At 39.7% G+C, this 819,009-nt stretch overlaps 2 protein-coding genes and 3 long non-coding RNA genes across 25 annotated transcripts; 2 read left to right on the forward strand and 3 right to left on the reverse strand.

Moving 5' to 3' along the window:
* The first annotated feature begins 36,788 nt into the window (after nt 1-36,788).
* On the forward strand, nt 36,789-73,311 carry LOC138112295 (uncharacterized). 4 transcript variants are annotated; one of them, XR_011151668.1, is made up of 5 exons: nt 36,802-36,814; nt 37,028-37,047; nt 66,100-66,285; nt 70,988-71,228; nt 71,323-73,311. It is a non-coding gene; the product is annotated as an uncharacterized lncRNA (long non-coding RNA). The 4 variants fall into 4 exon arrangements; XR_011151667.1 differs by lacking the exon at nt 37,028-37,047 and having other exon boundaries at nt 36,789-36,853; XR_011151669.1 differs by lacking the exon at nt 37,028-37,047 and having other exon boundaries at nt 36,794-36,814.
* Nucleotides 73,312-75,130: 1,819 nt separating this feature from the next.
* Nucleotides 75,131-166,087, reverse strand: LOC138112293 (uncharacterized). 4 transcript variants are annotated; one of them, XR_011151663.1, is made up of 9 exons: nt 165,972-166,087; nt 96,373-96,443; nt 93,283-93,366; nt 93,051-93,116; nt 92,618-92,710; nt 89,783-89,967; nt 88,893-89,060; nt 76,936-77,012; nt 75,131-75,727 (listed from the first exon to the last, which is right to left on the reverse strand). It is a non-coding gene; the product is annotated as an uncharacterized lncRNA (long non-coding RNA). The 4 variants fall into 4 exon arrangements; XR_011151660.1 differs by lacking the exons at nt 93,051-93,116; nt 93,283-93,366; XR_011151662.1 differs by lacking the exons at nt 89,783-89,967; nt 93,051-93,116; nt 93,283-93,366.
* Nucleotides 98,609-116,968, forward strand: LOC138112812 (uncharacterized). 2 transcript variants are annotated; one of them, XR_011151854.1, is made up of 3 exons: nt 98,609-98,868; nt 109,683-109,931; nt 116,784-116,968. It is a non-coding gene; the product is annotated as an uncharacterized lncRNA (long non-coding RNA). The 2 variants fall into 2 exon arrangements; XR_011151855.1 differs by lacking the exon at nt 98,609-98,868 and adding an exon at nt 101,957-102,019.
* Nucleotides 166,088-170,734: 4,647 nt separating the features above from the next.
* GRID1 (glutamate ionotropic receptor delta type subunit 1) lies at nt 170,735-727,818 on the reverse strand. 12 transcript variants are annotated; one of them, XM_069019125.1, is made up of 20 exons: nt 727,429-727,818; nt 726,256-726,317; nt 725,969-726,049; nt 665,997-666,152; nt 465,845-466,129; nt 448,603-448,677; nt 390,829-391,034; nt 287,250-287,303; nt 275,193-275,366; nt 262,725-262,886; nt 261,350-261,469; nt 222,407-222,508; nt 220,857-221,054; nt 218,617-218,941; nt 217,096-217,234; nt 198,645-198,840; nt 190,435-190,601; nt 188,841-189,081; nt 188,492-188,578; nt 170,735-171,437 (listed from the first exon to the last, which is right to left on the reverse strand). In XM_069019125.1, exons 3-20 carry the CDS (start codon nt 725,973-725,975, stop codon nt 171,009-171,011), a joined length of 3,123 nt encoding a protein of 1,040 aa, XP_068875226.1. In that variant the 5' UTR covers nt 725,976-726,049; nt 726,256-726,317; nt 727,429-727,818; the 3' UTR covers nt 170,735-171,008. The 12 variants fall into 12 exon arrangements, with proteins under 12 accessions (XP_068875226.1, XP_068875227.1, XP_068875233.1 ...); XM_069019126.1 differs by lacking the exon at nt 727,429-727,818 and adding an exon at nt 726,987-727,396; XM_069019132.1 differs by lacking the exons at nt 725,969-726,049; nt 726,256-726,317; nt 727,429-727,818 and adding an exon at nt 703,665-703,836.
* Nucleotides 727,819-738,478: 10,660 nt separating this feature from the next.
* Nucleotides 738,479-805,073, reverse strand: WAPL (WAPL cohesin release factor). 3 transcript variants are annotated; one of them, XM_069019137.1, is made up of 19 exons: nt 804,800-805,073; nt 801,227-801,639; nt 786,836-787,882; nt 780,035-780,150; nt 766,047-766,142; nt 762,837-762,989; nt 762,451-762,587; nt 760,322-760,433; nt 754,396-754,623; nt 750,420-750,531; nt 749,322-749,419; nt 747,691-747,767; nt 746,326-746,501; nt 745,911-746,026; nt 745,071-745,232; nt 743,659-743,866; nt 742,394-742,482; nt 741,286-741,381; nt 738,479-740,948 (listed from the first exon to the last, which is right to left on the reverse strand). In XM_069019137.1, exons 2-19 carry the CDS (start codon nt 801,615-801,617, stop codon nt 740,883-740,885), a joined length of 3,480 nt encoding a protein of 1,159 aa, XP_068875238.1. In that variant the 5' UTR covers nt 801,618-801,639; nt 804,800-805,073; the 3' UTR covers nt 738,479-740,882. The 3 variants fall into 3 exon arrangements, with proteins under 3 accessions (XP_068875238.1, XP_068875237.1, XP_068875239.1); XM_069019136.1 differs by having other exon boundaries at nt 801,116-801,639; XM_069019138.1 differs by lacking the exon at nt 762,837-762,989 and having other exon boundaries at nt 801,116-801,639.
* Nucleotides 805,074-819,009: the final 13,936 nt, after the last annotated feature.

An 819,009-nucleotide genomic window follows, 5' to 3' on the forward strand; every position in this document is an offset into this window, starting at 1 on the left:
AAACATGGGACAATAATTGATGCTTTTGAACCCAAACTCACAGGCCTGTGTGAGAATCCACCTACTGTGTTACTGGGTAACAGGGTTGCACCAGCTTTCCAGGCAGTCACTACACAGCAAAATTATTGTGAATCTTCATTCAAATTCCACCTCAGGAAGGGACTGTGTGGAAGCAAACATGGAACCAAGGCTGTGGCTCTACAGAAAGATGCAGAACAATCTTTTCCTGCAGGGAGCTCCTGGGCTGGGCCTCTTCTCAGCAACATTGCTCCAAGGGACAGGAATTTTTCCCCAGCTGCCAAATATTTCCAAATGCTGGACACACAGGCATCGAGCTGTTTAAGGACAGGGTGCTCTCCGATTTGTGCTTCTCAAGGAAACTGCCAGTGATCCACTCTTTCTGTGTTTGGCATCTGAGGACATACTGGAGCAGAGAGGGGCAGGGACGAGCAGTGTGGCAGGGAAAGGGCACATGCAGTAAGTCACACAGGGTGTAACATATGACAGCTTGCAAGTACAGAAACAGAAACGGGTCAAAAAGCAGCAGTTAGCTTTCTCTGTTGATCTGAGTCACAGAAGAAGACTCTCCAATATCTTCACAGGACACTTTTTTTTTCCTCTTAATTTGAGGGGTTGAGTTCTCATCAAAATAAAAGACAGAAAAAAAACCCAAAAAGAAAAAAACAAACCAACAAGAAACCAAACACCAATCAAACAAGACAAACATGAAACTGGATATAAATTTTTAAAAAATTAAAACAAAAAAGAGGAAGCATTTATATCAGCCTAGCAGTGGAGACAGTACTGTGGCTGTACCCTTGAGATATGCTGTTCATATTTGATCACCTTACCTTAAACTTCTCCTTCTTGGCTCCCTGATATGAAATCCCAAAAAGGACTAAGGTCCTGGCTCCTCCCTTCCATTGATCATACTTTTGGTGAGGAGTACATTCAGTGATTAAAGTGCCTGCACTCATTTTCACTTGTGACTTGAGTAGGAATATTCAATTTAAATCTTAAAATCTGGCAGTTAAAAGCTGTCAGTAATTGATTCAGTACTCAGAATGGTTTCCCTTTCCAAGCAATGGTTCAGATTGATTCTTATTTCTAAATCCACATCACTGTGTCTACCCTGTTATGAAATACAAAGAACCTCCCTGGCTGGTTTCAATCCATTCTAATCTGTCAGTCTTCGGAAGAGACTACAACTATAGGCACTTGAAATTAGATTAATTTCTACTAAGGAGAAAAGAAATTACTGTTTTATTGTTAGCATCTGTGTCAGAACTTCCTGAGTACCTCTGGGGTGTGGAGTTATCACTCTCAAACCTCTGGGCCAACACTTGCCATCAGTGCCAGAAATTTACTCCACCTCAGGTCATATCTGACTAACAGCAGGGTTAGATCGATGCATTTTGGGTTGTGGTTAATGAATGTGTCAATATTTGACCAGTTATCATCTACTGACCATGGCAAGAGCAGCAGTGCAGCTGCCTGGGGTCTCTGTGGGTCTCAGGGTGCTGCTGCTGTGGGCAGGCTTTGATTGTGCTCCCCAGCCCCTTTCCCTGAGGACATTCACTGCCAGCCATCGCTGCCTCCTTATGGGTTATGTGGGGTGTGACCCTGAAAGTCTTTGCCTTTTGACACCCATGACTTGTGGTGGGACATATAGCTCTGCTCTGGATACCTAAATCACATGGTTTGTGTTCCTTCTTATGCTGCCTGGTAAATCTCTCAGTTTTAAATCTATGACTGCTCAATCAAGGGAACAAAGGAGAAAATGCTGACTGCATTGTAAAACTCTCTGAGCTGTGAGGCTCATAGATCAGCTTTATTTGAGCAGTAACACTTTTTGGAAAAGCTACTGGCAGTATGTCCCTGGGTTAGATGCGTGGTGAATGTGTAATTTCCTTTCTACCTCTTCCAAAAGGATGCAGATAGAATAGCAACCCAACACTGTTAATAAGCCCTTTCTTCTGTAAAGACAAGTTGTTCTCTTCCTCATGCTGGAGAGTGGCTTTTTTATATTGGTGTCCCTTTCAGTGGCAAGAGGATTTCTGGGAGTGGAAGGCACAAATAAGTAGTGCAACACAAATTAGCATAGAGATGGCAAAGGTTGTGTGCCTGGTCAGAGACCAAATTAATTACCTTCATATTTCATGTTTCACCAGCTTTTCTGCTCACCTTCAGGTTAAGCTGGCGTGGCTGGTAAAAAAAAGAAAAAATAAAACTACAGCATGAAGTTGTGTGCAAACTCAATCATTTGCTTCTGTAGGAGATTCTTACACCTGCCTGATGATAGTCAGCCATGAGAAGGAAAATCAATATATCTGAATCTATTTTTTTCATATGACTGGACCTGTGCAGTACAGGGAGGAAAGCTGAGCAGAAAGGTGGCAAGCCAAACTAAATTATTTCTGGATGAAAACCAGTTTTCTGTGAACAAATGAAAATAATCCCTTTAGCACTTTCTCGCTGAAAATGATGCTCATTCAGGTTAAGGTACTGTTGTAAATTGGGGCTCCACTGAATTTTAAGGTAGTAGGAACTAAGAGCTGCTGAACCACTATACATAACCTAGAAATAAATAGTTCTGTCTCTGTGAAATTTTTGCCTCTATTAAATTTAAATATCACAATATGAAGTAGATTTCATATAGTGGGAGAAAATCTTAGGAAAATTTTAATGGAGTCTGTTTATGTTTCACTCCTATTAGACATTTCATATCCATAAACATCATCATGCAGAGTTCCTTCCATGGTCTAGGATGTGGAAGAACATTTATGGCTCACCGAGAACAGGAAAAAAATCTCTGCTATCCATCAGGTAGTTGTTTTTCTGCATGGGACGTTTGGGGTATATGAGCTAATCATTTAAGAGCAAAACGTTTTTACAAGTATTTTATTACTTGCTGAATTTCACTGCTGCATCCAAGTAGCCCATTTAATAAATATTTACTGAACAGTAAAGTACATTCAGAGTGAGTTCAAAATAAGGAACTGCACTGAAATCTGAAGGAGATGAACATGCTGAGGGTTGATCCAGTCCTGGATCTGTATAAGAGCTCTTTGTTTAAGCACAGTAGAAGAGAATTTGCATTAGTGAAATGCAAAATAGAGAAATTAATCAGGAAACATATTTTCTGAATAATATTTTACCAGATCAACTTCTGATGGATTTGTTTTTGACAATAATGTAAGATTAGCATATGCCACAATTCCACCTCCCTGCAACAGATCCATGAAGGGTTTGAGCAGGAGCATCTGGCAGGGAAGAGTGTGTAGCAAATCAGAAGGGTACAATTACTGGGAAGCTGTTTGAGAAGAGGTGGACTTCAAACATGCTCATCAATCAGGGAACTCTGGAGATGAAAACAATGTCTTGGGAAAAGCCTGAGTGAATCTCAGTCAACATCTTGGATAAAGATGGGTTTATAATTTCAGGGCTTTACATCTCCATGAGTTCTATTTCTGCGGTACTCATGAAACGCAGTGAAAAGATGAAGTCAAAATGGCTTTTTAGATACACTGTTACCAAAAGATCCCTGCTACTCTTCTTACTTTGACAACCCCATTTCTCTCTCCAGATATTGGGCCTTGTAACACTTTCTTCTTTTTAGACAAAAGTGCCACACTGAAAATAAATAAGTAAACACCTCTCATTGCTACCTGAAGGTTCAAACACTTTCTAATCATCATTCTTTTTAAGCTGCTGAAACCACTCCATATTTTGCCTACCTACACCTGTGGATCAAACTCTGATCTATGGTATTTTGGCTTGCTTTGATCAGTGATGCTGCAGCTCATGTTCTGCACTCTGCTCTTGCCAACTGGTACATTTAGGAAATAAAAAAAAAAGAGGAAAAAAATCTGTGATAATGAATTTCCAAAGAGAGCCCAGGAAGGTGTTCTGGCCAGAGTAAGTACAATAGAGGGATTAGAGTATAATCCCAATTGTTGGTTGTATCAGCAAGGCTGAATTTTCCCCAGGACATCTTGTACTCTATTTTCCATGCTGGTGTTGTGCTGTGGCCATACTTGATTGACCATATTTCTTAATTTTGAATATTAGTTATTTATTTTGCAGATAAGCACCAAAAATACCAATTCTGGGTACTCATGCCAGGTTATGCATGTACCAGTGGTAGTCAGCAGTGGGGAAATGCATGTCCACCTTTAGCAGTATGGAAGTCTAAGTCAGCTCACCCAAAACAAGTGTTTCCTCTTCCTCAGATGATCCTGTGGTCAGTGGCAGAAGGGAGGTGCCCAGAAGGGATTTTCATGCCCCCAGGGAGTGTGACAGCAGGCAGATTTACTTTAGACTGACATTTATCCTTCGGGTAGGTAAGATTAGCCCTTCTTCAGGTATGCAAGGGCTGGCACACAGCCTAAGAGCACCGTTCTGAGTGTTTTCATCTGAGTGAGGGGAGAAATAACATCCTCAAATCCTCCAGCAGAAAGGGCTCTTGTTAGAAAGCAGTGCTAACAGCTGCTGTAATCTTTTCCTAGTGAAATTAATCCCCACAAAGAACTCCAGCAAAGCTCTGTTCACAACCTGTACTTTTCTCACATCCTCTCAACAGCATCAGCAGACATTGAGAGGTGCTCTCTCCAGCAGTTTGGCTGGCATCCTTGGCATGTAAATAATTTAATCAGTAAATTGTGGGATCTTGTGATTCCTTTAGAGTCCATAGCACTACGAGCACACTAAACATGGAGAGTTAAGGAGACTGCTAATCAGAAAAAATCTGTGATAAGGAAGTAGTAGTTGTGGTCTGCAGAAGGTCAAATAGTCAAAGGTTCTCACTGGCTTTTGGTGTATCTTCTTGGATTAGTGTTTCATCATCTTAATGTGGATTAGGTCCATTAAAGCCCCAGAAACCTGAGAGGAAAACAGTTCCTGACAATCCACAGGTTGTCACTGTAACACTTGCAGCACAAGGATTGCTGGTTACACATAGAAATATCTGGAGTTTTTACCTCACAGTGATCATTCTGAGTGAAGCTACAGTGAAGGCAGAATTCTTCGTTTCTCCCTTTCTCCCTTTCTCCCTTTCTCTTTGCTTTCTCTTTGCTTTCTCTTTGCTTTCTCTTTGCTTTCTCTTTGCTTTCTCTTTGCTTTCTCTTTGCTTTCCTGATATATTTTTTCAGCTACTGTGATCTCCTAATGTCAGACCTCATAACAGGAGGGGCAGTGGACATGATAAGGATAAATAAAGCCAATAATTCCAGGGAAAGGAAAACAATCCCACACAGATCAGTCATATGTTCCAAAGCAGCGAAGAATTGACTGCAGTAAGACAAAGAGACAATCTAAGATTAATAAGTCAAAAGTTATAAATAAACACCCAGTTTAAAGATAAAAATATCTGGAGTCAAATCATGTGTGTTGATCAGGATGTGTACATTTTAAAGTTTTTGGTCCAAAAAATAAATATAATTCAGAATTCTCTAAAATTTAAAGTAGCCTTCCTGCTTTGTCTTACAAAATTCATTAGATTGACTCTCTGGTTCATAAACTGAGACAAGAAAGAAGCACTGATGGTAAAGCAAGACAAAGTGAGCCTACAGCCCGTGATGTGCTGTTTCACCCATGGCACCAAGGTGTCCAGCTAAACATCACTCATATCACCACTTCTTCTGAGGTACTTGAATTTTCTTCAGCTTTTCTGTGTATGCAGTGGATATTTCAGATGATGATGTATTTTTCACATGATGTAAGTTGAAGACTGCAGTAAGATGAGTTTGTGACCTAAACCATCTGACTGGAAGGTCAAAACGTAGGCTGCAAAACATTACTTGCTCAACTTGTTACCTAAAGGCCTAAAAAAAGGTCAGAGACAGTTCAGCTGCATATAGAGAAGGTGTATGCCCCAGGCAGCAGCAGAATCTTCTATTTTTCATGCTAGAGAAAAAATAATTATATTATATATATAATTTTTACCATGTAACCAGGTGGGGTTTTTTTCTTTCCTGTATCTTTTTCTTTTCTATATCTTTAGGAAGTCAATTAAGTAATAAAATGTATTTAAAATTAAAAGTGACCCTCCCTTAGCCAGACATTTTCTAATAGGAACCACATTATCTCCTACTGAGTATCACACCAATACACCTGCTTTCTCTGGGAAAATTTACATTAATATAGATAATTCTACCTTGACTTGATGTAAAAAATGAAATAATATTTTCAACTACTGATAACTATTTTTTTCAAATTATAATAGGTAGGAAAGAATCAGGTGTAGTTATAAACTCTTTTATCCCAAATGAAAAATAGATGAGGCTTCACTGAAATTTGAAACACTAAAATCTGCATGAAGAAAATTATCATGGAATATTGAAATCATAATAAAACTTGGATTTTAAGTGCAAATACCAGTAGTTTCAATGCAGAAATATTAATATTTAATTCCCAACTGGTGTTAATATTGTCTAAAATGGAATATTTAGAGATTAAACAAGCAGAATCTAAGGCATTTTTCCTCTCTCTAGGGAGACTGAAGATTTAATTGTAACAGAGACACATTTTAGTTGCGCCAAAATAGTGAGCAGTGCCTTGCTTTTCGTTACATGGCCCCTTCTCTAACCCAGTTATTCTTTCTCTTATAAAGCCACCCAAAACATAATTTCAAATTCCTCAAATGACATTCATAAAGGCTGCCAGAGAAGCTGCAGATGATCCATCCCTGGGACTGTTCAAGGCCAGGTTGGATGGGGCTCCAGAACACCTGGGATAGTGGAAGGTGTCCCTGCCCATGGCAGGGGGGTGGAACTAAAGGATCTTTAACATCCCTTCCAACCCAAACATTTCTGCAAGTCTGTGATGTCACCAGTGGCACTTCATGTTCAGATGGAGTGCAATATATCCAGAACAACAAATGTCACAAAATTAAAATGAAGGGTGCAGTTCTAAAAGAGTTGGTTTGTGATTCTTGAAATTCAGGATACACTCAGCACATGTGCAGAGATTTCCAGATGTGAGACACCTGTATCTCGCCTCCTGTGGGGTTTCTGGGACATCACTGAAGTCCTTCCTTTGCTTTTACTCTACAGAAAAGGTGTGCAGTGTAAACAGTGACACAAACACAATACCTCATATTTTACTCTGCCTTGTGTAGGGACTGTCCCCCTGCGGTTCAGGGAAATCCAGGTTCTCTCTGTACTGATGTTAGCCTTTTGTCAGAAAATTGTGGCTTCCCCTTTAGAAATTCAGCTGGATACAGCAGTGTAGAAAAGCTGAAATAACATAGTTTTGAAAACAAGTGGATATGTTTGTTTTTTTGGTTTTTTTTAAAGTTCAATAGTTTATATAGCTCTAAACCATAAAAATAACGTTGTTTTAGGGAAAGAATTTACTAGCAATATGGCAGCAGAAATTCTAAAAGGGACTGGGGAAAGGGGAGAGAAGAAATGTATACTGAATGACAGGAAGCTGCATGCTTTCAATGCTTCCTAACAGCTACCTTCTGTGGCTGTGCAGCACTCAAGTTAGAAGTTCAAAGATTGATTAATCATCCACTCAGATGCACCATAAAGTTTTAGAGTTTTTCCCTTGGTAGATGTCTGGAACATTTGGGGGAAAAAAAAAAAAACAACCAGGCAATTTACAAACAAGGACAAGGAAACCTAAATAGCTGTTATGATTTAAAACCCAGCATTTACTGATAAAAGCTGCCTACTCACTTTCAAGTACTTTGATCACAGAGAATTGAGGGAGCTGACTGCAGTGTGTCCTACCTTCCTGAAGACTTCTCTAAACTGGGGCATGCCAGTCCTGTGAGCCATTAAGTGTTTCTTGGCATGAGGTGTGATTTCAGACGGTGCTGGTTTAGTAAATGATGCACTTTCATATTCAAGAGTGCTTCTGAAAGGCTACCAAAAAAAAAATAAAAATAAAAGCCCCACAAAACAGAGAAATTAGATCTATGCTAATTCAGACTAAAAAATTCAGCTGAAAAGCTGCAGGAAAGTATTTTGAGGAAGTTATATCCCATTGTTGTGGTGTCAATGAAGACAATTTGCAGGTGTCAATGAAGAACTGAAATAGGTCTGTGCACTTGAGTCTGAGACATCACTGTCTTGAAGGCCAGCACCTGGCCATTGGTCATGGTCATCCTTCTGCATCCTCTTCTTCATTGGGATTCTTGCATGGGAAATCTAATTTTAAGTGCATCCTTGACATTTTCTCCCTCAGCAATAATTTGACATTTTCCACATCTTATTACTTATGAAACCTGACATCATGTCAGTCTTCCAGCATGAACCTTCAGCCACTGCAGTTCTCCTCCTACTTAATAACAACCACAACTGAAGGAAAGTTGTTAGCTGCTCTTGTACAGCAAGCACACTTACAGATAAATGATGATGTTTCCAGATCATTCTTCTAAATTTATTAGCATATTAATACAATAATGAAAATATATCATTTTATGTATATTTGGCTACGCATGCATACACGTTTAGCTACACATTTTGCAGCACATGCATCTTTGACAGTGAAAAACTGTTCTGACTGTTTTCTTTTCAATCTTGTTAAGGTAAGCACTTCCAAAGCTACCTACACCATCACTTTGCAAATACCTCTGGTTTTCAGTTCCCACAGGTTACCTGTGGCTTGGTTACTGCCTTGCAGGCAAGGATTTACAGAAACAGAAAACTCTGCCCTAAATAGAAGTGAAAGCAGTTTGACTAATTTATAACACATCCTTTTGACTATTGTGCTTTGATACAGCATTATCAGAAAGACACAAAAAACCCCTCTCTAGTGCTTGTGTGATATCTAGAATTTCAGTGTTTGCACCTGCAGTTTTTGGTATTGCTTGTGGCTGTTTGGAAAGCATTAAGTAATAATGAATCTAAAGATGTTTTCTGACTTCTTTTTACATGAAGCAGAACTTACATAAATGGTCTGATAGTAAAGCAGTGCTGAGAAAAATGTATAGAGTGAAAATTCTTACTGCTTCTCTGTAGAAGAAGCCAGGAACTCTTCAGCAGCTTCCCAGGGATGGATGTCTGTGGCCGGAGACACGCTGATGGGTCATGGTGGCTGAGCCACACTCAAGGCAGGGATAGCAAATCCTGTCCTTACCCTGCTGCTCCAGAGGCTGCTGAATCCTGGATGAGATCCCAGAGGCTTTGGGACACCTTGGCTGAGCTCCAAGTGTGGCTGGAGAAGCAGCAGTTGTGTCAGTCTCACTTTTTGCCCCTTTCCCTAGCACCAGGATTTCTGCTGCTTCCTAACAACAATGTGAACCCTCTGGCAGATCACAGGTAGCATGTAACACTGCATGTATCTTATTCTCCTGTTTTGCTTTCACAGAAAATCCAAACCCTGGTGGATTTATTTCCCAGAACAGATATTTTATTGTGCTGATTGAGGAATTTTAAAAGTTTACCCATGCTCCATGTTCAGTCAGCGGCACATCCCCACTAGCCAGAGGTGAAACAATGCACGCTGTTCAAGCATTTTGGGATGGGGAGCTGGCAAGGGAGTCCCAAACTTCAGGGACAGGCTGGTTGGCTGGCATGGCTGTGCTCTTACCCATCTGCTGAAGTGGCAGAGTGCCTGCTTAAAAATTACTCAGTGCTGCGAAAGTGGATTGTGCACTGTAGGTGAAAATGGCAACTTAAACATTCCTATTTGTCTTGTGAAAAACAGGCATTTCTCAGGAATTTTTCATCTGGGTTCCTTTACATGTCTGCATGTGTGTGTGTGTATTTCTGTTATACATGTTTGTGTGTGTGCATGCGTACACATGGAGATTTATGTCTCTTGCTTCTTCCAAGGAGAGAATATTTCCAACATTTATGTCCTTAGAATTTTAGATTCCTGTTTCTCTGCCCTTCACATGTAACTCAGTGCAGAGAGTGAGGACTGCTCCACTCCACTTAGCCAGGCTCCTGCCTTAGCTGGGAAAGACATGCTCTGCCCTTCCCTCCTCCTCCCAACTGGCTACTGAAATCTATACTGGACTATTGCTACAGTGTGAAAAACAAACTCTTTGAAGCTGTTGAGCTCCAGAATCCAACTTTCATATGGACATAGGAATTGAAGAGTTTGGGGTTTTCATGCCAGCTGTTCTCCTTTCCCTGGTGACTGAACAGAAGCAGCTGAGACTGATTTCTTTCCCTTACTACCATCACTCACTTTTCATCTAAAAATGTCAACTGAGTTTCAGGGTGAAGTCTGGATTCATCTGGTCAAATTAACCTTCTCAATAGTCTTAAAGGGAGAGCCGACCTTTGCTGAGGTATAACCTACATCAAAGGCTTTAAGGAAATCTTTAGAACTTACAGATGGTTCTGTGAGTGAGCTGCTGTCTTGAAATTAGGAACACTATTTGTTATATACAGAACTTTTGTCAAAATACAACACAAAACTCCGTAATATTTTTCTTAGCATCCTGAAACAGAACCTTTACATGAAGCCTCAGTTTCTACTGTAACAAAAAATTTCAAACTGTGAACCTGTTTTTTCATCTTATATGATTGATACTTTATGCAGTGAATTTCATTTTGAAGCATATAGTTTTCACTTCTGTCTATGAGGGATTAATCTTGAGTATGATCTTATTTCTTGACTTGGCATTTTGGGAAGAAAGGGAAAGCTGAGAGGAATCTCTGTGTGTCCCAGAAGAGGGAAAGGAGAAAATCCATAACTGACATCCATGGTTTTTGAAGACCGAACACAGTCTATTGCAAGTTCACTGTTGGATTGTATTTCAGCAAAATGAAAATGGGGAAAAATACTGGTGGAAATGATAGAATAGCTAAATTTGATACAACTGCCTCAGGTTTTATATTTGGGTTTTTTTTTTTTTTTAGTCATCACAATACTCAGGGCAGCACTGTGTCCCAAGTCTGTTCCACAGCAATTTGTTACTTTGCCCTTTTGGGTTTGGAATCTGAGTAAATGTTGACTCTTGACTTACCTTGATCAGTATCTTATATTATAGAGGCATTGTAAGGAAAACATACCCAGGGTCAGCTGCAAGAATTCATTCAGATTAAACCTTGCACATATGACTCCTTTTTTTTAAAAGCATGAATTGCAGGAGTTGCAGTTCTCTGCTATTCACAAACATCTGTCCCACTTTTCCTCCCAGACTACAAGGAACTGTTTAAAGAGGTCCAGGAGCATAGAAATGCATCACTAAGCCCTGCTCTGAGCTCAGAAGTATTGCCAACATTTTCCTTTTACTGCAAATCTTGAATAGATGGTTATTTCAGCGACTGAAAACCGGGGGGATGATGCTGAAATTTAACTGTCCCTGCAAAAATCTCAGCTGGGAGTAAAGTCACAAAGCAGAAATTGAAAATAATCTGAGAAAACTAGAAGAATGTATTTCCATGCATTAATCAAAGAAACCTTGCTCCAAGTGCAAAACAGCCTTGGGAAGTGGAGAGTGGCAAGGAGTTATCAGTAGCAGGTTTTAGTATCAGTTTGAAATTTAGGTTCCACAGAGATGGACTGAGAATCACAAAGAAATGAGCATCTGTTCAGCTTCCAGTGATGCTAAGCAATCTTATTCCTCTGGCACAGATTTATTTATATGAAGTGAAGCACTGAAACAAAATGTTGTCTTAGCCTCAATCTGTTTTTTATTTTTAATTTTTTTTTCAATCCAGCATCATGAAAACCATTTTGTTTTGCTGCAACTGTAAGTTGCATTTCCATTTTCATTTCTGGCACTGTGGAAAACTGTTCTTACCAAGTAAATATTGATAATTTATAAAGGAAAGCTGACCTGAAAACTGAATTTCCAAATTGTGTGGAAGTTCAGGGTCTGTCCTGAATTTATAAACTTCTCCTGGCACAATCCTCTAGGAAAATAATCTGGAGCTACACTTGCATTTTCAAGTGCTTCTGTATGTGAACTCAAAAGCCCAAGGTAGATTTCAAATGCATAGTTTTTGGTCAACTTAGAAATTGAAAAGCAGCTGTGTTTCGTATCAAATAAGCCCCCCAAGGTTAAATACTTGTTTTCAAAGTCGGTTGTTTTAGATCTGCCTATAGCCTAAGGATTTCAACAGAAAGATTCAAAGGTCTTAATGAAAATTTGATCTTTGTCTCCCGAGAGTGCAGGGTTTTGTGTGAGAATTCAGCCTGTCTGCTTGGGTTGGAACAGCACTTAGAGCTGTGTTTCTGCACCTATCCAGAACAAAAATGAACACATAACTTACATTTTCTGCAGCCTCATTAAAATTGAACTAACTTTTGAGAACATTATGCCATAGTTCCACACTTCATAATAAACTGTTTATTTTCTCCCCATATAAATGCATGTGAACCATTAAGCTTTCAACAACAGCACCTAAATAATGAGGAGGAACACATTTTTATAATGAGGATAATTGTAATTGCAGAACTTTCCAAGTGATGCAGTGAATTTTCTCTCAGCTGTAAGATTGGCCTTTCTGTAAAATAAATGCTTTAGTTTATCTATAAGTTATTAAGCTCATTACAGAAGCAACTGTATGAAGTTTGATGGCCTAAATTTTCCAGAACAAACTGACTAAAGTTTGTCTTTTGCTTAAAATCTTTGAGTCTTTGAAAGTATCACTTACCTTATCATTGAAATCCATTGCATTTTTGTCACACAAATTTTCCTCTGCTACCTGCCATGTTATTGCTAATTTATATACATTAAAATAATTTATAATGAAAAACAGGAATCAGAATTTTCTGCCCAGGAAAAAAGCCACTGGTGTCCAGGAAAGGCTAATCCACTCTCACTAGCTGCTCTCCTCGTCAGGGATTCCCTGCTGTGTTCCCTATTGCCAGCCACATGAAATGCTAAAACTCAGGTTTCTCTGGGATGCAGGATAAAAGTCACACAACTGCAATTGAGTCATTACTTGAAATAACGTTTTCTTTCCTGCTTTTTTTACATATTAGCCACAGGGTTAGAGGTGGCCAATTAGACAGGGTCTGTTCTGGTTCTTCATGAAGACAGGAAGACAATTAGTAAGAACATCTTCCTGCTTGCTCCTGCTACACAGGCTGTCACATTGACTCCTTTCTTTAGGGCTTGGGTCATGAAGGCTTGAGAAAAGCTCCAGTTCTCCTTCACCCTCCCGTTGTCCTTTAAGTTACTTGGCAGAGCTCCACAGAATATGTGGGTGGTTATCCTCAGAGGTGCAATGAATGTGTCTTCTCGTATTTATTTCTAAGGATATATTTGATTTCCCTTTCGAGGTCAAGGCACGCAAGTGATCATACAGCATTTGGTGCTTCCAATTAGTAGCCTTTCTGGTCCAAAATCCAATATCAAAACCTAATGAATGGCCCTTCAGGGTTTAACTGAATTGCCAGAATAAAAGGAACAAATCTTCTTCCCACACTCAATGAGGAATTTATTTTCTTTCCTCTTGTTTTTTCCTCAGCTTTCAGGAACACAGATGCATAGGGCTTAGCTGCTCAGAGTAGCAGACAGATTGATTTGTTCATGTGTCAACTTAACAAAACAAACAGAATGGACATCTAAAGAGGAAGTATCAGAGAGAGCTGAAGAGATGATGAAAAACACTGACTGATGATACACAAAATGATGTGATTATTTATGTAAGGGCTTCTACCCCCCACGCCCATCTACCTGCTGCAGTTCAAACAGGTTTTTCCTTTGAATCAGTTCATCACATAAAATATGAATTAGGATCCAGTGAAACGTTTATTTAATTAACTGTCACCAGGCTGAGATAAAAAGGAAAAGTCTATCCTATCAAAATATGCTAAAAATAAGGATGGCAGCACAACAAAGTGATTGTGTCAAGGATCTCAGCTTTTGTGCGGAGCTCTCCTGAATATTGGTTTGGTTTTTCTGTCTGAGTGCTTTTCTGTAGTGTTGAACAGTCAAACTGCAGCCCCAAGGCCTGAGGCGATGGATGTTCATTTTCACCAGACACCCAGCCCAGCACTCTGTGATTAGCACCTCCAGTCTGAGGCTCCAGCAATTGGGGCTGCTAACACGCTTTGGGGCTGCCAGTTCTGATATGGGCATTAGTCTGTGCATTGTCCCCTTTAATGTCACTTTTAAATGTTTAATAATCTGATTTTGATAAATGGTCTGGATATTTATCTCCTCCTTCACACAGAGAGATCCCATTAGTGAATTCAATAATTTCAAGAGGGTCAGGCTTGCTTGCCAGAGGCTCAGGTCGAATTTAGCACAGGATTATTTTCTTTCCATGCACTACGCTCCTACCAGAGGTATCGTAAGGGCCCATTTTTTCACCATAAAAAAGACTGCAAGCTGCCAAATGTTGGTGTAAAACCAGTCCTGCTGAAAGGATGCCCAGCAACCCTGAGGCCCTTCAGCCCAGCTAACCCTTTGTTTCCCCTGACACTCTGGATATTTGAACACTGATTACTTGTTCCTGGCTAGGAGCCAAGTGCATCTTTTCCTTCAGAAGGACACCCATTTCTGCTTGTCTCATGGAAGAGAAATTCCACTTAAGTCAACAGGGAGATTTCAAGCAAAACAGAATATAGCTAGTAGACTTTTCTTGTAAGATGCTGCTGCAAAACCTCAAGACAAGCTTTGTTAGTTATGTAAATAATACTAAATTACTGTTGTACTGTGTGACTCTTTCTTCTTGCCATTCACCCATTTGTCCCAAAAATAAAATTTATGTTTAGATTACAATTAAATCACTCTTGGCTGTTTATTACCCGTGCCAAAGTAGTAGCAGTAGGTTTGAAAAAATCATCTGAGGTAGGCAAGTTTTGAAAGTCCCCCCTGAGACTGCCAGCACACACTTCACTGAATCACATTGATTTAGCCTAAATAAATTCCCATTTGCAGGTGGTTCTGAGCACACTGGCCTTCTCCAAGTGCTGTTTTAATGAGTTACTTGGATTTGATTATGGTGACTCAGAGATCATTAAGAGGGTGAGGAACTGCCAGGCCACATCCTGGACCAAAACTAAGGTATCATGAGGACTCTGTGTCCCAGGCTTGCTGTGACGTCTGTCTGCTGCTGTCAGTTTTTTTGGGCTGCTAAATTAGTCTTGTAACACTGATCTGTCTTGCAGATTTTAGTCAGCTGATTTATGTTTAATATCACTGACTTTTAACTCGGTGTTTTTTTCCCCTTTTGCACTCGTGTAAATTCATACAGTGAAATCCTTCTGGAGCACTGGCTCATGTCATAGATTTCCCCTCTGCTGATGATAAGAACGTACTTGAATGGTCCCCGTAATTTTTCTTTCCATGGACAGGAATGGTATTAAAATGTAATGCAGAAAATTATAGGCAAAACAGGAGTAATGAATGACAGCTTTTGTCTGCTCTGACATTTGCTGTGTGGTTATAAACTCATCAGTGTATCACAGACGAGTATTTTGCCCCATGTGCACACCCGTGTTCACTTTGGTTTTTTGCCTGGTGCCTGTCATGAGGAGCAGCTGTAAATTCCCAGGGAGAGAGAGACCCTATGAGGTATGAAATCAGGTGTTTAATGCAGTACCCTGGGCTTCTCTCCTAAGTAAGAAAAGCCTTGCAGAGGACACTGAACATGGTTCCTAGTAAAGACAAAAACTCTCTCACAGAGGAAATGCCAGTGTAAGATAGGTTTCTTTGTGCCAGTGGTCCTTCTGTTTTCATGAGACAGATGCCTCATTCACATTCATATAACACAAGGAAAAGCCCAACTTTTCTAGTTTGTGAGGTTAAAAACATGAACATGGGTAAAAAGAGCAGGGCAGATCTTTCCCAGCTGCATCTCCAAACTACTTCACTCTGGCAGCCTGCTGGGTGCCTGAAAACTGGCACTGCTGATGCCTCTCTCCAGAAAGCACATCGCTGGTGCTCTGAGTGCCAGAGGGAGGGAACACTAAAGAAAATGGAGTTCTGTGGCCTCCTTCCCCCAACAGAGTGGGCACCACCCTTCCTTCCCCTTCCCTTCCCCTTTCCCCTTCCCCTTTCCCCTTCCCCTTTCCCTTTCCCTTTCCCCTTCCCCTTTCCCCTTCCCCTTCCCCTTCCCCTTCCCCTTCCCCTTCCCCCTTCCCCTTCCCCTTCCCCTTTCCCCTTCCCCTTCCCCTTCCCCTTCCCCTTCCCCTTTCCCCTTCCCCTTCCCCTTCCCCTTCCCCTTCCCCTTCCCCTTCCCTTTCCCCTTCCCCTTCCCCGCCCTCCGTGACCTCCTCCCATGCACTGGGCACAGGCACAAGTCCCTGCTGCAAACAGCAGAGCTGCTCACTTGGCTCCCTGGCAGCCCCAGCCAGAGCCTGCCAGTGGGGCTCACATTTTAGAAATCACTATTTGAGAGCACAGACAGGCAGGCAGGGAATCAAGATAGACAACACAAGACACAGCTTGATTCCCCCAGGATATTCAGGGTACAAGTTGGATTCACAGAGGCTTTTTTTAGCTATGGCCATCTTTCTATGCTGAAAGTTGCCTAGTTCTTTTTCCTTTCTTTTTTTTTTTTTTCTTACCCTGCAGATAGACACAGGTTCAAAGACATTTACAAAATAGATCTGAACTAGTGTAATGCTTATTATTATGGACAAGTACAATCTTATATCGGGGAAGTGTTTAGCCTGAAGACTTGCATTTTCCCCTCTGCTTTTCCTAAAATTGAAACATACACAGCAATGCAAGTGATCTTTCACCAGCGTGAAAATTCTGACTCAATTTCAACTTGAAGTCTGAGAGCTGCTGAAAGCACTCAGTGAACATTGTTATTGGAATTTATCATGCCTATCTTAAGGCATACTGTTGGAGTTGTCTCAGTACCTTGGATTCCTTCTCTGGGTGGTGGGTCTTTGCTAGAGGAATCACCCGGGTTTCTTTTCCTAGCTTTTCCTTGACTCTTGACACAAAACTGAATGCTTAAGTGACTCTTCTTAGAGAAATCTAGGCCTTTGTACATGTTTATTTTTAAACGGTGAGTAGTGATTTGTGCTGTTTTGGAATGTGTTGTTTTCCTAGTTTGTATGCTGCTAGCATCTGGGCTTTTATCTGATTTGAGTTTTTTATGTGACTGTGACCACCCTTGTTTTCTGCTTTCCTATCAGAAAACAATGACTGAGCCTTTAAGAAGCCTGTGCTGAACAGTCACCCCAAATGCTCTCACTATGTTTCCTGTTAGAAAGTGTTAGCAGCTCCTGCAGTGGAGTTTCCTCTCTTTTTAATTTTTTAAAAAAATATTTGATGTTCTACTCATAGTTTAAAGAGATGTTCAGCTCCCAGTTGTCATCATCTACAGCACTACACGTCTCACATGTAACAAAAAAGTGATGCAGATGCCTTATATGAAGAAAATATTTCTGAGGGGAAGGGATGATTTCTTGACATTGGGGAAGCACCAAGTTAAAATTTTACTTAAAATAGAAAGAGCATCCTTTGTAGCCTAATGCTAACTGAAGCAGCTGCAGAATATCTCCATTAGTTGAACCAGCCTGTATTTTTTTCATGGGAAGGCAATATGGGGTGCACTGTGAGTCCCTGTGCCTTGTCTCAGATATGGATGTTGGTATCCACTACACTCAAATTGCCTTGGTCTCGGGAAAAAACATTACACAAAAAGTAGTTAACAGAAGACTGCCCTGGCTCTCAGTGCATCCTGTGCCCCAGAGCACAGGCAGGCTCAAGGGTGGGAAGAGCAGGTGACAGGTCCCTCAGCAGCCCCTGAAGCTGTGCTGGGGCACATCCCTTTGGAGAAGAAACAGTGGCAGGGAACAGGTGTAAATGTCCTGTGTGTTAAATGGCGATGGTTTCAGTCAAAAGCACATTTCCTCCATTAACCCATATTTTTCTTTCTTAAAGAAGTGGCACTGCCGTTCATCTTCTAAACAAACACATAACCAGGTAATTCCTGGGAGATGGAAACACTTGTGTTAGATATGTGTATCCATGAGCACGTAGGAAGTGGCTGTAAGCCTAGAGAAGCCATTGCCATTTCATGTCAATTTTATGTACATTTTATAAGTCTGTTTTACTCTCCTGTTTTCCCCCAAATGATTGTTACCTTAGCAACTGCCAAGTTGCATACACACGCTTGCTCCAAGAAGCAGAGCTTAACAAAGTATCAGTGTTTAAGGAACTACCAGGAATACAGTGTTTATTGCTGGCCTTTTAAATCTCATATATACTCACCTACATAAGTGGTGCGTTCTTTCATTTTAAGTTTTCCAGAACTTGAAATAAAAAAAAACCAAAAAACAACTCCCAATCCTCTTAGCAGCTAGTCAGCCATAGCATCAATTTTGCCCTTTCCTCTTCTATCAGCTCCCCAACTCCTTTCAAAAACGAATACTTCATTCATAATAAGGGTGAGTGAGCCTGCAAGGTCAGTGATATGTGTGGACCAGGTTAGGATTGAGCTGAATTGGGTAAACCAGGCAGCTTCGTGTGCCAGCTGGTTCATATTCACTTCTTGTGTCCATCTGATAAACATTTTGTTCCACATACAGATTATGACTTTTGGCAGGAGGAACATGTTGGGATAAAATTCAATTTAATTTTGAACTTTTTACCAACCACTTAAATCTAATTGGTTTTTTGTAGGATTTGAAGAAAATAAGATAGAAAACCATCTTTTGCTGTCTTATTCTGTGTACTGTTTAATTTAAATGTGCAGGAACTATAACCTTTTATGCAGTAAATGAGTACAGGTGCATTTTACACCTGTGGTGTTGGGTTACTCTTCCCCTTCCCCCACAAGGCAGTCCTCCATCTGAAGAAATACATGTCAATTAGGGCCGTCACAGGAGCACATCTCAGTTTGTTCCAAGCAGCTTGTCAGGGAGGCCAGGCTTTATGCTCCTTTTCCAGCCAATTTCCTGAGATGTAATCAGACAAGTGATTTATCCAAGGTCAAGTGATTTATCCAAGGTCGTACACGAAGTCATTGGCTAAGCCAGGACCAGAAGATCCTGGGATGCTCCTCTTTCACACGCTTTTGTTTTCTTTACTTCTGCCACAACACTCCATTCCTGTGCTGAAGTCCCAAGACAGTGATCTTAAAACTGAATATTATTAATATCAATGAAGTTTTTTCTGCCCAGAGTCTTCAGGATTGTTTTTTTGTTGGTTTATTTGGTTGGTTGTTTTACAGCAATTGTCTTCCTGGATTTGCTTTTAGTGAGATACTTGACTGGAAAAAATCAATTCCTTCAATTTAAATATCCTGCTGAATATACCATTTGGAAGATATTTCTTACTTCATTTTGTTCTAAATTCACTAGAGGCCACTTCTGTGGGACATTATACCTGTAATCTAAAGCATGAGCCACTGAGAAGAAATAGACATCAGGAAATTACACCAAGTGTAATGCGTTTAATTTGAAATCTATTTCAAATTGGTTTTCCTATACAATGATTGAAGATCACCAATTCAAGTCAATTTTCTGGAGGAGTCACATAGCCACACCTCTGGTACTCTCAGAAAACCTGTTCTTGGGACTATTGAGGCTTTTATGTATAGAGTTATACGGGCAAATAAAGAAGTGGGCAAGGCTAAGCCTTTTAATTTTGTACAAGCCTTTTAATTTTGTATGTGCTTGCATCACAGTCATCCAATTCTATGTTAGCCAAGGGAGGGGAGAAAAACATGAAGGGCAGGAAGAAGAGGAAGAGAGAGATTAAAATTCAAAGCTTCACTGCCTTATTACTTTCTCTTGCAGATTGCCCCATCATAGGCAAAAAGTCAAAATCAGCATTTTAATAAACTGCATTACAAAGAATTTGTTTCCCTTTCCTACAGATGAAACAGAAGTGAGTCCTCCATTTATCACAGCACCTCAGCATTCCAACATGGTGTTCAAACAGAGTTTTATTTTATTGAAACACAGTTTTAAAGTTAAGGCATTTCTTTTATATCCTCTTCTCTTTCAGTCTTCTAGCTCTGGTCTTTTGCAAATATTTATATCAAAATCTTTTGTGTGGTTGAACATTCTAATCACTTTTCTTGGGCCTATGTGCTTTCTTTCTGAGCATGCTGTAAAGGAGTGCAGGACCTTAGAGCTCAACACTGAAATGGGCTATACAGTCATTCTCCTGAAAAAGATTTTATAAGAAAAGAAAATAAAAGAAAAAATAGATTTAAGTCTGTTAACACTGATGCTTTTCATTGCAGGGTACTGCAATTCTTTCAACCTGTCATAGGTGTGTTTGGGGTGTCAGGGGGTGAAGTACCTGTGCAAAGATGGCAGAGAACTAAAGCCAGAGGAGAATAAAACAGCAAATAATTGTGTATTTCCATTAAATGTTAGGAAAGGAGTAAGTAAGGTCTAGCTTGACAGCTTGCAACCAAAAAATATTATCAGAGAGCAATAAACTGCAGCTGCAGTTAGTGCAAAACATGATGTCCAGCCATGTTTTTTCAAGGAAAAAATTAAATGAAAAATGATGGGGTTTTTCCAGTTACCAAAAACATGGCAGCATAAACCATTCTTTGGAAATATTCTTTCATTTCTGATCTCTCTTCCCAATTCCAGAGAAGACCATTAGCATTGTTATATACATAAATCAACATTGTATATTCTTTTCCCTTCTTCACCAATGGTCTCTAAAATGTGACTTATCAAGTATGAGGTCAAAGGTGAAAGCTGTATCCTAATTAAAAAAAATAAAGTCCCCATCTAACTGAATTAGTTTTCTTGGGCAGATAACAGCAGAAGCTTGGGTACTGTACTGATGTAATGATGAATCTCACTGATGAACTAATTAGCCTGCCTACGCACACTGTGTTGTTTCTCAGTGCTGTATCTGATCAAGATATTTGAAAATAAAAGTATTGTCATGGGACAGAAGAGCACTGATCCTCTGTTGCTTGCCAAGCTCCAGTTAAGCTGTAGTCTGCCTCACTTAGATTTTCCTTTTATTCTGTCACACATAAACAGCCTTAGTTTGTATTTTTTACCTCCACTTTTTTGTTGCTTCTTGAAAGTCAATAAAATATAATGGTTATCAGGAAGGACAATAAGCTAGAAAGTATCAGATAATGAGAATTTACTTACTACATTTGGCATTCACATTCTTCACAGGTATGATAACATTTTCCAGACTTAGAGTTGTGTAAGGGCTAACATTTGCCAAACTTTTAAAAATACTTAAATACAGGCTATGCTGAAGCTGAAGAACAATATTTTTTATTTTTATTAATGTAAATAATGGATGAACTAACCACTGTGATAGTAGCTCTGCATTAGCAAAATTTGAATACAGATGAGTGGAATATATATTTACTGAAAGTACTTTTAAGTGGCAGCTGATATCTTATGAAATGGGAGGTGCTAGTCATAAATTAATAATCTCAGCACTGAAGTAGCATACTTTGCTTCTGGAGGGGGTACACAGAAGCTAAATGGTCCAGTTCATACAGATGGGTCTGCATTAGGTTGAATTCAGAAAAGCTCAGTTGCCACCTCTTCATATGTGTTTCACTGCTGAATCTATTAAATGTTCTGGCACAAATGCTGGCATTCTGGATGGCTCTCTGTGGAAATGGACTTGAAGAAAGTCTCTATGGATCTCAAGCATCCATTTCAATGGTTCTTCCAGAAGAAAGGAAGTAGATCTTCTTCTGAAGTGCTGTAGGCAATCTTCCTATCTCACATCTTTGGGGCCACTATTGTTTATGGAAATAGCAATGTGGAAGAAAAGAGATGAAAGCACAACAAGATTTTAGCCCAAGCCCCCAGCAAAATTCAATTCAGATCCAGTTGTCATAAATGAAGCCTTTTTTCGAGGTTGGGATAAATCACACATTCCTTTGGTTCCACTTCCAAGGCTTCATAGAGGATTTGAGGTGTAAAAGATCTATCTTCAGCCCAGCTTCACTCCCATTGCCATCCCAACCTTCCTCAGTTCTGTGCTCTGGGACACCAGTGCCCAAGAGTGTAGATTAACAGCTATCTACCATTTAATAGAGTTGGTGCTACTTTTGAACTTCAATCCATTGTGCAGCCAAACTGCAACAAAACAACCATTCCAAACAGTAAAAAGGCAGAGTGGAAACTTGATTTTGTATTTCTGAAGTGTCAGAAGAGCTGCAGGGTAATAAAGAGGCTCTTCGGAGAGCAAAGCATCTTTAAATTCATGGGTCCTTTTTCAGTCGAAGGTGCACAGGCTGAGCAGCAGCCACACTATCTCAGACAGGAGAAATCTGCCAATCAATCATTCAATAATAGTGAGTTCAGCACTAGCAAAACATTTTGTCAGATCTGTGCTAAAGGAAGTGGGAATTAAAAAAGTTAAAAGTAATATTGGGCTTCAGGGCTTTTTCTAGAGCCCACTGTTTCAAGAGAAAGACAGGTTTAAGCTGACTTCAGGATAGTGATGTCATATCTCATGCCAGACATGACTTTTGTATCTGATCTTTTTTATACTGTGCTTTTAAATTTTTTTTCACTTTCTGGTAAGATAGTGACAGAGAAAAACCCAAGCACTATATAAATAAGGAAGGGAAAAAGGAGTAGGAGTGTGATTCGAAGCAAAGAGGGCTATCTTGTGAATAAATCCTATCTTAGAATAGGATTTATTCACTGACTCGACTGATGCAAGCAATCATTGGTGGTTTTCTCTTCCTTCCTAAATCCTTGACTAAAGAAATTAAGTTTAAGGCAACTCAAATGCTCTTCTCAGCCTTTACCTGAGGAAGGTGTAAAGTTTGAGGTATAAAGTTGCAGAACACTGTGAAACCCACATCACTGGAAGCAGTGAGACTTCCCCACAAAATGGGGCCAAATGACCCAACAAGTTCTGCCTCTCCAGAGAGAGCTCCTGTGGTTCCCATATCCCTCCCTCTGCTCTCCAACCTTGTCCCTGGGCAGCTGAGAGATGGAATAAGCAGCTCCTGGAAACAGAGTCAGAGCAGTGCAGCAGTGAAATGGAGGTGATGCTGGCACCCCAAGTGTTTCCTGCATTGCCAGAAGTTGGAACAATGGGTTTCAAATGGAAAGGGGAACAGAGAAAGGAGCACAGTAATTATCCCCACCAGTGACTACAGCAGGGATGGAAACAAGCAGAAACTAACACCTTGTTATAGTCTAAGGTGCTACTGTGTGCCAGTACTGACAACAACACTGCATGCAAGGCTAAAACACAGCTATTTAGAAGGAGGGAAATGCATATGATGAGCTCTGTGGGGAGGTCAGAAAATCCTGTAGTAGAAGAAATTCCTACTATGCAAATGGCTGGAAAAACAGGTGGCAGTTGGGGGGATGAGGATTATTGCTGCTGCTTTACTTAGAAATCACCTTGTCTGCACCAGATTTTAACAAAGAAAAGTGAACAAGATCACTTCTTACCCAAGGGTTTATTCTGTACATACACACCCATGCATTGCAATCTTCTAAACATTTCAGTTTTTGCTCCCCTTTCTAAATCTTCCACATTACAGTGTAGTTATGATACGACAGGCAAGGTGTGATTATTTTATTTTTCCTCCATTGCCTTCTCTCAAAAAACCTATGAAATGAAACATTACATAGGTAAGCTATCTGCATGCTTGATAATTTCACTCTATAAATGGAAAAAGAAAAATAAAGCAGAGGAAATTGTGATTCATGGAATCTCTTTGTTCTGCTGATCTTCTTATTCCTTGAGTAGTTCTTCTCTCAGATCAAGGGAAAAAAATCACTTCTCATCCCGTTTCTTCACAAATGCAGCTATTTTACTGCAGAAAAGAGACATCACTTAGAAGCTGGAGATTTACCCAGCTCCCAAATCTAGTCTTGTGTACTGCTGTTAGTGTCTGAGAAATTCTCAAGAACTATAAAACCTCTTATTGCAATTATTTGAGATTTTTTTCCTTATCTGCTTCTATTTAATCATCAGGGTTGCAGCAGAGAAGAGGAGCAGATGATGTGCTGGAGGGAGGAAGTGGATTGGGTTGCCCAAAGAAGAATCATGGAAATGTAGTAACCATTTCCTCAAGTTTTTCTCTTTCAAAATGTTTTCCATGATAACTTTTCAGCCAGGTATATCCAAGAATTACTACTAAGCTAAGAAACACTGCAGTAAATACCTGTTTTACAAAACCTATATTGATATTTATATCCTACCTTATAATGAAAACATAATCCAAAACTTGTATTCTTTCCCTTTAATTCTTTTTTGGTAATTATTCATTTATGTAGCTGTACTTATAATCAATACTTGTATCTCTCTGAACTATGCCTCATTTCTGTTCAAGCATTTTTAAATTAAGGCATCTGAAGCTAGAAACCAAACTTCTGTGGCAGGTGAGAGTGTGATGACAAGCCTTTGCCCACTTATAAGTTCATATTCATTGGCAAGGGCAAGATCCCACCTAGGCCAATGTGTGATAATCAGGCACTGAAGGGCTCACAACTTTTTCTCATGAGAACTTCCTCTAAATACCATCCAAACATGAACACATTTAGCAATAAAGTTAAGTTATGAGAGCCCTTGGGGAATCTTTTTGCCCTATGAGCCTGAGAACTATAATTTCCACCTCATTCTTAAGTAGAATGGGAAACCTTATTTCCTAGGAGCTGCTGCAAGTGTAGAGTGATGCTGTGGGTTTTGGTGTGGGGTTATTCCTACATCAATCACAGTTTCTCTGAGACAGGGCAAGGCCACTCCTGTCAAGTAGTTCTGCCTGGAAAAGGCAGTGCTCCCTCCTTATGTTTGCTCAGCATTTTGTAGAGTTGAGTAACCAGCTCATTGCTCATAAAACTGAACAAAACTACTTTAGCATTTGCAATACAATAAGGATTGATCAGCGGGTGATGGAAAGTCACCTCTATCTTTTCTTGCACTGTAAGATAGAATCGGCCTTACATTTATTTGTTGTCTTTTCACCTGTTTAAATCTGCATATCTCTAAACAGTGCTTATTCAGGTGTTTCATAAAACAATGTTTATTAAATTTAGGGAAACAATTCTCCAAGCATTTCTATAAACAGGTAGGATGCTGATAGATATCTGGAGTACCTGACAATTTATGGATGTTTAAGGGAACTCAATTACATCTTACAGGGCAAAATGAACAGTACTCATAACCAAAATATTTATCACAAGAACACTGAAATACTTTCCTGGTCTAGCAGATAATGGTGGGTGTTGTAATGACAAAGCATGACTGGTTCTGAACATTTCAAAGTGGCAGGCCAAGCAGCTGCAGTATGTCTTATTTTGGAGGATGATAAACAGAGCTGTGTTATGAACCCTTCTTCTGATGGAAAAGAATTTGTTTCCACTAAGGCTGCTGCCTCCATCACCTTAGTAGGAAAAAAATAATAAGAAATGTTCTCAGTTAATCGTGAAGGCTTTCAAGATGAAAGTCAGCAAGATGAATGAGCACAGAAAAAAACACCATATTATGTGGGCTTATTTTTTCCATGCTCAGAAATGGAAATTAATCCATGCCCTGAGTATTGGGAGATGACCATGTAAAGGGTGAAAGGGAGGTTAGAAATGTGGGATTTTTGAAAATTTTATTTATGTCTGAATTATTCAGATAGCCGCTTTCCTAATGGGAGAGCTGTGGGTGAGGAGCTGCAGATCTTTGTCCAGAACATGTGTTTTTTCAGATACATGTAGTTTCCTGAAGAAAAAATTCTGAACAAATTCAGCAACAAATTCTGAAAAGCATGGAGGCCCTCCCCTGATGCCTCATGTTTGCTTTTACTGCTAGGCCTTATAGTCCTCTTGTAAGCATCGCCTCTGGGATTAGGTTAAGCAGTTTAGGAATAAAAAAAAAAAAAGGAAAAAATGACCATGAGGAAAAAAGATTACCATGAATAAGAGGAGCAAGGAGAGACCCAGAAGGCTGCTGTGATATACAGCCCAGAACCCAGGGTGAAGGTCACTTTGCCATTGAACTGTGGGTGAGGACAAAAGAGGAGAGCTAAAAAAAGAAAGCTGAGACCTGGAAACCACCACAGGACATTTAGGAAATTGTACTAATGTATATAAAAAAAAGAAGTGCATGAGGAAATGATTGTCTGTACTATTGAGGTTTTATTTGGTCTTGAGCAGGGTTTCAAAGAAGGGAAGGGGACAGAAATGGGAGGTGGGAAGGCATCACTCTTGGAGTACCAGGCTGTTGTTCTGGAAGTGGGAAGCAAAGTGGGAACACCATGAACTGGAAGGATGGCTCTCCTCTATCCATTTGAGATAGTCTGGAAGTACTTTAGAAGCCTAACCTTCAGAAACTTGGTGTGGGTAACAAGCTGGTCTCCTTAGGAGAAATCACTGGTACAGATCTGCAAGGATATGTTCCAAGGGTTAGGAGGAAAATGACAAGATATAAATCTCTTGAAGACAACCATTAGAGATAATTGAGAAATGGATGGTACAAGGAATGATGAACTCACAAGATGATACTGAATTCACATTCATCTATCTCATCAAGATCTATAATTACACAAAATTACAAATTAAGTGTACTTTCATTAGGCTCACACGTAAAAGGAAATGGCTTTTCTAATGATACAAGTAAATCTGCACTGGAGGCCCCTCAGTGCCAGCACCAAATCTTTTCTGGCAGCTCAGAAGGGCCCCATTACCTTTTTAAGGTGAACTGGAAGAGCTGAACCCCACACTAAATTTGGAAATACATTAAGCATAACTAATTACACTGAAACCTCCCCTCAGCCCATCTCCTATTTTGTCTCTGCCGCTGGGGCTCTCGTGTCTCATCTGTGAAGTAAATTAAGGCCATTGTTCTGGGACCCTTGTTTCACCTCGAGTTCAGTCTTGTGTAAAAACATGGAAGACGAAAATTTAAATAAATAAATGGGATTATTTTGTCTCTGTTTTTGCACAATAATATTGCAATTCTCTATGAAACGCTTCTTCTCCTATCCCCACAGTCTCGATTACTCGGCTAAACAGTGTAAAGTACATTTGGAGAAGAGAAAGGAGAGAAACAAAAGTATTCCTCTGAGTTACCTGGATCCTTTTCTTTGTGTGAAATAGGTGCAAGACCCTTATCCGGTTGCAAACCCTGGGGCCAAATCCACCAATTAACATCTAACACAGGACTAATTGCAATCAATTTGAGTTCCTGTTTGATAGCTGCAGCCCAGTGGGAGCAGACATTCTTAGAGGGAAATCCTTTGGAAAGCCCTTACCTGGACCGGAGTGCTGTCTAAAAAGGCACCAGGGGGGAGCTAAATTGGATTGGCACGGATGTGTTATCTCCATGTCGGAATGGGTGGGGTTAGGTAGCCTTCAAATCCTCTTAAAACAGTTTTCCTTGGATTTTAGTGTAAAACAATGGCAACTTTAGGAAAACTTCTTTGTTGCAGAAGCAAATATCCAAAAAATGTGACAAAGTTAAGGAAGGGAACAACAATTTCAGGGCCTTGCCAATTGCCTTGTCAGAAGCTCTGCTTTGTGTGTCCCCACAAACTGCAGTCATGGGGACCTATCCAGCAAGGCAAGCCCTTCATGGATAGCTATCCAGTAGGACACCACACTTCATCTTTTGGCTCTATGCAGAGCATGAGGAAAGCTGAGAAAAAAATGCCTGAGTAAGTGCTGAGACTGTTAAAGTATGACTTGGAGAGATGGGAAATTAAGGGATTGTAATTTTGCCTCTGTCTTCACCAGAGTTAAGATCTCAACCAAGATATCTAAGTCAGTTTAAATATAAGTAGAGTCTATAGTGAATTAAATTAATTAAAACATAAATTATGCCAATGAGAGTACTGTAGATTTAAAAGAAACATAAAATCTGATAAAGTATGTGAGTCTTGTGTATGAGAAAAGTTTAGCACTCCCTTAGATATTGCAACTGTAGGCTGCAATGATGAGTAAAAAGAAAAAAAAAAGGAAGAAAGGGATATTTATAAAGCCTTATGATCAGTATTTTCTGATTTCTTGACATATTTTCACAGCTTTAAAATATCCTACTTTCCCATGGAATTTACCCTGAAATAAAACAAATATCATAGCTGCAGCATCCTTTACAGCAGTTATCATAGGCAGGCAAGGGTCTCTAAAAGGTTGCTGAAATCAAATATGTATCAGACACCTGTCTAATCCCATTAAAATAGAGCTTTAGAAAAGATGACTTTAAAATAATCCCTTCGGATCAATTTGCCAGTAAGTCCCCTTTTGCCACACCCTCCTCAGGTTGCATTAGGCAGCTCATTTTCTTCCTGTAATCCTACCAGCCTCCTGTGTACTGCAGATCAAACAAAATGGAGAATTAGGAAAGCAAGGAGATAAAACTAAATAGGCAATTTGCAAGTGTGTACTAAATCAGGGACGGCATATTGCTTCAGCTGAGGAAGTATTAATTTGCTTTTGCTTCTTCAATGGACAGAAGCATAGTGAAGAAAAGCAAAATTCAGTAGGATAAAGGGAGAATAAGGAACGTGTCCCCTTACTCCTCATTCAGAACATAAGAAATACTGTAAATATTTAAACCCTCTTTTTCTTATTGCTAGGAACAGAGTGCTATCAGCAGCTGATCTAGAAAGAAAGCATTTCATTTTTCAGCAGAAACCCACATTTTCCCTTTCCTAAGTGTTAGAGAAGGTCTGTGCAAATATGCTTTTCTCTCAGCAGAGTGCAGATGAGCAGCAGGCAGTTCCTTGTCTCTGTGTCCCTTATCTGACAAAGTCATCATTTATTAACAGCTCTGTTGACAGAGTCACCTGGAGCCCCATACTTCCCCCAGTTGCCTTAAATCCAGATTTGTCCAATGGCCCCTACAATTAGAGAATCAAATTTGGATTCTAGCCTTTTCCTAAGGATTCGTGTTCAGGGCTCACATTTTTGCAGCTTCTTCCCAGCAGAATTATTCTCTTTTTCCTCTCCAGAAAGACCTCATGTCTTTTTCCCATCTGAGGAGAGGAAGGAACAGGCCATTTCATCAGCAGAGAGCACCTTCCTCTTCTCAGGGCTGGAGCAGCAGCTGGTGGACAAGGGTGCAGTGGTCACCTTTTTAGGGAGGGGCTGCAACTCTACCTCTGCTGACAGAGACCAGAGATGCTGGGTGGCAGAAAGAAGAGAGAGAGAAGCCCATCTTACTGCTTCTGTTGGAAAATAAGAGAGAAATTCTGGAAGGGCTTCTCTAGAACTTTTAAGGATTTAGGGGCATAAAATTTGTCAGATAAAGTGTATTCAAAGCCAAAACATTCTAAAAAAACCATTTTAAATTCACATTTAAGTTCATAACATAGAGTAAGCTGATGAGTAATAGCTTTTACATAGTTAGAAAACCTAACTATAGGCTTCAACAAGCACATATGTTTTAATTACTCACACTTTTATGGGGAGAAAGAAATGTATCATAAACTTTCTCTTAGCTTGTCTGCCAGTGGGTTTGCCCCATATGGATATCAAGGACACAGTCTCCAAAGAATTTGACAACTTTGTCCTTTGCCTTTTTTCTATAACTGAACCATCTACAATTTAACCAGTGGTTTTAGACATCTTTTTATCATGGAAGAAAAAGGGCAGCACAGTTTTATAACTACACATTTATTTAAATGCTGGCAAATTGTTCAGGGCTCTTTTCATCCCTGTATGATGTTGGGATCACCACTTGGGTGACTGATCCTTCATTACACTGTCTGCTTTTTGTTGTCTTGAAATCATCACATTTATGAACAGAAATAGCACCCGAGATAGGAAAATGTTATAGAAAAAGATGTGTTAAGAAATTAATATTACCTTTCTATATTGTGGTGCCTTCAGTGAGAAATGCCCTTCTATGTGTACACCTGAGGGTAGTTTCAGCTCAGTTTTTGGGTGCTGGGTTTACACACCTTTAGATGCAACCAATTGCTGAAAAGTGAATGAGTAAATGTTTGCTTTAAAGGAGCCTTTTTTTTTTTTGAAACCAAGCTCAGACTTCCAAAAGGATTGAATTTTACTGCCAATTAATTTTCAAATAGTCTATATTGAATAACACTAAAGGAAAAAAGAAGAACTAAGTCCTGGAGATCCTAAGTCAATGAGAAACTGATTTTTCAGGTCTTCTCTTCTGCTGATTCATCCAGCAGCTATTGAGATTTATATGGTGTTGGAGAGAGACAGGAAAGAACATTGATCCATTTGTACATGCATCAGACACCCCTGCCAACTGCAGTTAACTCTTTCACTCTATTTTTTAAAGCCTTAACCTCATTCATGGCAGTTCTCACCTGGTGAAATGCACCCACCTCTATGGGTTTCAATCAAACTGAGCAGGCAAAGTTCCAGTTGTATTCCTTCAGCCAACTAATACCACATTCCATTATCTCTTCTGGAACTGATGCTTTTCACTGAAGGTACTCTGCTCCCTTAGTCCATTCTTACTGCTTTCAGGAAGCAATATCTCTGCTGTTATCCAAAATCTTCGTTGAACTCTGGAGTTTTATAATTCAGTGTATCACCAGCACTTGTGCATTGAACTTAACATTATACATCTGCAAAGCATGGTTGGGTTATCTCACATATTTAATTTAATTTCTTTGTCTCCATCTCATTGTCGTGCCTATTTTAGTTGTGCATTAGAATAAATCAATATCCTGTTTCACAGGAACTATCACAAAATGCAAATAAACTGCAGGGAAAGGATTCAGGAGGAGAATTAAGATGAGATAAACCCTCAGGTTATAACAACATCTTATTTTTATCATAGTCCCTTTAAAAAAAAAAAGAAAAAAAGAAAAGAAAAATCATAAACATTTGTGTGGCTGTGGGGAAACTTGCACTCGACTTGTCTGAGAGTTTTCCTGAGATTGTTGCTATCAGGCACATCAATTTCTACTGAGAAAGTTGTGTGGCTTCTGTCTTTTGCCACCAGCTTCTCAATTGCTTCCTAATTTTCATGTGATACCACAGTTTTTACAACTCCCCTTGATGCTGGAACAAAATGGATACACTGGCTACTTTGCTCTGCCCAAAATAGAAGGACAAGGAACAATTCACATATGCTCCTCCTTTGTGTTGACCACTGAAATGAAATGCTGACTGGGCACAGAACTGTCTTGGGCAGAACTTTTATTTCTGGTTTCCTCTGACGGTGGACTTCTGCTGTAAACTGAGAAGTCTTCTCCACACAGAAGACTGTACTGCAAAGAGATGCTGTTAAACCTTGCAGGGTTTGAATTTCTGAACAATTCTGAGGCACTGGGCCTTGCTGAGATGGGGTTCCTCGTGTGTCCCTCTGGATGAGTGGCACACCCAGCAGTGCCACCTGCTTACACCCAGGTGACTACACGTTCCATAAGTGCAGATGCCTGGGTAACTGCCTCAAACCCCCAGTATCATGCTGATAATAGTATTGTGAGCACAGAAAGGTGTTGTACAGTTCCAATGTCCTCTTTGTGGCACCATAAAGTTTGGTGATCCGTGCCTCAGGTGTTCCTCAAGAAAAGGAGCTGAATGAAAACATAAGAAATGTGGCAGTGCCATTTCAGGTGAAGCCAAGCATGTGCTTTCTGTGCTTATAGCAATTGCAACTGTCTCTGGCAATATGAAAGGCAGAAGTATTTAAATTAATATTTATGAAGAAGTCTGAATTAAGTTTTTGCTTTCTGTCTCTGTGCTTTATTGTTACATACAGCTAAAGCACGGTATATAAAGATACATTGAGAAGAATTATCAAACCATGGATTCTTGAGACTCATTTAAAAAAATCTTTAGAGAAAATGTCAAGATACAGAAGCTGAAGGATGATGGCGGTTGGAAAACTAAAGTTTTAGACTGTGGTTAAAAGGAAAGCCAAGAAATCAATCACAATTGTTAAAAGTTGCTGCAAGAAAGCGCTGCATATGACAAAAGAAAGGGCACACTCAGAATACATCAAAGAGAAAAAAGGCATGATCAAGACATCTTAGAGAGGATGTGATGTCCTCCAATTCTTATTCTACTGCAGAGTAGAAATAAAGAAATGACAAATGGGGAGCATTTGGTTCACCTCAAGCATGTACAAAAAAATTAAAAAGAGAAAATTAGAAAATTAAACATGATCCATATCTCAATTCGAGCTAAACAAATGACAAAATAAAGTTACACATCAGAGTAGTAAAATGCCCTTTGCAATAGCATGACCCTTAGGGATAAAACTGAAATGCTCTAGATATTTCACTGTTTTCAGACCAGCAAGTAATGATGAAGAAAATCACTCCTATGAGAAAAAATAAGGGGAAAAAAATGGTAAAGAGAAAAGAGAAGGGAAAAATTAAATTTCATCTTTCTCATGAAAGTCTTTTTATGTTTAGATGTATGCCTCAGCCACAGTTAAAATTTGCCCTCTGTAGCTCTGACTCCTCTTCTGCCAGATGGAGCACCGTACTCCCTCAGCTGGATTTCTGCAGAGAAGTGACATCCAGTGACTTTTCCCCCCTGTTTTCCATGAGTTTGATCCATGCAGGCAGCCCACCTGTTGCTGCTTTTCAGGAGCAGTCCCTTTTTTCACAGCTGAATTTCCTTATCCCAGACAAATGCTCATAAATACATTGATGTATCCCTTGCTTTGATACATCTGTCTCCTCTCCTATGGACTCACTCCCTTCTGCAATAGTTTTGCTCTTTTTAATTCCTTCTGCTCAAATGCAAGCCACTATCCACATGCCTTTTCAGGCCTTTGTGCATTAAGTATTCAAGATCACACCAGCTGTTTAGAATGACGTAATTGCTGCCATGTGCTGCAAGGATGAGAGTGGCAGAGTCATCTCCAAGCCATACATATTGATTTGCTTTATGAATTCTAAGAAGAATTTTAAGGAACTCGAGGGGGACCTCGCAGAGCTAAGGTGATTAGAGGAGATGATGATGCAGACGTCAATTGGGAAGAATAAAAATGCAACACAAACTGTAAAGAAATGAGTTGTATGAAGGAAGCCCTGTCACAGTGAGTGACTCAGCAGAGGTATCAGCTCTGTGCAGTGAGGGGAGTGGAGCAGAACCATCATGATTATTGACAATATATGCTTGTCTGTTCCAGTGAAGGATGCTCCTGTGAGCAAAACAAATGCAACTCTAATGTTCTCCCCACAGAAAACCATATGGCAGCAGAGCTAGAAAGCTTTGAGGAGTGATTACTGGATTAGTACAGGAACTTGTAGAGAGAAATTCATTTGACATTATCTCTGAAGTGTCTCAGAACAAGTTCTGTTTGCTTTAGTGAAAACTATGCATATGAAGTGTTTTAGAAAACAGTTGTATAGGTTGGTAAAAATGGATTTATTACTATTGAAAATACGATGCCTTATTTGGACAGCTGGATGAGTTCTCATTTAAGCTTCTGCATTTTAATCTTATTTTCTTTATCAAGAACACTTATGGGGGAAAAACTTTAATAGAAGCTGTCTCATAACCTATAAAATAGAAGGTATTCAAGCATTTGATCTTTAAGAGTACATATATTTCTTTCAGTTTGGGACAAACAATACTGAACTACAAAATTTCAGCCAGAAGTTTCTGCATGTAATTTGACTGTGACAGCTGTAAAGTTTTGACATTTACAAGAGGTACTGACTAATAATAAAAAACTGTTATTTAATATAGATGCTGGAGTACACAATTGTATACATGGGGTTTTTACTCTAGTGCAGTACTGATAAGGACATTCAAACAAATCAACAAATTAAACTCAACCCTTCTTAATACATTATATTCCTTGCCTGAAGACATGAATAAGGCAAGCAGTGAAGTTTTCTTTAAAACATGAGATACATATCTGAATAAGAACAAAGAGCAGCCTGGCTCTGTTGTGCCCAGATGATATTCTTTAAGTTTCTTAACTTTTAGGAAACTTACACAGTAACTTAATAATATCTCGAGGCTGTAATAAATGCCTTGATTCAAGTCAAGTTGAAATCAATGATAAAGTCAATGAAATCAGTGTAATGCCAGTGGAAATTCAGTCAGGTCCAAAATTCTGGCAGGCAATTGCTCCTGTACAAAATGCTGGATTATGTCATCCTTATACTGATTTACTTCATCAGAATCAAGCCCCCTGTACTGAAATGCCCCTAGAGGGCTGTAGTTTTGATTCAGTCTAAACTACTCAGACTAAAAGGGGGGGAAAGACTTTTCTAAGCTTGGGCTTCCCTAGACCTCCCATGTTTTACTGCACTGTCACCAGAATAGTCATCTCTCTCACAGTCATATTGGCTCACTCATTTACAAACAATCTGTCCATCTTTCAATGGGATGTGCTCATGTAAAACCCGGCTAGCATGGAACAAGAGACATTTTCAGAAGATTATTTATAATTCATGAATTTAGAGCAAAGGATTTGTGCTTCAGCCCATGTGAAAGATGATTCCATCAGGTTAGTAAGACTACTCTCAGGTTGAAAGTGTTGCAGATTTACTGTTAGGATTTTGTTCCATTTATTTAGAGTAGGAAATGCCTAAGAAATTAAATGGCACAATGCATGATGCGTAATTGAGAGCACTTCTGTGCAGCAGTGGGATACAAGACAAGATCTTCCTGTTTTAAATGAAGCTCCAGCAGTATCTCTGAAAGAAAACAAAGAAAAAAAAAAAAAGGAAGAAAGATTAGAATCATAACACTATACTTGTACAATTTCTTGTTCCTTCAAAATTATCAGAAGCCAGAGTAGAAGATAAATGATCAACATGTTAAAAGTATGTCTTTGAACTGTTACAACCCACTAGGATAATGAGAGAAAGCAGCTTAATTGGGTAGATATTCCCACTCTGCCTTTGTAGATAGAAAGCAATTTTTTTGCTGTTGTTTATGACATTACCAGGGACATAAGGAATTAAGCCTGAGTTTCAGTGGAGACTCTAGAGAAGGAACCTAAAAGTTCACAGGAGAGTGGTTACATCTATGCCAGCAGGAATTCAGCTTCAGAGGAGTGGCTTGGTTGACCAAAACAACTCCTGCAGAGTTGTTACCTACTGATATTTTGCATGTCTTGGGGTGGGGGGGTTATACCAGGTGAGAGATAACAACGTGGTCCTTGAGGATAAAGGCCTCTAGGGTTTGTGATTTGAAGCTTTGTGCAAGGAAGAAGCATTAGGGATGTACTGAGAGAGCCTTGTTGAGGCAACAGGGCCTCTTGGGCTGCGTGACTTGTGGCATGGAGCCATCACAGGCGTTCGTTCCTCCCAGAAGGAATCTACCCTGGGAGCATCAGGTCACTCTGAGAACTGAACCAAAGACCTGTCAGGGGTTTCACTTCACAGCTGCCTCACTGGTGTTCAGCAAACCACTTGAACACAGCCAGGCATCCCCCCTTCTGTCTTCAGACACTGTAGGGATTTGTAATTTTCCATAAATAATGGCATAATAGGGCATTTTGATGCAAATTGGTTTTGAGCATCTCTGCAGAACAATGATAAAAGGGAAAAAAATAAATCAACTGAGTGGGAAATAACAGGGAATCTGTCTAGAAATGTCAGTAAGAGGTTTCACATTATTAAATAGAACTGGAGTTACCAGTGAGATAACACAGGAAGAGCCAGCCCCAAAATTCCCTGCATGTCACACCTCAAAGCAATGCAAGCAGTAATGCTCACAGTAGCTCCAGTTCTTGATTTTGATCTCATTTATCCCAATGGAGCAGCATGGGGCTGAGTTATAGGAATCCTTATTTCCACCAGCATTAGTAAGATCAAGACCTTGTTTGCAAATGAGGGAAATCTGACATTTGGAGCTCTGCAAAGAGCAGTCAGTTGGCTTGTGCTTTCTGTCAGCTTTTATATATGCACCTAATGAATGGTGGGAAACGATTGCAGTGGAGGCATGGAAGTAAGCATGGGTGCTATAGCTTACAGCTTATAGCAATAAATAAGAGCTGATATAAATCAGTGGCATTTTATTGACTTCAGTTCTGCTGGTCTGATTTAAATCAAGAATGAATTTTGCCCTAGGGCCTGCAGAGAAATCTCTGGAACTGAATCCTGCCATCTTGGCTCAGATAAATTTTTCCTAAATTTCGTGAGAGTCATGGTTGAACAAGGATCTTGGGATTCTGCTGTCACATAACACAAAAAACAGCTCTCATCAGCAGCTCATTTAGATTTGAAATGTATCTAAATGTTTCATGGAAATTATAAGCTTTAAAATAGTTCCCATTGTGTTTTTAATGCTGAGGTATTTCCCCTCTTCATATGTTCAGAAATGTCCCATTCTTCAGTTAAAAAAAATCAGAAGCACATATTAAAAAAAAACTCCAAACAAAATAAATTACTTTTTTTTTTTTTTTTTTTGATTACCTAAAATGTAGAAGTTGCATATTGAAGAGAAACAAGTAAAATACCAGTGGGTTCAGCACTGTAGGTGGGGAAGCCAAGCAATGTGAGGTTTCTTCATTTTCCTTTCTTGTACCTTTACTTTTGGTGTTTTCAATGCAGACCCATCAACTTTACAGAAGTGTCAGACTCTGAACAGAAGCACACATTAAGATAATTAGTAATTGTGGAGAAAGGAAAAAGGCATGAAAACTACATGAATTTTTTAAGAGACCTGGTTGTCTCCAGGTTTTCTACTTCCCAGGGTAAAGTAACTGCATTGCTTTTGAAATCACAAACTAAAGCGAGAGTATAATTCCATATTGCAGTTAAGTGCTAAAGCAGATCTACTTTTATGATCTTCTGCCTCATTTTCAGGAGGCCATCCCTGTCTGTGTGTAAGAGAAGGATGGCAGGTCAGGCTCAAAACTTGCTCAGAGAGGGCAACTTCCATAACCCAGCATCCAACATGGAGCACACGTGCCCCAGGATGGCAACAGCTGCCAGGGCCCAGGGGACAGCGAGCACCAGAGCTGCCCTCACACCTGGGCCTTGTGAGCCTTAATTAGGCTCAGCTGCAAAGCACCAATCAACCCTGACGAGGTAACAAGGTATGAGGGCAGGAGGGACATAAATGCCTGAGCCACCGTGCGCTCTGCTCTGCTGCACTGGGATTCTTTCTCTGTGTTGTAAGGAAGCTTATTTCTCCTTAGATCCAGCTAGGAAAGGTGTTGTCTCATTTGGTTTATGAAATATGTGGCTGTAAATAGGCATTTGAGGGTGGTGGGGTTGGGTTGTTTTTGTCAGAGTTTGCTCAGAACAGAAGTACAGTTCAGGTTAAATAGGAAAGATATTTCTCTTTTTTTTTTTTTTTTTTATTTATTTTTTGGGGGGATGGAGAGAAAGGAGAAAGACAACCAATGTAAGTAACTAGCCAGTTTAATGTAATCCTCAAATAAGCATTTTACTTTCAGTGGGGAATAGGAGATTGTGTTAAAAGTAAACTTGTATGAGTTCTATAACAAACCCATTATTCCCCTAAGAAAAAAGGAGAGACTTTATTTTTAAGATGTTGCTGTGATTGTTTTGGTTTCCTTGCAGTTTTGATCTGTTGGAATTGCTTGACCAGTTATTGTGGACTCACATATTGATTCAGGCAAATGCCTGTGAGAGGTCTTTCTAATTCAAAGAAAGTAGTCTCCTGTAATATTTTCCTATTTCTTCTTCAGAGCACGTATAAAAAATTCTCAATTTGGCCTTTGACTGGATAAGGGGCTCTGAAGAGGTCTGAGTGTCTAGTTTCCATTGAAGCCATGAGATAATGTTCTGAGAGCATGTAGCATTTCCCAGGGTTATGTTACTAGCTCCTGCTGAAGCCCTTATAGGTATTTTAGCTGCTCCCATAACTTAGTGGCTCTGAAATGTCTGTCCCACTCAAGAGTGTGCTGCTTTCACGAGCATGAGCAAATTGTCTGGTTTTGTATTGCAATATCTGTAGGCAGTGTCTTTTTTTGTAGCAGATAGCTTTGTAGTTTGGGTTAGGGATGAGTAGCTCAAGGAAAATGGTGAAAATATCTGAGCTTTATTTCTTAATGATGCTGTGAGGGGATATTTCTCCATCAGAAATCCAGCCTTACGTGAGTGGTTATGTGCTGTCCTCACCCAAGTTTGTCCTGGGAAAATTTGTGTGTCTTTTGAGATGTGGTCATTCAGAGTTTGCTAGGAAGAGGAAACTCCTGTTTAATTTACTTTAAATGTGTTAAATGCAATTCCCCCTAGGAATCAGCCACCCTGGATCCCTCACACTCCCTGTTTTTAGAGCAGCCCCTTTCTGCTCCTTTCCCTCAGCACAGATTGCTCCTTTCCCATCACCTGTTGGGCTGTTCCTCGTATTCCCTGACCTGGCTCATCACTAAGGCTGCAGCCAGCCAAGCCAGGTTTACTTTGCTGCTTAAATTTTCTGGGAAAGTGCAGTATTGATCCTGAAGCAAATCACTTCAAAGCGGTGGTTTGCATATCCTGATGATGAATCCAGACTGTACTGCCTGTTGCTGTGCCTTTAGTGCACAGGCATCTCAGGTGTGCAAATTCAAACTGCAGAGGGGTCAGGGCAGTGCAGGGCGTGCCAGAGCTGCCTGTGAGCACCGTGAGGAAGGGCAGTGATGCCAAGGATGGAGGCAGCACTTGGCGGTCAGGCCTCGTTCTCCAGCACATTCCACAGCCTGTGCTCTGTGTCACATTCACTGCCTGCACCTGCTGACTCTGGAAAGCACAGACTTTGCCCAGGGAGGGTTTCAGATGGTCTGTTGCTGTGTTTAGAAAAAAAAGTTGCATTATTTTTCTTTTTGAGGTTGTAAAAATAAGAAATAATTAATAGAGGATGGGAAGTAGCTATTGAAATCAATGTATGTTAATTGGTCTGTTTTCTTCAATTCCATTGGAGCACTTTTGTGTAATATCCTTGGAGTTCCAAAGTGCCCTTTATCTGCCAGAGAAAGCTATCCTTTGCTATTACCATTTGCTTAGCCCTCAAGTGAAAACATGTTGAAGAAATGAGCAGAAGTCAATGGCATTTATCAGAGTGGAATGATTAATTCTGAGTTATGTGGCTTAGGCATGGAGAGACATGATCAATGTTTCAGCTGAGTGAGAGGAGAAAAGCTAACCTACCCTAAACTGCCCAGGGGAAACAGTAGGTTATACAGTGAGGGGGTATTTTGGCCAAGTGGGGTAAAGCAGCTTTGGGAACAAATGTGACAGCAGAAGAGGATTCTGTAAAACAAAGAGCTTACACTTGGAAAGGAATACCATGTGATGATGGTCTTCCCTGTTTCTTTCAACTTTGAAAGGAGTATATTTAGTTCCTGTGCTGTCTGGGTGAAGGTGGGATGGTGTGCATATGATCTCAGCCCAGTTTTTGCAGATGAGGTAGGTGCACGTTTCCATGTATATGGATGATTGACTGAGCTGTGGCAAACTTTAGACTCTGCTGAGGCTGATGCATGTGCTAAGCCTGGGATGCCCCAAGATGTTAATTTCCATGACATTTCACTTCAGTGACAGAAATCTTTGGATTGCACATTGCTTCTGATTTATAGCCATGTACCTCCATTATGAAGATATGTAATATTCAGCAATACTAAAGATTTAGAATGCTTACCTAAAACCCCAACTGAGCTGGGAAGAAGCTTCCAATGTCAGTGTGGGTAGTTAGGAAAATGCTGGGGATTTGGGTATTTTAAGCCTTAGTACACAACTGCACTTTAGTTTTCTTTGAACTACTCTTTCTGTATTCTCCGACGGAAAACACAATGATTTGTGGACAACATATCACTCTCTTAAAGAGTATTTAAATGTTTTCAGTGACAGGAATAGTGAGGGACTGTTGTTGCTGAAAAACACGTTCCTGCTTTGAGGGCAGAACGCTCCTGACACCCCCCAGCTCCCTGGGATGAAAGGGTGGGATAATGCCTTGGGGCACAGCAGGCTCATGAGGGACATGTGACAGTCCCAGGTAAGGCAGAAGGATGTTCTGGATTGCAATGGGATGGGAAATATTCAATTTCAGGCAAGCACAGAGGATACTGAGAAAATGTGGAGGTCAGCGTGCGCCACCAGATCAATGTCCCTTAGCTAGGTGGATTAAATAGCTTTAAGACAGGGTCTAACATTAAAGTGACAGTGAGGAAGAAGACATCCTTCCCTTGGCACGCAGAATTTAGTCCAAAGCCACAGCCCTGTTCAGAGCATGCTCCAAGCACAAGGATCACTGTCAGTTCTGGTGACAGCAGCCACCTGGCTGCAGCAAGGTGATACAGGGACACCAGGTTTCCAGTGCTTTTTTGTATCGTTGTCTTGATGCTTCTTGATAGGTCAGGTCTGCTTTTTGTAAGGGCCATAATTTTCTGTTAAGGTGGAAACATTTATTTATTTATTTATTTGTTTTTCCCTGCAGTGGGACTGTTGCCAGATGTGTGTGGCACTTTGCATGTAGAGCTGTAAAGGACTTCCCTTGGAAAAGGTGTGTCACTGCCACGGGTTTGTTAATTTACATCATGTGAGATCACCCCATCTGAGCTTAGGCAAATTTCATTCAGCAACTGAACTGTATTATATTGGCATCAGTGATCTGAAGAGCTCACTGATGGGTTGTGAATGATATTGTGTTTATCAATCTAAGCCATGATTTATTGTACAAGCTTTCCTGTTAATGTCTGCTTTCTGGGACGTGTGGCTTCTGAAAAATGAAGAGTTAAAAAAGCTGCATTTATCACTTTTGAAAGTTCATAAAGCTCTGAAATATCTGAATATTGTCCTCAGTTTCAGTTCCAAGCAGCCCTAGAAGACCTCAGAGAATAGTTTTTTAATGGAAACACTGAGAAATCCCTCTGTTTTATGCTAAAACCACAAACACATAGAATATTTTAAGTATTTTTACTTTAGGTCTACCTACCAATATGAGGAAGCAAATAAAGAATTACCAGAAGAAATGTCCCTGAAAGAGCAGTCTGAGTATTCCTCCTTTTAGCAGGCCACAGCTGGAGTGTTTATCAGGCTGCCTCCAGCTGAAGTGTGCCACTGCTGTTGTACAGGGGATGAAACACAGAAGGAAAAAAAAGGAAAAAAAACCACAAAAACAAAACAAAAACAAACAAAAAAACAACCAAACAATAAAAAATCCCCCCCTGTGACTTACAACATTTGCATATGCAGGGTTTTCTTTCTTTTCAGTGTAGCTGGTTTGTTAGTTTGCAAATTGATGGGAGAAGTTGTGTTAGTTTTGTCTTGTTGTTTGTCTTGTCTCTTGTATTTTATTTTTGATTTCAGCTGAAGTGAAAAACTCAAAGCAAGTTAAGACTTAAAGAAAGCACCACTTCTGAACTGTACTTAGTGGTTAGTATTAAGGAAGATAATTGTGGAAATAACAAGGAGATACTGATGCTAATGTTTGAGCCGTTGTTCAACATGCCTCAAGAGACTAAGTTTTCTGCTTAAATTGATGTCAGAAGAGATACAGTAATTAAATAATAGTGTTTAGAAATCAGGCTGAAGATGTTTAATGGGTTTAGTTGGTTTAAAGTTAATGCTCTTTGAGTGTGGTTACTGTTTTCTTAATTAAATGTAATTTCTACTACTGAGTGAGCTAGGACATCTAAATGCATCCTTTTGCATCACAGCTCTGTTTTTTAAACTCTCTCCCTTTATCCTTCACAAGATTGAGACAGTGGGAATTTAATCTCCTATGTTTCTGCTTTTGCACCAGCTGAAAGGCACAGATCAGTGTTACAAGGCTTCACGGAAAATCCCATCACTCCTCTCTACAGACTTTGTATTCTCTGCAGAGCCTCATGGTGTGAGGAGAGGCAAGGAATAATCATATATAGCAGCTGGTGGGAGCTTCCCCTGAGCTGGGCAGGGACAGGTTCTCCAGAGGTGATTGTTTTCACAGCAGGGTGCTGGGCTGTTCCCAGATTTGCCTGGTTAAGTGATGTCTGGAATGGGTGCTAGCCTCTGTGTTATCTCCTGTGTCAAACTGGCCCTCTGGGAGCCAGGTAGGAAGGAGGCTGGGATGTCCCTTACCAGCTCCACAACGTGCACCTTGCCACGTGTGCCCCTGCCAAGGCCTTGCAGCTTCCTCCAGCACAGCCAAGGGGCTTTCAGCCCCTTCTTGTTCCTCACAGCAGCCCACCATCCATGCTCCAGCTGCCTCCATGCAGCAGATGAGTCCCCTGCCTTGTTATTCTCAGAGAGCTTCTCCCAGATGTGAGCAATCCCAAATGCAAGATTTGACCCTTGTTACATCTTCCCTATTTTTACCTCTTTGTTTGTGTTGTTAGAATACTAGTCTATTTTGGGGACTTGTGAGAAATATCTGAAGGTAATTTTGGTAATTTAATTTATATTTTCACTGCCTGATGGGTTGGTTATGGTGAGAATGGAAGCAGATGAGATTGTTAGTACAGAGAGTGACTTCAGCTATTCCAGAGCTAAGTCAGCTCTTTCATGTAGCCAGTGGGAGGTTACATTTAAAACTCATGAAGATAACCCTGAAAAGACTAGATTAGTTCTGATGTGTTATTCCAGCCTTTACCCATTATACAAGCAGCAGATGGTTCATCATGTTATATCTTATTGACCTACAGGAAGTGATAGAAGAGGTGTTTTTGTCACTCCTACTTGCTACAAAGCCTACAAAAGTTGCTTTTAGCTGTTAACCAGTGACTTCAAATTGGGTATCTGTCTTATTTAATGAGGAGAGGAAAAGAGCAAAAAAAAAAAAAAATCAATGAAAGTAGGGGTTTGTAAATATATTATCTGAATCCCCTGGGCTTATTAGGTAGGATAGTCTTGTAGACAGCAAGATCCATATGGAAATCCTTGAGGTAATTTCATGCAGTGTTGTTCCATACTTGTAATTCTTTGGCAGTGCAGATGATTTCCGATCTGACCAGACTAAGTAAGTCGGGTGAGTCACCCATTAAGAGGATTAAATGCTTCTGGCTAGAAGAAAGCAGAGACCAAGCTTTCATGTGTGGCATGGAAGTGAGCTGGTGTGATAAAAGGAATGCAAAAAACAATCTAATTTTCATTTCTGACATGCTTAGATAACAGAAGAATTTGTAGCTGCTCTATTTTAAATGGGAAACATAAATGGCTTACAAAGGACCATTCAGGAGTAAATCAAGTTTTGAATATAAACTAGATGCCTAAAAGCAACCTTTGTAACTTTTCTGTGAGTTATTCTCCTGAAACAAATGTAGTCTGGAGCTGTCTGTCTCTTGAATGTTTTATAGCCTAAGAAAGTTATATCAAAAATCTGTGCTTTGACAAAATTCTGACCTTAGGGCATAGGAACTCCACTTTTTTAACTTGTACAGAGAAGTGGTTCTGTCCAAGCCAAATTCAGACAAATGGAGACTGGGAAATGTGGCTGCAGTTCTTGGAACTGTAGACAAAACTCCTCAGATATGCAAGTGCCATAGTTCAGTAAAGTTTGCAGATCAGCCATAAAGCTGGAAGGAATTTTTGGACATACTAATTTCAATCAGCAGGGCACAGGTGGCATTTACATGTGGAGGACTGAGGCCACAGGCATGAACAGACATACAAGTGGACTCTAAGAGCTGGTACCAATCCTGATTCATACCCAGCTTTGATCTGTTTGGACACCCTGAATCTGCAGTGGGAAGTTGCATATATTTAATGTAAATAATTTCTGAATGATGAAGACTCCTAGGGGGGGCTCTACTCTGCAAATTGCTTGACAGGTTATATCCCCAAGGAAAACTTTGGAAAGCGAAGTGCTCTGAGGTATTTAATTTCCTTGGAGTGGGTTTTGAGAGCCTCTCTTGAGCCAATGTCTGTCCAGCTTTACTGTTCCTCCATGTGTGCCTTGAATGGGTCACCTTTGTGTGCTTCCTGCTTTGAATCTCACTGTTTACAGGAGGGTTGCTGGTGATGATTGTGCTTTCTTGCTGTAGTAAACAAGCCAGGTGCTCTCATTTCACACACAGGAAAAAGTGACAGCACATTTCAACAACCCAGAAAAGACAGTTCATTTGGAAATCCTCTTGGATTATGGTTGGTACTTAAGGAGAGATGCCTTAAAAGCAGGCAAATGTAGTATGAGGCCAAGGCAACCATGGGCCTCTTGGAGACCTCATGCCTCAGTCAATCCTCTCTGCTGTGAAAGAGGCACAGTGGCTTCCTGATGAAGTAAGGAACTTGCTCAGCGAGTTTTGACTGGTGCTCAGTGTGTTTTTCAGCTGGGAAATTTCTTGTCAGCTCCGTAACAGCTTTCATTGACTGAGCAGAGAAGTCCAACCCAGTCAAAGACAATGAAGCAAAAAATAATTTACTTAGAGTAATGCTCATGTCATGTGAAAGCCTGCTGTAGTAAAGAGTAGAGCAAATCTTCTTAAACATTTTTCCTACTTAAGTGCATTTTGAGTTGCTGAAGAAACAGAAACAAACAGCAATAAATCAGGGACTGAATGAAACATGTATTTGAGCCAATTTTCCTGTGCATCCCAGCAGCTTTACTAAAACAGTTTGGCATCTATCTCTTTCATCCAACAAAGCTTTGCCTTCTAAATACAGCATAATACTTTTTTTTTTTTTTCAATCTGAGTTAAATCACTCAACTTCAAGATTTTTCTCTAGCAAATCCAGTTGGTCTAGTAAAAAAGCAGTTTATTATACATCCATGAAGCTTGACACAGGCTTGGATAGGGAAGAGAATGAAGTCCTCCTCTGCTGTTGTGCACCACTCTGCTACCCTTTGCCCAGAGAAACTGTGGATGCCCCATCCCTGGATGTGTTCAGGGCCAGGTTGGACGGGGCTTTGAGCAACCTGATCAAGTGAGTAGCAAATGACTGAATGAAATGATAAGAATTGGGTGGTCAGAGACCAGACTGCAGTTTCTTGGAGAAGGTGCTTACTTGTGTTAGGGAATCCAGCCTGCTTGGTCTGTATCCCTTCTCATACGCTGCAGCCACATCCCAGAGTCCTTGAAGTGGATCCCCTTCCACCTAACCCCCAGTGCCATCTGCCTTGCCTGTAGGAACGGGCATGATGCCCAGTCCACTGGGGTCTGGGCACTAATATGTTGTGTGCTGTGAGTTATTCACAGCCCCACTGGACTCAGTGTAGGAATGGAGAGATTGCAGCTCAGAAAGTGTCTGTAAATGTGTTAGCTCTGTAGCATGCTTGGACTTGAAATGCAGTCGTGGGGAGAAAAATAACTCTAATTTACTCACTGAAGGTCAGAAAGGGGGAGCAAATAGTGAAAAATAGCAGAGTGGTGGCTGTAGGAGGTACTTCATCTGATATTCTTAGAGAGAAGCCCTGCAGAGATGTAGGTATGTTGAGTTCAAGCCAGTAATTTTATTTTTTTTTTTTGAACTGTGGGGTTAACTGCAAAGCTGTGTGAAGTCACCCTGCGCTCACGAGCAGTGGTTTGAGGCCTGAGAGCTCAGGGCCTGTCTGGCTGGTGCCAGGCTCCCTCCAAACTGTCCTGTTTCATTTTCCCTTCTCAGTAGGTCTCAGCCAGCTTACTGACTGAATGACAGCTTGGCACAAACCATGGTAACTTTCTATATGAGCTTTGCTTTGAGCAGCCTGTGCATGTTGTGAAAGATACCTGCATTGCCCAAGCGTTTTTCCTAAACTGCAAGCATCTAGTCATATTGAGAGCACATTTCCTATTTGAGAGCTGGATATGCACATGAGTGGTTTGGCAAATGTTTTCTGAATAATGGACAAACAGTTGAAAAACCCAGTGTACATTGGTCACACACACAGAGCACAGGTGTGGTATGTGAGCTATGTTATTTTTTACTGATTTTTTTTCAACAGGATCTAATATACTTTTCCCTTCTCTTGAGGAGAGACCAGGGAATATGTTCTGTGGTGTATTTCTATTTGATTTCTTCTCTCACTGAATGGGGTTTACATTTAAAAATTATCTGCTGCAGATAAACTTTGCCAAAATGGCCTATTCCCTCACGTCAACCTGCCATTATTTTTCTCTCTCCTTATGGTATCCCACTTTTTTTCCCCCAACCTTCAAAAAGTCAAACAGTATTTCCAAAATCCCAAGCTACAACACATTACCCTAGGAGCATCTTGCAGCCAGAGCTCTGCAAGGTGAGGCATGGAGGGGAATTCCCACTGCTGTTAGAGTACAAACAGATAGAAAATGTGCTGTGCTGTTATTTGGAACATCGGTGTCTTCCCTTTAGTAAAGTTAATAGATGTGTGCAGGATCAACATCAGTGAAAAGGTGGTTTCTTCACTCTATTATTGCTGAAAAATGTTATTATTTTCTTTTTGAATTAATGGCTTTAAATCCTTTCCTCCCAGAGCAGTGAGATCTGGAAAATAGCGCACCTTGAAGGTTGTCAGCATTAGGATTTGCTCACCCCTCGGTGCCGAATGCTCAGTGGCAGTGAGCTGTGTCTCCAGCCAGCTGTTGGCAGGGCCCTCAGAGCCCATGCAGGGCACAGCCCAGAGGTCAGATAACTCAGGATCATTTGCTCTTTCTGGTAGCTCTGCACTCAACAGCAAGAGCTAAACCTCAAAACGAGCTGCTGCTATGAATGTGGCTGTAGGGGGAGTTTCTTGTTCTGTGCTTGTTCCCTCTGGGCATCCTTGGGGAGCTTCCTTTTCTTCTGCTGCTGTTCAAGCCAGGATCCGTGGAGTATTTAGCATTGCCTGTGTCATGGCTGCTTCCCTGTGTTCCCAGTGAGGATGGCATGGGCTGGCTTTGCCTGGCACAAGCTGTGACTGCTGTGTGTGACGTGGTTTGACAGCCTGACCCCTCACCTTGGGGCTGCCAGGCCCCCTCTGCAAAGCTGTGCTTGCACAGCCCTTGACTGCAAGCCAGAAGGCCCGTGGGACCAATATTTGGTTATTTGCCAGGTGGCACGTGAAGCAGACTGTGTGGTAGTGCTGGAATGAATTGAGACCAGCAGAGCTGTGCCCATCACCTGCCCTGACTTTGGAGGAGAAGGGAAACCAGCCACCTTTGCCACTGCAGCTGGAAACAACAGACCTACCCCAAGTTCCTTCAAGAAGTGATAACACTTCTCTTCCCAGCTCACCTTCCCCCCAGGTGCTCAAAGCTGTTACCATTTTGAGGTATTTGAATTAGAAAATCTTCATGTTTATTCTTTGGGTGCTTTCTCCCTCCCCCTTTTTTTTTGTGTGGCTTTCTCAACATGATATTTGAAATTATATCTCGAGGTGCTTCAATATTGAATGCTTTCCTCGCAGCAAACCTTGGCAAGGCACAGGCACAAATATACACATTTTCTATTTTGATGTTGTGTGCAGTAAGTGATATCTATGCTTCTTCATTGCTTATTTTTATCCACTTATCCATTTTCATCCTCTGTTGCTACATTGCAGCTTTGCTAACCCTTCTCCCTTTCTGTAGCAAAAAAAGGACACTCAGATGAAGAGATCTTTTTCAGCTTTTGCAAAGTTTACATTTTTTAGGTTGTCCTTTTCAAAAGTGAGATTACTAAAGGTAAAAAAAGAAAAAAGCATGAATGATTCTATTACACGCAGTGAAAACTTTAAAGGGTAGGTTTTTAAGCTCTCTGGTGTGGGATTTTCTGGTGGGGGGAGTAGGGGGTGGAGTGTATAAAAAAACTATTGAAAAAATGAGCATTTGCTGTTAAGGACATAACTGAGAATTCAGGGTTCCCCAGCATGAGCATTTGGATGATTAGCAAGGAAACAGTTTGAGTATCCTTGTGAAAAACATAAGGTGACCAGGCAGAATTTGGCTTGTAATGATAGCTGCTTCTGGAAGTTACTACACTCTATTCCTATTCCACAGATTACATGAGTGCAGCTGGAGGTCAAAGGTTACCAAAAGTCAGGAACAATCAGCAGACTGGGATTTTTGCTTTCCAGAGCTGGCTTTTTACCTTGGGCAGGCATTCATTTCTCATGTTGTTGGATAAGAGACATGTTATTGTTGGCTGAGTCATTCAGTAGCTGAAGGTCTGAGCCAGATGGGTCCCCCCACATTACCCATTGAGGAACAGAGGATTTCAGCTCTCCCAAGAACTCTGTGACAAGGAAGGCTTATGTTCCTGGTGGAACTGGTGATGTTTGGTTCTGTAGGAACTGGTGAGGTTGCTGAGGAATGGTTTGCTTCTCCAAATGCAGGGCAGTTCTGTGGGATGGACTGGGGCTTGTAACACCCAGGATTTTTACATCCTGCCACCCCAGCACACAGGTTTGTACCTGTCTCTGTCTGCTTCCCCCTACAGACTGAGCCAGCTAGGTGAAACAATGCAGCATTTGCATTTCTTGCTGTAGGGCTTGAGAAATTCATGACCAGTTACTGATGCTTATTTATATTTGGATGTAAACACTGCATCAAATGTGCTTTTATTGCCATTTGTTCCAATAAAAAGGTAAAAATACATAATCTAAATGTAAATTTGGCAGTGAATAAAAGGGGGCCACAAAAATAGCTAGAAAGTTATCAGTCTTACTGAACATGAAATACTATGGAAAAATATCGTAAATGCATACGGAAGGAGAAATAGAAGAAAATACATTTGTTTGGGAAAAAAATTGCAAAGGAGGAGACAATTGTACTCCATTCTGCCAGAACATAATAAGCTCTCCTGATTCTTCAAGGTAGTTTTCTGTAGCTTTTAAAACAGTAAACAATAAAAAACTAAGAATGAAACATGGTTTAGTCCTCTCAGGAGTGTCTGCAAGTTTAGGCTTTCACAAAACCCTTGTCAGTAGGACTTCTTGGCCTTTGTTAGGAAAATCAAAAGTGTATTTGCTGCTCAGATCATCTTCAGAAGAGCAAAGCAATAAGAAGATACTTGAAACAACGGGTTTTCAGCAGCACAGAGCATTCTAACATGCTGCTTCTAAAAGTCTGCATGGCTGGTGTGCAGCCCAGAACTATCTAAATGTAACTTCATTCAGAACTTTAAAAACAAGCCCACAAAATCTTTCTGTGTTAAAGCTGTGTCCTTCCCTGTGCTGATACAGGCTGGATGGTGCTGCAGGGTAATGCACTGTCTGTTCCCCTTCACGTGGTTGAGACCCTGGGTAATTGCAGAGGAGCAGGACTCCCCTGGTCCCAAAGGGAACTCCTGAGCAAGCACAACTAATGAAACTGCTTTCTTCTTGACTTGGGTCAGTTGGGTCAATTCATTTCTAAACTCTGTTATAGATGGAGTGTTTTGCTGACTCTGCATACACCAAAATGATTTCTCTGTTTTTTTTGCCTTGAAGCCTTTCCCCTTTTCCCCACACTGAGTATTTGGCAGGATTCACCTGCAGAAAACAGCTGCAGCAACCATCACCTGGGTTTTGTAAAGTGCCAGCCTTTGTTCTCTAAGTCCCTGTTTCTGTAAAACTCCCAGGAAATTGCTGACCTTTGAGAGACAGGAAACAGGGGCATGGTTCAGGTACCATTATTGTGTGGTTCCAGTACCAACAAAATCCCTTGGCTTTTTCCTATTCTTGCATGGATAGCAAGTGGGTTTAGTGGTTATTTGGGGATTTACAATTTGGGTGTATCTGAGTGTCCTGTGTGCCAGCTGAGCTGCATCTCAGAAATAAACTCAGGGAACGTGAGCAGAGCCCTTGTCTGTACCTTGTCAGCCCCAAGCCAGCACTATGCAAAAGCACATGCCTTTGTCTCTTACAGACCTTAAAGTGTCTATTTTTCCACTTTGAAATACTGCTTGAAATCATTAATAACTTGGAGTTATAGGGTGCTTCACAAGCTGCTTTCTGGAAGCTTTCCTGACACCTGGAAATAAACTCCATGTAAGGGGACAAAACAGGCTTGGTTTAGGGGGTTTTACATGCAGTAGTATTAATTTTGGAGGTTGAAAGTTCTCACAACCTAATCTGAGAGTAAAGAAGTATTTATCCTATCTGATTGCACTTCAGGGTGGGTTTTTGTCCTTTTCTTAGCACATGGTCATAGTTGTGCTGCTCTAATGTAAGCCAGGAGATAGTGCTGAGATTAAAGGGTTCTGAACTGCCTAACAGTGCAAGTTATAATAAAGACATAAATTATTTTTATTCTAGATTGGAACAGAAGATTAGAATAATTTAATATTTTAATTGTACTTTATAATAAATGTATTGGCTTTTATTACTTGTAAAAATACTCAGAGGATGCACCAAAGACTTGAAAACAGAACAAATACCAAAGCAAAAAGGAATTCTAGCTAACAGAGTGATATATTTGAGTAAGATTCCTTTGGTTTACACCAGTTGTTCATGTTCTTGGTTTTATGTTGCAAGTCTTGTATTTGGATAGTGGCCTTTCCTTCTTCCATAAAACTTTTTTTTTTTCTTTTTAATTCTCCCTTGTTCAACTGCAGAGCAATGTGACTTAAGGTCCTGCCATGTCAGAGGCAAAGGTTTTAAGGATTTAGTCACTGTTGACATCGCTGTTGTGCTCCCAGGCCCCTCAGCCTCATTTTGAGAGACCAAACATTTGTATGAATCATGAGGGTGGCATTGAAACAATCAGGCAGGGTCAGACCAGGAGTGCTGAACGGTATTGTCCCTTTCGTGCTGGCTTTTGTCCCTTCTTCTTCTGGGAAGCCACTTACAGTGTCTTTCTTTCAAGGAGAGCATTTAATTTTGATTTGTGTGGAACAGCATGGAAATGGGATTGAAGGGATCAGCTACTGACTTGTGTGTCCTTTGCCTTTTATTAGAGGTGTTAGTTCACATCTTGATGAAGGATGTATTATGTGATCACAAAAATAGAATAGATTTAACTATTTTTTAAATGCCTTTTATCAATTTCCTCTTGCCATAAAGTATGAATTATTGACAAACCCCAGGCCTTCTGTCACACCTACTCCTCTGGTTTAACAGCCCTCTCCTACGTGCCCTTGTTGCTATGGTGCTCCATTTCACAGCTACAATGCCTTATATATTGTAATATGTGACATATGCTCAAGGCAGGCAAAAAAAGTCAGCACACTGGCAATTGATAACTTTGAATTCTTTGCTTAAGCAAAAAATTGTGAGGTTGTAAGGCTACCAAAGGATTGACAGTAATGGCAAAGGTGCTCAGGAGATAATTCCCATGCTACCTTCCTCTTGAAAAAGCATTATGGGATGAGGGATTTGACTAGAAGTGAATAAAAAGACAGTTTTCTCAGATGTAGATTATCATATTTTATTGATGTTTTTGGCTAAAAGTAAACAAACCTATTTTCTGTGCTGATTTCCTTCTGTCTTATGAGTAAATATTGGCAGGAAGAGTGCTGATGGCTTAAATGTGTGTGAGATCTCAGATGTTTTTGTGCAACAACTTGAAATGAAAAGTCTGGAATTTTTCAGGTAGGAAAAAAAACCAAGGAACTTTCCATTACCTCCTTTCCTATGATAACTTGTATTCTGCACCTTATTTTGCATAGAACTGCCAGGATTATTTAAAAAAAGAAAAAGGAAAGCAAAACTTCTGTCTTGGGAATTGAATCTTTAGTGTTGTTCTGGGTAAGTTTTTGAGATGGTGCTGTCCTCGTTTGAGAAGCATAGGCCATTAGGACAGCTGTCCATGTAAAAAGCATTTTCAATCCCCAGTGTTTGAACGTGCACCTTCATTGTAGTGCTAATGAAAAACTTAATAAAGCTGCATTTATTCACTGAATATTAAGGTTTGTGCATTATTATTCATGCACAATAAAGTGAAATAATATAAACATATAAAGTAGTATTTTATATGAGCTGCTAGAAAATGTCAAAGAGAAATAGCTCCAGGTGTAAATCAAGTCTTGCTATGTTAAACACATCTGTGAGGGGTCTTTCTAGATGAGTATTAATGCTAACACTATGCTGAAGCAAAATATATTCCCCAAATTTTAATTTTTTTTCTTCAAAATATGGACTGTAAAAGTGGGCAATAAACACAGTCTTAAAGATCATATTCCCACAAATTAATGGAACTGAAGCACAGGCCAGCAGTTCTCCTGATGCTCAGCTGGACATGCTCTGTGATGGGCAGCCCACCCTGCTGTCAGCCTGAGTGGGAGCATTGGGAACCACATGGACAAGACACATTTTAGAGAAAGTGTTGTGTCTAGTCTTGGTGAACATTGAATTTTCTGGCCGTGGTGAGTCCCCTGGAGGGCATAACCCACTTAGGATATCCTGCAAAAGGAGAGGTTTGTGTCTGATTTTGTCCCATTTGCAAAGTCCTCTCATCCCTGTTTTTCAAGGTTTAGCTGCCCAGCCCTTTTCTGGCTGCCCAGTCCTTGTTCTGAGCTGGTTCTCAGCCCTGCCAGCCCCACTGCCAGGCAGGGGCTGCTGTGACCCTGGCGGGGAGGGCAGGCAGGTGGTGGCACACGACTCCCCAGCGGTGGCAGTGCTGCTGCTCCCACTGTCCTGCCACGAGCTGTCTCCTGCTGCCAGCACAGAATGAGGCAGACATCCTTGTCTCCCGTACTTTTTCTCTTGTGTCACCTTGTGATGTTTATCTAGCGAGCAGGAGTAACCTTAAAAATAACTCTGGGGAAGAAGTCTAACTCTGGCTTTGTTCTGTCTTTAACCTCAGGCAGACTGTGTCAGCAAGATACTTTGAAATGATTTTTTTTTTCCCCTCATACCAGCTTTTTTTTCTACCAGGCAGCACTGTACTGAGACCCAGAGACACAGACTGTATTCCCAGCTCTGATGTTTTTGGTACCTCTCTTTATCCCTTTCCAAACCTTCCACTGTGTATCTGGCTTGTCATACACCACCCCTCTTGGGCATCAATTTTTTGCTCTCTGCTGCACAATTTTACGCCGCCTGCCAGGTCTCTACTGGGGTCTCTGGTTCCATGCAAAAGATAAATAACAAAACTAAAGGGAAATTGCTAATAGGACCAATCTCAAAATTTCTTTTTTTAAAATATTCTACCAAAAAACCTGAGTAAAAGGCAGGAGGGGTAGATAGTGAAAAGCACAGGCTTTATTTTAGCAAGAGTCAAAGTGATATGTGTGCATGCACAGCAGCTACCAGGCAGAACTTAACTCTGTGGAAATTTCTGATCTCTTAAAATATGTTTTCAACCCAAAATGGACAAAGGCTGCATTTTGAGAACCTTAGAACTGACATGTTCCTAGTTTTTGGTATGTCAGATCATTTTTCAGAGTACACAAGAGAATTCCTTGCAGGGAAACAAAACTGAAATCTTTTTGGAATAGGGTCAAGGCTCTATGATATAAACGTCAAATAACATCCATTATTAAGCAGGCTGTATAAATAACAATTGCCACTAAGTTCTTTCACTCATTAAATCATTGAATAATGTAGGTTAGAAGGGGCCACTGGGAGGGTTGAACAGTCAGCTTGCTGAGGGGTTCATGCAGCCCTGCACTGACCACCTGTGATGGAGACTCCACAGACGTTTTGGACAACCTCTGTAGTGCTTAACCTTTTCATGCTGTTCTGTTTGACTTTTTTCCCCTCTCACCTTATAGACAGCCATGATTTATGAACATTTCTTTGATCTTTCACTAACCACTTCTGAGAAAGGTCAGCTCCATCTTCTCTGGATCCCTCTCCAGCTGATTGAAGACTGTGGCAGGTGTCCCCCTTTTGTCTCCTTGCCTGGAGGCTGAGCAAGCCCAGATCCCTGGGCCCCTCCTGAGCTGTGTGTTCCATCCCCCTCCATGGGGTATCAATACCCCTCTCCTAGGGAAGGACAGTGTTTTGGGCACTACATGTGTGATTGAACCTTCCAGATGCCCAGTGGCAGGAAATAATTAATTTCCAACCTGCTGGCTGCTCCCTTGCTGAAGCTGCCCAAGGTGAGGGTGCAGGGCTTGCATTTGCCTTTGCTGAGCTCCTTGAGGCTCCCCTGGGTTTTTTCCCCAGATATTTGGTCCCTGGTAGAGGTGCCCCTGTGTTGATTCCTAAGGATGCCACTCATAGCCAGCCCCTGGTTTGAACCACTGCCCACTCAAACACTTCAGCTCCATTCAGACTGTTACCCATGCCCAAAGACAATTAATTGTTACAGTGCTTCTAAGAATTATTCTTTCTAATTTAATTAAAAGTGAAGGCAAGCAGAATGGAAATGGGAACAGTGGCATGTTTTCCAGACCTGAAATGGTGTTTCAGCATGCCTTAAAACTGGTGTGAGTTGTTTTGATATAGTCATCTTTCCTTTCTCTGCTTTTCATTTAAAATTCAGAGATTGCTAGAATCAACTTCTGAATTATTGAATTTTTAAGAAAAATTAAGTAGGCACTGTCTTGGCTGTTCTGAAAGTAAAATTAAGACATAGGAATGATCCTTTGCATTTGCAACAGAGAATTTCAGGATATATATATATATATTAATTTTTATTAAAGGAAAAAGACAGATATGGTTGCCAGCCTGGACCTGAAATTATTAACACCAAGGAATAATAATACACTGTTGCTCAGTTTCCTGCTTTTTATTGGCTTGCTTGAGTGTTATGGCTGCTCTAGAGTATCAGTTCTGCTGAGAATGTGTTTGACAGCAGCCAGACAGGTTCCCTCGGCAGAGCCGGCACGAGGCCGGCATCAGCACTGCTACTGCTAGGAATTCCACGAGGCATCTCCCCATAGCTGGTCTGAGCGTTGTGATGTCCAAGATTTATCTTGGTAATTTTAGTGCTGGCCCATTGGAAATGTTTTTTAGCCTTCAGGCATGCTGCTGGTCAAAGCTTTCCAATGGGATGTGAGCCACAGACTTTCTCAGTCGTCATAGCTGAGTTAGTTTGCTACTCAGCTATGCAGAAGCAGCAGGCCTTTAGGCTAATTAATAAATCATCAACGCATTTGTGGTGTGAAAAATGAAATATTTATGCTTGCCAGAGTAATGTTTCTGTCTTGCAGCCCCATGCTCTGTTGATGCCTGATGGAGGATGAAGTAAATACCAGCTGGTGCAGAATGAGCAGAATATAATTACTTTCTACAAAGTTAACTGAATATTAAAAATAGAATTCAGAGGAGCTGGCAAAAAGGGAAAAAATATATAGATACATGCCTGTGAGGCAGGACACAGCCAATACATGAAGGGAACACTTGCCTAACTGGTGCTGTGGGGCTAGGAAACCTGCAGGATCCATATTGTGTACAAATGTGTCACACAGAGGCCTTTTCACAGAGCAGTTAGTGGCCAGCTGGAGTAGTTAAAAGGCCTGAAGGGAAGCCAAGGATGCTCTCCTTTTGTGGTTGGTCATCATTAGGGGACCAGTGAAGGACTTAAAGCATCAGCTGTTGTTGCTTTTCAAAATTGTGTCCACTAATAAAAGAAAGAAAATATTACTTCTAGGTTTTAAGGCAACCAGGAGCTAGTTTCGTTCTTTGTGTTCTGACACAATAGTAGATTTACTGGGGCTGTGCTGGGTGTCATTTTTGCAATCACTGCCCTAGTCCTTCTCCACAGAGTTGAATGTATGAGCACCAGGCCAATCAAACCCCTTGAAGAAAAACATTATCATGCAACAGAAAGAGGATTTAACCCCTTATTTGAAGTGGAGCCTCTTTAAAATAATCAGCTAAAGGTGATTTACACAAGTGGCTGATTTTAAGTGCTGGCAGTTGCAATCAGAGGGATTGAAAGGGTGAGCTATCAAAAAGGCTTTTCAGACAGGTGGAGGGGTGGCACTGTGCAGGTCAGGCATCAGCCTTCTCCTGTCTCCCAGTTCTAATTTCAGGGTTTTTTTCCCCTGGGCAATTTAGTCAGACCTTTTCCCCTTTGTTTTATGTGTAAAGTCTGGGGTTGCGATAAAATTCAAATGTTCAAAATCCAGGAAGAACACTTGGATTTTTGTGAATTTTTATTTTTTTCCATTTACTTTCACAGCCTTTTCAGTGACTTTGTTGAGGGGTTCAAGTCCTGTTGAGTAAATGAGCCTGTCTGGGCCAAACCTCAATGCCAAACCCTTCTGACTGGTCACACCACCTGTTGTATGTGTTCAAGTCTGAACATCTGTAGCAGAATCTGTATGGAAGGATGGACTTCTAATGTGGATTATTGGTCTAGTTAGTGAAGCGTTTGTTTTAAAATAACAAAGAAACATAATTTTCCCTTTTGGTTGTGACATTTCTGAAAGCAGGCAATGGCCTGAGGTGGGCACACAAGACAGTGGACAGGTTATCAGGCTGTTCTTCTTAAGGGGAGTGATCGGCGTCAAGAGGAAGAAAAAAGGTTTATGAGTTGTGGGGTTTGGTCTGCTGGGTTTTTGCTTTCCTGTTGTGGAATATTCTTACAGCATCACTGTAGCTGTTTAACAGTTGGCCCTGATGCGTCCTCAGGGCTGTTATGATCCAATGTCCCCATGGGATAAAGCACTGTCCCAAGGCACTGCTCCCTGCCCTCAAGCACCTTGCTGGAGGAGTGGAGGAAGCTGGAGGTTTTGCCCATTTTCTCCCCATCACTTCGAGTGTGTGAGTACCAGGGCAGTCATGCAGAGAGGGGAAGTGACACGCAAGAAGCTGGAAGTCCTATTCCCAAACAGGGAACAAACAGGATGCAGCCAGGTCCCCTCATCCCTGTCAAACTGCCTGCTAATTAAGATTTGAAGGAGCCAGTAGTATAGGAACAGAGAGGGATGGATGTACCCTTTTGCACTTGTCTGACAGATTAAAATCAACTGCTTTCAAGGAATTTGAGAAATAGATATAAATATTTCAGGAAGAAGTAAATTTAAGATCTTCAAATGCTACTTTAAAAGGATGCTGGACCATTTGAGAATACTCATTTTAAGTAGAAGAGTTACAGAAGCAGCAAATGATCTCTATTTGCAACAGGGATTAGAACTAAATGTCATATTTTAGGTCCATGCTTCATGTTTGCTTCTACAAGAACAGACAATTTAAATGTCAGTTATTATAGCTTGTCAATAAATTTCAAAATCTAAGCAAATCTGGAAAACATGACTGACAGCTACAAATTAATTTATCTTTGTTAAATAAGCAGCCAGCACTTCACTGCCATTGCTGACATGCATCACAGTATAACACTACTAATTCAGAGTGTGAGCTGTTGTTTTGTCATGAAGTACAAATTATGCAGATTCTACTCATTGCCTAGGAAGAGAGAAATCTTTGAAGTTGTGATGCCCTTTAGGAGAAGTAATCAGTTATCCCAAAAGTTCTATGGTTTTATACTCACAGAGTGGTGGTATGGTTTGAAACAAAGCAGGCCTTCATTAATGCATAAAATCATAACTACTAGTGTGGATGGTAAAAATCACTATTTGCTGCTTAGTAAGAAAAGAAATAGTGTGGAAATAAAGGCCTTCACAAAGTTAGAAGTGAGTTAAAAGCCAGCATGAGCCATTGGTTGGTATGAATATGAAGCCATTAATTTAATCACTTACATAAAGACACAGCAGACTAAATACAGGGGTGTGTGTGAAACACCAGCCTCTATCCACACTGGGGTGTTGTACCTGAAAATAATTCTAAGATTAATGCCAGTAGTTGGGGTTAGAATTGCCAGATGCTTTTGCTGCAGGTTATAGAATAAGCAGTGTCCTTGACAGCAGCATTGTAAAAAAGAAGAGAAACTGTGTAAGAAGGTGTTTTATTCAGAGCAGGTGGCCAAGCAGGGATGATCTAGAAATTCCCAAATTGCTTCAGCTGTTCTTAGAATGGTTGGGATTGGAGGGGACCTTAAAGACCATCTAGATCCAAACCCCCTGCCATAGGCAGGGACATTCCTCTAGACTGGGATGCTCAGAGCTCCATCCAGCCTGGTCTTGAACATGTCCAGGGATGGGGCATCCATGACTTCTGTGTGGCTGAAGAAACTCTGGTGAAGGCTGAGGCAAAAAAATCATTGAGTACCTCAGCTCTTTCCATATGCCACTTTGTGTGCTGCTCAAATTCCCTGTAAATATTTGACTTTTTTGGGTTTTTTAAACTCTTTTCTATGTTTAGGTGGGTGGGCTTTTTTCATAATTTTTCACTGTTTAGTAAAACATTATGAAGAAGGAAAATAAATTCTTGTTGTTTTTCTCATGAGGCTACTTCTCCATCTGCAGAGGGATTCAGCCTGATGTGTGTTCTCCCATAGAACATGCTAAGTCATCAATCTACAAAAATTACAAAAATGCTCAGTTATTTCAGCTGGCTGTTAATCCCAGGGTTTACTGATGATGGTGCAAATGTCAGCACTATTAATTATTTCATAGAGATGTCTAGAAATGTTTCTGTGGTTGGAAGCCTTTTAAGAGGCCAGTCGACAGAAGTTAATTTTGGGGCTATAAAATACTCCGGTTGAAAATTTCTGTACTTCAGTAGAAAGCCTGAGAGGAAAGCAGAGAGAGGTGTGATTTGTAGAGCTCAGAGGGGAAATAAAGATATTCTAGGAGACTGGATAATTGGAATAGTTGATTTTGTTTAAAATGATTCCACCACAGTATGACTGCTGTATTTTATAATTTATCTGGACTTTGAGAGGCATTGTGAAACCAGGTTTGAAAGCACTTGAGCAATATTCTGAGGGGTGAACATGGTAAAGTGGACACAGTTTCTCTCTCTGCTCTAGCAGCCACCATGTAATTTAAAGTAACTTTTTCCTGCTACTTGCCATTCATCTGGCTCACCATCCTTCAGGTCTGCTTGCCATGGGATTGTGGTACCCTTTGGATCTACCTGGTGCTGAGCATTTTGAAACTCCAGCTGTTTCTTGAGGGCCCAAAATAAGAGGTGGCCTGTGTTTTGATGACACCTGCTATGTGCCACTCCTAGGTGGCAGCCTAGGCTGTGATATCCTTGCAAGTCAGGAAGTGTTTTGAATGTTTTCAGTGCTTGCTTAGGCCATTTCCCCTGACTGTAGTCTTACAAACTAAAGTTTTCTATTACTGTCAGTCTTTTCAATGCCTACAAGCATCCCTGTGATGTCTTTACTTTTGACCACTGGAGCCTTATCTCCTCGAGCATTAAATTAATGTGTTATGACAAATAATGCACTATTTAACACTGTTAACCTCTTGGGTTGGGAGGTTCAGAGCTTTGTCTCCTCTGTCCAAGGGCCCAGAGTCACTGTTCATTTGATAATCACTGTAGTTAGCTGATCAAATTTGAGTGCCATGAACGTGTCAGGTTTGAGCGTTGTTTTTTTGGTGTGGGTTTGTTTATTTTTTCTATTCTCCTGTCAGTTGAGGGAAGAAAGAAAGGTGATATAAATAGAACATGTAATGAAATTGGTCTGAGCAGGAAACTCATCAATCTAGAACTCATAGGTGCTGCAAACCCAACAGGTAATAGATAAAAGGTCATCCTATTTCATGGACATTGCTTCAGATAAAATACCTGTTAGAGTTAATAATTCTCACAATAAATCTTGCTAACATAAAGAGCTCACTTGTACAACTGTAGTTCTTTTTACATCAATGACTTTAATTAATATGAACTGTTTGCTGTACTGGATTTTGCTCTATCACCTGAGTGTGGAGGTCCCCAAAATGACCACTAGGGAAAGGAGTTTGTATTATTGCAGTATTTAATTTGTGTCTAGTACCTTAAATTCCTTTAACTTACAGTGAACCATATCAGAGGGACCAGTAATTAGGTTCAGCATCAAACATAACATTGGCAAGGAGCCATATAAAACTCTCAGTTTGGAGTCAATCAGCCTGGTTTGGACTTTGACTTACCTCAAAAAGAGGTTTTGGACATATATAACATCTATATGTTTGGACATCCTTAAGTTTTTCTATGCTTTTAGGTGATATGAGTTGGCCTAATGAGAGCTCCCACCTCCCATTATGAACCCAGCTTCCACATATCATGCTCATACAAGTTAAATTCATTAGTTAAGCGTAAGATTAGGTCTGAGCACCTCTCTGATCAACCCTTCATGGGGCCATGTTTACTTTGCCTGCATCACCAGGGTTTTCAGGTTAAACATGACCCTCTCTCCCCCTCTCTCTCTCCTGAAGCTGTAGAGCCAGACTGTCTGCAAGAGGGTAGCAAAGAGCTGAGGTGGTCAGAGTTTGAATTTAAGTTTCTCTGGTAATGGGGTTTTTGGCAGCATAATGTGTGAATACAGAACATTATTCTGATTTATGGAAAGCTTGCTTTATTTCTACACTCTCTTGTGAAAGAGCTGAAAGTTTTCTGCTTGCATTGAGGAAGCCTGAGAACCACCCTGGGGGATCAGGGGCTGAGTGTTGGTATTTTGTCTTAGCCAGCCTCTAAAATGAGCTTCTTAGAGCTAACCACGAATATAAAGCATGTCTCCTGCAAAAATTATCCATCTCTTCTTTTCCTGAAAACAAAAACCAGGTAATTACAGGGAAGACTACAGGTAATCTCCAGGTTATTGCCTTGCTAGCTGTGACTTCATTCTGGTATTTTACTTGTGTTTTCTGTTCAGAGATAAACCTTCCTTCCCTCTTAGGTTGGCAGTCTCTTTCATGGCATCAGACAGATCCTGCTCTGGGTATCAGAGCAGGCATTTGTTCCAGGGCTGGCAAACACCTTTGCTGCTGTGTTCATGAGAGAGAGAGGCAGATTTGGAATTAGTTTTTGAGGCTCCCGGACTTAGATTAATTGGTCAAGAGGTCTGATTTGAACTGCTGTAATTGTGCAGCCAGCAAGTGTCCACTGCATGTGTTTATTCTTTCCTACTTTCAAGCCAGAGGACTGAGATCAGGTTTCTTAATTAGTTTCTGAAAATAGGAAGAAACCATTGTTCAATCACTTCCTACAGAAATGAGGCATGCTGCATATGAAACAGGGCAATGGGACAAAAGTTACTTACAGATGGAGGACAAAGTATGTGCTCACTTAGGTATCTGCTGATAGGTGTGCTGCCAGCAATAGCTTATGGGTATGAAGAGGTAAAGCAAGTTCTGTTTCTGGAACCTTATAATTTCTAAGCTTTTTTCTTTTACTTTTTTTTTTTTTCTCCCAATACAATTCTTGCTTTCTGAGTAAAAAAATAACAAGGAGAAAGGATTACAGTACCTTAGAGTAAGGTACTTGTGTGCAAAGTACCTAAGAAGACTTTGTAATGAAAAGCAAATGAAAGGTAACTTATAAAACATTCTTCTCTAGCATACAAGATTTTGTGGTGTTTAGTTAAAGGCAGAACTAGGTGAATGGTTATGCTTTATTAAGTGACATTAGTAGAAAAGGAACTATGGAGAGTACAAGAAAAAAAGTTGTAAGAAGCTAATAGAGTTACTTGCAAATTTAACATGGAACATTTCAACTTTTCCTAAGTAGAGATAATCAGACCTTGCTAATCTGTTTTACAAATTCTCATCATGTAGGGATGATTATATTAAAATTGCTTCTTAGTATAAAGCAGAATTCCCTACCCATACTAATATGACAGATCTCTCCTCAAACTATTTGCTTCAATGAGTGTTCCTTTAGTATGGTTCAAGGCATCCCAAAAGCTTGCAGTGAACTGACAAAGGTGCCTTTGAATACTTTAATCATGCATAGCCATCTTCACCCTCTTTAGACTGAGACTAATCTAGATTACATGATTGGTTAGCCTTTCAGAATAAGTTGACCCTTAAATTAAAATGTTGCCTCTTTGAAGATTACCAATCAAATTAAAACAACCAGTCACACTTTAACCTCTAAAATAAATTGGGGGTTTTTTTAAGTGTTCTCTTTTAATGATCAGTTCCTATAAAATAATTTGTAATTGTCAGTGCTCCACACTACAGAAATTCAAGCTCATTTGAAGACTAGGACTGCAGTGGGCCCTTCATCCAGCACTTTCTCATCTTTAGAGCTATGGTTTTGGTAAGATCAGAGAAAAAATTAGGATAACACCACTCTCTAAATTGGGTTCATGGTTGAGATGAACTAAGTAGAATGCCTGAAAACCAGTTCTCTTCTGACCACCACGAGAAGAATTCTAACTGCAGAGTCAAGAGCTCTTCTTCCACTGCTCACTGAACTCCAGTACATTTGGAGGACTTTCCAGCATACATCTACTTCAGAGCCTTTTGAAAAGGTTCTGCTTCTGCACCCTGCCTCTGAAGCTGGCTGTGTCATCCCAATGCTGGCAGGCTCCTCTCCTCTAGTGTTTTTTTTTTTTTTTAGGTGGTATCACCCAGAATGGAGGAGGCTCCCTGAGCCCTGGTGTGTTCTGGGACTCCAGAGACCAATGTTTCTTCCTCCTCCTCCTTGCAAATTTGTACATCAAGAGGCAGCAGATAAAATGAGAACATGTACTCTTTTTTCTTTTCTTTTAGTTTTTTTTTAATTTTGTCTTTCTATAAAATCTCTTAAAGTGTTCTGTGAAGTACTCTTAAGGTACAGCTAGAGCTAGCTGGCAACAGCTATTATATTTTTTATTATTATTTCACATGCATGTCTCAAAAATACTTAACCGTAAGAGAATTTCATATCTATATTGACAAAACTGGTAATTAGGAGCTGATGTAAAATTCTTGCATAAAACTTGCACATCACTCCTTCAGTATTATGATAGTAATTACTATTACTCATGTTGGTTTAAGCCTCAACATTGACAGTGTGAGTTTGCATCCAAAAAATGTGATGTTTGATTTAAACCAGTGTTTTTCAAGTATGCTTGCTGAAGTTGTGAACTTGGGGGATATGCTGGGTGCTCCTACAAAACATCTTATTCAACATTTTTTTACACAAAGTGATCAGTATCTTTAAATCAATACAATATTTCAAAATAGCTTTAAACTGGAAACGTTTTTCACAGTAAAAATGTCTGTGTGTCATGATGCCGTATGTGAGATAGGGGGGATCTGCTGGATCTTCATTCTGGTCTGTTTTTCTTGACAAGGAGAAAACTTGGGGGTCTCTGGGAGGGGTTTCTCCTGTCATTCCAATTTCTGACAATTTTTGAGATATTTTGTTGCACACATTGTGCATATGAGCTTATGCCCACTCTGGTCAGTATGTATCATCTGAATTATTCCATCAATGGATAAATAACTATAATACAATATTATATAATGTATAAATAGCTATTTCAGTATTTCCATCATACACAGTCATGGACGTGATTGTGTTCCTGGGTATAGTTATTATTTTAACTCAGAGTTAAACTGTGTCTTAGGCTTGAGCATCATAAACAACGACCTCATGAACAAGGGTTTATGCAAAAGCTGAAAGCACAGGCATGCCCTGGTAGATGTGGCTCTACTTAACAATTTCAAATTAACTCAGCTGAAGCTCTGTTTGAGGTGTTTAGCAAAACCTAATCAGGGTGTGTTCATCTGGATGTTATTTCTTCCTAGTGAAAGCAGGAGAAAACAGTGCATGAGAGAACAGAGCATCAACAGCAGTATATAAAGCATAAAAAAAATCAATAATTATAAATAATAGAAGGTACTGTAACAATGAAATAACCTTTAATGCCAGTTCTCTATCCACTTCTATGAAGTTCTGAGAAGATGCTTTAACTGCTACTTCCTTCTTTTCCATCTCCCTCACCATATGTGGGGTTATACACAATTTTTTCTTAATGGACCCAAAAAGCCAATAATACAATGGCCTGAGCACAGAAGTGCAGTCAGAAAGGCTTTTCTTTCCCACTCAACAGAGAGATTCAGAGGCTCTGCTATCTAGCCCAGTGTACTGATCTCTGCTTCTTACATGTTAAGTAGGAAATTCTCTCCAGAGTTTATTTGTACTGACTTTGTTGCCTTGAGGTTTCAGTAAATAGCAGAATTGCACAAAGAAGTTTCTTCTTTGTAAAAATATTCCTTTTAAAGAAGAAAAGTTGTCTATTGCTTTGCAGTTGCATCTTTTCAAGGATCTTCCCTCTTTTTTTTTTTTTTTAATGTTACTTTTGACTTGGAGCTCTGGAGACAGTTCAGAGCATCTCTTGAAAGACTGGGTAGAAAGTTTATGTAAATGAACTTGGTACTTTCATCTCTCTCCTAGTACACCTTGACAGAATATTCTTCCCCTTTTTCTCCATGGTCATCAAAAAGAGTGAGAACTGTGTCCTCTTCTAAGGGTTCCCTTGCTGTTCTGTGATTTTGTGGACTCCACAGGTTTTATTAGAGTAAACTGAAATTGCTTTCAAAAGCTCTTAATTGGTTTGTCCTGGCTTAGCATATGTCTTGTAGTATTTTTGCAGGTTTTGTTTGGTTGTTTGCCCAATCCTCCCACGACTGTCTGGTTGATCTAGGAGACTTTAGATCAAGTGTTGAAAAATGACATCGTGGCATTCTGTGCCTCTTTGAGCTAAAAACCATCTGTCTGGAGTCTCCAGGGGGTCACAACCCAGCCACTTCAAAGAGAGGTTCTTTTAGTGATTTACCCTCTGGATTCTACTTAGGGTCTATAGATAGATATGTGTCTTCTCTAGCTCACAGTAAATAATTTACTGTACTTTGAGGATAAAAATACATAATTATATATATATAATATACAAAAGTCCATAACAATATTGGTCATGCTTTGATTTCTAGCATTTTTACTTGACTTTGGGTATGCCAGCAGAATAGAAATTAAAGTGCTGTTAAATGACATTAATGTTGACCACAAAGCAACTGCTTTCAGAACACCATTCTTGTGGGCAGTATTTTTGCAAAATGGTTTGATTTTGTTGTGACCTTTTCTCTTTTATTGTTTGAGGTTTACCCAAATGTATAAAATTGATTTTTTTTTTTCTTTGTGCAATTACATGTTGGGGGAACTTCTTCAGGGACCTATAAACCTGACTGCATTATGCTTTTTTTTGTAGCTTATGGTCATTGCAGTTTGGAACCACTGGACAAGGGAGGTTCAAATGTGAATTGAAAGTATTTAACCTGGTCAGAAGAAAGTTCTGACTGACTGTACAGCAAATTCCTCATGTAGCTTCTTATGCATAAGGATGATTATTGTTGGTCCCAATGCACATGGAAACCTCACCTTCCTCAAAAACAGCCATTTTAGGGACACACTTGAAGTGTTCTTTCCTGCTGCTGTGCAGTCCTGCCATACGTTTGGGGAAAATGGGAATGCTACCTGGAAAGATTAATCCTTGGCACACAACCCTGAAAGCAGCCAAGTCTGGGAGAGATTATGACTGAAATTTGTCTTGATTCAAGTTTCTCTGCAGGGCAGAACTAACCTCAATAATGCATGGAGAGCACTGGGGACCTCTGCAACTCAGTGGGTCATGCCCCTTCTGGGAACAGCTTATCAGTTCTGTGTTTATTCAGTTTTAACTCAATGGGCTTAAAAAAAAAAGTTTTAGAACACTCCCTCCCAAGGCATCTCAGAGAGCAGTAAATGAGAAAATATTTTCAAATATGTTTCTGTGCTCTTGCATGACAAAAAAAAGGTCTTTTGGGAAAGAGGTTTCACAAAAACATTTCAAGGAGTTGGACACCTTTTCCCATTTTTCAGTAAAGTCACAGGCACTACAGGGAATCCCAGAAATTATGTTTGGGGGGATTTTTCTGCTTCATGCTGGAGAAGCCAACATTAGGATATGGTTGATTTTGTAGATACTTTGGAAATAATCTTATAATTATGTGTAAAGACCTTGTTGAGTAAAGTTAAGAGCATTTGCTGTTATCCTTTAGAGAGAAGTTGTTAAAGCTGAGGTCCTAATCTCTTGCCTGGTTCCTCTCTATATCAGGTTGAATTTTATTCACAACAGGTGCTGAAAAGTGACAAAGTGTAATTTCTCCATCTACTGCAGAAAATTGCTCATAATTTTTTGATAGCCATTTAGTCTTGATAAGGTCACATCTTCCAGCTAAACTAGGCTTAGACATATTTATTTCTCTGTATTTAAGGCTGATAGCAAACACTATTTTAATTTTAACAAGTATTTATAGTCTGGGGTCTTCACTGCACTTGATGCCAGGGCGGTGGCTGGTTCCTGGAAGGTGTGAGCTCACCTGTGTTAAGGAATGGACTGCAGGATGAGTGGCCTTTTTTGGGGAATCCCAGGAAAATAAGTGCATGTACTCGGCTCAAAGAGACATCAGTTTATCAGTTACTTAGATGTGCACTGAAGGGCTTGGTGGGCTGTGTTTAACTGGTGGCTTGAGATCCTATAAAAAATGGAATTGAAAACATAAGCACTCCCTGATAAGTACAAGCTCCAGTCACTAACAGGTGATCTTTTACATTTGCCATCTTTGGAGGGGAAAAAAAGTCCAGTGCATTACAGAATTACTTTATTGAAATGCTTAATAGATTTTACGTTTCAAAAGCTTCCAAGTAGTTTACCAGTTTGCAATTCATCAAGGAGTGCATTTGATGTTCCTCCAAAAGGCACTTTCATCACTCGTTCTTTCTCTGAGAACATAACTGAATGCAAAGTAAAATATCCAATTGCCAGTAGGTTGATGGGACAAAGGGGTTTTTCCATAGGGGAAGAGAACAGATATAATTCTAGAGGCAGCTTTGCCAGGTGTCTGGGGACAGAGCTGCTGCTTGGGGTGTTTTTTGTGTGGGGTGTAGTGTTCCTGAGCTGTCCATAGCAGGAGGGAAATAAGCAGTGTCCCTCTCTTTTCCATTGACTTGCAGTCTGTAGCTGTCCAGGAGCAGGAAATGAGATTGCACTGGCTGGAACAGAGAGCACCAGGCTGGTCCCAGGAGGTGCACCAGGCCCACAGCCTCCCCCAGGCAGTGAAACAGCCAGGCTTGGGTGACATCTGAGGGATGTGGAGTCCCAGAGAGGCCACCTGGGAATTCTGACAGCATTACATCAAGGTGAGAAATGCAAAATCCAGCATAGATGCTAGAGGTCTATTTCCCTAATCAAACAGATGCAGATGAGGTGAACAGGACGGGGACTGCCAACAACACTGTTTTGACTGTCAAAAATTAATATATTTAGCATATAAAATTAAGCTTATTGCAAGTGTGCTAGATTTAATGTAGGATTTTTATCAAAAGTGCAGTATCTCTTTATGCATTAGATAACTTAGCTTGCAGGTCAGGGCTTTGCCTCACTGTTAGACTTTTATTGTGACATTTGATCTGAAAACCAATATTTGAAATGAGGGCACAGAAGCTTTCCTTCAGGCCTGTAGGTAGCTAAAATGACAGCTCCATGTCCCAGCTTCACACCAGAGGTTCAAAATTCTGCACAACCAATGTAACCTGGGGTGTTTTGCTTCACAGCTAAGGGACCGTGATCCTAAATATTTACCTACTTGGTAGTAGTTATTTAAGAAATAGTAATTAGGCACATTGAAATAGTTAACACATATAAGTAGTTTATGTTAATGTAATACTTTTAAACTGACATCAACAATGTTCTTATCAGACCCATTTGTTGATTACTAATTATTTTAGTCTGAATGCATTTTTGTGGGGGTGGGGAGAAGTGGCTTTAGCTAACAGCTTCAAGTGTTCCTGTAGTGAATGTGCACAGTGATGTCAGATAGAATGAAACCGTTCTGGTCTTGTGGCCTTGTCTCAGTGTTCCTTTGAATTTAATTATTGAAATTACCTACTATTGTTCCTAAATTAAATATTTAAACTTTCTAAATGGCTGCTGTCCTGGTTTAGTCGTTAAGGTGAGGTGATTGGTACTGACAGAAGAAGTGAGTTGGATCCTGGTATTGGGGAGATCACACCTTGTCAGTGTTTTCTCAGCACTGCCACCCCTGTGAGGGCCAGTCCAGCACTCTGGTACAGTACAGGCTAGGAATTTCCATGGAGATTTGTTTGCAGTGTCCTGGCTGGGCAGAGGAATATCTGGAGCCAGCTTCCACCTCTGGAAGTACCATAAAAGTGAATATCCTTTCTGCATTACCTGAGGTTTTTTCAGTCTGTGTCTTTCACTTCTCTAATGTTTAATGAGATAATGAAGGAAAGTCACTAGGGGAAGAGAGTCAACTTAGTAATGCATTCTTTCTTTTTGTATGATTTATATGGAGCTAGGTGTGAATTTTATGTATCTATCTGTCATTCCTAATTATGGGGGGAGGGGGGTGGTGTAGATATCTGCAAAGTCCAAAGGCCGTAAGGGTACCCCATACACAAGAACTTTAAATTAAGAACTAATAAAATAAAGTACCAGTTTATTGCCACTATGATGCTGAATGAAAGGGATGGGAATATCAGATTTATCTTTGTTGCATGCCTTTAGTTTTTTTAAAAGGCAGGTGATTATGTTCTAGCTACATGTTTTCTGATTTTGGTTTTTTGGGGTGTTTTTTGCATGCCTCTTAAAACTTTTGAGAGCATGTAGAAAAAAACAATGATTTTTAAAATCATTTAAAGATGAAGACTGGGAGACAGTCACATTTTCTTGAACATAATGTGAGATTCTAATGATAATTTAAATTATTCATAAAGCCTAAATAATTAGTCACTCTAGTTTTCAAGCAGACAGACAAGCAATATATACTGCATAACTAAGGTTAGAATTCTGTTTTAGGTGTTAAGTAGCATGAACACATTTATCAAATCTTATTTTTAAGAGATCCACCTTGTGCTTGTAACAGCACAGCCATCACATATTTCTTCTCAAATTTTGTATCATCAAGCACAGATTCCATGCTAACAGACTTTAATAGAGGAACTTGAATATTTTTAAGCCCCTTCATTTGCTGGCCAGGCTGCATTTAGCCCAACATGTCCCTCATCAGATCTCCAGGAAACACCTGAAGAACGAGGCAAGGGCAGACGGATGCCCCCAGGGTACTCTGCCATCCATAAAGGATGTATGGCAGCTGATTTCTGAGCCACACATGCCGTCTTTTGACTTCCGTGTCCTCCGTGGTTTTTGGTTTTCTCCATGGCTGTGTCGTTTGGTTTTGATTCTCTGCAGCCTTTTAACTGCAGCCATTCAAAAGCAGAGCTTTTTCTCAGTGTAAATTCACACCAAGGGAAGAAACACTTCCTTTTGTTTGTTTTGAAACTAGCAATGATCCGCTCATATCCTTCTGTTGTTCCTAATCACTGCTTTACAGATAGCTATGACTGTTCCTGACACACACCCTTGCCCAAGGCCCATATTTTATCATCCTCTTCCAAGTCGTGTTCAGACACATTAGGCTCTGGAGTGGTCTTGTTAACTTAGTCCATCACAGAGAAGCTGATTGATACTCGATCATCCTTTGTACCACCTTTTGTTTCTCTACACCCTTTCATGAGACGGTGAAGAGGCAGAAAAGCAGCACAGCAAGCAGTAATCATGATATAGGCGAAGCAGAGATTTATGTATTGCCTAATGAAGGCTTTTCTTTGTGCTCTCTGCCTGGCCTAGGATTGCTCATATCAGTTTTCCTTTCTTTTGTTGTTGTTTGACTGTTAGCACTGTGCTGAAGCTGCCCTAAAGCTGGCTTGGAGGTACGGCTTTTCTTGGTCATTAGGGAGGATGCAGAGGCAATCTTTTCATATGAAAAGCTGTCTGAGGGGTGGGGGCTGAGGGTAAAGATCTCTCATGTTCATTTCTGTCACTGAATTTCCTCTGCTTTTTTTTTTTTTTTTTTATGTCTTAAAAATTATTTTTTAATCATTTAATAGTCACCAAGCGGTTCTTTCTGTGGTCCTGAATATGTGCTCCTCTCCTTTGAGAACTGTGTTTGCTGTCTTGAGCAGATGTCATCCATCCTCTCCCTGTTTAAGCCCCTCTGAGTCATTTATAACAGTGTCTGCCTGTATTGGTCCCTGAAACCTCTCCTGTAGCCCTCATCTCTTCCGTAGAAAATTATATTCACATGTCACACTTGACCCCATTCTTCAGGATCTGGCCTGGAAATTGTAAAAATTCAGCTTGACAGGGAGCCTGGCATTTTCCAGTTTCTATTTCCTGGGCAGTGTTAGAGCTGTGGATGGCACATGGCAGCCAGGAGTGCAGGCACCCCACTCCTGTGCTGGGTGACAACCACTGAGCCACCTGCTGTGTGCCCATTGCTGCCTGGCACAGAGCAGGGTTCGGGGCACGGGGGGCTGCTGAGGCCCTTCCCGGCTGGGGGGTGTGTGGGGCTGGGACTGCTGCTGGGTCTGAGCGATTGGTGCTCACCTTTTGGTCCATGATGCCACTAACAGCTGTGGCAGTGTCTTTGTTATTTCCCTAATCCCCTCCCCAGGTAAGTGTTTCCAGCACAGGACATCATTAACATTCTCTCACATCATCAGAGATACCAAGTAAGAATTTATTTTTCTGGCGGGAAGTCAAATATGCACTAAAAAGAAATGAGAACCAATTGTGAGTATTTTAAATCAAAAACCTGCTAGAAATGCCATGGCAGTATCCTGTTGCCCACTTCTATGGGAATTAAATATGACTCCTGACTTGTAGGTACTATTTGAGTATTTCCCTGTGCAATATGCTTGGTAATGCAACAAAGGCTGGAGCTCAACTACATTTTCACATGTAAAGATTGTAAGAGAATTTTCTCTGGGAAGAAAAAAATAAAAGAGGCACTGGAGAGCAGAGCAGCCTATAAACCATGCAGAGACACAGCTCAAAAGTGACTTTATTTTGAAATAAAGGAGTTGCTTATTTTCATGAAGCTGAACTGTGTTTATTTCAACTCTGATAAATGGAGACACATGTGACAAATGAATGTCTTAGTAATTTTGGACAGGGAAACTGAGAAGGTCCTATCTTGTTTGCATCAAAGTCCTAAAATCCATAGAATTTAATTAAACCAGAAGTATTCACCGAACTTTATAATTATAACAAAATAATACCTTATTTTTTCCTTAATAAACCTGACATCAGCATTGTTAACATTTGGCCTTCAATTTCTTTAAAATTATTTTAAATGTCACCTACTATCAGAATAGAAGGAATGATTTCTAGTAAGACACCAGGATTGAATCACTCTGTAATTATAATAATTGTATTTACCGAGGAGGAAACAGCTTCTCTCATAGGGAGAATATTCTAATTTGTTCTGCTGTTTGTGGTGTCTCCTTTTCTTTTTTTTTATTTTTTTTTCTTTAATTCCCAGTGGGTAGGTTAAAAAGTAAAAAGACAGAATTTTCACCAGGAGACTGATTCTCCCCAGGCAGAATACATATTTTAAAGTGACTACCATCAATGTGATGTGGTAATAGACCTTCATCCCTAATGCAAGCACTGGCAGCAACTGAGGCATCCAAGGCATCATTTACTAGAATATAACTGCAGATGACTTTTTGTGGCTTTTTGTAGCAATCTGACTTCAATTCAAACCATAATCAGCTAATCACTGGCAATTTTCAGATATGAGTCAAGCTAATTTCAAGACAATCCGCCTTAGTTTCATTGAGCAGCCCTGGGGATGATGTTTATGTTGATGTCCATTAGTATTCCAACTGACAGTAATGTAAGCTCTGCAAAAAGGAAAAAAAAAAATCCCACAAAAAAAAAGGCCTCTCTAAAATGAGCAATAACAAAAAGTCTGCCAGCCTTTCTGCAGAAGTGCAGAAAATGGAAGTTTATTTTTTGCGACCTGTGTTCCCCCAGCAGGTGATCTGAACCTGGGATGGAGCTGTGTAAGTAAGCAAAGGGTCATTTAGGATACTTACCCTGACTGGAAGGGGCACCTTAGCTTCTCTTCAGCACTGAACGTCAAAACATTTGCTGTGCCTAAAATAATGGAAACTAAGAATGGGGTTGGAATCGAGGCCTCACAACGTGTCTGTGACCTATTGAAAGAGCTCTTAGCTTAAAACCACCGACAACTCCCCTGCCATGCACCACTAAGGTATGTAAATGAGTCTAGAACCTGATAGATTGAGGGGTCTTTTTCCTTGTGTTTTGCCTTTTAACCATTACTTGAATTGTTTCTCTCTTTGCAGCCTGTAGACTTAGATGTACACAACACCCCATTTGCAGAGAAATATCCCCCACAACACAGAGGTGTGGGTCTTCGAGTCATGCAGCCAAAGAGATGTGAGACTGAAGTGGATAACTTAACCAAAAGAGCAGATTTCTTTTATGAAAACGCTCTATAAGTCCATTAGTTTATGAGCAGAAATTGGGTGGGTAAAGCCTGTTCCTGGCACTGCTGAACACAGAGGGGGGGTGTTTTTGGCATCTATTGCACGGGGGGGGGGAGTAAAAACTGAGGTTCACTTGTTGATGCAAGATAATATTGTTATTGCAGTACTGACCTCGCTAGGGAGCATTTGTTTCATTTTGCCATCGTGGCTAGCAAATGCAGCTTTGGAGCTGTTGCCAGTGCTTCCTTTGCCTTCAGCATGCCAGTAATAGGAAATTCAAGTGCTGTGGGATCTCTTGGCCTCTTCTTGGGAGCTTCTGAGAGAAACCTCTCACTGCCTCAGTGCCAGAGACACGTGGGGTCTGTCCCTCCCACCTCAGAGGCCTCAGTGGTCTTGGCACCTCACTGTGGGCGAGGAACAAGAAGGAATTTTCACCTAAACCCTGATGGGGAATCCACAAAGAGAGGGACAGGAGTCTCTTATTGCAGCTACTATTATTTGATCAAGTTTGAAAACAGCAAATCTCACAAAACTCCATGAAATATGCAGCACTAAAATAAAAAAAAATTCTTTATTTCAAATCAATCACCACTTAAGCAGACTGAAATGAACAGTAAAAAACTACACCCCCAGTGTGTTGGGCAATCAGATATTCAGTGCTTCATCTTGAGCAACACCAGCCAGGAAACACTTCTGTGGCCATCTCCTGTTTGGATCTCTATGTGATCACTGAGGAAGTGGACCTGGAGTCATAAACAATTTTATTCAGTGTACAAGGGTGGTGAGATGGCAACCAGAGTGAGAACACAGCTAAAAAGGGAATACAGATTAATAGAAAGTGTTCAGAATGTCATTTCAAAAAGCAGCGGTCCTTCACCCTCGATAGCGTGTTCAGCTGGCTGCATCTCAAAAATAAGGAGAGCAGAAACAGTTCTACAGAGATAACGTGATTGGTTTTGTAGGAAAACTTCCATAAGGAGAGAATGTGAAATGACAGTACCTGTTTATCATGGATGAGATAAATCAGGCAGAACAAGCTCCTGTTAGACAAAGTAATTAACGGCATCCTTGTTCTCAGAAAGGTCTTCTTTAAGGAGATTTAAAAAAAACCAACATGATTTAATTATGGTGGGTAACAGCAATTGTGAAGCTTGCACTGATCATACAACATAAACATTATATTGCATGTCACAGCTGCACATTATAACATAGCACAAGAATGTTGCCTGTCATATATGTTTTTATGTGGCATATGGCATAGAATCTTCTGATGTATTATATTGGACCACATTAACTTTTATTGCAGTATTCCACTGTGATAAGTTGTGTGTGTATCTATCCACATTACAATACATTATGTATGAGATGTACAATGTATGCACACATAATGTTATAGGTACATGTCTATATAAAACATAATTAAAAATCTAATTTTAATATATTAATACCAAATTTCTTTTTGTTAAATATGACCAAAGATATAGGAGAGAAATAAAAGAGAGGAACCTAAGATGAATGAGAAGAAACTCCCTCGGTGTGTTAGATATAATTATGTAATCACTATATGAATTTAGATTATATGAGTATATATATTTTTATAGACTCTAGATGTTGGGCTCCATCTGTCTAAAATGCATATTTCAAAAGTATATATACACAAATAAAGCATGTTATTAATTATTTTTGTATTTATAAAACATACAAATCCTAGACACGCAGATATTTTTATATATGACATACATAGAAGAAGAGGTGCCATCATGCTCTGTGGATATATGGATTGATATAAACAGCCGTTTTTTCCATGCAGGTCATTCCATAATTGCTCATTAGGAAGGAGGTTGCCTGAAAAACAAAAGACTGAATAGCAGCAAAAAAATAATTACTGTGGAGTACTGGACACAATTTTTTCTGTGTGTCAATCTGAGACACAGTTGAGGTAGTTACACATTGCCAATGTCTTACAGCAGCTACCAAAGAAAGCTTCCAAGGCCCTCTTTGAGGTGGCTCCCACCACACCCAACCACAACTCCCAAGATCTGTCCAATTGCAATAGCTCTAAATGTCATTCCTTTGTCATTGCATGTTGATGCTGTAGCCAGAAGGGCAGACTTGGTGCTGTCTGCCTGGGCCCGTGGAGGTGTTAAGAACATTTCTGTGCATTTGGGAAGAAACTTGTGCTGCCCAAAGAGGCTCCCAGCTCCACAGAGCGCTGCAGTTGATCCCACAAGGCACCTCCTGCCCCTTTGGCCTGATGGGGAGTGTGGGAAGGTGTAGTGCCAGTGTGACTGGCCCACAGAGTGATTTAAAATACCTTCTGTGCAGATTTTGCACAGCAGCACTGCCAGCGCCATAAATATTCATGGAGAGCAAATACAAGAGGAATTTGTGCACAATGAATGTATTTTAAAAGGGTTGTAAAATATTCAGAGAAAATATGTTCAGCATGAACCAGAGGCCCAAGTCTGGGAATTACTGACACATTCCCCCAGCACTAAGCAGCTGATTGCAACTCCTCGGATTCCTGAGCCAGGCCTAGGTCTTGGGCAGAACAAGTACCCATAGGCTTGCTCAGTACTTTGTGTATTCCAGCCCTACCAGAGTGCTTGATCCAGAGATACTCTGCTGGAAGCTCTTAAAGCACTCTCTGACCTCTGGTACTGCCATATGTCAACGAAAGATATTCAGTGAGAGAAATGTGGAATTCCCCTGAATAAATAAAACAAATGGAAGATTATGAATACAGTTTTGCTATTAAAATGAGAATTTTGTTCTACATTTAAGTAATTTGTCATGAAAAATCACAGCCCAAGTAGTAGATCCAACAGTACAAGAGAAAGGTAATGTCGTGTTTGTTTGCAGGAATGCTAAGCTGTATTTAGCTGGGCTCCTCTCAGAACTATCTTTTAGCAGGATCAAGATTTATTGAGCCTTGTTTGTTTGTTTGAGATGAACAGTGGCTTCCCCTTCATAGCTTTTTGCTGGGGGGGGAGGTATTAATTCCAAAGGTGAGGAAATGAATCAATATCCATTCCATTGGATGTTGATTTATTGCCATTCTGAATTCCTCCTTCCTTGAAAAATGATGAAATATTTTCATCATTTGTGTGTGTGCGGAATACACCCAGTAAAGCCTCCAACAGGATCAACGTTGTTAAAGGATGGTTTCAAGCCATGGCAAACACAGAGGTCACAGAGCTCGCCTCAGTCAGACTGATAGGTGGAGTATCTCAGGTACACGTGTGCAATACCTGGGCACTGCATGTGGAGGGCTCAGGGGAACAGAAAACAAAGGCTGTGCTTCAGCACAGACCCCCAGTGAAGGCGGGGGCACAGCCAGCAAGCAAGAGATTGAAATGGGAAATTAAGCAGCAGCAAAGGCCAGTGCTGGCAGTGTCAACCCAGCTGTTCCTGTGCTGCAGGAAGGGTCGGGGACAGAGTGTCCCAGCCTTTCCCATGTGCAGCTGGCTTGCCAGGGTGCAATTCCAGCCACCAGCCCAGTCTCATCACTGTGCATCAGCTGTGTGACTTAGAGGGGGCGAGGAGCTGAGTGCAGACAGACCTGCATCGTTACCTGCAGTGAAAATCCCAGATCCAAAGCCTTCAGGTGCTCTGCAGTGATAAACAGTATCACAGCATCCTGGTGATACATCTTCCTAAAAAACACAGGCTGGGAATAATCCTACTGTTCATTAATTTATTAATGTGTCAGATGGCCACCCAAACACCTGAGCTGAAACCAGGAAAAGTCTTTAGCAAACTTCAGTTGCCTCCAGGCTAAAGTCTCAACTTGGAGTGCTCCTGGGATGGCTGGGAAGGGGGTCCACAGAGACACAGTTGTCTCACATGTGCTCTTATTAGCACCTACTCCTCTACTGCCATATGGCACCTTCTGTTGAGACATGCTGTAAACAAAATTGCAGAAGTCTAAATAATATTTAAGTAAAAGCAGCATAGGCCCAAATGCTTCTTGGTGCAACTGAGAGTTGTAATCATTCCTTTTCATCGTTACAGCTAAGTCTGCTCAGCTGCCCTTACAGTGAGTTTCATCTCTGTCTAATTCTTTTCTGAAGTTAGAAGTGAAAGTTCATTTGACAATAATCAATGAATCACACACTATTGGCACTGGGTTAGTTGAGTGCTGCTGTGGATGGCAGCTCAGCTGGCCTTCTATTGTAGTAAAGAGATTGAATTTTCAGTAAAACTGGCATCCTTGTAGAGCCCGCGCTGAGTTACGGCGCCTGTGGGAAGTCAGCCTTTCCTGGCAAGGAAAAATGAAGTGAAAAGCAATTTTCAGTTAAGAATTCCCTTTCTTCAATACCTGATGAATTCTGGAGCAAGTCTTCAAGTTTATTTGTACCAGACACCCACAAACACAGGGCTGCACAGCTGAAACCCTTCTGGAGTAATAGGTCAGTGCAGCAGTACAAGGAGAGGTGAGACAATGAAAGTAGTAGTGATTACAAACACTATTCACAGAATAACAGAAGATTCTGACTTGCAAGGCACCCATAAAGACCTTCAGCTCTAAAGTGAGTGGCCCATACAGGGATTGAATCTACAATCTTGGCATTATTAGCACCAGGCTTGAACCGAGTTAATCTCAGGGTCAACTCCAACCACATTTCAAGGAGATTTTTGTTGTTGTTTGGAGAAGACAGCAATATGTGAAGCAGGACACATGGGCAGCACTTCTAGACAAAAACTAACCAGCTTCAGCATTTGTTTAACACTGGCAAATCACCAGCTCCTGTGGATTCCATCAGACACTTCTACTGATTCCTGTCATGCCCACACTAAACCCACCATTTTCCTGCCTCTTTTCAGTAACTCCTTCCATTCATAGCATTAGTCACAATAAAGGACTAAACTGTAATCACTATAACTTTGTGGTACACCTGCATTTAACCTGACAGAACAGACAGTCCAGAAGAAAATAAAAGAAAATCTTGCTCTAGGTTGGGAAAAAACTTTTTTTATTAAAAATGGGTCTTAAACCCTGTGTGAAGTTAATTGCCAATAATTTTTTTTTTGTCCCGCTCCGTTCCCTGTAAGGATGCTTTTTAACTTTTCCCTGCAATTGACCTAAGCCTTGTCCTCTGCTTGCCATGGCTATACAGTGTGTGTGTCAATCAGCTGCAATGACATACATTTAATTGCAAGTAATTATGTTTGGCCAGATAAAATTGTACAGTTAAACTTAATTATCACCAGATGTGTTTCAATATAGCCTTTCAACCTCTGAATTACCCAATACACTCTCACTCACACTTTTACTTTATCTCATTAATTGACTCAGTAACTAATCCCAGGCAACTATCTGTACTGTAACCATAATGAGGGAGGTTAAGCTAGGCTATAGGACTACAGGCTAGGCTGTGGCTTTGCCTGAGCTTCAGAAGCCTGAAAGCCTGGCTTTTGAAAGGGCTGGCTTAGGGTCCCGAGTTACTCCAGTGCCTTAGATATTACCTGTTACCTCCCAGGCACAGCTCCATTGGAATGTGGAGGTGGTTTTGTTTGCATCTCCGTTGATGAGTCAGAGGAAGCTGGGGACAAGAAACGAGCTGAATACATCAGTGTTCCCATTCACTTGGCTGAAGAGAAAGCAGAGGAAGAGCTTTGCCTCACAGCTTGACTTTTGGTTCCCAGGACAGTCCCAAGGACACTTATCTATGTGGAGTCCATGGATCATTGCTCGTCTTGGGGCTTTTGTCCCAGAAGAGCCCCCTTGGATGTGAGGAGCAGGAAGATCCTTTGAAAAGAGAGGAGCCAGGCCACTGAGACCTTTCTTCTGTCAATGCAATTGAGTTCCTGCCTTTTTTATTTTTAATGTATCTTCCAACCACTTCTTTTTTAAATTTGCACTTCCTCTAGTAATGATGTATCCCACTGAGGGGAAGAAAGGGAAAACTTACTGTTTACCTTGGAATCTTTGCTGAATTGATTAAAGGTATGATAAAATACTTTACCCAAGCACTTATTGCCATGATTTATTTAATATGGCTATATAAAAATAGACATTCCAACACCAAATTTTATGCAGAAGAGATAATTCAGAAGGCATATGTTTTGTTTATTAAAAAGATAATAAAATGAAGGCAACAAATCTTCATAATTCAAAGTATACTAATGGCCAGATTCTATGATCAATAGTGAGCTCTCTCTTCAATAGTGAGCTCCCTCTTCATTTTGGGTGCCAAAGAAATTATTGGTAGATAGGGTTACTACAGTGAATTCATATTGGACATTTCTTTCATCTCCATTACCAAGAACGATGTAAAAATGGAGTCATGAAAATTCCCTGCCTTAGAGAAAACTTAAAATGATGAAGGTAACACATTTTTGAGGAGTGTTGGCCCAAAAGGCCTGGGAGGACAAGGTTTAAACTGAAGAGGTGGAAGAAGGGTGGGAGGAGGGGTGTGGAATGATATTGTCAATTAAACCCTGGGTGAGGGAATGAAAAATGACATCACCTGCATATTTCTGACACCCACACCAACACACAGGGCTGATAAACACAGCAAATTTCAGCTTGGTGAAGTGGGACACTTAAGAGTAGATTTAAAGGGACAGTTTCTCAAATATGCTATTTTAGACAGGGGACAAAGAGAACAATAAAACATCTTGGCTGTGTTGTATGTTTGATGCTCATCCAAAATGATTTTGTCTGGTTCATGAAATAGTAAGCTTCTTGCCTTAGAGGTGATCATTCTTCCCATCCTTTGCTTATTCCTTTCTTTCCCTCCCACAATATCAAGCTCCTTAAAGAAAAAAAGAAACAACAAAACCCACCCCTTTGAATGAGTTACCTCATCTTCAGGAGGCTTTTATAAATGGAAGGATTAGAGGTACACAGAGAAATTAAGGCCAGGAAGGCCAGGAAGACAGGCATTTATTTTATCCCGTGTGTGCCATGTCGCATGTCAGATAAGCTCAAACTTGTGTTGTGCTCATGTTTCTCACTACAGACCAGTGATCTCCCTTGAGAAGGTGAGGATAAATCTCCCTTGGAAGTCCACAGGATTTTAGAAAGCAACTACTGAACCAACAAGCCAGGAGTTCATGGCTTGCCTTTGAGTCCTAACCAGCAGAAGCATTTAGGAACCTTGGACAATCTAAGCCTCTGATATGGGGGTTATCAACATCTGGCTTTTACTGAGTGTGCACAGACAGACCTTTGGGTACAGGAGATGGGCACAGGGCAGCAGCTCCATGCTGAAACCTTACAACTGAGGTAATGCTAACCTCAGACACCCATGAATTGTGACTGCAGTGATGAACAGCAAGACACCTGGGTGAGTGCCTGGATGGTTGAATCTTTTCCCAGCTCTGTGGTCACTGCCAGTGAGGAAAAGCAGAGAGCAGGGAGGGCCCAGTGCAATGCACAGGCTCTTGAAAATCTCAGTCCTCAGTTTTAGAGAGAAGGAAAAAAAATCTAATAATAATTACAGATAAAATGTAGTTTGTTCAGGAAACACTGGTTTCCAAAATTAGAATGGGCTCCTTCTACAGCAGTAAAAGCCCACTCCAGTAACAAAAATTTTAAAATTCCCTGTCTGTTGCTCAGAGTGGAGTCATGAGTCAAGCATGGTGTGAGCTTCTGCCCTGCACACCTCTCCAAGCCCCTGGCTCAGGAATCTCTCATGCAGCCTGGCTGGCTGGCAGCACCCCAAGGGCAGCCCCCTCCCCATGTGCCTCACACAGTCCTGCCCAAGGTCCCCCTCGTGCCCACCACACATGGCTGGGTTTCCCCAGGCAGGGCAGGGCTCACTGCTGCCCACTGTCCCCAGCCCCGTTGCTGATAAGATCGAACACAAAGGGCATTTTCAGCACCATATCCGTGGTTATAGCCAAAGAAAAGCAATTTTCCCTTCAGGAGGTGAGTCCTATGGGCTCCTTTGCACAGTAACCTCATTGAGCAGCTCCAGAAGCACAAGGTTACTGCACTTACTTAATATGCAACCCAGCACTGTGTATTTTCATACTTAATATGCAGATCTAATTGCTTGCCTGCATTTTGATTACCTTCTCTTCCTGGAATTTGCTCTTGTGTGGCTAATCCTAGTGAAGTTCAAAGCATGAACTCGGTGGCTTTTATTTTTTTATTTCTGCAGTTTGTGTCTGAGGCCAATGTCAAAACTCTTTGTAAGGAGCAGGACTTACGTTTTTTAGTTTAGAAAAGAAAAAATAAAGTCCCTTAGTAGTCAGTTGTCCTCTTTTTTTAACCTCAGGACCTTTATGTTACTGACCTGGAAGGTTACCCATTTGGTCTGGCCTTAATTAGCACTTCCACATTGTCTCCTGCCAGCAGCATCCCCAGTCCTGCCTACCTAATACCAGCTTCAAGAATGGCTCATATGTAATCCCTTTCAAGACAAGGGCTATTCTTCATTTCTGAGTGTAAATGCAAAGCAATTTGTCTAAGTACTTCTCTGTCTCAAACTGCTAAACCCAACCCACACAAATGCATTTCCCTGTAAGTGCCCCCACTTCCCACACTCTCCCTCACTTTTCACATCTTTTCCCATTATCCACCTCACCAGCAATAAAATGCAATAAATTTGTTTGCCTCTTTTGATGTGGTGAGTGTGTACTTTAAATGCCACCTTGTTTAGAGATTAAAAAAAACAGAAAAAGGAAAAATAGCCACAGAACAAACTAATCTCCCTTTCCAAATATAAAATAAAAGCTGTCTTATTTTTAGGCTTTGCAGCAGCTCATGTGTCATTTTCATCATTTCTTTCTCTCTCGATGACTGAGAAGCAGTGAGAGGAGGCGAGAAAAGACTTTTTTTTTTTTGTTCCCCCTGGAAAATACATATTCAGAGCTTTCCCTAACCTGATTTCCTTCTGTATTAAATCACCCATAGCCAAAGTTAAAATGAGCCTCAATAACCTGACGTATTTGTCAACTTTTTTGTAAAATGTGTATCAGTGATTAGACATTAATATAAGAGCATCAGCAACGTGAATCATGGAGGCTGCAATTTTTAATGTTGTAAATCATTAGATTTGCAGCACATGGCAGCAAGCTAAGGGAAGCAGGGCTTCCAGGGGTGGTTGAGAGCAGGCTGGGAAGTAGGGCAATTTCATCAGAAATGAACCATCCTTTTAGCCTGGGAGCAGAGGGAAGAAGTAGTGCAAGAATCAATTTTAGGCAATACTGGGCCCATTCAGTATCTTGCATGAGTCACACAGGACCTGACTCCTGCTCAGCTGGACCAACAATGAGTTGTTCCAGCAATTCCAGGGACAGCAGATCCAGCCATTAACTCTTTCAATTTCTTGGATCCCTCATGAATAATAAGAGGAGATTTTTTTCGTTTTAGTTTTTTTTCAATACCCTTCAACAGGGAGATACCAACACCAGATGAGCTTTGAGCTCCTGCCCTTGAGACTTAATTTCCCCAAAATGACAACTAATACCTTCACAGAGAGCATCATTTCTTGCAGGTATCAGCTCAGTGAACACAGGTGGTAACTCATTCTGATGTCTGTATGTCTCTTCACAGGAGATTTTGTTAGCCAGTGTACTATGCTAGTAGAAACATCTAGCTGGGCTGCACAATTACAAACACAACATTCTGTGCCTTAAATATTTGACTTTTAGCTTAAACTGCCGGGAGAAAAAGGTGAATGCTTAGTTCATACTACCACAACTGCTTTGCATCAAAAAGCCTTTTCGGTGTGTAAATACTGAATTTTTCTAAAGGTGTTGACTACCCTAGGAGAAGAAAGCATGAATACATCCAACAAACACCCTTGAAATCCATTCTTCTGTCCTCTCAGCTGTGGTGAAGAAGGTTATTTGGGGAATCTGCCAGCTGATGCACATTACAGTGATGTTATTTGCCTGTTGGGACCTTTGGCTGTTGATTACAAGTTCCAAGCTTAACGAGCGAGGGCAGCAGCAGAAGGCCTGGCTGTGCTGTGCTGTGCCCCGGGTTTGTCACTGTGCTCCTGAACAGCAGCTCGAGATCTGGCACCACAATCTGCTGTGAAGGGGTGGTACTGCTTTGCTCTGAGCTCTGTGTGCATCTCCCCCTTTTAGCCCTAGCATCGGGCCTATTTGCTTCCCTGGTAGTTAAGCTGAGTATTCGCTGACTAAACCATAACACCAGCTCCTGCTTCTGCCTTAGTCTTGCTCCCCAAAATGCAGCCTGAGCTGTCCCCAGGCTTCTTGCTTGAACCTTTGTCCCAGCTTGCCATCAGCCATGCACAGCCCCAGTCCCTCTGTGTTGGACACGCACCACCCTCTGTCACAGTCCTGCCTTAAAAATAGAACTTTTCCTGTTTCTCTCAAAGACTGCCAATGTCTCTAGTGGAGGAGCTGGAATAAATACTTCTTCTTTCAGCACACAGCTATCAATTAACACTGGTGCTTCATCTGAATGTTTTAAAGTCTGACAGATCTATTAATAGTAAAGAGTCAAGGCGCCTAATTTCTGGGTACTCTAAAATTCAATTTCAAGTCTGTTTGACTGTCCTGGATTTCTATTGAAAATTATTATGCATAAGTTTCTGCTAAGCTGTGTTTCTTTGTCTTGATGTTATCAAGTTTGGTGCTTATTTGTTCAATGGATAATCTGGATCCTGCAGCAGACTGTCCTCAGGACTGATGCAAGATCCAAAAGGATTGAGGAAAATGTCACTCTGCCAAACTAAAACCACCAAACCCCACAACAATCTCCTGAGATTAAAAAAAAGAGCAGAAGAGACAGTAAAAAGCCAGAAGTCTTGGAGGATCTTTTACAGGACTCCAGAACTGGACACTTAGGAGTCACAATTTTCCTTTAAGGACTGCAATTAACCTCCAATCTTGTCAGCTGTTGGTAAGGGTTTTACTCTATCCTGCTCATCAGCCACAGCTGGTTGAGGCCCTAAAGCACAGGGCAGCACAGAATCTACATTTAGCTGGTTTTAACTCACAGCAAGAGCATTAGGACAGGAGTAGGTGCCCTACAAGTCTTCATATAGTGGAGGAAGTAGTTTTCTGTCATTCAAGAAAAAGAGAATATGTGGCTAGATAAATGATGATGACTAATAACATGCCCAATAATAATAGTAAGCAGACTTCAGGTGCAATGTAACATTGTATTTTCCTTTAATATTCACCATTTACCTATCCTCTTGTAGACGGTCTCATCACAATTAGAAATTTCAGTTCTCGTTCATTAGCACTTAAAGCAGCATAATGTTAATGCTAATTGGACAGAGCAAACAGACATCCTGCTTTTAGAATGATAACTCCCTCTGTGTGCATTACCCTTCTTCTCATATGTATAGTATGGATCTTGTACACCGTGTCTTGTAAAAAAAGAAAGAGAAAAAAATAGAGAAAACACTATGTTTCTGAAAGCTAGAACAAAGATTTAACACAATATCTTAAAAAATACAGCATTAAAAGTGAGAAATGCTGAGAGTGAACAAATGATTTTGTTAATTTTTGCATCCATGCGTGATGGAATTCACTCGCTCATCACAGACTGGATTCGTTCCTCTGTTGTGCACTGCTCTGGACATAATGCCACAGAAACTGATAAAGATAAATGGTGATAAAGAAGCAGGAGCAAAGATAGAAAAACTATGAAGGATGAGGTTTTTATATCCAAAATAGGGACCTGACTTTTAAAGATAACTACACCAAATAAGATCAATAAAGGAGAAAATTAGACTTGAATTAGGTCCTGCAATGAATCTGTGGGACTTTGGTATTATTTAGCTAATTCTGTGCCAGCCTGAGGAAGCTGGAACAGGGGTTTGTGTGAACAAGGATCCCCAGGTCACACCAAGGGCACCAGCTGGATGAATTGCCCTGTTTCTTTAGCCACAAAACCAGTACACAGGAAAAAGTGCACATTGGGTCCTCTGGAAAAGCAGAAATCCAGATGAACCACAGGGACTGTGGGACCAGAACCAGCTGGAAGAAACGCTGAGTGTGGAATGATCTCCCTAAGGACAAGATCCTTGCAAGCCAACAACCAGGGCTGTGTCAGGACTAAGCCCAACTGCTTGTTCAAAGACTATGGATGAGTCCTTAGCTATAACTGTGAAAATACAAATTGCCCTGTTTTATTGTATAAACTCGGGTTTTTTTCTTTCAAATGTAACTCAGGAACTATACACCCCTGAAATAGATGGGTATGTTTCATTCATCCTGAAACTTCTCTACACTCAGCTCTCCCTTATAAATAATAGCTCGTTCCTCTGATCAAACAGTACCATTTGGAGCACATCCAGAACTGTGGAACAAAATCCACACCTCTTGGGCAGTAACTCATGCCTTGGGAAGCCTCCTATCCGTGCTAAGAAACCATTCAGAAGCATAGCTGTCTAAACAAACAGGCTAAATAGAATTTATTATTTTTTAGTATAGTTTAATGCTCTTGTATTTAGCCATTTTTCAAGTAAAATATCTCTCTCTACAATAATTAAGTAACAGTAATTCCAGGTGCATATGAGGGACAGTGCAAAGGTCAGTGTCCAAAATGATTTTGATTTAATATTAATGTAAAAGATATCATATATTTACTATAGAGAGTTTGAAAGAATAGCATAAATATAGGTGTCACGTATATTAAAAAGAAAAATAAAAGGAAGGAACACTAGGGAGAACTAGAATTCTAAGCTTGTTCAAAGATGATAGAATTTTGAAATTGGATAATTTTAAAGCTTTTCTCATTTTAAAGACAAAAACCCCATGATATAAATACCCTCCAGCAAAGGTGCTTGCTTAAATACTGAGTCTATATCATAATTTTCACAACCAAAAAAAAGAGTAACACAAGAGGCACTATTCTCCAGAAAAGACACTTCTGTGAATTTTATATATTCTCCACCCTGGACTTCCATTTCTGTCATTCAGTCCACATTCTTTTGATATGGAAGGATGGAAGGAAAAACAACATTTCTTAAAAATACTTTCTTTGATATGGTTTCAAATCAAATTTAATTTGGAGTTAGACAAGACTTTCAGTAAGAAGGTTCAAAAGCTGATATTAGTCACAAAATACCCCAGAGGCCTGCTGTATTTTTAGTATCTACAGAGGCCTCTCCAGGGCAGGAGCTCTTCATTCTTTCTCTCTCATTTTCCTGACCTCTTGATTGGGAGAGTATTTTCTACCCGTCAGGATGTTTTTAATGAGAAATATTAAAATCTTCATTACTGTGAGAAAAAGTGGGGGAGTTGGGAAAACACAGTGATTTTGTATTTAAAACTAAGTCTTTATAAAGACTCTGCTCTTCCAATTCATTAGACATCTCTATACACAAGACCTAAAAAATTATAATTACCCCTGACATGCAGTTTGAGTTGAAAATTTAAAAGATAAGCTTTACATTAAGACCACAGTACAGGAAAGGTTTAGTAATAAACAGAGAGTTTATAACAAAAAGTCTTTATAATAAAACTTATAGAAGAGATAAAACATTTCAGCAGAATTTTCAATAGTATTTTTTCACAAAGTTTTCTGTAAAGAACCTGCACCTAATTTTATCTCCAAAGACCAGGGGTGTTAACCACTGATTGAGTCCTTATGTCAATTATATCCAAATTTCCCAGATTGCCTAAAAATATCAGTCATTAAACTCAATGGCAACTAATCTAGTTACATCCACAGAAACAGGGTTTTCTATTTATTCCTTTTGCCTTTTTCATCTCCATTTTTATCCCTCTTAACCAGTTTGGGTCCAGAAAAGATGCTCTCTAAAAACTGTACATGCAATTTCTCAGCTCTAAACAGGAAAATATACTCACAGTACACATAACTGAATTTTTTTTCCCCCCACATGGAGAGCTTGGATCCCATTTGCAACACTTTGACTCCAAAACATTCCTACTTTTTCCTCCTGGGGGGCACTGACAAATAGACTTTGATGTTATTGCTCCACAGTGACTGAAGTGTGCAGTTCATTGACCTAAGTTCTGAGGGCAAGTTGCACACTGAGGCTCCTCACTTTCCATAAGGGTGAGACTATTTTTTTTTTTTTAAACCTGCCAAAATATTATTCCTATTTTTAATGACCTTATAATGGGTTCAGCATACTCTCTTTCCCATATTGAAGAGCAATGGCAAAATTACTCTACTGCTGCCCAGCATGTCTGATGCCAGAGCAGTTAAATTAACATTTTTTGAGAGTATTGAATACACCCATGGGCACAGTTGTACACATTCATACAATTTATTAACATAAATAAGAAAGAAATTATTCTAACACTTGAGCTGACCTATGATCAAACTATCTGCTGGCAAGTCCCACCATGTATCAAATAACTTGCTTTTACTCTTTAGCAAAAGTGATGCTTGACAGAGGTGCAGTTATAAAGCATTGGAAGAGGAGTAACCAAAAATTCTCTGGCTTTACAAGAAGTAAAAATTTTGCTATTTTACAAAAATAGATTTAAAAAAACATATACCCTGGGAGAAAAAATCCCAAATCACTATGATCTTGATATATGCCAGTTAAAACTCATCTCATTCTTTCCCTCATAAATCAAAACTGAATACAGAGATCCCAGGGATGAGGAGCAGGTGGTAAAACAGCATAAAAATCTCTTTTCTATACTTCCACAGAGAACCAAATTCATGTTGAAAAGAATGGGTCACTTTTACTGCTAGTTTAGCCACATGGCTCCCAGGTACCAATTTTGTGAAGTATTATCCATTTTTACTGTGGGTCATTTGTTTCCTCTGCAGATCTCCTCGAGACTTACGGAACCTACAGGCACGGATTATTCCAGTTATGCTTTTGAGCATATAAGGATGATCAGACAGGTTATCTTTCCTTTAATCTGCACAAGGCACAGCAGAGAATGCAGAAATTCTATCCTCTGTAACATAAAACAATTCTCCAATCCCAGCACCTGAAAGAGACATGGGCACTGATACTCTGTAAATTGTCCATGCCTCACATTCCTCTAGGCCAGCTGTAACTGCTAAAACCAAACCTACCAGGCAGGTAGCTCAGAAATAAATGTACACAGTTGGAGATTTGCTATAGAAAAGCCTATAGTTTGGCTTCACTTGAGAAATAAGAGCCTTGTCCTTGAACAGAAAATCTCTTTCCCTTATTAACCTCCAACTCTTCTCCACCTTCTGCCCCAATCACATAAAATCATTTGGTTTCCTTCATTTTTTAATATCTGCTCTAAATCTTGAGGCGCGTGTCCCAGGTCTCTGGCCCTAAGTACTTCATGTCAAAAACCTAATGATATCAAGACTAGCAAGTCATGTATCCCTGAGAGCCAAGAGATGGAACATGGATGTCACCAAGTCATGGGTGTCACTGAGACCCTGGACTAAGCAGCGACACAAGAGCCCTCGTGCCACTGCCACAGAAGGCCCCTGGGGACAATCCAAACCAGAAATCTCGGATGCATTAAGGCTTCTAGTTTTTCTACATCTCTACTTATGTATGTAAAGAGAGCTTGGGGTGGTTGCTGAAACATTTGCTGAGCTATTACCAAGACAAATTGCTGTGCAATCCTGGGACCAAAGGCAGGTCTGAGAGTTAAATTCTTCTTGGTCATGGAAGGTAATGTTCAATCCTCAGGCATGGGAAGGAAAAAATATCACGACAAAACACCCCAAGAGAGCAAAGCAAAGCAGTGCAAGGCTGAGCAAGCATTCTGTTTCCATGATCAGTGTGTTCAATCACACAGCACTGGAGAATTAAGTAGTATTCAGGAGGCTGAGTGCACTGAATAGAAATTCATATCAAGTTCATTCTACGGTATCAGACATGGTTTGTCACCACATAAGGAAATGTATTTGAGCTACATGAAGGCTGATGCCTTATGTTTTTTAATAAAGTGGAGGACAGATTACAAACCTTTGCCTTCAGCCCCAGCAGTAGATGGAAGCTATTTCCTCTGACATACAGAATAACTTGCCTTTTTTGAAGTTACAATAAGATAATGTAGAAAGCTTTGAATACCACATAATGTGAAGTGGGAAGGTGTTAAATTACAGCATCTGAAAGAAAATACTGTTGGATGTAAAAGAAGGTAGGGCACTAGAGCAAAATAGACCAGCAGAATAAAATCCAAAATGACCATGTGGTACCAGTCTAAAGGGAAGAGTAGACTGATGTTTGCTCCTTTAATTATAGTTTCTTGGAAAGTTCTAACATTTTAATACAGTGCTCCTCATTCTTATCTATGCTCTAGAAAATAAAAAAAAGCAAACCCTTCCAGAGCAGTTAAATCAAGACCTGCTTTCTCCTGGCCGTGCTCCTCAGCCACCAGGTCTCTTCCCCTCAGTGATGGCCCTGCCCAAGGCCAGGCTGGCCCAGGCACAGGATAGTGACATATCTCCCTCCTTTCTCAAGTGCAGTCAGCAGCCAGGAGGGATGCTGCAAGCGTTCAGCTGCACAGCATGGGCAGATTCCTTGAAAGAACCCACTCTGGAGCACCCCTCCATCTAAACAGTAGACATGGAAGACAGGCAAGGATAGGCATCAGGAACTCAGCTACTGGCCCAGTGAAGAGAGAGAAAAATGTTTAATTGTCTCCAGGAAGTTCAGAAGTTCACATCAGCACTGGGATAAAGGCAGGAAGGTTGTAGGTGTTACAGGAATTATGTGACATAGTTACTGACAAAAGTCTGCTAATCCCTTGGGGCACCAAGTATTTTGAGACCTTTAGTATGCTTTATATCCAGTCTGTCTAAAACTCACAAAGCCTAGAGGCACAGCTCCCTTCTAGGACATCTGTTTTGTTTTGGGGTTTTCCTTTTTTACTATTGCACATGCTTTAATTTAATTTCTTCACTTCAGCCTGTGTTGATGCTCTCTTTTTAAGAGAGCTTTTGAATACTGCAAAGAAAGACTTTGCAGAAGCAGCTTTCAGAAAGCTGTTTAAAGATCTGTATCTCAGTGGCCCTGACATCCTCCCACCACAAAGCTTTCCAAACACAAACGTGCATTTTTATGATGTCTCAGAAAAGGCATGTCAGCCTTCAGGGCTGGCTCCTCACAATGCTGAGGAGGCTGTATAGCAGATGTAGGGAACTAAATCAAGCCAGTTGATTCCTGTGCAGTGTCATGGCTGTAAAATCCTCCACGAGGAACAATGTGGAAAGCAGTTGTATTTGTGCATTCATCATACATGCCATGACAAATGACAGTTTTATGGTTAAATGCACTTGAATGGAAGGTTAAGGTTCATCTCTCTCCTCTGCCCTAGACTTCATATATCACCTCAGGTAGAGCTAGGAGTCAAATAGTACCTTAAACAGCAGATTTACTTTCCCCTGCCTTGTATTTTCAAGTGTGTAGTAGCAATTCTTCCCAAGCTTGTCTCTTTAGATTAGGCACATGTGCCTGGAGGTTTGCTTGGGGCTTGGAGCGAGGGCAAGCCTCAAGTCAGGCAGGGACCCTGGAAGCTGTAGTGAAAGCAAAACCAGCAGCACATAAAGCAGGCAATACCTGAGCTCAGGCCAGCTCCAGTGAAGACGGTGCCACGCTGTCCTTTTCTGGTGCTGAGCACTTCCCTGAGTCAGCTCTCAGCTGCAGAGAGCTCCTACAAGAAACCAGGCTCTGGTGCTTTTTCAGAGTTGTATCAGAACTAAGGTTGAATTAAGGCACTGACAGTTCCTGTGGGATTAGACACATAACAGACAGGTTTTATTTTCTTGCTTAAATATGTGAGTTTCAAAATACTCATAAATCTGGGAGGAGTAAGTACACATATTCTCTGTATGCAACGAGGAATGCAATGGCCAATAAGTTTGTTAAGGCTAAATAAACTGAAAAAAGAAAAAATAATTAAACCAGAATGCTTCTGTCATTCTTGAAGTAAACCCAAAGATGGGATTCTGAACTTTTATGAAAATCAGAAGGCAGTGAAAAGGTGGGGATTTTTGCCAGCTGACCGTTCAGCACTTTGGTGTCTCCTCTCCATCACCTTTGCATGCTATGAGCAAAAGTATTTCTTGGTTGCAGAGGTTCATCAGTTCAGTCGTGTTTATGTAGCCCTCAAGAAACCAAAGAACTGCATACTTTAAGTACATGCAGATTTCTGGAAACCATGACATTTCTTGGAGCTGCTCGTTTCTCTACGGCTAAAATAAATTCTGAATTTAATTGAGTGGGGTTTTTTCCAGCCACGGTGAAAGATAAGGGGGATGCTGGTTAATGGCTACACAGGGGCTGGGCTCCAATAGCATTGTGGGCATGGTGGAAGCTGTAGAATGCAGAGATATTGCACATGATTTGTAGGTTGTGAAAAGAGAGTTTTGTACATTTTGCTCTGTGTACTAAAAGAAAGGATTTATTTAATAGGCTGGTGGGGATACTTTAAATGGACAGCACTGTACCTTGAAAGTACTATCCTTGTCTACTTAAATAGATTGGAACTATGCTCTCTTCCTTGTAGCTCCCATCCCAGAGAGATGTTTTAGAGGCCTTGTGTGTTCATTCTGCAAGCACAACCGTCAGGCAGATTTTGCTGCTTTACTTCCAGCAGTTAACCAAATCCACATTTCTCCACTAGTAATAGCAGCTGCAGTTTGGCATATTGAATAGGAATCAGAGAGAGACAAAAATCACACTCAAGGAAAGCACAGCAGTGTCTTCAACTAACAGCACTTACCACAAGAATAATAATGGAAGATATGTTAAATGGAGGTATAATTCAAGCAAAATAAAAATGTGTTTGCTAGAAAAGATTGTAAGAAACAATCTGGGCATTGATTATCCATGTCATAAACAGCTTAGGGGAAGTTAGAGTCCTGAATCAGTATTTCCCATGCTTTTTTCTCTGATGAATTCCCTTAGTAGTGTAATAAAAAATTCCTGGGTAGCTCATACCCCTCCTCAGCATGTGTTTCCATTTTTTTGTTGGGTTTTTTTTGGTTCGGTTTGGTTTTTTGATTGGTTGGTTGGGTTTTTTGGGTTTGTTTTGTTTTGTTTTTTGGGGTGTTTGGTTGCTTGGTTAGTTGGTTTGGTTTTTTTGTGGGTTGTTTTTTTCCTTGCTTGATTGGTTTGAGGTTTTTCCTCCTTTAATTTTTTTTGTACTCTTTATATTTGTTTTTATCCTCTCTCATGCTTTCAGTCCTCTTTCTCCATCTCCTTCCTTGTACATTTATTTTCTTGTTGGCAGTTCTCTTAACTTCCTTTCCCAATGTATTTATTTTTCCAGGTATTTTCCCCTCTCCTGGTTTTTTTTTCAGACGTGCTGGAGATGTAGACAGTGCTGCTAAAGCTCAGGGCTGAGCTGCTCCTCTCTAGGAACAGGGTGAAAAAAGGCTGAAGAGAGCAGGAACAGCTGCCTGGAATCTGAGCCTGTCACCTGCTCCTTATCAGCTGTTCCTTCAGGAGAGTGCCCTGGGGTGAGGAGGAATGGAGAGTTCACTGGGAAGGGGGGAAGGATGTGCAAAGCCCTCACTGAGGCCCAGACCCAGATCCAAAAGCTTTTCAGACATTAATTGTGCCCTACCCAGGAGTGGTCTCCTGGTAAAAGGAGGCAGTAGTTGCCAGGTTTGGGAATTTGGAGCATTTGGAACATTTTCTCAGACATGCTGTTTTTCAGGCTAATTATTTCACATTTCTCATCCAAGATGAAGGTCATTTGATGCATTGAGCTATCATCCAGGGCCTTGGGGGCTTTGGGGGGACAACTGCACATTATGAACATCAGCTGTGTTTCTTCCCAATTATGCTAAGAGATGCTAAGCCCTAAGAGAGACCTAAAGAAACAAAACTTGCCAGATTGTAGGGGATTGTATCATTCAGAGGCTCTGACAAGCACCAGTTGGATCAGCCATCATGCAATGCAGCTCCCACGATCCAGGATTAATCAGCCAGAGCTCAGCCCCTAGAAAACCCCTTCAGAGCAGAAATTGTCAACCAGCTTCTCCTTCAGCCCTTCAGTTCATCAATACCTCAGGCTTTAAGAGTTATCCTGCTTTAATAAAAATGCAAAGCTTCTAATAGAAATCTCCACATGGAAATTCTTTGTGCTGATTCAATTTCCTAATCCAATAATTTTATAGAGTCTTGAGGAGAGCAGGTATCTCTTGATCAAAATCTTGGATTTTTTCAGAACGGGAAAGATGCAAAATGAAGGAAAACATTTGTGCATTGAGGCTAATAAAAGAGCCAAAAAAATTAATATTTCATTGGCCTTCGAGGCTTTTGGAAAAGCCATTCCTGTGGCCAGAGACAAGCAGTGCAAATGTGACAGTGTATTTACACAGGTTCTAGTGTTAGAAACCACCAGTGTGGCCCTCAGACCAGAAGATCTCTGTATCACCACCCACTGGCTGTTGGCACCTCTGTGGTGACAGGCTGTTACAGCAATGGATGAAGAAAAATACTCAGTTTTTTGGTGGTTTACTAATCTGCAGTGAAATGGTTAATTTTTGTGAGTTTCACTGCACATTCATTACAAGGCAATTTGACTGGAAATTTAATAGGATTATTTTTGACTGGCTGAGGTTAATGGCATTACCTGTTTGGCTTTTATGAAATCTCAGTAATTTAGCAATATTTATCTAAGTCACCATAAAAGTATAGAAATTGATAGTAAAATTAGAGACAGCTGGGAACAGGAGGAAATGAGACAAATTAAACCAAACCCATGCTCTTAGGAAAACACAAATGCCAAATTAAGTATGTTAGGATAACAGTTTAAATAATCCAATTTAACACTAATAAAGGTACTTTAGACCCAAGTTCTGCTTGATTTTATATATGAGTGTGCAGAGGAAAACATCAGTCGAGAGGCCCCACAGGGATACCAAGGGAATGGGCAGCTTGGACACCTGTAACTTTCCATACTCATTTCACATATTCCTAATAGTTTTTCACTAAACTACAAAGGCACAGGTTTTGTCCTAGAGAATTGCTAAGGGACAGCATTCATAATGAAAAAGTATATAGAGCAACAAATGGTTTTGGTGTTTCTTAAGGCTTTGATTATTGTAATATTTCTAATTGGTTTCTGGGTTACACAGAGACCTAGAGACTATTTAACCCAAAGGTTTTGCCCCTGTCTCATGGCTGCACCTCTCTTTGAAAGTGATGATTGAGAAAATTCTTTTTCTTGACAAAATCATTATTTAGATGGAGGTTCCAGCTAAAGTTTTTGCTTTTTATTTGTCCCTTCATTTTCTTCCGATATGGGCAAGCCAACTGAAGAGAATACTTACAGGTTTTACACAGTGGTGCCACTTGGTGAATTTTACTCAATGGCTGTTCAGACAATGTTCAACGCATATAAATCTTCCATTTCACAAGCAGAACTGAAAGAAAAGGAAATTTCTTTTCAAGAATTGAGAGCTTTGTTTCACAGTACAGTACACATGTACAGTATGTGGCCAGGAAACAAAAGTCAAAGAAATATAAAGAGAATTGTTACATGGCATACATCAAAAGATGTCAATAGCTGTTCCAAAAAGCAAAATAATTGAGTATGACTATCACCCACAAGGGATGATGACACTGTAACTTTCACATAAGATGCAATTCCCAAAGATCCTTGACTCTTCTTGTTGTTTTATTGTTAATGTTTTACTCCTTTTTCTGTATTTTCATGTAGCTATGACACTCTTCATCTCTTGCTGTTTATATCTAAAAGGGTACCTGAGATTTTGTACATGTAAAAGATCTGTTTGGATCCATGCTAGAAGAATACCCTCACAGGAAGGCCTGCAAGAAAAGGAAGCAAATAGAAAAGGTGCTTCATACAGAGGCCTGCAATGATTGTCAAGGTGTGAAACCACACCAATCTTCCCCTTTGTACAGGCAATTTCACAGATATCAGTAGAGCAGGCCACTCAAGTTATGTTCATGAAGAAGCTTTTCCTGTAAGCACCTTTGATTCAGAGCCTCGGGAGTCCAGGTCTCCTGTGGACTTCTGGTAGATTTACAACAGAGAAAAGTTGTATGTGTTGACTTGCTGCAGAAAAAAAACCCAAACAAACCCATGTACTTATATTGCTGCATAAACGTTAATAAAAATATGTTCAACTCAAGAGCTATGACACTTGGAGGATTCCCGGGGTGCAATAGCTCAAGGAAAAGAGTAGTGATAATTGTAGGGACATTTGCTGTTTCCTATCCCAAGATTGTACATCCAGGGCTCATTCTATGGCTGAACTCCTAGACACAAAGATGAACTTCCCTTATTTAGGCTAAATTGAAGAAAAATATTTTAAAATCAGGCTAAATTTAAGATTTAAAGAAAGGAATTTGTTCCTTGCAACTAGTTTTAAGAACTACTTTATCAAGAGATTTCATACACTTCATGATTTTGAAAAAAGAATAGCAATACAGTCCTGTGCCTGGACTTTTGCCTGTGAAGATATTGCCTATATATGCTGGCAAGTGCTCCAGAGCTGGGTCTATGGGACTTTCCTGGCTAGTGCCAAGCTGGAAGAGCATCTTTTCTTCTTCTCTTCCTGCTGGAATCTGAGCAGCGAGAAGAAGGAAGGGTAAGCCAGGGAAGTTCATTTCTTGAAGGAAGACACTCATTAAGTTCAAATGGGTCCTGGGAGACAAAAAACTGCTCCTTGACCAGACCAAGGGATGATGGAATGTACAGAGAGTGAAATGCAAAACCAGGAAAAGGAAACCTATATTTACATTCTAGTTCATACTGCCCTTGTGCCACTCCACACCCCTGTGTTTTGGTTTCCAGCAGCGAGCAGGACAGGCAAACCGGGCCCCTTTCAGAGAGAGTTAAACTGAAAGGTGTGCTCTGCTTGCTCCCTACAGGACCAGGCTAGAAGCTGCCCAAAGCAATATCTCCTAAAATGTGCACAGGGTGGATTTCAACCACCAGCTGCATGCCAACTCCTATCGTCTTCAGATCTTCTCCTTGCTAACATCAGCATAGTCCCAGAGACCAGGGCTTCTTGGGATAACAGGAATGGGAGGATACCCACAGCTGACAGTCTGGGACTTTGCTGACTAAGAAACCTGGAAAGGTAATGTCTGGTGAAGCATCAAAATAACAACACAAAGCCTTGCTCCCTCTTCAGCCAGTGGAAAAGAATAAAATGTAGTAGAGGAACTGGAGTGAAAGGAAAGAGCTGATGACCTGGCACAAAGGGGAAGAGGGAGAGGGAGGGGAAGGCTGAAACAAAAAAGAACTCAGACATCGTAGCTTGAAACTGTGCTTATGTTTTACACCATAGTGAGTGTTTTATCAAACATTTCCTTTGATGCCAAAGCAAAACATCATCTCTCTCCAAAAGCTCTTGCCCTATAATGGGGTCTGTTTAAAGTATTTTTGAAATAATGCTGAAAATGCTTGAGGTTACCCCATGACCAAATTACAGCTTAGGGAGTTAGACTCATGGTCTATTAGAATTCTGGTTAGCATGCACATTTTATCACAGATGTTTTAATAAAAGGGGTTTCCTTGTCATTATCTAATGACTTGTATTTTCAGTCATGATAGGTCCCGGGTTTGTGACGTGCTCCTGAGAGTTAAACAGAAAATAAATATTCCAGTTCTTACCAGCTGCCCTTCCAGTTTGAGGTGGAAGCAGTAAACAGTCTCATAGATGTATCTGATCTGATTTGCATTGCTGAGAAAGTAAATCTTACCAGAGAGAAATCTAAGCAAAAAAGTTATGCTACTTTCTTTTTTTCAGTCTGTGTTATTCCATGCTAGATGAGAATATACCGTGCCACATCTTCAATTTAACTGCATTCCTCAGTTTCTCTGCTCCCCAGTATTTTCATCCGAGGCCCTAAAAGGGGTTGCAGGTCTGCAGATGTTGGCTTGTCATGCCTGAATATTACTTGACTGAGCAATAGAACGATGGGATACTTCCCCCACGTCTCGGAATGAACAAGGAAACCAATTAGCTTACATGCATCAGCTGAGAAAAAATAAAGCAAGTTGGACAGCACCCAAGCAGAGATACTCAGGAGGAGGAGGTGCAGCACCAAGCACATCAGGAGGACAGCAGCATTTGGGAGGGTTAGTTCAACCAGGTGACAACTTAAAGGTTTCAGGAAACTGGATGGAGATAAACTGAGACTGAAGAGTAGATTCATCTGTCTTCAGCATCCAGTAATGTGTACCAGATGCTGGAGAGCTGCTTTGGTCACTGAGAAGCCTAACTCAGGCCATGACCTCCTGACAAGGCTCAGCCTGCCTGGCCCCAGTAGACTGTGGCTGATCCCAGACTGCAGAGCTACCCTGGTGCCGGGTAACTGAGGGCGGAGCAGCAGGATTTGGCACACATCAAGACCCCAAGGAGTAATACCCCCATGGTTTACTGTCTGATGACAGCTCCATCCATCACATCCTATCAGTCTGCCATTGCCTAGAGGTCTCGATTCAATAAAGGCAGTAAAAAGCAGTCTCTGCATTACTGCTGGTAGTGGTGCAAATGGAAAAGATTTCTTTACGTAATCATGTAATTTATGAAAATACTTTTCACTATTTTCTGAAAAGTTCCAAAAGTCAGGAGTTCTGCTCACAAGAACAACTGAACTCACATACTGTTCCCATGGCCAATCCTTACAGACTCCCAGACAGGTAGATTTCTAGCAAGGACTGGATAAGAATTTGCATAGCCAGATTTCAAAACTTATTTTTAAGTACTTTCATGCCAGCAATCAGGGACTGGTTTCCACTCCCTTCCCTTTTCCCACACAAATATGGCTTTGCACCTCAGAGTCCCAGCTATTGTGCTCTAGACCTTGCACTCTGCTCAGCTGCCTGCCTGCTGCAAGTTTTGGAATAAGAGCCACTGAAGAACAGTGAGGAAGGCTCTCCTCCCAGGAGGATTCATGATGGGAGACCTGCACTGCAGGACATCTGAATATATCTGTATCCCAATCAAAACCCAGGCTTAGTTACTGTTATGTTGCAATACTGCAAAACGTAAAAAGAAATAACATATAAAATGTTATACAAGCAAAATAAAGAGAAAAAGAAACTTACCAAAAATACAGAGGCAATATTTATGTGACTCATCATCCCAAAACTGTTTGAATGCCATGCCCACCAGAACCCTAGAAAAATCAAGAAAAATAATATCATTGTGTTTGTTTACCAAACAGTTTAGATTTATTCAGTTACAGGGATTTTTTCCCTTTTCATAAAGAGCACATTAAGGGAGGAGCACATTCACAGTGTGCAACATTCACACTAATAGGGCAAAGGAAGCTACGGTAAATTGATTAGGGAATTCACCATTCAGTGCTTCCCTCAAGTGTTGCATCCATCTTTTACTGATTAATAATGAAGCATTAATGAAAATGTTTCTGTGTCTCCATGCTCCCACCAATTAAATGTGGTACAGAAAAAAAAACATACAGCCTTTGGAAATTTTTATTTGTCTCACTTGCCCGACAAGCAGTAGAGTAATTCTTTACTGGGAATATTGGTAAAACAAGATCTGCATTTAGGGGTTCAGACTGGTAAAGATGGATTCTTAAGCTGACATTTAAGAATCACTGACTCTCAAATACCACATTAGCAATCAAGAAATCAACAGTGTTTAGAAGAAATATAATTAGCTCGGCATGCTCTGCTTGAAACAAATACTGTAGCTATCAGCTGCACCAAGCGCCAGAAGAAAAGAAATGGGGAATTTGTTTTCCATTGTAATACATTATATTTTACTTTATTAAAGCCATAAGAGCTTGAGACATTAATATTTCTGAGAAACTGCTGGAGCCAGCTTAGATCAGGGTGGATTTTTCTCCATTAGCTGAGCGAATTCTGGGAAAGCAATCTGTCTTCTTCTTGCTTGGTCTGTACTAAATGCATTGCCATGACACTGGGCGAGACAGCCAGGCAGGATGTATGCGAGGTTATTAACGTGTTTTCATTTCATTTATGTACAGAAGTTACTGAGATTGTGTTTGAGATGTAATTGCATTAGGCTTTATCTAAATTGACCTTCTTATTCTAGACTTAAGTGGGGAGGATGTCAAGCAAACAGGCCATGAAAGGCAGTGCTGCTGGGTACAGATGTACAGCTTACAGGTAGGGAGAGAGGAGAAATTGGAATCAAAGTAGTAAATATTCACTCAAAGCCAGTCAACACTGGAAGGGCTTTAAACTGACTGCTGCTTTGAAACTTGTTTGTGTGTATGGTGGTCTCAGACCATTGCAGGGTTGAAAGCTGCCACCCTTCCTGGATTTCTTAGCAAAGAAGGTGTGGATTAAATCCTAAATGTGTTTGGGAATTGAACTGTACACACAAAGCTGATGGCTCCAGTACATAATATAGGATGACCATTAGCTCCTACTGTGCCTCTTCTCCAAGCAAAAAGGGGCTTTCAGTTCCTCACTGTCTATCACTTTAGCACTTCTCACAAGTACCTTTTGTGCATTTGGAATTGGAGAAGGAGCTGAAGCATGAAATCACACTTCCTTAACTTGCTCAATGCCAGCACCACACTTTTCTCATCAGGGAATAAGAAGGAAGTAACACCCTTCATGGCCTTGGACCTCCCCAGCACTAAAGGCTCTGTCCCTGCCAAAACCACAGGGTGCAGTAACCCAGGGAAACAGGTCACCCATCACTTGCTGACAAAGCACCACTTCAGCCAACAGGTACCAAGAGAGTGAGAAGTCTGTTGATAAAAATTTCATAGAGCCAGAGACTGACAAAGAGTTTTCTAAAATAAGCAAGAAATTTGAAAAGCACTGGGTTGGAGAAGAATGACAGAAACAGGAAATGTGCATTTTTAGGAGGAGGGCAGGGACACAAGTTGCAGTGAGTGCTGTGGTGCTCTTAGACTGAGAGCCAGTGTGCCTAGGTGCCCTGGTCAGATAAATAGCAATGCATTAGTTTTAAAACTCTGCTCTGAAATGTCACCTTCATCTCCATTGATCTCTATTACCAAACAGGTCCTTCACTGTCACTTGTGACAAAAAGCATTAGTCAATGAAAAGCTCTAAATAACTTGAGGAAGACAAGAAAGCTCTTCTCTCTTAGCCACACAAAATAACATTAGAAAAAAAAGGGCTGAGAAAGTAGGGCATTGAAAAAAAGCATCTCTTACTGAAACTAAAAATTGAAATATTCTATTCTAATCCTGTCACATTTATCAAAAATATTTGGTGGTAGGGTTATTTTTTTCTCCTCTAGAAAGGATGTTTCTGTCAATGAGGAAATAGCCTAGTGAAATGTTCTTAATATTTAATCCCCACACTACACCAACTGCTACACCAACCAGGACAGCTGGTGCCACAGATCTACTGCAAGACTGAAAGTTCCCCAAGATGTCCCAAGGCTGAAGTTGCATTTGAACCACTGAATGATCTCCACCAAACCACTGAGAAAGAACTGGTGGCTGGCAGACGGCGACAACCCAGGCGACTTCAGCAGCCTCTTCACACCAGGTGTCCTCCATCCCCTCTTACTGAAACACAAGCACCACACTCCCTGGCATCTCTGCTGCTGCAGGACAAGATATTCCCCTGGTGAGTAACCAGCAGGATGTGCTGTTCCTCTGTGTGCTCATGAGCACACCCTTGATTTTAGGATAGGCAGCTCTCTGGCTTGTGCCACAAGCTGTATGTGCTTCCCCACTTCAAACCCGAGCCTGCATCCACCACTCATGGAACAGACAAAACTTGTATTTTGGGTGAGACCAGGTCAAAGGCTTGCTCACAAATCACATCCTGGAGCTCTGAGCTTGGGAAATGTATCAGCAGTGTTTAAGCACAGCTGCTTACGGTAGGGGAGAGGGCACTGTTTAAATTTATCCCAATTGCAAAATGAGCACTCTGTTTTCCTGCCCTAACAGTCTATTGCAATATTTGTTCCCTGAGCAACAGACTTGGTGCTCAAGATAGGCAGTTTTGCTACCTGTACTTGGTGTTCAGTCCAACAAACAGTGTCAGCAGAACCAGGGTGGGTCAGTTGTGATGTCCAAGCACTTTTGTCCATTGGCCTGCAGTCAGCCTCCCCTGGGCTGTGCTCCTCCAGCCACGTTAGCTGTGGAGTACTTGCCTGCCATAGTGCCGACCATGCCACCGTTTGGGGGGCATGCAAAGTAAAAACTTGGTTTTAGCAGAGCAGTTGTCCATCAGGAATAAAACAGGTGGGTTTAGGCAATGATTTAGAAAGCTGGTTGCACCAATTCCTATGATCAGTTTGGACAAGCACAGCTACATAGGAAAAAAGAAAAAACCAACCAACAGAAAAACCACAACCAGTTTTGGAGATGTTTTTGTCATTGCTTCAGGACTGAGAGCAATGGCCCTGCTGTAACCACTAACATATCCATGAACTGCCATCATATCCATCTGTCAGAGCTTGGTGTTTCAGAAGCTGTCACTAGAGAGGAGTTTCCAGAGAATTTATGTTTCTCTATTCTTCCCTTAAATCTTAAACCAAAGGCAGACGAAGGTGGCTGTAAATCCCCCTGGTGCTGTCCACTCAGAGGGACATCTCCACAGAGCTGAAGGCTGAGGCACAGTTCAGAGCAATCCTTTCTGTGACACAGCCCCGAGACTGATTTGCTCTGCTGACACATCCTTCATAGCAGAGAAGATAAATGGAAGCAAGAAGAAGATGTTATGAGGGAGGGGGTGCATGTGCTGGCTCCACATTGCCCAGCAGGATACAAAGGGAAGGTCTGGGCTCTCTGAGGTCTCCCCAGAGTCACCACCCTGCCCTACAGCTTTTCTTAGATCATGCCTGTACCCCTATACTCTGCAGCATAAATGTTGAACTACAGCTTTTGTTCCTTGTTTTCCATAAATATTGCAGTAATTAGCCGAATTTAATTACAGTTATCATAAAATAACAAGCATTAATCAGATTCTAGGAGCAGCTGTATTTTGCTCTTTTGAAAGCAAGAAACTATTTTAAAACTGTTTCATTAAAAGCATAAAATTATTTTAAAATCAAAGCAAAAAGCATTCTATATATAGAGTGGCATTATCCCAATGCACACAAACACCTCAAAATAATAATAAAAAGGCCATCTTGATAGGATGATGTTGCATTAAGGACCTTGTACAGGGGCAAAATCTAAAGTAACATTTAGCTGGATAGTGCACTGGACCTAAAAGAGACACAGAGAGAACAACATAAAATACAACAGTTTTCTCATCTTTACTATTTAGGCTGCTGACATGTACTTTCTGTAGAGATGCCCATCTAATTACAGAATCATGAGGTTCTTTAAATGTGCATAAATTGCTCTAATTCACACTTCAGTTCCTCCTTTGCATTGCAAGAAACGTGTCAGTGCAATGCAGATCAAGCCCTTTATAGATAAAAAGCAGTTTGCTTTTGAGATCCTCTGCTCATTAGCTTTCCGTTTTCCCTCCTCCTCGTGTAATGTGGGATCCATCTGGGATCAGACATAAAAGAGCAGAAGTGCTGTGGGAGGTTCCTACCTGCAGGCCACTGAGGACAGTGGGCAGGACAAGGTGTCTCCAGGGAGTTTCTGGGAAGTGCCTGCACATGATCACACTCGGCATGGTTTGTTGCCTGTCTCCTGCACATCTTCAGGGTTCTGAACCCGTGGGATTCTCCTGGGAGGTTTTTGTGTGCGTAAAACTACAGATGTGTGAATGAGTCCTGATTTAGGCTCAAAATTAAGACACCACAAACTGCACAGCATGTGGAGCATCAGCTACTCATTGTTATTCACAGGAATTAGGATTTAGATCCCATTTTTGTCTTCTGAAACTGATTATCTCATCTTACATGAGCACCTCTTCTAAGCTGAAGGTGCTGTTGTTAGGATACAACTATTGCTACTTATGATTAGAAAATGTACCAGACATTGCAGCAATTCCAGAAAGGTCTATAATGTCATGCAGTGACCTGGGCAGCTGCACCACAGGCAGAGGGAACACGTGGTTACTGCACCCCACACATCACCATACGTGGGAGCAGAGAGTGCCCCTCACTCGCGGGACAAACCCCACGAGCACAACAGCCCGCAGGACTTCTCACTATGCACACACAGGACAGTCCCACCCGTCTGCTCGTCCACAGGACTTGCAGAAGCACTTTAACAACTGCTTCATTCCCCTCCAAGCTGAAGTGTCCTATAAAATGTGTCAAGGCAGGGTGGCAGTGCTTTACGGACAGGCAGTCCGGGGCACGAGGCCAAGGTAAGTTACAGCTTTGCATAACTCTCAAGTTGTAAAACAGCTTACACAGATTGCTATTTTAACTCTGGTACTTTTGACTCTCCTCCTGCCTTTGAAACCAATCCTGCTGCTTTCTAGAGCTTCTCAGGAGAAGCACCCCAAGTTGTAACATATTTCATAAGTGCAGAGATATTAAAATGTGAAGTATCAAGTCTCTTCTTATCCCAGATGAAGAGGCTTCCTGTGATTCTTCACTACAATGACACAGAAAGAGAAATACTTATCATTATCAGACGAATACCTGGAAGCAACATAAGCAATATAAACTCCCTTCTCCCCCTTCCAAGTTAGAAGTCAAAGTTTAAATCATACTTTAGGAGCTCATATAATATATTTATTCCTCCAGGCAACACACTTGCATTAACAGTTTTCCATTTCTAGCTCCTGACACACTGTGGAGAGCACTTTGCACTGGTTATTTCCTCCCTTGCTTGACAAATGAGCCCACCCCTTAAAGGTAAGTTTGAGACATAGTCCTGTCTTCCCAAAATCCAGTTATTAGCTTCTATATGTACTTCTGAGAGAATACTAAACATCACAAATACTTGCTGGGGACACAGGTGGCTTTGACAAGTAACAGAAAGTACATGCAACAAAACCTACACAGATTTGGGGGTTGGGACTAGGTGATGGTCAAGGTCCCTTCCAACCCAAGCCATTCTATGATTCCAGGATTCCATTCCATGATTCCACCAGGGAACCTGCCTGCATTGAATCCCGTTTACACAGGGAAAGGAAAGGGGATGTTAAATATCTCTGACTTCAAAGGCAAGAAGGAAAGGGCGTATGCACACCCTTATACACACACACACACAGACACACACATACATATATAGCCATCCTATATACACACACCAACAGCCTCCTCCACACTGTGTTCCCCTCTCTTGCCACAAACAGACCCCTGCCTTCCTTCATTTCCATCATAGGAAACTTGATCCAGGGCCCAGTCCAAAGTCTTCAGAGCCTGAAAAGTTTAGACAAGTGTAATGGTGAGGGCGAGATGCTAAAGGAGAACTACCCAAAAATACACCTGCCTTCTGATGCAAGTCCCACTGCCTCCTGTTTTTCTTGGATGACTCCCCATGCAAATTCGCACGAGCAAAGCCTTATTTAGCAATTAGATAAATCCCAATTGTCGCTGCAGGAAAACAAAATGGTTGATTGAAGCAACTCCTCTGAATTCTAAAAACAGTGCCTGGGACTTTGATTTTAAAATGTCCTGTGGTAGGTAAACAGAGAGATGGAATAGGTCCTTGGATGAATGAGTGCTGACAGCCTTAAAAAAAAAAAAAGAAAAAAAGAGAAAGTAAAAATCAAGCTTTGGTTTTGGAGCCTGCTGTGCAGCGGAACATTAACCTACTTTGAGCAAAGTTTGCTAACCAAGCAGCAGAGAAAGCAAGCAGGGCATGCTAAGGGGAGCTGCATGGAACTCCTTTCTTGTGCCTTCAGAGCTGCAAGGCCTGAACACAAGAAGAAAAACCCAACTGAAAATCTGGCTGCCATCCAAAAGTTTAAAGCCTTTGAAAGAACCCTGTGGTGAAAATGAAGGGACTTAACATTTTGGTGTTTCCCCATCTGTTTGGAAAAAGGAAAAGGCTGACTTTGATTAGATTTAGTGGTCAAAAATTGAGAAGTTTTATGTGTGTGTGAATTTGGTAGTGGTGACTGTAGAAATCTCCCCCAGGTTGTTTGCAGGGGCTCACATACCAGTTTGTCTCTATGATGAGATACAAAAAATCATTACTTATTGAAATGTGTAATCCCTGCTAAGAATGGCACTGGTGACATTTCCATCTCCTTCAGAGCACTACTGACATTTCCTAACTATTGGAAGGGATAAATAACTATGGACCCCAAAAGGTGCTGAACATTTTTATCGTGACAAAAGAAAAGCATTGGGCTGTAAAGTGGGAAATAGTTTTTAAGATATCATTTTCCTGGAAAAAATTGCTTTCTTTTATGGATTATTTTTTACAACTCTATAATAAAGGCTTCAAAAAAGGACTTTCCAACTGCATATGAAAAAACCTTATATGCCCCTCTAACACAACTCCATTGACTTTTCACTTGTAGCTTGCCTCTTCATGCTAATTATCATGTGCCCTTTAATTATGGGAACAAATTCTTGCAGGGGATGCAATTAAAGATGTAAAAGAGAGTTTCACCCAGGTTTCCTTTTTCCCTCATGGAGTTTCTAAGTTTCCAGCATTTGATTTTTAAGAAAGCTTTTAAGTCTGACTGTGTAGCATCATAGTTTACAGAGCAGGAGTCTCTCTCATATCCCAAATAGCAGCTGATGAATTTCAAAGGCTTCTTTCTGAATAAACATCTAAAAGTCTGGATAGTTATCGAGCTCACCCAGCCTCCTTTTCTCTGGAAAACAGAGAGCTGTGTCTGCAGACACAAATTGTGTCACAGGCTGTCCAGCAGCTGAATCTCAGGCTGCTGATTTTAGACAGGTGAGAATTCACATAAGGAATTTTGATATTTCTATTTCAGAAAACTAGATGTGTGCAGAGCCAGAGAAGACAGAACACCTCTTGGCTTTTACCTATCAACTCTGAAGCCCCTGAAAGGCTTGTTTTGGTTAGGAACAGCAGTCAGATATAGATGCTGATTGCTTTTTATTTAGCCCACTCAACTGAAAGCAAGCTCAAATATTCTGCACTAAGTTTTATCTCTGCTTGAAGCCTAGAAGATGACATTTCTATTTAGTGCATACACAATTTAAAGAAGTGCAGTGATGAAAAGGAACAAAACAAAACTCAGAACTGCAGTGTCCTTTGTAAAAACTCCGCCCTTCTGATTTTTGGCTAAACTGTAAGAAGGAATACAAAAAGGGTTGAGGAGGAACGACAGACCATTAATTATTCTGAAGTCTGAGGTGGAGGAATCAGTGTCATTGCCTGGACAGAGGCTGAAATAACAGTGCAGACTCTGAGTTCTGCATCCTGTCTCCCCAGCAGTCCCTGCTTGGCTATGTGGGAAAACTGAGTTAGTGCTGTCACAAAATCCTTGGCAGGATCTCACCATCTACAGGACAGGGATTTTCTTTTCCTTTTTTTGCCTCCCTCTGACATCTGTGGACTTTACATCTCAAATACCTTGTGGCTTCCTTGGGAGACAAACAAATAAATGCACATTGGGTGCACAGGATGCCTCTGCCTGCAGCGTGTGGTGTCCAGCATTTAAGGACACATTTGGTGGGAGGGTGTGAGGGAAAAAGCTACTTGGTACTTAGTTGCTGGCTGGAGTTAAACCACAAAAACAGTGGACAGTCTTATTTTTCTGCTTATAAAGTGACTGGGATACTAAAAGTACTCAGCTTTTCAGAATTTTTCAAATCATGTGCTGGAAAGGTGCTTTTTGGCAATGGGCTTGCATCCTTCTTTGCACAGCACTCAGCAAAACGTTCCCCAACTCCCTCACTGCAATGACTGGGTGTTTGATGGAGAGAAGTGAATCTTAGACAGAAAAAAAAAAAGTCCTAATGAATGCTGAATGAGCAACACAGTGGTGACTTTAGCAAAAAGCCATACAACCACTGTGAAAAACAATCCAGAATAATGGTGTTTGTGAAATCACTTGTCCAAGTATGGGGAATTGCTCAGAGAGAATCAGACTTTCCCTGGGAACTAAGTTGAATTCCACTTAAGGTTTCCATCTTTAATTGCTACCTCAGGCGTGAATGTTGCCCTGACTTAGGAGAGCACTGCAAGCACCAAAACCAAATCTGAACAGAAATTTCAAACACTTAAAGGTTTCTTTTCGCCTTTTTTCAGAATGGACCTCTCTTTTTGAATCTGAATATCTTTCCAGGGGTAAAAAAAAAAAAAAAAAAAAAAAAATTAATTTGTGGTGATTCTCATAAGATAATGTTTAACAAAAGTGATTAAAAATGAGGGGAGAAGATGGGGAGGTTTTTGAAATGTTTAAAGGAAAACTCTTTTTCAAACACAACTGAATAGGAAGAGAAACAACAGGGAGGCAGGAAGATATAAGGACAAAAGCTCTGGTCTGTTCAATTTTTGTGCGAGGTTGTAATTATTCTGTTGTATGTGGGAAGAACAATGGGACACGGGGGAACTACACAGATAAATCCTGCAACTTTCCTCTCTGCAGGGAGGAGCTGCTGCAGCCAGGAGCACATTTGCAGGGGTGCACAAGTTTATCACCCCAGTTATCCTAGAAGCCTATCACCAAGGGACAAAGCAGAAGTTGCTCCCTGCTGGAATTTCCCTAAGGAAGGGTGTGCAGGGTTTGCAGTGCAGACCAGGAGCTCGAGGTCAGGGGGAGATGTGCTGCACCACAGGTGCACTCCTCGGAGCTCAGGAGCCAAGGACGGAGGCGGGCTCTAAGCCATCATCCCCATTTTCATGTGATCTCTAGCTGATATTTTAAAAGAAAATGACTTCTGGCCTCACCAACAGAGAACTCAAACTCAAATTACACAAAGTTGGGTTCACCCATCGAGGGCATACAGATCTGAAATTTTTCCCTCCTTGTCCTTGAAAATTAATCTGACTCTGCTCTCTGCTCAGCATCCTGGAAATGCCTTGCTCATACAGAGGCTTCATGAAAGATCAGGAATGATGCCAGCAGTTTCTCTCTAAGCAGCAATTCTCCAGGCTTTGCAAATCACTTCCAGAGGAGGTTTTCCTATCTGAATTCCAGGGCCCAGAGCAGCACCAACAATTAAGTTGCTGCTGTGCTCCCCAAGGACTCACTGTGCAGGGGACAGTGATCATCACCCGTGGGCTGCTGCTAAACATATTTTGGTTTTTTTACACCTGTGTCCATCCTTCCTGCTGAGCTACAAGGTGAAGGTCCAAAGCACAGCTTGTATGGAGGTGCCAGGAATGGGATTCCTTCTCCATACACTTCCCCAGGGCTTGGGGAAAGAGCAAGCTGTAGTGCTGCCTCACTCCCGCCTCACTGAGTGGTTTGGGGAAGCCAGAGGACACTTTTAATGAGGGAATCAAGGGAGTTACTTTTATTCTTTATGATCTTTATTTAATGATTTAGCTTCAGAGTAATGGAAGATGGGTGGCTTGGGAAGGTAAGTTGTGGCTGGGAAAGACATCGGAAAGGGAGCAAATATGCTGTAGGCATCAAAACCCCCAGAATTAATTAGACCAATAAGTTCATGGTACAAGCCAGTTTAGACTTAATGAAATGGGAAATCAAAAAGAAAAACCAAACAAACAAAAAAATCAAAGTTTTATTGAATCTGATGCTTTCCCATCACTGAATTTTTGGGGAATTTTTTTTTTTTTTTTTAATTGACAGAAAACCATTCAATTAGAAAATTATCATCTTGAGCAGCAAGAAAAAGTTTTCAAGTGATGCAAAGTCTGGTTAATTCATTGCTTTAAAATAGCTTTCTAAACCACAAAAAGTGATTTGGATTTTTTCCAGTGTAATCTCTACTGCTAGGGTTCATCTAAAAATACATGCTTTAGTTTTCCAGTTAAATAGAAACCTATATGGGAGAAATGTGGGAGGTGAAGGAGGGGTTATTGCAAATAATTCTGGGGTAAAGACTGGCACGTGTTACAGCTCTCCCATGTGTTTTGTATGTTATGTTCTGGATCAGAAGCAACAGTCAGAAAACCTACCAGCACAGTAGCTTTTAATTAGATCAGAAGAAATATAATTCTTCTCCTTTTGTAAACAGCATATTGGGCTCCTTTCCACCATTTAATTTTATCTAAGAAGACAGCACCACAGTATTTTCAGATGTCTACACACACGTGCCAACATCTCAGAAGTTCTTTCAATTTCTGATTAAGTGAATAGATTTTATTTTCAAATATTACTGTTCCATTAACAATGCTTGAGTTTAAAAACAGTGTTTCTAAAAGACTCAGCTTTACTTTCACAGCAGGAATGAATAGAAACGACCTTTAGAAGTTGAAAGTTGAAGGGAATGTGTCAAGTTTCAGTCTGAGGATTTAACCCCTCTCATTTCTCCTGTCTCCCCACTGAGAGGAAGTCCCACCTCACAAAGCATGGTGAAGTGCTTTCAGCCTGGCAAATAGAGGATGCAGAAGAGTGAGACACCAGTGGGGGTGGATTTATGTCTTTCAGAGGTCATGTCAGGCTAATGACAGCCTGTGATTGATTTCTGAGGTCCTTTTACCACAGGGGCCAGCAATTGTAACTTGCACCATACCTGTGCTCATGACAACAACTGGCAATAAGTAGTGTTTATTTTACATACTCTAACACTACTAGATAATGGTTGGCAGTTCAACTGCACAGCCCTACATTACACAAATGCTTTAGCATAAAGTATACAACAAAATCACCCATAGGAAATAGCACAAAATGCAATGAACCTGGTAAATTCATAACCTGAAGCTGTTTGAAAGCTGACATGGTTGAAATAGCACATTTTTTTTACTATAAGGGTGAATCTACTTTCAGTTTGGGAAAAGGGATATTTTGTGGGTTTTTCCCCAAAAAAACTCACAGGAGTAGGAAGTCAGAAAATGACCAGCTAAGTTGCCAAGCCCTGTTGCAGCACATTTATTGATCACCCTGCTGCACACACATTTTGTTTTGATTCTGGCCATGCTGGGTTTACAGTGTTATTCACTTCTGTACAAGTTTCTGAAATGGATGCAGGGCTTTATGGGCCAAATTGACTCAGGCTTTGCATGAGTGTTCCTGCTGATTCCAGTGGCACTGGCCCAGCTTCTCCAGGGTCTCCACACCCAGTGGAGTTCACAGCTTACCTTGAACTCCACTGGCAAAGCTCCCAGTGCATTTCCCATCCCCATCCACCTCATCTCCACGGCACTAGCATCGCAGCAGGAGTTCTCTGTTGCACAGCTTTTTGAGTTTTAGCAACGAATCCTAAGCTGCTGTAGGTATGTTAATGCATGAATAGAATAGAAACATTTGATTTTGTCATCAATCACCCTGTTTATATGTTGATGTAGGGGAACAAAACCACATACTTATTGCTCAGTAATAAGCATCACTGAATCATAATGTTACTGATACCTGATGTTTAATTCGGTCCTTTCAAAGGCTGTTTGTTTCAAGTCTTTGTACATTGATGACTGTTTATGCTTAAGGATATGAGAGTGACAAACTATGGCAGAATGAGTGCTGGAAATCCACTGGGATAATAATGAATGATCAGTTACTATGTGGTTGTGAGGGATTTGTTGAACTCTTCAACTACTCTGAGGCATGCACCACGATGTAGACCTCAATTTACATTCACCTAAGTACAATGACTATTAAATTTTCCTGTACATAGAACCTCCCTCTCCTTCCTTCTCAGGACATAAATGAACATGCACTCCTCTCTGAATAGAAGTTCTTACCTAAAATAGCTTTCACAGTAGTGACCGAGCTGAGCTACAAGTTAATGTGCAAACTACTATTCTTGAACAATCCAGATTTTTCTCTGAATTTAAAACCAATTTTGCTTCATAAATTACATGAAAGATAACGTTTCTACAGTGTAATGTATCATGAAAGTAGATTTAATGTACTGCTCACAGAAGTTACGGCAGTGGCTATAAGGGTCTGAACACTGGGTAGCACAGGAGTTACATGAGGCAGAGGATGCTCAGCTCTGACAAGGTCTGCCCGGCTGCGGTTTTTGCAGCTTCCAAGAGTCACAAAAAGAATCACAGAATCATAGGCTAAGTCACATTGGAAGAGGCCTTTAAAGCTCAGCAGCTGCTGATGGAATACAGGTCAGGATCTGCTGCATCAGGATGTCAGAGGGTGCTGTGTCCTAACAGCAGGGAAATCCTTGCGTCAAGGACGCATACTCAGAAGACATGAAATATCCATATTGTGCTAAATAAATTAATTGTGATGGGATCTATTATAGTGAATAGCAAATTAATTAATAATAGAGATGCCTGAAATGCAGCAAAGTGTTACTGAGCTGGGGAGCCTTTCACTGGAGGGAGCAGTTAATGGAAAAGTCATGTAATGGTAGAAAGAACTTAGTTACAGGCTACAGTCACGGCTTGTCTCTGATGATAATAATAAGATTAAGTGTCAGAATCCTACAACTACGATTGATTTTTTTTTTTTCCCCCAACAGAAAGAAGGTAGAAAAATGCAGTTTCTCATTTCTCTTCCAGGTTGGTCCATTACACCAAGAGGAAACCAAGCTTGCGTGTCAAGGGGAAGGGTCAGCTCTTTTCTCTGCTTGAGCCAGCAAGCAGGAGCAGCAGCAAGCAGCAGTGGCAGTGCTCTCACCATGCCTGACTCATGCAGTAATGAATGTGGTGTGTCACTTTTGGAGACTGCACAGTTGACAACCCTGCCTGCAGCTCTGGCTGCTCCTCAAAGCACAGCGAAGGTCACAGTCAGCGACTTCCCGATTCCAGGTCACTGTTGCGCAGAAAGCTCCCCTCCAGCAGTATATGCATTTCACACCTAGCTGCTCCTTTTGTCAAGCTGTCATATTTAATTAAAATGCTGACAGCCTTTGAGGATCTCTACAATGTGCAAAAAATACATAAGATCAACACTTCACACTTCTACCAGCAACTATTTTCTTCCAACAGTAATTTAATTTGCTACCTCTGCTTCTGAGGTTTTTAAATTATTTTTTCCTTTTGCTGTTCTTCATGAAAGGCAGAAAAAGAGCCTTCTAATCAGTGCCTTGGACTCCATTGTGCTGGTCTGCTCTCAGCCAGGATGTTCTCCACCCAGAGAAACTCTCCTGCTGCCCTCACCATTAAATTTCTGCAGAGCTTGGGGTGCTGAGAGGAAAGTTCTCACTTTGCACTCTCTCTCCAGCTCCCCGATCAAAGAAGGATTCTCTTTCGAACCCACAAGTTCTTTACTTGGCACTAAATCCATAGGTGGTTAAGGCATTTGACTCTCTTTGAGGTCTCCAAAAGCCTTAATCCACTTCTGTGGTATTAATTCAAGTGCTTGGTTTCCTGACACTGTTCTTTGGGCTGAACCATGAGGTCATGACTTCACCATGTGTAATCACAGACAAACCCTTTCACATCTCTTTCCACCAGGCACCATAAACCCTCAAATTCATTATCTATTTTATATGACGTTATATATCAACTAATTATCATCTCTCTTTTTGTTTTTTTAAATACAGCAATAAGGTGCTGTTGTAATTACAAATAATTTACGAGAGCTAGAATTTCTCTTTTCTTTCAAGGAGGTCTAGGAGATATTAATCTTTACCAGCACAGGGCTATCAGCACCGTAATTTTATGCTTGTCCCTGTCCCTGCATTAGCTCGTGCTTTGTTTTGGCCATTTATGCATAGCTATGGGGACTAATGACACCTTGTGATGTTGGTCCCAGTGGCACCAGATGCTCTACCTCAATAATTTCTATTAAAGCCACCTCTGACCATGCAGACAGACAGACCAGGCAGGCTGAGAGGAGGAAAGCTCTAATCCTTAACACAAGCCTGCTGTAACACAAGAAACCAGAGACAGCATCTGAAACAGGCCTGATCCTTGTGAGCTCCAGTCCAAGTCCATCTACCCCTCCATTTCCTGCATCCTCTCATCCATATGCAAACTTGTCCAAGCTTAGCTTGCTCAGGCCAGCAGCCTGGCTGCTGTCACAATCCGCTAATACAAGCGAGGGTCGTGATGGTTCATTTATAGATCTCAGAGTGCAAAAGGACACAAGGGATCTCAGTTTTAATCAAAACAGTGCACCTTTATTAAGTGCCCACAACACAGTAATGCGATAGAGGAGAGAGAGAGAGAGATAAAGAGAGAGAGAGATAAAGAAAAACAAACTAAAAGAGTAGAGAGGAAGAAAGGGGGGGGTAATAGCTAATAGCTACCAACGGATGAGATGAAGTCCTTGTGGTCTCCTGCCAATAGATTAATCTTCTTTCCGTGGGGAGATCTCAATCTCAGTTATTTCAGAAAGTCCCTTTATAGTCCTTTTCAGAAGTGAGGGGCAAGTGGCCAAGACCATATCTATGTTTCGTAATAACATTGCAAAACTAGGAGCTAGCACTATCACAGGTACATACCAAGCACGCCTTTCATAGGCAGTGCTGCCTGCCATGGTTTGTGGCCTAGCAGTGTTAGCTGGCATGAGCTTAGCAGTGCTCTCACTTCTGCTTTCTAGCTGGATCTCCACATCTCCCTCCTTTCCCCAAGAGGTGGGGAGATCTACAGGCATTGTTATGAGGCCTGTTGCTTTGGGAAACAGGTACAGGACAGGTGTACAGGACAGGTCATTCCTTTCTGCTTCAGCGCAGTCCTTCCCGCCTGGGCAGCAAGAACAGCGCAGTCCATTGCGACCTGCACTAATTTTCCTCAGGAATGCGTACCAGTTCCCAGTGGGCACACCCGCGGGCAACACTTGGCAGACACCCCACCTCAGCCAGGCCAGGACTGCTGTGCTCAGTCTCTGTCCTTGGTGATGACCATGAGGCAGATGAGGGATCTTCAGACCGTCTCTTACAGCTGCTCACCAGGGTAAACCTATCCCCAAAAATATGACAGAGGGCCTCTAAACTGAAGACAATTCAGGGAGAAAGCACTGAGGAAACAGGAATATTCAGTCCCAGCACCTCCCCCCTCCATGAGGAAGTCAGTAGGAAATCACTCCCTACACTGTGTCTCTGCTGGCAGAAGGGTAAGCATTGCTGCAAAAACAGCCTTCCCATACACTTTGGGAGCTCCTCTGGGAGCAGGTCAGTGCCCAGGCTATAGGATGGGGCAGGTGGGCCCTCTCCTCCAACCTGGTCACCTTCCATTCCATCAGCTCAAACGAGCAACACCTATTCCCAGCCCCAGCTCCTCTGCTCCATTGGAAATCAGGTGGAAATAATTTCTAAAGCTGTTCAAGGGAAACACCTAAAAATGGCCAACATACTCAAAAATAGTATCTTTCAGCAATTCATCTCTATAAAATATGCTCAAGGGAGCATTATGGTAGAAAATGGATTTTGCTTTGCAAATGTAATGATTCATATCATGATTATCTGTGCATTCATCCAGTCACAGCAGAAGAACAATGTCATATTACACATCTGACCAAACACAACTAATCAGTATAGATTGACTAAAAATTGAGATCCTCACAGAGGAGTTTTGTTGTTCTTCTCTTTTCTTCCAACTCAATGTGTATAGTTACATAAATGTAGTACAAGACACCAAATTGGTAAAGAAAATTATGTTTTTCTATGAAGTCTAAAGTAGAAAATCTGTATAAATTACTCATTTTGATTGAAATACTCCTCAGGTGTTAGAGCTACTTATTCTATAAATGCATCTAAAATATATGTATATTTATATAGACTAAGTAAAATGAAACTGGCTGAAAGGTCTAAAACTCAGGAGGATTTACTTCAAAAATTATTTATATCTGTTAATTTAGAATATGAAATATCATTCAAAAACTCAAATTGAACTGAAATTCTTTAACACACATGAGGATTATTTAAGGCTCCAGACCCCATTTGCTGATTTCAAAGGCCATGATTTTGTGAAGATGCATGTGCAAAACTTGGTGCAAATACATTCACATTCTTGAAAGAGAAGCTAACAGGAGGTCATTCAAAAGTGAATGAACACACTCAAAAAGGGGAAAAATGATAAAGGAGACAAAGGAATGTGCTTCAGCCCAGTCTGCTTGGAAATACCTCTCTACCTGAAAGTTTTCAGGGGGCTTGTGCCTGCCCAGTTCTGGCTCCTGAGTGGGCTCCTGAGAGTCCCCACGTGCACTTAAGGGTCACAAGAATGTAGGGTGCTTCACCCAGCAGCAGGTCTGCTTAAAGCTGGCTGAGAAGGTACACTCAGAGGCAGATTATTCCCTTGCAGCCTCTGTTCAGAAGCAGCAAAATACTCTGCATTCCTAAAACACAAAATACAGGCCAGTCAGCTCTGCAAAGGCCTGGATCCAACTCTCACTAATGGCTTAAATTGATTGTGATGTAGCTGAAGTTCTACATATGTTAGGAATTAGGAAACACGAAGCTGCCAAGCCCTTTGGTGTCTTGTCAAGCTCCAGGATGCTCGGTGCACAGGCACTGAACAGGCAGGTTTTCCAGATGGCATCTGGGCACCCTCGTCATGGCTACTCCGTGGAGGGAGTCCCTTCACAAAGGCTGCTCCCCGCTGGGGACTTGCAGACTCAGATCCCACCACTTAGAGGCTCAGCAAAGTGCCCCACGTTTCCTAGGAAGGACATTATTTTGCACACCTCCTGGTGTAGACAGCTCCAGAGCTGGTGCCTGTTCTCTGCTGATTTGGCTGCACCTCCAGCCAGCTGCAGGGTGGAGGAGCCCAGTGTCCTCTGCTGTGCTTGTCACATCTGTTTCCTGATTCCCCCAGGAGTTGCCAGGTAATGAAGAGCAAGTTGTTCTCTGTCCTCACAGATTTCTGGCTGGCATCACAGGACTCTGCTGCCTGGCAGAGGTCCTGTCATTGCTGTGAGAGCTGGCAAGTGGCACTGACCCACGATGTCCAGTCCCTGCTCCCAGGGGCTGCACGTTGCCCTCCCCACACCTGCCAGCTGGGCTGCAACGCCCCGAGGCAGAGATGTCCAACCCTTCCTGTTGCAAGCAGAAATCTTGGGCAGTGACAGCTCTGCCTGTAACATCGTTTCCTCAGCTTGGACTGTTCACAGGGATACTGTTCTAGAAAATGTCTGAGAGCCTCATGGGAATCTCTTTGGCCTCTACCATTGGATGGGGACTGCAGGCCAAGAAATAATTAAAACAAAGGATGCACAAGATCTTGGAAAAGGGAGGAAAAGGAGACCTCTAAGTTATTTTATACACTGCCAGAAACTGGATTTCTGGGTGAATCCATTGTTTCCTCAGGTGTTTTTCTTCATTTGTTTTGGGTCTTTTCAATCATTAAAGAGTGTCATAAAATAGTCAAGAACCTCATAACACACAGAACTATACTTTGGCGTGATTCAAGCATGTACTCTTAACTACGATCACATAAAAATACACATCAAAAAGATCAACTTTCAGGAATCTGCTTTTTTATTTTCTTTGTTTTCCTCTTTTCCCTTGAATGTACTGATTGTTCTCAGAATTATCCAAAGTCATTGAGAATCCCAGTGACATGGCAGAAGGAATTGGAAGTGATTCTTACCTAGCACGTGTCAGCTCATTGTTAGCTACCTGCTCTTCAGATGAGCTCGTGTTACTCCCATTTCTCTGTCAAGCCCTGCTTTTTTATCTGCACATCTCAGCAAAAGCCTCTCTTTCCCCTTCTCTCCCACACTGTAGTTCCATCATAAATCTCAGAGTACAATGAAGTGTCACTGTGTTTATCCAGAACCAGCAAGGCAGGAATATATCAGAGCATGCAGAACAGGCTCTTAACTCTTCACTTGTTTATTAAACTGCTTGAAATGCATAGGGAGAACACGTCGATGCTGCTAAGGTTAATGACATTGATTCATAGCAAGAGGGAACCAGCATTTACAGTCAAATGATCCTTAGTAATTGTTGTAATAAAGTCTGCAGATAAGCTCTCAAGGTACCTGGTTACGTACAGCATCTCTCTTCAGCTCAGCTCAGAGGAGGGACAACACATGGGGTCCTCTTAGAGGAGTGGCAGGTGCTGGAGGAGCAGAGGAAATGTCCAGCACACACCTAATTGTCACCAGCCTAAGCCATCATCCTTGCTGTGATACAGGGCAGGGAAAAGCCCATTACTCTCCCCAACAACCCTCTGATGAAGAGATTAGTTCTTGCACCTCCCACACTACAAGAGATGAAGCTGAGGACCAGTGCATGCTCCATTTTCAGTGTGGTTTATAACAGATATATGATGAGGGGAAGGAAAGTTGGCTCCACAGAAACAACCATTCTTTAGAACAGATTTGTGTCGTCAAGCAGCATGTGGGAATTAACAGCACTCACTGTCACTGTTCAGATAATAATGCTGTCCTTTTCTGTAAATGAATATTCTAGCTATGTAGTTGGTGTCAAAAGGATGAGATTTGCCGGATAAATTATTTTTAACCTGCAGCTTCAAATGCAATGCAGACAAAGTTATCACAATTCCCACCAGTGAATGAATGACATCACAGGAGTTGCGTGAGGACAGGTCAGGTACAGGTGAAAGAAGCAGAAGCAGCTTCTTGTCTGATGGTTTAAAGTCAACAGGAGGCTACATTCGGCAGGGGGACTGTTTTAAAATAACAACACCTAAAACTGGGGCTTTTGGTGTCCCTAGCTTTCCTCTCCAGAGATACTCACTGAATCACATGCTGCTTCTACCACAAACTAAGAAAACCACCTGAACTGTTCCTGTCTCAAAGATCACTGCCTTATTTTAGCTGCAATAACAGCTCTGAGTCAGAGATGAGATGAGATTCAAATCTCCTTTGCAGACTCCTCTAAGCTCTGGACTATTAAGTGAAAGGAGAGCAGCTCAGGGCTGCTGTGTGTGACGAGAGCATGCTGTGCTGGCCTGCCCCAGAAAATGCCGTGTTTGCTGCTGAGAGGACTCTGCCATCACAGACAACTCTGTAGCTCAGTACTCAGGCAGTTGTGTGTGTGATGAAACACAGAAACTGAGGCACTTGCTTTTCTGCCAGCAAACTTCCCAAGTGCTTTTAAAGCTGATGTGTTTCCAGGTGAGACATGGGAGAGCATCACCCTGCCAGCAAGTGTGCACCAGCCTGAGTGAAGGGGTTCACTACAACACCAAGTGGCAGCGACTTTGTGTCAGGGTGGGGAAAAATCCCTCATACTCTGACTGCTCTTTGTCCCCTGAAAATTCTGTGGTTTGCTGGGGGTTGTTTCTGTACTTCCTTATCCAACCACCTCCAGATAAGAGCGGCAGTGGTGATACATGGCTGCAATGCACCCTCTGTGTTGGCTTCCATTTAGGTAAGGTAACCACAGACTGGTTGACAGTTCATTTTGTTGGTCTTACTACTTCAACACCAGTTATATTCTGGAGTCACTGTATGTAAATAGTTTTCATCTTTTAAATTTTGAAAGTTATATTTTTCAACTGTTTCCACACAGACTGCTTAGAAAAAAAAATCATCATTTTGCATAGGACACATTAGCGTGACCTTCACTGACATGAAGTCAGATGCACTGTTCTCCTCAGAAATAGAATTTCCCTCAGTATATGTGTTTGGAAGAGATATCAGTGTCACCCTGTTCTGCTCAAAGCCCTAGAAGAAAGAGTGAACCTGTGATAAAAGAAATGCCTTAGTCCCATTTTAGGCTTTAAAATGGCATTTTTTTTTTACAGACGTCCTCTCTGCCTCTGACAACATGAGGAACATCCTTCCTGTGCATTCCTGCATGAGCCAGCCTGGATGTGAAGAACAAACAGGAATTGCTGCTTAATTTCAAGGACAGAAAATGGAATGGGATTTGGACTTCATTTAACCTGCATCTACACACTGTGCTAAAAGAAGATTTGAGCTCTGGCTGAAAGGGAATAATTAGCAATAATTAATTTCTGCTGCAGATCATTAGCAAATTACAACTCCTACGAGTAAATGAAAGGAAAACCATGGTTCATCAAACTCCTAAAATTAGCCCTAACCAAGTCTCTAACACCAAGGATGGCAGCTCTTCCTAAAGGGCTGGAAGGCACAAGAGCCCTCCTGTCCAGCAGCTGCTGGCTGGTTGCAGTCCAGCACACAGAGAGGGCTGTGCTTGAATTCCAGCACACTCATGACATTGATTCCCTGGCACTGGCAGATTGGAGTCAGGGAGTCTCTGAGGCCTTCAGCTATTCAGTTTTCAATACCTGCAACTTTAAACACCATCAGTTGCATTCCTGGTGGTTCCCCTTTTTCTCATTAACAATTTTTCAAAGTTAGAAACTAACTCACTACTGTGGTGGATTATGTTAAAGCCCTCCAGATTTAGAGCTTTATTTGGGAAAATTAGCTGAAACAAGAGTTTCTATTCAATAGGTCTGTAGGATAAATGACCTCAGTTATTTTCTATCTGGTATTAGGGACTTGAGAGTTTTCTTTCAGGCCACAGGAAAGTGATGACGGATATAGTTTATTTCTCTGCATATTCTAACTTCTCTTGACAGATACCACAATTATAATAATAATTTCCTTCATATGTTACTTGGGGAAAACCCCAAAGTAAAAAGATAACTACTGTATAAGCATGAAATAGGTTGTATTATTTGAAATTAAGTACTGCCAGGATGCTAGAAACTTCAGCAGAGGGCTTTACTGCAACCCTCATTTTGCATCATGCCAAGATTCTCTTCAATTAGGAATTCATTAACTGAAACCTGGAGCAGGTCTTTAATAGCCTTGCCCTGCCAACAAAATAAACAGTCCACATTTGAAATCCCTTGAAGAAAAATTGTAAGCCAGAAGTTCGCTGGCTTACAGAAACACGCACATCTCCACATGAGTCATACCTGGAATTTATTACTCATGCTGATTTCACTGAAACTCTTACTGAGGATCTATTAAAATGGATGGGTACTGTTTAATCAGCTCAGCTACAAGCAAGACACTGACTTGTGATGTAGAAAACAGACGGAGCTCCAAGTTTTCTACAGCACAGGCTGTCCCCATTCTTCATTACAGATGTTGCTATGATTAGACTGAAACCCAGGGCTTTAGGCTTTCCTGTGGCTGCTGGAAGCAGGTAGGAAAAGTATTATTTATCTTTAACTGAAATGCGCAGATAAGCAGAACTTCCCGGCCCCATCTTGTGCAGCTTTCTAGACCAGCCATGACCCAAGAGGTGCAGGGATGCCACGGCCCAAAGCCAGCTGGGAGCAGAGAACAACCCCCTGGGACCCCTTTCACTGCTGAATGGGGTGGAATGCTCAGGACAGGGACTCCCCTGCTTCCCTGCAGCAGGACTGCCATCCCGCAGCAAAACAGAATGTTACCCTGAAGCCAGGATCTCTGGTGCATTTAATGGCAATTAGTAAAAACCACAGCAGCATCTCAAAACAAAATTTTCCATATCACCAGCTGTTACCTTTTCAAATGCATTCAGGATAATCTATGTACTGTGCATATATATCAGGAGTTTGAAAGACCGCTAAATTAAGAAATGTAATCTATTTCTGCAGGGCTCAGGTTTTAGCTTCAGGTAGAATGTATTCATGAGTATAGATCTCAACCCAGGAAAGATAACTTGAACTTTTAGCTTGAACTTTAATAATAGTGAAATGCCAGAAAGCACATTTTAGATTCCAGGCTTGCAGATTAAAACACTGTAATCTCTTTACTCCAGCTACTGCACCATTTTATAGCTACTCGTGTATACATTTACAGATACTCAGTATCAATACCTATGTGAACTGTTAAAATAAGTGATTGTTTATGGATATAATCTGCAATCTGAAGTATTTTTGGCTGAATTCCCAGTCTCCTGTACGAAATTCTTTGAGACCGTGGAAAAAAAAAATATTCTATTTCAGGTTTCCCATCTGAAACAAGAGTGAGAAAATAATGGAGATAATGCCTCTTTAGACATTCTTCATCTTACAGAATTACATATAATAAGAGTAACCTCTTTGAGAATGAAGCACTTTTTACAGTATAAATTTGTGCAGAACTAGCAGCCTTGGGGGATCAAGGATAATATTGCAATATAAATGATAATTAATTTATATTTTACTGGGGAGTTTTTACTATAAATATATCCAGAACAGCAGTCAATGGGAGATCATGCTATGAATCCCCAAACCAGATGCAGTTTAGGTAATGTAGGTAGAAATACATGCATTTCTAAATACAAGAAAGCAGCAAATCTGTGTTGCCTATAGTTTTGATGAGCCAACACACATACCTGCTTCTCCAGAGCACCAAGCTCTCTGTGCAGAGCTCCCTGTCAAGGCAGTAGAAATGGGGCTGGTGCAGGACAGGGCTCCCCAGCCACCAGTGCAAGCAGCCCTGCTCCCAGCTCTGCTGAACACAGCCTGAAATTACATGTGCCACCTGCATCTGCACAGGGCACAGGTCCCTAAAAGCTGTTTGAGAATCACAGAATCAACTGAGTTGGAAGGAACTCACAAGGAGCATTGAGTCCAACTCCTGGACCTGCACAGTACCAGTGCCAAGGTTCACACCTTGTGCACAAGAGCATTGCCCAAATGCTTCCTGAACTCAGCCAGCCTTGGAGCTGTGACCACTGCCCTGGGAGCCTGTTCCAGTGCCTGACCACCCTCTGGGTGAAGAACCTTTTCATGATATCCAGCCTCAACCTCCCCTGCCACAACTTCAGGCCATTCCCTCAGCTCCTGTCACTGTCACCACAGAGCAGAGATCAGTGTCTGCCCCTCCTCTTCCCCTCACAAGGAAGTTGTGACTGCAGTGAGGTCTCCCCTCAGTCTCCTCTTCTCCAGGCTGAACAGACCAAGGGGCCTCAGCTGCTCCTCATAGGGCTTCCCCTCAAGGCCCTTCACCACTTTTGTTGCCGTCCTTTGGACACTCTTTAATGCCTTTATACCCTTCCTAAATTGTGGTGCTCCAAAACTGCCCCCAGCACTCGATGTGGGGCTGCCCCAGTGCAGTGCAGAGCAGAGCAGGACAGTCCCCTTCCTTGCCCAGCTGGAGATGCTGTGCCTGATGCACCCCAGGACACGTTGCACTAAAACTGTGCTTTGAAGTCCAGTCCTTTGGCAAGAGCAGTTCTGACCTGCCCCATTGTGTCAGCTCTACCTGGCATAGCATTCTCTCATTTGGGGAGCTGTTTCTCCCTTCTCCTTTATCCCAGCTTTCCAGCTGGTGTCCTCCCCATACCCTCCTTAGGAGCTAGTGAAAGCAGCCTCAGCCCGCAGCAGTGTCCGAGGATCTTCCATTGCCACATTGGCATCATGCCAAAAAAGCCTTTGGAGCATGCTCTGTGCTTTCAGTCACAGATCTGCTTTATGGCTTTTTCTTTCTTTTCTCTCCAGGGGAAATAAAGGAACGAAGAATCTTTAGAAGGACGGCAGCTCCTGAGTGCCCCCAATCAGCTGCGAGGCAGGGAGCACAGACTTAGTGACACCATGCAAAATGCTTAGAAAACCAATAATAATGTGATTGCTGTGAGTGAAGCCAGCAGCCCAAACATCTCCTAACTGATCCTGCCACCCCATGCCATCCCCACTCCTCTGCTGAGCCCAGAACCAGCCGTGGCCCCTGCAGCACTTAAGGACCACGATTAGGACACGCACCTGCCTACCAACCTCCACTTGGTGAGGTTTTTGTGGTGTGGTATCAACATGCACTACACAGCCACAGGCATGGTAGTGCTCTCCTTTCAGCATTTTCCATGGAGACTTTATTTTTCCGTTTTCATGATTACTTATTACTATTATATTGGTTCCTAGAGCAACAAATGTAATTTGGCAGAGTCAATTTGGCACCTACAAAACCTGAAACCAACTATACCACAGTGAAAGAAAATGGTCTCTGTGTCCGTGCCAAATTTATCATCGCAAAAAATAAAACATTGTATCATACTAAGTTTTTTTCTATTGTATTGTTCCTTTTACTTCATGTATTTTAAAATATTACTAAAAACATTTTCTAATTTAAAGTCAAGTAAACCCCATAAGTCAATACATTCTTTTAAATGCTGAGAGTAGTTTTGAATCTTTCAGAAATAGAAAAATAAAATTAATGATGTCAGAAAGTATTAGCAAAATATTTTATTGTTGTCAAGTTTGTATATTTTGTGGAAAAGTTTCATGTAAAAAGCTTCACTCAGTTGTCTGTCTCCGTGAATTTTCCTTTTACAGTCTGTTAGATGTATATCCTTCATGCTACCCTCCCACAGAAAGTGTCTGTTAATGGGTCGCTGCTATGGCTGAGAAAGACAAAATTAGGTCTGTCTCAAAATTAAATATTTCATTCTTTTTGTTTACCTCCATCAGCCTTATGTAAGCATTTCTATTCAGCATCCACAAACTCTTCTGAATTCCTTTTCCTGATTTGTATCCATTTCACGCTCCTAAGGCAAGGATACTGTCTTTCCTCAAATATTACCTCTGCTAACACACCCTAAAGAAACTATTTGAACAGTGTCTAGGTCGTACAGAAATAAGAAATTATGAGCTGAGTCTCCAAGGAGGGCCTGGAGCTACAGAGCCCATGGCAGAGTCTGTTTGGCAAAACTTCCTCTCGGAGTGGGAATAGAAGCAATGAAGCTCACTTTGCTTGCCACCCTCATATTTGCTACACCTCTTCTTTAGCCTCATCAATAGCTAAAACACCACCTCTTGTGCTACCTCACCTGGCAGCTGAGCTCAGGCCACCAGGGACTTTTTGGTGTTTTTAAGGCTGGCAATGCAGTGGCTCATGTGACAGCAGACATTTGAAGTCACATTGTTTGTATTAATTACCTTACGAAAAAACATGAGCCAGAATTGATTTTATAGTTTTGAAATCAGATTCTTTGTAATAATTGTTTGATGAACAACATGAAGCAAAATTGATTTTACAGTGTCAGAGACTGATTTATGCAGCAGTGCATAAGTCATCACCCAGTGCCTGTAGTTAACTAGCACTTTTGAATGTCTTTTCCAAACCCTTCTTGCATCCACTTGAATATGATTACAAGTGCTACATATAAATCAATTTGCTTAATTATGATTAAAGGTTTCGAAAGAAACCCTCCTGAAGTGACTAAATCCATCTAAGTGAGAGGAGAAAGTGCAGAAAAAGAAAGAGTTAAAGTAGCAGCAAAGAAGTTCACATCGGTGCAGCTACTGCTCTGCAATAAATAGGGACAATCAAGGATTTCCTGTTGGAGTCTGACAAAGCAGATATCTTCTACATTCATATCCATTTTTGAACTTGCTTTTCAGAGCAGGACTCAGCCTGGAGACTCAGGGCCCATTTTGGATCCCCATCTAAGCCCCATGGCACTCAAAGGTTTTCTTGCTATTAATTACAAAGGTTGTCAGCACGGAAGGGCTTCCTCTGTCCAACATGTTGGAACCAGATACAGACTGACACTGGATCAAACATCTTTTGTTCAGCCTTCAGCAACAGCATTTCTGTCCAAGCCAATGCAACTTAAGAGACAATCTCTTCATTACACCAAAAGTGTTAAAAATGTATTTAAATGTCTGTTACTCCACTTTTTCATACTGGTTTAAATTAAGTGACTTTTATCAAGTTGTATCAGATTTGCCGCTCCTTAATTATTAGTAATAACAGTATTATCGTAACATTTTAGTAAGCCCTAAATAACCCCTTTGTTTTCTGCATATACTAATTTTAAAATTCTAATTTAAATATATAAATAACACCAGAGAGCAATCAAGATTTCTTCACTGTGTGCCTCTCACAGAATAATTTTCTCATGCATATGCATTAAGATCAAAAGATGCATTCTGCATACTGACAGTAGTTACACAGCTTGGTGTTCTTGGGTGCTGTGATAGGTCAATGCTTTTTCATATTGAGTTTTTAACTAAGCACTTTATATATATATATATATATATAATGATAAAATATTACTTGCTTTGGTAAGTTCACTTTCTTATCAAAATTACAAACAGCAAAATATCTCCATGTGAAAAAACCACCAATACTTCACAGAAAATGACTGTGTCTTTCCCTCCTTTCTCTTCTTTATCTGCCATTAAATTACATTCACACTTCTAGCACCACACTCCACCAAGTCCCATCACAAGAGAAAAATCGTGATGCGTTATTGAATATAGAATCCGAGGATGGCACAGACAAGCACAAGGCACTTAAATCATCTCCCCAGAGGAAACACAGTGGTAATTCAGAATTAAAATATTTTTTCATTTGCTACTGGAATATATCAGGTTTTGATTTGCAGCTGAAAACAAAAAAATATTTTCAGCTGAAGTTTTTACGGAAAGTTCCACATTTTCCAGCAGTCACTTCTATCGATGATATAAACACCAGCTGAGAAGCATTTGTAACAGCTGAAGGATATGCACAAACTTGCAGTATTTCTGGAAGAGAAACTTCAATTCTTTAAGAAGCTGTTAATAACAAACTTTATTATTACTCCATCCATAATTCATGGTATGCAGACTACAGCCAAACAGAGCCATGTGGGTGAGGGGAGAGGACAGTTCTCTTCACAGATGTGATTGCTAATAAATAAGCATGGTTTATATCAAACACTGACAGAACTGGTCTCCTTGCACCACTGAATTATCCTTAATAACTTACTGAGAGCAACAATGAAAATGATTTTGTTATTTTTTCCAGTATCTTAATGTTCACCTCAAGGCATTTTTTTCATGAAGGTGTGTTTAAAAAGAAAGTACTCCTTTTCAGCAATAACAGTGAACAAGGCCTGATTTTCAGAAAGGATCAGGCATTCTTCAGTGAACTGAGCTATTTTTTAAAAAAATAATTTAATAACACCACATTTCACTGAGCATTAGTGTTTGTGGAAATGCCCTACCCTGTATATCCTGCCAGCAGATGAACTACTCATTGAATGCACTCTCTAACATCCACACTGCTGTACACCCAAACACATGATATACACTGGTCCTGTAAATATGGCTTGTGGTTTCTCAGAGCAGGAGCTGAAGGAGAAGTGAGGATTTTTGTGGGGTTTGTAGGTCCTGATAGTCCCTAGGCTCCAGCTGCCTAGCCTTTAGGGTTTTTTTACAGTTTGAAGAAAAACTGTATATAACAAGGGAGTTTTGCTAAGAGAACCATGACCAGTAACACAATTAAAAGTAGTCCATGGTTCCTTCCTGTCACATAGGAGACCATTAGAGACAAGATATTTTCTGCCTGTGGATTTAATCTTTGCATTATTTAGAGAAGTGTTTTGTTGCCAATAAGGAGGAAAAAGCAGTGGGAAATAAAGGATGAGGTTTGCTTGGAGGTAAGCCTGTGTGTGATCTCTGCCCAGAACACCAGCAGAAGATTCCAGAAAAACTCACCTCCCCCATCTTCCATTCCCAGAGAGCCACAAGTCACAAAGCTATCATTCAAATGATATTTCCCTCAACCATTTATAAAAAATTTAAATATTCAGAAGAGGGAAGAAAAAAACCTCACATATGCAACAAAATTAACAGGACAGCCATTTTGCTGCTAAAAGTAGTATCCTCATTACTGGCCTTCAGAAGAGGTGGGGAGGAAAGACAAGAAGGTGAAAATTAATAACCTTTCTTGCAGACAGCAGAGAGCTGTCACGAGTTATGCAACCTAGGAATTTTTATCCACTCCCCCCATCTCCCAGAAAGACATAATTAATTTACAGTCGTTTTAACCTGCAAATGACACTTGCACATTTCGAGGACTGACAATCAGCTTCCCGTGCTGGCAGCGGGGGGCAGAGGTCTGAGTGTTGCAGCATTCATGTGGATGCATTGGAAAATATAATTGATGGGACTTCCTACCTTGTTAAGTGCAGTAGCTATAACTACACGCAAGGCGTGAGGGATTCACACATTTCCTCAGCAGGGAGAATCAAAAGAAAATAAATTAAACAGTCCTTTAAAATACTGCCTTAAGGAACAGTTCCCATAATGCTTGCATCTCTGTGTTTTAACTCATGGGATGTGGTGGTGTGTATATGTACACAAACTGTCTGGTGCACAATTTTATCTGCTTCAGATTGCAATAAAATTGGGACATGATGTACATAGTTTCTGCTAGAGCCACTGTAAATTGCAAAGGTTAATGATAGTTCTGTGAGAAAAAAAAAAAAAAAAAGACTAGGAACAGTAGACGTGTGTGTGTATTTGTATAATAATTCAAGGAACTACGGGTGACAAGGTCTCCTTTACTGAAAAATTGTTTGAATAAAATGAGCCCACTTTAACAAGATTGTAAATACCAGACACCATTTTCAACACCTAGAATACCCAGAAAACAGCCTTAAACTTACAAATCTCTCCAACTCTCATCACAAGTGCACTCAGGGCTCTATGGACACCACTGTTAGGAGCTGGAACTGCCAGTCTGAAGAGTGGGAGAGCCTTACAAAGGCTTACACTCCTGCTTTATTGGGCCAGACATTTTTGGTGACCCTCCCGGGTTACTGAAGTAGCATTAAAGCATTTTAGTTGGAAAGTGTCTTTGCTGTTTTTGTTATGGAGGGCATATTCACTGCAAGGTTTGTCTTCAGTCAGAATCTGCAGTCTTGTCAGGTGACCCCGCATAATCACAGAATTCTATTCACAGACTTTCTGGTAAATTCCTTACAGCTGCACACTTCCATACCCTCACCCCACTCCTTTTTGCGTCCTCTACAGCCTGGCCTTGCATCGAGTATGGTGAATACCAGGCACTCCAAGAGAACAGCTTCAGGTCAGGTTTTGCTCAATAGCAAAAGAAAAGAGGCAGTGCCATTCAGCTCGTTAAGCAAAAATCCTCATCTATTTACCCAGGCTGAAAAGTTCCCTTTATTTCTTGGGGAAGGAAGATCTTTTGCACTTTGGAAAAGCACACATGCAACCAGCTTTCCTTTCTGCCAGTTCTGCCAAAGGGTCCCTTCCTCTTTGCACCCTTTCCCAGTTTTACGTATGGAGTCACCAGTACCACACTCCTCTGAATTTCGCTGCTTTGCCAAGGTGCTAAAGGGACTATATTCTCTTTACAAATGCACCTGGTGCATGATTGCGCTCTCCACATCAAAGGAAGACTCTCTGCCTAAGAAATGTCTGGGAGCGACAGGCAGGGGAGACACCCACCCTGCTCTGGGTTGGAGAATATGCACATGAGATGCTTTTTCAAAAAAAAGTTAGAGAAGCAAGCTCAAGCATGATAAATATCTGGTTTAAACTGGTAGAGAAATGAAATAAGTGATAATCAATTCACTACTTCCAAGCTCAGGTACTTAAAAAGCTTTCTTGGTTGTAAAATGTGAGGTTAGCCAGGAGTTTGTTATATTTCTTGAGCAGCATGGCAAATACGAGCCTGCCTTCCGGAGGTGGGAGCCCTCCCCTTTTGAGGGAGTAGCGGATGCCCTCGGGGCAGTTTGTCATGTGATACTGTACCACAGAGCTAAAAATAGGGAATTGTGTCAAACTAGATTTATAAGAGATCCCTTCCTCTATGTGCAGACAGCTGGATTTTGGATTTATTTAGCTGCTTCAACTGCATAAAAGTGTTCCCTCCTGAACACCTTCAGAGGCCATAAAAAAGTCCAGTGTGATACAATTGTAGTGATAGAACCGTCCCACTGTCACCCACTAGGATTAAAAAAAGAAAAAGACAACCTAACAAACAAAAGCCCAAAACAACATTCTAAACACAAAACCTGAAGGGAGAATAAGGATAGATCTGCAAGAATATGCAGCAAATGTCATGAGCACCACTTTCTGATCCAAAACTACACATAACCCCAGACATTTTAAAACATGCTATCAATTTTATCAGGTCAAAAACAGAACACACTTGCTTTGGTTTTGGTGGTTTTTATGAGCCCCTCTTCAGCTAATCACTATTAATCACAGTTGAATTTAGTTTCTATTTTAATTTTTCCCTTAGAGGATCTACAAAGTTTTTCTGCTATGCCCCTGTTTATCTCCTCACCCCAAGAGCAGAAGACATGACAGTAAGGTATAAAAGTTTTATTGGACTGTATTTTGGCTGACCAAATTACTCATGAGCAGTGAACTCATGAATAAGTTATGAAAGTCATTACTACAAGTGCCAATAAAACCTTTTTTATACGGGATTGCCGTATATTCTACATATGCAACTTATTTTACAGGACAGGCAAAACTCTGTATAAGACACTTTTTAGAGAGTCTTAAAAAATTTTATGGGGATCATTTCTTCTATCCTTGCAACTTCAAACCAGGCTTTAATTAAAATAAGCCATGTTGTATTGTGCTCAGAGGTACAGAAAATTTAAAACATCTCTCAAAGTTACTGCTGTCAGCTTTTACTTTCTCAGAACTCAGAACTCACAACTCACCAGAATCTGAAGAAAGTGCTGTCATGCTAGAAGAGCATAGTTTTCCTCTAAGTGAAAAACTTCTAGATAAAATTCTGGATGGTCAGGTAGTTAGAAACCTTGCATTTATCAAAAATCCAGGATCAAATATGATATATTCTGAACATTAATCATTACAGTTTTCAAATGGATGGAAAATACTAAAAGGAAGAGAGGGACATGCTAGGTTAAACTAGTTTTATCAGAAAAATACCAACTTTCTGAGGACACTTGAAAATAATCAAATCCTAGGAAGATGAGTCAGGAGAGTGTTAATGAGGATATCTATCCTGCTCCATTTTCATTTACCCCACAGCTATGGGACAAGAGGGGAAGAAGAGCAAGAAGGATGAGTGCACAAGCGTTTACCCCCACAAGATTTGCAAACCAGTCTGCTTTTAGTCAACAAAGTTGTGATAGAAAATATGTTTCTTGATACATGACCCTGTTCAGCACTCCTCACAGAGTTAAATGCTTGCAGGTATTTTTTTTCCTCACTGAAATGTCAGACAAAGGCGCAAATCCCCAGGAGCTGGTAATTGGCATTGTTTTCAGGGAAGCTGTGGGCACACAGGGTGCAATTAAATATACATATAGATAAAGATAGGTTTTTCCATCTGAATGGGTTATCTACTTTTTTTTTTTTTTCAGTAAGGAATACAAGTAAGAACTTTATCAGCACCCGAGGTAGACCAGTCTGAAGTAAACAATTTGAACTCTGAAAGTGCTTTCTTTCCCTCAGCAGCAGAGGCTCTCTCCACAGCTCTCCACCACCTTTTAGGCATTTGCAGGCAAGGCAGAGGTGAATCCAGCCCACAGAGTCTAATCCTGGCTGCCAACTTCTCCACCAGTTTGCTCCACACACCACCATTTCCACATATGTAAAATTAGGAATCAAAGACCTTATAAACCCAGTGACATTATTAATTCAGATCCTACCAGGTCTGCGACTGCAGAGTGAACATCAGCAGTTAATTTATCTGGGATTTTCTTTCTAGCAAGAGCAACAGCCAATGACAGGGCTTCCACTGATGCTGGATCTGCAGCGTGGAGCACATTTTGACATATTTGCAAGAATATGTAAAGATATTTCCTGGTGATTTTTTTTCAGTTATCAGTTGCAGTACTGTAATAGCCTTTGCTTGCCTATGTTGATTTCTGAAGTGATTTGCCACTACTTTCTAAATACCAACATATCAAAGAGCAAGAGTACAGACATCAGCAGTCCTCGATGATTGCTAGTTCTGTGTCCCCAGTGTAATTATTTCCCAAGAAGTTTACAGGCACAATTTACTTAAGCTATCATGTTTCGTCTTACTATCTTTCAAACTCTGAGATGTCAACTGGACTCCTGTGCTCTTGCCCAGGGATTTCCAAGATACACAGCCAGTGGGGGAAAGGAAAGAAATGCCAGACACGTGCCATGCTCCCATTGCTCTCCTGACTGCTGCATGGAGCACAACTTCCATCCTCCTGCCAGAGATCCCAGCGTCCTGCTGCGGAAGGGGGCTCCTCAAAACAAGACAGAGCAGATATGACAGGTAATGAAGGAATGGCACAACATATCCAACAGCTGAGTGAATAAAAGCCCTGGTAAAGCACTCCCTGCGCCCAGACAGCCAAAGCATTTCAGCCCTAGAAAAACTGGGCTGCTGACTAAAGAGCCAGCAGTGACATCTTCCCTTCAAACCCATGGGAAATGCTCAGTTCACAGCACAGGACAGCGAGAACACGGGAGAAGGGGCCATTTTACAGGATTTAGTCTGCTATGAAGAACTAATGTGGCTGTACTCTGTGTCTTACTGGCATGGATTGAAACCTGCTGGACAGTCATTCGTACACTTTGATGGATCTTGACTGACCATCATTTAAATCCAATGTGTGTCCTTTATGTTAGCAGTAGGAGGCAGCTGGGGATTCACAGGCCAGAGCTACACAGCATCCAAGCTGTGGGCACAAGGAACAATTTAGGTTATTTTCATAATGGCTGTTCCCAGCAGACTCTTCTGAAAATGTGATCTCTAATCCTGTTTTTTTTTTTCCAGCCTGCCATCTTCTAGCCTGTGCTTTGCCTCTTGATCTCCATCACGTGTCAGTGGAGATTGGCCTCAACCTCCCAAGCAAGTTGGTTGACTGCTTTAGGAATTTCCTTTTCTTTCTGGTTAAAGTGAAACGACAGGGAACTGCACAACCGGGGAACAGAGCAGAGCACCAACGGTGCTGAACTGCAAAAGATGGAAGCACTTGGGAAGAGGGCTCAGCTAGTCACAGCAAGCTCTTATCATCTATGAATGAGGAACTTACACCTACACTTGTTGAAGGAGGGGAAGGAAAGCAACATGAATCTGAGTTACAGAGCTTTAGCATAAGTTAAAGGAAGAGGTACAAAAATTGCTAGTGGGAAGGGAAGAACAGTAGGGAATTGGAGAACTGGGAAAAGGAACATTTACACTAGCTGAGACACAAATGAAAAGAGCTTGCATTTAAAATGCACACCACCACCAAAAGTAAAAAAAAACCCAAACCAAATCAAACCAAAAACAACAGCAACAAAAACTCCCAGAAAACCACAAAACAAAACACCCCCCAAAAAGCAACAAGCTAAACTTAAGAAAAAAAAAATGTTTCAAACTATATGACGTCACTTAAGAATATCTGGACATCCAAAATATTAGGCATTATCTCCAAAACCTGATATTTGGGATGGTGTCTTGCTCTCTAAGTCCTGAGCCCACTTGCTTCATAACACAGAAAAAAAAGACATGCAGGACAGACAACTTTCTTCTTTTATGTGCTTTGTTCTGCAGCCTCATCAAGCCTGCTGTCTGTTTTGCTCTGTTCAGGTGTGGTCATACCTGCAGCATAGTTTAGCAAAGCCCAGCCTGGCCCAGCAGATCCAGTGCAAATCTGAGCAGTAATCCAGACACCAAAGCGGGAAGCTCAGCACCAACTAACTCACTCTGGGCTCAAAGTTCAAAGCCAAGCCACACTGTAACCTGCACCCCAAGCATTCCCACTGTGTTTCACAGTCCTAAAATGCTCTTCTGTTTTTCCCTCACAGTTTTACTTGCACTGATCTGATGTGCAGCCATAAAGATGGAAAATGAGTTGGAGGATGCAGAAAGAACGTTAACATTTTACTTATTCCTTTTTTATTTATACCGTGGTGACCCAAAATAACTTCTGCACATAGACATGCTGTAAACACTGGCTATATTTATGCCAATTATTCTGACTAGCTCATTGATTTTTAAGGTAATTCTTCATAGGTTTAACACTTCCCTGAACTTTTGTAAACTCCAAGAAAGTCCTGCCTGTCAGCAGGGGCAGCCGCTACTTTGCTTGAAAGGAAAAGATACTGAGGGACCAGGACTTAAGTAACCAAAGTAAAAGTTGTAATGGCAAAGGAGAATCAATATCAGGCAGATTAACCTGATCCAGCTTGTGATCATAGTCTGTGGTCAGTCTTAAGCACTGTGTTTTGGGAACAGTCCTTCAGAGATCTCAGCACTCCTTGTCAAAAAGTAAGCAATTCAGGAAAACACAAATCATTCTCCCAGGAGACAGTACTGAAAATACTCATGATACATTCCCTGTGTAGGGCAGCAGTTTCAGACTTCACAAAGGTTTTTCCAGCCCCTGGGGCTGAGACAGGCATGGTAGGCAGCAGCTCTGCCTGACGTTTCTTCAGACAAACAACCAGCCTCTGCTTGCTTCTGCTCTAAATCTGGGGCACTTTATTCATTCCTCCCAACTGAATGCAAATCTCTCCCCAGAAAACCAGACTGAGCAACACTCGGCCACGGCCCCCAGGGCAGTTCCTTTGTGACAGAGCACATATACGTACATGCACTAGAATCTAAGCTCAGTTAAGTCAAGGGTTTGCCTCGAGTCTGGAAAGGTCAATGAGTTATTCCAGAGAAGGCACATTATCTCCAATAGCTCATGGAAAGCAGACACAGGCCTGCTGCATCCACTGATCCCTCACCCCCAGCTCTGAACCACCAGCTGGCCACGCTGAAGGCAGCGCTCCCGAGCTCAGCACCAGGCTGGCACTCAAAGCCCTGAATCCCAACCACCATATCTTAATCCATATGTGCTCAAGCAGCATCCCAGACTGCGCAACAGATGGCTGAGAACAGCTGTCCGTGAAACACCCTGAGAAACATGAATGAGCACCAGAAGGAAAATAGAGATTCCCAGGGACTTCTTCCTCAGCAAAGGGGTAAGTTACTGCTTGATCTTCCAAGAACCAGATAGCAGACAAGCTCTTCTGCTCTGCCACAGAAACTTCTTGAAAAATCATCAGTACTACGAAGATACACAAAAGGTTAACTGACTTTGCAAAGTGTGTTCAAGAGAAAATGAGAACAAAAAAACATTTTAAAATTGCCACTTTTACTCCACTCAGAATACAATTTCAATTCAAACTGGCTTATAGTCCAGTACAAGTTGACACAAGGCTTGAAAGATGTGCCTGAAACATCACCCTGAAGAACATTTTCACTGACTTCCTTAGCAGAAATATCTTTCATCAAACATTTAATCAACAAAACTAGACACATATTTACAAGATTAAATTCAAAGCGGAACTATTGATTTTGAATCACCTTCTCAAAAGACAAAAAGAAAGATGAAAGGAGATGAAGGAGAAAAAGCTAAAATATGCCCACGATAGAAGTACCATACTTTTTTTTTTTTTTTTTACAGGGCTATGTTTCCATATGCCTGAGAAAATTTAAAGTTAAACCAATGTTTAACACAGGCAGACGCTTGCCTAAGTCACTTCATGCCTTTGGTAACATGCAGGGAATGGTGCCTCCTGAAAACTCCAAAGGCTGGAGTCCCTGCACAGAAGCAGCTCTGTGGCAGCAGCTTTGGAGAGCCAAGCAGAAGCAGCAGGTTCCATATCCAGGAGCACCTTGTGTGAACAGTGGGGATTTCAGCTGCTTCCTAACCACACTGAAGCACAGCAGCAGGCAGGGCTGTGGGCAGGAACTGGCAGCAATGCACTGGCTCCTGGGTCAGCTACGAGCAAGGTGGGCAGCTGGACAGGGTCTGAGGCTCTGGCTGGGTAACTGCATGAGGCTGCCAAAGGGGAGAGCTGAGGCAAGAACACTCTCACAGACCTTCCTGCAGTTCTCAGGATTTCAGCAGGGGTAGGGTGGCAGAAATGCTGAAAAGAGTGGCCTGCTTAGAGCAGGAGAGGAATCTGCACAGCAGTGGGGTTCTCCCAGCCTCAGGAGTTAAGTGGAGTTAGCAAGGTCCTTAGGCAGAGCTTAGAGCTGTGGGAAGAATCCCAGGCCAAAGTCCCAGGCTGGTGTGGCTTGGGTGGATGAAATCTGCTCACTAATATAGAATCATTAAGGTTAGAAAAGAATTCTCAGGTCCTTGAGCCCAACTGTTAACCCCACACAGACATGTTGACCATTAAACCATGTCCCCAAGCACCACATCCACCTGCTTTGTGAATAGGGATTGTGATTCCACCCTTTCCCTGGGCAGCCTGTTCCAATGCTTGACCACCCTTTCAGAGAAGAAATTTTCCTGATTTCCAATCTAAACGTCCCCTGGCACAACATGAGGCCATTTCCTCTCCTCCTGTCACTTGTTACTCACACTGACCTTGACCTCAGGTAGTTCTAGAGAGCAATAATGTCCCACTAAGGTCTCCTCCAGGGAGGAGAAAAGGAGGCACAAAAGGAGTAAATGGAGGCACATTTCCCGGATTTTCATGCATTTCTTTCTTTGCCACTCTTCTTTTCTTCCTCTAACCCCTTCAATTAATAAACGTGGAGAAGTCCTTGGCTGTGGCACCACTGTATGTTGCTACCTCACTTGTATTTATGGCTAGTGCTAACTTGCAGTTGTGTTCACTATTTTCAACAGAAATCCCTAGAAATGGAATCTCGCTCATATTACACCAGTCAGTTCCCAGCAAGCTGACGGACAATGCTTCCTCATCTATTAAAAAATGTGCATTTAGCCAGCTAGCATACATGATTTCCTGAACACAGCAGCCAATACATTGAGTGTCCAGTGAGTACACCTCACATCTGTGAACAGATTTGCTGATAAATAGCAATGCATTAAGTGTTCCTGTCGTGCTTTTTGATACAATTTTAAGCGACGGTCTGGGATGTTTTGTTCCCAAACAAGACTTGGATATCTCTCCAACAGCTGAGAGACTACAGAGAGCTGAGAAAGCAAAGGGTTTAGCTTCCAACAAGCTCCTTGAAAGCTCTTGTAATTTCATTTGCTTTCAAGGAGAACATTCAGTGGGAAAGAGTTTGACTTTTCTGACCAGCTCATATTGCCAGCTCTGCCACCAACCCTGCTGTGAGACCTTTTGCAAGGCTTTGTTTCTCCACGTCCTCTCTCACTCTTCACAAGTTTTTCTTATTTAGAAATAAGCTCTTTGGGAGGCTTTTTCTTACCACATATTTTTGCAAGTCTTGGCACATTTCATCTTTAATCTCTAGATGATATCAAATAACACAATTGTGACACTGCAGGGTTGAGAGCCAGACCCAGGCAAGGATGCATCCGCCAGGAACTCTCACCAGCAGCACCTCCACTGCTTGGGCTGGGGCCAGCTCTCAGCAGGATCCCTTTCCACGCCTGAAGAGCCCGTATTTTGCAGACACAGACCAAACACACTCTTGGGTGGTGTGAGCATTTAGCCAAACAGCAGAAGAGGGGACATGGCTGCCAGCCAAAATCTTCCAAGCTTGCAAAGCACCTCAGAGACCCATTCCCAGAGACAAGTCCTTCCCTTCAGCTTCAGGTGGCTGCACTCGTTAATTATCCCATTTATTACTGTGGAGGGTACACCAGTAACCTGTGCATCTTCTGCAACTACATGAGTGTGGTTGGTTTTATACTAATAGCTCTTTTCCAGAAATTTGAACCTTGTACCAAAAAAAAAAAAAAAAAGTCAAAACTATTGCTCTGAGTTACACCCAAAACTGGATGCAGAAAAGCACAGTGGACCTAATTTGGCTTCATTTTGTGCATGATCAGGCTGTGTTAATTTTGGCAGAAATTAGTGCAGTGCTGGGATTGCTGGAGCCTGTCACTGTGCATAAACAACCCTGGGCAAGAGCCTGAGACCTACATTGCACTTCTGTACTTGACAAGGCAGTAGGAGCCTGTATGTCGCTTCCTTGCAAAAGGCACACATAAAAAGACACAGCCCTATTTAAAGGGGAATTAATGGCACCTTTTATCCCTGCCACCAGTCCTGTGGTTTCTTGAAGAGCAGATGGCAGTGCTGTGTGCAGCAGCTCTGCTCCTAGCCAGGGCCTTCGGAAGCACGTGGCAAGGGATGCCTGCAAGGGTAGGCAGACAGCTGTCCTTAAGTGTAATAGGATTCCTGCTCTCCTTTGTCTTGCTCAGAGCAGCCCGTTCCCCACACTCCTATTTGACATAAAAACAATGAGGTCTTATGTAAATATAGTTAAGCATTTTTTTATTCTTTTTTTTAATAGGACTTTGAGAAGAACCATTCGTTCATACAGACTGCTACTTCAGTAATATTTAGAAGAACAATATTTCTTTAACCACCTCTATCTCTGCCAAGAACACTGGTGCAAGATTGCTATGCCTTCAAATAGCCCTTCCTGAACCTGAGGGGGGGGGGGGGGGGGAATTTAATTTCCATTGCAAGTGCTTTCCATTTTTAATTTTTTTTTTAAGCTTGAAATGCAGCCTAAATAGTTTGTGTGGCTCTTTTGAGAAAGAAGACATGGTAGCAATGCCTTCCATGTTGCAAGGGTGACCAAGGCAGGATGTTGGATAACTTGCTTATAATCTGACAAGAAACATACTGCAAAAATGTCTTATTACAGTCTGTGCAGATAGTCCCGGTATTCTTTGAAATATGAAAAAGCCAAAAGCAGCAAATGATTTCTCTTACTCTCATGTAGCTGTTTTCTTCATTCTCTGAGCAAACTTTAGGAAGTCTTCACCTGGGCATTTTTTCTCCCCTCACAATTTATGTGACCCAGTGAGCATCTTCCAGAATTCATGGAATTAAAGTAAAGTCTGACTAGACAAGTTTCAAACTATTTGAACATGTGTCTCAGACGGAAATGCAAAAGAGAACAAGCTGTGGAAGTTTAATATTTGGTCTTGCAGCATTTCTCTAGGCAATTCTTCCTTAGCCCCCAGTTGCACTCACACATCTATCATCAAATATTTTCAGTGTGTGATCAACAAGCTATGAATGAGGTGGCTTGTCCTGCCTGCTTACCCTCCTGGCTGTATTTTAACAAAAGGAAAGATTTGCAAAAGCAACCTGCAATGCTAAGTGCCCATCCTCCTTTCAGCTTTCCATCATGTAAAGGATCTAAGCCAGACATCAGGGAAATGCATGTTACCATCTGTCTTACACTCATGTTCTGAGATGCACTTGCTTGCAAAATCACTGGATTATTTGCCATCTTCTGACTGCTGCTTATCTGCTGCCTTTCACCACCCATTGTACTGAAGCCCTTCCAGTGATTTCTGACAGGCTGCTGTATTAGTCCTTCTACAGAAATGTGCCTCCTTTTAAGTTCTTAACTATACAGATTCCATATTCTACTAATTTATGACTGAAACCCAGGAGGAAACTTATACAAATTTAGCAAATCCCCAAACCCCCTTGATTTTTAACTGTTGAGTGGTCCTTGATGCCAACACAACCACCAGCTCTGACATTGGCTGGGCACGCAGCTTAGCTACTCTGTGTGGTGGCAAATGTTCTCTAATCACTACATTAAACTTACTGAAGGGGTTTGTGCTTTGATCAAAAGAAACAAATGAGCTTGGACTCAGTTGGGGACCAAGCTGGTGATCTGCAAGATGAACAAGTAGCATGGCAACCTCTTTTCCAATGAATTCCAGTTACAGATCACCTACAGGGCTGAAATGGTAACCTGAAGCCTGGTTTGGTTTTGGGTTTTTTTTCCCCATGACTTCTTTTAAAGACATTCCTTACTATAGCAACAATTATTTTTTTATGCTTTTCACAATAACTGAGAAAATCACTGCCATTCATTCCCTTTGTGGGAGCTACACAAGTGGGAAATATTGATTTCTTCACTTATTGTTCTGCTTGGTATTACTGCTTGGCATGTTTCTGCTTTCATCTCTCATCCCCAATATACTCTACATTTCTAGTAGTTGAGCACTAGTGAGCATTGTCATAGATACATAATCACATTTAGCTCCAAATAAACTTTTCGGGCATCTGGAAAGTGTGACTGCTTTTAGTAGTGCATGTGCTTACCACATGCCCTGAGTTGGCTGAAAATATCAAATATATAGGATTATAAACATCTTTTGTTGAGCTTTGCAAAAAAACAAAAAAGCTAAAATTATTAACTTCTGACAAACATACAACTCAGAGTAAGGTAGATCATAGAAGAGAGAAAAAAAAAAAAATCACTAAAACTTTGACCAGCTGTCCTCCCACCTGCTTTGTCTTTGCAGGCAGATTCATGATATGGTTTTATTTGCTCAATAACTTTCTGAATTGCCAGACACAGTGCAGTGCACTTTGCACCCTAATAAAGCTCTGCTGTCACCTCTGAAGCCAATGCCCTTTCCTCCTCACTGAAATGATCTCCAGTAGAAGTTAAGCCACCCAGCTCTGCACCACATTCCTCCCATCCCCATGGACTTTTCCCCCCTGGTGCAGTCCCAGAAGATTCCTGGATGCCCAGGGTGAGCAGGAGCCCCCCACACCACAGTTCACCCTGACACTTGTGCAAGCCACGATGGCAGAAAGGTGCGAACAAAACGGTTCCAGCCTTGGTGAGCAATGTACTTATCACAAGGAATAACATAGCCTCGGGCTCCTTGTCAAGAAAAAGGAAATACAGCCCACAATGAGTTTGAAAAGCTTATAAAAATTAAATGCAATCAGGAAATAGCAGCCTGTTCAAACAAGAAAGAAAGAAATCTCCCTTTACCCCTCTGTACAAGGCCACCCTGGCCTGTGCCTTGCCATACGCACAATAACGAGGAAAAATTTTGTTCCTCTGCTGCAGGTTCCCCCCAGGGTGATGGTGTCTGAGAAACACCCCTCTATTAGCCAAGACAGGAGTAACATCCACAAGATGTGGCCTAAGAGGCTGAGCACCTTTATTGTTGATGTTGCCTGCCAGCATGAGGCCTTGCTTCCCTAAAATGGATCAAGGAGCATCAAAGCTCCTTCCAGTGCAGACATCTGCAACCATTTGCACCTATTCATTTTAGAGCAGAGTCAGGAAGAAAGAGCAGGTTTTTCAACTCTCAAGGTGAGTATTTATTTATTTGCCTCGATCTCGAATGAGTGGTAATTCCAACTGACCCCACCTTGGTCAAGGGTGGAAGAATTGGGTCACACCCAGCGCAAGCATCTTCCTGGGTCGGTTGATGAGTTTTCCCCATATCTCACAAGCACAAAATTCTATCTACCCTGAGATGAAACTCTCCAGCTGCCATTCTCGCAGAAATATTCCTGCTTAACATCTAGGTAATTTTTAAGTTGTTGAACCACACCTGTGCTGGATGCAGCCCATGCAGAGGGACTCTGCTTTGCCCTGGTACTACTGCCCAGCCCTGAGCTACCATCCCTGCACTGGTCAGTGCCAGGGTGCTGGTTTCACCAGGAGCTCTGCCATGGCATCACCTGGCACCAGGACAACTACTAACAGGCACTTTGACAAGTTCAGCAAATGTAATTGTCCTTGTTTTGCCTTGTACTTTACTGACATTGATTCCCCCCTTTATTTTAGCAGTTCCAGCTAAGCTTTGACTTCCCCAGCTTTTTGCTTCCTTTGAACCACACTGCTCCTGTTATTGCTACAGTCAGTGATGTTTTGGTGTTTATTTTGGATCCTTTTATAAGCATGTCTTGAGTATACAATGTTCTTCTTGACTATAAAAGACTCAGCCTTTAATTTGAGACACGTTTGTGGTTTAAATTTAATCTTTGAATTTTACTGGTTTCTCTACATCTATTAAAATGTTTGAAGAAATGTATTACCATTTCTATACTTTTCTTTAGATTTGGGGTGTTTCTATACAGACCGTGTAGCTGCTGTTGGGTTTTTTCCTTCATTTTTCTTCACTCTGTCAGAGCCAGCATCCATTGCATAGTTTCAAAAGCAGGTACCTAAATTTCCTCTGTAGCCAGGGGAGGTACATAGGAAACCCAGAGACTGTTCAGAACACCAGAGTTCAATGCTGACAAGATAAACCCACATGTTTTTTGATGCCATCTAAAGCTGTCATGTCAGTGTCTGCCCTCTAAAAAGCCCTCAAGAGAATGCTCTGCACTTACGTGGGACAGGTTACTGCAAAGCAATGGGATATACCTCCTGCTTCAAATGCAACTGGCCCTGGAAGTAAAACACTGTTCTTTGTTACAAAAAAGAAGTCCCCAGTTGTCATACCTAGTGTTAAATTTTCTTATGTATGGAGCTCTCCCATGTTATTCCATGAGTGAGCAAATCCTTCTTTGCAATACCATTATAAGATCCAACACTGTTGGCCCTGGGTCAGAGATGGGAGGAAGAGGAAGATGTGCTTTGCCCAGCACAGACCATAGCAGGAGAACTTGGCAGCTTCTGTGTGCCTTCTGCAGGGCACGATTCCCCCTCAGTTTATTTTACACCTGCACCTGTGCCAAGGGGCTGTTGGAATTCTGCACTGGTCCTAAGTTCTGGTTCGACAAGTCTCCAAGCTGAAATAATTTATTTATCTAGAGAGCAGCTCTTTCTGCCCTGTTGAAAGCACTCAGTTCCTACCTGGCCTTATCCTGTAACAGGGAGGAAAGGACAATTCATCTCCCGGGCTCATTCATTATTCATAGCTCTCTAATGAGACTCCAGCTGAAACAGCCAATCTGCATCAGGTGAGACAATGACTACTGCCAGGAGAGGACCCCTGTGAGACCAGGGGTTCATTTCACACAGTGCTCAGTGCTCAGCTTGTGGCTACAGCAGCGCTAGAAGCTGAATTCACACTGAAGATGCTGGAAGTTAATTCAGCTCTGGGGGCTTCTAAAGAAGAAAGAAGAAAAAGCTGAAACCAAAAGAGTCTGAAATTAATTTTCTAAATATACCTGGGAGCTGTGCAGAGAATGATAATTCCCAGAGAGTTGGTGAAGTTTAGTATTTTGCTTTATTCCAGTTTGGAAATGGTGGGAACCTTCAATGGTTCAGGAGCCCAGAGCACCAGACACTTTTTTTCAGAGTTTTGGGATTCTTGTCTCCCCTTCAACACACAGAGTGAGAAGACCCAGACAGAGAGATGACCTGGAAGTCTTGGAGCTGCTGCCTTCAAGGAGATCATAATCTTGGGGTCTTACACAGCAAAGTAAACTGGGCAGGGGCCAAAGAAGACTTGGACAGTCTCTCAGCAATCAAAATAGCCCCCTGAGACAATTATATCCCAAAGAATCTGCATGCACTGACAAACTTCTGCTGCACAGGGGGGTTTTGTAGCACTAATGACATTCAGGTATCAAAAGCACTGACCCACTGTCACTGACTTCAGCAGAAGCTGCTACCTCTGGAGTGCTTCTTCAAACAGAAAAGCATCAAGGAAATATTTCCAGTCCCTGCACAGGCATTCAGAAGCCTTCCTTCCAGTGCCAGTGCTTCTGCCTGGTTTAGGTTTCACTATCAGTATCACTTTAGACAGAAAATCAAAACTTTGAACACAAAGGACAGCTCCTGAATCTTTATCACTAATTATCTTACGAGGTCAGAGTGGAAGGACCTCTGGAGCACCTCTACTGGAGTTTCATTTCTCTGTGCCCAAGACAGACCCCTTTAAAGCACTGCCTGCCTCACTGCCATTCCATTTCATTTGGCAACTGCTGACCATCAGTCCCACAAGCACCTTTGAAACTCCAAGTTGTTCTTGACAAAACCCCTGACAGCATCATCAAATGTAACTTATGAAAGCTTTCCCAGTAAACACAGCCATTTGTCACTGCTCTCCCTCCCATCAGCCAAAAGCAGCAAGCATTTTGCTTTTGTTCTTCCTTTTCAAAGAGAAGTTGTGAGCAAAAATAAAAGTGTGAGGCTTAACTGGGTTAATCAGGTCAAGAAAAGCGGGATCAACCGAGACAGAGCAGAAATGGCACACTTACTTGCCATGGCCAAAGAGTAAGAGCAAGGCCCAGTGACCCCCTAAGGCAGAAAGGGGACAGGGGAGGGTAACACTGAGCTCAGGTCCTGCTCTCAGGTACAGGTGAGGCACCTGGGGCGAGCTTGGTCTGATTTGCCTCCATGGCCAGGTTTAAAACCTGACAGAATCGGTGACAGCCTTTGGTGGGCACTTGGCTCCTGTGAACCCAAAGAGAGAATTTTGGTCAGTGCCCACTTCCATGTACTTCACCATCATCTGCCATGCCCAGGAACAGGTTCTGAGAAGGGTCAGATCAAGGCAGGGTCAAACAGCACCCAGAGCCCTTCTCTGGATTTATAGTGAAATCTTTCATGCTCATGAAAACCACTGTACAGTCACTCTTCAACATGGTTTTTCCTTCAGAAATTTCCTTTGTTCTTTTTCCCTCAGAAATTAGCATGCACCAAGTGACTAAGTCTATTAGAGAAAATTGACCTTGGAGTCATTTAGCTAAGGATTTGCCAAAGCCCAACGGTATTTATTATTCTTATAAGCAATGAGGCATATGGTTGACTTTTCCAAAGACCATTTCAGACAGCAAAGTAAATGACCATTTCTTGAAATGGAAACAAGAGATATTTAAGAACCTTTAGTCCAGATCTGGGCAGGAAGATTTCATCATAAGGCTATGCAAAAATGCACAAAATGTGGAAAATTAACACTTGAGAGACCACATGTTGTGGTTCTCAAAGGATGTTACCACTCTACCCATACTGCTAAAGCACAGAAAGGTCAACGTCAACAGATGGGCAAGTATTTGTCAAGTGGCTTTCATACCTCTGCTCCAAAACTTAAATGGAGATGGGTCTAGCAGAAATAGAGGAGGTTCTTTATTTAAGAGGGGCCCAAGGTCTAACACAAAAGCCTGGAGAAATTTCAGTTTGAGTGAAGTTTGTAACTCAGATTTGAATCTGCAGGAGATTGGATTAGACAGCAGGTTCCAAATTTTCACTTTTTTTTTTCCTCATTACCAGAGAACAAATGCCACCTATAAAATGCTAAAATAGTGCTTTGGCAAAAGCACAAACCAGAAAAATGTCATTGACAGAAATTTAACCCAAGGCAAACAGTGTTTGTTATCAAACAGCAAAAGAGTTTGCAAAGGAAGATAAAAGATTCCATATCCTCAGCCTCAAACCAGAGCGACACCTCTGTATTTGACAATCTTCTAGTGTTAGTCAAGAATGTCAGAGCTTCTGTGCACAAGAACAAGGCAAGCAAGCAAAGTTTAGGGGGAAAAAAAGTAAAGAAAGACCCTTTTGTTTTTTCAGCACTATTTTGATTACTTATATCTGCTTCAGATGTCAAGGAAGGCCAAACTTGCCTTAAAGAGAGAGTGTAATAGACTTAAATAGTAAAATGCAACATCTGTGTTTGAAAATAAAACTCAGTACATTTAACAGACAAGCTCATTTAACAATTTGATCAGCATGGGCACCAGTGAAATTTTTTGTTAGTAAAGTCATTAGTCTCAAAAAAATCCTGATCTAGGTTTTTATACAGACATAGCATAAAAGATGTTCTTCAGATATACCACACTCAGCTGACTGCCTGTGGCAGGAGTTGGTGCTCCCTAATGTAATGTAAGGGCTACTTTCCCAGAATTTAAACAGCCCTGGTTAAAAAAAAAAGGTGCAATAATATCCAGGCTAGGGAAGTGCACAAAAGAACACAGCATGAAACAGTGCAAAGAATCCCACTGCTCAGAGGAAATCAGAGCCCCATTTCTCCACGTGAAGATGTTCTGTGCGCTGGCATCGCACATTTCATGGGGACACTGAAAGCATCTTTGTCATCTTTTTGCCACATACAAAGACTTCTATAAACAGGGTTTGCAACCTTCTTGGCCAGTCAATAGTCCTTAAGTTCAGAGCCCAGCTGCTGCTGTCTTTTCAAAACAAATAAACTGCGCTGCTCTTGTGTTTCCAGTGCTACAGCCAGCCACCATCAGCTGCCAGATTACCTTCACAGCTATAGAGAGCAACACTGGCCTACCTTGGAAGGCAGAAAAACCTCCACTTCTGAACTTCAAGCTACAAAGGATTACATTTTGTCATGCACTCAACCAGAAAGAGTGCCAAAGCATGTTAAAATACTACAAGAAAAACACAAGCATTATGGTTCTACACAACAGGAACACTCACATGGAATATGCCAGGCATGACTGGTTCAACACACATTTTGCTTTGCTGAAAGTATTAAAAATGCATTGGGATGCCAAAACAAAATGCACCAGTTCCTATGGAACATCATTTGCTGCTTTTACAGAGACATTTCTCCACCAGAAAATAACACTTTGTTAAAGCTCAGCTACTTGTGGAAAGAGAGTCACTTACAGCAAGTTTTGTTTGCTAGGTTTTTTTAAAAGCTTTAAGTTGAAAGAGTGGAATACCATGACCCTGCTAAACACAGCTCCTTTTGATGAAGGAGAACATATTTTTTGTTTCTTCAGAAGATAAGTTAAATTAAAGAAACTGGAAACTAAGTGTTGTAAATGAATTTGGTTTACGTATCTGTTGGGCATCTTGAATTCATGGAAGTTTCCAAGACAGGCTGTTCATGTTAATCTGAGATCCAGAACTAAAACCTTCTCATTTAAAACACTATTTTGCATTACAGATTCATTTCAGCAACCAATTCTGTTGAAAACACTTCAGAACCAGGCCAGTGTGTTAACCTGAGGAGCAATTCTCATGCACAAGATATTCTGCATAGCAAACGGAACTCATTTCATCCCATTTCCAATGGAACAATTACTTGGGTTTTTAGGAGTCCCTTCCCCTGCTCTGTGTTCATGATACAGAGTCACTTGAGAGTAACTCAGGATTAACTTTCTTTGACTCAAGAAGCTTGTTAGGTGCTGGCATTACAGTTTTCTTTGAGCTGCTAATCTGGTGGTGCTAATTAAGGCTTCCAAAGACTGTTGCAATATTCTAATTACAGCAGCTACATGTCCTTTAAATCCATTTACTGTAGAACAAAGTGGGGTTTGCGATCCACGTTTCTTGGCGCTACGCTCAGAACAGTATGCTACCACTTACCCAGGTCAGGATTATTTTAAAATTCCAATGATTAGACAGACAAAGGAGGAAGAAGTGAAGAGGGCAGTAGATATTGAATATCAGGGTTATTTTAACTAACCATGCTCCCAGAAAAAGCATTCTTGCAACTATGCATCAAGGTACTGTACCCCTTACAGGCACCCCCTGAGTCCCAGATGCTCCAGGGATGACAGAATACTTTCCTCCCACCCATACCCTCCTGCTCTAGCCCCAGCCCAAGAACACCTCCTGGTCCTTGGGTTATTACTCATGGCAAGAATAAATTGGTCTTTCCTGGACCTCTCCAGGAGTTCAAAGTCACCCATCTCCATCACAAAAATTTGCAATACAGAGTCAGCGCTCTGCCCAGACAGCTGGGTGCGTGTGCATTTCTGAGGAGATACAGCTTTGAGGAGCAAAGCATTCTTTCTTTTCTGAGACTTTATTAAACATTTCATTTTGCAGTTTCTAGTTAAACTTAATGCTCCCGATCTAGTATATTCCAAAGCCTCTGGTTTTCTTGCCCACAGTGCTGAAAAGTGGCAGGTTCTCAGTTAATGGCATGTGATTTGTTTTCAGCTTATGGACTTTTAACCATCTCCTTCATATCTTTTGCAATCACTTCCAATCTGGCAGAATTCAGATGGCCCATGTTCACTTTACCTATTTTTGCCAAACCTGCTTTGTTCTCAGCACAGTGAGTAACAAGGGAGCAGCAGAATGCAGACAGGACAGAGAACTTCATTCCCTTATTTCCATCACTTTAAGCCTGCATGACCCACTTCAGCTCACAGATCCAGAGAACAATTCTGCAGTTCTTGCCACTACAAACTGGGTTAAAAAAGAAACCTCTCAGAGGAGCCAACCAAAAATCTGAAGAAAAAAACCCTGCACATCCAGTACGTTCAAATTAATTTGTTTTTATTTCAGTTTCCCAATCACAAATTCACTGATATTTCAAACTGGAAAGCTCTCTTGAGGTCCAAAAGTTTCCTTTCCATATGTGTTAGAACTAAAATAAAATCCACTACAGTGTGAAAAGGAAAATGAAATGCAGTGCAAAGTGTATGGCTGGTGACACACCAAAGGGCTGGAAACCAGAGTTTGAGAAGTTTTTTTAGCAGTGCTGAAAATAAGGGGAGGTAAGACAAATTTGTGGAGCATCAAAACTTTTAGCTTTTCATTTACTACCAAATTACCAAAATTACTACCTGGCACACAGCTGTGAGTAAAGGATCAGGTGAAGTTGTAGGAGGGTATCCCTTTAACAGAGCAATGAACTCATCTAGTTAACTAATGGCAGGAAAAAAGGTAAATTGTTTCTAATCCTCTGACATAGAGCTGTCAGAGGGGGAAAAAAGGTGTAAAACTTGGTATCAGTAATGTGGCCCCTCACACTCCTCAGCACAGAACAAGGGACTCACAGAGAGTACTCCTAAATGTCAAAGCTATTAAAATACTACATACAGCTAAGTATAAAGAAAGCCAGGTTAGTCAGGTGGCCACTCCATGAACCTAATGACACTTATCTTTTAATGTTTCCCTTACTTTCTCTCTTTTGCAGTGTTTTCAACCATGCTGTTTGGAGGAAAATGAAAAAGAATAAAGAAAGGGGGAAACCATGCAAAACAAGAAAGTCCTCAGCACTATTTCTATCCCACAATTAATATTGATTGCTTTCTGATTTTCATAGGAATTTGTCAGAATCCTGTCAGTGCAAGATTGATTTCTGTACTTCTGGGAATGGTAGGTTATCAATATAATTGCTACCATCAGTGCTTTTTCACAATCTTTCCTGACATTTCTGCTCCAGGGGCAAATTAGTGCCATGTTGACTATTTCCTCAACTGAACCAGCCACCAATTCATGGGATTTAAGTTTTATTTTCCCTCCCCAATAGCAAAGGTAAACACCTACTCCAGCCCCAAAGTACCATTTTTCTATTGTTACTGAGCACTAAAAAAGCATTTGCCAAAAGCCTAAAAAACCCAAATATCTTTCTGACACTTATTTCTGCAGGTGGCTTTTTTTCCAAATAGCAATTCTGTATGCACACAACTTACACCTGCACAATTTTTGTGCCTCCTTTGAGAGCACAGGGAATTAAGGGAACCTTAAAGCTTATGCTGCATTACTGCACAGGTAAATAACAAAGCAGCAGAGTCAGACTGGTGTTCATCATGCAGATAAACCAAGCATGTGTTGCAATCAAACCCTGGAGGTGCTGAGCAGCTCCAGGCCAAGAGGAGATTTTAGATGCTCATCACCTTCCTGCATCAACCGACCAAAATGTGCTTAATCCCCTATCAACTCACACCTCTGAGCAGGGATCAGGAGATCTTCATCACCACCCTTTCATACACATGGCACCCAGATTTTCATCATCCTAGGTACACTGTGAAAGGAGAAAGCATTCTGCAGGAGCAAGAGCACTCATCCACACATGAGCCAAATCCAAGGCAGCCTCCTAAGGCCAAGCCAAGTTATTTATGACCTTCTCTCCAACTCCCCACCAAGAGAAAAGCACGCCATAAGGACTAATCGGGGACCTTTTGAAGTCACCGAGCTTTGGAGAAGCCCTTTAACTCCAGCCATCACAGCTTACATGTGGCTTCCCTACATCCAGAGAGGTGCCTTGGAAACATCACATCCCACAGCAGCAAAAGCCTCAGACTCTCACTTCAATTGAGCTTTGATTCACCTCTCAAGTGTCAAAGGATTTAGGATCTCCATTGAGAAGTGATAGCAGGAGCTTTACTTCTGTGGTATCCAAGCCTTCGTAGCAGTACATCCTCTGAAATACAGCAGGTCAGAAACCTTCCACAAAAAAAAACCAAAAAAACAAAAAAAAACCAAAATGGAGTTGCTGTTCTTTCCCTTTTCAATCTGAGGATTTATCAAAGCAGAAACTTTCTGTGGGAAAATATCAGTTGGAGAATAAAGTATTTCTCAGGCCAGCATTCCACATGGAGACCAGCGCTTACCCCCTGAAAAAAAAGTCAGGACATACAGCTGAGTGGAACATGACTTAAGTCCTAGCCTGTTTGCCAAAAAGGCACCTGCTAGTAACATGGCATCCCTATCCCTGGGGTTCTTTAAACTCCAGCACTACTTCTGGAGACCTCTCTCAGAACTTTGAACATTCACATGCCCAATTTCAATTCCACAGAATTCAAACAAACAAGGGGTGAAAAGTCCATATATTTCTTTTAGTTCAGTGGGAGTTTGTTTGCAAGTCAAGCCCAGCTCTATAATTCTGCCATTTCTCCACCTCCCTCAGAGGCTTCTCAGGCACCTCCAGCAGCCCTGCCCATGTGTGGTTGCAGCTTGGGAAATGACATGACAGGAATTCATCAGGAGATAACGCGACTAGCAGCAACAATGCCCTCACTGTGGTGAGCAGGAACTCACAAAGTCTCTGATAAAATCCTGCTTCACTCTCTGAGACATAGGTTTGCTGTAAATCTCTGTAACAGGTATAAAGGTGGCCTGAGCCAACTCAGGTAATAGAGTTTGCTGGCAGCTTGGGAAATAGGCTGAGCTGAAGCTGGACATAACGCCAAGCCACCATCCCAAGGTGCACATCGTCCCCTAAGCTCTACTGTCAGTGTGTAACCACAAATAATTCACCCTGAGCTCAGCACAGAGCCGCTGTTTGGGAGGAGGAGGCTCATTTGGATGTTAGCAGGGCTGGGGAGCAGCACTCCCAGCAGCATTTCAGGCTGCAGAGACCTCTGTGCCCGAGAACTGATTTGGCAGCAGCTGTGGTATTAGAAAGTTAGACACAAATTCTCTTTTACTGAACTCCTGGCCCATCAAACATACATTTACAATGGATAAACATGTACAGCACAAACAAGTCAGAGAGATTACCAGGATTAGCCAGTCTCCTCTGCTGCTACCAACGTTTCAGGCAATCCCTCGTATACAGCGAGGGCAGCACATCACAAATGCACTATAAACCACATCCACTTGATGAACCAATGCACTCACTGTGAAATATTAAAGATATATGTCAAAAGATGTATGTCTGGCAAGGAGCTGCTCCTTGCCAAAAGGAAAATATTGGAAACAGTACACGCCTATGGATAGCATCACAAGGTCAGTCACTGCTGGGCCCAGCTCCGTGCTGGAGCTGACAAACCAATTCCAGCATGTGGATCTCTTTCAAGTGAAGCCTTGAACATGTTAAGTTATTCCTGTTAGCCCTCCAAAGCACCGGAGACCTGCTCCTTTTGGAAGGGCTTACAGAAGCATCCAGTTATTACATCTAGTTTCTGCTGTCTGAACGACACTGAGGAGTTGGAGAGCCCTGTACCTCCCTTTGCCAGCTGATGCTTCACACCCCAAACCACAGGAGCATCCCTCTCTAGGATGGAGAGGAAACACCAGAGGCTACTACCAGCACTGGAGATTAGCTTCAAACCAAACAGATTTTGAGTTTTTTCTTAGGTTTGGGATTTTGTGCCTTGGTTTTGGTGTTTTTTTTGGTTTTGGTTGGTTTTTTTCATTTTGTTTTTTTTTTTTTTATTTGGAGGGGGGGGGGCAGGGGGTGTTTGTGGTTTTTTGACTTGGAGAACTTGCTAAGTTTTGTTCCAATCCATTGCAAGTTAACACATAGCTAAGCATCTCATAGAATTTGGGGTGACTTTGGGTGTTTCTGTAACAAGTTACTGTGATCAATTAGAAAGAGACCCCTGGTCCTGAAAACCAGAGGGGTTTATCTTCTATAAAATAAAATAAATGCTCTCTGTAATATGCAGGGCATGGGCACACATCCACACCCACCCACCATTTATTTAACAAATAATGCCTCATTTATTAGTATTCTACAGTAAGTTAGGCTAGTCTAGTGAAGCATTAATATAACATTTCTCAAACAAAGTTCTTGTTCTGCTTGATCTATTTGGCAATCTATCTTGATACACTCCTGTCTGTCAGGGGCTGCTGCCTCATTCATGCTTTTGCTAGACAAGGCAGGCAGCAGCACTGGGAATTGCCTTTCTAGGACACTGTAGCCCTTCTTCCTTAATTATATATGAGAACAGTTTCACTGATTTCAAAACTGATGTGAAATATGAATAATTAGAACTAATATGCAGTATTTATGGTCAGCATTTAACAGTATGTAAAGAAATAGCAATGTTTAACATGAACTAGAAATATCTCCAGTCTTTGTTTCCCACTCTAAGGATGAGTACAAACTTTTCACCAAGGATTTAATACTGTAAAATTGCAGGATAACTTGCATGGAAATATATGGCTTAATTTTTGAAATTTATTTCTGCAGTACCTTGTGGAAGCAAATTTTTGAGGAGTATTTTTTTTTCTCCTAATAATTTTGGATTTTACAATCTAGGTTAATTTTACATCTTCATCCACTCACTATAAATAATATCTAATTTGATAGACACATAACATGATTCACCAAGGATATTTTCAAAGAAAAGACTTCACTAGATTCCTTCTATGGGGTTTGCTGTGCATTTTCCAAGATGCTGGCTGTCCATATATATTTTATTTTGTCAAGGAAATGATAATTTTTTTTTTTGTTTTACTATGAAAACCACAACAAGCCTCTACATTTTTCCAAATCACCAAGCCTCTACAGCACTTCACTGTCACAAGACTCTGATCAAAAAACAATCCACAAGGACTACCTCTGTAGTCAGATACAGGAAGCTCCTGACACAGCACCCCACTCAAAACCAGCAGGTCACACAATATTCGTGGTATTTTGGGAAGCTTCTGGAGTAGATACTCCTCCTAACAGGTGATTCCCAGCACACCAGCTGTGCAACTGGTGCCATCCATTCTGATATTAAGGCCTTTGTTCCTGACCAGACAAACCACCTTCAAGCAAAGGAGCAATGCCCAAGGAAAACCACAGTGACTAGAGAAAGACAGCAGCACCTGTGGTGGTAGGGTTGGCCAATGGACAGGGCACAGACAGAGCTCTCACAGTGTCACTTGTCACTGAATGCCTGTAAACAACAGGCTAAAGTTCCTCAAAAGCACCCAAGTCCCTCTGAGCAACCTGGAATACAAGCCCAGGCATTTCAGCACACTGTGGTTTAGAGTGGATTAAGAAATCAGGAAGCAGAAAGAGAAATTATTTCACTTGCTTTTTTCATCTTGTAACTTCAACCAAGACCAAATATTAGAGAACAGAAATTACTGAAACAAGTTCTCCTGCACAAGCATGGATGTCACTGCACAGGGAGGGGTGGCAGGACAGGATAGAGCCCTGAGAACCTCAGCTGCCCACTCTGGCACAGGGCTGCACAGCTCCAGCCAGGACCACAGGGTGTTCCCCCAAACAGCATCTGCACATGGAGGGAGCACCTCTGAACAGCCATGAGAACCTGGCAAAGGTAAAACAAAGGTACCTGCAACAGTTTGAAAGAAGAGAAGGAGCTGGATGGGGAAGTCCCCTTAGCTTTGACACCAATGCAAGCTGCTCTTCCCACAGCACGAGTCCTCTCTCCAAAGGGCAAGGCATCACTTAGCTACTACACCTGGACTTTGTGTAACTCCTAATACTCCTCTGCCATCTGCTAGTGGAATTTCAGTGCAAGAGCTCCTAAATTGCCTCTAAGTGCTGCAGGTGGTATCTTTTCCATGCAACTTATTAGCACAACCTCTTAAGCATCAAACTGCACTTGCTTGCTAAGTTTGCACATGTTGGCAGCAAATTGAGGCTAAGATATGAAGCCAGGGCCTGTGGATTTAAGAGACAGGATTTGTGGTACACAAGAGCTAGGACTGTGCATGGTGTGCTGCTGAGCATGGCCTCTGAGGAGCACATTCTCTGTTTTTTCCACCATGCACAGTCCTTGAGTTCATCCTTTTGAGGACAAAAGTAGAGTTTCCTCTGGATTCTCAAGCAGCTTGCCCTTCAGAGATACAAGTGCTCCTGCACAAAAAAATAAGGATGATTTTTCAGAGGAATTTTAGAGCTGTAGAAAATTAGCCTCTCTTTCAGAGGAAAGACAAGTCTCCTGACTGTGAGCCAAGGTCATTGCTAATCAAAGAACAAGACACAGAACATTTGGAGAGGGGCCTACTTTTCAGGGAGTCAACACCTCTTGGCATATGGAAATAAACAAAAAGATATTTCATCCGACAGCTCCACTTTTTAGTGAGGAGAAAAAGGAACCCTTTTTCTATAAGAGGCAATTGATGTCCAGTATCTTTTCTCCTCTGTGTAAGACAGTTCCAGGTGAGGTGTCACAGGGATGCAGGTGGGGACATATTCTGGAGCTCACACTTCCCCAGCACTGCCACTGGGCCAGGAAATGTAACTGCTGGTTAGCCCCAGACCATGGGGGAAGCATGCCCTGCCCAGCACTTACACTGTGTTCCCCATGTTTTAAATAAACTGTGAGTGCCTGCACCCAGTCACATGCACAGGGGAAAGACAGACCCTGTGCTTGCTTGAGGGGAGGGAAGAGATTCCCCAAGAACTCCATATGAAACAGTCCCATGCTTCCCATCCACAGACATACATCTGATACTAACAAGGGCTGGAAAACTAGGGCAGAAGAGGTGGAAAGCCTTTAAGATTTTGGGAAAGTTTGAAAGGTAGGGTTCTTTGTCAGTGAAATAAAATCAGTGTTTGGAAGAAACTTCTACAGATCTCAGGCCTGGGCACCTTGAAACAAGAGCAGTCACTTCTCATTTCTGTTTAACCTTGAGATCATAATTGCTAAAGCAGCATCACTGTGTTTCTGTTGGTAATTGGCAGTCACTGAGCTGAAGATTAAGCTAGCATGAAGACTGAATTAGCACTCAAGTCTTATAATAAATTGACAAAAACAGCTAACTAGCCTATACTACTGCATAAGAACTAAAGGTTAAAAATGGCAACTTCTGCTCTTTGGGTTCATACGTTACCTGATGCACTGAAAATAGGATCAGAGTTGACTTTACCATGATACAGCCTGCAACAGAGAAAAGACCTTTCCCAGCTATACTAATACAAGAGCTCTGACTCTTTTTCTGTGCTTTATTTTAAGTGTGCATAAAATATGCAGTGCATAATGAAAGGATGCTTGGAGATTTTGCATGGAGTTCCTTGCTAATTCTGCAGTTTTCTAAGGAGTATTTCACAGCAGTGGAAACCGAACTTCTTGTAGTTATATAATTCCAGGAGTAGAAAAACCAGACCAAGACAATGGGATACATTTTGTGGAATTGAAGAGCACCTCAGACATTGTTTTCCTCTCCCATGGAGTTAAGCCAGCTGTCACCACACTAAAAACAAGAAAGCTGCTTGGGTAAGGCTAAACAGAGAACCAATGGACTTCATCAGCTCCCTACTCAAATGCACTTGTAGTTGCAAGCTGTAATCTACCACAAATAGCCACATTTAGAGAATGCAATTACATGGAACAAAGCTGATGACTCTTTCAGTGCACAGAGATCATTAGAAAATGGTAACCAGTTGCAGCCTATTATTTCTTAGCACCAGAGAAATAAATTGATTATGCGTCACCTGATTTTCCGTCACACCTAAGTGGAGGTGTGCTTATAAAAAACTATTCAAGCCTGCCAGCTCTAGCCCTGATGCTTGCAGGACAGGCATTCAGAAGGAAAACAAGTTGGCTTGAGGATGCCAAGGAGGCCACAAGAACTTCATTTGCTATGGCAGACACTAATACCCAGCACAGGTGAATACAAATTACAGCATCATTGGAGCTCGCACCAGCTTGCCCCAGACAGCAGATTACTGCCCAGAGTTAGGGCTGACAAATGCTGTAATGTGCTACTTGTACATGAAGATCTATTAAGACAGTTTCTGAATGAGGCTGAACTTGGTACACCTTCACTTTTTGCCATCCTTTTCCAGCAAAAATAATATGGTTAACACTGAAGGACCTCCTGGCCATTTATTGGGCAGTCTGTCTCTCACTGCAAAGTGAAGCAGTCAGAGCTTACAACAAACACTGCCCAGAAGGTGACTCTCTAGTTCTTTTCCTTTCTAATAATTAACCTAAGATGTTCATTATGTATTCATCTCACCCAACAGAGGAGAACCTAAAGAAGCTTAGGCTCACTTCAGAAGGTTTTCTGTGCAAAGGTTGGGGACATCACTGTGGGTTTCCAGAGTAACCAGAAGATAGGGGCTCCAGGTTTTACAGCATCCCAAAAGAGCATGCTTAGGTGATTCCCAAACCATAAGCTGTAGTAAACTAAATTCTGAGGTATTTTCTATTCTTATTCAAGCATCTGTTCCATTTATTAGGAAGCAGTTATTGAATCCATTGCAGCCAAAAATGACTCCACTGTCCTTTGCCATGTAGTTCAGCTGTGCTCAGTGACGAAGAATTTTTGTCATTCAGAAGGAAGATTTTTTGAAAGCAAAGATTTTGCTGCAGAAAATATTCCAGCAAAGTTTTTTTTATTTCAGTTCTATTGTTAACTCTCAATACAGGAATAAACTAACACCCTTTGTAAAATTTTTCCACTACTATGCATTCTAAGAAAACAGGATTTACTCTCCATTTTAACTGGGGTGGGGGAAGTCTTCCAGCAGTGATAAAACTCACTCAGCTTATCCACAGACAAACTCCACAGAGGCACCATTTATTTTAAAAGTTCTTCACTGAATTTGTAAAACTTTAAATAGAAAAAACTTTTGAGCATGAATTGAAATATCAAGTAGTTCACAAAGAGTAGGAAAAAGCCAAACAAGCCCAAGAAAACCAAACCACCCTCAGAATCTCACTTTAAAAATAAAACTCAAAAAGAATAAGTCAAAGTTTTGGCTTTAAATTAAGACAAATCTTGGGTTACTCCATGCAGATCAACTTAAAGTCACAGGGCTGAAGTGCTCCCAGAGAGCCTTTGGGTGACCCAATCCCCCTCAGGAGCCCCCAGCCCTGCCAGGGCAGGTCACAGCCCCGTGGCTGCTGAAGGTGCTCCTCTCCTGAGATGTTGTGGGCATTGCTCTGCCTGCCAGGCAGGTGCTGCTTATCTCTGGCACAAGGCTCTGCCCAGAGCCACGACCTTGAAAAGCTATTTTGCTGATCACTATCTGTCAGGGCTTAGATTAAGGGAGAGCATGTGCTGGTGGAGAGACTACAGAAATCGTATTGGCCATCTCAGAGATACCAAGAAAACCTGCTGTTTCCATCACCCATCCACAGAGACAGGACTGTATCTTAGGAATCTGCAGCTGATGCATCTCAAAGATCAGTTCTCTTTCCTTTAACCTGCCTTCTTGCTTGCATTAAAGGGTTAAACACAGTCTCTCTTGGAGCAAACAGTAAATTCCCCTTTGGATTCACAGAAAGACTTGCTTCTGCTAAGCAATTTCAAGCTTTTCAGACAAAGGAGCTATAACCAAAGGAAATTCTGTGGCAAGTAAAACCTCGGGAAAAATAAAAAAGCATTGTTTCTAAAAATATTTAAATAAATACTTTATATAAAATGCTTTCAAAGAACAAAACCAAATAAAACAACATTAGAGAAATTTATTTTCCAGATATCATGGTGGCATGGTCACAGCTTCATTACTGTCAAAAAAAGCTTAATTACTATAGACATTTCCCAGCTCCATATACCTCTCACTTCCCATGCAGACAGCCGTATTAAACATAAAATAGAATGGCTTCTCTTCAGGAAGTGTAATTAAAGAAAATTGGGAATATAACTAAGGAAATGAGCCCTCTAAGATTCATTTAAGGAACAGCACACTGGTGCTGGGAATCTAGCAAGGACTGTAAATCCTGGCTGAAGAACAGGCACAGGGACTTCCAGAGATTGTTGGGAGTCTTCCAGAGGCAATAAGAGGTTGATAAAGACAGACAGAAAATGTTACACCAGCGGACACTCAAATCCAGGATTTGCTCAGGGAATTTTACCCCAAAGATGCCAGGTGAACTCACACAGTGCCAGCAGTTGGATGTCTGGAGAAGGGAGGCTCCACAGCTGGGTGGCCTGGGGTCCCACCTGGGTCACCAAAATGTTAAGGAAACCTCCCAGTGTGACCATTCCTGAGACTCCCTGGCAGTTACACTCCCAATTCCAAGACTTTCACTGCTGGGGCTGAAGCCCCTTCACATCAGGCAGCTCCAGTGACCCGACAGGTCCCACTCAACTGCAAATCCCACACTCACAGCCAGGCCAGGTTTCCTTACCAGCTCAACCCCAGGCTTTTTAATCCCAAATTGCTCAGGCAATGTTGTAATAATAATAAATAGTATCTGGGAATATAGGCAGAGTATTGGGTATTAATTCCTCCTTTCTCCAGGAAAAAAGTTTCTTGCAAACAAATAGTGCCTGCCAGAAATACCAAGCTGAATTAGAGATGTTGGTGCCAAATCTTTCCCTACTCTTAAAGGCCTTGGATTCAATTGACCACTGGCCTTACTACAGATAGAGCAATAAGTGAATCCATGCCATATGTGAACAGAATGTGCCTCTGGTATATTTTCACTCTTTCACCTTCTGAAACCTCTATTTGTGTAACCCTCCAGGGCATTTTTCCTCATTCTACACAGAAATTGTTGGAGCTTTTTTCCTGTTTAAGAACCATGGTAACTCTTAATACTGGCTCTCAGCATGCTAGGAATGGCTGTATTTTCTTACCGTTCCTAGCCTGTGGAAGTACCCTGACTGGAGCTCTGAATCCTATAAAAGCTCAGATTTCACAGCCAGCATGGAAATTCTTTCAGCAAGATCACTCTGAAAATATATTTATATTAATATACCTCTCTCAATCAATCAACAATCAGCTCCCACAGTGACTTAGCAGTGACCAGAAGGGTCACCTCTGCCATACTCTAATTGTGACACCCATAACGATTATTGGCATTGCAAAAACCACAGTGACAATAACTGACCTCTCATCTCAAACAGGGAAAGGGGTTTTTCCTGCTTTGAGATGCAACCAAGTGGTTTGTACCCCCGAGTGCTCAGCATACAAACAGAGCCACAGCTTTTAGAGAGCTGCCCTGGGATAGAGAAGGCAACAGCTATAAACTGTTTCTGGCTGAAGGAAACCTGAGCCAAACCAAGTGGCAGATGAGTCAATGATTCTTTATCCTGGCCAGAACAGGCAGATTACAGCAGTTAACAAGCTACAAAAGTGGCATTTGGTTTTTCATCCTGAGCAGAAGATGGTCCCCAGGCCCAGCCCCTCCATAATTAACCTTTACAGCAGAGTAGGCCTTTTAGACATGCCTCAGACTAAAACAATCTGGTGACTTTGGTAGGCAAGAGAGGCAACGCTGCAGAGGAAAAAATTCTGATATTCTGGAATAAACTTGTCATTACATTTGACAAAAACTACTTCATCTTCCATCAGAATCACCATTTCTCAGACAGGGGCAGTGAGTCTTCAGCAACAGGCATCATTAGAGAGGCTTCATTCCCCTAATTAGCTACTGCTACAAATAAAAATATATCACCTAGGAACTAGAAACAGAGGGTTTACCCTAAACCCACAAATCATTTCAGTTTAACAAAGAAAACATTGAAAGGATTGTAGTCGGTGACAATAGCTAAGAAGATAGCAAGGTATACAAGGTAGGAAGAGGAAAAAGCTTCAAATTTAAGCAGACTTAAAGAAAAACAAAACCCCTTTCTAGCCTTCCCAGATTTTCAACAGCATCTGACACAGAAGCTTTCCCCAAGATGACCAGTGAGGGACAGATGAGCTTCTTGCCATTTCCCCTGCCTCAGTACCCTTGGTCACTCTTGACTCAGCAGCACAGAGGGAGCTGTGGGTCAGATTCCAGCTCCCAAGAAGATCATTCCCCTGCACACTCCAGAGGGGAGCCTCCACCTAGCAGTAAAACAGCAAGTTCCTCATCACTGCACTGCACTTTCCTCTTGAAAGCATACAGATAGCCACCAACATAACAGGCACTGAAGTCAGATGAAACAAACCCATTTCCTCCCCTCTGTATAGGCTGGTCATAGCTGACAATTGTGCAACCCAAGCTGTCAGACTTTGGGCTTTAAATACTGCACTGGGGAGAGCACACAACTCTGCTGATCTCTTGGGCTCCATCCTTAACACATGTTATTCCCCTGGGGAGAAGAGCTTCCAAAGTCTGCTGTAAGGGCTTCAACTATGCTGGCATTTTTATACAGGTGTTTGAAATAAAAACACCAACACCACCACAAATCCATCTGATCCTGGCTGGACAAATAACAGTTACTGGAAGCCAATGTCTGCTTAAAACAGTTTTAGCTTTATCATGAACTTAGAAAAATAATATTGGTGGTGAAATATCATTACTCTCTCCAAAATACAGAGCAGCTCTGAGTGACAGGGAATTATTACATTCTTCCAGACAAGAACACAAAGACAAGTGGCTTCTTTATGAAATCTCTTCTCACAGAGACACTGGCTCAGGTCTGAGCCAACAAGTATTTTGGACCAGAAATTTTCAAAGGAAACACTAAAAAGGTTCTGAGGACAGGAACTGACCGTGGGCAGAAGCTTTAAGGGGTGGGAGGTGTCCACAGCCAGGAAAAGTAGAAGATAAAGCGATGGAGAGCTAGATCAAGTAAGGAGGATCCCATCCAGTACTGTTTGCTACTCGTTTAATCCCACACCAGAAAATTTCTACATGGAGTTCAGGCCCACCAGCCGAGTTTTACTGACCCAGACAGAGACAGTCAGGGGAGCACAACACCATGGCAGAGAGGAAGAGGAGCTGGGCAGGAGCAGAGCCAGGAGCCTCTGCACACCATCAGCCCCACAGCTCAGCAGGCTCTGGAAAGGCAGCCCCACTGCAAGCTGGCAGGGAAACCATCACTGAGAGCAGGGAAACACTCAGGTCTGGCTCTTTTTCTAGTCCCATCCTCTCAAATTACCAGCACAGCCCATGCAGCAGGGCCTGTGCAGGAACAAGTGTGGGAGGCAGGACAAGAACCCCGCACGCACCACGCCGGCTTTTCAGGAGGAAAAAGCCACACTTCTTAAACCCCGTGGCCTTTTGAAAGGGTCACAAAGGATGAGCCAGTTGACATAACAAAAGTGCATTTTCAAAAAAGCATTTGAAGCTCTTTCTCAAAAGTGCTTCTTAGTGTAACTCGGCTGTTAAGAGATAGCAAAAGATCTTTTCTTGGATTAAGAATGGATTAATCTTTTAGCAACTTATCTCTTTACACGACTGAAAAATAAAGAAGTAAGGATAAGCAAGTGGTCAGTTTTCAAAGGAAGTGCATTCCAAGAAAAGATATCTCCTAGCTTTCTGGCCAAAAATAGTCCTCATTCCAGCTTCATACTTCAAAAATATTCATATCAATTCTGAAGGTCTAGAGGAAAACAATAGCTTTCTTAATACATAAAAACAGCTCAAAGATACATCTCAAATAGCAGTAAAGGATTCATTCATTTTTGGCAAAGGGAGGTATTTTATTTAATATACCACAACCCCATTTTTCTGATTATTATTCAGCATTGAAAAAAAAAAGGCCTATAGTGCTGTATAAGAGTAAATATTTCGATTAAACTCCATTGGGATGTGTCAGAACAATTCCAAACACATCTATATTTTAATAATGTATCAGTGAGATATCAATTATTACGTACCAATAATCCAATTAAAAATGCACTCTGAATAAACAGTCTGGCCCAAATCCAAACCTCCAGACTATTTAAACAAGCTAATGGAAACATTAGGTGTCAGGCTGCATATTTTGTTTTCTAATTAAGGTAGTATTTGGCTGACATAGAACCAATTTACATGTAAAAGCCAAACAATTAAAAAGGTCACACAACTAAAACTTTGGCATTTCACACATGCAAATTGAACTACCCAGCAGAAAACAAACCCACACAGAAAACAAGAGCGAGTTACACTGCACATATAAGTACAGAAAAGAGCCACAGAGACATACACCCAGCCTGTGATCTCACCACTGTTTGATAACTGCCTACAATAAAACCTAAAAAGAAAAAAATGTGCAACAAGATTTTTATGAGTGGTAGATGAAGATTCAAGCCAGCCTTCTCTCTGCAGACACCGATTGCCTGTCCTCTGGATCAGACTGACCACTCAAGTATTCACAGCTGGGATCAATCCTGGGTGCCCCAGCTCAAGTGTGCTCTCTTCTGGGTCTCCAGACAGACTCAAAGTGCCTAAAGAGGCTTCAAGGAACATGAGACACGCAGGCTTGGTAGAAATCAGACCCCAAATGCTTCTTCCCCCAGGGGTGGGGAGGAGAGTTCTGGTCTGGAGCAGTGGGGGACAAGCCCCTAGGCTCCGGTCAGCCTTGCAGAGCCCCAGCGAGGGCCAAGCCTCTGCCCAGGCACCCCAGCTTTTCAGCCAGTGGGGATGTTCAGAACAAAGGGGACTGTGTGATGGCTGAGAAGGTAACTTACTAAGAGGGGAAAAAAAAGAAAAAAATCAAAAGAAACGAAAGCAGCAATTGCCATGTCTCAGAGCATGACAACATTCTTAGTTTACTCTTCATCCAGCACTGACCCCATGGGCGAGGCTGTGCTCTGCTGCTGCAGCAGCTCTGGTGCAGCTGCTTTGCCCAAAACCAACCTCAAGGAGATGCACAGGCCAAGCTGAGAAATCCTCTTGCTTACACTGATGATCATTTTAATGCAAAACTGCTGATGTACTGTACTCAAAGGACAAAGGTGCAAATCTTTACTAGCTAAACCAAATTATCCCCAGAGACCAAAATTTAGAATTTTAAATGATTTTACTACTAATTTTCTGCTGAATTGCCCCACACACATCCCTCATCATTTTTCCACTCCCTCAGCTGCACAAGTGTATCAGCCAACAAGAATACAGGTATTCCTAAATCCCCAAGTTATTCTGTGAAGAATATAAATTACTCCAGTGGAAGATATATTGTTCATGAGAGCCATGTCAAATGTACAGCAGATCACTCCTTCAGGAAAGAAAAGGATTTTCATGCAGGCAAATCCCAAAAAGAGAAGGAAGGAGCAGTTAGAAAGCGTGGATAAGCTCTCTTGGATAACCACAACTGGGATCGTCAAAGTACATGGGAAGATCAAAAGAAAAAGCCCAATTAGAAATCTCATCTTCCTGGGCCACAAGGCAGACCTCCAACTCCAGCAAATCTTGCTTACAAATAGAGCAGCCCCAGTAAGGAGTCACACCTGATGTGCAGGCACACAGGACAGCAGCAGCACTGGGAGGAGTGGAATGCTTCTCTTTCCCACTGCTTTGCCTTTCCTTCAGCTATAACCAGATGGGGGTTTTATTCTGGTTGGAACATCTGAGAGAATTGCCAGCTGTGCCTGTGACAGTGCAGAGGGGTCAAGCCTGAAGGTGACATAATTAAATCACATTTCATAGAAAATTATCCTCATTTACACCAGCCATAGCAATACATCAAAGCTTTTTAGTTCTCTAGAAAGTTGAGTAAGAGTTGATTATGATTGAGTCACAGAGAGGACAGATCCTGCCAGACAGAAAATAATTCCATGATGTTAAGGCTGAGAGACCTGGTGGCCATTTTCTTTAGACATTATTCTTCATTACAACAACAGGAACACCTACACAACCCACAAACAAACAACAAAAATCCCAACCTTATAATCCCCCAAAATCTTCATATGCCACATGTATCACAGCAACCTTAAAAATAAACATGCAAAGGAAAGCCAGAGAAACACTGTGCATTTTACTCTTCCTGTCCAAGATCAAAAAAAGGCATTTCAAACACTTGAGAGTGAAATTAAAAATCTACCTAAAGACAACAACAAAACATTTTAATTTCAAGGTTTTCTGACAGGCCTATTATGTGTCCCATTACTCAAAAGTGCTTTAGATTTTTCAGCCAGATCAATTCACTTACACAGGATGATTCTCTGTGCTTTTAAAATTAGTGCACTTTGAACAATAGCCACAATACAGCAAACACAGATTTAAAAAATGATTCCTTCCTTATCCCACTGAAAGCAGTAACATCACCTTTGTGTTTATACACTAACATAATATTTAAAAAACCTATTCTATGAGGAGCTGCAGAAATTATTGAACTAAATTAACTAAAGAGGACTGAAATGTACAAACAACATTAGCATTAATAGAATATAAGCAATATTTACTGCAGTTTATTTCATGGCCTCTGCATTAATAGTCCTTGAAATGCACTTTCTCTCCCCTATACACAGCATTAGGAGTGAAGTAAAAGCTGATTACAGTGCTGAAAGGCTTCTGTACTGCTTTTACTTTTGAACAGCTGGATTTTTCCATGGGATTTAAGGTCTCTGTGGCCCACGAAGGTGGGCTATACAGGATATCTAATAGAGGACACAAGTAAACATTAGGTATTTGAAGATTCAATCTATCTGAAATGTTGTGCATTTGTGAATTCTGACAGGGTACATCTCTTTCTATATTATGTATTATAGCACAACAGAGACCAAAGACCCCATGGCATGAGGCTCTGCCCAAAGACAGAGCAAAGTGGCAAGTACTTAAGGTATTTTGGGTAATAACTGTGGTTTAAAATCCTCTTTTCAGTATTGCCTCCTGGCTGAAGGATGCAAAACTTGTCTGAAGTTCTCCAATTATTAAGATAAAAATGTATTCAAACTAATTAAACTTATCAAAGTAAAAAAAAAAAAACCAAACAAACCCCAAACCAAAAAACCCACCTTCCACAAATATTGGGGTAAGGGTTTGAATTAATAATCCAGAGCAGTGAAACATCTTGGAAATCTCAATCCATGCATCTGATGCGACATGCACAAGATAATGGTGAGCTGACTTCTGCTTTGATCAGGAACTATCAAAGGAGCTCTGTAGAGTTAAGGTTATAAATCCCCTAGAAACTTAATAGTTGGGAGATTTTAAATGCCTTAGACTCCATCATAGCACTAACCTTTACCTTTTTTTTCTTGGCTGTCAGAAGACTTGAGCTATTTCTTTCTAGTGCTTGAAAAAACAAAGGCAAGTGACATCTAAACATAATCAACATGTGCCAGCATTCAATCTCTCAATAATGACTTAATAAGCCCATCATAACTAAAGCCAGGTAATTCAATGCTAATTATTTCCAATTAACTGCTCCTTTTAAAAACAAAAGCAAAGCAAAATTTTAATGTTTCTTTATCAACTACAAATACTTCTAATTTGCAAATCAGAATAATAATTTTGATTTTTGCTGGTGTTTATATAATTGACCATCTAATTTAAAACCAAAATCCTATACAATTCCTAACTAGATAAACTAGAGGCCCTCAGTTCTAGTGTAAGCTTTGATCAACTCTCAACTTTAGAAAATTTCAAATAATATATTCCAGTGCAAAAAACATCCAGAAGCACAGGAGAAGCAGAGCAGGATTTTTTTTTTTCCTGGTATTTCTTTTCTTAATACATTGTTATCTTAGCTGTTCATCAAATCCCACATATACAGAAGCTTTTGTCTTTTTGAGAAAATAAGCACCCCATTGGTGAGGAATAAACTAGAATTTTCCCTTAAAGTTTATGAATTTTTTTTTTTTAAATCTGTCTTAGTGCTTGTTCTTATAACAGTTTGAGGTCAAGCCAGAAAAACAAAGTCCCAGCCACTGAAGTGAACCCACTGCCAGTCCCAAAGTGGTTGGTGTTGAGCCTCTTCCTGCCAAAGGCACCAGTGTACCCTGACAGGTGCTGCTGACTCAGAGTTTCACAGTAAAACCAACTCCTGTTCCCCATCCTCAGCCAAACTAAACCTCCAAGATCCCAGGTCAAGAGAGATGTAATTCCTGGCTGCTGGCACTGTGCCTCATGCCTTGCTCCCCCAACATGGAAAGGGAAAGCCAGGCTCAGTGCTGGCCACATTTGTCTGCTCCACCATGGCCGTATCTCACTCCCTGCTCATGCACCCACCCCTCTGTGACAGCATTCCCCAAATCCCCTCCCTTCCCTCTCCCCAGAGGACCTCTGCAGCCTTCTGCAATTCTTCCCTGAAAAGCAGAGAAGGGTTTGCCTTTAACAATCCACACAGGTAAAGGGATTACGTGATAAAGAGTAATTGTATTGACAGTCTAATTTAACACTTTCCATTTTGCGTGCTTTCGCTGTGTGCTGTTTGAGTTGTTAATAAAAGGTTTAATACACTTTTCATGGCACTTAATACTGTGGAACTAAGCAGCTTTATACCTAAAGGTCTGGGACTTGCCCAACTGTTTCATATCCAGGCTGGCACTTAAGGATGCTTCTTTTGCAACTTCAGGGCTTTTCATGGCAAAATCCCTATGCCCTAGTGGAAGTTTTGCTCTGGGGCCAAGCAAGCTGTTCACCTGTCCCACATTCTGGTACTGCCTCTCCCTAGTTCTGAGATCTTTCTATCACTGCCTTCCACCAGCATTTTCTGGATGTGATATTCCAGCCCTTCTGGATGTGATATTTCACATGTACCTCAATGCCCAAATCCCACTAGGCAGGGCACAGGGAAACCTTCACCTTTGGTGGTCCTACAGATTTGTGGCCAGATACTCCCTCCAATCAAAACCCCTCTTTCTGTACTCAGGCAGGTGGTCTCCCTGAAACCATGGAACCTTTGCAGGTATTGTCTCAGAATGACTGAAGTCATTGACTGCACCAGCCTTCAGAGCAGCCCAGGGACGATCAGCAGCTGCACTGAGCTGTCAGGAGCCAGAAATGACATGTCTATGGATTAATGGCCCGGCCTGTCAGGATGGCATGCATTTGCTGTGTGCAGAAGATGAAACATGTACTTTCCAAAAAGCAGGATTTGCTTTACAATAGACCCCTGCATTGCCCAGAGCACCAATATTTTTCTGTCACTGAACATAAACAAGCTACAGTCTGGAGTAAAATATGGTTTACTAAGTCCCTGAATTGATAGAGCTTCATATTCCTCCGTGGCAGATGTTACAAATATGCAGACAGTGCTTATTGATCCAAATGGTTTGCAGAAACTCCATTTGAAAGCATATGTTTCTCTGCTTGACACTTTGACATAAATGACAAGACAAAGCTAGGAATGCTAATGCACAAGAAAAACTGTTCTTGTGTTGTAAAAGCACATTCCCCCTGTCAAAGACTTGGGTAAATGTTGCACAACTAATCACAGCCCAGAAAGATGTGTGAGCCGACCTACAGACACAGAACAGGAGGGGAAATCAAACAGCACGGACTTAAAACAGCCTGATACAGCCACTACTTGTTCTCTCCATGTGCCAGGACCAGTCTGACAGCAAGTTCCACCATTTAGAATCACAAGAATTTCAGGAAACCTTTATGTAAATAACGACAGCAGCATCCAGCAACTTGCGTGTTTCCCCAGTCCACGGTGCATTCGTACTTCAACACAGAATTTTCACCATTTTATTTCCTCACCAACCCTTGTCGATGGGCCTGCACCCTCAGCACTCCTCTCTGGAGACCTGCAGCCCCCCAGCTCCTCCCCTAGCACTCCCCAAAGTTGTCTCCAATTCCCTTTCCCTAGCAGTTTCCCATCCCAATGCTGCTCTGGGGGTCCCTTCCCTCCCCTACTCCCACAGCAGAAGGCAGGAGCTCTCTGGGAAGCCTGCAGCAAACACTGCCTTTAAATGCCACCTCACCCCACTGTGAGTACAGCTGGGGGCTCTACTGCCACCTTAGTGTCTGCTAGACTGGAAGCTGAAAGCTTTCATAATCAAAGCACCCTCCCAAAATATTGGTTCTCACCAAGCTGGCTTTAGAATCAAGCAAAACACTGCAATACATTTTCCTGGCCAGCTCTTAAATGGCAGCTAAAATGCAGGAACTACTAAATTTCAACAGCCTGCCCACAGCCAGCCCTTGTCAGGAGTGTCTCCTGACATACTCTCTGCCCCACAGCAGCAACAGAGCCAGCACTGCAAAGCAGCATCCTCATGGATGGGCAAAACCCACAGCACACACGGACACATTCCACTGCCTCATCCCCAGCAGGACACCCCGTCCCTTCTTCTGGGGGCAATGGGCAGCAACCAGGACCAACCCACTGCTCTGGAATCCTCAGTAATACCCCAAAATGAAAAAGGGCCTGCAGCTGCAGGTAACCTGTAACCATATCCACTACAGCAGACTGAACACCAAACATTTCAGTGGCTGCTTAGATCTACTCGCAATTACACATCTCAGCGCCTCGGTGGGCTGGAATATTTTGCTTCTGGTAAGCATTTAACTTGACAGAATTGCTTCAATATAAATCATATAAAAACACATTAAACAAAAGTTTTTGGTTTTGCTGCTGATATATAGAAAAAGCTACATAAATCTGGGATTTCTTTTCTTCACAGTTCTTTATCACAGCGTGTAGACCTGTAGTTCAGTGTAGACCCTGGTGCAGGAAAGCACTCAAGACTTAAGGTAAACTTAAAGCAGTTGAGTAGTCCACAGGGTGTTTGGCCAGCTCACTCACCTGCTTAAAATTAGGCACATAATTCATTCGAGATGTGCTTTAACTCCACCATTAATCGCTTTTGTTCTTTTAGCTGCAGTTCTCACCTGAAATGTCAGGCTCTGTTACATTCTACTTAACCACTTTGGACATAATTTTATCAGGAAATAAATACACACATTTTACAAGATGAAAAGAATTGTAGAAAAAATTCCAGGATGCTTTCTTTTATGACTGAGTGACTTTTTAGAATCAGAGTCTAAAAGCAGACTGATAATTACCCACAGCTGTAGGTAATAAACCCTCAGATTCCATCTCCCCTCCCATACAGTTTCAGTTATGGCACCATAACAAAACAGTTAAAAAATTAAACAAAATTCTTTATCTTGAAAACAACTTGGGGACACAATGGGCTGCAACGTGGGGTTTCCACCTAGAAATATTTCAGGTGGTATCTACAGCACAGTCACATATAGCAGATTATTCAGAAATCAGATTCTGTCCCAGCCAGTCATCCAAGCATTTAAAACTTTGGCAAGAGGAGCAGAGATATTTTTTTCTCTTTTTTGTTCAAGCTTTTTCCTTACCTTGCTGTGTGTATTTATGATTCTGAGGACTTTTCCCCCTCCTTATGTGATGCAGAGGCCAAACAGACCTCCTCAAAACTACAGAGCTTTATAACTGCAACAACAGAACTAGTTACTGAAAGATAACACATCTTTCAAAGAAACCTGTAAAACAATAAATTAAAGAAGACAAAACAAAAGAACTCTCATAGTTCTACTCTACCACAATGTGACGTGAAGCTTCTGCCAGCATTAACTGTTTCCAAAGAAAGCTATCAGCTTCAATGGGGATAAAAATAAGTAATTCAGGTAGTACCTCTGAAAGTACACAGTTAAAAAAAAAACAATTAAAAAAAAAAATCTCTACTAAGGTTGATAGGAAATTCAGGAGAAAACAAAACTCAGTAAAATCTGAAGCTTTATACATTACTTGCTTCTCTCAGTGGTTACCTTGCAAGCTTGGAGAACCCACACGTCTGTTCTGCATCCCTCTCTAGGAATCCAAAGGTGTGTACAGCTCAAAGCATAAAACCTAAACTCTTCCCCACAGCCAGAGAAGTGAGAGGTTTATGTGGAGCTGATTGAGGCTGATTTGTCCCAGCTGCAGACCTAAACAGTCCTTGGGACTGTCTCCCAGCAAACAGCTCACAGCTGCTTTGGGTGAAAGCACTGATTAAAGCTCATTCTCCCCAGCTGAGCAACAATCAAGCCAAAAAACAGGCACCACCACACAAATAATTTCAACTCTTAAATAATATAACAACTGTTTCTGGTAGAACAAATGCTGTTTTTATTTGTTTCCTAAAAATTAAGAAAAATAATAATTAGCTGAGGCAACTGCTTGTATGATGGAATTGAGGCTTCTCATACAAGTAATACAGCTTTACTAAACATGAGTTGTAACCATCCTTTTCTTCCTCCCCCTTCACCACATGTCAATTTTTACCTTTAATTTTGCTTTTCTTCAGAGTCTTCTTCTGACTTTCTCCTTGCCTTTCCCAGGGCTGCCAAAGGATGTGGTTTCTTTGAGAAATGTCCAACAGGGTCCCCCAAATGTGTTAAGATTTATGCCATTCTTTAGCTGCTCACATATAAGTTCAAGTCAGTAAAGGAAAATAAAAGAAAATAACAAGGTCTGAACACTGTCATTGCTGTACTGCCCCACTAACATGATTTCCTTTGAATGCTTCTCTTGTCACTAACCCAACAGCTTTAAACCTGTCTCAGAGGAGAGCTATTCCTAAATTTGAACAGATTTGAGGAAAAATTTTCTTTCTTTAAGCAATCCCAGCATAAAATTTAAACTGTAATCCATGTTATGTGCTCAACATTTTAATAATGTTCCTCTTTCTGGTTAATTTTTGAGACATTTTCCTTTTCAGAGCTACCCCTGAATACCAGTTTATGGAAAGCAGTGCTCTTGAGCCCGTTATTAAGAGCTAAACCTTCACCTGCTGAAACTCAGTATGCTTGACCCATTCCCTGGAGGGAAGCTGATTTACACAGGTGAGAACCCAGGTTTAAGTGGTTTATTCTATCAGCAGACTAAGAAAAAGTGAGCTGTTTTGCTGAGACTTCACCTACAGTGCAGCAATGGTTATCAAAGCAAGGCAGATATGGGGAACTTCACTTTGCAAGACAAGTATTGCACACATGTAGTTGTAACTCAGCATAAAAACATTCTATCAAGTTTCAACTCTGAAATTAAAAAGCACAATTACTCTTTTTTTTTCCCATTGCAATAGGAAAACATGACATACTAAGAAATAAGAGCAAGGCATTCTTCAGATCAAAAGCAGATTCCCCATGGATTGCAAGCAAATAGAAGAAACTGAGTCACATTTTTGTAAGAAAATAATTTCTAAACTAATGGGTTGATAGAACAAGACACACTAGAAGTGCTGTGCCACAGATGTCACTTTTGTGAAAGCTCATCATCAAAAGAGCACAATAAAAGGAAGGTACATTTCATGTACAATCACCTTTGCAGTGTAAACATCCCAGAGGAGCTGCAATATTTGGGATCACATGTTATTCCCTATTTTAAGTACACTCAGGGGAAGTTCCATTTGAAAATCAAGGGCACAGTTTGGTCTTCAAAGTTTTCAGAAACTTCTGCAGTTTTTCCATTTCAACTTGCCAGATATTAAAGGTGAAGGGTCAAATCTGCAGGTGGTGTAAATAAGCACAGCTCTGTGAAAGCTTTCACCTTATGCTCATTTACATCACATGGAAATTATATTTCTCACTTCTTCTGTGAGTAATTGCACATGTATATATATATATATGCATGTGTGTGGTGAATACATATTATATAGAAAGTGAATGCTTTGATCCGTCAAAAGGAAGATACAAATATAAAACAGGAGACAGGATATGAAAATCATACATTCTGCATTTACTTTGAAAACTGAAAATTATGGGGAAAGAAACATTGCTTATGTTCAAGGAGAACCTGATGATTTGCTTAAATAATCTAAAACCAAACCACTAGCACATGAAGGATTTAACAGCCTCCTGTCAGGGCTGACAGGCTCAAGCTATGACTTGCTAACTTTTATATAAACAAATAATTACTAGACAGTGAGAGATCCATTGCAGATTCCTACTTTTGCAGTGTAGACCCTGGTGCAGCAAAGCACTCAAGACCGAAGGTTAACTTCAAGCAGCTGAGCAGTCCCAGAGTTTGTCCAGCTCACTCACCTGCTTAAAATTAGGCACATATTTAATTTGCGTTTTAATTCCACCACCAATCAGCAATGCACTTCACCTGTGCATAAAGCAGGTGCTCCCTATAGGCCTCACACACATGCTTAAATACTTTTCTGAGAGAGAGCTGCGTGGTTTGATTCTTCAAGATCCTGCTCATCTTAGATGTAGCCCTGCAAAGCAGTCAAACAGGTGTGAAATATTCTGTGCATGAGAATAAAGGAGATCTGACATTGCTTGTAAGTTAAACCACACTCCCAAACTTTACAGCATGTAGCAAGATTAGGCCAAGAGGAGAACACTGAAGAATGTTAATCCCCAAAATATATTGTATTCACAACTTATTCCACAAATGCAGGTCAGTTAAAATTACTCAGTACAGCGCTTTAGTCCATAATATGAGAAAGGTCTAATGAGAAAGCAAAGGTGCCTCAGTAAAAGAAGGTTTCAAGCCCCTGCTCTGGGCTTTGCTGCTGCAAATCAGCAGCGTGCTTTGTTTTGTGAGAAACAGCTGGGCAGCAGCTCAGGAAGCCTCCAACAGGTTTGTGTGCCACAACACATTGCACCCTCGTAGCCACCCAAGCACCTCCTTGCACCTCTGCCTCAGCATGTTCCTCAGCTGCTCCTAAAATCTTAAACTGGTCGTGAAATGAGAGATTTTTCCAATGCAAATCTTTGCACTCTTTCGCCAAAGCATCTTTACAGATTCCTGTGTGTGCTTAGACTTTTAGTGCAGATATTTCTGTCATAACTAATTCATGTATTTATGGAAGATTTTTTTTTCCTGTGGCCACAGGTTTGTTAAGACAACAAAAAAGAAAAAAAAATATGACAAAAGAAGAAAAAAATCCAAAGTTTTTGTGGGCCAAGTCTCTAAATAGCATAAATCTAGTCAGCTTTATTATTCATTTTAATTAGTTTGAAGCAAATAGTGAAATTTGTGCCAAGCTACAAAATTGCCCTGTCTTCATGAGGAACCAGCTTGACAACAGAGACAAATTAATCCCTGTAAGAGTACTCCCTCTGTAAGCTCACCATCAGCATTCCTCATTTAAAAAGTAGTAGGCTGAGCATGCTCTTCCATAAGGCTGGTTTTATGTCACAGTTTGACTTTTCCTCCCTACAGCTTAAAGTAGAAATGTAAAAATGTGGGGACTTTAATCACCCCATAAATATATGTGTTGTGCAATTATGCAAATCAAATTAGGAGCAGTGAATGGAATGTTTATTTATCGAAAAACCTGACCCGGATCGCCTGCTGACTTTCCTGGGATGTGAATGCATTTCTACCTCCGTTCAAACAGAATTTTTCACCTTAATGTAGACAGTGATTTTGCTGCACCAGGATCTACAGCCTTTTCCAAATAGCAGTGTTCTAATAAAGTGAAGAAATCCAGCTACAAAGGGAAATTACAGCCTAGTACCAGGGATACATTTGAGAAGACACTAAATTATCCCAATCTTGAAAGAGAGTGATGGTCCATGAAGAAGAGGCGGGGGGACAGGGATCCATTATGTTTGGCATTCAAACTTCTGTTTGGGAAGGAAGCAATGTGCTAGATTTTCTTTCGGTTTTTTTCTGTCATATGAAATTGCACTGGTAATATTTGCATGACAAGACATTAAATTAGCTGTATGTGTTGCTCTGTCTTTGTCCTCTGTGTTTCACAGACAAAAGGTTTTGTACAGCCATTTGTACCACGATTATAGACATGGCCATTAAAATGTTCCTCTTTACAAAATCAAAGGAAAAAAAAAGCAGAGCTGTGCTTATAGTCTTGTCATTCAGGGATATGATGTCAACAGGGAGCTTTGCATCCATTATGCAACAAATTCAGTGAAATCTTAAAGAAAGAGATGGCACCAGAGGGCACAGTCACTGCAATGCCATTATCTCCTGCCCTTACAGTTCCTCCTTGCCTCACTCCATTGGTTCCTCCCCATTTTCAGTCATGTACACAAGAAACAAAAAAAAGAGCTGAGCAGTTTTTCTTAAAAGCTTTCCCCTTAACCTAAAACCTGTTGTACATCAAAGCATTTATATATATAATATATGTCATAATATATATAATATATATTATATATATGTATAACAAAACCCAGAAAGTTAAATTAAAAGAGCCACACAGCACAGCAGACACGTAAAAACACAATCCAATAATCCTGTGCTTAAATTTAGAAACTGTGTGGAAGTTTAAATCCTTGTTAGATGGAAAACGCTCTCTGTTTATTGTTTGTTGGATTTTAGTTATAATTCACCTTTAAAGCATTTTTTACTGCTATGCTAATACCACCTGTTAAGTTCTCTGAGTGAATTGTCATTTTGGCTATAAAACAGGATTCTGGGGAAAGGAGAGATCTGAGCATGGTGAATTTTTCTAGCAAGAAACAGATAAATTTTTTGCTCTTAAAAAAACCATACCTGTAAGGGAATAAGTGTTGAAATCCATGAAAAAAAAAAGAAAAGTATGGCCCTCAGTCCCAGTAACAGGTCTTCTTTGGCACTTGAGAACGACCACAAGTAGTTTGCCTTTTTATTCATATAGAACAAAATTTACAAAGTCATTCATACATTTTTGTTTGTTTTTTGTTTTTTACTTACTTCGAAAATTGGGAATATTCAAAATACACTTTTACCCCACTTCATTCTTTCATTATTTACAAGTATATACAAGAAAAACGTAAGAGTTTGTTTCCTTTTTTCCTTTTTTTTTTTTTCGTTTCTTTTAAATTTTGTATTAAAAATCTCTGCTGGTTGTTTTTTACTGTTTGTTTTCGTCATATGGATGTTCCATGTGAGGGCTCCATTGCTTCTGGAATGACTCCCCCCGGCACGGACTGGAAGGACATTGGGATCGGGGTTTTCACGGGGCTCTGCCGGAATAGTCCTCCGTTGGGTGACCTGTGTTTGCACTGTATGGAGGGCATGGTGGCTGAGCTGCTCAGTGGCAGTGGCAGGTTGCTGCCCGAGGCAGCTGTCAGTGTCCTGCTGGCACCATGAGTGGTCTGTTCTGGTAAAAAGGTGGTGACAGAAAGTTGCGTGTTCTGGTACTCGCGCACCGGCTCCAGGGTCTGAGCTGGCTGCATGCCACCGATCTCCAGCGCTGAGATCTCGATGGATGCGGGAGAGATCTGCTTGTGGGCTATGTCTTCATCAATTAAACTGTTCATGCGTCTGTGGACCTGCTCCAGATTCACTTCTTTGTCCTAGTGAGGAAGAAACCAGAACAATCAGTCCAAACCCAATCTCCAACCCTGTCCGGTGCCCCTTCCTCTCCTCTGTGGGACCAGAGTTGCTGGTCACTCACTACATCACTTGGATTTCAACTGTGCCTGTGCAAAACCTCAAGCTCCACCGACCTCAAGGTCCGCCGACATCTCCAGATGAAAAACCTGCTGAAGGTAATGCTGAAGAAAACACCAGCTCAATCTCAGCCCACTGGAGCTCCTCATGTTGTCAATCCCATCCTCCTGGGAGGTAAACTGATGGCTGTGCTTCAGCTAACAGGGTCTGGCACCAGGGACCAGCACATCCCTCATGCCCTTGGCTCACCTTGCACAAGCTCAGAAAAAAGCCTATGGCAGGCAAACAAATGAGCTGGGACTCCAAATTCCAGAAGGCAGCTCAGCCCCTTGTCACCACATGACAGCTCTCCACTGTCTCATCTATCTGCAGAGCATTTTCTAAAGAACACATCAGCAAAAAAGCCCTGACTTCAGGGCAGTTGCTTCATGTGTCCAAATCTACTGGCCAGGAGTTGCAGTGGTGATGAATTCTTGCCTTCCCATCAGGAAGCCCCGTGTCACCTGTGTGACACAGAACATAGACCTGCTGGAACAGACCTGAGAGACACCTACTCTGAGAGCCCTGGGGAAGGGACCACACATTTGATTTGTGTTTGGAACAGTTGCATGAGAGACCATAAAATGTCTGTCACCTTGGCACATCATATTGGTGCCTTTTCCTGGTCTTAAAATCAAGAGTCACACACGGTTAGAAGGGGAAAAGGGATTTTACCTTGGTATTTATTTTAAGTATCCCTAGGTGTACACGTCCAGGTCATGTGCATCGAGATGCACCCTGCCGAGTCTCTCTCTCTCTTTTTCTGTCTCATCCCCTCCCCCCCAACACTGGGTATAACATTATAGGTTTTACTAATTAGCATATCTATCAAAGATTCCCCAATGAGAGGCTCAAGTGAGCTCCCCTCCCCAGGGAACCTTCCCCTGGATGGTTCTATCTTGGTTTACAGAATGTGTTCTGGAGGGGACCTTGGGCTCTGGGGCACACTGATCCCTGGCTATGAAGCTTCTAAAATGTTGAGTCTCTTAGCTGAACAAACAAGTCCAAGAATGTAGGCAAAAAGCACTAGGAATACAGAAGTTGTAAAAAGGTCTAAGAGGGGTATAAAAGAAAAGGCAAAAATCTTCATGGCATCAATATGGAAAAAGTCTGTCTGTAGTCAGAGCTCAGTAAAACAATGCTGGTCTTTAGAAAATGCATCAGCATCTTCTGAGAATGTGTTTCCTAAGGTTCCCAGAGCAGTCTCTTCAACTGACTGCCAGGAGCACTTACTCAACACATTTTAGCTTCCATGAGGAAACACAGCAAAAGGAGTTGTCTTTAAATCCTGAGGTAGCAAAGACCTACAGTGGGCTGTTTATCATCTCAGCATGACATTCAAGACGCTCAAATTGTGAAGCAACAAAACTGGCAGGGTGAAGTCAACCACCTGGGATGCTGTATGACTGAATTTTAGCAGCTAGCATTGTATTGCCAATAAAAAGGTATTACATTATATCATTTCTCTACATTTCATAAGGCCCAGCTGTGATTGCAGTTGTAGTTATTTGATGCAAGTGTAACAACCAGCAGAATAGCAGCAAAGCATAACAGCCTAACAACCCTGGAACTGGAGCAATTCCCTGGTCCAACAGAAACCTGTAATTACATTAGTCAGACAGCAAGACTCCAACCTAGGGAGCAGGACTACCTGAAACTTTTGTGTTCCAGTAACCCCTGGCTGCCCAAGGTCAGCTTGTGCTTAAATGTTGGTTTAACCCAACAGCAGCAGCCTTAATGATTCATACCAAGATCTAGGCTCAGGGAATGAAGAAGTACAAGGTGTCACTGCCACTCACTCCTCTTAATCTTTTGCCACTGGTGTTCAGGTGGAGCACAGAGTATTACAATCTTTTTCCAGTGGTATCCTCTGCTCTGCAGCTTTGCTTTCCCCTGTAAATTGACAAGCCAACTTCAAAGTTCTTGATTCCAGTCAATGTCAACTACAGATTCAATTCTAACCTTGTGATTTAACACCCCTTCTACATTACTCAAGAACCATTGAATTTGCTGATCCCTCCATGGGTTTGGAAATGAATTAGTGTTACATGATGTACAGTCCAAACCTGTGTCCTTAGCTTAGGCTGAATCCATATTGATTTCACCTGGAATACAACTGCTCCACAATTACAGGGCTGAGCTGCATGTTGCAAATTCTTTGCTAATCAGTGGAAAATGAATTCCTATTTAATTTATGTCATAAATCCACCAAAATCCCAACGAAGCTCCCAGAAACCTGGGGGATATAATCTTCCTCACCAAACAAACAAATAATTTTTTGAAAAATCTTGCTTTTTCAGCCAAATCCTCTGATCAGATAATTTTGAGTTAGAGAAAAATCAGTGGATAATAAAATGAAAAATAAACTTTTTTGACATGAAGGGATCACACAACACTTGATCAGATAACCCCTGCAGCTGTATTAACTTTCCTGACAACAACCACACCTGACCTGTCAAGCCCTTCATCCAATACATTAGACAATGCACTAAGCTGATGATAACTCAGAGGCTCTTTTCTAAATTCTGTAGCTAGTAAAATTAAGGATTTATGGTACAGTGGCCAGAGGATTACATGGATTTAATTCGTAATTTCCTCAGTTCCTCTTTCTTGAAGTAAAATTGTAGACTTGGGGCAAATGTGAGAAAAGTTCTTACATTATTCCCCAATGGGAGTAAAGAGCTTGACCTCTCTGGGTGGGTTCCTTTTGAACAGATGTCCAGCCACTCACTGCTGCATTTTCCTCACCTGTTTGCCAACAAAAGCTTGCTGCAAAGTTCTGCATGTCCACAACTTCAGCTACCATCATGTATGATGATGTTGTGTCTAAGGAGCTAACCCCCAGAAGCCCATAATGCAATGCCTCTTTAGGTATCCTGTACTATTTCTTTTCTAAACAATGCTGCTAGCTGTGATGTAGACTCCTAGCTGGCATTCTGGGTGTCTGGGACTCATATTCTTGTCAAGCCTCCACTACAAAATAAGAAAACAAAGGAGAACTCAGGTTAGAACTGAGCAAATATTAGAGTAAATATTCCTAAATGAGGCTTTGGAGAAATGTTCATGACTCATTTGCATTTTTATGAGCTTTTGCCAAATACTGATGCCTTCTTCAGATCATTTCAAGTGAAAATATACATCATTTTATTTATATTTTAATTTTTTTGATTGCAAGTACATCCTGAGTGCATTCATCCTGCTTTGCTAGTGGAACAAGTAAAATGTGACTTGGATAAAGCCAAGCCAGAGGGAAAGGTAAGGTTTCAATAATTGCAACAAGCAGTCATTAATTGCTTGCAGAGTGAAAATAAATTTATGAATGAAGCAGGATCTTCACTTGAAGCATCTGTGCAAAAAGGTCATAAAATTCAAAGCATGAATTAATCCTGGTTGCATATTTAGCTGAGGCCTTTTAAGATGTAAATATGAAGAGCCACAGCTGAGATGCTCTTAATACACATCTCCTGGTCCAGACCACAGGGATAATTAAGGACCACATTGTTTGGAATGTTCCCCTCTCCTGGCCTAACAGGCCTTTTCTTCTGCTATGCACAGTCCAGCTCGGGACAGCATTGCTCAGAAAATGGTGCATTTGCAGCTGCTTATGTTTCACAGTACAAACTCATGTTTCACTGTGCTAAAATTTTCCTTCTCAATAAAAATTAAAACCAGCTTCTGCAAACAGACATCCCATTCTATCTGTATCAGAACACTTTATGAAGTATGTAGAGAAGTAGATGCTTGGGATCTCTTTAAGAAGTAGGGGTGAGGATTTCATTTGCCTACTTCTCTTCCTTCAGCATTAAGGACAACTTTCTGGCCTTATTAAGATCTGAGAAAACTTTTTAAAGGCTTTCAACAGACCAGGAATTCACATTATTCCTTCTTTTCATTGTCAAAATAAAATGTTTGCAAAGGTTATGGAAAACAACTCGTCTCTGAGGAATCACAAAATCACATTTTTAAAGGTTCTTCCCTTTGTCTTATTAGACAAAGAGCAGCTAAATAACCAAATGTCAAGGTTTGTATGAGACTATCTTAATGGTGACTGAATGATTCTTCAAATACTTTAAAAAAAACTAAGATAAAATTCAGAAACCCTTGAAAAGATTAGTTTGTCATTGCACACTGTAAAACTGCTTTGAATACTAAGATTTCCAGAAGTGAAGGTTTTGGGATAGCTTTATGTGACAAGTCAACCTTTCAGAATTTGTGAATTCTGTAAACCTAATCTTTTTGTTTCCTTTATTGTTCTTCTTGGAAATTCAGTAGCATAGCATATGTTACTGAAAACTAACAAGCTAAATGGAAAAAAGTTTAAACAGTAACAAAGCCAGAAAAAGAAATCCTAAAAGTTACAGTGTTTTGCTCCATTGTCAGCTCCACATTCTCCTTTTAGTTCTGTGCTTCTCATTAAATATCAGTAATTTGTTAAAATCTCTTCTTTGCACTTAATATACAAAATTTAGTTAATATTATAAATATGTCACATCTCAGCCATTTCATGCCAGTTCAGCTTCACTTCTCATCTATGGCTGTGTTGGAGACAAGTATAGGCTTGTGTTAACAGAAGAAGATAAAATATTTTTCCTTTGCTGGCTTCATAATTCTATTTTCAATATTAATGTTGTACTCCAAATAGATCAGTTGAAGAAATTAATCAGTGAAGGAAAGAAACATGTAAGGAAAAATTAATTATACACCCAGGCTTAACCTCTGCAGGCTTGAGAAAAACAGCTCACCAAACACTGCTCCTGGTCAGGAAATTCTCTTATTCATAAATACCAAGTGAAATGTCACCGTCCCCCAACGAGTTTGAGTTCTGGAAGGGCATTTGAAGGGCAGGTTTCTGATATGTCCCAAGCACTCGACTGTGAGCAACAGGTTCAGTGGCTGATGACTGACTGCACGAACACACCCTGGCTTGGAGTGGATTTGCAGGATGCTCACCAGAATGATCTGAAAATAAGTAAACCTGCATGGCCACACCTACAAGAAACTCTCTTTCAAGTTTGGCCTTATCACAGAGAGAAATTAGAGCAAGATACAAACAGCATGATTTACAGAGTAATCAATTTTTTTTTCTAGCTTATTTTCTGTGCCTCTTAGTGGGTTCTAATAAAATCCCATGGGCAGTCATAGTGAAAGAATATGGAACTAATTGGGACGTCTGGAGTCAGTTAACATGGTCAAATTCAAGGGTGTTGGAAAGGAGCTACTGGCTGATGTTTTCAAGAAATTACCTACATCACCTTAAGCACAATTAATTAAAAGGTAACACTGCTCAGCTGGCAGGCTTACAACACTGGGGATTTTCCAGGGGAAAAATTTTTTGAGAAAAATATTTTTATTAAAGACACCATTGCAGCATCTGGTTTTTTGCTTGTGATTTCTCTAAGCTTATCACAGAGTTCAAGAGAAGCCACTTGAAGACGTAAAAATGCTACAAGATGATGAAACAGTTCCAGCAAGGCAAAAAGGAAGACAAATGTCCAAACTGGAAAGTCTAATATCTGCAGAAATGTGATGCTAAAACTATGCCAAAACTGTGATAAGTTGCATCTGCATCCAGCACATGCAAATAAAAGCACACTAGACTAGAGAAGAAAAAGATCGATGGCCCTGACCCCAGAAGGACTAAAATTTCAGAAATGTAGCCAACATGGGCAGACAGGCTCACACAGGGAGGGAATATCTTGAATACGTCAATACCTCCCAGTCAGGTGCCAAGAATGAAAAGCCTGTTAAAGTAGTTCTTAGTAAGACTCAGGAGACATGCAGGAAACAATGCTGCTAAGGTAATATAGCCTTAATCATCAATCAGGGCACATTTCTGGTTTGTTTGTTTGTTTCCTGTCCTGGGTGACAATGTGAAGGATTATCTTTCGGTGAGAGAATGAAACCAAGACACAAATGCCAATATTAGATTTTCATTCTGTGCAAGAACTATTTAAAAAAATGTGGTAATTTTGTGATTAGGGCTGGCCTTCAAAATTTGACACAAATGCAGTGTCAGACACTTGCTCTTCCGCCCTTGACCAGGAAACATGCTAGTTTCTCTCCCACTCCTATAAAAGTCCTCTTGACTCATATATGTGTGTTCATAATGACACTGTCAGAGGTCATGAGACACAGGTGCTGGAAGTCACACCTGTACCCAGTTAGAGAGAAAGGAACACTAAGGCACTTCCATGCACAGACAGACATACTGCAAAACTGAAAAATAAGGCAGAGAAATAAAATTGAAACAGCAAAGTTTCCATGCTCAGGTACCCACAAACTATTCTCTTCTTACTCAGCATCAAAACCCACAGCTCCACCAAGCAACCACCTTCAGTCTTTGAGGTTTAAGACATCGTGAACTCAAACATTTGCTTGTTAAGGAGAAATAAAGCAGCAGCAGCTCTGCTTATGTACAGTTGTTTAGGATTATTTTGAAATCCTGTATTCACCCAGGGTCACTATCATTACTTTCACTTACAGCTACCTCATATGCAAAGCTGTAATTTTAATTTATTCCAGGAGGCTCTGACAGACTGGCAAAACCAGGCATAATTGGCTTGCTCAAGAAGAAAAAGCAGTGATGATATATGTAATAGATGTGCTACAAAACAATGACAGTACAGTATGGTGTTACATTAATACAAATAACCCCTTTTTAATATGTGTGTGACACTCATTATTCCAGAGATTCCGCAGCCGACAGTGCAGTGAAATGCAGAGAGATGTGTAAACAGATGCAGTGATGATCTATGTCTGCTGTCATTAATTTAACACAGGCAACTGACCCAGTCAAATAGCACTTAATGTTACATAAAATTTGCTGAGTGGTTTCTGAGTGTGCTCTGCTCGAAGCTGGTTTGACCATAACAGAATCTTATTAGAAATATGCAAGGATGCACCTCAAGAGTCTACTTGAAAAACTGCTTTTAGAAATAGGCCCAATCCTGCAATCAAGCTTCTGCTCTTATAAGTGGAAGCTCTACCATGTATTTTAAATCAGCAATTAGCTAAATTATTGTCCATAAACCAGCTGTTAGAAGAATGCACTGAGATTGACATCAGGTGAGGTCCAATTGGCTGTTACCTGATTGAAAGAATAAAAGAAATGAAAGTTTTGCAGTATGTTAATTTCATTCAATGTGGAATCATCTGCAAAGAAACAAAACACAAAAATTGTGTACAAGAGGCCACCTTATTCACTAGGTGATGCCCTCCTTCACCAGAGAGCAGAAATTCCTTTATGAAGAGACAGTAACACTCTTTTTCCTTCAAAGTAAACCTGAAAAAAAAGTAAGATATTACAGAGTACTGCGAACTTGATGTTAATGTGATAGAAAATTGTTTCAAATACACTGCCAAAGTTTATTTCCAGCTACCCACAGAAAGAAAATAGGTGCAAATAAATTATTACTAAAAGCCTAGACACCAAACAAGAAACAGTGACTTGCTACAGAACTGGTGCAAGTAGCAAGAACCTTCATGAAGAAGTTCACATCTTCCCACACGCCTGTTGCGCACCTTACCCAGGTTGGATTTATCTAACCTGGAATCACATCTAACCAGGGGTCTAATTCTGACCTGTCCCACGGGTCCTGCCTGTGAGCCTTGCTAGGAATGCTCCAGACAGTTCCCTCCCCAGCAGGCCAGTGAAGCTGACAATGCACACCACTTCAAACCAGCCCAACCTCTCTGTCTTATTTATTGTCTTCAGCTGCATCCCCGTCTCTGGCACTGTGTGAATAAATACACAGGACACAGTCCTGATGGGAGAAGAACCACACATGAGGTGACAGCAGGTCTCCCCACAGTGTCTTGCAGTGATCTGCTCCCACATTCACCACCATCCATTAACTAAGTGCAATCACAGAGATCACAGTCTAGTCCTCACAACTCACACCAGACCTGCCAGGAAAGAGGCTGTGATAGCATTTTCATTTGTTTCTTAGCATGAAAGGGGGCATTCAGCCTCATGCTGAGATATTCAAGGTTTAAAATCCTTACCAACCTTGGTTCACCAGCTGGTAACCCAACTACAAAGGGAATGAGCGAGCGGTTCACATGATTCAGATGTTTCCACAGTTTTCATGAGGTTAAAAATAAGAGAATGCAAAGAAACATTTCTCAACACAAACAGCAAAATGCAGTACAGAATGAGTGCTGGTTGATGAGCATGCCAATGTCTCTGCAAAGGAACTTGGGAGAAAGGAGAACTTGCAACCAGAGAAACCTCTACTGTGTACACACTACTGACTGCAGTTGCAGGCATTTCCAACAACACAGAGGTCAGGAGCAAGGGGAGTTCCAGGGGAAGGTAAAGATGAGGAGAAAACTAACAGGGATTCATCTGTGCAGGCATTTTCAACAAGAAACCAATCATCTGTATATTTATTATAAATTCTCACCATGCTTCTGAGGCCCAGCCTCACATCATTGGCCATCTCCAGATGGAAAGGGAAAGGAAGATGTGGGGAGAAAAAAAAAAGGATCAAGATAGTGAGGCTAATAATGTAATTAATATTTCACTCTTTTCAGCAAAAATATACTTATTATTTCTTCTTTATTACATCTGAAATAGCATTGCAAGAAAGGAGGATGGCCCTCAAGAGGGTGGTGTTTTAAGAATTTGACATCATCTAAAGTTATACCATGAGGTGACAGATTACTCTTTTATGATGGAAAAATTAAATTCATGAAGGTTCTATTCCAAAGCTCACTAAAACTTAATGGCTTCTTTACATTGCTTTACACAGTTTTTAAACCAAAATTATAATCTAGTCCATAAGGGATGTAATTTTTCACTCTAGTGAGCCCAAATCAGAGCAATGCTATCCTTTAACACTACTGAATTACTCTACTGGAGCATCAGGCATAACAGATTGCTCCACACCCTCCTTCTTCACCACTCCTGTCTAGTCACATCCAAATCTCAAAAGTTCCCATTTTTTCCTGTTATGCCAGGAGTAAAAGAGAGTTGGCACAGGAGACAAAGAATTGCTTCTACAACCTGTTTGATGCCCAGTGTTAGCTGACTTACAAAGCCTCTTGTCTCCACTCCAGCTATGGGAAAGTCTTACTAAATCCTTACTCCTGACTATTAGGCACAATTTTTTAAATTAGAAAATGAATTTTGAAAAGGTTTCTGCGCCCCCATTCAGGGCTGTATTTTGGAAACTGCCCAAGCTCCTATTTTGACATAAGACAAGACATGACCAGCCAAATCATTAAAATAGCTCAGCATAATAAAAATCTGGACACCAGTTTCCCAAAAGATAACTCTTGCATACTGAATAATTCTGAAGATACAATACTTCTTATGTTGAGTGAGTTTGAGTAGCTCTTTTCTATATATGTGCCTAAAAATATGTGTCTGGAATTATGGAAAATCATAACCAAGCCATTGATTAATTAAAAAAAAAAATATATTTTCCACAGTATTGGAATCTGTGATTCCTTAATATTTTGCTAATATTGACCACGAGTTATTTCAGATACTATAAAATTATTTAAATTCAATTGGCAAAAAGGTTTATAAATTGCATGGTAATATTATTGCATGGTAAGGTCAATCTTCAGCAAATAACTTCAATGCACAATTAACTCCCAGTTTCTGCTTCATACATGTTGGTTTCAAAGCAACTGAAGTTTGATCCTTGCCACTAAAAAGAATGGAAATGTTTTGGTGCTCTGGGTGAGATCAGAATACACCTCTTATTTAATTTAATGTACATGCTTAAATGCTTAGTCAGATCAACACCTAAGGCATTTTACAAACCACAAAAATGCAAAAGAAATTTGAGAAAAAGTCACATTTTATGCTTCTTTTTTTTATTTTAAACTTTTACTGATTTTGTTATTTTACACCCCCTTCAAAAAGTCAACTTTAAAATACCGCCATAGGCTGAGATAAGACATACAAAAATTAGCTCTGTAAACATTGTGTGAAGAATCTAAAAGAATCTGACACATTAAGGCTCCAATTCAGTAAAATACATAAGCTCATGCCAAGCTCATGAGTAGCCACAGAAGTTCTCTGGGATAGGCAATGTAATGCAAATTAAGCAAGTACTTACACTCATCACCAAACTGAAACTTTAAACAGGTTATTTTTTTTTATCTCCCTGCATGGCAACATTCATTTTTTAAGCTTGTTTCTGTTGAATAATTTTCTTCCCCCCGCTAAGGTTCATGCCAAATAAAACCAGATTATATCCCTAAGGATCCCATTAGCAGTGTTTTCTTACATGACAGAGAAAAATTAAACCAAACATAAAAATCCCTTCCTTGCAGTTAGGGAAATATGCTGGTACAAAACTCAATTGCTTCACCACTGCTTTGGGTAGAAAAGCCTGGGCCCAGTGACACAAATCACAGGGATGACATGTCACTTTTAAATCCATTACAGCCTTGACCAAAATCTATGGTGATCAATAGCAAGAGCTGACTGATTTCATTCAATTCTGGATGTGCACCCTGCCAGGGACCAGGAATTACAGAATTTCTGCTTTACTATAGGCACCTCCAAAGAGAAAATCTTGTTTCTTCACTCACATAAAAAGCCAACATGTAGTTTGTTAAGATGCCCTTCCAGCTATTATCAGTTCTGTACAAGGTAATTTATATATTATATGTCTTCCTCTTTTTTGTTTTTCCTTTGACCAATTCTTCCAGCTTATACTTTATCATCAAACAACATTAAACTTTGCATTCTGGGATGACTGATTCCTAACACCATTTTGCTGATTTAAAAATGCTAGTTAAATGAAGTTTCTCAGCTTATTACATTCAAAGCTGGTTGAAACTGAATTTCTAGATGGCATTAAAATGCATTATTTTGCCAATGCTTGCATGATTTATTTTCCCCAAAAAAACCTTTATTTATTCTTAGAAAAGTAGAATACAATACAGTGGTACAAATAAATGATAATTTATATGCAACTGAGCAAAAAATGTACAAGGATTTCAGACATGTCATTAAAATACAGAAAAAAAAATTAAAATAAAAACAAGATAAAATATAGAGAACATGCAATGAAGGGAAAATAAAATATCGGTTTGATGATCTCGTGTTTCCTTTCACTCTCAAAAGGAACCATCCTGGGGCAAATCAAATTGTCAGATAAAAAGGTAACACCACAAAGGAGACAAGGTAAATGAAGTGACAAGGAAAAAGACAAGGAAAGTGAAAATAATGGTGAAAGCAAGAGACTCTTTAATAATCAAAACCAACACTGCTGACACCATGCTGAAGGTACAGAAGCCTCGATTGCCATGGAATAGTATCTGGCTGGAGAGCTAAAGTGAGATGAACACAGTGCAAACCACAATTCTTAGCAGTGAAAAATTTGGATCCATTGGACTCTTGTCTGCCAGCTCCTATTTTCATTTGTAAGGTACACTGGGATTCCTGCTCTTTTAATACCAGAAAAGAGTCTTAGTGGGTAACTTTCACGACTACTAAAGCTGGAAGAATGGATTTTTGAGGTAGGCTGGGTAGGGACATCAGTGGACATGGAAACAGGGGAGTTTAAGGCAGATCACAAGAGGCTTCCCCGGCCAGAGATACAGGGTTTCTTTCTTTCATCTTGCATACTGCCAAAATACTTGTGACAATTTTTAGAGCAATTTTGCTACCTCCCACTATCTCATGGAGCTCACAGAGTCTAGACTTTCTGAGATTCAAGACATCATTAAGCTTGGAGTAGCAGGATATAGGAATTACAAGGTGCTGTTCTAGTACACAAGACCATTCGCACTCTGGACAGTACCTGAAATGCTGCCCCCTTTTAATAATTTAAAAATAAAAAGGACAGAAAAGTGAGAAGAGTCTATTGAATAAAATGATTTTGTAGAAGCACGAGAAAGCAAAGAAATCACAAACTAAGCTGTGAAGACTGTGATTGTTAATGAATTATAAATTTGACACAAGTTATGAGACAATGACCAGTAGCAACTCAGGAGGTGGAAAACTATGCTATGCATTAATCAATAAAACCCCCACATCTTCTTGCACTACAGAATTCCAAACACACAGGGTCCAGTTTCTGAAACACTCACATTGCTAGGAATAGCACAGCTGGTTTGGAAAAAAAAAGATTTCTGATTAATCATATCTATTATCTGTGCAATGAAAGAATCAAACCAAGAATTTCTTGAGGTCATTCTAACACTGTCCTTCAAGAGCTATATTAAACATAAGCGAACCAATATCATCTCTTGTGAGAGATGCAACAAGTATCAGTTCCCAGAAAACAAAATATCATCCTGTATAAGTGACTAATTTTATTTAACATGGGGTTGCCCGTTAATTTTTTTTTTTTTAGTGACTAATCTCATGCACAGTGAAAAAGATGAGAGTTTAACTTTCTTTCCATGAATAGCAGGATATTTTATCTTTGCTTACAAGTTTCCATTGTTTTGTAGTATGTGGATGAGTTAGGAATGCTTTGTAATGGTTCTGAAGAGATCTCAGCAGTAATAATCTTCAGAGGAATAGCACATCACACAAAGACACAGCTGATAAAGCACAGAGGATGCTGGGGAGCCCATTGCAGGAAGCAGCCACGCTGGATCATAACGACAACAAAGATGTGAAAACTGCCTTTCATTCCTTCAAAGGGGATAAAAGATACCAACAATCTGATGATGTGGCAAAGCCCTTGGCTGTTAAATGATCCAAATTACATTATGGATTACTGATCTTGTGAAATAAATGCATAGAGCTCATACAAAAAGTTACAGAAATTCAGAGGCAATTGTCAAAAGTTCAATATTTGTATGGTACCAGGTTTTAATAACTTTAGCTGATTGCTCAGTCATTTAAAAGGGATGTAAAGTGACTGAAAAAAGACTCCATAATAAATATTAATTTATCACAACTCCCTAATTTTCTGAAGCTTATCAAAGTCAAAAGATTAGGTATCAGTATTTCAGGCTGAGTAGCAGCTGTGTAAATTCCAGATTTTAACACACAGAGATAGATGTATGAGCTGCCTAAATTTCACTGTGTGTATCATATGGCTGGGTACAAACAGTGAGGAGAGGGTGATTATAAATTCCAGAATATCTTTTTGGAAAAAGATGGCCTAGTGTAAGTTTTTCTGAATTAGAAAGTAATAAGGCAATTTTAACATTACCAGATATTTTCCAGCATGAAAAGATTGCAAACTTGAGCCCTAATAGAAGAATGTGGCATGATGTTGCAGCAGTACATTTTTTCCTGATGCTGGAGCTAATCTTTCTTTTGTTAATCTAATCTGATAAGGATTAAATGAAGAATTAATAGGGGTAACATTAAGATTTGTACAGCAGAACTCATTAGAAACATTTTTACAAATCTCCTTCAAATAGAATAAAAATATCTTGTATCAACATCCTGAAAAAGATCAACCCAACCTTCACTGTTCTAGCAAGAAATTTCACTATTCTTTAAATGATACAATTGTGAACCAATGGCAACATGGAAAATAAAGGGAATGCATCTTTCCTGGAGGTTTGTCTTAATGAATTGACTTAGTGCATAGGAACAATACTATTTTTTTTTTTATTTTGTGGGGTAGAGTTCCTTCATATGCAAAAAATGTAAAAAAAAAATTCTAACTGGAAGCAGTCTCCCCCTGACATAACTCTTCCTATGAAGTTTCTACAAATGCAGATCAGGTTAATATTAAAGTCCAGGTTATGTTGTCAGGTTTCAAAAGACAGGCTTCCCAGGTGCATGGTTAACACTAAATTCCTCACACTCATTGTAATTAAGATCTGTGATTTATACCAGGCAGACATCCGAGTCATTGGACATCAGTGTATTGGCTCTGCCTAACCTCCACAAAAGCCTAAGGAATACAAAGTGGAAAAAGAAAAGACAACAAACTGGCAAAATCCACCACCTTAATGTCAGCTGAAAACATTTCTCCAATGCCAATGAAGGCAGTGCACATTCCTCTGGCCACAGACTTCACAGACCCTTGACATAAAAAAGAAGAGTCTCTAAAAAAAGCTTGTTCTCTCTCGCCACCAAGCAGCACGCCACCCAGCCCTGTCATAAATCTGCCATAGTAGTTGTGCATTCATTGTCCCACATTTCTCTTTTTTTTTTGAGTTGGCAATTGTTGACATGATACAACCAACCAAGTGGGTCATGCCAAACAGAGAATGCTACACAAGGGCTTCAGAAGTCAGGACAACTCCTCGTTCAATTCTGGTTCCACTATAATTTTTTCCAAGGGATTTATAAAGCTCCTGACAGGGTGAGGGGCACAGAAGCCAAATGTTGCCACCTTCTCTTTGCCTCAGGGGCACCACCAAAATCTAATCTTAGACTGCAAGAAAATCAGCCTTTTCTGTGACCATCCACAAGCTCTGCTTCACAGAAGAAAGCAGTTGGGAGACATCCCAGTTCCCACAATTTTTAGGTGATATCACAACACTTGTGTTTTGCCAAAGCCTTCCCAAAAGCAGAAGAAAATCAGCAGCATGACTTGAGTTTGCAGCTGTTATTGAACTAATGACTTGGCTGGAGTAGCAGATGCAGCTAAGAGGCAGATTTTAATGGTCCGTGTATGCTACTCGCACTGCAGCTCTGCCACTCTGGCTCTTGCTGTAGAAATGCTGGGTAACACACAGTGCTAGAAATGAGATATCCTGAATACACTCCTCCTGGACATCAAATCCTCCTTGTGCTTTTGGTACCCTATGCCAGGCTCAGCCACTGCTCCTGGCTCAAGCAGAGTGCGAGCACCCAGGGCTCCACACTCCCCTCAGCCCTGGATCCTGTCTTTTCCACAATTTTGAAACTTGGTTCTTCTAAACACGTCAAAAACCTTCAACCTATATTCACCATCTCTTTTGAAACTTGGTTTCCTACCTTAATTGCAGTAGCTATCAGATATCCCACTTCAATCCCTCCTCACTGGTAGCACATAAATAAAATGTCTGGCCACTAATCTGCCAGAATATACTGCTACATTCGTTTACCAATTTAGTTGAGTGGATGCTGTGGTCACTGTGACCAGAGCCCCCAACCCCTGGTCTGCAGTGGGGCCGGAGCAATGTGGCCATGTGGCCACTGGCCTAGGCAGAGGGTTCCTGAGGATCCTGCCTGTCCCTGGCTCTGGGCAGCAGCCACCCTTGCCTTGGGCTGCTCTGATCGATCCAAAGGTGCCTCTAGCTGCCTGCCTGTCATTGCACCCAGCTGTCCCTTTCAGGGGACCCCTCATTCCATCCCATCCTGCCTGGCATACCCTCCATACGCCTTCCTCCCGCCGGCTCAGCCCGGCCCCGTGCCCTCTCACTGGGAACATGCACTTCCTCGTTCAGCCTTTACACCTGCTCGTGCCAGGGCTCCTGCTGACTCTGCTCCCCCTCTCCTGGCAGCACCCCCATCACTGATCTTTCTGGAACCTGTCCATGCTCTGTACCCGAGTTTAATTTGCCTCTAACCCAGCCTAGTTGTGCTCCAAGGGCAGGCCCAGCCCCACACACAGTGATCTCCCCAAGCACAGCTCTACCATGGGGGTAACTTCAGATTCCTTTAAAACAGAAGGTCAAAAGTATTCTATTTTTGTCAAAGAAACTGCAAAAGAGCACTACAGATGTACAGAGCAACCTTGATCACTGTATGGAAAGGGGAGGAGGAGGAGGATGGGAAAGGGAGAAAAGATGGGATGGGGTAGGCAGAGGTATGCAATAATCCTTCTTACAGTTATTAAAAAAAGAAATGGACAGGTGAAAAAGAAAATATATAAACTCGGGAAGACAAATCCTTTTTCAGTAACAGAAACTCCTTGCAATAAAAGAGTGGATTACTTCACCTTAGCTATATGAAACTGCCTTTAGGTCGTGTTCTCATCTCACTCTACAAAGATACACAAAGGCAAGTCCCTGAGCGTAGAGAGGGGAACACCACCTAGTATGGCCAAGTGAGCGCTTGTGCATGCAGCATGAGGACACTTTGGAAAGCATCTCTGCCCTTGCCCAGCAGGATTTCACACCTACTGCTGGGCTTTAGGCCTTCGCAACGCTAGCATGGGAGCACCTTTGGGGTTACAGCAGGAGCAACTTCTACAAGACAGAAAGGCAAAATCATAGGATATGGAACCGTTTGGGTTGGAAGGGACCTTGAAGATCCCCAGTTCCAGCCTCTCTCTCATGGGAAGGGACACCATCCACTAGACCAGGTTGCCAATTTGTGAAAATTGCTTACAGGTGATAGGTATGTCAATCAGTCTAGTGCTCCTGCAACTTGAGAAACAGAGATTAGAAGTGATGGGCTATGTACTATTTTCCAACTGTAGTGCAGCTCACTGCCATTATTTGCTTGTAACAAACATCTATTCTAAGATGATGAAAGCACCTACGAACGCCTCAGTGTCTCCAAAATTACAAGAGGTTAGTTTGTTAAACATTTAATCTACTTAAACAAATACAGACTTCATGCAAGACAGATCTGAGTATAGACTGATAATTCTATCTTAGCATTGCTAACTATCACTGGCTGCTGTGCATGGAAACTCCAAACCCAAGAAATTCTCAGATATAATTTCCTAGATAAAACACGTTATATGAAGGTCAGCTTCCTCAGAGGCTCCTACTTTTAGACATAAAACTGACTTCAAAAGAAAGGAAGCATTTAAACAGTGTCATGGCAATATGGCTTATTCAATTATTAACTAGCTGATTTATTTTTAATTGCTCGTGTACCTCTTCAAACTCAGCCTAGGTCAGCCATGAAGGAGAGCAGCTACCAGATGTCTGGCAGCTGCAGAGCCTGCGCAGGATGGACATGGATCTCCCAGCCAGTGGATGGGAGCTCAGATCAGAGAAAACATCACCACAGATGGCACAGCCGGGTGCCCGTGACTGGCCCCCCCGTCACTCGCAGCAGAGTGGCTGAGGGCGTGTTTCTGAACCACTCTCTTACCCCTAAAGGTGGTCTCTCCAGGTCAGGGTTGAGGCACATTGGTGGGGCAATGAGGGGAAGTTTGCACTGCTGCTGCCCATGCTGTATCTGCTCTACAAATAAATAGAGGACTTTAGTCTCCAGGGCTGTCAGTTTGGCACCTTCCATGTGCACAAAAGACACTTTCGTTTGTTTGCTTTTATTTTCTTAGAAACAACCACCCAAACAGTTATATGCAAAGCTTAGTATGGCAAATCAAAATAAATCAAATTTATTGCATGAGAGCACCTAAAATCCCACAACTTCCACTTGCTCTCTCTTTCTTTTGTGTTTTCTACTTTTAATTGTGATAAGAATAAAAGTTATGGACCTCTTTCGGTGTTTCTTGATGACAACGGTTGCTGTTCCACCACAACTCCAATGCTGCCACCAAGCAAGCAAGAAGAAGGCCTATTGCTAAAATGCAGAAAACGCCTGCAAAACTGTGCAGCTTGAGTGCCTTCCCATCTGTCTGTGCATTGGTATGGCTATTCAGGTCACAACGTCCCATCCGTGGCCACCACTTCTGTTTAAGAACATCCAAATCTCCACTTTCTTGCAACTCTAGGATCCTGCAGAAATTTCAAAAGACAAGTATTATTTGCAATGACAGTCTTTTACAGGTTTTTTTTGTCTTTTCCTTATGCTTCACAACTCTTAAGTCTACCGTCCCACAGTTCAAAACTCCATCCCCCTGCACCACCAGTGTTGTATTCTTTATCTGGAACTCCCTTACACCAAGATTTCTTTCTACTCACAGCAGCAGGTACACTCCACTGGGTAACTTTGGGAAAAAAAGAGACTGTCAAAAATTACACTGCAATGCAAACAGCATTTCCAAGGGAAATCACCACATTCCAGTTAGTTATGGCTGGTCTGGCTACATTCAGCTGCAGCAGCTGGTCCCACTAGTGAAATGTTCAACCCACTCCACTGCTGCTCTCCTACAGTAATTCCAAAAATATGTGAGGCTAAACACGCTACTGTTTGTGCACCACTTAGTGCAAATCTGTTTAAGCAGCGACCAACTCATTTACTTCAGCAAATGTAGTTTATTCAAAAGGATTTTACTTCAATGCTGTTACTTAATGCCTGAATTACTGTGTTAACAGTTGCTAATTAATCATTGTTTTGTCTCTTGTGAAGTGTCCCTTCTCTGCATGAATGATTCATTTTGGATTTGGTTTGATAACTGTTTTAGCTGTTTACTAACAATCTTTTCTCTTGAGGCAGCTTTGTCTCTAGTTATGCAGCTGGAGTTTTGCTCCTGTTTCTAAAGGAAGAGCAAGATGAGGCAACCTTGCTTCAGTTCCCTGCCTGGAGCGAAGCACCCGCTCGCCTTCTGCTAAGGCCACACATGCCTGCACAACTGCATGTCTTCATTTCAGGGTGCACATTCACATGGACAAGAGATACCCAGCTGATAGCTCAGAGATCACTAAATGTCATAGTTTTATAGTCTCCTGGTCTTGGCAGTCCCATGCAATTCTCAGCAATTCTTGTTTCCCTGTACCATTGTGAGTCTTTGACCTGTTCCTCTCCCCTAAGGGATAAGCCAGGGCATTGCTACTTGCTTACTGCAGGGAGCAACACATTGCTTCAGAGCCTGCAGAATGTGGCATGAATCCAGGATCTCTCTTCAAGCTCTCCTCTACCTCACACAGAGCTCTGAGGACATCAGTCCTCTCTGCCAGAGGCACTGCTGTCTGAAGGTGTGAGGCCACACATCACCTCCACTCCCCTCCTCCCAAACCAGATGCACATGGAGCAGAAGTAGCAGCAGTTTTGCTGGAGCTTGAACTCATAACCTCTCTGCTGTCATGTATTCTTGTTCTCTATTAATAAAACACCAAAATTAATGTGAACCACAAACGGTTGCTGGCTGCAGAAAGGAATCCTATAAAACAAGGTTTGTTTCAGTTTACCTCTGGGAGAAAAGATCTCTGTAGGGACTGCCATGCTGGAGTGCTATCCCATATCCTTTGCTGCTGATGCTGTTTCCAATGACTGTCACAGAGCATTCATCATCTGTCAGCGCAGCATATTCCACCACCGTCACATCCCACAGGAAAGCATAATTTCCTTTCTTTGCCTGTAAATACAGCATGAACACAACACAGTCTAAACTAAACTCCATTTCTAGGTAGGGCAAAACCCAAGCCAGCAAACAAATCCGGATCTTGTCATTATTCTTCGGTGGTATTTCATCAGGTCACAGTTTACCTGCAGACCTTCAACATCTTAATACATTTCTAACACTCTTCCCTCCCAGCAGGACCTCACCTACTTCAAACCTTGCTAAAATATCTTCCTTTTTTTAGTAGGAATACATAGAATAACAGAGCCAACTATGAATGCAGGTAAGGCTTATGGAACAGGTTATTAATTAAAAATGAAAGCTATTGCTTTAGATGATGGAATTTGATGCATGTTTTGTAGGAGACATGGAATGTGACTGGTTCCATGCATTTATGTGACAAGACTGGCCTAGTATGAGCATTAAGTGATGAGCATCACAGGCACCAAAATTGTAACTTTGCAGCTTTGTTCATATAAACATGTAAATAAACAAATTTCCCTTCCAAATAAACACAGCCCTTCTGAGAGCTATGTTAGTCCTGTAACAAAAGGCATGCACTGAGCTGAAAGTGTTCCCTCTTTTCTTCACAGGCAAGAAGATTCACAAGCATCTACTATTATCTCAGTTTTGAGGTAAATATTGTTTTCTTTTAACACACACCCCATGCAGATATCCTTAAACATCAGCCTTAATTGGGACTGAAACCAATGCCTGCACACAGTGTATATAATGAATGTAAATCACCTTACTTAACACAAGATGCAAGAAACATATCTGGATAGGGATTCAGTAAAGTAAAATAAAACATCATCTTGTTGGTTAAAGTAACCATTGGCTGCCTAATAGATTAAAGTAGCTGAAGTCCTGTATATATTTCTTTATGTTACTGGTTCACAAAGCTCCCCTAGCAAATGGCTACAGCTCTGGCACAGAATTAGTTAAACCTTCTGCACACCTTCTGTTTTCATGTAAGCTCAGTTTTGAATTCACCTGTAAGTTTGAAAGACTCCATCCATTTTTTCATTACACTGGATTCCTCAGTTGAGCAAATAAGATAATTTACTTCACCATAGTTTGATATAAACCATACCTTTCTGAAGTCCCTTACAGTTGCTTACACATGGCAAAAAATCAAATGGGTGAGGTATCTTCTAGTAGGCAGAATTCAGGGAAACAAAGATTAAAATTATGTTGCCTGGACTGTCTGTAAGGTACTTGCTGCAATCCACCTCCTTTCCCTGCTTCCCTTTTAACAGCATAGAGGCAATCAAAGATCCACAAATTCATTTGCTTCTGGGTTAAAACAGAGTAGAAATGTTATATCCTTTCTCTTTAGTAAGATTTGAATGAGTCTGTACACTGAACCCTTGGAAAATATTATTTTTATTATTCAGGCACATTGTGTTCCATGGTAAATAATAATACACAGCATTTTTCTACCTAAGACAGGAAACTGTCAGCATTAATAATATGTCCTCATGGGAACAAAAACAGCAGCACTTGTTACTGTGCACAGAATTTATTCAAAATCCATGCTATTAGAGAACAAAAATCCTGCCTAATGGATATATAGCAATCAGACACCCAGGAAAGATTTGGCCTTAGTCACTGTGGTAAAATGTGTTTTACATTTCTCTGGGTATATTTTTTTGTTGGTTGGTTGAATTTTTGTCTTCTTTTTTTTTGTATTGGTGTTTTGTTTGAGGGGTTTTTTTGGTTTTTTGGGGTTTGTTCAGTTTAAAGAGCAGTATCTATCTTTTGTTCTTTCAGAACAAAATCATCTTTTCAAATTTACAATTTAGAAAAGAACCCTGACAACACAATACATTCCTTTCCTATCTCTTAGTAATACTTGGGGAGCACAATGTTCCTCAAATATTTGACTTCCATTACAACGCACTGGCTAAAGAGAAAAATCACATTAATGATTCTACTTTTCAAGCCTCAATTCTGTATGTTATTTTATATAGAAGAGCTTTGTACACTGACTTTCAATGCTGGACAGCAGATTTTTGTAAAGGTCTATTTCTCTTGCATTTGTGGTGTTGCTATCCTAAATTACATCCTGCAACTGTAAATGGTCAATAAACCAAATCTGCCAGATCTCTTCACATCTATTTTACATTTTTTTAATGACATAAATCATTCTATCCAATGTCATCACATCTGTAGAGCATTATTTCTCTGACAGCCTGATCATTTTAGCATAATCAGGAATCTGACTTTTAAACTCTTGGTTGTACATATGTCTCAAGTCCCAGAAATCCCGAGTGCAAGACTGCATCCCCTCCCTCTCTGATTGCCAAAACCAGAATCTCCAAAGATCCCCTTTTCCTAAGGGAAGAGTTAGTTCTTTCCAAACTTCTTCCACTTGTGAATTTTTCTTCCCTGAAGAGTGGAGACCTCACACTGTTAGTGTGTTCATTGCGTGGAAAGTTTTCTCATAACAAAATGTTTAGTTGCTGTCTAAATTCAGCATCCTTCACTTCCCTGTTAATATCTGTTGTGACAGCTAAGCAGTATCATTTGTTCAATTTAAGGAAAAGCTGTCAAACTTTGAAAAACATATGTACAAGACACATAAGTGCACACATACATGTGTGCTTGAAGTAGGCTGACATTTTATATACCTTCACTAGGCAAGCAGTAAAAGCCAAACAAAATCAAATTGACATTTATTTTCCATGAAAAATCAACCTTTAATTTTAAATGTAGTTTAAACTTTCTTTTTTTTTTTTTTTTTTTTTTTAATGAAAGACTGCATGTGTGCACATGTGCCTGCCCCTTAACCTCCAGGCCATCAGGATAGGAAGAATGGCAAAAGGGCTTGTGGCAAACACCAGCTGAGAATAGGTGAGATAGCTTGAATAAATGACTGAAATTAAACACAGTGAGCTCATATTTATACTTCAGTCTTCTAACTGTACTTCATATTTGACTCCCAGCATACAGACATGCTATACAACAAAACAAAAATCACTTGGTTAAACTTTCAAAAACCTCCTTATCAGAAAGTCAGCCAAAGCAGCACTCATTTATTCCACCCAGGCAGAACAACTACTTTGGCTTACACCAAGGACACCAGATTTATCTTCGGTTCAAGAGATTTAAGAAAACAGATTGAAGAAAAAAGAACCCTCTGGGCAAAACTCATATTGAAAAAAATATTTCTTCCTCAGAATCCTAAAAAAATTAAAAGGCCAAAGAAGATTGCTTCCTAGACAAGAGAAGGACCACAAAGAAAATAATACTCCAGGAAAGCAGTAAATAACCCCATAATGTTACTCTTCACCGCAGATGGAGATAGAAGAATATTTGTTCAAAGGGGCCTGGCTTACTGATGGCTAAATGATGTTGCTTCAAAGAAAGCATGGTAAGAAATAATAACATGAAAAAAATTGATTCCAGATTGATCACCGATATAGCTGTGATTTATCTGAAACCTATGAAGAAGCTATCATACTAAAGACAGAAGTGCCAGAACAATGCAAAATTCATCATTAATTTGCTGTCAGAAGAGAGTGCCACTGTAGCTGATCCCATTATATGGCTGGTACCACAGAAATATCAAAAAGTGACCTTTACATTAGAGGAGTAGTTCAAAAACACGCTTGGATAACATTTATTATCTATAAAAAAGTGCTTTAAGAGAAGCAACACAGTTCTAATAAAAAGAAAAACATGCCATTTAATCCTACTGAAATGTTCCAAACACTAAAATAATTACGGAACCACTATAGGATGCAATAGATTCAGGTTTAAGAAAGCATTTGCTCTTGCTTCAAAGGCTGATGGATCAAGAAATGAAGAAATTTACGAAGCTCCATGAGAGCAACTGCAATTCACAATATAAAATTCATTGTGGACAAAGTAGATTTTAAAAAATCATATTAAATGAACTTTTAAATTACTTCTACTCTCAAAATTAGAATGAAGAGAGGTGGCTGCTCAAGGAGATCACTCTGATTTAATGCTCAGTGATCATTAAGGAAGCAAAAAAGAGAAGGAATAAATTCTTACTGTGCCATTGCCTAAATCAATGATGCATTCTCATTTTGTGCTCTACTTGGTTTTGATCGCTTTTGATCAAAAGTGATATACAGGAAGTAAAGAAACGATTCAGAGAAATTTTGGCACCAAATTGGTTGAACATGGGAACAAACAATCTCAACCAAAGCAGGGCATTATAAAATGCATTAATGAGTTTAATTCTGCTATCTGTATATATAGCAGATGCAGGATCACGTGACATGGGGATCATATGAGTTCATTCTTTCAAAGCAAAAATGGGTGCTCCCAAAGGAAATAAAAACCACAGGTTATTATGTATGTTGGTGTAATCAATAATTACCCTGAATAACTGATTGCCACTGGATGTAATACAAACATCTGAGATCCTGAGATCCTGCCTGTAGAAACTTTCCTGTGGCAGCATTAGTCAATCCTCACCTGTGGTAGTCCCAGACAGCTCAAAGTGGCAAAACAGCAGTGTGTATGGACTGGTGGTTTGTGTGGTTTCTGCTCCTGTGCTGTGCAGAGGTACTACTGAATAGGAGGAGGTTTTCCATCTTCAATGACCACTTTCAACTATCTTGGGAACACAGCAAAAGCAACTTTCTCCCCACAACCCTCAGATCTCAAGAGTCCTCCTGTCACTTATGTGACACTGAAGTGCATTCCTGCCTTTTCCGTGGCTCTCCCAGTGCCGCAAAAGCTGTGCCTTGCCCATGGGAGGTGGTCACTGTGGCTGCAGGGATGCTGCTGTGTCTGAAGAGACACCTCTGCCATGGCAACCAAATGCCATAAAAGCTCACAGGACTTTCTTCCACTGCCATCCTTTAGTTTTCAGACAGTCAAAGGGAGTAAGAAAATCTCCATGAAACGGAGAAAGATAAATGGAATGGGGACAAACCCCTGAAATACCTGTCTGTGGCATAAATAACCAGCACTCCCTGTTTTGCACTGAGGTGGCATTGCTTTGTTTGTAACTGCAGCTGAACTGTGATACTGAATGAAGAAAAGGAAAGGAGAAGGAGGGATGAAAGAATAGTAGTGATTATTTTCTTTTTTTGCATTCTGTCAGGCAAGTCCTCATTCAGAAAAATGTTTTATGGATCTTTTTATGCTAGAGAGTTTAGAGTTCCCATTTCCTATGAACACACATTTTTAAGTCACATTTACATCTCTTTCATGCAGCAGTATGTGTTTATGGATGGAAACTCTCATTGCCTTGGCTGACATCAATTCTCCTTTAGAAAAAAACCAGAATTTCTAGCCATAATACTTGACATGGAAAAGTTGTCTGTTTATTCAGAGAACTCAATGAGCTAGGAAGAGTGACACTTAAACTATAAGCACAATAGTTTAGTTGACAATGTTATTAAATATTAATCCCAATTTATGTAGGTGTCTAATCAAATAGCGGCCTCGGTCATCTTTGGAGACTGAAGTAAAATTTAGTTGTTGTTGACATTAATTGAATGAGCTGATCTAGTTATAAAAAATCCCCCTACAACACTGAAATCAAACTTAGTATGAAAAGTTATTATCACATAGATAGGATGGAGCTGCCAGCTCCATACAGACAATATAATTGGTATTCTCAACTGCCTGCCAATCTACAGTTACATTTCTGCCTTAGCAAATGTAGCTATCATAAATGGCAGCATGCACTAGGCTTACAGAATAAGAGTATTTACAATTTCATAGATAAAGTGCATCCACTGCCATGAGAATGTTACAAAAGAAAAAAGAAAAGTAAAATACTGTACATTTTTCTAAGGTGAACTGTTTTATTATTGGCTTAAATGCTAAGGTACGTAGAAAAGTACTTAATGTCTCTATTTTTCCTCTAAATGCTACCAAAACATCTCAAAAGAAGCCTCATTTTAATAAAGTGCTGAGAAGAAGAAAAAAAATAAAAATCAACCACTGCTGTGGATACAAAAATTCTGCTAGCAAGAATTTTCTTGCTATTTTCTAAGTCCATGAGAGACTTTTCTCTCTCACCGAAGAGGTAGCGGAGTTCTGTAAACAACCAAACACCTGCAGCCTTGAAAAGTCTTGTTTATGGTATAGTAGAAAAATATTTTGACAATGGATGTTTTAGGATTTTGGCCAATCACCCCCAAAGGGTGGCTGATCCTTGTCCAATTAGACTATGAAGAAAAAAGTCTATAAAAGAGTTTGTAATATAATTAAATAAATCAATCTTGCTGCACAATTCCTGCCTGCTGGATCTTCTCTCCTCCTCCTCCCTATGGCTGCAGGACACGGTGATATACCCTAGGAACCAGGCCTGCGGTAATATTTGGTGACCCTGACGTGATCTGCACTCTCTGATGTGCCCTGCTGCTGTGAGCCAAGCCGAATTTCTCTAGAGGTACGCTGTTCCCCTTCCCCCCGGGACCGGGAGGTCCGACAGGACTGAGAAATGGCGAACAGCGGCTCACAAACCGACACTGTGGTACTGGTCTGGAAAGGTGTGTTTAGCATATTGCACACCTCCATTCCTGAAAACTCACTTTGGGAATTATTAACTTAGGCTGCCTTGCAAGGGATTCCCATGGACAGAGACACTTGCCCTGGACTTTGCCTTATGGCAGGAGCTTGGCTGTGCTGTCTGGCACGAACTCCCGTCTGGGGACCCAGCAGTGTTAGAATTATACCAAACCTGGCGTTCCTTATTTATTCTGCTGACCGACCTCAACTGAGCTGGCTCGCCTGTTTCGGTAATACACTGCAGACTTTGCTATTGCCAGAGCTCTACCTTGTCCCAGGGAGGAGAGGATTTTGGAGCTGAGGGCAGAGGGCTTTGGGGAAGATCAGCTGAGAGACAGGCAAAAAGGCAGGGTGAACCCAAACTTTTGACTGAATACTCCTATGCCAAGACATGAGAGTGTCTGCATAAAGATTTTATCCAAAAGTCAAGCAAAGAGTTGGGAATCTTTTGCTAAAGGAATTTGAATTGGGAAATGGGATGGCTTGTATTACTTGTGTTCATCCTCTTTATGGCACTGTAAAAACAGGAGATTTGGATACTTTCCCTCTGACTGTTCAGAAAAGATTTCAAAAATTCAAAGTAGAAAAAGGAAACACAAGCCCAAACCATTTTATTATTTCCCATGTACAAAAGCATAAAGAACTAGTAAATCAGTGTTTCACTGACAAGAGTGTCTCTGATCAAACATTCACTACAGTAATAACAGCTTGTTTTATGAAAAAAATCAATTGCCAGATAAAGAGGACACTTTTCACTAAAGGAGCAGCAGCACATCAAGGCTTTCAGCATGCCTGCATCCCTTCCGTGTAATGTACTCCTGGACGTGTGTTTGATGTAAGGTACTGTCTGGTTTTGTTGAGGTTCAAGATGGAGAGCAGAGGGGAGAGGCAGGCTATGAGAGAGAGAGTGGGGATTTGTAATGGCCAATATTCTTTATCACAGGACTCAGAACTAATAAGCAGCATCCTAAGCTGTTATACACCAGTCCTTGAATCCCACATTAATTCTCTGTTCTGGAAAAAAAAATGTGTTGTTTTATCTGAGAGAAATAAAATTTTGGTAAAACATGCTGTCATGTGAATGCATTTTTCAAAGTCTGGAATAAACAGAGAAAAATCTTGCATTAAATTTCTGTTTTAAGATAAATGAGTATACGTCCTGTGAATCCCTTGATTCTTACTCATGTTTCCAATCATGAACTCAGAAAAAAGAAAACAAACTCAAATGAGCAAGGGACAAGAGTCAGTACTGGATAATGTAAAGAATTACATTCAAAAAGGCATTATCAAAGCTCCCAAGAAACTGAGAAACCTTAGGACCAGATCCAAAGAAGGACTTACATACTGAAGACTTAGGCAGAGCTAAAGTACTTAAATTCAGAACAATGACACCAAATACGAATCTTATCTGCCATCGAGGTACTAAAAAGAACTTTAAATAAGAATTTAGGGGGCTTTTAAATGGCTATAAATTTTTCCTGTGACTTAGCATTAGCTTCACAGAAACAACATTGACACAGAAATTAAATGAAAAGTCCTGTGATCCAGTCTTACCTTCCTGATGCCTTCAGAAGGGTTTGATACGCAATTATCTGCCCCATTATTCTTACTGATAGTCCTCCACAGTTCAGCAAATGTGTTATCCTGCTCCAAAGGGTTGGTCCCTTTTGCTTTAAAGTATTCATACACTGCTGAGTCCCTGACTGTACCATAAGATATATCCATTTGTTTGGACAGATCCTGAAATGTTCTGAAATTCAAGCGACATTGAGAAATTAGTATTATGTAGTACATTAACAAGATTTCATTAATTAAATGGTTTCTTTCTATGTCTGTCATTCTTCAGAAAACACTTACCCTTACCAAGTAACATTTCCATTTCATTTCTCACCATAAAAGACAACAAAGTAGTTATTTATTTGTACTGAGATCATATGATTTTAACTACACCCAAGCTCTGTTTCACCCCAGTGAAGATTTTTTTTTTTTTGACAGATAACATTCATGTTAAATATGCCACCAAGATTGCACAAGAATATAGTGTGATAAAGACTTACCTGAACACAGGAAAAACTCAGATTATAAATATAAACTTCCAGCCCCATCAAATTCACCAGAAATACCTTGCAGAATTCAGTGGAATTAGTTTGCAGTTATACCAGTGCTTCCTCTAACTCCAAATCAATACGACTGTTTTAAACAAACAAATAAAATCTTGCTTCCAATTTCCACTAAGTCTCTCTTGCTCTCTCTTTTCACAGCCTCTGGTAAAACAGGCATTTTTCATTCACACAGAGGCCTAACTTTCATTTACTCATCATATACCACTCTGGAAGTGTAAATGGGCCTCACCCCGAGTGGCTGTGAATGCACAATTTATTTTCAAATTGTACAGAATGTAATTCACTCCTGTTTTACAGCCTTTTCTGCACCAAAAGGTGTAAATCACTGCCTGCATCAATGAAAACCAGCCCAAGCTTCAAAACATTTAAGGTGGTATCACTGCCATCAGAAGCAGCATCCTGGCTGGTTTCCCCCTCTCAGACGTTCATTCCCATTCCCATGCCTTCTTCCTTTGCTCTCAAGTATCACATCTGTGCAGTGCCACCATTTTTCCATCTGAGCATACAAATATACAAACACACATTCGACCACTGACCACCACACACAGCAGCAGGGACCAAACCAGATCTCATAAATAATGGCTTATTTTCTGCTTTATAAATGTGTGACTTCACATATTAACAACATACTTCTGATATAGCCAACTAACACTGCTTGACATCAGTTAAACTAAAGCAACTCTCCCTGCCTCACCCCTGCCCCCCGCCTCATTTCTTTTTTCCAAAAACAACCTTTCTGAAACAAAAACTTCCTGATCAATAGATTTGAAAGGCCTACTGTCACCACCTCTCCCACACCTCCAGTTTCTGGAGCCACAAAAGCGGAACATTTTGGTTTGCAGCTCGTGCAGATTTTTCACAATGCTCCTGAGGAATCTTCCCTTGGCCCATGAGCTAAAGCTGTTTTCCACAGCTGAGGACTTGTCATAGACAATATTTTTCTGCCACCCTCTTCCCTGTTTCGCTGGGGAGATGCCACTGCTGACACCTCACATGCCTGTAAGATTCCCTGCTACACTATTTAGAGCAAAGCAATCTGGGCATATACACAATGCCACATAAAAATATGTAGAAAACTCTTCCCTCTTCTCCCTCACATTACCCTCAGGCCTCCCAAGTTTAGATCCCAAAGGCACCCTTTTCTGGGACTCCTGGTGTGGGAGCCCTGTCCCCAGGCTGCAGCTCCACAGGGCTGCCTCTCAGCACACCCCCTGCTCCAAACTCTTCCAACTCACAAGCTGCTTCAAACAGTTTAAGTGGTTTAAGTTCTTAAATTGTGTTAAGGACTTTTTATCATTTTAAGCTGTTAAGCAGCTTTAAGTAAGACTGTGTGAACAGTTTCTCTCTATATACATTGCACACTTGTGGATTTAGGCTAACTCTAGGAGTTCCAGCAAACCCCAAACCTCCTGTTATTTCCCTAGCTCTGCATATGGCAATTGATAAAGTACAACACAAACATCCTGGAGGTTGCTGGAAATTCAAAATGCTAATGAAAAATGGGAGAATTTTTTCAGATTTTATTTCTTTCTATAAGAATCCTGAAAGATCTATTCTGCTCCCCTAAATGTTTCCTGTAAATTTTATGGAACCCTTTTTCTTCCAGGCTTGATCTACATGATTACATGCTGCATTTAGTTCTGTCTTTATTTTTTAAAATAAGTTTCACATCCCAGGGAATTGTTAAATCCCAGGAATAGATGATTTGGCTGTTAAAAGACACATATCTGCCTACAGGGCAAAGAAAGGTACTCGATATACACGGGAGGGTTTCCTGTGGCAACCCTTTCACACCAGATTTAGCACAGAGATCTTGGTGTGTGTAAGAAAACATTTTTGGTAGAAGCACAGTAGCAGAAATATGTTTAACTAATATACTTTAACACAGCTTGCAGCTGGTAACAACTTTACAAATGCTTACTGCTATTCTGTACGAAAGTTTGAACATGAGGGTTCGGATAGTTAGAAAAATAATTAAACCTGCAATTTTAATACTATCAGTATTTTCTGTTTTCCTTTATTGCCATGGAAGCTTTTACTCAGAAATGTGCATTTTGTTTTAGCTAAATTGCACTTTATTGACAATCAGTATTTTTATTTTAGCGAAATTACATTTTATTGACAATCAGTATGGCACAAAAGCACAGTACATGTTGCTTTACGAGCAGCACAGTTTGTTCAATTCTCTAAGCATCACAGGGCAGAGCGAGCAAATCTGGGATTTAAATCAAGTGCTTGCAATAACCACACAAGCATACAGGTGGCAGGGAGTGAAGCACAGCCGTGGCCTGGGTGTGGGAGTAAGGTAACCACCCCTTCAGCCAGCAGCATTTCCTTGGAACAGAATATGTGGAGTATTGTGTGTCCGAAGGAGTTCTTACAGTGCACTGTGTTGGATGTTTTGGACCACTTAGCCAAAACATATCCCAGAAATTATCCTGACAGGGAGTGGTCTCAGCCACAGTTCTTACCCAGTATAAAAAATACCTCTGTGCTGTATTTCTGCAGTGCTAGTGGAGGTGAGACTTAGCACCTCCATGGCTAGAGAAGTGGTCTAAAGATTTGGGCACGGGGGGCATGGGCACATACATAAGCAATATTGAATGGAGATGAATATTTCCTACTCTTACAGGGTGAAGTAAGAGAATCACAAGGGCAAGTTTTAAATACTGCTATTTTAACTCCCTCAGATTTGCCTTTGCCAGACAAAAGTATTCACTGCTACTTTTCAGATACTGGCTGTATCTTACAATTTTGTCATTTTCCAAAGGCAGCTGCTGTCATTGTTCTTAAGCTTTATTTCTGCAACCAGCTGTTAGCTGGACCCATCTCCTTTAGCCACTCAAATTCTTGTCTCACCTTCCTATGGCAAAGATTTCATGCATTTAATATACAAAATTATTTGCAACAAAAATGTGCAGCATAAGAAGATGCCCCATTACCACCTCAGTTATTGGATCTCACACGCCATTAAAGGCTCTTTGTAAGTGTGACTAAAGATAAAGCCAGTAAAGCAGAAAAAAGCCAATGTTCCTCACTTACAGTTACAGGAGCACAACTTCAATTTGTAGATAAATACATCCACTGTGTGATTGCTATAATTGACAAGTACATGTAAACCAATTGATTTAAGTAAATATATCTGCAGTCAATCTAAAGAAAAATGTTTTCTTTTAAACCTGTATTACCAGCCAAAATATTTAATGCCCATATTTATGCTTGCTAGATGAATGCAACAACTGATATGTATTCCCAGTGAAATTGCAATTGCTTCATGCAGAGTCAAGTGAAAACTGGACTCTCTGCTTGTTTTGTTTGTTAGAAACTTATTGACATAAAACAAATGCTGCAGAAGACACAGACAGGCAATAGCAGTATTAGCATTTATAATTAGACCACTAGAAGTAATTGCCAGAAAAACAATACTGGTTAAAATACACTTTTTGAAGATGTTTTCTTACTTGTAAAAGCCTTGTGTAGCTGTAGATATACAGACTAAAAATATGCTGCCAGTGTGGGTTTATTTTACTCTGTTACTGCTATATCTCCAAGACTTCTGGATGAATAATAAGTGACAGACTACACTTGACACCAGGTGCTTTGAGGTAACTGCTGATCAATTAACTCAGCAGGAGGTACCTGGATCATCAGATGTGATCAAAGTATTTTTCAAAAGAAAAACATGTTCCTGTCATTTCAGAAAAAAAAAAGGGATTTTTTTTTTGTAGTGACCCTGAGATTTTTGCTCAATGCAGCATAATGTTCTAGGTGATGGCTGCCATCAAGATAAAGTGTCCCAGATATGATGAGGCTTTTTAAGCTGCTCTGCCTAAATGAAGCCTTAAAAATGTATACATAAAATATATAGTACAAGACCTAAATTTCTATCTTTAAATGCCTTGAGGCTAATTTATTTTCTTTTAAACTTTTTTCTCCAAAAGTTAGGAATTCATTACATCTACAGAAATAAATATAAGTGCAGTGCCTAACAAGAACTGTTTTCTCCACACAATTATGTGAGAGGGAAAGATGTGTTTCATGGGCTGGGAAAACAGTAAACCCAGTAAACTTCAAAGTAAAAATAGAAGTATCTGAACTGATTTGACAAGCTTATACCACCACTGCAAGCCTAAGAAATACATATGAGCTGAAACCTAGAATATAAAATCCTATCTGAAAGGAGATTTATTGGATAAAGTTATACCCAGTGGAAAGCAATGAGCTGAAAGAGAATTCTGCCTATTGTGAACTGCAGAAAAGTGCAGAATTTTGAGACCTAAAATTGCACAGAACTCCTCCCTCCAAGGAAGAATTTTCCATGACAATGAGGACAACTAAGAAAACGGTGTTAGTTGTTGTCAGCCACATCAATCCACCCACTGAGAGATGAACTTGGAAGCCAAGCAAGCCTTGCCAGATCAGATTCTCATTTGTAGATGCCCCCGGCGAGAAAAGAATCAAGGCTGAAGTGGTACTGCAAGAGTACAGATAATGTCTCCATGAGCAGATCTTACCATTCAGAACCTCAGTCCTGACCTGAGTCCTGATTCATTTTTATATCCTCTTATGAATCTGCAAGGCAAAGGATTTGAGCCTCAGTCCATTGCTCACAAATGAACAATCTTTGGAACTACAGTTTTAAGTAAAATTTATGAGTGGGTAGGGTAGAGCTTGTCTTCAGACATCCAAAACGGAGTTCAAACTTTCACAAAAAGACATCCTCTAGAGCTAATCTGCCCAAGTTGAACAGTTTAACTGGCTGAAGAGCTGGAAGAAAATAAAAATTCCCTCTGTTATGGATATAAAGTACCACTAGGGGATGATAGTCTCATTGACACAGACTTGCATGAAGAATTTCAGTCTTGCTAAATGCGAGTTTAAAAAGCACAAGCCCACTTAGAAATGGAAAAGATAGCAGTGAGTGTCTCTAAAGATTAGTGCAACTGATATTTCATGAGCTTTCAGTAGCACAAGAAAGGGGGATATAGTGGCTGAACAATGAGGTAACATTAGAATTGACCTATCTTTAGCACCTACAAGTCTAAAAAGTAAATATACTTAAAAAAAAGTATTAAGATATATTTTGATAGATTTTCAATGCTTGTTCCAGGTACATAAAGGAATGCTAAATAATGTGTGTTAAACTGGACATACATCAACTAAAAGATGGACTACTTTAAAGATTATTCTTAGTGGGGACAATAGAACTGTTCAAGGTATTCTTAGAATGGCAGTAGCCAACAGAGAATATTAAAATGGAAACAAGTTTATCTCCTCATCCTATAACCTTAGACTTCAGAAGAATTGGGTCCATGATTTTAATATGGACATCTCTGATTTTCTTTGAAATTATGAATAAGTAAGCTGAGCTCTTAAATCAATCCTTAAATTGTCAACCTCTCTATAGTGACGTGATCAAATTCTGCATTGTTCCATTTCACTGCAAGTCACTTTAAATGCTCTTAATTCTGTCTCAATGCAGTGATGTGCAGAGCAACAGGTTTCTTCACCAAATACTCTTAAAAAAAATTAAGTTTAGCAACAGAGGGAGTCCAGTAGAGATCAGCAGCAGTACTTGCATATACACTTTTCTGGGTCAAGTCCTTCCCCAGCAAATATATACTGCTTTATAGTTCATATGAAACTCATTTTAGCTGCTCTCCATGAAAAACACCATCCACTTTAAACAAAAGCCGTAACAGAAGAAGCCACATGGGAGTTTCTACAAGGGGAGCCAAAAGTATTGACAGATTAGATGACACTGAATCAGTGGAGTTGCAGCCCTTCACAGCAGGACTGAACATTTCCAAATCACAGGAGGAGACAAAGAGTGCAGACAGTCAGGGCTGTGTCTGCTCTTGTCCTCATCGGTGGGGCAGGAACAGCTGCTACACAGGATTTCAAAGAAGCAGGGATTTTCTCCAGTGGCAAAACCAATCAATTGTCATGTGTCACAGAACACGTTGCCATGTCAACCACCTACTCTTACTATAGTTAAAACAAATAGTGATTGAACTCCTCAGCAGGTAATGGCACTGCAGCAGCTTTTTTCATAATCATAATGGTCACTGCTGCCAGTGTGGTGGCATCTCTGAGACTCTCATTGGATTGGTACTCACTGCCCTATACTAGGTGCAACCAAAAGTAAAATGTAACATTCAGTTCTAGGGAAAGGAAGCTAAAGCCAGCTTTATATCTGCCCCAGGAGGGAGGGGTTTGCTACACATCCTGCATGCCATGTGTTATGGCAATAGTTCTGTCACCCACCCAGTGCAGGATTAGGACCCTCTCTCCCCTACTGCCCCAAAGAAACATCCTTTGTAGGCTACCTAACAGACTCAACAGGTAGAGCAGTACTGCTGAGATCAGCCAAACTAGTCATGCACACAAAAGCACATGCTCAAGGTTTCCAGGACTGGAGACAAAAGTACAAACAGGAAGTAAAAGGAAAAACAAAATAGACAGATCATATTTACACAAAGCACTAGAAGCACTGAACTTGTACAGCCTCCAAACAGATTTTATTTCTTTCAGATGACTTCCAGTAGCCTCTGTTCCTAAACGCAAAGGGAAAGACAAGTAAACTAAACTAAAATGTTTTCTTAACTCCTGATACAGCAATGACTTCCCTGCAGATTGAGTGTTTTCACTAGGACTCTGCTCCTGCAGAGCTACTGCATGATTAAGTTTTAAAAGAAGGGAACAGAATGTAAACCCACTGAAATGCAAAGACAGTCAAGGCATTAATAAATGATACACTGTCATGTTTATGATTTTAGTAGTCATTAATTACTAGCTACACACATTGTATTGGCAAAACATTTGGAAGCTTTGTGTACTTTCTTAGAGTCTGAGATGCAGCAGAAATACATTCTATTACCAGTACTTGAATCTGCTTTACTGATCTCAGAACAATCTGCAGCACTTTTGCTGAAGTCAAAGTGTGGAGGATGTAGGACAAAACCCAATACAAGTAGGCTGTGTCCCATTGCTCACGTAAGTTCTTAGTATCTTCCAGCAGTTTATTTAGGAAACATGCCCATTTTCAAAAAAGGACTTAACATTATTTCTGGCTGTGAGACTCAAATTTGGATCCAAAAATCAAACTGGATTCTCATCATAATCAGTAAAACAGGTTCTTCTGTAAACAAAATTAGACCTCTGGGTATTTCTATCCATTGCTATTTCTAAATTATGCCCTCAGGACCACCTCAGCAACTCCAATCATCTGCAGTGATCTGTGTGAATGTGACTTGACTTGTCACTGGATCCTAAAAGTTCATTTTGCCTAGAGCTGACACTGGCTCTACTCCAGCACTGCACATAAAGAAATCTGTTAAACAGCTAGAAATAAGCTAAACATCTCCTGTTTGCCAGTCCAGTGTTTCTAACTATACTTCCAACCCTTCTCCTCTCCAAACCTCCTCCAGGCAATAAAAGCATAAGTCACTTAGATTGCTGATTTTTTCCATTAGCTAGCAGTCTTTTTTATTTTGGTGCTTATTCATAATTCATTTTTTCTTTCTGGATGTCCCATGTTCTCTGAATTGTTATCACATTGTAAAGAAACCACAATGGTCCTTACTGTCTAAGTTATGATTGTTTAGCTTGAAATGTTTTCAAAACCAAAAAATAGCGTAATAAACAATTCCATTAATAGTGGTAGCAATGGAAACTAGTTTCTGAGCATTTGCATCTCAAAGCTGGATCCACTGGGGGCCCCATAGCTTGTGATCCCTGGATGCAGTTTCTCTCATGGCTGAGCGTTCATGATGGCATATGAATTAATCTGATGCCTAATTAAGGGATGAAGTTAGAGGGCAGTCTTTCCTTTATATTTACAAGGGCTGTTTACAGAACCCCTTTTCACCACCCCATTTTTCCGTGTTTCTAGAAACTTAATTACCCTGAGATATTACCCACTTTGTCCACCATGTTTGCAATTTAACAATGAAAAGTATCAGACTGACAAAGAGACACTCAAGAGCATACAACACATTAGAGTCTCTTCTCAGATGCAAGCCCAGGTTTTCAAAATCTGGAGCTTTAATTTGTATGCTCAGATCCACATTTAAACTGCTACATGACTGGGCAGATTTTCAGAACAGATCAAGGAAAGATTTGGCACAACAGCACATCTGTACAACACTGGCTGATTCAGTTTAAAGTCTGGAAAGGGATTCAGTGCAGCTATGAGCAGTTGCTGTTCATCCTGCAAATCCAGAATAACCAGACCAACTAAAAAATCTGGGTAATCCTGGATCCTTTATCCACACTCCATATTCCATTCAACAGCAAGCAGGAAATTAAAATGCAAAGAGAAGGTGAAAACATCTCAAGAGCACGTTTGGAGAAAAAATACTCCTGTTTGGACTACCTTTGGGTATTTTCTTGCTTTACTTTTAAACCACTTTGCTATTGTGGCCTTTCTCTGAGTAGCTTGAAGGGTTAACATGTTAATTAAAGAAAGGTATTCTACTCCTTAAATTATTAATTAAAATAAGAACTGCAGCTGGTGTTTAACAGCACCTCAGTCCCAACAGCAGGTTTTAGTCACTTCACCCAAATCAAACATATCATAAAGTTGGCATGAAAATCATATTGTCTGAATCAAACACATCTGGCAACTGACACATGCTTTTACCTATAATGAAAATAACAAACTACCTATTATATATACAGCAGCACTTTAAATTGTTTGCTACGCTGATGTCTTCTACCGCTCCCATTCAGAAGCTAAAAATCCTAATGAAGATTAATGATTAAGATGTAGAGGGAAGAAATTTCTTTCTTCCTTTTCCACTGCTGTTTTAAGTACTGATAACGCTGCCGTTCTGTTTTGTGCTCGGATGACAAAGAGTAGCTTTTTAATTAAATAGAATGGGGAACAGATAATCTTGGCTTCTTGGTGCTGGCTTACAAAGTCTTTACTTGGGGTTAGTGGTACTTTATACAATGACTGTTAGGCTATCATTAAAGTCCATTAAATCCCAGTGTGGAATAAGGTCCTACACAACTCTTTATTAGGTTTTGATTTATCAGGAGCTGCTGCATGTCAGCAGTCTCATAGCTGGGGTGGAGGGGCTGGATGAATTCAGATCTGTCAAAAGTACAATGTGACACTGGAAAACAGCTTCACAACCTTGCCTTACCACAGGGAGTCAAGCAGAAGCTACTGCTGTTGACAGAAGGAAGAGAAGAAAACAGAGGGACTCTGAAGAGGCACCTTGATTGCCAGAGCATGTGCTGCATACTCCTGGGAATTCCAAATATAGGGCTCTTCATTAATACTGAAAGCACATACAGCATTCATCAGTTATACTGATGTCTAAAGTGCACACATTACATACGCATATTTTAAAGTCTGGATGCACACTTGCTGTTTCTCAGAGGACCCAGACTGAGCACATGGTGTGTGGTGCACTTCCCATCTCATCCTGATGTACAGGAAGGTAAACAGGAAGAGAGGCCTTACTGGAGGGGTACACCTTACCCTTTGTCCTCTCTTCCTGCTCACCCCGACCACAAGTCTCCCTGAATACTGAACCTCATACTAGAAAGCACCAAAAAAGCACATCAAAACCAACTGGCTGTTCATTATATTGAGATTAATTATTTTATTTGGGTAGCCTAATTATATACTTTGAAATATGAGCTTGGAAATTGCATTATTGCCATATGCAAGAAACACAGTATTTAACATCCACCCCATTCTAACTGATGGTTTTCTATTCTTTTCTAGATAGACATGACTATTAATTAAATCAATTAAATTAAATCAGTGGCACATTCTCTGGTTTTAATGGTTTAGAAGGCAAACAACTTCAATGCCTGTGATTACATTTCTTTTAATGCAACAAACTTTGTCAGCTGTATCAGAACAGCTTTTCTGAGGCAACACTGTTCTCTCCCTCATCTCCAGAAGAGTCTGGAAACACTCCTGTATTATATTATAAAGGGGGCACAGGCACAGAAGAAGACAACATTGCTCAGTAAGGCAGATGAGCCCAGGAAATGGAAAGAACACATGCAACCCTTCTCTTAGCAACACAGTACTATTCCAGTAAAGTTTTCTTTCTCTCCAGATAATACTTTGCAACATAAGAACTGAGAGGAAAGCACCCATGGCAATAAACAGTAGTATCTTAGTTCTCAAGGAAAATAAGTTCCTTTCTCCCCTAAACATCCATAACCTGCATTGATTAAAAATGTTTTGCTGGGCTTTTTGTTTGGTTTGGTTTGTGGCTTTGTTTGGTTTTTGGGGTTTTTTTACATCATCAGGACTAGTTTCTAAATCTCTTTATAAAGATATTCAATTTTTAAAGCCTTTTCTTTAAATGGCAAGTTTACAGATTTTTGCTTCATGCCAAAATGGTCGATAAATATTTTAGAATGTATTAGAACAACTTTTTTTCAGCAGATGAAATATCATCCTATATTTCACTTAATGTGTTAAGAGTGTCAGGTGTGAGAATGAATTATCTTCTGTCATGGAGACGTTTACGAGGGGAGTGGCTATTTTAGACTAAAAGTGTTTGCAAGATGCTGGAGCTCAATATCCTGAGGCAGAAGAAAAACCCAAACAAGATTAACAACATAAAAATAATGCATTTCAAAAGACTGGACTCTGCAAACGTCAAGAACTCGAGGAGAAAGCCTCTTGGGGTGTTGCTTTAAAGGATAAAGGATACAGAAGGGCTGGCAGTTCCTGAAAGATACCATATCAAAGACACGAATGCAAACTATCTTAACATGAGGAACAATTAAAAGAAATTATAAACAGCTGCAAGAGCTTCTGCAAGAGCTCTTTCAGGACCTAGAAAAGCAAAAGCATTTTCTTTAAATTTCAAAGAGTAGTGCAACCATTTGACTAGCTAACCCTACATACTATAAATGTATGGGAATTGTGCAAATGCATGAGATAAAAAGAATCAAGAAGCAAAAATAAATCCTCCTCACAACACCAGTAAATTTAGTTTGCATGATTTGTCACTGCAGAAAGTGATTTGGTCACCCCTTGACTGAAGTTCCAGTGTCCAGGGCAGAAGCTGGAAAAATTACGTTTGCTGTCAGGTGGGTGAGAAAATCTGATGCTGAACAATCATGGTACAAAAATGACAGAACCCCTGCTCATGTGAGGATGTTGGTGAGGAATTATGCAAGGTGAGAAGACAGTTTTTTTACATGAACAAATGAAGCATTTCCCAAAATATTTCAAGAGATTAGCAGAGTTGGAAGCCTACATGTCTGAGCTGACGGTAATTAAAAAAACGGGTACAACTTCTTATAAGTGAGAACAAGTGACTTTCGACTTCATCTCATGGTTTTGCAGGAATTAACTTACTGCAATTAAGTGTTTACTAACTATTGGTAGCTTTGTGAATACAATTTACTTGTTATGGCTTCAGGAATGCTCTCAGAGAGACCTTCTGGCAATTTGTAAACCTATGCAGTAATATTCACTATATTACCCTGTAACAGAATCACAGAATCATAGAATAACCTGCATGACTTTTATAATATGGCCCACTGTTACACTAATGACTGATCAGTAGAGCTAAATTATATAAAATACAAGTTATTTTACAGGGGATTTGGTTTGGTTGGGATTGGTTTGATTTGGTTTGCAGGAAGCTGCTGTGCATTAAGATATCTGCCTGAAAAGTGGAAAAACAACCCCACTGGCCAGCATCTTTAATGATTGTTCAGACACAGAATCATTTCCAAATAAGAATTCACTATAGAGTTTTTCTTCTTACTCCTGTTTTTGTCTTTAGAGATGATGAATTGAGTAATTAGGAGACATCTGAAGCTTTAAGGCCATTTCTGTTTGATTTGCTATAGTAATAATTATTTTGCCTTTTTAATATCCTGCTATATTAGATCATATTATCAGTTCATATAAGACATTAAATCAGCTTCTTGAGAGAAAAATAATAGAAATATAAGTATCCTATTGAGCAAAAATCTTCTATTACTGTGTTATGTATTGCTTATCCCTTAGGAGTCAAATAGAAAATATAACCCAACAGAACAAGTCATAGGTGCTATCCATGTAATAAAAAGAAACCTCATCCTACCACAAGGAAGGTGTAAGTCAGGGGCCAGTGGGATTTAATGCATGCAGAAAGCATACAGCTACTCTACAGACAGCCAGGGAATAACCTATATTGATATGAGACAATCTGACCCAAAAGGTGACTCCATCCGAGCTGAGGAGAGACTATGTATCAAGTATCAGATTTAAACCAATCCTTGCACATTTTGATGGGCTGTCCTGAGGGCTGCTATTCTTGCTAGATTTTCATCCTTTCAAAGCAAAAGAAAAAAATAATAAAGGTTTTATTACCTGCACAGATGGTAGGTTTTGCTAATGTCGTATCCAAATCATTTTCTTCTCTAAACTGTACATGCATCTGAATTTTAATGCCTCAACCCACCTCAGTCACAGAACTTCTCAGAACCAGAACAAATGAAGAGATGCTATGATATAGGTGTCTCAAAAGTCAAGTTGGAGAGCTGTGGAATCACAAATCTCTTGGTTTGCCACTGATCTCCAATATACGCTACATTTTTTAATGGCAACTGGAGAGATGGAACGCAAGCTTGATTTTCAGCTGTGCATTCTTATTTTTCTCAGAAATGTCCCTGGGAAATATTTGCACTTAGATGCTTGCTGGCTTGTTCAATTACAGGAGTAATTAGGATCCATTTGAAACCGTGCTTGAACGGCATATGCCAACATTCAGAAAGCTTTTCAAAAGGCTCCAGACTCTGTGGCTTTCCCGGCAGCACCCACTGGGCAGCACCATCAATAGGAGTGAAATGAAAAGACAAACAATGGGAGCTGGAGCACTGGCAGCAGACCAGTGTCTTGTCCTGAATAGAGCCTGAAGGCAAATGCTGGCAAGCTCTGGCCCTGAGCACTGCTGCCCTGCTGCACCCAGCATCTCCCAGGAAATTTCAGCCCTGTGCTCCAGACAGGGAATGTTCTGGAAAGGAAAAAAAGTTTTGAGCTCTTGCTCATTCACTTGATTCTGCCTTACACTATTTTTTAGCCTTCGTTTTTATGGAGGGACCTAATCTAGTTATTTAATGATTGAAGCTTTTGCTCACAGGCCTTTAATAATAATCACAATAATTATTTTTTATCATGCTCATTCATACATGCCTCCTGCCAATGTGCCTGAGGTGCTGCACAGACACTGCAAAACACAGTACAAATTAAACATAACAAAAGAAAATCCAATGAAATATTTAAAAAGCCACATATGATATTAACAAGACAAAGGCTGCTTTCAAACATGAGAAATTTCGAGACAAAATTGCTGTGAATACAGAGGGATTCTGGTGAGGTTCTTGCCACCAACCCTATCAAATCCACTTAACTACAGCAGATGAAATGTTTGTTCATTTCCCTCTGGCCGGCATCTTCCAAGTACTTTTCTCATTTATTTTAAAATATTTTGAGATTGCTTCTGTTTTGTATGCATCCCAGAAAATCTTTTTTTTTTTTGATACCTGCAGTGCTACTATAATATGGTCATTTATGGCCATCATCTTTAAAGCAGCTAAACTGACAACATGCCATATAAGAAAATATTATTCCTGTGTTATACAGAAAGAGAACCAAGACAGAGAGGAAGCTAAGCTTGCCACATCAAACAAACCTTATGGTAGAAAAGAGAATGTGCACCCAAGTCTTCCAAGTGCCAGCCTATCACCCCAACTAAGCTGCACTAAATCTTCAGCTGTCACCAAAACACAAGAAACTGGGGGATTAAAATAAAATAAAATAATCCCAAATCATGAAACAGCTGTGATCTTAAAGCAGATGTATTATGCATTTGTATGCAGTCCGTTAATGCATATAACACAGATGCCTCTCAAGGCATCCACAGCATGGGGAAATGTTAAGGATCAATTTGATAAAATCTTAAATTTAAATCCTTTTGAATTTGCAAATAGAATACCTTTTTAATGTCCTATTTTTCTTGCATGATTCTTAACCTCTTGTCAGACAAGCTCTCCTAAACCTGAGTTTCAGAATATCTGTGCAGCTATTGAACTGCATGTAGTCTGCTTGTTAACAAGAAATGAAGCTGGAATGTGAGTCACTGCTAATTAAACTCATAATTACAAATGGAAGGTCAGACAGCAGATCCAAGAGCTGTTTGAAAACGTAGTAAGACAAAAGAAAGAACAAACTCGCATGTAATAATTCTGCCTTACCTGGCACACTGACCCATTAGAAGACTCCTCAGTTGCATACAGTACTGAAGGCAAATATGAGAATAATAAATGCAAATCATTTGGGTTTAAACGAGTTTGTAGAGGATTAGCACAGGCACTAAACATTACCTAGATTTCTTATGAAAAAAAAAAAATTGAGAATTGATCATTTACAAAGTTAGAAAATGAATCACAGCTCCCTAACCTGAGCTCCAAAGTAGTTGCCACCAGCACATTCCCATTCCCTTTTTCATCCTGAACTGGATAACATCTCTCTCCTCTGCCCAGCAGGGGCCAGGAAATCTGCTTGATGTTTCACTGCCGTGCCTGTGGACCTCCACAAACACAGAAATCCTGAGATAACCACGACATTGCCTTTGTTCCCCGGCTGGGAGATGGGGCAGAGAGAAGATGAGAAGTGCAAGAGGTAATTTGGACAAAGGGATTAGAGAAGCAGCATAAAAAGATCAACAGGGAGCAGAAGTACCAGCCACTAGTGAGTGAAAAATTGAGGGCAGCCAAAGAAGGAACACCATATTTCCTGTTAGCTTTGATCTCCTGAGGGGATAGAGGTTTTCATGTGGGTCTCAAACTCTATGTTCAGACCCTTCCCACCACTGTGTCACACCAGGATGAATGATGGGCATGCAGGACACAATACCAGCAAGGAAGCACGTGCTGCCATGCCAGACCTGAAAGCCAGTGCATCTTCTTGTTAGCACACTTGACATGAAGCCCTTGAGGTTTTGGGAAAATCTAAGGAGAATAGTTTTTCTTTCCAAGTTCTTACTTGGGATCTAGGTACCTGGACAAAAATTCCTTCTTTGGGATTTACAAAGTATCTCTCAGGAAACAAATTCAGGTGGCAGATCAAAGCTGCTTTCTGCCACGCCTCTGACTCTGGTATTTCACCTTTCTATGAGCCACAGGCAGCCTCTGAAACTCACTGCAGGGTGGAATAGCCTTGTGAGATTTGCCAATGCCAGATTTAAAAAGCAAAAAAGGTATTCTCTTATCAGCAGGCTTTCATCTGACATGATAATTCTAAAAAACTGCCTTCCAACAGTTCAACTTCGCTTCAGTGAATGTCTCACCAAGCCCCTTCTAATAAATATTGTTTATGATTTCTATGACACACTTGTTTTGCAGTGAAATTGTGGAGGCAGTGATCACTGGATTGATTGACACCTAGTTATTCAATCAAACATACTTTTTTACATAGTGATTGCACTAGTCACAGACCACACATGCCAAATTTGATACTGAAACAACCTCTATTAGGCATTTTGGAGAGGGCTTGGGAAGAAAATCAGTCTTGTAATGAAAATCTTAACTATGTGGCAGCTACTGCAGCACCATAATACTTATTTCTCTCCTGCTGGCAATTTGGAGGCAGCAGCACTGAACACCAGAGGACTTCTCTATGGAAGGAGAGATAACAGCACACATTTACTGAGAGGATGTGGGTTGTTTTCCCTTAACAATGGAAGTGTACACAGATGGATTTGGTAGTTCTCAGCTGGTGAGCAAATATTCAGCTCTAGCTCATTGTGCCTCTTTGGGTGGGAAAAATGGTTTCACATAAGTATTCCTTTCTGGGTTCATGAAAGACAGAATGTGGGCAAGCTGAGTGGCAGAGATAGGCAAAACCAGCCACTGAATATCGTATGATGCAAAGCCAGTTAGTACTGGCAGCCAAGGCACAAGGCCACGATTAATTCATGTAAGGCAGTTATTTTCTTTCTCAGAAAAAAATTTTGTTCTAAGTCTGACTAATCATACTATAACCTGTTTCACCTAAAGAGTGGGGACATGAAAATATATCCATCATAGCTCAGAGATGGATGAAGGTTCAACAGAATTTTCAGAGAAACTACTACTTTACCCTACCTCCTCTCTCCGAAGGCACCCCAGGAATGATTTGGGTGCCTAAGCCACAGCATCCAGGACCACTTTTGACACCTCAGGCAATATGAACAATCCACATTGTGCCTGACAACACCTGCTAGAGACCCCTGCCCTTACAGCCAAGTAGGTGGAATGCAGGCAGTGAAACTTCTGGCAACTTAAATTTCTTTTGGCATTTATGTTTTGGCACCTGAATAACTCTGCTCATGTTTTCAAACCACAATAGACTGTTTTGTGACTTCTGTATCCTCATCTTGTATGAGGGGATGTGATAAAGGAACCTGGGAAGTGGTAGCTACAATTAGGTATAGAAGAGCATTTAATTACCACTCTCCAGCTGCCACCTCTAACAGTACAAGAGTGCCTGAGTTCTGTACTTGTGAAACAATCCCAAGCAGTTCCTTTACCAAGTAACTTCTCTCCTCCTCAAGATTCTTAGCAATGTCCTTTCATTTAATAAGAAGGGGAATTAAAACCCCTTGTAAATGTTGTTACAACTCAGACTCAAAGGCCTCCTCTAAAAATTCATAGTTCTGCTCTTAAACCTCTTCTTTTGCAGATTCCTCATGTAATTACACTCCAACTTTTGTCCTCCTCTGAACTTTGCTGAGTTTTGGATATTGCTGATTAGACCAAACTGAAAATGTCTTCTGCAATGAAAGAAACAGAACCTTCAGAAATTTTTAAGAATATCATTATTCAAGTTTTCTGGATAACTATTTGTGTCCTGCTTTTCAAGAGCAATTTATTCACTGAGCTTAACCTTATTCCCAGTACATGCAAGTCTCACACACAGTTTTATTCTACACAGTTTCTCATCCTGCTTCCAGAAATTACTTGGGGTACTTATTTCTGTTACTGTTAAGACCCATTTATTATGGTCCAATTAACAAAAAGCGAATTTAAAACCAAAGTCTGTAATAGTTTTGCCTGGTCTTATTACTATGATGATGATGATGCTATATCCACACAAAGCATGACATTATCTGCAAGTACACATTGGCAAGCTAAAAATTGGAAATTCTGCGGAACTCATGTTTAGAAGAAATGCACTTATGTCCTCCTGTGCAGAAATCACAGAGAAGGCAAAAGCATTTCTTCAAGTGCCCGCCTCACCTCAGTGACAATTCTTATGTTTCAGGAAGTGAGCACAAACATTCAGTGCCAGTCTTCCCAATGCAATCCTAAATGAGAGCAGCAGCTTAACTGTGTCACCCTCTAACACCTGAAATCCTTGGCTCAGCACTTTCTAGGAGGAGAGCCTGTGCTGCACTGCCACTGCTCCACTCCATCCCCATCACATCAAACATGAGCTATCAGGCTCTAACCTGGTCAGCACTGAGTGTGAAAGGCCAATGACCCTCCCAGTACTCCACACCAGTGTGAAGGTGGAAATTTTGTCCTCGTTTTGTGAGAAAAAAAATGAAAGCCTTTAGCCTTAAAATTTGCTGAAAAAAACCCCAAGTTACGCACACACAAATTACAACTAACCAACCAGCAGGACATGAAAGACCTCTCTTCTGGAAAAATACAGAATTAAAGTGCCATTGTTCCCATCAAAACTGCTTGGGGGCTGTTGGAGTGAAGGTGAAGAAGGGGAGAGGAGAGAACAACAGCCACTGCAAACAAGCAGAGTATTTTATTAGAGAGTTATCTCCTTCTTGCAAGAATGAGTGCGCAAATGGGTAATACCTTCCTGTGAAATCCAGGTTTCCAGCTTCACGTTAAGAAGAGGCTCTTACCTTATGGGATTATCCATCCTTGATACTGTGAGAAATGCTGCTAAATTCGCTGTGTAGGAAGAGCACACAATGAGAGTGAAGAGCCACCAGCTCCCCATTACAATGCGCATCGCCACAGAATTGACAGTGGATTCACCCCCTGCAAATAAACAGAGGAAAGTAGGGTCTCTCAGCAGCTCCCATTTACAATCACCCCATGTGCCCTGTTATGTTAAACTTTGTTGGAGTTCCTCTCTACTCCCCCTTCAGTCTGCCCTTTCACTGTGGGAAATGCACTGCTTCTGTTAAGGCTGATAATGCACAAGTATTTTCTCCAGTCAACCTCTTGCCCTAGACAGTGTTCTACAAAATCATCTTTCAAAATATCTCCCTTGAGAATTATTGAGGATCAATCTAAAGAACATGAAAAATGTTTTAAATAAAGTTGAATGGTGAAGCACAACGAATATGCAGGAATTAAATCATTACAGTGCTCAGAATATTGTAATATTCTGTTTTCAATTACCCTTTTAGAATTGGAAAAAAGCCCCACAGAACTGCCTAATGGTTTGTGTGCTATCTTTGCTGTATTTAAATCTGCAAAGACTGAAGCATTAGTGTCATTACTTGTTACTCTTTACAAGATTTCAAATCATGCAAAGATTTCTTTCCAGCAGTCTTCAAGCATAGTTATGCTTGAGCATTGTTGGAGACTAAACCTTAGCATAGAGCTGGTCCTAGTTACTTCAGCATATGTTTGTGCTGATTATATCTTACTGCACTTAAACCCATCAGGGCTGCCACCTTAATGAGATGAGGGACCAAGTTTCACAGCAATAGGATGGATTTTCCAGCTGAAACTTTAGAAACTTACAATCACAATGAAAAAAAAAAGAAAAAAGTTAACAACTTATCCATATATCAGCATTCAATACAACCTGCCTTCCAAGAATACAACTAACATTATATATATGGCACCAAAACTGCGTAGGCAGATTTTGTAAACAATTAGTTACAAAAGTAACTTTGTTAATGGCAGCAGTCCTACTGAATTCAGTAAGATTAGTCCTATGCTTAGAGATTTCCTGAGCATAAAGTTAGTTACATACTCAGTTCAAACAACCAAGAGATGAACGGTCTCACGTGAGTTCAAAAACATATACATTTCTATTTCTATTTATAAATTAAATTGAAACAATTAAAAGGGTGCTAGTTTCAGAGCTGGAGAAGTGTTGCAATTCTGCACCAGGCGGCACTGGAGTTTATCTCTAGTGTAACAATTTTCCCAAAGAGGAAAAGCCTGCTAGTGCTTTTTCTGGACTTACTGAGAGAGAGAAAAGGCATAAAAAAAGACATAAACCTCCAAACTTGCCTACCTTTCTCACTTTTGATCAGCTGGGCTAATAAAACACATTACCTCCCCATATGGGCCTTCTCTTTCACCTTTAGCCCATTCTGGGCAGGACTGAGCTGTCCCGACCCGCCTCCCCCAAGGCAGAGCTTTCTGGAGGCCGCCAGTGGTGCTGGCGAGAGGGTGAGTACCTTGCTGGACAAAGGCCCCGTACACCACCCAGATGGCGCTGTGGAGGGTGGAGGACACGGAGGGGCTGGGCTGGGCCGCGTTCTGTGCCCGCACCGCCTGGATCCGGTTCAGCACAAAGATCAGCACCCCGACAATCGGGATGGCTGCCGCAATGCAGGCCCACACCGCGAAGTCGAAAGGAGCGAAGAGAGAGAAGATGTTGATTTTCTCCTCGGGCTTTTTGATCAAGATCCCCACGGAATAGTCCATGTAGCGCTTGCTGAAGTCCACCACGCTCTCCCGTTCGGGTGTTATGGTGATGGCTGAGATGGCCAGGTCTGCCCTCTGCAAGGCAAACACAACGCATCACATCGCTCCCTGCCACCCGGAGTTTGGCCTGCGAGAGCCTTAAGGAAAAGCTTTTTAAGAACCAAGTGACTCCATGCATTTCTTTCTGTAACTTAATGCATTTAGATGCATTTATATAAATTGTCTAAAAATAAAACCAGAATCAGTTTTCACCATGAAAACATTAGTTAATTGCGCTGGTCTAAGGAAGAGTAATGAAACACAACCTGTCAAGGTACTCTTGAACAGAAAGCATGACCTTGACTCCTTTCTGGAAGAAGGGCAGCTTGTTAACCTTTATCCCTCACTTCTTTTCGAAAGGAGGCCTAAAACTCCAAACCATATTAACCCAGTGCACTGTAAGCAATAAAGAAACACCATTTACTTAGCTTGTGTATTTGATAGCAGGGTGGGAAGAGCTAATGTTTGTTTTTCTCCCTGCAGAATTGCCAACTTTCCATATTCATGAAGAGATTTCATATGACAGCTGGGGAGAAGATTTTGTTTATTTTTTAAAATGAATGAAGTGGTGGAAAAAGCTCATAACAGGAAGAACGCACAAAGGCAACTTTGTTCCTGAAACTGCTTTGACTTCAATATTTAAAACAAGTAGGTTTTGCATGTAGATAATCCTTAAAGAGTATGTACACTTGATGAAGGGTAAGATAGGAGTTAATAAATAAGATTCCCAAAGCTTTTGAAGAGCTTCAATTAGATTTTCAATATTTTCTGTCTTAATAAAAAGAGTCCTCTTAAAAAAAACCAGAATATACATTCCATTTCCTATCTCTAATTGTGTTGGGAATGTAAAGCAAATATTAGACGAGGGAGGTTTGCTTTGAAATCCTTTAGAGTCTGTGGAACAAATGGTAGCAGAAATACCATCTAAAAAATACAATAATAGATACTTTATTGCTTCAAAGAAAGCAATTTCCAAAGAAATTTAACAGGATTTCTTACCTTATTTTTAAATCAATGAAATTCAAACAGTTTATGTCAATGCAAAATAAGTTAAAAATTCTTTATGTTCCCTGGCACCAATCAAGATCATCCCATTATCACACACGTTTGCTATTGCTTTAATTGCTTCTATTTCTTCCTAAACATCTCCTTACAGAAACGGAGTTGCCTACTTACTAGATAATGAGAAAGCTTTCACTTTCACTAATAACTCCACTGCAGAAGAGTAAGCTTTTCTACAAAAAGCAGCAACATGAGATATTAATTCCTTTGACTCTTCTTGGTTAATGCTTGTCCCATGTCAGATTGCAAGAACATGAACAAAATACACTTATTTAATTCTCTGGGAGATTCTAACCTACAAACTCTACCCATTTACTTAAACGGAGTTCAATTAACTTACTCCTGGATTTGTCATACTTTAATTAAGAAATTTGGTCCTCTCTGTTTTAAATGAATGAATAGTCTTGAGACCAGTATAAATTCTGATCCCCTGTTACTGGGGCTACTTTTCCTGTTTGGGTGTCAAACTCATTATCATTACTCACTGATCATTATCAAATACATTGTCACAGAATGACAGAAATAAGGTCCCATCTACAAAAAAGTTTCAAAGGCATAATGACAAAAATAAAATACTAGTAGTTAATATTTTATGGAGAATATTTTATTTTTTCTCTATTTTCTATAGTCATTCCCTCACACACACAAACATGACCTCTATTCTTATAGCAATGTAAACACTTAGATTTACACCAATATAATTTATGTTGAGAGCAGCTGGAAGCAAATAAAACAAGAGATTGTCTAGTTCCTATCCTGTATACAGGGTCTTAAATTGCAGTTTATATCACACTCAAACCATCCATAGCTCAGAAGCATTCTGCACTGGTGCCTTCATCCTAATTCATTCTCTTGTAATTTTTTTAAATGCAGCTTCTTCTCTGTGTACCTTATTGATGAGTTCTCCAATCATGCCATTCCAGGAGCTGTTTTGGAGCTGGTGTCCATATTTGCCATCAGGAGCTTGATATATCTCATACTTGAAGCCCAAATTCTTGGCCAGTGCATCCAGGACGTCAATAGAAAATCCTTTATATCGTTTTGGCTGCCCAAGGATGTTCTCTGCCACCATCACAAAAGGTTCTTCCTGAGAACAAAACAGTATCTTAACTGACACTTGAAACAAGATTTTTAGTTTGCTTCTCTGAGCAAAAGGGTGTTTTCTGAGTTAATTCTGGACAACTTGGAGCAAATTTTGAGACACCTTCTGAGGCAAAAATTGTAGGTCATGTGGGATACTGTGAAGCTTCCCAACCAGGCACCACTGCCTCAGCACTTGAGCCCTATTCATAGCCTTGGTTTTTCCATAGTTTTTGAGACGAGGCAAAGACTCCAGAAGAAATTCAACCCCAGATTTAGAAAGCCATATTTTACATACAAGGCCAAATCTTTTATCCAGGAGACATACTGAAACACAAGCTAAAACCACAGCAATTTTGTGTGAACATTTAAAATTTTGAAAATTCAGAGACTAACCTTCATGGGTACTGGTTTCTGGAGTATTTTAATTTCAGAAGTCTGTTTTGGGACCAAGGAAATGCAGCATTTTGTGGTATGTTTTCTGCTGGGGATGGGTCTGCAGGGGAATCCCAGGGATGTTGGTGGCATGGCCACTGCAGTTGGCTGCCTTATTAGCCTGGTACTGTCACAGAAGGGATCTGCTCACCTCTCATACTAGCAACAGCATAAATTGAGGAAAGAAAACTGGGGACTGGAGGGAGTGCTTTCATGTACATATGTACTCTTAGGTGCTCCCTATTTGTACCATGATTCCGAAAAAGAGAATTAAAAACAAACAAAAAAAGACCTCATATTCTGCAATCTGCAGATAACAATATCTTAGCCAGGAATGCATTCAAGCCCTAATTTGCCCCTAATGTAGCACTTGCCTGAGAGGAGCTCTTTACCACTCCAGGGTCTAACAGAGAGTAGTTCCAAAAGCGTAATGATTTTTTTGGAAAGATGACACCATTCTAAAAGATATAGTTTATCTCAATGGGAATTTATGAGCTTGATGCAGGAAACACTTGATTAAATTTTACAGCCTGCAGTGTACAAGAGCCAAGATTAGATTATCATAATTGGCCCATCTGATCTTAAAATCCATGAAATGCTGAAAACTGCCTATCCAAGCTGGAGCATGGTATCTGGAATGCACCCCTGTGCACTCAGGCCCTGTGTTGGTTTGATGCCTGCTAGGAATTACAATGCAGAAAAACAGCATAAGCAAACAAACAAATGCTCTGTATCACTGACACTGCACAGCTTCACATAAAATAATAAAAGGCCATCATCGATCTTCTTTGCTTATGTAACTGATCATCTAAAAATACAGAACTGAAAATGATAGGGGAAAACACTGCGGGAAGTGCCCAAAATATTCAGTCAGATCCTTTTTATTTTGAGCATTTTGTTTCCTGAACTCAGAAAGGATCATACCAACACAGTCACCACTTTGAGTGTCACTCCTTGTAAGTCATTGCCCAGACGTCGCTCTTGGAGGCTGCCGTTCAGTCCTTTCTCAGAGTCCCACGTTGCCAACTGGAACAGAAAGTACAGAGAGTCTGAAGCACTGCCAGGCAGCAATCTTTAGCATTTACAAAACATTTAACAGCAGCTTGACCCAATCCAGAGCTGATACAGAGAGGCTGAGAGGTGTGTGGCTGTTTTCAGTGTAGAATCAGAATTACTGCAGTTCAGAGGACAGACATAAACAATTACCTTGCCTGAATGTATTTTCATTGATGCGTGCAATATAAATGCTCTATTATCTATACTATTTGTCATATTATTTCACTCAGTTCATTCTGAGATTACATGTCTCTTCAGTAAGTTTATATTGCCTGAGAGTCCTCAGGATTACCTGTGGTGGCACTATCCCAGATTTCCCTTTCTGCTCAGATGCCTGTCTATTTTCAAATAATTCCCTATGTTTATCAAAGACTAACCTTGTTTCCACAGTGTTTTAGCTCACCTACACTCATAAATTCTTGACACAGGTTCTACGCTGTCAAACTGTCTCAACACGTATTTTTTTCAGCTCCTATCTTAAGTCCTATTTTCTTTGTTGCCCTACTTCTACCTCATCTCTAAAACAGTAACAGCCTCTTGAGCTCCCAGGCTCCTGATGAACAACTATCTTATATCTACCACTACTTCAAGCATTTACCAGATGCACCCAGATGCACGTTTTCAGGATATCTCCCTGGAACACTACATCGAAATATTTTATTTTCCAATTAAATGTATCATTTAAAAAGTTAAATTTACTGCATTTTCTGAAGAGAAATACAGTCCAATTCAATAGAGCAGGTTCAATAGAAAAGTCAATCTTAAGTGACCTTTGGATTATTCAAACTAAATATGCTCCTGAGCAGCAGCAGCAGCAGCAGTCAGCCACTCTTTTTGCCTTCAAACAGAATCCACAGTGTCATTTTGCTCAGAAGAGACATAAATAGTACCAAGTAGAAAGTGTTTTCTTCTTCTTTTCTTCAGCTCTACTCTTAAACACCAATACTATGCTCACATATTTGGAAGCAGTGTTGTTAGCTGAAGGCATGCCCTGTAGAAACTAAACACAGTCCAAGATCTGTGAAATATGGATTCCTCCTGCCAGAAGCTAATTTTCATGTAACAAGTCAAAATCTTGTTGGAAAGAACTTACTTCACTGAAAACGCCCATGGGTAGATGTCTTACATGATTTATTTCTATGACTTCAGTTTTATCCTAAAGCCTCACAAATCAAGTCAACAAATAAAATGTGATGGAAGAGATCTGTATAGTTTTATTTTTGTTTTGTTGCACTAAACTGATAAACAGGGAACTAGAAAAGAACAAGACACTCAGTGAATATTCAGCAACTATCACAAATGATGAAAATCATTCCATAGTCACTAAATCTTGAAAGCTGAGACACAGGAGAGGAAAGACTTAAGGTACACCTCCTTTTATCCAGATGACCTGGAGGATGGAGGAGGAGAATGAATGAATAGTATTCAGCTTTCTAATGACACTCCTGGAAGCTAAAATGTCTCAGATTGAACACTCTCCTCCTGTGATGGCAGGTTGGAGTGACAGAGGAGTGTCTGCACATCCAGTGGCTGCAGCAACACAGGCAGATAAATACCTGTAGCCATGATATCTTTTGAATTTGAATTTAGATGCTTGTTCCGAAACATTTCCAGATGTTCCTCAGCCCTTGCTACTGCCAAACCAAATGGACAGATCTTTCCTTTGACATAAATCAGCATGGTTCAACAGACTTCAAAGATCAGTGTAGGTGTGTGTAGTATCTGTTGTGTCTCAAATCTGTAAAGAAAGCTTACTGTTTATGCCTTCTTCCCTTGTCCTAGGCATATGATTAATATTTTTGCCAAAATGGCTTGCAAAATCTACAGGTGATAATTAAATAGTCATTAAAAAATGGGAAGTGTAACACAGTCACATTATTTCTTCACCACTGGTGGACTGACATATCAATTCCTTCTCCCACACCTTTCAAAATCTGATTTCATATAAGGGCCTTAGACTTCTTGAATACCCTGTTTCACATGCTGCATTACCTCGAAGGGTTCCAAAATATACTGGAGACAAGACAGTGCAAACCCATAAATTTATTCTTTTTTTTTCAAAAGGAGCAGGCAAAGATTCTTCTTTCATGCAGCAGGGGTAAGTGCAAGGAGAAGGAGCCTATTTTGCTTCAGAACAGTACACCAGAGTGTTCTCTTTGGAGGCACAAACTTTCCAGTCTCTTAGAAGCAAACTGTATAGATAAAAATCATAAATGGAACATAAGGGAAACCATTTCCCGAAGGGATTTTCCCTGTGCATCCTTGTGCGTTGGAACACTTCATTTGCTAAGAACTGTGCCAATTTTATCTTCTACGTCTTGCAGACAGAATTTTGTTTATAGGACTGATGTATTTACAGATATGTATATCAATTTGTGACAGCTGACCTGTCAAGATCAACTCCTGAGAAACTAATTTCCAGCACAGTTACACACCATGAGTAATGGTGTGAGGCCATTAGAGTTTCATTCTTTGTAGAAATATGTACAAATTTCCTACCAGAAGTCTGGAGCCAAAGGTTATAGCACAGCCATCAGCTGATAGGAGATAAAGGGCTTTTAGATCTCATCATGAGAAACAGCTGCTTGCAGAATCAGCACTTGCAGGATGTGTTTCAAAAAAAAAATCAATGGTCTCTGGAACATGTATTTAATGGCAGTCTGGGTGGGATTTTTTTTGCTTCTCAAGTCACCTGGTTATGTGAGTTCAAGTTTTGAAATCAGCTACTTTATGAAAGATTTTCAACTTAAAGCTTCCAGCTTCTCTTTCTAAAACAGCCCTGTTGCTGGGAATCCTCTGGTTCTAGCCATAGAGCAGAAGCTAAATCATCCAGTAAAGACTACCCAGAGGAAACAAATGTGGAATTCAGACAAAAAGGTAATTTGTTGGAAAATTCTGATTCAAAACATGCTTCCAATTTTTGTCAATATTTACTGCATTTTCAACTAGAACTGCAAGGAAAGGTTTGGAGAGAGAAAAATCACAATTTTAACATTGTTTTCACCCTCCACAAGCAATGCAGGATGAAACAAAGACACTTACTCAAAACACAAGCAAAACAAATGTCTGTCACAGGCTCAACCAAATGGAGATGCAAATTATCCCAAACTGCTAGTAAATTCAGTTGAAAACAGACATTAGCAAATAAAGTGTTTAATGTTTCTATCACAGTATTGAATGTGATTATCTACACTATTTTCGTTTATGATGCAGTAGTTACTGTCCAAATAATGCATGCCACTGCTATCTAACCATTTTAAGTATGACACCATCCTAAACATGATCTACTTTTCAGGGAAAACATGATTCACATAAGAAATTAAAAAAGATAATTTTCAGCAGATGTATATTAGTGTTTGAAATGGTTACAATCTATCCAGAGTATACATCTTCTATTTTACCAAAACCCAAAAACTTTGATTGGGTGAATTCTATGGAACTAAGGTTACACTATCCAAAGAAAGTAAATTTGGAAACCCCTGAATTGAAATCTGAAAAACTTCTAAGAGAGAGGAAAATTAAAAGAGTGCAAGACAGGCAGTTCTCACACCAGGAGACAAAGACACCCACATCAACCAGAGCACATTATCTGTGAATACGAAAGCTGTTCTGTCCATGGAGTTAAATAAATTAATCTATGCCATTCACAGTCTAAAAATGCTTTTAGATTAAAATTGGATTCAAACAGATTGCAGTTCAATGACAACTTGTTTCTTAAGCTTGAAGTCAACAGAATTTACGTCAAGTATGGTGTCCTTGTACCATGTACGTGTATTTTACACGTTGGTGCCTCATTCCCTTTGCAAGCCTTGCAATATGGCTAAAAGCAGATTTTAAGAGAACCTGATTAATAAAACAACACATAAACAAGAAAATTAACGTTTACAGGAGACAAACATGAAATAAGGGTGTGGCCCATTAAATAAAATGAGTAAATTGGACACTCTTCTGTTGCAGTTCTAAGGAATAAAAGGAAATTCATTCAAATGCTAAACCAAATTTAAGTCCACAATTCCTTTTCAAATGCAGTATAACAGTAATCTACAGAATTTGCTGCTATTCACAACAAGGTAGTAGTAGGACTAACAGTTTGAATTAGTAGTAGCAGTAGTAGTAGTAGTAGTAGTAGTAGTAGTAGTAGCAGTAGTTAAAAACTCTTTCGCAGTTGTGTAATCCACAGTAATATAAAACAGGATTCAGAAACAGAAAAGGTATTAAATCTCTTACTCGCAAGCAAATCCAAACACTGACACAATTCATTTCCATCAGAGCTACATAATTATTAGGAATATTCTAACATTTCTACTCGAAAACACAAGCTTATAGTCAATATAGGGATAAGATACTGGACAAGATCACCAGATGAACTGATTTAAGATACATTCTGTGGTCCAGCATAACTCAACCCTGTTTGCAGTGAAATACCAGCAAGTCGTCTACATCTGGATATTCTATTCTGATATTTTGCATTTGTTTGTATTAAAAATGTATCTTGCTTCCAAATAATTGCAGTGTGACTGGAATACCTGTGCACCCACAGCCACACTCCAAAACATGTTAAAACTATGAAGCAGAGGATTGAGAACCAAGTCTCAATTGATACATAAACTCCCAATCTTTTGGGTGAAAATTTTATGCCATCCTGTTCAATGCTCAGGAGTCTCAGTTTGCCATTAAGTGGCACCATAAGGATTGTATCTATTTGATAAAAGGTCAGAGAAGGACAGGGAGATCATGGAAAGCTGCATAAAGTTACAAAAATGGAAGAGAGAGAGCCTCATCACTGCTGCTTCTCCAAGAGGACCCTGGTTTTGTGTGCAGGACAGTGAAGGACATAGATGGCTGCTGATGCTTTAATGGGCCTTTAAGAATGCAAGATATTCAGGAAGAAGAATGTCAATTTTTCCCATTTTAGTGCAAATTTTTTTGCAAATTTATGATGCTGTATCGATGATAATAAAATTTCTCCAGAGAATCACAGGAGGATGAGCATGAGGCAGTAAGACCTAAAAATTACCAAGTCATTCTGGAAAAACTTGACTGCCTCTTCAATAGTACTGCAGTTCTTCAGTATACAGGTGGCTGAAATGAAGAGGACAATATGCTTGTACCTGAATTTTAGTGTTATTTGATATGAGGTCTTATGAACCCTCAACTAGGGCAATTTGTTTCCCAAATAAGGACAATATCACATGATTTATAGATTAGCTTCTATGGAACAATGAAGAATGATATATCAAGATGAGGAGAAAAGTTCTGTGTAGCTTAGAGCAAGTCAGTATTAAGATCTTGACTTAACTTTTTTACTGTTTTGGAACAGGAAGTAGGAAATTACTAATATTAAAATGGCTAAGATGCAAAGACATCTCAAAACTGAGGAGTACTGAAAATATGTCAGACTAGTGCAGTGAGAAAAATAAATGGGGGTGGTAAGAACTCCGACATGACACAAAATTACACATCTTGCATAAGTAGAAGTGAACACTTATGGAACAGAAAAATGGGAAATAGAGATACTCCAACTGAAGAAAAAACCACAGAAATTCGTGAACAAGTTGTGCAGGGTGACGGTGAGATGCAAATGATGATGAGCTTGTAAAACAGTACTGCTTCAAAAGCACCAGTGGGGTCCTGGACTCCACATCTCATGGCACAGGCTGAACAGAGCAGCCACAACATAGCTGAGAAGGATGTACAGCCTTAACACTGTGTTAAGCATCTGTCTAACAAGAGTTAGGCATGCTGGAAGAATACCAAGGGAGAGCAGGACAACTACTACTGTGACAGAGGATTCAGTTCATACAAAAAGGATGAAAGATGCAACTATGAATATTTAAGATAATGATAAGTAAGAAATGGGAAAATTAGAAACAAAACTAGATATAAGGCAACAGAACTACTGCTGCAAACTTCTTGTAATCTACAGAGACCCGTTCACGTTAAATATAAATTGTTTCCTAGAAACATTTATTCGTTCTCAATGCAGACTGTAAAATGAGAAATAGATAAAAGGGCAGGGATTTTTTCCGTATTTCTAAGCCAAACAATTTTTCACAGGAAAGGCTTGGCACATCTAGGATATGAGGAAGTACGTATATAAAGGAAATCAAAGAACACTCTGGTGGTTTTTGAATTCATCAGAGATATCAGATCCAAACAATTTTTCCACATAATGCTGGATCCCAGCCAAAGGTGATTGGGATGGTTTTGTTCTATATGGAACAATTTCATTCAAGCCCCAGCATGCAAGGTTTAACCTGTGACGTCCTCAGTTTGCCATTTCTCAGGTGAGTGGCTAGATTGCCATCTTTAATGCTGGTATAGGGGCATATTATCCACAGAGTTAAAAGGTACTGGCGTAGTCTTCTCAAAGAATGTTGTAATTCCTGAATACTTGAAAACCTCAGCTGCTTTCATCTCCAAAAGAAAAATCCATTCCCCACTGCTGAAACAAAGCCATTCCTAGAACTCTGCCAGAGAGAAATTCCATCAAAAGTGCACAGGAGCAATTTGAGGTTCCAGCCTACAACCGTTAACTTCGCAAGCCTACGTAACACCACTGGGTCCCGAGAGTCACACTTATATAAAGTTAATTGAGCATAGACCTAGAACAGAAAATAGAGAAAGTTCAAGAATGCTGAAGGAGGGATTTGAGTAGGAAAGAGCAATTGACCTGAACTGACATATCTAAGGAAACAGATATACGCCACTGCTTGCCTGAGCAGCCAGCGAGACAAATGGCAAATGTCTAGGACTAGGATGGCACATGAAGTCTGCCCTTGAAGCAGCATAATGCCCTTCAAAGCATGTGAGGGAATGAGCTCACAATTAACAGAGAAAAGCAGCACTAACAGAGTCACCACCGTGTAGATAGTCCCATGAAACTCTGATTTAGAATTTAAGAAAACAAATCTCCAATTGTGCCAACAAAATGCACTTTGGCAAGAAGCTGCACAGTAACAAGCGGAGAATTTACCCAAGTTGGAATAAAAATTTCAAATTAATTCAAACAGCTCAAAACCAATGCAAAACACTAAAAATTACACTGCATTGAAACAAAGTGCAAATTAGTATCAGAAGTATATTTTTGCAGTTTAAGATCAATTACATTATTTAACTGCTATTATCTAGAGAATAACTAGAGTCTAGGATATAGAGTCTCCCTCTCTATGTCATTTACAATACATAATAAATAGGGAGAACCTAGAGGGGCAAAACTACATTAGCTAACCCAAAACTGTGGGGATAATTTCAGAGGACAGAGGCTTTGGTAGAGCTATTTCAGCATTAATATCCTTATTCTCTAGAAGTCTGTGCATTTATTCAGGTCTTACTCTATGAATTCTGCCATTCACTGCAGCTAGCAATTTTGACCCCACCTATCATAACTCAGCAGTATCTTGCTCCACTATTTTTATGGTCCTTCATTGAAGAGAATATCAAATATTTTGATGTGAGAGGAAATATTTTCCCTTACGTTTTTCATTAGCCAAAGATCAATTCAACTAAATGTAATGACCATACTATTAAAAGCCAGCTATTTTACATATAATAGAGCTCTACAACATAAATGAAAATTAGACACATTATGCCTTCTACTACTAATATTAAGGAAGTCAAGGTATTCCCACATACTGCTTTCTGCAGACTTGTGACTGAGAAGTTTCATGCAGAATTGAAGCAATAGTTTTCTGTAACCCTACAGGTGTTATTAACACAGTGTCAGACTTCTTATACCTCTTGGGAATGGATCAGCACCACATACTTTATATTGCGCATACATCACATTTAACATTATGTTGATGGACATAAATTACGAGAATTATCTCTTTTGTTGAAACAAGATAGTGCTTCATTATGTGGCAGAATGAGACATTATTTTGCTAGCAGGTAATGAAGGAGCATTGATACCACCTCAGGGTTGCTCCTCTTTACATGTTGTGATAGCTGGTGAGCATCTCTGACCTCTTACACAACACAGAAAACTCCTGTGTTCTACTGTGCTGAGCCTGGGCAACGCACGGCCAGGGGAGCAAATCCACACTTGGCAGAAAAAGGAGTTGAAAGGACATGACAAGATAAATGTATTCTGTAATTCATTATATAAAAGTATAAATAGGCCATCTTCAGCTCTTCTAGAATAAATTGCTTCAATTAATACTAGTCTTTGAAGGAGCAGTGACTGCAACATGCTGATGCTATTAGTGCAGCAACACAGACACTGAGAAAGATGTAATACTAAATGAAGCAATCATGAGAGTGATGAAAACAATATAAACAAGAATCTTATCCTCTGAGGGCTTCTTTATGAAGTGCAGGGAAGTATAACTCTGTCCCCAAATTTTTGTATTTCATTTCCTTGACATAAAATCAAAATGCGGCAAAGAAGGTGTTGAAAACAAATTGGAGGTATTTTCTACTAGACTCTCACAGGCAGGAGCCTTCCACCCCTGTTCATCTGCACTTCTGGCACTCTTCAAGGCATTAAGATACAAACAATGTGCCACAGTGCTGTTGCTGAATCACATGGCAGCATTGCTATAGCAAAAGACATGTGTGCATCACCACAAATTCTTTTAAGGGTCAAATAAATTAGCTGTGAGTACCCAAGGTACTGCTGAATCAGGCACTTTCAGGGGCATTGTAAATTACCCTTTGATATGAACAACCAGGTCTCCAAGCATAAAATTAGAACTGATAAGTAATCATAAAAGTTAGACCAATCCAGGTATAAAGTCCTCAACAGATGTCAAAAGTTAACTGGCTAAAAAACGTTGCCACTGGGTTACCTATTTGAAAGACAAACAAGCCCCTCTTCTTTTTCCTGCAGTTTAAAAGACAACATCATTGTCCAGTGAGATCCAACACGTCCTGGACTCCAAGGATACTCTGAATGCTATGGCAAATTACTGGAAATCAGGTAGCTCAAGAGTAGCTGCTTGTGGGCAAAACTGAACCAATTCCCTTTACCATTTCTCATCATGGGTAGGTAAAATGGAAACAAATCCATTTCACACAGAGAACAGATTGTTTTCAAAGCTTCCAAGTGCTTTTTTGTGGCCAATTACTAGCTTTTGAGAGCAGAACTATCCTCGTTATTTATGCAATAGTGAACTCAGCAGACTGTTTGTAAACAAAACAAAGTCATCATCAAAAAGTTGGATCTAACAACAAATATAAATTCATGTTGATTTCCTATAGGTTCTTGTCCTGCTCTATGGAGTGTAGTAACCAAATAACTCCCTGTTGTGATGTTCTGAGAATTTTACTCGGGAGGGAGAGCAAGAGAGGCTTGTGCAGCTGGACAGCTGTCAGAACCTATTTTTTCCAGTCCTCCTATGCAAGAGCTCTGCATGTAGGAATTAATCGGCACACCACAATGGGTTGTGTCAAAATTGCTCTTTTTTTTGCAATTCTTCACTGGATTTCTTGGATATTTCCTGAGCTGAATGCTTTTGATGTCTCACATTCAAGAAACCCATCCATATTTCTGCAGTTCTAACAACAAAACTTTTCCTAGCCTGGCTCCTGAGGCACAGCACAGTGTGATTTCACCAGCTATGATTTTCACCTTCTGAAGCTTGGCCAGCATGAATTCACTTTCTGATTCTGGCTAAAGGCACTGAGTCATCTCAGAATGAAAGCAAAGTTCAACCCACTCCTGGGTATCACCTATCAAGCCAGTTCTCAATCCTATATTGAAAACTGCTCTTCTCTCAAATTCCAGACACTTTTGAAACGCTCCACAACATCAAGAGCAATTTTTTGTAGAAACTCATTGAAAAAATAAGTATTGGTATTATCTAATTACCTCATGATATTTTGGTGGCCTTGATATAGCAAGGACAATGTTCTAGAGAAAAAGCCTCTTTGCATTGTAGTTCAAAAGGCATGGATTCATAAATGTAATTTATAAACCAAATTCAAAACTTAGAGAGGTCAAAGTCTTAGATGAAATACTGGTACTTAAAAAAAAAAAAAAAACAATTAAAAAACTCCAATAATATATTAACAGAATTGCTGTTAAGACAAGTTAGTACTCTCTCTTGACATCAGTAAAAACCCTAAGTGCTAAGCTTCCCTGCTAAAGATTTTAAGTGAATTTTGACCAGCTCTGGTTATCGGCACTGGAATCTACATCCACATGAATGGAACATTGAAAATTCTTGTAATAAACTTAAAAGTTCCATTTTTACTGAACTTTCCCTCATTTTGATCTTTACCATATGACTTCATATTTATCCTTGCTTCTCATAGAAAGTGACACAAAATGTCTTCAACAAATTGCAGTTTTTCCTCTACAACAAAAGCCATTGAGTGAAAAAACCATAACTTGGTGTTAGGTAATGGATAATTGCCTCTCCAAGAAACAGAAGAACTGTAGATAGTATCAAGAAAAACATGAATTTTCTTCTCTGTAATGACAGGCATTTAATGGTTTTAATTAACAACAAGCTATATTGAGACAGCTTTCAAAAATATATTTATCCCTTGGGCTTTGTTACATACATAGAACAGGTTTTGTAAGGCAAATAAAATCAGCTTGCTCACAAAGCCAATTAGCAGAGAATATACAAACACCAGATCCACAGATATTATAGTTTATGTAAACTATGTACCAGTTGCTAAGTATTCACAAGGAATATAACAATACACTTAGCTCATCTTTGCACAGTCTTCATGCAGAAGCTGTGGTAAGCATGAAAAATATTTTTCCATGTTACTGTCTACAAACCTTTTGCTTACTACCTATTGCCCTACTTCATTTTTCCCTGCTTCAAATCAACATTCAGGAGAATTTTTAGCTTTTTAAAAAAATACTGGACAATCAGAACTTCTGAGCAATTTTGCACAGTGACAGACAGTGCACATAGGGTATATAAGAAAGATTACAGTAGTAAATACATTTCCCCAGCTCCACGTACCAGCAAAACTCCATCAGTAGAAAGGATGTGGTAATTTCAGCAAAGTAGTCAAAGGTAAGAAATAAAAGCAGGTAAGAAATACAGCTTTTACTATTTGTAATGCTTAAAGGCTCTCCTTTCAGACTCCTTATTTCAGCTTTAAAAATAAACGCTGATCTCCAGGAAGCTTTATTAGAGTGCCCTACATCATTTGTTTAGGAGGATTCAATAATTTAGTAGGTTTATGTAATTACTACAGAGCTTATTTAATATTGCACCTGGTGCGTTGTTGTTTTCCAAGTCTTGAGAAAAGCTTCTAGAAAGGTCAAAGCTGATCAGATTAGAAAACAAGACATGATTTATGCGTGGTCCAAACTTCTCAGTGGAGGGAGAGAAACTTTGGGTCCATGGAGGGCCACAGATAAGCAGCAGAATCTCTGCTGAGGGAAAGGCAGCAGCTCTCTGGGAATGACCTGGTGGTCAGACCTCATTTGAAGATCACCCTACCTTAAAACATTACAAGATTTATTCCTGCACTCTAAATGGCTCTTGGTCACTGCAGGGCAGGTGGTTTTTCAACAATGAACAGCAGAGCATTTGTACGCAGAATTATGGGTAAAATGGGCAATGCCCTCAGAGAAATATGGATGCAGAAATATGGCAAAGAATGACCACAAACATATCTGAGGAGGAAAAAAACCACACACGTTACATTCATTAAATCCCTTTCTTACTGCCTTAACCTGATATTCCTTCCGTTGCTATGGTGATTGTTATCCAGCCATTTATACATTTAAAGAAAAAATCAGTATTCCCTCTCATGAAATTCAAAGTGTGAGAAATATCTCCTTAATGCAATATAAAGACTATTTCCTCAGTGGACCCATCAGACATTCATTTTCCTAAGGTCTTCCAAGTCCATTTAAACTTCTCTCTTCCACACATTGTGTGGCAATGAATTTCAAAATATAAGCAGGCAGTCTCCAAAAATGTACTTCTTCTTATAGGTTGTAAGCCGCCTACCAGTTCATTTTATTAAGTATCATCTAAGTTTCCATTATGAGAAAAAATGAATAATTGTTCCCATTTCATCTTTTAATCTCTTTTATTTCCTAAGCACCTAGACACACTCCCTCCTTTTGTCTGCTCACTGAGCCGAAAAATTGTGGCCTGTATGTCTCTTCATATAGAAGCAATCTGATATCTCTAGTCACCCTTTTTCCTCTTACATCTTTTCTAGTTCTTCCATGAATTTTTTGAAAGGGGAAAAGAAATAAAAATCACAAAAAAATCCAATCCAATCCAAATTATAGAGACTAAAAATCAGACCATGGAAAATTGGAAAACCGACTTAGGAAAGGCAATGTTTGAGTGCATTATTAAGCCTATATTTTAAAATGATCTTCGAAAAGTTGTCTTAAAATTCTTCAACACTGCATTTCAGCATTAAAATGCAGAAATAGCTGAACAAGGAAAGTAGAAAGCAAATGTCACCAATAGAAATTGTATACATTTAGGTAATATATACTTAGGAAATGGAAAATAAAATTTTACCTACTATATGCACAGTAAAATGTAGAATTATTTAATGTTTCTTGGGGAAAAAAAAGCACTTTCATTTATTAGAAAAAAATGATAACACCCTCCATTGTATTTGTTGGGAACTCTTCCCAAATCCCTTCCCTTGCACAAGCAGAAGGTGGTACATACAAAGTAGGAGCTATGAGCCTGCAGTAATCCCCCTCCTCTCACTAGGTCTACAGTAAAACAATCTGTTTGTAATTGATGCCTGCAACTTTTCATAAAGTTAATGGGAATTTGCAGCAATTGCTGAATTTCCACTATTTCTGTTTCCATTAAGTCCATCAGGCCTATAAAAGTGGTCCAGCCAATGTGGATTTTTTTTGTAACTCATAGAATTGCCTTATAGATCCCAGAATGTCTGAAGGCTACAGACTTTGCTCACAAATCAAATTAATTAAAGGAAACAAAATTAACAGTGTGTTAATAATTATGTGTGTTTGTCCACATCTCCATGGCAAAATATACCCAGCTGCTTTGAAGCAGGCCGGGGACAAGCACTGATGGCTCAAAGGCCCTACAGTCTGCTAGCTGTCCATCAACTTAGGAGCTCATGATACTCGAGTGAAACCTTGCTCATTACTGAACTCTCAGGGCCTGCATTAGGGACTGACAATGAGCTTCACTGCAGACTTCAAACTGCAGCAGCTGCCAGGAGGGGGATGAGTGAATGGGTGACAAATACAATCATCGCATCAGCCCAGGAGATGTTAATAAAATGCTGCTAATTAGCACTGCCAAGTTGACAGTTGAGAATCTGTGCTCTGATGGACCTACAAAATTGTCACGGTCAAGGACTGGGAAGAAACTCCAGTAGCTGAGGTCCTTCCAGAACTGGCAGCTCAGACCATAAAAAAACTACATCTGTTCATTGCTCAGAAGCAGAAGAAGGCCTCCTACACTGAGGGCTGTCAGGCTGGTACCAGCACAAGTACACACTCACTTTTAGAATTCAGGAAGGAAGAAAGATTTGACTGTTTCTCATCCAGAACATATTGAAAAGCCTGGCTAGAAAGATGGGTACCCAGGTGACAGACCCTGCATCCCAGAGTGACAAGATGCAACTCTTCAGGAGGTCCTTTAAAAGGCATATTAGAGATAGCTCCCCCAGTGGGTGACCTTTCCTTCACCCTGCTGAGCAACACAGGCTAAATCTAAGATCATAAATGAATCAGCTAAAATGTACTCCTGTAAAAATATACCCCTTCCCACATTCACCTAGGGCTGTCATAAAAATGGCATTTCTTCACCTCTCCTTTAGGAAACACAGCTGTCATTAAATATATATGTATTATATACATGATATATGTAGACAGATATATATGTATATATGTACACATAAAGAAGCATGTGCAGTTATCCCTCATAAGAATCTGGCTGAGTTTAAATTGCCTTTCAGTACTAAATGTCACAGTCACTATAGAGAGCTACAATTTTAAAAAACTTACAGGGCTGAAAATATTTTTCTCAATACTCCTAACTAGTTTTCATAGTTTTTAAACCTAGTTACTTGTTCTTTTGGGATGCTTCTATCTCCTTATGCCAAATCTCCTGGTCTTGAATTGGTACTGCATCAGTTAGGAGAAAGAATATCAGATCTCTCAAAACAGGAGTTCGCTGTTAATATGAATAAATCTGATGTTAATGACTTTCATGAGGACTTCAGTCTGTGTTAGTCTGGCAACATTACAGAGGCTGCATGTGCACACAGAAAATCAAAGAGAACCAAGGCTTATTTGTATAATGGACTGCACAGCAATATGTCAGAACCTTTTGGTTAAGGAGTCTCACAAGACTAAGAGACCAGCAATCACATCAAACAATGACAGCCACCAGCACATCACCCCTGTCCTCCTAACAGCCCGCCATATCAACACAGATTTCTTCACAGGCACGTAAAGGTCACTTAGTGGATGCTGGACAAAGTGCTGACACTACAGCTCACGCAAGATTTCACATTCAATATTCTTCAATAAAATAAACTGACACTCTTCCCATCTCTGGCAGATATGGCTTAGGATCTGATAATCATTTCAATGATCAAATCATTTCAATTTCAATAAATTGCCACAGCAGACTAGCTATTAACGTGTTCCAGGCTATCACACTGTTAAGCCAAATAGATGTAAGAGGACTAACACCAGACTCATATCTTGACCAGACTTCCTATGTAACAAAGTAGCTGCATAAAAGAAATAACGTAAAAAGGAAAAGAAGAAGGCATATTATACTGGCTTTCTTGCTCTTCACAGATTTTCTATTTTTAACTTTTTCCACAGAAGCGCAAAGCTAAATTGAAGCCTGCTGTGAATATATTCAGGAACTTCAACCGATCTGCACTCATTTTGTTTGTGCTGACCTGTGGTCCAAACCCTTTTTGTTGCTTCATAATAAACACCTTCTATGTAGCAACACAAACCGACAGGATCTACCTTTTACCGCCACCATTCCTGCCTCATAACTCCTGATATCCATGCTCTAGATCTTGTCAGCTTTCTCCCAGGATACTTGCCCTAACACAACATGAGCATGAAACTTCTCAGGCTTACTGCACACCATGCCATTCCAGCTATGGAACTGCTTCCCAAACATTGGCGCTCATTTCATTTGTTTATGTATGACTTACACAGCTTTTGTCATTGCCAAGAAAGCATTCTGGCTAAGCATCTTAACACCACTCTAAATTTGGACTGGTTCTGTTAAGGCTGTGACCCAGGTGGCTCCTTCAGTTTAGTGCCTTAGGCTCCAGCCTGCCACCAGGGTGGAAACAGGAGCAGTGCTTCATTTTATAGTTCAAGGGGGAACGGTATTTCCATAACTAGTCCAAATCCAACAGGAAGATGGATGGAAAAGTGAGGAGAGGAGACTGAAATGGTGAAGTAGAAGCCTTAGGTTTTCATGAGAGGATTATTATGAAATATCATCAGCATATGATATATTGACATATGTGCAGTTCCTGCAGCTGAAATATCAGAATGAGGAACAGTTGTTCTTCCACTACTGTAACAGTTTGATTACTCCTGGTTTCACCACTAGAGTGATACCGGAATTGGTTTAAATACATTAATGCCACTGGAAGTCATAAGGGCTTTTAGCAGAATCTATAAAAAGGGGAGAGTTCATATGTTCCATTATGCTGATGATGTTGAAAAGCAAAGTGTGCCAGCCAGAACGCACCCCATACAACCCCAAACCTTTAATTAAGAAAGCCTGATATTAAGTTGTACTCAATTACAACATCTGTAATTTGCCAGTGTGCTCCCAGAACTAGGCCATATGCTTGTGAGGCACCTTTTCAAACCCTCTTTTGGGCACACTATGACTATCATACAATGCACTTGTATTGTAATTAAATTTAGTATAATTACTTTACAGAGTGATCAGTGACAGTCTATTGTTCAGAAAGAATTAATCCTTTGAGCCTTCCAACATCATTTTAGTTCCTGGTTCTAAATGAGATTTCAAAGAATGCAATTTATAATAACCAAAATCCCCAATGCATACTTTAATATAGCCTTCCTTTGTTCCAGCAGCTCACTAGTAAAATGCTTCTGAGTTAGAGCACTCCTGGTGTAATGATTTACCGACGCTGCACAGGACCACTCAAATGGGGAAGAAAGCAAGCAAGGATGCTTAAATGATCACTTTGATGCCTTCTCTTTCTGCCTCCTTCCCAAAACATGGGTGTTCTAGAACCCTTTCAGAACCAATTCCACTATTATAATAGAATCCTTCCCCTAGGAGAACGCTTGCCTTTCCAGAAGCAGCCCAAGAAATTCTCTCATCTGAAACATTACACTAATTCATGGATATAGTTAAAGGAGCTGTGATGGCTGGACTTGAGAAAAATCTAGAACTGCTACCATACGAGAAACCAGGAAGTCTGATTTCCTCATAAAATGAGCTGCTTTTCCACAGAGCGAAATCTAAGTTGAGCAGTGTCAAAACATTTTGTTTAGACATTTTTAATTCAAGGAAAATGTTTTGACAAAGTGGAATCCTTGGAAAAATCCTTTGCAGATCTCATCCATTCCAGTATTGAAACCTATTTCCCTGTTCTATATTCACTGCAATCCTAGTTCTCAATTTCTTTCTCTGCACCAGTTGTTAAGCATATTGTGTATCCCACTGAATAAATTCCTCCAGTTGCACTCCAGTCCCTCAGGAGCACCATGCACAGGAAATATATGAGAACCTGACCCACAATACAAGGCAGAAGATATTAAAACAGGTCAATATTGTGGTGTTTTTAAAATTATCTTGTCAAAATTAAACCCTTCAGGCCAGTTAAAAAATTCTAAATTTCAATTTAATATCTTTTTACCAAAATAAAAGTTTTTCTTGTGCAGCTTTATCCACCAGAATATAATTTCAATGAAAAACTGCCAACTGCCAACTGTAGCTATCACTACAGCTGATTTTATTGATGTGATTTTTTTCTAAACACCATGTTAAAAAGCTCTCTTTCAGTCTACTTGACTAATTAAGTTTTCTCAGCTATCAAGGCTCAGTCCTTTTTACTGTCAGCAAGCTTTGTTTGTGCAATCAAGGATGTTGGCCACAGATCTTCTGGAGGTGACATTCCAGGAAAATGTCACTGTTAGGATGATCAGCACTCAATAACATGTGATGTTGAAACTGAATCAAAAGACATGGCAGAACACATTTTGGGCAAAGCCTGAGAAAATCTGCATATTTCACACTTCTGCCACCTAACAGAACAAAAATTTGCTCAAAAAGCATATAATTTTTTTTCTTTATTGGCTGAAGTAATTTAGCAAAATAAAAGAGAAGCACTGGCAGTCATTCCATTCATGCCTCGTGTATGAGGTTAGCTGGTTTATGAGTTAGTTTGTGAACATCAACTGCAATGTCACCAGCAAGTGTGAGTAAAAGCTTTGGAGACTCCAGATGCCAGAGTAATATGGTTATAAGGCCATCACATCTCTAATTTTAAAGAGACAAACCAGAAAGCTTTTATAACTATCACCCTGTCTTTTTTTTCTGCATGGCTCTATGAAGGGAAATATTTGTTGGAAAACATAAGACGTATCAAATGCATTTTCTGGGAGAAATAGAAGGTTTTAGGTACTGATACTCAAAACTAGATTGTTCACAGTTCAGCTTACCCTCTTCTCTATGGTAAAGTATACGATAAGAGAGGGACATAAGCGAAGTTATAGGAGGAAGCACAAGTGCCAAGAGTAGCTTAGTGACAACATCTCTGGGTCCTATCTGACTTCTTGCTGAACCTAAACAGTAACATTATCAGGTTTATCAACTTTCCCCTCCATAAAGATCTGGCCATGTCCACCCATACATCAGAAAAAGCCCTAATACACAAGAACAAATGCAGAGAATGAAAAAATATGGCACTTTCAGCTGGAACAAAAGCCATCAACTCTGCAGGTTAAATCTCAGTTGCACATTATGTGCCTTCCTCCTGCAGGTTCCCTGTCTACTCTTCATGATAATTTTAAAGTTTCATATTACAATATTCATTCTGAATACTCTTGATAATCAAATAGTTCACTGCATAAAATTTCAACTATATTTTCACCTATGAAGTAACATTAGAGGCATTTTTCTAAGACAGTGCAGTCCACTAGACTTGGGTCACTTCCCAGAAGTGGAGATCGAGCATTCTTCATCAAGAGAATTGAGCTATGAGTTTCCCAGGTGAGGAGTAGAATAAAAAAAATGCATATTTAAAAAAAAACCAAACAAACCCCCCAACAAACAAACACCACTTGCTTTGAAAGGTTTGCTGACAAAGTTAATACTAATTTACTGCAGAAACAACAGTGGAAAATGACTGCTTTTAAAAGAAAAACAGCTAGGAAAGGTGACAGGAGGTTTGTGGGGACCTGCTACACCTGATGATGTTACATAGTGGATGGACATGAAAGAGAGAACATGAATGTTTGTATGGACACAGTTTAAATTGCACAGAGCAGTGGCACGGAGCGTTGAGAAGAAGAGGAGGGGAATGCCCAGGAAAAAAGGAGCAAGAAGGCCAGGAGGTGGACAGAAGATGGACAGAGGAAGACAAAAGGAGAGGCACCAAGGGCTGAGCAGACAGAGTTGCACAGCACAGAAGAGATGGCAGGCAAGCAGGGACACACAGCTCATTTTCCTTGATGGCAGTCAGCAGAAGCATCACTTACTGCTGATACACCTGACAGGCTGACCAGCTCAGTAGCCAAACAGAATCCTTTAGAAAGAGAGGAGTATTTGTTTGTTCCTCCCAGAACACCCTCCAGATGTCATGGCAAAATATTATTAGTTGTGTCTCTGATGAGATATCTAATAAAGAACCTCTTCAAGGTTCTTCCTTCCACCACTATTCAGGTACCATTAAGTCACAAACTTCAAATTAGTACTTGGTAAAGATGCTGTATTTTAACATAAAAAATTTCTCTACAGCAGTGTAAGCAGAACTCCAAAATATAAAATATCAAGCATTAACATCTTCAAGTATGATTTGTATTAGACTATATCAGTTTACTCTTGCAGAATAAATATTCAAAGAAAAACTGTGGACATGCCACAATCACACTACTTCTGTTCATTTTCTCCCTTTTTTTCTTAAAAATTGGAAATGTTAGACAGTTTTGAAAATATCTAACTCTTGAACTATAAGAGTAGCACTGACATTATAATTTAATCCACGGTACAATAAACAAGTTCAGTAAATTCTCCCATGCTCATAAACAAACAGTATTGTCTTTTGATACCAAGAAATGCTACTACATGGTAAAGAGAGCTTGCAAGAGAATTACATTGTAGATTGACACAATCATCACATTCAGTCCAGATTTTCTCTGTGGGCTGGAATTTAGGCCTTACCAGCCATCTGCCCTTGGAGGCAAGCATGAGGGGCTCACTGGAGTCAGCAAGAACTGGGGATGTTAACAATGGGCAAAGTTTCAGTCCCATTTCAGCAAAGAAATTAAATATGCCAACAGTCCCTCTAAATTTTTAGGTTAGACTCAGGTTAAAGGCCTTGCTGAATCAGGACCCCTTCCATGAAGCATTAAATATCATAACAAATAGATATCATTATTAGCCTTTTCATAAGCTGCCTAGAGAATTCCTCTGGTGTTCAGAGAAATCTGACAAGAACAAAACCCACAAAATAAACCTTGGTTTGGGTAGTCAGAATCTTATGAGCAATAGAAAATCAATTGGATAAAAAAACCCAACCCTCACTTTGAATTTGCTATGCTACTGCTTTCTACGCTTTCTGACTGTGAGTATGACTCAGGTAAAATGGGAACACAAGAGGCCTAAAATGAAGCCAGATCTGAATTCTTGTCTTCAAACCCCTCAACAGTCTTGAGGTCACCATAAGTGGTGTAAGACAGACAAGCCCCACTACTCCAAGATGTGGTAAGAGACAAGTTTTTCAGAAGGAACCTAGTGTGCTTAAGACAATTAAATACTTAGTAGAACGCTGATATTCTCCTACTTAACCCCCATGTATTAGCATAATGCCAAAAGGAACACAAAATTTCATTAATATGAGCAGTTAATATAGCAGTCCTGTTTACAATAATTGCATTGTGTTTACTGCATCCACAGAACTGTACTTGCTAGGTTTTTAGCAGCAACACAAGTGGGTTTTGCAGTCTTTGTATGAATTTCATGGTGTTGTGGAAATAAAACTAGCAATGCCTAAGCTAATTTAAAGCTAGGTTAGATATGGTTAGGGGAACTGTTATTACACAGCTTGCAGAGCGAATAGAAGCCATAATTCTACTGGGAAAATATTCCAGGCAAGATCCTTAATTGGCAAAATCTGATCAATATCCCTTGACTTGACTGCCCTTCCACAACTGCACAAAAACTGAGGTTCCAGCTCACTCTTCAGCAGTGATAACTTTGCTAAGTACTCCTACTGATTTTCTGTATGTGCTAACAGGAACAGTTCAGGAACTGGCTCTTAAATTATTGCTACAATATTCTGGACATCCGTGTCCTAGATCACATTACCAAACTATCATAGTGAAATCTCTGTGAAACTGGTATCTTAGAGATTAATTATCTTATTTACAGCTTTCTTCTTTTGAAAGCTTTTTATTGGCCTCATTTGGTCATTCTTAAATTACCATTAATAGAAGTGAACAGCAAATCAGTCTCTCTACACCTCCTACAGTACAGTAGAAGCCTTAAATTGTTTTAATGTAATGAAAGCTGTCAACACGACATTCCATTTATAGAAAAGGACAGTTTGGAACTATAGCACAAAATAAAACTGCATTTAACTTTACAGATCTAGAGACATTTCCAATGGTTTTTATACGAAAGGAAAAAGAATTTTTACAAATGTAGTCTTAAATGTAATGTTTACCCAGCTCAGCATATTGCTCAAGACATAGGGTAGACTCACAGGAAAATAAGAATATTAGTGGTCCTTCTTTTCTATTCTACACTGATCTCCTCAATTCTCAGTTCATTAGAAGATGTTGAATATAGAAAAAGCATCCAAACATCTGACAGTGTTACCCACTACAGCAGCAGAAATATGACAAGGTTAATCCTCTGGTTTAAAGGAGTCTGACTTCCCCTTGCAGGAGATTGCTGCTATCAGTTTTCTTGTTGAAGAACAGTCAATAATGTCTTCTAATCTCTAATAACAGACACAGGACAAACATTCTATTAAAACCTAAATAAATAAGACAAACTTTAATTTTAGATCTGTCTATCAAAGGGCTATTCCAGTAATTATTACCACTATGCTTGGCATCTTCTTTTTTTACTTTTCCAGGTTAATGTTTTTAGATACTCCTTCAATTAACTGTCATTATGGTTAAAAACAATGAGATGAAATTATATTTTGAGATGAAAACACAATTTGCCACTTTTCCTCTGTTTTCTAACTTTAATTTCTTCCAACTCTCTTCTCCCCTTTTCAGTCACTTCTGTGTCTTCCCCCACACTGCTCTCTAATTATTCCCCAAGTCGATTTATGGGGACCTTGTTCTCGCCAACAAGGAGGGGCTGGTGGGGAATGTGAAGCTCCAGGGCAGCCTTGGCTGGAGTGACCATGACATGGTGGAATGGTGAAGTGTTAGGACAGTGAAAAGGGTGCACAGCAAGCTCACTACCCCAGACTTCAGGAGAGCAGGCTTTGGCCTCTCCAGGGATCAGCTTGGTAGAGTGCCATGGGATAAGGTCCAGGAGGGAAGAGGGACCCAGCAAAGCTGGTCACTATTCAAGGATCACTCCTCAGGAGTGATGCATCCAAAAAGAGAAAGCCAGGCAAAAACACCAGCAGGCCTGTGTGGATAGACAAGGAGCTCCTGGAAAAACTCAAACACTAAAAGGAAGCCCACAGAGGGGTGGAAGCAAAGACAGGAAGCCTGGGAGGGATGCAGAGAAATTGTCTGAGCAGCCAGGATCAGGTTAGGAAAGCCAAAGCCCTGAAAGAATTAAATCTCATCAGGGACATCAACTTCTGTTGTACTGCTGTATTCAAATAAGTTGTTTCTGACTTTCTGAACAGTCACATATAAATTGTATAGCACCACCTGATCTCTACACATATTGCAAAGCAAGATATTCAGGGCAGATACAACACACAGAAAAATAACCATAGCTCAAAATACATAAAACAATCAGACTTTTCCAAGAGCATATAAAACACCACCAAGGTTCTGCATCAGCTTTTCACTTCCTGCATTTTGATATTAAATATACATTCTGCAACGTGAAATTAAGACACATAGATCAAGTCTGAGGGGAGAAGTCAGCAAGCTCGTATTTTGTTTCCATTATTTATGTACAGGTGTTAGGCACTGTCACCCTTGTGTTTCAGATTGTTCTGTCACAATGAAACAGGAAAAAGTGAACTGAATAGATCCCAAAATTCTGAATTAAAAACAAAAATGTAAACAACATTTCTACTAAAACCAAGCTCCAAGTGTTTTCACACTAGGACAAAGAATATTTTTGAAACAAAGTTTTCTATTTATTAAGGCAAAAAATATCAGATAAATAAATATATGTGGATATTTCCCCGTACTGCTAGGTTTGGACCTGATTCTGAGCTGAAAAATAGGAAGCCCAAACAAGGTAAATCAGAGGCAGCTGAAACCCAAAACATTGGGTTTTTTCCCCCCCATGACAGAGACCAGCTGTGAAAGACAGTTCCATTACCACATTTGGGAGATATTACACTTGATTTTAAGACCAGAAGAGGTCACTATGACGACTCCATTTTGGATTCCTGTACTACAAGGACTGAAGATAAACACTTAGGCATGTAGTCTCTATTAAAATAATAGCATGTCTCTGAGACATCTAACTTTGACCTGATAAGTGAACTCACGGAAATGTCATGTCTGTAAATAGGTTATTCTACCATTTATTTTCCTCATGTAAAAAAACTGATGAGGAAATTCATGCACTTTGCTCCTCTTTAAAAATAGAGAAAAAGACATACACAAATTTGAAAGTGCCACTGCTCTGCAGTCTTTGTCCAATATGAATTCTAGAATACAGAATAATTATTATGGCTGTGGTGTTGATGACATTGATCAAACTACGCTGAGCATTAACAAAACACTGCATTTTCTGCTTATGAAACTGACCCCATGGCATCTTTTCACTGCCATTAAAGTAAAAGGTGACAAGAGAACAGCGCTGAGAGAACACAGATCCTTTGATTTTAACCACAGATCTCCCAACAGCACAAATGGCAGCTATTGTTGTGTAATGAAAGAAACTCTCTTATTAATAATTTCGCTCTTTTCATCTTCAACCTACTAATTTTCAACATGTTTCCTAAGAATTTATTTCTCCTTTATTACAGTTCTTGATTCAACCCAAAGTTAGCATCTTGTTTCAAAGATCCTGGATCATTCTACCTCATACTGGCAGAAAGCTTTTAAACAATCATCAATTCAGTATTACATCTACTGTGCTATTAGCATGGAAAAAATCTTACTGTTCAAGAATATTTCCTCTGGGTCATAATTATAATAAGAATAGATTCCTGAGGGCATAATCTAACAAAGTACTGAAGTTGAAAGGTTGTTTAAAACCTTATTGAGGTAGATGTCTACCATTTTATTTCAAAAAACAACATCAGATGTTCAAAACACAGCAGAAAGTTTTAATGTTTTAATTTATTTCTTGTTTTGAAGAAAAAAGAACCACATGCAGTTGAGAGTTTCATCAGTTGGCATAATCACTGTAGTATAGAGATTTTCATCCTAAAGTGCCCTTCATCTTTTTGCACATGTTCAAATATTCAGTAATTTTTGCAGTGAATAGTAACAACTACTTCACAATGTCAACAGTTTGAAACATGACAGGTAAATCATTTCAAAGTACACAACAGTTGGAGAAGGGGAAAGTCAAGGGAGTTTTCAGGAGGATGGGAACTAGCAGCTTATATTTATCTCAATAGAAGTCAATTTGCATCACAAATTAACTGATAGAGCTAAGAATCTGCTTCAAACTCAGAGAAACAACACAATTGAGAATAAACTTCAAGGAGAAGCTAGCTAGGCACAAACGGGCTAATTTGTACTGTAATACAAGCAAAAAAGTTAAACAAGAGTTTATGGTGAGTTTTATACACATAAAGGAAACATGACCTAGGTTGGGAAAGGGACAGAGCCAGACTGTGATAAGATCCAAATCAATTTGCACTTCATTCACTGGACTTTGGTCACCTTAAAGACACATAATTTTCACAAGAAGCCAGGCAGCTGCTCTTCTCAGATGTCCTTTCTCCCCCACCCCATATTCTCCAGATATATCCCCTAAAACATGCATAAAAAAACAACCTACAATACTGATGCAGTTGGAAGAATTTTGGTAAATAAGGTAGTTTCTATACATTTGTATCCTGGTCCCCTATATTTAATTAATAATTTAAATTATACAAGTGGGTCCCTTACAACTCAAGATAGTCTATGATTCAATATAAGTCACTATCTACCAAACACATCTATAAAGAGAATTAGAAATTATCTAGCTGGGAGATGTTCAGGTAGAGCACATCTTCTGTCATTGCAAATAAACAGGTTTTGGTTCTTTTAAGCAGATTACTACAAAACAGTAAGAGAAAATATTTATAAAAAGAGATTAAATGATAGAGTGAAGTAATGACACATTTGGAGGCAGAGGGAATTTAAAAATCCATTCAATACCCATTTCCAAGGCAGCCTCATTTTCTACTAAGGAAAAATAAAGATCTGTAGATGTACAATGGTCTTCATATGAAAGTAACTTTAGGGAGACCATATTTCTATGAAGACAAAAGGCTGCAGTAGGAAGAAAGACATTAAAGTCCAGCTAGCTAGAATTCAATGTTTTAGTCTTTGCAAAAGAAAAATTAAAAGGAAAAAAAGTTTGTCCATTTTCTCTCAGATAATTAAAAGAAATGCCAAGTAAGAGTAAGTTTTAATAAAGGAGATTTTATAAACTAGAATCAGAAACACATTCCTGAATAGAAAATACCTGGTTTTAATCAACTCTCAGCTGAGGCATATAGATGCCTGGTAATGATGCACAGCCAATCAAAGGTGTTTGGAATGGCTGCAAAGAGAAGCAACATGCAGGGAAAAACAAGCTAAGGACTGCTCTATGCTTTGTGTGTTTATCTGGATGACCTTACATGTGCTGCCTTTCTGAAAACAGAACCCCCACTTTCACTGGTTGTACTCGCTGCCTGCCAGTTACAGTGGAAGGAATTATTGCTTGCTATTGGTGAAACTGGGGTAAAATTTAATTTGTTTTTTACATAAAAGCCTTACCTTTACATGAAGGAAGCTAATGTATGTATATATATACACACAAAAAAAAATCCCTATATGGAATTAGTTCCTGAAACTGAAAATCGCATAGATAAAAATAATGGCCAAAACATTCCTTAGCTTTCTGAAAATGAAGAAAAAAGTTGACCTAGAAGATGAACTATCTCTTAAGTCTATGAAAAACTTCTATTATTTTTAAAAGATGCCATCTGATTTAAATAAGATATATTTGCACATGTGCTAAGATAGCCTGCATTTTCTTTAAATCCAAATTTGCCCTATTTTTCTTTCTAAACTATTACTGGACAACCTGTTGCCTTTTTTTTTTTGGACATTGTCCAAAAATATCTATCAAATCCTCATCGTTCGCTAGATGATACAGGAATGTAGCAATTTCCTATCCTGGAGGAAACGGAAGCATCCCAGGTGTGCCCAGCTTTCCAGTGTTTTCCAGTGTGTCTGCCCACCCCCTGAGCAGACGTGAGGCTGCTCTCCCAGTGCAGTAACCACACCAGGAATGCCCCAGGTGTGTTGCCCTGATGGGAGCTCGGATCCTCTGCTGAGGGCAAAGGCGAGCACTGAGCCCTGGCTGTGCTCCAGCCAGGCAGCTGCGCCAGCTCAGAGAACGGGGTGGGACACTGCAGGACTGTCTGCAAAATATTATCCAGAGATAATACAAAAAAGCCTCTTCCTCACAGCAATATTAAGTTCTATAATAGAATGTACAGTCTGTAAAGCATAGCAGTGTTTCTAGCCTGTAATCAGCTAAAGGAAGCACTGATATTGTCTCTCAGGTTTATTGATGACTTGTATCCATAAATTCTTTCTGGTTTTCTCATATCCCTGCATTTCCACTGGGCATGTCTTGTTTCTCAACATTGTACTTTTGACAGCATTAGTCAGCACACCAAAGTAAAATAATGACTCTTACTGCTGTGCTTTTTTCATCTTAAAAATGTGTCCATATAAAGCCTTCAAAATGCTCCCAGAAGAATTGCTTTTTGTTGATTTGTAATTTTTTAAGTGACTGACACGAAAATCAGATTTTAATATGCCACAGAGAAAATTAAGAAACAGTGAAATCTATAGATGCAGTATACGTGTATAGGAGTTTGCATGCTTTATGGTCTTGCCCAGAATTTAAAGATTCATCATGTTTATGCAAATGGCTAACAGCAACAAAAATAGGGAGACCATTTGGATTTACAATTGAGCACATTGTGACATAAAAAAAGTCTGAGACAGCCAAGACCAGACATCCTTCAGTACAAATACATCAGGAAGGCAACAGAACTAGTCCTGAAGTGGATTTCAGCAGAGATGCTGTCAATCAAACCAGTATTTAAATCAACAGACTTTGTCAGCTTGCTTAAGTTGCAGGCCAGCTGGAGGTCCCTTCCTCAAGAATCACTGCATCCCCAGGTTTCTGGGATTGCTCAAATTAGCTGCCTGTGCTCCTGGTGCTCTCCCCACAGAGCCTTGTGCTGCTGCCTGGCTCTGGGGGCAGACACTGACCTCTGTGGAGACAGTGACAGGAGCCGAGGGAATGGCCTGAATTTGTGTTGGGGAAGGCTTAGGTTGGATATCAGGAAAAGGTTCTTCACCCAGAAGGTGGTTGGGCACTCAACAGGCTCCCTGGGGCAGTGGTCATAGCACCAAGAAGTGTTTGGACAATGTTCTCAGGCCCATGGTGTGATCCTGGGGCTGCTTCTGTGCAGGGCCAGGAGCTGGACTGCATGATCCTTGTAGGTCCGTTCCAAATTGGCTCATTCTGTGATTCTGTGATTTTGAGACGCCTACAGAAAAGCAAAGAAATTCTGGAACTAAGATAGATCAAACTAACAGCCATCCCAATTTCTGTCTTGGGAGACATTGCTAATGCCTGTTTTTGGTGATGGGAAGCAGGGGGAACAGGGAAGGATTTGAAGCCACGGCAGGGGGCAGAAACATGGCTGTACACAAACACACAAATGGCTTTGGATTAAAGGTGAGTTTACTTCTAATAGAAAAGGAGGAGAAAAAATCCCTTCCTATTCTCATTTATCTGGAGCAGTATTAACCCACACACTGTCTGTCCGGACTGGACCATGCAATACCTACTGAAGAAAGCCAGAGCTAGAAAAGGGAGACATCCTAGAGTGGTGTTTCAAAACCAGAATTAAAACAGCTCACTTCAACTAGAAGGTCAGGCTCTACAGAGCCTTGCTAGTAGTCTGATCCTAAACTTCTAAGTAGGGAAATACCCACAGTTATTATGAATTCAGAATAGATAGCATTTCTGAAATAATTAAAGCCAAAGAGGAAGTAGGTACACTGATGTACCTGTTTTATACCACCTACATCTAGAAAGTTAATTCAGCTACAGGAAAGGATATTTAATCTCTGCTGTAGCCTAACTGCTGTGGAGCAATGAAGATTATTAATGTGGGCAGGCTGAGCTGGGAGACACAGGAGAGAAGGAAGCTGAAGAGATCCTTGCTGCTCCAGTTCTTCTCATCCTTCTAGGAGATCCTGCTAGCTCTATTTCTTTGCCAAAAAAAGGGCAGCTTATCTTCAAAATCCAGTATCAATACTCAAAAGAGCTACCATAAATCCTCCTGTACAGAGACACAAGCAAAATGAGAGCAGGTTCTTAAAGAATATTTTGCTCAAAATCTGTGAGAAGGAGAATGATAATCTGGCAGGCAGCAGGAGCAGCAGGCAGGTGAAGATCCTCTCTGAAGTGCTGTATATTATGAAGAAACAGGCTGTACCATACCTGTTCTTGGCAACTGATGCATTTTAAGCAAGAAAATTTGTTTCCTGATAATATTAGGATCCAGCTCTGGGGTCCCCAACATAAAACAAGGATGTGGACCTGCTGTTGCAAGTCCAGAGGAGGCCAAGAAGATGATTGGAGGGCTGGAGCACCTCTTCTAGGAAGACAAGTGGAGAGAGCTGAGGTTATCCAGCCTAGAGAAGAATCCAGGGAGACCTTACAGCACCTTCTGATACCTAAAGGCAGCTACAAGAAAGCTGAGGAGGGACGTTTTACCCTCATGGAGTGACAGGACAAAGAGGAATGGTCCCTTCCAATCCAAGCTGTTCTGTGTTTTGCCTGCAGTGTGCTTGCTAAAACAGCTCACTAGCTCTGCAGTAACTCTTGCCCGTGAACTTGAAAAATCATAATAAATTATACAAAAAAACTAATGTAATTGCAATAATTATTCTAAAGCCCAAACTATTTACTGCCTTAAAAATTTGATTAGTTCTGAAAAAAGCCTCTCTAGTCTAATCTGAGCTCCTTTCCTTATGAAATCTGACTCTCACCAAAAAAGAAAAGAATATATTAACAAAAGGCCATCCAATCCATATTTCCCATTTGGCCTTCTCTACTGGCTACAATAAATGACTGTTTTGCACTGCAGCTTGGGAATGAAAGAAATGGAATAGGAGCATGGTATGTGGATAATTAAAAAGATTCAACGAGAGTCATCATGGAGCAAGTGCTATGATGGTGTTAAGTCCTGTCTGACACAGTAGGATTGGTAATAAAATCTTGTCATACCACCCACATAGGAAAAATATGCAGAAGTACATTACATAAAGAATGAAAACATATATTAAAACTTCTCCCTTTCTTCTTCTGAGATTTAACACTAGGCATTCTACACTTTTTGTTTACTTTTTTAATAAATCAAACCCTAGTTAGCTGCAGATCTTTGAACAATTCATCTGCCATTCAAAATAGAAACATGAGACATATGGATTTGTGGAATGGATGGAATCTATTTAATCTCTCAGTTCAAGTATGACAATATGTTTTCTATTGAAAAGTTGTGGTTGGGCAGCAGAAGTAGGTACCAGTCTTTCAGAGCCAGACTGCACAGAGAGTCACCCCAGATTCCTTGCCAAAATGTGGGGCACTATGGCTTCTCTCCTCAACAGAGAGAAGTTTATGGGGTACAGGACACAACACAAGTGAGAACTATCAACTAGGTCTGAAACTGGGGGATGCATGAGAGGAAGAGAAACAAACTCAGAGAGCAAGCCTCTGACATAAGAAACTCTTCTTGAGATCCCAACAAGACTAGACATTTTGTTTTAATTAAGAAAGGAACTGAAATGTGCTGTAATAAGAGCCACACTAGAGCAGCAGAATCTGTGGGCTGGACCCTAGATTCAGATTCATTTTTTCATTTTAAGCCAGCTCAGCCAGCAAATCTGTGTTTTTTGCTTCACTGGTTACTGTGCTCTTATTTGAGTTCAAAAAAAGAAGAAAGCCCTGAATGCTGAATGGTCTTTCAGTGAGTCTATTGAGGAACAGTCCTCCACTGAACACTCAGAAACCAATCAGAGTTAATGAAAAATAACAACAAAATCTCAGTGCACTTCCCTCATGCTCATAAAGTAAATGTTTTGTGCTCTCTTTTGCCCTCTCTTACCCTAGAAAGAAAACCCAAAAGCCATTGAGTAATAAGACTTGTTTCTCTAGTGCAATTACCTCGCAGTATTACTGAGAAAGTTTGGAAAGCCTACCCTGGAATACTTCACTCCCCATTATTTTAAAATTTAGGAGAAAAGAAAGAAAAAAGCAGACACAGCTTCAGATTCTATTCCATAAGGGAGCTGCTTTCTCCACAAGTTTGAGCTGTGAGCAGCACTGTTTGTTACACCTACCCTGAAAGTCGTACCTTACACCTGATCCAGAGAAATAGTCATCCCTATCTTGGCAAACACCCTGGAGAAGCGCCAATACTGAATGTTCTCCAAACTTAGATTATGACAGCATTTTCCTGTCAGAATGGCAAAACTGCAGTAGCAGATTTCTGTACACACAGCCACATGGTTTATATATATTACACAATAATTGTACATTTAATTACCTCGATATCTCTCGGTGTAACAAAACCACAGCCTCCAGGTGCTACTGAAGTGTAAATAGCTACAGTGGCCTTGTAGCTTGGTATTGAATAGCATCTTGAATGAGAACATGAGCTCAGTTTAGATTCAATACGCTCAGACAGCAATCTTGCAAAGCAAACTTGTGCCTTACTCTAATATTAATCTTATGGCAGAATAAATTGCACATAAAGCTTTAAGAAAATTATAGATAGGGCTAGAACTACTCAAACTGAAATGTTCTTATACAATTAAGTATCACCCACACTCCTAGTTACTAAATTTTAGCATTTTTTCTTCCTTGTAAGCAATTGGTGATTGTTGTACTTGTCTAGGACTACTTTCTGGTAAGGCTCCAGGAACCAAAAGCATCGGTACCTTCAGTCACCACAGTATTTGGAAATCTTTAGCCTGCTTTGTAAAAGTACACCTAAAAGTACACCTGTTTTTGCATTCAGTCAACATCATGTATATTTAGATGACGATCCTTACTTAAAAACAACTCAGACAAATGCCCAAGAACTGGTATCAGCCAGACACCATCCCTAGATTGTGCTATTTCAACTCCTTTAAAACATATCCACTTCTCTCAGAGCAGAGAAAATATACCAATGCATAAAATTTGAAAAATTTAAGATTTTAGAATGAGCAATGCAGGGAGATATTGGTCAACCTGCTGAAACCAGATATTCCCTCAACTGGTGGACTCGCCAGTCCCTCAGGCAGCCACATAACACAAAAGTGTCACTGCCACCTTCACCACTGACACAGTATCCCAGAACACAGGGCATCTAGGAGAAAAAAATTGACTCCCCATTCTTTTTCCCCCATAGTTCTGTGGTGTTGGGAGAAAGGCAGGACCAGAAGACAGCACAAGAATTTCAGACACAGCAAGAACAAGTGCAAGTGTTGTCCTAAGCAAAGCACAACCTTTTGGGACCTTTTGGCAGTATTCCAGTTGAGAGGAATTTACTGTCATAGGAAAGCAAGCTCTCTTTCTTCTCATTCTGCTTATATTCAGGGAAACTGATCTTGGCAAGTTAATGAAAAGCAAATAACTGGTGTCAGATTTAACTATTTTTATGCTCTTTCTTTACCTAAAAGAAAACCTATATCTGGCTACCTGCTTTGGTCAATATTGAACAGCAGGATGTTTTCCTAACTCCTTCACAGAGAATCCCTGGATTATTTGTTTTTCCTGTACTCCTCATTACATTTGCTTTCCAATAAAGCCAAATATTCTCAAGTTCTTCAGACCTCATCAGTAAAGTCTGTGGGAGTTTGCAATTCACCTTTTCATAGGAAAGATACTGTTGTGAGTTAAGCAGATGTTTGTGCATCACACTCAATAATATATTAAAAACACAGACATACCATGGCATGCTCTGGAAGAATATTCCATTTGAGTTATGTAAGCCTGTCTTCGTTCCAGTAAAATGATGTTGTCTCAAAATGCAAAACAGGTTTTATTACATATCATCTGTGTATTTTACCCATACATAAACTCATTCACTCCCACTGCAAGAGATATTGTGGTACTGGACCAGGCATATTTTGGAATTCTTTCCTTGACACAGGCTCACACTGATTACAGACTGTACCTATTTTAAGGTAAAACTCAGTGTTTCCTGTGTAGTTTGAAAACAGAAAGTCCTCACCTTCAAGGCAGTTCAGTGAGAAACTGGAACAGCAGCAGGCAACCTCTGCCAAGTACTGTAATTGCAGTGAATTAGCTAATAAAGACAAAGAACCCTCATCACAACTCTGATGCCCTTTTGAATCTATCTTTCCAAAAAGGTAAACTGAGGAATTAGGATTATTCTTCTTTTTAAGCATAATGAAATTAAGGAACCAAGCCAAACCAAGCCAGACAGTTTGTGGCACTTTGTGCCACAGAAGTTCCTCATGTCCCGCATTTGGGCTAACCACTAAGAAATCTTGTCATTAAACTTGTCTTTTAAAACATGCATGTGGAAGTATTTACTCATATACAGTAATATAATCTGGCATGAAATGGCAGAAATAAAAATACAAATAGAAGGGGAAATCTAGATAGCTTCTATTTATGTTGTTTATTTTAATAAGACTAAAGAGAAACCATAAGGTTCTTTCATTTTTCTTAACTACGATGGAAGCATGACCAAATAAATTAACTACCTATATTTAAAGATCCACTTTTTGACATATTGAATATATCAGAGCAATATACACAGGCAGGCACCAGAGCTACCCTGGATTTTAATATTACTGCTGAAATAAATTACTTCATAAATTATGTTTGGCCTACATGTATTTGCAGTTTATCAAATGATACAAGGCAGCGACCATTAGAAGAATTAAATACATTTTTCAAATACTGCAGAGAAGACACCCTGCATGGTGTCCCTTAACATCCAGTCCTTGCAACTGTCCCTGACACTGAAATCAGGCCAAAAATGAAGAGATGTTAGATCTCCTTAGTTTATGTCCTTATAGAAGCTAAGATGACATCTATTCCATCTAACAGTTAAGATAACAGTATTTTGGCATTACTATTATTATTATTGTTTTCTTTCAAAGCAATTTTGCTAAACAGACATTATACAAAAAAACGTTACTCTGACATTCAACAGAAAGTTCTGGAATAGGTGTGAATTTTAACAACAATCATGGATCAAAGATATTTCTCATGGCAGGAAATTAAAAAAGACAGATTGTTCCTCTTTTCTGGAGCCGTGAGCTTACTGCCTTTGTTCAAGATTGATACTGTGAAAAAGAAAATTATAAATAATCTCCATTTTTGGATTTTCAAACAAGGTAAAAAGAATTTGTGTAGTTTTTTTTCAAATACTTTTTCTTTCTTTGTTAAGCTCAGTAAATCTTGACCTGTTGCTGTATGAAAATACTTTTTTTTTTCATAGTGTCCACACTTTAGCACAGATCCTTCATGAGCTGAGCTACAGAAAGGGGCTTTTCTTGTTATCCCACTCCGAATACCCTCCTAGGATTCATCAATAAATTGCAGGAGCTTTGGTGAAAACTCCAAAATTAAAGATGCAACTGCTTTTACAAGGCTGATTTTAGCATTCCTATTATCACAATTTTATGCACGATTGCCTATATGTGAAAAAAGGAGAATGTTATACCCAAGATTCATTATAACCTGGTAGGTATGATATGGTATGTGACTTATAAATTAAACAGAATTTCTAAGCATACAGGTAGTGGTGCATGTGGCCTGTGGAAACTTCTGCAGTGTCCTAATTGTCCTGGCCCCACTCTTAGCTCAGATATGGCTGCTTTTTAAAATCTACCCACAAGCTTCACACTGGGAAAATGTCGTATAGACAGTCTTCCAAAGGGGAAGACCAGCATGATCTTATGCTTGGAGAAGTTCCAACTCAAATTTGCAAGACATCCCTTTTACTCTGTGTTGACACTGGCATAATTTGCAAATACAAGTAACAGTTTATACACAAGCATAGTCCCATGGGCAATGCTTTCCAAAAAAAACCATAAAATGGAATTAAGAACAATTTTAAAAGAACTAAGTATCACATATCTGCAACAGAAAACACATTTTAAAAATTGCCTACCTACTTTTCAGTGAGTGTAATAATTCAGCTAGAATTTTACAATGAAAGCATACAGAACATGAAGTATATTTCAATTAGGAAAAAAAAGCCCAGTTTGCAGAACTTGGGCAAACAGTGACCCCACTTCATTTCAGGAAAAAAAAAACAAAACAAAATGCTCAAGGTTATTATGTTCCTTCTTGAGTTTTCTTCTATGATTTAAAAATTGATCATAGCCATTTCCTATATGTTAAACTGTATTTTTCACCATGAATAATTCAACTTATGGGATATGCAAGGAATGCATTTAATTTTATTCCTCATATACATCATGTACAGAAAATCAGACCTAAAAATTTAAGGGGGTTTATTATTTTGAGTAAAATACTTCATTTCTTTTTTCAGTTTGACACAACATGGTTATAGGATGAATCTCAATGCTCTTTTTCTAAATTATTCCACCATGACATTCAATCAACTCAAGCAGAAAGAGAAAGTTTAACCAAATGTAAATATGTGGAAATTGCGTTCTACCCAGAGGGAGAGGACTATTAGCCCTTCCCCTTTCAAAGTAATGGGAGGTTTTCGTGGTCAAAAGTAGCCACGACTTCACTCTTACATTTCTGCTGAAAGATACCTTGGCCAAACAGGTTAAACTAAAACACTACACCCAAGTGCCTGTTTATGAAGTGCTCAAACAGGAGGCAGGAATCTGTTTTACAGCTAAACTCAGGCAATTAAGTTATGTATTTTTCCATGTAAGTAAAATTGATTCAATTACAGTAGGAACCACATAAGAGAATTCTTTTGGTGTATATATAACTTTTAGCAGCATATGATGGGATTTGTCAATATTCTTGGAGGTGAAAGCACTTGATACTGCAGATCTCTAAAAATACCGTTCCTTTTTGCAATGAATAAGAAGCATAGGATTTGTCATCATGATAATAATGAGATTTTGTCTAAAAGTAACAATCCCAAATAAATCACGGTATCAAAATTCAAAAATGTGGTTTCAACAACTGTGAAACATATCACAAAAACTACTTAAAGTGACTTCTGCAGTCTGCCTCAGAAGTGTTGTAGGAAACAACTATAACTGTTTACAAAGCTGATGATATTTCAAGAAAATCTAATTTAAAAAAAATTTAAACATACCAACTGACAGAAATGAATAACCAATCATAAACATTATCATTTTGAACAGAATGCTTCTTATGAAATACAAAATGTGTGCAAACCATTAGTTCTGCCTTCATTACAGCCAGCTTGGGAAAGAAATGCAGATTGCTTTAGAAAAAATATGTTCCCTATCATAAAATAAGCTAAATACCCACATCGTTTTGCACTTACAGAAGATCTTCCTGCCAAGGATGAAGATGAAGATTATAATAAAGCTCCTTACAGGCATTATCTAACTTGGCCTAATCACATCCCTGCAAGGGATGTTAGCTGTTATGGTGTTCTCTGCACACATGGTCAAACAAGAACAAATATGTTTACACCTCAAGAGCTCGTGGTGAGGTGGTGACTTGCTAGGAATGCCACCCTGGAGTTCCAACTCCCTTAGTTTTGCTTTCCTAGCTGGGTAGTCCAACTCTTACACTGTGCAGAATTCATCCAAGTGCAGGAACATAAGAAGTATGAACCATCCCAGATGTTCTGAAAGTTCCATCAAGGCTTTCATTAATAAGAACTAATAATACAGATGGTGGCTAAGGAGTGAATTAATGTAGCCCTACCTTCCTTTCCCCTTTTGATCATTGGACTGTGAAAGTAGGACATCAGCTTTATTCTCAGTCTTTCCTTTTTGATTTATTCTGTTCCCTTATCACTTTATATCCACTTATTTTTCTTATTCTTCTAAAATATACAGATACTCTGGTTGCTATTTCTGAAGGTGTTTACAGACACTGGGAACATAAATCATAGTGGTAATCATCAAGGACTAGACATTTAAGCCTTTTCAGTTTCTCTAGCAATCTTCAACTTTCAAATGCCCTGATAAGCCACCACACAAATCTCTATTTTAAGCATGAATACACGATGCTTTCTAAACTTCCACATGTACACAGTGAATAGAAAGCAATTACCCAAGCCTTTTGTAAAACAAGGTGATATACCTTAAGGGACGTATCCTGTTCTTTTATGTTTAAACCAAAGAAATTAGAGCATTTTCTGAAGTTTCCCTTTCACTAAAGTACACCTAAAGGAAAAACAAATGGTAACACAAAAAATACACAAAAGCTTTTGTGAGCCTTTACCAAAACCACATGGTGTTAGACTTCTGTAAGAAAGGAGAAGATAGACTAAGTGACTTGTGGAATAAAGACCCCACACTAAGAAATCAGATACATACATTTATGTGCACTCATACCTAAATCACAGCTAGAGGAAGGAAAAATGGTCTGTGGAAAGACCAGATCTCAGGACAACTGCAGAGTCAAGATGCCCCTGCAAAACAGCTCTGAAAATCCCTGCAGATTTGTTACTGACTTGGACATCCTCCCAGGAACCTTTCTGGTAGAAATGATCCCCAAGAAACTTTGTAAGTAATGCTGAGTGTTAAAAGTCCAGTTAAAAGCTTTTGACTGGATTCTGTCTAAGGTTCAACACTCAACGTTACAGTCCTTTGCCCTACCCTGTCACTGATCCTAAGTGCAAAGATTTTTTTATAGGGTCTGGACAGGGATGAATAACTACAGACGTTCTCCATACAGAGTTAAATAAAACCATGTAGAAAGAGCCCTTTGTTTTCTACCCAAAATACATGCCTCTACAGCTAAACCTGAGGAAAGGCTGAAATGGAAACAACTGACAAAATCAGAACTGGTCTCTCACTCAAGTAATATAAATAAGACAAGCATGACTTTCTGAGCCTTTTAAAGTAGTTTTAAGCTGTAACATATTTTTTCTGCAATAATAAAAAGTAAGGCTGCCTAAATAATTGAATTCCAGTAGTTCCACGGTAATTTTGCTCTAAGAGGTATCATCTCTTCCAAGTTCTTCTCCAAACTTCTGTAGCATATTGCTGACTTTTTATTCTCTCTATATATTAGACTGAAAGGATAACTTCCAGAACCTCATTTTAGCTCAGAGCAGTATTCTGCCACCAGTAGCTTTTTAGCCATTTAGAATTATACTCCCTTTCAATTTTTGGGATCTCTATAGTGTTCTGCATTTAACACCCAAAGAGTTAAGCCTTCTGTATTAACCACCTAGTAGCACCACCTCAAAGTAGCACATTAAGGATCAAAAGTAATCAGTAGTATACCAGGTCAGCCATTTTAGTAATTTTCCCATTTAGTAATTTTACTTATTTCTTTGCCTCGTGGTTACTTTTGAGTGGTATTTTAGCTATCTCCACCTCACACTTTAGGATTATGTGTCAATTTAGTCAGTGTGCTGCACATACCAAAGTGAAAGCATTTGTATCTGTGGTACCATATTTGAAATGGACATTAGAAAACACCTAATAATGTACACTCACACATCCCAATTTGCCTGTAAAGCTCAAACCTGTGCTCTGTTGTGTTCATGCCAATTTTACTGAAAGATAAATATCAAAGCATCAAGCACTTCTGTGATTTAAGCAAAGTCACTTGGGAATTCTGTAACAAAATGGGACCAAACTTAAATGGCCCATGGCATTCATGTTCTTGGAATAACACAGCACTGATAGGACACTCAGGCTTTTCTGGAGGGGCAGCTGGAAACAGTGGGATAGTCCACAGCATCTCACACAGTACCAGATACTTCTGGTTTGCATACTTGTGCATAAAGTGAGGAGCACACTTCTGTCTGAGAACCAGGATTGAGTCCTACACCTGCTAAACCAACCTTGTTTTATTAAATAGGCAACACTTTTTCCAAAATTAAGACAATAAGATAGTCTTTTATAATTCACATAATGTTTGAAACTCAAGATTTCCTCATTTTCAATCATCTAGAAATTAAAGTGGACCAAGAAATAGCCTTTTCTGGTCACCACAGTATAAGAGGCTGCCTAGCCAAACTGAAGTGTTCAGAGACATATTTCTGGCAACAGAAAATTTTCAATTATATCTCCTGGAACTTTATGTATTTCAAATACTTGTCTCCCTTCTGTTGAATTTCTAATAGATATTGCACAACTTTGGCTCCGTGTCCAGAATCCTTGTGCCAAATTAGACTCTGAAAGAATCTCATGTTTAGCTGATAAAGATGATTATATAAACACAAGTTCTTTGCTTGTTTTCCCATTTACACTTCTGTAATTCAGGCAAATCAAAACAAATCACAGAAACCAATGGCCAAATGAAAGTAAGAAATTACATATGTTTTAATTATTTGTGAAATCCTCTTTGTTCAGCTCTGTTTAATGTAGGACTCATTGATCATAACACGGTAATGTTCATATTTCAACCAGCTGAGCAGTTTAGAAACTATTTATAGCATGAGTTCCTATGAGAACCTCACTGTTCAACTGAGAGTTTCATGTATTTTTGGAGCATCCCATCTGCATGAGCATGTTCAAGGTAGCCTTCTCAGAACAAGACAATTTTTGTTAATAATCCCATGGAACCACTTTAACTGCCTTCTAATCCTTGGCTGCCCTTGTTCTATCAGCTACCACTGATAGGTCAATATCTGTCCTGATATAGCATAGTTCGTTTTGGAAATTATCTTCTGAAGAGCTTTCTAATTATCTCAAATTCTTGCAGCAGCTATGCTTAAAACATCCTAGTGTGTTTATGTAATTTATATTCTCAGCTAGCTTCCTTAGTAAGACAAGTGCCAATTGTGTTGTATCTTCCATATTTACACTACAGTAATCCTATCTTAATTAACAATAAAATACATAAGCTAAATTGTGCAGTCTTCACTATTATATTCAAAGGATGCTTATGGCATTGCATCGTTACTGCACATGGGAAATAACTTGCAGGATTCCTGCCGACCAATATAAAACTAGTTTTCAAGATTTAAGTGTGTAATAAATTAGAAAATATTTCTCATAAAGTAAATGTCTTCTGCAGCACTGCACTAATTCATTCTTAAAGAATAACATTTTCTCCTGTGAGGCAGGATGTATATTATTTAGAGGAAAACAAAAGAGAGGAGGAAGCAGCATATCTTTACCCTCCGCACGTCTTTGCCGAATGTTTCGCTGTAGCTGGTGCCCAGTATCTCAAACTGGACATAGGGGTTGGCTCCATCTTCTCTGAACTCCATCACACCAGTTAGCCCAGTTATATGGCCCTAAGGAAATAAGACAATTTCAGACATTTTAGAACAGAAGAAGTTTGCCTTCATAAACACTCCTCTGCATAAAATGTGTGCCAAATATGCTTTAATCATGTTTACAGTGAACTTAAATGTGGCAATTACATGTTCTTCAGTAGCTCAAACCCAGCACCAGACAAAAGACTAGCTTTTAAAATTTTTTTCAGAAAATTACTTCAGCACTAACACACCCAGTGTTTATGGCCATCAGGTCATTATTGTCCACAGAAACAGACCCTGAAGATAAAGAGAAGGGCCTTAGGGGACTGGGAGACAACAGCCCTCCCAGTGTAACTGAGGGCAGCAGGCTCAGTTCTGGGCTTCAGTGCACAGGCATGAACTCCCAGTCCAAAAGAAAGGGTCTGCCTGCTGTGCTCCCAAGAGAGGCAGGAAGTAGAGATAAAATTGCATCTCTGTGAAAGTATCAGAGTTTGATTATGGCTTTGTAGCAAAGAAGCTTGATGTGACACTGAAATTCGAATTAATTTAGCAACAAAGGATGGCATCATTAGGACTTGTCAGAATGATCAAATTGCATCATTTTACTAGAGGAAAATGATTTCATCAATACATATTTGGGAACAGGGGGTTTCTTCTGAACAATTGCAAAAGTTAGCATGGTAAAAAATCAGGGATTTTTCTACTGTTACTTTTGATCAAGTAACTTTTATACAAGAAGTTCCATGTGTCTGCAAAGCCACAGTTCTGTCCATACTTGAGTATTTCAGCATGGTGCAAGAGAGTGTAACTGTTAGTGACAGCTTAGCCAAATCAGATCCTTTCTGCTCTGCTCTGGGCTACAGTACACAAATGGATCCTTACCAATGATCAGCTAACTTACAAAGCTATCTCAGTGTAGAAAATGGAACGTAAGTCTTAAACCTCATCATTGGTTGCCCCCCACCCCAAGCTCCTTAAATTGCTTTCTTGCAAAAATTCATGAATCAATTCCCATGACTACTCCTAATCCTACTTCCTCCACAGAAGGCAGCTTTGAGAACAACAGAAGTGGAACACACACCACTGGACTCACACTGCACTGTGTGTAACTTGTTTATCATAAATCATTTGCTTGTGTAATAGCTGTAGATTGTCCCTGGTTGTTGTAGATAACCTGCTTGTAATAAATCAAAGAAAAGTTGAATAGAAGTGAAAACCCTCTTCAAATGCTCAAGTAGACATGAAGCAACTCTTTCAATTGCTCACACATTGGTGGGTTGTCTTTTCTCACCTTCTTAATAGTCTCTAGCATGGATCTTCCCCCATTCCAAGGTTTGGTGGATTTCCTCATGCAGTTCAGACTTGCCATGCTGTGCCATTTCCTGTCCTCCAGTTTTCTGTGGAAAGCATTGGCCAGCATGAGCACACTGTCATACAGGTACAGGTTGGAAACCTGCAAACAATAATAAGAATGAGCCTCATTTTTTTATGTGAGCACCTTCCAAAGAAACTACAAAAACCAGCAAACAAACAGCACAAAAGAGGCATAGGTAAGAACTAATAGCTGGGTATGTTTGACACGTTCAACAGTCAAGGCACTTGAGACAAATGCCTGTGCTCCTAGGTCCCTCTGGCCAAGGGATTCTGGCACACTGGCACTGCCTGAGCATTACTGCAATGCAGTGCTGTAAAGAGAGATCACACTCCACATATAAACTCAAGCTACAGAGGGAGTACAGCTGTCAGTGAAAGACGAGGATTGCTACTTTGTCAGTCCTTTCAGCAAGGAGGGGAAGATAGAATGGACTTAAGTTCTTGGGGGATTTTATTCATTTGAGAAGTTGATAATTTCTGGCACAGCAAAATCTAATACTCATGCAACTGTTTAAGAACAGAGGGAGGAGAAATGACAGTATTATTTTGGTCTTAACATCTCTCCACCAAATATACAGGACACTGGTTACGTGCTGCTTTCTCTGGAGCTATTGATTTTAGTCTCCTTATTCTTCAATTAACATGAGAGATAGAGAAATAAACAATTGATGACAAAGACTCCAGTAAGAACAGAACACCACACTAGTAAAGTTGAGCTATGTATTAATTTTTCAAACCAAGACATGTCCAGCAATACACGATCAGAACTTTGACAGGCAGTGGTATCCACCTCAAATGGTAAAACTTTAGCAGTGGAAGTTGGCTGAGACAAGTGATTGAAAAAAATAGACACTCTTCACCTGTTTCCACAGTTCACATACAATCTTCATCAAACCTATGCACAGGGTTTTAGTCTTTACTGAACTCAAATCTTCACTTTACATCATTGTCCAGATACATATTTTTCTATTATTATTATTAATAATAATAATAATTTGTCTTTATCTCCTGATTTTTCTAATACACCTTAGAAAGTAATGCCTAGAGACCAGGAAAGGGTTACAGGTGGAAATTAATGCAGCTTCGTGCTTCCTACAAATGTGACTCTCTAGGTGTCCCAATAAAAGCATCACTCTTTGAAAGCTTAAACATATATTACTGTTAAATCATTGGCTGGAAGTAAACTTCTGATGTCTGTAAGGTGCTAATCTTCAGAAACAAAATGTTTCATGTTCCATGATCTAGAGTTTGACATAAATTGAGAATCTAGGCACTTTAAAGAACCTTCTAGTATAAGTAAATCTGAACAAAAGATATATAAGCAAAAATTAATTTTGAAAGAATCAAAATACAAAGAAAAAAGATGTTGCAAATACACACTTTTTAAAGTGACTAAACATAAAAAGGGATCTTAACATGAAAACAGTGCAAAACCTAGAAGGTACTATCAGGGAGAATCTCTCCCATCTGGCATTGCCATCTTTTTTTCCTTCTTTTCTTTCCAGCCTTGATGAACAAGCATTCCACATTGCCTGTATTTGCTATTTTATCCGGTTAAACATTTTCCTTTTACAATAGTTTCCAAAGTAGCTATATGGCATACTTCCTCTCATTTTAAGAAAAGTAGTTGAAGAGTTAATAAGAGTCCCAGCAACCAAGTTTCTTCTGCTCAATTGCATTTGTTTCCCTATTTTGCAGATATTTCCAAACAGCTTTCAAATAAAGCAACCAAGCGGATCCTTATTATTCAAGAGGGCACTTTTCTTCTGGGTTAAACAACTCTTCGTAGAAAAAAATCAAACCAAACCTCAGATCCCACAAGATACATCACCCCAAACCACACAGCACAAAATGCACTTTCTTAGAAATAGGTTCTACATACATAAGGAAAAATTCAATTTCTTCTAAGCCTTCGTGGTCCTCTTTGTTCCCAACTGAATTTGTTTTTACACACTCACTTTTAACTGACAATTCAGTGGCTGTTGCCTTGGAACTCCCACAGACCAGAAATGCTTTGTGTTCTCTCTGTTTGACACTGTTCTTTTGCAGTTCTGGAGAACTGCAGCCTCATTCCCAAAAACAGTGCTTGGTTTGCTAGCAGAGAGCTCTAAGGCAAAATATAAGATGCACTTGGGTACACTGTTTTCTGCTTTTCATGTGCTTGGAGAAGATGCCACAGTTGTGCACATATGACTGACCAAGAGCTCGGGAGAATTGCACTGAGATCTTAGCCTGCCTGACCTTGCACCTGACTCAAATCACCTCCCGCTGCAGAGCAAAATAAAACATTCCTGTGTTTACCAACCTAATCCTCATAGTTCAGTTAGACTTATAATGGACTTTGCATCACTATTGTTCCATTAATTTCTTTTGAAAGAATGATAGAGACAGCAAGACAGGGTCTGCACAAGAGGAGTCTCCCACTACATTTGTCCTTATTCTACATCTGGAGATTCATACCACGGCAGAAGAAAATGTTGCAGAGAATGTAGCAAGTTACTTTTTCCCATGGAAAGAATATTCTGCATGTTCTGTTGTACACCCTCATCCATTGGTATTTTGCCACTCTGGCTCTCTTCTGCTGAAAGCCTCATCTCAAACATGAGTAAATGGTGGGTTTTAATCAGCAAAATTCCTTCCTTCATATAATCATACTCTATTTACTCCAGTAAAAATGACATGCATGCATAACTACATTTTACTCATTACTCACTGAAGAGTCAATATCCTATGGAAGAGTAAGTTGCATCTTATTCACACAATCAACACTTCTATTTTAGAACAGAAAATATGCAATCTAGGAAAAAAAACAGCATCAAAATTTCCACAACTAAGGCTGGATCTGTAATATTAAGAACAAAAAATTAAGACACAAACATTCTAGTCTGATCTCACAGTAGATTCAGGGCTAGAATAATTTCTTTTATTACATTTAAGTACAGCAAAATCTCTGCATACACCCTAGATCATATTTGCAACATGAATTTGCTGTAACCTCCAGAATAGCGATGCTGTGAAAAGAAAACTGAATTAGCAGACATGACCTGTATGCACTTGTTACTTCACCTGCACACATATTTTAATTTTCAATGAACTGTCAAATTCCCTGGGAGTATGGACATGACCACTGAAAGGGAATTTTTGAGATACCCAAGGGTTCAGCTGTACTCTGATTCCACCAGTACTGTCAGAGGCATGAGAAAACAGTGAATTTAAAATATTCTTCTTCAGGTAGCATTCAGAATTGGTACCAAAGCAAGAGAGAAGAAAAACAAGGCAACATACTTGGCTACTTTGGGTTTTCAAAGCTCTGGAGCATTTTTTATTTCCCCTATTTGGATATTCACAGGGGAACAGAGGATAGAAGCACATGTATCTACCTGAAGAGATTCCCCTTAAAAGAATAAAAATTCCTAGACTATAACAAAGTATTTCATTTCGCTCATGTTTGGAGGAAGTGACAATAATTTTTAGTTCTTCTTTCACTCCACTGCTGACAGTGTAAGAGCTGGAGGCACTGAAATGGTTTTTGATCTATCTGCTATAAGAATGATGGTGACTGCTTCACCAATATGTTAAAGAATATACCCTGTACGTGAATAATTTTAGACATGTTCTGGTTTATCTTCTGGAAATTATTCCAGACTTTATGAAGCTCTTTTTTGCACTGGAGACATAAATCCACCATACACTAGTAGAGCACAGCAGAAATTTTCAAGAATGGAAATCTGTCACAGTATTAAATGTCATTTCATAGAAGTTTCTATGTGAATTTCATGAGATTTTCCAGAATGATTTTACTTTTAAAGTTATATATGAAGAAAGGTTTTAGCTCCTTCACAGGGACTAATCATAGACAAGTGCTCTTCTAAGAAGGCCAGCAAGCCACAAAGACTGACCCCAACTCCTGAGCAGCCAGCAGAGCCAGGAGTCCTGCCAGAGAAAGCTGAAGAGATCAGCTGGAAGGCAAGCTGATGCTGAGATGCCACTACTTCAAAAACTCGTTCCCAAGCTGGGCATCTGTAGCCTGCTGCTGCCAAAACTGCTCTGTGAGTGGCCACAGCAGTCAGCTCCAAGGGTGAAGCAGATGGAAGAGGAGTTCAGACCAAGTGCAGCCTGCCAGAAATGCCTGCTGCCTGAGGAGGGAGATCATGGTGACTGCTATGCACACCCCAGCATGCCCTAAAACTGTGTGACAACTTTCAAAGTTCAAGTACTGCCAGGTGCAGTTACACACTTGTCTCTAATGAGAGTGCATCTTACCAGGAGCAGCAAAGATCAGTGGTTTATTTATGGTATAATGGTGTGCTAACAAGGACATTGTTAGAGTGGAGAGACTGAAGAAAATTTGACCCATTTCATTTTCTTAAATATGTTTCAAAGAATAGCAAAATGTCTTGGGTTGGAAGGGACTTTTAAGATCATTTCATTCCAACCCCCCTGCTGTGGGCAGGGATGCCATTTGCTAGACCGGTTGCTCAAAGCCCCATCCATCCTGGCCTTGGACACTACCAGGGATGGGGCATTCACAGCTTGTGACTGGAGCACTTGCCAGTAAAGACTGAGGCAAATAAATCATTGAATACCTCAGCCTTCTCCTCATCCTGAGTGACCAAATCTCCTATTTCCATTCAGAGAGGGCTCATATTTTCCCTCATTTCCTTTTTATCACCAACTGTACATATAAAAGATTTTGAGTTTTCCCTTGACATTCATGGCCAGACTTAATTCTATCAGGGCTTTAGTTTTCCAAACCTGATCCCTGGCTGCTCAGACAATCTCTGTATTTCTCACCAGCTTCCTGACCCAGGTTCCAGCCTCTGTAAACTTCCTTTTAGTGTTTGAGTTTGTCCAGGAACTACTTGTTCATCCACACAGGCCTCCTGGCATTTTTGACTGATTTTCTCTTCCTTCTAGATCCTCCTCAGACCACTCCTGGCTGTATCACTGGTGCCCACATGGATCAACAGCAACACATGATGGTCAGTGGACTGTATGAGGCCTGGCAGTCTCTCGGTCACATCACTTGTACAACGTCAAATCAACAAACAGATGCCTCCATGTCTCTCAGAAGAAAGTCACCTGCTACTCTCACCAGTTGCCTTTCCTTAGCTGAGCCAGTTGTTACACATGGAGCAGATGGGGCCACCTTACTCAGCTCCAGCCCCTCCCCTGATGTGAAGGGTCTTTTCAGCCTGCAGAATGGTGAAGTGGCTCTGCAAGGGCAACTCAGACTTTGGGGAAAGTCTCTTGCTGTTGCAAGCTTTCACTCTTCTCATCACCAGCCCCCCTCCCTCCCTTCTGGGTGTGCCAGCAGGAAAGTTTGGGTCTGTTTGGCTGTGGTTCCACTGCAGACTGTGCTTAGAGCCAGCTCTCCCACCCATTCCTAGCCTCCCTGATGTTCCTCCCCCTTTCCATCACCTCCTGCAGCTCAGCCAGGTGTGTCTGTAGGTTCTGTGCCTAGGCACAGCTTTTGCAGGCAGGTCCCTGCACCAGGAATAGGGCCTGGCATTCCTGGAGACTGAGGCCTGCACTGCAGCCTCCCCCTGCAGCAGCCCCAGCTGGGTGGGTGCCACAGGTGCCACACCACATCCCCATCCCTGTCACCACTGCCCCCACGGCTGCCTTGGGAGGCTGGGGGCTGGATGCTGCTCCTCCTGGCCCTGCCCACACCTGTCAGCCTCTCTCGTGGGCAGAGCCCACTGTGAGACTGTGCACCAGTGACTATGTTATAAATACATAAATACACAATGAGCTGCTCAGGAAGAGTGAAATCACAGCCAGCAGTCTGGCATTCATGGGAAAAACAGTCAGAAAACAAACATTCACATTAAAGACTCAAATGTCAGCTTCAAGCCTACAAGGGGCTATTTATTTATTTATTATCGCTGAGGCAAATGAAATAAAACTACTAAAATTACTAATACCACAAAAAAACAGGCCTCAATTGTATATTTATTCAAGCCTTCTGACAGTAAGGAATCTAACTAGTGTATTATTTAGTGTTTTGTCCACTCTAGTTTTAAGTATCTCGATGAGCTTTCCAAAGATTTCTTTGTATGACTGCGCTCTCAGGATCTCTTTTTAATTGATAAGCAGCTCTTCTTTCCTTTTTAATTTTCTCCTGTTTTTACATAGTTACTGGCTTGGGGTGACTTTATGATGCGCATTCCCTATCGCCGCTCTATGCCCAGACATGATTCCTGTGCCTTTCTGTGTCTTTAAGCTGGGTCCAAGAGAAAGGAAGAACAAACAACTGAGTGGTTTTGTGTTCAAGGACACAGATGTACACTCCCCTGCATTCCTGGCTGCTACAGAGCAGAGGAAAGCACCTTCCTACTTTTCCCAGCTCTTGGCTCGTTTTCTCAGAAAAGAGAGAGAGAGAGAGAGTTAACTGTCTTTGTTTCCCGGGGACTTTGGCTTCTTCTTCTTCTCTTCTGGAACTGTTCAGAACACCAGAACATCAGAACCTCACTGGGAGACCTTACACCAGCCCGGAGCTCCATGCCGAACTCCAGCTCCGAAGGGGAGAGAGACTACACCCACAGAAAGGACTAAAATCTTACCAGGTTTTTCTCCACAGCAAGAGATTTTATTATTTAGCATTATTCTTTCCCCCCTCCTCCCCCCACCCCGTGCCTGTGTGCACTGTGTTTGTTAAATAAATAGGGTTTTTTTTCCTTTTACTTTCCTCTGAAGAAAAAAATTTTTTTTTCCCAAATCTGATGGAGGAGGGGTGGCTGTAACCTGCCTTCTATCAGAGGACGTTCATTTCAGACCTTCCTCCGAATTTGCCTCAAACCAGGACAGTTACACATATCACAACACTCTTCCCTTCTTGCAGGTTCTATTCTCTGAATGCTCACTGTCCTCCAGCTATTTATTATGGGCATTTAACATCATTATGAGTTGTTTTCTCTGCCAGTATGTTTTGTAACAACATGTCAACAATAATACAAGGCCTGGATTACCCTGTAATGCTCAAGTTTGTTAGCTGGAGGCATTGGCTTCACTCACTAAACATCTCAGGAATTTGGCACAGCTAACACTAACTATCCAAGGAAAGTCTAGTAGGAACGCCTTGATAAAGAAAACTGAACTCAGAGTAAAACAGAAGGACAAGAGGCAATGCTGGAATTGCAAAACAGCATACAAGATCATAATTTTATCCTACCTCATTTATAAATAAATATAGGTACAAATTAGGTTTTAGAGGCAATAACAAATGAAAAATGGAGATACTGATGCTTTCTTATCACCACTGTTGTCTGCTTCCTGATTGAGCACTGAACAAAAATTCAATGAAACAATTATGCAAACAGAGAAACTCAGCAGTCAAAAGAGGCAGAGAGGAAAAGATCACTGCAGAGCCTACCTGGGGTTTTAGCCTCCAGCGTGGTCCCCCACGGCCACGGGACACCCGCAGTGCTTTGGGGTTTTTAATGAATTCTTCTGCTAACACACCTTGTAGAAAACACACATCATTGGGCTTCAGGGAGAGTTTTGTGCTGTGCAATGGGCAGTAAAGTCAGTTCAAGGATACTTTACATTCACGTTGTACTCAGAAACAATTTTACTGTGACTGAACATCTGGCCAAAAATCCAAATTAAACTTTGCTAAAGAGACAAGCAAATATAGGTTTGCATTGAAAGAAAAGGAAAAATGTGGCTCATCAATCCTTTATGGGAGAAAGTGAATGCTTTAATAGGGTTTAATCAATATTTACTGCCCCTCAGTAGCACTTTACAGTTGTGTAATAACAGCAGTGTTAACAAGCCAAATGAGAATAAGGCCATTTAGTTGGACAAAACTGCAGGATCAGGCCCTTAAGTTTAGGCAGTCAAACACATCCTAAGAAAATAACTTCACTTACAGTAGTTAAATTGCAGTGACTCCTGAACAGAAGACAGATCAGAAATAAAAACCCAGCTTTGTAGGAGCTACTGCTAAGAGATGCCTACACAGATGTCTGATGGACACATTGTTGAAGAATGGAATTTTTACTCAAGGAGATCATCAGCTCTTTCAATGAATATCCTCCCACACTTCTCAAGATCTCCTCAAATACGTCAAAGCAATGCCTGGAGTAGTTCTTCAGCAGAGAGGCTGGACTCTCAATCAGGAATAACCTCATTAATTTTGTGACACAGTATGTTGGGGTTTTCTTTTTGCCTTTTCAATCCTATTACCTATTTTGGACCATGCTGAACAATTTCAGATACACTGCGTCCCTGTAATATATTTTAATATCTTTAGAATCTAACATGGATTGAACTCATCAAATACATAAATGGTAAGCAAGGGCAAAAACAAGCTAATGGGAATTACATTTCTAAAGAGAATTCTTTCTTAAAAAAACGTAAACAGAAAAAGATCTGATTTTGAATTTATGAATGCATTGTGACTAACCTGATGAAAGAAAAAAATACCTTCATTGAAAATCAAGTTTGTAGAGTGCCATCAAAATGAATACTTAAAGAGAAATACTTTGTAAAGAAGCAAGTTATACAGTAAAATTTCTTCAAATTGAGTTTGTAAGAACATTTGTGAAATAATCTACAGTTTAATAGCAATTATACCCTTGTATACCATTCAAATGCCATGTAGGGATACATACTAGGTCTAGCTAGGACTAACTAGATTTAACTATAAATCCTGAAGTCCTTCAGTGCTTTCTCTCCAGATGAGTCAACACTGACAACACTGATGGCCCAAACCACAGGATACCAACAGCCCGTGGAAGAAAGCAAGTTCTAAACTGTGTCTTTTCCATTTACCAAAAGTAAATGAGATGGACACAAAAAATCCTACCTGAAGAATAAGAGAGCAACGCAGTCCTCTGAAGTCAAATAAAATGGTCAAGACAGGAAACTTTATAAAGCTTTTTCTCCACTTGAAGCAGAAACCCAGATGAGTACATTATATGTGCAAGAAATAAGGGCATGAGCAAAATTTTGACAAGTGGGTTGATGGAATAAGATTGGATTTCCACAAAGCATTCAGAACAGATGAGTTTTTGGATGAGCTTGCAGAACAGCCTGATCTTTAAAAGGCTTGTCAGAATGCCAAACCGGGATGATCACCCACTGAAAAACAACTTTCCAGGATATGGTACTAAAGACACAGAGAACAAAATCGTTCCAAAAAGATTTTCATTAATTTAGCCAGAACAAAGTTAATAATCCATGACGTAAATGTTTCTTCCTTCACTAGCTTGTTAAAAATGCTAAATTCTCCCCTAGAAAAATACTACAGCTAGAGGTTGACAGAGATTAGCTTATTCTTCTTCAAAGTCATTAAATAAATAATTAACCAACAATAGCTGGTAAGTTACCTTGACAACAAACATTTATTAATATGAGACTGCCCAAGGGAGAATGAGGCAGGGATTTCCAAACTGTGGTGTTAATCAAAGTACTTCAAAGCAACACAAAGACTCGGTGCTGGCAGGCAGGCACTGCCTCTGGTGGATTCATGCAGCCTGATACAGAGCTTGGAGCTCCTGCAGCCTCTGGCAGCGGGGGTAATTCAGTGATGTACTTCTGTACAACAAAAGGTCACCACTATTTTTTTTAAGCAAGAAAAAGGAAACAGAAAATTGCAAGTACCTGAATTACAGGACCATTAATAACACGTCAGTCATACTCGGAAATTATTATGAGCCGTAGGTCCACAAGGTGTTACATAAGGTATACTGGCAAAACCTATAAAACATAAATGAAGCTATACACTTCAGGTATAACTGCTGTCTCAGGTTTTGAGACAAAACTTCAGGAGGAAAAACTCCGGATTGAGTGTCTCCTCCAAAGGGAAAAGGGCCTCCCTTTTTCCTCCACCAATAAGACAAGTGGGTCACAGCAAGTGAGAGTGGAAAAAACCCAAACTGTTTACTAACACCAAACAAAACAGGGTAGAACAGGGGAAAAAAAAATCCTCAAAATACAATAAATCCCCGGAGAGGGAACAGACACGCGGGCTCGGACCAGCCGGGGCCATCCCGCGGGCCCGCTGGGGCCGCCCCTGCAGGCTCCCCGGCCCGGCGAGGAGGGAAGGGAGGCAGTGAGGCAAGGGGAAGGAAAGGGAGAAAAGAACAAGAAGAAAACCAACAGAACGTTTTCCCAGCTGTCTGGAACACAAAGGAATCCCAGAAAAGCAGCCCAGCGCTCCCGGCGCACTCCCTGCCGAGCCCCGGAGCCCCCGAGCCGCTGGGCTGAGCCGTTCAACTGCCCCGCACCCGGTCCTGGCTCCGCCCGGCCCCGGGTCCAGCTTAAAGCACAGCGGTCCTGGGCACTGAGCGGATGGGTAAGGAATAAAGCGGCTTCATAACGTCACCCCAGGACACCTGTGCATGAGAAAAGCACCCTGTATTCAATCTACAGACGCTCAAAAATATACTGGGGGCAGCTAATTCGGAGAGCTCTCACATGCGCCCTTTGTCTTTCATGCCAATGCAACTGGACATGAAAGTTATGGAATCAGCTGCCAAAAGGTGAACATTTTACTTCTGTGCTTCTTTATCTCTCTCTCTTAAGTTCATAGAGGAGGCACTAATGGGCTAAGCAGAACATTACCGTACCATTCTCTCAAAGACAGTTTCTAAGGTGGTATCATATTTCTGGAAGATAGAAGCTGAGAATGTTTTGCTTCCCAAAATCCACATTTGGGAATCATCAGGAAGAGGGTCCTTATCTAAGGATCCTTATCAATGAAATTTAGTAATAGGACATGAGGCTGTTGCTGCTAGCAGACCAGTTACAGTTTTAGCAAATTAGAACTTGCTCAGAGGCCTGTCAGAGCCCTTCAGATGAGCCTCTGAATTAGATTATGCACAGACGAACACAGGCAGCAATACTCAAAATCCTGCTGTAATGGAAGATTATTCCCCAATGAGTGATTTGTTGGTGCAGCACAGATAATTTTTCATCATACTGGAAATTGCTTTGATCCTCTGAAATGAGCGGCCTTTGTTCTCATTACAGCATACCTCAGAGTTACTAACAAAGATCAAAAGTGTCTTTTCTTTCTGAGCCAAGACAGGCATAGACTTTCCCCTGTGCAGAAAGAATACAGCCACACTTAGAACTACAGGGGGTGTGATTGGCATTTCCCAAACTTTGCCATGGCTAGGGCAGAACCTGAGCCAGCAGAGCTTCTCTTCAAGGAGGAACTGTTCATATCTGTCCCTTAAAGGATTTCAATTTCTGCAGCTACAACTTTTTAGTAGAGTGCAAATAAGTAAAATTAACACCCCTATCCCCCTGGGGCATCTTAACCCACTTCCATTCCTGACCATCTCCCTGCCTTTCCCCTGGGCTTCTATAAGCCTCACACCTTGTTCTTGAGAAAGTCTTCCAAGCCAGGGCTTGAGTTCCCTCTTGCAGGAGCCCTGACCCCACACCACCCTCCTGACCAGGCTGTGGCAGCCCAGGCTGGTGACAGCCCCTCCCCAAGCCCTAACCAAGCCCCTTCTCGATCACCACACACACCCACACCACACTGGACAGCCCACAGGCTCAACCACTGTGTCCTCGCTCAACCCATCTCAGTTTAAGACTAAGTTTGCAATTAGAAGATATCCAGCAAGTTTATATTCTAAGTCCCACTGAAGTTTATAGCTATATCCAACACCTTCAACAGTGATACAAATGAGATTTTTAACTGTGTCTGAAGTAAATCAAAACACGCAAGGCCCATTGAAAGTCCAAGGCCTGTGTTTCTAAATTATTGCATTACCACTGGAAATAGCACCTATTAAATAATATTTAAATTACTGCAAGAAAAGTTCTGATATCTGGGATAAATTGCCAAGAAATGTCAAGATGGTGCTAACACCAGAGTCAAATGTGTTATCAAACCCCGACACTTGAACTAGCAGTGCATATTTCACACGCTCAGACAATTATCTGCTGCTGGAGACTTCTGAGACTGTTGAAAAGGGACAGACTGAATACATCAGCTTGATTCAGTCCATTACCTAAATATGAAATGCTCTACAGCCCAATAACTATCAGAGTTCTGTTATCCTCCCAGATTAACTCTTTCACAACAGAGGTCTAATAAGCATAAATACAGTAAGCAAGCAGTAATACCACAGGACTATGATGGCACAATATTTTTCAAATATAGAAGGATTCTTAAGAGAATGAAATATGCCAAATCAGCTCTGGGTTAGTGTAACCACGTCATGGACATAACATCACAACTAAAGCACTGAGTCCTGGGAAATAAAATAAATTAATAAACTCTAGAAAAGCTGACCAAAGGTTACATCCTCAGATTTATCTGTACTCATTTGATTACTCCTCTGAGTTAATACAGCCAAAGAAAACTGTCCCATGGCAAAGTCCTAAGATGGAATTTTTTCTGCTGTGCACAGCTACTGACCTGCAGCATCTGAAGATAGCCTTCCTGTGGATCACACAGCAGGGATGAGATACGGTGGTTGTTCCTCATGCACCTCTGGTTGTTGTCCCTTGAGAGAGGGAAGATTTGCCGGATAACTGTCATCCTCCCCAGAGCACTATGCACCAACTCTAATATTTCATTGTCAGTGATTTCCTGTGAATGGAGACACAGTCATTTAAAAACATATATTTGTCCAGACAATTTATGTATTTCTTTCATTATTGGTTAAATGTTTTTAAAAAGACAATAGGAGAGAAATATTACAGATGCACATGCTTAGTCTAGGCCAAATGTTATTTTATGTTTAATAACAACAATGCTGTTTTTTTATACATCATCTGAAACCAAAGAACACAGCCTAGCACAGTACCATCTATCTTGGCAATACTACAGTTTTGCAGATATAGTTCCTCGAAGGAAAGCACCAAAATGGTCTCAATAAATTTCTTAAAAAAAAAAAAAAAAAGAGCCTTGAAATGAAATTTATATAGAAAGAATTTCTGTTTGACAGACTAGAAGCTCACTATATCCTCAGGACAAAATAACAATTGAAAAACTTAACAGTCTTCAGGAAATATGGCTCTTTCACCTGTGAACAATGTTACAAGAAAGCACTTTTCCTGTTAGTACAATAGATCATTTCTGCAGACTAATCCTGATAATGACTCAAGGAAGTCTTTTGAGGTTGTCTGTATTAGAAAATAAAAAACAGGAGAAACTTTATGGAGGGGTTTGACACATTTAGGAACATCAGTTTCTGCACACAGAATAATTTGGGATAAGATATAAGGAGACCTCAAGGACAAGCTGCTTTTCTTTCCAGGCTTCACACTTTCTAAAGTGTCCCTGTAGACCTTCAGATGCCCCAACTTCCTAATCCATCCTGGGGCAGAGCCTGCATCTACTGCTCTTATAGGGAGACTGAAGCCAGCTCAACTCCGTGCTTTACACATCTTGTATTTAAAGAAACACACAAAACAAAAACGTCTTTTTTTACCCCAGTTTGAAAATCAGAGGCTGAGCTGATCCTGAAATCCTAACCAAGGTGCAGCTTGTGATGTTTTTGTCCTGGCAGGAGTTCACTGTGAGGAAAGGCAGGCACTGCTGCTGCACTCACCCCCCAGGCAGCTGCTGTACATCCCAGCCCCTCATCAGGGCCACCAGCAGCATCTGCAAGTCACATCAGCCTGTCCCCAGCACAGCTGGACTGCCCTGGCTGCACAGCTGGGCCAGCCCAGTGCCCAGCCTGCACAGGGCTTTCTCAGCCCCTTGCAGTTCAGGGGGCTGAAAATTACTCATGTTGCTGCAATTACTTGGTCAACAGGGCCCATACTTTGTGTCATCAGCAGAAGTGAACCTGGCCCTGGACATTTAACATTCAAGAAAAAAAAATTATTTTGTTTTTTTGCCATTTTCTCTGTCAAGCTGTGAGTGAAATGACCATGGGGTTATAATAATTACTTGTTATGGTTGACTAGTACTGTACCTTGGCTCAATTTAGAGCTTCTTTGCCAATTTCCCATCTTTTTTTAGGAAGGTGAATTTTTAACTTTGCAGAAGGTGAAATTCATTGCATTAATGACAGACCAACTGGTGTGGCATGAAAACAGTAAATCAGAAAACAAATATATTCTTATAGAAGGCAAAGATTTTGAGGCTTAAAAGAAAATGCAGCACCACCTGTAGCCTTGCAAGGAGACAGTGTAGCAGACCCCCAAGCTCTACAGACCCCTCCAGATTTCTCCTCTGTGGATCTGAGAGCTGTTAAAACCACACAGCGTGTCAAAGCTGAAGTCTGAGGGAGAGACAGTTTTATGGCACAGCTTTAACTCATAACCTCCTAGACTGCATCCCTTGGTAGGCACACTCAGACCAAATGGCTGAAAACAGAAAAAAAAAGCATCACAAATCACCCAAACCTTCAGTTCCGCTCTCACCACACACATTTTGTGTCGCCTCTAGGTGATACACAGCCTGTCAAAGATGTCTCAGAAACACAAATGTTGGTCATTTGTGGAATGGGTTTATCTGTTTATTTATCTGCACACACAGAACTTCAGTTAGTCTGCAATACCACGTCATATTGCTCAGGGGAATACTTAAATCCGCTTTAGTCGTGCTCAACTATCATAACACAAATCGCAAAATAAGACAATTATGTTTCACATTACAATCTCTATTTTCCTAGAGGTAATGACAGAAAATTATAAATTTTAATGACATTAATAATTTAAAGAACTGAAACATATTTCCAGAGAACACATCCCTGAGAAAACTGGAGGATTAAACAGAACAGCAGTGAGAACAAGGATGCCTGTGGAGACAAGCTAGCGATTTATTTGGATATTTCAGTAGTATTAATACTGTTTTCTGGGTTATTCTAACTCCCCTCAATGCACTATTTACATCTATAAATGAACACTTGTTGAAAATCCAGAAAACATCATTCAATTAGCTGTTTTTCTATAAGGTTCACCACAGCTTACCCTGTAGATAGATTTATTCAACATTTACATTTTGCTGGCTTCTCTGCATCCCACATGAACAGACACACACACATACCTATAGATACACACATATATGTAAATAAAAAGATCAATCTTTTAAAGAAAGGACCCCATCCACTTTTCTTACCACAGAAAACATTCTAATACAAATGTGCACGATCACCTGTCCAACTCCCATCCTCATTGTCCTCCCACACATCCAGCACTACCTCACTTCTTTTTACCCAATGCTCCTCAAAATCTCTACAGGGATGTAGTCATAATTTAAATTAATTAGCTCTAGTCCTAGAAATAAGGCCTCTGCACTGGGTGTCCAGATGTCTTTCTCAGATCATAGTGAGTGCTTATACAGTAAGAGATCCTCTGATTTAACAAAATATTATTCCATACTAAAAAGCAATTCTCTTGGGGGGGAAAAAAAGCACACAAAATGATAGTTAGTAAAAGCTGGACAAAGCAAACAAAAAACCCCACCACTGATTTTAGTGTGGAACTCACTGATAAAACAACTCATCCAAGCTCATCTCTGACCTTGCTCCTAGCTGACAAAAACCTCTTTCTGTGTAATTTCACAGCATTAGAATTAGGTCAGTTCTAAGCCCTAGAAATTTCTTTGGGCAGGATGCAGGTACACATGGAGTACAGTTTCATGTCTAACTTTCAAGCATTTATCAGAAAAAGAAAACCCACAGATTTTTGTGGAGATAAATAAATCAATAAAAATTCTGTGGTGTTAAAGAGAGTGGCCAAAGGAGACAAGTGAGATTTCCTTAAGCAAGTAATAAATATAGAGTACCTGGAATACAATTAGAATAAATTGTAATTGCAAATTGCTACATTTTGCACTGAAATATGTCATTTACTAAATCTTATGAAACTTCCACACTTGGAAATACACTCCTTGTATTTCTATTCCATTTTAAAACTTTTTTTACTCTGTATTTTTGTATAATTTCAGAATATCTTAGAATGCTTGCCCCACTTGCATTCATAAATTATCATTAAAAGGTCTGGACTTTTCCAACAAAAAATAAGACAAGGGGAAATGTTAAAGTAACTTCTGGTTATCAAAGTGAACACAAATATCATTACACAGATAGATGCTTTAAAATGAAACAAAGAAAATAATCCTAGGCACCTCCATATGAAGAGAAAAAGTGAGCAGAACCCCAGTCCTGGCTCTACCCAAACAAAAATTAGGCCATAAAAATTTGCACAGGGCCTAGCTGCTGATCACCCAAAATGCATATAATATAGGCATTTTTAGAATAATATTTTCAAAAAAAGTGAAGAAAAACCCCTGCATTCATAAGGTTTTTTTCTTCCAAAGTGAGTTTTCCCAGTATGGCTCGACAGCCATGCTCTAAGAAAACTCTGCTCATCATTCATTATCTAACACCTTCCTACATGCTGCCCTTGGGGAAAAAAGTAGCTTGCTGAGATAGACTTTATCTGATAATTACTATTCTATTTTCTGCTCAATTTTTCTCAACTTAAAAAAATATTTTATAAAGGAAATAATAAAGAAGTGCCCAGATGACAGCTGAGAAGCCACTTGATTCTCAAATCAAGAGGAGCAGTACCTGCAGACATATACTGGGCACGTGTGATGTGGTGAAAGGAAAGAATACAAATATTGGTAGAAGCAAAGGAGATGCAGGATAGAAATAGAAAGTAAGAACCAGGGTGTTGATGGGACACTTTCTTGTCCCTCATAAGAGAAAACTGCCTCCTATAGACAATGAAACAGTGGTGAATAGAGACCTGTAAAAACAGCAGAAAAAAGAATTGAGCTTGAGTCCAGACAAGGACTAGAAGAAAGATTCTTTGAGTGGATGTTGTGAGAGGGAAAAAGAAAAGCATCAATAGCCATTTTTCTGCACTGTGCCCTGACTGATCACCTGGGCTGAGCTTGGGAAAGTTCTATCTGTCCGCTAAAGATCGATAAATTAATCTGCTAGCAACACCACCAGCATCATTTGGAAAGCGTCATCTGTCCAAAATGGAAGAATAAGATCAACTGCTGTCTAAAATTTTTGACTGGTAGTCAAGAGATGAGGACAATGTCATCCCCACATAGCCCAGAGCTCCCCAAGTCCCTTAGCACTCTAACTTCCTGTCTAAGGCTTCTCTGATGAAATGTGTGCTCTTGCTATATTTCCAAATTTTTTTATTACTTTTCCTTCAAAAAAAATTCCAAGAACTTTTCCTCCTACTTCACTTCTCCCTTCTCCTTTTCAGCTAAGAGAGTTTTTCTGGCAAGTATCATCAAAGCTGGGAAGAATTTAACCAAATACATTACAGCTGCATTTGCTTTAGTAGTTTCCCTGTGCTTACTGACTCAAATATTTTCAAAACAGGATCTTATTGAGGACTGAAAAGAGAAAATATTTAAAAGCAACTTTTTCTGAGTTTTAATCAGAGTTTAGTTTGATTTTTTAATTAAAGCTTACAAGAATTTCAGTTGCCTTCTTACCACTGAATACTTTTCCTTCCTATGGGTTTGGAATTTGTATAATACTCTATTTCTACAGCTATTTGTTTCAAATTTCTTATTGAAAAAAGATTTCCACCAATAACAAACTGGTCCCTAACTTTTTTTTTTTTAAGACTGTTTTTGCTTAGCACTGTAAAAGCTTTTGATGATTTTTAAAAGCCCCACTTATTCAGCTCATGTTCATACATGAAGATCAACTGGCTTTCCACATATTATGTGTAAAAAAGCATCTTTGAATTTGCAAGAGCCATTAAAAACACTACTTATCTTTCTGCTATCCACCCCAAAATGCTGCAGCAAAAGCTGTTTGATTTTTGTTTGTTTGCTTTTAAATGGGACAAATAACAGCACAAGTTTTTCTAAGTGACAAAGCAATGAGCCCATTTTCAACCTTAGATTCAAGTTTCTCTGCATAGCATTAAACTGTACGTTGAAAAACAGGAATTCAGAAATTCAGTCACCCATTGAGCAGTCCCTGTGAACACCTCCTTGCTTTTTAAACCATTGTGCCCTGAGAAATACCCACAGGGGCTGGCACTTAACCTACAAGGAGGACTTCTTTATCCCATAGTACATTCCTTTCTAGTGCCTACCTGATCTTTTAGACAGTAAAAAAATAACAAAATTTCTACTAGTTCTTCCCACTATTCCTGTGGTTGCAGTTTGAGAATTTAGAAGCAAATACTGAAGTTCAGCATTTGTTAGTCCATATGGTAAAGAATGTGGTGATTCTAAAACTAAAAAAGAAGTTATTTTGTGTTAATGACAAATGTTCCTTTGTATCTGCTCTGATGTGGATTGACCTGAATCAATGAGAATCAGTGTAATACAAAAGCAACAAATGAAAACAAAAAATCAAGAAGGAGCTCTGATCTTTAGCTTTCAGACTTATTTTTTATACCTTACAATTAAATCTATATTTAAAACACTAAAAGTGCAAGTAATTCATTACTAGGCATACTTCTATCCAAAGCACACACAACTACCACATAATCCTCCATTACATATGGCTGATATCAGGAAACACGACGCTCAGTTCATCCCTGGCTAGGTCAAATCGCTGAGGTGGTCCCAAGGGTGAACTTGGCTGACAGAATCTAATCAAAAAGAGTCATTCCAGCTTATTCACTGGTAGGCAGAGAAGGATGGAGGTCTGTGATGACTGGAAATCAACCATGAGTCACAGATCCCAAACATTCGTGTTTACCACAAGAAGTACAGAATAAATGCTTTGATAAGAAGTATATGCAGTGACTCTTTGCAGAAACTGTCACTGTCATAACCATATTGAAAAAAGCTGTGTGGACAGACCTAGAACAGAAGGTGCAGATCAGAAAATACCCAGTGGCATTCCAAACACTGTTGTATTTGTCTTTGCATACTGACACTGAAATTGTTTAGCTGACTTATATAATGTGAGTAGGATGCTGAAAGATAAAGAATAAAAACCAAGAGCAGAACCAGGTATGAAGAGAGATAATTGGACGGAAGAAGGTAACCAAGGAAGTTGTTCCTATACATTCTCAGATCATAAACCATTCTCCAATACTAGATCTAGTTTCCACTGCAGAAGATGAAACTGTATTTCCTTTATATTTCCAGAGTGAAGATGGGATCATATTCTTGTTTTATTTGTCCTGCTATACCCAAGTTTTTCAGCCTTTTCACATGGGTCATATTTTACCAAGCTTTTATCACACTTAGTGCTCTCCTCTACATTTTCAACATTGTTCTGCATGTCTTGTTTTTTTTTTTTAAAGTGTTTTGCCCAAAACTTGCAATATTGTTCCAACAAAGCCAAGCTGATATCAAACAGAGCAAAATAATTGCCTCCCTTATCTTACAATGGATGTTTCTGGTATCCTATCTGAGGACTACATTTGCTAACTCAGCAGGACCACAACAGGACTGATTGTCACTGATTTTATCCACAAGCATTCTAAGCTGCTCCTGCAGATGCTCACCACCTATACCTCATTTTGTAGCCACAAGCAAAACACTCATCATTTCTCTGTATTAAATCTCACCTGGTGGAATGCCTCAGATTCATCTAAATAATCTGGAACTACCAACAATATGTTTTTAAAAGTCTGGTCATAATTAATAGTCTCTATAAAGTCAGAATCAGGGAACTAAGTAAAAATATTAAATTCTCATTTTTCAAGTAATCACCTCTCACTTTTCTTTATCTTCTGCTATACCTAAACTTTTTCTTATTACTTTTCATGGTCTCTGGTATGAGTCCTTTTGCAACACAAAATCCCTTACTTTGTTACACCTTTACAGTCTTCCCTAGCCCTTTTTTAAAATCACTTTTTCTTTAGAATTCATCTCTGATTTCAAGTTCTGTGAAGATAAGCCACTGGAACCATAAGGATACCTTGTTATGCCTTCATCTTCAGAGAATCCCGAAGTTCTTTTCCCACCCTTTACTTACTGTATTATCTTTCCAAAAGCATTAATAGTTTCCCAAAGCTGTGAGGTTGGACAATCTTTTTATTGATGTCTGTTAACCCTTCTGTCCTCTTCCCACCTCTCCCTCTTCTCCAAAAAGTGCATGTTGCCATGGCATGATCACTTTCACACCAACTATCTTCTGGCTTCTAGCCCATTCTTCCTCAGCCAAAATGAAATCTGAACTGATGACTGCCTTAACTTTTTAAGCATGTACAGATAACGTCAATCAAAGGAAATTTGTGAAGCCCTGTCTGTATCCCAACCCTACTTTTTCAGCTGCCAGGGAACTTAAAATCTTCCTTTAATTTCTTGTCTTCAGGGCATTTTTGTCCAAAAAAATGCTCTTTCAAAAATAGTCTTCCTCAGTGTCTTCTGTGTATTTCCAGGCAAAGGTTTTTCCTTCTCTTCAGCTTTAGAGCAGGTATGGATAGTTTTGACATGTTACGCTCTTCATCCTTACCTGCCCTTCACAAAAAGTGTTCTCCTATATCAACAAGTAGTCTTGGGCTTTGCCTCACCCTGTCTTACAGCTTTCAATTAAACTTCTGAATAGTTTAAAAAGAAATTTAAAAGAGGACATCATAGTAGTGAAACAACTCATTTGAATTATCTGGCAAATTATGTACCATTCCACTTCCAGGAAGAGTAGCTCATTACCTTTTCTACTAATTAACATAAAAACAGTGAATGTTTAGAAACCTGGAATCAGAATTAAATACATTGATAGAATGAATAAAATCCTGTGTTCAATTTGACTATATTTCTGTTCCATATTCCAGTTTTGCAGAATAATTTATCTTTTCTTTACCCTTGGAATGGAGATTTCAATTTCAAAACCATGAAATGGCCCACAAAAAGGGAAATATGGTTTCTAATTCTAATTATACCCCCAGACCTACTGCTGCTGCTAGTAAAGAAGCAGACACAGGCTCCTGGAGCACTGTTCCTGGTGCAACCACATCCAAATTCAGTTTCAAGTATTGCTCTTGTACCTCTCCCACAGACACATGCCCTGGGGAAGGCACAGCATTTTCTCAGATAAGGCAGAAAAAGAGAAGGGGAGAATAAAAAATGTCATGAGGAGCCAGCAGAGATGCTTGATGCCAGGTATAAAAGAGAAAGAAAAGTAAGAGAAAAGTAAAAGTAATAAAGAAAACTAGGGAAAAAATCCAGGAAATAAACATCCAAAAAATAGGGGCCATCTGCAACTGTGCCAGTCTTGCCAAAAGAAGCAGCAGCAGATGGCTATCAAAGCTGCTGGGTCACTTCAACCATTAAAGGTCGAAACAGCAAAGGTTCAAGCAGAACACCAGATATGTTCTACCAGATCTTCCATTGGGTCAAAACTGCAGCAATTGGCAGTTCCCAACACAATCGATGATAATAAAATGTTTTGGACTATTCTGGAGACACAGCTAAACATGGAGTAATCATAATTTGGAAGAGTTTGCTTTTACACAGACTTAGACAGGAATCACAAGTATTCTTGCTTTTAACAAACTACCTGGCATGTTTAACCCAGAATTCAGGTAGCTTCACTACCTAAATGAAAGCAAGGGATTATTTAGTAATTCTAGATGAATAAAAATAAAAGTGTGGATGATGAAATAGGAATCAAAAAGAGGGTGGGTAGTTAGAAACATATTTCTTTGTTTCCCCTCTCTAATCTCCACTACTTTTGACAGATCTGCAATTTTGAAACGTAACATTTGAAACCAGAAAAGTGGACACACAAATATGTATTTTTAAACCGGGAGGGTTTTTAGGACTTTGGCTCTGAAGAGCACACATGAGGGCATGGTACTGTCTGAAAAGACCCATCCCTGTGTATTCTCTTGTCCTAGAAAACCTGCCAGGTAATGTTTCAACCTTCCAACCCCACACAATAAATTCAACTCCCATTTTGCCAGCCTTTTTCTAAAGATGACCAAGTCCTTTCTCACCAGCAATGGCATCCAAACTGAACAGTTACCTCAGCACAGACCCAGGCTATTGAAAACCAGCAAACAGCATTTTGTCAGTACAGCTGTGTAATTCAAGATCAACTCATGTTCCACATTTGTTCATTTGCTGTGTAATAATTTTATCAGCCATACACATTTAAATTAGCTCACAAACCTTGGTGGTCTTGCTTAGGTAAGCAAAAAGTGATAAAATATTTCTAACTCTAAAACTTAACTCCTATTCTACCATATGGGAAGGTGCACAAAGGAAAAAAAAATAACCAAACACAAGTGTTTATTGGATTGCCAGTACAGAGAGAGTAAAGTAGATTTAATTAAAGTAAGAAGACAATAAAATCTCTTATTGTAATGATACCATGCTATATAGTCATTCTTACTACAGCAAGGTAAGTCCAAGTTTCAGATCCTCACTGGCTTGATGAGAGGTGGGAGACAGAGCTCACTGTAAGGTGTTCTGGGTCAGGAGATCTCAGCAGTTCAAACTGTGCAAAGCCCTTAAATGGTTCCCTGAAGTGCAAAAGGCCTGAAAAGCCTGTTTACAATCCAGTGCTCTTCATACAAGGAACCTCAATGGAAAAAAATTGTCCCTGTGTTCTCTTCCTGCTACTGCCCCTTCAATCAGCCAGCCCTGCACCTCTGTTTCCTTGCAACGGGATCATTAGGTCACGTGGTGAACAGGGAAATAAATGTAGAGCCCTTAATCTATCCAGGACAATAAAAGGATTGACTAAGGTTTTGGTCCATTTGCATAATGGACCTCTACTCTTATGGAAACACATCAAAAAGAGCTGATTTGACTGCTGGGAATTAAGGGTTAATTCCATTCCACAAATCACAGTTAGAATCAGCATCATCTTTTCCATCAAATGTTCATGCAGTTCCCACTACCACCAACTGGAAACATGTACATGGAAAGCATGATCAGTCTGTCCTCTTGCTAGCATGGGGGGATGCACACTTAAATAAGAAGCAAGCCCTAAGAAACCTCCATTTTTCTATGGATGCATCCATGGGGATGCTCAATGCACCTTCTTTTCACAGCAGCTTTAAGCACACACCCAAACTCCAACACTTCTGTTAAAGAAAGGACAGCCAAAGGACAGCCAAGACATTTCCTCTTCCTTTTGCCTGCAAAGACTTCTCCAAAATTTCATGAGTTTAAAAAGCTTCTATAATTATCTGTTTGGACTTAATTGCATTTTGAGACATTCATAAATTGTGTGCACTGATATTTTTCACTAGAAAGTTATACTCTAAATTCACACGCTGCTCTCAAGCTTCTCTACCCAGTCTTTAGCCCCAAAGGAGGAAAAACAAAAGCTTGCAAAAGAGAAGCAGAGCTGACACCCTGTGTGATGTGTTCGGGTGTGGACGTGAGAGCACACGTTAGCGCATGAGCGCCGAGGGCTTTTATCACGATGGTACAGACTCAGGCTTCGTGAAGTGAGGTTTAACATCTGAACAATAACAGCAGCAGTAAAAAATTCACAAACACTCCCTCTCTGTAAATGTTTAGGGAAATATGCACTGCATTATCTTTATGTGAATATAAACACTGGCTCTCTGGGCATCTTGCTGACGTTTTGTAGTGGGTCATTACAGCAGCTGACAAACCAGGAGGTACTTAAATGTAACAAGGACTAGAAAGAATTTATAAAGCCTTTACAAGCAGGGATTTCACTCGCTTTCCCTAACCCCTCTTTAATTACAGAGCCCGTCTAATGCCACTCTATACAATTTATAGTTACTATTAAAAGTTACCTATCCAAAATTATTAGCTAAGTGCAAAGAAAGGAGTGAGAAATTAACAAAGGAATTGGCTATTAAATTGGAGGCTATGCATTTATAATATAAAAATAGGACAGTGAACACTGTCCTTTTTAAATTAGATATTTTGTATCTTTTAACAAATCATTATTAAAACCAGAAATTTATAAAATACTGCCATTTATCAGTGATTTATAAATGACTATATATTGTACAACATTTCATTGTCTTTTAAATGAGAATCTGAACAGATTCCCATTAGGGTATCATGGCACTAAGGTAAAATAAATAATCATTGTAGCAGGACAGGATACCATTTGCTGCAGAGGGAAAACAGCACATTTTGAATTTAAGCTATTCTGGATCTTGGCCAATACACCAACACAGTTCTGCACTAGAGAAAGCCCGTGTATAATGAAAAAACATATTTGAATGGACTAAGCTTGCAAGTAGCCTCAGTGCTCTTTCCTCTCCTGGCATCTGTGTGCAGGCTTTCACAGCAGTGGAGGGTGAGCTTCTGGCTGAGAGATGCCTGTATTTGAGATTTCTTATGAGATATTCTCTGCTTCCTAAATAGCTAATGAAATAGTGTCAGCAGGAAGGTAAAAATAAAGTCTCCCAGCTGCTCTGAGGTACACTGGAAGCTTTCTCTTGACCTCTGGTGTTCAACCTATGCCAATTCAACTAAGACAGACAAGCAATGACACCACTGAGTTTGAACCTTGTGCCATTCAAAAACCAAAAATGCTACATGTATGCTCAGTTTGGTGTGTCAAAACATATGAAACAAAAGATGGTGATGAGTGAATGTAGCAAGCTGTGCTTTCTCTTTTGACTTTCTTACCTCATTTACATAGACCCAGTGACTATCCTTTGATGCAAGGTTGGTTTCCACAGCCTACAAAAATAAAAAGAAACATAATAATAAAAATAAATAAAACATGGGAAATATATTCCAGAGAGAACTTATATAAAAATGTACTGTAAAGCTAATTTTGATTGTTTTCAGTGCTACTGACATTGTTTCAGTATAGTTCTTTTTTATCTCTTCCTCTGCTGCTTCATAACTAATTGGTGGCAGCCACCTTTCTCTGACTTCAGTTCCTAAACCAAAGTACCCTGACTGTTTACATGTACCACAAAAGCACACTGGGGCAGGGTGGTGCCTCAGCATAAGGGATCCTGTGATGAATAACTGCACAGAACATGCCATTCAACTTATCTGAGATATATCTAATGCATCCTACTCGGCTGGCTTTCTTTTCAATATGCCTCCCAAGATATATTGTCTCTGGCTCACTACGCCTCTGATAGTTTATCTGTTAACTAACCTAGTTAATTCAAAACATGACTGTGAGATGCTCAAATGAAGTTCATGTGTGTCATCCTCTCTTCGTATTTACATAAGGCTCAAGACAAAGTTATGATTTGCATGGTCACTTTTTTTGTCCTCCTGGTACGAACTCAGATAATCACTATATATTATAAAGAAACAGCCTATCTCAGCAGTTTGAATATTTATCCATACACATATAACCCACCAGGAAGTTAAAACTGGGGAAGACTACACTACTAGTACTGAGGGAGAAGCTCAGTGGAAGGATCCAGCAATATACATAGAAGTTCCCTTTGTTTGACATAGATGAGTTCACTTCAAGACACTTAATGATCTAATAAAGTGATAGCAAGCATGGAGAGATGTACACTACACTGCCAGTGATATTGTTAATGCCCTGCTTAATACATGGTTAAACAATTACTGCTGTGTGTTCATCTCTCCTAATAAAACAGTGCACACATGTATTTCAGGAGGCAGTTCATTACACGGTTTTGAATGTTCCTGCCTTCAACCACTTCTTTCCTCTGCGCCAGTACGACCCCATTTATTGAACAGATATTCTTATCTCTCTGTTATAAATGGCCCTATGAACCCAGTTAAAAAACCCCAAACAAATACAGATGAAAAAAATACTTCGAGTTTCTGGGTTTTAACCTGGATAATTTCCACACTATTTCAAAAACTACTGCACTAGTATAGAGAGGCTCTGTAGACTGTAGCACTGGGCTGAGCAGGAACATCATCAACCACCTTCCTCTTCAGAACACATTTGCATAATAAGCCTCTCAGATATTTAGTGTCAGATGGGATGAATCACCTTCTCTTGCGACACTGACTACAGATGACTGGCTTAGAATAAACGCCCACGACTTCTAAGGCTGCAGTGGAATGACAAGAGATCCATCCTTAATACAGGCTAAGGGATATCTGATCCCTTCAGAAATATGAAGCAAAACTTCACTAAGTAACCAACACCAGCATCTTTAGCACTAATCTTAGCTTACACTGTGTCCTTAAAAACGGTATTAATCACTTGCCTAAGTAACTGTGTTGTAAAATTTTGCTCATTTGTGTAGCCCACACAAACATATGAGAAAATTGTGGGCAACACACATACCTCCACCTATTTCTCATGTCCACAAGCTGAAATACTCCTTTAAAGAGACAAAAATCCCAAGAGAAACTGCAAACTCATCAAATGAGGAAAATCACCACAGACAGAACACAGTAATTCTCTTCACCATAAAGAGCATTATAGGAAAGTAACGAAACCTGGTGTCAAAGAAGATGAGACCCACTAGAGATAACACTTCTGACAAAATAACCCTCTCCTAAACATGTGCTGAAAACTTGTCCCCTTGGTAATTGCCTCCCTTGCATCTCTTTAAGCTGGGAGGAACATTAAGCTGACCACCTAATCGAGGAACAGCAGCTCTTAGGAAAGATAGCAGTGATGAACAGGAGGGCAAAAATGTGTACATTTTCTCCCTATTCACCTCCCAAACACATTCAGACAAAGCCAAAAGAGCCAGGTGCTAAAACACATAGAGAAAGAGCAAAGTGTTTCTAGCATTAGCAAAGCAGAATTAAATAATGCTCAGGTGCAGAGTTATTGCACTGGCTACATTTTGTGATTCATCTGCAACAGTGAGCAATTTGTATGAATAAATGCTCAGTCTGGGGAGACGCAAGAGCCAGGGAATTTGAAATGAATTACCGTATCTCATTCTTCTGGGTTCACATATCTGGGCCAAAGTTTTTCAAATGAGGTGCCTAAATTTAGGCTGCTAAGAGTTTATCTTTAGTCATCAGAGTGCCAGACCATTCAGCGCTCCTCCTACAGAGCCAATGGCTCTGCATTCTGATAGCTTGAAATGTATTTAGAAACATCACCGTAGGTAGTCAAGTCTAAATGGCTCTAAATATCTTCTGTTCAGAACTGCAACACATAGCAGGAACCATTACTCGAAACTAAAAGGTGCTGGGAGGGAGGTGAAACTTCTTGCATTTTGTGCTTCAAATTTTGTACCATGTTTACAGACTTGCCATCCTAAAAAATCTTTAAAAAAACCCTATTGAAAAACAGCTCTCCAGTTTCAACTTTCTGGTAGCACCAGTGTATTGCTGGAGGCTCATGAAAGTTAAGCAGTGTGAAAAGCAAGGTCCTGGAAACCTGTGTTATCCTAAGGAAATTTATTGAGAATTCTCAAAGTAAGAAAGAATTTCATGTTCATAACTTACCAAGGTTTTTTACTTTAAAGAGGAAAAAGGTATCAGCACTTGGGAGATTATGGTCACCCATCTTTAATTATTCAAGCTGTTCAAGATCTTGCCATTTGTTTGAGATTGTGTCCATCCATTCAAAAAAAAAAGTCTATGAAACATCCTTGAAGGACCTATTCCATCCTACTTGATAAATGTACCCTATATAAAGAAAGTAGGCTATGAATTTGTGAGATCATTGCAGCTGAGTAAAAGCGCTGCCATCTATTGGGGAAGGATTCACGGGTTTAAATATGTTCTAGTTTTGTATGGAAAAGTTATTAATATGGGTGAAAAATGTCCCAGTTCTTTTCATACTTTCTATGTAGATGGGGTCTAGGTGACACTTGAAGAAATGCTTCATAATATTTCTATCAAATAGAAAATCTGCTTTTGAGATAAACAGCACACTGGAAATTAAAGAGCATCCACTTTTTATTTGTTTTATCTCAGCAGCAAATAACTTCTACAAATTTGGGAAAAAAGAGGTTTATTTGAGATTGTGCCCTTCTCCCTCCCCAACTACCTTTCAAGAGCCAAACGTAAAATGCAGAACCCAAACATGAGAATTGTAATTCACTCAATGGACCACTACAAGTGACAACATATAAATGATACTATCAGAATCAGGCCAGAACTGGAAGATGGCAAGGGGAGCAGTGAATGCAGGAAACTGTTTAAAATTTCTCAGTAGAAAGCATTTGTAATAGAAATGAAATAAGAAGACACTGAAAATCTAAATACGAGCATTTCAGATCTCACAGCAACACCAATAAAAGAAAGGAACAACAAGCTTCATGAAAAATAATCAAAGATAGTTTAATGTATATAGTTTTGTTTACTTTTAAATGTGTAACTTAAAATAATTTACCACCAATAATCCGTGACAATATTATTTTATTGAAATACAGTGGAAAACAAATATTTACATTGCCTTTATGAGTAAGTAACTCGGTTCATTATTTTATCTAATTGCAGTTGCAGGATTAAAAGGAGAAGTTAGGAAAGTAAGCAATAAATACTGCTATGTTCAGAAATAATTCTGCAGAGAAAAAAAAAAAGGGAACAGAAACAATCGTTTCCTGACCTTCTAAAAAAGTCTGAAACTGAAAACCTCTCTGAGCATATAATGGCTGGCCAGTAATAGGGAAGGCTCTTTTCCACAATACCTGGCTGCTTTGCCAGGGTCAGCACCTTGCTGTTCCCAGCAAAAACCAGGCTGCTTAAAAAGGGATGCAGGGCTGAGTGGCCAGACACAACTGAGAGGAGATGCTGTGGGTGTTCAAGCAGACCTGGGCAAGCTGTGTTCCAGTGACAGCAGGATGTGCTGAAGAGTTCAGAATTACATGCAGCACTGTTATAGTTGCAAACCTGGTGTCTCCTCACTGTGCACCCAGGGGAACAGGCAGTAGGAATGTCTGGAAGCCCTGTAACCAACCCTGGGATCCTAGAAGGAAATGTCTTGCAGATGGCAAACAGATGTTCCTGTTGTGTCTCAATTTTTGGAAACAAGGGTTGCCACCCTGAAATCTATGATATAAATGAACCACCAGGCTGTTTTGCTAGGAGGGATATCAAAGTAGCAAAAGTTATTACTTGCACATCCTTTAACTTAATGGTGAGGATAAGGAGTACCACAACGAAAAAACAAAGCAGAGGGTAAACTGGGGAGTTCACCATTAGAAAATACTTTGAAAAGGGTGTCCTTAGAGATGCTGGAAGAACTTAAAACCAAATCTCTTGGCAACTGCCATGGTTTAACCACAGCCAGCAGCTAAGTACCATGCATAAACTCACTCACCTCCCTCACCTCTCCCAGTGGGATAGGGAGAAGAATCAGGAACAAAAAAGTAAAACGTGTGGGTTGAGATAAGAATGGTTTAATAATAACAACAACAACAATCTTAAAAAATATAACTGTAAAGAAAAGGGAGAGAACAAAAAACCAGAGGAAGATAAACCCCAGAACAACAATGATGCACAACAGAGCTGCTCCCCACCTGCTGACCCCTGCCCAGCCCTTTCCTGAGCAGCCATCGGTGTTCCCAGCCAACTCTCCCAGTTTATATACTGGGCATGATGCTCTATGCTATGAAATGTGCCTTTGGCTACTTTGGGTCAGTGTCCTGGCCATGCTCCCTCCTGGCTCCTTGTGCACCTCCTCAAGGACAGAGCATGGAAACTGGAAAGTCCTTGATTTGGAGTGAGCACCCCTTAGCAACAGCTACAACATCAGTGTGTTATCAGCATTATTCTCACACAGAATACAAAACACAGCGCTGAACAGCTACTAGGAAGAAAAATTAACTCTATCCCAGCTGAAACCAGGACATGAAGTGATGACTGATTACAGCTGTCATCAGGGAGCAGATGCACCTGCATTGCAGTGAGTGCTCCGTGGCACCAGATCATCCCTAGAGCACAGCTCCGGGCCCCAGGTCTGGTTACAAAGCTCCTCCTCCACAGATGTACTGCCATTGCAAGACCCCCCCACTGCAGACCCCTGCCATCCAGACAGACCAGCCCCAGGGTGCCTGTGCTAAGGAAACTTCCCTGTCTGAGCATCCAGGAGCCCCTGTGGCCGTCACACTCACACCACCTGAGTGACCACCTGAGGGACAGAGGCCCCCTCACAGCTGCACCCCCCTCACTCACACAGATCAGGTTCCCTTTCTGACTTGATCCCAGCTTTCCCATAGCAGTGTCTCAGACATCCCAATCCTTAAAATAATTTAATCTTGGTGCAATAACTAAATAACAGCAGCTTGAGCTGGTGCCTTTGAGGAGACACCACAAACAAAGGAACTCCTGAGTTTTATCCCCTCACAGTGTAAAGAAGGAGAAGTGTGGGGGTTACTGGCTTCTGCCATGTCCCTCAGTGTCCCTCAGCTGGCCAGGCCACAAGTCCCTGGGCCCTTTGGCATGCCAAGGGTTGTCAGTTCAGGGCCTCTGGTCTCAGGCTCCCACCAAGAGCTCCTGCACCAAATGTCTGTCTCAGCACTGAGAGCAGAAGCCAGGCACAGAACTGCTGGCCGTGGAGTATCTGAGGAAACAGCCCGCAGAAGAGCTGAGTTCTTCCCGGAGAACAGCATGACAATGACAGATAAACCCATTTTTTAATTTTTTTTTAAAAAAAACACTTTTTTTATTATTATTCATATTGAAAGTGTGAGCAAAGGAGGGCTTGGGGAAGTAATCAAGTCTAAATCTCAGCTCTTTGCAAATCTTTCATAAGGGATCAGTCTCGTTAATTCATTATCTGCTCAATTTACATTTTCCCCTGAACAGGTTTCAAAAGAAAACTGTTTCCAGCTCTTGTCCCAAGTAAGGTTGCTTCTAAAAGCAGCTTTTTCTTTTTTTCTTTTCCCTTCACATCTTTGGAGAAAATATTCACTTACTGTGTTTTCTTTCCCTCATCCCTCAAAAATGAGAAAAATCTTTGGAATCATTTTGAAATCTACTCCAATAAAACCGCAGTAGGGAGAAAAAAAAAAATCACTATCTTCTTTATAGCATTTTGTAACCTGAGTCAAACTTAGGTCCAGCTGCTGGGATTCATTGGAAGAGATGGATTTGTATTTTTAAAAATAGCTTTGTTCTTGATTTAAATGTCCAAGAAAGCATCCTAAGAATCAGGGAACAGGTTTTGATCCCAAAGTAGAGCTACAGACCAAGTTTCTACTGCATTACAACTGACAGTAATTAATTGGACAATATCAAAGTGCACCTGTTTATCTGAGAAGCTTTGTGTACATCTTGGATACAAATAAGTTAAGATAGCAGATATGAAAAAGTCAATTTTGGTTGAACAGATGGGTTCATTCTACATCCCCTAGATACCCAATTTATATTTAGATATTTCTTCAATTAAAATAGTGCAGTTCTTGTCCAGGTGTGACTTGCATAGGTAATAGCACTTCACAGAAAAACAGTTTCTCTGTAGCAGTAACTGAGATTTTTGTACTTCCCCAGTACCTTCTTTCCTTTGTATTTTAAATAAATACCTCTTGGCTCAGTATCTCCAGAGGAGCATTATTAGATTAAAAATAAAGTAAGCATTACTAGCCACAATAAATAAATTATTTATATAAATATTATAAATCTTTCAGGATACTAAAGAGGACTCCAAACTGATACTATTTCTAAAACTTAATTGTTAATGGCACTATTAGAACAGAAATAAAAACAAAATTTTCCAGTACAACATCCCAACTCTAGATAAAAAGTCATAAAACTAAGATAATTCAGACTAAGAACCTTGAAGAGAAAAAATTCAGTTGCAGTAAACTGGATCAAGCCTTTAAGCTTATTTTATTATTTAACACAGGCTAACCAAAATTTCTAAATATCACTTCAAAGTGAAATACAAAATTTTTTTTCTCTAAACAGTAAAATGGGACCTTAAAGAGTTTCCATGATGTATTTTTTCAGATCAGAAAATTTTCTGACTGTCCCTTACTGACTGAACCTCATTTTCCAAGAATTTGAACTTTTAATAAAAAAGTTTTGCCTGAAATTCTATATTTTTTCTGGACATACTCCCAGAACTGTGCATGCACATGTTTCTTCCAAAGCACCTAGCGGGCTCACCTGTGTTTCCCTGAGCACCACACCTCGTGTCAACTGTGGAGTTCATTTCCCTACACTTACACCAGAAGCAGTCAGTTCTGAACCCTGGTACATATGAGCTTCCTACAAGCCATTAATGAACCACAAGCATAACCTGCCTTTAGCATCCACATTTTTTGATATTTCTCTATGTGTATGACTTCATTCTTGGTCGACACTCTATAAACACATCACTGAGAGCCCTCTCTCTGCAGGGACATAAAGTCTGAGACTTCTGCAGAACCACACTGCTGAGAAAAGCTGTTCTTCCCTCCATGGTCCTGATGAAGCACAAGTAATAACTGAAAGGCTATCACTGCTATTTTAACCATTCCAGGCTCCTCCATTAATACAAGCCTATAAACCTGGCATATTCAGCCTGAATCTCCCACAAAAGAGAGGCCAAATCGGGCATGGAGATCTCTATGCTCTCATTAGTCTGAGTCAGCTCTCCAAGGTTCCTGCTCCCCATAAACTCTGTAATATTTCATTTATGTTCTCTGTCCTAAAGATATGTGATGGTCCTTTCTCGACCTCTGTCTCGGCTCCTTCACAAGATAAATAACTCAGCCTAATAGGGTGGGGAAGAAAAAGAAAAAAGAAGGGTGGGAAGAAGTAAGAAAAAAAAAGAAAAAAAAAAAAAAGAGGAAAGAATAAAACCCATCCCTGAGCAAATTCCCAAATACTGTCCACAACTGAATTCCATTTTTGGCTGCTAACAAGGCATTTCACACAAAGAAGAGTAAATATGACCCAAACCTTCACCCGCTTTTAGCACCTACCCCTGGAGTTGATGAATGCTAATTAGAAGGTGTACCTGACATTTTGCACAATGTAATTTGATAACAACTCAAACCATCATATACAATTTCAAGTTTGCACTGCACTAGTTGCCTGTTACTTGGGTCATAGGTGATCACCAAAAAAAAATAGGCTGAAGGAAACCTACATAAAAGGTAAATATTAATCAAGAGAAATACTGGAGGTGAAGAAAACTGTAGGAAGATTGTGAGAAGACTGCTGAAACTTCCTCTGGCTACACAGCTGTATTGTTCTTGAGTAACTACTGTAATATATGTGGCACTGCCTATCGTTTTAGCCTTAATCATTTCGATGTAATGCCCTGGGATTTCTGTTTAATCTGATTCCCATTTCATACGTAATGCTTATTAGAGTCAATCTCCGCTGCCATTCCATTTAGTGCACATTCCACTGAACGATGCATGAAAATACCGTATATGGAACTCTTCCAAAAGCATTCAGTAAGAATTTACTCTTCAAAGCTCAAATGTCACACAGTGTTTATAAACATGGTAACTGTTGACCATTTTACTGCATGGCACAGTAGTGACACTGGATAATTGCACAGCTGTCAGAAAGCAACATTTCCGCAAAGACATGAATCTAATGTTAACTAAAGAACAAAACCTCCCAGAAATATGGTACTTAAAATTTTACCACAGCTACATGCCAAGTTGAATTTGAAGACCTAGCTATTAAATTATTAGCTATTAAAAGAATAGCTAAATTTTGCTCACTTTGATAATGCTTTTTTTTTTTTTTAAACAACACGTTTGTACATCCATATTCTAATAAAAAGCCTCAGCTTTTTGGAGACTTTTTACAAAGAATTTTGTAATGTTTTGTTGAGAACTGTACCCTTGAAAGAGTCACACTCCAAAGAATAAACTGAAATTCATCAGAATTGCCCAGCGCTTGGAGGTTGGCTTTTTATCTGGTTTGTTTGATTCTCCTCCTATCTTCCATTAAGAGAAGAAACTGCCATTGAAACAATACACCAGTTTAAGTCTTCTGTTTGGAAAGCCTACAGGGGGTTGACTAGACATTGGTCTGAAGGTTGAAAACGCTTTTTCAGGTATAGACCCTAGGCAAAGAAACCTGTTTTAAGCATGGACGATTGCTCTCCATCCTTGTAATGAGCGCCATTCCACAGTCATGATACAACACTCAGTGTATACCACCAGTCCCATTCACTGGGCTTTCACAGCTCTGCTCAGAGCAACAGATAAAACTCCAGCTCCAGCTTGCACTGTAAGTTCAACATAAATATGCAGAGTTTGCACAGAGGTTTCCAGAGTTTGATCTTTTTGCAGGTATAAACAGAAGATGGTAACTATTCCATTAAAGATGCAAACTTCTTACCTCTCTAACATGCACGCAGCACCAAAGACCTAGCTATTAAATTAAAGAGTGAAAACACAACTTACACATTCCTAATTCTCCCCTTCAAAAGCCTTATGCTTTGTCCTGATAGAACAATAGCTGAAGCTCTGAGAGTCACATACCACAAACTCTGAAATGAAAGAATCAGGAATAGGATGAAGGGACCACATCGATTTTCAGGAACTTACAGCTGAATACTGATTTACTGCCTCTAGCACAAAGCTGCCGATCACACAGCAAAGCTGCTATTTTACCTAGGTTATGGGGTTTTAAACTCTATGGACTTGGAAAGGTACATCAACATCAAAGGCTACCCTGTCCAATATTCATATTTTCATCCATTCACATACATTCTATCTCTTCTCTTAAATTTTTTAAAAATCATGTCTGGTTTTAAAGGAAAGATGGCAATAGCCAGCCTGAAACATAATCCCTTTCAAAACAGTCTTTTTCTGCCTACAGCACTCTTCTGCTTTAAATTGCAAAATAAATACATAAATAAAGCAAAGTCCTTCCAGGTCTGAGGACCTTCTTGTCAGTCACAGGGCACTTTACATGCACAAGCAGTACCACAGGCTGAGTGAGCGTTAAAGAACACCTTAAAGATCACCTTAACCATCTCAAACCACAAGACTCTTCCTGACCAGCCTTGCCAAGAGGAATGAATATTTGCTGTCCTTCAGACTGCTGAGGATACAGGCCTGCTGTGCATTTGCCAAGTGATAACTTTCAGGATGCTGTAGGAGGAGGAAACACTTGGGGACCAGCAATGGTGGTATGGAAGGGCTGCCTCTCCCTCGGTATGTCCACAGCCTTAAGGACTTTATGCAAAGCCTTACAAGCTTATGAAGGGCACATGAAGGCAGCAGTCACCCAGCATGGTGTGCACGTGCAGCTCATGCCAACAGGGAGCAGACACAAATAAATTTACTTTTTTTTGGCAGATTTTTCTTTCAAGCAGATGGTCAAATATTCACCACTTGGGTCCAATCCCATCATGTTTTGCACCTATACTTTCTGAAAGCTTGCAGAGATACACTGGAAGCCCCACAGTGATCTCATTACTGCCAGTCTGCATCAGCTTTAGCTTTGGCAGCAAGAATGATATTAAAAATATACATTACAGTAATGGGGCATGAGCAGATTTGACTGGAAAACATAATTACTTTTCCTAAAGGCTTGCACACAGTTATTCAGAAGTGTATGGCAAAGTTACTAATTTAAAAAAAACCATATTTCATCCTTGGAAAAAATTTCTGCTTCATCTAACTAACATAAGCTCACACAGTGTTTGCAAAGTTATAGACAAATGAGTTTTGAGCTCAAACCTTTCCACACTGTCTGGAGCAATAGCTTATCTTCTGACTCAAGGGACACGTGCATGCATTTCAGACTAGGCCTTGATTCTGCTCTTGAAACTAAATGATTTCTAGCATTTTAACTACTGCAATTTCACCCCAATGTTTCTGAGGTAGAATTTAGATAAAATACAGATTTTTGTTAGAATTTCCATGTACCTGAGTTTCCCTACACATCCAGAGGAGGAAAAAGGGGAAACTGGTAAGTTTCTAATTTTAGAATATGAGCTGGTTTGACTTGTGATATACTATCCTTAGCACGGATTTCTATCAGTCCATCCATGCAGGTATGAAAGGATCCACAAGGAAAATTTTGATTAGGTTTAATTAAAGTAGCCTACACCTCACTGACAAAAAAAATGAAGTCTACTATATGGTACATCATTTATACAGGATAATTTATGTAGAGGACTACCAGTCTATATTTTAAACCTCTAATGATCTACTTAGAGAGAAGAAAAACAGTCCCCAAATATTATGGAATGCAGAGAGTTTTAATTTAACAATTACATTTGTGGCAAGTTACAACTAGAAAACAAAAAACTGTCTCAGTGTATATCCCATTCAAATTTCAGGTTAATGTATGAAAGCATCCATCAAGTGTTAATTTCTTTTTCTGAAGATGAAGTGACAGCAACCTGTTGTGTAACAGCACAACAAACAGTGCCGAACAAGGAATTTGGCATGAAATCCATCTCCTTGAGGGAAAATCTGTGGGAGATGGAAAAAACAATCAAGCCTGTTATTTGCTATCTTTATCCATAAGGTCTGTGCTGTGGTCAAATTTCTCTGTTTGCAGAATCTACTTAGGCACACCAAACTTTTGGGCAAGGCCATGCATTTGACCACATATTCCAGGTACCTTCATCTGGGACTGATACTCTTCTCTGCAAATAGAGATGCTGCAGAGAGAAAACAGATGAGCAAATAAAGAGACCACAAGAACTCAGCAAGCACAGAGGAAGATAAAATCCAAGGGCTGAGACCTGTGGGTGGTGGGGACAACACAGAGAAGATTAAAAAGCATAAATGAAGAAGAGGGGAAAGAGGACAGGGGAGGTAGGAAGTAACCACAAACTACATGAAGGAAAAATAAACTTAAGAAGATTGGTGATTCACACAATCCCAGGAACTGTTGAATTGCATGAGGGACAAATTGACTGGCCTGCCATCAGAGAGCACAGAAGGAAGAGGTCAGCTAGCTAGGACAAGAAATACAGCCTTGAGACAGGAAAGAAATAAGAAAGAAAGAAAAAAAGTCTTTCTTCACTTAGGTCAGGTGTCACTGTAAAGTTACTTCTGGATAAAGTAAGATTTATATATAGGTGAGATAGATGTACAGTGCAAATTGAAGTAGGATGCAGCTAATGAAGATGAACAGACAGGTAAGACTTGTGATAGAAAGAAACAGCAAATGCAACAACTGAAAAGTATTTTCATTAAGTGAACATTTCTTAGCTGATGCTTTTAGGTAAGACTTCTGTGTTGGGCTTGAGGGACTAAATCTGAAACTACCAGAAGAAGATTAAATATTAGAAAGCACACAGGGCTCACAGTCTCTAAAACTACTTTTAATGTGTATTATAAAAAAATTTTAATGAGGATATACTAACAGCCATTTCCAAAGTGCAAGATGTAAAAACATCAATAAGAAAGGGAATGATACTTACATAGTAAGATAACAGACAACAAAAAATAAACAGGGATATCATGGAATCTATGTAATGTGAGGGAAGTAAAGAAAGACTACTTGGGATAACAGCCTTACAGTCAAAGCTGAATAGAGAAGAATAATCCTTACCTATTAAAATAATCTGCAGGAGTGGTGTGAATTTAATAAAACCTAAATTCTTGAAATCAGAGAGAAAGAACAATAATATATCTTGTAAGAAAGTGCAATCGTTATTTAAATGAAGCTAAGTACAGTCAAGGTTCGTAGAGTCACAACAAAGACCTTAAGAAATTCCAAATTTTTTTTGCCATCCTTAGATTTTGAAGGTTTCATTTATCCAATTTACCCAGCAGTTACTCCTTTGGAACTTGAGAGCTTTAGTTGCTTATTTAATAATATCAGCAATGAACCTGACAAATACTATCAAAGGAATTAACTATGATAGCAAACCAGGAAGTACGATAAATACAAAAGTATTTAGAGAACATTTAAAAATTGATGATTTCTGAAGCCAGATAATATAATTATGCTGAAATTCACTACTATGAAAAACAAGGTCATGCACACAGATAACAAAGTCTATTATTTGAAACTTCAGCAGTTTGAAAAACACCAGAGGTGTAATTACATTATCTGTGGTCTAGCAATTTGTACACTCATGGACAACTAGACCTTAAGATATATATAGACATAGCTGGATAGATAGGTATAGATAGATATGGATGTGTAACAGATGAAATGTTGTCAATAGAGTAAGAAAGTATGAATACCAACAAAGAGAGACTCCTGTAGTCACTGGCAGGTTGGAGTAGAGTTTAAGTTTGATAGTTGAGTGGTAGAACCATAATAGAATGTTTCCTGTATTCCAAGTACTATATTAAGTACCCCAAGAGGATAAAAAGAAAGCATCCCACCTGCTGAAATCACATGGCCATGCTATGAAAGAAATATGGATACAAGTATTATTACAGATATATTCTGGCTTAGAATGAAAAGGTTTCTTAGTCTTATGTGGAGACTCTATATTCACCTCACAACAGTAGTGGCAGGCCAAAACACACAGTTCCATTTCAGAAGACTGCACAATCGGTTTATGAAAGTGATTATAGAATACATATTTATGGCCTCTCTTCTCAGGGGGCAGAAGCATGCAAGCCAGGAGTTCATATCTTATCTCGTACCACTGAGACAGTAGAGAAACCCAGCAGCAGCCTCCTGGGTTTTATGAGGAAGACACAAAAATATGCACTTTACATATTATAGACTGAAAGAGCTGAAAGAGTTAACAGAGCAGAAAGAGTTAACAGTAAAGCCCTGTTTCTATTAGGAACTCAGGCATTCAAGGTTTAATATCTCAGATGTTGCAAATTGCATCTCCTGGAACTTGGCAAGCATCTTGTCAGCTTCAATGTAATTTGTTTTTCCAAACCCAAATTGTTTTTAAAAGATTAAGGTGTTCTAATTTTTTAAAGCATTAAGTACAAAAGCAGTAATCCTTTACCATTGTGATAAGGATTGTCTACCATAATGTTTATTATTTACTAAAGCTTGACTGCCAAAGAAAAGGAACTCATTTTTCAAAGTCCATTTATTTATGTAGCTGAATTGCTATATTCTGAATTTGGGGCTGAGAAGACTGATTACTTCAGCTCTGAAGGACTTGCACAAAAATAAGTATGATTCAAGAATTAATAAAATAATATGGGATGAATATTAGCTCCATTCAAGTCAAAGTGGGTAAGATTTCATCCTCTGGGGTCTTTTGTTTTTCAAATATTGCTTCGAATCCTTGAGAACTGATGGATTTAGAAGACTATTAAGACCCAGTTTGCCCAGATGTTTTAGTAAAGTAAATCAGTTAAAAGGTCCTTCTAAAAGATTATCTATTACCACAAAAATACACACCCAAGCTAAGTAAAGAAATCTGGGGCTCTACTTTCTTGATGAAAGTAGGTATGACAGAGTTCTGGGGAGGGGGAAAACCCACCCACCACGATGTGCAAATCAGGCTGATACCACTCCCACTGGAGAAAACCAAGTTGACACAGAAAGAGTTTTCAATAGAAAAGAGCAGGAAAAAAACCATAAATACAGTATGACAAGACCTTTTCTTGCAGTTGGAAATTAGGGCAGAGAGATCAAGTCCATGGTAAACATCACCCACAACATGTAACAGAACAAGGAGCTCAAGTCACTCATCCTTGTCCAAGACCTTCAACAGTATCCTTGCTTTAAAACCCGGAAACATTTCTTGCCTTCAGAAGAGTTTGTCACAGCAAAGGATGTGCTTAACCTGCTGCTTTCTGCCCCAGAAGAGGGGAAAAAAGAGCACACACCTGGAGATACAGTGTCCCAGAGGCTGTGACCAGAAACACATCCTTACTGTTGGCTCACTTGGTATGTCTGCTTGAAAAGTGCTTGAGAGATGTGTTCTGGCTATGCACATTTATCTGTGCCTTTTACCACTTTCTCCATTACAGCATTCAAACTGAAAACTAAAGCTTAGCTTATAAGAATATCACTGCAAGTTTGCACTTGCAAATTCCACCCTGCAGCATCACTCCTGCAGCTACTCCCAAGTCTGTGGCTTGATTGTTAATTGAACACTGGAAGGTGGCAGAAGGATTGTTCCTTCATGAATCTGAAGCTCATAGCCAGAACTGTCAACCCATAATCCATACCTACCCCTTCCCTGGGTAAATATACACATTCATGTATGTAAACATTTTTGTGGATATAGTCCCACATAGATAGATAGATAGATAGATAGATAGATAGATAGATAGATAGATAGATAGATACACACACACATCTGTCTGGGGACAGGCACATAAAATAGAAAAAAGGAAAATGGAAGTAAGAAAATCGGGTCAGTAGTGACATCCAAAGCAAAAAGAGTATTTTAAACAAGGTTGTGTTCTCACCACACTGAGCAGAGACTCAAAAATTGACTCCTGGATTTATCACACAATTCCTGGGAATATATGAGCAAATTTTCTCAAGTTTGACAAAACTTGATAGTATACATGTGCATTTTGATAGATACATACACAATATATTCATGCATAAAATGTTGCAAATCTAGCACTGACACATATAGGAAAACCACTGTTGCAACTGTTCAGGGATCATACAGAACAGCAGGATTGTATTAATAGGTATGCTAACAATTAAAAAATGTTGGCACATCTTGGCCATTGATTATAAGTTTGGCTATATCTAAGTAAGATTTATTGGTCTAAGTATACACTTACCTGGAAATCCAATGTAAATTATCAGAGCACAGAGGTTTGTTTCTGTTCTACCTATGTGCCATGCCTTCATTCCCTTCTGTAGCTTTAGGAAAAGGAAAACAGAGGAGGGCAGTCCTTTTGAAACAGTTTGAGTAAGCACATTTTTATGTCACCATTTGTTGGCTTCTGGGAGAGAGATGCCTCTCCCATGCAGGGCGACACTTCTGGGACGAGTGGCAAGGAGCCATTTCCCCCACTAGATTTCCTCGTGCCTTGCCTTTGAGAGCACATTCCAGCCCTTCAGTTAGCTGTGTCAGATGAGATAGCACATGGCTGAGCTCTGTGCAAATTGCCTCTCACAGCAGCCTCGTACCATGCTCAGACATCACCCTCCCTCACCTCCCATTGTTCCCTGTTTCTTTTCATTAAATCTGTTCAGCAATTCTCTCTAAAATCTGTGTCTTGGCTGTCTCTCTGTCGGCTGATTCCTTCCTGTCCCTCTCAACAAGCACAAGACATGACTCACCTGTCTGTGCTGCACAGCTGAAACAGAAAAACTATCAGTCAAGTGAGAAGACTGCAGCACATTCCTATACCATTATTTTGCTTTCCCCTAGCTACTCTGTACTCCTTTTCCACAGAAAGATTTATTTCCCAAATTAATTAAAAGTACACAGCCTGTCTTCATTCTGAAACTCTCACCAGCTATTTACTCCGTTCCAAACCCAGACACAGATTGAGCAGTTTGCCCCCAGCTGTAGATAAACCTCTACAAACATCCAACTCTTCCTCCCCCTCTACAGCATCTCTGGCCCCCTGTGTCCTCAGACAGATTGAAGAGTCTACTGCAGCTGTGTGAAAACTCTAGCCCCATTGGTTCTCCTGCTCTTTTTAAAATGGAAGACAACCTGGAATTTTGAGCCACGTGTCTCTTGCTTTCTGGGTCTTGCCTAAGTAAGGTATACTAGGCTCAGTAAGGTGTACTCAAAGAGATGAATTTGTAACATCAACTTTCATTTACACCATTTTGGTTACTCCAGCAGCTCTGTACTGTTGTCCTCGTACTCAAGCCTTCTTGCCCAGAGACCACTGCCACTGTTCTTGGGATGGAGTCCATAACAGGATTCCCCAGTCCTCACACTTTCTTTTGTTCAGAGATGTGACCTTATACCACTGAAACTGTGCTGTGAGAAGTGAACAAGCAGAACAAGTCTTTACCAGCTTCCAAAACCCAAACAAAATTATTTTCTACTCCCCCTACCTACCTAGTTAAAAAATGAAGAGGGCATTTCTTTTCTTGGGCTCAGAAAACATAAATAAATAGCCACTGCAGTTTGCAATTCTCATTTAGCCTAACTACAGATACTCAGATACTCAGTCTTAGTTGAAGAAAAGCTATGCATACATACTCTGCCAAATACCCTCTACAACAGGGTACACCTTTCAGCCAAGCCAAGTGCCATAATTTTGCCAGAAAAACCCTACTTGTTCAAAAAATCCAGAATAGTAACAACAACCAAAACTACTCCATGGCATTGTTACACAATTCTTGTTTGAAATTCCACTGATATAACCTGTGGTGGGTTAAGAATAACCAAAAAATATAATCTCAGAATGGATTTTAAACTGTTTCATTCCTGTAATTTAAAAACAACTAGAACATCATACGGCTTTCACAACCTTCACATGGTCCTGAATCCTTCTCTCTGACTACTGAGCATTATTAGTTAACAAAACCTGAGCTTTCATTTAGTAACTGATTATGAATTGCTCAATATACTGATGCTTCTCAAGTTCTGCTTTTGAACTCCATGTCTGTGCAGCTTGGGAAACCACTACATGCAATCTTGAACTTTCTTATTCCATCCTATTTGCCAAGGAAGGCTCAAAACTTTTATCAGATGAATAATTGTGGTAATAACTGAAATAAACTGAAATGTCTTGGTTTTATCACTGCTTGAATTACTACCACAGAAAATGAGGAGCCTTGGGAAAAAAAATGTTAGAAGCATCTGTCTGATGCAAAAATCAAAGTTCCTTCAATGTTTTAAGTAAAGTGACAGCAACTCAAAAATGGCTATAAATTTTCAGTACCGTACTTTTTAAATCAATAGGATTTAAAATGCATGACTAATTGGGCTGATACAAATTCCCCTTTTGAATTTACATATATAAATGTTTGCAGAATTATCCAAGTAATTATGCCACCCTCAGTTACATGATACACATCATATACAGTCTAGATAAGATAAAAACATTGATAAATTACTGATCAATCTTTCCAACAAGCTTTCCTTTTCCAGTAATCCTAGGGCAAGCACGGGTACAAGAAGAAAATCAGAACAAAGCACCACCACTCCTTCCATCCGAGTGTGTCAAAGGCACACAGTGCATAAATACCATGTGGTATTTTCAGAGCAAGGCAAGACCTGTCAGCTTTTCCTCAACCTCCGCCCTGACAGAGCTGACAATGTGTTGCCACCACCAAAGCGTTTTCAGAAGACCCATCACCTTCCCTCTCTCTCCCAGACAGGACTGCAGCACTGAAAGTCTTTGTGCCACATACAGCTCCAGGTTGAGGAGACAGACTCGATATCAGGAGCTGTGTTTGATGCAGAAAGAGCAATAATTGAAATTTTCACCCATGTTTAAACAGAGAGAGCAGTGGGGATGGCTGAGAAGAGAGCAGCAGGAATTCCCTTCCATGCCCTGTGTAGGGTTTCAAAGGAAATGCTGCAGGAATATCCACCATAATTCCAACAGCTCTGGGGGCCTGCTAACTTGTTTGCACCTCCCTACAGCTGCTGTCCACTATATTCAGCCTCTCTGACCGTGTAGTTTCCAGTTTGCTCCTCAAGGGGCAGTTTTACAGCCCTTTCTGAAACACCTGCACTGAGGATGCTTTCCAATGCCTCTTCCTTCTTTCTATTCAGTATAAGGGGAGTTGGATACTGAAAAAATTACTCCCCTCAGCTTTCTTTAGATATTACTGCTTTGATCAGAAATCTACTGAAATTACTGGGTCTCTCTTCAGTTGTTTTCAACAAACACAGGGCCAGACTTAGAAAAAAGAATATGAAAAAAGCAACAATTATCTCTTTTTATTAGACCCTATCATAATCATCTTGGCAGAAGAAATAATCATTTACATGAGAGGACAAATTAATATCTAAATAATAAACTCTCCATGCTCTAGAGTCATCTCTTCACAACTGAGCCCTCTATGCATAATGTAAGACTGCTGAGTCGATGACTTTGAATAATCACAAGTGACCTGAAATAACAGCAAAGAAACACAGAGAACTGAATCTTTACCATCATCTCCCACAGGGACTAGAATCCATTGTTCCACACTGTAAAATGTTGTTTGTGTAGATAATAATTTTATCTTGTCTAACTTTAAAGTTCACATTCATAGGCTTTTTTGATTAATCAAATGGCTTTGACAGCCAGAAGCTTCTTTCCAATATTAGAGAGAAAGTGGTGGGTGCCAATTTATGATTATTCAAACTAGTAATCTCCTGTGTCTCTGACTGCTATTACTCCCTTGCCTGTGACCCAGCCACTTAATGAAGTGAAATTAATTTACAGTAATAGGAAATTCTCAGAACTACATGAAAGCACAAGCATTAATATGAGAAGAACAAATGGCTATTTCATGCAAGGCTGACCACAAGCATTGTAAAGAAATTTGAAAGGACTTTATACCTTTTTAAATAGGTATGGTATTAGCTGGAACAATATACTGCAGTAAATACGATAAATCAAACGCCTCTTCAAATCAGAAAGCACCAATACAATTTTCTCCTTTTGTCACACAGCAGAATTTCTTCATTTGCATATAAATCTATGAAACACATATATTTTTATAAAGGTGAAAGCAAGATCTCATCATCCCTCAAATCCCTTTTAACTCTTCTATCATAATACCAAACTCCCAGCAGCAAAGCAGTAACAGGGAGGTTGACATTTATTTTGCTTACTTGTCCTTTAGAAATGTATGTATCGGGATGCTTTAGCACTGAAATAAATATGGGTGTATCTTAAATGGCTAAATAAAGCTCCCATTTTTGTCCAAAGATATTGTTTCTCTACAAAATTCTATAAAACTGTGCAACTGTAACTCAAATCCCTTGCATTTTTAAATTTCCTTTCATATGGCAAAGTATCGCTTTTCTAAATTTTGCTTTAACGTTCTTTCCCCACCTCTGCCCAAAGAAAACAAGAGGGTGTGGAAGCAGAGAGGAAGAGGTTTGCAAGAGCCACAGCAGCTGAGACTGTGTTTTTTTTCCTCAAAATAAATTCCTTTATTTGAGGCTTTAAACACTTCGGATCATTTGCTAACTAGCTCTAATATTTGTTTTGTTCTCCCTCATATACTCTGTATTCTTATAATAATTTGTCAAGCCTTCTTAGGTCCCCTGGGAGCAAGAATGGTTTTCAATGCAGGAGTTAACAGGATGATCCTTCAGTGTGTCTGGGGGCTGTGGGACAAAAGCCACCACTCGAGTGTTGGTGTATTCACATGCTCTCATTGCACACATATGGTGGGGATGCTCCAGCAACACACTGAGAACATCCTTTGGCATTTCTCATCACCCTCTTCCCCAACCTGAAACAAGCTGATTTCTGGTGCATTGTCACATGCTGCAGCTCCTCCCCTTTCTGTTTTGCTTTTCCCTAGTCCCAGGATAAACCTTTTCCCTTCAAAAAATCTAAAGTGGCAACAGGATGCTGTGGTGACACTTCTGCTTCAAGTGTGGTGGCTTTTCTATTTTGCCCAAAGTTTCATATTATCTCCAGGTGAAATCAACCTATCACTGCACAAGTCTTGGCTTTACAATTACCAAGGCTGGAAAACAAGCTGTTTCGCACTGCTAGCAAAAATCTGTGCCAACTGCTAACCCTGGATGGACCTCTTTTTTCCCCAAGAGACTGTTAATTTATGGAGACACTGCATGGAAACCAGGCTTACTTCCTACCACACCTGGAGATCTTTATGCAAGGTGTGGGCTGCTACCCAAGGTGTTATCAGCAGATGTAACAGGTCCAAGCTTTCTTCTGCTTTTTTCCTGACGTGCACACTTCTGTTAAGGAAAGAATCCAACCTGCATGGGTAAATGGAAGGGCACTCATACTCCTTGGCAAACACAATGCAAACTCCAGCCTCTTTCAGGTCCTTAAGCAAACTGACTCTGATTGACAGACAGCCACAGAGAGATACATGAAGAAAAGGCTTTACAAGATAGAAAATGATTCATATCTAATGATAATTCAAAGATTTCTCTCTCTCTTCCCCTCTATTCATTTACTTGTTCAAATAAACTGAAAAGCTCCTCAGTCTACTTGATATTACAAATTCATCCTTTCAAAAACTGCTTTTCAAAACTGTGATTTAATTTCTTTTCTGGCAGTGCATCTAAATCTTCTGTAACCCAAACACAGTATACACACATTACCTCACTAAAGCTGAATGGGATGCGTTAGGTCAGCAGTGGGTTCAAAGCACGCTTTCCTCAGGAATCCTAACAGATAAAATGAAGAATCTTCAACTGCTAGATGGTGGAAGCTCAGAAAATATATGCAATGAAAAATATTTCAGTATTATGAATAAATAAAAAAAGACAAAACAGAATCTTAAAGGAGTTAACTGATGGGTAGTTTAAACCACTAATTTCAATTTTTAACTAATCTCAAAAAGCACAGAAAAATCCGAAGTATTAACAGTTCTAAAACATACAAATATAAAATAATTAAGGGGTGGTGTAGGGAATTATATACTATGGATCAGTCATGTCAGGTACTAATTTATCAATGACTGGTCAGCAAATAATTAGATATTTAAGAATGTCGGTATTGGGGCTTTCTGAGGTGGTTCGGTTTTTTTTTTTTTTCCTTTAACAGGGTTACTGGTAAGATTCAGAAAAAGCAATTACTGATACAAATTGTTCAACTATATACAATGTTTGTTCTTTTAAGAGTGATTTTACATGGGTTTAGGAGAACAAACAGCAGAAGGATTAGTGGCTGGTTAACTCCCCTTGCCCTGCTGCTGTGCTAATTCTGATTAAAAGTGTGGAATAATTTAGACACCTTGCAATAACCACAAAGGCTAGGTTACCTTCTGCTACCCTTTAGCATTATACGCTGTGAAGTTAGAAAGTATTGAGGCCAACTCAGAGATAGTTAGAAATGCTTTAGCCCACACATCCCTCACCATTTGCCTGTCCAGCATAAAGGTGTGATTCACAGCAGCTTCAGGAAATACTTAAATCAGTATTTGCAAAGGTCCTTCCTGTCACTTGTACTTAGAAAAAACATGTGGTTTGTTCACCAAACAGTCCATGTTTCTGACACATGAAGACTACAGGTTAGAGGGAGGAAATTCAGTTGAATTATTACACTTTAGAGAAAAAGTAAATTTGCACATTCATAAATGTGCCTAAAAATACTAATTGCAAATTGAAGCTCCACCCCAAAGAACAGTGCATTCATCAGGGAAAAAAATTAAACCTAAACTGGTAGTCTTCAATTTACCTTCTACATTCAGCGTATCAGAAAGCATCTATCTCTTCTAAAAAAAAAAAAAATCATGACTGTAGAGGCAGTAGCTTGGAGTATTTTTACTGTGAATGTTTGTCTATTTAAGCAAAATACAACCTTATAAAAATAAGCAACTGTCCTGAGATTAATACATATTACTTTAAATCCCTTGACCTTCACAGATTTCATTTGTAACCTTGAGCAGGTGATTCAATATCCAAATACTTGGTTGGCCAGAGCAAAAGAGCATAAAAATGCTTTCTTAGATCATAAGGTGCTATGTGAGTAAAATTTATTTTTTCTAAGGACCCAGAAACTGTAAGTGCAAAACCTCAAAAAGTACACAAGACACAGATGCATGCTAGAAAGTTCTCATTTCAAATATAAATATAGAAATCTTAAATCAAACTCAACATTAAGAAAAAAATATTTCTTCAGCTCTAGCAACTGAAGCAGTCTGGAAATTTGTATGCATGAAAGTTAAAAATATCTAACTCCTGTTACGATTTGCCTCATAAATTCCCCATATAACTGTATCTCAGCATCTGAAGGTTGATCAGAAGAATCATGAGACACAGAAGACTGGAAAGACCCAGACAAGCCAAGGTCCTCTCTGAGCAGCATGCAAAAAACAAGACTGGACTGAAGTAAAGAAGATCCCAAATCATTAAAATACATGAAACTCAACTGCTTGTGAACACAGCTCCTCTGCAGGCAGTTGCATGTGATTTCTAATGGGTAAAGCATAATGTATTTAGAAAACCACCTATAATTTTGGGGGGTTTAAACCTTCCTGCAAAATTCAGGCACTGCCTGAATACCAGTGAGTCTGGAGCTTAATAAAACTCTGAGACTGTGATTTAGCTGTACACAGAAATGTTAACTCAGATCCTGCACAAGGAAAGAAAGTGTTAGGGTGTGAGCCTCTAAGCAGCAAGTGCAGGTAAGGTCTGCCCCTGAAGTTTGCTGCCTTGGACATACACAGGCTGGGTGTTAATATAATTGTAATGAAATATCTTGCTTTTAACAAGTAACTAACACAATCCATTACATTTGCAACAATTAGTAACAACGGGTGAAAAGCTTATTAAGGGATGGAATTATTGTTTCTATACCCTCTCCCTCCCTCCTCCCTATTCTCAGCATTTACCCAGCCGCTGTAGAATGGTTAAGGTTGGAAAAGGCCTTTAAGATCATCAAGTCCAAATACTTCATTTTTAAAAGGGCTAAACTATGGAGCAGCTTTTCGGAATGAACACTTCTTGTGAGCTTCTTCAGGTACAAAATTTGTATTCAGACATGAATTTGCAGTCTTTTTCAGTGGGGTTTGGGTGTTTTCTGTTCTGGGTGTTCCAATAGCAGTTCCTTCAAGAGCACTCATCTAAAGCTATTTTTGCGCAAAGAGATAATCAGAAGAATGTGTAATAAAGGATCTTTAAAAAAACCAACACATTCAATATATGTGTACTCAAATGCAGAGCTAGAATACTATTCTCATGAAAATGTTGCTCATAAGGATTACTGAACAGAAAGGCTTCAGAGAAAAATCAAGAACACCTGAAAAATCTTCTGGAAGTGGACTTTTACATATTTAAACACAATCTGAACAAGTCTTTCTTTGCCAAAAGGAATGCACAAATTCCCTGTGAATTTACTCATAGCAGGAAATGAAAACAGACCTTTTGTGTTCCCCTGCAGACTTGGCAGCAGAAACTCACAGCCAATTCACACTTGAATGACTCCAGAGCTGATCCAAAGCTCGCAGTCCCTCCAGCACTTCCAATGTGCTCTAAAGAAAAGCTGAGCATCCCACAATTAAGTACATACAGAAAGGTAATGTCTGATATCTAAAAGTGACAGGATGGGCAGGACATGTTGATACAGGATATAATGGCAGAATTTATCAGGATCACTAACAGCTTAATTTTGGAAAAGATGTAAAAAAAAAAAAAAACAACCTGCAAAATTTTTTTGGTTTGGATGAATCATCTGCAAGTGGAAAAAACTGCATGACATTTTCTCTGATAAAGTAACCACTCAGACTTGTTGGTCTGCAGCTTTTGAATAGGTTTATGAATGTTTATACATTATGAGATGGTTAAGATTTACCACCTGTGTGCTTCCTACTATGAAACTGATGCATTATAGCAATTGCAAGACCATGGAAAATTTAGAGCTTGATTACTCAGAAGTACAAGTGAATATAGAAATTATATATATGTATTACTGATTTTTATATAAAAATATTCCTCTAAGTGGGATTTCTTGCCTTTCTTCAAATCTCTGTATTCATCATTAGCTAAAAAATCATCTTTATGACTTCAATATTTTGACAAAACATGACTTCATTCCACTTGTGAACAGAAAAACAGCATGATAAAATTGTTTCATACTGTCACATACTGACCTCTTCACATCTGACTCCGATCAAAAACAGTCTTGGTCAATAGAGATCATTTAGCACATGTCTAGTAATATTAAGATCTTTGCTGGCTAAAATTATACCAAGTCAGGTGCTGTGAATAAGCATCTACATTTTAACATATTTTTAAGTCATACAAGGAGAAGCTAAGTAGAGTCTGGGTATGATGGTTTCTTGCTAGGACCTGTAGGTTGTCTGGTTTACAAACAGAAATGAAATTCATTCAATAATAATCTCTGTACAGTATTTCCTCTGTTCCCCCCAGCACTGCATGTCAGTGCTCTGGTGCTTGGGCTATTTACAATTCATGATTAGAGCTGCAGTGAGCTCACTGATTCTGAAAGGCACAGTGTATATTCAAAATTACTCAAACACTATCCCAGTAATTCCACTCTGTCCAGTCGATGCTGAGGCAGTAAAAGGCAATGTCCAAAACTGAGTAACCTTCTGGGTCCTATGCCATGGTGTTGCTGAATGCCCTCTCCTACTAATGTCATCATACTTGGAGTACCAACCTCTACTGTTGCTAGCACAGGATTTTGGGAAACAAGTTGAAATCTTTGAGATAGGACAGACATTTCTGCTACTGGGTAGCACAGTTTCCAAACTCCTGTGCTGTCCCTTCATGAGGTAAGGCCACCAGTTTCCTGGTAGACTGCACATACAGGGTTTTGTGGGCATCCTGGAATGGTTCCACACTTCCACAGTGCACTGTGGAAATTCAGAGTAGTAACAGCAGAGCCAAGGACACAGGCAAAGACAGGAAGGTGGAGTGTTTTTCCAAGGTCAGAGATGTCAGTGTTGGACGTAAGAAGAATCATACTTGTATCTACTAATGGAGTGGCTTAGGTTTTTTCCAGTTTCTTTCCCATTTGTTTAGTTTTGGGTTTTTGTGTCATTTCCTTTTCTTTATGGTTTCACCAGTCCATCCAAAAAGCCCTAAAAGTACTTACAATTAAGTGCCAATTTCTGACCCATAAACATTGGTTTAGAATAACAAATGGCATTCAGTTTGAATGACACTGTAAATGCCTTTTGGTCTTAACTGCCCAGTTCTTTAGTTCACAGGAAAATAATGTCCTTTCACTTGAACTGAAAGGGGGAAGTTTTCAAAGACTGCTCAGGAAAATATCACTAATGACTCATAACATTAAACCTCTTTTAAAGCCAAGGATATTTCCTTGATGCACAATTAGGTTTTTCATGCATTTCATGCAGTCCTATTAGTGTCTAAGATACTGTGACCCCAATACTTTGTTTTTTGTAAGCAATTTTCATGAAATGATCATTACTGTAAACCTGAATATCCCATGTCATTAGGTAAGCCCCAGTCCCTTACAGAGATCTGTACAGCACCCAGCACCCCCTAATGACTTTTTGTTTGGGTAAGAAAGCTAAATGGGGTAATGAGCAACATTCCATTTCCAACAACAATTTTGCCTGGCATTAGAAAAATTTAGTCTTTCCTTGTGTGCACCTCTAAGAGACTTAGCTAACTCCAGGTATGTAAAATTGGGTGCCTCACCCAAGCAGCTCACTTACAAAGCCAAGTCAAAAGAAACAGACATGCAGCTCCAGAGTGACTTAGCCTATTAAAGGCAGGTCTAATGAAGAGACACTTTGAAGTTGTCTCTCTGTTGATTACAGAAGAAACCTCGCTGGTAAGTTTAGAGAAGGCCAGACTACTGTAGATTTCCCTTGTTTGTCCATCCCTATATACAACAGCTATAATTGTTTATTATAGCTCCAACCAAGACTGTCAAGTCAGCAAGACATGACCAACATGACCAGTAGAAGCAGTAAATATAGTTCTTCCAAACTCTTTTTCCATTATGGCTCTTCTCTTTTTCCCCTTTCAATGAGAGGACCTCTGGATCTCCCTTCCAGCCCCTAAGGTGCAGACCTAGTAAAGACCAAGGGAGCAGTGCTAACAGAAGGCAAGAAGAAACCAACTACCAGACACTTCTGGAGGGACTTGTAATGCAGGGGCCAAAAGGTGTCTCAAAATTAGCACAAAACATGAAGATCATTTAGAACAGATATCTACATATTTATGCAATGCACAGTAGAGAAATCTTTGAGCAGCCTTTAAATACTGAGAGTTGGCTGTTGAAGTTAAGATACAATTTAAAAAGGAAAAAAATAAACCAAAGAAAAAAGCTGTCCAATTTGTGATTTCATGAAGTGGACAGCTTTTCATTACACCATGTTTTCATGGCTGTGAATCACACTATTAAGGAACAACTGTTGTATGGATCATACAATGGAAATCTCACTGTAACTCATTTCTTGTGACCACCTGCACTACAAAGGATACAGAAGAAATGTATTCCTGCCTGAACCACACCAGAACTACCAGCCATGCCCTTGATCCAGAAATTAATCATGATTCATTCTGAATTAGTTATCTCTCAGTCCCTGTTTTTGAAGATATCTCTCTGTTCATTTTCAGCTAAAGCACACTTAGGTACTTTCCTGAACAATAATCTCCTTTTTAACTGAAATTCCTAGGTTTACGTATTTATGCACTAGTACAGCAGAAAATGCAAAAATACATGTAATATGAAAACCTGAACCATAAACATTTAAAAACATAAACTCCTTATTAAATACTGATGTAAATTTAAAAGTGCCATATTGTATAATTCAAAGGCTCTATATTTGCTAACTTGAAATACATCCACTTAAGAATGTAATGTTAAACAGGTATTAAAAATGCAACAGTCTCATGGAAAAGAAATAAATCATATTGTTGTAAATCATGCAAAATACATACTAATCCAAACTAAGGAATAAAAATTTTAGTGTTAAAAGGCTAAAAAATAAGGAGCCTTAAAAAAGGCTTCAGCGTTAAAATTCCACTAAAAGGGGTAACACAAGAAGAATAAGAAGAAAGCTGTGAAACTTTATTTCTTTTTGTGTCCCTCTAGACATGTCCCTCACTTCCACTTTGTAGCCTTTCTGCACTTTCTGTCCTTTTCTTGACCATCTCTGTAAAGGCAGAAGGATTTCCAAGCAGATGCCTCCACAAAGCTCTACTTGGATTAGAGTGCTATTTTTTAAAATCCTATTACAGAACAAATAAAAGTGAATCACATACATAGATAATGGTGTTATTAACATTTAAAGTCTACCAGGTAATACAATGCCATGTAAGCCTCAAAAGAAAATACCCTCTTGCTAAACTGGATTTCAGATGCTCTATGACAGTGCAATTTCTCTAATACCATTAACAGCTTGTGCAGTATCTCTTCCTGCCAGCAAGAAAGTAAATATTTGAGGATTTCATAACATTTATGGTAAAATTTTGAGAGCAACTTGGACCATGTGACATATCTCTAATACAATAGTTTTCTCATGTAATAGGTCCATAAAATAATTGGCTAATACACCAATTAAATATATTGATGTTTCCACTCCAGGAGACTGTTACAGAGGAAATTTTAATGAGTAATAAATCTCTCATATGAAAACTCGGGTTTTGTTTCTTTGTTTGTGTTCAAAACTCTTTTCTTTCAAGAGTAATTGCAAAAGAAAAAGAGAAGTTCCCCCATTTATCCCTAGTATAATGCAACAGTAGGATTCTTCCTTCATAGTAATTAAAGATCACCTTTCTTTTCAGAAAAGATTTTGCTGAGGAAGACAGAGAGGGGGTTATGTTATACATGATTAGGGACATCAAATGTTTTACTTATGTGACACTTGAAAATGCTTTGTTCTTTCATGAAAACACACTTTTTTTGTGATTGGTGCAAAATCTGGTTTTTATACATGAATAGATATGCCTTATATGCAAGGAAAGTTATATGCTGCTATAATTTCTATAATTAAATTCCTTTGCTTACAGCTCAGTTAATGGTGTGGTTTGGTTTTGTTTTGTTTTCTGGCAGACAAGTTTAAAATGCATAAAACAGTTTCAACTAATTGAAACTGTATTTTCTGAAAAAAAGTTTTTTTGAAAAAAAGTTTTTAAAAATAATGAGAAATTCAATTTTAGGTCAACTGACAAAAGTCATTCAAACCAAGAGATTTGTTTGTATCCTAAAATGTTGCTGTTTTTCTCCTTCTGACAAAATGTTCTTTTGAAATGAGACAGAAGTCAAAACACCACATTCAAAAAAACATCAAAGCATTTTCTTTTCTCTGAAATACTCTATTATTTTGAAATGACCAATAATGTCTGTATTTTATGCAAAGGGATAGACTGTAAAATGGTTGGAGGTGGTGCTTCAGTACAGTTCTTACTTTGACTTAACTACAAAAAATGCATAAATTAAAATAACAATAAAAGTCCACCAAGCAGCTTACAGCAGGGCTTTGGAAAGTGAAATAAATCCCTCCTATTCCTTTTCCATCTCTATTTGTGCTGAGCTTAGCCACAGCGTAATGCTGGCATTTGTACAGCATGAGACAAGAGGAGAGACATCGGAATAATTATCAGAGAATCATGGAATAGCCTGAATTGGAAAGGACCCACAGGAATCATCCAAGCCCTGGCCCTGCAGAGGACAGCCCCAAGGATCACATCACCCCCTGTGCTTGAGAGCATTGGCCAAACTCTTCTTGAGCTCAGCCAGCCTTGGAGCTGTGACCGCTGCCCTGGAGAGCCTGTTCCAGTGCCGGACCTGGAAGGGTGACCTTCTGGGTGAAGAACCTTTTCCTGATATCCAGCCTCAACCTCCCCTGGCACAGCTTCAGGCCATTCCCTCAGCTCCTGTCACTGTCACCACAGAGCAGAGATCAGTGTCTGCCCCTCCTCTTCCCCTCACGAGGAAGTTGTGACTGCAGTGAGGTCTCCCCTCAGTCTCCTCCAGACCAAAGGACCTCAGCTGCTCCTCATAGGGCTTCTCCTCAAGGCCCTTCACCACCTTTGCTGCCCTCCTTTGGACACTCTTTAATGCCTTTATACCCTTCTTAAGTTGTGGTGCCCCAAACTGGCCCAAGGACTTGAGGTGAGGCCGCCCCAGTGCAGAGCAGAGAGGGACAATCCCCTCCCTTGCCCGGTTGGTGATGCCTGATGCCCCCAGGACATGGTTGGCCCTCCTGGCTGCCAGTGTCCATTAGATACTGTGAGAAAAGCATTTGAAAAATACCTTGTACTGAGTTTCATCTATTGATGAATTGATGTAATGACAAATCTACAGAAGTCCTCTATTACAAACTTTTGGACTTGATATAAATTGCAAAATCATATCAATATTAATTCAAAAGGCTGAAAAATAAAAATGTGGTAACTGAAGACATAAGACTAGATGACAAGACCAGGCCAGGCCACAACATTTTAAACAGTGATTCTACAAACTCCACAGAAAACCTGAAATGGAATAGTATTTCACCCCTGTAGCCTTGTTCTTTTTGCAGTGGCTTTCCAGTCATTCACTTTGGCACAAATTACTATTAATTTTCTTTTCTTTATTAATAAAGAGGTTTTACTGAAGGCTTCAAAGAGTTAAGCCAAAATTTAGCTATTTTAAATGTCCTCTTTTTCATTTTCTCCTTGTCAGTTGTGTATTTGTTTATTTAGCATCTCTTGCCAGGTTTGAATTTTCAGTGCTGATACCTCATCAGGCTGTAAGAACTTCAAGGAAAAAAAAAAACAAATTGAAAGAAAAAAAAGTTACAATTTTTCGACCCATATTTATGACTGAAAACTGCAATATCATATCATCAATGATTTGTTTCACTACTGTTGGCTCCATAGTAAAAGTCAGTGTTTCTTCTGGGGAAAAGCTTACCAGCATTTCCTCTGTATTATTCTGTAGATCATTACTCCTATACAACTCCTTAATAAAAGTGTAACATAATATGCAATTTTTAAACTCCTCATAAGGTGTTCTCAGCCTGCTGGGTTTCATTTCAGAAGCCTCAAGTAAGTGTTTATAGGCAAGTAAGTGTTTGCTCTTTGAGTTTTGTCTTATATTTTTTTAGTGCTCATGCTTTAATAATTTCCAGGGGTGAAATTTCACCATCCAATAGCACTTTGTAACCTGAGAACTTCAAGAAGCCTCACGCTACAAAAAATTACCAGACCTCTCATTTCTTCAAATGAGGCTTTAAACTGCTGTGAAACATTTCTCTTCCCAAGGGTTTGCACAAATTCTGCCCCAAGCATGTAGGAAACGAAACCAAACCTTTCAAAACATAGATCTTCTAAAGAGAAAATGTCACATTTTGCCTAGAAATAAACAAAATCCCGTGTTTGTCAGTGACAGGAAGAAAGATTTTGTTGTATCTATTAGCATATACAGATTTAGAATTAATGTTAGCACTTTTATTGCACCTGAAACATGAAACTCAGGAAAATTTACACAGCTTCATGACTAAAGTTGAAGCTAGGACTTTTTAATGTATGTTACAAAAATTATTTACTTTGATATCATCTTTTCCTTCCTGTGATGGATTAGTGGCTTCATTCCAACAGAGGAAACTCAAACACTACCAACATTGGAAGTTTCCCTTTCCTGCCAAGGCTTTGCTAATTCCAGAACAGGCAGAGCTACATTTTGTGTCCCTGTGGACCAAAAGCATCCACATTACATAAAAACAGTGATCACAAATATTTAGGAGGTTCTGAATGTATTTCAGATTTCTTTGTTCAAAGATACGAGAGCCAAAACAAGAGCTGGGAAAAAGTAAGAGAAAGCAAGAATAAAAAGCATGAGGATACAACAAAAGAGAAAGGCAAAGATTCTTTCTACTTTATTGAGTCTTAGGATGCTTTCATGCTTATAAACATCAGGTATATTTAAAAAGGATAACTTGTCCTATAGAGGTCACACAGGGCACCAGCACAGATAGGAGAGGTGCTCTTTAGCATCAGGCTAAGATTTCCTATGCTGGAAGCTCAAATTTACTGCTTTTACTGCTGAAGGGTCTCTATTAGTAGTCAAGATAGTTAGCAAATTCTTGCAAGCAAAGATTCCTTCTGATATATAACTGCCAGCAAAATTTTACTACCCATATTTCCTACCAAATGTTCAAAAAGTTATATTTATCTAAAATTATCCTTCACACAGTTGAATGATAGGTCTTAATGCTTTACTACTTCACTGCAGCAAATATGAAATAAGTGAAGGGATTCAACATTATTCATGGAGTAATTTTTAAGAGGGCTTTTACTGTGCATCACATGCATCAAACTGCATAGGCCTGAATTTTTACTTTCTTTCTGCTTCACCACCGGATCAGAAAATGACTTTTTTTTTTTTACTATAAAACAATAAATAAAACATTTCTATTTGCAAAATACGTATTCCAAACATTACTTTTAAATCACAAGGAATTAGCTCTTTCCCAAATCTATGAATGATATATACAAATGAATAATAATTTTAGTTATGAGAGGGCTGCTGAAAGATTAAAATAATAAAGAGAAGTTACAAATGTTAGGAACAAAGCTTTTGTTGGGAGTACATTGTATTCCTACCCCACACAGCCTCAATTAACTTCCTTGGTGCTGTGCATATCCTAGAGCCTTGATTAAATTACTTTATTATCTCACATGAAAATTTAATTTCAACTTTCCCCTCCCTCCTTCCTGAAGTTTGTAAAAATATTCTTTTTCTGAAAATGTAACAACTGATTTTAAATAAGAGGCTTGGTTTAGCAAATGCTAGAACCACTTGTTTGATTATTTTCCCAGCATGACATTCTTCAAAAAAAGACTCTGACAAATTTTCAGCTTTAATTTAATGACACAACTTTGATGAAAAAGTTAACATCAGAATATTGCCCTACATCTCTAGTGCTGCACACAGTGCTGTTAATCCCTAGTAGGTTGCTCTTCAAAGTTTTTTAATGCCTTGAGATATTTTGTTGAAAACCTCTGTGTAAGTGCCAAGTGCATTATTCTGAAGGAAGCGTGGGATGAGCTCGGCAATCATACAAATACAGACACACAAATGCAAGCCAGGGAGCCCCCAGGACACACACAGCAGGAGGGTTTTGTCCCAAGCAGAGGATTCATTCAGATCTCGAAGGCCTTACTTGTGATACGGACAGACAGACACTCAGGTTGTCTGGTTTACCCCAAGTCCTGCAACAAGCACTTTATGTCAGTTGTGAGTAGCCAGAGGCCAATCCTCTGGTAAGAAAAGGTCTGAAGTACCAGAATTTGCATTGTACCACTCCTTCAGAAGACTTCTAAGTCCAGCCACATGTTTGTCCAGCCAAATGTTTGTCCAGTCACACCCCAAAGTAGATAATGCTTTGGGAACAAAGGCAGGCACTATTAGGTGGGTGGGGGTCATTTCATTGCACTGCTGTTCTCATTGGATATAATTCATTGTTACTACACAGTAAGGGTGTGATTTACACTGATCACAAAAGTCGTAACTACCAACTCCCACAAGAACAGAACAAATAACAAAAATAAAGGATATATAGTCTCATTAAATCTGGAGAGATTAAAGCACTGCATTATCAGTAGTGATAAAGCCTCTGATTAAGAGGTATTTCCTGTTCTGTTAGAGGAGATTTCATTTCTTGCTCATCACTGTGGCTACTTCACACCCCCAAATAAAAAGACAGATAATCTCCTGAGCTCAGCCTAACAACAGGTACAGTTCACAGTAAGATAATTCCTATTTCTGAAAACAGGAAAAAAATTAAAAGCAGCTTTTTCTGAAAGGGGATTATTTAGTCTGTACATCACTTATATGTGTACCTGTAAGTATGGAATGTTTCTAGTTACACACTCCTTACTGGACTGCAAGGGGAGAGAGGCAACAATCAAATGTGTGTCAGAGAACACACGTCTTCACTTGACTCTCAGCAACAATATTTGAAACTGAGAAATCCACACTGACATAAACAACATCATGCAAAAAATTGGCATGAATTGGATCTCCAGAGAATAAAAATCAACACCATCACCACCTATCAATTCTTTGCCTACCTCAACCCACACTAACTTGAATTTTTTTTATGGTTAAACAACTCAGAGTCATTTCAGAGTAGTGAGACGTGAGTTCAGACTGAGCACCATCATGTTGGAAACACAAACAATGAACATAAGCTTAGCAAGTTAAAAAACACAGAGAAAAAAAATGGTGCTGCAGGGATCTAGCAGTTTCAGGAGTAAATCGAAGAAGATAGTTCCTGCTAGAATGGGAATCATTCTTCAATACTATTTGCTAATATTGCAGCCACGGATAGAAAGAGATTATTAAAAAGCTGCCTCGCTGATGCCCCCGCTAGCACAGCATCTGAAACATGGACAAACCTGTCAGCTGCACCATGTCCTCACAGCTACCACTGAAAAACACCCTAATATGGTTAGAACACATTCAGGAAAGAAAATGGCTACAAATAGGATGCAAATATGTCCATGATCAATGGAAATATAATGGATCTTTATTGTGGAGAGGGTGTAGAGAGCTTTCTTTTTTTTTTTTTTTCATTGAGTTTATTGAAGTGAAATAAGACAGTCATTCACTCAACCTCTGCAAAATGTCTTTTCTAGTGAAGAGCACAATCTTATAAATGTTTCTAAGGGCTTTTGCAAAGAAAATGTTAAATAACATCTACTGTACTTTGGAGACTTGTGATTCATACTCCACCTCCAACAATCCTTGGTTTCTGTTATAATTAGGAAATACTATTTGTTTTCATTGGTAGTGCCTAGAGACCCTATTCCTTGGCACAAGGCACTGCAGGAATATGTAGGTGACCTTTTTAGTGTAAGCTCACCAAAACCACTCTAAAAATAGAAATAGAAATATTTCTGTCTACCACTTCTCGGAGGGAACATAAGTAGCACAAGAGTCTCTGCACAAATTAACAATTTTATAAACGTACTCAGTGCTGAAGATGCTGAGCACTTCAGTGCAGGGAGAACTCCACAGCATATGGCAGTCTGTAAAAATCCTGTTTATAGTGACCACAAGCCTTTTTGTGCTGGGAACAAATGCTGGTCTGGGATTGAAAAGGCAGCCCAAATCCATAAACTACAGCTGTGCTCTACATGATTCATTTCACACGAGTCATTTGCTGTCTCTGTCCTCTACTTCCCCACTGAAGAGGCAGGAACCTCTGTCATGCAGTGAACTTTAGGACACTGAGAGTAATTAGGAGCTCTGAGGGAAGGTGGGGTGTGAGGAGCTTGTGCACAGAATAATCTTAATGGACAGCTGATTTAAGCAGAGAATATAGAATTCTTTAGCACTACTCCATCCTGTGCTGCTTGTTTCTAGGCCTCTTGCACTGTGCAAAATCTCCTCTTTTAAAGGGACAAATAACAGTTTCTCTGTGCTGTGTTTAAGTGACTTTGATTCTTGCAAAACACCAGCCCAGGACAACTTTTAAGTCACCCTGATCAATGGGAAGTTAGATCTCACAAGGCAGCTGAGAGTCTCCCACAAGCAATAGAGGGGATGCCAGCAGATCAGAGCAATGGGAGAGCCATGGCAACAAGTGATCTTAACTGGAACACTGCACCCCTTGTAATTGCCAACCTTAATTGTAACACAGCCAACACTTCAAAGAGTAAAATCTCTGACCTTAGCATTTGTTTATATCTACTGCTTTAGAGTTTTCTGGAAAACACTTCCAACATTTTTGTATTCTTACAAGTTGGAATTACAAAGGGAAAAATGAGAAGGGAAAAGTAAAATATAGTAATTGATGTAAATAAAGAAACAAACAAACAACCCAACAACAAACCAAACCAACCCAAACAAAAAAACCTAGAGAGCAAAGCTCTGGCTCAGTAAAATATTCTTACTGTTGATTTCTAACAAGCAGCAGGTTTTTACTTAAGTGAACAAAAGCAGCACATCCCCATCACTGCTACTTAAGTCTTTTATAAGTCTACATTATACCCTAAGCAGGTGTTCATGTTGAGTTTCTCTCAACTCATGACAACAATGAGTTTACTAAAAAATATGTAAAGGCATTCTGAGACTCTGCATAAAATATTCTTGTCTATTATCATCAGACAGAAACGTGCTTTCAAGTTAACCAAAAGATATCTGTCCATCAGCAGAAACTGTCAGCGTTGAACTGGTGTAAGAACACCCTCACACTGGTAACCCAGTACAGAAAACAAATGTGACAGACAGAATTTAGAGTTTCTTATGGACAATGATAAAAGGCAAGGATGTAAATCCCAGAGGGACATAAAAAGTCCAAACATTTTCACACGTTCATTAGTCAGAGAATTTCCTTTTTTCCATTTTTATCCTACAGAGTCAAAATACAATGATGACTTGCAACCTTAGAAGTAATGGGAGGTATAAATATGCTCAGAGCTCATATCAGTTTTAATAAAAATAATTTTCTGTGGAAATTACATACTGAACAAATAAAGATAAGAATTAATGGGTTCTTTCTAATATTGCAAGAACTATTTTCTGAACATTCTGTTTTCTCATAAAGTGTGTTAATAAAAGAGAACAAAAACTCCACGTTGTGAACACTCCTGAAGGGAAGTGAAAACTTTTTAGATGTGAGAGTACAATATTTCACCTATGCAGGTAATTTATAAATCTCTTGGACATATATTTCGGTTTATTTAAAATGGAGTGCTTTCTCCATAAGATTTCATCTCCTCCTGGTATTTATCCCCTTGACATTTGTGCTGTTACTATAATGGGATTCAGTTGCACACGTGGGTTAAATTCTTATAAAATAAAATCCCATTTCATGGAAATTTTCCTGGTAATTAAAGCAAGAACAAGGACAAATACAGAAAATGCATTGTTTGTGGCATGCAAACAAAATGTGCCTGCCTGGAACATTACCCAATCTCAACAGCTCTAATGTAATTCAGAGACTGAAGAATTGAGGGGAGCAAGAGAATAAACAAGCTGTAAATTCTCACGGCCTACTGCAAAAATAATATTGAAAAAGTAAATTTGATTCTTTGATTTCAAATGAATTTAAAAGAACAGTGACATTTAAAAGTCACACTGTGAAGAAAAAAATGCAGTTCTATGAACTACTGTTCATTTAACTTGTATCTTATTTTTGTATCTGGCAAAGAAAATGAATCTTATTAGGCATGTTTATGTTCTGTTTAGTTTTCTCTAATGTTGTGCTGGATGGCAAAGAATTTAGGGATATTGATTTGTTTTAAAACAAACTGTTCAATTTAAAATTAAAAAAAAAATGAAGAAAAAAAAAAGCACAAAACATTTCTCTTGGTCTTGGGTTTTTTCAAAAAGTTTGAGCTATCCAAAGCATACACTGTCAGGACATGTTGACATGTTATTAGTTATTATGATTGTCTCCAGTTTTATCAGTCAAAAGTACATCCTGCATTTACAGAAACACCACTGCCTGGAGAATGACATCACATTGAATGGGAAGAAGCCTGATTATTCTTCAGCACTGTGATAGAGGCAGGTCATATCCTACCTCTGTGTCATTAGAAATAATACCTTCAAACAACTGGCATTGTGCTTGGCTGAATATTTTGTGTAAGTGTTGCATAATCAAAATCTCTGGACTTTGTCAATTTTGTGCTGCTTAAAAACTGAACAACCAACCGTCTCTGCAGTATCAGAAAAGTGCCAGCACATTGCCATTCATGGCACAAATTAGGAGTGAAAGAGTCAATTGATGAAAGATAAGATGTGATGCATGCAGAATGAAACTATCTTCAGTAAAGCAATATAAGTTTTTTTAGGTAAAAGGCTAAAAGGGGAACAATGTCAGGATGATGGACTTAAACACTATATTTTAGTCAAAGGAAAATATTGATATTCCTCCAAGGAAAACAAATCAAAGACATCTAGATAAACAGCCAAACTTTACGATGCTTATTAAGTTCAACTTTTACATCACCTTAAGTCCACTGTCATAAATTTACTGTTTATTTATTGTATGCTGAGGGGTAAATAATTTCTCTAGTATCAAACTTCAGGGCAAAAGAGCTGTGCTGTCTAATCAGTCTGGACATATACTAGAGAGATTCACTACCCCAGTACATATGGAAAGAAAAACCCACACTACAATTTCTGGTGCTTTGTCATTTGCATCTGCTGTTTTTCAGGGGACTTCTGTTCTATAACCTAACTTTAATTCTCTTAAATATACCATTTTTTAAGTTAATGAATTCAAGAAATTCCCTTGTCCAAGTTTTCACCACTTAACTGACAGCAAAGCCAATTTATCAAAATAGGAGAAAAAGAAAAAGTAGGTTATATAAGCTCCTAAGTAGCATTTAGTCTAAGTGTTTCAAATACAGCTGGTCCTTTTGATACCAGGGTTCTGGCATCTTTATAAACCATTATTAACCATGTGCATTTAGTATTAGCAGAATTTTGGCTTCCAAATGAACACAAATAACAGCCATTCTGCACAGAAATCCTGTTTTACAAGTCACTTTGGAGCTATGTGAGACCAGACCATAAAAATTATTAACCAGAAACCATGCTCAATTTAATGTTTTTCCAATTAGCAATTTAGATTATATTATAGTTGGTCATATTCTACACTGTAACAGAACTGTATTTTAACTGAAGAGCAGTAGCAAAGGACAACTCAGTCCTCAGAGAATGAATCTTTTATCAGTAGAATCTGCACTTTGGACCCTGTGTCTACCATGGGAAATGTGAGCCTAGGGACTTTTCACACATGGAATGCTGTGAAAATCCAGCTTCTGAAAAACCAAAAGGTGATAATAAAGTTAATTCCCTCTTCTAAATTCTTAGCCCAGACAGGAAACCACTTGACTTGGTATCTTACCGGTGTCAAAAAAACCCCCAAATTGTCAGGGAAGGGTGGGTCACAAAGGGACACACCAAATCCAAAATACATGGTAGCAGACACAGCAGGTTTGTCCCTCTGAAAGGTTCAAAACCAGTTCTGCTGGAGACACAAGAAATCAGCTTCTGCAGGGGTGATCAGCTGTAACAGAGCATGGCAAAAGCCTTTGAGCCAGCCCATTGCAACAGAAAAGGAGTGTAAAACCTTTTGGCTCTGCAGCTCAGGAAGAACACTACAGCTGGGTTTCTCTTGCCTTACTTTATTACCAGAAGAAAATGCAGAAAGCAGGAGCTATGTGGTTACAACTTAAAAGTTGTCCAAAAATTCTCTCCAAGGTAGACAGTAAAAGCAGAGCAGAAATGAATCTGCCTGAAAGGTGGTTGTTGAGAAGACTCCTAAAATAGATCCTGAGAACATCTATAAGCTCAGATATATGACAACTGTGTTGTTGCTCTCAAGATTTAAACTAATGGTGCTGAGTAGTCCAAGTATTAAAATAAGAAGTATACATTAGAGTTTAAAAATAGTTACAATTAAATCTAAAGTAGCTCATTATGCACTGATGTTTATAAATGCAATTCAAAACCCACAGACTGTAAAAAACCATTATTCAAGCAAGAAAAGACAACTTCTTTTTTAAATATCAAATCAGGGAGGGAAAAAAAAGCAAATACAACCCAGAGTAAAAGACAGCAGATACACTAGTGTGCCAGGGTCATGAGAAAACTGATCCATCTTTCAAGTTCAGAGCTGGCTTCAGAGTCAAGCCTGTTCTGAGCCTGTAATTGGACCACAAGAGAGACACTAAAATATCAATTGTCTTATCACATAATAGATAATTGATGATTTAGCGGTCCTTTCCTGGTAGATTATAGAAAACATGAACTTTGCTTCATCCATAAACAATTTACTATGAAATTGGGGAGTCTATTCTGCTTCAGCCTGCAGCAAGAACTTCTGCTAAATGTCACTAAGGGTTAGGTGAATCTGCCAGAAGGAAGGAGCAGATCTGATAGAACAGGCATCCTCACAGTGAATTACTGTACATAAGAATCCCTTTTGAAGTACTATACGTGGGGCTGTCTTTGGGTTTGGGGATTTATCGGAGAGAGGTAAGGGGGAAAGTAGAAATTTAGGACTGTATAGCATTTCTGCAACCTTTTTGTTAGCAGAGCACATTTTAAGTAATTTCAAATAAAACATGATACTTTCTAAATTTCTTAATGACCTAAAATAGTTCCAGTATGATGACTTTTCAGTGAAAGAAGTTGAAAGAAGTCAGCTGTGTCAGTCAATTGACTCCTCCACATGAGAAGAGGCTAAATAGAATGCAGCTTTTCAGCTGGAAAAAGATATGACTGAGGGAATGTAGGATAACCACTCTAAAATTTTAAACAGCCTGGAAAAGGTGATAGGAAATGATTATTCACAATTCAAGGACCAGACAGAGCCAAATGATGTTATCAGCCTGTAGTTTAAAAAAAAAACCCAAACCACTTCTCCACACAAAGCACGTTAAAGTGTGTAACTCACCTCCAAAGACTGAGGAGAAATCAAACGATCTGCCTCCAAGCCTGGAGGAGGCACATCCACAACTGCTACCTCCACCATCCACACAGCTTTTTGCCCATCAGAGTCACCTGTTTAAGCCACAAGCAGCCAGTTTCTCCAGGAGAATGTTGTGGGAAACAGTGTCAAAGGCTTTACTGAAGTCCAGGCAGACAACATCCACAGCCTTTCCCTCATCAACAAAGCTTCATGAAAGGAGATCAGGTTGGCCAGGCAGGACCTGCCTTTCCTAAACCCGTGCTGGCTGGATCCCATCCCCTCGTTGTCCTGCAGTGAGCGTAGGGAAACTTGTCCTGCTGCTTGAAATAAACTCATTCTGAGGGTGAAGAGAGGAGCACCCATTCCAAGCCTCTGAATCAGATTCCCTGTGTGACTGCTCCCATGTGCAGGGGAAACAGAGCAAGCACACCCAGCACCAGCTCTCCACTCAGCGCTGAGCCCAGGGAGTGCAAACACTGATCAACAGATGGCAGCCCTCATTTGCATCTCGTCAAGATTCATGGCCACAATTTTCGATGATTAAACTATCAGAAAGATGTAACAAGCTCTTTAATTGGGAGAGAGGAAGGGGAAAAGAAATGATCATGCTTGGCCTCCGTGTTCGTGACAGCCTGAATGACATGCTTACATGATAGCTATTTAACAGCATCGTTACTTCCAGCATGTGGCTGCTGGTGGCTGGAAGCTCGAGGCCAAATCCAAGAACACCCTGTGAATACAGAGCACCCCAGAGACAGAAGACAGTCTGCAGGCACAGCCCCTGCTGCAGCCTGACTCTGGCCATAGGGCAGCTCACTCTGCAGCCTTCACACTTCTCCTCACTTTGAAATTTTGCATCTGCTCAGGACAATTTTGAGGCACCATTCCTGCCCCAGCTAAATGCAGGTCCTGGAACCAGTTTGGCTGCGTAAGTCTGCCAGACCCTGCTTAAGAGAGCCCAAGAAGGAATCTCCAGCCAGTGCCGTGGCTGTACTTGACCGTGTGTCAATGCCTCGTCACATCATTCCTCTCCTTTTCTCTTGCACCTTTTCTCTGCAGGAGGCATTCATGTGCTGAAAAGAACTTCAGCATGAAAGACTCACCATACTTAGCAATGAAAGTCTGTGTCTAAGTCTCTCTCGAAGTGTGTGTTTCTAATTCTATCCTTAATTCAAATTGCAGGCTTGCGTTTTTCTCCTGTTTTTAAACATAAGCTTAAAGCAAAAGCAGAAATGTAATAAGAAAAGCTCTGAAAGAAATGGAAAGTCTCTTACGTATATCAGTCAAGGGGATATATGAAGATGAGAAATCTTAGGTTGCAAGACTGAGGAGAATTTTTAATTACATGTATTTGAAAAGCTCACTGGTAAAGATCTCAGGTATTTGCAAAGAGCATAAACCAATAAATACCAGTATATGATATGTATAGGAAAGTATGTACAGATAATGAATATAAAACACCTGTGATATAATATTATACATCAGGCATTTTATATTTATTATGTATGTGATATAATAGTTGATTCTAAAAAATGTTACAAACCTAGTATTTTTACGTTTTTCCAACTATCAATGATGTTCTGATAGCATTTCATCACCTTAGCAAAGCTCCCTTGGAAATTAAGCTTAGTTACTCCAAAGTTTCCTGATGAATGCAGAAGGAAAGGACAATAGGTATGGTAATTATCTTGTACTCAAGAGATTTAACTTCACTACTTATAACTGATAAACATTAAATTTTACAAAAATTTCCTTCATTTCCATTTTGCCTTATTTTCCTCACTCAAATACACATGACACATATTAACTGTGCATAAAACAAATAATTGCATAGTAAGTTCTTTAACCTGTCATCTTAACTCACCTGACATGGTAACAATGCGTAGATAATTTGCACAATGTTATATTCTAATTGTGTGTTTCTGCCTTTTCCTAACTAACACCCACCTTGCATTTTAATACAAGCAAGTTTAGCTTAATAAGTCTCATGCCATTCATTAACTGAGTGGTAAGATATGCAATTGTCTTTTATTTTAATGCAAACAAAGCATACAAAAAATAGCACATGCAAAGAGACCACATCCATGAAAAGTTTATGCTTACAAAGTAGTTACAGATGGGAGGAAAACTGCAGACATTTTCCAACACCAAGTCTCATGTAGTTCAACTTCTTAAACAAGAAATATTTACTTTTATCAGGAAAGCATCAGAATCTCTATCAGCATATCTAGCAGTGCTGGAGACTTGGGTTTGTGTGCTTGGTCACCAGGACCACTCCACATTTTCAGCTGCTGAAAGCAGCAGAGGCCACTAGACCAGTTTCCTCTCCTGATATTCCAATGGTGTCTTTGTCAGGGGAACCAAATGTTTATTGCAAAAGAGGATATAAACTGCCTACCCTCCCTGACATTTATTGAACCAATACTCAACATTAAATTTCCTCTCTGGCATCTTAGAGTAAGATAAATAGGGATTAAAATGGCAGCAGAGCAGCAGAGGAACTGTGGATTTTTATTTATGCATTCATTCTCCCAGAGCTAAGAATAAAGATGTACCAGGAAACAATGTGCACAATGAAAAGTTAACATTGCCATCAAACCATAGGATTTCTAAAAGAAAAGGGATAAATCAGGCTCTTTCCTAAAAGCTGAAACTCACTCGATAATCCCTAATAAAAATTACCCAGTACAAAGCTGCTAAAGGAATTTTATACAATAAATGAACTTGAGCAATAAGATGGTGCTGGCAGCAGCATCTGCAAAGAAATATGAAGAAACAATTAAAAAGAAAAAATAATCTTATATTTATCTTAATATCATAGAAATTACCCTGACTCTTTTCATCAGGTTGTTTTGGTTTTTTTCCTCCTAAATTACCAAGCCCATTTTTCTCAGCTCCTGTCTCTGCACCAGGAATCCCAGAGCTTTTATTCACACTCTCTGTTGACAAAAACATGTCTGACCAGGACTGATGGCCTTGTCCTCCTGAAATCCATGCGGATTTCTTTTCTCCACAGAAATGAAGTGGCCTCAAGAGTTTCTGCCTCCTATAAGAGAAATGCACCCTAGATCTGTGTCTTCCTATAGTCCCAGACAACATCTCCCTTTTTTCCACCATGCAATACTTAGATTTTTTTTTCCCCCTGCCACACACTGGAGTTATGTTGAACTTAGCTATTTTCAGAAAATTCAAAATGTTATCACATACTTGCTAAAATGGGTTTAAAGAGTAAGGAGAATCAATCAAGATGTTGAGGCAATATTCAATTAACAATAACACATATTGCACAATGGGGAAGCATACACATAACTAAAGCATTTGTTGGAATATATCACTTGTTCTGAGTCATTTACAAAAAGAACTAACTGAACAACTAAAAAGATACTTCTTTCTGATGAGTACTTGAATTCAAGATATGAATATTTTTAATCTGCCTGCCACACATACTGAAAGATTAACTGTCTGGTTTTGCATCCCTGGAAAACAAGGACTTCATAATTGTTTTTCATTTATAACTTTGCCAAAAGATACTTCTCTTTAAGCTTCTGACACAAATATGTGATGATAGGTATGTCTCTCCAATCGGCAGGTTGACTGTTAGAAAATATGCAGTTGTAGGAAAAATAATGTTTAAAGAGTCGCTGTTATCCTAAGAATCTCCAGACTATCATCATAATTTGTCATTTTATAGATTGTTCCTTAGCCTTAAATCTTTACAAAAAGACAAAGATATGGGATTGAGATCTTTGCATCCAGAAACCCCATGAGACTGCTCAAAGGATCTTGAAGTGCTGCAGTCAACTTCATCCTCAGCCTCCAGCTCCACAATGTCTGGAGAACATGGATGCAAAGGGGACAACTACTCATAAGCCCATTGCCCACAAGTATTTTCCTGGAGAGTACCTGGATAAAGAGGAACCTTCCAATGGAATCTGTGTGTAGGTGGGAATTACATGTACAAAAGGTGTTACAGATGTGTGAGGCAATGGTGACACACCTCAAATGACTGTTTTCATTTGGGTTTTCTCATTTGTTCAAGTCGCTGTCCCCCAAACACAAGTACTGCAATCACAGCTTTATTGACCTGGGAATACATGAGGCCATGAAAGGAAAAATTCTCCTTTCCCCACTCATTTTTAAATCCAGCCAGTAAAGGCCATCACACTCCCCACTTGGACTTCTTGTATCAGAGGTATCCCATTACTGACAGGATTCCCCCTTTTCTTTGATTCTTTCTTTTGATTCCCCCTTTTCTTTTTCAACATAATTGGTTTTGAGCTTCTAGTTTTGTCATGTGCAGCCTAACACAGATCTGAAATCAGAACAGTGATTTCACTTAAACATAACCATCCTAATTCCACTGCATGGTTGCTTCAATCTTCATTGTTTTAAAACATCATCGTCTAATTAAATTCAAATTAAAAGGGAATAAAAGTACCTAATACCTTATTCTGTTTCAAGCAGTATTACCCACCAGAATATGGTGGACTTCAAGTCAGATCTTCTAGAATAACTAAATATTTCTGAGTTGCTGATACACATTAAACTAATAGGAGTCCCTGCTTACTTCAGCTGGTGGCTGTATAATTTTTTCCTTTGAATAACTTTAAAGAATTGCTGACACACACAATATTTCTCATGCTCTGTACTCTTTTATAGATTATGCTCACTTAAAAAGTATTTTATAACATCACAAGCACTATATTCTTTTCTATGGATCCTGCCTTCCCCAGTGAAGAGCAGTGGTCAATAATCAACTCAGAACACTGTTACTGTAAATTCTTTTTGACTGTAAAAAAATTCTTCCCATACAAAGAAGTTACCAAGCGCTCTTTTTAGTGAGCAAAGCTTTTAACTCTCTACTGGTGAATAATGGAGAAAAATAGAGGGCAAAAGAAACACTGCAGAGATTTTGTTACTATTATTATGGTATTACTGGTCATTTAAAGATAAAATCTAATTTTAAAACTCCAATTCTAAGAGTAGCTCTAAGTGGCCTATATATTAATAGTCATAAAGGGGCTACTCTGCCTGACACAGGCTGGCGTGGAGCCACTGCCCTTCCCTGCCCACAGCCCTCGGACAAGGAAAGGCTCCCTGCCTTGGAATCAGCCTCCCTGCTGCAGAGCTGCTCCATCCCAGGCAGAGCAGCACTTCTACAGCCTCAAAACACAATCAGGTCACAACCTAGTTCGGTATCTTGGTATAATGAGGTATTTTTCTGTAGTTTCAGTATATTCTGTACCTGAACTAAATCTTGTTAAAGCCAGCAGAAAAGTCCATCCCGTCGCCATTAATGAGTTTGTATCACATGCTTTGAAACCTCTGCAGGTACAGCCTACCACAACTATAGCCAGAAAATAATGTTTCACAAGTGAAACTGAATCTGGATGAAAATTAAAGAAATAGCAACGTTTGTTTAGATAAATGAGGCTTGCTCAGATTTTGACACATTATATATTTTCAGTATGCTGCACTAATCAATAGCAGCTAATTAGTAAAACGAAAAGAGCCAAGTCTACCTAAGGAGAAACAGTTTTCGCGCTACCATTTATTTCAAAAGTCATCCTGAAAAAAAAAAACCTGCTTTGAGCTTTATAAATATAGAGATGGAATTGAAAAAAACACAGATACTGTTTTAATTCTACATATGATAATAAATGAAGCTATCAGAGATGTTTTTATGTAAATACAAGCAGCTAACCAATGGCATTTGAACTTATTACTGATAACACAAGCAAACAACTTCTATTTTCCACAACCCATGATAAACAGAATCCACATAACTTTTCTTTATAACCATGGTTGTTACGTTTCCAAATGCCTTTTGCATAAATGATTTGCCAAAAACACTTCTGTGGGAAAAAACAAACAAACAAACCCCCAAATATCAGAAACAAACTAAACACTGTCCCTCAGCTAAGACTAGGTCTCCAGATGAGTCTAAAAAAATGGAAATACTTTCTCCAAAATGAAAAGGCAAAGACAAGTTGAACTAGTTTACTTCTGTGGTTGTCAATATTTTTCACCGGAAAGGGTTCCAAGTCAGGAGTAGTCACATATGAAACAACAACATCAAAAAAAACCCCTGATCCAAAAAATCAGCCAACCAATCTCAAACAACCCAAGCTAAAAAAACCCCACACCTATGAATATGGGATCAAATTCAAAATTACAACATGAAAATAAGCTGCCTTACACAACTCTCTTAGTCAGCAAGTTAATAGAAGTGGGTAATTCTATTTTGAGATCAATTTCATATCTTTATAATCTCCATAATGGAGTAATAAGAGGAGGTATAGAGTGAAAAAGAGACAACCTATTAAAAATGTGGTGCATGCGACAGCACTATGACAGCCAGTGCTCAAAGAGAAAAGTGCGAGCAGATAGGGGAATCAGCCACATTTTCTGCAGTGTGTTAAAAATAGCCAGGTGGAACATGCCAGATTTTTAATATATACTTTCTCATCTGATGCATGTTCCCTCAGCAGTCACTGCAAACCACCCTCCACTAGATATTTACAACAATGTTGATTTTCTCCAGGAGTTTTCTGCTATTAATAATTCCCATTCCCCTAAAGAAACCCTAAACCAAACGAAGGGTTACAAAATGAAGAGACAGGCAATCACACCACTGCATTATGCTGCTCAGGCTCCCAATGAAGAGTCCAGGAAATTTACTATCAAAATTTTTTTTCCAGACTTCCAGTCTTCCAGTCATTTAAAAGTTTCATATATTACTCTGGAGTTCCTTTCAAAATTATTTTTAGAATTTCCTTTATTTCTTTACAGCATAACTCTTTCCCTTTGTTTATCTCTTGGTGTATAAATCCAACTTTATTTACATATATATACTGCATCTATTACTGACTGCCATGCTGCAGGCATTACTGTGCTGCACTTTAAAATTCAATCAAGGCAATCCATTTAGGTGCACAGTTGTATTCTCTATAATTGGAATTAATCTATGGGGAAAGGTACTTCCCATAGATACACTGTGCTATCATGCATCAGCCAAATACCAGTAGACATTACCTTCGAACATAAACAATTTTTATGCATTTATTTTTAAACCCTGCTATTTCTGTGATATAAATCTCTAGGTGAGAGTCAAATTTTCCAGCATGTGAGATATTTTTGTAGATTTATAATAGAAACTATGTAAATATTGATCTCTTTAAAGTCTTTCCTAATAAATTCCTTCTACTTTAGCCTCTCTGTCATGTACTTCTACAGCTTTCAGCTTATTTCTCCTTTAAGCTATTATGAATTCCAGTAGCAATTAAAATTGTGATAAAAAACCCCAAACCATTGGCCACAAGATCCACATACATTTTGACACAGATGCACATAAATGACATTTTTGAAGATACACTCTTCTACATGGCAGTGGAATTTAAAAGGTATCCTGCCTCAGTTAAGCCAAAACAGTAATTTCCCACCATGGTTGCAACTGCACTGACCATTTAACAGTCTGCTAATTTTTAAAATCCCCATCACAGAAGGTACTTTCATTAAAATGCAGGAAATTAAAACAGTTTATTGGAGAAAGCTATTGTATACCCCAGTGGGAAGCTGCAGATTTTTCACATTTGTTTATTCTGCAGAAATGAAATACTTAGTGCTGAGATCACGAAGGTGACTTGGAGAACTAAACACACCTTTAACTGCTGAGGTCTGATGTCTCATAAAACTGCTGTTCACAAACCTCTGTCACCAAAAAGCTCAGGAGACCTTCCTTGACTACAGAAGATGGAAATTTAAGCCTCTAAAGAAACTTCCAGTTAAGCACCACACTGTTTTCACATTATTAGCCTTATTTGTTATTATAGAAAAATGGTTTTGGCCTGTTTCCCAACCATGTAGGAACTACAGCAATTTAACACCACCAGCAGCAGATCTGTTCAAAGACAGAATTGCTACTCAACAATCAAAGAGGTTAAACAAGCATAGGTGGCAGAAATGCCTTGAGTAGTATTCTCTACATCAGGAAAATAAACAGACCAGCAAGAAATGCAGGGGAAGGTGACCAGAAATAGAAAAAAAAAACTAGGAATGAGCATTAATTATTTCAGCAGTGTCTCTGGTTATTGAATACAAAGAAAATATTATATGTTACTGAATTTGTGCTGTAGGAGAGACAGGACAGAGTGCAGGAAGCAGTTGGTACCTACAGTACATTCCCAATAAATAAGAGTATTACTAGAGGAAATGTCACCCAACTTGGCTCACGAGATCTTTTAAATGTCTTGATCCATGTTAATAGCTGATAGCAAACAGTCACTGTCCTCTTTTAAAGCAGCTGGTGATTACAGATGGCACATTTTAAACTGCTGCTTTCAGAAGCTGGGAACAGATGCAGAGTGCTGCCAGTGCAGTATTAGTTCTGCTGTCCAAATCTACAAATTTTTTAATTTTCATCAACAGGATTCTCATTCTTAAAAGTTATTGGTATCTGACAGGGCATTATGTAACTGATTAAATAAATCTGAACATTTTCAATTTCCACAAGTTTCATATCAACTACATTATTCAGCAATGTGCTTTAACACAAATAGTGACAATAAACTATAAAGAAATCTAAAAGGTATCTCTTTGTTTCACTACTTTGGTAGAGCCAAGTAGTCTTAACTTCTATGGTTCTGTAGAAGCATTTTAACAGCACAAAAATGTTGCAATTTCAAAACCTTCTGGACAAATGTTCTGGGTGTGATTGAGGCAAGGGCAATATTTGAAACATTTATATCTGACAGCCTAATTTTCAAAGCCATCAATTTTGCATTATAACTGTAAGATTTAGAGTCCCTGATGGTGAAAAGATCAATATGAAATTACAAATTGTCACTACTTGCATGTGTGCACACCCCCCCTCCATGGAAACCACTAATCTGACAACAGGAGCGCAGCCCTTTCACAAATCATTTCCCATTAAACACGACACTCGCAAGGCACAATTAGTTCAGCACAGCATTCAAGAAAGGAAATAATACTTTTAGACATACTCTTTTCTACCTGAATGCATGTACCAAATTACATGTTATAATTAGTCACTAATTGATGAGGTAATTCACAGCATTATGCAGTGACATTTGAGAAACAGTACCTACAACATAATGGTTTGAGACAGTATTTTCCTATGACAAGCATCCAAGAAGTGAACAAAACAAGTGATGTACAACACAATTCAGGACTTTGCTGCTGTGAGCCCACAATCACCTCAGACAAAACTTGTGAAGAACATAAAGAATGAAAATTACTGCAGAATATTAAAGAGGGATTTGAGCAGACAAAGCTTGGTACAGTGGTAGCAAGAGGTCCCAGCCATTCACATGAAGTACAGACACTGTAGTTTCAGAAAAGACCAAATAACAATTCAGTTACCAAAACACTGTTTTGTCTTTCCAGAATTGAAACTTACCAGCACTGAGGCTCTCTGGAAATTTTTGATTGAACTCTGGGTCTTCATGGGAATTTTTGTTTGTACAAATTATTGATCTTTTACAGTGAACTTCAAAGTCCTCGTTTAAATTCTGTAATCTAATAAAAAGCGAAAATTTTCCAAAGCATTTTTGGAAGAGGGAAAACCACCTTGATTTAACAGATTATTCCTGGATACATCCTCTTAGGAAGTTTTATAAGACATGCTAACATACCAAAGTGAGCTTTCTTCAAAACCTCTCCAGGTTTTGAAAAGCATTCCCAAATACTAAATTCAATCCTGCTTCACTGCATAACCACAGCAAAAAACATTGTTTCCCAGGCTGCATTCATATGAAACTTCAGCCCTGATTTAATTTCTAATCCAGTACATAAAATATGTCTGATTCTGAAAACAACTGCTTTTCCAAGATGAAGGTGTATGTCTCAGAGAAACATACTGGGAATTTAGCCACCATCCATTCAGTTCTGATTCAACCAGCATCTCTACCAGTTGAAATCCCACTGACTTTAAAGTGAGAAGCACTTTCAGGTTGCAAGTTTTACTAAGTTATCCAAGTATCAGCAGAATAAAATTATCTTGGGCTTTAGTACTATTTCTGGATCTGTAGTATCAGAACTTGACCCCGTATCTCAATCAGATAAAACCAAGTGCAGCAAATGAAAGTTCTGCACAAGAAAAGTCTATAGGGATCAAAAGAAAATATAAGTAGAGCAAACAGGCAAATGAGTCCTTTTTTTGTAATTTTTAACTTAAGGCAAAATTCCATGGCTTTTGTACTAAAATAGCATCAGCACAAAAATGTTCTAAATTAGGTATGCATTAAAGACTTAAAGCACCTTTCAGGACACTCATTTTAAAGGCTTTTAAACCAAATTATGTTTATATTACACATCCAGTTTGCCTCAAATGCCTTAACAGGATTTATATCTCAAACCTTAGATGAGAGAAACTTCACAACTTCTACAACCGCTTCCTAAAATTTTTGTGTAAATTTAGCAGCAAGCCTGTCAAATTCCTGCCGATAGCAATGACTTTTGATCACTGCTGCAGTGGCTCTGGAGAGCTGAAAGTGGGAGTTTCTGAGCAATCTCAATTTCTTCTTTTTTGAAAAAAACTCAACCAAACAAAAAGCCAACACCTAACACCACAGAAATAATTTGAATATATAATAATAATTTGAATAATGAATAATTTGAATCTTTAAAACTCATTAAGAAAATAAATAATTTTTTGTTAATAGCTGAGTTCTTACGCTTTCTTAAGATGAAACAAGATGTCTGCTGGACAAAGATTGCTAGGGAATCAACAAGCTGGTGTAGCTTGGAATTGTAAGGGAAACACTACAAAAAAATCTGTTGTCCATTAAGACTGAGTCATTCCAGCTATCAAAAATGAGCAGGTTTTCATACTTGGAAGTCAAAGTAGAGTTCAAGAAAGAGATCTGCAACAGGCAGCTTAATGGTACTGTAAAAAGTAAAGACCAAGAACAAAAAGGCTCACAATAAACCCCGGAAGTCTATCAATACCAGGACTGTTTCAAGGATACTTTCATTAATGCACCATCACATGTTGCAAATGGAGTAGGCTACCATTATCCAAACTATTTCTTTCGAGACAGCTATTGAGGGGTAACAGGAAAAGCAAGTTAGATATGCGGTGTCTAAGTGGGTCAATTTTCAGACAGTGTTGGTAACACGTGAAATCAGAAATACATACACCGTAGATGTGATTCATCTCACTACCCCAAAATCATTGAATTTCAAGATTGAAAAGCTCTATTTTCCCATTTCAGCTAGTGCTCCACACTGCACAAATTTCACTCTATAGACCTTTTTCTAGTGTTTTGTCAATTCCAGTTATAAAAGTCTCGGAATTGGTTTATACTATTTCCCTGAGATGACTCTTTCACAACCTAATATATCTCTGCCATAAAGGGGTTTTTGCCATACAGTTAAATTTCTCTCTTGCTTGTTTTTGTCCTATGGGCATAGTTCTCTCACCTGAACATAGATCTGCGTGTGCTTACATTTAAACATTACATTAAGATTCCGGCACAAAACACCTTCAAATATGCAACAAAATGAGGTAATGGAACAAAGCTGGCTGGGAGGGGGGGGAAAGAAGATTGCATTATTAAAGAGAAATTCACCAGCATGATAAAGTTCAAGTATGTGAAGAGAAAAATGCTGCTCTATTTAGCCTTGAATGGAGAAATCAATTTTTTACATCTAACGACAGTAATGAATTTACTTAATACCACCAGTACAAGCAAATTCATATAAAACATAAGGAAAAATGATTTAAATTCTGCTTCAGTTTGCTTTATAAAAGGGAGACAATGCTTCGCAAACCAGAGATTACTATCTGCTCAGAGTCAATGGCTATCCATGAGGATAAAAATTATACAAAGACATAATATATCTGCATTTCTTTGAGGAGTTGCATAGAATACTCTTCTTCACACTTATTTATAAATGCATACAAAATACTAGACTGCAATTTTGCAAGTTCTGTTCCATACTTATGCACAGATAAATAGTGCTCACACAAAACCATGCCATTAGCTATTTGATTGTTCACTTTTATTTAAAAAATGGTCTTTTAATTTTAATTATTTTTCATGCATTTTAGCAGGACTTGCTAAGTAATTTGATTACAGCAAAGAGAGTGTTGCCATTTAATCAATATTGAAAGTTGAGCAGCAGATGTGATTGAAGAAAAGATGACATTAGAGGAAGCCATAACAGTAAAAATACACTGCAACTTCATTTCAGACTTTCATAAACACATTGCAGGGAGGGAATCTGTACAACATTCAAATTGCATTTGCTCATGTGCATAGATTCAACAGGCTGTTTAATTAACATTTTTAATATATTTTTAGATATGGATAATCATAAACAAGTTATTGTTTAAAAAGCCTACAAGCTTCTCTTTGGGTGTTTAGAACGTCACTTTCTGTTTCTGGAAAAACAGCACCAATATTTGTCTGAAAACAAATTAGCCACCAATGTTCCAAAATTTGGACTGAATATTAGAGCTATGAGTAATGCTCTGAGTGTACGACCAGCCACTGTTTGGATAACATAACATTAACTGAGATTTCAAAGCCAAATCTTTCAGCTTCAGAATAACTGATTGACTGCAGCTATTTATTCTCAGCATCAACTTAGCTTTGTGGAATACACAGGAACATTTTCTACTGGAGCAGAAACATGCAAAATGGCTTTAACAGCTAAATAATTTCCTGGGTGCAGATAAAGCCATTTATATGGAGAGAGATCTGGAGAATGGCTCAGTGCCACCCCTGGTACGCACAGACCTGGGCACATGGAAGTTAGAAAATCTAAATTAACCTGCAGACATGTTAATGTACAGACATACAGGAACAAGTGAAGTGGAAGGGTCATATTTAGCAGGATGAGCACAGATCATAAAAACACAAGCTTGGAATCACTTATTCTGCATTACTGTGATTAATGATTTTGGTCTTTTGCTACAGAATTGCAGCAGGCCTGAGAAAGATGCAATTACCTCTTTTGAAGAATGAAGTTGAAAAGACTTGCTCCTAAAGGGCAGTGCACACAGTCTGGTGCTTAATTAAGACTCTTAGTGAACGGTTTCATTACCTTACTAAATACCATTCTTCGTCCCACTAATTTCCAACGTTTCCATTGTTACAGAGTAAATTGCAATTAATAAATTGACTAACCCACATTAATTAAAGACGGTTGTTATGTAAACTCTTTCAACCACCTCAAACCAATCCTCTGAATCTTCAGAAACTCAAAACTTGGAAACATTATGAAAATTAGATAGGAAAGACTGTGGAGGTTTCGTAATTCTCCCTTTGAAAGTCATTACAGTTTTTTCCACGGTTCCTGGCAGGACCACCCTAATTTATTTTTCAGCCTAATAGTCTCAACTTTTTATTTTATAGCCCCCTATCTCGCACTCTTCAAACGCTTTCCTTATTACCTTTCCTTCTATCTACCAAACACAAAGCTGCAGAAAGTCTCAGGGTAAAAACCTAAACTGCATTTCAAATTCAACAGTCTGCAGTTTCTGTAAGTGAATGCAAATAATTCTACAAGCCCAGTCTAGTAAGGAAAAGAGATGTCTTCTAAATTAGTATAGAATCATCTCACATATAAAATATTTACTTATTTAATAACCACGGGTGATCGATACAGACAGTCCTGTTAACCATCAGCTTGGTATAGCTTGTGCACCAAGAATTTATATAAGTAGTATGTTAAACATTATGTATTTGCACCAATCAGAGCAATAAAAAGGAAGGTTGGGTCAATTGTTATTTGTGAACAGCAGCGCTACATTCAACCACTGCCTCAGTGCCTTTCAAGGCTGTACAGGGGTGGATGAAGGCACAACAGCAAAGCATGTCCAGGAAAGCACTTCAGCTCAGTGTGGGAGAAGGCAGAGGAAAGCACTCAAAGCTGACAATACCACAGAATTTTCCCTCCATGTCTTTTCTTCAGAACTATCTCCACAGGACACCAGCCTTTTTACATTCTCTGAGTGGTGTAAATGCACATGATGAGCACCTGAATTTGTATTATTAACAAGCAAAATGATCTTTTGTTTTTTTTGTAAGTCGTAAGTGTACATACAAATGTTTAAAAGCAGTAATATGCAAAAGGCTATATTAAAGGTGAAAGCATTTAGTAACCACATTAAAGAAATCCCCAAACCCAGACAAAACCACCTAATTTTACTGAACTCCTCGAAGTTAATCAAAGCATTAGGCTAACTCTTGGAAAGTGATTTTCATCAGAAAAAGCCTGTGTCTTAAAGCTTATAATAGTCCCCAGACAGAATTCATGCTGTCTCTCTCTTTGCTTGGTTACTTATGTTGCTTATAGGTAAAATTTGGTTTACAAGTTTGCATAAAATCCATTTAGTCACAATCACTAAAGCATGGAAAATTTTGGTTTTCCTTCAGATGAAAGGAGAATAGGGAATGAAAGAAGAGACTTTTCTTCCATTCTTGTCAAATTATTTATCATTAATTTAACAGTAATGGGAGAGAAAAAAAAGATTAGCGAACGATAAGCAAGCCAGGTTCAAAGCCATCAGAAATGAGAGGGAGCACATCCCTAACTGCACAGCTGACATGAGTTTCATCACACAAGTGTGATGGAGTGGATGCAGCTTTGGGGCATTTGGTGGCAGATCAGAGGTTGTATCTTCCCTCTGACACTGGTGAAGTTGCATGTCCGATCTGGTGAGAGCTCAACAAGGGCTCAGAGAGAGAGGCAGCTACTCCAGCTATCCCAAAGAAATACACATCGAGGTTTACAAATGGAAGCCAATCCATCCCTAGCAAATTCCAATGATTAAGCTGATTTGATTTAGTCTTGTTCAGCCAAGCCTGTACAATATCCTTGAAACCTTCTCCAAATGTTACCTAAGTAGGAGGTACTACTCAAACTGTGTATATAAGACTTGAGTTCTGATAAATGAAATTCAATCCAACCAATACAATTTTGTTTCCTGAGTTCAGATTCTTCTAGTTCTGGAGAAGTAATGTAGATTTTTCTTCAGCAATGTTTTCAACTGACATTTTATGATTGACAGAATATTTTTAAAAGATAGTTAAAAACATTTTAAAAGCATGAAATTGTGCAATCCTTTAAATAAAGCTTAAGTTTTATTTACTCTAGAAAATGTTAACTTACATAAGAAAATATTAACATTCCATTGTGTTGGGTTACACAAGTGTTAAACTGGTCAGCCCTCACTAAAAACATTTTCCATGAGAAGATGATACTGTAATGAAATGTTCCAACTTCAATGGTTAGTTAAAGATTTTTAGGTTCCCTTGCCTACAGTTTTCTCATATAAGTCACACTATCCACCTAAAAAGGAAGAAATGTTTTTTGTATTCTATTTCATTATAATACTTTAAGTTCATGAAAAACATTATTTCTACAATGGCACTCTAATGTTATAAAAGTTATTTTAAAAATTAAAATTTGCCCCATTTTGAAATGGAATGTGGGTTATGCGATTAGGAAAGACAATTTTAATGTGAGGCAACATATCCGAAAATAGATTAAATCTATTATGTTTTAAGATGTGGACAAAGGCTGCTGCTCTGGCTCCTCCTTCTCCATCAGGTGGAGGCACCTCTGCTCTGTGCCACCCACAGAGCTGTGCAGACCTACTGAGGCTGGACTCGATTTGCTCCTGCAAAGTCAATGCACTTGATCAAATTTAATGTCAAGTTTCACTTTCAAATCATGATTTTAGAAAAGTATAGTACTTTGAAATAAAAAGCTAGAAGACTGGAAGGCAAAGAGCAATTTTGATTTGATTATCGGTAGCTGTAGCTAATATTAATACTTCAAAATTACTGACTCTACCTCTTCCTACTGATTTAATAATCAAAATAATTTGTCTTGAAATTCCTCTCAAGACTGGCTGCAGATAAGCTAAGCTGTCAGTGGAGCATTCAGATCAGGTGGATATCTGTTCTTAATTGCAGGTTTAATGCACAGACCCACCGCTCGCAAGACTGAGCCCACCAGCAATGGTGGTGGCACCACTGGGATAACAGATTTAGGAAGGGAAGAAAAACTGCACAATTGCAGCCAGAGACAGGACTGGGAATATGTGAGAAAACAACTCTGTAGACATCAGTGTCAGTGGAAAAGGAAGGGGAGGAGCAATCCATAAAAGACTAACAAACATCTGAAAAAACACTTGTGGAGAAAAAGATGTACAGGTGGGGGCATATCTACGGATGATATTGAACAGAGCCACGTAGGAAACTGTTGTTTTAAAGAAGTCACAATTTGTGTTGCTTGGGATTTAGGCATATGTGTGGTGGGGCAGCACTGGGCACCTGGCAGGCATAGAACCCACAGTGGAATCCCCACTGCCCTGAGAAATGAACCTCTCCTGACAAAACCAGCATTGGACTGATCCTGGTCTCTGGGCAGTATTGGCTAATCCAGTTTCCCAAGAAGGATGAACTCACATTGCAGAGCAGCCAGCAGTGGCTGGGGGGAGCAGCATTACAGAGCACTCTGCAATGTTAAAACTGCCCACAGCCCTGGCCAGTGACTGCTCAGGAAGGACAGGCATTAGAGGAAACAATTAAAATAAGGAACCCTTGTATTAGGACAAATTGACTGAATTGATTTTTTTGTAGTAGATGAAAATCATGGAGAAGTTTCTGTGATGTGTTTCAATACTGAGTGAATGATGTGTTTTAATACTGAGAGTCCTGCCTTGCAAAGAGGGAATACTGGGTGAAGCTGTGCTGCACAGTGGATGTCAGAGCAGGGAGCTCCGAGCTAGTGCAGACGGAAACAGAAGCTCAGTAACATGAGAATATTCCCACATGGAGGGTGCAATTGCAATGTCCCTTGGGACCATCTACAGTGCTTTCCACTCCACAGTAGGAACAGGCCACAGCTTGCCCCCAGCTCAAGGTGGAGAGACTACGTTATGTGTTCAAAATGACTCCAATATACTAGAGAAATTAAATTTCCCAGAAATGTAGGTGTTTCAGCATGAGAGAGCAGGCTCAGTCTACACTGGGATTTAATCTGAAAGCAAAACATTAGAACTGATCAGGTCAATTTGATCCAAACCCAAATCCACTCTCCCCAGAAATTTCACAGCCTGTGCTATTCAAAGGCCATCCTCACTTTCTGGGAAGTTGGTATGCCCACTAGAAATACTCTCATCCAGCAGAACCCAAGAAGGTAACACAAGACAATACTGTCTCATAGCCTTAATTAATTTGATCTTTTCTATGTGTACCAGAATTGTTCTACCAATAGAAATTATCATAAATTAGATGAGATTTTGCCTATTACCACCATAGCTCTTTTCAGTTACACTAAGCTATGTCTGCTGAGGTCTTTTAAGAATCAGATTTAAACAGTGGTTTAGATACCACTCAGTCTCAATTATTACTACAAAATAATACATGGCATTTTGTTGTTCACAGCTTAAATTCATGGAAAAAAATACAGTCCTTTAGCTTATCCATGATAATTGCCATTATCCAGGGATACTTCTATAAACATGGATTGCCTCTGCAGCCATGACACTGATGCTGCACCCGTCCCTTACTGCAGTCACACAATTAAAACTAAATTTCCATTTCTTTTTACATTACATGTTGTTGATTTATCTAACCAATGCCTCCCTGACAAAGCTCTGAGAAGCAAATGAGCCATGGAAAACACCTCAGCTTAGGCTGTTTTCAAATTTCATTAAGTAAGATAAAGCACAGGAAGAGTACATGTGTGCTGAGCCTTCCAAAGTCCTGATAAGGCATTAATAAACTTTATCAAATTCTGATTATGGCTGTCTCATTATGGATATTGTTACACTTTCTACAGATAGCACCGTTGGTAAATTAAGCGCCAGAAGTGCAATGTTTGAGTCTGCTCACCTGAGTGAGCAGTGATAAGTAACAAAAGGCAACAGACACCATCTCCCTATTTTTCCAGCATTCACTGGACCAAAGCAAATTTGTAGATGTTTAACTTCTCTATTTATTTCTAACAAGTACATGTCACTTTTTAGGAGGCAAAAGTGCACAAAATACAGTATTTTATTATCTAAATTCTTCAAGCACTTCACCTGAAAGCCCAAGTGCCACCTCTAATCATAAAACAGCATACACTAAGCAAATTCTTTTGCCAAAATCTCTTACATTCTTTATTATTACATCGTATTAGGAAACTGCTGATTCAACAGCAGCTATTTTGCTGCAGAATGGATAAATTCTTAAGTAGGCACAGATGTGTCATGCAGAAAATATTAGCAAAATACTTTACTATTATGATATACGTGCAAAGATAGAAGGAAATGCATTCTTATTAAGTAGTCTTGTTCATCCTAGGGAGCAGGAGCTGTGTAAAACATTAAGGTACCTGCCTGTACACAGATATGTTCATAAGCAGGTCAAGCCATGTGATTGCTTCCAGCATTTTATTCTGCTGTTAATTTGGCTGTGTGACCCTGGGAATTCAGCCTGTCTTTTCTGCATTGCTGTAATGACACTGAGAGAGAGATGGGAACTGTTAAATGACTCTAGATCTACAGATTAAAAAGTTCTACACACAAAAAAAATAAGGTATTTTTAGCTCTTTCTGCACATGAGCAGAATGCTGGTTGACAGCAGTGTGGCAGAGCTAAGGGAAGTGGATCTTCACTGATGAGTGAGAAGTGGCATTGCAGTGACTGACAGAGGTATGTGGGACATGCCAAAACTATGAGAGAAGTTAACACAGATATCATGCAAAACAAATGCAGTGGCCTGTAAAACAGCAAGGAAAAAAAACCAATGATAAATAAATGTAAGTGAATTTAGCAAGGTTCCCATTAAACAAAACCCCTAGGGCTGCAGCAAAATGGGCAGGAGAGGAAATACAAGAAAGAAAATATTCTATTTCCAACACCATGTAACAGGTAAGTAAGAGAAACAGAGCTTAGACCTTACGGATCTAGAACAAGAGCCTACCAAACTGGATTTCTCCTTTGCCCAAAAGCTCATTAGCTTTCACAGGGTCATTAAAGGACACAAAATCAAATGCCATGTATACATATATAAAACAGATTTTCCCTTTAAGCTGTAAAAAGTGTTTCATGAACCATCAAGAACAAAGACAGGCAAAAAAGTCATATTTTATTGTAGCTGATCTCTCAAAAAAAAGCCCCCAACCCTCAAAACCCTCCCTGGGTGCTTTTGCTTTCTTCCACAACAATTTTGACATTTTCTAGTGAGAGGGCCCTTAGGTATGTCCGGTTCTGCTGCTTCAATTTTAGCACCTCCAACACTTGCTGGTAATAATTAGGTTTAATTAAAGCATGAGGCTTAATGAATGTTTAGGGGAATGTAATACTTAAATAGTGTCATTCAAGGACAACTTTGTTTTCCAAGGTGGCAATCAGTCTTACTCCAATCAAAATAAAATCAATAAAGTGGAACTCAGCAAATCAAACACAGCATTATTAATTCCAACAGTAGTCATCCTTTGTTAATAATGAAAGAGTTAGCTATGGTCAACTATGTGAGTGAATCTGAATAAAACCCCCTCTGATGCCATCCCTACTGTGCCGGTTTGGCCAAATTTAGAAATATATCCCCTGAGAGAAGGCAGGTCACCACCCCTCCCCCACCAGGTTCGGGGAAAATAAATTTTCCTCAAAGGAAAGTGAAAGAGATAAAATCTATTTATTTAACAAACACACGGGAAAAGGAAAATAATGCTAAATCATAAAATCTCTCGCTGTGGAGAGAAAACCTGGGAAAGTGTCAGAGTCCTCCTTTGGTCTCCTCAGAGCTGGGGCTTGGCCCAGGGCCAGGCCCTCTGTGCCCAGTGGAAAGTCCTCCTGATGTGCTCTGATATTGAAGCAGTCCAGTGGAAAAGGGAGAGAATCCAAAATTCCAGGGAAGGAAAAAAAGTTCAACTCTGAGTCTCCCTTTGGAGAAAAAGAAACTGAACAACTGGCCAAAAGCTGACCTGGGAGCAGCGAGCTGGGTGCTTCCTCACTCCCCTGCCACAGCTGGGGAAAAAAAAATTGCTATCTCTGTGTGACCTTGAACAAGCTGCAAACTGCTTTGAAAAAGTTTTGCTCAATTTTTCCTTCCTCCTCTCAGGCTCAGTTTAGAGGCATAGAAAGGCACAAGAATTAATTTCTGGGCATAGGGCAGCGATATGGGATACACATCATAAAGTCACCCCAAGACACCTACATGGAAAATCACTGCTTGTTACACTTCTGGAACATAGGGAGCATGTTCACCTATCCTTTCCCAAAGAGTGCAAGAACACACCAAATTCCACACTTTTATCTCTTCTTGATTTGCAATGACAATTTACTGCAAAAGGGGACAGAAACCTGCCAATACTTCTTGGGGAGATGACTGGTGGGCTGTGAGCATCTTTTTCTTTTAATTATTTCAGCAAACAGATGTTACCTCAGTCACTGGGCTGCTCCATCCTGGTACTACTCAAGGCTCCTGCCTCTGCAGGTGATGCAATGGCTGCAGAATGTGTCAGAGGAATGTGAACTGAATCCTAAACAGGACAGGGATGTTGCTAAAGCTTATGAACAATGTGAGTGCTGAGCAGAGTATCAGTAGCACAAACACACTTCTGTCTTCCAGCTGTCCAGCAGACCACAGCCCCCCCACTTTTTTATGAGGGACTGATTTTTAATTGTTTTATTACCACAGAAATATTGGAAGAATTACTCCACACAACATAAGCTTCGTAGCATTGGCTTTCTATTCAACACACTTTCCTCCTCAACTTTATTCATGATGTTCTAGTTAAATCTGACATTTCTTGCAGAAGCTTTTTTTTATTAAGAACTTATAACAACCATAAAAATCTGCTCTGGGCAGAAACTCAGCATATAAAGGCTCAGTGAGGGAATACTCACACCATTTAAAGTGAATTTAGTATTTGTAAAGGCACTGTAAATGAAAGAACTCTCAATACCTTCAGTAATTTTATAGTTCCAATGATAACACTAATGCAAAATGTCTCCTCTCACTTTTCCCTCTCCTCCTTCTCATTTTACTTCCTTCTCAGTATTCTTCCACAATGGTACAGCACAGCCTCTTCCCAGAATGGGAAGATAATTCAAGATGATGGACAGTTCATCATTCAGGCTTTCTGCTGAACCTATTATTGAGGAAGGATCCTTCTCCATCCTAAAGGGCCTCAGCCACGAGGAGCAGAGGGAGGTGCCTCAGCTCATCTGTGTGAAGTTTCTCAGAGGCTGTACCTACTGCCTGTCCCATAGGTCTGATGCTACATGCAAGGGAGAGCCTTCTGCTGCAAGAACCAAAGGGACTGGAAAGAAAAAAGGCTCTGAAAGGCCCAGTCAGGACCCTGAATAGGTCCATGGGCTCCTCTTATGTCCAGTACTCCTATTAATTACTCCTTACGTGGTTTAGCTCCTAGAGACATCCTGCCACAATCCTTTCTCAACTGTTTTATCCTTAAAAAAACCCTTGAAAACACAAAATCATTAAAAAACCCCCACCCTGACAGTAATATCGTGCAGGAAGTCAGACATTCCTGTGCTATGAATCACATGCAGGCCGTCAGAATGCTCTTCCAACGTTCTGCCAAAGATTTGCTTAATCAGTTTGTCCAGTTTAAAAAAAAAAAGGAGAAATTCTACAGGCAGAAAGATGGCACTCAGAAAATATTTGGTATGTACACAACCAGGTATACAATTCCCAGGAATTTCCAACAAAATTGTGAGAATACATGGCAAATGTAGTGCATTAAAAGGATTAATTTGATTGTTCTTTCAGAAGTCAAAGTCAGGACACTGTAATTTGCCAAGCAACTGGTCCTCAGCACCTTGTACCAGGTCTGACTGCATGAAAAAAACTGAAGAAAAATGCTTAAAATCCAGTTTGAAAACCCTGTTTAGGATTGAAGGATATGTTTTGTTGAATATATTATTTTTTTAAATCTTCTTACACAAAGTATCTTTTAAAATTTCATCTTTTATAAGCTAAAACAATTACTAGAAAATCAAACCTTTTATTTCACTTATTCAGCTCCAGTTAATGGCCTTTCATAATAATTATATAAACTTAATCTATCTAGCTACACAGCACCCAGAACTGTGAGGAATAACTGATTTTAAAAGTCTTGGAGTGTGACTATTATTAATTGATCACTTAAAGAGTATTATTAGTGGTTCCTTTCTAAAGAGTCCAGTACTGCTTCATGGAGAAAATCTTAATTTTAATGGAGACTATTAAATAAACTAAGAATATTGCAATTTTTATGGTTAAATGAAAAGTGAAAAAATATAAGTGTTTTGGCTGCCATAATTTATTGCATTATTTTAATCTATTGTATCCATTGCAATGCATGAAAAATGTTGACTTTAAAGAATTAAGCTTTTTTGTTTTGCATCCCAACTTTATTATCCTCTCTTAGCCCTGAAAGAAGATAACCAGGATAAGGCAACAGATTATACATAAACAGAAGTAAACAACAAATGGGTATAAATCAGATTATTGGGATGCAAATCAAGGGGGTGATTCATAGTATAAACCTTGGAAATAAAAAACTATTTTAAGCCTTCAAGGCATCCTACTTATTTACATTATATTTTACAGAATATTTTATAAAGAAAAGTTTTGATATATCTCTGTCAGCAAAATTACTGTAGGGAGAGCAGGTCACATCCAGCATAACTCAGTTTTCATTATAATGCCAAAACACTTCATTCCTTTTGCTACACCCTATCAGACCCAGGGAGGGAACTGGTGACACCCTCAGGAATGATTATTACGGAATTTCCACACTCACAAACCTCTTCATACAACCCCAAATTTGTGTGGATGAGTTCAGAGCCCAGCACCTCACCTGCTATTAGGTAATTCCTCCCATTTGCTGCCAGCAACTGGTGAGCAGCTCATCCCTGTAAGCCTCTGGTGTGCTCTAGAACAGCCTCTGTCATGTCCTCATGTGAGCCAGGACCCACTGTTCCCTCTGCTCTTTGGGTACTGCTATTGCACCTGACTACCAAAAAGCTGCCTCCAGATGTTTTTATTGGGATCAATATACTCCACAGGAAAATGGCAGAGCCTGAGAGAGAAAACACTTCAATTCTGCCATAAAGAACTGTCAAAGGAGGTATAAGAGTGAAGGAAATGAAAAATTCAAAAGCCAGAGAGGGCCATGAAGACCTAGACGTTGCTCTATATGGATGGAGTTCAGTTTCCTTGCAAGCACCTTTTTCCAGCCTGCAAACCCCAGCACAGGCAGCGGCTTCTGCAGCAACTCCCCAACCCAGCCTGTGCCCCCATGCAGTCTGCAGCTCCCTCTGCCAGTCATGCCAATACTTTGAAGCCACCAGCAACCCAGAAATGCACTGAAAAAAGTTGGTAACATCTTCACTCCTGACTTTATGTCCAGAAATCACAAGGGCGAGTAGATACATACCATCATCACACCTCTCTGCTCATAGAAAAGTCAAACTAATTTGTGCCCTTAGGCCTTAATGCCACTGGGGGATATTCTGACTCGCTGTCCTAGAGAGATTCTCGAATTATCATCATAAGGTACAAAAAGCACCCTTACAAGCCTCGCAGTTTACAGCTGACACCAACAAACCCTCTCCTTGCATCCCACGACAGACACCCTCCAGCCCATGACAAAGAGCAGAGCTGGCAGTCTGGACTGAGGCACACATTTATCCCAAAAGGTCTGAAAATGTCTCACAGAAAGCTCTCAGGTCTCCAGGAGATGAATGAGGTTCCATTAAAATCAGGAAGGGAGAAGGGTCATTGCTGAGCACCGTCTTTAGAGGATGCCTTTATACAGAGAAAGATGCCATGTAGGGACACTCAAGACAGCCAAGGAAAACCAAGGTTTTGGTTTTCCAAAAAACTAGAAACACACAGCACTGTGTATCTCCCAGGCCAGAACAGACTGCTGGGCCTGTCCCCCAAGAGAGAAAACTGCAGGTGGGAGTAGCAGATGCCTATAGGAGAAAGGATGGATGCAGTCAAAAGGGTAGAGAGCATCATCTGATGTGGGCTTGTAAGTGACTTTCTCTCATTTTTCTCCTGAAGGGTCCAACCCACAGCAGATATCATTAGTACAATATTGTTATGCATTTCATGTTTGAGTACATGCACTTTTAAACATTTGAAGTTCTTCATTTTTCTTAAAAAAAAAAAAAAGCAAACAATATCTTCTGATCAACTGCTACAGACAAAATAATGAAGTGCCCAAATTTGCACTGCTGAATACTTTGTTGAGATAATTTTTTTGTTGTCAGAGCTCAAGAAAGAAAAGTACAATCAATTTAATCACAGGCTAATAGTGGGACTGGAGAAGAAAATACAAGTGATGGAGAAAACCACTGTTAGAAGGAAAACAATAATCATAAATTAATGAATCAGGGGAGTATTTTGGACTCACAGCTATTTTCTACACATTTGTTAGCATTTTTCCAAAGATACAATTCTGCATTTACAAAATAATCTGTTAATAGAAGCAGTCTTCTAGTTTTAGATGATTCCTCCCTTAGCCTAAGGATATTTTGTAAGATCTTCTGAAATAGGAGTACTTATGTTGTGTTCCACAATTGACCAGAAAATTTCCAAGTCTATGTTTTAACCCATTTCTCTGCTACTAAAAACCCAGAAGTGCAAGGCTGACAATACTGGGTGTTTTAATAACACACACTTAGCTACATTTGTGCTTCTAAGTGGGTGGAAAAGACTTCCAAGAGCACAGAACTTTCCAATTGCCCGTGAAGCTCATCAGTGGCTGGCAAAGAGCCAGAGAAGGGCAGTTGGGAATGAACAATCCCGAGGTTTAACACACAGGGGAAAACCACTTCTATGTAGCACCCACAATAATGAGATGTCACATATTTAGACTAAAAGCATTGCTCTGAAACCAAGCATTTTATCTGGTGCTCCTGGGTTTAGCAGCTACAGCGCTGAGCTCACAGATCTCACACCACACAGTGTGTGACAGAGAGCTGGCACCTACACCTGCAAGCTAAATGCTGACACGTGCTGCTCTGCTGGACCACTCCCTGCATTATACATTTTCTCATATCTTCACATAAATAGCAAATTTTAAAGTTCATCTCTGTTTTAAATCAGACTATTAAACAGATCTGGCTCTCAGTCCTTATGCAATACTACTGTGATGCAGCAGAACAAAGCAGAGTTGTAGATGAGCTTTACTTTTGCAGAGAACACAAGAAAATCGTTGAGAATTGAATTTTCTCACCATTTTTGAAGTTCGGATTATGTAATAACTTTTGCTGTCTCAGGCACAGGTAGCAAGTTTATAAATACATCAGAAAGAGGATAAAAAGGAGGGTCAGTATGATTCAGTGACTGAATTACAAGCTCACTGAAAAGGCCAGTTGCATGGTTCAGTGCACAAGGTGTTCAGTAATTAGATAGCAACTGTCTGAGGCCAAACAGAAAGAGGAAAAAAGTGCAGCTACCTCACCCACCTATGGTTTTTTCAGAAACACTGTTTAACACTGACCTTCTGGGCCAGTCTCTGCTGTGCTGCCCTGTGACAGGTGTGCACAATTTACAAAAAGGCACAAGAGCAAGGGATCTTCTAGGGACAGAGGCAAGTGAGCCACCAGCAGCCAAATGCTCACGGTGAACCCTGCGGGACAGAGCTATTATTGGAAAATATGGAGGGAGGCATGAAACAAGATAACAGGGGAAACACAACAAAGAAACAGGAAGCCACACGCTGCATCACAGACCAGATCTGTCACACATCAGAGATCCCACACCACTGTCCCCTGCAACATCTGCCTGCCCTTTCCCTGACAGGGATGCCCCTCCAACATCCTGTGGAGAGAATGTTCAGACTGTTATGTGATCTCTATTTCTCATTCTCCCTCTAATCACTGATTCTGCACTGATCCTTCACTTCCCACTGCTATCAGCCAACCCTCCCTCAAATTTCTTTAAACATCCCTCAGCAGGACCTGCTGTGCCCCTTCCTCTCAATTGTACAGGATCCTTTGTGAGCTTGAGGTTCTCCCTCCTTAATCATCTAATGATGCTGAACTCTCCCTTCAAGGGGTTATTACATGTGTGCACTCCTTTCTTGTGCCACCCCCTCCCTCCCAAACCTTGTTGATGAGAATCATATCTCAGTGTGCTCCAGCAACCTGAAGGACCAGTCCTGTACTGGGGTGCATCAAGCCCAGCACTGCCAGCTGGACAAGGGAGGGGATTGTCCCTCTCTGCTCTGCACTGGGGCAGCCTCACCTCAAGTGCTGGCAGCAGTTTTGGGCACCAAAATATAAAATAGACTTAAATCTTTTAGAGAGTGTCCAAAGGAGAGCAACAAAAATGGTGAAGTGTGTAGAGGGAAGACTCTATGAGGAGAGGCTGAGGTCCCTTGGTCTGTTCAGCCTGGAGGAGACTGAGAGGAGACCTCACTGCAGTCACAACTTCCTTGTGAGGGGAAGAGGAGGGGCAGACACTGATCTCTGCTCTGTGGTGACAGTGACAGGAGCTGAGGGAATGGCCTGAAGCTGTGCCAGGGGAGGTTTAGGTTGGATATCAGGAAAAGGTTCTTCACCCAGGGCGTGGTTGGGCACTGGAACCAGCTCCCAGGGCAGTGGTCACAGCTCCAGCCTGACAGTGCACAAGAAGTGTTTGACAATGCTCTCAGGTAGATGGGGTGATCCTTGGGGCTGGTCCTCTGTAGGGTCAGGAGTAGGCCTTGATGATCCTTGTGGGTCCCTTCCAGCTCAGGATATTCCACGGTCACTTCTCTTCTCCCTTCCTCCTCCATGCACTCCCTCCCACACTTTAGTCACCCCTATGCACTATGGACCAGGCAGGAACTGAGCCCTTCATTGTGCTGCCACATGAAGGGCTCTGTCCCCCAGACCAGACCTGCACCAGGTAGCTCCCCCAAAGGTAGACCTACATTGTACATTTGCTCCACATCTTCTGTCTTCTACCTATGGCAGGAACTAAAGCAGTAGTGAAAAACATTACTTGCTGCCACAAAAAAAAAGCTCTAACAAATATCAGATGGTTCAAACTATTCTGTAAGGTGAGATACCTGTTTTCCCTGGGCTGATGTTCTGATGTTTTCCCAAAGCAAAATACTCTGTCAGAGGTGCTAAGAACATCCTCTGGTATTATAAAATTGACCATTGCAGCCTTCAAAGGTAGCAGTTATAGACAGATCAATTAGGTCCTGCAGTAAGTTTTCAGACTAGGGGAGCAAGCTCACAGATGAAGTTATGAAAGAAAAGAGTGCAGAGATGCAGAGAAGGGCAGTGAGCCCTTACCTCCATATCCTTAACACTGAGGCAAGTGCATTTTAACCCTCAGCTTTTCTAAATGATGCTTTTCATAGGGTGGGCAATACAAGCTAGACGGTACAATCCTTACTAAAACTGAAGCTTAGCTGACAAGTTGGGGACAAATATTAGAATTTAAAAAATAATCTACTAAAATTTTTGAAGCTAATCTAAATCTTATTAAAATTCTACCAAAGTCTATCACTCAAATAAAGAGAAGGATCTTAAACAAATCATGCCACAAGCATTTGATAAACAAGACTTGAAATACTTCAGTGAAATCCAGAAGGTAAACTATGTATCCTGTGAGTATAGCAAAGCAAAAGCTGGGCAGAAATTTCAAAGTTTGGTCCCACACCGTGTAGGGAAGTCTTTAGCATTTCCTGATTATTTGCTATAAGCAGAATACTAAAAACAATGCTAAATACTAGCACTCTAGTGTGCATCTCTGCTACAAATGTTCTCCTGAAGTTCATTCCTCAGCTCATTAAACAAAACTACAACTCTCCTATTCATCCTTTGCAGTATGTTCCCACTCACACAAAAGTTATTACCATTTATATTACATAGAATTCATATAAGCTCACCTCAATTAAAAAATTCTTTTTCTGAAGAGCTGGCATTTCTTTTTTCCTTTAGTTTTCTGTTGTTTTGGGGTTGACATCATAACATTTCCAGTCAATTAGCAAAGAAAGTCTTTGCCAAAGAGCAGTCCTAAAACTTCCCCACAGCTAAAATTAAAATGTATATAATTACTCAGCTAAAGGTTTGAGATATGATTGTTTATGTAGTAAATTGGTCTTACAAAAGGGATAACCTATTAGGGAGCAACATAATTAAAATATAAACAATAAACAAACCAGGTAATAAAGCATCAACTGGCTTTTCATTATAGAGCACCTACCTTTTACCTGGTATGTTTTATATATTTTGTTCCAGTTATGTTTTTTAATAACACGAATTAATTCATTCCTTTAGCAAGGCTTTAAAGAACATTATTTTCATGTTTATGGAGTATTGGTAGGGTAATTTTTTGGGGTTTAAGATTAACACCACAAAAAATATTTTTAAATCTTTTACGAAATCTTTTTTTTTCCCATTTATAAATACAGCAGTCACCACTTCAAGGTCAGCTTCAGTTTTCTAATAATTATGCAAAATGATCAGAGATTACAAGGGAATCATCTGTACCTAAGTTGAAGCTCTATGCTATAATGCAGAGACAACAGGGGATGAAGGTTGGCTTTCCAAAGAAAAATACATTTTGCTGTTTTTCTTTAAATGAAAGAATCAGACATTCAATGGAGTCATAGAACTTCTTGTTACAGAGTTTGCTCCTAAATGAAAATGTACAGAAAAAGATCTTGTACAAGCATCTATACATTGAACTGGATGAGTGCATGGAAAATTACTAGAGAGGTCTAACGGGCTTCACGTGTGCAAACATGAACAGAAGCATGAAGGAAAGGAGGAAATGCTGCTCCACAAGCACGAGCCACCCTTCTGAGCAGCAGAGCACTGGTGGCACGAGCAGGGTCCCTGCTGGGGCAGCACCCCTGTGTCCCCAGGATGCCTTCAGCACCCTGGCACAGCTGTCCCAGGCTGCGAGGAGCCTGAGGAGCTGCTGCGTGGCTGTGGCCCCGTGGCAGGCAGCGAATGCACCTCGGCAGATGGCCTGAGACACAGCAAATGTGGTGCAGCTGCCTGAGCCAAGTGCCACGGGTCAGGGGCCTGCTGGGAACTCCCTTCCTATTTCCTGCCAGCCTTATTAGGTCTCTTTTCTGTTTACTCTTAACACAGACAAACGCCTAACACTAAACAGGGCCGGGCTGCTGTCCTGGGTTGCAGTGTATTCTATTACCATCCTCATGAGCTGTGGAAATCAGGTGGGGCAGTTTCCTTGCCTCCTCCCCCCAGACTATCTTGCTGTTAATGGCCCATCATTGTCCTGCTGCATGACTCAGAGATAACTCCCTCCGGACCATCTTCTGTTAATGAGCCTAATCAACACTTGGCCTCATGACTCATTACCCCATTGTGAGATGCTCCACCCAGAGGGAGGAACCAAGCATCCCATCGTGGATATAATCTGGGACTCTGAACACCAGAGACAACCCTTCCACTGGATTTCCAGAGGACAGGATCTACACAGCCACCACTGGACCTTCTGAGGAAGAGCAGACCCTTTTTTCTACAGGATCACTGCTTCAGGAGGACTGCTACCACCACCCTGCCTAACAGGGACTCAGGTTGTATCTTGACTCTGTGAGTTTGAACCAGTGTTTTCTTTTAGTTTTTTTCCTTTTCTTTAATTTCCATTCAGTTGTTATTCTGACTTGGTGCCTCCCACTGGTTTATTTCAAACTAGTACAGCCGCGAATGAGATCTGCTCCATGCTACGATTCTTCTGCTACTGCGCAGCTCAAAATGTAAGGCCTTGTTAGGGGTGAAAATTTCTGCCCAAGGTGCAGCAGCACTGAATGAGTTTTATAATGTTCTTATTGCCAGCACAGCCAAGGACGGTGCTGAGACAGGTGACACAGAGTAAACAAAGTTCACTTCTTTTACATTCCCTGCATGGTCTGCCTCCAATCCCTGCCTTGGAATGGCCCCATGCCGTTAGCCATTCACACCATCCAATGTTCAAGTCTTTCCCCATAGCCTGCTCCTCACCTGAAGTTGCCATTTTGCAGCACATCACAGTTAAAGTTTCGTAGGAACGAGTACAGCTCACAAATGAAAGCAAAATATAGATGAATATTAACTATAATAAGTGAAGAAGCTCTTGAGAAAGAAAGAGCTGCTACACCAAACAGGAGTTCTTAAAATAAATAAAGAGTCAGGAGAAACAAAATATGTTCAGTTACCAAAATCATTTCTATATAGACTGCTGTAAAACTTCCCATATGGAATAAACAGATGTTAGCACATACTAGGCAACAACAGATATCCCTTGCATGACATCTTGCACCTTATTTGATTGGATTATATTTTTATCAGCTAAAAACAGTGCTTGCTAATATAATGGGAGGGAGGAGGGCCTATACATTCAAGGAACCAGCTTCTGATATTTTTAGAACTATTTAGAGCATATTCTAGCATCTTGGGCATTTCATATTTTTTTGTGTTCATGTACATTTTTAGGCTCAAAATGGTCATTTTTCCCTCACACTCTTCTTGGTAAGCACAAAAGATACCCCAGTTGTTTTTAGACACCAACTCAAAAGTGTCTCTAACCTCCAAAGCCCCCACTCCAAAATGCCCTGTATCCCATTTCATCCTGTATTTTAATCATTTCTTGCAATATACATTAAAAAAAAAAAAAATACCCAGAGCTAAGTGTCAGATGCCTTTGCAACAAACTGATGCTAAAATCAGATAGGAAGTTTGAACTGAGAACTGCTCTTGCCCTCCTTAACCAACAGAAGAGTAAATAGTAAGCTGAATCAAAATCTAATCAATATTCTCCATGAACACTTACTCCTAGGCTTCCCTGAACACATTAGAGCATAAGAACATATTAGACCTCTTAATTTTTGAACACAGCAATGATTAAATTTCACTGTTGACCAGTAGTTTCCTGGGAATACAGGAAGAAATGAGGCTTATTATTTTACTATACCATCATTAATTTCTTTCTTCAATTTACAGGTCTTCATCACATTGTCAAAATAACCAATTAAGAAAGATATGAAACAGGGACTGGTTTATGCCTTTTGACTGTGCTTGCCCTGGTGGGCCCTTGCTCCCTCATTGCTCCCTGCAGCATTAACCCACCTCATCATGGGGAGCTCCCCCAGGAATGCCACACCAGCCATTTCCCAAAACATTTTAACAGGAAAGTTTCACTTCAAAGACAGCCAGTGCAATGACAGCAGCTGTGATGGATTCAAGTCAGACCTACATTGTGCCTGAAATACTCATGCCTCCACACGAGGGGAGAGCAGAAGGAGAGTACATAAAGATGTGCTAATCCTTTCCCCCCTGAGTGATCCCAAATATTGGCTTCCCTGGTAACATCCCAGAGCCTCTGCAGAACTATATCTCCACTGACCTGAAGGCAGGTTCTCTGAAACATCACTTCAGTGACTGATGGAGGACACAGGGCAGAAGAAAATGCAAGAAACATCATTTGCTACATCAGAGCAAGGTGCAGTAAAGCTGCTTTATTGTATTGACGCAATACAAAGGAGTTTGTGGCAGTAATTGGAAAGAGTATTTAAAAGTCTGACTGTCAGGCATTGTGGGAGAAACAATTAGCAACGTGGTTTTAAAATGCACCAGAGACTGTTTTGAGTGAACCTCAAAAGAAAAGAAATCCTTTAAAGTTTCAAAATATTTGGATCCCAGGTGAGTTCATCCCAACTTTTTTTCTTTTGCAACAGCTTTATCCCTTTTTTTTTTGAAGTGGATTCTGTCCTCCTTCCCATCCTCATTCTAACTAGACCTAATTAACAAAATCATTCTGAAAACTTTTGTTCTCCCAATTACGATTCTTCTCTGACTCCTTTTTTTCCTCAATGATGACTGCACCATCAAAAGAAGTTACACCTCACATTATGTCTCATGACATCAGTAACGGAGAATAACTTACCATCAGTATTGTATTTAACCTTACACAAATACAACTGTGTACATCATTTTGCTCTAGTTATTGTTTAATACTGCCACTTGATTTTAACAAATAAGCTTATAGTAGTTAAAAAGAGAAACTGAAAACATTGCTTCCAGAAATGAGTACCATATAGTACAAAATACCTTCCATTACACTCTTATTGCTCAAAATGACGTTTTTCGATTCTGCAAACATCTTCTATTCTTTGCAATCTCTGAAAGAACTGGTGCTGTACCCCTTTCTACATACATCATTTCTGTTGCACTTGTTCACATCTCTTTCCTAAGATTTGCTCTGTTGACTTCTGAGGTTTGGTGAAAGTGAGAAATGGTGTATTTACCCTTTTTAATTAAAAAATATTTGGACCCACAGATGTAAAGATTAATTTTTGTTTCAGATCCACATTTTCTTCTTGCAAAAGTGTGTCCATAAACACACACTTGTTCTATTATTAGGGAAATCGGGGGAAGATGCCACTGCTGTTTACAAGCAGAGCAGCAGCATCATCCACAATTAGGAACCCAATCCAACATGGGCAACCTTTGCTTTGGTTGAAAGCAATTGGGATACAACATCACGTAATTATACACTAAGAAGCTACAGCGTACCAGTGTGAAAAGCCCAGCAAGATGTTAGGAGCAGTAGCACCCTTCCACAACAAGTACCAAAACCAGCTTTCAAGGAAGCTGGACCAGGGAACATGGCTCACACACAGGGACATGCATAGTGTACTTCATGAGTACATTAAAATAACCTTTTTCTATTTACATAATAACTTACATAAGAGGCAAATGTCAGGAAGTCACTTAAAACTCAAATATGTCTGTTTCTGAGCAGCTTAACTGACATGTTGTTGCTATTCCCGGAGTCTGAATTCCTGGAAACCAAGAGGTTGACACAAATGAACAGTTTACATTTTTAAGCCAATGTAATTGGATTCATCCGAGATAAAGATTTTGATTAATTGTATTCGGTGCTCTACTTAGAGGAAGTGCATTATGTTACTGTAGCCTCAGCCCTGGATTGATTTGTTCATTTATTCTAAAAGGCAAATATTATCTTTTTAAGTGATACATTGGTTCTGGCTTTAACTTCGGAAGTGAAGGGCCAGGTCTAGCAACACTACTATGTTGGAAGACATGTTGGAAAGTTGCAACTGTGATGTTTCTACTTCTACCTCAAACCTGGCTAAAACAGGTCAACAAGTTCAAATTTCTAGACTGACAAGTCCCACATGCTTTCATTACATAGTCTTGCTTCCTTTTGATTGTTTAGCATCTTAGAAAGTGTGTGTGTGTGTGTGTGTGTGTGTGTGTTTGTGTGGGCAGGGAGGGAATACTGTTTGAAACAACAAATAGAAGTGTGGAATTACCTTAGATGAAAACATTTTATTTTGGGCAAAACACAGTTATTTATTTGGACAGATTTTTTTTTTTTTAAATAAATTTTTAAAAGATTCTTTGATTTGATTTGAAGTGATTCTGTATCTCACTTTCAGGCTACGGATCAAGAATTCCCCTGTCAGATGGTCAACTCTGTATTGAACTTGAAATAAAGCTGTAAACAACTAGGGTTTAGGTGAGGTTTGGCATTTTTAAAAATCTACTAACGAGAAATATTTCAGCAAGAATAAGAAAATAGAAGCAGTATGCTTTGGCTATGTTGTCCTCTTCAACAATTACAAGCAGAGTCTTTGTAAAGTAAGAAGGGTCTGAGTTTCTTTCTCCATCAATGTTTATTTCAAGGGCATCCAGAGTTTTTCACACCTGTCACTTTGGATATTCAGTTTTGCTATCTGCTTCAAGATGGGTGTTTTGGGTAAGGACGAGCATAAGGGAAAGCCAGGAAGAGAAGCAAAGATAAACAGCAATGAAGCAGTTGTCCTCCTCAATAGGTAACAGCTTTCTGACAAATAAGGTGTCAGCCCATGCTCATACAGTTCATGTTGAGATTCATTTACCTGACAAATTACTCCCCCAAACTTCTAGCTTCATTATTTCCTTAGATAATTATGCCTGCATTTTTTATTTCTGAAGTGATTTGTGATGGTAGCAAGCATCTGGCATCGTGCTATATACAACTTTCTCTCCAATTAATGTGAGGAAACAAATGTCATTTTAGGGATGTTTTGTTTTCTGTAAAGGTTATGCCCCAGGTAAGCTTCAAGTATAAATGTAAACACAGACACACTTTTTCACGCACTCAAATCCAGTCCAGTGAATGCAAAATCAGTTGTATAACAGAGTATGTGTAACCTTTTCACCCCTCTATGATTATTATAAACATGGCATGAGCTCTTCAGAAAGAATAGTAGGAAAAGGTCTTTCAGAGAGACTTGCTTTCAGTAAAAGCCAACAGGTACTAAGCCCTGCACTTACCTCTACCTGAGGACCTCCCTACATGCCAAGGTATTGCTCTGGAAGCATTTATTGACTTTTCAGTGCATCTAGTTTTTTGTCTTTTCTTCTCCTCACTAATTTCAGTCCTCTGGTAGAGCTCTTATCCCACTCCTGGTTCCCAAACTGAGGATGGAAAACCTTAAAATGTCTATGGAGATATTTATTACGCACAGAGATAATTCTGTCCTAGAACTAACTGTGTAGCTGCTGGAGGATATCAAATTCAGGTATATCATCACTGCAGATACTCTCTGCACCCAAGTAAAGGTGTCTAAACTAACTGAGCCAGCTGAGGAAAAGTAGCAGGGATGTCTTTGAATCCTTCAGATTTTCAAATCCTTTGTTTCAGATCTCGTGTTCACCTTACAACTACATGGACTAAGCAGGCAGTTTAGCCAAATTTCTCTTGACAGTTCACAGTTGCAATGAGACCCTTCTTCATCTCTTGGAATGGTATTTTAGAGGCGGCTTCTCCTTCCTCTACATTTTTTCTCAGTTTTGAAAGTGTCCACCTTTCATTTACCTTTTTTTGTGGGGGTGGTGGGATGTTTGTTTCAGCTCATTGTTCAGACCTGAACCTGAACATTTTCTCATTGTGTTTAAAATTGCTTCACGCCACCACTAATCTATTTCTACTGCTGTTTCCCAAGATAAAAATGTCATCTGTGTAGACCACATGCACTCTGCGACTTTATCAAGAACTTGTACACTACCTGTATCTCACAAAGGAAGATAAAAACAATTCCAGACAATCAAGGAAATCAGTGTTTCTTTGGGGGGGGTCTTACCTATTGCCTAATAGGTATACTGGTTGTTCTACCACCCCCTGGATATCCACTGGATAGCCATCCCCTGAGATTGCTTGGCAACAGGACCACTACCCCGAGCTGATTATTTTTCAAGTGTCAACTTTGAAACTGACAAAAAAAATCCCAAAAGTTTGAGGACACAGGAGCAGAGAGCTTTACCTTGGATGTGAACTCCTCTTTATGAAGACATTAGTCCTTTTGGGCACCTCAGCTATGCCAGACCATGCAATATTGAAGCTACCTCCCCTGCTCCTCTCTGAACTTCAGCCTGCACTGGTGGAAACAAGGGCCAGCCCAGGTACAGCTGGTTGCTGCAGCACCAGAAGACACTGTGACAGCCCCTCTCTGGAACAGGAGCATTTACAAAGATAAGATTAACAAATCATTCCTCTGGCAGAGGAATTCATATTCTCTGGAGCTTTTGTATTCCAGACCTTCACACAACTGAACAATTGCTGAAGAGAGAAGCCTGAAAAAAACTAATTTGAATTAACGTTCTAGAAGTGTTAGTGCTAGGGCTGAAGGGTTTCTGACTGCAATTTCGCCAATGTATCTGTGTCTGAAGTCTTAACATTTGTAGGAAATGGCACATAGGAACTCACACATAATCTACCAGACATGCCAGTGCAGCAGGTCTCCTTTCAGTCCCAGTTGAATACAGCTTCCTGACAGTACCTGAGTTCTCCCTGGTGAAGTTCCATCCAAATAAATATCCAAATTCAGTGTGTAAGGGTTCTCTACAGACTAATTCCTCATTAAAGTACTACCTGAGCAGTGGAGCCAATCAGTTGCCACATCACTGCTTGTGATTGACATGGCTGTGGCATCAAAACAATTTTACTGCATCACCATAACTTCAACTCAACATAAAAGGAAGAAAATCATCTGTAAAGATGAAAGGTACACTTCAAAGAAATATGTAATTTAAAAACTGAGGATCACAAATTGGCCACTGAAAAAAAATATCTTGACCTAAACTCAGCTGTAAGCCAACTTTAGCAGTGATGGGCACTACGTGTACAAGCTTGCAAATACCAGTAAACTCAACTGCACCCCAGCTCGAAGGAACTGAAGGGAGGTTTTAAGTGAACTCGACAGCTGTTCATCCAGTGTCTTGTTCCTGACAGACTCAATCAGGTCCTGTCTGAGCTCCTAAAGATGCCCAGATCTGAATCTATGATGTTTATTCTTTTTTTTCAGCTTTCCAAAATACATGAGTATTGCAAGATAGGGCTGTCAACCTCCAAATATAACGGGGGATTCATACCCTGTTGTCCACTGTCTGGTTTCTGCTTTTCTGCTTACAGATCCATGATATAAATTAAATGCCACGAAACTGCTTATTATCTTTTTGTTTTCCATTCAGACTCTCTGGATGTGTTATTTGCAGCTAATTTTATTTCCCCCACTACTGTCTGAAATGATGGGAGGCAATTACAGGTACATTTACTAAAACTAGGTATCCTTTTCAATTATACTCACCCTGAGCTTTGAAAGTTGGCAGTTTGGTCTTTATTATGGGAAAATAATTTTTACAAGGAGATATTGAAATGGAATGAGTATTTGGGGGAGAGGAGGGAGGGTTTTTTCTGCTTGTGGCTACCTCATTATGTGGCTGAAATTGCAACTATTTGTAATGCTGTCTTTGTACAACACACAGCACCAGTGTCAGCACTGTTCAGCATGCTTCGACACAGATCTATTACCCAGAAAACTTTAATAGTAGTAAATGTTTAATTTATGGCTTCATTTAAAAATATTAATCTAATAGGAAGGCAGATGGATGGAAACAAGTTTCCATTTCCTCTTGCAGGGCACTATGCAATGTTGTGAACGTTGCTGTCTTCAGCCAGGAATATTGGTCTACTGAGGTCAATACAAAATGCAAATTTACTTCAGTGATACAAAAATCAATTCTTAAAATCTGTGATGTCCCCAAACCTTTCAAGACAGTTTATTAATGTCAGTTGATGAAGCCCCATAAAGCTGCTGCTTCTTGTAAAGAAGAGACTAAAGCAAGGTGGAAAAGACAAGAGTTCACGGAAGGAAGAAAGAAATGCAAATACGTTCAGCTTTCTTGTGTGGTTGTTTTTATAAGACAAATGACCACATGCAAAAGTACAACATAAAATTCAATAGAAACATAATGACCTTAAATGGGATTTTGTCCGTCTTTTAACAATCGAATTTTTTCCACTCATGAAGAAGCATCAAGGGTCACACCAGACACAGCTACCACTGAACATCAAAGGCAGTCTCTCAAAAGCTCAGTGTGGATCAAACAAATAATTGCTGTAAAAAGCAAGGACTGACTCATCATATTTTGTTGGAGTAAAGGGCATTCAGCTGATGAATCCCTGGAGAAATTTTACATTGCAAAAACTGAACAATATTCATTATTCTCCCCATTTACTCATTTCAGTCTTTAAACAAACTCCATGACAGCATAAGCCTTTCAATAAACCCAAAAGCGAACATAAACAAGTGAGTGAGTTTCCGTAATGAAGACGCCCACGCATCCATTGCATGGTAAGACAGTGCCCTGTCACAGTTAAATATCCCAGAAGTCCCTATGCCTGTGCAGAGCCTACAGGAAAGGATGATATTAAACTACTGCTGTGCTCCCCTAGCACACAAATTTCAATCTTAAATGATCTGAAGTGACTGAGGTATTTAACATTTTTTTAGGTCTGTAGCTCCTGCATGTATGTTTTGCTTCCCTTGCAACAGGAAAACGTAGAATTCCATTTACAAGAGTGCCGTAGGAACCAGGTGGTTTTTTAGAGGATGGTTGTAACAGAGATGATTATTCTGTTATCAGCATCAGAGGACTTAAAAGAATACACATTGGTGCCTGCAGAATACTATCTTAGTAGCAGCTTTCATGATCTGTCAGGAAAAGAAACATACCCACTGAAAGCCATGGAAACCACTTCTAGGAAAGAGTCAACAAATCCTTTTTGTCAAGTCCTTGAAGTCTGCCAAGAGCTTTAAGATAATTAGCAAAGGTTTCTTTGACAAGGCAAGGCAATCTAGGAGTTACTGCTTTGGGCTGAGATGAAACAGTCGAGAGCTAATTCTGTGACTGCCACTGGTCTAGTGAACAGTCCTGGGCAACTCAGTGTGCTCTCCTCTATTCCCCCTATTCCATGAAAATTAAAGCCAATTGTGACAGTTTGAGAAACACGCCTGTGTCTGCCCATGAGTTTCTATGGTTTTAGAACAGCATTTATCCTCATAACCTTCCAGACAAAATAAAACTTCAGTTCTGGAGCAGAAACATATCACCAAGGGGAAAAAAGCTTAGAGAACTAGAACATGGTCATTGTTAGGCTGCTGACAGCAAACATTCCTCCAAAAGAAGGCATAATCAAGAAGGAAGCATTGCTCATGATCACCTAAATTATCAGCATACAGATATATATATATAATATTATATGCATTTTTATATATATACAATATATTCTGTAATATTTTTATCTTTTTTCTGCCCATCCCCCCAAAAAACCAAACTTGGCTGAGCATTTTGCAGGCCCAGTTAAAACCAGTGCTGACACCTTGGCCACCACTTGCACCCCAGACAGCCCATTTATAAGTAGCTGAACTGAAACCCAGCTGTGCTGTGTCAGTGCTACAAACCCAGATTCAAAATGCCTTGATAAGACTCACAACACAACTGTATTTTGTGTACTGCATTCTCCCCTATATCTGTGCAGAGAGATTTACAGTTTTTCATGAGATTTGGGATGCAACAAAAGCCCAAGTGGTCCTTTTTCACACTGTTCAGTGCAGAGCCTGCAACTGAAATACAGAAATACCAATAAGGAGGTTTACAGCCTGAAAAATAATGTGTCTTTTTGTTTCATTGCTGCTGTGGATGAACTCCTAAACAATGCCCCTTACTGACAGAGAACCCCATTGTTGTGTCCCTACAATAAATTAACCCATCGCAGTACTTCAGTGACTGATCAGTCCCTTTACAACCACATATATTCGACAAAAAAGCTAAAATAAGGAATAAGCTGGTACATTTGGAAGGGCTCTAGACACTGGATACCATCAGTGTGATATATCTTCAGAAGAATTTCTCACAGAAGTAACCAGGGGAATAGAAGAAAGCACTTAACTCCCTTTAACTACTACAGGATATAATCGTACCTCTCTACCTCATCTTTACCACAGCACAGCACTTAGAAATAGCCCAATAGAATAAATATTTTGTCCATTATTTAGACAGAGGATAGCTCTATGGAAGTTCTTCTTTTCCTTGCAGCCAGTCCTACTTTAGTTATGTAAAAACACGCTACAGTCCAGTGAGTTAAACATTGGCAGACAAGCAGCTACAGCCAAAACACAGCTGGGAGCAGCCAGATCCCAATCCTGCAATGTGTTTATCTGCAAATAGTGAGAAAGTTATCACCCACTGCTGGCTTCATTGTTCTCATTTCAAAAGTTGGATGGAGAGAGCATGATATCATAAGGAAGTAGATTTGGGGGGGGAACCAAAAAACAAAAAAAGCCACATTTCTTAATTTTAGGCATTGGTTATGAGAAGGAATGGCAATTAGAACAAATTATCTAAATGTCTCACTCGTGTAGGGAGGTGCATTTTAATATAATCAAATTATTGCCCTAATTTCAAAAAATAAATTTGTTCTTTATCACTTCATGTTAATTTGGTCAAGTATTACTCCCAATTTAAAGCTGAATTTAAAACATTCGTGGTTTTCTTCTAAAATCTTCAAATTAACATGTTTTCCTCAAAGCCTCCTAATAGCAATCGAAGGAGTCTCCAGCTATACTCCCTTTGTTCTCCTTTTTTTCTTCACAAGGGTTTTGCTAGCCTAATTAACTCACATCATGCCATTTTACAAAAACTACATGCCTCAAAAGCATCAGCAACTGAAAGAATTATAACCACAAAGAACCAAACTACACAGAAGGACCACAGTGAAAAGGTTAGTAAAGACAAATCAGGGATTAAAGCAGGAATGCCCCACAGTTTACTCATGGCAGAAGGTTGAGCTCTATGATAAGGATATTTACCTTTGCAATGTTACAAAAGAGCTACGCACTGTGAACCTCTCCATCCTAAGAACTGTCTTTTAAAGAACCATGCAAAGCTGAATGAAAGCTAACACTAATTCTGGGAAATATGCTTGCGTCCTATAAATCAATGAAAAAGTTATTTTGAGGTTGACCAGGTAACCAATGAGCAAGGTGAGACACTATTTTCTAAAAAAGTTTTGTTAATTTTCTTAGAGGGGGATAACAACCTGCAGCTCCATTCATCAAAAAAAGTCAGCATTTCAAAATCTTCCCACAGATACCAGAATCCCAAAGGCCAAGCCCTTTTTTTACCCATCAGCCTCTTTGCCTTTCCTCATCGGGAGTTAGTCATAAACTTTTAAAAGTCGTATCTGAGCACAAATGAACAGGAACATGTGACGTAGTCTTCACGAAGCATGTAGTGAGATCTATTCCAAATTACAAACTCATTTAAATTTTCACAGCTGAACATGCCCTCATTCAGTATTTGGCAGAAAACTGCTGAAATCCATTCTATATCCACATCATTAACTTGTGCTGGGATTTTATTCTTCACTTTCAGAATCCACTTGTTCCCAAATCCCAGACAACTTTGACCCTGCAGGTTGACATCACCTTTAAAATTTCTAATTTTTTTGTGTCCAAAAACTTGACTGAGGTCTTTCTGCCAGGTGTCACCTGGTCCAGCAGGATCAGGCAGCTAAGATCATACACCCATACACTTTTAACAGATCCTTTCTTACCCCTAGGGGCTTTACATCTTGGGTCACAAACTAGAATTTATTGCTACGGGAGTCTGTGGAGGCAAACATTTCCAATAGGCTCAAATTAATAAATAAAAGGCTAATAAATAAATAAACGTATAAATAGTATCTTTGCATTTTCTCTTTAATATTTCTTATCCAACAGATGGATGTTGAGGAGATGCTGAACAGTAGAGGATGGCCAGGCTTGCCTATTGTCCCCTAACATCTCCTCCTGCCACCATCACAGACAGAATGCCAGAAATGTTGGTATGACCCAATAGGGAAGTTTTTATTATTGTTATTTCTCTGAAAACACATTTTTGAGCTCAGTCATGCATTTTATCCCAATTTGATCACCAGCTCTAGCTTTCCTTCTCAGTTTTAGTCTCCAAAATACCTTCATTTTGTTGTTCTGTCTTATCTTGATATGAGCCATTTTACCTCTTCCATGTAAAGATCATGTTTGCTACTAAAGTCTTCTGCCTGACTTTGTCCAGCCTGTGACAAACTCTGTGCAGGACTGCAGCTAAAAGACAACTGAAGGAAGAATAACTTAGGATTTGGAGCTACTTCATTGCAGTCAGATAGCAAGAAGCAAGCTTTAAACCAAGCATGATTCCATGGGTTTAAAAACCAGATGAAATGTCTAAATATCATACAAAGTACTACACAGGCAAGGTCAGAACTGCACCTGAAGTACGCAGGTCAACATTCAGTGCACGAAGCAGCCCAGCACCTCGCTATTCAAGAGAGGAATATTCCTTCTATAGACAGACTGGTTTGAATGCAGCCTTTTGTGACAGACCCAGACACACACACACACGACACCAAGGAACCAGGTAACAATAACAGAAAATTAAGCCATCGTCCTATTCTCTACTTGACTATTTAGTAAGGTCTGGTGAACTTCTGGGAAGAGGCCAGAGCATATTTCTGAATTCAAGCTTGAAATCCTATGCAAGGCAAAGAGAATATTTCTACACCCTCATCTAGAAGATACTCTTGTCTAATAAATATATTCATGGCTAGAACGCACCCACGTCCTTGTATGATGATGTAAGAGCTCACTCTCAGTCAGTTTAAACACAAGGAACAAAGACTGCAGTATAATTACCACATATGTATGCCTAAAGTGGTAATATATCAGTGTATTTGCTAATCCTTACCTATTTTCTTCTCAAGAATCTAAAGTCTGTGTGGTTAGGGCTCTTCTCAATACATTTTTTTTATTTAGTAAAAAATATGTGGAAAAATACACATTATTTAAGTACAGGATATCCTACAGAATGTTTACTACATGCAGGATGTACATTTAATATGCATATATGACATTTAAGAATAGAATACATCTTATACATATATCATAGTTTATGCATATATGAAAAGTAGTGCTCAAATATCTGTAAGAAAATGATGAATGATATCCTAATGCATTAAGCACATTATTACTTCAGATAAATAACCCTTAAATTATTCTGATTTATTATTCAATTTTGCTAGAAAGCATATTTACAAAAATAAGATAGGGTTTTAAGACAAGAAACTGGATATAAATCATTAACCAGACAGCTACACTTTTCTCACTCTGAAACTATTGAACTAGAAGTATTAATGATGGCTTAGAAGTGTAACTGATGGTGAATTTTGAAACTTATCATTACAAAGTGGAAAAAAAAAAGGGGGATATATGATGTAGAAGCTCATTTACATACTAATATTTAATATTTGTACCCAATTACTCCTATACAACTGAAACCCTTAATGAAACCTCCCCCGAAATTGCCAACTTTAGGCCGCTTAGGGCATGAAGTTGAAAACACAGCACAAAGAAATTGTATCTCTTGTACAGCATTTTTTTTTCTTATAGGTTCAAAACCACTTTAAAAAGAAGGTGATGATCCCTATTTGACAGATGGGAACAGAAGAAACAGAAGCAAGTTAAATTAATTTCCTGAAGTTAGACCTTCTGCCACAGCCTGGGACAGAAAGCTCTGTTCCTGTGTCAGCAACCGACCAGAAAACTTCTGGTGTGAAGATTAATTGTATGGTCTCCTTTTAAACAGAGGTGCAAAGACCAGCCATTACTCATGGTTGTCCCTTAGGAATATGTTTGATCTTCAATACATTTTAAGGAGCAGGTCAGTATCATTAAGTGAATTCTTACTAAGTGGAAATTAAGGCACACAGCACAGTGATGGCCTGCCGAGGTCCAGAGTCAGCCAGCAAGCGAGCCACAGGGCTGGAAACTGAAATCAAGGCAGCTCAGTCCAGCCAAGTGCCAAACAGCTCAGCTCAGGAACACTTACCAAGGGCCCACAGCGCTGAAGTAAAACTCCAGATCGATTATGTACTCCCTGCTCAAAATCTGGGTTTTTCTCTTAAGGACTGATTTATTTTTCAAGTCTTCTTATTTACGAAACAGAAATATTTCTTCCCCCACCCAAAAAAAAAACCCCATATAAAAAGGTGGGATCTCTATGTAACCAGATAGAGAATTCACAAAAAAGTCCTAAACTGCAAATGAAGCGTAAGTTTTAAATATCTGAAACCCATGTACTACCATTGTACTATCTATTACAATGTAATACATTATTCATCTTAATTGCAAGTATCTAATTTCCAATGTAATGCCAATATTCCCATAAGCATGAAATATCCTTCCCTTGATTACAGATTTTAAAATATATATTTTATTGGGTTAACTGATGTCTATTCATCAATAACTCATTCAAATGTGCTGAATAACCTTGCTCTTCCACACTTCTGTTTAGGTCTAACTGGCAGATAATATGGAAAGGAAGATCAATGATGAACAGAAGTGAACTGTTCCATACCACAAGTTGCCCATGTCTTTAATCATCACTGTTGTCAAAGACAATGTAACTAAGAAAATCTTTAATCATTATTAGTAAACTTGATGAGTATAGAAAAAAACTAAATTGTAACAGGCAGGATTTGAATGATGGCAACTATCAGTCATTAATGTTTCAAACTGAAAGGCATTTTCCATGTATCATATATTACACCAAATTAAATACGTGTCAGCCAGTCAAATAAAGGACATTGATTCATTGATAGAAGCCCCAAAGACAAATAGTACATCTGAATGAGTCCATCAGTCTTTACAGAGTTATTTAAAACAGAGTCACAGTATTTAATGAAAGGTTGAATTTGTCTTTGGCTGGTTAATGTGTGCTGTTCCCAGTTCAAATCAGATGAGAGTTTAAGAAAGTTATGTGAGGTCATATCTGTGCTACACCACTTTCCATTTGGTAATTTCCATCCAGTAGTATTCTTTTGCACTGTTGCCCACTTTTCTTCATCACCTTATGGTTAGATAAGTTGTAGACATACTTTACCCTCCCTTTCTTCCATTTCTTGGTATATTTAAAAAAGAAATGTCTCTTCTAGAGCTCAACAATGGGGTCAGTTTGCAGAACAACACAAAGAAAGCTGCAGTACTTCTATATTAAGTAAAAGAACTTGAATTCCAAGTGAGAGGGATTCTCAAAAGCCAAGGAAAAGTAGTAGGAAGAATTTAAATGATGGAATTGTATTCAGCAAGATGATTAATAAAAGGAGATGTAATAGAAATACTGTGAGCAACAAAGAATCTAGAGACAGCAGCCTTTGAACTGTTTTGTTTGCCTCACAGCACAGTAATAGAACATTTTTCTCACATGACATTAAGTAAACTGAAATTTTATTACAGAAATCATCAAGATCAAGAATTTAATGAGCTTTAAAAAAAAAGCTGACACTAAATCAGACATAAAATACGTGTAGAATTTAAAAATTAATTATAATAAATATTTTGGAACTGATTGCAAACTAAATGTTGAACGTCCTCTCTCAAAGAGTATCAGCAGCTTCAGAACAGGGGTTTACCTGCTCCATGGTTCTCCTGATTTCCTTCGGCCCATGTAGTGCCAGGCACCAGCAAAGCTTGATTTCATTGCATTTCCCAGCTTGATACGTCTCTGGGATGTGGTGAGGCCAGGCCATGGCTACACTGCAAGGCCTTCAGAGCACCTAGTGTCAATTCACCCATCCCAGGACATCTGAGGCCACCAGGAAGGGAGGACTGAGATCACAATGATTCATTTCTTGGGTCTCAGCAATTGCTTTATGCACTCCAGGGAATGCAGGGGTAATTTCAGACATATGAGCAGCCTGCCACATTGACCACCTCTCAGGAGGCAATTACTTTTGGTCAATACCAACTTATTTGCTGCAGTCTGGCAAGTGTTTGCCTAAAACCAGCACACTGACAAAAAGTGATTACCTTATTTGCACATTGCTGGGGAAGGAACACTGTCCCCACTACATCACTGCTGGGAATTCACTTTCTGAGGGAACTGAGTGTACCAGCAAGGAAGCCTGGGAGCAGTCATGAGAAGAAAAAAAGAGGAAAATTTTCAAGGCCTCTAATTTGAACTCCATTTTTAGGAATGAAAACTTAGCCCTGGGAAATGAATACAGTCTGGCCTAGCAAAAGGTACAGAGTCTGTCTCAAATTTGAGGTAATGTAAATGTCAACATACAGACCTGAGGCCAGAGGAGCAGAATTCCCTGTGGCCTGATAGAAACAGAAACTCCAAAGTCTTTAAATGTCCGGGGTCTGGGGGACAAAGGGAACCCAATTCTGTGTTACAGTAATTTTTTATTTCTACCAGTTGTGACAAAAAACCCCAAGCTTTCAGTATGTGACACAAGGGTAAGAGATGTTACAGCACTTCCCTGAGCCTGCAGTCAGCACAGAAGAGTAAAGTGGCACTGGGAATTCCCCTAAGAAATTCCTTGGAGGAAAGTGAAAAAAACTATTTATTTAACAAGCAAAGTGCATGCAGGGACGGGAAAAAAACATGGATAATGTTAAATAATGAAACCTCTCACTGTGGAGAAGACCTGGGAAGATTTTCAAAGTCCTTTCTGTGGGTGTGGCTCTCTCCTCTCCTGAGCAGGGGTTCGCTGTGGCCCCCTCCCAACCACGATGTAGGGCCTCCCAGTAATGTTCTGGTGTTGCTGAACAGTCCAGAAGAGAAGAAGAAGAAGCCATAGTCCCAGGAAACTCCTTGCTTCAGCTACAAACAAGAAGCTAACTAAAAAACAAAGTTTTAACTCTGTCTCTCTCCCTAGGAGATGGAGAGTCTCTCCTGAGAAAAGGAGCCAAGAGCTGGGGAAAAAAGCAGGAAGGTGCTTTCCTCAGCTCCACAGCAGCAGAACACAGGGGAATGTGTGTCCTTGAGCAAAAAACCGCTCGGCTCTTCCTTTTTCCCTTTCTCTCGGACCCAGCTTAAAGACACAGAAAGGCACAGGAGTCATGTCTGGCATAGAGCAGGAGACAGGGAATACAGTATCATACAGTCACCCCAGGACAAGAACCTACAGCCCTGGATGCATTGGTATCAGCACAGGAAAACTTGATCACAGAAATTAGGAGCATTACTTAAGGACATGTTCTGCTCCAAAACAAGTGCTGGGAGTTCATGCATTCACACCCTCATAACCATTACTTTTCTTCTACTCACGACAGAAAAATCTTTGTGATGTAGCTCTGCTGTGTAAGGTCCTAGAGTCATCTAATCTAAATTTTCCCTCCTCTGAGATTTCCTTGAGTTTTTTTCCAATGGCATTTATCCCTGATTGACAAACAGAGTTGATTTTAAGTGTCATGGAGTCAGATTTAACCAATTTTCTAATCAATATATGACCTAAGCTTTTGCTATAAAGCACTAAAAAACAACTCATCACAACAAGGTAAACTACACCAATGGAATTATAGTGTTCTGCTTTATTAATAGAGGGCTCCATTTCACCTAATTTCTCTCACACAATAACCACATGGCTCAGCATCACAAAACAAACCCATTGCTAAGCTGGCTTAAGTCAACAATCCAGCTCCTTGATTTCTTCGGATCAAAAAAATCCACAAACCAGTGCAAAGCCTGTGACATTCGCTGACAAAGAGATAAAGCATCTGAATTGCACTTTATTGTTGAAAGAACATGAAATAATGATAGCCCTACTACAAATCAAGTGATAGAAAGGCCTAAAATAATGTTCCAAACTGCATGTGTGTGAGACAGCTCCGTCTGTAAATGACCCTGCATCCAAGTATTCCTTATTGATCTGCTTCTGCCGGGACCCGGCCGAGCTTCGTGGGCAGGCAGGACAACTAACAGGTCATGGAACAAGTTGAAATAACAAGCCATAAAGTTAAATCAGAGATTAGTTCAGTTTAGTAGAACCTAGCTATCAACTTTCTCTTTCGGAAAAAACACTCTGTGGTAAAACACTGAATTAAGACAGCAAAAGAAAATCTGTCCAATGACTTTGGCACTCTCTGCACACATTCTGTAGGTAGCTCAATAAAGATATGACAATTTTGTGTTGATTGCTTGGTTTCTTTGACATCTAAAGGCAGAAAGTGTGATCTCATCCTAAGTATGACTTAAATCATTCATAAATTAATATCAACTTAAATTCTTATTATCAATTTTCTCTAGGGGAGGCATGCCATTAAGTAGAGCTCCTAGCATTTTTCAATCATCTAATTTTCTCAAAAGGAGCATTTTCATGGCTAAAACTGTTTTTGATCCTATAAATAAGAATCATCCAACCAATTTTGAGATCCAGTCAGACAAAGCAAGCATGGAAGTTTCTCTATACTTTTGTTAATGTATTATTCCAAACCAACTATTGAGAACTGCAGAGTGTGAAAAATAAGGATGAATACTGGGATCTCCTCAGGGAGGGTATAATTGTAGACCAAACAAGGTAAAGCAGAACCGAAATTTCAGAGGAAAATAAAATTGCCCTTACCAAAACTCATACATTTTATTGGACAGAACATTTTATTGGCTGCATTTACTGATTTCTCCATCAAACCCCTAAATTAAAGATTTTCTTACAGCCTTTCTTATAGTCTATGCATATAGATTCATACTTATACTATTTAACTACAATCACAGTCAATATGCATTACTTTTATTTGATCTAGGAATAGAAAATACACAAAACTACAAGTTCAGTTCTACACAAACTTGTATATAAAACTTGCGTGCAAATTTGAAGAAACTCATTTGTACCCTTAGCAACATAGCTAATGAACCAGATCTCTATTGGTAGTATTTTTAATAGCTTATATCATACTTCATTTGCTAATCTTGAAGGGAATTTACTATTTACTGGCAAAACTAGCAGCTAACTCCAACCGTTCTCACTGAATTACATTTAAAATTCACTATTTGCTTATAAATATTTAAATTAAATACAAACAGGATTCTAGCAAGGCAAACCAAAAAGACTCCCAAAAAACAAATACAAGTCCCTGCATGCTCTATCCAAACTTATCATTTGCTCTCCATCATAAGTTTGCCTTCTCAATGCCGTAGAGCTACATAATAGAAATATAGATAAAATAGAAGACCAGCAGTTCAAGCAATAGTCAAATTATGAGAAGCAGAAGATTCAAGAGGTTTGTTGAACCCCTTCCCTCCGTGACACACTTGTTCTTAGACATCAGTGGATGTCTCCAAATATTCATCTCTCTCATTAGTGTTAATGTCTTCTACACAACACAAGTAGCCCTCAATTTTCAGACTCTGCAGTTTCAGATTTCTATTGATCCCTGAGGGCTTAAGGGTAAAATTCATCCTTGTTTAGACAGCCTCCACTTAATCCTGCTGACCTACTCAAGAAATGAGATATAATGGTAATATAACATCATGAATCTGCAGATGGCATTTCCCCTATTCTATCAAAATTCTGTGACTCTGCAACCCCTCTTGATGCTCTTCAGCCTGTTATGAACTTATTTTTTAAGCACTGTCAAGAGCCCTCAGCAGCACATTCTGAAATCTCATCTTTACTCCATACTTTCTCTTTTGCTACCGTCCCCTGAAGTCTGATTTTGTCTTTGATGCATAGTCAATTTTTTCTAAATATTTTCTCCCAAATGATTTAGAAGATTTTCAAGGGAATAAGAGAAAAAACCAGCTCCTTTCTTGCTCTCAGAAAAAAATCTGCTTGTTTTGAAGAAAAATGCAATACAGAAGCAGAAGGCTGTTCACATAGATGTCTGAAGTCTCCTTTGACTAGACATTCCTCCAATTTGAAAAGGAAAAGACAGATGGCCCTCACCTGTGCCTGTAGAGCTCTTATTTTGGCATCAAATAACAGGGTTGCCCTCAGAAAGGAGACCAATGGAGAGCACTTCAAAAGCCTAGAACAGACCAGGTGCAAAAGTGGCAATTTCCACTTTTCACAGATCCACTGAAAAATTCACTGCCATTTTACAACTTGTTCAGCCTAACTGTGGTCATTGACACCAGGAGCCTGGTGACACACCCTGGTGGAGCTGAAAAGACTGAGTGGGGACACGGGGCAAAAGGGAAGTATCCATTTTATCACAAGGTCTGGAAACCTCTCAAACCAAGAACGTTTCGAGTGTTGGAACAGAGAAGTTTTACAGAGAGCACCAAGAGGAATGCAAGGTCAAACTCAAATGAGGGGACTGGCACCAAAACTCTGGCTACCTTTGCTGCCAGAATTCTGGATGAATAGGCTCTACTTTAACCTTTCCAGAAGTCATACTGCCAATAAACAGCAGCAGGAAATGCACAAACCCAGCCATTTTGATACAGTTCCCTTGTGCATTACAGAATTTCATGTACTCTTGTCAAGAGCAGCAAAAAGAGCTGGAGGGAGTCTGCATGGGATTTTCCTCAATAACAATTTGACATTCTTTATGAGATTCAGCTGATGAGCAGAAATTCCCTACTCGAATGAGGGCATGACACACGCAGCACTCCGCTATTCCATTCTCTCTTGCTCTTGTCTCACATGCAGAGGATGCTCGTCTGCCCAGCTTTTTAAAAGACAAACCCCATTCTTGTGCAGGACCAAGGGACAATAGCACAACACTGAGGGACAACATGCACAACAACAAATAGGCAGGTTCAGGAAAAGGGCAGTGCTTCAGAATCATTAATTTGCTTCCTAACATTAACACACTGTATGGAAATTGGTCATTCTTGATAACTGAAGTATTTGTTGATTAACAAAAAAGGCTTTCAAAGTTTTCTCAAACACTCATTATATGGATAATTCAAACCCAAGACACTGACACAAACATCTGACTCACCCAGTCATCTAAACTATCCCATCTATCTAGCTTGCCTCATTCTCTTTACTTTGCTCTCTGATTTCTTAGGAACATCACTGGATTTTATCCTCACACTTTTCCTGTGATAGGAGAAAGTTATCCCTGAAATATTCATATAATTATGAATTTGCAGTAGATATACTGCAAACAGATTCTCCACATCCCAAGTCTTGTTCTAGAAGATTAGCAACTGCTTTAGGACTGCTTATATTAACAAGTAAATAATGAGCATTAGCAAAAGCAGTGGCACACATGCTCTGATTTCCCATGCTACATTGCCCTTATTAAAACAATTGAAACATTGCTGTATTCTTATTTAAACTTCATTTAGTCTTTTTAAGAACTTGAGTACCAAAGTACTTTTCTAGCTCACAGTTTTTTATTCTAGGTTTTGTGGCTTGATTTTTTCTTATTACAAGTCTCCATTGCTAGGTCTCCTAATCCTTTCACAACTGAGTGATAAACAATGAGATCCAGAGCCCTTGGAAAGTTGCTGCATCTTGGTTAGAACCCTTTGCTGAAGTAATGGTGATTCCAATAAACCAACAGTCATATTCATTTGCAAATCAATACCAGAGTGGGAAATTGAGAGGTGCCATTATGCTCTAGAACCATTGGTCTCCTGATTTAACTGTTTGCCCACAGCCACTGAGGGTGTTCACAGCACCAGTGCTGTGGTAAAACACAGTTCACTGCGTTTACTTTTAATTACAGCAGCCAGCATGAAAGCTTCAGTGGTTTAGCAAGGTCTTGTGGGTTTTGTGGTTTTGGAGAGGTTTCTTTTTAATAATTTTTTGGTCAAAGTGACAAGAATTTACCTGAACTTTATACATAAGCAAAGCTCCTGGACACAGCATAACTAGGTCGTTACCTCTCTGTAAAGATTTATATATACTCTTAATTCTAATTTTAGATTAGCAATTGCAACAATGCAAACATAAAGTGCCTATGTAGATCATTTTAACATCAGCAGCACTATTATTTACTGTAAGGATCTCTGAAACTCTTTTATTTATTACAAGTAGTGAGTTAAATTTATCACAAAGGGAAACTTTGGAAAGCAGAGTGAAATAAAAGGAACAAGAGAAAGACATAAATTCTCTGGCTAGAAAAGCTGAATTTCATTTTTCAAAGTAGCAAAACCAGACTAGAGATAAGGATTATGCACACCACGTTGTGGCCACGTCAATGTGACTGCTACTCCCCTGACATATGAAGCAGCTGCTATCAGCAACACATGGGCCAGTACAGCCAGGTTGATATAAACACATTCATAGATTTCCTACTTAAAAGACTATAGAACTCAGCACCCCCTTTTACCTTCTCAGTAACTCCTAATTCCACATAAAGCTGGGCCTTTCCTCTGCAGGTGCCGGGAAGACCGGCCTCAAAATGCTAAAATTGACTGTTCAGCCTCAGGTTATTCACAAATTTGTTGATGCTTTGACACTGCCACTGAGTCATTTCATTCAGGATTGCTTTCCTTATCACCTGGGACTGCAGCATTCCACAAATTTCATGTGGAAATCACAAATAGCTGTTTCTGCTCAAGTCACCATTAAACTATGGAGAGTTTTGGGACCAAAGCCTGGCTGATGTTATCGCTCACACTGAAGCATTCCCCACATTCCCTAAGAGACCTCTGTGCTTTGCCAGGATACAGCTTTTCCCTGCTCATTCATATTAAGGATTTTGACCTTTTTTTAATTTTACTTTTTGTATCTTCATCATTCACAGAAAACTCAGGGCCAATGAGCCTCGGTGAGTTAGTTTTTCCACACTGTTTCTGTTCCATTTGGTCAGCGTTGCAAGTCCCCTGCATGAATAATGCCGAATTCCAAAAGGCATTTAAAGACACAGTTCTTCACCCAGTTTATGCTGCAAGGTGCCAACACTATTTGCAAATATCAGCAGAGCACATCAGAAATGCGAATGTCCTTAATGAGCTGAAACAGAAAAACCCTGAACAGCTCACACTCTCTGGTTCATTTCTGCTCCAATATCTTTATTCTCCTTTTCAGCTGCACAGAACACAAACATTTACTCTCTGTTCTTCCATTATTTCCAGACACACAAATTCCTTCTTAAGGTACTGACCTGGACATGGTATAATCTGCAAGTTGTGTGTGTGTCTGCATATATAAAATACATACAGTACATACATATTTTTATACTTATGTATCTATTACATAAGTACATATATTTTACTCAAACATGCTCAGCATTAACATAATAGCTATTAATTGGCTCTATTAAGTAATTAATTATTAATTAATTTTATGGGGGTTTAGGGTCCTCCTTTTATTACCATTTTGTCTTCTTGGTATTATTTTTAACACTTCTGCACACCACAGATTTTTCAAATTGGACATTTCCACTGCTTATTTGCCCTGGATGCTATAACCACCTTATTTACACAGGGGCACTTCCAGTGTTAGAGTGCTTCCTGTTCATGGGAGCCATCAGGGATGACTCTGTCTTGAACTGCACACTTTTATTAAGAATTCATGACTGTATCCCAGCTGAAATGCTCTATTTGCTAGGTGGTTTTACTCTCAATCAAGATGCATTCAGAACTGACATTGATTTTTAAAATACCTTGCATGCTGATACAGTTTAGCAAATGAACACTGTGGTGTAATGGGTTTTGTTTGGAGGGCTTTTTAATGTGTTGCTGTACATCCCAAAATATTCTCTTTAATAATTTTATGGAAAAACTTCTTAGGGAACTTATAACATTTTCAAGTCAATATACTTCCATTAAACACACAAAGTCATTGTCATACATCAAGGCTTAAGTTTTTCCCCTTTACAGTATTATCTAAAAATAATTTTAATGTGATTTTTTCCTTTGGAAAGCTGGAAGCAAAATATGAATTATATATCAAGATCAATCACTCAAGGTGCTTTCCTAAAGAGTGTCCTTGGAACCCAGTTGCTATTGCACACACATTAATAAAGTGCAAAGCTTTTAAATCTGATTGCTTCAAGTTAAATGGATGGGTCAGTGCCAAACAAATTGATCTCTTTCACAGTGCATAGTCTATAGCAAACTATAAGTCCCTAAAAATGAAAGCACTCAATTCAATAAATAAAACAGAGACTTTTAAAACTCCCTGAGCACCTCTTAAAATGCTCTATAAGCCTGTATGTGCAAGCTGCGTTGTTTACCTGAAACTAAAGCCAACACACACTATTCAAAGAGTTTTAATATTTGACACAGCACGTAGGGGTTAAAGGCTGCATGTCTGACAAAAGGATCACTGGAGTGACAGGACAATCAGTTCTGTCAAATGAAACAACCAGGGGCCAATGGTGGGAAAGACATATCTGACAGTATCAAATGAAAGGATGACCTTTTGGGCAAGTTCTTGGTTTGACATTTAGAACTTCAGTCTCTGTTTCAGGTGAACTTAGTAAATTGCCTACTTTCTCTGTAACCCCATGCCCCAGCTGGTAAAAAAGGGACTACTGACCCTCTACCTCCACATTTAATGTTCTGTAACTATAATCATTAGGTACCTGTCTCAATAGAAAGAGATAAGTCTTGGAAATTGATCTCTGAATAAAAGCTGTGAAAACGTATCTTAACAAAACCCTGAACAAAACCAGTGAACAAAAACAATAGCAAAACCAGCAAATCGTGTACAGAAGCCTGATTATATTTCCTTCTCTGCAATTTTCAGCATGAAGACTTATCCAGTAAAAAAGTATTACTAAAAACTAAAACTATCAGAAATCATCCTTAGGACACAAAGTCCTTCCCCACAAAGGATACTGTCAGAGCCACTTTTATTCTCTTAGCCCTCACACTGCAAAGGAAATGCTCTAAGACCCGAAAAACTCTTTTCTCTCTCAAGAAATTCTGCACATAAAAGAACAACCAGCAACAAAACATGTAATTTCCTCTGTCTACCAATATACAGCTCTGACTGCAGGACAGCACACAAAGCACCTGCACGTCTGATGAGAACTGCAAAGACAAACAGAGCTGATTCCTGATTTGTCACACTGGAGCTCACACAGTGCCCACCCAAAAACGGTGATGTAAACCCCAGCCCACACAAAGTGCTCCCACTGCCTGTCTCTCCATTCCACGTGTACAATGCCTTCCAGCCTTTGGAACCTTTGAAGACATCTTTCACACAGCTGCCCTCATAAGAATTAGAAGATCTCACTACATACCTTTAAAGTAGTTTCTTCTTACCCTGTTTCTCTTCCCTGAGACCAGAAAGTGTTTTAGACCTGTCCTTTCTTGCTCTCTTCTAGTCTCTAAACTTATCACCCCATTTTTCCTCTCCCTTCCACCTGAGGACCCTTTAACACACATCTCGCTTGACTGAAACTGTTCCTACTGACATTCACTTTTTTAGCCACACTCCAAAATTGTTACTGTCTCCTGTTGGACTTGCCAAATGTTTTTAATAAAACTGATAACACTCCTTCTTGATAAACCTCCTCTTCCAGTAGCTCACTCCTGGCTTTCCTCCTATGACACTCCAGCACAGTCTCTCCAGGAGATACTTTCTGTGAAATTCTTCAAGTTCCTAAGGAGGGTCCCACACTCATTCACACTGTAATCTTCTTTCTTTACATTAACTCCATCCAGCAAGCAAACTAGCACAAAAAATCCACTGTCATTCATATGCTGATGAGTCTTGATCTACTTCCCTGTGAGGCATTTTTCATATTCTGGTCAGTCTAAATTACTAGGGAGGATCTTGCTTTCAAGATATCCTCACTAGCTTCATGTGGATAAAGAGATTTCTCAACCCTCTCCCTTAAGGAGAAGAAAATCCTTTTTCTCAGTCAAAATGGACAGCCAGAACATCAGACCTGCCAATGTGGACTATAACACAAGAGTCATCTTTGACTCTCACTTCTCATCCAGGATAAGCCCAAAATCTCAGAGATTCTTTAGAGATAATCTTTCTAATAAACAGGTCTTTTTACCCATCTGTAATGCAGAAATTCCTTTCCCAGCTCCGATGATATTACGTATTGATTACTTCCAAGTTCATCTTTCTGACCTTAAGAATCACAAGCTCCTCTCATATCTCAGTGAAACTTCTGCTGCAAAGAGGATCTCTAACCTCTTTCTTTGATCATTTCACCCAACTCTTCATATTGCTTCAACAGCTCCCTTGTTACCTGTCGCATCGAAGATATGCTAACAGTCTTCACTTCCAATATCGCACAATTTTTATTCCAATCTTTCAGGTTATCTCTAATTCACCATGAAGATTCTGGCCTTGGTGTCAACATCCTTCACCTACCCTTATTTATGAAAACATCTCCACAAATATTTTAAAATCCTTATTTTACTTTAGTTTCATTCAGTTTAATTTCTTTTGTTTTCAAAATGATCATTTCTAAGATCCTGGAATGAAGACACTATTTGTGTTGCAGAACAACATTTATCATCAATCCCTTTTACTCCCCAGATGTCCCTGTCTGCCATTTCTTGCACAAATTCTTTAGGGACACAAATTCATACAGCACTCAGTAAAACAACATCCCAACTCATAACAAGCCACTCGAGTACAACAGGCATAAGCACACCAGTTATAACAGCACCAGGAAAAATAATTGTTAGCACAGGACTGCACTCCCTTTTCCAAACAACTCTTAAACCCTTGCTAGTTTGCAGTATTTGCCACCCTCCAAGGTACCGAGGTAAATGAAGTGACACCTGGCACTATTTCTCTGGCACAGAACACTCTTTGCCTCAGGAAAAGACAAATCTCCTTGCACAGTTTCCACACTGTCTCAAGTTATAAGCTTAATTTAATCAGATCTAACCACTTGTCCTTGATGAACAAGGCTCCCAAACATTTCTCCCCTTGCATTTGCAGAGAGCTCCCTCGACCCTCTATTTTGGATTTTTTGGGAACTCTACCCTTTGAACTGTGAAGGAACAGCATAACATTCAGTGTTGTCTCCTATTCCAACAAGGCTCACCCTCATACCTACACTGGGTGCTGCCTGCCTGGCACAGAACCAGAAGAGAAACACAGCACCAGTCCTACGATGCCTTCCTTGGGATTAATCTTAAACCCACATAAATCTCACCTGAGCTCTTCTCTCATACACAGACAGCATTAAACTGTGTGCTGCTAGCAATTAGTAAAGGCTTAAATAGATTTTTTAATTAGTTTGAAACTAAAAATAAGTCTTGGGTAAATATAATTTTATTTCACCTGCTAAAAGTTGCTAAAAACCTCCTGTGAAAAGATGCCAAGCAGGTGCAAATTATTATCAGCAATTATTACTCATCCCTTCTAAGGCTAATGGCCTTCTTTTCTGTGACTTCTGGGACAACAAACAAAATGAATCAGTGATTTCCTCAATCCAGCACACCCGGTCTAGAAGTGCATTGTAGGGGAGTGATGATTGTGCAGAGTGCTGTACTCCAAGTCAGCCCCCGTGCTCAGAAACATGGACAAAGTCAGCATGTACCTATGGTGTGTGCATGCTGCTGCTGCAAGCTCAAAATTTCAAGATTGAATAATTGCACTATGTATGTTCCAGTCCTCAAAGCCAAGCTTCCCAAGAAGAGTCAGCTGAACAATTCACTAAATTTATATGAAAAAGTGTAACTGGGAGATGGTAATAGCTTTTTTATGGCCATTACTTTTTCTGATTTTTGTAAGGCAAACATATTTTCTCATGTACCTGTGCTTCTTCTGCCAGTGCCTTACAATAGGCAAACACTGGTATAGTGATGAAATGCAACTGCAGGAGCCTATTTTAAAATTAATCATCCATAATTAATTAGCAATATCTCCTTTCAAATTGCAGAAAATTATCCTTGCTGAGAATGATGAAGTCATCTAAAGATTTGCAGTATATCAGAGAAATATTTTGCATATATTTATGTATTATAATGACCATACATATGTCAGAGTATTCAATTCCACTTTGTACTATGCTAAAAATTCATATACCTATGAACCTTATCTTTAAATTGCACAGTATTCAAGGGGTCACCTGAAGTGAAATAATTTGGAAAACAGATCCATGAAGGAGTAGGTGGAGGTGGGGTTAGTTTTTGATACCCTTGTTCTTTTAATGTTCACTAGATTTGTCCTGTCTCAGCTCTTACAAGAGCCAGCACTGAGTGCTTTAAAGGCAGTACTAAAGGAAATGGATTGTCTGTGGCCCAGTACAACACTTGTATGTTTCCAAATCATTACTAGATCCTGATCCTTCAAAAAAACCCCAAACATAAATGCAGCCTCTCCTGACAGCTAGAATCTTCCCTATCTTGAGGTTAAATCTCTTCAGAGTTGTAGATCACTAAATGAAAAAAATTTTAAAAAGAGTTAAAAAAATTGGTTTGTTAAAAAAATTAGTGAAGCTCACAACACAAATGTTAATTTAAGATATTTTAATAAAATTTTCAGCTAGATGTTTGGCACAGTTTCCTTTGGACTTGACATCCTTATGTGTGGAGAGCAGCAAAATTTTGCAATCAGTCACGTTTTAGCAACTGAACGCCCACAATGAAACAAGGACCCAAAAGTGCACTAAGGATGAAGCATTTGGAGCAGGAGGAATGCCTGGTTCCTGTACATACAGATTTAATGATATTTAAAAATACATGATCCTCTATGTATACGTGCCCAGTCATCAGATTCAGAACATGAGCTGAGAAATCAGGTTCCTTCAGACCAGACATCATTGCTGACACCAAGAGACTTGGTAAAACTGCCAGTAAAGTGTATTTAGACTCAAAAAGGCTTTGTGCACCTCTAGCCCCAGTATCCAATTTCCATATATTTTTTCCCAACTGACCCATAAAGCCTCACAAAACTGTTATCAGTTATTGTTAGAGACATACAAAACTGGATGCAAGCCTCCTGTCTCTCATGATTGCAACATTCAGGTTCAAAATCTCATGTAACATTCTAGTGGAGTTTAAAAAAAAAGTGATTTAAAATCATTGTCACTTCTACCTGCAGCAGTAAAAGGAATGCCATTTAAATGAAGCTATGCAAGCAATTCATAGTCATTTGTTCAACAAGTTTTTCCCTCTCTTCACAGTGTCTACAAATCCATGTAATTGAGCGTTCCAAACACATTTGATTGGTACCCCTTTGTGAATAATCCCATCCCTTGGATTAGTCATAGTGAAGCAAAATGTAGGAGGGTTTGTGTTTTGGGAGGTTCTTTGGCCCAGTGGAAAAAAAACTTGCTTCAATGCCAATTTATCCCAAAATGGGAGGGCTTTGTTTTCACTTAAGTTTTAGCAATTCAATGAGGTTTGCTTGGGCTTTAATTATAATTATTATTCTCTTTAAGCACAAAGAGTCTTAGCATATTGAAAATGTCAACAATAGCAGACAAGATTCTAGCTCGAAGGAAGAAATAGAATACAAGAGGAGGATTTAGAAAAAAATAAGGCGGGCATAATTTAACTTGAACTACTGAAAGAAGAATGTATTATTTCTACAGTTCTGTTACCAGCACTCACAAATCACTAGCAGCTCTTTTAACATAGAAATTGCCTTCTAAAAACAGAAGAGGCATAATATTTTTTCCCAAAATTATTCAACAATATTTCGAGATGTTTATATACGGCATATAAAACAGAGATATGGACTAATATGTTGAATGTTTGCAACATAATAAAAAAAGAGAAAGAGAGAGAGAGAGATGAAGTGCTAAGTGCCAGAAAATTAATATTGAACTTTTTTCCTCCTAAATTCTGAGAAGTGAATGTCCCTGGAAAACCATTTCATACAATTGCTTGTGGGTGCAAACTGTTCAAGATGCCATAAATAATTCATTCAGCTCCAGTCAAGCAACAGCATGTCACCAACTGCAGAAGGGAAAAGGAAAAGGCTGAAGCACTGTTCTCTAACAAGTGCCAACTGAGAGTGCTCTGGGAGGAAGGAGCTCAGCATCTTCAACAACCAGGATTGAAGGAAGGCCACAAATCACTGTGAAATGGTCCCAAAAGCCCAAACCAAATGCAGGATTTCTATATTTATTTTAAAGAATCAGTCAGAACACTTAGCAGGAACTAGAGTGAAAGAGAAACAGAGAAGTCTTTGCTTTCCAATGAGGACATGGAGATGATTATATAAAAAGGGCAGAGATAAATTACAGCTGTTTAACACACTTGGTATTATACTGGAAATTTTTAGCTTCAGCTCAAATTGGAATTGCTGTGATACACGTAACCCTGCTGCACTGATACAGCAGTTTTGTATTAATTTTTAAAGGAATTAATCAGCTCTCTTTTATTATGTTTTGGTTTTTTTTTTAAACTTACTTACAATCCCAGGCATGCAAAGAGTTCTGCTTTAGGCTGCTGTGCTGCAGGGATATGCATATAACCTTCCTGCAGCAAGCTTACAGGCAAGGCAGGCTCACAAGGAACTACAGCATTTTCAGAGATCCACCTCAACAAAAACATTTTTCACTTCAGTGAAGCTGCCAAAAATACAAGTAATGCTGAGTTAAAGATTTTGCAAAGCTGATAATGCCTTCTCTTTTCAAGTCAATAACTACATGCAACTGGGCTACAGCCTCCATTTCACTGGTTTTCAAAATAAAAGTTATATATAAATACTGCAAACAAGGAAGACTAAAGTTTATGAAGCAATTTGTATCACCTATATTTATAAAGACAAATTCTATTAAACTACATATCCCAAATAAACCATGTGTTCTGTGAAGAATCAAGAAACCAAATCCTCCCCACAGGTCAGGAACTGCACATCTGCCACAGGAAACTTGAGAAGCATCAACCTACAAGATCTTTTCCTCCTCTTCAGATAGGTTATATATGAAAAGTACAAAGTCGAAACTTACTCACACAACAAATGTTTCCTGGTAGGTCTTCAGAAGGGCTCCTGGGTCATCTAGAACATCCTGCACACCAGTTCAGGTCTGACTGTGGCCTGATTTACCAAAGTGTTTTGTCTAGTGAACTCTTGAACACCCTGCAGAACGATGCCTCCCTGAACTCTCTTGCCCAGCACTCCCACTGTCCGACTGACCTCCCTGTTGGAAAGCATTCCCTGTTTAGCTTTGGGTCATTACTTCCTGTTAGACAACCCATGATCACCTTAAATAATTCCTCCTCCTCCTCCTCTGCTCATGTTTCCTCTCAAGTACCTGGCAGCTATATTCCCTTAAGCAGGCTGTATATAGTGTGTTCCTGACACCTCTCCTCAGACATCACGCTCTCCCATCCTTTTATCATTTTTGTCACCTCTTTGAACTTCTTTCCATTTATTCATTTCACTGTAAAGTCCTTAATGATAAAAGCAGTCCTGCAAATAATACCTCTACTTGCAATCGAAAAAACATATCCATTGCTAAGTGAAAGAGGCAGGTGAAACCTCACTGTCTCAAGGAGGGGGCCTTTTGAGTCTCAGATTCCTGTGTCTGGGCCAAAGAAACTAACAGAAAAGCTAAAAGTGCTAAATCTTCCCGTTTCTGAAATATTAGTTTTTCTTCTCTTCTTTCTGTATATCACCTTGCAAGAGGATCACGTAGCTTTCAAAATATAAAATTGTTTTCCTGGCGCACACACACCTGTTACAATTGAAACAAGTGTATCTGGGATTTTTGCCAGTGGAGAAGGGAACATTTTTCTCAACTGTTTAAGGAGGGACACTCTTTAGATTGGGTTTGCTTCAGTCTCAAAGAGCCCTTTTAATGCAAAGATAGTTAATGTGTTACAAATGCATTTACCTTCCCTGTTCTGAATAAAGGATGATTCCAAGTTTATAGCAATACCATTGGAAAGATTTTTTTCCTTCTCCTCCTTTCCATTCTTACAATGAAAGCAGCTTCATAGCAAAATACTAAATTTGGAAACTTTTGAAATGTCAATAATTTCTGCTGCAGTAACTTTGACACATGACAGAACCAGGCACTGAGATGTTAAGACAGTTAAATGAAAACTATGCCTAAATAAAAATTAGAGAAATTGAATTCTTCTAGGATTCAAAAGTTTTTCACTTATGAGATGGCAGAGTCCCCTAACTTTGTACATCCAAAATCAGGTGACATCTCTCTGGCCCACCCAAGAGATGATAAGGGAGACTGAAACCCAGACATGTAGCCTTAGCAGGAAAAATTTATCACTTGCAGTATCAAACCAGGCAAAATAGATCTTGTACCAGCTTCCAATGGCTGGTATCTATGACTTATGCTAAGAAAAATCTGTTAAAACTGTTTGTTTCAGGTTTCATAATCCAAAAACTGTTCTTATTTTTGTTCTGCATTCCACCAGAGGGTTGGTGTTCAGCACCTAGTTTTTATGAAGATATGCTATTAGCCAACACACTTTAATAAAAATCTGGTTGAAGTTTGTCAGAGATTTTTTCCCTCTTACAAAATATAAACTCAGCAAAACTGAAAATCTTATTAAGAAACCTCTTTCACATGAAATTTTCCATTTCCAGAAGCAGAGCTTTAAAACCTTTCTTCTTCAGTTTTTACTTCTAATTTGAGTTTAAAAAAAAAAAGGAAGAAAAGAGAAAATAAATATGTTGAAAATCTAAACATTAAATATTTGCATTTTCTTCTAATGTTGCTACTTAGATTTTTTTCAGAGGGCTATTTTTTCCCCCAGAATTGAAAAGAACCTCAGACAAGTTCCAAGGTGCAGAGCAAGATTGATAACACCACCAGTCAGTATAGAGCTATATGGCATCTATAGCACAAAATACCAACTGTGGAACTGAGTAAACCCATCAAAAGCACTTACTGCCACACACAGTGATTGATGCATTTCATTAAAAATGTGTATTTCATTTAAGCTGCAGGTTGTTATTCTGGACTCCCCGAAAATGTGCTGTAGATAATTAGCTGCATTTATTGACTGAGATATTGAAGAACTGCAGTCACCATAACTCTCCACAAAATGTAAGTTCAGCCTCTGCCTGGGAAAGAATCTCCCCTACACTGTGCACCTCGTATCTCAAGTCTCTTGAGAATTCTTTTCGAAGATTTAAATTTTCTTTTATAAAGCTTTTCTGAATCAATCAAGATTCAATACAGGAAGATTGCCAAACTCTTCAGTTCTGCCCACTGTTAAACTCCTGCAGGGAGCTGGAAATATATCAGGGTCATTAGTCTTAATACACAGTGCTTAAAGGTGAAGTGAGTAGTAAAAGAGTTTAATACAGTTTAATACTGGCCTCTACCCTCGAGAATCCTCAGGGTTCTGACAGAGCACTCACCTGACTCAGCAAACAATCCTTGAGCCCTGTGTTCCCAAGGGACACACCTTCCTCCCAGCTGGGGTTTGAATAAAACATTTCCTTTGAACACCTGGTACTTTGTTAGGACTTCCTGGAAAGCCAAACAATGTGCATTTCTGCTGGAGGCCTCCTATGAAAACTGACTGAGATGTGGAGAGCTGCTCACACTTTGAGGGCACACGCTCCCACTCCCTCATTCTTCTACTGGAAATACCTGTGTGTGCACAAACCTGAGGAGAATTTATCCCTGTTCTTAGTCTTTTCCAAACTACCTATTTGCCTCATTTATATAGGATAAAATTTACCCTGTTATTTAAAAAATCACTGATGAACATAAATGTGGATAATTTACTAATGCTGTTATGGTTAAAAAAAAACCTAATGAGCTAATTTGAGTTGATTTTTTTTTAATTTAACAGGCTTTGATGCAGCAAAACTGATAATTGGAAACAGGTCCCACCCACATTTTAATTTCTTGGTTCAGTCATATCCCCTGGTTAATTAAAAAAAAAAAAAAAACAAAAAAAAAAAAAACCCTGCTTTATTGCCAAATTCTTAGCTAATGAATACACAAACTTAAACTGAGGCTCAAATTCTCATTCTCAACTCTGACATATACAGCACTGTAAAATAATTCATTATTTAATATTAAGAAAGCTGGATAAAACTAATTAATGCCAAAACTTAGCCCACAGCACAACATTAATTAAAAGTTTGCCCAACAGCTACCTCCCTGTTCTAATTAGCATCGCTGATTTCGAGAAACCACTAAGAAATGAAGACAAACATATAATTCCAACTTCATCTTTCATAAAGATCTCTTTGATTCAACTTTCAAACATCAATAATGTGCCCTTTTAATATGAATTTGGAGATTTCCAAAGCAAAGACAGCTCTCTCAGGCACATTATATTTCATTTCTAATAGACTGTTGCAGATTTCCTGATCACTTGTTAACAGTGGTTGAAATCCAGGCCAAAATTATTGATACAGAAGACAGCCAGACAAAAATAATTTCACCCCACTGAGCTGTATGTTATATGATATAATATCTGGCCCATGCTGCCCCATTTGCATTATTGCTGCAACCATTCCATGGAGCATGTGATATTTCAATTCCCTGGCACTAGAGTCTGATAATCTTATTTGGCATTAAACAACCAGCACTATCAAAAGGGCAAAACGTGGGTCATAATACATGTTTCTGAAATGTTGATGATAAAAAAAAGCTGTGCACTGACCTCATTAATAAAAGTCTGGGCTCCCCGTGGGCTGAGGAGTAAGATAGCCCTTCGCAACGTGTCCCGATAGCGGTTCAGCTCTTCCGTTTTCATGGTGGTAAAAAGGTTGGAAAATACTCTGCTGATGTTCCTGTCCACTTTTTGTAATGATACATCAAGTCCCAGTCTTGAGGCCTGATCGAGAAATCCCTGCAGTCCACGTATATCTGTAACACAGGAGGAGGGGAAAATAAAAAAAAATAAAAAAAATAAAGAAAAAAGAGAAAAGAAAAAAGCCACTGCATCAACCTCCACCAGTTAGGAAAGCAGCACTAATAAGGTGGAAAAAAACTTTTTTTTTCTTTTTTTCCTGCAGTGCTCTCTAAAGAAGAGTATTCCACACAGCCATCTTCCACAGCTCCCTTTCACAGTCAGTGCCAACAGGGAAACTCCATCAATTACTTTTCCCTGAGGTCTGACAATGACTCTTAGGAAGAGCCAGTTCATTTATTTGGGTGGCTCTGCAAACCTCCCCAGAGGCTCAAGGATACAGGGTTTAATACTGCATAAGCAACAAAGTCCCACCCCAGCAGCATCACAATTCAAATGCAGAAATCCAGGAGCAGGTAAATAAGCAGGGGATAAATCACTCACCCCTAAACTTCTCTCCTTCTACCACAACCTCACACAGATGCTTTTACCAAGAAAAAATTACAATATCCAGAACATACACGGCCCTTCTTTTGACTTCCCCTTTTTTTCCCCTGGCAATAACCTACTGTTATGTAAATAACCTACCTAGCCAGATGTTTACTATTTATCCATAAACTTATAAAAGGATACACAAAGCCTCAGTCTACTAGAATATATTATAGTGTTAAAATGAAAAAAAAAAAAAAAACAAAACAAAAAACACAACAAACAAAAAAACCCAAGTGGTTCAAGATGAGAAATCATGCAAACAAGCCCCTTCAAAACATATTACTTTAAGCTCTGTGCCTCAACCTCAGGATGATTGAAAAAATACATTTTCTTAACCACACTTGACATTGAGGAACACATTTCATATGTTCGTGCTAAAATCTGCTTGTTCAACCTGTACTCAGTCTTCATGACTCTCAGCATTTGTGTGTAATAAATGTCTGAGTTTTTATTTTGTAGTGAAATTTAGAACAAGAAAGATGTCAAAGCTTATATTGAACCAGGTTGCTCTCAAAATTAGCAGCGACTCAATCACAGCTGTACCATGTCCTTAGAAGCCTTTAACTTTATGGGAAACATGTCTAACTTATCCTGAAAAAGAAAGTATTGAAGCCTCTCAAATTCATTTCTCACACTTCTGTCATAAAATTTCAGCTCACGGGTGAAGCCGAATTCTGTAAGTTAGAGCACATTTACTGATCCCGTAATGAAATCTTCTCTTCAGAAAACTTCACTGTAACTCTAACAATCTCTAAAAACTACATTGTAACAGCTGGTGGGTAGTTTGGGGTTTTTTTTAAATCCTGAAATAAACATGTTGTGACACTGCTAAAGTCAGAGGATGGAACCCAGTAGCACTCCCTGCTGCCCCACCTGAGTGGGCTCGTAGACCATCCCCAAACACGGTGTTTCATGGCCACAGAATATACATGTGAAGTCCTTTTTATCCCCCTTAAAAGTTGCCATATGAAAACTGATATAAGTAACATCTTGTGAGGACACACCAGTTTAGCTCACATACAAGTGCAATAGCTTCACACCTCCATCCAAACATGAGAATGCTTGTTAATGGGATTAATTCAGCTTCAGAAATCAGCTGAATTGCAGAGAGACATCAGAAATGGTAGAAACTAATCTTGGGCTGTGCTAAGCACAGCAGCCTCCCTACTGACTTTTTAATTTTGGTTTAGTTGATGCGATCGTCCAGCCAGCCACGGCATCAGGAAAGGTGCGCTCACGAGGGCTGTGCTGATCTTTTGCTGCTCAACTTAGACAAGTCCACAGCAGCTTTGTCACACTGTCATAAACCTTAGACTTGCTTACCATCCAAAATCCCAAGCCAGGGTGGAAAGGAAGGGATTTATTGTTATGGAGGCATTTCTGGAAAGTGACAGAGGACTTTAGCATGTGTATAATTGCTAAATATTGCAGGTGTGCTGAAATAATGACAGTGACAAACAGATATCATTTACAGGTTAAAGCATTTCACTAAAGTTGTCAAAGTAAGTTTGGATTTTCTTAATTTAAATTCATTAGACAGCATTCTTTACTATACCCTATGCAGACTTTACGGATATGTGCAACACAAAACACAAAGATTTTTCTTTTAATGATGTTTAGTCCTTCAAAATTACTGCAGTGCTTGACAAGCAGTAAGAAAATTCTCTTTCTCATGGTTTAGTAATGACTTGTCTTTTTGTGCAAGCCTTCCAAGAAAAGCTGTTTACAAAATATAAACTGAGCTGATGTTGCTCTGGGGGGTTTTGCCTCATGTTTTCAGCTGACCTGATGAACTACTGGTTAGAAGCGTTCTTGTAGACCAGTGCAAAATACTTGATGCACTTGGTAAGGCTATCTGGACTTGCAAGGGCATTTTATACTCCCTTACAAACCTTTCCCTCAAGGAACATGAACTGTTTTCTGGTTTGAGAAATGGAAAGGATTCTGAGTTTTTCCAGCTTGGTGAGAAAGCACAATCTGAGAGGGATGAGATTGTCCAACCTCAACCGTGCAACTTATATCTGTGAAAAACTCACAGATTGTGAGTTTTTCACAGATATAAGTGAATGTGAATTTATTCAGTGTTGGCAATTAAAAAGAACTGTGTGATGATATCTTCCTGAATGCCGACATGCCTGCTCCTGCTTGACACTGGGAAAAAGAAGGAGGCTTGATGGGAATTCAAAGGTGGAAGTGGGAACTGAAGAGAATTGTTTGAGGAGGTGACTAACAACTTTAGGTGCCTACATAATGGAATCTTTTTTCATAAGTAATTATTCACAACCATTACCAAGAGGGCAATCATTTCTTAAAATGTATCAGTACACAAATACACAAACACATGCCCATATGCAGGAGCATCTGTTTATAAGACATAACAAATTAGGCTCAGTCTTATTTTATCTGACATCATACAAGGAAGTGAGTGCCCTCATTTTTATTTTTTCCTCCACTTAGAAGATCACAAGTCCATGCAACATTAAAGAAAAACAGAGCTTTGCTCCACAGCAGCTGGAACAGAAATACTCACAGGTAAAGTTATGAATTTCTTTCCACTCCTCATAATTTAGGACTGCTAAACCTTCATTTTCTTCAATGCTAAAAGGAGTTTTATACAGTTCACACAATTTTATAAAAATAAAGGGTTCTATAAACGGTTTTGTCTGTTAAAATACATGTTTAAATAAATGTTTCTTGTCTCTTGTAGTCTTAACATTGACTTTTTATTAAAAAGTTCAGATTCTAACACTAGAGAGCTACCCTGGACCATTACTCATGAAATAATTCCTTGTGCCCATTCATTTCACACTTCCTAGAGAAAGTATAAGCAATCCAAATTCTCACTTCTGTCTGGAACACCTGACAAAGGACAGAGCAGTTTGTTGCAGCTACACAACCTACAGCTACCTCTGCCTTCAGTCTGCAATTACTTGCTTTTGCTCGGACTGTAGCCCACACTCGGCCTTTGAAATCACATAATCCTATTTAATTTTCTAATTGCCCACCTGATTTGTCCATGCTCAGCATGAGGACTTTCAGAGGCAATATTTGAACATTTCCCCTTAGAGAACATCAGTTTCTTGAAGATGATGAAACACACCCTTCAGAAGGAAAACCACGCTGGAGAAAATGCACCTCTCATAGAAGGGATCCATAACACCATACAGTAATTGGGTAAGTTTACAACACTCTGGTGTCAACCACAAAAATGGAATCAGCAGATTGGAACCAGAACTAGAAAAAAGTGCGAAAAAAACAAAAAAAAGGGCAAATTTCTTATGAACATTGTGCCCCTTCTGCTACATCTGACCAGAGAGAGAATCTCTCTGTCTGAGAGCCTTCCTAATGCTGACAAGATAAACCGTATGTGCAGGTCTGACAACAGAAGAACAGGACAATTTTGGGGATAACCATTAAAAGGAGAGAAGGAAAGCTTTGATACACTGCTAAGATATGAATTCTGTCACTGTGACTACAAAACTAGTGCTTGCCATAAATAAAGGGCTTTATTGTACTATAAGGAATAATGGAATATATAACTTCCTGCTGGAGGTTAGGTTGGTTACTGTGCTGGCTGATTGGAACACAAACATAAAAGAACAGTACTAAATATGGCATTAGCTACCTGTAAAGCTTATTGTCACCTACAAAGCACTTCATTTTTATTACATTACTAATAATCCTTTTTATACAAAAAAGTTCACAGAGTTTACTGTAGCATTCATCTTTCATGAATTTACAGGATCTGATTCTTGGCCTTGACAAAAGAGCTTGAAGCTATTGTTTCTGTGTAAAACAGCTGTGTGGCTGGGCACAGCTGGCCTTTTAGGATGGCTCATTGCAGAAAAGAATTTCGAGGAGGTAAAGAGCACTATATCATCTTTTCAACACCAGTTCCTAACCCCACTTGACAGAAATAGAGGCAGCACATGGCCAGGAAACATTTTACTTTGGGTGGAAAACAGCTGGAAGCAAACTGAAGCACCAAGTTGGAGCTGAAAGCACAGCTAAAGAAGCACCAGGACATAATTTCACAGCCTGTCATTCTAATCCAAGCAAATTCTGGGAGGCCTAAGTGTCGTCACCAAGTTCTGTTTTCAAATAACCTACGCAAATCCTTTCACTGGTACATTTGTAAGAGGGAAAAATAAATAAGTGTGAAAAACGATGAGATCAGGCAGGATATGGTGAGGTTTGGAGTTTTCTCATTTGCAGGTTGCAGGCTCTATACTTCACACATTTTTTTTCCCAGTGTCGGTTTTATTTGAGCATTATTTTGATGATATTTAAAGTAGTGAGAAGAGTGTCAAGAAGGCTTGGATAGTTTCATTGTTTTAGCATTTATACACTTATAAAAGTATATTTACCTTTTCCAAGAATTAGGAAGGGTATTCAAGGCATTGTTCTTTATACTTAAACTCCAAGAGAAGAGAAAAAAAAAGAGATTATTTCTTCTCTTTCATTCAAAGATATGCTTTACTGTCATTTTGATTCCCTTCAAATTGCACAGAATACTTCCCATTTATTATTTAATTTCTTGGGACAGAATAAAACACACATTTCTAGAATCCATTGATTTGAAAGATAACATATAAGCACGCTGAAAGAGGTTTCATAAACCACTTCAGTTTCATGGGTTTCATTCTTTTTATTTTACATTGGCTGTTCTCCCTCATTTTCACAACTGCAAATTGTTTGCATTAGAAGTAAGGGATAATATGTCTGGTGTTAGAAACAGACACACATCCTGATGATTAGACACTTGCTGCATTGTTAGCTTTCTGAATAAATTATTTTGAATGCCATCTTTGTGTCCTTGCTGCAGATAATAACCTACTTGAAGGATCTGAACATATTCTAGAATTTTAAAAAACTGGAAGTGGACATATTTCTCTTATTCTCTTATTCTTCAATCAATAAATAACCAAATTTTATTTCTTCAAACAATAGAAAGAAGATTACTGTTTATGTTTCCAAAAGGGAATTATTTTGTCCAAATCATCTAGAAGAATAAGACTTTGAGCAAACACTGAAACTTTCAATCTAAAATACTCACAGAATCATTTTAACTGCTCAAATAGAGTGAGTAGACCAGAAAGTATAACAGCACAATCTGTTACGATAGGTACGACTGCATAAATATTAGAACATAAATGCTTATTGGAGCCAAGAACAAATGTGAAATGATATTAATAAAATATATTTTCTACTTTTTTTCTCTGCTCTTACAATCTCTCTCCAAGCATGTATTTCTCACTTCACCCAAATTATTTCTTCAGGTGTCTTTGCCTGCCATATTCCCACAATCACTGCTAAGATGATTTTTTTCTACAAACATTAGAACTCACAATTTCAAACTATGTCTGATTTAGTTGCCTCACTCCTAATTAAGTTTTAGTTTGAGAACTTTCTGCTAAAAAAAAAATATCCTTGGCTTCTTTCATGCTTTTAGATATGCCAGAGTTCCCAGTAACACCTCTGCAATTCTATCCCATTTCCTTTTCCTTTTTTAATAAAGAAATGAAGTCAGTAACTAAGTAGTCGTTATTATAGCAACTAGATATAATATCAAGTACAATAAATCCATTAATTAAATTGTATACTTTTTATTACTCAGTTTAGATAAGAACAGCTGGACCAAATGAGACCAGACAGGAAGTTCTGCTGAGCTCCGTGACCCGTCTCTGACAAACAGAGTGCAAACCAGGAGGAACTGTGGATACTTCCCTTGAATATTCTCCCAACAATTCAGTTTGCAGTGTGGGGAATTCCTCAGACAAATGTGCTTTCTCTGTATTTCTATGCACTAATGGTCTACGTAACTCTCCATAGCTTTCTCCTCCACAGAACAGCTCAGTTTCCCTTTAAGCAAATGTAAACTTTGAGCATCCAAATCAGTTGACAACAAGCATAATAACCTGGGAATTTTTGGAATCCCACTGGATCTCCCATTTCCCAATTTTCCCTTTCTCTCCTGGACAGTTCTACTAACAGGGATCAAACACAAAGCAACATGCCAGCACTTGCACTGCCTGACCAAACAGGCCTAGAAGCTGCATAGTCCCTTCTCAAAGACATGAGAGAAAAGCAAGAAATCACAAGAAATCAGAGATTTCAGGAAAAAAATAAAGCAGGCTATCAGAAACTTAAACTTTGAAAAATGCATAGAATATTGATTCACCATTTAAACTGAGATCACAGACTGACATTTGACCACCTCTCCACAGAAACAGAAAGTCCTACCATGTGTGTTTCAGTCCAAGCATGAGGATTAACCAAGTGCAAACTTCTACTCCAAACTCCTTGTAATATCAAAGGTTGAAGTTTCTATAATGGCTGCAGAAATTTTCTATACTGCCCACATCAATGCTATTTTCAGACTTTCAAAGATAAAAACTACTTTGAATAGAGTCAAATCACAGGTTATTTTCACTCCCAAACAGATGGAAAAGGGACAGAATGCACCATAAAGCCAGATGTGTTGCATGCATAAACAGATGTTTCCAGACACATCATAAAAGGTTAAAAATATTTAAGTTACTCTGCACAACTGATGTTTCACACCTGAAACAGCTGATCCAATCTGAAGGTAACTGGAGCTTCCCAGGAGGCCCAGAAGCACAAAAGCCTTTTCAAGGCTACAACAGCCCTTTCACATTTAGCATGAAAGGTCAGCTACAGGTCTCTCCTGCTGGATTTTAACACTTAGCATTCAAAAGCACAAGGAAAAGCACCTCAGGAAATTCATTACTGTTGGAAAAAAACACGGACATATGCTATAATTGATGTAAAAAGGGAATTCACTGAAGAACCAGCATTTCCATTCAAATCATCCATTCAATTCTTCCAAGTGCAATAATTGCCAACTGTTTGCCTAATGGTAAAGCTCTGAAATGAGCTGTGACAGCTTCTCACCTCACTACTGCTGTTTATACATTAAAATACCTTTCAAGACACTACACAGTGCAACTGCCATACCTTCTTGTGAGACCAAAAATACCTGTATTGGAAGAAAATATGCTTTTACTGATGTATAGACTCAGTTTAAATGAAATATTTTTCACATAAACTGATTTTAATCATTGCATTAAACTGATGAGTTTAATATTTGCTGTGATTGAGTACCAGCAAATCTAAACATCAATCCACCAGTACCTTAGGAAAACATATCTTTTTCTCTTGAAGGGCTGAGATGCAGCTTCCTGAAGCCATATTGTTTTTCATTACTATCTGAGTTAATAGTACCCACTTAAGATGTTAGGACTGTACACGTGTCAGCTTTCACACAAATGTAGCTGTAACTGTGTGGTAACTTGGGTTATTGTATTTTGACATTTGAAGAACACCCTTCAGAACTAAGACCAGTGACCCTAAACTAGAGATAAGCAAATATAAATAAAAGCATCCTGAAACAAACTGAATGTGCAAAGAGCATGCCTGAAATAGAGAAGAAAATGTTCTCTTTTCTCATTCAGAGAAAACCAGAAGTAACTTGAGAATTTGAGAGATTCATTCTCTGCACGTATAGCTAAATGTCCAGCAGAGAAGTTAGAAGCACATCTCTTTGGACTTAATGGATTGCAGAGTGAGTTTCTCCCCTGTTTAATCAGCTTTAAATACTGCACATTCCAATCTCAAGAGAGATGGCAATGAAATTACTGCAGATAAAGAAATTAAACTGCCCCTTGAGGAAAGGCTACTGGCAGGAAGACCTTATTCTTTCATATGTGTGACAGTAATTATTGCTTGTATTCATACAACTCCTCTCAGCTAAGGATCTCAGTGTACTTTATAAACACCTGGACAGCATAAAAAAGTATAAATGCATGTCAGAGGAGCTAGTTGCTCTTATCTGCTTAACTATATGCCAGCAAATAATAATTCAACTCTTTATTGTGCGGCTTCACTTTGAATAGTGTATGCAGTTTTGGGCACCAAAATATAAACTCTAAAGCTATTAAAGAGTGTCCAGAGGATGGTGAAGGGCCTTGAGGGGAAGCCCTATGAGGAGCAGCTGAGGTCCCTTGGTCTGTTCAGCCTGGAGAAGAGGAGACTGAGAGGAGACCTCACTGCAGTCACAACTTCCTCGTGAGGGGAAGAGGAGGGGCAGACACTGATCTCTGCTCTGTGGTGACAGTGACAGGAGCTGAGGGAATGGCCTGAAGCTGTGCCAGGGGAGGTTTAGGTTGGATATCATGAGAAGGTTCTTCACCCAGAGGGTGGTCAGGCACTGGAACAGGCTCCCAGGGCAGTGGTCACAGCTCCAAGGCTGGCAGAGTTCAAGAAGCGTTTGGCCAATGCTCTCAGGCACAAGGTGTGACTCTTGGCATTGTCCTGGGCACGGTCAGGAGTTGGACTCGATGATCCTTGTGGGTTGCTTTCAGCTTGGCTTATTCTGTAATTCTGTGATTGAAGAAACCTTCTCTCATTTCTGTAGGTTCAAGTAAGTTATGTGTCTGGGCACACAAACCACAGAGAGACCATTAGAGCTGACAGCTCTAATGCTGCTGGCACCCTCCAGGGATGGAGTCTTCACTGAGGAAACAAATTCTCTACTAGGTTACTATTTCTCAGCCAGTCTCACATTTTTCATAACCAAGTCCTTAATGATGTTAATTTGGTACTATCTCCAAGCGCCTGCACTGCCACTTGGGCAGGTGCCCCAGTTTCACTCTGCTGCTCCGTCTCCAGAGCATTCAGCACAAGGTGGTTCAGGGGCTCTGAGCCCAGCCCTTGTCTGGAGCCTGATCCCCAGGAGCCCTCCCTGACTGGGTGGGCACCTGGCTGCAGTTCTGACTAAGGCTCTGTGTCACCACACCACAGGCACCAGAGGGACACCGGCTCACCAGGAGCCTGAGCTGCACAGAGCTCACTGCCCTGCCAAGCCCATCCTGAACTACTTGGCCAGTATTTGCTCATGTGCTGGCAAGGCAAGGACAATGGTGGGCATATTTTTAGCTCAGAAACAGGGAAGAAGGACCCTTTGGCTGATCATTATTTTATTTACATGATGTCCATCAGGCCATAATGAGTATGGTAGTACTGGAAGTTTAATTTCCTTGGATAGCTGTTTGACTCACAAAGTGCATTTTTTTATAGACATTGAATTTGGAAAATGAGAAAAAATATGCATCCTTCTTTAATTTCCTACTTTTTTTTAAAGGCCATTTTTCCAATATAGTCTCCATAAAACTCTGCAGAAAAATGCAAAGGGATAAAAAATCAATTGTAAACTCCTCTGTTCTCCAGTGTTTTCTGACAAGAGCAAGATGAGAAGGACCCCTACTGAGATAACAAATCTCTTGGCAGAAGAAAGAGGGAGTTGAAAATAAAAACTAAGTTCATGTCACATATAATGACCACAAATTATTCCCTCTTGTAGGAATATGCCAATAACAAACAAACAGAAAAAAAAAATCAATTGCCAATTATTCATTTCCATTATGACAACTACTATAGTACAATGGCAAATATAAGTGCTCCATTCCTAACAACAGAACTCTGAACGTGGGGGAGGGAGGGGGAAACACAAAACCAACATGCTAGAGAACAAAATTATAAAACTTCTTGGTTTTTTTCATCAGCTGCATCTTCCTCAGGCATCCCTCTCTTAGCTCCATGCTTTGGGAACATAACGAGTAATGATTACTGAAAAGACAACTGGTCACACTGAGGTGGAACACTGCAGCAGGACTACTGTCAGAAGACTCTCCACTCATCATACTGTAAACAAAATCAACACATTTTTACAAACCAAAAAATGAGATGTTGCAGGCCTTAGTCCCACAAACATTCAAGTCTGTATTTTGCTCTGTGTGAGGAGACTCAATGCCAAGTCTCCTCCCACGTACAAAATCACTCAACATATGAGTAAGTGCTCACATAGTTACTACACACTGCAATTTATTGCTATGATGATGATAATCAGGACAAACACCTAAAACACACAGAACACACACCTTTCTGGATGTGAAGTCCTTCTTTCTCAAAACAGCAATAAAAAATCCAAGCAAGAAAAAGCTTCTCAGCTTTTTAAATCAATGCACCTCTGCAACTCCTCTCCAAGCTAGAATTCTGATAGTTTAACACTCATGTTCATGATGGAATTTGTGGCCTTTGTGAAGGCACTGTGTACTTTTTTATCTTCTTTTTACTTTATTTCTATGGAGCCACAGCAAAGAGAAATATTTACAGGCCTAGGACAACAGTGTCTCCTCATTAAATACTCAGCTGTAGAAAAGGATAATGGTAAGCAGATACCTGAGGAGACAACCCTTCACATCCAAGAGCAAGATGTATTCAGGGTTCTCTGTTTACTTCAGTGGCAGCAGGGGGTCTATTTGCATTTTTATGAAGTTGGGGCTTACTGTACCATCTCCTTTATGTGTATTTATGAATAAATGAATTGAGAGATCTATATGCATCAGTAAATTTTAATTTGGTTCTAAGACTCAGAGACCAAGGAACTCCCTCAAAATCTGACAAGCTTTTATCCACTTATCACAGTCATTAATCTGAAGGCCATTTAGGAATTCCAATATACCCTAAAGTTAATATTTCAAGAGGTCTTACTTTTTTCCCCCTAATTAACTTAATTCCTTAGCTAATGTCTTCTAATTTACTGGAAAGGAGGCAGGCAACTCCAAAAGTCACCAGAGGAAATGTTATTAGAAAAGGATGTGAAGGACATCTCTGGCTGAGCAACACCATGCAGGTGCTGCTATCTTTGGTGGGTGCTGGCAAATCCACACATCTGAACATAGCTCACAGGAGCAGACACTGTGCTAATTCCAGTTACTTTAAATAAAGCAATGGCTTGGAAGAGGACAAGATGTTGTGCCAGAAAGGACAAGATAATGTGTTACTGCCAGACATCTCAAAACCCATCAATCAGGTAAAGAGAAAGGACTAACGTAATTACTGACTTCTCATTTTTCTGTTCTTGTGGAGAAGCTGGAAAAGGGAAAACAGAAACCCCTCCTTAAGAAGAGATTACAATCACTACAATGCAGTGAAAGGAAAACAAAAAATATTAAAACTACAGCTAATAAATTCACATTACTTTCACAGATTCCATTTTCTGAGGGGGAAAACATTCTAAATCTGCTGAGTTCACAGGAACAATTCAACTATGCGATGTTTTATAAAGACATGGGAAGTCTATTTGAACTCTAGATGAACCATACAGTGTTTTTATTTTTATTTCTACCTTTTATTCTGCTCTTCACTCCAGGCAGACTCAATCTCAGGTTTTTATTCTGGGGACACAACACATCAAGTTCTTCCTCTTTATGGCTTTAAGATAACTTCCACATACTGCAGTTAATCATAAAAGGAGCAGATGAGAACTAACAGTTCTCATTCTACCAGCTCATTAATGCACAAAGTGTAGGTAAGGCCTCTTTTAGTTGTCTTAAGGTTTGAGTTTATTGACCATGATAATCATAGTGCTTTTCTCCTACATAATATGTTCAATTACTTCTGCATCTGAAATATATTTGGTTATTATAATTAATAACTTGGGGCAGGGGGAAGCAGGATCAGACTTGTCAGAAGGACGTGGCCTGGAAGGCCACTTGAGAATGCCAGCTGGAAATCTTTGGAAGGCAAAATAACACTGAATGGGGGTTTTTTGCTTTGTCATTTTATCTTCCTAATTTCCTCCTCTGAGCAAAAATGAGGTTCATTCAAGTTCAGGTATTTCTTCAGATCTCTTCATTCATTCATATAATCATTTTTCTCACTATCAAGAGATTGCTTTTGGTCACAGAGTGCATTAACAGATTTCATCTGCACCTTCTTCCTTCTCACCCAAAACATCCCCATATGGGCCATTCACCTGAGAGTTGGACTCGATGATTCTCACAGGTCCCTTCCAACTCAGAGTATTCTGTGACATATTTAGATGCATTTCCTGCCATGGCACTACACTGACTTCTACAGCAGCAGAGACAACACAGCGGTAAACTTCAGGGAATGAGGCAGCGATGTAAACTGCTGGAAACACCCTGACTTCAAAACCTTCTAGCAAGAGGTTGCAGATACAGTTTCACACTTCATTTCTTCTGACATGTCCCCAGAAACACCGCTGCGCGTATCCAGTGACAGCACTCGAAACCACGCACCCCAGCCACCTCCCAGGCTTTATTACACTAGCTACTGTTTCCATGAAAAAGAAACATTTTTTTCCCCTGGAAACAAGTGCTCAGTGTTTGTAGGAACAGAGGTCTTTTGCTCAAAAGAGTGGAATGAATGATCAGCAAAATGTGCCTTAACACCGGAAAAAGAGAGAGCTGGAAGTTGAGCTCTTGAGATTTAGAAGGTCACTGAATGCATTCTTTAGACAGCAGGACCATTTTTTTTCTTGTTTTTTTTTTTTTGGTGTGTTTTTTTTTTGTTTGTTTTTGTTTTTTGTTTTTTTTTTTTTTTATGTAGAAAGATTCTAATACTAAAAAATATTGGTTTATCAGTTTCCAATTCTATTATAATAGTATTCTGATTTATGCTTTCCTTCACCCCCTATCACCAAGCCTTAAAAGTTAAAAAAAAAAAAAAAGAGAGAGAGACATTTTCCTGTGCTTTCTGAATTTAAATCATCTTCATTTTTCTGGTTTATACTTCAATGATTGAAGCCTACCATTTTAATTGCCCTTTAATGAGTGGAATAAACCCCTATTCTCCTCTTACAGAGATCCCACTCATCTCTATATTAAGTGATCAATGATTTATTGATTCCATAGTGCTGAGAGATTTACATATATATACATAAATATATATATATATGCATATATAAAATGGATAGTATACATCTAGTAAAAAAAAGTATTTATAAATATGTGTGTGTATATAATATATGTCTATAGATATAAGAACTCTTACCCAGCCTTACAAAGATAAGTTTGACCAAAACCATGAAAATCTGCTTAAATCTCTGTAGCACAAGAGGCAGGAGGGGGTAATAGGATTCCATTGCTATAGCAATAAATAACAAGCAATAAAAACATTTCCCTTGAGCAGCCGTGATACAGTTTAACTGCAGAAGCTGAAGGAGGAATATTAGAATGAATATAGCCTAGTTAATTGAGAATAAACATACCAGGGAAAAAAAAGAGACTTCTTGAACTTTGCAGTATACTGATGACAATTTGAAGAGACAGTGAGTAAAAAAAAAGCCTACTTAAAAAAGAAGAGAATGAATCATGTGAAATTTGCAGTGGATTTAGTGAAGTGCATAGTCCCATGGGCTAAAGAGATGTGAAGAGAGATAGCAAGGTTGACTGTGAAAATGAAACAACTGGACACTGAAGAGTGTCATGGGAATATTGAGGCAAATTCTTCCAGCAACTACTAAAGAACAGAAAGAAAAGAACCAACACAAAGTGAAGTGTATCCTCAAGCCTGCTACTTCATTTACATTTTTGACCTGGTTCTGAAGAAAGAAAACAAATGAACGAACAAACAAAATTCAAAACCACCCCCAAACCAAAAAGGAATTTAGAATAATCAAAATGAACTGTTCAAAAACTTTTCCTTTTTTCTGATTTTATGATTCACTCCTGCAAATTATTTTTGGTGATGTTTATCTGACACTGCCTTTGATGCTTTATATCTTAATTTGTACTCTTCCTTTTTTTATCCAACCTATCCCTTATTCCCAATGCAATAAATAGTCACTTTGATTTACAATTCCCTTCAGCCAACTGAACAGGATTATAGACATATATATATATATCTATATATAAAACTAATAAAAAATGAAATGAAAGTTCCTATTTTGTAAGGCCCTTTATGTAAGACAAGGGTTTGAGCTTCCTTTTTTTTTTTTAAATTTCTAACTGTATTTACAATTTTAGTGTGACGCTGTCAGTGGAAAGATTAAAATAAGCTGCAAACACAGCCTTTAAAGATACAAGCAGCTGTTTGTTGCATTTTCTACATAAATAATAGGACTGGAGAATCAAAGGAACCGGTTATACTGAAGGGATTTAAAACTCAAGGTCGAATATCCTTCTGTTTTCAGACAGATACTACTGCTTTCTCCTTGTTAAAGACTTTCCAAAGGTCTGTATACACACTCAAATGTCTGATGTCTCACACTCCTCAAGATGTCTGATGTCTATTTTTGTTGCAGCCTGCACTTCAACTAATTTGAATGTCTCATATTAGTGCTCTAATTATACATTTCATATAATCTGATTACTGTTATAAACACAAGGGTCAAGCTCCTTTTAAAGTTGCCTGGTTTCTTTTAGCCTCTACTAAAAATAGCTGAAAGTGATGTTAAAATGACAGTTATTGTATCCTGAAAGTTTATTAACAGCAGATGATACAATTTTTATGTCTTATGCTACATGGAAAGCAGTAACTATATAATTTTGTTTCAATGGGCACATTTACTAATGGCAACTTAATAAAGTTAGAGTTTATTTTTCTTCACAGCCACAGATATAAAATTTTAATGTCATTTTTTTGGTGCAGGTCTCTGGATTCAACTGTGCCCCCATCTACTCACCTCTCATCAGAGCACCCTCACTGCTGCTCCTCACTCACATTTCAGTCATTCCCTCACAAAAAATCATTAATGGTCTACCACCTTCTCCCCTTTCCCCCAAAAAACACTCTGCTCCACCCTTCAAAATGTCTCTAAAACAGAGCGTGGTGCCCTTAGGACTTGTTCCCCTCAGTGGAACAGCAGGCAGAGCTCTCCCGTGCACTGCAAGTCAGCAAGGATGGCCACTGACCTGTAAGGAACTTGGCCAGGCAGGGAGCTGGAGAGCCCCCAAAGCCCTTCCTAATTCATAGAGTCTCACTCTTGCAGGTCATGTTACCCCAAAAGTGCCCTTGCTGCAGGTGACTCTACAGCATTCTTCACCAGTGGTGCCAGAATCCTTTCACGTGTCCCTGAAGGTCTCTGCAGATCCTGTCAACTGCACATGAACTTTGCTTTTCCCACACCTCCCAGTGCTGCTGCAGCAGGGGATGGCAGGATGCAGGAGAAGGCAAGAGAGCTGTGAGAGCAAGGAAGGAAAGGGGTTTATTCTGCAAAGGCTTCCCCTTGACTGGAGAACTGCTGCCTTGTAGGATGGGACCTGGCTGTAACTTGGAAAACAAACAATCAGCTCCTGAGGGTCCAGTGTTCCACTCAGCAGCAGCAAACTCGTGCAAGGGGTTAAGAACTCATAATGACCAGGCTAGGATTATTCCCTACAAGAACAAATCCATTCAGAAGAAGTTTTTTTTCCCCAAGTCTAACAGTACCATTTTTATATGCTGCTGCAGAATTAGGAAGGTAAGATTCCATAGCACACCTCCAAATTTCCCTGTCCCTTTGGGGGGCATGGTACCCCACCTCTCACACGGACTCTAAGGCTCAGTGTGTGCGAGTTCTTAGCTCCATACCCCACTCTGCTTCCTCTCCATTTGCCTGACAAGGGCTAAGATCAGAAAAGACAGCTTGGTCTGACGTTTCCAGATGGAGAAAGAAGCAGGCAAAGCGAGTCCACTTGGATAGAGGTGGGATGGCCAGCTCACAGAGAGAAAATGCCAGCTCTCCATATAGGAGCAGATGATTTTTTTTCACGGCTCCCTGCTGTCTTGATCCTGAATAATCTGTAGCTAACTGTGTTCATCAGCCCATGTTTGTCAGGCTGACATGCCCTTCCCTGCAGGTGGCCATTCCAGCAAGCATCATCCAACTATTCTGCAAAAGCAATAATATTAGGAAAGCAATGGCAAGGAACCTTTTGGTACTAGCAGACTTTGATCATGATAATGCTTATTAAATCTGATACACTGGATGAATACACACAGTTTTATTACTCATCTAAGGAATTGTATTATCATGCATATAAATATTCACATTCTGATATTAACCTTAACCAAGGGCTATGGTAAAAGAAATTAAAGAAATTAAAGAGATGTAGGCAAAAACTTTGAAAATGCTGTCAAGTCGATAGAGCCATGATTTAAATGATAAGAACACTCAGTCTTTTCATCACATAGAAATAAGGTACAGTTAGAGAGAGTTGGATATTTTGGCCACCAGTAACAACACGCCTGGAAATGCAAAAATTTAACTTGTGATTAAAATATGATTTATATCACTGACAGTGATAAGTCTTAATCAGTTTTAATAACTGTAACATTGCAAAACTAAATTCTGCATGTTTATTACCAATGAAAGTAGGCATGGGATTATTAATTTTTAAAAATAATCCTGAAGGGCATGAGCCAGAAAACAAGAGGGAAGACTTCCAGACTCCATTTTTACTCTTAAAAATGCCTAAATGATGCAAAGGAATATCTGTAACTATGATTTTAGATATGTAATTCCCAACAACTACTGGAAGAAAAGTAAATATTTTCAATATTCTAGCATTTAGTTTTACCCTCAAAAAAAAAAAAATCTTAATACCCACAGCACATTTGAATAAATAACTTGCCAATGCTCTTCATGGTTTCATGGGTTTGCTTATTTTTCATTATCAAGTTATCATGAATTTACTTCTTTGTGGCAGCCTTTCTTGCATGTCATCCACCCAGTGATAGGTCCTGTCAGCACTTCATGAGAGAGGACTCCTTCTCAGAGGAATTACGTATCCAAACAAAAACGAAAAGTGAGGAAAGAAAAAATTAAGAATAAAATGATTTAGTCTTTAGAATTGCATTAGAAGTAAACCAGAGGAGATCCTAGAGGCTTCCTATGCTTAAGCTATTCACCTCTGGCTTCTGGCAGGTCTGACAGGATCCTATTCATTGACATAGTTAGAGGTCTGATGTTGTAAAGAGGTGACTTGTGACAATTTCAGAACTTTCCAGCCTACTCCCCAATAAAACTCTTAAGCTGCTGGATACTTTTAACACTACTCTAAAACAAAACCCTAAAATTTAATTCTGGATGTCTCTGCCTCCATTCACCATCTAAATCATTTAGAGCATTATTTTATATGGTTATTGCAAGGACAAAATGCTTTTAAGTGAGTAAATTATCCAGATTCTACATTAACAGCATCGGTATTCACTTAATTTAAATTGTTCATTAAGAAACACATTCAAAGGCTCAGAAATCCCTTGCATTTTATCTTCATTAACATCCAAGCATCTGTGGACCTGGCAGTGTTTGGTTAATGGTTGGACTTAATGATCTTAGAGGTCTTTTCCAACCTTAATGATTCCATTCAAAGCCAACCACGTAAGAGGAAAGGCATTCACACATTTACAGTTCTCTTCTTTGCCTCATCCACCAACTACATCTCTGCATAGCCCAGTTAAAAAGCTGAATATGGCTTCTCCTGTTGTACTACAATGCATTTTACAAAAATATTTCAGCTGCTATGCCTGGACCAGGGCAATGTGCTGTGCTGTACTCAGAGATATTTTTTAATTAAGTGAAAGAAGTATTTTCTCTTACCTGAATTTCCCTGTTTCAGATCTGCCCTGGAACACCAGCAAGTGTTCCCATAAGCTACTGTAAAGCAGAGCATGGACTGAAGAAAGCTGACTCCATCCCAGACAGACTTGTACACAAGTCATCCACTTCTGGCAACATTTGTTGCTGTTTCAATCCCTGTCCTGCCTTAGAACAGCCCCGGAGTTTAACCAAAGGAATGAAATTTCAACCCAACAGTACTAAGAGACAATCAAAACAGCACCATCAACTAAATTTTAAAATTAAATAGTAGCTAGATTTCAGTTATTAAGATAAAAGTAAGGAACATAAAAATCTTTAATATTCACAGACTGATAGATTAAAACCATTTGCACCCTGTGACAAAATCTATTTCCTTACATTGTTTACTGCCAGCATGAAGGAACTTAGTCTTTAGAGTGACTTATTAGAAATATTACCAGTGATTCTATTCAAGAATCAATTCCTGCTGAAAATATCAAAAAACCCACTAATTAAAAAGCTATATTGGCAAAATAAAGCTGGCCTAATAGGATCCTGGAAGAATCAATCACTATAATCATCTACTGCCATAAACTCTATGGGAAGATTACAAATGTGATGCTTCAAAGGAGGGGAAAATTCTTTTAAAATATAATTTGAACTTTACTTCTGAAGTACCATGACCATCACGATCCATCAGCCACAGTCACTGCCCAGACCTACAATAAATCAAAGCTAGGATTCAATGGTTACAATCAATCTTTTGAGAGCAAACGGTGCTGCCATGTCCAGTACATGCATTTCAGACTATTCACAAAGGAGGGTGTGTTAGCAAACAGCAAACAAAAAGTTGAGAGTGAATGCACAGGACTAATAAAACCTTACACAACAACTAATTAAAGCAAACAAACTGAGAAAGACAGACAAGCAGCACAGAGATGCAGCTGAAGCCAAGCTGCATGGCCTAAGGTGTATGAGAGCCTGATCACTTAGAAATTGGGAATTAAAAGCTTACTCAAAAGAGATGTTATATACCACTTTACCAGAGGAAGCAAATGACCTTGGAAGAAGTTCGAGCTGTGAAAGAGTTATTCAGGTAGAAAAAATGACCAATTACCAGAATGTAATTGGTGGCTGTTTTGCAGGAGCCTCAGAAAGCAAAGGTTCTGGGAATGGATTTTAAACAGGAACCAAGTTATTTGCCCATTTTTCAGCTTGAGAAAGGTGCATTTCAGGCTACTCATACTCACAAACAAGAATTCAGTTTAAAAAATCAGACCCAGTTAGGCCTATAATACAGTTGAAGTCTAATGTAAGCCTATAGCAAAATAAAGATTTCACTATGTATATCCTAAAAATCCACAAGTAACATCCCATTAGATAATTTGCCAGGCTATTGCAGAGACTTTTTAAGCAGTATTTTTATATCTACAACTATGTATCTTGCTACCAGAAAGCATTTTGACAGTCTTAGTTGCTGTGTTGAAGAGCCACAGGTGCTTTAGACAAATACCTGATGCAAAGACTTAACCAGGATAGATGATTTTATACTTGCACTTTCAAAAAGTAAATCTAAATTCAATAATTGGAATAAATCTTCTTCAAGGTGTGCTCATATAGTTCAGGCAATCTATTTGAAGTCTTCCACTTCCATGCAATAAATTGTGGGAAACAAATCATGAAGCACCATCTCAAAGTAGCCTAACCTTCATTCACCACAGAGGCTGAATTTTAATAGAGGAATTGCTATCATTTCCTGTGAGGAATCAGAATGGCTTTTCTCCAGTAAACTGTGGATGTCTATTAAACAAAATTATGGTAAGAAACAGAAGATGAACATTTAAATTCAATGTCAAGAGTTTTCACTTTAATTAGAGCAATTTCCAGTTTAAAGGAAATGAATATCCAAGAAAGCATTTAAAATTAATCCTTCCCTTCAGAAGTAGCACTAAAATTCAGTTAGGAGTGAAATATGATTATTTCACTTCAAATCTTGTAATCCAGAATGAAAAAAACCATTCCATTGCATATTTATTTGGCAGTAGCTCACCAGACAGAGTAAGGTATCAAAGTCCTTAACAGAGTTCTAAAATTCCAATTTCAGCTTTGCTGCTTTCCCTCATAAACTATACATCAGTGATAATTATGGTGCCAACCTAGTTGTTCTACATTTTCTTTCCTCAAATTCCAAGTATAGATATCAGTGAGGAGTACCACTATATTTTAAGGTAGAAAGAAACTGCAAACCCTCTGTCTGCATAAAGGTCATCTTCCATCTTCCTTTTCTAATTCAAAATGAGACATTTAAGAACAGACAAAATACACAGTTCAAACATAGTAAGAGGGCTAAATGCCATTTCAACTCTATCTACAATTACTGCACACAATAAGCATTAATATTAATAGGAGTTATGGGAATCCAACCAAACAACAACCTGAGTGTGAAACTCCCATCATCTGTGGAAGGGCTGTCTTTGAAAACTCTGCTTGTCATCTTGACTAGAATAAGAGTGTAAGAGAATTTGCTGCCCAAAGTGATACAGGCTCATAAAATTATGCAAATTGGCATGTTTTAATAAGTCATTTTTCTGCAGACAAGCCTTAACATCTCTGAGCTGCTCAAATGTTACCATTTTCCAGTACCCTTCCCATTTGGTATTCCTTTCATCCCCTTCTCTCTGGCTGAACTGCAGAAGCAGAGTTCCATTCTCTTTCCTGGAGACTTTAATGTCTGTACATTGGGTCAGCCAAAAAATAGCTGCTCCTTTCTTTGTAATATTTTTACTGTCCCCTGTCAACACTGTGATTTATTCTCACATTGTTGATGTTGAGTATGTAACTTTTTCAAGCTTTTCTAACAGTCACTGCACTTTTTCTAGTCCACACAAAATGCTGGTTATTTTCCTGCTAGGCTGTATTACCCGTAGGAAAACTCCCAGCAGCACAAATGATAGTCTGTTAGTTGAAGCTTGGAGCATTGTCCTTCCTCATGATGTTCCATCTCCATTTTCCTCTCCACTCTTTTGCAGTGTTACGCTGAATGTGCTACACCAAAACCACCAATTTCACCTGCCAATGTGAGAGTTCCTGATATCTACCAACCTGTACCTTTTGCTGCATTTTCAGGAACTTCTAAAATTAGAAATTTCTAAAATTAGAATTTTATCCTCTCAAACTGAAACACTTTTCTGTCACAATCCTTGCTTGCAGAAAATCCAGAATCTATGAGAACTATCATTAATTACAGATGCAGACGCACGTGAAACAAGAAAATTAATACCCTCCCATGTATTTCACTTATACACATCTATACGTATACAGGCATTCTCTCACCATGTTTTTGTGTGACTTTACAAAGTTCACAAGGAAGTCTGATAACAGTTATTTAATGTCTGGGAACTCAACAGCAGTTTGAGATGAACAAAAGCTACTGTCAGCCCTAATGCAGAATGAGTGAGATTTCAGCTGTTATCAGTGGGTACCCATTTCATGCCCCACCTGTAGCACTGAATAGAAAGGTACCTGGACCATCTGGGATATGGCCCAGTGCACACCCTTTAGCTTTTGCCATTCTTGCAGTGCAAAGCTCACCACCATGGTGCTTAGACCTGCCCTCAGAAAGTTGTAGGCTCAGTAAAGATGCACATAGGAGTGCCTCCAATTCTGCAATTCAGAGAAGTTTGTGGGAAGGTAGCACAAATCTTATTTGGCTCATCAAAGTTGCATTAAATGCACCAAATGAAAGCATTCTGTGACATTCTAGCTTTTCAAAACCTGTACTCATTCACCTTAAAATGTAACACAGCAATATGAGCAATAAAGTCCTCATTTTGGAAACTACACTGTACAGAATCAAAAAGATAATCTCTCCACTAAGGAAAAAACCTCTCAAGGCCTTTAATCTCCCCTCCCTCAGACACCATGATTCCTTCATTGTTTTTTCTATTTTAGATAGAACAGGAAAAATAAAGGGTAAACTGGACCACCTGGAAGACCTATTATCTGCTTATTACCTTACTGACTTTGGCTCAGTGTGCAATTTCTAGTGGATTGTTCTTGAAAATGGCCCTGCATTGACAAACTCCTGGAAGGAAATCTCACCCCCAGCAGCAGCAGCATCAGTGAGACACAATTAACACCAAGCTGCTGTTTCTTGAGTTACTCTAGGCAGCCACAGCCCATCACAACCAGCCTCGACCTCTCCAAGAGACAAACTGCCCTCCTTCAGGATCAAATATGAATCTATCAGCAATCCTGGCCCAGGAAGGTCGCTGCTGAGACACGCTGCTCCATGTTTCACTTACACATCTAATCATTTAAGAACAAATCCATGAGTTAATATACAGAGCTCACCACTGATGGGAGCCTTATTAAAAAGGACCCTTAACAGTTGCTTTTTGAATTATTCCTCCTTAAAAGTTTTATTTATATGGAAAAGCCTTGCTCACTCCAGGAATTCTGCAACTAACTAATATTTGAACTGAAGCATTTATGCCATCCTTTTCACCATGGTACCCAGCACACTCTGATGATTCCTTCCTGTTTGCTTATTTCAAGCATGCTGGTCCAGCATTCATGAAGCAAACTCCGTTTGGTGGCTTAAACATACAATCCTGAAGATTTCAACAATAGCTCACAAACACTTAGCTCTACAGTTTCCACCAATTTGTACATTTAAAAATGAAGGCAGAGCCTTGGAAATGTGAGTCTAACCACCTGTCTGACCACATCAGCTCTTACTGCTGGCTGTGAAACAGCCTCTGAGCATGTAACCACTTTTCAGTAGTGCTAGAAAAACACCCTCTAAAGTACATGGTCCTGAAGATAAATAGGACCACACTGAATGATTCAGTAAACAAGTAACACAGATAAAATTACATTAACCCCTTAGTGAAACATGTTGCTTCCTAAACAACTTGTTTTACAGCTTCCATCCTTTCCCCCCCCCATCACTCCACCAACTCAGGCTTCACATCCTTCAACCTCTGTCACCTTACAGGTGCAGACTAATGCTCCCTCAGCATATGGCAGACACATAGAGACTAAATCAATCTCCTTTTTCTCCCTGTCTCTTTCCCCAAAATGAGGTCAGACCTAATAGGAAAATAGCTGCTTTTCTCTACAGTACTGAACTACTTGGCAGTGCCTTGGCCAGGACAATATCATTTCAAGAGCAGGGAAGCAGTGCTGTGCAGTCACCTGTCCCAGCACACCTGTGCACACAACTGCTCACACCCACTCCCCTCTCGATTCACTCCGCTTCCCCACGTGGGACTGCCATGCTCCCAAAGGGCAGCATGCCCAACAGGAACTCAGAAGGATTCCTTCATTTTTAATATTTTTATGCCCTGTCATGGTAATCATGGAAGGCAGGAACTCAGGAGAAAGGGAAAAAGGCAATACATGCAACTTCTGCCAGATTAATTTCTTTTCAGGCTGGTGGAGAGTTTAAAAAAAAATTAAAAAGCATGATTCACTTCCTATTATTCACTGTGAGATCAATTCAATTACTGCTCTAACAGTACATTGGAGCAAGGATAGCTCTCAGACACGGGAAAGATCAGTCTGACCTCTACTTCTGAAGTCTGCCTAACACTTACTTCCAGATCATTCTCTTTCAAATGCAATGGCAGAGAATGCACACACAAGTCCAGAATGCAACTTTGCAGCTGAGGACCCACTCGCTCCAGGTAAGAGAGCAGCTGTGAATTTAAAAAAAAAAAAATTACAAAGGATATTTGCATAATATTTGTTGTTGGAAATAAACTTGATTTGAGGAGCTTGTCTCCAGATACAAAACCACCTTTCCAGTTTCCTTGCTTGCTTAAATGTAGTTTGCTGTGGTCTCCTAAAGTAATTATTCTGTGGTTAAGCACTAGCTTCAATAGTATCCAATAGGTCTTGTAGCAAAAAGAACTCACAGAAGAAAAACTACCAAAATATGCCAAGAAAGGGGGAAAAAAAACCAATTGCATTTTCTAGCTCACTCAGTCCTAGAAGGAACACACCTTGTGATGGATCTTCCCAGGCTGGGAAGGTGCTGGGGAAAAAGTCTCTTGCAGCAAGTCTTCCACATAAAAGAGTTTAGGTCAGAGACTCAGGGGTAAACTTCTGAACAAAGTAGGACAGTTAAAAATGCCAGTGAAGAACCACGAGGATCATCTCTCTGAGGGAGGCAGAGAATAAATGCACCAAGGCAATCTTGCAGTTGTCTCATAATATCTTCCTGTCTTGGGGCAGGGGGGTTGGCTACAAAAATAAGCATCGAGTTTTTCTTTTCCAGTGGTGAACAATGGAGACAAACACCATTTCACCTTGTAGATTTCAGTTGCTGGAGCCTTCTCCAGCCCCCACCAGCATAGGTCCCTCTCTCTTTATTGAATTCCATCCTTACCATGACCCCTGCCCTTCCAGAGCTTCCTGGCCTCCCACCTTGCCTCCTGGTCCTGCTTCATCTTGTATTTTCACTCTCACTCATGTCCCAAACCACCTCTGTCCCACAACCCATCCAGACTCTCAAGCCAAAATACAGAACTAAAATTGGTACCATTATCTCAGTGTAAGACGAACCTGCTTCTCAAGGGAAGAAACTGGTTGTGTTAGCATGACAGATCATATTCTATGCATCTCTGACAGCATTTAGATTTTGGGCAGGGCAGATTCAAGAACAATGCTGACTTTAAACAGAAGACAAGCACGTACAATCTGACAGCTACAAATGATAGACAGAGTTTTGTAAGCTCTGCCCTGATCTGTTTTCATGCACATGTGCCAATTCTCCTTTGAAGTTAACAGGTGGCCCCCCACAAGAAGAAGAATAATACACTTGAGGAAATCAGAGAAGCTCCTGTGTTTTGTCAAGACTGTGTGTCTATGTCATCTTGTGCAAAATATCTATGTTGTCTTGTGTAAAACATCTTCACAGCTGGATTCAAATTACATTGTCTATAAGGTTACACGGGTCACCCACCTTCTCGAGCACACAAAGTGTTTCAGTGTGCACCTGGATTAAAACAAAAATTGAAAAGTCCTTTTTGCACTGTACAAAATGAGAATCTCTGTTAGCAGGAGCAGCTCTCCAGCTCAGAGGCTGGGCAGGCCATGACCGACTGGGTGTCTAACAGGAAATGGCATTTGACTGTCTACCTTGTCCATTCTGAAGGGCTGCAGCATGAAGCAGCCAAAACTCCCCCCTTCAAAGACAAAATCCATCAATTTCATTACACAGCATACTCCTCCAGTTCAAAAGACCAAAGCCTCACTGAGTTTATCAAAATGCCTCTTCTGCTTGGCAGGTTGGGATAAAAACCAGCACACATATTTTAGAGACTACTGACAGTTCAAGGGAAACATAAATAACAATTTCACCTAAAAGGATATTCAAGGGTTCTAGCATTCCCCAAGCATTTAACCACAGTTTGGCTCTTAAATTATTAATAATGCAAAGGACATTTGCAAAGCAATTGCATCTGATTTAAGAGGCAGGCTGCAATCTGCTGCTGCTGCTGATTCCATCCCTTGTAGTTACACTCTTGTAATTTGACACAGTCATTATTTTAGCTCTAACCAAAACTTTGGACAAGGGTAAGAGAATTTTTTTTTTCCACATTTCAACCCATTTTAATGCTTCAACCCACTTAGTCTGGATCTTGATCTGGAGTTTCACATTAACCCACCGTGTCAAAGGGCAACTGTTGCATTGTGCTAGGCTGCAGCACAAGATTAGAGGAAACTACTGAGTTTCAAGCGACTGCTTTAAAAGTCATGACTTCGATCAGTTCTCCTCAAATCTCAGCTAGGAAAAGCCAAAACGACAGCATTCAAAGATTAAAGATTTCCACTTACTCCCTGAAAAAATACAGCATAAAATGCTCTAACACAAGCAGCTACTGTGCTGTTCTCCATGCCTCAGTTTTGATCCACAAGGATCATTTTGTACAAAGTTCATTTATTCAGCTCAGACAAGGGTCCAACATATACTTAGTTCCAGGTTATTTTATAATATGAGGTTTTTTAGTAAAAACAACTCAAATGGATGATTAAACCTGTACCACGTACTTCAAATATCAGTGCTTACCACTGCCTTGTAAGGACAAGAAGCTTTCCAGTTCATAACAGAATGCTCAGTGTTGCAAATGAAAATTTAAAAGCATTCATACATCAAAGAGTTTCCATCTTATTTCTAAAATAATAGAAGTACTTAGACCAGATACATAAGCATTTGAAGAATATGGAATTTTCTAATTCACACCAGTTGTTTAAAGTAGTCAGAGTTAGCAGAGCCAGCAATCCACCTCAGCAGTAAAAACTGCCATAAAAAGCTTTATAAGCTGTTATAAAATGGCCTAATTATCAGAAGATTCCTGTACACTATTTGGATGGATCAAAGATAGATATGCTTAACCGAAGGTTTTCATAGGGCAGTAAACCAGTATTTATCAACAAGTTGAATGCAAATGACACGAAGAAAATAGGAAAAGGAAGAAAAAAATTATCAAAAAACACTTAGAAATTATCAGCAGGAAAAACTCAAAGACAACTGTATGTATTTACAGACCCTCGGGTGTTTTTAATATTAAAACCAAACAGAGCTGAAAGTAAACTGAAAGGCTCTTAACCTCTTAGACACCAGCAAAATATAATAAGACTTTATTGCATTACTTACACAGCACTGCATCACAGAGTAGATCCCTACATGTTACTGATTTTTTTTAGTTTAATTGCTTCAAAGTCAAACCAGTGGTGAGAATTTTGGTTCACTTCTGAGAGCAAAACCCACAGCTAAACAAGAAGAGAGAAGGGAACAAAACCAAATAAAATCACCTTCTATGTTTGGAACCACCTCACAAAATGAAACACCACCTTCCTTGGTAGATGCATACATTTCACATCGAATTAGATCTCTATGCAGTCTGTCTGATGCCATGTTTTAGTATTTAGGAAAGCAGTACATAAATATTTAGCACATTTGAAAAACACACACAACAAATTTTGTGAAATGTGTTTAGAGAGCTTAAACAAACAATACTGGTCATAAATTTTGGTCTGTTTTATTCGAGCCAATGTGTTCCTCTCCACACCCTACCAATTATACATCATCCAGATTGCTCGTGTTTGCTCACACACATTTTTGCACATGTGTATGCAAATGCCTAAATGGAAGTTTGTGCTATATTCAGTGGGTTTGTGATTTCGTAACAACTGCTTCTAATCACAGTTATTACCATTATTTATTACTCAGCTCATACCCCAGGTGTGCACAGTGCCTTACAGGCAAACAAGACAGATGTCAGAGCTAGACAGCTGCCTGCACCAGCCTTCACACTGCTGAGGAAACAGCAAGCACTGAGACAATGACAGGACTGACAGCATGAAGATCTCTTTAGTGAGCATAAAAATAAGTACTTAAAATTAAACACAATTTGAACAAACTAACCTTGTTCCACAGCACACTTTACCTGTCTAGTTACTACACCAAATACTTGCAGTGTTCCAAAGGGAACAGGTGGCAGTGGCTAATTGAGGTAGAACTTTCACTTCCCACACCCCTACTGTAACTCAGAATTCCAGTTTTTCAGTCACAAAAGTTCCTAGTGATATAATTGTGATGGAGCCATGCAAACTGTGGTCACACTCAGACTTGAGGAATACCCACTGCTCTGCTCTTTAGAGGTGTCAAAATTGGACATCTGGTTCAACAGGTGCAATAAGGTTATTTTTAATGTATTTTACTAATGATCAGGGCCTGGCAGGAAGCAGTGCACTATGTCTTCATATGACACCTGACTTTAGAAGCATCCATGGGTGACCTATAAGACAAATTTGTATCTTCTCCTCCGATCCATTCATCCTCAAAGACAGGGAACAGACACACATCTCACTTAACACCTCACACCAATACCCCTTTCTCCAGAAACTGCCAAATTATCTGAAGACACCCCAAAACTCTGGAAAACACTGGGGATTGTCTTATGGCTCTTCCCCAAGTCAACGAGTCAAGAAGAGCTTAGAGTGAAGACTGTGTTGCCCTGTAGAAAATGTACAATGTACTCACACACTTGCCTCTCTGTGGGCAGTGCAGCACCAAGCCTTCCTCTAACACGTGCAGGAAAGAGACATCTCAAAGGCCTTTGCTTTCAGTATCTCTTCTCTTCAGAAAATGAACACCTTGCAAAGAGCAAAACAGTTCCTCATCTTGACAAGTAGACAAGCGTAATGCCACTTTCCAATGCAATTATTTGTATCCATGTCCACGTTACCACAAATGTAATGGTGACAACAGAAACCTCTAACACAGCCTACCCTCACTATTAAAAGAGGTACAGAATAATACCAACCATACCTTTTTAAATAAAACCAACACAGTACATCCCACCCTCCTTTTAATTTAACAAAAGATCAAAAAAAATTATTGGGCTGGGATTTTCTGGGCTTTTTTTAGTGTGCCTCTAGCAGCATATTTTCTTACCTCCACAGGTTCTCCTTCTATTGTGGTTATAGAAAAGCAGTGTATGGGTATGTTATCTCTTCTTTCTTTCCTTAATACCTTACAATGGTGTTTATAATAAGAATTCCAAATAAAAATAAAATTTTATTGGGCTGTATTATAAAAATCTTCCAATAAAGTGTCCTTGCCTGAGGCTAAGCATTTACCCTGGCTTTTATTCCCCTCCAGATTTTTACAAGATACCTGTTCAGCCCGTGTCAAAATCAGACCAGTGAATGCACAACAGCTGATGATCAAGATTAATTCCCTTGTTTCTTGTAGCTGGACAACATTTTGATTTAAATGGGTTGTGGTGTGCAAGTGATCTATAAAATGACTTTGTAGCAGTATTAAGTTGGAAAAGTTTCAAAAGCCAATGTCCTCTTTTGTATTCCTTCCTAGTTTGAACAGTTATTTCCAAACACATCTTTCCTTTTTGGCATGATGAGCAAGTCAGACTAGGAAGGATGTTTTCTTTGTATTTCTTTCCCTGAGACTGAACAAGGTAGTTAACCAGCCAGCATCCCTGTGCTCTGTGTGTTCTAAACAGAACACACATCAGTGCAAGGATAGAGCACTCCCTTGAAAAACAACAGAGAAAGACAAAAGAAGGAAAGAAAAAAGCTAATGTTATGTCTGACACGTTTGCCATTTTCTAACTTGAATGGCTATAATAAACCACTTGTTATTTAACATTCTACAGCTGCAAATATATGACATTTCTCCCTTGCTGTTTGAAAGAATCCTCCTATATTCTGCTGTTCCTCTCTGGGATCCATGCAATTAAATTTCCAGTGGAAGTTACTTTGAGAACTGGCAGAATTTATTTTCACTTATGGCCTTCAACTGTTCTAGAGGTCCCAGTGCAGGGGCCAGACTTACATGAACTCCATGCTCCTCCCTACCTATCAAGGGTGTAAGAGAGCCACAAAAAGTTCTGTGGAGAGAGGTCAGCACCCCATTATGCTGCTCAAGGTGAATACAATAATTCTATTGCACAGGATGTCAGGATTTTTTATTTAGGATTGCCACATTTCCACTTGCACAGCCATCAGCAGAACAGGCACAGAAAAACTCATGGCTTGTACCTTCTTTGAAACATAACTACCAACTTTATCAGGAGTCACGACAAACAAGTCTGGAGTGGCTCAGAGCCCAAAATTTAAACCATGTTCTGAAGATACTTGGACATTCATTTAAATGAATCCAGAGCACCTCAAAGAACAAAGAAATTATGCAGTCATATCTCATCTAAGAATCAAATAGTGTTATTACTTGGAAATTTTAGTTGTGGATCTCATTCAGCATTTTCTGTAGTTCTAAAATTAATTTCCACACAAAAGAAAAACCAAAACAACCAAACAAAAAAAAAGCCAACAGTAAAATAAAGCCTAATTAACTATCCCCATCTGTTCCCCATCTTTAACTGAAGCTTTTGATTGTCAGACCCTTTAGGAGCAATTCAAACATCTGCATATAGGTGTCTCGTGACAGCTGAGATACAACACAGGGTCTGCAAGTGACCCCTGCCTGTTTCATGGTGGCCTGATGGAAGAAGGTATAGATGGCCACTGCAGACACACCAGACACCTACAACCAGCTATTTTTAAGGACAGAGTTACTATCTCCATATTTTCACAGGTTATACAAAACCAGCTCAACAGAAACTCAGTTCACAGAGCCATAAATGACAAAACTCCAGTCTGCATGTCACAGCTTGATTAAACAGCGGTATTAATCATGCACTTGAAGCACTCTCTAATTTAAGGGTCCATGGAAATCCAAATTAAGATGGTGATGGAAAAAAATACTGTCATTAATAATGTAAAGTAAGGGGTAATTAGTGCTCTCCAATTACTTTCAGAATAACATAATATTTTTCTAAGCATACTTAGAAAGTAAATTATTGGGAATGTATGAATTTACTTATTTTGCTCTCAAAATGAACCAACTTTACACAAAATTTTTAAGTTATGAAGAATCAATCCCCACTTGCTTCCTCACTGGGAAAGATCAAATTTGTCAAACATTCAAACTTTCAGGGTTTCATCAGATTCTAAAGCAGAAAAAATTCTCCCATGACAGGGGAAAGTGCAGCAAAGTTCCCATTCTATGATTCACTGCTCTTCAACAGCAGAAGAACTGAAAGGTGAAGAAGAAAAGTTGGAAAACAAGTCCAAGTAGAGTAAGTACCACATAACACATTGTTTCCACCTCTACAAACCCATCTTTCCTCTCATTTTCACACTATGTGGTATAGACCTAAAGACTTATTTCTTCCTGAAGAAAGAACATGCTCTTGTTCAGTGAAGAAGAGGAAAGGAGCACATTCTAGACTGGCTGATAACCCAACTAACAGAAATATAAATAAATGCTAGATTGTCTTGAAGCTATGCACATTTTCTGAATTCCCAGCATCTGAACGTTCAGGACCTAACCCATCACTACCCGCAGTCCTTTGCTAATCATTTTATTTCACTGAAAGAGCCTCTTGGAACCAAAAATTAAGGGTTTTCCCTCCAGCAGTCATTTTTCATTTGTATACTTTGATAAATACTTGCTTAATGAATCAAATCTGATTTTAAAAGAACAACTGTTGTTCTGTTTACTTCTTTCTGGTACCTCTGTAGCACTCACTTCTGACAGAAAGGTAACTGTCACATCTCCATCTGCAAATATGTACAACATGAGGGCAGAAATGTCTAGCCCTGAGTCTGGTGGTTTAATCCTGCTGGACAGAGAGCAAAATAATCATAGACACAAAAAAAGAACTACTCCCCCACCATGCTTTTTGATAATCTGAGCAGACACTTTAAAGTAATTCAAATACATAGAGAATTTGGCATTATTCATGTTTGACTATTTTCAGCTGGGTCACTCTTATAATCTAATCAGCTAAACTTTGTCTTCTGAAATCGTTTTCAGAATAAGAAATACAGATTTCTCTATATTCATTCCACATGACAAGCCATGTGTCAGCTCAGAGAATCTGTGGATAATACGGGATAAATTGCTGCCAGGCTGAAGGCGGAGCCGCCCTGTGTGGCAGTGTCAGAACAGTCTAAAGGGCAGCACATTATGAGAGGTCCCCCTCACAGCTGGGCTAGCTGATCTAAAGGGTCTTTTACAACATAAAGGATCCTAAAATACTAATATTGCCAATATACTCTTAATTTTGACCTCAAAAATTCTGGCATGCCAGGCTCCTAATTCTCTTGAGGTGACTTTCATGCAAATTTGTGATGACTTTTAAGCCAATTTGGGAGAGATGAAAGATGTTTGATTGACAGTGATGTCTATGTTTTACAGCAGACCTGCAGGAGACACTGGCAGGGCAAAAGAAGCTGGAACAGCATGAAGACCATCTCGTTTGTTCAGATAAGCTTATTTCTGGGACAAAAGATTAGTTCCCTCTAATGCCCCATACTGGTTTCCCTAAACCAGGATTTGGGAGGTATTAGCCACTATGTAAATAGCCCAGCAGATTTTAACTCAACATGTGGATGTAGAAGGCACACTGCCCTACCTACACTGAAAAAGGCAAAGGGAGAGTTATTCACATTAACCTGTCTCTTCCAAATCCTGAAAGACAACACAACTCTTTCTGAGTTTTCGTGATAGTGGCTAGACAGAGAGCTGTCCACCAGAAAGCTAACTTTCCATCTAGTCATTTTGCATTTTTCCAGCAACAGGTTAATTACTACCACATTACATAAAGAAAAACCCTCCCCAATTTGCAATGCAAAATGTATATATTGTGACTGTATAAAAATGTATTATCACAAATCAAATCACACAGACTAAAGCATTATTAATAATCGCAGCATATCTTCTAGTCACGTTTAAAATTCACAACCCTGTTCCATCTGTTTGTGTCCAAAGTCAATATAACTGAATTTTCTCTCCATATACTTCACTAGAGAAATTCCTTTCATTCTAATGAAAAAAATCTCTGCCCTTAAAAACTGGTAGATGCATTTCATCAAATGCACTAATAGCAATATCTGCTTCTTAAAGCATGAGTTTCAGTTTAGTGGGGTTCTTTTCACACTGAGTTTTTATCCTTTAAAATGCATTGATTTCTTTTTTTTTTTTTTTTTTCTGACCTTTACAGTATAAATGTCATTGTCAGATAAAATAATCCATGTAATCCATGCACAGACTGGAGAAAACCTTTGACTGATTTCAACATGATATATCACAGTCTCATAAAAACCTAACTATATTTCTTTGACAGACAAGTTCCTTTCCCTTAGTCTGATTCAGGTGGTATATGAAACACAAAGTTTATACTAGGGAAATATTCTGAGAGTGACACCAGTGGCTAGTTGCCATGGAAATAATAAATTATGAAGGTGGTAAACGGTGCTCTCTCTTCGGCACACAGGTAACTGCATGCACCACACCATTCCCACCAGGATGCAGCAGCCAGGGAAGGCACCAGCACTTAATTTTTCCTGAGACAAACACTAAAAGAAACTGAAGTCCACATTGCCATCAGCCAGACAAGCGAAAAGCTGTTATCATTTTTTGTATGCATCTAAATTTAATACCTGCACAATTCCATTCCTCTAACACACCTCATTAGTGCACAACATGGGTGAAGCCATGAGATCTCTCTCCTGCCAGGTATTTACCTGGAAACTTCTTATTTCCCTCAACAGGTATCAGATCAGGCCTTTACGTAATTAGGTTCTTGAGCACAAGCCCTATTTTTGGTGTGCTTTCTGCAAAGTGCAGTGACTGATGCTTTACAGAAATAATAAGTTTGTCTATTCACTGTACAGTCACTGAAACATCTACACATCTCAGCAGGGGGGAAGCAACTTCTCAGCCTGCTTGCACCTCTAGCTCTGTCAAGCTTCATTTTTATTGCTTTGAGTTCACCCCCTTCCTGTCCCCTCTGCCAAAGCTGTTCCACCGCAGTGAAAAGTAGGCAGGCTACATCGATCCAAAGAGACAAAGCACAGACAGTCATTTTAACCCATTAGGAGGCAAAGCTCTATTTTGAGAAAAGGGACAAGCGACTACAAGTACAAAGCCCACTCAGCTTCCTCCTTGCCAGGGCGTGACACCAGCCCCAGGCCTGCAGCCACAGGTGTGCCCTGTCCCTTTTGGCAATGTGGAACAATGCAGAGCCCAAAGTCACAGCACTGGCTGGCACTGCCAGCAAGGCAGCAGGGAGGCTGTGCCTCTCAGAAAGCACTGGTTTGGGATCCCAAAACAAGCCTAAGCTGACAAGGCCCAAATGCCCAGCTCTATGAAGACAGGGACATTCTGGGCACTGGCTAGAAGGGAACATTTTGTGCCTGGCAAACAGGTGGAAACATCAGGAGCTTTCAGTGTGTATTCCTGATCCAGAAGCTACTCTGCTGCGTTGGCTCCATCCAGTTCACAGATTTCTACCCAGGCTTTAAAAATATTCAAAAAACACTGGAAGTTAAGGTTGGAACCTTATTTATCTGCTTCATTGGCTTGGTTACGAGCTTAACTGGAGCTTTATAAATGATGTCAGTCCTTCCTGGAGAAGGCAGAGAGGTTGTACAGGGTGTTCAGTTGGAGCAGCTGCTTTTTCAATCAAGAGATACTTAATTAAGCAGAGAGGAAGAATACATAATGTACAGAAACAGGCTGGCTAAGGATTCTAGCCAGGCATGGGAAAAAAAAGTGAGCTTGCAAGAAAAATATACCCACCTATCTCCTTTGTTTTAAGCTGGTTTTCTAAAGGAAACCTAAGAGCACCGTGAAGCATGTTAGAAGCACAACACTCAAGAAATAAGGAAAGACACTTCTGGGAAAAGCAGTCTGTAGCGCACTATAGATAATGATCAGGAATGTGTGCTCCATGAAATTTCAGGACAACAATTAATATTCACTTCCACAAACATATAACTCTTGAAAGGAAATGAAGCATGAAGGAAACCCAATTGCACTAAGTCCAGGAATGATCTGAACAGACAACAAAAGTCAGTGATCTTGCTGTGTGATAGTGTCATGCTCTGTGCCTCCTACCAGATTATGGGACTGTTTAAATCTATTATCATTTTTTAAACACCCTCTTCTACATTTAGTTTCATTGATACATGAGGAGAGCTCTCTTCTCATTCTTAATGAATTCAGCAGTTTTACTATTACTGATGAAATGCCTACAGACTCCCAGAGCCCAGGCAAGCAAGAAATCAAATAATCGCAGTAGGTGCAGCAGGCTCTCATCTGCCTCTGGGCATTCACAAGCCTCTTATCACTGGAAATGCCTGTTTGAGGTTGCACCAGAGTACAGTTAAATCCTGCATTTTTATCACAATCTCACCTAATCTGGGCTTGCACATGGCATGCAGCTCCTCCTCTGTCATGGTGGCTTAGGTGTGCTTTTTGGGACGTTAGCATGGGCTGTGACATGTGAACTGAAAACACAGGTGGCGACTATGGCTTGTCCCCACAAACTGCTCAGGCTTGTTTACACTGATGGGGTGCTCAGCTCCACTCACATTTTAGTACCTGAGTCCCCCAAAGCTAAAAAACCAACTCCAGCTACACTGTAACCCACATTGCAACCATTCCACAAAAAGAAATAAAGGAGCAACTCCTGCAGCACTAGTCTCCCACACAGGAAAAGAGACATAACCAAGCACAGAGAACTTTCACAAAGGGTGAGCCTAAAAGTAAATTGATGTAGGAAAACATTAAAAACTATACCACACCATTATTGCCATGACCTTTCCGTATAAAAGGACATTTTAGAGTAGACTATCTTCCTCTCTACAGAGCTGACATAAAAAGGCTGCCTGTGGTTTTTTAAAAGTTTTATACATCATAGACTTAAACCATATTACAACTAAAACATATTACAACAACTGTTTCTAGACAAATTAACATCTGGTCTGCATCTGCCTGTATAGCCTTCATTCACTCATGCACAGTTGTTACAATTTCTTTCTCTATTGTAAAAACTGGAAGAAAAAAATAAACCTCAAAGAGAGTAGACACATCACTTGTTTCAAGTTTTTAATATCCTCTTCAAAATCACCACTGATGTAGTCACGGTCCAGACTATTTTGACAACAATTTATCCCAAGTTTACTACTTTGAAGTTGTCTACACACAATCAGTTCATACTCACCCCTCGGAGCTGACTGCTCCTGAATAATTTCAGGTATTTCTAAGTCTATTCCACACCTCACAGTCATCTCATAGATGACTCAGTTTCAGTGCCAATCAATGGCTTCAATTGTGCAGATTATGAACAGAATGGTAACATTAACACTAACAGCTGAGAACCTGTGGAACTGATAAAATCCCTTTGATGTAATGGTGATTAACCATTGCTGAACCTCGCCACAGGAACTGGGCAGGGAGGGAGGAGTTAATCATGTGTAATTCCACTGAGTATTACAGACAAAATACCTGTCAGCTGCAGCAAGCAGCAGTTTCCCATGCTGCTGACTCTCTTGGGGGAATCTGCAAATGTATACAGGGGTCCCAGTGCTTTGCTGCCCCTCACCCCCAGCCAGCATCTCAGCTCCAGCACATTTGGATGCTGCTGAAAGGAGCCTGGGCTATAACATGCCCTTGCTTAGCCAAGGCATGGACACCTGCCTAGCACAAGGTCCATCACTGGCTTTACCTGCAGGTTACTGTCTACCTGTTTGTTTATGGCTGGGCTACCGTGAGCCAGAAACAAAGGATGGGCACTAGTAACACCAAGGAAACACAGAGGGGCTTTTACATTCATCGAGAAAGTCAGAGCTAAGAGCTACAGGCTAAATGATGGCCTAAGTGAAGCCTGTGTGAGTTCTGCCAGCCTTCCCACACACCTGTGAATGATTTCTGATCTGGTCTTCACCACCACCTGTGTTTCAGAGCTTTTAAACAGGAAGATGCTGCAGAGCTGCCCAGTGGGTTTTACACAACCAGAGGAGTACACTGGGTGCTGACAAGCAGAAATGCTGCAGTCAATATTCACTTTGGGGAACATTCTTCCAAGCATACACCTAATAAAAATGTAGAGTCCTACAGAAAGACTGCACAGCTACCTGAGAATTCTCTGGTTCTCTGGCATGGCCCTGCCTCGCTGTTTTAAACCATGGATGCAGCAAAGTGCCTATGGCTTGCTCTCCTCCCTCCCCATGGAACACAGGGCTCCAAGACATGATCACCTCACCTAACACCTATGATGTTACACCACCCTCTGGTTACTCATGGGCAGGGGAGATCCCTGAGGTATTCTTTCTTTTTGTGTTTCCTAATATCAATATTATAGTTTTTAGCTATATGAGTTTGTCCAGTCTGTATTTCTAGTCACAACCATCCAAGAATAAGGACTCCAAAACCCATAGTGCTTACTGGAAAAACGCAGACAGGTATGGGAGACATGCAAAATTATCTTTAGCTTATCTCACAGTTAGATTTCCTAGCATTCAAGTTTTTCACCTCCCTAAAAATCATATCTCACAGGAGATACTCATGTTAAATAAAGAAAAGCAAGAGTCATAGTAATCACATTCTGTTATAACTCCTGGAGCTAGAATGGGAGGAGAAAGAACCAAATAGCACAATACCCACGAGGAATTCACAGAGCTTGACAATACAAGCGGCGGTGCAAGTGGCTGCAGTCACCGTGACCCCTGAGGATACAACTGACACCGAGCTGTGGGGGTCAGGCACCGAAGTTCAGCAACTCCCTCTGTAGTCAGGGTGAGAACCCACAACTACCCAGTTCAGTGGTTTGCATACTTTTGTACGGTTGGTTAACGTTTTCCCCCTCCTTACCTTATGCATAAGTCTATGTATATTTATTCCCCTTAAGCTAATATGTATTAGTTCTGGAAAATTCCATGTCACTCAGCACCCCCTTGGCTCCTTCCCTAAATCCCTCCTATGTGTTGTTCCCCTTGCTCTCAACCCCGCCTCCTATCCCATATCCCATTGGCTGTATCCCTTATCCTCGCCTTTCCTATCCCCACTATAAAATCCCTGGAAACCCTCAGCTCCTTGGCTCTTCGTCCTTATCCCTTCAGGTGGCTAAAGCTCTGCGTGGAACCTGTGCGAGGAGTCCCCTCTCTGCTTCTCGGCCTCCACCTGCGTGCTCTCACGCTCTGCTCGGAGACAGCTCCCTCGGGTCAGGAGCTCGTCCCCCTCTGCCCCTTCTGTGTGCCGCCGCTGCTCACAGGGTCCGCAGCTAGACCTCCGGGCTTCTCTTCGGGCTGGCACACACAGATCAGTTATAAATACACTGCTGACAAGACAGGGAACTTCAAAAAGACCAAAACAATTCCTCTGATGATAACAACCTGAATTGTACTGAATCCTCAACACTCCATCCTAAATGGCCGCTTTTAAAATGCATTAAAATTTATCGTAATAATGCCTTGCTGCCCATTCCTCTACTTACAAAGCACAGAGCAGTCATCTAAATCTCCCATGATAACATCTTCAAGACAGGAGTTTATCAGCAGTACAGGGAAGGAAAAATCCCGTGGGTTGGGATTACACTTTTGATTATAAATTTCCTGAGAGAAAGATGTCATCAATCTACATTCTTTATGAACTCCACCACATGAAAGTACTCTTTTACTCTAATAATAGCTATCAGGTTTTGTGCAAGCAGCACCTGCAACAATTCTCCTACATGGAAAAGAAAAAGTTGTTAAATAGAACCCCACAAAAGAAAATCAGTCAGCATTATTTTTTTGTCATGAAGCCGGTTTATTTTTATCTTTCCATTGTCATCAGCATACCAGCTGTTACACATCCCTTTAAGGAAGATTAGAGATTAATAGCCCCGTTTTCAAAATATACTGCAGTACCTACTTCCTTACTCTCTAATACATATATCCCAACACAGGAAAAAAATGGAAGGCCCATTTCTAGGCATCTCACAAAACAGGTGATGGAAAAAGTTCATCAGGATCTTCCCAGGCACTTTTGTTAGAAATACGTCCGTTCCATATTTTCCATCCTGGTTCCCGTTCGGCTCTTCTGTAGAGAGCAATGCCAAAGGTCACAGTAAATTACAAGTGACTCAGAGCAGGACAGAGCTCAGGAGCCCCTAGGAGGAGGCCAGTTGCCTGTTTCAGAGGCTGGGCAGGTGCCTCAGGCTCGATTTGGAGGCAGGAATGGGTACCACACAAGGTGAGGGCCTGTTCAGATACCCACTAACCCACATCATTCTGCATTATAGAAGCACATTAAGCTACCCTTCATGACAAAAATCAGTAAAGAAAACAAAACTGGTTCCAGAAAGAACCCTCAGCTCTCTGAACTATCCATACCACTTTCAGCACAGCAGGTTACCCCTTTCTCTTGAGCCACTGCTGGCATCCCTGTGTCAGCCCCCTTTGAAACCAGCAATTTTCCACATGACATCGCACAGAAAACTTTGCCAAAACACAGACGTATAAAAACCACTGCATTTCTTGTAACTAAGCAATTAGTGGGCTTACCAAGGAAAGACCCCACATTAGTTTAGCACACATTGCCTTCAGAAATGTGATCTGTTTTCATACAATTTTCTTTTTCTTGTATGCATAAAAAGGTATGTGAAACCCTTTAAAAAATAACCCCCAAAATACACTCCCCCTCCTCTAAATTCTTACTCTCTTTTCAAGGTAGACTTCTAAAGTCTGTCCTTCTCTGGATTACTGTTCTCTCTCCTCCTTGCCCCTCCACCACAGGAACTTCTAAAGTGATTATTCACCCAGGTTAACCTGTGTGTGTGTGTTGTTGCTTTAAAGAACTCTCATACTTCCTCCTTATTATAGTTCTTGAGCTGTTCAGTTCAGCAGCATTTGAGACTTACCCCCTTTACTTCCTCAGAATTACACCTTCACTTATTTTTTTTATTTTCACTTAATTTTAAGTAAGTTGATTTATGTTCTTGATGTCCAAGCTTCTTTCTTTACCTAATTTCTTTGTAATATATTTACTATTACCTGAAGAAAACCTGGAGTATTTTGTTGGCCCAGTGCATAGGTAAGTAATGTCATGTTTCTTGGGATAAAACACACCATATGATTCTAACTACTGTCTTGCAGTTTGGATGGAGATCCAAGCACTCTACCTGCTTGATCTTGATATGGCCAAGAAAAAGTGAAAAATCCAGACAGGAGAATGAGACTGTGTATTGCTTTAAACTAAGAAAATACAAAGATCAGAGAAAACTTCTAGAGGAGATTGGCGATTGTAACACATTGTGTAAGCTCTGGGCTCAGGGCCAACCACCAGTTAAAGCTGTGCCCTGGGCTTCAGTTGGCCAGGCCAGAAATAGTGATGCTATTCTCGGGAAGGTGCAGCTGGCTTCTTTTCTGTGACTCTGGTCACCAGCAGATTGCATAAAGGGACTAACACAATTAGCACAATAGGCTGGGCAAGGATGCTCAGCACTAGGATCACCTCAGTTTCTGCACTTGACTAGGGAACCTCAGGCTCCAATTTCCTTTCAGTAATCTTCAGGCAGTGATGCTTCCAGCGTTACTTCAAAGAAGTTTTGTGCTGAATCAACACACTGTCAAAGCCAGTTTTCATTTATTTCTTTGATACTTTGATTATATGCAGCCATGTATTAAAAGAGATACTTGACTTACAGGGAGAAAAATTACAGTGAGAAAAATTCAGAGAGCTACCTCTTTCTATCAGGCTCTGCAACAAAATGCTTTCAAAACAAATTACACTTCTTATTCATGTTATTTATTAAAGTAGGTTTTAAAGAAACATTTTATAGTAGATATACTAGTATTTTACAGGTTCTAACTCTTAACAAAAAGTATCAGGGTTTTTAGAGTGTTCACTGTGTCACCTGACAAGTCAGATGATTCTCAAACAGGAGGAAGAGAAGAAAAAACTCTCCCCTTCCCCCCCCAGAATAAATTCAGTGTTTCTTTTGTATTTACTTCTAAACAAATATTTATTTAGCTTTTCTACTGCCCTGAGTTATGAAATTACTATGAAATTATTCAATTAATTAAGAAAGCATCAAGAAAGTCCTCATACCTGCATAAGTCTATATTCAAAGCTACAGGTGACAAGCCATAATCTAATCCCCTATTCAGTCTTTTTAAAAATTGAAGCAAACAAACACTTTCTGAAAAAGCAGTATGGACATGGCAGGAGAATGCTTAATATCCAGCCAAACTATTCTTGAGTCATGCTTTACTGTGTGCAGATGTAAGTGATAAGATACTCAGAAAAAAAGTAATAGCCATTTATCCTCTCAAAAGCACAGTTCCTTCATTCTGTGCAGTTCAGTGCACAGCAACATAACTCACAAGTACAACACTTACCTTGATCTCAGCTAGATCAGTACATCAGCAGCCCAGGAGATCAACACCGACAGTTATCAGGCATCTCTATGATGATCATATTTCACAGAGGTGCTCACAATTTATCCCACACATTTTCAACTCCGCTCACATTTTCCAGCATACAGACTGAAACAGCATCACTTCTCTACCTGTACTGCTCTTAGCAAGCTAGGAAGACTTTCAAAGTTGAAACCAAATAATTTGAAGGCAGTCCTAGGACATAAAATACCATTTGCCAAATACTAGGAGCATTACTGCTACAAAGTGAAATGCTTTCACAGGAAAACTCTAACACAGCAGATCTAATGCAGCAGTCAGCTGGGATGAGAGTCTGCTGTGGCATTGCAGTGTGAATTTTACAGGTCTGTCTGGACCAGGACACCTTGGAAAAAGAATGTGTTTAGTGAAAAAGCAACTTCCGCTATCCCGGATTGCACTTTTGTTCTCAAGCAGCAATGCAGCAGCATTTCCTGAGAAGGTCACACACATGCAAGCACCAGATCTCTTGATGACCAGCCTTGCACACAGCATGGAGGATGATCAAGGGTGAATAGCAGTGGAAGCAGCAATACTGAAAGAAAGAAGCAATTTCTCTAAGAAGCCAGCTGCAGACGTGCTGGAGCAAGTCCTACAGTACAGCACTTGTGTACACCACTGTCACTTGTGCTGCAATTCCTGAGCAGCTGCTGTATCTGACCTGATGCAGGAAAGGGGAAAAGTGAAATCAGGACAATAAAAAACAAAACAAAACAAACCAGTAACAGAAAGAGAAATAAAAATGTTAAAAAACTTACAAGAAAGGATAGGAGAAATATCTCACCCTTTTTTTTCCCATTATAGGTCCTACACTAACTCACTGTTTACAGAATCAAGTTGTAGATTTGATACATTCTACTCTTGGGGCTCTTCTTGTGCACCTTTATTGGAAGTTTGCTAAATATTTACAAATAGTAATTCAGCCATCCCACACCTTTTCCTGACACATTGTTTTTGTTCTTATTTTTCCTCAGAAGTAATTTTCTTCACTACAATGAAGGTAGGACATCATTAGAGACCCTGCTAATAAATCTTTGTGAACAAGATCACTTCTCATATTTTTGTACAACCTAGAAATGGACATTTCCTTCGTTTCATAGAAGACTTTATATCATTGTAAAAGGGCCATGAAAGGAACACAAGACAACCACCTGAACAAAATGATTCATGACAGCATACAAATTCCAAAGACCAGGATAAAGATAACTCTGGGGATTTTCAGCAATAATGTTGGAAATAAGCTTAAGAACCAAAAATGTTCTTTTGTGACCTTTGCATGATTCATTTGCTTTTACGTGCAGTAAAAGAACCACAATTAGTGACTCCTGTAAAAGATGTCCAAACTGCTTTTGAAGCCTATCACATTGTGATGAGTTTTATGACAATATTTCTGCCAATATCCCTTTCATTGCATTAAAGCTACAAGATCCTGCCACACAGTGGCCTGTCTCTCCTTGGGCCCTGCTCCCAGATTCAGATGAAAACAGATGAACACAGAAACAATTCAATGAAAACATCATGTTTAACAATGCCTTCAGGAAACTTTAAAAGGAGTGCAGCTGTTCTGCCTTGGCCAACGCATGGACCCAAACATCAAAGAACAAAAACAGAGCAGAAAGGAAAGGTCCAAAATGCAGTATTATCTATCAATTCCTCTTCTTTATTGGAACAAGGAAGATAAAAGATGTATTCAAACAAAGATGAGAGTTGTGTAGAGGGGTTAACAGAAAAAGGCAGAAAGAAGGAATTAAATAGGTGCGAAAGAAGACTTCATGGTTTTGGTTTGGTTGCCTTTTTTCTTTTCAAGAGAGGACCAATTGCAAAGCCTAAAAAGGCAGGACAGAAAAAGGAAGTGAGAATCAGACTAGTGACACCATGAGAACCATCTCCCTGAGGCAAAATGCAGCTTCTCCTTCATTTGAGACCCTTTGTCTAAGGTAACTCTCCGAGCGCTCTGCTACAACTCAATCAGTCTGCTAACCTAAGTGATATTCAAGACAGATCAAATCAGATAATCCTCTCTGGCCTTAAAATACATGAATTTATAAAAGCCTCAGATAAGGAAGGAAGTGAGCAGAGGTTACAGAACAGAAAGGGCAAAGCTTAAAGAATGTTGTAATATATTTCAAAAAGGGTAAGACATAAATTCTCACTGTTTCCAAGCTTCAAAACAAATGTGCATCCATACAAGGAATTTTAAATGCCTAATTCTTGTTTTCCTATATATATATATATGTACTTTCCAATATTATTTTCTTCCCAAGACCTCAAAAAAATACCCCTAGCTCTATTGTTTTAACGAAAAAAAAAATCAAATCCAAAAGTGCAGCTTTCTGTGACATCCTGCACCTTTCAAAGACGATATTCCACAGTTATTAAATATTGCCTGGAAGGTCTCAAAGTTTTCCAAGTATTTCCTATTTACTATTAATCACTTCCTAAAGTTCAAGAACATTCTTCTATAGAGAGGACAAAAAACTCTGAACAAACACAAGTTCTCAGAAGACAGATTTAGGCCTTTATATTTTCAAAATTAGCCGGTATTTTTATGACAGTGGATTTTTCCCGTCCAAGTTTGCAATTACACAGTTATTTTGCCTGAGAATCCATTGCACACACGATTACAGTTTTCATGACAGAAAATTTATATTTAATATAAAAAGACATAACCCAGTGGCAGAGACTTCAAGCACACAAAATAGCAATAAAGTAGCTATTACTAGCACTGGAAGTTGCCTCAGAACATTTCATGTTTCACAGTTAATGTGAGTTTAAATTTATGCTTGAATGTATATCTCTTGTGAAGTTACACTACAGCTACTGTATGAGTCATAATGTTAATTTTTCTACCTTTTTTTACACTGAGTTTCCTTGTGTGATGTTTTGTTTAACAAAGTAAAGCAACAAAACAAAGCTGGAAAAAGGATGCACTGGCAGGAATACACAAACACAACATGCAACTGAGATTTAAAGAACTGCACATTCAGTTTGATGTGCTACAGCCTGTTACTCAAACATAAGACAAAGATCAAAACATTAGAATACAGCATTTGGCATACAATAACATTCTTATATTTTAGAGGGACAACTGCATCATTTGAGTTCATTTCAACACACACAAGTCCCAAGACAGCCATGGGTGTTGTTATTCCACATGTTACCACTGCTATTTGTATTTGAAGCTCCTCAGCCCAATATTGGCATGTTGAAAATTAGGCACTAAGCAATGAAACAACATTTTAATGTTCAAATCTCCTTATTCCCAAAAAAGGACTTTCTTTGTCAAATATCACGGTCACAGTGTGATAGAAGTTTTTTAAAAGTATTACTTAAGTTGTTGAAAGGCTTAGAAAAATATTTAAGGAAAATATTAGCTAGAGTCCAGGAAAGTATGTCCAATAAAGCAAAACCTCAATATAAATGCATTTCCTCTCCAAGTCATTATGTTAGTACAGCACAAATGATGGTGAAGCAAGGAGCACCAAATTGAAATACAATAATTTTCTAAAGAATTTACCATAATTACAAGAGCACCATACAAGAAAAACATTAGGTCAATAAATAATACATTTGAAATGACATGAAACACATTTAGACCCTGCCTCAGCAGCAGATTCAAAGCTCCTTGCAGAAGCCCTACCTGTGTTCTCACAGCACTGTTCTGTACCAGAGACTTTTTCTCAGTCCCAACCCAAAGGTGAGAATTGCTGAGAAAGCAGCTTGATGTTTTCCAAAACTGTGCCACCAGCTAGAATTGGAATTTAGAAACTGAGCACTCAGAAGATGGGTGACTGTCTCCAGGCAGGCTGTATCCAGCCAACTTCTGCCACCTCCCAGGTCTCAACAGCTGCCCAAAATCTCTGCCTGTCCACAGTTCCAAATACCAGTGCTGGAAGGTAAGAAGCCAGACTGCTGTAAGGGTTAGTGGGAGCAGATTGCCAGAGAAAGCAGGGATGATAGAAAGAAATGTACGATTTTCTAACTACCTTCTTGTGTTCCCCCACAGTAATAAGTAATAATGTCCTCCCCACACTATTGAAGGCCTCATATTTGAACACACCACGCAAGGGAGTGCTCTGAATAAGGTTGTATCGTTGCAGCAGCACCACATGAGTTAAAACCAGGAGCTGAAATGTATTTGGTGAAAAGCTCACCAGATCAGTTCACATCTGAGCATGCCAAAAAATCCCCATGCCAGATTTCACTGCAAATACTCACTTTGAGGTAAAAGCCTCAAACCTAGGGCACTTTGCATTCTATTTGGGATAGGTCAGCTCTCTGCTACATTGACAGAACTAGAAAAAATTATGAATTGAATTTGTATCATCAAAGTTACAAATCTGATGGGAATTCGATGCCAACATGTTGCCTTTAAAGTCCCTCCTTCCAGTGTTCAGACACCTGAGCATTCTATTCTTTTGCCTCCTCTTTTCACTGCTAAGATACTCCTTTCAATCTATCAGTACCTATTATTCCTCTCATATTGCCAGAGAAAAATCATTTACTTGAAGACACAGAAAAAGAAAGGTTGAGCAAACATGCACAAAGGAATTGTGGGAAATGGAGCAAAGTAGACTCATAAAAAATGAATGCTGACAAAATGATTAAAAATCCAACAAGTACTACTAGATAGATGGTAAATTCACCCTAAGATTTTAGTCTCAGTCCTTGAAGGAGCTGTGCTGCTGTCACAGTAAAAAAAGACAGAAAAAAACCCTGGGAATATGGTCTAAGAGTCTTTAAAACCCAGCTCATGGCCCCAAAAATAAACAGCATAATATTTAAAAGTCCATCCAATACACATAGCAGATACTAAAGACATCACATGCAGTCAGCAAAATGTTGAGTGCCCTTCACAAATCGCAAGATCAAGCTGAAAATATGAAAAACTAACGTGATACACTTAATACACGCAACAGCTCTAAGGGCACAATGGAAGACACTGAAATTTTGGTATGCTGAAAATCATCTCTAATTTCCAGCTTCACACTTTCTCTGCTGAGCTGAGCAAGGCTTGATATTGTCATTCCAGTTTATTGAAAAATGGAACCCACAAGGACGTATCCTGTGCTCGATATATCTGCACACATAAGAGCATATTTCTATCTTAAGGACACAACAGTTTCATCCTTCTTTAATTTAATAATGAGAGGGGTAGAGGGTTACTGAAGCACTTCAGAAATATTTTCACGTTTATGTAGAAAAAAGCCACACTGTTCAAATTGATATAGTTTCATCATATTATCATTATGAATAATATGCTCTCTGCAATCTTATCTAAGGAAGTCATAAACACCTGAGAGAAGTCTGATGCCTTAGAAAATGAACTTCTACTTTATCTACACCATCTGATGATGGCAGTTTAGTGTGAAGAAATACTGATTATATTTACTCAACCTCTTTCCTGACAACAATAAAAATATCAGTTTTAGAGTAATATTTGGGGAGATTTGGAAGAAAGGTTGATTTTGTTTGTCTACTTTTCTTTTTGCTTTTGTTTAATTTATAAGTGATTTATCTGCAGTGCTATACTCACAAAGGAATTGTGCAATCTGGATCAGAATTCAGTCTTGCTGGAGCAACAGACTTTGTCATAGTCAATCTCAATACAGGTGGCAAATGATCTGGATTTCAAGCTGCTACTGTCACTAAAGCCCAGGTATCTAAATCATGTGCATTCAAGCAAATTAAATTTTTTTAAAAAGCTATTATTTCTACACTTAAGCAAAACAGCCATACTTAAAACCAGAAATTCTTTCACATGAGGAAGCCAGTCAAAAAAAGGCAGGAGCTGGATACTGAAGTATTTGATCTGCTTTCAGTTTGGATATTCATTTTCTTTTTAAATAAGTAACATGAAAGCAACAGAGATCTCGAACATGAAGTGCAAATTAACTAATTACAAAATATTTTTATTTCCCAAACACTGATATAAAGCTTCTGCTCAAAATACCCCAGAACACCTGACAGAACAATAAAGTCTCAGTTTTCAGGCAGAGAAATGCATGACAAGACAGAGAAAGGTTAACAACAGACCAACAGAGGACTCAAGCATAAAACCCAAACTATTGCTTTGTTAAATTACTTTTATTTCCAGCAAAATATTTTTAACCTGGTGACTTTTATCAACACAGTACTACAAAGCATTCATTCTAGCTTCTTTTCTAATCAAAGAGAAAAATATGCCTGACATGCAGGATTTTTCTTAAATTGTGGTTAATCACAGTTGAGGAGGAGAGGGGAAAAAGTCCCACAAATATTTTCAGTGCTGTGTTTGCAAATCCACCCATAAGAGCACATTATATTCACTTGTACACACCACCCTTCAAGGTTTGTGTTAAAGTGTCCTTTCTAACCAGTTATGAAAGAGAAAGAAAGTGTTGAAAAGAGTGAAGGAGGGAGTGTTAGTAGGAGTGGCAGCAGCATCCTGTGCTCATTCCTGGATGCAGGTATGAACAGAGAATGCAGGTTTGCCAGGACAGGTATTTCTCTTTCCTGCCCCGTGGTATTATCCACCCTACTCAAATAATCTACACATGGGATTACAACAAATGATTTACAGTTCCCTAAATATCTGTGGAGCAAAAGACCCTGCTGCTATGGAAAGCTCACTGACTTGGGGGCTGATCCGTGCCCAGAAGAAATACTCCAGATCACTTTAGCTCCAGACTGCAGCCATCCTGACCCCAAAGGAATTGATGCAAACTCTAATTTATATCAGAAGTAGAAAGCAACAGGGTGGATTTCACCTGTTCTCCATTTCTGTGTAAAAAAAGCACTCTACTTCTTATTTTCAAAGAATCCTAATGTTAAAATACGAGACAGGCTGATGCTAACATACCATAAAAAAAGATTTCAAGTTCAAGAACTAGTTCCTAACTTCAATAAACACTGGTTTCAATGTTAACACATTCTGCAAACATGTGCAATATCCTCCAAATTATATTATATTGTAATCTTATGTTAGTAATCACTGGGGCTGAAAAAAAATTACAGGCATTAAAAAAAGATAACTAAAACTCCTTGGCATTTCTCAGTGATTTTGCATGCCTGTAATTTATCACTGTAATTGTATCACAGTTATGCCAATGACACTCAAGCCTACTTTTCTATTTGTGGCAATATATCTTGCAAGACAGAATGTAAAGTACCATCTTTTGGGTCTAAAGTTGTGATTATCAAATAATTTTTTTAACCAAACACTGACACCCCTGGATATGCCTTCCTGCTCTAGTTATTTGCCTTTGTTTTCTGATCATTTGGGCCACCACATCCTCAATTTGGGACAATAGTTAGATTAACCCTCGACTTTAAAAAAAACCCCCTAGAAATAGTTAGTCCATAAACTGTCTTTGTATGCAGTCAGAGAGTCTGTCTTCTCCATCAACCCCATCATTTAAGTTTAAAAAAAATGTAAAATACAAATAATTAAATTACAGTGCAAAAAGCAGGAAGAGAAAACTGGCATAATAACTGGTTTAGACACCAAGACCTGAGGGTAAATCTTATAAAAGAAAGAGAATTATTTGCTCTTTTCCATCACCTTAATCTCAGGGACAATAGATATTTGCCATCCATGTCCCTAAAAAAAAGCATAATGCTTTAACCTCTGAAACAGCATACTAAACTTGAAGTTCATTTCCAAGGTAAACAACCCAAACACAGAAGAAATAAATAGGTTATATTCTGGTAAGATTGAAGCACTACTTAATTTTATGATAAAAATAAAACTTTTTTTGTTGTTGTTTAAAGTACTTAGATATAAAGAATTTTTAAAGGTTAATCCCATTCCCATGAAAGCTGGTCTTAGTATATATTTGCAAACTTCTCTATCATGCTCCTTTAGGACTTCCCAAGGTATGCACCAAAAAGGAAGCAAAGACTTATTCACTGCACAGTCTTTTATTGACAAGATCTTTCTTTCTTTGCACAATACCTCTGCTGTGCTGTTTAATTTGTCTTCCAATAGCACTCCTTCAATTTGGTCTTTATATTTAAACCATAGCAAAGGAAAACATATTTTTTCATTTGTTTTCAAATTTTACACGGCTACAGACTTTCTTTCAGAGTGCTTTATGGGGTTTGGAAGACAGTAGTTCTATTCTCTTTTGAAGTCCAAGAGTTACTAAACTACTAATTTTTAAATCTAGATTAAGACTATTTAAAATAAGCTTTGACAATATGTACATATTACTTTGTCTCTCTTTTACCTCTGTTAGTCAGCAGAAGATACTTGCTTTGTATATGGGCTACAAACTAGCAGAGGTGAAGTAAAAAAAAAATTTAAAAAAAAAATTAAGCCATTTGATGCTATTATAAATAGTGAGAAATTTTGTCTAAGCCCTTGTGACAGAACCTCCTGAATGGTGAAGAGTCCAAGATGCTGAGTTCATCAGTATGATGTCATTTAAGTACATTTACAGCAGAACATGAGGAGATCAGGTTGTCACCAGCAAAGGGCTATTGACTGCCTGTCTCCCTTTTGTGTCTAAAGGAAAGTAACAACAAAAACTGAAGTGAAGTCACTTTCTTCAGAAGAAAAACAGTGAAACAGTGCCATGGAGTCTTAAGAGACAAAGAACGAAAGGAGCACTGTGAGATACCAACCATTTGTTGTTGATCTGGTTTTGTGGTTTGTTTTTTGTTTTAAATTAAGTCATTAGGAGTTTTGCTTCCTGACAGTGGCAGAGTAGAATCAGTTTGTTAGCTTGCTGAATATCCTCTCACCAGGAGAGAACAGACCTGACTCTTTGCTGAAGCTGTGCTTAGAAGAGAAGATTAATAAGTTGTGGGAGAAAACAAAGCACAATGCAGGCACCTGTCATGGCTGTCCAGAAAAATCTCTTCTTGCTTTCTGTGTAGAATTCTTTATATGCCAAATCAGTGGAGGTTTTCTTTGCCCACAAGTCCAGCACTGTTCCTTCTCATAAACTATCACCTGTAGGAGGAGGGTCAGAGATGCTAAACCCCATTCCAATGTATTCCCAACTGGAATTAAAAGCACCAGAATATTGTAAAGCCTCTAACTATCTGCTCTAGCACTCCTGGGGAGCAAAACAGTGTAAAAAACTTGTTTTGCTCCAGAAGTCACAGCACAAGAACATTTCAGTTTGCAGAATAGTATGAAGGAAGCCACTGAAAAAAATCCCCACCATCTTTGGCATTAATTGAGACAGCTGCTCTGTACATTCTGTCCTGCTTCCCAGGAAGCTGCCCCTTTCTCTCAGTGCACTTGGATCAAAACACTGCGCCTGTCTCCTTGTGGGCAGAAGCGCGATAGCAATGGGAAGTCAGCATGTGAGTCTATCTGTGCAAGACATTTCCATTTTACAGCAGTCTTACTGGGATTTGATCTTCCACCTGCACAGTTTCTTGTCTTTCTATCAGATATAGCTCCTAAAAACCCTTTGATATCTAAGGCATCTCCCTAAAAATAAAGAAAAGAACCAACCACATCCAAGTGACACCAATTAAAGAAAGGAAGAACAGATACAGAAAGAAAGAAGTCACTCTTAGAAGTTTACAATCTCCATCATACAAAACAAACCAAACAAACAAAAGAGAAAAGAAAACAAGCAACAGTTGAAACAACATCTTCAGTAAACGAAGATGGCTTAGCAACTGGCTGTTCAGATCTCTCTTAATTTACACCTCATTACCCAGGAGAGGTAGCAGAGAAGTTCGACACATATTAATGGTCCTCAGCACATTTGAACTCTCTTGCATGCAATTACAAAGCGTCCTGCCTGAAGCTATTACATTAGCTCTTTGTCACAGGCACCTACAAGCCCACCCACTCTATATGAATTCATATGTGCTACTGTAGGATAATTATCCATTCAGTGGGAAGTCAATGCTAATCTTCTCAAGGACACTTCAAGGACTATCTGTGATAACCACCAGTCACTTAAAAAAAACATAAACGGAAAATGGAATCTTTGCAGCTTCTTCTTAAACTGGTTAACAGTCCCAGAGAGTTTTGCCAAAGACAATGAAATATGCAGGCCTTTGGGGGTGGTGGGGGGTGTGTGTCTATCCTAGTCATATTAAGGAGTCTCCATAGCTTTTAGTGTATGCATCAAAGTTAACATTCCTTATTTTTTCATGCAATGCACAGAAAGTTACTTCATCTAGTTTTTCCACAGTTTGACTCTCTTATTGTATTTTGATTAGATTGCCAATGGCACCAGAGGTTATCAATAATTAAAATCAGAATTGCTCTCGTTGTGCATCCTATATTTTTAACGAATAAGAACAGTCTTCCATAGAGAGAATGATAGCACTCTGTAGCTAGAGAGATTGCAGGTCAGCAACATCCACCCAAAAGTTAAATTCCATATTCACTTGTGAAGCAACTCTGGCTGCCTGAATACAGAAAGGTGCTCCCACTATATGAACAGAGTGGACAAACTAAATAACATTTTTGATGGATATTTAGGTATCGCACGGATTCACATGGCATATGAACCAAAACAGACAGTGAGGGCAAGCTACATCTAAAACATTTTTTGGAAAACAAGGAGGAGGGAGAATTGCATGAGAAAAGAACACAGAGGGAAATATGACATCCTAAGGTCCACTACTCCTCCAGTGGACTCTAAGAAACCCTTCAGAGAGCTTCTAGAGCAGCTGATTAGCATTCTGTCCAAGTTATCCCAACTGTAAAACCTGACACCTAACCTTTGAAGTTGAAAATACAGATCTAAAGGTCTGCAGATTTAAGTGTCCAATAAATGTAGCCAATAATCTTTTTTGTTAATGTGACAGTTAATATGAAAACACAGAACATAGCTGGTGTAGAAATTCAGACTGCAGCCTTCACAACTGAAGGTACACTGGGCTTGTAGCATTACAAGGTTTTGCTTAAGAGGCCATGGCCAAACATGTTTTATTCACAGTTCTTCAGAAAAGTAAAACCAAAATAAATTACTGGACTTCTACGTGCAAGTTTTCAGCAGCCAGACATCTGCTACATTAAAAGGGGCTCTCATTCCTGCCTTGTGCAAGCAAACAAAAACAAAACAAAAAAAGAACCAGACTGATCCAGACTTTCTACATTATTCAAACCATTGTGACAGATTAATCCAGGATCATCTTTTTTTTTCTGCTGATAAGAAGTGCTCCTGTGCTCTTCTGCTTCCAAAAAGAACAGTTCATACTTCTGCACATTCAAACAACATGAGGGAGCACCCAGATGGAAACTGAATAGACAAGCAAGATGAAACAAAGAACCAAAGCACAGACATATCTCAAACTTAGGGTGCTAAGCAAGGCATATTGTTGTCCTCCTCCTGTTCTTCTAGTTTCTTATAGAGACCAAAAGGAAAAGCAGTACCTCTTCCTCTAGCTCAACAGAGAGAGAAAAGCTTAATCAATTTAAAAAAAGGTACCACTGTTCTTTCCTGAGCATTCATTTCCCACACTGGTGGGAGCACCATCCTTGGATCACAAACAATTTTCCTCTAACATTTGATTCTTTGACTCCCTCGCCTTATTTGTCTATGAAAGTATTTTTAAGTGACTATTACACTATTACACAGGCACACAATCCACACAGTCAAGAGCAGAGGTTCCAAGTCTGGACTGTTACAGTGCTGGAGCATATCTAACTCCTGTAGACACAGCAAGTGCATGACATTTCTTCCTTACCAACTCCAGTGACAGGATCTGTACATTCTTGACTGTTTTGATAATGCCTGAAGCTCCCTGCAACATAAGCCATTCTCCTCAGCCTGGCAAGTTCAGTAACTAAAATTTAAAAACTGAGCAATGAGAATCTTGAAAAGGAGAAAATAATTCCATTCTATCCTGACACTTTTGCTGCTGTTGGGAATCAATTTAATCTATGAAAGAATTTAATTAGTTGTATCACTTGTCTTAGCTGATGGCTACTCAAAACTGCCACACTCAACCTCAAACCAACTTTTAAGAATTATATATACATGTCAATGTATATATTGGGTTTTTTTCTATCATTTCTTGAAGTGATATAGGCAAAGAGCTGCTTCCCTCACATACTGTGGAATTAAATCACATGACCACACCAATTTAAATTCTAGTTATGAGCTGGGGGGCGGGGGGTGTGTTGAGAATTGAAATAAATGTCTTCTTTTACTCAACTTAATGATAGCAGCTGGAACAAAATTCATCCATCAAGCATTAAGAAAAACTCACACATTAACTTCTGGAATAATATTTCCCACTGAAACCTTTGAGGCTCCACTCAATTTATAAATCATGAAGAGCTGAAGTTCTTTCACTGAGAAGGAGATGATCATGGTACTGCTTAACTGTCTCTGCACAAACTTCTCCATTAGAGACAATCTCACTCAGCAGCTTTGAGATTTCAAGTTATCTCCTAAGAAGCATCTCCTAGCATGAGAAGCTTCTGTGCCTTGAACTTTGCTTTCACAAATAAATAAATATTCAAGCCATGCATGGGACCAGCTTATCTCTCTTACATTTCAAGCATTCTCTGGGTGTTGGTTGGAACTCCTGAAGTGAGTCAGTGTGTTGGGAAGCTTCTTTCTCACACAAGTAAAGCAAGTGACAGAGAGAAATTTTGGGAGCTGGAAAGTGGTGAGAACAAACCTGGCAGGTCTAATTTACAGGAATGCTGTGTGATAGCAGCTGGATCTGTAGTGATCATACTTAGTTTACCTGCACTGCAGTTAAAGGTGTGGCTGTAGCTTTCAGTCATATGTGAACCAGCTTTCAAGAGATAAACTCAATTACCAATTATGCTGTCACCAAGACGGACCAGCTGAAGAAAACCATGCTAAAGAAGCAGGACACTGAGACCTCATGAGGCTTTTGTTGTTCTTTGTATCTGAGCTAATCACATAAAAAATTGGATATGCCCTCAAAAGCTGTGGTACAAAAAAAATCCTACTCCAAAGCTCATTTTTAGAAACATAGAGCCTTTCCCAGCCATTCAAAAAAATGCATTACAACTAACTTACCAAATCAAACAAGTTCATCTACTGAGTCTTAAAATACATATATATAATAATTAAAATCACCTGAGCATTAACTGATTTTAATACTGTCTCATTTCTGCGAATGGAGGCAGAGAGGGATTTGTCAGGAGCAGCTCCTCACAGCAGACTGTCCTCCTGCTGCTTTCCAGGCTGACAGCTCCTTGGCTTCTGGCTCCTTAACCCACAATTGTACCTGTTATTGTGTAAAAGTTTTCTCTATTTCTGGTGATTGCATGGGTGGATGACAACTTTTTTTGTTCTGAGTCATTTATTTCTTTTTGGGCCTTTAAACTGCTCCTTTACAGTATAATCAGTCTCAGCAAATGACTAGTAATTACCACTGTTAGAACACACTTTTTCCAATTAAATCATTTTTGAGTATAGGCTGTCCAAAAACTAACTTTGCATAAAACCCTAAGCTTACTCCATCTTCTTCTGTACTCCAAGTGGAAAAGAGGGACAAACTTATTTTTAGGGGTTTTTTCACTGTATCTTTACCCTTATGAGAGGAGCTTTCCCCCTTCCTACCCCTCACTCTGGACTTTGGTCTGGAAGGCCAAGGTGTTTCAGTGATGTCAAGTTCCCTCAGATTGTACATAAGAAACCACTCCTTTCCTAGAAGAAAATCAATGAAAGTGTTCTTCAGAAAAAAATGATTGCCATTAGTTTTCTAACTGTAAGTTCTTCTTTGTGTATTTACCAGGGTGCATAGTGACAGGACAAGGGTGAATGGCTTCATACTGAGAGCAGGTTTAGATAAGATACTAGGAAATAGTTCTTTACTGGGAGAATATGAGGCTCTGGAACAAATTGCCCAGAGAAGGTGTGGATGCTCCCCATCCCAGGCATTGTCCTGAGTAGAAGTGGGTTGGAACTGGATGTTCTTTGAGGTCCCTTCCAATCCAAACCATTCTGCAACTCTGTGTCTTCTCTCAAAATCTACTGATGCCTAGGCATAAAATTAAAGGATGCTATTGCTGTCATATCACTCCAAAAAAAAAAATAAGTAACACTTCAGCATTGCACCTCAGTATTCAGGTCCAGAGTCTTATTTGAAAATAAATATATTTATACACATACAGAGTAGGATTTTGGGATTTCCTGAGGCTTCTCTCAGACAGTGTGACTCATAAAGCACCTCTCTGCCTCAGTGCAGAAATCACAACACACACAGAGGCTCCAAAGAATTATTAAAAGTATTTATACTGCATTATTGCTAGAAATCTCAACTCTGATTTGACTCATTTTTTACAGTACTTGCAGACTAATTTTGACTGTGAATGTCAATGCTCAGAAGTAGGTAAGTAAAATAGGCAAATTGTAGAAGACAATACAAGAGGTGGCAGAGCCCAAAACCAATCCATTTACAAGTATTCTTCTAATATTATATTCTACAGACCAAGTTATCTCATTTGTGTTGTCTATTTTCATTCTTTATCAAAGTCTTCCCCCTGTTAACCAGTAATTTAGCAGAGAACTCAGTTCCAAAACAGTTTTAAGGAATTACACTCTTGAAAAGACACAGCCCTATTGATATGGCAATAATGAATTCATCTCATAGTGCAGGCAACATCCACAGGCAGCTCTTTGGGACACCCTTTCAACCCATACTTAACTCTGCTACTTTTTGCTTACCACATTTGGGGGTTTTGTTTGTTTTTAACACGGAGGTGATCACATTAAAGGGATTAGGCGTCACTGCAGTTTAATACACCAATACTCGATCCCTTTCACAGCGTTAAGTGGAGACAGTTTGCAACAGTTTTCAAATCCAGCAGGTGAAAAACAACCGCGGCAATCTGATCTGAGCTGCCACAGCACATCAATTACAGACATGAAACAGAGGTTTCCAAAGGACATGCAGAGCACTCCGGCCCTCTGGAAGCGACCCCCTAGAGAGAGAAAATACTGGGTGATCTTTCATTCTCTGGCAATACATTTCATCTCCTTAAACTGTAATTTGAGAACTGTCAAGGAATCCACCGCTGAATGATCTCATCGACAGCAGGTTAACAGCAAAGACTGATGGGCAGGTGTTAAACAGCCTCAATAAAGTGCGCTGCTACAGGCAAGTACATGAGTCAACAGACTCAGTCCAAAACTTTGGATTCTGTATTGAGGATAAATAAATCTCTCCCAGCTCTTCAGAATACCTTTGAATCTGCTTTTATCCACAATAATTGTTGGTTTCCACAGATAAAACAAACTTAACCGCCACGGAAAAATCAGGTATCATCCAAGTTTTTCCTAATAAAGATTTATAGTTTCTGATAAACATAAAAGTATGAGAAAGTTTAACAAACATGTCAAATCATATTACTTATAAATATATTCACATATACATGCAGGTTCACATAAACAATCAAAAATTCCTCAAAAACACACATCTGTGTGGCTACCTAACTTCAACAGAACTTAAAATAACTGAAAAACTGAAAATCAAAGGAATTGGTTCTATAAAGGTATGGGAAAACTGGGAGCATTTCTGAACAAAATCAGTTTTAAAATGCTTTTTGAAAATTGGAAAACAAAAGGCATAAAATAAATAATCCTTTGTAGTCAACACTTTTTGTTACTGTTCAGTCAGTACTAATTACTGATTCAAACAATTTAAACTGGAATGTCCAAACCAGAAACAAAAACTTGAACTCATACAAAGAAAACACATTTTCTTCTGGGTTTTTTTGTTTGGTTTTTTGGTTTTTTTTTTTAAAGCAGCAAATATTCCAAACTGGGCAAAAATACACTGACAAACCTGTAGAAGGGGAAGAGTGCCTAGGTTTAGTGCCATCTTTCATAAATACCTCATGTTATACTTCTGTATAGGAATTTCCAGAGCAAGTTTCTCATTAAAAACAGAGTAAAATAAATGAGCTCTTGATATAGAAGTCTAGCTGAACCAAGTCCCCAAACAGTGTTGTTTTTCTAAGGTTGAAGATTATCACCATTTTATTAGTAGCATAGAACATGCAAAACATAATAAGGCCCTAGGGCTTAAGATATGGAAAGGGCTCTTCAAAAATTACAAGGGTTAAAAGGAAGTAAAGAAGGAAAATGATGTCAAAATGTTGGTAAAGTGTGCACAAAGTGTCTGTTTAATGTAAAGATCAGTGTGCTGACTGAAGCTCTGCAGTACTGAAACTCCAAGTGCCTGCCTGTCAACCAACAGAAAACTAGGTAGAAATAATTCCAGAGATAAAAGTAAACATTTTCCATTTATGTTTCAATTTAGCATTTCAAAAATACAGAAAAGCTCTAGAGATAAAGTGAGAGGCCTGCATTCAAAACACCACTAATCATTACTGCTGTTCTGGGAAGGTCAACATCCAAAAAAAAAAAAAAAAGGCATCTGCATATTAAATTTATTTGGCCTTTTTTCCCAAGTGTTTTCAGAAAGAGCATGCAAGAGAAATAATATTTACCTCTAAAGATGAAAACTGCATCTTTTGAAACACTTTATTGCATACACTGACTCAAAGTGTTCCCAAATAAATTAAAAATTAAATAAAATACAAACAGTTTTATATTTTGAACTCATGATCAAGGTATTAAATTCTTTTCTTCAGGACCAAATAGGCCCAACTGCCCCAAATGTTTACCAGCAGCAGGGCTATACTGTCCCAACAAAACCAACATTTCTGGCATTTCATCTCCTTGCTAATGTCTGAAGATACCAGTGTCCCTGCGTTTCTCATGGACAGCAATTACTATGATAAACTATTTCTCTCTTTTGTGAAAGAAAATATTAACAATTTTCAAGACATTTTGCAGCATAGAAATGACCCAGATCTCAATCATTCTACAATACATTGTAGCTGTTTTCTCACCAGCCCTAACCTGCAAGAAATATTACTGGATGTAGAGACCTGTCCTGCACAAATCCCCAACCCCAGCCATGGTTACCACTGTGAAATTGGAGAGCAGAACCCATCCATTTGTGCTGCCAATCTGCACTGAATCCATGGAGCTCATAACGACCTGCGACAGGGGAGAGAAAAGCTATGGGAAAGGGACCATTTTTTGCCAAGATCTAGAGCCATTTGTCTATAACCTGGTCCCTGCCATTTGGGTCTCCCAGCACTCCTTCTGGAGCCTTCTGACACAGCCCAAAGCCAAACCTGTCCCAGTGCCAAACCCTTCCCTGGTACTGCAGCGTGAAGCAGAACGCTGTCAGCAGTGGCATCCCACCTTTCATTCCCCAGGCACCAACGCATCCCCCACTGTCCAGGGATAATGCTGTTCAGAAGATTCTAATAAACAAACCATCCTCCATAGTGCTATGAAACAATTTCTACCCCAATACACTCTTAAAATCAACAGACACAAAAATAAGAACCCTGCAAGGTGTCCCTTCTTGCCCCCTTTCACTGAGAGAGACATCTTCAGGAAAAAAAAAATAATCTTTAATCATGAGAATAGGAAGATTAATTAAGCACTTGCTATCTATACATATCCCACTCTCAAAAGAAAACAACCACTTTCATGCAGGAATCCTCTAAGTGTAAATATATTAAACTTTCAATCATCAGTATACAAGGACATTAGAGAAAAAGAGCATTACCTAAGGCAGAATTACCTTCCAGTCGTAATGTTTGCCATACAAGCATCTGGGTACAATGAAACAGAGACCAATACAATGGGAACTCAAAATTAATATAGAACAATAGGACTGTGATTATGCAATTACTGCCACTTTAATACACACTGGAAAGCAGAAACAAGCTCTCAATTATCAAAATGTCTCAGGGAGTGGGAACTAGCATAGAAAGCCTCACTGCTGTATTACACTCATGTCTCTTCAGGCCTGTATACCTTTTGTCACTTGCCTTAATAGTGATATCAAACACTGCACATGACAGAAGGAAACTTGTGGAGGGCTTTACTATCAATCACTTTAAGCTTCTAACAGTAAACAAGAGTGTTCAAGCAGGAAGATCTGCGCAGCAAAGCAATGTCTCTTCATGGTCTCCCAAGTGCTCATTCTTTAACATATGGACATTCAGGTTGAAGTCCTTCAAAGTGTGATTAAATCCACACTAAGATAGTCTACACTCTCACAATTTCAAACACCTTAACATCACATTTAATTTTTATCTTTTAATTTAACTTAGGAGATATGTTAATCCTTAAAAAGAAGTTGAATTTGTCCTTGAGACAAGTCCTTCAGGCAATTTTACTTCAGTATCATGTAAGTTACAACATCTTTTACCTTGGCTATCATCAGGATTTACAGCCAACCATCTCCAATATTTATCAGCTGGTCTGACTAATTATAATATGCATGGCACTAATAGAGCTAACTTCCAACACCACATCTATCAGACTCAGTTCTCAGAAGCTCTCAGTAAAGCCTAAGCATGAATGCTAACTAAGGTAACATGGATTTCCTTGTGCTTCCCAGTTTGTATCATGCATTAATGACAATGCTGATTGAACCAGGAGATGGCAGGGAGAAGACACTTTGTATGTGTGTGTATGGTAAAGGCAGCTTTACCTTGGGAAGCCCCAGCCAACAGACTGCCTGGCACACACTGTGGTGTGATGGAAATCTTACTTTCCATTTTATAGACCAGACAACGAGAAGGAAAAGCAAGAAGAGAATACTAAGAGGTAGTCAGCTCACAGCACTCAAACACATGAACTCCTCTGGGTTTGCCACATACTTGGTGTTCACAAATCAACATCATATTACCTGCATAACCTGACCTTGCCAAAATCACTCACTCTTCAGGACAGACCCAACACAACAAATTAAATCTGAAAAGCAAAATGGTAAAGAAACTTAACAGGGTTACCTGGAAACAAAGTTGTAACTTCAAAACCTTTATAGTTCTAACAGCTAAAGGCAGGACTCATTACCAGTGGGTTCTGTGTTAGTTTTTTAACATGTGCACTTGCAAAGATGAATACACAGCTCACATTTGTGCTGTGTGCACGCAAAGGAAGTAGCACAAGGAATTGTACAGTTTCAATGAAGGTACGTTTCTACAAAGCCTGAATGCTGTGTATTAATTCCTACCCTCCAGCTTCATAAAACTGACTTGCTTGGGAGCCTGGAAAGCTAGACAGTGATTTGCAAAAAACAAACAAAAAAAAAAAACACAAAAAAAGCCCGAACAAAAAAACCCTCCACAAACAAACACGTCAAGAAGTTTGTACTTTTTTTCCCAGAAAAATCACCCTTTTTCATGTCTCTAAATGGTACCAAACCAAACTCCTATTCCTACAGATTTTTTTTGTATTTATGCTACCTCTGTATTTAGAGCTCAACTTCTAAGTACAGGTTCCAGGTGACATTCATCAATACAAACACAGACTGTCTTTGCTCTTCATTTGCACATAGGCATACACATTTGAACATACAAATCACACACATATATAGTACAATATGTGATGACACTTGGTGTCACCATGAGGACATGAATACAAACAAAAATTGTCCCCTCAAAATGGTCTCAGCACATATGTTCATGTGTGTTGTGCATGTGAGGGTTTATCCCATTTTTCTCCTATCCCTTACATCACCAATCAGCCTCAGCAGCAGGTGGGCAGCTGTAACGACAGACACACCAAATCAACAGATTTCTCCCAAAAAGCTGGCTCTGCTTTATTAGCTGCTGTGCCACTGTACAGGCAGCTGCTATGTCCCTAAGTGTGAAGACTGCAGGGGAAGGAAGACAACCAGCTCCTGATTAGCCCCCCGATTAACGTTGCCCAAATGACTCCACAGCTTTTCCTATCGTGAGGGAAAGCTCACAAGCAAAGGACAGAATCATCACCCAGTCCTCACGACTTGCATTCCAGTGAAGCCTCAGAAGCAGCGTGTGATCACGAAGGGAGAAAGGCAAATCATTTTGAAGGCTCTGACTTGCAGCCTCAGCAAGTAAGTGGTGCATAAACCTCACTGTGTAGTGTGGCAGTAGTTATGGCTTTTTACCAATTACCTCTAATAGGGATGGTTCCATTTCCCCATTGCCGTGTGAAGCAAGGAGAGAGACAAAGCCCGTACCTAAAATAGAAACGCTAACTGCAAAGTGCACGGCTGTCAGATGAACCACAAATGAACACAGAAGCCACTCCAGACTTAATAAATACTGATCTAACTTCCTCACCCTTAATACAAGGAGAACAAAATTGCCTGCAAGTACAGTGAGGCCCTTCCTGAAGCTTGTAGGTCGGAAAAAAATCCCCATTGGTTCAATAATCTCTTGCCTAATTAAGCCCTTTTGGTCAAGGTGTCAAAGAGAGGAGGAAGTGCCTTCTCCAGTAGGAATGCTAACAAATACAACCCCTATTATGAAGCAATAATCAGAGTTTCTTTTCAAAACTGGTGACAAAGTGGGGCACACCACCTTTTTTTGAAAGGATTCACATGAAAGGTATGAAAAACTAGATTTTAGGCTGGCTCCTGTTATTGACATTTTTACAAGAAACATTAGGGCGAGACTTCAGCTCAACCCTCACCACAGCCATTAACTTCCTTTGTGATAAATGTTTGCCACTTTTAAAAAAGCAAACAAATCTAAACCACACATACAACCTGTGACCTGAACATTTTGAACAGAAAAGCTGTGGAAAAGCCAGAGGGATGCGAACGCTGCTTGCATGCTCCATGTGGTAACTGGAGGGTTATGGGCCGTGAGTGTAAACCTGACTGATGAAGGCCAAGTGCAAATTACTCTGACTGGTAAGAACAGGATGCATTGAAGTTCCTGAATGACACATGGGATCAGGCTCATTATGACTGATGAGGACATGTACATGCAATTGTGGTTGGAAGGAGTATTTATAAATTCTTCTCTGCGAGGGCCTGCAGCCACCAGACAGATTAAACTGATATATGGACGATTCCCTTAAATTTCAGTAAGATTAAGTTTTGTCACATTTTTAGAAAGGTCTTGGTAAAAACATTCAAAAGGCAAAACTGTCTGTAGATCAAGCACTGAGATTGCTTTCAAAGCCAATGAAAATTGGTCATCTCCCTGACACTGAAACTCCAAATACTTCTTGGGAATTGATGTTCAAAGCACAGAGATTAAGCATCTTGCTGGCTTCTGTGGTCTTTAAGTTTAATGACTATTTTGGCTTAATTTTATTTTAAACGTATGATATTTCATATCAGTAAGTCAAGTTCTGTAAGAGACACCCCACCATGAGACAGGCTGTAGGCAGAGTCTGGTGTCTGACAACATGGCTACATCCTACACAAGATTTTCTAATGAAAAACTTGCTTGTAGATGCATTAACATGTTTCAAATAAATAAACTAGGAATTAACATCACACATTACCACTTCTATACAATTACCACTGTAATTAACAGAAATAAACATTAAATGTTCAAAATACATCTTTCAGATCATTATCAGAGTCTTTCATTTCCCTTAAAATAAATAAATAAAGATTTTTCCCCTAACACCACATCTCTTTAACACATAAAGAATTAGCTAAATAGAAAGCAGCCATCCTCCCACCCAAGACATATGGGAAAACAAAGCTATTTGCATATATCCTCACAGGTCTCCTTTTCCTTGCCAATTTCCAGTCTTTAAACCGTAATTAAGGAAAAAAACATGTAGCTGCTTATTTTGGCTAGTATGTTCTGCTAAAGAGAATACTCAAATCAATATTTTTTTATCAATTTTTTTTTTTTTTTTAGTTAGATGGGTAACATAAATAAGAACATTCAGGAGCATGTTGATCTAAATATCTCTAAAACCACTCACACTTACATGAAAAAACCATAGATATTCTTACCTCCTCATTTTCTAATAAATCCATGACAAAAAAAATGTGTCTCTACAGATTTCTGCTGAAGCAATACTTGAAAAGCAGCAGTGACCACAACTAGAAGGAAATTCAACTAGTCTTTTTTTGTTTTCTAAACAATCATTCTGAATCCCCAAATGGTTGTCTCGATTGTCTAATGCTAGCTTCCATCATTATTAAAAACCAAATATCTAATTAGCTATTGTTTTGCTAGACAGCAAGGGTAATCCTTCTTCATACACTAATATTAAAAACCTGCTGAAAATGTAATTCTCTCCTGAAAAGGGTCAGAGCTCCTCAAATACTCCCCCCTGCCTGAGGTGATTATTAGTTTTGTAAGGATGTTCCTTTCCCTCAGGTGGCACTGCCAGCCCCTCTGCAGCAGAAGGGTCTCAAATTTGTTTGATTTTATGACAAAGTGATTAAAAAATTTCATGAAGTCCCAATCAAAAGAAAAGTCCACCTTCAGAGTAATTTAAAAATGTGAACAAGAGAAAGTTAGAACTTGCATTAACCATAATTAAATTAAAATACTTTTAGCAGATCCTAAACCAGCACAATAACTACTGTAGACCCGGGTTTTTAGAACTCTTCTAGAGATGGTTTACTCCATTCCAATCCATGATACAATATGAGAGTAACAATGACTCTTCCTGACATCAGCTGAGGAAGATGGAACACAGAAGGTTAATTAGCACACAAAAGGGATTAAACAACACCAGAACATTAGGAATGAACCCTTTCCTAAGCAGCAGCACTCACTAGTCCTGTGACTTTGTGTCTGATGTTTGGATTACCTCACGTTTAACAATGCCTGATTAAAGCTTTTAGTACCCTTGGATATTCTGTAAGAGCCTTTTCTTTTGGAAAGGCCTGATATCAAACCTAAGCAAGCAGCTGCTGCTGCTGGGTTGATTCTTTGCTAAGAGTCTGCAAAATCAAGTTCACAGTACAACCTTTTGCACAGCAGGAGTTTGGAGCTCTCTCTTGCCTTGATCATCTATTTTTCCTAAACATATAGAAAAGGCTTAAAGCCTCTGCCATAATAGATTGATTTACAGCTGGTCAAGATCAGCATGATTCAGAACACAGGCAGGCTGACAGATGACCTCACACACAGAGTGTAATAACAGATGCTGTACTTTTCGCACCAAGTAAAATTCAACACAGACTGAACAATTCAGTCTTTGCATCCATGTGGACAACCCATTCTGCAAAGTTTGGTGTGTTTCAGTTTGAGGTTATAGTTAGCCTTTGCAGTCCCTCTATTCAGCCTGGAGATAGAGCACTTAGTACGTGGATGTGTTTTACAGGACAGGAGCACAAACTGCCTCATGCACCCTCCTGGCATGGATGGTACCAGGCTCTGCCTCATGTAGGTGTTTCCTCACGTCACACAGACCTTCCTGCAGCAGGACTGAAATTCAGGAGTCTGATTATTTTAGACAGGCTGCTATAAATTCTGCAATTCACTTCCTGTGATTACTCATTTGTATCTGGATTTCAAGGAGACTTTTCACTCATTTTTCAAGTTAGTGGTACACCAGCTCTTGCATAATTTGAGAAAAAGAAAGTAATAAATTTTTCATCTTTAGCATCTAAACTGGCTAAGTCCAGATTCTTTAACTTAAACAAGAAAACAGAGCTCAGTCTTAAAAAAAAGTTCTTTCTCTTCTTGCCCCAAAAGTGAAGCTTGTAGCTAATTTTTACACTGTTCATTTTTTTTAAATAAAGTGCAGTGGAGTTGCTGAGTTAGTGAAATAAAGCCCTTGTATCATCTTTACTACAGCTAAGCCCTAAAGGGAAGCAGACAAATCTCGCTGCTAACTTTGTAGGTTTCCCTCTTGCCACTTTCCTAAGTGGTTGGTTGTTTTTCTTCAAGCTCAGCATGTTATGAGCCATCCAACACCTTTCTGATGCATCTGTCTAAAGAGATCCTACATGACTTACTGCTCTCTGGTATAACCAAAAAACATTCAAGATTTCTCTTACTCCTAATTTGTTAATTTTCTGTCTAAACCAGATCCAAAGAGAACTGGCTAAATAGGAATCCGAAGAGGATGGTCTGAGATTCCCCCCAAAAGCACTTCCAACCCCTGGTGTCATCACTGCCATTATGCCAATGTCACATCTCCCTGAAGCTAGTATGTGGTTACTGAGGGTTCCTGAACTTGCCAAACTCACTTGTCTCTGGGGCTGCAGGATCTTCTACCATAATTTGGAATTATCTTTCTTTCCAATGATTTAAGTAGGATTTGTAAGAAAGAAGACTTAAATACACCTGTCATCAGTACTCAGTCAACCCCATTAATTGGCCAATAATCCAGCACTTGAAATGTTCATCTTTCCTTGCCTCCCACTCTTCCCATTGCAAGGCTGCCCTTGTTGTTCCTATTTTAGTACCGTAATATATTGTTTCACTTAATTACATATTGTCCAAACTTATGTGGCTGCACAAGATGGGAGAGAATAAAAGATATACAGCACCACAAAGACTCCCACAGATACTACTTTATGCAGCAGTGTGTCACCAAATGCTCCTTGCTAAATTGCGAGAGTGCACTTTGGGGGGTCCAGACTACTTCTAAATAATTTGATGCACTCATATATGCTGCCATATATAAAGAAATCATAAAAAAGCATGCTCAATGCAGAGCAAGAGGGAAAATCTTCATGGAAGATTAAAACACACTGCTGTTCCTTCAGCCAAGATTCCTATTGCACCACGAGAGCCTGGTGGGGTGTCCAGTTAGGTGTTGGTGCTCAGGCTGTGCTGACTCATGAATACAATGCCAAAATTTGACCTTTAATTATTCTTCCACAGCAGGAGGGATTATTATTTCTATGACAAAAACAAATGACAGTGCCTTCCTGTAAAGATTCTGTCATTTGAAGGATAAAGGTGATTACAGAGAAATGTTGGTTCTAGTTAATGGATTATTCCTTTGTTAAGAAAGTTCCCTTGACGTTTTATAAGGCTTTTGGAAGATGAGATATGTCTTAATTCCTGTTAATGGCAATGTCATATATTAATACAAGTGGGCCAAAACAAAATGACTTTCAGAATTACTGAGGAGCTGCATTAGGACACGTGAGATCACTGGGTAATGGCCCGTGATGCAAGGAAGGCTTTTTTTACTTGAGGCACTGGATATTGCTTGGTCTTTTGGTACAAACATAACAACCATTCTTCCATGGCACCGTTTCTTTATTTTCCTGACTCCCTATGGATGCTTTGCTAGGAAGATACTTTGCTGTTGATATAAACAAACGGCGGCCAGAAGCAGAACAGAGGAAATCACTCTGACTTTGCAAATGAAATTCAAGCCAGCTGTAACACACACCAGTGCACCAGAATCCAGAATTCCCTTCCTCATCTGCTATGCCACAGCTGAAGACTTATCCACCCAAAGGTTTGATTCTTGCTGATGGATGAGGTAGGGTGCTGGGAAGGTGCCAGGGAAGGCCATGGAGCAAGTAACTTTGAGTGACATCGTGCAGTGCTTACAGGACAGCAAAGCTCGTGAAGAGTCTGGAGCATAAGTCCTGTGAGAAGCATCTGAGAGAGCCACGAGTGTTTAGCCTGGAGAAAAGGAGGCTCAGGGGAGACTTCTCTCTTCCTACAAATACCTGAAAGTAGGCTGTAGCCAGGTGGGGGGTCCATCTCTTCTACGAGGTAACAAGTAATAGGACAAGGGGAAATGGCCTCAAGTTGCATGAGGGGAGGTTTAGGCTGGATATTGGGAAAAATCTCTTCACTGAAACGGTCATCAAGCCCTGGACCAGGTTGCCTAGGGAAGCAGTGGAGTAAGTGGACTCACCATGCCTGGAGATATTTAAAAGACATGTAGACATGGCACTTAGGGAGGGACATGGTTAATATTTGGACTTTATGATCTTAAGGATCTTTTCCAATGAAGCAGGGACTGTCAATAGTTCCTGACCCCATAAGACATTCCAAATTGATGAACTCAACTATTGTCTCCAAATAGTGTTACAATGGCTGTTTCCATTTAGTGCTCTCCCATCACAGAGAATAATCAATGAAATTATTGCAAGGGATGTCCCAGCTCAATTTTTGTCTGTTTCTTGAAGCCTTCTGTGATTCTCCCGTACGGCTTTGTAAGAGAGAGTCTATTTGAATCTTGGTTACTAAACCAAGAGACACTAAAACAAAATATCCAGTATTAAAAAGGATCTCTGTAGGACTCAATGTTCCCCAGTAGTGAGACTAATCCTATTTACTCAATTCGTACACAAAAAAGAATGCATTATTTCCACTTAAACAAATGCTATAATAAGATGATGAATATTAAATCACTCTCCAATAGCACTCAGACATTCAGATTACATTGGTAATGGGCTCTAACTCTGAAAAATCCAAACTTTGAAGCATTTTTTCCTCTGCTTTTTATTTAATTTTTACAGTCTAATGATGCATTATCTTCTAAAATGATTGAAAAAACTCCCAGGGCACCAGATCCAAACGTTAAATACATCAGAAGGTAAATGCAAAAGGCGTAAAAGGCCCACACAGCACAATTGAATAAAGAGCAAAACTCTGCCCCATTTGCACTTCTCTGGCTGGGAGGAGAAATTTGTGTGGCTGTGGACAGCTAGCTAGACATTAAAAACAATCTGGACAGGGTGCTGAAGAAAGCCAGCAAACCCACAAAAAGGTTTAGCCATAAGAAAAATAAATAAATAAAACACAGGATCTTAAGGCAAGAAATGTGAGAAGGAGAAGGAATGGGATTTCTGTCTCAGTAAGGAAAACGGAACAGTGGCGGGAAGCCACGTCAACTCTAAACTGGGTAAAACAAACAAGAAACAATCTCCAAACAGGAAAGAACCCAAAGGAGTCCTGCCCATAGTGGCATCAGAAAGATTATGAGGGACTGGGCAAAGGCACAAAGGAGCAGAGAAAACAGGTTTCCTTGGTTCTGTATATGGACTCAGGAACACATTTACACACAAGTGTATACACATGCATATATATAAATACACACTCTCCTTTACTATTTTTCTTGAAATTCATACATAAATATTTCTCTATTTATCTATATTTCTATATCTAAATCTATTTATATATACGTGTGTGTTTGCATATTTATGTATACACATAGATGAATCCTCTCCCCTATCCTACTGCTTTCACGAAAGCCAAGAGGGACTGGGAACTTATTCAAAGCTCATTGCAAATTGAGATATCTGAATATATTTTCTCAGAATGATGTCACTGCCTGAAGCCCTGCATATATCCTCCAGGACAAACTTCTACTTCTTTCTGTTCAGTTTCCAGCTATGCTTTTATCAAACAATTTCTGAATGGATGTATAAACATTCAGTCCCCAGCAAACATGAACTAAAGAGACTCCCTTTTGGAATTCATTCCTCAGACTCCCTGCTCAAGTACACCAAATCACCCTGACATTTCTCCTCATCCTTTTCACACACCTGAACAAACTGCTTAGCTTCGTGCCATGGGTCAAAAATCAAGAGATTCAAACTACATTGGTCAAGAAAAGAAAGTCAAGAACTTAGGACCTTCTGCAGATGACATCTACAATTTTCAAAGACCTCTCTGCCCAAAATGAATTAATTTGCACCCTCTGGTTCAAGGCTGCTGAACTCTGCCCTTTCTTTAGACAGCGTGTGCTGCATTACTCTGTTTCAGAATATAAAGGGGGGAAAAACAGAATCACCAATAGCCACTAGTTTCTGCAAAGTTGAGCCTGAAGACTGGTCACTAAAATGAAACAATGAGTTGAAAAAGAGACAGTTAAGAATGAATAATGAGGGCTTTTAGGACTAGAATAATAACCACTTTTTACCAGATAACTGAGCCGAAAAACTGGTGGAAAACTGCATCTAATAAAGCCTTTCATTTCTATTTTTCATGAGCATCCACCCAGATAGAGACTTCTGAAATCTTTTAAGATACCAAGTGATTTTAAAAACATCTATTTTGAATCCAGAGCGCAAACCTTCTGTTCTGAAAGTGTCAGTCCAGGGGATTTTGAATTTTTCAAAAGAACTTGCATCACCTCTTTGCAAAACATTTTTCAAACTATTTGAAAGGTCAGAATTATTTCCTGAACTTGCCTTGAATTTATGAGCAAGACCAGATGCCTGAAACTGTCCAAACTCTTGGTCCAGAAATCTGACTGGTTTTTGCTACCACTGAACTTACAGGTAAGCCGTGATAGTACACATTGAGAATAAAGGCTCTACCATAACTGCAAGATCATTTGTATATCACACCAGGCATTGTCCTGGAAGCATTTAATAGCTTTTATGGGAAACAACCTCTGTCCATGCTCCCATACCATGCTAGGAATTATCAGGGGGTTAGAGAGGGGGAAATCTTACTGCTGCTATTAGCACACTCACATACCTTAAAAATCAAAGCACTAAAAGTAATGTAAAATAATAATTTGAAGTGAAATTTACTTTCTTTAATTACATTTGGTGTTATATACTGTGCTGCACTACTAAATAAAAAGAAATACTATAAGAAATGACAAAAATCCATGCTTAATTTAGGTAGACCAATTACTTTAAGTGCTGCTACAGTCAGAAAAGTGATTCAAGGATAAGTATGGAAACACACAGTGCCATTTCTTCAATAGCTTCCAGATCAAATTCAATGTAAAAGTCAAAAGGTCAATTTTTTTTCTCTATCCCGTGGTATCACAAACTCCCTGTTAGACTTTGAGAACTTGGCTGAATTCTTTCTTTCCTGGCATTCTCTGCAGCTGCAATGATGATCATACATTAAAAGACCCAATCTTTTTACAGGAAAAGCTCCATTTTTTCCAGGTAGGTTTTATATTAGTCTGGAAACTAGACATCTGGTATGCAGTTATGCCTGAATAGGTAGGTAGTGCAGAAACTGTGCAGAATAAATACTCTGAGGATTGTGTTCCTTGTTGGGTGAAAAGGTGCTTAGCCCAAGTCTATTCCTCCCCTTTATCATCTCATACAACAGCACCAATGCAGAGATGCCCAAGGATTCCCTCCCTAAGTGATTGCTGTTGCAGATTGATGACCCTAAAGAAGTTATATTTCTCTGCAGCTCGCTGCTTAAAATCTGTGTATCTTACTATTCAAACAGCAATCTCAGTTTAAGCTTCTCCACAACAGTTCCAGCTGGGATGCACCAACCAATTGGAAAAAAAACCAGGTATTTTTAATAACACATTATCACACAGCACACACAGGAAAAGTCAGACACTTCCTTGTCATGTCAGGTGTGCTGAATGGGCACCTACCCATAGATACAAAAATGCTGCTAGCAAGAATTTTCTTGCTATTTTCTAAGTCCGTGAGAGACTTTTCTCTCTCACAGAAGAGGTAGCAGAGTTATGTAAACAACCAAACAGCCAGCCTTGAAAAGTCTTGTTTATGGTATAGTAGAAAAATATTTTGACAATGGATGTTTTAGGATTTTAGCCAATCACCCAAGGGGTGGCTGATCGTTGTCCAGTTAGACTATGAAGAAAAAAAATCTATAAAAGAGCTTGTAAAATAATTAAATAAATCAATCTTGCTGCACAATTCCTGCCTGCTGGATCTTCTCTCCTCCTCCTCCCTATGGCTGTGGGACACGGTGATATACCGTAGGAACCAGGCCTGTGGTAATACCTGCCAATACGTGTGCAGTTGGCTCAACACCTCAGGTGCCAGATTACCTCTATTTACATTAAGCAAGGTGTGCTCACTGGAAATATGGCAGCCCCAGTGATGCAGAAGTCATTGTCTGACAGCTGAAATCATGACACAGAAAGCAGAAGATAACTTATGTTATAAACAGACCCGGATAAAACAAAACTTAAAGCAGGTGAAAGTGGCTGATGTGGTCTGCATTGCTTCTTTTTTATTGTGACAGCCAGTGCTTCACATCACAAGTGATTTGCAGTGTTCCATGGGGACCATTGCATTTCCCAATTTTCATTACAATATTCCTCTGCAAATTAAATAACTGCACAAGTAGAAGCCTGCACAAAGGGATCTTGACAAAAGACAGAACATTCCAGGATCAATACCTTGTTGTAAAATTATTAATAGCACAATTCCTGTAATTTACGATCAGGGCTGAGGCCCTTGACAGGCAGGACTCAGAAATAAAACTGCCCCATAACTGCTGTGGGAAACACAACTTCCCACAAAACCAGTCATATCGAAAATTAAGTTCTATCCATGTAGCAAGATTGATCAAGTAGCATTCAAAGTTAATGCAGCATCAATGAAAAAGAACAGACCTCTAATCTTAAAAGAAAAAAATAAATCAAAATAATTTGGAAAGCAATAAATTGTGGCTTTGGGGTTTTTCCCCTGTAGGAATCATGCTCTCTACACACAGGTTTGGAAAGTCAAATGTTCTTAAAAAGTTTCTTCTGTAAAACTGTTATGCAACACTTTTCTTCAGCAGACAACACTCACTTATTGACACCAAAACCTAAGAATAAAATATTGCAGCTACTTTTCACAGGTCTAATACTATTTTCATTGACAAAGTGGACTAAAACCACCCCTTTTTTATCTTACATTTTGTAATATGGATATGCAGACATGTATGAAGGAAGGCAGAGAGACCTAATCTAACTACAGAGATAAAAAGTGTTTTTCAGTAGTAAGGTAATCTAGTGAAAACATAGCTATTACTCACATTTCTCTTCAGAAATATGACTTAATATTCCTCATTGTTTTCATTTTCACATCCAGCCTCCAAAACCCTTCTCAAATCCATCCTCTAACCACGCATCTGTTTATTTGCTCACCCTAGAAGCACAGTTTCAACTTTTTATTTCCCAACCTCATCTTCTGGTGGGTGGCACCCACTGCTTTTAACTTACAGTCATTTTACAGCTTGGTAAGATTCTTTATGAAACTTGCCCCACCACCAATTCTTCTATCAGAAGATTTGATTGGTGATGTTTCTGCATCCAGAAGGTCAGCAAAATAAAACATTAAACTTCCCAACAGGCCTGTACACATTGTTGCAATATAAGCAGAGACACAAAAGATGCTCTTTTAGATGAAAACACAATTCAAAACACATCAGCAGAGCTGAAGCTTTTTAGGATGACACCAACAGATCTGAATTCTGTTGCAAGTTCTTTTACAGCTGTGTAGACCTGGTTCCACAGAGCACCATCTGAGAGCCATGGACAAACTTAGGGTCAGCTTGATTTTTTTCCCCAAAAAATGAATGTCAATGTCAGCAACAGAAACCTCCCAGTGTGGCCAATGGGGAGCAAGTTTCTGTGCACCTTCTGAAATGACACACAAACCACAAATGAGAGAAGTGGGAAAACAAGGGTTAAATCACGAAGATGCAATATCTGTATGAACTCCTATCTTTTCTTATGTAAGTACAGGAGAACTAAATGGATAATTATCAACCAACCTTTCCCCTGTTGGTACGGCTCAGTAGGAGAACAGAGTATCATTGAGGAGAGTTTGAGTGCTGCAACTCTCAAGTCTGAGGTTTTTAAAAGGTCACTAGTCCAGAACCAAGCCATTACCCATTCACCATGAGTGACAAAATCTAAGAGCTGGTTTCACATTTGGGTGGAATGCCACAGCTTGCATCCTGCTTCTACAACTTCCACTTAGCCAACTTTTGACTAAAACTTCCACATCTCTTCAGTGGAATCTCTCAATTTCTTGTAGACTTTAACACATTTTGTTGTAAAGGACCATATCCTTTCACTGAAGTTGTGCACACATTTTTATCTGTCACTTCAGTGTAAAACAAGGCCTATTTTATTGTAACCACAAGAATATTACGGGCTTGTTAGGCTGTTCAGAAACTATTCTGTTTCTAACAGCCAAGTCCAGTGCTGAAATTATAATTCAAAATGTATGTCAGAGAAGGGCCAAGTAATAACTTTAAAACATAATTTCCAGCTTTAATCTAACACAGCCTTGCTATAAACATGGGATATCTTTAAATTGGGCAATGCTATTTTGTCTTCAGAAAATCTGACAGTTTCCACGAGGACACTAAAGGCTTTTAGAGATCAAAAAAATGAATAAATTAAAACACTACTCAAAGGAATGGTACAATTTTCAGAGATCAGGTAGAGAAGGACTACTTACTATAGAAAACCACTAAAGCCCAGTGCTGGAAACTCTCTGTAATCACAATCACCTCCCTCATCAGGGAAGTCCTGCCCATTTAGCAGGGAGGTGCAGCTGGAGAAGCAGGAGCAGGGCTCTGTGAGAGCTCCATGCTGAGGAAAGAGCCATGCCCTGGGAGCCAGGCATCTGTTTTGGAGCTCAGCATGCAATATCCTGGGAACTGGGTTATTTATCCTCTAACTCACCGATCCCTGCCCAGAGCTGGCAAGATTCAGTTGGCTTCTTTATGGAATCCCCTCCCACTCAATTCTTATGAAAAAAGTTATTCTAGTAGAATTAACCTAAGATAGATGTTGCATCCATGAGGAAAAGGAGACCAAACAACACAGGGGCAGCTGCAGCACATAGCACATTCTCCACTGGAATAAGCAGAATTGCCTGTGGCAATTCTCCATAACCTTACTGTCTTACTGATACAGCCTGTGCTAAATGGAAGAGATAAATCTGATCATAACTGAATTTAGAGGTATGTGAATTAAGGGTTTCAGAATTTGCTACTGAGATGCTAAGCCTTTGCAAAAAAAAGAAAAAAAAAAAAAAAAGAAGGCAAAGAAACACAGATGCATCACTGGAATAAGGGATACCATAGTTCAGTAAGCAGGATGGCTAGCAGGGAAAACAGGCAATAGCAGTTTGCACACAGAGCATCTGGGGTGTTTCTAAGACAGCCTAATAAGATTATTTTTTTTCTCTTTCATTCTTGAAGTAACTGTTAGAATAATTTTGACTCTTTACACCTAATCCCCTGCTAAACAGCAACTATCTCATCACTACCACAAGGCCACCAAAAGAAAACCTACCACATACCTTGTGACTTCTGCTTTCAAAGCATTCACTGTTCAAGCATGACATAGGACACTAATTACAGGGCAGTTTATTTGCTGGGTTACTAGACTTTTGAGTCTACAGATTAGCTCTACAAGCATCATAGAAGTCTTCTCATGCTTAAAACAATTCTATGTCATTAAAAGGAGGTTAGAGTCTCAGTTGATTTCTTACTTAAAACCATCCTCATCATCTTCAATGGTCCTGTTAAAGAAACAGCAAGTAACTATCTAGCAATTGAGAACAGAAATCCGCACCCAAAACTTTCAGAACTCTTTTAAACTCAGGATTGTTGTTTCTTCCTTTGTTGGATTTTGGGGATTTTTAAACCAGGACTAACCAAACTTCAAAAACAAAGATGCTGTTTCTCTCTGACTCGCCACTGAAAATCTGATAGTATATGAGAATGCAAATTTTTTTGCAATGGTGGAAGACTGTATAAAATCTAAACTATATGCATAGACACACATAAGATTATTTTTCCTACTGTGATTTAACCTTAAGTTTCCTACTTTTATATTCTGTTCATGGTAAATCACCACATCAAAAGATTATGCATCACATTTTAAAGCAAAAGTGTTAGCAGGGTTTTAAAACATACCATAGAAAATTTATTTTTCCCTATTACAGAGTCTATATCCTAAGACAAGAGTGCTGAACATACCACAAGTTAAACACATGGAACAGTGTTCATATCCGCTGAGCAGGGGGGTGGGGGGATATAAAATAAATATACACAGTGCCCTTTCCCTCTGAGAGCCTAGCACAGTGAGAGATTTGGGGTTTTATTATTATTTACACCTATCATCAGTTACCAAATTTGCTTGGGCAGAGACTCCTTTTCCTCAAGTTTCAGCCCAAAGTAAGAATTTTGCTGAAGGAAATGCATGAGATTTAGTGAAAATGCTGGGTCTATCTTTTGGCTTAATGCCAGGAAGTAGATCACTGTGAAATTTAGTCTAGATACAGAACAGTGTGAGGAAGCACGCAAAAAAAGTAATAGTTATTGTGAAAATTAATTTTTAATGAGAACAGTACTCAGCTTTGATAGAAATGCATTTTCTGGAACAGGTAGAGACCATGCTGAACTTCCTTACACACCTGTGTGACCCCCTCCGATCAATGTCAACACTTGATTAATATTTTACTGAGAAAGTGGGAGATGATTCAAACTTTGTCTGTCTCAGTAGGTGTTGCTAAGCAACTTTGCACCTTCTCTGAGAACGAGTCTTCACAGCAACCTTTCCTTCCAGCCCAAGACCCGCATCCACTTGAAACACTTTCTCCTTTGCGAGTGAAAAACCCAGCAAGCCATATTCCACCCTTCCTTTTATATTTCCCTCCCCACCTCCCGGTTAAGAAGAAATTCACGGAACAGAGCCTGAAACGCTGTCCTTTCCTTACCATAATCGCTGTCGTAGAAGACGATGAACTTCTGCCAGCGCAGCTCGGTGACCAGCTTGAGCATGACGTCGTTGAGGCGCACGGGCGGGCGCGCGGCCAGCGTGTACTCCTCGTCCTCCAGGCTGGGGTTGAGCTGGCAGGCCGTGCGCGGGGAGCCGCCCGTGCTGCGCTGCACGAACAGGTGCGGGATGTGCATGGCGTCCGTCAGCGACTGCAGCGCGTTGGCCGACGCGCAGCCCGTGGACGTCACCAAGGCTAAGATCCCCAGGGTCATCAGGTCGCAGGCTGGGGAAGACAAGACGTAAAGCAGGGTTTGAACGAGCTCAGCAATTCCTTTGGCCAACCTAGATGCTAAGGAGGGAACGAGGCAGGTTTTACCCTTGCCATCAACATAGGGCTGAAATGATTTATATTACGCTATCAGCTGAAGCCTTTCAGCGGTAGGTCCTGTACCTTTACAGTAGGAGACAATATCTGCAATCTTTCCTGATATGCCAAAGTTGAGGACAGATAACGTAGCTACTGTCCTTGAGACAGCAGCTGATGTGGATGAAGATTATGACCCTTGCTTCAAGTCATTCCTGGTGCACACAGGAACTGAATTCCCGTTTTTTATAACTCACTTCACTGCTTTAACCCCTTAATCCTTGTTGGGTACACTGGATGAAGATTTCGGACAATAAAAAGCAACTTCCATCCCGAGCATTTGCCTCATACAGCAGAGTTTTGAAGGACTTTTTAAATTGATAAGAAAACATTCACTGTGTGTCTCAGAGCAATGAAGAAACAACAAAGACATTCTTTAGAACCAAGACAACTCATGAATAACTAAACAATTATTAGCAACACCGTAGCTGTCCTTAAAAAGATCTGGAAAAGCACGTACCATTTAAAAACACAGCATATGCATTTGACCCCATCTTTTTTTGAGACTGAAGCATTATTCTCATGCTGAGTTCAAAACACAGAGTGTGGAGAGGCCTGGGCAGCCCACTCTGCTGCTCAGGACATCCCACATGGCGTGTTCTTCCCAGGACTTCTCCAGATAAGGCAACCTCATATTCAGCTGCAGTTAGAAAATGTTTCCAGCCAGGGCTCTCAGCAGCTATTGAGTCAGTAGTGGTGAGAAGATTATGTAAGACTATAAGGCAGCCAGTGATGCCAGGTTTTACTAACCCTCATGAATAAGCGGAAGCAAAGTCGGCCCTGGGAGCTCAGCACAGGAGACCCTCGTAGGTTAGGATGGCACCATTCCTGAGGGTCCCCCAGGGGCACTTAAAATTGTCTGCTCTGCCTTTGAAGAGGGCTGGGGGCAATTTCAGGGCTTCGGCAGCTGTTTCAGACCCCAACCAGTACCTGCCCAAGCACAGCCTGCCCACAGGAAACCCATGGCTCTGCTCCCCCAGCACATAGGCCCAGCATAGCAAAGCCAGACAGGAGGGGACTGGAGATGCTCCACAGCCCTGTGCAGTCTGCACGAGCTCATTAATAGTGCAGAAACAGAAGAGCCTCTGGGGTGCAATTCAGAGCCCCCTGGGACACGCAGGGAGCTGAGCAGGACATTCAGCTTCCAGCCGGAGAGGGGAGGCTGCCCGTGCTGGTGCTTCCCCCCGCAGGGACGGTGCACGGGCTGCGGGACTGCCAGCGCCGTGCCAGGGCTGGTGGCAGCAGGTGACCTGCAGCCACACTGCCACGGCCCCGCTGCCCCAGCTCCAGCGGAAATGCACCGGGCCAAAGGCAGAAAAGAGAACACAATCTATTGAAAGCATTTATCCTCCTCTAAACGCTTTCAAGTATATCTCCACTTTCAGAAAACAGAAAGTCAAAGGAAGTAGGTTACGAATAATTAATAGTGATTAACGTTAAGTATCAATTAATATTAATTACATAAAGCCTCCATAGTTAAATACATAACTGTTTCTCACACAACCACTCCACCAAAAATCTTCTTAGACCAGACAGAAAATAGATTTATTTCACTTTGATATGGGATAACAGAAAGAAAATGTTTGATCTTCTCTATGCACAGAATGTTCAACATGTATCCTGATGCAACAAAGATGAAGAGCCTTTAAAATTATTTCCTTGATGGTCTTCACAATAAACATATGTCAGCTGCATTATCTAAATTTACTCTGTGTTGATTATAGTTATGTGAAATTGTTCTTTGTTTTTCCTGAGAGCTGACCTGATTTAACAGCAGGAAGGCATTATATTTGCCAAATGGGAGACCCAGGTTTGGGAACAGATTTGATTTCCCAGGCTTCTTGCCAGAGAAAACGGAACATGTCATACAGGTAATTTATTTAGTCACAGCAGGGGAGGAAACAGAGAAGTGAGAACAGAGGGAGAGAACAGCAGAGCTGAGCCATAAACCCCTGCAGAGATCACCAGCTAGCAAGCTTTGCTGTCACCAAGGGTGAGAGCAGCAAGCCACACGGGGCTGTAGCAGGAACAATTTACTTGCAAAGCAGACAGAAGGAGACGAAAAACAAAGCCCTTTCTTATGGGAGGCTGCATTTGGAGAGCCACTTACTTGTGCAATACAGAGCTGATCACCACTTGGGTAACAAGAAAAACCTTCATTCAGTGGTTGACACTAATCAAAAGCTGCTGCTTATTAGCAGCAGGAAGACCAGAGAGGCGACAGATCATGGCAAATGGGCCCCCTTATCTCCCAGCACAGCCCACCAAACACAGCAGAAATATCTCAGCAAAGACCATTTCAGTTGAGGCATTTTCCCAGTGTTTCATCGTTTGTGTCCATGGGTTAGATTGAAGAATTAGTCAATATGCTTCCACATTCTGATATTTTTGTCGATTGATTATGTTCTGCCTGAAAGCATACGCTACTTAGTAAGTGTTTTCTCCTCTTGCCTCTCTGTTTTGAGATAGCAGGCAATAAAAACTGGAATGACTAAGGGAAAAAAAGGTTTCATGTTTTCTGAATTGCTTTCTTTAGTCAGATTACAGAACGTGAAACAGAACATGTCATTTCTAATAAAAGACTTTCATTATACCAAAATACAATGGATCCCAAGAAGTTCAACCTCTCCACAATTACTACACTGAAGGGTGAAAATAAGCTTTGAGCACATAAAGGAGAAAAGTATTACTTTTTACATGAGTAACACAATGGGGAACAACAACATAACAGACTCCATTAAAAAACTCATTAACTCTTAAGGCATCTCAAAATTCCTTATCAAGGGAACGTTCAAGGCTTATACAATCTCAAGAGAAAACTCTGGTGGACCACTTTTTTTTTTTTTAGGATTCCCCCCACATGCCTACAATTTCTCGCACAGGAAACTAACATTAGAAAAATGTATGATTTTCTGTTTAACTTCACACTAGCTATGGATTTGCAGCAACAATCAAATATCACTGACTCTGTAACTGAGTAAACCACTAATTCTGTCTATCAGTTGCAGTTTCATAAGCATTCAAAAGAATATGCAATCTTTGCATAGAAATTTCATAACCCTGATCTTGATTTTCTTGGAGCTAAATACATTTGATTTGAAATGCTTTGGTCCACATCAAACTACTAACATAAGGGAAAGGGGAATCAAAACACCTTGAGAACTTCAGTGATCTTCAACTACTATGGTTATGGTTATATACATTTAATATTGTTGAAACTAAAATGCTTCCATATTTATTTATCTTGCAGATATATTTATTTAGATAGGCTTCAAGAAATAATGCTTTTAAAGTATTTGTTCCACAGATGAAAAGACACAAATGTTCTGGTAATCCTGCCCCAAATTTGACTGCTACTTGAACAGCAACAGTTAGTAGTTTACTGTACTGAATTATTTCATCACCAAACTTTGTTTTAAAAAGATACCAACATCGTACAAATCATACAGTAAGAAATGTGCAGTCTAGCATGATGAAAACATGAACAACATCATCATACCTAAAGAATAAATCTTCATTAATCTATTTGAGCCAATTAAATCATGTCATGGTGCTTGTTCAGTGTTGGCCTCCATGAACAGACCACCTCTCAAGCTTATTCTTCGATTTCATTGACGTTTCCTAAATTATTGATTAACCCAGTTCACAATGTTTCGGTGAAGTATCTCTCCTAACCTATTCTTTTGAAGTCTGTTTTCAGAAACTCCCCTTTACACATCTGCTTGACATTCTACATCTTGAACTGTTATTTCTGTCACAGTGTTTCACAAGACACTGCTTTCTTCTCCATCTATTGCCTCTAATTTGACTCTCACATCATAGCAATACATACAAAACTCTCATTCTGTGACCCACATCTCTAACTCCAGACACATTCCATTAAGACCAAAGTTAAGCCTGGAAAAGAAGCTTAATTAATTAATAATTAATTAATTTTCAGACTGAGCCTTATCCATACAAAATTTTTCATCAGTGGGACTCCTCATGGTACACAAGACAATGCAAGACTTACACTTTGCTGCAATCATGCTTCAGGTCTTGCATTTCTACCACTGCTTCCTGTACTTCCTATTTCTGAAGACAGGTGCAGATGGGAAAGTCCTGATTTGGCATATTCTTCATGGGGATATTTGCATTCAGAGCTTTATCTCAGATCTCTGTAATTAAATCCCTCTCTCTCCAAACCACTGGGAATTAAAATACTCCAAGAGAAACTGCTATCATGCTCCTGGCAATGTGACAACATGACCATCTCTCAGTCTCCCTTTCAGTGATTTCCTGTTATCAGAAAAGGGGAGAAACTTGCTCCTTTGTTTTCTCCATTATCAATAGAGCAGCTGCCAGTGTAATTTCAGCTCTAACAATACATCCTCCTACTGGAATTCACACTGCCTCTTCAAACTTCAATGTCTTTCTGTCTCTCACTTCTGGGCATCACCATCCTACCCACTCTGGACACCCTCGCATATTTAATAAATCCTCTTCAAGTTTTTAGTTGAACTTTTTTTCTTCTTTTTCAGTTTGACTAATCCTTAGGAACTCTTTACTGCACTGCAAATGGAGAATTATCCAAATCACAAATGACTTGCATTTCAAAAAAAATTCACCATCTGAAAATTGAGAGGCTGCTGCCTTCCTGCTTGGAAAGATTTTCAAAGGAAGGAAGATAACTTCAGACATGCTGTATTACTCTGCAATGAAGTGATTAACTAAGTTGGCACTTAAGTGTCTGTGATGAGGTCTGAAAGCCACCTTCCTGCTGAGACAAGGGACTTCATGCTTGCCTCAGTACTACTGTCTCAATCTGGCACAAAACTAATTTTTCACATTATTTATCTTTGAAAACCAGTAGGGAAAAAAATTATCACTAAAACAAAGTCCAGAGAACACAGCAGATTCTGGGGAAAAAAAACCTAAGGAAGGAACCTAAATCCTAATATTCCATGAGATTATCAAGGCCTGTAATATCATTTGCTGAGAGTGCATAGTTAGATCTACCAACTGACTAGCAAGCAGATGCAGAATGTCATGTGCTATATACAAATGAACTATTATTTGTGGGTACTAAATTTAATGAGCAGTTTGGTTCCTTAGCCTATTCATACATATAAACAGAGATACATGTAAAATTGTGGGGTGAAACACTAGAACAACCAAGAGTTAGGAGATAAAAATACAGCAGTTCAGAAAATTGTGTCTTGAATCAAGATGTAAGGTCTGTGGGAAACACACCCACAGAGGTGTTCTCAAATTAAATGGAAAACGTCCTTCTGGGAGGTTTGTTGGAGCACTGAAATGAGATAGAAAAGACAATGATGCAAGGAGAAAGACTGCATCCACCAAGCAATATTTCAAACTCAAGAGGATGATGATACAATTCTTTCAGGTAAAGCCAAAATAACACAAACCACAGAAGTGTTTTCACACATATCTAAGCAAAACCTGAATGCTTCTGCTGTAGTACATGAGAAACTTCCATGAAGTCGTAGCACGAGCCCACAGCTAATTCAGTCACACAGAAAAATGGCATAAGACTATTAACTATCTATGTTTTATTCCTCTTTAGGCCTCAAAAGGCCTTTAAAATTTTATGCTTTTGTGCAAAACCAGCTGATCAGGCAGAAAAAAAAAAAATAGAATAATCTCATTTATATCACTGGGAATGCTTCTATTAAAAATATTGATCTATACAAAGATTCCTATTATTGGTTTATTAAGAACAACATGAAAATTAGTTTCTGAGCACTCACTGAACCCCTAAATGGGGTTTCCTGAAGAGCCATTTATTTCTTGCTTCACATTTTATGATGTTTCACAATCTTCAGCTTCTTTCTTTAACTGAGAAAGGCAACTCATAATGAATTTGCATCATTTGCACTTAATGACATGCTATGCAGTTGTTCTCCCTTTGGCTACTCAGCAATAAATACATTTTTCTTTGTTTCATTTCTGTAGGCTTTTACTTACTTTTATGTTCTATACTTACACTATGTTTCTACAAATAACAAAGAATTTATTATTTTTACTATGAAATCTACATGAAGCTATAGTTACTTGTCACATAATGACTGATAATACAGAGAAAAGATAACAAAGGTAGACAGCAAAAATCTTTTATGTAGCACTTTTATTGCTGTACCACCTTATATGTAGTGAATATGGATATTTCCTACTCCATTATCAAAACAAAGTGCATCTTAGAACAAGAAAGAAAATTCACAATTTCTCCTCTGTGGTTTGATTTAAAAAAAAAAAAAAAGTCAAGCCAACCAAAACCCCAAAGTACCTCAACTTAGATGTGTACATTTTTTGGATAAAATATTTGAAAACAATAAATATTCCTTCCCTCCTCTTCTTCTGTATCTGAGAAAGGGCAGGACAGAGGTGTACCAGCACATTCATACATTAGTGTATGTACATAAGAGTTCACATAATCACTATGTCAGAATATCTCTGGCAAAGCAGCATCTAAAAAACATCTCAAAAGCAAGGAAAGCATGAGATTTTGACACGTTTACCAAAAAACACTTGGAAAAATTGCTTCCAAAGGTCATCCCCCAATTTTCGGGCAGTGTTTTTATTGTTTTCCCATTATTCAAGGAGGAGGAATAAGGGAATAAGCTGCTGGGGTGAGCAGCTGGCTCCATCCCTCTGGCCACTGCTCAGGGCACTAACAGGGGCCTCGTCACTGCTCAAAGACATCGACTGCTCAGGAGAAACCATTTTTAGATCTTCCACTTCCTTTCAACTCTATGTTTTATGACCTGATGTCTTGTGGGCCAATTCTCAGCATGTATAAACTCTGAGAGCTCCCCTAACATTTCCAGAAGTGTCCTTTACATCTACATAATTGCCACTGTGCCTTGTTTGCTCCATCAGCCCCTTGGTTCAGCATTTTCAGTACACTGTCATTGCTGGCTGGCACACACACAGACAACTTTTGGTACAAAGGCTGCAAAATGCTTTCACTTTATAGGACCTATAATGAACACCCAAACTCCATAAATCCTTTGCCTAGCATGCACATTGACTGCAACAATTGGAGACTTAAAGCAATATCACTGGAAAGACAAACCAAAACCCACTTCAGTGCATGACAACATTCTTTGTGTCAGTACTACCCCACTAAACCATTAACTACCATCCTTGAAAAATTAACCAGGAGCAGGAAGAGGGGCAGTCTAGACCACTCTTCTGTTTGCATTTAGGCAAACAAAGAAATTATTCCAAAATGGTAAGTAACATACAACAGAGAATAAAAACAGTGATCAAAACTAGAGTTGTGGCTTTTATTTCATTTAGGGGAGTGTATTAATAACTCCCTTCACTCTTTGATGGTCAAAATAAAACACCAAGCACAAGTAACACTGCTCTACTGATAACGCAGTTTAGTTTCTGCACAACTGAGTGATGCCATCAAGTGGTCAACAAATGCACCAGTTGTTTTCCAAGTAAGGTTTTTGGGTTAATCTCCAATGCACATGCTGCATTTTGTGTGGAAAAGCTACTGCCATGAAACCAGCAAAAAGCACATTCCACTGATAAAAGCGCATCAATTGAGAGCACTAGTGAGGTAAGAGATGGCCTTGTTTTTCCAAAAGACAGCTCTGATACTGCTCTCTAGCTCCTCCTAAGAAGGTAAGAGTCTCTGAGAGCACAAACAGCTTTAGAACTGCTTTACAGTTGATTTTTGCTATTGGTTTTGCAGTTGGGTAGATCTGGAAGAGCACACCAGGAAAGACTGCATAATGTAGCTATTAAAAGTATTTTAAAATTCTTTAAAAATTTACAAAAAACAATTTAGCATTATGAGTAGTTAAAGATGTGCAACATCCCAGAATTCAAACCTTTTCTAGTCTTTGTCAACTAATAATAAAAAGATCCTTAAAGCAACTAAATAGAACTTTGATGGTACATAAATTCTGCAGAATAACGGTAGTTTTGTTTTCTCAACAAAATGTAACTCCAATTGTGAAGATTTTCTCTCAGAATTTTAGTTTGGCATGATGTTTAAAAATGTGAATAAGCGTTTCTGGTAATTTTGAATAGTGTATGGGTTCTACAGAACTACCCATTAATCACAATGGCATCAATACTATTTTAAGGCACTAGGTGGAACTGAATCAGCTTTGAGTTTTTTTTCTTTTTCCCCTTCAGCACTAGTTCTGAGGTAGAATTAGCTGCAAACCATCTCAATTATTCACAGGACATAACTGCTTTTCTGAACACTGCATATTTGATCTCTGTTCTTTGCAAGTTCTTCAATAGTTATGTTTTCTTTTGCCCTTCAACAAAGAATGAGCTGCACTTTCTCACCCTCTGCTTTTTTCACCTGCCTTTCATGACAAATCAATGACATAGAAGTATCTTTTTCACCCTTGTTACATTCTGCAGGGATGCCTGACTTTGTCACCTCCTTTGGGACCATTTTACTTGTACAGGCTGAGTATTGTTTTAATGTCAGTGTGGCTCAGGCTCAGTTTGGGCACACACAAAAGGAGAACACTCTTCTACCATCTTCAAAAAGCAGCCAAACACAGCAATTCCAGATAAGCTGATAAAACCTCCCATTCTTTGGTACTGAGGAACATTTTTGGATTGGGAGCAGTATTGACAACCAAGGAACACGTTAGCCCTGCTTGCCTATCTAAAGGTATCTATGCACAAATAGGGCCAAGAGAAACTTCCATTTGGGGGGAGGCTGAAATTCCTCCCTTTGCACCATGCCTTATAAAGCTGAAAGCAGGAGAGATGAGCATCAGCCTAAGCCTCTCAACATTGCTTCTGTACTACCTACAAAAGATTCCTGTTGTTTCCCCAGCACATTAGGAGCACGTGCCACTCGCTGCACACTCCCACTCACGCAGACATTTTAAGCAAACCAAAACACTGACGCATGATCTCCTTTCCAATCTGCCATTGTGCTCAGTAAAACGCCTACTTGAAGACAACAGTCAAATAACCCCAAACATCGCTCCAAAGTGGCACTTTACATCCCCAGGCTCTAAGGAAGACTGTGGGGCACACATAAAGCTATCAGGGCTGCTGTGTTACCAGAAATAAAATGTTAGGAGGCTCAAGGTAAGTTCACAAAAGCTACCATTGTCTCATGCACAGACAGGAAGTTCTGTACTCCAACAAGCAGCTCCAGAAATGCACAGCCCTAAAACTTATCCTTTTTGTCCTGTCTATGATTTCCCCCCTCCCACAGCTGTTACTTCTACCAGCAAAGGGGACAGCGATATTACATAAGGCAGAGGAGACACCAGAAATCATCACACAGCCAGGGAAGCACAGTCGTGGTGAAGGAGCCCACTTACCTAAACAGCATTCATTTATTTATGCCAACTGCTGAAAGACTTGTAGTGTTTATGAATCTAGTTGTGACTCAGTACGTATTTATAGCACGTATTTATCGACAAGCTTTAGGGGCTGATCTATTGAAAGATCTCTGCAATGTATCACATACTTACAACTGCATTCAAAGATTATGCAAATACCCCAAGCCTAGCAACAGTCTAAAGCTGCTATGTCATTTTCTAAAATCAACTTTAAAAGGAACACTTTCTCCTTTCCTCACTCATGAAAGACATAACAAATGCCAAAATTATTTTTGCTCATTACTAAGGAAAAGTTCCTGTCCTCACTCAGCACTAGTATTGGTGATATAAAAACCCCTTTGCCTGCAGATCTCAAATCCTTCATGACCATCCAGTGCTATAAACTGGGAAGCATTAAAATACTGCAATCTGCATTCTCCAGTTTTCCTTTTAGTAGTTGCCACTGAGTAACTTCAGACACTGCACATAACTTTTTTAACATCTACTAAAGCTAATTTAACTTATTGGAGTATTATTCTGAATTTATCTCTCCCCTTCAGCTCTGCATGAGACAGATCAGGGGAAAACACCAAAACTCACAAGTTATCAGGAGTTCTCATCTGAATACATGAAATTAGCCACTTGTTCAAATGTGTTTAACACCTGATAGTTCCCACAGTGAACCTGAGGGCAGATTTTCAAAAAGTCTCAACATTTACACACTTCTTTGCCAGAGGCTGCTGCAAGACCAGGCCTCTTGTTTTGATGTTTAAATGAGACCTGACCTCTTGAAAGTTGTTCCCATTTTCAACTAGACATATTTTCTTTTTTTTTTCAAACTATGTCAACCTCTGTGTCTAGGGATAAACAGATATTACACGGGGGATAACCAGGCTTACCTCATACCAGTACAAATGCAGACTATTTCTTTGATACCCTATTATTAAAAATTGTTTAAAAATCGGCCTAATTAAAATTTGCACCTAGGGTTTCTCTCCACATGAAAGTCACTCTACGGTAGACACTAATTCAGACTAATCTAGAAGAAACCATGTAGAAAAGATCTGCTTTTAAAACACCTCACATTCCACTAACAGATACTGTTTCACTTAAAGGCTCTACTTTCAGCTGTTGTACAATTCCTTCAATTGCACCTGATTTCAGTAACTACATCATAGAAAATTATCAGAGTGGATAAATAATACAGGATAACTCAAGCCCTGTGGCATGATCTATACAGAAATATCATATTACACTTCTTATTAGGTGCTACTTAGGCTTTATTATTAAGAAAGCTTAACTGGCTGTTATGTTTAATGTTTGCATTCATATAATCTCATTATATAACACCTTCAGGTAGCTTTCTTTAGTTGCAGACTAAAACCAGAACAATTTTGTCCCTGTCCTCTTACCACTGCATTTGAATGTATTCTGCAGAAGGCCAAAGAAGCACTACTGCACTGTGGTCAGAGGAACAGACAGTTACTAAAGCATTATCATGTGGGAACAAGCAAGGAATTCAATATCACACCTTCCTGAATCTGTTTCTACAGGGCTTTGTAACACCAATAACCAGTGCTCGTGCAGAGAGTTAAACACAGATGGAAGGAAAATGCTTAAACTAGCAAGATAAACCTCATAACGAAGAAGTTAGTGCCTAATTCCAAGCTGGGCACGCAGAGAGATTGGTTTAAGGAAAGGAGAAGAGACACTTCAAATATAGAAGCAGAAAGAGTAGGTCAGAAAAGGTTCCTGCTTTCAAACATCAATTTTTTTTACCAGTTAAAAAAATTATAACTGACTTATTACAAAAGTGAATTTCTAATGAGAAGTACCAGTACAAATGAGGAATTTTTGTTTGTTTGTTCATAGGTCACCAGATTCTCACTGAAGGCATTCATTATTTGATCATACAGATTTTCTGAGTATATGCATTATGGTTGCATGCTCAAGTCATAAGCCAAGTAAAAAAAATTCAAATGTTAGAAAGCCACAGCATCTAGAGCCTTCATGCAATCCTCACACTGTCCCAAGCATTAGGGAATTTTACTGTGAGAAACACTCAAATTCCAGACTGATGAAAATGAAGTTACAGCAGGATGCCATAGACAGCAGTGTCAGTTTGAGAGCCTGGGCAGCCTGACAATAACTGTGGTATTCCCTGCAGGGCTGAGGGGGGCTTGTTTCACTCATCATTGTATGACTCTTATACTCTGATTTCTTCTCTTTTTACTGCACATCATCTTTATAAAATCACTGTCTCATCCAGAACACATGCTATATACACCAGCTAAATTGTCACATTCTTCATACCATCTATTCTTTTCTCATAATCACTGAATTGTTTTCATAAAGCAGCCTGACTATAAGGTACGGGACTGCAGGGAATCAATACCCAGGCCTGGCAGTACATTACCCTCTTGTCTGACTGATAATAACCTGCACAATTGACACTGTGGGCTTTTAAAGTTTCCCAAATCTCTCCAAAGTGAGGCATTGCCTTCTGAGGTTAAATCTCTAGACACATCATGAAGGTATAGCCTCTGAGAGCTCTAACACCATAGCTTGGTTCTGCAGACTCAGTGGTCACTGTTAGCTCTCCAGTCTTTCCAATTTACTTCAAACAACCATTTCCCAAAGATCCAATTTTATGAGCATTAGGTCAGGAGACATTTTTTCATTCAAGGATCTCTAGCAGTCTAAATACAGACCATGGATTTAGAAAACACCTTGCCCCTCACAACATCACCTAAGGTGAGTTCTACACAGCTCTTGAGCATTTTCTACAGCATTTATTATACATGCAGTACTATGAACCACTTGTATTTTGGACCTGAGTCATCTCAGTAAGTAACTACTTTGAAATCAAATGAATATATTTCCTCACAGGCTGAAAATATTTTGTGCAACCAGGAAAACTGCCTGCTAGATAGACATGTCAGCTGATTTCTCAGGGGGGCTTTTGTCACAGAGGCTCTTCATTTTCACATGGTAAGAATATTTTGATGTAGTCCAAATCTACATCTTGAGACTGTCTGGCAGACAACGACCTTGTACGTTCATTAGCCTTGGAAACTCCATGGAGATCACTCTTATTTTTTATACATATATATTTAGACTGACAACCATTTCTCAGTTCTACAAGAGTAAAGTGATGGAGTTTTTTTACTATGGTAACAGGTTTCCTTAGCGGTAGAACCCAAGGCACAATATGTTATCCTTGGCCACAGTACCAACAGAAGGTGTTAATGAAGCCCCAGACTGAAGCAGGGTTAAAATTTGGAGGAAATTTGGCTCCTTCTTGTACTCTTTACACAATTACATCTAGATGTAATGAAGGCATGTATCAGATGCTCCTTCCTCACAGCTCTCTCCTAGGGCAGGGTGGCTGCACACACCAGACATGGGCTGGACACCCTGGAGACCACCCACCCACTATGGGGACAAACTGCTTCTGCTGTTCTCTGAGCTACAGCAAAGCACAGCAAGGTGTTAAAGGGAGCTGCAGGATTGGACCCTGCTGAGCAGGAGAGTGATTGCTATGTACATCTAGGTCTCCACCACACAGAACTTAGGTGGTTAGAGAAAAACATTTTTTCTTCACTTCCACACCAAGTCCCTTCCAGTCTAAAACACATTTCTGTGCAATGTAACAAAAAGCAACATCTTCTCACTTAAGACTTTACCAATCTCCTTGGCCCTCTGTGCATGCAGGAGACTGCATTGTGCACTTCTTTATGTTAGGAAGAGGGGGTTCTAAATGGCAGAAGTACCTATCATTTTCTCCCCAGTTTAATGATACATCTGATTAACTGCACTGACCACAGCTAATCAGGTAACTCACTGGACTTGACTGTCTTGGAACATCAAAACTGGATAAAAAGTTTTTTGTGAGCAATGACCAAATACCTCAGCTAAACTGTCAGAAAGACTACAAAGAGAAAGGTAGGTAATGTTCAATTTGTAGACTAATTTTAGAACACATAGAAATGCATAATGAAAAGAAAGGCAGTGTTTTCTACCAATGCTCCCAGACACTTTTATCTCTGTTTTGCATCAACTGGAAGACAACTTTCACATTTTGTGAGTACACCCTTTCTAATATTCAGCACAAGATGCTCAGAATCCAAGCAGCCGAACTGCACCAAGGCCCAGGAGCTGACACAGACTTCTAATCACGGACCTGGGTGCACACAGAGTCCCATGAGACAAGCAGCTAAAACATCTCTTTGTGCCCCACAATGTGCTGATGCACTGGAAGGCAAATGTGATCCAGAAAGGAAAGGTATTTTGAAGCAAAAAGTTTCTTGCGCACTGACCTTTGCTAAAGTCATTTAAATATAAAGCTCTACAAAGCAAAAGATCAACCACAAGAAGTTTCATATGAAGAACACAGGAAACTTTTTAAAACAAAGGTTAAATGATTAACTCTAACCTTGACATTTCAATCCAGGTAATGCCTTTTTTTTAATATTTTTTTATTTTACAACCTAAATACTTGGGGGGAAAAAAAGAAAACAAAAATGCAATTTTTTAATACAAAAATTGAAAACCAGCTGAAGTTCAATGCACCAGCCACTCCTATCACCACCACCATCTCCCACTCCTGCCTCCCCACTTCCCTCAAGACAGGACTCAGGTGGAGCCTTCTGGTTCTGACTCATCTCAACTTACCATCACCCTGAGCAGGAGATCCCAGGTCTCAGCTGCAGCTAAATAACCAGTGCCCTCACCTGAGACATAAATCCATGTTCAACTTCACCCCACAAGACAGTCACTTTTCCCAAGGGTCTGAAAGCCAAAAAAATTTGGCAACTGATTGGCCTCTATAAGCACCAGTTGGGGTAAGCGTCAGCTGGGAACTTCTTGCTTCAGTTCTTTGCTATGAAAAGTCTGAGATCTCAAGGGCAAGTTATACAAAGCCTCCAGCATAAAGCTCTCCTGTACACCTTGGGTATGTGCCAGCTAAGATGGGGACTGAATCTGTCAAACACAATCCCAAACTTCCATCACTCAGAAACCCTAACCAGCAGTGATAGGCTTTCTCCTTCACCAAGAATGCCAGTGTTTGTTTAGAGTGCCACTATAAGCACAATGCTTTATGCCACTTACACAAATTAGGAGAGACTAAACTTTTGTTATCTTCAGGTCAATTGGATTTAGCTGGGAAACTCCATTTCTGATCTCTGCACATTTGACAGAAGACAAGGAGTCACATGGATAATTTATACAGATAAGTGAATGATAGCAAGATCTAACTTCATTTGTGTGGTCATTTGCTTATTTCTTTTATTTGTGTTCTTCCTGAAGTACTTGCATGAAGCATGCAATTGCATTCCACTGGAGTGGTTAATATAGCATGAAGAGAAATGCATACTTGTCATGTCATTTCAGGCCCTGCACAGCAGAACCACATGTTAAAGTGTTTTTGGCTACTGACAGCGAAACAGTGCAGATGCTATAAAAAGAAAATGACCAGAAATCTGAATTTCTATAAACTACTTTTAATGTAAATAACTGTCCATGCATCCCTTGTGCAGTCCAGGATCGGCTCTCTTCTATTACAAAGTATGATACAACATGGGTTTGCAGCCATCTGTCACACTTGCACTGAAAGGCTAAGGGTGAAGGTTTTTTGGGACAAAATTTTGGGGCCATCTTGTGAACATTTGTTATCCCCCAATTGGTCCCCTATCAGAGTTCAATTTTGTACTTGTGTAAGCAACATCTTCACTGAAGGTAAATACAATATTGAATCTATCATATTAACTAGCTTGGCTTGTCTAGGCCAGTGTTTTTTCCGTATCTGTCACTGACACCACACCAATCTCTCTAAAGCTTTTAAAATCTTTTGCAGAGATACATAAAACCAAATTCCTATAAGAAAATAGTCTTCAGAATATTGTCATATTCATTGGCTTTTGTGCTGAAGCACGAGGATTTAAATTCTTTATAATTTCTTAATCCTATCAAGTATACTTGTGCATTTTCTAATTATCTGTATAGAGTCTAATCCTTACCAAAAAAAGGGAAAAGAAAAAAATCCTACTAAGATTCTAAGCACTCAATATGTTAACTCTATTTCACAAAGTTCTTGCTGGTTTTTGGTTTTAAGCCTTGACACTGCCTCCTATGGAGTTGAAATAAAGTCCCTCTTGCTCTCTCTTTGCATCACCATTTTCCCTCCTCCAATTATGATTTTTTTTTTAATAACAGCTCCAAATCTCTGCTCTTTTCCACATCTTTAATCAGCTTTCGCTTCCCTTTGAATACTTAAGTGTGTGCCATATATATCTTCACTAAACACAGTCACCAGAAAGGAGAATGGAAAACCACAGCATTCCTAACACATTGCCCTTGATCTCTCTTGGGCCCTTTCTTCCATAAACCCCAATACAGCTGTGAAATCCCTTATTTTCCCATGAGCACACCTTTGCCAGTCTCAGCAGGCAGTTTCAGCTGCCATTACAATGCCCACTGGCCTACTCTTGTTGGGGTCACTGACTTACTGCCTTCCCTAGCCTGGATGGGTGTCACCCACACGTAACTCTTCTTCCCAAATCCAGATTAGGGATGAGAATGGTAAACAGTATTTCTAGTATAGAACTCATGGGTCCTTAGCATTAGCTTTTTGTTGTGCTAACCATTCGTGTTCACCTACCTCCATAGAGCTTTTGAATTACAAAAACTTCCCACCTCCACTCTCTCCTGAACTGCTTAGATATTCTGCTGGCTTCTGCGAGCATTTGCCAGAGCATGATTTTTCCATATGGTAACCCATTGACCCATAATAGTTTTGTCTGAACATTCTGAAAAAAAAAAGTATACCTTAGAGCAAGTGTTTCCATCTTTGGTGAAGATCACATTGTCTTATAACCCTGTGTTTAACTGGGTATTGCTTTGGGAAATCATGTTGCAGCTTCAGCAAAAGCCACAAGCTGTCTCATAGGATCTGAAAGATATTGTAGCTGTCCTATTTTAATGAAACTGCACTTGAAGTGTTGAAGCGAAACATCTCATACATCTCATTCCAGCCCCTTGAAGAGATAATAAACAAAACCAAAAGAATAGTGAGCTAATTCTAAAGCTACCCCTGGGTTTTTTTAAGATGCAGTAGTACCAAATCTTGCCATGTCTGGAAAGACATGAAAAGCTGAACCAACACAACCTGCAAATGGACTTTACATTTTGTCTACACTGTGCAGTTCACAGCTGCATGAGCTACTGGTACACGAGCTAGGTCATCTTGAAGTCACACAGAAGGTTTTTCTGTGCTACAGTGCACTGAGCAGTGCAGACAAGCTCGTAAGTGGCACATCTCACAAATGCAAAGTAGGGCAGAAGGTCTGACATTCTGGGTAAGCCCCACGTTTCTGATGCACTCAGTGCAGTTGTTATACTACAATGGTTTCCTCCATCAAAAAATCTTGCAAAATATGATTGAACTCAAGATTGAACAGGGATGCAGAACCCACCCTAGAAGCCTACACCACTTCCTAAGGAAATGATACCACAAAAAAGGAACAATCCAGTGTTGAATTAGATCTAGTTTGCAGTTACCCTTGCTCTGGAATTCACAGGCTGAACACATGAGCTAAAAATCCCACTAAAATATTTCAAAATCCTGTACAGAACTTTTCAACAAGGTTTTCACCCCATTATATGGCTGATATGGAAGGTGACATTATTCGCCCCAGCAGAGATTTCTCTTTATGCAAATCACATAGGATTTACTACTTAAAAGTGGAAATGAGGGCTTCCTTCTCATGGCTGAGATGTAAAAAATTACCACATGCTGCTTATTGTCAGCAGCAAATCCTTATGACTCATTTCTTTGTCCTCATAAGACACTTTAAATGGAAACAAAATTTCAAGATGTACAGATAACCCTTTTAACAGGGTGAATAATTTATTATACATTTACAGTGTTGTTACTGGTTTTAGAGGAACCTTTACCATATATTTCACTTGGATCATGACTGTACCGAATTTTCAGTTTGGAATATTTGTTGTAGTTCAGTGAAACACATGCAGATATATGCATGTCACATAGGTCAGTATTCTACCCCAATACACTACTGAAGAACACTAAGTACTTAAACTGCATTTCTAAGAATAGATTTCAAGGAGATAAAAAACAAACAAACAAAAAAAAACAACAAAAAACCAACAAAAAATATTTTTTCTGAACCAAAGAGCAGATTCATGGTCAGATTTTTCCCTTACTGCCTCCACAAGCATCAATTAAAATCACTGGGTTCCCGTACACCACTAGATAAATTAACAAGCAAATAATGGATAGAGAGCCTTGCTACTGCATCACGTGTTCTTTTGAAGAGGAGCCTCAGAGTCTGTGGTGCTGATTCTGCTCTGTTTGATCTATCACATACTAGCTTGCACAAAAGTATTCGCTTACCCCTGACAAAACACTCTTCTGTTTGCATTATCTTTGCTGGACTGTCATAATGCCCTCTCCACTTTGGAACCTCTGAGAGCACAGAGCAGAAATTCAGACTCAATTTATCTTACAGCAGTGGAAACAGGTCTACTATTCAGAGCTGGAATAAGAGACACCAAACTGGAATGAAAACAGGATTTTGTATTCAAATATTTAGATACGTATGTGTGTACATACATGTACATTTTCAAGTCAACTGACTGGCATAATGCTCTTCTGTGACCCCTAACAATTGACTTATTCTTTGTGGGCTGTGCACTCAGCCACAATCCAGCTATGAATATCCAAGAGAAACAATGGCACTGTCAACAATTACCAACAAAGAAACTAAACTAAGTCCAACAAACCCTGCTAATTCCTCTTTGACACAGAGGAAATACCATAAATGGTGCCATTTTTACTTTTTTAAATTAGAAAAATAAAACAGTATTTGCCTCTTAGGTCTTACAACTAAAAACTAAGAGACAAGCACTACAGAAAAGCCACACTCAGTGAACACAGACATTATTATGTTAAAAGGCAATAAGAAACCACCTATCCCGATATTACCTTCCTTTTTTTCCCCTTAGGGAATTAACATGAAGCAGAGCATGTATTGTGTGACCCTCCTGTCTGTACACTGACAGCGGTTCCAGCAGCTCAACAGAATTAACCTGAGTTAGAGCTGGCTTCTAATCCACTTATTGGATTGGTTGTAGCCTACAAAAGAATTATTTTTGATGAAAATTCTTGAATTTTACATCCTTTATAATTTATTGTCCTTCATACTGTGTGGTAGCAAGCTCTGCAATTTAACTGTGCTTTCCATGAAAAAGGACTTATTTTAAAACATCTATTTCTGCTGGACACCCTTTAGATCCCATATTACGACATGCAGATAACTCTTACTCCCTACCCTTATTTCTCCCCCATCCACATTTTTATATTCTACTATTATACTATTATCATATCTTTTCATGCAGCAATCCTAATCTATTGTGTTTCTCTTCCTGTACAGGCAGCTCCACACCTTTAACCATTCTTCTTGTCTTTCTTCTAGATTTTATCAGTTTTACTGTGACCTTTAAGAGACAGGATCATCAGATCTGCACACAGAAACTGAGACACAGAAGTACACTTGAAAAACGAGGTTGATTTGTTCTCCATTCCTTTCCTAAAAATCCCTAAGATTTATCTGTCCTTTCTTACTGTCACCAATAATCCTAGTAGTGGTTTTTGAGCAATATCCACAATAGACACAAGATCTCTTTCCTGAATGGTAATAACAGTTTTCAAATTTACTATTGTGTACGTGAACGCGTATATATTCTGTGTGGAAGCACACACGTAGCATATTGCAGCAGAAAATGTTTCTTGACAGCCTCACAATGCTAAGAAAACAAAATGCCCAGGAAAAAAAAAAAAAACAATCTGTCATACCAGATCAAAATAATTACTGAACTATATGCATCTTCCCATTGCTATGCCCACTTCCCCACAAATTATTATTATCTATAAAAGCAGACAGCCTGAAAAACAGGAGGACACACATTTGGTATTTGGACAGTGTCCAAACTAAAGTCAAGCACAGGTATGTCCTCACCAGCTAACACGCAGATCACCATCACATGCTCTTCCCACTACACAACACGTGTTGCAGGGGGTTGTCATGTAGCCAGGAATCTGTCAGTGCTCTCAGACTGCTCAAACAGAAACAGCCCCTCAGCTCAGGGGTAAATAAGTTGCTCTGTCGGTCATTATGAAGCCCACCCAGCACAGGGACTGCAGGACTAATGCACAGCCTGATGCAGAGTACCCCCAGCCCACTGGAAGTGGCTGTGTAGCACAAGAGGTTTTGACCTTGAGGTCCCTGCAGGGCAGTGTGGGGAGCAGCTGGGTGTGGGCTGTCACACCAACCTTCTGGCTGGCACCCTGAGGGGCAATGCGTGGGTGTGCCCACATCCACACTCCCACCTGAGTGCAGGATGCTTTTCTGCCATCTTCACACGCACCTTTAATACATCCACCTGTACCAGGGGGGAAACTGGAGCACACAGGACAGCAGGGATGAACACATCCAATAAAAACCACTAGATACATACACCACAGAGAGCAGGCATGAATGTGTTTGTTAGGAAAGAAGAACATATATCCTGTAGAAAGCAGAACAGTCAAATTCTGTCTCTAGTAACTGCAAATAAATATGACGGTGTTCCTTCAGAAAAGTCTTTCTGCGTTACACATAAATTCATATTTTTCAGAAAATATCAAGAACATCTTTACCTGCCTCAGTGAAATCAAGGAGCATATTATGAAGCACCAGAAAGTATTTCCTTGCCAGGTTTTCTATTTGTGTTTTCTGATTGTCTGAGTGTTTTTTTCATTTGCACCCAACTGAGCACTGCTACATCACCAGCTCCTTTGTTCTGGTCTGCTCATCTGCTGCAATAACTTTTTTGTTTTCCAGTTGGTAATTCCATCTTCTAGCATATATCATCCTGTTTGGGTACTTTATTCAATTTTATGAAGTTGCCACTGCAAATTATTTGCACAAATGGAGAGTGATTTCTTTTTACATTAGCCCTCCCCTGTTCCAGACTTGCTCCAGCAATGCATTGGGCTGGAGTAAATGCTGGAAAGGAATAGCATAACTACAAACTGAAATAACTGAACTCAGGTGCTGAAGGAGAACCACACAGGGGCAAAAGCAATACTCATTTCATAAGGCATAGGAAACCAAGATAGCTTTTCTTAATTCCAATCACCTCGGAAAAATATTTCCTTAAACTCTTTTATGATCTGTACATGCAGCATAAATCCTCCTTTAGCCACAGTTAATTTAAGGGAGAGAAAAGAACAGTGAGAAGCTTCATGTTGTTTCAAATAAGTGAAAAATTACACTGCAGCAGCAAATAACAAGAGTCTGTTCTTAACATCAGAAAGATGCACAATGCTAACAGGATCTGAAGAATTAGCTATATGTAATCTTGTTGTCTTCAATTTCTGCTCATCAATTGAAGCACTCCTATTAAATGGCCTTTATATGCTCCCTAATTCAAAAAATGCCAAGAAGTTAATTTAATCCTCAAAGCAGATACTCTCAGAAGTGTGTCTGGTGCTGTAAACAGATAATAGAAAAAGCAGCTTAAAATCAGAAACAGAAAATTTCGGGGTTTTTTCCATAACATTAACTTCCTGCACTTGACTACATCTCTTTTGCACATCTTACACACTTTCCAAGCAGGACAAAAATTCATTTTCTAGCACAGCTGGAGGCCTGGCAGATAAAAAGTATCCCCAGCCAACTTTTAACCTTAACCATGTATCAGCCTTGGTTTTAGGAGTTTAAAATACTTTACTTATAGAAACACTTCATTTATTCCAGAAGCCTGAATTGCTCCACATTAAAAAGATTAGGAAAGCTAAACTCTCACTCTGAGCACCATGATTTATATATATATATATATATATATATATATATTTATTCATTTTTCCCTATTGAAATAACATTTCAAGAGCACTCGGCTCAACCCACTTGCTGCCCATCAGTGGTCAGCCTGATTCATATCACAAACTGATTATATCCCTGTACTTACTTCAATGCTGTTTCAAACAGGGTAAGATGGCAGGCAGAATGGAAAGAGCCTTTCTCTTTCAGGGGCTTCCTTTGTCAGAGGTATCTCACCAACAACAGGCTGAGGCTTTATTGCTCTGTTGCTCACAGGAGACACCTACCCAGAGGGTTAGAACACATGCAACTGCAGGAAAAAGCAGGACCTGAAGGAGCAGCAGGTAGATAGGGACAGGCTGAATTATGGCTCCTATGCAGGGAGGGATGAAGACTGCATAGGTGATGCCCACAGGACACAGGGGTCACAAAGATTCCAGATGCTGTGCAATAAAACACCCTCATGCACAGCTGTGCGGGGCTGCACTCCAGAAAACACACAGCTGCATTTTCAACTGATTGTGTGTCTTTGGACATATGTAGCAATCTGTCTCATATCAATATTTAGAAAGTTTATTCACAAAATCATTCATTTTTAAATCCTGATGATGTTAATCCTAGTCAGTAGTTTTCCTTCTTTGCAAGAAGGCTTTCCAGTGGAGGGATGGGAGACTGGAAATTCCACAGATGGCAGCACAGCAAGCATCACCATCTCCTTTCTCCACCTTCTCTAACAGGCTGAGCAGTCCTTGAGGGCCCTGCAAGAACCCAGGGACAGTTGACTAAAAATTAGTCATGCAAGATTTTTTTCCTAATTTAGGGAAATGGTATGGAAGTGACAGCATCAATTACAAGATGAATGCACTGTTAAGTGGTCTACAGTGAACAGGAGTGGAATCATAGAATAAATCAGAATCATTACAAGAAACACTTTGAAAACCAGATTAATTTTGTTTGGCTTGAAAAATCTTTCATTTCAGTATTCGAAAGTTTTTAATATCTGGAATAAGTCTTGCATGAATAATATTTAAAATATATTTTAATCATTTTTTATGATTACACTTCGTGAACAATATTTGATAATGCTTACATATTACATATTTTAAATTACTGTTTTAAAATATATATGTAATAAAGTTGAAGGTGTTGAGTTTTTTGCCCGAAAGAGAAGTCATTATCCTTCTGCTACTGGGCATACTTAAGACCAAAAAAACTAAAATGAGGATGTAATATATCTTGAGGAATAAGTCTTCTTGATTCTCAGTCATTCCAATTGCAAGACTCCACTGCCTGCTGCAGAGCAGAAATCATCTTATGATCAAATCCATAATGTATACCTGTGCAAATAAAAATTTACAGCAACATTTCCAGAAACTTCTAGCTTTAAGTGTGCAATTAAATCCACCACAAAAAGCAGGTGATATTCAGGCAGGAGGTCATCTGCATGTTTTTAAAATGAGATTTTTGCACGCAAAGTCTGAAAGCAACAGTCAGGTGCAGTAAAGGGCAGGGGCACTAAAGGCCTCTAGTGATATTCCCAGCTCACTGGAGTTCACCAATGTCCTCAGAGGAATTCTCTGGGCAGCAGCAGCTATCCCAGAACACCATGTGCAGCCCCGGGGTTAGACAGGGATAAGTTATCAATGCAGAGCTGGCACAAGCACACCCCTGTTCCTGCGCTCTCCGCAGCGATGGCACACTTCAGCCCACCTCTTTTCCAACCAAAAATGCAAGTTTTAGCCACGATACCACGCAAAAATTCGAGCAGATCTAGGGAAAGGGCACATGCTATTATTCTCAGCCTTTAAAACATAAAACATCTGGCAGAAAAATCTTTAAAATTACACTTGGGTGGCAGGGGTGAAACTCTGGCTGTTGAAGGCAGCTGGTCAGAGGAAATGGCCAGCAAGACACTAATGATATTATTACATGAAGATCATGGTATGCCCTTCCAGACTTCACAATAACAATCTTGAACTCAATAATATTTATATATGCCAAAATAAGCCACATTAAATTTACCACCATGTCAATATGGCAGCTGCCTCTGACCACTTGGAAAAATCAAATAGAGACAATGATAATATAAAAACAATGATAATAATACTTCACCCTTTAAACACCTGAAATCTTCCTTTCACTAGCTAGAAATTACAACAATAAATATAAAGTTTCATATTTTTAAGGCCAGTAGATTTCATTACAGCCATTAAGTCTGAGGTTCTGTACCATATTGCTATGAAATTTTATCAAATGACCCTCACATCAAGTCTAGAGCTTCTTCAATTCACCACATGCTCAGCTTCAGTGATCCAACATTTTATCACTCTTACTGTTTCAGAATCTGTGGTTTGTTCCAGCCTCAGTTTTTCCCCAACTTCAGTTTCTCTGTTTTGTAAGGACTTCTACATCAGTATGGAGCAACTTAACTACCAGAAATATTATCTCAGAGTCATTACAGAAAGATTGTCAAACTTTCTTTTTCTGAACTAGGCGAACCTTTTTTAAGTTCTTAGAGCACCAGAAACAGATGTCAGCTCAGCCTTGTAGTTCTCAACACAGTGACTTTCTCATATCCTCCATAAAGCCCACACAACTAAGAAAAGTTGTATTTTAAGGCTGCTTACTGCAACAGTGGTACTACTGCTATTAATCAATATTCTGCACTCATATCTGCCACAAATCCTTAAAAGCTTGTGTTTAGAAGCCACAGAAGATAATGACTCATATTGTTTACTACATCAAAATAAACCTCTGTGTTATGCAAGTATGATACACACCCTGCATTCCTAGAAACATGAGTTCCTGGCATTTAATATGATTACAGGACAGAAATGCTCTTTGCAATAACAGTAAATACTTAAGTATCAGCCCAAGTTACAAATCTTTAGTCAGCATCATTGTAGACATTTCCCGTGTAATTTACCTGAAAACTGAGTTGGTTACTCCTTAATGATTCCTCCTCCTCCTCTTTACTGAGATATTAAAAATTATTCATGTTCAAAGAAACTAGAGTTGGTTGATAGCCTCAGAAGATAAAAATCCTAAGCAGGGTGTTAGGTTCAGGTAGGCATCTGAATTACTGAAAATATAAGTCCCCATTTTCCCATTCTATACCTGCATTTATGTGTATCCAGACTTCAAATACTGGTTCCCTTCATCTTAGAGTAACAGCAGCATCCATCAGTTAGAGGGAAACCATGTGAGTGAGAGAAATGCCAAGCTTAGCTTGCCCATAGTTCAGAAGGGACGTGAAGAGAAATTCTAATCTATAGGATGATCAAAGACCTCCAAACCCTCAGAGGTAAGGTTACATGTTCCTCAAATCACTGCTCAGCAGGTCTGCCTACACTAATTAGGATACAACACCAGAAAAGGTCAACTTCATAAAATACCCAGAGAATTAATACACAGTGACCTTGCCATTTCCTTTGATGTGATTACATGCACACTGCCAGAGGAAGACTTCATGGGTTGCATTTTATGCATATCCATTTTTGTCAAACAGCTCTTATAAAAACAGTTTTAATCTCAAGATGCATCTATTCAGACAAATAGCTTAAAAATTAACTTGAGTTACTGAGACTGGGTTTTTATGTTTTGTTTTAATAACAGTTTTCTTGTTTCTATTTTTTTTTCCACTCGTGCTTCATAGTGACAAACGGGTTAAGGGGATTTAAAAAAAAAAGTTTTACAAACAGCATTTTAATCTTTGAAGTCTCACTTTCATTACTTAGCATTACTTTTCTTCTGAGCAGTGGTCTGCTAGGTGATAAATCCTGCAAGAACTCTTGAGCAGACTCTTTGGAGAGTATAACTACACCTCTCTTGTGTACTTTAGGGATCCTGGGTGTGGTTTTTTGTGGGAGTTGATTGCTTTTTTACCTAACAAAGAGAAGCCCCAGAGAAAAGCATTTTCAACCTTCAATTAATCCAAGTTAACTAGAAAAGGAAAAATCTATTTCCTGAGGTCCGCTGTTTTGTTCTGAATTTTGTTATGCATTATTCTTCCCTTCAGCCATGATTCAGATTATGTTTTTCAACATTTATTTTCCTATTTTTCATCCTCTTCCTAATAATTCTCAATAGTCTTTTGCATTATTTAACTATTTTCCTCTATATTGCAGATATTCGTGGTTCAGTACCTCCACAGAATTTAGTTTACATACTTCATTTTCTGTGCTACTAACAAAGATATTAAACATTAGAACACATACAGCATTATTCCCCAGGCTTTTTCAGAGGCTTTTTCAAAGGTTCCAGCTTCATCCATTCAAAATTATTCTTCATTTACACTTGCCCTGCCAACTCTTACATCATATGGTAGTATCTCCATCACAGTAAATTTGAACCAATATTTTCAAGTAAGATTTCATGAAGCAGATTCTCATGAAGCCTTATTAATGCTTTACTTAAGTCCAAATCCATTACATTTTTTGAATTCCCTTAATTCAGCAGATTTGTAACTCTATCAGAAAGGTAATCAAGTCTGATATGCCTTTCACACCATACTTTTAACTTCCCCATTTTCTAGCCAAAACACATTCATCACACTCTGCTTGCAAAATACAGAACCACCACACATGGAAAGCTGAAAAGAAATAGCTTTGTGGGTTTAGAGGTGGAGCAAACTTTACCATGTGAGCAGAGGCTAAATTTGTTTAACTCTCATCTCCCATGTAAGAAAACTGACCTCTCATTGTGATTCAGCACAAACACAAATAAATCTAGGGCAATTAAGTTGCCTTTGATACAATTTGTGCAACTGTCTATAGCTCCAAAATCCAAATCAGAGTTGTATGCAATCAGCATCAATACCCACTTGGCTCTGCATCATGTTAATTCTAGACAATAAACGTGTCCTTAAATCAACAAACACACAGAATGTAGGGGTTTTTCCTTCTGAAGCCAGACATGATGGCTGCTTCTGAGGTCAAGCTGTGAAAACTGTGGAAGCAAGACAAATTAGGGATGGCTGTTCTCATCTGCTGGCTTCCCTCATACTTGGCTCTGAAATGCATGTTATAATGGCTGGGGAATCACCCTCAGACAGCTTGCACCTGGAGGCTCCTGTATCCATTCAAATATAGAAATATATGCAATTACTTTTCAGGATGTATTTTGCACTGTAAAAGCAATAGGTACAGCGACTGGACAAAGGCACAGGCTGGCTGCTACTACACAGGACCTTCATCAATATATACCCCCCTTCTTTCTCAATCACACCAGGATTTTAAAATACTAAAGAGTAGCTGCATAAAGAACACAAGCCAAAGATAATTGTTTCCTGAAAGCAACCAGCTTTTTATATAAGCAAACCAAACCGAGCTTCAAGTCTCTCTAAGTGGATCCCCAGATAGGCAGATTACAAGGTATGCATTACTGGCTCTTCGTGCCAATAAAAATAAAAAATAAAAATGTTCTATGAGAATACAGTAGCCTTTGTCCAGAGCACTCTGGGTTCTCTGTCCCATTCCGCCCGAGCTGCTTTCTTTTTGATCTCTATATTCAAGTGCCTTTAGCGAGAGAATCATCTCAGACCCACCAGTGGGACATCACTCCCTTGTGAAAAGTTCATGCTCAAAGAAATGCAAAGCACATTGTGATGCGTCGGCTCCTCCCTGCAGCACAATCAGATCTGCACAAGAATAAAAACAACATTCTCACTGGTCTTTAACATAGATTCCTCCCAAAGCACGGACAACCACCCTTGCCCAAGGGCAACACAACCAGACCGAAGATAATAACCTATTATAGGATATTCTTTTGCCTTTACTGCTGTGAATCCTTTGGGAATTTCTCTTGCCACGCTGCTCGGTGGGAGTCACTTGTCCTCTCTGAAGAGCCACTACTACACTGCCACTGAGAGAGGTGAGCCACTCCTTGGGGCACCCTGGGTTGTGTGGCTGGGACAGAGCCTCGTGCAAGTGCCACCACTCCACCTGACTGAGGCCTCCTGGACAGCACACTCCACTCAGTGCAAGCATTCCTGCACTCAGATCCTGTCCCACTTGAGCAGAGGGGCCAGAATCCAAAGCAGGATGTCAGACTTCGCTCATCCTCACCAGCAACAGGCTAAACTTGACACCACCAGCAGCCTTTTTCTCTGAGAGCTCCAACACAACACATGAACTCTGCAATGCTCATGCACCAGGGTTCAGCACAAGGTTCCTGGCATTCAGAAGGGCCTTTCATTGACTACTTCCAATTAAACATCCAAAGCTCTTTTCAAACTAGATCTGTCTCAAGGATACAATTCCATTTATCTGCTTTTAAAACACTCACCAACAATACCTTTACGTTTTAAAAGTACAGATGATTAAGGAAGAAAACAACAAAACAGATTTCATATACTTGGCATTGGTATGCAGATTGACTAGAGAGGTAGATTTAGCAGAAAAAAAATCTTTGTAAACATACTGCCAGTCATAAAAATTAAAACATTTTTAAATGATGCACTGGCTGTATTCAGCCAGATCAGTAATATTACAATTAAGGGACTTATAACAAATACAGTTTAACAAACAATGAGACTCCCTATTAAAAGTATACTCAAAACAATTATTTTCAAAAGCTTTAGCTTCAGCAGCTGCACAGGGCAATCCACATCAGCTAGCTATTGCCAAGCACTTTTGAAAGGTTCAGTATTCAACCAAGGACAAGCTGAATTAGCTTAAGTCAGAACCATCAGTGGCTAAAGAGAGAAACAGGCTATATCCAAAATGAACTGTTGTCTACTAACTTTTATAAAAAAGCTGTATTTTAAAAAACAAAACAAGGAAAAACAAGGTTTATCCATTGAAAAGCACGCATTTCCTGCAGAGATACAGCACAGATAGTTAAAAAGACAAAAACAACGGGATGCTGATCAATGCTGTGGTGCCCAGCAGAGCAGTAGCAAAGAAGTACAAGCCTCCATCATCTCAGTCTTAATCACAGTTTGGTACAAGTTGGACTGAGCCAGCCTAACACCTCCTCACTGGCACACGGCCACTTCTGTGAATGGAGCTGTTGATCTCATTACAGTTTCTAGTAAATTATGGTAGACACATCAATAGCTATCAGCACTACTGTGACATTCTGAAAGGAAGTTAAGGGTTGGAAAGCTCTGGCCCCCAAGCAGCCCTTTTTCCCCCAGAAGAGTTCCCATCACATCAAAGTTGGTAAATACTGCTAGATGGGGTAATAGCGACAGACACTGACAGACTCAATTCTGTTTTGATGGCAATCCAAAATCTCTATCAGGAAATTAATTCATGCTAAAGAAATAAATCTACTCTCTTTAAGAGGTCACTTTATAATTATTATACTTCAGCTTTTAAAGCATTTTGCAGACTAAAGTTCTCTCTAACATAATTATCTCACAGGCTGCTTTTTATGGCAAATCCGAACTGAGAACTCTAGTCTGGAATTCCAGGAGTGAGATTACTTTAATATGAAGCTTCAGTAGGTGTTTGTAACAAATATTGGAAAAGCAGGTAATAAAATATTACACAGCCTCGAGACAAAAGTTAATGAGACAATAAACAGCAAGAAATTAAGAAGCTGGCATGTATTCTGTTCCAGAAGCAGAAATGACACAATCTGTTGTCTCTGAACGCTACCTTTCATACTGACTGTAATGTTCCAGACCTTGTTCAGACATCTGAATTATCACACCTGGCTTCCCACAGCAGAGCTCCTCAGTGCCCATTACATGGCCCTCTCCAGCACTGCCACAGCCCAGCAGCACCAAGTTCTTCCATATGCAGCTCCCTGCACCCAACACAGCCCCTTGTACCTCCAGCACCATCCCAACAATGCCAGGTGACACACTCACCATCACCACTGCCTCACAGCACAGTGACACACTCACCACCATCACCACTGCCTCACAGCACGGTGACACACTCACCACCATCACCACTGTCTCACAGCACGGTGACACACTCACCACCATCACCACTGTCTCACAGCACGGTGACACACTCACCACCATCACCACTGCCTCACAGCACTGTGGAAGGCACTGTCCATCCCCTCAGGGAATATGGGGGCATTTCCCTTTGCAGAGGGCTGCGTGTACAGCTCATGAACAGATTTATCCACACCTGAGCCCTGCTCAGGACTGGGCATACACCATGGGAGAGTGGTACCAGCTCACCTGGAAAGGGTGCTAAAAACCAAGCAACAAGTCCTTCTACAACACAGTTTGGTCCTCCCCATCAAAGACATTCTCACTCCTCTTCTCCATCACTCTCTTTTGTCTTCACCTCTGCAACCTGAGTGGTTTTGGTCATCTTTTTTTCACCCACTCTCTCCTTCAGTACTTGCTCCCTAACTCATTCCTCTTGGCCAGATTCTCACATTTTTTTTCCTCTCTTCAAAAAGGTTATTTTACTCCCCTTTCCCCTGGAATAATCTGAAATGTTCCTTTTTCTCAAAGATGCACAGCTCAAAGCAATTAGCAATCACTCGAGACTTGAACAGGAGTTCAACTTAAATCTTTGAGAAATTCAAGACAGGTTGTCTTTCACTGGAATTCCATATCTCCTTCACATTATGTTAAAAGGTCCTCCCCTGTTTTGCAGGTACAAGTAAATTGGAAATAAGACTGAAAATATATTTTTCATTCTATATGAAATCCTGACATTTGAGATCATATTTTCTACATCAGCATAAAAGACTAAAGGTCTAAGACTGCTAAATCATATTCATTTCACAGCATTACACAATGGTAGAGTAAAATGGTAAATCAAAATCTCAATCATGAAATATTAGCTAAATTATTCTCAAAAATGCACGTCATAATAAGAATAAGCAAAACAATGTAACATAAATAATAAAAATAAATCAGAAATATAATCAGAAGTAAAATTTAAAGATCTTTTTTTCATCAAAATAAAAATGTTCCCACTAAGGATTTTTAGTAAAACCGCCTTTATCTTCCACCCCAGTTTTGCAGGCCAAAAGGCACTGCATAGTTTTGAAAAGCTTTGTGGGTCTATCCAGATTTTAGGGTACTCTAAGGCACCCACAGCATTACAGTCACTACGTGTGGAAGATGAGTGTCCTTCACCCTAGCCAAATTAGACCTCTTCAGCATACACCTCACCCAGTAGGGCTCTGCATGTCCCAACTGATTTTCTGAATTTGAATTCAACATCTATTGCAGATGTAAATGAGTTGCTAGCCACAATACATGTTTCATTAAAGATTTAAAGAAAAAAAAAAGTTTTGTAAGTTATTTCTATCGATAATAGAAAAATTTTCAGTGAAGGTAATAGCAATGTAAACATCTAAATAGCATGTAAATAGCAAGAACATCTTGGCAGTGCCCAACCCACACTCAAACACTATTTTTTAATACAGCAATTAATAATAAGTGCCATTTGTTTAGTATTAATTCACACTGGCAGCCTACAGGATCAGACCACCCCCAAGTTATTTTTGTGAGCAGTATTTAACCTGTACTTACCTAACCATTTAAATAAATATGGCAGCCAGGTTTTAAATGATGAACCACAAGTACAAGACTGCATTATTTTAAAAAGGCAATTTAGAACTACTTATATTATTATTAGAAATCCCACTGATTCTGGAAAAAACAGCTGCAATACGGAATCCATGGTTTCAAAATGTAATTTCAGAAAAATACTAACTACAATCTGAATCTAATTTTATTTTCTATATTCAAATTTGGATGAATAGATGCTATGAGTATTGTCTATTAAAAAGCCCATACAAGAGTTTTCTATATATCTCATTTGCAATTCTTCTCTATTGAACATTTCTAGCACTGCAGCTGCAAAGGCTGCTGTATCTGCCTGGCTTTCTGACCATTTGCAGTTACACACAAAAATATGTGGGCTGCTCAATTCCTTCAGTCACATTCCTGCTACATTACAGACACTTGTGCTCAGTCCCCCACTCCCTTTCTCTCTGTTGGGGCATTAGGTTATGTAATAGGCTGTGCTATAACACAGCAATATGAAATATAACCAGATACAACAGAAAAAAAAAGGTCTTACTAGTTTCCAGTGGTGCAAAGCATATTCTCTGGATGATGTTTGTTCTGTCATCACGTGCCCATCGGTTACAATACGTTTGATAAAAATACACAAATGTACACTAACACAACTATAATCTCTTCTGCTCTGCTTCTTTAATCCCTGAAGATCTTTTTTAATAAGCCTCTCCCACAGAAACTGATTAAAATCCACATTTTTCATATCTTCTGAATACAAGAAATAGCACAAAGACTAGTTCATATGCAGTGTTAGTAATTATGCTGAAAGTGCACTTTAACAGACTGTTTCAAACAGACTGTTTGATTTTTTATTTCTGGATATCCATGAATGAGCATAGTAGGCCATTAAATGACTATTTCAGCATCAACAGGATATCACAGGTCTAAAATTCACTGGATGACAATTCTAGTATGGGAAAGAAATAAGAAATCAACTATATTGGTGTTATTAATTACCTTGGTACAATCTGAAATTCACTTAAAAGCAGGAATATTTGCTGATTATGGTAGGTAAAGCCATAACTCTCCCCCCATTTCAGGCCTTAGGTCAAAAAATTAACAATTCCATATTAAATTTAACATGAATCATCTGTATTTAAGAGTAGAATAGACTTCTCCACGATGGGCCATCTTAGCTTTCTGGCCCTTTTGCATGAAATCAGTCATTAGAAATTAGGTTTTAGCTATACGCTTTGCAGTCCCTACTTCAGTTTAGCAAACACCTGCAGTGGGGCTGGCTGCAGAATGGGAACTGTCAGGCAGCAGCACAGCCAGGGGAGTGGAAAGGGGCTTCTCCTGTGCTCTGCTGAGACTTGTAAGAGACTATCTATGAGTTAAAATGACAAGGAATGAGCCCTTGCAACAAGGAGTGTTAACAAAGAAAAACCCTGCCCTTTGCTGCATCTATTATTTCCCAAGGCCACCTGAAATCATAGTCTCCAAACAGAAGCTACGTATATAGGAAAAAGTTGCCAAAGCCAGAGTTTAAAATCCTCCTGAAGTGCAGAACCAGTGCCTTGTTCCACAGGAAGATGAATACCCCAGTGTCCTGGGTTGAGGTGTATTCTATTACCATCCTCATGAGCTGTTGAAATCAGGTGGGGCAGTGTCTTCCTTGCCTCCTCCCCCCAGACTATCTTTCTGTTAATGGCCCATCATTGTCCTGCTGCATGACTCAGAGATAACTCCCTCCGGACTATCTTCTGTTAACGAGCCTAATCAACACCTGGCCTCATGACTCATTACCCCATTGTGAGATGCTCCACCCAGAGGGAGGAACCAAGCATCCCATCATGGATATAACTGGGACTCTGAGCATCAAAGGGACTCCACTGGATTTCCAGAGGACAGGAGCTACACAGCCACCGCTGGATTTTCTGAGGAAGAGCAGACCCCTTCTACTACAGGATCACCACTTCAGAGGATTGCAGCCACCATTCCACCAGACTGCTACCACTACCCTGCCTAATAGGGACTCAGGTTGTATCTTGACTCTGTCAGTATTTTCTTTTACTTTCTTTTCCTTTACTTTAATTTCCATTAAATTGTTATTCTGACTTGGTGCCTCTCACTGGTTTGTTTTCAAACTAGCACATAATTTGGCGCCCAACATGGGGCCTGCTCTGAGAGAAAGTCAGAATTACAATCTTGTATTAACAGAAACCTATTCACCATGGTGCTCAGCTTGTCTGCATGGGTTCTGTATCTTGCTCTCTATATTTTTCCTCACATGGGGAACTATCTGCCTGTTGTGTTACTCCTGTTAAAACCAGGGACTGGTATGAGAATTGCTTTATTGGTTTATTATGTCTATAGCATAATAACCTGCGAGGCAATGAATACCATTCGGAATATACACTCAGTTTTGTTTGGCTTTCCTAGTCTGGGCTCCTCTGTCTGGGATCTCTTCAACAATCGCACCCAGCCCCTGGTGGGAGGAGTAGAGAGTGGTTTCTTCCAGCCTTTCAGGCCAGGCACAGCAGTTTTTGAAAATATTGAGTTCCCTCTGGATGTTAAGGATGGTATAATCTTCTTGTCAGTTCTATTCTCTTTTTTCTCCATGGCCTGCATTGTGTACACCATGCTTAGAAACAGAACGCTACTTAGTGTGGTGCAACGTCTGCTTGAGGAGGAGGTAAAAAGGAGCAAAGCAGCAAATACCATGTCTACACAGACTGCCACACAGAAAGGAACCAAAAGCAAAGCAACCGCACCCATCTCTACGCAGACTGTCACAAAGGAGAAAGGAAGCAAAAGCAAAGCAACCGCATCCATCTCTACGCAGACTGTCACAAAGGAGAAAGGAAGCAAAAGCAAAGCAACCGCATCCATCTCTACGCAGACTGACACAGAGGAGAAAGAAACCAAACGCAAAGCAACCGCATCCATCTCTACGCAGACTGTCACAGAGGAGAAAGAAACCAAATGCAAAGCAACAGCGTCCATCTCTACGCAGACTGACACAGAGGAGAAAGAAACCAAATGCAAAGCAACAGCGTCCATCTCTACACAGACTATCACAGAGGAGGAAGGGACCAAATACAAAACAACAGCGTCCATGACTACGCAGACTGACTCAGAGGAGAAAGGAACCAAAAGCACTGTCAGCGTCCCCATGCAAGCCACCACTGAACCAGAACAGCCCAAACCGATTGCAGTTGCCCCCGTGCAGAAGAAGAAATCAAAAAGCAAGTCAGTCCGCATAGTGACTGATGAGGATGCAGCAGGACCTTCACATCCAGCAGAAGAGGCAGAGCCAGAGATCATCACTCGGTCACTATCCCTGGGTGAGCTGCGTGACCTGCGGAGGGAATTCACACGCCAGACAAACGAGTCCATCCTGACCTGGCTGCTCCGCATTTGGGATGCTGCAGCCAATGACACCATTCTGGACGGAAGTGAGGCCAGGCAGCTGGGATCTCTGTCCCGGGATGTGGTCATTGACCAGGGGATCGGGAGAACCCAAGAAACTCTCAGCCTCTGGCGGCGACTGCTTACAAGTGTCAGGGACAGGTACCTTTGTAAAGAAGACCTCCAGGTGCACCAAGGGAAATGGAGCACAATGGAACAAGGTATCCGGTGCCTGAGGGAATTGGCTGTGCTGGAGATCATTTTCTCAGAAGACGAGAGATTTCCTAAGAGCCCAGGTGGTGTCCAGTGCACGTCACAGATGTGGTTGAGGTTCGCACGCCTTGGACCAGAGATATACTCCCGTTACCTGGCAACGCTGCAATGGAGGGAAGGCGAGGACAGGGTGGGCGTCTTGGTGAACAAACTGAGGATTTACGAGGACACCGTCACAGCCCCGTTTCGCACCCATGTCTCATCCGTGGAAACAAGTCTTTCAGCTGAGCAAGTCCGGAGTTTGATTGAAGAAGGCCATCAGAAATTGAAAAAGGAACTTAAGGAAGAGATTTACCAGATCTCGCCAGAACCAACAAGAGTCTCTGCCATTAGGAGCCGGCGTCCCCCAACCAGGGAGAGAGGATACACCCCACGAGGTAATCTCTGGTTTTTCCTTCAGGAACATGGAGAAGACATGAGTAAGTGGCATGGAAAACCCACCTCCTCCTTAGCAGCCAGGGTACGTGAACTAAAAAGAGGGACAACTACCACAAGAAGCGCATCTAGAGTCAACATTGCTCCGGTCTCTCACACACAGAACTCCAGACGATACCAGAATGATAGTATGACTGATCCTCTTGAAGGGACCTCAGGAACATATTCACCGGAAGGGAGCAACATGCACCAGAACCAGGAATAGAGGGGCCCTGCCTCTAGCCAGGTAGAGGAAAGGGATAATCGGGTCTTTTGGACTGTGTGGGTCCGATGGCCTGGCACAGCTGACCCACAAAAATACACGGCTTTGGTTGACACAGGTGCTCAATGTACTCTGATGCCATCAAGGTATGTGGGGGCAGAACCCATTTCCATTTGTGGGGTGACGGGAGGATCCCAGCAGCTGACTGTACTGGAAGCTGAAGTGAGTTTAACTGGGAACGAGTGGCAGAAACACCCCATCGTGACTGGCCCGGAGGCCCCGTGCATTCTCGGCATAGACTATCTCAGAAATGGATATTTCAAGGACCCAAAAGGACATCGTTGGGCTTTTGGGATAGCTGCTGTGGAGACAGAAGATATCAGACAACTGAGTACATTGCCTGGCCTCTCAGATGACCCATCTGCCGTGGGACTGCTAAGAGTTGAAGAACAACAGGTACCAATTGCCACAGCAACAGTACACCGTCGGCAATACCGCACAGACAGAGACTCTGTGGTTCCCGTCCATGAGATGATTCGTAAACTGGAGAGCCAAGGGGTGGTCAGCAAGGCCCATTCACCTTTCAACAGCCCTATATGGCCAGTGCGTAAGTCCAACGGAGAATGGAGACTGACGGTGGATTACCGTGGCCTGAATGAAGTCACACCACCGTTGAGTGCTGCTGTGCCGGATATGTTGGAACTTCAGTACGAGCTGGAGTCCAAAGCAGCGAAGTGGTACTCCACTATTGACATTGCCAATGCCTTCTTCTCCATTCCTTTGGCAGCAGAATGCAGGCCCCAGTTTGCTTTCACTTGGAGGGGTGTGCAATACACCTGGAACCGACTGCCCCAGGGGTGGAAGCACAGTCCCACCATTTGCCATGGACTGATCCAGACTGCACTGGAAAAGGGTGAGGCCCCAGAACATCTGCAATACATCGACGACATCATCGTGTGGGGAAACACAGCAAAGGAAGTATTTGAGAAAGGAGAGAAAATCATCCAGATTCTCCTGGAAGCTGGCTTTGCCATCAAAAGGAGCAAAGTCAAGGGACCTGCCCAAGAGATCCAGTTCCTGGGAGTAAAGTGGCAAGATGGACGACGTCAGATTCCCACCGAGGTCGTCAACAAGATCACTGCGATGTCTCCACCGACCAGCAAGAAGGAAACACAAGCTTTCCTAGGCGCCATAGGTTTTTGGAGAATGCACATTCCTGAGTACAGCCAGATCGTGAGCCCTCTCTACCTGGTTACCCGCAAGAAGAACGATTTCCACTGGGGCCCCGAACAGCAGCAAGCCTTCACCCAGATCAAACAGGAAATCGCTCATGCGGTAGCCCTTGGCCCAGTCAGGACAGGACCAGAGGTGAAGAATGTGCTCTACTCTGCAGCCGGGAGCCATGGTCTGTCCTGGAGCCTCTGGCAGAAGGTGCCTGGTGAGACTCGTGGCCGACCACTGGGATTCTGGAGCCGAAGCTACAGAGGATCTGAAGCTAACTACACTCCCACAGAGAAGGAAATCTTGGCCGCCTATGAAGGAGTCCAAGCTGCCTCGGAGGTAATCGGCACAGAGGCACAACTCCTCCTGGCACCCCGACTACCAGTGCTGGGGTGGATGTTCAAGGGAAAGGTTCCTTCCACGCATCACGCCACTGACACCACATGGAGCAAATGGATTGCTCTCATCACACAGCGTGCCCGTATTGGAAACCCGAATCGCCCTGGGATTCTGGAAATTATAACAAACTGGCCTGAAGGTGAGACGTTTGGATTATCTTCTGAAGAAGAGGAAGAGCAAGTGACTCGTGCTGAGGAAGCCCCACCATATAATGAGCTACCGGAGACTGAAAGACGTTATGCCCTCTTCACTGATGGTTCCTGCCGAATTGTAGGCACTAACAGGAAGTGGAAAGCTGCAGTATGGAGCCCCACACGGCAAGTTGCACAAGCTACCGAGGGACAAGGTGGATCGAGTCAGGTTGCAGAGCTTAAAGCCGTCCAGCTGGCTTTGGATATTGCTGAACGAGAGAAGTGGCCGAGGCTCTATCTCTACACCGACTCGTGGATGGTAGCTAATGCTCTGTGGGGATGGCTGGTTCGCTGGAGAAAAGCCAACTGGCAGCGCAGAGGGAAACCCATCTGGGCCGCTGAGATTTGGCAGGACATCGCTGCCCGAGTAGAGAAGCTGGCCGTGAAGGTTCGACACGTGGATGCGCACGTACCCAAGAGTCGGGCTAATGAAGAACATCGCAACAACGAGCAGGTGGACCGAGCTGCCAAGGTGAAAGTATCACAGGTGGATCTGGACTGGCAGCACAAGGGAGAATTATTCCTAGCTCGTTGGGCCCATGATGCCTCTGGTCATCAGGGGAGAGATGCAACATACCAATGGGCCCGTGACCGAGGGGTGGACCTTACCATGGACAGCATTTCACAGGTCATCCACAGTTGTGAGACCTGTGCTGCAATCAAACAGGCCAAGCGGGTGAAGCCTCTGTGGTATGGTGGACGATGGTCAAAGTACAGGTATGGGGAAGCCTGGCAAGTTGATTACATCACCCTTCCCCAAACTCGCCAAGGCAAGCGCTACGTGTTGACCATGGTTGAAGCAACCACTGGATGGCTGGAGACCTACCCTGTGCCTCATGCTACAGCCCGGAACACCATCTTGGGCCTGGAAAAGCAAGTCCTGTGGAGACATGGCACCCCGGACAGGATCGAGTCAGACAACGGGACTCATTTTAAGAACAGCCTCATCAACACCTGGGCCAGAGAACACGGTATCGAATGGATATATCATATTCCTTATCATGCACCAGCTGCCGGAAAAGTTGAACGCTGCAATGGACTACTTAAAACCACCCTAAAGGCACTTGGTGGGGGGACCTTCAAAAATTGGGAAGTGAACTTAGCGAAGGCTACCTGGATGGTCAATACCCGAGGGTCCATCAATCGAGCTGGTCCTGCCGAGTCTGAACCCTTGCACACAGTGGATGGAGATGGAGTCCCTGTGGTACACCTGAGAGGTATTTTAGGAAAGACTGTTTGGATTAATCCCACCTCAGGCAAAGGCAAACCCATCCGTGGGATTGTCTTTGCTCAAGGACCTGGTTGCACTTGGTGGGTAATGCAAAAAGATGGGGAAACCCGTTGTGTACCACAGGGAGACCTAATCTTAGGTGAGAACGGTGTGTAGGGTTTCAATGTATATATATATATATGTATGTGTGTCTAGAGTTTAAGAAGGTATTGATTTGGGATGATGTAGATGGTAATAGAATAAGGGGTGGATAATGTCCTGGGTTGAGGTGTATTCTATTACCATCCTCATGAGCTGTTGAAATCAGGTGGGGCAGTGTCTTCCTTGCCTCCTCCCCCCAGACTATCTTTCTGTTAATGGCCCATCATTGTCCTGCTGCATGACTCAGAGATAACTCCCTCCGGACTATCTTCTGTTAACGAGCCTAATCAACACCTGGCCTCATGACTCATTACCCCATTGTGAGATGCTCCACCCAGAGGGAGGAACCAAGCATCCCATCATGGATATAACTGGGACTCTGAGCATCAAAGGGACTCCACTGGATTTCCAGAGGACAGGAGCTACACAGCCACCGCTGGATTTTCTGAGGAAGAGCAGACCCCTTCTACTACAGGATCACCACTTCAGAGGATTGCAGCCACCATTCCACCAGACTGCTACCACTACCCTGCCTAATAGGGACTCAGGTTGTATCTTGACTCTGTCAGTATTTTCTTTTACTTTCTTTTCCTTTACTTTAATTTCCATTAAATTGTTATTCTGACTTGGTGCCTCTCACTGGTTTGTTTTCAAACTAGCACACCCAGCCGACACTTAGATTGAACGTACGTGCTGCCGAAGCATCAGGGAGATGTGGCAGACAGCACTGCAAACATTCACTCAAAATGCATCGTTTACTGTACAATTCCTCTGTATTTATAGCTATGGAAAAACTGCAAGGGAACAAGTTAACATCAGCAGCCTTCCCCACTGTGGCCTTCCCCTTTGTTCTGTGAGCAGGGCCAATCCAGCTTCTCACAGCGCTCCAGAGAAATGTCACCCTGAAGGGCACCTTTCGAAGGTCTTGTGCAGCAAAACAAGCCTCATCAAACAGGTACAATTTATCATTAAACTGAAAAAGACTGAAAATTGTAAATTCTAAGTACGTACAGAGTAAAACAAGATCATAATGCACACTAGGAACTGTTAACTCACACTTCCTTGGTTCAACAACTCAAAAGGACGAATCTCACAATGGAATCCACTGCTAATTATATCTGAAACCAAACAGGAGCTTAATATGATCCAGGCTGCTCTAGCTTCCAGCACCCCATGTCTTAGGATTGCATGGACTTGAATATAAATCACTCTAATCCAAACACTCTGCAGAATGGGGACTTGTTTCCCTTCTCTGGTTCCAAGGCAAGCCCTTCAACACCATGGGGTAGGCAGAAGAGAGCAGTGTTAGCACAATTACACACACGGTCTAGAGTTACCTGCAAAAAACACAAACCTTTGCACATCAAGTTTTGGATATCTGCAGGTAATCTTGAGAGAAGTCCATCACACAAGCACTTCACCAATAGTTTCCCAATCTCTGACCCTCATCACCAGCTCCCTCACGCCCAAGAGTGAATTCTGTTGCCTTCTCTGGCTTTGTGCAGGTTATCTGATAACACCCAATAAAAGGACCTTTAAAGACGTTGAATTCATGCACATGAAAATGTCTCTTTCCATGGTTTACAGCTCAATTTTTGATGAAAGAATAGGATTTTGAATAATTCTAACAACTCTAAATCTACACATGAATAACTCATGGACAGGGCTGCCTGACCAGCCGTGCCTGTCTCCAAAGAGCAGCGCTGCAGTACCCTGCTGAAGTGTGGGCAGCCATATCTTAGAGCACAACCAGCAAAAAGGGCAAAGTGACCCTCAGTTTTGTGACCTGGTCTAATAATTAAGAGTCAAGAGTAAATTCTATCAGGTTTACTCCCTGGTAAACCTTTGTAAAAAAAAACATGATAAGATAAAATTTCAGGTGCCCTGAAATTCTATGCATTTGTAAATAAAATATTCTTTTCATGCCTAATCAAAACTAACAGAAATTTGGGGTGAATTTGGGGTGAATCAGCAAACAGCTGATTTCAAAATGATACGTTTGTGACCTCATTCACAAAGTGAGGTGATAAATATTTGTGCCTTGTTATGAATTGCTGACCTACTGTACACAGTATTTCCTCACAGTTATCCACATAATTGTTCCTATTTAATACTTGACTTCTCTTCTGAGACTACCGCTGAAGCTGTCAGGGTTACAAGGTTTGTACAGATGTCCTGTAAAAACTAACAAGCAGAATGAAATGCCTACCACCTTCCTTACAAGCCACCTAACAGCTTTATAGGGTGGTTAAAATTTGCCTGATGTGATCAAATTGAAACCTCTGACCTAGTGTGGAGGAGGTTCTCACTCTCATTAACAGTCCCTGGGAGCAGCTCCTTACTACAAAAACAATTTGGTCAGTGCCCTGTTTCTCAAACAGTTTTGTCACTGAGTAGGTTATTTTCACCAATACAATGTGATGCTGAAATAACTCAGTGAGGAAGAAACCCAGAAGAAAACAAAGCCACACTCAATGGGCCCTGCAAAACAGGCTGCAACTTAGGAATAAAATTCTCCACTAATGAGTTTCCAAGTCTCTACAAAATCCCAATATTTGGCAAAAAGCATTCCATTTCCCATTTTAAAATCCTCTGGCATAAACTGTCATGCTTTAATTAAACACAGAATGCAAATCACATCCCCAGGAGACGACGCCTCTAGCTGCTTCTCTTTAAATAAGCCAGTGTAGAAATCAACTACAGCAGTAATACGCCACAGAGACCAGGGCGACTGTGCAGCCCCTGGGGCTGAGCTGCCCAAATGCCACTCCAAGGGGCAACTCCTGAAGAGTTCCTGGAAACATTGCTTCCAGACAGGCTCCCTGTTGGCAGGCAGCAAGCTGTCCCTCTCTGCTGCTGCCCTTTTGATTCATAGGCTGCATTGCTGGCAAACGCAACAATGAGCTAGGCTGGTCTGATACACATCTCATTGCCTTCTCCTGTAAGGAACCAAGTCTCTGCTCCAAGACCTTGTCCACACTGCAGTTCCCAGTGAGAAAGCCCCCACCAGTGCTGGGAAATTAGGAGAGCTATCTTACATATGGCAAAGGGCGGACAACACTTTGTTCACCTGCTATTTAAAACTACCCTTTGGAGACAGCACCATGCAAGAATTGCATACCCATCAAAAACCCTTTTGTCCAGTTACTGACTACCTCTCTCTATTGGGTACCTAAGAAAAATACAAACATAATATGGAAACTGAAATCATACTGGCAGAAAAATATTGTGCACTTCCAAGTACAGTATCAGGACATTCCATGTATGTTCATTTTCTCTCCCCCTCAAATCTACCAGCTCAGGAATGGCAGACATGTTTTCATAATAAATGAAACCTGGGGTTGGGAACAGAACCAAACTGTGTTTAGCTTATCACACATGGAACGAACCACAATTCTTCCAAGGCAGTTTTTAAAAATAAATGATAAATAGATAAGAGCTTCCACAGATTTGTTATGTACACCTTAGGGAAGTATCTAACAACAGCTAATTCAAATATCAGGGTGTAAGTATATAACACTATTCCCAATACTGGGAATCCACTGTTAAGGACTCCTCTTTGACTTCAAACATGATACATATGAGACTTAGGAACTCTCTACTACAGCAGAAAAAATGCTCAAGAGTCTTTCTTATGAAAAGAGTTTGTCCAAGCTAAGTGACCGAAGTGAGAAAAGTACAGCTCATCCTACAGCCCACACCATGGGAAAGAGCCAAACACAGGGTATGCATACATTTTAAAATACACGAAGCACTGTATTCTAGAATGCATTTACTCTTTGAATTTAAAAAATGAAGCAAGGAAAATCTACTCCACACCCACATCCTTCTAGTCTGATTGATACTCAGAGTCAGTATCCTCTGCTGTAGAGCTACAACACGCCCAACTCCCCCATCATGGTCAGGAATTATTTTTAAACCAATATTCTGTAATTAGGGTCCTGCATGAAATACTTAAATGCATTAACCCTTAACTTTCTGCAGTGTGCCTTTAGACCTCTCAGGGTGGCCAGAGCCACGGGGTCATTGAGTGTCTGGCTCCCTGCAGCCATTCAGAGCTAGTTAAAGCTGCTGGTTAACTTGGTCTTTGCACTGAAACATTTCACTGATGCTGTCAGCACCACCTTGGCTGAGACAGACATGCAGTACCACAGCCAGTAAATGGAGAGTAAGGGAAAGACAAGCTCCAGAGAAAGCATCAATTTCACAGGAAAAACAAACTGATTCCTCTAACAGAGATAAAAAGATGTGAAATGTTAGATGTCTTTCATCCTGAGTGGGAGAAATAAAGACATTTCCAATTAGGTATTGCACAAGGTTCAAAAGTTGAGGAAATGTCACAAGTTCAATCTTTAATAAAAAAATCATGAACATTTATTATTGATGATCCTTAGTGGTAAATATCTTCATCTGAAATTCTTAACTGATAGGGAATTTTCAGAATTTTTTCACAGGGCAGCAAGAAGAATTTCACTCGGGCATCTGTGGCTGTGTGCACCTTTCTTCTCACTGGGGAAAATGATTATACAGTTAAAGTAAAATACAAAAGAAAGACTATGTTTAGACAGGCATGTCTATGAATGCTAAATAGGGGGGGTGGCTCTGAAGCTGGTGAAGTTCTTGGTGTTTTCACACTGGTCATGCAGCATAACATCAGCCCAATATTAACGAGCCAGAATAAGAAGACCAGAGTGCCCACGTGTCAGAGCTTTCTTTAATGACTCAGCTATAGAACTGTTCTTCAGGCCAAGATTGTTTTCAGGCTAAGAATCAGCAAAACTGGAATTTCTAAAGATATTAAGATCTTTATTTTGTTGTTGTTGCTGGGGTTTTTTGGTGGCCCAAATGGCATACTGTGATTGGTACATCCAGGATCTGAACTGCTGTGATTCTAAGCATAAGGTTACAGTTTAAATCACAGTGCAGTTAGCAATACTGGAAAATACACAAATTCACCTTCCTGCATGTGATTTTGGGGAGATGCTGAGTCTAAAAAGCTGTTGAGGATTTCGACAAAGTTGCAGATATTTTGCTCCTCAGGGATGACAGGACAGGACACACAACAGCAACCTCGTCTAGAGACAATAAATTTCAGATCGTCTCCATTAATCATTTGGCTTTATATAATGAGAATGAAAATCACTTTATGTATGTCTTAGGTTTCTTTTTCCTTTCACCTTCATTAAGGTCTTATTTCCCTGGAAAGCAAAAGAACCACCAATTACTGCAAACCAAAATATTTGCAAATGTTAACGTTCAGGCACTCCACTAGAACAAACAAGGATGTATCTTCTCCAAGCGCATCCAAATTCCCTTTTGGGTGATTAGCAACACAACTTTGCTGTAGTGAGTCATCAAAAGAGACAAGTTTCATTTGCAAAACACAAATGCTGATTCCAAACTGCCACTGGTACACATGTACACTACTTTGGGCAAGTAAATGCTGTTTCAATATTTAACCGAGATTATATGCTTGTTCTTACAGCTTTTGATCTACCTTAGAATTTTCCTAGCTAAAACAAAAGATATTCTGCACATGTGCATGCACTTTTTATATAAATGTAATTTTTAAAAAAATTATCATTGTTATTTTGTAACAAAATACCCAGATTTATTCTCTTCAATGCATTTTCTAGTTTTCTTCAAGAAAGAAAACTAGAAAATACATTAATGTTAAGACAGGTCCTGGGGCTCTGTTTTGTGCAATCCCCAGCTAAAATCCAAAAGAAAACGATGGCATGCTGCTTATTAAAGCCATTTACTGTTCAGTTCATTTTCTCTTTATTTGTTCACATTGTGCTGTCACATTATTGAGACCTTGCTAGATAATCACTTAAATTTATCTCAGAACAAATTAAGAATAAAAATTCATATTTTACTTTGTTTTTATGAATATACACATCTCAAAGCAAAAAAAATTAAAAATCGGAGGAATAAAAAGTATTTTCTCCTCTCAAATTTGGCTTTTTTCCTACCTGCTTGCTATTTCAAAATACTTAGCTTCTAATCAAAATAATGAAAGCGGGGCTTCTATGCTCAGAGGTTTTCATTTGAATAAGCAAGGCAATTTCCATTTCAAATGTATGTTTTGCCATGCTCTCACATAACAATAAAGTGTCACTTCTCATTTAATGCAGATGCCAGGTTATTGAGGTTCTTACACCCCTCCAGAAAAAACATAAAACCACCTCAGCCCTCTGCTCAGCACAGCAAGATTACGCATCCAGCCTGAGGTTTGACTGCCAAGTTTAAATGTAAAGCCTGCCCAAATCCTGGTTTCTATCCTTAAGTCTGACTTGGCATAGGAATTTTCTAAAGTTGCTGCATCTCAGTTTCTCCTCTCCTCACTCACTCAGGAGTATTTATGACCTGAAGTTGGACAGAGGCTTTGATATACCCAGATAAAAGATGTTGAGTACTGTTCTTGTGGAATCAAGCTATGCACTAGCCAGCACTGTCTGTTGTGCAAGGTCTTCTCCATCAGCTCATCTTGTTGGAAGAAATAATGTAGACATTAAAGTGAAACTACAGATCAAAATTTTATGCTGAAGTTCATTTTTATAAGAAATCTCCTAAGAAAAATAACTTCTTTAAACAGCCAAAGCAACTCGGCAAAGAGTGATTGATAAGTCGCTTTGTTTCATGATGTAAATCTTTAATTTCATTTGCTGCCTTGTTACTCTGACCCTAGCAATAGTCCATAAATATTTAGGTAGCTTTCGACCAAGATGCTTTTAGCTTTTGAATACTAATGCTAGCTGCAGTGAAGAAGAAAAGGAATTGCTGTAATGGACCACGGAACTAGCTGTGAATATCTAACCTGCTGTTTGTAAGGCATCCTGTTTGCTAGAATTAAAGCAGTCATTACCAGCACACAGGAGCCCATCACATTCTTAATGAATTGTGAGGCTGTCTTGGGAAAATAACAAATATCTTTACCTGAATAAGCATTAATGTTCTAACAACCAGGAAAAAAAAAAAAAAATCAATAGCTGTATAAAGCCCAAGGCTAAGAACAGAAAAACAAGACCAACATGCATACAGATAACCTCACCAGCGAAGAAATCAAAGAGATTCTGGTTTACTCTGCATCTCATCATGCTGCCTGACAGATTATCAACAACTTTAAAAGTATCCTTTGATATAAGTACAGTCAAGGCCCAGGGACATGACCTTTTACCCGCCATATTCCCCAATTCCACAACACCCCAAGCTTATTAGACTTCAAAGAGAGGGCTTGACAGGACCACTCTTGGCAAAGAGTAGTGTGCAGTAGTGTGGTGAGCCTTCCCCTGCTCCAGCCAGGAGAAATGCAAGACAGAGTCACAGAAATGCCCTGTTCCCCTGGTCAGTGAATGCAGCACCCACGTTCAGTCTCCAAGGGGACAGAGACAATCAATCCATGGGGAGGCACTTCCCTGCCAGCTGGCCAGATCTCTCAGGGACACCAGATGTAGAAGCAATCATTTGCCATTCCCAGCAAAGAGGGGTGCTGACCATAAGTAACCATTACTGCTGGAAGAGCAGCTGTGGAAAAGTTGCCAAAACTCATCTCTACCTTGTTCCCAGCTTCTGCTAGGAGCCTCATCTAGGCTTTAATTCCTTCTCGTCTCCACTACTGAAATTGCCTTAAAAAATTACATTTCTATGCTTTCAGAATTGCAGAAGGGAATTTAGAACACTGCAGCACAGCTCTCCTTGCTCTGGAAAGCCCTTATCACTTCCTCTTGAAAGTAAAAACTACCCTCCTAAGTTTTAGATGCCATCCTTGTATTTTTCTTTGCGTGTAGACCTTGCTCCTTAAATTCTCCTTTCTTATGCTCTGCTCTGTTCCACAGGGACTATCCAGAGTGAAGAGTCAAGTGCCAAGGACTTGCCTCTCTTTGACAGCCACTAGAATTCAGTGATAGTGAAACCTCACCTGTTCCTTTTTGATCATTCTAAGGCTAAATGGAACCAGGAACTGGGCTCTGCCTTACACAATAGCAGAAGGGGAGCAGAGTCTAACATTTGCCTTTTGGAGTCACTGGAGCAAACTATGTTGATGCAGGTCCTCCCAAATCCTCCATCTGGTTTTTTCCCTGGACCGAAAACTGAAAACTCTGGCTGCTAAAAATGTATGAGCAATGGCAAAGCAACAAGTCTAACACTAAATCAACAAGTAAAATGAAACTATTTTCTTCGCATCACATTAAGAAGCATTTGCACATGTGGAAATTACTTGGCAAACAACATTTGTACTGAGCTCATGTCTGGCCTGTGCTAAAAGGCTCAAAAGTGACTTGGCTTGACAAACCCACACCCCCCGCAGCCCCCAGCACATTTCACTTCTCAAAAGCAGAGTGTATTTGTTTGCAGCTTAAGAAAAGGCATAAAAATCTGCAGATTCACTTTCCAACTCCTCTTCCAAATTAAGTTAGCAGGTTTCTGCAATACAGGAGATGGAATTATAGTTACTAGCAAGATGATGGTTCCTTAAACTCTTAAGAATTACAGCTTTTTCTTCACTTTACACAACTGCTTCCTGTTTAGACTGCATTTTACACAACTCTCCCAAGCCCACTCCCAGCTGCCCAGCATGCCATAGTGAGGTACCATTTTATCCTTTGAGTTCTGCTGCATGAAAGGGAGCAAAGCATTAGTAGAGCTCGCAAACGGTGTGGCTCACAATAAAGAAAAGTAGGCTATCTTTACCATAAATTTCAGGCACCACTGAGATAACAAGGACCCACTGAGCAGGGCAAAGAGCACATTAGTAGCTTGGAAGTTTCATTTTCCTGTTCAAGTATAGGAGCTCTGTTGTTATGGCTGCTGGTTTGCAAGTTCTCTTTTATAGACAGTTTAACAGTAAATGTGAACAGCTGTTATTTGCTACTAAAAGGATTTTCATTAAAAGATTTTTTTTTCTTGTAAAATGAAAAATCACTTAAGTACTATTTCTCAGAACACATTGATCCAGCAAAACACAGGTCCTGAATAGACCAGAGCTGCAGAATCCTAACACACATTTTCAGAACATAAGCCTCTAATATTAGAGCACAAAACCTCCTTCAGTGATATATCTTCCTTACAGTATTTACACCTAAAATCAGTCTGACACCCACTGTTGTCAGAAGAAAAATTCTAATATTAACACTGACACAAGGCTCCAGGGTCTCTTTAAGGTTCAAATTATCAATGGAGACTAAAACTAACATATACATGCAACCACTAAAGGAATTGATAATCAGTTATTACTGAATCACAAGCCAATTTCTTTAAATACCACCCATTTAACCAGTTTTCAAGGAGATTTAGTGACATACTGGAAAGAGTTAAAAGTGAAGGGCCTTGAAGGGCCTAAGACAGAAGACAATAATAGTATCAAACCATTAATAATGTGTCATTCAAAAGCACTCAGCCCAATTGTTTTCCATCTTTGCTTTCAGAAGTAACCAAGTTATTATCATGCACACACAAAGTTCCCAGCAAAGCATCTATAATATAAAGCATATCTCCATTCAAAGCAGTGCGGCTTTACTGATTTAGGTGCTTGAACCCTCTCCACAAAACAAATATCTAGCAAGTGGGTGCACACACATACACACCACCCAGATAAGGCATTTTTTAAAGCAAAGTTTGGTCATTCAATATTCAACCCTTCGTGTTCTGAACACACATCCTCTGCCTTAAACTTTCTTTGTGCAAAACCAACAAGTTTTAAACCCCTCCAGTATGCTGTCAATTTCTTATATAAAGATTTTGGTGGTTTGCTGTTGCTAGTGCATATTCTGAGCACTGAGTTGGCAGACTGAACTGTAAGCCAAGCCTGCAAGTACCATTATCCAAAAAACCGTACGTGTGATACAAAGAAGTTTATCACAGGAAGAGTGTCTTTCAAGCGAGTTGCCTTTTACCCACAATTCTTCAAGCTTAGGAACCCAGCAGCACCAGCAGTGTGGCTACAGAATGTATTAAGCACTTAATCAACAACATCAGCTCAGAGATGTCAGAAGTCTGGCTGAACTAGAAGGGAATCATATGTGGAAATCCTCACAAAAACCTGCACTTAAAGTACTCCCGCTGGTGCACGACACAGCATGGGGAAGTTGCACAGCTTAGAAGTGCTGCCTTTCAGGTAAGTACTTACAAGGTCTCTTTTGCTTACCTCTAGAGACTTTTAAAGAGAAATTAAGGACTCCAGGATTCTTTTAAAAATGTACAGAGGGGAGTTAGTCATTATGTACTAGCCAACACAGCCTCTTTCAATAAAATGATACCATTAGCCATAGCTAACCCTCTAAGAGCTGCTGGGATTTGTCATGACCAGTGCAATGCTACTACTTATCTTTTCATTTTGGCAAGAGCTTTAGGACACTTTGGGGACCTCAAAAACTACACAACCAACCACACCAGTGCCTCATGTAGTGCTCACTAGGTTAGCACCTGTAAACTAGAAAGGGAAAACACTGAGCCTGGCAGCCCTGGCTGGTAGCTGTGGCTGCCTGACAGATACCTGCACTCCTTACAGCTTCCCTGCCCACAGTGCTGCATTCCATGGGGCAGTTGGCTTTACTCTGCTGCCTAGCACACAGGTAACACTGGCACCTGTGCTGTTCACACCTATAAGTAAATGAACTCACTATGTGGGAGGTGACATTTTTTCAGAGGCTTCTGAGCAAGTCCTGGGAACATGCCAGAATTTGCCCATTGTTCACGGTAAGGCACAATTAATATATCCAGGACAGACACTGTCTTGTGTCATTTGCTCTGCCAGACTATCCTGGAGCTGGAGTTTAATAACTGATTCACCAAAAAGTAATCTCAGTCCACATATTTCTCACAAAAACAAGAAGTTTATGGAATTCACTCTCTTGGTATAAGCTTGATCAGATGATTACATTCAGGAAGGCAATCTTCAAGGATTTTTTCTATGATACCTTGGAAAATAAGTTGTTTCAACCTTTCCCTTGCCAGCATGAACTTTCAATGAAAGTAAATCAGATTTCGCTCAGACCTCTAAGTATCTGAATTGCCAATGATGGTCTATAAACATTCAGTTCTTCAACCAGTTTTCTTAAAAAGAAGAGCTCTTTTCCCACCTTATCATTCCTAACCTATAGCCCACTGCCAACACTGCCCTCAGAGAACCAGGTTTACTTTGTCTTTATATTCATCATCTGCATCTCCAAGCTCTCTTTAGCTGCTCTGTTAGGCTTGCACAGCCACAGACAGCAATGCCTTCTTTCTTCATGAGCAGCCTGTGCTCCTCACCTGCTCAGGGATTTGATCACTGGTCTGCAGCCAACTGACTCTTAACAAGGCAAAGAGGGTTTAGATTTATAGTCGGCTACATACCAGCAGTTGTGACCAGATTCTGTATCAAAGACTTCATTAAAAGCAAACAGTACAACAACACACCCAGCAGATTTGTCCCGTGCTTAGATCAGGCCAGGCAGAATAACCCCAAGTGTGTAATGCCCCAAGTGTGAAATTAGGGTATCTATCAATTCTGTAAATTACTGCCTTCTAAATTCAGACTTAAGTTTACTCTACCATACTATTTTTCCCGCAGAAGACCTGTAAAACCTTAGACATCAAATACAGTTTTAGCAGCAAAAAAGAAAAAGTGCTGTAAAAGTCACTTGTTTTAGTAAAGTGACATTGAAATACAAAGTCAATAAAATACTTGCTAGTATGTTTCTAAACTTCTCTCATCCTTTTTTGCCAGAAGCTCCCTGACTCCACACAGGAAACAACATGACAGTCAGATCAGACACATACACAACATTCACAGTAAAAAGACACCTTCCAGCTACTTTACATTGATAGAATACTCCTGAAATGGTGTCGTTAGTGACCTTCTCAGTTACCTTTCAGATCTCATTTTGCTCATGATTGTGTACATCCAGCTGCCCTAGTCCCTCAAAGGTGTTTTTTCGACTGTGTTTGTCCTTTGTGGTTTTGCACAGCTGCATCACATGGAACAGATACTGTGATCTGCATCTGTGCTCTGCTAGATATGAGACAAGAGGAGCCACAATTCTATTAAACTGATCTTTTATCTACAAGTTTCCAAACACATGGTACTGGAAGATTGCATTTAAATCCAGCACTTAATTCCTTTAAGTCAGCGTTTAAATTCTTTAAGGTGTGAATGAGGTGTTAACTCCATTGCTGAATTGTTCCGTATGATAGCAATCTATTTTTTTTCAAGTAATTGAATTTCATAATGGGCTAATTCTTGGGGAGTAAGAATTCAGTTAGCCTGAAATATGTTTGAATTACTAGATTTTAAAGCAGTTGTATCTAAAATCAAGCATGACACACAAAGTAAAAGAAAAGCATATTGTCAAGGTATTTTACTGAATAAAAGCTGTAAATTATAGATTAAGTAACTACCTTAAGACTCTACAGAAACAAGTTTGCAACCAAAAATGAATCCATATCTTTAGGATACAGATTTGTTTTCAAGCTGAAAAATAATTAAAATTGAAGAATAATTATTTTCTTTGTTTCAAGTATTTGTTTTAAAGTAGGCATGATTCAGGCTGACTTCAAAGCCCGAGTTGTTTTTTTTCCCCTTTGGATAATTATTCTTAATATTTTCCCCATTGTTTTTGTTGGATTTGTTCTACTGTAAACTAAATTCACTCCTAAAAAACAAAGTTTAATTATTTTGTGCCCACTTTAACCAAGTTGAGAAATCATTTCATAAGTTTCATGTAACATATTCACACATCACACACCTTTACTAGGTAACTGCACATGCAGAAAAAGCACCCCGCTCTATGGAGAAACTCTGCAGGCAGGCAACCTGATCTAGCCACTTTGGCAGAGAGGAGGCTGTCATCTCAAGCAAAAATCAGTAACAGTCTCACAGGGGTAAAAAGAATTATATTTGTGCTTTAACAGCTGCTTCATGGGACAGCATGGTTAAACTTCTCAGTTCCAAGGGTTCATGCCTTACATCCATCTGCCTTTTACTAAAGTTAAACTTAAACAAGGCTCAAGACGAGTCTTGGAGGAAAGGCCATCCTGTGGTGTATCTTGATGTTGAGCATAAAACTTTCCTGTTAAAATTTCTGAATATTAAAATGAAAAATAATAATTTACTTTCCACTTTCCAGATGTTTATATTCAGCTACATAGCCTGGTTTACACTGTCTGTATTTCTAATCTATCTGTACGAGCACAACTTTCTTGCAGTTCCTGAATAAGAATTTCTGAATAAAGAAAAAAGTTGGCAGTGATGTTTTCAGATCATGAAAATATTCAAATTGACATCCAGATACATTTTTCAAAACAGACCCCTAGCTGTACCAATGCAAATCACTTCTGTACCCAATCGGTCTATTATCATATTCATACAAGTTATTTGTTTTATAGACTTGAAATCCCTCTATGGTGGATTTTATTATTTGTTCATTGTTACATTAGCACTGTTCTGCCCTTGGAAATACCCATGGCATTAGTTGCTGAATCTTTTTCGTGTTATCTATTTCAACAAGAAGAAAACACATTGTTTTTCCTGTATCTCTTGAAAATAATAATAATATGGATACAGGAAAGATGATTTATACAAAACAAGGTGAAGGGGGAAAAGGAAAAACTGAACACTCAGAATAAGATGAATCAGATGATTCAGATGAATAACAACTTCATGGTTTTAATAAGCATATAATGGAAGTCAGAATTCAGATATAGATCTAGATTTAGAATGAGCTTCAACTGGCAACAAAAAGGTGTTGTGTTCTGCCATAAAATTTACCTCTCCCATAATTTAAAGCAAGATACATTGCAAAAAATATTAAAATCGTGTTTTGTAGTGAAGAGCTGATAGAGAATAGGCACATAGATCACCTTGATGGAGACACATGACTTAGGTCAGACAATAAGTAACAAAATGTGAGACATAACAAATCCTATTATTTTCAGGTAAAAATGGGGAATTTTAGAACTCACTACAAGCTCACAAACAAAAGACCATTTAAAAAAATTTTGATCAGTTCCTTATGATAATAAAGGCTGTTACAAGGAAGAGCTATTAATCTGAAAACATCAAGTAAAGGTCCCTTAAGTCGGTCAATGTTCAATGGCAAACCCACTTCAATTTTTAAAACTTTGTAAAGATCCTAATAATTACAGAGAAAATTAAAAGTTTTAGCTATTTTTCTACAATCTTCTCTTTAAAAATCTGCTAGAAATCCTCACATCATGCAGATTGATTTAAACACTTCAGAAGGCATTTTCTAGAAACTTTAAACCATGCAAACAAATTACTGAATTCAGCTAACGACATGAATTCTGTTTTCATGTACAGTTTTATTTTTTAAGCATAATGAAATCCAGCATTAAAGAAGTTGGGCCATTCATTTCAGAGTTCCCTGGTACCTACTCTCAAGAACAAAGACTCCTCTAATGCTAATTCAAAGCACAGAAGCAAACAGTCATCTCTATTAAAGTCATGTTGTTAATCAAAAGGCAAATTTGACTCCACAAAATTTCATGGCCACCCTGAACAGAAGGCAGACCAATTCACCTCTTTGAACTGTGAAAGAAAGAGATTATGGGCAAAATCCAATCCTCTCAAGTGATCCCTTAGGGCAAATGCCAGTTAATTCCAGAGATCGACACAGTGGTTGAGGCTGGAAGTCCACCCACACACACTCAAGAGGATCAGCAACAGCAGGTTGCTCAGGACCATTAGAGTAGAAAATCTGTAAGAATCACTCTTCAGGATAAAGGACCTCAAGTTTTGGAGGAAAAAAAAAAAAAGCAACCACTTGATTTAATTCTAGAGACTTTCCAGAGGAAATTCTGTACTCTGTTGCTGCTTTCATTCCCACTAAATTCTTAGACTCCCCTTGTTAGATATTATCCAAAACACAACATTTTTATTAAAAAGCATATTTCTCAGTAGCTGTTCACTCTCACAGATTGTTACACAATATATTGACAAAATCCAGAGAGATTAGGTTTTCGTAATCATATAACATAATTCCATTTTCAAAGCAAACCAGACCTTGTTAATCCTTATGTACCTCATGTTTTACACTGTGCAGAGGTCAAAGAGTCAGCTGAAACACTGGGCACTATTTTCTCTCTTGGTGGAACATACATGGAAAGGATGGGGTTGAAATTGGAAACTGAAGCACACGTAGATGAAAATCTCTCTCCGTTATTGCAGACAGGATTATATCCAATAATTTTAGCCATGTTCCCAACTGCCCAAATGATGTTATATAGAATCAAAAGACTGACTAAACACACTAAAACAAAACATTTATGATGAAACTGGAAAAATTTTGTCAGGCTACTTACTGCTATTTAGTGACTACTAACATGTAGAACACTGGTTGGGCAAGATTTAATTCTTGGAAATACAGCTCAGCATTTCCCAGCATGCAAAACCAAATTGGTTTATTTTAATATTCAGTTCCCCCAAACCAATTAGATTTAAAAATTAGAAATCCATTCAACATTTTAAAAGAAAAGCAACTAGAATATGCAAGCCAAAAGAAGGAATGAGAGACATGGACAAAAAGTCAACTGCATAAATACAAGCTACAGTTGAAGGTTCACGTGCTTAGCTCAAAAGAGATATTTGACTATTTAATAGTCTAGAAATGGCTTGAGAAGCAGCAAACCATATGTCAGAGGACATGAGTCAGTAGAAGAGTAATTGTCTGTTAAGAGTAATAATGACTGAGACGTTATATCCATGACTTCTCCAATACAGATTAAATGGGATAGATACTATGAACAAGAGATTGTACTTTCTGTAGCCTGAAATTCACTTACATACTTTGCTGTTATACTAACCAAGACAATATTGCCATGGTTTAATCTAACCTTGATCATAAATCTTCATCTTTGGCAGGATTTAAAACTGCAGATTAGACTTAATATGCATATCCTTAGCTAGGATACAAGGAGATTTTTTCAAGGACATTCCCCAAAATGAATCATCTTCAGGTAGGGGAAGCTCTTTTCACTTATTACACTAGTAAAGATATTTGGAATTTGAACATACTGCCATTTAGAAGATTATTGTTAGATAACGGATGAGATAGTGCTTGTCACTGCTGTAAGTAACATGGGTTGAGTTAATGAAATCTGTGCATGTACATTTTATGCCCTGCTGAACCAAATTTTAACAAATTTCATAACACATTGAGTGGATCTACCTTCTTATTTGCAGAGATGTTCCACATCCAGTTCGAGAACATATTTAAGTTTCTACATTTCAAAGGAATGGTAGTGCTGAAATTTGCAACTTTGATTCCTTGGGAAACAGTTTAAGTTTGTTTCATAACATTCATCTCATTGACTCAGTTCAACCTTAAAACTGTATGTCTATACAAGGCTCCTGTATGATATCAACAGAAACTGCTCTGAACTCTTTTGCATCTCCTAAGCCAGTCCACACATACATTTCAACAATTACAGAGTATATTTAGAAGAATCCAATTTTAAATACGCATTTTACAGCAACAAATTACTTTTATAGTACAGGTCCCAAGTTACTGCTCTTATGTGTGGTAATTCAAAATACCACATCACAGGCTCCTCTGTGGTACTGGTCTTGCTCCTATTACAGTTTCTAGGGTAACCTGCATTCTGCTCAAGACCATACAGTGCAGCTACTGTCTTAAGAGACCTCATGCCTGTACCTCGAACAGATGAATATTTAATGTGCTAAAGACTAGCTCCAATTCACAGTTTGTGCAGTTTTTTTGCTAAAAAAAAAAATCCCAAAACCCAAACACAACAAAAAACACCAAACTGTACAACCTGTATGATTAATGCCAGAATTTCACAAGAAAAGTCAAGAACGATCTCTTCCCTTACTGTATTTTTCCCTCTTCCCCTCTTCCTCAGTTTCCCTCTCCCACCAAAAAATTAAAAAAATTTAAAAAAAAGAAAAAAGGCGCATGTTTACCTTTGTCAGATATCTGGATGCTGTTCCTCACCGGGACAGAAAGAGGTGGGTTTCAATACAAATAACTGAAGGGGAAGAACCAATTTACAAGCTTGGACTTATCTGTGCCTCGCCTCAATTAGTTGTTGTGAGTACAGGTAACACATACTGGCTTCAGAAGTCTGGTCCTAAATGGTTCATGGCCTGTTTAACACAAGCAACAACTCTCAGAAAAAAACAAAAAAAAAACCAAAAACAAAACAAAACAAAAAAAACCCCAACAAAACAGAAACCAAAACCAAATAAACACACACACAAAAAAACCCCAACCTACATGGCAGAGATCACTTGGTTGTCAGCTCTTGGAAGCACCAAGCTGCATTAGCTACCACAGAAAACAAACCCATTTGATCTCCCAACAAACAAGATGAAACTGAGCTCAGCCAGAAGCACAAAGACTTCATATGTCATTATTGAACCCAAATGCACTGCTTTGCAAGACCATGTTCAAGGCATGAACACATCACTAGATCTCTTCAGGCTGTTCAAGCCGAGCACATTTTGAGAACTAAGTTTATCCCACTGCTAAGAGTAGCATGAAAAGCTAGCTGATTCCTTCCCAAAAGAATGAGGTTACAAATGGAATATGCCCCTTAAACAGAATTTGTTTTATAAACAATAAAACAAAGGAGAAGCGGGCCATTTCCCCCATAAGCAGCCACAGATTTTGTAAAAGACTTCAGTGTTCTCCAAAATGCTCCTGAAGCAAACATGAGATCATCCTGCATGAGAAGAATTCAGAGAAAGGATCATCAGCAACTCAAAAAGTGAATGAAGATGCTAAAACCCCTTAGTCTGCAGCTGGCTCCACTGCTCATTGTTCCCACAGGTTACACAGCCTGCAGGACAGCAAATCCTCCAAACCTAATTAGAACATTTGCTTTGCACAATACAGCAGGGAAAAAGAAAAATAAAAAGCAGGTGAAATGCAATACCACAGATCTACTGCGAGTAAGGCACTGCCCAAGTGCTGCTGATGGAGTAGGAGGAACAGCCAAGGCAGGGAACTTTGCTACTTGAAATAGTTGCTTATTAAACACAAAGCTAATGTCTTTCGAGAAATTGCTTGGGCTGTGTAGAAAACGCTTTTTTCCTGAGGTCTGGCTTTCCATGATAGCTGCAGCACTAAGATAGCTTTTATTAAAACTGTTCTGCACTGTTCTTTCATTTGTGAGAAAAGAGCAGCCATGAACACCTAGAAATCAGAAATCACTTCTGCAAGAACTAGGACCCTGTATGTTGAGTTCTTTGGCTTATCTCCCAAATGCAGTGTGCTAACATGTATGTACATACCATTCTTATATTTAAAACTACAGTCAAGGCTAGACACAGTAAGAAGACATAAAAGAGCAAATCTGCTGGTAATTATTTAGCAGAGGCTTAGTTACTATGGTGATGAGTTTCCTATAAGTACCATAGACACAGCACCACACATTTTTGACACTGTATCTTTATTTTTCAATTATGTTAAGAAATATCTTTGTCCTGCTCTAATGCTTTTAAAACTGACCAAAGTAAAAAGCGCTTAAATAGACAGATTTGACAGGTGGGAAGTGCTGAGTAGAAAGGGGTTGTAAAGAAAAATTTCTGATTTTTCGAATGTTTTAACAAATGAATATTAAGCAAATACACTACTGAATTAAACATCAACACTGATCTATTTATTAGAAGTAAATATCAACTGAAATGAAACACAGGCAACAGAGCGTAGATTTTAGTATTGACTAAAAAGAGCACTCATGCTTTTTACAATCACATGCCCTAAATTTTATTACCAATCTTATTATGACATAGGTGCAATTTTGATTTTAAATTCGTATCTAATATGTAGGCCTGTACTGGACAGAGTTTTGGACTAGACCAGTGCTCAAAATCTCTAGCAGTTAGGGAAATTTGAAATTTTATTTGCAACTGGTGGTTTGGAAGACACACGACACCACAGGGAGATATTTCCAGCTGGCCCAAAGGTGGCAGCACCAGCTCTGAACAGTTCTCCCGTTAATCCTACCCAGTTTGCCATTTCAAAGTCAACACAGGGCTCTGAGCTGGGTTTTCCTAAAGGTTTGGGGTGGGATAGAGATACCCAACTGCCAGTTATGCAGGCAAACTCCCTTCCTAATAACAAACCACGCTAGAGCCTGAGAAGTAATGCTTCTCACCTACCTACTGACCTATCCCCCAACACTTCAATGCTGCTACTTCCTTGTACAACTTCATTTTCAGAAGTCTTTAACTGTGGTATTCAAATTCAGACATGGCCAGATAAATTAAATCTGGGGGTTTGAGGCAGGGGTTTTCTTTGGTTTTTAATGGTATTACTTTCATCACTTGCAATCCCCCTTTCCACATACAGATGACAATGGATAGGGTTGTCTGTCAAGCTAGAAGTGCATTAATTGAGATAAACAAATACTCAACACAGTGCTTGTCCACTAGACCATATTGCAACTGTATTTTGTGAAGGGATTAGCTGTCCTTTACTCATATTTCCTAGAAAAAGAAATAAAATAAATAGAAGCTGGAAAAGCTGCTTGCAGAGGGCACAGAGGTCCTGAGCACCCTGAGCTGCAGTCACTGTGGCTGGGCCAGCAGGATCCAGCCCTACGTTCTAATATTAGAATGGATTATACTTGCTGCACCGACACCCTGCTTTACTCATCTCATTGAGACAGACGCTTGGCATCAGAAGCAACATACTAGCTCAAGCATGTGCACATCACCATAACAAACTGGCATATGGCTATTTTCAGAAAATCTGCATTTGGCACACGAGGTGAATAATGTTTCCGGATTCTAGCATGTGACCTTTCTGACACTGGAACGAGGGAACTTGGTCCTAGTCCTCCTACTGAGGATTGACTGTAACCACCTGGGAGCAGTTAAAGGTTTCAAATACAACAAATATAACAAATGAGGCTGATTCCCTCCCACTCTCCCTCAGCATTTTGCTAAATTCAAAAGCAATGTGTAAAAATACATGGTCCTGCTCTTGCTGCCTGCAATGAGCTGTTCCATGCATCCTCCTCAGAAAGGTGAGGAACCCTTACATAGATATTTTTCTAAACAAAGATGAATAATCATTTACTGCTTCTAATTGTTCATGTGTGTGCATTTTGATAGCCTTTTAATGTGAGATTATTCTGCTATAATGCAAAAGGCAAAACTACACATAAAGAAAAAAAAAGCAGCAGCCACAGCTAGTGTTTTTGCATTCTTTTGCCATCTCCCAGCTGTGTGGGGTGGAAGGCACCAAATGCAGCTGACCCATTTAACATCACCCTATTTACAACCTCTGTCCTCAGAACCTTTCCTAAATCCTCAACAAGATGGTGTTACTGTTACTGACCAATATCATCACTGGAGTTTTAATGAAGATTCTCAAATGTCGGCCTGATGGTATGCTACTAATTAATGCTCTTTGCAGATCATTTTAGAGAAGCCAAGAACTCAGCTGATCCAGCTTAGCTCCTATTAGAGCTAGCTTTTCCAGGCAAGCTTGACACTGCTTGGTATTGGAACCTTTAAACCATTTCTGGCTGCTTGGTACATGGAGGACTGTATTTGCCAGGACTCATTTCACCATTAATTAGAGAACATGATATCTTTTTCTGAATATTGATGTAACTCAGAGCAGGAAAGGAAGATTTTAAATCCAAGCTATGAAAATACCCAGCACGACCAAGGCACTGGGAGCATTATACTTCCTCTTTCCCCAAACCAGTCACACTGGGTTTGATAGCAACAAAGGAGGAATTTTAGCTAGAATTTACTCTCTTCTCAAAATGAGAAGGCAAAACACATCCTCTCACTGAAGGGGAGCTCTCAGGTTAGCAGCCAGCTCAATGAGCTGTGCTACTGAGCACTGGAATTGAGACCATCCAGACGTGAACCTGAAGTGAGGGAGAGAGGCTCAGCTCATCTTTTTCTCATCTAATTAAGTACAGGAAGCATAGCTCCCAGGAGAAGGGCCAGCAATAACAGGGAGCACAGCTTGGTGAAAGCATTATTGAGCTGCCAACTCAGGAAATGGCTATGATTTGGAAGCCAGTCTTAACTCAGCTGGACCAAACTGCCTCCACGACACAGACCAACACACATTCCAGTCAAAGAAATGCAGGAGCTAGTTTAATATCAAGATAATTGATGATAAAAGAAAAAATATATATCATCATTTTACATTTTGTAATAAGCAACACATTTTTCCAGATACTCTAGGTCCAGGTTATTTGGCCTGTCCCCTGCTTTGCATTTCAAATGAATTCTCAACACTGTACAGGTTACTGGTCACAGAAAATCTATCATCCCTTCTAAAACCTCAGTGTACACTGGCATTTTTTAGACTAGTTTCCTTACTTATTTAAATGCCTTGCTACCAACTCTGTTAAAGTATTTCCTAATCACTGGTTGTCATTTGTCATTCCTACAACACAAAAATGACACCCTCATATAAAACAGTCTTTTGCCTGTCTCAGAAATCTGAAAGAACTTTGCCCAAGATTTATCCTTTTATTTGATGCACTGAATCAGAATCATTTCAAGGGTTGTTTGCCAGTTGAAAGGTTATTTTGCAGAAGTTAAATCAGATCATGTAATTGCAATCTAATTACATTGCTCTTATCAGTCTTCAAGAAAGTTCTACTGACTCAACTTTATCAAAAAACACAACCAAAACAAGAAAAAACACCAAAAAAACACAGAATTTTTCCGGTTACATAGAAGTATTTTTCAGATTGAAAAAAAAAACTGAGACAAAAACATTCCACTGTAACCAGCCGGTTCTTGGCTGCTACAACATTGCCAGGCAATGCTGACACTGGGGCTAGGGAACAGCCCTGGCTCTGCCATTGTTTGTTGGCTGCACGATCAACACAGATCAGTTTCAGGGATCTCTAACACTCTAACTTCCAGAAGAGAGCTAATTATTAGCAGTAAGTGAGGAACAGAAAGGAAGAGATAAGGAAAGAAATCCAGAAGATATAAGAGAGAAGTATGGAAAGCACCCAGTGGGCAGGAGATGCATGGCTGGGAAAGTTGAAGCATAGAGGGTATGAGAATGAACAAGTGTCAGGCCCAGCTCTGTTGAAACAGAATTCAAATTGCAAAAGGTGCTATGTTCATCCCTGCATCCCACAACTTTGACTTACTCTGATTATCACATCCATCTAATACAAAATTATATGAGCACAATATTGGCTCCCACAGGACTGAGACAAGAGAAAAAGTTGTTTTAATTTTTTGTATGATTGTCATTTTGTCTTCAATTTGTCGTTTATATTCTTCTTTATTACTGTTGCCAAGGAGTAATGAGAATTGAGAAAAAGACAACTGAAAGTGCTCACCTAATTAATTTGAAATCAATGAAGCAGCTGTCACAAAATACTGAAATACCTTTCTTTTCTTTCACTCTGTCTACGACCAACATTATGCAACAGGAGGACTACACAGAACAACCAGTGGAGTTTAAAACAGCAGCAGGTGACACCCAAAGATTTTACAGTCTGGTTTGTGAGTGGTACTTGTAATGACATCAGACTCTGTGCAGGCTTTAAAAAGACTTCTCCCATTTACAGCTCTTATGCTGTACTCGCTTCTCTTCCTGCACTATATCTTAATACCGAAATGGAAAATTTGAACTGGCTTTTAAAGTGATTTATTGTGAAGGAACAAGCATAAGCTAAGCAGCTGTAAGATTAACTATGTGAATGTAAGACAAATTCAGCTTCTCTCTCCCTTTTCACATTTTACTTAGAAGAACTGTCATTAAAACAATGTAAAGGAGGCAAATAGTATTGTTTAAGTAGACACCAAAATCTGAAGAGATGACAGATCTTCATCAACATGTAAGGGCAATATTGAGTCTCCTGATGAACTTAATTAAATAACCTCCTAAGCATACGATTGATATCCAAATATTTTTAGCTCTGCGTTCTGCATTTCTAAGTGTTTTCTAAACAGTCTACATTGCCATCAACAATAAAACCACAGCAAGTACAGCTGCTACACCCTGTGCAATACGGTTGTCCTGCATACACAAATCACTGGTGCTACCACGTAAAACAAATGCATGATTTAATTCACATATATAATACAGCTGAGCAAGTCACAGCAAGACACTGGAGCTTTGTCTTCCTTTTTCACCCCCAGCAGGCCTTCAGTGCCCCAAACACCAAGTACGTACAGCAAGAATTAATTAATTCTTGGTAGTCCTGAGGAGTAACTTCATCTCACAGCTGCAACCCTCTCCCTGCTCACCCCAGCAAACAGCACCTGGCAGGGAGGGAGCCACGCACTGGGGAGCTGCAGGAGAAAGGCTGAGTGTGAGGCAAGAGGTTCCCATCACAGACCACGTTCCTCTTGAGTGCAGCAGTTGGGTTTCTTGTCCATGCCCTGCATCCATACAGAATGTATAAATTCCCATGTTCCTGTGCACACATGCAAGCAAGTCTGTTTTCCTGTCAAATCATTTTTTAAATTGTGCACTCGCTAAGCAAACCTGTGTAAACAATCAAATCCCTAAGCGCCAGAAGAGGAAACACCACCCATGTACCAAATGGAGGGAACTGGGATCCTGCCTGGAATAAGCCCAAACCTCCTCCTTCCTTTTCTATATTTATAACGGGTGCTATGTGTAAGAAAAGGAATTAACAATCTGTCAACTTGCTTCTATGCCTTTTGATGCTCAAAGAACTGCAAACAAAATGCAAGCAACCACTGCCCATTGATTGCTTTAACCCTGTAATTTTCTTGCTTTTCCCCACCATGAATGAGATGGTCATGTACCAGCTCTTATTTATGCTAGGGCAAACCACAGAATCAGCATCAGGACTTTGCTGGCATAGCTGCTCTCATGCTAGCTAGCTGTCAGCTATAGGAAAAAAAGTAAATTGACAGGGAGCTGCTAAGCCACACTCACTGGTGACTCCATCATGAGAGTCTGGAGGAACCACTACCAGGTTCTGTGTGTCAAACTGTCCTGGAATGCTCCTGTATTCCACCCTTACAATGTATGGGATGCAGGTCTTGTGACTACTGGCCACAATACAACTTAGCACATGGCGAGGAAAGCTGGCCATGGTCAGCCCATGCAATTCACTGACACTGTCCTTCCACTCATCTTAAATAGTTTAGACCATGCTCCATACTGGCCCAGTCAGGCTCAGTAATTTCACACATGATGTTTCCAAATCTGTCAAATGACAATCAGAACAAATATCTGACAAGTATAAATACTGACATGGACAAAGACGATAACAGACTAATATTTCAACTACCAAGCTAAAAAACTTCTGTCTTTGTAAGCAGTTTAATTCACAAGAGGAAGTCAGCCCTTAATCAACTCACCAAAACCAGAAAGTCCATTCCTAAAACTAAAACCCACTTTCTTCTAATTTACTGTATGAAGAACTAAATAGATAAACACATCAAAATACACATGCACATGTAGCCACATATAAAGAAGATTTTTAAAATATATATGTGTACACATACATACAAGCAAAGCAAATATTTGGAGATGCATCTCATGCACACAAGAAACAAGTTCACCAAGGTCAGCTAGTTCATCTGGAGGGACAAAGTGGCAGCCTGTATCAACTTTTTACTCCCTCTCTCTGACTGGTATTCCAGAAAACTTTCTATAGACTAGCAATGAATTCTTATTGCTTTTTGTATCTATTCAAACTCTAAATGTTGTACTGTGTATAATCAAAGACAAGAAATTCAGGACAAATAAAAAGGGCATCCTTAAACAGGTCACTTCTGATTCTAGTGCTTGTTTCAGTCCAATATATTGAAATGTTAATTTACCCATTATTTTGAAAATTTCTGTCGTGGTGATAATTTGAGCCTTTGTCTAGTCACAAAGGGCAAAAGTTACTTTCTTGATTTTAGTGCAGTCAAAATATACCAGAGGTCTTTTGAGCAAACAACCAAGGTTGTACAATTTTCTAGGCTAATTTTCATCTTTCTATGATAAACTCAGTTATTTATGTTCTGCTACAATGTCCTTCATTGGCTCAAAAAAAACTCCTTCATGCATATCCCTTAAATGCCTCATATTCCACAACTGAGAAGTTTGTTCAGCCTGAATTGTTCTTTACATTTTATCACTTTTCATCAAGAACCTTTCCTAAAAGAGAAAAGTCTCCTTCCTCCCACAGAATAATTATGAGGCAGTAGCTGAAAACCTGGCTGTAATGGACAAAAGAAAAATAAACACACTTTACCTGTTTTCTTTTTTGTTGTTTTAGAAATTACACTGTCTACCTTAACCCTGCATGGCAAGTCTGTATTTGCATAGTTTTTAATCCCAGAGATAATGTTATGGTCTCTGGGGTGTCTCTGGTTTAATGCAAGATATTGGAGAAAGGTATGAATTATCTCTGCAGTGATTTCACACTGAATTTGCAGCAGTATGTAACAAACACAAGAAAATGGACACACACACAATATTTTATTGTCCTTCCAGAAAACAGATAGCAGTAACATTTGTAATATGCTCACAGACAGAACCCTAGGCTTACAAGAGAAGTCTTACAACAAAGTAGTTAACTAACATGGAAAATAGTATAACTGGTGTTGAAATCAAAATGAGCGTTTTGTCCCAGACAGTCAAAAAAAAGGTCATTAGTTACATAAAGTTACAATGAAATCTGCAAAAGATATTCTTTAGAAAAGATATTTACCGTAGCTATAAAAACAAGCAACATCAAGTTCTTTGTATCTGATGATTCTGTGCAGATACAAAATACTATTGTGTTTAGCCAATATAGGAAGGAGAGTGACATTAGTGTTTTAGAAACCTGTTTGTGTCTCCTTTATAATCAATTTTTCTCTGAAATAAAAGGAAAATATAAATCTGCTTTATGCTTCCTTTCCTATTCTTGTTTCACTTCCCTTTCTTTTTACTTTTTTTTATTTAATCCTTTGTTTGGGATGTTTGCTTTATGAGGCAGAATAGATGACAAGGGAAAAAGACACATACAACACTATGAGCTGTTGCATTGCATCCACTATTTCATGTGTTCTCGAGCTCAGAAATCATTTGCAAAATAAACTTGTTTTTGCAACAACCTAAGCCGAGGGAGGGGAAACCAAAGAAAATCATGTAATTAATTTTTAAAAATTAATTAGAGTTAGCCTAGGATCACAAACACAGTAATACCATTATCAAAAACCTACCACAGAATTCCAGGAATTCTGACTGAGAATTAACTGAGTATGACTTCACTTTTCTAAGTGAACATCTGTGAGGCATCTTGGACTTCTTTGGACCGTAGCCTTATCCATTCTGCTTTTGGTTATTTTCCACTTACACTGCTTCACTTAAATTCCAGTAAGCCAAAACCAGGCCTTGATTCAAGCTCAATATATTTATCTTGGTATGACAGAAATACAAGTTAGTTGGTGCATCTTGCTACCATGTGCATAACTCAGAGACAAGAATTTCTAAGGACTTAGTAACAGCTTCTCCTTATTGCATGATATTGACACAAATTTAGATTACACCCTAGTTAATGATGCAAAACTGTTAACAACCCTCTTTAGACATTCTTCTCTACAACCTGAAGTAATCCATGTACTGAGCAAGTACAGATACCCAAAAGAAAAGATGTCAAGACAACCAACTCCGAGGACCATGTTCTCCTTCTAAAATATTAGTTTCTCAACATTCCAGGTCAGCCTCCAATTAAGAAATGATACTTTGCAAATTAACAAGTGGGGCTTAGAGACAAAAATTTTTACTTAATCCATCATGTACTTCTCAGAAAATCACTGAAAATTCACTGATGGCAAGTTTGAATCAAACTTCTCAGGTTAAAGCTAACAGACGTTTCTTTAATTCACTGAGGAGACAGTCTCTCGTGGGAATGCACTGTCTAAATACACTCTCTCTGCCATCTGCAGAGGCCTTTGCTCCACACAGTAATTTACTTCTGATGATCTGTTTTCCACCCAGCAAAACTGGGATAGCTCAGGAAAATACAGGATGAACAAGACAGTTGGCTGCAGGAGGAAAATAGAGATGATGACACAATGCAAGAGAGAAGGAATATGTTCTCCTTGAGCTTTCCCCACTCAGGAAAGCAGGAGTAGCCACAACAACAATCTCCAGATACTAAAACACAGGATCTTTGTTACAAGTATTACAGAAAGTCTAAACATGAAAAAGCACGGACTCGTGGAGAATTCTGAAAAAGAAGCACTCCACTATATAATTTGTGATTTGAAGCGCCAGTAAAGCCCCCTGCTGATGCCAGTAATGAGCTTTAGGCACAGCAGAGCCCAGCACTTCCCTTTCCTGTGCCTGAGTATATGTCCTGTTCTACTGTTGCTCTTTTCAGGAAAAATTTTGGGAAATCCTGGTATTTCTACAAGGAGTTTGCTTTGATAATTCAGAAAACATTTTTAAATCTTCTAACTTTTCTGGTTTTAATGTTGACCTGGTACATGTAACCTAAATTACCTAAGATCTTATAAGCAACTCAAGTAGAAATGATCTCTCAACTTCCAATCCAGCAAGTTTATCATATGTTTACTTTTTACCACATATCTGTAAAGCACAGAAGAAATTTAGAACCCGAAGAAAAAGCCATCTGTAGCAGGTAAACTTCTATTATCAGACTATACTAAAAGAAATCTCAATTTTAAAATGAAGATTCCTGTCCATTAGACTTATTTGGTTATTACTTTAGTCAGACCAGTGTTTGTGAAGTGAAATCTAGTTTTTCTGTTGAAGCAGTAAGGCTGAGGTGTTCTGAGAACTGGCAAATGAAGTTCTGTAATGCTCTAATCCACATTATGCCATTTTTTAAGAGCACAAAAATTTGGAAAACAGCTCCTGTCACAGAACCAACACAACATTACATTGCTTTGGGTTTTTGTTGGCTATTTCTTTACTCTAATGAAATTAAATTTGGACTGCTGACTACAGAAGTAAATCAAGACAAACAACCACACAAATCTTCCATTCAGCTAGGAAGGGCAGCAAAAATCCTCAGGAGCCAGAATTTTCCTTGTTAATGAAGTACACACATGCTATTCATAGCAGCTCACAATGACATTAAAATTCCATGTATAACCTGGAATACTCCTTAGGAAAATTACAAATTAATTTTTTTTAACACATACACCCACCTGCAGCACCAAATATCTCATGGAAAAAAAAGCAAAAAAAAAGAAGCAGCAAAAAAGTGTTATTAAAAAGGCTTATTGTTATTAAAAACACTCTGAGGCCTTTCCTGATGGTTACATAAGTACTGTAAAAGCAAGATGTTCTTGGCAATCAGCAGAGCTTCACTGTGCTTGCTACACTGGTTTCATTAACTATTACATCATGCTTAATTTCCATAATTGGCTTCAACCTCACTTTATAAGCTAGTCTAATTTAGTTTTTATGCATATTTTAATTTAATACAGTTTGTTCTTCACTGTAAACCCTTCGTGGGCCACATATTCATCCTGTACTACCTCATTTAGAGCTTTCCCTAAGAGCAAAACTAAAAGGACAAAGACCACAGTGTCTAGGAAGTGACCTTTCCTTTCAGCTCTGACAGTTAAAACTCTCATCCAGGCCCCATCACACAGATATTTGACTGGCAAGAACTTCTCATTTTGTGCACTCAAGACACAAGGACACACTCCCGCACAAAAAAAAAAAAAAAAAAAAAAAAAAAAAAAAAAAAAAAAAAAAAAAATCACAGCTACAAAAAGTTGTATTCCTTATATTACTCTATTCTTTCACTAATCTAGGTCTCTGTACTAATTCTCTTTTCTTCACACACAACAAAGTTTGGTTTTTTAATCTTAACCTTCTTGGCTTCTCTGTATATTTAAGTGTATTTTCAGTCTTTCATCCAGATCCATAGTTAAACATGATCAAATATTCAGGGACTTGGGATTTGGCACATCAGACTCCACAGAGCACCCGCTTCTCCCATAAAAAACCCTCCACTTCTTGTCCCCAGTTTCACTCTTCAGCTACCCTCACCATACCCATCTGCTCTGCTCTCCTGATTCACATCTCCTCCAGATCTGCTTTTATGCTGACAGCTGTAATGATGAGCTAACAAAGGTCATTCATTCTTTTATGTACTTTTCCTTCTACGCGCTCCACTTTTACTGAGTAAATTCAGAACGTTTACTGATCTAATACATCCAGTTCTCACCTTCTTTCCCCATCTCTACTTCTGTTATACCCTGTTTTCAAATGTCTAAAATTAGAGTGATATCTCCTGAGGGAAGAGCACACACTTTGTTAGCTGAAGCCTGACAACTTTGGTAGCACAGCTTTTGCAGATACAACATCATCCACAACACTCTAACATATATAATAAGTGAAAACGTGACACTAACATAATACAGAGCCCAACAAACACTTCACAGCCACTGCCTCTCAAAGCACAAACACACACTGAAGAAAGCACTGACCTAGAAAGGGAGGAATTATTTGGATGGCATTGTTATCCACTATGTATCAAACCGTACTCACTTAAAAGACACAGATGCCGCCTATGCCGGGGAAATGTTTACTAACATGATTAAGCTCAGTAGTTACTCAGAGTTAAATTCTCAGCATAACTAGGCCTCCAGCTGCTACTTGCATTAAAATAATGGGTACTTGCCCCCTTCTCCAGTGGCTTAATGAAAACACAGTGGAAGAAATTGCCACGTTAACAAGCAATTCCTATGCACCTCTCTTCTTTTGAGTGATGCAGAATCTGATCATGCTCACCAGATCAGGAACAAAAGTCTTGGTCTTTAGTATGAATTAGATTTTCATGAGCCCTTGGACCTTTGAATTTGAGGCTGAAATTGTCAGTATCTTATTGGCTTCTACAAAGAAGCCAAATATTTAAAAAACAATACAAAAAAGAGAAGCTTGGGATGACTAAGAATAAAATTACATGATGTATCAACTTTCAGAAAAAAAAAAAATCTTTATTCTTAGTCTGAATGTGATCCAGCCACAACAATTTAATATTCCCCAGTAATCCTCTAAATCTTAGATTTGTACATCACGCAACCCACAGCACTTCCCAAATTATTCTGAAAATAAATAGGTCAGGAGTCATATTTATCCGTTAATATGATATTATAAGGCTCAGATTAGGGCAGGGACATTGGGAAACTGGCCACAGAGTCACTCTTTGCCATAAGCCAAACCCATCAGCAATGACACGCACAGCTGACTAAGCTGGCTCCAGGAGCCCACGAGCAGAGTTGTGGTAGGTCTCAGAGCACCCAGGGACCATCCTGGTCTGTCAGCAGAATCCCATAATGATGGGAGATGCAGGGATGTTTCACACACTGTCCCATTGTCCAACTACTTTTTAGAAGAGGGAAAATTAATGTAAGGTTTGGTGACTGAGTTCCCATATAAGATTTATACCAATTTTAGTTCTGATAAAACATGTAAGTAGTTTTTAAGGGGTAATTTTGAGCAGGTATGAGCCACACAGTATGGGTCTAGACTTGAAAAACCTTGCATAAACTTTATCTATACCCTCCTGAACTAATTAGAGTAAATTTACTCACTAGTTTTAGTGGCTTTAGGATCAGAGGCCTGATTTACAAGTGGTCAAGTGAAAACAAAGAGTTGCTGAGCTTTTATAGCAGTTCTAAATTATTTACCATGACAAGATAATTTCTTCTTCCCTGTCTCCTCCCCTCCCTCAAGTACTTATTAACCGGAGGTTTGAAGCTGAAGATAAACCACCAAGTAATAGAACCTTAAAGCAGTTTTTTATCCTATTTTTTTCTCACTAAACTTTCATAATGCCTAAAGCCCTTCACAAGTCAGTACATGTTCTGTTGTGCTTGTCTCAGATGTAAGGGTCCCTAGAGGAAACGGCAAACAACTCTGGAACAAGAAAGACATTAAATCACAACAAAAACCATCAGAATAGGTTAGACTGATACTTCCAGGCTATTTCTGTAGCATCAGAGAGTCACATCCTATTCCCAATACCAAACCCCACGCCAAAGGGGTTTTCCCCCTCAGAAATTTAAAAGCCTTTAAGTAATTTATAGGTACAAAGACTTTTGCCTGGATCCAGTTCAGCAGAGCGGTAATTCCTCAGTCTGAGTTAAGTGGGTTCCTTTCTCATCACCAGCAACAGACTCTGCTCATTGTGGCTTCTGCACAGCAGGAGCTTCCTGTCCTAGATCCTGGCAGAGGGAGCTGCATTCTGACAGGATTTATGCCACTTTTGTAGGAGTTGATGTTCAGCCATTGCAGCACATCAGATACCAAACCGAGCCCTTAGACAAGAAACTTAAAAGCTCCAAAGTCTCTTTTGTGCCACCGAGTCAGGTACTTCATTCTAGTGCATGTTTTACTTTCTTTCTAAATCACAACTATCCTCTTGGCAACACTGGACAATTTATCCACCGCCAGTTTTTCAGTGCTTCCAAAAACACAGATAAACTTTATGAGACAGCTATTTCTTGGGCACAGTACATAACTTGTTAGAGCATACAGCACCTCGGGAGAGCAGCAGCTATAGGATTTTCCGATTGGCTGAAGGAGATAATCAAATTGCAGTTCCAAACCCCGAGCAAGCAGCAGGGTGCTTTGCACCAAGCTCCTGGACAGGCTCCGAGCTGCCTTGCCCGTGCCTCAGGTCAGCCCAAACCTGCTTATCCCTCTGTTATCTCACTCTCAGCCTCTCCAAACCTGAGGCAGCCAAGTGAGCCAAACAGGATCAAGCTCTGAAGCAGGGTAAGGCCCAACCTGAAGCCAACTTCCACTTCCACATAGTAAAATCAAGCACAAGCAGCTAGAGGGGAAAGGCTGCTGTGCACACTTAGGTAGCTGCCAAGGGCCTATCAACCCTCAGACCGTTTTATCAAAGGCAAAAGTAGAGTCTCCAGAACTTTTAAGACTCAGAACAGCTTTGTTTTTTTCCACAATAGCTGCCTACTTCAACAGGATACAAAGTTGAGGCTGGGTGAGATCTTTCAGTTCAGGTTTTCCTCTCAACTCAGGAAAGGAAAAGAATGTAGGAGTAACAGCAGGATTTGGTAATAGAGTGATAAATTAAGTTTTTAAGATTTGCCTTCATAAAAATCAAACTGTCTGCACATTTTTTAGGGCAAAGTATTGCTGATGCTTCTAGGAAAGCATTTCAATTTTTAATTGGTTTTTAGTCCTCTACCTTGATATTTTTAACCCTTTTATTGATTTGAAGCCCTACATTTCACTGATTTTAAAGCAATAAAAATTCCATTTACAGTGCATTACATCTGTTGACATAGATTTAATACATTGATATTATGACACTATTACTTGGGCCAAGCAAATGTTTCACTCAAGCCTAAAGACTTTTTCTTCTGCTTAAAATAATTTTAAAAATATTTCAAGTTTTGTCAACCCATGTTTTCTTCCTCCATTTTCAGAATTGCTAAAGTCAGCTAATAATAATTTTAAAAAACAGTGCAACATTCATATATCCTGTATATCAATATGCTCTTGTAAAGAAGAGAATCCTACCTAGACTTTCCAGCCTTCTAAAGCAATGTGTGGTTGGAGTTTTTTGTTTGTACACCTCAGTCTTTATCTGTGCTTGAGAGAAGCCAGAATCACACATGAAAAACAAGCTGGAAGATGGATTCATTTATATGCTGGGATATCCCTATAGGTCTATGGGTACCCTATCTTGTTTTTTGTCATCAATGACATTAAGAAATTAAAATTTAACTTTTTTAAAAAAAAAGCATTTTAAGCTTAACACTATACAAAATAACATTTAAAAGTATACAAAGCATTAGATACCTTGTATAGTTTAATATTATATATTGAAATATGTGCATTAAGCTAATTGTACTATTATATTATAGAAAACTATAAAATACAGTACTCAAACCACATTACCTAGAAATCACAGGGGAAGCTACTGCAGTGATCATGACCTAAAACAGCAGAAGACTGCTTGGTTACTATTTGAAATTACTGCCTTGGGAGTTATGGCTATGAGTCAAGATCTGAGGGAATTTCTCCATGTAGTGGCTTACCTTGTGTCACTAAATGCCCTTTGGAAAAAATGTGTAATTGACTCCTATCGTTCAATTGTTATTGAACAATATTCACTTATAAAATCACCACATGGTTTAATTAATGTTTATAAACTACCCACTGTTTTTGCTTTGCACACATCTCCACAAACACCCCTGCAAAAAAAAGTGACTTGCACAGCACAGATTGCCTAACCAGCCATGGTTCAGTCTTGTTTGCGTTGTTATGTAATCATTAATTCTATGATCCCACTTCCCCCCCACGAACCTTCCCCTGCCATCCAAGGCACTGAAGAGAAATAGACTTGGAAAATATTTTTATTATTCAGTCTGCTTAGTGAGTTATATCTCTTGTTTTCCAGTTTTCCCTTCCAAAACAGATGTTTACCAGGATTTTTCTATGCTGTTGGGTTTTTGTAGTGTTTGGATGCTTGATAAAATTATGTCACTCATTGTACCAGTTCTGCACATGGAATGGTGAGCATACAAACATGCAAAACATTGAAAAACCATTCAAAACCAGTAAAATCAGCCTACATACAGATCCTCAGTATTACCTATGGCATAGCCTAGCTCAGCTCCCACCCTTATTTCTCACGTCTGTTGATGATCGGGAGTTTTGCAAAGCAAACTAAGGCATCATGACAAGTCAGATGAAATTTGCAACCTGTAGAAAGTTTGGCTTAGTGAATTTGCTTAGCATTATGTTGGAGTTTTCCTACAAATGCACTAAAAACGCTTCACAAACAGTTTTGTCTTTTTGAAACTTCAATACAAATCATTCCCCCATTCAAATTCCATGGCTCTTCAGAGCTTTTTGTGGTTCAGTGCTCAGGGTTGGGTTTTTTTAGCTTGTTTGAGGGGGTTTTTTGGTTTGTTAGTTTTCTGGTTGTAATTTTGTTGAGGTTTTTCTCTTTCTGGGTTTTTCTCTTTTGAGGGGAAGAGCTGATTTTGTTGAGGTTTTTTCCTCCATTCTGAAGCAGCTAAAAGCTGTTTTAAGCTTTGAAAGAGCAACAAAATTGAGATCTCTTATCTTGGATCTAAGTCAAGAAGCTTGTAGATACCAGGAGCATGATAGCATCCAAGGTAATCACCCAGAGCAACCATGCCTTGGCAGCCAATACAGAGCTTGCACTGAATCCATGGAATCCAGCCTCTACCTGATTATTACATATTGGAGCAATTCATTTTGGTTGCTGGCATAATAAGGTCACCAGAAGGTGACTCTTGCTCTGGTGCTCTCCCACTCCGCAGGTCTGCAAGCCACATTCAGCATGATGGCACATCCAACAAGCTGCCAGCACACAGATGATGCTCTTTTTGATGAGCAGCCCGAATTTCCCCACAACACATTCCTCTTTATACATGCCTCACAGAAGGAGACAAAAATACACAGGCAGAAAAGCCAATCACTTCAGATCAAAAAGAAAGATTAATAAAAGAACAAATGGCAGTTAAGACGCTCAAAGTCGGTGAGAACTGCACACCTAATTCCTATTTGGCACCTCCCTGGCACAGCTCAATCACTTGCCAAAAGTTTTTGGTCATGAGACCAAATGTTCTTACAGAAGAATTTTTCACTAAAAAACAAAACAAAAACCAACCAACAAACCACCTCTTACCGAAGAAGCCTACCAGTTAAATGTCATTGATATTCACTGACTATGCTGCTTATGGTCCTTCAAAGGAGGAAATTACTTACCATCTGAGAGAACAGACTAACTGTGTAAACCCATTTTTTACTAGGTTTTATTTGATGTTTGTTTCTGAAATTTAAACCAAATGCTTTAGATTTGCCCATTGACTTTCATAACTGGCTACACTCAGAACTCGTTCATTGGCATTCATTCAAATGTGCTTAATACTAGAGACACACATTCTAAAGTGATTACACTTTATGGTGCTTTAGTCTTTGAGGACTGCTAATGGGATACAAACTTTTCCACTCCATTTGGGCAATTACAAACCACTTTCCCCTATGTCCTGGCTGAGGCAATGCTCAAATCCTATCTGCTTCCTGGCAAATAACAAATGAACAGCACAGGATAAAGGACCATGTAGAATAAAAGGGATTTATCTTCCCTTTTAAGAGGGAAAAGCATGCAGCAAGGTCATTTCCCACAGATAAATTGGAAATCATCACCCTTTCAGTTGATACTATTTTTCTTTGACAAGTGAGTAAGTCTTAAATGTTTTCAACTTGAAACTGTATGGTTTTTTTAAAAGCTAGCACTGAACTGCAGTTCCACATTACATTTTTGTCTTTTGAGCATCAGTTTTCTTCTTGCTTCAGAAAAATCCCATCACCTACAACATTATCATCATCTCATTAAAAGCCATACATTATTAGTCAGTCGCCATGGATTATTCAAAGCACTCACATAAGCTTTCTCTGCTCCTTCCATCCCCCCCCCCCCCATCCATGGCTATGGCCATAAGAAAAGGGGCACTTGTCATCTGCAACAGAAACAAGGGCAGGTTCAGGAAGCCTTGCCAAAGTAGGCGCTCTCAGAAACCGCCGAAAGATCTTGCCTTCCTATGTCACTGCAAGGCCTGACTGAGGAAAAAAACCCCATGGTTTTCTATTCTAAAAAAGTCCTTCAGGAAGACATTTCTTTTCATTTACACCAACTCATTAGCTGCCAAAATTGACCTCTGCTTTAAAACCACACATCTCCCTTCCAAATGGCATTTTCATTAAGATGAAATGCTTCTTGAAGCCTTTGGAGAATTTGCATTTGGTAGACACAGCACACTGTCATCAAATTGTATACAATTAACCTGAAATTAGAATGAACTACAGAAAAGCAATTAAAGTAAACTATCAAAGAAATTAAAAAGAAAAATTTGGTAACTCTTCAGTGAACATTTTTTGGAACAAATACAGGTGGGCTTGCAACAGGTCTATTCAGGAGAGGTCCAAGACACACCACACAGTGCAGGGTAAATCTGTCATTCTAAAAGCTTGCCAGGTAAGTGTGTCCTGCCATGCCAAATTGTGCTCAAGTTTTTCTCTGATGTTCTCTTCAGCATCTATCATCAACACTTGAACTGGATGAAACCGCATTCTTCTTGCCTTATTGACCCTCACTGCCTAGTGCAAAAATGGACATAACCAGACAATGCATTCTCCGGGGTTTGCTTGGCAAGGTGGTTTTTGTTGTCGTTTTGGTTTTTAAACAAGACAGAAAGCAATTATGGAACCAAGACAGGACCCGTGCACTGTCTAGGGGAGGGCTGTCAGTAGCAAAGCTCATAGGCTCCTCCACTCAACAGCTTGATGCAGAGTCCTGACAAGCCACTGGGGTCTTCGCATTTACTCCACCGTGTTTTAGCTTAACTCCTACAGAGCAACAGAACTGAAAGACCAGACTAATATCATAGCAGATTTCATGGAAACCTGCTTCCCATTCCATGCCTACAAAGCACCCGATAACATTCTCCGTGAGTCACAGCCCTAAAGCAGCAAACGATTGTTCTCCATACCAAAGCAGAAACACACATGGTCTTCTTCAGGCAAACTTCCTTCCCAGAGCTGATCTTAAAACTGCCATTAATAAAGGCACTGGCATCATACCAGTTGTTAAAGAGCATGACAAAGGCAGAAAAGACAAGATGATGTCATGACTTTTGCTTCTATTACGATCACTCTTCTCATTCTGTGTCTTGTTTGCAAGAGCCAAACAAGCTTCCACTTACTGCTCTGGCTCCCATTCCAACCCTAAGTCCTTTCTCCGCATTCTAATGGCCTTTCCTATCACCACAGCAGCACTTCACCTTAGTTCTTCAGCCTGAAGCAATAGTCCCTGGCCATAATGGATAAGCATTGGGGATGGAGGGAAGAAAAAGAAAAGCTCCCTGTCAGAACAATTGCATTGCTGTATTCTGAGGACAGCAAGCACAAAAGGAACCAAGACCCATTGCTTTGCAAGAGTGGCTCAGTCCTAAGTTCCACACACCTCAGGGTATGGAGCAAACTGAGCACCATGATCTCTATGGTAACCAAACTGCTTGTATTCTTTTTTTTACCCAGGAGACTCCTTTTAAAATATAGATGCTTAAAGCACATTTCACAGTCTAGTTTTGAAAATGTGGATGGAAATAGAAGAGCTTTACTTAGCAATATTTAAATAACAACAAAAAAACCCTTACAGCATCAGCATGACGACATGTCCCTTGCCCACTCTCCAAAAATAGCCCAACAAACAAATGTCAACAAGTCACAACAATCTGAAAAACTAACCCTAAGTCATGTATTTTATGGCAATCCTAAGGGAATATTATGCCTGAAAAGATACCCTCCTGAGTCTTAAATAATTCTGTAGCTTTTATAAATAACCCTAAAATTCAGACCTCAAAGAAATATTAACTATCATTCTTATGCTCCTCATTAACAGGACATAAATTGGTTTCTTCTCTCTAACCTTTAGTTAGCTTCAGACAACACAGCTGAAATGCTACCAGAAATCTTAAGAGTGGCAGGTAGTATTTTCAGGCTGCCATTACCATGAACAAATACAAGTTTCATAGTCTGAGGAAATACCTAGTTCATTGAAGGTTGTCACCACACTGCCTTCCTGCAGGTCATCTCTACACTGCAGCTGTACCCATTGAAAAATGACATAACCTTCAAACATGTTTAAGCGAACATTGTTCCATGTCCTGCCCTACTACAATAATCTCACCAACCCATCAACATTTCTTGAGAGATTTGGAAAGCACAGACCACGAGTCTTGTTCCTGCCTCTCCTAATTTCACCTGAATCCAAAAGTTTTGAGATATTTTGCAGCTTTTGCACATCTTCTCCATTTGAATTATAACTGGATCTACCACCTTGCTGTGCTTAGAGTAATACCATGGAAATTTCTGAATTCTTTAATGCAGCACCTGATCACGTATATACATCAGCAATACTGTCTTATACTACTTTTTTCTATAAAACAATAAGCAGAAGTTTAGTTAAAATAAGCTACAAATGACACCTTTGTCTCTGTAAAAATTTCTAACTAAACCTGTGTTTTTTTTTAATGGCTTGAATTATCTCATTTCTACTATGTATGTTAGAAACTCCAAGCCCACACACTTCAACCAAGACACAAAATCAGAAAAAAAAAAAGGCAAAACCAACCATTACAATTTTCACAAGACACTGTTTAAATTGTTTGCACCTCATAATCAGAATGACTGGGAAACTTGTGACTGGGGAACACCTACAACATATGGATTTTAATTTCAAATCGTTCTAATCTAAACAGTTGGAAAAATTTACCTCCTCACACCACCTGCTTAACACAAGTCTCTTTTTCTACCCCAGAGTAGTATCCTGCTTTAGGGCCACACAACTACTGAAAGTGTTACATTCCAGATTCACAAGCAGGACCCTAAGATTTCTAACTGTTGACCCTCCAGTGTTTTTTAAAAAGCCTCCAAAATAATTACCGCAATAGCAGATGTTGGGTAGAATATGCAATGTCCAAAAGGTTCATCGTGCCATCTACAACCCAGTATAACAACCACAGTGCAGCATTTGTATTTGATTTTTCTTTTTAAGTACTTCTAGGTAGCAGTTTCCAAATTAAAGGATTCAACCTGTTCTGACACCGACTCGTTCACATGACCTCCACTGACAGATGGAGCTAAATTACTTCCAAGTCAAACCTGGCGCGGGGTTGGCTTGTGGTTTAGAGTAGGGAAGAAGGAGGGGAGATGTCAGGTGGGTGTTTTGGTGTTTTTAATTGTACACAGGACTATTTCCTCTGTACCTATAGGCAAGGCATTCTGCTGGTCTCAATTATGTTTTTTGTTGCAGGTACAGGGGAGCATAGCAACAGTAATGGAAAAACATCATGTGAACTCTACAGATCATTGAAGGCTGCTCCCAATTTTCAAAGGGACAGTCTGCTCATACTTTATGATCCAGACATTCAGCACACTGTTATTTCACCACCGTGCCCCCCAGAGCAAAGACCAGAAGACTACCTCATCCACTCAGCTCAACAAGGATGCTGCAGCTGGAAATTCAAAGGGGGGAAGAATGATTGTGTAGACTTCGAGAGGTTTGGACCAATACATTCTCCCTCTCCCGTGACCAATGAAACCAGAAGGTATAGGCTAAAACAATAAATGAGGCTTCAAAAATATCCACCTCTTTTCATACAAAATAGCATGTTTTGAACTTTTATTTAATTCTGGTTGGCTTATCCAGCCACTTGGTAACCTAATACTACTATTTATGTTGTATCATGTCATTGATTTTCTAATATCTATGCCTGTAATTTGGTATTAATTTTTATGTTTTGATCATAAATTCATGATAAAAGAATAGATACAACTGACTACTGCAATTCACAGACCAGTAATAAACGAGTAAATTAACCCACGTAAACACTGAATTTCTGCCAACAGCTCTCAACCTCTCAAATTATTAAGTGTAAATTACAGTAACAGATGATGCAGGAAGGAAATAATTTTAATAATTACTGAATTATGCACATTAAGATAAGACTTAGAATCTTAATTAAACTCTGGCCTTTGCTTAAGCACTGTATAGGCAAGTAAGCAAAAGCATTAGTCACCACAGGCAAAATAAAATGGGTGAGTATTGAGAACTGCAGGCAGTTCCTAAGCAGACTTCTTCCCTGGACTATGCATTAAACTTTAAAAAAAATAATTGAAATGTTCTATGTGAATGATAGCAATAGCAAAAAAAAATTGCTAATACTTTGATGCAATAAAGAACAGCATTATATATTTTCAAAGTTTCCATGCATCTTGTAATTATACAGTAATGCTTGTTTATATGCAGAACCCTGCTTGGCAGGACATACAAATATAACAAGGAACAATTTTTCTTTCCTAGTTAGCTATCCTTAATTCTTCCTCAGTACAAGCAACTGTGTGAGGCACGGAATTTCATTTACAAAGCGGTTTCTATGCCGCAGTTGTTCTGCATGCAGTGCCACAGGTGCCCTGGGTGCTTTGCAGACAGAGCAGCGAGTCTATAGAAGGCAGACGCTGGGAAGTACCTGCTGCCTTGTTTCTGAAGTCTGGAAACGCACCTGCAAGTCTGGTTTCTGTGATCTACAGCAAATGAAAACTGCACAATTTACTCATCCCCACAAAGCAATGTTTATCCCCAACACTGGCACGCGATCGTACAAAAGTTACACGTGGAAAAACGCATGGATGGCAGGTATCAAGGGATCAGAAACAAAACTCCTTCTTACACTGTACTGCTGTAACTGCTGATAATGAGGGGGAAGCCTTCACTGCTCCTGATTCCTCCAATGAGGATACAAACCGTTGCTGTGTCCATCTAGAATTGAAGGAAACACCTGGCCACACCTAGAGCCACTCAATGCTGTGTCTTGCTGCTGCTGCTCCGGGGAGGCTGGGCAACATTTCCAGCTTCCTTCTGTAAGTTTAGTGCTTATGAAACCAGTAAGACAATCCTTTTGACAGAAGATATCAGGTCTATTCATTCATTCTCTATTTCAACTATACCTTCAAAAAATAGCCGTATTTTACACTGCCAGTTAAAAGGTTTCCTTTAAATTAATGTTCTGGACCTGGTCTCAAACCCACAGACAAAACCACATAAAAATAGTCACCTAACCAGACCAAATCTCATGGGCACCAATACCAATCCCACAGAGAGCACAGCATCTCTGAAGCCAGCCTTCACCAATATATTTGCAAACACATTTGAGGGTTTTCATTTTATTCATTACCCACTGGCATGAAGCCACAGTTAAACTGCTTCTGGTAGAAAAAAAAAAAAAAAAAGAGTGGTAGGTGGACACACAAGGGAGAAGAGGAGAAAAGGTGATGGAAACAGGTACAGAAAACATTTGTCCCTTCTTTATAGGCTAGTTCTCGTACAAAGCAACAGCTCCCACACAGTTTCAACTTCCTGAGCGAGGAGGACGTTGCTGCTCCTTCCCTAATGGAGATCAGAACCACAGACGTGGGCGCGATAAATAAATAAAGCCACATCCCAAATATACCACAGGCTGACCCAGTAACTGAGTAGAACTTTTGAAACAGTATCCCTTTCCCAAAGGTATGGTTGTTCAGACTGCCTGCACAAAAGAGAAGATGAGGGAGAACAGCATTTGATCCTTTTTTCTACTTCCACATATATTTCTCAGCAGACACTACTAAAAAAAAAAATTAGTCTTTGTGTACTTACCGTATCCTGCATGCAGGAATTTTATTATAAATCCACACTGGCAGGCCAAGTCCACCTGAACAGTAAATGAGGATATTTCACACTCACCTGCTGCTCATACAGTACTTTTTTTTTCTGCTCCTTACCAGTACAAGAAAGAAGAAAAGGCTCTGGAATTTTTCTTTGAAGACAGACCTGATCTTCAATCTCTCACCTACAGCTCCTACATTATAGCACACATGATTCAAACATGAGCATTAGATTAATCTAGTAAATTAGATCGCCCAGGAAGAGGGTCCTGAACTACTGGGGCTGAGTTGATTTTTGAGGGCATTGTAGGGCTGCTAAAACTCAAGGGGATTGGCAGTAACAGCAAAAATTCTTATATTACTACAATTCCACTCCAGCATCATTCCAAGTAGCTTCACACAAACAGAGGGATTTTCACCATCATGACTAGACCTTACTTTGAAAAGTAATGGAGGGTTTGTTTGTTTTAAATGGAAGTTATCTTACTGTGGAAATAAAGATAAAAATGATATAAACTGTTTGTACATATTGAAAAATAGGACAGTTACAGTGCAATTCCTACCATGAAAATATCTTTCAAATCATTAAGAAGCCAGCTACTTGACAGGGTACTGGTAGCCCTAAAGTAGATGCACAGCTGGACAAGCATAAATCCCCTACTTTAAATTGGACTTATCCCTTTGCTAGTCAGACAATAGCTTCAGTTTTGCAATTCCACTGCCCAGGCACTACATGAGTTGGAAATCCTCTCTCACAAACGCTGAATTCTTTTCTTCAAGCATTGTTACGAAATAAACATATTGATCTCTGAGACCTTTTAAAGATGGTAACCAACTCCATGAAAGCAAACTAAAAGCTGTGCTGGTGTGAAATACACTATTCCCCAAATTCTTCCATCAAGTATGCAAGCAGAGAGGAGACTGCATCAGAGAAAGTTGGAGAATGCACATTTATACCCATCTGAGCTGCCTTTGTTCAAATGAGAACACTCTACGGCTGGGGAACAAACTCTACCACAGCAGAGCAACCAGCTGACAGAGTGTAGATGGTGTACATGTAGCTGCCTTGGAAATTCTTACAGACCCTGATTTCAAATCATAAACCAAAAAGCAATCGATGGAGAGATGCCTGCTGATAGGACCTGCCACTACTTCCCACCTGCCACACTTCTTTTAATTTTAATACATAACAGATGAAAACAGGCTATTTCACAGGATCACAGAAGCAATTAGTTGGAAAAGACCTCTGAGATCATCAAGTCCAACCTACGACTAAACACCACCATGTCAACTAAACCACACCATTAAGTACCACATCCAGTCTTCCCTTAAACAGCTCCAGGGATGGCAACTCCAACATCTCCCTGGGCAGCCCATTCCATTTGTTACTAAAATTCCAGTTACTCATTTTCTATTAAAAAAATTTCAAATCCTATTTATAAGATCACTGTTATCTACAGTTTAACTACCACTTATAATATCACACAGGGCAGAGTAGGTCTTTATATGGGAAAACAAACACAAAAAGCATATGCAAAGCTTAATGGAAGAAAAAATTAAAGCATGAAGAAAGATGAGGGAATGGAACTTTAAACAAAAAAACACAGGTGCAAAATATTTGAAAGAGCAGGATACTTGCTCTATAACATACAACATTTTGCAGTAAGAGCTTGAAAAATTTTAAATTTGTAAATATGAATGTTGGTGTGTGTTCTATGTCTTTCTTCAAAGAAAGTATTTATGATGAGCACTTACATATACACATGTCGAGAGCTGGTTTACCTAAAATAGGCAAAATCCATCTTGCATTAGCAGGTTAGAGAGAATGTGTGTATGTGTTCAATGCATCATAAACCCCCAGTTTTCATCCAGGATGATTTAGGGGAAGGAGGCACACGATGTCAGCAGATCATCCAAATGTGGAACAGACTGCTTGCTAAATAAAATCTGTTGGGGCTGCTGAATGAAACTAAGTTAATTTGGCAGGTGGACTCCTAACCCAAGTTGCTCGTAATTCACAGACGCTTTTTGCCAGACAAGGGAGTCTTGCATACAAGGCATTCGCAGGGTACTAGGATGGAATGCAGATTCAAATATGTTTTTTTGTTCCTGAGGAAAATTCCCCAACGGGTGCACAGCACTGGAAAATAACAGAGCAACATACCATCTGGAAGTTCACAGTAGCATAGATGCAAATAATTAGAGTTCAGAGTTGCAAAGAGAGTCCTTCCCCTTTCTCCCACCAGATCTCCACAGTTTTGTTTCTTCTAATTCAGCCAGACACCTGAAAACTTGTGAACAAATGCAACAAGCAAGGTCACCCCTGACAACGAGCAGTGCAAGGCCTTTGGGGCATTTTTGCCCCTAGAGCTTCCAGCTCAGCCCCCATGCCACGACATTAGGAGTGCACCTTCCTTGAGCACAGAGCTCTCACCACTGTATTGAGTGACCTCTTGTCTATTCATCAGCATGGCCGGAGGGTACAGGAAACCAAATTCACCATCAAAAGCAACAATGCACCTTGCTGAGCTCTCCCAGATGAGAATGGAGGCTCAGGTCTCAGTCAGTGTGCTTGGAAGTGTACAGTAAGTACAGACATGGCAAGAGTGTCTCCAACAGGAGTATAGCATTGCCTCCTTACTGCAAAACACATTTTTAACCTGTACAGTGCCACTGAAGAGTTTCACATCAGTGTTTATATCTAAGGACTTTCCTTCTGACTCCATTAAAGTGAAACTTTAAAAAAAAAAAAAAAAGGCCTCTTGGTGACTTCCGTGTGCAGTTAAGACCTTCAGCATACAGAGATGTTAATGATTAGCCTCGTCCCAAGGGCTGCACACATGCATATTTGAGCAGCCTGTTTGGTTCACAGCTCCTTAATGACAATGCCTGTGTCTCTGCCGTAGCAGTTATACAATCATTCCTTTAGCCTGTGACCCGATGACAAGCTAAGATGATGTGAATGAATGTGACAGAGTCCATCCACTCTTTTCTTAATTCTTCTGAGATTGCTGAGTACAGGCTGGCAGGGTTTCAAAGTAGTAGAACGTAACAATTCAATCCTGCTTTTTCAGACTTAGAAATCTTAGTGTGTGGTAGGGAAGACAGAGAGGAGTGATGGGTCAAGAAAGCTGGGCTAGAAGCAGTTCTTATGAAAAGCCAATTACACTGAATCTTATTTTCAACCAATATTTGAAATGCCCAGAAAAATAACTTTGGAATCATTACACTGAAAAATGTGTAAATCATGTTCCTAGTGTGCATGACTTCGTATTTAATTAAAACTGGATACAACAGTTATTGTGTGTTAAACAGCAATGTAAAAAGCACTGAAGTACAATAAATAACTACTGACTTCTGCGTGCTAACTCGTGCACAATTGTAATAGGCTGAAAATGAAAATGTGTCCATTTTCAGCCTCAGAGGCCCTTAATAAACTATCATTCCTCTTTTATTCATTTGCAAGATCTGAAGTAGCTCCTATTCTTCATTCATTTGACTAGCATTCTCCTTTACCAGTGAGGCTGATGATACCCTAAATCACATTAATGCTCTTGCTACTCCTTTTTCTACTTTGTACAGAAATCTTTCACCACTCCCCACCAGCTTCATTGCATCCATTCTAAATCCTGTCCAGTAAAGACCAAATCCATTCTTCAACAACCAAAAGTCTGCAGAACTAAGGGTATGAGAAGTCTTGCTTTTCAAATCCTAACTTCTACTGCAGAATGAGAACAAGTAAAAAAATTCAGGTTTCTTCAAGGCTACGAATCAAATTCAAGTCCAGGGAAATGACCTGGCTGGAATAGGAAAGCAATCAAAAAAGTTCTAACAACTGCAGTCGTTTTCCTACTTGCTAAACTACCTAACCACTTCTCACTACCATAATACTATAACTCTGATAAATGGTATTTATTAATGGAAAGGCTCAACAAATTAAACTTTCAGAGTGCAACAACAAAGGACAAATACATATCAAACCAAATACTGTAGAGGACAGCCTCTTTTCCAATTCTCTTGTTGCATTATATTCTGCATCACAGCCGGACATAAATGAATGCCTTCCAAAAGTGAGGCAAGAAGCAAAGGAAGGCAAAAAAGTATTTGGAAATATTCCACTTTTTTGCAGGTCATATCCTGATAATAAACATCCTTTTAGACCACACATATCTCACAACGACCTTTCCACAGCCCCTAACCTACCAGCATGCTGCTTATTTGAGAACTACTGAAAACCACATGTGCCCAGTTCAGTCATTCTATCGCCACGTCCTTCCTCCAGGATAAATATGAAAAAGTCTACAAAGCACATCCTCATCTTATGAGGTGAGTAGCCATACAGTAACATTTCTCAATTTTGGAGCCTTCCATCTTACCCAAAGAAGAGTAAGCCAAGTTTTCCAGATATCTGCATGTTAGCAATTCAGCATTCCCTCACCTGAAACCACTTCTTCCCTGTACAAAAGCAAACAACACAATGTCAATTGTCAGATTTAGGAACAGGTCTGTCAGTCCAGGGAGGCTTCACTAGAGCCATTCAAAGCTTCACAGAACATCCATTTTCCCCGAGTTTCATCATATTGGTTGACCAAAACCACTTTCTCTAAGTAACCAGCTAGCTGGGGAGTTCTCTTCAAGGAATTTAAGATAAACTCTGAGTTACACTGAGAGGACTGCTTCGAATTCCTGTTAAGGACAATGTAGCTGGATCAAAAACACATTTTACTATTTTACTTCTCTTCCTTTTTTCTTCTCAACACCACACCACTGGCACAGCACTGAAGTATTGTTACAACTGTGCTTTTCAGGACATGGATATGTCCTAAAGGGCCTATCATTGATTGCTCTGAATAACACCTCTTAACTGCAAAGGAAAAGATGTAACAGGAATAAAGAGGTCACCTATTTAAAAAAAAAAAAAAAAAAGAAAGAAAGAAGAAAAAAGATGAATTCTTCAAATATTTTAAAATCTGATTATTTTATTATGAAGATCACAGAGACATCCCTTTGCATGAGTTTTGAGGTCCACCTGTAAAGTACTTTGCCTTTATCTGCCAGACAGCATTTCTAGTAATTAAACTTCCTGGACTTCTGATTTTATGTTCTGCATGGTAACTTCATGCAGACATCATTTCAACATAAATTTTATTATACATTACCGATTCTTTGCCAGCTAAGAGGCAACTTTCTGTCAGTGAAACTGAATATTGAGCAACACACCACTCTGCAGCATGGAATTTGTTAAACAAAAAAAAAAAAAAAAAAAAAGAGGATGAGGAATTTAAAAAGAAAAATATATGCAAGCTTTTCTTACATGAGTTTTAATAAGTTATTTTTGTTTCTGGTGTAGCAGACATGGAAAAACCAGTTAACTGTGACTGCAGAAGTCAGGAAGAACTGCTGTTAGACAATTTTATTCTCTGCACAGGTTCTCAAAGAAAATATTTTCAGATGACAGAAAACACAGTGGAGGGCAATAAGCATATGAGAAAAAAAACCATACAAACGTGTCTTACTTTAGATTGAAGGGCACCACAGGAGAAGCTCACACTGATTTATCCTATTTTCATGGAGCTATGAAGATAAATAGTGAAAGAACAAGCAGAGCTCCCTCACCTGTTCCATACAGCTGGGGAAGATTCAGAGCTTGCAGAGACAAAACCACTGCAATGCAAATCATTTAACACCAGAGAAGCTGAGAAGTACAGACAATGTACTAAGGGAGGTGGCTTGGCTCCCTGGGGTTGGGTCTCTATCTGAAAGCTATCCTTCTGAATAGAGCTTGCAGGGAATGAAATTACTCTATTTTGAAGAAAGGTAGAGACCATGGTTCTCTTCAAGCATAACCCACAATCTTCCTGGTGGAAGAACTTTCATGATAAGTTCACTACAAGTTTTAGCTTTAAACAAGCCCTCAAAAAGGCTTCTGAAAGCAAAATGGTTTTCTATTCTTTTTGGTATTCTTCCTCACTACAGAACTCTTCACACCTTTGTCAAGAACAGCCAGATACACCACAGCCATTCTTTTGGGTAGAAACAAAAGTACGTAAGATTAATTGGCCACCTTCAGGCACTGAAAGAGATGAGCATTTGAAATAAACATAAGGGTAAGAAAATGAGAAGTAATTAACCTTTCTGGCTCATCTGTCTCCCTATGCTTGCAACCTGGCATGCAGCTTTGACACATCAATGAGAAAATATCTGATAGAGGTACTGGTACTTTTGTCAGCCCAGCACTCCTCAGTGTTCTCTGCGAGATGAAAATAAAATATATTCCTCCTTCTGAACCATCACCAGCATGGAGGTGAGAATAGAGACTCTATTTCCAAAAGGCAAAAACTATCAAAAAATGAATTCTATATTAAAGGAAAAGCTTTTGTGTCACATTTAACTGACTGGTACAGGTGTGTATCATTGAAAAGTGTTCTGCAATAACCATTTTTGAACCAATATCCTCCATATGAGGTAACAGCATGTTACAGTGGGGAAATCAGCTTTTTAGCCCACCAATCACCTGAGGTTTTTAACTCTAAATCAGTCATAACTGGCTGATTCACTGCAGGAATAGATTACATCACCAAAAGAGAGTTTTGGGCGGAAATGGGATGAATAATTATTCAGAAACAGGCTTGCAATGAAAACTAATGAGGCCACTATTGTATAAATCATAGAAGAAGAAGAAAAAAAACAAACAGAAAAAAATTCTGCATTTTTCTGAGAATAATATCAAGACACAGTCCTATTGTATAATCCTCTGACTTACTAACCTTGCACTTTATTTTTGCATGATGTCAACAGAAGACTCAGTTCAATACAAACTACTTACATATGGCCAATGCTTGTTCTAACTAAAAATACAAGAAAAAAAGAAAAGCAACAAACTTCTCACATCACATTGCTGTGCACTGAACAACCCCAGTTCCAAACAAACAGCCAGAGAATTTCTCAGCTAGTTACTGTCATCTTCAGTACATGGGCTGGAGAGGCACATCCACAGCTGGACAGGTGACAACTTGGACATTCAGCAAAAGGAACAGGACAGCAGAGTTGTCTGGGATAATTAGCAGTTTTGAGTTACGATCCCAAACTTCCTAGGACAACAGTTTTCTTGGTAAAGAAATTTGAAGAGAGACCTGTGAATTCTGCATAGCTCTCCAGTCCCCTAATAACCAAGGGCTAAAAAATTTCTAACTGAACTGAAACTCAATTGTCTAAATGATTTTAAACTCTACTCCTATTGTACTGAGAGGGAAGTAGAACCTCCTATGGGTGTTTTCAGAATTCACAACAGAGAAGAATCCTTTTTTCTTTAGTATGCTTTTTACCTTAGATAACAATGACATTGTGAAGTGCTTGCAGTGATTAAGACCATAGAATATCACATACATCCAGACTCCTTCCTCTTTCACTCCCACCCACTTCCCTCACCACTCCCCAGTGACAATCTTTTTCAGTTTGTCATATGAAAGCCTGTCAAATGAAAATTTATTCTCCATCACCATATAAACTCCACTGATGAAGGATCAGGAATCTCACCCAATTTACACAGATAAAGATTTCAGAAAAATATGAGAGCTTTTCAAACTAACAAAAGTTGACTGATTTGAGTTGCACATAATCTCTAGTCATGTCGAGCTTTAGTTTTTCTGCACAAGATGAGACAGTGATGCTCTCCTGGAGAGCACAGCCACTCATCTCGCATGCCTCGGTCCCTTCCCGTAGCACACACACAAGGGGAAGATCAATGCTGTGCCCGCAGTGCAAAAACAACTAGTGACAGCACAACTGCCAAGCTTTAAAAAGAACCTTGGCAGTACAAATTCTACTAAAAAAAAGGCAATTTTTCTTTGGTTTTGCTATAGGTTAGTAGTTTAAATCCTGTCCAAGTGAACACCACACAAAGGTTGTTATCTGATGCCTGATCTTGAGATGCTAAATGATCTCAACTCTGACAGCAGAATCTTACCAACTTCACTCTCTAGGGGCTACTGTGACATACCTGGAAGGGGTGATTGCATGTAGCTGCTCTGAGCACAAGCCCACAGAAAAACACCCTCATTAGAACTGTCACCTTTCTGCCCAGCGCTCCACAGAGGAGCTAAAGACTCCAGCAAGCAAGGGATGTCATCTCTCCTGCAGCAATTCCCCGAGCACTGAGGCAGCTCACGGACAAAACTTGGAGATTACAACTGGTATCTGGATTCGCAGGTTACAATTTTCCCTTTGGTTACTCAAGGGCATTTTATATAAGGCAATAAAAATTAATAAAGCAAAAAATTAACAAGTAACACCTTCTAAGTAAAAGGAAATAGGGCTAGTGACCTAATAATTGTGAAGAGCACATCAGATTTTGTTGTTGCAAGTGAGAACAGGAGTTTCCATTAAACCAACCGAAGTGTACAAAAGGCAAGAATCCCAAGGCTGATGGAGTTGAAGCATTTAATCTTCTGTTAATATACAGCTAATATTTTTGAATATATGACATCCAATAAAAGCAATTTCACCCCAACATTTCTAACAATCTAATTAACCCCCCAAGAGATTCACATCTTGGGGTGACTTTATGATGTGCATCCCCTATCGCTGCTCTATGCCCAGACGCGATTCCTGTGTCTTTCTGTGTCTTTAAAACTGGGTGTGAGAGAAAGAAAAAAAAGGGCCAAATGAACTTTTCAAAGCAGTTTGTGCTCCAAGGTCACTCTACTCCTCTGCAAGCTTCCACAGCAGCAAGAGCAGAGGAAGCAGCCTTTTCCCTGCTTTTCAGCCAGCTTTCGGCTCTGTTTTCTCCAGAGAGAGAGAGAGAGGGAGAGAGTTAATTCTTTTTTTTTTTTTCCTGGGACTTCAGCTTCTTCTTCTCTACTGGAACTTTACAGAGCTTTCCACCGAGGCCCGGAGGGGGCCCACGCCCACCCAGCTCCAAAGAGGAGAGACCACACCCAAAGAAAGGACTCTGAGAATTTACCAGGTTGTCTCCATAGCGATAGGTTTTATTATCTAGCATTATTCTTTTCCCATTGTGCATTGTGTCTGTTAAATAAATAGGGTTTTTTTCCTTTCACTTTCCTCTGATGAAAATTTTTCCTGAACCCCATGGGGAAGGGGTGGCTGTAACCTGCCTTCTATCAGAGGACATTCATTTTGGACGTTCCTCCAAATTTGTCTCAAACCAGGACAACATATTTCACCTCAATGTTTCATTCAGGTCCAACTCCAGATTTTAAAAAACATAAATACTATTCTCAGCTCAAAAAAAACCCCAAACAACCAAACCACATTCAGTATTGTTTCATTTACAGGTTACAGTTTTAGCATCATAAAGCCCCATGCAATTAGAGATGGGAACTGCCCAATAAGCAGCAATGCTTGCATCTCACTCTGCAAGGTCCCCAGATACGTGATTTACAATCTGTAACATTTTTATAGATCATAAGGCTGGTTTACATCGCTTTTATGAGATGTTTTAAAATTTATAAGTTTTCATTTTCCCCTCCCTTGGAGTCCAGTTATTAGTGAAGAGAGGCTTTATAGGTAGCAGGGAAGAAGAAAAATATCAGATTAAAAAACCAAACAGAAAAAAAAACATAGAATATTTCAACTCCTTCACTCTGTGAAAGAATGGGGAATAAACTAGTTTGGTAGGTCAGTGCTTAATCTTCCAAGATATATTTGGACACTTCTGAATCCATGCAAAGCCTATGACATCAAAATTATAATTTATTCTAAGTATACAGTTCAAAAGAAAAACCCAACTTTAGAACAAACATTTGATTTAACAAATAGGTTTTAATTGGTAAGCAAAAAATTTACAGAGAATTAGAAATTTCACAAAAAAGTCAAACCTCTAGCATCATAAATTTTAATGCTATAAATTACTACTCACTACTGCTATCATGCAGAAGAAAATTTTGACTGAGCAATACCCCCCCCCCCAACCCTAAAATACCTTTGTTCCAATATTTAGAATGGTTTCTCTCTAATTCTCCTCTTTCTTTTGTATTTAAAATACTTGAAGTGGCTAAGGTTATTTACGGGGAAGAGGGGACAAATGCCAATGAAGAACTTCAAATAAATATACTTCATACAGCTTAATAAGAATAAAGTACAGCTACAGAGATTCAACCCTGATCAAACCAGCTCTAAGCTACACAGATTAGGATCTATGACTTAATCATACATTTTCCTCAGAAGGCTTTAGAATTTTTTAAATAAATATTTTACTATTAATAACATGTAGTCTCCAGATCATTTTAAGATACTTATCTTAAGAATGAATCTTTGTAGTTGAAAATTATGCTTTTATTATATTAACCTTCTTGTTTTTTAAAATCTTATCAACTTTTTTTTTACTAAGGTATTCACCTTTATTTTGTACAGCATTCACGTACATACATTCATCCCTATTTTTCAAAAGGCCAATTAAACAAGTGTAAGGAAAGTAAAAGTATCTTGTTTTTAAATAGATGAAATAGCACTTACTCTAATTATTATCTAAAAAAAAAAAGCTGTAATAGCTTACCATTATATTTATCTTTCAAAAAAACAAAACAACTTAAGAACCATTTTCCAGTAAGATGCAGACAATTGTCAGAAGGTGTATTTTCAAATTAAATTTAATAGCTTAACCCATGTCATACAACCCTAATCAAACACAGGAGTTTTAAAGGAGAGGTTTTCCCAACAAGAGAAAACACTCAGCATTTGAAAAAAATCCTACACTACATATAAATGTAATTGCATTCTTAATTCCAAAGATAAGCCATTAACATTCACAGAAATGAAGTTCTGTGGCAAATGCAAGGGCAGGAAATCTGAACCAACTTTCATACAAGCATACGTGTTGCTAGAAGAGCGGTCATTTACTAGAAAACAAGATTTTGAAGAAATGTTTCCAATTTAGAGTCATATTTTTAAGTAAAAAAAATAAGGACAACAGAAGCCAAATGTCTGATAAATATATGTAACAACCACTGTTTAAAACAAACAAACAAACAAACAACCCAACAAAGAAAGCATGCAAAGGTCCTGACATACCCAGGTAAGCAACAAGCATGCTGCAAAGAATCATTGCAAAGCCCAAATATTCACAGAGTAGTCAAACACAGCCTTCCACTCACATGGAAATTGGGAAGTAAAGAGCAGATATAGAACAGATGACAGTGACAACTTTATTTAGAAATTCAAGGGCTGTTTTCCAAACAAGTCTCTGTCTCAGTTTCATTAATCCAGAGGTCGACCAAAGTAGCCTGACAAATGTAAATTGGCTAAAGCCAATCTCTGCACCTTTTGGCTCAAAAAAAGTAGCTCTTCCCTCTTCAGTTCATATTACCAGCAGATTCAAGAGAGAAAAGGGGGAGAAAGATAGAGATAACTTTTGAATTGAGTTTGGGGCAAAGTTCAAAATTTCAGTTTTGGCTGCAAAAGCCCAGTAGTACTTGCTCATTTCCTCTCCCTCCTTTATCACCCTTCTTTCTATCCATCTCTCCTTTTCTCAGAAAGCTTCACAAGGATTCTTAGACAAACATTAAGCTCAGAGACATGTGGCTCCTCTTTATTTCATACAAGGTCATGATTTTGCTCAGCAGCTGGACAAATACCACATGGACTATCCCAGAAGGCATTGTACATGAGGATTTCAATCTACCAAATCATGTCTCATTCAGTTTAAAGAACAGAAATAGGCCTTTTGGTAATGATTTTATAGGTTTATGTGTTTAAAGCCTAATTTCTATTGTTTACATTCCTTGACCAAAGATGACTATCACATTTCACAGGTTATTCACTGCATTATCAAGAGACATTAATACAATTGTAATAGTCACACACTCAGATAATCAGCATGTTCTGTTTGAAGCATGATAAACACTCTTCAGAACTTTAGTCTAAGGGCATAACTTTTTGCAAAGCAAGGGTCTTCCACAGCAACTGCTGAGGGACCATATAAATATAAACACAATTCTGGTAGTACCCAAAAAAACCCTTAGACCACATCAACCAGCAAACTTTAGTATTGGGTTGGGTCTGTTCCACAATTCCTGACAGATCTGTCATAGCTGAAAACCTGTAATTATCAATTCCTCAGTATTCACTCCCCAAGAGCACAGGAGTTAGGCAGTGCACTACAGCTTAGCTTCCAACACTCTGTCCAAGACTTGAAGTGTTGCACCAACTCTAAGTACAGTTGCAAGCACTTTGAGCACGTCAGTTCACAGCATGTAACAGCTGGATGTTTTACATTCAGCTCTGTTCAGCTCATGAGTACTTTATCAAACAATTCATCATCCAAGACTCCAGCACTCCAAAACATTTGTAATCTGCCTCATGTATTGCTCCATGAAACAATAAAGAGCTCAATATCTCTCCCACTGCTTTATGAGAAGGTTAGCCTTTCTCTGCCTTGAATAATACATCAGTACCACTGGAATGCTTATTCCTTGAGTTGCTTCCAAAAAAGTTAAAAACCTCCTTCTCCTCAACCCAGTCCACTACCAAATAATTAGTAAATAACTTTTATTATAAGTGCAGACTGTTCTTCCAGCTACATTTCCCTTCCAAAGAAAAATTTTGCTTTGCTCATGGTTTAACTAATATCACAGAATCACAGAATTCCATGCCCTCCCTGGGCAGCTGTTCCAGTGTTCTGCCATCCTGAACATAAAGTTCTTCCTCATGTCACTCAACATCAAATGCCACAAATTGATTCTCTCCCCTCCATCTAGTTCCATGCAAACCAACACACAGTTTACATAGAGAAGAGTTGTAAAAAGTTGGCACCAGCAACACCAAACTTTGAAGTAACCTAGAAATAAACATTTGAAGCAGAGCGTTTATTTCTTCAAGTAATGTTGTTCAGTTGTTCTGAAGTTAATTTAGCAAGATGATCGAACAAAAACCTTAATTAACTTAGGTTATTCTGGCTATATAAATCAGGTGTTGTGATCCACCTACAGCTTTAAGAAAACACACTTTCTAGAATTTACTTTTCTGAAAGCAAGAGTAGATCTTCACTGTTCTGGTGGTTTAAAGGAGCAAGGTGAGGGGGATAAACAAGGGTGGAGGAAAACAAATAGTTCTGAAAGTAGGAAAACTAGTCAGAGCAATTTCCAATGGATTTGTGTCCTAACAGGAGCCAATTCTGGAATCTAAAGCATAAACTATTTCAGGAAATACAAGGGTTTCCATGGCCAAGAAGCAAACGAGATTGTTCCCCTGCCTAGAAACTCTGTTGTGGTAAAAACAAGGAAGCACCTGCTCCAAGCACAGGGCCTCCTTCTCAGCATGGAATCCTAACAGGATCTCCCCAAAACAGCCCTCTCTTCTTTGATTTAGCCCTCCTGCCAAGTTCAGCTGAAATTAAATCAGACTAGAAGAGAAGAGGAAATACACATGTAAAGCACAAGCAGATTTCCCTTGGTAAACAAGATACAATTGTAAAAGTAATATGAAAATTTTCTGTTAGCTAGAATTAGCATAAATCACAGTATGTGTTTCTGTTTTACAATTACACTATGTTGTGTACACTACAACTTCTCAAAGTCATCTTAAATTTCCCATTTCTGTAACTGTGTATGTATGCTTAAACATAAAGATCCCCAATTATGTGCACAGATAAAAGCCAAGATGAGTTATACTATTCCCCCTTTTGGCTACTCAGCTTTATGCAACCTCTGAAAAAATATAACCCTGAAAACACTTTGAGTTATCCAGTTATCTCATGCAAGAAAAAGTTTTCCTTAAAAAAAAAAAAAAAACTGAAATCCAGAAAGAACCCTTTCGAAGAAAGAAATTCAGATTGAATAAATGTGCCCAGGAATCACTACTCCCTGGTTTACTTCCTTAATATTTGGTAGCATCCTATGTTAAGAGACCAAAAATAATTTTACTTCTGCATAAAAAATGCATCATTTATGACAAGACTTTATTGTAACTTCTGGTGAGGATACGTAGTTTTATATTTCAAATGACAGTGCTTTCATCTAGTGCTCCTTTCACAGCTTTCATGCTATTTTAAGATACAAAAGACCTACAAAAACTGCTAATATCATGGGTATATGTGATTTTTCCAGTATGTTAGGTTCCTGTTTCCCCTACAGCAAATAGCTCTTCATCACTGCAAAAGGTATAGCCCAGCCCCACAGCAAAAGGGCACCAGGCACATCAAACCCTAAAAAACTTTGGCATGCTCTCAAACTAGAAACAGCACACAAAAATCACAATTCATCTTTGTGAATAAATAGTGGCAGGAAAGGAGAAAATTACACACTATCCCCCACAGTCACAATGGCACAACAAGCTCTCAGGAAAAAAAAAATATATCACCCAGGAGACAGATTAAAAAGAATCCATAAAATGTGATGAAGAGTAAAATTGGAACAGTAGAAGGGAAGATGAAAGTGATACATTCCCATAACCTTAATTACAGAGTTTGGGGCTTGCCTCACCCTCCCCTCCCAATCTGCATTTGCTCAATCTTATGGAATTCAAACTATCACTTTCTTTAAACATTCTTTTAAACACAGTCCTAAAAGTGGCACTCAGATTAATCTTCACTACTAAGAACATGACACGTGCAATGCAAATTACTAAAGCTGCCCCATCTTGTACCAGAGGACTGGAGTACAGACGGGGACCTGGGGGTTGATTTTCAGTGGCTAGAGTCATTCTCCTCAACTTTCTTAGCCTAGAAAACACACAAACGTTTGTATGCAAAGTGGCAGCCCTCTGTGGGAAATGCTGAAAGCAAACTAACCACCCCACCCCCAATCACTTACACACCTGGCATTTACCTTGTCCCTGAAAGAATTTACAGATGTTTAAGTCTCATCAAAGAAGAGATTAAAAGATGTTTCTCCCATCTCAGGGAAGTGCCCTACATGTTTCACTGCCTACTGTCTTAATGGACTAGTGCTGTCATAAACATCTCCTGTCCTTTGTGAACAGTGAGAAAGGTAAGATTTTCATTTATCGTTATTAAAACAATAAAATCCAAGTATAAATAGTTTTATTCAAATGAGAAGCACTTCTGATCCTTTAAGTTCGTCTCAATAGACACTTCACACTTCTCCTCCATCCCTCAACTTCAGTCCAAAAAAACACCCTCCTTTAACAAAAAAAACTAATTAATTCCCATGCTTTATCTATACTAGCAAGTAACTAAAGACAGTGTGAGGAGATCTTGCACTAAGCAGTGAACCAGCTGGTGCTGATCACCAAGCACTCCCAGAAGAGGATTACAGGGCTTTACTTGGGAGTAGCACTGATCCAGTGCTGTGGGCTAACTGCCCCTTATCAGCTTTAGGAGCACTCCTGGAGAGCATCTTCCTGTTGAATTTAATTTGAAAAAGCCTGGTTTGTGAAGTCTGAAATTGCTTCATGACACAAACCAAAAGGTACTAACTGGAGCAGGGACCAGTTTCAAAATTAGCCTAGTGATTTAAACTCACATCTACACACTCACACACTTAAGTCCCTGTTGTGACTTTTTTTTTTTTTTTTTTTTTGGTGAAGGTCACCTCAAGAAAACCTGCAGAGTATCTCCACCTGCATTAGTAGGAGAAATAAAACAACCTTACAGCTTTCACCTGTGCTGAGAAGTACAAAGGAGAGGCTTGGTCCCAGCTGGTCCAAAGGCAGGTGCAACACAGCCCCTAACACACTCCACCTGGCTCTCCACTGCATGAGCCATGTCTCACCTTCTAAAGCATAAAAATCAGTCCAAGATCAACTTGCAAAAAGCTATTATGTCAAGAACTCACACTTCTTTGGAGGTATATTGCTATCAGTCTTTGCATCATGAACATCAGCTTTCACACGCGGGCCTCAGCTTTTAAGATCTCTACAAAAAGTCACTAACCAATCTCAACTTGATTTGAGAAAAAAACTTTCTTTTTTTCCCCCTAGAAGGCTAAAAGAGTAAGCTTACACCTTCAGCTTAAGACTAAAACTACGAATATACTCAGTCTTAAAAGTACTAAGACTGTTATGGGTAAACCTTAAAAAAATTTAGCAAGATCTAGCAAATTTATCAACATAGATATATGACTGACTCATTAAGTGTAATAAGAAAAGGTCTGATGAAATTACTTTTAAAAATAAGATTTAACTTTCAATTTTAATCAAAAATTATTGATTTTAAAATTTCTTGGCACAACATGTAGGAAAAACAAAATACTTGTTTATTCAAGCATGTTATGCCTTAGCTTCTGGACAAGACACAGCTTCTGGGAGCTCAAACCTCTTGTGCTGAAGTATATCCGATAATCCTTTGTTAATATACTGCCCTAGTTGGGCTGGGGAATGCCTGGGTGACACCTGATGCTTACCCTTGAAATTTTGCACAAATCCATGAGGGAAGATGTTAAGTCATGGAAAACAAGAGTGAAGAAGTGAAGAGAGAAAGCAGAAATCTCTAACACACCTTATATAACGTTTGAACAATTGCATCCTCACTTGAGGCAGTAAAAAGAAACCCCTGGCTCAGACTAGACTTCAACTTGCTGAGTTTGTTTCTCCTTATTTTAGGGCTAGAGGAGATCCCTCAATTTCTGCTCTGGGTGTAGAGTGGAAATGGGTTTTTTATTGGGAGCTGAAGGCTTGGCTAGAGTTCCCAAGGGCAGTCTGCAGACCACTCACCATTAATTTAATTATTCTCCTTTCTCCCTTCCCAAGGCTACTTAAGGTTGGATTTCAATGGCAGTAAACTTGTCTAATAGAAAAAAAAAAATACTTCCTAACAGGCAACTACAGTACAGCTACACTTACCATCCCTGACAGTTGCACACATCACTCCTTCCACCCTTCAGGAAAGATGTGTTTTTGGGAGTAAAGCAACCCATTCTACCACACCAGAGACAGGTAACAGCAGTATAAACTCTCATTATTAGTGACACTCCACATAAGAGCTTTCAGACATGACAGTGATGAAAGATTATGGTTGACAAATCAATACTGCATATGAATAGTACGAAATAAAATAATCAAGTATGTACCCCATCAAGACATGAATCAGTCATTCAAAGTGGGAGCTAAAATAAAAACCTCTCTCTAGATGAGCTAGTGGGATCAACAGTAATCCTTCACAGCTGGAAGTGTGCACCCTACAGCAGTTCATAAAGCTCAAAGAATACAATCTAAGAGTTCATTTACACACTGGTAGTTTAGGAACACTGGGCTGCCTTTCAGTTGATAGGTATCTCACCGTTTTTGCAGCCTCTGAAATAAATCCTTGTAATTCCAAGTGTGCCATTAGCATTCACAAAAGGTGAAACAGTCCCCCCAAACAAAAGCAAACTATACCCCTGAACGGTTAATCAGAAGCCTCTGCAATAAGTTAATGAAAAGAAACTTCTGTTTACTAACAGCTAGCAATTAAAGCCCCAGAGCATACACCTTGTTTCATTTCAAACCCTTGTAATTTGTAAGAAAAAACTCTCTAGAAGAGGCAGAATAAAAATGAACTGTCTGTTAAAAAGTGAGAAAGTTGTAGCTAATTATAAACCACAATAAGTTTCAGCTGGTGCTTTAAAAACATTTGGTCTTAGTTTCCTAATACTAGAGCTTAGCAGTTGCATGGCCAAGCTTTTCAAACCGACCTCCTAACTATATATGCTCTAGTTTTCCAAAGGGGATATTGTTACAGAAAGAGCACCATGAATATCAATGTATTGTCTTGCAATTTGGATTTGTTTCTTACATCCATAGCACCATTAAGAGTTAGATTTTGCTCCTTGCCTTTTACAGACACTTTTCACAGGTGCAAAAGGTCTCACAAAACGAGCAGGAGAGAATGAATCCATAGGGTGCAGGGTGTAATAGCTACCACCCAGCATAAAAGCAGATAAACAAATCCACAGAAGTTTCTAGTATACATCCTTCAAAATCTGTCCCATGCACTAGAATGGGACACACAAAAAGCTTGATTTCATTCTAGTTTACTAACAATTAAGAGCCAATGCAAAAGCCACACTGCATCAAATCAATCAGTATGAAAATCTAGTGAATATTACTTCAAAATATTACATGTAATTATTGGACATGTAATAGAATTGCCTTTTTGCAGGCACAACAGTTACCTGTCCATAGTGTCCAGACAGACACCCAACACACCTAAACACCAGGTGAGTAACAATCCGCTGCCCAAAGGGGGCTAGGTCTGAAACATAGGTAAATTTTTGTCAGTCTTCTAACTTAGACTTAACTCTTTCCAGCCCAGATACTTTCTACACATGGATCTTCTCACTCTGAGACAGTCCTAGAGAAGATTCATGCCTTACCTAGCTCACAAATACCAACCAAGTCTCCTAACATATACAAAAAACGTATGCTCACAATAAGCAAAAGTGACGCAAAATAAAGCAAATAAGCAACCCTTATTTGTTACCCACAGAGATGAGCTATACCACCAACTCCTAAAATGCAGAAATCTGACCTGAAAGCTGTTGTTTGAAGGAAGAAAGGCAGAAAGATGACCACCTCTCTGCAGCACCCTCAGTGTTCTGCTGCAGCAAGGTCACCTCCACCCCAGGTGTTGCCAATTCCCTTTCCCCAGCCCCCTCACAGCTGCCTCTCATTGCAGCTTGATGAGCCCACACCTGCTCTGCCCTGCCAACCCCCAAGTACCCTCCCCTTCCTGCCCTATCTGTGGTAGGGGTAAAGCTGCCAGAAATCCTGGAACAAAACACTGCTGGATTCAACATATCAGCAAAAAGAATTTAACCCTGGGCTTGACCCGGCCACTGTTGCAGTCAGTGGTAACTCTCCCAGTTGATTTCAGTGCAACAAGGTCAGTTTTCCTGCTGAGGAGCTGCAATATTCCACAGTGTTCACAAAGGAGAGGGCAGGAGAAAATAGGCAGGTTTCTGTCCTACGGTGATGGGAGCAATCAGTCTTTATACTACCAGACAGACAGTTCAACCAGAAGAACTGCTGTCAATGCAAAAATCTCTCCTCAACAGAAGAAAAGATCTTTCTTTAGCCCAAAGAGCTGAACATAGACATCTTTAAGAGAGGCAAAACTGCAGAAGTTTTGTTACTCACCTTGCTAAAGCTTGATCAAAGCTATTTTTTCCTTCAAGAAGTCATATTCTCCTTAGTCACTGGATCAAAATAATGTACAGAAACACAATAACCACTCATTTACTTTATAGCATTCCTATAAAATTTCTGTAAAATACTGCTGGTGGTTTTCCTAAACATCAATTTTCCTCAATACTAGGTTTTAAAGATTTAAGATACTGGAACTTTCACAAAGGGATGGAAACTCAGCCCATAAGTATCTCCACAAGATGAAAGTCTTGATAAATCGATGATGCCAAACAAACACAGGCAATTTTTTGCCCTCCACATCTGAAAGCTCAGGTTCTTGAGTTTGTCTGATTCAATAAACATGATCCATTAGATGATGAAGAAAATGAATCCTGCTACATCAAGTAATATAAAAAATTCATTTGAGATGCTGGATTTCATCTCAAAAACACAGCCCTTTTCCAGGAGGTAGTAAAAAGTAACACCATTTGCTTTAGCACAATAGATCACCTGGGTATGCTGTTTGTGATGTGTAGCTAGATTTTATTCTAACTCTAAAAATTGAAACCTTTACTGTTCTGTCTTCTTATCTGCACAAACTAACATACCCATAAGCATACATAATTTAGTAATTGTTTCAAGAGATTCTGAAAATAATAAGAAAAACTAATAAATTTTTTATTTATTAAATAATAAATATATGGGTAAAAGTTCGCTTCATGCAGAGTGAGCTTGAGAAAGAAAGGATGGAGTGACTGCATCCATCAGCAGCCAGGAAGACATTAGAATTCCAGGTATGAAGGGAGTATTAATTTCTTCCTCACTGTGTAGATATGTAAGTAAAGTTACAGTTCTGTGGCTCAAGAAGTTCTGTATCTTCGAACCAGACAACACTACTAAACCCCTCGAGTTATATAAGCACTGCTATCCCCATTTCATAGAAGGAAAAAATTTATTAAGACTAAGAAAAAAAAATTTAAAAAAATATAAGAATAGACGTGCTTCAAAGGGCCTAACTCGAAAAACTGGGGTAAAGGAGTGCAAAGAAGGGTAGAGTGAGGAAAGGTTGTTCAGGGCAATGAAGAATGAAACCTGGTTCCCAGCTGTGACCTCCCTGTAAGTGCCTGGCAACTCCCTTAGAAACTTCTGTTGGGGATTCCGTATCTGTCAGAAAATTATCTGCTCTCTGAAGGTACAAGAAGGTCAATTCATTTACATTTTCTAAATGTGCTGGGGCATTTATGTGCAGTGCCGCAAAATAAGAAGCTTTATAAGAAACTTTGATGCAGTCATGACAATTATGCTGTTTTATTAGTACTATACAACATTTATCCAAAGTAGGGTATAAATCCCTCATGGTATAATTTAGAAACTCTCTCTGATCCTAAAAGCTCACAGTCTAAAACCTTGATACAACACACATTTAGAACATGCATTCTAGAACCTGCACCAACATCTACAAAAAGAGAATGAAAATATCTCATTTTCCTCCTTTCACTGACCTTTCTCTTTCCTTCACCTGAACTTCAGCAGAATCAATATCTTGTAAAGTCAGAGCCAGTTCTCATAACCACTAACTGCATTGCTCAGACAGAAATAACATCTTAACATAAATCATTCTACTTGTTCACCATAATAAATACTTAAAATGAATTCTTCATAGACACTTACATTTTAAGAACAATTTATGTAAATCATATACAATGGCAAAGAAAAATATATTTAAGACTTGAAATTGTACTGCTTGCATATCAGGCATCTGGACCCTAGCAACTGGATTATTGCCTACTCTGCCTGATATTCATCACTATCTGTGCTCCACAGAGATCCAAGACAGCAAATACCTTCCCTAGGTTTGAGGCAGTAAGATGAAGGAGGGAGGTGGAAAGAAGAGGAAAACTATACTTGAAATTGTATGGGTCATATCACTGCATCAAATACCCTTTAGCCCTCCCAGGCTGTTCCCTTCTGTATCTGAACAACCTCTTCCTCCTCTCCCAAGGAGTGTACACAGGAACACTCCTCAGCTCATCATCATCTCCAGGTGACATGGAGAGTGCCCATCAGAATCCATCTGAAACACTCTATACAGGTAGTTTATTTAACCTTAAACATCCTTAATAGGAAAGTTTGTATTTCAAAGACTGTCTTCTAATAAGCAGAAAAAACTTAAGTGATTCAAATTTGCTTTGGCACTCACTACATCGACGGTGTAGTGCACTTAGGGGTCTGAGGACTAAGAATGCAAAATTAAACACGAGCCATAAGAGCTTTGTTACCATGAAGGCCATCAAAACCTCTAAATTTGCAGACTGTTTTAAAATGCACCCTCCTTTCTAGCTGCAAATAGCAAAGTCCTGATGTGGTTGCCAAGAAACCAGTACTTGCAATTCACAGAGTTCACATTTGAGAGATATTTGCACTCACAAACATTTACAAAAGCAAAACTGAAGCAAACCAGAAAATGTGGTATAAATTCCTCTTATGATTTCTCAGTATCACCCTAAAACAAAGCACACATCCCAAACCTCCCATCCTCAGATTACCATGCTGTCAAAGAAATGGACTTTGTTCCAACTGCTTCCCTGAAATATGGAATTGTCTCCTCAGGTACTCTGCCACACCCGGCCTTGATGGGTTTCACTGACATCTCCTCATGAATTATAGCGCGGTCACTGGGGTCCTCACCAACATCAAGCTCTTCTAACTCATTGTCCCACTTTGTGGATTACTGCACTAGTTCACTGATTAAATCCAGAGTTAATCATGATTATTGTGCTGTAAAGCACCTTGGGAGACATGACATGAAAAGTACTAAAAAATGCAGTTGAATTTGATTATGCTTTATCTTCTCAAACCCATTTATATGTTAAAGACTCTTTTATTACATTCACTATTATGCTTCATACAAACTCCAGTCTCAATCCAATTTTCCTGCACCATTTTTCATTATTAATATTGCTGTTTGCAACCAGAGATTTGACATGGCTGGGCCCTGTTTGTGCTAGGCCCTGTACAGACATAAAACAAACGGCATTTCCCAGTAAAAATAATTCACAAGATGTAATAGCCAATAAAATAAAAGAAAGACAACTCTGAAACAAGCAAACCAAAAGCTGGAAGAAAACCCACAGGTAAATTACAAACTATCCATGTAAATATTTTAAACAAAATTGGTCACTGCTTTTTAAATTCCCCAAAATATACGTATTCACCAACTTCAGTCAAGCAATGCTAGTTTATTTTACATATTCATTCATTTTAGGGGATGAAGAAAAAATAAAATATGTAGTCAGAAAAGTTACAGGTGGCTCTGAAAATCCAAATCTGAAGATTTAAGACTTCTGCAATTCACTAGGACACTGCTGTGTTTATAGTAGTGCAGTGAGTAGAATCTCATTGCAACAGAACACAGCCCATACCTTGTGATAGTTTTCTGTTGTTGGGATTCCACAGATAAATACTTCACAAAAGGACATCCTAAGATGCTCCTTGACAGTTCAGCTGTTCTGGAGGTACTCTGTAGTTTATTAGGGTATCCCTTCTGTACTTACTCACTCAGACAGATGTGCTTCATCACTTCGCCTTTTTTTTTTAATATATTTTTTTCCAATTTTTCATTCCTTTTCTATTTTGTCCAGTTGTGGTGTCATTATAGAGGTATGAAAATGAAGAAAGCAGTTACTAAGCCAGAAAGGTAAATGTCTGTGAAGCACAAATGGCAAAACTCTGAAAACCTTTCAGGTATGAACAGCAATTCAGAAAGGCTACAAGGCTTCAGAAATGGTGTGATATACCAAAGTTTTCTTAAGGTGCTTTTCAACACAGTCTCAAAAGGATGAGATCAGATGACCTTCTTCCCTATGAACAAAAAGCTTTTCCAAGAGGAGCAGATATCAATAAAGACTGCTGCATATCCAACATTAGATGATGAAACTTCCTTGTCAATGCCCATTTGCAAAGAAAGAAAGACCAAGTAACCTAGCCACAGACTTAGAAACATATCCAAGTAAAAAGTTCCATTTTCCGTTTAGGAAATATTACTTTTTTTAATAGAGAATTAAAAAAGAACTAGGAGAAAGTCAGGCTAATGGCACAACTTTGGCCTACTTCAGTTGCATTGACTCTACCAGTTCTGGTATCTTGAATCCATGCATAGCATCCAATATTTATTTAATAAAAACCCTATTTTTAATGAAAAAAGTCCTTCTTCCATTTAAATTTGTTTGCCACCAGCAGCATGTTTCCTTTACCAAAAAAATCTAACTATATCTATCTACCAAAAAATAATAACTATATTATTTTGACAGTAGCATTTACCTGCAGTAAAAACCCCAAATAATAAAAATGCAGAATAGTAAGTGGCAATTTTAAAAGCATAAAATCCCATTCTTTCTTATCTTATTAGTCCTGCCCATCTTCATGTATTAAGGTTGTATACGCAAAGCATTATCCTATTTGTAATCTCAAAACATACAGGGCTTTAAGACCAGCCTCTCTAGATATCAGTGACAGGCAAGATTCTATCCTGCCAAGGAAGGATTATTGTCTTCCTGTTTCAGAAAGCAAGTGAGGGGGAATAATGAAATAAATTAACATTGTCTGTCTCTAGAAACCAGTGTGACATCCCCCTTGTTTTAATTCCTGTTGTTATTAAGGCTTTCATCTAAAGCATATCAGCAGAAACAGCAGAATAGAAATATAAAGTGCTACTGGAACAGGCTGATGCTGGTGATGACTGATGACTTGGATTCATCACTTTTTAGTCACTAGACAAAGAAGGGAGGAGGAATGGGGGGAAATTGTATTGTAATAATTAGAGGTCCAGGTTTATTAGTAAAGGTTGTTTATACGCAGTCTAAAAGAGCACTCTGTACCACAAATCACAAAAATATGCATACATGCAAAACAAGCAAGAAATTTTTCCATAACTTTTTATATAAATAGATGAAGTACAGTAATAAAGCAAGGAGAGATAATTGTATTACTGATTTAACTGCTCACTAGCTATGCCAAGGATGAAGTCAGTTTATTAGGTATCTTCTCACACTGGAGTAGCATCCACGTTTCTTTTATATCACAGAACGTATTCTTTTAAATGATCAAGGTCACTCTTTAAACAGACTTTTTCTCCCTCTAGTTGGGCCTGTATCAGACTTTAAAGAATATAAAAGGAAACGTGATTTTATTCGGGAGTTCCTTAAATACTTGTCAAGTTTGTCACTGTTCACTATAAAGCAGACATTTGTGAAAGTGAATCAGGAACTGGCCACTTGCTGGCTAAAGAAAGCTGAGTCACTGCTTCTGATCTAACAGCAATGTCCTACATCACACTCAGAATACATATCAGTGTGTTGTTTACCAACCTAAAAGGAAAATAAGTTATTGCTCTGAGTCATGGAGGGAAGGGAAAAAACACAGAAATGAAGATGAATGTCTGGAGCCCAGAACAACCGGAAACAATAAACAAAACCCTGACACACAGAGAAGGCAGGAATTGAGTGCCAGGAAAAGACAAATACTGCTATAGATTCAGATGTCTTTCTCTGATAACAACCACGAAGATTAGTGTTCACTGCCAGCTAAATCACAAAGAAAAATCTTCTACTGTCCTGTACTCCAGCCTGGATTATTAGATTGTATTGAACTGTATAATTAGGCTACCACCAAATTAAGTACAGCAAAAGTTCAACTGCACTTCATACAAATATAAATACGCTAAATTAAAGGGTTTGCTCACTGAAAATCAATAGTGATATAATCATGCATCACTTTAACATTGAAGATGACATGTTTCCTTTCCATTAAAAAACTGCAGATTTGCCATGATTAAAGAATCAAATGAAAAAATATGAACATTTCAGAGCCAGCGAAGAAGGAGCAGCTCAGCTCTGGTTCTAGCAGACAGAAACTCATCACCAAGAAAATGAACTGAGGAAGGAGGGTGTTTCCAGCATACCAACTAAAAAATATAATCAGGAAGAGGATTAACAGCATGCTTGTTCTGAATGATTCATGAAACATAATTTCTGCTCTTGCCCGGGTAATTAGAAGGCTTTCAACTCCAGTTCAGAGACCTCGTTTGGGGCATATTTTATTCTCAAAACTATTCAGCTAAAAGAATTTTTTCTTCCTTTCAAACACTGAAATCAAGGCAAGAGATGTACAAATGCAAAAAATGCTTTTATCAATTAATAAGAGTCCAAAATTTTAAGTTCCCCAATACCAGTCAAGGGACAAGAAAAACCCAGATCACTTCAGGGTGAGTTTCTGAGGAAGCATCCTAAACTACAACTCCATGATACTCTTGGTTGGGAAGGAAACATATGAAAAAGGCAAACAATATGTAATTTTAAAGAATAGCTATAGGGCAAAGCATATCACATTCATTCACAAGCTTTTTTTTTTTTTAGTCTGACTTTAGTTAGTAAGAAAAAATAAAAAAGCAAACAAAGCAAGATCAAAACTTTACTGCTGAGTCTGCTTAATTATACAACTACTTGAAAATTCATGACAACTCTCAGCACAGAAGTCTGATCTGAGTGCCTATGCTGGAAGACTTTACAAACATTCGGCTTGTGAGACAGAACTGTTATTTTTGTGCTCTGTGATGGGCTAATTTATTAGATTCATTTGCATCTTGCATTATGTGTAAACGAATGCCTTACATAGGATAATGCACAAAAATTCTAATAAAATATGAGGAGCTTTCAGATGTAACATTGTCAATGGAGCTCAGAAAAACAGAAAGCTGATAACAAAATGAATGTCACAGATCTGTTGATGAAGCATGAAAAAGCTTCCTGAATGAACTAACTCAATCTCTTGGGAGAGCAAGAAAATACTTCTTCATACATCAGAAGGTCTGTCTTATTTTTAACTCTTCTCCAATTTCTTTATTTTATTAAGCTTTTGTTGCTAGAGATTGTGTAAGCCTTTTTTCATAAGGTATCCACTAGTGGTTCCTTTCCAAATTCAGACTAATATTTTTAAATTCTTTAAGTTTGGCTTTAAGAAATTCCCTCATTCATTGGTGTTACAAGTATTTGTATTGCTAAATAGCTCTAAAACATAATCAAACTTTTCACAAAGGTTTTATGTTTTGTAAAACATGCACTGCCTTATTTTGCATAGACTGCTGAGCAACAGTCACACAGCATAACCCTATCACATGGTCAGGATTAAAAAATGACAGGAACATGAAATATCCTATATTCTCATCAATCACTTCAGCCATACAGTCATAGATCATTTTTCCATCACTTCTATAGGGTTTTGGACTCCAGAAAGATTATCCACAACAAAACATAAGGGGAAGAAAATTTGTCCATTCTCTAATCCCTTCAAATAATTGTTTATTCTGTTCTAAAACAAGGTGGTCTGCAAATGCTGTTTCCTAGAGCTTTTAGCTAACTGAGGTAAGGACAGAGGCGTTCAAAGTAAGCTCCAATTTTAAGTTATTTCAAGTCAGAGAGGCACTAAATGTGGCATAACTTTAATTCCTGGCTCCAGAGTATCCCTGTATTACCACTTTGCTCCTTGGAATTTGTGCATCTGTTTGTGTGTATGTGTGTCTGTGCACACCCAGAGCCTTCTGGCCAACCCACATTCAGCTGGGTTACATGAAGGTTATTAATTATACTCTCTCAAAATTTTTATGGCTTCTGTTATGGTGACAGAAAAAACAGATAATTTTAGGCAACAAAGTATAACAATCAAGATTTAATGAAAGGTAGAAAACTCTTCAATACATTTATTTGACAACACTGCTCTTGACCTCAGCAAAATCACATCAGCAACAGGCATAATGCACACTTACTCTAGAAGTCAGTAATTGAGATTATTTTTAAAGTAATAATAACAAACTTATTTTTCTGCTTCAAAACAATAAACAAGAGAAATATCAAACTTTCAGCCTTCCCTGCTCTCTCCCAGAACTGCATTTCCAGATACAACAGGATGTAGCCACTGTACAATATTCATTCCCTATTTAATAGCAATGAAGCAGTTGGAGCCGTTTCAAAGCTGCAAAGCCTAAATGGTCTAAGGTGCTCAGGGGTGTATTTTTATGACTGTCTTTCCCCTGACTGTGGGCATTTAACAGACATGAATTGTGGTGCTGTCCAGGGCAAGGAAACATTGCCTTCAGTTTAGAGCAGGAGAACTGCGTGGCACAGAGAATAAGTATCCTGAGCAATGTTACACATCCAGGTATCTGTGGCAGAACCAGGAGATTCTGGTTGAACTATCAAGTTCATGAAGTTAATAAATTAAGGAGACAAGCAAAAGTCTGTTTTCTGACTCCACAAAATGTGGTAGGTTTATACAACACACTGCAGTGCAGTGGGTAGACCCTAAAACTACCCTTACATTAGTTAGACTGGGAATATGAAACCACTTCCCATAAAGTTCAGTACTCTTGGATATAACCTACAGAGATGAGAGGCAGAGCAGTGTGGACTGCACTGAAATTCATTCTGCCATAAAAATTGCTCTCAGAGTCTAAGACCATTTGTTTAAACCCAACCAACCAGGTTCCACTGCAGTCTCAAATAAATTTGGGGGTTAGCCTTCTAGCCCAGGACACAGGAAACCAAGTTGCCACTTTTCTGCTCTGTATCACACATCTTCCTGCACCTTAGGAAAGCCAGAGTCTACCTTGTGTTTCAGTTCCCCAGCTTTAAAATAAGGATACTTCTTTTGCTAAGGTTACAATTTTTCTGCCTCAGAGGCAAGTTGAAATACATCACAAAAATTCAGGGAGCATTGTGAGCATCCCAGAAAAACACTATTTTGTTTTTCCACAAATTTCTCCAACTCATTATTCTTGGTGAAAGACAACTTACCACTGCACATTAAATCTTTAAATTTACTGTTATTAATCTTTTGCATTCGAAATGTAAATATATTCAATTAAACTTATGTTGGATCTCTCTTTGCGAATAATCTCTCATTTATTTTTCATATAAACAAACTGAAGTTCTTCTTTCCCTCAAGTTACTCATTTGTAGGTTACATTGGCATATGATAATACTTCCTAGTTACAAAGGTTAGCTGTGCTGAGAAAATTGCCAGCAACATTCTGTGCAAAACAAATCCCAAAAAGCAAACCGAAAGAAACTATAGTATGCTTTATAGGGGGAAAAAAAAAAAGGGTAGAACAACTGTCCTATAATAAGTACAACAAATCTAATTCATATTTGCACTGAAGTGATACCCTTGATAAATAACTAGAGATCCCTCAGCCTGTGACCTTCCTGAAGTAAGGTCTCGACATTTACTTGCCCTCTCTGATGTGACAGAGCACTGATTAGCTCTTTTTGCTTCCTAAGAAACTACAGGGGAATGTGCCACCTTTCTTTTCCAAAGACTTTCTTTGAATGACTCTCTGGAGACTCATTTCTCTCCCCCAACACTAACAGGAATGTCTACACTATTTCTTTCTGCTCAAAAAATTATAACCTCCACTCATGTGTTTCTTCCAGTGTGTCACTGCATTCATTATGGAGCACATCTCTAAATTCTAAGACAGCAGGATGCTGATCCAGACAACTTTTGGAAAACAGACTATCTCCTCTAGTCCTCATAATAAAGCCATCTAGGAGGACAAAGAAATACATATTGGAAAACAAATCCTGAAAGGAGCCTCTGTTATCACAGCCAGTGAAATATGTATTGGGCACAATTAATAAATCAATCAATAAATGAACAAGTAAATAAAGAATAACTCAGAAATTCAATATGACAGAAAAGAACAAAGAATGTCCTTTTCAAATCTGTACCCCTTGGACTTTACCATGTTCCAGTGGGATAAAAGATATTATATTTATAAATATTTATAAAGCCTTTGTGGTACATCCTTAGAAAGGCTCTTCATTTAAGCATTTAATGATAAGAAAAGCACAAGCACGAAGAATTTGATTCTGGTATATTTAAATGAATCCATGATTAATGACTGTATAAAAACTGTGAGGAGTGAAGATTCTGTCACTTTTCATTATTTAATTTCATATATTCTTTCATTTCTTATTATTGCATTGAGGTGAATATTTCCCTTTCTGCAGCAAATCCTTAGCCTTGGGATTACACATTTGCACAATAAATACAGGATTATCTTCACCTACAGGAAACGAGGAGATTGTCTTTGTGCTGCATATTCCATAAATGACTTTTTATTGTTAATACAGTCTTTTTTCCCACTGAGGCATGGAGAAAACTACAGCAATTACTGTCCTTTTTGAGTTATTTTTCCTATTTATGGTCAATTTTTGGACAAAACAAATGAAGTTGCAGCCTAACCTGGTGGAAAGATAGTTGCAGCCAGAAGAGCTCTGTAACAGATCTCATGCTTGTACTGGGGGAGCTTCAAACGCCTAGCTGGCATTACTTTCAGCATTTTTCAGCAGCTGAATAACCTGATCAGGTTTGCCTGGCTGAGTGAGTCCATGTGCACTGACCATTAGTGATTGCATTATATTGAACCTACATAACGTCTTTGGGGGGACTCCTAATCTTTAGAGAACACAAATAGCATGGCAGGACCATTTGAACAATGGCCAGACAATACTGATTTAAACAATGAACAGCTGCAATTTGAATTTCTCTGTTTTCATAGAGACAGGTTGTGTTATTTATTAACTGGGGCAAAACCAAACCAAAGCAAAACCAAAATGCACTCCTGTCCTAAAACCCTGTGAGGAAGAAAAAGAGAAAGAGCAATTCAACTCTGTGATTCAAACCTCTCCTCTCTCTGATCTATGCGAAGAAATGAGCACCTCACCCTCTAAAACTCACATGGATTGTGAAATCTGCAGCCTTTAAAATACCCAAAATTTAATTTGACAAGGTCTTGAGCAACCTTATCTTCACTGGCCCTGATCTGAGTAAGGGGATTGATAACAGAATCTCCAGAAATTCCTTCAAGACTAAATTATCTTATGATTCTTTTCACATCTCTTAGAATTAACTCTTCACTAGGTTGTCTCATCTTAACCAAAGCACTTCAATTTAAGTTACCACTTGAAAATGCAACCACAGGCCCTATTATTCAAGGTTTCTTTTCTTACATCTCTATTTTAATTTCTTTTAAAATAACAAAGTGACCAGGGCTGAAGTGTTTCAAATTACCACTACTCACTAATACCAAGAGAAAGCAATTTCTTAGGGCTAATTTAATGCACTTCTGAATCCTGTAATTTATTTTGATTCTGTGTTCTCTCTTTCTTTCCAGGCTCTCTGCCAAGGAAGTTAAATAGGGTTTTTTTTGGCTAGATTTCCAATATTCTTCACAGTTTTTTTTTTGTTTGGGATTTATTTTTTTTTGGGGGGGGAGGGTTGAAGTCTACAGACATAGGTGGACTCATGGCACAGGGCCAAGCTGCCATCATTAGTGAGGATTAAGCCATGTGAAGCTGGTATTACAGCAGAGAAAGTAGAGAAAATAAACACCTCTTACTGTGGCAAAGTATACTTTGAGAACAAGGATGTAGACTTCTTCTAGGGCAGATACAGGGAACAATATTTCCTAAGAAAGAAGTATTTGTTTCTTCAAGAGTGATCTCATAGAGAGAGATATTCAAGAGTTCAGGAAGAGACCCAGAACCTTCACGGCTGCAATTTGTACTAGACAAGATGCAAGGTATAAATTTTAAGCCATTTTTAAAGAATGGGCAGAATGGGATCTCAGCCCAATAAACAGGGGCATCATGAATTAAAGTAACTTCCTTATCATAATCATCTGTAGAGCAATGAACACTCCCCAGAGGGTCCCTGCCAGAGCAGTATGGTCTGGGCATCAGCAGATGCCTGCCCACTCTGTTAAGTGCAAAGCAGGCAGAGACAGACACACAGACGTAGCAAGGGCGTCACTCAAACCTCATTTTCCATGTCTAAGGTTGTCCTGGAGCACACACCTTCTACAGCTGAGCAATGAGCCATAAAGGGAGGGCAAAACCAAACACTACAGCGACTCCTGATGGCCCTCGTAGGTGTGCCAGCTAGAGAGGGATGTAAACCTCCTTGCAAAAAGACAAATGCTTTCATTCTGAGCATCAAGATGACATCTGATATTCTGTGTCTACAACTGCATGTCTTTTGGTCTGTTTGCTGGCCAGAGAAACTTTTCAGAGACAGTCACTGTCCATCACAGAAAGCATATTAACCTACAAAATTCAGTTACATGCCACTGGCCCATAGAAAATTTACAGGTGCTCCATTTAACCTCCACAGAATACCAGCTACAGAAACTGTGTGATCAGCAGCTTTAGAATTGGGTTTAGATCTTCTTTCCTAATACTGGATTAAAGAAGGCAGTTTTTCAGTAAAAAAAAAGTTAAAACAGAAACGAAAAAAAAAAAGGACACAAAACAACAGAGAATTTCAACACTAATTATCTGACTTGTCACAGTATCAGATGCTGGATATTAAGCTCTCTGAAAATGCTGGTTCTCAGTAATGTGCCTTAAAGGAGAAAGTGAGCTGTCACAAATCCTCATCCTTGTGTACTGAAAGCAAGAGACCAAATTTACAATTAGTACATGTCTAAGAAGGTGGGCTGTTGCCTGCCTAAATCTCCTGATCCAGCCCAGTCTACTCCTATCATCACTTTGCTGCTGAAAACAGAAGAGAGAGATGGGAAGGACAGATCTCTCAAGCTCACATTTAGCTCAGAATGTATTAAAAAGGAATGAAGGTAGTGTATGTTACTTTTTCTAGAGATGGGGATTTCTACTGATTCTAGGCCAGAATGAGTGCAAATGCTCTTCATAGGGTAAAACACTATCTTAAGCAGAAAATACTCCCAATGATATCTGCACTCCTTGGTTTTGAAGTTGCCTGATCCATCCAATGTAACTTGTTTTAATACTAATGCCTTCTCTATACCCCATGTACTAATGAATATAAACAGAGGAAAAGCTTGGTGCAGAAAGGAAAACACAGCAGAAGGAAGAAGAGTTGTTAGAAGAAGGGAACTTATGACTGCTCTCTAAATGAACAAATTACATAATAAACCTTTTCTTTTTTGCTCTATCTATCCTGAAAAGATGATATAACACCTACTTTATTTTGTTGAGGTGGAGTAGAAGACAGCTAAAGGACGGTTCAGTGACATCTCCTTTTCAAGGGCATAAGTAGTAATATGGTGCTCTTTAAGACTTAAACATTTAAAAAATATTTAGAATAGTTAATTGCAAGTTGCTATGAAAAAATAATGATCACTTATAAAAGTGAACTCTCAGGATCATCCTGTATTAGTCAAACACTGTTCCTTCAGTCCTTGATATTGATTAGTATTCCACTTGAAGGAGGAGATAATGAAGTAGATTATTTTTTCTGCAGTGCACCTGACACAATCAGAAAAGCTGACACGGAGTATTTTCCTACTTTCCAATTTGTCTTCCCCACCTATTTTCTTTTCTTTGAAGGCCACGGGGGAGAACAAATGGGAATTAAATTAAGACATTCCAGAAAATAACTGAGAACGAGATGCATTTAAATTCTACACAAGACACAGGAGGAATGAATACTATAAAGCAAAATTCAGATGTCATACCCTTTGCTAACTATGAAAATACAGAGTTAAAGGTAGTTAAATGGTTTTCTAAGGCTTGCTAGTCAGTGTAAATGCTAATGTAGTAAGACAGATGTTCCACCAAAATAACATCTTTCTCACTTTAGAGGAATTTTTCTTCTGACTACATATGCACACACGAAATCTCAGCCTGTTCGTGTATTGAAGACGTCAGAATAAGCATATAAGCAACTGTGATTGTTAATTTATTCACAGAACAAAAAGCAGACAACAACCATATGCACTTCCTCAGCTGGAAAGCACCTGGGGCTGGATGGCAAGGAGAACCCTTGGTGAGCTGCTGGACCACACAACCTTGAAGAGACTCAGCCCATGAATCCTTCTTTTATGTTGCTATTTATGTAGTTGCTGTCCAGCCAAGTGCTATTACATGGCCATGCACTCCTGGCTTCCCAAAACACTTGCGTATTCAGCCAGCTGCAGAGTAAAATAAGCAGCTTTGGCACCTGTAACAAGAGCCCACCATATTCCCAGCCCATTCCCCCTTACAGCAGGGCAATAGGAGTGGGATGAGCACAGCAGGACCCTTGCAGGGGCACAGGTGCACTCAGAAAAACAAACAAAAGGGCATACTGGTGTGGAGAACATAAACCAGGAATGTGGCATACAGAAAATGCAAAGGATTAAAATGCACCGTAGTCAGCAAAACAGGGGAACATTTCTCTTCTTTGTATCTTTAAGCCTTCCTAATGAGCCAAACTCTGGGCTTTGTTGACCTCAGCCCTGCAGCAGAGGAGAAATTTGTTAGCTAGTGACTGTAGCTGCTTGACTGCCAAACAGAAATAAGACAGGACTCCTCCGGTAAGGGAGCAGAATCCCTGCTTCCAAGCATGCATTTGGGGGAACACAAACCAGAAATATAGAAACATATTTGCATTTATTTCTTGACCAGTTTACATGTCTTTTGATGAACTTGCAGAGCCACTATAATTCCATGTTGGCTCTAGAAGCCAGCATTTTTGATATGTCTAAATTGCTAAATACTAATTAGCTGCTCATAGTCGTCGAGTCAGCCAGAGTGAGAACAGCCCTCCCATCACAGGCCTTGCTTTGCTATATTAACACAAGTACCTGCTGCGTGCCCTCCATTTTTAAATTTGCTACCATTTGTGCAGTTCTAGGGATTACCCAATGTTCTCCCACAAATAGAAAAGACAACCTTTCCTTAGAATTCCCTTGAGCACTTAAAAACAGTCTCCTGACACTATTACAAGGAAGTCTATTTAAGTGTATTTTTAGGCTGCTAGATGTGCAGAAGACACCTTTATCCTACTTCCAAACACACTGTTTGATGTATAGTGTGACACGCCAGCTTTTCAAGCTTGCATGTGACACTTGTGTTTACCCGTATTTGAAGAAGCAATCCACGAGAACAAAAGCCTGCCCTGAAAGTAGCTGTTTTATGGTACTAGGAAATGACTGAGAAGAATATTTGCATGTCAAGGTTTAGGATAAAAACAGTTCTCAAGCCTGAAGTGTACAGTGTTATTCCCATATTAGTGTGGTGCTCAGCCCTGCTGCTTTCCTTCCCACAGCAGTCTCACACAGAGTCCACTAAATCAGCAATGCTGCAAGGAGCTGGGCAGCTCCTTCCAGGCAAGGCTTGCAGGGCTAGAGAAAGACTGTGAGCATTTTCCCTTCCAGAGGCCTCTCCAAGTCTCATCCATGTTTCACATGATACATAACAACTACGAGGTAGAAGTAAAGAATATCCAATCTGAGCAGGGCTTTTGCTATGTCTGGGAACCATCCGTAATTCCTTTCCTCAGCCTCTCCTCACAACTCAGCTTTTCTCCTGGGCTGCCCTGACTTTCTTCCCTTTTGGAGAAGTTGAATTTCAGAACAATTTTTTAGGTTTGGGAATTTTTAAATTGAACTTCAAAATTTTATATTGCTGAGAATTGATATAATCCCTTTTACCAGAAGACTAAACAATTAACAATAGCTAACAAGACATTGTATTCTGAAGATGGATTCCTTCTTCTCCCTGTATAAAACTCAAGTATGTTTTTTTTGTTTTTTACAAAATAGTTCTCAAAATCATGTGCTAAATCCCAAGGATTGGATAAAAGCATAAATGGGTTTCTATTTACCTGACATTCCAAATAAATCTCAGCATACTGGAGCTGCTAAGCTATAAATAACCAACTCCAGCAAACCTTTTTTCTTTTGTTATCTTCAAACAATGTCCAATTGTCTTTTCCAAACTAAAGAAACTTGTCATCCTCTTTTTCAGTTTTGCCATCAATTCCTTCACTACCTTTGCCCACAGCACCCACTGGATAGTCTGCAAGTATGTGAGGTACACACTACCAAGCCTAGAACAGCCAGTGTTTGCTCCAGAGTAACAGTCAAACCACATCCCTTTCAGGTCATTTTATTTATCAATTATCTTGCAAAAACTGCACTTGCATTTTTATTCCTTCTAAAAAGCATTCACATTGTGAAGTACTACATTAATTACACATCAGGCTGTGTTGAATTACTCATGTGGCTGGAACCACGTTTGCGTTGTGTTATAATGTTTCAAAAGTGATCATGCTGTGTTAAGCTGTACTCTAAAAAAAGTGGCATTTCTGAAATAAATTTTAATAAAAAGTATTTTCTTAGATCTGACTGTATGTTCTAGATTAACTTTTGGGTACATTAGAAAGCACACAGGAAAAGCATGGAAAATAAAAAAGAATAGAATTAAAATATTCCTTTTCTTTTTAAATTCATTCTGTAAGCTAAAAGAATATTTCACAGAATTCACACTTTACATTTTAAATGCCTAGTAAAACATTCCATTATGGATATAGTGTTGCTTCTACAAGATACAGCCTTTAAAATAAATTGCTAAGATATAGCTTTAAAAAAGAGAAAAAAGGAGGGCTTTAAATTCTTCTAAATTGACAATCAGAACATATAGGCCAAGCAAAAATCTTGATCCTATTCTCCGTACCATGATTCTGCCCTTGGTGTGTCATCAAAAGGTACAAAAGTGAGAGATGTCAGATTATCATGAAGACAAAGCCGTAAGTCTTTAGCCTTTCACACATTAATAAGATAAGAGACCTATACCCTATATTCCAAGCGCTTCTGGAATATTGTTCTTTAGGAGGAAAGTCTTCACCAACTACAGAGACAGAGAGAGGCATGCAGAGATCAGCCAGTAGCCTGATCCAGTTCCAATCCTACTTACATATTAGCTTTATTTTGGCCAGTTTAGAATACCAGGGTCTCCTACCCCAGCAAGTGCCCTGCCCAAGGGACAGTTAAATATTCAACCTTAAATGGGCTGAGCTAAAATCCCATGTTCAGTAAAACAGCAATGTAGTCCTAGGTGCCATTGTTGGTTAGATAGAACTAGCAGGCTAAATACCAGAATCAGTCTCCTTCTAATGAAATTCTGTTATGGGCCTGTGTATCTATTCCTGATGGTACCATTTCAACAAATTGGCATTTTCAGATCAAAAGGAATACTTTTACTCATGTTTTTAAGGAGCTGTAGAAACACTTGAGCTGCTTGAACAGAAAACATACATTTCCCTGCTTCCTAGGGAAGTGTGAACTTCTGTAGGAAACCACCTCTTCTGCTTCTTCAGAAAAAAATAAGAGCAACAAGAATTTCTTAAAAAGGAATAAAGCATCTTTGGAAACAGGAACATAAGTTAGTACCTAACAGTATTTGACAGTTAAGAAAACAGAAGGTCAAACCCACCTCTTTGTACTGAAGCATCAGTACTAAGGGGCATGAATGATCTGTTTTCAGAGTAGTAAATACCTGAGCTTATCCAGATACTATTTTCCTTCCTAATTTGGCTTGGGCCAATACCACCCTTCAATAAAGGCATAAAAACTGACATGAAGGATGCTGAGCACTGTTATCATTATCACTAAAAATCTACTAATCTATTAAACCTAATCTATTAAAAGTAGAACACTACCAGTCCCACTAATTTAACACAGCAGCCAGTCCAACAAATCACATCCCAGAATAACAATTGCTCCTTATGTCCCACATGACAAATTCTGTATTCCTTCACTTTTGGCAGAAGTTCACAAATCCCTATTTCTCTTGAGGTATATTGGGAGCTTGAAAGGAAAGCCAGAAATAGTGGTGTTCCTCCTTGGCAGTTAGCCTCATCCAAAAAAAGTAGTAAACTACATTTAAATCAGCAAGACATTTACCACATATCACAGTACAGAGTTTTAAAATCACATATCCTGTTGTACCGAGAGTGAACCAAGCCTTCCAACCAAAATGGAGAATTCGTCCCCCAGAGACACAGCCAGAGTGTCAAACTTGTCCCTTCACCAACCCAGAGCCCCGTGATCAGCACCCATCCTCAAGACTGGGCAAGAGGAGCTCAAGGACCCATAAATACAAATCACAAGAGCCATGAGGCTTCTGGAGAGTCCAGGTACAAACTGAGTCTACAAAGCATCTCAACTGGGTCACACAGAAAAGAAGAAAGGCCATAAATGTTCCCTTGTAAGTGAATAGATCAGTGATCACAACAGGCCTCGGGAAGTAAGGACCCTGAGTTCAGCAGTCTGATCCAAAGCAGGCAGGGGATCCAGCATTTGATCAGGTTTCCCATCATCTCAATGTCCTGCGCATGAACAGCGGCAGAAATCTGGACTGAGAGGAATTTTACATACAAAAACTTCAGCCCCTCCATGGAGTTAGAAACTACCTCAGTAAAGGTCATGAGAATCTTCTTGTTACCTAAATATCTAACTCACTTCATGTGCTTGGTACTCAAAATGGTGGCAAAGGAGTTTTCCCTAACCTTAAATCAGGGTTTTAGGCACCGCTTTTATGTTCTGTGAACACCTTTACCATCCTCTAGACTGCTGTATTTGAATAACTTTCATCATAATGTGCCTTGTGCACCAGGCACAATCATCTTTAATCTCTGATTGACATTAATTTTAACATTGCTCAAAGAAAGACAAAACTTACTAAAGGACTTGATAATATTTAATTCGCAAAGAATGAACTTGATTCATCTTGAGGAATATTTCACGCTTAGTTTTTTATGCCAGGTATTGTGGGGTTTTTCTTCTTTTGGAGGGAGAGAGGAAAGGGAAAGCTATAAGAAAAAAAAAGAATCTTCATGACCATAATTACGTCAAGCATTCCCCATGAAATACTAATATCTGGGGAGTTCCAGATGGAAAATAATTGTGATATTTATTCATTGAGGATACAAGAGCTGAGTTTAAGAATTAAATATGGCAATGAGTTATGTTATACTCTTTCCTTAAAAAAAAAAAGCAAAAAAACAAAGTAATAGTAACAAAAATTGCCAAAAAGAAGAAAATTATTTTACTTTTCATAGAAAAAGGATGATATGTAAATTCACTAATTGGAGAATTCATTTCACATGGTTTAGCTCTACAGGACATTCCTGTCTGAAATAACAAATGTTCAAGCACCTAATTACAAATGTTGCTATAAATAAAGTACTTTGGGCAACTATTTTAGTCATTATGCTAAATAACTTCAGTAATCATTATATTTTAAGCATACTGAAATGTGGCAAGTGTTCAGATTTGGCACCCTTGCATTTGTATTCTGCATGTGGAGTAAAGTGCTAACAAATATTTAACTTAGCGAATTGCATTCAGTTATAATTTTTTTTTCTTCCACTGACATATTCATCTCCAGTTCCTGATTCATTTCAAGTCATACTTATTCCACACCAAGCTTCCAACAATAATATGATTATACTGACAGCTCCTATCAATTATTTCTTTTCAGAGCTGTTAATTTTTGTGCTGTAAACATCATCAATAATCATGTGGGGAAAAAAAATTATTAAGACCCTGATAACCATTATCTCTCCATTCTGTTTTCTTCTTTCCATCACAATTTCTACACAGACAACAAATTCAGCATAAAGTACAAGCAACATTTGAAGTGAAGACCTGCCGCCTCTGCAATTCATATTAAATTTCTGTAGTTGCTTCATCCTTCCCCACCCTCAGGATTTCTCATTTCTGTGCTGAATCCCACTTTGACTTCTAGATAAGGTTAGCAACTAAACTGCAACAAAAATAACACAGCACATGTCCTGTCATTTGTAAAAGCGTTAATCAGGAATCCATTACTGACTGACAGCCGTATTTCACACAGCTCCTGTGGCCCTGCTCCTGATCGGGGGCAGGCTGCTCTGGGGCCGTGAACCCCTTGGGACCCTGCTGTACCATTTTTGTAGAAATTTCATGCCTTGGAATAGAATGAGTTTCTGTGTGGAAATACAAAGGATTAGAGGATGTTAAAAATACAGAGGGGTATGGCTTTCTCTCTGAAAAGCCGCAGGGGAGGGGACCAAGTGCTGCAGCAGCAAGTGGAACTGCACACGAGGCAGAGCAAGGGCACTGCCTGAACGCCGAGACTGACTCGGCACCGTGTCAGGAGCAAGGAAGGTCTGCACATCCCACTCTTGTAGAATATCTTGCAACTGGTGTCTGCATGAAAACAAAGAAAGTAAGATATGAAACCCCAGGTCTGCTGGAACAAGTACGCCAAGAGGACGTCAGAACACAGGAAGATAGCTGGAGGAGACTGGCTGCTCCACAACTGCAGCAAAATTAGAGTGCAACATCCTGTGACCATCTGATGCTATACATTAATTTAAAATCAGCACTCCTGGGGAAAAAAATAATGGAAAAGTTGTTTGGGGTGTTTTCTGAACAGCTAAGATAGAGGAAGCATGATGGTTTCAAAAAAAGATACTGAATTGTGAAGCCTATCCTTGGATCAGTCTGCTACACACTCACACTTCCCCTGGGCATTGCTGTTTCATCCAAATCAAGTCACAAAATAACACCTTCTTTTTTATCTTCTTGACTTTCAGTAAGAGTCACTTCCCACTTGGGTCTTATGGGACTCTGGAGCATGAGAAGGAGCCCACTTGAGACTCAGATAATACCAAATATTCCTTGACAATATGGTTTCAGAATAGGAAAAAAATATCCCTCAATACTGTTTCTTCTAGATAAGAATTACTCTGGCACTTGGTTCACTTCTGTAGCTTTGTTAGGCTATCAAAGTGACACTGATTTCATATAAATACATATATACCACACTCATGTTTAAAAAAGATCCTAGAAGCCCTTATAATCTACAATTCCATATTCCACATCCTTCTATCTACAAGAACCTATCCATCGAACAGCTACTATTAAAATAAAAAGCACCAATTTTACACAATTTTAATGTTATCCAAATAATTTGCTTGGTGTTACATTATCTCTCCTTATTTGGTTTTCCATGCTGTTAAAGGAATCCGTAAGAGGCTTTGTTCTACTTAGCTTGTTTTGCTCACTATTAAAAGAAGTTAGAGAGATTCAACTAAGCAATAACAATCTCAGCTGACAAAAACAAGGGAAAATAAGAATAATCACCTCCAGATACTTACTTTGCTGCCCAAGTGGCTTATCTGCTGTGTAGTCTTTGATGAGTCTACTACCACAGTCAGTATTGGGCAGCCTTTTAACATGGTGTTTGAATGTCAGAGACTATTTAGAACATGGGAAAGCAGGGATGGTTCCAGCTTGTTCCTTTTTGGTTTGCTATGCAGCACACAGTCTCCACTGACTAAGGTGATAAAACTATAAAACATCGTGACAAATTGACTGAATTTTACAAGCTTTCCCAAAGTGCTTTTTCATATTGTTTAAAGCTTTCCAGGGAAAACATGTTGGCAGTATTAGCTGGGCAAGGTACTGACATGCACAGCATTAAAAGGGAGATAATACAGTGCTCTCTGTGCTAAAAAAAGCATTATTCTACCAGCCTGTAAGCAATCTGCTTCTCTGTGTGTCTTGGATGGCTCAAACGGCCAAGAGTAGCTGCAAGCAGCTCTAAATAGGAGCAATGAGAAGCATGTGTGATAAACAGCTACTCCTCAAAGCTTTCTTCCCTCTGGTATTTCAATTCTTTCACAACCTCACAGTAGACAAGCACTTGGACAGGGTCCTATTCAGGGCATGTTTGGTTTATATTCCTTCTTCAGGCTGTGCACAGCACCTTGTAGTGTTCAATTACCTTCTGCACTAACAACTGAATTTCTTGCAGCAAAGCCTTTCCTCGTTCTTCCTTGAGCATGGTGAAGCCCTGCAGATGTCTCTTAATATTCCTTAAGTTACAAAGGGAAGGACAACTTACAAAAATATGTGAATGGGATAACACATTTCTACAAATTTGGTGACAACATAAGAAGCAGCTGTATGGGCAGCAGGCTCAGGACATCATTCCAAGACACTGCAGTGCTACAGCTGGGTGAAACACAAGTGTAAATTGTCTGCTTGTATTTGTGCTCTCCTTCACATTGAGACAATACTTGAAACCAAGATACAACATAAAAATAGACAGAACCGTGTTCTTTACTGCACTTTTCCTAAACATGGCTATATATTTCAGCTGTTGAAATACATGCTTGGAAATCCAAATGATGAGCCAAATGTGCATCCTTGCTCATACTCCAACACTCAATCCATTCTAAAGCTTTTTTCTGAACCACTCAGATGTTCACCATCTCACCAACACCACTAAACCAAAATCCTCCTCCAGTCTGGCAATGCTTTGGCCTAGACATTTAAGAATACCATTGGCTTTGTGGCATTTTTCAGCTAATTCAATCTACCATTGCTTTTTCCCACAACAGCAATTATAGAAGGTATAGATAGCAAAGCATTAAATAACTACTTGGCAAAAGCTTGCTTTGTATCTGGGATGAATAAAAACGTGAGTATATTATGCCCAAGAGCTGCAGAGCAACCAAAAAAAAAAAAAAAAGAGATTACAAGTTACAGACAACTGATTTATTTTTCTTTTGACTTCACTGTTATCTGAGAAATATTTTAAATTCTTGACCTGCTAAAGTTTATAAATATCTTCCAAATCATATGGGCAATAAATCTGCCTTTTTTATCACCAGTTTGTTCAAGAACAAGCTGATCATTCTTCCAGGTAGAAATTATTTTCTGCTACCCATACTCTTACTATCTCACCTGTCTGCTCCTCTCCACACCAGGGGTCATGAAAGGATTCCTACAGAAGAGAGTAAAAACAGGGTGAACTTGTTCCCTGCTTCAACCTAATACTCTCAGCCAACAGTTTTCAGACTAGGACCTGGGTATGGTTTCTATGCATTTAATTACTCTCTGTACTTTTCTCTCTCATTAACTTTGCCAGACTTCCTTATATCAATGTAAAATTTTACCTTCACAGCAATCTGGAGCAAGAACAGCCACATTCTCTCATGTGTTTCAAATTTATCACCTACTACTTTCACCTGGTGAATCCTTGTGCTTGCATTAGAAGAAACAGTGAGCAGATGACCCCTCTCCATCTCAGTCAAGGTTTTATACACTTCTATCCTATTCTTCTACAGCTGTCTCTTTTCTGAAGAAACTCCTTCAAATTATTTTAATTGGATTCAAAAAGTGCAGGTGTCATGGAGAGAAGACAGGATGCCATTTTATTTCACCACCCAAGAAAACAAAACTGATTAAAAATTAAATGTTTCTAGATAACATAGGCAAGACTCTCCACTAGATAAACAGATAAATTGACAGACCGAGGTGGGAAAATGAATTTTGTTTACTTCCTGATCAGAACCCAGTCTGTATTAGGCAAAAAGCATTAGGCATGTTATCTTAATAACCTGCTTGATGACCTATTTCCAGTGAGCATTGTGGTGCCCACTTTGGCAAGAAGATTCTCAAAGAGGATTCCCAAATTCCAGAGAACAATTAAAGCTCTCAGCCAGTATCAGGCAACAATAAGCAGAGAGAAGACTTGGCTAGGCTAACATGGTGATATGGAGCACTTTGAAATTTCTGGAAAGACAAGCCTAGGTCAGCTCTTCAGAGTTGATGTATGCTTTCCTTCTTTATACACCCTAATATAAATAATGTATACATGTGTGCATCTATATGCCTATGCAAAAACAAATATATCTTCCTGCAGAAAGGAATTCTTGTTGAAAGGTGGATTTAAGTGTTTCATTTCTGTTTTGAATTTGCTATTTACATCTTTAAACTGACTTCACCATAGGACTAGAGGTTCTTTGCTTCCTCCCCCCATCACCAAAACACAAAAATATTTTCAAGAAATCCAGAATATAAGTGCCTTTAGAAAATATAAATACACTGTAAGTGGAATCATCTACTAGAATGGAAATTACATGTCTGAGAGCGAAAAAAAGCACCTAATGCAAAACATAATAAATGTCTGTCTAGAAAAAGCATATGAATATTTGATGCTTGATTCTATTCCTTTTTAAGTTATCTCCAACACACTACTTACTTGGGCATGGTAAAATTTCTCTGAGGTTCTTTTTCAAGCCCCCATTAGCTCTCCTCATAGTAAAACTTGCTGGAGAGAGAGATCTGTCATCTCTTTTGCTGTCCCTGCCTACTGCAGGAAGGTTGGGATGGATGAGTTTCAGAGGTCCTTTGCAATCCAAACTGGGTTCTGATTCTGTAACTGCTGAATGCAGTGTTGTAAATGGCACTGAAGTAGAAGGATTTATGCAATCCAAATCACAATCTCCATGGACAAAGCTAACCTGGCCCATGTTCCTATACTCTTACATTTTCTATTCCATAATGATTTGTATTTTCTATCAATACTCACTAAGTATAACATAGAAGACATGTTGAAGAGCCTATCATAGGTATGCTGAGTAGTTGAGAAACACACTGCTCTTACAGGAAATTTTTCCTCTAAAGTTTTTCATTCCCAGTCCCAAATATTTACTAATGAAGCCTTTGGGAAACGTGTGTCTTCATTTTAAATAATGAAAATATATGTTCCCAAAGCACAGAAGGAATGACCAAATTAAGGAAACAACTAGTTAAGCAACTCTGATCTCCATCAAAAACTGTGTGCTGCAAATTAGCACCTGCAGAAAGAAGATGCCCCCTTTTTTTTCCTCTACTCAGTTCCCATTGAAGGATCTGCAGTGCCTTAAATTACTACAGTACCATGAACTTCTCAGTGTCTTTAAGTATAATAATAAAAAATAAAAAGATGCCTCTGTTCTTTGTGAATATAACTGAAGAAATTATGAATATCATTCTTCAAATAGGACCTTAGGGTACAAATTCAGCTCAGCTGTAAGTGCATTTAAGTGTATGGAATAATTCCAAGAATAAATTTGTCCCACTATCCAGAAGGGTGCTTGCTTTATTGAATTAGGAGAATTGAGTGCGCTCATCCTGTCCACGGATCCATTAGTCAGTAGTTATGACAAGCCATAAGCAAAACCTATTATGAGCACATTTACTGAAAATGCAGTTTTTCATTTGCAGAATCAGTAGCCATGATCTTAAAAATACTAAAAGAACACTGAAGTCTGCTGAAAAAAAAATGACCTAGTTTCAATTTCAATAAGGTGATATATATGCAGGGTCAAAGAGGGGGATTTCAGAACATGCTAAAATTTCAGAAAAATCTCACTAAACCAGTTTATTTCATCACAGCCAATTCCATATTTCAGGATAATAAAAAGGAGAAGCTTCCCTGCTGGATCTATGTAAAATTCTCTGTGCCACAGTGCCAAGTGGTGGCCAGGCACTAAAGCAGAATTAACCAATTAGCAAAGTGTTCCATCTGGTACAGCCTGGACTTCCTGTGTCTCCATACCTCATGTTACCATGACAGAAACTTCTAAAGGGACATCTTTAGCTAGAAAGCATCTCACTCTCTGAAACATCTTTCTTTTAATCTTTTCTACACACAAAACCAAACATGGTCACTTTATAGGAAGCCAGAGCATTCAGAGTTGGCTTGTTCCCACCATGAAAGGGCTTTTTTATATAGGCTTTGCTATATGTCAATTCAAATATTCTTCAGCTCTGAGAAGTAGAATATAATCACATACCCCTTTGAGAAATACAGTGGATCAAGACAAATGGTTTTAAAGTATTGAAGAAAAAAGAAACCAATAGATTTTAACATAAATACATGCAATTTCCCATACTCCAGATTTCACTAATTATTTATTGCAAGAAACCAACAGAAGATTCCAGCCTAACAGCTCTGGATAACAAACTCTTGTCCTAAAAAGACAGCAGAAGCACAAGCTTCCTGCAGTGCCAGTTTTGCACTGCTGTCAGCTTAGAGAGGTATCCTCATTTTTGAAAGAGTAGATTTCATATTGAAACTGACTTTTGTCATTGCTGAAATTGCTAAGCTGCATATTAATTACTAGAGACAAGCCAGTAACATGAATAAAAAACACAAAGGGAGCCGGACTGCTGGCCAAACAACAGGGTTTCACAATTGCTCTGACTCATGCTGAACCTGAAATGGAAACTTGGAGATTAAAAACTTCAATGTCTCATCTCTTAAACTACCTATCTCCTTCCCAATTTGCATAATGTAAAACAGAACTCAAAATTAAGCATTCGTGTCTCTTCTGCAAGAAAAACAAGCCTATAAATCAGTCTCTTCACTGTGTCTGCAATTTGCAACCTTTCAGTAGCCTCCTCTCCCCTCGAAGGATGCGATACTGAGGCCGTGCACGGCGGTTGTGCTGTGGAGTTGACGAGATCACTGCAGTGTGGCTGTGCAGAGGACTGGGAATGTGCTTAGGCCAAAGGAGCCCTGCAGGAAGGAAGCCACAGCCCTCCTGGCACTGAACACGTACTCTGGCAAACTGGGAGAGACAATTCCGCATTCTTAAGATCAGAAACCCAAGCCAGGCAGATCTGCCAATCTTTTATCTGTTTCTTTCCTTACTATCATCATCATCGTCATCGCACAATCTGCTCTTTCAAAACTAAATTAGCATGGACTCAGTGGATCAAAGCTTCTGCTGCTATGGTTTAGGTAAATTATTGTTAGAAAATCAAATGCCAATGAAATTCCTAAGACCAGCTTGCTCAGTGGTGACAAGATACTGAATTAGTTTCATTACAGTATATTTAAATATATAGCAAAATTTTATTTATTAGCATAAAAATCAGCTTTAAATGTAAGATTCTCAAGCATAAACTAATTCAGCATTTGCATTAAGTAAATATAAACAGAGAGACAGTGTTTTCTTTTTATGACAGAACAGCATTGCTACCATGCTAGGTTTGTACACTTGCTCATAAAATTTAGTAACAAATATAACAATGACAAAGCTTTCCCTAGTCAAAATCAGAAATACAGTACTAGGAAATAACACACTTGCAATGTTGAGGATATAAACTGTTCACCAGAAACATGTTTTCTGAAACTACAGTTTTGTGTATGTACGTATGTACATACACATGTACAGCAGACATTAAATTTAGGAGGTTGGAAGAGCTGTTTCTTGTGGGCCTGTTGGAGTAACCTTCTGGAAGGAAAAAAAAACAAACAAACAAACAAGAAATTGGGAAACTCATCTAATACTTTTGTCTTGAAAAGTATTTTAGTGATTTAGAAGGTTTTTGAGATGCCTAGAAACAGATGCTTTTTGTCCAAATGATTAGAGCACTTTGCTGGGTCACAAGAAGCTCTACAACCTCCTCCATTTTCTCAGGGTACATTCACACACACAAATCAAATCCACCTTTTGATCTGAGTCCCATTTCCAAGCGTGCTCTCTCATTACTGAGAGCCAGCATGGTCAGGGGTGAGCTTGTCTCTTAAAAACACCACTGAGGAAGAAGGAATAAGGGTTTGGACAGTCATCTTGAAAGGGGAATATGAATTCTTCTGCAGAATCTTACATTTTCTCTAAAAAATATTTTTAATCTTAGCACATTCTAGACAAAAACAAGGATATTATTTTAGGGGATGTACCCAAGACATTAACAGTATAACTATACCTACTCTTATTATACTTATACTTACCCTTTCTAAAAGCTTTATTGTTTTCTGACATATTCTATCAATTTCAGTTCTTTTGTTGTTGGTTTTTCTTTGCCAAGAATTCTGCAGAAGGGAGGGAAGTAAAAAATTATAATAACTGAAAATAAAGCTTAGATTTCAGTGCAAATTACCAGATTCAGTAAAACACAGATGCAATCCAAAGAAAGATAAAGAGTTGGGATTACATCTGCTGTGATTTGCCTGATGAATTTATAGTAACTACTGATAAAAGAAAAAGAGTTGTTGGGGAAAGGCATAGATTTAAATCAAAGCCAAAAAGTAGGTCAGTTACTACTTTAGGTATGAAAGTATGCAAAATGACGAGAGATCCAGTGCTGTGTTCCCAGAGCAGGCTCTCTCCATGTGAGACAGGGTGCTCTGGAGGGGCAGTGCCGGTCACTCGCCCCCAGGGAGAGCTTGGTGTTGGGGGCCGAGCAGAATGGCAGCACCACAGCTGCACTCAGAGCTCACCTCCTTGCCAGGACAGCAACACACACAGAGCACTTGTCTGGTCCAATCAGGAGAAGAAATATATATAAAAGCATGCTAAAACCCATCTTTTACTGGAGATACAACATTTACCTGTTCTTTATTAAAAAATAAAAAAGGTAAAAAAGCCAACGTTCACAGAATGGAATGAGGGACAGATGAAGAATAACAACCCATGAAACTGCTGGTCGCTGGCAAACAGAAGAGACCTTCATTGCTATGTACAAAATGTGTTTGTTAGGAGGATTTCACCATTCAACCAGCAAGTCTGATTTTTTACCGTAAGCATGGGAATACTGCACCCCTAAGCAATCCTGAAGAAATGGGAAATTGTCTCTACTCCAAAAAAGCTATTGTTACTTTGGGTTTTTAAAGCATTGTGACTATTTGCATTTTTCTAGTGTGCATACAATGCTTCGTTTTATAAGATACCGATGACACTCTTGAGGGAAAGGAAAAAAAATGTTGTGGTATTGTTATGAAACAATAAAATGTGCTTTAAAAAAGCCCACACACACAAACCAAGTAACAACTCCACATGCACAAGAATATTTCCTATCAAGCTACACTAAACCCTTTTCAAGGAGACCTAGAAAAAATTATATCCAAATATTTTTATTTATGTTCAAACAGCATGAATATATTATTTATATTCTAAAGGCAAATCATGTGTTAGATTCATTTGATAAATTTAAAGAGCTGAACATAACTCAAATAATATTTAGAGGTACTTTAATGACCTTACTCTGAGTTGCATACTGCTCTACAAAGAGTGCCTTTGACAAGTTAGGCTGCGCTTCCATCACACAGACATCTATCCTTTACCTGAAGACACATAGAAAAACACATATGTTAATAGAAATGTCATATGGAGGGCAGATATATGACCATCTGGAGGTAAATTGGGACTACCTGGTCATAATCCTTATAACAAAAACATATCCTCTAAGACACTGTCAAAACAATAACACTTCATAACCACACAGAGGCTGCAGCAATGCAAATTGTATTTGGCAGGGTTGCCCCAAGGTTTGTTCACCAACACTGCTGTGCTTCTGAACCAGCCTTGACAGAACCCTGAAGTTTCAGCCATAGGAAGGAGAGTTCAAATGAAAAACGAAAGCGCGAGTCAATAGCGAAAAGCTGCTCTGGAAGCATGCCTGCCTGATACACTGGTGCCCAGAAAACAAACCAGGCAAAGGGAGCAGGAGAGGCAAGTCACCAAAACTGAAAACTTTTTGCAGAGAAGAAGTTAATTTAACTAAGTCAGAACCTTTTACAGGAAAATAGCAATGCCACTGAAACTCAGTGGAAGAATACCAGTGCCCACCTATCTCTCTTGGCAGGGTGCTAGCACATACAAACCATCTCTGCAAAATCTGACAGCATACTCCAAAACCTTGACATCTGGTAAAATTCTCCCCTAAATCAATAGGGCAGAGGAAGAAGGAAAGAATTATCGATTGTATACCCCACTTTCTGCCCCCTGTATGCCCCTGTTTCAGTTTTGCAGAGAAAAGGAGTTCAGTAAGGAAAAGAGAGCAGAACTTAATCCCTGTATAGCTTCAAATTTGTGTTCCCAAAACCTCACAAAACTCAAAATATTCTGACTTTTTGCATTAATATAGGTTTTTAGACTCTGCATCTAAATAATAAATACATTGTTAGAACAATTACTATTTATGGCTGTATAAACTTCCCAGTTTTAGAAATGCCCCAAAAGATCACTGAATACTCGCTCCATTCTTGCATTATTCCGTAACTTCTGCAATATCCAATAAGGCCTCATTAAACTGAAGTTCTTGATGAAATAAAAAATAATAACTTGAAAAGAAATTAAGGTCCTTAAGGTTATGCTGCTAAGGAAGACATTCATGTATGCACCCACAGCTCCTAGGAGAACTGAATTCAAATTCCCACTTTTCTTATTTGGAAGAGGAACATAAATGCAAGAAACAACTGAGCATAATAAGCTTAAGAAATAAGCAAACAATCTGAATCCAGGAATTGAGTCTGTTTCTACAGCCACATTTCATTAAACCTACAAGTAACAGAAATTGCTCCAGTAATGAACTCTTTAAGTAACAAGGAAGACTCAATTTTTTTGGTTTTTTGGGAGGAGGATGTTTGCTGTCCCTCATTACACTAACTTGGTTTTGTTCACAGGTATTTTTAAATTATTGAAGTTCCTTGGCAAAACCATTTGAAATACAGTGTCCTTCCATCAACTTCAATACAGTTTGGAATAATCTGTTTGCAAGAGCTACAAGAGAATACAAATATACCACAGAGAACCAGAAGTAGCCTTGTTCTACTTTATATTCAGCACAAAGCATACATTTATTAAATATCTGTGACCATGATAGATTTCAACTCCAGCATCCTGCCTTTCCCTCATGAATGAATCTCCATTTTAAGTCCCTGAGGTCTGTAGTCACCTTAACAGCTCCAGCTGGCAATACTTACTTTGAAGATTTGAAAAGAAAATTCTCCTGTTTCTCTTTGAGCCAAGATATTTTACATATCCAAACTTTACTTCACAGCTGGATATGCCCATGAGTTGCTGGATTTCTTCTTACAATCCCATAAGCAACTCTAAATTATCAAATCAGTCCTTGCCTTGACAAATCAAGTATGCAACAACAGCATATCTAACAGTAGAGATTTAAACGTGGAAAAGTAACTTTTGACAAGATCCAAGACGAAAATGTACATGCAAATAAAAAATATAATTCCTGAATTTTAGAACTTATAATGCATTGTCTATAAAAGTTCAAAACTCACCTAAAACTCAAATCCTCAAAATCCTCACCCGTAAACCCTGATATGTAAGTCTGGTTCGAAAACCTGAGCCCTCTACTAGAATGACCACCAAGAAAGAAATTAGTAACAGTATTTGATCTGTGAAATTATACTTCTAAGACCTGTTAAAGGTGCTACTATGTCAGATAGCTGTCCTCACTCACAGGGAGGGAAAGGTCACATTCCTGTCTTCTAATTTATTAGCACTATACAAATAAATATTTGAGAAGAACATGAATATTAGATTGCCTGTGCAACACTGGTGCCTTGGGCTTTTTACTACTGAATATATTAGGTCTGAACTTTCAAAATCATTTGAAGAAAGGAGGTGAAATCACAAATGTCTTGGGAAAATACAAAGGCAGAGGAGAGAAAATTAGACACTGAGGGACCTTAAAGCGTAAGAAAATCCTTCATTTTTGGCAGTTGATGTGTATTGCATGCATTAATATGCAACAGTCCCCAGAAACACTAGCTGATGTTACAGTCACCTCATTTTAAGTACTGCTTATAGTAGGGATAGACAGACAACTTAGTGTCTCAATAGGCAAAACAAATTATCTCCATTTATAGAACTGCATGTCACCCAGAGTCAGAAATAGCATTGCATTAGCACTGAGCTCACAAAAGCAAGGGGAGAGTCACAGCTTGTGTTAACCACATGGTGTATATATTAAATGGCTTACAATAATTAGTGGTTAGGATTTCTTTTAAATAAATAAAACAAAAAAGCACCATATAATGTGAATAAATTTCAATAAATCAAACACACCAGAGAATGTGGTCAGCTCTACAGAGCTTACTGCATGCTAACTTGGTATCTGTATATTGGTATGTGGATTTTCACAACAGCACATCAGTATTGTTCAGAATACAGTAGAACAGGTGTATCCACGGATAGAACATGGACTGGTATCTCCTCCAGGCTTTCAGAGGAATATCTTTACTTTCTACGGCAGGCGAACGCAGTTGTCGACTTCCAAATAAATGTGGTTTCTTTAGTTCAATTTTTGAAGCAGAAGAAGGTGACAAGAAGAAGGAGAAGACAGAAAAGAAGGTTAAGTAATTTTAGAACAGGAATTTGCCTTCTCAAGCCCTTATCCTGTGTGTCTTATCTGTATTCTGTACCACATTTTATGAACTAAAATATAAACCGTTAGTATTCACATGTGCACAGCATTTATTGCAAGCTAAGCTATTTCTTTAAAACAAGATAATTAAAATTAGTTGTGGTGGGCATGAAATGCCTAAGAAATCTTTCTAAAAATGTTCCCAGAGCTTGCCCTTGGACACAAACTCATGACTGACAATTAAAACACTCTGACTACACAAAGAATTAAAACACTTGTGTAATTTTCTGACAGCAGAGGCTATTGAATTAAAGAGACTCATTATTACCATTTACCCTTTTGAAGTTATTTCTAATTTGTTTTGAGAGAGAAAAGTATTGTTCCAAGAGAAAGTATGTTAGACTAGCCAGAGGTGAGGCTTTCAATAAACTGTCTTCTAAAGCAGACTAGCAGAGTTTGGTAACAACTAGTAACAACTACCTGGACTCATTCAGTATCTCAGTTGGTGCAGTCAGATACTGAGGTATCTTCATCCCTGGGGAACAAATCCAGCCTCTGAAACGACTGAATGGACAGCCTTTTACAATCCCATCGCCTGATGTGACAGCATGCACAGTTTCTGCTGTAGCCTTGGTCTCATGCAGAGTAGCTGCCAGCACTGGACACCAGGCCTGAGACATGTGAGCAAAACTTGGAGGAGATTACACAGAGCATCATCTGAAATGTGCCCAGCAACTGAACCAATGTTGATGATTCCTCAGCAAAAAATGCAATGATGGGTTTTTGAAGAAAAGCAAGTGGTTACCAGACTACCCAACGGCTAGAGGGTTATAACCTTTTCTTCAGGGATGCATCATTAAAGAAGGTGTGTAACAAGAAGCACAAAAGGGTAGCAATCCAACCACAACCTTGGAGGTTTTCAGAAATCACAGAACAAGCTTTTATAGCCCCAACACCACAAAAATATACTGTGCATGTTCTCTTTCAGTAACTGTCATCACCAATGGCTCAAATGGCCCCCTTTGAACCAGGGGGAATTTGGACACTCTAGCATTATAGAAAGTAAGCTCAGACATTGACTTCTTTTGAAACAGCTCAATTACTTTCCTGTGGTACTGAATTCCAGACATAAAGGAAAAAATACTGTCCCACTGTTATTGGCTAAGGATGACCATCAGCAAAGCACAGTAATTGGGAGAAAGACCTTTGCTTTCAAACACTGAAGTCAGCACCACAATGTTTAGAGATAATGTTTTGATCATGTAATGTCTCACTTTAAAACGCTATTTATACCTCTTACTTCTGAACAAATTTTCTTACATAAAGAACAACGTGTCAGAGCCCACTGCCTTAGAACTATCACTACAGGACACAGTTTCGTTTCAAACCTTTTAAAGTTCTTGAAGCACATAGCACTAATTACATTTATTTCTTCACTGTAAATCTCTGGGTGATTAGGCAAACATTGTAGTGCACACCGGATGACAAACAGTCTGCTTGAGGTCTCATGACATGGAGAGAGTGGGGAAGAGCACACAATGTACTTCCTTATGTCAATGCTCCCCAAAATATTCCATGGATGTCTCTGGTGATCTCAGAAACAAATGGATCTGAGCAAGAACAGTGATGGCATATGCCTGTAGCACTTGAGACCACAAAGCTCAAGTAACACAGTAAGCACCTAGCACCACACTTAGGAATTCTTCCTTGATTAAAAAAAAAAAAAAAAAAAGAGATGGAGCTACTCAAGCATGAGCCCAAATATTCATGAGGTCCTAAAAATACCCCAGATATTCCTGAATGGTCAATAACATTGCAGACTGCTAACAGGTTTAAATAATCAATACAGACATCTGTCACTAGTCCATTAACCAGAAGGAATCAGTAGCAACATGAGAACTGGAATAGCATTTTGCATACAGAGGGAGGCCCTAGCCAGTCTGAAAAGGGTAAAGGAATTCTGAGGACTTCAGGTAATATCAGATGAGAGTTGCCTTAGAGTTGTCAAAAAACTCAGCAGTGAACATTTTTGATAGGCCAGCATATGTTTAAGTGCAACAAGAGATGATTTTTGAGCTTTCCCATATTATACGTAAAGGTAACTTTCACTTTGTTTTCCTGAGGGAGTCTTTTCATCAGTAAGAACTGATGCACTCTCCTTGAATAACCCAGGAAAGGTATGGGCAAAAATATAACCCCACATTCTCTAGAGTTCAGCAAAAGAGACTTTTCTTTTTTAAATTAATTGAGATATCCCCAAAATAAACATGTTACGCGTAAATCTAAAATGCAAAAAACTGAGGAAGAAAAAATGTCATGGATAGTATTTACAATTACTATGAATATTGAATTATAGAAATCATAAGCTATGAAGGAATTTAATAAAATATACTGCAAGCTCATTTTTCATTCCTTAAGTTCATCAGAACTTAATAACACTAAATTATGTGAACATACATAGTAAATATCTGCACATATAATTTTATAACCATCCACATTCCTGATAAGATGAAAAAATGACAATTTAGCTTCATGACAGTGTAGCAATAGTCACTGATGAACAGCTTCTAAGAAGTTCTCTGAAAGTGTTTATAAATTGAATGTATCTACATTATGGGGTTTACAGAATGTAGAAAAGAAAGTTTATTATTTTGTGACTCCTGCTAGTATTCTAAGTAATGACAAAAATATTATATAAATTTAAAAAGCAGGAAAGATGTTGAGTAAATATTCAGAATATGAAATAAAGGTCATCTGTACTGTCATTATAGTTAAAAGAACAGAACAAGTACTAACGAAAAGTTTCAGCTGAGATTATGAGATTGAAATTGATGAGTAGCAGGTGGTCATAAAGTAGGAGCATGCAATACCTGATATATGCTAAGATAAAAAGAACATAAAACACATGTATAATTTGACAGTAATAACTCAATAATTCTCTCCTAGAGTTTTGCCTTTTATTAAAAGATCTTGTTCAGGAAGAATTCTGACTCTGATCTTAGTTACACATTTACATAAATACCTTCTTGGCGAGAGGACTTTTCTTACTTCTGTTCAAAATTAATGAAAAACATTGGTGAAAAAAATTTCAAAGTATGCCAAAAAATAAGCAGCAGGGAGAAAAGCATTGGTATAATAAAAGAACTTGCTTTAGATCTTGTCACTTAAGATTTGATATGACTGATAGAAAAAGGTTAGAGAAAGTCTAAGGATCACTGGGAAGAAACAAAGCTGTTCTGAGCTTGACAAGCATTATGATAGTAGAAAATGTCGACGGAATTTGGAATAAGCTGTCCGTCTGGGAATAGTTCTGGGTTGGTGACTTCATTAGGAGGCTGTTCCCTACTGGTGAGAACGATGAGAGTTGGTGCTGTTCAGATATTTGAGCTGTGAGCTGTGAGTTAATACTGAGGGAAGAGCTGTAACGTCATTTGGCAGTCCAGAGCAAGGCAGGAATTTCCACTTGGAGCCACCCTCCTGCCAGGCCCATTTAAGTTGCATTAGCACCTCTTCGGCACCTAGGCTCTGTTCGAGACAAGGTTTGTGCCTCAGTTGAATAGCTCCTGCCTATTTTCAGTAGATGCTTCAGATACAGATTTGACCTAGCAGACACTGAAGAACTGAGAGACTTCTTTCAGGAAGACATTGTAAAGATAGTGTATTTGAACTACAAAAACGAATACGTTTTATGATGATTTGCACTTTAAACACCCCTCAAGATGGGAAAAAAATGTGCTTTGATTCTTGTACAGTATTGTTAAAGTGTTTTTCGAAAAAACTCAGTTTTCTGTCACTGTGAGAAAGGTCTTTGGCAAGACTTTCTTCCCTCCACATCCTAGATTTTCTTCTCTGATAATGTCAAGGACTGTTCCCTCATACAAATAAGTGCCATTGCTCTGGCTGATACGTCTTACAGTGTGTAAGCTTTGAAACTTAATACAGCGAAGATCGTGCTCTAACAGAGATTGTGCTCTCTTGTGAAGAGAGAAGGCAATAAAATCCTTTTCTAAGAAAGACAACTGGAAATTCAGCTCATTGCAATTTGATTGGAAGGAGAAGCACTTTATTTTTCTGTACAAATTACTGGCTTAGCTGGACTGTGTTTAGTTCAGATGTTAAGAGCATTGCATTAATCCTCCAAACAATTTAAAAGCCCTAAACCCTCCAGAACTGACTTCTAAGAAAACTAACAACAATACTGATAAATAACAATATATATATACACATGAAGGACAGTGGCTGTATTTTTGACTTAAAATTTTAGCTCAGAGCTGGTTGATAATTTTTTAATCTCAGTCTTATCCACACAAAACAAGAAGTCATTTTCCTTTCCTTCCAATGAGTGAGGTTTGATTTCTTTAGGACAGGAAAGAAACACAACCTCCGGGTCCTTCAGCCCTGCAGCACATCCAGTGGGATTCATCCCAACAATCACTATTTTACACAGATTGCCAGGCAATTTTTCTGACTATGCCCAACCTGGGGAACTGTGCTGGGACTCGGAAAGATTGGCAGGGAATACTTTGCCTCAAGATCAGGTTCTAGGTGACATGTCTAGATATGTAACAGGCTGCAATGTTATTTTCTCATCAGTACAATTGATGTCTCCCTCACAAAAAATAGGAAAAAATATGCCTTGAATATATGCATAATTAAATAGATGATTCCAATAAATGGTAAATCACCATTACATATTCAGTCTTTATTAAGAATTCTGAAAAGCAAACATTTTCTCTGATAAGTGCTGGTCCTGAGAAAGATGCAGTTCTCTTTCTCTTCTTGTCCAAATACTGAAACTAATTTTTCCCTAAACAATAGTTACTATTTTAAAACATCTAATCATCATCTAAAAACAAAAAACCCAAAACCAAAAACAAAGCACCACTTTTTATTATAAAGAAAATTATTTATCATTCAAACACTTCAGAGATTCTGAAAAAAAAGACAAAGAAACTTATTAAGAATAAATTAAAGAAGAAACAAACAACTCCATCAAATTGGCAGCGTGTCCAAACTCACAGCATGTTATTAAATTAAATCAGTGGCATTTAAATGAGTGCACCTGTGTGCATACAAAAATAATTTCCTAGTTAATTAGCTCTGCAGCTATGGATGCCCTAATAGGTCAAAAGTACATTAATTATATATAAATGAACAGAAATAACTTACAGGTGGCCACAAACCAGCAAATATATCTTAACACTTCAGATTCTTGCACTAGGAGATAAAGTCAAATATTCACTTATCATATTTTCCAGGTGTAGAAAATATCATTGGAGGCAAGATGTTGTATTGTTATTGAGTGCAACAATCCAGATGGCACAGGACGGACACTTCAGACAGGATTGTCCTGGGCAGAGGGAGCTGCACACTTGAGGAAACAGGAACTAGGTATAGCCATGTGCTTTGGAGTGCAGCACACTGGGAAAGGCAGAAAGGGGGTCAGAAAAGTGTACAGAGATAGGAGAAGATGGGGGAGGGAAGCAATGGATCTGGGAAGGAATTTGAGAGTTTGATAAACAGAGAGAGCTGCAGACATGGTGATAAAACCCTCAATTACTGAAAAAAAAGAAAAGCCCACACTTAGCAGAAAGGATGCTAAATGTTAATCAAGCATCTGTACAGCCTTGCACTTGCATTCTGTTAGAGGACCTCTGCAGAGCATGAGCATCTATTTGACCAAAATATATTATCCCAGTTCTATATTCAGAAAGTAGAATAACATGTTAAAAACTATTGTATGTTCCAAACTTGATCAAGACAGCAATTGCATTTTTATTTGAATTTAAAGGAGGGATTCATGTTCAAACAAAACATCTATTCAATAATTTTTCTAAAGAAACCTCATTTTTCAACTTTTATTAACTGTCGAAGCAATAAACTGGAATAGGAACTTCCCCTGAAATTCCCTGTGAAAAGTCCTGTGTATTATTTCTAAATTGGTTTGGTTTTATAAAGATATAGTGACAACAAAAATATGTGGACTCAGAACATCCATGCACCAAAAATGAGGAGCTGTAAGTGAAAGCCCCTGATATTGTGACAACTTCTGTCCTTCCAGGAGGCTTAGAAAAAAAACCACTTGTAGCCAGGATCACTAATTCTTAAATAGGAATACAGCTTAGGGAAAAGTCAGGCTTGTGTTGCTCAGTTTTTCTGTAATTTCCAAAGACTGTTTCATCTCTCTATTGCAACAGATAACCTACATGAAACTGCAGAAATGGCCCACTTTATCTTCAGGAGGGAACTTAAAACAGGATGAATAGCAGAACAGCTGAAGAACTGGGGAGTATTTCTCAACAGCAATAAGTAAACAACGAGATCTAAGAGCGATTATTTTTGCACTAATATTTTGTTGATTCGGTTTTTTGGCAGATGAAGTACATACACTTCTTCATTAAAAATCAGGTGTGTTACCGAGTCAACACTAGGACTGTTCAACTACTGTGAGCTGTGTTCTTCAGTATCTTTGAAATAAAGGAATTTGTTCAGAATTTGACATTCTGATAGTTCCTTTCACACTGCAAACTCATCTGCTTCTATCGCTTCACAAAGATTTTTCTCTCTGGGACTTTCCGTGTTTCAACTGCATCAAGGAGGGTCGAGTGTGACAAAAGGAATCAGATGTATGCTTTCAAAAATTAGTTTGCTTGGGATGAACATAGTATGGATTGCATCTTATATTGCATTGTCTCAAGGCTGACTGCATGTTTCTTCATTCAGAACAAATAAATCAAAATTAGAGCAACAAAGCAATTCAAAATTCTGACCATCAAACCACATATTAATCAGACCAAATAAAGAAATTTAATTGATCAACCTAAAAACAATGATTTCAAGGCAATGCATGGAACTGCAATTTATGCAAACTATTTGGCTTTCCACTGAAAAATAGCACTAGTCAATCAAAAGATGAAGAAATTGTCAAGCTAACAGCATTGATAAAAGACTTGCATAACACATTGTTGATAATCCAATTTCTAAGAGCTTTTTTAAAAGATCTGGAAAATAGCCACTAAAAGGATTAGATTTTAATGAAGATTTTTAGCCTTGACAGAACAATTACTTTATTCTACTTTTTTCCTTTCTCTGTGGATTTTCAGCAAGAAGTAATGCTGAAGTACAACCATCTGCATATGAACCGATGTTGCAAAATAACTGAGAAATAGCTCTGTAACCTTCAAAACTCTTGTCTCTCAGGTCAGTGGGAAAATCATAACAGCAGACTATTTAAAAGGTTCAGTTTTGTTAGCTAAGTGTAAGGTTCTGCTCAAGAGCAGAAGAATTAGGCAGGTTCTATACTTAACTGTGGAGAGTACAAGGTCACTGGCACCTCAGTGCTGTTGCACACTGACATGTAAAGACTGGCAAGCACATCCCCACTCTCTGATTTTCAGCCAGTTCTGAGATGAAGATAAGCTATTTAATTACTGCAATTTTAGTACAGGAAATGAGGACACCTATCAGAACCATTAAAAAACCCCCTCGGATAATTGTATTCTAACTCATTCCTTATAATGAAAACACTGAAAGATGATGGAATTGCCTTGCAAATGGGGAAACTGCACTAAAAGTAAGTGGCAACCACTGGAGCTCGCACTATGTGTTATGAGATTTCTAATACTGTAAAGTAACTCTAGTAACTATTTTCTTTACTACCCATAAAAGAGCACCTCCAGAGAGGGGTTGAAGACCAAGTCCACGTCCAAGTTATGATGCACAATCGTTAGACTCCTCTCCAGCACAAGGGTTGTTCCTAACGTGCTCCCATCCCAGAGCAGAACTGGCCCAGCACAGCAGCACTGGGCAAAGCTACTGTGTATAATGACCAAGACAGAGAGCAAGAGAGCCAGAAACTATAACCTAAATACCAATGGTTTGTCAAGGGCACACCGCCTGCTACATTTGCCTGAGTAATTCTTGATTTGCTGAAAACTAAACATCTCATTTTTTTGAAAAATTCAGTGATTGTGCAGTTGTGGCAGATACCATACAACACAATTCTATCATAACCAGCTTCTCGTAATGCATCCCTCATGAGTGAGCAATGCAAGCAGTCCTGCCACTCTTCACAGCTATCATCCCCACATCATTATTTTCCAGGTTACAGAAATACACAATACTTCAAAAAGCAATCAATCAAGATAAAAATTTTCATGTCGTGCCATGGAGAGCTTTCACATTAACTGCAAAGACAGGCAGTATATCATGGGGCAAAATGTCTTTGTTACGTTTTTCCAAAGGCACAGTTCAAAGCTTAAGGCTACTCAAGATGGCAGGAGAAGTATGGAGAAAGAAAACAAAGTATATTTCACAATTTGTTTATAGGAGTCTCATGTTCTCTGCAGATACAGTTTTAAGTACAGTGTTAAACTAATCCCTGTAATTTAAGCCAAAGGCAAGCAGCTGAGAAGGGGGAAGGAGGTGGACTATCCTTGCTACTGCTGTTTAGCTCTTCAGGTATTTTATAAAAAAAATATTGCTATTCTCTTTGGAGCCAATTACTGCCAAGCAGGATTTCAAGTGTACAAGGAAATAAAAAGAAGAAATTTTGTTGCTTCACTACAAATGCTTCTCAAATTAGTAGTTGTAGACATGTTTATTCAAGATTCTACTATGATGTCTGAGATTTTGTGCCCCAAACACATCTTTGAGAACTTCTGACTACAAAGAAACTTAACAGAAGATAGAAGGCATAATCACCTCTGAAAAATAAGTCTTCTCTAAAAGAACACCATCAAGTAAGCTGCCACACAACCTCTGCATCTGTCATAAATTACTTTTCAGAGCATAAATATGTTCTTTAACTTCACCAAAGTCAGCACACCAGAATGCAACTTACCCAGCTGTAATGCAGCAGTACTGCTGAAATGTCCTTCTAATCAATAAAGCAGCAAACTGGCCTTTTGGCTGATGTCTGTGGCTGTAAGTTCACCTCCCACACACTATTTCTACCCACTGGAACTGCAACCCAGAGATCAACATCATTTGATTGCCATCCACTTGGCTTTAGCAGCAAATAAAACCAAAATATATTTCCTCCATTACATTTCCTCTCCTCATCTACTTTCAAACAAAATACCAAAATAACAAAAGAGAGGCACCCTTGACAAAATGTAGACTCTTATCCTTGCTTTGTAGTTATCAAGCTGTGAGAGGCCATTCAGTGTCACAAGAAGACAGCACACTGAGCAACACTAAATCCTTGCTGGTCTTGCTATATTCCCACTTTCACTTACAAGCTCACAGGTATTTTAGCACTGTAACATCACTGGAATTCTTCCTACAGTGCATAAAGAAGGTGCATTTTGCTGGAAAAGGCTTGCAGTATTTGGGTTTGTGTCAAACCTCTTAACTTTCCAGATGATTATATGGGTTTAGAGCACAACTGCTATGATTTTGCCACTGTCACACAGCTGTTCCAATAGAGAGCAGAGTTGTTGTGGATGCTGGCACTTCAGCATAGCAGTGGCACAGAGCTTACTGCCCACACAGGATGAGACAGAAGGCAATGACTGCAATGAGCCACCACAACTCTGACTGAGGGGATACAAAGGAGACAGCAAAGAGAAGTACTCTCCTTTTTCCAAGAGCTAGGAGACAGCTTGCTCACTTGCATTTCACCAGGAATTTGATGGCAAGTAGAGGCCTACACCTATATAAGCACGTGTGATGTTCTGCTATAAAACTCACTTATGTATTGCCAATGTTGAATTTTAGTTTAGTGCAACAGCCCCCAGTAAAACAGAGAGTGAGTCTTATCCTTTAGTCTTATCCTCTCTACTCTTGTGTAGAAATAAGGAGGCTCATTCCAGTGGTTTATAGAGGGGTTTGTCCTTCCCTTGACACCTGCACATAATTCTCATTAATGGAGTGTGAGTTCAGTCTGTGTACAAAGGGGAAACCAGCTGCATGCAGACATCATGTTGCAGATGCTTGAGGGACTAACTACTAATTGCAACCTTTCAGTAACATCCACTCCTCCCTAGGAAATTTTTGTCACCTTATAAATCTCCAAAGGAAAGCACTGGTAAATGAAGCTCTCTGCGGAGTATCAGCAGAGTTCTGACCTGTTCAGGAACACCAGTCTGATATGCAGCTCACCCCAGAATGCCTTCCCTGGCAGAGTCTTAGGTAGCTCCAGAGTACCTTCTTACATTAATTTGGAATTAATTACTGCAGAACAAAAAGCACACAGCACATTAAGATGCTGGCCCAGCCTGCATACTTTCCGAAGAGCCTCTGAACAAGTTCAGGAAAACAAACTATCAAAAAATTCCCAAACTTAGTAAATCTCAGTGCTGAAGGCATAACAAAGATCATCTCATCTGAAAGATGCTACAGACACTTGAGACATGACAAAATACAGTTCAGGCATGCAGTATAAACTGAAAACTCCATTTTTATATTGTTTTAAATGCAAGTACCTGAACCTAAATTTTGCAGTCATACCCAAGAGAATTATTCATTTAACTTTAATTTGCAGATTGATCATTAAATAAATAAAAATTGCTAAGTCTGAAAGATTTCTTCCACATGGATAAAAAAGCACAAAACTAACATCAAAACTAGAAAAATAAATAATTGACATTCCATTACAAAAAAAACCCAAAACAGTTGATTACCAAACTCCTGAAAAAAAAAAAGGCAAACAAGCAAACAAACAAACCCGAAACAGACAGAAAATCTCCACAACCAAGGACATATCAGACAGAGAATTAACAAAGATTTTATTTTCTACATTGCAAATCTAACTTGGAAATAAAACAACCTACAACCTTTGCAAAGCATAAAAGTCAACACAGTCTCTGGATGGCCACACCATCAAAAGACGCTGCCAAGCAAAAATTGTATGTCATATGCAAACAGTGATCTTGTCCCAGAAAACTATCCCAGTACAAGGACAAATGCAATGACTTCGACAGATTGCCCAAAAATACCCAGTCAACAACAATAAAATGCAGGTAGAGACAAGTCACAGAGCAAAAATAGGATCATTGGTGCAGAGAACATAATGAAGGAGAAAGTGATACATCAAAACTCGGTAAAAAAGAGTACAAAAGAAATTTATTTCTCTCAGACTGTCAAAGATCATAATTTATTAAAGAAAGTGAAAGAAAATAAGAAAGGGCAGTGATAAAGCAGGAACAGAGGCCCACTTCCCAGGAACCTGTTCCACATCAAGGGTCCAACAACCTTTACCCCCTGGAGGGACAGGCCTCTCTCTTCCATGCTTTGGCACTTTTGCTAAGAATGAGCACAGCAATGCAGCCTCAAGGAAGGGGCAAGGAGAATCACAGTTTATGTTCTGAAAATTCACCAGTAATTTTTCATCTGAGATTGCCAAGATCTTAAAATCTGAAGTCTTTATGAAAGAACCCATTTCTAGTGTCTAAATGGGAAGGTTAATTTTAATAATTTTACTTTTAGTTTATTATACACATTTTTAAGTGACAGCAAAGAATTCTGGTGAGTATATTACAGTTTTCTTAAAGACTATTAATACTTTTTCCATTTCAAAATTAATCTTAATTAATTTAAGCTCCTAGAATTTCCAAATTATTGGGTTTTCTCTTTGTGTTTTTCTGAATCAGCTCTATTTGTCTGAATCTTTGATGTTCAGACACCACAGCTACAAATGTATATGGAAAAAAGTGGACATAAAACTGTCATAAGAGAAATAGCCTAAAGGAAAAACGCACAAGAATAGAGAAAGAATTGAAGTGACAGAAGAAAGGCCTAATAATAATGAATGTAAGAAAATAGGGAATGGTTTGTCACATTTCAACACATGAGTAGTAGATATCATATTTACACACAACTTGTTTCACTAAATTATTTCATGACCTTGGGCAAAGACTGGTTTAATCCTCTGTGGCATATTTGTTCCAGCATCTCTAAAACAGATGTCATTCCTCTGTCTGTGTAAATACTGGTCTCACCAATCTACAAAACAGAATTACCTAAGATTCTGGCAAGAGCTAAGACAGATTTGAGTCAACTTTACTCACTGTGCCATACGCCATTCCTGGTTGCAGGTCTTCTGCTACTGTTTTACTATCAAAATTGCAATGTACTATAAAACATGCTGGAGCTCTTTCTCTCCAAAGAAATTAAAAGTTTCATGTCTTAAACACATTCATTCTGTTGGCAGTACTAGTCCAGCATATACAAGTTTCTGATTCTGAGACAACGAAAACATTCACTCCTGTAAAACAGAAAAATATCCTAGGATAAGACAAACTGACAGCCAACAATTTCAGAAATCGAAGACAAAAGAGCAAAGCCAACCCTATGCTGAGTTAATAAAAGCCTGTTTGTGTAGTTTTTTCCTGTCAAGAGGTCCGTGTTTTAAAAGAACATAAAAACTTTGCTGTTGGTAAAATTAAACTAAAAAATGAGGCACTTGATTTTCCTTTAGCCATGGCTCAAACTTTACATTTTACTCTAAAGAATCATGCCTTGTTTTATCAATTTTTAAATATGAATTGGCATGAAATCACCCATTTCTTCAGTTAGACAAAACCAGTCAGAAAAACCAGCTTAACTCAACAACAAACGATTTACCTGCCAAATGGATAATGGGAAGTTAAATGCTTGTTGTATCTCTTACACTACAGTGTTGACAATGAAAATTACTTTCTGATCCCCTCAGAATAACCATTTCTGGGTACCCCATGAAACAGGAAAATGGAGTGCTACTGCACATGGTGAAAACTAAGGTAATGTGATGAACCAGCAGGCCAGAAACTATCTGGCCTTGACAGAAGAATGGAAAGAACCTTTTCTCTTCAGCCTAATGCAAAGCACAGCAATTACTACAGTGTTACTATAACACAAGAACAGGTAAGCAGCTTCCTCAGTGATGTGACAAATGTGATCTAAAGTTACAAATGTAATCATTAACTCAATTACACTTCTAATAGTAATATGACTACTAGAGAATATTGTCACTAGCTCATTTTATTGCCTGGTGATCCCAAACACAGAAAAGCTAAATATATGCACTACATAGTCTTGCAAATCTGCTAAGATCTATTTGTTTTCATTAAAGAATGCAAAGAAAAAAAAATGAAATGGTTATAGATTCCTTGTAGCTGGATGATGACAGAAGGAAAGGCAGAGAAGAAATAAAACTGCATCACCCACAGCTGACAGTGGTCAGAGAAACGAAATTATATATTGATGCTGTACGTGTATTAAGAGGCAGGAAAAACACATCAAATATCAAAACTCTGCAAAGTTGGTGATAATCAAAGGGACAAGACTGCATATCCTCCAGGTGTATCATACATTGCAACCTAGGCCTAAGCAGAGTCCCAGGTGGGGTGATATGCAGTGCCCCATCCCTGGGACACGCAACAGCCATGGGCACCCAGGAGCAACCAGGCTCTGCTCACCTCCTGCTCTCCTTGGGATGAAGGTCTCACCAGCCTCCTCCTCACACTCTCATTTTCTTCCTTACAATAAGTGAAGGCTTCACCTGTCCACTTCTGCTCAGCTCCCAGATTGCCATCTGGAGCAGGCAATGTCTTCTGGCATCAGTCATCACTGTCTTCCCATGCTCCTAATTACTTCTTTTCCTAACCTGGGCTCTGACTAAAACAAGCCCCTGTCTTCAAGTGGCCACACAGCACGGGGGATGCTCCCACCACTCTCCCTGAGGCTCGGTGCTCTCACACATTGGAACAACATAAGGCAGTCACTTCCAGGGTGGCTGTCACACGGTGAGTGACACAGCCCCTGCGGGCAGCCGGGACTGCAGCCCACCAGCACGGCATATGGCCTGCTCCTCAGGGCCCTGCGGTGTCACTGCTGCTCTCAGAGTGCCCCGCTCATCTGCCACTGCCAGGGTATTAGTGGGAAGCACAAGTGAGAAGCACAATGCAGCGGAGGCCCGTGCTGACCTGGAGGTGTCAGAGAAGACGCAGCTGACACGTCTCCTGCTCTACCTGTCACATCAGCAGGGTCACAGTGCTCATGTAGCTGTGCCTCACCCTGACAGAGCCAGTTGAGAGAGCCACTTTGGGCTCCCAGCCTCCCCCAAGCTCCTGAGTTAATAGGGACAGGGAATGTTACCTTTTACTGCAATAAGATAAAGCCAATTAGCTTCTGTCAGTGGGCTCTTACCTCTCAAATAAAAAGATTCTGAGATCCCATTAATCTATCAAATACAGCCTTATTTGTTAATCTCCCCCTTTCTTTTCCTTTTTTATTCCCCACTGTACTTTCAGTTGCACATCCTCTAAGAGGATACATCCCAATTGGTAATTCTGCTCTAACCTGGGAAGTCACTACGTCCAATTTACTGGAAAGGCCAATACAAAACTGCAAATGTGCAATGCATACATTCAGTAACCAGCAGTAAGAGTTTGTACAAGGAGACAACGTTTAACAGGCATTTGCAAAACTGCTTTTTGTGGCCTAAGCCTGTATCTGGAGTGAAGAACAAGGCCACAGAGGGGGAAAAGCAGAGATACTATACGAGAAAAAAAGGCTAAAAACATCTATTGCATAAATAATAAATGCCAACCAGTTACAGTGGAGGGCTGCAGTACTGAAGAGGAAGAAAGGAAGTGCAGCTTAACCGGTTCCATTTGTTATCCTTCAGGATTTAACAGTATGCTAATCACAGTATGTTAATGATAAATAAATATTAAATACATTAAACATCTATAAAACATTTAGTTCTCATGCAATGGTTAATAAATATCAAGAATATATTTGCTCCTAATGGATTTATTTTGCAAGTTACTATTAAATTCATACTAAATACCTAGTTATACACATTTATACAGTTTAATTTAATGGTGTTTACTCCAGGTATTGTCATTATTAAGAAGTTAACACTGACTAGCACTTATCTTATGTTTAAAATATTTGTACTTGAATTTTCAGTTTCCTAAAACAGAATTAACTAAGCTCAAATGTTGCTGTCAACCAACCTTCCACATATCTCATTGAGCACAAAAGGGAGTATGGAAAACTTAGGATGCACTTATGTAATTTAAAATTTTAACAAAATTACTTGGCACAACCATCTAAATGCATGTCAACAAACCATAGATCTGGAAGTGTTTTAGTTCCAACTGCTGAATTTTACAGAAATTACCATTAAAAATAACATCTACCAAGACAGAAGGTTTTACTCTGGACAACTGTTTCCTCGTTTTCCCAGACAGGACCTCTGACCTGGGTTTGCTCTAGCCTACAGTATCCGTCAACAAGCATTTGCTATGAATTGCAGCTGTTACACTCACTTTGACCATCAAAAATTCACTTGTGTCCTTTCTCATCCACATGTGAAGCAGAGCCATAACATAACTTCGCACTTATTTCACAGAAAAGTAATGTTTAAGTGTTTCAAGATCATTTCTCTGTATTTTCACAGGAAATAGAGAGCAAAAAGTAAACAAAAACACTGTAAGTCAATCAGCCACAAGTATTTCACCCTATCAAGTTCTCAGCTGTCATCAGATTTTGCAAGGCCCATTTTGAGACCTATTTCTTGCTGGTTTACTCCTGCTAACTTCTCAAAGTAAAACAGTGACCTTTACTTCAGAGTCAGCAGTCCTTTAGATTCTATCAAACCAATGATTTCTTCTGACTGTTAGAAGAAAACTAACCTCTATTTTAAGGACTCTGTGCTACAGTGTTTAAAAAAACCAACCAACCAAAACAAACAGAAACCCCCAAAACCTCAGAGACCCAGAGTTAGTATTTATTACCTCTTTTATCGAGCTGAAGTATTCCTTAAGGCTGCTGGCAATTTTTTTTACTGGTCCTATGTTATATGGCAAATAGGGACATAAACAGAACAAAAGGCTTTGTGGGTCCTCTTTGTAAATAGATTTTTTTATTGCTTGGTTGTTGCAACCTGTTTCCAGCAATAGACCAAAAGACAAAGACAGAACTTTGACAGATGTGAAAGGAACAAGTTTATCTGAAGTGTGATACAAAAGATAAGGTTTCCTATGAAGTTACACATTTTTGAGGGGTGGGTACCACAATGAAAGAACCCCCTGTACTTTCAATTACTCACATTCTAAGAGGATGTATCCCAAAAGGCCGTCCTGCTCCAACCTGTGAAGTCAGGACATCCAATTTACTTCTACTCTTGTACGTCAGAAATGTATGTAGGAATTGAATAGCCCAGATTAATAAGATTGTTCTCCTTCTCCTCCACGGCCTCTTTCAAAGATGAAGAAACCTGTGTCTTCTTCCAGTGTTACCCACCCTCCACGGGCTTCCACAGGACAGCTACTCCTGGCTCTGAGGTTCACTCAAAGAGGTTTTAAACACTGTGTCTTGAACATGGGCTGTTGTGAAAACATTTTTAACTATTTTAACTAAAGTGCTAAATTCAAAGTTCTTTCCCAAGCTGGAACCTACCGCTTCCTTTTATTGTTAGCAGTAATTTTGTTCTTATTTATATTTGATGTCTTTAAAAAGACCTTAAGAATAATGGCCTTCTTAACACCACCTCCTGAGAAATCTCTTTTCTGTTGATACAGAAGACCAAAGCTTTTCCTTTTGCTTCTATGATCATAGAAGTAGTTCTTGTCATCCTTAATGTTTCTTTCTAAACACGTCTAATTTTGAGCCACAGTTTTCTAAGTACCTCTCCATAAATCTGTGTTACTTTTTTATAGGTGTTCTTAGTAAACTAACTAATTTTCTTTTCTACATAAAACCAGTGGGGAGTTCATGATTCAGTCAAGTTAGTGTTTAATAATCTTCCTCTGCTATCCTTCTTCCACACATGGATAATTTTGAATTATGCTGTTAATGTCATCTATTTGAAAGCAGGTCACCTTACTTTCTGCTTTCCTTAAACTGTCCCCCAAGAGATTTTGAAGTTTTATATGTCTGTCTTCTTAAAAGCCCTTGTTTCCCTGTTCCTCTAGCAGTTCTCACCCAACTTAACTTCCTCAGCGTTGGAATTTTCTGGATCAGATTGAAGGCTGTTTGAATAATTTCCATTTTTGCACTGTCCCTATCAATAAACAAGCATCTGTCAGTTAATGAACCTGATGAATTCTAAGACTTTGCTCAGCATCCACCAATGTTTGCCCCCCCATAATGCCTCCTTATTTAAACTTCACAATCTACCTAAAATTCTTAAATTCCTAAATACCTAAAACCTTAAATTCTGTGTCAATACAAAATCATTTAATAAAACCCATCTCACCAGACTCCTGATTTCATGATCTCCTGTAAACTATCAAAATGCCAAAATTTTCTCCTTGTGGTGTGGCATTATGGGTTTTGACCTTTATACAGTTCTTCAGGTTGTGGGCATTTTGCTCATGTTCTCCTTTAACCTCCTTTAAAGCTTTTACCCTAAGGCAGTCAGCATATATTAAAAATTGAAATCTCTTTAATCAAATGCTCCATATCATGTGCCAGTGTTTCTCACCCATAGACCTATCCAGCCTATTTGGCCAGTAATTTTATCTGTCTCAGAAGAAAATAACTCGTTTAAAAATATCCAAATTTCATTGTATATTTTCCACAAAATGCAGTCAACTAGAATAGCATATGAAAGAAAGCAATTAGTTGGGATCTTAATAAATTAGAACAGCAATCCCCCTAGAAATATTATGTCATTAGCAGAAGTCACTTTTCCAAGTGAAAATAATCATGACAGAACCATTTAAGAATACAGACAGGAAACAACATTCACCAAGAAGTTTACTTGATTATTAAAGTAATTAACAAGTTTGAAGATGCTGTATCTGAATTTATACTAGAAACAGAAATTAAAGTGAAATTAATCCATTAGACAGTCCTAAAGGATGTCGTCACCAGATTTGGGTATTTACATGCATGCAGGAACTATTTCAGTGTATTCTGAAAAGATTAAAGATTAAGGATATGAAAACTGCTCTCACTATCACTGATGTATGTGGCCAACAATGAGTCTTTTTTACAATTCTGAATATGGTCACCAGGGTCTACTTGCTGCATATGCAAAAGAGACTACAGGACTAAAGCATAGAGTTGAAAGCATCCCAAATGCCCTGAGCCCCATCAAAAATGAGCAGCTTCCAAAGCTTCCAAAGGAGCAATCAGTAGGGATGGCAAAGCCCAGGAATGACAGACAAGAGTTGGGACACTTTCCCTCCTACATTCCAAACTTTTGAGTTTTGTGGTTCAGACAAATTTCAGAATGAAATTACCTGACCTTCTTTTTTAAATGATCAACTTTCTTATGCCAGTGTTTTCCTTTGGGTGGATGGAAGTTTCTCCTGCTTAATGTTTAGTTTCTCTTCTTAACATAGATAACAATTTACAGGTTATTATGTATCTGCACCCTTATTTTTCTTTTTAAGCTGAAATACCATACTCTCAATTTAAAGTCTATATTGTAATTAAGCACAGCACACAAGAAACCTCAGGATCAATGTTTCATCACAGAAACATGTAAAAAAGAGCAAGAAGAACAGAAAGAAAGAAAATCCCATTACATCACACTATGAGAAATAAAGACAGGATCCATAATAAAGATCACATTATAAAACAGAACCTTGAGATTATTTTTGTAGTAAATCTATTGGTTTCAGTAAAACTATTGCATTTAGAATGGATTTAGAAAAAAAATCTCTAAAACTAACTTTGAAACAATGCTGGTTTTCAAAACTATCTCTGAATCTTGGAATTAAAATAGTTGTTTATACAAATTTCTGAGGCTAAACAATAGACTCTCTCTATATGGGCAATAGCTAGTGAAAGTGAAAGTCAAGAGGGAAAGTCAGCTGGGTGCTTTTAGAAATCTTGTTTTCTTAATCAAAGTCTTCCAGCATCACAATAGTTCCCAAAAATACATACACATAGCATGATACAGTAAGGCAATGAGGAACTGTCTCCAGCCATTGCTTGGGGCCAAGCAGAGAACAGCTTTGCAAAATAGATCTCAGAAAAGAAATCTCTTCATAAAACAGTAACAGGGAACAATAACGGGGGAGAAATGGAAGAGGAAAAAAAAGAGGCAAGTGGTTTTTTTATCTATTTTTACTCCAGCTTTGTGCCCTACTGCAATGAAAGACTCTGCTGAAGTATTTCAGTCAAAATCAGTGCTCAGCCCTGTTCTTCTTCCTGAGGTATAGTCTTGAGTGTGGAACTTTGCTCAAGATCCCTTTTCACTTTGAACTGACTCATTCTGGTTCATTACAATCTCTAGTATAATTGAACTATAAAGTGAAGGGCTACTATTCTGTGTGAAATTAATAAAGGTAAAAGAAGGAAAAAAAGACTGCTCCAGATGGCCTACCAGAGATGCAGAAAAAATACGTGGTGATGCTTATAAAATTAAATTAAGAACGAACTGACTGCGTGTACAATAAGAGTAAAACAACTTTCCCTATTCCTGCTCAGGAACCTCACAACAAGAGGCTTCAATACACAAATTGCATCTCAAGAGCCAGGTGTGTGTTTATGAGCCCTGGGCCCTTGAAATATGATAAATTCACCATGGGAAATAAAGAAAACTAGCTTTGGAGAAAGTCTGCTTTTATCTTCCAGCACTCATATGCCAGCAGTACCAAACCTTCCCTTCTCCCTCTCTTCTCTCACTTCCCCTGGCAATTCATCAGCCTTTATGGACCATTTCAATGCTTTACAAAGTTGGGCCTCGACTCATAGTCAAGTGAAGTCTCTGCATACAGGATCTGCAGGAGCACCTGTTCCAGCAAACATTGTCCAGTAATGTGCAACTTTGTGAGGATTTTTCAGCAGATAACAAGTACCAATGAAAATATTTTTCCTGTTCCCTCAGTAAAAGAAGGATAGGCTCCCACTCCATTTATGACATGAATAAAGGTTTGGGGAAAATGAAGTGTCTGGTATCCTTTGTTACCATGGTGACCACCACCTTTGGAAGGCCAACTGATTTCAGTTTGTTGACAGAATGATTTGTAACTGAGTTTCAGAGAAGTGTGGTGTTCATCATATTTTGACTGAAACAACTCATTTTTAGTTTCGCCTTTTGCCTTGTCTTTGCCTTACAGAGCAATATGGCTAAAACAGGAGAAAATCTGTTGATGTTATTTACTGTTCTGAAGCCCCTGGCACTAGCAAACAAAGAGGAATGCTGTTCAGCACCAAAAATGTCTTCACTGGTTAGCAGGAAATGCCTTATCACTTGGCCCCACAGGACCAAGGGGGAGGCAGTTTTAGATGCATTGTGCATTACAGTTTGTCTGCGGCAAAAGATTCTGCATCTTAGCTTCAAGTACTCAGCCAGAATACAGAGTGCACAAGTTCAGCTACAGATAATAATGGGAAGCTGTATGCACCAGACATTATCCCATAGAAGGGAGAAAACAAGGAAGTGCTAAAAATCATTCTTATTCAACTAAGCAGCATCTGAAATTCACAGCTGCTTCTTTAACAGAGTAACACCTGGTGCACAGGGAGAGCACTCTGCATTGTGTCTGACTGGGTACTGTGTGCTGCAGAGAAGGGCTCCCCAGCTGGGGCAGTACCAAGCCTGGTATTCAAAGGACTCCAGGAACAGCAGGAGTTTAAATATTTTAAGGCAGCAAAAGCAATTGCTGTTACCAAGAGAAGTCCTGCTTTCCTCTAGTCCCAAACATTCCACCTAGTCCATGACACTCGGAGCTTTTGTGCTAGCATGGTGTTTTGTGTGGCTGCAGTCTCATCTGGATCCCAAGGCTGAAATAAAGTCTAAAGCAAAAAAGGCTCATCATGTGGCTATGGAGGTATGAAAAGGAGGAGGGGCTAAAAAGGAGAGGTGGCTACAGTTTTGTTTTGATGCCAGTGCTAAGCAAAAGCCCTCCTACCTCCCCCAAATGTACTTCCAGGTTTGAAGCCATGATCAGGTATTTAATATGTGAGCTTTTACGGCATGTGAATGTTAAATGAAATTGCTACCAGGACTTCAAAATATTTTGTGCAATGAATTACTTTTTCTTAGTTTTCTGTTTATGCCACAGTATCATAATTCCCTAGGGTTAGGGTTATTCCCATTTATTAATTTATTAAAGCAATGCAATCATCAAGAACTCTGAAGTTTGTGAAGTGCTATTGCTGATCCCTCAAGCTGGTCATCTGTTTCTCTTTCAGATACTGCAGTCAACATTCTGGAAAGCACTACAGTGCCAAATAAAGAAGATTCATTCTGGTACAGCATTGCATAGCAGGAGATCATACCTGAAAGTCTTAACAGGTGCTTGGCCACCACCAAACCAGCTGTAGCCAAAACACCTTGTTAACTGTAAAACTATAAAGTAGCAAGCAAACTCTGCATATTAACATGCAGATTTCTGAGGTTTATTATTTTAAGTGTTGATTGGTTTTGGTTGGAAGCCAGACTTCTCAGAAGACTTTACAAGGTTCAGTGAGTCTCAGTGGAAAAGAACTTTTGGATTCAGAACCAAGACTAGAAAACACGTACACCAAACAGCAGTTATTAGCCCAGTGTCTATGAAACTCAGGGCAATAGGGAAGACAACACTAATGTTTCTGTTCTGTCAGTCCAAAACTGGAAGTGACTGCCTTCACTTTTTTTACAGATTGTATCTTCCTTCTCCATTTTTTGGGAGCAAAAGTCCCACACAAACTTTCATTTTGACATAAAATAGAAGTTTTCAAAATCAGAATTTTTTGCAGTGCCAAGAACAGTAACAAATTGAGAGGAAGTTCAAATTATGCTGGAGTAAACACTATCAAAACCACATTGCTATCCAGACAAGAGAGCACAATATATCTGTCACAACTATTCCACATAGCAGAGAACTATCTTAAAGTATACAGAGTATAATTGAAGAGGATTCTCAAATATAAAAGTAAATTCAGATTAAATATTTTGAAATCCCCACACAATCTCATTTGCAACAAGGCTAAAATATAGAAGCCAACATTCAGTGTAGCAAATTAACATTCAGAGATGCATAGCAAGACTTCTCCTAAGAAGCCCTAAGGTTTTTTAAAACCAGGCAATAGATGAGAATGAAGCAGATGTAGGGTGTCCAGAGAAGGACACTAAAATCCATCATTTAAAATAAGGTCTGCTTCCACACACTCCTGAGCATGCCAATGCTCTAGCCTCATTGCACTTGAAAGTAAACCCTCCAAAAGAGGTAATTAGAACAGTAGCTTGATATTTATCATGGAGATGCCATTCCCCAGAATGTCAGTTGCGTTTACTCTACACTAATACTGAGCATAAATTTCATCTTTTATTGATTTATAAATATTTCATACTATGTAAAATATTGTCAGATTATAATTCTCTCTCCATAAAATGGGAGGCAACCGTCCAGCCATCTGTTTGGCTAATGAGAACAATCACCCAGGCTACTTTTCAAGCATAACACATCCCAGTTTGAAACTGCTTTCAGTGTAAGCACCTGTTCATACATATCAATTAAAATGATAATTACTCCGTTAGTGAATATAATCACAACAAAATAGTTACAGCTCTATTGTTTACCAATTAAGACTGCAGAGTTCACTGGTGATATATATCTGGGCTCATTTTTTTTCTTCCTTACCCATTCTAAGACTGGAGGAATTTCACACCAGTTTAAGGCAATATATGTTTCAATATTTGAGAACTTATATTTATAAAGTAGCAAAACTACACATGCTCACCTGGAAGGTGTCTCTGTATATATTGTGCTCACATACCTTCCCATGAAAAAGAGAGGATACTTCTCCCATGAAAGAGAGGGCCATTCTTTCCAAGTAGAACAAGTGAATGATGGAAATAAACAAGAATGAGAACTCTACTCTTTGTACAGAGTTCTTACTACAGGGTAATTGTCTGACTTTTTTTCATACTAATAACTATTTGCATTTAACAATGAACTCATTATACAAACTGGATTATGATGGCTTTTTATAGCAGACATGTTAAAGTGCACTTAACTTCAGCACAGAATGTAACTCTCAGAAAACTCACATATCCTTTCCACAAATGCAATGCTGCTGTTCATGTGCTCATCACTATTCCAGTTTTGCTCAAAATTCCTCTCAATGTAGAAAAAATTCTTCATCTCTGTATTTTTTGCCATTTCTCATAATCTTTCTGAAGTATGACTGTACCCAGATGTGCGCTTGTGCTCCTGCGTGGCGACCAGACGTATTTTGGAGTACGTCATTGGTACAACCCTCCCCTCTTGTTACCCTTCACCACAGTGAATGCTGTTCTCTGTTTTTGATGAGGATGCTGGAGATTCACAGTGCCATTCCCAGCTCTGACAGCTACTGAGTTTCAAAGACTCCTGGTCATTGAAAACCAGTTTCTCCTTCAACAGTCACAACAGCCTGAGACATTCCTTCCACCAGTGCTGTATGGGCAGCCCTATAAAGTCACTGGGGCTGAATGCAGTGTAACCTATTCACAGTAAAAACACATCCTTACTGACTTAATGTCCCTTTAGCTGTCTTCTATGTTGAAATCAAATCACACCTTCCAAATGCAGCATCCTACTCCCAACACATATCTCCTAAAATGGGTTTCAGGTATTGCTGGAAATATATTTCTTCCCTAGCTGAAGCTACTTCAGTGTTGATAGACGTAATTGATGTTGAGAATGTAACTGCTGTGAATATAGATCCTAACTTTTATATGAGTTTAATTCATTTTAATGTACACAAAAAAAGGGAGCTCTTCAAAACAATACACTATATATGGTAATAGAAGTAAGTTTCTTCCTTGTTGCCATGTACCACAGCTAGCCTATTGACATAAGCAAGAACTGCATAAAGAAAGAGATGTAAATCCAGGTATTACACCCATAGTCACATTGACGCCTGAGCTCCCTGAGCAATGCTTGTGCACGTGTAAGATATTCTCATGTTGACACTGTTTTTTTGTGCACACTGGAAAGTGAAATTTGTTCATTCCCTCTAATAAGCTGAGAAGCAGCTTCGAGTTTCCATGAAACAGACTTCTGATTCTCATTCTGTCTCTTGAAAACTTCCTCCAAGCCCATGTTCTTCCTCCCTTCTTAGGCTCTGAGCCCATCAGTGTACAAGTCAGTACTGGAACTGAATTCAGGGGTCCTCATTCCACAAAGGTGAAATGAGTTAACACGAGGTGAATTCTCTGACAACTGTGGCTACAACAAATTTATGCTGGAATATCTGTGGACAAGAAAAGTTTGCTACTCACATCTTCTCTTGTCTTTGTTACCAAATGGAACTCGGTACATCTATCAAGAAAACTATTTTCTAGTTTATGGCTATACAGTTATCTTTTCCTCCAGGGAAATTCACCTCAAGAATTACGACACAAAAAGAACATTTATATTTTATATACAGTGCTGTAACAAGCAACACTGTAAAAGATCACACATTTTGCCCATAGATACTTCTCCACAGTTCACTGAAATGTGGGTGTTTGGTACAATGGATACTAAATATTTTTCTTCCTTCTTTTACTCACACAATCCATCAAAAGTTGACATCAATAAACATGACTATGTTAACCAATTGCAACACTTTCCAAGATAGGAGAGGCACCTGGAAACTGACAGTGATTTTAATATTAGCTTTGACTGAGATAAATTCTGACATGGCTTCCACCATATATATAATTCTCTAAAGATTCTGATAGACAGAACCCATTTTATGTCCTCAGAGCACCAAGTGCACCCTGTCATTTTGAAAGATTTGTCAGCCTGAAGTCACCCTGAGCCATCATGACAAAAAAAGCAATTGTCTAGAGTACAAGAAATGTGGAATGAAAGAAAATTGATTTTTAAAATGGATCATATGTACTTAGTGACTTTTACTTAAAGAATTGAAAATGTTCCCTAGTTTGCTTCCACATAAATAATTATTCTCTGACAAAATAACCACAGGAATAAATTACCCTTTTTGCACAAAGTTGTAATTAAAAATGCAACAGGTAACTGTGGTCCTATGGTGGACAAAGAAAACATTCCCTTGCTCTAGACTCAACATTTAAATTGTCACTTTTTTGTGTAAGTCTTGCAGAAATCATAAGATCTTATTGCAAAAGCGTTCATACCTACTTTAAATTCACAGAGGTGCATGAAAAATTTCCATGTGGTTTCATTGATTTTTCTGCCCATTCCTCCTATTTCAACTTGCATTTCCAATTTCCTGGTTGCCCACAGATTTTGTAATTGCCTTCTAATCAACCACATGAACAGTGTACTTGGCATTGCATTTTTACTGGTTCCTGGTCTTTCTGTAGCTATCACGTGATACTTCATTTCTGTCAAATTTCAGATCAGCTTTCATTCAAAGGCAGCAAAGGTAACATCAAATTGCATTAATGACATTAATTAACTATTTCTGAAACTCACACAAAGAAAACATATCTGTCAGGGTCCTAGCAGTCAGTGAGCATATTGAAAACTCCATCATCAGCTTCAAAGTACTTTGGATTTTCTCCTAGATAGTATCAACACCATTTTGAGCTTGACATGTCAAATATATTCTGTAACCATCTGAGAAAACTTCATCGTGATAAGCATTTGTTAAAAAGCTTTGTTTTATTATAAAATAAAAAACATTACATGGAAAAGTCAACTTTATTGCTGAGAAGTATAAAAGAAGAACTTTATTAAGATTATTTGGGAGTTCATAATGGAACTGACAACACAGGTTCAATAATATTTCTTTGCTTTTCCACTTGTAGAAAATGGCTGAGATGCATTGTCCTGAAACAGACAATATGGCTAAATTAAGCAACGGGCAGTGATGGATAACACCAAATCATCCAGAGCTTACCTTCTGATACTGTTTCTACCACCGAACTAAGCATTCCTAACCAGAACACATCCCTGGTATTTAAATGGCCACATCTTACTGCTCCCTCTGGAGCCGTTCTACCTGAAGTCTGGCTGCTAAGATACAGCAAGTAACAGGAAGAGAGGGGAAGAAAAGAAGACAGGAGAAAGGAATCAGCCGTGGTGCTTTCCTCCTTCCTCAGATTTGCAGCTTTGGAAGCAAAAGAACAGAAAATATTATTTGTATCCTCGCAGTCAATACGGATCCTTCCTTGTGACTTTCCAAGACCACAGCTCCCTGTGATAGCTCCTATTGTGAGAGGGAAGCAGAAGGTCCACACTACATCATCTTGGGGAGCCCAGGGTTCAGCGAGAATGACAGCACAGTGTTTTACAATGGCCTCAAGGCTTTTCCTCTACTCTGCTACATCACTCACAACTCTCTCCAAGTCTGCTTGGTTCTCTGTGGCTCTCAGCCACAGCTTGAGCCCTTCATGCAGCTACATTCAAGAAGAAATACAACTTGCTGCAACCTCATCCTTCTTTCAACTTGCCTACTTCCTTTCCAAGAATTCACTGAGGCCATGATGTTGCCCTTCTTCCTGCTTTTTTCTGAGAATTACCTTTAACTCCTTTCTGACTAGAACCTTACCATGTTCAATTTACTGTTTCTCAATTAACGCCCCATCTAGATTCATGTAATATGCATCAACAGTGTAGCCTGGTACCCACATACTCCTCACTGAGTGTAAACAATGCAGCTTTTTATTGTTGCCTACACTGGGATGAGTAAAGTCTTCTGCAGGGAAACGGCATGGAGACTGTTCTGGGAAACAGTCTATCAGCACATGGAGTACAGAAATGAACAGCTGCCAAGAGGAAATCCCAAATGTCCCTTCTAACCCTCATTCACTTGCTTCCCAAAGAACCTAGACAGACCCAACTGCTTCAACTGCTTAGGCTCAGGGTTGCTGCACAGTCACCGCAGAGACAAAACATCACAAATAAAAAATTGCAGTCTTGCTACTTTGGGTTTCCTGTCATTCACCCAGCTCAGTGTTTTCAGATGGAGGTAAGGAAATCAATCCCAGATCCCATGCTTACAAAGGACAAGTTCAGAGGTACTCCAAAGCAGATGTTTTAACTGTACAGACGTACTCAGTGGCAGATCCCTAAAAAAAAGTAGAAAACTAAGAACCATATCAAATACCTGGGGGCTGCTCAGAAAGTATGTCTGAAAATATCAATGGACAAGAGTTCTTTCAACAAATCTTGATTCAGAGAAAATTAAAATATGCTAAGGATAAAAAATAACAGATACACCAAGTACCATTTTGCGTGTTTTCATGAATAATAAATAAAGCAATTAATTTCTCAGAAAATAAAACTCTGCTGCAACACTCATGCATATGTTCTAGCAGTGCGTTTTATTGAATTCCACAGATGTAATTAAGTGTGTCATTCATTTGTTCTCCATTATGGTATTTCAGTCAAACATAAACAGCTTTCAGACTTCATTTGCAAAAAAGATACTTTGAGCCAAGTAATTTGCTAACTTCAGAGCAGTAGCTCGAGAGGTATTTACAGGCATTTAACTTCTCTTCCATGTATTTACAAAGCTCTACACATGCACACATGTAGGTAAGCACCAATTTATCATGGCACTAACATATAGATCAGTTGACATATTCTTTTCCCCCTCATAGGCTGTGATATACGGTGCCTTCATGGCATGTTCTTCCCGTTCCTGGTAGTTTGTGATATATTTAATCATGTCTCTAATTCAGCTGTGCTCAGTAGTTTCCATTTCATTTGTACAGCTGGAAAACGTGTACTGCTGGCAGTTACGCAAAAGAGTCTGCTATAGTGAATGACTGAAATGGAGAGGAGGGAGAGGGCATAAAGAACTTGTGAGTGGAACTGGAGTAGAGCATTTAATTCTTGTGTTTTAATAAACAAGTCCAGAAATCCAGCCTATCGAGGAAACTCCCTTTTATGTTACAAGTGATGTGGCTTGACTGTGGTAGAATTCAGCTCAGCCATCATCTGCCTGAAAAAGCCCATTTATAAATGGGGTGGTGATTGCAAAATGAATCCCTGGAAGCATTTTTTCAGAGAGGAGGCTATTGACAAGGCTGTACTGCAGAAAGGATGGACTGTGAACAAAATTATCTGTCACAAGATAACTCACTGCAAGGTCAAACGTTGACCTTGCACTGATGAGGCAAAAGAGGCTCTCGGTAGGCAATAGAAGAGGAGTTGTTTGAAGGTGGCATTGGGCCAGATCAGCTTCCTTTAGAAGACTGCAAGCAACTGTTGCTGCTTTCTGAAAGGATTAGCTACCAACACAGGACAGTTAGAACCTTTTGGGGGCCTCATCCTGATGTGCCAAAAGTCAGGATTTTCCCATCTCTTGCCTACTGCACTTTCTTCTCAAGCCTCAGGAAAGCCCCCTCTGAATATTTTCTGTTAGAAAAAGGTCTGGATCTCATACCAAGAATGAATCACTTAGAACAATACAAATATGAGTCACCAGAATAATTAAGGGATCATCCATTAAGTATTCAGAGCATGCCCAAGATGAATTGGAAATGCTACCTCATTCCTCTTCACAGGCTGCTAACCAGAATTTCCAGAGCAGCTTTCCTAAGTTTATTTGAAGCCCCGTGCCATGACCCAAAGCAGTGTATATTTTGGATTCTCCACAGACAGAGGGGTGTAAAGTTTTGCACTGTGGCCTCCTGAAGGCCTCTGCTGCTACACAAGTACTTCAGTAGCCCATGTGACGCCCCAGAGTCTGTGAGCCCACTAAGAGACGCTCATTTCAGTGAGAAATTCAGCCTTCAGCATGAACTCAGTGAGTCACTCAGTTCTGTCCTTCACCTTCTTGAGAGGGAAATCACACAGTGCCCAGAAACAAAAACTTATATTCAAAAATCTCTGTCGAGACCCACAGCTACTGTACATCTCTCTATCTCCTATCCCATCTTTAGCAGGACTAGAAAATTTTTAACCCTTTAGTGGGCTCTCAGTTACAAAATTAATAATGCATTTGCAATATTAAAAATCAACTTCTAAAATTACAGTCTGTGCCTTTGATTACAGCCTTCTTCCATCTGGATAATAAAGGCAGTGATTTCTGGGTTTTAAGTGAAGTTTAGTGTTGTTGATTAAATATTTACCACTGTTAAAGCCCTACTTCTTCTTAAAATGTAGAAGATTTTAAGACACAAAAAATCTCCTTTAATCTGTATCTATTTCTGTACTTCTCACACAGTGTGCAGCTTTTTAATTCTCTGGTTTAACTTAATTGAACATCATAAGTGAAATGCTTAGACAAAACCTTGCATAAATATTGGCCAGGGAAAAATCCTAAAATTTAGTCTCTGAATCTGAGAAATCAAAATCTGAAAAAGAAACTGAACAAGTTTTCTCCAGGTTAAAAAAAAAAAAGGAAAGTGAATGCTATTGAAATCACTATTTCTAGTGATTATACTATTACAATTGTATTGATATACTATTGTCTGATTAGTAACAATTCAACTGGTTGAATTCAATTACTCCTGTTTGGGGGAGGGGGATTGTATTTCAATATAATTTCATTTTTAGATGAATTTGCTATGGCCTTCCTTTGTATTTTCCCCCACTAAATTTAACACAGCTGTCATTACACATCATAACTGTAATTACAGGTTTCAGTGGAGAGATGACATATAATTAGATGTAATTATGCTCATTATGTAAATGTAACGCTATAAATTAAATATACAGAAAACCAACAAAGAAAAAATAAAATCACAAGGGAAAAAAGAAACTGAACAAATACATGAGGTAATAAACTCAAAAAGAGAAAAGGAAACTGATAAAGTTTAAAAACCTGTCCACTAATGTAAATATCTTTTTACCCCTCTTTGTCATTTCATTTTATTTAGTATAAGTCTTTATTTTACTTCTTAAAATGTTTGCAAGAATAGGACAAGATCAAACTCTTATTAGCCCTTAGATTAAAAGCATTTAGAATATGAATCCCTCTCCTCTCCCAAACTGAAGTACTTTTATTTACCAGGCAGTAAAAGTCCCTGGACTTATTCATCACTGATATCTGAAGAACCAACACACTTCTCCTTTAGCCATTACACTTCATCCTCTTTTACTGCACTGCCGATTGTACACCCAGTCTCCTCTACTTGCTATAATCATTCAGGTTCTGGCTAACTGTGGAAGCAAACGTAGTTGTCTGGCTTCTCACAGCAGACACCAAGAGCTTAAAGCTACTCCCTCTGTAAGTGGCAATAATACTTCTGAGGGAAATCGTACAGAAAACTGACAAAATTAGGGGACATTAGGAGACACTCCATTTTCTCCCAGATGGAGTTTGGTCAGGCTCAGAGAATCTGGTCTAGAAGCCACAGGAACATGCTGGCTCTGCATTGGATCATTTAGTACTTTACCACTCTGATCAGAGCCTTGCAAAAGAAATTTGGGTTTGCCCTTTAATGTCTCCTCATGGCAGTGACTGGAAAGCAAAAACAGGTTCTGTCTCTCCTTTCATTGCTGACATTGTCAGTGCTATTGACAGGGTGAGGTACAGAACTCGGTACTTAATCAGACAAGCAAAGGGGAGACAGATTCTCAAGTGTTACTTGTTTAAAATTTGGGTAACTCTCAATTCCTAAACCTATGGCTCTACACTGTTCCTAACCTACAGGTCTTAAAAACTGCAAGAACTGTTTATTAAAGACTTAGCCACTCACATTTTATGGGGGCTTAGCTAACTGTGAAAGTACCATTTGATTTAATGACTGAATTTCTGCAAGGTGAGATGAAGGATTTTTCCTGTGTCTACAGGAGATGCCAAACACTCTCCAGCTCTCAGGAATTACAGGTGGTCAGATGCTCAGTCTTCATGCAATAGCTTCAATAGCAGCAGGGGCCGCTCACTATATTCCTGCAGGTGACTGATCCTGCAGTCTTTCCTGAAGGATTCAGCCTATAATACTCGTGAATTCTCTCTTGTTAGCATCGGTAGAAGTTTCAGACACCTGGATATTATTACATTCTGTATCATTTAAATAAACAAAAGCTGTATCACATAAAAAATTAATTATGCAAACATTTTATAACCATTCTCGGGGACTCGGAGGCAGAAGCCAAGGCCTATAGGTAACATTTGCTTCCAAGACCAAAATGTGCAAGTTACTATTTTGTGGCAGCATATGGGAAGCTATTGGTAAAGTAGCAGATGCATGTCAAACATCCAATATGGGCTGGAGGAAAACATTTGTTATTTCCCATAGAATAATTCATCATATGTTCATAGATAGAATATCCACAGGGCTCTGCCCACCAAGGAAAGGAACCATTTTCATACTACAGGCCCATACTATACATATTACAGAAGGCAGAACCTGGAATGGCTGTTGTTAAAGTGTATCTTGATGTCTTTGAAGACTGACAGACTTTTTGTCTTTTAGGACAAAATATAAGTAATCAGTCATGCCTTTTGTTCTTATTACACTACACAAAAAAGCAGCTTTACCAGCTCTTTGTGTTTCAGGCACATTTCATCAAGTGCTCTTTTGCACAGTATATTCCTGAACTTGGATCTCTGAAAACTATATACTAAAAAGAGACAATGTATTTGCCTCAATGAAGACTTTAGCATTCCTTGTACCCATACACAAAGTCTAAACAAATAAAAAATAAAAGCTTTATCCAGAAAAAAACAAAATTGTTAGAAGATAAAAACCTTACTACACATTCTAGAAGCCAGCTGATATTTAAGGCCTGGTCTGAAATCAGATTTAATAGAATTAAGACTAGTTGACCACTTAGTCATACCCATAAAAAGCTTTTATGAATACTCTTAATTCAAATTAAACCATACATAATAATTCATGCTAAAATACACCCATCAAACCCATACACATTTTATATTTTAAAAAGGCTTGGGTAGTAAACTTGTGGTGCTTGACCAGTTAAACAAAAATCACCAATATCACTGATTCTGTTCTGCCTGAGCTGAAAGAGCTATGAGGTTGCTGAGTAAACAGTTCCCCTGTTCCTCCTACCTGCACACTTGTTTCCTGTACTTATTCTCAGCTTTATTTCTTCTTTCGTGCCAGCACCCACACTTGAATCAGCCCACCCACTTTTCATCTGCCAAGCAATCAGCCGTCGCTCCTTAAATCTTACAGCTCTTTGGCAAAGACTCCCAACGCTGTTCTCCGAGGACACGCTCATCCTTCCCTCTTTGAACACTGAGCCAGTGTCACGCATGTATTTACAAATGCTGTAGTAGAAAGCTTAGAGCAGCAGCTCCAAATGGAATAAAACCATCTCCATGGAAGAGTGAAGAATAAATGGCCTAAAGAGTGCCATCATTTTTTCTACCTATACTCCTCCTCAGAGAGCCAGCTCTAGCTGCGGATTCATCATGTGCATAATATGTAGCAAGAAAGACAGGAGAATAAAATTACATTTGAAAAAGGAAGATCATTTGGAAGCCAGGACAGATGAGTTGTGCACCTGATGCTACACCCAACATTGCTGTCTGTCGTTGGTGGAGAATATCAATTTAGCTGACATCAGGATACATTCACTTCATTGAAAGATTTCTAAGAAGGAAGAAGAAAATCCCAGACTCTGACTCCCCAGAATTTTTAACCAAGGCTCAAAAGCAAAAGGATACCTTAGAAGAATGAAAAGTAGAGAGCGAGTAACAGACAGAAAAGAGCTCAGCAATGGCATGTACCTCTGCTACTGTGATTTTTGAGAAAGAGGAAAATGTGAGGTCCTTATCTTCTGAAGGGTGCTGGAATCATTCTGCAAAGTCAAAAAAACTATTGGTCTCCAGTTAATCAGACAATATACCAGATGTCCTTCACAAAAAGTGAAGGTGAGCATTTGAAATAAGGCCTCAATTACAACAATCAAGCACCTTGTCTTGTGTGCTAATTTAAGGTGTCAGAGGCCAGCCACAAATCTTTAAAGAAACATCACACACCAACAGCACTAAGCAACAGTTCAGCAACAAAAGCGTTTCATAGGTACCAGAGAAATTCATTGAGTCATTGATGGTTAGCAATTCATAAACTCTTGTTAACAAGACTACCGTACCACTCATGCTACTTTTACTCAAACTCACCTTCCACAGGCCATCTAGTGAACTCAATTAGCACAATCATAGACAACTCCAAATACTGAAACTACTTTATACACGTGCTCCTTTTTACAAACAGTCATTTTTCAAGAGGCCTTTGTCTTCCGAGTCTCTCAAGTAACTGAAAGTCTGCTCTGCAGCTGACTTTCTGAGAAAGTCACAGAGAGAGAAACTGAGAAGATGCCACATATGCAATTAAAGGTGACAATACTTTCATAAATTCTCCTGACAAAATAGATGGTATTCTCAATCAAAGCAAACCAGGAACTAGCTCATGGCATGTCCCATTCCAACTGTACAACACACTTGGGGCTTTTCTCTCCCCATCACGTCGTTCAGTTTAAGTTAATGACTTAAAAGTAATTAAATCCAATAAACCATGACAGATTAAATAAAAACTAATCAAAGTAAATAAATTACTGTTTTCAAACATGGCTTTTGTTTGGGCAACAGAACAAAAGGAAGTAGATGATGGCAGTGAACAAAAGTGAATAAATAAGAGAAAAGAAAACATTAGTGGTTGAGACACATTATAACTCATTAACGTTTCTGTCTGTTCTGCTGTAAAAAATACTCTGTATCAGCTAACAAGACAATCTAATGAGACCTATCAGGGGAATGCTATAACAAGATTAGGAGAGGGACCAGTGGTGAGGCTGTTTCTGCACAATGGAAAAAAGGATTTGTATTTAATTAACACCATTTATCTCAACAGTCCATTCCTAAGGAATAGTCTGATAAAGGCAATCAGTCTCTCGAACCAATTGGTTGTTTAACCTCACAGATGGTTTTAAAATAATAAATCTGGGATAACCCTTTGTTGATTACTGTTGATTGCTATTTGTTGGAACTAGCATTTTGTTGACATTGACATTAAAGTAAGTTGGATTTAGCCTTTTCCATTCTCCTCCCAAATAACCCTTACCAAAACACATGCACACAGTTACAGGTAGTGTGTGCATGTGTATAGCTCAAGTCATAAGCATGATGGACCAAAGACTTCAGGATTTTTCCAGAAACCAAGCCCCAGCAATCACAGGATGTTCTTGACTGAGTGAAGAAAACTAACACCCGTCCCTGTGGAACAGTTCCAGTGAGGCACAAGGAGTAACTGCTAAAACCTAAAGATTGCTGCCTGAGTGTCAGCAATAAAAACAATTCTTGTATTAATAAAATTAGGAGAATCCTATGAGAAGCAAATGCCATAGAAGGATTAGTTTTAGTACTGAGATTAAATGTCATAAGTTTCTGCCTCCCAGACCTGCATTTGAATGATACTTCTTGTAATTCTTCACTATTATTTTTATTATTGCTCCTTGCAAAGACACTGGCAAGTTCTTTAAAAATAGCTTCATATGAAAGTACAAAATGAAAATGGTTGAAATATTTAGAGAACAAGTATCTACACACTTCTGAAGAGTTCCTGAACTTGAACAATTTAAAACAAGCAGCATTCTGTACAGATGACTGATCTAAAAGTGAGAGACTGTTGTACTCATCTCTAGCTACAAGAGCAATAAAAATACAGTGGAGATAATTCTTTTATTCGTATTTTTCAGAACAATTGAACTGACATGCTCCAATGTGAACCTCAGGCTCTTTATGAACCAGAGCTGTCATCGTGCAAGCAAAAAATTCTTGTTCCTCCTCTCACCTACCTTGGGCAAAAATAAAAAATAACCTGCCAGTTACTCCAACACCAAAAAAACCCACAAATACAAAATCTTCCTTTTGTTTATCTCTGCTGGAACTTTCAGGTGTATTGTCACTTCCATTGTCATCTTATTTCTTAATTTTCTTACAATCAATATAATTGAACAGTTAATTGACATTAAAGCTTTGTGATGATACTGAAGCCTCTAAGCTTTTTTTTTTTACATACACAGTAAAAAACTATCTAACTCTTGCTGGATATAACTTTCACTATTAACACTGCTGTCTCTAATTTTAGACTTCTGTAATATGGCTGACAAACTTAGTGCAAGACACATGGCTATGACATGCCTTTTTCAGGCATGAATTTTCTAAAAGATCATTCCCTTAGTTTACTCCATGCCCCTTTTTCCAGAGTTCTGATTCCCTTCATAAACTGGGAAATCCTTTCACAGTAGTCACTGCAAGGGACTCAGTTGCAGCAGCATTTTGCATAAGCAGTTTAATAATCAGATTCTACTTCACTGTATGAAAATAGGAGAAAATCTTGAGCTGCATAATTCAATTCACACGTACTTCCCTATGGCATGCAGGCTATAAGGCTTCAGATAGTCTTACGCTTTTTCTTCTTTTTTTTTAAATAAATTTTATGTGAAACTATAGAAGTCCTGGTAAAAGCCTCGGTCCCTTGGGCTGGCAGCAATTGCTGACCACTCAAGGCAATTGCCCCTTACATCTGGCTGAGACCATACAGATAATATTCTCCAGGTCTCATTTAGACAAAGGCATTCCCCACTTGGAAAAGGGCCTTACTGAAACCATGAACCCGAGCCAACAACCCACTTCTCATCACCACCTCTGTGCCGTTCCCTGCACACAGTTTAGCAGCAGTCAGGAGAGGCTCAGCCAGCCCTCTTGGCTCAGTGGCCCGGGGCTGCACCGGGCACATGAGGACACAGGAGCAGCTCCCCAGCTGGTGGTGGTTGTTTCCAGTGGGCTGCTGGCCATTAGCATTCCAAACAGATCCCACCCCAGTGCTTGCTAACATGCTGTATTGATCAGTGGATGCCCGTACTCAGTGGAGACCCAATTTCACAGCCTTTCATTAATTTAACTCTCTTAGCTCCAGCTAAGTGGCTTGACACCTTTTTATTACATAAAGCCAAATCTTTTGCAGGCCTAATCTTATATAGTTTTGACCATTAACAACGTGCTGTTCCAAAGAACTGGAGTTCATTTGGAGGGACTCACTCAACCTCCACATCAGTGAACACTGGCAATCTTAGCACTTTCTTTTTTCGTTTTCAGCCTCTCCAAAGCATAAAGAAAGTTGTTAGTCTTGAATAAAATGCACATTTCATTTAATGGAATCCAGCCTTACGGAGTACGGATTCTGAGAGTTTATTTCATCTATCATAAAGCCACTTTCAATGCATATGTTCTACAAGACTTGGCACTGTACTGCTGCAGACATGAAAGCTATTATTGTAACTGAACAATCAGATGTCAGTAAAATACTGTGCTTTTCCTCAGAGCACCTAATGCGGTCACAGGCAGCCCTTCCCACTTTTTATAACAGTGCTTGGTAATTCTTCTGTAATCCAGATACCCCTCTGTTCAAAAGAAAATGGACAGGACTGATGAAAAACTATTAGCTTAGCAGAAATCAAAGTTGAATCAGTTACTTAAATGTACCTAATAATGTTTCAGTATCTGTAAAATCTAAAACAAGCCCTGCAATGATTTATTTTTAGATTACTCAAAAAAAAAAAAAAGTTGGAGAAAAAAGGGAAAGGAATAAACGTTTCAAACTTCCACAGTAAATACGAAGTCAGCAAAAATAAACATTTTGCACTTATGCAATGCTGTTACATTGCACAATGTATCCAATTCTCAATCAAAAGACAGTACTTGGCAGTTCTGAACCTACACTGCAATCGAAGCTAATAGGATGCACATACATATTCACATTCACACGCATGGATACGCGTAAAAACAAACACTGACAATTTCATGTTTTATTATCACTAGAAGCGTGAATGCATTTAGAGGCTTGGCATCTGATAGTAATAAAACAAGAAAGAGGAACTCAAACAGCGTAATTCTGAGCAATTAGAACATACTGCACCTGTCACACTTGTTAGCCAAAGAGTACAAAAATCCTTTTACATGTTTCATGAACATACCACACTTCTTGGATTCTTCCAGCGTACTGTAGATTTTGGAGTGTGACCAAACTAATCCTTCAGTTTCATGCTTTCATCATCTGAATAAATTATACCCTAAATCTTATCTTGCAAAATGCTGTTGTATTCTATTTGATTTATGATAAACAGAGGCATTTCCCCACTATAATCTTTCAGATCTTAATGAAAGATCTTAATTCCCACTGAAGTTTGCCCATGAAAAGGGTTAGAACCGTCCTAACCTGCTGTGTCAACAGAGGGCAGCCAGAAGCTGGCACTGTAGATTTCCAGGTAAATCTAGAAGAAAATCACCTGATAAGATAGATACCCTTTATTTTGCAAGAAAAGCTTGTTTTCTTTAAATTGTTCAACACACTTCAGCAAAGTCAGTAGTTTTGACCAGGTAGTAGGATTTATGGCTTTCTACTGATGTTGTGATGTACTTTGTTACCTTTCTGAAGGTAAGTTGATCTTCAATAACTTTAAAAAAGCCCTTGTGTCACTGAAACTGTGCAGAAATGTTAATTTGAATTTAACAGGAATTTGGTTTTGTTACAGACTCCTCTGTATTTAAAGTCACTATCGAGAGAGAGAGAATTATATTTTCATCACTCCTTTCCAGTACAAACTTGAAAGATATTAATTCTAATTTTAATTTCATAATCTCTATCTTTGAAATTTAAGAGCATCTGCCTAATTTTTTTTCACAGAACTTGAGAAAAAGTGACCATTATGTTTCTTACAGTAAAATAAGAGCATGAACACAATAAAAATACAGCTATGCAATGCACAAGGACACATCCCCAGAAAAGCAAGAAACACCCATCTCACATCACTACCTTCTTACAACATCGTCAACCAGTATTTCACTACATACAGAAAGAACCTCTATTTCACAAGTTGGCTTTGCCCTGATTTTTAATGCACTTTTAAATGTTTACTGCAATTCAGAGGCCACACAGCATTAGCAGGTTTGTTTTTTTTTTTAAAGGCAAATCTGTTCTCATGAATAAATACTGCACAGGCAAGAAGACATTAAGTTTTTCACATACAAGGCCTGAATAAGTCATTGGTGCATAGTGTTAAGAAGTCTTCAGTGTTTATGGGATGCAGTCACCCTTCAGGGTAGAGATGACCAAAAGCCTGAATTCTAAAGCATGGTCCTGTCTCTCACTGCAGCAAGGGCACCTGCTGCTGCCTTACTCAACTGGGGAGAATATGGGTTTGTAAAATGACTGGGGAAGAGAGATGAAAAGAAATCTGTGATTCAACTCTCTGTGACCTTTCTTAGACAGCTGAGAGGCAGTTATCTTTTCAGCTTAATGATGAAGAAATCCAGAATTTGCATTATGAAAATTTTGAAAATGTCATTCTGAATAGCAAGACTCACACCAAGAGAAAAGGAATCAATTATTCCTTTTGACTAAAGTAGATGGCAGAAGCTGAAGTAATTGCTCCTTAATAAACTACAGCATTCCCCACACAAGATTTAATCTTTTAGACTGAAAAAAGATTGCAAGTCTTGGCATATCCCACACATGTTTATTGTACTACAGCTGCTGCAGAAGGGAGGGTTAGTATCTCATTTGGTCTAGACAAATCAGTCACAACATAGTTTTAGATTTTTCATGTGGACCCTGCTGGCCAGGAGAATCTCAACAGCTAACAAGAGAATACAGTTTCAGTGTACAGCTATACTTTACCAACTTTCTCAATTATCCTCCAACTTGTGAATATTTGTTTATTTTGGCAATTTCCTGTAATTTAAAAGTTGAGTACAGTTCTCTCCAAACTAATACTAAAACTAATAGGAAAAAGCATATGTAGGTGAAACTAGTTCTCATATTGCATTACAATTTCTTAAACAGCATCAATAAAAAAAAATTAAATAGGAATAATTCTAAGTATTCTTACTATGTCCTGTTCCTTCCTCACTTTTTTTAGCTCAACCATGCAAAAATAGTTTAACTTTTCAGTGTAAATGCAAGTTTCCAACACTGGAAAAAAAATACAGACGTACATTTCTCAAGTCATCCTTGTGGTTTCTGTGTTGCTCTTGCAGTCTACTGTTTCATTAATCAATCTCTACTACAGATCCAATTCAGCAAATACGCATGTACAAGTTTTTAGCAAATACCAATCATAAAGTAAAAATTATTTACACATCTAAGCTACAGGATGGTACACCACATGCAAGAAAAACATGCAAATAGAGCATTTAGGGAAGCACTTTACAACTGCACATGATAATACACTTAAAACACACTTGATGATACTGCAACAGTCACCAGAGAGGTAGGCATCACTTGAGCTGAGCAGTTAATCTGCAGTTAAAAGATTATTCAAGCAATTTCACTTCCAACAAGCTGCAATGTGCTGAGTCACACACTTTTCTTCTCCCTTTGCCACAAATCCAGTCAGAATAGTTACAATTCTAGACCTCAAGCTCTTCTGGCCAACAGCGACATGTCAGATCCTGCCTGGATCTATTTGTTCTGTATTGTCAAAAAACCCCAGCCTTGTGGAACTCAGCAAAGCACCCAACCACAGGCTCCCTTAAGCCTTGGTGTCGCCAGGACCACCTTGCAGGGTTGGTTACCTTTGTGTAGCCCATCAGCAGCACGAGTGCTCCAGCTGAGTGAAGGACAAAGGGGCATTCCCTCCTTCTCAGCTTTAGACAATGGCAGGCCACAGTGTGATGATACAGCCAAGTGCTATGGATATTAGATACAAGCAGGGCACAAACTCTGCACCAAGTGCCACCTGATTAATGCCCAGTTTCATCCAACTTTACCTGCATTCACTTTGCTCCTGAAAAACAGCGTTTACTGTCCTGTATGTGCCCATGCTATAGTGATCAAACCAAGCAACCAGCAATTAACATAAATACAGAATTAAAAGAGGAAGGTAGTAACAGACTCTGGGAACGCAGAATTGCCTACTGTCTTAGTGTTTAAAATTTGCAACAGCAATAAGAAACTCAGAGAGGGACTAATTAATCCTGCAAGTTGCCCTGCAGTATGAGCAGCCTTTAGCAGAAGGGAGTCACAGAAGTGGTCTTTGCGTGTGTAGGAGCACATGATGTGTTACTGAGCTGCTGCAAATGAAGCTTTGTTAAATGACATGACTACTGGGGAAAGGCATAAGGGGTTAATTATAGTCAAGTGCACATGAAATATTTTGGTCTCCATTATTTTTAACCTGAAACTAATAGTGCAAATAAAACCGTCACCTTCCTGTTAATAGCACATTACAATATCATTTATATTAGTTTTCCCTTAGGAAATAATAAGCTTTCTACTCTATGGGGATGTTAACAAGGGAATTCAGTAGAACTTAGAGGCTTATAATTCCTCTTTTATAAAAGTAATCACAGTAGAACTACAGTCATAAGGCTTTTCATTACATTCATGTGAGATCTTCCAGCAGGCTTACTCCTATGGACGGTATGTAAGAACAAAGGTTTAATATTCTTCAGATATTGCATTCTGCAGAGTGATTTGGACATATCTAAACAGTGCCAGACAAAACAGTTAAGCTTATGACAAGTGTAAAAAGAGTAATACCACAGACCTCCATGAATCTGAGCAGCATCAGCAACTCTCACTCACTCCTTATCTGGCTGCTTCCTTCAGGTTGTGACACAGGTTTTCACCAATGCAAATAATTCAAGGAAGATGTCAAATATTTCACACAAAGAATGCAAAATGAGAAAGAACATTGTTTCTTATTTTTAAAATCCCTACACCCATATAATTTTGGAGAAAAAAGAACCCTCTTCTTTGAATACCATTTAGCTTCAACAAGAACATGTAACGTTTGAACACAGCACAAATGGTCCCAGTGTAGAGGAACCTGTTTGTGAAATGACACCTGTGGACTTGCACACATTCACAAAAATACTAAACCCAAAAGTTCTCTCAGCGGTCTTATAACTTATAAGCTACCTTAAACCTAATAGTAGATAGCAGGTTATTAATGGATCTCATCACCAAATCCACACTGTATCTTGCAGTAGTATCCCAGATCAGATAAAAAACTCATATCCTAGAATAAGAAAATCTGTATCAAGTCCATCACCATAAATAAAACCCATTAGCTCACCAGTGTCAAGCATTGGGTTACACGTGGCTTTGAGGACCAGATTAGATGCTTTAAGACCTCTGTAGAGTTCATTGGCACACCTCATGTTCAAGTTAATGGCAGCTACACAATATGCATTACTGAAAAAGCAGGACTACAAAGACTCAGTGTTCCTCCAACATTAAGTATAATGAAATGTTAAAATTCCAACCTCCTATCATATTTTAAAATTTGGTTAAAAGCCAGCACATATTGAATTTCATCTGTTCTCTCACTGAGACTCATCCTCCAAGTGACAAAGTAACACAGTTTCATGCACCACACTAAAGCACAACCCAAATAGACATATATTTTTTTCTGCTTTTTTTCTGCCATGAAGCAATTCTGTTTTCTTACAGCAATACATCTGCAAGCTGTTCTTTCAATTGGTTGTATATTTTTGCTGCCCAGTAAGATCATGGTAGCTGTTTCTGCACCAGTCACGGCTACAACCGAATTACAGACTGGGAGCAGTTGGGATTAAATGACATCCTACAGACAGTATGTGCTATTGGAGCAAAATCTACGTTTCTTCCATATTAGCATACTATAAAGTACCTGCCTTCATAATAGTTGCACAGAATAACACATAGAACAAGAGAAGGCCACCACACCACCATTGCCATGGTAGAAGAGAATTTTCACCTTTGTCTCTTTCGCCTTTTTAATGCTGACCTGCCGCAGTAAAAATAGTGACAGACACAGGCTCAGAACCACAAACCTGCACGTAGAAAATCATCCTCTAAAATATCACTGTAGTTGGAAAACACATTGAAGACTGGTTCACCTTTCCAGTTCCCAATTGTCCATCAGTATTTAATGAAATTGCATTGCCATAAGGAGTACCTCATAAAACAAGATGGTAAATAATACCACCATATAATACCCACACTTTATGAACAAAAACATTTAAATGTCTATCAGAAGGCTGGAGAAATGTATCTGGTATTTCAGTATCATGCCTGCTCTAAGCAACAGATGTACAATGTTTTTGTACAAAGAATTAGGACCACAACTTTACTAAAAAACCTTGTATAAGAACATGGGAAAGCTCAAGGATTAATCACTAAACTGCATTTTAATATCCGTTTTATGTTACTGAAGCCAAGAGTTAATAGATAATTTAAAAGGCTCTGAGTGATATATATTCAAGTTTGGTCAAATTCACATCTTCAATTTTGTAAAAATCAACTATTATCTAATGTCAGCATAATTTCATTCCATCAAGCAATCTGTGCTGAAAGTAATTCTGGGATTATAAATCTAATGAGAACAAAAGAAGTCTTATCCTATCTGAGCTAAAAGGTACAGTGGAATGGCTCTGAATCTTCAATGTAAAGACAATCTGCTACAAAGACACTGTGAAATCTCTTCCTTGTAAATAACAGAAAATTGAGGTCCAAGTTTTTCTTTTTGGTTAACTTCTCACAAGCATTAGGCAGTGTGAATATATGGATTAAAAAGATAGCTTTATATCTATTTCACAAAAAATGTTGTTTTCAATGCTGATTTTTAAATCATGAAGAGTAACTATTCAGAAGTAAGACCAAATTGAAGTTGTGTTCAGGTCCACACAAGCAGAGTGCAGTCCCAACAAAGACCATTAGCTCCTTACTGGTTCGCAAAGTCCAGCTGGAGTGCTGGACTAATCCTACATCTATTACATATTTAGATTGATATTAAAAGAGTGAATGCACTGCTCTTTCAGATATCAGGAAAAAAATACATAAAAACTTAAGAAAGAGCAAAACCAAATTTATTAGAATAAAAGTAAAATGTCAAAGACTGCTCTATTCTGTATCATTGAAGTCCAGAAAGAGTAAGTCACATACAAACGGAGGTTGAAGCCTAAGTCTCACACTTAGGCTCACACAAAGTGAGTTCTGCTGCTCAGAGAAGTAATCCATTTGAAGAGAACACAAATTTTTGACCAATTTATAAGAATACAGTATTACCTGACTTATTTCATGGCAAGGAAAAGTAGATGTTATCAATGATTTGCATTGGAATACAAAATGCACTCTGTTTAAATATAACTAGAAGAAACACAGCTTGAAGACATAACCATTCTTCTATCTACTTTCGTTGCTGTACAGACAGTAGAAAACCAGTTCATCACCCTTCAAATTAAATACAAATATTACTGTACCTCTGCCAAGGGCAGTCAGCTTCCTAATGGTGAACACAGCTGATAATTTCCTAGCTACCTCTATGGAAGCTTCACATTCACATATCATTAGCATCAGAATCCCCAAGCACAATGAATAGGCCCATTACCTTTAGGAGGTAACATATCCCTCTGTCACAGGCAGCTGCTATCCTTTAATTCCTCCTATAGAGGGAGGGCATATTCTGAAGAAGTGTAGGGCAGTTGACTTTATTAATGCAACTCCACATCCCCTTCCCTGCTCTGCTTCCACTCTGAACCACCTCTAAAGATCTCAGTCAATATATTTTTAAAAGGCAGTTTTCCCCTTCCCAGCAGCTTGCCCCCAAAGGATCAGTCAACACAAAATCTGCAGAGAACAAAACACCACAGAAAGCAGCAAAGATTTCTAAAGACAACCAGCAAATTCCATTAAAAACAGACTTTCAATTCTGGAATTCCTATTCTTTCTGGAATTCCTATTCCCTCTGGATTTCTCCAAGTTTCATTTATCTAGTCTCCTTCATAATGGCTCAAAAATTCTTCAAGCATATGGATTGTAAATGGTATAAAAACCTGGATTAGAAGTCAGTGGGCTAAAAGCTTTGTAGCACTTCTTAACAGCTAGAAGCCTGCAATTCTCTCCAGATCCAACCATTCTCCTTCCTAATTAGAAAGCAACGTGAATGAGACAGAAGCCCTACAGCAGCCCAAGATTAAAGGCTAACTTCCCTGTTTATCTAAACCAATGTACCTGCCAGTTTTAGGCTTATACTGGTAACTGAGTTCCACTATTACTGCATAAATTACAAGACAACCATATCAAACAGTTCTGCTCTGTCCCTTCCCTTTTAAAAAAAAACCAACAAAACACCAAAACCAAAACCCAAAACTTATAAGCAACACAGACCATCAGGCTTTAGAATACATTTCCAACAAAGTGATGTTGATGTGGAATTTAGGATTAAAAGTAGTACAAGCACTCTAACATTGCAAAATTAATAAAACAAGCTAGACTGATGTGTTCTTGACAAATCAGAGAACAACAGAACTAGAATTAAGGAAACAAGCAGTAGTTATTGTTTGTATTTAAACAGTAAATGTCTGTTTAAAACACATCAGTGTAACAACAATGGAATGTCTGATGAAGAGCCAACAGTCATGGAAATGCTTGTTCAGAGAAAGGATGCAAGAGGTTCACAGGGACAAGAAGCAAAAAAGCCTAAACTGTATTTTATCCAAAGTCCAACTGCAATGTAAGAATCAAAAAATGTATTTGGAAAATACAGTAGACAAGTAAGGAGTCACAGGCAAGTTTTTCTCTCCTGGTGAGATGCTGTAATATCCTCTTGAAGCCACTAACACCATTAAAATTGGAGACATCAGTGACTGCACAACAGGCAAGCCTTCTCTCCTACTAGGAGGAATTTGGAAAACAAAGATACCAGAAATACCCATTCAGAAAGGGATAAAATAATTAAATACTCCAAAATGAGAGAAAAACAACTGCTCTTCAGCAGTAACTTTAAAATATGACTTAACTTTCAACATGGCTAATTCCTTATGGAGGGACTGTTTGATAATAACTGGAAATAGACAAAGGTTGAGAAAACACTGGAATTTCCCAAGCAAAGCCTGGGAACCATAATTATGGCTAATCCATCTGGTATTTCTTTGAGTTGGGTCAACAGAACTGATCTTGTGATAGTTATTGAAGAACTATAAAAAAACTCACAAGTTTCTAGTTCTTAAAATTGAAAAAGAAGATTCCACCCCAGAATATACCAAAACAGTCATCCTTGAGCAGACTGATGTGTAATGGGAGCTCCCTTATAATTCATGGAAAAACAAAATTATCAAAGAGCAAAGGAAGAGATTCTTCTCACTTGTCCTGTTACAATTCCTGTTTTCTGTTCATGGGGCACTGGCCAACAGCACATTGCTTTTCTGCCCTCACTTTGTTTGCAAAGTTTGCAACGAAGGGTATCGGATGTAAAAATACATGGATTAAGGAAAAACCCGTAACAGTACCTGCACTGTATCTGTGCAGTCCTGGAAGCTGCACACTGGCATGCAAAGGAAGAGGAGAGTGCCCTTCCTCCCAATCATAATTTTGGATACTGTAAATAGGTGTTATTTCAGTTGTGACAGGTAAAAAGATCGAAGGAAAACAACTCAAAGAGTTACAGAATGACCCAAGGCAGCCTCCACTCCATGAAGGCACTCAACTCTCAGCAGCTGTGAAATAAAGGAGCTTCTTAGTTCTCCTTGGCCCTCACACTGTAATTAATCTGGACTACCAGAGCTCCAGTGAAACTAATTAATAGCTATTAAGGAACATGGTTAATGACACTATGGGCATGCATCAACACAGACACCCCATTTGTAGCTTTGCCAGAAATAAAGCATTTTTATGACAGATAATTTGCAGACTCGATTTCTCACAACATACTCCCTCCCTGAAGGGAATATCAGAATGCCAGGCTGTCTGCATGTACAGAAATATGCAGCGATATTTCATTTACCTGTGATTATTTACCAGTTACAGCTCTTTGAACTATAGCTGGAGCTAGGCTTAACAAAAAATTTTAAAAAAATAAATTAAAACCCACTAGAGAACCAAAATTCTGGGGGGAAAAGGAATGTTTCTTTAAAGCATTCTTTTTTCTTAAATACCAAATATTTAATTCAAAGTATTTTTGACATTTTTATTCTTTCAACAATATTTCCTTCTAGTTTAGAGAATTCTTAGAGACAAAAATTGGGATAGAATGGTTGGTTATAGCTGGTTGGTTATACAGGAAAGTTGGCAAAGATATAAAAACTTCCCAAAAACTGTTAGGGTTCATCCCTGAACTGCATCTTTTCCAAAAGCAAAAAGTCAAAATATTTTATGTGAAGACACTGCCAGAAGTGTAGCAATACATTTTTAATTCCACTTCTTTCTGTGAAAAATTTCTTGCATTTCACTCTAAATCTGTCTGTTTTCTCCTCCCACCACAAAACTCCAGTTTTTGGCAAGTATAAAATCTGCCAGTATCTAAGAGTTCACGTCAATTGCACAAGATGGTTTTTGATATTCCTGTACATTATGTGAAATTTGTATGCAGTTCCATATTTCTAATTATAACAATGGAAGAAAATTAAATTTAGTAGACAAGTTCAAGATTTTGGATCTTCTGCATACCCTACAAAACAAAAACAGTGAAAGCACATGTAAGGCCCATATTTCCAAAAGTCATGATGTCAGAAAATGTCACTGTGTTTTGGTCTCCAAGACCAAATCTTGATCCTCTGATGGAAACCAAAAGGAGGTATTCACTAGAATAGCATGGGTTAAGGGAGATGCCTACTTGATTATCCTTCTTACTATCATGAAGATTTAATATTATTTCAAAAATCTTAAATTTCAGTTAAATTATTTTAAAAAAGTATTGAGATTACTGCCTAGTAGAAGTATGTGAAAAGAAACTTTCATTATATCCTTGTATCTGTCTTCATTAAAAAAATAAGATTTTTTTTTTTTAAATACAAAAACTAGAAACAGAAGACACTAAAAGTTTATAAAATAAACCCAAACAAGACAAACATACAAGGAAGCACGCTCAGGGACAGTATGATATAGATCATAATGGTCCCAACACTGACTGTCACATCAAACTTGCACTGCTTAGCAGCAGGAATTGTTTTAGAGTAATGGCAATGTGGTACCCATTTTTCCCTCACAGAGAGAATCAAACCAGAGGAGGAGGGAAAAAATGCTTTCCCAGTAACTTTCATTTCTCACAGATCTTTTATATTTATTGGATTCTATAAGCTGTTCCCTGCAGAAACAACACAAATCTTCAGAAAACTGAAAAACACAGAATAAATTTCACGTAATGCAACTATATGACAATGGCTGCATGGATCTGGAGTTGTTATTTTTCAGACCTTGCAAACAACCCTCATTTAATGGTAACAAACTCACTCCAGAGCCTCAACTAAAAACATTAGTCTGCAGATGCACAATGCCTTCTAATATGCATTTTGACTAACAGAGACTCCAAATTAGCTATCTTGAAGCCACTGGAATACATAAAGCTTGAAACTTGTCACACACATGCAGAGAACCAAAGCATTTGGGTTAGGTAAGTTGAACCATAGCCAACTGTGAATGTCCAGACTGCAGAGTTAATTCATCAACAAGCAACTACCAAGTACACAATTAAGAACAGAGCTTTTGTGCCTACTTTGGCCTCCCACCTAAGGAAACTCATCCTACTTAACAAAATGTTCACAGAAAAATGTTCACACAAACAAAAAGTAAACTAAAGCTTTCTTCCTTTCCCTACAACAGAAGTACCTCTCACTTACTGATGCATCTACTGAAAATGTACCTTCTACAGTGCATGAAACCCCCACCCTCACTGAGAGGGAATCTCACATCAGGAAGACCCAAAAGGCCATCTTTCTCTACCCTGCCCAAGTGCCATGTTCATGGGCAAACTGGAGACTGACAGTTTGCTGGTTTGATCCTCACCACTGTACACCCAAGGTAAAAACAAACACTCAACACTCTTTCTGATTCAACATAGTAGAGTCTTGTCACCTTAACCCAGGAGAATAACTGAGCATTTCATGTTTACTTATAAAATTCACGTAGCCAAGTTAATATGAAATACTTCCCCCACTTCCTGGGCACCGCCTTACCTTACTTCTCTAAAATAAAGTTCATTTGAAATGCCACTATTTTCCTACAGAAGGACAGATCCCAAAGCACTCACCACTCTGACTAGCCTGCAGAAAGGATGATTATTATTGCATACATTTCTGAAGAGTTAGTCTCTCCATTGTGTCTGCAGATAAGATATGCTGTTTAAAGATGAACAGTGGAAATGAAAGGAGAATCTGTGGTGCCCAGTGGGAGGCAAGAGCCAAGCTAGAGCCCATGATGGAAGTGTTTTTATGACTGTAGTGTTTGTTGCTGCAAACAATACAAGAATTCAGCACTCATTTGAAGTGTATCCTTTAGAGTTACAGCTTTGCTGATGCACAGATGGGGAAAAAATATCTTAAAGATGTGATGCATCAGTTCTTTCACTTTAAATAGGAATTACAGCCTAGACAGAGAGGAAGAAAATATGGATACCAGGGTACATAAAATCTGAAAGCATGATTGCTGTAATAAAGATGCACATGCAGTGATTTTGAGACCTGGGTGGTCCAAGACAGTTTATATGGCTCCTGCTTTGACTTGCCACATAAGCACATTTATGCACATCCAGTCTGAGAGGAACATGGACGAAATACAAAGGTGTGGGGGATGTGTTTTTCCTCCTGGTGAAGTCCTCAGATTTCTCCTGAGTGAGGAACACAAGGATTTTCTTCTGGTGCAAGGATCCCTTGCACACTGACTCCCCTCATCACTAAGCAATGTGAGGGTTTGTGTCCTTTTCCTTTTCACATAAGCTTTCTGAAACTACTAAGGCAACAGACATCCTACATCACTAACATCTGATGACTGTGGCTGCCCTGGTAGGAGAAATAGAAGAGATTGGAGGTCCAAAAGTAAAGGCAGACAAGAAAAAAGAAAAAATATGTCAATACATCCAAAAAGGGAACTTGTTTGTGGGGCAATGATTTACACAATACAAAGCAAGTGTTCTGGAAACTGCTGTTACCCACATGTTCAGAGAAGGGAAAAAATGGAAGAGATTATGTTTGTAAAGGGGCAAAAAACAATAACATGATGAAGAAATACATGTATTTGCTTCCTAGGGCAGTAAAGCTGCAGAACATAATGAGATCTGAAGGGAGATAAACTCAATCTTCGAGGAAGCTGGAAATGCATTCTGGCAGCTATCAAAGATATGTAGCAAATGAAGATCAGTCTAAAAGGTAAACAGAAATGGTGCAGTCTTCATTTATTTTCCTTTAGAAAATTACAGGCAGATATCAAGGCCAAACCCTGCTTTGGCATAGCTCTCTGAGGACAAATGTAAACCAAAGGGACAACAGCAAGGACTGGGAAAGGTCACAGAAAAGAATTCAAAGGCTTGATGGACTTGGCCAGGGAGTTTTCATCCAATTACAGGATACTGCCACTCTAAAGACACACAAAATAACAGCCTTTTATCGATATAACATTACTTATTCCATGCAAGAGCCTTCCACCTAGGTCATTTAGTAAGTTTACCAAAGAAAGGCCTGTAACTCATCCCTAGTAATTGAAGAAAAGCCAGAAAAAAAGTAATGGTAAGACCAAGGATGATTACTAGGAAAGTCAAGAGTTATTTTAAATAAAAGTGATCCATATGACCTGATGTCCTGCTATTTTTTGTGATTAACCAACTAATTATTACTGGTTGCTCTGCAGAAAACCCCAGACATAGATGAAAATATTCTCAAAACAGGTACCACTACGCAACCAGGTGGTTGTAGTTTTTACAGGAGCTTGCCAGTTTTCTCACAAAACATGTTATTAACTTCTCTTTCAGCTTCAAAGTCTGACACCAGTAGAGAAGCTATGCTTAGAAAACTTTTGGTGCAAAGCCATCAAAAGGCAATAAAAACAGCAATTTCAGAGACTCTCTCGCAAGTGGTGCAGCAGCCAACCCTCACCCCACCATCTGAACACACATCCCCCTCATGTCAAACACTGCAACTCTGTTTCCTGACCTTTTATCCTCATACATATGGGAAAAAGAAAAGCACTTCCAGGCCAGATCTCTCAGAATAAAATACTTAAGAGTGTGCTGAATATTCTTATCAGAACTTGTCAATTAATTCTCACAATTCTTGTTACAAGTAGGTAGAGCAGAAAGACTGTATTATTACAGAGCAACCAGATGAGAATCTATACAGTGATAGGCAATAAAATGGTCTACAATAGCTAAAATATTTCTGTTTAAGAAAATACAGATTTACTGGAAAGTGACTACATTTTTTTTCAGATAAAGACTGAGGCTTTTAAACTTCAATTTATAAGCCCGGAACTTATAAACATCCTGAAGAACCATTTACATGTACCTATCTGCCTTTTTAAAATATCTAGGCTATAAGAAATTTTGACATTGTTAAAATGACAAAGACTACATGTGAAACAAGTCAGTACTAGTATCACCTTGTCTTTCAGTGTTCATCTAAATCCCTCTTGATGAAAGCCCTTTTAGAGTCCTTCACAGTGACACACAGCTATTATATAAAACACAAAAAAGGTTTATATAAAGCTAAAAACTTTGTCTAACCCAAGTTCTCTCCATTTCTGTGTGATAGGCTATAGTTGGGGGTTTTTTTTTACTGATTTCAGTCATTAGGGGGTATATGAAGAGAAAGAAAAATCCTCTACTGTGCAAAGCTTTTCCTTTTTATGAGATCTTATGGCCCTGTGCAAGCAGTGATCTACTTTTCTTTTCAAGTATCTTTATGAAGACTCCTGGGAAGATTTCCTCTGGATAAGAAGACTTTGAGGGGCTGTAAGTCAGACACATGCTTTTGAGTCCTCCATGTCACCAGGGATCTGGGGAAGGAAAATTATCTCTCAAGACACTTTCAAAAGGGAAATCCACAGTGCTGTCTCTAGAGCAGTTAACAGCTCCATCTCTGAGGCCTCCCATTAGAGGCAAGAATGACAGCTTCTCTCTTTCTTAGGCTTTAGAAGTGCTCCCTAATCAAACACACAGGGCAGGTACACAGCAACCTCCCTAGAGATTCTTACCATATTTGACACCTCCTTGTTTTATCCTGAGCCTCCAGCTAATTAGTAATTTCTGAACAGAAATTGTTCAGTATCAAAAAACTCAGGCTTGCAGAGGTAAACCCAAGCACCAGAGCTATTTCTGAAGCGTTTGGCTGAACAAATGGAAAGAACAAAAGTACTTTCAATGGAAATATGCCTTCATTCTGTTGCACTAAATCATCAGGAGCTGTCTTTACAATGAGTTACCAGACATACATTGTTAGGCATCACAGCAGTTCTTACTGGGATTCAAGTGGTGTGAAAGCCTGTGTAGAGTGAAAGGAGATACTAAGTGGAGGGTTCAATATTCTGTGGGAAATGAGGACACTGAGATGGTCATGCAGGTACCTGACTGAAGAGTTCCAGTGCAAATGCAAACACAAGGTTAAGTGCAGCAAGAGCTGCAGGGACCTTGTGCCTCAGCAGCTGCTGGCTGAGTCACCTCATCAAAGACCAGCCTGGCAGAGACTGGGCCTGCAAGGGAGATACCAGAGTGCTCAAGAAACTGCTGTTCAAGGTCTGGGGGGATGTTGGGGAGGGCTGCAATCAGCCTAACTGCAAGCATTTCATTTCTATAATGACTGGGTTTGGCATAAGACATACCTTATAGGAAATATGCACAAAATCTTCCTAATGGCGAGCAGTTATTTTAGACACACACACACACATAGAGATATATATGAATTTCACAGTATGGGAGAATTACAGGCAAACTAATTGCTTCAAATTCCAGATTTTGGGACTTGCTTGCCTCAGTTTGTAGCTTTTTCACTGAAATTAAAAGGGAATTTTGCCCACATACACAGACTTCAGTAACAAGTTTTGACAGAGAGACAGATGATCAGTCATGAGCAATCCAACATATCCTGCTCCCTCATTAGACCAAAAAGTCCCAAGGACAGTTTGTGAGGTTCCTTCCGTGACTGGCCCAGAGTCAGAGCAGAGATCTCCAATGGTTGTGTGCAAAGCTCAGCAGCCCCTGGCCAGCTGCCCAGGCAGCAGATCCAGCCACACCACTCTTCTGCTGCCTCCTTTTCCTTCTCCCTGCCAGGGTGCCTGCACAGAAGCCGGGTCAGCAGCACTGGGACAGCTCTAGGTGTGCCTCAGTGAGCCCTGGCACCAGCAACCATCGACTACAGGGATGGCAAAGTCCACCAAAGCTCTCAGATCAAAATCATTCCATGTGCTTCTAAGTCTTCTAAATGACATTAAGACTTTGTTGTCAGATATCCAACTACACTAAAAGAATCAACAGGTCCCTGGAAATTTAGTTAGGAGTTTCTCCAAAATATTCTCATTATATGAAACAATAGGAACTACAGAAGGTAAAAAAAGTTAGTGGTTCTGTGCATCTACTGACACTGTCCAAGACTGATTAGCCACCTAGTTTTCAAACAAAAAATCTTCTTTACCACAAGAAGAATCTGTACTGACAGCAAGGGCTTCCTTGGATTTTACCTAGGAGAATGAGCAGAAGTAACAGAAAACATCACTGTCACCAAAAATTATACATTCTGAGGCAGGAAATATTTTTAATAAGAAGTCTGTAACAGAAAAATTGCACTCTATTCAGCCTCCAAAATACCAATGATAAAATAAAGGAGTTTTCCAACCACTCTTTCACAAACCTCATTGAATGTTTTTTTTATAAACAGTTAGGGGAGTTAATTTTGTTTGCATTTTCTGTTTTACATTTTTCTGAGAAGTTGATAAAGGAGAAAAGCTGCTTACATGCCTTTTCAAAGAACTTTTGTTACATTTTGCCACTGAAAGCTCTCAAAAATTAATTATGGATCTCCAATCCACTGTGGAATACATTCTGTGCTACATGTAACACTTTTTGTGGATTAAAAAAATGTAGGTTCGGACCTCTTATCTTCTGTATGACTTGCACTATCCAGCAGCTCCAGTTCTGCCATATCTCCTGACATACCTGTTTCCAGATTCACTTCCTGGCGCTACAGTAAATTATTAAATGCAGTGTAGTGATTTGGGGTAAGTAGAACCTTTCTTTCTCTTGTTACAGTTTAAAGATATTCCTAAGAAGGGATACCAAGCTTCATCTGCATGGCTGACATTAGGGCCTGGGAGACCCCTGCAGGGAATTTTCTGTTTTTCTTCTCCCATTGTCCATACTTGGCTAGCTCTTCCTCGTTTCCTAACAATAGCTGGCTATGAGCTTGGAAAATCATCTGATACCAATCATAAATCTGCAAACACACTCTCCTTGAAAGACCGAGATACTCTCAACCCCAAATCTCTGAACTCCATAGATCAGACCCTTTAAAGCCTCCTTCTGGAAATTATTTGTCAATGACTAGTAAAACAGGCAATAAATTTTTAAAGCTGTGTTATCGATAACTTTTACAGTCAGACCTAATACCTATTTCAGTTACCATAAAAAGTATTGTAACAGATGTTTTGGGGTTTAATGAAGACAGTCAAGCACATTTATTGCCTATTTCTTCTAAAGGTGACTGAGCAATTTTCAAAAAATAACTTCTCCAGTGTAGCCTTTATTTTGTGCCTATATTGAACAGCACATATCAGACTGCAGTTCTTTCTCTCAGAATGGACCACTTCAAGTCTTTACAGATCAGTCAAGCCTACTGAGGCTTGTGACTCAGCTGGAAGCAGTTAGTCCATGACAGAGTCCTGGTTGTCTTCAGCCCGCAGCTGGGCACACTGTCACCTGTGAGATGATCACTTGTGTCTCAGCTAAAGGCATGTAACTTTGACAACACTTAGCATTGTTCCAACTTTGTTCATGGGGCAGCTCTATCTGTGAAATTATTTTCCCATTGCCTGCACCTTTCAGAAGCATGGACTCAATTCCCCCACAGCCAAAGTTTAAGCAAAACTGAATTTTGATCCCACAAGAATTCTGGTCAAGGCCATCTGCTTCTGCCACAGGAAATAAACATGAAGGGACAAACCCCAGGTGAAGTCCCAGTGGTGCACTCAAGTAAGCAGATCCTATTATTCCAAATGTCAGTTGGGAGAAAATGGAAAATATGAGGGGTGCTCCTACCCTGCCCCCAGCAACAGCCGCCTATCCCAAATCCCACCCCTTGCCATGGGGCAGTGGCAATACTGGCAAGCCTCACAGAGCAGCGAAATTCATTGCTAGAACTAAAGCTGATGCTACATTTGCAATCCTTTGTCCCAGAGCTGCAGTCGAAGGATCAAGTGTTGACCTTCAGAAATACCTGAGAAAGACTTCAAGTGACTGCAATAAGCATAAGCAACAAACCAGTTGAGTTGTTCTCTTGTATAAGACACCCACTCACTGAGGCTGAAGAGCCAAGCTAACCTGGGAAGAAAGAAGAAATGCATCCCAAAGGAGACTCCCGTGAGTGTGTCAAGCTCTACTACATGACAGGGTAGAAGTAACCCTAGGACTGGGTGTGGTTCATGCTCACTGTACTTACACTGTGTTGGTCACAGATCAAGTCTAAACACACATGGACCTGGAAAGCTCTTTTGTGCACAAATTCTGAGCCCACGCGTAAAAAATAACAGGGATTTTCACTATTTAGAAACAATTTTAGTTGCCATGAGGTTATGTGTAGTCTAAAACCTCAGCTCTAACATGGTTGAGGATCAAGCCAGGCAAAAGTTCACATGGTTATTGATGGTCATGAAGTTATGCTTTCAAATCTCTATGAACAAAAAGAAAGCAAGTTGTGGTTCTCATACTAAACTTCTAGGAACTGAAGAAAGTTGAAGAAGCATCTAATAAATTTAATAAATTAGAGCAGTAAAACATTATCAAATACAGTGATTTATTCATACTTCTGAAAACAGGTAAGTTCATCAAAACACACAACTAATTCTATTTTCTATTTTAAGCAAATGGTCTGAGTTTTTATAAAGCATCAAACAACTACTGTTTGCTATCAATGGCAACAAATATAATCAACTTCAAATGTTCACATGCAAGATACAGAGGGAAGCACTTCCAAGGAATTTGCTGCAATCGGTTCAAATGAGGCAGATGGGGAGGAACAGGCAGCTCCTATGATTCAGTGAGTCAGTGACAATAGAGACTGTGATATTAGAAGTACTCAGCAACATTGTTGTACAAGAAAGGTCCCACTGTAGCACACTGCATTAACAGCAGCAAACCCTTGAGAGTTTTCCAGGCCTTGTCAGCCCAGACTGCTTTGATGAATGATATAAACAGAAGATGAAATAATCACTCACTAGGTTTTCAAGCACTGAAATGCAGCTATTGAAGATTTCTAGTCTGCATTATGACAGTGGAAGTCATGCTTGGCAAACAAGCCAATATCTGAGCTTATAGTTGTCAGACATCCTGAATTCTTATCTTCATTTGGTATTTCTCAGGCTTATACCTCCAAAGACAGAGGGTTCTCCTCCTTCACATTGTATTTCCCTACAGAAAACGACAAGACTGGCAAACTCGAGGGGGTCGTTCCTCTGCTTGTCAGCACTTAGATAAAGGCTTATCATTCAAGAATTCCAGTCAATTTTTCTAGTCTTTGTAGCCAGCTAATGATAAGAGAAACCCTCAGTACTACAAAAAAAGAAAAGATCAGACTATTTTAAGGAAAATAAACATAAGCATGAGGTTAATGACAATGAGCATACTGTCATTTTATGGCTGGACTCAATGATCTTAAAGGTCTTTTCCAACCTAAATCCTTCTACAATTCTGTATTTATGTTCCATGCCAGGGGGTCAAAGCTGGAAAGATCATTTGCTCACTGACTGTAATTCTCTGCAATCACAGGAAAATACAATAAAGGAGTCAGTAGCACATGGATCCTGTGAACACCAAGGACTATTTCCTAAATCTCCTACAACTAGTTTCAACCTGTGGGTCACAGACCAACCTAGGCAATTAAGAAAAACAACCTAAAAACCAACAACACCACCAAGTTTCAGTAGATTTAAATGATCAATGCACTTAGAAACTTTTCCAGAGGTACAGAAATGGAAAAAATTTGAAAACAACTGGTCTACAGCCAGCCCAAAGTCTACAGCAAGAGCCCAAAGGCCAGAACCACACCACCACTCAAGGGAAGAGCAGATGAAATTCAAGCTATTGTACCAACCCCCAACAATATTAAGAAATATTCTATGTCAAGTAGTTCAGAAAACCCTGAGAAACAGATCACAACCAACAGAGCGCAGAGAGTGAAAATGAAACAAGCAGCAGTTCTCCACTTATCTCACCAAGGAGAAAAATTTCTTCACAAGTCCACATCTTGTTTAACCCACTTCTGATTTAGGCAAGTGCTGTGGAGTGATAATAGAATTAACCAAGAGGTGCACCAGGCTAATTTACCAAATATCACTTCCTCTGGTACTTCGGTGATCAAAGGATGCCAGCAGCGAGAAGGCAGGGAAAGAAAATAAGGAATGAAGCTAAAGACTACCACAGACCTTAAGCTATCTTTCAAGAGGAAGATCCCTTCTTGGGCCCATCTTGTGTCAGGAGAAGGCATGAACTATGTGATAACACTTTGTGAGCACTGGGAAGAGGAACTCCAATCCCAATGATACACACAGTGGTCACAGAGTTTTGTCTTCCTTACTATGTTGTACAGATCAGAGCTTGGAAAATATATTGGGACTCCCATTTCTCCTCACCTGACTATTTTCATTCACCAGCAACCAGAGTTAAACTTCCACTATTTAAAACTTAATCCAGGATCTCCATCCAGAAAATCAATTGACCTTTCTCTGTATCAAGATAACTAGTAGTCTCAACAAGTTTACTTTCTATATAAATACTTTTCTATAGAAAAAGAGATGAAATTAGTTTCCTGTTAAAATCTCATCAAAAAGAGAATATAATTACGAGGAGAATGGCATAATCCTTTTTTAAGCCAATATATCCATCTTGAGACAACCATCAATATACTTTAGAACATTTCAAGCAATTTTATCAGCATTTGGGAAGGAAAAAGAATGCCTTGAGGCCAGTCCTGTCAGCAAATATTTCCCATCATTAACTTAAATCTCAGTATTATTTCAGATGATTGCAATGTAGGCACAATTTTCTAAAGCAGTGTGAACACTCTACTACATTGATGGCCACACTTTTCCCACGTGAACCATTAGTGCAAATACGGATACAAAGGTAATTAGTAATCTTTTGGGAAGTTCACAGGCACATTTCATATTAACAACCTCTCATGAAGAAACTCACAGAACTTTGTAAAATTAGAATTTATGAGACCAAGATCAAACTATATCTTTATTTGATTCTATGATTTCATAAAGAAAATGATTTTGCAATACCTGTTAGAAATGCTAAGATAACTTGACTTTTTTTTAATACATATAATATCACCAGAAATATTTAAAAAAAAAAAAAAAGAAAAGAAAACAATTGCAAAGTTCACATATATACTGAATTTTTTTCAGGAGCAATTTCATTTTCCCTCATGCATGTCTATTGGAGACTTAGTCCAGCTTCCTCAGATAGTTTCCATCTTATCAACAGTATCATAAGCTTTTCTTCAATTCTCAAGCTATTTATTAACATTGTAATAACATGCTAAATCTTGAAAATACCCCTTAAAATTCTCAGCTTCAAAGTGCATTTTCCAAAGGCCCTAGGATATATGACTATTTCCCAGTTAATGTGATAATCTGACAAGATATTTGCAAATTATACATTCAAAATAGCCCTGAAGAGATGAAGATATGACAGAACTTTCTAAACCTATATATTTATTTGTATTTCCTAAGTCTGATTCACCTCAGCAACAAAGTATTTCGGATCAGATTTAAATGGCAAATAGATGTGAGCCTTTAATTTGCCTTAAGGCACTTTTCAGAGGCACTGGAGCCAGCAGAGCCTTCCCAACTGTTGCTGTGCTGTTCTGCACTCAGAAAAACTCCTTCTATTTCTTCTTCAACCTCAGACAGAGCAATCTTACCTTATTAGTTCCACTAATTGTCCCAGAAAGCAAACTGAGCAATCCAGGCTAAAACCTTTTCCTGCCTGTCCTTTGATCATCTCGTGACTGAATTTAAGTTGAATTTAGCCAGGTAAAGTGTTGTGTGTATATAAGATACATATTTTTCTCCAGGGCCTTGTTCAGTAGTTCTCTGGGCTCCTGTGCTGCATTTCACAGTGTATGAATTTTACAGTTAACTTACACTCCATGCACAGGTTTTGTACAGAGGTAAACTACACCCCTGGGCAATTTAGCAATGCTACTTCTGTAAGAAAAAAAAGAAAAAAGAAACCCAACTTCCTACATTGTAAGTCTGTCACAAGTTCCAGACTGTAAGTTTTTCTCTCTTGAAAGCCCAAAAGAACGCATCATTTTAAAGCACATTTTCTCTTTTTACAAACACAAGAGATCTAAAAGAATTTGATTCCCTATTAATTACCCCATGTCACAGCTTATTCATCTATTCTTCTGAGAAAATATATTTCAGAACCAAAACATGACACACATCCTGCTCCAAGCCTTCCTCTTACAGCATCCTTTAGATGTGCCACTTCCACTGAGTCAACACAACCACCCACAACTTCTCAAGGCAAGAGTCAAAACACCAGATTACAAATAGTCTCCCTGCAGGCCAGCAACAACAAAAACCAGTTGTCAGGATTACTAAAATCCAGTTTAGAGCCCCAGTGCCACCGTGCAGGACATGAACTCCCATCTTTGATCAACACCTATTTCTTGCATACCCACCAAGTACTTTTCTTCATGTTGAGCTGCCCAAAGTGCAACATTTCTTTGGAGATAATGAACACAAGAAAGAAAACACGAATACCTTGAAATTACGACAGTGCATAATCTGCCTCAGGTTCACAGAAGTTTTAGGAAGTCTGGTTTTTGACCAAACTACCATTTTAGTCTGAATGTATTTAGCTACTAGCATTGCCAGAATGCCCTACAGCAAATACAACTGACCACTGCTGTCATTTCTTTTTTACATTCTGGATATTTTGCCATTCTTTAGAGCTATTGGGATGTCCTGAAGAAGCAGCTGTGGCTTCTTGTCCATTTGTGCTCTCCATTTCCTTATAATGTCAGTGATAAACAGCTTTAAAGGTTAAAATCTAAAATAAAATGTTTTTAAGAGACTAAGATTACCCTTCATATCAGTGAAAGCAGGATGAGAGACTTAATTCTGTAATGCAAGGCTCACTGCAGCAGGTAACACAGAGGAAGCTACATGAAACTTCAAGGCTTCCCCTGTTGGTCACTGAATGGCAAAAAGTCTTCCAGAGACACTTTTCATTTCCATAATGCAATTCCACTTCTTGTAATGTAAATGAAAAAGACAAAACCTTAGTTTTGTCATGTAGATATAGTAAGCATTTACAAACCTTAGAATATACTCTGACAAAGCATCTGTGTAGTACTGCCAACAGATGTCATCACAATGATTAAAATGCAATGGAAATAAAATAATCCAGTAAATCATAAAAAGCATTTCCACAAAATCTATTGCATTGAGCAGTGGCAGGGAAGAGGGAAGTATGGGGGAACACCATCCTGCCAAACAAGAGAAGACAGGTAAAAAAAGACATCAGAATTTGAAGAAAAAATTTATATTTACAAACCTCACCAGGAGGTAGAATGATGGACCTGCTGTTCATACAAAATGGGGCATGGTTAAAAGTGATGAGGTGCCTCTGAAAAGTGCAACCACAGACAAGAAAGTCTGCTCAGCTAACTGCTTTTGAGAAACTCGAGTTTTAGTTAAGAACTCCAGGCACAAAGGGACCAACTACAACTCTACAGTCCCTGACTTGGCAATAAGAACAAACCAAATGGATAACAGAGAGACACCTTCCTGAGAAAAATACTGGGTTACCGAAAAAAGCCTACTCAAAGAAAGAAAAATGACTTTTGAGGCTTGCAGATTTGATTCTAAAAGAATCAGGTATCACTAATTACATTGCCCAGATGACTCTGAGTTTCATCTGACATTACATTATATTTTTAAACAGCAGTTTGAAAGCAAAGAGGACACACCATGGTCACAAAAATGTAAACTGCCCTCAACACATAACAATGCATTAAGCTTTTATGAAGGGGGGGGGGGGGGGGGGTGGTTAAAGGCAAAAAAAAAGCTAGGTAGTGCCGAAACAGGAGATAACTTTTCATGTGGACTATACAACCCTTTGAGGCAGATATGGGCACTCTCATGTCAAGCTGTCCTGGGCAAGTGGCTTTCTACAAGCTGAGGCTTAGTCAACCTCAGCTTCTGCTACACCATATCTTTCCCCATCTTGTCCTGTGAGCAAAAATTCCTTTTCTCCTCTTGGAAAGTGAAATGCCTTGCACAGGCTGATTATTTACAAAATGATTACTTGCCTAAGATGTGAAACTTCTGCCCTTCTCCAGCCTCTTTAAAAATCCAGACCCATACTGTGCAAACACCTCGCTCAGACCATAGGAGGAACAAGCTTTTTCTATTTCTGTTTGGGTTACTAAGTCCTACCTATATCAAAAACACTGTCACTTCCAAAGTAACTGAAGAACTTCAGGGCAAAAGCAAGCTGAAAGGAAAGAAAAGAAAAATAAAGTTTCAGTAAAAATAAACTTAAAGCAGATAATTGGGTTGCTCCCTTTTATTTTTTGTGCACTTCAACATCCAGGCCCTCTATGGTTTGACCCTTGAAGACATCACATCCTCAGTTCCTTTTCTCTAAGCTTCTCAGATAACTGTTCTCATTCCAAAAATACTCTCAAATAGGATAGAAAATGGGCAAATCATCAGTCTTTTCAATTAAAATGCAGCTAATATTTCATACAAGGTAATGCTCAATTTACACCAGTTTACCTCGGAGTTCTAAAGCATTTTTTTAAATCAATGTAAAATTAAGTCAAGGGTTTGCAAACATGCAAAGACACTGAGAGGCTCTGTCTCCCATAAGCCAACTTCTCCTTCCACCATCCCAAGTCTGACCTTTATATAGGAGCAGAGAAGTTAAGAAGACAAAGGGCTATGGAAATGCTCTAGATCATTACACAGTTTCTCTACTGGAAGTATTATCAAGCAGCAAATAATTGGTGTTTCCTAAATATCTTGTAATGTATAAAGCAGGGTCATTTACCCACTGACAAAGGCAATTCTCATTAACTTTAGAAACGTTCAGTTCTATGGAAAATCCTTTTATTCAATTTCTAAATAAGAACAAACCAGATTGTCAATGAGATTTCGAGGATATTGAAAGCATTCCATCAACAATGTTACGAGTTACAATCACTAAGACTCAGATAAGTAAATTAAAAAGCAGAGGATTAAATGACTAGACTGAGGGATATGATAGTTAATGAGTCCCTGGCCCCACTGGGAGTTTTTGGTTTGAGATTGGTGTGTTTATATGAGCAAAATTAATTTCTTAGATATGATTCTGTTGACTATGTGGGGGAGAAATTGCTTTCTTACTGTCCTTTTACTCCCTCTATGAAAGGTTGCTAAGGGAATAGTTCTCAGTAAGGTCAAGCAGTAGCAACCCTGCTGTGTGTTTTAATGCAGCCAAACACCACTTGAAATTAATGCTTCTTAGTTCTTTCTACCTTTAAGGACTAGTTGTTAGTGCTTTCCAGTTTTCTTACTACATAACTGAATACATAATAGGCAGAAAGGAAAAAAATGGACAAGCACAACAGGGTCAGAAGAAAGGAACTTCACAAAAGCTGTGCTAGTGCAGACAGCCTCTTCCTGATAAGACAAACCTTTCAGGCTATAAAAAGCACTCCAAACCCACAAACGTGAACACTTTTTCAAACACAGCAATCAAGTCTCCAAATTATAATTAAATGCAAGCTATTAGAAAAAATATAAAAGAAAGCCTTTCAACATAGTCCGCATTTCAGATATCTATTGCCCTAAAGTCATGTAAATGAAAGAAAACCTGGCATATTAGCATATCATTATTATCTGCCTTTGAAATTATTACAGATCTACATATGATATAAAATGAGGTTCTCAAAATGTTGTATACTATTTAACAATCTCACTTCAATTTTCTTGACAAGAATCCTAATAAGAAAGGAGCTACACTAAGGATCAGCATCAGCTGCTCCCTGTCCTCAGTTAAGAGCGAAATGGAAAGGGTTCTCAGGATGACACCAAGGATTTCAACCTCAGACTTGACACAGTTCTGTGTAAGGAAGTCTGCAGGACTCGGATGTGCCCTGTGCATAAAACATGTCATTCCTCAGTCTGAAACCTGACCGCTTTCAACAGGTTTCCAAATGGAAAGGACCACACAGAATTTCCGTGTGTAAGAAAAATCACTGTGAGTATTATTACATCAAAAAAAAAAAAGCAAAACAGAATATGTAAACCATTTTTCAAAATCATCAACTCAAATAACTGAAAATTATGGAAAAATCTCTTGCTAAGAAAAAAACCAAAAAAACAGAGCTCTGTGGACCAATTTTATTCTAGCAGAGCACTTTCAGAAAAACACAGACATTTGCAAGTTTAAAAGAAAAAGTTACATTTCCTACAATTACAAGACTCACACAGCAGCATGTTTCCAACAATCTAAGTAATATTTTTTTTTCTGAGGGGCAAGTTGAAAAAACACCTCTAAGCATGAGATGACAGAGACAAATAAAGACACAGCAGGAATTCCCCTCAGAGGAAATTTATTACGAATAAAAGTATGAGAAACATTTTGATCTTTGCCTAAAAAAAAGACTTTGACTATGGCTGCTCTGAAATGACAAAAAGTTACATCTGAAGTAACTGTTTCAGCTACAGTCATGGTGTGCCGTAGTCTTACAGTCGGGCAGTATTATAGCTGTATAACTTGGCTTGGAGGCTTTGTTTTGTTCTCCTTCCAGTAAACAACTGTGGTAAGCCACAGTTTTAATAAACATGATGACATCCCCTCTGTTCAAGGAACATGTAACTTTAACTACTTTCACTGTATGGCTCAACCTTTAGCATGATAAATCCCATCAAAATATTAAATTCATCTCATTCAGCAAGTATGAAGATGTAAATTAAAATGTAATACTTAGATAGTCAATCCCCTAATCGTCTCTAGCTGGAAGATTCTGAAGAGAGAAAGGCTCAAGGCATATTCCCTGCTGGACACATTACAGTAAGTCTAGCAATTAAATTATTTGTACAGGGTATTTGGGCATGCATGTATATGCATATATCCCGATTGTATTTCACAGTTCAGGATCCTTTTCTTGAGCCATTATTTTAACTAGACCAGACTGAGGAGGTTTTGTGTACTCATTTCACATTTACAGATCCTCCTCCACATTAATGACTGAGAACAGCTGCCACAGACAAACAAAGCGCTCAGAAAAGTCTTTTCTTTAAAAAATAATAAATAAGAGAAACACAAAGAAAATATTTAACCCTGAAATACGTTCAATAACATTTTTATGAACACTGCTTATTTCTGATCTTTCAGATAATTTCTAGCATACCAGTTAATGATGTAGCATATTTTCCATAATGAAATCCCAGAAAAAGGAACCCAACTGCAGCTGCTTGGTAAATGAGCAGGATCAGCAGCAGGATCAGTGGGAAAGACCATTGTATACTGAAAAAGAACTGTAGCCTAACCTGCAGCTAATTTTCTATATGAGACCCTTAAAATAGATGGGTCACCCACACCTAACATGGAAATAAAGATATTAGCAATTAGAAGAAAGAAGAAATGCATTTAACCTGCTATGCAGATGGAGGAAGTAAAAAAAAAAACAACAAAACAACCCTTTCAAACTAAGTCTTTTAACTGCAAAGCATGAAAATAATAAGGCATACCCTGTCATCCTACAGCAAACAGGGACTGAGATGCCTCTCATGGCCTTCTCTCCACTCCCAGACTCTGCCAAGCTGGGGCAGGACGCTGTGCTCTTATCAGGTCCCATCCACACTGCTGGTGTTTCCACAGAAAGCCTCTTGCTCTGTGGGGATGTTAAGCTGTGACCCCACAGCACATCCTTGTTCCCCTGAGTGCCTGCAGCACCCGACGTGTGACACTCTCACACCGAGCTCTGGGCCCCGTCCCAGCACGCACTGATGGGAGCCCCTGCAAAGGCAGAGCACGTGGCTGGAGTGGAACTAACCCCAGTACAGCCTGGGAAAACACCTAAACTGCACCAGGGATGTGCTGAAGTGGGACTGCCTCCAAAAGTACCAAATATTTTGCACCTGCAATTAAACTGTGACTAGAACAGAACAGCTGTTGGCTACCAAGTAACAAATAGCAAGAGGGATGAACCAACAAAACAAAAGTGGATATTGGGCTATAGTCTGCAGCTTGCTGCCATCCTCAGCACCAAAGGGACTCCTTCATGGGCTATCAGCTCCTTTCCTTCCTACTGCTTTCAACGTAACAAAAACACAATACTAAGAGATGGACATTTTAATTTGCTGTTTTATTTAGCTCTGCAAACACTCTTGTTTATAATACACCAAGACATACAACTATAGAGCACAAAAACAAGCACAATGAGATGACAATGTCACAGATGTCTTCACTGTGGCAGTCCTTAATAAGTCATGGTCTGATCTCAGAGGGCCCAAGGAGGTAAAACTGTTAAACCCATTCACCCCACTGAGCAACAGCTTTTAAATGCAGAGAACTAGTAGAAAAACCATGTACTTGCACAGCAAGGCTTCTCTGACCAAGGGTGGGAATCCCTACCTACACTTTCTGGTTGCCTTTTATAAAGTGTTGAAAGCTGATATTAAACCTAGGATAAAAAGTATGTAACAATATGTGCTTTTCCAGAGAGTTCAGAGTGCACCTGTCAAAACTTCCAAACAAGACCCTGCACTCCGATGAAAACAGTGTGAAATCTGTGTTCAAGCATGGAAGAAGAGCAGATAAAGGTAAAGTTACCTGACAGTGAAAGACTCAAGAGAAAACACTGAAGAAAAACTGACAGTACATCAATATAAACCAATCCTTTGCCATTCTAGCAGATGAGATTTCTTTTTTTTAATGCTTTACTTGAAAAAGCTAAGTACAGCCTATAGTTTCTACCTATGCACCCAGTACCCCAAGCCAGTGCAGTCAAATCAATAAAGCCTTGTTTCTTGGGGTTATTAAAAACAAACAAAAACAAAACAAAACAACCTAATAATTTGTACATGTAATATTTCATTAATAACTGTAAACAGCAATGGAGCTGCTGAGTCTGGTTCTACAGTTCTGCATTTCATCTTATTTGATCAGCTTACACCTTCTCAACAAATAAAACTGCTGGAAAGCAACTGTGGTTGTAACATTAAATTTATGTGCTGAGACAAGGTAGATCAAGAACCATGTGCTGATCTCTTCTCCCTGAGATCTAGTGGTATGATGTGTGGGAATGGTTCAAAGCTGTGCCACAGGAAGTTGAGACTGGACATGAGGAAGCATTTCCTTACTGCCTGGGCGGTCAGACACTGGAATAGCCTTTCTAGAGAGGTACTTGATGCCACAAGCCTGTCAGTGGTTGAGGCATTTGGACATGGCTCTTAACAACATGCTTGAACTTTTGGTCAGCCCTGAATTATTCAGGCAGCTGGACTAGATATTGTTGTAGGTCACTTCCAACTGAAATAGTCTATTCTGTCGGTTCTATTTTATGTCAAATACATATCATTACCAAGTGCTACAGACTATAATAGCAGATTGCATTCACTCAATGGTATACAGCACAGACACCCAAAAACTCAGCAGCTCTGAGTTGCTCTGAAACCACAGCAGTGCGTATGGGACTGACAATAAACCCATTTATGGAACACCATCCTTGCTCTCAAACCACATTCTGATTTTCCAAATTTGTTCTGGTTTCCAGAACTGACAGCGTTTTAACATCAACAAGCACACATACAAGGCCTCCCAAATTAGAAACAATTCATTTGAAATTGCTATGCAGAGGGAACAGCAAGTTTCAGCTCCAGGAAAACTCCACAGATGTGTAAGCATCATCCACTGAGAAACAGGGGCTTAAAGTTTTGCAGTTTCTGAGTAACAGGCTCCTTTGATCCCTTCTCCTAAGGGCTCTACAAATGTTAAGTATTAGCTTTCTCGTATCCCAGTTTTGACCTACAGCTAACTATGCCCCCTTTGAAAGCAACATTTTAAAAACTTACAAGTCTTGTTTGGGTTTTTTTAGTTTAAACATGCCATCGAATTTTCAAGCCCATCCGCAAACCTGTTGGCCACGCATGTCATGCACACAGTCCCTTCTCAACATTAATGACAGGCTCAGAAATCCCAATTTGAACTGAAAGCATAGAAGTTTCTCATACCTTTGAGCTTATTTGAATCCTTGAATCACAAAAAGGTTACTAAAGTACTAGTTTAAACACACACCACACACAAATAAGCACTTAACTGAAACTCAGCACATAACTCTTTTGGAAGCAAGGATATAGTTTAACTTCATGTTTGTCATTTGAGTTCATTTCTCTAAATCATATGAAAAGAACAATGATTCCCCATGTATATTGCCTCCCGTAACAGTCAGTGAGAAAATAATTTTCCCCTCAAGTAATTGCCATATGCATAAAAGCAATATTCTACAAAATCCAATGACTGCTTGCAAGGGCAGACAACATAGCCCTGTTTTATGCATGCAACCAGGATCTGTTCACTCTTTACTGCTTCATCCCTTGCCACTGGAGTTCCCTGCACCCATTTGCTGCACTTTGGTATGGAATGTTTGATGGGGCCAAAAAAATCTCGTTACTTATCGGCACAACAGGATCTTGTTTATGCAATGAACATTGAAATGAATGACAAAGGAGGAAAAAAAATTTATACTTTTTTTAATTGCAGTTTTCTGGCACCTGACACAACCATTAACATGAGTGTCCACCAAGTCTTTGAAGAAAAAGTATCTCTGAATTTTATTTACCTATTTCAGTCACCAGAAACTACCACTTATCTTGCTATATAGACTTGCTATAGTTTCCTTATCTCACTACAGCAAAGTCCTTAGAGCTTTTTTATTTTTCCCCAAAATCTAACAACAGTTCTCAGCACATCCCAGCACTGAAAACTACTCTGTATGAAAAGCAAAGTACCTTCTCTTTGGCCTTCAGTTCTGTGAATGCACTGCTCCTCCAAGAAAACCGTACTGGTACTACTCTTCTGTGCTTCCTACCCATGCAGATGTTCTCCAACTGCACAGTAAATGCCAGGAAAAACACATGCTAAAAACTATCTCCATCAGTAATTAAAGCCTTGTCATTGTGTATTAGACATTGTTACGTGGAATAATGACTTGCCGCAATTTTACCAGCACAATACCTTGAAATGAAGGTCCCTGATTGCAACACTCTTTTAAAAGGATTTAAGGATAATTTACGATGTCCTCTTACAAAAACCATGCAAAAGACACTTCCAATAAATACAATATTTGTGATTGGTTTGCTTGCATGAACTATTCTGGTGGTGATATCACAATCGTCTGGTTTTATTCCAAATTCGTTTTTACTTGTAAAAAAAGTTCCATCCCTGTGAAGCTAAGGCTGGTAACGTTGATTTCCATGGCACTGCTTGGAAAGATGCTGCAGAAGAATAATGCGGATGTCAAGGCATTTTATGTAGTGGCAGCGAGATTCTGTGAGCAGTCTGGGCAGTGGATTTGCTCCAGGTTGTTTTGACTAATACATGCAATATTTTACCAAAATGAGCAGGACATCCATACAGTGAGATACAATGAGATTTTGAATAGCCAGAACAACACCAAGTAACACTGGGTAATGAGACACTGCTCAGTAAGAACACACCAGCAACTTGTACATCCCATGGATCATTCTGTCTGCATGGATGACAGTTTCAAAAGTAGGAAATTAAATCTTAAAAAAAAAAAGACCTGACCTGAACCAACAAAGCAAGTCAGGAAATTGAGCAAAGTCTGACACTTTTCTTAGGCCTCCCATCATGGCAAGCTTTTAGTTGCAGAAAGGATCATTCTGCAGTCCTCCCAAAAGATACCTTGACGTGCCTTAATGAAGCAGCGATAGAGAACAAGTTCTTTTTGGAATTGAGAATCATCAACCACTTTCTTAACTCTCCAGTATGGTATCAGTTCATCAAAGAGCAATTCGAACTGCAACGGGCATATGAGCCCTGAAAAAGTATCTTAGAAGGGACAGTAGAAAACATCTTTATTTACATATATTGAGGTAGCACAAAGCTCCTGTACCAAAAAAGTTGAAAATCTGACCAGACTCTTTCCTGTGGATACAACACAGAATTTCAATAGAGCAAATTTATTTTCATAGTAGTCTTCATAAATGCAATCCCAATCTTCAAGGTTAGCAAATAACTCAATTAGAAAATAGTATTACTAGACCAAGAAGAGTCCTCCACTAGGTCATGCTTTCCTGCTTTTAACAAAACTGAGCAAAGGGACCCCATCCACCAGACTGTCCACTCAGATCCCTGAGCATTCAAAATGGTTTCATACAGTTTTACTTCTGAGAAAAGACATTGTTGAAAGCCATTGTTCAGCCAGCCAACTACTGTCACTTCCATGAATATGAATAAGCTCCAATATAGGACACCCAGTTTTTGGAAATGTAAGAAGATCCAATTGTTCAGTTATTCTTTGCCAATAAATCAACCCGCCATTATTTAGAGATTTTTGTTTTCCTCTGGTGTCCGAATATGTGGCTGGAGTCTCATTTTAAAGTCCCTTTCTTCCCATTTTCATAAAGATTTTTTTTCATAGCACCTTGCTAAGTTTTCAGAGCAGCAGAAGGAATCCTACTGCCAATAGGATGAAGCCCTTGAAACGACATATACTGCTGTTTCCCCTGGTAATATTAGCTAGCACCTAGTCTGAGGAAAAGAGAGAGCAGAAGAAATTGTTCTGAGTTCACAAAAATTAACATTTGGTATAATTTTGTAGCCATAATTTGCATGTACACAACTTAGACATAAATACATATGGATTAATGCAAATTTTCATACTGGGAAAGATTCACTGTGCTCTGTAAAACTAAGGGTAAGGCTGGTGATGAATCATTTTTTTTTAATATTCTAGTCTGGATATATAAATAGCTCTCTGTTTCTAGAATAATTACTACTGAAAAACACAGCTTCTTAAATAACCTAGGCCATAATTAATCTTCGCTTCATTAAATCACAAATAATATCTTTTTAAAGTCTTATTTGTAAAGGCAAGCTGATTAATTTAAACGTTTCCCTTTTGCAAAAAAAAAAAAAATCTAATTGGAATGATTTACCATCGTAGCTACTTTTCAGATCTTGTGAGCTCTGGGAAGGCTTTCAACCGGCTCCCTCACCCCTTGCCCAGCCCCCCGAGGGAGCTCCACGCTCACGCTGCCGCCCCAGCCCTGCCTCCCCGCATGCTCGGGGAGAGGTGCCGGCTTGTGCCCCGCACCTTCCGCGGCAGCTCCCGCAAGAGTCGAGCCCCCTGCCCGGCCCCTCCGTGCCGCATCACCCCCTCCCTCCCTGCGGGCGGGACCCTTCGCGTGCCCTGTCCCGCCGCGTCCGCGCGTGGCCGTGCTGGTGGCACGGGGGCAGCGGTGCGACCGTGGTCCGGCCTTCCCTCCGCACTGGCGGAGCCAGGAGCGCTGTGGAGCCCTCCATGCCTTGTGCTCTCCTTCCCCGCGCGGCTGCCGCCCCAGCCCGGGCTGCGCACGGCCGGGCACGGCTGGGTTGGGCCGGGCACGGCGCCGCCGCCGCTGCTGCACCGCGCCGTCCCTCCCCTTTCCTTGTAAGACAGCGCCAACCCCTGACCGAAGAAAAGTTTCCAGCCGAGCACCAGGACAGGTCCGGGCAGTCACCGGCGCTCCCTCCCCGCCGGTGGGACGGGACGATCCTCCCTCAGCCCGTCCCCTCCACGTACCCAACCCGCCCACGCCGTGGGTGCCGCCCGAGGCGCTCACCTTCCTGCACCGCATGGAAGGGGTTGTTGGCTTCTATGAGCTTGATGGAGTAAGTGATTTTCTCGCTCTGGAGGATGTCGTCATTGAGGTTCAGATCCGACACCGCCTGCTTGAACACCTCGTCGTCCTTGGCAGCATTGCCTTCGAAAATGGCACCTGATGGGAGGAAGGCGGCAGAGGGTGAGGAGGGCTCGGCCCGCCCACCCGCCGCCCCAGGACCCGCGCTACCCTCTGGGATGTGCAGGGCTCAAGCCGGCTCGCACGGTACCGGGTGGTGCAGCCCCGGGGACACCGGGCGCCTGTGGGGCCGGGCCACACACACGTGGGCGGCCTCGTCCCGGGCACGGGGAAGCGCAGCATTTCTCCCGGCCACTTCTGCTCCACCGGCATTTACGGAGCCCTGAACCAGAGCCACGGCGGGGTGACGGACTTGCTTCGCCAGTGACGGGAAAAGGAGCAGGCTTGGAAACTCCACCAACTTTTTGCTCGCTGCTCGCCTCTCCCTGGGATGCTGCCTTTCGGTCCGCGGTTTTATTGAGGCTTACAAGCACACACGAACGTGAAGCCAGGATTTGTGTCCAGTAACCTGGAAGCTTTAATTTCACTGTCCTGTTTATGCAGTTAACTTGAAAACATCTGGCGATGTGTGTTACATAAAATCCCTCTCTACGGAGCGTGTGTGTGCCCACGCCAGGCTTACTGCCCTGCTCTACGCGGCGGTGGGAGATCTTTAGAGCTGGCAAAAAAAAAAAAAAGCAAAAAAAAAAAGCAAAAACGTTATTCCCCAGCCTGGAAAAGTCCTGCTGATTCACACCGTGCGTGCCTGTGGCTTGAGCCTCTGTGCACTGCCCGTGTGCATCACAGCTCTGCACACAGCAGCTCCCCGCTCCTCCCCAGCGGACCGCTCTTTCTGCCAGCACTTACTTAGCAAACAGCACTCGGGCTAAAGTTCGTGCGGGGAGAAGCCGAGGTGACACCGTCCACGCGCAAGAGAAGCGGAGCCGAGAGCGAGACCCGCGGAGGCTCCGTCACACACACTTCTACTTCGGCCCTTCCCCAAGGCCGCCCCGCCGCCGCCCTTCCCCCCCGCGGGGCTGGCCCCGGTGCCGCGGGGGTCTGCCCTGCCCTGGGGACTGCCCCTGGGCCGGAGTCCCTCGCTGCGGTCAGGGCTGACCCCGTCTCCTTAATGGCTCCGCAATGCTGTCTGCCTTGGCTGCGCCCCCAGGCTCCGGAGGCGAGCGGCGACGACCGGAGCCTCCTCCTCACCGGCCCCAGAGCCGTCATGCCGGGAAACTTGCTACAGGGCTGGTTCCCCTTCTCCCCTCCCCTGCCTCGGGTCGACACGGGACTTTTCTCCCGTCTCCGTGGAGCCTCCCCTCGCCAGGATGGCTCCTGCCCCGGTCCCCTCCTTTTTCTGTTCTCCTATCCTCCCCGAAAGGCTGGTGGGAATTACGGCTTTTCATTTCCCGGCCGTACTCCCGTTTCCTCCTCTATCATCCTCTACAAGTGATTCTCTCCCCCCTCTCCACCCCTAAACATCCTCATTTTCGTTCCTGCTGGTACCTTTCAACACCAGCCAAAAGGTGACTGCAGAGCCTCGCTTTTGCTTGCCAGGCTTCCCGCGGACATCACCATGCCTTGCTCCCAGAAGCCATAAAAGTTCACATCAGCCTTTCCTTTTGCCTCTTATTCATCCCCCTCTTCCTCCCACTGCTGATACAGCCTTCTTGCTGCCCAGGGGTTTTAATGAGATCTTATTCAAACCACAACAGTTGCGCGCATAGACACACACACACACACACACACACACAGAGAGCCGCTGCAAAGCTCGCCTTTCTAACCCTTTCCCAGCCAAGTTCCCCACTCCGCCCCCCGCATTCCGGCTTGGCTGACACCTGCTACGGCAGGGGATGGAAACCAGGGGATTATCTCCCCAAAAGTTTTCCCTGCGAGCACGTTCAGACTATGCCTCTCTCCTGCTCGGGTGATGGGGGCGGTTGTTTGTTTTCGATGGCGAGGAGGCGGGGGGTGGGGGGAAAGAAAGCCTTTCCACGCAAACAGGTCCAAGCACAGACTCCCCAGCCACATGGGAGACCGCAGCGGCGGCCCCGGCGGGTCCCCTGCCCGCTCCCAGCCCGGCGCACAGGCGGAATTTCGCCCCTAACTTTACAATCGGGGGCGGAATACAGCTGTCTTTCTCCCATCCGTCCTCCTGTCTCTCCGCGGAGTTGGGTTCCACCGCTGCCCGTGTCATTATCGCGGCTAAACGAGACGCTTCCTTTATATATTTATTTATCTACCGCGTCCCTTTCCAACCCTCCCCCCCCGCTCCCTCTCTTACCAATGTGGATGATGGAGTCCGCCCGCACCGAAACGCACTGAAATATCCAGGGGAAAAGCCAGAGCATCAACACTTCCATTTCCAGCCTCTCGCACAGCACATCAGCCCGGGTTTCGTGGAGAGACAGGGGGAAAGAAAAAAAAAAAAGGCGCAAGGGCAGGTGGAGCAAGGCAGCGGGCGCGGGGGGGGGGGGGGGGGGGGAGATGCCCAAACACCTCCCTCTTAGAAAAAAAACCCCAAATATCCCCAGCGCCCCAAGAATTTTCCAAGATTGAGGGAAACGGGCGATGAGGAGGAGGAAAAAAAAAAAAAAAAAAAAAAAATCCGGGGCTAGAAAATCACGGAGGTAGATCCCGGGTTGGCAGGCGGCGCGGCGGAGCCTCCAGCGCTCGGTGTGTGCCGGGGCGCCGGCAGACCGCGAACTGCGGAGCGGCCCCCCCGCCGCCGCCGCCCGCCCCCCGCGCCACGTGACTGCGGAGCCTCGGCGCTCGGTGCCGCCGGGGCACGGCGCGGCGGGCGGGCAGCGGGGCGCACGGGCCGCGCCGGGGCGAGCGCGCTGCGCTGCGGGGAGCGCCGAGCCGGGGCCACAGCAGGGCAATTGGCTGCGATGGAACAGATTTAGATAGAGCCAGAATTGTATCTATCCATATATCTCTTGCTATATAATGTATGTCTCCCCGAGGAAAGGGGTAGGGGACCGATGCTCGAAGCGCAGGGATGCGAGGCGAGTGGGCAGCTGCCGGTTGCCGGGCGCAGGCTGTTCCGCGGGGCCGCAGCCCCTGCCCGGAGGGTGCCCAGCGCTGCGCGGCCTCCCGCAGCCCCCGCCCGGCCCGGCGCCACGGGACGCCCCCGCAGGTAAGGGCGCGGGGCTGCGCCCGCTGCCGCTCCTCCAACTTCAGCGACCGGGGGCGGCGCGGGGGCACCGCGCCGAAGCGGGCGGTGGGGGGAATGCCCCTTCCTCCTTCCACACGCTCGAGCCCGGGACGTGATCCGTGTTTGAGGAGTGAAATGGAAATACGAGGTTTTTACCCCTGCGCTGGGGGCGAGGTGGTAGGGAAGAAAAGTGGTACAGCAAAACCTTTTCTTGTTTTGTTTTGTTCTAGCTTTCAATGAAATCTAATTCATAAATTGGACATGCTCAGGCTCAGAAGACTAATTCATCCCCTAAAACAAACGCATCAGTGATTGCAGGCACCTAAACGTGACAAGCGTCTCAATATACCGAGGATCCAGAGAAAACAAATTCATTCAGGAGCCCGATACGTAATTAAAACTACTGCCAAGAAAATGAGTTGAGAGCAGGATGTTACCAAGATTATTAAGTTGCGGCGGGGCTGAGGCACACGGACCGCTATAGGGGTACATACAGATACATCAGCCTTGGGGTAACGGGAGGCAGAGCGATTCCTGGAGGTCGCCGTCTTGCAAGCGCAAGCCTGGTTACAGCTCGCCGTGGCCTCATCCTGCTCCCGGGAAGGGACTGGCGAGCCCGGGGGCTCGGCGGGGAAGGAGCGGGCCCCCACCGCCTGCTGAGCCCCGGCAGAGTGGCGACAAAGGGGCCGGCGGCGCCCGTATCTCTGGCACTGGCTACAGCATCCCTGTCATGTGTATTCAGCACACTTTTAATAACCATCACCTGTACGTGCGCTAGTAAATGCTCCCGATGCTGAGCATTGCTTGCTTGCAGGAGCGATCGCTGCAATGTATTTTTTCAATGTAGAAAGCATTTTTTTCATGCAGGGCACAGTACGGCAAGAATTGCTCAATACTAAGGAGTAGGAAATATAGATAAGGGGGCTGGGGATGCAGAAGGGGGAGGGAACACACAGTATAGATGGAGCAAAGTGAAAGGGAAGGCAGCTGAAATGGAAATGATATGAACAAGAATCCCTGTTGATCCACATGCATCAACGACCTCCTATTCAGTGGTAGTTACAAACACAGCACTCGAACAGGAAAGAACAGGGGTAAATAAAACAAGATATGCTTTTTAAAAATAAATCACTTGTTAACTACTCTTACTTACAGTCCTTGTCTTAAATATGCAATTTCACACTGATCAATGCAGAATGATATATACTATACTCTGCATTTCACGTAATAAAAACACTTAATCCAGATAATTGGCTTCTGGGACAGAGATCAATAGAAATGTTCCTTATTTGACTACGTTAGCAAGTCAAAATTAATTCTAATTTACATTTGCCTCAAATCAATATGCACTTAGTGACTTACACAGGCTCTTTAAAAAGTTAAGCACCTATATTGACCAGAGTCATATATATGTCAGTAACAAGTACATGTGTGGGAATTAGAGAGGGGGAAAGTGTTACTGCAGAACCAAGTCTCTGACTTTCATAGAGGAAAGGAGGCTAAATTTATTTGTGTTTGAGAAGTGCTTTAGCGTCCTAGCCTAAAACCTGTAGAAATATGCAGCTATTAATCCCACGATTTATGCAGGCATCCAAACATCAGTTATAGTTGCACTCCGAGCACTTGGGAACAGGCTTGCCTCCTACTTCTCCTACTTTAGTTTGTACAGCGAGGTCTTGACCTCAGCTGGGACGCCTCTGGGTGCTATTTTAGTAATAGTAAAATAGTAATATAAAATATTAAACCTCTAAACTCAGTGGATTGGACAAGTTACAAAATTTCCTGGGAAATCCAAGAGTAGTGCTCTGAATGCAGAAAAGGATCCAGTCCCAGCCAAGGGCAGGAGAGGGGAAAAGACAAGAGACCAGAATACAGCAAAACAGACCAACTGAAATAGGCACCAAAAACAGACAGAAGGCTACAGTCAGAAGACAAAAACAAACCAGAAAAATGCACAGAAGAAATCTCAAATGCTGCAAAATCTGACATGTAACATGCAAAGTACAATGAAACCTAAATGGATCCATCACAGTAAAAAGAAGGATTGCAGCTTCGGTAGCATCTCTGCAAGATAAAAAGATGTCACATCAAAACTTCATTGCATCTGGTTTTAACTCAGGTTGCATTACCTTTTCTTTCACGTTATTTGCAATTTTTTTTCCCCTTTCTCCTCTCCTTCTACTCTTTTTTTCTAAACCAAAAAAAATCCCAACAACTTTGGCTTGGATTATGTTTTCATAACAATTACTTCTTCTATGATTTCCCCTCCTTCAAAAAAAGCTATCAATGCTACATTTCTAAGCCCAGTATAAATGAGAGCTCTCCTTTCAACCCTCCCATTTCTTGTTTGCAGTCAGGGGAGTGCTGACACTTTGCAGTGGGTGTACATTGTTTAGGTGCAGCAATTGACACCACAAGGCCAATCCCTTTGCCAACACTTTGGATATTAAGAATGTTACAAGCTGCTGTGATATTCCATCAGCATCATGTAGGGGACAACTCATGACACATTATTCCACAAGGTACCACTGGATTTATAGTGCCTGCAGAAGAATGACAGCTCAACAGAAATAGGCTAGGTAAAAACCCAACTCAAGCGACAGCCACTTGGTCACAGTTCAACTCTGTGGCAACAGATGCGATTCTGTGCACACCTCAGAAAGCTCTTACCACCTTTGCAAACCACTGTGGTGATTTTAACTCGTGATATTGCTGTGCTTATTTCTGTTGTCTGAATGAACATAGTATGAAATCTGTACCAAGTGGGTTTTGCTACAAGAGAACGGCTGGAGTAACACTCCAAAACCTACACTGCAATTAGAAACATAGAACTTCCTAGAAAGGCAAACTGAAAGGCTTGTGCAGTGCCACACTCAGAGCCTTGTGCCCAGGGCTCTGTCCCTCTGTGCTGCCATAACAAGAATGAAGCACATTTTGAAAGACATCATCAGAACTATGGCTGCAGGATATGCCTCGATCTGGAAAGCACCTCACATTTACAAAACTGCTTCATAAGCAGGAGCTCTGCAAGACCATAACACTGAGACTTTTATCATAGCCTGTATTCAGAATAAATGGAAGGCTTTAAGATTAAACATTTCTTGAGTCTTCTCCCAAGTTTCACCCATTTACTATAGCTAAACTGAGGCTTCCCCACATAAAAGTGTGTATATATCTATTTGTGTACATGTAGCAATGATTTATTCCTTCTGAAAGCAAACGGAACTCCTCCTCTGTATCAGGTGTAAAGATGCAGCTAATACCTCCAATTGTTAGCTGCTCAGTCTGTGGAGTTGGAAGAATGAAAACAAAAAACCTGAAAAATATCCTAATACACAACATGGTAACAATCTCCCTCCTTCCCCAATAGCCAAGATGTCTACTGTTAACACACCCACAAAAAAGTAAAATTTCTTACTCTAAAATGCCATGAAATTCAGCAGCTGTGCTTCTCTCCAGAAACAGTACTGCAAAACCTCAAGCCTAACTTTGGAATTAAGTTTGTGGATGCTTATGTTTAAAAAATCATTATGTCATTCTCCTGTGGTGACAGCCCGAGGTTTCAGTTGCTTTATTTAAGCTTCCTTTAGCTTATTGGAACCACCTTTTCTCTTTTCATGGTTGATAGCATAGCATGAAAATCTTGCAGGAGTAAATGGACTAGAGTCTGCAAGAAGAGGCTGCTGAATTATAGAGTTCTTTGCAGGACAGTTGACATTCTTGATTAATTTGTTGTGTGCCTACTAACAATCTGAAACTTTGCTACAGTCAACACTTTATTTGGATTGACATGCCTTTTAAAATGCCATAAAGAAGGCAAAGCACTGTTATTTCCATATTTTTTACCTGATTTAATTCAGCAGAGTACACACAGCCTAGATTTGATTTAATTCATACTTATGTTTGCTTAATTTCATCACTTCAATATCTGTTGCATCTTGATAAGATTAATATATACTTCCCTACTCCTCTCTTCCAACTGTGACTTTTCACACCCTATTTTTCTTTAATGGGCATTTTCTTTACAATACACATGGGTCTTTATAGGCCTTTCCGGCCTCCCACATTTTTATAGTTGCATAAATGCACTCTTAATGTAGTGCAAGGCAAGTTGTATCAGTGTTGGTAAGTGTAATCACTATCCTGGCATTTGTATCTAATTAACACTTTGATTCAGAAGAAAAGGAATCTCTTTATTCACATTTTACTATCACCAATATGTGTTTTATTGAGAACTCTTAACACACAGATGGACCAAAGAATCCTTTGTTACTACTGTAAAGTGTGGGAGTGTAACTCCTAGTTAAAAGAAAACACCTTTCTCCTTCATTTGTAAGCAAGCAAGCCCCTTGCCATTATATCCACTGGACACTAACTGGAAAAGGCTAAAGTCTGTAAGTTTGTTTTCCTGAGTAGAGATCCTTCTTTTTTTTTTTTTTTTTTTAAGAAGCAAAGTAGGTAGGGTTGCCATCTTTGTTACAGCACAGTTTCATAAGAATGAAGGCTCTCCAAGTAAAAGTGTTTGTCAATTGTTTATAATTTAATAGTAGCCATATAATCTTTGAACCAACTTCACTGGCATTCATCTGAGAGAAAAAAGCAATTTACAAGATTCTCCAATATAAACCCATCTCCAGGGGAACTCCATTCAAAAACATCTTGCATGCCTCATTGATCCATCCACGTAGTACACACAGTCCAGTCTCATAAGCTGTTCAGTGAGCTGCCTATTACAGATAATAAGACATTGCTAGGACAGCTGTCCTCTGCCATCACAGCAACCCAAAGAGACAGACACATCCCAAAAGGAAAATCACAACAGGAAAAACCCCTGATGTCATTCCATGTGCAGCCTTCATAAATACATACTGACCAATCTCACACATAGTAACAAGCCAAGAATGACACCTCTGGTTTGCAGATACTTCACTGTGAATACATATCCCAGTACTTCCACTATTATAAAACTTCCCAACACTTGACCACAGAAATATATCCTTGCTTTGTTAGAGTCGATTGAAGCTGCAGGGTGGTTATGCCAGACAGAGGAAAAAGCAAGTTACTAGAATTTAACCTGCAGTTCACCTCAGCTGGTTGAAGACTTTGGAGAAGTCACGTTCCTGCTAGCTACTTCTCACTTTACCCATCTAGACAGTAACAAACCAGTAAAGTAGATACTGCTGCATGGTGAAGCAGAGAACCAGAAAAGTCTGAACACATCCATTTAAAAAGTTCTGCCCTCCAGCCAAGACACAGTAACTGATCTCGTGTTTGTTCCTACTTCACTGCAAACTCCACTGAGAAATGATGTAAGCAGAAATATTTTGCTACAAGCCAGAAACTTGAACGCTGCCCTTTCTGCATCTCAGGCAAAGAATAGGGACCTTTTCAACTGCACTAATTCAATCCTTTGCCATCACTAAATACTGATGGAGTTTGTGCGTGCAGAGTCCTTCTGAAAGCCTCACAATGGAAAGTACTCTAAGGGGAAAGCAATTTTACATTAAAGAAAAACCCTGATCTTTCTCAGCAGTCCATTCTAAACTATATTATGTTTAGTGACTGTCTCACAGTGGGTCACTTCTACCAGCAGGTAAGGCCTCTCTTTTGTCTTGCAATGCTGTGTCACGGAGTTGGTGGCTTGGGTTTGTTTGGGATGGGGTTGGTTTGTTTGTTTTCCAGTGTGTTTCTGCAACCATTAGTAAAAATGAGGTACAGAATTGGCCTTCTCAGTGACCCCATTAGCATTAATGGCAGTCACATACAGAATATATTCTCCCAGGGATCTGTGTCCTCTTTGGGAAAAGATTCCCTGTAATGGAGTTCATAATTCATACTCATGTTTCCAGGAAGGGTTGAAATGAAGATTTTTTTTTTTTAGCAGAAACACCAGCTTCTCATTGTATGCCTGACTTAAAAAATTATTCTACCAAAGCCTTTGCTTGTTGTATTTTTTGTCCCTTAACGGAAAGAAAAAAAAGGAAAGAAAAAAAAATCAAGCCAGAAAGTAGGGTAAAGTGTCATGGTATATCTTAAATTTCCTACTCAAAGAAGGGGATACTTTTTTAAAGGCAGTGCAATCCAGCCATTGGAGCAGAGGAGCCATGATTCCTGGGCTACATTCCCACCACAGTCACCGATTCATTTCATGACTAATTGAGTGGACTGTTGCATGAACATTGTATTCAGTTCTCAATTTAAGGGTGAACAAGAACATCAAGTTCCTTTCCTCAGTTCCTGCACTCAGTCAGCTGTCCTACTTCTCTAGGAGGTATAGGGGAAACACGGTAGGTTTATTTTTGGCTGGTCAAACAAGTAATTTTAAGTAATTTCAGGTTTGTAGATCCTACAGAGATTAGGAAAAAAACTATCTTATTTTAAATAATTTCAAACAGAAAATGCTCTTTATGGTACGTGAGACCAACCCATTCCACTTAACTGAGTCTGGATGCAAATTTTCAGTATCCAAGCTCCATTGTTGACCTGAGTGACAGGACTTTAGATGTCTAATGATTTCTTTTCCTTTCAATTTTTTAACCATGGTGGGGAGGGGTACGTGAAATGGGGGACAATACCTTATATTGAGATGAATAAGAAAAGCTCTAGAGACAAAGCCACCCAGAGCTACAAGCTGGTTATACTCCCCTCTAAGTTACATTCAAGTGATTTCTTCTGTTCTGCTAGAGTAAGCACCTGAACTAGGTCTCCCACATGAGAAAGGGGTGTCCTGATGACTAGGTATTGGAAGAGGAGCGGGGGAAGAATATACACCTCTTTTGAGAGAGAGAGAAAGGAAAAAAAAAAAGAGTAAAAACCACCTTGAAATATTTCCATATGGCCTGGTGAGAAAGGGAGAGAAGAGAAAAAGAAAAGCACACTGCTTCCTTTCTACTTTAGGCTGTAGAAAGTGTTTGTGTGCAAGAACAGCTTTCTAACCCAGGCTTCCCCGTGTCAAGAAGTTTGTTTATGTCAGGTTGATTTTCTGTTGGCATTTTATGCTGCTTCCTGCAAAGAAACTATTTCTATGAACATACCCAGGCATTCACAACCCTTCCAATGGTTTGAGTCACATAAGTCACATCTTAGTGGTGCCTCATCCCTTCAACACCTATGCCTTGCCATTCACACAGCGTCAGCTGGAAACGTAAGCGTATCATAGACCTGCCTGCGATAGTCTATAGTATGGCCAATGGAAATAGGAAACCCAGCACCAGCTCACTTTGCAGCATTCCACATAGCACCATTTGGGTGTTATTGCCATAGTGTAGAAGTTTAAGCTATAGAAAAAGTACAAATTGGTTTAAGAGCTCCAAAATACTTTGGTTCCTGGTACACAACATCTGAAAACATCTCTTTTTACTGATTCTTATTCGAAGTGAACTTTAAACTATTACTCTATATACTTGACTCAACAGTTCTGAGAAAGAGTATAAAAAAGCCCAAACATTTTTTCTAGTCTTCTCTGAAAACTTGTAGATATTGCAGTAAAGCATTTATATGAAAAGGGCAGAGAGGATAAAAAACAGGCACCACTTTAAGCATCCAGCACTCCATGAGTCACAGACCCTGTCACTGAACCCTAATGAAACTTCACTGACCAACAGTTTCCAAAGGTCCCACGCTCTCCAATGTCTTCATAATATCACTAAATACACTTTTACCTTGCTCCCAAGTCCAAACTGTGCTGCACTATACAGCAATATATTTTACTACAGCTACATGCTATCCATCTGAATGCAAGTCTGCAGTGGAAATAGCTTTGTTTGCTGCAGTGCTGTATTATCACACATGACTAGACCAGGCAACATTGATTTTTAAGCAATGGCATTGATTACAACTCTTATTTTTAAAATGCTGGCAGGATACAGCCCTTAGATAAGCACTTTAAGACTGAGTTTGAATTGCATTTCCCAGCAGCTCTCCTTTTTTTACAGAGACTATATAATAGAATTACAAATAATGCTACTGACTTCAACATGTACTGAGGATTTACACCAGCATGGTTTCAGTAATAGAAGCTTTTAGCATTCACACTTACATAATTATACTTTAGATTATTGTTTTCAAAATGCAAACTCTTTTTTCCCCTTCACAAGTTAAAAAAAGGTGCTTGTTTTCCAGAGAGATAAATTTATTAAATTGAATTTGACCTTTTAGAGCATAGTAAGGTAGGGATTTCTGTTCCCTGGAAACATAGGAAGATTCTTCATGTACTGCTCTGAGTCATGCAAGAGTCCACAAGCAAGTAAGAAAAGCACTCTTGGAAGAACACTTTACATTAAAAAAATTTATGCAGGGTGAGGGGGCAAGGAAAAAGCCCCAAACCTCAAACCCAAAATATATCCTTACACCTACATTTTAAATTACATACTGGAGGGTATGAAATCGTTAGAGTTTTCACACTCTCAAGCAGCCCTCCAGACCTATCACCACCATATCATTACTTGACCAGTTTCCTTGGGGTAGTTCCTGCCCTCTTCCAAAAATAACCTTTAAATACCTCTTCAAGATTTCTGTGTAGATTGTGCTTTTGTGTTCCCAAGCTGGTAAAAACCTCCTGGTTATCTTACTGGTTTGCCAGCTTAATCTCAGCTTGCAAAGTGGGTTGTTTGTAACAAGGCACAAGTACCATACTTTTCCATTTCTGGCTTTCTCCTAGAGGGATACAGGGATGTGCATGGATGCCATCCCCTGTGCTTGTCTATCTGCAGATCCTCAAAACCTGTTACCCAAGCAGCTAAATACCCTTTTCCTCACAGAGTACATGGTGAAAACACAAGAGTAGCCAGTCTTTCCCCTTCATACCACAAGCTCCTTGTTTCACTCAGGACTTACAAGCACCAAAATACAAAAATCACAGGTACAGAGGGATCTCTGTGTCATGTGTTACAATAAAGCAAGATTCTGTTTCTGAACCTTGTTTGGAACACTATCTCTAAATTGTTGTTAGTCATTTATGCTTTTGATGGACTTACCATTATGAATAAATTATATTTTACCCTCCTCTCCGGTTTGTTCAGATACCTTTGACCTCACCACCTACTTGGGCATATTAAAAGAGAGGTTTCCCTCTCAAGCAGCAGATTTACAGTCAGGATATAAAGAAATCCAGTAGAAATATTGAGTGAGGATGCATCCATTATTTAATCATTTCACATAGTTCCCATAATTCACCAAGTAAAATGCCTTTAGGAGAGACAGGTGGCATAGTGGTGCTTGCCATCCTGTTGTCTACTCCAAGCCTCTCTTTCCAACCTGCATTCATGGATGTCCCTTAATTAAGTGCAAACCAGTTAAAATAAATTAATAAAAGCCATAACTGCTCTACCACCTTCCTCTGTGTCAACTGAATTAACAAGGCTTACAGAAAGGTGCTCAGGAGGATCAACAGCAAATGCAATAGTCCTCATGAACCCCAAAAACCTTCTGCATTTGATTTAGGAACAGTCCACACAATAGAATGACTTCCCCTCCCCCTCCCCTCCACCTGCATTGAGCAAAATCAAAATTTCCATGCAACAAGAGAAGAAAACCAGACTGGCCTGGTATCACTGCAGTGAAATTGTCACATCTGCACAGGTTCCTTGTTTCACTGCCAGGGATCCTTACCCCACCCAGCAGAATGCAGTTGCTCCCAGTACTGCTACACCCTGCAGAGCAGCTGGACAGTTTTGCTTCAGTCACTCTTCTACTCCTGGCATTCTGTGGCACCTACCTGGATTTCTTTTGAAAGCTCAGACTAGCTGCAAACTAGCTACTGATCACCTTTGCCTTACACACATAAAAAAAAGCCTCTTAATAAATACATTCCAGACACCTCTTAGTGAGCTTTACCTCCCTCTAATTCCACATTGAAGAGCTATTAAAGAAAAGAACAATTATAACAAGACATATCCCTGCAAAACACTGCTTCTTTGTGCACTTTATCCATTCACAGTTATCCATCTTGTCCTCCATTTAAGAAAACAAGCCTCATAACTTTGTTTCCTTAACCTGACAGGCATATGTAATTACTGGGTGCAATACTTGACTCAAAAGACATCTTTTCCTAGTCATGTTTTTCTTTTCAGTCCAGCATGCCCAAGACACTCAATTCAACAAAATTTTGGCACTGCCTGATATATGTTAATAATGTAGAATTTTCCTTTTCTCTGTTCAAAGTGGAAGTTGATATGGATGCATGGATTTTGCGTTATAATCTGAGGTGAATTTTGCATTATAATCTCGGCTCAGTGCTGTTTTCAGCAGAAGCATTTCTGGGCTCAGAAGCCAAAGCCCTCCATCAGCAATACCACTCCTTTTCTTTTTGCCTACCCATCCACCTCACTGCCTGACTACAAAACCACAGGAGCAGAGATAAAAATCTGCCAGGTCCTTCAGAGTCACAGACAATCAGGCAATCGTGCACTCATATTTATCTAGATAGTTACTAGCAAAAACGCACAAGTCCAGACGTTTCCATTATGTGGCTCCATCCGCTGGCTCTGTAGGCCAATCATTGGACCAACTGCCACTAGATGGAGAACAATCCCTGGATTTGTCTAACAGTGTTAAGCAGACAGAAACTGCAAGCCACCCTGTTCCCTACAGAGCTTAAGAGAGTGTTTTCTGCATGCCACCTGCTAACCGGGTACACCACGGGTTGACAGCACCTCTGTCCCTCAGTGGCAGCAGCCCGTTCGATTCCATCAGTGTTGAGCTCCATATTTTATTGTGCTTTAACTAATATGGCCTCAGAGGATGCATTTTAATAGGAGAGTGAATGATTTCTTCTGTTTAGACTTCTAAATGCTGGAGCGGAAGTTCTCACTCTCTGCAGTTAGGAGTGAATCATGTGAATGTGTGTGCACAGGATGAAAACACCCTTCTGTTGATGAAGGTGGCAACACAGCAGCTCAAACGATTTTCCATTAGCACACAATCAGACTTTATATTGCTTATAGAGGGGAAACAAATTCAGAATACTGACGGAGTCTAAAAGGGATTCTTGAACACTGGTGGCGAAACAAGAACAAGAGGCAAGCAAATTTCTCATCTGTTGGTTTCTGTAACCTTGAGCTCATCTTGCTGCAATGTAGTGGAATAAATCTGTACTGTGTGCAATTATGGATTTGATTTCAAGGCTGAACAAGAAAAAGACATTTAAATAACTATAGTTGTTCTAAGCTGATTCATTGTACAGTTTTACTAAACCAAAGATGGAATAATGCAATGAAAAAAATTGAGTGAACAGTTACAATTAAACCAACAGGTTCAAAGAATCAGATCACTAAATTAATACAGCTACTGATAACCAAATCAGCACATAAGAAGAATAAGCTTTCTAGCTCACAGGAAAAATAATTAATTGCTTTGGATTAATGCTAGGGAGAGGGAGTTTAAAGGAAGAGTGAACTCCTTTTCAACACGAGGCCACAGCCAGCACTAACTTCTCTGTAGTTCACAAACCAGGCTGGCAAGCAGCACAAGAAGCAGCTCAGGATGCTGTTTCAGATTTCAAGGGACAAAGTATAGGTGAGGAAACAAAGCCAAATGGGTCTGACCTCAGTCTTGGCCAGTTTGAAATGCATGAAATTTCTCCAGGCTGAGTTCTTAGCTACTGCTAAGTAGCTCCGATTTTCACCTCTCTAGCTCTTTTTCATTTTCCCCACCAGTGAAAAGTTTATCAAGAATACCCTGGCAAAACAGTATTTTAACTCTAGTACTTTGATAAAGATATGTAAATTAGGATGGAATCCAGCTTTCCATATTTCATTGCTCTAAAAAGGCAACAGGAATATAAAAGTCAATGCCTTCTTTACAATTTAATGACCACACTCATAGACAAGGGCAGCAAACTGATTGACTGCGCAAGAACTGAGTGTGTGCGCTCATCCCAGGGATAGCTCAGGCTGTGGACTCCTTTTCTAGCACCATGCCCCTGGTTGGATTAACCCAGTCCTCTATGGCCACAGCACAGCCTCTGGCTCGAAGGAGGGACCTGGAAGACCCAACGCAGCCCTTGGGGCAGGGGAGTGGCTGTGCCAAAAACTGTAGTGTAAGCTCAAGTTCCACCCATAAAAAGCCATTCATGGCCACATGTCCAAATCACAGCTCTGGGATCATTCTTTATGCATTTTGACTAACAGAGGAATAGCCATTAACAAAACTGTTATCAGGCTACCGGTCTCATTCCTCAGTAAGGCAAAGAGGCAGTTTTCTTCCTTTCATGACATTATCTGCTGACAAACACTGGAAAACAATTATTTAAAGAACAAAACTTCCCTTTGTATGTTTGCAAGAAATTTTCCTCACAAGACCCCGTATTTTCTAGAATAAAGAAATATTCAAAATAAGTATGACTCTCTATGTGTACATATCAACCCCAGAATGTCACAAACCAAAATAAATGCCATGTCCTTTTGAGAGCTGAGGAAGTCCCAGATGGCCTGTAATCTGGGGAGACATTAACCTTTGCCATGGAATCACTAGGAACTGCTGATGCAAAACCAAAACCTCTTCATGGATGTAGCACCAACAAGGCCTTAAATAAGCTGACAGGGCTCTGAATGCACAAGGAAAGGAGATATACGAAATAATGAGGGTTCTTTTCTGTGTAATACCTTCTCTGCTCCAAAGCACGCTTTTGATTTGCTGATCTATTTTCTTTTAACAAGGTGGTTTAGTTCATTACTTCTTACATGACTAAAAGCAGCACATTGCTTTCCTTCTACAAAAGACAGTAAATAGCATTAAGGGAGTTATATGAGAGAAGGTAGAGCAACTTTACAACAGAAAGAACCTCATAACAACACGATACAGGATAATAGTCTTAAGGCAGCATCATAATAAAAGGCACAGTTTTTATGTAACGCTCTTTCAGATTGATTTTTCTACATTGCAAATGCTCCCATAACCATCTTTTGACATTTCTCCTGCACTGTTGGTTACCATCCATAAGCAATCTCTGTCTACCTGGCATTATTATTATTTTAAAAGTAATTTCTTTCACCTCCTTTCAGCTAAGACTTATGCTATGCCTAATTGCCAGTTACCATCCTCCCTTCTAGAAAAAGAAATTCTGGTTTCTAACCATTTGAAATCCATCCTTAATGAAAACTACAATATAATCATAATACCAGTATATGCACATTACAGGAATATGATTAACAGAAGACCAAAAAAAAGTGGGTGCTACTTGTGTTCTCTCTGTCCCACTTGAAATGTTAACTCACAGATGAGCACTGTCTTATGATAATAACATCAGATATATTGCATACAGAACTACCAGCAAGAGGCAAAAAAAGGTATTAATTGCTTGTTTATGATTAATAAAGGAGTTAAAAGAGAAGGAATATTATTCTTGCTGGGTGCTCATTATGCATTTGATAATCTCTATTTATAGGACAATGAAACATGAGGCTTATAAAATGCCATCTGTTGGTTTCTTTTTAATGTATAGGATTTTTGACTCCAGGAGCTGCAGTTGAGCAGTGTTAATAGTGCTACAACATGTAATGCTAATGCCTTTGGTTAGGAGAATTTGAGCCATTAAATATCAAGAAGCAGGTTGGGTACACATCCTGAATAGTGTAACTCCTATCTTCTTATTCCAATCTACTTAAAAAGCAATTTATACTTTCATGTAATTGATTTTGATCAGTCATTTAAATAGCACAACACACACAATATTATATATTGCAATGATCCACAAATGTGACAGAAGTGATTTTGTTCTTTGATCTCCATGAGAGAAGGCATCTCATGAGAGAAGCTCTGAGAGATCTGTAACAACTACAGGAAAAATAGCAACTACTTTTTTATCTAAAAAATTAAACAAAGCCACAGGCAAAAAGGAAAAAAATATATATCTTTCTTAGAGAGTTAGAATCAGATACATCTGCATTAAATTTGTCAGTACCTAAAGGATGCATTTTTCTTACATATTAACCATGAAAATAAAGCATTCATAATAAAGGTCAATATTAGAGTGTATCAGCTCTAATAAGTTTGACTGTCAATGACTTCTATTCCTAATTAAGTCATCAAATGGCCCAATATCCAGATCTTAGGTTCCCTTAGAGCATAATCTTCTGGTTTTAATGCAATTAAATGAAATTGTGATCGATTTTTTTGAAGTGGGTCACTGTGTATTCCTATGGCATAAAGCTGGAGGGGTTTATATCACTGGTTTAATTAGGACTTCTGACTCCAACAGAACGCCTAAACACTCAGCTGTTCACAGGGCAAGCAAACACAGGAAGAAACAGCTAAGCACCGTCAGGGACAATTTATACTTTGGCAGTTTCTTAGGGAGATCAACCTAAGATTTCTGTTCCCACTTTCAATTGCTTTCACCTCTGCAGTCTCTGCTGTTGCCTCAGCCTTCACCCCTGCTTTGCCACAGCTCCTCGTTGTGTTTCTCCGTCAAAGTCTGTCAGATAAGTGGAAGCAACAGCTGCCCAGGACAGGAACTGTCTTCTTTGCCATTTCTCTACAGCACTTGGACAAAGCAGTTTGATGTCTGAACCAACAAGAATATAATGCCTTCCATCCCAGAACACAGGATTTGCTTCTCCCTCAAAGGCTAGAGAAATAGTAGAAATCCCTGCCTTGCTACCAAAAACAAGGTCACTGTGTTAAACTTAAGACAGGTTGATGTAAATATTTGAGAAAAATTGAAAAGTCTTGACAAAAACTTTGCATTTGATTTTTCTCATACACCAAGAGTAACATGTGCTGTTTATAGCCTGGACTCATTCAGGCTAAGAAAAGCCATCAAGAAGAGCAACAAAATAAACAAAAAATAGAAACAACAAAAAGCTGTTTCATGAAAACCAAACAACTCACAATATCCGTATTTTCAGTGATGCACCCAAAAAGCCAACTGGTGTTCTCCTTTCTCTCAGAGACACAGCATACAGTAAGCACTGGAATTTGGCCAGAAGATCAAGACTAAATGCAAATGGACTGTGGTTTTTGGGTTGGGCATGGAGAAGTTCCTATTTCTGCCATATAAAGGAAACATACTGTTTTTCTAGTCAATCTGCTGTCAGTGAAGTATTCTTATGAAATTCCAAGAGTCTTAAACTAATGGTAGACAAGTTCAGCAGGAGATCATGGCAATTCAGCTAACCATATGTCATCACAATAAACAGCAACCTCACTTAGTTCACAAAATGTAATACAGTAAAAAGATGAGGAATAATGAATAATATCAAGAACAGCTGAGATGAAGAACTAAAATGGCACCAATAATTCTAAGATTAATATTTTAAAAATTCCTGCAATTAACTCAAAGAGCACTACTCGAAGTTTGTTCACACTCATATAAATTAATAGTGGTTATCTCAAGTTGCAGAAAATAAATAATCAATGTACCCACATGCTGAAATCTCGTTCAAGTAAAACACAAATAGATATTGTTTTCACCACTTTAGAGAATATATAGTCATGATTCATCTTATGCTTGCTAATAATATCTCTTTTCCCCCCTCCTCTCATTTGTTAGGTTAAAGGCTGCTCACATAACATTTACCACAGAGTATTTTAGTAGTAACTACTGGTAAGGTTGTTAGAGCAATGTTACAGATTATGCAACATTTTTTCATCCCTACTTTTCTCTTTGTTCTTTTGCAGTAGCCTAGAATCCCTATTTGCTTTGTATTTAAAAAGTCACAGGATTCCCCCCAAATGGAGCCCTAGAGGATGATAATACCCAATGATAGCCTGGAGAGACAGGTCTCCAGAGGAATTTTGCATCACTTTAATTAAATTGTTCTAAAGGTCACCAAGGTGCACACAGATATCAAGTAGCCAATACTTAGTGGTTCCCATGGAACTGGAAGTTCTAATCAACAGAAGCCCTGAAATTAAACAGTTATGAAAGTTAGATTTTTTTTTTTAATTGATCTGAAGGGAAAGGCAAATAGGAGCTTGTACATTTCCAGAAAGAAAGAGGATCCATATTAGCACCATACAGTGTCCAACTCAAGAGTAGTGTACTCCAAAGATGGAAAGTAAAGTACCAGGGAGTTTATTTACAGGGTGTACCTTGAGCCTTGTCAAGCTGAACCAGCGAGGCGAAGAGCACACACAGAGCTCCCTTTGGCTGAAAACCCTGCTCAGGCAGAAACTTGCTGCCTTGATCTCCCCCTCACTCTCTTCAAGGGCTCCCAAAAACAGTAAAGTGGAGCCATCTGGTTAACACACTTCCTTCCCACACATCCTTTCCCTCAGCCCCTGCACATTACACTTTCGAACCTGCCATCCCTTAGACCTCTCGTCTCAAAAAACGTGACTTTGCTGTCAATTCTGCCTTTGATCAGTTGCTCTAAAGAGAAAGGATGCAGGGATCCAACAGCCCAAGCAGTGCTGACAGCCACTATTGTTTGGCTTCTTTAATCATTCCCAAAGACAGTTTCATTATCGGTGTCTACAACTCAATGACCTTTAATACACAACTCAAGTCCTTCTTTTCAGGCAGGCAGTATTAACTGCAGATCAAACACTCTCAGGTGAATGAAAAGATAATTGAAGCACTTATTTCCAATCCTAAGAAGTGAAAAATGCATATTTTATTTTCAAATTATGAGTGATCATGGTAAAGTGGCTTAAAGAAAGACCTTGTTTGAAAGTTGTAAAAAAAACCCTTTTTTTTTTTACGAAAAAAAGCCATCCTGAAAACTAGTCCTAATGTGACCATCACTCACACTTTATTTTCACAAGTTTAAATCACAGTTGCATTGGAAGACATTTGTTTCAGTTGATACCTTCAGACAGCATGGCAGCCCGAGTCACCGAATGAGAGAGGAAAACAGGATCACTCATTTTATTGAAACAGATCTTTCATTTGCAATACACAGTTTAACAACTAAAACACATCATGCTGTTAGATACTTTAGGCACCAACAGGAATTGTTTAACAAGTTATGAAGTACAATTTCTGTAACAGTGGTCACACAGATCCTACAAAACAGAGAGAACCTTTAATATGGCTCTTGGATCTAGACATGGTAAGTAGGCTTATGTGCCACACCAGGCTTCACTGTGAGACAGTTCCCAAAGCACATCAGAGAATTTCTAAATTCATTCCCTAATTTCGTATTATGCAGCTGGTGCAGAAAAACTTCCAGAAGAAAATGCAAAAAACTCTCCCAATTAAAAAAAAAAAAAAGGCAACTGAGTTTCCCAGTAGTGAGATAAAAGTGTATTATATTCTCAAATAACCATTGCTAGTCATAAACCATATCCAAAAACGGCTCAATTCCTTATGCACTTAGTTCCAGCAGATTTTCATTTGCCTTTTTTAAACTCTTTAGCAAGTTCAGTTGAAACTCTGTTATTCAATGAACATAATTTAAAAAAAAAAAAAAAATCATGCTTCTGGCATGTGTGGCAAACATATGCTTTAAAGAAAAGGCATGACTCTACCCACGTGTGCCATGTGCTGGACTATGTTCTAGGCAGACAGCTAGAATGGACTTGTCCAGGGAAGCCCAGCAGCAAAGCCTTGCATTCCCCAGGGAAACATTAATTCTCTACTAGGAAATCTGTGGAGTCCTAGACTAACTATAAGAAGGTTTCATAGTCACAAACCCAGAGCTTAGAAATCCAATGTCTTCCAAGAAATTGTCCCTTGTTTTCCTGCATATAAATACTATGTAATTTAAAGGAATTTACCTTCAGAGGAGGAAAAAATAATATTATTTCAGGCCTGTAGTTTAAATGCAACATTTAGAGGCAACACTAACACAAGGATGTTGGGAAGGAAAATTCTGAATATTTATCCATAAATCCACAACCTAATCTTACTGGTGTGAGTTCTCACTCTGTAAAGGAATAAGTAAGGTGGAGTTAATTTTTCAACAGTGACTTTATGAGGTTTATGTCCAAAATCCCTATCCAAACAGAGCTTTGACAGAGTTTACACCTTGAAGTCCAAACTAGGATTCTTTGACATGGAATATTCTACATAGTCAGATATGTCTCCATGTAGACACATGCATATCTAAGGTACAGCAATTCAGAACCAAGTTGAGATGTTAAACAACTGGAATCCAGCAATATTTGCAGAGTTCTGATTTATCTTTAGCAGTGGCAGATATACAATCAGGACATTTCATAGCTGCCTTTCAAAACCTTATCAGAACCCCACAGTTCAATAGTCTTAAAATAAATAGTGCATCATCAGCTAAGTATTGAAATAAGCATTTCACCACTACACATCATCAGCCTCATTTCAGTGCTGGGTAGGTCATCAACATTTTGACTCAGCCCAATTTCAGCAGCTCTTAAAGCATAAGTGCCACATATCCTAAATTAGTTTCACATGGAGATTCCTCATCATGAATGACAGGCAGAACCTTGCTGAAGACACTTGGGACTCAGACAGGATGTTCCAGAGAGATTTCAGTGTTGTCAGAAGAAAGAAAAAAATAAGGTGCAGGAGGAACACCATGATCATGTACCTTGGCCTGTTCTTAATGCAGAACACTTGGAGTTTCGTGTGACATTCCACAGAACACTTCCTAACACATAGGGTGAGTTTGAAGTCCTAGGTTAACTTAATTTATTTCTGGAAGTGAAAAAGTTCAGTTCTTCTTTAACTCCTAAGTAATGCTATGTTCTAATATTTTTAGGAGGCCTGACCTGCAGTAGTGAGTAAACTTGAAGTCTTTCAGCATCTGTGCATTCTTTCCCCCTTTCTGAAATGGAAATAATGATACCTCTAGTCCTAATCGTGTTAATACCTATAAAAAAGTGCCTGGCATTACAAATCCAGATAACTGTTTTTCCTCTAAATTCTTTCACTTTACTCTTCTATTACTTCATTGTTACTAGGTTTACAATATAATTTTAATGATTTTTCCAGACTACCTCTACCTGTTTGAAGTTAAATCATCATCATTGGTGACCATCCATTTACCTCAACTGAAATAATTTTCCAATAGTCCTTCTATCTTTAGAGGTCTGCTTTTCCATCCCCCATTCCCAGGAAGAAGTCATCACATAACTACAGACACATATTGCATGATAAGGTGAAGTTTAAAGGCAAAAAATTCACTTTGTTCCAACATATTTTTTGAGGAATATTCTTCTAAGTTCAAACACCAAACCAAAACAACAAACAGAACAAAGAGAGCTCTGTCCAAAATAGCACCCAAAAGAACATTACTTTTAGCATGGAAGCCCCAGCATGAAACAAAGCTGGGATGCTTGTAGTGTGTTTCTATTCATGCTACTACCAGGCCAACACATGATGAACATGATTGTGGTGGCACTGCATGGCCAGCAGGTAGATGAGAAACCTGAGACAGCTCCCTGGCTGCCCTGCTGGCCCTGAGCCTGTTCCAGCTACTTACTGACTCACTAAAATTCAAGGAGTGCTATGGGGGAAAGAAAAAAAGTTTAGCACCTTTTCCTTTGAACCTATGTATTCTCTTTCTAAAGGAGTCCTGAGGACAACTATCAAACTCCTGGCCAGCAGTGACCACCAGCACCTCAGGAAAGACCAGCTGAACAGAGTTTTGAAAAGAGCACACTTCACAAGCCACCACCAGAGTATGGCAAAATAACCAACCAACATTTTTTCTCCTCTCTCCAGCACAGGTGGTGAAACTTCTCTTAGCGTATATATGCCTTCCCTGCACTTGACCCTTGTATTCTAGGTATGGATTTAGAATAATCCAAGGGCCTTCTTAGCTAATTATCTCTTTCTAGTGATGGATGAGAATCAGATGTCTTATAATAATGCTGCTATTATTAGCTTGATTGGTTGCCTTTGATACTCTCACACAAGCATACAGGTTATCTCTAATCTGATTTATCTTGTCCAGAAAATAAATTGACTTCCTCAGAGTAGGAAGGCCTCAGAGTTGAGTCACCTACACACCTCATCAGGCAGCAATAGGGCTTGTCCTTCAAGTGAGAAATCAAGCTCCAGTAAAGCATCTCACCCTCTCAGTTCTTCCCACAGCTGGCAGGAAGGTAGAGGAGAGGTGGGTACAAGCTGAATATATTTTTTGTTGTCCAAAACTAAGTATAGCAAACATATTATATTTACTTTTGAAACCAAACATCATTGAAACTTTTTTTAAATGCAGTGCCAGTGAAATGGTCTGACCAAATTTATCTGTGTCTTGTCCCTCTCTCCTCCCAAAAATACTCCGTGATGTCTCATCACACAGATTCATTTAAGTCAGTTATACATTTCGGGGGGGGGGGGGGGGGGGGGGGGGGGGAAGAGGAATTGAAAAATTAAAAAAAAAACAGAGTGAAAGATAAAGAATTTGATGTAGTATAATTTTTCAGAGATTTCATATTTTCACTTCAGATGATGTTCCTGCCAATTGTCATGGACTTGGCCCTTTTTTTTTTTTTCCACTAGAGATTTCATACTGCCAGTTTGAAGGGGTTGGTCAGTGACAGGGGGCCTGGGGAAGAAGCACAGATGCCAGTGTTTCTCGTGTACTGAGACACATCAGCTTTACAACTATACCTCATCCAAATTGCACGGTTTACCTTTGGACTACGGCCCAGGCCTTGCTCAAACAAAGATGCAGGAGAACAGGAGACAGCCACCTTTCAGGTAGAACTAAGGGAGTCACAGAGCACTGCTAGAAGACAGAGAGAGGTGGCTGTGCTCCTCCAAGAAAGGGGACTGAGCTGTTGAGTTAATTTCAGCAACAGCCTGCTCAGCTTTTCCTACCATCTGTATTTTGAACGCAGACTTCCCCGTTGTTACCTACAATTTCATCACCTCAAGACTGAGGTTGTTACCAACACAACCCAGATGGGACTCCATCTGAGGATCATGGCGTGACTGAAGCAGGGTTAGATACCTCACTGTCATGTGCTGATGTCAGTGCTCAAGTGACAGCTCTGACTGAACTCATCTAGCAGCCAAAGTTGAAGGCACTGGTCAAGATCTTACATGGAAAAAAGCCCATCCCTCCAAAGAACTAATTTTGGTCCATCTGCCATGTTCCTACAACTGTGGTGAGCCAAGACAAGCAAGCTGAATGCTGCTTCCACACCCACCACAGGCGTCTGCCCACATGGACCAGGCATCCTTCAAAACTGGCCTCTTGCCCTAAGAAATTTCTGGGTGAATTGCAGAAGATAACAATTTGTTAAGGCTTCTGACAAAAGAAGTTTGCAATTTCTAGAATAAAAGAAAGGTAGAAAGGAGTTCAAGTGCTTGCTGGTTTTATTTTAAATCTAAAACAAATAAGAGTGCCTTAAACTGTGTCCACTGCTAACATCCAATTTAGATGCATGTTAACACATTCTTCTGGGGGTTTTATCAACATATAAACTTCTCAGAAACCCAAATCTGTTCTTTTACGCAGAATTATTTCAAGAAAATCCTGCAGCAATGCATCTGGTTCATCTGCTCCCTTTCTGGTAAATACCAAGCCCTTTTTATAAATAGAGACATTTTGGATGAAGGCTGAGAAGCTACAGTGCAACAGTGCCATCCCCTGTCCGCAAAAGTCATTGTCTCTCTTTTGGAAAAGCAAAGGCTCCACCTGTGCCTGCTGTACCGACATGGAAGGTAACCGGAGAGCAGCAACACAAGTGCCACGTGCATCGTGGGAACGCTGCTGGGGAATTCCTCCCCACAAGCTCAGTTCTGAAAGAAGTTGCTTTCTAGCTAGTACCATCGACTTCGTGTCAAAATAAATTGCAAGGCGTTCCACAAATTGTACATTTAAACTCAGTTTTCATATCATCCAGCATGCAGTCTGGGGGAGGGAAAGCATTTTGCATCTTTTTGTAGTAAGCAGAAAGGAGGAAATTCCCACACACTTCTAGACATCCCTGAAGAAAATCTGTTCATCTATTCCACTGCTTTGCATATCCACTTCTGTTTCTACTGGAAGCAAGAAGCGCTTATTACTAAATGTCCACCCAAGCACTGCACCAGCTGTAACACCCCACAGCCCAACATTAAGAGTTTAAAACCTGAATTAGAATGAAATAGTGCAACACAAATAGGGGGTCCAAAGAAGTTTGGGAGTAAGCGGGTAGAGGTATGCCCAAAGGTATTTCTCCACAGAGTTTTGGATGCTGTTGTGTATCCAATTAGCATTTTTCATTTACAGGGCTGCTGTAGGGGCTTCCATGGGCTAAGTGCATGGGCAAGACACATTTACTCTGACACCTTCTTTTTTTGTCTCTTTCAGATGCTAACTTTCATCCTCTCTGTGGTATCAGGACAAGAAGAAGAAGAAGAAACTGAAATTAAGCAACAAGCTGACCATGTCATTAGTTACTCACAGTTACCAATTCCCTGCACTTAGCAGTAGAAATTCAAGCTAATCATTCATTGCTAGAGTTAGGAACAACTTAAGTGCTCTCTACAAGTGTCATCTTCTCTGAAGGTTTAAAAAAAAAAGTTCCTGACAAAATTCCCAACAAACAAAAAATCCGCAAGCCACACAACTAAGATATTGCACTATTAGTGCCAATTTCCCAAACATATCTCAGTTAAGTGCAAGTAAAGCCAGAGCCATTTGCACAATCTCCTCCAATCTCTTCTTCTTACGGAATAATACTAAATCAGTCCCGCAGACCAAGAGCAAGCCTCCCTTCTAACCACGGGAAAGTCTTTATCTGTCACCTGCTATCCATCCTCTCCTACAGGCTACAGTAAGACTACTTTAAAGAAAAGTTAAATCACAAATGTGAGAGGTTTCCCCTGATTACCCTGTTTCAATCACAGTTCAAACCCATCTTTAAAGCTACTGCAAACTGATTTGTTGTGTTTTCTCATGTCAGCTTTATCATGGTGACTTCTACTGAACAAGTCCAGGGAATTAGAGCCTTTTAAATCACTTTGAAGTCCAAAGTATTGCCTCTTACAATTGGCCTCTTGGGAAACTGCTGCTGCAACAAAACTGCAGATTTTGAAGTCCTTATGCGGCTGCGCTGTGATCCCCTTGCTTCATTAGGAGCAAACAAATTGTCAGTGGTCTTCTACCTTGGTTTTTCTAAACCCATATTGACCCTCCTTCTGGGGACCAGTGATGGGACTTCACTGGGACCTGGTCATCCCTGCCAAGCCATGTCACACATGGCCTTATCACGGCAACAGAAGAAAAGCTTACAAGGAAAAGCAGAAAAGAAGCCTTACCCTTCATTCACTGCTGTCCCTAGAATACTTTCAAGAACCCTCAGCTTTCTTCTTGGTGGTTATGCATCCTTGTATTAAAATGATCTTCTAGATAATCACCCTGCATGACAGGTTCAGCTTACTATTTATGTTCCAGTTCCAATCTGCAGCTGGTATTAGCTTAAGCTCATAAAGTGATTCCATGTGGGATATGATAAAAATGACAGACATGTTGCCTGAAATATTTTATTTCTTATTTTCATAAGCCTGAAATATTTTATTAGAATCCTATCTATATGAGAAGCAGAGTCTGATCTCTAGCTAATATCTGAGCTTCCACTAAGCAAGTCAGATTCCACTTTGTTGTGAACAGGTTATTATCATCAAAGCTAACTTGATAGAGCCTTTTCAAAAAATAAATCGGGGGCACAGGACATGACACAGAAAACAAAATCTAACCTCTGAAGTTAATAGATTGCTAGTTAGCACATAGTAGTTAGCTTCATCTTAGACATATCGGGACATCTGTACATTTTCTGAAGACTGATGTGATCTCTTCCTCCTCAAATAATTTGCAATTACCTTGATTTAACTATGTCTGGGTAACAACTGGTTTTAACTGCTGTGAAAGCTCACAGCAGCAAGTGGCTTTGTGGAAAATCACAGACAGCAAGATAAGATCAACCTACCCAAATAAAGAGAAATCAATGACCAGTATCACATAAGCATAAATCCCAACTACAGACAAACCGATATGACTGAGAATCAGCTGTGTCACATATCCCAAAGAAATAAGTTCAGCAGTTATAATTTAATGAGGAAATATTGCTACAGGAGTCACCAGGTGGTGCTGTTAAAAATGCACATGTTACTAGAGAAATTATGTCTACTCTTTGAAGAGATACTGTCCTATTAAGCTCCCTCTCTGTTTAGATGCAATCTTGGAGCAGAATTATGCTAGGAAGAAACAGTCAGTATTTGACTATTTGACCAAATCTCCCAAGAGGCACTTCCTCATGCCATGCTCCCCTGCTCCTACACTGAATTTATAGGAAGCCTTACTTAACTTATACTAAGAAAATACACACATTTTGCCTCCAACACAGGAAAAATTGACTTACGCAGCCCCAGCTCCAGGATAAAACTGAAGAACAAGATTAAACCCAAGATACATCCTGGATCTAAGAGATAGCAAACTATTTCCACCAGGTGAACAGAATTACCTGGTTAGTTCTGAGACTTTCTTCTTTGAGTGGTGTTCTTTTACAGAGTATGCATACTTGGTGGTTACTAAACAGAGGAGAGACCACTACTTGAGATATGGGATAAAAATTTTTACTCCTTACAATAGGTCTTTTTGAGTTCTGACCCCAAGCAGCCTAAGAACCATCCTCACTGAAGACAACATAAAACTAAGGCCTACATGGAAATGCAACTTTTCTTAGTTCAATATTGTGAGTCATGGTGTGCCTAAAACAATTATCCTGGCAAAGGCATGGAAGGACTTTATTGCTGTTCAATTAACATACTACAAAACAACTCTTTCCAAAGCAGCTTATTTTCTTTCTACTCCCTAGGAACAGAACCCCATACAACTGGAGTGGTACAAAAGTGACATTTGGATCCAGAATCATAGAAATTCTTCTTTGGTATCTTCTGTGGTAAAATTAATATACATGACATCACTAAAAAAAAAAATCTGTTCTAAAGAACACCACCACCTTAGCAAACTGGAGAAATGTTTCAGAAGAGAAAGTAAAACGCAGAACATCTTTCAGCAGAGAAGGTAAAATGCAGAACATCTTCCAGCAGATTCCTTGCTGTATATTTATTGCTGCTATTTGAAAAGTGAAGAAAAGTATTTCCTAAGAAACCACTCATACGAATTTTACATGGGCAATTCATTTTCACACTCACTTGATTCTGGGTAGGATACTGTTATTTTTGCGCCGGGTAGAACAAGGTCTACTTCAAGCCACTTCTCAAAGAGTGTGATTTCCTTCAAGGCTAAAGCAGTCTTGCTGGCAGAGAGCTTCAGCTTCAAGAGATGGCAAGATAAAGCCAGCGTGATGGAAGAGAAAAATATCCTGTGAGTATGGCATGTGCCTCTCTATGTTTCATCTTTAAAATACTTGTACCATGCTAGCACCCACAGATTCTTCTCCGGAAAATAGGAGTTCTTACCCTAGAATCTACTAGAAACTTAAAAAAAATAATAAATTTTAAAGGTTTTTTTAATTTAAAAAAAATTAAAAGAAGAACAAAATTCCTACTCTCTGTTACCAAGAAGTTTGCAGCATATTTAAAAGTGCGTCACGGAATAAATCAATTTAGATTCAATTACCAAACACCAACCCCCTCACAGCAGTCACATTATTCACATGTAAAGTGCCACAGGATCTTTCAAGGCTTTATATGAAAGGTCAAGGATTTAAATGCACATTTTCTAGACATAAAGGTGTATAACAAAGGTAGAAAAAAATATACAATCCTCCCCAACTGGCATCCAAAGTCTTTTATTAATCTTTAATGTCACAATGTTTCAAGTTCAGTATCTGTCAGCCCCAACTGGAAATATTTAGGGATCCTGAAAATCATCAGGTTTTCAAGAAGCCTCTTTTTGTATCATTAAAGATACTAGCACAGAGTTACAGCTGTGCTTAGGCTGTCTCAGCCAGGTCTCCAAGCATGTCCATGCTGCCTTGGCCGTGGCACTGTCATTCCTCATCTTACGCCAACAACAGGAGTCTGGGACTGTTTCACATTTAGGAAACTCCAGATGAGCATAAAAGCCAAACCACTACAAAGCCCTCTGGGTTGGAGGAGGTATTTTGATATTGTTTGAATTATTTTATTTATTTTACATATTATCACAACAAGGCAAAAGAAAAAAGATTTTTAAAAATCAGTAATAAAAAAAGCAAGTAACTTATTTCCTAAGGTCTTGTTCAGATTTTCTTTAAAATGCCATACAACTCCCTGTCTTTTTAGACATAGGCTCCCCACCTGCTCACTACTAGCATTTAATTAATGTACTTCACATTTTTCTGCTTGAACTTCTCAGTAAGTCAGAGTTTTACTTTAAACCTCTCTGTAGCCCACCTTTCATGCCAACAACAGCTCTCTTCTTTCCAGTTAACCTCATTTAGGCCAATTTCAACATAGCTACATGCTCAGACATTAGGTCAGCCTGCTAAGCAGATCCAAACAACAGGGGTCATTAAAACCACACCAGGATTAACAACTCCACCAATAACTGCATCAGGAAAGGGACGGTCATCTTCATTTTCATATTATGCCAAAGCAAAATTTCAGCCCACTACTTAAGTGATTTTTGAAAGAGCAAAAATCTATAGCCAACATACACAACACTGGGTCATAAAAATTAATTTCCAAGTGTCCAGTGAGAAGTTAGAGCTACAGTTTTCATACAGGAAAGAGCTTGGGAACACATGCCCTTAAGAAATCTTCTCCAGTAGGTCAATTTTAAGAATAAAGTCTAGCAAGAACGTTCTGCAAGAACTGTTGTCCTACCTCCTACCTGACAGTAAGTAACTTCTCATGGTAGCAAAGAAGCCTAAGGGTCCAATACTGAAGATCCCAGATCCTCAAAAAAAGGAAAAAATTCTAAAAAGGAGGAAAGGAGGTTGCTCTCTTCCCCCTTCTTGGCTGAAAACATCCAAGCCACAGATGGAAAACAATAACCTAGCCCTCAACTAGGTGCTGGCTCTAACTGGGGAGCTGTATTTCTTTTTCAGTGGTTACATTCTGCAAGAAAACAAGAACAGCCCTTTATGGCACAGTACTGAAGCAGCACATTGTTCTCCTTTTACTGTTTACAATTCCAGTTCACTGCCAAATCACTTTCTCAGGAGTGCAACAGCCTGGCTTCTGACTGCACTGGCATACCTGGGGTAATTAAATACCTTGATATCATCCCACACTTTCAGACCACTCTGGTCCACAGAATAAAGTCAAAGTCACTAAACTTTACAAGATATGTGATGGGGAAATACTGACTAAATGGTGACTTTCAAGTGCAGAGTCAGACTTTTTAAAGTTACAAATGTATGAACTCCTATGTTCATATCACGTTAAACAGATGTTTCTTAAGTCCAGATACATTTAATTGCTAATGAAAACCCCCAGAGATGGGGGGAAAAAAAAGAATCCAAGCACCAGCCAAACCAGAAAGGCTCCCATCTCCTCTCTGTCCTAAGGGAAAACACATCCCACAAGCTCTGTAAGCTAGAATGCTGATTTTAATATTACTCTTGAGGATAACAAATAGCATAAAGCACTTAAATACTCTTTGAAACCTCCATTTGTACCACTTACCATAGAGTGTAGTACACAGTGTTGTACCAATACTGTTTTCTTTCCATTTTAAACAAAATTAATTCCCAAGTTTCTCTTAAAAGGCTCTCAATGCACTTATCAATCATGCTCACATGCACATCAGTTTCGAAGCTGTCATTTCATGTATTCAGGTATTGATCTAACACTTCATACAGCCTACTCTAGCGTTTACCTCAATTTTCAGTCCTTGTGATAACTCCTGAAAACTAAGTGAAAAATAACTCTTTGCAATGGCTTTAGAGCACACAGCCTAAGATCCAGTATTTAAACTCACATGGCAGTAAGATCAAAAGCCCTGGTAAGATTTCTTCATTTTGGTAGAGCTGCCTTCAGATGCTGGTGTTCCTGAGCACAACTGAAGGTGTCAACTGCAGCTGTTATTTTTCTCTCAAACCACACTATGAACAAAGAAAGTCATTCCACGTTCCCCATATTCACTGTAGTTCTCCAAAACACATTAGTATGCAGTTTAAGTATTGATCCTGCAAGGTTTGTGAAATTCATGTTACTTCAAGCAACAGAGAGGAGGGGGGGAATAAGCAATGCAGAAAACAAGGCAATGTTTTCATTTCAATGATCACTATGTCCTTCTCACTTCCTTCGCACCAAACCCTCAGAAATAAGAATCCCTAAGGAACCCAACTCATGAAGTGTTCCATCACACCAAAAATCCCCACAAAAAAATCTTCTTGCCAAGCTGTGAATAACTGTCCATAACACACTGCTCAAAGGAGCTCATAGTCAAATGATGGCAGCCTGTACTCTCAGAGGTGGTTTTCTACTCCACAAGGAAAAAAAAGTAGAAATGGCACATTGATACTGGCACATATACAATAAGTTCATTTCCATGCAACTTATTTTTTATCTCAATAGCAATACAAACACATTGGAGAAACTTCACCCCTGCTGAAAACACTGTTAAGCACTTCTTGTATATCTGCGGTATTTATCCTGCCAGTAGAGAAACTGCCTTTGCTAAGGAGTTTTAGATCTATGTACAAGTCATGACAATCAAGTTACTGGAATTGAAAACTCTTTTCTACCAGTAAATGCAAAAAGACAATTGAGTTTCCAAGCAACGATTCTGCTACTCAGACACACAGATGCTGAGCAGAAAGGCTGAGAAATTGCAAGGTTCAACATATGGTAATAGAAAGCCCTACTTAAGCAACCATAAACTGTATTTGCTTCTGCAAAGGTAAAGCAGAGCTGGGGCTTTATAGTATATACCATCCAATAATTTGTTTGTTTGAAGTTGGTTTGGTTTTATCTTTCAGAGGTGCGCTTTAGTGCACTACAGTGCCAGACTGACAGGCTCCCAGATCAGGGTCCTTTCCTGTTTGTGGGACAGCCTTCCCCTGGACAGAAGTAACACTAACTCTCTGCCATGGCCTACCTTACCAAAGGATCACAGTTAAAAGGGAGGGGGGGCTCCAGCATCCAAACTAAGCTTTTCCAGTGTACTTATGGACTGGCTGCATGATGTCTCTGACATGCAGTTCTCTGAGGTCTTTCAAACTCTTCTTTTCCCCTAGACCTGACAATAGTGCATGGCCTGAGTCCCCAGCTCAGTCCCATCACCTCAGCTGCTCCATACAACTGCTGCTGTGAGGTTGCAGGCTGTCTCCTGCAGAAGCAGTTATCCTCCACAGGCTCCAAGCTATCCACAGCTCCTGTGTGAAACATCGCACCTGTTGCAATCCTCCTCTATGGTCAGTGTTCCACCCAGGCACTGTGCACAACTGCTCCTCCTTAAGCAGCTTGCAAGCCTCTTGTGTAACATACACTCTCTTTCTACAGACTAGGTACTAGAAAAATAGGACAAAAACCCTCAAACAACCAAACAAATCAGTCACAAATGCTTCATTCACTTATTTCAAATGAGAGGTATAAGAGATATACCTTCATCTCTTAAAAACAGCCAAAACCAAATACCCAAAAAAACCCGAAACACAAACAAGCAAAATACAAAACCAAAAAAAAACCTCTTTCTCCCCCCTCATTTTACACTTTCTGTACACTTTTTAAATGAAACCCCAGCTGGAAGCTGTAACAGAACAGAAAGGCAATGCAAAAGACCTTAAGTCAGATCTCCCAACAGGGACTGTGCAGACGCACATATACAATCCTTACCTCTGGGGATTACATCTTCACACCTCAGTTTTGCCCCACACAAACTCAGAAATGAGTAGGAGAACACAATGTAGAGACTAAGAAAATAAGCCTACAAAATATTCACTGTAAATAAGGTAGCACTAGGGTTAATTTTTGCTTAGTTTTTTTCCCCACGCTCCCACCTTTTCCTATTTTAGAGAGGAAAAATACCTTGACAGGATAAAACAATTACAAACCCCTTCAAGATTCGGATTTTCTTTCCATTTTGGAATAAAAGCAGCAGTGTTAATTTAAGACCAGACTAAAAGGCAGAGAGAAAGAAAATACATAACATAACTGCTCACAGCACAGGAAACAGAATTTAAATTCTCCGCTTTTGAAACATGAAGTAACTATAAATCCCACTAGGAGAAGGCCATTTGCTGACAGAGATTGTAGATAGCAGGTGTTAAATTACTTACTGTCCATTGCCATGAATACAAATGTATTGAGAATTACATTCTGAAAAATAATAAACCAATAAAAGAACAGAGTTCAAACTGACTCCCTGGGAAACAATGTAAACTAGCCAAGACAACACTTCACAGATCAGAGCTGTTTCCAGACTGGCTAGAGGATGTTTGCCCAGCATGTCTTTTACATTACATTAACCTACAGCTAATATGAGACTCATTTTTACAAACACCATATTTAGATAAGTAAAAAAAAAAAAAAAACCACACCCCAAACTACAAACACACAGAGGATCCCCTGCAAATAAGCAGGTCATAACTGTTAATTATTCATGGTGTGCAATTACAGAGGAAATGGAATCCCAAATCTGTTCTTATGCACATACACAAAAATCCTAAAAGCTAATTCTCTTCTACACATAGGGGGTATAGACAGTATATCAAATATGTCCACAATTTACTTGTCACCATATGAGAACTGTGTTTTTCCCAAATGGTTACCATTGTGAAAATCCACCTTCAGGTTCCTACTCATTCTGATAACACAGCAGAGGTGTCCGCAGCACCTTCCTTATCAAAACAACACATTCAGTGCCTAAACCAGGTAATTGTATGGATAAGCTTCCACTGCCACTTGTGGATAAAAGTGCTGCAGCTGGGTGGATATAAATTGTAATGCACAGGTGTAACCCCTCACACAGCAAGCTACATGTGACCAGCGACAGTAACAGAACATCCATCAAGGGCGGGGTTGCTTATTTTTGAAATGAGTAGGAGCAGAAGAGAAGGCAGTTAGGGAAAGCATTTGATTTTATAAACACATGCAGGTTATTCCCGCAGTGTCCTTCAGTAAGAGATCACCAACAAGAACCTCTTTTCTGTGAAGGCAGCAGTGCCTGATGTCTCCCTGGTTACACTGCACAGTGCCTCTCGTTACTGTTTCAGCACATCTGAACTTTTTGCCCCTACAGAGATATAGAAATCTTTACAGAAACTGGTCACATATTTCTGCAATATCATTTTTTTAATCTTGCACCCAATAAATATTTGTTTTTGTTAGTGCCGCTAGCCGAGTGGCATTTGATAAACAATGAATACTGCAGCAGAGTTTTCTCATCAATCAAGCCATATAAAAGGCAAATCCAGCAATTTAATCTCCTGTTGCTACAAGCTGTCTAAACACAGTGCTTTTTAACAAGACAGTTTTGTTCTATGAGTACACACTCCATCCAAGTCTTGTCATTAATTTGAAAAATTACATGCATGATTCCCAACCCCTGGGAAACACAAAGCTATCTTACAACTATTCTTTAGAACTGAACTTCTTCTAAACAGAGTTGGAATGATCCCTAAGACAATAGTTGTCAAAGCAGAAAAATAAAATTTAAAATCCATCAAATGATTTCTTAAATGGTTCCCGATTTCATAAAGGTTTTCTTTGTTGGGTGATTTTGTTTTGAGAAATGTCCAGATTCTAATTTCAAACTTAAACAGAGGTCAAACAACTCAAAACAAATTCCTAAGTCACACCTATTACATAGGCTTGATTCAGAAGAAAACAAAAAACACACTTTTTTTCTCTGCTTTTCTAAAGCAGAAGGGAACTCCAAGTACTGGAACTACTTATAGATTAATTTTATTCACAGAGGGTCAAGTTCGATGTCTTTCAGTGACCAGAGTATTTGCTACTGACACTGGACTGCTCTGTTCAAACAGGGTGCAAACTGCTGCGATGTATCCCGTCTGCCCTGCAGGACAAAGATGCCCCTGGGTCTAAAGCAGGAAAGTCAGCCCAGAGCAGACGGGAAAGAAGGCCATTAGAGAAATCTGGAGCAGCTTTCCATGGAGCAAAGGGGGCAAAGACCCAGCCTAACTGGTGCTGAAATAGAGTCTAAGTTTATTGCAAGGATTGTATTACACAGCAGCCCCTTCAGTCCAAAATGATAATCCTCTCCACAGTTTATATCACAGACTCACTAGGCCTTCAGATGAAGAATTTTTATAAACTGAACAGTTTTTCAATTTGTCTCAAGCTACTGCAGTGTCATCATCCTCTTGGTAAAGAGAGCTGGCAACGACCAAATACCACCAAGCAGCTGCTCAGTACTGACAGGTTTTGCTGGATTCAAACTGATGATTTACTGTGGAAGTAAAAGTCTCTCTACTATTTTATTAATCCTTCAAGCATCCCCGTGTGCCTATTCCTTTATTTCCTGCCCCCTGCAGTAAAGAGAAGTTAGTTAGGAAAGGACAACCAAAACTTTCCTTTGAAGTGATACATCATTTATGCATTATGTAGAAATCCTTTTTATTTTGATTTGTGGAAGTTAAAATCTCTCCTGACCTGAAAATGGGAGCCCAGGACCTTCTGAATTTTTCATCATGGAAATACACTATAACAAATTAACTCTTTAATCCATTTCCCTTTTCAAACAAATTTTAAAATGTCAAGTATTTCACACTAAATGTACCGCCATGCAGAACATTTCTATCCAAGAATGATAGTGTGTCTTTCAGAATGATTCAAAATAAACAATCCATTAGTGAGAATGGCATCATTTTCTAAGGTGCTAACTAGCTGGAGAGTGAGTGTGAAAGCTGAATTTCCATTTAGCAAAACAGAAAAGATTAAATTCAAACTTCAAATTCATTTGCCCCTTTCTGGGGAGGCAAAAAGAAATTTAGGTGGAACAAAAGTCCCATGCATATGTAAGAAATTTTTCCAAACACTTCTGTTCATAACAGCAGAAGATCAAGTGGCTATTTTGACTTAATTTTCACTGTTATAGGGTATAGAGGCAGAAGTAGTTTAAGAATGCAGAGAGAGGGGAAGGAAAAAATGCCCATGACAACAAACTGAGAAAAGCCCTATTGACCCTAATCCGCATCTCATCTGCAAATAAAAAGGGAAGAATGACAGCGAAAAAGATGGTCTAGAAGCAGCCAAGTGAAGCAGGATTGTGCTGTGCTACCTGGGACAACACTGCTTGTCTATCTGGGAATATTCCCCGTGGTGACAAGCCAATCACAGGTAATCCCACTTAGGACCCACATGAAAACTTCAATTCTCCCAGCTGCCTTTTATTTTTTGCACTGAAACATCCCAGAAAAAGAGACATCCTAGGCGAAAGAAGAAATAGGAATTACTGTGCTAGGAGATAACACTTCAAAATCTGGTAGCATCGCAGTACCTATCTGCATATTCTCAGTAGGACAGAACTCACCACCATTAGTCAGTGCTGCAGTAATCACTTCTCTGAAGGGAACCAACACCAACCTGAGAATTTTGAATTCTGCTTGTATTCCAGCTCTCTGTTCTTTACTGTACTAAGGTAACATTTCAACCGGCTCACAATGTGACAATGCATCTTAAAAGTTATTTTAATCTGGGCAGGCATCCGAAATAATGATTATTTTATATCCTTAAATTTGCTGGAATAGTCATACACACTGCCAAGTGCTAAACAGGGTTTGTCTGTATAGCTAGAGAGAATGTAGCATCTGACTATCCCAAAGCAGTATTTTCAAGGTGTGCTTTCCCCTCCCCCTTGATTCAAAATAAAGGTTGCAATCATAAGCCTCTATGAACCTTATTTCATAGTGAATGCAAAAAACTAGATTAAGGCATTATTAAGCTTGTACAGATAGGCTCACAAATACCCCATGAAAGAGAGAGCTGAACATAAAAGAAATCTATTCTTTTTCATTGTCTGTTCTGATCATACACTCTCTACATAAAAGCATAATTCTTTCAAACAAGCAATATTTATAATTTAAATTTATATTAATATAAATTATATTTAATATAATTTAATATAACATAATTGTGAACCTGAGGACTATCCTAAAGAACATTCAAAAGGGCAGAATTGGACAATGCATTCACCCGTTAGCGCCTTGCAATCCATGCAGTACAAAGCTCATTTCACATTAGTGTAACAGTGCTTTTTTTAATATAGGAGACATAAAGAACAGAATGAAAGAGTCCCCAATATTCCCGACATGAATTGGCCAGCTATGACCTCAAAAATATCTTTACCAACGTAAACAAGCTTTTTAAGAATTTAATTAAAGCAGCACACAGCTTCTATATGTACTGGGTCCCATTCCAAGATGAGATTTTCCCCAAAACATCAAAGAAATTTTCAACCCTGGACAGGAACGCCAACTTCCCATCCTTCCAGACTGAGTACGACTAACAAAAGTTTGTAACTGAACCCCACCTGAAGTTAATACTGGACTTTCTTTACAAGGTAAAACATTTCTCAAAGTAAGATCCAGGCCCCTCTGTGCCAGAGGCTGGCATAGCTTTAAGGCAAATGCTAAATAAGCCTCCGTAACTCAAGGCTTAGCCATGTATTTCTTTTCTCAAGGGAACGAGTCAGAAGTCCCTTTCCCCTCTACAGCAGCAACGAACCAACGTGCATTACCTAGCAATTCCTGCAGCCAGACTTCTTCACACTGCTCTATTTGCCAAACAAGGAGGTTTAAACCACGTTAATTTGCAGCAGCCACTCAGTAAAGACAATACTGAGACGTTTCAAAGGAACACTGAAGTCTTTGTGTGTATCCTGTGATGGGCTCAATTACAGCAATTCTGCTCTAAGGGGCCGCACCTGGAGCTCATCCTGGCATCAGAAGACTCGGGCAATAGCAAAGCAAGTCTAGGATACAGCCTGTGCTAATGACACAACTGTCCTCGACACAAGGTTGATAATTTATAAAAATGGAGGACACAGCTTTAATGCTCTACTCTCCCTTAGCTTTTTTCATACAAATAGCAGGTCAAAAAAGAAAGCCTGCTTCGGGGACACGCTGTAGATATGCAACAAGTGGAACTGGAATGCAACATGGGGATGCAGTTTATCTTAGCTATCAGCATCTTATCAACATTCCTGAAGTGATAGCTGTAAATGCGATTAACACTCTCCCTTCCTTCATGAGGAATATCTCTGCCTTTTTTCAATTTTACAGAGAAATTTTTAAGCTCTGGATACGCATCGTATAATTTATCCACCTGATCCTACCTTGGCCAAGAAATAAATGCTCTTCATGATAAATAGCTTCATAATGTAAACTCTAGAAGACATGGTGCAGTCCTGAAGCCTTCTTTAGTGGAGTTACTCACTGCAGGTCCCTTAGGGAGTGGCAGCCTTACTAGGAGACAGCTGTGATCTCTATTCCCTGTCACTGGGCAGGATATTAATCCTGTACCAGTCAGTGTTCGAGGGGACTTGAGCTAAATAGATTTTGAACTCTCAGTGCACTAGAGAGGGATTCACACCTACTCTTATCTTTTTTTCTCAGAGCTGCAAATGGCGCCAAAACACAAGCAGGAACAGGATTAAACACCAGCTGAGCACAGATTTTGCAGTAGAGGGAAATGAGGAGTCCTATTAGGCAAATGTGAAACTATAAACTGAGTTGCACAGGAGTGAATTTGCACTTGACATAATTAGCTCTATGGAGAGCACAAGCACAAGTGCCTGGACAGGCTAAACCATGGCATACTGTTAAACAGAAAAAATACCTACTATCATAGCTAGCACTGCCAGTGTGCCTCAGATCTGACCATCAATATTATATATTCTCTAGGACTGCAGAAATTATGAACAAAAGCTGAGGGGCAAAGGATAGGCCAATCTCTTTAGAAAGCAAGATAACTTGTACTCAAATTCTTGAGTTTTAACACCTGTGACCTGCTGAGCAAAGGAAACAGCTGGAACAGTTAAATACAAGCCCTTCATTACAGTATAATTTAGAATTCTTGTCTAGCCTTGTCAAATTCTCTGCTGTTATATCCATTAGGTAAAAATATCCAAGCTAATATAAGGTAAAAATGAAAAATATTGTTAGTTCTTGTGTTGTTTGAGCAGTTAGGAGATGTAAATAATTGTGACAATTTGTTTGGGAGATTACTAGTGCAAAGTCCTGTATAAATCAGAACTATTAAGTAGTTCCATTATCAGTACAGAGACTTTTCTTTCCCCCTTTGTTGCAATCTCTCATCTTGAATTGTCACTACCCAGCACTCATTTTCCTATCACAATCTGCAGAAGCCAAGTGATAAGGTTCCATGTTTACCTTCAGGAATGCCAATTGTTTTTCTGTCAGTGCTCAGGTTTTATCACTGGTTCAGTGGCAGTGAAATTGAGTTCTGGAGGAGGGAACCTGCATTATGTGAGAACAGTTAGATGCAAGGACAGCAGTGTTTTTGTAATTGAGAAGTCAGCTGTGAAGCCACCATTTACTATCCACTGGAGTCATCCATGACCATAGAGGAGAATCTGATGGCACAATGATGGACAGTCTGATTGCATATTTCCTGTGCACAGAGCTGTGAATATGTTCAGTGATTCTCAGATTCTGCCTGTATACCAGGTCTGCAGAGTAGAAACAGTAAAACACACATTATTTTTCAAGCCACATTGCTCTCTGCAGGAAAGCAAGCAATTCAAGACTTCTCATAGGCTCTCAATAGGTAGGTTGGTTTGTTTGTTTAAATATATTTGAAAACAGGAATTTTTATCTGTAGCTTATTTGAAGTTTTTGTATGGAGTTAATTTAGTGGGCGATTTGAGTGGGTACATTGGAGGGGTAAATACACTCAGGTAGACAAAGGTGTGACTATAAAGCAATGTTGAGAAATCGAAGCAGCTGTGGGTATAGAATAAAAAGGTAATACAAATAAATTTAAAAGGCCATAATTCCAGGGATGAAAATGTACCTATACATACAGGAGGATGATTCTCAAATGGATAATTTAATCACACTTTTTGGAGATGACTTGCATCAACCAGATGACTTGCAGGAGGATGATTCTCAAATGGATAATTTAATCACACTTTTTAGAGATGACTTGCATCAACCAGGGAACAAAAATCAAAAAAACCAAAACCAGGAGGATATATTTCCTGAAATGCAAAATGAAGATACTGAATACTTAAAACAAAAAAAATCTCCCTAGTTTTTCAAATGCTTGGATAAAATTGGAAAAAAAGAGAAAAATTTCTTTGTTTCAAATGCAGTAGTCCAATAAGCTTTAAGGGAGCTCAGCCCTAAGATCCTTCTATTTCACTTTCTCCTTATTAAGGAATAAAATAAAGTTATGGTACAACTTTTCTTGCCCTCAATACCCAAGACATTTCATCTGTTCTAGAAAGATAATAATTCTTATCTTAACTGCAAGCTTATGAGATTAGTACAGTTAAACACAGAACACTGTCTCGTGTCAGTGGAATGGGAGGGATGAAAGCACCGGAACTGAAGAGCTTGTACTACAGGTGGGATCACTAAATCAATAGCATTCACCATCATGTGCTGCTGCATCAAAAAAAAAGGCTGAGTCCTCACAGTGTACTTAGGGGGGCTGTGAAATTGGGATCAGTGGTCCTGTCTGCTGAAGCATTTATTACCTTTGCACTTCTCACATCTTGCAGGTGAATTTATTCTACCCTCATTCTGCAGAGGGAAAACTGAGACACCAAGCAGGGTAAATCAGCTGCTGAAGGGGACAGAGGTGCTTGGTGGCTTGAGTTGGGATCCAGGTTAATTTCTTAACCTGCAAACAAAGGCTTCCAGCTGCTCTAATTAGGTCTATGTACCCAAACCCACACTAAGGAACCCACTCAAGGACCCCAAGGGAGCACAATGTCCATTCAAGGTGCACATGCAGAGATTCAGTTTAAGCAATACAAATATATCAATGTCAGTGATAAGATGGGAACAGTGGGACAAGACCTGCAACACTTAGTCCTCATTTAAAAAGCAGCTGTATCAGAATGCAAGCAAATCCTTCTTGTTAGCATTTCCATATATTATACCCTGATAACTGGAAATTAATACTCTTCAAGATGGAGTCAGTAGGTTGTAATTACTTAAAGAACTATTGTCACACTAATTCTCAAAGTCAGTGACACAGGATATTTGCTAATTGAGCAGAGAAGGTGCTGAGCTAAATGAGGCCTCAGAGCAGTGCTTCCATTGCTCTTCTTGAAATCATTAAGGACGGGGGAAGGAGAGTCTTGCCAGAAAAACATGTTCTGTTCAAACAAACGGTAATGTGTGCAAGGACAGCACAAGACTTCCTCCAAAACGTGACTGACTCAGCAGAGCCTCTGCAGAAAGCTTTGCCAGCATCTTAAACCCAAAATTGAAGCCCTCATTTGATTTCCTTGTAATTAAAGCTTCCACATCTGCTATCATTTGGCTTTCCCTCTTTTCTGCATGACATCAAGGTAAACAACTAAGTAATTATTACAGCTGTTCCCACAGACATCTAAAGCACTTATGTCGGGTAACAGATTTTGTTAAATTATTGGACTGGAGTTGTCATCTCTTACTATATTTCAAAAAATCTATGTCTCTCTTACATGCAACATATAATAAAATGCTCAGTAAAAACCTGCGACACACACTACTAAAACAAATCTTTCTTTTCACAAATTCATAATCTGGTTGTCAAATTAACAGAATCCAAGAGAGCACATGACATGCTATGCCAAACTTGAGCTATTCGCAGCTTAGAAACAATTTGGTCTCTTTGCTATGACTCGGAGGTTTGGGTTTTGGTTGTATTGTTATGGTAGCTAATATGAAACCTGTATAATAACTTGACATTTCTTCTCTTCCTGCTGCTTATTCTCCTCACCTGAAACCACATTCTTGTGCCATACCCGCCTCAGTGGTCCTGAAGCAACAGGAGCCTATGAATTCTGAAATAGTGAATCTCATCCCCACGTAAAACTATTTGACAACTAAAAAGAAGTGAGGGGAGGAGAAATAAAATAAGTGTCTACAGAATAGCAGCTCAACAATATACTTTTCAAAGTCTACCAGCAGGAGTCATTCACTCTGTCAAGAAGTTCCCATCTGTGTTCATGTCTGAGACATTGAATGGGACTGCCTCACAGATACTGTGGAAGAAGCCTTAGATGAAGGTACATCAAACAAGCCATAACTAACATTCAGACTGGATAACTTCATAAACATACATTTAAGTAAGAGACATACTGAAAGTTTTTCAATTTACACAATATTTTCCTCAAACAGAACATCATAATCTCCCTCTTCTGCTTAACAACAGCAAGAAGAGCCTGCATGAATGCAGAGTTCATTTGGTATTGCAATAGCAGTGTGTGAACTTTTCCAACAGCTGTAGAGTGTATCCATATTGGTAAGTACCTTTTATTTTTGTGAGTATAAATAACATACATTCTTTAGCAGAAATGAAAGAATGAAATATATAATCACAATTTCCAACAGAGTAAAACTTAGCTGGACTAGGGAGAGGGATTAACTGACAGGAGAACTACAGATAAACATCTCCTGAACTGCACATAGTGCCAAGAAAGTACATGAGGAATATTGTACTCTGAGAAAGGGAAGAAAAAACGCCACCAAAGCCATTACAGCTATTGCAACAATTCAATAGTATTTGGTGTGTGCAGTTCAATTATCCCATTGCCAGAGTGTGACTAATTTCACCCTCACAAAACCTAAGTAATCAAACTTGTAAAATTGAGATAGAGCAATTTAAAAATTAACCAAAAAACCCAAATGATTTGGTGTGAATCTCCATGTGATGAAACAATGCTTTTGTTTGCCATACTGACTCTATTTGGACCTGATCACTGCCTTTGACACCGGTTTACCAAGTTTTGGCATATGGTCCACCCTTGGTGCCAACAAAGACTCCCTTCCATGGCTCCTCCTCCCTCATTAGTTAGAATTCAGAGCTGAGGAATAAATGGGATGTGGGAATCTTCAGAACTGAGTGAAGTTCAGTGGCTCCCAAGACAGACAAAGTCATTGAACCATGGTATCCTTACCAGCAGCCAATTGCTAGGGCTGAAGTCACTGGTGCTGTCATGGGGCTGCAGCAGGGTGGCCACCTGCAGCTACATCATGGCAGAGGGTGCACAAACATGGGAAGACACCAACCTGCATCTGCAGTTTGAAAGTAACTTGTAGGTGGTGCTGTAAGCCAGAGAACAGCACCAGGAAAATAAACAGTTTACTTTGTGTAAGGGGATGTAATTACATAACTTACAAGGATGGGCTTTCAGAAGCAAGGGTGCACCTTCTCTAATGTGCATCTTCCAGTGCACAAAGTCTAGCAACCTGGATTATAAAAGTTTAGAGTGTAACACAAGCACAAAGGTAATTGTATAGACTTTCCTCAAGACAAAGGATGATAAATGACCCAGCAAAGCATTTCATTGTTGCAGAATACTACACACACTCCAAAAAAAACCCAAAAAACACCCAAAACTATGGTGATTAAAATTCTGAAAGAAACGTGGAGCTCAGGAAAAGAAAGCTTAATGAGCTACCTCACTACAGGCAGTCTTTGTACCTATGATTAATTTGATGTTTCCACGCACATTTATTTTAGGCAGGGGGAAAATGATTGTAACTAATTTTCTAAAAGGTAAACATCCAAACTGTAAAGTGGTGCTATCTCAGATCCAAAATTTGTAACACTGTATATATGTACATGGGTGAAGGATTAGCAATAGGCTTTATAGTAAGACTGATATTTTAAAAAGTAGTTAGCAAATGTCTTGATTTTTGAATAACCAATTTAACATCCTCACCAGGAACTGATTTCTGAGGATTGGGGTTTTCTTCCCTGGTTTATTGGTCCTGGTAGCAAGTCAAACTGAATCTTGGAGTGAAATACAACTTTCAGAAACCTCAAGAAAAATACAGGGAAAACCAACAAGTCCCAATTTCAGGGCTTCTCTTCTGTGTTGTCCTATGCTACACTGAGCTTGTAAAGTACCAAGTAGTGAACAAAATTACATTCTCAGCTGTATTTCATTTGCCTTTGCAAAGACATCATCTCCTACAATAGAAAAAAAGTGAAGCAGGCCCAAGGATCTGGCAGGCAAGTGAAGGATGAATTACTTCTATTGTGATGAACTGGGTCTCTTGTGATAACAAAAACATCAGTTCAGTTAAAAATGAGGTGTGTAGTGCAAGCTCACTCTTTGGATGCTAGTTAGACATTGATGCAATTGTGCTGTCTCCAGGTTTCAGAGCTTAGGCCCTCAATGTGCACTGCATTACACAAACACAGCAGCTTAAGCCCATCAGTTTATGTATCCTGGTGCTCCTACCATTGTGTCTTTAGTATGGATGGGAGCCACGGCAGCTGCAAAAGCTTGAGTACGGGGAGGAGGAAGGAAATTCTGGCCCAGACACAACCACAGACATCTGTAGGACATGGCTGTGTTTCCAACTCTGCTGTTAGTCACTACATCCCACAGAGAAGAAAGGAGGACAGAGAACTCGACAAAAGTCTTTACTGAAACATGATCCATAACAAATCCATAACAAATACAAAGCTACCTGGTTCTCTAAGCCTCTTCCCTGCATTCAGTCTGGTTTGCTAGATCTCTTCTCTTGGTCTTTTATTTAGCTATTTGATGGATATTCGAACAGCATGGAATTTTTGAATCTTCTCACACCTGTCCTTCAGACTTCCTATGTCATCCATAGGAACTTTCCCCTGTAGGCTGAATTTTCCTAGAATGGAATCTGAAATTCAACATATTGCTGGGAGAATTTAAGCTTGTCTCAAGTGAACATATCTGAAAAGCACTCAATGCCTACAGCTAACCTGAACATTCATAGTTCCTTTCAAATGGCCTTAGCAGCAAGGAGAGTTCCCTTTTACCAGTGTACAGCATTGGTGCACAACCACCCACAGCTCACCTCTAAAGAGAAGCAGCATTATTCCCCCAGAGCTCCAGGGATGATGTTATTAGAGGTCTGATTCCCACAGCCAGTACACTGCAACCTTAATAAACCATGTATTTGCATCAAGGGATTACGTCCATGAGTGCAGAGGAGTGGACTCATTTAATAGTCTTTCTCTACTGCTGACTACTCTGATCCCTCCAGCAATTCTGCTCTGCAAAAAAACAGCTCCAGAATGACAAATTGATTCTTTCCTTCCTTTTAAAACAAGTCACTTCTGATTTTATGGCTACACCAGATGCATTTTCTTCACTTAGATTTAAGGAGGACAAGCTGGTTATATTTCTCTCTATTTTTGCCAGAAGCTTTGTATTTTGTGCTGGATGCCTCAGGACAGGGCTGATCTAATTCTACAAACTATGGTTGATCTGTTTTGCTTTTGCTGAGCAATAGCTCACAAAAATAATCTCCATGATCCTAACTGCAGCAATTGGGCAGGATTAGAAAGTCAAAGGTCTGACATACACAGGCATGTACCTTTGTCTTTAATTCTGTGGGCCTCCATTATCAGATGGTAATGCAGATAATCCTTCATTTGAATTTTAGATAAATAACTCCTTGCCCCTTTTTTTCTTTGCATAACTAATGTAGTTTTACCCCCTCTGCATGAATGAAAATAAACTGAGTGCTGCTACTGTGAAAATAAAGCAGTCCCGTTATGTTGGCTGCAGGGTCCCTGATCTGAAGAGTCTCTCAGGACTATCAGCTGGCATTAGTTGGCAACATTCTGTCAGTCTCAGACGCTGCCAGTGGCAGAGGGAACTGGAAACTCTCAGCATTCATGCCTCCAGAGAGGCTCTCACTTCCTACATGCAAGGGCATACTGGTATATGCAGGCAGGGTAGTTTGTACCAGTAATACCTCTGCTGTCTCTATTACATAGATAAACATCTCATTTCAGGGTACAGTGCCACCAAATTAATTGTCCAGAACACATTTTTAAGCCTTTTCCTCTCACAAATTCGAGGTTCTCCATCTCCTCAGTGAAAAGTTATATTCTAAATTTGTCCTACAGGAGTTAGGCAGCCACATACAGAATTTTGTTCTGTAACTGTATCTGTCCCCAGCACTGTAAAAACCAGTGACTTCCCTTGGTCTCTTTGCTTGTGGTGTCTCAGTACAGGAAAGTGGGACCTTACAGACCAGTGCAGGTCCTACAGAAAATTTTTACTTGCACAGTGAATATTCAGACAGAATGAAGATTGTGGAGCACATACAGAGGTACTTCTGTGACACTCAAGTGTCTCAGTCTTGTGGCTTTAATCACTGACCAGTTCTCATTTTTCCCAAACTGCCAATTCCATCTATTCTGACTGAGCACAGAAACTACTATATTCTTTCTTCCATCACAAGGGAAGCTCATAGACCTTCAAAACAGATGCTCTCTTTTCCCAACTATTTCTGTTCCTGTTGTTTCCTCACTTTCTAAAAGTTCCTAACCAATCTCTCAAACACCACGACCTCCCTCTGGTCCTTCACTCCCTCAGTCAGAGTGAAATTAGCCCTTGAGCTACAGAGACTGAAACATCCTTCTGCAGTCCTAGTGTGTCTCTCTCATTCAAAACATTATTTTCTCAGCTTTAGCCCTCACACAGGCAATGTGATGCATTTACATTTTTGCTTTTTTTCCTGCATTCTTCTTGTTGCCTGCAATTGCTGCAGACCTTCTACAACCTCCAGGCCTCAGAATATCTCAGCTCCAGTCTGATGTAACTACAGCTTGTCTTAAACAACTTCACTGCCTTGTTGTAATTTCCCCATTTTGAAAGTGCCTTTTCCTTTCATAACTTTTTTTCTCAAGGTTTCCTTTCTTTCAATTATTACTGGATTCTGACAGCAATTATCCTATTTCCTTTCACATTTTATAGCCAGGTATTCTGTCTTAAAACTCAAAAGAGATGGTGAATAGCTTTCTCAGTACTAAAGGCTTGAGAAGGTCCCAAGGTCACGCTATTCCCTGTTTTTCTCTTACATCATTATCCATTAGAAATCTTGACCTTTATTTAAAATTAAATTAAACCCCTTGTATTTGAGACAAAATTTGAACATATGAAGCAATCTCATTGCACACCTTCAGAAAGCATGGAAAGAGAAGCTAAGATACATATGTAAATCTGGGGGTTTCTTCAGAGCTTTCTTGGAATACAAACAATAAAACCAGATTTATTTCGTTTAAAATTTATCCAAGAACATGCACAATATAGTTCCACATCTGAGCTGTGCAAGAACTCCCAGCATGGTAGTTACAACATATAAGGATGGATGACCACCAGCATTTGAACTCAGAGTGATGAGCACACCAACTCTTCATCACTGAGCACACCAACAGAAAAAGAACCTTGACAGAAAGAACCTGTGAAAAGCAGAGCTGAAGGAACTGTCATCTAAGGGGCTCCACCCTGCATTTTTGGATTTAAGGTACAGATGTATCAGACTGCAAATGATCTGGGCTAGGCTCTGCTTGACGGATTGCAGGCAAACACCAGCCTCTGCAAACATCATCTTCCCAAGCAAGCGATTTATGTGGTTGTGCTGGATATAACACAGTGTTATAGAGACTTTCAATGAAAGGCAGCAGTGACAAAGACAACATCCACTGCAGGATAATGGAGAATTACATGCTCCAGCCAGCTCCAAATCTATTTCCCTAAAACTTCAGGAGCAAAATTTGAACCCCTGAAGTCACAGCAGTTACATTTAGGATCAGTCCAGATTTAGACATCGGTTAGGATAAGTATGCTTAAAAAAAAATTCCAGACACCAAAAGTATATATTGTAAAATAAATCTTAAAAAGAACTTTGGAGTTCTTTTTCTTTTTTTTATATCATCTATAATTTTTTCGGATTGTTTTGCCTGTTGTCATGTGAAATCTATGTATTTTCTGAACTTGTTTTCTTTGGAAATGAATACATTGATTTTCTCTATATTTGTTCATTTATAAGAAGTTTTTCCAAAATGGCTGAAGGATTTAACCATACAAATCTTTTTGACTCTCAATAGGATTCATTTTCCAAAATTCTCTAGAGGCTCTTGAAAACTAAACCTCCAGTCCTACAATAAGTCTGCTTTGTGTACTATTGTGTTTTTATTTCACAGTTGTTCTACTGCGCTGGCTTACGGACATACCTATCTTCTGATCAGCACATTTTAAGGAATCCTGGAGAATACACATAAAATTCTCTGTCTCTTGTAAGGTAATCATAAGCACCAACAACAGAATGTTTATGTGTCTTATGCTGCCCAGCTCACACCTAAGGACAGAAGAATTCAGGAAACTGACTCTGAAAGATCAGCAGAAGCCAAGAATGAGCAGGAGAAATATTTCATTGGATAGTTTTAAATATCCATACATAAATCAGGGGGAACTGTGAACTGTCTGGAATAGAATATTAGCCCCCTTCAATGTATTCCCTATCACGCAGCAGGGCAGCATTTTGGATCAAATTCACCCTGCTGAACATACTGAATTCCTCAGCTCTACTGAGCATTTCAGATTAATATTACAGAGGAGGCAGGTGAGGTGAATCATAAAAGATTAGAAAAGGCCAACCCATTGCACTCACCCTTCAGCTTCCCCACATGACAGCGCTCACCAAGAACGGCTGTGGTGTCAGTGCACAGGGTGAAATGGTGGCCAGGTGTGGGGGGCTGGAAAACCTGGAAGATCTCACATGGGATCATCCACACAGTGTGCCCAGTGTAGAACATGAAGATGCCTTTCATTCCTTTGTGTATCTATTTTAAAAATAGTTTGGCAGAGCTCAGCCCAGACTCACTGAACTCAGTCTGGCTGCCATATCCAGGTTTATGACTAGGTCTATAAAGATTCAAATGTTTCCCCTCTTGAGACATAGCTGTGTTTTTCTCCAACAAAGTAACACCTTCTAGCACAATCTGTACATCTGTGAATATTTGGAAGTCCCTTATTAGAAAAACACAGTATGAACTGTCCAAATTACTAATTTAACTCAACAGGGTTAAAATTAAAAAAAAAAAAAAATGCATTACAGAAACAGGTCTGCTGAAAGAACAGTCATTTGAGCCTAGAAAATGACTCAGAAAGCTGTACAGCAACTGCAAACAACTCCCATTGACCCTCACCCATAATGTTTTAGGCAGTAGAACAATATGCAAACCTAAAGTAAGCTAGTTTTCAAGGGAAAGATTTTAAAAAGGTTTTTATTCAAAAATTATGCCCTATGTCAGTTAAAATTGTACGTACAGTAGGTGAAAGAAGCAAAGGTGAGAAAAGGCTGAAGGTAAAATAATTATGCCAGTCTAAGGAGGTTATAATTACAAAGTGAATCACCACAAATACACACTGAATACCTCCATCATTACCTGCCTTCTAGAGTGAATGACTGGGTGATCAGATTAGTAACTTTCTCTTAAAGCCAAGATTTTCTGTAGGCTAAATAGAACTCAGCATCTCTGAGTAGTCTGGGAAAAAAATTCATCTGGCAGCATCAAAAATAATACAAAGTCTGAAATGGCAACTTGTGCTTGTAAACTTTTTTTTCTTTTTCTAAGCAAAACACTTCTTACTTTAGGGTCACAGTTTCTATCTTACATCCTACAGCTTATATGAGATCAACTTGAATTTTCTTTTCTCCATCTCTTTTCCTAATTACTGGTAAAAAATCTGACATTCAACTCTGCTTCTGATCTCCCAGCTTAAAATATTTAATGGAAATTAGTAATAATGAATCTAAAGAAATTATCATCAAGCAAAACCAACAAGTAGGTGACTGCAATGAACTGCCCCCTGGCCCTGGCCAGCTACTCATGATCAAACAGAGAATACATCAATTGTAAGGTCACTGAAAGACAAGGGAAACACACTTGATATTGATGTAAGGGGAAACAAGCTTAGAGAAGTCTAATTGTTTGTCCAGTCAGTTCAGTGGAAGAGCTATCAAGCAGGACAAGGCCTACTGCATGCCCTCAGTCTCCTATAAGACACAGAGGTCCCCCATTATCAGTGGCCATGCCTGATTAATCACTTACTCAGCCACTCATCTGCAAATGACCTGAGCTCTGTAATTGACCCCAGTGGGACCACCAGGGCTCCCCCAGTTGTGAGCAATTATTGAATGGTCCACTCTGGCATTCAGCTGTCACCCACACATCAGAGAAACCCATTTTATGCTACAAAATGCTTTGTGATACTTCCTTTAAAATGTATTCACGTGAAGACACATTTTGTGAAGCAAAATCCTTAAAAAAAACCACAATAGAGAAGCAATTGCAGTGAATTAATCTTACCTGATTCGACTGATAGCCATTATAATTACAAAGCCAGCATAGTTTGCTATGGCATTCTCTATTGATACACTTTTATTTTGAAGAGAGGTAAAGAAAGAAAAGCATTTAAAGGCACCTTATTATCTTCCTGATTGCAGATGAGGGCAGGAGCTGAGTCTGGCTGTCACTACATGCTATCTTCACTGTGTCAATAAAAGGAGAAAACGTAACAGAACTTGCAGAGTCCCTTATTCCATAGAAAATGGTCTAGAAGCTAGTTTCACCGTTATAGGCAAAAAAGTGTATAAAAAAAGCCCCAAACCACTCAGACTGGGGTAGATTCAGGAATTCAACTTACAGGTTAATTTACCTACAGCACACTCAAAGTCAGTAGGAGTTTGACATCATAGCTGACATCTAAGCTTTGAACTTTGATTTAAATGCTATCTCCAATACCACTCTCAAGAGAGTTATATCATGGAAATGACAATTTGTGTCACATTTACTTATTACAGTACAAGAAAAATATACACAATGATCCTGTCTTCCAAAATACAATTGCAAATGTAATTGTTCTTCTGAATTTATCCTGAATTAAATACTTGCAAATTCTAATCTTGTGTGTTCTGAAGACTTTAAGGTAGTAAAATGAGCTCTCTATCACAGTTTCATGAAGAGTGCAATGGAAAAATAAATCCTGTGATAAATATCTGGCAGTAAAAGGATAATGAAGCCAATATAGAGCAGCCTAAGGATTGAAACTGGCCAGGGAATAAAGAGCAACAGACTGGTTCATATTTTCCCTGCCTCTTGTGGCATTAAATCTTTCTTGAGGGAGAAATTGCACCTACCCATTTTCCTAAAAGAAGGATAGATTACTGGAAGTGATGGGTCAAAAGCCATTTATCTACATAACTGTCTAAGAGCATCATATTTTTTCAGCCTCTTCTCTTAATAATGCAACATGATGGATACAGTTATTTTGAAGGGTATTATTCCTTTTTTGTCCATATGCCAAGAGCAGCTTTCGCTAAAAATACAAAAAGTATTGCAAAGTTGCTATGAGAGACTTAAAAACAAGTTAATTACTCATCTATGTGAGAAAGGAAACATCTGCCTTAAGAAAACCACCGACCAACCAATTTTCATTTTGAAAATAGTCAGACATTATTCAAGTCCAAAACCTAAAAGAACATACAGGTAGGCATCAGAGCCAATTCCAGTGTGGATTTTCAACACTCTTCTGATATTATAGCAGGGCCTAGCAATAAAAAGGCCAGTGTCCACAGACATACTGCATTCATCATATTGCTTAGACCTTCCCATTTGTTTATTTTTTTGATAACTGAAAATTCATTCGGATTTGGCTACAGAGTAAAAAAGGTTTTCCCTGATATGAAGCATCATTCTTACTGTGTAAGTTTCTGTTCCAAAATAAGAGAGTACTACCCAAACAAATAATAATTTTAAAAACCTACACATACTTCTATTTCAGGAAAAAAAAAAATCAGTATGAAAAATTTCAGACCAAATGTTTTATTTGAGCTAAAAACCACTAAAGAGATGCTCTTGCAACAGAAATTGGTGTAAGTAATACTGAGTAATAGCAGCCCTACTTACACTGGGGAAAAAGGATCCAGCCTGTAAGAATGCTGGGGCAGAGCTGAGTCAAGCCCTGTCCTTGTAACTGCCCAGCAGAGACTCATTGAGCATGACACAAACGGGAATGTGCAAGGAGTTGCCTGAAACCTTTTGTCCAAGGAGAGAGCAAACCATGGTCGGCCTCACGACCCGGGGCACTCAAAAGAAAAGGTCTCCCATTGATTTTAAGGGCCTTGTGTTCAGCTCTGCAATGTTTGTTTTCATGCAACCGAAGCTATTCTGCAAGTTTCCAGCCTGGCCAAACTTCCAAGCATGAATTACAATGGAAACTGGAATGCGTCCAAATGTTATTGACTCTTCAGAAGCAGAGCCAAATTCACACTAAAAAGCAGTGTTTAACAGATAGGAATATGTTGATTTCCCAACAACTGTGTAGATTCAAATGGCAATGTTAAAAAAAAAAACCAGAATTCTGTTTTCAGGCCAGGAGAAAGAGTGGAACAGCAATCTGAGCCTGTTCCAGCCTCACAAAATGCAGACTATTGTTGGGCTTGCAACACATCCACTGATAACAGAAAGTAGAAGGGATCACTGTGCAGTTTTGTTGTTATTTAAAGGCTTTTTTAATCAATAAGTTACTTACATGTGCAATTTTCCAGCTTAGCTGTAGAAAGGTAGCAGTATAGTGTTCAGCAGTGTATTGCTTATTAACATATTTCAGCTTTCTTCCTTACAGTGTGCAAACTGCTGTTACATGATGTTTAATACAACACATTTCTGTATTTTAAGCTGGTGTTTTACTTCTGAGACCCTGTAGAGGGCATTAGGAAACACAAACGCTGCCTCTTCCCAAGGCCTACATTTCTGAGACTGTAATGGGAGCAGAGCTAATGAGGATGGATTGAAATCCAGCAGATACACCCACTTCTTAACACTTCTCCTGCATACATAAAGTAAAAGAATCACCATATTTCTGCTGCCAGTAAACCTACCAGATATAGCAGGGTCTGGGATCATTTTCCTTGACCTGAAATAATTTCTTTTCACTTGCTTGCAAATGTGGAGTGTGTGTATGACTTCGCTGCAATTAGGTTCTCCAAGTCTCACTACTAATATTCAGTGCAGGAATACTGAAGCAATATTTCCCCTCCCAATCTCATTATTTTTCTCTTAGCCTTTAGTATTTTCTCCTCTTGCAGGGCTTACTCTAACTTAGGAGTGTGTTTCAAAGGTGCTTGTTTCACTCATGTTATTCTCCTTCCCAGTCCACTGAGTGGCACCAAAGTTTTTTCTTAACCCTTGGCTTTTCTGTTTTATTGCAGAGAAGAAAAGTAAATCACTGCAAGACTGGTGTCCATCCTGAAGGGTGATAATAACACATCTGTACCCAAGAAGAGACCCCCATGAATATCCACCTGCCTTAAAATGGGTCTGAGGAAGAGGACAGGCCTGGACAAAGAGTACCTGGGGTGTTTCAGTTACAGAAAAAGTTGTTTCCCTCACCACAGGAGTGGATGATTTGTTCTTATGAAAACCTGAAACCCATCAGGGGTCATCAAGGACAATGAGACAATGACAGCTCCTTTTTCATCTCTCATAACTCTTCCATTCCCTGGATGGTCTGTTAATGGAATAAGCAAAACAGACCAAGCTGTCACATCCTCTCCCTATCTTCCTAGATTTCTGGAACAGTTGCAACTTGCAACAGTCTCAAGCTCATTTTCATTCAAGAGCATGTGGAAATACAAGGCATGATGGGAGGGGCTGTCTTTACAATAGATTCACACTGGATTAATCCAAGTGGAAAGCTGCACGCCTCTTGGTTTTTTTCAAAAGAGTGTCTAATAGGATTAATTTCAAGGCTGTGGATGTGAGTTACCATGTTTTCTTCCAAGCAAGGCAGAAAGGGCCATGGTGCCGTGCAATATGGGGCTCCCTGCCAGCCAGTTCTGCTTCAGGCTTCTTTGCCAATTAATCTTGCAATGTCTGCCCCAAACAAACAGGTTACCAATGATAAATGAACAGCTAAATGCTCATTTAGCATTTCCCTATCCCTTTTCCCCCATACAATCACTTGTTTTTATGCTCCTGAGCTGGCAATTCAGACACAAGAGGTAAAAGGTAGGAGAGGGACAGCACAAAAAAATCTGCACCACCTCCATTCTTATTCCAAAAGATCTCATTAGGGAACATCTGCCTGAATTCCCCAGAAGTAGGGGTGTCTAAGGAAGATGAGAAGCACAGGAGCTGCCCAAAGGCAGCTGCCACTGGTCTGTGACCTGTAGGCCACACAGAATTTATGCTAAAGGAAATGTGTGTTTGCAACAAAATCTCAGCAACTTCTCTCTGAAGGACATTGTAATTTATATTAACCATAAAACCAGGATATTGCCTTTTGGGTTGAGAGGTGTGCAAACTGAAGGAACTGAGGCATTTCATTTCAACAGAACAACTGCATTGAGAAGTGCAGTTACTGGCCACGTCCCATGTTCCCCAACTAAGTTTTGATAAAGATCTCAACCTAGAATTTATAAAAATTGTGTGCTGGAGATTCAGAGGGGCTTAGCAAAGGAGAAAAGAATCTGCTGTGGAACCTAATAGTAATAGATGTTCACAATTCAGAGAGTCACTTAACAATGTATAACTTTTGGAGATTCTTGAGCTAAGCAGAAAGGAATCAGTCAGTGCTCCCTACTCCATCATTCCCTGTTGCAAAACATCAGTCTCAGTCATTGAAGTGGAAAATTCTTTGAGTTACGTTTTTTTGCTAAACAACACCTATGCATGATAACACTTCAGTTATGAAGACATAAGTCTGAAAGGCTTAAAATCTCTCCAGAGCAGCCAAATATACCATCTTTTTATTGGCTGAATTTCCATGCCTGCTGTTTCTCATTTCAGAATCTATGGTTATCACAGAAAAATGTCTGGTTCCTCTTTCTGCTGTGTACCACATGTGACAAAAGACACTGTAGAGCCTGTATGGGTAAGTATTTACTTCTTCCCATCCCTACCACTCCCAATGAATCTCTCTGAGGTCTGCTATAAGCCTGATAAAGTGTTTGCCTCATATATTGATACATACCACAGCAAATTTTCAGGAAGTACTGCAGTACAGATCTCAGAACTCAGTCATTAATATAATCTGTCCAAGAGGCCTTTTTAGTTTTCTGCAGGATCTCTGTAGCCAAGTAAGAAGGCAGCTAAGAAACTGTACTGCCTCTGTCACAGGATTCCACATAGTGTCAACTCAGCTGGGAAGAAGTGATCCTTGAATATTAACCATCATTTTGGAACCCTCTTCCCTCCTGGACCTTATCCCATGGCACTCTAACAAGCTGATCCCTGGAGAGGCCAAAGTCTACTCTCCTGAAGTCTGGGGTAGTGAGCTTGCTGTGCACCCTTTTCACTGTCCTAACACTTCACCATTCCACCATGTCATGGTCACTCCAGCCAAGGCTGCCCTGGAGCTTCACATTCCCCACCAGCCCCTCCTTGTTGGCGAGAACAAGAACCAGTGTGGCACCTCTCGTCACTGACTCCTCTGTCACTTGGAGAAAGAAGTTACCATCAGTTCATTCCAGGAACCTCCTGGATTACCTGTGCTCTGCTGCGGTGTCCCTCCAGCAGACATTGGCGTGTTTGAAAGAATACATGAAGACCAGGGCTGTGTCTTCCACTCAGTCTTCCTGGTTAGCACTATAATGCCACTATCCTGACCCATAAGCTCTCAGCCAGCTCCTCATCCATCCCCAGGCAGCGTTCCATGCACTCCAGCTGGACATTAATATAGATGGCAACACCCCTTCCTTGTCTCCCTTGCTTGTCCTTCCCAAAGTGCCTGTGTCCTTTCATTCCAATACTCTGGTCATAGGATCCATCCCACACATCTCCATGATTCCAATAGGATTACAGCCCTGTAGATCTGCACACATTTCTAACTCCTCTTAATTAATGCTACATGCATTTGCATTGAGGCATTTAAATATAGCCCTCAATGAAGCTTTAGACTGGCTGGAACTCCTTTGTGCTGCTCTTCAGGGGCTCCCCTGCTGACATGTGATCCCTCTCCAGGCTCTGGGCATCTCTTTCTGACCCTGCCATTCAGCTGGTAGGAGTGGGATGGGCTGAAGGTCCCTTCCCACAGACACTTTAAAGCCCTGCCTGCCAGCTTGGCAAGCCTGTGACTGATGATGCTCTTACCCTTCTCTGACAGATGGAACCCATCCGCCCCCAGCAGACTGGGTTTCCAAGCAGAATCCCGTGGTCTACGTAGGTGAACGTGGCCTTGTCCTTGCTGTTGCAAGCTTTCATTCTCCTGCATAACTGTCCCCTCTTCCTCCCTCTCTCCCTCTTTCCTGTGTGTGCCAGCAGGAAAGTTTGGATCTGTTTGGCTGTGCGCTGTGGGTCCACTGCAGACTGTGCTTGGAGCCAGCTCTCCAACTCCTTCCCAGCCTCCCTAACACGACTCGCCCATCTCAGCACCTCCTGCAGCTCAGCTAACTACTGAAAATATGAAAATTGTAATTAGAAGAAAGTGCTAGGCCAGCCACATTAGCACCGATGTTGCAAACACACTGCAGCTTGATTTGCACAACAACATTTTGACAGTACAATTATGTCAGTTAAAAACGGGAAGAGCGCAGCTACAGCACCTTACCTATGACAGAGCTGACGAAATCGCTCCTTGTTGAGTTCACACAGAATCTGACATATATTCTTCTGAAGCAGAACTAGAGCTGTACAGGGACTTCTCAGCTGGCAAACAAGCTGTGAAGGCAAGCAAGTATAGCCAGGGAGCAATGACAAGCAGTTGGAAGCAGTACAATTAGCACACATGGATCCACAAGAGAATGACCTCCTCCTTTTTTAAACCTTCATAATTTTCACTAGAAGAGAAACTCCTACTGAATTCAGTAGGCTATTGAGGGGTCTATCTAAAGTTCACACAGCAGCTGAGATTAGTCCATGATTGTAGTAATTAAACAGTTATAATTAGGAACCTGGCTCAACTGCAACTGAGTATCCCAAATGCAGCCTACTCACAAGTTTTCCTGTGCTTGTAAGTGCATATAAAAAGTTAGTAACAAACTGCTTTATTATCTAAAAATATGCAGGGTAAAAAAGAAGTGACTCAGCAGAAATAAAACCTCTGATTAAAATTATTGCTATCATGCTAAAATTTGCCTCCTCAGTCCTCTGAGAAGTCAGGCCTTGCATGAATATTTTGTACTGTGAAATCAACGAAGACACCAAGTTCTTTTTCCAAGATGAAAAGATCGAATCCCTGTTTGAAATAGGGAAAGAAAGCATTGACATTTCAAGAGCAGGACACTTTGTACTCCAAGATGAGATATGAGCAGTATGAATTATGACTCTGATATTAAGTAGTTCTGGTCCATCTACTACTCTCCCCTCAAGTGCAACTTCAATTTCCATCTCCACTGAAGTTAAAAAGAAGACTGAATTAGAAGCATGCTTCTTCTCCAATTCAGTTCTCTTTAAAACAGAACAGGGGAGTTAAAAATGTCTTGGACAGAGGGCAAGGAACTATGTATAACTATAGCAAAGTCAGCAGTATTGTAGCACAAAAAACAAACACTTGAGATTTAAAATAGAAACTGCATGCCTGGACTTTAGCAACGAGCCACTTACAACCCTTTTCGTTCCTTGTGTAATGGACAGGAATAAAAACCCCACAAAGCAAGGTGTGTATTCCATCTAAGTTGTTGTGTAACCACAGAAATTAGAAAGAGCTTTTGACAGTGAAACTCCTTAAGAGTCAAAAACCTCCTAAGCTTCCAAAACTGAGTAAAGAGAACAGTTAAAAGAGTGATCCCTTTCTATCAGTTTACATATTTCCACTGGAGTCTTACATCTCCAATGCAACTGCATTTTGACAAAGTGCTGCCCAGAAATGGTGTCCGAGCCCCATCTTCCCTGTGCATGCACCACAGCAGTCACTTCTACATTACAGAGCCTGTTTTCTTCTCAGGTAGTATCTTCTATCTCCTACTTCTTAATTATTAATTGCTTAAGCTCCAACCATCACTCCCTTAGTTTCTGCTATGTTAAATTAGGCCATTTTCTGTTTTATGCAAAGATCTTAAATGATGTAAGCATGCTGATCAGTAGCCAAAGCAACTAACTGGGGTTTTTGTGAGTACTCCATAATTTTATTTGCACATATGCAATGAAGAATCTTTTTAGAGGCCCAAATAGTAACATTTCAATCTTCATTTTTTTGTTTCCTTTTCATCGAGGTGAGGAGTGTGCCTTCCTCAACCCCAGTGCATCCCTGGGGCCCAGGGTCTATTTCATGTTTAGTTTCCAGTTTGATGTTTATGTCCTTTCATGTGAAATGCACACTTACAGGAACAACAGTGTTGGATATTGAAGGAGCTGCAGCTGAATGGACCATGTAATTAGGCATGGATTCACGTGTTGGCAAGCTCCCAAGGAACTTGTGGCAGCAAGTAACTTTCCTAGCTGTCTACTATGGGTGTCCACTAATGCCCAAAATAATCTCTTCTAATCTCTACAGAAACAGGGAGGGCCACAGTCCTACTCTGGGGCAGAGGCAACACAATACCTTCAGAGTGTGAATGTTAACATGAAGAAACATGTTTTGCTCATTTTGTCTGGTCTCCTAAGGAAAAAGGAGAATGTAAGTTTCCAAATAAAAGAGTGAAATAAACATATTTCTGTAAATATTAGTGAAACTGGATACTTCAACTATATACAATTCTTTTTTTTCTTCACATCAGGAAGCCCAGAATTCACGACTATTTTTCCACAGTTTCAGCTGTGACAGATCACTGTTTTTTCCTTGAGGGAAATTTTCCACAGGAAATTCACAGCTAAGTGCAGCTAATATGCAACAAACACAGCCCAGGAGAGCAGCAGACAAGCGGCTAGCTCATGGATAGCTCACAAAAGAAAACATCTTCTTTACCTGCAGAGTTTTATCCTGCGTTCTGACCTTTAAAGAACGTAACGCCTCATTGCTGCAATTCGGAAATTAACATTCCAGCATGTCACCCCCTGGTGGTTACTGGGGGCAAATACAAGCAGCGAAACACGGCCGTGGCTGAGCCGATCGGGGTCACGCAGGGTGAGCTCAGCACGGCCCTCCTCAGGCGCACGGGGTGCCCAGCGCCCTCCTGCTCGTGTATGGGCACAGGGCTGCCATCTGTCCCAAAAAACAGGGAAAAAAAGCACTGGCCAGGACCCGCAAGCGCTATGGGGTGGCGAGAGCCCAGCCCGCTCACCTGCCTGAGGAACCTTCTGGAAGCCTCCGGCCGCCGTCGGGCTGCAGCGGGCCGAGCCCTGAGGGCTGCAGGCAGCACCTGGTGCTGTGCTGGCCCCGGGGCACAGCTCCTCCCTCAGCGCCGCGCCGGGCCGCGGGCTTGCCGCTCCCCTCAGGGGCACACCTGAGGCGCTCCGCAGCCCCACGTCCACGCTCACAGCCTGGAATCCCGGAGACACCCCGAGGGAAGCCGTCCAGGACAGGTTTTGTGAGCAGGAGTGGCATCACCAGGTGAGGTCCCCCCAGGGCTCGGGCGGCACCTCAGGCTGTGGGGTAACGACCCCCAACTCCCAGAGCCGCGCCCCGGGGAGCAGCAGCCACAAACCAACCTAAACTGAATACTCGGCACGTTTCCTTCCATCTCCCCCTGAGGGGTTATTGGGCTCCCTCCCTCTCCGAGGAGCTGCTCGCGGTGCGAGGGGAAAGGAAGGGCGGGGAGGGCTCCTCCTGCCCGCCCCATCTGCCACAGGAAGCCCGGAGCCAGAGAGCCCCGCGGTGCGGGGGTGCCGTGGGTCAAACCCGGCTGGAAATAAAGCTCCAGACAGCTGCTCGCTCAACCCCCTCACTCCCCCTCACCCTGCTGGGGTGGGGAGGAGAATCAAAGTAAAACCCTAGGTTGTGAGAAGAACAGTTTAATAATCGACAACAAAGTAAAATACAGAAATGACAATAAATGGTAGTAATTATGATCATGAAAAGGAAACAAACAAGTGATGCACAATTCAATTGCTCACCACCCACTGACCTATGCCAGGCCAACCTTCCCAAACCCAGATCAGCCCCCACTTCTGGGTAACTCCCCGAGGATATACCAGGCATGATGTTCTCTGGTGTGGAGTATCCCTTTGGCCAGTTTGGGTCATCCCTCCCAGTTTCTTTTGTGCACCTTCTCACTGGTAGAGCATGAGACAAAAAAAAAAAAAAAAAAGTAAAAATTCAATGACTTAGGATAAACACAATTTAGCAAAACCCAAAACATCGGTGTATTATCAACACCATTCTCATTCCAAATCCAAAACACAGCACTGTAACAGCCAGAAAGAAGGAATTAATTCCATCCCAGCTGAAACCAGGGCACAGGCCCTCCATGAGCTCTCACCTCACGCAGGGGTCTTGCCACTGCCGTGGGGAAACACGCGTGTCCTTGTTTTCCAGCCTGGCCTAGAAGCAGGATTGCAGAGACGTTTAAGCTCAGAGCCCAAACACAGCGAGCCTTTGGGGATTGGGGTCAGGGAGAGCTGGTAAACACTTGACTCAATCCCATTTGTGAATTAAACTAAAGCATGGGCTTAGCAGCCGTGCTGCAGGTTTAATGAAGCTTCAGCTTGTGCAGCCTGCCTCTCATTAACTTGGACAGACTTTCTGGAGTGCCCCAGGGTGGGGAACATGAAAGGACACTTGGTCCAAGTCACTCGCGAGGCCTCTGGCCAAGCACAAACCACCATGGTCTGCCCGCCAAGCTGTGCCTCGGCCCCTCCTGGCTGGAGGCACGCCAGGACTACTGCTTCCCACCCCTGGATACAGAGAAATAGTACAGCTGTAGCTGCAGAGAGATTCCCAGCCCCATGGTGCTTCCAGTGAAAACCAGGCATAGCTCCTGAAAAAAGACAAAGTATTATTTTTTAAAAAAAGCCTGTCTGAAACTTGGGCTGTTTCAACAACCTTTTTATAAAAACAAAGCATGTTCTCTACATTGTACTAATTTTTAAAAGCTTGGCACTTTGTACTTGTGAGAGCAGCACTTCTACTGCCAAGAATATTTTACTCTCATAGGACAGAGATAACCAAATCTAAAAAAGCATGTGGAGCAAAGACTTTGAGAAGATTTACCCAGTTATTTGACAGGCAGAGGAATTGCCTCATTTTGCCTTCTATTTTAACAACGAGCATTCTTCTCACTTGCCTGGATTGAACAGACTGATCTCACCAGCAAGCTATTTTTCCACTCAAGCATCTGCCCAGCCAACTTGGAGCAAGACTGAAACACCAGGCTGGCTTCTTTTATTGTAGGAGCAGTAATTAAGATCCCAGATGTTGCTGCTCTGCACCTGTACATTATTTTTATCAGGCACTGCTGCAGCTGGAGCTGGAATGTGACAGAGCAGAATTACAGCAGCACTCTGTGCATCCTGCTGATGAGACAGTGGCCTGCTGGTGGCCTGTAGCCTTGTGTCAGGTACTGCCGCTGCTGGGAACAGCCCACGTGCTTTGCTCTGAGGCCTCAGCACTGAGTCACGCCCTGCCTGCTTTGGCAGAACATTTGCTGACCCACCTGCAAGTTTTCTTTTAACTTGGCTTAGCTGTAGCAGCATTTTTTTCTTCTGGGCACATGGTCATGGATGAGTTGGTTTTACTTTTGCTTATCCTTGTATGGTACCACAGTAGTTGTGCACAGACAGGCCTGAGAAGTCATTGTTCTGTGCAGAAGAAGATACAACCAACATAATGATGTCACATGGAGAAACACAGACTTGGGATGGTAGCAGAGACCTTGAGAGGAGGAGGCACAGGATGCAGTAGGGAGGAGTACAGGCATAAGATGGCAAAAGATGAGGCACGGGCTTGCATTGGAAACCCCACAGCTACAAACAAACCAACCATTGTTTTCCACTAAAAACGCAGACCTAGAGTTAGGCAAAATCACCTTTTCTTGCATAACAGAACAAAGAACAAGTTTCCACCATATGCAAGATACATCATGTATAGCAAATCTGGATATCATGTGGGTTGCAAACCAGTGATGAAGCAGCAAGGTGTGAAAGTTTGTTGGCAAACATTAAAAAGACCCCAGGTGATCCTGGAGTGAGAAAGGTGCAGCCATCGTCACATCCTTCCCAGCCAAAAGACCCCCCATGCCTTAGCACCCCTACCACCCTTCACCACACTGAAGGCAGCAACATGAGGACCCTGAGAAGTGGCAGGGTGAGTGCAACACCAGAAAAGGGGCAAGAAGCTGGAACTGTGAGTATAAGAGACCTAGCAGTATTGTTGTTGTTATTATTATTATTAGTAGTATTATTACAATTCGTTCTGTATAGAAGGATTTTTTCTGTAATAGAAATAGACCTAAAAGTTAGGTCTGGGCTAATAATGATTCTTAAAGTTAAGATTTCAGCTATAATAATAATAATAAATTCTTGGCTTTGTATATAAATATATATATATATATGTATATATATATGTAATGTGTTTTCCTTGATTAACAGGATTTTGAGGGTAACATGCTTTAAACCTACTCTGTGTTGTCACAGTAGTAGTCAGAGTGCACTCAGAGTTACAGATGCAGGATTAAGGTCCTTGTGTATGGAGGAGATCCCAGACTACAGGTCACTTCTCTTGAAGAAAGTACAGCAAGAAAAAAAAAATGGAAGTAGTAAGAAGAGAATTTAGCAAGATTTAAAAGTTGTCATGGTAATGTACTCTTACATGTAAATCAGTGTATGAATTTAGGCAAATTCTACTAAGAGCTACCACCACTTAAGGATTTTTCTCTCTTTGTAGGAAAGATTGCAAGTGTTGCAATTATTTTTTCTATTTGTTTTTAAAAGTGTAGATTTTCTTATTGGCAGAATAGCAGATTATTTGTTGAATTTAACTTTAAACATTTATACATTTCTTTGAAAGAATCTTCATCTTGTTGTAAACCAACTCTTCCTGCCTCCCTCCCACGTTCTAAGGATTTATATTTATATCCTGGCCAAACTTGCCATTCTGTGATGTTAGAAAGCGTGCCTAGAACTCACACCATTGTTTAGCCTTCCCAGTGGGGAGGGAGCAGGAAAGAAATCAAAGAAAGAGGTTTTTAGAAACATTTCTACTAATTACATGGAATAAAGGTTAAATTTAATGAAATACCTGACATTGTGATGAACTTCCACGGGAACAAGGTTTCAGGCATACGGAATCTATTGCAAATGCTTACTAAAAATACCACTCCTTAATAATTAACCCAGAGCTGGCCTCGGAGCAGAGCAGTATACATTTCTGTGAGCAGCTCCTTGAATTTGGGTCACTTTCACGTGCAATTAAGAAGCCTGACTTTCCTAACCAGGAGCCCTCACACATCCTTGGATGGACTCAGAACAAGCGGCGTGTGGCAGCCCAGGGCTTGAGCTCAGTGGTGCCACTTTTGGGGGGCCGTGAACTGCTGTTGTCAGCATTCGGAGTGCCCCGAGCCCGGCTCCTGGCAGCGCGCACGGGAGCGAGCCGGCTGCTCCGGCTGCCCCTCGCTGGGCCCCGGGGCTGCGCATCCATCTCACATCCCTGGCTGTCACCGAGGCTGCCGCAGGGAAAGCAGCACTGAGGGAGGAGCTGAGCTCCCCCGAAAGGCACGCGTGGTGCACCAAGCGGGGAGCAGCAGAAAGGCTGCCTAAGGAGGTTCCTCACCAGCCTGGTTTCGTGTGACCCGCGCTGCCCTAGGGGATGCGCCTGACCGCTGCACGGAGGCCGTCTCCAGCCATCAGAAGCTGGAACTCTACCCAGGGTCAAAGTGGGAGCAAGATTTGCTGCCAAGGCATGTCTGTCTGTCTGTGGCATTTAAGTATTTTTGGAAATGCAATATGAGTGTACCAGATTATTCAGAGGGGACTTGGACTATTTTTTAAAAGAATACGAATTATTTATACAAGGGGTGATAGGCATGTGGAGGCTGGGAGAAAGCAGAGAGGTGAAGGGAAATTAGAGCTAGAAAAGAAGTAGGAAGGGGATGAACAGGCATATGGTGAGCTCTGGAAAATACATGCCAAAAGTGTGGAAGAAATGGGAAAAGACCCATGCCACCACCCAAGCAGTGGAGTGGAAACCCTCTCCCTGCCCCATGGAGGGAGCCAGGCCCTGGCCGGTCTGCCTCTCCAGGACTGCCAGCCAGGGACATGTCTCTTTAAGCCCAGCTAATCCTGAAGCACAGCGGTGTCTGGGACACTGCTGGGTAACTGAGGAATTAGGTTCCAATAAAGCTGCTTGTGCTGCCTGTGCTCACTGCAGAACACACATGGAATGGCACTGTCAGGGGTGCCTGGGGCAAGATTTGAAAGGAGAGACTTGCTTCTGCAGAAACCAGAGAGCTGCCACTGCTCCCTCATGCACTGGTATGCAAAGGCTACTGCTAAGCAGCAAAACATTCAGAGCAAACTCTTGCCAGGATTGTGGGGCAGCAAGTTCCACAGTTTAATTCTGTGCTGTGTTAAAGTGTACTTCCTTTTACTTATTTCAAATTCTTTTACCTGGTAATTGCACTGGCCTCCCTGTTAAAAGAACAAAGGAGAGCACTGGAAGAAGCAGTCATTTTCTAATCATGTTTTCCACATAATATTTGATTTTTGTTGTTGTTGTTGCCAGTCATCTATCGCCAGTCATGATTTCTTCAAGCTGGAGACTTCTGGGCTATTTAACCTCTTCTGGCTATTCCACACTGGTGATGATTCAGGGTATAAAGCAGAAAAAAGAAGATAAAGTATCTGCCTCTCGCTATTTCCTAAATCCATGCTGAGTTCCAAACAAGGCAACATCAGGGATGCAGCCTGTGATATAAAGATGGTTCTAGTTTTCTTCTATTTGTTTGCTAATTACACCTAAAGTTACAATTGTCGTTCTGCTCTCTGTCGGAGCTGAATAGTCAAGACTCGCCCCCGCAGGCAACAGTTACTTTGCAGTTTAAGCTGCTGTAGTACAGAGCTGTTTTTCCTCCCGTGCATTACTTACCAGTGACAAGTTCATTGGGTTTCCAATCAGGCCGTCATTCACTAGAGCCTGGGCAGCTCTTGGCACTCAGATTTGTACCACGAACACCCAAACACCGCAGCGTGCCGAGCGCTTGCATTCCCCACCCCTCCCAGCCAGGCCCTCCTCTTGTCAGGGCAGCCATGAACCCAACCAACAGCGCAGCACTCGGCCCAAGCCGTTGGTAACTCTAAATAGAGTCCTCCTTTCCTGCAGGCATGAGACTGCTATTTCTGCTCAGCTCTTGTCTTTTAAAGCCTTGGAGTGAAGGTTATCAGTCCAGTAGAAGACTTTTGTCTCTACCCACAGCTTAGGAGAGCAAGGAAGCTTTGGTTCTTTTGTTGGGTTTGGGTTTTTTGGGGGTTGTTTTTGGGGTGGGGGTGGGGGTTTGGTTTGGTTTTGTTATTGTTTTTGGGTTTTTTTAACTTGACAAGTACATCTTACTTTTTTTCTCTAGGAGAGAAGCACAGCCCTGGTGTGGATTACTGGGAGAGGCTGTAAAATCTCCATCATTAGATGTTTCAGGACGTGGTGGGGGAAAGCCAGGGCTGACCTGAACCAGCTTTGAGCACAAGTCTGGATTAGATGATCTCCAGAGTTTCTTCCAACAAACACTTGCATGGTTTTATATTAACTGTGTCACACCTGCCTGCTTACTTGTAAGCTCCTCTGGAGTTTTAAGAGCAATCCTTGGTTTCCCTTGTTCCCCCCAATATTTAGCCAAGTACCTCACCAGCTGCCTATGTTTTATTACAGTGTGTAACTTTAAAAATTTGTTTTGGAATGAGGTTAAACTTGCTAGCTTGTGGTGAGTAGGGCTATTTCTGAAGCTCTTCAGAAAATCACGGTCTTTCTGCTAGTTCTAGCTGCAAGTGACATGTTACAAACCACAGTCACTTGCTGAGTCGCCTTAGGGCTCTTGGTCCACACCAGTTGGGTGATAGCTCTTTTCATACTGACACAGTTCTTGCTTGGATAGGACGCCTCCTTGACACTTCTCCCTCCACCAAGTTTCCAAGGAGTCTATTTTTAATCAGTGTGCCCCCTGTCTTCAGATCCTCTGCAAATAGTGACAAACAATAAGAGCAGAGCATTGTGTGTCTGGCAGACACGGGTGGTGATGTCTCCTTAGTAAATCCTGTGTTTAAGCAGAACTGCTGCAAGGAAACACTACACATATCCTACATTCATGCACCATCTCTCATAAAGCCACCTGTTTACTCCAGCAGGTGTGGTGGCTTTTCTCATGTTTCATAATCCATTTAACCCTGGGCAGGGCACAATTTAACACCTTATCACTTGCCTTTCATAGAATCTCATATTCTTATCTCAAATCCCACTTTATTACCACCAATCCATATGTTCAGAAGATCTTCTCTGAACACTTGGGCAGCCTGACTAAAGTGGTACCTTTTGTGCAGTAGCACAAGCAATTCCCAGCCAGTGTGACCAGGGCAGCATAAACCAGTATCACAGAGTAGCAGTGAACTCTGCTCTGCCTTTGCAGCATCCCCCTTGAAAGGCTCCAGGTGCATTTACAGAGCTCCTTACATGCATAAAGCACTCTGGAGCCCAGCACACACACTCACCTCCTTTGCCCACACATGCACAGCAGGCAGAGCTCAGCTCTCCCCCACTGCCATGGCAGAGCGTCACAGAGACGGGACTCTGGAACAACCCTTCAAGTGTTTTGAGAGCCACAGAAACTCCACAAGATAATTCCTGGGGGCTATTGCCAGCTGCAGGGGTGATCAGAGGAGGCAGGGGCACAACATACCTCCAGCAGCTACTGTGTTTCTACAAAGATGAAGGAATAAGCATGAAACCTGCTAATGCAATGTCGCTCTTGAGCTCGGCATCTTGAGCTTGTTTTGGCACGACATTTGAAGCTGTGTTGTTAACGTTCCTGTGCTCCTGGTTCTCTCCTCATGCAAGTAAAAAGAGCAAAATACCTGTAATCTTCCTCTTGTTCCTTGCAGTTTGATGTTATGATGGTTGTTCTGAAACACTGACATCAAAAGATTATGAATTTCACACCTCTCACAGCATCTCAAATAACCAGTTCTACTCTGGTATCTGTTCTTACAACTGGGCATCATGGCTGGGGAGTTCACTTCTGAGTAAACCTCTCATTTTTTACTACTACTGCCTAGTGCAACAGTCAGTGCTGGTCCCTACTGTGGTGTGAAAATTCAGGATTCTGAATGTCACATCTGCTGTGTTTCAACTAGCACTGGAAAGGTGGGCAATAAGCCAAATGCCATAATGCAGCCTGGACCTTACTGATAGAAGCAGACCTCAGCATCCTGAAACAGTAGTAATTTTAAGTCTTTTTAGATCAGGATGGTTCACATCCCCTCCTCTCCCCCCATCAGCTTCCAGAGTAGAAGTCTAGAATCAGTTTCTTCCTGGTGCTAAAGAACAACATGCAAAGGACTTCTCTCATATAAAATCTTAGTTCAGCAGTGATTGAAACGAGACAGGGGAAGATGAATAGAGAATGATGCAAAGACATTTCATAGGCATGTTCCACAATTTTCAATTGCACTCAATGAAGAAAGCAAAGCAGCTTCCAAGGAAGGCACCTGGCAGCTGAGTGCCAGTGTTGTTCTGAAGAACTGTATCCGAGATAAAACTTTGCAGATGTTACACCGTGCACTGCCAAACCTTGAGCAGAACACTGACCTCAGCTTATCCTGCCAAATTCTCAAATGTTGTAACAAGTTGCTTCTGGTTCAGCAGTGTATGGAATCTCCAAGGCAACTGCTTGTAGATGATATGCTCTGCAACCTAATCCTAGACAGCCTGTGGTACTCCTGGAATATCATCTGGGAAGCAAGACACAGGCTAATTGCTCACCCATTTGGAGATCTCAGAGCCTTCAGCAGTACCTTCCTCTTACAAGAAATACTTGACACTTCAGAACAGGCTGTGCAACCACATACCAAGCCCAGACGTTGATCCAGCTTCTGATCATAACTTGCATGATGGTTCTTCCATCCTGTGAGACCTCTGTGTTTCTGATTTCACCTCCAGGGAAAGCTTGTTAACCAAGGGTATTTATTCTCCTTCCCCACTGTTGGTTACAGGCAGATGAGAACATTTTACCACACTATCGCCGAAACATCATTTTCTTCTTCAAGTCTGAATCTCTACAATTCTTAATTTATCTCGAGGACATCAACAATTCCACATGCTCCTGAAATAAACTGACATTTACTGCTGTTGAGGAAACCTCATCAATTAGAACAGCCGCTAAGACGTACTGAACAGTCCTGCTCTTCCAGGTATCCTTGTCTTGCATATGCCTAAAATTCTGTTTGAAAGGAAGATGACCTCTGCCTCTCAGAGGTTTGGGAAGTCAAACCACACACTAAGTCTAAGTAGAATTTCACATATGAGAGTGGTTAATGAAATCTGCGTTCATAGAACTCCTTCTGGCCTTTGGCTATATAATTTCTAAAATCTTAATTCATGGGTTTTCTTGCTTAGACCCATGAGACAAGGTCCATTGCAATGGTCCATGTGCTGCTCTCACTGGAATGAGAGTCACAATGGCTCAGCAACCAGGTGGGTTTTGAAATCAGCCTGGGAAACATGGGGGAGTTCTGATGTCAGCAAGACCTGGTGCAAAGACAGCCTGAACAGGTGCCTTCCCCCCTTCCATCTCAGACTCCTCTGTGAACAGCCTGAGCTGTTTGCCAACAGCCAGAGCCCGAGACGGCCGCTGCCAGTGACCTCAGCAACCCCCTGTGCACACGGCAGCTCCGTGCCATGGGTCTGGCACTGTGCCCCCGGTCCCCGGGTCTCACTGACTCAAGAGCACTTTTGGTCTTGCTGAGGGTTTCCTGCAGAAAAAGGTACAGACTGAGCTCAGCTTTAAACACCATCACCACAATGCAGGACTGACTGAGGCTAGCAGGCTTTGAATTGAGCATTTTGAAAACAGTGACCAGGCAAAATCCGCACAGGGAAGGGATTGTGTGGACACCTGTGGTTCAAGAGCTGCTTCACTTGGTCCCAGGCAGCAAAGTTCAGAAGCCAAAGCACATCCATCCTATGGGATTTTCAGATTTAAAAAATGCTGAAGCTACATCATGTATGGTAATCAAAAAGCACACACCAGTTCTCCTGAGAACTTCTGAAGGCTAATCACAAGTATTATATAAAATTACCATGTATTTAATCTTTATAGAAACTTCTTAACACTGTATAACAACACCTGGATAGATGTATATTTGTCTCTTCTTGTGAGGAACATCAGAATTTAGTTCTCTCAACAAAATTATTTTAGGTTTTGGGATTTTTTTTTTTTTGACAGTCCTAGACTGGATGTATAATAGACTAACAAATCATTCTAGAGTACTGGTTTGCCCCAGCAATTTCAATTTATATTCTAGAGGAACACATAAGTGACTTGAAGTCCTGCATGTTTGCTTTTGTCTTGAATAACCATTATAACCTACATTAAAAAAGGGGGAACTTCTGTGATTATCTGTGATAAAATAGCTACAAATTTGTTCTCACAAAATCCTCAGTAAGGCTCTCACCATAATCTAAGATACCACAAATAAAAAGTCACTGTTTTGCAATATAGAGCTCCAGTTTGAAATTGGATGTTTGAGATGCATGAATACACTCAGCACACAAATTCCAGTCAGATTTTTCCACTAGGAAAATGATTTTTTTTCCTATTAAAAATTTATACCCAGGTTTTAAGAATAGCTAGGGCAAAAGAGACTACAAACAATAATTGCATCACTTCTATTTAATTTACAATGTTCAATTTCTGCCACTAAAGTGTAATTTCATTATAGCACTTTAACCTAGATATTTTTAATTTGGGTAAAATAGCTTTGCTTTAAAATTCCTTATCAAATGAAGACAAAAATTTAAAATATGAGCCAGCAAAATGACACCAGATGTTACACAGCAGGTTTATATAACACATTACTGAACTACTTTTTAAGGCTCAGTAACCTGAATATCAAGCTTTTGAACTCAAATTCATGCCTCTGCAAAGAGCTGTGACACAAAGTGATCTTACTCCAAGTTTTCCTTATGGTTTGTACTTCCAATTCAATTCAAACAGACTATAAATTTAACAGCAGATCAGAAAACAACTCTGGCTGCATATTTTGAAACTTCTTGCCCCAGAAATGCTTACCCCACATATTAGGGGTAAGAGGCCAACAATACATCCATGACTAAAACCCCACAGTTCCACAACTTTGGCATCATTCCCAGAGGTAAGGTGTGTGCACAGCTCCTGAATGGTATCATTTGACACAAAATCAACTCCTTCCTTCCCTTTCTCATTCAGACTGCTGCAGTAATGCCTTTCACCTTGATTTTAATGCCTTATGTACTAGAAACAGTGAGAAACAAAATAACTGTTGTTCTAGGACATAATCACAGGGTCAGCTTTACAGGTGGAATGAAATAATTTCCTCCACTTCACACTCCAGGTTAACACTCTTCCTCCCCACTTTTTTAAAACTAAACACACAGAGACACAGCTAATCTTGTCTTACAATACAGGAAACTGTCAGGATTCCCACGCTGAACAGTGGATCTAAGTAAAGTTCCTGTAATTCTTTAAGCAGAGTCCCCTTTTAGCTATCACCAGATTTTACTCTGCAGAAGTTCAATGAACCTTCCTCTAAGTAACTTTGGTCCACCTAAGACAGACCAGAATTCTGGAAATAGGTACTACTGCCTGCACAACTCTTCATTATTTAGCAATCTGGCTTTCCACACGTGGAGAGAAAGTCTTTGGCCTCTTCTTCTCCAAAGTGATGAAATCGAAGTTCAAGCTGGGGGTTAGGCGATGTGGAGAGAGAGTGTGAAGACAGTAGGTGAGAGATGGGACATGTCTGCCTCTGAAATGTCAGGCTCTCTCCAGAGCAGCTCCCTTTCCTCCCAAGGGCTGCTGCTCCCAGGGCTCCTTACAGCCCCCTCCGCAGCACCACAGTGCTGTTGTACCGTACCAAACATGGCAACCTGGGGCATATACAGCTGCACATTCAGTTCAGTTTTCACAGCTGGAATAAAGATCCTGGGGCATTAGTAAACCAATCCACCCTTGGGTAAGGACTCCTAGCAGTTGCATTATTTATAATGGTTTCACTTTTATTTACAGTAAGACTATCTGAACCTATTGATGCTGCAAACATCTTAATAAATTACAGTCCCTTAGATAGGGGACCTTTAGGGCAAGTAAAAAAGAATATGTATGAAAGGCTTCTGTTCCACACAGCTAAAAGAATGGGTCTTTGGGTAGTGTCCTTTACCCAAAGACAAATTAACATTACACAGAGGAAGAGAAGCAGCGGCATCAAAAATTACAGTGGCCTGGTTTTGAAAACACTTGGCTAGCAGAATTCAGGGCAAATTCCAATCTCATTATCTTCAAAAACCCAATTAATGGGCTATCCTATAAGGGCAGGCTTGATGCAGAAGAATGGCAGTTACCTAAGTCCTCTTTATCTTTTGAACTCAAATTCACTTTTTTGGTTTTCCATGCTCTTTAAACAAGAGAAGTACCACATTCATGGAAAGAAACTTTACCAGAAAAGCCACATGGGCTTGCCTGGTTATAGCCCCAGATAACCAAGTACACTTTGGCTTCTGTTTAGTGATTTCAAGAAAGGAAAAATGAGATAAATCAGTGCTATACACATCAGGCCACATCACTTCCTCATATGTAAATCAAGCATTTCAAACCAGATTGAAAGGACAATAATTTATGAGAAAGGCTGGGACTCCCCAATCTTCTGTAGAAGCTTCACAATTATCCTGTTAATCTGAAAATGCTGATGTCACCCCTGAGCATTCACACACAAAGTGTCCATTCTGCCAACAAAATAGGAGGAAATACTCTTACCAGATTTTTTTTAAACATTTGCTTACATAAAGCTGCATTTGCCTCTTACAGTACCACACACTATAACACACTATTCCATGTTTCAAACTCCAGTAACGTTCTTTTACAGCACAGAAGAGGTTACATTATGCTGCTGCTTGTTCAAAGTGGCAATGGGATAACACATCACATTCAACTTGCTTTACAGTTCATGAATTATTGCATATTGTGCCCATATCTAGTTGCACCAATTAAGGAAAAATCCATGGGAAAACATCCACCCTGAAATTAAAGCATCATTCATATTAATTAAGAAACAGAGCACCACTCATGGAAATTTCCTCCCTTTTCACTTAAGAAAGCCATTAGCACCCCCCATGATGTGAAAAGTCTCGCCATAAGAACTGTGCCATTTTCCCTGTGCTCTATCACATTTATGTTATTCTGACTACAGCCCCGAGAGTTGTTACTGAAAGATCAATGGCAACTTGTGCAGAGAACTCCAAAATGCATCAAGAGACACAATACATCATCTCCAGAAAATTTCCAGCCTTGGCTGTTTAGACTGACCACAGCCTCAGGTCCAGGCACTGAATTTTGTTCTCTACCTTCAGGATGCTCCACTATTACTTTTTTCACCCATTTTTTTACCACTTTTTCTTTTAGCAATTTACCTGACACTGCCTTCTTTCTGCAATCACTCAGAGGAGTGGTTTATTGCATGTTAAAAGACAAGATATGTATTGAAAGTAGCAATTTTATTTGAGTTAAAATTATTTACAAAAACCCAAAGACATACTTCATGAAACTGGTACAAACTATTTTTCCTGCCGTTGGCTTTTGCTCCAAAGATCACAGCTGAGAAATACTGTATAAAATAAAAATAGGATTGGATTCAGAAAAGTACTCTACTGTTCTAATTTCCAATTGAGAGTATTTACACAAATATTTACAATGGAAAAAAAGTTACTTTAAAACTTTAATTTGCAAGTTGGCCTCAAGTACCCTTTAATGCAGAGTTATTTGAGGGTCTAACACACAAAAATGCACTGCAGTTCACAGGGTGATTTCTCCCCCCACCCTCAAAAAAAAAAAAAATCTGCATTTGTCAGTGCTTGACAATTAGTTACATTTTAAAAAAACCTGTTAAACACTGAGGTAAATCAATTCCCAAACAATTACCAGTGTAACAAAGAAAGGTAGTTGTCCCTGCTTTCCCCCATCATCACATCTGCATCTTCTTTTCTCTCGCCATCTCTCCACAGAAAACTACACAGTCAATTTGAAATCTCATTATGTATGTGAAAATCTCTAAAATCCAAAAACTAGATGGGCCAAATATTTACTAATTTCCTCCTGATGCAGATTATTTACATACACCTTTTTCCCTCTCTCAGTACTGTTTTGGTTTTTTTTTTACGGAAGGGGAATACAACCTCAAAAACTTTTCTAAGTTACACTGATACACTAAGTTTTAGAAGGTGATGAGAGAAAATGCAAAAAAATATGACCAACATAAGATTTTTGCCGTTAATCAGTTACTTCCTTACAGAATTCCCAACAATCTGCATTATCAAAAATAGGAAGACATAGAAGGCAGCCACTGTATGTAAAAAAATTTACAGCTGGCACTGATACAAAAGCACAAGTTCTTAACTTTATACACGGAGATAACACAAGATCTAAAAGCAGGTTAGATTTCCTGTTATTTCCCCCTCATTATACATAGAACTAATATTTTTATGGCTTCAAGTTTTACAAATTCAATGGAGTAACATGATGTAACTACCTATACAGGTATTTAAAAATGTCAACGAAGCAGATCGCAGAACAGTCTGCAAATATTCAAGACCACCTTAATAAAAATAATTAATAATCAATTCTGTTGGTCTGAATAGTGAGTGCAAGAAAAAAACTGTTAAAAAAGTCATGTATTTTCTGGGATTCTTTGTTCCACTTAAGTCCTCAAACACAATGCTTTGCTGTGAACTAGACCTCAGACTGAACAAAATCTTAGCTATATCAGCAATTTAAGGCTTTGTGTTGTATGCATTTCAACTCTGTCATACTACAGAAGGATGAAATAGAAAGATTATGTCAGCTGGAACCGTTAATCCCCATTGGTGTTTTAGCTTCTTTAAAATTCTTCCCCTAAAGCATCCAAATTCTTTGTATTCAACATTATAAAACACACCTTGAGTTCTTCCTTGAAACAAATTAAAACAGCATTTCAAAGTTTTTGCTTATTAGAAGTGTAAACTACCCTGGGATTGAGTGGTTTTAAAATTTTTTTTTTTCTTTCTTCATTTCATTTGCATTTTAAACAGGGCACAAGTTTTTACAGTCACTATTCCTTTTGTGGATAACATACCCTCAATGGTTTTGTGTGTTTATGGTCTGCATGCTCTTGGAACTACAAAGCGTTATGGTCTAGCTGGTTACAGTACATGGGCCATGGGAGTTTTAGAACTGAGAAATAGTTCAGTGACCTAATTTCAATCAAAACAGTATAAAAAATAAACTATCCAATCCTCGCCTCTTTGGATTCCAACAAATTTTAAATATAGACAGTAGTTAAAATCACAAAAGTATTTAAAAATTTATATTTTATGATTTTGGAATAATCTCGTAATAAAAAAGCAAGAGCAAATTAAACTCAAATAGGAGCGGTGCTGCTGTCCAGAACTTCTTTATTAGAACATTTGTTTGATACCTCAGTAGCTAAGCTGCCTTTGCACCTGGCTGGCATGAAACAGTGGCTCAACAGTAAACAGCAGTTGCACTATCAGCAGCAAGTTTTTCCCCTTGAAACTTGTCACGAACAAAGCAAGAAAAAAAAGATAGGGAGGGTAAACCCTGCCAAAAATATTTAAATACTGCACTGCATCATAAACAGCAAGGTTTCTTTATTTACTTTCCTCAGAACCTTTTTCCCCTCATTTTTGATAGTTGCAGATTGATGTAGTAACTGTCTTTTAGAAAATGCTGAATGCATGGTTAAGAGACCAGGTAGCCTTAAAAATCCGAACACGAATGACACAGATGAATGCTCTTGGTATATCCTTCAAGGACTTCTTTCATGACTTCTTCTTTTGTCTAAGGGTAGCTCCAGCATTAGAGTGCCTGCAGCGGAAGTTAAGTATCTAGCAGTGTTCCAAGTATTCAATCACCCTAGAGATAGATTTCTGGCCTGTTGTTCCAACAGCACACTGGAAATGCAACAGAAAACACAAGTAACAAACAAGCATTTGTAGCACCTCCTTCAAATATCTGAGAGCTATTCTGTTTTCAGAATTTTAGTATTTACAATTATGTGTCAGTAAAAGCAAGTAGGTTCAGGCAGACAATTCAGAAGTATCTTCCTGACCAATCACAATATAATGATAGACAAATGGGCTTTCAGTATTAAAAAACAGAATATTGCCCGTGCTCTTATGAAGACACAAACCAAAAAATGTCAATGCTTCTAAAAATGCATGAAATATTAACAGAAAACAAAATTACAAAAATATTTACATACATCAATTTAAAATATGTATTACTTACAGTAAGATTCATAAAACTGAGAAATTTTTTGAGCATTTCAGTCATTATCGAGAAGTCCCCTTCAGGTAAGTACTCCCTCACAGTAGTCACATTGATCTAAGAAATAAAACAATCTTTTTACATTTGGGAAATATTTTTCTGACACAGAACTATAATACTCTGCATGTGAGATGCACTAAGACAAGTAAATTCACAGCATTATTAAGATGGCTTTTGGTACCATCTTTATGATTTAAGTCTCTCTTAAGCAATACTCATATCTCTACTGTGTTTATGTTTCTAGAAATCAATTGCTAAAATAATTTTTCCCTGTTGGTTTGTTGAGGTTTTTTCCCTAAAAAACAGAAAAAAAAAAAAAGAAAAAAAAAGGACTATCAGACCTCCCCAGGACCTAGAAGAACTGAAACCCCCACCAGATCACTCCCTTTACAATTGCAAAGGGTTGAGAATTACTGACCTTATTGTCAGTCTGAACTCTGAACACTAAAACTGTAAAGGACACTGATGAGTCCAAAGGCACAGAACAGCACCTCGAAGACCATTTCTGCCACCATGGTAAATTCAGACAAGCCTGAAGGTCTGAACTCATTTTCAGGTGAACATATTATTGAGTTCTCAGCCACTGGAGTTCCATATTTTTAACTTCAGCTTTCTATTACGTATTTCCAATCTGAGACAATTCTTTTGAACTAATAGGAACACACACAAGTTCATGTGACTTCAATGGAAGAAAAAATTAAAGCAGACTGATAAAGAATAAGTAAGTCTGATGGTAACTTGCTTTACTAAAACTACTGAGAAGGAACAGGCTTAGCCAATTTTCCTCTGCCTTTCCAAAGTAAATTCTTTTGCTGACTACAAGTAAGGGGAGAGAGGTAAAAGAGGTCAAATATTCAATTCCAACTGTTTTTGATAAACACAGTGATGTTCAGAAAATTTGTTTTGGATGGAATATCTCTGGCAACTTTTCCCAAAGCTGTGTACATCAGTGCAGCTTCACCAATGTACTTGTTCACACTGAAGTCAAATTTCATAAACCCCTTTCAATACACCAAATTATCACTTCATTAAAGATTATACTGGACTTAAGATCAACTTATTTCCTTACTGGACTCTCCTGGCAGAGACAGCCTAGAAGCAATGCTGTGTATGAGGCCACAATGCAGTCTTCCATGTGCTTCCCAGCATGCTGAAGAGCTGTAAAAGAGACAACAGTGTATTGTATACCAGCAGCTGGTATCTTTTACTGCTGCAAAGACAATCTTTCATTATCACTTCCCAGAACACTTTTTTCTCAAACAAAACGAGCTTTTGGACTGAGATTTCAGAGATCAGGAAACGCCACACTTACTGACTCAGCAGCACATTCTTGACAAGAAAAATGGTCTTAATTCACTTTCAACTCATTCTGCTGCACAGTATTTTGTCATTTGCCATTTCAATGTGCAAACTGTATGCTGAACACACCAAACTACCAATGTAAATGTTTCATGTGATACTACAGGCCTTTAAGACCTCCCCCAAAGTAGTTTATTGTATTAAGCATAACAGACACAGCATTTTTTGCTGATGACTCAGCATTTTGGGAAAAACTACAAATAACTGCAGACACCAACTGATGGAGCTACAAAGAGATGCAAGGATGTAAAGTTGGAAAAAGTAACCTATTAACATAAGGTTAACCTATTAACATAAGGTTAAAAAAACTATTACAAGTAATACACTGCATCGACTATCAGAGGATTTGAACAAAAAGGAATGATGTTTCAGACTCATTTTCCAGAGACAAACTATGTAACAGGTCAGAGATACTCAAATTCCTATAACAAACTACCAGAGATGCAGCACATCAAGGCACTACACAGGTACCTCAGATACCACTGATGAAGTGAGAAGACAGACACAAAGCAGGTGGGGACAGAAGAGGCACAAGTGCAAATAGGGAGAGGAGGGGAAAAAGCCCAACCCTTAAAGTAGCTTGAAACAAGAACCCTGGAAAACAAAATGAAGGCAGGTAACTTTCAAGGACTATTCCAGAAGAACAAGAGAACAGCCTAAAAGCCATCCTTTCCAGAATATTTTGTACATGGAGTGTCCCAAAAAGGTTTGGAGTTTTGTTTCTTTTGGTTTTTTTTTAAGAAACAGATAAAAGGTACTATTAGAAACATAAGAAGTAGCCTAACTTCCTCTGCTTCTCATGCTTCAGATCTAAATGGCTCCTACCTATGGTCTGCAGCAGTTTCACCTGGGATGCACTGAGGAAATCTCAGCCCAAAAGACTGGATGTAGACAGAAAGCAGCAGACAAGGTGGGATTTTATTCAATCATACTGTTCTTTGCCTTTTCTGAGCTCATCACAGCCAGACAACGTACCTTTATTAAGATCAAGTTCTTCATCATCTTCCTCCTTCTTATCCTTCTCCTCAGTACTATCTGACTTCTCTGTGGAGACCCACTGGATCTCCCCACTTGTCTCCTGCCATTCCCCACTCTTATCATGCTGAGAAGTGGGAGCTTCTTTAATCAGCTCGTCCGTCTGGCTCTCGGCCAGCTGTGCCGCTCGCTCACACTCCAGGAACAGCTAATGGGGGAATTCCAGGAGAATTTCTGTTAGAAACTAAACCCTGAACACATTCAGTTCATACTTATAAGTTTATTTTCTGTTCACAATTCACCCCTTAATACAATTAGTCTTCAATACTTTTCTTAATGATAAGCATTTCCTCTTCAAAGTAAAATATAATCTGGCCCAACACCAGTGCTGTGCTCCGCAGCAAGGCCTCCCTCCCTGGTGCTGAACCACTTGCCAGGCTCCACTTGGGCATTGTAAATGTTTAATCACTTTCCTTGAGACATGGCTTGAAGACTAAAAGCTGCCATAATTTCCTGTCCACTTTTGTTCTCTACCAATTTTCATTTTCATTTCATGCTAACTATCCCCTCTTGGTTTTCTTAGAGCAAAAATACGAAGGAGTAATTTAAAATGACTTAGCAAGAATGTGAATGACCCAGGAATCTCATATTGTGCACTTATTCCTCGTTAATTATTTTCCAAACCATACAGCCACCAGTTTTAAATATTGCTTTGCCAAGCTACATACATTAAGATTTTTAATATTATTATTTTTATTGATTTTTTTTGTCTGCTGCTGGACAGCTATTTCACAAAGTTAAATACAACTCTTAAAAGCATCCACAAAATTACCTCCACTGAAACAAGAAGTCTAATTTTCTTGCAGTTTTTTCATTTTAGTTTGCATGGTGAAACTCATTCACCAAAATTATTGGTGGATTTCTTTTTTTTTTTAATAAGCTAGTCAACTTAAGAATGCTGTTTCACATCCATAATCATTACATCTGTATTTTACTGCTTTTATAAAGGATGATCCTATTTTTTAATTTAAAGCTGCAAACTCCCAAAAACATAGTACTTCAAAAAAATCTATGGAAGCAAAGCATGTAAAAGAAAAGTTGTTTAGAGCTGGTTTAAAACAGAAGTCAAAGAAAATAATCTAGGAACAATAAAACTACAAATAAATTGTATAGGAATAAAAGAGTTTTACTGGATGTCTGTACATCACTGTATTTTACCAGGGAGGCTGTTTCTGTAATGAACAATACTGCAAAAGTCAGGACTGTGAGCAGCAATCTTCCCCCTACGTCTGCTCCACTCCTCAAATGCTAAACAGAAAAACGGACACTTTTTCATTGCTGAGTTCTCCCTTCCCAACCCTGACAGTCTGATAGTGAGAAATGGTAACTACTGCAGGAGAAACACTTCTCACCTGCACTAAAGCCTGAACAGCATCAATCTGTCCAGTTATCTTCAGGCTTTCGTCTCCTTCGGCCGTACACAAGGAGTCAAACGAACACGATGTTTCCATATTGACAAGGCAGTGCCTGTTGCGGGCACTGTATTCGACGAGATTGATCAACAGACCCAATCCCTGCAAGATTGCAAAGTCAAGAAGGATTACACACAGTGCAAAAAAGGTAATTTAGCAAAAAACATCTATTCAGATAAACATCTTTAGGCCTTATCTTTCTGAGAATACACAATTTATGAAACAGTCTGATAGACAGGGATCAGGATTTAATGAAATACAAGGCAAAACAGATCCCTGTACAGGAGAACTTTCATGCAGGAATCTGTTTTTCCAATTCTGAACATGAAAACATTTTTGGAGCTGAAGATTCATTTAGAGGTTAGGGACTCAGGTATCCAACCCTCAGCTTATGTTCTTAAGAGATCCTTCACATACACAGTTTCACTGTTGCTATTTAGGCCACTCTGACCCATTTTATATAAGCTGAGGTAAATCTGAAAAAGCCTTGAACTCAAAGAATTTTTCCACAATTGAAAAGATGTTTGAAAATTAGTAATTCACATACTTACTTAGCCAAATCTCTTTGTTCATCAAGCAGTGCACTTTTTCCCAACAAACACAGGGAAAAAACCCGTCAAACCCACCTAATCCTGGCAGAAACTTTAAGTACCTCACTTTAGGTATACATGTGCTTACTGAAAACTGTAGGGGAAACTATTCCTTAATGAGGAACCAGAGCAGCTCAATGCACAAGGAGGCAAATCATTTTCTGTTGATGTAACAAGCACAAGAACTTACCAGCACCCGAATATCAAATCTCTGTTCTTGAGGTAGGAACTTTGGAACCTGAAGCACACAATTCATCGCTGTGCCTATCAGACCATCTTGTTCACCTGTTTTTGTACTACCCCATTCTGCAAACAAACAGAGGTCAGATGCTCAATATTGAAAACACTCATAATGGTAAGCAGCCTAATAAAAACCTTTTGGCCCTAATGACAAACCAGCCCCTCTCAGCCCAAGCCCTCATCTGAACATTTCATACTTGCAATTCTTCACCCAGCTTGCAAAGACAAATTACTCAGGGCACCTACCATGCATAACTGCTTTATTATACTGCACTTGAAAAGCCATAACCAATACAGAAAAATATATACACTCATGGTTTATTTGACACTTCACCACAGAATATGCAAAAAATTTGCTCTTTTACCATTATCATTTGTCAGGTTGAGCAAGACCCCAATGATGGCCCTCATGCAGTCTTCCACTGCTTTACCCACGTGGTTAGTTACATTCTGGTGGGGCAGAGGCTTATTGTCTGGTAAACAGATACTGTCTTCAGCACGATTATATCTCTGGATTAACTCCTCACAATGCTGCAGTGCTCTGCAGGGAGAAGGAGCAGAACAAAATTATCTTCACAACATACATAGCATTCCACCTTTATACTTGTTTCACAAGGAAAAAAACCTTAAACACAGAGCTTTATGCAGAATTTTTCTGATACCCAGTCTGTAGGGAGAGATAAACTTATCACCTAAAAAATCTTTTATAAGCTCAACTGAAAACTGTGAAAACAAAAACCTGGAAATCTCAGAGCTTTATCAGCTTGATATTTCAAGGGCAAGTTAATTTTCCTTTCCAGCTTCATCACGTGGTCTTACAAAAGATATCTCCTCTTACAAACCCAGCCTCTCATATCCTCCGACCATCAAGATACAACAGATTCTGACAGTGCTACCAGAATGTTCTCTTGTTCTCAGAGCTATTTCCATTCAGTAAGGAATGACACATGACTTCCCAGCAGTAAAACCTAATCTTATAACACTAACAGACCACAGGCATGATTCTACTGCATAACATTAGTTTCATGTTAAACCACAACACTGATTTCCATTACAAACAAAACCCAAAATGTCAGAAACATATAAAGGTTTAAATAACATATTAAACTGGGGCTTGCTTTGTTTTAATTTAAAGAAATACTCCAAATAGCTAACCTATAACTGTGAAATCATGTTTCCAATGAGGTCTGCAGAGTCAAACTTTCAGCTGCATTTGTTCTCTTATGAAGAGCAACACAAGGGGCAGACAGGCTCTGCCAGCCAACTGAGACCTCACCCAGATTGATAAATGGGTTAGAGGTGTTTGTACAAGAATCTCTGCCACAGAGAAATGCCAGAACAAAATACCACTATTTTAATTCTTAGTTACACTGTCAATTCTGCTATGCTCCATTCCAGTAAACACTTAAGCATAATGAAAACACAATAAATAAAGGTCGCTTCACCCTCTTCTGTGTTCCTACTTAGTATAGCAGGAGCTCAATCCACACTCTGAGCTTCTACAGACCCAACAGTAGCAGCATTACACATTGGTAGTACTCAGGTAGTTGCCCATACCCCCATCTACAGTAACTTTACTCAATGAAAAGCAACAGTGGAAATTTTGGGGTTATTCGTCCCAAATATAAACCACGGTATTCACCATTTCTTTTTTTCCCCTATCATGTGAGGTATTTTGCAAAACTAGGGGTTTTGGGGATTTTTTAAATTTTTTTTTTTAAACAACTTACTTAGCTGAGGAGACTATGAGTTGTGAGTCTTTGTATGCTATCAGATAGCTCTGATTTTCTGGATTATGCACAGTTACCTAAAGAGAGAAGGAGAAAGTAGTATTAAAAATGGGAGGTTTTTCCCCCCGAAAGAGAAGCATTTCCTTTCACTACCACTACACTTTATTCAGTTCCACATTTCTTGGCTATTAGCCAGTGTTAACTTTCACTTCTCATTTTCCAGTATTTCCTTGGAGTTTTCATCTCTAAGTAATTGTGGCACTGAAGATAAACCCATCTTCCCTGATGAAGTACGGAAACCACGCAGCAGAATATTTCACCACAGCAGAACCCTGAATCCACATTACTGGATGTGGATACTACAGTATCCCAAGTGTGCACACAATACAATTATATATGTGGTATTTTAAGGACTTGACATCAAATCCACTTCTGAGAGCTTATTACACGTCCAACTATAACACACAAGGTCTTCCCTGATTCCCTTGAGTGAAATTTGGAATCAATTTTGAGAAACAGTGGAAGTTCTTCTCTTGGACTTGCATGATTTGGCACGTTTTGAATTTTGTCATCTCTCCCAAGTTTCTAAGGCTCTTACTACATCACAAACACCCGTAAGTCCAAATTTGAATATTCTAACACTAGACAAGGCTCTTCTACTGTTGCTTGGCAATTCCATCTATTGAATATAAAAGCAGAAAATTAATCTGATTTTTTTTTTCTCACTGCTGAGAAGACAGGTAAAGAGAATTTTCAAGACACCCTTCAGCAATGGTTCTTGTTTCTCAGTTTTTAGCTTGCATTTACACTCTCTTTAAGTCTGTCCTTCTATTTTAGTGAAGAAAACAAGTGACCACTGGAGCTACTTTCCCTCTAATTTGGGTTTAAGGTGTTCAGCAAGATTCATTGACCTGTACTCTAATCTCAGCTGTTTTCTGATGTGTGGAGATGTCCTGCTAGAACATAACAAGGCTCTTCTGCTTTCTTCAGGTATCACAACACAAACAGTAAAACCAGGAACAAACACTAAACTTGGCAAAACAAGGCATTGCAGAGAAACACACTCACCATTCCTGTCAAGTAAACTCTACAAAAGTACCACCATGTATTTTGATTTTCTTCCAAGTTCTCAAAGAAATATTTACCATCTGCATTTACGCACTCAACTGATGACAGGACTCGTTTGCCTTTCAGGGCAATTTTCTCTTTCAGCACTTCCCCAGCTGATGGTTCAAAGTAGCAATTCTTAAAATTGATTTATTGCTTCTAAGAAAATCCCACTTCTATAATGATCAGTTATTACTAGACACACATTAGAGAGTCAAACTCATGCCTCAAAAACAACATCCATAAACAGCAGCTTTTTGTAGGAACTTAAGAAAAAGAATCATGTTACATTCAGTTATTCTTACCAAAAATAATCTTGGAACGCAGTACACACACACAGAATAGTAAATTAAATTTTCAAACATTACAGAAACACTGATAAGCATCAGAAAGTTAGTACAGTCTATGAAAAAATAATCAACATTATAGAGCTAGAATGTGACTCCATACTGAAAGAATATAAACCAGAACAGGTCTGCTTAAGAAGCAACTTTCAGAAATGCAAAGGATCTGCTCATACTCACACTTTCTAAGACCCGTAAACATCTCTCTGCACCCCATAACGAAGCAACCAACTTCTCTTCGTTTTCATCACTGCTTAGGTGATCCACACATTCTTTAACTAAACACAAAAAGAAGTTGTTTTCCTCCATAAGTAAGAGGTCTTCAAAAGCTAGGTGTACAAACCAACCAGCTACTCAAGAGTTGCTATCAACCTTGTTTTACACTTTGCACACCTCCAATGCCAGGAAACAATAATGAATTCATGATCAGCACTCCAAAATTTTTCATTTGTCCATGTAAATGAAAAAAAACCAAACCTTACAATTTTGTCTTTACAAGTTTGAGATTGTTGTTACAAATTACCTAGCCATGTATTTTATTTTCTCCTTCCAAAAACAGTGCCCAGTACATGACTGTGTTCCTTAACTCTAAGAGAGTCTTTTAGAAGAGGAAAGAGATAGGGCAAGTACACACTTCCCACACTTTACAAGCCTGAAACCATAACTTGAAACTGTGTTCAAATTGAATACTTTTATCTCTCCAATCCTTCCTTTGTTCTCCCTCTGTTTACTTAAGACCAAGCTTTATTCAGGTCAAGAATTCATTTAAAAATGTCCCTTTTCCTACCTGTGAGATTCTGATCAAAAACACAGTAGCTGAGACACATCTTTGAAAAAATAATGAAATCAACTGTCCCCCCCCTCCGCCCTCCATTTCTTCTTGAAGGGTTTACTTCCTTTGGTATACTTAGTTTAAAAATATGTGGTCTGAAAATAATTCTAGAAGACTATAAAGGAGACTCTACTCTAGAATAAGTGTGCTGAACAGAGATATGTAACAGCATTCTGTCCAAGCTTAAGCCATTTACACATTATAATACAACACTTTACACATTCTGTTTTAATATGAAAACTAACTTCAATCCCACATGCAACAGATTAAAGTCACTAATATTTCTCAGTAACTTCATATTGAATTGTGTACTTTATTTTTAACACTGCTAAGAAAAATACATAATATTTCTATTTTTAACCACAGGAAATGAACATTACAAAAAGCAAACATCTTACTACAGTTCACTCTTTTCTCATGCTGTCAAAGCAGTATCCCCACTATACCTTTATCTACAATATGATCCAGACCACCCAGAAGTCGCAGTTCTTCTTTAAACCAGTCCCCAGCTCGCTTTGAGGTGAGAGACAGTAATGTCTCCATTGCCAAATGCCCAGTCTGAAAGAGTTAGGTTCTGGAATTAGTGAAATCATCATTTGCAGCTGTAGCCAATATATCAAGTCATACAAATATACGTCACATGAAAACCATAAAAATGAAAGTAGCGATTCTGAGTAGAAGAACCACCAGAGGGAGCAAGAACAGACGGGAAAATATGTGTATCTTAAAAAAAGGACAGTACTGATAAAAAAGGTACTTTGCCTTTTCAAATTTATTTTACTAATAGCTTAAAAACCCAAGTACACTCCTGTCATCTGTTTCTCTTTGTATCAAAAGAAACAAGTGGAGGAAGGAAATGGCAAATCAGACAAGCAGTAAAAAAATCAAGAAAATCCCCAGTGAACACAGCTTCTCAGTCTCTCAGATAGATGGGCTTTGCTGCTCACAGATCACATTTGCTTCCAATGTAGGTATCTTGTGCTTTTAATTTTAAGCCTACAGAATAAAGCAATTAAACTGAACCACTGTATGAAACACTCTTCTGATAAAAAAAGGAACACATATATAAATTCAACAACAGTAAAGGTAAGTTCACTCCCTACAAATGGAAGTACAACAGTACTCATCAGGCCTGAGCAAATGCTCCATTGTCTTAGTATAAGCCCTCCCCCCAACCCCCAGCATCTCCAGCTGCTTTCCTGGCTTTCAAACTATTTGATTTCCAAGGAGGAAAACAAAGTCGAAGATCAGATAAAGAAGAGTTACCACCCGAAGTTGTTTCTGGGTTGTAGGAGCAAGCCCTGCAGCACACTGTCACTGTTAGCATAACAGTAACAGCATTTCTCCAGGGCAAATGGAAGCATCCTTGGGTCAGCAAAGTGTTGTGGGGATCAAGAGAATACAAGCAGCAGCAAATCTACAACAGTTAACTTCCCAAATACCTTCACAACAAAAGCTCAAAGGCCACACAATATTTTAAATATAGTGATTAGGTTTCTACTAGAGGGCAATAAGACTTCAAATAACTCCAGAAGAATATAATCTTTGTACATACTTAATGAGAACATTAATTTTCTTTTTTCTTTTTTAATAAAAGCAATGAAACCTTGTAACCCTTTTGCTTTTGAGGAAAGTAATCCACTATATTCAATTTTTTTTGTCAATTACTACAAAATTTTAACACCAAAGGCTCAAAAGATGGTTCCCTTAAGCTTTCAGCCTTATGCTGAGAGTGAAAACCAGAATAACATCTTTTACCATCTGAAAAGAGAAGTCACTCCTGAAGGTTTTTGTTATGATGCAACAGTGAGGTGGTAGCTGCAAAGGCATGAGCTACAGAGGGCTGTGCTCCCTGGCAGGTGAGGGCCATTTGCTGAGGTGAAGGCCAAGTTCTTCAGGTTTTATCGTCTTCTAATCCAGCATAACGAGCCCAGAACAAATTCAACCTGCACACACCTCCTTTTCAGTTTCAGGGTTTACATTTTAACATTAAAGAAAACAGAACCTTTGAATATTCAAAAATTAGTCCAGCCTAACTTCTAGACAGACACACAACGTTGTCTGTGGAAAGTGGGAGGCAAATTGATCACCTTTGCCTGGTCTGTGTAAGATTCAAAAGAGCAAAGGTGTGACTGGTTAGGCACAAACTGGAGGTACAAAAACATCTGCTGCAGTCCTCCTGTTTCTCACTGGATATTGTCAGAGTCTGAAAAGGCTCACAGCTTTTCTTTACCCCCAAAGATTTGCATTTTTGTTTGCATTTTCTGCCTGTCATCTGGTACAAAACAGAGATTATTTATTGTATCTCATGACAGGGATCTACATGAAAGCAGCTTCATCTTCAACATATGAAGTTCATTATTGTCTCAACTTACCACTGCTACTATTTTAAACCGGAAGAGAACCTAATCATCTCATTTGGCTTGCAAATATTCTCTAAATACTATACAGTCTCTGCTTCTAGATGGTGCAGCTGGAAGGAAACCAGTTTCCATCTGTGAGGTACTACAATATTCAATGCATTTACAGCAACAGCTCAAAATAAATTTAAGAAACAGAGCTGCCTCAGGGAAAAACCCTCAAATAAAACAGCTGAAACTGATGGCCTAGGATATTAATGCTCTTTACGCATGAACAACGTCCTCACAAGACTGAGTCCCTCCCTTTTGATATATCCTCTCCTTTTAAAATCTGTGTGTAAGAAAACACAAGAACAGAATTATAGTTCATAAAAAAGCAACAGGCTAGATCAGATTATTAATATGAGAAAAGCTCAAGCAGGAGACAGTGGTCTTTGTGGCTGGATGCTTTAGCAATGAGGAACCTGCCCCAGCTGTTCCATGCTTAATAAAGGGAGCTGTCTTACATTTTATAGTGCAAGAGATATCCTGGCACTGACAAACTCTGCTATGTGAGCTGCCTTCAGTGCCAAAACAGCACTGAAAGAAGACTCTGATTATACCAAATCCTAGCTGATCACCACCCAGAGAACAAATTTCATTCCCTGGTGGTATTTTCAGACTGTAAACTGAAAGTGCAGAACATAATCTCAAATTCATTCTTCCTTTGCAGATTTCCAAGGTCAAAAAGTTAATTCAAGCTCCCTATTGGCACCTTTCGTATGTCTGTAAGAAACAAGCCTAAAACTGAAACTTATAATTCATTGTCACCATGATCTGATTACCAAGGTTAACAATGATGTAATGGATATTATCTTCCCCACCCAAAATTCAGCTCTGGCTAAAGCTACAGAATAGTGCACACTCTTTGTACCAATTCAGCTCTCTGTTCCATAACCAGAACTTGGAGGGAAAACACCCCAACAAAATTCTTCCTAAGATGACACAAAAGTCCCAAAAGCTACAAAAGAAAATGCCAGCTCAACAAGGCACATCATCTTTTAGTCTAACTGAATATGGAACACAATCCTGACTGCAGATTACTGCCAGGAGTTGGAGCATTACGTGCACAGACAAAGCTCTGAAAAGCTCACTTCATAAGCAGTAAATCAGAAGCTTCTCCCATTGGGTACAAGCATTACACAAAAAATGGCAAAAACCCTAATAAGGATCTTGAATGTATTACAGGATGTCAAAAAATCAAGATCATACTAACATCCACTATACTGAAATATGGCAAAAGCAAAGACACATTACTTATTTTTGTCATTTATGGCCCCTCATCTAATCAATCTGTCAATCAATTTTTAAATTTTAAAATACACTCTTCTAAAAAGAGTGTATTTTAACACCACTTATCCTTTTTATTTCCTAAGCTAGCTTGATGCTAGCATCAAACCATGGCCAAATTTATTTTAAAACAGAACCAGTTCACTCTGCTGCAGATGAAGGTATTTTCATAAAGAGCAAGCATGTTTGAGAAAGGAAGGAAAAAAAGTCATCCACATTCATGGTAAGCAACAGAACTGCCACCACACTTTGGGCAGGGAAAAATCAGTTCCTGCAGGATAATTTTTTAATGGGGAAACCTGCACCACATTTTGAATTTAGCACACAATACTCTTATTCCCATGCACAAACCCCTACTTGTTTGTGAAAGTAGTTACAAAACTTAGGCAAGGAAATGGAGTCAAATAACCTATGTGTGGTCTTCAAACACAGTTATTTAGTGTTACTTGTTTGCAACTGCTCCCTGTAACCAGCTACCCTTAGCAGGGGCAAATGGAGAGAGACTCATACAGCTGAAGAACATCCTAACTTTATCCTACTAACAACCTTTGAAAAAGGAAATTTCAAATTTAAAGAAAAAAAACACTTGCAGTGCAGTCAAGTATACATCAAAGGTAATAAAACACCAGGAATCCTTTTTTGGGGATATGAAATGAAGGATGATGCTTGCAAGTTCCATTTTATTAAGCATTCCACAACTGCCAAGGCTTTCCAATAAAAGCGTGTTACGCACCGTGATGTTTTCGAGATCAAGATGTTTGTTGTGAACAGTTTCACATAGTCTCCGAATTTTTTCCTTAATTTTATTCATGTCTTTTTCATTCAGCAGCTTGGCAGAGGAAGCATCTTGTTCCAATTCCAGAAGCCGTATCATCAGATCTAGACTAGCTCTGTCTAAATCCATGTTCAAGCGATCTCTGCTCAGGATGTACATTAGAGCTGCTGTACAAAGGGACAAATTCTTGGGTTGGGAGAGAAAGAAAAAAAACAGCTTTTATTAATCATTTTAGGCAGACCTTTTACCATTTTTAATAAACAAGCTAAAGATTTATAAAAGAAAATGCCTGACAGGTCCCAGTCTTAGCACTTGCATGAGCACCCATTACTGAATGGAGATTCCTTCTAGCAAGTTACGTGTTCTAACAAATAAAACAGAGACATGAAGTATTTATGTATTTACAAAGCCCTAGTAGAAAAGCAGGGATTTCTGCTTTTTAGGGACTCAGTGCTGCAGACAGAGTAAGAAACAGTAACTCCAGTAACACAGTATTGCAGAAGAGACAGATGGCAGGGGAACAAAATGAAAAAGCCCAGGGCACACAGCAAGGTAGGTGAACATTCTGGTTCGAGGGGATGAACTGGTGACAGCACCAGAAAATCCAGAGATGATGGGGACAATGTCTGCAGGGGGGGAGTGCCTGGGGACATAAATTCGGATTCTGGCAAACAGGTCTGTCAGGTAATAGTTTATCCAAACTTTTCCAGAATAAACACGTTTTATTTCCAGGGGAATTCTGCTTTTTGGAAGTAGCCAGAGTATACAGCAGCTTCCCCCTGTGCCTCATCCCCATCAGTCCTTAACACGTGAACGTTATTAACCTGACCATCCATATCTTACACAGAATTGGTGTAGAGGGACACCTGACTGGCTAAAGGACACTTAATTCTTCTTGAAGAAGGAATTAAATTCTACCTTCATAAGGATCCAGAAAAGCCAAGGTAGAAGTTGACTGTCAGGAAGGGACAGAAAACAGTGAAGCAAAGCTACTCATCCCTGGTGTCTAAGTACAGCCCTTGCACTGAGCACAGAGCTCCAAGTTACAGGAAAGAGGAGAAATGTTCACTGGGAACAGAGGTGTGCTGGGCACAAAACTGTCAGAAACCTCTGGCAATAACTGGAGGAGTTGGGAGCTGGGGGTGTGTGGGGTGTGTGTGTGTCCCACTGAGTTTAACCCTCAAGAGTCAATATGCTGCATGTATCCATCACAATTGTTTCTGTGTAAGGTAAATTAAACATGGAAACAAACTAATTCTGGAATATAAATGTTGTACAGCTCAACAGGAAAGAGCAGAATTCTGTGTCATAGCAGATTAACATCTTGTTTAGAGTTCAGCCAACCACCAAAGCAATCATTATCTGCTCTGTTTATTTTAGAAGTAGGTAATAATCATACCTGGTCATACTAAGCAGTATCAGCGTTTCCAAAACAGGATTAGGCAGCTGACAAGTCTATCAAAAGCTATGTCAAAACTCCTTCCTGTCTGAGTCAAGGAAATCCTCAGGTGAATAAAGACTTTAACGTGACCAACTACCATGCATATGAACTACCAAAGGAAGGAAGCAAGAGTTTCCAAATCTACATCTTTCATGAATACATGACAACAGAGTTGTCAAAAAAACCCATAACAAACTCTCAGCTATAAACATTGCTACCCCAGCATTTTATCACTACTCCAGCCGTGCCAGAGGTAAGGGAGAAAGAATCTATGCGACCTGTCTGCACAGGGTATACACTGGTCACCCTGAATTTTCATTAACTTTCTCCAGTAAGCCTTGTAATTTTATCATTTTAATTACAGGAATTGTTTACCCTTCATTTACTTGCAGCTGGCTTAAACTATACATGTCAGGTTCCTTGAAGAATTGGGCTCTTCCAGAATGGCAGTGATTAAAACAGCACACAGAAGTACACAGATTCCAGTGAAACCAAAGGTTAGCTAATCATTGTTCAGCCAATGTGGGACTTCAACATCTAAGATCAACTTTTTTAATGATCAGCATTATCTAGGTGAGTTTCTGGGCTTAAAAATAAATGCTCAAGGCCCCAAAGGAGTTTCTATCAACAAGCAAGTAGGCAGCAGTTAACAGAGGTAAAGTGCTGAATTTATAATCTGGGCTGCCATTATTCAGGCATTTCAAAAGTCAGAGACTGCTCTTAGATCATTACTCAGAAATGCTTTAAAGATACTCCAAAGTCTGGTAAGGGCAATCACACTCATTCTGTAAACCTCTGTACCAAGTCCTTGCCTGTTCCAGATTCCCTTCTTTTCAACCCAACCAGCTTTCCACTATGAAGGGAGTAATGGTTCCTCTTCCCTCTGCATCAGCTCTGCCAACACTTCCCTTCAGACCTGCCACGCAGCTTTCAAGACACTTAAACGCTATCAGAAGGGACCAAGACACGATGCAGGGGGTTTCAGGCTGCAGGAGGACTGCTGGAAAGGCAAGAAGGATGGACCAGCTCTGTGTAACAAGAGCCAGGCTCCTGCCACTGCACGTACACAGGAGGGATTCAGGCCAATAAGCCTCCAAATGCTGATGTGCAACAGGAAAATAGTGATGGTATAAAAGTAAGGACCTCAAATGTGAATGGTGCTCACAGCATGGAACAAACATGCTTTAGCTTCATACCAGTGATACAGGTTTTCTAAGACTGGTTTCTCATATTCCCTATAGGCCTCATCTGGTTTCATCTTAAATAAAACAATTCTGCCTTTTGCACAGATCTTCCCTAAGTGTTTAATTAACCACACTGCCTGAAAGCTCTCTCATGCCCTATCATACACACAATTCTGAGCTCAGAATGAAGGGAAAATTGTTGGTACAACTCATTTATCATCAGTATCCTAACAGAACAGAAAAACCAACCAAAGAACCAAATCAATCCTTCCAAATGCCACCCTTACGGAACACAGTAGAGGAGTGGCCTTTTTGGGTGAGCTTCCCCCATCCCATTTATTCCTCAAGATGGAGAGGAGAGGAGAGGAGAGGAGAGGAGAGGAGAGGAGAGGAGAGGAGAGGAGAGGAGAGGAGAGGAGAGGAGAGGAGAGGAGAGGAGAGGAGAGGAGAGGAGAGGAGAGGAGAGGAGAGGAGAGGAGAGGAGAGGAGAGGAGAGGAGAGGAGAGGAGAGGAGAGGAGAGGAGAGGAGAGGAGAGGAGAGGAGAGGAGAGGAGAGGAGAGGAGAGGAGAGGAGAGGAGAGGAGAGGAGAGGAGAGGAGAGGAGAGGAGAGGAGAGGAGAGGAGAGGAGAGGAGAGGAGAGGAGAGGAGAGGAGAGGAGAGGAGAGGAGAGGAGAGGAGAGGAGAGGAGAGGAGAGGAGAGGAGAGGAGAGGAGAGGAGAGGAGAGGAGAGGAGAGGAGAGGAGAGGAGAGGAGAGGAGAGGAGAGGAGAGGAGAGGAGAGGAGAGGAGAGGAGAGGAGAGGAGAGGAGAGGAGAGGAGAGGAGAGGAGAGGAGAGGAGAGGAGAGGAGAGGAGAGGAGAGGAGAGGAGAGGAGAGGAGAGGAGAGGAGAGGAGAGGAGAGGAGAGGAGAGATAGAATTTGCTCTAGACATAAATTTCATGGCATATCTAACTATGGATTTGCACTCCATACTGCTACAGAATTCAGGAAAACATCCTAGTTTGAACATACACTCCAGAAATGGCAGACCATTTACACCCACTCTCATCCTTGTCTTCTCTTGCTTGTTCTATTTATACTCCAGCTTGTGGGAACAGATGGTTATTTTCTAGGGTTCAGCAGTACATATAATGCACTTTTATCTTTTTTAAAGTTATTCACACACTGAAGACATTACAAAACCACATTTCTGTGCTTAATTGCTGACAGCTACAATAGAAATATAGTTTTTACTTTAAAAATTAATAATACTTCAAAATCTTTACAGAGCACCACCAAAGAGACAAAGTCAATTAAAAACTTATGCTTAAACACAAGTCTACAAGAAAAATTTGGTGGAACAAGTAATTTTCATGTAGTTATTTTTGGGCATAGCTCAGTAAGATAGCTGGTTATTTTGTTTTCCCTGCTGGTTAAAGAAATGCCAACTGCCAGTATTGCAACTGCTACTTTATACTCCTTATGGATATGTTAAGAGTCCACTACACACTCTTCCATTGCATCAGAACAATGAATGCAGTATAAGCTCATATTTGTTTCCATTAACAATGTCATTGTGGCAGTTTTCCCATCTTCAAAATACTTGAAGAAAATATTAACCAAATAATTGTGCATTTTTAGCTCAGTCCTTACTTATCTTACAGGGATTTGAGCCACGCATGCAAAGTTGAGTGTGATTTATTATTCCTGAGTTACTTTGAAACGAGATTTAGTGGAGAAACTTCTACTCATTTGGAAAAAATTAAAATTTCAGAGAAATAATTAGTGAATGAAAGGGTAGTACAGAAAGGCAGCACGCTTATCCAGAGATGATTGTGTTGAAGCACATACTGTCAGTAGTTAGGGCATATCCATTAGCATTCATCAAGACTAGCTCGATCACTAATTTCACAGTACTGTAAAACCTGTACCAAGAATGTACTGTAACTATATTCAAACATTAACTACCAATTTTTTTTCTTTGACAAAAGGGAGCATTTCATCAAATATACTGAAAATAGTGAACATAATCAATGCTTTTTGTTACTGCAGACTAATAATAGCATGCAATTTCCTTTTGAACTGTATGTGCTAGTTCTTTTGAAAATGAAGGAATAATGGTAACTGTTAAAACACAGCCAAAAATACACCCAGCAAGTTTGTACATTTTCCAAGGAACTGTAGCTGTCCTCTGCCGATCTCCTGCAACTCAGTGGTGGCAACTGTCCTAAATAGAGTGACTGTACTTCATTTATTTCTAGTATCACTTGGCACTATTTTGACAGCTCACAAAATAATGAACTCCTTGAACTTGGTGTCTATGTTTTACAGTTAGCCATTGCTAATTTTTGAGGGAGATGGAAAATAACCTATTATTCTAAATCAGTTACTTCAAACTACAGCTTTTTTCCCCCCACCCACAGTAAGATGTCAAATACCATCTCTGAAATGTCTATTTCTGTGGGTGCAAAGCTGCATTCTGCATTGTATGTCATTCTTCTAGAGCTATTCTAGAAAATTATAAACCTAACTGATATACTTATATACTACCCTTTCCAAGTAAAATCTCATCTTTTCAGCTCTTGTAAAAATATCTCAAGGAATACCCCACAGAGGTAACATCAATAAGAAGGAAAACAAAACTGCTTCAGGTTAACTCCCAGGTCAGGTTACCATAAATAGCTGAAATTTACCTTTCATGGAATCCAACAGCACATTATATATACTCAAGGCATTCTAAACCTGCAATTACAGCAGTGCTCAAGGACACAAGCACCAGACATGAACAAATCCCTACAAGAGCTACAAGAAGAGGTGGTAATTCCCATACGAGCAAGTCTGGAGACAAGCACTTAGAGCCACCTCTAAATATAAGGAGGAAGGATTCCTTTCAAACATATTTGAAAGAATTTAAAATACAACAATAGAACTCTTAAAAAAGCTTAAAAGAATACATTAAAAAACAATCCAAAGCACAGTCCATTTTTACAAAACCCCTAATTTTTTAAAAAATAATTTCCAAACCCAGAAGCACACAAACAGTGCAATAAGGAATTTGTAAGTTGAACACAGGTGCTCTAATTTTTCATGCCACTAATGAATACTTTCTAAAATGGAGCCACTGATCCCAGAGGCACCATTAGATACACTATACTCTATATATATACACACACACACACACACCCAGTGCACACTATACTGGATGCCTGATCTTGAACAAAATCCCCACCCAGCAGACAGGTATCACCAAACTTCAATGAAATCCACAACATATCCATACCTGATGGTGCTGGGAATCATCCAGTGTTTTGAAAACCATGGCTACCATCCCGTGTGCTCTCAGATGCATTCGGAAGCTGGGCATGGCGCACTTGGTCGCCAAGCTGATTACACTGCAGAAAATTAATTCTCTGTTAGAACAACTGAAATGACCACATTTAACAAGAACAGCAGAGACACAAGTCTTCAACACAGGACTGACCACATGCCTCAGACCCTGGCAAACTGTTGGAATGTTTCTTCTAAAATTTGTGTAAGGCAGGTTTGCAGTTGGCGAACAGTGACTGGTGAGCAGTGTTTTATTCAAGTTGCTTACCAGCACCAAACTATGTCTGCTTTATTTTAAGCTTGGCTAAAACCAGGATTTTAAAGGGCTGCCTGTATTTGCTTCTAAAAAAAAAAAAAGCTGAAAATTTCCAATAGTTATATTGAAAGGAAAGTGCCATGGATGAAGCATAAAGCTCTGATTTAGAGACATGGGAGAGCTCATTATGGACCAAGGCATTATCAGAAATTGTAAATGTGAGCTTCCATTGCTATCTAATGGTTATCTAATTAACTGACTAGTCACACTTATGCGTAACATTACTTATACAGAAAATTTTTCTTTTGTATTTATTGCTGCATTTATGATCAATGAAAACCCAATAGATTTCAGAAAAAATCTGATAAATATATCAGTCTAATGAGTGACTACCATTAGAGTTTATTTTAAAAATGGCAGCCTTCCCCATGCTTTCTCTGTAAGCTGTCTGCCATTTCTAGCACAGTGCAACATAACAACTGCTAAAAATATATTGCTTTTAAAATTGCACTAATGTGGGAGGGATTCTGCAATCAAGTCTTCCACAATTACTGAGGAATCTGCCTGTAAGAGATTCACCCAGTGAGGTGTTTAAAAGAACAAGGGGTCTTTCTGTCTCCAGTCACAACAGCTCCAGTTAGAGCTTACCTATCTGTTTGAGTCTTTTACGTCTACTCCTATCCTTAGACATTGATTTCCTTTGGAAAAACACTTTTCTTTTAATTTGTTAACTGAAAGAGAAGATTGTTGTTGTGTTTATGTAAGTTACATTCCATTATATACATTTGGAAAGAATTAGTTTAAAATCTTAGTAAGTTTGCCACATGAGCAAATAAGGAACACTTGCATGAAAAAAATACTCCTGAACTGTCATCATAGGAGTAATTTATTCTTATCACAGTGTATATACAAACTGGACTATAGAGTTCTTATATTTCAACTCCAGCAAAAATATTCATTGCTAGTTCTGGAGGAACAAGTACATTTTAAAGTAGCTATCTTAGAGGCATAGAAAGCTTTTTCTCAGCCAGTCAAATCACAAATGAAGCACTGCCATCACCTCTCTCCATGGATTCAAATTTTTCCTTCTCTACTACTTTATTTTACTGAACAGAGAGAAAAATTTAGGTATATGAAAAATATTATTGCATGGCTATTATATTTAATATTATTATAAATACTTTCATGTACAGGCAACTGACAACAGTATCAAGTCACAAACTTTTTCAAAGCAAGGCTAACATTTTTGCTGCTTACTTCACAATAATGTGTAACTTGAATATTAAGACTGCAATGAGTAATCCAAGACAAGTTAAAGAAGCTTCCAATTAATATTGAGGCCCCAGTCCTTCTAGTGGGTGCCAGTTATGTTATTTCTCAACAGAAAATGAAGAACAGGCAGCTGGAGTTAAACACTATCTCACTGTTACTTTAGTGCCAGATTTTGATCAAACTCTGCAGTCTTAGGGATTTTATTTTAGAATTGAATTTGCATTAAAAACAGAACAGATACCACACATAAGATGCACTAAACAAGAGAAGTCATCAGAAGGTACTTTTTTAATTTACAGCAAGGATAACAAGCATGTTCTTATAGCAGTAGGATGTCTCTTACTGCATAGTTTTCTATTTCATCTTCATAGCCATACTGCTTTTGATTATTCACAAGATACAATCTTTATTATTATTTTCAAATTTTATTCTTCATGGCAGAAGTGACAGGTAAATGTCAATGACATTTTAAAGCATGGTCACTTCTCCGATGCCTATTTAATTCAATATCTCTTTTAAATATAGGTACAGTGTTTTATATTAAGATATCTTACCTAAGGCAACGTGTGTTTAGGGGCTGATTGCTCTTCAATCCACTTAGCAAGTACTCAATATCATCTGTGAACTCTTGATTTTCACCAAATTCCACTACATCATTGAAGTGCTTTACATGCTGAACAACAGTGTATAACTGGAAAAGACAAATATTTTGACCTAAGTAAGTCACTCTTGGGATTGATTATAATCTTAACAAGTACAGTTTAAAAATGTTTTCAGTTTTAAGTGCAAGGAAACATTAAGATGTTAATAAAGGCCATTCAACTATTTACATAAAAATATTATTTTTAATAGGAAAGCCAAATTTCATTTTGACACTGTTCCTTCAGTAGTTAGGATTACTAGTAATTCTTTATCTTAAAAATTTGTTAAGAATACTTACTTCTTTGTCTTCTTTCCTACATTTCAATGCAGTTACTATCTCTTGATAGGGCTGAGTAGGTATTGTCACAGTTTTTATCACTTTGGGAGGTGGTGCAGGAGCCTTAAAAACTCCATCATCTTTATGAATTGCCTCCTTTGAAGATAGCCTTACCTATTAATAAGAAAGTGCTAAAATGGGCAGATGTTTTGAGCATGAAAACATACACTAAATACATCAGGAAACAGTACAGGTGTGCAATTGTCAACCTCACATTTTGGGACTATTTAGTCCTTTCCTTGCACTACCAAGATGTACCTAAGCTGTGTGACAATGTGTCTACTCTTGAATACAAAAAAAACCCATCTCTAAGCATCAGGAAAGCTCCAGTAGAGTTCTGAAACTAAAACCAGCAGAAGACTAAAACGTCCTTTATATTGGTTCCTTAAGCTTTAGGGTAAGTAAACCAAACAAAGTCAGTGTTTATAGGCAGTTATTTGTTGCTCTTTGAAGTCTCCTACCCCTCTGCACTGGAGCTTCCAGGAATGACCAAGCTGGCTGCTCTATGGAGCCCTCAAGAAGCAGCCGGGTCTGGATCCGAGCACAGCCCTGAGCCATCCCTGCCTCGGCCCAGCTTGGCCTGCAGGACTCTGTGCCAGCTGTTCTGGCCCTGCCTGCCAGGGACACTGCACTCCTGTCCAACCCCTCCAGCCTCACACTCCAAACTCTACCTGGCCTGAAGGTAGGAGACCAATATACATTTTGTAGCAGCACAACAAATGCCACACAGAGCAGGCCTCAAACAGGTAAAGCACACTCTCAGTATTCTCTTATCCCCATTTGTGCTGTTAAGTATTTGAGGAATATCATACCATGGCACAGAACACAGCAAAACCTGTTCTACAGGGAGTAGAGAGATTGATGTTAGGTCTAGAATAACTACTGACAGGTTTCCAGACAACTCAGGCAAGCATTACAGGTTTCTCCTCAGCCTACTTTGCTGTTTAGTTTGAGGCCACTAAAAGCTAAAGTGCAGCTTATCTTTAGATTACTTCTTTGGCACAAAATCTGACATGACGACAAACTACAGCAAACAAGGCACATAGAAAAAGACCTCCAAATGCCAAATTCTAAATGTACAAGTGCCAATGCCAGTGGGCATTTACTCACCCTGAATCTCTTAGTAACATCATGTACTTAGCTTCCTTGCACAGAAAAATGACAGTCTTTTAAAAGCATGACTGAAAAAATAGAATTAATATGCAGGCATAGAAGATGCATGAGCTGTTACTGCCGGGGATAGCTGGAGAGAAAGCCCTCTTCTGCACTGTACATTGATAGTTAAAATTAAAGCCAGAAGAAGCTGCTCTATTTACTGAAGTATTCTTTACATTCTGCCTCTAGCACTGTGTGGCATTTCGGTATTCACTCACTTAAGCACCAGTGGCAAAATGGTAATTAAGCACACTGAAAAACCAGTTTAAAACACATAATGGAGGATTGATCTTATCAGTCTGTGAACACAGGAGAGACACTGAAGGATCTCATCCAAATCTTGGTTAATGGCTGCCCCTTCAAACCAAACTCCAAGGGAGCTTTGGAGAGGCCCCAAGAGAGTACTTGGCATAAGCAGTTTGCATGCTGTGAGTTTCTCACCATAACCTGAGATAGATTTCTCCCAACCTTCAGGTGACACATTTCTACAGAAATTAAAGAGGCAGGATTATATGTGCAGGAACTACCAGTGAATACTTGGATCAAGGCTCATTTACCTTGTAACTTTTAAGTCTCACACACATGTAAATCATGGTTAAAAACTGCGTCTGAAGTAACTTCAGATGTACATCACAACATGAGCAGCAGATACAAATTCCCCTCAGTGGTTTGTTCGTCCAAACCTCTACCACATTCCTGAATTACTATTCTGATGGTTCCAGATACAAAGTGGAAGTATGACAGAAGACAAAAGTGACTGTCTGAATGAACGATCCAGACATTTCCCTAGCTTGAAAAAGCCATATTCAAAGTCTGTCTGACAAGACTCACACAAAATCTGCCCTTACGTCAGCTGAGTACTTCACAAAAATCAGTATCAATAGATTCAGTAAGCAAGAAAAACTTCAGTTCAGAGGTACATAATTTAAACTGAGAAAGGGGATGAGGAAAAACACAGGGCTGAAATTTCTGCTCTCTCCTCAAACTCTAGTGGAAATGGTTATTTTCAAATCAGTTATCTGCATTTTCCAGGCAGTGCAGTTAGCATCCAAAGAAGGCTGTTCAGAATACTGTGAGGAGGCAATCAAAAACAACCACAAATAGAAGAGGAAGAAGTACCAGAACACCATAAAGAGAGGTAGAATTGAAAAAAAACAACCAACAAACAAACAACCACCAAACGAAAGAAACAAACAAAAAATAAACAACCACAAATTGGTGACAACAACAAAGCTGAGGAATTATCACTGCAAAACTATCTACTTTCTGATTTTCTGTTCTCAGGCAAATACTATCAGCAAGGCACCAAACAAAATTACATTTATTGACAATGTACAATGCTCTCTTAGCATAATCAGTAACAACTTCTACAAATAACAGCCAAAGACTGTGGATTCTCAGAGTCTCAAGATTTAGATAACAATTACCTTGAGTCTCAAAACAACCACTGACTTTTGAACAAACTTCAAGAACTGTTTTCAGCCCTGATCTACTTTTTGTAGACATGCTTATATCCAATATGTTGGTATTAGCATTTCTGACTGTACACAGAAAATGGTGTTTCTTTCATAGTATCTAAAGACTCAAGTCAGTAATCACCATTACTGCATTAGAAAAGAAAAAGAAATGAAATAGCTCTTTTCAACTTTTTCCTTTTTCATTAGCAATTTGCTGACCTCTGTGGTCATTAGTAAGTTAATCCTGGGACTTCTCTCAGAAAACGAAATGGAGTCCATTGTTAGAAAGCTTAACTTCAGCAGATTAGGGAACATAACTTGAAGTATCTTTTTGTAACTCTATACTGAAGTGATATGAAAGATCCTATTCTATAGTATTTCCACTGACAATTTCTTTTCTATCAAATTCCAATGGCTCACATCACAAAGTGGACTTCATTCTGAATTACTGTGACATTACCAGATAGCAAAAACTTGGTTTAAAAAAAAAAAAATAAAAAAATCTGTAAGTCTTGAAAGGAGATTTGGTAAACTTGAGAAAAACCAACAGTCTACTTACTGGCACACTGGGAGTTTTCAAAGCTGGTGGTGCTGGCAGAGCCTCTGATTCTGGCTGGTTCCAGTGTCTAGCATTATATACTGCTTTTGTGGGAGACTAGAAGATAAAAATAAAAATTATTTCTTAAGTCAATTACCAGTAGTCACTATACACTTCAAAAATTACTGTAGCGATGCTGTAGCCAAACAAGGAAAATGAACCTCATTTTCCCTCCTATATTCCCAGCAACACAGATTCTCAATATCACATGGATCAGAAAATCAGACTTTGAAGTATCTGATGGTTTTAAAGGCATACAGACCCACTCAAATGGCAAAAGACATGATATGTATGTATTTAAAGAATTTTTCAGTTGTTCCATCTCTTAAATTTATTCAAAGGCAAAAGGTCTGCAACCTTCCTATACACAAAACCTGACAGCTCTGAGGGAAAAAACATGTTAGCAAACACCATGTCAGTAGAAATATGACTGGTTTAGAATCAAAATGCAGAACTGATATAGACTTTGATGCTAGGAAGAATACAAACACTCAAACGAAATGCCTTAATCCATATTAATAAATTAAGAGGATTTTTTTTCCTCTTGCTCAAAAATGTGTCAAGGCAAATCAAAATGCATCAAAATTTACTGTCCTTGAATTTTTGGAAAACATAATGTACTCCTCAGAGGAAGCAAAGACAGAATTCTATTTCTAGCATTTGAATTTACCAATCTACTTGCATAATATTATTCTAGACTAATACAGCATTACAATTTTCACGATTTCCCACCATGCCATGTATCAAGTGAACTCTGTAAGTACCTGCTTCCTCACAGCACTTACATAGCATTTTAATTGTGAAAAAATAATTTCAAATAAACATTTTCTGTCAAAATACAACATATCAATTATTTAACCCAAATACAAGCTCAAGTACAGCCCACATAAGGGCTACCTGTGGCAAGCCTTAGTACCAGCTGGGACTAAGCACCACTCCATGAAGTGCAGCAAGGTTCTGGCATGTCAAAAGCTAGAAAGCCAATTCTGTAAGTCATTGTGTAAGTATTATTGCAGAGTAAAACTCTACTGTGTTGCAGCTTTCCATTCTTCACAACAGAAAGCCCTACTGAACAAAATTTCAAGGAATATGAGCAGAATGAAAGCCTCAGCTATGAGTTTTCAGAGCCCAAAAGCACTAAACCATTCCAGTCTCCACACAAGAGAAAAGCCTCTTTCCCTCCTAAAGCATGTTTTGATGCGGTCATGAGAAACTTGGATTGTTAAATTATGTTCCTAAAGCAGTGCTCATATACCATTCATCAACATATACTATACATCAACATGTATAGAGTAATTATTATCTTAAGTTCCATCAGTTTTTGCAAGGAAGCTCTTTTAGACAGTATCTGTTCAGCTCAAAACGTTAAACTGAGAAACCAGTTTCATGTTCAGAATACTACAGTTACAAGAGGACATCTGGGCCCACAAATAGGAGGAAAGTGTCATACAGATCCCTATCTGAAAAAGGTTAAAAAATGGTTCAGATGTTAACTCTCTTTTCTCCTATACCTTTCAGAGCAGCAAATATTTACCTGGAATCTGACTCAGGATCTGCAATGAACAAAGGAAGGACAATTTACAAAGAAAGATTGTTTGGTTTTTTGTTTGGTTTTTTTTTTAATCAAGAAAGATACAAGTTTCACAGATATCTGCAATGGAAAAGAACCACAGAATGTTTTTGTTTCTTGAATTGCTCCACACTTCATCTCAGTGCATATTTAAGATTGGGAAGAGAGAGTATAGGCTTCTGAGTGCCCTATCCAGTATATGCGATAATTCAAGGAAGTAATACACTCTGTCAAGTAACCTGCACAGTACAGGGTATCCCAGAATCACAGACCAGCTTGGGTTGAAAGCCTCTGCCTGTGCCCCACCTTGTGTTCCTTTTCCTTCCGGCCTTGTGCTCCATGAGGAGCCAAACACAGCCCCTGGCAGGCACAGCAGGAGCAGAGTCTCGCTGGGTTTGAGCTTGTCTGGGAGAGGCAGCAGCTGGGCCAGGCCCTTGCTGCCCACACCACAGAAGTGCCTGCAGTCTCCTTGGCTCTTCCCAGCACCTCTGCTGCTCGCACATGGCAAGGAGGCCCAGCCCACAGGAAGCAGCTTCAGTGCTCCGGAGGGAGTTTCACCCGAGTACACAAACAGCTGTGTCAGTGCTACCAAAAGGGCCACACAGCATTCGTGTGTTTCCCTCAGCAGAGAGCAACAGCTGATGCGTAGGAAGGAGTTCAACAGGGCAAACAGATAAAAGCAAATTCCTTCTAAATACCCAGGGCTCACAGGCTTCCAAAGATGGCATGCTTTTTATTTAACAGTCAAAAATGGGCTTTTCTTCCCCAATTTCCCTTAATCCCTTACTAAATCAAAAGCTAGGGCATCCTGAAGTGTTTTGTGACATGGCACTTCACAGCTTAAGCATTATGAGTGCAATAGAGAAAAAAGGCTACTTTTTACACAAGGAAACAAGTAATGCCACCAATAAATGCCTGTTCTGATAAACAAGGACATCTGCATTTAACAGCTCTCTTGTACAGAGCCTGAAGTGTAGCTGTAAATAGTAATACTTAAAACCTCAAATACCTATGGAAGGTTAGTTTTAGCCACCATTCCTTGTAGTATCTTCCACTTTTAGATCAGAAAAGATCTAAGCACGTGATTGGCCCGTCATTCCACACCTTCCCAGTAGCATTTCCTTAGACACCTTACCATTTGCCATCCAGTCAGTCTCCCATTGCCTGTACACAGCTGATCCACCAAAACACACCTGCAAAAATCCAACACCACTTCCCGAAGAAGTACGTTCTAATCAGTTCTAACACATTATGCAGAGACTTTGGGGCCTCTCTCACAACTCCTATGGACTTTGACACAGCAAATACATCCCTCCTTTCCAACCACTTCTTAAAGCAACCTTCCCATTTTCCCTTGCAACGCAGAATTAGGATGAATTTCCAGAACAAGTGCAAAGAAACTGCGCCAATACTGATCAACCAGCAAGCACTGTGTGGACTTGCTTTGGATTACTGTGTGACAGAACTGAAGCCAGGAAAAGTACCAAAGATCAAATGAATGCTAGTGAAGAAACACTTTTCAGAAGGGCTCGATCACAAAAGAGAAGAGGTTGGTTTGTTTGGTTTTAGGGCGTTTTTTTTTTTACGGCAACTCAAATGCTTGTTGTAACAATCTTTCTGGAACAAGCAACACTGATATTTAAGCAGCAGTAATTTACGAAACTTTCTCTTAAAGACAAGAAAACATTGCAATTATTCAAATAATACAGACTTTTCTCTTTAATAATTCCTTCTCTCAAGATTAACTTAGAATAGATGCAAGTGGAAGTACATTGCTCCTTTGAATTGTGCTCTTAAGGCAAAGAAGTTCTGCAATATTAATCAGCTGTAAGAGCTTCTGCTGAATAGCAGAGGAGTTTCCTTTTTTTTGTATATCTAGAACTGACACCTGCTTACACAGAGATACATGTCTGAAAGACTGCAAATATTCCAGGGAGGATATAAGGCATACAGTACTGTGGGACTCTGCATGTGGTTCTGGGGGGATGAGTGGAGATACAAAACCAGAACTAATGCCAGGGATTTTACAAAATGCACAGAGCTGTCACTTTTATAATATCATCTCCAAATGGCATCAACTATGGGTCATGCTTAACCTCCCATCCCTGAAAACATCAAAGCTGAAATTTTCTAGAGCTGGCACTCTGCACATACTGATGCAGCACTGCCTGCCATTCATAGATGTAAGAATAGCAGAAAATAAGAGCCAGGGACATGAGTCACACAGAAAATACCAGCAAAATGAGAAAGAGCATCTATCGGCAGGCAAGAATGCTTTCCAAGGTAGAAGACAATGGCAAAAGAAAACCCAAGAACATTTTTAACAGATATCCTGATAAATGAATTGTTTATATCTGAAGTGCATTCAGTAACACTGTATGCCAGATGCTTGTCAAAATTACAAGTTCCAAAAAAACCCCAGTAAACAAAATATATGATTTACCACTCTGTATTCATAATCATTAAGAGTACTACCCTGTCCCGCATGCCTCACTTTGAACAGGAAAAACGTAACAGGCATGTTATGCAGCACAGAAATATTCATAATGGACTGCTCCTTTTGAAAAGGGAAAGGAATGAACATCACTCAGAGCAATGAAAAAGAAATCACACTTCAAAGCAGGAAGACAGAGTATCAATTCAGCACAGGCTGAGCCATGCGTATAGAACAGAAAAAAAGTTAATCTGGACTCCAGATAAGACAGCAGTTTCCAACAGCAGTTTAGAACCAGCACCAAGTCATTTCTCCAGTGTTCAAAATCTAAACTGAATCACCATTATTTGGATCACAGTAGCAGATTAGTGCCAATAAATCACCTCTGGGTGCCATGGATCACTTAATTGTGAGGTGCTATTCCATTTAAATACAGAACACCTTATGCACACACATAGCCAGACAACTACAAGCTGTTAGACAAGGTTGAAGAGTATCAGACAACACAATGAGCAGGAGAAAAAAAAAGTCACTGAAGCTTTTCTTGCATCAAACTTCTGAAGAACTGCAAAATGCTTTTTTTTCCTTGAAGCTCAAAAGGAAGCCCACAGAGCACAACAAGATGATGGGTCCAACACTGATGTGAAACGTGAAAACAGAATTTAAGAAACAGGACAATTTGATAAACAAGATTCATTAACAGAAATAGCCAATGATGCTCTGTATGCTGCTTATGCCGAGTGTACTCAAAACTGGTCAGCTCAGAAGCAGAAGCCATATGGTTAGTCAGTAACTTGGCCTGAAACCTGTATTAAGTCTAATTAAAAGGGACAGGATACAGTAGTTTAGACATATCACCACAATACTGGAAACATAACGCTTTCCTTAAGGGAAAAGAAAAACCTGCACTTGCCTGCAAGGAACGCCCTGGCACAAACACTTCCCAGCACAAATCGCTCACACAAATTTCCTGCTCCCTTGGTTGCGAAAGGCAGAGAGAAGCAGGCAAACACAGACACACGTGACCCCCTCCCCTCCCCCCATTAATCCTAATCTACCCGAAGTTATCAATCTACTAACAAGAAAGCCTTAAAAATTGTAACTGCAATGAAATTCCAGAGGTCATACGGCTGGAGTGTGCACACACCCAACCCACAGCAGCATTTCCATTTGGATCAATATAAAACACTGTCCAAATAAATCTCCCAGATGTCCTCAGTTACAACACTGGGGTTTGCATCACTGAGTCTGAGGACACTGACCTGATCACTTCCCAATGTGACCAAACTTCAGATGCACCTCCAGAGAGCACCTATGTCATGCCAGCTGTTACTGGGCATTGCCCTCATCAGGTCAACACAAAGCTAATTTAAAGTAAAATTCTGAAATGCATGTAACAAGGACACTGGGCCCTCAACACCACTGATTTCCCTCTCAAGGTGTGCGCATGTCGCATCGTGCAATTACTGAATGTCGCAGACGGAGCTGAGCGAACCAACCATGCTCATACAGTATACAGGAGCTGTGAAGACAATTTTGCATATTCATCTGCATATAAATTAAGCTCCCACTGGCAAATGAAACTGGTATATTTTAATCTCTTTGAGCGTTCTTCCCATTTTAGAACTTCCTACGGACTGAGACCTTGTGCAATGTAGCATTTATCCTACACAGCCATCCTGTATTGCCAAATTAGTAAAACATTAAGTTAATTACTGGAACTACAAAACTGATGTGTGTGAGCTTTTTTGCAGGGAATGTGAGGATGCAAGGGAGAATCTAGTTTCAAAAATACCTTAATGCATCTTTGCTTCTTGCCTTAGAGCTAATACCAGTAGGAACTGGAAGTATAAAATGCCAAGTTTCCACCGTGACATTAAACATTTTCCATTCAACTTGATTTTTCTACTTCCCGCAAAGCCCAAGTACGCACAGGGATAGAAGGATTTCCATGCTTATTTTTCATTTGCTCCTCTTACCTCTATGAGGACTTAGCCTGCTATGTTCACTTTGCATCCCTACCCTTCTCAGACAAAGCTGCTACCAGCGCTGTTAACACCACCTAGCAAACAGACATGTCCAAGAATATTGCTACCACAGTTCTACCCAACAGCTGCGTATGCAGGACACATGAGGAAGCAGTTTCACCAGGTGGAAGGATCTCAGCTTGGCATCTACCAGAACACCCTCTTCACCACAGTTTAATATGAAGGAGTGAGAAGAAAATAATTTTGATCAGCATCAAATGATTATCTTGAAGTGAGGAGACCAACTCCTGGTATTTGCTTTCACTCCAAGATGGCAAAACCCCAACTCAATTCAGTAAAATTAGAGCAGGTACCTCATTCTTCCATTTAGGTGACTAATCTAAAAACCTGCCAGTCCTGACTAGTATCCTGCTTACTAGTTTACACAGTAAGGATTGGTTTTAGTCTATTTGCATGATTAATAGTAAAAAAAGCGCCCCTAAATGGTAAGCACTTGGAAGCCAGTATTAAATAAATAAGCTTATAGAAGAATTCAGTTTTGCAAATGTTAAGTGAAATAATAGTATCAATAAGAGGCTTTGGTTTTAAACAAATCAGCTGTTTAACAGATTTATTCTCACCTTCTATCATATTTTATCTTTTTTTAAACTTTATTTTTATTCCAGCAACATAAAAATTGCTTACAATACACAAGCTGGTTGTAACTGGCTGGCAGTTAGAACAGCTCACCTCTTGTTTATCGTTCCAACAAAACATATTTGGACAAAAAAAATCCCCACAAAAACCACTTCAGTTTGGGACTGGGCAGCCAATCTGCCAGAAGCAGCAACCAGCAAACGAAAGGAATGCACTGCAGAAGCAGCAACAGGCAGTCACAGGTTGTCAGCTCTGCCCAGCACTGTTTGCCAGCCTGCTGACAGACCGACTGGGCTTAGCGCTGAACTGAGATGTCACAGAATATTTCAATTGCCCAAATTCAGCTTGACTCCTCAATGGAGTCAAAACAGCTTACGCCAACTAATAATCTTTCCTCTCAAAAACAAGTAATTTTGACTCCCTAGATTAGGATGCAAAGAGCAGCTCGATGTGCATAGTTATCAGCAATATAGTATCACTGAAAAAAATGCTTTATTACAACTGTTCATCCTTAGAGTAAGGACACTCTTTAGCTAAAGGTTATGCAAGATGAAGACAAGCAGCTCTTTCTAAAATGAGCCCTGGCCAGTCTACTCTGATCCTACCATTGTATGTATAGAAAGGGCTATATACTTGACTGATATAGCAAAATTTCTGAATTATGATTTCACTGCTGTTTTTTCAGGACTATTTATTTAAAATAAGCTGATTCATTTGCAGGCCAGCAAAAAAAATAACATTACTTGCAGGGTGCCTTTGATAAACATCTACTGTAAAGTATAACACAAGCTAAGTGGAAAAATACAGACCACAGTGCAGCCTAGTTTCTGTCCCCTCCCACGCACACGTCATTGTCACATTAGCCCTAAGATCACTAGCCAGCCCAGGGCCGTGCACGGGTTCGTACTTCTCCAATTTCATAACGCTTTCAAAGACCAGGTATAAGCATTTCATCTTGAACTTCTGGTTTATTTAGACCCAGCATTTGTTTCCATCTGGTATTTATAGCTCCTTCTAGTCAGCATGAAACACCAGTGGAGAAAGCTCCCATCAACCTGTAAAAGATCTCTTATACCCTTAAAAAACGTATTACAACGAATCCTATTGGAAACAAAGGTTTCCAATAAAACATAAGTTTTATTTTCAGGTATTGAGAGCTTCTGACAGTGCCTAACCTTATAACAGGAGTATTTTATTTTCCGTGAGGAAATTGACCTCCTCATGGAAAAAAACCTGCCTATAGGAAAAGAAAGATGCATTTAAATAATGAACTAAGGACTAGTTGCAGATCAGACTAAAGTCACACAAAAAAAAAGAAAATTTCTTCCTGGTTCAGCAATTGGTAACTGGAAATAAGTGCTCTTTACACAGTATTGATTTAACATGTCCTTCCAACTTACCTGTCCACACTCAGAATCTTGCACGCATTTCTGTACTCAGTGGGGTACAGAAGTTATTCTTAAAACTTAACTAAAACATGAAAAGTGATAAATAGTTACATGGTTATGACTGGCTCAAGTTTTCCTCTTGGATACAAAGTTCAGCAGAAGTCTGTTGGTTAAGCCATGTCTGAATTCAGCAATGCTTTCATTCATGTATTCAACACTACTGTCATGACTAACTACTAATATCACTTGATCAAAGTGCTGCAAGTAATCCTGCTAACGCCACTGTGTTTAGTGAGCATTTCTCAGTTGCAATGTTGACTTAACCAGGTTAAGATGACTTAATCTCTCTTCTTGGGTTCCCTCAACTGAGCAGATACGATAGTTTAGAGTCTCCCAGTGAACTGGACTAAGATTTTTGTTAAATGTTTCTTTTTTTAGTGAGTTGTTTTTATAGTAATACACAACATTGGGAAACTGAAGGCACGAGGAAACAGGACTGAGCTGATTGAGCAAAGGGAGAATAAAAGCAGCATAACCATGTCCTCCTGCCAGTATTTTTTGCCTGCTTCAGGTAAAACCAGTCCTTATACTAGATGGGGCTTTGTTGGGTTTGGGACTGGGTATTTTTGGTTGTTGAGATCCAAGAGGATCTCAGCTTTTCCTAGCAACTGCAGTCTACACTTGTGGAGGAACTTTCAAGCAATGCCATTGTTAAAAGTACTGTTACCAAAATGTTCCCAGGCATAGCAAGCAGTGAAAGCCAAAAGCAGCTGCTAGCGAGCACTAGGCCATGCCATATAGCAAGGCAAGGGAGCCCCATGGCAGGCAGACACCTGCCAATTAACAGCTAAACTGCACTAGCAGCTATCAATTTGATCTAGCACATCCCAATCAAATCTGTCACTATCTCACACCCACTGAGCCTCAAAGGACTGTTGTGATTTAAACCCAGCTAGCAACTAAGCCCCACCCAGCTCCTTGCTTACTGAACCCCAGTGGGACGGGGGAGAGAATCCAAAGGGTAGAAGTGAGAAAACACAAGGGTTGAGATAAAGACAGACAGTTTAACAGGGAGAGCAAAAACCATGAATGCAAGCAAAACAGAACAAGGAATTCATTCACCACTTCTTATGGACATGCAGCTGTTCAGCCATTCCCAGGAAAGCAGGGCTCCATTGTGTATAACAGCTACTTGGGAAGACAAAGGCCATCACTCCGAAGGTGTGTGCCCCATTCCTTCTTCTCCAGCTTTTTATATTGCTGAGCACAATGTCATACAGTATGGAATATTCCTTAGGTCATTGGGATCAGCTGTCCCTTCCAAGCCTCCTTGCGCACCCCCGGTCTCCTGGCAGGCAGGGTGGGATGAGGAGCAGAAAAGGCCTTGGCTCTGTGTAAGTGCTGCTCAGCAATAACAAAAACATCCTTGTACTACCAATACTGTTCTCAGCACAAACCCAAAACAGCCCTGTAAGAGCTCCTCTGAAGAAAATTAACTCTATTGCAGCCAAAACCAGCATACACCAGAAACTCTGTGGTCCAGTATTTGAATGGGCCAAAGGAAACACCAAGATAATCAGGTTAGTGGCAAAGAGGTTTTACCATACCTTTTCCTGCATGTACAAGCCAATGTGTGCACAAGAAGAGGAAAAGAAAAAGCCCACTGATGTATTCCCATTCACTGGGCACATGTGGGAATGTGTACACAGTCGCAAACCAGGCAGGTTTTCTAGGGCTAAGATTTCAACAAGTGAATTTAAAGACATTTCTCTGGGCATAGCAATACAAGAGAGTAAGAAAAAAGTTTGAGCTAGCTTAAAGTAATTTATAAACAGTAAATTTTCATTGCAAAAGTGAGTATTTAATTGAAATATGCCCATTTTAACTGGAGTCATAAGTCATTAAGCAATGAATTAGCCTTCAGGTTAGTTTTTAGTTTGATTAGTAGTCCATGAATCACCAACGTAGACTGACCATGAAGTGAGCACTTTCTTCCTCATCTTACCAATCACAAAAAGCCCATTTCACACTCTCAAGAAAATTTCAGTGTTTTATAGGTGCTAAAATTGCATTCTATAGTAGCATGGAAGCTTCATGAAATATACTCAGTGCAAAAGATATCAACATCTAAGAAATTAATTCCAAAAGGACTTGTTTCTAAAATTCACCTATTCTAAAGGAGAGGAAAAAAAATACTGATAAAGCAGTCATCTAACTGAAATTTCATGCTACTTTGAGAAAACATAAGACTGAGTCTGCTTCCAGTCATGCCAACTTGAGAGAGTCAGTGCTTTTTTTCCTGCTGTACCTCCTCTGTCTCCTTCATGCAGCTCCCTAAGTCTTCCCATCTGCCTCAGCAGTCCTGAAGAGCAGTAACAGAAAGATTATAGTTTCTCCGTCCCAGGCCCCTCAAGCTGAAAAGCTCCCATACCTTTTAACTATGATTTGCAACTCCATCTAAATTCTTACCTTGAGATATTCAAAGGTAAACAGTATTCACCATGTCTAGGCTTACTTCCTACAGCCACAGGCAGAACTAGGATCAGCAGAGAGCTGCAGATCACTCATTATACATTTTAAGAGCAGAGGGGCCATCCCAGAAAATGTGCTGTTCAGAGGATGGTGGTCCCTAGTGACATGCTGGACAACACAAACACTGAACTGACACAAAACACTACACAGAATCATTAATTTTTAGGGCTGATAAATCAAAAGGGTAAGTTTGGGGATAGACTAGTTCTCCTTATCTTACACTTTTAAGTTGGCATTTTTCAGGTTCCCATTTAGAGACAGATATTTTGCATAAGGCCACAGAAAACCATTCCAGAGTACTCCTAGAAAAACTGTTTCTCTTCAGTTGCTGACTAGCTGAACTCTGTTGAGAAAGCAGCAGGAGCAAGAAATCTCAGGAAATAATTTTTATGCTCCCTATTTTCAAGTCTTTAGTCTCAGTAGATTTGGACCATAGCAACAAAAAATTTCTTGTCTACTCTGTTGGGTTTGCCTGCTAATGGAGAATTAGTTTCATCTGTAGAAGGGGAACTAAGCTCAACGGGGCCAGCAGGTGGGTGTATCCAGAGTTCCCGAACTTACATGCTAGAGCATGAGTTACCCAGCCAGTTGAATTAAAATCGTAAACAGCTGCAAACAAACTTCTGCAGATGTTACTCATGTATACTTCACACCCATGATTTGCAACTCAAGTAATGCCAATATTTATGCACTGTAAGTACTTAATTACGTTGCTATGGAATGTAACACTCCTCCTATAACTCAGGCTCAGGATAAAGAGGTTTCATTCACTTAAAAGCATGGCTCTGGTTGAGACTTTACTCACCGATCTTAATGTCTGCAGCTACTGCAACCAGGCAGTGATTTCAGTCCTTATGGTAAATAAAAGCAGTGTTTATAAACACTGTTATTCACTAAGTCAATGATGTTGGTAATATTTTACTGCACATACACTCAAAGTTTCAAGAATTGAACTTTAGCATTAGGAGACAATGGTCAAGTTTTCAAAACCACAAACGTGGGTTAGAGATCTGCTGAATACAAACTGGAAAAAATACTTGCGCTTTCTGGATGTGCTGAAATTTAATGATAGCACCTGTTGCTTCCTGAGTAACAGAGATGTTTACTTGACAGCTCAGTCTGATGCAGTGTTACAGCTCTGAATACCACCACCTAACAGAAAATGTTTAATACTTTATCTGCTAGTTCCTACAAGAAAAAATAAATGGTGCTGAGACAGTAAAGAAGTTCCAGAGATTTTTTTAAGATTGCTTAGTTATTATGATCAGGTTAATACTTCTAGTTCTTTTTGGTTGTTTTTTATTTTTTTTTTATTCCCAGAATGAAAATTCCCTTAAGATACAACTAAGATTAAGAGTCTTACCCATACTTTAGGAAGATAATTATAGCATCTCTAATTACCATCAGAACAAGCTTTACAAGCTTCTTTAGTAACTTCATGTAACAGCCATATGATTAGAGAACATTAAAATATAAAATCTGAATCTCAATTACAGCAACATCTACTTCTAGTTCCATTATATCACTACAGGGTCAAAAAACCCCGCTTCGTTCTCAACTTTCCCACTTGAATTAAGTTTTTTCCCAACTGAGAATTTTCTAGAGTTGAAACCACTCTCTCTCTTATATGATATTGCTCTAAGGCTCCCCCCCCCCCCATAATTTCACTACATATATAGTAAAAATTAATTAAAACAATTTTCATATAAAATCTCAGGGATTTAAAGAATAAAAATTAAACATGAAACACATGAAATGCTATTACAGAATATCTGAAGCATATAAATATTTAAATTATTTTTTAAATTCTGTATTTACCAGAACACCCACAGCTGTTTTATGCTGTTAAAAAATACAGCTGAAAACGTTACAGTTAAATTTACACTTCCTGTACTTCTGTTTCTCAGTGTACTGTAACTTGTTCACTGATAAGAAGCTGAATTTTTAAAAATTATTATTTAATCAGCAAAAGCTGAGGAACTTTCATCTTCAAGAAATACTATTTCAGTTTTGAAAACACCCTCCTCACTTATCTGACTCCAAACTCTGGAGGCAAGAGCTTCCCATTCTGTTCTAAGTCAAAGCAACAAGTGACACTTCTTTTTCAAAGGGCATCACAACTGACAGGACCTACTGGTCATGTATCCTCCCACATGAAAATATTCCCCTGCATGTTTTGAGAACTAAACCAGATTTGTCATCCTTTCTCCACTCACAGATTCATTTTTCAAAATGAAAACTCATTATATATCAACACAACTGGGAAGATAATAAATCTTCTGATTCTAGAAGATCAAAACAAAAAAGGCACCTTGAAAAATTACTTCAAGTGAAACTATCATATAACACAAGTAATTAGTTGTCTTCACAAGGAACTACTAGGATTCCTTAGGAAAAATAATTTTAAAAGCTTCTTAGAACTGTTGGACTGATGAGCACATTCTGAAGACATGTAAAAGGCAGTTTCTATAATATCATACAACTGCCAGGTCTCGCAAAACCTATGGAACTCAAAGGGAAAGCAGAAATACAAGTTCACTTCCCTCTTTCTCCTACTAGAGCAGTTGTGCATTGCAACAATGGTGAGACAGGGACAAGTTATGCAAAAAGCTCATGAAAAGGCCTGAAGCATTGGAATGGCTGTCCTGGACATTCAGGTCATAAAAGCTTCATTTAATGGAGATGACATGGATCCCCCTATTGCAAACTTTCACCTGGCAGCCAAACTCAATTTTTGCTGTATGCACATTTTTAAAAGCTTCAAAATACTGAGTACCCTATAATGACAGGTAAGATAAACCACACCTAAAATTGACATTATAAATAAGCTCTTTTCATGCTATGAAAGGGCAAATTCATACTGAATATTACACAGTTTGGGAAGGCTGGCGTGGGATAGGTTACTTTTTTTTTTTAATTAAAGGGAAATCTCACCAAATGCTATAAAGGCACTTATCCTCATAAAGACCATACCTATGCACAATTAATTTGAAGTTTTAAGGAAAGTTCAATTCTGTAATATGATAGATATTCCTTGAGAGAGCAAAGAAAAGAGACTAGAAGAATCCCCCCCCAAAACACCAACAAGCCACAAAGTAAAATACACAGCATTTACTGATGCTTTGTTTTAACAATCATCTCCAGGGAATGCATCTACATTACAAGTCTGGTTCTCCATAATAGTAATGTGAACCTGCAAAGTGAAACTTCCAATAATAAATACAAAAATTTTGCACTTGAATGTTTTACTTTTCCAGAAATAATATTAAAGGCCAACATACAGATCTCAAGTGCAGATATAAACTGGGACAAAAGCCCTGTTGCATATAGAAGAAGAAACATCAATACTGAGGAGCGTATTAAAAGAAGAACTTTGTATTGGTCTCAGCATCATTACTCACCCGCTTTGGCCCACTAAAAATCTTCCTGGTGTTTTCCTTAGATTTATCACCTTGTTTATTTGTGGATTTCTTATTGCCTTCAAGCACACCAGATGCATCCTCTGAAAACTCCAGATCTGTTAAAGGTAAATACAGACATGAAACAACCATTTTAAAAGCTGTTGAGCTGCTAGAGCATTTCTTGCATCTGACAATTTCACATGTATGGCTTCTGAAATTACATCATGAACAATCAATCTTCATCAGAAACACCAGCTTTAATGCCAAGCACGGTCCTGGATGCAGCTCAGGCTTACTGACTGGATTGCAGTAATGCATAGAAGCATGACAAGGTACACAGTCACAACTATTACAGCACCTCTTGCCCACTGGGTAAGCTTCAGGCTACTACTTCCCATCCCATACTCCTGTAAATCCCAGGTTACCTTTTACATGAGCTTACTTATGGCTGGCTTGCTGCTACAGCTCTGAGCAGTAGAAGAATACAACAGTAGATTGGGTTCTTCAAAATGGTGAGATTAAGAGATTTACAAGAACACACTACAATTACAGAACTGAAGAATTGATCTTGCTTCACTTCTTATGAAGGCAGCCTGTTTATATTTGCTTATTCTGCTGTAAACAGGAAAACAATACGGTCATCAGCTCAGGAAAGAGTCAGCTAGAAGGAACTGCTGACATGGCCTTTCAATGGATTCAATACTTGCCTTACCACTGATTCCAGTACCTGGACTGTAAATCTGCAATACACTCATCAAATTTTTGTCCTTTTTTTTTAAACTTGTGTTGTTTTGTTTGAAGCATTTGCCCTTGGAGACAAGGGAAAGGGTTTATTCAGCACAAACCAGAAGTTACCACAAATTTCAAGATGGAAATAAAGACAGGCACAGAGAAGCATTGTTTCATTTGATAAACTGCTTAGAAAACCAGTCTATTCCTGAGAAGTTGCTGCTGTTTGAAAAGCGCACTGCAAAAACAGAGGCAGGAAGGATGAGTTACTCTAATCCCAAGTGCACTCACATCCAGTACACAGGACCAGCCAAGCTGCGTAAGAAGGCAAGCAAAGGCAAAGCAGGCAACCAAATTTCTAATGGCACTCCCAAGGACACAAAACTTGTCTGAGGAATATAAGTATTCTTAAAATAAAGCTCCAGAGTTTCCCAAATTGCAGTAAATTTCAACGGGCTTGGCAGCACCAGGACTGGCAGGGCGCCTGCAGCAAGGCACCTCCTGGAACCAGCCTCTCGCATTCCACCCCACTGCTTTGCAGTGTAGCTGTATCATGTGAGCACAAGAGCCTAAGAACACAGCACCAACAGCCCCTCTGAAAACAACTGACTTTAAAAGATGTTTGATAAAATTAGTGTAACTGAGGAAAAATACTACAGACTAATTTCCATTAAATAAAGCAAACTTACTTCCAAACCTATGTAAAAGACAACTTAGTCCTTGCTGAAGCCAATTTAAGGAGTAAAATCAAATTGCTTTGATACACAACCTTATAAATCCTGAAGTATTCTGGAAGAAGTCAGGCCATGAATGCAATTCTCAAAGAAAGTCAAACCAAGAGAACTGGACTCTCCTATTGTAAATTAAAAGCTAAAAAGTAACTTACTTGACAACAGCCATTACAAATATGCAAGTCACTTTAGAAACACAGAATGTTTCACCCACCAATGAGGACAGTAACTTGTGCCCTGTGCTAAGACTTGGACCTGGCATTGCCTTCAATAATGATTAACAGTGTTCTGGATCAAATAAGCTACAATTTTAACACCATCTTAAGGTTCCTTGTTTGAATTCTACTCCTATGTGATTCTGAACTATCCCATTTAAATTAGGCAATTTTAAATTCAAAGAAACTTCCTGATAAATGTCATACATGAAATCCCTATTTGTGCTTGGTCTTTGCATATTAAGTGCTTTAATTAATTAATTTTGAGTTAAATATTTTTAAATTGAATGTTAAAATTAACCCATCAGCCCAGGTACAAAAATCAAGTTCTATTATCAGTGTTTTCAATTGTTCAAAATAGTTTATTAAGAGAGAGTTGCACCCTTCCCAGTAAAAATTCCCCAGTTAAAATTCCCAACTTAATGATCCCTTTTCAAACTTCAAACCACTTGTACACCATAAGAGTTATCTTTCCTGTGTTTACTGTATACTTTTACAAGTGTTTTAAGATGTGTTGGATGTATTTTACTACTTTTTTTAGGTGTTTTTACTTGTACTTTGGTTCCAAGGCAAATTTCAAAACCCCAGTTCCAACAGCCAGCCCAGCCCCATAGCCATTATCCTGTAGGCAAGCTCCATGGCAACCTGAATTTTAATGAAGGCATTGTAGCACCCTTATCTCAACTAGTACCACCCCTCTGACAAGGATGAGCCATTGGTGGACAGAGATAATCTGTCAGAGGGAAAGCACCAATCACTTTAAACCAAAGGGGCGGGCTGTGGGCGGGCTGGGGCGGAGCAAAGGCACTATAAAACAAGGAGCCAGAGAGAGACACGCCCCTTCTCTCCCTCCAGCCTGGCTGAGGTGGAGGTCAGTGCTGGGAAAGCCTACTCCTATTAAGGAGCCTTTAGAAATATTTTTTTTTGCTTTTGGACCAGCCAAAAGCCAGCCTAGCACTGTAAGCCCTTTTTCTGTACCTGAGGTCCAGTGCTGTTTCAGCCAGAAGATCTAAAATCCCTGCGCTCCTGGGGCATACCATCTGTCGAGCCATAGGATCCCAGATTTTTATATTTTTCTAATTTCTGTAATTTTTTTCACTTTTCTGTTTTCAATAAATTATTTTAATTTTTTTTAACTAAGAGTTGTCTCATTTCTCACAATAAAAACATTTCAACTCCTACTTACAATAGGATAATTCTGCATTTTCTGATGTTGCTAGCACATCAAACACTTGTTAGTTTTGTAAGATTACCTGGAATAGTTTTATTTGAGCAATGCTTTTGGAGGCCTTCTAGGTATCTAAAAAGCACTCTGCATGCATTATCTTAGCAGACTTTAAAATCCAAACTAAATAGGGTCGGGGGAGAAGTCTTCTGTTAACTGAGAGAGGCAAACACACGAGTAGTTTGGTAAGCAGTGACCCTACTCAAGCTTGATTTTTTTGCCCCCTCGCAGAGAAATTGGTCATATTGACCTTTTTCTCAGTATGGGAGCACGTGAGGCCTTTTCCCCTCTGTCCAACCATTTTCAAGGCATTTATAATCTTTGAGATAATTTGCCTGTCTTGGATGGAATTGGAAAGATGTTCAAAGACCAACTAAGGCAACAACCACAGTAAATTTCCTGGGGAACAACAACATAGGTTTTTTTAAGTGTCTCAGGGTAATTCTGCAAAAGATTTTGAAATCCAAACAGGACTCCGCCTTTGAGGACTTTGATGCAGTTTTAACTGGCTTAAAACACTTACCCAATGAAGGCGAGTCATTTTTTGAGAAGATGCAAAGGAATTAAACATTAAAAAAATACGGCACGTTGGCTCACCAGAACTGAGTGCTAGATGCTGAGATATAAAAGCTACATTACCTAAAAAGACTATAGGAATCTCATCTTGATCACTGAAAGGAAAAATGAATAGATGACACAAAGGTTAAGCTGGATATCAGAACTGATTTACAAAGCAAAAGACTAAGCTGTAATATAGATTTCTCTTGGATACAACTCCCCATTGATTATTACAGTCACTTTCTTCCAGTATTAAAAGCTTCTCCTCACTGGAGTCATCCTGTACTCTGGCAACTGAAATGACAGAAGTAATGTTTCAAATCTAGGAAAGTCTCACCAGTACTTTTAGCCCCTGGCATTCTAGCAGGATCCAGCTGGGAGGCTCACAAGCCAAATGGGCTTTTGCTTCACTGGGCTGCTACAGAGTCAATTGAGAGAATTTTAGGTTGCAATGGCAAAATAAAAAGTAAACTTTTACTAGAACTCAATGCTTCATCAAAAATCTAAGGCTAATAAAGTTATGAAGTATTTTCATTAAAAAGAAAAATGTGGTAACAGCATCTAGGAATTTAAAAGGTGGAGCTTTTTTTCCCAGAGTTGGGGGTTTTAATTACTTGGCTTTTGTTTGGGGTTTTTTTGGTGTTTTTTAACCACTTCAGCAGAAAAGACTATCATAGAAGTGAGCAACAGAAAATTATTTTCAATGGAAGACAGTCTAGCCAAAATCAAATTAATATGTTCTGCAACTCTTCCTGCACTAAAAATATTGTTCCTGTAGTCTTTGCCCTTTCTTAAATTTAATTTGCAGAAACATTTAAATATGTATTGTTAAACTTACTTTCTCTCTCTGAACTACTAGACTGAAAGGAATAGCCTTTATAATGTTCCTTTACAAAATCTTTGTCAGATGTTTTAAATTAAGATTCTAAAATATATTTCATAAAAATACACCCAGATTATGGCAAGTAACCCAACCAGTATTATGGCAAAGTAAGGCTGTGACAGAAAGCATCAAAAGCATCAAGTTTCTTGAAAAACTGACTGTGCCATGTAATATTCTTTATGCATGGAACACCCAAATCAGTCTTAGGAACTTCCGGGGCTGAAATTCTTCCAGGGCAGTCTGGCATTTCACCTGTCAACCTGGAATAGGAACACTGGATTTTTATCTGGGCATTTATTCATTAGTACAAAAAAAACCAACAGCACATACAGAACTCAGGTAGCATTAGCACTTCTCAGTACTGTTCATCATTTCAGGACGCAGTTACATTATGCAAGGTGTTCTGAAAGCTTTTTCTCAGGCTTGGAGTCAAAGCTGGCATTTTTCATGGAAGCATTTTTCTAGTATGTAAAGATAGAGGAATGACACTTTTTACTGCAACTTCAGGCTTAGATCTAGAAGTTTTTGATAAATTCTCAGGCTCAGCACCACTACATTTAAGGACTCTTAACATGGTTGTTCTGAGTGACCATCATGCTCAAAATTTGCAAAGGTCTGAGAGAAGACAGTGTGAACTTTAGCAAGGAGTCCCACAGATTTTAGGGCAGCATCAGACTCCCTATTTTCATAATCTGTCCTACAGGACATCACCCTTTCAAATTTCAGAAAAAAAAAAACCCTGCAAGTCAAATCTCACCTGCCTACAGCAGCACAAAACAAGAATCAAATGAGGAAAGGAGATGCAAAATAAAGGGGAAGCACCTCTCAGCAGAGGCACTGAGAGGTAGGTCTTACCTGAGTGGAGAAGTGCATTAAGAACTAACAAAACATTAATTTACATTTCCCTGTGCCATGGAAATCTCTTAGGAAAATATTTCAGGGAAACGACCTGTGATACCTTGGAGTATAAAGGCCTACTTGGTGAGTGCAGTGCCAAATGCAAAGTGTAGATATTTTGAGACTTCTGAGGACAGCTGCTGAAAGGATTATTTGATGGGTCAGCATCTCAGCTGCATTAACTGCACAAGCAAATTTTTCCCTTGGAATAAATGGCTGAACAAAGACTCATTAGAGACAGGGACTAAGAGTACTTCTTAAGCAGCCCTGTAAGATAAACACATTTTCCAAAGAGGCTGGAACCCAAGTGACTCATCATAACTAAGTTTTATGAAAACAAATCATGGTCTTTTTTGTTTGAAAACACAATCTTCTCGTACAGCATCAGTATCCATTTGTTCCTTTCAAATCCACAAAAAAACCCAAGCAGTGACATTTACTTTTGATCAAAAGGCTTACAGAAAATTCTGGTTTTAGAAACAGCTATAATTAGAACAGAGAAATGAACATTTTTTCCTCTGAAATTTTATTTCTGGATTATATTAGCAGAAGCTATTTGTAGGAAAAAAAGCTCAGCTTCTCCAATATTTGCAAGGCTAGATTGAAACCCTCTCTCCCTATCACAATGAAATACATCTTGCCCAAGTCTTAAAATGTAACAACTTCAGTGAGCAGATAAAACTTCTCATGCTTCATGCTCCAAAATGGAGGACCAAAATGTTCCATAGAACAGTGGTAGTGTTTTGAAATATTTATTCCAACACAAGTGATTCTTCGGCATTAGACTTTTTCAAAGCAAAAGAGCTAAAAGGAACCTGCCACCAAAGTTATTCCTTTTGGTCTTCACCAACAGGACCCAACCAACCACCAAGCAAGTCTCATTTTGCAAAGCATTTTAACCACCAGAATTTGCTCAGCAACTGCCATGTGTACAGTTTTACTCATATATAATGTGTGAGTACACATACACACACCTCCCCAAGCCGTACAGAGGAGAGAGACACCTAAAAACTGAAAACAAGAGCAGAAATACAAATATCAGAGGCTCTCCCAAAGCCAGTTATCTGACTGGCACTCCATGGGTCCCCACAGCCTCTCCCTCGAGTCTTGCATCCTCAGATAAAAGGTCCAAACGGCCTAAAAACACATTCAAAAGCAGAAAAAGGTATTTCCCATGTCTTCAGAGCTACTTAAATATGTGCACTCAGCTGTGTAATTGTGGGTTGATCTGGAGGCTCTGCAGGACGATACCTGTTTCCAGGTATAGATATTGTATGCTCAACACACCAAAAAGGTATGAATCTTCTGTTTGAAAAGAAAAAACCCTCTGCCTCTGGCAAGAGATCAAGAGGCATAAAACACACTTCAAGAGAGATATGAAACACCACACAGGACCACAGGAGAAGTGAGTTTAACTGCCAGAATTCAAGTGAATTTAACTGTTAGATTTCCAAACCAGTGGAATTTGCTTGACAAAATCCTAGGTACACTGCAGAAAGAACAAAATATCGAAGTCAATTAAAATTAAATGTCACGTATGTATTCCAAAAGAGTTCTACTGACCTGCATTAGTACTGAGCTGGCTATCCTGGGAACAGTTTTCATTGCCATCAGAGGTTGACTGTAGTGAAGCAGATGGTACAGCTCTACTTCGTTTTTTATTTGCCTTCCTTTCTGCTACCTGCCACTCTTCATCTTCGTCCTCGCTTTCACTTAAGTCATCAAACCCAAAGTACTTGATTTTGTAATTGGAACTCCCAGAACTTCTAGAGGCGCCTTCATCTCCCCCTCCCTCGTCTTGATCATCAAACCCAAAAAATTCTAATTTGACATCCTTCTTGGATTTGGTATTGCTTGGTCGGAACCTGGTTGTAGTTTTTGTGGTAGCAATGTCTGCTTTTTTCCTTAAGCGCCCAGCTTCGCCCAGGTCAGTCGGGGCTGCTGTGGTGAATTCATCCATGCGCTCCATGGTATCCTGGATGGTGACATTGCAAACTGACAAGCAAGATGGGTGGAGAACAGTGTAGTCTCTAGTCCGTCCAACCGTCCCTCTAAAACTGGTCCCACTACTTAAAGAAACTTTTTTTCCTGGGTTCAGACCATCATTATTTGACTCATTGTTTGCTTTGGATAAAGACTGACTAGTGCCATCCATTAGCTTGTCAAAATTTGTTGCCCCCTGCAGTTTTGCTTTGTTGGATCGACAATATGTCCTACAGTTGCTTGGCCTAGGAATAGTTTGCACGAGTTCTTCACTAATGGCTTCCTTTGGATTTTCACTATCTTCTTTATCACACTCCTCATCCTTGCTCTTCACCTCTGAGAGATGTTCATTGTCAAAAGCTAATATATACTCTCCAGTTCTGGTGTTTTCAGTTTCATCCTCCCATTCATACAAGTGAGTTCTTAGTGGCCCCTTGGTCTGAGATGTTTCTGATGGAGAGTCTGCTGTTTTTCCCACGTGGGAGTCCCAAGAATCAGGCAAGTCCTTGGCTTCGGTGTTGCATCCAGAAGTGTCTGTAGTCTCAGCATTGGTTTTATTACTCTCTTCAGTATTGTCATAGATTAAATGACTGTTCCCATTATCTTCTTTCAAGTTCTGGATTTTATCTACAAGAAAAGATGTATTTATTACTAAAATGAAATATTAAAAAAATAGTCACCCATGTGGGCAACTTTGAAAAGTCACAATATAACAAAAAATATTCGGTGATCATTGACAAAAAAAAATAGAGGTCTTATCCACCTGCTTTACATTTTTTAAGCCCTCCAGTTTAAAGGTTTTGCTATAATAAAGTCTTCTTGAAATTTCTACCAAAAAAATAACTTTAAGCGTCACTTTGAAAATACATGCATCATGAAAAAGACAGTGGTAAACCCTAAATACAACCACTTATTTACCAAGGCAAATTACATAAAAAAGGAGAAATTCGGTGGTGAAATTTTCAGAAAAGACAAATTACTGAAGTTTCACACACAATTGACTTACACTGAATAATTAGAGATAAAGAACAACTACACATTTTCTCACTATGTAAGAAAATGATTTCCTTCTTGGACCCTGAACAAAAAGGCATACAGCTTCAGCAACTGTCACTTCATTTTGCTGCTTCAAATGAAAATATTTGGACTTACAAAAGAAATAGAGAAAATGAAATTCTCATCATCATTTTTAATTATATCACTTCTGAAATTCAGGTTTTTGCAATTAATTTCTGCATCTCTGAAGAAGAGCTGCTGCCAGAAATTATTCTTGCACTTTTCCAACCCATAGCTGCACTCACATCTTACACTGCCCAACAGAACAAGTTCCACTCTAAGAAGTCAGTTTTTGTAAGTTTTTGTTTCCAACCAACCAGCATCCACACTACAGTAATGCCAGGAGGTAATGCAATGACTACGTCTTCCACCTGCTGTCCTCTAAACTGGTGGGCAAACCATTGCCTTTGTTTTCCCTGAATACCAACAAAAGCTTGGTGGATTTGGTACCAGAGTTTCATAGTGACTGCATCGGCCATCCTCTGGTGCTGACATCACACACACACAGAGATACCCAGCAATATAAGAGGGTTATTTCCAGGAATTAAGAATTTCTTGGAAATTTCTGAGACAGTATCACCAAGCACAGGAACCCAGGTGCCTGCCGTTACTCCTGGCACTGAATGGCTGCCCGAGCCAGGAGAAGCAAGATAAGAAGTCTGACAATGCAGAAGACCCTGGTACATAGAAGAGTAGCACATGATGGGATAAACTGGAGACCCAGAAGCAATTGGGACAGGGCCAAGTGAAAACAGAAATGCTAGAAGAGAACATGCATAGAAGACACATGCAGAACGCTACAGTAATAAAAGGGGCTCCACTGGCAGAATGCAACCTCAAAGGTTCAAATTTCTTAGGCAGCAAAGGCTTCCTAAACTCATCTGCAAAATGAAGGCTTAAGCATCTCTTCAGCACTAACCCTGACCACATTAAATTTCATCAGCTTCCATCTACCCAAGTGGCACAGAAGTTGCACAGCACTGACTAGAAGATTTCAACCTCCTGACAAGGGAAATGAGCATCGGCACTGTTCCAGGGACTTTGGCTCACTTGTTTTCAAATTAAAAATGGCATCATCTAAATGCCATCCTTGCACATATGTTTTATAGAAGAACTTTAAGATACTGAAAATTCTAGTAAAAGAAATGGCTACTAAATCCAGTTTTGCAGGAAATTGGTTTAATCCTTGCTAAAATTCCTCAGGGAACCAGAACAAGTAATACCTGATAAACTGGATCTAAGTTTTCTGGGAGTCCAGCTGAGGTCTGTCACAGAAGTATACATACTCAGGTAGAAATAAAAAAAGCTTTTCACAGAATATATGAAATGCAAAACTCAAAAGTAAATTCCTCAAAGAACACAGAACTCTAACCCTGCCATCTCAGTGATACAATCTTGGGGGTTTTTTTTCCGTATCAATATGTTATACAAGTAATATTGTTATTCCCATTTCAATCTCATGCTTGTGATAATCCAAGAGGCACAACCAAAATGAATCTGTAACCAAGGAGGGAGTTTGACAGTGTACAGTATGTTCCTTTCTCCCATATGTTTAATATTATTGTGAAGCTGAAGACTACCACAACACTTGGGTGTGAAAACAGCAAATTAAATTTAAAACCTGAAGTTGTCTGAGAAGATTCCATAACCATCAGCAAAGCGTTGCATCTCATTTTTACCTTTCAGTTCCTAATTTCATACAGCACACCAAGGTACTCCTAAATAGCAAAAACGTGGCAGTTAACCTCCCCCTTCATTTTGGGGCACCAAAGTTTTAAAAACACACAGTACTTCAAAAGTCTTAGTAACTGCACCAGAGAAGTCTTTCCATCTCCAGTAATAAGCAAGGCTGATGGAAAATTTAACCACTAAACTGTTTCGTGTACACCAGGTAGAAAGTTTGGCTTTAGAACAGGATCACCACAATGCATTACTGGAAAACTAAGCCGTGACATTTAGAGGAATACCTCCTCAAAGGATACTTTGTCAAGCCACTGTTCTCACCTCATCAGCGGGTCAATAGCTCTCAGCCCAAACCTTCAATACCAGAAAGCACTGCTAATCACTTCCTAATTGCCCAAAGGTGTACAGGAACAGCAATTCAAATAACTCTGATTTTAAAAATTACAGTATTTATTGGTAGCAACTACTACAGCAGAAGCTGGCATGACTGTAGGTAAAAAAGTATGAGTAAAGGAACTAACTGTGAATTACTAGATACTCTGTAGTCCAAGAGAAGCATGGAACATCTCCTCCCATTTTTAACTGCAGTTAGGCTCTTTTGGGGATCAAATACCAGAGTAAGTGTCTCAAGTAATTTAAAATCAGCAACAGCATATAACTCCCCATCCCAAGTAAAAGCACCATATACCTAGGAACCATAACAATGTTCTGCAGTAGTCATGATTTATTTTCTGTTTAAATCTCTAAAACTTAATTACCAGAGTATAAGAGAACCAATCTAAATGACTGGTATGTCAGTATCAAACGTGAAGCGATAAACATATCTCTTTATACATGCCTCTTGCTTTATTTTATGCTACTTAACAAGACAGAGGTGTCTTCAGCATTGCTGATGAATTAAAAAAAACCAAAAAAACAAGAACAAACAAGTAAAACTCCCACTCTTTCCACCAAGCACAATGAGATGTTTTCACACACACACAGATGCATATTACCAAATTTGTAAAACTATACTTAAGTGATGACAATTATTGTTCCAAATAACCTTGGTAAAGTTACCCCTAGAGACAAAATTTCAAGTTCAGACAATGCAAGATATTCAATTTACATAAGGCAATATAGGCAAACATTCAAACAGCAGGAATGTAAGAGCTGTCAAAAGCCCACTGCTTTTTCAGTAACAAACCTTTAAACATTTAACAAGTATGTGTCTCTACTTATACAGATTAGACTAGATGGATATAAAGATAACATTCTGTTCCTAGCTTATTTTTAAAAAACACTATAAGCACTCACTTCTTAGATGGAACAAATGTTACTCTATACATCCTACAAAGACAGTAAATGCCTTGTGACCACTGCAAGTAGCCAGTGGTACTACCGCCTTCCTTTTCATTTTTAAGATCATGGACAAAATGAAGAATGCAATTCTAGACTTAAAAAACCCCACTTTTTTTAAAAAGAGAAATTAATTTTTTTGGACATAAGAAACCTACATCCTTCAGCTCAGCATCTGAAAATTCTGACATTAAAATGTCTCACATTTCAACTTAATTTTTTCTTTAAGTACCTATAACAATAAAAGTTTGACAGAGACTTCTTACTTGACGAGGAAACACCGAAGTTTGGAGAAAAGATAAAACACTCTCTCCACCAAATACTGAAGCTGTAAGAGTTAACAATTCATACCCTGATCCTTCAGGCATAGCATATACCAAAATGGAACCCAAAACAAAGTAATCCTTTAGGAAATCAAACACTCTTCTGGGCAAGAAAACCAAGCAACCATAGTCCATCTATCCTCCAGCCTAGTCCCAGTCTCACTTTTCTTTGATTTCCATTTAACTTACAAGACTAAGTCACTGGGCTCCAAGTCTGAGAACATAATTTTCAGCTCCATAAAAACCAAATCATCATTAACAGTCTAACACTAATTACCTACAGTCAAACATTATATGCTTTTGTTAACAATTCAGTGGTAGAGCTGCAGAACCTTATTTGCTACTTTTAAGTTACTTGGAGCACAGAGCAGGATCTTGGGCTGTGAAAACAATGTCTCCTACTGTAAATTTCTATCCTGAACAGATTCGGGGCTCACAGGGCAAAGCTGCCGCACAACTCAATCATGAGCTCACGCAGCCTCCTTAACAGCGGCCCGTGTGGCCGGGCAGGGGAGAGCACCCGCTGCGGATCACGCACCGCGACATGTGCCAGCTCCATGTGCCGGCTCGGCCCCTCGCTGCTGCCTCCGCAGGGATTAGGGACCCAGCTAAAACCTCGTCTGCCTTGCCACCATGCAGGCAACACAGAGGCAAGGGCACAGATGACACCTGGAACAGCACTGCGTCTTTGAGATCTCTCTTTTACCACTCTGAGTTTAATCAAAACCAGCTGAATAGCACAAATCTTAGTAGGAAACTGAAGAACACAAAAGGACAATCAATATTAGGCTTGGTATGCTAAAAAACCATGCCACAATGTCAAAATATCACATATGCAAAATAAATGCTTACTTTTTTCTATGTACACATGGACCAGTTGCCAGTGTTACATGTCAGCCTAACTAACTTGAACTTTGGGTTCGTTTTCTCTCATTTCTAGCAATTTGTAATTAAAGCTAAGCAAAGTATCCTCCAAGCTATAAACAAAAGGCACCTGCCTTTCTATAGCCTTTGTAGCATGAACTCTTATGCTCCTTCACTGCTGGGTAAGTAGCTGTACAAGCCTTCACTTTAATACTGAGAGAAACATGATTAATATTCACAGGAAACAAATCTACAATCTTAAACTAGCTTTCTTTTAGTATTGGCCACAGTGCACATAATTCACTGCAAATATTAAAGGTAATCAGAAGCAATGAAATCTTGAGAGCAGGCAGGTGGCATGATGCCAATTTTACATTCTTCTTGATTTCTCTTCCAATAGACACCAAGATGTGGTGGCAAGAAAACAAAACATCAAGAAAAAGAAGGCAGTAAGAGTAAACCCACAAAAATTGTATGCAAGGCCTTCAGAGCCCTGCAGCTACTGAGGGCACACACAATTAACAGGCTACAGCTCATGAACAGATCACTGACACAGGATGGAGGGAACAGTCTGTTAAGCTCATTATGAGCTACTGCTCTGCCTGATGTCCCTGAGCACTCGGAAATATTTATTATGGCTCCATTACATCATCACCAATGGTCTCAAGCATAAAGCTACATCACTTCACTCTGCAGCTGACCAGGCCAAAGGAAAAGAAATCTTTATCGGGTCCTTGTATCACATCTCTCATTTCCAGGAAGAGAGTCCAACTGAGACACACACAGTGTCATCTCTGGTTTGATCAGAAAACCAGGAACTGCAAAGAAGTTATGCTTTTTTCCAAATTACGAAACAAATGTCATTATGCATTGGAAATGAAATGTTTTGATTGGTAAGGAGAAAAGTTACAAACTAAACTCCTTTGCTCCATTTTCTGTCTACGACTGAAGAACTTGGAAACTCAGAAAAAAAAGCCCATGGATATAAAATACACTATTTATGAAATGGGCAAATTTATTTGAATTGGTCAGTATCCATTGATGCCTATGACATCTTGAAAAGCAGTGCCTGATAGCAGGTATGAACAGAAGGCAGGAAGCATAAGAGTCTCAGAAGATTAGACTCCCAAGACCAGTTTCATCATTGACATATCTAAAATAGCTAAAACTGTAGAACCACATCCATAGCTATGACTACAAATTCTTAAGTAATTCTGGTTCTTTACTATCTTTGAATCAAAATGAATTCCCAACAAGTCTGCATGCCGGTGGGACAGACATTGTTTGACTCTGCAGATATTTTAAGTGGCACCTTCTTTTGCAGAAAAAAATTCACAGAAAACCCTAAAGTGATGGGAATTAATTTACTGCTGTGACAGCACTATTTTCCTTAAGAATCGTTGGCTTGTCTTGTTTCCTTTCCAGCACCCTGAATATCAAAATTCTATGGCAATTTATATGAAAAAAATTAATTTGTTTCTTACATAGTCTTAACTAAGTTCTCAATGACACCATGTCTTTGTTTCAGTTAACTATTCTTCTAAACATAAGGCAGAAGATACATTAGACACCTTCTCTCAAATCACCTGGATGCAGCCTGTCAGTCTGATAACACACTGTTCAGCATCTCCACTAGACCATTATTTTCACTGCCCAAGCCTAGCAACATTTTCATGTTTTCAGAACGTGCTGCTGGCACGACACCCCCAGTGCTGTGGCTCCAGCCTGGGAATGGCTGAACCCTACCCACTGCATTATTGCTTCTAACCCTGCACCCCTGTTTCCACCATACAAATAATTCCTCACATACTTTTTTTCCACTGGGAAGATGCGCGACCAGGAGGCATTCTGAGAAGTTGTGTCACGCTGGTACACTTGGCAGCCACTGTACAACTTTTTAGAAAGTCCCTGTATTTAAATGGAAGTGGAAGCCTTTCACAGGGATGCAAGGCTGACATGGCCACCTTCCCTCTTGTTCAGACAACATTCACTGAACTAATTCCTTGCCTTTATCTCAGGCAATATTTTTAATGGTATGACAGATGGTTTTTGAAGTAACAACATACTGTCTTACCCCTTCCTCTTCTAGTTCTTTGGCTAGCAATCACTAGATATTCTTGTATCTCTCATCTTTCGTTGTACCTTAAGTCACTGAATCCCTCAATACCACCTTCTTATCAATCCGTACATGTGTACCTGGCCAAACCAAGCACAGCGTGCTCAGCACAACTGCCTTCCCAGCAAACCCTCAGGGGGAAAAACACAATGGGCAGAAGAACTGCTGCACTTTGTAGTACAAGAGTTGTCAGTCTGACACGTGTTCACATCTCGTGGTAAGTCCAATGAAGACACATTCCTCCTCGCTCCAAGCTCAGAAGGGCACCTGTTGCTCAGAGCAGCAGGTAAAAGCCAGGAATTAACCACTACTAAGTGTCACACGAGGGGCTCACACATGCCAGAAACACTTGTTTTCACCAACTTTTCTAGGATGAGCTGCTATGGAAAAAAATTAAAGCATATAATAACACAGCAGCATTAAAAGTTGTCAAAACAAATGTATACTTAGGCTAAGTCAGTTTGAATTGAGACAGTACTCATGAGTATGTCAAAAACCTTTAATAAATACAGTACCAGTTTCTTAAAAGGCAGTATGAGCCAAGTTTGAACTTGAAGAACATTTTCTATCCAGTTAATAAGACCTCAGCAGTTTGAGTCTGAAATGGCTTCCTTACCAACTGGTTTCTGCTTGCCTGCATGCTTTGGCCCACTTGAGAGGTATGCACCTTACAGGGTTTTTTCTTCCACAAGCACTGACCAACTGTTTTGAATGCAAAGTTATTTCAGCTTTTTAAACATGAAAACTAAGCAGCAGTCAAAAGTATGACCTTTTAAAAACCAACTGCTCATTGTACAAGTCCACGAAGAAAGAATGATTTTAGAAGTGTGGATCACAAAATTCACTGTTGTATAGGAAAGGGCAATTACAGATTAAGGGAAAAAAGTTTCACGTACTCTGTACATGGACATACATAGTATGAACTGCCCTGTCATTAGGAAAAATATGTTGCAGAGATCAGATTCTTTCCTAAACACTGGGGTCTTTTTTCTGTATTGCCATTTTAGCAAACAAGTATAAACACCGAGAGTTAAACAGAATTTCAATCATTTCAGACTTTTGAAAAACACCCCAGGAAAAAAAACAACAAGCCACCACCACAGAAGTATCAGAGGAAAAAAAACAAAACAAAACAATAATCACACCAGTTTGAACATGTGCTACTGACACAGTAAGAAAACTCTGTATGTAGGGGGAAAGGAGTATCTTCAAAAGGGGAAAACTTACCAAAAGGCAGCTAAAGAAGAGAGGAGCTGTGGACAAACCCCAGCTATCTACATACCCATCATAACTACTGCCATCCAAACAAACCTTGTAACACTGAAATTCTACGGGCACACATTTTCTGGCAGACCTTTCCCCTTCTCTGCTATCAGTTTCTTAATGCTTTGACCCAGCCAGAGCACAGCTGCAGCCCTTTTTAATCATGGCTGCTGCCAGCTGTCTCCTAAGACTGCCAAATGCTCAGACCTCATTCAGGTTCCCCCAACTCTGCTCCATGTTTGGACAGAAAATGACTAAACTGGAATTCTTTCTCACAAAGTAAATAAATTACATTCCAAAACTCTGCAGAGGAAAAAAGATATTACTCCAGTCTAACTATTATCTTAAATGTCCATGTCAGTGTTAAACACAAAACAGAAGTTTTAGAGCAATTTGAAAGGAATACCCTGACCAATCTGGTGGCCAAATGCAATTACGTAACAAACCTGCATTTGGGAAGTTGAAATTTAACTCCAAAGACAGGGCTCCCCACCCACATAATCAGGATGCAGAGGCTTTGCACAGAGTCACTAAGGTACTATCAGGATAGTATGTCAGGAAGACTTGATGACAAACCATCTCCTTTCTCAAGTGCATCCATTTTCTGCATTTACTCTGCACTCTCTGTGCTTTTCCAGCAACCAACCACAACTAGATTCTGCATCCTGGGCCAAGAAGTAGTTGAGCACAGCCACAGCCCTTTGCTCCTGCATAAGCACAAGAAGAACTGCACGTGCCATTTTGATTTGCTACCTGTAAGTGCACTAGTCCCAAGTGAAAAATGAGGGCATTAAGAAGTACCCAGAAAAAACAAAAGAATCAAATAGCAGTCAACAGACAAATGCTCCCTTACAGCACCAAAAGCAAAACTACTGCCAGAACAAAGCCTGTTTGAATATCAGTACATAGTAACAAATGGCAAGATGAGGAATAGCTGTTTTCATTATTGCCCTAAATGTTAAGGGGGAAAAAAATAATAATTTGTTCTTTTAATCTTAAAGAGCCTCAGAGGTCACTGCTGACACAATAACCACAAAATTTGTACCTAACATCACAACACAGCAGAAAGGGACACAATTCCTACACTGTACTGCAGTCTGGAAAGATATTTTAAGCCATTCTATTTCTCCACAGCGAGCAAAACACATTTTCAAGAAATAAATTCATAGGCTCTAAAACAAACCAGACTTAATCCATGCTCAATTGAAATACTTCTCCATTAATGCATGATTAAATACCTAATATTTTCACTTAGAATAAATGTAGGAAAGGAATATTCTCTCATACTCCATGAACAGGAACACGAGGTATGCAGAGATGACAAACATTTATCAACCCAAATGCCTTCTCTGATGAAGAGCATCAAACCCTTTGACCAGACCCTCCAAAGGCCTGAGTTACAGAGCTCAGCACCGTGCACAAAAGCAAAAGCCAGCAAATCATCACAGCACCCAGAGTCAAAATGCAAGCTCGCACTACAATGCCAGAAGTATTTCCATAAACTGAAACATGCAGAGTAGGCAAGGTAGCTATCCAAAGTGAAACACAGTGATACACAAATATAATTATGGAATGCCATACCAACTCTTAAAATTCATCAAACTTTGAAATTAATTTTCATCTGAAAAACTAAATTTAACCTACAAGCTAACAAATATTCTAAAAGAGCAAACTTAGAAAATTTGCTCTGCAAGGCTATGCTTTTATATCAAACCTTGTGTGCAGATAAACACAGTGTGAAATACTATTTGGGTTTATGCCTTGCAGAGTAAGTTTAACAGTCATGAAAAAAAAATAATCCCACCAGACTGTTTCAAAAATCCAAATATAGTTCTGAAGGTTTTCACCTTACCCTACTGTAAGACCCTCTCATAAAAACCTCATTTTCTAAGTAGCTGCATTTTTGCTTTATATGAATTACCAGTGTAATATTTTTCTAATGACACAACTTTCCAGCTACCAAGTTCTCCCTACCTTCACAAAGACAATCTAACAGTAACTATTAATACTGAACAGTCCTTCATGATTTCAAATTTACCTAAACCCCTATCTGTAAATTACCTGCTACATACAGGATTACTCATAGACACTCTTCAGACAGCATTAAGTCTTGATCAAGCAACATTAGGGTAAGATTATGAGAAGCTTTCCACATTAAGAGCTTCTCAAAGCCTTTACAATGAGATTGGTACAAGCACTAGCTGACGGCTATTAAAAAAAAAGGAAGACCAGTAAGTTCTACCATTTTAAACAAAAGATACAGATCCTCAACTGTGTTACATGGCTGCACAACTACTAAAACAAACCCCCAAATCAACTGCTTTTTAATACCAAACATGAGCTAAAATTAACTGACAATGCATCATCTTCATTTTAATGCCTAAAGGAATGGCCACTGAGGCAGGATAGTACAACTGGAGTAGAACTAACTGTACCTCTCAGTTTGTGCATAGCCATGGTAAGTCACATTTTTCAACTCAGTCTAATTCTTAGAATTATCCTGCCTAGGTTAAGAATTAAGATACAATGATGGCTCACGCTCTCTGGGAGTCCTGAGACCTTTGTTCATGCACTGTCTAGGCAGTATGAGGACAAGGACTAGGAAACTGCACTTTAAAACAAATTAACAAACACTTTCTTCAACATTAGTACCAACACAGCCTAGTTTCCCACACCCAGAGATACAGTGCTGTATGCAGGTTAAGGTTGAGCTCACATTGCAGTCTCCCTTACCCTGGGAATAATAACATTCTTCTACGTGCCTGCTTCCCCTCCCAGCCCCCAACCCTTTCTCTCCTCATCAGGAATAGTCAAGCTTGCCCTGTCAAGGATCTATAAGCCCTTTGGACAAATCTGGTTAAGCCTGGCAGAGTTCAAGAGTCACCAGGAAGGGTAAAATTATTACGGGGAGGGTGAGGACATGTAAGCAGCTGACGTGGGTACATACACTGTAACACTCCTGCCAAGTCCCTTCTTCCTCCAGAACCCTACCCCAAATCAATCAAATTAACTCTCTGTAGTTTTGAAAGAGCCTCCCCATCAAACTTTACGCAACAGTCACTACAACAAAGAAGCCTTTGATGTACCTACATTTACACTGGCTGACTATATACCACTATCTCTAATTGCTCAGTGTGCCGAGCAACGTCGAGACAACTTTTATTTATTTTGGATCAGTTTACACACAAGCATAACAGCACCTTAAACCATCCAAGTTTTATTTACACTAACTGACAAAAAGAAACACTATCACCAAGACTGCAGTCTTTAAATAAGGGAAAGGAAACCAAAGACCCTCCTAGCATGTTCTGCAAAGATTCATTCTCAGCTGAATTTCACTTCTGAAGAAAGACACTGAAAGGGTTTTTATCTTCATTTGACTGGGTGTCAACAGAATGTAGTAAGAGTCTGAAAGAACAGAACCATCACATCAAGATCCATCTTGTACTTCTGGCTGAACTGCAATCAGTAACAATTCAGAGAATCCTGCAGGAATAGAATTCCTTCAGTAAACTGTTGTTTAAGTAACCTCCCCCTCAGCATCCAGACCACCACCACATTAAAAAGCTGGATGGACTTATCCACCAAGATGCATCAGCTTCCTTCTGTTCAGAGCTGCGTATTTATGATATACAGAGTATTGTCTAGCAAGGAGTTCTGGAATTTAAATAAGCATCAAATTAGTGAGTTTTTCTGTGCTAAATATTGTATTTTATTATTTTCCACAGGACTGGAACCAAGAAGTACCAATGCAACTGCTGAAGTCTGTTCCTCTTGGCCTTTCACACATTATGAATTTTCAGAGCTCTACCATATTTTCTCCCCACTGCTCTCTCACTTTCTTTTCCAACCTGAAAAATACTGTTCTGACAAAGGTTGTCTACAAGGAAACCATTTCACTGTAAAACCTGTTCTACTACAATCTCTCATTAACAACCAAGGAAACTCATTACTATTTCTTCTCCTTCCAAATACTGGGGGATGAACTTACTCCATTTCTCATGAAAACTATATTCAAACTTTAAAATCCCATAAATTTTATTTCCAGAGTGAAGATGAATCATAGTTAGAGATAGCTGCTGAAAATCATATGAAAACAAGAAATATTTTAGCAGCAAAAATAAGATCAAAAGACAACTACCCATCCCACCAACGTGTCTGTCAAACTACAGCTCAAATCAGCATTTCCTGGGTTTTCTTGAATTAGATCCCTAACACATATATTACAAGTAACTGAACTGTGCCCATCTTCTACCATTTGGTGTCTTCTTGTTTACTGCATTACAACTGAACAACTCCACTCAAGTTTCTGATCCTAGGGTTTGCTGTATTTGAGGAATGAAAGTTATGTAAGTTCTTCTCATTAAAATTGATTTTGATAACCTAGAGCAAGTCAGTAGGTGTCATCTTCATCTAGGCATCTAATGTGATCTTCTACCCAACTGTAGAAGCTGTGGTTTAATCAGCCCATTATACAAAAACCTCTCATGAGATATAACATCTGATCTTTTCCAAGAACGACTTCAAGAAAATTACAGTGATGTTCAGCTCTATGGGCCCTGGAAACTCTCCTCTGAAAAGTATTAAGATATCTTACAAACACTCCAGAGCCCAAAAACACCTCCACAAAGAAGTCTGACAGAATTCAGTTTCACAGGTCTGAAGTTTTTTATGTACATATTGATATAGTTGTGCTAATAACAAAAAAAATGTTTGTGCAGCTGAAGTTCAGAAAACTACTTTTTCCACCCAAACAACGAAACAAAGCATGTTCTAAGCTGTATCTGCACCTACCTGGCAGTGAACACACACCCGCACTAAATTAAAGCATTCTATTACCACTAACTCATCACTATTCAAAATACATGTTTAAAAACCACAAAGGCACTCAGCAATTTTATAAAAGGACTATTATTATTCAGTTTTAAAGAATAACTGGACTAAGTGGACTAACATACTGCACTGAATCTAAAGCCCTATATTTCGATCTGCAGACAAACGGATTACAGAGCCAAAGACCTCAGACCTGTGTGTAAAATGCAGAATGCTTCTTAGTGCTTTTAGTTAAACAGAGTATCCTCTACAACTGTTTACAATTAAGAATTGCCCCACAGTTTTATTAGAACACCTAACAATCCCTAGAAAACACATAGTCTAAAGGGAGATTAGCAAAAATCAGAGGAATAGAGAAGTACATGGACAGCTGAGCAAACATACCTGCAGTTACAAGTTTAGCACTACTGCCCTTGCATTCTCCATCTTCCATACTTCTGCTTGTGCTCTTTTCTTTCAAGAGAGGGACAGTATTGTCAAAAGGTATGCACTTACTGGATGCAACATTTTCTCCACTGTCTGGCTGATTAATTCTGCTGTTTGCTTCAAGTAGAGGAGTGAAGTCCTCAGACTGAGCAGCTTCACCCGGTTCCAGCTGAGAGGAACTTTTAGCCTGTGACACATTCTTTGAAGACACAGGAAGAGATTCTTCATCACTGTCAAATCCAAATGGATCCTCCGTTACTTCATCTTCAACTTTGGGTTTTTTAGGAACTTCAGAAATATCTGGTTTGACACTGGGCCTCTTCTGTCCTAATTTGGCCATGAAGGTGGTTTCTCCCCATTTTGTACTAAGGGTGGTCCGTTTGTTGGAAAACACTTCATCAAACTTGGAACTGCCATTTCCCCCTTTCCGGCTGTAGGTCTTTCCAAATCGGGATGTCATTTTGGCTCCTGTTTCATATTCTCTGTTGTGAAAGAAAGAAGAAACATCAATCCACCAACCTTCTAGCACAAATGATTGTTACTTCCACCCTTTACCGGGCCAACAAGCACCAGGCATGTACATTCTACACAAGCAACAGATCCATCATCTCCTTCTTTCCAGACTCACTCATTCACATGTGACTGTCATTATGGCAAAAGTTTCTGCATTAACCATCCACTAAAATAAATCGAAATTCAGTTGCTTGCACATTTATAAACCAATGGCACAATGGATCCTTAAGAGAAGTCTCCTAAGAATGGCACTGCTTTGCTCTAATGTTATGTTTACAAGTATAGAAAGCACTGTCTTGAGACTTCATGAAACAACTCAGCAGTATTTTCACCACATATGAACATGCAGCTCCCTCCTAGAGCACAGCATTAAAAACCTTTTGCCAGTTAAATACAAAAACTGCCAGAATATTTCAAGTTGCTGTAGATACATTTTAAGTACTAACTAATCAGAATGATGACAAATCCATCCCATGTTCTTCACTCACACTCAGACTCACTTAGCAAGTGTTTTACTTGATAACACAATGTGGTTTTTGCCATCTGCATCAGTCCTGGTCAGGACTGGTGCGCAGCAATCCCCCAGGAGTAAATCTGACTCATCAAGGGGCAGGAACAGAGCAACTGCTCAATCAATTTCTAGGAACGTGGAGGACACCCTAAGCAGGCCACTGTAAGCCATTACTGTTCACTGGCCCTTATGAGCACAGCCACCTCACAGATAGCTCGCTCAGAAGAACAGAAGTTTAAAATTAACAGATTAAACAGGAACACATTTAAGAGCTCCTTGCATGTGTTTTCTACTTTTGTTTAAATCAAGAAGGAAGACAGGCCACCTGGGGGTCTTTTACTCAAAACACATACTTCAACTACGAGACAAATGACAACATAAACCCCAAACCCTCATATCTGTTTTGTGAACCACTGTTTCTCTCTTTTTGGCCCAAACACGGATAGGAAATTGCAATTCCTTATAGTCAGCCTGAATCTAATCAAGACCATCTTTCTCTCTTAAATTCCTCTCCATCCTGGAAAAAAGTGTGTTAGAAAAGACAACAAGTTATTTAAGCTAAAGAACCAAAGAAATCTAACTTTTAAAGTGTTAACTAACTTTATATAAAGAATATGAAAAATGGCAGTTAAAATAATTTTTATTGAACTTTTCGTGACCTATTTGTTCAATGCAACTGCTTTTATCATTATTCCCCTGAATATGTGGTATACTATCTTTCCTATTTTAGTTTTCATCTCAAGACTCACAGTCTCTCAACCTGAAGTGCCAGTCTTGCTTCTGCCAAAATTGCCGGACTGCTTTCCAGAAATGTCCCTCTATCGCTTCATTCTAGCAAGACTGTCTCACTAATAATAGTCTCCCTCTATTAGACCAGACCAACCTTCACTTATCATACAAACTAAGCAATTCACGGGGAGAAAATCCATGAAGAAAATTTTAGGTGAATTAAAATGATAAAATTTGAACTTCAGAAGTTTACCAGGTAATGCAATGCAGAAGAGCTACAGGACAGAACACCCACTTTGGGAAAGGCTCTTCTCCCCAGCAGTCCAGCCAAAGGAAGGTAAAGGCAGGTGCTTATCTACTGAGCAGAACTCTGCTGCAAAAGCCCACTATGCAGAGGGCTCCTGGCTGCTCCTAGGAGACAGCACTCTTTAACCCCATCTCCTCTTTTCCCCACACACATCACTGCCAAACTTCTTTTTTCCTCCCCTGTAGGCAGCTCAAATTTTCTATTTTTTATCTACACGTACTTTAGAAAGCAAACAGCAAACTAAATCTAAATTACCAGTTTTATTTTACTGATGCTTGTAAATATTTGTAATAGTAACTAAAATATTTTAGACCAGAAAGGCCGAATTTTTGAGCAATAGAAGCTAAAGTAAAATATTTATTAATATCTCATGTTGTTTCTATACAATTTATAGGAAAGAAAAAACTACCTCACTCACCCCAGCACATTTTCCTCCCCTAAACCCTCAAGACTCAAATAAATATTACTTATAATAAGCATTATAAGAAGTTCCCAAGTATTTTTGACAGCACATTTCCAGCCTATGTGAAGATAATGACAGATTTAAATTATGGCTTATGGCTTGTAGTTCCAAAGAGAAGATTCTTGCAGTCAAGAGGAGTTCATTTTCAGAAAGTAGAACCCCATTGTCCTATTTATAAATTTTAAAATTAAGACCATCTCATGAGAAGTTTTAAATCAAAATATCAAAACCCAAATTAATACTCAGTATGATGTGCATAGGTTAAAAGACCAGTATAAGGAAAATACAAATATGCCATGCTATAAACTCCTATCTTAGATTAAGATTAAATTTAAAGACATAAAGAGATGCCTCCTTACACGAGAGCATCGACAGAACACGATTTTTACTCTTTACTTACAATTTCCTCTTGATTTTTCACTCAGAGGGAAGTAAAACACTTGGTCAGTTTCACTCTGTTTCCACTCCCTGCCTCCCTCTCCTGCATTGTGCTGCACCATTTGGAGCAGTGTAACCAATGTAAATACAAGTAAAAACCCGAAACACGGGTCTCCCGCATTTCCCAGCGCTAACTCGGCGGATCAGCTGGAGACAAAAAACCCGGTAATTCCCCAGGAAGCCCATCAGCCACCCCTACTCATCGCTCCTCTCTACACCGCTCCTCTTACATAATCAAAGACAAGAAAAATAGGTTAAATGCACGGAGGCAGAAGGAGCTGATGAAATCCCACGGTGACAGTTTCTTTTTTTCTCCCTCCCCCTGCGGCGGGGGGGTGCGAGCGGAACCGGGTCACCCCACCGCTCCCTGATGTCATTTCCCTTCCCGCCCGGCCGCCTCCCCCGCCCCGCCGCACCACCGGCCCACATTACACAAGTGCCCGGGGCAGCCGCGGCCCGGCCGGGCGACGCAGCCCGCGGAGCCGCACCCCCCCCGCCCCAGCCCGCAGTTCACCCCCGTGCGAACTCCCGCCCCACAACTTCGCGGCGGGCCGGGGGCGGCGGCCCCACACGCCCCTCCAGGCGGGACAGCGCCGGTGGCCGCGGCGGCTCCTGCCCGCGGGGTGCGAGGCCCGCTCCGCGGCCCGCACAGCCCCCGCCGCCCCCTTACCCGGCACCCACCTCGGCGTCAGCGGTGGCGGCGGGTGCCGGGCGTGGGCCCGGCCGATGTGGCTCCGGCCGCGGGTTCGGGCCGCCGATGCGCCGCCTGCGAAAGGCGCTCAGCCGGCGGGACACCTCCGCCCCTCCGGCAGCGGGACCCTCCCGGAGTGTCGCGGGCGTCAGGGACCCCGGCGCCGCCTCCTCCGGCGCCGCTTCCTCCGCGCCGGGATTATCGCCGCGCTCGGGACGGGCCCCGGGACCATCTCTCCGCCATTTGCCCCCGCTCCTTCCTGCCGTCACCGCGCGCGCCCCGCCCGCCGCCGCCGCGGCCAATCCCCGCGCGCCTCGCTCAGCCGCCCGCGCCGCCTCCGCGCCTGCGCCCGTCCGCGCGGTGCCCGGCGGGAGTTGTAGTTTGCGCCGCGGCGCGGGCCCTGCCGGGCCCCGGCACGGCCCCCGGAGCCGGCGGGCGGGTCCCCGCGGCGGGGCGCCCCGAGCCGGGACGGGACGGGGGGCCCGGCCTGGCGGGACCCGCCGCCTCCCCGCGGCCGCCTCCGCCCGGGCCCGCGCGGAGGCTCTGAAGGCGTGGCCAGCGGGGCCCGCCGCGGGCAGTCCCGACCGGCCCCACCCCGATGGCGCTCGGGCCCAGGTGGGTCCCGGGGCACGTCGAGGGGTCTCGGAGCATCCGGGCCACCGCGGCCCGGCTGGAGCCGGGGAAGGTCAGAACCCTGCCCGGGAGTTCGGGAAGGCAGCAGGCACTGAAGGAGCCCTGCGTGGACTCCATTAAAAGTTTGCGGTGCCTCGTCCAGGGCACGCGAGCCCCTTGCGCTCACGGCCGCGCTTGGCTGGTACTCACAGTGGGTGCACAGTGCCCGGCCTTCACATCCGCTCCAGGGAGGAAACATGCTCGGCAGAGAAGGCCCGCGGAACGCACTCGGTGCACGCTGTGAAATTGCGGCTTTCACATGCTCCCACTTACACAAACTGTTACATCCACCCACATGCGTTAGATTTATGCACACCTTTGAGGCTTTAATTAATGATACATACTGTGCAGATTAAAAAAACGCTCCACAAAGATTGTGTCATGCAGCAAATACATATGGGCATCAAACAGTCACCAAATCCAACATTTTACATTCTGTAGGCAGTATTTAATAAAATCTTTGTAGAATAGAAAATTAAGGATGCACGACCAGAAAATCATTTAAAAACAACCTCATACAGATGTAGTTTGGTCATTTTTCAGAGGAGTGAGGATCTCAGAAAAGTCAAATGAAACTACACCCTTGGTATCTAAAATGGCTTCACAGCATGTGCTCATACTCAAGCCATCGTTTGAGGCTTTACAGTACAAGTCCCAAATGCAGAACAACAGAACTAAAGACAAAATCCAAAAGGCTGATTTCACTGCGCAGAAGAGGTTAGAGCTGTCTCAGGACCTCTAGGTTTTTTCTTAATTTTATATTTACTTTACCTAATGAAAAGTCACTGCCTCTCAGTAAGAAGATGCAAGGCTATGGTTTTGTTTAGTGATCCTGGGAGTAAATCTGGCCTTTCCCTGATCCCTACTGATGTGTTGGAGCTTTCAGGCATTACTTCTGAAGCACAAACATGCTGTGAATGTGCTCTCTAAAGCCAGTATACAACTGGTGCTGCTGTAGAAAGTGGAGATAAAAACAACTGGGCCTTGCAATGAGAAGTACAAGCTTCATTTGGAATATGGTTGAGGTTTGTGCTGTGTTTCAGACAAAGCTTACAAGCTCATCTGTATCTCACTAACTGACTCAGTTATTGAAGAGCCACCGAAAAACAGGTGACAAACTTTAAAATTAATAATTTGACTATAAAAAGTGAGAATATTGTTCTCCTGGGAGTATTCTTGATCAGAGCTACTAATTAGCTTATTTAAAGTCTAAGAGTAAAATGGATATCTAAATCTGTTTGAGTTTGCATGGTCTTATTTGGTGACTAACTGATCTGTTAGACAGAGAGGAAAACACTACTGTGAGAGCTCAAAACACTAAGGCTCAGAGAAGTTCTTTACAACATAAAAGTTTGTCCTGAGAAACAGAAAAAGTTAAGAATATGGCCAGAGTAAGGAAGTAACATTAAGAAAACATTAGGAAATAGTTTCTATTTTGATATGAAGTTAGAAGAGTTAAAATTAAACGTTTCCAGTGTAAAGCCTGGGCTACCTAAGTCACTTATACAGTAATGTAGAGAATTTTACAGTCTAATGATAGTAAGTGGATGTCATTTGAAAGCTTTTACACACCTTATACCCATGGGCTAGCTTCATATATCCAGCAGTATTTCCAGTCTTTGCAGAAACCCCACACAGAGTAATCCAAACCACTGCAGATCCATGGTCATGAGGGAATTTCCCACGACTAACAGAGGATAAATTAAACTCATTTGTGTGCTGCCTATTCTGTCTTGGGTACCAGCAGAAGTCTGTAAGTGAAGCCTTTTACTAGGATGATGATGGAAAAACAAACCTTGTTGTGTTCAAGAACATCAGAGATGTGCCAGTTCTACTGCCCCAACATACTTCAGATACTTTGAAAATTTGACACCCTGTATCTTAGTAAGCTTGGTGATTAACATGTTAAGCTTTGCTATTTCCATTTTCATCTGGCTCACATCAAATATGCAAGTACCATGGCAGAACAAATAAAAGCTAAATCCCATCTGTGTTTGGCAGTAGGTATGTTTAATTCTCAGAGAGTAGAATTTAACAAGCATTTTATGCTTTTTGAAATTATATTACTGATAGTTGCAATCTCCCTTCACACAAAAACCCCCCCCAGAAACAAAACACCAACCACACAAATCCTTTCACAAAAAAGCAGTCCATGAAATACTCCAGTTTGGCATTTGTCTCCATGAGAACAGCAGTGGGAGATAAGCAGCCATCTTCAAACTGTAGGTTTTCTACCTTAAAAGTTTTTTGAGAAAGCCAAAGTGAATCCTACAGCTTCCCATTACTGCCCACCCCCCACACCCCCCAGGAGAAACCATCAACTTTGCTATTTATAATAAAGTCAGAAAGCCCTGAAAAACACAGCTCAAATACATCAACTGTACAGATAAAAGAGATAAAAGCATAATAGCAGAAGGACCACATAAGAGGGACGGAACAGTTATTTGGATTCATTTAATCTTAATACACTCTAGAACCCTCTCAGTTCTCATTCTGAGGTTCTGTGCCAGGACCTGTGGGGGGGGAACAACAGAATTTTCCAAATGAACTGCAGCCTAGTACAGAGCCTTTCAAAAACATTAAAATGTTTTAAATTGTTTCAGTTTCTTCCAAAAGAAAAGGGAGGCAATGCAGTAGGAAAACAAGGTTTCCCATGCAGCAGATACACTTGGGGCTGATGAAGACAGTCATATCCTTCCAGAAGCTGTCAGGAAGGTTTCTCAGTGCTGCCTCATGGACAAAACACAGCATTTGACAGTAATATCAGCTTAACTGAGGCTACAGATTTTAAAAGGACAGTAGGTATCCTTTATGTCAGGTACATGAATTAACAGTATAATATATATAACACCCTTGCTCCAGTCCTTTTCCCACAAAAAGGGAATAAGATCATAATCCACTGCCCTGTTTCCCTGTGAAGCACTACCCAAGAAGGAAACAGTAGCTCACAGGAAGGCTCTCCCCATTACTCCTCATGCCCAGACAGCTCTCCTCACAACTGTGGAAGCCTCTCAGTTCACTTCTTATATTCTCCTCTGCCTCTTCCCTGTTCTTCTGCATCTTAGCCTAGTCACTGTTTGCCTTCCAAGTTTTGAACTTCCTATGGTATTTCCTTTCTTGCCTCTTGTCCAGGTGGGAACGGATGGGGGGTGAAGAGGATGTCCTGCTGCACTCACAGCTGCTACAGTGCTTTCATGTCCCAATTAGCACCACTTACAATGCTAAACATGTTGGTGCTTTTTGCTTTTCTTTGCAAAATGTCACCCTGCTCCTGTTGCTGTCCTTCAAATGTGACAGGCACACACGGGTGAGAGCACACGGGCCTTTGCCATTTCGATTCACTGGGGTGAGAATTTCCCCTTTGCTATTTGCACTGCAAAGGTGAGGGGAGGGTAAAGAGACACATGAAGTAACTAATTACCATATTTTAGTCAACTTCTCCAAAAGCAGTGACTTAGACTTTAGTATGGCCGTTAACATGCTGCAGGAAGGGCAGCAACACCACCCCCAGCAGCCACACAGAACTGGGCAAGAACAGCAGGGTTGTACTGAGAGCTGCAGCAGCTGCTCAGGGCAGAGGTGGTGGATTCCAGGTGCCCACCAAAGCCACTCTGTCACTGCTCTCCTCAGCTGGGCAGGGGACAAAGGCTCATGGGTTGAGAAAAGGGCAGGAAGAGATCTCTCACAAATTACTGTCACAGGCAAAACAGAATTTACTTGGGAAGATTAGTTAAATTTATTACCAACCAAGTCAGAGTAGGATAATGAGAAATGAAACTAAAATCTTAAAACACGTTCCCTGCACCCTCCCTCTTTGCAGGCTTAACTTTGTTACCAATTTTCTTTACTTCTGCCCACCCCTCCCATATTCTTACTCCTCTCTCCAGCTGCATTTAGGCACTCTTCTTCCCTTTCTTAAATCTGTTATCCCAGAGGTGCTACCACCAACACTGTTGGACTCAGCCTTGGCCAGTGGTGGGTCCACCTTGCAGTCAACTGGAATTGGCTGTATTGGACACAAGGGAAGCTTCTGGCATCTTCTCACAGAAGCCATCCCTGCTACCAAAACCTTGCCATACAAACCCAACAAAGCAAATGCTAAAGCAGAATGCACGGGGACAGGAAAGATGAGAGATCTGCAACCCCGTGTACAGCAAAGTATGATTTCTGTCAGGAGTACGGCTTTTCTTAGTGAGGTATTTCCAATGGATAATGTACCGCTAATTTCTGATGCTGAACCCTGAGAAGAAGGACTGAAAGGCACTCAAACAGGGGATCTTTATACAGCTTTGGATAATAATTTTCAGTAGCTGCCTCCTCATATGTGGAGGTCAAGCCAAGGCATTAAGTTTAGTAACTGGAAGGTTGAAATGAGCTCTGCTGGACAGAACAAAGGAATGCTTATATGTATGCAGCAAAGGGCCAGTTCTCCACAATTTAAAAAAACAAATTCCCTGGATCATGGCATTACTGAATCAGACCCAGACAGCAGAAGAAGTTGTGCTACTCCACCTTCTCTCTGGCCTGCACACCCATCTGTTGCAATCATGTGAGTGGCAGCATCATCCCTGTAATGTCAGAGCCTCTGGAAAGACTCGTTTTACTCGACGAACCAACAGCAGTCATTCACCTACGGCTAATTCTCAGTGGTTTTCTGTGCAGCTTTTTTCCCCTAGGTGATCAGCCTGTAAGTCTACTGGAAAAACCTGTGGTGAAACACTAGTGGGAAAGCACAAAGTAGCTTTCACCTTGTTATAATCATCAAGGTCAGAACTTTATTCTGCTATGCAGTATATTCTCAGCAAGCTCTGCTGAGAAAGTAACCACCTGTGCTGTTTCCCACTGAAGATTTTACGATGTGCCAACATGATTCAGGAAAAAAACAACCAAAACAAAGGCATTTGTAGTAAGGATTCAGCCTCACTTTAAAATCCACACAGAAAGTCTAGGTTCCTCTGTCCTTTGAACAAAGCAAGTTCCCATTGTTTTATAAGGAATAAAAGGGTGCTGTCCCTCTCAAATACCTGAGATCTCTTGCAGCCTTGTAGGACAACCAGATTGAATACCAACCTTTCCTTCTTCCTGAATTTTTTTGGTCTACTTTTAAGATCTTACTGTTTCACATTATTATTGACTTTCTGTCTTTATAGCAACAGCCCTTAAGGAAAGCTACCAAAGTGCACCAACACAGTGCTTGTTGGGGCAAGAAAACATGGGAACCCAACAAGAAATTGGTTCTTATAACAAGCGCATTGGTGCAACTGTCATTGTCCTATTCTATTCCTCCTCCAGCAATAGGGGAGCAGTCATTTCTGTTCCTTATTTTTGCTTTGCTTCCTTCATCTTTTATAAAGGGCAGGTATGTGACCAACACTTTGTCTGCCTTTGTTCTCTTAGTTTTGATCATTGGGTCTGCATATGGCTCTCATGTGCAGATGCTGTAAAATTACCTTTTGAGTTTTAATTTATGAAAATTTTGTTTTCACCTTTGTATTTTCCAAGTACTTGCTTCTACTTTTTAGAAAGAGGCCAGTAACAAAGCACTTCTACCGCAGTTACAAACCATTAAACCCCAGCAATATCACATGGACAAATCTGTTGGTGCACTAGAAACAGGATGTGTGGCCATTGAGGATTGTGAGCAATGCTACCAAGGACAGCAACATCAACTACAATTGGAAAAGAAAATCCACAGAGAATTAAAACTCGTGCAACTAATGAGGTCTGGATGGACGTGTCCCTGAACATCATGACAGAATTAATGTACTAGCTAGCAAATTAAGCTGATAAAATGAAAATTGAAAAAAAAAATTAAATGAAGACCTCATGGGAATGTAGGAGGCAACTAAATATCAGTTAGTAACTTCATTAGTTTCCTGCCAGAATACAGCCCTGAACAAATTACTTTCACCTTTACTCAGATTACAATGCAGCACCACGAAGAAAGCTGCAATGCCTGTTGCACAAGACCCTGCTACATCCAGGGCCTTACACTGTGCCAGTTTTGCAAACCTGTTCACACTTCAGGTTCCCTGCATACGACACAACCATGGCCCAGGCAATGAGCAAAGATCACACCACAGCATGATAGAGAGCCTGTTAATGAGTGGCAGCAGAGTACACTCAGAAAAGTAGCTAATGATAAAAAAAGGTCGAAAACATCTGTGCATTGACTGGTTCTTTAGACATGTCATGGAAATGACTCATTACTAGATCAGCCACATGTAAGGGCAACAGAGCAGACAGTGCATTTACAGTCTAAAACCACATTATTATTTTAATAATACACTGGCCTGCAGGCAGCCTCCTTATGCTATACTTCTCTGTTGGATATGTGACCTTGAAATTTTGAGATAAATGTTTATTGTGCAGCACAGTCTTTGTTTTTGGTAAACATGTGAAAGAAATTGGAGGACTTAGTGATGCAAGAGTTTAGGCTCAAACTAAGATGCTTTGACTGACTCAAAATGTCTCCGCAGTGGTTTTCATAAAGAATAAGCCTTGTACCATAGCTGGGGGAAAACAAAACGTAATTCCCCTCTTATCTTTTAGTGCATGACCAAGTGGTTTGAACAACATGCCAGTATCTACTTGGTGCTTTTTTGTGCCTTTCAGATATTTAGGCATACTTGAAAGCTCATCTCAATCAAAATACCTTTGCTGATCAGCTGTCAAGCAAACAGACAGCAGACAAGAACTACAGCTCATTCAAAAGGAAAAAATCATTCCATAATCTACTTCAGCTCAATCCTAAGCAGTCTTCATCAGCACAGTGCTGTGTCTTCTAATGCAAGGTATAGAAAATTTTGCTCCTTAAATGCTTTCTCAGTCTTGCAGAGAGCTGTTTTGTGGCTGACAAGTCCCTCCTGTTCCATTCAGTTCCCAGACTCTAATTTTCAACACAGGTCCCAAAAAAAAGAGAGAAAAAAAGTGTATTTAGGTCTTCTGGCTTGATTTTCCATTTTCTCCCCACCACCAAATGCAGGATTGGGCAAGGGCTGAATAATCATAGAGGCACTGTTAAGTGGTGTCATCTTTGTATAAAATAGTCACTTTGGTCATTTTCAGCTTGGACCAGATTCAGGCATGCTGCAGAGGAAAAAAAAAATCAGAACTCTTTCTCAAACCATTGAATTATCCACCAACAGTTATAAGAGGCTAAGATAGGAAAAAACAGCTGAAAAAGCATTGATCACAGTTCTTCATTTTTATTGTACGTACGTCAGCATCTACAAATATTGAATGTTCCTCTATGAAATGAAGGTTCGATTAAGCAGAAAATATGTTTTAAAGCAGTAATAGCTCTCTGCTGGACTCCAGTGACACCTACTGGTAAATAAAGAAGTTACCAAACGTTTCTTGAAGACGCAGCAGCATTAATTTATGCACCTGCCCTTAGGATCACTAATAAATTTTTGGTAGCTCAGGCTATGAACCACACTACAATTGGGTGTTAGAGTTAATGAAGCAGTGTATTTATTTTTCAAAACTGGATTTTGACTCTGATTATTAACTACTTGAAACTGCATTTTTATCACTCTGAAGGTATTGTCAAGTCATACATTTTGCTAATGGCAGCAGTAGATTAAGATAGCCCAGTGCGTTTTTGGCTTGCTGAAGTACACTGGGACATATTTCCAATTTTACTCTTAGTATTTCATTAATATAACTATAGTCAAAAACTAAATTTAATACCTCTCCATATGCTTCCAGGTGCATTCCTTTTAGCACAGATTCCAAACAATGAAAGTCTCCTCAGTAGCACAACTGACTGAGCTCACAGCTTTTCTTCTGACACCTCCTTGATGGTTGTAGTGCTGAACTGGTCTGCCACAGCTATGTTAGTCTAGCAGGTCACACAGATAGTTCTGACTATAACTTCAACCAGCACTTTAAGAGAATAAATACCAATAAACTCCCTAAATGACAGTTTTGGGACCAGAATTCCAATAAAACCTCACATGATGCAAGGCTTTACCCACAGAAAATGGATGCAATATGCATGATGTACACTCAGACACCTCAGTTGCCAGCTGGGACAAGGAGAAGCAACACAACAAGGAAAAGCAGTACTGCAGCTCTGGGCACCAGACTCATCTCCCTATCTACATTGGGCTCCATTGTGTAAACTAGTTCAGTGTATGGACATGAACATTGCTGTTTGAGACAATCTGTGACTGAAGGACTCTTTACAGCTGGCAATAACATGACTGATGGAGCTCTAGCCATCCCCACTGCATTAGGAAAATTTGCCCTTACTACCTCTGGCAGGCTTAGAATCATCTTAGTTTCACCTCTAACACTAAGGTACTTTCAGATATGGCTGAACAAAGCCATGAAGTTTTTACCTCTTTGTCCTGCAAATCCTTCCTTTGAGGAACTAAAGCTTCCTGTTCCAAAAGTCTATTTTGGTTAAGTCTAACAGCCTCCAGTGCAAACTGTCCCAAGACAACAAAAATGCTCTATTATGGAGTGGTGAGGCCACCTGGCAATGAACACCCACCACCCAAATCAGCACAACTCTCAAAGTATCAACCCAGGCATCTCAGAACAAAGAAAGCACAGAATTTTTTTTTTATTTCTTTGAGTACCAAAGTTTAAGTTGAAAAATCGCTTCTGACAGAACACATCAGCCAGATTTGCACAGGCAGGAATACTGTTATAGGTTACTGGAAAGCAGACAGACAAGAACAAGGCAACTTGGTTTTATGGTAGAATACTTGCCAATTAAATGCTTTTCCCAGTACTCAGTAACAAAACTTCTAAGCTGGACTATAAAGACAACAATTTCTAAAGGAAATGTAGAAACATTTTTAGAAGTCAGGCTATAAATCTGCTAAGCAATAGTTGAATATTGATTTTACAAACATGTCCACAATAATGAGTTTACAAACCTGTGTACATAATTAGAATAGGTAGATACTAGAGAAATTGCAGTATGTTGCAACTTCAAGATCTGCTCAAAGAATGTGTTGTTTTGGTTTTTTTAAACATGATGCATTAAACTTTATCAGAGCAGAACTATGCATGACCCTATGGAAATCAGATGCCCAGATGTCACTCCCTGGAATTCTGCATTCGGACCCTTGGTTAACCACAACTTCTGTGAAGTGCATAGTGTTGACAAACTGATAGGAAGCTATCATGGTGACAAGCAAATGCATATAAAAAGGTACATATAGAAAGAACCATCCCATAAAAATCAGAATTTGTACCTTGGCTAAAGAGAGATTCACAAAATATAATCATTATACAAGGATTGAAGCTTCTAGTAAATTAGATGTTAATTTCTCCACATGTAGAACAAAAATATTTAAATGAAATTGAAGAAAATCCATCCAGTCCTTTGTCGAAGATAAGTGGAAAGCTTTCCTTGGCAAATGAGGGAAGCCAAGTAACCTGTTTCCAAGTTTCTATTCAAACCCAGTAGTTTACATTTCTCATTATTTAAAAAAGACAAGCTCAAAGCTATCTTTTATGTGAACAGATGCTGTGCTGTCTTCTTGAAGCTGCAGGCTTAGAGGCAGATTTTTCATGCAGCTGCAGAATGAAGTCAACAAGCCCACTCTGTTCCAGGGTTGCTATTCAGAACCTTTTGGGCAGCAATGAAAGAAGATCACATCAATTTCATGCTGGTTTTGCTGCTCTACAAAGATATGAGCAGCAGACAGAGACACGAATCATGCCTAGATTGCAGGGGAGAAAAATGTGTCAAACTCCTCAGGAAAACAAGGTATGGAAATTTAATCAAGTACAACTTTTACAGATACTTTTTACTTCAGGGTACTTTTGGTGCCACAGCACTGTTTCTGTAGTAGCCTCTACGCTGGCTGAGTTACAGACAATGGGCTCCATGTGCAATTAAGTACCATGAGTAGGGGCCCTGGATCCTGACTAGAATAGATTTGACAGACATTGGCCTCTGTCCCCATCAGCAGCATTTCCCTTGTGGCCCATGTGTATTCTCAGCATTGTGCTCTGCATCTGACATTACTCCTGAACCACAGTCCAACATCCTTGTTTTACAATATTAACTTAATTGTAATAACAGGAGAAATTCCAACTGCAGGTACAGAAAAACCTTTTCAGGCAGGCAGGGAAACAAGGTGCCCAGAGAGACTGTATTTCTGATTCTTGAAGGTTTCCAAACCTACCTGGATAAAGCCCTGGACAATCTGGTCTGACCTTAGAGCTGACCCTGCTTTGAGCAGGAGCTTCGATGAGAGACCTCCTGACGTCCCTTCTCACTAGGACTATTTTATAATTCTCTGATACACTCCATATGCTAGTAGGTGCCCAGTGATTCATATACTTTTCAAAATGACATTATATACATATATATATACACACATACACACACTAATACCTATACATTAACATACTTTAACTTCAGCTCTCTATAATATTAAGAGCCTAAACCTGAGCCCACAGAATACCTCATTCTGTGTAACACTGATGCTGTAGGTTAGGATGGCTGGAGTGCATGGATAGAAAATACAAGTCTCAGCACTCACTGGGCTGTTCATATCAATAGAATAAGTGTGCATGGCTAGACATTGCTACTAATTCCCTATATCCTCTCCCTTGGAATACTGCAAGAACAATCAGGAGGTGCATGGATTGCCTTTGTTTTGCCACTAGTTAATAGCAAGCCCTAACATTTAGCGGTTAGGAGTCTTGGAAGCAAAGCTTGGTAAAAAGCAGTTCACTGAATAGATATCAATGACCATAATCAGAGTTAACCATGCTGAGATGTGAACTTATAAAATCAGGTAAAAGTAGAGACACAACAGAGCTAGAAACGAAGGTATTGTAATGGAACCTGTCAAACCCAGTTACTGGTCTTTGCCATAGCCTTGTCTTTAAGGACTCCCAGCAACCTCAACCAAGTACATTCATATCACATTAAACTTACATCCTGTTTATTTGTACTGATTTCCCATCTTCCATACTAAGTCCCGGAATCTAATCTGTATTTTTCTCCACAGCACAAGGAAGTCACTGTTAAGCATGCCTGCTAGCAGCATTAATTCATCCAGAGCACCCTCAAATTGGTAACTTGGACATTGAAAGAACAGGACTTCAAATTCATCTGGATGAACTGCTGGCTCATCAGGGTAACCTCTGATCTGCTTTAGGCCATACTTGTGTGTTTCCGTGATGACAAAGTTTGGTCTGTTTCCAACTGGAAAGTCTTTCACCAAAGTAGCGACTCTACTAACTCACTTGGGGGTCACACCTGTACTGCAGTTTGTTTCCTGAGCCTGCACACTCAAACTACTTTGTCAGGTAGAAGACGGGAAAAGCCAGAACTGCCAAAGTGTCCCTCCTGCTGGTACCCAGCGTGGGCAGATGGGAGGAAAGTGATGTGACTCCAGCAAACCTGGTCTCATATCCCTCTGCAGGAGACACTTGAGAAGGTGCAAGACAAGCACAGATCTCCTTCCTCTCCACTCTTGTTTCATTGTACTTAGACACGTTACAATCAACATTTACCATTCTGCTTGTTGGCAAGTTATGACTTGGGAGACTTCAGCACATTCCTTCCTAGAGAACAGGGATTACTATCAGATCTTTTTTCTGACAAGATAAGCAGCCAGTCTCTCAGGAAACAGATCTCTTCCACAATGCTGAAGAAGATAGCTTTGTAGTTCTATCACCAGCTACTTGCTTGTTCAAATACTCGGTTACATGTTTATGCTGACAATTAACATGCCCCCCTGATCTGGACCCCAACTCAGCTTTCTCATTAGACCCTGACACAACTCAGCACCACAGACTTGTCTCACGATGGCTGTGGCTGCCACTGGGCCTTCTCTGCTCTTCCTGCACAAGTCCTGTGGGATTGGTGAGGCCACTTCCTACACCTGCCTTGCTGTCATCCTCAGCTCCTGGCTCACCTACATTACAGAGCAGCCTGTTCTTACTGCTCCCTGATGGCAATCTCTCTTTTGAGCAAAACAGGAAGCTTAAATTTAACCTAAACCAAAACCAAACATCGATTTGGAAATAAATAAGGTGAACTGGAAAAGTCGTTGATGAATGCAATTCCCTCTCCCAGGTCCTTCTCCAAGCTCCATTAAGAAAGCATTAAATACAAGCTCTCATATCTTAGGTACAGAACAGTTCAGACAACTGGCCCATAAAAGCAACACTTCAGAAAACGTAAGACCATGCTTCTCTCCAGCTTTCTTTACACGTCTCCTGGCTGGAAACCTGCTGCATGCCCCTAGCAGCTTATACAATGAGTCAGATTCAGTAATCAGTAGGAAACAGAATTAGCAGCGAAGGCAAAGATATTCATGCAGTGCAATTTACAACAAGGCATCTGTCTGTGCATGAATTAGTATTTTCCTTAATTATCTGTAATAGGAAATCCCAAGATTCTCAGCTGGCCCTGTCAGTCAATATTAACTACAGACTTGGAAAATGATACAAAAATAGAAAGGAAATTGAATCCTGCAGAGGCTGCAGTAGCACTTTACAAGGAATGCAAATAGAACTTCACTGGGAACAGTTTCACTATTGGCACCATTGGTGCCACTCTGCTACAGAGTTTGCCAACACATCACACAACACAATACAATGTGACATTTAGTTAACTTGCAGCTCTCACACAGTGCAAAGAGACTACCACAGATGGAAATGCTGGTGAAAACAGCAAGTCCAGAGCAACATGTGATGGTTATCCATCAATGCTCACCTTTTAATGTGCAATGGTTTGCCTTTTCAAAACTCTGAAGATTTGATCATAAAGGTGATGTAGTCCTACAAAGAACTGTGTAAGGCATACTCCTGATTTTGCCTGGTTGAGGAAATTGTGCAGCTGCCATTCTCTAACAACAGGAATCTATTGTTCCTTCTGTCAGACCTGGCTATCTAATAGCCAGTCACTTGCTACAAAAGATGTACCTGCACCTAGCGAGCAGGGACTGCAGGGACTTGGCCTGGGGGAGGATTGTCACTCACACATTAGGCGGTCTCACTTGAGTCTTCAGAGTACTGCTGGCACAGACAATCCTCAGATTGCATGACAAAGTCCATCTGTAGTTGCACAGGTTCAAGAGCACCAGTTATCAAATACAGCAACAACAGACATGGTCTGCAGGCTTCCAGGTCAGCCAAGCATACTTATCTTGGCCAGGTAGCAGATATAGAAGGCAGGACGCAGAGCATCTTGCCGAGTGTCAGTCCTCCTGCACAGTCATAGCTGTAACTATCCTGAAGACAAGCAGTGAAAACTGGCAAACCCTACACCTCTCCATTACTCTTACACAAAAAGAAAGCATGCAGTCTTTCCCATCATCATTCTTCACTCAGTCTCCTTCATCTGCTCACTGTGCCTCTGGCATTCCACATCCACATCCATCTCTCTTTACCACATTCATTCTCTTCCTTTCCTAATTCTCCTATGTTTTCCCCCTTGGCTTCTCTGACATGTTTAAGAGCAGAATGGATGGCACACCAATGCACTCATGCTATGTCTCCATCACTGAACTTAGCTTTGATCCAGCTAGATACAACTTTG

This window comes from Aphelocoma coerulescens, chromosome 6, assembly GCF_041296385.1.
Source record: "Aphelocoma coerulescens isolate FSJ_1873_10779 chromosome 6, UR_Acoe_1.0, whole genome shotgun sequence".
Classification (NCBI taxonomy): Eukaryota; Metazoa; Chordata; class Aves; order Passeriformes; family Corvidae; genus Aphelocoma; species Aphelocoma coerulescens.

What these genes read in the sequence shown, in the direction of transcription:
- WAPL (XM_069019136.1), bottom strand. Translation starts at nt 801,617, where the DNA reads ATGACATCCCGATTTGGAAAGACCTACAGCCGGAAAGGGGGAAATGGC. An exon ending in CTAAACACACGTTGCCTTAG is followed by an intron (nt 760,434 to 762,450) that starts GTAAGATATCTT and finishes AATTTTCTGCAG; the next exon opens with TGTAATCAGCTTGGCGACCA. An exon ending in CAACCTGACAAATGATAATG is followed by an intron (nt 746,027 to 746,325) that starts GTAAAAGAGCAA and finishes GTTTGTTTGCAG; the next exon opens with AATGGGGTAGTACAAAAACA.
- GRID1 (XM_069019124.1), bottom strand. Translation starts at nt 699,769, where the DNA reads ATGAGTAGGAACCTGAAGGTGGATTTTCACAATG. An exon ending in ACTGGGTCTATGTAAATGAG is followed by an intron (nt 275,367 to 287,249) that starts GTAAGAAAGTCA and finishes CTCCATTCACAG; the next exon opens with GAAATCACTGACAATGAAAT. An exon ending in AGAGATCTTTTCTCCCAGAG is followed by an intron (nt 189,082 to 190,434) that starts GTAAACTGAAAC and finishes AAATTTCTGCAG; the next exon opens with GATCCTAGAGTTGCAAGAAA.